The sequence below is a fragment of the Staurois parvus genome, unplaced genomic scaffold, assembly GCF_062004578.1.
Source record: "Staurois parvus isolate SC_StPar_1 unplaced genomic scaffold, SC_StPar_1.0 ptg000619l, whole genome shotgun sequence".
NCBI lineage: Eukaryota > Metazoa > Chordata > Amphibia > Anura > Ranidae > Staurois > Staurois parvus.
The window spans coordinates 1,981,122-2,916,341 of NW_028318415.1; the positions used below are offsets into that span (position 1 = coordinate 1,981,122).

Below are 935,220 nucleotides of genomic sequence, written 5' to 3' on the forward strand. Positions count from 1 at the left end.
CCCAGAAACTATATATGACATCATAACCTTTAATAATGTGCCTCACGACATTGCAAACAAACTTGCAACTTCAGTCACAGAAGCACCAGCTAAGCGGGCACCAACAATTTGCCCTCTTTGAACCTCAGTAAGCTCTGACATGACTCCGTATTACTAGCAGCACACGCAGTGAATGATTAAAAGTGAGGCTCGCACCTGATAGGAGTCTCATTACACAGCAGAAGCAACAGGTTACATCACTTCTGCAAAACATGTCATCACTTTCACACCTGCAAATCATGTAGTTTTTCCATGTTTTTGTCCAACCCCTGTTAAGTCAGAGTATGTGTCTCCTGCAATAAAATAAAATACAGTGGCTATATAAAAAAAAAAAAAAAAAAAAAAAAGGTCTACACAGCCCTGTTAAAAGGTCAGGTTTCTGTAATGTAAAAAAAAAATAAAAAACAAATAATTTCAGAACTTTTTCCACCTTTAATGTAACCTATAAACTGTACAACTCAGTTGAACAACAAATTGAAATCTTTTAGGTGGAGGGAAGTAAAAATAAAAAACGAAAATAATATGGTTGCATAAGTGTGCACACCCTTAAACTAATACTTTGTTGAAGCGCCTTTTGATTTACAGCTTTCAGTCTTTTTGGGTATGAGTCTATCAGCATGGCACATCTTGGCTTGGCAATATTTGCCCACTCTTCCTTGCAAAAAAAAAAAACATAAAATCTGTCAGATAGCAAGGGCATCTCCTGTGCACAGCCCTCTTCAGATTACCCCACAGCTTTTCGATCGGATTCAGGTCTGGGCCATTCCAAAACAATAATCTTCTTCTGGTGAAGCCATTCCTTTGTTGATTTGGATGTAGTCTTTGGGTTGTTGTCATGCTGAAAGGTGAAGTTCCTCTTCATGTTCAGCTTTCTAGCAGAAGCCTGAAGGTTTTGTGCCAATATTGACTGGTATTTGGAACTGTTCATAATTCGCAGTTCCAGTTGAAGAAAACAGTCCCAAAACATGATGCTGCCACCACCATGCTTCACTGTGGGTATGGTGTTCTTTTGGTGATGTGCAGTGTTGTTTTTGTGCCAAATGTATCTTTTGGAATTATGGCCAAAAAGTTCAAACTTGGTTTCATCAGACCATAACACATTGTCCCACATGCTTTTGGGAGACTTTAGATATGTTTTTGCAAAATTTAACAGGGCTTGGATGTTTTTCTTCGCAAGAAAAAGGCTTCCTTCTTGCCACTCTACCCCATAGCCCAGACATATGAAGAATACAGGAGATTGTTGTCACGTGTACCACACAGCCAGTACTTGCCAGATATTCCTGCAGCTCCTTTAATGTTACTGTAGGCCTTTTGGCAGCCTCCCAGACCAGTTTTCTTCTAGTCTTTTCATCAATTTTGGAGGGACGTCCAGTTCTTGGTAAATTCATTGTTGTGCCATATTTTCTCCACTCGATGAATGTCTTCACTGTGTTCTATGGTATATCTAATGCCTTGGAAATTCTTTTGTACCCTTCTCCTGACTGATACCTTTTAACATTGAGATCCCTTTGATGCTGTGGAAGCGCTCTGCGGACCATGGCTTTTGCTGAGGGATGCGACTAAGAAAATGTCAGGAAAGACCTACTAGAACAGCTGCACTTTATTTGGGTTACTCAGAGGCACTTTAAAATGATGGCAGGTGTGTACTGACTACTATTTAACATGGTTTTGAATGTGATTGGTTAAATCTGAACACAGCTACATCCCCAATTATAAGTTAACGTTTTGCTTTCAAAAAAGTCCCTGAACCCTTTCCAAAAAACACACCGAGTGAAAACGCGGAGATGTGAAGCTGTCCCATAGGAAATCATGTTTCCTATACTTTACCCTTTACTGTGTTTTTGCAAAATACGGCAGACAACGCTTAGGTGAAAAGTTGTTTTTCAATTGAGTTGTACAGTTTATAGGTCACATGAAAAGGTGGAAAAAGTTCTGAAATGATGTATCTTTGTCTTTTTTTTTACATCACAGAAACCTGAAATTTTAACAGGGGTGTGTTGGACTTGTTATATCCACTGTATACTGCTTCAAATTTGTTTGTAAACTACCACTTGAAAAATATAATACCTTTTTAATCTCAACAGGTTCTATGTTAACCGACAAAATTCTAGTCAATGGTAAATTATGCCAGAAAAAAATAAATTCTTAACTTTAACTCCACATACTTTAGAAAGGTTATACGTAATACAAGTCACAATACAGACTTTGGGGATTTGTATTTATTGAAAATTCACCAAATGCAATATTTACAATGCTCTGCTTGTCTTGTGTAACGACTTGTTAAATAAAAAGATAACATTAAAAACGTCAACAATAAAAACTTTTGTCTAGAAAATAAATCAGACTCAAAGTAAACTGTAATGTCGTTGTCCAATTTTCTTAATTTGTGCCATCCAGTCCTTATTTCACTCTTCAAATGAGATCAGCAACTGTTCAAAGAAAGAATAGAAAGTTACCATATAGCTATTCTACAAAGTCAGCAAAAAATTAGGATGCATCCAGTGCTAAACAGGTGATCAGTACAGCAATAATACCCAGGGCCAAGTAACTGGATATAGAATTACGGTAATAGGTTCTATTCTTTAACAGTAAATGTAAACTATATTACATAATATACTAGTGTTGCAGGAACATCTGTACAGTTATTAGTAAAACATACAGTTGTGCAGTTAATTTCAAGTTCTTCAAATAATATCCAGCCAAAACCTTTGCACCAGTTTTTACTTGTCCCACAAATTTAGAATGCTGTGCTGTAACTGCTTTTGGTGAATTCAAACCCAACGCAATGTAACAAAAACGGAAATTAAAGCACCACACCACTAAGATCTAGATACACCTTTACTGGAGCAAATTTGTATCTGGACCTCTTAACAGTGGTGTGCCAATTAAATTCAAATTTTTGTTACATTACACTACAAGCCAGCAATACCAATAAGATACCTTACAGGTCCAACACCTGAGATCAACAGCAACTGAATTTTTGCTGGTGGAAGAAAAACTCTAGACATCTCCAAGAAGTGGTCCAAGGTACTCCAAACGATGAGCGACAAGTCTATGGTTGAATTTTCAACCTCAAAAAATCTGCAAAGGTTTTACCCTAGGTTCACATCTGTGCGGGTGGTGCTGCTGCGGATCCGCATTAAAAATCTGTGTAGCCGCACCGCCCACACACAGAGAAATGCAGACGGGTGCTATTAATTCTAATGGCACGCCACCCACATTGGAAAACGCAACTGTACTGGGAACCGAGGTTCCCGTGCGGGCTTCGTTTTCCCAAAGAAGTGCAGGGACTTCTTCCCTGCGTGTCATGGGAGTTCATTCAAATGAATGGGCTCTCGTGCCCGTGCAAAATGCGGCCCGCACGGCCGCATATATGTGAACCGGGGGTAAAACAGTGGAGCTGTTATCAGGCAGAATGGAATTTCAACTGAAGGTTACCCAAGTATTCCACAAATATGAATACCCTAAGAACAAAGCAAGACCAGGATTTCTGTAATGCCCAAGGGGCTGTGGCCGGGCCAAAAGGAAGCACTACAAATTGAAGATATTGCTTACTCAGGGAAAAATCACAGAAAATCGACTAAAAAGGATAAATGGGGATATGCAAATAAGCATTGTTGATGTCCAGTGAAGCCAGACGTCCCCATGTTAAATGGCAATGACTGACGTGGCAGATCCCATGCAGAATTTTTAGATTCTCAAATACTTGAGGATCTTAAGGTCCAAGAAGAGAAGAAAGTCTCTGTTCAGTTTTAAGGCCGTGAACAAGTGTAAAAACTCAGTTCTTTCCCCCACCCGCATGGGTACAATGGAAAGGAAAGAAACTGACGAAGAGCCCAAACTTGCTTCGGGGAGAAAGGTCTGAATCAGGGATGGAGCAGAGACAAACCTTAGTTTGTAGTCTTGGGTGATGACAGACCCAAACCCAAAAGGCTGCGAAAACTGTCTCCTCCGATAAAGAAACTGCAAACAAATGCCACCATGGCCACTACACAGCTAGGAAGCTGATTGAATAATTTTGTACATGCAACTAAATATTCACAGTACATACAGTAGACAGGATACATCCAACACTTAGACACTAACAAATAAATGAAGATTGCTGGGAGCAGGAAGAATTATATGAGGGTATTCACAACTTTTCTTTTGCCAGCATCCAACCACCTGAAGGTACCTGCCTCTAACCCATCTCTCTCTGAATCTGCCTGTGTCCGGGGACAACACAAAATTTGGGTTTACCTTTCACTTTAAATAATACAACGGTAAAACAGGACAAATAAAGAAGATAAATCTCTTTAACGGGCGCAGACAGCAATAAAAACTGAGAAGTGTTCTAATCCTACACTATCCAAAACGAAAAAGTTTTGCCTTTAGTTATTCTTTAACCGTTTTCCCGCCGCCCTATAGTAGAGCTACTGCTACAGGGCTGCACAAAATCACATACATATATTATATATATATATATACACACACACATATATACATACATACACGTGATTAAAATGTGTAAATACAAGTCTCTTTTTTGCCAGCAAGGTCATGCTGCTGTGTATTTCTCCACACAGCAGAGAAATACAAAGCAGCATGTCTCCCTAATAAAACACACACAACACCTCATGTAAAACAGCACACTGTTAACCCTTTGATCGCCCCAGATGTTAACCGCTTCCTGCCCAGTGTCATTAGTACAGTGTCAGTGCTTTTTATTAGCACTGATCACTGTATTAGTGTCATTGGCAGTCAATTCCCACCCAGTGTCAGAATGCCCGCTATAAGTCACGGATTACTAGTATAAAAATAAATATTTCAACACACACACACACACACACACACACACACACACACACACACACACACACACACTTTGTAGAAATTTTTTGCAAAATTGTGGGGTTTTTTTTCTGTTTATAGCGCAAAAAATAAAATTGCACAGGTGATGAAATACCACCAAAAGAAAGTTCCATTTGTGGGAAAAAAAGGACATAAAATTTCATTTATGTACAGCATTGCATGACCACACAACTGTCAGTTAAAGTAACGCAGCGCTGTACTGCAAAAAATAGCTTGGTCAGGAAGGAGAGTAAATCCTCTGGAGGGCAAGTGGTTAAATCCCTCGACAACCACGAGGTTTTTCTTAATTGGACCTTGATAGACAAGCGGTTAAAGAGACAAAACAATGGGAAATGTGCATATATTGCAGACGTGTACTGCACTTTTTTTTAAATTGCCTTGAATGATAAGATGCTAAAATGATAGATTCTTTTCATGAGTCCCTCGGGCCACAGCAGTCAGTGGTGGGAGTGAGAGCTCTGATTCACAGTATATAGGAGTAATAGCAGTGAACTTTACTAGCCTTATGTAACAGCTCTTCAGACTCAATGTCTTCTGCAACATGTCTCAGGTCTTCAAACAAACCCATAGCATGTTCTTGGTCCCTCTCATCATTTCCTCTAGTATGTCTGCAGTCTCCGACAGTCCTCCAGCATTACAGATACCGAGCATTATGTTCAGCCTTTTAGCTATGTCAGGGGCTGCAGCGGAGGACCTCTATACCTTGTAAGTGAAGCATTTCCCTTAAAAAGTCCATCCTCAGCTGCAACAGACCTTTAATTCAACAGGCCTCCACAAGGTTTGGACAAATTAATGCAGAACACTGTTCAGCTAGTCTGATCTGGATAACACTTTGCCTTTTTAAAAACACAGCCTTTCACGAGCCTGATGAAGCAGTTGTTGCCTCTAGTACACGTTTCTTGCTTACTTTTACTTTACAAAGAAAAATCGATCATTATTCCAAATACCTGTCTAGTGGAAGCCAAGTTTTGGACTTCCAAACCAAATGCTAGTTCTGAGGCAAGTACATCACTCAGTGATGTGAGGTACATCACTACCCAGGAATTAGTATGCAACCTGTGAATAGGAAAATCGACAGCCCGGAGAATTACATAGGATGACAAGTTCCCTTTCAGAGGACAGGAAATGTGCTTCGATTGAATACAGAAAAGTCAAATACCTGCTCCCATTAGTTACCCTGTTCCTTTGATGTATCTAGCCTGGAGAATTATACACATTGGTGGACCGTAACACAGATGCATCTCTTTTAAAGCCATCGCATCTCAGATTTAGGCCCTGTTCACATCACTCCACTTCTGCCTTTGTGTATTTTTCCATGCGTATTGCTTATATTCTTTACTGCGTTTAGTGCATTTTACATGCATTTTAATACGCTCCCCGTAGACTTCAATGGGTTCGAAAACCAAAGTAAATGCACCTAACAGAGATGCTCTCAACCCATGGCCTGAATGCAGGAGTTTTGGTACATTTTCAAAGTGCACCACACCCACAAGATATAATACAAGTCTATGGCAAAGCGCAGCCCCCACAGGAAGGCCTTCAGGGGGCTCAGGACAGTAGGGGCTTGATTATATTTGCAGTTTAGGGGTTATAAATACCCCTTGTAATGATTATTTGTAGCTGAGCTGCAGGTATTTTTTTTAAACTATAAAAAGGGCAAATTTTTGGTTTTTAATCCCCTTCATGACAGGTGATACAAAAATCATACTGCTGCTTATAAAGATCTTAGTGACAACAGGCACAGGTAGGTTGCAGCAAGCTACCTGCCTATGACAAGGAACTCTGTCATGCATAATAATGTTACAGTCCCATCTGAAAATCTGCAGAAAACTGTTTTAAGCCTTCAAAAATTTTTTTCTTTAAAAAAAAAAAATAAATAAAAATAGAATAATTAATCTCCGATTCTGATGACATGATTTACCTCTATAAGTATAACATATCTTCTGTTATACTGAGAGCGGATTAGATATTTTGTTCCCTAACCATATAGCGCGTATTTATATTTACCAATGCATATAGATATTCAAGAATATATTTTTTTTTTAACTTTACATAACTAAAAATTGCACTCCACACTTTTTGATGTTTTTAATTAATCAAAACAATAAATCAGCCAACTAAGCAATTATGAAAATAGTTGCAGCCCTACTCCACTTTAGTGACCTCCTCCTCCATAGACTATAGCTGAGCAAATCTTTTTTGGTGGAACAACACTGTCAGGAACTTGGAACTGAGATATTTGGAACCCCTGAGCACCTGGCAACATTGTGAGAGAGCTGCACATCAGTGACCATTACATTCAGACACTGGTGATAAAAACTGAAGTACTTCCTATATGGGAGGAGTTATATTGGAGGCACTTCATGTCCTTTTGCCAGTGTGCAATCGCCTGTAGATATCGCATAACCCTATGAGTAAGGAACAATATGGCAGCTCTGTATCCCACGATATACGAATAAACATTTTTATTTTGCATAGGATTGTAAATATTTTAGTGGGCGTGATATGTATAGAGTGGCTGTTATTGCCCATTAACAATATAAAACCAACACAGAGATAGGTTATATACACTGCAAACACAGAAGCCAGCTTGCAAAAAATGCTTTTACAAACTCCAAGTGGGCTTTCATGTCTAGCCACTCTGCCATAAATCCCAGATCAGTGGAGGGCTGCAGTGATGGTTGTCCTTCTGGAACTTTGTCCCATCTCCACAAAGGATATCTGGAGCTCAGTCAGAGTGACCATTGGGTTTTTGGTCACCTCTCTTACCAAGGCCCTTCTCTACCAATTGCCCTTTGGCTGGGCGACCAGCTTTTGGAAGAGTCCTGTTGTGCCAAACTTCTTCTATTTAAAAACTATGGAGGCCACTATGCTCTTGGGAACCTTCAGTGCAGCAGACAATTTTTTGTAGCCTTCCCCAGATCTGTGCCTTGCCATTATCGTGTCTCTGAGCTCTGCAGGCAGTTCATTTGGCCTTGTGGCTTTTGCTCTGATACAGTATGCATTGTCAGCTGTAAGGCCATTTATAGCGAGAGGTGTGTGCTTTTTCAAATCATGTCCAATCAATTTTGTTTACCACAGGTGGACTCTAATCAAGGTGTAGAAACATCTCAGCAAGGATCAAGAGAACTGGGAGGCACCTAAACTAAATTTCAGGTGTTGTTGCAAAGAGTCTGAATACTTATGCCAAAGTAATATTTTAGTGTTTCTTTTCATAAATTTGCAATCATTTCTAAAATTCTGCCAATGGCTACTGCTTGCTGTCTCAGCCAATGAGGCAGAGATATGGAACAGCTGAGGCTGACATTCACATCGCTGGATCGCGATGGGGTCAGGTAAATGTGTTGAGAGGGCTGGGGGCACAGCTGCACACAGGTTTTTTACATTCATGCATAAGAACCTTCAGCCCTTACAACCACTTTAACTCCACTTGTTTAAATTGGCTCATTTGGCCATTGTTGTCCTGTGGGTCACAGGAGTCCATTTAGTTCTGCATCCCTGCGACCCAGATTGAAACCAACAGCGGGCTGTCGACTGACATCAGAGCTACTGCAGGCTTTGCAGGGATCCTGACAATGTTGGGATCTACCCAGATCCTTGACCAGCAGCTGGCTCAGACTCTCAGCGCACTGCTGAAAGCCAGAGCCAGCCGCTCCTGCTCCCTCTCCTACCCAGCACTCCTGTGAGCTCTGGAGGGACACAGTGCAGATCGGAGCATGACAGTCACTGCTCTGTGCTCAGAGTGGACTTGTGAACTGAGCGATCAGCAGTGTTTCAATGGTCAGTTCTCAGTGTAGAGCCAGCACGGGACAAGCTGCATCATCAGATCCATGCCACATCTACATAGGCGAGTATGAATATTTCTTTTTGAATCACACACTTCTTATTTAAGTCTGGGAACTGCTTCCATGAGCTTTGTGTACTTTACATCAATGATATATCAAATGCTAGCCAGTACCAAGTTACAGCAAAGCCTGGGCAGATAAAGTCTTCACAGCTGCCAAATTAAAGTAACACCATATGGCACAAAATGTGGTCATATAACAGCCAGCTATGCTCGTATAGGAAAACTTGAATTGAAGTAATGTTAGAGGCCTAAATATTAAGATAATGTATGTACATACCATTCATGGGCATTTCATCAATCTGAGTAGAGTAGTACTGTTCAATATCTCTCAAGATACGAATATCATCATTCTTTACAAAGTTAATGGCCACACCTTTTCTACCGTAACGTCCTGAACGACCAATCCTGTGTTAAAATATTTACAGAAGACAACCTGTTCAAACCATGTTGTCAGATCAAGTCAAATGATATGCAATTACACAAGAACCCACCTGTGGATATACAATTCTCTGTTATTGGGGAGGTCATAGTTAATTATCAAGGAAACCTGTGGCACATCCAGTCCTCTGGCCCACACGTCAGTGGAAATAAGAACTCGACTGAAAAACAAAAAAAAATATATAAGTCTTCCTAGGAGTACATTAGAGGCTATACATTCATGCTTTCTGCAGCTGGAGGTTCCACTAGTGGGAGAAAGAGGGTAGGCAGGCAAGTCTTTGCCAATACTGATAGGAAGCCATTGAAAATTAGGCTGGTCATATATTATACAATTTTCTTGTACAATGTTCCTTTAGATTTACCAAAACCATATATGAGGTCAAACCTAAAACACTTTCAATTTGTATGCAATCAGGCAGGCCTTTGCACTACATAGTTGAAGGTAAATCTAAAGAAAATAACTAAGGAAAACAAAAATTGTATAATGTATGGCTAGTTTTTCACTGCATGCTCACCTTAGCACCTGTGCTTTAGGTTGCCTCTCTTTGCCTTATATCATGCATTAACCACTTACCTACCGGGCACTTTCACCTCCTCCCTGCCCAGGCCAATTTTCAGCTTTCAGGGCTGTTGCACTTTGAATGACAATTGCGTGGTCATGCAACACTGTAACCATATGACATGTTTAAAAAATTTTTTTCACACAAATAGAGCTTTCTTTTGGTGGTATTTAATCAGCACTGGGGTTTTTATTATTTTCCCTATAAAACAAAAAAAATTAAAAAAAGCAAGAAATTAAAAAAAAAAAAGTTTTTTTTGGTTTTATTATAACATTTTGCAAAACAGGTAATTTCTCTCCTTCACTGATGTGCATTGGTGAGGCTGCACTGGCACGCATAGGCAGCACTGATAGGTGGCAATGATGGACACTGACGGGCAGCACTGCTGGACACTGATCATCAGTGCCCTGATGATCAGTGCAAATCTGCTCTGTGGCATTTGCCGGTTATCGGCAGTAGTGTGACAACATGAGGAAAGTGCAGCCGATAACCTGCAACAGTATTTACTTTGTGATCTGCTGTGTCATTGGACACAGCTGATCACGTGGTAAAAGGCTCCTGTGATTGGCCTTTTACCTAGTCATGTGATCAGCTATGTTTGTAGGACACAGTGATCACTGCCAGCACCGGGTGCGCACCGCTGGGGGCGCGTTCTGGGAGGACGTCCTCCAAGAACTGGACAACCGCGCAGTAGCCGTCTTTCGGCTATAGTATGGTTGTAAAGTGAATAAACCAGTCATGTGCTACTATAATGTTTTAACAGAGTGGAAATAAAGAGATGGAATTGATTCTGAACATATTGAGGGGATTTTGGTAAATCCTGCAATACAAACCTGGCACCCGATCTGAATTCTTTCATAATGGATTCTCGTTCTTTCTGTGGCATGTCACCATGCATTGAAGACACTGTAAAGTTGGCTTCTCTCATTTTCTCGGTCAACCAATCCACCTAAAATTACAAAGAGCATAAAGATAGTCAAAAGTCTACCATAAACCACCGCTTTTAACACCCTGTTGGCGGGGAAAAAAAAATAATTGTTAACCAAAAAGCTCCAGTAAAGAAAGGAAGGTTCTATGTACCTGCTATGGCCAATTCATAGGATCCTCACTCTGCTGCACCATAAAGCCATCTAAAATGACCTCTACATTTAAAAATCTCATACATGCCCTACTGTGCTCTGTGGTTCCCCCTGTTGGCCTCTACATCACTACTGTTCCCCATAGTGACATAACAGCGGGTGGAAGGAATCACACAGCACAGTAGAAGACACGGGCATCTAGCACTGCTAGAAGCATGAAGACATCTCGGGCTGCTTTGCAGTGCAGCAAAGAAATTTCCATAAACAGTTGCCAGACCAGGACATAAAAAACTATAACTTTACAGCTCTTTGGCTTGATTTTTTCAGTATCAGAGTCACTTTAGTGGTAGATACGTAAAAAAAAAAAATAAAAATAAAAAATACAATTCATTAAGGGAAGACAAAGTAATTTACATGGGCTTAGCTGTTCATTTATTATATTTGTTTATTTTGCAATGTGAAAACAACAAACATACAAACCTTTCTTTTTGTATTACAGAAGATCACAGCCTGTGTAATTGTCAGCGTATCATACAAATCGCACAAAGTGTCAAACTTCCATTCTTCTCTCTCAACAGCTACAAAGAATTGCTTAATCCCTTCCAATGTCAACTCATCACTGAAAAACAAATGATATAAAAATTTTAGGCTTGAATACTACCTAAAAGTGGTACTAAAGGCATTATCTGCATTAAAGTGGTGGAAAAGATAAAAATGGTTTACCTTAATGCATTCTCTGCATTAAGGTATAGCAAAAAACCTTTTTGTAGTGGCTTCTCCTGAGCCCCATCTCGATCCAGCACTGAGCACATCTGCAGCAGCTCTTCTCTCCTCTCCCTGCTCTCACAGGCTTGTCTGAGAGCTGCTGTCAGTCAAAGCCCGTGAGCAGAGAGCAGGGCTGAGCTGGGATGTGTGTCTGAAAGAAGGGGAGAATCAGGCCTGCTTGTGCAAAACCATTGTACAGAGCAAGTAAGTATATCACGTTTGTGATTTTAATTAGTGGTAAACCGAAAATTCAGGAGCATTTGGCCAAAAACTGAAACAGGTACGTTATTTGGTTTAACAGACTTCAATTGAGAGGCTTCAGAAAACACAGTGCGTTTTTTATGCATTTGACATGTTTTGCATTTTTAATCTGCCCAGCAACAAGTTGGCCAAGGGAAAAAAAAAAAAAATCAAAAACGTGCGTGCAAAAACGCAAAACGTACAGCAAAACAAACAAAACGCAAACTGCACTGGTGTGAACCAGGCCTGAAATACATTAAAAAAAAAAAATAATAATAATATACACTTGTTGCGTTTTTAACCTGTCCAGCAACAAGTTGTCAAAAAAAAAACAAAAAAAAAAACCTGCATTAAAACTACCTGCCTTGCGCCCGGAACTACATGTTCCGGGCATCGGACGATATGAATTGAACATCCCAGAGGTGACACGTTAAAAGCCTTCTATAAGGTATTAGCGTTACGGAAGAGGTCTGGTACTAGAATTATTTCTCTCCGGCGTGCATAGCTGTATGCAATATGTGGATCATAATCAACATTTTCATGTGTAGGCACCCGACGCATGCGTTTACACTCATGTGCATAAATGTGGTGTGGGCAAGGGTATTATATGCGTGGGTGTAGCCTTAATTTTTTACCATAATACACTGCTCAAAAAAATTAAAGGAACACTATCACATCAAATCTCAATGGGGAAAAATCTCATGCTGGATATCTATACGGATATGGACTGGGTAATGTGTTAGGAACCTAAGAATGCCCTATCGTTTGATAGAAATGAAAATGATCAACCTACAGAGGACTGAATTCAAAGACATCCCGAAAAATCAAAGTAAAAAAATTATGCAGCAGGCTAGCCCATTTTGCTGAAATTTCATTGCAGCAACTCAAAATGGTACTTGCATGCATGCTCCTAATGAGACAACAGATGGTATCCTGGGGTATTTCCTCTAAGATCTGGACCAGGGCATCACTGAGCTCCTGGACAGTCTGAGGTGCAACATGGTGGTGTTGGATGGACCGAAACATGATATCCCAAAGGTGTTCTATTGGATTTAGGTAAGGCGCTCGAGCATGTGGGCCATTCAATGGTATCAATTCCTTAATCCTCCAGGAACTGCCTGCATACTCTCGCCATATAAGGCCAGGCATTGTGCACCAGGAGGAACCCAGGACCCACTGCACCAGCGTAGGGTCTTAAAATGGGTCCAAGGATGTCATCCCGATACCTAATGGCAGTCAGGGTGCCATTCTAGCCTCTAGGAGGTCTGTGCATCCACCCATGGATATGCCTCCCCAAACCATCACTGACCCACCACCAAAACGGTCATGCTGAACGATGTTACAGGCAGCATAACGTTCTCCACGGCTTCTGCAGATCCTTTCACATCTGTCACATGTGCTCAAAGTGAACCTGCTCTCACCTGTGAAAAACACGGGGAGCCAGTGGAGGACCTGCCAATTCTGATGTTCAATGGCAAATGCCAATTAAGCTCTATGGTGCCAGGCAGTAAGCACAGAGCCCACTAGAGGACATTGGGCCCTCAGGCTACCCTCACAAAGTTGGTTTCTGATAGTTTGGTCAGAGACGGTCACACCAGTGGCCTGCTGGAGGTCATTTTGTAGGGCTCTGGCAGTGCTCATCCTGTTCCTCCTTGCACAAAGGAGCAGATACTAAATCCTGTTGATGGTTTAAGGACCATCTACAGCCCTGTCCAGCTTTCCTAGAGTAACTGCCTGTTTCCTAGAATCTCCTCCATGCTTTTGAGACTGTTGAGAGACACCGCAAACCTTCAGGCAAAGGCACGTATTGATGTGCCATCCTGGAGGAGTTGAACTGCCTGTGTAACCTCTGTAGGGTCCAGGTATTGCCTCATGCTACCAGTAGTGACACTGACCCTAGCCAAATGCACAACTAGTGAAAAACAGTCAGAAAAGATGAGTAGGGAAAAAAATGTCAGTGGCCTCCACCTATAAAACCATTCCTGTATTGGGGGTTGTTTCATTGCTGCCCATCTAGTGTTCCTGTTGTTAATTTCACTAACACCAAAGCAGCTGAAACTGATTAACAACCCCCTCTGCTATTTAACTGACCAGATCAATATCCCAGGAGTATAATTGACTTGATGCTACAATCTGATTAAAAAGTGTTCATTTAATTTTTTTGAGCAGTGCATCTATTACTGTATATATCTGATATCACACAATATTTGAGCAAGGGTTTATCAAGGGAAAATTTCGAGTTTTTAAATATAAAAGATGGTTACATTAAGTAAATATATCCAACAAGCCAAGCTTTAAAATTTTGCATGCCCGCACAACAATGATGAACTTTGACACTCTACTTTATCCATAGGCGACCATTTAAAAGCCTCTGCATGTCATCAATTAAGTGTTAACTGTGAACAAGGAACCTAGAATTATTGCTCTCACTTGTGTATAGTAGTGGTGCACGGAAATGAAAGATTCTGGTGCCGAAACTGATAGCGAAAATTCAGAATGCATGTGGCCGAAAACTGAACCGAAATGTCTGCGTATGTGGGGGTGGGGAGGCTCCATTTTTTTTTTTTTCTATTTCATGTATATTTTTATTACTATCACATAGGGGACCAATAGTCCCCAATGTGATAGCATATAAGTGACAGGCCATCTTTGTAGGGGGGGCAGTGTGTGCAAGGAGGGGGCAGGAGAGGAGCAGTGTATACAGTGAGGAAGAAGTGAATACAAAGAGGCTCCCTCACTGGCTGTCACAATATGTCACTGCCTGTTTTTAAATGTAATTACTGGCTTTTTTTTCCCTTCACTATAGTGAAGAGATAGAGCTGTCACTTTGTCGGGATCTAAAATAAAACTAAGGGGCAGGGTCACTGGGTGACCCACCACTTTGTTTCTTTTAGCCCTGGGGAAAGTGACCACTCAGTCTCTTAGCTATAGTGAACAAAAGCTAGCAGTTGCATTTAAAAACAAATGCCGGTTTTTAAATGTAACTACCGGCTTTCTTGTTTTCTTCACTAAAGCTCAGAGAATGAGCTATAGTTCCCGGGAGCTAAAGGAAACTAAGGGGCGGGGTCACTGGGTAATGTCACTGGATGACCCCGCCACTTTGTTTCTTTTAGCCGGCAATTGCATTTAAAAACAATGCTATTTTTAAAATGTAATTATCGGGGTTTTTTTCCCTTTACTAACGTTCAAAGAAGAAGCTGTAATTCTTGGAGGGCTAAAAGAAACAGGGGCGGGGTCACCCAGTGACATTATCCAGTGACCCCACCCCTTAGTTTCCTTTAGCTCTGAGGTAAATGACAGCTCATTCTCTGAGCCATAAGTGAAGGGGAGAAAAACCTGGTAATTACATTTAAAAACCAGCACTGACATATACGCAGCCAGTCACTGTATACAGGTGAAACTCGAAAAATTTGAATATCGTGCAAAAGTTCATTTATTTCAGTAATGCAACTTAAAAAGGTGAAAATAATATATGAGATAGACTCATTACATGCAAAGCAAGATAGTTCAAGCCGCGATTTGTCATAATTGTGTTGATTTCAGCTTACAGCTCATGAAAACCCCAGGAACATCCCAAGGAACAGGATGAGCACTGCCAGAGCCCTACAAAATGACCTCCAGCAGGCCACTGGTGTGAACATCTCTGACCAAACTATCAGAAACCAACTTTGTGAGGGTAGCCTGAGGGCCCAATGTCCTCTAGTGGGCCCTGTGCTGCCTGGCACCATAGAGCTTAATTGGCATTTGCCATTGAACATCAGAATTGGCAGGTCCGCCACTGGCTCCCCGTGTTTTTCACAGATGAGAGCAGGTTCACTTTGAGCATTGATTACTGAAATAAATGAACTTTTGCACGATATTCTAATTTTTCGAGTTTCACCTGTACACTGCTCCTCTCCTGCCATTCTCCGCTGCTCAGTCGCAGAATCGTTGCTGTTGTCGCTTTCAGTGTTCGATGACGAATTTCCCCACTAATCACTATCGCTCAATTCTGCAAGTGATTCTAATTGACTATCGCTGTTTTCTAGCTGGTCTAAAACCGCTTTTGACCTAAAAAGTGATGCTTATTGGATGCCATGGACGTTCTCAGGTTTCCAGGCAAAAAAACAGTAAAAGTGCAGCAGGGCACTAGGGAAAAAACTGAGGTGAAATGGTTTGATATAGTAATGTAATCTTAACAGATTACAATGCATTGTGTGTATGTCATGTTTTTACTTTTTTGAATCTCCCGCTGGTTCCACCACCTGCGTCGCGACACTCGCAGGGAAGGGAACCCAGAAGACGGATGCCGGCATCGGCCGGAGGACACAGCGGGAGGACCTTGGCGGACCGCAGGACAAGGTAAATTACACTACAGTATAATCCCAAGTGTGGCTCGGGGTTACCGCTTTTGGTACTAAAAATTAACCTTGAGCCACAATCGGGATTACCGCTAGAAAGGTAAGCAGCTTTCTTGAAACCCTTTTATAACTCCAGCTACAGACTGCCAATGTAAAATGAAAAAACAACAAAAAAAAAGGACCAAAAGATGTGCCTGTATAGCAAATAGTATTTACCGCTTCACCAGGATACGTATGGGATCAGTCATGAATTTATTGGTCATTTCCAAAATCTCATGTGGCAAAGTAGCACTGATCAGGACAACCTGGGTGGCAGGAGGCAGGTATCTATATACATCATAAATCTGTTCCTTGAACCCTGAAAGACAACCACATCTGAAGTTAATGAAGGGAAAAAAAGTCAAAGATCAAGGTTGAGGAAAAGCCAAGCGTTAGTGTTACAAAGAAAATTACAATCTGGCTTATGAAAAACAGGTTTTAAAAAATATTCACAGAGCAGTATGTAAAAGTTCCGTTTAGCCAAAAATGGCATGTAACAAATATAGGCTGCGCTTTTGTTTCAGTATGAAGCTTTGAAATAAAGTTTAGCAAACGTTCTCACAATGTAAAAAAAATGGGTAATGCCAAATATACACCCAGTTTTGTGTAGCTTAGTTACAAACAAAAACAATTTATATCAGTGTTTAGCATTGTATGACAAGACTGCCCCATGTTCTTACTCTTCTAAACTCCTCACCATATGCCACGGCATCATCAGTCCTATTTGCCTTTACTTTAGGCGTCATACACAATCTTGCAATTCATATAGAAAAGCCTTTCCCTTTTGTCTATAAAGCTTGCTCTTGGAGGCACCTATGCCTGCCTGCTCCCGAGCTGCCTCTGCGTGTCCAGAAGAAACAGAGCACAGCTCAGCCCTGTCCCCTTCTCAATGGCTGTGATTGAAAGCAGTGGGAGTGTCTCAGCCACTGAGGAGGGAGAGATCCGGGAAAGACACTGCTGTCGTGCACATCTCTGGATTGAGATCGAGCTCATGTACTTTTAGAGGGGCCAAAGGGGGGGAACTGCACACTGAAAGTGGTTTTTGCTTTTACTGCATAGAATGCATGAAGGGGGAAAAAAACAAAAAAACAAAAAAAAAAAAAAAAAAAAAACACACTTCAGCTTTTAGAACCACTTCAACTTCAAATCAGCAATATTAGAAACAACTTTGGTTTCTACATTAGCCTGCCAATTGGTAAGTCTCATTCTTTTAAGAAATAGTAATTACAAAAATGTAAATACTTAGGCACAAGGCTTACTTACCCAGACAACTTTAAAGATCATAGCAAACCATAGCCAATAACATGGTTTATAGTTACAAAAAAGATCCCTCAAGTTAGTTTCACAGAACTGTTAAAATCTATTCACGCTTAAAAAAGCTTACCTTTATTAAGCATCTCATCAGCTTCATCCAAAACTAGCATTTTAATGGCACGCGTTCTTAAACTTCTGCGGCGGATCATATCTGTGCATGGCAATAATGAACATTAATATTCTAGCTATATAAAAGACAGATGTTTTAGGTTTATCATAAAGCAAATCTATTTTATTATAATTCTTACCAAATACACGTCCAGGTGTTCCAGCAACAACATGCTGCCCATAATCCAGTTTTCGGATATCTTCACCAACATTGGTTCCTCCAATACAAGCGTGACACTGTACATTCATATAATCTCCCAAAGCAAGAAGTACCTGTAAAAAGCAACCAATTTAACAGCAATGCTAGAAACAAAAAGCACCATTGATGGTACATTAAAATCTACTGTGTAGAAAACTTTTTTTTTTGCTTTCAATAGTAAACACTCCTAGATCCTATGAGTCACTTCACCCTCAAAAACCCAGGATGCACTAACCATCCAGCTTTCTGGCCCTTTCCATTACTACTCGTTAATGAAACTACCAGGGTCAGCTTGCAACTAAAGTTTTAGTTGTGAAATGACACTAGGTGATCATCTAGTTGCAGCTGCTATTCAAAGCAAGAAAAACAAGATTCCCCACAGGTTCATTTTAAGCATTTTTTGTATGACAAATGAAATGCTGTTCCCTTACCTTCTGAATCTGCCCTGCCAATTCTCTGGTCGGTGCCAAGATTAAAGCCTGTGTTTCACGAACCTAGAAGAATAAAGTAAATATGTTAAGTTTTAAAATACATTTTTTTTGTTTGTTTTAAAGCAGAAATAAACCCATCAATTTAACACAGTTTAAAAAAAAAAAAAAGGTGCATTTCTGGCATGTCGGGAAGGTTAACTGTTGTGCTTGCATCCAAACTGCGAAACCATCCAATGCTTGATGTCATAGCCAACCACATGTGCAGCACCATGGCAGTTACAGATTAAACAGAGGCCGCCAAGATGGCAGCTTCCTTGGCTGAAAAGGATAAGAGGGATTAGTTCCAGTTCAACCTTTTCAAGCCTTTAGTACATTAACCAGAGTCTAAGGCACATGAGTACACTAACCTTCCTACTAATAGGGAGGTAAAAAGCATTTTTACCAGCTATGACAATGTAAAAAGTGAGCTGATTGTGTGCAATAGTGTCACAGTTGAACTATGTAAGGATTGGAAACGTAGAAAATATCACAAGGTTTCAGATGTGTAAAATTTCCTCCATAGAAAGTCAGGCCATTCATAGTGGAAGAAAATCACAGATTATTACACTGGCTAAAGCCTGGCTCCCCACCACCTTCATCAATGCACCACCCCTTGTGTGAAGTACCAGAGCAGTCTCAAACTTTCACTTTCGATCGCGTAGGTGGTCGAAGCAAAAGTGGTTAGCAGGTACCTGACAAAATCAGGTACCCACTCCTCAAAAGTGCCATTTATTTACCAGGAGAGGAGAAAGAGACCTTAAAGCAGAACTTCCCCTTTTTGGTGGAGCTCCACTTTAATGAGGTTTAAAAACACTCCTCTCAATACCATCTTCAGTCATATCAAGCACAATGTGTCCTGACACACCTAAAAGTTAAGCAGCCAATTGAATTCATGTTTAAGGGCCCATGGCATGCAGCCAGAGAGAGTCATTAACTGTCAAGAAGCAGTCAATGTGGACATTTTGCCTGGGATAACAATAGATAAGAATAATACAATACATAAAACCAAAAAGTTAGCAAGGTGGAACTACCTGAATGTCTAAACACTGAAGAACAGACACACAAAATGTTGCTGTTTTGCCTGTACCAGACTGTGACCTGAAAGACAAAATGCATACATTCAACCCAAAAGAAGCAAACATATAAGTAAATAAAACAATTATACAATATTCAATATTTAGAAATCAAAGAGCAAAACCACTATAGTGAAGAGCATAGAAATCAATCAGAGATCCAGGAGATAATTTGCAGAATGAGGGAGCTAGGGGCTGCCAGTATGAGACATTCAGTTTCCTTAATGGAACTAATGTCTTAACATGGGGATCATTTTTGACTGTTTATTGCCCTAAAAAAATGTTATACAAAATAGTGGTGCACTGAAATGAAATTCTGGTGCCGAAACCAAAATTTCAGGATGTACTTGGCCGAAAACAAACTGAAATGGACAGTTTTTGAAAATTAATATATTTTTCAAACGCATTTTTTGCGGGGGAAAAAAATATACTTTACGGATTAAAAAAACCCCCACAATATATACCTCAATTTTTTTGTAAAATATGAAAGAGGATGTTAGACCGAGTACATAGATACCCAACATGTCATGCTTTAAAATTGCGCACACTCGTAGAGTGGCACCAAACTACGGCACTTATAAATCTCCATGGGTGACCCTGTAAAATTTTCTACAGGTTAACACTTTAAAGTTACAGAGGAGGTGTAGTGCTAGAATTATCGCTCTTGCTCTAACATTCGCAGCATTACCTCATGTGTGGTTCGAACACCGTTTACATATGTGGGCATGGCCTACGTATGTGTTCACCACTACGCATGAGCACGAGGGCACTTTAAAAAAAAAAATTTTCATTTTTTTTAAATCACCTTTATTCCTACCACAAGGAATGCAAACATCCCTTGTGAAAGAAAGCATGACAGGTCCTCTTTATGGAGAGATATGGAGTCCATAAGACCCCACATCTCTCCTCTACAATGTAAATCATTAGATCAAAAAAAGCATTGATCTAGTACTTAAAAAAAAAAAATATTAATAATAATGGCCTTGTTTGCAAGGCACCGAAACCGGAAGGGATGTAATGACGGCTCTCTGGTCCTCCAAGGGCATAGAAATAAGTGGAGGCCATCTTTCCTTCACTGATCTGTTGGTTTTCTATTACTTTGCTACATCTACTTAAGTAAATTATTTGCCATATAGAAATATAATTTATACCAAAACAGTAACTGATCTGGTTAGTGATGTTGATTAAAAAAAAAAAAACAAAAAACACAATAAGTATATTAATTTAGTCTGTATGAAAGTTACAGCATCTACAAAACTATGGGATGTATTATCCTGAAAATTGATCAGTTCTGACATACTGATGGTCAAATGTCAGGACAGTACAAATTCCCCCTCACAGCACCACTCCGTGAGTCTGTACAGCCACAGGTAAGTTGCTGAGCCTGTATGGGCCACCTACAGTAAATCTACTGTCAGTTGGCCAGTGGTTAAGTAAACATTCCTATAAACATTGTTTCAGTGGTGTGCAATTTGTTTTACCCAACGCCCGGGACATGTAGTTTTTGTTAACGCTTAGCCCTGCTGTGGGCAAGCAGCAGGGATTGTCAGGTGGAAGCATTCGGGCGACTCCGCTGCTGCCCAATTGCTTCGTCGTAAGCTGAGAAAATGCCACCGGCCCCCTGACCTTCCCTCCACGCGCGCCGACCGACCACCCTCCCCCGTGCTATGCTGCTACCCAAAAATGGTACACAGTAGTCTGCATGGCCTTTGCATGGCCATGTTTGTATGCATCCCTGACAACGTCGGGGCATGCTCCTAAAGAGATGACGGATGGTGTCCTGGGGTATTTCCTCCCAGATATGGACCAGAGCATTACTGAGCTCCTTGACAGTCTGAGGTGCAACCCGGCGGCGTTGGATGGACCGAAACATGATATCCCAGAGGTGTTCCATTGGATTCAGGTCAGGCGAGAGTGGGGGCCATTCAATGGTATCAATTCCTTCATCCTCCATGAGATGCCTGCATACTCTCGCCACATGAGGTCAGGCACTGTCATGGACCAGGAGGAACCCAGGACCCACTGCACCAGCGTAGGGTCTGACAATGGGTCCAAGGATGTCAACCCAATACCTCATGGCAGTCAGGGTGCCATTGTCTAGCCTGTAGACATTTGTGCATGCCTCCATGGATATGCCTGTACAGACCATCACTGACCCACCACCAAAATGGTCATGCTGAACGATGTTTCAGGCAGCATAACGTTCTCCACAGCTTCTCCAGACCCTTTCTCGTCACATGCTCAGGATGAACCTGCTCACATCTGGGAAAAGTACAGGGCGCAAGTGGTGGACCCGCCAATTCTGGTGTTTAATGGTAAATGTCAATCGAGCTCTATGGTGCCGGGCAGTGAGCACAGGGCTCACTAGAGGATGTTGGGCCCTCAGGCCACCCTCATGAAGTCTGTTACTGATTGATCAGACACATGCACACCACTGGAATCTCCTCCATGCTCCTGAGACTGTGCTGGGAGACAAAGCAAACCTTCTGGCAATGGCACGTATTGATGTGCCATCCTGGAGGAGTTGGACTGCCTGTGCAACCTCTGTAGGGTCCAGGTATTGCCTCATGCTACCAGTAGTGACACTGACTCTAGCCAAATGCAAAACTAGTGCAAAACAGTCAGAAAAGATGAGTAGGGAAAAAAATGTCAGTGACCTCCACCTGTTAAACCATTCCGGTTTTGGGAGTCATCCCATTGTTGCCCATCTAGTGCACCTGTTAATTTAATTAACAACAAAGCAGCTAAAACTGGTTAACAACTCCCTCTGCTACTTATCTGGCCAGATCAATATCCCAGGAGTTTAACTGACTTGATGCTATACTCTGATTAACAACAAGCCTACAGGGCACTTATACCCCCTTCCTGTCCAGGCCAATTTCCAGCTTTCAGCGCTGTTGCACTTTGAATGACAATTGCGCGGTCATGCAACACTGTACCCATATGAAATTTTTATAATTTTTTTGTGAAAGATAGAGACTTATTTTGGTGGTATTTAATCACCTCTGGGTTTTTTATTTTTTATTAAACAAAAAAAACACTGAAAATTTTGAAAAAAAACCACGTTTTTTCTTAGTTTTTGTTACAAAATTTTGTAAATAAGTGATTTTCCTCCTTCACTGATGTGCGCTAATGAGGCTGCAGTGATGGGCACTGATAGGCTGCACTGATGAGGAGGCACTGGTAGGTGGCACTGATGGGCATTGACAGGCAGCACTGATACATGGCACTGATATGCGGCACTGACTGGCAGAACTGAAAGGCAGCTCAGATGGGCACTGATATGTAGCATTGATGTGCACTGGTAGGCACCGATATGTGGCATTGATGTGGCACTGATGGGCACCGGCACGTGGCACTGATGGATACTGACAGGTGGCACTGCTGGGGCTACACAGATCATCAGGGCACACTGATCATCAGTGCTCTGATGATCTGTGTAGATGTCCCCTCCACGGAAAGCTAATTATCGGCTCTCTTCTCCTCTCGAGCTGTCAGCGTAACAGCTCAAGGAGAGAAATGCAGATAACCGGCATTTCCCTGTTTACATGTGATCAGTTGTGATTGGACACAGCTGATCACATGACCGAGCCGACATCTTCGGCTCTTTCTGTGATCAGTGATCCGCTGTGTCCAAGGGACACAGCGCACCGCCAATCGCCACGCACTCCCTGAGCCGCGCATGCCCAGTGAGAATGGGAGGACGTCATGTGACGTCCTCCCAGAATGAGAGAACCACCTTGCGTCCGTCATATTACTATATGGTGGGCGGGAGGTGGTTAAATATTGTTCCATTTATTTTTTTCAGCAGTGTATTTATTTCTTAATTGGGACCCGATTTAGTCCCTGGACAAGATTTTTTTTGTTTTTTTGTTTTTTTTATTTCCACACCCTTTTCGAGAATAAATGAGGATAAATGGTCCAATATGGTGAATACTGATGACATTTTAGGCAAAAAAAAAAAATCACTCAAAGATAAAAGCATCACGCAACCCTAAACACATACCACAATACATACACTTCACTTGACCATGCAAAAGAAATAAAGTGTCACTCACTGTGCTATTACATCTCTTCCTTTGATAATCTGCTTTATTGCTCTTTGTTGGATAGCTGATGGTTTTTCAAACCCTGAAAGAAATTCATTCTTCAATGATTTTCCCATAATAAACATAGAAAAACAAGGTTTTAACATACTTCAGCAATTAGGAAATGTATTTAACATGTAAAGGATGACATTAGGCTGCTCAAATGGCCAGCGTCTATACATTTGTATCTATAATTTGTAATCCCTTCTTATGATTTATGCTAGATGCAAGACAGATATACCATCATCTATACCTCATATTTAAAATGAAGCGATTTTAAAAGTTAAAATGAAAACTACTGCAGTGCAAAGCGTGCAAAAGAATGCTTACCCTTGAAAAATTAACACAACACCAACTAGTTGAGGTACTAAATGACGCAGCAGTGTTTTCATAATAAACTATATGAAAAAGTTACATAGAAAACCTTTTTACTATGGGCTCTACGTTGATCTGAGCAGGTCAAAGATGATGTGAATATAAGAGAGAAAGTCATCAAGGAAGCCCTGGATAGCAGTAAAAACTGGCAGAGACTTTGGCTGGACTTGTAATTTAAAGAGATCCTAACAGCCTCACACCTGAAGGTCCATGCAAGAGAACATCCTTAACCACTTCAAGTCCAGACACTTTCACCCCCTTCCAGTCCAGGCCAATTTTCAGCTTTTAGCACCATCACAATTTGAGTGGCAATTACTCAGTCATGCAACAATGTACCCATATTACATTTTTATCCCTTTTTTTTTTTTTTTAGACAGAGGCTGCTTTCTTTTGGTGGTATTTGATTACCACTGGGTTTAGTTTTTGCTATATAAAAAATGAAGAAAAAAAAAAATCAGGAAAATTTTGAAAAACAAACTTTTTTTGCTTCGTTTTTGGTATAAAATTTTGCAAATACATAATTTTTCTTCATATAGGCCAAAATGTATTTTGCTACATTTTGGGGGTAAAAATAACCCACAACAGTTTATATTATTTAGTCAGTGAAAGCTATAGAGTTCACAAACTATGGGATATATATTTGAAAATTTATCAGTTGAGATTCTAAAATGCCAGACACTGGTATGGCATATGGCAGTGATCAGGACGCTGGTATGGTGATGATCAGGACGCTGGTATGGTGATGATCAGGACGCTGGTATGGTGATGATCAGGACGCTGGTATGGTGATGATCAGGACGCTGGTATGGCAATAGCCAGGGTGCTGGTACGGGGTACGGCAGTGATCAGGGCGCTGGTACGGGGTACGGCAGTGATCAGGGCGCTGGTACGGGGTACGGCAGTGATCAGGGCGCTGGTACGGGGTACGGCAGCGATCAGGGCGCTGGTACGGCAGCGATCAGGGCGCTGGTACGGCAGCGATCAGGGCGCTGGTACGGCAGCGATCAGGGCGCTGGTACGGCAGCGATCAGGGCGCTGGTACGGCAGCGATCAGGGCGCTGGTACGGGGTACGGCAGTGATCAGGGCGCTGGTATAATCTGTGGGGGTGTTTTGTGTGCGCTGGGACAGGTGACAGGGGCAGGAATCATTTATTATGGGGTAGTGATGAGGGACACATGGGGCACTGGGGTGGCTTGCACTTCAGTGTGTGAGTGTACAAGCAGCCCAACAAGCTGCTGTACACTCGCACACTGCAGGATTGCTTCTCTCTGCTCTCACACCGAGAACAGAGAGAAGCGATCTTTACTTTCAGTTTGTTTACTATGTGACTGCTGTGATTGGTCACAGCAGTCACATGGTAAAACATCAAGTGATCGCCTGGACACAGTGGATCACATTTTACCATGTGACCGCGTGACACACCAATTACCAGGCTCCGGGGTGTACGCTCTATCAGCCACGCACGAGCCATCGAAGCAGACTGACGTCCAGGAACATCAGCCCGCATCGGCGCTGCTTCCCGTCCTCAGTCTATGTAGAATGGGAAGAGGTTAAAGCGGTAGTAAACTATGGGGAAAAAAAAAAAAAAAAATTTTAAAGGGCATAATGTGCTAGTATGCATCGCACTCCCATGTCACTCCCGTGTATATGCACGGGAGCCACGATCGTGGCACAATGCTCTGAAGAAACCGCGTACTGCGCCAGTAATATAACCAGCCGCAGAAATAGTGAATATCTCCAACCTCAACATTGCACATTTAGGAGATATTCCTTGTACCTACAAGCAGGCTTTATTATACGTTTACCTGCAGGTACAAGTCACCAAGCGGTGTTTACTATCGCTTTAATTTTCACCTATCAGCCTATGTCTCCTACCTTTCCTACAATCCAGGCTTCATCAAGGTCCATAGCATTGCACCCTTCTGGGAGTGTCTGGAGCATGGGTCCCCCGCCACACACTGGGAAGGACAGAAGGTAAGACACACGAGTCGCAAAAGGGGACAATATATGGCTCCTCTATTACACAGAACGTCTGGCTTTTTTTGTATAGCTGTTTCAAATGTTTTAGTCCACAAAAATTCACACCCATTTGAAGAACCTTCAGTGCTTATGACCCATGATAACATTTCTCTGATCTGCTTTGAATTCTTCATCATGTATTACTACAAATGCTTACAGAAAAATACAAGTATGCCTTGCATACCAATAAAATTCTCTACCCTAGCCATCCATTTCCAGTGGCCAATTTTATATGGTTTGTATAACCAAAACTTTATTCTTAAGTTTTGAGTGGGAAAGGTTCAAACCTGTGTCCTACTAGGGAGATTGCACCTATTTGTCCTGTTGGCGATTACCATAAAAACAGAAAAGTATGGACAATTAAACCTTTTATAGTTGTCTGCAAAACAGGAATAGACGGATAATCTTGCCTTGGAGCCAGCTGTCTAAAGCTATCCATAGAAGTTAAAGTGGTATTAAACCCAAAAACAAAAAATGTAATAAACTACTTGTACAGCTCACTAATTCATAGATGTGGCGGCTGCATTTGTTTCTTTTTTCCCCTTTATTTTCACCTGGTGACCAAGCCATTACTGGTTTTCAACTTCCTTTATCAAAGCAAGCTGTCCAAAGTAGCAGTAAGGGATTGAGCCAAACCATTTAATCCTGAAAAACCTTTATCACAAAAAAAAAAAAAAACCGCCTGCAGTAACTGCTTATACCTTTATCACAAAAAAAAAACCTCCTGCAGTAACTGCTTATAAAGCGTTAGCTGGAGTTCAGCTTCAATTTGTTGGTGAAGTCCATCTAAATCTGCTGGTCTAACACTACCCTATCTCCAGTCTGACAATGCTACTGTTTAAGGCCCCTTTGACACAGGCATTCCATTTTTTTTCATCAGTTCAGTCATGTTTTTTCCAAGCAAAAACGGATCAGTTTTTTCGTCCGTTTAACGGACGTGTATTTTTTTTTTTTTTTTTTTAAACGGAAGAAAAATAGGGATTTCTTCCATTCAAAACAACGGATGTTAACAGATGTAAACAGATGATCACCCATTTACATCCGCTATTCCATAGAAATACATGGGCATCCGTTTTTCATCCGTAAACAGACAGATGAAAACCGGACATACGGAACACCAGAAAGAGCCCTAAAAGGTGTCTTTTCTAGGTCTTGTTCACTCGAGCCGTAGTAAAACGTAGGCCCATAGAGGGTCGTGTTTACCTGCATGGGGGATGTAAGGTGTTCGACGCATCCCCGTGCAAACATTTCCATTGATGTCAACTGAGATGCAGTGGTTACATTCTGACATCTGGGCAGGCGCATGGCCCAGAACACACTCTGGGCGTATTCAGGGCCCTGCACCCAAATAGACAACAGACTGGGAACAGCATCCGTACCCGTGCAGCAGCTGTGTCCCAACCAACATCAATAGGGATGCACTCAACATCTGTGCACCCCCGTGTGAGTAAACACATATGCTTTATACACCATGTGAACTATTTTATCCAGAATGCTAACACCCTAAGGGAATGTTTACATTAGCATTGCGGAGATGGTAAAACCACACTGATGAGCTGTGTTTTACCGCCACTCAACTGCCCCCCCACCTCCCTTTTAGCTGGAAGGGCAGCAGCTGATGGTGTGCAAATGCCATGGCTCCTTGCTTTGTGGCCACAATTCTAACCCATGCCACGTTTGGCAAACACTACTACCTGCCAAACGCAACTCATTCAAGTGAACGGGGCTGTACTGTAGCACAGAAATTAGGAGGTTAAAACTGGCAGTGAGGAGGCCTCCTTACTGCCCATAAAATGCTCTCTAAAAAGCAATCCAAACATGGAATGCTCTTCAGAAAGCAACACTAGTGTAAACTAGCCTTAAGATAGAAAGAGTGCAAAGCAGGCCATACATTATGCAATTTTCTTTCCTGCAACCACGGTTTGAACTTTGCAGGAAAGAAAATTGCTCGATTTTCCCTTCAACACATTTAGGGTTGATGGGGAATCCCTCCCACAAACTTTGGTATTCTGACAGCAGGAGGTTTCCCCAACCATCAGAATGCAGTGATCACTGCCAGCAGTTATAGCCGCCGACACTGAACGGAAAGACCCCGACAGGCTTGATAGATGGATTGACTGTGGTACAACCACCCTGCCCATACATGGATTGATATTTGGCCAGTCCCTGCTGAAGAAGTCAAATTTTGATCCATCTGTGGCCGGCTTTACTGGCAGGATCGCCAGATGAAATAAAGGGGGGGGGGGGGGGGGAATGCCTAAAAAATAAAACAAATGCAGCCACCGCATCCAAGGATTAGTATGTTACATTTTTGGGTTTAATCCCGCTGTAAGACTTCGCTCATTCAGCCCCATTCAGGAGCGGACTGACAACTCCTGGGGCCCCCGGGCAATAGGGGATCATGAGGCCCCTGTGTGCTTGCCCAAACTAAAAAAAAAGCCTAGGAAAGGTACCAGGGGCATCTCATGGGGCCCCCTACTGACCCCGGCCCTCGGGCAGTGCCCACATTTCTGAATGGTCAGTCCACCCCTGGCCCCATTCCGTGGATGTCAGAATACCCAAACAGTGCCTGCGTCTGATAAAGGCACTATTCCTCCAATGATTTTCTGCTGGGCACCTTGGACGTTTCTAGAGCTTGGGGGGGGGGGGGGGCTTGCAGGACCAACAAGGAACGAATCGGGCAAAATCCAATCCATGAGCGGCCCACCTACAAGGGGAAGTTTCCTCACTTTATAGTTTGCGCCTTCATAGCCAGCAGTGAGATCAGCCAATAGGGACTCAGCAATATACTGCAGGGGGTTTAACCCTTCCTAGCCTTCTGCAACACAGAACACGTGTTAGGGAACCATATACTCCGATCCACCAATAGCAGATGTGCCCGGCCAGGGACACGGAAAGCCGCCGGCCGGCTACTTATACGAGACCCCCCTCTCACCATAGGCATAGATGCCCCGCAGCAGGTCCTCCCGCAGCCCCATGGTATCGAACGTGGGAGTTACATCCACCTCCTCGCTGGTCTCAAACTCCACTTTAGTCATGTCTTCCTCCCTCATAATCCTCTTCCGGCTGGAGCCGCTAGTCACCCCGCCAGCTGTCACTGCGTTCGCCATTCTTCCTCACAGGCCCGATACCAGCAAAACCGAAACGTGCGGTAAACAGTCAGCCCTCCCCGGCCCCAATCCTTTACCCAGCAGCCACCACGTAGAGACGCAGGACATACACGTCACCGCGTCACGTACCCTCGCACCACGAAATAACGCGAGAACGGTTGAGGTCATTAGGCAGGCGCCTTTTTAGGTCAGTTTCCGGTTTCTGCTTTTCTTATGTCTGGAGGAACTGCGTAGTGTGGTTGGTTGAAACGTCACAAATCCATAAAGTGCCTTTTGAGTTGGGTAATAAGTGGTTAAGATATATAGCGGGGGTTCAGTGGGGGGTGTCTGCTCTCTTCCTGGTTTAACCACTTCCAGTCCGGACACTTTTACCCACTTCCTGACCAGGGCAATTTTCAGCTTTCAGCGCTATCACACTTTGAATGACAATTGCGCGGTCATGCAATACTGTACACATATGAATTTTTTACCATTTTTTTGAGACAGATAAAGCTTTATTTTGGTGGTATTTATTCACCGCTGGGATTTTTATTTTTTTTACTATGTAAATGAAAAAGTCTAAAAATTTTGAAAAAAAGTGTTTTTTTTAATAAAATTTTGCAAATAAATAATATTTCATCCTAAATCTTGGCCAAAATTATTCCGTTATTTTTTTAGTAAAAAAAAAAATCCAAATTAGTTTATAACCAAAAATTATAATTTTTAAACATTTTTATTTTATTTTTTATATTATTATTTTTTATTTTACATACTGTCACCCTAGCAGTACAGTATTACCATGGTGACACTGTACTACTTGTGGGGGGTGATGAAGATTTTTTTTTTTTTTTTTTACACTGATTGCTTTTACACCCATATAGGATGTAAAAGCAATAATTTCTCTTTCTCTCTGTCTGCATTCTTGCAGTCATTGAGAAATACTGAGTGAGCTGTGATTGGTCACAGCTTGTCACATGGTACAAGGCTGTTGTGAATAGCCTTGTACCATGTGACCTCTGTGATCATTCACAGATTTCACACGTAGTAAGCAATGATGTCACAAGTGACATCTTGCTTACTACTTTGCATGTGATCACTGATTGGTCAATCAGTGATCACATGATCGGGACCTCGTACAGAGGTCCCGTCCGACGATCGGTGTTTCACTGTGTCCGGAGGACACAGCGGGCACCGGATCACGGTGGTGTGCGCTCCCAGGGAGCACGCACAGCTAGAAAAGGCAGGTGCCGTTTAGGAACGGCAACCCACCCCTGGACTGCCACCGCCCTGCCATTTATAAACAGCAGGTGGACAGGAAGAGGTTATGGAAATCACTTGAGGGAACATGCATATTTGAATGTTTAACATGATAGGTGTTCCAATCAATTGATTTAGCATCGTGGCCCGTTATTAGATCCTGACAGGAAGTGATGGGAAATCTCCCTAATACCAACACAAGTAGCAATAGCGCCCACAGCAGGGTTTCAAACAGTTCCCACTGGATTTAGTGTCCTATTTGACCATTTGTGGACCCGCAGTGGTTCTAATAGAGTTATCAGGCACCTAAGCGGGCAGCCCTGGTGACTACCTCACGGATCAGCATTTCATGATAAATCGAAGTGCTGGTGTAGCGACAAGATCAGTCTCCCCATGTAGATGTATTCCCCTGATGCAACTGCGCATGTCACGGTATTAGGCATAAGAAGGCAATCGCCGATCACCATCTGTAGCACAGAGCTGCCACATTTACCCTCTTTTAGGCTGCCCCGCTGATGACACTTACATGCACCACTGAAGCTGATCCCGTGGATCAATAGCCGCCAACTCTCCCACATACTTCAACAAAGGTACATGGTCGGATGCAGTAGTTCTGTAATTGATTGATCGTGCCTGAAACCGTGACATGCGCAGTTGCTTCAAGGGGGACAGATCTTCATGGGAGACAGACCTTGCCGCTACACCGGCTTTGTGTAATATCTTCATTAAATCCTTACACTTGTAGCTTACATTTGTAAAGGTGGTGGAGTGGTGATCCACTATGGTATTATTTAACCACTTGCCCTCTAGAGTAGGGGTGGGCAACTGTGGCCCTCTAGCTGTTGAATTACACGTCCCATTATGCCTCTGCCTTTAGAAGTCAAGCTTGTAACTCAGTTTTGCAATGCCTCATGGGACTTGTAGTTCTACAACAGCTGGAGGGCCACAGTTGCCCACCCCTGCTCTAGAGGATCTACCCCCCTTAATGACCAGGCCTCTTTTTGCTACTTGGTGTTGCACTAATTCAACTGATAATTGCGCGGTCATGCAAATCTGTACCCAAACGGAATTTACGTCCTTTTTTTCACACAAATAGAGCTTTCTTTCGGTGGTATTTTATCACCTTTGTGCTTTTTATTATTCGCGTTAGAACAAAGAAAGATCAAAAGGTTTGAAGAAAAACGATTTTTTTTACTTTTAGCTATAAAAAATATATAGTAAACGCAAAGTTATAAATTTAGGCCAAAATGTATTCATGTTTTTGGTAAAAAAAAAATCCCAATAAGTGTATATTGATTGCTTTGTGTGAAAGTTATAGCATCTACAAACAATGGTATAGATACTGCAATTTACGCCATTTTTTGCTATACAGCGCTGCACTAGTTTAACGGACAATTGCGCAGTCATGCAATACAGTACATAAATTATTATTATTATTATACAGGATTTATATAGCGCCAACAGTTTGCTCAGCGCTTTACATTATGGTGGGAGGCAGTACACGAGACAGTACAGTAACAATACAATTCAGTTCAATACAAGAGGGGTTTGAGGGCCCTGCTCCTTGGAGCTTACAATCTAGGAGGGAGGGGATAGTGGTAAAAGAGGTTGTAACTGTGGGGGATGTAGTGGTTGGAAGAGTAGATGATTTTGGTATTAGCTGAGGGCTGTGTAGGCTTCCATGAAAAGATAGGTTTTCAGAGTGCGCCTGAAGGTGAGCAGAGTAGGCGATAGTCTGATGGGTTGGGGTAGGGCGTTCCAGAGGATGGGGGAAGTCCTCGAGCTGAGCATGGGAGGTGGAGACAAGGGAGCTAGAGAGTAGGAGGTCTTGTGAGGAGCGGAGATGAAATGCATCTTCTTTTTTTTCACACAAATAGAGCTTTCTTTTGGTGGTATTTGATTGCCTGTGCTTTTATTTTTGCCGCTTTAAACAATAAAAGTTGAGAATTTTTTTTTTTTTTTTTTTTTTAAAACGATATTTTCTAATTTCTGTGATAAAATATATATATATATATATATATATAAAAACAAACTAAAATTCTGTAATAAACTTAGGCCAAAATGTATTCTCCATGTTTTAGGTTAAAAAAATTCCAATAAGTGTATATTTATTGCTTTGTATGAAAAGTTATAGCATCTACAATCTATGGTATAGATAATGGAATTTACACAGTTTTTACTTTGACTGCTCATCACATTTCTTGAGGTGCTAAAATACCATGACAGTACAAACACCCCCAAATGACCCCTTTTCGGAAAGTAGACACCCTAAGCTATCTGCTGAGAGGCATATTGAGTCCATGGAAGATTTATTTTTTTCCACAAGTTTCTGGAAAATGACACTTTTTCTTTTTACACAGAATTGTCATTTAAATTATATATTTCTCGCACAAGCCATAGGTATGTGTGGAATTACACCCCAAAATACATTTTTCTACTAGTATGGGAATGCCACATGTGTGAGACTTTTTGGGAGCCTAGCAACATACAGGAGCCTGAAATCCAATGACCACTTTGAAAGCTTGAAGGTGTGTAACTTCCTCATTTCACTTTCTCACTACCTATCACAGTTTCAAAGGCCCTGAAATGCCAGGATAGCCCCAAACCCCCCCCCCCCAAATGACCACTTTTTTGGAAAGTAGACAGCCCAAGGAATTTTATAAGCATGGTGAATATTTTGTAGATCTCGTTTGTTGCCACAAGTTTTTGGAAAATGAAGAATGAAACATAAAAAAAGAAAAATGTTTTTGTTTTATTCTTCATTTTCCAAAGACTTGTGGCAACAAACATGATCTGCAAAATACTCACCATGCTTCTTATCAAATTCCTTGGGGTGTCTACTTTCCAAAAAGTGGTCATTTGGGGGGGTTAGGTGCTATCCTGGCATTTCAGGGCCTTCGAAACTGTGATAGGTAGTCAGGAAGTGTAAAGAGGAAATAAAGCCCTTTAAAAGCCTGAAGGTGCTTATTGGATTTTGGGGTCCTGTACTTGGTTAGACTACCAAAACGTCTCTCACATGTGGTACCCCCATACGCGGGAGCATTAGAAGTCTATGCCACACATCACTCACTCTTCAAACCACCTGAAGATCAAGCCTTTTCTGACACTTTTTGTTCCCATGAAAAAAAAGCAGTATTTTGTTGCTAGGAAATTAATTTAAACCCGAAACATATTTTTTTTTTAAAGCAAACACCCTAGTGAATAAAATGGTAGGTGCTGCAATTTCTTAAGTCACATGTACTCGTGCAGCGATTTTTCAAAAGCGATTTTTTTTTAAAAAAACGAATTTTTTACTTTTAATGCACAAAAACACAATATTGGCCAATTATTTGGTAAAATAGAAAAGATGATGGTATGCCAAGTAAATAGATACAAAACATGACATGCTTTAAAATTGCGCATGCCCTGTGCAATGGCGACAAACTGCTTAAGTTTTTAAGATCCCTAGGCAATGTTTTAAAAGCCTTTACAAGCTACCATTTTAAATTTACAGAGGAGGTCAAGTGTTAGAATTACTGCCCTTGATCTGAAGTTCAGGGCGATACCTCACATGCATGGTGTAACGGAACCGACCTGTTTTGGTCAGGACTAAGTGTCTGAAGATTATCTGCCCCTGTCCTAATTAATCATCTGGCACTGGGATGCGCGCATCTGAACAATTCACACTGACACACACACGTTCAGTTCTGTAAACCTTCTGCTTTATTGGAATGAGGAAGTGAGTTTATATATGCAAGATGATGCAAGGGTCATGTGAGCGCAGCATTAGCATTATTGAACTATGTTAGTCTTTGATTGGTCATATTCACACTAAAACAATCTTCCTTCAGAATATAGGCGTGATCTTCTTCTAGGTGTTGTCTGGAAGGAGGTATTGTCTTTGTTGTTAAGCTTTCACTCGATGGGAGGGGTTGCTGAGCAGCCATTTTTGAACAAGGATTTTGGCACGAAACATAGAAACTTATATTTCTAAATGCTTTGTATGTAAATGTATAAGTATAAAAATATGAAAAGTAGATATGTATAGAAAAAAAAAAAAAAATAGGCATTTTACTATATCCATCACAGACCCAGTCTGCTTTTGGGTACTTCCGTTAGAATACCGCTTCCCCATCCAAACACAACCACAGGCACCACAGCTGACTCTAGTCACATACTAAAAAACGGCAAAATATACATTTTTATTTTTAGCTTTAGATGCCTTTAGGTATTATACCTTTATTACACAGTCTGAAAATTGTGATTGCCCCAGGTATAACTCCGTTCTTTTTTCTAGGGTTATCAGATGTGGTGTTCTCCAAGAACAAGAAGGGACGTATGAAGCGGCCAATGAATGCTTCATGATCTGATCTCGCATTCACCGTCCAATCTTGAGTCAAGCCTATCCTGGCACCCCATTTTCCACCATAAGTGCTAGGCTTCGAGAAGAATGGAAAAACCTGACATTGAAGCAGCAAAATCCCTATTATGAGGAGGTGGAGCGACTTAAAAGGAAACACGCTGAAGAGTTTCCAAGTAAGTAGTCCAGACACAGTTCTTAGTCCTCGGTCCTAAGCCCCTTATTACATGATTCATATTCCAATGGATTAAAACAAGTTTTACTATTACTACAGAAAACTCCATTCATTTATCTGATGGATTGGTCCCTGCATGACATATTACATAGCCAAATGCTGAAATGGAATATGTCATCGTTATAATAGCATAGTGCAATGTTGACACTTTTGTACAATTATTTTTATGGTTCGCTATGCAATTTGTATATTTCCCTCTGTGATTAACAAATGCATCTTATAGCAAACCATTATCGGAAACACATTCCTTTTATAGCAGGACAGGATCTGTTCACCTGAGTGGTATTTATGGGTTCCAGGTGGGGAGATCTTCCCCCTTCACTGGCACAGCTGTAAGGCTATGTTTACACCTGTGGCTGGGGTCAGTCAAAACAAACAGCTGAGCCGCGTTTTTACTGCCCGCCCCAAGCTGCGCAGGCAGCGGCTGTACACATGCTGGTTGTGCAGGTTTTTAGAGGCTACAACAGGTGGTGGGGAATTAACAAAATGCCTCTTCTCCTCCTGTCAAATGTCATCAGAAAAGTGATCCACCGTGGATCGATCTTCAGAGGGTACAGCTCATGGGAGCTAGCCCTAACACTTGCTGAAAGCTTTTTACTTGAGCCTTTGGTGTCATCAAATAAGTCCTCTATATATATCTATTGAGAATTCACTGTTGGGATACGGACTTTAAGTGCTCTGTCCCTCTACATATATATGGAAAGGCTCTTCTGCTGGCGACACAAAAAGTTCAACTGAAAAGCACTCAAGTTTTACCAAGCTGAGAGGACCCAATGTGGAATCCAAACCTGCTTCATTCTACACAGAGCAGAAAAGAAAGGGTTTTCTAAGCATGTCTACTTTACAGCTATACTTGCCACATTTAAAATTGAACCATTTTAGTACCAATCTGCAAATTGCTTCCTACCTGTACGCTCCAATGTGCATTGTACATTAAACCCAGATCTATAAAAAATAATAATTGTGTGCCGCGCTCCACTGAATAGATTGTGTTTATAAAGTGCAATATGTGCTCAATAGATCCATATACTATATGATCCAAAAAAAAACACAAAATATATACGATGGAATAAACAAACATTATAAATATCAGCAATTGAATGTGATATATTTATACTTTATAAAATATATAGAAAAAAAATTTTAGAACTATAATCCAAAAAATGTCCAATAATTAACATAAAATCCAATACTGTGTCCATTCCGTGATAATATTCTGAAAAACTGGATATGATTTTCTTATGCGCTCACCTTAATTGTAGCCTAACTAAATTAGGCTAAAACAGCTTTTTGTCCTTAAGTGGACAGACGAGGTGTTTTCCAATGGTAGTTTTACTTCCAGGAATGAGGAGTTGCCAGTTGTAGTAATTAAATTTTCCCACCTGGGGTCTCTTAGGCTTGCTGATCCCTGTATTTGATCAGGATGGATGGATTTCTCCCTCTGTCTTCCAGGGGTTTTATACTTCCTTTCCCTCCACTCTTTAATTCTCCATATTAATGGTGCAATAAAAGAAAAAGAACATAGTGCCTTATCCTTTTTAACACTTTATTATTGCATCCAATGACATTCCACTCACATTTTAATTATAATAAAACCGCTTATAAAATGGATAGATCCCCTGTGTGTGCTCTGCACATTTCCAATACTCACCATTTACTCCTGAGCAAGCCTAAGAGAAGCCAGGTATAGTGTATTTTGTTCTGCCCACTGCTGGAGAAGATTGGGAGAAAAGCCTGCATGTCACACCAGAAGATTTCCTAAAATGTATATAAAAAAAATACCAACAGCTTTTGGGGAGCCAGGAGGGGAGGGGGTTACACCCGGGGGGGTGGGGGGAGGCCTGATGTTAGGCTTTAAGCCCCGTGCTGCATTTAAATTCTGCTGACGATAAAATAGTTGAATAGGTGCCCCATACATGTTACATACTGGGCATACAAACATATTTCTAATTAAATGGGGAGGATAATAAAAATTATATTCTCTTATTTTCTGTAGGACTGCTATTGTTTTTACGTCTAACTTGTCTCATTTGTTCTCTTGTAGATGGAGTACATTACATTTTGGAACCAGTCATGCCACCTTCCTGCAATACCATCGACCAGGAATGCAATTGACCTGCAATACCATCATGTTATCAAGACCTACAATATCCAACATGTACATCTTTTATGCTTACCTACTCTGTGCAATGATATCACACAGAGAAGTCCCTTTCCTCATCTTTAGCAGTCCCCATCGTGACAAGAGGTGTGCTAACCTCTACAATCAGGTACTCTTACTCAACAGATGCATATTACAAAAAGCTTTATTCAATACAATTATAATCAGAAGAAGACCATACTACTAAAATGACCATCACCACCAACCTCTAAAGCAGCCGGTCTCACTTCGCGAAACTGGTCAGACATGACCCTTCTACAATGTCCTGACTCTCTGTGGGACCTATACATTGGGAATAAGTTATATGGAGTAACATTTTATTCTATTATAATCACTTTCAGGCTACCTATGGCGACTTTCTCTTAGATATATAACGGTCTATACATACGGAGTTTCCTCATCCTAAAGCCCCCATCGGCTCACTGGTGTGCAAGGGAGGTTTAGTGGTGGCTGCCCTTAATATACCAGTATCAAGGTGGTGGCACTCATCAGTGTCTGGTTTATTCTGGTAGCCTATTTATCCATCCTCTAGACCACTGTGCCTAGTATTGTGTTTCAGGCACCACCCTCCTAAATCCTAAAACCTCCTATGCTCTATGGAGTGAAATATTAAGATTTACTGGAGTGCGAGGGATGTTCAGTATGGCTGTCTTTAATAGACATATTTAGCCATCCTCCTCTAGACCAATGTGCCAGATGTTGTGTTTCAGGCACAACCAGTTGGAGCTACAATATAAGGGGGAATCGGGGGAACCCATATCTGTTGGAAGAAGAGATAAATAGTCACTATGTCCTTCTGCCAGTTATAGCTCTTTATGCTAAATACCATCTTGTCAATTTATAGTTCTCTATGACTGGATGGTTGGAAGGTCCCAGAGTAAGGCAAACATTGTGGAAGGTTCACGCCAGACCGGTTTTACCAGATCAGACCAGCTGCATCATAGCTTGGTGATCTTAGTACATTGTTTCTGATTTTATTATAATTGCACTGAATAAAGCTTTTTGTAATATGCATCAGTTACCGTACTTTTCGCCATATAAGACGCACCTGCCCATAAGACGCACCTAGGTTTTAGAGGCAGAAAACAGGAAAAAAAAAATTCTGAACTAATGGACTGCAGACACAGTACAGGAGATGACCAGAGACTGCGGACAGCACAGGGATGACCAGAGACTGCGGACAGCACAGGGATGACCAGAGACTGCGGACAGTACAGATGACTGCTGACCTGTGGGGAGCGGGTACCTGAATTTGACAGGTACCCGATCTTACCTGTTCCTCGATCCAGCCGCACGCTGTCTTCCCGGCTTCTGTAATGGCGCTCGGCATGACAGCCGGGTGCCCAGTGCGCATGAGCGAGAAGCACTTGCGCCTTGTGATTGGTCCGGCGGCTTCTGGGATCTGTCATGTGTCCCAGGTACCGCCTTACCATTCACAAAGCGCACCGCTTCTCGCGCATGCGCACTGGGCACCCGGCTGTCATGCCCAGTGCCCACATTACAGAAGCCGGGAAGACAGCACGCCGCTGGATTGAGGAACAGGTAAGGTCCCGCTGCAGAGCTGAGCGGCCGGCCCGGTATTCTGACACGGCCGCGGTGGAAATACCGGACCGGCCGCTCCATATTCGCCTTATAAGACGCACTGACATTTCCCCCCCAGTTTTGGGGAAGAAAAAGTGCGTCTTATACGGCGAAAAATACGGTAAGTGGAGTACCAGGTTCAGTATGGCTGTCTTTAATAGACATATCTAGCCATCCTCCTCTAGACCACTGTGGCCGGTGTTTCGGCACAACCAGCTAAAGTTCAATGAGAACCATCTAGCAAGCATATATCGCCCCGCTCAAAGCTGGACAAGACATCTAGCAAGTTAGAAGCATCCAAAGTTGTACCAGAAACACATTTGGATTTTTACCTGTCCCTTCCAGGGACATGCTAAGGTGGTTAAGTCCAAACCAGGTTTTTAGCCTCTGTTTATCAAATAAATAATACTGTATGGGTCAATAACAGCATAAATGTTAAACTCACTGTTAAGGCCATTAAGGGGGAGGCAATTACCCGGAAACGTGTTAGATGTTTAACGGTGTTAACATATGGTCTGTGGCATTGCAGGTCGGTGACCAGACATGAACCTACTGGCAGTTTGGGTCTGTTTGCCCCATGCTGGCACTGTGTCCACTGGAAAAATTCGCATTTTGAAGAGCACAGTAGGGACTGGCCAGAAAGGGATTACTTTGACGTAGTTGGCCAGCTTAAACATATATTACAATATATGTGAACTAAAAATCCCCATTTTATTTATTACAATGTTTACTAGAAAGGATGTATAGCAGTGTGCAGAGGGTTCATTCAGAATTTTTTGTGTTAACATTGTTAAAAGGTATCAGTCATGAGAAGGCTACAAAAGAATTTCCAAGGCATTAGATATATCATGGAACACAGTGGAGACAGTCATCATCAAGTGACGTAAATATGGCGCAACAGACACATTACCAATAACTGGACGTCTCTCCATAATTGGTGAAAAGACAAGAAAACAGGTCTGGGAGGCTGCCAAGAGGCCTACAGCAACATTAAAGGAACTGCAGGAATATCTGGCAAGTACTGGCTGTGTGGTACATGTGACAACAATCTCCTGTATTCTTCATATGTCTGGGCTATGGGGTAGAGTGGCAAGACCGAAATCTTTTCTTATGAAGAAAAGCATCCAAGCCCTGCTAAATTTAGCAAAAAACACAAATGAAGTCTACCAAACGCATGTGAGAAATTTGTTATGGTCTGATGAAACCAAGGTTGAACTTTTTGGCTATAATGCCAAAAGATATGTTTGGAGCAAAAACAACACTGCACATCACCAAAAGAACACCATACCCACAGTGAAGCATGGTGGTGGCAGCATCATGCTTTGGGCTGTTTTTCTTCAACTGAAACTGGGGCCTTAGTCAAGGTAGAGGGAATTATGAACAGTTCCAAATACCAGTCAATTTTGGCACAAAACCTTCAGGCTTTTGCTAGAAAGCTGAACAGGAAAAGGAAATTAATCTTTCAGCATGACAATGACCAAAAGCCTACATCCAAATCAACAAAAGAATGGCTTCACCAGCAGAAGATGAAGGTTTTGGAATGGCCATGCCAGAGGCCAGATCTGAATCCAATCGAACATCAGTGGGTGATCTGAAGAGGGCTGTGCACAGGATATGCCCTCACAAAAAGGTGCTTCAACAAAGTATTAGTTTAAAGGGTGTGCACACTTATGCAACCATTTTTTAGTTTTTTCTACTTATCTGCACCTAAAAGATTTCAGTTTGTTCAACTGAGTTGTACAGTTTATAGGTTACATTAAAAAAAATGGAAAAGTTCTGAAAGGATTTATCTTTGTCTTTTTTTTTACATCATAAAAACCTGACATTTTAACAAGGATGTGTAGATTTTTTATATCCACTGTATATTATACAGTATTTATATAGCGCCAAAAAGGTTTGCTCAGCGCTGTACATTATAGTGGGGGACAGACCATGAGACAATACACGAGGGGTTCAAGGGCCCTGCTCTCTAGAAGCTATTGGGATTTTAATACAGGTATATCTTGCTTCTGGCACCTTTACACCTCTAAAGAGGTTTTATATGATTTACTATGGAATGTCTATAAATTGGCAGCACAATGACATTTACAACACGGGGATGTTCAATTTATAAGCGCCTAGGACATGTAGTTCCAGTCACTGAGCAGGTCATTTTTTTTTAAACCTTTAGCCCTGCTGAGGGCAAGCAGCAGGGCTCATCTGTCAGGTGGAAGCTTTCAGGTGGCTGCGCTGCCGTCCGATTGCTTCCACAGAGCCCACTATGGTGCCAGCCTCCATCCCCCTGCCCGCTATGTCTCCCAGGCTCTGCTTACCCATCTGCTGGGCCCGGGACCAGTTCACTGGGTGCCGGCGGATATAGGGGAAGAGAGTGGACACATCAGTTTCGCTCCCCTTCTTGTCTTGACCCAGAAGTGATGTGACATCACTTCCGGGTCCCTGTTGACAGATTTTCCATCCATCGAGGCAGAGAAAAAATGTAATGCAGTGCGATGTGAACTGCACTACATCCAGTGTAGTACAAGGGGACACTGTCAGGGTCTTTTAGACCCTGGATGTCTCAATAAAAAGAACCTGTTACCAGAAAATCATCACATAGGGGACTTTTGTCCCCTATGTGTTGAAAAACAAAAAAAAGTTAAGTAAAACATTTTTTGTATTTTTAAAACAATTAAAAAGTTACACCCAAGCACATAACCCCCCACCCAAAATATTTTTTTAGGCCCCCACATATGTACACAAGTACACGCTGGGGCACTTATGCATGAAAATGACAATTATGATACACGTTACACAGCATTCCAGAATTAGAGCAATAATTCTAGCACCAGATCTCCTTCATAACACTAAACTGATAGCCTAAAAGGAGCTTTAAGTGCGTCACTTATAGAAAATATAGGGTACTAAAGTTTGCTGCCATTTCACCAGCGCACGCAAATTTAAGGTTTGACATGTAGGATATCTATTTACTCGATGCACCCTAATCTTTTTATTTCACAAAAAAAAATTGGATTCATTGCCTTTTGTGCCCTAAAATTAACTTAAGTGTATTTGTGATAATATCTTGTGACATAAAAAATTGGAACTACCACTACTTTATTCTCTAGGGTCTCTGATTTCAGAAAATATATAATGTTTGGAGATTTTGTGTAATCTTAAGGCCTAAAATGATTTTTTTTTTTTTTTCAAACTTGTGCAAAAAACGCAAACACAGCTCTAGCAGTGAAAGGGATAAAGGATAAGCCCGACACTCTCTTTTCCTGATGAGCACCCAGTTGGTGCTCATTACACTGCAAGGTCTCTCTCCTCCCTGCTAGTCCCCAAGTGTGGTGCTGGAGACAGGTAGGGAGGGGAGGAGGAGATAAAAAGTGCAATGTTAAAAATATTAAAATGTTTAAGTCACCATAAAGCCCCTTTTGTTTTTAAAAGCCCCAGACATTCCTTAACCCCTTGCCCTCCTGAGGATTTACCCCCCTTCCTGACCAGGCCTCTTTTTGCTACTCGGCGCTGCACTATTTCAACTGATAATTGCGCGGTCATGCAATGCTGCACCCAAACAAAATTTATGTGAAAGAGTAGGGGCCTCAATCCCCTCATGTTTTGCATTGTATTGGTATTGTTTTGTCACATGTTCTGTCCGCCTTTGTAATGTACAGCACTGAGCGAACTATTGGCGCTTTATAAATACTGTATAATAATAATATAATAATGTCCTTTTTTCACACAAATAGAGCTTTCGGTGGTATTTGATCATCTGTGCGCTTTTTATTTTTCAAGCTATAAACAAAAAAAGACCGAAAAGTTTTAAGAAACTATTTTTTACTTTCAGCTATAAAAAATATATAGTAAACTCAAAGTTAGTTATAAATTTAGGCCAAAATGTATTCTGCTACATGTTTTTGGTAAAAAAAAAATCCCAATAAGTGTATATTGATTGCTTTGTGTGAAAGTTATAGCGTCTACAAACTATGGTATAGATACTGCAATTTACGCCATTTTGTTTGCTATACAGCACTGCGCTAGTTTAACAGGCAATTGCGCGATCATGCAATACGGTACATAAATGAGATTTATGTCCTTGTTTTCACACAAATAGAGCTTTCTTTTGGTGGTATTTGATCACCTGTGCACTTATTTTTGGCGCTATAAACAAAAAAATTTTTCAAGAAAAAAAACACAGTATTTTCTCATTTCGGTCATAAAAAATATCCAAAAAAACTAAAATTTTGTCATAAATTTAGCCCAAAATGTATTCTGCTAATGTTTTTGGTTAAAAAAAAAATCCCAGAAAGTATATATTTATTGCTTTGTGTGAAAGTTATAGCGTCTACAAACTATGGTATAGATAATGGAATTTACACAGCTTTTACTTTGACTGCTCATCACATTTCTTGAGGTGCTAAAATACCAGGATAGTACAAACACCCTCAAATAACCCCTTTTTGGAAAGTAGACACCCTAAGCTATCTGCTGAGAGGCATATTGAGTCCATGGAAGATTTATTTTTTTTCCACAAGTTTCTGGAAAATGACAAAAACATTTTTTTTCGTTTACACAAAGTTGTCATTTAAATGATTTATTTCTCGCACAAGCCATGGGTATATGTGGAAATATACCCCAACATAGATTCTGCTACTTCTACAGAGTATGGGGATACCACATGTGTGAGACTTTTTGGGAGCCTAGCCACATACAGGAGCCTGAAATTCAATGACCACTTTGAAAGCATGAAGGTGCGCAACTTCCTCATTTCACTTCCTCAATACCGATCACAGTTTCGATGGCCCTGACATGCCAGGATAGCACCAACCCCCCCCCCCCCAAATGACCCTTTTTTGGAAAGTAGACACCCCAAGGAATTTAAAAAAAAGAAGAGGCACGGTGAGCATTTTGCAGAAACATAAAAACAAAAAAAGAATAGAAAAAAGGTTTTTGGTTTTTTTTCTTCATTTTCCAAAAACTTGTGGCAACAAATGAGATCTGCAAAATACTTACCATGCTTCTCAAATTCCTTGGGGTGTCTACTTTCCAAAAAGTGGTTATTTGGGGGGGGGGGGGTTAGGTGCTATCCTGACATTTCAGGGCCTCCGAAACTGTGACAGGTAGTCTGGAAGTGTAATGAGGAAATAAAGCCCTTTAAAAGCCTGAAGGTGCTTATTGGATTTTGGGGTCCTGTACTTGGCTAGACTGCCAAAACATTTCTCACGTGTGGTACCCCCATACTCAGGAGAAGTAGCAGAATGTATTTTGAGGAGTAATTCCACATATACCCATGGCATGTGTGAGCAATAAATCATTTAAGTGACAATTTTGTGCAAAAAAAAAAAATTGTCATTTTCTAAAAACTTGTGGTAAAAAAAATAAAATTCTTATATTGATTCAACATGCCTCTCAGCAAATAGTTTGGGGTGTCTACGTTCCAAAAAGGGATAGTTTGGGGGGTGGGGGAGTTTTATGCCCAGTATTAGAAGTTTATGCCGCACATCACTCACTCTTCTAACCACCTGAAGATCAAGCCTTTTCTGACACTTTTTGTTCACATGAAAAAAATCAGTATTTTTTGCTAGGAAATTAATTTAAACCCCCAAACATTTTTTTTTTTTTTTTTTTAAAGAAGACACCCTAGTGAATAAAATGGTGGGTACTACAATTTTTTATGGCACATAGTACTTACGCAGCGATTTTTTAAAACAAATTAAAAAAAAAAAACACACACACTTTTTTTTACTTTTAATGCACAAAAACACAATATATTGGCCAATTATTTGGTAGGATATAAAAGATGATGGTAAGCCGAGTAAATAGATACCAAACATGACATGCTTTAAAACTGCGCATGCCCCATGCAATGGCGACAAACTGCGTACATTTTTAATATCCATAGGTAAGCCTTTAAAAGCTACCATTTTAGATTTACAGAGGAGGTCTAGTGTTAGAATTACTGCCCTTGATCTGAATTCACGGCGATACCTCACATGCATGGTGCAACCGCTGTTTACATATCGGCACAGGGTCAACGCTCGCACACACAGGTGTGCGCGCATGGGAGGGGCGAGTTTTTTTTTTTTTAAGTTATTTTGAATTTATTATTTTTACACTGTACTTTTTTTTTTTTTTGATCACTTTTAATGCTATCACAGGGAATGCAAATATCCCCTATAACTTCAATGGGCATTGTCATATATTCTTTTTTGAGAAATCTGGGGTCTATCAGACTCTGGATATCTCCTCTGTCCTTACATTATCTAATCAAACCAAAATCGGTGTGATCAGATGCTTTCCCAATTTACAAATGGCGCTGTTTATATCCTGCGAAACTGAAGTGATAAAATGCTCGTAGCTTCTGATTTCTTAGACTATAGAGATGATTGGCACCATTCTGGTCTCCAATCAGCTCCATGGTGGTCAGCTGGCAGAAAGGTCAGCTGGCAGAAACACCGCCTGCATTCTCAGGTTCCCCCGATGGCACGGGACTGCCCGAGAAGGCCGTGGAAGGCGGAGGGGGGCATCATCTTCTGCTGCTTGTAAAAGCAATCCTGCAGCCACTAGGATTGCTTCTACATGAAAGTTGATCGCTGGCTGAAAAAAACGATACCAGGATGATGCCTGTAGCTGTAGGCATCATCCTGGTATAACCAAAGTCCAGTGATGTACCAGTATGTCGCTGGTCCTTGTTGGGTATATATACACTATGTTCTTTTTTTTTTTTTGTATGCAGCCTGTGGACTGAATGAAAGGAGAGGGAATCTCTGCCAGAAAATGTGTGGTATGCCCACCATTAGAATATTCCTACCTGCATCCACCCACTTCTAATGGTGGGCACACATTAGGTCACACTTTAGACATTTGTACAATCTTGGAACTTGCACATGTGGCAAATAGTGGCATGCTTGAATAAAAATTGTCCACGTATAACTTGTACCTCATATGGAAAAAGGATGACACCAAGTCCCAAACTATCTTGTCACTGCTCCCCATGTAGTCTGGGCATCCGGGGGGCTCCACATGACTATCTTTTCCCTCGTAAATCCAAAACTTTTATGTATAGCCTGTTGTCCTCTCACAGGTCTTCTACATCTTGACCCCATATCTGGCACGCTTGCTGGGGAAAAATTGTTTGAATGCAAGGCGGCCAGAAAAATTAATGAGGGACTCAGCAACACAGATTTTTTGCTGGGGAGTATAACATCTGCAAATTTTTGGTTAAGGTGATTTGCGAGGGACTGAATTTTGTGGAGCCGGTCAAATTCAGGGTCACCCCGAGGATGACAGAGTGTATTGTCGTTGAAATGCATAAAACACATTATACTCTCATATCTATGCCTGGCCATGGCAGCAGAGAACACGGGCATATGATGAATCGGGTCTGCGGACCAATACAACCGCAATTCATTTCTTTTAGTAATGCCCATGTTGACGGTTAGCCCCAAAAGAAAAAGGTAAATTCGGAAACCGTAATGAGTTTCCATGCAACTCGTCTGGCAAGGTTTGAATTTGGGTTGGCGGCGATAAATTGTGCATATAAAATTGCTTTGATCCACAATCAATGCATACAGATATTCCGTGAAAAACAGCTCCAAAAATCAAGGGGAGTAGTTAAATTTGCTATTTCCACCTGAATTCCGGGTTGGGCAGTGAATGGGGAAAGTACGGGTGCTGCAGAATTTGTGGGCTGTCAATCGGGATTTGCAAGCACATCCGGAAGGATACCAGGAGCTCTACAGGCCTGTGTGCGAATTCTTGGTGGCTGAGGGACAATACTTGTGCTCGCCACTGCACCGGCTTATACTGGACTTATGGGACTCGCCACATCACCAAGTCATACTGCAGTGCTGGTATTATTATACAGGATTTATATGGCGCCAACAGTTTGCTCAGCGCTTTACAGTATAACAGGAGACAATGCAGCAACTACAGTTCAATACAAGAGGGTTAGGAGGGCCCTGATTCTGGGAGCTTACAATCTAAGAGATATCTGAAAGACCAGGATGTACTAGACAGCTGGTGCTCGCCAGTTCACCAAAAGGTAGAGCGGCACTAGTACTGGCACTCTGCTGCATACAAGAGTCATCAAAATTTACCGGCAAGTGCTAACAGAGATCAGGCCTGATTCTGCAAACACTGCAATTTTGTGAGCAATGTATCAAGTGACAGGGACCTACTGACACTGCACTTTCTGGGGGAGAAGGGGGGGGTAAGCGTAGGGGCTAAACGCAGGTGCTGGCAGGTGCCCGGGGCTGATCCCTCTAACGCTGCGTTTTTGGGGACGCTACATACTAATGTGAACGCTGGTATAGTGCTGATCAAAGATATTGATCCGTTCAGACACTATACTAGCAATGGAGGTTTATTGTGCATGAGCGTCTTCCTGGCAGTCAAGGGGTTAAATGTGATGACTTGTGTACTGAAAGGCAATCTGAAGCTACAGGGGTGTGTGTGTGTGTGTGTGTGTGTGTGTGTGTGTGTGTGTGTGTGTGTGTGTGTGTGTGTGTGTGTGTGTGTGTGTGTGTGTGTGTGTGTGTGTGTGTGTGTGTGTGTGTGTGTGTGTGTGTGTGTGTGTGTGTGTGTGTGTGTGTGTCCCTGTAGTAGTATTTTAGTATTTCTGCTATAGGGCGGTCAGGAAGCGGTTACAGAAGCGGTTTGCGTCACGTTCCTGCGTTACTTTAACTGACAAATGCGCGGTCATGCAACACTGCACCCAAATTAAATTTACTTTTTTTTCCCCCATGAATTGAGCTTTCTTTTGGTGGTATTTGATCGCCTGTGCGTTTATTTTTTGTGCTATGAAAAAAAAATATTTTGGACTTTTTGCTATACAACATGTCCAGTAAAAAAATTTAAAAATCAAATTTCATCATACATTTCGGCCAAAATGTATTCGGCAACATGTCTTTGCTAAAAAAAAAAAAAAATCCCAATACGTGTAAATTAATTGGTTTACGTTAAAGTTATAGCGTCTACAAATGGTGGGAAAGATACTGGGATTTTTTTTCTTTTATACTAATAATGGCGGCGATCAGGTGATACGTTCATTTGAAAAAGCCAAAACTTTTGCTCGCACACAGGAGTTTAAACATTCACCTTAGATTGGCATTCATACTTTCAGTCCTAAATATGGTTAATTCGGATGCCCACTGTGTTTTGAAGAAATGGCATGGAAAGCTATTGGTATTTTTTTCTTATTAGCAATCTTTCCTTATGTTTGCCAAATTATGCGATCTACATAAAGGAGTCTGCGCATACTCATACTAGACAAACTGTATGTGAGGAAAGAGAATTGATGAATAATTTAATCTGGAAACCTCTCCCCTTAATATTTGTGAATGAGTGTTTCCTATGTAGCATATAAGGCACAGTACAGAATATCTCTCCGTTGTAAGTCCCACAAATATCAAAAATATGCTCCTACTCATTTTTCCAGTCCTTTTCCTCCAGCATGTGTTTTTAATCAATTTATTTCTTGTATATTTATTTGCACAGTAATTCTCTCCCCTGCTGTAATAGGTGCTGGTATTTGGGGAGATTCCTCCGCCTTATTGTGCGGTTTTGCTGCTTGCTTTCAAAAAGCCACTGAACTTTTGCCAGCTCTTTGTTTTCACATTTTACACCAGTCCAGGACTTGGATGTAATTTTCCAGTTGGGCCCGATCTGTTTACCCACTACATTCTAAGCAATTCCTCACTCCAGTCCCTGACGATATGGAGCAATTTAAGAGCTACTACACAGTCATCCCAAGGCTATTTTAACAGGCCCTAGTACCTCCCTTCTTCAACCCCCATGAAGGGGCACGTCAACATAGGAGAGGTGCTTTTACTAAGCAGCTTACAACTTCAGTCCCCTCTTTGTACCAGCTGTTGGGACAACCTTGTAGTTTTCTTTGTTTGAAGTACTGCAGAGACCACCTCAGAGAATCCATTACTGCTTACATCTCTTTTTGCTGGCTACCCACCCAGCAAATATTGGTGTGACTTGACATTCCACTTGTTGGGTTTTGTTGGTAATATGATCTAATCAAGTACCTTTAACCACTTGACCTCCGGAAGACTTGCCCCAACCAGGCCATTTTTTGCTATGCTGTACCCAAACAAAATGTATATCTTTTCACACAAACAGAGCTTTCGTTTGGTGGTATTTAATCACCTCTGGGATTTTTATTTTTTATTATATAAAAGAAAAAAAGAATGACAAATTTTGAAAAAATATATATATATATTTTTACTTTCTGCTATAAAACATCTCATAAAAAAAAAAAAAAAAAAAAAAATCAAATCTCTCAAGAATATTTTGGCCAAAGTGTATTCTGCTACATGTCTGGTGAAAAATAAAATCCCAATAAGTGTATATTGATACGTTTGTGTGAATGTTTCAGCATCTACAAACTGGGATATATACTGGAATTTGTATTTATTTATACATACTAGTAATGGCGGAGATCAGCGACTTATAACAGGACTGCGACACTGTGGCAGTCAATCTGACACTGACTGATGCTGTGGGAAACTGACTGCCACCAACATCACCAATGCCATTATTACAGTGATCAGTGCTAATATGCACTGCCACTGTACTAATGACACTGGGCAGGAAGGGATTAACATCTACAGCAATCAAGGGGTTAAATATGTACCGAACATGTTTGTGTGTGTACTGTGTGCTGCTTTCACTGTGGATCTAGTGGTTTTCATTGCCCTGCTTAGCAGGGAATGAAAAATCAACTAGATCGCCTGTCACTGAACACAGCTCTGCGCTGTTTACACTGACAGAGCTGTGTTCAGGGGCGGACTGACCATTTGGAAACTCGGGCACTGCCCGGGGTCAGTAGGGGGCCCCATGAGATGCCCCTGGTACCTTTTTCATAGGCTTTTTTGAGTTTGGGCAAGGACACGGGCCCAATGATCCCCTATTGCCCGGGGGCCCCATCAGTTGTCAGTCTGCCCCTGGCTGTGTTCTGAGTCCAAGAACCGATCACTGGGTGATTGGCATGTGCTGTAATGTATCACAGCACAGCCAGGATTGGTGCACACACCCCCTACCAAGAAATGCACAATCACGTTTATATACAGCATTCTGCACAGAGCGGTTGCCCTGTAGCAGTAAAGCTACAATGTGCTGGTCTTAAACTGGTTAATGTAAATACATGTTTTTTTTTGTTTTGTTTTTTTAATCTGCACTATCCAGTACACTCAGTTTTCGGTTCCAAATTCACACATGTAAAATGTAACAATCCTTGTTAACAGCCCTGTCAATCCACAGTTTATCTTTACAACACTAGAAGCACATCAACACAAAAGTCCAAATATTTCAACAAACTGGATTTCTGTATAAAACACAACTTTAATTTCATTTTAGAACAAAGTTCAGTGTATCAATTTCAAGAAGCAAAACAAACGCAACAGGCTCTTCCACACTGTTCTATTCATATTCCAAACCCTTGAGACAATGCTACTATATATTTCACACATTAATGTAAACCATAAAGAAAATTATATCCTTCCAAAGGAAAAATAAAAAGGTAATTGTATTTAGTCATGATTTAAAGATAAAAGACATCTTAAAATGGGGTTCTGCACCTTGAAAAAAATGACTTATTTGATCTACAAAGGGCAACATCAGGATAAATGATAAAGATACCATAGCCTAAAGAAATCTGAGCCAACATAGCTCTAAGACCAGAACAAAACACCAAGGTCATGTGGGCCAAGTAATTTGTTTTTATGTTATGTATTTGTTTTTCATTGCATTGATCAGAAACAAAAGTACCATTTTCCTGTTTAGTCTTATAACTTTGAACAGAGAAAGTGTGCAACTTCATGGCCAACAGAACTCTCCACTAGAACAATTAAATAAGCTTCCACATGAATTCCTGGATGGCCTTTTAGGAATCAAATGCATAGAAAAAAAAATAACTTTTTACACTTTCATAATGCAAAAGTTGTTTCTATACCACTATGACCATCGGTTTATGAAAAGAAAAAAAAAAAAAAAAAAACACAATATTTTTTCCTTGTTACATAAGGGGAAAGGGACTATGTCCATCCTACATTCCTGAACCATGAATAAAAGGAGATTTAAACATAAAGGAAAGGGTGTAGACATTTTTTTTTAATTTCCCCAATTCTTGTATTGCCACCAGGAGGCACATTCTGCATTTCCCATCATCCCATATCTTCCAAGTAAGGGCAAATATTTATTTATCCTCCCTATGATGCAACACAACAAAGAAGCAGAATATCAAGTATGATTTCTAAAATTTTTTGAACCATTTATATATTTCAAAAATGGCAGAACAAATTCAATGAGGAAACAATATTACAGTCATGTTTTTGAAAAGTTATTTGGAAAAAATTCATTTAGCATAATTGTCAAAATACTTTGTAAATAAATCATGCATTTTTCAAGATGCTAGAAATAAACTAAGATATCATCTGACAAACTGCAACCGGCTAGACAGTTCACATGTGAGGAGAGCTACAGGACTGAACATATAAACAAAACAAGCCAGCTGCTTCACCATGTATTCATGTGCTTTTGTTCACTTTCATTTTCTGTGCCACCACAATGTGTTCTTTGGCACACTAAGTAAATGACTGCCACTTTGGCAAAGCAAATATCTTCTTTAGCCTTTTTTTTCCATAATGAATACACATTTACAAACAGTCACAGTTGGTGAATACCAAAGAAATATGGAAGTATTAAGTTATTAAAAAGACAGGCACAAAAAAACCAAACTGGAACGTGTACTCAAGGCACAGATCTTCCTACAGCCAGTATTCCTTTTGAGCTCATGAACACAGCATAAAATGAAGGTTGCCACTACCCCATCCAGTGAAGTCAGTGCTGATCTGGTAAGGACAATCTTTCAGCAGACTTGGATAACAGCGAGCCCCGTATAAGTAAAACCAAAGTATATAGGAAAACATCCTGTTAATACGCTATTTAAAAAAGAATTAGCGTTTTCACATCCCTATTAGGTTTCTACAGATTTAGTGCACACAGGTGAGCTTCATTTTTTAAAATTGTTTAGGTTCCAGTTTTTTTTTTTTAATGAAATCCCTCCAAAGGCTTCCAGGATCACATTTGCCATTTAGTAAGCTGGTTTGAAGACCCTTTGACAAGAAGAGTGTTGTCTTTCAAACTGTGGTGTCACCAAATTCTTTATTCCACCGAATGTATGATTCCAGGGTAGAAGAACTAACACTGCACTTTATTTTCTTTAATGAGGTCAGGAAGTCTGAATATTTTATATTACGCATCTGAAAGAAGAGGGAAAGAAAAAAAAAAAAACACACTGATTCCTTTTCACATTTATTTACAAGACAATCACTTGGGGACATATGTACAGTCAGTCTGTTTTCATTTGTGATTTAGGGAAATCCCAGAACTGGGAACAATCAGGGACCATACCCTTCCTGTGTCCCCATGCAAAAATATTTCAAAATAGGTATTCTGACTTGCCTATAAAATGCCTTAGAGTACAAGACACAAGACTAGTTATCATAGACCCTGGGTTATATGCTGCTACCTTCAGGAGATTGGAGTTTGCAACCCCTAGAGCATAACCAAATAATCTCACCCACTCCAAGCTACAGTTTTTTCTTTCAGCAAGCAATAAGGGCCCTTTCACACTGAGGAGTTTTTGAAGCATAAAAAAAAAAAAAAAAAAAAAAAAAAAAAAAAAAAAAAGAAGTGCAAGAAAAGCTCCCTATGCAGGTCTATGTAAGTTGTCACACTGGGGTGCTGCGCTTCTGCTGCGGTGTAAAAGATCCTGCTTGCAGCATTTTTGGAGCATGCTTGTTCAGCTAAGGAAAAAAAATTAATTTTGTGAATTTTACGTTTTTATTGTACCTATGTCAGATCACTAAATAAAAAATTAAAAAAACAAACACGCATTTCCCCATTGAAATAAATGGAAAAGGTCTCAAAAACGCAACCCAGATGCGTTTTTGGTGCAGTTTGTGAGTCACATGTCCTTTAAATAATGCAAGCACGGCAAAAAGCAGTAAAAATGCATATGCTTTTTTGCGGCGGATCAGTGTGAAAGTGTCCTAAGGGTTGATCAGGTAACAAAAAGGAAGTGACTTATGTCCTGTACTGTATTCCAAGAAAGGGAATTTCCTATCAGCTTAAATCGTGCAGTACAGGATAGCTATTCATAAACCATGGGATGTACCGAAGCAATAAAACTGAGGGATGGGGAACATAGCAACACAGATTGCCAACAGGTCCACAAACACACAACCATTTAAAGAACCTGAGCAAAATACTCAGATAACAACTTGAAGCACCCTGAGGTCAAAGCTCGCATTAGCTGAGATCTGAACATCCACCTTGTAGAACATGGAAAACAGGGGCAATTCTGATCATTGGAGGACAGGCAGACTCTTCTCCAGCACAACCAGAAATGGACCACACTATGATGGATGTGTTCTGTGCCTAGTGTGGTCAGTTTGGAATAGGAAAAGCAAGGGGACTGGCAGGATCATCAGGTATTTCACACAAAGGAAGCAATGCATAGAGAACAGGATAGTTTTTAAAATAAACAAGTAAAATGGTACAGCAGGCACTATCAGACTCCTCTGCCCTTACATTATCTAATCTCACCAACATCGGTGTGATCAGATGCTTTCTCTAGTTTTAAATTTTCTAAAAAATTAGAATGCATGAAGGTAAAAAACCTTCAGCCTTTACAACCACTTTAATTCAAGTTTTTAAAAAAGGCAGTGGGGAGACCAGGGCTGCAATATAAACCTGATAGATAGGCAAATGTGCCCACTATACAGAACTAGAAAAAAAAATAAAAATTTGGCCAACTTGTTCAACGGCAACACACTCACCTCACTGGCTGACATATTTTTCACTTGCTCTGGTTTCAGTTCTGTAACAGAATAAAAAAACAAAAAAATAAACACACATTTATCTACAGGTCATCACATTCCATACCCAAGAAACCATGTCTCTATAAAATGCACTACATGAAATAAAACCTATTAAAAAGTCAAATATAAAAATAAGTGCTCAGATTTTTTGTCATAGCAAATTTGAAAAGACATCACAACCATAATGAAGATACAAAGTACAATATACCATCAACATTTATTTATACATCAACTATTGTACAGTTTGTGTGAATTTGGTGCCAAGAGAAATCCTAAACATCTAACTCTTGTAACACCAACACCCCAAGCCCCCTAAGTGGGACTCATTCCCATCCCACACAATTTGATAACATTTGTACATCAACATTTCCAGAACATTCAATAACAATCTTACTTTAAATCTAAAAAGAAAAAAAAAAAAAAAAAAAAGAATTACAGCCAAAAACAAAGCTAATATGTACAATATCATGTTAACCTTGTAAAAGCCAAACTGCTTAGGTTCATACCTCTTATAGGTCCAAGTGCAGCATCTTTAGCCAGTGCAGTTATATCACTGCCAGAGTATCCTTCAGTCTGCCTAATAAAAAAAAAAAAAATGACACAATAAATTAAACATATACATACACACACACACACACACACACACACACACACACACACACACACACACACACACACACACACACACTTGCAAGAAAAAGTATGTGAACCCCTTGGGATTACGTGGAGTTTTGCATGAATTGGGCATAAAATGTCCTCTGAACGTCATCTAAGTCACAGCAATAGAAGAACACAGTCTGCTGAACATAATACTACACAAACGTTAGATGTTGCCATGGTTTAATTGCACATAACATGTAAACATTCACAGTGCAGGGAGGAAAAAGTATGTGAGGCCCCAGCTTAATGACTTCTCCCAGAGCTAATTGGAGCCAGGAGTGAGCCAACCTTGACTCCAATCAATGTGATGATATTGGATGTGTTGCTGACAGCTGTCCTGCCCTTAAAAAACACAAACCTGTTTTGGGTTTACTGGTTTCAAGAAGCACTGTCTGATGTGAACCATGCCTGGCAGAAAAGAGCTCTCAGAAGACCTATGATTAAGAATTGTTGACTTGCATGAAGCTGGAAAGGGTTACAAAAGTATCTTCAAAAGCCTTGATGTTCATGTGTCCACGGTAAGACAGACTGTCTACAAATGGAGAAAGTTTAGCACTGTTGCTACTCTCCCTAGGGGTGGTCGTCCTGTAAAAATTACTGCAAGAGCACAGCGCAGAATGCTGCATGAGGTAAAGAAGAATTCCAGAGTGTCAGCTAAAGACCTACAGAAATTTCTGGCGCATGCTAACATTTTTGTTGATACATCTACAATAAGGAAAACATTAAACAAGAATGGAGTACATGGGAGGACACCACGGAGGAAGCCATTGCTGTCCAAAAAGAATATTGCAGCACGGTTGAAGTTTGCAAAAGAGCACCTGGATGTTCCACAGCACTACTGGCAAAATATACTGTGGACAGATGAAACCAAGATTAAGTTGTTTGGGAAGAACACACAACACTATGTGTGGAGAAAAAAAGGCACAGCACACCAACATCAAAACCTCATCCCCACTGTAAAACATGGCGGAGGGAGCATCATGGTTTGGGGCTGCTTTGCTGCCTCAGGGCCTGGATGGATTGTTGTCATTGATGGGAAAATGAATGCCAGAGTTTATCATGACATTTTGCAGGAAAACGTACGACCATCTGTCCGCCAACTGAAGCTCCGCAGAGGATGGGTGATGCAACAGGACAATGACCCAAAGCATACAAGTATATCAACAAAACAATGGCTGCAACAGCACAGAATACGCCTTCTGGAGTGGCCCAGTCAGAGTCCTGACCTCAACCCAATTGAAATGCTGTGGCATGACCTTAAGAGAGCGATTCACACCACATATCCCAAGAATATTGCTACACTGAAACAGTTTTGTGAAGAGGAGTGGTCCAAAATGACTCCAGATTGTTGTGCAGGTCTGATCTGCAACTACAGGAAACGTTTGGTTGAGGTTATTGCTGCCAAAGGAAGGTCAACCAGTTATTAAGTTCAAAAGTTCACATACTTTTTCCTCCCTGCACTGTGAATGTTTACATGTTATGTGCAATTAAACCATGGCAACATCTAATGTTTGTGTAGTATTATGTTCAGCAGACTGTGTTCTTCTATTGTTGTGACTTAGATGACTTTCAGAGCACATTTTATGCCCAATTCATGCAAAACTCCACGTAATCCCAAGGGGTTCACATACTTTTTCTTGCAACTGTATGTGCATAGATAGATAATCTATAACATTTTTCCTTTCTGACTTTGCAATTTATTGAGTACATTGGCATTTAATCAAAACTCACTGCACCTACCTGGCCAGCTGAGTCAGTTCTTTTTGTGTCAGTGGGTTCCCTTGCTTGCTTAAAAGGTTTTTTAAAAGCAGAAGCCTTGTCTGTTTAGGAAAGAGATAGTTCAGACCATTTTAAAAGATTCATATTTTTGGCACAGACATGCCATACCAAATACAATGCATGTGTAATTTCTTCCTTTGAGCTTGTATACACAATATTTAAAATGGAGCTCTCTCTACACATTCCTATTGCATGTCAACTGCTCCTGGTACATACAAAATGTATTGACACAAGTGACTACTCCTCCTGATGAAGCAATAAAAGGATTTATCTTTTTTCACAATTATTGCCTGCACGTAAGTAACTGGCAGAATGGAATTTGCCTTTAAAAACAGAAAATGCTCTTTTTAAGAAAAACGAATGCTTCCTCCTGCCTGTCAGCCATCATGTACAGCTCAGGGAACAATGATGAGTCTGATCTGTGCCGCTGCAATGTGACTCCCATGTGCATGAGCGACATCACAGTAGCCTCAAGTAACCAAAGGCACGAAACCTGGAAAGAAGAACGGGCTAAAATGGAAGCACCTGGGGGACCCGCTGATCGATCACTGCACAACGCTGGAGGGCTCGTGTTGACATGCAAGTCTGTCATAATGTGCAAATATGCTGTGCATACTAGCACATTATGGCATAACCCACCTTGGGGGCCCCTACAAAAAAGAAGACATTAAAGCAGACTTTACTACTGCTTTAACACAACATTCTGTGCTTTAAAATAGGTTGTGGAGCTGGAAGCATTGCGATACAATGGTGCCGCTTTCAAAAGCATACATTGTATATTACTGTTCTCTATCATGTAGCAACTAAAAGTTTTACAAAACCTCTTCATATGTTCAGTTTGCCTTTATTAAAATCAGTATGGTTTTTGGAATGCCTAAAGAAGCCAAAATAAATTTCTGTGTAAGATGTTACACAATACAATTTCAAGTACAATGATAAAAGCCACACTTCTTGAATGGCCTTTGATACTGTTGAAATATGTTTATTATGCTTTTACTGTTATAAGCACTGTTTTTTCTTATTGCGGACAAAATTAAAAAAAAAAAAAAGAAAGAAATTACTGAATATATTACTGCCCAGCTGACATAATGGGAGGATATACAGTATCTCACAGGAGTGAGTACACCCCTCACATTTTTGTAAATATTTTATTCTATCTTTTCATGTGACAACACTGAAGAAATGACACTTTGCTACAATGTAAAATAGTGAGTGTACAGCTTGTATAACATGTAAATTTGCTGTCCCCTCAAAATAACTCAACACACAGCCATTACTGTCTAAACCACTGGCAACAAATGTGAGTACACCCCTAAGTGAATATGTCCAAATTGGGCCCAAAGTGTCAATATTTTGTGTGGCCACCATTATTTTCCAGCATTGCATTAACCCTCTTGGGCATGGAGTTCACCAGAGCTTCACAGGTTGCCATTGGAGTCCTCTTCCACTCCTCCATAATGACATCACGGAGCTGGTGGATGTTAGAGACCTTGCGCTCCTCCACCTTCCATTTGAGGATGCCCCACAGATGCTCAATAGGGTTTAGGTCTGGAGACACGCTTGGCCAATCCATCACCTTTACCCTCGGCTTCTTTAGCAAGGCAGTGGTCATCTTGGAGTTGTGTTTTAGGTCGTTATGTTGGAATACTGCCCTGCGGCCCAGTCTCCGAAGGGAGGGGATCATGCTCTGCTTCAGTATGTCACAGTACATGTTGGCATTCATGGTTCCCTCAATGAACTGTAGCTCCCCAGTGCCGGCAGCACTCATGCAGCCCAGACCATGACACTTCCACCACCATGCTTGACTGTAGGCAAGACACTTGTCTTTGTACTCAACTGGTTGCCGCCACACATGCTTGACACCATCTGAACCAAATACGTTTATCTTGGTGTCATCAGACCACAGGACATGGTTCTAGTAATCCATGTCCTTAGTCTGCTTGTCTTCAGCAAACTGTTTACGGGCTTTCTTGTGCATCATCTTTAGAAGAGGCTTCCTTCTGGGATGACAGCCATGCAGAGCAATTTGATGCAGTGTGTGGCATATGGTCTGAGCACTGACAGGCTGACCCCCAATCCCTTCAACCTCTGCAGCAATGCTGGCAGCACTCATACATCTATTTCCCAAAGACAACCTCTGGATAGGATGCTGAGCACGTGCACTCGACTTCTTTGGTCGACCATGGCGAGGCCTGTTCTGAGTGGAATCTGTTCTGTTAAACTGCAGTATGGTCTTGGCCACCGTGCTGCAGCTCCGTTTCAGGGTCTTGGCAATCTTCTTATAGCCTAGGCCATCTTTATGTAGAGCAACAATTCTTTTTTTCAGATCCTCAGAGAGCTCTTTGCCATGAGGTGCCATGTTGAACTTCCAGGGACCAGTATGAGAGAATGAGAGCAAGAACACCAAATTTAACACACTTGCTCTCCATTCACACCTGAGACCCTGTATCGCTAAGGAGCCACATGACACCGGGGAGGGAAAATGACTAATCGGGCCCAATGTGGACATTTTCACTTAGGGGTGTACTCACGTTTGTTGCCAGCGGTTTAGACATTAATGGCTGTGTGTTGAGTTATTTTGAGGGGACAGCAAATTTACACTGTTATACAGGCTGTACACTCAATACTTTACATTGTAGCAAAGTGTCATTTCTTCAGTGTTGTCACATGAAAAGATAGAATAAAATATTTACACAAATGTGAGGGGTGGACTCACTTCTGTGAGACACTATTTAAATTTTTACACAAAGAATCCTAGGTGTTAGGAGGGTGTAGGGTGCACTGAAGAGGTTTAACAGATATGTAGGTCTACCAGATAAGTGTGTAAATACATTCAGCCAATATACTTTTATACACTGGACTCACAGCCCATCAGTTACTTCCTAATCGTATGATGTCAACCTCTTCTTTTTAACACATTTAAAAAAAAAAAAAAAAAACACACACACTAAAAAACATACCTCTTCATTTGGCAATGAGACATAAACCCTTTTTGTGAATCGTCTGTGGAAAAAACAATTTAGCGTTAGGAAACGGAAGATAAGACAGCAGTACATTAGGGTGAGCTCTTTCATCTTTTGCAAACAACAGTCTTTCAGCAGACATGGTGTTTAAAACATCTTTATTGTTCATTCAAGGTAAGCCATTGGCCCATTAACTTGACCTCCGAAGATTTACCCACCTTCATGATCAGGCCATTTTTTGATATACGGCACTGCGTAACTTTAACTGACAATTGCGCGGTCATGCAACGCTGTACATAAATGAAATGTAATTTCCCCCCCCCCCCACAAATAGAGTTCTCTTTTGGTGGTAACTGACCACCTCTGGGGATTTCTTTTTTTTTTTTTGGCGCTATAAATGAAAAAACACCAACTTTTTTTTTTTTTTAAAAACAATATTTTTTACTTTGCTAGAAAACATATCCAATTATAAATAATAAAAAAAAAAAAATCAAATTTCTTCATACACTTAGGCCAAAATTAGATTAGCATGTAAAATGTAATACTTTATGTGGGAAAGTGACTTTCACTTTCTTCCAGTCCATAGGAAGAATGTAATTCCATCAAACACAGCAAGCATTTATCGAGGCAACCTACCGATAATCTATGAACCACATGTTCTTTTCTGTATTTATAATAGAAATAATGGTAATTGGGAAACTACCAAATATATGTATAAAACAACTTTGACAAATGTTTGGATTAGGTTTCCCTATATGGCCACATTAAAGTGTTTGTAGAACATACACATATCAGGTATATGAAATGTGTAACAATGTATTTGTTTGAAAAAGTATCATGTTCACTTTGCATTGTTTCCTTTGTGTGAAATCCCTGGTGATCCTCTGCTTTCCTATTTAAAACAGACCACGCCAGCCATGACAGAACATCCATCTCAGCATGGTCATTTTTCTGGCAGCACTAGGAAAATAGCCCTCCTGTCCTCCAATGATCAGACTTCTGCTGACACCACCCACCCTGCACAGCCAATCACTGGTAAGTGTACTACTGTTACTCCGCCCCCACCTCGGCAAGCCCGATATGCAGCTGAGGACAGGGAAGAAGGAAGGAGAAGAAGAAAAAAAAGAAATGAAAAAAACTATATTATTTTATTATATACACATTTTGCCACTGATTTCTATTTTACGCTGAATGGGTTGTTCCAACAGGTACGGGTTCACATATACTGTATGTTAAAGTAAAAAATGAAAATGTTCACTTGGTACCTGAGAACTGCTTCATCCAGCTCTTGAGGTCTATTAGTAGCCCCCATGACGAGGACTCGATCATCCCCTCCAGACTGTACCTAAATTAGGTTAACAAAAAGGGATACCAATGAAGAGCTGTATAATGATTTATCGAGGCAGCAGTAGCACCTACCGTGTTTCCCCGAAAATAAGACACTGTCCTATTTTTTTTTTGGCTAAAAAACAAAAAAAAACAAAAAACGCACTAGGTCTTATTGTCGGGGTAGGTCTTATTTTTGTAATGTACAGGTGTGTACAGGGGGTGCAGAGATGAGCTGCAGTTAGTTTTGGATGACGGTTGCTATAGAGGGCTGGTTAATGACAGTTGTGAGCTGCAGTCAGGTGTTGCAGAGGTGAATTGACAGGTGAGTTTCAGACAGGGTGCAGAGAGGAGTTGTGGACAGGGGATGTAGAGGTGAGTTGTGGCCAGGGGGTGCAGAGATGAGCTGTGGCTGGGAAGTGCAAAGGTGGGTTGCAACTCAGCTCACCTCTGCACCCCCCCAGCCGCAGTTCACCTATATACGCTGTCTTAAAGTCACCTGTCAATTTACCTCTGCAACACCTGACTGCAGCTCACCTCTGCACATCCCCCCTCCACTACCCTCATATGGTTAGCTATCTTTGCAAAACACAACCGTAAGCAGCCGGCCCTTCTTTGTAGTAGCTCCCGTTTCGGGTCCTATCTTCCCACACTGTGCACCAAGCACACTCATTCACTGCTCCGCCTCTTCCCCACTGGCCGGCGATCACCCCTGGGACATCGGCTTCCATGCATTAGGCTGCAGGACAAGATGCCCCGCACCTAAACACACTGCGCCCGCCGATATCTATTCCTTCCCTGTCCCACAGAGGCAGGGAGATTCTGTGGGAGCGGATGGTGCTGTCACTTACAAGAGGAACTGTCACTTATAAACACAGAAGTTCGGCTTCTGTGTTTGCAAGAGACAGTAGACATTTGTGTGCACAGGGCCAGTGCTGGAGGTGGCGGAACAGAATAAAAAAGCCCTGATCACAACTAGGTTTTATTTTTGGGGTAGGTCTTATACTTTAGTAATTCACAAAAATAGTACTAGGTCTTATTTTTGGGGTAGGTCTTATTTTTGGGGAAACAGGGTATAGGCTTAGATTTCTGTATGAGACTACTACATGTACTCTTTCTGTACGAGACTAATGGACATGTGAGCATCAGAAATGGAGCAAGGGAAAGTGTCTGGGTCTGATGAATCATGTTTTGTTTTACATCATGTGGATGGTCAGGTGCATGTGTTTTGCTTGCCTAAGAAAGAGATGGCACCAGAATGCAGAGCGGGAAGAAGGCAAGCCGGCAGAAACCGTGTGATGCTTTGGGCAGTGCTCCGCAGGGTAACCTTGGGTTCTACCATTCATGTGGATGTTACTTGACACGTATCACCTACCTAAACATAGTTGCTCACAAGTACACCCATTTGTGGAACAATATTCCCGGATGGTAGTGGCCTCTTTCAGCAACATAATGCGCTGTGCCACACTGCAAAAGTGGTTCAAGAATGGTTTGAGGAACACAAGTTTGAGGTGTTGACTTGGCCTCCAAATTCTCCAGATCTCAATCCAAATTGAGCATTTGTGGAATGTGCTGCAAAAAAGTGTGATCCATGGAGGCCACAACTTGTAACTTACAGGAAGTAAAAGATCTACTACTGAAAACTTGATGCCAGACACCACAGCAGTGGTCTAGTAGTGTCCATGCCTCGCACATTCAGGGCCGATTTGGTGGCAAAAGGGGGACCTATTCAATATTCGGTGGGTGGTCATAGGAGGTATGGCTGATCAGTGTATCTATGCATACTCACACATTATAGCAAGAGCTATTGACTTTCCCTGCACTATAGCTCTACTAGAACTTGTCCCAACAATTTAGAACATTAGCCTTCTTTAAGGAGAACAAATAGGCTTTGAAAAATACTAATTAATCCCATATTAATGGGGTATAAGGAAACACTTACTCCATCAAACTCAATCAAAAATTCTGTTTTCAATCGCCTGCTAGCATCATGTTCTCCTTCTCTTCTTTCACATAAAAGGCTATCAACCTCATCTGCACGGGGAAACAGGATTCAAGTAGTAGAATTATAACAGGATTTACTAGATGTTAAGTTTGAGTTTAAAAAAAACAAAAAAAAAAACCAAAAAAAAAACAAAACAAAAAAAGGAAAATCACTTTTGTAAACTGAAAGCACATCCTCCAGTACACTGTACCAAGACGAGGCCAAAGAAACAACTTTCAGTAAAGTTCCACCAGAGCCTATAAACATTCCCAGGAAATTATGCTCAGGTACCAATTGCCATAAAGTGAGGGAAGGGACATAACTTACACTAGCCACGCCCTGAAGGTTAGAGAATTTCAGGAAGTACTGGCATAATAGTAAGAGAAACATTACTGACAACTATACTATAAATTCCATAATTTTATCCTGATTTTTCTTATCAGTATATAACCAATACAATATAGAACTTGCTTTTGTACATCATATATTCCTGTAGTTTTTCCCACCACAGTGTTTATATTTTGGGGTACATTTCTGAGGGTTTGTAAATTTATATAATCAACAATGTCTGCTCATTAAAATTAGATCACTTTAGTGAGCCTTTTATGTAAACACAGCAGCATAGTAAAGCTAAAGCATGGTCCACATTTTACACTGTATACATATTTTTATTATTTATATTTTTAACATTTATTTAATATACTTTTTCCCCCCTTTTCTTTTTTTAGAAAGCAAATCCAGGTATGGATATTTTATACATAGTTACACTGTTCTGGCTTGGACCAATGGAACTATATATGCAGCATACCTAACTGATGCCCCTGAAAACTGGAAATCAGTGAAGCAGACACTACTCATTCCAGTGATCACCACTTCTTGGTCCTGTGCCAAGCATCTACCCTGCTGCATTGTAAACACAGGTGTCTGGCAGCTCAGCACCAGTGCCAATCAGAGAATGCTTTACATTTTCCGAATGAATGCAAAACATTCTATAATTGGACTATCAGGGGTAGGCAACCTGCGGCTCTCTAGCTGTTGTGGAACTACATTTCCCATGAGGCATTGCAAGAATTACAAAACTGACAGTTACAGCTATGACTTGCAGAAGCATGATGGAACTTGTAGTCCTGCGGCTCTCAGGTTGCCTACCCCTGGACTAGGTGGACGAGGAGGAGGAGGGGCAGGGAGGTGAAGTGACAATCTCCATCTTGCTCAACCACAAAATTCTTCCCTGCTGGATGACTAGAACTCAATGCAATGCAGCTTATTGGATCTGCATTCTTTTTCTTAAAAAAGTTTAAAAAAAATGCTTCTGTGAAAGCATCAGAAGCCCAGGAGCGGATAGTTTTAGATTCTAAACGCACTGTGGTTCCTGTGCTTACCCCCACTGGGACCCGGCAATACCCACTATTTTAAAATCGCCCTGGGACTAAAAGCGGTTATCTCAGTGCCTTTTAAAACAGTCAGGCAGACTCAAGAAGAAAAAAAAAAAAAAAAAAAAACACTAATAATGTTTCAATTAAAGTGCTCTACAAAATCAAGTGTTTTTTGGAAGAGTTTACGTCTAATTTAAAGCTTTACCATTCCGCTGGAATGTACATTTATTTTTTGTAGGTGCACATTCTGTATTTTTCGCAAATGTTGACTTTAAAGAGGTTTTTTGTAACTTATATTTATTAGGATGTCTGAAATACCTTTAGTGTATTACTAAGTTTTTCATATTTGACGCTTTTGGTTCAATAGTTTGATTACATATACTATGCAGCTGTGTAGCGTATCAGGGAATGTGGTCTGTCTCGCTAATAAATGAGATAAGAACAGCAGACACGAAAAAAAAAAAAATTAAAAAATTTATCAAATCAATAACAGATTTTTTTCTCTGAAAGAAAAATATGTGGGAAAGGAATAAATTATGTGTGTAAGCTGCAAAGAATACGTACACAAAGAGCCAACATTATTTACTTTAATTTGTGGCTTTGCTAAAAAAATTCCCTTTCTGGGGTGAAAACAGATGCTGAAATTATTAAAAAGCAGTTGATGCGAAATTGAAAATTGGAACTACTTACCAATAAAAATAATAGATGGCTGGAGTTCCCTTGCCACCGAAAAAAGTGCCCGCACTAATTTTTCCCCTTCTCCTACCTGGAAACAAAAAATATATATATTTATAAAAATACTACAGATAACAAGGCCAACTAGCTAGGCACTAATACAGTATTAATTTAAAGAAAAAACACACTAAAAAGCAGGTTGTATCCTTCGTTATCTATTTGACTCTGTGAAAAACAAAAATAAACAAGCAACTGCAATATTTACATGCATTTTTTTTTTGTTTAAGATGTACCAATTTTTTTAATCTGGATGTGTATTAATTGTAATTAAAAAAAAAAGTAGGTCATACAGGTTATCAATTTTTTTGTTTTATTACTACATGAATATTACACATACTACACACACTCCCAAGCAGGCATTCAAATACATAATGTATATAGTACAAAGTCTTAAGTCTTTCCTGGTGTTACATAGTTAGTCTGGCTGAAAAAAAAAAACCCCAAAAAAACAAAGTCCATCCAGTTCAAACAAACATATAACAAAAAAAAAAAAAGTTATAATCTTACACCCACAGTTGATCCAGTCTATCCCACATTTTCACAGCTCTCACTGTGAAGAAACCTTTCCGCGTTTGGCGATTAAATTTATTTTCCTCCAGAAGTAAAGAGTGTCCCCTTGTCCTCTGTGATGACCTCAGGGTGAAGATCTACACCAAGTTCACTATATGAACCACTGATGTATTTATACATGTTGATCATATCCCCCCTTAATCTTCTCAAGAGAGAATACATTCAGTTCCTCTAATCTTTGCTCATAGCTGACCACCTCCATACCTCTTATCAGTTTGGTTGCCCTTCTCTGCACTTTCTCCAGTTCCACAATGTTCTCTCTTTGTGAATTGGTGCCCAAAACCGAACTGCATATTTCAGATGAGGTTTTACTAATGATATCTCTCTCTCTGGAGTCTATACCTCTTAATACAAGAGAGGATTTTGCTTGCTTTAGAAACGGCAGCTTGGCATTACATGCCATTATTAAGCTTGTGATCTACCAGAACTCCCAGATCCTTCTCCACCATTGATTCCCCCAGTTGTACCCCCCTAGTATGTACGATGCATGCATATTCTTAGCCCCCAAGTGCATAACCTTACATTTATCAACATTAAACCTCATTTGCCACATACAGTGGGGCAAAAAGTATTTAGTCAGCCACCAATTGTGTACGTTCTCCCACTTAAAAAGATGAGAGAGGCCTGTAATTGGCATCATAGGTAGACCTCAACTATGAGAGACAAAATGAGAAAAAATATCCAGACAATCACATTGGCGGATTTGGAAAGAATTTATTTGCAAATTATGGTGGAAAATAAGTATTTGGTCAATATCAAAAGTTCATCTCAATACTTTCTATATATATTCTTTGTTGGCAATGACAGAGGTCAAACGTTTCCTGTAAGTCTTCACAAGGTTGGCACACACTGTTGCTAGTATGTTGGCCCATTCCTCCATGCAGATCTCCTCTAGATCAGTGATGTTTTGGGGCTGTTGCTGGGCAACACGGACTTTCAACTCCCTCCAAAGGTTTTCTATGGGGTTGAGATCTGGAGACTGGCTAGGCCACTCCAGGACCTTGAAATGCTTCTTACGAAGCCACTCCGTTGCCTTGGCGGTATGTTTGGGATCATTGTCATGTTGGAAGACCCAGCCACGTTTCATCTTCAATGCCCTTGCTGATGGAAGGAGGTTTGCACTCAAAATCTCACGATACATGGCCCCATTCATTCTGTCCTGTACATGGATCAGTTGTCCTGGTCCCTTTGCGTAGAAACAGCCCCAAAGCATGATGTTGCCACCCCCATGCTTCACAGCAGGTATGGTGTTCTTTGGATGCAACTCAGCATTCTCTCTCCTCCAAACACGACGAGTTGTGTTTCTACCAAACAATTCTATTTTGGTTTCATCTGACCATATGACATTCTTCCAATCCTCTTCTAAATCATCCAAATGCTCTCTAGCAAACTTTAGACGGTCCCGGACATGTACTGGCTTAAGCAGGAGGACACGTCTGGCGCTGCAGGATCTGAGTCCCTGGCGGCGTAGTGTGTTACTGATGGTAGCTTTTGTTACGTTGGTCCCAGCTCTCTGCAGGTCATTCAATAGGCCCCCCCCCCCATGTGCTCCTGGGATTTTTGCTCACCATTCTTGTGATCATTTTGACCCCACGGGGTGAGATCTTGCGTGGAGCCCCAGATCGAGGGAGAATATCAGTGGTCTTGTATGTCTTCCATTTTCTAATTATTGCTCCCACAGTTGATTTGTTCACACCAAGCTGCTTGCCTATTGCAGATTCAGTCTTCCCAGCCTGGTTCAGGTCTACAATTTTGTTTCTGGTGTCCTTCGACAGCTCTTTTGTCTTCACCATAGTGGAGTTTGGAGTGTGACTGTTTGAGGTTGTGGACAGGTGTCTTTTATACTGATAACAAGTTCAAACAGGTGCCATTGATACAGGTAATGAGTGCAGGACAGAGGAGCCTCTTAAAGAAGAAGGTACAGGTCTGTGAGAGCCAGAAATCTTGCTTGTTTGTAGGTGACCAAATACTTATTTTCCACCATAATTTGCAAATAAATTCTTTCCAAATCAGCCAATGTGATTGTCTGGATTTTTTTTCTCATTTTGTCTCTCATAGTTGAGGTCTACCTATGATGCCAATTACAGGCCTCTCATCTTTTTAAGTAGGAGAACTTGCACAATTGGTGGCTGACTAAATACTTTTTTTCCCCACTGTAGTTGCCCAATTAAACAGTGCATTGAGGTCGGCTTGTAAGTTGGAGACATCCTGTAAGGACGTTATTCCACTGCACAACTTGGTGTCATCTGCAAAGACTGAAATGGGATTTTTAATCCCAGACCCTATATCGTTTAGAAATATATTAAAAAGTAAGGGTCCCAACACTGAACCTTGGGGTACACCACTGACAACACTAAACCATTCAAAGTATGCATCATTAACCACTACTCTCTGAATATGATCTCTCAGCCAGTTTTCTATCCATTTACATGCGCATTTTTCCAAGGCTGTAGACTTTACCTTACACTTCAGCCGTGTGTGGGGAACTGTGTCAAATGCTTTTGCAAAATCCAAGTATACCACGTCCACCGCCACCCCTCTGCCCAAGGTTTTGCTCACCCCGTCATAACAAGAAATCAGATTTGTTTGACAACTTCTGTCTTTCATGAATCCATGCTGTCTGTTGCTTCAAATATTTTGATTCCACATAGAACTCATCTATATGGTCTTTTATTAAACTCTCCAGTATCTTCCCAACTATAGATGATAAACTAACAGGTCTATAATTACTTGGTAAAGATTTTTACCCCTTACGCCAATCCAGTGGTAAAATTAGAAATAATGGATTTGAAATGACAGAATAAAGGTGAATAAAGCATCTGGACCACAGGTCCTTAAAGAATTGAGCTCTGTCTAAATATTTATGGATCATATCAATTGTGAGCCAATGTGGATCATCTGGAGCTATGTCAATACCATGCCCATTATGGACAAGATGTAGAACTCTTGTTTACTATAACTAAGTGCTTTCTTTCCAATGTTGATATGTTACATTTTATGTATAGTTGGAGGCATTATTGTATGATATTGTGAGTCAGGGGGTGGAGTAATAGGGAAATTGCATATTACATATTTCCTTAATATTGTGGCTTACTAATATTTAAAGCGGAGTTCCAGTTGTACTGTGAAAAAATAAAATTCAGCAGCTACAAAAACTGTAGCTGTTGACTTTTAAAAAAACAGCCACTCACCTGTCCAATGATCCCGCGGAGTCCTCCCCGCAGCCCATTTCACCAGCCGTCTGGTGTTCCATGTGCTGGCATCTTCAATGTGGGCATGGCTGTGACAGCTTGATCTGTGCAAGGAGCTGAGTCTCCACCTCCTCATTAACACTGGGAGGCCTATAACAAATGCCAATGATTACCTTTGTAGTATGCACCCCATGTGCAGTTCCACCCATAATGATTCAGCCTCATCACACTCTCCATCAACTAGGTCCTCTTTCACACTCAGAGATCACTTCTGACAGAGACAGACACCACCACCTTTCCTATTTACCCTGTCTCTCCAAAAGAGAACATAGCCAGGAATATTACCGGCCCAGTCATGTGAAGAATGAAGTCAAGATTCAGCAATACCAATTAAGTCATAGTTCTGTTTATGCACCAAAGCTTCCAATTCACCCATTTTGCTTGGCAAATTTCTGGCATTGGTGAACAAACACTTTCATTCATTGACACCTTGTTCACACGTATTTTTCATATTTTTTATTTTCATACAAATGGTACTGATTCCACTGGTTGTTTGTAACATGGGAACCTTCTTATCTGCCATAGCCCTCCCCCCATTTCACCCACCAATAAGTACTGACCCCTGTCTGATATAACTACCCCGTTATAATCCAATTCTCCCTCCCCCCTCGGTCCTACTTTAACCACCTCCCGCCCACCATATAGTCCAATGACAGGCGCAAGGTGGTTCTCTCGTTCTGGGAGGACGTCATATGACGTCCTCCCATTCTCACCGCGCATGCGCGGCTCAGGGAGTGTGGCAATCGGCGGTGTGCTGTGTCCCTCGGACACAGCGGATCACCGATCTACGGAAAGAGCTGAAAGATGTCCGCTCGGTCATGTGATCAGCTGTGTCCAATCACAGCTGATCACATGTAAACAGGGAAATGCCGGTTATCGGCATTTCTCTCCTCATGAGCTGTCACACCGACAGCTCAAGAGGAGAGGAGAGGAGAGACGGTAATCGGCATTCCTCGGAGGGGACATGTACACTGATCATCAGGGCACTGATGATCAGTGTGCCCTGATGATCAGTGTGGCCCCAGAAGTGCCACCTATCACTGTCCATCAGTGCCAGCTGCCAGTACTGACCAGTGCCACGTGCCAGATCAATGCCACATATCAGTGCCTACCAGTGCACTTCAATGCCACATATCAGTGCCCATCTGAGCTGTCTTTCAATGTCACCCATCAGTGCCAATCAGTGCTGCATCAGTGCCACCTATCAGTGCCAGTCAGTGCCATATATCAGTGCTGCCTTTCAGTGCCCATCAGTGATGCCTGTCAATGCCCATCAGTGCCACCTACCAGTGCCTCATCAGTGCAGCCTATCAGTGCCCATCACTGCAGCCTCATTAGCGCACATCAGTGAAGGAAAAAAAAAAAATCACTTATTTACAAAATTTTACAACAAAAACGAAGAAAAAACATTTTTTTCCAAAATTTTCAGAGGTTTTTGGTTTAAGAAAAAATAAAAAACCCAGAGGTGATTAAATACCACCAAAATAAAGCTCTATCTGTCACAAAAAAAATGATAAAAATTTCATATGGGTACAGTGTTGCATGACCGTGCAATTGTCATTCAAAGTGTGACAGCGCTGAGAGCTGGAAATTGGCCTGGGCAGGAAGGGGGTATAAGTGCCCTGTAGGCAAGCGGTTAAATACTCCTCCAGCCTTCCCATAAACCTCTCCCCTAGCACAGCGGACCCCCTTCCATTTAGGTGCAAACCATCACTAGCATATAGGCTGCACCCCAATGAAAAGTCAGCCCAGTGCTCTAGAAACCCAAATCCTTCCCTCTTACACCAGGTCTTTAGCCATGCATTGAGTTCTCCAATCTCCGCCTGTCTTTCCTGAGTTGTGCATGGCACAGGTAATATTTCAGAGAATATCACCTTGGAGGTCCTTCCCTTCAACTTGCAGCCTAGTTGTTTAAAATTGATTCATAAGGAGCCTCCACCTTCCATGTATTCTGTCATTGGTTCCAACATGGACCAAGACAGTTGGGGTCATACCCAGCCCCTCCCAGTAATTTATCAACCCAGTCCACCACATACCGAACCCTTGCACCAGGGAGACAGCAAACCAGTCTGATTACAGAATCCCCTACTACCACCAGCTGTCTAGGCCTTCCTGCACTACCCTCACCACCCCTCCCAGATGTTAGGGATAGCAGTATCATCCAAGGCTGCCACCCCTGAGCTTGCTACCCCACATCTTCACCCAACTTGGCAAAATCTGTTAGGGTGCACAAACCCAGGGCTGGCCTTCCTTTTATGTGAGCCCCTACCACTCCCTCTCGTTACAGTAACCCATCTTCCTACCTGATAATCCTGATTAGCCCCTCCGCCCTCCACATCAATCTGATTAGCTATCAGCTCAGAGAGGAGACCTCTTTCAAGGTTGTTGGTTCTGCCCAGTGTTGCAACTTGCTCCTCCAGATCTTTAACGCGAGTTTCCAGAAGGGCAACCTGCTCATATCCATTCTGGAGCTGTTGCTCCATTGTTGCATACATGCGGCACACTGTGCACTGCACCAAACCTTCAACCCTGCTAGCACACATTATCCCAGATACAATATTAACAGAAAATATTAGTTGTGACTTACAGGTTAGTAGGCTCCTGCTATAATTTGTTTTCAATTCCAGTTTAACTCCACTTATCAAATTTCCACTTGGTCAAAAGGTCCATCAAGCAAAATACAGGCAAGCTCAGAGTGAGCTCTACAGCAAGTTATATAGTACCTGTATCACCTGTGAACAATTAACCCCTCCCCTTAATTAGCAGACTGAAGGAAGACAAGGAAAAAGGAAGAAAAAAAATGCTATTTAAAAAAAGTGACAGAAAAAGTGATTTACAATAGTGATCAGGGATTTTTTCTTTTTAACACTGAGATTGTGGTTGCAGTGATGATCATTGTAACTGCAATGTTTTTAACCATCATGAATGGGTTACATACTTTACAGATGTGATTATTGCATGCTGTGATTGGCCCACAGCCATCACATGTTACCAAGCGCTGTGATTGTGTATAACTATCACATGGTACATGGGTCAAACACTAATCAAGGCAATAAATGTACAGGTGAAAAAACGATGAAAATAAAAATCAGTCTTTTCCAAAAAAGAAAAAAAAAAAAAAAAAAAGCAATGTGTGCTCAAAAATAAAAAAAAAGTGCACAAGGGTGCAGGAAGTGTTTCCAATTTCCAAAGAGGGGACACCCACTGATCCAAGAGAGCTAACTCCAGAGAAAACGGATTTTTATTTTCACTTATATCTTCACCTCGTTTTGACCATGCGGTTTACCTGCAGTTCCCGCACCTGTGATTACGCTGTGGCTGAGATGTGTGGCGGGTGCATTTTCTTATGTTAACAATGCTCAATAACAAAAAGTAAAAAAAACACAGATACTTGCATATTTTGAAGTGAGACTTGCTGCACTTATATTAAAAAAAGTTGCATTTGATTCAGCGGCCACTGCTTTTGCCTGAAATAAAATAAAAAACCACATCAAGGTAATGTAAAGTTAATCAAGGAGAAAAACACAGTAGAAAGGATTTCTCACCAGCATAGTCTTTCCATTTCCAGGAGGGCCAAACAGCAATAACCCTCGAGCAGGAGCTCTGAGTCCAGTGAAAAGCTAGAAGCAAAATAGGACACAAACATTATTTAAAAATAAACTTTTACTTTTAACTAAACAATTGTTTATTACTGTTAGGTAATGTTTAACAGCGAAACCCATCTTTTCACAAGAACATAACCCCATATGGAAAAATGTAAGGTGTCCAATTTATATACATTTAATGGGGAATACATAGTATCTGTTGAATTAAAATGAGAACGTCCAATTTGATTGTACAGTGTATGGCCAACATAAGTTGGTTCCTGACCAGATCAAAGAAATACTGTAAGGTCACATTCTTTATTCATACACTTTAGGGTATAACGTGGCTAGTTTATAAATCCAATATAATTCCCTTTGGGGTATCAGCCTAGCCAAGGCATTCACTCTCAATGGACATTTGACTTGACTTGTTACGTTTTGCTTTGGCTGTCCTGTATAGTTGTCAATTGTTAGCATTGCACAGGTTGTTCTACATTATATGCTATATAAACCTGTTGGGTTGTGCAGAGATTGGACAACTGGAATGTATGGACTTTTGGAAGCTGGCCCCTGAAACTTCCCAATCAGAGTTCTTGCTAAGCTTTATTTGTACCATATAAACATGCATTTTCTTATTTTTTGCTGTGCTTAGACAAACTTGGTTTCACCCCGCCCCTGTGCATTCTTGCCCTATCAGAAACTGCTTGGGACATGGTCCAGCTATGCTGTGGTTGACAACTCTTAGCAGCAGGGTGGGACCAGAAGTGATGTCACTGTTGGAAACAGGAACCACACATGTCACATACAGCTGGTTTAGGGAAAGTAGCTAGTAGCAGCCATTATGTATAAGGAACATGTGCTGGAATAGAAAATTAGGAAAGAGGTGCTTGACAAAAAGGGGGTTCTTGCATCCCCAAAATTTTGGTTTTTCCTCCTCTCTATTTTCACCATGGTCTGACTCTGCTATCCTTTGTATAACTCTATTCTGTATACTGAACTCCCGAATATATTTCTGAACATCAGCTGCTATTTTTTTTTAAGTGTTGTGGATAGATAGATAGATAGATAGATAGATAGATAGATAGATTTTACACACACACATGCATTTTTGTTGGTGTGATTCAACAGTAGAGTCTATACCTATGCTGTATTATAATTAATAAGATATGACATACTTGGATACTTGTACCTATTGTATGTACAGTGCTCAGCATAAATAAGTACACCCCAACAGATCTGTTAGAAAACCTTTACGTTCCTTTCAGAATCAACATTTTCTATGGGACACTATACTGCAAAATACTCCCACAAATGCAGGCCAAATGAATACACCACAATGAAAGTCTTAGGAGCAAAGCTACATTTTAGACAACAAAATCCTAATGAAGAATTCAACTACAGGCGAGTCTAATTATTCATTACGCAGGTATTCAGCAGACCGTTGATTACAAAAAGGGTGTTACTTAAAAGAAAACCCCTTCCCATTTCATGCTGTCAGTAATGGCACCACATGGAAGAGAAATGTCACAAGGCCTGAGAAAGAAAATAACTTATTTACACAAGAAAGGTGAAGGCTACAATAAGATCAGTAAAGCTTTACTTGTCAGAATAATGTAGCAAAAGTGATACAAAAATTTAACAAAGATGGAACTGCAACCATCTCACAGAGACATCCAGGCTGTCCACAGAAGTTAACACCTCAACAGGAGTGTTTTCTGATAAGGGCTGAAGAAAATCGCCATGCAAGTTCACTGCAGTTAGCTAAAGAAGTAGAAAGCCAAACTGGGGTGGCTTATTCCCGTGACACAATACGGCGTAACACTGCAGAAGAATGGTATGCATGGGTGTCATCCACAAAGGAAGCCTTTCCTAAAGCCCATTCACAAAAAGCCCACCTAGAATTTGCTAGGGCCAAGCTGAAAAAGTAGACGACTACTGGGACTCAGTACTCTAGGGAGATGAGACCAAGATAAAGGTTTTTAGAACTGATGGGCTTAAAAAAAACAAAACAAAAAAAAAAAAAAAAAACTGTATGGCGTTGCAAAGGTGAGGAGTACAAAGAAAAATGCATGGTGCCTCCAGTGAAACATGGTGGCAGTGTCCTTCTGTGGGGCTGCATGAGTGCTGCAGGTGTCGGGGAGCTGCATTTCATTGATGGTATCATGAATTCACAGATGTACTGCTCTATATTGAAAGAGAAGAAGATGCTACATCACTCTGGGCCCTTGGTCGGCGTGCACTTTTCCAACATGACAATGATCCAAAACACATATCTAAGGCCACGGTTGCATTTCTGAAGAAGAATAGGGTGAAAGTATGTCTCCTGATGTGAACCCAAACACCTATGGGGAATTCTTAAGGGACAAGTTGAGCATCACTCTTCATCCAGCATCCATTCTCTAAAAGAGGTCATTCTTGAACAGAAAAAGATCGTTGTTGCACTATGTCGCCAACTTATTCATTCCATGCCTAGAAGACTTGGTGCTGTCCTTACAAAATCAATCATGGAGGTCATATAAAAAACTAAATGTAGTAGTTTTTGTTGTGGGGTGTATTCATTTTTGCATCAACTAACTAGATTAAAAAATATTCCGTTTTACTCAAAGTTATATTATTAAAAACTTACTTTCATGTAATGAGCTAAACAAATGTTCTATAAAACTCAGTTTTGTCAAAAATTTGGAAATTGTTCTGGTGTTCATTGAGAGATGTATTAAAACCTTACTTTTCTAAAGGGGTGTACTCATTTATGCTGAGCACTGTATATGCCTAATACAACTTCATTGCTAAAGCATTTTTGCTATGTGGTGTAAGATCTGGAGTAAAACTGTACAAATGGAATGGGTTCAAAAAGGAGGCTACTACCAGGCCCATGACTCATGAAAAAGGCAGATGGGCAAGTTACTCCCAGCCTAGAAAGCTCTAATCCTACACAGAAAAACTTTGTTTCTCCTGTGGAAAAAAACTTGAGTATCTGTGTCTAGCCCTGTGCACAGGTCAAACAATGAGTCGGTTCCAGCGATGATTCCTGAAAGTTCACAATCCACCAGAACTGCTGCAACATTGAACGGTGAAGGCAACTTTGACAGAAACCTGTGCCGACAGTTCCCTTGACAGAGGTTGTCCACGTATCCCACAATGAGGGTTCCATAAGACTACAGTAGGGATAAAGTAAAGCTAGCACTTTGAAAATGAAGAGGTTACTAAAGTTACAAAAATTCTTGTACGGCAGAATATTCTGAAGTAATGTAATGTGTTGTATTGCATTTCCTGATGAAAACTGTACTGAGTAAATCAAAAATTGTAGGATTTGGAATCGAACAAGAAATATTTTTGTGCTTTTCCTTTCAAATAATTTCGAACGAAAGCGGTGGACTAAATGATCAGATTATTGTACAATCGTTTCAAAAGTGGTATTTTTCATATGATTTTCTGATCATGTGTACTAGGCTTTAGGATAGTAGTTGCCTATATATAAAATTACCAAAGACAATAATATAATATCTGCCCAAAGGAAATAGCAATAAATGGAAAAAACAGTACTGTTGCTGTAATATAATAACTCCTCCCAATGGTTCAAGCTTAGTATATATCCTTAGAGAGTAAAGAACCTAACAGCTACAAGGCCTCTGTTTACGTGTGCTCCAGTGACAGCATGCCCCCAGGGCACCAATGTTCAGCCACAGCACATGTACATGTGAGCACTTCTCCGAAGAAAATTATATCAGGAGACAGGAAAAAAAAAATAATTAACAGGGAAAGCTCCGTGCTTACATGACTTGCAAATTACAAAGTATTAGCAAGCATAGGTTACCACAGACAAACTCAGTGCCCTTATAAATCTACAGCCCCTGGTAACTGGAGAAGCTAGGCATATTAGTGACATCAATGGAAAAAGTACAAATGCTGCAAGTTTCCTTAACCACTTGCCCTCCAAAGGATCTACCCCCCTTCCTGACCAGACCATTTTTTGCGTTACGGCACTGCGTTACTTTGTCGATTGTGACATAAATTTATGTCCTTTTTCCCGCCCCCCCACATATAGTGCTTTCTTCTGGTGGTATTTGATTGCCTGTGTGTTTTTTACTTTTTACGCTATAAATAAAAAAAGACCGACAATTTTGAGAAAAAACAAACAAACTATATTATTGACTTTTTGCTATTAAACATGTCCAGTAAAAAAAAAAAAAGTTAAAAATTAAATTTCATCATAAATTTATGGCAAAATGTATTTTGCCATCTGTCTTTGCTAGAAAAAAAATCCCAATACATGTAAATTAATTGGTTTACTTGAAAGTTGTAGTGTCTACAAAAGGCGGTATATATACTGGAATTTTTTTTTCCCACTAGTAATGGCGGCGATCAGCAACTTCTAGCGGGACTGCGGCAGGCATTCTGACACTGGGGGTGAATTGACTTGGTGTCACTGACATCAATACAGTGATCAGTGCTAATGAAAAAAAACGCTGACACTGTACTAATGGCACTGGGCAGGGAGGGGTTAACATCTGGGGTGATCAAAGGGTTAACTGTGTGCATTTCACTATGGGGCTGTGTCTGTACTTTCCACTCTAAGCACACTGCTTTGTATGGCTCTGCTATGCAGAGCCATACAAAGCAGTGTGCTGGAGCTGACAGGGCAGAGAACTGTGTTTACACACAATTCACTCCCCCCATTGGCATTACTCGGCGATCACCAGTGATTGACAGCTGAGGCAGCGAATGGCGACATGGGTACATGGGTGTGTGCCCCCTACCCAGAAATGCAAAATCATGTATATATACACACGCGTGATTTTGCACACCCCTGCCGCCCTGTAGCAGTATTTCTGCTATAGGGCGCCGCTAAAGCGGTTAAAAAAACCCCCAAAAAAAACTACACAGTATAGGAAAGAATACATTTACTTTTATACAGTGCCCTGCTAATGACAGTATATTTCGCAAATACTGCCTCAGTTTATTTACAGCCACTCTCCAGAGAAAAGGTCAGGTGAAAACTACCTCATCTGTGGACCGATTTATCCATAAGGAATCCTCAGACATACTGGCTTGAAGTATGAAGTAAATAGAGAAGCCCTGGTATGAACTGTAATACAAAAGCAGCAGTCGCAGCCAACTGCAGGCCTAACACAGAGGGAGCAACAGTATAAACTGGAAACCTGTGCTGCTTAGTTAAAGTATAACTAAAGGCAAAACTGAGTTTTTAGTTTTGGATAGAGTGGAGAGGGATTAGAACACTTGTCAATTTTTATAGTTATCGGTGCCCCTATTCAGGAGACTCAACCACTCGATTTGTCCCATTTACCATTACCATTGAAAGTGAAAGTAAAAGAAAACCCCATGTTTCGGGTTGTTCCCAGAAAAGTAATAGAGCGGGAAATCTTCCAGTGAAGACACTAGTTCCGGTGACCTGGGGGGTCCCCAAGGAATTCCTTTCATTTGCAGGGATTTACGCTCACTTCCTGTTTGGCTATAAAGACAGGGAGTGAAGGAAAATCTCTGCAATGGGACACAGATGGCAAACAAAAAAAAAAAAAAAAAAAAACAACACACAACTGACATTACTATATGCAAAATGAAAAAAAAAAGTTTTGCCTATAGTTCTACTTTAACTGGAGAGCTCGCCAGGGTTTCCCATATCTGACCTGAATTCACCGGTTGCTTTAGAGGAAAGTAGAAACTTCCAAAACTTCAGGGCTGTTGCAAAGAGAACAGCAGTATAAAACTGGGGAAAACTACACTCTGACTGTAGAAATATCCAGGATTTACAGTGGGGAAAATAGTGATTTGATCACCTGGCGATTTTGTAAGTGTGCCCACATGTATAGGCCCGTCTGAAGTTTGCCAATAAACATCTAAATGATTCAGAGAAAGATCGGGAGAAAGTGCTGTGCCCAGGTGAGACCAAATTGAGCTCTTTGGCATTAGCACAACTCACTGTGTTTGGAGGAAGAAAAACTATTACCCTAAGTACACCATCCATACAGTCAAACACAGAGGTGGAAACATTATGCTTTGGGGCTGTTTCTCTACTAAAAGGTACAGCCCAAACTTTGCCGCATTGATGGGCCAATGGACAGGGCCATGTATATTGTAAAATCTTGAAGGAGAACCTTCTTCCCTCCACCAGAACACTGAAGATGGGTCTTCCAGCATGACAATGACCCAAAACATACTGCCAAGGCAACAAATGAGTGGCTCAAAAAGAAGCACATTAAGGCAGGGCTCGACAAATTTGCTTTGAATCTAGGAGCCAGCTAGGGTTTGTTTTCAGTGACAGGGATGGCCAAATGGGGGGCCTCTAAGGATGTGCTAATATGAAGGGACTCTAATCTAATGTTGGGATGCTAATATAAAGGGACTCTGATCTAATAGGGGTCTTTAAGGGGGTGGGGGTGCTAATATAAAGGGACAATGATCTAATGGGGGGGTCTCTAAGGAGGGTGCTGATATAAGGTGACTCTGATATAATGGGAGGTGTCTAAGGGGGTGATGCTGATACAGGAGTCCTCTCACACAGTGTCCCCCCTCCTTATAAATTCCTCTCACGCAGCATGTCTTAGGTGCACATTATTGTGTTTTATTAAATTGGGACTAGTGTTTATTCACACAGGGCTTACAAGGGACAGCAATACGTAAAATAACTTGACGCTCACAGTTCTGTCAAAGAAGGAACCTAGGTAAAAAAAAAAAGAGAGAAAAAACTCACGGAACCAAAGTCTATGGGAAAGATCCTGTGCAGAAAAACTTCCAGTGGGGTGTACAGAAGGAAGCAGGACCAAAGGGCCAGTCTCACTTTAAAAGGAGTCCAGTAGGGACAGGATCCGTGCAGCATGTCCATAGCGGAGATCTGACAGGCATAGCAATCTGACCAGTAGAATCACACAGAACCGCTGTAGCTGTGTAAGTCAGTGTGCAATGAGCAGAGACAGGACCTGCCGAAATGCCACAAGGCTGCAACATCACCTGGGTGCCGGGATGCAATTTCTGGTCACTTTGGCGACCTGCTGCCCAGGATTTGTCGAGCCCTGCATTAAGGTCTTGGTGGTCACAAAACCTTAAGGATTTAGAGAAGATCTGTAAAGTGGACCAAAAGTCTTACCTCTGTGCTTGCCAACAAGGGTTTCTCCCACAAGTACTAAGTCATGTTATGCTGGAGGATCAAATACTTATTTTACTCACTGAACTGCAACTCAATTACATTTGTATCATGTTTTTTTTTCTGGATTTTGGTTGATATTCTGCCTCTATCATTTAAAATACACCTACAATAAAAATTATAGACCCTTCATTTCTTTGTAAGTGGGTAAAAACTGTACTGGGTACAAATCTGCAGGGGAATAATTATTTTCGCCACTGTAATTTATCTGGCATGAATCTTTCAGTAAACTGGAGATTTTTTTTTTCCTGAAAGATCTTTCTGCTATAAAAAAACAAACAGAAAAAAAACAGAGCACTCAAAAAAACACATCCACTCTCCTTAGGACACTAGCAAAACAAATATATAATTGTTGTGGATAGAGTTACTCTGTGCTGACCAACAGCATTTTTTTTTTGTTCTTCTCCTGTAGTCAGGCAGTACAACCACACAGAATAAGAATTCCTGTGTCCCTCAATGGATGATAAAGAAAAATCAGTGGTCCTTATGTGAACACTTGTTCTGGGTCAATGGCACAAAGTTACAAATGTATACAGTCACCATAACAAATAGTCCAAGAGCTGTCACTCAAGTGATACTTGATAGTATTCTCCTTCCTTTCCCCAGCAAATAATACACAAGGTTATGCAGGGAGGGGAGGAGAAACTGGGCTAACAGTAAATAAGAATATGATGAGCAAAGAGGGAAGGGGTATATTATAGAGAAATGAATTTCTGCAGAGGTCAAAAAGGAGAACTTCCTCTTCCGATCTCCTAGGTGGTCAGAGCGGAAGTGGGCACTTGTAAAAATCAGTTACCCGCTCCCCCCGTTCCCCAAAGATGTCAATCCCTAACGGGGAATGGGGATCAAGTCCTTAAAGAGGAACTTCCCCTTTTGGGTGACGCTCCGCTTAAGTAAGCACTGAAAGTGAAACTGCAAGGAAAAATTAATTTCACTGATTACTGTTACCAACAATATTTTTATAATCCTCAGGCCCACAGTACTTTGCTATTACACTGCAGGTACCTGTTCATCATATGACTTCTAGTGTTTGGCCAACAATGTTATTATGCACCAGCAGTGAAATGAATACATTAATGCTGTCGGCACCAGAGAGCTTTCCCATCTCATTGAGCTTACATAATAAATTGGCATGCTGGATGCTCTCTCAAATGCACATGCGTAGGCTTTTTGTGAAACGTTTTAACTGTGCCCATTTTAAAACCGCTCGTTCCCTACTCCTTGCTTTCCTTATCAGAACTGTATGTTGACTATGAAAGTCTCTGCCCACCGCCTGCAGAGGAAGGGGTATTATAGGAAGGTCTGTGGTCATGTGACAGCTAAAGTTTAAAAAAAAAAAAATTAAAATTTTTGAATTTTGATTTACTAGTAAATTCTGTTTCCTGGAGTACAGTATGGGACTCCGGTTTCTTAGCCTTATAACTGGGTTATACGCAGCCTAACATCAGGTGGTTGTACACTGTTCAAAATCTGCTGGGACATCCCCCATGTAATCCTTCTGACCTCCAGCAAGCCTCAGTTTTGTAGCAAGCAATAGCAAGGGCATAAGAACAAAAAGGACAAAAAGGTCCCGAGTCATCTACTGTACTCAAAGAAATGGATTTGAAAGCAGCAAAAATCAAATTAAAAGGAGTACAAACTGGAGTGCCCTTTTATTTCAGCCATGTAGGATTTCAAGAAAATGCATGCTTAAAGTTATAGCAGGTACACAAATACAACCAATGCAGAGATGTAGCATTCTTATTATAGAGCACATACTTCTGGGCGAATAGAAGGGAGTATCACCATTTCTTGCAATGCTTGTTTTGCTAAATCTTGTCCAGCTACGTCCGCAAACTTGACAGATGGGCCACTGCGGAAAAAAGAAAAAAGAAAAAAAATACACACAACACATACAAAAATGTTAGCAACGGCTTATTAAAAAAAAAAAAAAAAAACCCACACCACAGTCCAGACATATAAAGTATGCAAGGCAACACACATACCTGTCTACAATTTCATTCAAAATAAGATTTGCAAGGTTGCTATCTACGTTTTTTAAATTCTTCATATCTTTTTTCCTGAGTCCAGTAGTAGGTGTTGTTGGCTTATTTGGTCTAGTACTTTTTACTCCTGCACCCTTAAAAGAATTAAAGAAACCAAACCATACATTAAAGTAACGATTACAATAAATATGCGCACATACAGCAGGGAAAAAAAAAATGAAGTGCATATCAAAAGTGGAAAATGTAAGAGTTTACCCTGCTAGCTGTTTGAGAGCCTGGTCTATGTGAGGAGGAGGAACTGGAACTGTTGGGTATCCTAGGTGAATGGGAAACTACTGGAGATACAGCTTTGGATGTGGCTTTTGCACGTGGAAGAGAATTACTTGCAACGGAGACTGCATCTTTCTTTTTTGGAACTGCACCCCTTTCTAAAATGAGAAAATGTAAGCAACAATGTTAAATAGTGGTAATACACAATTGTACACAACAAAATACATCAAACTTGAAGCCCATGTTTTATATATCTCTGTGTATTTGTGGTTCTGTTCATTTTTGTATTATTCACATTTTTATGATCTACGCGTTTCATTATTCCTGTACAACTGAATATTTATTGCTTGCTGTAATGCTGACTTGAATGTTCAGCATTGCTGCATAGCTGATTACGCTCTATTAAAAAGGAGAAGCACAGTCAAAGCTCATTTGGTTGTACTTCTCCTGTGGAGCACGGGTATACAGTTCATTTTGTACTCCTGTGACCCATTTTCAGACATCGGACTTTAGCTGCCACGTCACTCAGCCGATCCATGCTGGCTAAAGATCCCGACTTTAAAGTCGGGATCCACCCAGATGTCTGGAGCGGTACCTTGTTCAGGCTCTCGGAGCCAGCTGCTCCCGCCCCCTCCACAGCCTCCAGATCTCTAGCAAGCACTGGAGAGGTGGGATCAGAGCAAAGAGCAGTGACAGTCACCAGCTCTCTGACAGAGCACTGAGAACTGAGTGATCAGCAGTTTCTGGTCACTCAGTTCTCAGTCTTAGAGCTGGCGGGGGACAGATACAACATCAGACTTCTGTATCCACCTAGTAAGTATGATTTCTGAAAAAAAACTTCTAACAATAGTACATTTTTAAATGCCTGCATTGCACAGTTTTTTGCCGTACAGACCTTTAACTGAAAACTTATTTTTGCCCAGATTACTTTAGCGCATTTATTTAAATTTAGTTGCTGCAGTCTAATTTAAAAACATATTTTGCTTAAAAAGAAGAAAAGTTTTCTTTTTCACAAAATCATACTTGCCTAGGTGGAGGCAGCATCAGTCTGATGTTGCATTTGTCCCCCCGCCGGCTCAAACACCGCTGAGCGCTCAGTGCTCCGTGTGCAGAAAGCTGGTGACAGTCAATTGCTGTCTGATCTGCACCCCCGTGTTGGGCTGTGGAGGGGACAGGAGCGGTTGGGTCAGGCCATCGGTGAAAAACGCTGAGAGGCTGAGCCAGGTGCTGGTCTAGACATCTGGGTGGTGAATCCTGACCTTAAAGTCAAGATCTTTACCCAGCCTGGGGCGACTGAGTGATGTCAGCTGACAGCTGAAAACATGTCACGGGAGTGAAGAACAAACTGCACTCCTGTGATCCACAGGAGAAGTACAGCCAAACGATCTTTGACTGTACTTTACCCCATTTTGCTTTTGTTTAAGTGAAACCTAAGGAAAACATTCACAATATCGAAGAAAAAAACTTTTCACGCATTCATTGGCATCTCTAACTGCTGGCAGCATTTATCAGACAATACTGGGAAATGTGAATTACTGTTTAATAGGAATTTCTAGGTGATATGTGCCTGTGCAATAACACAGAAATGTTCTCCATGCCATGGCTTAGCAAGACCCACATGTGAAAAGCCACCTACTTGTGAAATACAATGGTTCACCTAAAAATAAATAAAAATAGCAATTGGCCCAATTTGTATACGAATTACCTCATCATTAGCTACAATCAATGCTACAAGTAGTAAATGGCTGAACAGTGTTTCAAAAAGGAAGATGGAAAAGTAGAGAGATAGAAATCATAAATCAGATAAAGACTATTAGTTTAATATATGATTTAAAAAATAAAATGGCAGAATAAAACCATCTTTAGTGAAACAACAATTTCAGCGCAGAAATATACTAGCTATAAAATATATTTAGAAAAGTGATGGAATACAAATATATGTCTTATGCAAACAATGGTACTCTGCTTCAATAAGCTGTCTACCGTTACAGTTTCTCCCAACTGCAGCCTTTGCTTGCTTTTATAAGGCCCTTAAGGCATTACTCCAGCCACTGACACAAACAATGAGATATATTTCCTGTCACCGACACCAATATTGGGACACTTTTCCTTCCAGTGCCACCAACGATGAGGCATCATTCTTTCCACTGACAACAAAAATGGGGCATTATTCTCCATTGACACCATTTGTTTACTCCCACTGGGCACAGTCCGGCTCACTAAAGTCTGAAGAACAGTAAACTTTCTTTCTTTAGAAAGTTTGGAGACCCCTGCCCTAGGTGAATAGATGCCCAAAAGGAAACTTTGGGCAAAAAAACTGGCACAGAAAAGAAGAACAGCTAGTCTATATGTGAAGTGTGCGTCAAACAAAATTAAGTATAAACCATATAATTAAAACGTGCAAAGAAGATTAGGCACAGAATTTATGTAATTCACAACCCAAAAATAAAAATTATAACCTATTATACATAAATTGTGTAAAATAGTTCTCCAAAAAATGCCAAAACTCCAAAGAATAAAAAATTCCAGTAGAATGGTGCAATAATTTGAGTCAAAACTGAATGTGTTTTCCAGATTCATGTAGTAATCCAGTGTGAAACTTTGCCTCTGTATAGAAGCATGCTGTAATAAAGACTGATCACTGCTGCTCTCTCACCTTGTGCATGGTGACTGGTCTTGTCTCTACCCCCTCCAGTACCTTTCTGCAGGCAAGCTATAATGGCACCCCCCACACTTTGGTTGCAAACCCTGCCCCCCAAGCAACCCCTGCCTCACAGACATTGCCACCCAACCATCAGGAGACGTGATCTATAGATTTTGGGTTAGCTGGCTGCAGTCATCAAGGCAATCGCACGGAGGAGAGACAGATCGATCTGCTCCCACTCCTATACCTCCTGTGTCCATCCGCTAACAGTCCTATCACTGGAGTGCAGCCAGTGTTTGAATGAGAAAGGGGATGTGTGGGCGGGAAATTTGTAGTACAGCAGCTACATCATGGCTGCATGGTTTCTGCTGCTGCCTGAGCCTCCAGTTACCAGCCTAAGGTGAGCGAGCAGCAACTAAACTCTCCCCCCAACTTCTCTCCCCTATCTGTCTCCCTCCCCGTTTCTCTTCTTCCAGGAGCTTCACTAACTTGGCCAGTTGATTTCATGTACAATTAACACTTAGGGACAACTGAAGTACTATTGGGGGATGGCTGACAATGTGTTAGTTGGGCAACCTGAAGGGGTTATTCCTAAAAAGTTTGTGATGCTTCAGTTTTAAATGCTTCCTGCCCAGCCCCAGCATCCCTTTAGGGGCTGGTTCACATGTGCTTTGGTCTCTGATGGGCAATTTGCGTTCAGATCATTCTTCAGAGAGCAAGTGACAGGCAGCGAAGAGGTGCTTTATCACCTCCTCACCACCTGCTTTAACCCCTAGAACCCTAACACACCGTAACTGCATGCATTGCAAGCAGTTGTGGTGTGCTTGCAGAGCACCCCTATTCACTTGGCTAGGTTGCGTTCAGCAGGCACTGTGCCCACAGAAAGCAACAGAGGATATAATTTCTGCCACAGCCACGTGTTGCATGTGTACACCCCCAGCCCTGTGTTGCCAACTGTCTGTTTTTTTAAAAACTGTCTGTAAATTTTCAGGCACATTTCTCCTGTCCGTAAACCTGACATTCATATGGATGTTACTTAACATGTGCCACCTACCTAAACGTTGTTGCTGACCAAGTACACCGCTTCGTGCAATGGTCTGAGGAACACATTGACAAGCTCAAGGTGTTGACTTGGCCTCCAAATTCTCCAGATCTCAATCCATCAAGCCAGGGATTCCTGGCCATGTAAGTCAATGGGGCCAGTGACTTCAATGGTTATTAAAGACATTGTCAGTGCCTGTGGTGCAGAATCCTTAATCAGTGACATCACCGTCACCAGCCTTACTTACATGATTGGGAATCCCTGGGCATGGGGCCAGCGACTTCAGTGGTAGTTTCTCTTAACTACTGAAGTCACTGATGTCCTTAAGCAAAAAGGTGCAGGATCTCAGTGATGTCACTTACCATATATGGTCAATGACATCACCAGAAGACCCCCACCACCTTGTATACAACAGTTGTCACCAGCCAAACTTTCCATTCGACAGGTGACAAGCGAAGGAAAAAGGAATGTTTTTTTTTTTTTCTGTTGACAGGTCAATGGTTGCCAGGCTTGAATCTGCTGACTTGGATCTGCATCACTGCATGATGTGACTAACAATGAATTTATAACAAGCAACATTTTTTGGGAATTTTTAATTTTTTATTAAAGGGCTTGTCAAACATCTGGGTGTCTATTTCTAGGGTTACAACTTTTTTGTTAATGAGCAAGGGTACTATTGTATTGTGAAAAGGGGCTTCTGATACGATTCCAATAAACCCCCTGCTCTGCAGACCCCCACAACCACCAAGCCAGGGTTGCAAAGAGGCCCTTGTTCCCATCAACAAGGGGACAAGATACTTTGCTAGGGGGGGGTACCCCTGCCCCATGTTTACGGTGGCATGTGGCCTGGTATGAGGAGGGGAGGTTGTAACTTACGCTTGGGGACCTCAGGCCATTATTTTAAATTTTGGTTTTTGGCACTGGGTCCCCACCACGCTGTTTTTTTTTTTTCTTTTAAAGAGTGTTCGGCCTCTTTAGTTTACATTTGCCTGTCAGCCAGCAATCTCCAGCTAAAAGCTGAAGGATCACTGGTTGTTAGGATCACTGGTTGTTAGGATCCTGATCACCAGCTTCCTTGAGTTGGAACTTTCACATTTGTCAGTCGTAGGAATAGTGCTGATAAATGTTTCAACTTTTAATTCATACATTTGTTAAATAGTGAGCAGCTAGACCACAAGACAATTAATGAATATATAGATTTTTGTTTTTGAGTGCATTGACTTTAAAGTGGAAAATAAAATTAAGTTCTGTTAGATCACTACAGACTGGCCCCTTCTGCAGGTATAACAAACACATGAAAGTATACCTAAAGACAAAACCTGTTTTTACTTTTGGATAGAGTGGAGATGGATTAGAACACCTGTCAGTTTTTTTTCTTTGCTGCCTGTGTCCCCGCTAAGGAGATTCACCCTCTCAACTTGTCCTGTTTACCATCATTGAAAGGGAAAGTAAAGGAAAACCCCAAATTTTCAATTCCAGAAAAGTAACAGAGGGGAATCTTCTAATGGGGACACTAGTTCTGGTGACCTGGGGGCCCCCAAGGAATTCCCTTAAGCTATAGGGATTTCCTTTCAGTTCCTGTTTGGTAATGGGACAGGAAGTGAAGGGAAATCTCCGCAATGTGACACAGATGGTGAAAAGAAAAAAAAAAAAAATCTGACAGGGGTTATAACCCTTCCTTGCTCTACACAAAATGGAAGGAAAAAAAAAAAAAAATGCCTCTTCTGGTGCTCCTGAGGCCCAGTATAACCTGTTTGGATGTACAGACTGGATTTGTATTACAGCTTTCCATTTCCTCTTGGAGAAATTTACCGAAGTTACTGTAATTTTGATATTTGCACGAAACATTTGTAACGCTTCTAAAATGTTACACTAACAAAAATGTATTTGATAAAAATAAGCACTTATACTGCTTAAAAATTCGGTAATAAGCGGTCTCACCCTGCTCTGCACATGTTTAGTTGCTCTCTAATTTTCGGCACTGTGCCAAAAATGTAGCGGCCCATCTGCTGACAGCCTAAAGATTTACTACTGCTCAGCGGTTGTGGGATTCAGCAAAATGATAGCCTTCAGCAAGAAGAAACAGGAGCAGTTTTCAAGACATGTAGACATACTATATGCACATGTATTTTTGCTTGATCTCTCTTGTTCTTTTTCTCTCAAAAGAGAAAGATACATATACAGAATGTTACTAACCCCTTGTACAATGTTTTTGTTACTATTACGACTGATTTATTCTCATTTAATTTGCAAAACGTGCCCAACAGTGAATGTCCTACATAGCAGAAGATTACTTTCAGACTTTGCAACTCACCATTTGTATTCTATTATGTGAGACAGAACGTGTGTCTTCTCAAGCTCCCTACCCCCAGTCACTTCATTGTTGAGATCACAATTGGGAGAAGATAGCTGAGCGGAGAAGAGTGAAAAGCTTGTTCATGTGCTTGACCAGTGCCTCCCCATACAGGAACACAGAGAATGCAATGATTCGTGGGACTTGCAGTTTCCTATTAGCTCAGCAAACTACAGTCTCACATGATATTGCCAGAAGGAAGCAGGAAGAAAGCTTTGAATGCATTTTCTTACATAAACTAAGAATATGAGGGATACCAGAATACAGACGTAAGCAAATTTTACCAAAAAATGATTATGTGCATTAGGACTGTAAATATGTTAATCATGATATTTGAAGGAATTAAGATTTTTAGTGCTGAAGCTGAACTTACTACTTTAACATTTTACACTTTCTGACACTACCCATCGAATCAAATTGTGCTAGAGCAATTATGGATTGTGATAGGTAATCCATAATGTACAATTAATAGCCAAGCATACAATTATTCTAAGTGTAAGTAAATCCGAAACGTCTCCTACAAGAAGGTTTTCTTAAGTCACCACTTCTAGCAAAAGGAAAAAAAAGACACAGAGGCAATAGAGGGTTTATTACCCTATAGATGTAAAACAATTACTCTCAAATTTTTCACGAGTAGTGTTCGCAACTGATTCAGAAGGCTTATTTTGCAAAAAAGTTATTTTAACAAAGTGGATACAATCTTAAACAAAGGTCCAGAAGGTTATTGGGAAGCCATAAGCTTCTTAATGTTGGAGTAGGGATATTCAGAAGTAAACACACCAAATATAAATATCTGTATACACTCAAAAAACAAACAGGCTTACTTTCATGTCAAACTGTTGATTAAAGTCGACCTATGTCGATGTAGAAAAAAAAAAAAAACAAGCTATTGGATGTTCAAGATACCTTACAGATATTGGACAATCTTTTCCAGATCCTGTTATATGACCCTACATTCTAATGCCTAATGGGCAACTGCAGACCCTGCAGGCCACCCAACTGGTTTTAGCTGAATTATTTCCACTGGTCTTTAGGGTGGCCATTCCCGTTTTAGGAGAATGCTCAGATGAACAAGCCAAAAGAAACACAAGAAAGGTTACATTTTTGTCCACCTTTACATGCAGGTCAAGCTGTCCACCAAATGTGACAGTTACAGGGGCAGAGACAAACGGGTATAGTAATGGATTCTTAGAAAGGTGAATCTTTTTTTCATATGGTTTTAATATTTGCTCTTCAGTGAAAAAAATGATGCTGCAATAAATGCTTATGTGTTGCTTTTGTTAAATTCCACCTAAAATTCTACACTCTCCACAGTTTGGCAACACTGCAGTGATTTCATTGTAGAACAGAGAACATCATCAGTCTGTTGCAGGAAGTAGAAAGTCAACATATCTACTGGCAGGATCAACAGGTCATTGAAATATGTTCTAATAGGACTCAGAAAATCAAAAACAAAAAGTGATGTGTTAATGCTACTGACAGACTGCAGCATATGTGTCAGTGTCGCTTATGACAATAATACTACTTTAACGCTATATATGAAAATTAATACCATACTCAGATTTGGAAGTGGTTTCCTAAAAAATACAAGTGCAAGCAAAACAATACATCAGTGAAACTAAACCCACCTGGCTTCAGAAGTCCATTGCGTAAAGGCAGGTTAGTATGGTCATTACACACTTCCATTTGCTTGTTCTGACCTTGTATATCTGCTTGCAGCTTTGCTACGCAAACAGAGGAAATGGAGGAAATAAAATGAACAAAAATAAAATGATGGAAAAACAAACAAAAAAAAAAAAAGACAGACAATAAACTGCTACACAGATTTCACCTTGAGAACATGTTAGCTTAAAATGAAAAACTCCAGTTTTGTAAAAGAAAAAAAAAAATAATCTGAAAATTGCCACACAAGCTACCTTAATGTATTAAATATCCCTTTCTATAAACAATAATACTTAGTTTACGGATGGGAGAAACCGCAATTATCATGCATTTGCTCTTGCAAATATCTCACTGCTTTTCCCACAGGTCTACACAGGGTTTCAAGTCAAATTACAGCAGTTCCTGCAACTTCCATTAAGGTACAGTATGATCTATCAGCATGTTTAGGGAATTTAAAGGAGGAATCCAGGAGACACAATTAGAAAGGACAGTAGGAGGTCCAGCTCATTACTTAAACCCAAGAATGATCCTCCTACCTCTGGTGTGAGGATACCCAATATGTATTGCATAATAAGAGCTTACATATGTACATCCAGCCTAGTATGGTGTACGTATGTGCATGTTGGGAGCTTCTAAGGTTGCGAAACATGGATCAAATTTGGTCGGTTCAGCAGGGACCAGTTGAATTTCAAACCATGCATCTACCAATAGACTTGTGTACAACCACCCTGTCGGATTTTCCCCACTCGATCAATGCAGCAGGCTATAGCCTGCAATGCTGATCAGTGTATTCTGATGGCGAAAAGTCTCCCCGCTGTCAGAATACAAGAACTTAGTGGAAGGATTACCCCGTCGACCTCGAATGTGTGGAAGGGAGAAGGTCAGTTTTTCATTCAACCCTAGTTGTACGAAAAAAAAGGTGACTAAATGTATGGGCTTCCTTAAAGTGTTACTAACCCACAACAGTAAAATCAGTCTGTATATGCAGTAAAGCATGCTTGTTATACTCGCTGTGGAACCTAAGGGGTTAATCCTCTGCATGGTGTAAAAAGGATGTTTGATCCTGTCTTCTCTGATCCTCCCCTTCTACTGTCCCCAATCCATCTGCTAATAGAACAGAGTCTTTGGAGCAAGTCTGCACATGCTCAGTTAGGTGTGTATTGCTAGATTTTTTTTTTTCTTTGGGAGGGTGCATGTGATCGGCCCATAACCAATTAGTGCTGTTCAAAAAGAGGATCGGGGTCCTGCAGTCTCATAGGACAATCAGGGGAGAATGAAAGCTACAAGGTTTAACCAGTGCTCTGCTAGACACTGATAAAAGACACAAGACAGCTTCATACTACTGATGAGAAAAGGTATTTAGCAGTTTATATTTACTCAAATAATTAAATTTTCATATTCTGTGTACTGTGGGAGATCAGATATAGTGAATGCAGGGTCCTGGGTTTAGTGACACTTTAAGATGGCTCCACAGTAATGTGTGAAAACCCACTAATCCTCGTGTTACCCACATCTGCACTGGAATTCTGAAGTTTAAAACCAGGATGCATTTACAGTTGAGCACTTCCAAAATTCTGTATAGGGGAAAGCTGTGAACAATTTCACATATTGCCCACTGTTTTCCACCCTGCATCACCCTGACATTATCTACAGGTTCACAGCTTTACAGCTCCAGCATCTCTCAAAAAAAGACCACCACAGAAGTACAAGCAATTATGACATTATGCTTACTTAAAAGCCCAACTTTAGGTATTTTTTTTTTTTTTAAATTAGCACATTCATACATTTCATGAGAAAAAATCCAGAGTGCCGATTATGCCCATCCATCTCCATTTATATAAGTTGTACTATAGCTTCCATTAATGTAATGCAACCAGTGAATGGAGGTGGCAGACGATTCATACCCTCTCCCATCATCCTATGAATGGAGGAGGGGGTGGAAAGGGTGGGGCATAGCCAGCATTCTTGATGACTGCACATGACAGGTCCAGTGCACATACTAACTCCCCCAGAACAGGAAGATTAAGGCTGCTGTGGTATGGGGAGGCAGGGGACGACAGATTCCAACTAGGACAGCCAACATAAGGGACAATTCTCATTAAATGTATGTACAGTCCCTTGTGGTGTAGGGGAAAAAAAAAATACCTTAAAAACGTAGGCTAAAAAAAAAAAAAAAAAAAAAAAGAAGAAGGAGAAGAATGGCAAAAGCCCTTTTACGTGGGTCAAAGGTGCACTTATTTCTGCACACTTGTGACCCAAATTTAGCTGAAAGCTGGCTTTAGTCTGCTGTCAAGCTGATGTCACAGTGCCAGTCCAGGCTCTGCAGGGATCTGGACTTTAAAGTCTGATCTGGCCAGATACCTGAGCAGCAACTGGCTTGGCCTCTTCACGCACCACTGAGAGTCTGAGCTGGCTGTTCCCACCCCTGCACAGCACAGGGCTCCAGTGAGCACTGGAGGGGTACAGCAGAGAGCCGTTGACTGACCGCCACCACCCTCTGCGATCAGAGGTCTTTGATCATTCAGTTCTCAGTGTAGAGCTGCGTCCATATAGAGGAGTACATGTGCTTTTTTTTAAATTCTGCATTTCTCTTTAAAGGTGTACTTTTAAATTATATTTCCTGGAGCTTCCTTTTAGGGCTTATTGATAAATCCATACATTAAGCATATGAGCTTAGTAGGAAGACAATCTTAGCACGCATTACTAGTGTTTAAACAAACGCAACAGGAAAGTATAAGACACTAGAATCTGTAATAAGGTTACGAAACATCCTTGCAATGCATTTTGAGAGGTTTTTGCATTTTCAACTCAACAAAACTGGAGTTTCACGTTATAAAAACAGCAGTAAAACTATACTTTTCCTTTCCGGAGGTGGACAAGAATAGAAGTTTCTATTAATTCTATTTTTTATTTCTATATCAAAATGAAAATATGCAGATAAGGCAAACTGTAGATTTTGGCTGTCAAAAATAAAGCTGGCTATACACTAGTACATTTTCAAAATTAATGTTTGTGCAAATATTCATACGTAAATTCTGTACATTCAATGACAAATGTCAATTAAAAGTACTTGCTTTTAACATTCACAACTGACAGAAATTTGTTCAAGAACATTTTTCCATATTGTGCCTTAAAAATTTTCTTGTCACTGTGGTCAAAAACTAATATTGATTTCACCCCAGTAATGATTGGAAAGTGGAATGAACTTTTTTAAAATTAAAAACTTTGAACGAAATTCTACTAGAGTATAGCCAACTTTAGGGTTGACTTGACGTCCATTGATTCACATTACAACAGCAGATTTACTTGTGTTTCAACAAGAATCAGACAGACATGATAGTCAATGCAGAGACCATGTTTAAGTATTATGAAGGGCACAATACCATGTAATAAAGGGCAAATAGAGGCAAAAACAAATTATGTGTTTATTTTATGCCTGAGTGCACCAAGTAGCTTGTTCTAGTTTTTCCCAGAACTTACACAATGATGGACATTTTTTGGGGGAACTAGAAGGGGTCTTAAGACTATGTCTACTGAATGAGGACATGCAGTCATCACATATCTACCATCCCATCAAAGACTTCCAAATATCTGTTTTTTTATTTACAAACTAACCCACTGTAGAAGTCAATATTTCTCTAAATAGTAGGCAGACTGCCCTATGCCAAGTACTAACAGCATAAAGGGAAACCATACTTTATTTTAAGTGAGGTTTATCCTGTTATTTTATGAATTGTAAACATTTATAGATTAGCTATTGTAACTACTTCAGAAAGCCACATACATCCCTCATTCAGCCCCATGGAGTGATCAAAAGAAATTAATAGACTCCCACAGCATTGCATTTACACAGGCAAAGCACCTGCGGCTGTCCAAATAAGTCTACCTGACCTTGGCTTAGTGTCAAGAGATCCCTGAATTTTCCACTTCTTAATAAGTGATTGAACAGTACTGACTGGCATATTCACCCATTTGGGTGATTTCTGTTATGATTTAAAAAGAAGCCAAACAACTATGAGAATAAATTGGTTCATATGATCACTATCCTTAAAGTGGTTGCAAAGTCACATCTAATAAATCCTTTGAACCTATCTATTTTTGGTTCATGTTAAGTTCAGTGTGTGTGTGTTTTTTTTTTTTTTAAATGACATGTCTAAAGTACCTTTTTACACAGTACTGTTGTGCAATCACGAGGTCTCCCTCCCAATCTAAGCAAGTACCGTGGGAGGAGCTTAGATTCCCTTTAACAAAGAGGAGGGGAGGAACAGCTACAAGAGAATAGGAACTCAATGAAGGCAAGAGGGGTGGGGTGGGCAGGAGATCGGCTTCACACCACAGACTACAGAAATGACAGGGAGGAAGAAAGAGGGAGATGTAATCATGCTGAAGACACAGCAGGATGACAGAGGAACGTAAACCTATGACACTATCATGGATTTGCAGCTATGATTAGTGTGGTCAGTTTGCAGAGGGAAACACAAGAACAGGCAGGATCAACCAGGTATTGTACAACATGGAAAGAGACAAATTACACTGCAAAAGAACTATGCTATATAGTCAGGTCTATAAATATTGGGACATCGGCACAATTCTAACATTTTTGTGCTCTATACACCACCACAATGGATTTGAAATTAAACAAACAAGATGTGCTTTAACTGCAGACTGTCAGCTTTAATTTGAGGGTATTTGCATCCAAATCAGGTGAACGGTGTAGGAATTACAACAGTTTGCATATGTGCCTCCCACTTGTTAAGGGACCAAAAGTAATGGGACAATTGGCTTCTCAGCTGTTCCATGGCCAGGTGTGTGTTATTCCCTCATTATCCCAATTACAATGAGCAGATAAAAGGTCCAGAGTTCATTTCAAGTGTGCCATTTGCATTTGGAATCTGTTGCTGTCAACTCTCAAGATGAGATCCAAAGAGCTGTCACTATCAGTGAAGCAAGCCATCATTAGGCTGAAAAAACAAAACAACCCAATCAGAGAGATAGCAAAAACATTAGGCGTGGCCAAAACAACTGTTTGGAACATTCTTAAAAAGAAGGAACGCACCAGTGAGCTCAGCAACACCAAAAGACCCGGAAGACCACAGAAAACAACTGTGGTGGATGAACGAAGAATTCTATCCCTGGTGAAGAAAACACCCTTCACAATAGTTGGCCAGATCAAGAACACTCTCCAGGAGGTAGGTGTATGTGTGTCAAAGTCAACAATCAAGAGAAGACTTCACCAGAGTGAATACAGAGGGTTCACCACAAGATGTAAACCATTGGTGAGCCTCAAAAACAGGAAGGCCAGATTAGAGTTTGCCAAACGACATCTAAAAAAGCCTTCACAGTTCTGGAACAACATCCTATGGACAGATGAGACCAAGATCAACTTGTACCAGAGTGATGGGAAGAGAAGAGTATGGAGAAGAAAAGGAACTGCTCGTGATCCTAAGCATACCACCTCATCAGTGATGCATGGTGGTGGAAGTGTCATGGCGTGGGCATGTATGGCTGCCAATGGAACTGGTTCTCTTGTATTTATTGATGATGTGACTGCTGACAAAAGCAGCAGGATGAATTCTGAAGTGTTTCGGGCAATATCTGCTCATATTCAGCCAAATGCTTCAGAACTCATTGGACGCCGCTTCACAGTGCAGATGGACAATGACCCACAGCATACTGCAAAAGCAACCAAAGAGTTTTTTAAGGGAAAGAAGTGGAATGTTATGCAATGGCCAAGTCAATCACCTGACCTGAATCCGATTGAGCATGCATTTCACTTGCTGAAGACAAAACTGAAGGGGAAATGCCCCAAGAACAACAGGAACTGAAGACCGTTGCAGTAGAGGCCTGGCAGAGCATCACCAGGGATGAAACCCAGCGTCTGGTGATGTCTATGCGTTCCAGACTTCAGGCTGTAATTGACTGCAAAGGATTTGCAACCAAGTATTAAAAAGTGAAAGTTTGATTTATGATTATTATTCTGTCCCATTACTTTTGGTCCCTTAACAAGTGGGAGGCATGTATGCAAACTGTTGTAATCCCTACACCGTTCACCTGATTTGGATGTAAATACCCTCAAATTAAAGCTGACAGTCTGCAGTTAAAGCACATATTGTTCGTTTCATTTCAAATCCATTGTGGTGGTGTATAGAGCCAAAAATGTTAGAATTGTGCCGATGTCCCAATATTTATGGACCTGATTGTATATCATGCCTTAAAAAGGAACAGTAGCATTTTCTTTTTTTACAACCACTTTAAAATAATTTGTTTGGCACGATCAATCATATTTTCAACATCAAATGTCAAAATTTCACGATTTCTGCCAGGGTAACTTTTGAGCACAGCTGTGTTTGCAGATGCATCACTGTTCTTGACATAGGCCCACATATTTAAAAACACACAGTTCCAAAATAAGGACGTCTATTTGACACAGACAGGAGCCATACTTTGTGCCTCTTGCATCCATAACAGAATAACATGATAAAATTAGATTAAATAGATCTATAATACTCTCTGGCACAATGATCTCATGTGATCATCATATGTACATATGCAGCAATCGTTCTACACAGAAGAAAATTGCGCCAGCAAATGGGGTCAAAATGCAGTCTTGCCAATATTAAAATGGTTGTACAAACTCGAGGTTTTATACCTTCATGCATTCTATGCATGAAGGTAAAAAAACCTCTCTGCAGCATCTCCCCCAGCCACCCCAATACTTATGTAAAAGACCCCTCTCAATCCAGTGATGTACACTGGAGTCTTGGCTATCCCGAGACCCCCTCTCCTCATTGGCTAAGAGGACAGTGGGAGCCATTGGCTCCCGCTGCTGTCAATCACAGCCTATGAGAAGAAAGAGGGGCCGGGGCCGAGCTGCAGCTCCGTGTGTGAATGGACACATGGAGCATGGGCTGGGGAGTGCGCATGCTCAGGTGCCCCCATAGCTAGCCGCTTGCGGTGTGGGCACCCAACGGAAGGGAGGGGCCAGGAGCACCAGAGGGGGTACCTGAGCAGAGGAGGATCCTAGCTGCTCTGTGCAAAACCATTGCACACTGCAGGAAGTATAGACAGGATTATTTAAAAAAAAAAAAAGTAAGCTTTTAGATTCACTTTAAATTGGCATGGTCATAAAGTTACCGTGGTGTAAACATGAAAGTCCAGCAATCCTACCGAATGCAAGTTTTCTTTTAAATTGGTAAATTGATCAGTAATAAAGAAAACATCTAAAACAAAATAAATATTTTAAAAGTTCAGTCATACAATGCAAAAGATTCATCTCAGTTATTACTATTTTTGTACTACTAGATGTTAATGTGTGTTTACACTGGCATTTATCTACATGTATCTTTCACACTAATGGTCCAATTGGGTCCACCTGTCAGTTTTTCAGGCGGATCCGATCGGATCATCCATAGACTACTAAGGACCTTCAGGTGTCCGCTTCTGGCATCCAGTCCTGTACACCAAAAACAGACAGACTGGGATCTGTTCCGCATCCATCCGGCAGATCGGATGACAGTTGGGCGGAAACGGACAGGCAGTCCTCTTTCCATCTGACTGCCCCATAGGAAAAAGCAGGCTGTGTCTGTGTCCGCTATGTAGGAACGGAGCAGACACAGACCTGTCATACTCTTGCTCAGCGGGGATCAGCAGAGAGATGCCCTGCTGAGCAAACGTATCCATTCGCCGATCTGCCCAGTCTAAAAAGGGGCCTTTAAGCTATACTGCTGTACGATAACTGATACGCTACATAACATACTACCAAGCAATAACACATCACCTCACAGTATTGAATGCTCAACCACCGGCTCACAAGTTTCCTTTTCAGATGGCTCTCAGGAGCCTATTACAAGATGTTCAGAATTATCTATAGTATAACATCCTGTGCAAACAAAAAAAAAACAAAAAAAAACAAAAAAAAAACACCACACTCAAACAAAAATACAGCGTACATTAATGAAAGAAAAAAAAAGTGCATTTAAAATTTTTGTTGTATTAAAGTGGTTTTAAATCCTTACATATACCCGGTGCAGTGACAAGCCTAAGGTAATACACAGAAGTGAAGGAAATACTCCTACATGACACAAATAATGATGCAGCACAACTAAAACAGTGTCTCTTGATTAAATAAGCCCCATATGACAAAAAAAGTCCTTAAATATGTATGCCAACCACCAGCAAGATTTACATATCACAGTCTTCTTCAAAGGATCACCCACGTGTCACATGCATCACCCAATGAACCATATGCACACACCTCCTGGATTGGAATTTAATCAATAATCAAGGTCAAAACGCACTTTTGCCCCTCTAGGACGATACTCCAACTTGCTCCCACATACAAATTTAAGGACTTTTTTGGTTTCATCATTTGGGACTTGTTTACTTAAGAGAGCTTATAGTTGCACTGCATTATTATTTGTGTCATATCTTAGAGGGGTAGAGTGAAAACGCCTAACAGTGCTGGGCAGCAACTAAGAATTCACAGATTTGTGAGCATGATGATTTGCTTGTGTACATTAGGTTTCATATCACAGATAGTTTATGGTACTTTGCTTTAATAGGGACTGTGCCGATTGTCTTTTGCTTTCAAAATCCCCCTTTATAATTTGTACCCGTTTATCTGTAGCCCTGTCTTCTGCACACTCTCCCAAAACACACATTTTACACAGCATTTCTGAGCAGCAGAAAGCAGAGAGCAGGGATCTGATGTTACACACTGCAGTGATACAGCACAGAGCGGTGTGAAATCTGAAAGCTGACTGAAGGGAAGGGACACCTTCGCCATCAGACTCCTGGAGAATAACACAAAGCTGAGTCACCTGCCTTTTGCTGGGGGAAAGTTGGCTGTCTCCCGGGAGGCTGAGGTGTCAGCTTAGAGCAGGTCCACATATGTGAATTGGATGCATTTTTAACCACATAAAATTCACATAACACGTGAAATAACATTGGTTTCTATTGCACCTGTTATGCGGTACAATCAGAGTGCAGACTTGAAAAAGAGTCCCGTCAGTTTTCTGAGCAGTGCGGTCCAGCTCACGTGAAAATTCAGGCTCACTGATCTCTATAGGAATGCTTCTGAATCCCAGATGTCATCAGATGTGAACAGGATAAAATCCTGACCTGATCCTGATCTAAACCTGTCCCAAACCACTGAAGAACTACTTTGTCATTTAGCTGTGAAAACAAAGCTACAATTCCCACCGTACATGTGAGTTTTATCCGTGACTCATGTAGACAACAGAGAAAAACCTTAATTGATGCTTTGGATTCAGGCTAGTACACACTATATAGGGATGTGCTTTGTTCTCTTTTCAGGTCTGGAGGTTTACAACCAATTAAAAGCTTGCAAAGCACTATAAAACTGAGTGAATAGTGTGTGTATTGGACGGGCTACTGTAAACTATTGCCCCATATCCCAGGTTCATACAGAGGTGCGGTCCTTTTGTTACCGAGCTTAAGGAAGTAAACAATGGACTAAAACTGTGGTGACATCACCGCACTTGTATTCCACTGAGATTTAGGAATCCCTCTGCAGTGAAAAGATCTGTGAATCAATAGCATAATTGAACAGGCAGAGCAACAAACAGCTGTCCTAAATTAAAAAAAAACAAAAAAATAAAAACATGGTGCTCTAGGTAGAAGCACCCAGGATTCAGGTAAGTGGGTAGCAGTTTGAGTGTGGGGGAATGTTACCATGTTTCCTGTTGCCCCCTAAATAAGGGTGGAAACAGAAACATGATCTAAAAAATTGACTTTTCTTTTTTCAGCGTATCTAAAGTCAAAATTTTAAATCAATATTCAATTACACAAATTATTTCTAGCCTACTCCTATTATTCTGAACAATCTTGAAATTTGTAAACTTACTTTATGAAGATCATCATACATTTACTTCCTTGAATTCTGTGACACGTAATCACTATGCCCATGAGTGGGCACTGCTGTCTCTGAGGTGCTGAAAGAAGGAGTTTGAGGAGGCAAAGCCAGTACAGGAATCACTGATTGCAGGCAGCAAGGTATCATGGGGCAATTGAAAGTAAAGCGCAAAGAAGTTGCAAAGCATGCAGGGAATCTAGGAAGTTGTGGAAAGAGATGGCCTGCAGACAGGCAAGAACTCACAACATAAGAGATTTTTCAAATAAAGCTTATACTGGATTGTCAAAAATAACGATTGCTTGCATTATTACAGTTCTGTTGTTGTTTACGAAAGAGTATGTTGTGACCATAGACATCCTTTAAGAAGAGACTGCTGGACCTGGATACAGACCTCACCTAAGGAATGCCATACAATTAATTCAGTATATTACCTATAGTTTTCTGCACATTAATCTTCCACGCCATGTCTAGCACACCCCCACTTTTTCTATTTAGAAGTGTTTCAAAGTAATGTTTAGGGAGCTGTGAACTACAAAAGCATATGTATCTCTATCATCAGTTTGATGTAGATAGTATCTGTAATGAAAAGCCTGAAACTTTTAAAACAAGCAATTGTTTTGTAGATACAATCAAATGTTTCCATCTACTGTGCTTGAAATTACAAAAAGGTTTTGGGTGTTTTTTTTGCTTTTAAAATTAGTGATTTTAGATAGGGGAATTGGAAGCAAATATAAAGAGGCTAGCTGATTTTTATTTAAAATTATTTAAAGCAAAACTCCAAGCAAACTTTTTTTTTTTTTTTATTAAAAACTGATGTGTTAAAAAAAAAAAAAAAAAAAAAAAAAGTTAGCTCTCATGATGTGTATGCCACTGTAAGATTCACTGGAAGTTCTTTAATATTAAAATTCCTATTCATATTTTATAGCATACAGTGGATATAAAAAAGTCTACACACCCCTGTTAAAATGTCAGGTTTCTGTGATGTAAAACAATTAGACAAAGATAAATCATTTCAGAACTTTTAACTTTGCCAACCTATAACGTGACCGATAAACTGTACAACTCAATTGAAAAACAAACTGAAATCTTTTTTTTGGGGGGGGGGGGGTGTAAACATAGAAAACTAAAATATTGTGGTTGCATAAGTGTGCACACCCTCTTATAACTGGGGATGTAGATGTGTTTAGAATTAAGAAATCACATTCAAAAACAAGTTAAATAGGAGTCAGTACACACCTGCCATCATTCAAAGTGCCTCTGATTAACCACAAATAGAGTTCAGCTGTTCTTAGTAGGTCTTTCCTGACATTTTCTTAGTCGCATCCTACAGCAAGAGCCATGGTCCGCAGAGAGCTTCCAAAGCATCAGAGGAATCTCATTGTTAAAAGGCATCAGTCAGGAGAAGGGTATAAAAGAATTTCCAAGGCATAAGGTATACCATGGAACACAGTGAAGATAGTCATCATCAAGTGGAGAAAGTATGGTGTAACAGTGATATTATCAAGAACTGGACATCCCTCCAAAATTGATGAAAGAACAAGAAGAAAACTGGTGTGTAAGGCTGCCAAGAGGCCTACAGCAACATTAAAAGGAGCTGCAGGAATATCTGGCAAGTACTGGCTGTGTGGTACATGTGACAACAATCTCCCGTATTCTTCATATGTCTGGGCTATGGGGTAGAGTGGCAAGACGGAAGCCTTTTCTTACGAAGAAAAACATCCAAGCTTGACTAAATTTTGCAAAAACACATCTGAAGTCTTCCAAAAGCATGTGGTAAATTGTGTTATGATCTCATGAAACCAAAGTTGAACTTTTTGGCCATAAACTCCAAAAGATATGTTTGGTGCAAAAACAACACTGCACATCACAAACAAAAACACCATACCCACAGTGAAGCATGGTGGTGGCAGCATCATGCTTTGGAGCGGTTTTTCTTCAGCTGGAACTGGGGCCTTACTCAAGGAAGAGGGAATTATGAACAGTTCCAAATACCAGTCAATATTAGCACAAAACTTTCAGGCCTCTGCTAGAAAGCTAAACATGAAGGGGATCGTCATCTTTCAGCACGACAATAAAAGATCTAAAAATCGAATGGTAGGTGTATTGTAACACTAAGACAGGATAGCAACAAAAAATTTCTAAAGAAATGCATGTCTAAACAAATTATGCACTGATTTGCATGTTCATGAGGGAAGTATTTGATCCCCTTCACAAAACATGACTTAGTACTTGGTGACAAATCCCTTGTTGGCAATCACAGAGGTCAGAGGTTTCCTGTAGTTGGTTACCAGGTTTGCACACATCTCAGGAGGAATTTTGGCCCACGTGACTTGGCAGATCCTCTACAAGTCACTAAGGTTTGGTGGCTGACGTTTTCCAACTCGAACTTTCAGCTCCCTCCACAGATTTTCAATGCCCTGGCTTAGGGAAGAAGCTTCTCACCCAAGATTTGAAGGTACATTGCCTGTCCATCGTCCCTTTGATGCGGTGCAGTTGTCCTGTCCCCTTTGAAGAAAAACATCCCCAAAGCAGAATGTTTCCACCACCATGTTTGACAGTTGGGAGGGTGTTCTTGGGGTCATAGGCAGCATTCCTTCTCCTTCAAACATGGCAAGTTGAGTTGATGCCGAAGAGCTTGATTTTGGTCTCATCTAACCACAACACTTTCAACCAGTCCTCCTCTGCATCATTCAGATGTTCAGTAGAAAACTTCAGGCTGGCCTGGACATGTGCTTTCTTGAGCAGAGGGACCTTGCGGGCACTTCAGGATTTCAATCCTTGTCGGCGTAGTGTGTTACCAATTGTTTTCTTGGTGACTGTGGTCCCAGCTGCCTGGAGATCATTGACAAGATCCTCACATGTAGTTCTGGGATGATTCCTCACTGTTCTCATGATCATTGACACTCCACAAGGTGAGATCTTGCATGGTGCACCAGACCTAGGGAGACTGACAGTTGTTTTGTGTTTCTTCCATTTGCGAATGATTGCACCAACTGTTGTCACCTTCTCACCAAGCTGCTTGGCAATAGTTTGGTAGCCCAGTCCAGCCTTGTGTAGATCTGCAATCTTGTCCCTGACATCCTTGGACAGCTCTTTGCCATGGTGGAGAATTCGGAATCTGATTGTTTGATTGCTCCTGTGGATAGGTGTCTTTCATACAGGTAACAAAATGAGATTAACAGCACTCCCTTTAAGAGACTGCTTCTAATCTTACCTTGTTACCTGTATGAAAGACACCTGGAAGCCAGAAATCCTGCTGAAAGATCGAGGATCAAATACTTATTTCCCTCATGAACATGCAAATCAGTGCATAATTTGTTAGACATGCATTTCTTTTGAACTTTTTGTTGCTATTCTGTCTCCAAGTGTTACACCTACCATTCGATTTTTAGACTGATCATTGCTTTGTGAGTGGGCAAACATTCAGCAGGGGATCAAATACTTATTTCCATCAGTGTATCAGTGTGTGTGTGTGTGTGTATGTATGTGTGTGTGTATATGTATATATATATATATATATATATATATATATATATATATATATACACACACACACACACACACACACACACACACACATATATATACATACACACACACGATCATACACACACACACAGTTTATAAAGAGTCCATCCACCCCTAAAATATCAGGTTTCTGTGATGTAAAAAATAAAATGACAAAAGATAAATCATTTCAGAACATTTTCCACCTTTAAACTGTACAACAAACTGAAATAATTTAGGTGGAGGGAAGTAAAAAAAAACTAAAATAATAAAATTGTTTGGTATGAGTCTATCAATATGGCACATCTTGACGTGGCAATACTTGCCCACTCTTCCTTGCAAATCTGTCAGATTGCGAGGGCATATCCTGTGCACAGCCCTCTTCAGATCACCCCACAGATTTTCAATTGGATTTAGGTCTGGGCCATTCCAAAACTTTAATCTTCTTCTGGTGAAGCCATTCTTTTGTTGATTTGGATGTAGGCTTTGGGTTGTTGTCATGCTGAAAGGTGAAGTTCCTCTTCATGTTCAGCTTTCTAGCAGAAGCCTGAAGGTTTTGTGCCAATATTGACTGGTATTTGGAAAGGTTTATAATTCCCTCTACCTTGACTAAGGCCCCAGTTCCAGCTGAAGAAAAACAGCCCCAAAACATGATGCTGACACCACCATGCTTCACTGTGTGTATAGTGTTCTTTTGGTGATGTGCAGTGTTGTTTTTGCACCAAACATATCTTTTGGCATTATGGCCAAAAAGGTCAAACTTGGTTTCATCAGACCAGAACACATTTTCCCACATGCTTTTTGGAGACTTCAGATGTGTTTTTGCAAAATTTAGCTGGGCTTGGATGTTTTTCTTAAGTAAGAAAACGCTTCTGTTTTGCAATTCTACCCCATAGCCCAGACATATGAAGAATATGGGAGATTGTTGTCACATGTACCAAACAACCAGTACTTGCCAGATATGCCTGCTGCTTCTGTAATGATGCTGTAGGCCTCTTGGCAGCCTCTCAGACCAGTTTTCTTCTCGTCTTTTCATCAATTCTGGAGGGACGTCCAGTTCTTGGTAATGTCACTGTTGCGCCATATTTTCTTCACTTGATGACTGTCTTCACTGTGTTCCATGGTATATCTAATGCCTTGGAAGTTCTTTTGTACCCTTCTAATGACTGATACTTAACAATGAGATCCCTCTAATGCTTTGGAAGCGCTCTGCGGACCATGGCTTTTGCTGTAGGATGCGAGTAAGAAAGTGTCAGGAAAGACCTACTAGAACAGCTGAACTTTATTTGGGGTTAAATCAGAGGCACTTTAAAATGATGGCAGGTGTGTACTGACTCCTATTTAACATGATTTTGAATGTGAGTGCTTAATTCTGAACACCGCTACATTCCCAGTTACAGGAGGGTGTGCACACTTAGGGGGGAGTAAACAAACCAAAAAAAAAAAAAAAAAAAAAACACAATAATGTGGTTGCATAAAAGATTTCAGTTTGTTTTTCAATTGAGATGTACAGTTTACAGGTCACATTAAAAAGGTGGAAAAAGTTCTGAAATTATTTATCTGTCTCAATTTTTACATCACAGAAACCTGACATTTTAACAGGGGTGTGTAGACTTTTTTTATATATATATTTTTTTTATTTTCCCTTCAAATTAAGATTTGTGAAATGATCCTATTGCATGCTACTGAGGGCTCCTTTAGTGCTTTGGGCTTGCGTCAATTCTAAGATCATTCAGAATTCAATGACAGGTACATCTGACCTGCAGTTGACCTCCTGTCTGCTTCAAGCTAGTTCTCCAGTCCCAGAGAAGTGAACAAATGCCTATTGACATGGGCCCTAAAAGGAGCTTTTCACTTTAAACCAAAAATGTGAGCTCTTAATTCAGATACTTCTGTGGAGTAACTCACTCGCATCTCAAGCAACATAGACCAAAGCATTGATGTGCTTCACAAAACAAAGAAAAGGGAGTACTAGGCCCCATTCATACCTGAATGATTTGTAGCTCAAAAGAAATTAATTATATTCAATGGAGATGGGTCACCTGAAGCCAAACACCCGAAGCGCAAACAAGTACTGGTGCTTTTTTTGTTGCTCAAATCGGGAAGATTTGAACATTTTTAAATTCCATAGAAATGAAGGGAAACAAGTGTTTTTGGGGTATTTTTCTACTCAAATAAAAAGCTCGTAAAAATAATAAAATAATAATAAATGAATAAACAGAAATAAAAATCATAATTATGTAATAAACAGCCTAACCAAATAATAATAATGTAATAATTCCTCATATTATTATTGATTTTATTTTTGTTAGGGTTATTTCATTTATTTTTTTTTACTTAGAGGGTTAAGGTTAGAGGTTAATTATAATTTATTATTATATTTTATTCATTTATGATTTGATTATTTTTGTGTATTTACATTTATTATCACCCTAACAAAATAAATAAAAATGATAAGACAATATTAACCATTAACCCTAAACCCAACCCCTAACCTCAAATCTAACACCTTACCCTAACAAATAAATAAAAAAACTGATGGAAAGGCTTAAAAAAAAAAAAAAAAAATTCAAAATGCTTAAGAAACAATACATGAAAAACGTGTGAAACAGAGCAAAAAAAAAAAAAACATTTGCAAAAAATGCTCAAAGAGGCTACGCTTAAGCATGAATCCAGCCTAAGAGTGGGACTACTTACCACTACACAGAAGGCCCTAGATAATAGTGCACTTTAGGTTTAGAATGGAGGACTACCAGTCTTTACTTTTCACATTATAGAAACATCACAAAGCAGCTCCGAAAAATAAGATCTGATAAGCCAAATGTTTTAAAGGTGAAACTGGTTTTTAGACAAAACTATATTTTTTTCAGTGATCAAGAAAACACAGAGCATTAACACTAATTTTAAGGCTTCCAAGATAGATTCCTTGTGTGTGTTATTAGAATAAGCAAGGCATTTGTACAGTGCAAAAGTAGCAAACATCATGCACACTGTTCAGCAAATCCAGCCAGCCTGTCATTTTCTAAAATTTGATGTTAAAAAAAAAAAAAAACCCATAAAAAAGCATTTCTGATATTTGAGCTTTTGGAAGACCACAAAAGATTTGAAGTGAAAACAGCATTTTTCATCATAATACATTTAATACTAAACAGCACATTCTTTAAGGCATACTATAAAAGTAGAATCAACATGTCAGATTGGGGGATTGAAGGGAGGCAGGTTTATTAATCTGATCATCCTCTATATTTATAGTCCCATTCTAATCTAGTCACATTGATTGCTGTTTTTGAAAGCAAATTTCTTCCCATCATCCTATAGCTAAACCAGAGTAGGCAGCTAGAAAATTGCATGTCTACATATGAGCACAATGTTTCTTTTATTTTATACTGTACATTTATGCTCATGACTTCTCAGCATCCCCATATATTGCAGGGTTTTTTTTTTTTTTTATTATGTATGGTTTTATATTTATTTCAGGTACTTATATAGCGCCATCAATTTACGCAGCTTTTACATATATACTGTATTTTACATTCACATCAGTCCCTAACCCTCAAGGGGCATACAATCTAAGGTCCCTAACTCCCATTCATACATACACATACTAGGGCCAATTTAGACAGGATCCAATTAACCTACCAGCATGTCTTTGGAGTGTGGGAGGAAACCCACGCCGGCACAGGGTGCAAACTCCAGGCAGGTGGTGCCGTGGTTGGGAATGACCCTAGTACTGCCAGGCAGACGTGCTAACCATTTAGCCACTGTGATTTTAACTAAACATATCACTTATTGGTGAAATGCATGATCAAAACTCGTCAGCAGAAGAATGAGAATAAATTTAAATAACTAAAAATAGCAGGACAACACTTGTACAACAAAGTTAAGTAATCTAAATGCATAGACTCCCATTAGCTAAAGCTGGCCATAAATGGATTGAAAGTCAGCCAGTTCAGCAGGGACTGGCTGAATTTTGATCCACCTTCTGGCTACGGTGATTGAATCAACTGACTTCTGTTTAACCACCCTGTTCGAAAATTTCCACTTGATCAGTGCTACAGTCCCTACTGTCGGAATACAAAGACACAGAGGAGAGGATTCTTGCATCCACATTGCATGTGTGGATGGGGAAATTGAGTCAATTTTTCTCATTCAACCTGCTGAACGTAAAAATCTGACTCATTTATGGCCCCTTTGGGGAAAATGTAGTGAGCCAAAAAAAAAAAAAAATCAATGGAGATGCGTTCAGACTATTTTATATTAGTATTTGTAGCACTAGAAACAATAGGAAATTAAAAGATAAAACAAACATAAGACATGCCGATAGGTTAATTGGCTCCTGTCTAAACTGGCTGTAGTATTCTAAAATATGTATCTAAAGTAGTAACTACTTCTATCATTTCAAAGTAATGTCAGACATAACCTAACAAGGTAAAGGACAACAAAAAACAAACACACACACACACACACACACTTGGAGCTTTGAGTGGCCAGTCTTTCACAGCATGTATTGGTTGTCATTGCAATACATACGAAGAAGAGGAAATTAAGAAATTAATCATGGGCAAACACAAACACAGAACAGTTCTTACGATCTTTGAATAAAATGAAAACTTGACTGAAAGAAACTGAAGCCTGCCAGTCCTTTAATGAAAATGCTAGCTGCTTGACAGATCCTCTACCTTCAACCCTTTTTGAATCACTTAACTCAAACCGGTATTCAGACAAGGTGTTCCTACTTCAAACTTTATTTCCAATGATTAGCACTAGTCAGGCAACTATGATTTTCAAAATGGGGTCAGCAACGACAGCCAACATATTTCTCTCAGGAATGGTTTACTAGGGCATTTGTTGTCTAGTAAAAAGGACAGCTTAAATTTTCATACTAAAAAGTCACCTTGTCTTTAGAGACAGAAAAAAGGTAAAAAAAAAAAAAAAGTTTTGATTAGGGGTTCAGGAGTTTTCTTAAATTAAACAATTTATATAAGCAAAACAAACAAAATCTTACCCAATAACTGTAACCGATCCTTTGCCATTAGTAGATTTGTTGTCATTTTAGTTTGTAGACGTCGTGCTCTGTCATATTGTTCACCTGCATGCAGAAAACGAACATACATCAAACCATCAGGTTAATGAGCAATTAAAACAGGATTGGGTTCCCACCATGTAAAATAGAGCACTTCAATAATGTAAAATGCAGCGCTAAAATAATGATATAAAATTGTATAAATAAAAGTGACTGTTGATAAGGTCAAGCGCTAAATGGAGCGCTAAATAGTGATAATGATGTATTGTCAAGATTATGACAGATATAGTGACATATAAAACGTATAACATAAACGTGATAAGTCCAAATGAACAATAATGATAAAGCAAATAGTGTAATAATATTCCGGTGTCTTGGGATAAGGGTCGTCCTCACACGTAATGCATGGAAATAAGGTGCTCCTCCCTAACGTTTGACAACGTGCTTTCGCACGAAAACGCATCAGTAGGAGCCTGCCGCGCTGACGTCACTGACCGCCGAGGCCGCATGTTAGCTACCTCGGTTCTAGTACTATCCAGATGCTTTGGAAATTAATGCTTTGAGATACATTTACTGCTGTGCACTTTATACCTTGATTGATCAATGGCTCAATAAATATACTACACTATACCAGCAATTCTTGTTTGGTGGCTGAATTTTTGAGCCATTCAAGGTGGATACCTACCGTTCCTGACACTGTGGATACCTGGTGTAAGTAAAGCAAAAGGAGCAGTCCCTGTATGCTGTGAAGTTCCTAGCTGAGAGGTCTGGAGTTCTTTCTGGGTGCGTGGTGTACCAGTGGAGCCCCTCATCTCTACCAGTTCCTTGATGACTACCAGTGCCTTTCCGGATATTACATTACATGCGCATTAATATTGTGCGTCCGGTGAGTGCAGTAATACCTCATTTTCCTTACCACGGAAGTCACGAGCACCTTATTTCCATGCATTACGTGTGAGGACGACCCTTATCCCAAGACACCGGAATATTATTACACTCTTTTCTATATCATTATTGTTCATTGGACTGATCACGTTTATGTTATACGTTTATATGTCACTATATCCATCATAATTTTGATACACCATTGTCACTAATTAGCGCTTGACCGTATCACCAGTCACTTTTATTCATACGATTTTATATCATTATTTTAGCGCTGCATTTTACATTATTGACATTTTAAAGGACTTAAGGGTTTATCCCTATGCTAGCTGCTTAAATGACATGAAGCGCTCGCTTATCATAGTCATTATAAAATAGAGCACTTGAAAGACTTTATAACCAATCTATACCGTTAACAGCATTTTATATTCCGCCCACTTTTAACTTTACAATACTGCAGGAAGGTCTGAACTTCGTGGCACGATACGCATCTATTTGCTTGGGTGATTTTAATATAAAATTCGGCATAGTCATATGGACAGACTTACCCCTCAGAGTGGGAGTCTACTGCCATGCCCACTAGATTTGCCAGACAGAAAATACATTTTCTATGGTGGAAGCCTGGTGATATAAGTATCAAGATAATCTGTTGCTGTTTTTTTTTCCAGCCACATATAATTTCGTGTCTGAAATTGATTTGATTGTCAGTGCATCCTGACTGCCTAAAATCAAGGATATGGACTATCTGACGTGCATCTAACTAATGCTGCTCAGTTTGTGTGGATACGGAAGGAAAGGCCGTGTCACATCTGTCTGGAACATAGTTCAAAACAACAGCTTGAAACCTACCTGGAACACTTTATAAAAAGACTTCCTTTTATTACATCTATCATCTTGTGATTTTTTTTCATGGTGATTGAGGATACCCTTGCGTATGTCATATTAATTCAGAAAATATTTATCTCCCATTATACATTGCTCAAAAAAAATTAAAGGAACACTTTTTAATCAGCGTATAGCATCAAGTCAAACTCCTGGGATATTGATCTGCTCAGTTAAGTAGCAGAGGAGGTTGTTAATCAGTTTCAGTTGATTTGGTGTTATTAAAATCATCAACAGGTGCGCTAGATGGGCCACAATGAGATGAGCCCCAAAACAGGAATGGTTTTACAGGTGGAGGCCACTGCCATTTTTTTTCCTCATCTTTTGTGACTGTTTTTCACTAGTTTTGCATTTGGCTAGGGTCAGTGTCACTACCGGTAGCATGAGGCGATACCTGGACCCTACAGAGGTTGCACAGGCAGTCCAACTCCTCCAGGATGGCACATCAATACCTGCCACTACTTGAAGGTTTACAGTGACTCCCAGCACAGTCTCAAAAGCATGGAGTGTGACGGACGCAAGATCGCTGCCACCAATATGTGGCGATCCCACGATCACTGTCACCAATATGTGATGAACACGTCGTCAGGCCCCAGCCTTTCTCACCAAACTCATGACCGAAGGACTAGCCAATCTAAAACCGCAGTGTCACGTGTGTAACAATGCCACAGCCAGCTGCACCCTGCACAACGATTTTCCAGCGAATTGGACCACAATCTATGTACCGGCAGCCTGAGCGATTGTTACTGGGTTAGGTTAATTATGCAATTAACCCTTCACACTGCCACCACCTTTTTGTACAGAGAAAAAGGTAACTCGGCAATGTCAGCTATAACACTATAATGGTTGAGATAATAGTCTGTACACCACGGTCACCGCAGGCCGGTTATACAGAGGGTTAAACAAACACAGTAGCGCTCTTTTTAGAGGAAGGAATTAGTAAATTGCAATTAGGAGCTATAGAAACAGTTTAACACTTTCAGAAGGAAAGATTTATTGATTTATTACTAAAAGTTTAAAAAGGGTGCAATAAAAATATTTACAGAAAAAATATGTAACACATACACAGGCAGGGGGTGTCTCTGAAGTCAAGGACCAATACCCCCGTCTAGGGCAGGAAAGTCTGGGCGTAGACCTAAACTAGAGCCAAAATCTCTTATAGTTCATATTTTTGCTCATAACTTTTCATCTGAACAAGTGGCACTCCACCCGTGGGTAGATTATTATGCAGACACGTCTGAGCATTGACTAGATATGAAATTCTACACTGAATGGTTCACGAGATCTACTTTTCTGCTTTCCTATATATTCCAACCATGGAGAGTGACCTATCAAACTGTTCGCCTCCTCTTGGCCAATCTGACGATATGCCTGTTTTTTATGTAAGTCTCTCATATTCCAAGATATGAGACATAGGGAAAAAATGGATTTTTAAAAAGATTATCTGGTTCAATGTTTTTGAACTGCTGGGAAGGCTGCGTTATCTTTTTACGAGGTGTTAAATTGCACAGGTTCTTTGGACAGCAAGGCACTTCCTGGCTCCCTGCTGGGCTCCGGCCTGTGACACTTTTAACACACACAGGCCAAATGTCGCTGTGACTCTTAGAGAGGGAGGGAGAATTCTTAACAAAATGGAGGGTTGGAGCAAAATGGTTGAACCGCATCCATCTCTGTGTGTACGCTTGCTACATGGAGGAGATTCCAGGAGACAGGCAGTTACTCTAGGAGAGCTGGACAGGGATGTAGAAGGTCCCTAACCCATCAGCAGGACCAGTATCTGTTCCTTTATGCAAGGAAGAACAGGATGAGTACTGCCAGAGCCCTACAAAATGACCTTCAGGAGGCCACTGGTGTGAATGTCTCTGAGCAAACAATCAGAAACAGACTTCATAAGGGTGGCCTGAGGGCCAGACGTCCTCTAGTGGGCCCTGTACTCACTGCGTTTGCCATTGAACACCAGAATTTGCAGGTCTGCAACTGGCACCCTGTGCTTTTCACAGATGAGAGTAGGTTCACCCTACCCTGAGCACATGTGACAGATGTGAAAGGGTATGGAGATGCCGTGGAGAAAGTTATGCTGCCTGTAACATCATTCAGCATGACAGTTTTGATGGTGGGTCAGTGATGGTCTGGGGAAGCATATCCATGGAGAGACGCACAGACCTCTACAGGCTAGAAAATGGCAACCTGACTGCCATTAGGTATCGGGATGAAATCCTTGGACCCATTTTCAGACCCTACGCTGGTGCAGTGGATCCTGGGTTCTTCCTGGTGCATGACAATGCCTGGCCTCATGTGGAGAGAGGATGCAGGCAGTTCCTGGAGAATGAAGGAATTGATACCATTGAATGGCCCCGACAACAGGTTGCAGCTCAGACTGTCCAGGCGCTCAGTGATGCCCTGTTCCATATTTGGGATGAAATACCCCAGGACACCATCAGTCTCATTAGGAGCATACCCCGACATTGTCAGGCATGCATACAAGCACGTGGGGGCCATACAAACTACTGAGTACCATTTTGAGTTGCTGCACTAAAATTTCAGCAAAATGGACTAGCCTGCTGCATCATTGTTTCACTTTGATTTTTGGGGTGTCTTTAAATTCAGTCCTCTGTAGGTTGATAATTTTCATTTACATGAAACAATGGGGCATCCTTGTGTTCCTAACACATTACCCGATCCATATCAGTATAGATATCCAGCATGATATTTTCCCCATCGAGATCTGATGTGTTTTCAAAGTGTTCTTTTAATTTTTTGAGTAGTGTATTTGTTATGTGATCGTCTGATGGCACTTGAAAACTGGTTTGAGGCTGCATAGAATATGTCCTCCCATCTGGTTTGAGGCTGCATAGAATATGTCCTCCCCTCTTGATTGCTTTTCAATTGGCCTCCCCACAGCCTGGATAGATGTGATGGCCCCCCTTTGTGTGATTGTTCCTTGTCCACTCTTTGTTGTTAACCAATAGAAAACGTATATGTACAATATGTTATACAGAAATACGGAGGTCCTGAAGAAGCGTTTTCTGACCACGAAACATGTTGACTGTGTAACCTAAGACATTACTGTTTTGATTTATTACCAATAGGCCACTTTAAAATGACCAGTTTCTACTTTGCATTCATTTTTGGGTTGGTAACCTACTAGTAAGATAGATAGATATCCATCTCAAATCACTCCCACTGCTGGATGAATATTCAATTGTCACAGAAACTCATTTCTCCTGATTGGAGTCTTAATACATTTTTGCTATGCTTACTGCCCGACAAACCAACCATCCTGCAGGAATAGATAATTTTCATCCCAGATAACAAATATCTCTTAAGCACCTCTGATATTCTCAGTTTGCAAAACCTTTAAAACTCATGTAAAGCTAAACTTGATACCCCTATTAAAGCAGAAAAAAAAAAAAAAAAAAAAAAAAAAAAAAAACCGCTGGGGTGAGCACACCGCTTGATCGTGGGACAGGTGAGTAGCTGTTTATTAAAAGTCAACAGCTACAGTTTTTGCTGACTTAATTTTTACACAGGAGACTGGAGCTGCTCTAATGCAGGCCATAGATGAGATGAAAAATGACCGAAAATCGGCCAAAGAAAAAAAAAACCAAAAACGTTTTTTGTGATTTATGACCTTTTAGATTATCAGTCCTGTTGCAAGATAAATTGGCCAAATTTGTCATTCTGCCGATTTTCACGGCAATGATGGAAAAATTTGCAGATCTTTTTCCAATATTTAAAAATGCGGATGAGCAGTGACATGAAAGAAGAAGGAAAAGAAGAAAAGGAAAAAAATATAATAAAATGAGAAGAAATAGAATATGAAGAAGCAGAAAAAAAAAAAAAAGAAGAAGAATCAGTCCGATATTATATTTGACATTTAAAAGTATAGCAACATTGTATATTTGTATCCGAATAGAAACATCTGTATCCGAAATGGATACAAATAGAATATGCAGAAGAAGAAAAAGTTGCAACATTGTATCTATTTCTTCTTTTGCTTCGTATTCTATTTCTTCTTCATATTCTATTTCTGCTTCTTCTGCATATATTCTATATAATTGCCGGCTGTAGACGGGACGAAAATCAGCCGACCTTTTTTTTCACCAATAGTGGTAATGTCGGCTGATTGATCGATTTTTCGTTTTTCAAAAAAAAAAAAAAAAAACGCCGGTTTTCTCCCAGTCTATGGCCTGCATATCTTTATCAAGACGGTTCTCCTTGGAGGAAGGGAATAGGGCTAAATTTAAATTAGAGGAGATGGCAGCAGCTTTTATGGCTCACTCTTCGCAAGCCCATGCTACAGACTTAAAATTACAAGCAAGAATAGTACAACAGATGCATTTGGGGAGATTTAGTAAAACGGGAGCACTCAGAATCGGGTGCAGCTGTGCATGGTAGCCAATCAGCTTCTAACTTCAGCTTGCTCAATTAAGCTTTGACAATAAAACCTGGAAGCTAATTGGTTTCTATGCACAGCTGCACCAGATTTTGCACAGTCCAGTTTTAGTAACACCCCCCATTACGCCAAAACTACAAAAAAAAAAAAAAAAAAGGAAAAAAAAAAAAACTTGGTGACTGTTGTGTTAAACTATTAGCCTGCCTAGCACATTACAATTCAAACCACCCAAGGTCATATCTCACTGGCCTCTACAGATGGTCAGATTATTACTAACCCAAAAGTTTTTCACCTCCACATACACAACAGCCAAACTAGGGGCCTATATGCACCAAACTGATCTCCTCAAGCTCAGTCGCACAGGTTTAAATGCTAGATGCACCCCCAACATTAAAACAAAATTCAGGGGGCTCTCACCAAGTTTGCTAAAGCCAAGGCTCCTAGACCAGATATATTCCAAATTAATTTGATATAGAATTCCAGAACTGTCCGGTTCCCATTCTCCACATTTGTAACGCAGCCCTTGAATCTTCTATGCTGCCACCAACCCCCTTCCATGAGACAAGCGGCCATTATTCTGTTATCCACACCCTACGAGAAGTCTCTGCTATAATCCTGGTATCTAACTACAACAGGGAAATAGGCCTATGTGACTCCAGGAACAAAAAGGTGTTGTCACTTTACTTAAGTAGGTTAAATCACTGAGCTTATTCACCCCTGTCAAACGGGTTTCATTCCAGGGAAAGACATCACTTTTAGACACTAGGAAAAAGTTTTAGAACTTCAAAGCAACACAATTCTGTAGGTACAAGGGTACCTGAGTAGGGATGAGCTCAAGGTTTGCTCCCATCACAAGTTGAAGCCAAAAGTTCGTACGACCAAAAGGTTTGTACTAGTGCTCAAACATTTACCTAATCGTCAGGAGCTGAATGTCATAATAGTAGTTCTACTTCCAATATTGCACATCACCATTACAGCTGCCCACTGTGCCTTCCTACAGTATGGGTATAGTAGATGGGAGAGCTATAAGCAAAAAACTCCAACCAACCTACCTTAGAGCCATCTGTCAGAAACATGGCAATTATCAAGGCAGAATTAGACTGAATGGTGTAATGTTGCCAACAGGATGAAATCTGGTGTACCTAGGTCCACCTACTGCTTCATCCAATATCTGCTTGCCCTCCCACCATGGTGTCTGGATGCCAGTATACCCACACACCAGCCATACTGCTGTTCTTTCAGGGGGACCAGTGAGGCAGGGGACGACTCAGAGCGTGACCAAATGTGAGTAAGGGACGGATTCACTAGAGCCTCTGCATCCATGGGGATAGCGGATTCTTTTCTGGTAGAGAAAGAAACTTAAGGAACACCAAGAAGGTGATAATAGGAAAGGTCCAACAACTAGGATACGAACAAAAAAAAAAAAAAAAAAAAAAAAAAAGGAGAGAGAAATGACATGCAACCCCTCCATGTCCACTGTAACTGGAATCACATGGAAGCATATACTAGAAGGCCCGTGCAACTAGCACAACCACCTAAAAGCGAGGGAGGAAGGAGGAGAGGGAGGAGGGGAGGGAAGAGGAGGAAACTTCTGCCTTTAGAATCACTTACTTCCTTCTCCTGCCCAGGACTACTTGCCCCGTAAGGCGTTGCTCCTCACACATTCACAAGTTCTCAGACACTTACTGACATGTATGGATGGTGTACTGAGCTGTATGTGTGCTGCACTGAGTATACTGACAGGCCAACTAATCTGCTGACCAACTTCGTGATCATGAAAATAATGGGCAACTATTTTTACAGTCTATTATAATGGATTATGTTGATTAGTTGTCTCAGCCCTACAAACAGTTTCGCATATTTGTAAGGCTGCTATGTGGACTCCTGTTTACGTTTGACAAGTTTTACCACGTGGATGTTCAAGGCTCTGCTGATGTTGCCTTTTTTATTTGTGGCCTTGTTGGCAGTTTGTTTGCTGTGATGCCCACCTGTAAAATTTTTACATTACCTGTAAAATCTGTTTCTAGGAGTACAGTACCCTTCCCTCTACCCATTTTTATCCTTATAACTGAAGGATAATGGTCAGTACCATCTGAATATCAGAGCAACCAGTCTGCCCGGTCTCCACTGACTTTTGACATTAACAAGGCATTTTTCGTCCACACAACTGCAGCTCACTGGATATTTTCTCTTTTTCGGACCATTCTCTGTAAACCCTAGAGATGGTTGTGCGTGAAAATCCCACTAGACCAGCATTTTTTTTTAAACACGATGACCTGCCTGTCTGGCAAAAGCAACCATATCATGTTCAGTCACCCAAATCCCTGTTCTTCCCCATTCTGAGGCTCAACTTGAAATTCACAAAGTCAAATTCACCACGTCTAGATGCCTAAATCCATGGATTGGCTGATTAGCATTTTGTTACCAAGCAATTGAACAAGTGTACCTAATAAAGTGGCCAGTGTATAGTGTATATTGCATCTTCCAGTTCATACATGATAACATAACGAGATTCTTAAACCAAGCATTGATTAGAACATTTACACTGGTCTTATCTCTTTTATACAAATGCTTAAGAAATACCAAAACAAAAAAGTTCAGCATTTAAATATATACACAACATACAATTAATTACCTTGCCCTGTGACTGGTACTGCAATTCCCTTCTCCAACTCCTGAATTCCTTTCTTGTACCATTCCACAGCTTTATCCTTTTGATCTAAAAAAAAGAAAAAAAAATTATATATTAAAAATAAATATTATTATAATAATTGAAATGTATAGCATTAATGAACACACAGATTGACTCCTATTATTCATATTCCCAGGTACAGAATTGTTGCCTTTGTTTCCCCTTTTTTACGCTTCTTTCTCTTAACACACTTCATGTCCAGGGTGTTGCTCACTATCTATGCAGAAGCAGGGTGGTCACCTTTGGTTGTTGGCTCCTGGGATTGGCCTACAGAACACTTCACCCTTCCCTTATCTCCATAACAGACTGAACTGGGAGAGCTAAATCCTATTTGGGGATTTTAAGCAACGCAGGGAGGAGGTTACAAGCTTACTAGGTTTGTGGCAGAATTAACAGGGATTTTACACTCATCAAACAGACATAAAACATTCAATGGTATATTTATCTGAGCAAAAAGGAAGCAAAAACAGGAGTTCATTTTTAGGCGCATGTACACTGCAACTGTTATATATAACTAATGTATTCCTATGTGTCCATGTACACAGTCGTTTACGGGTAGTTGAGTTTACAGTAGTTTTTTTTAAATGCACCAAACTTGCGTTCAGGAGTAGATTTCATCAGCGTTTCAAATGCCAAATGCTTGTAAATGCAGCTAATGCTGTCCAGAGCCTTTTTTCATCATGAAAAATGCATGCAAAGCTTTTTTCTGGTACTCAAATGGACCTGGTACACCATACTTTGAGGTTTAGCATGAAAGAAAATATGTTAGACACTGCTGAAATAATTTCTGCACAGAAAAAGAAAAAGAAATACTGCTCTCTCTTTCAATATGTCAAATAATTATTTTACTGTTTTTCAGTGCATTCTGGGCATTTTGGAAGGTCTCCTGAGGATTATCTTTAAAAAACGCTTCTAAACGCAAACACTCAAATATGCATAAGTGAGGTATGCAAATGCAACTAAACAGATTTTTTTTTAACCTACGTTTTCCAGCAGTCAGTATCCATCATTCAGAAGTGTCCCGTGTACATGGAGCCTTAGAGTTTCCTTAACCCTTTGAGACAGAATTCCAAGCAAATATATAAAGGCACCCTTTGTATTCGTTTCCTAGAATCCCTAGCAAAGCAGCACTCACACTGGTTGAGGCAGAGCCAGCACTAAAAGCCAGTTTGGGTTCCACTGTAAACTTTTCATGCATGTGTTATATTCTTATGGAAATCCTTTTTTTTAGTAATAATCTATGAAAAAGCACAATGTCGAACAGGTAAATGTGTTTGCAGCTTGATACTGCACATCATTTCAGAAAGATACTTAGGCCCCATTCAAACCTGAGAGTTTTGTAGCGCAAAGCTCCAAAACACTCAGGGGGGAAAAAAAAAAAAAAAAATCAATATTACTCTATAGAGATGGTTCACATCTTCACTCCAAATTGCCTGAAGCAGAACGCCTGAAGCTCAAAAAAAAGTTTTGTAGCTCAAATTGGGCAGATCTGCACATTTTTTTTTTACGCATTTTTATTCCCATAGAAAATATAAACATGCAATTAGCACATTTTTTTTTTAGAGTTTTAATGCGCATTTTGTACGATTTTCTGCTCAAATGAAATAAATGTTGAAAAAACCTAACCTTTAAAAATTAAATTAATTTAACACCCGAACAATACAATAATTATAATAATAAAAATAAATTATTTTTATAACTTTTTTTAGGTTTTAGGGGGTTAAGGTTATGGGTTAATTATTATTATAAGTATTTACTTATGATTATTTTAATGTATTTGTGTATTTATTTTACATTTATTCATTTTTTAATATTATCACCCTAATAAAAAAAATAAATAAATAGAAAATAAATAAAATACTGTAAATAAATAAGAAATAAATAAAATACCCCAACCTAGCAACAAATGATGCAATAGATGATATTTTTCTCTATTGGCTAATAAAAAAAAACGCCAAACTTCAAAAACAGCTAAAAACGTTGTATGAAAACACGCAAAAATCTCAGTAATATCACAGCTAACAACGCTGAAAAACGCTATGCGCAGATGCAAATGGAGCCTCAGCAACAATAGTGTAGAGGTGTGATTGCAATGATTCCTACAACCTGCTGCTTTACAAAGTTGCATCACAAACCAGATGAAACTTGTTGAAACCTGAGGATATCCCCATCTAGAGTCCCCCATATGACGGATTACCACAGTCCAGGTGGTGCAGGATGTGGTAAATCCACCTTCCAACTGTCCACTCCTAGGATGTGAACAGCAGATAGCAAGAATAGTTTCTCTGCCCATGAGATGAACAGACTTACTTCCTTTAGGGTTGCCTGACTCCTGGTACCCCCCTGGTGATTGACGTAAGCCACAGCTGTGACATTGTCTGATTTCACCCTGGGCAGGTTCCCCTGCAGAAGGGAGATCCAGCGATGCTCTGAGCTCCAGGATGATAAAGAGAGCTGGGTATCCTCGAGTGACCATGCTCCCTGAACTGGGAGAAAGTGGAACACTCTTTCCCCAGCCTGAGAAGCTGACCCATTATCACCTTCCATTGGTGTGACAGAAATTACAAACTTTGTGATATCATAGCTTAGAACAGGGCTTAAAATTTCAAGTCCTTAGCTACTAGCCAGGCCTTAAGAGTTACTCGCCACCAGTTGCGCCACTCAACCCTTACCCTTCCCCACCCCTAAATTTGCCCTCATAAATTATTTCATGATATTACACTGTGAAATGTTTTATGCTGAATATTAACAATAACATATTTAAAAATATTAAAAAAGCAATGTAAAAACCACCTCCTCCATCCCATGTCTTTCTCCTTCTCAAGTCCCATCTCCCCATCCCATGTCTTTCTCTACCAGTCCCCCTGTACCATCAGAGTTCCCTTTTACCATCAGAGCCCCCCCCCCCCCCTTCTGTACCATCACAGTTCCCCTTCACCATCAAGTCAGGAGTGTTGGCAGATGACCTGTGAAGAGGGGGGTCAGAGCTGCTCTGTGCAAAACCACTGCACTGAGCAGGTAAGTAGAACATGTTTGTTATTTTCCAAACATAATAACTGAGCCTTTAGAATCACCTTAAGAGAGAACACAGATCATACTGTACACAGGGGTGTGAAAATTAAAAAAAGAAAAAAATAATAAGTTTTAACCAAAACTGTATTTAAAATCTGAGGTGCGTTTAGGAATGTCTGGGACTTTTAAAAATCAAAGGGGGCTCTATGGTGACTTAAAAGGTTGAATTTTTTTTTTAACATTGCACTGCATATCTCCTCCTTCCCTCCCTGCCTCTCTCCAGCACTGCACCCGGGGACTAACAGGGAGGGGAGAGACCTTGTAGTGTAATGAGCACCGATTGACTGTCAGGATAAGGGGAGTGTTGGGCTTACCCTTTATCACTTTTGCTGCCAGAGCCATTTTTCAACGTTTAAAATATAATTTTAGGCTTGATGATTACACAAAACCCCCAAACATTATCTATTTTCTGAAAGCAAAGACCCAAGAGAATAAAATATGGTAGTTCCAATTTTTTTTTTATGTCTCACAATATTACCGCAAAGGTCTAGGAAACGCAAAATTTCAGTAAAAATTACATTTAAATTAATTTCAGGGTGAAAAAAAAAAAAAAAAGGGAAGAGAAAAAAAAGGGAAGAGAAAAAAAAGGGAAGAAAGGAAGAAAAAAAAAAAAAAAAGGGAAGAAAGGAAGAAAAGGGAGGAAAAAGCAATAATTTACCCTATTTTTGGTAAAATATAAAAGGTTCCACCGAGTAAATAGATATGTAACATGTCAAACCTTAACTTTGTGTGTACTCATTAAATGGTGACAAACTTCAGTACCCTATATTTTAATAGGCGACCCTTTTAACCACTAGCCTACAGGGCACTTATACCCCCTTCCTGCCCAGGCAAATTTCCAGCTTTCAGCGCCGTTGCACTTTGAATGACAATTGCGCGGTCATGCAACACTGTTCCCATATGAAATTATTATCATTTTTTTGTGACAGATAGAGCTTTATTTTGGTGGTATTTAATCACCTCTGGGTTTTTTATTTTTTCTTAAACCAAAAACCACTGAAAATTTTGAAAAAAAAAAAAAAAAAAAGTTTCTTAGTTTTTGTTATAAAATTTTGTAAATAAGTGATTTTTCTCCTTCACTGATGTGCGCTAAAAAGGCTGCAGTGATGGGCACTGATGGGTGGCACTGATGGGCACTGAAAGGCAGCACTCATACATGGCACTGATAGGCGGCACGAATGGGTGACACTGAAAGGCAGCTCAGATGGGCACTGGCAGGTGGCATGGATGAGCACAGAGTTGGCACTGATGGACACTGACAGGTGGTGCTGCTGGGGCTACACAGATCATCAGTGCTCTGATGATCTGTTTAGATGTCCCCTCCGAGGAATGCCGATTACCGGCTGTCCTCCCCTCTCGAGCTGTCAGCGTGACAGCTAGTGAGGAGAGTAATGCCGATAACCGGCATTTCCCTGTTTACATGTGATCAGATGTGATTGGACACAGCTGATCACATGACCGAGCCGACATCTTCGGCTCTTTCCATAGATCGGTGATCCGCTGTGTCCGAGGGACACAGCGCACCGCCAATCGCTGCGCTGCACGCTCACGGAGCCGCGCATCCACGCTGAGAATGGGAGGACGTCATATGACGTCTTTCCATAACGAGAGAACCGCTCTGCGTCCCTCATATTACTATATGGCGGGCAAAGCCCCTTATAGGTCATCAGTATAGTGTTAAGGAAGAGCACTTAGGAGGTGCTAGAATTACTGCTCTCATTATGGCGTACGCAGCGATATGTAATGTGTATCACAATGAACATTTTCATATGACGCATAGGCACCCTGGCGCATGCTTTTACTTTTGTATGTGCGTACATGAGGGGGCCGCAATTTTTTTTTTGAGGGGATGTTATGTGCTTGGGTGCAACTGATTTTTTACGATGAAGAAAAAAAATGTTTTCTTAACTTTTTTTTCATCACATAGGAGACAAAAAGTCCTCTATGTGATGATTTTTTGGTAACAGGTTCTCTTTTAATGAGACATCCAGGGTCTAAAAGACGTATGTAATGCTTTGTACATCACACTGCATTACATTCTTTCCCCACCTCAATGGCTGGGAAATATGTGAACAGGGACCTGGAAGCGACGTCAAACGTCTCTTCTGGGTCAGGACAAGGAGAGTGAACATGTTCACTTTCCCCCTCCCCTCTAGCCACCGGCGCTCACTGAGCCAGTCCCAGGCCTGCAGATGGGCAAGCGGAGGACGGAAGACTTGGTGAGCGGAGGGAAGTTCATCCGTGGGGGGAGGGCGATACAAATCGCGTCGGGCAATACAAATTCAACATCCCTGTGTACAGGCAGATTTTTGTCCTTTTGTTGCAGCACACCAAAAAACCCCACTCCAGAGTATTCAGTAACTTGCAGCAAATAGCTTTTTTTTTTTTTTTTGGAAACTGCATAATAAAAAGGGAGATAATGCTATAGCTGTAAAATATTGAATTTCTATTACTAGAACAATGTTGACCAACTTGGCAAATATAGGGAGCCGTTAAAACAGCTGGTCTGTCTTCATAGACCACATAAATCTGCTTGACAGACCTTAGTTATCATCCACTAATCATTTGAATCAGCACAAACTTTATGCCTGGATGGTACTGATAAGCAAACAAGCTGAAAAGCAAATGGCCATCTGCAGGCCTACTCTGCAAAAAAAAAAAAAAAAAAAAAAAAAAAAAAAAAGACAGTTGTGTTTATGTGATATATACAGTATATATATATATATATATATATATATATATATATATATATATATATATATATATCTGTCAAACTACATACTGCAATGTCCACCTGTCTAATCAGCACAGTGTTAACATTTCCCAATTACGTTTTTGCATACTTTCAAGCACACAAAATAAGCCACATGAAGCATGTCAGGAGACCACTTCTTCCACCCCAAGAAGCTTCCCTACAAGTGGAAAAAGCATCCACTTATTTGTATAGGACATGACTACACATGTCAAACTCAAAGCCCTTGAAAGCACTTACCACTTTTCAATCATCTGTAGCATTGACACCAGCTGATTGTACCACTGTATGAAAGGGAGCAGTTTATACATTGCTTTATTTTATGAAGATAGTTACAAGTATACTAGAATTCTGCCCACTGAGGAAAAATGCCTAGGTACCCTGTCACCAGTTCTGACTTTTTACTTTACGTGCTTTATTTTAATAATGAAAAAAATACTACTTCATTGTGTTAATTTTTTAATGAGCTACTTTTTTTTTTCTCATTTGCAACCCCTGCAAAATTAAAGCAGTATGTAGCCACAAATAATGTAATACAGGCATACCTTAGTTTACAAATTTAATGCGTTCTCCGGGACGTTTCGTATTGCAAAAAATTTGTAAACCGAAACGCGGTTTCCCATAGGAATGCAATGAAAACCAATTAATCCGTTCTGGAGATCAGAAAAAAAGTTAGAAAAAAATATATATATCTTTTATCTGTTAAAAACTCTTTATAAAGTGCACTTTAAAGGCATAAATACTGTACAGGAACATGTTAAAAAAAAATTTCCAGAATGGCTCCAGACTCCAGCTTGCATGGGGCCAGTGTTTAAACCTTCCAGGCGCAATTCATCCTGAGGAAATTGGCTTCATATTGCAAAAAAAAAAAAAAAATTTGTAAATGCATTGAAAACCAATTAATCCGTTCTGAAGGTCTGAAAAAAGTCTTATCTGTTCAAAACTCTTTATAAAGTGCACTGTAAAAGGCACGGGGGTCGGCTCTATAAACCTCCCAGGCACAATGCATCCTGCGGAAACTTTCTTCGTATTGCGAAAAAAAATTTGTAAACCGAGGCATTATTTTCAAAGGATTTTCATTCGTAAATAACATGTTCTTTTTTAATAAACGCAAAGGTGCGGCCGCTCGGTGTCTAGGCCCAGACGCCGGGAGGCCGCACATTTGCGTTCTGCTGGCGTAAAGAGGTTAATCACCACTGGGGTTTTTATTTTTTGCTAAACAAAAAAAAAAACCCAACTCATCGACACCCGTCAAATGTTTTCTAAAGTGCAGTCTGAATGATGATCACTCTTCAGAAAGCGGTTTGCGGGGGGGGGTTACATTTTTCTCTTTTTGCTAGGCAGATTTAAAATGCAAAACACAGCAAAAAACGCAGTACATGCTTTTCTGCAGCATTTCCATTGAAGTCTATCGAACCAAAAACACAGCTTTTTGCATTCAAAAAAGTCCCTGACCCCTTTCCAAAAAATGCACCGGGTGAAAACACTGAGGTGTGAACTTGTCCCATAGGAAATCATGTTAATGGACTGTAGTGCATTTCTGCAACACGCTGCGGAAACCTCTTAGGTGTGAACCTAGGGATTTCCTATGGAACAGGTTCACATCTCTGCATTTTCAATGGTGCGTCTTTTGTTTTTGCACGAACATTGCATTTTTGGTTCTATAGACTTCAATGGAAATGCTGCAGAAAAGCATGTATTTCGCTTTTGATGCGCTTTGCGTTTACAATTTGCAGTTTAAAAAAAAAAGTGCATCTATTTATTTTTGTGGGAGCCTGTAAAGCATTGTGCCCACGATCAACACTCGCGGGTGCATTGTCAGGCACCTGCAGAGTGTCTGTGTAGCTGTCTGCCCGAACCTCTGATACGGGCAGGCAGTTACTGAATGGCAGGGAGATCATAGGAAGAAGAAAGAACTACCAGAGCTCTCATCATCCCTCGGCCTCAGAGATTCTGCTCTCTCCTGGCTCTCATCCTACCTGTCACAACGCTCTTTCAGCGTTACCTATAATGCCACCACCTCCCTCTCACTCCCCCTCTCTGTTGGGGTCCCCCAAGGCTCTGTCCTCGGGCCCCTTCTCTTCTCCATCTACACCTCCTCCCTTGGCCAACTCATACACTCTCACGGCTTCAACTACCACCTCTATGCCGACGACACACAAATCTATCTCTCAACCCCCCACCTCACCCCCTCGGTCTCCGCCCGAATCACACACCTGTTGAGCGACATATCAGACTGGATGTCGCTCCACTTCCTTAAACTGAACCTCTCCAAAACCGAGTTTCTTGTCTTCCCTCCAGCCCGGACACCACCCCCCATTGACTTCTCCATCATGTCCAACAACGCCACCATCAAACCCGCCCCGCAGGCCAGAGTACTTGGTGTCATTTTGGACTCCAACCTATCCTTCCAGCCCCAAGTCCACTCTTTAACAAACTCATGCAGACTCCACCTCCGCAACATCGCCAAAATCCGCACGTTCCTAACTCCAGAAACCACTAAACAGCTCATCCACTCCCTCATCATATCGCGACTCGACTACTGCAACTCCCTCCTCACTGGCCTGCCTCGCCGCTGGCTATCCCCGCTTCAGTCCATCCTGAATACGGCTGCCAGACTCATTCACCTTTCCAACCGCTCCGTTTCCGCCACCCCCCTCTGCCAATCCCTCCACTGGCTTCCGATTGCGCAACGGATCAAATTCAAAATCCTAACACTGACGTACAAAGCTGTCCACCATACTGCCCCGAACTACATCACTGACCTAATATCCAAGTACCGCCCAGCACGCACACTCCGCTCCTCACAAGACCTCCTTCTCTCTAGTTCCCTGGTCTCCTCCTCCCATGCCCGCCTCCAGGACTTCTCCAGGGTGTCACCCATCCTCTGGAACTCCCTGCCCCAACCCATCAGATTATCACCTACTCTCCTCTCCTTTAGGCGCACCCTGAAAACCCATCTCTTCAGGGAAGCCTACCCCGCCCCCTGCTAACTTGCCGACCTCCTCCACTCTTCCTACCACTCCATCCCCCACAGCTATCTCCTCCTGTGCCACCATCCCCTCCCTCCTAGATTGTAAGCTTGAAAGAGCAGGGCCCTCGATCCCCTCATGTTTTGCATTGTATTGGTATTGTTCTGTCACATGTTCTGTCCCCCTTTGTAATGTACAGCGCTGAGCGAACTATTGGCGCTTTATAAATACTGAATAATAATAATAATAATAATAATCAGCGAACTAAAAACTCCCAGCCACAATGGATGATGGTACTTATAGTTCTCTCATTCACAGAACGGCCTGCATACTCGCGCCACATTAGGCCGGGCATTGTCATGCACCAGGAGGAACCCAGGACCCACTGCACCAGCGTAGGGTCTGACAATAAGTCCAAGGATTTTATCCCGATACCTAATGGCAGTCAGGGTGCCATTGTCTAGCTTGTAGAGGTCTGTGCGTCCCTCCATGTATATGCCTCCCCAGACCATCACTGACCCACCATCAAAACTGTCATGCTGAAAGAGGTTACAGGCAGTGTATATATAAAACTTTTTGTTGGTGTATTTGTATCACAATACACAGGAAGTGTACCACACAGGTCCACGTGATGGTATTTAGGATTTAAAGGGAATACATCACTATTAAGGATTATTTATTTTTAGTTTGTATTTGTGTGCCCTATTTATAGCACTGGTTATGTGCAGTCTTTATAGGAGTCTATATGTATGCATTGGAAGATATCTTGAGTAGAATATATTGATCCTCACGAGCACAGCAGATTGATTATCACGATTTATATTTTATTGTTGCGCTGCATTTCTTGCTGGACATCTATTCAGGAGGTTTCATTGAGCTGAAGGTTTTCTATACACATATTGGTGTAACATGTTCACAAAGGTGAGCTTATCATTTAAAGTGGTATTTAACTCTTCTTTTAAACTTCAATCCACAGTTAAGATTATAAGAAGTCTTTTCTGTAAGTACTTTGGAAAGTTCCTAAATCTGCGCTTTTTAGTAGATATTGCCATTGGCTCATGCCAATAACATCAGTGGCGCATGTGCAGTACACTCTGCAATTACAGCACAGAGTGTGCCAGGATTGCAGAGTGCCGTACCACAATGGTGACTCTGGCGTGCATTTACGGGAGTGATATCATCGTGGCCAAGCTATTCAAACTCCCAGAGAACACAAACCTGGAAGGAAGACCGGGTGAAGATGAAAGTGTCGGTAGCAGTGCGAGTTAACAATTGGGCTGATTGTGCTATGCCTGACCTGGTGTACAGTCCAGTTGTTTACTTGGAAGCACTGTGTACACTTGGTCAGCCCAATTGCTCATTTGGAGGCCCTATGTAAACCTGGTCAGCCAAATTGTTGATTGGAAGCACCGTGTAAACCTGGTCAGGTATGGTATGGTCAGCCCTATTGTTAAGTTCATGCACAGTACAGGCATTGAACGGTGTTCAAGCATAGCGCAGTCAGCCCAACTGTCCAGCTGGAAGCCCTGCGTACAGGCATGGCACGGTCAGCCCTACTGTCCAGCTGGAAGCCCTGCGTACAGGCACGGCACGGTCAGCCCTACTGTCCAGCTGGAAGCCCTGCGTACAGGCACGGCACGGTCAGCCCTACTGTCCAGCTGGAAGCCCTGCGTACAGGCACGGCACGGTCAGCCCTACTGTCCAGCTGGAAGCCCTGCGTACAGGCACGGCGCGGTCAACCCTACTGTCCAGCTGGAAGCCCTGCGTACAGGCACGGCGCGGTCAACCCTACTGTCCAGCTGGAAGCCCTGCGTACAGGCACGGCACGGTCAGCCCTACTGTCCATTTGGAAGCCCTGCGTACAGGCACGGCACGGTCAGCCCTACTGTCCATTTGGAAGCCCTGCGTACAGGCACGGCACGGTCAGCCCTACTGTCCATTTGAAAGCCCTGCGTACAGGCACGGCACGGTCAGCCCTACTGTCCATTTGGAAGCCCTGCGTACAGGCACGGCACGGTCAGCCCTACTGTCCATTTGGAAGCCCTGCGTACAGGCACGGCACGGTCAGCCCTACTGTCCATTTGGAAGCCCTGCGTACAGGCACGGCACGGTCAGTCCAACTGTTCATTTGGAAGCCCTGAGTACAGGCACGGCACGGTCAGTCCAACTGTTCATTTGGAAGCCCTGCGTACAGGCACGGCACGGTCAGTCCAACTGTTCATTTGGAAACCCTGTGTAAACCTGATCAGGTATGGCACGGTCAGCCCTATTATTAATATGGAAGCATGGAAGCCCTCCGTACACCTGGTCAGGCATGACACGGTCAGCACAACTGTTCCTTTGGAAGCCCTCCGTACACCTGATCAGGCATGGCACGGTCAGCCCAACTGTTCCTTTGGAAGCCCTCCGTACACCTGGTCAGGCATGGCACGGTCAGCACAACTGTTCCTTTGGAAGCCCTCCGTACACCTGGTCAGGCATGGCACGGTCAGCCCTATTGTTCATTTGGAAGCCCTCCATAAACCTGGTCAGGCATGGCATGGTCAGCACAACTGTTCATTTGGAAGCCCTCCGTACACCTGGTCAGGCATGGCACGGTCAGCACAACTGTTCCTTTGGAAGCCCTCCGTACACCTGGTCAGGCATGGCACGGTCAGCCCTATTGTTCATTTGGAAGCCCTCCATAAACCTGGTCAGGCATGGCATGGTCAGCCCTATTGTTCATTTGGAAGCCCTGTGTACAGGCATGGAACGGTCAGCCTGATTGTCTATTTGGAAGCCCCATATACACCTTCCCAGATGCCTGTCATCAGACACACATGACGTCAGGCCCATCCATTGTCACTGTACTGTACACAGACATTGGACTACATACAGCAGCACATTGCCTACCTTTCTCCTGCTCATCGATGCGCAGCGCCATGGAGATGTAGTGGAAGGCCTGCTGGTGAAAGCCCCGCACCACCTCGGGCTCATTGCCCGGCCTGTCCTGAGCAGCGGCCGTCCTGACAGAGGGAGCGCCCTGCTCACTGAGGGCCGCGGCGTTCTTCTTGTCTGCCATAACCCTGCGGGAGAGCCGCTCGCAGCACCAGGCGAACAGCAAGCCGAGCTGGAAGGCGATGAAACGAAGTAGAGAGAAAGCGGCGAGCACGGGGTACGAGAACACGTACACGTTCCGCTTATGCAGCGACGTCTCCGAGCGAGCTGGGGGCTCGGGACCTGTATCTGCCGTTGGGGTCGCCGGCTTCTTCTTTTTCCCTTTTCCTCCCGGAGAATTCATTCACAGTGCCCACAGCCGCCTCCATAACACCGGGCACGGTGCCCGACTGCCCCGCCCACTGCACCTGACAGCGCTCAGGCCCCGCCTAGTCTGCCACAGCTTGACAGATACTCCCGCTAGCACCGCGAGACTTCCAGTGTTTTCACGTCACGTGGCTAGTCCTCTATTCAGGATTTACTCATGTGGACACGCCCTCTCACAATGTTACTGCTTCCAGGCTCCTACCAGGAGGCAGCGATGGTTGCAGCGATGAGCAGTCCTTCCTCCGCCCATTAAAGGAGAAGTACGGCCAGAACTCTTGGCTATAATTCTGCGGGTCACAGTAATGCACTTAGTTCTGCACTCCTGTGACCCTAATCAGCAATAATGGGTGATGTCACTGAGCCCGAGCAGGCTCTGGAGAGATCCCGACTTGGCCAGACTTCAAGTGGTTATACCGGGATGATGCCTGCAACTGCCTCAAAAGATGAAGAACTCTGGGAGTTATTTGGTCTTCTTTATAATAGCGCTGGACCAGATATGACGCCGTTAAGATGGATCCGATACCAGAAGTTAACATGGTGCGTTCCACGTCCCCAGAAATGACGTCACTAAGACGACGACGACACCGGAAGTTAACACGGTGCGTTCCACGTCCCCAGAAATTATGTCACTAAGATGGTGCCGACACCGGAAGTTAATGCAGTGCAATCCTTGTCCCCAGAAATGATGTCACTAAGACGACACCGGAAGTTAACGCGGTGCGTTCCACGTCCCCAGAAATGAGGTCACTAAGATGGTGCTGACACAGGAAGTTAACATGGTGCAATCCACGTCCCCAGAAATGACACTCGGAAATTAACACGGTGCGTTCCACATCCCCAGAAATGACGTCACTAAGATGGCGCCGACGCCAGAAGTTAACGCGGTGCATTCCATGTCCCCAGCAATGACATCATTAAGATGGCGCCGACACAGGAAGTTAATGCGGTGCGTTCCACGTCCCCAGGAATGACATCCGGAAGTTAACGTGGTGCGTTCCACATCCCCAGAAATGACATTACTAAGATGGCGCCGACACAGGATGTTAACGTGGTGTGTTCCACGTCCCCAGAAATGACATCACTAAGATGGTGCCCACATCAGAAGTTAACTCGGTGCGTTCCACGCCCCCAGAAATGACATCACTAAGACAGCGCCAACTTCGGATGTTAACATGGTCGGTGTATTCCACGTTCCCAGCAATGACTTCACTAAGATGGTGGAGATTCCCGGAGTGACATCGGAACATCATTCTTAATTGTGGACATACTATTTAACACTTTCACCCCCTTCCTGCCCAGACCAATTTTCAGCTTTCAGTGCTATCACACTTTGACAATTGCGCGGTCATGCAAAACTGTACCCATATGAATTTTTTTAGCATTTGTTTTGAGACAGATAAAGCTTTATTTTGGTGGTATTTATTCACCACTGGGATTTTTATTTTTTTTACCATATAAATGAAAAAGTCCAAAAATTTAGAAAAAAAGTTTTTCTTATAAAAGTTTGTAAATAAATAATCTTTCTTCATAAATCTTGGCCAAAATTTATTCGGTTATCTTTGTAGTAGAAAAAAAAAATTAGTTTATAACCAAAAATTATAATTTTTCAAAATTGTTTTTTACATTTTTATTTTTTTTATATTATTATGTATGGTTTTTTTTTTGGTTTTTTTTTAACATACTTTCACCCTAGCAGTACAGTGTCACCATAGTGACACTGTACTACTTGTGGGGGGTGATGAAGATTTTGTTTTTTACACTGATTGCTTTTATACTCATAAAGGCTGTAAAAGCAATCATTTCTCCTTCTCTCTGGCTGCATTCTTGCAGCCATTGAGAAATACTGTGAGAGCTGTGATTGGTCACAGCTTGTCACATGGTACTAGGCTGTTGTGAATAGCCTTGTACCATGTGGCCTCTGATCATTCATAGATTTCACTAGTAGTAAGCAATGATGTCAGGAAGTGACAGCTTAATTACTACTATTCATGTGATCAGGACCTCACACAGAGTTCCCGTACAGCGATCTGTGTTCTGCTGTGTCCTCCAGACACAGCAGGCACCGGATCGCGGTGCCGCTAGCTCCCAGGGAGCGCACAGGCAGGGAAGCGGGAGGATGTTTATAAATGGCCACCCACTCCTGCACTGCTCCCGTCCAGCTGTTTATGTACATGGGTCGGATGTGAAGTGGTTAAGTGAGGTTGTTACAATCTTTTGACTGTCCCTGATGATGAACGCTCACGCTAAACATCTGTAGAGAGGTTTTATTGATACGCCAGAGGTCCTGCCGCCACTCTCGCCTGAGACTGGCGGCTAAACATGTAAGTGATACCCTTTGGATGGATTTTTTAACCACTTGCCCTCCTGAGGATTTACCCCCTTTCTTGACCAAGCCATTTTTTGTGTTATGGCGCTGCGTTACTTTAGCAGACAATTGCACAGTCATGCAACGCTGCACCCAAATTAAATTTACGTCCTTTTTTTCCCACTAATTGAGCTTTCTTTCGGTGGTATTTGATCACCTGTGTGGTTTTTATTTTTTGCGCTATAAAAAAAAAGCAACAATTTTGAAAAAAAAAACATTTTTTATACTATATATATATATATATATATATATATATTAAAAAAAACGTAAATACCCGCAATTAAATAAAGGTGAATACTTAAGGAAACCTGTTATGATTTATTATTATTAATTTTTATTGTTTATTTTTTATGTCTTAATATTATGGTCATTATTGATAATTTATTTGGTGTATTTATTTTATTAACTAGAAAAGTTCCAATTTCTGGGGAAATTGTGTGAAGTGTTCTTGCCTCCACCAGTAGTCTACAACTCACACTCTAGCTTTTGTCACTCTGCTGCCTGCTCACACACCTGGGTTCCTATGGCAACTCACTCTACAGAAAGGGCAGAGGAGCGGTTAAAAACAAACTGCTCCAACTTGCTCACTTCACTGGCGGTTGCCATCTTCAAACAGTTGTAGTTTAAAAATTATAAATCCTACGCAGAAGAGATTTATATTGTGAGAATCACAAGACCCAGACCTACATTTTGATGCATAGTATGTCTCTGAAATATTACAAATGAAGGCACAATCGCAGTTTAGAAATTGCCCTTTAAATTTGAGGCGGCTAGAGTGGAGTTTCAATGAATGTCAAAGGGCGGCGTGAGTTGCAAACAAATGGTCATATTGTGAAAATTATCAGGACTATAGCTTAGCCGTGGACATTTTTAGTGGCAGCAGGAATAGCTGAACGTTTAGAAATAAGATTTGTGTAGGTGGGCTTGAAAATGAGGGAGTGATGGCAGTTTAGAAATCATGTCCTAATTTTTCAGCTCACACTCTAGCTTTTGTCAGCTCCCACTCTAGTTTTGAACATTCCGCCATTCATTCCTATGGGACCAATTTCACTGCAAAAACGCCGATATTTCCTGAACCATTCGGCGAAACGTTCCAAAAAGTAATAGCACACCAATCGGGAACAATCCACACGTTTCGGTATATTACTGTCTATGTAGTGTAAAAACTGTGGGAGGAGTTAGGGTGGTAAATTTGGCTATAATAATAAGAATATATATGTGAGATAACAGTAAGTGGTCTTGCCATGCAAGAACACTTAATTAAGTTTATTGATAGATTTGATTTAGTTTAATTGTTGCTATGCTAGGATTAATTATGAGGGAATATGTCACTAATCTGGTTATAAAGTTAAAAGTATCAGTGCAGAGAGCATTATAGATTTTACCCATTAGATGGCAGCAAGTAGTTTGATCGTTCAACCAATGATGTACCGAGCAACCTTTTATAAGACCGCTCGTTCTCACGTATGGCCACACCCTCAGAGGAAGTCAGAATGACAAAACGCGTCACGACGTGCCCATCCGTGATGTCGGCACGCTCACGGGACCATGTGGTGCAATCACATGACTGCTATTGCGGAAGTTCTATGTGGGGAAGCGTGTGGTGAGACTGTCACTCACCGCTGAAGCGGTTTTACAATGCCTAGAGTGTACATACAGTGAAGGAAATAAGTATTTGATCCCCCGCTGATTTTGAATGTTTGCCCACTCACAAAGAAATGATCAGTCTAAAAATCGAATGGTAGGTGTATTGTAACACTGAGAGACAGAATAGCAACAAAAAATTCAAAAGAAATGCATGTCTAACAAATTATGCATTGATTTGCATGTTCATGAGGGAAATAAGTATTTGATCCCCTATCATTCAGCAGGATTTCTGGCTATCAGGTTTCTTTCATACAGATAACAAGCTGAGATTAGAAGCAGTCTCTTAAAGGGAGCGCTGCTAATCTCATTTTGTTACCTGTACAAAAGACACCTGTCCACAGAGCAATCAAACAATCAGATTCCAAACTTTCCACCATGGCTAAGACCAAAGAGCTGTCCAAGGATGTCAGGGACAAAATTGTAGACCTACACAAGGCTGGACTGGGCTACCAAACTATCGCCAAGCAGCTTGGTGAGAAGGTGACAACAGTTGGTGCAATCATTTGCAAATGGAAGAAACACAAAACAACTGTCAGTCTCCCTAGGTCTGGTGCACCATGCAGGATCTCACCTCGTGGAGTGTCAATGATCATGAGAACAGTGAGGAATCATCCCAGAACTACACATGAGGATCTAGTCAATGATCACTAGGCAGCTGGGACCACAGTCACCAAGAAAACTATTGGTAACACACTACGCTGACAAGGATTGAAATCCTGCAGTGCCCGCAAGGTCCCTCTGCTTAAGAAAGCACATGTCCAGGCTCCTCTGACAATTGCCACTGAACATCTGAATGATGCAGAGGAGGACTGGTTGAAAGTGTTGTGGTCAGATGAGACCAAAATTGAGGTCTTTGGCATCAACTCAACTCTCTGTGTTTGGAGGAGGAGGAATGCTGCCTATGACCCCAAGAACACCATTCCAACTGTCAGACATGGTGGTGGAAACATTCTGCTTTGGGGTGTTTTTCTGCTCAGAGGACAGGACAACTGCAACACATCAAAGGGACGATGGACGGGGCAATGTACCGTCAAATCTTGGGTGAGAACCTTCTTCCCTCAGCCAGGGCATTGACAATGGGTCGTGGATGGGTGTTCAAGCATGACAATGAGCCAAAACACACGGCCAATGCAACAAAGGAGTGGTTTAGGAATCATCTGACCTCTGATTGCCAACAAGGGATTTGCCACTAAGTACTAATGCTGGCCATAGACAGGTTGAAAATTGGCTGATTTTTCAGCCGAAAAAAAAAAAATCGGCCGATTTTTGCACCGTTAGTGGGTTAATTGGTCGGCCGTTTTTTGGGGTTTTTGCACATTTTTTTATCAGGCATGTTGGAAAATTTGCGGCCGATTTTGACGATCGGCCGATTTTCCTGGCAATGATGGGTAAATCCGCCGATCGCTTTACCGATAAAAAAATCTGAACCGTGACCTGAAAGAAGAAGAATCAAAATAAGAATTCCAGTCCGCTATTATATTTTATATGAAAAAGTCTTGCGGTTGCAACAAATGTATTAATTTGTATCTGAATAAAAACATCTGTATCCAAAATGGATACAAATGGATACATTTGTTTCTACCGCCAGACTTTTCATATAAAATATAATAGTGGACTGGAATTCTTCTTCTTTTATTCTTCTTATGTATTGCTCCCCTGTGTGCTCCCTTCTCTGCAAGGAACAGAAGTAATTATGGGGTTAAATGCCGGCCATAGACAAGACGAAAATCTGCCGATTTTTTTTACCATTGGTGGTAACGTTGGCCGATCGAACGACTGATTTTTCGTTGTTTTTTTTAAAAACGGACGATTTTTGACCCGTCTATGGCCTGCAAAAGTCATGTTTTGTGAAGGGGATCAAATACTTATTTCCCTCATGAACATGCAAATCAGTGCATAATTTGTTAGACATGCATTTCTTTTGAATTTTTGTTGCTATTCTGTCTCTCAGTGTTACAATACACCTACCATTCGATTTTTAGACTGATCATTTCTTTGTGAGTGGGCAACCATTCAAAATCAGCAGCGGATCAAATACTTATTTCTTTCACTGTATATATTGTGCTTATTTTATATTTATCCAATGTGAGTGCAATTTTAGGGGGGCTTTCAATGTGTTTAAACGGAATCACACTATGTGGCTTTTTTCATGCTTTTATCCATATATGGAATTGGAATAATTGAGATTGATTATTGGTGGTGTGGAGTCAAGAAAGAGAATGATCAGCGTTTTTACCTGGTGGATGGTGATCTTGGTTTCTGATATTGAGGAGGAATATTCCACTGCCAGACCTTCAACATTACTCATCACTAAGGAGGATTATTTTTCACTGCTGGTTACTCACCGGTATATGGTGAGTGTTCATTTTGATGGGGTGTTAATCACTGCAGGATCACAAAGGTGGTGCATTGGACTGCTTAAAGGAAAATTACATGGATCAACTGAACTTGCTCACGTTTTACACTGTGGTGGAAGTCTTGTCTTTTCCTTTATCCTCCATCTAAATATTTGTTTATTCATGTGTTTAGTGATCATTAACTTATGGTTATCAGATTTTTGACATTTTGCTATTAAACATGTCCAGTAAAAAAAAAATTAAAAAATTAAATTTAGGCCAAACTGTATTTTGTGACATGTCTTTGCTAAACAAATCCCAATACGTGTAAATCAATTGGTTTACGTGAAAGTTATAGTGTTTAGAAATGGCAATATATATACTGGGATTTTTTTTTTATAGTAATGGCAGCGATCAGCAACTTATAGCAGGACTTTCTGACACTGGGGGGAACTGCCTTGGTATCACGGACATCCCCAGTGACACCAATACAGTGATCAGTGCTAATAAAAAGCATTGACACTGTAGTAATGGCACTGGGCAGGAAGGGGTTAACATCTGGGGCGATCAAAGGGTTAACTGTGTGCTTCACAGTATGCTGTGTGAGTGCTTTCCACTAAAAGCACACTGCTTTGTATGGCTCTGCTATGCAATCATCGGGTGCCGGCGAGTAATCACCGGCTGGGACCCGGTTATTGACAGCCAAGGTCGCGAATGGCGGCGCGGGTAGGGCATGCGCGCACCCTCTACCCGGAACTGGAAAATCATATATACGTGATTTTGCGCACCCGTGCCGTCCTGTAGCAGTATTTCTGCTATAGGGCAGCGCTGAGCCGGTTAAGGTGGAGGTTCAGCACAATTCAAGGCAACATATGTGGAAAATTTCTGAAGATGTGATACGGAAGAGAAGATTTTTCTTAAATATTTGAATATTTCAGGACTGTTTACATTCTTTTTCATTGATTATACACTTGTCACAGGTGTTGTTTATTATTTAATGTTTCTTATTTGTGGTTATTTTTAGCGCTGCAAATAATTGTACCTATGTATTTAAATATATCCATTTTATACTGTATATCCCAATAAATTGGCTGGCGGTTTGACCAGTTGGTTCTGATAAAATATTTGCTGTGAGTGCATATTCTTCTCTCTTCTACAATGAGAAGTGCTGATTTAGGGAGGCCATTCACTTTGAATGGGCTGGCAGTGTACCTTAAAGGATAAGTTCACTTTTAGGAATATGTTACATGTTCCACCTGATTCCCACTGCTGCAACTGTTGCTCGATTCCACTCCCTCACCCCCCCATGACAGCAGTATGGGGAAAAGTTCCCCGTACTAGCTGTTAGTTTTCTAAATCAGCGTGCTCCGCCCATGCTGCCGTATCACTCATTCACAGAGTTGAACAATGAACTACAAGTCCCGACATCCTTGGTGGACTTTTCCATTTTTTAGGTAAGTCTTCCACAATGTGGTAGTATGGTGCATACCAGCATATTATGACATAAGTCTGCAGGGGGGCTAGTTTTTTTTTTTTTTTAACATGGGTTACTACACTGAGAAACAGACATGACCTTTTTTTTTTTAAGCAGCACACAATAATGCATGGTGTTGTATTATCCTTTGCAGTTGCATTATGCTCTACTGTAATTCGCTGGGCTGTATTTTGCTTTGGGGTGTCACTAAAAACAATAAAATGCAGCATGTTTTTTGTGAGATGCCTTTGTGTGGAATGGATGCATTATCAACTACTGAGGGTTTATATAGCCAGTCTAAATCTAAACGAATGACACTGCACATTACGCCATGAGTCTACACATATTTTGGAAATCATGACTTGAGTCTGCACATCTGCTGTGGAGAAGGTCCAACTATCTTTGTTGGATGCTTTTTATTATACACTGCTCAAAATAATTAAAGGAACACTTTGAAAACACATCGGATCTCAAAGGGGAAAAATATCATGCTTTATATCTATACAGATATGGATCGGGTAATGTGTAAGGAATGTAAGGATGCCCCATCATTTGATGGAAAAGAAAATTATCAACCTACAAAGGACTGAATTTAAAGACACCCCGAAAATCAAAGTGAAAAAATGATGCAGCAGGCTAGTCCATTTTGCTGAAATTTCATTGCAGCAACTCAAAATGGTACTAAGTAGTTTGCATGGCCCCCACGTGCTTGTATGCATGTCTGACAATGTTGGGGCATTGTCCTAATGAGACAATGGATGGTGTCCTGGGGTATTTCCTCCCAGATCTGGACCAGGGCATCACTGAGCTCCTAAACAATCTGAGGTGCAACCTGGTGACGTCGGATGGAAAGAAACATGATATCCCAAAGGCGTTCTATTGGATTTAGGTCAGGCAAGCTTGGGGGCCATTCAATGGTATCAATTCCTTCATTCGTCAGTAACTGCACCAGGAGGAACCCAGGACCCACTGCACCAGCATAGGGTCTGACAATGGGTCCAAGGATTTAATCCCCATACCTAATGGCAGTAAGGGTGCCATTGTCTAGATTGTAGAGGTCTGTGCGTCCCTCCATGGATATGTCTCCCCAGACCATAACTGACCCACCACCAAAATGGTCATGCTGAACAATGTTACGGGTAGAATAACATTCTCCACGGCTTCTCCAGACCCTTTCACATGTGTCACATGTGCTCAGGGTGAACCTGCTCTCATCTGTGAAAAGCACAGTGCACCAGTGGCAGACCTGCCAATTCTGGTGTTTAGTGGCTAATGCCAATCGAGCTCTATGGTGCTGGGCCCACTAGAGGACGTCGGGCCCTCAGGTCACCCTCATGAAGTCTGTTTCTGATTGGCCTGCTGGAGGTAATTTTGTAGGGCTCTGGAAGTGCTCATCCTGTTCCTCCTTGCACAAAGGAGCAGATACGGGTCTTGCTGATGGGTTAAGAACCTTCTAAGGCCCTGCCCAGCTCTCCTAAAGTAGCTGCCTGTCTCCTGGAAACTCCTCCATGCTCTTGAGATATATTGATGTGCCATCCTGGATGATTTGGACTTCCTGTGCAACCTCTGTAGGGTCAAGGTATTGCCTCATGCTACAAGTAGTGACACAGACCCTAGCCAAATGCAATACTCATAAAAAAACTATCAGAAAAGATGAGTAGGGGAAAAAATGTCAGTGGCCTCCACCTATAAAACCATTCCTGTATTGGGGGTTGTTTCATTGCTGCCCATCTAGTGTTCCTGTTAATTTCATTAACACCAAAGCAGCTGAAACTGATTAACAACCCCCTCTGCTATTTAACTGACCAGATCAATATCCCAGGAGTATAATTGACTTGATGCTACACTCTGATTAAAAAGTGTTCATTTAATTTTTTTGAGCAGTGCATCTATTACTGTATATATCTGATATCACACAATATTTGAGCAAGGGTTTATCAAGGGAAAATTTCGAGTTTTTAAATATAAAAGATGGTTACATTAAGTAAATATATCCAACAAGCCAAGCTTTAAAATTTTGCATGCCCGCACAACAATGATGAACTTTGACACTCTACTTTATCCATAGGCAACCATTTAAAAGCCTCTGCATGTCATCAATTAAGTGTTCCCGATCACAAGGGAATTCCAGTCTGTGTTCAGCAGTGGCGAAGAGGGTGGCTCTGGGAGGGAGAGGACAGGGCAGAGACTGGTACCTTGGCATGAAGGATGTGACGGCTGGGGCAGCCAGGTCCTCCTCAACGCCAACTGAGTGGAGGGCTTGCATCTGCTGAGGTCAGGTGAATCAGCCCGGTGTACAGAGGCAGAAGTGGGAAACCTGCAGGAGGGGCAGCAGGGAGCTTGGATGTGCTTGTTGGGGAAGCCACTGTCTTGTGATAGCTGCCCCCCTGAAAATTGCCACCCCTGGCAAAGCCTTGTTTGCTTTTCGGTAAATACACTGCTGCACACAAACGCATGTACTGCATCTATAAACTAGTTGCAAACACAGACTAGATATTTTTGTAAATGCTACATTTAGGCATTATTGGTGTCTGTGATAGAAATTGTGCCCCATTGATGATGTCAGTTGGGGGAATTGTGCCCCATCATTAAAGTCAAAGGGGTAAATATTGCCTCATCATTAATGCCAAAACATTTACAAGCTAACAGGGGACAGACATGGTAGTCATAACAAGGAAAAAATTTAGAGTAGATGAGAAAGGCAAGGAAGCACACACTCAAAAGTATGATGCCCTGTGTGGAGGATGCTAGAGGATGGAGCTGGCTGCTTACAATGGGAGTTATTTGGCCAGGCTTTGGGAGTACCGCTGATGGTCTACAGATATGGCACCAGCACATTGTTTTTTAACCTACTGGGGCCCTCTGTCTGCATGGTCAGTTTTATTTCAAAAGTGACCATAGCCTTTAAATCTGTATTTACACACTACAGTCATGGCTAAAAATATTGGCACCCTGCATTTCTGTCAGATAATGCACCACTTCGTCCAGAAAATTGTTGTAATTACAAATGTTTAGACATTCTCATGTTTATTTCTTTTGTTTGTATTGGTATGACACAAAAAAGTGGAGAAACAAAAAGTCAAATCGGACACTTTCCATGCAAAACCCCAAAAATTGACTGGACAAAATTATTGGCACCTTCAGAAAATTGTAAGAAATAATTGCATTCCAAGTTTGTGATGCTCCTGTAATTTGTAATTAAACTCACCTGTATCAATTAACAGGCGCTGACAATAAAGAGATCATATCGACAGTTAAAATGATGAAAAATTGACCCAAACGTTCTGTTGTGTGTCTCTGTGTGCCACATGGAACAGCAATGAATTGTCTGAGGATTTGAGAACAAAAATTGTGGAGAAGCATGGACAATCTCAATCTCAAGGTTACAAGTTCATCTCCAGAGATCTTAATGTTCCTGTGTCCACTGTGCGCAACATTGTCAGGGATTTTAGAAGTTGAGGTGTGTCTTATTCTACATACACATGAGCATATTAAATTACTCTGTACGCTAGATCTATCTACTAGGAGCTGAAAGAAAAAGCATGCATAAAAAATGCTCATTTTTGGCACATAATTGCAAACATTTATGCATGTTTACAGGTGTTTGCGTTGGCGTAAACGGATTCTACTAGCCAGAGTATTCATTTATTCTAGTCACTGAAATTAATTTATGCACATTCACATGCATTAGTGCCTGTTTTTCTGCATAAATTGTGCGAACAAGCTCCTCTTTGAATTCATGTATGGAGCATATTTTTTATGCCCTAGAACATTGCTCTAAAGCAGGCCATACATGGGTCGAATTACGAACGATTTTTCAATCGAAAATCAAAAACATCGTTCGTTCTGTAATCCGATGGTGCCACCAATGATTTCGAAAATCTGTTGTTTTTCACAAATTTTCCAACATGCCCGATAAATGAAATGGGGAGGAACCACAAAAATCATCCAGTGCCAATGCCCCACTAACAGAGCAATAATCTGCTGATTATTCTTAGGTACGATTTTTGAACGAAAAATTGTTCGAAAATCGACCTATGTATGGCTGGCCTAAAGCAGTGGTCTCCAAACTTCAGCCTGAGGGCCAGATGCAGCCCTTTGCTTACTTTTATTTGGCCCTTGGGGCACTATTTTTCTCTACTGATAGCAACAATAGGGCATAATTACCACCCCCGACACCAATGACGGGGCAGAATAACTCCCAATGACGGGTCACAATTCCTCCCACTGACACCAAAGATGGGACATTGTTTATTCCACGTAAGTCATGACCTTTTCTACTCCCAATAGTCCGGCACTTCTTAAGCCTGAAGGACAGTGAACTGGCCCTTTGTTTAGAAAATTTGGAGACCCCTGCTCTAAAGTATGAATCTAAACTCCACAATGTGATTGGACACATTGGCTGAAAAAGAGCTATATTCAGAGGTGTAAAAAAAATGAGAAAAGGCTTTAAAATCGGCATTTTTTTTGTGCTAAGGCTCTGTATAGACCTATGCAATATATATATATTGTATCATTCAACTACAGCCATCTTGTCTACATCAATCACACCAACAATTTGTCAAAGTGACACCCACTAATTTTCTCAGCAACGACTTCAAATTTGCCTTGAAAGTGGTATAAGTCTGGTATTTTTAAAAGCATACACCCTTGGCATAAATGAACATCAAATTCCCCATTGTCAAATAGTTCAAAAGCTTTGTATGCTTTTGAACTGTTTGACAAGCAGTTAACAATATCCTGGATAAGAGAGTTTGCATATAAGGTGCAGTTTATTGGAATTACTAACAAAGATGAAATGAAAAGATGCACTCTTGTGCTTTATCTGAAATCTTTTCATTTGGAAAGTTAATTATGTTTCAGAGGGCCACTGGGGATGCCGAAATTCTCTGTAGTAGTTTGTGCTACATACAGTCAGCACCGTCCTGTTCATGGTGCTGCTCGAAAGAATTGCCGCTTGCACAGTGAACACAGGGTGTCGCTTACTACTTACAACATTCAGCAAACATCTGGTATGTTTTTCAATGGATACAAGATGTTCTCTGACTGGACAAGGCAGAGAGGAGGGGTGGATAACAACATTATCACCACCTCGTCTAATCAGAGAAATCCTTGTATTCATTGAAATAAATATGTTGGCTGAATGACGTTGAAAGCAATGTGACATCATTGCACAGGAATGATGCTTTCCTCTTTGGTTCCTTCTCCCCTTAAAGTGCTTCCCGTAGGAAGCCAGATTCTATGGAGGCACCCATGCATGAGCACTCCCGTTTGGTCCCGTGCCAAGAGGTGTGTGTCCGTTGACACACACAACGCCTGTAAGCCATGCCCCCACTCTCTCCTCACAGGAGTTTCACTAATGGCTGCAGACGCCTATGGCTCCACTGTCCTTAGTTTCTTCTGTGAGGAAAGTGATGCTGTAGCCCGGAGATAGCACTGGGGAGGTGACATGGAGCCAGATATGTGTTTAGGGACAAGGAGGGATAGGACAGATAATGGGGTGTTTTTTACCTTGATGGGGAGGTGACATGGAGCCAGATAAGTGTTTATGGACAAGGAGGGATAGGACAGACAATGGGGTGTTTTATACCTTGATGGGGAGGTGACATGGAGCCAGATAAGTGTTTATGGACAAGGAGGGATAGGACAGATAATGGGGTGTTTTTTACCTTGATGCACCTTGATGGGGAGGTGACATGGAGCCAGATAAGTGTTTATGGACAAGGAGGGATAGGACAGATAATGGGGTGTTTTTTACCTTGATGCACCTTGATGGGGAGGTGACATGGAGCCAGATAAGTGTTTATGGACAAGGAGGGATAGGACAGATAATGGGGTGTTTTATACCTTGATGGGGAGGTGACATGGAGCCAGATAAGTGTTTAGGGACAAGGAGGGATAGGACAGATAATGGGATGTTTTTTACCTTGATGCACCTTGATGGGGAGGTGACATGAAGCCAGATAAGTGTTTAGGGACAAGGAGGGATAGGACAGATAGTGGGGTGTTTTTTACCTTGATGCACCTTGAGGGGAGGTGACCTGGAGCCAGATAAGTGTTTAGGGACAAGGAGGGATAGGACAGATAATGGGGTGTTTTTTACCTTGATGCACCTTGATGGGGAGGTGACATGGAGCCAGATAAGTGTTTATGGACAAGGAGGGATAGGCCAGATAATGGGGTGTTTTTTACCTTGATGGGGAGGTGACATGGAGCCAGATAAGTGTTTATGGACAAGGAGGGATAGGACAGACAATGGGGTGTTTTATACCTTGATGGGGAGGTGACATGGAGCCAGATAAGTGTTTATGGACAAGGAGGGATAGGACAGATAATGGGGTGTTTTTTACCTTGATGCACCTTGATGGGGAGGTGACATGGAGCCAGATAAGTGTTTATGGACAAGGAGGGATAGGACAGATAATGGGGTGTTTTTTACCTTGATGGGGAGGTGACATGGAGCCAGATAAGTGTTTATGGACAAGGAGGGATAGGACAGATAATGGGGTGTTTTATACCTTGATGGGGAGGTGACATGGAGCCAGATAAGTGTTTAGGGACAAGGAGGGATAGGACAGATAATGGGGTGTTTTTTACCTTGATGCACCTTGATGGGGAGGTGACATGAAGCCAGATAAGTGTTTAGGGACAAGGAGGGATAGGACAGATAGTGGGGTGTTTTTTACCTTGATGCACCTTGAGGGGAGGTGACCTGGAGCCAGATAAGTGTTTAGGGACAAGGAGGGATAGGACAGATAGTGGGGTGTTTTTTACCTTGATGCACCTTGATGGGGAGGTGACATGGAGCCAGATAAGTGTTTAGGGACAAGGAGGGATAGGACAGATAGTGGGGTGTTTTTTTACCTTGATGCACAGAATGCATTAAAGTAAAAAATGTTTAAAAGAGAAGTGCGGCACATGGGAGAATCCCAACATTAGCCTGGACTGGCTCTGTAACGTCAGCCTCCTTTAAACTTTAGTACTACTTTTGAACTTTTGAAAGTGATTTTTATTAGGGGAGTTCAAGTCAAACCGGGCCTTTTGAGCTTATATAATAAAAGAACACATTTCAAGGAGTGGAAACTGCATTTATTTTTCAACATACAGTTGCAAGAAAAAGTATGTGAACCCCTTGGGATTACGTGAAGTTTTGCATGAATTGGGCATAAAATGTGCTCTGAACGTCATCTAAGTCACAACAATAGAAGAACACAGTCTGCTGAACATAATACTACACAAACATTAGATGTTGCCATGGTTTAATTGCACATAACATGTAAACATTCACAGTGCAGGGAGGAAAAAGTATGTGAGGCCCTAGCTTAATGACTTCTCCCAGAGCTAATTGGAGCCAGGAGTGAGCCAACCTTGACTCCAATCAGTGTGATGATATTGGATGTGTTGCTGACAGCTGTCCTGCCCATAAAAAACACACACCTGTTTTTGGTTTACTGGTTTCAAGAAGCACTGTCTGATGTGAACCATGCCTTGCAGAAAAGAGCTATCAGAAGACCTACGATCAAGAATTGTTGACTTGCATGAAGCTGGAAAGGGTTACAAAAGTATCTCCAAAAGCCTTGATGTTCATGTGTCCATGGTAAGACAGACTGTCTACAAATGGAGAAAGTTTAGCACTGTTGCTACTCTCCCTAGGCGTGGTCATCCTGTAAAAATGACTGCAAGAGCACAGCGCAGAATGCTGCATGAGGTAAAGAAGAATCCCAGAGTGTCAGCTAAAGACCTACGGAAATCTCTGGCACATGCTAACATTTTTGTTGACACATCTACAATAAGGAAAACATTAAACAAGAATGGAGTACATGGGAGGACACCACGGAGGAAGCCATTGCTGGCCAAAAAGAATATTGCAGCACGTTTGAAGTTTGCAAAAGGACACCTGGATGTTCCACAGCACTACTGGCAAAATATACTGTGGACAGATGAAACCAAGATTGAGTTGTTTGGGAAGAACACACAACACTATGTGTGGAGAAAAAAAGGCACACCACACCAACATCAAAACCTCATCCCCACTGTAAAACATGGCGGAGGGAGCTTCATGGTTTGGGGCTGCTTTGCTGCCTCTGGGCCTGGACGGATTGTTGTCATTGATGGGAAAATTAATTCCAGAATTTATCAAGACATTTTGCAGGAAAATGTACGACCATCTGTCCGCCATTTGAAGCTCCGCAGAGGATAGGTGATGCAACAGGACAATGACCCAAAGCATACAAGTAATTCAACAAAACAATGGCTGCAACAGCACAGAATACGCCTTCTGGAGTGGCCCAGTCAGAGTCCTGACCTCAACCCAATTGAAATGCTGTGGCATGACCTTAAGAGAGCGATTCACACCAGACATCCCAAGATTATTGCTACACTGAAACAGTTTTGTGAAGAGGAGTGGTCCAAAATTACTCCAGATCGTTGTGCAGGTCTGATCTGCAACTACAGGAAACGTTTGGTTGAGGTTATTGCTGCCAAAGGAGGGTCAACCAGTTATTAAGTCCAAAGGTTCACATACTTTTTCCTCCCTGCACTGTGAATGTTTACATGTTATGTGCAATTAAACCATGGCAACATCTAATGTTTGTGTAGTATTATGTTCAGCAGACTGTGTTCTTCTATTGTTGTGACTTAGATGACGTTCAGAGCACATTTTATGCCCAATTCATGCAAAACTCCACGTAATCCCAAGGGGTTCACATACTTTTTCTTGCAACTGTACTTCCCTGCTACATTTATACACTTATCCCAGCATTTAACTAGTGCCTGGAAAGCTTTGGTGTAGAAAGATTTGTCAGTATGCCTGAATCATCCTAGGACAGCCTGCTTCACCTCGTCATCATTGTGTTCACTGTTCTTACAGAAAGATTTGTATCTTGTGCAATTTCACAAAAGGTTATCCATCAATTATCCAGGATCAGGCGTTCCACTCATTGAAGGTTCAAAGGAATGACTGTTGTGGGCTGGGAACCACCACGGCGGGATCGTCACTGATGGATGTACAGCAATCTTTGAAATGTTTACACCATTCAAATGTCTTACTGTGGCTGTGCGTCTCATCACCGTACTGTGCCTGAAGTCTTCTGTAGAAATCTGCAGGTTTTACGCCTTCGTTCACAAGAAAATTCATCACCACACGCTGTTCCATGCACGTACTAACACTGTTGTCTGCCATCTTGATTAATGGTCTCTCGACTGGCCACCGACATGTGCGCCGCCTATCAGTAATAGCACAAACTTCTTGACACTTTCTACTGCGTGTAATACCGCCACGCTAGCATGCCTTTTTATACCTGTAAAATTAAAAGTCCCGATTTGACTTTAATGCCCCTCGCATTTCTTTCATAATTGATAAATGCCATCTACCGCTACGCTAGCATCCCTTTTTATACCTGTAAAATTAAAAGTCCCGATTTGACTTGAATGCCCCTCACATTTCTTTCATAATTGATAAATGCCAAGATTTTGAAATACCTTAACAGCCCGGTCACATCGATCCTGACTTTGAAATCCTGCAACTTCACTGTAAGTCGCATGATTTCAAAGTCAGAATGTCATTGCAATTTGAGGTGCAATTTTCAAGCAATTTTTCATGCGCTACTTTAGAAATTGGTGCAGTTGGAACCGCACCTATATGACCGCTGTAATTGCAGACAATAAGGTGCGACTTGGCATGCAATTTGCAAGTTGCATGGCATGCAAATTGCATGCCAAGTCGCTCCCAGTGCAACCGGGGTCTTAATGGGTCAGTTTCATAAATATGTCTTTGAATGGGTATTGTTATTTTGGATAAAAGGTGTAAAAAATGAAAAGGTTCACATGACTATTCAGTATATCTAATGCAGTTCAAAAACTTCCACTAGATGGCAACAAAGACTATCCACAGATAATCCATATTTTAGAACTACTGTACCTGTTCCAATCATTAAAGTGGAGTTCCACCTGAAAAAAAATAAATAAAAGTCAGCAGCTACAAAAACTGTAGCTGCTGACTTTTAAAATACAGCCACATACCTGTCCCTGGTTCAGCAGTGTCCTCACCACCGCTGGTTTCACCAGCCGTCTTCTCTCCCTGGTGCTGGCATCTTCAGTGTGGTCACCCGGCTGTGACAGTTTGTGGCTTCACAGCCGGGTGCCCACTGCACATTCACGAGAAGCGCTGCGCTTTGTGAATGAGCCCGTAGTCTTCTGGGACCTGTCACGTGTCCCAGAAGACTACGGGGAAGGAGGACAACATCCGCTTCCAATCGCTTAGGCGATCGCAGTGGGAGTGGGTACCTGTGATATTCGGGTACCTGCTCCCCAAAGGTGCCAATCTTTAATGGTGAGAGGGGGACAAAAGAAGTGCAAAGGAAAAACAGGAATCCAGATGGTATACAGCAGCCTTTCTCAACCAGGGTGCCTTGAGGTTTCTTCAGGGGTGTCTTGGCAAAATGTCCAAAAAGTGCCCCACACTTGTAAATAAGCCAGCGGGAGGAACACGCCTGCCTTTTAGTTACACAAAACCACAGGTTTTCATTGTGCACCATTAAAACCTTCTAGCCGCCGGCATCCTGACAACCAATGACATCATCAATTGATAAGGTGGATGTCAGCTGCCTGCACAGCATCCTAGTTTGACCCTCCCCCGCCCCTCTCCATCAGTGCTGGGGTCACATTGGCTCAGTGGTGGCGAAAAACTGAGAGAGAAGAGAAACATGGGAATACTAGTCAGTATCAAGGTGCAAAAGTGTATTTGCTTAGGAAGAATAAATCACCTCTAGTGTTGGGTGTCCTACATGTGTGGATGTTGCTGCGTTATATAAAACTATTAGAATAGTTTTTCATAAATTAGAATGGGGTGCCCTTTTTAACCCATTTACGCCAGCCGCACACAAATGTGCGGCCTCCCGGTGTCTGAGCCTAGACGCCGAGCGGCCACACATTTGCGTTCCTGTAAGAAAAAATATATGTACTGAGAGCGCGTGCCCTGCACGCTCCCAGCACACATGTCCGGTACTCACGGAAAGGTCCCAGTCTGCTCTTTTGATCGGGACCGTTCCCAATCACGTGACTGCCGTGACGACGCGTCACGGCAGTCACATGATCCTTAAACCACACCCCGCCTGCCACACCTCCCGGCTTCTGAAACTCTTAAAGGGCTGGGAGGCGCCGGCGGGAAGGGGTTAAAATTATGGACAGTCTTGAGACACCCCATTTTAGAATGGGGTGTCTCAAGACTGTCCATAATTTGAAGGGGTGCCGCGGGATTGTCCATCATTTTAAAGGCTGCCTTGACTCAGAAAAGGTTGAGAAAAACTGGTATACAGAATAATGCAGGCCATAGATGGGGAGAAAAACTGCAGATTTTTCTTTTAAAAAACGAAAAATTGGTTGTTCAAGTGGCCGACGTTACCATCAATGGTAAAAAAAATCGGCCGATTTTCTACCCCTCTAGAGCTGGCAAAAAGTGTCCCTGCAGAGAGCTCTGCTATTTCTTTGACAGTTCTCTGACAGTTCCTTGACATTTATAGAAGTTGCAACAATGTATCTATTTGTTATTTCAACCACTGTAAATGTCAAGGAACTGTCAGAGAACTGTCAGAAATAGCGGAGCTCTCTGCAGAGACACTTTATGCTGGACTGGAATTCTTCTTATTTTCATCCTACTTCTTCTTCTTCTTCTTCTTCTTCATCCTCATCCTCTTCTTCTTCTTCTTCTTCTTCTTCTTCATCCTCATCCTCTTCTTCTTCTTCTTCTTCATCCTCATCCTCTTCTTCTTCTTCTTCTTCTTCATCCTCATCCTCTTCTTCTTCTTCTTCTGCATCCTCATCCTATTCTTCTTCATCATCATCATCATCCTCATCCTCCTCTTCTTCTTCTTCTTCTTCTTCATCCTCATCCTCTTCTTCATCCTCATCCTCTTCTTCTTCATCATCATCATCCTCATCCTCTTCTTCATCCTCATCCTCTTCTTCTTCATCATCATCATCCTCATCCTCTTCTTCTTCATCCTCTTCTTCTTCCTCTTCTTCTTCTTTATCCTCTTCTTCATCGTCTTCCTCTTCTTCTTTTTCTTCTTTTTGTCTTCCTCTTGCAGGTCACTGCTCATGCGCAGATTTTTTATCGGTAAAAAATCGGCCGATTTGCCCACTAATTGCCGCGAAAATCGGCCGATCGGCAAAATCGGCCGATTTTTTTCCAACTTTACCGAAAAACAAAAACGGCCAAAATACCGAAAAACGGCCGACCAAATCGCCCACTAACGATCCGAAAATCGGCCAATTTTATTTTCGGCCGAAAAATCGGCCGATTTTCGACCCGTCTATGGCCTGCATTACTTTCAGCTTTTTCTAATCCGATGAAGCCTGACAGGTGGAGCTCAATTTGAGGAATACTGTATTATTATTTGTGCATCATTTGGGTAATCAGTGTTTTCTTTGGATGTATTGTAAGCTCAGTTAGTAATAACCTGCTGTAACACTTTGTACTTTTGTCTCAGAGGCGGCTCTTTAATTAGGAAAATTAGGTGGTTGCCTAAGGCCTCACTCACACAGGGGCCTCACGGCAGCCTAATTTGCCTAGTGCAGTGTTTCTCAGCCGGGGTTTCTAACTGCCAGTTGCAGGCAGCTGACAGGTAGATTGCATGGACACATGCGCTGGGAAGTAGATGGCATACTATTGGCTGTAGCGTGCTGTTCCCTACCGGACCCTCCTGTCCATCCCAGGTGCTTGTATGTGACATTATCCGGGATGGACAGGATAGGAGAGGGGCCAGCAGAGAACAGCACGCCACTGGAGGACTGTTGAAAGCCACCTCTTGAAGGCAGGTTGAAGAAGGAAAACAGTACAGTAGTGTGCCCAGCTGTGCCCCCAAAACTGTGCCCAACATTGTCCCATGTAATGTGCCCTGTCCCATGCAATGTGCCCTGTCCCATGTAATATGCCCTGTCCCATGCAATGTGCCCTGTCCCATGTAATATGCCCTGTCCCATGCAATGTGCCCTGTGCCATGTAATGTGCTCCATCCCGTGTAATGTGCTCTGTCCCGTGTAATGTGCCCTGTGCTCTGTCACATGCAATGTGCCCTGTGCTCCATCCCATGTAATGTGCTCAGTCCCATGAAATGTGCCCTGTGCTCCGTCCCATGTAATGTGCTCAGTCCCATGTAATGTGCCCTGTCCTCTGTCCCATGTAATGTGCCCTGTGCTCTGTCCCATGCAATGTGCCCTGTGCTCCATCCCATATAATGTGCTCAGTCCCATGCAATGTGCCCTGTGCTCCGTCCCATGTAATGTACTCAGTCCCATGTAATGTGCCCTGTCCTCTGTCCCATGTAATGTGCCCTGTGCTCCATCCCATGTAATGTGCTCAGTCCCATGAAATGTGCCCTGTGCTCCGTCCCATGTAATGTACTCAGTCCCATGTAATGTGCCCTGTCCTCTGTCCCATGTAATGTGCCCTGTGCTCCATCCCATGTAATGTGCTCAGTCCCATGCAATGTGCCCTGTGCTCCGTCCCATGTAATGTACTCAGTCCCATGTAATGTGCCCTGTCCTCTGTCCCATGTAATGTGCCCTGTGCTCCATCCCATGTAATGTGCTCAGTCCCATGCAATGTGCCCTGTGCTCCGTCCCATGTAATGTGCTCAGTCCCATGTAATGTGCCCTGTCCTCTGTCCCATGTAATATGCCCTGTGCTCTGTCCCATGTAATGTCCTCTGTCCCATGTAATGTGCCCTGTGCTCTGTCCCATGTAATGTGCTCTGTCTCATGCAATGTGCCCTGTGCTCCGTCCCATATAATGTGCCCTGTCTCATGTAATATGCCCTGTCCCATGCAATGTGCCCTGTGCCATGTAATGTGCTCCGTCCCATGTAATGTGCTCTGTCCCATGTAATGTGCCCTGTGCTCTGTCCCATGTAATGTGCCCTGTGCTCTGTCCCATGTAATGTGCCCTGTGCTCTGTCCCATGCAATGTGCTCAGTCCCATGAAATGTGCCCTGTGCTCCGTCCCATGTAATGTGCTCAGTCCCATGTAATGTGCCCTGTCCTCTGTCCCATGTAATGTGCCCTGTGCTCTGTCCCATGCAATGTGCCCTGTGCTCCATCCCATGTAATGTGCTCAGTCCCATGCAATGTGCCCTGTGCTCCGTCCCATGTAATGTGCTCAGTCCCATGTAATGTGCCCTGTTCTCTGTCCCATGTAATGTGCCCTGTGCTCCATCCCATGTAATGTGCTCAGTCCCATGCAATGTGCCCTGTGCTCCGTCCCATGTAATGTGCTCAGTCCCATGTAATGTGCCCTGTCCTCTGTCCCATGTAATATGCCCTGTGCTCTGTCCCATGTAATGTCCTCTGTCCCATGTAATGTGCCCTGTGCTCTGTCCCATGTAATGTGCTCTGTCTCATGCAATGTGCCCTGTGCTCTGTCCCATATAATGTGCCCTGTCTCATGTAATATGCCCTGTCCCATGCAATGTGCCCTGTCCCATGCAATGTGCCCTGTGCCATGTAATGTGCTCCGTCCCATGTAATGTGCTCTGTCCCATGTAATGTGCCCTGTGCTCTGTCCCATGTAATGTGCCCTGTGCTCTGTCCCATGTAATGTGCCCTGTGCTCCATCCCATGTAATGTGCCCTGTGCTCTGTCCCATGTAATGTGCCCTGTGCTCTGTCCCATGTAATGTGCCCTGTGCTCTGTCCCATGCAATGTGTCCTGTGCTCCATCCCATGTAATGTGCTCAGTCCCATGTAATGTGCCCTGTGCTCCGTTCCATGTAATGTGCTCAGTCCCATGTAATGTGCCCTGTCCTCTGTCCCATGTAATGTGCCCTGTGCTCTGTCCCATGTAATGTCCTCTGTCCCATGTAATGTGCCCTGTGCTCTGTCCCATGTAATGTGCTCTGCCTCATGCAATGTGCCCTGTGCTCCGTCCCATGTAATGTGCCCTGTCCCATGTAATGTACCCTGTGCTCCATCCCATGTAATGTGCTCTGTCCCATGCAATATGCCCTGTGCTCCGTCCCATGTAATAGGCTCTGTCCCATGCAATGTGCCCTGTGCTCCGTCCCAGTAATGTGCTCTGTCCCATGTAATGTGCTCTGTCCCATGTGATGCGTCCTGTCCCAAATAATGTGCTCTGTGCCTTGTCCCATGTAATGTGCCCTGCCCTGTGCTATGTCCCCTTTGCTGTGTCCCATGTAATGTGCTCTCTCCCATGTAATGTGCCCTGTGCTTTGTCCCATGTAATGTGCCCTGCCTCATGCTATCTGCCCTTTGCTGTGTCCCATGTAATTATTATTATTATTATTTAGGATTTATATAGCGCCAACAGTTTGCTCAGTTCTTTACAATATAACGGGAGACAATACAGCAACAATACAGTTCAATACAAGAAGGATAGGTGGGCCGTGCTCCTTGGAGCTTACAATCTAGGAGGGAGGGATGTAATGTGCTCTCTCCCATGTAATGTGCCCTGTGCTTTGTCCCATGTAATGTGCTCTGTCCCATGTAATGTGCCCTGTGCTCTGTCCCATGTAATGTGCTCTGTCCCATGTAATGTGCCCTGTGGTCTGTCCCATGCAATGTGCCCTGTCCCATGTAATGTGCGCTGTCCCATGTAGTGTACCCTGCCCCATGTACCCTGTCCCATGTAATGTACCTTGTGTTTTGTCCCATGTAATGTGCCCCGCCTCCATGTAATGTGCCCTGCTGCCACATAATGTGTCTTGTTCTCATGTAATGTGCCCTACCTCCATGTAATGTGCCTTGTTCTTGTGTAATGTGCCCTGTTCCCACATAATGTGCCCTGCCTCCATGTATTGTGCCCTGCTCCCACCTAATGTGCCCTGTTCTTACATAATGTGCCAGGGGTTCCTCAAAGGTGAAAAGGTTGAGAAACACTGGCCTAACTCAATACCCCAGTTTTGAGGGACAGGAGACCTTAACGCTTCTGTACTCAAGCAGCGATAAGTGCCCTGTCACACTCACCTCTTCTGGAGCTCCACCAGCCAGCCAATGAGGAGTGACGTTGCATCCACATTCGTTACCCCTCCCTTCCATGGGACAGTATTATCAGTGCTAAGGAGTGGCGCTCCACAGGACAGCATTATCAGTGCAGCAGATGAGAGGTTAGTGGAGTCACAACAGTGTGGTGGTTGGCATCTTGTGTCTCGGCCTGCGGTTGGTATGTACAGTATTAGCTCTGTCAGCCATGAGATGCTGCAAACCTATAACTGACTTTTTTCAGAGTCCATCCACCTCTCCAGCCCCCCCGGCCTAACACAGAGGAAAGAGTTACGGGTTACAGCCCACCTAAATTGTTAGTCCCACTCCTGAACTGCCAATAGTTACCTTACCGACCCCCCAGTTAATTTTTATTGCTTGCATTACTTTTCCCATTATTAGCGTGAGCGAGGCCTCATATCTAAGTTCTGCCTAAGGCCTCATAAACCCTAGAGCCGCCTCTGATCTGTCTAGCCAAAGTGCTTAGTAGCATCATTTTTCTGATTGTCATTCAAGAGAAATGCAGTGTGATTCCCTCCACCAGCTCGTTACACACATTATATTTTACCAACTTCAACCTGGAGGCTAGGAGGCAGGCCACAGCACATACTCCGCAAGGCCTCACACACAGTGGTTCCAGGCCAGGTTCCTAGGACTGGTTTGTTCCACAACAGGCCCTAAAAAAGGAACCCAAATACTTGGCAGGGTGCCCCATGTGTCCAACCACCATACTTATGGAACCTCCGTCACCAGTCATCACCGCTCCCTCTCCCGAATTGGCTTCTCCTCCTTCCTATTATTTTACAGTCTAAACCACCCAGAGGGTAACTTGAAGGTTTATACATTGTTCTCCAGTTCCTATCACTGAAGGAGCACTGTCTCTTCACAAAAATTAGACCAGAAATGTAATCAGACCTTTTTACTGAATAAAGATGCATGGACATATAGTCTTTGAGTTGTTTCCATAGCAACGTAACACAATGCAACATGTAGAGCAACTTGACATCATCCACTGTCCCCTTTTTAAAGTGCTGTGGCTGTGGTGCTCATATTTTTTGTTGTATTTGTTTTCCAATAATTTGATAAACTATATCAGGGTCCCGCATGTGGTCACCCTACTCTGGGTACAGCAACTACATCTCCTGGAGTTTGGTATCACTCCCGACTCCCACAAGACATGAGGCTCCACCTCCTCATGCATTTATCCCTTCTCAACAGGAAGTGACACATGCACACCATTAACCCCCGAGTCATCAAACATTAACCCTTTGGTAAAAAATACAATGAACATTTAGGTACCTACCTACAATAGTTTTAATATATAGATTTTGTGGCACATTAACCTCCGTAGCGGTATTCCCAAGTTTAGCTCGGGGTAGAGTTTCAGTACCAAAAGCGGTAACCCTGAGCTACACTCGGGCTTACCATGCGGCGCTGCATAGGGAGTCCCTGCAGCACTTACCTTGTCCTTCGCTCCCACGATGCGTCCCCTGCAGCGTCCCCGGCCATCTCCTCCGGCCAATGCCAGCATCCGGCTTCCGTGTTCTGGTCCCTGTGACGTCGGGACGTACGGGTGCCGGAACCGGCGGCAAATTTAAAATTTTTTTAAAAAATGTCATTTTTTAAAAAATTCATATTACATAGTAAAACATTGCTGTTTCAAAACATTTCACATACATTTTGTCCCAACTGCTGTGTCCTGTCCCCTGCCTGCATTTTGACTGTTCTTTCTGCCTGGAAACTGAGAAAAGTCCATGGCATCCAAAAAGCGTCCCTTTATGTCAAAAGCGGTTTTAGACCGGCTAGAGAACAGCAATAGTAAATCAGAACCACTTGCAGAATTGAGTGATAATGATTCGTGGGGAAATTTGTCATCAGACACTGAAAACGATTCTGCGACTTTGCTCAGTGATGTGCGAACATGGCGCTATATTTCAAATTTCAGTGTTTTTGGTTTGATTATATTATTGAATTAAATGTATTATTATTATATTATTATTTTTTATGAGTATTTATTAAATTATAATTTATGATTTTGTGTTTCAAGTTTTATCATACCCGGAATGTTTACTAGACTCTTGTTCGGACAGATTTCAGGGAGTTATTCCTAAATTACAGGCCTACAATAAAAAAAATACATATTTCCATGCAAAAAATGGTACCGCTTTCAGCACCAAAAATCTGAAATAATCATACCGCCAGGGAGGTTAAAGAGACTCTGTCTCTGTGCCCATACAGGGCTTAGTGATGGACTCTCTGATTTGGACATTTGCAATGAATATTACATCATAAAATTTATTTTTTTAATGCAAGTAGTGTAAGTGCTTTAACCGCTTGCCTGCTATCCTATAGCAGAAATACTGCTACAGGGTGGCATGGCTGTACAAAATCACGTGTGTGTGTATATATATATATATATATTTATATATATATATGTGTGTGTGATTTTGCATTTCCGGGTAAGGGGCGCACACCCTACCCTGCCGCCGATGGGGATGTCAGTGACAGTCAGTCCCCCCCCCCCAAGGTCAGAATGCCCGCCACAGTCCCACTACTAGTATAGATAATTTTCCAGTATATATACTGCCATTTGTAGAAGCTATAACTTTCACGTAAACCAAATAATTTACACGTATTGGGATTTTTTTTTTTTTTTAGCAAAGATATGTAGCAGAATACATTTTGGCCTAAATTTGTGACAAAATTAGATTTTTTTAAAAATTTTTACTAGACATGTTTAATAGCAAAAAGGCAACAATTTTTTTTTTGTTTAAAGCGCAAAAAAAATAAAAAACACAGAGGTGAACAAATACCACCTAAAGAAAGCTCCATTTATGGGAAAAAGGACATAAATTTCATTTGGGTGCAGTGTTGCATGACCGCGCAATTGTCAGTTAAAGTAACGTAGCGCCATATCGCAAAAAATGACCTGGTTAGGAAGGGGGGTAAATCCTCTGGAGGGCAAGTGGTTAATTTGACCTGGTATCATCCACTTTTAGTTCCTGCATAGCAGAGCTAAAGTGTGAGAGGGAAAAGTAGCACAAAAAAACAATGTGATTACAAGGTACATGCTGATAAGAGAAAGCAGATTGACAGAGGGACGAGATCATCATTGTGCTGCTTCTGCTTTCAATGTCCAGTCACAGGCTGAGTTGGGTCCAGGAAAGTCTGGGCTCATAAGAATTGATTTCAGTTATGCTGGACATCGGATTGAGGGTTTCTCTTGGCAGAAAAGAAGTACTGCTGAGGTTAGTTTAAAATCTGTAAGGGGATATTCATGTTTATCTTGTTTTTGAATGGAGCTATGCTTTAACCACTTGCCTACTGGGCACTTTTACCCCCTTCCTGCCCAGGCCAACTTTCAGCTTTCAGCGCTGTCGCACTTTGAATGACAAAACTGACAAAATTGAGCTCCTAGTATTCCCCCCAGCCCGTGGCCCCCCACCCCGACCTCTCCATCAAGATCAACAACACTATCATCAGTCCCACCCCTCATGCCAGGGTACTAGGTGTAATCCTAGACTCCAATCTGTCCTTTCAGCCCCAGGGCCAATCGCTGACAAACTCGTGTAGACTTCACCTCCGCAACATCTACAAGATACGACCGTTCCTAACCTCGGAAACCACCGAGCAACTCATTCAGTCCTTTATTATAGCACGCCTCAACTACTGTAACTCCCTCCTCGTTGGCCTACCTCATCACAGGCTATCCCCACTTCAGTTCATCATGAATGCTGCTGCCAGACTCATCCACCTTACTAACCGTTCTGTATCTGCCACCCCTCTCTGCCAATCCCTCCACTGGCTTACAATTGCCCAACGGATAAAATTCAAAACACTAACACTGACGTATAAAGCCATTCATAACACTGCCCCTAATTACATCACCGACCTTGTCTCTAAATACCACCCAAACCGTACTCTCCGCTCCTCGCAAGACCTCCTACTCTCTAGCTCCCTTCTCTCCTCCTCCCATGCTCGTCTCCAGGATTTCTCCAGGGCTTCTCCCATCCTCTAGAACTCCCTACCCCAATCTATCAGACTATTGCCTACTCTGCTCACTTTTAGGCACACTCTGAAAACCCATCTCTTCAGGGAAGCCTACCCCGCCCCCAGCTAATACTGGAATCCTCTACTCTTCCAACCACTCCATCCCCCACAGTTATTTACTACCTTTTATACCACTATCCCCTCCCTCCTAGATTGTAAGCTCTAAGGAGCAGGGCCCTCTAATCCCTCTTGTATTGAACTGTATTGTTACGGTACTGTCTCCCTCCATAATGTAAAGCGCTGAGCAAACTGTCAGCGCTATATAAGTCCTGTATAATAATAATAATTGCGCGGTCATGCAATACTGTACACATATTACATTTGTATCATTTTTTTCACACAAATAGAGCTTTCTTTGGTGATATTTATTCACCACTGGGTGTTTTATTCTTTGCTAAATAAGATTGGCAGCACTGCAGGGCACGGATTGGCAGCACTGCTGGGCACTGATTGTCATTACTGATGGACCCTGAGGGGTTTACTTACTAAAGCTGGCAAATGCAAAATCAGGCTCACTTTTGCTTAGAAACCAATCAGCTTCTAACCTCAGCTTGTTTAATTAAGCTTTGGCAATAAAACCTGGAAGCTGATTGGTTTCTTTGCAGAAATGAGCCTGATTTTCCACTCTTCAGCTTTAGTAAATAAACCCCTGATTGTCAGTACTGATGGACCCTGATTGGCATTAATTGGCAGCACTGATGGGCACTGTTGGGGCTGCACTGATAATCAGGTCAATGAAAATCAGTGCCCTGACTATCAGTGTAAATGTCTCCTTTAACATTTGCCGGTTATCGGCAGTACTTTCCTCATGCTGTAACAGCATGAGGAAAGTACTGCCGATGACCGCCAGTGTGTTTACATCATGATCAGCTGTAATTGGACACAGCTGATCATGTGGTAAAGGGCTGCTGTGATTGGCCCTTTACCGTGACAAGTGATCAGCTGTGTCCGAAGGACACAGCAATCACAGATGGGCCACAGCAGGCGCGCGGTTCTGGGAGGACATCATATGACACCCTCCCAGAACTGGATGACCACACTGTAGCTGTCATTCAGCTATTCCATGGTCAGTCATTAAACCCACACCCAACTCAACATACACTCAACCCACACACAGCCCACCTACACTCAAGTCAGTTTATTCAACTACACTTTTAAATAACAAACATAATATACTGTAGTTACCTGCTCTGTGCAATGGAATTGCCAAGCGCCTGGCTATAGCCAGCAGCACTGGTCATTGTATTCTACCAGCGGGTAAAGCTCCCCACTGGTCATTGTATTCTACCAGCGGGTAAAGCTCCCCACTGGCAGAATACAATAGCAAAGCGGGAGTGATTCCCACACTCGAATGTGTCGATGGGGGAGTCAGCTCTTTTTTTTTCGTTCGACCCACTGGTTGAATGTAAAAAAAAAATGAATCATGTATGACCAGCTTACAAGGCAATAAAGAACCCATTAACTGTAGTTTGCAATTCAATCATTTGTCACACTCGTAATCCCTTTCCTCTTGAACAGTTTCTTTCACTTGAAAAGCCCTTTGTCATTTGCAGTGACTGTGACACTGTCTCATAGCAACCTTTCTGAAGTTTCACAGGAGGGCGGTACTGCACAGGGTGTCAGGGAGAATTTAAAGAATTGCTGCTCACACACAGTTGATCCACCAGTGCTGTGAAAAGGGACAAGACCTCCTTGCTGATGGAAGCACAATAATCAAGGTGATTCTCCAACCTATTTTTTTAATCTTAAAAACATATTCTTGATGCATACTGTATATGCTGTATTTGATTACACAATTTTAAAAATGATGTTGAAAAATAGTTCTTTTTTATTTTAATATTTCATAAGCAACAAAAGGACCAGGTGAATTTAATCCAATGTGTGGGCTCCCCTACTTTACAGAAATGTTTCCATCGATCAGCGACTGCAGCCACTGATCACTGTATAGTCAGAATACAATGTTCAAATGGGGTGGATTCCTCTACTCACCTCATTTGTATAGATATAAGAATCTGTATTTTTTTTTCATTCAACCTTCTGGCCAGATTAAAAGAACTAACCATGTATGGCCAGCTTTAGGCTCATCATACACATTACAGTTTGACTGTACAATCTCTATACAAATCAACCTTGGATCTACCAAAACTATGTAATATAAGGACCTACCTAAGCTATCCAATCAGTTTGCATCCATTCAGGCAGGCCCTTGCATGACATGGTTGTTGGTAGATCTGAAGAAGATTATACAGTAAAGCAGGCCATAGTCGTGGGGACAATCGGATGTTTTTTTTTTAAAAGTCATAAATCGGTCATTCAGATGGCCAACGTTGCCACTAATTAATAAAAAAAGTGGGCGGGTTTTAGTCCCGTCTACGGCCGTCAATTAATATAATAGCGGTGTCCCTGCATAGAGACCCGCTATTATATTTGACAGAAGAAATAGATTATGCAGAAGAAGAAGAATAGTAACAACATTGTATCTATTTGTACTTGAATAGAAACATCTGTATCCAAAATGCATACAATGTTGCAACTTTTTTTCTTCTCCATCTTCTGCTGCAAAATCTATTTCATCTTCTCCTCTTTTCTTCTATTATTCTTCTTCATATTCTATTTCTTCTTCTCCTGTAAAATCTATTTCTTCTATTTCTTCTTTTTCTTCATAGTCAATTTATTGTCAAATTGGCCAGAAGAATGGCCGATTTGACCATAAATTACCGCGAAAATCGTCCGATCTAACAAATTGTCCCATGAAAATTAAGAAAAACTAACGGTACGAATATCGGCCAATTTTTTTATCGGCCGATAATTCGGCAAGAAAATCGGAAATCTATGGCTGCCTTAGTTTGTAGCTTTTGTTTCCTTCACACCCAGCTGAACAGAGCTGGGTGTGAAGGAAAGGTATGTACTGCTTAAGAGGGATGCATTAAAACAAATGTTGCTTTGCTGTCCATTGCAAAGCAGAGGTGTGCGTTAGGTTAATGCTAGGGTATATAAGAAGGTATATACTAGATTGTAAGCTCCAAGGAGCAGGACCCTCCTTTCCCTTTTGTATTGAACTGTATCGTTGCTGTATTGTCTCTCTTTATATTGTAAAGCGCTGAGCAAACTATATAAATCCTGTATAATAATATTAATAATATGCTCTTTTCTTTATTATGGGTAAAAATTACAAACTACAATTTATATGTTTCTTCTTTAGCCAGGTAAATATAAAAAAATAAATATTTTGTATTATTATATCCAACCAGAAGGTATAGTTCTAGTATCATGTACTAATATTTAGCTGTCTGTCTGTCAGTCAGCTTTTGTTAAAGAGCTCAGTACCCAACTGAAATCTACACACACAAGTGAAAAAGTAAAGATTTCTCTCTCGTTAATGTAGGCATATCCTGTAAGGCTAAGTCCACACTTATGCAAGTAGCGGTTGATGAGTCTTTCCGGTGCATTTTACGGAGCAGTTTGTGGTTTTCAAACACATTTTTGATACACTTTAATGCGTTTTTAATGTATTTTGTATGTGTTTTGCTTTTATTGTTGCTAGATGGAGCTGTCTGTTGTCAAGCAGGAAACTGACCAAAAATGCACCAAAAACGGATGTACGTGCTTTTTTGATGCATTTCCATTAATCACACTACTGCTGCCCTATAGCAGATATACTGCTGCAGGGCAGTAGGGGTGCACAAAATCACATATATATGTGATTTTGCATTTCTGGGTAGGGGGTGCGCACGGCCGCGGCAATTAATCACTAGGTCCTGGCCCGTGTTTGCCAAGCATCTCTGACAGGGGGGAGAACTGTTTGTAAACAAAACAGTATTCCTCCCTGTCAGTTCGTGCACATGGCTTTGCTCAAACACACAGCCCCTAGAAAAACAGCACACAGTTAACCCTTTGATCTCCCCACATGTTAACCCCTTCCTGCCCAGTGTTATTAGTACAGTGTCAGTGCTTTTTATTAGCACTGATCACTGTATTGGTGTCACTGGGGCTGTCAGTGACAGCAAGTCAGTTCCCCTAGTGTCAGAATGCCTGCCACAGTCCTGCAGTCCCGCTATAAGTCGCTGATCGCCACCATTGCTAGTAAAAATTTAAAAAAATCCCATTGTATATACTGCCATTTGTAAACACTATAACTTTCACGTAAACCAATTGATTTACACGTATTGGGATTTTTTTTAGCAAAGATGTAACAGAATACATTTTGGCCTAAATTTATGACAAAATTTGATTTTTTACATTTTTTTACTGGACATGTTTAATAGTAAAAAGTAAAAAATATTGTTTTTTTCTCAAAACTGTCATTCTTCTTTTGTTTATTGCGCAAAAAATTAAAACCGCACAGGCAATCAAATACCACCAAAAGAAAGCTCTATTTGTGGGAAAATAGAACGTAAATTTACTTTGGGTGCAGCATTGCAGTACCGCGCAATTATCAGTTAGAGTAACGCAGTGCTGTAACACAAAAAATGGCCTGGTCAGGAAGGGGGGTAAATTCTCAGGAAGGCAAGTAGTTAAACTCTATATGGAACCAAAAATGCAATCTGCTGCGGGCAAAAACGTCCCTGACCGTTTTCAAAAAACACACTGGTTGAAAACACACAAATGTGAACGTGACTCATAGGAATTCATGGTAAATGGACTGTAGTGTGTTTCTGCAAATCTGAAAACACAGTGCAAAACGCATAGGTGTGAACCTAGCCTAAGTGAAAAAATATAGTTGACTGGCTTGAATATTTATGTTTTCTGTTTAATTTTCCACTTCTCCTCAATAATCCTTTTTTATAGTCATTTGTGTTATGTTAACATCCAGGACATTTCATCTGTAACATGTCAGTCAAATTATATGTTTTCTACTGATGTTTATGTAAAAGGGTAGGTATGATCTGTATTGATTGTTTTACTTTTCTTTATTTTTTTATATGTGATAAAACAAAAAAAAACTGCCTGAATACCAAGGCATGTTTATAAATGTCCTTAGGTATTCAAAGAGGTTAAATAATATGATATTGTTTTTTTACAACCAGCAATCCTCTGTTATTTAAAAATGATCTGGGCAGGTATAGAACCACCCAATCACTTTTATAGTACTGAGCAGGTGCCTTCTCTCCCCTACTGGTGCTCCCCACCTCCACCCATCACGATGGTTCCCGAACTCTCCCATACCTCTGTAGTAAACTGCCTCAGGATGCCAAACAGGAGGAGATCGAGGAACTTTCCTTCCCCAACCTCTGAATGAATAAACCTGTGAGTGACAAGCATTTCATCACTTCCGGGTTTGAAGCTGTCATTCTCTGGCTACTGTAAGTGGGTAAGCAGCTAATTCAGCACAATCTTTGTTTGGTTAGCTGCAGGGGAGACATTAGGATAATGATGTTTCTTTGAGGACTTGTCAGCTGCCCATGCTAACACATAGGTGACTTGTTAGCCCCAGTGTGATAGCAATAAAGTTAAATTAAAAATGTAAACTATAATAAAATAACAAATTCAAACCATCCCTGTTGGCCCACTCAAACACTGTTAGCCCACTCAAACATGCAAATGGAAATGTATGCATAGGGCACGCATGTTTATGTAAACAGAGACTATACAACAAGTGAGGTATTGACGCAAATGTTACAGTGAGAGTATTCCTTTTTAAGGTCATAGTTCATGGTTAAAGGGTAATTCCACTTTTCTGGGGAAAAATAATATCACATATAAGAAAAAGGTAGAATATACAATTGCAACACATGCTATACTGTATTGTAATGTATTAAATATTGATATTGTTAATAAAATTATATTTCCTTTTCAATCTGCAGCGCTATCATTTTCTATAAAATTCCGTGCGATGTGACAATCTGAAGGCACTCTGTACACAATTGGTGTATGGAACACCCCCAGTCAGGGGCGGACAAGCCATTCGAGCACTAGGGCACTGCCCGAGGGCCCAGGGTGTCAGGGATCTCCTCGATCCCTGCCGCGATGGTCCCGGCGCAGGCGCACTGCTCCGCCCTGTACACGGGCATTAGGTCCGGGCCGGCCGCGGCGTTCGAGTTCACGCATGCGCAGTAGAAGCCGCGGCCGCCCGCTGGGTACCAATGGCAGCGCAGGGTGGGATATTTAAAGGTCCCTGAGCTGTCATTTCGTTGCCTTCTGGTCTTACCTGCTTCCTGTGATTCTGTACCTGTGCCTAGTAAGTTTATTGACCCGGATTGTTTCTTGACCTGCTGATTTCTCCTGCCCAGACCCTTGCTTGCCTGACCTCTCTCCCTGGATGCCCCTCATTAGATCTGACCTCCTGTTGCTGACCTGGCGTGTGACCCGACGATTCTCTGCCTGCTCCCTTGTACCCTACCGTCCTCTACGTTACCGACTCGGCCTGTCTGACTACGCACTTGCTCAGCCATCCATCCATCCATCCCATCGGGGTCACCCGACCTCCTCACATCTGGCTCTCCCTGGTTGGAGCCCCTGGCGAACACCCCTACCACTGACAGGTGTGCTCAGTAGAGGCGACCTGGTCTCAGGGTACTACAAGTCCATCCCCACCATCAGGGGCCCTGGTGAACAAGTACCCTGGGGCTTAGACTCCGCGCTCTGGGCACGCCTGACCAGTGGAGTGCTAGTGGTGCTGCTCGGCGGTCCCTCACAGTACCAGAAGGCCATGACTGAGCCTCGAGGAGGGCTCTCCCCGTTGGACGAGGTTTGCAGGCACCTGGCTACCCTGACGCAAGCAGTAAACACATTACAGGACAGATGTCTGCAGATCGAGAATCGGTTTCAGGCCTGCACCATATCTGTTCCTGTTTCACAGGCCCCGGCTCCTGCACCGCCGGTCGCAGCAGCCCACGAGCCGGCCCCTGGGCCTTCCACATCACTCCCTATGGCGGAACCCCGAGTACCCTTACCCGAGCGCTTCCACGGGGATCGCACACGCTTTCGGTCATTCCGTGACTCCTGTCTGCTCTATTTTGAACTGCAGCCACGGACCTTTCTGACAGAATCGGTGAAAGTGGGGTTTGTTGTCTCCCTGTTGCAGGGTGAACCCCAAGACTGGGCCCATCGACTAAGGGGAAACAATGATCCTCACCTGGTTACGGTCGACAGCTTCTTTAACGCTATGGCCATCTTATACGATGACCCACAACGGGCGGCCTCGGCCGAGGCCACATTATACGCACTCCGACAAGGTCGGCGGGCGGCTGAGGAATACGCCTCTGACTTTAGGCGCTGGATGGGTGACACTCGTTGGAACGAGTTCGCACTTTTGCACCAGTTCCGTATGGGCCTTTCTGAGGCTCTGAAAGACAAGCTCGCCCGGGTGGAGGTGCCCGAGACATTAGAGGACTTGATTGCACTCACCATTAAAATTGACCGTAGGCTACGGGAGCGCAGATTGGAGAGGTCTGGTCAGGGTCGCAGAAATACCTGGGGGTCATTCCAGGGATCCGGTCAACATACTAGGCCAAACATCCAGAACCTGCCGTCTGAAGATGCTCCCGAACCCATGCAGCTAGGCCTGGCACGGCCTAAACTATCGCCTGAGGAACGCCAGAGCAGACGCTCCCAGAATCTGTGTCTGTACTGCGGCGAAGCTGGTCACATGGTGCGTTCCTGCCCACAGAAACTGAGTAAGTTCACCTCATCCTCTTTATCTGTTGGCAATATGAATCCGTCCCAATACTTAGTTGTTCCCCTCTCCTTTCAGCTTTCAGAAAGGACCGTGGAGGTGACGGCCATAGTTGATTCAGGGGCATGCAGCTGTTTTGTGGATATCAATTTTGCTCACCAGCAGGGTACCCCCCTCCGCCCAAAGGAGAAGGGGTTTCACATCTTTTTGGCTGATGGTTCCCGGATAAAGTCAGGGGTGGTTAACCAGGAGACCCCTTCCATTGTGACTTCCATTGCCGGTCAGCACTGGGAACTCCTCCGCCTGGATGCTATTGCATCACCCCTTTTCCCAGTCATTCTGGGGCTCCCTTTGTTGCGGGCCCATAACCCCCAAATTGACTGGGAGACTGGGGTTGTCTCGTTCCCTTCCCCATACTGTCGGGAACTGTGTCGAACTTTGGGCCCGGAGGTTCCCCAGGTCCTCCTGTGCTCTGAAGGGGATGACAGTCTAAAACAAGTGATTCCTGCAGCCTATCATAAGTTTCTTGATGTGTTCAGTGAACGGGGAGCAGATGCTCTACCCCCCCACCGCCCATATGACTGTCCTATTGATCTGTTACCCGGTTCTGAAATTCCGTTCGGGCGAATTTTTCCCCTTTCTGAGCTAGAATTAGGGGCCCTGAAGGACTACATTGAGGACAGCCTCCGAAAGGGATTCATCCGTCCCTCCACTTCCCCAGCAGGTGCAGGGATCTTCTTTGTAGAAAAGAAGGACAAGACTTTGAGGCCATGTATTGACTATCGGGAGCTGAATAGGGTCACAATTAAAAATCGTTACCCATTACCACTGGTACCTGAATTATTCCAGAGCTTAAAAGCTGCAGTAGTATTTACCAAGCTGGACTTAAGGGGAGCCTACAATTTGGTTCGCATAAGGGAGGGGGATGAGTGGAAGACGGCCTTCCGCACCCGTTTCGGCCATTTCGAATACCTGGTCATGCCTTTCGGGTTGTGCAATGCGCCAGCCACCTTCCAGCACTTTGTAAACGACATCTTTAGGGACTTCCTGGACATCTTTGTCATCGCCTACTTAGACGACATTTTGATTTTCTCATCCTCCCTGGGGGAGCACAGGGTACATGTAACAAAGGTGTTGGGGCGGTTGCGGCAGCACAGGTTGTACGCTAAAGCAGAGAAATGCTGCTTTGAACAGGCTAGCGTTACATTTCTGGGTCTGATTATCTCCACCACGGGGGTCGCAATGGACCCTCAGAAGGTCTCTGCGATCCTAGATTGGCCTGAACCCACGGACAGGAAAAGCGTCCAACGTTTTATTGGGTTCGCAAACTTCTACCGGAAGTTCATCAAGAACTTCTCGGGTCTGGTCTCCCCCATCACTCAGTTAACCAAGCTTGGGACGCGATTCAGATGGACGCCAGAGGCACAGGAAGCTTTTGAAGCACTAAAAAAGTTATTTACCTCGGCACCCATTCTGGGTCATCCCGACGCCTCCCTGCCCTACATCTTAGAAGTAGATGCGTCAGAAAACGCGGTTGGCTCCATCCTTTCCCAGCGGAAGGGCGCCAAGGAATTACTTCACCCAGTAGCATTCTTCTCACGGAAACTTACCCCTGCGGAGAGGAACTACGACATTGGGGATCGCAAACTACTGGCTATCAAAACCGCATTAGAAGAATGGAGGTACCTGCTGGAAGGTGCCTCCCATCCCATCCTGATATTCACGGACCACAAGAACCTGGAATATCTGAGGACGGCCAAACGTCTGCGCCCACGACAAGCAAGATGGGCATTGTTTTTCTCGAGGTTCCAGTTCCACATCACATACAGGCCCGGCTCGAAAAACACGAAGCCTGACGCGTTGTCGCGCATGTACGAGGACACCAAGGAGATCCCAGTACCCGACACTATTCTTCCTGCAGGAAATTTCTTGGCCCTCCAGACGAACCTTCGCTCCGAGATCCTGAGAGCGTCCACAGCGATGTCTACCTCCGATGGGGCACCCCTCCAGAACAAGGAGGGACTCCTATGGAGGGAGGACCGGATTGTGGTGCCGGAGGATGCTCGAACCTTAGTCTTGGGACATTGCCATGACCACCCAATGGCAGGACATTTTGGGCCGGTCAAGACCCTGGAACTTCTCCGACGTTCCTTCTGGTGGCCGGACATGGCCAAGGATTGTAAGAATTACGTGGGCTCCTGTGCCATCTGCCAGCGGAACAAGCCTTCAAGAAATAAGGCGTGGGGCCTGCTACGTCCATTACCCATCCCTGAACGGCCCTGGCAGAAAATCTCTATGGACTTCTTAGTCGAGCTTCCACCTTCACTGGACCACACAGCAATTCTCGTGGTCGTGGACCGCTTATCCAAGATGGCCCATTTCATTCCTTTACGGAAGACTCCATCAGCAGCCGAGACGGCGCAAGTCTTTATTCGAGAGATCGTTAGACTGCATGGGGTTCCCGAAGACATCGTCTCGGACCGAGGGGTGCAGTTTACCTCGCGGTTTTGGAGGGCGTTGTGCAAAGCCCTGGATATCAAGCTGTCCCTTTCCTCGGCATTTCACCCTCAGACCAATGGTCAGACCGAAAGGACCAATCAGACCCTGGAGCAATACCTGCGATGCTACACATCATTCTCTCAGGACGACTGGGTGCCACTTCTCCTTTTGGTGGAATTTGCGTACAACAACGCTTGCCATTCAGCAACTGGGCAGTCCCCGTTCTTCTCCAACTATGGGTTTCATCCTGTCTTCCTCCCGGACTTAGTCCCGGAATGCCCGATTCCAGCGACACAGGATGCACTGACCTTCTTCACTTCCAACAATAAAAAACTACAGGAAGCCATCCGTCAAGCCCAAGAAGACTACAAGAGGGCTTTTAATAGGAAGCGAAGAGGGGACCTGGTGTTGCAGCCCGGAGAGAAGGTTTGGCTGGCTACGTCAAACTTGAAGATGCTCTGCCCGTCAAAGAAGTTGGGACCTAAATTTATAGGCCCTTTTTGTATCAAACGGATGGTCAATGAAGTGGCCTATGAACTTGTTCTCCCTGAGACACTCAAGATCCACCCTGTCTTCCACGTGTCCCTGTTGAAACCAGTAGTCCCTGATGCCTTCCCGGAATGGGAATCCAGGCCCTCGAAGGCCGTAACGGTTGAAGAGGAAGAAGAATTCGAGGTGGAGGCAATCCTGAAGTGCCGACGAAGGGGGGGCCAGACCCAATTTCTCATCAAGTGGAAGGGCTACGGCCCTGAGGACAATTCGTGGGAACCAGCCCATAATGTCCATGCACCTAGACTTGTCCGGAGGTTTCTTTGTGATCACCCGTGGTGGAGAGATCGGGTGGGCATCCGGAGGTTGCCCGTAGGGGGGGGGGCAATGTCAGGGATCTCCTCGATCCCTGCCGCGATGGTCCCGGCGCAGGCGCGCTGCTCCGCCCTGTACACGGGCACTAGGTCCGGGCCGGCCGCGGCGTTCGAGTTCGCGCATGCGCAGTAGAAGCCGCGGCCGCCCGCTGGGCACCAATGGCAGCGCAGGGCGGTATATTTAAAGGTCCCTGAGCTGTCATTTCGTTGCCTTCTGGTCTTACCTGCTTCCTGTGATTCTGTACCTGTGCCTAGTAAGTTTATTGACCCGGATTGTTTCTTGACCTGCTGATTTCTCCTGCCCAGACCCTTGCTTGCCTGACCTCTCTCCCTGGATGCCCCTCATTAGATCTGACCTCCTTTTGCTGACCTGGCGTGTGACCCAACGATTCTCTGCCTGCTCCCTTGTACCCTACCGTCCTCTACGTTACCGACTCGGCCTGTCTGACTACGCACTTGCTCAGCCATCCATCCATCCATCCCATCGGGGTCACCCGACCTCCTCACATCTGGCTCTCCCTGGTTGGAGCCCCTGGCGAACACCCCTACCACTGACAGGTGTGCTCAGTAGAGGCGACCTGGTCTCGGGGTACTACAAGTCCATCCCCACCATCAGGGGCCCTGGTGAACAAGTACCCTGGGGCTTAGACTCCGCGCTCTGGGCACGCCTGACCAGTGGAGTGCTAGTGGTGCCGCTCGGCGGTCCCTCACACAGGGTCAGTAGGGGGCCCCATGAGATGCCCCTGGTACCTTTCATTGGCTTTTTCATAGACTTTTTTGGGTATGGGCAAGGACACAGGGGCACCATGATCCCCTATTGCCCGGGGGCCCCATGAATAATTTCCTATTTGTATGATTGGCTCACTGATTTTCCCAGAAGTCTGCACTAATATAACAGTCAGATTTTAGGCATCCTCTGCAACAAACATTTTTGGTGAGATGCTCCTAAAGGGTTTATGTACAATGATCATCCAGATGGGATTGTTCTTTTTCTCAACAAAACTGGAGTCTATCTAAACTGATAATCTGTAAAGGCCTTTAAAGCATTGTCTATGGCCAATTTTAGGAACCGTAGTTTTTCATCATTTCACAAGCACACACAATTTTAAGACTTGACATGCTTGGAATCTATACTCCATGCAACTTCATCTTATATTTTACAAAAAAAACTGGAATTATATTTTGTTTCGTGTATACTGAAATTAATTTTGGTGAATTTTTTCCTGAAAACATGCATACAGTTGTACAAATGTCATGCATAGTAGTAAGTAGGGGTCTGCTTTAATATGTTTTGTTGTTTTGTTTTTTTTTAACCAGACTTACACTTGAATTCTATTTATAATTAATCACTTGAAGACCAGGCCTATTCTGACACTTCAATCCTACATATAAAATTGCTAGAAAATTACTTAGAACCCCCTAAACATTATATAGTTTTGTAAAGCAGAGACCCTAGAGAATAAAATGGTGAATGCTGCAATTATTATTGCACACGGTATTTGCACAGTGGTTTTTCAAATGCAATTTTGTTGGAAAAAAATAACCTTTGATGAATTTTAATGCACAAAAACACAATTAAATACCCACTTGTTTGGTATTGTATAAAAGATGATGTTATGCCAAGTAAATAGACACCAAATATGTCACACTTTAAAATTGTACACACCCCTGGAATGGCAACAAACTACGTAAATGATATTATATATAGATGATTCTTTAAAAGCCTTTGCAAGATACTACTTTAGATTTACACAGGAGGTCTGGTTCTTTTCTTTTTGACATGCGTTGCCCGTCCATGTGTTCCTTGCTGTAAAAGCCAGTTATAGACCAGGGCAGTGGCCGTTTTTTGTACTGGTGCTAGAATTATTGCTTTTGATCTGACTTCTTTTTTCTTTTTTTTTTTTACATTGTACCTTTTTTTTAATCACTTTTATTGTTATCATAAGGAATGTAAACATCCTTACGATAGCAATAGGCAGTGACATTCCTCTTTACTGAGATATCTGGGGTCTCCTCTGGGTCTCCTGATGTCTCCCCTGCCTTTAAAAGCTTACGATCATACCAAGATGATGATGCTTTTTACAAACCACTAATGCTTTGTTTACAGCCGGTAAAACCAGAAGTGACTAAATACTCCTCCTCCCACTGCTTGTAAAAGCAATCCAATGTCTATTTAGCCACTAGTATTGCTTTTAAAAGAAAGCAAAAAAGCAGCTGCTGGCATCATCCCGCTATAACCACTGAAAAGTCGGATGGCATACCAGTACGTCGCCTGGCGTTAAGTGGTTAAAGAGGAGTTCCACTCACTCTGTAAAATAATAAAAGTCAGCAACTACAAAAACTGTACCTGCTGACTTTTAAAAACAGCCACTCACCTGTCCCACGATCCTGCGTTGCCCCCGGCCCATTTCACCGGCCATCCTGTATTGTAGGCACCGGCACCTTCAGTGTGGGCACCCAGCTGTGACAGCTTGTGGCTTCACAGCCAGGTGCCCATTGCGCATGCGTGAGTAGTGCTACGTTTCCTGAATGGCCCCGTCCTCTTCTGGGACCTGTCACGTGTCCCACAAGACTTCGGGGAGGGAGGGTAGGAGAACTTCTGCTTCTGATTACCTAGGGGATCGCAGCAGAAGTAGGAGCGGGTACCTGTCATATTCGGGTACCCGCTCCCCAAAGTTGCCAATCCTTAATGGGGAGCGGGGGACCAATCTTTAAAGCGGAACTTCCCCTTTTGGGTGCAACTCCGCTTTAATGTAAAATAAATTGAAAAAGCAGACATTTAAGATTAGGAATGATGCCTGGAATTAAAAGTGTCAACTATATTTAATTTTTTGGTAGATGTTGCAGAATTAAACTACCTGACAACCTCTTATAAAGCTGGCTATACACTAGTAGAAGTTTGATAAAAAAAAATATATATATTTTTAGAATGTTTGTTCAATTTTATGATCATTAGTGGGGTAAAATTGAAGTTCGTTTATATCCACCATGATGAGAAGGAACAGGATAGAAAATGTTCCCAAATTAATGATTTTCTAACAGTGTATATGGTTTTTGTCCGGAAAATTACATTAATTCCAAAATCTAATACTAAAAAAATTTAATTCTGAAGTAGTTTAAAGTGACATTCATCCAGTCATCGAACATACAATGAATTTGAATATTTATACAAACATTTGTTCTAAAAATCTACTGGCCAGCTTAACTCTTGTGGACTATGTTGATGAGATATGTGTTTGTGTTCCTGGTCTGGGCCCATTATGAGGAGTTCTCATTCTTCCTGGTATTTAATTCTATAACGAGTGCATTGGGAAGCACCAGTAATAGTTTAGAGATGCTGGATATATGAGAAGCCAAAGGCTGGCACAGCCCACTGAGCTCAACTTGCAGCTATGATATTACTTTTGAGTGGACTGATCCTTTAATTCATTGTTTGCAAAGCTTTATCTTAAATGGGTCCCGGAAGAACACTTTCAGCATTTGTCACATGCTTGGGAAAGGTTCTCTACAAGCACCCAGCTTAAATTACCCATTCTAGTTTAACACCTTCCAGACCAGATAAAAGTTGAATGAAGAGTTCAAGCGGACTTTGGACCACTGAGCAACAGACCAGGTCTGTTTTTCTTTAGCCCAGGTAAGATGCTTCTGACGTTGTTTGTTGTTCAAGAGTGGCTTGACAAGAGGAATACGACATTTGAAGCCCATGTCCAAGATCCGTCTGTGTGTGGTGGCTCTTGATGCACTGACTCCAGCCTCAGTCCACTCCTTGTGAAAGTCCCCAACACTTTTGAATGGCCTTTTCCTGACAATCCTCTCCAGGCTGCAGTCATCTCTGCTGCTTGTGCACCTTTTTCTTCCACACTTTAACCTTCCACATAACTTTCTATTAATGTGCTTTGATACAACACTTTGGGAACATCCAACTTCTTTTGCAATTACCTTTTGAGTCTTTCCCTCCTTATGGAGGGCGTCAATGATGGTTTTCTGCACAACTGTCAGGTCAGCAGTTTTTCCCATGATTGTGATTCCTACTGAACCAGACTGAGAGACCATTTAAAGGCTCAGGAACCCTTTGCAGGTGTTATTGCTTAATTAGCTGATTAGAGTGGGACACTTTGAGCCTAGAATATTGCACCTTTTCACAATATTCTAATTTTCTGAAATTGTGGATTTGGGGTTTTCTTGAGCTGTAAGCCATAATCATCACAATTATGACAAATCACGGCTTGAACTATCTTGCTTTGCATGTAATGAGTCTATCTCATATATTAGATTCACCTTTTAAGTTGCATTAATGAAATAAATGAACTTTTGCACGATATTCAAATTTTTTGAGTTTTACCAGTGCAATGCTGCTCTGTCAAGCAATCACTTTTAAAGAACACATATTTGCAAGCTATTAACTTGCAAGTGAGCAGTTAGTGACATGGTACAGTTCAGTTAAATTTACAGACTTGACTGCATGAGCTCTAGAGCACATTCAAGGCCAGAGCCGGGACAAAGGGTGGGCAGGTGGGGAAGTTGCCCACGGCTCCAGATCACTGGCTAGTAACCACCAGGCTGCTCTGACAGCTCCTGCTGTCATACTGTGCTCCAATGTGCTCACTCTGCCCACAATGGAAAAAAAACACTATGCATTTGCAAATATCTTCTAGTTGCTAGAAAGCAATCCTTTGGCCATGCATGTGCAGTGCACACTCCAGCTGGAGCAAAGGGTCAAAATTGGCACAGGTTGGTACACCCCACTCTACAGCATGCATTAGGAATGGGGTAGGGGCGCAGTTCCTCATCCTTGGCCTGGGTGCTGAACCAGCCAGTCCCAGTACTGCTCAAGGCAATTTAAAAATGAACCCAAGGCAAACATCTAATACACAATTGAAATACATATAATGAAATTTTAACCTGCCAAATAGTTTGCATTTTTGTCTACTTAGTCTTTGAATATACACAGCCCCATCTCACATGGAAGATGACACCACTTCTTCTGTTTCACTTTAGGAATATAGTGGTGTCATTTCTTTACCACCAGCCTGATAATTGTCTAGTAAATGAGGAGCAGCAGACCAATAAGTCCATCCTTCTGCTCACTATGCTTTCTTCTCTGTTGTGACTGGTCAGCACATTTGCAATCTGCACATCTGACTGGCACCTAGTACTGACCCCCCTTCTCCCAGTTTGAGAGATACTGAACTCAAAGAAAATATGGCGGAAATGAAGTCAAATTTAGGTACTTAAATTACAGTAGTTTTTGCATTAAAGCTGAACCAAATCTGCTTCTGGACTTCTGCTGGAACCTGTGCTCTGTTTCTTTGGCCACTGAGTGCCTACTGATGACATAACTCCCAAACATGCATTCTGCATGCATTCATTCATACCCCACCAGAGAGTAAAGTCCAAAGGAATGATTGCAAGAACAGATCATCAATGTAGTGTGCTTCGAGAAAGGTGCAGCAATGTGAGGGAGGCAAAAACACAACACTAGAAATGGTGTCGCTCATGGACACTGTTATGATGAAGTGGAGAGCCAGAAGTGTGGCTCCCTGGTGCATATATCAGGATAGTTAAGCAGAGCTTGGAGTGCTTCTGAAGAAGTAAACTAAATAGTGTTAATATAAAGATTAACAATAAAAAAAGAGCTGTGCCTGGCATTGGGTTGTGAAGACTCCAGTGAGAACCCAGTGATGGACATCTTGAACAGCCCAAAAATTATCGCTGCCATTGCATTCAGCAGGTGGTACCAATTGCCAAACATAACCCAATAATCCACTTTGTAAAACTGCTTGATAGAATATTTCCTACCATTTTCTTTTCTTACTATGCTTATAGTGAAATGGGTAGAACGTATTACTTTTGTTAAATGTGTCGGTTTGTCTGTGCCCCCATTGGTGGTGGTGGTGATGGGGGGGGGGGGTATGGTAGTCCAGTCTGCAATACATCTGTGCATTGCAGGAAACAGTACTATACTGTAGGTCTTTTCTGAACTACATAAAGGTGCTAAAGCTGCTCATTTATGAATGCATATTTCATTAAAACAGTTTGATATCTAAAAACTTACAGCATATCTTGGTCATAAACATATTTATCCTAATTAAAAGGTATGCGCTAATAACAAACTTATACAAAGGTGTATATCATCATCCAAAAAAACATTTAGTGTTTTAAATAAATAATTATAGTGTCCAAACATAAATTAGTGTCCAAGTAGTAGGCCACGCCCACTTGTTATGGACGTTAGAGAGCCTTGCTGTTCTGTGCTGTATGGGAGAGATCCGCGGTGAGCGGTAATTGTATCTCACCTTTTTTTGCGATTGAAGCTGGTGTCTGTTGGACACCTTGTTTGTGAGTTTCCTTATACCTTTTTTATTAAAGAGATAAATGAAAAAAACGTATTGCACCATTATGTTCTCTTTTAGGCGCATTTAGCGTTTGAGTGTCAATTCATTTCAATGGCCAGAACAAATTATTAAAGCATTAGACACTTTGATAAGTGGCAGGCTTTTTTTTCTGCCAAAACACTGCTTCCAAGAGGAGCGTTTTTAAAAGTCCTGTGTGCATGAGGCCAAAGTCTTTTTGGGTCCATGCACACTAGGCTTAAAAAACACTTTTACAGTTTTGTGTTTTGCCTGTAGAAGCTCAATGTTGCTCTGCTATTCGGATTTTTCCAAGTTGAATAATTTTTAAAGTAAATTCCATACCCAGAATCTGCTTCTTGCTTTGAAATTGTACATGGCGGTTCTGCTTTACTGCTCTTATCAAAGTCTGAGTCACTCAATTCATTGTATTAACAGATGTTAAATAAGGAGGATGAGTGTAGCCGAGACAAAAAAACATAGCTACAGTATAGCTGATTATACACTAAAACTTATACAAATTTCAACAAGTATAAGGAACCATATAGCATATGGAAATATATTATAATGTTATATAAACAGTTATACTTTTAAATTCCCAAACCACACCAACAAGGTCTTTTATTCACATGTCTATGATTATTATTATACAGGATTTATGTATGCACAGCGCTTTACAATATAAAGGGAGACAATACAGCAATGATACAGTTCAATACAAGAGGGTTAGGAGGGCCCTGCTCCTTGGAGCTTACAATCTAAGAGGGAGGGGCTGGTGGTACAAAAGGTAATAACTGTGGGGGATGAATTGATAGGAGGAATAGAATATTCTGTTATTACCTGAAGGCAGGAAAGGCTTCCCTGAAGAGATAGGTTTTCAGAGATCACCTAAAAGTGGGCAGAGTAGGAGATAGCTGGATAGATTGGGGTAGCGAGTTCCAGGGGATGAGGGAAACTCTGGAGAAGTCCTGGAGACGAGCATGGGAGAAAGAGACAAGGGAGCTAGAGAGCAGCAGGTTGTGGGAGGAGTGGAGAGGATGGTTTGGGTGATATTTGGAGACAAGAGTGGTGATGTAATTTGGGGCAGAGTTAGAAATGGCTTTATATGTTATTGTTAATGTTTTGAATTTTATTCACTGGGCAATAGGAAGCCAGTGGAGGGATTGGCAGAGAGAGATGGCAGAGAGGGATGGTAGATATAGAACAGTTAGTAGATGCTGTTTCTGTGTCTCACAAGAAATGCACAGCCATGGCTTGAAACTCTGCTGGCTGGTCCATAAATCTTTTGCTTATGCATGGACAAATCCCCTTAATTTCCATAGAGAGACAGTATATGGTTTGGTCATAAGAATGAAAGGCATTTTTTCCACATGTGCAAAAGCCTTTGAGATTGGCAGAGAGAGTTTCCAGGGATCTGCCAGGTTAATGGACAGATGTGGACTTGGAAGGGGAGTCAATTAAATGTTAATTGAAAATAGGTACAGTTATCCTTAGCCCAATTCTAGGCCGGACTTTTCCTAGGGTATAAAATCAAAGCGGTCAATACATACCTTAGGTGCTCTTTCCGACAGCAGGGTATGCTCTTCTGACCAGGGGCGGACTGACAACTCATGGGGCCCCCGGGCAATAGGGATCATGGGGCCCCTGTGTCCTTGCCCACACTCAAAAAAGCCTATAAAAAAGGTACCAGGGGCATTTCATGGGGCCCCTTACTGACCCCGGGCCCTCAGGCAGTGCCCGAGTGCTCGAATGGTCAGTCTGCCCCTGCTTCTGACCCCCACTATGGTTATTTAGGGCTCCCTTATGCATTTATGCTTCTGAGAGATTCTTTAACCGGCTACCTTATGAACCTAGTGAATTAATCAACTGTCAGTATATACATTACTCCCTAATGCCTGGTACACATGATGAGTATATCGGACCAATGGTCATCCATTTTTTTTTTTGCAACCTGGTCTCATAGAAAAAATGAATAGGTTGCTTAAGTTAAGAAAATTTTAGTACGACAGAATATCACTTCGGAAGTGAGGTAATGTATTGTATTCTTTCGTTTCCAAGCATGCATGGTCCTGCTCTCTCGATTTAATCCCTCCCAAAGTGTTTTTTTTTCATGAAATATTCTCATTGTGTGTATGAGGCATTAGATTAATAGCACTGGGCTTGTGAAAAAAAATGTCTGGGCCCTTCATTCATTAAAAATACAGAATACTTTCTTTTTAAAACTTGATATACTGTATACCCCCCCCCCCCCCCCCCAAACCTTATCCACTCCTTTTCCTCCATGTAAAGAGGTTGGCATGATTTACCTTTTTGGTCTTTGTTGATCCTTCCATGTTGTTACCTTCCTAATTAGAACTTAATCAGATTATTCTACTTTTAGCCTCCTGCAGGTAGGTTGCTGTATCTTAACATACTTTCACTATGTACATGGATAACCTCTCTATGATATTGTAGGTTGCACCCTTCTTTTACAAATTCTTAATAGAGAAAGATTTCAATTAAAACTTGAAATAACTTTGTATATTTTGTATTGTGATCTATATTTTTTATTGAAAATGTTTCTTTAAAAAGCTATCTATTTTGAAATGTTATTTAGTGGAGTTATTATGTCTGATACTGTTTGCTTTCTCTGTTTGTAGCTTCACCTTGATAACCTGGGTTTTCAGGAATGCACTCACCTTTCCTGTTTAGGAAACAATGAAGATAACTGTACTCTGACGTAGTTTAGCATGACTAGGTAAGATGCTGCTTTTTAAATTACATTTATATGTTTATTTGCGACAGCAGCTGTCATGGTACTAGTATGTAGCAAAGAAAGTTTCTTACCAACATTTATAATTAGTCTTGTTCTTAGTGATAACTATTTACACAGCATAATTTATTTAGGAAAGTAAACATACAGCACTTATTGTAGAGAAATGCAATTCATTGCTAGGAGTATATTATTTGCTTATGGAAACTCAACAACAATAAAAAGCACAAAGTTCAATGGAACAAAGGACAGAACACTATGTATGCATGTAACCTATTTACTAAATAAATCTGTGTAAACATTTGTTTTCTAGACATACAGTACAATATTAAATTAGTTTATGCCCTCACTATTTGACTATTTCTGGATAGCTTTGTCAGTAAAAATCTTTATTGGGGTCATGCACAGAAAACAGGCCAAGCAGCACAGAATACATTGAGTAAACTTTGACAGGTAGTGCGGTAAAAACAGTCCACATATCCAGTACATTAGATATAATACTGTAGTATGAGTTGCATTTTTAATCATATTACATGTATCTCATTCAAGAGGGGTCGGGAGTAGGGGAAAGGGAAGGGAAAGAAGAGAAGGGGAGGGAGCTTGGAGGTAGCAGAAGAAAAGAGGGATGGGGGGAGAAAACAAAGCAGTAGCCAGTTATGCACACAAGTCAACATATGGAGACTTGCCCCATTTTGGACTGTGGCCCTAGAAACACTAAAAATATTCAGGTAAGTGATCTGGCATCAGACAGTAATTTCTTCAGCATCTATCCAATTAAACCAGATAACATAATAACGTATACTAGCTGCTAGTATACGTTAACTTATATATTGGGATAACTGCATTAATGGCCAACTTCCATTCTGCCACAATGGGTGGCTGACTTTCCATTTTACCAATGTCTGCTAGTATCAAATTCCAAATAGAATATAAACAGCTTAACATAGCGGGAGTGTGCCATATTATCAGTCATACCCAGTATGAAGATAAGAGGGTCTCTGGGAATCGATAGACCATTCATGGAGTTGACAGTGGATGCTACCTCGCTCCATCTCTGGATATCTTTAGGGGAATGCCTCCATATTAGTAAAGTACACTTATGCCCCACCTATGAGGCTTTAAATATTTTACATATTCTTAACAAAAAAATCTAGAGCTTCGAAACAAGCCATTACTGACCTCTCTAGCTGGATGTACTGTGAAGTAATTCATCATCAAAAATCAAAACAGAGACTGACTTAGGGTTTCAGTCAATTTCTAACTGTTTAGAAACACCTGGTATTTTTTTAACATTGGATCACTGGCAGCCTGCCAAGCCTATGATCTTTATAGAAAGTACAAGATTAAATTCTCTTCCTGTAGCAGCAGTAATTAATATGGGCTTGTATATGGCAGGAGCCAGTTCTTTTCTTCTGCCCGCCTCCCTGGGCTGTGCTGCCATGCAATGCGGAGCAAGACTTCTTCTCCATGCAGTTGCCCATGTTACAGAGTGATAGAATGGTCATGTGACTGTTCTGTACACTAGGGGACCCCTGCAGAGAACAGACCTGTCCCTCTGCACTGAGCTCCCAGCTACCATATTTTTAAAGGCTTATTAAAGACTGTCCACTGTCATTTTGGCCAGGCCAGCGTCTGTTATTGGCATTGAAATCCTGTGAAATTTGGGCAGCTATTTTGACATAGCCGTGATATCATGATCATCCTGCATTAAATCTAGAAATGGCAGCAGCTTGTGGATCATGTAGCTTTGAGTAGGTCCCATGTGGGCTCTCCTTTGGAATGTGGAGGGAATCAGTTACCTTATACAAAAGATGATGCCCTTTAAATGATCTCATTGGGGGGAACCATTAGGCCTACTAGAAAGCGAATGTGTCACTGCTTGCTATACAACACATGGACACCTAACTGATGGATAGTTATGTAAGTTTGTTTTCTACAATTTTAGAACTGAAACCAAATATTTGGATTTTTTTTATACCCCACTTTTACTAAAAATCCATATCTAATGTGTGGAATCGGTAGAGTAGGTGGACTTTTGGGCCTGCAAAGCTGTACGTGGACTCCAGGGCTGGAGAACTAGCTTACCAACTCTAGCCATCATGGGTCACTACTCAGTAACCTCTTCCAGGCTTGTGTGAAGATGCTTTTAATGCTTGTTCAGAATATGCTAATACTTGGGAACAGGTTCATTTTAAGCTCTCTATTGTCCAGCAAGCACCAACCTTTATACCCACAACCAAAGTTTTCTCTCCCTCCAGTGCAATATGGCACGAGCAATGCTTGGACACGGCAGGGTACAAAGGAAGGGGCTGTCACAGACAGGCTGTTGTTATGGTAGGTGTTGCCTATGACCTATGAGAGCAGTTATTCCCCAATCTTTTCTTGACATTTTCATATTTCCTTCACTTGTTTTGGCTCCTCTGTGTACTACTAACCTAGAAAGTGAGCTTACAAAATAAAAGTAAAAAAAAAAACCTTTGTATAAGGCCCATGGATTTAGGGCTTCACTACATGAAATTTAACTTGAATAAAATTGGCAATAGAGGGAGGTGTGGATTAGATATGGCAGCGTAAGGACGTACTTCTCTAGAGCTCCCGTCTCCCTCCAGCCCTACACCCACATTTTGCAGCTTTTCAGCCTCAATATAAGCTCCACAAAATGCAAAAAGACTAAGAATTCTTGTGGGACTTCGGCTCGGTCGGTCATTCAACATCTCTTCCTGGGAACTTCAACTGCCAGTCCCAGACCTACCATGGGGGACCCTCGTAGTGGCGTGGCCGAAAATGGCATCCCGCTGGAGTCGGCGATGTCCGCTGCTCCATCTGTTTACTCTTTCTCGGAGCTCCCTGAGGTCCTGGCCTTTCATCCTCCTGACCCCGCTCCCCCCTCAACAGAGCCCACTTACCTGCAAGAAGATGCGAATATTAAAGCACTCCTACGGGCCCTCCCTACCAGGGCCGATATCGAAGCCCTACTCCTCTGCATGACTGAAACACATAAACGAGATCTCCAGGTAATCCGCACTGATGTGCAGCAACTATTTGCTCATCTTTCCCAGGAGGAAGTCTCAAGGAGGGCTATGGAGTACGGAATCACTGCGGTGGAGCGGGAACAGGTCCACCAAGTGGACTATGCAGTGACCCTACAGCTGCGAATGAAGGACCTGGAGGACTGGAGCCGACATAATAACTTATGGCTCTGTGGCCTTCCTGAGGCCACTGGACTGGAGGATCTGCGAGATACAGTCATCACCATATTTCACCGAGTGCTTGATGCAGCCCCAACAGAACAGCTTGAGCTTGATAGGGTGCATAGAGCTCTGGGCACCAAGTCGGCGCACCCCAACAGACCACGGGACATCATTTGGCGCTTAAATCAGTTTGCACATAAAGAATCAATATTGCGGAAAGCTTGGATCATGGGGACAGTCGACTTTGATGGAGCAACCGTCCAGATATATCCAGACCTGTCTTAAAAACAACCCTGCAACGCAGAGCATTGCAACACCTGAATCATTCATACCGTTGGGGGTTCCCCTTCTCTCTGGCATTCAGGAAAGGTGATTCTTCTTTCATTTTACATTGACCAGCAGATTGTCTGGATCTGTTTGCTTTTTTGGAGATCCCTCCCATTTTGATACCAGACTGGCCATCCATTACCATCCTGCACCCAGAGAGCTGATCTTCCCACCACATCCCTGGGCCTACCTTCCCGACCGGCTAGGCCTAGACGGTGATCACAGCTCCAGCAACCTTATCCCACAAGCGAATCCTGATCTGCTCTTCCACACAGTGTAGTTGACCACAGGTATATCACTAACTGCAACTAATATGCAAAGAGTATGCTCCAGCTTGAGGGGTTGATGGCCCTATGAACCACCTTTTATATTTTTTTTTATTAGAGGACTAGAACCCTCAATTTTTCTGGTAGACTATACCCTGATCTCCAGAGCCTACTATTCACTGGATATAATTTCTTCCTCACACACCTTTGTAGTGAATATGTGGGTGGATCATCCTTCCTTGGATTCCACTCCAGACAAGGGCAATCTATATCATGGTAGACACCATCTACACCTTGAGACTCTGGTGAGTTTGGACCTCTCACCTCCTATGTTCCAGGAGACTATGCTACCTTACTGTGCCTACAGGAAGATTCTGAGCCTTAATTTTTCAGAGACCGTGCCTTTACGGTATTGCACTATGCATCAGTTTAATGATAACTCACATTTTCGGAGGTCTTATGGCCTCATTATTTTTCCTCAGGCTAAATGAGGTGTTGTAGTGAAATGTCAGTTGTACTGGTGATCTGGTCAGGTAAACCTAGAGGAGAGGCTGCCTCATGGGCTTTGCCTCGAGTGCTTTTCATATCAGTATGTTCTTTCACTTCATTTAGGATAACGTTATCTACTTTATTAGAGCACTGTATTATGGTTACTTAACTCTAGTGTCGAGGTTATGGAGGCATGTCTGATCGGGAGTGGTGGACTCTCCCAGGCTGTGGGCTGATGCCTTGTCACCTGGGGGGGGGGACACTTTTGTCTTCTGGCGAAGGCCCGGGGGATCCTGCCACCATCAGAGTTGAATGGCGGAAGCCCGGTTTACTGGGGGCCTGCGTTTAGTCTGATGGAGAAGGGTGGGAAACCCATATGGTTCTGGAAGTAGATGAATCTAGTACGTACTTATGGTTTACATTTTTGCATTTTTTTTTGTATTTTGGAGACTCCCTGCTAACCTATATCTGACTATGCCTGGTTATTTGGTAAACATTACTTATTCATAAACGGGCTCTGTCTGCACAAATCTTTCCATATTAGTGACTGTATGTATTGCTGGAGGGAGGGGTGCAATCCCTTGCTGACCCCACTGAGCCACTTCCCCACTTAGGCCTGCGCTCACTTAGGTGGTAAGTTGTATACCTGAGTTCCTTCTTGTACTACTTTTCTTTGTTTAGGCGGGGTAGTGGAGGTCCTCCAACTTCCCCAACCACTAACATCTGAGAGAGGTCTTTTCTTCTTTTTAATTTGCTCCTTCTTATTTCCTTTCATATTCTCTAAGTTTTTCATATTTTACCTTTACTTTCTTGACCTTTTCTTTTCTTACAACTACCTTACCCCCCTTTTTTTTGTCTCTTCCTCTTTTTTCCCCCAGATGGCGGGATGGATGTGGTCAGTATTACCACCCTGAACGCAAGAGGACTCAAAGTCCCTGAGAAGCATAGGATGCTGCTTCGAGATCTAAAATGCTCTCATACAGACATTGCATTTATTCAGGAAACCCATTTCAAGGAGAGGAAAGCCCGACTCTCAGAAAAAGATTTTATCCATCCGTTTATCATGCTTTCAATCAGATGTCTAAATCCAGGGGTGTCTCCATCTTTATCTCTAAAAGACTGCCTTGGTTACTTCTCGAGTCCAGAGCGGATGTGAAGGGCTGATCATTTTTTTCCTCAAAGGCACAACTGGCAGAATTTAGATGACTTTGGCCATGGTCTATGCTCCTAACAGCCGACAAGACCAGTTTCTCTGCACTACTATCGATGCGCTCATGACTTTCACTGAGAGCACTCTCCTCCTTGGAGGAGACTTTAACCTGCCCTTGGACCCAAAAGTGGAAACTTTGATGGGGGGCTCTTCTGTTGTCTCTAGCGGTCGCAAATGTGATTTGCAGACTCTTCATCAATTTCAGCTTACAGATGCTTGGCAGTTGTTTCATCCTGATGAAAGAGACTACACCTTTTATTTGTTTCCGCTTAAGGCGTATTCCCGTAATGATCTTTTTTTGGTTCCCCATCGTTTGCTGTCAGAGGTTGTAGCAATAGAAATCGGGCATATTATGTGGTCGGACCACATTGAGAAAATCTGTGGCAAAACACGCTCCCCCCCATATGGAGCATTGGAGACTCAATGAGGGTCTTCTTCAAGACAAATCAGTAGTGGAGGATATAACCAAAGAGATCCAATTCTATTTTCAAATGAATTCCACTTCGGAGAGTGACCCCGGAATAGTCTGGGAGGCTCATAAAATGGTGATTAGGGGGATTCTTATCAAGCATTGCTCGAGACTTAAACGCAATCACAAAGCTGAACTTTCTAGATTGCTTATGGATATACACTCGTTAGAGGTTCAACATAAACTACTACCTACTGCATCTGTGGAAAAGGATCTTCTAAGTCTACGCCGACAAATCACATCTCTTCTCCAATATAAGGCCAAAGCGGCGTTGCAATCCTACAGGAAATGCTATTACGAGTCAGGAGATAAATGCAGTCGCCTGTTAGCTAGGGCTCTACAGGACCAACGCGCTCAATCCTATATTCCACATCTTGTAGGCCGTGACGGTAGGAAAGTATACCTACCCCCTCGGATTGCAGCCCCTTTTTGTGAGTTTTACCACAACTTATATAATCTGTCCAATAAATCGGTCCCCCCGGGTACCAATGAGGAATATGTTTCCTCCTCAGGTCTCCCCAAATTATCCGCACAGATACCCTGGAAGAACTGCAAGTGGCTATTGTCACTATGAAATCAGGAAAAGCACAGGGCCCAGGTGGCTACACGCTCAGATACTACCAACTTTTCCTCCCCCTCTTAAGACCACACATGGTACAACTGTTCAATACCTTGGGGCATAAAGCAGCCTTTCCTACCGATTCGCTAAGAGTTCACATTTCTGTCATCCCCAAAGAAGGGAAAGACCCTTCATGCTGTGGTAGCTACCATCCCATTTCTCTATTAAATGTGGACCTGAAACCCTTCATGAAAATCTTGGCAACCCACATTCAATGACACTTGTCTGACCTGATTCATCTTGACCAAGTGGGCTTTATACCAACACGGGAAGCTCGCGACAATACCACTAAGGTCCTCAACTTGATACATGTGTCTAACCTCTTCCAGATGTGTAGACTGGTATAGACATATTGACATTAAAAAGTGTGGCCACAGATAGAACACTCTCAATGTAATATCCCCTTACGCCGGGAGGTACGGTGTTTTAGAGACCTCCCATTCACTCTCAAGAGGCATCTGACTCTGGGGCCTACATTAACTATTTGTGCTCAGTTGTGCCATGCCACCCCTCTATTGTCTGCTTACTATCCCCTCTTCCCAATTATAGGGAACCCATGCTTTTCTCCTGGATTGCCAGGGGGCTTGCTTTATACCCTATTGGGCTCCCAATGCTACCAAGCATCCCATTTTTTGAACTCCACACAGTGACCGTCAATTTCAATGCTTACCTCCGTGACGGGTTGCTATCGTCTGAACTTTTGGAGTGCCTTGCAGTTATGACATATTTTGATGGCACTCCCTCCTCCGGAAAGGTTTCAACGTCAGTTGACCCCCTTTAAACGCCTTTGTACGGGAGATGGCCCTCTGCCTCATTCCCTTTCTCAAATGTACGCTCAATTAATTACTCTACTAGAGGACTACTCTCCCCCCTTTATGTGGAAATGGGAACTGGAGTTAAATAGATCCTTCTCTTCAGCCAAACAATGACGGATTATCCGTTTTGCTATCAAATCATCCATCTGTACACAAATACAGGAAATGAACTTCAAAATCCTTACCAGATGGTCCCGTACACTGTCGATACTGTATAAATACTGCCCCACGCTCTCAAGCCAATGTTGGAGATGCCAAGATGGTGAGGGCTCTTTATTACACATTTTTTGGACGTGCCCAAAATTGGAACCATTCTGGAAAGAGGTACATCGTATCTCCCAGAAGTTCACTGATCATGTCCTCCCTGAGGACCCAGCCCTATTCCTCTTACATGTCTCGGATATACCTGAACAAAATGTATGGCAAATCGCATCTATGCCACTTGTTTAATTCTGCCAGATCTTGTATCGCCCTACGGAGGAGGAATACACGACCCCCTTCCATCTCACTCTGGCTATCGAGGGTAGAGGAGGTTAACAAGATGGAGGACCTAATACTAACAGCGTAAAACAGACGTGAAACCTACTCGAAAACCTGGCTTCTCTAGAATATCTTTACATTTTCAGAGGAGGGGGAAATCCTCTTTGTATCCACCTCCCATGATTGACTCACCTTACCTCCTTTTTGGATGGGACATCCCTCCCTCCTCTGGTCCCCCCCCCCCTCCTTTTTTTTTCTTCTCCTTTCTTTTCCAGCTTGCTCTATCTGCGTTCACCCTACTCTTCTCCCTCTCCCATATACGCTCTGTTAAAACGGACAAACCCGGGCACTCATCACTGCAGTCAGTTTAGACTCTGAGGTACACTCATTATACGACCTAAGGGCTAATGTAGAGTCTTTTGAAAGTTTTTCTTTGTAGTATCCTACTGTCTATGCTTCGGGCTGTATCTTTGCAAGATGACCTATGTGCATATGGGGTGTTACCCCTTTCTGTTTTGTATACTCTGGATATACTGTATATGATTATTAAAACTGCTTTGGACAAGCATTTCAGTGCGCTGATGACCCACATCTTATCTCCAATTTGATACCAACTGTGCTATCCATTGCAGTCATTCTATGCCCCTCTGCCTTTGGGATAAAGTTGATGTAAGGTGCGCACCTCTGAGTTTCATACCCAAGTTTCAATATGTAGACACAGTCTGACTGCAATGAGGCTTGTCTTTTGGCTAGCTGCCCAAAAAAAACAATACTCTGCGCTTTGGAATAGAGAGGAGTAAACAAGTAAATAACTACATAGGTAGTTACCTATGTAAGACACCAGTCCACCAAGTTCAACCAACATAAGGTAAAATAAATACATTGAAAACCTCCACATGCAGAAACCTATGCCCACAGTTGATCCACAGGAAGGCAAAAAAAACTTCTATAAAGCATGTTACTCTTTGCTCCAACAGGGAAGAACAACACCTTCCTGGACCACCTTACCTCAGGATAAAAAAATGGCTAGAGTGGCTGTCATCTCCCGTCTATGGGTATAGGTGCATAGTTAAGGGTGCAATAATCTGTGCAATTATGTAATAACCACTTGGGAGAGATCGGAGTTTTGGAAATTTTTGAACATCTGTGAAGGCAGCAGCAGGGTGCATCTCAGGGGCACTACACTGATTGCCAATGTAACGGTGACACTAAATTAACCATCAGTTAAACTGGAGGTACTACATTGAAAGGCAATATAAGGGACCGATCCAATTTTCACATTCTGATTTGCTTTTCTGATTGCCATTATTTGTTCAATTCAATTATTAATATAAAAAAAATAATATAGAGTAAAAGAAAGTAGTCTTTATTGTTTCCAAGACAGACCAGCACTAGGTGGAGACTCATTACTTGAGACTGCTGAATTTTAGGAGACATCTACTGGTGGACACTGAAACTGAAAACTCACACTCTGGGAAGCACAGTGCCACCAACAGGTGAACCAGGTCCTAACAATGCATCTCTTTGGACAACAAATTCTTTTGAAAAGTCTGGAGAAAACAGCAATATTGCCTTCAAATTGTCCCCCTTAAAGGCACCACAACCCAAATAGTGGGAAAATATACCTGCCAAAGAGGACCCAAACCTGGAGTCCTGTACAATATACAGTGGGGATCGAAAGTTTGGGCACCCCAGCTAAAAATTTGTATTAATGTGCATAAAGAAGCCAAGGAAAGATGGAAAAATCCCCAAAAGGCATCAAATTACAGATTAGACATTCTTATAATATGTCAACAAAAGTTAGATTTTATTTCCATCATTTACACTTTTAAAATAACAGAAAACAAAAAAATGGCGTCTGCAAAAGTTTGGGCACCCTGCAGAATTTATAGCATGCACTGCCCCCTTTGGCAAGTATCACAGCTTGTAAACGCTTTTTGTAGCCAGCCAAGAGTCTTTCAATTCTTGTTTGAGGTATCTTTGCCCATTCTTCCTTACAAAAGTCTTCCAGTTCCTTGAGATTTCTGGGCTGTCTGTCACGCACTGCTCTTTTAAGGTCTATCCATAGATTTTCAATGATGTTGAGGTCAGGAGATTGTGAAGGCCATGGCAAAACCTTCAGTTTACGCCTCTTGATGTAATCCCCCGTGGATTTCGAGGTGTGTTTAGGATCATTATCCATTTGTAGAAGCCATCCTCTCTTTAACGTCAGCTTTTTCACAGATGGCATCAAGTTACCATCCAAAATTTGCTGAAATTTTATTGAATCCATTTTTCCTTCTACTCGTGAGATGTTCCCTGTGCCACTGGCTGCAACACAACCCCAAAGCATGATTAATCCAACTCCATGCTTAACAGTTGGACAGAGGTTCTTTTCATTAAATTCTGTGCCCCTTCTTCTCCAAACGTACCTTTGCTCATTCGGGCCAAAAAGTTCAATTTTAACCTCATCGGTCCACAGAACTTGTTTCCAAAATGCATCAGGCTTGTCTATATGTTCATTTGCAAAGTTTAAACGATGATTTTTGTGGTGAGGACGTAGAAGAGGTTTTCTTCTGATGACTCTTCCATGAAGACCATATTTGTACAAGTATCTCTTTATAGTGGAATAGTGTACCACAACTCCAGTGTCTGCCAGATCTTTCTGGAGGGATTGTGCAGTCAAACGTGGGTTTTGAATTGTTTTTCTCACAATCCTGCGAGCTGTTCTGTCTGATATTTTTCTTGGTCTTCCAGATCTTGCTTTAACTTCCACTGTTCCTGATGACTGCCATTTCTTAATTACATTCCGAACAGAGAATATTGACATCTGAAAACGCTTTGCTATCTTCTTATAGCCTTCTCCAGCTTTGTGAGCGTCAACTATTTTCAGTTTCAGTTTTCTAGACAACTGCTTAGAAGAACCCATGGTGCTGATTGTTGGGGCAAGGTCAGATGAGTCTGGGCATTTAAAACCTTTGAGATTGACATCACCTGGTCTTCCCAGACGATGATTGAGAACAATCCATGACATTGGCAGGTCTCAGCTTGGCAAAGGGGGCAGTACAAGATATTAACTCTGCAGGGTGCCCAAACTTATGCAGACGCCATTTTTTTGTTTTCTGTTATTTTGAAAGTGTAAATGATGGAAATAAAATCTAACTTTTGTTGACATATTATAAGAATGTCTAATCTGTAATTTGATGCCTTTTGGAGATTTTTCCATCTTTCCTTGGCTTCTTTATGCACATTAATACAAATTTTTAGCTGGGGTGCCCAAACTTTCGATCCCCACTGTATATATATAGATGCTTAGTGGTAGTGAAAGCAGATATGAGTATTCATTATCTTTACCATTTCACTGCCTATAGCATCACAAAGACAAATTGGAGAGGCTATGAAACTTTTTTATACCTAATATTAATTGTCGATGATTTTTTTTAACTTGGTACTTGACATAATTTAAAATATGTCTGTATTCTTTTGCAGTTAACAAACGTTATGTAGGTTATGTATCCTTCTTCAGTACTATGGCAAGTGAAGATGATGATAGCAACATATCGGAAACTCTGATATTTCGTCTCCATGAGAGTACTCCCAAAGTTGTACGTGAAGTGTTGCTAGAACGTGGTTGGGATGAATTTGATGAAGAGCAGCAAGGTGAAGCAGAGTGGAACTTACACTGGAGAACCTCAGCATTCCGTACTTCTGATCATAACAACATAAAACCATGGCAACGGCTTAACCATCATCCAGGGACAGCACAAATGATAAAGAAGGATTGTTTGGCAAGACATTTAAAACGCATGAAAGGAATCTATGGGTCTTCCTATTATCAGTTCAGTCCTATGGCCTTTATTTTACCCAATGACTATACAAAGTTCTTAGCTGAATATTCAAAAGAAAGGCATAGTAAAAAGGCAAGCTATTGGATCTGCAAACCTACTGACATGTCTAGGGGGAGAGGGATATTTGTTTTTCAAGACATCAAGGACTTAGCATATGACTGTACTGTAATTGTACAGAAATATATCACAAACCCTCTGCTAATCTCTGGCTACAAATTCGACCTAAGGATTTATGTTTGTGTGACCTGTTTCTGTCCATTGACCATATATGTATACCAGGAAGGTTTGGTCAGATTTGCAACAGAAAAGTTCAGTCTCGGGTCACTTGATAACATATTTGCTCACCTAACAAACACAAGCATTAATAAGTACAGCACCTCCTACTTGTCAGATAAGGAAAGGGTAGGGACCGGTTGTAAATGGACACTTGGTCAGTTTAGGTCATATCTTCGTAGCATCGAAGTGGATGATGTATTACTTTGGCAAAGAATATATAATATTGTGACAATGACCCTGCTAGCCATTGCTCCATCTGTACCTCAGTACCCCAACTGCTTTGAACTTTTTGGATTTGATATCCTTATTGATGATACTCTAAAGCCATGGCTTTTAGAAGTAAACTACAGTCCTGCACTGTCTTTAGATTGCCCAAATGATATAAAAGTAAAGAAAAGACTGATTAATGATATTATTGATCTTCTCAACTACAAGTCATCTGACCTACAAAGATACAACAGCAAAAGGGTTAAAGCATCTCCTCCAGTTTTGCATTCTCCAAAACTACAAACATTGCATAAAAGTAATACAAGCTTACACAATTCTAAAGAGTTTAAAAAGTGCAACCCAATGAGAATTAGTCACTGTAAAGAAAACTGTGATCAGCCCACCAGCTCTTCATCTTGTAAATCTGTATTGGAGAGCAATGAAGAAACAAAAGCACTAACTAGGGACAACTTTGGGGATTCTTGCATCTGTAACTCAGAGGAAAAGTCTTCTACACAACCCAAGGATGATCCAGTGAACAAAGAAATGGTAACAGGTGGAAAAGCAAGTATATGTCCACGAAAAACCTTGACCTCAAGGTTACGAGAAAGAATGAATACCTCCCCAAGACAAGCAGTTTCAAAAGTCCCATCAGCACTCATCACTTTAAAGGCAAACTGTGAAACAAATCAAACACCAAGGACTGCACAATGGAAATCTGTGGAATATCCTCTATTTCCTTTATACTACATATCTGAACTAGATGAAATGCCTCCTGCCCATGTTGGTGGTTTCCTTCTTATTTTTCCCTTTAACAAAACATCTCTTCTTGCTTCAAAATCTGGAACCAATGTCAAGAGTATAATTCGGGAAATCAGTAAACTGACACAGAGGAATTTGACAGAGATAAAAGTTGCCTAACTTTGTTTTACACCGTGAAAATTGAAAGTGAATGCCTAAGCAAAATAAAACAAAATAGGTATTTAGTACTTCTCTGCAATACATGCACATTTACTGATGTTTTATGTCATTAAAAACACAGCAAGTACAGAAATCCATTGAACTTCAAATTTCCTTCAGTAAGCTGACAACAGTGCCTTTGAGGTGCTGAACTCCCAAGCAGTATTATCAGCCCAGACTCGGTTCTCTCCTGGTGGACTACAGAACACCTCCAACTTAAGCTTTGAAGATGAGGAGAGGAGATGGTGCTCTGTGGCCCCGAACAGGAAACCTAAGGTAGGGCTGAAATTATTTCTTAGGATTTTGGTGTAGCAGAGGCAGCGTTGTAAACGTATTATAAAAAGTTAGGAACTGACTGAATTTCTGTCATGATCAACAGGTATTATTCTGTACTTGCAGCTTTTTTTAGAGGCAGAACAGGTGGAAATGTGCATATATTGCAGAAATATTTCATATGTATTTTTTTTATTTTGCTCAGACATACACTTTACGTATCCCATTACCTGCAGATTGCTCATTCTGGTAAAAATCATCCCTGCAGTGTCTCCTCCGCAGCCACTGAATATTGCCCTGAGCAGCTGGCTTTCAACACTGAAGTGTAACAGCAGCCGCTGCTACTGAGAACAGTTGCACCATCCATCCAGCCTTCCTCTTCTGCCTTCCCTGCCATTCACATTCACATTACTACACTCCCACAGTGCATCACATTCCGTGAAGGGAGGGGTAGCAGTTGAATGACAGGAACTCTTCCTTGTGATCACAGAATGCTAAGCATTGTGGGCATGTAGTAATACAAGTCTTTTGAATGGCTCAGGGCAGTATCCAGCGGCTGTGAGGGACACATTTAAAGGATGACTTTTAGCAGAAGCAGCAATCTGCAGGTAATGCGATACACAACATTACACATAACTAATGTGTATTGTGTGCTCTGCTGCATCCCACCAAAATGACTAAACTTCAGCTTTAAATCAACCCATTTTTATTTTTCCACAAGCTTTCTTAATTGCGTTCAGTACCTGTAAAAATAAAACCTTGTTTATTTAATCAATGCCTCAGTCAGTTGAATTTGTAGCCTCATTGACTTTAGGAATGTTGCTGAGATAAATCCTTCAGTGAAAGAATGACTGGAGTGCACCCCCTGCACATACATGACGTCACAATCACTGAACTACATTTTTATTCTGTGTCAGTGATCAGAGAAAGTTCCACCATCACCATACTGTATGTGCAATGAAAAAGAAAATTAAATAGGTAACTTCACTTTCATGGGAAAAAAAATAGCAAAAAAAAGAAACAATCATTATAGCACATACAATTGCTACACAATCCATGTTGTAATTTATTGTTACTAAAAATTATCTTTCCTTTTCAATCTGCAGCCGCTGTAATCTTCTGAAAAAATCCAATGCAATCTGGCAACCTGGAGGCATTCTGTATACCATTGGTGTACAGTTCGCCCACAAAAATGTAATGTCCTGCTTGAGTGATTAGCTCACTGATTTCCCAGAAGTCTGCAGTAAGAAAAAAGTAAAATTCTATAAGTAAACAAAACTATAAAAGTCAAATGTTAGGCACCCCCTGCAATAGGAATTTCATTTTTTATATTATTTATTTGTACACCATACTACACAAAGTATGGACAAGTTTAGTATGTTATCAGGATCATACAGTATAACAACTGAATGTGTACATAGATCTGCAATACTATAATCAGAGACTGAGGTGTGCTCAGCCTTATATGGGCCAAATTTGTTATGTAGTATTACAGTGTACTTTAGCTACAGGTTAACCAGTTGCCCTCCAGTGGATTTAACCCCCTTCCTGACCAGGCCCTTTTTTGCGTTACGGCGCTGCATTATTTTAACTGACAATTGCACGGTCATGCAATGCTGCACCCAAATTAAATTTACGTTCTTTTTTTCCCACGAATTAAGCTTTCTTTTGGTGGTATTTGATTGCATGTGCATTTTTATTTTTTGCGCTATAAAAAAAAAGACCGACAATTTTGAGAAAAAAAAACAATATTTTTTACTTTTATGCTATTATGTCCAGTAAAAAAAGTTAAAAAATCACATTTCGGCATAAATTTAGGCCAAAATGTATTCTGCTACATGTCTTTGCTAAAAAAAAAATCCCAATACATGTAAATTAATTGGAAAATATATAGTGCTGGTCAAATGTGTTAAACATACAAGGTGCTTATCCCAAAATTGCAGAGCCATAAAAAACATACAGAGAAGAAAAAGGTACTTTTTAAGCACCAAAACTACAAAAAGAAAAAAAGATCTTCTATAAAAATATACAAATTTATTGAACATAGTACATCAAGGAAAAAATATAGACCCAAAACACAAAACATAATTTGGATGTGGATGGCGATGATTAGGCTATATATCACCAAAGAGAAAAACCCCAACGCGTTTCAATTCACTGAATTTATAATTTGAACCTTCTTCAGGGAGAAAGGTGAGATGCCATAAACAGTATTCTAGAAAATAATAAAGTAATTCAGTGAAGACAGAAAAAAAACCACACACACCATATGAAGAGTGATTCACATCGCCATTCATAAAAACAGAAATTCAAAGGATCCTTGCTGGTTAATTCTAGGCATCATTTATGCAAACAGACTCCTCAGTGGTCCAAATGAGTGAATGAATGCTAAACATGATCATAAAAACCATAGACTAGATATATTAAATCTATTGGCATTCTATATAATATATGTGAAAAAAGAGAAAAGGAACTCACATAAAATTGTCTAATGGAGGTCAATAGGGAATTGAAAATAGTAACACACCCCTCTATCAAGCACTTAGATCAACTCAGACATCTGAAACATAGGGAGATATCCATATGGGGAGAGGCAAAAATATAAAAAAACAGCCTTGTCCTAGATGAAATCTATAATCCACTTAAAGCGGAGTTCCACTCACGCTGTCAAAAAATAAATGTCAGCAGCTACAAAAACTGTAGCTACTGACTTTTAAAAAACACACACTCAACTGTCCCTCGGTCCTGCGGTGTTTCCCCCTACAGCCCCTTTTACTGGCCGTCTTCTCTCCCTGGGCGCCGGCATCTTCAGTGTGGGCACCCGGCTGTGATAGCTTGCGGCTTCACAGCTGGGTACCCACTGCGCATGCGGGAGTAGCACTGCGCTTCCTGAATAGTCCTGTAGTCTTCTGGGACCTGTCACGTGTCCCAAAAGACTACGGGGAGGGAGGAAGGGAGGACACCTTCCACTTCCGATCGGCTTGGCGCTATGAGAGGAAGTGGGAGTGGGTACCTGTCAAATTCGGGTACCTGTCCCCTCCTCCCCAAAGGTGCCAATCCTTATTGGGGAGCGTTGGACCAGTCTTTAAAGCGTAACTTCCCCTTTTTGGGTGGAGCTCCGCTTTAAAGTATACAGATAGATGAGTCAATAAAGGCAATAAATATACCTGGACTAGATCACTGATGATCTATAATTATGAGAGAAGATATAGATCAGGAAAGAGGACGTGGATGGGGAAATGGGTTGGAAGGAGGGTGGACGGGTGGGTGGGGTTAATATTTGGATAAATGGAAATATGTATATGTGCAATATTTTTTCAATTGCGTTGTTGTCCTTTTTGTATTGGAAAATCAAATAAAAGCTTAATAAAGGAGAAGGGAATTAACTGCTTTCCATCCACCCTAAAGCAGAAATATTGCTACTGAGTGGCACGGGTGCGCAAAATCAGGTATATATTTGTGTCTTTGCAGTTCCGGGTAGGGGGCGCATGTGAGCCGCGAGTGCACCCTGCCTGCGCTGCCTTTCGTGGCCTCGGCTGTCAATCACCAGGTCCTAGCCGGTGATTACTTGCCGGCACCCGGTGATTGTCGAGTAATATTCCATGAATGGAAGAATGTCATTCGAAAATTGTCTTTTGCTTTTAACATTTGACTTTAAAATGAATGTAATTCCTGAACAACAACCACATACACTAGTCGAAAATTCATTTGATCAAGAATAGTTTTCCTTCCTGCCCCTTTGAATTTTCCCATCACTGCTGTTGAAAATTAACATTGATTTAACAACCCGTCTAATTATTAGAAAATCAAACAAATATTCTGTAAGTGAAAATTCTCGAATGAAAATCTATACGTGTATCGCCAGCTTTACTTATTAAAGTGATTCTAAAGGTTTTTTTTTTAATAACATGTTATACGTACCTGCTCTGTGCAATGGTTTTGCATAGAGCAGCCCCAATCCTCTTCTTTTTGGGTCTTGGCTCTTCCCCCTTGCCGAGTGCTTGCCATTGGGGCACTCAAGTAGGCTTGACCTCACTCCCCTCATTATTGGCTCACTGGCTGTGATTGACAGCAGCAGGAGCCAATGACTCCTACTGCTGTTTGAGCCAATGAGTCTTGGCTCCTCCCCCTTGCCGAGTGCTTGCCATTGGGGCACTCAAGTAGGCTTGACCTCACACCCCGCTCCCTCTTTATTGGCTCACTGGCTGTGATTGACAGCAGCAGGAGCCAAGGACTCCCACTGCTGTTTGAGCCAATGAGGAGTGAGAGACCTGGGAGAGACCCAGCTCTCATGAACATGGCTGAATCAAAATGGGGCTCAGGTAAGTATAGGAGGGGCTGAGGGGGAAGCTGCACCCAGAAGGATTTTTTTTTTTACCTTATGCATAAAATGCATTAAGGTAAAAAACCTTTTGCCTTTAGAACCTTTAGAACCATTTCAAGAATTATTTCAAGCATTATTTTCATTCAGTTTCCTAAGAAGTTGGTAAAACCCTCTTTGTGACCTGGAGTCCGAGGACTTTGTAGAGACTTGAGAGTCTCCAATCTTTGGTCCAGGTTTTGCAAACAACCAGCAAACTAATTGGGTAGGTGTATGCAGGGCAATTAGAGATAAGACTAGGGCTCAATCCTGGCATACAGAGGGCGTCTCTACCCATGTGTTAGGAAGGCTCCAACTAGGGAACAGGTGGGATCAAATGCAGCAGGGAACTTCTAGGTGCACACATTGAGTATTTCTAAGAAGAGCATCCTTAAAGTGGTTGCATTCTCTGCAAGAAGATAAAAAACCTTGTGGGATCAGCCCCCTAAATGCTTACCTGAGCCCAAGAGAATCAGCACTGCTCTCTCTCTCCTCACTTGACACGGAGGCAGCAGCTGTCAATTAAATCCTGTGATAAGGGAGAGGGGGAGAAGCTGAGCCATGCTGTGTGTGTCAATGGACATACACATCCTGGCTTGCGATCAAGCCCGCACGAGTGCCTCCAGAGCAAGTGGCTTGCTATGAAGGCACTAGTCAAGAAAAAGGAGTAGCCAGGAGTGACCCCAGAAAAGGATATTTAGGGCTGCTCTGTGCAAAAGCACTGCACAGAGCAGTTAAGTATAACATGTTTGTTATTTAACTGCTTCATGCCCACTGTACGTTTATATACATCCTGGAATGGCAGTGGTGATATTGCGGTCATCGCTGTAGCAATGATCAAGATATATTTTAGAGCTGGTGATTCCCTAAAAAGTCCATCTCTGTGTGTACGCTTGCTACATTGGGATTCTAATTAATTTTGTAGAAAAAAAAATGCTGATTTTTACATGAAATTAATTTCAGAATTGGTCCAGACTGGTGGTGGTTAAAAAAAATTGAAGCTTTAGATTGACTTTAATGCTTTCCTGATTGAAGCTGATTCTTTACAGTGGAGAATATGCAAGACAGAAACTAGAAGTCCTTGAAGAGACAGTGCTCCATTTTTTTTTTAATGAACTGTGAAAAACTGTAGTCTGTACAGGGGCATGAGCACAAGGATGGGTTGTTCTGTTGATCACACTATAGATTTACATATGGCTTGCTCTGTAATCAGAGGAGCAGCGACCATTTGCGTTGGTCTGTTCATTGTTTCCCCCTGCCTCTGGGAGAAGCTTCCAGAGCTTAGGCATTAAATTCAAATAACTGGCTTTCATATTTACTATGCCCTTGCCAATGCCTGGGCAGGTGTGCCCAAAAGATGGTCTGGGAGGGGTTTAATAGACTGGAGCCCTCACTGCCTGTTTAAACTTTCACTAGTACCCTACAACTACGTGCATTGCGCATAGTTGCAGGAAGCCCCCGTTCAGTTGATTGGTCCACATTGGGCGGGCATTGCTTACTGTCAAACTCAACAGGGGGGACAATATCTTCTGTGCTGTGATGCAAACTACTTGTGCTGCAGCATGTGTACTCTGCTGCCTTTACAGCTTAAGTGGAACAGCTCGGTTTCAGTAAAAACACAGCTCAAATCTTGTATTTTTGCTGTGCCCCCCCCACAACCACAAGGTTTAAAGGGCTTCTTTTACATTTCTGTTGCGCTCTGATGAGTGATCCATGGTGGAATGCTTTTTGGAGGTGTTTCACAGGTGGTGAGGAAGCGTTATGTTGCCTTCTCATCATCTGTTTTAACCACTAAAACTCCACAGCACTGCGATGCAGTGGGGAGCTGAACTGTCCGCTGAACGTTAAAAGGAATATAGATTTTGCTGCATCAAACTGCAAAGCAGGACATAGGTACATCCCTGACCTCTGTCTTTGCAGCTTAAAGGGGAGCAGTTGGGGAGGGGGGCAAAGTGTGGCTCAACCAGAGAACCCTCTTCTGAATCTTCGAACACATGCTCTGATTCAGTTGCTGATTATCTCTCTCTTTCAATCCTGCTGAGTCTGTCTTTACCTTCCCTATAAGTGGTGGGAGTGCTTTCTAGTACAGTCTGATCTCCCAAGGCTTCCAAATCACACCCTTCCATGAAGAGTTCTCACATGATTATGCTCAGCTATAGCAGGGAACTATTCATCCAGCAACAGCTGCAATTCAGAAGTCTCTAACAGCAAGTCTCTGGTGGAGCCTTTGTACATAGGTCACTGTTCTCTACACAGTCAGTCCTGGTCCCCATTCCACAAACTCATTTCCTGGTGGTAGACAACTCACAGAGTCTCTATATTACAGCATGTGTACAAGCAGCTAGTGTCTCTGTCCCAGGGGCGGACTGACCATTTGGAAACTCGGGCACTGCCCGAGGGCCCGGGTTCAGTAGGGGGCCCCATGAGATGCCCCTGGTACCTTTTTCATAGGCTTTTTTGAGTTTGGGCAGGGACACAAGGGCCCCATGATCCCCTACTGCCCGGGAGCCCCATGAGTTGTCAGTCCGCCCCTGCTCTGTCCTTGCTTTCAGCAGCAGCCTGTCCCTCAGCTCAGTCCAGACAAGCAAAGGTAGACCCTGGGGCACAGGCTTCTGACACACAGCAACAAACAGGTGCAGAGGAGATCCCAGTACTCACTATAGGTTGGTGCAGCACAGGTCTCTGCATACTGCCACGCAGGTTCACTTCACATGTAGCATTGCACAGAGCATGATGGCAGCATTATTCCTTGATCAGCATTCTCTGGCAGAAAAGCATCAGATAGCTTCAGCAAAGTCTCTAGCCACACACCCCCTCTTCTCCCCTTCACTGCAACCTCGTGGTTCTCTCTTTCAGCAGCCCCCCCCCCCCCCCCCAAAATACACACACTTTGTTGCATCAGCCAACCATTACCCACCAGCCAGACCCAGCCAAAATGGCTAGCCCCTGCACTTCTGCATTAATGAATATTCAGTTTAACCCTGTACACAGAGCAGATGAATAATACAGCAGCAGCAAAGGAAGAAGTTCCACAGCAGTTATCACCTACATTTCACTGTGCTACACTCAGCTTTTTCACCCAGCAGCAAGCTACCAAATCAGAAAGAAGAAGAGAGAGAGGCATGAGCATCTGTCAACTCACATACATGAAGGCCCATACACAGCAGATTCTAAAAATAAGGACTAGCAAACAGGTAAGATGTGGATCTAGGATTGCACATTTATTACACTCAATGCTCAACAAAGCCTCCACGCTCCTGGATCCATAACAAGACTTGAGATTATGAGTTTGTTTTCTTAATATCCATTATCAACCCTGGAGCCCTTCACCATGTGCAGGTAGGTAACTTAAGTGACACATATGCAGTGTCCACAAACCTGCTAGCCAGTGCCTCGTTATATAAAATGTGTGTGTAAATTAAAAAATAAATATATATACACATACAATAAACACACAGCTTAATTTTTTCATGGGCAAGTCATACAGTCATACCAAAAGTTAATTAGACCTCATAGTTTAACAAAAGCCGAAGAGTGCAGGCTTCACTTCACTTGTGCCATTTACATTCTCCTTTTCATCTCTTTATATTTAGAGCCTCATTAATTATAGAAAGAGTGCACTACATAACAGAAATTAATTGTAATGAATAATTTATTTATGGGTTAACAGATATGGTATTACTAAGGATTACAGTTACTAACATTTCATGATATTATTGTAGTAAATGAGACACCAATTCATTGAGCTTGTACCTGTGTATCTATACAACTAGAGAATCACACAGAGGTGCAATACAGACAAGCGAGCCATGCTTCCCTTTTTCACATGATTCTAATTGTTTCCTGTTTCTGTTTAAGTACGAGTAGAGAAGCTACAATTACTGTTATTGTATCACTACAATGTTAGAGTGGACGGGGCCTCAGAGGTGTTTACCCTGGGTGAAAATTCTTAGGGGTGCAAAATAAGTAAAAATTTAGGGTGATAAGAGGCAAGGGATAAGTCTTTGTGTGCTCCCTCCTCTCTCTCTGTCACTCTTAGGCTGTGAGGGTGTATCCGGCTGGGCAGTTCTAGGTCAGGGTGGGCAGAGTTGAGGAGAGCGAGCTGCACACTCCCACTGAGTGTGTGGCAGTGCACTGTTTAGTGCAGTTGAGAATCACCCTGATCTCTATTCTCCTTCCTCTCCTCCCTCCTCCATAGGTCTACCGCAAGCCAACACGCCATGCACTGGAACTCCTCCAGCTACCAGTGAGCATAGGAGTGCACAATAATAATTGATAAAACCAAACTATTAACACTTCTATTTCTGAAAGCATTCTTAATTTACAGCATTTTTCACACCTGTTTAAAACTTTTGTACAGTAATATACTGTATATATTGTATATTCTGCAGGAAGGGACTATTGCTTTGTTCCATGCGCTGGCAACTCACACTCCACCACTATATCCCAGTTACAGTGAAACCTAAATGCTAACTATCTTTAAAGCTTTTCTAACTCAGTACAGTCATCAAAGGATGGTAAAATATATACAGGTGAAACTCGAAAAATTAGAATATCATGCAAAAGTTCATTTATTTCAGTAATGCAACTTAAAAGGTGAAACTAATATATGAGATAGACTCATTACATGCAAAGCAAGATAGTTCAAGCCGTGATTTGTCATAATTGTGATGATTATGGCTTACAGCTCATGAAAACCCCAAATCCACAATGTCAGAAAATTAGAATATTGTGAAAAGGTGCAATATTCTAGGCTCAAAGTGTCCCACTCTAATCAGATAATTAAGCCATAACACCTGCAAAGGGTTCCTGAGCCTTTAAATGGTCTCTCAGTCTGGTTCAGTAGGAATCACAATCATAGGAAAGACTGCTGACCTGTCAGTTGTGCAGAAAACCATCATTGACACCCTCCATAAGGAGGGAAAGCCTCAAAAGGTAATTGCAAAGAAGTTGGATGTTCCCAAAGTGCTGTATCAAAGCACATTAATAAAAAGTTATGTGGAAGGGAAAAGTGTGGAAGAAAAAGGTGCACAAGCAGCAGGGATGACCGCAGCCTGGAGAGGATTGTCAGGAAAAGGCCATTCAAAAGTGTTGGAGACTTTCACAAGGAGTGGACTGAGGCTGGAGTCAGTGCATCAAGAGCCACCACACACAGACAGATCCTGGACAACAAACAACGTCAGAAGCGTCTTACCTGGGCTAAAGAAAAACAGACCTGGTCTGTTGCTCAGTGGTCCAAAGTCCTCTTTTCTGATGAGAGCAACTTTTGCATCTCATTTGGAAACCAAGGACCCAGAGTATGGAGGAAGAATGGAGAGGCACAAACTGCAAGATGCTTGAAGTCCAGTGTGAAGCTTCCACACTCTGTGTTGATTTGGGGAGCCATGTCATCTGCTGGTGTTGGTCCACTGTGCTTCATTAAGTCCAGGGTCAATGCAGCCGTCTACCAGGAGATTTTGGAGCACTTCATGCTTCCTTCTGCAGACGAGCTTTATGGAGATGCTGACTTCATTTTCCAGCAGGACTTGGCACCTGCCCACACTGCCAAAGCACCAAAACCTGATTCAATGACCGTGGGATTACTGTGCTTGATTGGCCAGCAAACTCGCCTGACCTGAACCCCATAGAGAATCTATGGGGCATCGTCAAGAGAAAGATGAGAAGCATGAGACCGAACAATGCAGAAGAGCTGAAGGCCGCTATTGAAGCATCCTGGTCTTCCATAACACCTCAGCAATGCCACAGGCTGATAGCTTCCATGCCACACCGCATTGAGGCAGTAATTGCTGCAAAAGTGGCCCAAACCAAGTACTCAGTACATATGCATGCTTATACTTTTCAGAGGTCCGATATTGTTCTATGTATAATCCTTGTTTTATTGATTGCATGTAATATTCTAATTTTCTGAGATTGTGGATTTGGGGCTTTCATGAGCTGTAAGCCATAATCATCACACTTATGACAAATCACGGCTTGAACTATCTTGCTTTGCAAGTAATAAGTCTATCTCATATATTAGTTTCACCTTTTAAGTTGCATTACTGAAATAAATGAACTTTTGCACGATATTCTAATTTTTTGAGTTTCACCTGTATAATATAATACTATATTATGTAAATAAAGGAAGGGGTACCCCTATGTAATCTAGCTGCAGTTTACGTCCTGAACCATTGTGAAATAATATAGGAGGATAACCTAGGATGTAGAGCCACTCAGCAACCACTGTGTGTGTATAGCAAAACTTCATATGAAAAACTTTTGAACAAACTTTGGTGCAACCCAGTCCATTTAATTGTTTGAGTGTAGTCCATTTGTGTGTAATAAAAGTGTTGCATGATCTCAAAATACCAACAGTTTCTAGGATGCTCTTGGGTTTTAGAGAATATATCTAGACAAATATTATAATAAAGACCACAAAGGGTTCTAGAGGGGCAGCAATTACATTTAGGGTGTAAAAAGAGAATCTTGTAAACCACAACTCCTAGAGACTGGCTATTGACACTCAACTCATACTTATACAGAATACTACAGCATAAATCCATGTCTGATGCCTTTTTAAATATATTTTTTTCATGTCTACCCATTATCTTGTAAAATTTACTTTTAAAATAACAACAAAAATCAACAAAAAATGTATTTCTCAAAGGAACAACCAAAATGGAAAACTTGGCAGTAGCTGCAGAGATCCATGGGAGTAACCACATATGTAACAATTGTACCTCAGACACCCATGGCTTTATTGAAGACTGACAAACAGAAAGTCATTGCTGATAATCCATATCAAATTTAGTTCAGAGTTTGCCAAAAGGCATGTGAGAGACAAAGTGAGCATGTGGAAAAGGTTACTTGGTCTGAAGAAATCAAAACTAAACCTTTTAGGCCTTCTACAAAGTGGCAATAAGCTAATACTGGTGGTGGAGTTAGTGCTATGGAGACTATCATCACTGACATTGTCAGATTTCAGCATACCTCCCAACTGTTTGAGATGGAAACAAGGGACACTTAGTAGCAAAAGTATGTAGGCTTAGGGCACACCCCCCCATGCCCCTTAAAGGAAAATTATACAAAAAAAATTATTAGTTAAACCCACAAGTGTTTTTGTTTACTACTACTATTCCTTTATATTGGCTTTTGAAATTTACAAATGCAGCAACAGAAACAATTGAGTACTGACGTGATACTTTTTTTATTTGCACTAACATACAATTTTGAGGACTATTGTATGTTAGTACAAATAAAAAAAGTATCACGTCAGTACTCAATTGTTTCTGTCGCAAGTGCACTAATACGGCTACAATCACCTTAAGCAAATGCAGCAAGTAAGAATTTAGATGAAAGGTTTAGCACTGGGAACCACTTTTTGAAAAATAAATTGTGCATTTTATATACAACTATATAGATCAGAACAAAATAAGGAAACAAATGAGGAGGAAAGAGGGGTAGAGGACTTTGTTCCAAATCAGGGACAGTCCTTAAAATTCAGGGACAGTTGGGAGCTATGATTTCATCATTGCTGCTTATTTAAGTAAATAGAATACATGCACTATATTGCCAAAAGTATTGGGATGCCTGATTTACACACAAATTAACTTTATTGGCATCCCAGTCTTAGTCTGTAGGGTTTAATATTGAGTTGGCCCACCCTTTTCAACTGCATGTATAACAGCTTCAGCTCTCCTGGGAAGGCTGTCCACAAGGTTTAGGAGTGTGTCTATGGGAATGTTTGACCATTCTTCCAGAAGTGCATTTGTGAGGTCAGACACTGATGTCGGACCAGAAGGCCTGGCCACAGTCTCTGCTCTAATTCATCCGAAAGGTGTTCTATCGGGTTGAGGTGCAGACCAGTCAAATTGCTCTGCCCCAAACTCACTCATCTATGTCTTTATGGACCTTGCTTTGTGCACTGGTGCGCAGTCATGTTGGAACAGGGAGGGGCCATCCCCAAACTGTTCCCACAAAGTTGGGAGTATGAAATTGTCCAAAATGTCTTGGTATGCTGACACCTTAAGAGTTCCCTTCACTGGAACTAAGGGGCCAAGCCCAACACCTGTATAACAACCCCACACCATAACCCTTCCTCCACCAAACTATACAGCTGGCACAATGCAGTCAGTCAAGTACCGTTCTCCAGGCAACCGCCAAACCCAGACACGTCCATCAGATTTCCAGACAGAGAGCCGCGATTCGTCACTCCAGAGAACATGTATCCACTGCTCTACAGTCCAGTGGTGGAGTGCTTTACGCCACTGCATCTGATGCTTTGCATTGCACTATGTGATGTAAGGCTTGGATGCAGCTTCTCAGCCTTGGAAACCCATTCCATGAAGCTCTCTATGCTCTGTTGTAGTGCTACTCTGAAGGTCACATGTAGTTTGGAGGTCTTTAGCTATTGACTCTGCAGGAAAAGTAAAATGTTTGTAGAAGAAATCTGCATTCCTAGGTGCCTGATTTTTTACACCTGTGGCCATGGAGGTGATTGGAAGACTTAAATCTAATGATTTGGAGGGGTATTCCCATATTTTTGGCAATATATTGTATATCATATCAAGTAGCTTGTAGATCTACTATATTGATAGACGCTTTCCCATACACCTTTGGTCTCTAAACTGTGGACAGATGCAGTCCTTTAATCAGCCCTTGGGACAATATTCTGCCCACTAACACCAAGGATGGGGCATTGTTTCCTCCCTAAAGTCAAAAGGACATAAAACTGCCCTTTGTGTATAAAGATCGGAGAGCCCTGAATTATAAAATTGACCTTTTCTATGTAGAATATTTGTGGTATGGAAAAATGAGGCTCTACTCTGTTATATGACATCTAACCTTTTATTATACAACAAAACAATAAAACAATCTGAAGACAGATGTCAGCTGGTCATACTGGCCATGTGTTCAGATAAAGCTGTGACAATGACAGAACTGGACTGAAGAGGGTTTGTAGGATATAAAGTGGACCTGTCAGTAAATAAATCCCTGAAGTGTCACAATATACAGTAACGGGAACTTGACAGGGGGACTGACTAGAAGACTAGAAACATTTGGATTTCAGAAACAGTTTATAGTCCTATCACCCCCTCTAACCCCCCTGCCAGGTGTTTGCTGGTTCTGATTGGGTGAAGGAATTTCTTCTCACCTGAGTCCCCCAAACCCAGGTCCTTCACTGATGTGAGATAATATGAGACAGGGAATAGTGGCGTTCAGAGAGTCTGGCTTGTAGGGGAAATGATACTAAGGGGTCATAGACCCATGTGCCTCCTCATGGCTGTCAAATGCCTTTGAAGAGCAATCTGAATATGGATCATTTTCCAGAGGCGCAGCAGTCCTTGCATAAAAATACCCTTACTGCAGGAGGATAAAAATTGTAGTTGGGCCCTCTAGACATCCAACCTAAGTGGCTTTGTGGATGATCTGGCTCTGTTTTGCAGCAACTTCATGTAGCCGTTCTGTTTACTGCTGATCTACTGTACAAGAGCTCTACCTATATTTGCATGTGTTGGAAGCCACCCATGTGCAAGATGGCTGAAACTTTGATGTGATCATAGGCAAAAAAGGAAGCTATGCTCTCACGTTGCATGTAAGAAAATGCACTGGAACACAAGATACTTAAAGCATAACTAAAGGCAATTTTTCTCAAGGGATTAGAATGCTTGTCAGTTTTTATTGCTGTCGGTGCCCCCTTATGAAGATTTACTCTCTATTTGTCTTGTTTTCCATTATCAGTGAAAGTGAAAGTATAAGAAAATCCCAAATTTTTTGGTTGTCCCTAGAAGAGTAATAGAGGGGAAATCTTCCAATGGCGCACCTGGGGGTTCCCAAAAAATTCCCTTCATTTTTCTCTCATTTTCGGTTTGGCTATGGGACAGGAAGTGAAGGGAAATCTCCACAATGGGACACATATAGAAAGAAAAAAAATCCCACAGGGGTTATAATCCTCTCTTGCACTATCCAAAATGAAAACAAGTTTTGCCTATAGTTCTCTTTTAAAGCGGAACTTCACTGCATCTGAGCACCACAAAGCAAAAATGCTGTTTAATCATTTTTAATATTCATAGCACACTTCCTCATCCAGCCTTGTCTCCGTGCTTTATTTTGCTGGGAACTCACTTTGAAAAACACCCCCTAGCATTTCTGGCCATGGCAATCTTGAATAAGGGCAGATAATTCATGTAGCATTGACTTCCTGGGTCCATCTGCCCTCAGTTCAGGCATACAAGCAGGAGGAAGAAAGAGAGAGAGAGAGTGGTTTAGCTGAGAAAACCCCTCCCCTCTAGAAGACTGCTGGGATGTATGACATCATTTGCCTAGGCATGGAAACCAGGAAGTAACTTAAGAAATGTAAAACAAATAGTTTAAAACAAGTAAATATGATATAAATTCCTATTTACTAATGCTAATAGCATAAGGATTAAAAATAGTCAATGCTGATTGAAAGAGTAAAGTTCTGCTTTAAGTGACGTAAAGCCTCGGGCTTACTGACTTTGAGAGGCAGAAAGCAGCAGATTCTTTGACAGCCCCTAAATTGAGCTCAGGAAAAAGATCGGTTTCTCCTGAGGGGGGTGGTGCAGGGTACAATCAGTCATCTCTCTCCCTTGCAGTTCTGCTGCTTAAAGCGATTCTAAAGCTTAATTTTTTTTTTGTTTAATAACAACCATGTCTATACTTACCTTCTGTGTGATGTGGTTTTGCACAAAGCAGCCTGGATCCTCCTCTTCTCTGGTCCCCCGTAGGCTCCCCTGGCTCCTCCTGTCTGTCAGGTGCCCCCATAGCAGGCAGCTTGCTGTAGGGACACCTGCTGCTCTGTGTGTCCATTCACACATGGAACCGTGGCTTGGCCCAGCCCTCTCTCTCTTCTCATTGGCTGGCTGGCTGTGATTGACAGCAGTGGGAGCCAATGGCCAATAAGGAGGCACTGGCAGAGACCTGGGGCAGCCAAGGCTGTCATTCACATCACTGGATTGCAATGAGGCTCAGGTAAGTATTGAGGGGACTGGGGGAGAAGTTTTTTTTACCTTCATGCATAGAATGTATAAAGGTAAAAAACCATCAGCCTTCACAACCACTTTAAATGTTCTTAGTGGAAAGCACTGGCACATCTACCACCTATGCAGCCTCTGAAAGCTCAAAAGAGCCTAGGAGGTCCTGGAGCCAAATATATCTATGTACCAAGAGACACATTGGCCTCTACTTTTCAATGAAGAATTAGAAATGAACACATATTTTAAGGTTATATGTATTAAACATCAATGTATTAAATAAAAAAAGTAAAATTATTTGATATGCCTTATTTTAATAATTGTTTCACATGTATCACAATTTTGAAGGAACCTTATTATACAGGATGTGTGTGTTTGTGTTTACATTTTGTAAAGTACTGTATATACATTGTCCTTTAAATTTTTTACGTGTAGTATTATGATGGTTGTATATACTGTATGTAGGCATAAGACAATACCTAAATTATTATTTTATTACAGGATTTATATAGTGCCAACTATTTGCGCAGCGTTTTACAAAAAAAGGAGGGACAGTACAATTACAATACAGTTCAATAAGGAAGGAGTAGGAGGGCCCTGCTTATGCAGCTTACGATCTAAAAAAGGGAAGGTGATAGCTGCAGGGGATGATCTGGTGGAGGTTTTTCACTTTTCACTACTATATGTTTTTAGTATAAATTATATATTACCAACCTTTATGAGCATTTTGATTTGTCTTATTAGAAGTTTATGAATTTATTATTTATTCATTCATTTATGTAACAACTTGTTTTTTGTCTTTGTATCAAGCAACTTGTCTCTAAAAAACATATTTGTATGACTGCCATCTAGTGGTTTGTACATTGATTACATTTGAAAATCTTTTCAGGATTTGATGTGCCTAAAATGTACTATATGTATATACTGAATTTATATTATTTGTCTGTAGTCATATTTTGTATCATATACATTACATCTTAATCAGTATGGTGAATTTCTATTTTTATTAGTATTTTTTTTTAATAATCATATAAGTTATTTCTCTAGTTAATTGTGCATTTTAAATCTAAAAGCTGATTTTAATTTACTCCATTTTGACTTTGTTTATATCAGTTTGCATTATTTTGTTATTTTATGTTTCAACATCTCCACATTGTATCATTTGTTTTTGATATTAGTGTATGATTATATATATGCACAGAATGTAAGTACAAGTGTTGTGTGTGAGAAATATTGTATTACATTGACAACTTTGTGTAAAAAAAAAAAAAGTTTTAATTTTGTTTCTGCATTTTCCCAAAACCTGTGATCTTCAAAAGACTCACTATACAGGATTTATATTATCTAACAGTTTGCACAGCAGTTTACAAAGTGACAGTACAGTTACAATACAATTCAGTACAAGAGGAATCTGCTCGTTAGAGCTTATTATCTCCTAGATTGTAAGCTTGAAAGAGCAGGGCCCTCAATCCCCTCATGGTTTGCATTGTATTGGTATTGTTCTGTCACATGTTCTGTCCCCCTTTGTAATGTACAGCGCTGAGCGAACTATTGGCGCTTTATAAATACTGTATAATAATAATATAATAATAATTAACTAAATGTTAGTCCTCGGACTTTAGGGTCTCAGGAAATGTAATAGGAAGTCAGGAAAGCAGATACAAATTTTATGCCCCTTAAAAGCCGGCATGAGCTCCTTGGATTTTGGGCTCCTCTATGCATCTAGGCAGTGAAAAAGTCTCATGTGGTATCCCCAGTGGCATCACTAGGGGGGTGCAGGGGGTGCGGGCCACACCGGGTGACACCATCACAGAGGGTGACACCAAAATGAAAAGAAATGCTGTCAGTGGCTTTCATCCATCCGAGCGGAGTGTCCCCCATCCTCTCCCTGGAAACCAGGGCTCCTCAACCCTCCTACAGCCCTAGGAACAGCCATGCCATGCGGGGGGTGACATGTCGGGTCACAGCGGCTGCTGCAGGCCAATTCACACCCAGCCTGTCCCCCGTACACCGGAGCGGAGCCCACCCCCACCCTCTGATTGGACGGCTCCTACTCTACATGTCAGTCCATGAATGGTAATGACCCTGTCCAGAGCCCGCCCCTCGACATCACACATCACTGGCCAGTCCCTGCACATGAAAATCCTTCCGTCTCCCAACACAGAGCCCGGGACTGGGGTGACACCATGTGTTACTGCACCGGGTGACACCAAACATAGTGACACCTCTGGGTATCCCCATATTCAGGAGTAGTAGAAGAATGTGTTTTAGGGTATAATTGTAAGTATGCCTATGCTGTTAGGGAGAAATAACTTGTCAAAATGATAACTTTGTGAAATAAAAATCAAACTGTATTTACTTTCCTCATTATAAAAAAAAATTACAGCTTCAAAAAACTCACTGTTCTTCTTTCTAAATACCTTACAGTGTCTACTTTCCAAAAATTGGTACTTTGGGGGTGTCCTGGCATTTTAGGGCCTCAAGAACTGAGAGAGGCAGTCAGATTATCAAGATTAGTAAATTTCAAATATATATACCATAGTTTGTAGACTCTATAACTTTCATACAGACTAAGTAGTGTACTGTTTGGTTTTTTTTAATTGCAGAATACATTTTGGTCTAAATTTGAAGTTGTACTGTATGTATGCTAGAAATTATTGATTCTAATGTTAGCTTTCCTGGTATTTCATATGAAGTTGCTCCAATGAGTTTAATGACACGTACTGAAGCAGTTGGACTAAGACCCCATGCATACTGGGTTGTTAGCACCTATGCATGGAGCTCTGGTATTTAGCTGTGGACGGAGGGCATGGGTGTCCCATCCAGCCCTGCTGCTGGCACCCTGTCAAACACTGTCTGACAGCTGCTGCAGTTGGATGGCATCCTCAGCTGCATGAATGTTTAGGGCAATATGAGCCCAGGGAAGAATGCATGGAACATAAGAAGTATGCATTCTGAGCATTCATCCCTTGATGCATACTTCCTTAAACAATCATACAGTTAAGTGCGCTGCAGAAGCTGTCAGCCCTTCACAGAGTTTGACAAGGTGCTGACTGCGTAGCTGGACAGAACAACCATACCCTCCACCCACAGCTAAACACCAGAGCCCTATGCATAGGGGCTAAGCACCCAGTGTGCATGGGGCATAATAGAAGTTCATAGGGATAATTTCTTCAAATCAAAGTAATGCACACAAATTTGCAGTGTTTATGTAAACACGACCATTCTAACATCAATTTTGAGCTGTCACCTGAACAGGAAAAGAGAAGGAATTGTTAATAAATTAATCCCCATCACAGTGACAACTGTCTGAGCGCCAATTCACTCCATATACATTAGGCTGTGCTGGACAGCATTGCACAACACAGTCCCAACACATAGACAAGGTTATTTGCCATATGACCTATAGTTTCAATTCACACCAACCTGCTGCGCTGAACAGAAATGTGCTGCATTTTTAACCACTTGTCTACCAAAGTAGGTTGTTTATTATTATTATTATACAGAATTTATATAGCACCAACAGTTTGCTCAGCGCTGTACATTATAATGGGAGACAGTACATGAGACAGCACAGTAACAATACAATACGCGAGGGGTTCGAGGGCCCTGCTCCTTGGAGTTTACAATCCAGTTTATAAATGTCATGGTAGACAAGTGGTTAAATCATGCATACAACTGCTGCTTCAGCTGTGATCTTGACAGCAGCTTTAAGTGCCGACGAAGGGCTTTCTGATAAAAAGTGATCAGGCGGCTCTAGAGCCAACCGATCACTTTTACAGTGCACCTCCTCACCCCCCAGCAGCTCCATAGGTGTTTTCCGGGCTACTGGGCTGCCCAGAACAGTGGGAAACAGCTTGATCAGAGTAAGCAGGAGTACTTCATCCATCCTCTTTGCGACTAATGACCCCAAAAGCGACGTGTATCACGTCACTTCTGGGGTCACAGCTATCACTCCTTGATTAGTGTAGTTGAGGATGCAGCTATTCCAGCATAATCTGTGCTGGAATAGTTGCATAGAAGGGCAGAGGAGACATTGGGGATCTAATAGACATTTTGCAGAGCAGGTTAGGGACTGGCCATAGAGGGATTACTTTGATGCAGTTGGCCAACATGCATTGCAACATGTGTGAACCAAAAATCCCTGTTTATTCATTGCAATGTTTGCTAGCAAGGGTGTATAACAGTGTGCAAAGGTTTTATCCAGAATTTCTAGCATAAAGAGTACCTAACACCTGCCCTTACTATCACATAGCAGGCTTGTTAGTCCTCTTGTGATGACAATAAAGTAAAAAACAAAGAATAAATAAATAAAAATAATTAAAAAACCCCTGATATAAAAAGCACATTGTAGGGTAAGCACATGTATGTAAACATTAAAGCGGTTGTAAAGGCTCATCATTCTATGCATGAAGGTAAAAAAACCTTCTGTGTGCAGCAGTCCCCCCAGCCCCATCAATACTTACTGGGGCCCAATCGAGATCCAGTGATATGCATGACAGCCTTGGCTGTCCCGGGTCTCTGCCTCCTCATTGGCTAAGACACCAATCGGGAGCCATTAGCTCTTGCTGCTGTCAATCACAGCCAGTCAGCCAATGAGGAGAGAGAGGGGGTGGGGCCAAGCCACGGCTCCATGTGTTAATGGGCACATGGAGAAGCGGGTGCCCCCCTAGCAGGCTGCTTGCTATGGGGGCACCCGACAGAAAGGAGGAGCCAGGAGAGTCTGCGGGGGACCCTAGACGATGAGGATCCAGACTGCTCTGTGCAAAACCACTGCACACAGCAGATAAGTATAACATGTTTGTTATTTTACAAAGAAAAACAATGAACCTTTAGAAGCATTAATTTTTATAGCTCGTAGAGGTCAATTCCCTAAGAGATAAATACCGCATCAATTTTTGAGTTAAAATAACTTATGCGGTATTTATTTCAAAAGTAGTCAATTCACCAAAAAACATGCGTTATTTACCGAATGTGTTAAATATTTATGTTTTATGATATTTAGCACTTAAATGTTGTATTTTTTTCTTTTGTGTGTTTCACAATTTTGTTTTCCAGGCTAACATTGCACCAGAATGCACACAGCAGTACTATGAAACTATGAAAACATTGTAGTGTGCTTTCATTCACAAAATTATCTCCCTCTGATGAAATGTTACAACGTATTTTCATTCCTGAGTTCAGAGGAGAACATTTTTACACTGATACATTGTATGCTTTTTTACTTTCTGGCCAGTGCAGAGTTCCTCTAATTGTTATTTTGTACATTTCTAAAATAACGCCATCAAACACCTGGTGATAAATAACAAATGTGTGCATCCCAAGCAAACAAAGTAGGGGGAAGTCTAATATAGAGTGGACAAGGCACCAGGACAAAGACAGGCAATGTCATTAGTGTTATACATTAATGATCTTTACTTTATGGACAGACATAACCCATATTGTGGTGGGAGGAATAACAGGAAACATAGCTGACATGTACATACCATGAAGATGGAACAGACAGACAGGCACAGGGCCACTAGGAGGTGGAAAATAAAATATATGTGGAAAGATAAAAAGTCCTGTCCTCTGGACCGTAGCAACTAGTGGTTGAAGCACACCAAGGAATGTTTTCTAGATTTTGGAGGGGGAGGACAGACTCCCTAAGTGAAAAGAAAAAAAAAAGGGGCGGGGAAGAAGGGGAGCTTCAACAGAGGCGACAGTGTAAGAAGTCAACCTCTTCTAGAGGAATAATCTGGATTTAAGAGTAGGTCAAGTTCTCATCTGAGAAATAGAACATGTCCCAGTATCGCCAGCGCGTATTGTGTTCCTCTGTTTTGCCTCAGAGGGCAACAGTAAGTTGTTCCATGTGCTGGATATAGTTCACCCTGGCAAACCATTGAGTTAAAGTGGGTGGGGTTTGTTGTTTCCACATGCAGGGTATGCATGCCCTAGCTGCATTCAGGAGATGTTTCCACAGAGACTTACGGTATTTCTTACTGGACATAGGAGTCAAGTTAAGGAGCACTGCCGCTGGGTTGTCCATGAAGGAGATATCTGTAAATTTATGAACTATCTGCAGGACTTTTTGCTAAAAAGGGCTGAGCTTCTGACAATCCCAGAAGATATGAAGTAGAGTGGAGGAGAGAAAGGTGGAAGAAAGAAAGAGATTCACTTTGTGACCTATAATGTTAGAGGATTAAATAGCCCTGGGAAGGAATTTAGAATTCTCAAAGAAATCCAGCATAGACTCTCCTCTGTGTTTTTTTTGCAAGAGACACACCTAGTACAAGATACAAATGTGAACTTGCAGTCCAGATACTTTCCTAAATGGTTTTATGCAGATTCCCCAATTAAACGTGCAAAGGGTGTGGCAATAGGTTTTGCGAAAAATATAACGTTTAAGCTGGAAGAGAAATTGGTAGATCCGGAAGGGAGATTCCTGTTTTTGAAAGGGAAATTACAAGAAATAGAATGTACATTAGCAAATATCTGTTGCCCAAATAAGAAACCGGAGGTATTCCTAAAAAATATCTTGGAGAAATTAATGGATTTCAAAAAAGGAAATTTGATTGTGGCAGGAGACTTTAATTTCTGTATGGATCCACAGATGGATATGACCTCTCATGTGCAGAGAGATGGTAGTAGGTTTTTGAGATCTTTGAAAAAAATTATGCAGCAATGTCAACTTGTAGATATATGGAGAATTATGCATATGAAGGATAGAGATTATACGTTTTACTCTCATGCACACGAGATGTATTCACGATTGGATTACATATTGTTGGACCATCAACTTATTGAGTCATTGGTTAAAGTAAATATAGAAGTTATGTCGATCTCTGATCAAGCTCCTGTCACAATGCAACTATTATGGGAAAATGAGCTGAGAGGAGGGAAAACATGGAGGTTAAACAAGTCACTTCTTCAGGATCAAGAGACGGAGCAGAAAGTTAAGAAGGAAATAGACCAATTTTTTGTGGAAAATGATTCTGAGGAAGTGTCTGTGGCAACGATGTGGGAAGCTCATAAGGCATGCATCAGAGGAATACTAATAGCAATAGGCGCAAAGAAGAAGAGGGAAAGAAGAGAAAAAATAAATACACTTCTTAAAGAACTCAGTGACTTAGAACAGACACATAAAATGATAGGAGAGAGATATAGATGGGGAGATAGACCAGGAAAATATTTAATGAGGGCTCAGAGAAAAAAAAACCTATGAATTATATAGAGAAAATAAGAGATTGCAAATGAGAATTAGTGTATTCAACTAAGGATATAGCAAAAGTGTTTAAAGAATATTATAATAAACTATATAATGTTAACCCTAAGGGTATCATAGGGGAAAATGAAGTGGGAATAATAGAAAAAAGAAGGGAATATTTAAAAAAGGCACAGTCAGCATTAAAAAGTACCAAAGTAGGGAAAAGTCCATGACCCGATAGTTACACAGTGAGATACTATAAAAAATATAAAGAACTATTATTACCCAAATTGAGGACATATATGAATGCTTTAGGAGGAGAGATGGAAATGAGGAGGGAATCCCTACAAGCTCATGTGGTCCTCATACATAAGGAAGGTAAGGACGAAACTCATTGTTCAAGTTATAGACCGATCTCTTTATCAAAAACACAGACACTAAACTATATGCAAAAGTCCTAGCAAATAGGATGAAAGACTTAATGCAGGAATGGATACATATAGATCAGGTGGGGTTTGTCCCAGGGAGAGAAGGTAGAGACAACGGATTGAGATCTCTGTTTCTCATACAAAAAAGTAGGAAAGAGAAAACTCCTTCACTGGTACTCTCGATTGATGCTGAAAAGGCTTTTGACAGAGTGAAATGGGGATATATGCTGGACACTTTGGAAGTACTGGGGATGGGACCTAGGATGAGAGAATGGATGAGGAAATTATATAGTCAACCTTCAGCTGCAATCATGGTTAATGGGGAATTATCAGAGTATTTTGAGATGCAAAATTGTACAAGGCAAGGATGTCCTTTGTCTCCTTTGCTATATGTCCTATCTGTGGAATCGCTTTTGGCTACTATAAGGAATAATATAGTTATAAAGAGAATTTGGGTAGGAGAAACAGAGCATAAGGTGGCAGTTTATGCAGACGATATGTTATTTTTATGTGGGTCATCCAAGGACAACACTGCCAAATTTAATGAAAGCCTTCAAAGAATATGGTGAGATATCTAACTTAAAAAATAACTCTATTAAAACAGAGATCTTAAATATAAACCTTCCTAATAGAGAGAAAAAAAAGATACAGGAGGAATTTCCTTTTGTTTGGAGAGAAAGAGAATTATAATATCTAGGTATAAAGTTAACACCTTCTCCAAAGAATTTATATAGATCAAACTACATCCCACTATTAAACGAGATTAAGGACGAATTAAGGAAATTAGGATGGGGATCTCTGTCATGGACAGGATGGATAAACCTGAAAAAAATGGTAATTGTTCCAAAAATTTTATATAAATTTCAAATGATACATATTAAACTACCAGAAGCAAATTTTAGAATAATTAGAAAGTATCACAGGCAGGTGGATAAAGAAGAAAGATGTACAATCAAGAGATATAATGGCGGGAGAAGAAGTATGTTCTTATAGGGAAATGGAAAATAAGAGTGAAAGAGATTGGATGAGTGGCGTTATTTTCAATTAAAACACTTTTTGAGGAAGCTTCCAGGGTCATTGAGAACAAAGGAGAACTGGAACCCTTTTGAGCACTTGTTAGATACACGGGGAGGTGGGAAACACGGGGTTTATAAAGTATATAAAATTCTTATAGGATTAAACACGGTCACAAAGCCCCCATTTATAGAGAAATGGGAAAGGGATTTAGGAGTAATTGTAGATGAGGAAAAGCAAACGCAAACATATAGATTAATACACGGGAATGTAAATATGAGAGAGGTGGAAATGAATTATAAATGTATAACAAGATGGTATATTACACCGAGTGTAGCACATAGAATAAGGGGAGATAATTCACCTGTGTTGGTGTGGATGTGGAGGTAGAGGCACTGTGTTTCACATTTGGTGGGAGTGTGATAAAATACAAGAATATTAGGGGGGTATAGTCCGCTTAATTCAAGAAATAACGGAGGTTAATATCCCAAAGGACCCAGAGACTGTTGTCTTTTATGGTATTAAACTTTCAGTGAAAGAATATAAAAACTCAGGTTTAATGTATTATTTGAATGCAGCGAAGGGAATGATACCCAAGTTTTGGAAGGAACAAGAAGCACCAAAAATAAAGGATTGGGTAGGTAAGGTGGAACAGGTATATAGATTGGAGGAACTTTATCAAATGGACAAGGACAAGATGGAGGTGAAGGTGGAGGAAATGGGAAGAATTTTAAAAAATCAGATTTATATCTTGAATATAGCTAGAAGAGTTCAGAAATCATCAGTGAAAAAGGAAGCAGTAAGGTGGTAATACTCCCGGATTAGGATCTCTAGAACTAGAACGAGTAGAACATTGCAAAGTCTAGGCTGTCAGGGATGGGAGGGGAAGTATGTTGTACATTGGGAGGAGGGGGATAGGTGGGGGAATAGGATATTAAGATGAAAGTTAATATTTTTGATATTACGTTAGGTAAATTCAAATTTTATATCCTGACTGTCATATCAATGTTTGTATGTATAAATAGGTAATTTAAAAAAATGTATAATAAAATATTTAAATTAAAAAAAAAAAGTAGAGTGCCTTCCTGAGGACCGCATCGCCAGCATAACGGACTATGTCCAGGAAATATGGACACTAGTACTGTTGGAGTCTGATAACAATGCGTCAAGATTTTGTAGGTGTTTTGCTGGTATTTACTGCAGAGGGAGGACTTGTGAGCAAATAGAAGTATCCAGGACTTTTGGTCTTCCGAGAACGTGGTGTTAAGATCTCTCTGCCATTTGCATAAATAAGGAGGATCATGTTAAGATATAGTTGCAAGTAGAATACCATGGGATATGGAAAGAGCTTTTATCAAGGGTCCCTGTCCTAGACATAAGTCCTCAAAAGAAGAGGGTTTTCTGCTAAAACGGGCATGGTTTGGGAGATACCGCAGAAAGTGGGACAGTTGCAGGCTTTTCCATCTACCCAGGGCAGATGAGCAGAGGGTATTAAATATGACTGAAGAGTGAACCAATCCTGAAGAACCAAGAAAAGTGGAGGACCTGACCAGCCTTAGGTCCGGCTGTAGTTGGAAGGCCCTGCCAAAGAGACCTGGGACTAAATTTGGGTGGCCAATAATAGGTGTCAATGGAGATGGGAAACTGGATATCTCAGCCATCCTGTAATATCTCCAGAGTTCCAGTACAGTGGATTTGATTAATGGGTGTGAAGAAGAATATCTGCAGAAAGGGACTCCAACCCATGGAAGGTCAACATGTGAGAAAATACTGAATCCTGTTCAAGAGAAACCCAGTGCTTGTGAGAGGAGTGTCTACACCAGTCAATTACTCTAGCCATGTGGACTGCTGTACAGTACATGGCAGGATCGGGGAGGCCAACCCCTCCTCTGAGCTTTGGTCGTAAAAGGAGGGATCATTTCAGATGAGGTTTACCTTGCCAGACATAGAATGAATAGTGAACGAAGCTTACGAACGTATCACTGTGGAATCCTAATGGGCAATGCTTGCAAAAGATAAAGGAGACACGGCATGATGTTCATCTTAAGAACAATGTATCTTCCACACCAAGAAATGTCCAGAGCCCTCTACAAGTCCACAGAGAAAGCGCTCAACAATGGTTGAAAGTTGTATTGAAAGATCCGCTGAAGGTTGGAAGGGATGTTGGTATCCAATTATTGGATGTAACGGGGGACCCAACAGAAAGGGAAGTTGCTACTGAGATGTGCAAAGGAGCGAAGGGTGAGGGATACATTGAGGGCTTCCAATTTTTGTAAGTTAAAGCGGAGCTCCACCCAAAAGGGGAAGTTCCGCTTTAAGGACTGCTCTCTTGCTCCTCATTAAGGATTGACACCTTTGGGGGGCGGGTACCTGAATTTGACAGGTACCCGCTCCCACTTCCGTTCTGATCGCCTGGGCAATCGGAAGCGGAAGGTGTCCTCCCTCCTTCCCTGTAGTCTTTTGGGACACGTGACAAGTCCCAGAAGACTACAGGACCATTCATGAAGTGCAGCGCTACTCGCGCATGCGCAGTGGGTACTCGGCTGTGAACCCGCAAGCTATCACAGCCGGGTGCCCACAATGAAGATGTCGTAAATCTGGTATACAGGACAGCCAGTCCTGTATTCTCCTGGAATACAGGACGGCCAGTGAAACGGGCTGCGGGGGACACACCGTGGGACCGAGGGACAGGTAAGCGGCTGTTTCTTAAAAGTCAGCAGCTACAGTTTAACTCCGTGAGTGGAACTCTGCTTTAATCTTAAAAGCGGAGATATCACTATAGGCTTGTATTTCAGACATTATATTTGGTAAGGAAACCAATGGATTCGCTACATACAAAAGTAAGTCGTCCACATAAACAGGCTGACTGTAGTATTTTTTTTTAATTTTGATAAAGAGGAGGAAAGGCTTAAACCCCGTGCATGAATATATGTCACTGAGCCATACTTTTGGAACTACAGCATGCAACCATTTCCTACGCCGTAGGCCAACAACCACAATGCGCATGCTCTTTCTTTGCACGCTTCCGACCTGCCCAGGGCGACGGTCACATGACTTGCAGGACCGGAAGTAGCTTGACGTAGTCATTGTTTAATCCCAGTCATGTTACTATAACGGGAGGCTGACTGGAAGCCGGGGAGAGGATGTGGCTTTTTATTCATCTTCACAAGGCCTACCCTGATATTGTGACATAGACCCGTGTGAGCTCACTCTGTACACAGCCTGTCTCCTCAGCGCCCTGTCATGACCGGCCACCCAGTCTGCCGCCCTTTACTGACAAGAGCACAGCTGTGACCGGCAGGCACCACATCCCCGGGACGAGGCACAGAAGGACGTCCGCTTCAGGCGCTGAGCTGCCCTCGGTGTGGGGGACAGCGGGAGGGGAGCGCTCCGGAGGTTACATGAGGAGAGATGGCCAACCAGCCTGTCATTCTTAATGTATATGACATGGTGAGTGTATGGGAGTCGCATATCCCCCGCCCCGGCTCTGTGTGTACAGTGGGCTCATCGCATGGGGGGGGGCTGCTTTTGTTCTCTCCAGCTTCTTCCTGGGATCTCCTTATATGGGAATGTTTCCTCTGGGGACACCCACTTGTCTGGATGCTTTATACTTCATTCTGATTGTCATGCTTTCCCTTCTTGTGTGTTTTGGCAATGAGCCATGTGTTGTTGATGTTGACCTGTTGTCTGTCCAAGATGCTGTCAAGTCTCCCCTTTGTGGTTTGTTAAACTGATGCTAAAATCTTTTTTTTTAATATTTATTATATATATATTTTTGTATAAACAAACATGTCTATACTTACCTGTTTTGTGGTGGTTTTGCACAGAGCAGCCCGGATCCTCCTCTTTTCGGGTCCACCACGTGCGTTCATGGCCCCTTCCTCCTGTTGGGTGCCTTCATAGCAAGCAGCTTGCTATGGGGGCTCCCTGAGCCGCGGTTCTGCGTGTCCATTCACACACAAACAGCTGCGGCTCAGCCCCATCCTCTCCTGATTGGCTCAGTGGCTGTGATTGACAGCGGTGGGAGTCAATGGCTCCTGCTGCTGTTTCAGCCACTCAGGAGTGAGAGTCCCTGGAGAACCAAGGCTCTCATGGACATTGCTGGATCAGGATAGGGCTTAGGTAAGTGGGGGCTTCTACACAGGTTTTTTTTACCTTCATGCATATACTAAAGGATATGGGTTTTTTTTTTTGTTTAAAATAAAAAATATGTTAAAACAGAATTCCACCCAGAAGTGGAAGCTCCTCTTATCTGCCCCCCTCCGCTGCCACATTTGTCACATTTTGGGGGGAGAGGGGAGCAGGTACCTGGTTTTGACAGTTCGGCTCCACAAACCCCCCCCCCCCACACTGCCCTATGGGACATTTCACAGGTCCCAGAGGACTGTGGCCCACATGTGCAGTAGGAAACCAGCTGTAAGCCCCAAGGCATCTTAGTCAGGATGGCAGCCCTGTCACCCGATAGCCAATTGAAGAATCGTCTTGGGGTGAGGACACTGCTGGATCCTTGAGCAGGTATGTGCCCTAATATTCAAAGTCAGCAGCTAAAGTATTTGTATGCTGCTGATTTTAATTTTTGGGAGGGGGCTGGAACTCCTCTTTAAACAAACCTGCTTTATGCAGTGATATTGCACAGAGCGGTCTCCTGCCTGCTTGCTCTGGATACCCCCTTAGCAAGTCAGATGCTAAGGAGGCATCCTGAGGGCTTGCTCTCACACCGGGCTGTTCGCATCAATACACACACTATGCCAGAATGGAGAGATCTGGGGTTAATAAGACTCCACATTTCTCCTCTACAATGTAAAGCATTAGATCAAAAAAGCATTGATCTAGTGCTTTAAAAAAAAAAAGAAAAAAAGGCCATGTTTACAAGGTGCCGTAACTGGAAGATATGTCGCTCCGGTCCTCCAAGTGCATAGAGATGAGTGGAGGCCATCTTTCCTTCACTTATCTCTATGCCCAGGGATCGTTTGGCGGTTTCTCAGGTAGGGCTGAGAACCACCAATCGGCGAGGGGTGTGGTTATTTTCGGCACCTGTATCGGAGCTTATTTTCATATCTGTTGGCGCTATATAAGTCCTGTATAATAATAATATCCGCCAAATGCTGATAGGAGTGTTTTTCGGACTAATCCTTTTGGCCACCGATATTTCAGTGCATCCCTAGTTTTTATGGAAGTATCATGTGAACGAGGCCTTGGGCCTCTTTCACACCATATGTGCAGAAAAACTGAAAAAAAGTGCATGTTTCACTTGCAAAGACCTCATTTCATGCACATTTAATTACACCAGAAATGGCTATAGTGGGAGAACCCAGGATCTGAGACTCCTCCATAGGTGACCATAGTGGGACTGGGTGCTTTAAAACTTTCTTTAATCTTATGATTTTTTTATTTATTCTACACTTTTATTTTAATCACTTTTATTGTTATCACAAGGAAAGTAAACCTTGCTTGTGATAAAAAAATAAGCAGTGACAGGTACTCTTTACTGAGCCAGTGGGACAGTCCCTCTGAGAACCCCCCCCCCCCTCCTCCACCTGTTAAAGCAATCCAGTGGCAAATTAGCCACTAGAATGGCTTTTACAAAAAAGCTGATCACCTCCTGGAAAAAAAAACAATATCAGGATGATGACTGTAGCTGCAGGAATCAACCCTGGTATACCACTTGAAACTGCCGACGTACATTTACAGTGGTGAAAATAATTATTTGATCCCCTGCAGATTTTGTACGTTTGCCCATTTACAAACAAAGGGTCTAAAGTTTTATCACAGGTGTATTTTAAATGATAGAGACAGAAAATCAAAAATCCAGAAAAAACACGATACAAATGTTATAAATTGAGTTGCACTTCAGTGAGTAAAATAAGTATTTGTTTACCAACCAACAATAATTCTGGCTCCCACAGACTGGATATGTGCTCATGTGGTACACAGATTAGTCCTGTCAATTTAAGAAAGTGCTCTTAACAACTTATGTGTATAAAAGACACCTGTCCACAGAATCTTTCTTCTATTCAAACCTCACCACCATGGGCAAGACCAAAGAGCTGTGAAAGGACGTCAGGGACAAGACTGTAGACCTGCACAAGGCTGGAATGGGCTACAAGACCATCAGCAAGAAGCTTGGTGTAAAGGAGACAACTGTTGGAGCGATTATTCACAAATGGAAGAAATACAAAATAACCATCAGTCGCCCTCGGTCTGGAGCTCACGGGGTAAGGATGATCATGAAAAAAGTGAGAGATCAGCCCAGAACTACACGGGAGGAGCTTGTGAATGATCTCAAGACAGTAGTGACCACTGTCCCCATACAAACCACTGGTAACTTAATACGCCATCACGAATTGAAATCCTGGAGCGCTTACAAGGTCCCCTTCAAGAAGGCACATGTACAGGCCCGTCTGAAGTTTGCCAATGAACAGCTAAATGATTCAGAGAATGATTAGGAGAACGTGCTATAGTCAGATGAGACCAAAATTGACCTCTTTGACAATAACTCAACTCTGTGTTTGGAGGAAGAAAAATGCTAACTATGACCCTAAGAACACCATCCCTACAGTCAAGTACGGAGGGGGAAACATTATGCTTTGGAGCTGTTTCTCTGCTAAAGGTACAGGTCGAATTTGTCACATTGAGGGGCATTCCCTTAGCCAGAACACTGAAGATGGGTCTTTCAGCATAACAATGACCCAAAACATACTGCCAAGGATGTGGCTCAAAAAGCACATTAAAGCAGTAGTAAACAGCATTAAATAAAAAACCAAAAACATTCACTGCAAAGCAATGGCATACTAGCACATTATGTAAAACTAAGCCCTCCAGCGGTGTGCTGTCACTGCTGTAAAGACTTCCATCTCCACCCGGTCTTTCTTCCGGGTTCGTGAGCTCCGGCCACCTGACTGGCTGAGCCGCGGTGAGTCGGTCCTGCACGGGAGTCACGGGCAACGGCACAGTGCTCTGCAGGAATGGCACAGGTATAACGGTCCTTTAGAGCACGTGCCAGCTAAAAAAAACAAAAAAACAGTATTTCCTCAACAGTATTAATTTTTACCTTCAGGTAAGCTTATAATAAATCTTACCTATAGGTAAAAATTAACAAAGTAGGTTTATTACCACTTTAAGGTCAGGGAGTGGCTTAGCCAATCTCCAGACCTTAATTCTATAGAAAATTTATGGAGGGAGCTGAAACTTTGAGTTGCCAGGTGACAGCCTTAAGGATTTAGGCTAGGTTCACACCTAAGCGTTTTGCGATGCATTTTGCAGAAACACACTACAGTCCATTTAACATTATTTCCCATGGGACACGTTCACATCTCCACGTTTTTTCACCCAGTGCAATTTTTGGAATGCAAAACATTGCATTTTGGTTCAATAAACTTCAATGGAGAGGCTACAGAAATGCATGTATTATGTTTTTTTGATGCGTATTTAGTCTGCCGAGAAACAAGTTGGCCAAAAAACCCACCAGCAAAATGTGAAATGTGTCAAACGCATGTGCAAAAAGCGCTGCAGAAACGGATCAAACGCAAATTCCATAGGTGTGAATCTAGCCTTAGAGAAGATCTGTAAATAAGTGAGGACAAAAATCATTCTTGAGATCTGTGCAATCCTGATAACCAACTACAAGAAGCGTCGTACCTCTGTGCTTGCCAACAAGGGTTTCTCCACCGAGTACCAATTCAGGTTTTGCTTGGGGATCAAATACTTATTTTACTCACTGAACTGCAACTCCATTTACAACATTTGTATCAAGTTTTTTGTTTTTTTTTGGTTGATATTCTGTATCTTTTATTATACTTTTATGATAAATTATAGACCCTTCATTTCTTTGCAAGTGGGAAACCGTACAAAATCTGCAGGGGATCAAATAATTTCTCCACTGTGGGTTAGGCAACTTCAAGTAGATAAACAGCCATGATTTCTGCATTCTTTCTCTAATGTAAGTGCTACTGATCTCCTCCAGCCTCTCTTGACCTTGTCTGTCAATATGCATTTTCTTCAGCTGCATATCATTGATATGGACTGCCTTCCTAATGGTGACAATGGCAGGTAATGTGTGGGCAAAGCTGATTTTAGTCTCCCCCAGAGGTGCATGTGACTGGGTGGCAATGCAGGAATACAGTATTTTAATGAAGGCTGCATATTTAAAAAGGCAACTGTTGAAATTAAAGCTAACATGTTAATAATGCCTATATGATATGTTAGCGATTGAGTTTGTATACACTTTTAAGCTGAAATTTAATAAACCTATATTTTTCTTTCCCTGGTACATTGTTTTCCTCCTCATCCACATGCTAATAAAATGTTCTATTAAAGACTTTCCATTATTATTATTCTACAGGACTTATATAGCGCCAACAGTTTGCTCAGCGCTTTACAATATAACGGGAGACAATACAGCAACAATACAGTTCAATACAAGAGGGTTAGGAGGGCCCTGCTCCTTGGAGCTTACAATCTACATACTTTTATTTTAGACCTAGCGATGTCATCCCTGAGTGTTTGTACTTCTATAAGCAGATCATGGCTGATGAGAAGGTCTGGATGGGTACTATACATAGCTTCCTGAAAACATCACAGCACCCTGCCTCAGTGTGAGCAGTGGGCTGGCTCTTTTGGAGGTGTTGTGCAAATATGAAAATACCTTTAAATGTTACTAAACCCACAACAGTAAAACCAGTCAGTATATGCGCTAAAGCATGCTTGTTATACTTGGTGTGGAACCTAAGGGGTTAATCCTCTGCATTGTTTAAAAACAGTTTGATCCTGACTTCTCTGATCCTCCCCTTCTTCAGGTGTCCCCCTCTTATCTCCTGATAAGACATAATGTGTGGAGTCACTCTGCACATGCTCAGTTTGGTGTGCAGTTGTTAGAGATGTGTTGTTTTTGGTTTTTTTGTTTTTTTCCTTGGGAGAGTGCATGTGATCAGCACGGGGCCATTCAGCACTGTCCAGACAGTCATTCTTCTCCTAGAGCAGAATGAAAACTCCTCCTACAAGCTTTAACCAGTGCTCTGCTGGTGACTGATAGAAGTCACAAGACTGCTATATATTGCTGATGAAAAAAGGTATTTAGCAGTTTATATTTTACTAAAATAATTGCATTTCCATGTTCTGTGTACTGTGGGAAACCAGATATAGTGAATGCAGGGTCCTGGGTTTAGTAACACTTTATTGGATGGATGTTGGTCTTGAGGAATGGGCATTCCTAGGCAGGCTGCTTTTGCATGTCAGATGCCCAATATAACAACTACTATGAGCCTCTGACTGAAAGAACTAAAATCCAATGAATGAAAGGCTGTGCCAGGGATAGTCGGGCTGAGGTGGGGGGAGAGTTGAATCATGCTTGATGTCCTCAAGCCAGAAAATAAGGTGGATCTATTTGGCTTGCTGCGGCTGATAGCTCACAGTATGCAGTGAAATCGGAGTAAGCAACTTCAGTACATGTAAGGATCCTGTACATGCAATAGTAAAGGGAAGGCTGGAGTTCAGCTTTAATGCCTAGCCTGCCTTTGTTTTTGGTGAGTCGTGTGTTGATAATTTTGTATGTGTTTTCCAATAAAGTTGCTGTGTGTGTGTTTATGAGGTCAAGTAGCACTGCAGACTGGCTTCCTGCATGCCATTTATATTGCTTTGGGCTCAAAATGTTTGTATAATAGGAAATGTATTGTAAAATTACAAATGCATACTCACAAACCAAAAAGGTCATAAAAACAGAGACAAGGAGTCAAAGATGTCAATTGCTGCTAGCAGAGGTTGTCGGGTGAAAGTTCAAACGCGTTTCGGAAGTCGAACCCCCTTCCTCAGAGCACTAGATAGAATACAATGCATAATGATGGTTCTTATTTATGAGAGCCCAGCCACGCCCCCTCTATGCAAAAAGAAGGGGTGGAGTCCTGCAAGTGACGCCCAAAATGGAGATATCTTAAACGCAGATAAGCATATAATCATTTTAGCGACTGATATGGCAATCAAAAATGCTTACCGGATGGACTGATCTAGTCACCATGGATGTAATGCATTATAGTGTAAATGTACTCTGTGCATCTATAATGGACAAGGATGGGATTGATGTAATCCATGAACTTGCATAGTCCTCTTCTCGGGTCCTTTGCTGGCACTCCTGGCTCCTTCTTTCTGTTGGGTACCCCCATAGCAGGCAGCTTGCTATGTGGACACTCGAGCAGGTGTGTTCCTGAGCCGCTGCTCCATGTTTCCATTCACACACGGTGTTGTGGCTTGGCCTAGCCTCCTCTCTCTCCTCATTGGCTGACTGGATGTGATTGACAGGGGTGGACTGACCATTCGAGCACTCGGGCACTGCCTGAGGGCCCAGGGTCAGTAGGGGGCCCCATGAAATGCCCCTGGTACACTTTTTTTTTTTATAGGCTTTTTTGGGTGTGTTTTGAGTGTGGGCAAGGACACGGGCCCCATGATCCCCCATTGCCCGGGGGCCCCATGAGTTGTCAGTCCGCCCCTGGCAGTGGGAGCCAATGGCTCCTGCTTGCTGTCTCTGCCAATGAGGAGGCAGAGACGTGGGGCTCAGGGACGTATTAAGGGGCCCACCATGCACCAACTGGCCATGTGTAGAAGACCTGTGAACCTCTCTGAGCCCATGCATTACCCCCCAAATTGAAGGACAGTCCCCACCAAGAAGACACACTCTCTCTCCCTTTCTCCCCAGGAACCTAAAACCCCCTAATCCAAGGGATCTCCCCCTACCAAGATGATATGGTCCCAATTCACCCTACAGAATGCCACCTTAAATGGCAGGCAGATGCCCACTATAGCAACTCTGGGTCTTACACCGGTCCATGTGGCCTCAGCATAATTTTAGCTTCACCAGTCAGCATGCATTGAGTGTCTTTATTCATGGACTAAGTAGAATATATGGCCCCTTCATTCATCAATGAGACATTATACTCAGCACTCTATTTGCAGTCCTGTTGCCCACTAATATTGCTGCACACACCATCATAGAGCTTACTCTCAGTGCAGCTGATCCATCCATTCATGATCTCATTATGATCTCACATATTCTGGTCAACCATAGTGCTGCATGCAGGACTGAGAACATTTCATGTGGTATGCAGACCATCTGATTGCAATCTAGCTCTGGATTTATGACTCAGCTGTGGATTACACAAGTTGCTTGCAATTCAACTTCTTACTCTCACATACTGCAGCCACTTACCCCTCCAGCTTTCCATGCGTCTGGGGGTTTCCATTGACTGCTCCCTTAGGACTGTCATACAACATAGTCCTCATGTCAGACTCATTCCTGGGGTGTTGGGCTACGTTCACACTAGCCTTGTGTGCAGGCGGCAGAGAGGCGTTTGGGAAGCGTTTTTACCGCTTCCCAAATGCCTCTGCCAATTCTGCACATTACAGCACATGGTGCTGTTCTAACGGGAGCGTTTGCGTCGCGGCAAAACGGACGCCTCTGGATGAGTCAGGAGGCTTTGAAGCCTCCTATTCTCGTCTATGGTGCCGCTCCGCAAACGCCCGGCCGGCGTTTGCGGTGCGGTTGCGACGCGCTTGCGGGGCGTTTGCGGAGCGGTAACACCACTCAAACTGCATTATAGGCATTTGTGGGGCGTTATTAACGCTCGGCAAACGCCTAGCAACCGCCGCTAAACCGCGCATGCGGCGTTTGCGGAGCGTTTGCCGAGCGTTAAAAAACGCTCCGCAAACGCCGGACCAACGCTTGCCAAACGCTATAGGGGCGTTTGGCAAGCGTTGGCAAAACAGCCTAGTGTGAACGAGCCCTTAGACACGCACATAGAATTGTGTGTTGCATCATATGCTATCCACTTGTGTATGCATTTATGATCTAGTTCCATTCATAGTAGATTATATATTGTGTGAGGGTTGTCACTGCGGATGTGTAGATACCATGGCTTGGATGGTGCATGGCAGATTGGAGACACATGTAGGACCTCTACCTAGCAGATAGTCCAGGGTTCATAGTACCTAGTGGATACTAGGATTGGTCCTGGAGGTTTTCCTGCCCTTTAAGATGGCATTTTGTAGGGTGAATTGGGACCATACCATCTTGTCCCCACTGGTGGGGGGGGATCCCTTGGGTTAGGCGGTTTTAGGCTCCTGGGTAGAGGTGGAATTTGGGGAGATTTAGGGCTATGTAGAGAGGGTGGTGGGGGCGGGAGGAGTGTGTGTGTGTGTGTGTGTGTGTGTGTGTGTGTGTGTGTGTGTATGTGTGTGTGGGGGGGGGGGGGGAAGGGTCCCATCCTTCAATTTTTTTTTTGGGGGGGGGGGGGAGTGCATGAGCTCAGGAGGGGATGGTTGGGCTAGGGGAGGTTTACAGGTCATCTACGCAGGGCCCACATACCTGTGATGCATATTACTATACATTTTTTTAATCTACAATAAACATTTTTTTTAGAGGTAGCCACTTGATTGTCATTGCCATTTTCTTCTTTTTTGTGGTATAATATTTTGGTTACACCCTGCCTGTATTTTGTAGGATGACGCCTCTTGACATATTTGTATTGGTTGGAATGGCTCCCTAGACCATTTGTGCTCTTTTTTTCTAAAGTATAGAGGGGGCTGGTGGCACTGCTGCGCACACACAGGATTTTTGCCTTCATGAATATTGAACCTTTACAACCACTTTGTCATTGCTGTCATCTTAGAAGGTCCATAAGAACAAATTGATTCATATTACAAGGAGCTAGAGAGGTCAGTGATTGTATAAAAGCTATTTTTTCTCTTATTAGGCAGATGTAAGTAATGTCCATAGTCTGGGACTGGCTGCACGTTGAGGTCTGTCCTTGTTAATTTTACTGCATGAAAATGTATTTGAAACATAAATGTTATTCACTCCTGTGTGGCTAGTTCATATGTAGGCCCTGCAGATAAGTATACAGTAGATTTAAAAACTGGAAATATTGGGGTTGATTTACTAAAACTGGAGAGTACAAAATCTGGTGCCGCTCTGCATGGTAGCCAATCAGATACTAACTTGTTCAGTTAATCTTTGACAAAACAAAACTGGAAGCTGATTGGTTTCTATGTAGAGCTGCTCCAGATGTTGCACTCTCCAGTTTTAGTAAATCAACCCCATAGTATTGTGAATTACGCATGAGTCTTGTTTTTATGAACCCCATCACCACCTCATACTTTTGAGGACCCATTCACACTGGTACGTTAACACAACACTCCTAAAATTGTTTGTGTCACATTTTTTTAATGCTGCTCACAGATCATGCACGTCTGTACTCTACAATGCATTTGGTTTGAAGAGCATTGTGATTTATGAGTGCGTTGGGATGTAATAAAAAATGAATGGCCGCACTGAGGTACACGTATTGCTGTGCATTTACAGTAATGCATGCTTACGCTATGCGCTGGTATGAACATGATCTCAATCTGAGAGCATTGGCAGGAAAGGCAAATATCGTGCTCTCCAATCCTCATATTATACTCTGATAGGGCAAGTTGCAGGAGCTGGATCAATATATCTAATATGAGCACTTCTGGTAGTGTTGGCTTAGGCTGCCTTTTGCTCGTTCTTCTCGCTGCTATTTCATTTTCTCGGCTCCCAGCACAACCTCATATTTTTTTTATTTCAATTTGCTAGGATCGTAGGGTGCAAACATGAAGTACCAGCGGAGGGTCATTTGTGTAACTGTTCCATAGCTGCTGGGATCACTGGCCTCAGAACCATGATGGTGGCACCCAGCAGCAAACGGAGCACTTAAATGTGAATAATCCTGAAAAAGTTGGATTATGAGCAGATATTGTTTTAATTTCTGTTTACTGGCTTTAGCCTTGCAACCAGCGGTTTAATATCTCAGATTGAGTTCCTGTGTTTTTTGGTGGGTTTTTTTTGTTTTTTTTTTTAAGCAGGAAACCGTTTTGCAACAGTGTCTTTTATACCTTTAAGTAGAAAGCTGACAGTAAAAAGCATCAACTTCTGTCATTCATCCTGTGGACTGAATTAAAGAAATCTTAACTGATTCCTTAACCTCCCTGGCAGTATTCCCGAGTGTAGCTCGGGGTAAAGTTTCAGTACCACAAGCAGTAACCCCGAGCTACACTCGGGAATACTATGCGGTGCTGCTCCACGATCCTTCGATCACTTACCTTGTCCTGCACTCCCGCGATGTCCCTCCTGCAGTGTCCCCGGCAATGTAATCCGGCGGATGCTGGCATCTGTCTTCTGGGTTCCGTCCATCCTCTGTGAGCGTCGGGACGTACGGAATGGCGGGAAATTAAAAAATGACAAAAAGTGACATTCACTAAAATCACATAGTAAAACATTACTGTATCAAACCATTTCACATACATTTTGTCCCTAGTGCTTTGTCCTGTGCCCTGCCTACATTTTTACCATTCTTTCTGCCTGGAAGCTGAGAAACGTCCATGGCATCCAAAAAGCGTCCCTTTTAGGTCAAAAGCAGTTTTAGACCAGCTAGAGAACAGCGATTAGTAAAGCAGAACCACTTGCAGAATTGAGTGATAATGATTTGTGGGGAAATTCGTGATCGGACACTGAAACCGTTTTTGCGACTTTGCTCAGTGATGTGCGAACTGGCGCTATATTTCAAATTTCAGTGGTTTTGGTTTGATTATATTATTGAATTAAATTTTATTATAGTATTATTTTTTTATGATCATTTATTAAATTATAATTTATGATTTTTTTGTTTCAAATTTTATCATACCCGGGATGTTTACTAGACTCTTGTTCGGACAGATTTCAGTGAGTTATTCCTAAAAATTACAGGCCTACAATAAAAAAAAAATACATATTTCCATGCAAAAAAATGGTACCGCTTTCAGCACCAAAAATCTGAAATAATCATACCGCCAGGGAGGTTAACCCACGCTTAACAGCACACATGAATGAATCTCCTCTGCCGACTATTATGTTTTGGCAGCCAGCATCCACAGCTGTCAGAATACCCAAGCAGTGCTTGCATCTACTCAGTGGTGTACTCAACTTTTCTGTACACAACTTTCCACCTGGCTTCATTTTTCTTTGGATCACCTTTTTCTGTAGCTGTACTAGCTCTACACATATAGAGCAAGAAAGGTGCTGGCATCCTATTTGTATGTGTCTCTTAAAGTTTGAGAAGATGGCATGCTATGAATAACGTTTCTTTTCTGTTTCCACTTGCATTGAATTTTAATGTTACGTAAAGTGTGTTCATTACACTTAAATATAAAGGGTTTTTTTTATCAGGTGTCTGTTTTATATAATGCTATATGTGAAATCAGACTGTTTTTTTATGTTTGATAACACAGCTACTGATTTTATAACTTTTTTTTTTTTTTTTTTTTTTTTTTTCTTCTAGTACTGGATCAATGAGTACACATCATCCCTAGGAATTGGTGTCTTCCACTCTGGTATTCAGGTGTATGGTAGAGGTATGCTTTTTATCCCATGTTGCATTACCTTGGGCAAGGGGCAATAGATGAGCAGGATACAGTCTACCCTTCTTTGTATTGTTTGCAGATAAAGATTGGTTTGGGTTGCTTATAAGCTGCATACAGCACAGATATAGCCATCCCCAGAGAAGGTCAGATCTGACAGGAATAGTTGTTTGGCACAAGCCAGGAGCTGCCATTTAATACAGGGAAATAGATATGGCAGTCTACACACCCACATCTCTATGCAGCCCTTGCACAGCTGCATTTTTCAGCATTGCCTTGATTGGTTATCCACTGACCTTAATGAAGGAGGTCTGTGAATGATTATCTGCTTTTCTTGATAAATTGTCAGAGTGGGATAGTCGTGTGTTTGTTAAAATTTCAGATCATTGGTCTAAAAACATTTTTCCACAGACAGCAGCCCAGTATGGTCATTACAGAACTGTAGTAATGTGGGACACCCACTGTTTGGTTGCTTTGTTTTTACATAGATCCTCCTTTTTTTTTTTTTTCCATCATCAGAATTTGCGTATGGAGGTCACCCATATCCATTCTCCGGTGTCTTTGAAATCACTCCTGGGGATTCTACTGAACTGGGAGACACATTTAAATTCAAGTAAGTTGAATGTTTCATCTTTGGACAGTTCTTTTTAACATGATGTTTTTTATGAAGCAATCATGCATTACAGTAATACAATAAAAAATGTGATTGACTAATGTCCTGAAATTAGACTGAATGTCTGTGTTACTCTGCATTTACACTGCAAGTGTATAAACACAGCATAAAGTACAGGGAAGCAAGACAGAGCAAAGCTAAATGGCACATCTGAATAAGTATTCCCAACTGTTCTACCTACCCGTGCATGGTTTTCCTTATTCCTGATGTGTTGTATGGCTATGTTACATAAGCTTGGTGAAAATGCTTGCCACACCTCCTGTTTCATTTAACACTACTAGAGAAGATTATCATTCAGACCCCCCCCCCCCCCCCATTCTGTAAGCAAATAAGCAATTTTTTTTTTTTTTTTAAATCACTGAATGTTATCCACCATTGATTTTGTTAAATGTGGACAAAATTGTTGATATCCTTACAGCTCATTGGCAATTGTCTCATGTATACCTGCATGCCCATTTTTTATTTATTTCACAGAGCAAGGAAAATGTGAAGTTATTGCTTTCTGTACAAAGATATTCAGGGATTAGGCTGCACAGATTTTTTTTTTTTTTTTTTTTTTATAGCCCTAGTAAAGATCAAAATGGTTGTAAAGGCTAAAGTTTTTTTTTTACCTTCATGCATTCTATTCATGAAGATAAAAAACTTTCTGTGTGCTGCTCCCCTCCCACAGCCCCCTCTAATATTTATCTGTGTCCTTTCTCGATCCAGCGCTACAGCACTGTGCACTGGAGCCTCGGCTCTCCTGGGTTTCTCTCTCCTCATTCACAATGGCTTGCTCTGGAAGCACTCAGCAGGGAGATGGACTAGGAGAGCCAGCTAGGTACCTGAGAAGAGGAGGATCAGGGCTGCTGATGAAGGGGGTAAAACCTTCTGGAGCTCAAGTGGTTAAAGTGATTATAAACTTTGTTTTTTTTTAACAACAACAATGGTTTTGCACAGAACAGCCTTGATTCTCCTCTTCTGGGGTCCCCCACCAGCTCTTCTGGCTCCTCCTGCCTTCACAGTGCTCCTTTAGCAAGCCGCAAAGTTTATTATAGAGTGCCCCTATAGCAAGGTAAAAAAAAAAAACTATCTTTAGAATCACTCAATTCCTTCTCCTGCACAGGACTACATGTCCTATGAGGCATTGCTCCTCACACATTCATACACTTACTGATGTGTATGGATGTTGTACTGAGCTCTTTGTGCTGCACTGTATTTTCTGAAATGTAAACAAATAATGCATTTTGCATGCAGGCCAACTAATCGATTATATCGATTAGTTGTTTCAGCCCTAGTTGCAAGAAAATTTTAGGTTCTTTTTCATAGAAGGGTCTCAAAGTTTGTTCTTGTCTTTTATTTCTGCCCAGATTATATGTTTTCTCACAATAGAAGAGTTTATCAGGCTTTTAGGAAATATAGCAATGTGAATTAAAGACTGATGTAAGTTGTATATTTGCTTACATTGGTGTAAAGTATGTGTGTAAAACTGCAAAACTCAACAAGAGCTCAGATTGTCGATGCATTTGGTGATCTTAGTGGAAACGTAACATTTATAGTACATCTAGAAATTGACAGCGCTTAACTTCTGCCACATTTTGTTATGTTACAGCCTTATTCCAAAATGGATTGAATTCATTTTTTTTCCTCAACATTCTACAAACAATACCCCATTATGACAACGTGATAGAAGTTAGTTTTGAAATCTTTGCAATTGAAAAACCATATGTACATAAGTATTCACAACCTTTGTCATGACACTCAAAACTGAGCTCTGGTGCATCCTGTTCCCACTGATCATCCTTGGGATGTTTCCTCAACTTCATTGGAGTCCACCTGTGGCAAATTCAGTTGATTGGACATGATTAGGAAAGGGATAAACCGGTCTATATAAGGTCCCAAAGTAACAGTGCATGTCAGAGCACAAACCAAGCCATGAAGTCCAAGGAATTGTCCATAGACCTCCGAGACAGGATTGTATCAAGGCACAGATCTGGGGAAGGGTACATAAAAATTTCTGCAGCATTGAAGGTCCCAGTGAGCACCGTGGCCTCCATAATCCGTAAATGGAAGATGTTTGGAACCACCAGGAATCTTCCTTGAGCAGGCCGCCTGGCCAAAATGATTGAATGAGGGAGAAGGGCCTTAGCCAGGGAGGTAAGCAAGCACCCAATGGTCACTCTGAAAGCTCCAGTGTTTTTCTGTGGAGAGAGGAGAACCGTCCAGAAGAACAACCATCTCTGCAGCACTCCACCATTCAGGCTTGTATGGTAGAGTGCCCAGACAGAAGCCACTCCTCAGTAAAAGGCAAATGGCAGCCCGCCTGGAGTTTGCCAAAAGGCACCTGAGGGACTCTCAGACCATGAGAAATAAAACTCTCTGGTCTAATGAAACAAAGATTGAACTTGAATGCCAAGTGTCATGTCTGGAGGAAACCAGCCACCGCTCACCACCTGGCCAATACCATCTCTACAGTGAAGCATGGTGGTGGCTGCAGCATACTGTGGGAATGTTTCTCAGTGGCAGGAACTGGGAGACTAGTCAGGATCGAAGGAAAGATGAATGCAGCAATGTACAGAGACCTCCTTGATGAAAACCTGTTTGATCGCTCTGGACCTTAGACTGGGGCGACGGTTCATCTTTCAACAGGACAACGACCCTAAGCAGCCCACATAACAAAGGAGTAGCATGGGCTAACTCTGAATGTCATGGAGTGGCCCAGCCAGAGCCCAGACTTGAACCTAATTGAACATCTCTGGAGAGATCTGATAATGGCTGTGCACCGATACTCCCCATCCATCCTGATGGAGCTTGGAGGTACTGCAAAGAAGAATGGGAGAAATTGCCCAAAAATAGGTGTGCCAAGCTTGTAGCATCATACTCAAAACGACTTGAGGCTGTAATTGGCGCTAAAGATGCTTCAACAAAGTATTGAGCAAAGGCTGTGAATACTTATGTACATGTGGTTTTTTTTAGTTTTTTTAATAAATTGCAGAGATTTCAAAACTAACTTCTTTCACGTTGTCATTATGGGGTATTGTTTGTAGGATGTTGGGGAAAAAATGAATTCCATTTTCGAATAAGGCTGTAACATAAAATGTTGCAAAAGTTAAGCGCTGTGAATACCTTTTGGATGCACTGTAAATTGAAAAATATACAGAAGATACTGTGAGAGATTTGATTAGCCCTCACGTTTTGAAAAGCAAATGTCTTTGGAAAACATTGGATCAAGAAAACTGACAATCCCTTATGGCCCAATCCAACCAGTTGCTTCCTATACATTGGTTAAAAAGCCCATTTGATGTCTTGTGCTAGTCAAGATGGAATGAATACCCCATTCTCCTCCTCTTACTGTTCAAATAATTAGTTAACACTTAATGTTTATGGAATACTTTTAGTATTCTCTGACATAGTGTGACATTATGAAGGGGGAGATGTATTTCACCAAGGTTTCTGTTTTGTCTGAATGTAAATTGCATTGTGGGGGATTTGTCTTTTTATTAAGGACCTGCACATTGTGTGTGTGTGTGTGTGTGTGTTTTTTTTCTCCCAGTGTGGGGTTTCCCCATAACTACTTGCCTACCAGGGTTAATTTTTTTGCACATGTAAGATCTTGAATTTTTTACTTCCAGTAAATGGATATGAAATATGTCAAGCTTTAAAGTGTTACTAATCCTAGGACCCTGCATTCACTATATCTGGTCTCCCACAGTACACAGAAATGCTATTATTTTAGTAAATATAAACTGCTAAATACCTTTTCTCATCAGCAGTTAGAGCAGTCTTGTGACTTCAGCAGAGCACTGGTTAAAGCTTGTAGGAGTTTTCTTTTTAGGAGGATGTGAAACCCCCTGACCTCTATCTGGACAGTGCTGATTGGCCCTGTGCTGATCACATGCACTCTCCAAAGAAATAAAAATCCTCTCTAGCAATACACACCAAACTGAGTATGTGTATGTGACTACGGATTCAGTCTGTATCAGATGGTCATTTCAACAAGAGGAGGGGCAGAGATGAAAGGATCAAACATCCTTTTTACACAATGCAGAGGATTAACCCCTTAGGTTCCACAGTGAGTATAACAAGCATGCTTTACTGCATATACAGACTGATTTTACTGTTGTGGGTTTAGTAACCCTTTCGTTTTGCAAACCTATAAAATCACAAAAAACAATGGTACTCAAAATTCTCCATAGGTGATGCTTTAAAAGCCTTTTATATGTTATCATTTTAGAGTTAACCATATGTTATGGCTCTAGAATGATTGCTTTCACTCCACCATTCATAACGATACCTTACATGTGTTCCGTAATTGATGTTTACATACATGTGCTTGCCCTATGCTGCACGTGTGATATGGGGTGTGTACGGGGGTGCCGGGTGTTTTAAAAAATGTTTTTAATTTTTTTTATCCTTTTTTGTTTTCCTACTTAATGTTATAGCAATGGGCAGGTGATACATCCTCTTTATGGGGATACTGGGGATCTAGTAGACCCCCAGTGTCTCCCCTGCCTTTCAGTGCAGCTAATCATGCAAATTCTGCTTAAATAGCTACGTCCTCGGCTATTCGAGGAATGACAGCTGTTACCCTGGAAGTGACGTAATACATTGTTTCCAGGGTCATTAGTCACAGGAGATTTAGGAGATGGATGTTCCCCAAATGCCTCCTGGTTCTGCTTTTTCGTCGGGTCCTGGGTTCCCCAAAGAAATGGAAGAGCCTGGGAACTATTATGGGTGGCTGCTGGCAGGGGGTATGCACTCAATTAAAGTCCCATCAAAGTGAGAGCCACCCGGATCACTTTTATCTGAAAGTCCTTGGCTGGCTGTAAAACCTTGCTTCAACCTCTTGTCTATCATGCACTTTATAAACGTACCATGGTAGACAAGTTGTTAAAATCTATAGATTTTCTTTTTGGGGAGGGGGGTCTCATGCCATATTGTGGGTATATTTTTTTTTTTTTTTGTGGGGTCCCATTTGACCTAAAGGACCACTTAGGAATTATAAGGGGACCACAACCCCATGTGTTTTGTATGTGTGTTTTATATAATTCATGAATGGAGGTGGTAACTGGAGGTGGTGCTGGATGTAAAGGACTCAGTGGTGCCTGCACCTGTCGGCATCTCTAACCACTGGCAGCGGGAAGCAGGGATAGCCATAAAAATGCAGCTTTTATACTTGACGTTTCGCTCCTGCCAAATGGGCTAGTGTTAAAGCGCTGCGCAAACTGTTGGCGCTGTATAAATCCTGTATAATAATGTTCAAGCACTCTTCCAAACACCTGAACAGCCAAGGTGCAGTCTGAACTTTTGCCTTGATCCTTACTCTTCACCTGTCAGAGACCGCCATGTTTAGTTAGTACTTGCCTAGCAATGTTTGGTTTTGCTTTTTTTTGTTTTTGTGTTTTTTTCTGTTTTATGGTATTTGAGCAACCATAAGGCCTCAAAAAACTCCAGTAACTTTAGCTGTAGAATGCTGCATTTAAAATCACAAGTGTTTGTGTTTTTTTTGGGGGGGGGGTTTTAGCATTTTTTTTTTTTTGTATTAACGTTTTTGTGTGCTTTTCAGTGTTTGCGTTTTTAGCAAAACTATACTCCCACAAAAACGCTCATAAACACCCTAATAGCTGCAGTTTTCAGTGTCAGAGGGTTTTTACAGCTGTAAAACTCCTATTCAAGCGCAGTAGTTCTGGGGAGGGGGGGTTCCAGCCTGAAAACACCCCTGCCAAAAAACACTGATAAAACCTATTTGTGCATGGACACATAGGATAACATGCTGGGGAGTTTGCTGGCTATAGAAAAAAAAAACCGCTTGATGCCCACAACATCAGCTGTAAAAATGCCAAGTGTGCATGAGGCCTACAGCTGGCTGTGTGTTTAGTAAAACTACCTAGTATAGGCAATTTTTCATCGTCCTGAGACTTGAGTGTCCCTTTACCCAGGGACTGTTTCCAAACAGAGTACTCCCTACCAATATACTAAACGGTTTCCTCTGACATCTCTCTGCAATACATTCCCTGTAATAATGTTTATGCCTGTGTTGCTATGAAGATGTCACTTGCACTGTGTGGGGTATGAAGGATCTTCTTTTTTATGGTTTCCTTATTTGTGTTTTGCTTTTGTACTTTTTGCATCCTCTGTTTGGAATATGTTCTCCTGTTGATTGCACACCTGTATAACAATGTTCACAAACAATCCTTTTGTGTTGTATTGTCTTAGAATGTTTTATACATAATAAAAACAGAGAATCTGTTTTAAAAAGAAGTTATTGTGATCATATTGACCGACCAAGCCACATCCACAACATAATGGTCTCCTCTGTGGGTCTTTACAAAGTTCTTTCTCTAACTTTTTTTTTTTTTTTTCTTAAGGGAAGCAATAGCTTTGGGAAGCACAGATTTCACAGAAAATGACATTGAAAAAATAGTTGAAGAACTTGGGAAAGAATTCAAAGGAAATGCCTATCATCTTATGCACAAAAATTGCAACCATTTCTCTTCATCTCTGTCAGAGGTAAGTTACCCTGTTTATGTAGTAATGTTACATATCGGCCGTGGATAATTTAGCAGCCAAAAATAGGGTTATTGTGCAACAACGCTGCCTACCGACTTCAGTGAAAATTTGCTTCCCATTGACTTCAATGCAAAAACGCCCCCTAGTGACTTCAGTGCAAAATTTTGTCCAATTGACATCAATGAAAAAATGCCCCCTAGTGACTTCAGTGCAAAAACACCAGCCACATTACTTTAGATTAAAAAAAAAATGTTTGTTTCTGTTCTCGACCAAGTGCATCCTGAATTTTTATTTCGGTGCACCACTAGTATATCTATATCCCATTTATGTTTGATATTGTTGTATATTTTCTAGGGATTCAGTAGACTATCCTCGGTAGACATAATTTTTTAACATCAGGGTGGGCTGTGGTGGTGTTTGCTACGATACACTTTCATGTACATTGCTTCAAGGTATCCCATTCATTTCAATGGGCTGCCTAATGCCCTACAACTAGCTATACCATTCAAAATTAATGGCGCCGCAGAGCAACCAACACATGTAACATGCATTTACAACAGCATAGTTGTGTGAATGGTCCTTTAAAACTAGATACCGATGTTTTTTGTTTTAACTTTAACAAATAATTATTCCCCGCCTCGGATATTGGTTGTGGCAGATGTTCCTGGATAGTTATGGTTTTTAAGATGAGATTTTTTTTTTTTTCCCTGTAATTACCAAAAATATTAATGGTTTTAGAGACAGGCTGGGAAATTGGCTTTGAGCTTTGACACTTGTCAAACAAAACCATGACACAGGAAAGGTATTGGACAGGGGTTAGCAACCTCTTCCACATAAAGTGACATTTTTATAGGCACTAAACAACTGGAGTGTCAGTGAACAAAAGTATACCATAGTCATATAGTGGGTTTTCAATTGTTGCACTGGTAATGACAACTCATGAAAACTTAAACTCATTAGTTATTATTCTAACTTATGAACACACAAACATTGTTCATATTTAGACCCCAGCCCTCTTTCCTCCATCTTCACACTTCAGTCCCCATTCCTGCACCGGCACACCTCAGGTCAGTCCCCGATTCCTGCACCGGCACACCTCAGGTCAGTCCCCGATTCCTGCACCGGCACACCTCAGGTCAGTCCCCCGATTCCTGCTCCGGCACACCTCAGGTCAGTCCCCCGATTCCTGCTCCGGCACACCTCAGGTCAGTCCCCCGATTCCTGCTCCGGCACACCTCAGGTCAGTCCCCCGATTCCTGCTCCGGCACACCTCAGGTCAGTCCCCCGATTCCTGCTCCGGCACACCTCAGGTCAGTCCCCCGATTCCTGCTCCGGCACACCTCAGGTCAGTCCCCCGATTCCTGCTCCGGCACACCTCAGGTCAGTCCCCCGATTCCTGCTCCGGCACACCTCAGGTCAGTCCCCCGATTCCTGCTCCGGCACACCTCAGGTCAGTCCCCCGATTCCTGCTCCGGCACACCTCAGGTCAGTCCCCCGATTCCTGCTCCACTACAATCCCAAAACATCTGTAACCCTAATGCAGCTCCCTCAAACCTGTTTTTTGCTACTGCATCCCCTGCTTACCTCTTCTGCCACACTAACTCTCTGCACTGCAAAGCTGGTGTGTTGAGTTACCATTCAAAGTGAATGGTGCTGCAGAGCACCAACACACACAACATGCATTTACAACAGCACTGTGGAGTGAATGGTCCTTTAAAGTAATAACAATAAACATTGGTACCTAGCTTTAACCACCTCCCGTGCGGCCCATGTATATAAACGTCCGGACGGTGGCAGTGCAGGGTCGGGTGGCCGTTTCACTTCTGACATCATTGCTTACTACGTGTAAAATCTGTGAATGATCAGAGGTCACATGGTACAAGGCTATTCACAACAGCCTTGTATCATGTGACAAGCTGTGACCAATCACAGCTCACACAGTAGTTCTCAATGGCTGCCAGAATGCAGCCAGAGAGAAGGAGAAATGATTGCTTTTACAGCCTTTTATGGGTGTAAAAGCAATCAGTGTAAAAAAAAAAAAAGAAAATCAATCTTCACCCCCAAAAAGTAGTACAGTGTCACCATGGTGACACTGTACTGCTAGGGTGACAGTATGTAAAAAAAAAACCCATAAATATTAAAATAAAAATGTAAAAAAAAAAGTTTAAAAATTTTATAATTTTTGGTTATAAACTAATTTAATTTTTTTTTTTTTTTATTACTAAAAAGATAACAGAATACATTTTGGCCAAGATTTATGTTGAAATATTTATTTGCAAAATTTTATAAGAAACACTTTTTTTCAAAATTTTTGGACTTTTTCATTTACATAGCAAAAAAAAATAAAAATCCCAGTGGTGAATAAATACCACCTAAACAAATAAAGCTTTATCTGTCTAAAAAAAAAATGCTAAAAAATTCATATGGGTACAGGGTACAGTGTTGCATGACCACGCAATTGTCATTCAAAGTGTGATAGCACTGAAAGCTGAAAATTGGCCTGGACAGTAAGGAGCTAAGTGTCCGGACTTGAAGTGGTTAACAAATAATTCCCTGCCTTGGGTATCAGTTGTGGCAGGTGTTCATGGATAGTTATGGTTTTTAAGATGGGATTTTTTTTTTTATATGTAATTGCCAAAAATATTAATGCTCTTAAGAAAAGGCTGGGAAATCGGCTGTGTGTTTTGACACTTTTATTACTTATCAAACGTTCATGTCTGGAATCCCCGAGAATTAAAAAATAAATAACAGACGAATGGCAGTAGCCACATGCCACTGAAAATAGCATGGCGTGCTGGGGGTTGCTGACCCCTGTGTTGGAATGTATTGTAATGTAGCAACAACACTGGCTGCTAAACTGGTGATTTGAGACATATATGCTAGGCTTGAACATTGATTGCATTGGTGCCATCTGTGATCAGCATCATTGCCTCCTTTACAAAGAGGCCAACTGTCCTATGTGGTATGAGATGTCATGTGAAATCCTCCTCCATCAAGAGTGAGAATTTGTTTAGAACAGCATGGCTATGCCAGCGTGTAATCATGGTGGATGAAATTTAGGAAGCGCCTGGAGTGAGTAACAATCTGGTCCTGTTTTTTCTAGAACTGTACTAGAGGAATTCTGGTTGAGATTTGATTCCTAAAGATGGTATTTTACATTGCCTTATCTAAAGACTGTTGGTTTCATGAGTAGGGATGAGCAAAATCAATCCACTAAGTTCAAGGACAGAGCCAGACTAGGCAAGTATGCTAATGGGAGGGGAGTGTGGAACCTGGCCAATATTGTAGATTTCGTGAGCTGGTACCTGTATAGGAATGGAAGGCTTGCAGACATTTTCTGCACATGATTTTATTTTTTTGGGGTTGTATTTTTTTTTTGGGGGGGGGTTTGTGCACTTGCCATTATGCACCTCTCTTAAAATGCTATTGTCTTGAGTCTGGCTCTAATACTTACCCTTAGACTTGGAGAAAGTATGTTGCAAATTGAAGTTGACAAAGTCAGTGGTTTGTATATTTTGTGTCTTCATGTTTTCTCTTGCAAAAGTTGAGCATTATAAATCTAAAATAATTGCAAAGGAAACCGGTGTATAATTTAAAGAACAGGTCCACTTTCAGCACTTTATTCTTACTTGTTCGTGCAGCCTACTCAAATGAGGCTACCTGTTTTGCTATTAACCACACGCTTAAGACGCGGACAGATGCTCCAAACCAACACAAGAGGGAAGAGAGAAAACAAATATGGCTCCTGTATTCGTATGCATGAGCAATCTGTTACTTTTCTTCCCTTTTTTTAGCTTTTTCTAATGGTGTAATGGCAGCAGGGGACAGTTGCTGCAAATTAAACTGACTTTTGTAAGGCCCTGTGCTGAAGAATCCTGGTTATTAGTACCCATTGTGATTCATGTTTCTTATTTTGGGCAAGCCACAGGGAGAGGTAAGAATAAACAAAAAGTCCTGAAAGTACATTTGTCCTAATAATATTTCTAAATAATCAGACCAGAAGCTAGCAAATGCAAGAAATACTGGCAGTGCACATCCCACAATATAATTATTTTTTTTGCAAGTTTTGTCTCACCCATAGTTATAGACTCCAGTTCAACCTGTGTGGGTGTGCGTGTGTTCATGACAAAAGTCCTTTCTCATATTCCTGTATATTGTGCTTGCTAAGATGCCCATCTAAGAGGTTGTTTTGTTTTTTGTTTTTTTTATTTTTTGTTTGTTTTTTTTTTATACTTTAAATACTTCCCGCTAACACTACTGGTTGTGGAAGTGAGTTCCTTACTGCCCTGACCGTGAAAAAAACCCCTACGCAGTTAAAGGTTAAACCATTTTTCTTCCAATTTCATTGAGTGGCCGCACATCGTCTTATATTCTCTGAGACTGAATTCCTTAGAATCACTGTTGAGGTATTTTGTATTGCTGTATCATCTCCTCTCAAACGTCTTTTATATAGGGAGAATAAATTGTTTGCAGTCGTTCCCCGTAACTGAGGTCCTCCGGCCCCCTTATTAACCTTGTTGCCCTTCTCTGGACTCTCTCCAACACAAGCACATCTTTTCTGAGGACTGGTGACCAGAACTGGATAGCATACTCCAGATGTGGTCGAACCAGAGTCTTATAAAGTGGCAGGATTATAGTTTTAACTGGAGTAAATACACTTTTTTTTTTTTTTTTTTTTTCTTTAATGCATGCTAAAATTCTGCTAGTTTTGCTTGCTGCAGCTTGACACTGCATGCAATTGCTGAGCCTGTCCTCTACTAGGACCCCCAGATCCTTTTCCATCCTGGATTCCACCAGAGGCTTTCCCCCTAGTGAGTAACTTGCGTTCATAGTTCATATTTTTAGCACCCAAGTGCATCATGTTACATTTTCCAACATTAAACGTTATTTGCCATGTAGTTGCCGACCCCTTTATTTTATTAAGATCTTATTGTAAAGTTTCTACATCGTATTGTGAAGTTATTGTCCTGCTTAGTTTTGTTTCATCAGCAAACACTGAGATTGAGCTATTTATACCAACCTTTAAAGGTCCTATATGTACCCAGGGTACATTAAATTGAATCTTGGAACACCTCAAAGCCATAGTCCACTTTTTGTAGAAAAAAAAAACCTATGAATCCACTCCTATATTCATAAAATAAAAAGTGTGTATTTATTAAATGCCTTGCAGATGCAATTCACAGGTTAAGGGGCTGAAGCATGTAATCATTGGGCTTCAAGTGCCGTGATGCAAGATGGGACTTGTAGGCTTTACAGTCACAGATCCCTTTGAATGGATGACATGGCTGTGTAGGCAGAACCACGAAAAGCTGCACCAAGTTCAAAAGAAAACAAAATATATCAGGGAAAAAACACCCCACGATTCAGCTATGTTGGGTGAGGGAGGGCGATGTTCAGTAATGTGACCATGTTTCATGTTACCCCCTAAATATGAGTGTAACATGAAACATGGTCACAAAGGTGGACTAAGCCTTTAACCCTTTTGCTGCCAGGTCCATCCGGGCAGCATTAAACCCCACCACACCGATCCCACTACACCGATTCACTGTGGCTTCCCTGCAGCTGCTGGCTTTAGGGGCTGCAGGGGAGCCACAGGGGAATGATTGTAACAAATCCATCTCCCCTGCTGATCCCTGCTGTGTTAAGTCCCTTGCTCTTTCTCAAAAAAATGACATCGGTGTCTGTTTAGACCTCTGATATCTCACCAAAGCCTCCTTCTGTTTGTTAAAAATAAAACAAAAACACATAGGCCTCGTTCACACAGGGCATACTACAGCATACGCCCCTGCGAAGCTGTGTTTACCTGCATGGGGATGCACAGGTGTTCCATGCATTGCCACACAGGTGGTTCTATTGACATAAATTGGAATGTAGCAACTGCACAAACACAGCCGCTGCTCCCAATTTGACATCTGCGTGGATCTGGGTACATGTCCCTGAACTCACACTGTCTGCATTTCACATATTGAAGGCTGTAAGGGAAAAATAACCATACAATGGAAACATTGCAAAACTGTTCTGGCCACCTGAGTTTAAAAGTGAAGCACAGGGCCTGGAAGTGAAAGGGTTTTATCTGCAGTCAGCTATGTAATGCAGAAATCTAAAGGTGCCCACACATTGTCATTCCTTTTAGTATATGTGTCTAGCCCCACCCTTATTGGTCTATTCTTCTGATGGACAGCAAGGTCTTAGTGTGTGTGAAAAGGGGCAGGGCACAGTTTTTCAAGGGCTGCAGCCATATTCTCTTTCTAGTGGACATTTGGGGAGCTGTACATGGGTCAGTAAACAAGTTTGGAGACACTTGGGCAGGCACCTGCATTATATGGCTGCAGTTAAATACCAGCAAACCGAGGTTCTTCACACACCTGAAGATGTAGTTTTTTTTTCTATTAGAAAAATCTCTGTGTGCCTCTGTGAAATGTGTTCCACTTTACTAGGAGTCTGACTTCCTTGATTTCAGAACTAAACCCCTTCATTTATGATCCTTGTCCTCCCTGAACACAAGTGTGGTAGCTGGCGGTCTTACACACCGGTCACACAGATCTGACTTTGAAATCGTGTGGCTTCAAATTCGGATGACATTCCGACTTGAAGTGTGACTTGCAAGACACAGATGTCTATGCTTGTCGCACCCAAGGTAGTGCATGCACTACTTCAGAGATCAGAGCGGCTCCGACCAAGTCGGAATCGCACCGATATGATTGTTGTAATTGCGGACAATAGGGTGTGACTTGCCATGCGATTTGCAAGTCTCATGGCATGGCAAAGTTGCACCTGGCGTGTCCGGGGTCGTAGTCCTGAAGTCATAAAAGTCAAGTCCCGAAACAATGTGGAACTAGTTTTAGAGGCACACAGATGTTTTATGGCTAATAAATGCAATCCCAAACCAGCATGTAGTTTAGAAAATAAAAATCATGACAGTTTAAAATGTCTAAAAGTTGGTTTAAAAAATGGTTTAATGCTACTGCAAATTATAAAATCGAAATACTTGTGTGATTTGCCAGTTAGTTGATCGCAAGCAATGGCATTTTTTTTCCTTTGCAGTATTATTGGCCTGGTTTATCTACTTTTGTCGTCTTAATCAAATCATTTCCTTTTATCACCTAGATCCTCTGTGGCAAGGAGATACCCCGTTGGGTTAACCGATTGGCATACTTTAGTTCCTGTGTTCCTTTTCTACAAAGCTGTCTACCGAAGGAATGGTTGACTCCTGCTGCCCTCCAGTCTAGTGTCAGCCAGGAGCTGCAGGAAGAGCTGGAAGAAGCAGAGGATGCAGCTGCCTCGGCCTCTGCTTCTACAACTATAATGCCCCGACCTGGACGCCACACTAAGTTATAGGAAAACACTTACGGGAGAACTGCCATGAAATGCAATTGTTTTCAAAGTCAGTGATCCTATTGATCTCCAGCAACTGACACTCTTCTGTCAATCAGGGGGCAGGAAATCTACATTGGGGCACAGGAGCCTACTTTTTTTTGAAGTATTTCAGCTCAGGATATTTGTACTTGTGTAAAAGAACATAATGCAATGACGCTATTGTTTTTGTCCAACTATTCACCATCCTACCAAACTCTTTTTAAACATGTCTTGTGTACATTTCTACTTTTTTTTTTTTTTTTTTTTTTTTTGTAATTTTCCTCTCAGTATTTTTTTTTTTTTTTTTGGTCAACTTCTATAATCAACTAAAAAACAACAACTTTGGATTATTGCTTTTTTGACCCAAATGAAGAAAAAGTTCAGTTTTTTTAACTCAGCTGTGCAGTCCACTTGTTCCTGTATCCTCAGTGCTATTTTTGAGTATCCTGCCAACTTTCATAATAGTTGCAGCTGTTCTACTTTTTTTTTTTTTTTTTTTTTTTTATAGTGGATAAAAGTGATCACCTGTTGGTGAAGGTCATCAGTTGTGCTTTGATGGTTTACAGTGTTATTTTTCTGACCACTACTGTCTTGATGCTCTACAAGTTAATACTCTAAGACCTGTCACACTGACCTAAAAGCGAATTATATATTTAAACCAAATACACCTGGATGAAGTTGCTTGACAATCCTCTTAGCTTTATCCAGTGTCTGGACGTGTTTGTAGGGTAACCCTTAAGACTACTTTTTATTGCAGTTATGTTACATCTTCTGTTGGAGCAGATAAGACATTTCATGTTTTGTGGGATTGAGGGATCAGTCTTGATGGGTAAAAATGGGGTGCTGGGGTGTAAGTCATATTTTTTTTCTACTAGCAAATATTTGTATGTTTTATGTATGTTATTGCTACAACTACATCTGATAATAGTTGTCCAGTAACTCTTACCAACAAGTACTGTTCATTTTCTAATAGATCAGGGATTTTGCATGAATTTTTACAACTAGAGCTTGTTATATACATTTTTTTCTTTTTTTTTATAGATTTTTTTTTTTTGTTTGTTTTCTCTCTAATGATTTGTGTAGATTTTCAGCTCTGGTAAGGCAATCACGAAATACAAATGCAGTTTTCCTTCTGTTTAAAAAAAAAAAAAAAAAAATCCATGTTTTACAAGTAAATTAAGCACTACGTTGGCTGGATTGTATGCAAAATTCATTGTCGATTCTAACCACTATCTTGGCACTTTTGTTTCTTGAAGTATTTTTCAGTCAGATCTGTGCAGTACTGTAGGTTTGCAGGTCCAGTATCCCCAGTCCAGGAGCCAAAGATGGTTTTGAACCACACACACAATTACGCCTTATGATTACTGGGCTTGGTGTTGTATTGCTTACTAGAGTGCTTGGGTTCCTTTGGGCTGGACAAAGCCTGCAGCATTGGCTCACCAACTTCTGACCAGTCATTTGCAAGTTGTTTTGGTAATTTTAAAGCTAATTGAAGCATACATGGAAATGCCTTTCAAATTGCCACGGGTACAGCAGAAGGCTTATACTGTCTCCACCAGGAAGCATATGTTTGCTTTGTGTCTGGTGTTCTGTGTTTTTTTTTTTTTTTTTTTTTGTGGCAGTGTTCTGGTTGTCCCTTTCTGTTTTTAAGTCTTTTTTTTTTTTTTTTTTTCTGACATTATCCACTTTACCTGTACTCTTCTGTCCAGACTGCACAGGGATATATTTAATGCAGATTTGTTTTAATAATGAACATGGATTTTGTAACACGGTAAGCTGAGAAAAGCTTTCACTAACTTGTGGGTTTCGTATAAAGTGTTGTACCTCTAGGAACAACAATTTTATATACTTCCAACAATGCAGCTATATGTGTCAGCGAACCAGAAAGTGACGTGGCTAAATTGGAGGGGCCAGAGCTTACAGCAAACACTTTAGCACATGTATGCGCTATGTTTAGTAGTCTCTCTTCACTACCACAGCCAGGCACTGTTACACTGATAGGACACCTGATTGTGTGTGTCTATAGCTACTTTTGTGTAGTGAGTGCAGGTTAGAAGAATTGACCCTTTCATACATGAAATTGAGGGTGCTTTGTGTCCCAGAATTAAGTGTTTCATCTTTGTTACATATAGTGGAAATGGAACCACCTAATTAATACCATCTGATTGATGTGTTTTTCTTATGCACTTTTTTTTTTTTTGTTGTTTTTTTTTACCAGGGCAAGCTTGGAAATTACATGCTTGTCAACAAAAAAAACTGATCATAGCATTTAATCAGGGCTGGGTGATGGAAGCACATGTATGAAGGTAGACTTAAAGTGATATGACAGTTAAAAGGTTTTTACTGCTGTGTATACTGCTATTAGTAATTATACGCTGCTTTGAAAGGTTATAACGTTTTGCTTTCCTCCAATCTCAGATAGTCCCCTCAGCGCTATTTCTGTTTTCCAAAGTTAGGGTGGATCCTCTCCCTTGCTGCATCCTAAGGAGCCACCCTTGCATGTGTGCCTCTGGTGGAGACTACAGCCATATATACATTCTCTGTGCACTCACACACAGGCAGCCCTAAAACTGAACCTCATTAATGCAAGTCCCATCCCTTTCTCCTCCAATGTAATAGAATGACTGCAGCCAGGTCCAGGAGGATGGGACCTGTAGGCCCAAAGAGATTGATCATGTGACCTGCTTGGTATGCGCTTCCCAACCAAAAGTTCGGAAAGGCTCTGCTTAGTAATCCCAAGCTAGCTGTGGTGACCACATCTATTTGTATGTGTTTTCATGTATGATCAAAGAAAATGTTTCACAGAGGATTGATTTTTATTAATGGTTAAGCTATTAAAGCGAAAAAAACAGAAGCTTTTATACTACTTTAAAGCAGAGCTCTTATGTTAAAAACAGCCATGCAGTCATGAATAGCATTGCTGCCAATTTTGATCATTTTAAACAAATTAATTTGCTTTGTATACTGTGTTGTTGTTTTTTTTTTTTTTTTGTTTTTTTTCTGCACACCATCTTTGCTATTCCTTTTCATCCTCATACTAGTGGGGAAGGGAAGTCACATCACAAAAGGGAAGTTTTCAATGTGGGACTGGGAAGGGCTAAATTGATTTATACCCATATACTAGCTGTTTTGTCGAGAGCTGATTATCCTGGTTTACACACAGGAGTAACAGAAGAAATCCTTTGACCTCGGACCAAGGTAGCTGGACCAGATTAAAGGCAGATGTTAGAGTGTTTTCAGGGCTCTTCCAGGGCCTGCTGCTGCAGTTGCACACCAACTAGGACACACAAACACGCAGCCACTGGGAACACAGTTCTGCAAATATGAGTTATTGCAGTTTTGCAGTATAAAATGTGTAAAAAAACAAAACTGAGGCTTCCATTTCGGCTTCAAACTGCAATTAGGTGGCAGCTGGAAGATGCAACAAATAAAACATTTTTTTGAGTTGTTCAATAAACTTGCATGTTTGCCAATGACCAAGCATGCATGTTTTTATTTTGAACAGACACCCTTGGTATCAGAGGTACTTTGATAGACCAGTAACAATTAGCAGGAAAAATTACCACGGGCACAGGCAATCCATTCTTTTGCCGTGATGGATCAATCAAGGGGTGTTTTGGTTATCACAGTGCCCGTAGAAATACAGTATATTTTTAATCCGTTCATATTCTGCTGAATAGCACACCGATTGCCTCATGTTTCTTTCCATCTGCAAGGCTAATGTTACCCCTCCTTTGTTTTATTTTCTGTAATAAAAGATAAATGGCATACCTTGGTTAGGAGATAATGGAGCACACTTGAAATGATTGCAGCTGGTGTACTGATATCTTTTCCCAAAAAGTACAATATCAGCTTTGAGTGGATTGACCACTGAGCTGTAATCTACAGAAAGGTGCGGGCCAGCCAGGCACAGCATCCCTAAATATTCAAACCCTAACAAAACATTGTGAGCAGTCTTTATTGGCAGCAGATTGGAGATACAAGTGTAAAAATTTTCATTTTTAAATATCAATGTTTAAAACATATTGGACCAAATGGCCCTAAAAGAATCACAGATTGGTACATATTATTGAAATGTGTAATAATTTGGTGCCAAGTGGAAAGCCTAATTTCTTTCACAAACCACGCTTTCGTTACTATGTCACTTAATGGTGTAGTAAGTGATGGGACAGCTCTCCATAACTGCAATGGAAAGCCATCCCATCACTTTCTTCATCAATAAGTGACATATACTTTGGATGCTGCTTGTGTAGCTATAATCTGTAACATATGTGTAGTTTGTGAAAGATATGAGGCTTTCCACTTGAAACAAAATTGCTTACATGTATCAATAATATGTGTGAATCCTTTAGGGCCATCTGGTCCAACATTGATATTTAATAAAAATAATATTATTTTAAACTTGCATCTCCATTCTAGTACTGATGAATTCCACTCAAAAAGTTCTTTGTAGTGACCTCTTTTGAACTGGTCAGATGCCAGTCCCTGGTCATGTCCACACCGAATATACATAGCTATTTATAAAGGTCAGCGTTTGTACATGGATATTCTGTTGCTAGAATTTATAAAACTTAGTGAAGGAGCTAATATTTTAGTTTTTTTTTTTTTTTTGTTTTTGGGGAATTACGGGAAATCTTTTTTACTATGTAAATGTATGTTTGTACTTCGAGTATAATCTATTGGATATTTTTTGCAGCATAACAAATTTCCCAAAAATTGAGACGCTGATTTGGTTTTGACAGGTTTAAGGCTGTCTATATTATGTGGAGTATTCACAGATGAATTTGTACACAGTGAGAAAATCTATTAGGTCTACAGTACAGTCAAAAGAAAACAAATTGTTGCAAGTAGTTTGCAGGGTTTTTTTATTTATTTTGTTTCTGCCGTGTAAAGAAAGTAGGTAAGCTAGGATGATTCTATTTTTTGAGATGCAGTTGCATGCATTTGTTCTGGACAGATATGAATTGGCCTTTTAGATAAATGTATTGTTTGTATCTGATGTATCATTTGACCTGTATTGGGCAGCCCACGTGCATTCATCGGGTTGAACGAAAATAAATGGTCTGATTTATCTCCCATCCACACATTCGAAATTGATGGGGGAATCCTTCCTGCTGTGGTATTGTGTTCTGGTGGCAGGGGAGACTTCCCTGCTGTCAGAATACAATGATCAGTGCTGCCAGCTGTAGTCGTCAGCACTGATCAGTTAGGAAAAACCTGACAGGCTGGTTTTACAGAATTCAAACAGTAGCTCAACTTCAGTACAGCCAGGGTGCCCATACATGGATCAAAATTAAGCCAGTCCCTGCTGAATGAAAATTCACATAGCATAATATACCCAATTATGTGCAAGGAAAATGTAAAAAAACTTGATTTTCACTTGCACATTGTAGTCCACACAGCTTCAGCTTGTTCACTAAGCTTCATAAATGAGGTGAAGTTGTACTGACTTCAGTCATGTTGTTGAGTTTGTTTTCCTTCCATGTGATTTGCTACTCTTTGCAAGGGTAATTTTCAAGGACTTTGTTTTGGGGTGGATGAAACTTAATCTGGAATCAGGCCAGAAGTCTATATCCTATGTTTAAAACTGGTTCAGAATGAAAGGGCTCCCCAGGACCACCAAAAACTAGTTGAAGATCACCAAACATACAGCTAGAAACCACAAGGTGCCTGCTATGTGACGATGTGCTTAGTTTGAATACCATATGGACCTCTCATAAAAAGTGCAAAATATGAAAAACAATATTGATACTGATATTTATTATTATTATTCAGTCCCAGTAAGTGAGAATAAAGTGCACTTCGCACTTTATTCTCACTTACTGGGACTGAATAATACTATCAGTATCAATATTTTTCATATTTTGCACTTTTATTGTGTGGTCCATATCTTCACTTATGATGTTGTGTGTATTAGTTCACAATTAGGACTGTTGCAAATGGTTATTTGTTACTATTGATTATACCCATAAGCGCAGTAGTACCTTTTTCATTTCTCAAGCTGTGCTTAGTTTGATTACAGCCCCTTGGTGACAGACAGGCATTTTTTTCAGGACTGAGCAGTACTCGTGTATTTTACATCTGAGTGTTGTCAAGTCCTGAAGTACTGTGAGCCCAGCCTGCGAGGTAACATGCTCCCTAGAGGGTGTGTAAATGGCAGCTTGACAGGCTGGGCTCACAGGAAGTGGATAGAATCACATGACTGTAGTTCTTCCTGAAGAGGACTGCCGATGCTGGACTGAGGAGCAAACCAGGGACAGCACTGGAGCATGTAGAGGGTAATTTTTTTTTTTTTTTTGGGGGGGGGGGGTGGGAACAGGACCCATAAGAAAAATGTTTTAGGTTTTAGAGATCTAACTGTTAAAGATGCTTGATGAATGACTCACTCTATATCCTTGTAGCTCCTGCATACAGTTTAGAAGAAAGGTCTAAAAAAAAGATCTGAATGCCCACTGAGATTGAACACAGCAGCTATCAACCTTTTAATGAGTTTGTTACATAACTTCTCAAAGATTTGTAATTTTTACATGAAATATTCAGGAGAATCAAAAGGGAAGAATCGCCAGTTCATCTCATCCAATCACCCCATTTGTTTGTAGTTTGCAACACAGTAGTCAGGATGACTTGCTGAACTGTAAGATGGGCCCTTTTGATTTCCAGGAAACAAAGGGAGTATAATATAATGATCACGGTTCCCACTTTTCTATATCGTTCTATTCAGCTACTTGAAGTGTTCTGTGTTCAGCTAGCCTTGCACAAACAGTTTGGATCCAAGCAGGTTTAAAATAGAAGTGCACTTTTTAAAATGCCTTAGCTTGTTGAGTATAGATAAGTAAATCAAGCAAGTTGGCAGATTCAATCCTCACCTTTTCTATTGCATATAAAGGTATTATTGCTGCTTCAATTAAAGGTAGGGAGACATCCAGGTGAGAAGCGACGTAACATTTTATTTTTATCACAAAGGTGCAGTTATTCTATAAGGCAATTGGCCATAGTACAGTAGTCTAATGCTAAGATGATTTTCTTCAGCTTGTGGAATTACACATGCAACACTGTTTGTCCTGCAGCTTCATAAAGGTAATTGTTAAGATCTTTCCATTTGAATTTATCCACTTTTACAGTGTTCCATTCCATATGAGCTAGAAAAGGTCTAACCAGTAACGGTTCAGAATGGTCTTGATGTTGTGTTTTTTTTGTTTTTTTTTCATATCCATGAACTTGGCGGCTAATAAAAAATGACTGTTTCTGCCTAGGTCTTTATGCACCGTGGTAGTTCCTTGCTGCCTTCACTGACCATCTTACTTTTGTCACTTGAGCTAACCAAACCATGTGATTGATTTGTTATGGGCTCCTCGAGTGATGTTTTATTAGAGCTAGCGCATAAACTTGGAATACTCTCAAGAGGTTCTGAAAGCCTAGCATTGTGATCAGAGTCCTGGTCAAACATTTTTGGGAAATTCTTTCGGAAATACATACATACACCAAATGGAAGACAGAAGGGAAATGGTGGTTTCTGTTTATGGTGTGCTATTTGTGTTGTGTATTTCTCCATGCTTTCTTTTCACCTTTTAGTGGATCCTGTTCCCCATGCCAACTGAGCCCCTTGTTTGAAGCATAGCACTGGCACAGGGAACATGTATGTGTGAATAGAGAAAGGGCATCCCTTGCAATGCACAGCTTTTCTGTGGAACCCATGAGAGGTTTTTATGGCCCATTTTTTCACATATGCTCACATCTTTAATTGTCTATTCCATTATTTATTGGCAAATGGCTTACCTGGGAATCACACTAACTATATAAGAGTTCATAAAAAACTTGGTCTCCTTTACAAGATTATTTAAAATGTAGGTTTTTATACATGTATACTGGCTTTGTGACTGGTAATATTCTTATTTATTTTTGACAAGAAATATGTAGCATCTGTGTATGAGTGAAAATCTTTTCAAGCACAATCTCATGCACTATGTTTATTATAAAAAAAATATTTCAGCTTTAATTTTATGTATCCTTTAGTGTACTTGGTGGTTTAGTTTACTATAAAGTTCTGTGTTTTAGTATGCAAAATGTCAGTTTCTGGGAAAGGATGATCTCCACTTCTATCCTTCCTTCCTTCTTTTCTTTTTTTTTTTTTTTTTAAACCGATACTAATTATTCGAGCAGCGATTCACTGGCAATGGCAACCAATTCTTTGTAGCTATTTTATTTTAATGTATAATGTTAAACACCTGGAATAATCCAAATTGCCACGTTTCTTTTAAATTACCCTGTTGCTGACTATTCAAGTGGAAGTCCAACCTCCCCACACCTAACACTCATGATAACTAACCTGTGTAAGAAAGATGTATATATTTAACTGGTTCCCAGCTGGTCTGTTCATATGACCTGACTCCCCTGTGTCAGCCAGTGCAGCTGCAGGGGAGAGGCCGGAATGCCAACAATGGATGGACCATTGAAGTCTATGGGTGATGTCACCACTTCAGGCTAGCTGTTATCTGAGCGCTCTCCTCTCCCCTGCTGCTGCAACTGGCTGACCCAGGGAAGATCACATGACTGGCATGGAGAGCCTGAAAACGGGTAAGTAAATCATCTTTCCTAAAAAGGTTAGTGTTACATGTTTACATAGGTGTTAGGATAGGGGGGAGGACAGTTTTTTAGGACAGTTAGGTGTAAGCTGGAATTCCACTTCTGGTTACAGAAGAATTGTCACCCTGTAATAGAAGGGCGGGACACTTGCCTTTCTGGTGTTTGGAACCCTCCTATCCTTTACAGCCAAGGTGCCATCTTAGATCTTAGCCTTTGTTTGATCTGCAGTTGCTGTGGAGCTGCACTTGTGGTCAGTTATGACACTTGATAGCTTGACTGTTTGGTTGAGGGCACAAGCAAATGTGGCGGTTATCATTCACAGCATGCCTTGAATATAACTGTTTTGAGAAATTGTTAAATCGATGGGTTTAGTTCTGCTTTAAGAATTCCCCAAGAAGACTTCTTTGAATAGATGTGTTGCATTCTCCAAAGGTCTTTGTGATGCCAGTGCTACTGTATATTTGGGCTCTTGGCAAAGTACATTAAGAAGAGATTTGCTGTTTTATTTGTACATGTAATTGCCAGGCTAAATACCTTCGTTGATCAGGTTTAAGGATTGTTAAAGCCCAACTCCTGGAAATCAGAAAATTCTTTCTTGCAGTGTGGCTGCGACTACTGCAAGGGGTAAACTGCTCATTTAGAGCTACCAACGAGTAAAATTATTTAACTCTCCCAATCATCTGCTTGCTAGCAGTTGGCATTGTCTCATGCTTCGGTGGTGGACAGACTCTTGGTACCATTACATCCATTGCAGGGCTATGGAGCATGGCAGGGATCTGCTTGCTAGCAGTTGGCATTGCCTCATGCTTTGGTGGTGGACAGACTCTTGGTACCATTACATCCATTGCAGGGCTATGGAGCATGGCAGGGATCTGCTTGCTAGCAGTTGGCATTGCCTCATGCTTTGGTGGTGGACAGACTCTTGGTACCATTACATCCATTGCAGGGCTATTGAGCATGGCAGGGATCTGCTTGCTAGCAGTTGGCATTGCCTCATGCTTCGGTGGTGGACAGACTCTTGGTACCATTACATCCATTGCAGGGCTATGGAGCATGGCAGGGATCTGCTTGCTAGCAGTTGGCATTGTCTCATGCTTCGGTGGTGGACAGACTGTTGGTAACATTACATCCATTGCAGGGCTATGGAGCATGGCAGGAACCAGTCTAGCAGCACAAATGATCAGGTAAGTAAATCTTTTCCATGTCCAATAGACCTAAACAAGCAGTCAGCCCTTTCAGGGTAGGTGCAGCCCCTGCAAGGAGAATTTTCAGGTTTCCTGGAGTTGGGCTTTTAGAAGAAAGCACTTACAAGTATGCAAGTGGTTCCAATTACATCAAAGCTATTTAAACGTCTAATCCTGTTTTTCCTGTGTACTGCTGACATTGTCTACTTGGGTTCTCTGTGTAGTATGTGTGGTGCCAGCTGAGTGCTGTTTATTTCGGATGTTGAATAGAGCTCAGATCACATGTAGCATGGGTGCAGCTTGTACATGCCCTACTACTGCACATTCTGCAGCTCTGTGGTTGAGCTGCCATAAGTAAACGTTGAATGAATATGGGCTACTTTGAGGGCAATGAGGGGGTTTGTCATTTTTTCATCCAGCTTGTGTGTGCTTTTCTTTTATGTAAGGAAAACTTAACCAGTCTACATTATTTACTGGCTATCTTTTAAAGGAAAACTCCAGTTTTGTGCCTTTTAAAAATGTACTCTTTTAAATATGTAACACTTGGATACATAAACACATCTATAGGGTTTACCATGTCCAAACATGCTGTTTGTTTTCTGTAGCTTTTTTTTTTTTTTTTTTATCCAGTCAGATGGCAGTTTTGTAGTTGGGGAAAGATGCAGCTGTGATGTGATTGTGATTTTCCTTATGATTAACAGTACAAATGCTGTAAATCTTGGGGTAGCTCCCATGCTTATTCAGAAATGTGACTGATTTGTGCATTACAGGCCAAAGGGTAGTTCCGGTGATCGCGAATGTTTAACTTGATAGGTATATTAGGCACTCAGAGGGCTTCCTTATAAAAACTGACTCGCCAAAATGTCTGTTCATTAAGGGCTCTTTAACATGGACGTTCTGATTGGGTCTGCCTGTCCGTTTTTCATGCGGACCCGATCCGAACCTCCATTCAACTTTATGGAGCGGTGGGTATAAACGGACATGTATCCATTTATGCCCGCCAACATCCCATCTGATCCGCCAAAAAGGGATGGATGGGGATCCAATTCCCCTTCCGTCCATCGGATCGGGTCAGATGAAAACGGACAGGCAGTCAGTTTTCAGCTGATTGCCAACTGAGGAGAGTGAGCAGCTTTGTATCTGCTCTGCTGGAGCGGAACAGGTCCTCTTTGTGTGAAAGGACCCTAAAGCAGCCGTATTGTCCTCCTTGTTCTAGGGAAGCCTTTTGAGTGCCTTCTATAACTTTTGGTATTACCCCTTTGTGTGGTGCACAAATGTGAATTACGCACATGGGCAGGGAACTGAAGCACCAGCAATATCTGAAAGCAATCACCCCAAAGTACAGAACCCTTTTTAAAAGCAAAAACCTCTCTGCTATATGTCAATTACACACATTACAGTCGCAGGATATCGTTTAAGCTGGACTTGGTAGGAAAGTACTGTTCATTGTAACAAAATATAAACTAAGCTCATCTTTTGAGCTATTTACCTTTCTTTTTGTAGTTTTGACTGTATTTCTGTTCTTCTGAATTTGGCAAGCAAATGTAGACTTTTTTTTAATATATACTTTCCTTAATGTGAAATATATTTTTTTTTTTTCCTCCTCCTAATGGAACATTGCTTTTGTGGTTTCATGTTGTCTGATATCTGAGGACTGATTGGTGACTGACAATAATTTTCTTATTAAAATGGTGCAATATAAGTTGCGGTTTTATTTGCTGTACAGACAATCTTTTGTATCAGTTGTTCATCAACTTTTGCAGTATCTTTACACCCCTCCAAAATTAAAATTTGGTTGCAGTATTATTTTTATGTAAAAGGGATATTTACAGTGTAAACAGTCATTACATACATGGGTGGTATGAAGGTGATCATATTGATGCTGAAAATTATTCATTCTTCAATGGCATCTTATGTAGGTTTTTTGCAAGACATTGGGAACCTTGTAACCAGAAATGCACTGCCATTACTAGCATTTGATGTAGCTTTAGCTGCAGCAAGAGTGCTAAACTTTTACAGAAGTCTTTTTTTTTTTTTTCTTTTTTTTTATACTGTTGTAACTCATTTTCATGATCGTGGAATCTTCTTCTTTTTTTTTTTTTTTTTTCCAATTTATTTAACTACTGTTTTTCACTTGGCTTGAATACAATATATTGAGAGAGGCTTATAAATATTTTTGTGATTTATTCAAATTTTACAAAGAAACTGACTTGCTAGACTGCATGCACCTATACAGTTTGCGCCATCTTTTGTTTTAACCTGATGAATTGTTAGTTTGGCTGTAATTCTGCTTACAGCAATGTTTACAACAAATCCTTATTTTGTTATACATTAGATATGCTTTGCAAATATTTCACCTTACTGGTATGGTAATTAGACCTCCTCAAAGCTGCATAATTCACTATGTTTATGTTTAACTGACTCATGGTAAGTAAAGCATTTTTCTTCTTTGAAAAGCAGATCCCTACTCGCCTTTTCTTATGGTCCCTTCCACTTGCTCCAGGTTTTCTGAATGGATAGTTTAAGGCAGGCAATGCACAGGCTGAAAGTTCAATAAAACTTTGGCTGACCATCCAAATGTTCAGTTTACAGAATACAGCACAATTGAGATCCAAAATGTATCTGCCACTGTTCAAAGCATGAACAATCAAACCACAATCCAATCCCTTTAAAACATTAGGTGCATAAATTGGTTATAACTTTACAGATTGCTCGTGTATGATGTAAACCACAATTGGAAGTAGTCTGGATGTTGCCTTTGGCCATTGTTGTACAAAGCATATGGAGTAGCAGACTGCTTATTCAAAGAGGAAATTCCCTTACAGCCATAAGAAAACTGTTTTACAATGTTATTGCTGTATTACGGGGGTCTCCAAACTATGACCCTCCAGGTGTTGAAGAACTGCAAGCCCTATGAGGCCTTGCAAGACACTGACAGCCACAGGCAAGACTCCCAGAGGCATGATGGAACTTGTAGTACTTCAACAGCTGGAGGGCCATAGTTTGGAGACCCCTGCTGTATTATGTTGGATTTGTTTTGAGGTTTCTCTTGTTTTCCACAGTTAACCCGTTTTTTGTTATATTGAAAGAAAACAAATACCTTTTCTGATAATATGGTGCAGATACTGCCTTTACAGGCTCTTTTCCACCTGAAGAGAAAATAAAACTGTATTTTTTTAAATAAGAAACAGTGTCTTGGTTAAATAAAATTAATGAAACTCGCCAATGTTTTAGTGTGTTTTTGAGCTACTTTTATTTTTTCAAAAAAATAATTTTCTAAGGTTTTAGTGTCTAAGATGAAAAGCGATTTGTCTAGCATGTTGTTGGAAAATATTTTGTGTACATTAATCAGGAATAACATTAAAAATCACTTACAGGTTTGGATAACACTGATTATCTCGTTCCAATGGCATCTGAAAGGTAGTGCGATATTTAACGCACTGGCCTGGTCTGATGAATCATGTTTTATTTTACATCATGTGGATGGCAAGGTGTGTGTGTCAGTGTGTCAGTGTCATGAAGAAAAGAATGAAAAATCTCCTGCGCTCAAAGGACCAGATATGGCATATATGGAAAAATCTTCATAGACCTTTTTAGCTTTCTAACCAATATGGCAATACTGTGCAGCCCCCTGCGGTGAGGGCTGGGGTAGCCCAATATGGCACCAGAAAATAAGAAAAGGGGTGCACAAGCCTTGCGCATTACCTCAATAAAAACTTTAATCGTAAAAAATAGTAGATGTATACTCACAAACGACAAATGTAAACAGGCATATCATGACCAAGAGTGGTCCATGGTCTGAAAAGGTGCACGAGTTCCACGTTAGCCCATTAACCATCCATTGGATGTGCTGGAAACATAAATCTGATTCATGGAGGCCCCTCATCTCCACTTACAGGACCTTCTGCTGATAGCTTGATGCCAGATACCACAGAATAACTTCAGAGGTCTAGTGGTGTTCATGTCGAATCAGGTCAGAGCTGTTTTGGTAGCAAAAGGGGGAGCTCTTCAGTGTTAGGTAGGTCATCATAATGTTCTGGTTGATTGGTGTATATTGAATTAAACAGTTTGTGTGATACATACACCAGTGCTAGCCAGGATCATCACACTGCCACTTCCTGGTTTACCATCACTGGTTTCTGTGTCTGCTTACTGCTCATTATGCACCATTCACACCTTCTTAATGCATGCACTTTGGTTTGAAAAATTATGTATATTTTAGTTTTTCTGTGCAAATTCAGGAGCTGTAATGGCCAATAGAATAATGAAAATGAATGTGAACAAGCTACCACACACATTTAAAAATGCACTAAAAACAGACACATGTGAACTAGGCCTTAGACAGATGTGACTAGGCTGATTCACCTTTCTGCCTCCTGCCTTAACATGGGAAAGTTAAATTGAAAACCACAAAGCTGAATTACTGAACCAGGAAATAAAGCTGGTGATACACTTAGATTTTTTTTCCCAGCCAGTGAGCTGAATGTAAGAAATCTAACTGCTAAGTAGTGTGGATGAATCTCCCACTGAATATTGTGCTCTGACAGCTGTCCAAACAATACCTGCATCTAATTAAATGTTCATCTGACAATTTTCTACCCTGTCACAGTGCTGACGAATCAGAAGCCGGCTAGCCCGTGCTGTCATTCCTGCAAGGAGAGGAGAGAAAGCTGCAGTGATTTCACATCCCCAAACCTGTGAAGCGGCTTTCCCTCCTCTCCTTGGAGGCATGACCGTATGGGTTAGATGGCTTCTGATTTGTCAGCACTGTGATGAGAGAGCTGAAAAGATTTCAAATCCCCAGCTTTTCCTTCTGTGACATCATGGACTTGGTGTAGGGAGATTTCCCACACTGCTGCTTTGTGAACTCAGGCTTTGACAAGCCTGGGTTGCCTGGGAGCAGTGAGGAAACCGCATGTGATTTGGAAATGACTTGTATTCCTTTTTCCAATCACATGCTATTGTTTGTGGTGCAATTTGCATCCATACATTTTGTATTGATGCAAATCACACTGCAAAGTATCAGTGATTACTTGACCAAAAGTATCGGTGCTCGTATTTGCTGATCAAAAAAGGGTATTGGTGCATTCCTAGTTAAAACAGATTGTCATATGAAAATACATGATCTCAAACTTAAAGAAATGCCACATGAATGAAAACTGCAGCAGCAGATCATAAGTCAGCATATGTTATGTGAAAGAAGAGAATTGCTGGTTGTAAATAATTTCCAATGATGAGGTGAGTATAGGGTAAGAAACATATCCTAACACATTTCACAGAGAGCTTCTTCAGGTGGTCAGGTACAGATAACAAAAATGTACATGCATTATAGCATATAAAACCAAAATATCAAAAATTAATCAAGACTGAAATTATTGAACACTGTCAAAATATTTCACTGAACTCTGATCGAAAGAGTTTTATTGTCATTACCTTGTCATATAGATGGAGATGCAGGATGATGGTCATTTAATGTCTAATTTGTACAAAAAACTATTGACTGCCAATGCAAGTGCCCAATCCCAAGCTTCTCAATAATATTCTGTATGGACAGTATATAAGGCTAAAGAAAAATTTCTCAAGAGAATAGTCACGGGATTGTCTGTTGTTGAAAGGCCACAGTAAGAGGTGCCTCAAAAGGGCCTTTCAGAAGGCACAAAATCGAACCAGAGAGTCCTTGTATCTCAAATCTACATGCAGGTCCCCTACAACTAGAACACGTATATTCGCTTTTTGCCCTGCAAGTTTACAGTCGTGAACTAACTTGAGGGCTTCAACCTGAGCAGATTCAGGTACATGGAGATGATGTGCTTGAGGTCAAAAGCCATTCTTGTATTCAAGGTTAAAGTGATACTAAACCCAGGATCCTACATTCACTATATCCGGTCTCCACAGTACACGGCAATGCATTTATTTTAGTAAATATACACTACCTTTTCTCATCAGCAGTTACAGTAGTCTTGCGACATCAGCAGAGCACTGGTTAAAGCTTGTAGGAGGAGTTTTCTTTCTGCTCTAGGAGGATGTGAAACCCCCTGACCCTCTGTATGGACAGTGCTAATTGGAGAGTGCATGTGATCAGCAAAGGGCCAAAGAAAAAAAAAACCCCTCTCTAGCAATACACACCAAACTGAGCATGTGTATGTGACTGTGGATTCAGTCTGTATCAGGTGGTCATTTCAACAAGAGGAGGGGCAGAGAAGAAAGGATCAAACAGTCTCTTTATACAATGCAGAGGATTAACCCCTTAAGTTCCACAGTGAGTATAACAAGCATGCTTTACCGCATATATGACTGATATTACTGTTGTGGTTTTAGTAACACTTTAATGTCCTTAGGAGGATTATTGAGAAGTGGGTCATTCTCATACCCCTCTTTGAGAATACTCAAGAATGTCTTGGTACATGTGGCCCCTAGGAAGTTCTTTTGAGTTAAGATTGTAAATTCGGAGTCGCCTTCCTGGGGAGGCTCAGTCAACATCCTTGATAAGGTATTGGCCTTACCATTCCTCAAACCAGGTCGATACAAGATAAAAAAAAAAATTGAAATGGAAAAGAATACACACCAATGTGCTTGTCTAGAAGACAGTCTCTTGTTAGAGCGAATGAATTCCAAATTTTTATGATCAGTGAGAACAGTTACAGGATGGTTAGCCCCTTCCAGCAGATGCCTCCATTCAGAAAAAGCTTCCTTAATTGCCAGTAACTCTTTATTCCCAATGTCGCAATTCCTTTCGGCTGAAGACATCAAACGAGAGTAGTAAGCACAAGGATGAAGCTGTCTCACTACTTCACTGAGAGAGGATAGCTCCCACTGCTGAAGCATCCACTTCTACTATAAAAGGTAGTTCAGGATTGGAATGTACCAAGATTGATGCAGAAGTGAAGAGTTTTTAGCTTTCCAAAAGCAGCCTGTGCCTCGGGTCCATACAAAGGGTACTCCTTTCTTTGGTGTCCATTTATGAACCAGCGGTAAATGATCGCTGCTCAGTTCTCCTGTGAATGCCTTTTATGAAGCGGTGTAGATCAGTTCTTCAAACGAAGGGAGAACAATCTACAAATGCAGGAAAACGGCTGCTTTTACTATAATCTCACGAGATTACAGTAAAAGATCAGTATACTAAGCAGAGGTAAATTATTGCTGCTTAGTTTGTGGTCCCTCTGATTCTCCAGCTCTGGGCTGGAGAATCTGGAGGGAGAACACAGATCGCCAGTGAAGGGCTGAACATGTTCTCCGCTGATCTCCTGAGTGTCATAAACTGTGAATGACCAGAGAGTAGCTGCGATCCTCTGAATCGCAGCTGTTCTCTGTGTCATAAACGGACACCATAGTCAGCTGTGTAATTGGAGCTATCACCTTAGAGAAGTTTCTTATGAATTTTATGTAGAAGTTGGCAAACCAAACGAAACGTTGAATTTCCTTAACAATTTCAAGGGCTGGCCAATTTACCACTACTTTGATCTGCTCAGGATCCATTCTCACTCGTTCTGGAGAAATAATATATCCCAAGAACTAGATCTGGGTTTGTTCAAACTCTCATTTCTCCAATTTAATGTAAAATCTATTCTTCCCTAATCTTTTAAAGATGGTGCAAATGTGATTATTGGAATAGATGAGAATATCCAGATAAGTAATCACAAATTGATCCAACAGATCTCAAAAAACATAGTTGATGAAGTGTTGAAAAGTTGCAGGGGCATTGCAAAGTCCAAAAGGCATAACCAAGGACTCGGAATGCCCATACCTGGTTCTGAACGTGGTTTTCCATTCGTCTCCATGACCAATGTGGACAAGGTTATATGCCCCTCGTAAGTCAAGTTTTGTGAAGATTTTGGCAGATCTTTGACAAAGTTCCCTACAGTATTTCTTGCAATGGGAGGACATAAAATCTATAGTCTGTGCTCCTCAGCTGAAGGAGGGATTGGAGAACCAAGGAATGCCCAGGATGACACAAAATTTTGGTGATGTAATCAGCCAAAAGCTGATGGTCTCACAATGGTCATCCTCAACCCGGAGTACCAGAGGAACTGTTTTATGGGTAACAGGTCCTGAACATAAGGGTGAACCATCAACCGTTTATATATCAATGGAGGCAAATTTATTTATTGCTTGAATTTTATTGCTCTGGCAAATTCTATATCCATAAAGTTCCTTCCAGCCCGAGGGTCCAGCATTGCTGAGCAGAGGATATTATGGCCCTTGGAGATAAGTTTAATAGGGATGAGAAAATAAGAGAGTAGAGAATTTATTTTCTTCAGGAATCAATGGGGAGATGGACTGGCTAATGGAGTTTATTTATTCAGGCACAACAATCACATCAGTCATAGCAATTGTTCTTCTAACTTTGTTAGGACAATTAACTGCATAATGACCAGAGTCTCCACAATATAGACATAAGTTCTCTAAATGCTCTCTCTCTCACAAATGGACTAGTAGAGAGACGCATGCCACCATTCTTTCCAAACATTCCCAGCCTCTCCTTTCTGTAAGTCTGGTCAGTTCAGATACATAATTGGATAAAGGCCTTGAGATCATTAGGAGTCTCTACTTTGGCAAGCTCATCCTTTACCTGTTCAGAAAGCTCCTGGCGGAACTGGCTTTTTTGTGCTGTAGGGTTCCAAGTGGTATCTGTGATCCAACATCTGGCTTCAGCTGTGGACTCCGACAGAGCATTTATCCTGCTGCAGACAATGCAACTTTGCTTCGGCAGTAGCATAGCGGTAGGGATTATCAAAAACTTGATTAATTGCAGTAAAAAGGTCTCAAAACTATTCAGAGTGGCACTCTCTTGTTCTATTTAAGGGGAGGCACAAACTGGAGCTTCCCCAGTCAGAAGTTCAATAATAAACATTACCTTCTTTTTCTCTGAAGGAAATGCAGCAGGGTGCATTTAGAAATATAAACGACACTGATTAAGGAAACCCTTGCAATGGCGGCAGTCTCCAATAAACTTGGTTGAGGCTGAGGCATACGTGTGTTGTTATCATCTCGGTCCAGCAGTTGTCTCTGCAGATTATAAATCTCTCCGTGTTCCCTTTCCACTATACTTTCTAGTTTGGCAACCTTTTCCTGAGAGGTAACCCCGAAATCCAGCAGCTCAGCAATTTGCTGTCTAAGAAGAGCCACAATGTTTGCTATAGCGTCCTCAGTGTTTGGGCCAGATTATTCTGTCACGATCAGGGGTTAAGACTCCTGATGGTAGAGATGGATTTTGCTGCGTGTTTAACGCCAAGTCGTGGTCCTCGGGATCACCTCACCAGGAGGTGAGCAAGCGGAGGTCCAGTAGCGTATTAAGCAGGTAAGGATCAAACAGAAGTGTAGTTAGTAAACAAGCCAAAGGTCAGTAATAAGCAGTTGCAGGCTGGGATCAGGCAGAAGCGTAGTCATGGAACAAGTCAAAGGTCAATAACGAGTGGTAGCAAAGTGCACAATAATGTGGCAAACAGAAAGTGCAGAGACATGGCTTAAATCAGGAAGTTCATGGGAGGAGCAATGGGTTCAAGGTCTGAGACAAACAAGGTCATGGCAGGATCATTCAAATAATTGTCAAGGGAGCTGTCCAGCATTCCAGGTGGCTCAGCAAGAAGAAACATTGCCACGCACCGTAGACGTCCCAAGCTCTGACAGATATGCTGGTGTAGTATTCATGTATGTACTATATATAGGGGTTGAGTGGTGAGAGCTACATTTGGGGAACCTTCTTGTTGCATTTCTCTTTGAGAATATATATGGAATGTCAGTGAGCGCTATGGGTGTGTAGAAAGGTATAAGCTGCTGGCACTAAAGGACCGCCCTTGGTATCCTCACTAGTGAATGAAATCTAAAAGGTGCAGCACTAAAGTAATGAATGAATCAAATGAAATACTGTACTTCTAAAACAAGTGCATATACATAAATAATAAGGTGAATAGAAGCAGCAATAGAATGAATAGCAGCAAAATTGAAAAGCAGACACAATTAGGCGCTCTGATCAGCGCTATCAGTCTAAAGTGCGAGAGTTCATGAGTTATTAATATAGCAATAATTAATATACTGATAAGTGTGGTGATGGTATCCATGATACTGAGTGGTCAGCATTGGGTGATATAAAATGAATAGTGACTAATAGTGAACATCTATCAAATGACACAATTGCAATAAACAATAGTTATAAAAAAAGTCCAGAGCATAAATCCGTGAACAGGTGACATCCAGTGCTGGTGAATCTGTGAAAAGTATTCCTTTATATGCACTCACCAGAAGCACATATAAAATGTGCATGAACAACTGCTTTCTTCCCCAGGTACGTCAGGCAGTACACCCATAGGACCATGAAGGCCAGGATGATCTCAGATAGGGATGATGACAACAAACAGCATGCAAACCACGATGAGAAATCCTGAGGAGTTAGCTCACAAAAAAGCCAGAGAAAATAGGCTAATAGTGTAGTACTTTATTAAAGGTACAGAGTATCCACGTGGAGAGTACAAACAACAGTATAAAACAACTCACTAAGATGGCCGCCGGACCTTCTTGAGGCCCCGGTGGCATGACGTCAATGAGCAGGCTCCTTCTCTAACGCGTTTTGTGCGCACGCACGTTTTCAAAGGGATATGCTTGCCCTTCACAGAACCCAAGGAATGCAGGTGACAGGTTGTCTAAACAACCTTCTTCTTAAAGATTCTTTTCTTTTACAATTCTCAGCAAATGTCTAATATACATTTCAGCTGCTTCAAGCCTTTGGCTGGGTGATCAACTTAAAAATAAATCTGCTCAACAGATTGTCTATCCACGCTGTGTGCTATACCAGCCCTTCCTGTGCCTTGAAAGCTTAGAATTGATTCTGCATACATCCCAGGCAAAGGTCTTTCTTCCAGAAAATAAAATTCTCTCTCTACAAAGATATCCTCTAAGAAATCCTACAGTGAAGTTTGCCATGAGCCTTCTGGACCTAATAGTAGCTTCCTTCGATTTGTTCAACTCTTCCCTAAATATTCTATCACCGTGGAAAAAGCAGGCTTTCTCCTTGCATCTTCCCATGTACGTATTCTCCCAAACAGGGAGGCCATTGTCCTGGTGGATCACCAACAGTGGGAAAATCTTCAATCTGATTTGTTGAAAATGGGAGACTCCAGATGTGGACATCCTGGCCTCCACATACAGTAATAGCCAAAAATATTGACACCCCTGCATTTCTGTCAGATAATGCACCACTTCACCCAAAAAATTGTTACAATTGTTTAGGCATTCTCATGTTTATTCCTTTGGTTTGTATTGGTATGACACAAAAAAAAGTGGAGAAACAAAAAGCCAAATGTGACACATTCCACACAAAACCCCACAAATAGACTGAACAAATTAATGGCACCTTCTCAAAATTGTAAGCAATGATTGCATTCCAAGTTTGTGATGCTCCTGTAATTTGTAATTAAACTCACCTGTATCAACTAACAGGTGCTGACAATATAGAAATCACACCAGCAACCAGTTAAAATAGTGAAAAATTGACCATTTTCACTGGTTGTGTATTTCTGTGTGCCGCATGGAGAAGAGAAAGAGCAGCAAAGAATTGTCTGAGAATTTGAGAACAAACATTGTGAAAAAGCATGGGCAATCTCAAGGTTATCAGTCAATCTGCAGTTCCAGTGTCCACTGTGTGCAACATTGTCAAGAAGGTTACAGCCCATGGCACTGTAGCTAATTTTCCTGGACGTGGACAAAAGAAAAAAAATTGATAAAAGATTGCAACAAAGAATTGTTGGAATAGTGGATAAAGAACCTCAATCAACTTCCAGACAAATTCAAGCTGACCTTCAGACACAAGGTACAACACTAGACGTTGTCATCTGAATGAAAAGGGATGCTATGGTAGGAAACCCAGGAGGACCCCACTGCTGACACACATGTGCTGTGGACAGACAAAACAAAATACAGATTTTTGGTAAAGCCCGTCTGTGACGGTGCACAGTGTCAGACCCCAGCCCTTCTCACCAACTTGTGACCGAAGGACCAGCCGATCTCACACCGCGCTGTCACTTGCGTAACAATGCCACTCTCAGCTGCGCCCTGCACAAAGATTTTCCAGCTCGCGGGACCACAATCCATGTCCCAGTAGCCTGAGAGCGATTGTTACTGGGTCAGGTTAATTACGCAATTAACCCTTCACACTGCCACCACCACCTTTTTACAGAGAAGGAGGAAACTCACTTACCAGTAACACTATGATATTAATATAAGCGTTTGTAACACACTGTCACCACAGACAGATATATTCAGAGGATTATTACATACAGTAGAACTCTTCAGAGACAGGGATTCTTTAGTTTGCATTAAAAGCTTTAGAGACAGTTCAACACTTTTCAGAAAATAGGATTTATTACTAAAAAGGTCAAAATGGTGCAATTAAAATATTTACAGAAAAAGATGTAACAAATATATAAAAAGAGCAATAAAACAACAGAGAAATTAAAAAGAAGTTTCAGAAGGCAAAATACTTGCAAAAGTCCTTGGTTTGAGCAGAGTCCAATCGTCCGAACACAAGGTTGCCTTTGTTCTCAAGATGGTTCCTGATCGATGTTAAAAGGAGCGCTCTCTTTTCTCCAGGCTGTCTTTTCCTGTTATGTCAAAGTGGTGTCTCCTGAGAACAAATAGCCAATCACACCATTTGGGGATGGGTGTTAGGTGGTGGCCAAGGTTAGGACCAAATCCCTTCCAGGTTCATACTATGGTCAATAACCTTCAATAGCTACAAGTAGCATTCTAGCAACTAGCAGATTAATATTTAGAATTAGGTTCCGAACGCACAGATGCTAAACTTAGCATATCCTGCCACTCCGGATAAAATAAATTACTTTCTACCCTCTTGTAGGCGCTACATAGGGATGTAAGGTGTCATGTGACTCATATTAAAATGACCTATCCGAATATATACTTCATATCAATGTGCCTAGTTCCTGCTGAAGTTTATGAATTTGTATGAAAAAAGACTCATGTGGAATGTACATTTTATGGGACACTCTAGTTCTAATGCTTTACAGGTCATGACCGACTGAGTTATTGTTTTACGACTGGGCAGAGGAAAGTGGTTTTCAAGCAGACCTTCTGGAACCAGGCTAATTAGTGGTTTACAGCCATGGAGCTCACCCAGCTGTGCGATATGCACTGTTGAACTCAGTTCACTTACAGACTCACATTCCATTCAAAAGGGAAGAGGGAGAATCAGTAGAGACAAAATGGCTGAGACCTAACAAGATGGCTGTCAGTGTCTAGGTCTCTATGCGCACAATTGTCACACCGTCATTCTGCTGTTTTCAGAAAAAGCAATGAGGCCTTTAAAGAAAAGCATATAGTTCCTACAGTCAAACATGGTGGATGTTTACTGATGTTTTGGGGTAGCTTTGCTGCTTCAGGCACTGGATGTCTTGACCGTGTGCATGGCATTATGAAATCTGAAGACTACCAAAGAATTCTAGGTTGCAATATAGGGCCCAGTATCAGAAAGTCGGGTCTCCGTCAGAGGTTATGAGTCTTACAGCAGGACAATGACCCAAATCACACGTCAAAAAGCACCCAGAAATTGTTTAAGATAAAGCGCTGTAGAGTCCTGAACTGGCCAGCAATGAGTCCAGAACGCAATCCCATAGAGCATCTGTGGAGGGATCTCAAAACCGTAGTTGGGAAAAGGAAACCTTCCAATCTGAGAGACCTGGAGCAGTTGGTGAAAGAAGAGTGGTTCAAAATTCCAGTAGAGAGGTGTAAGAAACTCACTGATAGTTCCAGGAAGGGAATGATTTCAGTTATTTTTTCTAAGGGATGTGCTACCAAATATTAAATTGAGGGTGCCAAAAATTTTGTCCATTCCATTTTTGGCGTTTTGTGTGGAATGTGTCAGATTTGGCTTTTTGTTTCCTCACTTTTTTTCGTGTCGCACCATGATAATGCCTAAACAGTTGTAATTGCAGCAATTTTCTGGGTTGAAGTGGTGCATTATCTGACAGAAATGCAGGGGTGCCAATATTTTTGGCCATAACTGTACAACCACAATCCTCCTCTGTGTATCCAGAACTATGAATTCATGCTTAAAGCTCATGCTTTTGTACACCTCTTGTGTTACAGTGCCCCTATTCTGAATGAATGTGCACAGGGGGCACAGCAGACAGCGACATTGTTGGTCTGGGGGAGCAGTGTTAACCTCCTCGGCGGTATGATTCTTTCCGATTTTTTGTGCTGAAAGCGGTACCATTTTTTTGCATGGAAATATGTAGTTTTTTATTGTAGGCCTGTAATTTTTAGGAATAACTCACTGAAATCTATCCGAACAAGAGTCTAGTAAACATTCCGGATATGATAAAACTTGAAACGCGAAATCATAAATTATAATTTAATAAATAATCATAAAAAATAATAATATAATAATAAATTTAATTCAATAATATAATCAAACCAAAAATACTGAAATTTGAAATACAGAGGCAAATTCGCACATCGCTAAGCAAAGTTGCAAAATCGTTTTCAGTGTCTGATGACGAATTTCCCCACGAATCATTATCACTCAATTCTGCAAGTGGTTCTGATTTACTATCGCTGTTCTCTAGCTGGTCTAAAACCGATTTTGATCTAAAGGGACGCTTTTTGGACGCCATGGACTTTTCTAAGTTTCCAGGCAGAAAGAACAGTCAAAATGCAGGCAGGGCGCAGGACAAAGCACTCGGGACAAAATGTATGTGAAATGCATTGAAACAGCAATGACAGCAAAAATGACATTTTTTTTAAATTTCAAACTTCCCGCCGGTTCCGGCGCCTGTACGTCCCGACGTCACAGAGACCGGAACACAGAAGTCGGATGGCCGGGGACGCTGCAGGGGACACATCGCGGGAGCGAAGGACAAGGTAAGTGCTGCAGGGACCCCCTGAGCAACGCCGCATGGTAAGCCCGAGTGTAGCTCGGGGTTACTGCTCTTGGTACTCAAATTTTACCCCGAGCTACACTCGGGATTACCGCTAAGGAGGTTAAACTCCAGCTCACACTTTCTGGTGCTCTCAGTTGCATGTTCGCCTCCTCCACATACAATGCAGCTTTAAAAGCAGTGCATTGGATGTGATGACACCAAGGGACCGCCCACTGCTCCAGGAAGAAGAGGCCAGCACTGATACTAGCGAGAGAGCCTCTTTCCATACCTCTAGAAATATCAAGCATTTGAACCATGGCATGCAGTTTGTTTTGTTTTTTTCTTTTATAGCAATCCAGGTGTTCTGCTTTGGGCCTCATGCATACTGGATGTTTTTACTGTTGCTCTTAGGGGAGTCTGGCATTTTTTTCTGCATGTTTGCCTATGTGTCCATGTACACATAGGCATTTAGAGGCAGAATAAAAACCCGTGTGAATGAGTCCTAAGTGTAAATCCTTCTGACAATATAGATTTAATAAAGTATTGTACAACATTAAACAGTTGTAGCTGCCAGAATTCAATTCTGATTTCAGAAAATGTCATCTCTTTGGGCCGCCTATGCGGCTTCACTGCCCCACAGAGTGCTACCAGCACAGATACCAGGCTCTCACTAACTATCGGAAACTGGGACTCCTGGTTCCTGGTCACTGGCTTGCTGTGCATAGCACAGCAATACAAAGCAACATACTTACATAGGAAAACACACACACACAGCCCTGTTTTACATAGTAAAACAGCACACAGTTAACCCTATGATCGCCCCTCATGTTAACCCCTTCCTGCCCAGTGTCTCTAGTACAGTGTCAATGCTTTTTATTAGCACTGATCACTGTATTAGTGTCACTGGGGATGTCAGTGGCAGTTAGTTCCCCTCCAGTGTCATTATGCCCGCCACAGTCCTACTATAAGTCGCTGATAGCCGCCAATACTAGTATAGAAAAAAAATTCCAGTATATATACGTGATTTTGTATTTTTGGGTAGGGGGCACATGCGAGCCTTACCCGCACCGCCATTCGCAGCCGTGGCTGTCAATCATCGGGTCCTGGCTGGTGATTATCGAGCATTTCTGACGGGGAGGAGGACTGGTTTGTTTACTAACAGTCCTCCTCCCTGTCGGCTTGGGCACACTGCTCTGGATGGCTGTGCACAGCACAGCCATTCAGAGCAGTGTGATTACAGTGAACAGCACACACCCCGCCCCTTACTAAAACACTCCCTGCACACAGTTAACCCTTTGATTGCCCCTCATGTTAACCCCTTCCTGCCCAGTGCTTTTTTTTTTTTAGCTTTGATCACTGTATTGGTGTCACTGGGGATGTCAATGACACCAAGTCAGTTCCCTCTGTGTCAGAATGTCCGCCGCAGTCCCGCTATAAGTCGCTGATTGCCACCATTACTAGTAAAAGAAAAAAATTCCAGTATCTATACTGCCATTTGTAGACGCTATAACTTTCACGCAAACCAATTAATTTATTGAAATTATTCATGTATTGGGATTTTTTGTCTAAGCAAAGACATGTAGCAAAAAACATTTTGGCCTAAATTCATGATGAAATTTGATTTTTTAATTTTTTTTATTGCAAATGTTTTATAGTAAAAAGTAAAAAAATATATATAGATTCAAAATTGTTGGTCTTTTTTTGTTTATAGCGCAAAAAATAAAAGACACAGAGGCAGTCAAATACCACGGAAAGAAAGCTCTATTTGTGGGAAAAAAGGACGTAAATTTAATTTGGGTGCAGCGTTGCATGACCGCGCAATTGTCAGAGGTAAAGCAGCGCCGTAAAGCAAAAAATGGCCTGGTCAGGAAGGGGGGTAAATCCTCTGGAGGGCAAGTGGTTAACGATGTGAACAAAATCAATCTTTTCAGCAGTGAGGGCCGTACAGAGGTCTCCTTTTATAGAACATATTCCAAGCAGTGAAAGGATTACACGTTTATTATGGAATGAAGAACTCTTTGCTAGAAAGGTTACACATTACAGCCAGCGTCACATTGCCCGGAATGGGAGTCAGAGAACGGGGCGGAGCTCCAACCCGCCAGCCCTCCACAGCACTTCCCACAAAGCATTGCCTTCGGACGCTCCAGCCTTCTCCTGCTCTCTATGGTGTGTGGCGGGCGGACTGCGAGAAGATCGAATGAGTGTTGCCAACCAACATGGCGGACCAGGGAGGTCAAGCATCTACAGAGAAGGTAAGAGAAGTTTCCGGGACTGTTGCGCCTGTGGTTTCTTTCTAAGGGATCTGCATAGCAAAATCTCCGGGAATGTATTGTTATGTATGTATTGTCCTTCCCTAGGCAACACAGAAAATGGGCAACACCCCCCCTTCACCATTAAGAAAGCGAGAGAGGTTGCATGGTGACAGTAGGGTGTACTGGGTGTGGCAATGGAGAAGGGGTGTATGCAGTGTATTATGGGGTATGATGGGTGTATGCAGTGTATTATGGGGTATGATGGGTGTATGCAGTGTATTATGGGGTATGATGGGTGTATGCAGTGTATTATGGGAGTGACAGGGGTGTAAGCAGGAATAGTGATGGGTGGTGAGAGGTGCAGGAGGGTTGATGTGATTGGTGTATGCAGAGTATAGTAGGGTGAGATCTATGAGATGTGTTGGCAGGGTATGATGGGGAGTGTTGGGTGACGTCAGGTCTCTGCAGGGAGTGGATGGGTGTATGCAGGGTATGGTAGCAAGAAAATTCCCACCGACTCAGACTGAACCCCCCCAGAGTGATTTCCCCCCCCCCCCCAAGACTGCCCACATATACACTGATCTCCCCCCCAACAGACTGTTCCCGTATACACTGATTATCCCCCCCCCCCCCAGCCTTCATATACACTGATCCCCTCCAAACACAGACTGCTCCCATGTGCACTGATTCCTCCACATGCTGACCCATATGCAATGATTTCTTCCCCCAGAGGTGTCACTAGGGTTGGTGTCACCCGGTCCTGGGCTCTGTGTTGGGAGATGGAAGGATGTCCTGTGCAGGGACCGGCCAGTGATGTGTGATGCAGAGGGTGGGGTCATTACTATTCATGGACTGACAGGTAGAGTAGGAGCCATCCAATGATAGGGCAGGTGCGGGCTCTGCTCCTGTGGACAGGCTGGGTGTGAATTGGCCTGCAGCAGCCACTGTGTTCCCGGGGATCGGACACCCCCCACACGGCTGTACCTGAGGCTGCAGGAGGGATGAAGAGTCCTGGTACCTGGGTAGAGGACAGGGGACACTCTGTTCAGATGGATGACAGCCACTGACAGCTCTTTACATTTTGGTGTCGCCCCCTGTGATGGTGACACCTGGTGTGGCCCGCACCCCCCTAGTGACGCCATTGACCCCCCCTCTTCCCCCACAGACAGCCCCCATATCCACTGATTCCCCCCAAACACAGACTGCCCCCCCCCATATCCACCAATTTCCTCCACAGACTGACCCTATATACAATGATCCCACACACACACACTCCTCATATACATTGATTCTCCCAGACTGATCCCTATGGTTCCTGGTACCTCCACTCCCGGCTGAACACCAACAATACAGAGAATATTGACAGTGATCATCATACATTTTCGGCCTCGTCTCTGTGTTTAACTTCTTCCCATCCTCACCTCACCTGCCAACCTCTCACTGCTCCAGCAGCCGCGCCATGTCCGCAGGACTGTACCCCGGATGTGCTTCTTCCTCATCTTCTCCTCAGTGGTGGCCGGTACACTGAGAAGGTTCACCCCACTGACACACTGAGCCCAACATGTCCGCCTCGTTGCCCGAGTGGTGTTCATGCAATGCCCCACCGTGTCTCTTCTTCCAGGGGGCTGCTCCACCCTAGGCAAACACCTTGTTTGCCTCACAGTAAGTACGTCCCTGGCTGTGGGTGCAGAGATGTATGGAACAAGCAGCCAGGATTGGGCTCTCAGCCCCCTTCCCTTGGAGATAACCGGACCATCCAATGTTCCCTTGTCCTGGTGTCCGGTTTGTGTCTTTCACATGACTGGACTAATCATTCCCAAACAGCTGAACTTAAAAGGTTGTTTAACCCTTTCACGCCTAAGGGTAAACCAAATCTTGATGCCTAAGCACAATTTTGCAACTTTGACTTGTGTTGCAAAACCATAGCTATCATCACAACTGTAGTAAACAAAAACAAAACTTTTTTTTAAATTTAGTTGTATATTTCTTGCTACTACCATAGCCAATCACAAAAGAACAACCTAAAATAATTTCTCCTGCTCCTGACAATTGTAGCGATACCATGTGTGTGTATGTTAGTTAGTTTGTACCCGTAGTACAGCCCAGAAACGAAAGTGCGTGTGGTGCTTTTTTTTTTTCTTTTTTTTTTTTTTTTATCCTGCCACTAACTGACACTAATTTAAAGATAAAAAAAATACTGACCTTGACCCAGACACTAACCCTAGCACTGACCTAGATCAAACCTTGATCTAGGTATTTATATTTATTTTATTATTTTTATTTATTTCTTTACAAACACTTTTTTCCTCTCTGAAAGGACAGAGAGAGATACAATGTATCTCTCTCCTCCATATCTGTATCTCTCTCCTCCAAGGGGGGCGGGCTTCCCAGTGACTGATCACTGCGATATTCAGTCAGAGACTTTCACAGCGATCATGTGACCCAGAATCAGAAGTTCCAGGTCCATGTAAACTATTTACTGACAGCCTTGAAAGTTATCGGCTCTATTTCCTCACACAGACACAGCATGTGAGGAAAAGATTGCGGATAACCAGCAAGTCTGTTTACAAGTGATCAGCTGTGATTGGACACAGCTGATCACATGGTGAATGGCCGCTGTAATTAGCCCTTTCCCCTTGATCAACTGTGTCCAAAGGATACAGCAGTCACAGAACGCACCCGATGAGTATCCAAGGGTGTCCTCCCAGAACTGGATGACCTTGTTGTAGCCTCCCTTTGGCTATAGAGCAGGTGACAAATGGTTAATATTAGCTTAAAGTGACACTAAATTCTGGTTTAAAAACATCTGTTTGTGAATGTATTCCTCTCAGCCTCCTTAAAATTCCTTTAACCACTTGAAGAATGCAGTATGTATATTTAAGTTGTGGCTTTCGAGAGGACTGGAAGCAATAGAAGGTTATACATACTAATTAACCCCACCCCCCTCACTGTAAGGGTTAATTGCTTGTATGTCTAGTGGATATTTTTTTTAATTGGGTGCTTCTCCTGCTATAAGCAGAGAAGTGGCTAATCAAGCATGATATGTGCTTGATTAACTGCAGTGCAGGAGAGACATTCGGGGTCTTATAGACCCCAGATGTCTTCATAAAGAGGACCCATGAGCTGCCCATGCTATTTCTTTGGGGACTTGTTAACCTACCTTGTGAAAGCAATAAACTTAAATGAAAGAAAAATAAATATAATAAAAGCAGCCCCCCACATACACGCAAATGCATATGTCGGTCCAAAACATGTGAGAGACTGCTGCAAGTGTGGGTTTTTTTTTTCTCTTTTCCTTTTACTGACTGTCTCTCCACTGGGGAGGTTCAACCCTTTATTTTTCCTGTGACCATCATCCACCAGAAATAACACATGGGCAAATGCAAAATTGTACAGTTGTCATCACAAGAGGTTAGGGTAAGGCTTCCAAAGGGGACACCTGTTTGGTGACCACTTTAGTTAATCTTTGTCATGTAAGAAGTAATTAAATTATTATGTTTTATTTTCTATGTAGTCATTCAAATTATTGTGGATCCTTGATGTGAAAAAGACACCATGTGCACGCGATTCGTTATTGTATGGTTCAGTTGGATCGTTGGTGGTTGGAGTTGGAAATTTTCTTGCAACAAGTAAGTGACAGTATTTCCTTTTATGTGTTGTTTGCCTTATAATTTAAAGCCGGGGTGTCAAACTGGCGGCCCTCCAGCTGTTGCGAAACTGCAAGTCCCATCATGCCTCTACCTTTTGGGAGTCATGCTTGTAACTGTCAGTCTTACAATGCCTCATGGGACTTGTAGTTTGGCAACAGCTGGAGGGCTGCCAGTTTGACACCTGTGATTTACAGGGTCTGTCCATCCAGAAATTACATTTTAGTTATAGGTTAAGACTCTGGATTCTTGTGTGTCTTGAGGACTCTTAACAAGATCTCCCTGTCATAAATCACAGGTTTCCAATAGGGACACTTGATTTGGTGACAGCTAAGGGGATGTTTCCCTCACTTTTGAGATTTTTTTCTCATTTCCTGTTGTGTAGACAGGACAGAATGTGAAGGCAGATCCTCCTGGTACAGGTGGCAAAAAGTCTGTGGTCTCTAAATTATAATTCTACCAGGTTTCATCTTGGTATTTTTGACTTGGCCTCCAGTGTTGTACATTATTTGGTCAATGGAAGCCTCAGTGAATTCTAATATTTGCATCTATACTATAGTAATACTTGTTCCACATCTCTTTTGAGATCACAATTATTGGCATTGTCTCTTTAGTATACACATTGATTTGGCCACTTACAAGTGGGTAAGTATGAATGTAATATCAACTTGTGTGTTGAGTTGTCAACATTTTTCCACAGGTACCAGTCCTTTAGATTCTAAGTTCCGATGAGCATGGCTTTCCTAAGCAACTTGTCTTGAATTGTATTGTAACGATACTTGTTCCCTTTATTTTGTAAAGCACTGTACAAACTGCTATTAAATAAATCTTGTATAATAATTTAAAATGGAGTGTGAAAGTCTGAATTTGATTGCTGACTGTCAAGCAACACAGGGCTTCTATTTGACCACTGGAGGATACCAGGAAACATTTTGAAAGTTTGAAGACTGCCCTGTGATGCCTGCTTTTTCCAATGACACTACAAACCTTACCATCTTCTTCTTCTTTTTTTTTTTTATATAGGCAGAGTGAGGCGCTCCTGTGATATAGCTGTTGGAGGATTTATTCTTACCACTCTTGGTTCCTGGTAAGATTATTCCTTTAAATGTTTGAGAAACAGAAGAACTGATACTTATAGGGCATGATGTGCCGGTTTTTGAATCAATATACTACTGAACCATGAAAACATTGTATATGTAAAAGACCTCATATTAAAACCAATGATTGTGGCACAGTACTGATTTCAGTAAAGACAAATACGAGGGGTTTTTAAAGTTTCCCCACTTTTAAATCTATAATAAAAAAAAAAGTGCAAAAACTTTTTGAAGAACCCTTGTATAAATGGGCACAGGGTGGGATGGTGAATGTCACTTTAGATCAAATCTGATTACTGAGGGTTCTTGACTATATATAGATATAGATAGATAGATAGATAGATAGATAGATATCAGTGTTTGTGTGTTTCTTTATTTTTTTTTTTGTTTGTTTGTTTACAAACACATTCACCCCAAGCCTCTGATGGTCAATCATTGGAAGTCCTCTCAATTGGATCCCGTTTACCTAGTTTAACAATAAAACCAAGCAGATCTGAGACATCACTACTCTACCTTTGGTGTCAGATACAATGCTCTGCAATTATTTTTATCAGACAGGCATTACCAAGCCTTAGAAACCCACTGAAAGGTAATGGGTTTTTATGGCTGAACGTTCAGGAGCTAAAGAAAGTTCTGAATTAGGAGGAGGTAAACCTACACAAAGGAGTGGCTGTAGATGTAGTATACTTGGATTCTGCCAATGTGTTTGACACAGTTCCCCTCACGCAACTAATGTGTAAATGATAGTCTACAGGCTTAGAAAAATCCATTTGTAAACTGGCTAAAAGACCGTATTCAGAGAGTAGTGATTGATTCATACTCCGAATGGTCTAAGGGTATTAGTGGTGTACCCCAAAACTCAGTGTTGGGAAATTTTCTTTTTAACACATTTTAGAAATTATATAGAGTTTGGGAATAAAAGTACCAATTCAGTGTTTGCAGAAGACACCAAGCTGTGCATTGGAATTACGTCCTTACAGGATGTCTCCAACTTACAAGCCGACCTCAATGCACTGTTTAATTGGGAAACTAAGTGGCAGATGAGGTTTATTCAAATGTAAGTGCAGCACTAAAGCATAAGTGACTAATGCAATCATAAAGTGCTTATGTGAATAAAAGTGTTCATACAATATTCCAGTGAAATAAATCAAATAAACCTCTCAGATCATAGAATCATAAAAAAAACTCTAAAATTCTGAATATAAATAGTGGATAGTCCATGGCACTGCAGGTTACAGAAGTGCCAAGTGATATATATGTGCTCATTTAGCAATAATGGTGATTATACATAGTCTGTGGCACTACAGGTCACAGCAGTGCCCGGTGTTTGTGGAACTACAAGGTGCTGCAATACCGGCTGGGATGCTCAATAGTGCTCCTGATCCAACATAGGAATCCACCAACCTATATGGATGTGCACTCAACAGAACGCTACCTGTATAATAGCGTTAATGCTGATCCTTATGTGGGGGTCTCAGGAAGCCATAAATAGGGACCATGTTTCTAAACATCAAACCTCTTTGCAGTCCTGATAACCTCCACTAGTGTTTGGTAAGGATTTGCCAATTTCCAAGATGGCCGCTCCATCACTTCCGGTTCCGCCGTGTGCGTCTGACGTCACTTCCCTTGACACATTTTGTCCGGACTTAATCATAAGGGATCCATTATATAACTATATAACTTCATCTGAAAATTCTTGTCCAAAGTCATTCCATTTATTTTAAATTGATCAGTCCATAAATGTGTCAAACATTCAGTAAAACAGTTGCTCATAATAAAGTTGTTCTTTTCACAAAACACCAGCATGCTGGTACATAGATGAGTACACACCACTTTGAGACTAGAGAAGCTTGCAGTTGCTTGTGATGTTCAGGGGTTTTGTCGACCCACGTGCTTTGTCAATGCTGCTGTGTTGCCCTATCTGCATATGAGGAATTCCAGGTATAAATATTTTACACATACTTGCATTGGTCCAGCTTGGACAGTGGCAGGAATTCGTAATTTGCATTAAAAAGCTTTAGAAACAGTTCAACACTTTCAGAAAGTAAGGATTATTACTAAAAGGTCAAAAGGGTGCAATAAAAATATTTACAGGAAAAGATGTAGTGTGTGTGTGTGTGTGTGTGTGTGTGTGTGTGTATACACAGAGAGTAATAGCACAGCAAAGAGATAACAGAAGTTTAGGTAGATAAAGTACTTGCCAAAAAGTCTTGGGTTAAGCAGCTTCAAGTTTCAAGGGTGTCTCCCTGCAACAGAGAACCAATCACCTCATTTGGGGAGGGGGGTATGTAGGCAGGGACCTCAGGCTATGACCAAAACCTGCGCAAACTATATTATGGTTCATAACTTACCCTGGAGACAAACAACTCTCTATCCACGAGTAGATTAATACACAGCCGCATCTGTGGACCAGTTAGATATGAAACATCAGCCGTCCGAATATGTGCTCCATGTTTGAGTAATTACGTCCTATTTGAAGATTTCACTTATATGAAAAAGTGAGTTTTTAAAAGAAGTCTGTTTTTACGACCCCCCAGAATGTCCTTTGAACTCAGTGAAGGACTTGGTTTATGGCTTTACGAGCCTAGATTGCGAAGTTAACAGACAGGTAGGCCCCAATGGGATTTATAGCCAAAACGCCCTCCCATTGAGTGTGCTGCCTGTGATCTGCATCATCCAGACCACATGTCGCTCAACAGAGAGGGAGGGGAGATGAGGAAAGCTGATTTGTGAGTAGAAATGATATAAAATGGAAGATTCTTAACAAGATGGAAGACCGCGTCCATCTCGGCGTGCACGATTGCTACATCACCGAGGTCAGTTGCATCACTGACCATATATAAGGGTTTACAACCACTTTAAGCAAAAATCCATAAGTCTGTCAAGCTTGTTTTGCTGCAGGTCCTAAGAGTGGCTATACAATTCAGCTCCATTACTTCCAGTATTATTCTAAGGGCCTGAGTTGATGAAATTCGTTTAAAGACACTTTTGAGATCATTCAGAACTCATTGACAAGTGGGTTTTTAAACCCCCTAGAATTGTATTAGAATGCCAAACCTGTTTGATGCAAGCAAAAGCCTGTTGACATGGGACCTTAAAAATGTATTTTCAGTATTCATGCGATTGCACCTATTTTACTTAAACACGGTTTTCTCATTTTAGGGTGTACTGTAGATACAACCATGCAAAATTAAGGATACAGCAAAGAATGGTACAAGAAGGCATTAAAAATCAGGTCATGTTTGAAGGTAGCACTATGGATCCAAACCTCAGGAACAGACAAAGTGATTCCAACCAGTAATCGCAGCGGTGCACTTACAAGAAAAATGTAAACACGTAATAAGTACCATGCTGCCCTCAAGCAAGCTGTTATGGACTTACAAAAAAAAAAAAATTCTGTTACATTACAGGATTATTTGATGTGTTTATTGGATCTTGTGTTTGTAATATATATGTTCTTTTGAACGTTTCATAAGAAAAGCTGCTCTTTTTCTCCTTTTATTCTTCTACCAAACCAACCAGACATATGCAGATGTTTGCTTAAGCATGCTTTAAAGTATATTTTTATTTTAAAACTATTTACAGTTAAAGTTTATAGAATGTTAATTAACTAGCAAAATGTTGCTCTGATAGCTAAATGGCTTATAATATAGTTTCTTTTCTGCCTCCTTTCCCTGATGCACAGGCATAGTATAACATAGACAGTATTCCTCTCCTCTGTTTGATGTCCGATAGTAAATGTGGACTCCTGGAGTGATTAAAGCAACAACTGGATTGACAGCCTAATATGGTATGGGAACAAAATAGAGCAAGGGTGGGAGAGGCTAATACAGGAGTGCACATATGTAGAGAAACAAGATTGTGACATAGAAAAACAATTTGCAGCTCTTCCACCATACTAGAGCTGTATACAAATATTTAGAAGCATGGGACACACAACATGCAAGATCGTGTTTGTGATAAGGAGCTAATGATAGAATCTAAGGTAGGCCATGGGTGATTTGAGTCTCTTTTCCCCCATGGGAGAAAGAAAAGAAAATTGCTTGATTTCCCCCATCAACACAGTGTTGATGAGGGAATGCCTGCCGTTTGTGTTCTGTTGGCAGGGGGCTCATGGGGAACCTTCCCAGCCAGCAGAATACAATGATTACTGCTAGCAGCTATAACCATGGTCGACTAACATACAGTCAGCCTGCCCATATATGGATTGAAATGTGACTGGTCCCTGCTGAACTGGCCGAATTTCAATCTATGTATGGTTGGCTTTAGGGTCGTCCACCAAGAGAGGTTGCGAGGAGAAAACATGTGGTCACAAGAATTGACATTATTAGGAGAAAAATAAACTACAGGGTAAGGAGACTTCAGTAACAGAATGGTGAAGTGTGACATGAATGTTAAAAAAAAAAAAAGCCTGACAAGGCAGCACTATGGAAAAGAGGCTACAGCACAAGAGGAGAAGAATAATGGCATTTGTTGCTGCCACAGTGCCTGTAGACCAAGGGTGTCAAACTGGTGGCCCTCCAGCTGTTGCGAAACTACAAGTCCCATCATGCCTCTACCTTTGGGACTCATGCTTGTAACTTTCAATCTTGCAATGCCTCATGGGACTTGTAGTTTGGCAACAGCTGGAGGGCTGCCAGTTTGACACCCGTGCTCTAGACCTTCCAGCTTTTGATTATAGGTTACTCTACTAGTAAACCATTATTACTTTGTCATAGCTACCTGGTAGCCTATAAATGCATGGATTTAGGAAAAGGTTTACATATATTGTTCTGGTTCATGAAATGTTGGCCATCTGAAGAGGATGCGCCAATGAAGAGAGCAGCGATGTTTCCATATCTGCACCCTAAAATGCACTCTATATATATCTATATAGTTTTCCAGTGGAGGGAACTTTTCATTCCTGTTCTATGCATTAAATAACTATACAGTGCATTTGTGTTTTGGATGTGCTACACTTCATTCCCTTAGAAGATATTCTTTTTGGAAGCTGCCAATAAAAAGTTTGGAAAGCAGAATGTAAAGAAAAAATACAGGCACAAATGATCCAATGGACAGGTGCTTGGCACAGCTTAATGTGGGAGGCAGGGTCACATTCTCACTCATACTTGGAAGTAAAAACAATTCTGCAGATGATGGCATCAAACTGCTGCAGAGAAGCAAGTGAAAAGCAGGAATACTGCCAATACTTGCTCCAGCAAACCAAGCTAATTAACTTTTCAAAGTAAACTATATTGCCAAAAGTTTTGGGACACCCCTCAAAATCAGATTCTGGTGTTCCAATCACCTCCATGGCCACTTGTGTATAAAATCAAGCACCTAAGAATGCAGACTGCTCCTGCAAACATTTGTCAAAGAATGGGTTGCTCGCAGGAGCTCAGTGAATACAAGCGTGGTACCGTGATAGGTTGCCACCTGTGCAATAAGTCCATCCATGAAAATTCCTTGCTACTAAATATTCCATGGTCAACTGTTAGTGGTATTATAACAAAGTGGAAGCAACAGGCACTCAGCCACAAAGTGGTAGGCCACGTAAAATGACAGAGTGGGGTGAACACATGCTGAAGTGCACAGAAGTTGCCAACTGTCTGCAGAGTCAATAGCTAAAGACCTCCAAACTTCATGTGGCCTTCAGATTAGCACAACAACTTCAAGGAATGGTTTTCCATGGCCAAGCAGCTGCATCCAAGCCTTACATCACCCAGTGAACTGCAAAGCGTTGAATGCACTTGTGTAAAGCAGGCCACCACTGGACTCTTTGATGGACGTGTCTGCGTTTGGCAGTTGTCAGTAGAAGAGAACTTGCCTGACTGCATTGTGCCATGTGTAAAGGTTGGTGGAGGGGGGATTATGGTGTGGGGTTGTTTTTCAGGGGTTAGGCTTAGCCCCTTGGTTCCAGTGAAGGGAACTACAAGTCATTTTGGATAATTTAATGCTCCCAACTTTGTGGGAACAGTTGGGGGATGGCTGTGACGATCGCGGCATCAGACCCCAGCCCTTATCACCAAACTCGTGACCGAAGGACTAGCCAGTCTAAACCCGTGCTGTCACGTGCGTAACAATGCCACGCCCAGCTGCACCCTGCACAAAGATTTTCCAGCTAATGGACCACAATCTGTGTATCTGCAGCCTGAGAGCGATTGTTACTGGCTCAGGTTAATTACACAATTAACCCTTCACACTGCCACCACCTCCTTTTTGTACAGAGAAAGAGGAAACTCGGCAATATCAGCAATAACACTATGATGTTTGAATAATCATTTGTATACACAATATCACTGCAGACAGATGTATGCAGACGTTTAAAACACACAGTAGCGTTCTTCAGAGATGGGTGCTTTAGTTTGCATTAAAGAGCCATAGAAACAGTTCAACACTTTCAGAAAGTAAGATTTATTACTAAAAGGTCAAAAGGGTGCAATAAAAATATTTACAGAGAAAGATGTAGCCAATATATATATATATATATATATATATACAGAAAACAATAGCACAATAAAGAGATAACAGGAGTTTAGAGGGTTAAAGTACTTGCCAAATGTCCTGGTTTAAGCAGATCAGGTTTCATGAGCCAAAAGGATGCCTTATCTCTCAACCTTAGTTCTGATGTTAAAAAAGGGAGATTCTTCAACTTCTTACAACTCAGCTTAGCTTAGCCTTTTCTAGCAACTCCACAACTCCCTGGAGCAGTAAATCAATCGCCTCATTTGGGGAGGGAGTTGTAGGTGGAGACCCAAGCTATGACCAAAAACTGCACAAATTATATTATGGTTCATAACTTACCCTGGATACATACAACATCCTATCTCGAGTAGATTATTACGCAGAATCTTTGGCTGAATGGTTAGATATGAAATATCCGCTTGAATGGTTAAGGAGATGCAATTTTTGGCTCTCCTGTATATGCCAGCTAGGGAGTGTAATATGCCAGGAGAATGGTCTTAACTTGAGCCGTCCGAATATGGGCTCCATGTTTAGGTAATTATGTCCTATTTGAAGATATGAATTTATATAGAAAAGTGAGTTTTTAAATGTAAGTCTGTTTTTACGACCCCTTGGAATGTCTTTTGAACTCAGTGAAGGACTTTGTTTATGGCTTTACAGGCCCAGATTGTGGAAGTTAACAGACATCTAGGCCCCAGCTCAGTTGTGGGATTTATAGCCATGACGCCGTCCCATGGAGTTTGGTGCCTGTGATCTGCATCCAACAGACCACATGTCACTCAACAGAGAAGGAGGGGGAATGAGGAAAGCTGATTTGGGAGTAGAGATGATACAGCATGGAAGATTCTTAACAAGATGGATGACCGTGTCCATCTCTGTGTGCATGATTGCTACAATGGCCCCTCCCTGTTCCAACATGACTGCGCACCAGTGCACAAAGCAAGGTCCATAGAGACATGGATGAGCGAGTTTGGGATGGAGGAACTTGACTGGCCTGGGCAGAGTCCTGACCTCAACCCAATAGAACACCTTTGCGAATGAATTAGAGGAGAGATTTTGTTTGCAGGCTTAACAAGTTAACAATCATGCTCATGGAGGAGTCCTCCTTCAAGGACTAAGGCTCCATGTACACGAGCCTACCCTGACCACCGGCCGTGAAAAACCGCAAATCACAGTACCGCGGTTGCCGCGATTTGGGTTTTCCTGCGGTTGGCAGTCAAAATGTTCCTATCCTGAACGCGATTGTTCCGCGTTGAGAGGGATGTTTAACCTCACCTAAACGCGGCAGCTCCTAAAGCCTATTTGTACATGGATACATAGGCTTTTATGAAGTTGAGTTTAGGAGCTTTGGCAGAAAAATGCCAAAAGCTCCTAAACTCGAGTTTAGGAGCTGCTCATGTACATGAAGCCGAAGGATCCCTGGGTCAGAGCAGAGGATACACTAGTGTCTCCGTGAGATCAGAACTCTGATTTATGCTTTTCCTCTTATAAAGCTTCCACCTTGACTGCTCCACAATACAGTCACTCTGGTGTTGCTAGAATGGCCTTGTTGATCTTACTCCATGGAACCAATTTTGTCTGATCATAGACTCTTACCGTCTCAAGGACCCATCCCCAATCTTGCTTTGCAGTCACAGGCTTTAAGGACCCGAGTGTTTGAATGCCAAATCCTCAAAAATAGGGATCTGTCTCCTGCTGTCATCCCTTTGTTGACTCTCCCAGAGGGTCGCCTTTTTGTTGGCTCTTTGGCTTGGAGAGTTTGTAAGCTGGTGGCCTTGTCTTGCTAGCCTCTGCATCTGCTCTTTTTTGTTACCTAAACAAGGACATTGTCCTCTCATGTTTCTTGTAGGAGGTGGCTCTCTACTGCCAGTATGTGGTTTGGGCTTCTTGTGATTTTTTTTCCTTAAATGTTATGGCCTTCTTTTAGACTGATGCCCTCCTTCTGGTCACTGTTGGGTCACAGAAGGGCAGGGTGACCTCTGCAGCCAACATATCTTGATGGGTTCACCAGACTTTAGGCATGTACCATCTTTATCTGGATTCTCCATTTTCAGTTACAAGCCTTTGTACTATAGCACAAATGCTAAGTGGGCTTTCAACATCAGGTATTGATTTCACAGATCTGCAAGCAGATGTCTAAAAGGCCAGGATGTACTAGGCTGCTGGGTGCCTCTCAGATCACCAAAATGTAGTGCAGTGCTAGTACTGGCATCATGCTGCATGAGTGTTTCTATCACATCAGCAACCTGGGGTTGGGTATGCTTGATCCTTGCATGGACCTCTTCTCCATCATCTGAGCCAACTGTCAGCGTCCTGCTGCATTCTGCAAGTGCATATTTTGAGCTGGATTCTGACAGTGAGGCTTCCCCTTGGGAAAAAGAGCTCCTGGCTATCAGGGACCACTTGCACGCTAGAAATAAAATGTACCTGCTTCTGCTAGCAGAGTTCAGGCCCGGTTGAACACTGCGGTTTTGTGTATAATGTGTCAAAGGTGGCAGTGATTAGAAATTATACTGACACTGCACTTGTTGGGGGCTAAATGCAATTGTTATCAGAGAACGAGGCTGATCCGGCTAACATTGCATTTTATGGGGACACTAGTATAGTTCTGATCATAATCAAGATACTGATCCGTTCAGACATAACTAGTAATGATGGTTATAGTGCTGTAACTGTGATCGTGTTGCTGGCAATCAGGACTTAAATGTAGATGACGTTAGTGTGGTGGGCAATCTAAAGCTGGCTGTGAGGGACGCTGTCTCTTACCCTATATGAAGTTGTCTGTGACACTAATACATTATCAGTAAAAGTCGCACAGATGTCTGCCAAGTCGCAACTGAAATCACACTGACATGCAGCTTTGAAATTTTGTGACTTCAAGGTCAGACTCACTGTGAACCGAGAGTAAAGGGTTAGCTCACCTTTACCAAAAAAGCTCCCAATCTGATAGAACAGAGCCTTGAGGACAAGCTGGCCATGCTCAGTTTAGTGTGTATTGCTGGGTTTTTTTTTTCTTGGCAGAGTGCATGTGATCAGCACAGAGTCAAGCAGCACTGTCCAGACAGAAGGTCAGGGGTCCTGCAGCCTCATAGGACAATAAGGGGAGAATGAAAACTCCTCCTACAAGCTTTAACCAATGTTCTGCTGGACACTGAGCGAAGTCACTGCACTAACTGCTGATGAGATAAGGTATTTAGCAGTTTATATTTACTAAAATAATTGCATTTCCATGTGAATACAGGGTCCTGGGTTTAGTAACACTTTAAATTTTGGTCAAAGCTGCAGTTTGTTTTTATCCACAGGCACCCCTTACCTACATAGGCAGCTTTTTGGTAAAGGTGAGCTAACCCTTTAATACTGAAGTTAATGAACAAAGTGATGCACTCTCTTAACCTCCCTGGCGGTATGATTATTTCAGATTTTTGGTGCTGAAAGCGGTACCATTATTTTGCATGGAAATATGTAGTTTTTTTTTATTGTAGGCTGTAATTTTTAGGAATAACTCACTGAAATCTGTCCAAACAAGAGTCTAGTAAACATTCCGAATATGATAAAACTTGAAATCATAAATTATAATTTAATAAATGATCATAAAAAATAATAATATAATAATAAATTTAATTCAATAATATAATCAAACCAAAAACACTGAATTTTGAAATATAGCGCCAAGTTCGCACATCGCTGATCAGAATCGTTTTCAGTGTCTGATGACGAATTTCCCCACAAATCATCACTCAATTCTGCAAGTGGTTCTGATTTACTATCGCTGTTCTCTAGCTGGTCTAAAACCGATTTTGACCTAAGGGGATGCTTTTTGGACGCCAGGACGTTTCTCAGTTTCCAGGCAGAAAGAACACGTCAACATGCAGGCAGGGCACAGGACAAAGCAGTAGGGACAAAATGTATGTGAAATGCTTTGAAACAGCAATGTTTTGCTATGTAATAATCGTTTTTAAAAAAATGTCATTTTTTCAAGCTTTCAAATTTGCCGCCGATTCTGGCGCCTGTACGTCCCGACGTCACAGGGACCGGAACACGGAAGCCAGATGGAGATGGCCGGGGACACTGCAGGGGACACATCGCGGGAGCGAAGGACAAGGTAAGCGCTGCAGGGAATCCCTGAGCAACGCCGCATGGTAAGCCCGAGTGTAGCTCAAGGTTACCGCTTTTGGTACTGAAACTTTACCCCGAGCTACACTCGGGAATACCACCAGGGAGGTTAATTGAGCAGTAAGCATAAAGGCAACAGGTTGCAGAGTCTTACTCCCTCTTCACATGGCCACCGCCATTACAAATCAAACAGGAATAGGACATGGAATGCAAACCTCTTCTGTCCGTCCCCTTCCCTCCCATATAGTGTACATTAGGTGACTATGCCATGCACTTCCTAGTAACTATTAGCAATGTGTTTTGGGGACATTCCCCTTCAGCCTGATAACACAATGAACCCAACAGCATTTTAAACAACTTTCTACCATTCTTTCAGTTAGCAACAGTCCTGAACTTTTTTGTACTTCCCATAAAACCCCTTTCTCTGTTCATTGTAGGACACAGTTCAGTTCAATAAAGACTTTAGGGTCACAACACAACCTCCAGGAATAGGCACAAAATTAAAGCATTGCACAGAGAAAACCCAGGCCCTGTTGGTGGTTGCGTTAAGCCAGCCATAGACTAGTGATTTATTTTTCATTCAACCTGTACCAGGATCCCTTTGGGAACGTGCGTGCTCATGGGGTGCATCAGTGAGAAGCCTGCGTGCTGACGTCACGCTGCCGCGTCCACGTGATGGTCCGACGGCCGTCTTTGTAAGTGCTTTTTATCCATTGATGATTTTATGCTCCACATGGTTGCTATCTTTTTAATAAAAGATACTACACTATATGGGGCAGCACAGTGGCTAAATGGTTAGCACTTCCGCCTGGTAGCACTAGGGTCGTTGGTTTGAATCCCAACCAGGGCACCTCCACCTCCACGGCACTCCAATGACATGCTGGTAGGTGAATTGGATCCTGTCTAAATTGTCCTAGTATGTGTATGTATGAATGTAAGTTAGGGACCTTAGATTGTACACCCCTTGAGGGTTAGGGACTGATGTGAATGTATAATATATATGTAAAGCTCTGCGTAAATTGATGGCGCAATATAAGTACCTGAAATAAATAAATATGATACTGTCTCCGGGCTCAGTCTATTCCTCTAGGAGGAATCTTTATCCTTGGTTCACCGTGGGCTGGATATGAAGACTTGGCTACTCTACTTTTGATTTTTCATTTGGTGTATCACTGGATTCTGGAGATTCAACCTTCAACTGGGCCACCGGGAGGAGGAACAAGCAGAAACACCCCTTAGTTTCATTGCTTGCTACTTAATTCTGGTGAGTGCATTATGGTGGAGGTGCAGTGCGGGAGTCACAGAAGTCACTACATTTTGTTGATTTGATCACATCACTATTTTTGGAACTATTGATAGAGGACTTATATATTTTCATTTGTTATACCCTCCATTTTTTTTCTTCATTGGAGTATTCACTACTCCCTATTTCTTTTTTATGATGTTTCCTTTATTTTTTACAATCACACTGGTTAGCATTGATTATAACACACATTTTTATTAGTGCTGCACATTGCTATTATAGTACCAGAAGGTGCTGTGAATTTTGAACTTCAAGAAGTCATAGCTGGCTGACTGCACTCCTGCAAGAAAAACCCAGGAGGCTCAGAGCTGATGTCACACAGGTGAGCTTCTCTTCAGACTTGTATACAGGCTCTGGGACTCATGGTCTACCTTTTAAGCAGTTCTGTATGAGCAACACCACACTTGAATTCTGCAGGAAATTCTGACCAAACAGGAAAAGTCACTGCTGGCCCTGTTGGATAGATTCATGTGGGCTGTCTGAGTCTGGTTGATTCCTCCTTGTTGTGATAGCTGTGTTCTCCATTGCTGCTGACCTGAAAATCCATTCTGCCCCTCCATTAGGGACAATGTCACAACAGATACTGTTGACGTGGGGCCTGTTGTCATGCGATCGAATCTCAGTTACTATCAGTGTTCTGGAAACACTTGCTACAAGGATCTGTCTTTAACAATGGACCAACCTCCTTTGTGGTCATCTCATGAAGGTCCAGTCAGACATCACCAGCCAGAACAGAATCCTGAAGCAGCACTGATGTCTTCCAAAATTGAGATGTTTGTGTATTCGCCTTAAAATCCTTTTCTCCGCGATTACGGTTTTCCCATTTTGTTAGCGTTTGGGACACCAATATCGCAGCCAAGGCAGGTTGTGAGGCTGATCAAACAATGTTCCATCAAGGCAGATATGGGCCGATCCGTAACCCGAGCAAAGACCTATTTTATAAGGAAATGCTCAAGAGGGTAATAAAGCAAACATTTTTTAAGCAAAACAAAATGCTGTTTTGGATGTTGCAATTCTTCATAAATGAACTTGTCATAAAAGGGAGGAAACTGCTAAGAAGACAACTTAGCAGTGTGCTTGCTTATAGAAAAGGAAAGGAACAGCAGTTTCCAACAAGGTACCTGGAGATCATCAATAATGTTTTACACAGGTTTTTTCAGTGACTAATTTTGTTTAATTCAATTAGTTAAATTTGTTTAATTAGGTTTTGTTTGGAATTCATTTAGTTTATTTGAATTTTTAAACGGATTAAAAAATAATTCCAACAGATTCGAAAACAATTTTGCTGGATTTGAAAATAATTATAACGGATTCGATAATAATTCTAACCTTGCAATCCATGTGTTTTTGATCATATATGGGCTATATGAAGAGTAACCTGACCATATTGGAAATTTCTATTTCAGTAAAATTTTCACAGTGCCTTTGTTGATCGCTACTCACTTCACCATAGCACAGCTCACAATTTTTTTTAAAAGCATGTTATTTTTTTTTAATTTGTTGTATTCTTTTCTAATATTCTGGTTGAATTCAAATAAATTTTTTTCAAAATTCGAATTTCGGTAGGCAGTTCTATTGTTTTTCTATACTATTCTGTTCTTTGATTCTCTAATCTTTTCTATTCTATTCTTGGATTTTCTATTCTAATAGATTCTATTCCTTTATTTTATGTTCTATTTTGCTGTTTTAATTTCTATTCTATTCTTTCCTGTTCTTTGATTTTCTATTCTATTCCAATGGATTCAATTCTTTTCTATTCTATTTTGTTCTGTTTTACTAAATGTTTTTCTATTCTTTTCCCTTTTTTTTTTCTCTATTCTTTTATTTTCTATTCTATTATTTTGTTTCTTTACTTCCTGTTGTTTTTTACTATTCATTTTTAAATTCAAATCGTTTAAAATTTTGTTTTATTTCAGATTCCTTTAAATTTGTTACTATTGTAATTCAGAATTTGGATATATCCGAATCTCCAAATAATGGAAAATTTGTCCAAATTTTAATTCGGAACGAAACGAATTGCACAAGTCCACACAGGTGTAATTAAAGTAGATACAACACTTTGTCCTGAAAAAAGGTCAAGAAGGAAGCGCCTTTCTTACTACCAGAAGGAGCAGGATGTCTCCCCACATGCTACAGACCCTGTAGCAGACTCATCCTCTACATCAGAAACCTCCCATTAGTTTAACCTCTACAGCTCGTTTAATGTGTCTACTACACCAAAATCTGAAGAGGTTAAACCGAGCTCACCATTGTAGCTCAGCTATAAGCATTTCTGGGTTCAGAACTGAAAAGCAGGGTATACCATGGATAAACCAGTTTGTGCTTGATCAGCAAGGGCAGACATTATACACATGCTGTCTCTATAACAAAAACATGTTACCTGTCCACTGATATCACATACAGGGCTTGTAAAATTACTTGCAAAGCGTAAAAAAAAGTTCACAGAATGAAAATAAATAAAAGCACCCATTACCCTGTGCTCAAATCCACACATATGTAAATGAGTGTGCCACACATGCATCCTATTGCTCAATCTTACCTAATTTCCATAGGTCAACAACTTGCTTCCTACACACTTACTGTTCAAGTTCTTAAAAAGTGAGTGCACGTCTCCATAATGTCTCTGCACTGTTCTTCCCTTGTTTTCTCTAAAGAATGTTCCTCTCTGTGAATCTGCAAGGCTATAGCTGTTGTATGATGCTTAAATACATTTGTGTGACGAACCTCTGTTTTGGCCATTTTGTCCCCAACACTTAACCCCCCTGGTGGTATTCCCGAGTGCAGCTCAATGTTAACTTTCAGTACCAAAAGCGGTAACCCCAAGCTACACTCGGGATTACCCTGCAGCACTTACCTTGTCCTGCGATGTCCCCGGCCAATGCCGGCATCTGTCTTCCGGATTCCGTTCCCTGCGTCGGGACGTACGGGGGACGGAACCAGCAGGAAATTAAAAAATTTAAAAAGTGACATTCACTAAATACACTAAAATCTCATAGTATAACATTACTTTATCAAACCATTTCACATACATTTTGTCCCTAGTGCTTTGTCCTGTGCCCTGCCTGCATTTTTTACTGTTTTTTCTGCCTGGAAACTGAGAAACGTCCATGGCGTCCAAAAAGCGTCCCTTTAGGTCAAAAGCAGTTTTAGACCAGCTAGAGAACAGCGATAGTAAATTAGTACCACTTGAAGAATTGAGTGACGATTTGTGGGGAAAATCGTCATCAGACACTGAAAGAAAACGATGTGCAAACTGGGTGCTCTATATCAAATGTCAGTGTTTTTTGTTTGATTACATTGAATTAAATTTATTATTTTTTATGATTATTATATAATTTATGATTTCGTGTTTCAAATTTTATCATACCCGGGATGTTTACTAGACTCTTGTTCGGACAGATTTCAGTGAGTTATTCCTAAGAATTACAGGCCTACAATAAAAAAGAATATATTTCCATGCAAAAAAATGTACCGCTTTGAGCACAGAAATACTGACATAATCAGACCGCTAGGGAGGTTAAGCAAGATTGTAACTGTACAGTATATTGTACACTGGCACATTTCAGGTGCTTTTCCTAGACATTGTTACAACTGATTTTTACTTAGCAAGCATGTCAGGTCCACTTACCTTGTTTTCAGTTTTGAACATGTACTGTGATAAAAGTACATTGCTCAAAAAAAATGAAAGGAACACTTTGAAAACACATCAGATCTCAATGGGGAAAAAAATTATCATGCTAGATATTTATACTGATATGGACTGGGTAATGTGTTAGGAACGTAAGGATGCCCCAGCGTTTGATGGAAAGGAAAATTAACCTATAGAGGACTGAATTCAGTCACCCTGAAAAGCAAAGTGAAAAAATTATGCATCAGGTTTAGTCCATTTTGCTGAAATTTCATTGCAACTCAAAATGGTGCTTAGTAGTTTGTATGGCCCCCACGTGCTTGTATGTATAACTGACATCGGGGCATGCTCCTATTGAGACAATGAATGGTGTCCTGGGGAATTTCCTCCCAGATCTGGACCAGAGCATCACTGAGCTCCTGGACAGTCTGAGGTGCAACTTTGCAGCAGATGGACCAAAACATGATATCTCAGGTGTTCTATTGGATTTAAACCGGTAAGCATGGGGGCCATTCAATGGTATCAATTCCTTCATTCTTCAGGAACTGCCTGCATACTCTCACCACGATGCCAGCGTTGTCTTGCACCAGGAGGAACCCAGGACCCACTGCACCAGTGGCAGGGTCTGACAATGGGTCGAAGAATTTCATCCCAATATCTAATGGCAGTCAGGGTGCCTTTGTCTAGCCTGTAGAGGTCTGTGCATCCCTCCATGAATATGCCTCCCCAGACCATCACTGACCCACCAAAATAGTCATGTTGAACAATGTTACAGGCAGCATAACGTTCTCCATGAATTCTCCAGACCCTCTTGTCTTTCACATGTGCTCACCTGCTCTCATCTGTGAAAAGCACAGGGTACCAGTGGCAGACCTTCCAATTCTGGTATTTAATGGCAAGTGCCAATCAAACTCTATGGTGCCGAGCAGTGAGCACAGGACGTCAGGCCCTCAGGCCACCCTCATGAAGTCTGTTTCTGATTGTTTGGTCAGACATTCACACCAGTAGCCAGCTGGAGGTCATTTTGAAGGGCTCTAGCAATGGTAATCCTGTTCTTCCTTGCACAAAAGAGCAAACACTGGTCCTGCTGATGGGTTGACCTACAGCCCTGTCCACCTCTTCACCAGTAACTGCCTGTCTCCTGGAATCTCCTCCATGTTCTTGTGCTGGGAGACACAGCAAACCTTCTGGCAATGGTGCGTATTAATGTGCCATCCTGGAGGAGTTGGACTGCCTGTACAATCTCTGTAGGGTCCAGGTATCACCAGTAGTGACACTGACCCATGCCAAATGCAAAGCTAGTGAAAAAGTCAGCAAAGATGAGTAGGGGAAAAAATGTCAATGGCCTCCACCTATAAAACCATTCCTGTTTTAGGGGTCTTCTTATTGTTGTCCATCTGCTTTTAATTTAATTAACACCAAAGCAACTGAACCTGACTAAAAACCACATCTGCTATTTAACTGACCTGATCAATACCTCAGGAGTTTAATTGACTTGATGCTATACTCTGATGAAAAAGTGCTCCTTTAATTTTTTTTGAGAAGATTAAAGTGGAAATTTTGTTAAAATATAACCAAGGCTAAACCTACTCCCACCCCCATTGCAAACCTATTTTATCTAACCCTGTAAAGAAAAGATCTGTATACTTACCTAATCTGAAGCTGCTCCGGTCCCATGATCAGCTGTCAGCTTCAGTGTAAAGGAGGGGCAGCTGACAATGGCTGCCCCACAGTAAGGCTATAGGTGATGTCATCTACCAGGCATTTGCAGCCGGTCTCCTCTACACAGAAGCCACCCCTGGAGAGATGTGACCAGAATAGGGAAGTATAGAGATTTTTTTATTTCTTTAAAGGGTTAGCCTAGGCTTAGAATGAGGGTAAGAGTAGGTTTAGCCTTAGTTATATTCTGACTAAACTTCCACTTTAAGGCAATGCATCCTAACAGCAATAATAGTATGTACTAAAAGAAAATTCTCAGAATCACAACAGAAAGTAGGAATGGAGGCTGCCACCACTTTCACAGCTTGCTCCTCACTGCATGATACTGCATAAGTTTGAACCAAGTGCTTCTTTCAAAATCAGGCAATGAAAGTCGCCAAGTACTGTTTAGGTTGGAGCTTTAGCTATGATCAAACTAATTTCTTCAATTCAGAGGCACTTGAAGTTTTTTTTTAGTCACATTTTAATTATATCTACAATTCCTCCCACAACAGTTTTACTACCTGCTAATTTTTTCCGCTTCCTACAATGGGTCAGCTCATTAACAATACAGCTACAAGGGTTGGGACAAACTAAAACACTGCAGAAAAACAATTATTACCTTGCAAGGGCTCATTGAGATTTAGGTCCTTTTTCATAGGGCAGTTGACAGGCTGCCATGGGGTGACAAATCATCTCCTCTAAACCTTCAAAATGCCACTCTCTGTGCCTGCCATGTGCATCACAGCCCTTTAGGTGGGTTGTAAGGGCTGTAAACAAGACCTTTGAAATGGGAGGGGGGAAATTGGCAAAATCTTCTTGGGAAGGTTTTTTTTTTTTTTAAGTGAGATGCCCTCATGCTCGTAAGACTTCAGACAAGTCTTTATTTTCCTCACAGCTCTACTTAAGTGGGTGTGGTTTTTCCTCAACCCTTACCAGAAGACACTCCTGAAGGGAAATGTGTTCCTTGTTCCCATCCATGTTGTTTCTTGTATTCCATTTTGATTGTTTTATATTACAGCCAGAATGTTAATGAAAATATGCTGCGTCCGTTATGTGTTACAGAACTGTGCTCACACATTCTTTTGTTTTTTATCTTAGCTTAGCCTTGGTAGAGGCAGGGGAAGTATCCAGTTATTTCTTTGTATTAACAGCATTTGTTTCTACTATGATACAGGTAAAAGTTAACCACTTTTGCTCCATGGGAAAATCTAAATTGTTCACATACACAGCCTTGACATGTATCCAGTAAAATTTCATTCTGTGATACAATATAAAAGGGAGTATAATGAAATAAAGATTCAGATCGTTCTTTGGAAGCTGGTGTGCGTGGATTTCTTTCATCCAGAGAATGGTCTCTTAAGCTCAACGGGTCAAACCAAAACCTACCAGTGATCAATAGAAGCACAAATCCCTTTAAACTCTGGTCAAGGTGTTAACTCCTGTGGATGGCCCTGTGAGATGGTTGCAGTTCCATCTTTGTATCACTTTTACTACAGTAGACTTAACCCTTTCTTGTGTAAAGAACTTTTTTCCTTTCTTAGGCCTTGTGAAATTTCTCTTCCATGTGGCACCATTGCTGACAGCATAAAATGGACAGGGGCTTAGTTATGTAATGCCCTTTTATAATCAGCTGTCTGCTGGACACCTACTTAATTAAGACTCACCTGTAGTTGAATTCTTGTTAATTAGGATTTTGTTGTCTAAAATTTAGCTTTGGTCCTAAGACTTTCATTGGGGTGTATTCATTTTTGCAACATGGTCTTAAATTAATTTATTAGGATAAATACATTTTTGTGTGTGCAAATGAACAAATCCTGTTTGCAGTCAGTAGCCCGCATTTGTGGGAGTACTTTGTGGCATAGTGTCCCATAGAAAATATTGATTCTGAAAGGAAAAATAAAGGTTTTCCAACAAATGTGTTGGGGTGTACTCATTGATGGTGAGAACTGTATTCCTACTGAAGTGACTGGCCTCAGCTGATACACAGAGATGAAACAAATCCCCCTAACACAAGTTGTACCTGTTTATTTTCAGTTTTTCTCTACAGCTGTTCAAAGTGCAGGTAATAAAACTTTTCTGACCATTCAAGAAAAAGGGGAGAGTTGAAATTACTCAGCAGCACTCAGTGAGGAGAGTTCTAAGAACTGACTGGAGGGAAGAGACAGACCCTACTCCACATCGCTTTTAGGAACAGAGCTGAGGCTATCATGCTGTCATAGATCCCTCCTATCACCTTTTATTAATATCAGGAAAACTTGGCAGAGATAATGCATGCTGATAGAGTAATAAAGCAGCACACAGAAATGTATTTAAAATTTAGACAAGTTCATACTATAGAAAGATACTTTGTTCTTGTCTGAGGTTTACAATTCCTGCTTGTAGGGTTAAACTACATTTAAACACTTGAGATTATAATTCTGAAAATCGCATGACACAAGTAAAAGGAACTTCAAAGCAAGACAAACTTTTGTTGAAAATGTTTATTTTGATACACAGTAAGGTAAAAATAGTAACTGATTTATTAATGTAATGCAAGAATGGTTTCCAAGAGCACCCTCAAATATCTTCTGCCTTCAGTGAGAAAGATAAAATCAGCAAACATGACATAACTCTTATGCAGGCCACAGACAGGTCATTTAAACGGCCAAATTTTCATCTAAACAAAAAATTAGCCAATATTCACATGGTTAGTGGGACAATGCCAGAAACCATTTGTCACAGATCTTCTCATTTCTTTTTATGGGTCATGCTGGAAAATCCACAAAAACCAGCCATTTTTCAGCCAATAAACAGCCCATCTATGGCCAGCCTTACCTTTCCAGCTCTTCCTAAATAAGGCATTTTATTATGAGACATTATCACTATTTAGAGAGAAAATATAACCCATTTGCCTTTTTTGTACAAGTTACCCTTGCCTACTCTTTACTATAAATTAAAAAGGTACACCAGCAGCACACTGTATTAACTGATGAGGCATTTCTCTTACATGTCATGGACTAAGGTATTCTGTACAATGTATAATACAGTCTAGTGCATGCTTTGCAGTCAAATAGGATGAGTGTGTACCAGAAAGAAAAATAAATAGCATACCCCATAAGGAAAATTATATTTAAATCACACTTTAAATTTTTGCAGGTTGCAGAATTGCTTGTAGTCAGCATAGGACACTTGTTTCAGTTACATCTACCCTGAAAACCACTCCTGCATAAATACAGCCAGCTTGAAAGTAAGACTCCATAGACACTAGGTGTAGTAATAATGCTGGTAATATTAGCTGTACCTTAGAGTTTTCACAACTAAAACAACGCCTCTAGAAACACTAGTTAGGGGTTTTTTGTTTTGTGTTCTTTTCCAGCCAAAAAGCACTAATTACAGTCAATGTGGGCATGGACAGATACAGGCTAGCACGTTTATTGGCTATAGATCAAAAAGCCAAAACCTGCACTTGGTAAAAAAATAAGTCTAATGTTGGTTGAGAGAGAATTTTGTTTTAGTGCTCATGCACACTGAATTTTTTTAATAGTATAGGGATATGTTTAAACAATTTTATTTGCTTTCTAGTCTTACAGGTGGACATCTCAGGAGTCTTCACATGCAATTTTTTTTTTTCATCTGAAAGCACTCAGCTAAGTACACCCTCCTACCTACATACCCAAGCAGGGCAGATGGATTTTAAGAAGTAACGGCTACAGGCATCAACTTCCCTTACTCAAGATGGCCACAGCTAGAGATGCTGGGAGGGGTTTTTCCAAAATGTCTCAACAAAAAGTATGGTGACATGGATGGGAAAATGAGCCACAAATATTAAAAATTAAATTTGCATTTCCGTTTGTAGTGCTACAAAGGCAGCAGAAAGATTCAACTGCAGTGCCTGAGTGTCCAAAGGAACTGTGAACCAGATTACTGGTTACAGCACAATTTTAAAAAATAGTACTAATTTATTAGGGGTAAGAATTGCTAGAAGAAAAAAAAATTATATGGATCTTAGAATGTCAAATACTTAACTGGCACTAGTGTCATAATATAAAAAAAAAAAAGTGCAAGTAGAAAAAAAAACAAAAACGGATAAAAAGAAAAAAAAAGCACTAGTTGAGTGGTTACCTATTTTGAAGACTGAGTCATTGACAGACTATAAATACAAAAAGTCTTTATTTTCAGTTTGAGGACTGCAAAATATTCGAGAATTAATTAAAACCTCCACACTGCTCTTAGGACAGATTTTTCCCTTAATGTATAACTAAAAAGCAATCATCTTTGTGAGTAAAAGATATGGATAGCAGGGCAAGGTGATATAACCAGCTTGTATAACTTCAGAAAACATTAGGAGGGGCTGGGATTACAATACTTATTGCAGTGGTGCAAAAATGCAAAGAAATTGTTTTGAGAGCAATCTTCCTAGAGCTAGTTTCACAAAGACTTTTTTATGAGGATCCAGGAAGTATACAAGTAGGTGCTAAAAGTACCTTTAAAAAAAAACGACATGCAATACAGTCACATTAAGAAAAACAAAACTACACAGTTCAGGAGACCGCCCACCCTGTGCCCCCCTATTTGGTCAGTGAAATATGAAAAAATCTTAAAGTAATAAAAAATATTTTTCTCCATACTGTCAGTGGACCTGATCACCGCCATGCCAGTTATATGACGACAATATGTAAAAAAGTGAATTTACTCATTTTCCGAAAAATTGACAAAAAAAAAACAAAAACACAACACTTCAAAAAAACTCGGTGTGCCTCTTATGAAGTACGTCAGACTGTCTACTTTGCAAAAAGGGGTCATTTGGGGGATCTGTACTGTTGTAACATTCTTGGACCTCAAGAAATTAGATTGGCTGTCAGTACTTCAGGATTAAATCAATATTCAGATATATCCCATAGTTTGTGAACTCTATAACTTAGACACACACAGACACACACACTAATTTGGGTTATTTTCACCAAAGACATGTAGTAGAATACATCTTGGCCTAAATTTATGAAGAAAAATTTGAAAATTTTTATAAAACCAAAGTGTTTTCAAAATTTTTGGTCTTTGTTAATCTAGCAAAAAATAACCCCAGTGGCGATTAAATACCACCAAAAGAAAGCTCTAGTTGTATGAAGAAAATTATAAAATTTTAGTTTGGGTACAATGTATGACCGCACAAGTGTCAAAGTGTGAGCGCTGAAACCTGAAAAAAATGGCCTGTGCAGGAAGGGGGTAAAAGTGCCCGGTATTGAAGAGGTTAAGAAGACCTCATTATGGAAAGATATTTTCACTTATTACATTAGTGGGTCTACAGGGACAGACATGAAAGGCAGTCTCCTTGAGACAAAAATGACCAAAACCAACCGAGAGCAAATTTACATTACCCTTGGCTATTGATAATTTGGCAAGACAAGTAATATTTCAATTTCTATTCTTAGAAAAGTAGATGTCTTTATGTAACTAGGCATTGATCTAATCACATGCGTTTAACATCCAAATTGAAAAATAAAAAATTCAGCCTGCATGAAAATGTGCAAACCTGCTGAAAAATTCAGCAAACATTTCCATCAATCAGAAATGGTCTTTAATCACAGCAAACCTTGGGAACTGGGAAACTAAAAGCAAAATGGGTTTATGGCACAGTATCATTTCCCATTTAAAATACAGTTCATACAAACCTTTCAGCATCCACTGTATGGTTAACTTTGGATGTAGGGGGGAAAAAAAAAAAAAAAAAAAAAAAAAAAAAAAGCATCCCATAGTAAACCATAAACATAGTTTGCATATTGTTCCTTTAGAAATTTCTTCAAACTGACATTTTTGACAACGCAACAAGTCCCTTCCCACTATGCTTCTATTTGGCCAAATTACATATGAAATCCAAATTTGTAACAGGCTTGTTATGGGTCAAGGACACAAAATAGTACAGACTGAAAACCCAGGACAGTTGCAGCCTACAACAGAAGCCTCCATGTCTCAGTTCAGGTTTTTTTGGTGCACTAGAACAGCCAATGGAACTATAAAGTGCTGTACTTTTCCAGCTCCTCCTTTTCATAGAACTAGGTTTGCTACAAGTGCCTTTTCAGACATAATTCCTAGGCATAACCATAGTTTTGACCTGCTGGTAAAGCAACATTAGTCTAGATGGTAAAAAAGATAAAGTTAAGCAGCAAACCACTCATTTTCCCAAGTAACATTTCCATAGTGCAAAGTGCATACCCTCATTATCCACTTCCTCTTCTCCAAGACTACAGATGCACTTTATTTCCAAGAATGGGCAGGTTCTATACACATGCCTTGAGGGATTACAGATACAGTTTTATATAGAAACCTTGCAGACCAGGGCCCTATTATCAATCACTGCCCATTCCACTACAGTTTCCCTCGAAAGCAGAACTTTACTTTTAAGCAAAATATTAATGTAAAGAATCATAAATATTTTAATTAGAATCTTTACATAGTAAGAGGCAATTTTGATACACAATGCACCAACATGATGATATTCATACCCAAAAGATTCAGTTACGAAAGCAAAAATTTACTATAGCAAATGCCCCAAACATCATTAACCTTCACAATCTTTGAGATCTTGCTGGTACCTGTAAAAAAAACTTTGCATAGAGGTTTACAGAAACCAGTTTGTAAAAATGTTGAGTCTAGGAAGCAATTACAATTTATAAGTCCACAGACCTTTCAAGGAAGCAATTACAATTTATAAGACCAGACCTTTCATGAAAACACTGAGATATCTATATCCTTCCCATGCCCTGCACCCATTTAGAGTGATGTTACCTCTGGTTCACAATAATGCGTTTTTAGCAGAAACACTACAGTCCATTTAACATGATTTCCTATGGAACATGTTCACATCTATGCTTTTTTGAAAGGGTCTGGGGTTTTGCTTTTTTTTTTAATGCAAAGTGTTTTTGCTACAATAGAGATCAATGGAGAAGCTGCTAATACACATGTAGTGCATTTTTGCAGCATTTTGTATTTTTTCTGCCCAGCAACAAAAAAAATTTCCAAAGAAAAAAAAGCTGGAAACCCCCCCTGCAAAAGAGTCCTTGGAGTTTTCCAATATACAAACATCCTTTTGTTGTCCCCTTAGCACATCCCACGAGTGGTAAACAGCAGCCTTCTTTGAACTTCCAATCAGGCTGTGCCCAATATACATTGGCTAGGTACAGGGTCCAATTAGTGGGCATTATATTAGCCACAGTACAGAAAGGGGAGGGGGGAAAGATAAGGCCTGGTCACCCAGCTGGGGGCCTTTGTGATGGGACACACAACAGGCAGGATGACTAGATATGAAGTTGAGGTAAACCAACGTCATACTTGTATTGTACATTGTATTTTAAACAGTTTTGTGGGTAAGTTGTAAATCTCATAGAAGTCAAGACTTAAAAAGAAAAAAAAAAACCACACTGTACATGGTGTTGTAAATACTGCTTATCGTGTAATTTGTATATATTATGTACCCTTATCAATAAATATTGCAGATGGAACTACCTCCTGTGTAGGAACTCTCAGATCTAGCTGGATATATGTAAATACGCCTACAAGGATTGGGGTGTATTCACAAATACATGTAACCTAGTCACCATCTGCATCACTTTATATGTATAACCCTAAGTTACAAGGTGGCTTGCGTAGCAATTTTATATGCAATGCCTTTTTTGCACTAAAGTGGAGTTGGCCTTTAAAGGAGACATTGTGCTTCATTAGCTTGTTCCCTGGCCACATCAGCCAGGCCATGGCCTCTGAACCTAGAAGTGAACAGATGTTGCTTCCATGTTCCATCACTGGAAGGTGCGATCAGTAAACAGATGTGGGGGCAGTCAACAGGGTGCTAGAGCAGCTAGGCATTTATAAATGACTGCAGGTAATGGATTTTAAACAGTGCTGGCACACAAGTGGTTAAAGGCTCAATAGCATGGTTTGGGTGGTGGGAGTGTCAAGCTATAATTTCATGGACAAGGATAGTTTAACTTTGAAATTCATTCAGTAGATATAAAGATCTAGACAGTCAAAGCATTCTACCACACTAGATGAGGTCTTGCCATATTCCTGTAGCAAGAAACGGCATTCATTACTACCCGTGATGTCACCAAGCATGTAAAACTCCTGCTGGGAGCTCAATTCCTATTAATATAGGCACACCACCCAGAACATCTCTCAAGAGACATTTCCCCATACACACTGCGTGGGAAAAAAAAATAAAATTAATACAGCAGCAGAGGCTTTGTACTTGCTGTAAAATTCCTTCTCAGAAGCCATTGAGGGACCCAGCATAACAAATCTAAGGTTATACTGCCACCTACAAGAGAAGTGGACACAAGGCACAAGGAAAACTGAAGACCAGGGCTATAAACCCTCCCAGCGCCTACCTGCTCAGTTGTAGAAAGCAGTCCAACAGGAAAAGGAAAACAGCTTAACTGTCAAACTGTGCAACCTGACTGGATACAAATGGGGTTAGAACACCGGTCAGGTTTTTTTTATCCGTTAGGGAGATTCACACACACACACACACACTGCAGGACTCAGGTAAGGTAACAGGACACATTTTTAGGTTGCCACCAGAGCAATACTTTTAGAGGGGAATCTCCCAATGGGTACACTAGTCCTGGTGAGACTGGGATTCCAAGGGACAAGCAGGAATTTCCCTTACTTCCTGTTATGGGTCAGAAAGTGAATCTCCAATAAGACACCTGCAGTTAATATAGGGTGTTTATACAGAGGTGCTTTAAAATTTTTTTTATATACAGTACTTCGCCATTAAGGTACAAAACCCCTATGTAACAACATTTTGCAGGTGACAGGCCCTGCTGGATTGTGCTTGAATAGCAGCTATGTATTAAATCACTTCTGGAGTCGTCCAAGAAGGGATCAGTGAATGGCTGTTCCACGTTCCTCCTGCTCACTGTACAAGCAGCTTCCCGCAGCACACCCTGCTCTAGAACTACCAAGGTCACTTTTAAATCAGATAGCCCTGTGCTGCTGTTAAAGCTGGTATGAGGTTCATGGCTGCAGCAGCCATGGGTTTGATTTAACCACTTGTCTACCAAGGGATGTGCCAAGATTATGTCAAAGAAAAAAAAACCCAAACTGAAGGGTAGGCACACTGGCCCAAGGAAATTCTACAGTTGCTTGTAGAACCCTGCAACTGAAAGTGGCATCTGTAGAGGCAGACATTCTTGTAACATACATAGGCTTGGGGTGGGAAAAAAAACCCAAGAAAAGCTCACTCCACTAGGGCAGCGAGTATTTATCAGGAAAGGAATTCAGCTGATGGCGACTGTGCCTCCACTCAAAAGGAAGGGATTCAGTGTCAGGCAAGGAATCTTTTGGAGGATTCCCAACAGATGTTAAAATAATCTCTGGAGTAGCTGATTGTAATGTGTTGAATTTTAATTTTTTTTAAAATTGTAAAAAAAAAAAAAAAAATTATTGCTTTGTGCCCTAGAATTAAACGTGTGTATTTTATTTTTTTTGTCCCTAACAGAAATTGTGGTACTATCATGCAACAAAAAAATTGGACCTACCACTATTTTATTCTCTAGGGTGTCTGCTTTCAGAAAATATATATATGTTTGGGGGTTTTGTGTAATCTTCAGACCTAAAATGAATTTTTTTTTAAAATCGTGTGAAAAAAAAAAAAGGCTGACAGCAAAAAGGGATAAAAGGACAAGTCAGACACTCACCTTTCCTGACAAGCACCCAATTGGTGCTCATTACACTGCAAGGTCTCTCCCCTCCCTGCTAGTCCCTGGGTGCAGTGCTTGACAGGCAGGGAGGGGAGAAAAACAGTGTAATGTTAAAATTATGTTTAAGTCGCCATAAAGCCTTTGATTTTAAAAGCCCCAGACATTCCTTAAAGCAGGTTTAAATACCGTTTTGGTTCAAATTTATTTTTTTATCTGGACAAGTAGATCATGAGTGACAAGTAAATTGGGACATAAATTTAGTCCCTGGACAAAGTTTCAAAAGTTTCCACACCCTTGTACTCCATAAAATTCTTTCCTCAAATCTTCCCTCTGTGCTGGAGAAGCAACACTGTACCCTTCTACATACTCTGGGAATGCCTGGTCCTTAAGTCTTATTGGGCTAAAAACTCTCCCCCTCCATTAAAATTTAAATTATTCCCCCACCCAAAAAGCCACAAATACAGTTTAATAAAATAAAAATGCAAACACCCACCATTTTTTCTATGGGCATCTGAAATAGTGTTAGAAAAAAAAAATAAAAAATTATTGAACACTTGAAAAATCAGATCTCAAATGGGGAAAAAAATATGCTGGATATCTATACCAATATGTACTGGGTAATGTGTTAGAAACTGTCCAGATCAATATCCCAGGAGTTTAATGGAGTTGATGCTATACTAAGATTAAAAAAGGTGTTCCTTTATTTGCTAGAAAAAAAAACAAAAAAAAAACCCACCACACTTTTTTTGGGGGGTGGGGGTGGCTTTACAGTGCTTAAGTATTTTGAGTAGTTTGAATAGAAAAGTCATTTTAAAATGCAAAGCACGAGTGTCTCTTGATGCTGCGATTTGGAGGAGCAGATTTCAAAGTGTCAAACTTTGCTGGAGTATAGAGGATCCCATTTAAAAATGTGCCTTTTTTTAGACCTTGCATTTCATACAAGTCATGCATCTGTGGTGGGAGCACAACTGGCATTTGTGCAGCACAGGTCAATGAGTGAACGCAAGAGTTTATATGCATTTTGAATGATATACAGGGATATTTGGTAACACATTGAAAAAAGTTTAATGAACAAAAACAGATTTATGCATAGTGCTACAATTTGTATTTTTCTTAAGTTGTTACTGCCTAAAGTTCTGGCCTAAGTCAGCAAGGAATCCCCAGGTTACTGACATGACCTAAGCAGCTGATTTCTGCGCTTGCTTGGGTACAGACAAGAGTGTCACTGCAAACTGCAAGACTGTTGTAAAAGGAGCACCAGGAAAACCATGCTGGCTGACTGCAGAGACTTCCAGGATAGAATAAGGGCTCCAATTCACATATAGATGCAAAAGGTCTCCTTGACACCATGCAAAAAGTGTTGTGGGAGGAGTTATAGGCTCATGAGGGTTGGCCTTTACTTTTCTATGTTCCTAGTGTCCATTTCTCTTTTAGGCAGCAGTGTAACCCTAGGTTGTTACCAAAAAGGAAGCAGTGTCCTTCAATGTACACTAGATGGAGGGAAACCTAATAAGGGTTTACAATGCTAATCGGTACTGAAATCGTCAGCCCAAACAGGAAGTTATGAGCACACTGCATTCTGAGCAGATATTCTTTTGTAGTTTCACAGCTCCCTCAATGTTTATTTCCTTTAAAACAACCTCAAGGGAAAGGAAAAATATACTTGCAATAGGAATCCCACAGCAATCGTTATAATTTCTACCTAGGGTACCAGGAAAATCACTTACCTTATCCTGTGCCCCCCAAAAGGCACCTTTCATGCTTTTGGGCTCTGAAGCATCTTCTCTAAGGTGCTCTGGCCTGCAGCTCTAATGTCATCAAGAACAATGCTGGATCATCCTTTCTACATTGTAAGCGAAACTGCTGAAGGCATACCTACACTCAGTACCCCCGGAAAAACATGAGCAGTTACCTCTTAGGGCGTGGAAGCCCCATTACAAGGTTAGTTTTTTTTCAGATTTCTAAAGCTCAGCCTTAAAAAGATACATGTATTGCAAGGTGTTTTTTTTGGCCCTGACATACCCAATTGTTGCCTATGATCATTTTAAATAAGCAGGGCACACGTTCACGCTGTCAGATACTGTCACTCATTTTATTCCGTTATGGCTTCCAGGTCAATATATACACCTCATAAGTAAAGGAGACATCTCTTCTGAATGCCTTATGGTTTTTTTCACTCAACTACTGCCAGCAAAAGTTATATCTTGTGGCCACAAGGCAGGAAAGTCTTTATTCACACTATAGTAGCATAAATTGTGAACTACACACTCAGTGCACTGATAGTTACAGCTGGAAAAAACTGTACAGTCACTTATGAACATAAAAAATTCTAGCCCCAATGGGTTAGAGTATGCACCTGAAGGGGATGAATAGCAGTGCCCCTCTTCAACAGTGCAAAATGACTATGCTAAAAATCCCTGTGGACAGCTGCTACTTTCTACCATAACTGTACATCAGATTATAAAGATTGTTCTACTACCCACTGGATTCAGAAATGAGTGATAACAGTCAAGTGTTAACAAAGGCTTCAATATTGTGATCCACGGTGGTGGGACAGGCACATTGTTTACAGCAAGAAAAATTACAAATTGCTATGACATGGATTACACATTAAACCCCTCAAGCAATTGACATCATAGCTGGTTGTGTGCGCAGCACCACTGATCTAAACAGATGCAGCTGTCATTTTCTGTAAAGGATAGGAAGGGTTTAGGTCAGAAGAATGTTAAAGCTGAACTCCAAGCAAAATGGTAAAGCCTGCAAGCTAGGAGGGTACAGCTTTTAGATTACACTGGCATCACCTTTCTAAGGTGTAGCTGTAAAGTAATTAGTCCTACCTGCACTCTTTATGAGTACATGCAGCAGAGCCTGATGAGTGACCAGAATGCAAAAAGACAGGAGGCTAGAGCTCAGTCACGGACTTGTGTAGGTGCTTTAATGGAACACAACAGCTTTACATGGTGTTTATTTGCCTTCATTCCAGCTTAAATAAAAAGGTGTGTTATGAGCTCCATCAGAATGTTTAGTGCAACTATAAAAATTTCAAACCACCTCCTTATTTTCTAACGGAAACATACTTTGCTTCACAACTGAATGTGATTTGGACTGTACAGAAATAAAATATTTAACTTGCATGAAAAAGTGCGTTTTTTTAATGCAGTTTCCAACGTTTACTATGGTTGTTAAACCACACCTCACGTGTGTACCTATATACCTATGGAAAAAACTATGTCTAGAAGTGGTCCAATAAGTTGTGATAAAGGTAAAAACCTTCAGACTACCAGAGATTTTACAATGCATAGGCCTGGCATGTACACAAAGAACAGCATTTACCATCTTTGCAAGAAAATGAAATCTCTATCTAGTTTACTGGTATAACAGTTTAAATGTCTGGTCTTACCTCAGTGCACTAGAAGTGGTTTATGTTATAACATAACTTCGTATCTGAAAATTATGTACTCAGTTCGTTCTCTTTAGGAGAATACTTCCCTTACACACCAATCGCCACGCTACCACCCCCCCTTCACTTTCTCACAGCTTCTACATAGTTTTATAAACCGAGCAGGGGCCAGTCTTAAGAACATGTTACACACTGACTATGGGTGCAACATGTTATGAAAGATAAACGTATTCTTTAAGTCTAAAAGACTTAATCAGCTGCATCTCAGGGTCAACACCAAATAGGCATACTGGATATCGGCCTATGGGTTGGGACACCTGCCAAGGTTAGCTTCCAAAAACATACTTACTACATTACTACTTACCACTAAACTTGCCAGCAATTGAGTCAGCCAAGCTACTGGGAAAAAAACAAAACAGAAAAATGTTACACAAAAGCAAAATACAGCATTAAAAAAACCCCACACAAACCCTATACAAGATCTTAAAATGGTTAGTACATGTTTTTTTTTTTATTAAAAAAAAAAATAAATTAAAAAAGGACCAATGCATTCCAACTTGTGTAGAATACAAAAAGCAGTACTCAGGTTTGCTTCTATTGTCAAAATACACTCACAAGGTTGCCACAGAATGAACACTAAGACATAAATTCAAGATATGTACAAGCAAAGTTCCTTCCTTCGTTTGTTGTGGCAGTGCTCTACATTTAGTGGCAGGTTTAAAATCTCCCTCCTGCGCTGCTGGGGCTACTACTACAAAAAAAAAAAAAAAAAAACATCCACCCCACACACCACTGCAGCATGTATTCTAACTTCAATGCAGAATTGTGGAAATGAGCTTCATTGCTAGCATAGATTTTGAAAGTACAGGTTGTGAAAGCTCAAAGTGGAACTTTGTAAGAAATAAAAATGGACAAACCGCAGTATTTTTGATGCAGAGGAGACCAGCTGCATCTACGTTACCATTCCGTGCCATACAGCAAGATACACATGCACAGTTCACTGTAGAAGTTCAGCAATGCCAAAGCTGACTGAATTCCTGTACATGCATTGGAATGACAGCATATTGGTACACTTAGGTAAAGCTTCTGGCACCTGATACCTGGAGCCAGCCGCTCAAAGATCTGTGACTGGTAGGTTACTCCAGCTTGCTGCATTGCTGGACTGAAGGAGAGTATAGGTCTGCTTTAATGCAGAGCATTTCAATAAGCAGTATAAAAGTAGCTGGCCAATTAATATGAATGTCATCCTTTTCATCCAGGAAAACCCTTTCAAACTTGCTGGGCCAAGAAAAAAAAAAAAGTCTACAGGATGTGTGCTGGAGGGAGCAGTTATCCCCCCACCCACTCCAGACAGGTCTCAATGTTACAGCAAGGTGGTTACAGGCTCACAACACTGCATAACTAAGCATCTTCTTACCTACCATGTCACCCATCTAACTAGCATAGCTGCAACCAATTTTCAATTATATTTCTAAACAACTTGTACATTATCACCAAATATCTGTTCAAGATGATACATCCTAGTATGCAAGACCGGTATAGCAGCAAAATCTTAATGTGGTTATAAAAATGTACTCTGCTATGCAAAAATGGTATTGTAGCACTTAAGTTCTCTTCAGCATTGTATGATTTTGCAGAAGCCCTGTGCTAATGTGAAACACACATAAGGGTTCTCATGATTGGTACTGTTTACATGCAGTACAATTTATCCTTCTAGGAAATGCACTTGCAGGAAAGCTGCGTGTTTTTACTGAACACATTCATTTCTTCAAGAGCACATGGGTGAGCTACCCGATGCACAGGTTACAATTTAATCCTAAATTAAACTGGTACACAAAAACACAAATATTTCCCAGTATGACCATATCAGCACTAACAGAATTTACATTCTTTAAAGAGGTTCTACCACTGAGACACATGAAACTGCTTTATACAGAACAGCAATAGTTTCAGGTTTTGGACCATTTTTACATTTTCAGAGCTTTTAATAACAAAAATTAATAGTGCCATTCTAACATCACTTTACAGCAGCAAAAAAGGTCATCTAGTTTGACTAAAGTCTCAATGGCCTAAACGATTTAACATGTTTGGAAATGAACAGTGAGCTCAATTTTACTCACATTTTTAAGTGATATCATGCAAAAGGAAGTCTGAAAAACAAAGACAGACAATATTTACATATATACTTTAAATAAAAAAGGTAATTCCCATTCACAAACAAGAGGATTTGACACTCATCTGAATCTAATGTACAATGTGACACCAAGATATCCGATACTTGTACCACATTATCCAATAGAGAACAGATTCCAAACCGTGTTTGCGGAGTAAGCAGCCACAAGGAGTTTCTCATTTCGTTTCTACAAACTACTCTGCCACTAGCATCCATACATTAGGTTCAGGTTTGTCAAAAGCAGAACACTAAACTTTACAAAAAGGCACAATAGTGGCAATTGGACAATATTGCCAATTATGCAAGGAAAAGCTAGCCAATAGGCTTAAGAGGAAAAATTGAGGTTAATACCCTTGTGATTTAAAGAAATGAATGAAAGCCATTAACACCTGAGGCTGCTCAACCTGGAACATTTCTAAACTGATGACAACCATCTCCTTAACAGGACAACTACCATCAAACCCACACTACAATATTTCAGGAGTACCTTACTTAAGCTCATTCTGATGATGCTCATTGATGAATGTTATTGCCAACAGGGTTTTGTTTTTTTTACCTTCAATTACCTTTTAACTACATCTATCAAACCCTTTAATAGCACTGGCAGAACTAACCCCTCTTCACATGAACCATACATCCAAGGAACACTTGTTTAAATAAACCTGCAGTTGAATGCAATCAATTGTAGGGATTTTATCCAGTAACAGCCATTTTCCAGAGACGCTCACACAAAATTAAAGTAAGGCACCAGTGAAATTAAAGAGTACTTTATTTCAGACTAGATAAGGGGAGGGAAGATCCCTTCTTATAAAAAGGGATTCATGGAGATGTACAACTTACCAGAAACTTGTTAGTTAAATAGTGATCAAGCATGTACTTTTATTTAGAAAGTCAGTTCATAGGAGTTGCTCCCATCCACAGTTAAAAGACGGGAGACTGCTTGTCAAACTTTACCTTAAGGGCATTAAGCCACAGAACGTCAGGTGCTCCAAAGCATTTTGTACCATTCAGCTGAGATATAGGTGGCAATCCCTCCATGTAACGGGTTACTTTATACCATGCTTCTCATCGCAGGGTTGGGACACCGCTGAACTGCCTTGAACAAGTCTTGGGTAGCAAAATAAAGCAGCAGGTGTATATCTGAGGCGAGTGCCACGCCATGGCCTTTGAGATGTGCATACGGACCAAGGCCAGGCTGCTGTAAGTGGACGGGATCCCAATCCACTACTTTAGAGTGGAAAGAGTGTGGACATCAGCAAAATCCATTGATCTCTTTAACTGCAATCAAGTCTATGCATAAGTGAAGAATAACGTGGCAGTTGTATGGGGAAGGGATTATGTTTACGTTTTTGACAATCCCAAACACGACAGTGTAAATTCATTTTTGTTTATTGCAAATAAAATTCTATCGATGTATTCCAGCTCACCCTCTTTAGAGGTTAGCAGGCAAAATATAAAGAACTGACATTTTAAGAAAAATTCTAATAAATGTACTCACAATATAGTTAGTTTACAATGATGGTGCAACTACAAGCACACTATGCAAATAAAAAAAATTGCAAGGGATGGGTAAGTGGGAGATACAAACACAGCTAACTTCATACAGATCCCATCAGACAGCTAGATTTACAACAAGTTTAGTTTAATAAGAAACAGGCATATCAAGCCTATTCTTTGCAGAATTGAAGTGTTTAACAAAATGAAGAAAACAATATCAAACCTTCACAAGTTGAAGTCTCTGCGGTTTCCAGAGGTAAAACATTAAATATCTTTTAAACACACCAACCTCTCCTCAGTCATTTTAGTGCATTCCCCTCATTATGCTGGAAACAGCCTTCCAAGATCTAACAAGCCAGGATGTTTGCTCCCTAAACTAGCAAGATGGGAGGTTATAAATAAAAGACTGAATATCTGAGGACCACTACAAAATTCTGAGCCACAAACTTTTAAACAGCAAATCCCTGACTTCCTTTCCATGCACTGTTAATTAGGGGATTCAATTCCTAAAATAATGATACCAAGTACAAAGCGACCTTTACGTCAAAGAATTTAGAAGTTAAAAACAAAAAGCATTACAGAGGAAAAAAAAATAAAAGAGAACCCTGAAATACTGACATTCTTTTATCGTGCACAATGCTAAGGTTCTTATTACTTTTAAAACTGCAATAAAAATGTACAAAAATGCAACCCAAAAAAACGCAACTAAAAACAAATGTTTAACAAAACCAATAAAGAACCCGCAGGCACTTCCTCTTGTGGAATGTTTTTTTGTTTTGTTTTTAAAAGTTAACCTAAAGAAAACAGTCGACTTCTTGTGAAGGTTTTGAAGAGAAATATGTATCAGTTCATTTTTATTTGGGTATTCAATAATATCCTTGGTGGTACTGCTGGCTCCATGGCTTTTGACCCCAGTATTGCTGCAATTAGAAAAAGGGGTAAATATTAACATGTTAACAAGCTTGTAAGCTTAGACGCCAACAAGAATTGCTTAGGTCATGTGTAACATTTTAATAAAATGTCATCCCATTACTTTAAACTAGGAGCCCGATAAAGATTACATACCAAGACCTGAATATGCTACAATATGTGGATGACAGGAAACTAAAGTTTTATGTTGGATGCCTCACTGTTAGTTTCAGTAAACTGAAGACCATTCCTAATGAGTGATGCCTTCACCTAGACCATAGATTAGATACTTACGCCCTGTTGCTGCCACTGGTTGTACCCCTGAGAATGGTTTTTAAAACCACGGTTGCCTCCCCTTCCTCTAAAATTCTGTAGATTTGAGGAAAAAGTTATCAGTTACACTGCAATTAAAAAAAAAAAAAAAAAAAGAAGATTCTGGTTAAAGCGCCATATTTTTCAAAAAGTGTTACCTGGTTGTAGTTTCCACGGTTGGGCATTCCAGCACCACCTCCACCACCGCGACTAAAGTTTCCACGGTTACCATACCCTCCTCTTTGGTGATAGACTGGTGCACGAGGATATGGGTATCCAACTGCTCCTCCTCCACCACCTCCACCCCCACGCTGTGGCATGTTACCACCCCTCCTGTTGAATCCTCCACGGTTCATTGGGGCTACAAGTAGAGGGGAAGAGGAAAAAAAAAAAAAGTTACTAGCTTAAAAACAAATCAGGAGTATCAAAAAAAAAAAAGGGAATGTGTCTAGTATGAATGACAGAATGAAAACCATTTAGCAAATGCTAATGTATCACTACCCCCATAAAAGTTGCCCGAGTATTCCCAACTACAGGAAAGTGCAAACATTTTTTACTTGAGTCAAAGGCCAAGCCACACCAGCTCGGGGACAAGCACGCAGTGGTGCCCCCAGAGTGAGCTGCTTTCCCTGGAGACACTGCTTGAGGTGGGAGGAGCCAGGAATGTCAGCAGGAACCAGTTAAGAGGATTGGTGCTGCTCTGTGCAAAATCACTGCACAAAGCAGGCAAGCATAGACATGTTAAATTTTTTTTCTTCTTTTTTTTGTAAAACACACACCACACAAGACAGAAAAAAAACCAAAACAAAAAACAAAAAAACAAACAAAAAAACTTTAGTGTCACTTTTAACAGCACTAGGTTCCCGAGATCTCACGGGCTCTTGTAGAACCACCAACAGCCTCTCAGTAATACCAGACAGATCCTCAGTGGATTCACCCTCAGTCAGCTTTTAGGAGAACCAGAGACACTCATCAGTTCCAGCTTCAGGATCTAACATCACCCACCTGAGGCCTCCTGGCAGCAAGTGCCAGGGGAGGCAAGCCTGCCTTGACCCTGGCATGGTGCAGTTGACTGGAAAAGACAGTGAGCCCATGTGCTCCCAGAATATAAATACCAGCTCCCAGCATGCAATGGGCCATCCTTCCCCTGTAAATCGGCCAGAACGGTTTCTAAAACAGTAGAGGCTTTCAGAAGCCAGGAGGAGCTCAACTCAACAGCACCACAGCATCAGAAGTAGGCCTGACTAATGGATTGAAGCACTGTTAGGCAAAATTCCAAAAGATAAAAATTTACCTACTAGCTCCCGTTAGACTAGTGTAGTCTGCTCTTCTGCCCATGTGCATCCTAGCACCTATACTAGGAGGGTGCTACATTTAAATGCCTACACAAATTCTACGTACCTTTGGGAGTTAAGAGGCCGCCTATCAGTAATTTGCAATAAAAATTTAACACATTGCAAGTTTGCTTTTAATGCATCTGCTAAACAGATTCACAATGTTAAAATTAGCCTGTGCCCAGTTACCAGAAGTATAAAAAAAAACTCCACACAAAATTTTACGTTGTTACATACCTCCACCACGGAAGTTTCCACCGCGCATATTAAACCCTCCACCTCCACGACCTCTGTGCCCTCCATGTCCGTGCGGCATACCACCTCTGGATTTGTTATTTTTGTTCTTGTTTACTTTCTTAGATCCAACATTTTGCTTCTTTTCGGGAGGAAGAGCTTTCTTGCTTTCTTCTTTGTACTGCTCTACAAGTTTCTCAGCTTCTTCTTTTGGCAGTTCCGCATAACTTATATCATCAAAACACTCACTGGCTTCTGGCAGAGTAAAATTCCCTACAAAAAGAACAAAAGCTCAAAACTTGCAACACAAGATAAATCCTGAAGCTACTTAAACTTGGTTTAGAGTGGTTGTATGCCTCAGACATAAAATCTGAACAAAGCAAATCCTTCTATACTGTGTGTATCCAAAGAACCTAGTTCCTCTTATCTGCACGAGTCTTCTGTTCCTCCCCTTTAAGCAACCACCACTTAACTGCGCATGTGCATGCATACGGTTCAGTCTGGAGATAAATCGCGAGGTTTTTCTTCTTTTCTTTGGAGAATGCATGTGATCAGCACAGGGCCAGTCAGCACTGTCAAGACAGAGGTCAGGGAATTTCCATCCTCCTAGAGCAGAAATAAAACTCCTCCTACAAGCTTTAGCTAGTGCTGGGCTGAACACAGATAGAAGCCACAAGTCTGCTCTAACTGCTGATGACAAAGGTATTTAACAGTTTATATTTACTAAAATAATTGCACTTCCATGCTGTGTACTGTGGGAGACCAGAGACTAGTGGAAGCAGTCCTGGGTTTAGTAACGCTTTAAAGTAAAACCAAAGAAATGGGAGCTGCTGATCTTCCAAGAAACCAATTGTTTTTATGACCCTTTGGCAATACCACATTGTGTTCCTGATCCCAGAACATGCAGATAAAGAAAATCAAAGAACTGCTCAAAAGTAATCTGCTTACTTATTTAGCTTGCGTCTCAATATCCTGACACGAGGATGACCATGACAGCATTCGTTACATATGTACTTTGATCAGGGTCACAACCCCCATCAAACTAGGCAGGCAAACGCATGAAAACACATCTTGAATTAGTGTGGTGTAAGTTGGACTTGCCTTTCATTTTAAGTAGCGCATGCTCTGGAAGGTCTTTTCCCTCTGCTTCAGACTTTTTCTGTGTCCTTTCCTTGTACACCTCATCACTTGGGCACACTACAACAGCTTTACGTTGAAAGCCTGCAAACAGGCACATTTTCCTCCTCTGAGCAGCCACAGACACATTGGTCTATCAAGAAAGAAAAAAAACATTAAATGAACAAAGCAAAACATAGGCGTGTGCCTATTTGGTGAGGGAAGGGGACCTAGACATTTATCACATCAGATTAAGCCTGTGTAATATTCAGCTTTTCACATTTGCAAACCTAAAGCATTACAATGCAGGAAAAAAACCAAAACAAAAAACTGGACACTGTACTGAGGGCACTGGGCAGGAAGGGGTTAACATGAAAGGTGATCAAGGGGTTAACTATGTAGGGAGTGTTTTATTAGGGGAGGGTACTTCACTGTAAGCACACTGATCGGGATGGCTGTGCATAGCCATCCTGAGCAGTGTGCCCGAGTTAACAGGGAAGACTAAACAGTCTTCCTCCCCATCAGTGATTGTCGGTAATCACTTGGGTAATTACTGGCTGGGATTCGGTGACAGCCACGAATGGCGGCACAGGTAGAGCTCGTGCGCACCCCCTACCCGTAATTGCAAAAACACATGCCGCCCTGTAGCAGTGTTTGCTATAGGGCAGTTGGGAAGCGGTTAATGACCTCAACTGCTTTTCATTTAGCCTCCTTAGGAGAGATTTCTCAAAATTTAGCTTACAGTAATAGCCAATCCACTAATAAAAATATACCACTGACATGTTACAGTGGAAGTAAAGCATCAGCACTAAAAGTAGGGTGACACCCCTTAACCTGTTCCTGACCACGCTATAGCGGAAAGACAGCTACAGAGCGGTCAGCTAGTTCTGGGAGGGAGTCCATGGACGTCCTCTCAGAACAGAGTCCTCCTTAAGTACACACTGCGTGCGACTGCTGTGTCCTTCGGATGCAGCTGATCACATGGCTATGGAATGGGCCAATCACAGCCACTTTTACCATGCGACCAGCGATGTCCAATCACAGCTGATCGGGTAAATAGGAAATGTTGGTTATCGGCAGGTAAGCGGCATTTAGCAGGGGGATATCTACACTGAAAATCAGTGACCTGGTGATCAGTGTAGCCCAATCAGTGTGGCCAAAATCAGTGGAGAAAATTAGTTATTTAAAAGAAAAAAAAAACCCACACTTCAAAATTTGTTTTTTTTAGTTTAGAAAAACCCCAGGTGGTGATCAAATATCAAAAGAAAGCACTTTGTACCCAAACTAAAATTTATATTCTTTTACTGTGTTGCATGACTGCGCAATTGTCAAAGTAAGAGCGTCGAAAGCTAGTCTGGGCAGGAAGGGGGGTATAAGTGCCTGGTAGGCAAGTGGTTAAACAGCAGAGAAAAATACAAATGCAATTCAATAATTATAGCAAGACTTACTTGATCAAGAATGTAGTTTCTCTTCTTACGAGCTGCAATTTCAATGAACTTGCTAAGGCATTGTGGAGCCCTCTGAAGCAAAGCATTTAGCTTGGAAGGGTCAGTTGTCTTTTTATTACCAACCTAAACCAAGAGATTGCCATTGGGATTTCAGTTTTACTCAATATTTAAGAGCATGAAATTTAAATCTGTACAAACTGAAACACCTGAATGTTATAATCTGTTAAACTTGTTTCATGAATTTTACCTCTTTATGAAGTCACCACATATATTGCCAAGAATTCACAGAACTAAACCCACCTATAGAGCCAAGGAAGCTGCCATCTTAGCCTCTGATCTGCAGTTATGGTACTGCACTCATGGAATCAGCTATGACACCAGCCACTTGATAGCTTTACAGTTCAGCTGATAACCAATATAAGCACACTGGTAACTGAACATTCAATTAGTGGGTTTAGTTCAATCTTAAAGCAAAACACCATACTACTCCTATCCACATTTTAGGGATTCTACATTTGCATCCTTTTCCAGATGTTTCTCTCCAAGGGGCTGAGTTTTCAACTCCACGAATTGCCATCAGGGCATGACATCATACCATGCCCACAGGAGTAAGTCATTCCAGCACACCTTGAGTGCCAGGCATTGGCAGATCAGTGTTCATTAGAAGACAGAGCAGACTGGCACAAGTCTTATAGCATAAGATGTAGCGCGTCTCTTCTACAATAAAGAGCTACATGTTTTACAGCTTTAGTTCCACTGTAAGATCCTCCAAGTAGCTGAATTCATATGGCTACTTTAAGTCCTCCCCCCCACAATAAAACTATCAGCCAGTCTGTCTTCAAATACCCTGTCAACTTGTACAGTAGTGCCACAGCAAGTTGGCAATCAGCACAGAGGAAACTAAATGGGCAACATTCCAACAAAAGCTAGGAGAGAGCTTTAAATCCCTGCTCAAAAAGTTGACTCAACTCATTCTGTCAGTTTCTTACCATCATTTTTTCCATGATGTTATTTGTTCCAAGGACATTATACTTTCCAGGATTTTCTGCTGTATGCTTTGTTACCCATGATGTTTTTCCAGCTCCAGGCAAACCAATCATCATGATTACCTAAGAAAAAGACATAAGATAATTATGTAGCAAACCAATACAATGTGCCAAAACTGGTATTTAAAATTTGAACAAAGTAAAAATTCTCACTTCACAATCTTTTTTCTGTTCGGGTCCTAGAGGTCCTCTCACACGGTCTTCCAGTGCAACATTCTGAATAAATGTATATCCTTCAGGGACTGGGAAGAAAGGCTCAGCCTGCTGGCCAAAGTTGAATTCTACAGCACAGTTGTGACAAAGGACATGAGGGAAGAGATCCTTTTCGGCAAGAGCTTCTTTGTCTACTTTAAAAGCCACTCCAAGATCCTGACCATTTTTTGCATAAGACAGCTCCAACTCATCACCATCAAAATTCTGAAAAGATGGAAAAATGACCTATTACTAAGTGTATCCACACTATGCATGCTATCTGCAATTACTTCGAAATGTAATTCAGTATTGCATAGGTTGTCCTGGTATATAGGCAGTGCAGAGAAAAGTGTTATGTTCCAGTTCAGAAATCTCTATAGGAGTCTCAGGTGCACCTCTCAGGACCATTTGAAGCAACCACTTTTAGTGGATTTTTAAAAATTTTACATTATAGACAGCCAGGATTGTATTGCTAGAACAGGAAAAGCTAGAGCTGGGAACCATGATCTTGCCATAGAAAGCCTTGTACACAAGATTGAGTTCAACAGCTCCTCACAATTAAAATATATTGCCACAGGCAACCTGCTAGGTGTGCACCTGTGCCCAAACTATGGGCACCATACTAAATTTTCTTGCACTTTAAGTCCTTCGGACTATCTGCTTTTAAAACGTTTGTTCATTCCAAGATCTTCAAAGATCACAACAAAGACTAACAGGTTTTAGTTGGATTCAGTTTTTAGTTAGAACTTAGAAACTGCAGGTTGTTTCTAGTAGAAACAACTACTCTTCAAAAAGACTTCACAATTGAAATATGCCAATGCTACTGAAAACCCCCAACCTACTATCAAGAACTTACAGCCAAACAAGTGATCACATCATTCTCATCATACTTCTCGCCATAGTCTTCTGCTGCACCATTGGAATATTTGGATCCTTTCAAGGAATAACCATAAGAATGTTCCTCTTCACCTAGAAGTTAAACAAAGTTTGTTCATGTGTTTTAAAAAGGATGAAAAAAAAAAAAACCCCACACACCACAAAGTGAGATCTTGTATCACTGATGTCTGTATCGATATGCCTATAACATTGTATCCAAGTGGACAGAAATCTTAAAGTGATTATATAAAGATTAATTTTTTTTTTTGGAAAACCTTCTATACTTACCTGCAGTGTGCAGTGGTTTTGCACACAGCAGCCTGGATCCTCTTCTCAGGTCCCTCACAGGTTTTCCTGGCCCCGCACACCTGTTATGTGCCCCCACAGCAAGCAGCTTGCTATGGGGACCAACAACTGCTCCATGTGTCCATTCACACAGTGCCGCAGCTTGCCACCCCCTCTCATTGGCTGTGATTGACAGCAGCGGGAGCCAATGGCTCCTGCTTGCTGTCTCAGCCAAGATGCAAAGACCCGGGACAGCCGAGGCTGTTAACATCGCTGGATCGGGATGAGGCTCAGCTAAGTATTGAGGGAGCTGGGGGCAGCACTGCACACAGGGTTTAGTTTACCACTTTTTTTTTTTTTTTTAACACTCCCAGCGGCTGAACAGAGCTTTGGGGGATCATATGGAATGTGTAAGCATGTGAGCTTTAACTAAAATTAACCAGTTGCTTTGCTCTATATGAACAAAGCACACTTTAAACTGTAAGATCAGTTTTAAACAGTCAGCACTTTTTAACTTAATACATTAAAAAGGTTTCCCAGAAAAGTGTTTGTTAAATTTATAGCGGCACGCAGTTTTCCGATTTTGACAGGTACCCGCTTCCATCGCCAAGGCGATTGGAAGCAGAAGTTGTCCTCCCCCCTCCTGTAGTCTTCAAAGAAAAGCGACAGGTCCCAGAACACTGCGGAACCATTCACAAGGCACAACACTACTCACACATGCACAGTGGGCACCACGCTATGAAGCTGCAAACTGCCACGGTCAGGCACCCACACTCAGGATGCTGGTGGTGGGGAGCGACGGACAAAAAAAAGCTCTATCGAGTACACTGCTGGATCATGGGACAGGCAAGTAGCTGGTTTTTTTTTTTTTTTAGTCAGCAGCTACAGCTTTTGTAGCTGCTGACTTAATATTTTTTTTTTTAGCTTTGACTGGAGGGTCCACTTTAACATTGAGGGTTAATTTCACTTCATTAGAAGTGCTGGCTTTAACTTTAATATAAGCACTTAACATTTTATTGGTATATTTATCAGACCAAAAATTGTAGCAAATAAGTTCCTACTAAAGTCTATACACAATGAGAATAAAAATAGGAATGATAGTTTTTTTTTTAACAAGTCATTATCAAATTGAAAATTAAGGAGGTTGCTAAAGTTACAAAAATTCTCATAAAAGAGACAGAACACAACTTGTGATGTAATGTACATTCATTACTGAGCATTTGTTGTCCTGGTCATTCAATTTTTTTTAACAAATGCTGTACTGATTAAACAAAAAACATCCGTTCTGTACGAGTAAGAAAAACTCTGCTTGTCCCTTCAGATAATTTCACATGAACAAGATTGGCTCTCAAGAGCTGTGTACTAATGATTAGATTGTCAGGCGATCGCTTCAAAAGCGGTATTTTTCATCCAATTTTCTCATGGGTGTGTACTAGGCATTAGGGTGTGTGCACACTCTAATATTTACTTTCCAAAGAACATATAGGAAGAAACATTTGAAGGTACTTGTACTTAAAGATAAGTTAAGGAAGCCTTATCAAAATTCAGTTACAGCTCTAACCTACCCAATATAGAACTGCATGAACTTGGGGACCAACCAACACGCACTTCATGAACTTCAAGGTCTTTAGCATACAGATGCTTTACTGGAATCTTTTCTGTAACCTGTGGAATGCAGTAAAATATTACAGTCACCAGAGCCTTTAAGGAAGGCTTAAAATGCATTCTGAACATAGTCCCACTACTGACCTTCATTTCAAAGCATACTTTGCCCTTAGAGACACCATATGTAGCCCTGCCACCAGCCCACAAAAAAGCAAAACTCTCCATAGTGAGGGAAGAGGCACTTAAGCGATCCCGGGAAATTTTGAAATGTAGGTCACAGTTATCTATAGAAAAAATATGAACTTAGAAAACAAGTATGCAGGCAGTGGGTATATTTATCATTTACACTAAAAACACTTTATATGATATTCTTTAATGCGGGAACAGAATACCAAAAAAAAAAAAAGTTCTTACATGTGTCGAGAAGAACATTTGTGTCATCCACCTTTTCATCCTCCTCATCAACTGGTGGTTGGGGTGATTTGGATCTTGAAATAGAATATAAAATTAGAATCCAATCACCAGGACAGGAAACCGGTAGTAAAAACAACTATTGTACTAACCTGCTGTATTTGTTTTCTTCAATGTACTCAAAATAACCACGTCCATGATCTTCTCGTGGCCTTTTCACGCCTCTTTTCTTATCTTTCTCCTTGCCTTCTAAAGTATAAATAAAAATGTAGTATTTGTCAAAGATGATTGCCAGCGTTTGTGAATGCAACATTTAGCCATAACAGCATAACACAAGTTAGCTTAATGAAGCCAACAATTTTGCAGTTTGTAAACTTTGTTTATCACAATTGAGTATGGCAAGATTGCCATAGGCAATAACTTCACAAAACATGCACAGCAAAACATTGATAAGGATATTCATAGTGACAAAGTATCCACATTTCGGCCACTTTTCTCACAGCAGTAGCAAAGCACATCAGTATCTGCTTTCAACTATTATAGGCCTCAGAAAAAGGGGCTGTGTAGCAGTGGCACTAAATGTCAGAAACCCACTGCCTTCATATCAATATCCAGGATTATGCTGCAGTTGTAGCCTTTAAAAACAGAAAATGTTAGCTGAGAAACACATTACCGTGCAAAGCTAGAGAACATCAACTGATTGAAAATACTATAACTGATCCAAAAGGAGTGTATTTTACATTGAAAATACTTAAGAGCGGATATTTATATATAAAATTCCCCACCTTCTACACCTCCCCTCTACATGAATAGGGCCATTTTCTTCTCATTTACTTTATTTTTTAAACTGCAGGGCCCTGCCCCTCCATGCATGTCATTCGCCTGGGACAACAAAGTGCATAGCACTTCCTGAGTTTTGGGGAATATATACACATCACAAATCCCAGAAGGCTTTTATTCTGTCATCAAGGAAGGGGCAGGTCTAGCAGTGCATCATTGCGAGGCCCCACCAGCTGAACCAGGAAGGGGCAGCAAAACACTTGATGTGAGAAGATGGTGGCGCAGGTCTGAATGGTGTGTTAAAACAAGGATGTTCGCAGGACAAAGCTGGGTGAGTATCCAAACTGCAGACATTGCCTGCCAGCAAGGGGTAAAGAAAAGGGGAAAAAAAAAAAAAAAAAAGTGTAAAGGGGGTAAGCTGAAGGACCTCTAAAGCAGGGCTTAACAAAATTGCTTTGAATCTAGGAGCCAGCTAAAGTTAGGAGCCAGTTTTTTTTTTTTTTTTTTTTAACCACTTGCCTACTGGTTACTTTCACCATCTTCCTGCCCAGGCCAATTTTCAACTTTCAGTGCTGTAACACTTTAAGCCCTGGTTCACATCTGTGCAGTCGTGCGGGACACGATTTGAGAGGGCACGAGAGCCCATTCATTTAAATGGACTACCAGGCCCTGGGACAATCAGGGAAGAAGTCCCTGTACTGCTCTGAAAATCACAGCCTGCACGGTAACAGAGGTTCCCAGTATGGACAGCGTGCCAGTAGAATTAGGCGGGTCCTGCATTCTTCTGTGTGGGTGGCACGGCTACAGGTATTTGTGCAGGTCCCACAGCGGCACCACCCACACAGATGCGAACCAAGGGTAAAGGACAATTGCGTGGCCATGCAACACTGTACCTAAATTAAATTTCTTTTTTTGAGAGCTTTCTTTTAGTCGGATTTATTCACCACTGTTTTTTTTATTTGTTACTACATACACGGAGACTGAAGTGGTTTTTGTTTTTTTAATTTTCAAATAAGTAATTTTACTTCACTGATGTGCAGTGATGAGGCTTCACTGATGGGGCACTGATAAGTGGCCACACTGGCTGTCACACAGCCAGTTCCTGCTCCACGGTGAGGCTGAATGTCCCCCAGAGCAGCAGGTGTCATGGAGAGTTGCAGAGTTGCACAGGGGACATTTCCAGCAAGCTCCGCTCCTCCTCTGACCTGCCCCCCCCACTATTCTACAGCCCAACATCTCCCCTAACCCGTCCTTCACATTCCCACCGCTCCTCCCTACACCGCGGCCTCACACACCAGTGATATCTGCAGGCTGCCTGGCAATGTTGCGCATGGCTGCACTCCCCTATGCTTCACCACTGGGGCTGACAACAGCCACGGCGATCTGGTGCCTGGGATTTGTCGAGCCCTGCTCTATAGGGCTAAGAAAGCTGAATTCTAAATAAAATGAAAGTGAGGTGGGGTAAAAGGGACTAGAATGGTAGACTAGCATCTAGTGCAGCCATCTATATACCTACTATAGGCATATGGCAACAAAGCATGCAAAATTATGAATAAATCACATCCCAGGCTTTTATACAATGTTGAAGCACATTCTTGTTAGACACTGGAAGAAACAGCAAGTCCCAGTGATTTCACCAGGCAACTAGTTTCCAGGGTGGATAAAAATAATTGATTTAAAATCAATTTTCTTTTTTTTTTTATAAAAATCGGATTTTTAAATAAAATGCTTTGAGGAAAATATATTACCATCCAAAGGTTATTCCATCATGAAATAAAGATTAGTTTTTCAATTATGTAGAATAAGGCTGTATATGTTTAATTGTTTTGGTAAATAAATTCCATTAATCCATTCACAATGTCATGCTCTTCCAGAGGTTTTTGTAAGATTATTGGGCAGTTTCTCTGCCTACAAGATATTATCACAGATGCTTGGTTTACTTTTGCAGTTCTCAAAACTGAATTTGACTCAGCGGAGATCACATGCCTCTTCTTCACAGCAAAAATGTTATAACATGAACAGAGTTAAGAAAAAGACCTTAATCCTAACTTCTACAAACCTATGAATACAGAATCAACCCCTTCAGTGCTAAGTTTCAAGACGTTCAGTGAATAGAATCGAAACAATATTTTTCTGATTGTTTGGAGTGGAATAGATCTGCACAAGAAGACAGTGAAACTAAGTGTGAGGAGGAAGGGGCTGACAGTCTAAGTTTCTTAAAATATATATATATTTTGTTTAGCCAAATTGGTTAACAAACATGGATGTTTGTTTAAGCAAATAACATATGCTGTAATGTTATTGTTTCAGTTGAATAAATCTATTTAAATTGTTATTAAGGTAATGATTATTTTTCTCCTTCCTAAATACAACAGAAAAGTTGTCCAAATATGAATGATTAACCTATTATACTGGGGATAAAAAAAACTAATATGAAAAGTTGTTATTCTAAAAATCTTCATCTACTTGCATATTAAAGTTATACCAGCAAGAATTAGTCTTTATGTAGAAAACTAGGATTTAAATCAAGGTTTACCGACTAGTGATTTAAATCAAATCCACCCTGCTAGTTTCTCTTCTAATGTTAAGGGTTTTAGTTTTTCATTTTCAGGTTGGGGGAATAATGCCTAGATCTTGCATTTTCAAGCAAGGGCCACTCTAATGTGTTATGCCAAGCTGCTCATTCAATGTTAAAATCACTCAACTGTGTACTCCATTTAACTCTTAAAAGTATAACTACAGGTAATCCTGCCTCTTGGGTAGCGTAAGGAAGTGTTAAAGCCAGTTGCCATGTGTCCCATTGCAGAGATTCCACTTCACTTTCTGTACCATAGCCAAACAGAGCAAATCCCTGCAAACTAGGGAATTTTTGGTGACACCCAGGTCACCAGAACCAGTGTCTCCATTGAAATTAACCGTTACTTTCTGGGATTTTATTTTACTTTCACCCTAGATTCACATATATGCGGTGTGGTATATCACATGGGATTCACACAGGAACTGTACTCCTGTGTGGATCACATGCGATTTGAGAAATACATTTTGCATGGCTCTAATTGCACCAAAAAGGTGCAGGACCCTTTTTTGGGTACGCACTAGAATCGGATTGCATGGGTATTCACACCTATGATCCGATACTGCACATCGCACTGCGTTTTGTGGACTGCTTTCAGGGTGCTGTTAACATGCACAACCTTAGTGGTTTGCATGAACGAGGTGTGATTCTGAGGCGGAATTCGCACAGAAAACACAGCAAATTCCACACCGCATCAGTTTGAACCAGGGCTCAATGAAAATGGTAAACAGGGCAATAGTGAGGGTGAATCTCCGAGGGCAGACAGCAAAATAAACTGACAAGCATTCTAATCCCTCTGCACTTTTAACAAAACTAAGAAAAAAAACCTGTAAGGACAGATGAAACAAACATGCAAACACTAGACTACATTGACAAAGATCTAGATTCAGTGATTTTTAATATTTAGAAACTTGTTAGGCTCAGAATAAGATAAGGATTTTTCTAGTAACCACTTCCAGTCTGGACACTTTTACCCCCTTCCTATCCAGGCCAATTTTCAGCTTTCAACGCTGTCGCACTTTGAATGACAATTACGCGGTCATGCAACACTGTACCCATATGAATTTTTTTTAGAGACAGATAAAGCTTTATTTTGGTGGTATTTATTCACCACTGGGATTTTTATTTTTTTATGCTATATAAATGAAAGTCCAAAGATTTTGAAAGTGTTTTATAAAATTTTACAAAATTAGTTTATAAACAAAAATAAAAAATTTTTTTTTACTTTTTTATATTATGTTTTTTTCTATATACTGTCACCCTAGCAGTACAGTGTCACCATGGGGGGGTGATACATTTTTTTTTTCCCCCAACGGATTGCTTTTACACCCATAAAGGCTATAAAAGCAATAATTTCTCCTCTCTGGCTGCATTCTTGCAGCCATTGAGAACTACTGTGAGCTGTAATTGGTCAAAGCTTGTCACATGGTATAAGGCTGTTGTGAATAGCCTTGTACCATGTGACCTCTGATCAGTCACAGATGTCGCATGTAGTAAGCAAAGTCAGAAGTGACATCTTGCTTACTACCCTAGATTGTAAGCTCGAAAGAGCAGGGCCCTCGAACCCCTCGTGTAGTGTACTGTTACTGTCTTGTCTCATGTTATGTGCCCCCTGCTACTGTAAAGCGCTGAGCAAACCCTTTGGCGCTATATAAATACTGTATAATAATAATACTCTGCATGTGATCGCTGATTGGCCAATCAGTGATCACATGATCGGGACCTCGCACGGGACGTACGGATATCTGTTCTACTGTGCCCGGAGGACACAGCGGGCACCGAATCGCAGTGCTGTGCGCTCCCAGGGAGCACGCACAGTCCATAATGTCGGGTGCTGTTTATGAACGGCAACCCGCCCCCGGACTACCACCGTCTGGCCGTTTATATATAGCGGCTGGACAGCAAGTGGCTAACTAAGCCTATAGCCAAAATACATTGAGACCGATTCATATTCTACACTGCACGGTACTAAAAAGGTGGCCACACGTAGATTTCTGATCAATCTGGGTACAAGCGACCTCAATCAAGTGGTTCCCCATCAATTACAATACAGAAGAAATTATCGAGTACTGTCTGAGATACTTTTTTATTTGCACTAACAAAATTTTGAGGACAAGCTTTGGGGGAGTGTCCCCTTCTTCAAGGTCCAAGCAGTACTATACAAATCACAAATTTTAGCAGAATGTTAGAAGAGATGAAAAAACAAAAACAATCACCTCAAGCAATACAGAAGAAAATGTTACCAAGTGAAAATTTTTTTTAAATGCATTTCACATTGTTCGAAATTCAGATGTTTGTCGGATCTTAAAAGGGTAACAAAAAGAATCCTTCCGTTGTTGATCGACTCACTGGTACTGATCTGCTTGACTAGGAGGCGAACGGTTTGATTCTTATTAAAAGAATTTAAGCAGACATGCTGGTAGGTGACTTGGCTCCTGTCTAAATTGGCCCTAGTATGTATGAATGAGTTAGGGACCTTAGATTGTATGCCCCTTGAGGGTTAGGGACCGATGTGAATGTACAATATATATGTAGAGCGCTGTGTAAATTGACGGCGCTATATAAGTACCTGAAATAATTAGTCAACCCTGCAACTAAAATGATCACATCGATACACATTGCAGAAACTTGAGCAATTGTGAGGGGATTACCCCACAGATAGCATCCCAAAATGGAGCTGCTGCAGATCCCCGCCCTAAACTGCTAAACAATGAACAGCCAAAGACATAATGGCCTCCTCTGTCCCAAAGAAATGAAAGGGGTAGCAGGTGCGGAGCCTGCCACCCTGCTCATCACAGAAGCGGGCCGCCAAGAGGCTGCAGGCGCTTCCCCGGAAGTGACGTCACCAAATCCGTATCCCGCCGACACAATACTGCCTCGAGGTGTACGTGACCTGCGGCCCTCAGCGCGCTATACGGAAAGCGCCGGCCTCAGGAGCCGCTCTATGCACTGACCAAGTAGGAGGGCCGCTATTAGGCATTTCTGAAAACACAGTAAAGACAGCATTAGGCACCGCTATTCCTACAGGAGAGCAGCCCAGACTACCTCGGCACCGAATATACGGAAGATCCAAAGATGCCCCTCCACAGACTGTACGGAAAATATTCAGACTGTACGGAAGGCCATCCATAGGCTATAGCATGACTATAGCTATAGGCCAATAGCATGAAAATATTCATGGACCGTACGGAAGGCCATCCCCACAGACTGTACGGAAGGCCATCCATAAGCTATAGCATGACTATAGCTATAGGCCAATAGCATGAAAATATCCATGGACTGTACGGAAGGCCATCCATAGGCTATCCCCGCACAGACTGTACGGAAAGCCATCCATAGGCTATCCCCGCCCCGAAGATACCACTGCATCGTCCTAAGCCCTCACGAACACACCGCACACTTACCGCCACCTCTGCCTGCCGCTCCGGCCTCGTCAACCTTGATGGCCATGAGGGGTCGGGGCCCGCTGGGCACACTCTCGGCTTCCTGCTTGGCTTGATCTTTGGCGCGGCCGTTCTCGTTGGCGCTCTCTTCATCTTCCTCCTCCTCTTCCAAGCCCACAGGGATCCCCTCGTCCTCCTCTTCTTCCTCCTCGCCCTCCTGGAAGCCCTGATCGTCTCCATTCTCATCATCCAGGCCGGCGGCCTCCTCCTCCTCGTTGGCCTCCTCCTGCTCCGCATCGCCGCCATTCTCCCCGCCTACCTCCATCCCTTCCTCGTCCTCCTCTTCTTCCTCCTCCCCAGTGCCGGCCTCCATGTCCGCTCCTTCCGCGGCATCGGACCCTTCGTCTGCCACCGCGCTAACCACCCCTCCGCCGGCCTCCATTTCGTCGTCCAAAGCGGCCTGCAGCCTCTCCATCAAATCGGCCTTCAGCCCCTTATCGCTCAGCCGCCTCTTCTTCAGCTCCTCTTTCAGCTCCGACACCTTCAGCTTCTTCACGTTCACTGGAGAACTCATGTTGGCGGGATAGAGAAGTATTTATACGGGAAACGAGTGCGGCGACGTTGTCTGCGCTGCTCCTTCAAAATGGCGGAGCAAACAAGGACGGAGCGCGATGCCCTCTGGGGGAGGAAAGCAGAGAATGAGCTCTAGACTACCGAGATCTCCAAGGTTCTATCGACTCCGCCTTCTGCATAGGGAGGGGCTTAGAAGCCGTAGACTTTATAGGCCTCACCAATGTTCTAGCAACCCCGCCTCTTACATGGGGAAGAGCTTAGCAGCTTTAGGCCTTGCTAAGGTTCCAACCGCTCCGCCCCTAGACGGGGAGGAGTCTAGCATTAACTGCAGACCGTATAGCTCTACCAGCTCCGCCCCCTGCACGGAGAGGGACTTAGAATGAGCTGTACGCTATAGGGCTCCCTGAGATTCTACCTGCCCCGCCCTCTGCACAGGGAGGGGCTTGTCATCGCGTGCGCCCAAGAGAGACAGCGCAGCCCTCACACCCTAGTCAGCCCACGTTTCCCTTCCCTCAGACTTGTATATGAAAGGCGGACTCCCTCCCATAGAGCTGGTGTATACCTGCCCCATACATTCACTGTACGAAGGTCACAGCACCGGAGCTCGTCGTCTGTACCTTACAGAGCGTCAAAAAAATCGCCCCATAACCTCCATACGGACCGGCGCCGTTATGTGGGCGGGGCGACATTCAACCGTCACTTCAGCCGCTCCTAAAGCTACAGCGGGCTCTCCGCTGACCGCACTGCCCCGCTACCGTATTCACCTCAGCGTAGGGGCATTGGCCTCCATTCCAGTAACGTGACCGTAATTATCGTATGATAAGAGCACATTGTTCCATGTGGAGAGGACGGCGATGTTCTAATGCAGTGGGGGCCATTTGCGGCCCTTTGCCTCCTCTATCCGGCCCTTGGGCCATTATTCCCCCCACTGACTGTCAGCAACAGTGTGACATAGCTACTGCCACTGATAGCGAGGCATTAAATCCGTGTCCGTGCTGCGGAGCTACGCTTGGCTGAGACGTAGTACAGGCCGCACACAAGGAATCATGGGACCTGGAATCCCAAACACTTCCATCTCCGGCACTGTTCATTTCATTAACGGAAATATTTTCGCCATAGTTTTCATCAGCTGATTTTCAGTGACGAAATCCAAGCGAAAATCAATAGGAATTTTCAGCAATTGAGAAAAACTGAAAAAATTCCAATTTTTGTCAAGGAATGCAAATGTGAGGGAGGGACGTAGACCCACCTGAACTTCCACTTTGAACTGCTTTTACTGACACCAAGGATGGGGCAGTGTTCTTCCCTCTGATATCAATGATGGGGCACTATTCCTCCCACTGGCACCAAGGATGGGGCACTATTCCTCCCATTGACACCAAGAATGGGGCACTATTCCTCCCACTGACACCAAGGATGGGGCACTATTCCTCCCATTGACACCAAGGATGGGGCAGTATTCCTCCCACTGACACCAAGGATGGGGCACTATTCCTCCCACTGACACCAAGGATGGGGCACTATTCCTCCCACTGACACCAAGGATGGGGCACTATTCCTCCCACTGACACCAAGGATGGGGCAGTATTCCACTGACACCAAGGATGGGGCACTATTCCTCCCATTGACACCAAGGATGGGGCACTATTCCACTGACACCAAGGATCGGGCAGTATTCCTCCCACTGACACCAAGGATGGGGCACTATTCCTCCCACTGACACCAAGGATCGGGCAGTATTCCTCCCACTGATACCAAGGATCGGGCAGTATTCCACTGACACCAAGGATCGGGCAGTATTCCTCCCACTGACACCAATGATGGGGCACTATTTCTCCCACTGACACATAGGATGGGGCACTATTCCTCCCACTGACACCAAGGATGGGGCACTATTCCTCCCACTGACACCAAGAATCGGGCAGTATTCCTCCCACTGACACCAATGATGGGGCACCTTTCCTCCCACTGACACCAAGGATCAGGGCAGTATTCCTCCCACTGACACCAAGGATCGGGCAGTATTCCTCCCACTGACACCAAGGATCGGGCAGTATTCCACTGACACCAAGGATCGGGCAGTATTCCTCCCACTGACACCAAAGATGGGGCACTATTCCTCCCACTGACACCTAGGATGGGGCACTATTCCTCCCACTGACACCAAGGATGGGGCACTATTCCTCCCACTGACACCAAGGATGGGGCACTATTCCTCCCACTGACACCAAGGATCGGGCAGTATTCCTCCCACTGACACCAATGATGGGGCACCTTTCCTCCCACTGACACCAATGATGGGGCACCTTTCCTCCCAATGACACCAAGGATGGGGCAGTGTTACTCTCACTGACATCAATGATGGGGCACTATTCCTCCCACTGACACCAATGATCGGGCAGTATTCCTCCCACTGATACCAATGATGGGGCACTATTCCTCCCACTGACATCAAGGATGGGAAAGTAAAGTATTCCTCCCACTGACACCTAGGATGGGGAAGTATTCCTCCCACTGACACCTAGGATGGGGCACTATTCCTCACACTGACACCAATAATGGGGAACTTTTCCTTCCACTTACACCAAGGATGGGGCACTATTCTTCCCACAGACACCAATGATGGGGCACTATTCTTCCCACTGACACCAATGATGGGGCACTATTCTTCCCACTGACAACAATGATGGGGCACTATTCTTCTCACTGACACTAATGATGAGGCAGTATTCTTCCCACTGACACCAAGGATGAGGCAGTATTCTTCCCACTGACACCAAGGATGAGGCACTTCTTCCATTTACATCAAGGATGAGGCACTATTCCTCCCACTGACACCAAGCATGGGGCACTATTCCTCCCACTGACACCAGGGATGGGGCACTATTCCTCCCACTGACACCAAGGATAGTGCACTTTTCCTCCCACTGACACCAACGATGGGACATTGTTTGCTCCCACTGACATTAAGACATGTTCTACTCCCGATGGCCACAGTCTGGCCCTCCTAAAGTTTGAAGGACAGTAAACTGGCCCTTTGCTTAGAAAGTTTGGAGACCCCTGAACTAATGGAATGAATGTTGGTGTGGAAAGCAGTAAAATCTGGGACATTCTACTAGAGCTAGAGTAACATATATGATTATAGATTTAAAGTTTTATTAACCTCACTGGAAAACGCAATAAATGTGACTGCATGAGTATATCACCTTTGTTTCCTGTCCCTGGTATTTATTCAGTGTTTGCAGCTTCATGAGCTTCCGAAAGTTCCTTGTGGACTATTTCCACTAATGGGGTGGCACCTGTGGCTTGCAGGGTTTCCCTGGAGTCACCTTGATGCGTGTGCTACCGCCTAGGACTGAAAATACAGAGGCCCAGGACAGGCAGCGCTGTGTTCCTCCAATGCGTTTGCATTAAATCAGTAGCCGTACTGCGCTCTGGCTCTACGCTTGGCTGAAACGTGTAGTACAGGCCGCACACAAGGAATCATGGGACCTGTAATCCCGAAGACTTCCATCTCAGGCACTGTTCATTTCATCATTAGTGGACATATTTTGCCTTGCAGCTTCACAGCCAAATTCATACTTTGCATGCGCGAAGCACATTGCGCTTTGTGAATGGTCCTGCAGTCTTCTAGGAGTTTTGAAGTGTCCCAGAAGGCTGCGGGGGAAGGGGGAGGGGTGAACTTCCACCTCAGATCGCCGTGGCGTATCTGAACAGAAGTGGTAGAGGTTACCTGTCAAAACCAGATACCCGCACCCCGGAAAGAGTGCAAATGTGGCAGGGGAGGGGGGATGTAAACAAGCAGAATGTCCCCTTTTGGGTAAAGTTCTGCTTTAGTTCTATAAATAATAATATGTTATTAGATTTTTACTCCAGGAGCATATAATGAATTTGGAAACTCTAGAGAAATGCTAAAATGATGCATTACAATTTAACTAAACCCATTAGATTTTAGTCGACTAAAATGTAGGAAACTTTAGTCAACTAAAATGTAATGGAGATTTTAGTTGACTAAAATAATTCAGGTGATTAAAATACGACTAAAACTAAAATGGAGATGTAGCACCTTTTAGGTAGCTAGATTTATTGTTTTGTAGTTAGAGGCGGGAGTGAGGTAGTGAGTTCACCTATCACGTACCTGGTGATGGAGGCCAATGGAGAGAGGGCTTCCCTTGCGGCTAAGTTCCGCACTCCCCTGAGAGTGGGACAGCGGGAGTCAGGCCCAAAGTTGCACAGGTCGCCTGTAGGAGTGCTGGTTGGTGGTTCACCCAGAAGCTCAGCTGGTGCACGGAGATAGGTCTGCAGACAGGAAATGCCTGTGCGTGGTATGTAAGCCCTTCCAGGATTTGGATGTTTACTGGGTAGTCGGTTCAAGCCAAGTTCAGGTACCAGGTGGGAATCAGAGCGGTCGTAGTCAGATGGGATAGCCGAGGTCATCCACAGAGGAGCGAGAGAGAGTATCCGTAAGCCAAGCCGAGGTCAGATCAGGGGTAAATCAGAGTAGACAGGTCCAGGAGAAAGCCGAGTCGGTAACAGGAAATCACAAGTCAGAATCACAGGAACAGGGTACGGGGAGCTAGAGATCTTCCAGCAACTAGAGGAAGTGATGAGCCTCCTTATAAAGGCCGTCTGGCACCAGACTGTGGCTGATGTGTACTTTTGCGGCCATGTAGAGTACTGTCAGAAATGCCAGATCTTCCAGAACTCCTGCTGTGGACAGGACCCTGACTTCACCTTTGGACAGGCTGGGAGGCTCTACAGGTCAGGGCTTCTGGGGCCCTGCCACCCTTCTAGAAACTAGAGAAACTTTCTGGAAGAGGAGGGGAGGAGGCCAAGATCTGCATGTTTTAGGGATCTTGGCCAATCCCCAGGCAGGAGGCTGGGTATGGTGGCCCCTAAATGTGGAAGAGCCTAAGCAGCAGGGGAGTTGGGTGGAAGATGGATTGAGAGAGGGCTGGAGTGCAGAGCCAGGGAGGGGAGCCTACCTACAGGCAGGATACTGAAAAGGAGGACCTCCACCATGCCGAGTCACTTAGGGAGGACATCCTGTGCAGCACAGCAGGAGCCAACGTAGCAAAAGGCCTGAAAGCAGCTACCAACCCACCACATAGGACAGGACAGTGTGAGTACTCCTACACCCCCTGGGCCAAATATAGGGAAATGGTGGTCAGGTGCAAGACCCAGCTTGTTCTCATTCGGAACCACTTAGTTGGCAGTTCTTGGAATCCCTTGCCTGGGGATACGAAGTGCGTTGAGAAGAAGAATAATTCATCTGGGGTCTGAGGAGGTACACCAAGGGGACTTCAGTGCTCCTTAACAGAGACAGTTGCTATTTTTTATCCACATTTTTGTACAGTATTGTTGCTAAGACGTTTGTCTTCAAGTTTGCAGTTCTTTGGGTATCTCGTGTACCCCTAGACCACATCCAAGTTGTTAATCCCTTAATAAAAACAACAAAAAACCAGCTCAAGGACTGTTTACTTAATACAAGTGTGTAAGTGAGGAAAATGTGTGTTGGCTGACCTTGCAGAGCTTAGGGGGATCCAAAACAAATCCAGCGGTCCTTAAGAGGGTAGTGCTACAGCATTTTAGTCAAAAGACTACGACTAAAACTAAATTGAAATTTGACAAAAACTAACATTGATCTCAGGGGAGGTGCTGATCAGAAGGATACAGGAATGATACAGTGCCTTGAAAATGTATTCATACCCCTTGAAATTTTCCACATTTTGTCATATTACAAATAAAAAGGTAAATGTATTTTATTGGGATTTTATGTGATAGACCAACACAAAGTGGCACATAATTGTTAAGTTGAACGAAAAATGATAAATGTTTTTCAAAATTGTGTACAAATAAATATATGAAAAGTGTGGCGTGCTTTTGTATTCAGTCCCTTTTACACTGATACCCCTAACTAAAATTTAGTGGAACCAAATGCCTTCAGAAGTCACCTAATTAGTAAATAGAGTCCACCTGTGAGTAATTTAATCTCAGTATAAATACAGCTGTTCTGTGAAGCCTTCAAAGGTTTGTTAGAGAACATTAGTGAACAAACAGCATCATGAAGGCCAAAGAACACAACAGACAGGTCAGGGATAAAGTTGTGGAGAAGTTTAAAGCAGGGTTAGGTTATAAAAATATATATCAAGCTTTGAATATCTCACCGAGCACTGTTCAATCCATTATCCAAAAATGGAAAGAGTATGGCACAACTGCAAACCTACCAAGACATGGCCGTCCACCTAAAATGACAGGCCAGGCCAGGAGAGCATTAAGCCCTTCACATCGGCGCCTCTCGGCCCTTTAAGAGTTTCAGAAGCTGGGGCGGGGTTTAGGGATCATGTGACCGGCATGGCGCGTCGTTACATGACCGAAAAAAGTCCCGATCGAAAGAGGAGACCAGGACCTTCCTGTGAGTATCGAACATGTGTGCTGGGAGCGCACAGGGCGCATGCTCTCAGCACATATGTTTTTTCTTAATAGAACGCAAATGTGCGGCCACTCGGTGTCTAGGCCCAGATTTTTGTGCGCGGCCGGCATGAAGAGGTTAATCAGAGAAGCAGCCAAAAGGCCCATGGTAACTCTGGAGGAGCTGCAGAGATCCACAGCTCAGGTGGGAGAATCTGTCCACAGGACAACTATTAGGTGAGGTATTGCCACAAACGTCAGAGCAAGAGCAATAATTCTAGTACTAGACCTCCTCCGTAACTTTAAACTGAGAACCTGTAGAACTTTTTCACCCATGGAGATTTTTAAGTACCGTAGTTTGAACCTATTCCACGAGTGTACGCAATTTTAAAGCATGACATGTTGGGTATCTATTTACTCAGCGTAACATCATCTTTCATATTTTACAAAAAAATTGGGGTATATATTGTAGGTTTTTTAATTTTAATCATTAAAATATATTTCTTTCCCAAAAAATTGCGTTTGAAAGATATATTAATTTTTAGAAACTGTCCATTAAAGTTTCGGCCAAGTGCATCCTGAATTTTCGGTTTCAGTACTAGAATTTTCATTTCGGTGCACCGCTAATTAGAATATCCAGTCTACAGCTTTATTATACAGATTAGAAATGAAGATTAAAGCAGAGTTCCACCCAAACGTAGAAGCTCTGCTTATCTCCCTCCTTCCCCCGTCCACTGCTACATTTGGCACCTTTTGGGGTAGAATGGATAGCTGGTTTTGACAGGCACCTGTGCCCACTTCTGGCTCAGTTCAGAAGTTTGGGCCCCCCCACAGCCCTCTGGGACATTTCACAGGTCCCAGAGGACCACGGCCCATTCAAAAAGCACAGTGCACTTCATGCATGTACAGTAGGAAATTGGCTTTCAAGTCACAAGTCTGCACTGCCGGTTTTCTTTAGTCAAGATGGCAGTGTGATGGAGCGTGGCGTCAGACCCCAGCCCTTCTCACCAACTTGTGACCGAAGGATCAGCCGATCCCAGGCCGCGCTGTCACTTGCGTAACAATGCCACTCTCAGCTGCGCCCTGCACAAAGATTTTCCAGCTCGCTGGACCACAATCTATGTGCCAGCAGCCTGAGAGCGATTGTTACTGGGTCAGGTTAATTACACAATTAACCCTTCACACTGCCACCACCACTTTTTTACAGAGAAGGAGGAAACTCACAAATCTTAGCAGTAACACTATGATATTATAATAAGCGTCTGTATACACACTGTCAGCGCAAACAGATGTATTCAGTGGGTTATACATACAGTAGCACTCTCCAGAGACAGAGATTCTTTTAGTTTGCATTAAAAGCTTTAGAAACAGTTTCAACACTTTTCAGAAAATAGGATTTATTACTAAAAAGGTCAAAATGGTGCAATTAAAATATTTACAGAAAAAGGTGTAACAAATATGTATAGAGAGAGAGAGAGCAATAAAACAACAGAGAAATAAAAGAAAGAAGTTTCAAAAGGTAGGATACTTGCAAAAGTACTTGGTTTGAGCAGAGTCCAAGTGTCCGAACAAAAAAGGTTTCCTTTCTCCCGAAGATGTTCCTGATGTTAAAAGGGAGAGATCTCTTACCTCTCTCCAGGCATGTCAGCCTTTTTTCTATTATCCCAAGGGGGTGTCTCCTGAAAGCAAAGAGCCAATAACTTCATTTGGGGATGGGTGTTAGGCGGGGACCAAGGTTAGGACCAAATCCCTTACCAGTTCATACTATGGTCAATAACCTTCAATAGGTACAAGTAGCATCCTAGCAACTGGCAGATTAATGTGTAGAATTATATTCCGAACGTACAGATACTGGACAGTAGCATATCCTGCCATTCCGTATAAAAGATATTGTTTTCTACCCTCTTGTAGACGCTACATAGGGATGTAAGGTGTCATGTGACTCGTATAAAAATGACCTATCTGAATATATATTTTATATCAATGTGCCCTAGCTCCTGCTGAAGTTTATGAATTGTATGAAAAATGACTCATGTGGAATGTACCTTTTATGGCACCTTCTGCTGTCATGCTTCAGGTTATGACCGACTGAGTTATGGTTTTACGACCGGGCAGAGGAAACTGTTTGTCAGATACTCTGGAACCAAACTAATTAGGGATTACAACCATGAAGCTTATTCAGCTGTGCCGTATGCACTTGTGACCCCAGTTCATTTACAGACCACATTCCATTCAGCAGGGAAACGGATGTAAAAGGACGTACCTCCATTTACATCCTTTTCCATTTTTTGGACCTAAACATAATAGATTGAAGATAGGGGGACGTAAACAGATGCACATCCTTTTCTATCCGCCTGCTTACATGCCTAACATGGGTCCATAAGCCATGGCTTGTAGGCTGGAGGAAAAACCTGGATATGATATGGATGTCAGAAAAGTGACTTCTATTCTCTTCTGCCCTGATTCAATAGGGTATCTGTTCATGCATCCCCTGCTGTTCAAAAAGGATGCCGCTCATGTAAAAGGACCCTAAGTTCTCCTTCACATAGCCATTTAGCCGCATACACCAGATTCCAGCAGCAAGAATGAATGGATTCCTGCAGCCAGAATGACAGCTACATGCAAATAGAGGAGGCCACTCAGCCTGCATAAAGTATTGATAGGCTGGTAGCAGCCACCTCTGTTAGCATGTAACCACACTCCAAGCAGATACTGTTGCTACATGTGAACAGCGATGGCTAAAGGAGGCCTCAAAGTTTTAAAAACACACACCCCCACTGCATTCTTTTAAAAATAAAAGTAAAAAAATAAAGACTGGTTCTTTTACAAATAAAAAAAAAATGGCTTAACAGTGATATAATTATGGTTGTACAACCCTTTTCCTGTGATTATTTCTGCTTTCAAAAGTATATGCAAATATATTTCATCAGTACTTTTGACAGTTGCTTAGCAACCGAGCCTCGGATTTTCTGGCACAAAATATAATTGCACATTAACCTCAAAATAGAAAGATGTGATTTGAAAGCTACATTCCATATAAAAACCCTTGCTTCCTTTGTAAAATATTATTTTGAGATTAATCATCTAGCTTAATGGGATACCATCATCGAAAACGTATATAAAAGGAAAAAAAAAGGTATGTGTAAACCAAAATTTAAAAGTAAAAATAATGTCAAAACTAGATATCCACTCCCCAGAAAAAAAAACTCTCAGAGTGGGAGAGGTAAGGGAGAGGAAGAGATAAAGTGGAACTTCCTATTTCAGATGAAGTTCCACTTTAAAGAGTAGTCACTAGACCAGTCATTTCAGCAACAATTTTCCATAGGATTGCATGTACATTTAATTTATTTACAATTCTCCCGTAGGATTACATGCACATTTAACTACTTCCCATCCAGCCCATGTACATAAACAGCCGGACGGGAGCAGTGCAGGAGCGGGTGGCCGTTTATAAATGCCTCCGCATTCACTGCCTGTGTGCGCTCCCTGGGAGTACGTGGCACCGCGATCCGGTGCCCGCTTTGTCCCGAGGACACAGCGGAACACCGATCGCTGTACAGGACCCCTGTGTGAGGTCCCGATTCATGTGATCACTGATTGGCCGATCAGTGATCACATGAACAGTAGTAGACAAGATGTCACTTCCTGACATCACTGCTTACTACTTGTGAAATCTGTGAATGATCAGAGGTCACATGGTACAAGGCTATTCACAACAGCCTTGTACCATGTGACAAGCTGTGACCAATCACAGCTCTCACAGTATTTCTCAATGGCTGCAAGAATTCAGCCAGAGAGAAGGAGAAATTATTGCTTTTATAGCCTTTACGGGAGTAAAAGCAATCAGTGTAAAAAAAGAAAAAAAAATCTTTATCACCCCTCACAAGTAGTACAGTGTCACTATGGTTACACTGTACTGCTAGGGTAACAGTATGTTAAAAAACAAAACAAACAAATAATAATATTAAAAAATAAAATAAAAATGTAAAATAAAATTTAAAAAAATATGTTTTGGCCAAGATTTATGAAGAAAGATTATTTATTTGCAAAATTTTATAAGAAAAACACTTTTTTTTCAAAATGTTTGGACTTTTTATTTATATAGCAAAAAAATAAAAATCCCAGTGGTGAATAAATACCACCAAAATAAAGTTTTATCTGTCTTATAGCGAAGGGCTATATATGATTTGCGCAATAATCAGCCCATCACCATCAAACCAGCAAGTAAAGGGGGAGTAGTTTTTGTGATGGATACAAACAAATACATACAAGAAGGCCAGAGGCAGCTGGAAAATGCCATCTACTATAAAAAACTGGATTATGATCCGACCCAGGACTTTACAAAGCAATTAAAAGGTTTCATTAAAACACTTCCAGCCAACCTACATTCAGAACTTATAAATGCGATTCCGGATCATCCAGAAATCGGGGACTTCTACATGCTACCCAAAATCCAAAAGCCAGGAAATCCAGGCAGACCCATCATAACAGGTATGAATACACTCACCGAACAAATCTCAGGCTTTGTAGAAGAAATTTTAAAACCATTAGTAAAGAATACTGCTAGTTTCCTGCAAGACACAGCTGACTTTCTGAACAAGATCAACAACATCCAGCAATTACCATCTAATACACTTCTAGTGACTATGGATGTAGTATCCCTGTATAGTAATATCCCTCACAAGGATGGATTAGCTGCATGTCACAGATCCTTATCATCCTCACCAAACCACAAATACACTGCTGAGGATGTTACACAGCTCATTGAATTCATACTTACACACAACTACTTTGCCTTCAATAAAGACATCTATCTTCAATGTATGGGTACTGCAATGGGAAGTAAAATGGCACCCCAATATGCCAATTTATTTATGGCTGACCTGGAGGAAAAATTCCTGAACAGCATGGAACAAAAACCATACAGATTCTATCGCTATATTGATGATATTTTCATCATATGGACAGAAGGTGAAGAAAACCTAAAACAATTTTACTCATTGATCAACACTTTTCATCCATCAAACTAAAAATCGAATACTCAAACAAACGTCACCTTCCTAGACACCACAGTATATATCAGGGATGATACGCTTCACACTCAGGGGCGTATTTACCCCAAGGCAAACAAGGCATTTGCCTAGGGTGGCATTTTTTAGGGGGGCAGCACTGACCCCTGGAAGAAGGGACATATGCAGTATGGGGACCAGGTGGGATCTGAGAGAGGCTGCAGGCTGCTTGATGGTGTATGCAGAGCCCATCTGTCGTTCCTGGGCATGTCCAGAGCTGTAAATGTGACCCACCCGGGGGGTGGGTGTTAGGGAAAGGCTCTCTCAGGTGGGGGGGGATGATGGGGCAGGGGTATTGTTGGTCACTGTCAGGCTCTCCCCACGTGGGGGTCTGGTGTTGGTCGGTGTCAGGCTCTCTACGTCGGGTAGGAGGGGCGCCTAGGGCAGCACAAAACCTGAATACACCACTGTTCACACCTCAATATACAGGAAACCCACTGACAGATGCAACTACCTTCACAGTTCTAGCTTCCACCCCCAACACACAAAACATGCCATCATACAGAGTAAGGCCATTAGATACCACCGAATATGTTCTGACCCAAGAGAGAGAGATACATATCTCGGGACACTAGCAGACGCCTTCCATAAGAAAGGTTATAAGGACAAAACTATCAACACCAGCATAAACACAGCCTTGAGAACCCGAAGAGAAAATCTGCATCAGTACAAAGAGAAAAAAACAAACAACCGTGTACCTCTAGTAACCACATACGACTCAGCACTAGAAGGAATAAGAAAAATAATCAAAGATTTACAACCCATCATAACAGAGGATGGAACTCTGAAAGAAATATTCCAGCAACCCCCAATACTAGCTTTCAGACAACCCCCAACCTCAGAAATAAACTAATCAGTAGGAAACTTCCTTCTGATTATGAGGTCACAAATAATAGAAGCAAACCCTGCAATAAAAAAACGATGCAAACTGTGCAACCAAATCAATCCATCAAAAAGTGTCAGACACTCAAAAGGGATCTTCAATATCTCTGGTTCATACAGCTGCACCTCCAGTAATGTTGTGTACCTTATCCAGTGCAGAAAGTGTAGCAAAGGATCTTATGTTGGTGAAAGAGGACAGAAGTTGCAAACAATGATGAATCTGCACAGACATACTATCAAGGAACATAAAGAAGATAACTTTTGCACACCTGTGGGACACCATTTCGCACAACCGGACCACACTTTGGGAGACCTCAATGTTTTAGTTCTGAAAGGAAATTTCAAATCCATTCAGGAAAGAAAAACTTTTGAACTAAGAATGATAATTCTATTTGACACAAGAGATAAGGGTCTTAATTTGGACATGGGATTCCTCAATCATTATCCAACATATTTATTACTCTCTCTGTGATTGCTGTTCTCCCCCCCCCCCCCAGTCTTTGTTTTGCTGTATCTCATCTCTAGTTTAACCCTAGGCTTGTGTTTCTTTCTGCTTTTTTTTTTCTCTCATCTCCAACTTCGAACATTCTGCTAAAACATTGTAATAGTACTGCTCGGACCTTGAAGAAGGGGACATACCTCGAAAGCTTGTCCTCAAAATTGTATGTTAGTGCAAATAAAAAAAGTATCACGGACAGTACTCAATTGTATCTGTCTCAAAAAAATGCAAAAAAATTCATATGGGTACAGTGTTGCATGACCGCACAATTGTCATTCAAAGTGTGATAGCACTGAAAGCTGAAAATTGGTCTGGACCGGAAGGGGGTGAAAGCAGGGGCAGACTGACCATTTGGAAACTCGGGCACCCCATGAGATGCCCCTGGTACCTTTTTCATAGGGTTTTTTGAGTTTGAGTAAGGACACAGGGGCCCCATGATCCCCTATTGCCTGTAGGCCCCATGAGTTGTCAGTCCGCCCCTGGGTGAAAGTGTCCGGACTTGAAGGGTTAATTTATGCTGTACGTGTTAATTACCTGTAAACCCTTCCTTGTGTAGACATTCAAGTCCTGTAGCGAAATAAACAGACCACTAGGCGCTAAATCCCACAGAAAGGCATTGTGTGAGATAGGAGTAATGTGTAATAATAATAAAAACAAAAACAGAGCGCTCGTGGTGAAAGCCAGAGTGATGAAATTATGACATACCCAACCAACAGTTAATATGTCCGAATCCAAAAGTTTAATAGTTCAATAAAACCATAAATGATAATCCATATTCCAAGACATCCAGTGTAGTAATATGTCACAAAAAAACTGGCACATACTAGTAAGGAGTAATGAGAGCTGCTTACTGAGATGTCATTGCTGTGGAGCGTCTATATGGTAAACTCGATGGATGGAAAAATGGGAGAAGGGCAGCAGATGGTAAAATGTAAATCCACAAACAAAAGGCCCAATGTGGTACCTCCCAAAGGAACCAGGAAGACCTCCATGGTGTCACTGGAGATCATGCACCAGAAGTGGTGTCACGGCATCCCACGAGTGACCTCAGTGATGCGCAGGAGTGCCCATCATCACAAGGTAAGCCAATCAAACTACATAGGGGATAGAGCTGCACAGATACCTCATTGATCTATAGACTGCAGAAGGAATCTTACCATCTGCTGCCCTTCTCCCATTCTTCCATTCATCGAGCTTACCATCTAGACCAGTGGTCTTGCAGCCCGGGGTCCAGATGCGGCTCTTTGCTTTGCTGGTAAAAAAATATGCTTTTATGTATTTATTTATTTTTGTTAGAAGCCTGTAAAGCATTACTGATCAGCAGATCATAGTTGTAAAGCCACTGTCCTACAGACTGTCTGTGTAGCTGTCTACTTGTACCTCCGATATAGGCAGGCAGATACACAATGACAGGAAGCTCAATGAACTACCAAGAGAGCTCAACAGAGCCATGGTAGTTAATTGAGAACTACAACCCGACAGCCGCAAAGGCTGTTGGTAATTGTAGTTTTCATATTCACAGAACTTTGTGATTGACTGACGTGGCCGAGCAGATTGTGACAGCCAGCAGGGGGCAGAAGATTACCCCCGTAGCTGTCAAAATGGGGACTCAAGGGGAAACGGAGGCAGGTACATCTGTAACATGTTACATGTTACACCCTTAATATGAGTGTAACATATTGCACAAGGTGAACTTATCCTTTACTACTTGAAGACCAGGTCCTTTTCTGGCACTTTTTGTTGATGTAGCAATCAGTATTTATGCTAGGAGATTTCTTAGAACCCCCAAACATTATATTTTTTTTAAAGCAGAGGCCCTAGAGAATAAATTGGTGGGTGTTGCAATTATTTATGTCACCTGGTATTTGCACAGCAGATTTTCACATTGCTATTTTTTTTAAAATATCTTTTTATTAACTTTTTAACACATAGAGAACATATGCGCACGAACATAAAACACAAAACATTGGTTCACATGTGTCCTAGCCTCGAAGGGGTGGAGAAGGTCAATCATACATCCAAAGAAAATACAAGGCTGCATCGAAAGAAGCTCCAAGACACCCACATGGTCATCGCTACCAACTAAGAGATAAATGTGTAAATATTAAGTGTCCCATACTAGTGCACATTATAGCCAATACCATGTCCCACAGATCAGTAGAAAATACAGAGATAGCATGAAAATACACTATTACTCAGGTCATGGCATGTCAGAGGCAGTGGAGGGTTCTGCCAGTCATTTGGACCATACTGTATCATATTTTTTGGGGCATCCTCTGTGCATATAAGTATCCTTATAAAGTGGTAAATTAGCATTAATTATCTGCTTCCATGGCATAATAGATGGAGGAGCAGGTTTTTCCAGTTCAGAGCGATGGCCTTTCTGGTGTAGAACAATAACAGGCTAATCAGGGTACGTTCAGCTACAGTAGGCAGGAGATCACTAACCGGACCTAACAAACACACCGACATGGAAGGTTGTAGGGGGGCCAAGGTCAACTTATTGCACAAGGATATTACCTCTTTCCAGAAATCAGACAATGTAGCACAATGCCAAAACACATGGGCAAAATCTCCCGGTGAGCCCCCACAATGCCAACATTCAGGGGAATGTGTTGAACTCAATTTGTGAAGCCTATATGGGGGGTAATAGGCCCGATGTACTATCTTGAACTGGATCAAACGGTCCCGCAGAGAGACTAGAGAACGAAAAGGAAAATCCCAAATATCATCCCAGTCGTCATCATCCAATTTTCGGAACAGCCCGCAACCACCTCTCCCGCAGGCCGCCCAGAGCCGGTAGAGAAACTAGTAACAGGTGTGAGTACAGATGGGAAGTATGTGAGTACATATGGGAAGTACAAATTGCAATTTTAATGCATGAAAAACACAATACATAACCCGATTTTTTGGTAATATAATGTATAAAAGATGATGTTAGACCGAGTAAATAGATACATGTCACACTCTAAAATTGCACACGCCATGCAATGGCAACATACAACGTAAATTTTACTATCCGTAGGCGATGCTTTAAAAGCCTTTGCAGGTTAGCAATTTAGATTTACAGAGGAGGTCTGGTGCTAGAATTACTGCTTATGATCTGACTGATCTTCACAGTGATACCTCACATGTATGAAAAAATTGCCGCTTGCGTGCGTGCAGTATCGGCACGCATGTTTGCCTTTGCGTGGGAGAACATGGCCCTTTAAAGAAAAAAAATAATTATATATTATTATTTTTACACTGCTTAAATTTTTATTTTATTTTTTTCTGTCACAGGGAATGTAAACATCCCTTGTGACTTCAATAGGCACGTAACAGGTACTCTTTATGGAGAGATTTGGGGTCAACAAGACCACAAATCCCTCATCTGCCCTTAAAAATATTCAACTACGCCATGATCGATGACCTCCAGAAGATATTACCTCCTTCATGGCCAGGCCATTTTTTGCTATACTGCACTTCAACTTCAGTACTTTAACTGGTAATTGCACGGTCATGTAACACTACACAAATTACATTATATAATTTTTTTTACACAAGTAGAGCTTTCTTTTGGTGGCATTTGATCACCACTGGATTTTTTATTTTTTATTATATACATTTTAGAAAAACACGGTATATATACTGGAATTTTTTTTTTTGCTGTGGGCAATCTGACACTAACTGACGCTCGGTGGGAACTGACTGACTGCCACAGACATCACCAGTGACATTAATATAGTGATCAGTGATACTATACACTGTTACTGTACTAGTGACCCTTGCTAGGAAGGGATTAACATTTAGGGCAATCAAGGGGTTAACTATGTGCCTAACAATATTATGATTATTATTATTACAGGTGCTTTTATAGCGCCATCAATTTTATACAGTGCTTTATATATATATATATATATATATATATATATATATATATATATCCCGAGGACCCGGGATCCCTGACAATTCCCCTTTACAGTGCAAGGGGAACTCTGCAGACAACTGATATAAGCAGGAACTCAGATGTAAAGTGGAACGCTTTGGACTCTGATGTAAGGGGGAACTCTGGTGACCACAGACCACCTTATATCAGTGTTTCCCTTTGCAACCAAAGTCTGCTACATTACCTCCTTACATCATGATTTGCAGAACCCCCTTTATATCAGAGTTCCCCTTGCAGTATAAGGGGGAATCATGCAGACTCTGATGTAAGGGGGAACTCCATGCTGGGTTAGATTTTACCCACTTCATGACAAGGCCATTTTTTGCTATTCAGCACTGTGCTACTTTAATTGGTAATTGCGTGGTCATGCAACACTGTACGCAAATGAAATTTAAACATTTTTTTCTCGGAAATAGAGCTTTCTTTTAATAGTGAAAATAGTGAAGGTATAAGACCAACAAACTGCGCTAAATGTGTAAATAATTGATGCTTTATCCCTTCTATATCACATCTGTGTAAACATAAGAAAAAAAATACTTCAAATGTATTCCGGTGAAACATAAATCAATTTTCAGTGCAAAAAAAAACTATATAAATAATATTTTCCACATAAAAAATAATAATAGTATAACAATATTTAATAATTGATGTTCCAAACGGAAAGTCCAAACAAATCAGTCCACAAAACAATCACCTCGTGAAAAAAACACTGTGTTTTGCAGAGCAATACAAAGCAATGTGCAGGAGCTGACAGCGGAGAGATCTGTATTGTTTACATATAGGTCTCTCCCCCATTGGTGATACACGGCGATCACCGGGTGGCCGCGGGGAAGACTTGAGCTGAAATTTTTGTGGGAGGAGGGCAAGTGGCATTTTAGTCAGGGGAAAGGGTCCTGCCCGATTTTGGCCAGGAGATCGTGAGTAACCCTAGTCCCTGTCAGGGACTGTATCAGATCCATGGTTCTTTTTTTTCAGAGGAGGACCATTTGTACATCCTGTGCACTTTTTTATGTGCATCACTTTTTTTTTTTATACAACTGATGTCAGGTCTCGAGTGTGCACATTGCTCTGCGGAGCTGCAAAAAAAAAATTGCTATAAGTGAACAGGAGAGAGAGGTGAGAGTATAGGATACTCCAAAAACATCAAAACCGGTGCAGGAGGACAAGTCATCCAACAGCAGCCTTAAATATTGCTGGAGATAGAGGAGACAACCAGTCCATCCGAGACTCTGTAAAAGCAGCCACAGTCCTTGTAACTACCTTTGGTGTCCAACCCTCAAGGCATAGGCACACCTGAAGCTCTAGGCAGTGTTAAACTGTGACACTCCGTGAGACAAGGCTGACAGCTAGTTGGAGACAGCTCAAGGACAGCTGTCTCCAACTAGCTTCCCTGCAACACTCTTTGGTGAAAAGCAGTCCTTCTCCAGTCCAGCTTCCTAAGGTAGTGTCCCGCAGCAGCATTTCAATCCAAGTTCCGGCAGGTCCTGAGGCAAAGACATGCTGAGGCACAACAGCATAGCTCTTCAGTAACACAAGCTGCCTCCCAGGCCAGAGGCCCCAGGGAAAGAGAGATCTCTGATCAGCTCAACCCAACATTTATCTTCTCCCCAACCACCTTCTGGGGGCCCCCTCACAGAGATTGGCTGAACAAATTTTCATAACCCAGTGGGAGGAGGGCAAGTGGCATTTTAGTCAGGGGAAAGGGGCCTGCCCGATTTTGGCCAGGCAGATCATGAGTAACCCTATTACTCTATTTCTTGAAGCTTCTTCCAGAGGCAGACAGGAGCAATCAACCACCAGGCTTAAGGATAGACTGGAAACAATAAATCGCTGCTCAACTGGGTACATCAGAGCCAAAAACTAAAATTATCCAGTCTAAGGCAGGATGCTACATCCGCAAAGAAGCATATTAGTAGAGAGTCCATTTGGTACACAAATTTCACATATTATATTGTCCTCATAAAATGTCGATCTCTTTGAAACTATATTAGATATAAACAAATTTGTCAACAACATTACCATCAAGAAATATTATTTTGGCTCTGATGGTGATCATGTGGATGAAGGTTGTTCTGTCATTTCTCAATCAGAGAAGACTCTTACAACATCTTTTCGGGATCTTTGCACCATTGTAGATTTATAAGAACTAGCAGATAAGGGAGGTTTATCCCCAGTTTCAAAGAAAGATATATGTAATACCAATAAAATATAATCTATTCCGTTGGTTCTTGCCATGCTGAGATGGATAGATTTCAGAGATTAGTAGAGCGAGATCTAACCAATTTAACTTATAAAATGTCTCTCAATCCATATACTGCTTCTGACAATCTCACTTATGGGGAGAGGACAGCTTTACACGATCTAATGCATGATGCCGCCATTGTGATCTGCAACGCTGGTAAGGGTGGTATGGTGGTAGTAATAGATACAGATACCTACAGAGTCAAGGCTGTCAGACAGCTATTGGATAATAGAACATATCAAGTTCTAAACAGTGATCCAACAAAGGCTTAGGAGAAGATATTGACCAATCTAGTAGATAAGGGAGTGTATTCTGTGTATAAGGAAACACAGACTATTTTTCCAGAATATGCTATTTTACCAACTTTCTACCATCTTCCTAAGCCTCATAAGGGCTTAGATCCTTTATTAGGTCACCCAGTAGTCACCAGCAATGGATCTCTGAACAAGAGAATTGGCCAGTAGATAAAAGGGACAGCTACAGTTATTAATTAGTTATTAATTATCTGGCTATTTGAGAGATACCATTTATTACAAGTGATTATGTAATTTGGCTAACATGTGGCTAGTTTGTACTCCTCAATCCCACATGATTTGGCTTGTATTGCTGTTACTTATTACTTAAGGCACCATACGGATATGTCACCTACACACTGTGATTATATTGTAGAAGTATTGGATTATTTATTGAAACATATTTTTTTCTGACTGTGTGTCCTGTCTCCGGAAGTGTGCAGCTGTGAAGGGGGCCAGGTTTTCACCCTCACTCACCAACCTGTTCATGGGTTGGTGGGAGTGACTCTACATCTTCGGAGTTAAAAATCCATTTAGGGGCCAGATTAAAGCTTATTTTAGGTATATTGATGACCTGCTGTTGATTTGTAATGGTGACGGACTACACTTGGATTTGTTTCTTGAATATCTGAATACTAAAAATAAAGACAGGTCTGTTATGCTTAAGGGGGCTAGAAGGGTTCAGTTTGACAGTTACAATCCTTCTTCTTTCTTATTATAAATCCTCCTGCGCTTCTATGGAATCCCCTCCTACTTTAAAGCCGCTGACACTCAAACTGATACCTAAAACAGTGCTCAATTATAAATCATAAATTTAAATTAGTGTAGCGCTAAAAATACACAAACTATTGTAATCAAATATATTGACTTCGTGATAAATACTATAATCTTCTCAGTGTTCTTATATGCCACTTACTACATATATGTATAATCCAAATCCCCAAAATCAATACAAACTCCTATTGCATTAGTTAAGTACACATATAAATAATGTGATAGTGCCGCTTCAAAACTATATAAATCAATATCATGTGATGGTGCCACTTCAACTTAATTCAACGTCCGATGTTTAAATCCAAACGAATCTATTCCAAGTGATATTTAAATACATGCAATGTGTCTTTATATATCAAGTGCCACTCGTGAATAAACCACACTCTTTCCACTTCAGCTGCAATGCCCGCTCACCTACTTTCAGTGACCCCTAAGGGCCCACAAGCCTTTAGGATCACTTTGGATCCTCAAGAATCCTGGTTTGGTACCTCTCAGATATTCCTCCTATTTGGCCTCCTCCACACCTCCACTGCTGTGCCTCATAGGATCCTCACCAGCGATTCTCTGCAAACTCTCTCTCACAAATGGTGAGTCAAAAACAAAAATCCTCCATAGTGTAGTATTTCCAATAACCAGGGTTTAATTGAAGAAATAACAAAAGGTAACTCACATGTGTTTGTACAGCGATTCTTCTGTCCCTATATGGGCAAACTGCACACGTGTTTGAGCTTCCGGATAACCAGGAAAATGGCGTCCCGCACCGGAAGTGCGACACTTCGGATACCGGAAGTTACGTCTTAGCGTGCCTACGCGTTACGTCACGTGGTCTCGTGACTTCCTCGGGGATCCCGGATATAATGATAATATCTGTTCAGAAATATTGAGCAATGGTAATAATATTATTGCTAGAAAAGCATGTTCTTTAGGTAGGGTGTTGTCTCCTAGTTTCTTTAATTCTACTTCACCTCAATTTATCACTCCATTGTAAATGAAAATTTTAAATATAATGCATCTGACTTTGTGTCATGCTCCCATGTGCTGGCGGGTGACAATTTCTGCTTTTTTTTGCTCTTTTTTAATGGTAAAGTGTTCAAAACAAAGACTTTTTTTAAACCGTAACACTAAATATGTGATATATATAATCACATGCAGGTTATGCCATGTGCAATACGTGGGGCGCACCAGTAGAGAATTAAGATATAGATTTTGTAAGCATTTGAGTGATGTCAGAGATAATCATTCGACTAATGTTGCCAGACATTTTAATTCCATGCATGTGGGCTATTGTACAGTGATTGGTGTTCAGGTAATAGAAAAAGACCCCCATTCGGGTAGGTGATGTTTTCTGTCTCCTATGCAGACAAGAAGTTTTTTAGATTTTTCATTTGCAGACCCGCATCCTGCAAGAGTTTGAATGGGATGTCCCACATTTTTATGATTATTTTTTTTTGTCATCTCCTTGCCTCCTGATATGAGATGCTTTTCGTGTGGTTATGATTTTTCTTGTGTATGGACATACACATTTTGATTTATTTCTTTTATTTCAATTTATTTTGTTTACATTTTCTATATAGATGTTTTAACACCAATATTGATTTGAGTTTAGCTGTCATACATATGAATTTTAAGATCACCAATTGGAATCAGCTGGTTATCAACCATTTAAGCTGGTTGCCAACAGGTGAAAAATTAGTAATGGTTAAGCATTTTTGTGTGAAACTGTTCTGTGTCCATTCATGAGAACTGTGATTGCTGTTTTATTTATCTTTTGAAGATTCCAATAAATAACATTTTATTCACTACATCGTTGAAGTGCGACCAGCCTGCTTCCTAGTTTCTACAAGTGTCTACAATCACAGATCAGGCCCGAACCAATTGATGTTTGGGGGGGCTGAGTTCATTCACTCACCTGGAGCGGTCTCTTTTACATTGTTCACTTCACTGGCTTCTGTGATTAAATACCAGCAAAAGAAAGCTCTATTTGTATGAAAAAAACATGACTGCACAATTGTCATTCAAAGTGCGACAACGCTGACAGCTGAAAATTGTCCGGGACAGGAAGGGCGTGAAAGTGCCTGGTATTGAAGTAGTTAAAATACTAAAATGTGACTGACAAAAAAAAAAATACTCCAATGTGCATTGGATCTTTCCGCCAGAAACAGAAAAATAAAGCTTACAAAAATGTTAGTTTTGAGGCCTAACTATTCTCGCTTATGTGCGTTTACAGGCGTACAGCATTTTGAAGCATAATTCAGTAAAGTCATTCTGTTGACCAGAATATCCATTTATTTATGCATGTTTATGTAGATTTATGTGTAAAAAGTGCAAATGCATTTCTCTGGGAATGTGAGTTTGGGGTTTTTTTTACGCCTCTGTGCTCAGTACACAAATGCAGATTAAGGTGCTCGTTCACACCATGGTGCAGAGACATCAGTTTTTCTGCACGCGTTCTGCAAGAACACAACAAAATCAATTGTTCTCTATGTGCCCTGTTCGCACCACAACACTAGTATCGCGTGCAGGATTTTTCTGCGCAGGAATTTGCAACATGTATAAAACTCATTGAAACGTGCATGAAAACTGATGTAACCTGATGTCTCTGCAAGTGAAATCTGCGCGTCAGTTTTCATGCATATATGATGTGAATGAGTCTTTAAACTACTGCATGTGCACGGGTACATTAGCTAACATGCATCTGTGTTCAGAAGTGTAAAGAAAAAAGCCAGACGCCGCCTCTGAAAGTTGTGTTTTTCAAGTCTGTGTGCATAAGATGAAATCCACCCTTTAAAATTGCATCATTTGTTATGCATGCATTTCAGGCGGAGGTAGAGGAAGTATAGAATAAATCAGTTACGCATACACATATTCCATTGTATAATCATTTCCACAGAGACTGTATAACTAAAGTAGATGTGCTGAGAAACAAGGATCATCATTAGCACCATTACAGTATCTTAAAACAAAAGACATTTTATGATGGTTTATAGTAAAAATGAATATAAAAAAACTCTAAGCACATTTGTATTTTCCCTGTAAAAGAGTCTAGGGTAAGAAGGTCACTTTACAGTGACAGATGGAACGAAGCTAGGGAGGAGAAACAAGTGGTGGAGACAGATGGGCACATGGAGGGAGTGCATATCCTTTTACACACTATCCTTAGGACTTAATGGCAGCCAAAAAACAACTTGTACCATAAAGCACCCAGCAACATGTCACAGAACGCAAAACGTTTCAGATGCCAGTGGCTAACTAGCTTCATTATTAGACTTGGATTGCAATATGGTGCTAAATCTAAAATCAGAAACATGTACATTTGGTTTTATCTTTAAAAGCTGTACAGACCGAAAGGTTTTTAGAGTTGGATAAAAGTTAGTTGACCCAATTTACTAAGGGGCCCTTGTAGCATGCTGGCAAAGGACCGGCATTGTGGTATGTGTTTACACGCACTATAAAGTGTTAGATTTCATGTGCTAATGTGCATTACGTTAACCGCTTCTGCGCAGCCCTATAGCAGAAATACTGCTACAGGGCAGCAGGGTGCACAAAATCATGTATATATACAGTACGTGATTTTGTAGTTCTGGGTAGGGGGCGCAAGCGCGCTCTACCAGCACCGCCATTTGCGGCCTTGGCTATCAATCACCGGGTCCCGGCAATCTCTGAGGATTTCCGACGGGGGAGAGACCTGTATGCAAACAATACAGATCTCTCCCGTGTCAGCTCCTGCACACTGCTTTGCAGAGCCATACAAAGCAGTGTGCTTACAGTGAAACACACACACAGCCCACATTGTAAAACAGCACACAGTTAACCCTTTGATCGCCCCACATGTTAACCCCTTCCTGCCCAGTGCCATTAGTACAGCGTCAGTGCTTTTTATTAGAACTGATCACCATATTGGTGTCACTGGGGATGTCACTGACACCAAGTCAGTACCCCCCAGTGCCAGAACGCATGCTGCAGTCCCACTGTAAGTCGCTGATCACTGCCATTACTAGTAAAAAAAAAAAAAAATGAAAAATGTCAGTATATATGCCGCCATTTGTAAACGCTATAACTTTAAGCTCTATTTGGGGGGAGTAAAGGACGTAAATGTCATTTGGGTGCAGTGTTGCATGACCACGCAATTGTCAAAGTAACACAGCGCTGTATCGCAAAAAATGGCCTGGTCAGGAAGGGGGGGGGAGGTAAATCCTCTGGCTGGCAAGTGGTTAAGGTTGCCCATCCAATGAGACAAAGCTGGACCTGCACTTTTTTATTAACTGTGGGTCTGAGGGCACCTACAATACTGTGTCTTTAAATGCCATTTCTCTGTACAATATGACAATGCATTTTTCTTCATGTTACTGCAACGTGAAGAGGAGAATAGGCATACTTAAGGGGATACTGCACTGGGTACCGCCATTTGGAGGGCGCATTTGCCTACCAGCAAAAGCCACTTTGGGAATCGGCGGCTGGGACCCGGTGACTGACATGCCAAGGAGCCAATAGTGGCGCGGGTGGGGAGCATGTGCACATCCTACCAGGGGCGGACTGACAACTCATGGGGCCCCCGGGCAATAGGGGATCATGGGGCCCCTGTGTCCTTGCCCACACTCAAAGCACACCTAAAAAAGGTAACAGGGGCATTTCATGGGGCCCCCTACTGACCTCGGGCAGTGCCCGAGTGTTTGAATGGTCAGTCCGCCCCTGCCTCCTACCATGAAAAACAAAATCACGTATATATATATATATATATATACAATTTTGTGCATCCCTGCCGCCCTGTAGCAGTACTTCTGCTATAGGGCGGTCGGGAAGCAGTTAAATACAGTTAAAAAAAAAAAAGGTTAACAATCACCTGATACCAGGCGGATGCAATGCAGTCACAGCAGCCCACACATAACCAACAAAATGGCTAAGCCTCAGCACCAATGGTACAGCCATCTTGAAAAACAGCGTGATGTGACTGTCTAAATTGACCAGGAGGGACACACATCTGCTCAAAACATCTAACGCTACTGTCTCCAGACAATGCTGCTGTCCAAGGGTGTCTCCATTGCGTCTCCACCACCCAAAAATATACTACAAGGAAATATGTTACTAGTCAGATCACCAGGTGAAAATAAAGGAAAAAAGCCTAAAAACAGACACTAAAACAGCCAGCACAACTAAGGATTGGTAATCTACAATATATTACATTTCTGTTTTTGGATTTAGATACGTTTTCAAAGCACACATTGCATTTCATTTCCTGTGTGTTTAAGTTAGACAATATATATTCATTTTGATATTTAATAGGGTAACTTAGTGGAATTTTTCAAATGGATCCAGTTTTCTCATCCTACCTGTGGGTCAACAACTGGAATTTCATAGGATCCCCACCATTCCCTAGAAATCTTTGCTGAAGGATCGCAGTAACTGATGAAATTGGAGTTCCATCCAACTCCATACTCAGCACAATAGACATGGCACGCTGCATCATGAACAATACCCTGCACAGTGGCACAGCAGAAGACTTCAGCTAGTACAGGGGTCAGCACACGACAAATATATCCAAATACGGAAACCTTTAGCCCCCGTTCACATTAAAGCGTGTACTTCTGCAGCATTTTTTTGTTTGCATTTTTTTGAAGGAGAGCACACATTTTTTAAACATTTTCCATTTGTTTTAAAGCTTCCACCATTTTTGTCCCGGTCATTTGAAAGTAATATTATCGGAGACATGATATGTTGTCACCAGTCTTGTGTCTGCTTTCTCATTCCTCTGTGCAATGTCCTGTGCTATTGAAGCTTGTAAGCCATGTCTACCATGCCAAATTCTTCCCAGGCCTTCCGACATTTGCCACAGTAATGGGTATCCCTGGCTTGTAGAGGCTCTTGTAGGTCATCACCAGGCATGAAACTCTCTACATTCAGCATGAACACAGGCCTGAGGTTACTAGGAGGAGACCAGTTGATAGGTGCAAAAATGCATGAAAAAAAAAAAATATATATATATATATATATATATACATATTCCCAGATTGTAAGCTCCAAGGAGCAGGGCCCTCCTGTCCCTCTTGTATTAAACTGTATTGTTGCTGTATTGTCTCCCATTATATTGTAAAGCGCTGAGCAAACTGGTAGTGCTATATAAATCCTGTATAATATTAATAATAATATTTTCATATTGGATTGTAACAAGGGAACCCACTTAAAGTTTACTAAACCCACAACAGTAAAATCAGTTTATATATGCAGTAAAGCATGCTTGTTATACTCACTGTGGAACCTAAGGGGTTAATGCTCTGCATTGTGTAAAAAGGATATTTGATCCTGTCTTCTCTGATCCTTTCCTTCTTTTACTGTCCCCAATCCATCTGCTGATAGAACAGAGCCATGGGGTCAAGCTGCACATGCTCGGTTTGGTGCATATTGCTAGTTTTTTTTTTTTCTTGGTAGAGTGCATGTGATCAGTACAGGGTCAATCAGCACTATCCAGAGGGTCGGGGGTTATGCAGCCTCATAGGACAATCCGGGGAGAATGAAAACTCCTCCTTCAAGCATTAACCATCGCTCAGCAAGACACTGATAGAAGTCATAGAAATCACAAGACTGCTGTAACTGCCGATGAGAAAAGGTATTTAGCAGTTTATATTTACTAAAATACTTGCATTTCCATGTTGTGTGTACTGTGGGAGAGCAGATATAGTGAATGCAGGCTCATGGGTTTAGTAACACTTTAATCTGAAATTCTTTATCCACATAATTATTTTTCTTTTATTACTTATTACAGGGTTATATATATCAATAATTTGCGCAGCAGCAGCACTTTACATAGTAATAAAAGCTTAATAGACATAATTAGAATTTAAAATTAGTATAATGAACAAAAAAAAGGTCAGCACCAATGCCTACATTGCCTAACATGATTAGTGGAAATTTAATTACATTGCATTGTGGATCCTTAATTTATTATATAAACAGGAAAGGTTAGTATATTATATAAGCAGCTGGGTGTGTTAAAATGGAAAGTACCATACACACCCACGACAAACATCCGTTGGCATCCAAACTATACATGTGCAAATCCAGTGTTCCTGTACATAGTGCAAAATACATAATTTCCTAGTCGCACAAAACTAAAAACAGTTTGACACAATAAGTGTGGAAATGGCCAGAGTTATAACATGATCATCTCCCAATCTTGCTGATTTGTGAATGACCCTTCATGGTCAGCAGCAGACACCTTCTCCTGTAATCTGTAGAGATCAAAAAGAGCAAACGTAGTTATTAAAAAAGTATATCATTACCACTAGCGTTCATTTTCCTGTAGTGTTTCTAAAACTCAGCAAATGATTCTTTCACAAACAGGATTTACAATGCTGGAGGCTGTGTACACAATAATGTCTGCAGGCTTATTCAGTAAAACAAATAGAAATACGTAGGTACAGTCAGGTCCATAAATATTGGGACATCGACACAATTCTAATATTTTTGGCTCTATACACCACCACAATGGATTTGAAATGAAACGAACAAGATGTGCTTTAACTGCAGACTGTCAGCTTTAATATTAGGGTATTTACATCCAAATCAGGTGAACGGTGTAGGAATTACAACAGTTTGCATATGTGCCTCCCAGTTGTCAAGGGACCAAAAGTAATGGGACAATTGGCTTCTCAGCTGTTCCATGGCCAGGTGTGTGTTATTCCCTCATTATCCCAATTACAATGAGCAGATAAAAGGTCCAGAGTTCATTTCAAGTGTGCTATTTGCATTTGGAATCAGTTGCTGTCAACTCTCAAGATGAGATCCAAAGAGCTGTCACTATCAGTGAAGCAAGCCATCATTAGGCTGAAAAAACAAAACAAACCCATCAGAGAGATAGCAAAAACATTAGGCGTGGCCAAAACAACTGTTTGGAACATTCTTAAAAAGAAGGAACACACCGGTGAGCTCAGCAACACCAAAAGACCCGGAAGACCACGGAAAAGAACTGTGGTGGATGACCGAAGAATTCTTTCCCTGGTGAAGAAAACACCCTTCACAACAGTTGGCCAGATCAAGAACACTCTCCAGGAGGTAGGTGTATGTGTGTCAAAGTCAACAATCAAGAGAAGACTTCACCAGAGTGAATACAGAGGGTTCACCACAAGATGTAAACCATTGGTGAGCCTCAAAAACAGGAAGGCCAGATTAGAGTTTGCCAAACGACATCTAAAAAAGCCTTCACAGTTCTGGAACAACATCCTATGGACAGATGAGACCAAGATCAACTTGTACCAGAGTGATGGGAAGAGAAGAGTATGGAGAAGGAAAGGAACTGCTCATGATCCTAAGCATACCACCTCATCAGTGAAGCATGGTGGTGGTAGTGTCATGGCGTGGGCATGTATGGCTGCCAATGGAACTGGTTCTCTTGTATTTATTGATGATGTGACTGCTGACAAAAGCAGCAGGATGAATTCTGAAGTGTTTCGGAAATATTATCTGCTCATATTCAGCCAAATGCTTCAGAACTCATTGGACGCTTCACAGAGCAGATGGACAATGACCCAAAGCATACTGCAAAAGCAACCAAAGAGTTTAAGGGAAAGAAGTGGAATGTTATGCAATGGCCAAGTCAATCACCTGACCTGAATCCGATTGAGCATGCATTTCACTTGCTGAAGACAAAACTGAAGGGAAAATGTCCCAAGAACAAGCAGGAACTGAAGACAGTTGCAGCAGAGGCCTGGCAGAGCATCACCAGGGATGAAACCCAGCGTCTGGTGATGTCTATGCATTCCAGTCTTTAAGCTGTAATTGACTGCAAAGGATTTGCAACCAAGTATTAAAAATTGAAAGTTTGATTTATGATTATTATTCTGTCCCATTACTTTTGGTCCCTTAACAAGTGGGAGGCACATGTGCAAACTGTTGTAATTCCTACACCGTTCACCTGATTTGGATGTAAATACCCTCAAATTAAAGCTGACAGTCTGCAGCTAAAGCACATCTTGTTTGTTTCATTTCAAATCTATTGTGGTGGTGTATAGAGCCAAAAATGTTAGAAGTGTGTCGATGTCCCAATATTTATGGACCGTGCTCGCGTGTAGTGGTGACTGCATATGTAGGCCATGCCCACATATGTAAACCGTGTTCAAACCACACGTGAGGTATCTCCACGAATATCAGAGCAAGAGCAATAATTCTAGCACTAGACCTCCGCTGTAACTTTCCGGTAGTTCCAATTTTTAAATAGTCACCCATGGAGATTTTTTAAGTACCGTAGTTTGACGCCATTCCACGAGCGTGCACAATTTTAAAGCATGACATGTTTGGTATCTATTTACTCGGCCTAACATCATCTTTCATATTTTACAAAAAAAATTTGGTATATATTGTGTTTTTTTTAAATTATTAAAGTGTATTTTTTTCCAAAAAAAAGTTAGAAAAATATATTAATTTTTAAAAATGTCCATTTCAGTTTTCGGCCAAGTGTATCCTGAATTTTCAGTTTCGGCACCAGAATTTTCATTTCGGTGCACCACTACCATTCTGCATGCTGTACACGGCTTTGCACCCCTGTAATTGAGCAATAATGCCTTCATAGCATAAACCTGCAAGTATGCTAACCCCAAGCGGGCCCATCACACATTTTTAAAGTGGAGTCGTTTTATTTTGTGTTACAGCACCAAATAAAATAGTTACCTGTAATAAAGTGTATCCTTTGTCCTGCAGGCTGCTGCTTCATGCCAAGATCCTTCCTACATGCTGCTGAATACTGTCCACAATGGCAGGGCTGCAGATAAAAAATTTTTTCGGGGGGGGGGGGGGGGGGGTTCAGCTCTCAGTTGAGCTGCATTTTTACAGCTCCCCCACCAACTTCTCCCCCTTGAAGAAAGGAAGGGAGGGGTGGGTGGAAGGAATGGAGAAAGGGAAGGGAGGGGTGGAAGGAAGGAAGGTAGGGAGGGAAGGGTGAAAGGAAGGAAGGTAGGGAGGGAAGGGTGAAAGGAAGGAAGGTAGGGAGGGAAGGGTGAAAGGAAGGAAGGTAGGGAGGGAAGGGTGAAAGGAAGGAAGGTAGGGAGGGAAGGGTGAAAGGAAGGAAGGTAGGGAGGGAAGGGTGAAAGGAAGGAAGGGAGGGGTGGGTGGACAGAAAAAAAGGGAGGGAAGGAAGGGAGGGTTGGATGGAAGGAAGGAAGGGAGGGAAGGAAGGGAGGGAGGGAAGGAAGGGAGGGAGGGAAGGGAGGGAGGGAAGGGAGGGTTGGGTGGAAGGAGGGAGTGGAAGGAAGGAAGGGAGGGGTGGGTGGACGGAAGAAAGGGTGGACGGAAGAAAGGGAGGGTTGGGTGGAAGGAAGGAAGGAAGGGGGGGTTGGGTGGATGGAAGGGAGGGAGGGAGGAAGGAAGGGTTGGGTGGAAGGAAGGGAGGGAGGGACGGAAGGAGGGGAGGGACGGAAGGAGGGGAGGGGTGGGAGGGTGGAAGGAGGGGAGGGAGGGGAGGGGAAGGAAGGGAGGGAGGGGAGGGGAAGGAAGGGAGGGAGGGAGGGGAAGGAAGGGAGGGAGGGGAGGGGAAGGAAGGGAGGGAGGGGAGGGGAAGGAAGGAAGGGAGGGAGGGGAGGGGAAGGGAGGGAGGGAGGGAGGGGAGGGGAAGGAAGGGAGGAAGGGAGGGAGGAAGGAAGGGAGGGAGGGAGGAAGGGAGGGAGGGAGGGGAAGGGAGGGAGGGAGGGGAAGGGAGGGAGGGAGGGAGGGAGGGAGGGAGGGAGGGAAAGGAAGGGAGGGAAGGAAGGGAGGGAGGGAAGGAAGGGAGGGAGGGAGGGAAGGAAGGGAGGGAGGGAGGGAGGGGAGGGGAAGGAAGGGAGGGAAGGGAGGGAGGGAGGGAGGGAGGGAGGGAGGGGAGGGGAAGGAAGGGGGGGAGGGGAAGGAAGGGAGGGGGGGAGGGGAAGGAAGGGAGGGGGGGAGGGGAAGGAAGGGAGGGAGGGGAAGGGAGGGAGGGGAAGGAAGGGAGGGAAGGAAGGGAGGGAGGGAAGGGAGGGGAGGGAGGGAGGGAGGGAGGGGAAGGAGGGGAAGGAAGGGAGGGAGGGAGGGGAAGGAAGGAAGGGAGGGAGGGAGGGGAAGGAAGGGAGGGAGGGAGGGAGGGGAAGGAGGGGAAGGAAGGGAGGGAGGGAGGGGAAGGAAGGGAGGGAGGGAGGGGAAGGAAGGGAGGGAGGGAGGGAGGGAGGGGAAGGAAGGGAGGGAGGGAGGGAGGGGAAGGAAGGGAGGGAGGGAGGGAGGGGAAGGAAGGGGGGGAAGGAAGGGAGGGAGGGAGGGGAAGGAAGGGAGGGAGGGAGGGAGGGGAAGGAAGGGAGGGAGGGAGGGGAAGGAAGGGAGGGAGGGAGGGAGGGAGGGAGGGGAAGGAAGGGAGGGAGGGAGGGAGGGGAAGGAAGGGAGGGAGGGGAAGGAAGGGAGGGAGGGAGGGGAAGGAAGGGAGGGAGGGAGGGAGGGAGGGAAGGGAGGGAGGGAAGGAAGGGAAGGGAGGGAAGGGAAGGGAGGGAGGGAGGGAAGGAAGGAAGGGAGGGAGGGGAAGGAAGGAAGGAAGGAAGGAAGGGAGGGAAAGGGAGGGGAGGGAGGGGAAGGGAGGGAAGGGAGGGAAGGGAGGGAAGGGAGGGAGGGAGGGAGGGAGGGAGGGAGGGAGGGGGGGGGAAGGAAGGGGGGGGGGAAGGAAGGGGAAGGAAGGGGAAGGAAGGGGAAGGAAGGGGAAGGAAGGGGAAGGAAGGGAGGGAGGGAGGAAGGGAGGGAGGAAGGGAGGGAGGAAGGGAGGGAGGGAGGAAGGGAGGGAGGGAGGAAGGGAGGGAGGGAGGAAGGGAGGGAGGGAGGGAGGGGAGGGGAGGGGAGGGGAGGGGAGGGGAAGGGAGGGTGGAAGGAAAGCAGGGGTGGGTGGGTGGAAAATGCACAATTTTAAATTGCATCCAGTGTGAACCAAGCCTAAGCCCCCTGGTCACACTGCCACGATTTCAGGTGCGATTTGGGAATTGAAATCGTACCTGAAATTGGATCTAATGAATGTGAGTGTCTTAACATACGCGATTTGCTGCAGTGCGATTTCAAAAGTAGTTCTTGTATTACTTTTTCTGCAGTTTGTAGCAATTTCACATAAACTACAATATCACAACAATCGCACTGCAAAATGCAATGGTAACCGCAAGAAATCATTGGGAAATCTTCAGAAAACAGCAAACAAAACATGCGATTTGAAATTGCGTGTCTTGTTTGTGATTTCATCGCGTTTTCTGAAGATTTCCCACTGATTTCTTGCTTTTTCCAGTGCGATTTCTATTGTAGTCTATTTGTGAAATCGCAACAAACTGCAGAAAAAGTAATACAAGAACTACTTTTGAAATTGCGCTGGAAAACTCAAGAAATCAGTGGGAAATCTTCAGAAAATGCAGTGAAATTGCAAACAAGACACGCAATTTCAAGTCGCATGTTTTGTTTGCTGTTTTTTGAAGATTTCCTAATGATTTCTTGCGTTTTCCATTGCATTTTGCAGTGCGATTTTTTTTATTGTAGTTTATGTGAAATTGCTACAAACTGCAGAAAAAGTAATACAAGAACTACTTTTGAAATCGCACTGCAGCAAATCTCGTATGTTAAGACACTCACATGCATTAAATCTGATTTCAATTCCCAAATTGCACCTTAAATCGTGGCAGTGCGAACCAGGGCTTACACCCCGGTCACATCAAGCCCAATTTTAAAGTCGCACGATTTCAAAGTTGGGGGATGTGCTGATTTCAAGTGCGACTTGCAAGACATCTGACGCAGATGTCTATGCAACTCGCACGAAAAGTAGTGCATGTACTACTTTAGAATTCGAAGCAGCTCCGACCAAGTCGGAATCGAAGCGATTTGACCGCTGTAATGTGGACAATAGGGTGCGACTTGGTTTACAATTTGCAAGTCGCATGGCTTGCAAATCGCAGCCGATGTGACCAGGGGTTTACACAGATGTCTATGAAAATCGCACAAAAAGTAGTGCATGCACTTTAGAAATCATCACGGCTCCGACCAAGGCGAAACTGCATCGATATGAGCAGTGTAACTGTGGACAATAGGGTGCGACTTGCCATGCGAATTGCAAATCGCATGCCAAGTCGCACCCAGAGTGACCAGGGACTTGGACACTGAATGTAACTTTTAAATCGAGCTACTTCACTCGAAATAGTGCGATTTCAAAGTTGCAAATCACTGCAATTTATTCCTCTGATTTCACTGCGGCTTTTAACTTCATAAAACTTGTGCAAAAACAGAAAAAAAAAAGTCCCTGGTAGACAAGTGGTTAAACATGAAGAATAAACTGTCAGATCTACAAGTACTTATTACTAAACAAAGTCAACGCTGGTATAAAGCCTATGAAACCATAAGAAGGAACGTCCGGCATCGGCTACTCTGTCCACGTGCTCTTTGAGCGACTGTTCGGGGAAGGAGAAGAGCACAAAATGCAGCCAGAACCTCTTCTTGTAATGTTCTATGGCGGCTGCAAACCAGCATTTACCGCCACCCACTGGACGGAGATATGAATCATTTTCTCTCACCCCCTACCAAAGAGCTTAGGGCAGACTTCCCTAATTAAAGATGGCAGACGTGCGACCCGTCCCCTAGTGAACGGTAGCGTTCCCATGGTAACTGGAGACAACAGATATGGCTGAAGAGAGAGAGGCTGCTGGTGAGTGAAACTAGAATGTATAAAAGAAGAAGCTGGCAGATACACCTGAAAATCAGATTACAATGTAAAGTTATTGGACTGACATTGAAATGAACATTGAATGAAAATGAACATTTGTAAGTTCAGAGAGACGATAGCTGAGGGGCTTTTCCAATCTTTACTTTGCTGCTTGATTTAACCACTAGACGTCAGTTCTAAGTCTAGGTTCACACACAAGCGTTTTCCGCTGCGTTTTGCAGAAATAAACTACAGTCCATTTAACATGATTTCCTATGGGGCAGGTTCACATCTCCGTGTTTTCACCCAGTGCGTTTTTTGGAAAGGGTCAGGGACTTTTTTTAACGCAAAAAATTGTGTTTTTGGTTCTATAGACTTCAATGGAAACGCTGCAGAAATGCATGTAGTGCGTTTTTGATGCATATTGCGTTTTAACCACTTCAAGTCTGGATACTTTTACCCCCTTCCTGTCAAGGCCAATTTTCAGCTTTCAGTGCTATCACACTTTGACAATTGCGCGGTCATGCAACACTGTACCCATATGAATTTTTTAGCATTTTTTTTGAGACAGATAAAACTTTATTTTTGTGGTATTTATTCACCACTGGGATTTTTATTTTTTTGCTATATAAATGAAAAAGTCCAAAAATTTTGACAAAAAGTGTTGTTCTTATAGAATTTTGCAAATAAATGATCTTTCTGCATAAATCTTGGCCAAAATCTATTCGGTTATCTAGTAAAAAAAAATAAAAATAACCCAAATTAGTTTATAGCCAAAAATTATAATCTTTCAGATTTTTTTTACATTTTTATTTTTTGTTTATATTATTATTTGTTTTTTTTTTTTACATACTGTCACCCTAGCAGTACAGTGTCACCATAGTGACACTGTACTACTTGTGGGGGGTGATGATTTTTTTTTTTTTTACACTGATTGCTTTTACACCCGTAAAGGCTGTAAAAGCAATAATTTCTCCTCTCTGGCTGCATTTTTGCAGCCATTGAGAAATACTGTGTGAGCTGTGATTGGTCACAGCTTGTCACATGGTACAAGGCTGTTGTGAATAGCTTTGTACCATCTGACCTCTGTGATCATTCACAGATTTCACTTGTAGTAAGCAATGATGTCAGGAAGTGACATCTTGCCTACTACTATTCATGTGATCACCGATTGGCTAATCAGTGATAACATGATCGGGGCCTCACACAGAGGTCCCGTACAGTGATCGGTGTTCCGCTGTGTGCACCGGATCGCAGTGCAGTGCTCTCCCAGGGAGTCCGCACAGCCAGGAAAAGTGGGCGCCACTTATGAATGGCAACCCGCTCCTGCACTGCTCCCGTCCAGCCTACGTACATAAACGGCTGGAAGGGAGCGGCACCTGCTTTTTCTGGCTGTGTGCGCTCCCTGGGAGCACGCAGCACCTCGATCCGGTGCACAGAGCTGAACACTGAAGTGATTAAATCTGCCTAGCTACAAGAAAACTTAAAAAAAATTGAAAAAAAAATACACAAAACGCATCAAAAACGCAGGTGCAAGAACGCAAAACGCAATGCAGAAACAGCTAAAACGCGAAATGTTGCATATTTGGTTTTATAGACTTCAATGGAAACCCCATAGAAAATCATGTCGTGCGTTTTTGATGCGTTTTAATCTGCCTAGCAACAAGAAAAAGCGCAAAATGCATCAAAAGCACATGTGCAAAATGCAACACAAAACACACTGCAGAAATGGATCAAATGCAAAATGCATAAGTGTGAACCTAGCCTAAAACACAGGTTGGAGTTCTGTTTGTTATACAAAGTTGTTGTCATGTAGGCCCATCCACACAGATGTCATGAACTATACTGATCATCTACGGAAAAGGGTGCTGGGAAATGTTTGCAGAAACCCCCGTGTGAATTGGTCAGTATAGTGCATGCATTTTTATGCCATATTTGGCACCTTTTGGGGGGGGGGGGGAGTGGATACATGTTTTTGACAGGTATCAGCTCCCACCTCCAGCTCAGTTCGCCATAGAAGTTCGGCCTCCTCCTGCCTCCCACAATCTCCTGTGAACTTTCATAGGTCCCAGGAGACTGACGAACAAATTAGGAGGCGCAGCACAACTTGCGCATGTGCAGTGGGCACCAGACTGTGAAGCCGCAAGCTTTTACTTTTTGCTATAAAGCATCCAGTAAAAATTAATAAAAAACAAATTTCTTAATAAATTTAGGCCAAAATGTATTCTGCTACATGTCTGAGCTAAAAAATCCCAAAACATGTAAATTAATTGTGGACAGAGCTCTAATATTGGAAACAGGTGAATTGTGTTCTGGATTTTGTAAAGTTCACATACACTATACCAGGGGTCTCCAGGCTTTCCAAACAAAGGGCCAGTTTACTGTCCTTCAGACTTTACAAGGGCCAGACTGTGGCCAGTGGCAGTAGAAAAGGTCCTGACGTAATGCCTCATTGCTTGGTGTTAGTGGGAGGAATTGTGCCCCATCATTGATGTTATTGGACCCTATCAATTGTGTCACTGAAAGGAATTGTGCCCCATCGTTGGTGTCATTGGAAGGAGTACCCCCTTCATTGGTGTAAGTGGGGGGAATTATACACAATTGTTGGTATCAGTAGATGTTATAGTGCCCCAAGAGCCAGATAAAAGCAAGCAAAGGGCCGCAGTTTGGAGACCACTGCACTATACTATGGTAGGACCCATATGTAGAGTTCCCCTTTAAACTCTAACACTTCTAGCAGCCTGTGTTTGTTGAAGCAAGGTTTTTGGCTCATCTTCCCCCCTCCCTTATTTCCTGTGTATGGGTCTGCAGCAGGGGCGGACTGACCATTTGGAAACTTGGGCACTGCCCGAGGGCCCGGGGTCAGTAGGGGGCCCCATGAGATGCCCCTGGTACCTTTTTCATAGGCTTTTTTGAGTTTGGGCAAGGACACAGGGGCCCCATGATCCCCTATTGCCTGGGGGCCCATGATTTGTCAGTCTGCCCCTGGTCTGCAGCTGGTATTTCTTATCTCCTGCTGCTGGCCAAGGTTATTCTGCAGAGTTTTGGAAGCCCCCTGAGTGTATAGAAAGTAGGAAAGGAATGTATGCCTTGTGACGTAATCGTTGGTATATACAGTACGCTTGTAAGAAGTTTTCTATAACCCACTTAGCAGATGAGGGCACAAGCCGTCTGTTGAGTTAAAACAGCTCTGTTTTTAATAAATTAGTTGTTTCCTTCAGAAGTCTGAGTCCGGAGTTTTATCTGATTTTGCGGAAATTGCTACTACAATACAATCTGATTGTACAATCTCCTTTAGATCTGCCATCAACTATGTAGTGCAAGGGTCTGCCTGAATGGATACAGAGTGATTGGGTAGATAGGTGGTTCCTCTTATTTTATAGTTCTGGAATATCTAAAGGAAATTGCACAGAGATTGTACAATCAGATTGCATTGTGTATGGCCATCTTTATACAATACATAGGAGGGAGTGGATGGAGACACACAGCTGTCAAGCCCTGTTCACATCTGTGCATAATGGGAACTCACATTCCCACATGAGTTTTTCGATCCAGCTATGGCCATTCCCGCTCAACACAGTAGATCTTAGGGCTCATGCAGAGGGCGTTTTTGCAGCTACTTTTAGGGGTATCAGGCGTTTTTTTTTAACTGCTTCCAAACTCCCCTCCATATTATCCTATGTGTTCATGCACATATAGACTTTTAGAAGCTTTTAGTGGCAAGAAGCTTTTAGAAACTGTAAGAAAAAAATCATTGCCAGTGCATCCAGGAGCATCAACGTTTTGACAGAAAAAACGCTTGATGCATCTAAACTCGTCTAACGCATGTTAATGCTAGGTGCATTTAGCACTTTTTTTTACATTTCTTCAGTTACTTCCTGGTTTCTAGGCCTAGGGAAATGATGACTAACTTGGCTAACATCAGATGAATTCCAGGAAGTAAATGCTGCTTGAATCATCTGCCCTTACTCAAGATGGCCACAGTCAGAAATTCTAGGGGATGTTTTTTAAAGTGATTTCTCACCAAAAAAGCATTGAGACATGCCCTCACCATCCACTTTATTTGGTACACCTTGCTAGTGCCGGGTTGAAGCCCTTTTTGCCTTCAGAACTGTCGTAATTTTTCATGGCATAGATTCAACAAGGTGTTGGAAACATTCCTCAGAGATTTTGGTCTATATTGACATGAGTTATTGTTGCCTTTCTATCATCTCAAACCAGTCTGCCATTCTCCTCCGACCTCTGACATTAACAAGGCATTTTAATTTACGCAACTGCCACTCACTAGATATTTTCTCCTTTTTGGACCGTTCTCTGTAAACCCTAGAGATGGTTGTGCGTGAAAATCCCAGTAGATCAGCAGTGTTTTAAATACTCAGACCAGCCTGTCTGGCACCAACAACCATGCCACATTCAAAGTCACTTAAATCCCCTTTCTTCCCCATTCTGATATTCTGTTTGAACTTCAGCTAGTCGTCTTCACCACATCTAGATGCCTAAATGCATTGAGTTGCTGCCATGCGATTGGCTGATTAGCCATTTGTGTTACCAGGCAATTGAAGAGATGTACCTAATAAAGTGACCAGTGAGTGTAGATGGGTTTACTTTCAATATTAAAAATGAATGAAATCATGTTTTTGATTTGTAGTGCTCATATGCAGTGTAGTTCCACTTTTAGAAGCCCTGTACAGGAAGAAGGCTTCAGAAAAACCTCGTAATCCTATTTTGCCTTTTTTTCCATTCAATGCCTAATTTACAAATTAGACAAATATTTTAAGAAAGGTAACATTAGCAACAGTGTAACTGTTTATGGTTTGCCTTGACAACACTGAATGCAATTTGTCTTTTTATATGCATCAATTATTTTGTGTCCTTTCACATACTGGAACACCCATACATATAGTCTGGAAAAGTGTGTTCTGGTTTTAGGTAAATAAATGGAAAAAGGCCTGATGCTAAGTAACCACTGATGCTATAGTGCTTTGCTAATACATAACTTTAGCCTTACATGAGTAAAGCCCTTTGTTTTCAAGGCTAGTATCCTGATAAATGAATAAGCAATTTTGTGCAAAACTCAGGAAAAAAAGTGTTTTTATTTCTTTATAAACTAAATGTCTTGGTTACTTGCACATTTACATGACCAGAGACCATGAAACAGGAAAAATGCAGCTTTTCTAACAAATAACACTTATTATAGCTTTATAAATTGTGCCTGTTGCTAAGTGAATTTTCTGTTTTGGATGAAATGACAATTTAAATTGATCAACTTGTACTGTATAGAATTGTCAACTCGCTATGACTAACCAACATGGGAGAAAAATATATTTTAAATATATTTTAAAATATTTATATATATATATATATATATATATATATATATATACTGTATGTTGAAATGCGTTTTTTATATATTACAAAATATCTGAAAAATGTTTTTAAAAATATGTCTTTTAAATATAATCTTCAGTTTTTTTTTTTAACATGTAAAAAAGTAATTTTAACATATATTTTTACATATATTTGTAAATGCATTCCACAATGATTAAATGTATTTTTAAAGACATACCGTATAGTTGAAAATGTATTTTTAAAAATATTTTTCGTATATTTTGTAATATATAAAAAATGCATTTCAACATACAGTATATATATATATATATATATATATATAGAATACGGCCAAAATTGTAGTATTTCAAATATATGTCAATATATTTGGTAAGAATATTTTTAACATACATTTAATATATATTTTTCTTCCATGTGGGAATACTTACCTTTCTCCCCCTTCCAGCGATGTTCAGTCCTTGTAGTTCAGTGGCCTGTCTGCAAAGTACACCTGCATGCCGCTGCCCCGTTCATTCCAATGGTGAGCCGTATTCCAGCTCTGTGCTAGTCGTCCAAAACATTACTGCTCTTCCTTAGGAATGAATGGGGCAGTGGCATGAAGCACACTTTAACCACTTGCCTACCAGGCACTTTCTTCCCCTTCCTGCCCAGGCCAATTTTCAGTCCTGTCGAATGACAATTGTGCAATCATGCAACACTGTACCCAAACACAATTTTTATCTTTTTTTGAGACATATAGAGCTTTATTTTGGTGGTATTTAATCACCACTGGGGTTTTTTTTTTGCTAAACAAACTAAAAAAGACTGAACATTTGTAAAAAAAAATTCTTAGTTTCTATTATACAATTTTGTAAATAAGTAATTTTTCTCTTTCACTGATGTGCGTTAATGAAGCTGCAGTGATGGGCTCTGATAGGCTGCACTGATGGGCACTGCTAGGCGGTACTAATGAGGAGGCACTGATGGGCATTGAGAGGCATCACTGGTAGGCATTGACAGGCATCACTGATGGGCACTGAAAGGCAGCACATATATGGCACTGATAGGTGGCACTGATGGGCACTGATAGATGTCACTGACTGGCACTGATAGTTGGCATTGAAAAGCAGCTCTGATGGACACTGATATGTGGAATTGATGTGCACTGGTAGGCACTGATTTGTGGAATTGATGTGCACTGATGGGCACTGGTATGTGGCATTGGTGGGCACTAACAGGTGGAATTTAAGGGCACTGACAGGTGGCACTGATGGGGCTACACTGATCATTAGGGCACTGATCATCAGTGCCCTGATGATCAGTGTAGATGCCCCCTCTGAGGAATGTTGCTTACTGGCTCTCCTGTCCTGATGCGTTGTGAGCGTGAGGAGAGGACTGCCAATAACCGGCATATTCTGTTTACATGCGATCAGCTATGATTGGACACAGCTGATCACATGATAGAGCCTGTGCCATGGGCTCTTTACTGTGATAGGTGATCTGCTGTGTCCCAGCGTACCACTGATCGTCATATGATGTCCTTTCAGAACGAGAGAGCCGGTGCCCGCCCGTCAATTCCTTTTCTGCACGCGCTCTGCAAAGGCACAGTGAAATCAATTGTCCTCTTTCTGCTCTGTTCACACCACAGCACTAGTATCAAGTGTACATTTTTTTCTGAGCATAAATCTGCAACATGTATAAAACTAATTGAAGCATGCATGAAAACTGATGTAAACTGATGTCTCTGCAAGTGAAATCTGCATGTCAGTTTCCATCAGTCTTTCTGCATGTATAGTGTGAACGAGGCCTAAATAAAATAAACATGGCATGGGGATGCAATTGTACATGTGCACATTGATCACGTTTTCTGAATCTATCTACAGTAGCTGATTGTACACTGATATTCAATGTGTATGGGGCAGTCCTGGTTAGATGTGCACATAAGACTTCCAAATATTCCAAATAATGCTGTCTGTTCTAAAAAAAGTGCACATGTGGTATTTTATGTGAAAATGACCTGTATATTGTGCTATTGGTGCAAAAAGACAGTGCATGTACATGTATTTATCATTTGAATCTGCATTCCGAGCCCTAGCATATGCAATCTCATATGCCAGTTAGTGTGTGACTTCTGCACATACACACAAGGATGCACTTGTGTGCTGGAAATACTCCTCACCTGATTACAGTTCACTAAGGCTTTTTACAACCACTTGCCCTCCAGACGATTTTCCCCCCTTCCTGACCTGACTATTTTTGGCGCTGTGGCGCTGCGTTACTTTAGCTGACAATTGCACGGTCATGCAGCGCTGCACCCAAATGAAATTTCTGTCCCTTTTTCCCACAAATAGAGCTTTCTTTCGGTGGTATTTGATCGCTTGTGCGTTTTTTATTTTTTGCGCTAGAAACAAAAAAAGACATACAATTTTGAAAAAAAAAAATTTTACTTTTTGCTATAAAACATCCAGCAAAAAAATTAAAAAATTCTAATTTTATCATAAATTTAGGCCAAAATGTATTCTGCGACATGTCTTTGCGAAAAAAAAAAAAATCCCAATACGTGTAAATGAATTAGTTTATGTGAAAGTTATAGCATCTACAAATACCGGTATATATACTGGAATTTAAAAAAACATTTTTTATACATTAATGGTGGCGATCAGCGACTTATAGCGGGACTGCAGCAGGCATTCTGACACTTGGTGGGAACTGACTAACTGCCACTGACATTCCCAATGACACTAATACAGTGATAAGTGCTAATAAAAAGCACTGACACTGTACTAATGACACTGGGCAGGAAGGGGTTAAGGATTTCTTTTTGCAATCTCCTGTAAAGATTGCAGTGTAGATATTTAAAAAAGATTAAAAGTTTTTAATTTAGAAATGCCAAGTGTACACTTGGACAGTGATGCAACTGCTACATTCAAAATACACCTATTAGAAAATTCAGCAGATGGACGATGTAGTCTGTGCACACTACCACATGCACTTTGGGCAGATAGTAACTACCACGAGTATACAATTTGATTACATATGTTAAAATGTTATTTTTTGATTGAATAGGAAAGGGTGAAACTTTTATCAGGACAAATAGGGAGGGTGAAGCTCCACAGTGGGAACACAGCAAAAAAAAAAAGATTTGTAAAAAATAGCTTTTTATTAACAGATGAGACTTTGCATGTCTCTACTATTAAAAAAAAAAAAAACTTTCTTATCTCTCCTGGCAAGTTTTAAGTGACACAGTACAATGTACACCACAGCTCATTCCTGGCATCTATAAAAGCGTATGACCATTGAGAGTAGATGAGCAAATGTGGGCTCCAGAATAGGGTGAAAAAGATAGTGGCACTGGTGGATCGAGTGGCGAGATACAACATTGACTTAGCACCACTGGATGGTGGTGAGTACAGTTCTGCTTTAAGTTTATAAATTTTTCTATGCAGACTGAAGAGCTTGAGCTGTTGAGCTCTGTAAACAGTTGTTTTTAACCAAAACCTGTAAATAACTTTGTCTGCAAAAGATTTTGAGAATTATTGAGTAATATTTTTTCCCTAATTCCTGATCTTGGAGTCAGTAATGCTGCATTCCATACTAGCAAAAATTAAATTGAATGTGCTGCTAGAACAAATTATCCCATCTATGGTTATCCCTATTATTTCAATGCAAATAACACAAAAACTGGCAATCACAAAACTAAGCTATTGCTATGTTATTGTCAGGGATCCCCTCGATCCCCGCCGCGATGGTCTCGGCGCAGGCGCAGTGTGCCGCCCTGTGCAGGGACTCGAGCACTAGGTCCGGGCCGGCCGCGGCGTTCGAGTTCGCACATGCGCAGTAGAAGCCGCGGCCGCCCGCTGGGCACCAATGGCAGCGCAGGGCGGGATATTTAAACGACCCTGAGCTGTCATTCAGTGCCTTCTGGTCTTACCTGTATCCTGTATCTGCGAACCTGTGAATTGTAAGTTGCTGACCCGGATTGTGCCTTGACCTTGCTGTATTTCTCCTGCCCTGACTCTTGCTTTGCCTGACCTCTCTCCTGGATGCCCCCTATTGGATTTGACCTGCTGTTACTGACCTGGCGTGTGACCCGACCATTCTATGCCCGCTGCCTTGTACCTTGCCGTCCTCTCTGTTACCGACCCGGCCCGTCTGACCTTGCTCATCCATCCATCCCGTGCTGTGGGGTCTGCTGACCTCCTCATATCAGACTCTTCCCCGTGGGAGCCCTTGGCGCATACCACTACCACTGACGGATGCACCCAGTAGCCACGACCTGGTCTCAGGGGGCTCCAAGTCCATCCCCACCATCAGGGGCCCTGGTGAACAAGCACCCTGGGACTTAGACTCCGTGCGCTGGGGACGCCTATTCAGTGGAGAGCTAGTGGTACCGCCAGGCGGTCCCTTACAGTACCAGAAGGCCATGACTAAGTCTAGAGGAGGGCCCTCGCCGCTTGAGGATATCTGCAGGCACCTGTCTAACTTGACACAGGCCGTATCGGCCCTGCAGGACAGATGTCAGCAGATTGAGAATCACTTCCAGACCTGCACTATATCCGTTCCTGCCCCACAGACCGCGGTCCCCGCACCCCCGGCCGTAGCAGCTCCTGTGCCGGTTTCTGGGGCATCCGCCCCACTCCCGGCGGCCGAACCCCGAGTACCCTTACCGGAACGTTTTCACGGGGACCGCACACGCTTCAGGTCGTTCCGTGAGTCCTGTCTTCTCTATTTTGAGTTGCAACCATGAACCTTCGTGACTGAATCCGTGAAGGTGGGGTTTGTCATCTCCCTCCTGCAGGGGGAACCCCAAGACTGGGCCCACCGACTGCGGGGAAAAAATGACCCTCACCTTAGTTCGGTTGACAATTTTTTTGACGCAATGGCCATCCTATACGATGACCCACAGCGGGCAGCTTCTGCTGAAGCTACTTTGTACAGGGCTCCGGCAAGGCCGCCGAGCGGCGGAGGAGTACGCGTCTGAATTTAGGCGCTGGATGGGGGACACACGCTGGAACGAGTTTGCTCTCCTGCATCAGTTTCGTATAGGCCTATCAGAAGGCCTGAAAGATGAGCTCGCCCGGGTGGAGGTGCCTGAGACTTTAGAGGACTTAATTGCACTGACTATTAAGATTGATCGTAGACTGCGGGAACGCAGGTTTGAGAGGTCCGGCCAGGGTCATGGAAATCCCTGGGGGTCATTACAGGGTCCCAGTCAAGCACCTAGGCCAAACATCCAGAACCGGCCACCTGGAGATATCCCTGAACCTATGCAACTCGGCCTGGCACGGCCTAAACTATATCCAGAGGAACACCAGCGCAGACGATCCCAGAACCTGTGCCTCTACTGTGGTGAAGCTGGTCATATGGTACGATCCTGCCCGCAGAAACTGAGTAAGTGCACCTCTTCTTCCTTGTCCATTGGCAATGTTAGTCCATCCCAATACTTAGTGGTGCCCCTTTCCTTTCAGCTTCCGGAAAGGACCGTGGAAGTATCGGCCATAGTTGATTCGGGGGCATGCAGCTGCTTCTTGGACATTAATTTTTCTCACCAGCAGGGTATTCCTCTCCAATTGAAACAGAAGGGGTTCAATATTTATTTGGCCGACGGTTCCCGGATAAAATCAGGGGTAGTGAACCAGGAAACCCCCTCCATCGCCACTGTCATTGCCGGCCAGCACCAGGAACTGCTCCGCCTGGATGCTATAGCTTCACCCCTCTTCCCAGTCATTTTGGGGCTCCCATGGTTACGGGCCCATAACCCCCAAATTGACTGGGAGACCGGAGTAATCTCGTTCCCTTCCCCATACTGTCGGGTATGCTGCCGCACTTCGGGCCCGGGGGTCCCCCAAATCCTCCTGTGCTCTGAGGGGGAAGCCGAATTAAAACAGGTAATCCCTGCAGCCTACCATGAGTTTCTAGATGTGTTCAGCAAGCGGGGAGCCGATACTCTACCCCCCCACCGCCCTTATTACTGTCCCGTTGACCTGTTACCCGGTTCAGAAATTCCTTTTGGGCGAATCTTCCCCCTTTCAGAGCTCGAATTGGGGGCCCTGAAGGAATATATCGAGGACAGCCTCCAGAAGGGGTTCATCCGCCCCTCCATTTCACCGGCGGGGGCGGGAATTTTCTTTGTTGAAAAGAAGGACAAAACCTTAAGGCCATGTATCGATTACAGGGAGTTGAACAGGGTCACAATAAAGAACCGTTACCCACTGCCGTTAGTACCGGAGTTATTCCAAAGTTTAAAAACAGCAGTGGTTTTTACAAAGCTGGATTTGAGGGGAGCATACAACTTGGTTCGCATAAGGGAGGGGGACGAGTGGAAGACGGCCTTCCGCACCCGCTTCGGCCACTTTGAATATTTGGTCATGCCGTTCGGGTTGTGCAATGCTCCGGCCACTTTTCAACACTTTGTGAATGATATTTTTAGGAACTTCCTGGATGTCTTTGTTATCGTCTATTTAGACGACATTTTGATTTTCTCCCCTTCTTTGGGGGAACACAGAATACATGTAGCGAGGGTATTGGGGCGATTGCGGCAGCATGGGTTGTACGCCAAGGCAGAGAAATGTTGTTTCGAACAATCCAGCATTACTTTCTTGGGCCTGATTATCTCCACTGCGGGGGTCGCGATGGATCCCCAGAAAGTCGCTGCAGTACTGGACTGGCCTGAACCCACGGACAGGAAAGGCGTCCAACGATTTATTGGTTTTGCAAATTTTTACCGGAAGTTCATCAAGAACTTCTCGGGTCTGGTCTCCCCCATTACTCAGCTAACCAAGCTGGGAACCCGGTTCAGATGGACACCAGAGGCTCAGGAAGCTTTTGAAGCCTTGAAGAAGCTGTTCACCTCGGCACCCATTTTGGGTCACCCAGACGCCGCCCTGCCCTACATCCTGGAAGTGGATGCATCGGAGAATGCGGTAGGTTCCATCCTCTCCCAGCGGAAAGGCACCAAGGAATTGCTCCATCCTGTAGCATTCTTCTCACGGAAGCTTACCCCAGCGGAGAAGAATTATGATATCGGTGATCGAGAGCTACTGGCGATCAAAACGGCGTTAGAGGAATGGAGGTACCTGCTGGAAGGTGCTGTGCACCCCATCTTAATATTTACTGACCACAAAAACCTAGAATATCTGAGAACCGCCAAGCGTCTACGCCCGCGACAGGCAAGATGGGTACTATTCTTTTCTAGATTCAACTTCCACATTACGTACCGGCCTGGATCAAAGGACACTAAGCCAGATGCGTTATCACGTATGTACGAGGACGCCAAGGAGATCCCAGTACCCGACACCATCCTGTCCTCGGGTAACTTCTTGGCCCTTCAGTCGGACCTTCGTTCCAAGATAATGGAGGCATCCACAACCGTCTCTACCCCAGCCGGAGGGCTCCTCCAGAACAAGGGGGGACTCCTATGGAGGGAAGATCGGATTGTGGTGCCGGAGGAAGCCCGAACCCTGGTCTTGGGCCATTGCCATGACCACCCGATGGCGGGGCACTTTGGCCCAGAAAAGACCCTGGAACTTCTCCGACGCTCCTTCTGGTGGCCGGACATGGCTAAAGATTGTAAGGGCTATGTAAGGTCCTGTATCACCTGCCAAAAGAACAAGCCATCCAGAAACAAAGTTTGGGGTCTGCTGCGACCCTTACCGATTCCTGAACGGCCTTGGCAAAAGATCTCGTTAGACTTTATAGTCGAGCTTCCGCCATCACTAGACCACACGGCAATCCTGGTGGTCGTGGACCGCTTGTCCAAGATGGCCCACTTCATCCCGTTGAAGAAAACCCCCTCGGCAGCCGAGACTGCGCGAGTTTTCATTCGTGAGGTAGTAAGGCTGCATGGGGTCCCCGAAGACATTGTCTTGGACCGGGGGGTCCAGTTCACGTCAAGATTTTGGAGAGCACTGTGCAAAGCCCTGTACATCAAATTGTCCCTCTCCTCTGCATTCCACCCTCAAACTAACGGTCAAACCGAAAGGACCAATCAGACCCTGGAGCAATACTTGAGATGCTACATTTCGTTTACTCACGATGACTGGATGCCACTTCTCCCCCTAGCGGAATTCGCGTACAACAACGCCCGCCACTCAGCGACGGGACAGTCCCCGTTCTTTGCCAACTATGGTTTTCACCCCGTCTTCCTCCCGGATTTGGTCTCGGAATGCCCAGTACCAGCAACGCACGATGTAGTAATGTTTTTCTCCGCAAACAATAAGAAGCTTCACGAGGCCATCAGTCGGGCCCAGGAAGACTACAGGAAGGCATTCAACAGGAAACGGAGGGGAGATCTGGTGTTGAAGCCTGGGGAGAAGGTTTGGCTAGCGACGTCCAATTTAAAGATGCTTTGCCCGTCGAAGAAATTGGGACCAAAGTTTATAGGCCCCTTCTGCATTAAACGGATGGTCAACGAAGTGGCCTACGAACTTGTCCTTCCTGACACACTCAAAATCCACCCAGTCTTCCATGTGTCTCTGCTGAAGCCAGTGATCCCAGATGCCTTCCCTGACCGAGAATCGAGACCCCCGGAAGCCATAACGGTCGAGGGAGAAGAATTTGAGGTGGAATCAATCCTGAAGTGCCGAAGGAGGGGGGGCCAGACCCAATTCCTAATCAAATGGAAGGGCTATGGTCCTGAGGACAATTCTTGGGAACCAGCCCAGAATGTCCATGCACCTAGACTTGTCCGGAGGTTCTTTCGCGATCACCCGTGGTGGAGAGATCGAGTGGGCATCCGGAGGTTGCCCGTAGGGGGAGGGCAATGTCAGGGATCCCCTCGATCCCCGCCGCGATGGTCCCGGCGCAGGCGCAGTGTGCCGCCCTGTGCAGGGACTCGAGCACTAGGTCCGGGCCGGCCGCGGCGTTCGAGTTCACGCATGCGCAGTAGAAGCCGCGGCCGCCCGCTGGGCACCAATGGCAGCGCAGGGCGGGATATTTAAACGACCCTGAGCTGTCATTCAGTGCCTTCTGGTCTTACCTGTATCCTGTATCTGCGAACCTGTGAATTGTAAGTTGCTGACCCGGATTGTGCCTTGACCTTGCTGTATTTCTCCTGCCCTGACTCTTGCTTTGCCTGACCTCTCTGCTGGATGCCCCCTATTGGATTTGACCTGCTGTTACTGACCTGGCGTGTGACCCGACCATTCTATGCCCGCTGCCTTGTACCTTGCCGTCCTCTCTGTTACCGACCCGGCCCGTCTGACCTTGCTCATCCATCCATCCATCCCGTGCTGTGGGGTCTGCTGACCTCCTCATATCAGACTCTTCCCCGTGGGAGCCCTTGGCGCATACCACTACCACTGACGGACGCACCCAGTAGCCACGACCTGGTCTCAGGGGGCTCCAAGTCCATCCCCACCATCAGGGGCCCTGGTGAACAAGCACCCTGGGACTTAGACTCCGTGCGCTGGGGACGCCTATTCAGTGGAGAGCTAGTGGTACCGCCAGGCGGTCCCTTACAGTTATACAGCAGGGGTCCTCACACTACGGCCTGCGGGCCAGACACAGCCGCCAAAGCCATTTATCCTGCCCACTGGTCCAGCCAAAAAAGAATTGGAAAAAAAATGGCGCGGGTAGGCAATTAGCTAGGCTGCACGCTGGGTCCTCGGCCACGAGGACACAGCGAGCGACTGCCTGGAAGCCCTGTATTTCACCTGCTGCAGCCAGAGGAGCAACAGGAGTGGAGGAGAGCACACCAGGCACCTGGTACAGTGTATTGCGGTGTTCAGTGTACAGTGCATTGCGGTGTCCGGTGTATCAGAGTACAGTGCATTTTAGTGTACAGTGCATTGTGTTGTCCAGTGCATTACAGTGTGCAGTGCATTGCGGTTTCCAGTGCTTTACAGTGTACAGTGCATTGTGGTGTCCAGTGTATCAGAGTACAGTGTGTTTTAGTGTACAGTGCATTGCGGTGTCCAGTGCGTTACAGTGTAGAGTGCATTGCGGAGTCCAGTGTGCTACAGTGTACAGTGCATTGCGGTGTCCAGTGCGTTACAGTGTACAGTGCATTGCGGTGTCCAGTGCGTTATAGTGTACAGTGAATGGTGGTGTACAGTGTGTTAGTGTACAGTGCATTGCTGTGTCCAGTGTATCAGAGTACAGTGCATTTTAGTGTGCAGTGCATTGCAGTGTCCAGTGTATCAGAGTACAGTGCGTTACAGTGTACAGTGCATTGTGGTGTCCAGTGCGTTACAGTGTGCAGTGTATTGCGGTGTCCAGTGTATCAGAATACAGTGCGTTACAGTGTATAGTGAATGGTGGTGTACAGTGTGTTAGTGTACAGTGCATTGCGGTGTCCAGTGCGTTACAGTGTGCAGTGTATTGCGGTGTCCAGTGTATCAGAATACAGTGCATTACAGTGTACAGTGCATTGTGATGTCCAGTGCGTTACAGTTTATAGTGAATGGTGGTGTACAGTGTGTTAGTGTACAGTGCATTGCGGTGTCCAGTGTATCAGAGTACAGTGCGTTTTAGTGTACAGTGCATTGCGGTGTCCAGTGCGTTACAGTGTGCAGTGCATTTCGGTGTCCGGTGCGTTACAGTGTATAGTGAATGGTGGTGTACAGTGTGTTAGTGTACAGTGCATTGCGGTGTCCAGTGTATCAGAGTACAGTGCATTTTAGTGTGCAGTGCATTGCAGTGTCCAGTGCATTACAGTGTGCAGTGCATTGTGGTGTCCAGTGCGTTACAGTGTACAGTGCATTGCGGTGTCCAGTGTATCAGAGTACAGTGCATTTTAGTGTGCAGTACATTGCAGTGTCCAGTGCATTACAGTGTACAGTGCATTTTAAATATTGTATTGTTTTTTTCCTGTTTTTTTTTTGCACTACAAATAAGATAAGTGCAGTGTGCATAGGAATTTGTTCATATTTTTTTCAAACTATAGTCCGGCACCCAACAGTGTGAAGGTCCCTGAACTGGCCCCCTGTTTACAGTGTTTGAGGACCCCTGTTATACAGCATCTGCTCTATTTTTCTCTTGCAGAGGCACTTGTGTCAGATCTACAGAAAACGATCACTGAAGCATTTGAAGTGTTTGACCATGAAAACAACAAAACTGTAGATGTCCGGTAAGATGACTGAGCTTTTGGAATTACTATTGTATATGCACCAAATTAAAATAAAACACAATAATCACACTAGAATGTTTTCATACAGTAAAACGAAAATGAAAGTACAGTACGTTTATCACTTCTTCTAATGACGCGGATGCTATAATGTACAGTAATATATATATTTCTAATATCAAAGTGGAATTTTAGGCTAAGGAACTCAGCATCGCTGGAGTTGAGGTGAGTGTTGCTCTGCTTTAAAGTAATATTAAAGGCATTTTTTAAAAAAATAACGAACATGTTATACTTTTGCACAGAGCAGCCCTGATCCTCTCCTTCTCGGGTCCCCCTCTAGCACTCCTGGCTCCTTCTCCCTGATGATTTGCTATGGGGCACCCAAGCAGACTTGCTCCCGAGCCGCTGCTCTGTGTGTCCATTCACACACAGAGCCACGGCTCTGCCCCCCCCTTTCTCCTCATTGGAACATTGGCTGTGATTGACAGCAGCGGGAGCCAATTGTTCCTACTGCTTTCTTAGCCAACGAGGAGGGAGAGTCCCCAGGGAGCCTAGACTCCCGTGCATATCACTGGATCATGATGTGGTTCAGGTAAGTATTGGGGGTGGGGGGGTGCTGCTACACATAGAATGCATGAAGGTAAAAAACCTTCAGCCTTTACAACCTATTTAAATGATAAGTTCACCTTTGGGAACATGTTGCATGTTCCACCCTTTTTTAGAGGCAAATTTGTCTTTATTAGTTATGCAACAAGACATAAGAACAGTGGAGTACAGACATGAGAAATCAAAGCAATGTTGACAAACAATGAAACAATCAATAAAAGCAGTGACAGTCCGTACACCTCCATATTAGGACAAGAAAGATACCAAAATCCAACAGAATCCACCCGTTTTTAGGGTGGAACATGTAACATGTTCCCGATCCTGCAGCTGCCTCCAGATCCCCCCCTCCCTGTGACAGAAGTAGGGGGAGAAGTCCCCGTACTAGCTGCCAGTTTTCAAAAATAGCGCAGCCATGCGGGGCTCCGCCCACACCGCCTCTTCATTGATTCACAGTGTTCTGTGAATGAATGAACTACAAGCTACTACTACAGTTCTGTGAGCATAGTGGTAGTTCATTGAGTCTTCCTGTCAGCAAGTATCAGCTTTCCAGTATGGGATGTATGAGCAAGCAGATACACTGACAGTGTGCAGGAGTCTTGCATGGCATCAGCGATCTGCTGATCACTAATGCAATGCTTTCCAGGCTCCTAACACAAAAAATAACTGCACATTTTTTTACCTGCAAAAAAATGTGTATTTATTATTTTTTGTGGAAAGGTGAACTTATCATTTAAGTTACTCTAATTCTAGATATACACATTCTTACTCAATTTCAATCTCTTTAACCACTTCAAGACACTTTCACCACCTTCCTGTCCAGGCCAATTTTTAGCTTTCAGTGCTTTAACACTTTGAAGGACAATTGCGCGGTCATGCAACACTGTACCCATATGATTTTTTTTGCATTTTTTTGAGACAGATAAAACTTTATTTTGGTGGTATTTATTCACCACTGGGATTTTTATTTTTTTGCTATATAAATGAAAAAATCCAAATATTTTGAAAAAAAAGTGTTTTTCTTATAACATTTTGCAAATAAATAATCAAAATTAGTTTATAACCAAAAATTATATTTTTTAAAATAATTTTTTTACATTTTTATTTTTTTTATATATTTTTATTTATGGGTTTTTTTTTTAAACATACTGTCACCCTAGCAGTACAGTCCCACCATAGTGACACTGTACTACTTGTGGGGGGTGATGAAATTTTTTTATTACACTGGGAAATGCAGTGTAATGTAAGTGGCAGATTATACCGTGTGAATAGTGGCAGAGGATCCAGTGTAATAAGTAGAGACAATGAAATCACACACACAACCTATTTGCACAGATGACATTTTAGGCTGTTTAACTGTCATTTTTCCTTTTCTGGTATTTTGGGTGATTAAATAAATGGTTATTTAGGTGTCAGAACTATTTAGATTACGTTCACATCTGTGCGGGTGCAGGAATGCGTGTAAATCATCCACACCCCCACGCCTGCATGGCGCCACACACAAAACACGATGCTTTAAAGAAAACGCGTGGGGGGTGCTTTTAACGCTTAATGGCACCCCCATGAACTGAAAAACACAGTGTGGTTTCCCACAATCGAAAAAACATGGTGTAAAAGTATCATTCAGTTTCTGTGCAGCTGCGATTTTAAAAAGGTGCGGGGACCTTTTCCCTGCAGGAAACCCAGGCACAGCAGCCCATTCAAATGATTGAGCAGCTGTACCTGCACAATTGCAGCATGTAGAGCCGCTGAGATGTGAACTTAGCCTTACTCCGCCATCTTGAGGACTTGGAGAAATGCTGGTTTGTGCAGGATAGGGCCTTGTTGGAAAGATCAGGACATTCTTCACATGTAGTAGGGAGGAGAGGAGAGGGGAGGAGAGGAGAGAGGGAAGAGGGAGAGAGTCAGAGAGATAAGTGATACGTGGGACAAGGGGCAAGATATGACACTCCAATTTCTCTGGCTCTGCCTGCTCATGGATTGAAGAGTATTCCGCTGTATATTATAGAGCAGTCAGGTAGACTTGCTGCTGCTGCCAGCCCCCTATGTATTAAGGAGTGTAACAAGCTGTGTGCGATACAGTGGTGCCCTAACACTGCACTAACAGGAAAGACAAGAAGCTATCAGACCGTGACCCGTAGGTTGAGAACCCCCACTCTACACAACACCTCTGCTTGCTTTTCCAGTTTACTATCACCTTGTGACCATACTAAGAGGCATCATTTTACACTTTACCAAGAAAATCCTATTTCTGGGTTTTCTCAGAGTCAATTAACCACTTCAAGTCCGGACACTTTCACCCCCTTCCTGTCCAGGCCAATTTTCAGCTTTCAGTGCTATCACACTTTGAATGACAATTACGCGCTCATGCAACACTGTACCCATATGAATTTTTTAGCATTTTTTGAGATAGATAAAACTTTATTTTGGTGGTATTTATTCACCACTGGGATTTTTATTTTTTTGCTATATAAATGAAAAAATCCAAACATTTTGAAAAAGAAAGTGTTTTTCTTATAAAATTTTGCTAGTAAATAATCTTTCTTCATAAATCTTGGCCAAAATGTATTCATCTATCTTTTCAATAAAAAAAATAATCCAAATTAGTTTATAACCAAAAATTATAATTTTTCAAAAATCTTTTTTACATTTTTTTTATATTATTATTTAAGTTTTTTTTAACATACCGTCACCCTAGCAGTACAGTGTCACCATGGTGACACTATACTACTTGTGGGGGTTGATGAAGATTTTTTTTCTTTTTTTACACTGATTGCTTTTACACCCATAAAGGCTGTAAAAGTAATAATTTGCTTTCTTGCAGCCATTGAGAAATACTGAGAGCTGTGATTGGTCACAGCTTGTCACATGGTACATGGTCACATGTTGTGAATAGCTTTGTACCATGTGACCTCTGTGATCATTCACAGATTTCACACGTAGTAAGCAATGATGTCAAGAAGTGACATTTTGTTTACTACTGTTCCTGTGATCAGTGATTGGCCAATCAGTGATCACATGAATCGGGACCTCACACCGAGGTCCCTAACAGCAATCCACGGGCAGTGAATGCGGGGGCCGTTTATAAACAGACACCCGCTCCTGCACTGCTCCCGCCCGGCCGTTTATCTACATGGGCTGGACGGGAAGTGGTTAAGTATGATGTAATGACTTTTCTCCAGAAAGTGCTGTGTGGGTATAAAAACTACCATATATATAGTATAGCACGATTATATACGTGAAATGTATACAGTACATTTGTTGCAATGGTGCATTAAAAAGAAAAAAGCCAGAAAAAACTTATGACAATGAATAAACTGGACCATTAGTACATTCTAGAATGGTTAGTGGCATTTTCCAGACTGCAAATTAAAGTGGAGTTCCACCCATTTTTAAAAGTTGCTTTCATCTACATGCCTACCCTTGGTGTATTCCTAAATGGATAATAATATATTTTTCTTTTATGTCTGAATACCTTATTTTTATCTTTGTATGCGGCACTTCCAGTCCAACCGCCTAGGCCATGTTGTCATAAGGCGATTCCCTTGGACTCCTGCGATATTGGTGTCATCTATCCCAGGAGTCCAAGTGAATTGACTAATAAAGAAATCGCATGTTATTTGCCCTACCACATCTGAATTCTAGGTCTTCTGATTGACAGGTTGCCATAACAACAATGGTGGGAATTTCCATCAATGTCACCGTTGCTATGGCAACCTTCAATCAACAAACTGCACCGCAGGCGTGAGTTTGGGAGGTGCATGCTGGCTGGCCAGCTGCACTGAATCCCGGAAGTGAACAGGAGCGAGCTTCAGATGCCCACATCTACTGTGGTTCCTGCCTGCTGACAAGATTGTGTGATTGATTACAGATGTAAGAATAACAGGTATGAATACAGTTATAACAATAGCCAGTTATTGCAGTACAAGTAATAACAATCTTAGTGGTGCTTTAAAAAAAAATTGCTGTGGAGACTGGAGCTCCGATTTAAGGAGATGAATCAATGAATTCAATCAATGAATTGACTGCATACAGTAATATTTCCACCCAAAAACCAGCCTTCTTGATGCGGTTCACTACTCTTGGCTTGCTCACAAGGATAGAGAAAGACTTCAGAAGTGGTGAAATGTGTCAAAGAAGGTTCAGTTTTGGGTGGGGATGATACTGTATGTATTCAATTCATTTATTAAAAATAGAAATACTGCATGAGGATCTAAGTGGAGTGCGGCTGACATTCTTTCATATTCTTAATAGAGAATGGAGATAAACTACAATGGCCAACACCCAGGATGTCTAGGAATAAGAGGCCAGTCTTCAACGGAATGATGGATTTGTGTGCATTTTCTGTACAAATTAACCACTTCCTGTCCATCCCATGTATATAAACAGCCGTGGCGGGTGGTCGTTTATAAACGTCCTCCCCGCTTCCCTGCTTGTGCGTGCTTCCTGGGAGCACACGCACCGCGATCCAGACACAGCGGCCCACCGATCGCTGTACGGGACCTTTGTGTGAGGTCTCGATCATGTGATCACTGATTGGCCAATCAGTGATCACATGAAGAGTAGTAAGCAAGATGTCACTTCTGACATCATTGCTTACTATGTGTAAAATCTGTGAATGATCACAGAGATCACATGGTACAAGGCTATTCTCAACAATCTTGTACCATGTGACAAGCTGTGACCAATCATAGTATTTCTCAATGGCTGCAAGAATACAGCCAGAGAGAAGGAGTAATTATTGCTTTTACAGCCTTTATGGGTGTAAAAGCAATCAATGTAAAAGAAAAAAAAATCTTCATCACCCCCCACAAGTAGTACAGTGTCACCATGGTGCAATCAGGTTTATGGAGCACAAAACTAAAGTAACCCCTAAATGGAACCTGCACACACGACTACTGTGTAAGCGTCACCCTGCCTTACTTTACTAAAAACTTATTTTTGTGTCAATTGTCTTCCCATTGGGGAGATTTTGTGTCATTTCCTGTGCTGATAGGAAGCAAGGAGATATCTCCCTAATACTGGGGGCGAAGACTGCAATAAAACAAACAGAAGTTCTAACCCCTCCCTGATCTATCTACAGCAAAATAAAAAGTATGTCTAGGTTTGGGCTTGAACCTAACGTTGTGTCTGGTAAACATTATTCTATGAATGAATGGCTACATTCACCCATTACTGTTGTTTACAGAGAGATTGGAACAATCATAAGATCATTAGGATGTTGCCCAACAGAAGGAGAACTTCATGATATGCTTGCAGAGGTAAGAGGTTTTTGTTGGGAATGTTAAAATATTAGTTAGCTTTGGCAGCAAGAACCAGGCACCAGACATTTGTTGGCATAGAGGTTTAGTGCCAAAATCCAGCCTAAAAAACCTGGATTATGTTAAACCTTCATCTAACCCAAATTTAGCCTTCCTCTAATATTTAACCTCACCCTGGCCTTAAGGCTCCGTTCACACCTAACCACTGAAGTGCATTGCATGTAAGTATGCGCATCTTTGTTTGCACATTAACATGCACCTTATTGGGAGGACCATTCAAAATGGTATCCTTGCAAGGTTCATTGGGGTCCCATTGAGATTGAATAGCACTGCATCACACCAATGCAAGTAGTATGGGGTGCAAAACATTGCAGGAAACACCCGTTTTCACACAATGCAGAATCTTGAGCAGAACCTAAAACGTAACCTAAATTTAACTTCCAGCAAACACATAAATATACTGTTAAAAAACATATAAACTCACTATTTTACTTGCTAAAGGATTTTTTATTGTGTTTAGTCAGTGATGTAATATGCACACCCCTGCCACACTGCACAACCAGGAAGTCCATTCAGCCATTTCCTTGTTCAGCTTTAATGCTTCCTCGATCACCTGCCTGTTAATTGGACAGATGACATGTAGCTGATTTATGAGTTTTTACAAGAAAACTGGAGGCAGAAAGATGATATAGTGCAATGATCTCAAAACGGCAGCTTGCGGGACAGATAAGGCCCTTTGCTTGCCTTTATATGGCTTTTGTGGCACTATTCCTCTCATTGGTATAAAGCACAATTCATCCCATTGACACCAATGATGAGACACCATTCCTTCTACTGACACTAACAGTGGGCATAATTCCTCCCACTGATGTAAGAATAACAGGTATGAATACAGTTATAACAATAGCCAATTATTCCAGTACAAGTAATAACAATCTTAGTGGTGCTTTAAAAAAAAATTGCTGTGGAGACTGGAGCTCCGATTTAAGAGATGAAAGAATTTCCTTGCTCAACTTTACTGCTTCCTGGACCACCTGCCTGCTAATTGGACAGATGTCATGTAGCTGAATTATGAGTTTTTACAAGAAAGCTGGAGGCAGAAAGATGATAGAGTGCAATGGTCTCCAAACTGCGGCGTGCGGGACAGATGCAGCCCTTTGCTTGCCTTTATCTGGCCTTTGTGGCACTATTCCTCTCATTGGTATAAAGCACAATTCATTCCATTGACACCAATGATGAGGCACCATTCCTTCTACTGACACCAACAATGGGCATAATACCTCCAACTGACACCAACAATTGGGAAAGATTCCTTCCACTAATACCAATAATGGTCAGGAGAAGAAGGAAAAAGATACATAGAGAAGGAAAAAGAAGAGGAGATAAAACTCCTCACAAGGAAGAAATAATCTGATGGGATTATTTAAAGCTGCCATATAATGATAAAACAACGATGAAAGTTAAAATGTACAATATTTATTGCTTTATCAATATTAAAATATCATTTGAAAAAACAAAGATACATTTGGATGTTCCAACATTGTTAGGTATACATGTCCAAAGAAATGTTTCCGGTGTAATATTTCTCAACATGTTTCGCCTATTTCAGGCTTCTTCAGGAGATATTTATATATTAAAAACAACAACAGATTCACGTTGATTATAGAATATACCAACAGATTATATGTACTATATGCATGCAACAAAATAAAACAAATTTACATTGCTACAAATCATGTGTGACATGTCCCATACATATACATAAACCCATTGCAAAAATTGATGGCAACTTACCAAACAATTCATATGTAACTCATAAGTGACAAACAGTATGCAAAATGATAACGATTTAATTGTGGTACACTTTGGTTGGACAGTAAGATCTCAGAGTAGCCCAGACAAAATGGCACTTCACATGGCTATTGGAGGGACACATGAGCTGGGTAAAGCAATGAAATAACAAAATGCAAAGTTTCATCAGCATACACTGAAGTTCAACAAAAATCTATCAAAAGGCAAATAAAAAGTATTCTGAAAATTGAATGGGAGGAGATGTACCTTTAAGAGGTGAAGTAGGCACCAATACTAGTATAAGCAGCATACATGAATATTAACGTCACATTTGGTTTAATGGTAATACGCCAGAACAACCAAAAGACACGTCCCAGAATGGGTACTGTAATATAAGACAAAAATAAACTATTAAGAACCTTTGTTGCTGCAATTAACATGGTGCACAAAATATATGTATAGTTTCAAATAAAAGCTTACCTCTATCAAAATCATTTAATCACTAATGGGAAAGTGGCAACAACCGAATATTCATTTGAAAAGATACCAACCCTCAAAGGGAGAAACGCATGCTATTAAACAAAAGTAACACTAGATTAATATCTACTGGGAGACTACAATATGTAGAGTCTCACCACTGTTGCACCAGCACCGCAAACACCAAATTACTTAATACCAAAAATGGGGTACTATCCCTCCCATTGACACCAGTGATGGGGCATCATTTTTTCAACTGACACCCAAAGTGTTGCATAATTCCTCCCACTGACACCAACAGTGTGGCATAATTCCTCCCACTGACACCAAACATGGGGCAAGATTCCTCCCACTAATATAAAAATTTCCCTGCGTTTTTCCACTGCTAGACTAAATTAGTGTTTTGTCCCTGCAGGGGGGTCCACTCCAAAGTAGATTTTGTCTGATTCCTGGAGTTCTGCTTTACTTGGATAAAATATAGGGAAATGTGCATATATTGCAGAGATGTATTGCATCTTTTTATTTTTTGCATTGACATACACTCTTCAATGTACTGACCAGGGGCGGACTGACAACTCATGGGGCCCCTGGGCAATAGGGGATTATGGGGCCCTGTGTCCTTGCCCACACTCAAAAAAGCCTATGAAAAAGGTACCAGGGGCATCTCATGGGGCCCCCTACTGACCTCGGGCCCTCGGGCAGTGCCCGAGTTTCCAAATGGTCAGTCTGCCCCTGGTACTGATTCTATTGTTTAGTATTAGTGCAGTTATATATATATACATACATATTGTCATGTATCACCATCTACTGGTCAGAAGCTGTAATAACATTTAAAGATAAAATAAACTGGCACAGAAAAGTGCAGATGCGGACTAATAGGCACTCAAAGTTCAGCTGTCATTTTTACTCAGAAAGTGTTACATTCACACAGGCAGGCAGGGGAAGCCAATGGCGAGAATCAGTGGAGTTCTTCCAGCTGATCTAAATGCCGCTTATGTGCATTCAGCCTAAGGGCCTGTTCACACCATGCCCTCATCTGAATTGCACAGGAAGGCGCTATGTGCTCAAGTGCAGGGCAAAGCGCTCTACATTTGTGATCTGCGGCAGGTGTCAATAAAAAGTTGACGACACCTCAAACACAGGTCGCACACGCTTTGCCCACAACTACCCACACTGTCTCTTATGGTACTTTTCTACGATGCATTCCGGTTGAAGTGAATTTTAAAAAGTAATGCATGTATTACTTTTGGTGCGGTGTGGTGTGATGTCAGCCCATTCAAAATGAATGGGCTGATATTGCACCACACAAAACCGCTTGCGAATCGCACAGGAATGCACAGCACGTTAGGGCCTAAGGACCCATTTTTACCTATGAATTATGCATGATAAATCAAATGTAGAAGTGTGATTGAGTTCTAATAGTTTCCCACTAAAAAAAAAATTAAACTGCATAGCAAAGATTGGGATTTCACGTATGTGTTCAAAATAAGTTAAAAAATGTTGCTACACATTTTATTTAGCTAAAAGATGTTTAAATTCCACTTTGTGTTAGCATCAGGGGCGGACTGACCATTCGAGCACTCGGGGCACTGCCCGAGGGCCGGGGTCAGTAGGGGGCCCCAAGAAATGCCCCTGGTAACTTTTATAGGCTTTTTTAGGTGTGGTTTGAGTGTGAGCGAGGACACGGGCCCCATGATTCCCTATTTCACGGGGGCCCCATGAATTGTCAGTCCGCTCCTGGTTAGCATTCTAGATTTTTTAAGGCTTCGTTCACACTAGTGCAATTTCAGATGTAACTTGAATCGCACAGAATTGCATGACAATGGAAATTACATTGTTTTCAATGGTGCCTGTTCTCATCAATTCAACTCAGCATGATGTGATTTTGGAAAAGGTTCCTGTACTACACTGGTGTGATTCTAGCATGAGTTTGGCCCCCATAGAAAATGAAAACCACATTCAAGTAGCATCCAAATTGCAATACCTAATTACACTGAAAATCAAAATCAAGTTGTAGCAGTGTGAACCTAGCCAAATGCAGGCCATACATGGGTCAAATTCTGAATGTCCGGAAATCGAAACGTATATCGGTAGCTTTTCACAATTTTTCCAACATGCCTGATCACCGAAAAGGGGAGGAACCACAAAAATTAGCTGGTGCCATTGACCCACTAACAGAGCGGGGGACTGCAGAGAAGTTATTATACACTACATGCCCTCAAAACCACACCAGGGTACTATGTTATGGTGAGGCATATTGAGGTATTAGTCTTCAAGCAGACGTTTGAAATCCTCTATATGACAGTATTCAATCCAGTAGACCAGGTGGTCCTGAGTTTCACAGATATATTTTTAATGAACTAGTGAGCTTCTCCATTGTCCTGATATCCTCCACCCTTCCTATCCACTGCTGAATAGTGGGGTTGGACAGACACAGATTTCCACAGTGCAAGCTCGCGGGGCATTGACTGGTTGTCAAACTCACTTATTGAGTTTAATAGGGCTGTACTGCAATAGAGAGCCAAACACACACAGTTGCGGTACAGTCCCGCAATGTAAAATTGAATTTAGGGCCATTTAAATAAAAAAAACAAACAAAAAAACATTCATCGGGAGGTGGCAGTACTGCCTCCTGAATGCACGTCAGCCGCTGCTCCACTGCCTTCTGAAAACCGGGTGGTAAGAACTGCAGCATGTCTGAAAGAAACCTAAGAATTTGGCTCCAGGTACAAGCTGGCACCTGTTGGTAACTGCTTGCATGTCCTAGTTTACTGTTTAGCTTAACCACAAGTTAGCCTAAAATTACCGCTGAACAACTTTTATCAAAAAGACATCCTTTTCATAGATTTTGTTTTCTTATTATTAACTTTTGTTACTCTTTTGTCAACTAGGTAGAGGAAGAAGAGCCTACAGGGTTCATTCGCTTTGAGAAGTTCTTACCAATGATGACAAAAGTATTATTGGAGAGAAGGTATGGGATTTTTATACTATGTTTTATATTGGGTTATTTTCCTTTTTCCTTATAGGGGGCAGTAAACAGCAAGTCCTTCTACAAAACCAGTCATTTTGGAAGACATTTGTGTTAATTTCCAATGGATATTCGGGTGACTGTGTGGATGCATGTGTGACAGTGTTGGGGACATAACTATAGAGGGTGGAGGGGTTGTCATTGTGAAAGTTTGGGGGACTATATACTGATACTCTTATTTACTAGTACTAGCTTTGTACTAAACTCTACACAGATTAAATCTCCATATCTCTTTCTTATACTCCCTACTTTTACCCTGTTGTCTTACCTTCCAGTAGGCTTTTATATTATGTAGATATACCGTACGAAATTGGATAACAAATAGTTTCATATTTTCTCATGCAGATATTATATTTAAAGCCCCTGGGCCTTATGGGGTCCCAATTTAAACTAGCAATGTACATCTTGCTGGCGGCAAAACAGAAAATAGCAAGAGCCTGGAAACAGCAATGTGTTCATTTTATAGAGGTCTGCCGCTGCATGGACACCTTTTTACTTAATGAAAAACAATCTAGTATCCTCCTTTATACACACGAGAAATTGCTAAAGACTTGGACCTTGTGGATACAATATGCCCACCTCACTATGTCCACAAGAAGTTATACATCTTTATAAGCCTTGAGATCCTAGAGTTTGAGTCATGGTGTTCCTGACGTCCCTCTCTTCTTCTTTTCTTTTACCTCTTACTCCCCTGTCTTCTCTGACCCTCCTTCTACAGAGGTCTCTGGACATATTTTTCTGCTGCTCGGTATGGTGGACCTCTCATCTATTGATTTTAAGGGTGCTTCATGGCCCACAGCTAAAGCTTGGTCCATGCTTTTATGTACAATGCTCAATTTAATTGCCACTGCATTAATTAATGAAAAACTAATTAGTATCCTACTTTATACACATGAGAAATTGCTAAAGACTTGGACCTCGTGGATATAATATTCCCACCTCACTAAGTCCACAAGAAGTTATACATCTTTATAAGCGTTGAGGTCCTAGAGTTTGAGTCATGGTGTTCCTGAGGTCCCTCTCTTCTTCTTTTCTTTTACCTCTTACTCCCCTATCTTCTCTGACCCTCCTTCTACGGAGGTCTCTGAACATATTTTTCTGCTGCTTGGTATGGTGGACCTCTCATTTGTACTGATTCTAAGAGTGCTTCATGGCCCCTAGCTAAAGCTCGGTCCATGCTTTTATGTACAATGCTCAGTTTCATTGTAATACTTGTGTACAGTCCAGAATACTGTACTTATTGTGTTTCATTACAGTTATCCTCTTTTAGGGCTGGTTCACACCATTCCTGCATCTAAATCACACAGGAACGTGCTGTGTGTTCCTTTGCGATTCACATGCAGTTTTATGTGGTGCGATTTCAGCCCATTCATTTTGAATAGGCTGAAATCGCACAGCACCTCACCGCTCCACACTATTTTTTAAAACGCATTGTAACTGGATCACATAATACTGGGTTTGTGACCTGGGTTCGGGGTGTCGTTAACTTTTTATTGACACCGACTGCAGATCGCAAATGCAGTGCGTTTTGTATGCTGTTTGAATAGAACAGGAATGCACAGGGCATTCCTGTACAATTCAGATGCGGGCATGGTGTGAAGCGGCCCTTGCTACATTTCGTTGACCACAATTCTGGTACTCACTGATGCATTGATTTTGATCCTTTATTTGTATAGGAGACATCATGTATTCCGTTAGGATAAGTTCACCTTTTATAACATGCTACAGGTTACAGATTCACCGACCTCTGCTCCCCCCCCCCCCCTACCGATCCGCCGTTTTGATAGCTAGCGGGGGATGTTCTCCTCCTGCTAGCAGTCACGCACCCGGCGTGTGAATGGGAAAACTACAAGTTCTAACCGCCTTTGAGGCTGCCGGCTTTTAGTTCCCAGTGAACTACCAGAGCACCGTTGAGCTCTCTATGTAGTTCATTGAGCTTACTGTCATTGTGTAACTGCCTGTCCGTATTGGAGGTAGGGGCAGACAGCTACACAGACAGGTTGCAGGACTCTGGCATTACACCCATGATCGTGGGTGCAAAGCTTTACAGGTTCCTAACAGAAAAATATTAATATATTATAATAATATTATATTTGTAAAGGTGAACTTATCCTTTAAAACCTCAGTAATATTTATTTAAAGTGAACTCTAGGCAGATAATAATAGACCACAGTTTATTCCAGTTATGTATTCATGAACCTTGAACACCCCGAAATCTTCATCAAAGTGGCTTGGGCAGCAGTGACTTAGTGGCCAGCAGATCAAACCACTGAGCACAATGTAAGAACACTCCCGGAAGTGTCGGATTCTAAAGCAGCCCATAGATTACTTTTTTCTTTCCTGCACACATTCAGTATTGATGGGGGAATGCTTCCTACAATGCTATTATGTTATGCCAGCAGAGGGGGTGTGGGGTGTCTTCCCGACGCCTGGCGGACAAAACACAATGGTTACTGATGACCGCAATAGCCACTGGCAGAAACTGAATGTCAAAAAAATCTGACAGGCTGGTTGTACCCAAGTCAATAGATTTGGGTACAGTTAGCCTGCCCATACATGTTTCAAATCTTGGCTGGTCCATGCTGAACCAGACGAATTTCGATCCATGTATGGTATGATAGTTGAACAAAAATGAGCTGCCAGAAAGAAGCCTTTACTGCGCCAATGCCACAAAAAAGCCTTGTGAGGTGTGTCAAGGTATTGTCAGGGATATTGTAACCTGTGTTTTTTGTGGCATTGGTGCAGTAAAGGCTTTTTTATGGCAACTCAACCATGCAGGTAATTTTTGTTCAAGTATTGTGGTATTGTGCTTCTTAAAAACAACCACACCGTCTTTTTTCAGAGCAGCTTTTATTTCTCCTGAGGTTGCTTGTGGGTTTTTCTTTGTATCCCAAGCAATTCTTCTGGCAATTGTAGCTGCAATTTTTATTAGTCTACCTGAACTTGGTTGCTATCAAGAGATCCCTGAACTTTCCAGTTCTTAATAAGTGATTGAACAGTACTGACTGGCATATTCAAGACTTTAGATATCGTTTTATATCCTTTTCCATCTTTATAAATTTTCATTCGTTGTTGCGCAGGTCTTTTGACAGTTCTTTTCTGCTCCCCATGGCTCAATATCTAGCCTGTTTAGTGCATCCACGTGCATCCTCAGTGCATCCAAACTCACTATTTATACACAGACACTAATTGCAATTTAAAAAGTCACAGATGTCAGAAATTAACCTTCAATTGCCATTTTAGCATTTGTGTGTCGCCATGTGTGTCTGTACCAAGGCCAAACATTCCAGGATATGTAAACTTTTGATCGGGGTCATTTGGGTGATTTCTGTTATCATTATGATTTCAAAAGGAGTCAAACAACTATGTGATAATAAATGGCTTCATATGAACATCATCCTCAAATATAAGACAGTTTTTTTGGCATGATCAGTCATATTTTTAATATAAATGCTAACATTTCACGATTCAGCCAGGGTATACAAACTTTTGTGGACAGCTCTATATATATATATATATATATACAGTATATATATATGTATGCATGTATGTATTGGTGTGCTCAAAAATTTGCATATCCTGACTAAAAATTGTAAAATTTTGGCATATATATATATATATATATATATATATATATATATATCATATAGTTTTCAAGACTTCAGAACATATTAAGTGGAGATGTTTTGTTTGTCAGTACCATTTTTTTCACAGTATCTGGTTTTGCCCAGATTTGTGTATTTGAACTGTGGGAACTTCTCGGTGTATTAGTTTGTATACAGAATTTTGCATGGCAGACTGCATTGCCTCTGAACACTGGTATGGTACTGAGACAAAAACCTTCATCTTTAGTCTGTAATCATGTAAAACAATGTTTAGCAACCACTAATTTTGGATGATAGTTTCTCATTCTGAAGAAATATTTTCAATGTACAGTAGTATCTCTCTATCTTCTTCTGGTGTCATCCTCATAGGACCCCTATTGCCTCTTCTGTGTTCTTTAAGAATAGACATATTCTTTTTCATTGCAATCTTATAGTAATGCACAAGAAAGTGTTTTTTTTCACATACTTTAATTCATTTTTATTGGTACATTTTTATTACTCTTTATTGAATTTACTATAGATATCGCCCAATTGCAGAAGATGTCCTTCAACAAGCATTTGAGGTTTGCCATTGTTTTTGTCTTAGTCCTACTTTCCCAGTTAGTTGGCCATGAGCTGACTCACAAGACAATGCCATAACTATACATCTTCTTTTTTAGGTTTTAGATGAAAAGAAAAAAGGATTCATCACTAAAGAAGAGTTAATTAAATACATGACAGAAGAAGGTAATGTATGCGTCATGCCTATTGAAGTTGCACTCTTCATAATGTAAACAATTAAACAACATTGTCTGAACTGCAGGTGAACCATTTACACAAGAAGAGATGGAGGAAATGATCTCTGCTGCAGTTGACCCAGACAAGAATATTGTTCCTTACAAGGACTATGTTTCAATGATGGTAGTAGATTATTAATATCTACTACTTTTTGTTACATACAGTGAGAAACCGATGGTCATTTTTGGTAATATTTAAGGAGTATTGAAATTTCAAGGCAGCATTAAAGTTTGATATCATTTTATTTTAACCTGTTTGTTTCAGTTTCATTTATTCATAATTTTATTTACAAAGGTGCTGGTAAGGTTATAGCAGACCATTGAAATGTTGTAAGGACCAGCAAAACTTGTATTGGGAGAGAGAGAGAGGAAGAGAGAGGGGGAGAGAGATAAAGCAATAAAAGCATTATACACACACTGCCACTTTATTAGGTACACCTTGCTAGTACCAGGTTGGGCCCTTGGTTACCTTTAGAACTGCCTTAATTCTTTGTGGCATAGATTCAACAAGGTGTTGGAAACATTTCTCAGAGATTTTGGTCCATATTGACATGAGTTACTGTTGCCTTTCTATCACCTCGAACCAGTCTGCCCATTCTCCTTTGACCTCTGACATCAAAAAAGGCATTTTCGCCCACACAAGTGCCGCTCACTAGATATTTTCTCCTTTTCGGACCATTCTTTGTAAACTCTAGAGATGGTTGTGTGTGAAAATCCCATTAGATCAGCAATTTTTTAAATACTCAGACCAGCTCCTCAGGCACCAACAACCATTCCACATTCAAAGTCACTTAAATCCCCTTTCTCCCCCATTCTGATGCTTGGTTTGAACTTCAGCAAATCGTCTTCACCACATCTAGATGCCTAAATGCATTACGTTGCTGCCATGTGATTGGCTGGTTAGCAATTTGTGTTACCAAGCAATTGAACAGGTGTGCCTCATAAAGTGACCCATGAATGTATGTTAGAACTTTAGAGTGTACCTATGTAGAGGCCACACTTTTATAGCTTTGGATTCACTAGGGTATGATTAAACCCCGTCAGTCTACTTTTTACTTTCTGTATACCATTAGGGAAATTTCTCTTGACTTCTTGTCTCAGAGATAGTCCTTCAAAGTGAGAGGAATTCTCATCTTAAGAGAGTTTTTCCTGGAAGAGGTGTCCCCATAAAATAAATTCTGTTCCTCTTTTTCTGGGGAAAATGCTAAAATGTTGGATTGCCCCTTTCTTTCTGTGACAATGGTCAGTAAGACACATATAAGGCAGAATCTGATGGATACAGACACAGACAAAACTCTGACAAAGGGTCTAACCTTTCCCCACTTCAAAAAAAAGGTTTTGTTTTGAGATACAGTTTAAAGGCCAGAAAGCAATAATAATTTTGCAGAGAATTCTGTCATTTGTCTATATATTGTTATATTATTACTGCTATAAATGCAGCCTTACTACATACAAAATGCAATAAACCATGCATTGAAGTTTGTGTTTTTTCCCATAAATAATGCAAGGAAACAGTGCTTATAGCTATACTGTCTCCTTAAAGTGTATATAAACGCTAAATCTGTTTTTCAGGATGTTTGGCATTATGACTTACTGTAAAAAGACAAAATGGATAATAAAGAGATATATACAATTCTTACTCAATAATTCAGTGTATTGCCTTCCATTAGTTTGGTTGCTAGGTTACATTTAGCTCTTGGCTTCACTGTAATCAGAGGTGCAACAATTGATTGTTTTTGTCTTTTCAGGGTTACCTGAGCTAGGCGTTTGATTTCTCTCACCTGCTTGTGGAAGCTTTCAGAATACAAGTCAGGGAAAATCAAATCGCCAAAATGAATTTTTATCATGCTCCAGCCAATCCCTGGAAGAGAGCATCCGGAAGGTGGCTGAGGAGCTGATAAATGTTTTGAAGGCCTTTCCAGAGTGTATTTCTTCTCCCGGGGGGGTCCAGTTCTCCTGGGGCTGCTTTCCCTACGAGAGGGCTACTGAGATAAGAGATTGCAGTTGGGGCCTCTCCAGGAGCTGGGCTGCGGGCCTGTAGGAGATTGCTAATGGACTTTTGCTGGAGGGCACGGTCCTGAAGTCCTGGTTCTGAGAAGGATCTTTTATCCCCCTCACTGAGGATCTACCTGTGGTTGCTGTGTGGCAGACAGCTCCTATGATATTGTGAGTAAGACCTGATTGGGAACTGTAGTGTGTGCCTGCTCTTGAAATAATTTGTTTTCACTAAGACATTTTTTCCCATTGATTTATAGTTCTGTTTTGGAGTATCCTTTAGCCCCATTCCCTCACCTGTTAGACCTTGTTCACACCATACATGCAGAAAAACTGCTGGAAAAAACGCTCGGATTTCACTTGCAGAGACACGAGTTTGCATCAGTTTTCATGTCGAGATTTAGGCATGTTGCAGATTCCTGCGCAGAAAAAAAATGGTGATACTAGTGTTGTGGTGTGAACTGTGTCCTTGCAGAATGCGTGCAGAAAAACTCCCGTCTCTGCAAATGGTGTGAACGAGGCCTTACAGTTTTTAGCAATAAATGCTAGTCCCTAAGACTCAGCCTGAATTGTTGGTGTGCATTGTGGGAGACCTTTTGGAGAGGTATAAAAACCAGGGGTGCAGTTTGTATATAGAAACTCACCTACACTGTATAGTCATCATTCATCAGGCATCTTTTAGAAGAAATATAGTTCGAACACCTTATTGAGAACTACTGAGACGTATTGATTTGAAGCAACAAGGTGGTATAGTTGGTCGGCCATTTTTCGGGGTTTTGGCACATTTTTTTTATTGGTAAAGTTTGAAAATTCGCGGCCGATTTTCCCGGCAATGATGGGCAAATCGGCCGATCATTTTACCGATAAAAAATCTGCGCATGAGCCTTGACCTGCAAGAAGAAAAAGAAGAAGAAGAAAAAGAAGAAGAATTCCAGTCCGATATTATATTTTATATGAAAAGTCTTGTGGTTGCAACAATGTATCTATTTATATCTGAATAAAACCATCTGTATCCGAAATGGATACAAATGGATACATTGTTGCAACCACAAGACTTTTTCATGTAAAATTATAATATAATATAATCTCTGCAAGGGACAGAAGTAAAAATGCCGGCTTTAGATGGTAACGTCGGCCGATTGAACGACCGATTTGTCGTTTGTTTGTTTTTTAAATGGCCGATTTTCGACCTGTCTGTGGCCTGCATTAATCTCCTCTTCTCAAGAGAGCATAAATTCAGTTCCTCTAATCTTTCCTCATAGCTGAGCTCCTCCATGCCTCTTATCAGTTTGTTTGCCCTTCTCTGTACTTTCTCCAGTTCCCCAATGTTCTTTTTGTGAATTGGTGCCCAAAACTGAACTGCATATTCCAGATGAGGTCTTACTAATGATTTGTACAGGGGTAATATGATATCTCTCTCTCTGGAGTCTATACCTCGTTTAATACAAGGAAGGATTTTTCTCGCTTTAGAAACCGCAGCTTGGCATTGCATGCCATTATTAGGCTTGTGATCTACCAGAACTCCCAGATCCTTCTCCACCATTGATTCCCCCAGTTGTACGTCCCCTAGTATGTATGATGCATGCATATTCTTAGCCCCCAAGTGCATAATCCTCTGGAGGGCAAGTGGTTATAGTAAAAGACAGATGCATGATAGAATCTAAAACTAACTGTTCTGCTGTTGAAGTTCAGTGGCATGTTTGGTATTTAAATTTGTAACTTATACAACTGTTCAACAAAAGAACTATAGTTTTGTCTTAACGTCCAAAAACATTGTGAAGACACACATATGAAAGTAGTGATCTTTTTCTTTTTTCTGCTTTACTACAAATTAATAAAGGATGGCTGTGGTGCCATTCATCATGCACTAGGGGGTGCTGGGCTACCATGTTCACCATAAAGAAGGCCTATACTGTTAAGGAATGCAACCCGTTGCTGCTGGAAGGCCACATATGTTCGTTCCCTGGAGAGTGTGTCTGATGCTCAGAAAATTGTGTGTTTCCCTTCTTGCTGATGCTGAAAGGGGAATACTGAGTGTGTTGCTGCCATTTCACTCTCTGTGTAAAATGTATCCAACAAATAAATATATATTCAAAAGAAAATTCGCAGAACATTAGCTTGACACAGCAAAACATTGCTAATGGACAAAGGAGGTTTTTTTTTTTTTTTAATAATAATAATCTAAAAGAAAAGGAATATACAGTTTGTGAGAAACATTTTTTCTGTTCGTTCCAACAAACATTGCCGTTTACAGGAGCACTGGCAATAATACAATCAGTGGCTAAGTGGCTCGCACTTCTGCCTGGTAGTACTGGGGTCGACAGTTCAAATCCCAACCACGGCACCACCTGCCTGGAGTTTGCATGTTCTCCCTGTGCCTGTGTGGGTTTCCTCTGGGTACTCTGGTTTCCTCCCACACTCCAAAGACATGCTGGTAGGTGAATTGGATCCTGTCTAAATTGGCCCTAGTATATGTATGAATGAATGTAAGTTAGGGACCTTAGATTGTACACCCCTTGAGGGTTAGGGACCGATGTGAATGTACAACATATATGTAAAGTGCTGTGTAAATTGACAACACTATATAAGTACCTGAAATAAATAATTAAAAGACAATGAAGCCTAGAGTCAAAACTGATTCAAAGAAAGCAATCAGTCACTGGTTTGTCTATGAACTCCCCCAACCAAAGCTAACAGACTGGCAGATAATGAAATATTATACTATGACAAAAAGTAGTACTTCCTATGTAAAGCAGTTTGAAAAGACCACACAAGTGGGGGGGGGGGGGGGGGGATAGGCTGGAGGTCTGCCTGTAAAATGTGCTTCTGCTAAAATGAGACATCCTGGAACAGCACAGTGTTTATAGCTGGCTACAATGAGCTGGCTGTGTTTGCAATTCAGAAAAGGGTAAGGATTGAATCATTAATGTGATTTTGTAATATTACTATTTGTTGGAAAGGGCTGGAAATATTCTTGGGTATGTGCATTATGCATTGTTCTTCATTGCTTATATAATTGCAGCACAAAATGTTGACATCTGCGTAAATAAAAACACATTGCTAGTGCTATACAGTGATCCTTAGGTTTACCAATGTAGGTCTGGGTACCATAACATATTGCTAAGGGGCCCCAAACGGCATCCTGTACCTAGATTAGAAGATATGATCTTTGCCATAGGAAATTCTGTTGTAAACAACAATGAAAAATGTCAGTTGGAGCCCCAGAAAATAGCACAGAGACACTTGGGAGCCTGGAAGTCAGAAGGGTTGAACTTGATCTTAGCAATAATCAATAGCATCCACAACCAGTTTCCATGTCTGTACTTTAGAATCTTATGAAAATCAATTTTGGATTGATTGCTAAGAATGATCAAATACCATTGTGCAGTGTTGGGAGAAGATCATACAGGGTGAAGATCATACAGGGTGAAGATGCCAAACCACACAACCATCCTCTCTGGTATATTATGCATGAGTCAGTGACTTTTCAAGACAAGAAATTATTTAAAACATTTTAAAATAAAATAGGTTCAAATATGTCAAAACTAAATTAAAACGATTTTTGATCCGGAGTACCCCAGGAGCCCTGAATCACAAGAAGCTCTGATATACTGCACAAATACACCCTGAGAAAGAATAGTGAAGGGTTAAGCAGGCCATAATTATAATCAAATTCCGAATAATTTTTTGATCAAAAATCAAAAACGTTGTTCGTTCTGTAATCTGATGGTGTCACCAATGATTTAGAAAATCGGTCGTTTTTCACGAATTTTCCAACATGCCCGATAAATGAAATGGGGAGGAACCACAAAAATCGGCCGGTGCCATTGCTCCACTAACAGAGTGAAAATCGGTCGAATATTCTGAGGTCTGATTTTCTAACGAAAAATCGTTCGAAAATCGACCCATGTATACCCTGACTCTTCTGCATCTTAGTATTGGTCATTAAAAAAGTGTTATTTAAAGTGGGGAGGGATGGTTTCTGCTACAGGAGGACACAGCAACATAAGGGATACATCCCACTGAAGGTAAGTAATGTCCCTTTTGCCATTTTTTAAGTAACCCTAGGCTTTAAAGCTACATGCAGGTACTTGATGCCTGCTCTTTATTCAAGCAGCAACTTTACACGGTATGTGGGGTGGAAAGGGTTACTTTAAATACTGCAAATATTTGTACCTAAATTTGTTGATTTTAAAATCAATTCCGTTAATCATATTGCACAAGAAATTAAAGTAGAAGAGCCATTGTTAGACAATCAGGCTCCACTGCATTATGTAATGTTGTCACGTTTCAGGTACTGTACTGAGGGTCTAGGGAAGAGGTGTTTAATAGCTTGCCCGCCGCCCTATCACAGATGTACTGCTACAGGGCGGCACAGCTGCGCAAAATCATGTATATATATACGATATATATATAGAGTGACGTCATTATTTCACTTATATGTTTTATGAGCTGCACTCTCTATATGTGTTCATTTATTGAGATTTGTGTCAATATCTCTGGTGCTAGCTGCTCCCACTTGTATAGCACTTTCCATTTGCAATTTAAGACGTATATATACGTGATTTGCTTTTCCAGGTAGGAGGCACACGTCGCCTTACCCACTCCACTATTGGCTGCTGGGGATGTCAATCACCTAGTCCTGTCCAGCAATTCCTGGCCAGGACTTGGTGATTGTCGGCAACGCTGACAGGAGAGAGACCTGTGTGTAAACCACTCTCCTATCAGCGTGGACATGCTGCTTTGTATCTCTCAGATGCAGATTATAGCACAAAAAATAAAAAACGCAGAGGTGATCAAATACCACCGAAAGAAAGCTCTATTTGTGGGAAACAAATTGACATAAACTTCATTTATGTACAGCATTGCATGACCGCGCAATTGTTAGTTAAAGTACCGCAAAAAATGGCCTGGTTAGGAAGGGGGGTAAATCCTCTGGAGGGCAAGTGGTTAACCTCCCTAGCGGTATTCCCGAGTGTAACTCGGGGTAACATTTCAGTACCAAAAGCGGTAACCCTGAGCTACACTCGGGAATACCATGCGGCGCTGCTCCGGCATGTGTTCTTCACTTACCTTACCCTGCGCTCCCGCGATGTGTCCCCTGCAGCGTCCCCGGCCATCTCCTCCGGCCGATGCCGGCATCCGGCTTCTGTGTCCTGTCCCTGCGACGTCGGGACGTACGGGCGCCGCCGCCGCCGGCGGCGGGAAATTTAAAAATTTTAAAAAATGTCATTTTTTTTTTTTTTTCATTTTACACAGTAAAACATTGCTGTTTCAACCTATTTCACATACATATTGTCCCTAGTGCTTTGTCCTGTGCCCTGCCTGCATTTTGTTTGTTCTTTCTGCCTGGAAACTGAGAAATGTCCATGGCATCCAAAAAGTGTCCCTTTAGGTCAAAAGCGGTTTAGATCAGCTAGAGAACAGCGATAGTAAATCAGAACCACATACAGAATTGAGTGATAATGATTCGTGGGGAAATTCGTCATCAGAAACTGAAAACGATTTTGCGACTGAGCTCAGCAATGTGCGAACTTGGCGCTCTATTTCAAATTTCAGTGTTTTTGGTTTGATTATATTATTGAATTAAATATTTTATTATTTTTATATTATTTTTATGATTATTTATTAAATTATAATTTATGATTTTGTGTTTCAAATTTTATCATACCCGGGATGTTTACTAGACTCTTTTTCGGACAGATTTCAGTGAGTTTTTCCTAAAAATTACAGCCTACAATAAAAAAAATACATATTTCCATGCAAAAAAATGGTACCGCTTTCAGCACCAAAAATCTGAAATAATCATACCGCCAGGGAGGTTAAGCAAACATATGGGGAAGGGGAGTTTAGAGAGGACCTCACCAGAGGGGCGATGATCACACATAGATTAATGAACAGGCAGGACATTGGGATGTTACACACAAAGCTACAAGCTCTGTCTACTGGCATTACCTTCTGTCTATATGGTATGGCAGGAGTGTCTTAATCACAAAGGTTAGAAAACAGAGCTACACGGACTTTGGCAGGTAACTCATTTCCCATTTATGAATTTCAACTGTGTAATTAGTTGTTTGGCCGGAGATCCACTTCAACTTTCAAAATAGGATTCACATAAGCAGATAATATATCACTCAGTGCAGCAAGGGGGGGGCTGGTATCCCCCAGTTGTAAAGTAGGTTGCAGTTCAGTACCTAATTTAAAGCTAACCTGTTCGGAACCCGGGGCAATTTGAACTGAATATGTCATGGTAATATGTGTAAGTACACATCAGCAGTGGTGCACTTAGATTTTGTGCTGCCCTAGGCCCTACAAAAATTGTCTACCCCCACAGACACGACCAACACCCCCCCTCTTACCCCTCCTGCGGAGAGAGCCTGACATTTACCAACAACACCCCTGCCCCCCACCTGGGAGAACCTTCCACTACCTCCCCCCCCGGTGATAGAGAGTAAGACACCCATCTTCACAGCTCCGGACATCCCCGGGAACAAGAGTCAGGCTCTACATACACCACCAAGCAGCCTGTAGCCTCTCTCGGATCCCACCTGGTCCCCATGTTGCGCGTGTCCCTTCTTCCATCCCTTCTTCTGGGGGGAGGTGCTACCCCCATGAGAAATGCCGCCCTAGGCAAGTGCCTTGTTTGCCTTGTGGTAAATATGCCCCTGCGCATTAGTTTCAATGAAAACATCATGACAAAAGCTAACGGTATATGCAGATCTCAACTCGCTCTGTAAAAATGGAGCTTGGCCCTACTATTCCTGCACTCCTGGCCTCCCTCTTAATGGGTCGTCCTACTGACAGTGAAAGAGGGTTGGGGTCAATCGTGATATTTACAGGAAAAATCTACATTTTAATACAAATTAATTTGCATATATATGGAATCTTTGGATATTCTAATCATTTTGATAGGCAGATTTGTAATAAAGCTATACACTTTTATTTTTTATACAGTAGTAGATAACATAAAAACCATAGATCTCTTCAGTCCAACGTGTGTGTGTTTTTAGCACTTTCTTTTATGTGCTTATTTACTTATTTATCTTTTATGTGCTTATTTACTTATTCATCTTTTATGTGCTTATTTACTTATTCATCTTTTATGTGCTTATTTACTTATTTTGCCTACACGTGACAGCAGAGACCATGTTAGGGCTTCTTTCTGTCTGAGCAGTGGGTGGCCATTAGTTGGGCCCCTATGTTACCTGGGTGCCAAATTGAAACTAGGAGATGAGAAGGAGCTGTAAATCTTGTAAAGTAAGAGGCACTGTAGACACATACTTCCGGGTGACAACGATTTTTGGGTCATAGAAGAGCGGATGTGCTGATGTACCTGCTCCACTGAGGAGACGCAGAGCAGAAAGGCAGACAACACTGCTGAAAATTAACAGTATAGTAGGGTTGCCAGCCCGAGGAAAAAAAGGTCATCTTAGTAGCACTGGCAGGCTCAGCAGGTAAATACTTTGGAAGCAAAGATATTTTGAAAATTAGACAGTATTCCACTAACTTAGAAAGCTAATGACTGGTAATTTAAAAAGTGAAATGTTGACTTTTCCTGTAATTAGGGAGAGGCACAGTGGCTAAATGGTTAGCACTTCTGCCTGGCAGTACTAAGGTCGTTGGTTGGAATCCTAACCACGGCACTACCTGCCTGGAGTTTGCATGTTCTCCCTGTGCTTGCGTGGGTTTCCTCCAGGTACTTTGGTTTCCTCCCACACTCCAAAGACATGCTGGTAAGTTAATTGGATCCTGTCTAAATTGGCCCTAGTATGTGTATGTATGAATGCAAGTAAGGGACCTTAGATTGTACGTCCCTTGAGGGTTAGGGACTGATGTGAATGTACAATATATATGTAAAGCGCTGCGTAAATTGACAGAACTATATAAGTACCTGTAATAAATAAATAATTACACTTTAAAGCAACACTAAACAACATTCTTATCCTCCAAAAATAATCCATATACTTTCACTACTTAATGGCCCTGTAATCTATTTTATATTAAATCATTCCAAACCTCCCCTCTTCCCTTCAGTTCTGTTTGTTTATCATGAGCAGTGCATGTTAGTTGCAGTTAATTGGCACCACACTATGCCCACTACAAATCCCATAATCTATAGTCTCAGGAGTGAGAAAGAAAAGGTGGTTATATTCCTACATACAGTGGGATCAAGGAGAACGACTATAGCCATCTTCTAGTAGGAAGTCGGATCAGAGCAGCAAAAAAAAAAAAGGAATTTGGAGGAGGCTGCCAGCACTTTTTTGAGTTAAGAATACACACTTCAATAGAACTTATTTCACTTTGAAGTGGTTGTAAACCTCAGAAATGAAATGGACAAAGCATATCCCTCTATGGTGTGCATGTGTCTCTATCCAGGGCACTAAGTGTAATTTCTGCTGCCTAGTTCGTCTGCTATCAACATGAGTAACTTCTAACAAGTTTTCCTGACACCAAGAGAAGAATAGTGACAGGGAGGGAGCTCCAGCTCACAGCCTGTGATTGACAGCCTCAGCTCTGTCCCTCTGTGCTTTTTGAAGGGGGTGTGTTCCTTTCCTCCAATCAGCTTGCAGGTCCACTTGCTGAGCTCTACAGAGTATCATTTCAGTTCTCTGCCCCTTGTTTTCCAAAAGTTCAGACAAGCTGTATAAATTCTGCACTTTGAACAGATGTAGAAGAGAAAGTGCTACAGATAAACAGGTACAACTTATGATTTATTTCATCTCTGTGTAAGAGTTTACAACCAGTTTAAGACTTCATGTAGACTAGCAGCTCCTAAACTTGAGTTTAGGAACTTTCGGTGGTATTTTGCCAAAGCTCCTAAACTTAACTCCATAAACGCCTATGTGTCCATGTACAAACAGGCTTTTAGCAGCGTTTAGGAGTTTCCACGTTTAAGTGAGGTTAAACCTCCCTCTCCTGAACATGGATAACTCGAGTTCAGGATAGGAACATTTTGACCGCCGGCCATAGGAAAATGCAAAAATGCGTTTTTTGCTGCATTTTGCTGCGGTCACCATAGGCTAGTGTACATGAAGCCTAAGTATGGTTGTCTCCTCTGCCCTTATTACATTAATAGATGTGTTATTATGGGGCATTTAAGTGAAAGGACACTTCCAAACTAACAAGCTTATTATATTGTGTAAGCCATTTGTGGAGACATTGGGTGATAAAACAAGGACTGTCTGTAATGTTTTAAGTTATATTTTTTATGGAGGTTAAGAGAACCGGCTGTATATACTGAATGAGCATATATAAACATAAATAATCAAGAAAACAACAGTCAATTCACATGCAAGCTCAAATTTTCATGTTGAAGTGTGTCTTGTAGAATTAACCAAACAAACATTTACCAGCATTCTGGGTCTGTGAAAATCGCATTGGACTCTGGCACAGGGGCAGACTGACCATTTGGAAACTGCCTGAGGGCCCGGGGTCAGTAGGGGGCCCCATGAGATGCCTCTGTTACCTTTTTCATAGGCTTCTTTGAGTTGGGCAAGGACACAGGGGCCCCATGATCGCCTATTGCCCGGGGGCCCCATGAGTTGTCAGTCTGCCCCTGCTCTGAGATATGACTCAGTGGTGAAAATCATGTCCAGGCCTATTTAAAGTGATATTAAACCTTCATTTTTCTATTAAATGAATAAACATGTCTATACTTACCTGCTCTGTACAATGTTTTTCTTCTGGTGTCCCCCACCGGCACTCCAGGTCCTTACTCTGTGGCAGGTGCACCCATGGAAAGCCGCTTTCCATAGGGGCACCCAGGCGGGCTCCCTCCCGAGCTGCCCTGTCTGTGTCCATTGACACAGAGCAGGCGGCTCAGTCCCACCCCCCACTCCTGTGTCACATCATTGACTTAATAGCAGCATTTTGGAGACTATATATCTGTATTTTTTTTATAATGTCAGGGTCACTTTAACTTGTTTATAACATTTAAACTAATTTTGAAATGTAATGCTTAAAGGACAATTCACTTATTATATAACCCCCCCCATCCCCTCTTCCTAGCCCCTAAACTGCACTGCACTGAACAGTCTAACCCCCTGGGTGCTTACTTACCTGCTCTGATCACAATGGCCTCTTGGGTTGTTTCCATCCTGACCAGTAAAAATCTAGGGTCAGGCTATCTGCAATTTCAGGAAACATCACCGGTGTCCTTCAGCCTTCATCTGTGCGCTGTGGTCCCATTCATTGCTGTGGGGAGCTGTACACATGACAACCTCTAGCCATCCTCCAGAGTACAGCTCTTCCAATAGGAATGGAGCTGTGGCACATATGCACAGACTGCCAGATTGTACAGAACCCAACTGGACTGCACAGTGAGCTCTCATGCACACGGGATGTTTTGATAACGCTGGTATAAATGTGAGTTTTTCAGCTTTTTCTAGCATTTTTGCATTAGCGTTTAGCAATGTTTTCCCGCGTTTTTCTATGTTTGCGTATTTTAGCGTTTTTTTAATCCCCCCCCCCAATTTTGTTTCAAAAAACATCCAAAAATGCCGATTTGTGGCGTTTTACCAAGTTTTGCCACGTTTCAGCGTTAGAGCATTTCTACAGCTAAAAAACTCCTCTAGAAACCCACTAGTTTGGGGTTTTTTTCCAGCCAAAAAATGTCCCAGCCAAAAAACGTTGATTACAGTCTATGTATGCATGGACACATAGGATAACATGCCGGGGAATTTACTGACTGTAGAAAAAATGTCAAACGCCAAAAACAGCCGCTGTAAAAACGTCCAATGTGCATGAGGGCTGAAGATTGTTGGATTGAGGACAAAGGCAAGCATCAGATCAGGTGGACGGAACTAAGAGGGGGTGGCTACATTCATTACAGGACAGCATGTACCACAGAAACAGCTGACCTTTTAACTAACGCTAAAAAATTAACTTGTACCTCGTAACCATAAATTACACCTTTCACAATTAAAATTAAGTAATAAAATATGAAAACAGAGAAAAGCACACATTCTAAAAATCGGTATAACTGCAGAGATACAGGCAGCTAATTGTTAATGGGAATCTGAACTTTCTGCGTCAGGGTCAAGCTTGGTCCTTTTCCTACTTCCCAGACTTCCCTTCAGTCTGTGATTGGGTGTCTAGTCTCCTAAACACCCCCCCTCCCCAATCATAATGCAGTTCTACAGGGCATGCCCATGTGACAAAGGGGGCACTGCAGATAGGGCCAGGACAAGAGGTGGGAGGGAGGGGCAGCTGCCCTAGGCAGGGCTTAGTGCTGGAGGAGAAGAGCCAGATGTGGAGAGGAGGAGAGAACTGGGAGGAGGGGTGGATTGTGCTCTCTCCCCCCTCCAGCTCCTTCTTCTACTGCTGCAGCTCTCCTTGATCTGCTGGATTGACACTGTGCAGTGTTTATCTTCCCCCATCTCATTCCAACAAAGAACATGGTTATGGGTTGGGTAAGCAAACACCAGTGGCAAAATGACAGCCAGTGGCACGTCTAGTGCTGGGCCCCAGCGCTGTAATCCTATAGCCTCCCTTTGGTGCCGGATTTTTTTTTTTGGGGTGGGGGATTTTTGCTGACATATAATGCTCATACATTTTCTTTTCGAAGGGGCATCTTCACCCTGGCCTCTAGATAACTTTGTCCCGGCACTGCCTGTATTATTATTATTATTATTATTATACAGGATGTATATAGCGCCAACAGTTGGCTCAGCGCTTTACAATATAACGGGAGAAAAATACAGCAACAATACAGTTCAATACAAGAGGGATAGGAGGGCCCTGCTCCTTGGAGCTTACAATCTAAGAGCAGGCTTCTCTGCTCTGCACTGCTTTAAGATGAAGATCTTATAGCCAGGTCCTAGCATCACTCAGACTTCAAAGAAGGGTTTTTTTTTCGCTACTGGAGCCAATCCACCCTACACTGCAAGGGTTAAAATCTTCTTAAGTCTAGGGGTAGGTGAATAAGGTGTTAAGTCTAGGGGTAGAGAAATAAGGTGTTAAGTCTAGGGGTAGAGAAATAAGGTGTTAAGTCTAGGGGTAGGTGAAGAAGGTGTTAAGTCTAGTGGTAGGTGAATAAGGTGTTAAGTCTAGTGGTAGAGAAATAAGGTGTTAAGTCTAGGGGTAGAGAAATAAGGTGTTAAGTCTAGGGGTAGGTGAATAAGGTGTTAAGTCTAGGGGTAGGTGAATAAGGTGTTACGTCTAGGGGTAGGTGAATAAGGTGTTAAGTCTAGGGGTAGGTGAATAAGGTGTTAAGTCTAGGCTTAGGTGAATAAGGTGTTAAGTCTAGGCTTAGGTGAATAAGGTGTTAAGTCTAGGGGTAGGTGAATAAGGTGTTAAGTCTAGGGGTAGGTGAATAAGGTGTTAAGTCTAGGTTTAGGTGAATAAGGTGTTAAGTCTAGGGGTAGGTGAATAAGGTGTTACGTCTAGGGGTAGGTGAATAAGGTGTTAAGTCTAGGCTTAGGTGAATAAGGTGTTAAGTCTAGGCTTAGGTGAATAAGGTGTTAAGTCTAGGGGTAGGTGAATAAGGTGTTAAGTCTAGGGGTAGGTGAATAAGGTGTTAAGTCTAGGCTTAGGTGAATAAGGTGTTAAGTCTAGGCTTAGGTGAATAAGGTGTTAAGTCTAGGGGTAGGTGAATAAGGTGTTAAGTCTAGGGGTAGGTGAAGAAGGTGTTAAGTCTAGGGGTAGGTGAATAAGGTGTTAAGTCTAGGGGTAGGTGAAGAAGGTGTTAAGTCTAGGGGTAGGTGAATAAGGGGTTAAGTCTAGGGGTAGGTGAATAAGGTGTTAAGTCTAGGCTTAGGTGAATAAGGTGTTAAGTCTAGGGGTAGGTGAATAAGGTGTTAAGTCTAGGGGTAGGTGAATAAGGTGTTAAGTCTAGGCTTAGGTGAATAAGGTGTTAAGTCTAGGGGTAGGTGAATAAGGTGTTAAGTCTAGGGGTAGGTGAATAAGGTGTTAAGTCTAGGGGTAGGTGAATAAGGTGTTACGTCTAGGCTTAGGTGAATAAGGTGTTAAGTCTAGGGGTAGGTGAATAAGGTGTTAAGTCTAGGTTTAGGTGAATAAGGTGTTAAGTCTAGGTTTAGGTGAATAAGGTGTTAAGTCTAGGGATAGGTGAAGAAGGTGTTAAGTCTAGGGATAGGTGAAGAAGGTGTTAAGTCTAGGGATAGGTGAAGAAGGTGTTAAGTCTAGGGATAGGTGAAGAAGGTGTTAAGTCTAGGGGTAGGTGAAGAAGGTGTTAAGTCTAGGCTTAGGTGAATAAGGTGTTAAGTCTAGGGGTAGGTGAATAAGGTGTTATGTCTTTGGGTAGAGGAATAGGAGGAATTTACTTTACTCCTTGCCCCCCCCCCCCCCACTACTACTCTTCTCTTTTCTCTGAAGCACTGGGTTGTGGTTGGGCCCTTGCCTTCCCCACATATGGTGCAGAATTATTGGTCAGCATGTGACCACTGGCTAGAGCATCTTAAAGTGGAACTATGTGGCATCTAAGCGCAACAAATCAAAAATGCTATTTGATTAATTTTTCAAGTGTTAGTGAACCCACAACAGTAAAATCAGTCTTTATATGCAGTAAAGCATGCTTGTTATACTCACTGTGGAACCTAAGGGGTTAATCCTCTGCATTGTGTAAAAAATGCTGTTTGATACTGACTTCTCTGATCCTCCTCTTCTTCCAGTGTCCCCCGCTTAGCTCCTGATAAGACATATGTTGTGGAGACACTCTGCACATGCTCAGTTTGGTGTGTATTGCTAGAGAGTTTTTTTTTTTTCTTGGGAGAGTGCATGTGATCAGTAGGCAACCTGCGGCTCTCCAGCTGTTGCAGGACTACAAGTTCCATCATGCCTCTGCAAGTCATAGCTGTAACTGTCAGTTTTGTAATGTTGCAATGCATCATGGGAAATGTTGTTCCACAACAGCTAGAGAGCCGCAGGTTGCCTACCCCTGGTCTAGACAGAGGTCAGGGGTCCTGCATCCTTCTAGAGCAGAATGAAAACTCCTATCAGCTTTAAAAACACTGCAGCTTGTCTCATCAGAACACTAAGGCCTGTTCATGTTTATGTGATGCATTTTCAGTGCATTTATGTGTTTTAGGCACATTACCATTGAATTCTATATTTTATTTATTTATTTCAGGTACTTATATAGCACCGTCGGTTTTACGCAGCTCTTTACATATATATATATATATTGTACACATCAGTCCCTAACCCTCAAGGGGTGTACAATCTAAGGTCCCTAACTCACATTCATTCATACACATATTAGGGCCAGTTTAGACAGGATCCAATTAACCTACCAGTATGTCTTTGGAATGTGGGAGGAAACTAGAGTAAACCCACACAGGCACAGGGAAAACATGCAAACTCCAGGCAGTGTTTTCATAAAGCACATCAAAGATGCAGGTAGCAGTATTTTTTTTTTTAACGCACATGCATATAAAGCAAACAGTTGTGAACCAGGCATAGGAGTGCACCAGCTGATTATAATGAACCAGTCTCTCCCAGGGGCGGACTGATCATTCGAGCACTGCCTGAGGGCCCGGGGTCAGTAAGGGGCCCCATGAGATGCCCCTGGTACCTTTTTTATAGGCTTTTTTGAGTGTGGGCAAGGATACAGGGGCCCCATGATCCCCTATTGCCCGCGGGCCCCATGAGTTGTCAGTCCGCCCCTGGTCTCTCCCATTCACAATCACTCTGCAAAGGATATAATGAAACAAACAGCTTGTTCTCCAGAGCAGAAGCAGGTAGGGCTCTGCAACAATCTTTCTTAAAATCCTTACAATGTACTGTATATACGTAAATCACCAAAAAGGGATTTTTTTTTCAACAAAAGTGGACACACTTTAACAATAAAGACCCTCACCTTAAATGGGGATGATAATCTCATCTCAAGCCAGCTCCCCACATCATTCAAAATGAACACAGTTATCTCAGACTACTATATAAACAGAAAGAATATATGAATAGTCAACTTTGCATCCATGTCTCTGAATATCTCATGACCACCATATATAAACTGTTAGTAACAGATCACCTATCCCACCTGGTCATCTCTCGCCACCTTCAGCCTGTTTACAGTAGATTTTGCCAAGAGGGGGTTGACTTGTAGGGTTCCTCTTGTCGTGTTTTGTCAATTGTCATACAGTGGCTGAAGCATGATAAATTGCACAGGTGTGAATGGGGTGGGTCCATATATAGGTGTGTACACTCAACTGTTCAGTACAGTAGCTAAGTGGTTAGATCTTCCACCTGGTAGCACAGGGGCCTTCAATTCAAATTCCAACCATGGCACCACCTGCCTGGAGTCTGCATGTTCTCCCTGTGCCTGCGTGGGTTTCCTCTGGGTTTGCTCCCACACTCCAAAGACATGCTGGCAGGTTAATTGGATCCTGTCTAAATTGGCCCTAGTATGTGTATGTAAGTTAGGGACCTTACATTGTACGCCCCTTAAGGGCAGGGACTGATGTAAATGTACAATATACATGGAAAGTGCTGCATAAATTGTAGGCGCTATATATGTACTTATAATAATAACTGTTCCCAAAGTGCATGCTTATGGAAAGATCATTTAACTATGAATTGTACCTCAATTTCCGACTAGATATGTGCGCTTCTTTTCGTTTCAAATTGAAATTTAGACAACATTTTCCAAATTTCCGAATGACAATAGTAATGAATTTGAACGAATCTGATATAATGAGATGAAATTTCATCCAAAATTTGAATCGAATTTGAATCGATTTCAAAAATGAATTTTGAAAAGAATAAAACAGAAAAGAATAGTAAAGAATAGAATACATTTGGATAGAATAGAATGGAATGGAAGAGAATATAATAAAATAAATATAGCCATCTTCAAAAATTTTAATTTAAAAAAGAATAGAACAAAACAGAATAGACTAGAGTATAAGAGAATAGAATAGCAAATAAAGGAATAGAATAAAATAGAATAGAAAAAATTGAGAAGAGAATAAAATAGAAAGAACATACCTGTCTTCCAAAATTCTAATTTAAAAAACAATAGAATAAAACAGAACAGAATAGAACAGAAAAGAACAGAGTAAAACAGAATAGAAATGCAAAAAAATCAAATCAAATATAATAGAAAAAAAAGGAATAGAATAGAAATAATTAGAATAAAATAGAATAGAAATAAAGGAATAGAATAGAACAGAAAAGAATAGCATAGAAAAAATAGAATAAAATAAAAGAATATAAAAGAATAGAGTAAAACAGAACAAAACAGAATAGAAAATAAAATAATTTAATAAAATGGAATAGAAAATAAAGGAATAGAATAGAAAAGCATATAATAAAATAGAATAGAAAATAAAGGAATAGAATAGAAAATAAAAGAATAGAATGGAAAAAATAGCATGACATAGAAAGAATATAACTGTCTTACGAAATTTGAATTTCGAATAGAATAGAACCAGCTATTCTTCACAATGAAATTGGATCGATTTGATATTTTCAATTCAAATACTTTGAATCCATTGGAAAAGTTTGAATCTAGTCAATAATGAAAAAATGAATTTCGTTAAGATTGCAACAGAACAAAATGAGTAACTGAACGTATCAATCCGAAACTAAATGAAGATTTTCGTTCTGCACATTCTACTCCTGACCACAATGTCATCCCAATGAATAGATAGCTCATTGTATAGAACGTTTCTCGATCTTGATGTTGTTTGGGTTCCTCTGGGGTTCCGCAAGCATGCAACCTAGTTTGCCCTGGATCAATGTCATGAGTTGCCATGGTGTGGGCAGGCTGTCCACCAGTATCATAACAACCAATGACGCTCTAGGGTCAGGGTGCATGGCATCATTCGTTGCTATGGCATTGGCGGCCACCCTGCACCATGGCAATGTATGATGCTGATCCAGAGCAGCTAGCATGTAGGGCTGCCCCCAGCATCCAGGAGAGGATGGAAGTCCACCTCCTGCAGACTAGCTCCACCCCAGTATGGCTCTAAAGTGAAGAGGGACTATGTGATTGGGGGCCCGGTATTGGGGAACTGTGTGATTTGGGGGTCTGTGGTGGGGGGAGAGACTGTGCGATTTGGGGGTCTGTGATGGGGGGACAGACTGTGCGATTTGGGGGTCTGTGATGGGGGGACAGACTGTGTGATTTGGGGGTCTGTGATGGGGGGACAGACTGTGTGATTTGGGGGTCTGTGATGGGGGGACAGACTGTGTGATTTGGGGGTCTGTGATGGGGGGACAGACTGTGTGATTTGTGGGTCTGTGATGGGGGGACAGACTGTGTGATTTGGGGGTTTGTGATGGGGGGACAGACTGTGTGATTTGGGGGTCTGTGATGTGTGAACTATGTGACTTGGCAGTGCTCTGATGTGATGGAGGACCTCTGACATGGTGGGGGGGCCTCTGATGTGATGGGGTCTTCTTGCGTAAAGGTAAGCCTCTGATTTGAAGGGGGAATCTGACATGAAAGAGGGACTCTGATATGAATAGAGGTTCTGATGTGATGGGGGGCCCTCTAAATTGATGGGGAGACCTCTGATGTGATGGTTGGACCTTTAAAGTGAGGGGGGACTCTGATGTGATGGTGGGAATCTGATGTTAAGGGAACTTTGATGTGAAGTGGGACTGTGATGGTTGGACCCCTGATGTGAAGTGGACTTTGATGTGATGTGGGGGTTCTGAGGTGAGGGTTGGACCCCTGATGGTTGGAGCTCTAGTGTAAAGGGGGGCTCTAATTTGATGGGGACTATGATGTGAAGTGGGAGCTCTGAGGGTTGGAGCTTTGATGTGAGGGTTGGACCTCTGATGTGAAGTCGACTTTGATGTGAAGTGGGGGCTCTGATGTGTGGGTAGGACCTCTGCTGTGATTGCTGGAGCTCTGATGTGAAGGGGACCTCGATGTGAGGGTAGGACCTCTGATGTGAAGGTTGGACCTCTGATGTGAAGAGGACTCTGATGTGAAGCGGGGGCTCTGATGTGAGGGTAGGACCTCTGATGTGATGGTTGGAGCTCTGATGTGAAGAGGACCTTGATGTGAAGCGGGGGCTCTGATGGGATGGTTGGACCTCTGATGGGATGGGAGGACTCCGGTGTGATTATCGGGCCTCTAATGTAACGGTTGGACCTCTCATGTAAAGGAAACTCTGAAGTGATGATTGGACCTCTGATGTGAAGGGGGGATCTGACTTGAAGGGGACTTTGATGTGAAGTTGGAGCTCAGTTGTGATGGTTGGATCACTGATATAATGGTGTGACTCTGATGTAAAGGTGGGCTCGGATGTAAAGGGTGACTCTGATGTAAAGGGGGACTCTGACGTAAAGGGGGCTCTGATGTAAAGGGTGACTCTGTTGTAAAGGGGGACTCTGACGTAAAGGGGGCTCTGATGTAAAGGGGGACTCTGATGCAAACATAATTTGATGGAGCCATTTGTTTGTGTCTTCCAGGCTCACGAATGAGTAACATCTACATTTGAGCCGGGGTGTCCTGGGATTTTGCCTGTTCTGATGGGGTGCTGCGACTGCTAGAAGGCCGGGGCAGGCTCCTCCACCCTGAGCTCCTAGTAATGAACCTCCTGGCCTCCACTGGTGACTGAGGTGGAGGTGTCTTCCATCAAAGCCATGTTTAATATGGGAGTAAATGGCCTCCATGATCCCCTCTATTGCTGTGTGAGCATTACAAGCCGCAGTCCGGAGCGCCTGAGAGGCACCCAGCCTCCTATAAAACATTCATCAAACGGAGGGGATTCCAGCAGACATGAATATTTGTCGTTTATGAGCGGCTCCCTCAGATGTACGCCGTGCGAGGCGGGAAACAATCGGGGAACGAGCGTTCTGCAGACATGAGGAGCTGAGCGGAGGGGAGAGTCGGCCGCCAGTAAGTGTCAGTCAAGGTGTGCTGTACACCGCATGAGGGAGAAGGCACATCCCAGCCCAGACACTGGAGGAGGGGGAAGGAAATCTCCTCAGCAAGTCATTGCCGATACCACAGAGAGCGGCTCGGCTCTGCCGGCTCATCTAGGTGCCTGTATTGAGGGGACAGGCAGGCTCCTCCCTGACACCGAGCCCAGGGCAGGCTCCTCTCCAACTCCCCACACTCTGCCGCCTGTGAATGAAGGGAGTCATTGATGTGTACCCGCTGGACGTGTGCGCTGTGTACGGCCACATAGAGGAGCCCCAACAACCATCGGCGATCACTGGAGGGAGCCGACCTATAGTCCGTGCAGGCTGATCCTTACCTCCGGAGACACACAACACATCTGGATGTATCGGATCTCCTCTGATCACCATGAGCTCCGTGACTGGGAATAAAGACAGGAGCGCTGTCCCCTCCAGGAACAGAAAATACGGGGTAAGTCCTCATCAGAGCCGGGGGAGGGGGGCAGCAGGTAGGTACCCCACATCTGGAGCAACCTTCCTCCACCTCTTCACCCCACAGGAACCACTGGGATCAAAATCAGGGACCACTACAAAAAAAACAATTCATTGATGGCCAGTGGGAATATGCCCTTTATAAAGGAGATCGGTAGGAAGAATGTCATCCTCACCTAGGTGATCACTAATTACAATGCCCCCTTACATTGGTGCTCAGCCAGATGAATGTCCCCTTCACAGTCCTGGTCAATAGGAAGGCTATCATCCTCACATGGAAGAATGTCCCCCTTACATTTATGGCCAGTAGGAGGAATTGCCCCCTTACAGTGGTGATCAGTAGGTAGAATGCCCCCCCAACAGTGGTGATCATAAAGAAGAATGTCCCCCTTTCATTGGTGGTCAGTAGGAAGAATGTCCTCCTAGCATGGGTGAACAATAGAAAGAATGTCCTCCTTCCAGTTCTGGTGAGTAGGAATAATGTTCTCTTCACATGGGTGATCACTAAGAGGAATGTTCTCCTTACATTGATGGTTAGTAGGAGGAATGTTCTCCTTACATTGATGGTTAGTAGGAGGAATGTTCTCCTTACATTGATGGTTAGTAGGAAGAATGTTCTCCTTACATTGATGGTTAGTAGGAAGAATGTTCCCTTTACATTGATGGTTAGTAGGAGGAATGTTCTCCTTACATTGATGGTTAGTAGGAGGAATGTTCTCCTTACATTGATGGTTAGTAGGAGGAATGTTCTCCTTACATTGATGGTTAGTAGGAGGAATGTTCTCCTTACATTGATGGTTAGTAGGAAGACTGTTCCCCTTACATTGATGGTTAGTAGGGAGAATGTCCCCCTTCCAGTGTTGGTAGGTGGGAAGAATGTCCTCCTAGCATGGGTGATCACTAGGAAGAATGTCCTCCTTCCAGTGGTGGTCAGTAGGAAGAATGTCCTCCTAGCATGGGTGATCACTAGGAAGAATGTCCTCCTTCCAGTTGTGGTTAGTAGGAAGAATTTCCTCTTCACATGGGTAATCATTAGGAAGAATGTCCTCCTTCCAGTGGTGGTCAATAGGAAGAATGTCCTCCTAGCACGGGGGAACACTAGGAGAAATGTCCCCCTTCCAGTGGTGGTAGGTGGGAAGAATGTCCTCTTCACATAGGTGATCACTAGGAAGAATGTCCCCTTTCCATTGGTGGTTAGTGGGAAGAATGTCCTCTTCACATGGGTGATGACTAGGAAGAATGTCCCCTTTCCATTGGTGGTTAGTGGGAAGAATGTCCTCTTCACATGGGTGATGACTAGGAAGAATGTCCCCTTTCCATTGGTGGTTAGTGGGAAGAATGTCCTCTTCACATAGGTGATCACTAGGAAGAATGTCCCCCTTGCACTTGTGGTCAGTAGGAAGAATTCCCCACTTACAGTGGTGGTTAGTGAGAAGAATGTTCCCCCTAGAAAAGTCAGTGAGAAGAATGTTCCCAGTATAATGGTGGTCAGTGGGAATAATGTCCCCATGCAGTGGTGGCCAGTGGGAAGAATGACCCCCTTACAGTCAGGGTCATTAGGAAAAATGAGCCCCTTACAGTAATGGTCAGCAGGAAGAATGCTCCCCATAGAGTGGTGGTCAGTGGGAAGAATGACCCCCTTACATTTGTGGCAAGTAGAAAGAATGCCACCCTTATATTGGCAGCTATCTTGAAGAATGTCCCCCTAACACAAATGTCCTCCTTACAGTGGTGGTCAGAATACCACCCTTTGACACAATTAATAGATCATTGGGTTCATGCAGCCGGCTCTGCCAAGGGGTGTTGATCCCAGGACTACCCATGTACCATTACAAGGGAGGTCAACAGCTACAGCTCAAGTAACCCTTCTGTAATCCCTGGAGGAACCCTAGGCTTCCACAGAACCCTGGTTGAGAATGGCTGACCCTGACATCCTTTCAAGGTGAGCTGCCTGCATATATTGGCATTTTATAAGGTGATAGATATAGAAACTTTATGTCTGTAGGAGAATCTACACATTGTCCTTGACACCACTTTGCTATCCATGCTACCAACATGACTACAGATGGTTATAATGCTGAGTTTTATAGCTTTTGTGTGCGTGTGTGTGGAATAAGAAATGCCAGTGTGCTAGGCAGGGACTCACAGCCTAGGGTAACTCGTATGAATTTTTATGTGCATCGATTGTGTTTCTGTGTACTGTGCAGTATCCACGTCAAAACAAATCTGTAAGAGAAAACAGCTATGCATATGCACTGCAATTTATATCATGAGCTTTGTTCAAAATACATCCAAATATTTGTAAAGTCCCATATGTTCAGCAGAAAGTCCATACTATTCATCCTTTAGTGACACACACTTTGCTGGTCCATTGCTATTGTGATCTAAAGTATACATAAGCTGTCATGGCCAGACATCTGTGACATGTGATGTATAACGGGAGACATGCTTGTCCATAACCAGGATAAAAATGACTGGCTGTGTAGTGACAGTGTATGGAGCAGGCACTGGAGATAACTCTGTCTATACGGCACAGAGTAGGAGATATCACCACGTCAAGAGGAAATATGAATTATATATGGAGGTCATACTCAGCACACCACTGGATCATTTTTTTCATTCTCTCGTAATTTGAGTCATCCTAGATTTTGACATAGTGCAAGGTCACCTTCTTTGTTTTGGTCAAACTTTCCTGAATTCCGAACTAGGGTGATCAGTCCATGATTGATCCATGTCTTCTGATCTTGGGTGATCAGTCCATGATTGATCCATGTCTTCTGAACTTGGGTGATCAGTCCATGATTGATCCATGTCTTCTGAATTTGGGTGATTAGTCCATGATTGAATCATGTCTTCTGAACTTGGGTGATCAGTCCATGATTGATTTATGTCTTCTGAACTTGGGTGATCAGTCCATGATTGAGCTATGTCTTCTGAACTTGGGTGATCAGTCCACGATCGATCCTTGTCTTCCCCAGAGCCTCCTGGGCATGCTTCCATCTGATAACTATCTAGGAAAAATTAGGAAACACGCGTTTCCCATCTTGAGGAAAGACAAAGAGCTATTTATTATGCCTGAAGGTCTCTCCTCTGTAAGCAGCTGTTTACCTTACCTATTATTTATTTTGTACCCAAACAAAGACTGCATGAAGTAATAACTGCACCACCTGACAATTGGTCATTTGATTAGGGTGATAGCTTTCCAAAATTCCTATGTGGGGAATAGAAGATCAGCCGTGATGGACAGCCTGGATATCTCTGCTAACAGACTCCATCCTCTAACGTGACGAATCGAGTCAGCGAGATTCAGGAGAAAGCCAGCCGGGTACAGATTCCCCAGTGCCATCCTATCAAAGTAACACAGCAGAAGGCATGGTATAGCAGGCTGCTCTTCTGCTGTAGGGAATTCAGCTACAGTTCATGGAGCAACATTACCACAGTTTAATATCGGAGGAAAATGATCTGCATTGAGGAGGAGCTCTGTTTTTCCTGCAGGATCTCAGATCTAGATGAATTGGTACATGCACTGAAAGCTAAATGAGTTGGATTAGAAAGTCATTAGGCGAACATGTAATGTCTGATGTAGTTTGAACATGGGGTATGCACAAAACATAACACTTTTGCTTGGCCACAGAACAGGCTATAGATACCTTTTTAATGGTAGGATTTCTCCATGATCTCTACATACAAGCGACCGTAGATCTGGGACAGCGTAAGATTTATGTTTAGCTGTTCATGTCTGTAGAGGGCTGGGAATGATGCTGCTGTGTAGAGTATTGCTGGTATAGTCATTTGTAGACGTTAAAAAGCAAAATCCTAGTATAAAGGGGTGATAATCACATTCTTCAGTTTTATTCCACAAAATAATAATGAAATCAAGAATGTATTTAGGCTAGGTTCACACTGAAGCAGCACGAGTTCCTTCAGTTTTTAGGGAGCACCTCCTGTGCAATTCAGTTGCAGGTCAGGTTGAATAGCAGTGCATTTTTCTTGCGATTTTTAGGCTCCTTGTACACGGGACACTTCTGAACGATGGAAACTGACTGCTGGAAAACGTAGGTTAAAAAACGGCTGTTTAGCTGCGTTTGCATACCGCGTTATGCGCGTTTACGAGTGTTTGCGTTTAGAAGCGTTTTTTAAAGATAACCTCAGGAGACCTTCCAAAATGCCCAGGATGCACTGAAAAACAGTAAAAAAATTAACTATTTCAGACATTTTGAGAGAAATAGAGAGTGCAGAATCAGAGAGAGCAGTATGTGTTGAGATTAGCTGTCTTTTCTTTTTGTGGTGTTTGGATGTGTTCCAGCTCATTTCTATGCAGAAATTATTGCAGCAGTGTCTAACATATTTTCTTTCATGCAAAACCTCAAAGTATGGTGTACCAGGTCCATTTGAGTACTGGGAAAACACTTTGCATACATTTTTTATGATGAAAAAAGTCTCTGGACAACATCTGGAAATGGAAGAGTTAAAAAATGTTTCCAAACGCAAACGCGGTTAGCTGCGTTTACAAGCGTTTGGCATTTGAAACGCTGATAAAATCTACTCCTGAAAGTAAGTTTGGTGCATTCAAAATAGCTACTGTAAACTCAACTGCCTGTAAATGACTGTAAATGACATAGTGTACATGGACACATAGGAAAACATTAGGGAGAGTTCAGGGGCTGCTGAAAAAAGCACAGAAAAGCTCCTAAACGTGAGTTTATCAGCTGCAGTGTACATGGAGCCTTAGACAGGTGCGATTTTGGATCCCTCTCTTTCCCTCTGTCTCCAAACCATGGAGCCTTAGACAGGTGAGATTTTGGATCCCTCTCTTTCCCTCTGTCTCCAAACCATGGAGCCTTAGACAGGTGAGATTTTGGATCCCTCTCTTTCCCTCTGTCTCCAAACCAGCTCAGTAACACAAGGGACACTTGCCAAAAACACACTGGAATTGCACTGCATGTGAACAGATAAGCATTTCACATGCAGTTTACATTCAACGCCATGGAGCTAAAAATCGGATCGCACCAGTCCAAACACGCACACGACCCTTTTCCTAAACGCACTGCGTATGGACCGCATAGATGTAAACACCCACTATAGGAATTCATTTTATTTTCCATGTCATGCGAATCACTGCATTCTAAATCGCATCCAAAACCGCATCAGTGTGAACCAACTGTAATACATTGCAGTGTTTACAAGGTTTTGTATGTTAAATCTCATGCCAGGACACCGTTTTTGTTCCTTTTTTTTAAAAAAACCAATGAAAGCTCCAAGCTGATTTTGTACACTAAGCATATCCATAGATCCATACAAAACCTCATATAGTTTTAACTTTCTTTTATTATCAGCATTGCATGCAGACATATAACATGGAAATAGTAACAAGAAATAATGGCTATAAATAGGGAAATAAAGAAAAAAGCTAAAACTAACTTTTGTTTGCCATGGTAGCGGTTGCCAAGCAACATTCACATTCTTGGTCTGATGTCATTAGAACTACAGTATGTACCCCCTTGGATTGCATGTAGACCATCTGAATAATTATCAATACACTGATGCCCGATGATGATCACAGAAAGCTCAAGCACAGTATTACTGTGTATTGTTAAGCTCTGTTTGCTATAGACTTTTACAAATCCTAACAGATTATATACAATATATCTTTGACAGGTATGTTTATCAGCCAAGTCCTAATAAATTATATGTAATGTGATTTATTGGTGTAATAATAACAGAGGAATAGCTGTTTTTTTTGCTTTGCTCATGTGGATGACAGAGCGGATGTAGTGGTGTATGTGGCGTGTTCTCTATACTGTATGTTCTTTGTATAGACAGATATATAAACAGCCTAGCTGGCAGTGTTCTGCAAGACCAGAGCTTGAGCTAAGCAGGAGAGGCAAATGATTATTGGGTATTGGGAGCTTGGTGGCGTTTTTTTCTTTTTTCATTGGAGAGATAAGATGGATGTCAAATGATTTAGGAAAGAGGACTGTACCAAGTGCAAGAATAATGACAGCAACCTAGTAGTGATGAGTGTTTTATATATAGTAAATATACCTGTACATCTTATAAAGGCAAGAGATTAATGGTGTCCACAATTATTATTATTATACAGGATTGATATAGCGCCAACAGTTTGCGCAGCGCTTTACAAAATGAAGGTAGACATTACAGTTACAATACAATATGGTACAAGAGGAAACAGAGGGCCCTGCTCGTTAGAGCTTGCAATCTAGGAAAAATACAAGCAAGTGTTGCAGACTTGGTGGTAAAGCTGAACTTTGGGAAAACTGGGCTCCCCTGCACTGCAAGGGTTAACTCTTTTGCTGTCAGAGCTGTTTTTGAGCAATTTTTTCCACGTGTAAATGGCATATTTTAGGTTTGGAGACTAGTTAAATCCCCCAAAGTGTGCATTTTGATGGGGTGTTTTTGAGCACTGAATACCACATTGCTTATGAAGGAGGATCTCATTACTTCATTTACTGAGGATCATGTTTATATGGACTTTTCCTGAATGGACTATATTGGGATTTCCTATTTATTGATTTTTTGTTTGCCCTATTAATATGCACTTATTTGGTGGTGGTTATATTTAGTTGTGTGATGTAGTTTGCACTATTATTTGTGATTTGTATATTTTTCACATTTGTATTATTATTTTGAGTTTTTTAATAATAGCAGCATCCAGTGAGTTTATTTCCTCTCTTTATTACATTGGCGCAATGATTATGGTATAATAGAAGTGTTGTATTTATTGGAACATTTCTTTGGTAACTAACTTTTTAGTGATTGTTTAAATCCCCCAAATGTTTTCTGAAAGCAGAGACAGTGGAGAATAAAATGGCGGTAGTTGAAATTTTTTTTATCATACCATATTAGCTCAATGGTTTATCAAACCCATATTTTCAATAAAAAATACACTAAAGTTAAAGTAATACTAAAGGCTTTTTTTTTTAAATAACAACATCATACTTACCTGCTCCCTGCAGTGGTTTTGCAAAGGGCAGCTCTGATCCTCCTCTTCACGGGTCCCTCACTGGTGCTCCTGGTCCCTCCCTCATGTTGGGTGCCCCGACAGCAAGCAGCTTGCTATTGGGGCACCTGCTGCTCCGTGTGTCCATTCACACATGGATCCGTAGCTCGGCCCTGCCCCAGCTCTCTTCTCATTGGCTCACTGGCTGTGATTGAAAGCATTGGGAGCCAATGGCTCCCGCTGCTGTCTCAGCCAATGAGAAGAGGGAGCCCCGGGATAGCCGAGACTCCAGTGTACATCACTGGATCGAGAGGGGGCTTAGGTAAGTATTGGGGGGACTGGGGGCACTGCTGCACAGAGAAGGTTTTTTTACCTTCATACATAGAATGCTTGAAGGTAAAAACCATGAACCTTTACAACCACTTTCATTTTAGTACACACAAACACAATGGGGGAGATTTACAAAAATTGGAGCACTCAGAATCTGGTGCAGCTGTGCATGGTAGCCAATCAGCTTCTAACTTCAGCTTGTCCAATTAAGCTTTGACAATAAAACCTGGAAGCTGATTTGGTGAAGCAGAGCTGCACCAGATTTTGCATGCTCCAGTGTTAGTAAATAACCCCCAATATATTACGCAATTGTTTGGTAAAATATAAAAGATGAGGTTGCATCTAGTAAAGAGATACCAAACATACCCAAACATGTCAAGCCTTAAAGCAGAACTCCGATCAAAACTTTTTATTTTCCCATGCAGTGGGGCTGTCTTCGAACTGCATTAGTTAAGTGCTCGTTTTGTCCAGGGCCTCAGAAAAAAGCTGTACTTACCCATTCCTCTGATCCTCCGGAAAACTACGCTCCCCCACGTCCACTAGTGGATTGTTCCTGCTGTCCTCATGCCCAGAGCTGGTCTATGGGCATGATGACATCAGGAACAGCCCATTCACAAGACTGCTAGCGTGTGGGGGAACAAGAGCGGCAGGGACTGGTCTTGTGCTTGGAGGATCGGTGGATTAGCTAAGTATATCTTTGCTTTCTGAACCTTTAGACAAAAATGAGCATTTAACCCATGCAGTATCAGCACAGCCCCACTGCATGGGAAAGTAATAATTTTACCTGGAATTCTTCTTTAAAATTGGGCATGTCCATGAAATGGTGACAAACGTCTGTAACCAAAATTGTGCATAAATGACAATGTAAAAATCTTTACCAGTCATTGTTTTAAATATAACTGTGTATGATGACCTTGGTATTAATGTTTTTACTATGACCTGCGTGGGGATATGTGTAGTGCAATCATTGTCACATATAGGCACGCATTTATGTTCATATGTGCATGTATGTGTTGGCGGGAAAGGGGGGGCTTTAATATTTTTGGTGGGCTTTTGTTATGTGTTACTTTAACTTTTTAAACTTTTTTTTTCACTAAACTTTATTGCAATCACATGGCTGACAAGTACCCTATGTGACATATACAGGTTCTCTTTAACAAAACTTCAGGGGTCTATTAGACCCCTGAGGTCTCCTCTGCATTCCACTGCAGCTAATCTGGCACAGATTGGAAAATGACAGCTCTGAACCTGGAATTGACTAAATGGTTTTACCAGAAATCCAATCAGCAAACAGATTTTTACTGATCTCCCTCTGCTATACCAACTGACACTTGCCATGGCCATCCTGGGCCCACAGGCAGAGTCTGGGTTATATGGTGGAGGGGTGGCACGTTCTAGTGGTTGTGGAAACGCGTAATGCCGCCCAAACAGTCAGCTTGACAAGTGTCCACACTCCAGGCTGTTTGAGCTGTGGGTGGCCCTATCCTCACACCCATCAGCCTAGATCTGAAAATCTTAGGAGCCAGGTGGAAAATAGACAGTTGATCAGTGGCTGCATCCAATCAGATGACATTTTTTTAAAATTACATTTTTTTAAAATGTCAAATTTGCCGCCGGTTCCGGCGCCCGTACGTCCCGACGTCACAGGGACCGGAACACGGAAGCCGGATGCCGGCATCGGCCGGAGGAGATGGCCAGGGACGCTGCAGGGGACACATCGCGGGAGCGAAGGATAAGGTAAGTGCTGCAGGAACTTCCTATGCAACGCTGCATGGTAAGCCCGAGTGTAGCTCGGGGTTACCGTTTTTGGTATTGACATTTTACCCCGAGCTACACTCGGGAATACCGCTAAGGAGGTTACTATATACCACAGTGACAAAATACATCTTCCACCTATCAATGGCTTCAGCTTGATCTTCCACCTAAGAGGGGTGTTCTGTATGGAAGATCAAGCTGAAGCCATTGATGGGTAGAAGATCAAGCTGAAGCCATTTATGGGTGGAAGATCAAGCTGAAGCCATTGATGGGTGGAAGATCAAGCTGAAGCTATTGATGGGTGGGAGATTAAGCTGAAGCCATTGATGGGTGGAAGATCAAGCTGAAGCCATTGATGGGTGGAAGATCAAGCTGAAGCCATTGATGGGTGGAAGATCTAGCTGAAGCCATTGATGGGTGGAAGATCAAGCTGAAGCCATTAATGGGTGGAAGATCAAGCTGAAACCATTGATGGGTGGAAGATCAAGCTGAAGCCATTGATGGGTGGAAGATCTAGCTGAAGCCATTGATGGGTGGAAGATCAAGCTGAAGCCATTAATGGGTGGAAGATCAAGCTGAAACCATTGATGGGTGGAAGTCATTGATGAGTGGAAGATCAAGCTGAAGCCATTGATGGATTGAAGATAAAGCTGAATCTATTGATGGGTGGGAGATTAAGCTGAAGCCATTGATGGGTGGAAGATCAAGCTGAAGCCATTGATGGGTGGAAGATCAAGATGAAGCCATTGATGGGAGGAAGATCAAGCTGAAGCCATTGATGGGTGGAAGATCAAGATGAAGCCATTGATGGGTGGAAGATCAAGCTAAAGCCATTGATGGGTGGAAGATCAAGCTGAAGCCATTTGGTGGTAGTTTTTCACTATGGTGTACATCAACAGTGTGCGGACCAGCATCACTTACATAGGTTCAATGTTGAGTTGCTCTCTTGCAGATCAGCACCTGGCAGCAGTTAATTAAACCATCTGGAGAACCATTAATTGGGACATTTGAGGGGTACTTTCTTTCTCATGGGGTGTTCTATATTTAAGGGCTCCTTAGACAAACAGACCTTGCACTTTCATGCAAGGCTTGCGTTAATGGTTAGGTCTATTAGGTGGCAAACTGTGCCATGGCATATAATAGGTTGTCTAAAATTATTTTGCATTACAGCTTTGACTATTGCTTCCATGTCTGCAGTTGTAGACTTAACAGGACTGATATGCCATTATGGCTTCAGACACTACTGCTTTTCAGGCACTGTTTCATGATACACTCTTGTGTCAGAGCTCCAGAACTCAAGCTTTAATCATGCTCAGGTAATTTACTATTACTAGCTCACTTAAACTCTAGTGGTTTCCTCCGTGTATTCAGGTCTGTTTGCAAAGCTGATTTTATTTGTAAACCAGTAGAAGCCATTTGCTGCTGTTTGTAGCTTGGAGATCAAATGAAAGGACACAGCGCTCATTGCTGGCTGTTTGTTTGAAGATGAATGTTCTTACAGCCTGAGGTCACGGAAAGAGGCTTGGCAATGATGGCATAGTTTGTGGATTTTCCTTCGAAATTGCATTTTGCGCAAGAGTTTGCAAATCATAATCTTTACAAAACTAGCTGCCTTTCATGTCCTAACGCTATAATATCAATAAGCTGAGGAGGCTTCACAAGGCAGCTGACAATGTCTGCTCTGCAGAGTAGGTGCATCTTGTTTCCGCCACTAAAATCTCAATGGCCAACCGTTTCCCTGTCATACTGGTATCTGCGAGGATATCAATGTTACCAACATTAGGTCAGCACATGTCTCTCTACCTTAAAGCGGTATTAAACCCCAAACCAAAAATGTAATATACTGGAGCTTACCAATCATTAGATATGGTGGCTGTGTTCGTTTTCTTTTTTTTAGGCTTTTTTCCCTCTGTTTTCACCTGGTGATCTGGCCAGTCCCACATTCCTATGTCAGTCTGAGACACAACTGTGGATAAGCACAGGAGACACAGCAGACAGCAGCATTGTCAGGCTGGGGGAGTGTTAAATGTATTAGCAGGTTTGAATACAATAACAAATTGAAGCCAAACTTCAGCTCACACTTTATAATCAGTTACCACAACATTTTTTTCCTTTTGGGACAAAGGTTTTACATAAATAAATAAAAGCTGATCATTGTAAGCACCCCTGCCAGTGTTAAATGGATTGTCTCATCCTTGTAAATGGATACATTTTCCTTGAGAGGTTTATTGGCCAGATCATTAGATGAAAATAGAAGAAAGAAAGCCTAAAAATGGAAACTAATGCAGCCACCACATCTACACATCTACAGTACTCAGAGTGTCTCAGGGCCCATTCACACTAGCTTGTATGTTAAAATGGTCCATTTGGGTTGTTCTTTGAGGTTGGGGGGTTGACTTACGATTTTTTTTCCAAGGCAAGGCACTGTGTACCTTTTTGTTTCTTTTTTAAACTTTATTGAACCCTCAAAGTGACGTTTCACTCACTCCTAGTTGAGCTCCGGGTGCATTGCAGAAATATGCAGAATGTCTTACTTAAAGGCAGAATTGCAAGGTGAATAGGGCACATAGAAAACAATTGTTTTCTAATGTGGCCCTGTGATGAAAGGAACTGATCAAGTGCAGACTATGTACCTCATTAAATAAAGCAGTATTAAACACAAAAGCAAATATTTATTATATTGCAGCTTACCAAATAGATGGCCACCAGTGGTGGTTAGACGTCCGATTGCTGTAGCCCCTCTGACGCGTTTCGTGCTATGCACGTAGTCATAGGGTGCAGGGCATCCGGGGGGCTACAGAAATCGGACGTCTAACCACCGCTGGTGGCCATCTTGAATCTCAATACTATATGGTCAGTGTCCTTTGCCTTTTTTTTCTATTTTGTTATTGCACCTTTCTTTGACGGAATAAAAGTTCCCTACAGTATCACACTATGTGGTCTCCTTTATTGGTCCCTCTTCATGAGGGCCATCCACAGAGTCTGCTTTAAGGTGACCCTAGATGGTGATGCACATTAAGGACCCCTGAGTACCCCATGCAGATGTGGCCGGAAGGTGTATAGGATCCTGACCTGACCTGGGAAGCAGTTGACCTGAGCAATACCTGATGAGACAGGTTATATCTCAAAGGCGTGTTTTTACGCACTTCTGGTGAGTGCCCAATTTAGTTATTTCAGATTCATACCTGGCACCTTGGATCAGCCCTCCACGCATGATTATCGGGATCATACAGGATTCTTACGTGGGCAGTTTTATCTGGGACTTTTTATACACTAAGTTCACCAATTGGTGACATCACTATTTTCACGATATCTGTACAATTTTATGTTATTTATTTATTTAATAAGGTTTACTTGTAATACATGGTAAACATACGTCATTTATGATATTTTCTCTTATGCTCAGGGGCGGACTGACCATTTGGAAACTCGGGCACTGCCCGAGGGCCCGGGGTCAGTAGGGGGCCCCATGAGATGCCCCTGGTACCTTTTTCATAGGCTTTTTTAGTTTGGGCAAGGACACAGGGGCCCCATAATCCCCTATTGCCCGGGGGCCCCATAAGTTGTCAGTCCGCCCCTGCTTATGCTGCATATTCTGTTTTAGCACTGCACCTTCATATTAACATATTACATTTTTGGTTCCTTGTTGAATACTGCTTTAATCAGAAACAAGCATTCGCATTGGTGTATTTATCACAGAGCAAAATATTTCATTGGTTGAAGAAAAAATGTATCAAAACAGGAAAAGATGCAAAGTGGTCTCAGCTTCTTCCCTTTGTAATGACAGGAAAAGAATTACAGTTGTGTGTAGTTATTGGCAACAGAGTATGTGTAGTTATGTATTCCAAAAATAATGGAGATCTAGTACTACTGTATTAGTAATGTGGTGTTTGTTATGAATAACTACCATGATGGAGCTGTGACATCCTGAGATGTAAATATATGACAGCTATCATGAAAGTCAGAAATAGGCTCCGGGTAATTATGATGTGTAAGTATAATGCATAGAAAAAGCAGCTCTGATGAGATTGTGATGTAGAGCCTGGGTAGTTGTGTGTTCAACCATAAAGAAATTATGCATTTAATAATGGAAAATAATGGAAAATAAAAAGACCCTTTTTGGAATAGATTCATTAAAACCGGAACAGAGGAATAAGTGGAAATGGCAGTAGCAACCAGTCCGCTTTTACTTTTCATTCTGTGTAAATAATAAAAAATAATTCTGTCATTTTCTTACTTAGTTTTCTTCTATTTTAACCACTTTCACCCCCTTCCAGTTCAGACCAATTTTCAGCTTTCAGCGCTATCACAAATGACAATTGCGCGGTCATGCAACACTGTACCCATATGAATTTTTCAGCATTTTTTTGAGACAGATAAAACTTTATTTTGGTGGTATTTATTCACCACTGGGATTTTTATTTTTTTGCTATATAAATGAAAAAGTCCAAACATTTTGAAAAAAAAATAGTTTTTCTTATAAAATTTTGCAAATAAATCATCTTTCTTCATAAATCTTGGCCAAAATGTATTCATCTATCTTTTTAGTAAAAAAAAAAAAATAACTCAAATTAGTTTATAACCAAAAATTATAATTTTTCAAAACTTTTTTTTAACATTTTTATTTTATTTTTTTCAATTATTATTTATGTTTTTTTTTTTAACATACTGTCACCCTAGCAGTACAGTGTCACCATAGTGACACTGTACTACTTATGGGGGGTGATGAAGATTTTTTTTTTTTTTTTACACTGATTGCTTTTACACCCATAAAGGCTGCAAAAAAAAGCAATCATTTCTCCTTCTCTCTGGCTGCATTCTTGTGATAAATACTGTGAGAGCTGTGATTGGTTACAGCTTGTCACATGGTACAAGGCTGTTGTGAATAACCTTGTACCATGTGACCTCATTCACAGATTTCACTTGTAGTAAGCAATGATGTCAAGAAGTGACATCTTGCCTACTACTATTCATGATGTGATCACTGATTGGGCAATCAGTGATCACATGATCGGGACCTCACACAGAGGTCCCGTACAGTGATCCGGACACAGTGGGCACCGGATCGCGGTGCTGCACGCTCCAAGGGAGCATGCACAGGCAGGGAAGCGAGGAGGACGTTTATAAACGGCCACCCACTCCTGCAATTCTCCTGTCCGGCCGTTTATATACATGGGCTGGACAGGAAGTGGTTAATAAATAAGCTTGAGTGTGTTAGTACTTATTATTTTTCTGGGGTATTTCCCTAAGTGGTTGTAAACCTCAGACATGAAATATGAACAAAGCATATACCTCTATAGTGTGTACATGTTTCAATTAAGCACACTAGGTGTGATTCCTGTCTACTCTTTCGTTACTCTGCTATCGGAATGAATCTGGCAAAGTTTTCTGACACCAAGAAAAAAATGGTGAGAGGGGAGGGAGCTCTAGCAGATTGACAGCCTGAGCTCTGTTCATGTGTGCTGTGTGGAGGGGATGCATCTTTTTCTTCCAATCAGCTCCTAGAGCTCTCCTCACTGTGCTCTGCAGAGTGTGACTTCAGAGCTCCGCCCTCTTTTTTTGAACTCTCAGACAAGCTGTATAAATTCAGCACTTTGAATGGATGTAGAGAAGACTGCAGATAAACAGGTACAATTTATGAAGGAGGATTTGTTTCTCTGTGTATCACCTGAGGCCAGTCACTTCACTGGGTATATGGGAGGGTTTACAACCACTTTAAAGCAGATCTTCAAATACAAGGTATGTTTATCTGTAAGGTCTGCTTGTCCCCTGTATTCTGTGTGTGATTGGTGTAAAAACATGATATTAAAACATAAAAAAGTCATATTAGAAGAAAAGAGAAAAATATACTTACTTTGCACCTCAGCCCTCACCTGCAGCTCATGGGCAGAGGTGACAATATGGGCCTTCTAGCAGGACCCAGGGAAAACATGGGATCCTAAATCTTACACAGTTCTGGAGCCCCGCAATCAAAGACCTGGAATCCTCAAATTTCCCAGGATCTGGTTGGAAGGCTTGAGACATCACCCTCAGCTAGGTATTGCCAGTGGGTATGTAAGATAAACATGTTCTTCACTTATTTCCTAATGTCTGATTTTTTTATTTTTTAAATGTTTAAGTCAGTAGAGTGGCGATCTAAAGCAGTGGTCTCCAAAGTGTGGCCCGGGGGCCAGATGCAGCTCTTTCCTTGCCTTTATCAAGTCCTTTGGGCACTATTCCTCCCACTGACACCAACAATGAGGCACTACTCCTTCCAATGACATCAACCATGGGGCATTGTTATTCTTACTGACACAACCAAATGTGGCACTATTCCTCCCACTGACACCAACAGTGGGGCGCTAGTCCTGGCACTGACATCAATGATGGGACACTATTCCTCCCAGTTACATCAACAATGGGGCACTATTCCTGCCACTGACACCAACAGGGGGACGCTAGTCCTGCCACTGACATCAATGATGGGACACTATTCCTCCCAGTTACATCAACAATGGGGCACTATTCCTGCCACTGACACCAACAGTGTGACGCTAGTCCTGCCACTGACAACAATGATGGGACACTATTCCTCCCAGTTACATCAACAATGGGGCACTATTCCTCCCACTGACACCAACAGTGTGACGCTAGTCCTGCCACTGACAACAATGATGGGACACTATTCCTCCCAGTTACATCAACAATGGGGCACTATTCCTGTCACTGGCACCAACAGTAGGGCGCTAGTCCTGCCACTGACTCCAGTGATGGGACACTATTCCTCCCAGTTACATCAACAATGGGTTACTATTCCTGCCACTGTCACCAACAGTGGGGCGCTAGTCCTGCCACTGACACCAATGATGGGAGACTATTCCTCCCAGTTATACCAACAATGGGACACTATTCCTGCCACTGACACCAATGATGGGGGACAACTCCTCCGCCTAATACCAAAGATGGGGCAATGTTTAGGACATTTTCTACTTCCGCTGGCCACACTTTGGCCCCCAAAATCTGAGAGACAATAAACTTGGCCCTTTGTTTAAAAAGTCTAGAGACCCCTGATTCAGAGGAGTACCTTGTATTTTGGTGCAAGGTCTGCTCTAATAACTATAGCAAATCATACAGACCCAATGTTTCAGCATCTTGCCATATACTGTCTGTAATAAATTATGTACAGAAGAGAACATTCAATCTGCAAGCAAGCAGTCACATAAGGATGTTATGGAACTGTTCTAATGCACTTTCTTTTTTTTATTTCTAGGTCAATGAAGTATGCTCCCCCACAAAATCATCTGCACCCTTCTCTCCTGAAAGCTGGTATAGAAAAGCCTATGAGGAGTCTCGGGCTGGAAATAGGCCTGCTCCTGAAGGTGCAGGATCCATCCCGGGTTCATCTGGTACTCCTTCTCCTGGCTCTGGAACCTCCTCCCCTGGCTCCTTCTCAGGGTCACCTGGACCTGCATCTCCTGGAATTGGAAACAGCTCTCCAGGATCACTAGGTGGATCTCCTGGATTTGGCACAGGATCTCCTGGCTCTGGTAGTGGTGGAGGATCATCTCCCGGCTCTGACAGAGGTGTATGGTGTGAGAATTGCAATGCACGTTTAGTAGAGTTGAAGAGGCAGGCCCTTAAATTGCTGCTGCCCGGACCCCATTCCAGTAAGGTAAGAGTATGGATATAGGTGAAAACATTGACCTCTAATGCATTTACACTATTATGAATGAAAACATAGAAAAGAAAACAGAAATGAAGGGGTTACCCAAATAACCAGGTAGGTTTCATATGTTCCAGGAAAGTGAAAGAAGGTTTCTACAGGCAACAATTCCACTTTTGTTTCAGGTTTTTAAAACTGTGCCCCTTGCATCCTTTTAGGACAGTCATAAACAGGTGGGTCCCAGAAAAAGGGTAAAACTCAGGGAGCCACGTTAGAAACGGTATGGGTTTGAAGTCCTTAGTACATAGATGTTATGGTGGTGATCCTGGTTTGACACATTCAGCTGATGTTCTGCCATACAAAGCTTACAGCTAAGTAGAAGAATAGTGGAAATGAAGACAAACAAATGTACTTCTCAGATTTTGTTAGTCATGATGTATGATGAACAATTTAAATTAGACCTAGCTATCTCTTTCATATCAATCAGGTCCCAATCCTGGACCTACGGAGTAAGTGAATTCTCCTACTATGTAGGTCCAGGATTGGGACCTGACTGATATATGCACTTTAATCACTTTTTGTGACACATATGTTAGACCCTTGGAGGATCTATCGCATTTATACGTTTACTTGTATTTATTGAGTGTTTATTTATTAATTTATTTATGGATATTCACGTTATTTTTCCAATATTATATGTAGCACTACACCAGTCTCATTATATATTTTATTGTTGCACCTATGGGTATAGGATAGGGTGTCAGCTGCTTAGTATATATGTTTATAGGTTCCCTTTTAGCGCAGGGGGATTTTGTCGATATCGTTTTCATATCGATTGCATAAATATTGTGTAAGTGAAAAGCTAACAAATGTTTATTATTTCTCACAGATATCACAGTACTCCCCTGATAATGCCTTGATTTGCTTTACTTTCCAGAAACACCACACAATCTTTTTTTAGGCATTGTTCAGGGTCAAAAGCTACTTTGACTAAAGCTGGCCATAGATGGATCGAATCTCGACCGGTTCAGTCAAGATTCGATCCATTTCTGGGTAGGCTGGTTGTACTGAAGTTGATCAGTGGATCGGCTTTAGTACAACCAGCCTACTGGATTTTTTGCACGTGATTACTGCCGGCAGCTATAGCCACCAGCAGTAATATTTTGTTCTATTAGCAGGGAGGGCTCCCTGCCGGCAGAATACAATAGCGTTGCAGGAGGGATTCCCCCATCAGCGCAGTCAGAATCAAATAATTTGCAGGAAAGAAAATCTCATCATCTATGGCTTGCCTGAGTTGCTGGTTTACAGTTAACACAGTCATGTAAATCCTAGTGCCTGTGCAGTTCTTGGCTGTGTTCACAAACGCCTGATACAGATCTGCCCCTTGCTGCAGACTTACATCTTGTAACTTGTTACAATGTTGCAGTCAGGACACTGGTGGAAAAGAAACGGGCATGTGCACGCCAGCCGATCCATGTAGCAGCGGTGATGAATTTCACAACATACTGTTTATCTTTTGTTTTATTTTGATAGGAAGTGTGCAAAGTATACAATCCATTCAGCTCTGTGCACAGCAGCAGGTGCCCTGCAGTGCGGTGTGGTGCCATGCAATGCGCTGTGGAAAAATACAACCTGTCTGCATTTTTCTGGTCCACACATCACACCAACATTTTAATGTGAATGAGACACACAAAAAACAATTAGTGGTGACCTGCGTTGATCCAATGCGCTAAGCAACCCCTGCCAGCTATTGTATTCAGGTGAATGCTGCACCTTACAACTATAATGACTAGGGAAGCACAGAAATTCCCGTTGCCGAAATGTTTCGGCCGAAAACACCCGAAATGAAGAAAAAAAAAGTACCGATACAGGTGCCAAAAAACCCCGCCCCTCAAAGCCGCCCATCCACCGTCGCATGCCTGCCGTCGTCCGCCGCACGGTAGTTCAGTCTTACCTAAGAAACCATCGATCCCGGCGTTGGGCATAGAGATGAGAGAAGGAAAGATGGCCGCCACACATCTCTATGCCCTTGGAGGACCAGAGCGGTCACTTCCGGTTCCGGCCATTTTTTTTAAAAGCACTAGATCAATGCTTTTTTTGATCTAATGCTTCACATTGCAGAGGAGAGATGTGGGGTCTTATTGACCCCATATCTCTCCATAAAGAGGACCTGTCACTAATTATTTCTATCACAAGGGATGCATGCATTTCTTGTGATAAGAATAAAAGTGATTACAATTTTTTTAAAAGAAACAGTGCAAAAATAAAAATAAACATTAAATAATTTTTTTTGGAAAAGTTTAAAGTGCCCCCATCCCCCCGTGCTCGCACATAGTGGTGACCGCATATTTAGGCCATGCCCACATATGTAAATCGTGTTCAAACCACACACGTGAGGTATCGCCACAAAGGTCGGAGCAAGAGCAATAATTCTCGCATTAGACCTCCTCTGTAACTTTACACTGCTAACCTGTAGAAATTTTTAAAGCATCACCCATGGAGATTTTTAAGCACTGCATTTTCACGCCACTCAACGAGCACGCGCAATTTTAAAGCGTGACATGTTGGGTATCTATTTACTCGCCGTAACATCCTCTTACATATTTTACAAAACAATTGGGGTATATATTGTTTTTTTTAATCAAAGTGTATTTTTTTCCAAAAAATATAAATTCATTTTTAAAAACTGCACATTTCGGTTTCGTTTTTCCGCCAATTGCACTTTGAATTTTTGATTTCGGCACCCGAATTTTCATTTTGGTGCACCACTAATTATGACTGCTCAGTCGATTTTCTGATCAAAGTTTGTCAAGCCGGATGGTGCCATTCATGGCATCTCACTGAATTTTGTCCGATTCAGCAGTGTATAGCTGGCTTGCAGAAATACTTCCTCCTCTGTGCAGCAGATGGATGACATCATTTCAGCCTAGGCAAAATAATTTACCTGGGGCTTGAGGAATGCTTCTTCATAATAAAAGGTACAGATCTAAAAAATGATACTGCTGCTGTATATTGTGACATCGCAGGAATTTATTCATGCAGACCTGTAAGTTCCTGAAAGGTCCACTATAAGGGCTCATGTACACTGCAGTTGATAAACTCACGTTCAGGAGCTTTTCTGTGTTTTTTTCAGCAGCCCCTGAACGCAGAAAACTTGCGTTCAGGAGTAGATTTTATCAGCGTTGCCAACGCCAAACGCTGCCAACGCTAAATGCGTCTAATCGCGTTTATAAGCATTTGCTTTTGAAATTTTTTTATAACTCTTCCATTTCCAGATGCTGTCCAGAGCCTTTTTTCATCATCAGAAATGCATGCAAAGTGTTTTCCCGGTACTCAAATGGACCTGGTACACCATACTTTCAGGTTTTGCATGAAAGAAAATATGTTAGACACTGCTGCAATAATTTCTGCACAGAAATGAGCTGGAACACATCCAAACACCACAAAAAAAAAACAGCTAATCTCAACACATACTGCTCTCTCTGCTTCTGCTCTCTCTATTTCTCTCAAAATGTCTGAAATAGTTAGTTTTTTACTGTTTTTCAGTGCATTCTGGGCATTTGAGAAGGTCTCCTGAGGTTATCTTTAAAAAGCGCTTTTAAACGCAAACGCTCATAAACGCGGTATGCAAACGTGGCTAAACAGACATTTGTTAACCTACGTTTTCGAGCAGTTTCCACCGCTCAGAAGTGTCCCGTGTACATGGGGCCTTAAGATCAGAAGCCGATTTTACATAGATTGAAACATTAGTATTAACAAAGCAGCCAGAAGAGGTTTGGTGTTGGTATCATTTATGGGTGATTTATAGTAAAACAGGAAAAGACAGTATATTGAGCTATTGCGAGGTATATCCTGAAGAAATGGAATAGGTTACTGTTGTCTGGATCACAGTAATTGTGATATTTGTATTATGCTTCCACTATGACACCGGTGAGCTGACATTTCCATTGTCATTTGCTTGTGACCAAATAGTAAAAGCGACCTTTTTCATTAAACCAGGAATATGAAGTGGTATTGCTAAACGACTTGAACATTGGTTGTTACGGAAACCTTACCGTGGGCAGGTGGTGTGTTCAGATCATTTGGTGATTGCAATAATTGTGCAAAATGAAAAACCCAACCGCAGTCTTGATGTCTCCATGCATGAATTAAGGCTAACAGGTTTGATCTTTGATATCTCGCTGAAACCTAATTTACCATTCCTTGAAGTTTGTGTCACATGAAGCCAAGCTTTGATTATTTTAGATTGCTTAGAGGAAATGTAGTGTTTTTTTTGTTTGTTTTCTTTATAAAATTTAGAACTTAAAATATTTTTTCAGTCTTTGAAATATGAACTATTGTATTTGAGCATTATTGTGCTTATTATTACAGCCAGCAGGTGGCGCACTCAGGGCTATTCTGTAGCTCCGCCCCAAGCTGACTTACTGCTATGCCATGAATAGCCGATTTTATAAATAAACCGTAGTAGTAGATCAAATTATACACACACACAGCTCAATGACTTAGAGGAGGGTCATACCCCTCAGTTGAGTTAGAAGCAGCCTATAAATGAGTAGGCAGTGCTGAGCTTTCTCACTGGAAAGCCCAGCATGCTTCCCAAGCATCATTTAAGTACTCCCTTTTACATATTTATTTGCAAAATATAGATATTCTATAAGGCTAGGTTCACATATGTGCGGGTGGTGCAGATCTGCAGCTGCACCACCCACACAGAAGAATGAGAACCCGCGGGCAGGTGCCATTAATTCTAATTCGCACTGGAAATCGCAACCGTACTGGGAACTGAAGTTCCTGTGCGGGCTGCGGTTTCCAAAGAAGTGCAGGGACCTGCATTCAAATGAATGGGCTCTTGTGTGCAAAACATGGCCCACAGGAATGCACATATTTGAACCAGGGCTAAATAATGAAGAAATGAAAGGTTTATAAAATATGAGGTGATATACTTTTAGCATATTTATAAATATTAAAGTGTTACTAAACCCAGGACCCTACATTCATATCTGGTCTCCCACAGTAAACATAACATGGAAATGCAATTATTTTAGCAAACATAAACTGCTAATCACCTTTTCTCAGCAGGATTATATAGCAGTCTTGTGATTTCTATCAGAGTCTAGCTGAGCATTGGTTAAAACTTGTAGGAGGAGTTTTCATTTTCCTCTGACTGTCCTATGAGGCTGCATGACTCCCGACCCTTTGTCTGGACAGTGCTGATTGGCCCTGTGATGATCACATGCACCCTCCCAAAGAAAAAACAACTCTCTAGCAATACACACCAAACCGAGCATGTGCAGAGTGACTCCTGGAGTCAGCAGATGGATTGCGGGCAGTAGAAGAAGGGGAGGATCAGAGAAAACAGTATCAAACAGCCTTTTTACACAATGTGGAGGATTAACCCCTTAAGTTCCACAGTGTATAACAAGCATGCTTTACTGCATATACAGATTTTACTGTTGTGGGTTCAGTAACACTTTAACCAATGAGAAAAGGTAATCAGTGGGTCAGTGATCAGTTGAAGTCATACAACAGGTTAACTGTTCCTCCTGCATGATGTTATATACAGACTTTTTTATGTCTGATTGGAACATACTTTTAGATTGGCTTAGACATAAAACAAAGGCAGACAGTTTCATCTTCATCAGATAGCAAACTTGTGTCTATGGTAGCAGTACATACAGTAAATGGTGGCAAGATGAGAACATATGATAAGGCAGGTTAGAAAACTATGAGGTTGATTTACTAAAACCGGAGAGTGCAAAATCTGGTGTACCTCTGCATAGAAACCGATCAGCTTCCAGGTTTTATTGTCAACGCTTAATTGAACAAGTAGAACTTAGAGGCTGATTGGCTACTAAGCACAGCTGCACTAGACTTTGCACCCTCCAGTTTTAGTAAATCAACCCATATGCCTACTAAAGCTGAACATATGCGGCTGAAATTCCTGCTAAAATTCGAGCCACAGGTTTCTTTGCATGTGGCTTGACAAAAAAGTGACTGAGCCGGATGAAAAATAATCAGCTGAACAGTGATTGCGTCCTAAAAAATGCAGTCACTGTATGGGTATTCCTACAGTTATGGTCCCATGGTCACCTTAAAGTGGAGTTCCACTCACCCTGTCAAAAAATAAAAGTCAGGAGCTACAAAAACTTTTAGCTGCTGACTTAAAAAACAGCGACTTACCTGTCCCTCGGTCCCAAGGTGTGTCCCCCACAGCCCGTTTCACCAGCCGTCCTGTATTCCAGGAGGCCGGCATCTTCAGTGTGTGCTGATCACAGCCAGGTGCCCACACTGAAGATGCCGGCCTACCCACTGCGCATGTGTGAGTAGCGCTGCACTTCATGAATGGTCCTGTAGTCTTCTGGGACCTGTCACGTGTCCCCCCAGCCCCCCAAAGGTGCCAATCCTTAATGGGGAGTGGGGGAGCAGTCCTTAAAGCGGAATTTCCTCTTTTGGGTGGAGCTCCGCTTTAACCTCCCTGGAGGTATTCCCGAGTGTAGCTCGGGGTAAAGTTTCAGCATCACAAGCAATAACCCCAAGCTACACTTGGGAATACCCTGCAGCGTTGCTCCAGGATCTCTTCTGCACTTACCTTGTCCTGCGCTCCCGCGATGTTCCTCCTGCAGCGTCCCTGGCCATCTCCTCTGGCCGATGCCGGCATCTGTCTTTTGGGTTCTGTCCCCTGCGAGCGTTGGGACGTACGGGGGATGGAACAGGCAGGAAATTTAAAAATGTGAAAAAGTGACATTCACTAAAATCAATAAAATCACATAGTAAAACATTACTGTATCAACCCATTTCACATACATTTTGTCCCTAGTGCTTTGTCCTGTGCCCTGCCTACATTTTTACTGTTCTTTCTGCCTGGAAACTGAGAAACGTCCATGGCGTCCAAAAAGCATCCCTTTAGGTCAAAAGCGGTTTTAGACCAGCTAGAGAACAGCGATAGTAAATCAGAACTACTTGCAGAATTGAGTGATAATGATTCGTGGGGGAAATTCGTTATCAGACACTGAAAATGATTTTGCGACTTTGCTCAGCGATGTGCGAACTTGGCGCTATATTTCAAATTTCAGTGTTTTTGGTTTGATTACATTATTGAATTAAATTTATTATTATTATATTATTTTTTATGATTATTTATTAAATTATAATTTATGATTTTGTGTTTCAAATTGTATCCTACCCGGGAAGTTTACTAGACTCTTGTTCGTACAGATTTCAGTGAGTTATTCCTAAGAATTACAGGCCTACAATAGAAAAACAACATATTTCATGAAAAAAAATGTACCGCTTTGAGGACAGAAATACTGACATAATCAGACCGCTAGGGAGGCTACTGAAATAGCTGACAGTGGAGATTCCTCCCTCATTGTTGTATAGTGTGAAAGGAGGTACATGTGTACCACTGCACCGCTGTGTACCAGCTTCTGTTGAATGGTCTTGTTGGAAAACCAGCATTCAATCAGCGCTTGCTGTTAATGGCTGCAAGCGCTGATCAGTGTATTCTGGTGGGGGGAGTCCCTCTGTCAGAATACAATGGCATAGCAGGGGAGATCCCTGCATCACATATCATTGTGTTGAGGGGGTGATCTGCCTTTTTTTTTTTAACCCATTGGGGTAAATAAATAACTGAACATTTATACCCAGCTTTACTGAAACTGCTGGTGAAGAACAGAGATGTCAAATTCAAGTACCCGCCCCCCAAAGGTGCCAATCCTTAATTTCATTTGAAGGGACTCCTGTGCCCGTGACATGCAGGGAAGAAGCCCCTGCACTTCTTTGGAAAACGCAGCCCGCATGGGAACCTTGGTTCCCAGTATGGTTGTGTTTTCCAGTGTGGGCGGTGTGCCATTAGAACTAATGGCACCTGCCCGTGGGTCCGCATTTCTCTGTGCGGGTGGTGTGGCTGCACGGATTTTCCTGCAGATCTGCAGCAGCACCACTCGCTCAGATGTGAACCTAGGGTGAATGAAGACTGAACAAACATAAAACAACCGTACGATGACAGCTGCTGTCTGGGGAAAATGTGTGGTGATAGTTGAAATGAGTTTCCAACTTTCTGGCAAAGTATTCTGTGTCTGCCGTCATTTTCAGTAAAGGTTATCTATAGAAGTGACCAATTTGAGTGTTGGGCAACTGCAGTCCAAAAATATCTGCTATTGTTAGAGAACAATCAAGGACAACAACTGATCATCCTAAATCTATTGAGTTGTGTAAACAAATGTAGAATATAAAATAGTATCATTTGTTCGCACATAATCATTCTGATTCAAATTATATCAAATGTTAGGGAAAAGTCTAAAGCTGTATTATTTTTATTTATTTCAGGTACTTCTATAGCGCCATCAATTTACGCAGTACTTTATATATATATATATATTGTACATTCACATCAGTCCCTAACCCTCAAGGGGTGTACAATCTAAAGTCCCTAACTCACATTCATACATACATATACTAGGGCCAATTTAGACAGAAGCTAATTCACCTACCAGCATGTATTTGGATTGTGGGAGGAAACCCATCTAGGCACAGGGAGAACATGCAAACTCCACATAGGCAGTGCTGTGACTGGGATTCAAACCCTCAACCCTAATGTTGCCATATGGAAGAGCCAGCCACTTAGCCACTGTACTGCCCACAGTGTTATAAGATCCATGCTTGTAGAGGTTGAGCCAGCCACTGCTGCCCCCTCTACAGCTCAGCACTCCAGTGAGCGCTGGAGAGGCAGAGCAGAGAGCTGGTGACTGACACTCACCATTATCTAACTCACTAAGGACCGAGAACTGAGCGATCAGTGGTGTTTGATCGCTCACTTTTTGGTGTAGAGCTGGCGGGGGATAGGTACAGCTCAGATCCATGTTGCATCCACCTAGGTGAGTATGATTGTTATTTTATAAACCTACACTTCTCTTTTAAGTATATGCATATATATGTGAGTTTTTCGCATGTTAAGGCGTAAATTACTCTAAAAATCCCCTCTCTGAAAGCTTTTTTGGTGTGTTTTTTTTTTACTCCGCTGAACGTTGTTCTAAAATACACCTGCATATGCAGATAACATAACCTAGAGCTGCTTTCAGAGGCATAAAAATGCCAGACTTGTATAAAGTGATATTTTTAGTGAATGTAAATGCACATAGTAAATAAGATAATCCTTCTAATGTTTGGTCTATTAGCATGTAACACCACATAACCATTCCTAGCATACTTTCTGTGGCTGAATCTCCAGTTAGATGTGTCTCATTGAACATGATGCCTTTACTTATTAATAGTCTAAAAACAGAAAGGAACAGCTCAGCATGGGGAAAGTCCTTGCAGTTAATGGGTTAATCAGTGGTGTGTGTCGTTTCCATGGTGACAATCTTTATGCCAAAATCCATTTAAAGGGAAACTGCCAGGAAATACAATGTATGTGTAATGTGCTATGCTATAGTGCTGTCACATCATCTGATAGAACGGTAAATAAATACATTGTATTTATCTGCTTTAAATATAAGCTTCGTTTGATGACAGAGAACTTCAAACGATAATATAAATGACTAGTACCCTTTTTTCAAGACAAATTCTTGTTATTACTGAAAGCTTTTGAGATGCATAGATTCTGTCTTGATGTACGAAGACAATTTCAAATAAATATATTTTTTTAAAAAACAAATGTTGATTTGGATTTTTTTCGAAATCGGCATACGTGTCTATAAAGGAACAGAACCTTTCACTTAAGATGGGTATACACTGGCAGAATTTTGAGTGAAAATTTTCATAAGAAAATTTGTACAAAAAAAATCTCAGTACATTTCACAGCTTGACCAATGTTGTTTGAAAGTACGTCAAAATCTTGTTTGCTTTTAGCATTCAATGTTGGACTTTCTCAGATGAAAACCGCATACACTGTTAGAAATACAATTGAGAAGAATTTTCCATCCTGTCCCTTCGCATTCTCATGTCTCTGGCTCTCTGTCACTGTGGTTGAAGACCAACATTGGTTTGACCCCACTAACAATTAGAAAATTGAACAAACATTCTTAACTAATATTTTGAACAAAATTTTACTAGTGTATCTCCAGCTTTAGTTTTATGCCATTCTAGTTTTATTGCCTTATCTATGTGTTGGGCTGCACTTCACGGCACAACCTAATGCCTAGTAGTGTGAATGGGCCCTTTAACAGAACCTATTTTTAAAAATAACCACTGAACTTAGCAGCAGACAGATGCTTACACATACCTTTCTTTTTCTGTGTCCTGGGGACACTTGGTCCCTAAGTGCTCTATATACAAGTACACACTTTGAGGGATATAGTAGGAAGGGATGGAGAAACAAAGCTTTAACCTGGTAAATGCCCTGGATTTCAGGGCTCCTAGACTTCTCTAGAATAGGGGTTTCCAAACTGCATCCCACAGGTTGGATGTGGCGCTTTGCTTGCCTTTATTCGGCCCTTGGGGCACTGTTCCTTCCACTGATACAAGGTACTATTCCTTCCACTGACACCAAAGACAGGGTACTATTCCTCCCACTGACACCATCAATGGGGTACTATTCCTCCCACTGATACCAGAGACAGGGAACGGATTCTCCAACTGACACCAATTATGGGGCACTATTCCTACCACTGAAACCAATAATTTATTTTTTTTACTCCCACTGACCATCAAGCCTATGGCATTGTTTACTTTCACTGATGCCAGGGCATTTTCTACTCCCTCTGTCCACAGTGCGGCTCCCCTAATATTTGAAGGGCAGTAAACTAGCCCTTTGTTTCCAAAGTTTGGAGGCCCCTGCTCTAGAAGATACATATAGGCATGTGCAGGCATCTAGGCATGCTAGTTTTGGGTGGTGTTTTTTTTTTTTTTGTTAGATTCTAAGCATAGGTTTGCTGTAGCTATTTATGGTACATGTGCATTATACATTTTATTATTTTCCTCTTTTTTTCAAGGATCAATCAACAAGAACTGGCACTGGAGATCACTCGTAGAACTTAATTTAAGCTCAATCCCCATGCTTTTGAAAACCACCCTCCCTTTTTCATGTGCTTTCTGGAATGCCCGCTCTGTCTATAATAAACTCACCTCTGTCCATGACCTTTTTTCCTCCTACTCCCTTTACTCACTAGCAATTACAGAAACCTGGCTTCAAGCATCAGATTCTGCTTCTCCCACAGCACTTTCCTATGGAAGCCTTCTCTGGACCCACTCACCCAGACCCAGTCGTCGGAATGGAGGTGGAGTTGGTTTGCTTCTATCCCCACTGAGAACCTTTCAGGTCTTACCTAACCCTCCCTCTCTATCCTTCTCTTCTTTTGAGACTCACTGCATTTGGTTGTTTTCTCCCATTTCTCTGAGGATTGCAGTGATCTACCGGCCTCCTGGACCGGCGTCGCCCTTTCTTCATGACGTGTCTGCTTGGCTACCCTACTTTCTTTCCTCTGAACTACCCACTATAATTCTTGGAGATTTCAACGTCCCCATTAATGTGATCAACCCAGCTACATCCCAACTCTTCAACTTAACCTCATCTTTTGCCTTAACATAATGGATACAGTCCTCCACTCATTCTGATGGGAATACATTAGGCCTTTTTTTCTCCCTTCTTTGCACTCCCTACAACCTCACAAACACCCCCTTTCCTCTCTCTGATCACAATCTCATAACCTTTACAGTGTCTCGTCTTCAAACATCTATCGCTCCAAGCAGCAAACAATTACCCGCAGAAACCTTCACAATTTAAACCCTTCTCTTTTCCATTCTGCAACTGACCGCCTCTATGACAGAATCTCTCCCCTGTCTGGCCCTGACTTGGCCACTGCTGTCTACAACAGTTCGCTTTCATCCACACTAGACTCACTTGCTCCTCTAACTACATGAAGTATCATGCCCTGACCATTACAACCGTGGCAGACTGATAACACCAGAAATCTTAAGCGACATAGTAGTGCACTAGAGCGATTGTGGCATAAAACCAAATCTCAGCAAGCATTTACCCTATATATATCTGCTTTCTTAACATACAATTCCTCCCACCATGCTGCCAAACCAGCCTACTTTGTCACTCTTATTAATACCTTGTCATCCAGTCCTCATCGTCTCTTCTCTATTTTTAACTCTCTACTTTCTCCACCTCCACCCAGTAACTCACTCACTGCTTACGAGATTGCAAATCATTTAAAAAAACAAGATTGATGCCATTCGTAGGGGCATCTCCGCTACAGGGACACCTATCCCACTTAGCATACCTTATACTAAACCTCCCTCAGCACTATCCTCTTTTGACCTTGCTACTACTGAGGAGGTCACTAAATTTTTCTCAGAAGCCCGTCTCACTGAGTGCCCCCTCTAAAGCATGCACAGATCACTCCTATACTTAAAATGACCAATCTCCCTGCTCCTGTTTACCTCTAAACTCTTAGAATGCTTAGTCTACAATCGCCTGAGCCCCTACCTCACTGACAACAATCTTCTTGACCCTTTACAGTCTGGCTTTCGCTCACTCCACTCCACTGAAACTGCTCTGCTAAAAGTCACTAATGATTTACTAACTGCTAAAACCAATGGCCACTACTTCATACTCTTACTACTTGACCTCTCTGCGGCTGTTGATACTGTTGACCATCCCCTCCTCAAAAAAACTCTACTCTCTTGGCCTGCAAGACTCCTACCTATCGCAGCGCTCCCTCAGCGTTACCTACAACTCTGTCTCATCCTTTCTTCTTCCTCTTTCTGTAGGGGTCCCTCAAGGTTCTGTCCTTGGACCCCTTCTCTTCTCCATCTACACCTCCTCCCTTAGTCACTTGATAAACTCCCATGGCTTTAAGTACCATCTCTATGCTGATGACACACAAATCTGTCTTTCTACTCCTCACCTCACCCCTTCAGTCTCCTCTCGCCTTACTAACCTACTAAGTGACAAATCACAAATCAGCGTGGATGTCACTCCACTTCCTCAAACGAAATCTTTCCAAAACAGAGCTCATACTATTGCCTCCAGCCCATGCCCCCTCCCCTGACTGACTGACTTCTCCTTCAAGATCAATAATATAAGCATCAGTCCCTCCCCTCATACCAGGGTACTAGGTGTAATCCTGGACTCCTATCTGTCCTTTCAGCCCCAAATCCAATCACTGTCCAAATCTTGTAGACTTCACCTCCGCAACATCTCCAAGATACGCCCGTTCTTAACCTCTGAAACTACTAAGCAACTTATTCACTCCCTGGTTATTTCTCACCTTGACTATTGTAACTCCCTCCTCATTGGCCTACCTCATTGCAAGCTATCCCCTCTTCAGTCTATCATGAATGCTGCTGCCAGACTCATCCACCTTACTAACCATTCCATATCTGCCATCCCTCTCTGCCAATCCCTCCACTGGCTTCCCAATGCCCAATGAATAAAATTCAAAACATTAACAATAACATATAAAGTCATTTATAACTCTGCCCCAAATTACATCACCAATCTTGTCTCCAAATATCACCCAAACTGTCCTTTCCGCTCCTCCCACGACCTCCGGCTCGCTAGCTCCCTTGTCTCCTCCTCCCATGCCCGTCTCCAAGACTTCTCCAGAGCCTCCCCCATTCTCTGGAACTCTCTACCCCAATCTATCATACTATCGCCTACTCTGCCCACTTTTAGGCGATCTCTAAAATCCTATCTCTCCAGGGAAGCCTATTCTGCCTTCAGCTAATAACAGATTCTTCTATTCCTCCTGTCAGTTCATCCCCCACAGTTATTACCTTTTGTACCACCAGCCCCTTCCTCTTAGATTGTAAGCTCCAATGAGCAGGGCCCTCCTAAAAACCCTCTTGTATTTAACTGTATCGTTGCTGTATTGTCTCCCTTTATATTGTAAAGCGCTGAGCAAACTGTTGGCGCTATATAAATCCTGTATTATAATAATAATAACTTCTGCCTTGGTTACATGACCATCACATATCTTGTCTGGCTTTATTTTAAAGTCCATTAAACTCTGATTGTTTATTACTGTATTGCAGCCAAGCTACATATACGTACAGTTATAAATATGAGGCTCTTTCTCACACTGGTAGGTGCTGAAGCAAGGGTTATGATACCCGATGTTGACAGCACATAGGAGAGTCATATGACAGTTCTCACACAAACCTTTGGCCAGGCGATTCAATGATTAAACCCCCCCAAACACTGCTGCAATCAACAGCACTGCTTAGGGAGTAAGTCTTCAAATGAAGGTTTACTACAGTCAAAACCTTTTTGTTTATAGAACGGGGAAGTGTTAGATGTGTGGAAGGGGTTTTATGACAGTGTTCCCATTAAAGTATAACTAGGCAAAACATTTTTTTTATTTTGGATACAGTAAGGGAGTGTTATGACCCCTGTCAGTTTATTTTTTGCCATCTGTGTCATATTTGGGAGATTTACCTTGTCTTCCGGTACCATATTCCAAACAGGAAATGAGAAAATCTCTGTAAATTAAGGGAATTTCTTAGGGACCCCCAGGTCAGCAGAACTAGTGTCCCCATTGGAATATTTCCCATCTATTACTTTTCTGGGGACAACCCAATATTTGGGGGTTCTTTTACTTTCACTTTTGGTGGTAATGGTAAACAGGACAAATAGGGTGAATCTCCCTGACTGGGGCACAGACAGCAATAAAAACCTAACAGGTGTTCTAATCCCTCTCCACTCTGTCCAAAACTAGAAAATGAGTTTTGCTTTTAGTTATAGTTTCAGGAAATTGTCCATCACTTTCTGCTCCCCCCATCCCTGGGATAGGATTTTGGCCTAAATCTCTCCACCAAAGACACAGAAAGAAACAGCTACTGTATATAACACCTTTTAAGTAGTATGTGTACATCTTCTATGTATCCATTGGGCAGGTTTCTGTTTGTTTCATATGTGTCACCAGGACAAGAAATAAAAGGGACCCTCTCAGTGGAGACAAAGGCTTAAAGATCTTGAAAGCAGGACATACATTGATCATTTTCTTTTGTTCAACCAGGGGTTTGAACAAACAAAAAATTATCTTTAAATGTGTGGATGGGGGAATCCTTCCTGCTGTGGTATTGTGTTCTGACTGCGGGGAGCCTTCTCCATCCAGAATACAATGATCAGTATTGTTGGCTATAGCCAACTGTACTGGTCGCTCAGGAAAAACCCGACAGGCTGATTGTGTACAAGTTAACAGACTGACTTGTGTACAACCAGCCTGCCCGTATTTGAATCAAAATTTGTCAACTCCCTGTTGAACTGGGCACATTTTGATCCATGTATGGCCGTACTCTTTGTATGTCGCTCAAATCTACATTAACTTTTCTGGGGTAGAGTTCTGGTGCCAATAGACTTCAGTGGGATCTCCTGAAAAATGCACCACAAATTTTTTGTGTGTTTTCCTGACTTTTCTTCTGGTTATAGCAAGCTTTCCATTGGCTAAATGAAAAAGGCTTACGCATGAAGATGGTTGAAAAACGCATGTACAAACACAATAAAAAACGCTCTGAGCTGAAGCTCAAGTATGAACCAAGCCCTAATCTTTTTCTATCTAGTCCAAAAAAAAAAGATTGGCTTGAGCTGGGCTTTTATGTGCATTACGTAATAAATAGACACGTAAAGATTTTTTTCCTTTGTTCTTTTTTTACTGGAGCTGTTCCAGATTTTACCTCTTCTTTTCTTGATTTACAGCTGACAGGTCACTGCAGTCTAATAGAAAAAGTCAAGTTTTTTTTTTAAACTTGTCTGTGATTTGATGTAACAGTATGAACTTTTGTGAATCATTCTCTGGATGACTACATCTGAGGAATGCAACACATAAGTAATGAGAAGATACAACTATACCAGACTGTGTTTGCTGATTAGTATCATGTAATGTACTATACACTGTAAAATCATGCATGAGATGTCGCAGTTGACCACATATTTCAACAGTTTTAGACTCTGGACTTCCAACCTGCCCAGGTTTTATTATTTTATATTTGTTCTCTTATAGGAAAGTACAGCCCTGACCAAAAGTTTTGAGAATGACACAAATATTAATTTTCCCAAAGTCTGCTGCTTCAGTGTTTTTAGATCTTTTTGTCAGATATTACTATGGTATACTGAAGTATAATTACAAGCATTTCATAAGTGTCAAAGGCTTTTATTGACAATTACATTAAATTTATGCAAAGAGTCAAAAAACAAAGGGTCAACACTGCAAATATTAAGAGCTCTGCAATTCGCCCTGGCATGTTGTTAACCATCTTCTGGGCCACATCCTGACTGATGGCAGCCCATACTTGCATAATCAATACTTGGAGTTTGTCAGAATTTGGGGGGCGGTTTGTTCACCTGCCCCTTGAGGATTGGCCACATGTTCTCAATGGGATTAAGGTCTGGGGAATTTCCTGGCCATGGACCCAAATTTCAGTGTTTTGTTCCCCAAGCCACTTAGTTATCACTTTTTCCTTATGGCAAGGTGCTTCATCATGATGGAAAAGACACTGTTCATCACCAAACTGTTCTTGAATGGTTGGAAGTAGTTGCTCTTGGAGGATGTTTTTGTACCATTCATGGCAAAATTGTAAATGAGCCCACTCCCTTGGCTGAGAAGCAACCCCACACATGAATGATCTCAGGATGCTTTATTGTTGGCATGACACAGGACTGATGGTAGTGCTCACCTTTTCTTCTCCGGACAAGAGTTTTTTCTGAATGCTCCAAACAATTGGAAAGGGGATTCAACAGAGAAAATGACTTTTCCCCAGTCCTTGGCAGTTCAATTCCTGTACCTTTTGCAGAATATCAGTCTGTCCCTGATGTTTTTCATGGAGAGAAGTGGCTTCTTTGCTGCCCTTCTTGACACCAGGCCATCCTCCAAAAGTCTTCACCTCGCTGTACGTGCAGATGTACTCACACCTGCCTGCTGCCATTCCTGAGCAAGCTCTGCACTGGTGGCGCCCCAATCCTGCTGCTGAATCAACTTTAGGAGATGGTCCTGGCACTTACCGGACTTTGTTGGGCGCCCTGAAGCATTCTTCACAACAATGGAACCTCTTTCCTTGTAGTTTTTGATCCGATAAATGGTTGATTAAGGTTCAATCTTAGTAGCAGCAATATCCTTGCCTGTGAATCCCTTTATGTGCAAAGCAATGATGATTGCACGTTTCCTTGCAGGTAAATTAATATTTGTGTCATTCTGAAAACTTTTGGCCAGGGCTGTATGTTATAGGGCTTTCTACATCATTCCAATCAGATGTGTATCAGACACCCCTGGATTTCCCCAAACAAAGTTAACTGAATATATCCATGATAGATCAGACTTAAAAGAAAAATACATTGAGGTACCTTTACTTTTAAAAATAATCTGCAAGATATGAGGAAAAAGGATCAAACTACAAAGGTTTACATGTTGGTCACTAGGCTTCTATCAATGCAAAGGTTATTCAGCAGCTTATAAAGATAATCACATTGGTATTATTATCCAATAATGATACAGTGGTCTTTAAAAAGGGTGTCCAGAATCTGGGCTGGCAGCTTCTACACGTCAAAGGATTTCTGCTGTTTTCTTGGCTAGTAATGCTGCCAAATAAATCTGAGACTGAAGCGTCACACCTTGAGTTAATAGTCCAAATATAAATGTATTGTGTCTGTACTTATTGTATGGTAATATAAGATCAAGCAGTTGACTTTAAAATAAGGCTGTGCTTTGGGGGCCAGAAATTGCCCCCTTCATCAGGGTTTAACTAATTTAAATGAGATTGCACAGTGTTCATCAGCAGCTGGTTGGAGCAGAGTGTGCTATATTATTATTTAGATTGGTTAAACCCTGATGAAGGGGCAACTTCTGGCTCCCAAAACATGTTGCCTTGTTATAATATTCATCTACTTGATCCTACATTGGAAAAAAAATGATATCTGGACTATTAAATCATAGCATGGTGCTTCAGTCTCATATTTTTAGGTTTTTTTTAAATTTAGCAGCCTATGTCTGGAAGCTTTTCCGTAAGAACCTTTGACTGTCCATCTCTGCCTGAATGCCAGTTCCCAAGAGCTGATGCTAATGATTTTATTCCACAAAGTAATCTTATACCTAATACCTGCTATTGTATTAAATATTCTGTAAAAGCCTTAGGACCCTATCACACGGCAATCAGGTGTGCCTGTTTGTTTTTCAGGCGGACCTGAGTAGAAGGTCCATGCTTTCCAAAGGACAGGCAGCTGTAAACAGACTTGTGTCAGACACCCGCTTACCTCCAGGTCCGATCTGGTCTACTAAACAAATGGAAGGGGGTCTGTACTCTTCCATTTAGGCTGATCAGATCAAAGGGAATTTGGGTGCAAACGAACAGTGAAGTCCCTTTACTCCCGGACGCCCATAGAGCAGAGCGGCTCTGTGCATGTCTACTCTGCAGAAACTGAGCAGACATGGGTGTGCCGTCCACCCTCTCTACTCCGATCAGCAGGGGATCTGTGAACAGAATAAGGGGCCTTAAATGTAAAAGATAAATGTAAATGCCTTTCCTGTTGCCCACACTGCTTCAGTCTAGAGAATAAAAGGAGAAGTGTGGGAATACGAAAAACACAAACATCTACAGTATATTCATATCCCTGCTGCAGCATCGGTCTGATGCTGCAGCTGTTCCCCGCTGGCTCTAAGTCGGAGAACTGAGTGATCACATGACCGCTGATGCTCACAGCTGAGAGCAGCAGTCACCGGCTCTCTGTTCTGCACCTTTTGTGCTCACTGGAGCACTGGGCTGTGAAGCGGGCGGGAGCGGCTGGCTCAGGGTCTCAGCACAGTGCTAAGAGGCTGAGCCAGCTGCTGATCAGGCATCTGGGTGTATCTGTCATTATCCCTCCAGAGCCTGGAGTGACCCGATGACATCAGCTGGCAGCGACTTTTTTGCTTGTAGTCAGGCCGGTAAAAGATTGTGGTTATTTATAAGAGGATGTCTATAAGAAAAGGGTGCCATCTCGCCCTGACCTCTTTTAACACCTAAGCAGCGTGCATAGACAAGCTGCTGAAATTTTCTTTCTATAAAGCTGTGAATAAACATTGAGGCTTGTGCTAGCATTGTTTAAATTCCCTTAGCTGCTGTCAGAGGTCAAACAGTTTATTCAGCCATCATTTGGAGCTCCTTTTCCACCTTATGAGCCAGTTAACACCAGAATGCAGTGTGGGAAACGCGTTTTCCACACCACGTTTAAAACACACTGCAGTTGTGATCTGCAGCGGGTGTCAATGACACCCTAAACACAGTGAGTTTGCCTGCACTGTATCGTATGGTACAGAAGTACCATGTGATCCGGTTCCTGTACGTTTAAAGTGGTGCATGCACTACTTTTGATGCGTTTCGGCGCAATTTCAGCTTATGCAAATAAATGGGCTGAAATCGCACTGCACCTGATAAAAACGGACAGAAGGGGGTGCCTGAGTGTAAAGGGTTATTGATTTATTAATAACATAGGGTATTAAAACTACTCAGAAACATCATGAGTAAAGGAGCATGATAAGGGAAGCCGTAAGTCCACTAGCGGCAGGGGCGGACTGACAACTCATAGGGCCCCCAGGCAATAGGGGATCATGGGGCCCTGGTGTCCTTGCCCAAATTCAAAAAAGCCTATGAAAAAGGTACCAGGGGCATCTCATGGGGCCCCCTACTGACCCCAGGTAGTGCCCGAGTTTCCAAATGGTCAGTCCGCCTCTGACCAGCGGTGAGGGTCCTGGTCATTCAGGATGAACGAGGATGGAGCCGTCAGCTGTCAGCAGTGCAGAGAGTTTGAAAATGGCGCCGAAACCACCGTGGACTGCAAGGAAGACAGAGATTTGGCGGGCAACCAATGGCAGAGCAGGGAGATGTCAGGTGACGCGTTTCAAAGCAGTTGTTTCTTCTTCAGACCTCTGTGAAGGTGTTTCCTGTAATAAAGTCCTGTCATTTCTGCCCTCTTTCCTTGTGCAGGAGTTTGCTTGCACTGTATCGTATGGTACAGAAGTACCATGTGATCCGGTTCCTGTGTGTTTTATAAAGCGGTGCATGCACTGTATCGTATGGTACAGAAGTACCATGTGATCCGGTTCCTGTGCGTTTTATAAAGCGGTGCATGCACTGTATCGTATGGTACAGAAGTACCATGTGATCCGGTTCCTGTGCGTTTTATAAAGTGGTGCATGCACTGTATCCTATGGTACAGAAGTACCATGTGATCCGGCTCCTGTGCGTTGTATAAAGTGGTGCATACACTACGTTTGGTGTGTTTCTGCACAATTTCAGCGTATTCAAATGAATGGGCTGAAATCGCACTGCACCTGGATCACATGTGAGTTGCTATTCATGGTGTGAACCAGCCCTGTCTGAAACCTGTTTTTAGTTTCGGCGGATTATTCAGCTAGGGGGACCATTGCCTATAGTTTAGGTGAGTTTGGGGTTTGTGTTATTAGAGCCTGTTCTGATATCAGTTTAAGCTTTATAAGATTACCCTTCAACCCTCAGCAACCAATCAGAATCCATCTTTCACTGGTTTGACTTTAGTATAGTATATTCTAATGTGTTCCTGACCCTATGAATTAGCACCTAACGCATACCCCTCCTTCCTTAGAGATTCAGTCCCTCTAATTGTCCTGATCACCAATGTTGCCAGGAATGAAAGTGATGGGTAAACTGAAAAAATTTGAGTTGCCACCAGAATAGCAATGAAGCGGAAATCTTCGCTTGGGGACACTTGTTCCTGTGACAACTAAGAAACGATTTTCATTACCATGGAAAGATATCCTCTCTGGTCAGACTACAAGACAGGAAGTGAGGAAAAATTTCCCTACTGATGCACAGATGAAAACAAAAAACAACTGTAGGTTTAAATCGTTCCCTACTGTATCCAATAGAAAAAAAAGTTGACTTTAGATGTACTTTAAAAATAAGAACCCCCCTTTTTTTTAATACAATTGTGTGGGAAAGAAGAACATGGGGAAGGCAATGGCAATGAAAGGGTTAAGGATAGAACTATAAGCAGGGCATCCTTACTACCGAGAAGAGGATAACTATGGAAACTATGTTATGAATTGTGTAGGAATTTTTTTTTCCTGGGGGGGGATTTATGCACTGGCCTTTAATAACGCCTTCCTTATCTCTCCTTGTGTGCTGCACCACACATCACGTGGGTAATCCACAGTAATAATAAACTCCGCAATATCAGCCGTAGTGCTGTACAGTCGGAGCGTGGAGGGAGTGAAGTGACTGGCAATTATATTGCATCTCGCCGCCTGGGATTTACAACAGGCAATATCCTGAAAACCAGGATAAGACACCCACAGATCAACTGCCGCAGACTGCTGGATGAGAAGAGTGTGCAGCACGTCTGCGTGAATAAATAGCACAAGTTCAAGCTTTCCGTGTCTATTTTTATTTTTGTACTTCTACAAAGAAGCCTGTCTATGAAGAGACATGAAGAAAAAAAAATAACCAGCTGTGAAAGCTCTTCAGAAGTGTTTCTTACTGAAATCGTTTCATCATCTGTACTTGCAGAAGATTATTAAAACAAATTATGGAATTTTACAGCGTTACTCCACCTTTAAATAATTTGTATTTGCATATTTAATGACTCCAGCATTTTTTCTCAGTATAACTGTACTCTGTACTCTTTCTTCTCAAATTTTAAATTGGCAGATTGTGATAGTATTGTAATTTGCGTTGCGCTCACGCACACTTGACAGTTAATTAAGCAGTGCATCTTACCGAAGGTAACATTTCTTGTTGCCTATAGCAAGTATTGAGCTTCCATCTGTCATATTTATTGTCCACGTTTCTAACTATGTTAGGAAAACTGATTGGTTGTTATGGTAACGTGAAATGTTATCTTTAGCACGCTTAATATAAATCAGGCCCCTTATATATATATATATATATATATTGCCTTGAAAAAGTATTCAAACCCTTGAAATTTGAAATTTTCCACATTTTGTAAATGTAAATGTATTTTATTGGTTTTTATGTGACAGACCAACACAAAGTAGCACATAATTGTGAAATGGAAGGAAAATGATAAATGGTTTTCAAAATTTTTTACAAATAAATATCTCAAAAGTGTGCCGTGCATTTGTATTCAGCCCCCCTGGGAGTCAATACTTTGTAAAACCACCTTTACCTGCAATTCCAGCTGCAAGTCTCTTTGGGGATGTCTCTACCAGCTTTGCACATCTAGAGAGTGAAATTTTTGCCTATTCTTCTTTGCAAAATAGCTTAAGCTCTGTCAGACTGGATGGAGAGCGTCTGTGAACAGCAATTTTCAAGTCTTGCCACAGACTCTCAATTGAATTTAGGTCTGGACTTTGACTGGGCCATTCTAACACATGAATATGCTTTGATCTAAACTATTCCATTGTAGCTTTGGCTGTATGTTTAGGGTCGTTGTCCTGCTGGAAGGTAAACCTCCGCCTCAGTCTTGTCTTTTGCAGACTCACTAACAGGTTTTCTTCTAAGATTGCCCTGTATTTGGCTCCATCCATCTTCCCATGAACTCTGACCAGCTTCCCTGTACCTGCTGAAGAAAGTTTCCCCACAATATGATGCTGCCATCACCATGTTTCACGGTGAGGATGGTGTGTTCAGGGTGATGTGCAATTTTGCTCTCATCTGACCAGAACACCTTCTTCCACATTTGTGGTGTCCCCCACATGGCTTCTTGCAAACTGCAAACGGGACTTCTTATGGCTTTCTTTCAACAATGGCTTTCTTCTTGCCATACTTCCATAAAGGCCAGATTTGTGGAATGTACGACTAATAGTTCTTCCTCCTGAGCTGTGGATCTCTGCAGACTTAACATGGGCCTCTTGGCTGCTTCTCTGATTAATGCTCTCCTTGTCCGGCCTGTCAGTTTAGGTGAACGGCCATGTCTTGGTAGCTTGCAGTTGTGCCATACTCTTTCTATTTTCAGATGATGGATAGAACAGTGCTCTGTGAGATGTTCAAAGCTTGAGATATTTATTTAGAACCTAACCCCACTTTAAATTGCTCCACATGTTTCTCTCTGATCTGTCTGGTGTGTTCCTTGACCTTAATGATGCTGTTGTTCACTAATGTTCTATAACAAACCTCTGCAGGCTTCACAGAACAGTTGTGTTTATACTCAGAATAAATTACACACAGGTGGACTCTATTTACTAATTAGGTAAATTCTGAAGGCAATTGGTTCCACTAGATTTTAGTTAGGGGTATCAGAGTAAGGGGGGGGGGGCTCAATACAAATGCATGCCACACTTTTCAGATATGTATTTGCAAAAAAAATTAAAAACCAGTTATCATTTCCTCTTCACAGTTATGTGCCACTTTGTGTTGGTCTATCCCAGTGTTTCTCAACTCCAGTCCTCATGGACCCCCAACAGGTCATGTTTTCAGGATTTCCATTATTTTGCACAGGTGATTTGATCAGTTTCACTGCCTTAGTAATTACCACAGCTGTTTCATCTGAGGGAAATCCTGAAAACATGACCTGTTGGGGGTCCATGAGGACTGGAGTTGAGAAACACTGGTCTATCCCATAAAATCCCAATAAAATACATTTACGCATTTAGTTGTAACATGACAAAATGTTGAAAATTTCAAGGGGTATGAATACCTTTTCAAGGCATTGTGTATATATATATATTGGATTTAGGTCAGAGCACAGTGCAAATGTTTCTCTGTACAGACTCAAATGTTATCAAATGGTAATGTTTACAGTTCTACTTCTACTGTTTAGTGGTGTTCTTCTGCAGGTATGATGGTCAGGCTACGTTAACTGTTTACAGGCTGACTGTAAATATGGATAGGAGGAGCGAGGAACTGAAAACCCATGGTGCACGTTGTTAAGTTGGTCATACATGGATCAAATTTTGGCTGGTTTAGCAGGTTGTACAGACGTCAATCTGCCAATTGACTTCTGTACAACCACCCTGTTAGATTTTTGGCACTCAATCAGTGCTTCAGGCTATAGCCTGCAATAAGATTATATATATATATATATATATATATATAGGAATACTTTTGAATACCATTTGTCCAGTTGTTGAATGTACTGAGAATTTTTGTACGACTGTTCGTATGAATATTTGTGTGAACACTTATTCAGAATCTACTAAAGTATTCCCAGCCTTAGGAATGAACCATTAGTAGAGAGGCAGATGGTAAAGGAATAAAGCTAAGCTTGACTTCATTCTTGAAGCTTTTTATTGTTTATTAGAGGACCTTGTGCTTTTGTATGTGAACATATTTGTGGACATCATGAAGCTCTTGCACTCTATGTCAGGTTGCAGTTCAGCAGTTTTCCATTGAACACAGGTCCACTTGAAGCTCAAACATACACAGTTGCACCCTGTACTTTTCTGCATTGGACGTAAGAGTTAAAAAATCTTTAGATGATGAAAGACATTAAGACGGTCTGGTTTATTGCATCTAAGATCTACAAAGCATGTTTTTTTCCAATGAACCAGCTCAGTATACTCTTACATTCAATCTTGTTGGTAGAGGCACCTTATAGGTACATAGCAACTGTGTACGCATTGAGTGGTGAACTGTTGTCAGAGCACAGTGCAAATGTTTCTCTGTACAGACCCAAATGTTATCAAACGGTAATGTTTACAGTTCTACTTCAAAGGCTACCATTCATGTTTAGTGGTGTTCTTCTGCAGGTATGATGGTCAGGCTATGTTAACTGTTTACAGGCTGACTGTAAATATAGATAGGAGGTGTGAGGAACTGAGAACCCATGGTGCACATTGTTAAGCTGGCCATACATGGATCAAAATTTAGCTGGTTCAGTAGGTTGTGCAGAAGTCAATCTACCAATTGACTTCTGTACAACCACCCTGTTAGATTTTTGCCACTCAATCAGTGCTTCAGGCTATAGCCTGCAATAAGCTGATCAGTGAATTCTGATGGCAGGGAAGACTTCCTGCTGTCAGAATACAATAGCTTAGAGGGAGGATCCCCCCCATCAACCTCTAATGTGTGGATGGGGGAGATGGGTCATTTTGTTTTTTCATGCGACCCACTGGTTGACCAAAAAAACGTTGGGACTGCTTGTCTTTGGGAAACAGTAGGTTAACCTGACCTATTTGACTATTCCATAGAAAGCAGCATGGTGTTAGGGAGAACCTAAAGACGTGGCTGGAATGGGGAATAATCACCTCATGTGTATTGGTGCTTTAAGCTGCCCATAGACATTGAAGTACAGTTGGATGTGCAGTCACAATCTAAATGCCATCAGACATTATAGTGAACGCCATCAATAAGCGGTGTGGGAGGAGGTCAGCGTCTGTCAGTGCACAGGGTAATAAGAGCATGGAAAGTCTCTGTCAACACTGCTTATATCGAGCATGAAGAGTAACAATTGAGAAAGCCTTTTATAACCCGACTTATTGACGCCTCCCCAGTAGCTTTTGGCCAGCAATTGTATGTATGTATGAATCTTATATCAACATGTATCAGTATATTGGATGGTAATACAAATCCACTGATGTAAAGACACATGCAAATGGATCTCTGTTTTAGTTTCCAGATCTGCTTCTGGTTCTGCCTCTTGCTATATAAACCTTTTAAATGGGTTACATTATAATGGATATATAAAAATTAAAGGAAATTTACACTGGGCTTACCATTTTAGTTAGAGCTTTTTTTGTCCTATAAATTGAATGGATTGTTCAGGCAGGCTCTCTTACTATGTAGTTGATAACATTAAAGGAGATTATACAAATATACTGTTACCTATGTGATCAGCTTTAATAGGAACTTCAGTCAAAGCTCATAAATTAAAAAAAAGAATACCTGCAGCATGTTAAGAGATCATGCATTGTGTTTAGCTTCTTCATTTGTAAAAATGATGTGGTTTTTCATGTTAAAATGTTTATATTACAGTACTCACCCTATTTCTGACTTCAGCCATTATAACTATTGGCAGCTGAAGCCAGGGCCTGTCCTTTTCTGGGGAATACAGTCTCTTCAACCCCATGATGCGCTGCTAAATCACGTTCCTCCGTGCTAAGGACACAGCTTGTCTAGTCCTTTGTATACAAGCAGCCATAGCAATAGCAGTGGCAGTGAAAGTTCAGCTCACTCTTCCTTTTATGTAGACATGCCACCTCCACCCTCCCCTGCCCTCACAACAAAAGAAATCTCATGATAACAAAAAAAAAACAAGAAGGCCCAAGGACTCCTTGGATTTAGGACCCTGATATCCCAGGAGTCAATGGGAATTGAGCCCTATGTCATTTGTGAATGAAGGAAAAAGTAAACCAGGGCTGTGACAGGAGTCACTTTGGGTGGGGGGGCCCATGGAACCCAGTTCACTTTGGAGAGGTGAGGAGACCCCTGTCTCAGCTCCCCATATCCCTCTTATGTGTAAATCACCCTGTGCCTGTTAGGGGTACAGGGTGATCTGTCCTAATATTGTGTGGGCTTTGTCTCAGACTGTGTAGACATGTTTAGGAGATAGGTTGGGTGAGGGTTGTTGATTGTTTAATGTTATGTGGTTGCATCCCATTGTTCTATTCTCTGTCTGGCTTGGGAGCAAACTATTATGGGATGTGTTTATGTGTATTAGATTAGTGGGGGGTCTCCAGCAGCCCTCCCTCCCCTGATGGGACTGTCTGCTGGTGTGAAGTTTGAATACCTGTGTGTCTATTGTTACTAACTGTAGATTGTCCCGCCCTGTGTCATTATGCAGGGAGGGGGGACTGTCTCCTGAGTGTATATATCATGTATCTGTGTTCAAATAAAGTAGTCTACCTCCTGGTTTACCTCAAGACTGGTGTCGTCTAGTCTTGTTTGGTCAGGTGTGGTGTCTGTTGTCGGTGTTCGGACGGGGAAGCGGTAGTCTAACGGAAGTACTCAAGTGCAGTCTGGGTCGGTTCCATTACAAGGGCTATTTAAAACAAAAAAGCTATTTGGAGATCCCAAACATTTCATTTTTATATTCAAGTGTTTTATATGAGAGTGAGTAAATTCCAAAAAGAGGAACTTTAAAAAAGAAACTGAAGGTCCGCTTTAAAATGCACACAGACTTGTAAGATGTAAGGGAAACGTCTGGCCATGTTTCTACTCACATCGCAGGTATACATGAATAATGCCTATGCTATGTAATAACACTCAAATGTGCTCCATGGCGCTCAGGACATCCATGTTGGCTGTCAGGATGAAGTCAAAGATAGAAAAGAAAAATCTCTTTCTCAGTCAACCCTAGAAGCAATGACCTCAGAAGCTCCAGCTCTAAGTACCTCCGGGTGCAAAGCTGTGAGGTCCTGGCTAATATGGCAGGGAAAACAGCCAGTTGAGTACTGTCTGTACTCAGTCTGTTTGGGGGATTGCAGAGGAGACATTAGGGGTCCAAGAAACCTCCTGATTCCACTGTAAAGAGAGTCTTTCACTCCATATATGCTATCACAGAGGAGGCTTGTCAGCCCCCTTGTGATAGCAATAAAGTTGGGTGAAAAAAAGAAAATGAAAATATATTCAAATGAATGTAAAAAACCCAGAATTTAAAGCTCTCAGTCCCAACAGACGCAAATACGAACACAAATGCCCTCATATGGTGAACAGAGATACTTAAATACCATTTACACAGCTCATATCAGGTGTCGCTGCATATACTGGAGGAGTAATTCTAGGATTAATTCTAGGAACATCAATAATATTTATGTCCAAAATGATGAGCTTTAACCACTTCCCGGCCGGATCGTGGCAGTGCAGGGTCGGGTGGCCATTTATAAATGGCCTCCCCACACCATGCTTGTGCACGCTCCCTGGCAGCACGCAGCACCGTGATCCGGTGCCCGCTGTGTCCTCCGGACACAGTGGAACACTGATCGTTGGACGGGACCTCTATACGAGGTCCCGATCATATGATCACTGATTGGCCAATCAGTGTGACATCATTGCTTACTACATGTGAAATCTGTGAATGATCACAGAGGTCACATGGTACAAGGCTATTCACAACAGCCTTGTGCCATGTGACAAGCTGTGACCAATCACAGCTCACTCAGTAGTTCTCAATGGCTTCAAGAATGCAGCTAGAGAGAAGGAGAAATGATTGCTTTTACATCCTTTATGGGTGTAAAAGCAATCAGTGTAAAAAAATATATATATATTCATCACCCCCCACAAGTAGTACAGTGTCACCATGGTGACACTGTACTGCTAGGGTGACAGTATGTAAAAAGGAAAATAATAAATAAAAAATAGTATAAAAAAATAAAAAAATGTAAAAAAAAAATGTTTAAAAATTATAATTTTTGCTTATAAACTAATTTGGGTTTTTTTTTTTTTTTTTTACTAAAAATATAACGGAATAAATTTTGGCCAAGATTTATGATGAAATACTATTTATTTGCAAAATTTTGTAAGAAAAACACTTTTTTTTCAAAATGTTTGGACATTTTAATTTACATAGCAAAAAAAATAAAAATCCCAGTGGTGTATAAATACCACCAAAATAAAGCTTTATCTGTCTCAAAAATATGCTAAAAAATTCATATGGGTACAGTGTTGCATGACCGCGCAATTGTCATTCAAAGTGTGATAGCACTGAAAGCTGAAAATTGGCCTGGGCAGGAAGGGGGTAAAAGTGTCCGGACTGGAAGTGGTTAAAGGTTTTCAAAGCAACTATGAAAAAATGTGGGTATGTTGTCGTTTTGCTGCAAATATTTGGAATCTATTTACTGGACTCAGTTTTATCCTTATATTTTATAGGAAATTCAGAGATCTTATTGTGTTTGTGTGCACTAAAATTAAGGGGAGTTTATTTTTGACTGAAAATTTGGATTTAACCTCCCTAACGGTATTCCCGAGTGTAGCTCGGGGTAAAATGTCTATACCAAAAGCGGTAACCCCGAGCTACACTCGGGAATACCATGCAGCGCTGCATAGGGCGTCCCTGCAGCACTTACCTTGTCCTTCGCTCCCGCGATGTGTCCCCTGCAGCGTCCCCGGCCATCTCCTCCGCCTGATGCCGGCATCCGGCTCCTGTGTTCCGGTCCCTGTGACGTCGGGACGTATGGGCGGCGTGAAATTTGAAAATTTAAAAAAAATTTAATTTTTTTCAAAACGATTTTACATAGTAAAACATTGCTGTTTCAACCCATTTCACATACATTTTGTCCCTAGTGCTTTGTCCTGTCCCCTGTCTGCATTTTGACTGTTCTTTCTGCCTGGAAACTTAGAAAAGTCCATGGCGTCCAAAAAGTGTCCCTTTAGGTCAAAAGCGGTTTTAGATCAGCGATAGTAAATCAGAACTACTTGTAGAATTGAGTGATAATGATTCGTGGGGAAATTCATCATCAGACACTGAAAACGATTTTGCGACTTTGCTCAGTGATGTGTGAACTTGGCGCTATATTTCAAATTTCAGTGTTTTTGGTTTGATTATATTATTGAAATAAATGTATTATTATTATATTATTATTTTTTATGATTATTAAATTATAATTTATGATTTTGTGTTTCAAATTTTATCCTACCCGGGATGTTTAATAGACTCTTGTTCGGGCAGATTTCAGTGAGTTATTCCTAAAAATTACAGCCTACAATAAAAAAACTACATATTTCCATGCAAAATAATGGTACCGCTTTCAGCACCAAAAATCGGAAATAATCATACCTCCAGGGAGGTTAATAAACAGTTGCACTAAAACGGTGTTACATGAAAAAAAATGCAATTACCGTCATTTTATTCTATGGGTCCTCTGCTTTCAGAAAATATACAACTTTTTTTGTTTTTAAAGTGTATTTAATATGAATTATGTTTAATGCGCGTTTTAGCAATTCTGCAAGCTTGGCAGCAAAAGGATTAAAAGGTTCAGCCTGTAAATGCGTCCATATATGTTGGGGCATCAGTTGGGCAATATGAGACATAAGTAGTTGCAAATTGCAGTTCAAGTATACATATAGCTGAAACTAGAACCCCACGGGTCTCCAAGAAGAATCCTAACCATTCGAGGTACCCAAAGCATCCTCCAGGCAAAATGTACAGTATATAGTCACCAGGACCCGGCAAGATAAGAGCTTCTCCAGCCTCGGAAAAAATGTTTCTGCTATAAAGGATTAGTCATATATTACAACAAAATAACATTCTATATTCTTGCATTTTTCTTTTACGTTTTCTGTATTCCTCTATCAGCATGGGTGTATGTTTGAGTTATAAATATATAATCCTAATTTAAAATCAGATACATCATCATTATTGCAATGCACACCAAATATTTGATTCTGCTTCTTAAAATACAGAAAGCAAAATTTGCCCATTCCATGAACTGTGTTTTTTTTTCCCCGGTCCTCTATTTTTGGAGGATGGGAGGCCGATGGGAAAATGCACAATAAGGAAATTGAATTCCTTTTGTTACATTTTAATAACGATATGTTTTGCTTGACTGTGTTTGCCTAGATTAATTCTGTATAATTTCTCCCAACACCTGCAGGAGCTGATATTCTAGAATGGATGATCACATTATTGTTTTTCATTAGGCATTGTGGAATAACATAGCAGCGGCCAAGAGAGGGAGTCTGTAAGCTCCAGAATGGAAATAACAATGCCGCTGCATTTATTTCCACCCAGACTTTTGTGAATAACACCGGCCAGCAAGTGCTGAGCCTTGATACACTGTGCAAACATTTCCAGCGCCTGATCATTTCTCCCGGACTCATTGTAATACAGATAGGATTACTGTATTAGAAATGTGATTTTAAATGGCCTGGGGCAGTAATTTGTCAGCATTTGGGAGGATTAGCTGCCTCATAGAAACTGTTATAGCAGCATCACAGGTCAACATATCACATATTCTGCATAACTTACCTGCAAGCCTTAGCTGGGCAACAGATGGACATAATGAACAGCTACTGTTGCTGCACCCATAGTTATGGAATATATAATGCTCTGATATTGGTTGCTTTGGGGGCAAATGCTATGTCAGTAGGTAACAGAAATCAGCAGAAATCCCCAGCCGACTTCTTTTCGAGGGAACTGTTAGTTACATTTTTTTTTCAGGCAGTTACTTTTGTTTTCCCCCAACTGGAGCTAGGGTTCTTGGCTTGTCTCCCATTTCCCCCCTTTACGGACTTTTGCACATTTGGATTATCTGTTTGCGAATATTAAAGTGGTCATAAACCTCTGACATGAAATATGAACAAAGCATATCCCTCTTTACTGTGTACTTGTCTCAATCTAGAGAACTAAGAGTCATTTCCCTCCACTGCTCTGTACTTCTGCTGTAGGCATACGTCACTTTTGACAAGTCTTCCTGACACCAAGAGGCAAAAGGTGACAGAGCAGGGAGCTCCAGCACACAGTCTGTGATTGACAGCCTTAATCCTGTTTTTGTTTGCTGTGTAACCCTAGGTTCACACCCAAGCGTTTTCTGCAGCATTTTGCAGAAACGCAGTACATTCCTATGGGACATGTTCACACCTGTGCGGTTTCACCCGGTGCATTTTTGGAAAGGATCAGGGACTTTTTTGAACGCAAAAAGTAGCGTTTTTGGTTCTATAGACTTCAATGGAAACACTGCTGAAAAGCATGTATTGTGTTTTTGCTACGTTTTGCTTTTTGCATTTTAAATCTGCCTAGCAACAAGAAAAATTAAAAAATATAAAAAAAACCCAACGCATCAAAAACGCAGTAAAAACTGCAAGTGCAAAAACGCAATGCAAAATGCAATGCAGAAACGGCTCAAACACAACCTGCATAGATGTGAACCTAGCCTTAAGGGGGTGTGTCCCTTTCTTCCAGTCAGCTCTCAGAGCTCCCCTCACTGAGCTCTGCAGAGTGTAACTTCAGATCCCTGCCCCATGATTTCTGAAAGCTCAGACAAGCTATATCAATTCTGTACTTTGAAAGGCTGTGAAGAAAAGTATTTATGTAGGAAGAATTGCTTCATCACCGTGTATCACCTGAGACTAGTCACTGCACTAGGTACATGTGAAGGTTTAATGGAAAGTTCATTTAGAAATAACTGTTAGAGTAGCATGAACTGTAAACAATTACTTGCTGTCTAATGTCCATAGCTAGCATTAAGGAAGTTTCACCTGAATTGTAAAATACTTCCTGAATCCCCCAGGGAACATAGCCCTCGGTTCTGTTCAAATCTGCAGTGATTGTTGAGTTAGCATGGTTGACAGTGCCCCTCTCCTCCCTCCACTGGAAACGGATATTAAAGTAGTTCTTACTGACAGTGCGGGAGGAGAGGGGCCATGGCAGACACTGCACACCGGAAAGCCCGCACAATCCCTGTCCCTATCCTGAGAAGGATTTTGAATTTCTGGTGATACTTTTTAAAGAGGTAGTAAAGCCCAACAATAACTATTCTTAAAAGTGTTCCCTTCCCCCTTCCTCCTACCTATCCTGCATACCCTGTATAATAAAGATTTTTATGCTTACCGGTTTTAAAAAAAAAATCTCGCCAGGTCATGTGATCCTGCAGCTCCGGCTTCCAGGGAGTGCTTAACAAATTCCAAGAGCTGTGATGTCACCCATAGGCTCCCATGGCCAAGCCATTGTCAGTGCTCCCTCATCTCCCCTGCAGCAGCTCCTCACTGACATAAAGATCCGAAGCTGCTGGATCACATGACTGGGGTGGATTAAAAATAGGTAAGTGTACACACTTTTTTTTATATAAGGTATGCAGGATAGGTAGGAGGAGGGGGAAGGAAGTGTCTTTAAGAATCATTATGGTAAGGCTTTTCTTCCACTTTAAGCCCTCATGCACACTGTACGTTTTAATAACACTGCTAACATTAGCTGTGTAAAGTCACGTTAAAAACGTGAGTTTTTTGGCTTTTTTCAGCACTTTTGCATTGGCGTTTAGCGGCCTTTTCCCGTGTTTTTGTCTTTTTTTTAATATTAAAAAAAAAACCCATTTCAAAAAAGTCCAAAAACGCTGGTTTGCGGTGTTTTACCCCGTTTTGCCACGTTAGAGCGTTTTTACAGCTAAAAAACTCCTCTAGAAACCCACTAGTCCTGGGTTTTATTTTCCAGCCGATAGACATTGATTCCAGTCTATGTGTGTATGGACACATAGGATAACATGCTGGGGGGTTTACGAGCTGTAGAAAAAAATGTCAAAAGCCAAAAACAGCCGCTGTAAAAATGTCCAGTGTGCATGAGGACTTATGCAGGCTATAGACGGTTTGAAAATCGGCCGATTTTTAGTGGGTTAATTCGTCGGCCGGTTTTTGGGTTTTTTGCACTTTTGGATTATCGGTCATGTTGGAAAATTCGTGGAAAACGACCGATTTTTGCGGCAATGATGGCCAAATCGTATGATCATTTTTACGAAAAAAATATGACCTGAAAAATGACATCATTTCCTGTTATATGGCAGGATTTTTATGATTTGGTTGGCCGATTTTCATAATAATTGGTGGTTACGTCGGTTTAATGAACGACCGATGTTTCGTTTATTGGACGAACAAAATGCCCGTTTTTCGTGCCGTCTATGGCCTACATAAGGCTGGCCATACACTATACAATTTTCTTAAAAATTTCTGTCCAATTTTTGCCCAATTTCCTTTAACTTTACCTTCAACTATGTAGTGCAAGGGCCTGCTTAATTGGATAGAATTAAAAGTGTTGTTTAGGCTTGACCTCATATTATATGGTTTTTGGTAAATCTAAGGCAAAAATCTCAAGAAAATTGTATAATGTATGGCTACCCTAATGCTTACATCCAGGCAAGCAGTGCCACAGTTCCTCAACCTCTACAGCACCGCCAGCTTGGAGCACACCCCATATTTCAGGACAATAAAAGAGTGGCTTTACACTGCTGAGGTCATCCTCCTGCTCATTCCACCTGACATCTTGTTTAGCTGCAACACCTGAGCACTGCTGCAGATCCTGATGGTTGCTGGTGCTGGCGCTTCCTCTGTGCTGTGCAGACAATTACAGCAGGCTGATATCAGGACAAATTCAAGTGCTAGCTGTGTCCAAGTGACAGAACAGCATTAGGTAAAGCTTAGTAATTCAAGTGAAGCTTAAAAACAGTTGAAAGAAAGATACAGTATTTACCCATAAAATCTGCTCTCATTTTCCTTGCAGGTTAGAGAATAAAAAGAAACCTGTAATTACTTGGTCTGGCAATTCTAGTATCTTCAGAACAGATAAGTGTTGGCAATGCTCAGAGCACACAGTCCTCATGCACACTGGTCGTTTCTACAGCTGCTGTTTTTGACTTTTGACTTGTTATCCTATGAGTCCATGCACACATAGACTGTAATCATCGTTTTTTTGGCAGGGGCATTTTTTGGCTGGAAAAAAACCCCCAGAACTAGTGGGTTTCTAGAGGAGTTTTTTAGCTGTAAAAATGTAAAAAAATTTAAATGTAAAAATGTGGCAAAAAGTGGTAAATCGTGGCAAACCAGTGTTTTGGACTTTTTTTTGGGCAAAAAAAACTGCTAAAAAACGCAAACACGGCAAAACACTAATGCAAAAATGCTAAAAACCGCTGAAAATCTCACGTTTTTTACGTAACTTTACACAGCTAACGTTACCAGAGTTATCAAAACGCCCCGTGTGCATGGAGCCTTATGTTTTAAAGCCGAACTTCAGCCTTCCCATCAATCTTTCACAGCTGGACAGGCTACTCTCTTGTACAAAAATTGCTGACTTTGATTTCACTGCACACTGTGAGTTTATGAAAGCGTGCATCAGAAGCTGCAGTGAGTCTGATAGAGCCCCTTCATTTTTCAGCTGGAGGATGTCAGCATTGTTTGACCTTTCCTCTTTGACCTTACTGTCCCTGACTTTCCTGTTTGATTCACTGGATTTCAGTTCTTTCTTTCATGGAAGTTTAGTATGGACAATCATTATGCAATGCAGCCTGCTTAGAAGCGCCTGTTCCTTCAGACTATCACATGCCTGACAAAGGGGTCCTGCGCTGCGCCAAAATGCTGCACTTTCCTTTGTGATCTGATCTTTTTGGGATAAAAACCTTTTTTGGACCATATTGGAGATCCATAGTGTGCTGGTAATTATGTACGTTTTTTCCTCCAGACTGACATCCACCCAATAAAGCGGAATGAAACCCATTGATTAAAATGATTGTAAAGGCTTTTTTTTTTTTTTTTTTTTTTTTTTTAGAAAACATAACAAACATGTCTATACTTACCTGCTGTGTGCAGTGGTATTCCTCCTCTTCTCGGGACCCCCACTGGTGCTCCTGGCCCCTCCCTCCTGTCGGGTGCCCCCACAGCAACCAGCTTACTATGGGGGCACCTGATGCTCCGTGTGTCCATTCACATATGGAGCAGCGGCTTGGTCCCGCCCCTCTCTCTTTTCATTGGCTCACTGGCTATGATTGACAGCAGTGGGAGATAATGGCACCCACTTCTATCTCAGCCAATGAGGAGAGGGAGTCCCGGGCTAGCCAAGACTCCAGTGCACATCGCTGGATCGAGAGGGGGCTTAGGTGAGTATTAGGGGGTCTGGGGGGGATGCTGGACACAGAAGGTTTTTTTACCTTCATGTATACAATGCATGAAGGTAAAAGACCTTGAGCTTTTACAACCACTTTACCCGTTTCCCCAGGCATGCCACGAATGAAAACTGTCACAGTTGCTTGTGCTCTAAACTGAGCTTTTACAACCATTTTAACCATTTCCCAAGACATGCCACGAATGAAAACTGTCGCAGTTGCTTGTGCTCTAAACTGAGCTTTTACAACAACTTTAACCATTTCCCAAGACATGCCACGAATGAAAACTGTCACGGTTGCTTGTGTTTTAAACTGAACTGCGAAGCCATCAAATGATTGGTGTCATAGCTGATTGCATGTGTAGTAGCATGGCAACTGCAAACAGGCTAAGATGGCAGCTTCTTTGGCTGCAAAGGACAGGAGCTTTTAGTTCTGCGTTAAGCCATTCTAAGATCCAGCCCACAGCTTACATCAAGGCTGGATGCTCCTGAGTATTGAGCCAGGGTGCCGTAATGAGTTCAGGAAATTATGGTTCCTTTCATCAGCCGTGATCTGCCTGTATTGCATGGAGAAGCACAAATATGCAGTGATGCTAAAATGAGATATTTAGAGACAGTAGAAAGGTTTTATTTAAAAATGTTATTAGCGTGTTGGTTAGTCGGCAGAGAAGCAACCGCGGAAAACAAAATATGAGCAGATTAAACTTCAGTTTTAGGTTTGATTTTGTAATCTGCATTAAACAATGACCGCTGGGAGATGATCAGTTGCTGTGGGCAGCACAGGAATAGCTTTTTCAGCATTTATTTTGAAAAATTGATTTTGCAAACAAGTAGAAAATAGGACCATTTTTCTGAAAGAAAACTGTAGTATAAAGAATACCTTGTTTTACTGTAAAAAAGAAGAAAAGGGAAGTGGTGAAATAATCCCACCGCAAGTGTTGAAGAAATCCAAAGCCAGCAATTGTTGGTGTAGGTATTTAAGACGTGTTTGTATTTCTTGCTGTATATACCTTTGCTCCTGCTTTGGCTGGGTCATTGGTTGCTGTGACAATATCGGTGGTTCCTTTGTGTCTGATAACAATCTTTCTATACTTGGCAACTAGATGGTAAATGTATTCCTAAATATCTTCATTATTGACCAATGACTGCTTGAAATAGCATTAGGTGATTCATACTAAACCTATTTGCATAAACAGATATAGACTTGATTTATTGATCTTTCCGAACAGTATTCGTGTGATTTGTTCTTGAGGATATGTATTTATGCTTTATTAAATTGTTATTAATTTTCAAGATTGCTATTGATGTTTTCAAAGCTCAAGGTAAATTTCTACTGAATTCATAGAAATTCAGTGTAATGTTTTTCTACAAAGAATAGATAACAGTGCCATACACTTTTACACACACATATATGTATATATATATATACACACACACACACACATCCGATGTATTATTTTTGTTCAATGTATTTAACTGTGTATAGCTGCTTCAGATGATGATGACGGCTCTTTGCATACAGAGAGGTTTATGACCTCATAAACTCTAGTCACGCACCATGACCTCGCTCTAGGAATAGGCAGACATATATATCACCCAGGCTGGTGCTGTAATTGAAAATGCGCTTTTCATTTGGTCGGTAGCTAAAAGCAATAGTAAATCTTTGCAATGTGCATCTCAGTCCCTTAACATAGATATTAAAGGGATTACTTTATTCTTTATGAATTATTTCCATGCCTAGTTGAAATTATAATAATGTTTTACTTCAATTATTGTTAATATGTTTGTATTGTGTACATTTTTTTTCAGATTCCACAAAGCTGACTTTAGTAGTGTTGTGCAAATATACAAAAGCTTTGATACATTCTTTTTCTGTGTTATGCAATAACAATTAGAAACATAGTATAAGCCCCTAATATCCTGCTTGCTTCACCTTAGGTTTCCAGAAAAATACACCTTCCATAGGGATGGATAATAATGCATATACTGTACAGCATGTAAAACGTGCCTAAAACCAGGAAAACAAAGATGTGATTATAGTTCTATATAATATAAAGTAAAGCCAAGCCACAACATAAATCAGGTGTGGTAAAATAGAAGCAAATGTTTCATTCACGTTTTTAGTCGTGTAACAGTCCTGGGAGAAAGTCAGACTCTGGTAAACAGTTCTCAAAATAGCTTGTTAAAGTTTTAGTAAAATTGTAATCTACAATATTCTTATGTACCCTCTGCCTCCTGTATCCTACTGTTTATTAACTTGGATCCCTTCTCTGCCATTTCTTCATGCTCTATGTATGTAGACACATAACATGTTTAAAACACATCTCCAGACAAAGACTTGTTCCTTCTCATCCCTCTCTACAGCCCCCCATGTCTACCTACAACCTTCCTCTCATCCCCCCTGCTATCTCCATCTCATCCCTCCCTACATCCCCTTTCCATCTCTTTCTACAACCCCCCTCTCATCCCTTCCTACAGCCCCCCCTCTCATCTCTCCCTAAACCTCCCCCTCTCATCCCTCCCTAAAACCCCTCTTCCCTTCCTACAACCCCTCTCTCATCCCTCTCTACAACCCCTCTCTCATCCCTCCCTACAATCTCTCTCTCATCGCTGCCTACAACCCCCTGTCATCCCTCCGTACAACCAAACCTCTCATCCCTCCTCCTACAGCCAAGCTTCCCATTCCTCCCTACAACCTCCCTCCCATCCCTCCCTACACCCACCCCCCATCCCTCTCTACAACCTCCCTCTTCTCCCTCCCTAAACCCCCCCTCTCATCGCTCCCTACAGCTTCTTTCCATCTCTCTCTACAACCCTCATCCCTTCCTACAGCCCCCCTCTCATCTCTCCCTAAAAACCCTCTCTCATCCCTCCCTAAAACCTCCTCTTCCCTCCCTACAACCCCCCTTTCATCCCTCCCTACAAACTCCCTCTCATCTCTCCCTACAACCCCCTGTCATCCCTCCATACACCCACTCCCCTCATCCCTCTCTACAGCCCCCCCTCTTATCCCTCCCTACATCCCCCCCATCACTCCCTACAACCAAACCTCTCATCCCTCCCCCTACAGCCAAGCCTCCCATTCCTCCCTACAACCTCCCTCCAATCCCTCCCTACACTCATCCTCTCACCCCTCCCCCTACAGCCAAGCTTCTCATTCCTCCCTACAACCCCCCTCTCATCTCTCATCTCTTCCTACAACCTTCCTCTCACCTCTCCCTAGAACCCTCTTCTCATCCCTTCCTACAACCCCCATGCCTCACCCCTCCGTACAACCAAACCTCTCATCCCTTCTTACAATCCCCTCTCATCCCTCCCTGCAACCCCCTCTCATCTCTTCCTACAATCCCCCTCTCATCCCTTCCCCTACAACCAAACCCCTCATTCCTTCCCCTACAACCAAACCCCTCATCCCTTCCCCTACAACCAAACCTCTCATCCCTTCCCCTACAACCAAACCCCTCATCCCTTCCCCTACAACCAAACCCCTCATCCCTTCCCCTACAACCAAACCTCTCATCCCTCCCTGCAACCCCCTCTCATCTCTTCCTACAATCCCCCTCTCATCCCTTCCCCTACAACCAAACCTCTCATCCCTTCCCCTACAACCAAACCTCTCATCCCTTCCCCTACAACCAAACCCCTCATCCCTTCCCCTACAACCAAACCCCTCATCCCTTCCCCTACAACCAAACCTCTCATCCCTTCCCCTACAACCAAACCCCTCATCCCTTCCCCTACAACCAAACCCCTCATCCCTTCCCCTACAACCAAACCTCTCATCCCTTCTTACAATCCCCTCTCATCCCTCCCTGCAACCCCCTCTCATCTCTTCCTACAATCCCCCTCTCATCCCTTCCCCTACAACCAAACCTCTCATCCCTTCCCCTACAACCAAACCTCTCATCCCTTCTTACAATCCCCTCTCATCCCTCCCTGCAACCCCCTCTCATCTCTTCCTACAATCCCCCTCTCATCCCTTCCCCTACAACCAAACCTCTCATCCCTTCCCCTACAACCAAACCTCTCATCCCTTCCCCTACAACCAAACCCCTCATCCCTTCCCCTACAACCAAACCCCTCATCCCTTCCCCTACAACCAAACCTCTCATCCCTTCCCCTACAACCAAACCCCTCATCCCTTCCCCTACAACCAAACCCCTCATCCCTTCCCCTACAACCAAACCTCTCATCCCTTCCCCTACAACCAAACCCCTCATCCCTTCCCCTACAACCAAACCCCTCATCCCTTCCCCTACAACCAAACCCCTCATCCCTTCCCCTACAACCAAACCTCTCATCCCTTCCCTTACAACCAAACCTCACATCCCTCCCTACAACCCCCCTCTCATCTCTCCCTATAATCTTCTTCTCTTCCCCTCCTACAAGTACCCCCCAACATCTCCCCACAACCAAACCTCGAATCCCTCTCTATAGCCCCCCTCTCATCCATTCAGATGTTATGAAAACAATAGACAGCAAATAAGGCCTTTTCATAACCACTTAATGTGGAGCTCCACCCAAAAGGGGAAGTTTTGCTTTAAGACCTCCTCCACCACTCCTGATTGTGAAATAGAGCCTTTGGGGAGGAGGGGCCAGTGGGTAGGCAATATTGACAGGTACCCTCTCCCACTTCCGCTCCAACCGCCTAGGTGATCGGAAGTGGAAATTTTTCCCCCTTCTGGGACACGTTATAGGTCCCAGAAGCCTGAGGGACCATTCACAGTGGGCAGAGCCACTCACGCATGCACAGTTGGCACCCTGTCTGTGAAACCACAAGCTGTCATAGCCGGGTGCCCATAGTAAAGATGCCGGCATTGGAGAAGAGGACACAAAGAGAAAGTGGCTTGGCCAAGTACAGCGCTGGATCCTGGGACAGGTGAGTGACTGTTTACTAAAAGTCAGCAGCTACAGTTTTTGTAGCTGCTGACTTCTAATTTTTACACAGTAGACTGGAGCTCTGCTTTACCCCAGGTTCACACCTAAGCGTTTTCCGCAGCATTTTGCGTTTTGCAGAAACGCACTATAGTCCAATTAACATGATTTTCTATGGGACACGTTCACATCTCCGCTTTTTCCCCCCGGTGCATTTTTGGAAAAGGTCAGGGACTTTTTTAAACGCAAAAAGTTGTGTTTTTGGTTCTATAGCCTTCAATGCAAATGCTGCAGAAAAGCATGTAGTGTGTTTTTGATGCATTCATCTGCCTAGCAACAAGAACCCCCCCCCCCCCTGCAAAATGTGTCAAAAACGCATATGCAAAAACGCAAAATGGACCGCAAAAAGCACTGCAGAAATGGATCAAACACAAACTGCTTAGGTGTGAACCTTGCCTTAAGGAACAAGCTTTTTCTGGCACTTTTTGTTTCCATGTAACAATCAGGTTTTTTTTTGCTAGAAAATTATTTAGAAACCTCAAACATATATTTTTTAACACAGAGGCCCTAGAGAATAAATTGATGGGATTTGCAAATTATTTTCACATGGTCACATAGAATTTTAATGCAAAAAGACACAATAGATAACCCAATGTTTTTGTAAAATATAAAAGATGATGTTTTGCCGAGTAAATACATACCAAAAATTTAACACTTTAAAATTGCACACACCCATGAAACGCCGACAAGCAACGTAAATTTTAATATCTATAGGTGATGCTTTAAAAACCTTTACAGGTTTCGACTTTAGATTTACAGAGAAGGTCTGGTGCTAGGCCTACTGCTGACGATCTGATGTTCCCTCACATGTGTTGGACAATTGCTCTTTGGGACATTTAGGACTGATGCATGCGTTCGCCGTTGTGCGCAAAAACGGGATGGGGACGCTTTTTTTACACTGTCACATTAAAAAAAATTTAATGAAGATGAACAAAGCTGATCCAATCTTTGTTCGACTTCGTGACCAGCCGGTGGTAGTGCTGGCTGGACGTAATTGTGGACGGGAGATCCGGTTAAAGTGGCGGAAGGCAGCAGGAGGGGGGGGGGGGAAGTCCCCTCCCACTGCTTGTAATAGCAATCAAGCAGCTAGTTAGCCTCTCTGATTGCTATTACAAGAAAACCAACCATCAGCACAAAATAACCTGGGATGATGCCTGCAGCAAGTTGGCAAGTTGACATGAGGCTCTGAAACATCAATATTGTAACTATGATGTAATTGCTGAATAAAGCTTCAGATCCATTTTGGAGATCCTTGGTGTGCTGGTGACATACTTCTCAGTTTGAAGGCCTTTTGATATTTCGCCTGACTCCTTTATGTTTGTTCCTTGCTGCCATCACTTCTACAAGTGATGTCCAGTGGGGGTAGGGCTGCAGTGGATCACTCGCCTGTTTATAATGTCATCTTGCTGCTGCAGTCTACTGGATCCTGACTGGACTCCTCCACTTTGCAGTCAATAGGAAATGTCCACTGCAACCTGGCAGTGATGTGGACACCTAAAAGAAGGATCCTTCTGCTCTGCAAGGACAAAAATGGAAGACTTAGGACTAGGTTCATTACTTCACCAGTAAATTAGCTGAGTATTTGGGGTAGTTATCATTGGAATTTTTTTACAAACTTATCTATGCCTTGAGTTTAGCATTAGAATCCAGAAAGTAATAATTAATATGTCCATTCTACCTTAACCACTTCAAGTCTGAATATTTTCAGCCCCTTCTAGTCTAGGCCAATTTGCAACTTTCAGCGCTGTCACACTTTGAGTGGCAGTTACTCAGTCATGCAACACAAATTACTTAGTCCAGGGTGTCAAACTCCATTTCATTGCGGACCGTATCAGCATTATGGTTGCCCTCAAATGGCCAGTTGTATCTGTAAGACTAAATGTCCAGAGTACCTCATCCCCCATTACATCAGATGTCGAGACTCCCATAAACTCCCTAACATCACCGTGCAACCCCTTTGGGAGCAGAGCTGGAAAGCAGAAAGTGCAGGGTCTGGAGGAGGACCAGAGGAGGAGTGGAGTCAGTTACCAGAGTCTGCTGAATGCTGAGACCAGGGGAGGCAGAGATGAGGGGGTACTGCAGCTACACTGAGAGGTGCAGGATTTGGCAGAGGAGTTCTATTATCCTCTCTGCTACCGGCTGCTGAAACAAGGTTTGGGCTGAGACAAGGGGGTACCTGCAATTACCTGCAGGAGAGGTGCGATGGCCACAGGAAATGGTCTGGAGGGCCGGATTTGGCCCACGGGCCTTGTGTTTGACACCTGTGACTTAGTCATTTAATACTGTACCTATATGAAATTATCGTTTTTTGGAAACCGATAGAGCTTTCTTTTGGTGGTATTTGATCACTACTGGGTTTTTTACATTTTTTTTGCTATATAAATGAAAAAATACTACAAAGTTTGAAAAAAAACAATTTTTGCTTTTGTTATTATTATTATACAGTATTTATAAAGCGCCAATAGTTCGCTCAGCGCTGTACGTTACAAAGGGGGACAGAACATGTGACAGAACAATAACAATACAATGCAAAACATGAGGGGATCGAGGGCCCTGCTCTTTCGAGCTTACAGTCTAGGAATAAAACTTTGCAAATAATCTTTCTTCATAAATTTAGGCCAAAATGTATTCTGCTACACTATCGTGGTAAAAATAACCCAAAAAAGTGGATATTATGTAGTCTGTGTGAAAGGTATCGAGTCTACAAACTGTGGGATATATACAGTATTTGAAAATTGATCAGTTGAAACCCTAAAATGCCGGATGCTGGTATGACGTATGGCTATGATCAGGGTGCTTGTGTGGCATATGGCAATGATCAGGATGCTGATATGACGTGTGGCAGTGACCAGGGTGCTTGTGTAGCGTAGGCAGTGATCAGGGTGTTTGTGTGGCATATGGCAGTGATCAGGATGCTGGTATAACGTATGGCAGTGATCAGGACATTGGTATGGTGTATGGCAGTGATCAGGATGCTGATATGACATGTGGCAGTGACCAGGGTGCTTGTGTGGGGTATTGCAGTGATCAGGGTGCTTGTGTGGGGTATGGCAGTGATCAGGGTGCTTGTGTGGGGTATGGCAGTGATCAGGGTGCTTGTGTGGGGTATGGCAGTGATCAGGGCGCTTGTGTGGCATATTGCAGTGATCAGGGTGCTTGTGTGGCATATGGCAGTGATCAGGGTGCTGGTATGACATATGGCAGTGATCAGGATGCTGGCATGGTGTATGGCAGTGATCAGGATGCTGGTATGACATTTGGCAGCGATCAGAATGCTGGTATGACATATGGCAGTGATCAGGATGCTGGTATGGTGTATGGCAGTGATCAGGACATTGGTATGGTGTATGACAGTGATCAGGATGCTGGTTTGGTGTATGGCAGTGATCAGGACATTGGTATGGTGTATGGCAGTGATCAGGATGCTGGTTTGGTGTATGGCAGTGATCAGGACATTGGTATGGTGTATGGCAGTGATCAGGATGCTGGTATGACATATGGCAGTGACCATGGTGCTTGTATGGCATATGGTGGTAATCAGGATGCTGGTATGACATATAGCAGTGATCAGGATGCTGGTATGATATATGGCAGTGATCAGAACGCTGGTATGACATAGGCAGTGACCCCGGTGCTTGTATCTCATATGGCGGTAATCAGGATGCTGGTATGAATATGGCAGTGATCAGAATGCTGGTATCACATTTGGCAGTGATCAGGACATTGGTATGGTGTATGGCAGTTATCAGGACATTGGTATGGTGTATGGCGGTTATCAGGATGCTGGTATGACATTTGGCAGTGATCAGAATGCTGGTATCACATATGGCAGTGATCAGGATGCTGGTATGATGTATGGCAGTGATCAGGACATTGGTATGGTATATGGCGGTGTATTGTGAGTACTGGGACAGGTGACAGGGGCTGGCTGCATTATTTAATATTCTAACACTGGGGCAGTAATCAGGGGCACTGGGGCTGGCTTGTACTGCATTCTGTAAATGTACATGCAGCCTGGCAGACTGCTGTACACTCACCGGCTGCAGCAATCTTTCTCTCTGCTCTCACTCTGAGAACCAATCTTTACTTTCACTTTCATTGTTTACTATGTGATTGCTGTGATTGGACACAGCAGTCACATGGTAAAACATCACACTCAGACACAGCGGTAATGTAATCTGCTGTGTCCAGGCAACATTTGGATCTCTCGGTTGCATGCTCTGGGAGCCGAGCAGGAGCAGCAGATGCGGGCTGATTCACAGGTATGTTATCCCGCATTGGCACAGCTTCCAGTCTGCCATCTATATGCAATGGGCAGATGGGAAGTGGTTAAACAGTCTGCTAATAAGTCTGACCAGCAAAATCTAGAAATTATGTTTTGCTAGTTTATATAACAAAATATGTATATATATCTTCAGATACATATACTTTTTTTGAAGATATATATACATATTTTGTTATATAATATATGTTTCACACAGATTATGAGTATTGTGTAAAGTGTTGATGCACCATAATTTGATTTAATAGTTTGTTAAATAATTTATTGCACAAGGGGAGTATCACATTTTGGCTCACGAGTATTACCTATTTCATTTATGTTTTGCTAGTAATGGTAGTTAGTTTTCTTTTTCTTTTTAAACATTGCTTCTATTCAGATGAATTCTATTCACCTGAAATCCTTTCTGAGCTTGGTTATGGTATGGAGATTGAATGGTTCTGTGGCCAGAGGTGGCAAATTCTTAAAATATAATGGAACCAATGACGTTATAATATAATATAGTTTTCAGCATGGTGGTTAACTGTAACGGTAGGCCCAAATATTCAGGAGATGAGTACATTAAGTATATTGACATCACAGTCTTACATAATAGAGAATTTTGCGACGTTGGATTCAGCGTTCATTTAAGACCTTTTTTTTGCTGTGGTTTTTTATAGTAATTACTTCTTGAAACTATTGTAGGCAGTTCTTATTGAAAAATCTATAAGAAGTATATATTGAGTTGTGTCAAATAATAAAGGTGTTTGATGACTTCCTAAAGGCTTTTCTTTTTTGAATTTTTAGTTCTACAGACTAAGATTTTGGTATTTTTACAGTAATGATTGTGGAGATTATAAACTCGGTAACACATTATGGCCCATTCAGTTCTCTTAATTTTTTGCTTACCCAATTCTATATTTATATTTTTTCCTTAACATACATACCGGTAGTACATTTTAAAGTGTATGTCAAGCTAAAACGTTTTTGTTATTTTTGGATAGAGTGGGGAAGGGATAGAACCTTTTGTTAGATATTTACTGTTATTCAGGGCTCCATAAGGGCCTGTTCACATTAGCTGCAGGCTAAAATGGTGGGGGCTAGCATCCATTATGTGTGGGCAGTACAGGCACAGTTTACCTTTTTTCTTTTTTTCCGTTATTGAAATGTCAAAGTGACATTTCATTCAGTCCTATGCACTGCAGCAAAGTAAATGGTGACTGCAAATGTGCTCTGGTGCATTGCCGAAAAATGTAGCTCATCTTCACTTTTCCACAACGCACTGCAATCCACCTTAAGGTAGTGACAGAAAAACTCCTGCGCTGCCAATCCTAGAACCGAACCAAACTCTGGGTGGCTGCTAGCACCTATCTAACTGACCAAAATAGTGATACAAAAATGTATAGGAGGGGAATGGTGCTGCGCTACCCCAATAACAAATACGATAAATGAAATGAATAGAATGATAAAAATGCAGCAAGTAAACAAATAAATAAGTGGATCATGAATATACCTCAATCTCATGATATCTCAAGGTCATATAGCACTACCTCAAAATGTATGAAGTGAAAAAATGAAACCATCAGGGAAATGGCAACAAGTGAACAAAAAATTAATACATAAATGAGCTCAATGCATAACCTAATAAACAATAAAGGTACTAAATCATATAAAATCGCATGACATAAAACACCATGTGTCAAAAACAATGTAAAAAAACAATGTGACCAAAAAACAATCTTATTGTGCACAGTCCAAAATAACTCCGTGTTCATTCAATAGGTGACAACGTCTGGTGATCACTGCAACAAAAATATCTGCCACCAGCTAGTGTGCACACTCACCTCCATGCTGCGTCCCCCCAGGGGTCAACACACTTCAATGTAGCACTCAGGAGGGTGATCCTAACCACATCTGCACCCTTGGCTGTAATCCAGGAAATCCTCTTGGTGGAACCAAACACTCTCATACATGTACCAATAGTGGTGGTATCCCCTCACGGAGGTAATCAGCCAATCTCCCCATATAGAAGGTTAGAACAAAAAAGCCTCCCATAGTACAGTAGGCTTGAAACATTTATTGGAAAACCAGCCAAATGGCTGCTTACAGAAAAAACACAGGATTCACAGACCCACAAGCATAAAACTGCAGAGAACACACGTGGGTGTACTTGCATGGGTGTACCAAGATGGCGACTTTGGATGGAAGCGTGGCGACGTCATTTCCGGTGCGGTTCATACATTTTGTGGTAGTGCTATATTCACGAGATTGAGGTATATTAATGATCCACTTATTTATTTGTTTACTTGCTGCATTTTTACCATTCTATTCGTTTATCGTATATTTGTTATTGGGGTAGCGCAGCACCATTCCCCTATATACCTGAAGGTAGTGTTGCAGAAGGAACAGGGAACGTAGAAAACAGTTGTTGATCAATTGCAGAAAAAGACTAGTCACCACAAACAGGTTGATTTACTAAAACTGGAGAGTGCAAGATCTGGTGCAGATCTGCATAGAAACCAATCAGCTTCCAATCAGTTTTTTTTTTGGTCAAAACATAATTGAGCAAACTGAAGTTAGAAGCTGATTGGCTACCATGCATAGCTGCATTAGATTCTCAGTGCTCCAGTTTTATTAAAGTGTTACTAAACCCAGGACCCTGCATTCACTATATCTGGTCTCCCTCAGTACACAGAACATGGAAATGCAATTATTTTTGTAAATATAAACTGCTAAATACCTTTTCTTATCAACAGTTAGAGCAGTCTTGTGACTTCTATCAGTGTTCAGCAGAGCACTGGTTAAAGCTTATAGGAGTTTTTCTTTCTGCTCTAGGAGGATGCAGAACTCCTAACCTCTGTTTATACAGTGCTGATTGGCCCTGTGCAGATCACATGCACTCTCCCAAGAAAACAAACCCTCTAGCAATACACACCAAACTGATTGTCTCCACATGATATGTCTTATCAGGAGATAAGAGGGGATGCTGGAATAAGGAGAGGATCAGAGAAGTCAGGATCACATAGCATGTTTACACAATGCAGAGGATTAACCCCTTAGGTTCCACAGTGAGTATAACAAGCATGCTTTACTGCATATACAGACTGATTTTACTGTTGTGGGTTTATAAACACTTTAAATCTCCTCCATAGTGTTATCAGGCTCTTAGAGAGCTTATCTCTCATTTCCTGTCCTGCTGACATTTTACCAAACAGAAATCTCCAACAGCAAGGTGGACAGAATAACACAGGTAGTCTGCACAGGACCGCCCTGAATTTCTGACACGGTCAACAAATACCTGTCACTATTCTGACAGGTATTTTTTGCACTTACTACACAGATATAACAAAATAGTTAGCTCCAAGGAGCAGGGCCCTCCTATCCCTCTTGTATTGTTCTGTATTATCTCCCATTATATTGTAAAGTGCTGAGCAAACTGTTGGCGCTATATAAATCCTGTATAATAATATTAATAAATATTTAATGGTACCTGTATACATCTCAAAGTTTCATTTTAAATTTCAACTGGAAGTTCCTGATCTGTGACAATTTATTGTTTAAAAATAAAGGTTTCTTCCAAATTGTTAATCTCAATCCCGCTTTCATCTGTATATATAAATGTCATGTAGAACAGCATTGCATGGTAAACCTAAAAGCAGAATACCAAATGTGGCTTCTTTGGACTCCTACATCAAAAACTGCTAGACACAAGATAAGGTTTTGTTGTCACAGCTTTGATTGGAAGGTATGCTCTGCTACCTCTTGCCCACATGTACCGGACATAGAATTTACAATGCTTTACTGGCTACTGTAAACTAATGGGCTATCATCTATTGTTCTTTGTTATTTTCTTTTTTTTTTGCAGATAGTATCATGAAAGATGTTTGCACAGGAATTTTGTTTCTTTCTAGATAAGCAATTTATCATCCACATTTCAGCTGCCATTGGCATCGCATGCAGATGAGAGGGTACAAGTTGAAGATAATAAATCATATTTTTCCTGTCTTTAGTTTTGGGGACAAAACTGCAGACGTTTTGAAATCGATGTTTGCAGGGCATCTTAGTGTTTCAAAGAATCAAATTTCCCAGGAAAACATGACATTTTGGATACAACCTCTGTCTTTGTCAGATTTGACCTTCATCATCACTTCAGATGGGAAGGAAATGTATTAAGCCACTCTTAGTAATATAATATGACTTCTTCTGTTAAAGCAAGGGTCTCCAAAATTTTTAAACAAAGGGCCAGTTTACTGTCCTTAAGCCTTTAGAGGGGCTGCACTGTGACCATCAGGAGTAGAAAATGTCCCAGCATCAGTTGGAGTAAACAATGCCCCATCCTTGGTGTCATTGGGAAGAATTGTGCCCCATCATTGGTGTCATTGGGCCCCATTGTTGGTGTCACTGGTAGGAATAGTGCCTCATCATTGGCGTGATTGGGAGGAATAGTGCCCCATCACTGGCTTCATTGGAAGGAATTGTGCCCCATCATTGGTGTCATTGGGCCACATTGTTGCTGTCATTGGAAGGAACTGTGCCTCATCATTGGGAGGAATTGTGCCCCATCACTGGTGTCATTGGTAGGAATTGTGCCCCATCATTGGTAGGAATTGTGCCCCATCATTAGTGCCATTGGGCCCCATTGTTGGTGTCATTGGGAGGAACTGTGCCCCATCGTTGGTGTCATTGGGAGGAACTGTGCCCCATTGTTGGTGTCATTGGGAGGAACTCTGCCCCCTCGTTGGTGTCATGGGGAGGAACTGTTCCCTATTGTTGGTGTCATTGGGAAGAACTGTGCCCCATTATTGATGTTGGTGAATGAAATAGTGCCCCAAGGGCTGGATAAAAGCAAACAGAGGGCCGTATCCGGCCCCTGGGCCCCAGTTTGGAGACCACTGTCTTAAAGCATTAAGATGCCCTGATGGCTTTGTATGGATATTTGTGGCTGTGTTTTAATATACACATTCCACTCATGTGCTTCATCCTGACCTATTCAAGCTTAAAACCAACCAGTTGTGATATATTTCACACTAATGGGGTGCAAATGATTGAAAGACGCCGCACTCCTTAGCAGCTCACATACTGAAACAAGATCCTTCCAGGCCACACTATCTGACACGTTTCACCCCACTCTATGACTAAGCCCTGTGGACGGGACAAAACCTGTCAGGAAGCATGGCCTGGGAGGAGCCTAGACTGAGGTTGTTTTCTATTTTGTGTCAGTATATGGACTGTTAAGGACTGTGACGTCTTCCAACTACATTTGGTATATGAGGCTTGGATGGGCAGTATAGATGCCAGGACCCAAGTGAAGTGAGCCACCGAATGGATTGAATGGCGAAGATGATTGGTGCTAATTTTTGACACAAATCATTCTTTCGGACACATTCTTATAGGCTGGGTTCACACCTGGTGTCATTCATAATGCAGATCAACAACACATTTCAAGGGGACAGTTAAAATCAGTGGAAGTGCATGAAAGCACACATGATTCCATGTGTTAAAACGAGCATTGTAATGCAGTGAAGCAAATGTGAAAATGCACATGAGCATGTATGACCACCTATTGGAAAGCACATTAAAATACTGTAATGAGAATGCATTGGTATAAACCCAGAGGAAAATTGTATATCTAAAGCCAAAACTTTTTTTCTTTTTTAGTTTTGGATATAGTAAAATAAAAAATGTGTTAGAAAAAAGTGTCAGCGTTCCATTGGTGAGACCTCCATTTAATTTCTGCGCTTTAGATACAATAGGAAGTGAAAAAGAAACCTTCTCAAACTGTCGAAAATCCTCTCACAATCTTGGCAGGGTTTCTAATCTTTCCCTAATCTATTCAAAATTAAAATACAAAGTTTGGCTTTAGATACATTTCAATGCATTCTGTTGGTAAGCTTATCATGGTAATTTATGATTAGAGGAAACAGAGTTTACTAAATGGAGACAGTCAGGCATATTTGCATTCGGAGCATACCTCTAGTGCCTCATGTAACCCCCAGTGCATAACCACTGTAATGTTGGAGAAGTTCATTCAATGCTGTAGAGTGGGTCCATGACAGTCAGAAAATGCAGTTTTAGGGCCTAGTGTTCCATTTTTATTTAAAATGATAGAAAAAAGTTCAACAAAGCAGTTGTCCTTGTAGAGGGTTCCACCACTACTTGAAAATATAAATTAAAATGTCCATAAACATCCTGGCCTGCTTTTGCAGCGCCGCTGCTTAGGCCTCCGATATGTTCCCCTAGACCACCTCCCAGCAACCTGTTTTTCCAGGCAACCTCTGCATTTCCCACACGTCTCTCTCTGAACAATCAGCTTCTTGCTGACCTTGGCCTGGGCAGGGACCTCCTACACCCATTTCGGCTGTTGGCCAAAATGAAAAACAGCACTGATACAGGTGCCGAAAAAGCTGCTCGGTAGTTTTCAGCCTTACCTGAGAAACCATCGATCCCGGCGCTGGGCATAGATATGAGTGAAGGAAAGATGGCCACCACTCATCAATATGTCACTTCTCGTTCTGGCCTTTTTTTTTTAAAAGCACTAGATTTTTTTTGTTCTAATGCTTATTGACCCCATATCTCTCCATAAAGAGGACCTGTCACTAATTCTTTCTATCAGAAGGGATGCATGCATTTCTTATGATAAGAATAAAATTGATTAAATTTTGTTTAAAGGGACAGTGAAAAAACCCCCCAAAAAACCATTAAATACATTTTTTTAAAAAAGTTTTAAGTACCCCCGTGCTCGCATGTAGTGGTGAACGCATACATAGGCCATGCCCACATATGTAAACGGTGTTTAAACCACACACGTGAGGCATCTCCATGAACTTCAGAGCAAGAGCAATAATTCTCACACTAGACCTCCTCTGTAACTTTACACTACTAACCTGTAGACGTTTTTAAAGCATCACCCATGGAGATTTTTATGTTTCAGGCCATTCCACGAGCGTGCGCAATTTTAAAGCGTGACATGTTGGGTATCTATTTACTCGCCGTAACATCCTCTTTCATATTTTACAAAACAATTTAGGTATATATTGTTTTTGTTTTTTTTTTAATCAATGTATTTTTTTCCAAAAAATATATATTCATTTTTAAAAACTGCGCATTTCTGTTTTCGGCCAAGTGCATTTTGAATTTTAGTTTTCGGCACCAGAATTTTCATTTTGGTGCACCATAGTGTGCAGCCGTACACTTCTGGCTGCTCCCTTGCAGCCTCACGTTCAATAGATATACCTACTCAAACACCCTGCTGGTTAACGGTGAGACCCAGACACAGCATTAGAGGCTTCTTCCTCCCAAGACTTTTTAAAGCCTCCGAACTCTGGAATCCAAGCCTGCAATACCAGTGATGGACATCTAGCACAGTCACACCAGATCCATCTTCTATTTCATTCATGGGGTCTGTTTGTGGGCTCTGCATGCTGTATGGATGCGTTCATGAGGCCTTTGTCATTTACACTTGGGAAAGTCTCATATTAACCGTGTAAACAAAGAAATTGTTCAAGTAAGCATTTGTGGACAATGTCACAGGGGTAAAAAAGCATCCGGTGAAGAGTCTTGGCTTGTTGAGATATGTGCGAATTTAACCTTGCCCTCCTTTACCACCTAAAGTTAAATTAGGTCATAAGGGTGTAATAAAGCTCCCCAGGATGACATCTAGAACATCTTCTCTTCACACTTGCTGGAACGGTAGGCTCCCAGCCCCAGATGTTTAGCTCTTGCAGGTGTTACGCTTAGGAGAACTTGGTAGTGAAAGACGAGACTGAAATTGTTATTGTTTGGTGTGTGTCTTGGAATGAATGCCTTTGAACGGGCTAGGCAGTATTGCGAATGTTTACGATTCCTTTCTGGAAAATGTCCGTATAGACACCTGGCTGTGTAATGTTTATATCTCAGTTTATTGTCATGTTACTGCAAGAGGGGAAAGCTGGAGGCTTGTAAATGTTTCACTGATTTGCATTGTGTGTCTCTTGCACTTCACTTTGGATATTTTAGGCAATTGATGCTACAGTACAAAGTCAAAAACCCTAACAAAAGGTGTTGACAGGAACCTTAAGCCCTCCTGCATATGGGACGTTTTGATAACGCTGGTAACATTAGCTGGGTAAAGTCACGTTAAAAAATTTAGTTTTTCAGCTTGTTTTAGCGTTTTTGCATTAGCGTTTTCCCACGTTTTTCCGCGGTTGATTTTTTTAGTGTTTCTTTTGACCAAAAAAATAAACTCAGTGTGCAGTGAAATCAAAGTCAAGAGAGTAGCCTGTAGTACTGTACAGCTGTGGAAGATTGATGGGAAGGCTGAAGTTCGGCTTTAAAACATAAGGCTCCATGGTCACTGTGCGTTTTAATAACGCTGGTAACGTTAGCGGTGTAAAGTCAGGTTAAAAACTTGAGTTTTTCAGCGTTTTTAAGCACTTTTGCATTAGTGTTTAGTCATGCTTAGTTGTGTTTTGTTGCATTTGCGTTGTTTAGCTTTTTTTTGGTCAAAAAAAGTCCAAAAACTCTGGTTTGCAGCATTTTACTGCGTTTTGCTGCGTTTTTCAGCGTGAGACAATAAGGGAGTGAACGAGTTGTTTAGTAGTGTCTTGGGTTAGGAACGTACGTATTTTGGAGATGTTGCGGAGGTGGAGCCTGCATGAGTTTGCCAACGATTGGACATGGGGTTGGAAGGACAGGTTTGAGTCTAGAGTGACACCTAGGACTTTAGCTTGCGTGGTGGGACTGATGGTGGCGTTGTTGGTCGTGATGGAGAGAGGGGGGGGGGGGGCGCGGGCTGGGGGGAAAATCAGGAGCTTGGTTTTGGAAAGGTTCAATTTGAGGAAATGGAGCGACATCCAGTCTGATATGTCGTTCAGTAGGTGGGTGATACGGGCGGAGACTGAAGGGGTGAGGTGAGGGGTGGAGAGGTAAATTTGCGTGTCATCGGCATAGAGGTGATAGTTGAAGCCGTGGGAGTGTATTAGTTTGCCGAGGGAGGAGGTGTAGATGGAGAAGAGAAGGGGCCTGAGGACCGAGCCTTGGGGGACCCCAACAGAGAGGGGGAGAGAGGGGGAGGTGGTAGCGTTATAGGTAACGCTGAAGGAGCGTTGGGATAGATAGGAGGAGAGCCAGGAGAGAGCGGAGTCTCTGATGCCAAGGGAGTGTAGTTTATTAAGGAGAAGGGGGTGGTCAACTGTGTCGAAGGCCGCGGAAAGGTCGAGGAGTAGGAGGACTGAGTAGTGGCCATTAGCTTTGGCGGTTAGCAGGTCATTAGTGATTTTTAGTAATGGGGCGGTTTCGTTGGAGTGTAGGGGACGGAAGCCAGACTGTAGTGGATCGAGGAGGTTGTTGTCAGTGAGGTGGGCGCTTAGGCGATTATCGACTAAGCGCTCAAGGAGTTTGGAAGTAAATGGCAGCAGGGAGATGGGTCTAAGGTTGTTCAGGTCGGTGGGGTCCAGGAAGGGTTTTTTGAGTATGGGGGTGATGTGCACGTGCTTTAGGGGGGAGGGGAATGCGCCAGTAGAGAGGGAGAGATTGAAGATGTGGGTGAGGGAGCGTAGGATGGAAGAGGAGGGTGACCGGAGGAGTTGGGTGGGGACAGGGTCAAGGGGGCAAGTGGTGAGGCGGGCTTCTGAGAAGACCTTAGTGACCTCCTCAGTGGTAGCTTGGCTGAAGGAGCGGAGTGTTGGGGAGGTTATAGTGTTCTGGATGTTAGGTGTGGTGGGGCGTAGGGCGGTTGCGAGGTTGGAGGAGGGGAGAGTTGATGGGGTTATAGTGGGAGGGAGGCTAGGTGGGGAGGTAGGTTGAGCATTGGTGATGTCCTTACGGATTGCGTCTATCTTATTTTGGAAGTGATTGGCAATCTCGTGGGCAGTGAGTGAGGTACTGGGTGGGGGGGGGGAGAGAGTAGGGAGTTGAAAGTGGAGAAGAGCCGGCGAGGACAGGTGGAGAGGGTGTTGATGAGGGTTACGAAGTAGGCTTGTTTGGTGACGTGGAGGGAGGAGGAGTAGGTGAGGAGGGCGGATTTGTAGAGGGAGAACGCTCGAGGGGATTTGGTTTTGCGCCATAATCGTTCCAGCGTGTGACTGCGTCGTTTAAGATTTTTAGTTTCGTCATTCTGCCAGGATTGAAGCAGTCGGGGTCTAATGCTACGTGTGGTTAGGGGTGCTAAGGAGTCTAAGGCAGCTGATAGTGAGTCGTTATACGCAGTAGTGGCCAGGTCAGGGCATGACAGTGGAAGGATACTGCCGTACAGACGGTCAGCTGCAGAATGGAGAAGGGCCGGGTTCAGGTTGCAGAGGTTACGGCTGGTGATGGTTTGACGTTTGGGGGGGGGGGGAAGTGTTTGAGGACGGGAGATGGACAGCGTAATGAGGTTGAGGTCAGAGAGAGGGAAAGGGGTGTTTGTGAGGTTGTGGAGGGTGCAGAGATGGGAGAAAACAAGGTCCAGGGTGTTTCTGTCGGTGTGGGTGGAGGACTGTGTACACTGTGGGAGTGCAAAAGAAGTTTAAGTGGAGGTGTTGGGATGTAGCCAGGTTGTTGACATTGATAGGGATATTGAAGTCTCCAAGGATGATGGTGGGTAGCTCAGAGGAGAGGAAGAAGGGTAGCCAGGCGGAAATGTCGTCAAGGAAGCGGGATACGGGTCCAGGAGACAGATAGATTACTGCAATCCTCAGAGGGGTGGGGGAGAAGAGTCGGATGCAGTGGGCCTCGAAGGAGGAGAAGGATAGAGAGGGGGGGTTTGGGAGGACCTGGAAGGTGGTCAGCGGTGACAAGAGCATGCCGACCCCACCAACTCTACGAACGCTCGGTCTAGGTAAATGGGACCAGACGAGACCTCCATAGGAGAGTGTCGCAGGGGAGGTGGAGTCAGTGGCTTGGATCCAGGTTTCGGTGACCGCTAGGAGGTTGAGGGAGTGGGATATAAAGAGGTCATGGATGGCGGTGAGCTTGTTGCAAACCGATCGGGCGTTCAGGAGTGCAACCGAGAGTGGAGGGGTGGATGCAGGGAGGAGGGGGACAGGTATAAGGTTGAGGGGGTTGCGGCGGTTCGTGGGAGTAAGAGGGTGCCTAGTGGGTGAGTAAGGGGGTGAGGGACCAGGGTTTGGGGAGATATCCCCAGAGGTTAGGAGAAGAAGAAGGGTGAGGAAAGTAAGATGGGAGCGGGATTTACACGATCGCACATGCCTTCCAGTCCTGGTGTTTGGGTCAGCAGGAGAGTGAAGTATCAGCAAGAGGTGATAAGAGCAGTAGTAGGGAGATGGTAGCAGTGAGGGTGAGATGTACAAGTTTTGGGGTGGAGCAGAGGGGTAAAGAAATGAGATTTTGGCAACGCAAGAAAGTAATATGAAAAGGAGGAGTAGAGGGGACATATTAAAAAGGTACACCAAGTGGGACTCAGATTTGTAAGAGATGTTTCCAAGGGTGTTTATTTGCAGTCTGTCCAGCATGCAGTAGAGTTTCTTGCTGTTGTTGTATCTTCCTGCTGCTTGAGTTCTCCTGCTTTAGTTCAACTGCTGTGTTTAACTGCTTCTTCTTAGCACTCCATCAACGCAGCACTCACGCAAAAGCAGCACCCCCATCAGAAACTGTGCTCCCCCATCAGTGACCTCCCCCATAAGCTGGTTAAATTTATAGGGAGATGCTCAAATGAGCATTCAACTCCACCCCAATTAGAAGCTGATAAGGAGGTGAGAACTGGTCAACAGATACACAAATATAAATACACTATTTGTTCTGAATTTAACAGGAGTCAATGCGTTTTCCTAGTTAAGAGTGGAGATAGGAGATAGGTGCATTTACCCAGAGAAAAGCAGCAGGAGTCAATGCGTTTTCCTAGTTATTATGTGTGTGTACGAATATGTTTTAGGGACCTTAGACCAGGGCTTGAAAAAGCCGCTCTCCCGCTCACCAAATGCGAGGAGAAATTCCTCTGTGGCGAGCCGCAAGCGGCTGCGAGCAGTGAGCACAGATGAAGCTTGGAGCGACTGCACCTGCGCTCCAAGCCTAATTGTGAAGCCGGGTTTCGGTTTACAACTTCCGGTTTCCGGCTTCTACGGCACGGCCGCCGAGGGGACAAGTGCAGGAGAGGTCCGCTCTCCTCCGCTGAGAGGAGACACCCTCTCTACTGCCGCGGGGGACTCGGAGGGACTAGGAGTAAGTACTGTATACAACATGTCATATCACTATAATGGAATACAGGGGAGCTGGGATATACATTACTGTATACATGTCATATCACTATAATGGAGTACAGGGGAGCTGGGATATACATTACTGTATACATGTCATATCACTATAATGGAGTACAGGGGAGCTGGGATATACATTACTGTATACATGTCATATCACTATAATGGAGTACAGGGGAGCTGGGATATACATTACTGTATACATGTCATATCACTATAATGGGGTACAGGGGAGCTGGGATATACATTACTGTATACATGTCATATCACTATAATGGAGTACAGGGGAGCTGGGATATACATTACTGTATACATGTCATATCACTATAATGGGGTACAGGGGAGCTGGGATATACATTACTGTATACATGTCATATCACTATAATGGAGTACAGGGGAGGGGGATATACATTACTGTATACATGTCATATCACTATAATGGAGTACAGGGGAGGGGGATATACATTACTGTATACATGTCATATCACTATAATGGAGTACAGGGGATCTGGGATATACATTACTGTATACATGTCATATCACTATAATGGAGTACAGAGGAGCTGGGATATACATTACTGTATACATGTCATATCACTATAATGGAGTACAGGGGAGCTGGGATATACATTACTGTGTACAGTTTTATATTTCGGACTATTTATTCTAAAGAAAAATGTAATTTCATAAGCTTTAAGGGGGCGTGGTTGGGGCGGGCCGGTGGTGGGGTTGGGGGCGGACCTGGGCAAGGTTGGATGAGGCAACTGGTGCATTTTGTGACCAGCTAGTAGGTCTGGATTCGAAATTTTAACCCCTGCCTTAGACTGTATGCTCCTTGATGGCAGGGACAAAATAGCAAAGAGGAAAACATGATATCTGCTCAGGGTAGACTGGCACTGTCTGTCTGAGGTACAGGAAATCTCTGAGAAATCCAGGTATGACATTTTTTATGTATATACCATACCTGTGGGTCCCCTCTAGAAGCTGGAAATCACTGTAGCAGACACTGCTACTGCAGTGATCTCTACTAGCTTCTGGGTCCTTTGCCATGTGGATGACTTTTGTCTCTCATCATGCTCTCATCATACTCTCTACTTTTTCCAAACGGAGGATGCCTTGCATTCACTGAGAATATGCAAAGCATTCTCTGATTGGCACCCCTGCCCAATGGACAACCTCCTGTGTTCAGAATGCAGCAGGGCAGTTGCTTAGCTTAGGACCTGGCAGCTAGTGGAGATCACTGGAGTAGTGGTGCCTACTACATTGATTTCCAACTTCTTAGAGGGATCCCACATGTATGGAATATGCAAAGTTGCATTGTCTCATAATTACTCCTGGTCCAAGCTTGCCCAATGTAAATATGCAAAAACAGTGCCATACATAGAATTCTTCTTTAAAATACCTCTGTGCTTTAATAAATTAGAAAATACATGTTGAGCAAAACTCTTTTTTTTTAAGCTGAACGCCCATTAATCCAGTTTTTTTTTTCTTTCTCTGAGTCTCATTTCCTGACATTTTTATAAAAATCATCTTCAATAATTATGCCATAAACTCACTTGACTACATGGCGGCCTCATAAATGACTCAGTGGCATTCTCTTATTTAATGGCTCAATTCATTATTTGGGTGAAGATCAATTCTTCTTCTTTTCCTGTTGAAAAATCTCTATCAACTAAGAAGACTTGATAGAGAGTGCATCTTGTTGAGCAAGTTACCTGCCTCACATTGGAGCCTACCACATTTAGAGGACATAATTCTCAGGAAGAATCCAGTTCTAAACTTCTATGACAAGCCTTGTTTTTGTTAAATTAACTTAAAGGCCTTGTGCAGATAGGAACTGAATGCAGAACCTTATTCAGTGTTTGTATACAAATTCCAGGCGGCACAGTGGCTTAGTGGTTAGCACTTCTGCTTTGCAATAATTGTGTCATGGGTTCGATTTGCAACCATGGCACCACCTGCATGGAGTTTGCATGTTCTCCCTGTGTTCGCATGGGTTTCCTCTGTGTACTCTGGCTTCCTCCCACACTCCAAAGATATGCTGGTAGGTTAATTGGCTCCTGTTTAAATTTTCCTAGTTTCATCTCTGGCCATGCAGGATCTCCTGCATGGTAGGGGTTAGGGAAAGACTTGGCAACCTACCCTGTAAAAATAATTGCTAAGAGAATTCATGGAGGAAGTCACTTGCAAGTGACAGTCCATGCAATCGCCAAGGGTTGGATATGACTGAATGGATAGATACAAATTCCACCTAATTTTATATATAAAATGTGTACAATAGAGGCAGATGTCCACATTAATTTCATATTACCACAACCAGAAGCTCACACATTTTGAATGTCTCGCCATACATCTTGACTTATTGCAGGTAAGATGTTGAAAAATAGTCAGCATGAGCACCCTTTTTGACTCCAGTGGTCATAAGGGCTTAATGTGTGGATACAACAAGGCCGTCATCTTTACACTTTTGAAATTGGACATAAATGGCTCAAATTTGGGAACCACCCGGCTCTACAATTTGCACACCACCCAGCTCTACAATTTGCACACCACCCAGCTCTACAATTTGCACACCACCCAGCTCAACCAACATCAATTGAATAATTGAAGGAGCTGGGTGGAAAATTGTCAGCTGAACAATTACTGCATCTTATCAGATGTAGTCAGTGTTTGGATATTGGAGCAGGCACGGGTGCTGTGGCTGCTAGATTACAATTGCCATCAGCAAAGATTCCATCGTACACCCTGTTAGCATGAATGGAGAATATGATAGGTTTTTCTTGTTCAGCCCATGTGTACAGCTAGCTTCAGTGTATCACGGTTTTAGCACAATAGTCTGTATATCAGCCTGCTTATTCCTAGTTTGTATTTATTTTACCTGCAGACATTCATGACATTGTCTTTATGTTGGGGAAGAGTAGACTGATGGCTCAGACTTTCCACCCCTGTCAACAACCTTTTATCCCCAAGAGTGGTAATGAAAAAAACATCTGCTGCAGTTTAAGTGCCCCATAGACAGCGTGAGCCATGTACGTTCCTTTTGAAAGCACAGGTACTGAATAGTAAGCACGTGACTGTGTGTATTTGGTCCCAACATAACTGTGGTTGCAGCAAATTAATTAATTAAAAATAAATACATGTGGTATAATGCTATGCCTAACATTGTTCTTTATTGATGTATGTATTTATGTTATTTTAGCGCTTTAATAGCAAGAAAAAAATGTAATTGTCTCATAATTACTCCTGTCCTACATGCCAGAATTCCCGCTATCACCTGAACCTTAAGTCACCGCCAGACCGACAAAGGCTTAATTAAACATAAATATGCCTGTTTGTATTGTTCAGATTTATGGGCATGTATACTTGGTCTTTGCCTCGTTGTAGACAAAACCCCAAAGGAAAACATAAACAGCGGTTCAGCGCTGAACGTTGTTAGTCATTTTGTGTCTCCAGTTTCAGGCATTATGCTTTACTGTAGAAAGCTTTTATTGTAGGTCAAGGCAGCTCATAAAGAGGGACATGCAATTAAAAAGGCATTCGGCAATAAAAGGGACAGCTCGCTGTCTGGGCAAGCTGAAGGTAGCTGAATGCTTGTCAGCTGGGAAGCTATAATGGATGCCTTTATGGGCACTTTCTGCAGGAAGGGCAGTAAATGAACTAACATAACTACTTAGTTAATACGGGCCATATAAGTTCTTCCTGTGTGAGCTATGTTTCTCTGATTAAAAAAGGAGCCCTGGAGGGTTTGGGGGTTTCTCTGGCTTTAAATTTTATGTTTGCAGGCATGTTCCCATACCTGGTCTCTCAGAAAGGCCCATTCACACAACAGTATATATATTTATGTTGTGATTTGTATTCCAGGAGAAATTTGGCTTGGGGCAAAGATGGCAGCAGAGCGCAGCAGACAAGCAGGCTATTATATTCATTTACCTGAACCTCACACTTCTCATTATTTATACTGTAATAAAAATGATGTACTTAGTAAAACCTTTTTAAAGCTCATATAAGACAATAATGAGTTTAGAAAAACGATATAACCTGAAAGTAGCTTTTGTTGGTGAAAATATTGTGTACCTATTAGCTACATACTGTAGAACAGCTTTTCTCAACCTTTGTACCCAAAAGAAAACCCTTGAAGTAATTTTCTGGCCTCGGGGAAACATTGCAAAAAAACATTTATTGTTGGTCAGTGGGTAGAATGGCCCCCCTTAGGATAATGGTCAAAATGCCACCCTTGCAGACAGCTAAGCAGATTTTTGGGCTCATGCAGATGGCTCTGCCAAGTGTCATTGCTCCCAGACCTTAGCAAGCACCATCAAATGGGAGGTCAATCAGCTACAGTTCAAGGAACCCCAAGCAACCTTTGGAGGAACTCTAGGGTTCCACGGAGCCCTGGATTAGAATGACTACTTGAGAAGATGCTAGTTTGAAGGCTAGATCAATATTAGGCCTGTCATCCTTGTAATAGTTCACTACCACTAATAATAATAATCAGTTCCTAATCTGCTTATACACAAGTATTGAGTCCAAGAGAATTTACACTGTATTTTACTTTTTTTTTTAATCTTGTTTCTGTTTATGGGTTAATCCAGAAGTAGATTTGTGTCTGCTTAGCTTGTGAGCCTGTAAAGCTGGCCATACACTTAGGGCTGTTCAGGAATCACACATGAGCTTGCTGCGTGCCCACATCACTGCCTGCATGACATGGATACTTATTAGATGACCAGTGACAGGGTTCTCTCAAGAATCAGAAGAGGAGTGAAGTCATCACAAGGCTACAGTTCACGATGGATCATCTGCAGCACTGTGACTGGACCTGGACAGGAGACTTGGGTGAGTATATCTTGCTTCACCAGGACAACTAAAAGCTTTAAATAACTAAGGATTAATCAGTAGAGGGAGTTCTATAAATAATGATTCCATTTAGTATTCTTGTTAAACAGTGGTTGAGATAAGATATAAGCATACACCTATAGGCAGTGCACTGTTTTCAGTCATTTGGCCTAGTAACGGGAGGGGGGGGGGGGGGGGCTGTTTTATCAATGTTTTCCCCCAAGATTCACACTTTCTCAAATCAGATTCAACCAGAAAATGTCTTGGGTGAAAACACTGATAAACAGGCCCCCCAGACTTGAAAAGGAGCAGTAAAGCATAGCTGTTATGTAGTACTGCAAAGTAGGATGCAAAGCCTAAGTATATAATGAGAAAACATGTCTTTTATATATATATATATATATATATATATATATACACCGTATTTTTCGCTCCATAAGACGCACCTGACCATAAGACACACCTAGGTTTTAGAGGAGAAAAACAAGAAAAAAAATATTCTGAACCAATGGACTGCGGACACAGTACAGGAGATGACCAGAGACTGCGGACACAGTACAGGGAATGACCAGAGACTGCGGACACAGTACAGGGAATGACCAGAGACTGCGGACACAGTACAGGAGATGACCAGAGACTGCGGACACGGTACAAGAGATGACCAGAGACTGCGGACACGGTACAGGAGATGACCAGAGACTGCGGCCACGATACAGGGGATGACCAGAGACTGCGGACACGGTACAGGGGATGACCAGAGACTGCGGACACGGTACAGGGGATGACCAGAGACTGCGGACACGGTACAGGGGATGACCAGAGACTGCGGACACGGTACAGGAGATGACCAGAGACTGCGGACACGGTACAGGAGATGACCAGAGACTGCGGACACGGTACAGGAGATGACCAGAGACTGCGGACACGGTACAGGGGATGACCAGAGACTGCGGACACGGTACAAGGAATGAACAGAGACTGCGGACACGGTACAGGGGATGACCAGAGACTGCGGACACGGTACAGGGGATGACCAGAGACTGCGGACACGGTACAGGGGATGACCAGAGACTGCGGACACGGTACAGGGGATGACCAGAGACTGCGGACACGGTACAGGGGATGACCAGAGACTGCGGACACGGTACAAGGCATGACCAGAGACTGCGGACACGGTACAGGGCATGACCAGAGACTGCGGACAAGGTACAGGGGATGACCAGAGACTGCGGACAGAGTACAGGAAATGACCAGAGACTGCGGACACAGTACAGGAGATGACCAGAGACTGCGGACAGAGTACAGGGGATGACCAGATACTGCGGACAGAGTACAGGGGATCACCAGAAACTGCGGACATTAGTACAGGAGATGACCAGAGACTGCGGACACAGTACAGGGGATGACCAGAGACTGCGGACACAGTACAGGGGATGACCAGAGACTGCGGACACAGTACAGGGGATGACCAGAGACTGCGGACACAGTACAGGGAATGACCAGAGACTGCGGACACAGTACAGGGAATGACCAGAGACTGTGGACACAGTACAGGGAATGACCAGAGACTGCGGACACAGTACAGGGAATGACCAGAGACTGCGGACATAGTAAAGATGACCAGAGACTGCAGACAGTGCAGGGGATGACCAGAGACTGCAGACAGTAAAGGAGATTACCAGAGACTGTGGACCTTTGGGGAGGGAGGGGGAGCGGGTACCTGAATTTGACAGGTACCCGCTCCTACTTCCGCGGAGTTGTCCTTCCTTCCTTCTTCCCGCGGCGGCTTCTGTGACAGCCGGGTGTCCACTGCGCATGCGCGAGAAGCGCTACGCTTTGTGAATGGCCCGGCGCCTTCTGGGACCTGTCATGTGTCCAGAAGACACCAGACCATTCACAAAGCACAATGCTTCTAGCGCATGTGCAGTGGGCACCCGGCTGTCACAGAAGCCGCCGCGGGAAGACTGCAGTGAGGAACGGGTAAGGTCCTGCAGGAGAGAAGAGCTGAGCGGCCGGCCCGATATTCTGACATGGTGGCGGCAGAAATACCAGACCGGCTGCTTTATATTCGCTCCATAAGACGCACTGACATTTTCCCCCCAAAAAAGGGGGGAAAAAGTGCGTCTTATGGAGCGAAAAATACGGTACATATATACACACACACATATACAGTATCTCACAGAAGTGAGTCCACCCCTCACATTTTTGTAAATATTTTATTCTATCTTTTCATTTGACAACACTGAAGAAATGACACTTTGCTACAATGTAAAGTAGTGAGTGTAAAGCTTGTATAACAGTGTAAATTTGCTGTCCCCTCAAAATAACTCAACACACAGCCATTAAGGTCTAAACCGCTGGAAACAAAAGTGAGTACACCCCTCAGTGAAATTGTCCAAATTGGGCCCAATTAGCCATTTTCCCTCCCTGGTGTCATGTGACTCGCTAGTGTTACAAGGTCTCAGGTGTGAATGGGGAGCAGGTGTATTAAATTTGGTGTTATCGCTCTCACTTTGTCATACTGGTCACTGGAAGTTCAATATGGTACCTCATGGCAAAGAACTCTCTGAGGATCTAAAAAAAAAAATTGTTGCTCTACATAAAGATGGCCCAGGCTATAAGAAGATTGCCAAGACCTAGAAACTGAGCTGCAGCACGGTGGCAAAGACCATATAGCTGTTTAACAGGAAAGGTTCCACTCAGAACAGGCCTCGCCATGGTCGACCAAAGAAGTTGAGTGCACGTGCTCAACGTCATATTCAGAAGTTGTCTTTGGGAAATAGACATATAAGTGCTTCCAGTATTTCTGCAGAGGTTGAAGGGGTGGGGGGGGTCAGCTTGTCAGTGCTCAGACCATACGCCACACACTGCATCAAATTGGTCTGCATGGCTGTCGTCCCAGAAGGAAGCCTCTTCTAAAAATGATACACAAGAAAGCCCGCAAACAGTTTGCTGAAGACAAGCAGACTAAGGACATGGATTACTGGAACCATGCCCTGTGGTCTGATGAGACCAAGATAAACGTATTTGGTTCAGATGGTGTCAAGCATGTGTGGCGGCAACCAGGTGAGAAGTTCAAAGACAAGTGTGTCTTGCCTACAGTCAAGCATGGTGGTGGGAGTGTCATGGTCTGGGGCTGCAGGAGTACTATTAGTACTGGGGAGCTACAGTTCATTGGGGGAACCATGAATGCCAACATGTACTGTGACATACTGAAGCAGAGCATGATCCCCTCCCTTCGGAGACTGGGCCGCAGGGCAGTATTCCAACATGATAAAGACCCCAAACACACCTCCAAGATGACCACTGCCTTGCTAAAGAAGCTGAGGGTAAAGGTGATGGATTGGCCAAGCGTGTCTCCAGACCTAAACCCTATTGAGCATCTGTGGGCTATCCTCAAATGGAAGGTGGAGGAGCGCAAGGTCTCTAACATCCACCAGCTCTATGATGTCGTCATGGAGGAGTGGAAGAAGACTCCAGTGGAAATCTGTGAAGCTCTGGTGAACTCCATGCCCAACAGGGTTAAGGCAGTGCTGGAAAATATGGTGGCCACACAAAATATTGACACTTTGGGCCCAATTTGGACATTTTCACTTAGGGGTGTACTCACGTTTGTTGCCAGCGGTTTAGACATTAATGGCTGTGTGTTGAGTTATTTTGAGGGGACAGCAAATTTACATGTTATACAAGCTGTACACTCACTATTTTACATTGTAGCAAAGTGTCATTTCTTCAGTGTTGTCACATGAAAAGATAGAATAAAATATTTACAAAGATGTGAGGGGTGTTCGCACTTCTGTGAGATACTGTGTGTGTGTGTGTATATATATATATATATGTGTGTGTGTGTGTGTGTGTATATATATATATATGTGTGTGTGTGTGTGTGTTTTAAAACATTTACACACATTGACAGAATTATAATTTACATCATTTTATCTATAACATTGAAATTGGCTTGACTGATTGGCTTGCCGTTTTCAATTACGTGAGATCAGCGTTGGCAAAAGGAATGAATGGGCACAATTATTCACATGTGCTTAACCAAAACATCTCCAAGTATGGCCATTAGATGAACATTTAGAAGCATATTCATAAAGCAGTGAATGTCACATTTATCAAACATTCATTGCAGGTGAATCAATCACTATAATTTAAAACACATGCACCAGGAAGAAAAACTTGCACAAAATGTTTTGGCAGTTTCACATGCACTACTTTTTAAAAATGTACCTAGTTCCTTCTCTGCTAAATTCTAAACTAAACTAGCATGGAGACAGCAAGGGGCCACACAGTACCTACCTTTTCAGGAGGTTTCATCTGCTTCTACTTCTACCCTATCACCGACTTAAATAATTTTAGGTAAAAGACCAGAAAAATCAAGTGTTTTTCAATGCTTACGTGCTGTGTTTTCCTTACCATAAATTCATTTTTATTCACTTGCAATGTGCATTTGAACATGCTAAAAAGTTTGTCTACTCCAGGAAAGTCTGTTCCCTAGCACAGCCCCTCTCTCCTTGCATGTCATAGCCCTGTGTTTTTCTAGGAGTGTCTAATTACTCTCTGTGCTGGCCCAACTTCTCCATCTTTCCCTTCACTTCCCTACATAACATTTTAAAGTGGTAGTAAACTCTTTTTTTGTAGTTTTACCTACAGGTACACTTATAATAAAGCTTACCTATAGGTAAAATGAATATCTTCTAAATGTGCACCATTTAGGAGATTTTCGCTCTTTTTGAGAGCCAGCGCATGCACTCTGAATTAACGGCATACCCTTGCCGTTCCTTCAGAGCACTGTTTCGTGGCCTAGGACTCGCTCGCATGCGCGGGAGTGAAGCCATCCTGGCCCGGCCAGAGCTTGCAAACCTGGAAGGAAGACCGGGTGAAGATGGAAGCCTATGCAGCGGTGACAGCGCACCGCTGGAGGGCTTCATTTTAAGGTAGGTACTTCATAATGTGCTAGTATGTGATACATACTAGCACATTATGACATTACAAGCAAGGGATTTTTTTTTTTTTTTCAAACTGCGGTTTAATACTATTTTAAGTAGCTGCTGGGGAGGAACAAAGGGGAATACTGTGTAGAGTGTCACTTAAAGTCCAGGCAAATAAAAACATTATCCCTTGCAGAGGGGCTTTGTCTGCAATGCAAGGGTAATAGCTTGTTTTGTCTAGGTGAGAGGAGAAACAGTATTACTTACCTGATCCTCTACTCCCCAGCAGGAGGCGCTCTCCCACAATCTGGCAGTGGACTGTCCTTTGGCGTCATCACGTTCAGTGCAGGGCTATGGACCCTACTCTGGTCTTGATGATGTCAACACTCTAGACTGGTGGAGCGTGAAGGTGCAGATGATGAGGAGACTGGTCTAGCTGTGCGGAGGATTGGGTAAGTAAATCTATTATTTCCCCCTAGACAAGCCATTGAACCTTGCAATGCAGGCACAACACTACTGCAAGGAATATTTTTTTAATTTGCCTATAGTGGGATTTTAAGTGACAGCTCTGATTATTTTGGAGCTGCTGACATAACATCCAAGATGGTGGCACCCAGTAGCAGTGATTATGAATGTCTACACAAGGGAGGTTTTTACAAATAAATAACATGCATTAAATACAGTATATTGAATATACATACAGTCTTTTGGGAAGATTTTTGCTGAAATGAATGGTTTGGCAGCAAGGTCTATTTAATATTGGATTACTGCTTTTGGGTATAGGCCATGTCGTGGGGCAGAAACTGTGTTCAAACAGAACATTGGTTGGCATTTGAGACAGAAGCAGCCAGTCTGCCAGACATTGGTCACATCTTAGAGCTGGTAGTGATTCCCTAATAAATAAAATGGTAAGTGTTTGAGAAGCTTCCGGTGTTTTAATGCTACTTAAAGTGGTTGTAAAGGTAAGTATGTTTAATAACATGTTATACTAACCTGCTCTGTGCATTGGTTTTCCACAAGGCAGCCCCGATCCTCATCTTCTTGGGTCCCCCAATGGTGTTCCTGGCCTCTGTCGAGTGCCTCTGTAGTAAGCTGCTTGCTATAGGGGCACTTGTGCGTGCTCGCTTCCAAGCTGGCTCTGTGTGTTCACAAAACAGGCAGAGGGTGGCTCAGCCCTGACCCCTCTTCCTCCTCACTGGCTGTGATTGACAGCAGCAGGAGCCAATAGTGAGGAAGGGAGCCGGGAGAGCCTCTGCTCTCAGGCATAGCACTGAATCGAGATTAGGCTCAGTTATGTATTGGGGGTGGGGAGAGCTGCACACTGCAGCTCCCTGCCCTTAAGAAGCTTACAATCTAAAGGCATAGACATCTGTGCATGAAGTCACACCGATGTCTATGAAGTCACACCCAAAGTTGCACGGCCATCCGACTTTGAATTCGTGTGACTTCAAGTGAGGTTGTACAATATCAAAGTTGGATTCAGTGTGAACCAGGGCTTAGTGTCCCTATATCAGTAATTGACTATCAATTAAATATCCTAATTTAAATGTCTGAGGGCCTATTGGATCTTTGTCTATGAGTAGCGGTGCATTTTTTGTATCATAAGGCAGGTGTCATGCATCAGCATGTGTAGGGCATTTTTGAATTTAGACATTGGAGTGGATAAGGTTAACAGGCATTGACAATTTAAAAGAAAAGTGTGGCCTAAGCTTTTTTGGCCATACTTCTCTTGTGGGTCACAGGAGTGCACTTACTTTTGCACTCCTGTGACCCAGAGTCGGCTGACAGCAGGCTATAGCCCACTATCAGCTGACATGGCGGAGCTAAAAATATTGTCGGGATCCACCCAGCTGTCTGATTGACAGCTGGCTCCGCTTCTCAGAGCAACGCTAAGGTCCTGATCTAGCTGCTCCTGATCCCTTTCCAGCCTGGTGCTGCAGTGAGCGTTGGAGGAGCAGAGCAGAGAGCGGTTGCAGTCACTGACAGAAAACCAAGCAATCAGACAGAGAACCAAGCAATCAGACAGAGAACCAAGCAATCAGACAGAGAACCAAGCAATCAGACAGAGAACCAAGCAATCAGCAGTCATGTGTTTGCTAAGTTCTCTTGCTTAGAGCCAGCTGGAGACAGCTGCAGCATCACACCAACGCTGCAGCATAGAGATGACTGTGTGTTTGTTCTTTTACATTCCCCAAACTTCTCCATTATTACACGTTGCCAACACATTAAAATGTATGTTGTATGCGTTTTTGATGCGCTGCTATTGACTTCTGTGGGACTCCCAAAACGCACTGAATTGCAGCGCCAAGATGGGAACAGACGCTATGTTTATTACAGGAAGGTGGGCACATGCAATGCGTGAGTTAAAACACAATTGGGCCCTCAAGCATTTAAATAAGCTGATTTTATTAGTTCAATTAAGAAGGAAATGAAAATATATAGTAAGTGCAAACTAGAGATCGATCACAGCATATAATGTGGCAAAGCAAATCCAATGGGAAACTGTCGTAGACAAAGATTAACAGCACTAGGTGGGTACCTGAAGGGGCAACTAATGTTATATTAGCAATGCTAGAGATTTGGATGAGTAATACAAACATTGTTTAAATCAGCTATCAAATTCTAAACACAGTTTATGAAAATGTATTGACCTCTTTCTGCCCGTAAAAAGCTACACAATATTCCATTTGTTTGATGACAAGTGGTTAATAAAGCATGTTGCATACACATTCATTTATATTCATTTACACACGCAGGGTGTCGGAGTGCGCGTAGAAGTAGAAACAGTCAAATAAATCCCTTTCCAGCTCTGCAGTGGTCTGAAAGGGAGTTTATTATGAGGTTTAGCCGTAGAGGAGCTGGAAATGAGTGGCTTGTGCAGTCTTTTCAGGGTAGGACAATGATAAATGAGACTCCAGGAAAAGCATGTGCAGTATTTTACGGCATGTGAGATTGTTTCCCAGAATCCCCTGTTTATAACCGGCAAATTCACTATCATTGCCACCAGAGTTGATATCTGCCGATTTATACTGCGTGCGAGAGGCACTTCAGCAATCAATGTGTTGATAAGAAAATATGTATTAAAGGATGATCCCAGTGTACATTTTTCAGAAACATTTTCTTTTCTGAATTTTTCAGCTGAAACACAAATATGTCTGCTGTATAGAGCTGCCAATTTAGCAATTTGGAGCTTGGCATAGAGGAAATATGCAGTTTGGGGTGTATTATGTAGCTATTTAGCCACCAGCAGAATTTATATGAACAGTGTTTCACATTTGTCCTTGTTGGCATCCTATTTAAAAAAACATTCCACCTGGTCTCTGCTTCTCATTATTCTAGGTCTCACAGGAGAAATTTTAAATGGAAAATTGAAAACGTAGTTCGCTCTGTAATCCGATGGTGCCATCAATGATTTTGAAAATCAGCCGTACAAGTCATAAAGTTCACCCCATATATCAGGTGAAACTTCTGTTCCTTTCAGGTCACGGCTCACGTGCATATTCTTTTTGGAAAAACGATCGTACGATTTGACCATCATTGAGTCGAAAATCGGTCGTTTTTTCACGAATTTTCCAACATGCCTGATCACCGAAAAGGGGAGGAACCACAAAAATCAGCCGATGCCATTGACCCACTAACAGAGCGAAAATTGGCCGATTATTTTTACGTCCGATTTTCAGATGAAAAATCGGTCGAATTTCAACCCATGTATGGCCGTCATTAGTTCACATTTTCAGAAAAAAATGAAAAGGTGAACTAACACCGTATACCTTGCCCACCTCCCTGGTCCCTGCTGTACCTACCTTTGTGGGTAATGAGCTGTTGGTGCCCATGCAGCTGGTGCAGAGGTCTGCTGCACCAGCTGCATGGTGAAATCCCTGCTCTTCTCACTTACTGAAAACTGAGCATGTGCAGATTTGGCACTACCGTTGCAAAATCCCTAGCTGAATTGGGGACATGAACATAAGGTGGAGATAAGAACAGCAGGATTAACCAGGTTTTTTGCAGACTACCGATAACAATTCCCATAGTGACTGAGTATGAACAGCATGTAATAGAACACGTAGTGACAGTTTTTTATGATTTGGGTTTAGTGACACTTTAAGTGAAGGTCCACTTTAAGGCTGTAAGTATTGCTTAAAGTACAGCTAAAAGCCCTGTGCAGGTTCCACCACCCCCTTTGGTTATTGTAGCCATTAGTGATGAACACAGGCATGTTTGGATTTTAATCTGAACCAACCTCAGCCAGCCTGCCAGGAAGCTGTCACTGTGCCTTGCCAATCATAATCAGCCAAGCATTCCCTACCCGCAGCTGCAAGTATACAATGTCCCGGCTGCAGATGATTGGCTCACTTAGGTGGGTTTGGACTAGGATCTCAAAACGTCTGAGCTGATCCCTAGTACCTAATATCCCTCGGACCTCTGATTCAGTGTGGTCCTGTTGCATCATTGTGGAGGAAAACAGTTGCCATTTTATATAATACATATTTGACAGTATGTATAAAATATTTTTCTATGTGTCTACACAGTATGGGGGTAATTTACTGAAACTGGATCATTCAGAATTTGGTACAGCTGTGCATAATAACCAATCAACTTCTAACTTCAGCTTCTTCAATTAAAGCGATACTAACCCTTGGTTCACATCTGTGCAGGTGGTGCCGCTGCGGATCCGCACAAAAATCCATGCAGCCACACCACCTGCACAGACAAATGCGGACCCGCAGGCGGGTGCCATTAATTCCAATGGCACGCCGCCCGCACTGGAAAATGCAACCGTACTGGGAACCGAGGTTCTCGTGTGGGTTGTGTTTTCCAAAGTAGTGCAGGGACTCCTTCCTGCATGTCACGAGCACAGGAGTCCATTCACAGACAGCCGCATAGATGTGAACCGGGGGTAAGGGTTAATTTTTAATTTTTTTTGTAAAATAACAATGTAAAATGTTATACTTACCTGCTGTGCTTAGTGGTTTTGCGCAGAATGGTTTTGCCTGGATCCTCCTCTTCTTAGGCTCTCCTGGCTCCTCCTTTCTGTCAGGTGTCCCCATAGCAAAAAGCTTGCTATGGGGGTACCCGAGCGGGCGTGTTCCCAAGCCACTTCACTGTGTGTCCATTCAAACACTGAGCCCCTCTCACCTCATTGGCTGACTGCCTGTGATTGACAGCAGCAGGAGCCAATGGCTTCCACTTGCCGTCTCAGCCAATGAGGAGGCAGAGACCCGGGACAGCAGAAGCTGTCATGCACATTACTGGATCGTGAGGGGACACAAATACGTATGGAGGGGCCTGGGGGCACCGCTGCACACAGAAGGTTTTTTTACCTTCATGCAAAGAATACATGAAGGTAAAAAACCTTGAGCCTTTACAACCACTTTAAGCTTTGACAAGAAGGCCCCTTTCACATGGGCTGACTGATGGGACCATCCATTGCCCTCCATGTAGCAGCAGATGTAAATGGACATGTGTCCGTTTACACCCGCCTGCATCCGATCTGCTCTGCTACTCTAAAAACAGAAGAATGAGGGATCCGTTCCCTATCCATCTGGCACAGTGGTCTCCAAATTGCGGCTCGAGGGCTGGATGCGGCTCTTTGCTTGCCTTTATCCAGCCCTTGGGGCACTATTCCTCCCACTGACACCAACGATGGGGCACTATTCTTCACACTGACACCAACAATGGGGCACTATTCTTCACACTGACACCAATGATGGGGCACTATTCTTCACACTGACACCAATGATGGGGCACTATTCTTCACACTGACACCAACGATGGGACACTATTCCTCCCACTGACACCAACGATGGGGCACTATTCCTCCCACTGACACCAACGATGGGGCACTATTCCTCCCACTGACACCAACGATGGGGCACTATTCCTCCCACTGACACCAACGATGGGGCACTATTCTTCACACTGATACCAACAATGGGGCACTATTCCTCCCACTAACGCCAATTTTGGGACAGTATTCTTTCCTCTGACACATATAATGGGGTACTATTCCTCGTACTAAATCGTGGCCCACATTAACATATCTAAAAAAAAATCATTCGTCGGGCAATACGTAGTGTTGACGTCTTCCGTACACGTGGAAGTGATGTAGTGTGCGTGTGACCTTGTAGCCACGTCCTTCCGGCCAGAGCGAACGATATACACAACAATTACCAGCAATGAGTATAATATCGTTTATTACATATCTATATACATAAACTGTGATACATAAAATATAATATGCAGAATTCTGGTTTCATTATCTCATTAGGCCAATCTACTTTTAACATTTGGATTTTCCGTTCGTGTTTACGCAGATTCCTTGGACATAAACATCCAGGTCATCTTCTGTTTCCGCTCATGCGTGATAGCGCTTGATAGATTTTTTTCGTACGACCATCATACCACTGCATAGAAAATCGGTCATTCGTATGTGAAACGACAACATTTTTCACTGTTGTTCAACCAAATTTTTTCGTTCACAATATCGTTATCGGTTAAAACATCCTGCTCATGAACAAATTGAAAATCGTTCGATCAGTGGTTCCGCAAAATTTTTCGTACGATTTTCTTATCGTGTGTACAGGGCATAAGTTTCAAGTTTGTTATTGCTCACGCATACTTCTGGTCTTGGGAGATTGCGCACCTGAAAAGCCCATGTTCCTCTTTGAGATTAGAATCCATACGAAAAGACAAGCCATTCTCTGTATTGCGGCTTTATTGATTGCAGACACTATTTTTTTGGACTTCTATAATCTGATTTCTAGGAGAAATCTTGGAGGCACAAGCAATACCTTCCGGTCTCACCATAGCTCTGTGCTTTGTTAGAGAAGGAAATCATAAAGTGAAATAAATGGGTTGAATCCGAGCCAATAGATATAGGCTAAGTACTCAATTGGCTTTCTATTGGCAGCGCCTGTCACCGAGGTGAGCTCTCCGGGGGAGATTAACTCCAGAAGACTCGCAGCTAATCAGGGAAGCTGCATGACCCCCTCGATCTGGAGCACTGACAGAACAAATATGTTCTCAGAGGCAGCAGCACTATTAAGCCGCTGACATGTACAGACGTCCTGTAGTAGAGAACTAATGTGTGCATACATGATTTTGAGCAGACTGCGTGCACAGTACATGATACAGAACTGGCTTGATGTGTTTTATTTTTCTTTATCCACCCATGTGAATAGTTGTGTTGAAACAGGCCCAATGTAAATTGACTGACTGGGATAAGAAAAATTGACATTTGGGTAGAGTTAAGGTGTATGAAAACCCTAACAAAGGGCTGCTCTTATTTGTTCCCTTCTGGTCTGTTAAATGTACTATTAAAATTGTTTTGTTATATTTGATCAGAAAAAAAAGTGCTGATCCTGCCAAAAATCTTGTGTGCTGATAACTTCTTGTACTGTTGAACTACAGAACACCACCCATGTTTTGGGGGAGTTGTTCTGTAGTCCTAGCACATTTCCAACCCTAGGGCGACAATGTTGTTTCTATAAATATAGTACATTGAGTGAGCATTGTTATCTTAGGGCAGGAAACTTTGGTATCTGCAGGAAACCAGAATTATAAAGGGGAAAAAAAAGCCTGAGAAAAGAAAACTAATGCAACCACCATATGTGTTACTAAACCCAGGACCCTGCATTCACTATATCTGGTCTCCCACAGTACACAGAACATGGAAATGCAATTACTTTAGTAAATATAAACTTCTAAATACCTTTTCTCATCAGCAGTATGTAGCAGTCTTGTGACTTCTATCAGAGCATTGGTTAAAGCTTGTAGGAGGAGTTTTCATTCTTCCCTACTGGTAGCACAGTGGCTAAATGGGTAGCACTTCCACCTGGCAGTGCTAGGGTCATTGGTTTGTACCCCAACCATGGCACCACCTGCCTGGAGTCTGCATGTTCTCCCTGTGCCTGCATGGGTTTCCTCCAGGTAATCTGGTTTCCTCCCACACTCCAAAGACATGCTGGTAGGTGAATTGGCTGTCTAGATTGGCCTAGTATGTGTATGAATGTAAGTTAGGGACCTTAGATTGTACATCCCTTGAGGGTTAGGGACTGATGTGGATGTACAATATATATATATATGTATAAAGCACTGCATAAATTGACAGCGCTATATAAGTACCTGTAATAATAATGAGGCTGCAGGATCCCTGGTCCTCTGTCTGATCAGCCCTGTGCTGATGACATGCACCCTCCCAAGAAAAAAAAAAGGGTGTCAAACCAGCAACCCTCCAGCTGTTGCTAGACTACAAGTCCCATCCTGCCTCTTCCTTTGGTAGTCATGCTTGTAACTGTCAGCCTCGCAAAGCCTCATGGGACTTGTAGTTTCGCAACAGCTGGAGGGCCACCAGTTTGACACCCCTTCGCAGAACACACCAAACTCTGCATGTGCAGCTTGCCTCCATGCCTCTGTTCTATAAGGAGATATATTGGGGACAGTAGAAGAAGGGGAGGATCAGAGAAGTCAGGATCAAACATCCTTTTTACATAATGTGGAGGATTAACCCCTTAGGTTCCACAGTGAGTATAACAAGCATGCTTTACTGCATATACAGACTGATTTTACTGTTGTGGGTTTAGTAACACTTTAAGAATTACAACATATTACATATTTGGTCTGGGGGTTAGATATACTTATGGGCAGCACAGTGGCTAAATGGTTAGCACTGCCACCTGGCAGCACTAGGGTGATGGGTTCAAATCCCAACCATGGCACCACCTGCCTGGAGTTTGCATGTTCTCTCTGTGGGTGTACTCCAAAAGAAATTTTATGCAATTGTAAGCCAAATATTATTTTTAAATTTATAAAGGAGAATTATATTTTGATAACATTTCCAAGGATAGACAATCAGGCTGTATACAGTATAGTCATAGTCAACGATGTCACATTTACCACTTTAGGAATAATGTTCTTAGCAAACATACATGGACCTTATAACACTGTGGGCAGTACAGTGGCTAAGTGCTAGCTCTTCCATATGCAGGGGCGGACTGACCATTTGGAAACTCGGGCACTGCCCGAGGGCCCGGGGTCAGTAGGGGGCCCCATGAGATGCCCCGGTACCTTTTCCATAGCCTTTTTTGAGTTTGGGTAAGGACACAGGAGCCCCATGATCCCCTATTGCCTGGGGGCCCCATGAGTTGTCAGTCCGCCCCTGTTCATATGGCAGCGTTAGGGTTGAGGGTTTGAATCCCAACCACAGCATTGCCTATCTGGCATTGCATGTTCTCTCTGTGCCTAGATGGGTTTCCTCCCACAATCCAAATACATGCTGGTAGGATCCTGTCTAAATTGGCCCTAGTATGTGTATGTATGAATGTGAGTTAGGGACCTTAGATTGTACGCCCCTTGAGGGTTAGGGACTGATGTGAATGTACAATATATATATGCACAGCACTGCGTAAATTGATGGTACTATATAGGTACCTGTAATAAATAAATAAAAAATACTTTAAAGTACAATTTCAGACAAAACTTTATTAATAGTTTTGTGTACAATGGGGAAAGGATAGCTCATCTTTCAATTTTTATTGCTGTGTATGTCCATTCTAGGACAGTTTCTCCTTACGTCCTGTCTGAAATGTTATTCATTCATGAAAAATAGAGTGAATCAGGATAATGCTGCATTATGGCCACTATATATTCCCTACGACTGAGCCCTGTGGTGGGTGAAACATGTTAGGGCGGGGCTTCTGGCAGGAGTATCTTTGTGCCCTGTCAGAGGATTAAACATTCAGAGCAAGATGTCATTGGTGTGCCGCATCCTTCTGTTAATTTCATTGTGCAGTGGAGAGCAGGCAGATTGCTGAGCTCGAGCATCCAGCTGACACATACAGGATGGAGGAGGGCACAGACTGCTTGTGACATGGACTGGGATTCTAGTACAGAAAGTAAATACTACTACGGTCGTCAGCTCCATCTAGTGGCCATAGTGCAGTATGTTCCTGATTCACTCTTTATCAATAAATAACATCAGATTTGGAGAGACAATGGCTTAATAACATTCAGTTTTGCCCTTGTTCACACAGAATGAATGTACATGCAGTTTTTCTCTATTTTTATAAATAGGCCCCTAAGAAAATTTAAAACATTGTCAAAGCCTTGAATTTCTCAAATGCATTAGACTCTGCCAATGAAAATGTGGGGCAGTGTGGATGTTAGGATAAGAATGGATCATAAACAAAACACTTTGAGTTTTCCTATTTGTCTAAGCAGTTTCACGATCCTGGCAAGTAGTAGTTGTCAGCTTGGATAACCTTTACTGGCAAATACCTCTGTGATGTTAGAACAGCAAAATGCTGGCCTACTGCCAACACAGACCTGTTAATTAGAGTGATTTTAACACTTACTTTTGGCTGTCTACCGTGGTATGTGATGCCAAAATCAACTTCCAGAAGAAAGAGAGGGGAAACTGGGACAGAAAGTTTAGCAGTGAACATACATTGAGTTTTGATCATTTGCTGTGATGATCTGGGTAAAATCTAGATGATCAATTTTTGTATCAAAAATGCAGCAAAACAACTTTTATCCTACTATTTTCTCCTTGACTGCAGTGGAGGATGTTTATGGGACACATTCTGTGGTTTAGCTGATATACATGGGTCTAAAGTTAGCGCTCACAGTCAGATTTTGACTTGACAGATGACCAGAAGTTACGGACAGTTATGTCATATAAAACTCATAACCAGTTCAGCCATTCAGAGTACAGAGTACATGGTGGTTGGGAAATTTTGTGAATCTGATGGATAAGAATAAGAAGTGTGTTTACAGTGCATTGAAAAAGTATTCATACCCCTTTAAATTTTCCACATTTTGTCATGTTAAAACCAAAAATGTAAATGTATTATATTGGGATTTGATGTCATAGACCAACACACAGTGACACATAATTGTGAAGTGGAAGGATAATGATAAATGGTTTTCAACATTTTTTATAAATAAATATTTGAAAAGTGTGGTGTGCATTTGTATTCAGCTCCCCTGAGCCAATACTTTGTAGAACCAACTTTTGCTGCAATTACAGCTGCAAGTCTTTTTGGTTATGTCTCTACCAGCTTTGCACATCTAGAGGGAGAAATTTGTTTCCCATTCTTCTTTGCAAAACAGCTCAAGCTCTGTCAGACTGGATGGAGAGCATCTGTGAACAGCAATTTTCAAGTCTCACCACAGATTCTCAATTGGATTTAGGTCTGGACATTGACTGGGCCATTCTAACACATGAATATGCTTTGATCTAAACCATTCCATTGTAGCTCTGGCTGTATGTTTAGGGTCATTGTCCTGCTGGAATGTGAACCTCCACCTCAGTCTCGTCTTTTGTAGACTCTAACAGGTTTTCTTCTAAGATTGCCCTGTATATGGCTCCATCCATCTTCCCATCAACTCTGACCAGCTTCCCTGTCCCTGCTGAAGAAAAGCATCCCCTCAACATGATGCTGCCACCATAATGTTTCCCGGTGGAGATGCTGTGTTCAGGGTGATGTGCAGTGTTAGTTTTCTGATACACATAGCGTTTTGCTTTTAAAGTAAAATTTTGGTCTCATTTTGCAAAAAAGTAAAATTTTGGTCTCATCTGATCGGAGCACCTTCTTCCACATGTTTGCTGTGTCCTCCACATGGGTTCTCGCAAACTACAAGCGGGACTTCTTATGGTTTTCTTTCAACAATGGCTTTCTTCTTCCCACTCTTCCATAAAGGCCAGATTTGTGGAGTGCACGAATAATAGTTGTCCTGTGGACAGATTCTCCCACCTGAGGTGTGGATCCTCTAGAGTTAACATAGGCCTAATGGCTGCTTCCTTGATTAATGCTCTCCTTGCCCGGCCTGTCAGTTTAGGTGGACAGCCATGTCTTAATAGGTTTGCAGTTGTGCCATACGCTTTCTATTGTCAGATGATGGATTGAACAGTGCTCCGTGAGATGTTCAAAGCTTGGGACTTTTTTTTAACCTAGCCCTGCTTTAAACTTCTCCACAACTTTATCCCGGACCTGTCTGGTGTGTTCCTTGGCCTTCATGATGCTTTTTGTTCACTAATGTTCTCTAACAAACCTCTAAGTGCTTCACAGAACAGCTGTATTTATACTGAGATTAAATTACACACAAGTGGACTCTATTTGCTAATTAGATGCAATTGGTTCCACTAGATTTTAGTTAGGGGTATCAGAGTAAAGGGGGCTGAATACAAATGCACGCCACACTTTTCAAAATTTTGAAAACCATTTATCATTTTCCTTCCACTTCACAATTGTGTGCCACTTTATGTTGGTCTAACACATACATTCACAATAAAATACATTTACGTTTTTGGTTGTAACATGGCAAAATGTGGAAAATTTCAAGAGGTATGAATACTTTTTCAAGGCATTGTATGTATGGCCAGCCTAAAGGAAACGTTTCATCAGAGAAATATGAAGACTGCCCGTGAAAAGCTTTCCTTCTAAAAAAAATGCTAGTTGTCTGGCTATCATGCTGACCCTCTAGCATTATTATGCCAAGACACTGATCAGGTATACACATCGAGACCTGTCGCTTTCCTTGTCGGCATCTTTTTCTGCCACTAAAACAATTTACATTTATGACGAAGCTAGGCAATGGCAGCCTTGCATTTCTTTCATGACAGTTTTGCTTTAAAGAGCAATTCCAGGTATGGATATTTTATGCATAGTTACATTGCTCCACCTTGGACCAATGTAACTATGTGTATACGACACATAGCTGACGTTCCTGGAAACTGGATGTCACTGAAGTAGACACTGCTAATCCAGTGGTCAACACTTGCTTCTGTGTTCCAGGCCGAGCAGGACCTGGAGCATCGGAATAGCTGTGTCTACGTCAGTGACTTCCAGCTTCCAATGGCATCAGCCAGTTGTGGTATATATGTATATATATATATATATATATATATATATATATAGTTACAGTGATCAAAGCGGAACAATGTACAAATGTATAAAATATCCATACCTGTATTTTTTCTTTAAGAACACCCAAAGCTGTAGTGTGACATTGCATGTGACATTATTTGATAACAGGAGGCCAGTGCTCACCTTTAGTCTAGGTTCACACCTATGCGTGAATTTTGCAGAAACGCACAGCAGTTCATTTAACATGATTTTCTATGGGACAGGTTCACATCTCTGTGTTTTCACCCCGTACGTTTTTGGGAAAGGGTCAGGGACTATTTTAAACGAAAAAACGTTGCACTTTTGGTTCTATAGACTTCAATAGAAATTCTGCAGAAAAGCACGTAGTGCGTTTTTGATGCGTTTCAATCTGCCCCACAACAAGTTGGAAAAAAACCCACAAAATGCATCAAAAACACATAATAAATGTGCAAAAATGCACCGCAAAAAAGCACTGCAGAAACGGATCAAATGCAAACTGCATAGGTGTGAACCTAGCCTTAGTCTGGAGCTGTGTCTGTCCCACAGAACTTCATTTTACTACATGATATCCTTAGTCTTCTAGATCATTTAACTCAAAAGACTGAGGACATATTGTGAATGCAACTAAGAAATACAGCTGATTGAATAAAGAAGAAGCAGCAGCAGCACACCAGGGTAGTGAGGGATTAGGTAAATTAATCTGCTTTTAAAGTGGTTATGAAGTCCAAAACTTTTTTTTTTACTTAAAGCATTCCCTGCATTAGGGTAAAGATCCCATTATCCCATTGCTTTTTGTGCCCCCCATCCCTTCCCCAACACTTACCTGCCACCTCTCATGATCTAGTGTTGACCCCAGCTGCAGCACTGCTTCTCTGTCTTCCTGGTCTCTCAGGAGACACTGAGAGCAGTGGGAGCTTTTGGCTCATGCTGCTGTCAATCAAATAAAGCAAGGAGGGGGCGTGGCTGAGCTGTGCTGTGTGTGTCTGTGGGTGCAGGTAGCTCAGCAGCGCGAAGAACAGATGCCTCTATAGCACACAGTTTGCTGAGGGGGCACTCGCAGGAAGCAGGAGCAGACAGCGCTGGCAGGGGACTCCACAAGGTGAAATAAGGGATCGCTCTGTACACAGAGCAGGTAAGTATATTTACTTTTTTATTTTAAAGCAAAAAAAAAAATTGCCTTTAATATCACTTTATTGTTCCCCTGGACAAGCCTTTAATCCTTGTAGTGCAGGAGGTTAATTTTTTATTTTTTTTTTTTATTTTTTTTTTAATTTTAGCTTGAGTTAATAGATAACTGGAATAATTGGTGGGTAATGCATACCTGCCAGGTGCGGAGCTTTAACAATCACACAGAACAGGCTGTTTATAAGAGCGGATTCATTAGACACAGACAGTATTTCAGCATATTTAGAAAGCACCAGAAAAAATGCTGTTGTCAGCTGAACAGAATAGCATGACAGAATATTGCAGTAATGGCATTATTGTATTCGCTGTCTGTGGCAGGTTACAAACAAAAAAGCAGCGACCCCCGAAAGCAGTCAATTTTAATAGTCTACATAATATAACGTGAACCTTATAAATAATGGACTTTTTTTCTTGGTAACACAGAATTAAGTAGAAGTCTGGGCTTCGTCAGTCAACACATGAGTAGGTTGAAATTGAGCGCTGTCAGTCACCTGACCACATTAAAGTTGAAAGGGAAAAACACATGCCCAGGTAACAATGTTCAATAAGAGCAAAGCACTTTGAAGATAGGAAGTGTGGAAGTGGTTTTCTTTTCATGCCGAGTTCTTTAAAGCAGCTTGTTCCTGCAGGACCAGCAGTATATATGCCTCCACTGATAGAAAGATATCCTTTAATTTTGCTTCGGTCCAGGCTTTGATTAACTTTTTAAGTTGCAGCCAAAAAAGAATGTTTGCCCAAATAACTATTCCTTGAATTTCTTATATCTATTGTGGCAGATTACTAAGGGAACAATACATTCCTTAACAATAATTCTTGCTAGAGAGGCGCCTTTGTACATGGGTTTTGTTCCTGGTATTGGTGATATCAAGAGTAAGCTGATTTCAGCTTCTCCATGTTACTATAGATGTCAAAAGATGACAAGTTTTAAAACAAACAACAAATGCTGATAGGAAATCTTGACTTGTATTACACCTATCAAAAAGTGTGCTTGTTTGGACACGGCAAGCATTGGGTGGTGTAACAAATAGATCAAATATCATTTTAGAATACACGGAGAATTCATATCAACTTGTACACAGCACCATGTTCACCTTTAAAGCATATTGAGAACTGGAAAATAGAAATGATTGCAGTTTACTAATCCTTGGATGTGTTTAAATATTTACTTTAATGTCATAGCAAATGACAAGGAGGCATTCTTTGCATCTGGAGGTAAAGATGGGCAAAATAAATTTGCCTCCTTTTTTTCTTAATAAATCCATCCATCTGAGACCAAATGCTCATGTTGCCTCGTAGTAGGTGATCCTTTGGAAGTTTTTATGTTTTGTTCCAGAACTGGAACTTTAGATCATAAGCTGCATGATCAGGACCCTCCTATTCCTTCTGTATTGAACTGTATTGTAGCTGTACTGTCCCCCTTTATATTGTAAAGTGCTGAGCAAACTGTTGGCGCTATATAAATCCTGTATAATAATAATAATAGGGCCAGATTTCCAAGACGGGAACCTGTAGGCATGGAAACCTTTGGTGTCCAGCTCATCACCGTAGTGCCAAGATCATCTCTTTAACACACAACAATATATTGGTTTACTGGTTCTAACCTGGCCAACAAAATTATGAAAATATGCCAGTTTTCCTTTTGAAATGACTATTTTCATTAACAAAAAAAAAAAATACTGTGTACCAAGCCATCATATCCCTCAGGAAAAATGACTGGTAATCTGATGTTCTGCAAGATAGCCCTGCACGGAGCTACCGCTCCATTTGGACATTTACAAGAGGGGGATCTACTGGCAATTTCATATGCTGAATGACATAGGTAACAAACAGAAGAAAGTGTTTTAGCACCAGCTAACTTTGCTACTTTGAGAGTCATGGGACTGAATGCCAAGAGCAAATGTTGACTAAACTGTTTCCTTTAGGAATACCCACCTCTCACCATGTTCACCAGTCAATGAGACACCATGGCATACCTTACATGGTGCACTTCCTGTAGCTCAAAGACATATGTCCTCGTTCTGGGTAAGCAACCTCAGCACTTCAGCGGTGTTGAAACCACAAATCCCATCATGCCACTGGGAGTCATGTCTGTGGCTGTCAGGGTCTTGAAATGTCTCATGAGACATGTAGATCCAAAACAGCTGGATTGCCAGAGGTGCCCACCCCTGGGAATGTTGGTTGTATTTGCCCTCAAGGCATTCCCAGTTCCCCCTTTATATATTGTATTAGTAATCTGCAACTGCTGCTCTGTGTGATTTTTTTCTGTTAACGATTTTGAATGAATTCAGGACTAATCAGGTTGAGAATGTTAAACAATATCTCTGAGCAGGAATACTAATGGACAGAATGTCTATACCAGCACATGAGAAATCCATCTATGCAAAACATAATTGAATCTAAGCACATTACCAAAACAAAACCAGCTTCTAGACTTCTACCTACAAATGTTTCCCCTATATTTCATCCAAAGGCAAAGAAATTGGAATGGAAAATATATTTGAGTGTGTGTGTCCGCAAGACAGGCTTTCATGTTGTTACCAGGCGATAATATAGTGCATCTCAAGCATCTGATAGATAGGAAGTCAGTAATTATATGAATGGCTGTGAGGTGAGAGACTTGCTTACAAAGGAAGGCCTTTGGAGTGTGATAATGAGAGGGCTTTTGGGAGCACAGTAGCCTTGAATTCTTAAAAGGAAAAGATAAGAAGTGTCTGCCTGAAGCTCACACTCCAAAGGTTTTTTTAGGGTCTTTTCATGTCACTACAACTGTGAGATTGCCTATCATAACCTCTTCTGCAGCTCCAAGAGAAAACATCTAAAGCCTAGTACACACAGGCCGAATGTCTAGCGGCATCGGTCAGTTCAATAAAAAACGGCCAACGTTCGGCCTGTGTGAACAGCGGCCATTCCGACAGAAGCCAGTCGTTCGGCCGGCTTCTGTTGAAGGGGCATGACCAAAAAAGGTCTGCCGATCGGCTCCCAGTGGCTGAAAGCGCTGACGGACGTGTTCTGGTGGGGGGCTGCTCCCCTGAACACAATAGGTCAGCGGGGGGAGATTGCTATACTAACATTGGATTGTTAGTACTCTGGCTCCTCCTGAGCTCTGCAGTTTTTTTCACACTGCTAGTGTATACCAGACTTAAAGATGGCCATACATGGGTCAAAATTTGGCAGGGACCAGCCGAATTTTAATCCATGTATGGGCTAGGTCGGGTGTCTGCAACCCGCGGCTCCAGAGCCGCATGCGGCTCTTTTTCACCTTGGCTGCGGCTCCGGAGCACACTGCCCACCAGGTGACAGGCAATAGGGCAGCAATGGGCAAACTACGGCCCGGCGGACCTTTTAATCCGGCCCGCGGAGCTAGGCTCCTCTCACAGTCCGCCCTGAAGACCGGTGTAGCATGAAAATCTGTCTCCTATGAGGATCTGTCCCCCTCTACGTATCTGCGCATGTGCCGGAGATCGCCGATCGGCTGCTAATGCCTGAAACTGGCACATGCGCAGATACGTCGAGGGGGACAGATCCTCATAGGAGACAGATTTCCATGCTACACCGGAACGGCGCGGGAACGCGCGGAGCAAAGGTAAGTGAATTGACACAGGGGGGACTTGGGGACTTAATATGGGGGATGAATTAATATGGGGGATGAATTACTATATGGGGGATGAATTACTATATGGGGGATGAATTACTATATGGGGGATGTATTTTCAGTTTTAAAAATGTGGCTCTCAAAATAAATTTCAATCGTGGTTTTGGCGAGATTTGGCTCAGTTGAAAAAAAAGGTTGCCCGCCACTGACCTAAGGCTATGATTGTGATTATGACGATACACTGTGGCCCTGATTAACCCTTTGCTTACTGGGCCCTTAAACCCCCTTCATGACCAGAACGCTTTTTGCAATATATGCAGTGTCGGATTTGTTTTAAATGTTGCAATGGTTTTGCGGCTCCCAGTCTTTTTTTCCCTCTCGGAAACGGGTCCAAGTGGCTCTTTATGTCTTAAAGGTTGCAGACCCCTGGGCTAGGTGATTGTTCACAAGTCGATCTATCAATCAACTTTAATACAACCAGCCTGTCTTTTTGTTTGTTAACAATCAGTACCACCGGCTATAACCGGCAACACTGATCTTTGTATTCTGTCAGCGGGGAGGGCTGGGGGAATCAGCACATTTTTGCTAGTTGAATGAAAAAAATGTATAATGTATGTATTTATGTAAATGGACTCCCGTGCCCCATGACACGCAGGGAAGAAGTCCCTGCACTTCTTCTGAAAACGCAGCCCGCATGGGAACCTCGGTTCCCAGTACGGTTGTGTTTTCCAATGCGGGCGGCGTGCCATTAGAACTAATGGCACCTGTCCACAGGTCGTCCTCTGTGTGGGTGGTTTTGTGCGGATCCACAGTGGCACCACCCGCACATATATGAACCAAGCCTAACACCAGCAGCGCAGGCCATGTGTGATTAGTGGGTTTGGCCAACTATTTTCCACCTGACTCCTTCACTAATAAATGATTGAAGAAAATGACACTTGTCAAGCCAGGTGGTGCTGACAGTGCCAGCTTTTTTCGTTTTGCCAATTTATAGATTCAGGTTCAGGTCCCTGAATATTCTGTCTGCCTAGCGCATGTACCACCGTCAGCTGTCCCTGAAGAAATGTACAGTCTAATGTACTACTGCAATCAAAGTCAACAATCTAATGCAGGAACCTTATGTGACCTATGCCACCAGACTGGCCACTCATAAGAAGAAACACCGGACATTAAAATATTACTATGTTTTTTTTTGTTTTATTTTTTTGATGCAAGAATTCAGTTAACAAATAGCCACAACATTTGGCCAGTAGGACAATACAAAATTGAAAACATACAGTTTGTTATTATAGTATGAGAACCAGATATCAGTGCTAGGTCAAAGGATGGACATTAAGAAACATGAAAAAAAAAAGAAGATGGATGGCAGTTGGTCTAACAACTAGCAGATGATGGAATAAGGAGAAGCTTTAGCTGCTAAAGCATAAAATATATTTTAATTTTAATTGGAGGGTTTGTTATCAATTAGAAGGTAGTATATTGAAACATTCTACTATGGATTTTTGGGTATCTGTAGGCAAGGTTTGAATGAAAGATTCCCAGATATCAAAGAATTTTTGGACCCGTTATTCTTTATGCAAGGAGGCCTCCATCCATTCCATGCTAAATACATAAGGGAAAATATTACCATGTTTATTAGGATAAACAATGAAAATAGTGAAAAAGAGCAATACTAACAGAGGATAAACACACAATAGCCACCAAATACAACAGTAAAGAAAATGCAGTTTCAAATCAAACTATATACACATATGTAAAGGGCTAAACAAGGGTACTAGGCAATGGAAAGACTAGGACTGGGAAGGTCAGAATACAGGAGCATGTCAGAATGTGAGGCCAAAGGACTCATTCACATGGGGCATACTAAAGCATACGTCCTTGGAGGGCCATGTTTACCATGGGTTGCAGGAATGAAAATCGCTCATTTCCCCCACCAACACAGTGTTGACAGGGGAAATCCATCTCATTGAGTTATTATGTTCTCCTGGCAGGAGGGGGCAAGGCAGGTGGAGCCATCCCCGGTGGGAGAACACAGTGATTACTGCTAGCGGCTATAATAGTCGCTAGCAATAATCGCATGTAAAATCCTACAGGCTGGTTGTACCCAAGTTGATTGATCGTCAACTTGGTTATATTCAGCCTTCCCCTACGTGGTTTGAATCTCAGCTGGTTCTTGTTGAACCAGCTGAGATTCGAACCGCCTATGGCTGCCCTAACTGTGAGGCTCCATGCACACTGGGCGTTTTAATAGCGCTGGTAACTGTGTAAAGTCACATTAAAAACGTGAGTTATTCAGCGTTTTGTAGCCTTTTTGTGTTAGTTTACTAGAGCATATGCCCTTGGAGGGCCATGTTTACCACGGTTTGCAGGAAAGAAAATCGCTCATTTGCCCCACCAACACAATGTTGACAGAGGAAATTCCTCTCATTAAGTTATTGTGTTCTTGAGTTTTTCAGCATTTTTTTATTAGCGTTTTTTCGCGTTTCTGTTTTTTAGAGTTTTTTTTTACCAAAAAAGAAGATTTTTTTAGGCAAAAAAGTGTCCAGAAATGCTGGTTTGCTGCGATTTATTGTGTTTTCTGCATTTTACCGCGTTTTGCCATGTTTTTCAGCGTTAGAGCATTTTTACAGCTAAAAAACTCCTCTAGAAACTCACTAGTTCTGGGTTTTTCTTCCAGCCAAAAAATGCCCCTGCCAAAAAACGTTGGTTACAGTCTATGTATGCATGGACCCATAGGATAGGACATGCTGGGGAATTTACTGGCTGTGTAGAAAACGTCAAAAGCCAAAAACAGCAGCTGTAAAATGTCCAGTGTGCATGAGGACTTATCCCTGGTTCACATATGTGCGTTCCTGCGCTCCGCGTTTTGCGCGGACACGAGAGCCCATTCATTTGATTGGACTCCTGTGCCCCGGGACGCGCAGGGAAGAAGTCCCTGCACTTCTTCTGAAAACGCAGCCCACATGGGAACCTCGGTTCCCAGTACGGTTGTGATTTCCAGTGCGAGTGCCGTGCCATTAGAATTAATGACACCCGCCTGCGGGTCCGTATTCTTCTGTGCGGGTGGTGCAGCTGTGCGGATCCGCAGCAGCACCTCCTGCACATATGTGAACCAGGGATTAAACATTAGGTCCCACCAGGTCTGACTAGTGCACTGGGCCCGATTGCTCACAGCTTTCCATTGTGGCTGAGGGACTAATTACTGGACCAATGGGTTTCTGGAGAGAATCCTTATTGGATGATAGGTAAATATATGAGCATCCCAACGTGCTTTTACTTAACCATCACAGCGCAGCATAGCAGTGAAATGAGCAGCACAGTGGCTAAATGGTTAGCACTTCTGCCTGGCAGTACTAGGATTGTTCCCAACCATGGCACCACCTGCCTGGAGTTTGCATGTTCTCCCTGTGCCTGCGTGGGTTTCCTCTAGGTACTCTGGTTTCCTCTCACACTCCAAAGACATACTGGTAGGTTAATTGGCTCCTGTCTAAATTGATCCTAGTATGTGTATGTATGAATGTGAGTTAGGGACCTTAGACTGTACGCCCCTTGAGGGTTAGGGACTGATGGGAATGTACAATATATATGTAAAAGTGCTGCGTAAATTGACGGCGCTATATAAGTACCTGGAATAAATAAATGAATCTCCTAGATTGTAAGCTCGAAAGAGCAGGGCCCTCGAACCCCTCGTGTAGTGTATTGTTACTATCTCATGTTCTGTCCCCCTTGCTACTGTACAGCGCTGAGCATACCCTTTGGCGCTATATAAATACTGTATAATAATAATAATAATAATCTATAGTCAGACCAGGGGTGGACTGACCATTCGAGAACTCAGGCACTGCCCGGGGTCAGTAGGGGCCCCATGAAATACCCCTGGTACCTTTTATAGGCATTTTTTGAGTGTGGGCAAGGACACAGGGGCCCCATGATCCCCTATTGCCCGGGGCCCCATGAGTTGTCAGTCCGCCCCTGAGTCAGACCTTTCTGTAGGTACACTTTAAATTTTTACAATACAAAATTTCAGGCTCTTACTAATTAAAAAGCTTCCAAGTGTGTAACCACAATTTTGTTTTCCTAATGTGTATACCATATTGCTCGAGCTTTCACTGTAATGGTAAAGTACTTTGTTTTCTTGCCCAGAGCCAACATTGATATAAAATGGCTATAGGACTATTGTGAGTTTCTCGAAGCTGTCTAACAATTCCTCTGTGGTCATTTCATGGTTTTATTAGCTACGCTCAAGTTTCCTAAGTTACATTCACACCTCTAAAGAAAGCAATGCAAGCCACTTGCTGCTCTTCTGTATTACCATGGTGCCGCCCAGACTATGAATTCCAGAAATGGGTTTGGGAAGCTATTAAAAGTTACACAGATTACAGATGGAGAGATACTGGAAAATGATTGCATGCATGAGGCTATATATTTTTTTTCATATGTATCTCCAGTTAACCTTGTAAAAGAAATCTGTTAATTTTAAACATTGAGACGAGGGGGAGATTGACCTTCCATTTTAGTTCATTGAACACTGATTCTCAGCACATATCATTCTGTCTGAAGAAGGCTCACAAATTACTGTGTGCAGCTGATTGGATTAATTATGTGGGAAGCTGCAAAGCTTTTTTGTCTGCTAACACTGAATTGAAGCACGTGCGTGTGTGTTCATTTTTTCAGCTTAATTACCTTTTTTAAATTAGTATTAACTACAACATCTAGTCTCGTGATTTGTTTGGTTTGTAATTTTTAAATCTTGAATATCTCACTATGTGCTTTATATTAATATAATATATAGAAAAAAGATAATTTAGCTTTTATTCAGGATACGTGTTATTTTTTTATGTACATTACCTGTTGGTGCAGACTGTACTCAAATATGCAGCCTCTTGGTGGCTGGGCCTTGACGCAGAGAGGTCGCAAATTTATGTACCCAAAGGAAACACGTGTTGAGAGCATGCGCCCTGCACGCTCCCGGCACATTTAGCGGCGCTTCACGGAAAGGTTCCGATCGTTTCTTGCAATCGGGACCTTTACAATCATCTGACTCCTGTAACAGCCAATCGCGGTGGTCAGATGATCCTAAACCCCGCCTTCCAGCATCACAAACCCCTTAAAGGGCTGGGAGGCGCTGGTGCCAAGAGGTTAACAGAAAGTTTTATACTGCTTTAAAGTGTTCCTAAACCCAGGACCCTGCATTCACTGTATCTGGTCTCTTACAGTACACAGAACATGGAAATGCAATTATTTTAGTAAATATAAACTGCTAAATACCTTTTCTCATCAGCAGTTAGAGCAGTCTTGTGACTTCTATCAGTATCCAGATGAGCGCTGGTTAAAGCTTGTAGGAGGAGTTTTCTTTCTGCTCTAGGAAGATGCAGGAACCCTGACCCTCTGTCTGGACAGTGCTGATTTGCCCTCTGCTGATCACATGCACTCTCCTGAGAAAAAAAACAAAACCCTCTCTAGCAATACACACCAAACTGAGCATGTGCAGAGTGACTCCACACGATATACGTCTTATCAGGAGATAAGAGGGGGGCACTGGAAGAAAGGGAGGATCAGAGAAGTCAGGATCAAACAGCATTTTTACACAATGCAGAGCATTAATCCCTTAGGTTCCACAGTGTGCTTTACTGCATATACAGACTTATTTTACTGTTATGGGTCTAGTAACACTTTAAAGTAGATCTATAGGCAAAACATATATAGCATGTATAGCAGCCTTGTGACTTATATCATTGTCCAGCTGAACACTGGTTAATCAAGTAGGAGGAGTTTTTATTCTGCTCTGACTGTCCTATGAGGCTGCATAACCCCTGACCCTCTGTCTGGACAGTGCTGATTGGCCCTGTGCTAATCACATGCACCCTCCCAAAGAAAAAAAACCTCTAGCCATGCACACTAAATTGAGCATGTGCAGAGTGGCTCCTAGAGCTCTGTACTATCAGTAAATGGATTGGGACAGCAGAAGAAGGAGAGGATCAGAGAAGACAGGATCAAACAGCCTTTTTACACAGTGTGGAGGATTAATCCCTTAGAATCCACAGTGAGTATAACAAGCGTGCTTTACTGCATTTACAGACTGATTTTACTGTTGTGGGTTTAGTAACACTTTAAGGTATACAGGGTTGAGGTAGATCATTTATTTTACATGGACTTGAAGCACACTTTAATGGATAAAATCACTTTTGGGATCATGTTACACGTTCCACCCATTTTTAGTTGCCCGCTCCAATGCATCTAGTGACAGCTAGTGGGTGATCTTCTCCCCCTGCTAGCTGTCACTTTTTAAAAAGTGAATTAGAATTCTGTAAATGGAAAACTACAATAACGACAGCATATGCGGCTGTTGGCTTGTACTTCTCAATGAACTACCATGGCACTGTTGAGTACTGTGGTAGTTCATTGTCTCTTCCTGTCAGTGTGTACACAGATACACTGACAAGTCTGCAGGAGTCCTGAATGGCACTGTTGAGCACTGTGGTAGTTCATTGTCTCTTCCTGTCAGTGTGTATCTGCCTGTCTGTACAATCTACAAGCACACAGATACACTGACAAGTCTGCAGGAGTCCTGAATGGCACTGTTGAGCACTGTGGTAGTTCATTGTCTCTTCCTGTCAGTGTGTATCTGCCTGTCTGTACAATCTACAAGCACACAGATACACTGACAAGTCTGCAGGAGTCCTGAATGGCACTCGCAATCTGCTGATCGCGGGTGCAATGCTTTCTAGGCTCCAGGTAAAATTAAATAAATAAATGCACACTGACCTACAAAAAGATGTACATTTATTATTTTTTTTTTTAAAAGGTGAACTTATCCTTTAACCTCTTTATGACTTCCTAAGGCCGGTCATGGATGGATCGAATCCTGGCTGGTTCAGCAGGGACCAGACAAAATTCGATCCATCTATGGCCAGGCCAGTTGTACTGACATTGATCCATCATTTGACTTCCATACAACCAGCCTGTTGGATGTTTTACATGCAGTCACTGCCGGCGGCTGTACACACTAGCAGTAATCATTGTGTTCTGCCAGCAGAACACGAAAGTGCTGCGAACGGGATTCCTCCATCAACACTGATTGTATTGATAAGGGGAATCTAACAATTTTCTTTCCTTCCATCTGTGGAATTTGTATAATCTATGGTTTGCCTGATACATACGTTGTACAAATGATAGAGCTGTCCCCAGAACAAGAGGTTAGGGGAAATCTTCCATTAGTCTAGTTTCACACCTAAGCAGTTTTCAGAAACACACTACAGTCCATTTAACTTGATTTCCTATGGGACACGTTCACATCTCTGCGTTTTCACCCGGTGCTTTTTTTTGGAAAGGGTCAGGGGCTTTTTAAAAGGCAAAACGTTGCAGTTTGGTTCAATAGACTTCAATGGAGATGCTTCAGAAATGCATGTAGTGTGTTTTTTTTCTGTGTTTTTGATGTATTTTTGATGTGTTTTGCTCTTTAATCTGCCCCACAGCATGTTGGAAAAAAATGCAAAACATGTCAAAAACGCGTGTGCAAAAACCGCAAAACACACCGCAAAAAGCTCTACAGAAACAGATAAAATGCAAACTACATAGGTGTGAACTTAGCCTTAGGGCCATCTGATCCGAGGACAACTGACAACTATAGTATCTGCTCACTTTGGGAGATTTCCCTCCTGCTCTTCCTCTTTGCCAATCCCTCCACTGGCTTCCCATTGCCCAACGTATAAAATTCAAAACATTAACAATAAATACAAACACATAAAGTCATTTATAACTCTGCCCCAAATTACATCACCAATCTTGTCTCCAAATATCACCCAAACCGTATTCTCCGCTCCTCGCACGACCTTCTGCTCTCTAGCTCTCTTGTCTCCTCCTCCCATGCTTGTGTCCAGGACTTCTCCAGAGCCTCCCCATCCTCTGGAACTCTCTACCCCAATTTATCAGACTATCTACTACTCTGCTCACTTTTAGGCGATCTCTGAAAACCTATCTCTTCAGGGAAGCCTATCCTGCCCTCAGCTAATAATGGAATCTTCTATTCCTCCTACCAGTCCATCCCCCACAGTTATTACCTTTTGTACCACTAGCCCCTCCCTCTTAGATTGTAAGCTCCAAGGATCAGGGCCCTCCTTTCCCTCTTGTATTGAACTGTATTGTTGCTGTTTTGTCTCCCGTTATATTGTAAAGCGCTGAGCAAACTGTTGGCGCTATATAAATCCTGTATAATAATAATAATTTCTTCTAACCTTGCCTGGGATAGGATAGATTTACCCAAAGGTACAAGGACAGCAGAAAAATAAAATGGCAGAGGTTTCAACTTTTCTTCACTCTATCCAGAAAAAAAACCAAACAAAACGTTTGGGCTATACATGTACATACGCTTTATATGCAGTTATCCTTTAGTTTTTATTCATCAGGTGACACTTTCTGAAGTTCTGTTTTTGCAACTGACAGCAGAAGGTTTGGATTGTAACACTTTGCCTACAGGCCTGCAGCAATTTTTGACAAGTGGAACGTACGATGTGACACAGGTGTAATTACAGTTTTACTCTCTTCCCTCCTACTGACACTCCCACATCTCCTCCAGCTACTGCTGGCAATAAATACATATACTAATTGCTGAAACATTGGAAAGGAATTTCATTTATACACATATTAAAAAAATCTTCATTGGGTATACTTATAAAGTTCTCTTATTTTTATATTCCAGGTAAAAACTTGTTACATTTTTATAGGAAGACTTCTATTTCCAGTCTGAATAAGTATTATATATTTTTTTGTCCTCATCCTGTTTAAATTAAAGTATGTCTCTAGGTTCAGATTTAGATTCAGATGTTACCTAAGGATAATTCAATTTTTTTTCCCTAGTACTGGATTCCACAGTCAGATCCTTCATGGCCACTATTAGGACACTTGAAAGGAACATACCACACAAAACCTGAGATCTAGTCTTGAGATCCATGTAGGCCGTGCTGACTAGCTGCTAACATCATGGAGTTGTTTCTGTAGTGTACAAGCCCATTTGGCTATCTGGTGATTCTGGCACTCTCGGCATTTGATGGTGGAACACTTTCCTTGCCACTACTCATATACAGCGAACCCCATGTAAAGCAGAAATGCCAGTCCCAAGACGTTTCTTATAGTCAACAATCAAATGCAAACCTGTCTTGAAAGTTTTAACAAGATTGGCGATGAAAAAGCAGTCAGCTAAGTACTGCCTTCTTATTCACCCTGTTAGGTGGTCTGTGTGTGTTGAAGCTAGAAAAGGTTCAGGTTTAAAAAAAATGTACAGGGGAAAACAAATGGCCTTGCAGCTGCTTATACTTACCTATCATTTGCTCCATTAACATGAGAAGTGAAGTGAAATGACTGATACGTCTGGGTATGGGGGGGGGCATGTAATTTACTCCCTGTCACCCCTTATTACAGCATTGGTCCAGGTATGCATCAAGCACTGTCATATGCAGGAAGGGGCAGAGTCCTTATCTTCTGATGGGCTCTGAGGTTGGCATTTATGGAGCCCATCCCTCCTATGCTTTGTGGTAATGCACACAGTACCACGGCTTATCTTACACATTTTCAGTGGCGCACTAAGCCAACACACCTGCGTTTAAGTGCACTGCACAGTACAGTGATTTAACTCCACGCATGGGAATGTGCAACATTATGCATATTAACCACTTGCCCTCCAAAGGATTTACCCCCCCTTCCTGACCAGGCTATTTTTTGCGATACAGCTCTGCATTACTTTAACTGCAATTGCGCAGTCATGCAACGCTGCACCCAAATTAAATGTATATCCTTTTTCCCACACAAACCTTTTGGTGGTATTTAATTGCCTCTGTGTTTTTTATTTTTTGCGCTATAAACAGAAAAAACTATTTTGAAAAATATTTTTGACTTTGCTATTAAACAAGTCCAGTAAAAAAATTAAAAAAATCTAATTTCAGCCTAAATTTAGGACAAAATGTATTCTGCTACATGTCTTTGCTAAAAAAAATTTAAATTAATTGGTTATTTATTTATTTATATACTAGTAATGGCAGCGATCAGCGTCTTATAGCAGGACTGTGGCAGTCATTCTAACACTGGTGGGGAACTGACTAGCTGCCATTGACATTTCCAGTGACACTAATACAGTGATAAGTGCTAATAAAAATCCCAGACACAGTACTAATGGCACTGGGCAGGAAGGGGTTAATAATTGGGGTGACCAAAGGGTTAACTGTGTGCTGTGTGCGTTTTACTAAGGAGACATACTTCTACTAGGGAGACGCCTGTCTTTGCTGACAGGGGAGAGATCTGTGTAGTTTACACACAGACCTCTCCCCTTTCATTGTTCCTCGGTGATCGCTGGGTGCCATCTGGGAATCTCTGGCTGGGGCCTGGTGATCGACAGCTGTAGCCGCATGGCGGCGCAGGTAGGGTGGTGCACGTGTGCGCCCCCTACCTGGAATTGCAAAACCACATATATATATAAATATATATATACGTGATTTTGCACAGCCCTGCCACCCTGTGGCAGTAGTTCTACTACAGGGCATTCAGGAAGCGGTTAAAGTACATGTCTTAATACAGTGCACCAGAATAGAAAGGTGTGAAGGGGTCAAAGTTAACCTGTTGCTTTTCCCTGCATTGATAAAGCATCCATTCATGGTAAGATACAGTGAAGGAAATAAGTATTTGATCCCCCGCTGATTTTGAATGTTTGCCCACTCACAAAGAAATGATCAGTCTAAAAATCGAATGGTAGGTGTATTGTAACACTGAGAGACAGAATAGCAACAAAAAATTCAAAAGAAATGCATGTCTAACAAATTATGCACTGATTTGCATGTTCATGAGGGAAATAAGTATTTGATCCCATATCATTCAGCAGGATTTCTATAAAAATATATTTGTATAAAAGACACCTGTCCACAGGAGCAATCAAACAATCAGATTCCAAACTCTCCACCATGGCAGAGACCAAAGAGCTGTCCAAGGATATCAGGGACAAGATTGTAGACCTACACAGGGCTGGACTGGGCTACCAAACTATCGCCAAGCAGCTTGGTGAGAAGGTGACAACAGTTGGTACAATCATTCGCAAATGGAAGAAACACAAAACAACTGTCAGTCTCCCTAGGTCTGGTGCACCATGCAGGATCTCACCTCGTGGAGTGTCAATGATCATGAGAACTGTGAGGAATCATCCCAGAACTACATGTGAGGATCTTGTCAATGATCTCCAGGCAGCTGGGACCACAGTCACCAAGAAAACTATTGGTAACACACTACGCTGACAAGGATTGAAATCCTGCAGTGCCAAAGGTCTGAGTGAAAAACCTGAACCAATTCCCCCATCCACACATTCCAGGTGGATGCAGAAATCTTCTCTGCTGTATCATTGTATTCTGACAACGGAGGAGTCAACTGGACTCTTATGCTGTCAGCTGCAGCTGATTGAACTGAAGCTTTCTAGAAAGCCTGTTTTTGAGCTGTCAATCTGTAGATCGAACAGGACCGGCCGTAGAAGGATCAAAATGTGGCCGGTCCCTGCAGAACCAGCTGAATTTTGATCCATCTTTGATGCAGCTTTAGGCCTCATGCACAGTGGACATTTCTCTATCTCTCCTAGATGCCTTTCCTCCTGGCGGCGGCATATTGGCAGAAAAAAAATAAAATGTGTTAATGTGCTAGCCAGGTCAAGCGTTTGGATATTAATACATTTCATTGGCCAGAATAATAATTTATTTTGGCCATTGAAATGAATTAACACTCAGGTGCTAAAGGCTCCTAATGTTAACACGCATTTAAACACGCTTACACATGTTTTCATGCGTCAAGTGGTTTTTCTGCCAAAACGCCGCTGCTACTGGATGTGCTGGTAGTGTTTTTTTTTCTGCCTCTAAACACCTCCACCTCTAAACACTTCTAAAAGCTTATATGTGCATAGACACGTAGGCCACCATGCAGGGGAGTTTAGAGGCAGGCCTGGAGTTACTCTTTATTAAATGACAATTGAATTAGAATGTATATGTTTGTGAACCTAAGGGCTCATGTACACGGGGCGTTTGGAAAACTCTTCTGAACGATGGAAACTGCTGGAAAACATAGGTTAAAATACGGCTGTTTAGCTGCATTATGCGTTTGTGTGTTTGCGTTTAGAAGCGTTTTTAAAAGATAATCTCAGTAGACCTTCCCAAATGCCCAGAATGCTCTGGAAAATAGTAAAAAATTAACTTTTCAGACATTTTGAGAGAAATAGAGAGAGCAGAAGCAGAGAGAGCAGTATTTGTTGAGATTACATGTCTTTTCTGGTTGTATTCACTATGAATCCCATCATGAGCATTTTTTAGAGCACGTTCTACCATTTTTTTCCTTCATGCGAAACCTGGAACTGACTGCGTTGGTGTACTGGGTCCATTTGAATACATGGAAAACGCTTTGCATGCATTTCTGATGATGAAAAAAGGCTCTGGACAGCATCTGGATATGGAACAGTTAAAAAATGCTTCTAAATGCAAATGCTTATAAATGCGGTTAACTGCGTTTACAAGAGTTTACATGCATTTACAAGCGTTTGGAGTTTGAAACGCTGGCAAAATCTACGACTGAACGCAAGTTTGGTGCATTCAAAAAAATGACTGTAAACTCAACTGCCTGTAAATGACTGTAAATGACTATCTGTATATGGACACAGGAAAACATTACGGAGAGTTCAGGGGCTTCTGAAAAAAACGCAGAACAGCTCCTGAACGTCAGTTTAGCAGATACAGTGTACATGAGTCCTAAGTGAAAATAATGCAGGAGATTATTTTTTCACTTTTTCTTGTCCTCTGAGATGGTCATCTGAAAAGTACATGCCAATCTGTTTCTAAGGTTAACTATAAACCCTTTCACTTTGAACAATTTATTGCCTCTCCACGGTAGACCTCACCATACACACCAGATTTCTTTTAGATATAGATAAGTGAGTCCTTCTATTTATACTTGGCTGGTCATAGATAATGTGCTCATGTTATCACTTGGCTTGGTGCTGGCAGGATATTAAACTGATAAGAATAGATACGGCACTTGTACTGAAATGAATGAAGTGTCATATTTATGTCAGAATCGTATCAGAATATATTTCGTTTTGTGAAATCATGCCAGATCTGAAAGGCAATGCATGTGCAATATTCTCAACTTGCGCACAACAAATCTATGGACGTCAGTGTGATCACAGAAACTGCGTCAAACGTTCAGCTTTCTTCTATTTTGGCAACAGCCCAGAAATCAACTTCCATCAGGTTTACATTTCTGGAGCATTACAAAAAATAAATATTAGCAAACACTGTATTTTGAATATGATTTTAATGTGCAGGACCCCTTCATCAAGCATGTGATGACATGACGAAGGGGTCGTGCATGGCTCAGAAACGTTGCACCTTTCTTTTTTGTGACGTGATCAATAAAAATAGCCTTTCGGACGATACTGGTGATCTCTGGTGTGCTGGTAAATATGAACGTTGTGTTCTGACAGTGGACAAGTCAGCTGGACTTCTGATTGAAATAACAATTTCCAACATGTCCATTTGTGAGCAGTCTTTCAGTAAATTGACTGCTTTTGAACAGAACTGGCCATAGATGGATAGAAATTTGGCCAAAATTCAATCTATCTACCCATATGGAAGAAAAATATATTTGAAATTATACATATTCAATATATTTAAAATAAATAAATAAATAAATAAATATATATATATATATATATATATATATATATATATATATATATATATACACACTGCATATTGAAATACGTTTTTATTACAAAATATATGAAAACATATTTTTAAAAATACAATTCAAATATACTATATGTCTTTAGAAATACAAATCTACATTTTTGGAATGCATTTACAAATATATGTAAAAATATATGTTACAATGACTTTTTTATATGTTAAAAAAAATTAAATATATTCTTCAGATTTTTTGTATACATTTTCAATGTATATATTGAATTTGGCCAAAATTGTAACATTTCAAATATATGGCAATATATTTGGGAAGAATATTTTTAAAAAATTTTTAAAATATATTTTTCTTCCATGTGAGTATGGCCAATTTTGGACCTAATTTTCACTAAAGACTGATGCAGAAACTCAGTACTTCTTTTTGTTTTGTTTTGTTTTATGATGTTAGTAACATTTCCTGTCAATCTACCTTTGAAGATTGAGCTGGCAGTGTTGGTGTTTGCACAGTATGATCTGTCATTCATGGTATTATTATGTACAAATCTGGTTTTATGCCTCTGGTCTATTATAGTCTCATATACAAGATACATCTTTTGCTTGTATCAAAATCTAAAAAACGGATTTCTTGCAAATGCTTGTCATTGAATAATTTTCGGGTTGTTTTCTGTGATGAGATTGTAATGTGCATACCATTATGTTGGATATTTATTCGCATTTGTGCATGCTGTGAGGTTCAGCTATTAAAACGCAGATACAAATGTCACATTAAATGTCACATGTAGCCCAGCTGAGGTTTGCTGCTGCTCTTCCTATATATCTTTTGTGCAGCTATCAGAGTTGGTTCTTTTGCTTGAACATGGGTAGAATTAAGCAGTGGTTGTCCCATGTACATGTCCAGGCTGCACACGTTCCGGTTCATACACAAACACATGCGATCCCCTGCGTTCCCATGCATTGTGGTTTTGAGAGCTCATTCATTTGAATGAGCTGCAAAACGCACTTCAACATGAAAAAAGTAGCTCAAGTACTACTTTTTCAGAACTCACTGCACCAAACGTACTGCAGTACCATGCAATTTGGAGGCCACAAACCCACTGCAAGTCTGGGATGCATTTGGGTGCCATTAACAATTCATTGGCACCCTGTGGCGAGGAAAACATGCATGGAACACAGCTTTTCCTCACTGAGTTTTGGTGTGAACCAGAACGCCTGGATAAGTAAATATATTCTAAATACAAGAAATATGAGTATTCTTACTTAAATCCTTTACAGTTATTTAAATGTAAATGAAAGTTTTTGTGCTCAGAGTTCAGCTTTAAAATTAATTTCTTAAATTTAAATTTTTAAATTTTCTTAGTTATAAAAAGCCTATAATAAAGATTTCCTTTAAGTTTTAATATAGGAGCCTTCCTTTGTGAATATTTGATACAAACTATAGCCCTTGGGTCAGCATAGATGATCATCAAAGTTTGGCGGTTATTTCCTGAATATTAAAGGAATTGTGTCATGAAGAAACCATTGCGGTAGCCATTGCTGAAATCTCTTTGTGAAAAAAGCTAGTTGGCTGCTCTAAAGTTGACCTGACCCTTTTGCTACGATTCATTTATTGTATAACTCTGAACAAATATGGATTTAAAGAGAAATTAAACTCTGGATGCTATGTCCAATGGTAGGCAGGTGGAGAGCAAAAGACTGGTTAGCAATATATTCTGTGGTTGCCTGGAAGCTGATCTTTTCCCCATTACTGACTTACCCTGCTAAGGTTGGTTGAGGAGCATGGCTTTTGCTTAATCATACCAGGGCCTAAAGCAGGGACAGCAGTGATAAATGCAGTAGCGGTATCACCAAATCTCATTCCAAATTTCCAGAGATTTGCAGTCAGAGGCAACAGTGCCTGAGATCTCACACTGCAGATATGCCGCCAGGAAGCTATTGGTCCAGGATCCTCACATACCAGGAGGTGCTCTGCTATCAAGACAAAAGCTCAAGTTTTCAGGGTCTTGCTTGGGCACAATTACAAATTTTAGTTCCTTATAAAATAGCAAAACTTCACTTTTTGAGTTCAGTTCCATCCTAAAGTCAATTGAATAATAGGCTTTGGATATGAAATAATTTACCTATTTTTAAACCTGAAGTTTAATTTGTTCACATTTTGCCTTCCCTGATTCTTTCCTCCTACCTCATCAACATGCTACAACTTAAAAAAAAAACTCACAACAATGTCATCACGTCTGACTGAGAAAGTAATAAACCTACATGTTTCTCACAGATTTTCTTTAGAAAAGTACAGCAAAAGCTCTTTTTGCTTTACTTCTGTGGATCACAGGAGTTCTTTCTGCACTCCTGTGATGCATTTTCAGCTGACAGGGGACTGTAGTCCCCTGTCGGCTGACATTACTCAGCCAGTGCAGACTGGGGAAACATCCCGACATTAAAGTCGGGATCCATCACAGAGTCCGGAGCGGCACCTGGCTCAGCCTGTCAACGATCTGCTCCACAGCCCAGTGCTCCAGTGTGTACTGGAGAGGCTCAGCAGACAGTGGTGACTGACAGAGCGGATGTGAAATCAGTGATTAGCGGTCATGTGATCGCTGTGTTCTCACACTTAGCGCCAACAGGAGACAGATGCAGCATCGCACCAATTCTGCATCCACCTACGCAAGTAAGAGTTGTTTTACCTGCTGTCAATTTTGTCAATAAAAGGAGTAGTATGGCCAAAGCTCTTTTGGTTCTGCTTCTCCTGTGGGTCACAGAATTGCACTTAGTTCTGCACTCCTGTGAACCAGTCACTCAGTGACTAACATCACTCAGCTGCTCCAGGCTCTGGAGGGATTCTGACTTTAATGACGGGATCCACCCAGATGCCTGACTGGCAGCTGGCTCAGCCTCTCAGCTTACCGCAGAGCCAGCTACTTATGCCCCCTCCACAGCCTGGTGCTCCAGTGAGCTCTGGAGGGGCATAGCAGAGAGAGAGCCGGTGATTGACAATCACTGGCACACTGAAGACGGAGAACAGAGTGATCAAGGTGGTGGGGGACAGATGCAGCATTGGACCATTGCTGCATCCACTTAGGTGAGTATGTATACCAACTATTGGAAGGAGACCAGAGATTGGTTAACCAAAAAAGTACTCACCATGTCACTTACACACTACAATAAGTGTTGTCATTGTAACCAAAATAACACTGCAATAGTAAAAACTCCTCATGAGTGGAGAAAAAGTGCTTACTTTCAATGACTGTTATTGTGACTTGGTTACATGTAACTCAGGCACAAATCCTGTCGTTGAAAGTAACCACTTTTTCTCCACTCGGGGAGTTTTTTCTTTTTCTAGATGAGTATGTTTGTTTATTTTTGATATCCTGCACTTCTCTTTTAACTTTTGTCGAAAGGAACTTGGTGAAAATTGTTGGCTGAACAGTGACTGCATCCAATCAGATGCAGACTGTTCAGGTATTCTGACAGCTGCAGGTGCTGGCTGTCATAATACCATAGCCAGCAAGGAAGATTAATCCATACACACTGCTTAGCATGGATGGAGGAATCTAATTGATTTCTCACGTTCAGCCTGCAGATGAAACAGGAGAATTTTATACATGTATGGATACCTCTAGTGTCATGAGGATACAAAGTTTGTGTTTTCTTGGTTGAACTTGATGGACGTATCTCTTTTTTTTTCAGACTGACTCTGCAATATTTATCATTCTTGGGTTATTACTGGCTATTATTCACGTCTATTCACGATTATTCACTGTCGTACACATTCATGAATGGCAGCGAAGAGTTAAATCCCTGAAACCAGAACTAAGCCAATTTCCCTTATTTACAAAATTTCCGGAGAGGAGAGCTGTCATCTCTCTTCACAGCTCTGAGCCTTTCTATTGATCGTGTGATTGAAGTCAGCTTATGTTGTCTGATGGCACATTGCAAACCTTTTTCTTGTGATTGAGTACTCTCATTTCTTTTTTCACTTTTTCAAGTATTGATTGTGCAGCTATGGTTGAACACATCACGGTTTTCCTCTTCCTTGCTTCTCCTCTTAATGGGCCAAACCTAGTTTGGTAAGAGAGTGACAAGGCGTGCAGTGCCATATGACGAGGGAAGAAAAAACAAACGTGCTGTAATTATTCGCAGATGTTTCCATTGCCAAAGGGTCAAAACACTGGAATGTCTACCCCTGACAATAATTCAATCCTTTATTTATTTTTTGTATGATCTAATGCTTTGATATGTTGTTTTTATTCAAAGCATACATTTATTAATATAAATGTAATGGAAGTTTACAGCTGAGTTTGCAGTATTTACAAGGGAAGCAAAGTATTATAACAAAGCATATGTCCATGTTTAGCTGTCCCTCACCCCAGCTCTTTTATTGAGCATTTGGAACAAACTAGCATGCAGCTCATATGTCCATGTGTATGAGCAACTGATGTTGTTTATAGAGACTTTCAAAGAGAGTAAAAAAACCTGATTTTGAATCTGTAACGCTACCTTTTTGCACGAAACAATTTATTTTTTTGGAGCATATGTGCAACAATCTGACAGCATACATTATGCCTGTGTTATAAAAACAAAATAGGTACCCTTAAATTGTAGGTGTCAGGAGAGATTTTGTTCAAAAAGGCTGAATTTTTTTTGATTAGCTCTGTTCCATATTCATGTATTCAGCATCACAGTTCACCGTCTATGGAAGACTGATATGCAGGAATGGAGTGAAAGGTTTTTGTAGGGTCTGATTATTTCCCTGTTACTACTTTGAGGCTACTGGTGTAGGAAGGAGCCCAACTCAAGTCCCCTGCCATGTTTGCCCTATGCTGCTATCCCTTTACCTCTAGTATGCTTACCAGCTTGGTGATATGATTTTACCTCTTCCAGTGGGACTTTTACCATAGAGAACCTTGAAGCAGCTAATGTCTGATCGGCAAGTTTACTTACAGTAGATAAGCAGTAAATGAGTTTTAAAAAAGGTCATCACCAACCTCTGTGGCTTCAGTCACTGTGGGGTAATTAATCCTCAAAGTTTATGGCAGAAACACATTAATTGTAGTAACTTGGCTCAATGTGTTCTCTCCTTCCAAACCCGACTTGGCAGCCTGCCAGCCTTCTTATCTCTTATGTTAAAACTGAAGTATGGGGATATAAAAAAAACAGTTATACTCACCTAGGTGTATGTAGCATTGGTCCGATGATGCATCTGTCCCCCGCCGCCTCTAAGACTGAGCAATCAAAGACCGCTGATTGCTTAGTTCTCCATCTTCACTGAGCAAAGAGCCAATGTTTGTCAGTCACTGGCTCATTGCTTTGCCTCTCCAGCACCTACTGGAATGCCGTGGTGGTGGGCAAGAGCGGCTGGCTTAGGCTGTCAGGGACACACATTAAAGTCGGGATCTCTCCAGAACCTGGACCAGCTCAATGATGGCTAAAATCCACTATCGGCAGAAAATCGGTCACAGGCTTGCAGAGTGAAGTGCACTCCTGTGATCTATAGGAAAAGTAGGGCCAAAAAACTTTAACCTCTTCATGCCGGTGTTCAGTTTGTATTGCTAGAGAGGTTTTTTTTTTCTTGGGAGAGTGCATGTGATAATCACAGGGCCAATCAACACTGTCCAGAAAGAGGTCAGGAGTTCTGCATCCTCCTAGAGCAGAAAGAAAACTCCTCCTACAAGCTTTAACCAGTGCTTTGCTGGACACTGATAGAAGTCACAGGACTGCTCTAACTGCTGATGAGAAAAGGTATTTAGCAGTTTATATTTACTAAACTAATTGGATTTCCATGTAGTGTGTACTGTGGGAGACCAGATATAGTGAATACAGGGTCCTAGGTTTAGTAACACTTTAACCCAGAGTAAGTACAAAGAAAGAAGGGGGCAGCAGAGTGTTGAGACCAGACTTGACCAACTTTACTGCTTCTTTTGGGAATTTTGAGGATGAGTTGTTCCACAGTGCCTTCAGCTACAGATGTCAGAGTGAGGGCTTATTTAACATGTTATGGCATATGAACCTTTGGTTCATAATGTATGAGGAGGTTTACAAATATAGAATAGCAGAGTATGCTATAAAAATGTCAGCCACATATATTATGGGTTTGATTTAGTAAAACTGGAGAGTGCAAAATCTGGTGCAGCTGTGCATGGTAGCTGATCAGCTAGTAAATTTCAGCTTGTTTAATTAAGCGTTGAAAAAAACCTGGAAGCTGATTGGGTTCTTTGCAGAGCTGCACCACATTTTGTGCTCTCCAATTTTAATAAATCAACCTCTATGTGTACCAAAATTGTGGTATCCAAGGATAAAGCTTATGTCCCTTGGTCCTGGTGCACTTATTATTGCAACCCCCTCACCCCTTCCCCCAGACCACTTTCCCTATATAGGACACATTCTGAATTATACACATACCCTCGATACCCAGTTCAATGAGTTACATATAACAGACACTTGAAGAAATAGCTTCTCTGTGTTAATGGAAATCAGATTTATGGAAAAAACAGCAGCAATGTTTATCGGGTAAGTGCGTTCCTCTCTGCTTTATATCCAGATGATGTTGTAGCTGCTGGAGCCTATATCCCTGCATCACCCGTGACACCCCCCACAAGACATAACTTGGCCATAACTGGGAAAGTTGGACTGAAGGTGGACCTTTTCACAAAACAAATCTGATGTACACATTCCTTTATATAATTATTCACAAAAAAATTAACTTCTATCGTTAGAATTTCAAATTATTTGGTAATTTAATAGGATAAAATTCTGAGATGTATCATTCAACTCAGAGATGGCCATAGGGTAGCACGTCATAGAAATGTGGGTTGACACCAGTCCCACTATAAAAAACAAAACAAAAGAAAACAAAAAAACATTTAGTGCAGGTAAGCTAGATATTTTCAGTACTAGACTAGAACAAAAACTGAGTTTTAACAGTCTTGTCCAAGGATTTTCTCATGTTTCTATCCTATTTTAGCTTTAACCTCAGAATAGTAAATGGATGTCATATGCTGTCAAAGAAACAGAAAAGTCACTGCAGAAAAAAGACTAAGTGATCCATTGAGTCTGCCCTGCCATTTGTTTTTAATATTCATGTATTTGGTTTTTGTTTTGTATAGATTATATAGATCTGTCCCAAGCATATTTGAATCCACTTGCTGTTGAGTGACTCCCTACCTCTGCTGGAAGTCTATTCCAATCATCAACTACTCTTTTGGTAAAATAATACTTTCTAAGATTCCTTTTGAAGTTTCCACCTGCTAGTAGTCATGTCCCTGTGTCCTTGATCTTAGCTTCATATTGAAAATACTGCCCTCTTGAACCTTATTCAACCCCCTTGTGTATTTAAAGGGTTCAATCATGTCTCCCCTTTCCTCATATATCTAGTTACAGTTTGTGCTGTTTTGGTCTGCTGTAAATAGATACACTGCCCTATATGTGAATGTGTACCATGCATACTCGGTGTAATTTGCATTTCTTATTTTAGGTATAGCTAGGTCATTTGACAGCAAGTATTTGTTGGCTAATGAAATAACAAGAAAACGGGCAATGTAATTCTGTTTATTATTATTCATGTAATAATAATTAAATACAAATTTACATATGGGGTCAAAAACGTGCAATTTTGCTTCTGCACTACAAATCACAAAACACTCCAAAAAAGCCTCTACAAATCACCTGTCAACGTTCATGCTTGGTGTAAATGAAAACCTGAAATATTAATTACAAATCTGCTGGTACATCTGACAATGCTGCTATCCAAAGGTGTCTCTGTTGCTTCTTCATCCAGAGTGGGGGAACTCTAATATAGGAGGTGTGGTACTGGCCAGCTCACCAGGTGAAAATAGAGGGGAAAAGCCTAAAACAATAAAATAATTCAGCAACCACATCTAATGACTGGTAAGTTAAAACATATTTAATTTTTGGTTTTGGGTTTATTAGCACTTTAAACTCTAGACTTTTGATATGTTAGCGATAGCAAGTGGTTTGCAGTTGGGGAAGACGTGCCTAAATGATTAAAGCCCATCTCCAGGCAAACAAAAAGTTTTCCCATGCAGTGGGGCTGTACCCGCAATGCACTTGTTAACTGCTTTTTTGCCTAGGGGAGTGGGAAAATGAGAGATACTTACCTAATCCTCCGATCCTCCCAGCACAAGACCAGTCCGGCACCCCCGCGCCCTAGTGTTTTTGAGTTTTGGACTGTTCCTGATGTCATCAAGCATTGAGCATGCTCCACAGACCAGGAACACTCCACTGCTGGACTGTGAGGGAGTGACATTTTCTGGTGGAACAAAGGATCGGATGAGTATAAGTTTTCTCCTTACCCCTAGACAAAACAAGCAGTTGACCTTTTCAGTGCGGCACAGCCTGAGTGCATGGGAAACAACATTTTTGCCTGGAGTTGGGCTTTAACTGAAACCCTGTGCATATATGCTGCACTCCTTGTGTGAATCCAAAGCTTTAATTTTCAGTTTTGACAAGAGTTTGATTTTAAAGTGACTCTGAAAATGAGTTTGAAAGGTTCCCCTGCAAAGAGATATACTTACTAGTCCCGCTGCTTGCATCAGTGAACTTCACTCTCTTGAAAGTGCTCGGAGAATCCTCTTCATCGCACACATTTCAGGGTGTATCAGACAACAGGTTCCTCGTCAGGGGCTGTGCCGTCCCAACTACTGACTCTTATGTCACTACTCTTACCTGCAGTGATATCGGGGCTGGTGGAAGGATCTACATCACTTAGCCCTCATGCACACTAGACATTTTGATAACGCTGGTAACGTTAGCCCTGTAAAGTCATGTTAAAAACATGCGTTTTCAGCTTTTTTTAGCGTTTTTGCATTAGCGTTTGTTGGCGTTTTGCTGCGTTTGCGGTTGTTAGCATTTTTTAGTTTTTTTTAATCACAAAATTTTTTTTTGGGTAAAACAATGTCCAAAAATGCCGGTTTGCAGTGGTGTACCGCGTTTTGACGCTTTTTCAGCATTAGAGAGTTTTTACAGCTAAAAAACTCCTCTAGAAATCTTCTAGTTCTGGGTTTTTTTTCCAGCCAAAAAACGTCCCAGCCAAAATACATTGATTACAGTGTATGCATGGGTACATAGGATAACATGCTGGGGGGTTTACTGTCTGTAGAAGAAAACGTCAAAAGCCAAAAACAACAGCTTTAAAAACGTCCAGTGTGCATGAGGGCTTAGAGAGGGACCAGACATTTGGCACACCTGGAAGTGTCTGATGAAGACGATTCTCCAGGGACTTCATTTCTTGAAGCAAAGATCCATGGCATGGAAGCGATAAGTATGTCCTTTTCTACAAGGGAACTGTTTTACTCATTTTCAGTTTTGTTACAAGGTCAATTTAAGTAAAGTACAGTATGTTTATTGATAGAATTGTACATGTCTTGCAGTAAGGTTATAGATCATCCTTGTGAATTCAGTACAATGCAATCTCGGCGTGAGATTATTTTCAAGAACTGCTTAGAACTCATGTACACGGGACGTTTGGAAAATACCTCTAAACGATGGAAAACGTAGGTTAAAAAACATCTGTTTAGCCGTGTTTAGAAGCGTAAGCGTTTTTAAAAGATAACCTCAGGAGACCTTCCAAAATGCCCAGAATGCACTAAAAAACAGTAAAAATGAACAATTTCAGACATTTTGATAAATAGAGAGAACAGAAGCAGAGAGAGCAGTATGTGTTGAGATCACCTGTCTTTTCTGGTTGTATTCACTATGGATCCCATCCTGAGCATAATTCAGCACTTTCTACCATTTTTTCCTTCACGCAAAACCTAGAACTGCCTGAGCTGGTGTACTGGGTCCATTTGAATACATGGACAACGCTTTACATGCATTTCTGATGATGAAAAAAGGCTCTGGGCAGCATTTGGATATGGAACAGTTAAAAAACACTTCTAAACGCTTCTAAACACAAACGCTTCTAAACATGGTTAGCTGCGTTTACACGCATTTACAAGCGTTTACAAGCATTTGGCATTTGAAACTCTGATAAAATCTACTTCTGAACGCAAGTTTGTTGCATTCAAAAAAACGACTGTAAACTCAACTGCCTGTAAACTCAACTGCCTGTAAACAACTGTAAAGGACATAGTGTACATGGACACAGGAATACATTAGGGAGAGTTCAGGGGCTGCTGCAAAAAACTCAGAAAAGCTCCTGAATGTGAGTTTATCAGCTGCAGTGTACATGAGCCCTTAAATGTTACAAGTGAACCAATTAAAGCTGACGTTTAGTGAAATATTTTTTTCAATCAGCACCAGGGATAGTATTTACAGTTAATGAGAGGTTTCCCATGTGCTGATGGCTGCTATGTTCTTTGAAATCTTCCGTCCTCCTGAATAACCCCACAGCTGTGATCTGGACCCATCACAGGCACTTCTCAAAGTACCGACTATTATTATTACTATTATACAGTATTTATAAAGCGCCAGTAGTTTGCTCAGCGCTGTACATTACGACTATGCCCGCCCTGTCCGCCTCTCTCATAAAAACTGTAGTGCCACTTCCTGCAATGAAGAGGAGGTGGTGGACCTTTCATTCACCCATCTGTCCTCCATTCATAGAGCACTTGTCATTGTGGGCAGTGATAGTGCAGCTTTTATGAATGGAGCAGGGGCAGAAAGGGTGGTCATAGTCTACACTTTTGACAAGTGCTTATGACAGGTCCAGCCGCTCGTATTAACCCCCTCAGCACTGAAAGATCACAGCTGCAGGGGTGTCCCGTGGACAATGGATGGAAGATTTCAATGAACACAGCAGCCACCAGCACAAGAGACAATTCTCATTAATTGTAAGCAAAACAAAAATGTATTTAAATTTCACCCAAAACAAGAAGTTACAGTATGGAAAAGGCCTAATGCTTATGTTAGCAAGTTCCAAATTATTACTTATTTAATAATGAACGTTATTTAAAAAATGTTTTCCCTAATCTAACTGATAAAAATGGTGAACTGCATATAACCTCTGTGATTATTTGCCTTGGCCCAAGTGTAAGATATTTACTGCTCAAGGAACCCACTTGTTACATTGTGCCCTCAGCCACTGCTGCAGTAAATCATTCTGTTTACTGAAGGAGAATGCAGAGAATATAGAATTTTATCTGAGCATTTGAAACAAATTGACTGTGCTAAGAAGCAAGGCAGTTTGTTATTTAATCCTCTGCATGAAATCTTGTTAGCATTATTCCTTTTGACGTAAGCACTTGGCTGTTTTCGCTGATGCTGCATGATGTTTAGAAGATTTTAGCTGCATTGTAAAAAAAAAAAACATAATACAGACTTTGTTATGGAAGAGAAGTTTAAATTTAGCAGTTTCATTAAAAAAGCAGTTTAAGGGGAACAAATTAAAAGTCAATCATCAAGTTCTTTTCACTCTAGCAAATAGGTTTATTTTTTGTGTGAATGAAATCTTGATTTTTGTTACATTTTCTTAATAGAAAATGAATATTCAGGCAATTTGACCTTAAAGCGTATCTAAATTCCAAAACAAAACTTGATAGTACTTTTTTTTTATAAGTCCTTAGATGTGGTGGTGGCATAAGTTTTCTTATTTTCACACATTTTTTCCCTTTATTCTAACATCGTAATCCTTCTATTCACATATTTCCTGGTCTATGGTGACAACCATACTGAACAGCATTGTCAGTCTAGGAGCCCAGGAAAGGGAATGTGTTAGTGCTATATAACAGTTGGAGTTTTTTAGCCAGGATTCAGGAGTGCCACTGTTGGCCTAGAGGCATGCCTTTTAAACTAAGCACAATATTTCAAAGCAGCACATTGTCTTTTTTTAACACACTGCATTGTCTTTTTTTTAACACACTGGGGCCCTTTGACTAAATAGTGTATTTTAAAGGTGATCCTAAAGGCCCTTTTTTTCCTTTAAAATAATAAACACATCTTACTTACCTGCTCTGTGTAGTGGTTTTGCACAGAGCAGCCCCGATCCTCCTCTGGTCCCCCTCCAGTGCTTCTGGTTCTTCCCCCTTGCCAAGTGCCCCCAGAGCAAGCTGCTTACTCTAGGAGCACTACTGCATGCTCGCTCCCGAGACGCCACTATGTGTGTATGGGACACACAGAGCATGACTCAGCTCCGCACCCTGCTCCCTCCTTACAGGCTCTGATTGACAGCAACGGGAGCCAATGTTTCCCACTGTTGTGTCTCAACCAATGAGGAGAGAGAGAGAGCCGCTGTTCTTGTTCACATCCCTAGATGGAGATTGGCCTCAGGAAAGTATTAGGGGGCTGCACACTGAAGGTTTTTTACCTTCATGCATAGAATGCATGACGGTAAAAAATGTTCAGCCTTTAGAACCACTTTAAACTTTAGTGCTTTGAATTATGAAAGAAGAGATCTAGGTTGTAACAACAATATGTATGTAAAGAGAGTCAAGAGGGCATTTTATACTTTGCAGTTATTGGAAGAAAATTATTCCGTACAGAGAATATATTAGAAAGACAGAGGGCCAGATTCCGGACAGGATGGATATGGAGATCCTCAATCAGCTACTTCAGCTGTAACAATAGCTTTCAGAATCACTGTAGCTATTGAGTCTGTTGAAGTGGACATATACTGGAGAATGAACTGTGGTGGGGCTTCTATTTAGTGATAATTCTCAGTCACAATGGACAACGGCCTCTTAAAATGCAAGGATCTGAGCCAATAAGGTATGCAGAGATATGGAACAGCACTCTGAGGACCAGGATGTGATTGATTTAAGGCAGCTGTATGAATTATGGGTTGGTTGGATCTGGCTAACTAGTCCAATAAATCATTGAAAACCATTTATTACAGCCTGTGTGTAACATTACTCAGAGACAATTTGCCAGTCCAAAAAAGGAATCCACAGACAAAAGGATGGAGGCAAATACCGTTGCTAGCTCAGCCCACACTTTTATGAGGCATTCATTCTGGTCAAATGCGTAATTTAAGTTTATTGGTAATTTTGTGTCATGACTAGAGTTCTCTTTTACGTCAATTTATTAATACAGAGTTACAAATATTTTATAAATTGTTTCTCCAGGCAAAATTGAAACAAAAAGTGTACATAATGTTCCAATAAAATATGCACAATCCTAAAAGCTCGCTTTTTTGATCTTAAGTGGTTGCAAAGAAGAATAAAGTAGTATTATTACCATTGCCAGACTGATGACATTATTCAGCCATGATTGAAATAGCCAATCCCATTAGCGTTGTTGGCACCTGAAATCTGCACTGCTTCATAAGGTATTTATAAGGCCAGAGAATCCTGCTCTGTGCATGCGCCATAATTGTGTGTGGGCCGGCTGCTTGGAAGTGGGAGTAACATGTGATGCCATTATTCCCTGCAGTTATCCTAGAAACTGGTGTAACATGCCAAAAATGGCACTCCTGGCAGTGACGTAACAGAAGCTTCATTTCACACCCACCCATTGCACAGGTTTAGATAGTAGTAGGACCAAATACACACCTTACTTTACTATGGGGTCACATGACCACAGACTAAAATAAGGTGTGTATTTGATGACCTTTATTATTTGGACCAGGTTAACCTGCAAATCCAATGCTAGAAGTCAAATTGCCATGTTTATGGAGGTTAACCTATACAATGTCTTTGATTGCCTAGTGTTGTAACCCTTGTAATTTTAGCTCCCATAGGTTTTTAAATGGGACATATTAGATTTCCAGATTATAAACTTTTTTTTAGTATTTTTTTTCTAGTATTCAGGGTCTGTTTTTTATTAATTAAAATGCATGCCATATAAAATGAACATAAAATACAATTAGCATATATAAAGTAATGCTATCCTAATCTAGAGACTAAATCTTGCATTTTTGATCAATGAAAATATGTTATTATAATTGCACTACAGTGGTATCAATATTACAATCTTGATGCACAACAGTGATGGAGAGCTGGAATGTGTGATGATACAGATAGTAAAGATTTTAAGAAAATAATTAAAGAACAGGCAAAACAGCTCTTTAATGAACTTCCACTATCCAGGATAAAACATACACATAAGGCTCTAATGGAAGATGAGTTTACAATAGAAGAGATTAAGGTGGCCATAAAACACTGAAAAACATCAAAAGCTCCAGAACCCAATGGGTTTTTCAGGATATTATTATAAAAATACACACAGATCATAGCACCTTATCTTTCCTTTTTAATAGTATTAGAAATGGCCAGAACCTAACCTCACAAAAAACATGGTATTTCTCCACGTAATTCCAAAACTAGGGAAAGTCCACGGAGATTGTGAGAACTATCATCCCGTATCAATAAATCTAAAACTTTTGCTGGAAGTATTGGCTAACAGAATCAACTCTTACTGCAATATATCCACCATGACCAGATGGGATTTGTCCAAAACCACCAAGCTTCAGATCAGACAACTAAACCTTACTTCAGCAATACATTAAAATTGGGACAAAAGAGAGGTTAGATAGAGTGTCTGTTTTAATAAATGTTCAAAAGACCTCTCACTCCATTTTATATTACTTTTTTTATTACCTTTTTATGCCTCAGAGAAACTAGAATTTGGATCCAAATTTCTTATTATCTTAAAAACCGTATATTGAGCTCCCTCTGCGATTCTGTCACTTAAAGGTTACAAATAACAGATATTCAGTGTACACAGAGAAACACACCAAGGATACCACTTTCCCTGATTTTATTTATCTTAGCCATAGAACCCTTAGTAATCATGATTTGAGAGAACACAGATATCAGAGGCGTCACTTGCGATAGACAAGAAACATAAATGTGTGCTATTCATGGACAATATCCTTAGGTTAATATCACTGCCATTCCCAGCTTACACAAAATGCTACATCAATTCTCCACTCTCTCATGACTAAAAATAAACCATCTATAATCCTAGGCTCTCAATATATTTCTAGACAACCATACACTTCAAAATCTTAAAATTAACCTACATTTTAAATGGCAAAGCGACGCCCTGATATACTTGAGTATCAGCCTTACTCCTTATAGAAATGCAGTTAACCACCCCTATTTAGAAAACTCTCAGAAGATCTTGACAGGTGGACAGTTGTGTCCCTGTCCTGGTTTGGATGACTACATTCAGTTAAGATAATTACGCTCCCTAGGATTTTATACAACATATCTATTTAGGACACTTCTGATAGACATTAAAAAGTCTGATCTCTGAAAAAAAAAAGTTTAAATTTGAAAGGGGCAACAAAAGACCTTCCAAAAAAAAAGAAGGGTTAGGAATGCCCAATCCTATATACCCTACCTTTATTCAAAGACTCAATGCCAAACATTTTGCTTGGTGGACTAATAAAAGTTTCATATATACAGTATAACTGATGTGTAACGAACAGAGAATTCTGTCAATATTACAGACTAAATTCCAGATGCCCAATACAAAATTGTATCAATATAATGAAAGATCTCACTTACTCAAATCTCTTGGACACCAGGCAGATTTATTAGTAACATCCATAGGAGACCTGTGTAAAAATGCTGTAGAATTTCTGGACACATCTTGGAGATTTACGCTATACTTACTTTGACCTCTAAAAAAATTACCATACATTGACAAATGGGAACAGGATCTGGAAAATGAGGTGGACTTAAATGATTTCCACAAATTAGCTCTTTACACATCAAAATCATACATAACTAGTTCAATGACTGAATCTAATTGTTAAAATAATATTGAATTGGTACAGGGTTCCAATGCGATCAGCTTCCGCTGTTCCCGGAGCTTCCCGGAAGTGGTCTCTGTAGACAAGAAGGTACATGCCTAAAGGCAAAAAGATTTTAGATTAGAATATATAACTTATATCAACCTCAGGAAATCTCCATTAAACAAACTACTAATATAGCTATTGCAAGATCCTGGAAGTCCTCATCCATCCCATTTGATTTAGTCCATTATAAATTCTCCTGGCTAATGGTAAATTAAAAACAGACTGAACAATAAAATAAAGAACTTAAAGATGGGGACCCCTGGATATAATATATTTCAGATGAAGTGTGAGATGGGTGAGGGTTAGAACTCACCATAAACCCCCTTCCTGAATATAGTTCCCCTTCCCCCTCTTTTTTTCCTCTCCTCCGTCTTCTTCTCTCTTTTTTGTTGTTCAAGTTTTTTTTTTTTTTTAATATACCATTATCTATCTATCTATCTATCTATCTATCTATCTATCTATCTATCTATCTACTGTATCTACTGTATAGTTCTTTAAATAAATTCCACAGTGGACCTTATTGGTCTTCTTCATTGGGTAGAAACAATACAGTAAACAATGTGTTGTGATCTTTATCCTTCACAACTGAGGTACAGAATATCTTCATAACAGATTGCTTTAGTTATCATTCTAGAATAGGGGTTTCCAAACTTTCTAAGCAAAGGTCCAGTTTACTGCCCTTCAAACTTTAGGGGGGCCAATTTGGGGCCAGTGGGAGTAGAAGTTGCCCCGGCATCAGTAGGAGTAAACAATGCCATAGGCTTGGTGCTCAGTGGAAGTAAAAAAAAATTTGCATCAGTGGTCTCAGTGGAAGGAATAGTATCTCATCATTGGTTTCAGTTTGAGGAATAGTGCCCCATCATTGGTATCAGTAGGAAGAATAGTGCCCTATTATTGTTAACATTAGGAGGAATAGTACCCTATTATTGTTAACATTAGGAGGAATAGTGCCTCATATCAGTGAAAGGAATAGTGCTGTGAGGGCCGGACAAAGGCATGCAAAGGGCCACATCCGCCCCCCAGGGCCTCTGCTTGGAGACCCCTGCTCTAGAACATCTAAAAGATTTATCATAGGCACAGACAAGAAAGAAATGTTATCTGGAAATTATAATTATACCATGTTACTTACAAATAAAACAATAAAACATCAGAAAACATAATTTCTTTATACTTTAGAAAGTATTTTTCTGCTTGTATTTGTTATACAAATAAATTATTGAAAAAAAAAATAATTATAGATAAATTTAGCTTTTTAATCACTTGTGCTGTTACACTTTTGTAGATGCATCATTCTTCTACCGCAATCCATATGCTGTATACAGTATGTCTCTCATTTTTTTCCTGATACATTTATACACATTTATTAATAGCGCACTTTTCATGCCAGTAATAATGAATCTCATTTCTGATGATGGCAAGTACTGTATACTATGTTTGTTGTATCTGATTCTCTGACCACACACGATTCATGCAGACAATAATAAAGTCATTGCCTCCAACCACAAGTATTTTTAAATGATATTTGTCTTCATGCTAAAGTGCATTGTACATTACAATGTTAGTTAATTAAAGGGACTCCATTGTAATTTAGTGTCATCCTGTTTATGATTTAAGAGAGCCTCAAGCAGTATGTAGCTTTGTGTAAGTGGTAATATACAAAAGCTGGTAGAGTTTGTGTTTTGAACTTCATTTTATGTTTTTTTGTTTTCAGCTCACAGTTTCGGATTTATAGGATAAGAATAAAACTCCAGGCAGATTTAAAAACACCAATGTATTTATTAAAAGAATCATTAAATGTTACCTAAATGTGTCTTAAGAATGTGAAATCACGTTGATTCTGGCCTCCTGTAATCCTCTGTACAGCAGCATATAAATGATAGCCTTGGAGAGAGAGGACCTGCATTACTGAATCTTATAAATAATATATCCCCTTCTCTTTATTTCTTTTCTTTCTTCTTCTTTCCCATTATAGCATCACTACCCTCCCTTCCCACTCACTTTTATGATTTGTAAATCTGTCACTTTTTCTTTTTTAGCCCTAGTCACTGATGTTCATTTTCTTGGGTCATTCCAGGCACATCTATTCCCCCTTTTTTATTGCTTTTAAATTACAGTATATATAGCCCTTATTATTGTGTAGTATCATAGCTCAAAACCGTATTTGTTGGATAGATATTAAAAAAATTATGTTATCTGTATTACTGAGACAAAATATATAGGGGTTGATTTACTAAAATCTGGTGCTGCTGAGCATGGTAGCCAATCGGCTTCTAACTTAAAAAAAACTTGAATCTGATTGGTTTCTATGCAGAACTGCACCAGATTTAGCACTCTCCAGTTTCAGTAAATCAACCCCCTAGTCTGTATATTTGTTTTGAAAATGTATGACAATTACATTCCTGTATAGCATCATTCATTTCCAAGGGCCCATAAAGAGCAAAATATATAGTAAAAAATATAGCATAATTTTTAGAATGGCAATTTACAGTGATTTTGTACATATTTTCTTTATGTATTAAACTATTTTTAAAAATTGTTATTTATTCAGTTAAATATAAAATGTTGCTTACTAAGATTTGTTTATTCTGTTTTATTATAGTAGGTAAAGCTTTAGGCTCGTTTTCATGTTTTTTCGGGCCCTTACCTGCTAAAAAGCCTGTCGTTGATTCAGTTTAGTAGCCCAAATGAAGTTTACACCTTTTCCTTATCATTCTGCATAGCCTATGTTGCAGTGAAAGCCAAACAAAAACAAAAATGCCATATCATAGGGTATGATTACCCATTAAATTTCTCTGACTCGCCATAAATAGAGGTTTGGATTTTCTAAACCGAACACATAGCATACAAAAAAGAAGCAGTTGACAAGAGCAAACTGCAAAAAGATCAGTATCTAAAGCCAAAGCAGAGGGTTTACATCTATATGTTCCCTAGCCTTACACTGTTTGACAATTATTCAGCTAAGTGAATGCGCTGGACTTTTGTTTTTGTTTTTAATTACACTTTTTATTATCTGATTGACTGTGTGTCCACCACGTCTTAAGCCTATCCTTCAGAGGATCATTGTGATCGTAATAAAGTTATAGTTTTGCATCTAATTGGATGTATTCTTTACTCTGCTTTGGATTTAGATACCAATCTTTTTTCAGTTTGCTCTTGTCAACTGTTCCTTTTTTGTATGCATTGAAAGCCAGCCTGTCTGCAAAAGAGATGGTTACTGTGGTGCTGTATTTTTTTCAGCTTATCCAGTGTTAAAATGTAACAGTTTCTTGGTATGTGAGGGTGTCTAGGCACGCCAAAGTCTACAGTCTCAAAGCTGCATATTTGCAGTATGAGTTCTAGGACACCACTTGCTTCTAGGACACAATCTATTGGGAGATTGGAGTGAGGTTTAGTGATGTCACTTCTGTGCTGCTCAATGATCGGTTTTGCTGGAGGCTCTGACGCAAAGAAGAAAAACCTTGTCTCTTCCAAGATGGCTTCCTCCATTCAAAGACAGTGCAGAACATGGCATGGTAAGTCAGTAATGGGAAAGGATCAGCTGCAGGGAGCCAACAGGCACTACTAGAGACTGACTTTTGCTTTTTGTCTGCATATTTTGGACACAGCTTCCAGAGTTCAGTACCTCTTAAACACACTGCGCTGGAGAGCAGTGATGTAAATTACATTATATAGAATGGTATTGGGAATTGGGAATTGTTTGTGCAATGTATTTCCATACAAAGAAAAGGGCCATGTTGTACTGCTGAAAATGCAATACTAGCTAGGTCTTCTTGATTAACCTCTTTGTGCTGGCCGCAAGCAAATATGCGGCCTCCCAGCGTCTGGGCCTTGACGCCGAGCGGCCGCACATTTGTGTGCAATTAAGAAAAACATATGTGCTGAGAGAGTGCGCCCTGCGCGCTCCCAGCACACATGTCTGGTACTCATGGAAAGGTCCCAATCTCCTCTTTCGATCGGGACCTTTCCCGATCATGTCAAGGCTGTGAATCACGGCGGTCACATGACCTTAAAACCCCCGCCCGCCTCCCGGCTTCTGAAACCCTTAAAGGGCCGGGAGGTGTCGGCTCCAAGGGGTTAATCTACATGCTTTAAATGCTTTATTTAAAAATGAACAGTGCCTAAGACCCCTTCCACACGGGGCAGACTTTATCCTGATCAGGAGGGGATCCATTCACAGATCCCCTGCTGATCAGAGGAGAGCGGGCTGTCCGCTTACTTTCTGCAGAGTGTACACACGCAGAGCCTGCTCTGCTCTATGGGTGGCCAGGAGTAAACGGACATTCTGTTTGCACCTGACTATCCTCTGATCTGCCCTGTCTAAATGGAAAAGGATGGATCCCCTAGCACCTTTTTTTAACTGGATCAAACTCAGAGGTAGGTATGTGTAAAAAGACAAAAGTCAGTTTACCAAAGACACCTGGTATAGGCGCAAGGCTAATATCCTCATATAATGCACTGTCCTATAAAATAAATAATGGATCAGGAATAGTCCTGTATAACAATAGTAAAAATAATAAATATCTGGCTAAGTGAGTCAACAAAAAATTATGGCATACTGTTGATATTATGCCATTATGTGGTGGATTAGATAGTCTTAGTGTTAAAACAGTCCAAAGACACTGATGTCAGCCTCAGTGGTGAACTTGAAGCAGGTTCTGGAGTAAACAAGAGAAGAGAAGGAAATAGGCGCCTCTAGGTGTAGACGTTAGGGTGTAGATAAAAGAAGCACATCAACATCCATCCCAAGGAAGGTATCTACGGTGTATCGGCATTTGCTCCGTCAAGCCTCTGATAATTCGGGTAAAGGAGAGCAAGTGCCGATACACTCGCAGTTCACATGCGCAGGAAATGTGTCGCAGATCTGACAAAGTCATTACATCTCACATTGCACTCCAGGAGTGTTCTAGCCCTCAGTTCGGGATCCTCTCCATCTTTCAGCTGGCTTCCAGAGACCGCAACCAGAGGGAACAGCTCAGAGACTTGACGGAGCAAATTACGATGCACTATAGACTCCTTCCTTTGGATGGACATTGACATTGATGTGCTTCTTTTATCCGGCCCCTATGTGAGTTGCCAATTGTTTTTTAAAATAAATTTTACACTCCTAACGTCTACACTTACAGGTGCCTCTTTCCTTCTCTTCAAAAGTCAGTTTGCACCCACCTGTCCATAAGGGTGAGTGGACCATTTAGTCAGATCCACCTGAAAAACTGAAAAATGTGACCAATATCATCCAAACCATCCTCTCTTCTCCTCGCATGACCTCCTGCTCTCTAGCTCCCTTGTCTCCTCCTCCCATGCTTGTCTCCAGGACTTCTCCAGAGCCTCCTCCATCCTCTGGAACTCTCTACCCCAATCTATCAGACTATCGCCTACTCTGCCCACTTTTAGACGATCTCTGAAAACCTTTCTCTTCAGGTAAGCCTATCCTGCCTTCAGCTAATAACGGAATCTTCTATTCCTCCTACCAGTCCATCCCCCACAGTTATTACCTTTTGTACCACCAGCCCCTCCCTCTTAGATTGTAAGCTCCAAGGAGCAGGGCCCTCCTAACCCTCTTGTATTGAACTGTATTGTTGCTGTATTGTCTCCCTTTATATTCTAAAGCGCTGAGCAAACTGTTGGCGCTATATAAATCCTGTATAATAATAATAAAAAAATCAAAAACACATTTTATTGTCTTAACATGAAATATTTCATAATAATATTTTGGCTTTTTCTCTTGAGCCAGTAGGTGTAGCTTTAGGCTTTTAGTGTTTTCCAGGCTCTCTCTTCGCTTCTTTAATGTTAAACTTTACAGAAATCAAAAATTCCAGCTGAGTGTTTCACATACAAGTATAGGAATAGTCATAGCAGTGATTTGTATGAATATGCATGCTTGTACAGCAGTCACTGACAACACTTATAATTCAGAGGTTAGATCATGTATTAGAAGCCAGCCTCCATCGAGTGACACCTTTACACAAGCAGATTGTCCATATGCGCGGAATACATTTTCTCAGCATCTAGATGCATCTATTTATTTGGGAAAATTGAAAATAGAACTAATTATATCATTGTTTCATGTATGTACAAAAAAGTCAGTGATCGTCTTATCTGTGTGAGTTGGTTTATGTGTTGTTGTCAGCTACTGGTAAATATGCTGAGATTGTACAGAATGCATTCTACTGTTTGTGAAACTAATTAGGCTTCTGTGCCTGTGGTATTAATTAGGTGTTTTAGGACACCAGCACAGAGAAATGTATATTACTCTGCTGCTGCCACTCGGCTGCGAACGTGTCAATAAAAATCAAATTATTGCATCTGTTTATATTTTATTCATCTTCCTTCAGGGCTAGTAGGAAATCTCTGCAACTGTTGTTGCCCCGGGTAACAGAATCCTGCTGCTTCCTTGGCGGTTTTTGTAAGCCTTGTTGATTTATATCCTGCATTTTACAACTTTCATTAAAGAACAAGTATGTGAAATGCCTCCCCAGAGGTGTGACCTCTTGTACACAGATAAGGTCCCCTGAGTGCCTGAGATCTGGTGGCGTATAATGTAATAATTCCTGTAGCAGTATTGGAAAAGCGAGCTTACAGCAGTTATACTGATTACGTTGTAATTGTATCAAGAGTTACAGTATATGTATAGGAATGTAAGAGCGTGGCCAATGATGGTATAGCTTATTGTAACGTCTAGCTGCCTTGTGCAAGCTCTGCAGCCATTGCCTTTGTATTACCATTAGAAAGATGTGATTGGTATAAAGAATTTTCTTTTGGTTCATTTTCTTAGGACTTTGAATAATATTAATTCCTAGGGATGCACCAAAATTTCAGTGGTCGAAAGGTTTCGGCTGAAAACACCCCATTCGGGCGAAATGAAAAAAAAAAAGCATCGATACAGGTGCCGAAATAACCCCGCCCCTCGCCGCCGCCCGCCCATCATCGCCCCTCGCCTCCGCCCGCCCACCGCTGCTGCCACCGGCTGCCACTCGGTAGTTCTCAGCCTTACCTGAGAAACCAATCGATCCTGGCGCTGGGCATAGAGATGAGTGAAGGAAAGATGGCCGCCACTCATATCTATGCCCTTGGAGGATCGGTGTGATGTCACTTCCTGTTCCGGCCATTTATTTTTCTTAAAGCACCAGATCAATGCTTTTTTATAACCTAATGCTTTACATTGCAGAGGAGAGATGTGGGGTCTTATTGACCCCATATCTCTCCATAAAGAGGAACTTGTCACTAATTATTTCTATCACAAGGGATGCATGCATTTCTTGTGATAAGAATAAAAGTGATTACATTTTTTTTTTAAAGAGACAGTGCAAAAAAACCAATAACAAAAAAAATAACATTAAATAAATTGAAAAAAAAAAGTTTAACGTGCCCCCTTCCCCCCGTGCTCGCACGTAGTGGTGAACGCATACTTAGGCCATGCCCACATATGTAAACAGTGTTCAAACCACACACATGAGGTATCGCCATGAACATTGGAGCAAGAGCAATAATTCTCGCATTAGACCTCCTCTGTAACTTTACACTGCTAACCTGTAGAAATTTTGAAAGCATCACCCTTGGAGATTTTTAAGTACTGCAGTTTCACGCCATTCCACTAGCGTGCACAATTCTAAACCGTGACATGTTGGGTATCTATTTGCTCCCCGTAACATCCTCTTTCATATTTAAAAAAAAAATTGGGTTATATATTGTTTTTTGTTTTTTTTTTCTAATCAATGTATTTTTTTCCAAAAAATATATACCGTATTTTTTGCTCCATAAGATGCTCCTGACCATAAGACGCACCTAGATTTTAGAGGACGAAAACAGGAAAAAAAATTATGAACCAATGGACTGCAGACATAGTACAGGAGATGATCAGAGACTACAGACATAGTACAGGAGATGACCAGAGACTGCGAACATAGTATAGGGGATGACCAGAGACTGCGAACATAGTATAGGGGATGACCAGAGACTGCGGACATAGAACAGGAGATGACCAGAGACTGCGGACACAGTGCAGGAGATGACCAGAGACTGCGGACATAGTACAGGAGATGAGCAGAGACTGCGGACATAGTACAGGAGATGAGCAGAGACTGCGGACATAATACAGAAGACCAGAGACTGCGGACCTTTGGGGAGCGGAGGGGGAGGAGCAGGTACCCGAATTTGACAGGTACCCGCTCCCACTTTCGCAGAGTTGTCCTTCCCCCTCCCTCCCAGTAATCTTCTAGGACACATGACAGGTCCCAGAAGATTACAGGGCCATTCACAAAGCGTGGCGATTCTCACTCATGTGCAGTGGGCACCTGGCTGTGAAGCTGCATGCTGTCACAGCCGGGTACCCATGCTGGCGCCGGGTAGAGAAAACTGAGGACACCGCTGGACCGAGGAACAGGTAGGACCGCTGGAGGTCTGCAGAGAAGAGCCGTGCGGCCGGCCCAGTATTCTAACACGGGGGGAATATCGGGCCGGTGGCTCCATATTCCCTCCATAAGATGCACAGACATTTTCCCCCATTTTTTTTGGGGGGGGAAAGTGCTTCTTATGGAGCGAAAAATACGGTATTCATTTTTAAAAACTGCGCATTTTGGTTTCGGTTTTTGGCCAAGTGCATTTTTAATTTTTGGTTTCGGCACCAGAATTTTCATTTCGGTGCACCACTATATAATTCCTAATAAAAGCTTGGCTTGTGGGAATGAGTTCATTGCACTTTATTATATCTTTAATGAGCACTGTTGTGATTGGCTTTTGACATAGACTAAAGCTGGTCATATACTAAGAGATTTTTTTCATCTAGCCTGCAGGCTGACCAAGAACATTTTTTCTGATTCCTCCATCCACGCTAACAACACAGATGGACAAATCCTCCCTGCCCAGATATTTTATTCTGACAGCTGATACCAGTAGCTGGCAGAATACCTGAACAGTGGCGCATATGATTGAATGAAGCTGCTGTTTGACTGACAATATTCTGCCTGGGTCCTTTGATTTTTCAATGAACAATGTTGGGGGGGCAACAGAACCACCCAGGAAGTACATTGCAGTAAGTTCATCAGGAGATATATTTTGCAGTGCATTGCCAGCTATATTCTGTATATACAGTAGAAGAGATGTATAGCCTATAGTCTGTAGCTTACAAAATATAGCTGGCCCTCACATGTCTTAATAAATGCTAATAAATCATTAAAGTGGTTGTAAAGGCTCAAGGTTTTTTACCTTCATGCATTTTATGCATGTGTATAAAAATGCTTTTGTGTGCAGCAGCCCCCCCAATACTTACCTGAGCCCCATCACGATCCAGTGATGTGCATGAGAGCCTCGGCTCTCCGAGGGCTCTCACTTCTCATTGGCTGAGACAGCAGCGGGAACCAGTGGCTTGTGCTGTCAATCACAACCAGTTCTCCGATGGGGAGAGAGAGTGAACGGGGCCGAGCCACGGCTCTGTGCATGAATGGACACGCAGAGCAATGGCTCGGGAGCAAGTCTGCTTGGGTGCCCCTATAGCAAATTGCTTGTTCTGGGGGCACTCAGCAGGAGGGAGGGGCCAGGAGTGCCGCAGGGGGACCTGAGAAGAAGAAGATTGGGGCTGCTCTTTGTAAAACCACTGCACACAGCAAGTAAGTATAGCATGTTTTTTTTTAATTGCCATTAACATAACTTTAATTCACATTTTTATATTCATTGTATTCATTAGTAAGTGCAAGATGTTTTTATTGTAAAATGAAGAGTTTTATGTAGTCCTGAACGTAGTTCCAGTGTATACTCTAGTTGCTGTCATACTTCTAGCTCTAGCACACCATTCTTTACATTTGAAATGTCATCATAAGATGTATTACACCTGCATGGGATGTCACTTTTTGCAGGCAATAATGAGTGTAAGATGCATTCTGGGAAAGGTTACAAATACCAGGAAAATGTTACTTGTTACTAGATAGGTTACTTTGAACAATGGTTTTATTGCCCTAAATGATGGGAACATCTTGCTGAAGAGAAGTATATAAAAAGACACTAAGGCTAGGTTCACAATTTATGTGTTTCAGGAACGCTCACAAAATCACATGTTCGCACAAAAAAACTGCAAATCCTTTTTGCTGGTGTGCGGCAGTGCGCTTAATTCTTAATGGTTCCCCAACACCCCAAAATGCATAGTGACAAAGTATCGTGGCTGCCCTAAACGTGCCACACAAAATTGGCCACGAATGCGTGTGCACCGAATGGAGCCTAACACAATCATTGTAACCCGTGTAATTATAATGTCTGTTGATGTCATATGTGCAGATTTGTTTAATTGATAGGTGTGCTTATTATAAAATGATTCTGGTTTATCCTCTTGGCTACTGGAAAGGTGAATCATTTTGGGAAAAGTCAATATACAGGAGATTGTACAAGTTTTTTAGGATGCAGCAGTGTGGTTTTGGGGTTAACAAGAAAACGATGCTTTTAATCGCAATTTTATCTAATTAGACGTTTGCTGAGATACATTTGGTGTTATTATGTTGCCTAGGTTTGCATGCAAGTCCTAATTTTGCTGAGCTAGTAATTTCTCTGCAAGAATTTCCCACTGATGTATTCTTTGATCCCTAAAGCTTAAAAGCTTCAGTGCACAAGAAAGGGACAATGCATTCCCTTGTGCATGTTATGATTTGTCACAAGATGGAGCACAAGACACCTGCTTTGCTTCAGTATGCAAGAACTAAGCATCAAAAACACATTTCTCTTCTGTACGAGAATGTATGATGCCTTCAGATTAAGAAGTTTGATCAATACTGTATATATGAAATCTGATATTATTCCTCTCCAGTATAGTAGAATTATAACAAAGCTTCATCATAAATAAGATGCAAGTAAACTCTTTCCTAAAGACATGCAGGGGTCTGTTGATCGTTAAAAATTATTATTAGGGCCAAAGCTTTTTTTACGCCATATTTCTCATGTGGGTCACAGGAGTGCACTTGCTTTTACTCTCCTGTGACCCAGAATCCACCTATAGCAGACATCACAGAGCCACTCCAGGCTCTGGGAGGATCCCAACACTATTGTCGGGATCCACCCAGCTACCTTATTGACAGCTGGCTCCATCTCTCAGCACAAAACTTAATGCTGAAGCCAGCTGTGCCCACCCTCTCCCCAGGCCAGTGCTACAATGAGCGCTGGAGGGGCAGAATGGAGAGCAGTGACTGACAGTCACCACTCTCTGTTGCTTGAAGACCGAGAGCTGCGCAATCAACGGTCATGTGATCACTCAGTTCTTGGTCATAGAGCCAACATGCAACAGCTACAGCATTACACTGTTAAGGTGAGCATGTGTGTTTGTTTTTTATAGTATGCCCAAACTGCTCCTTTAATGTCTGAAAACTCTTCTAGAACAGGAAATAACTCAAGCTGTTCTGGGTTGTGATCTATGGTAAACAGAGTCTACTGTAACCATTTGTATACAGACTCCTTAGGATGTCATCACCATTGGTTACAATGGTACCTTTACAGCACCATTCATTTTGGTATATCATGTGAGGTACACCTGTGTTTTTAGTAGGGAAATTGGGAAAGAATCACCCCTGACTTGTATGTGCCTGTTTTCTGGTCTAGCCTTTAAGAACATTCAAAATTGTCAAGTAAATGTGCTGGCTATCAGGCTTAAAGTGCATTTGTGGCTAAACTATGAAAATTCATTTTTTTACATATTCTTAACAAGAACAACATGAGCTTTAAAGCAAGATCTCTCTGACCTCTATAGCTACAGGTGGAGCAATTCATCTTCAAATTTGACAGCAGAAGCACTTGGGTCCTTCAAGTTGTTCTCTCAGCAATTCAGCTCACCCTACTACACCTTCCAGCCTTTTAGGGCTTATTCACACCAGCGGACACGTTGAATGCATGGCTGCAGGTGTGTGTCATGAGAAACAGCGGTGATCACTGATTCTGGCGCAATGCACTGTTTACTTTTTTCGTTAGAGCTTTATTAAAATGTCACAAGTTATATTTAATTTAGTTTTATTACTGCAACATCACCCCAACACACTGCACTTTAACATTTGGCAAAGAAGAAAAGAAGAAGCACTGTCATGCTTGCAGGAAGAATACCTTGTCTTTGCATTGGCACTGTGCTGGGTAGCATGTAAATGGGACCTAAGGGCTCATGTACACCGCAGCTGATAAACTCATGTTTAGGAGCTGTTCAGCATTTTTTTCAGAAGCCCCTGAACTCCCCCTAATGTTTTCTTATGTGTCCATGTACACATCTTCGTTTACAGTTGTTTACAGTCTTTTTTTGAAAGCAGAAAGCTTGCGTTCAGCAATCGATTTTATTCAAACGCAAAACGCTTGTAAACGCGGCAAATCTCACTTATAAGCATTTGTGGTTGAAAATTTTTTTTAACTCTTCTAGTACCCGATGCTGTCCAGAGCCTTTTTTCATTATGAAAAATGCATGCAAAGCGTTTTCAAGGTACTCATATGGAAAAAACACTGAACACAGGATGTTCCTCCTAAGCTTGTTACACATTGTACTGACCAATTCACACCACAGATCTCTCCCACCCTTAGATACAAAAGATATGTTAATGGTATTAACACCTCAAATTCCTCATGAGTACCCCCTGCCAGGTGGCCTTAATGACTCACTCCACCAGACACCTTCCCCACCCTTGGAAACAAAAGAAATGTTAATAAGCAACTCACACCTAAGCTAATCTCAACACATACTGCTGTCTCTGCTTCTACTCTCTGTATTTCTCTGAAACAGTCTGAAATAGTTAATAATTTACCACTTTTCAGTGCATTCTGGGCTTTTGGGAGGTGCTCCTGTGCTTATCTTTAAAAAATGCTTCTAAACACAAACGCGCATAAACGCATTAAGCAAATGTGGCTAAACAGACGTTTTTTAACCCACGTTTTCCAGCAATCAGTTTCCATCGTTCAGAAGTGTCCTGTGTACATGGGGCCTAAATCTCAAATCTAAAAACAGAACAGGTGCTCTGGAAGGGGAAAGCAATTTGAACTTCTGTGCTTATGTGAATTTAGAGGAGGAATTGTTCCAAAGTGCCTACAGGTAAAGGGGTCAGGGAGAGCTTATTTTAAATCTCAGACTATATAAATACTTCAGTATTCATAGCCTGGTCACATCCTCACTTTAAGTCCAATTTGGCTTTGAGTAGTTCTTTTTTAGGTTTAAATATTATTATTAGTATTATTATCATTGTTATACCTGAACAGGTGAACGGCTTTCATTATTTCACTTTCATATGGGTGGACAACATTATTCATCTAACACTTTTCTATTTCTAGAAGTGTTAAAATTAAATCTGTGTGAGCTGCAACAGTTATGATTCTACTCCATTATAAAAGTGTGTAATTTCCTGCAACTTGACTCTGTGAGTCATTGCAATGAAGGCAAAGGTGAAAAGAGATTAAAATACTCACCTGTATTTCTCAAGTGTAATCATTTGTCTTGGGTTTAGTGAGGTTTGCAGACATCTGATGCTAATTTTGAAATCATCTTTATATATAAATTTTGCATAAGGGGGAAATTAGAATATGGGGCAAGCACAACACAAAACATTTTGTTGCAAAGGGACTGTAGGAGGGCATACAAGTAGTGAGCAAAGCCAACAAAAGAGAAAATATAACATTAAATGCCAAGTTTATTGTACAAAATTTTTAAAAAGGACATAGTAGAGACCATATCCATGTAATATACCCAGGTATAATTCACATCTGTACTACAGAGAACATTCCTGTTTTTACAAAGAAGATCCACATAAGAATCTTAACGCAAAATTGTTGGCATTCATATATATTGGTGGAATATGGGCATAATAACATGGTATATTCTTCCTTTATTTAATTAGGGTAAGCTCAAGTTTGCCCTACTCTTCCAAACATAAAAAATGCAGCAAATGCTGCTCCTAATTAGCAAAAGTGGTCCCTAAATTAGGGACTATCAGTTCGCAGTTCTGCCATGTCTGTAACAGGCAGCACAGAGAATATGAGAGCTGGATCTGCATGCTCTGATCTCTCTGCCTCTCCCTGCCTCCTTGCAGGCTCTCCTTGTGTAGTGTAATCACTGCATGAGCAGAGAGAGAGATGTGATTCGTTAAAGCTGAACTTCCCCTTTTGTATGGAGCTCCACTTTAATGTTGTGCACACCACTCCTGGGAGTTACAAACCAAATATTGAGAGAACATAAGAGCTTTATTTAATCATACAATGTCAGAACATGCCACGTTGTGGAGGTTCTAACGAGCCCCATTCAACAGGGTTAAAATTGCAGGTAAGACCTATATGGTATTAGAGCTCGAATAACTGCAAATGGCTGCTGCATCCTGCTCTTAACACTGGTATTTCATTATTTATCATTTTTAAACCATTCAAGCCAAAGCAGCACATTCTCACCTTTCCTTCGCCTCCCAAGACAGTATTCAATGTTCATCTTGTCACTGGGTCTGGTGTAAGAGGCAATAGGAGATAATTGGTACTGTAAATTTAGTCAGGATCTACCTAAAGAGTTCAAGAGTTAAAAAGGTTTGCTGTGTTTATGGAATGTTAACTGTGTCCCTACAAAATGTACCTTTTGCTTATGAGTGTGCTTAGGCCGTCATGAAACTACAACTTCATAACTGTATAGCAGCAGTGGGAGATCTAAGGCACTGCTGTCTGTGACTCGTAGTCTCACTAGACTTGTAATGGCATTTGATCATGTCTGTGCTGCTTGCTAGAGAGGAACCTGTACCTGGAGACCTGCACTGCACACATCTCCCTGCTTCTTTTTCATCCATTCATCTGGATGTTTACTTTCTGCTGCTTCTTGAATGTCCCAACACCAGCTGTCAGAGTACCAATCATCGTGGGTGGTGGTGGGGGGGGAGGGGGTCACTTCTAATACGAGGAAGTGACTTGTCTTGCCATGATGACCACCTTCACAAAGAGACACATTGGCATGGCAAATCAGTAATTTAGAAGGATCACCTATAGGGAGACCACAGGCAATACCAGAGACCCATTCTTTGCTATCTACCTGCCTTTTTGGGTACAGCTTCCAGAGCCCAGGTCCTCTAAGTAATCGAAGACTACTAATGTTGCCTATAGCCACTGTGTTACAATTTTTTTTACAATAGCAAAAATAATTTAAAAGACTGTTTTTTAAAAAAATTACATTAACATGTTAATGTAATTAAAAAAAAAAAAAATAATCCTTTTGAATTCTATTTGCTATTATTAATAATCTCTGGTGATTATGTCATGAAGGTAATTCCTGTGTCCTAGTTGTTTCCCCTGACTTGTCACCTGTTCATACTGTGATGACTACAAAACAGCAATGCTGATACTCAACGCACAGGCATGTTTTGTTATTGTTCCATACATTCCTATGAAAAGCCTTTTCACCAATTATATTTCTAATATTCCCTAGAAATATAAAAAGAAGGGCACTCTGTGCTTATGGTGACTGAGTAGCCCAACCTCGAGTTCACTCAGGCTGATCACCTACCTATATTTCCATACAGGAAAATATTAAAATCTGTGTATTTATAATAGTGCAATGCTAAGACGCATGGGGGTTGATTTACTAAAGGCAAATAGACTGTGTACTTTGCAAGTGCAGTTGCTCCAGAGGTTAGTAAATGAGGTTTAGATTCACTTTACAAAGAATAACCAATTGCATGCAAGGAAAAGAAAAAAAACCTGCATTTTTACTTGTACATGAATGGATTATAGAAGTCATCAGAACTTCACCTTATTTATTAAGATCTGGAACAACTGAACTTCCTATGTGCACAGTCTATTTGCCTTTAGTAAATCCACCCCATACGATGAATAAACTCTTATCAATATTATACAATAAAGTGCCAATTCTATGTGTAAATAAATAATGCATATACAGTGGATATAAAAAGTCTACACACCCCTGTTAAAATGTCATGTTTCTGTGGTGTAAAAAATGAGACAAAGATAAATAATTTCAGAACTTTTTCCACCTTTAATGTAACCTATAAACAGTACAACTCAGTTGAACAACAAACTGAAATATTTTAGTTGGAAGTAAAAATAAAAAACTAAATTAATATGGTTGCATAAGTGTGCACACCCTTAAACTAATAATTTGTTGAAGCACCTTTTGATTTTATTCCAGCACTCAGTCTTTTTGGGTATGAGTCTATCAGCATGACACATCTTCACTTGGCAATATTTGCCCACTCTTCCTTGCAAAGACACTCCAAATCTGTCAGATTGCGAGGGCATCTCCAGTGCACAGCCCTCTTCAGATCACCCCTCAGATTTTCAATCGGATTCAGGTCTGGGCTCTGGCTGGGCCATTCCAAAACTTTAATCTTCTTCTGGTGAAGCCATTCCTTTATTTATTTGGATGTATGCTTTGGGTCGTCGTCATGCTGAAAGATGTTCTAGCCTTCTAGCAGAAGGCTGAAGGTTTTGTGCCAATATTGACTGGTATTGGGAACTGTTCCTAATTCCCTCTACCTTGACTAAGGCCCCAGTTCCAGCTAAAGAAAAACAGCCCGAAATCAGGATGCTGCCACCACCATGCTTCACTGTGGGTATGGTGTTCTTTTGGTGATGTGCAGTGTTGTTTTTGCACCAAACATATCTTTTGGAATTATGACCAAAATGTTCAATCTTGGCTTCCTCAGACCATAACACATTTTCTCACATGCTTTTTGCAGACTTCAGATGTGTTTTTGCAAAATTTAGCCAGACTTGGATGTTTTTCTTCATAAGAAAAGGCTTCCGTCTTGCCACTCTACCCCATAGCCCAGACATATGAAGAATACGGGAGATTGTTGTCACGTGTACCACACAGCCAGTACTTGCCAGATATTCTTGCAACTCCTTTATTGTTGCTGTAGGCCTCTTGGCAGCCTCCCGGACCAGTTTCCTTCTCATCTTTTCATCAATTTTGGAGGGACATCCAGTTCTTGGTAAAGTCACTGTTGTGCCATATTTCCTCCACTTGATGATGACTGTCTTCACTGTGTTCCATGGTATATCTAATGCCTTGGAAATTCTTTTGTACTCTTCTCCTGACTGATACCTTTTAAGAATGAGATCCCTCTGATGCTTTGGAAGCTCTCTGCGGACCATGGATTTTGCTGTAGGATGCGACTAAGAAAATGTCAGGAAAGACCTCCTAGAACAGCTGAACCTTATTTGGGTTAATCAGAGGCACTTTAAATGACAGCAGGTGTGTACTGACTATTAATTAACATGATTTTGAATGTGATTGCTTCATTCTGAACACAGCTACATCCCCAGTTATAAGAGGGTGTGCACACTTATGCAACCACATTATTTTAGGTTTTTATGTTTACTTCCGACCCCCCACACAAAAGATTTCAGAAAAAGTTCTGAAATGATTTATCTTTGTCTCATTTTTTTACATCAGAGAAACCTAACATTTTAACAGGGGTGTGTAGACTTTTTATATCCACTGTATATATCACTAAAAATCACAACCCTTAAATTATTAATTTGATAAATAAAGTGCTGACAACTATGTCCAAATAATATTTGTGCCACAAAAACCAACATTCAAAACAGATCCTAAAGTGCTGCTAGTGCAATGTCCATTTCCTGTGTTATGGGCCATAAGTAAATCATACAAATCTTCCTGTACAAATTATGCAATAAAGTGCCACTTAAAAAGCACTTTACCACAAATGAAATCAGCGTCCATGTGTCCAGATGCCACTGTTCTCGCTGGATTTTATGTCACCTCTTATGTGATATAAAAGATCCCAAGTGCTTTATATTATACACTCTCGCTCCTCCAGGTTTCCTTCAAACACTGTTCCTTGTGGCAGTTTTCCCAAATCACTCAGCCACCAGCTCCAGAGAAAAAACCCAAAGAACCGCCAAGGATGAATGTAGTTGATTTTGATTTTTTGATTATGTTTGGAAGAGGTTGAGCACAACTGGGAATCTTTTTTGACCATTGGGCTGCACAGGTGCAGGGAAATTAAAGGATAACTTAACCTTTTGTAACATGTTACATGTTACACATACTCAGAGTGTAACATGTTATGAACGGACTGGCCCCCGCTCCCCATTGTGACAGTTACCGGGGGATTCCTCCCCCCGCTAGCTGCCCGACTACATCAATCATTCACAGTTTCCTGTGAATGAGAACACTACAAGTTCTGACAACCTTTACGGCTGTTGTCTTCCTGTCAGTAAGTATCTGTCTGCTTGATCTACTGATGGCTGGTGCAATACTTTAGAGGTTCAAGAAACAAAAATAATAAATGCACATTTTTTGTTAAAGGGTGAACTTTAACTAAAAATTGGGACGGGGGGTGCATTTAAGGAGTAACTGCCAATCATACAATTATCCATTAAAATATATCGAAATCCAAAACCTTTTTTTTTATTGTTTTAAGTGTAGGGAATGGTAAGAAAATCCATAAGTATTTTATCCCCACTGGAGATATTCAGCCTCTCAAAATTTTGAATTGTCACTGGAACAGGAATGGAAGGGAAATCTTGCAATTTGGACTCATGCTCAGTCTACAACTGTCTAAAAGGGAATTTCTTGCACTTTGGGTTTCCTTAATTTTCAAAATAAGTGATATACTGCGTATTTTCTTAATTTCAGAATATTTGAGATATTTGAGTATATCAGTAGTGATATCACTTATCTGCAGCTGTAGATAAAATGATCATTCCCCAGCAGATAAAAGGGCATGCTGTACATATATAAATGTACCTTCTGTATTATAAAGCTCACCACACACTTCTGTCTAAACCAGGGGTCTCCAGACTTTCTAAATAAAGGGTCAGTTTACTGTTCTTTAGACATTAGGGGGCCCAGTGAGAATAAATAATGCCCCATCTTTGGTATTGGGGAGGAAATAGTGCCCCATTTTTGGTGTCAGTGGAAAGAAAAGGTCCCTATTGTTGGTGTCAGTGGGAGGAATAGGGCCCCATAATTGGTGTCAGTGGTAGGAATTGTGCCCCATCATTGGTGTCAGTGATAGGAATAGTGCCCCATCATTGGTGTCAGTGGGAGGAATAAGGCCCCATCATTGGTGTCAGTGGGAGAAATAGTGCCCCATCATTGGTGTCAACGGGAGGAATAGTGCCCCATCATTGGTGTCAGTGGGAGGAATAGTGCCCCATCATTGAAGTCAGTGGGATGAATAGTGCCCCATCATTGGAGTCAGTGGGAGAAATAGTGCCCCATCATTGGAGTCAGTGGGAGGAATAGTGCCCCATCATTGGAGTCAGTGGGAGGAATAATGCCCAATCATTGGTGTCAGTGGGAGGAATAGTGCCCCATCATTGATGTCAGTGGGAGGAATAGTGCCCCATCATTGGTGTCAGTGGGAGGAATAATGCCCAATCATTGGTGTCAGTGGGAGGAATAGTGCCCCATCATTGGTGTCAGTGGGAGGAATAGTGCCCCATCATTGAAGTCAGTGGGCGGAATAGTGCCCAATCATAGGTGTCAGTGGGAGGAATAGTGCCCCATCATTGGTGTCAGTGGGAGGAATAGTGCCCCATCATTGGTGTCAGTGGGAGGAATAGTGCCGCATTGTTCATGTCAGTGGCAGGAATTATGCCTCAAGGACCGAACAAAGGCAAGCAAAGGACCGCATCCGGCCCCTAGGCCACAATTTGGAGACTACTGGTCTAAACTGATGATGAAGTTAAGGCAAAGCCTAGAGATATTCTGCAGATTTGCGTGGCCTTTATTTGATGTTATATAGGGGTAGATCACTACTGTATGTTCTGTTCCTGCTTTCATTTTCCTTAGCCAATTGCAATAGTAAATCTGTTCTATTGCCTTGATTATATTAATTTGTCTTTTCGTTTGGGGTTTTTGTTTTGATTTATTCGGTTAACATCTTGAAGATGAGGGGATAAAAGGCAACCAATCAAAGTGACTCCCTAACCTCAGCAAAACAATGAAGTAGCTGAGAGCTGCATAAAATTTGCGACAGTGACTGACATGTCATTGTTGGCTGAATGCTCTGTAAAGAAGGTGGGACATAATGAGCCTTTCTTTGAAGCTGGCAACAGAAAGCCAAGGTCAGACACATATTCTGAAGAACAGCTTCCTCTGTTTGGTTGTTTCTTATGAATTTAAGAGCGGCAACTCGTATGCCCAATGTTTTCCTTTGTTCCCTTCAAAGAAGGTGAGAAATAATAAGATATTGTAGTTGGCTGTCGATTCCAAGCCAAGGTCATGGGGACACTCCGGCCATAGTGGTTGCACTGTGTATCACTGTAATGTGTTAACCACTTCAGGGGCAGGGTGACCCACAATCAACTGAAAGTGAAAACCCAGACGGTTTTGTCCTACTGAAAGGGCCTTTGATTCTTTCTGCCAAAACCTCTCTCTAACAATGCAGCAACTCTTACACACAGATGCAAAAATCCATCTGTACAAGTCTTTCCCACCTCATAAACACTTAATTGAGGTACAAGCCCCGGTATGTATGGCAAGGGTTGTAATGGTTTATGTTTTGTGTTAATAAAATCAAATCTTGATTGCTGGTTCATGTTAGAAGGTCTGCAGTGTCCAAATGTCACATATCCTTTCTGCTGTATTCTAAGGCTCCATGTACACGGGACACTTCTGAACGAAGGAAAAGCTCCTGAATGTGAGTTTATCAGCTGCAGTGTACGTGAGCCTTAACAATCCAACAGGATACATATTGGATTGTTGCTTTGAAAGTTGAACACTAGGCAGCTGTAAACACCATTTAGTCCAAGCAAAAAACAAAAACAAAGCATATATATATATATATATATATATACACATACATACAGTATATATAATATTTCTATTTGAATGAAGGATATTAGAGCAATAAGGAGTGCTGCTCTCTTCTGTCTTTATATGTACACTGATCAGTCAACATTATGACCACTGCCACTATCAATGGCATCTGAATGTGGGTGGGATATATTAGGCAGCAAGTAAACATGTCTTCCCTGAAGTTGATGTGTTTGAAGCAGACAAAATGGGCAAGCTTAAAGTGTTACTGAACCCACAACAGTAAAATCAGTCTGTATATGTAAAGCATGCTTGTTGTACTCACTGTGGAACCTAAGGGGTTAATCCTCCGCATTGTGTTAAATGGATGTTTGATCATTTCTTCTCTAAACCTTCCCTCTTTTATTGCCTTCAATCCATCTACTAATAGAACAGAGCCTTGGGGGCAAGCTACACATGCTTAGGTTGGTGTGTATTGCTTGAGCGGTTTTTTTTTCTTGGGAGAGTGCATGTGATCAGTACAGGGCCAATCAGCGCTATCCAGACATGGTCAGCCTCATAGGAGAGAATGAAAACTCCTCCTGAAAGCTTTAACCAGTGCTCTGCTGGACACTGATATAAGTCATAAGACTGCTCTAACTGCTGATGAGAAAAGGTATTTAGCAGTTTATATTTCTGAAATAATTGCATTTCCATTTTCTGTGTACTGTGGGAGACCAGATATAGTGAGTGCAGGGTCCTGGGTTTAGGACTTGATCGACTTTGACAAGGACTAAATTGTAATGGCTAGACAAATGTTGATTCATGTCCACAATCAAAAGCGCCTACAGAGGGCACGTGAGTGTCAGAACTGGACCACAAAGCAATGTAAGAAGGTTGTCTGGTCTCATGAATCACATTTTCTTTGACATCATGTGTATGGCCTGGGGAAGAGATGGCACCAGGATGCAGTATGGGAAGAAGACAAGCTGGCAGAGGCAGTGTGATACTTTGGGCAATGTTCTTCTAGGAAATCTTGAGTCCTGCCATCCATGTGGATGTCACTTTGGCAAGTACCACCCGTCTAAACATTGCTGGTGATTAACCTCCCTAGCGGTATGATTATGTCCATATTTCTGTGCTGAAAGCGGTAAATTTTTTTGCATGGAAATATGTATTTTTTATTGTAGGCCTGTAATTTTTAGGAATAACTCGCTGCAATCTGTACGACATCCCGTAGTAAACATCCCGGTTATGATAAAACTTGAAACACAAAATCATAAATTATAATATAATAAAAAATCATAAAAAATAATAATATAATAATAAATTCAATAATGTAATCAAACCAAAAACACTGACATTTGAAATATAGCGCCAAGTTCGCACATCACTGAGCTCAGTCGCAGAATCGTTTTCAGTGTCTGATGACGAATTTCCCCACGAATCATTATCACTCAATTCTGCAAGTAGTTCTGATTTACTATCGCTGTTCTCTAGCTGGTCTAAAACAGCTTTTGACATAAAGGGATGCTTTTTGGACGTCATGGACTTTTCTAAGTTTCCAGGCAGAAAGAACAGTAAAAATGCAGGCAGGGCACAGGACAAAGCAGTAGGGACAAAATGTATGTGAAATGCTTTGAAACAGTAATGTTTTACTATGTGATTTTAGTGTATTAGTGATTGTCAGTTTTTAAAATTTTAAAATTTCCCGCCGGTTCTGTCCCCCGTACGTCCCGACGCTCGCAGGGACCGAAAGATGGATGCCAGCAATCGGCTGGAGGAGATGGCCGGGGATGCTGCAGGGGACACATCGCAGGAGGGCAAGACAAGGTAAGTGCTGCAGGGAATCCCTGAGCAACGCTGCATGCTAAGCCCGAGTGTAGTTCGGGGTTACAGCTTCTGGTACTGAAACTTTACCCCGAGCTACACTCGGGAATACCGCCAGGGAGGTTAAGTACACCCCTTCATGGAAATGGTATTCCCTGAAGGCAGTGACCTCTTTCAACAGGGTAATCTATTGGACTCAATTGGACAAATTAGACATGCCTTGATGGGTCAGGGCTGTTGTGGCAGGAAAAGGGGAACCTACTCAATATTAGGTGGGTTGTCATAATGGTATGGGTGATTGATACATACAGTATTGTTATTATTTTTATTATTATTATGCAGCATTTATATAGCGCCAACACGAATCTGTATATAGGAAATGCATTTATATATAAGTATCTAAGTATGTTTTCAGTTTTATCAAGTAATCCTTCGCAAAGTAAGATAACCTCATCAGTATATTTCTGCTTAATAAGTGTCCAATAAGCAGCCTGGACAGGGACACAGACCAGATTTTTTTGTTTAACTACAGCTTGAAATAGAAAGAACTTGTACTAGGCTGTGCTGTCTAGCTGGCAAGCTTGGATTACATTACTCGCTGAACAGAATTACCGATCCGTCTAGCAGGTAAAGCTGCTTAGTTTATATTTCTGCTTTTCACCCTGTCACTATTCGAGGAGCGACTGAAAAGTTCTCGGCCTACCCACGAAGCATTTGTCTTAGCCCAATTTTATTTTTGCTACTCATAGTACATATCTTTGCAAGGTTCCAGTTATTGAAGACTGAAGCGCAGAAGGTCATCATTGTCTGAAAGATGGAGAAAGCAAGCAAACATGCTGTTATCCAATACCTGCTGTCTGTCGCGTTTGTTTTCAACAGTCAATATTCTCAGGACCCACCAGCTTGACACCTTGCGAATGTCCAGTACTACTGGTAAAATGTGTCCAACACGTTCCTGGGATATGCCCACTTTCTCTGCGATGAAACGTTCTGTCACACGCCTGTCTGCCGTTACGAGATCCTGGATTGCTGTGATGTTTTCCTCTGTACAGGCAGTTGTTGGCCTTCCACTGTGAGGGGCATCTTGGACAGAGGGGTTCCCCCTCTAGAATTCCGCCACCCATTTTTTAACGGTGGAATAGGAAGGGGCATCCTCCCCTAATGTTTCCGTCATGTCCTTGTAAATGTCTTGACCACTCATTCCCTTTTTCAGCAGGTATTGGATAACAGCACGTTTGCTCACTTTCTCCAACTTTCAGACAATGATGAACTCCTGCGCTTCAGTCTTCAATAACTGAAACAAAAAAAAACTATTTGTGAGAAATTTGGCATAGAACCTTGCAAAGATATGTACTATGAGTAGCAAAAATAAAATTGGGCTAAGACAAATGCTTCATGGGTAGGCTGAGAACTTTTCAGTCGCCCCTCGTATAATTTAAATAAGAATTTGTGTGGACGTTTGTTTCCAGTTTTTTTAGAATACAGTGGTGCATCATTTGACAGTGTTATGTAGATGAAGAGAATATGAGAAGCCTCACAGCATTACAAAAATTTGAGCCACCCAGGTAAATTTAAATCAGATCCTAAAAAACACTATGATATAGTAACATTGATGGAAGGGCACGGAAAAAAATCAGGGGCTGTCAAATACCATTAATTGCTTTATTAATAACATTACAGGCCATGAAATCCAGGCTAACCGTGACAGAATGCCACCATTAATCATATACACTTTTTTTTTAAGTAGACAGAGGAACCTCTTTTTCTGTCTATCTATTCCCAAAACTTCTTTTTCGCTATTCTGGGTTCATTAGAGAGATTTCCCACCACTTTCTGTTCTCGGGACAACCGTTCACCAGGCAGAAGGTAAGGGAAATTCTTTAACAGGGAAACTGACAGCAATACAAAGCTGACAGAGGTTCTAGCATTCACTTATTTAAAGTGTATCTATACCCAAAACTTTTCTTTTTGTGTTTGCTGGACTGAGGAAGGTTTAAAACGTCTTACTACAGTTGGATTCTTCCTGTATGGCGAAAAGGTTGTCTCTAAGGGCTCGTTCACACTAGGCTGTTTTGCCAACGCTTGCCAAACGCCCCTATAGCGTTTGGCAAGCGTTGGTCCGGCGTTTGCAGAGCGTTATTAACGCTCGGCAAACGCTCTGCAAACGCCGCATGCGCGGTTTAGCGGCGGTTGCTATGCGTTTGCCGAGCGTTAATAACGCCCCACAAACGCCTATAATGCAGTTTGAGTGGTGTTACCGCTCCGCAAACGCCCCGCAACCGCGTCACAACCGCACCGCAAACGCCGGCCGGGCGTTTGCGGAGCGGCACCATAGACAAGAATAGGAGGCTTCAAAGCCTCCTGACTCGTCCAGAGGCGTCCGTTTTGCCGCGACGCAACGCGACGCGACGCAAACGCTCCCGTTAGAACAGCACCATGTGCTGTAATGTGCAGAATTGGCAGAGGCGTTTGGGAAGCGGTAAAAACGCTTTCCAAACGCCTCTCTGCCGCCTGCACACAAGGCTAGTGTGAACGTAGTCTTATACTGGAAGTTGGAGTAAATCTCTCTAACAGCGGCACAGACAAAAGTAAAGTGTTTTGTTACATAGTGGAATGTTAGAACTTCTGTCAACTTTTTATTGTTGTCTGTTTCCCTGTTACAGATTTCTCACTTTCTGTTCTGGGAACAACGTTTTACCAAACAGAAGGTAGTGGAAAACCTACAACAGGGAGAGCTGTACAATTATGATAGTCTGCAGGCAACAGTGAAGCATGGTGGAGGTTCCTTGCAGGTTGGAGATTTGGTCAGGATCAATGGTGTGCTCAATGCTGAAAGATACAGGCAGATACATATCCATCATGCCATACCATCAGGGAGGCATGTGATTGGCCCCAACTTTATTCTGCAGCAGGACAATGACCTCAAATATACAGCCGATGTCATTAAGAGCCATCTTCGGTGTAAAGAAGAACATGGAGAGCTGATTCCCACATGTGCGATGCGGATTGAAGTTCAGGTTTCAAAGCTAATTGACACAGTAGTTGTTCAGGTCAGGTTTACTTGAGGTTCAGTACAGGTTTAGATCAAGATTTTATCCTGTTCACACATGTGTGGTTTAGAAACAGTTCCCATAGAAATCAATAGCCTGTAATCTGCACCTGAACTGGACCGCACTGCTCAGAAACCGTACAGGACTCTTTCAATATGCACTGAATCTGCACTGAATCCACACTGCCAGTGCACCGGACATATGTGAACAGGCACCGTAGGAAGCAATGTTATTACACATGCCATGCAGATTGGATGCAGTTTGAACCCCCGCAGAGCCCTGATCTCAATATCACCAAGTCTGTCTGGGATGACATGAAGAGACAGAAGATTGAAGCAGCCTACATGCACAGAAGATCTGTGGTTAGTTCTCCAAAATGTATGAAACAACCTACCTGCCAAGTTCCTTTGAAAACTGTGCGCAAGAGTACCTAGAAGAATTGATGCTGTTTTGAAGGCAAAGGGTGGTCACACCAAATATTGATTTGATTTGGATTTCTCTTCTGTTCTTTTACTTTCCATTTTGTTAATTGATAAAAATAAACTATTAACACTTCTATTCCTAAAGCATAGCATATATATATATATATATATATATATATATATTTTTTTTTTAAACATCATTACATTACAGTTAGCAATACAGAGCACATAGTTTGAATGCCAATTCTTGCTCATTTCTGTAGAATTTCTCAGCAATTTCCTCTGCTGCAAACATGACTCTCAAATTATGTTTACAGAGGCTCAGCACAGTGGGTGATAATCTGGTGACATTTTCTCTCTTGGCCATTGCTGTCTGTTTGCTGTCTGCAGCAACATACGCTTGTCTAGTTTGTAGCTGTGTACATTTTTTGCTAGGATTTTCCTTATCTGCTGTCCTTTGATAGTTGTAGAGGCCAGGTTCAAGTAGCTAGTTGCAGTTTCCATGTATCTATGCAAGCCTGATATTTGTCAAATATTTTAACCTCCCTAGCGGTCTGATTATGTCTATATTTCTGTGCTCAAATCGGTACATTTTTTTGCATGGAAATATGTATTTTTTTTATTGTAGGCCTGTAATTTTTAGGAATAATTCACTGAAATCTGGCTGAACAAGAGTCTAGTAAACATCCCGGGTATGTTAAAATTTGAAAAACGAAATCATAAATTATAATATAATAATCATAAAAAATAATATAATAATAATAAATTTAATTCAATAATATAATCAAGCCAAAAACACTGAAATTTGAAATATAGCGCCAAGTTCGCACATCACTGACAAAGTCGCAGAATCGTTTTCAGTGTCTGATGACGAATTTCCCCACGAATCATTATCACTCAATTCTGCAAGTGGTTCTGATATATTATCGCTGTTCTCTAGCTGGTCTAAAACCGATTTTGACCTAAAGGGATGCTTTTTGGACGCCATGGACGTTTCTCAGTTTTCAGGCAGAAAGAACAGTAAAAATGCAGGCAGGGCACAGGACAAAGCACTAGGGACAGAATGTATGTGAAATGGTTTGATACAGTAATGTTAAACTATGTGATTTTAGTGAATTTAGTGAATGTCACTTTTGTCATTTTCAAATTTCCCGCCTTTTCCGTCCCCCGTACGTCCTGACGTCGCAGGGGACGGAACCCAGATGACAGATGCCGGCATCAGCTGGAGGACATTACAGGGGACACAGCAGGAGGGATATCGCGGGAGCGCAGGACAAGATAAGTGATCGAGGGATCCCGGAGCAGTGCCGCATGGTAAGCCCGAGTGTAGCTCGGGGTTACTGCTTGTGGTACTGAAACTTTACCCCGAGCCACACTCGGGAATACCGCCAGGGAGGCTACACAATACACATCATTAAGTAGCATATTGATCATTTTTGAATATTAGAAAGTTACATTAACAGAAGGTGAATTATCAGTTTTTAATTAGTTCAGCATTTTGGCTGTACATAGTACACCAAAAATGTGAACAGATTGAAATAAGCTCACAGTTGCAGTAGGCTAAGGGCTATTTTGTAAAAGTGATCGGCCACCACACCCCCACTCTGTGGTTCCTCCTTTGGACCACAATAGATGATGTCAGTATGGTGAGCTGGAGGAGGTTGGGGAACATCTGCGCAGTGTGGACCCAGAAACACTCAGCTCCGAGGGTTTCCCAGTCGCACAGCAGTCAGATATCCATCTAGAAAGTCAGGTACACAGCAGATCAAGTACAGTCTGTTCTTGATCAGCTGGGGTGAAGGACAGTGGAGACATTAGGGGACTAACAGGGAGGTTAGAAATATGTGTACTGAGCTCCCATGTCACAAAGAGTTGGGTACATCCTTGCCATCTAGGACCATATCTCTGCAGCCCAACACAGCAATGATAATCTGGCCTTTTAAAGTTTGCTTTATGATGTTTAGATGATGACCCCATATGTTATAAGGTACAGTCATCGCTTGACCATATTTCCCAGCCATATGTGGTCCTTGTCTGACCAACGTGAGTAACCAAAGTTACAATCCTGATAACATGTTGTTTATTACTCTATACACTATATATGTGAATTTAAAATGACCTGCAAGTACAATTACCAATTTAAACATGGCTAAAATAAATGGTTCTTTGTTTTTTAATGGCTTCTAACCAAAGGGTTCGGTTGTCTAATAGGTGGACGCCTGTGACATTTATGGCAGTTCATGCAGATCTGTTCTGGAATACAGTCATAATAAAATAATATGACACAACTATGTGTAGGTCCTTGTAAACTGCTGAATTTCTGGGTGGTTCAGTAGCTATTTACTGAAGGAAGTGTAGGCAAAACCCTTTTTTAATACCTCTTTGAACTTTTATATGCCTTTTTGTCTTTGAGCAAGTTTAAGAGTATTGCTCACATTGAAAAGCCAGTTTAGGTATTGCTCACCTGTTACAAACATGACATGATTCAAAAGCTTCTCCTGTATACCTGCAGACAAATGCCTAAAGACCAGCTGGGAAGGCACATGATATTTATTGAATTCTAGAGATACATTTCATGGTCCTATACCTGAATTGAAAACACTTCCCTTTATAATTAGCCATTCATTGTGACTTTTTCTGTCAGTTGTCAAGAAGATTAATTATGGGATTTAAGGAAATCAATCTGAAGTACTGGTTAGGCACCATCTCAGAGGTTAATTAAACTCAGCTTAAAGCAACCCTTTCTCTATACAAAATTTACTAAGCAGAGCCATACCTGTACTTGTACAAGAAAGGTGCCAATATTGACCACATACTGGTGTGGCTGTCGAATGCCACTTCGGACCTAAGAAATCTAATGCTGATGTCCATAGTGACTTCTGGGAGTATTAATCTCCTGGGTCCTTGATAGTAATCACTAAATACTCCTGTTGACCTCCACCCATTACAGGATATGCTAATGACCTGGAGGTCAGTAGGAGGAACCAGTAGGAACTGACCCAAACCAGTAACACTCCCACTGTTCTTTTATAGCTGAGACTTGACTGTTGTTATGGTCGTCTGAGCTTTAATGAGAACCTGAATTTTTGACCCTTATTTAAGCAAGCAATACATTTTTATTATATAGAAAAGCTGACATATATTTTAAGTCTGGATGACTTTAAACCAGTCCAGCCCATGTAGATAACATGTCACTATGGTGACACTGTACTGCTAGGGTGACAGTATGTTAAAAAAAAACCATAAATAATAATATAAAAAATGAAATAAAAATGTAAAATAATGTTTTGAAAAAGTATAATTTTTGGTTATAAACTGATTTGGGTTATTATTTTTTTTACTACATAGATAGATGAATACATGTTTGCCAAGATTTATGAAGAAAGATTATTTATTTTCAAAATTTTAAAAGAAAAACACTTAAAAAAAAAAAAAATTGCTCTTTTTTCACTTGTATAGCAAAAAAATAAAAACCCCAGTGGTGAATAAATACCACCAAAATAAGGTTTTATCTCTAAAAAAAATGCAAAAAATTTTGTATGGGTAGTGTTGCATGACCGCGCAATTGTCATTCAAAGTGGGATAGCACTGACAGCTGATAATTGGCCTGAACTGAATGGCAGTGAAAGTGTCCAGTCTTGAAGTGGTTAAAGTGTAATTTTTCTCGTCAAGCTTACTGTTGTAAGCTGAACAGCCAGGCCAGCTTGGGAGATCGTAATTTTAGCCATGTTACCTACCACACTAAAATAGCCAAGCAGCAGGAGAGAAATCTGCCAACAAGTGATTTCATGGGAAATGCCTGAGTTAAGAATGCTTCCTGATTGGAACTGCTAGAATTTCTAGAATGATTAAATATCCCACTAAACGCTCAGAAAGGAAGGTCAGGGATCTCAAACAGATGTCAATTTTGATTATTATTAGTATTAATTTTCCCTCTTAATTTTTCAGCACCTTAGGTAAACACCCCATGGTTTCTGCTTGCAGACTGAAATTCGCTTGGTCATTTTGTTTAATGTTGTACTTCTGGCAGATGTAAAATACACTATTTAATCCAGGTTTGTATTCTTTAGGAGCACATTTTAAATGTTCTCACATATAGATTTGTAATTCGTAGACCTATTTAGAGCTCTAGCCTTTGCAGGGAGAAGCCTTTCATCTGTATAACGCATGTGCAGTATCAGAATACTATGAGATCTTGTAGCCTAGGTATAGGATCTCCCTAAAGGCATGAGTAACATTGCCTTCCTAGGGGTCGCCTGTGCAAACGGGGCTAGGTTAGTAGTGCCTTCTGGGGAACTAGGAAGTGGATGCAAAAAAGACAAATATATAAAAAAAACTAGCTCAGAGCTGAGTGGTGGACTGGGACAAGTGGATGGGACATTTCACTGGTTGTTAGGACACTGGCCAGTGTCAGCTCCCTAACAACCAGGAGCCCAGGAGCAGGCAGCAGCCACATTTAGCAGTGGTAGCCATATTGCTGGTAAATGTTTGACTTTCCACTGTGGCTCGAGCTTTGCTTGCACAGTCATTGAAAACAGCCATTTGCTGAACCTCCTGAACAACAGGCAAATCTGCAGCTGTACCCTAGCACAGGAACCTCTATGCAAATTGTACACAGAGCAGGGGTTTCCCTCATATTTTTTTCCCTTTCTGATCAAATGTTCCCAGCTTAAGGTGTTAGGCAATTTCTCTGTTGGTCTAATGTTTAATTCTTCTGATGTTCTAAAGCACAGGTGTCAGACACAAGGCCCGCAGGCTGAATCCGGCCCTCCAGGCCATTTCATGTGGCCCTTGAACCTCTCCTGCAGGTACCCCCTTGTCTCCGCCTGCACCTTGTCTCAGCAGTCGGCAGCAGAGAGGAAGATAGAACTCTTCTGCCAAATTCTGCAGCTCTCAGTGCAGCTGCAGCACCCCCTCCTTATCTCTGCCTCCCCTGGTCTCAGCATTCAGCAGACTCCGGTAACTGACTCCACTCCTCCTCTGGTCCTCCTCCAGACCCTGTACTTTCTGCTTTCCAGATCTGCCCCCAAAGGGGGTGCACAGTGATGTTAGGGAGGTTGTGGAATTTTCTTGACATCTGATGTAAGGGTGGGGTGGGGTGCTCTGGACATCTAGTCTTACAGTTAAAACCAGCCCTTTGAGGGCAACCATAATGCTGATACAGCCCACGATGAATTGGAGTTTGACACACCTGTTCTAAAGGCTATGTTCTCTTGGAATCGAATGGTATGGAAGATTACATATGCCTGGCATAAGGCAAGAAATAGAAAATAGAAATATTACGGGTATTATATGAGACTTTTACGTGTATGCTGAGACATTTGTAAATCACTTTTTTTTATACATAGACCCCTTAGTGTCCTAATTGTAGTACTTAAATATTAATTTTCTTGTTTGTTGTTCCTGTCGAGAAATAAAAAGTGAGCAATAGAACATTTAAATAGAAAACTCTAAATAATGCTATGATGTCTGCTTTAATTTTAATATGCTTTTAGCATCATTAGTTCTCTGAGTCAGTGTGATATGATGAGGCAATTAAATATACAAAGTCTATGTTAAGCATATGAACATAGTGTCATGGTGAAGTTGAAGTTTGCTGTAGCGGCTGCATTTTTTTACTGCTGAGTTTCAGGGCTCGGGGAGATGGCTGTGACCTCTAAGCAGACTTCGCTGTCAAGAAGACAAATTTGCAGCCTGTGAACAAGTAATTTATCATCCATCACCAGTGCTTTCTGCTGGGAGTGTGAGCATCCCTAGCAATTATATACCAGCATAGCTCTGCATGCTGCTGGAATTCTGCACTGCTGCACACTGCACAACCCATTTAGAAATGTCTTTAGAGGTATCTAGCATTTCTCTAGTAGTATTATAATTTTTTCTTTCCTTAGCTATTTTATGTATTAATTCACCTTTACTTATCTCTAAAATATCCCTTAGATAGTATCCATGTACTTTTATGTTACCTTAAAAAAAAAACAAACATTCTGTATATTTATAAATGAATAACAGTGCGTACAACTATTTAAAAAAAATATATATATATTTTTTAGCACAGAAGTAAAAAAGCAATAAATATAATGATTAAATAATAAATATCTAATTATAATGTTATGGAAGAAAAAGTTAATAATATGATTAACTAATGAATATGTTCTCATCAAGTACTCTTGTAAGCACAATTAGCCTCAGTTCATCACCCACTTTGAATTAAAACTAAAACAAATGTGTTGTGATTTTTGTGGTCAGGTAATGTCATATTGCACATCAATTTCTTCTTCCTCCTCCTCCTCTTCTTCCTCCTCCTCCTCTTCTTCTTCTTCCTCCTCTTCTTCTTCTTCATCCTCCTTCTTCTTCTTCTTCCTCCTCCTCTTCTTCTTCCTCCTCTTCTTCTTCTTCTTCCTCCTCTTCTTCTTCTTCCTCTTCCTCCTCTTCTTCTTCTTCCTCTTCCTCCTCTTCTTCTCTTCCTTCTCTTTCTCTTCCTCTTCTTCCTCTTCCTCTACTTCCTCTTCTTCCTCTTCTTCTTTTTCCTCTTCCTCTTCTTCTTCTTCCTCTTCTTCCTCCTCTTCTTCTTCCCTGCATTCACTATATCTGGTCTCCCACAGTACACAGAACATGGAAATACAATTATTTTAGTAAATACAAACTGCTAAATACCTTTTCTCATCAGCACTTAGAGCAGTCTTGTGACTTCTATCAATGTTCAGCAGAGCACTGGTTAATCTTGTAGGAGGAGTTTTCATTCTCCCCTGTGAGGCTGCAGGACCCCTGACCCTCTGTCTGGACAGTGCGAATTGGCCCTGTATTGATCACATGCATTCTCCCAAGAAAAAAAAAACTCTCTAGCAATACACACCAAACTGAGCATGTGCAGAGTGGCTCCAAGCCTCTGCTCTATCAGGAGATATACTGGGAACATTAGAAGGGGAGGATCAGAGAAGACAGGATCAAACATCCTTTTTAGACAATGCGGAGGATTAACCCCTTAGGATTCACAGTGAGTATAACAAACATGATTTACTGCATATACAGACTGATTTACTGTTGTGGGTTTAGTAACACTTTAATTCTAGCAGCAAGTTAATCTCTTTTCTTTTTTATGTTTACCAACTAAACTTCCTTTGCTGAAAAAATTCTGGGGTTTACAGAGCCCAATAGCTGTAGCTCAGATAACACAGAGCAGTTACTCATTCAACCTCTCCATGCTCTATATGGCTCCATGCAGACTTTAAATTAGAGAAAGACCGTCTGAAAAGAAAAGTACTGCTGCTACTGTGCTCTATTTTTAAAAAGCGCATAATGTTTCGTGACAATGTTCAGCATCACAAGTGAGACCTGTATGAAGAATTCATTTGTAAAATAAAATTTTACACAAAGAGTAAAACATTAGGTCAAATTTATAAAAGCATACCAGAATACTCTGAGCACATAGATGACTGATTTCTGTGCCAAACTCTTTAGACTCAAAAACATGACACGTGCTGCATTTTCATTGCCATGTGTTGCTTTTTACTTTTTTTGAATCAATTCACTAAAGACGTTTCTGCAGTAATCAAAATTTTTTTTCAGCACACATTTTATATTTCCTTCATCTATATTATCCTTTAGGTATTTTATATGTAAACATTAAAATGGTTCTAAGCATTAAGGTTTTTTATCTTCATGTATTCTATGCATGAAGTTAGAAAACCTTCTGTGCTGCAGGATCCCCCCAGTCCCTTATTCTTTCCTGAGCCTGATCTGATCCAGCGATGTGCACATGAGCAGCGGCTCTCGCTGCTGTCTCCCTTCTCACTGGGCAGATTGATAGCAGCGGCAGTCATTGACTCCCACTGTTGTCAGTCAAATGCTGTGAGGAGGGAGCAGGGGGAAGGGGTGGTCAATAGACGCAGACAGAGCGTCTTTCCATGGGGGCACTCATCAAAGTGGAGTAACCTGGAGCATTGGCGGGGGACCCCAGAAGGGGAGAATTGGAGCTGCTCTCTGCAAAACCATGGTAAGTATACCATGTTTGTTATTTTAATAAAAAAAATAAAGTTTAATTTTACTTTAGTTCATAAGGATTAGCACATAATACAATAACGCACCTTAAAACGGATCTTCAGCCTGAATTATGTTGTCTTGCATCCACTCCTCCCCTCCGCTGCATAAATCAGGCTTTTTTCTCTTTTCCTTTACACTTTTTTTCAATTAAAGATCTGGCCCGCTCCCCCGTACATGTCATTCACCTAGGCCAGAGGTAGGCAACCTGAGAGCCGCAGGACTACAAGTTCCATCATGCCTCTGCAAGTCATAGCTGTAACTGTCAGTTTTGTAATCTTTGCAATGCCTCATGGGAAATGTAGTTCCACAACAGCTAGAGAGCCTCATGTTGCCTACCCCTGACCTAGGTGATTGACTTGCACTTTGCCCGCTCTGCCTTCTGGGATATGTACGTCACATATCCCTGCAAGCTTAGCTTTTCATTGAGAACAGAGGAGGGGCCAGGGCCTAGTAGCATGTCAGAGGAGAGCCACCAGCAGCTTCCTGATGACTGATGGTGCGGGACTGATCAGGACCAAAAGAGAAGCAGATCTCAGCAGGACAATGCTGGATCCGCTGGCAGGTGAGTACCTTAACTGTGCAGGACTGGCAACGGTAAGGTAAGTGGGGGGTGAAAACAAATTGGGGGAGGACAGAGTGAAGATCCACTTTAAAAGATTCTGTTTACTAAGGTTTTTTTTTAATTTGGGATTTTTAGATTGGTTTTGTATTTGCTGCCTGTGTCTCTCCACTGAGGATATTTACCCCCCCCCCCCCTCTATTTGTCCTGGTGACCTTCATCATCAAAATATAAAGTGATGGGAAATCCATAATTATTTCCAGAAAAAGAGCAAGGGTAAATCTTCCAATGGGGACACATGTTTTGCTGACAACTGACTAAGAGGTAACTTCGTTTCCATTCGGAGATATTTCTGGTTGTATTTATAGGACAAGAAGCAAAAGAAAAAAAAACAACTGGATAAAGGTAGCAAAAAATAAATGGATAGGGTTTTTTTTTACTATTTACTAATAAATCCAAAACCTGTAAAAAAAAATGGCTGTACAAACAATTTAAATTCAAAGAATATGGTTTCTACTCCTAAGCAATCTCCCTATGCATTGAAGATGACATAATTAATGAAATTAAAAATAATTCCTATATTTCAGTAAATAGATTTTATTAGGGAACCTTTGAAATACTTCAAGAGTAGCCCAAGTGCTCATGTTTACTTGAAAGGTATCAGGCATGGTCATTCTTATTCTTTTATGCTTGCCAAATCAAGAACTTGACCCGTTTGATTATTTAAATAGGTGACTAGGATTCAATTGTATACTCTTTTAAAAATTACAGTCTGAATGTTGTGTAAAAAAAAACCATTAAAAGTGTCTAGTTCTCCGTTAAAAAAAAGAGATGCTGATTTTCAATTAGAGTCCATATTGTTGGTAAGTGTTTCCTGATAGTCATCACATTGTCAACTGGCCAAGCATATGTTCAGTTTATTGCTCTGCTGAATTTTAAACACTCTTACCAGGTGTCATTGCTACTGAGGTCAGAAACGGCATGATCCTGCTAGAAAGATGCGTTTTGTCTCATGAGAAAAGGCAGCTATAAGTCAACGTTATGAAGGGATTTTGAGAAAAAGTAAAAAAAAAAAATAATAAAAAAAATCTATATATGGTATGTTGGATTTGACCTTAGGTGTCACCATGGTAGATGAATGCTGTATTAAAACAGTTGCCTGGGTTGCAAAAAAAAGAAAAAAGTTACCTAATACAAACCTACATCCTTGCAATTTTCAAAAAAATGTCATACATAAGGAAAAAACTCTAAAGCTTTCAATCGCAGGGATTTTGTTAAATCATTTTATAATAATCTCAATCAGTGAATACAGAAGCAGGCTTCTAAAGCAAGAACATACAGTAGAGAGTAGGGTGAAACAAATAATCGACATAATTGGTAATAAAACAGTTGTCAATCATTTTCATTATCCATTAGTTGGTCAGCCAATTAAATCTCGGCGTAGTCAGCAGGGATTGGCCAAGATTCGATCTACCTATGGGCTGGCTGATTATACCCAAGTCAATCCATTGATCAACTTGGCTACAGCCAGCATGGCAAATTTTTTAGCATGCGATTATTGCTAGCAGTAATCATTGTCTTCTCCTGGCAGGGACAGCTCTCAGTGCCTCCCCTGCCAGGAGAACACAATAGCTCCACGGGAGGGGGAATTCTTTCCTGCAACCTGAAAATTCTGCATTACACTTCCTAGGAGACAGCCCACTGCTTGCCTAATGGTTGAGGGATGTTGAGAGGGCTAATAAGACAGGGCAATGTGATGTTTTCTGGAAGCTATGTACAGCCCCCTGCTGGCCCCTCCCACCAGCCATCATCTGCCTGCATTACATAGAGTGGAACAGAGACCCAGTGATGACATCACTGGGTCTTAAAGGAGGCATGTAATGAAAATTGAAAGGTTTTAGTTAAAAATTATTAGTGTGTTGATAAGGGAGGAAAGGTGGCAAAATATTACCAGATGAAACTTCGTTAAATCTATATGTACTTGGCTAGAGCAAAATGTGCTCATTACAATGGTAGGCTTTACTGTCTGTTTTGTTATTTTCCACAGTAATATACTCTTTGTTAGTACAATTCTCTCTGACTGCTCAGGAAAATCCTCTTAGTCCTGGCATAATTCTGGTAACGTACACTTGTAATGTTGGAGTTAGGAATCAGCAAAACCTAGGGTGCTCTGGGTCCCCAATTTCCGAATTTCCCAGTGGAAGTCAGTTTGATCTTCCCCTCATTATTGCTCAGTTACAGGTGGCAGGCTTAGGGGACTCAGCACAGTATTTTGCACCACGTGCAGGCACCTGAAGGTAGCTAGAGTTAAACAACATGGCTTGAAACGCGTCACAGCTGGGTGGCATTGATGTGAGACATTCCTAACAAATAGATTTCACATTGATGGACATGTTGGTGATGGCTTGTTGTCTGGTTACATGCAGAGGTGCAAAATATCCTCTGGGCAATGTACCTGCACTGGATTTACACTGCACTAGTATTGTGATTCATACTGGTGTCTTAAATAAATAATATATATGGCCAATGTACCTGCTCTGGATTTACCCAACACTAGTACTGTGATTTATACTGGTGTTCTCTCTAAATAAATGATTTATATTAAAAAATATATATGTAAAATTATACTCTTGGAGCTTTATGTCAAGATTTGTTTGTACGTTGGTACATTTTAATTTGTAAGGTCTTTGGATAACTATCTGTGAAATAAAAAATAAATAAATAAATAAAATAGCAGACACTGTTTTGGAATGCTTACAAGTCCCTGAGCATCTGTAATTGTGTTCCACTAGAGCACACATTGCTTTTGATCTATACTAATTAAAGCCAGAGTTAACTGCTGGAGTTATTAAACTTTTAAAAAGTCTCATGGATAATAAGCCATTGAGCAAAGGAAAGCTAGATGCATTGGTTACTGCTGACTTGTGCTCATGCTTACAGGATAATAGCATATTGTACTGGTATTACTGTTGTATTATTGCTTTAATGATTGGTATATATGTATGCTTCAGGCACCTCATAAAAGCATTAATTAAGATAATATTACATTTTCTCAGAGAACAGCTCCCCTAAGAAGGCCACAATGCTGTCTGGATGGAAACATTTTATATATGTAACTGATTAAAAGAACTATGTCCAAAAGAGAGCTAAGACATACAGCAGTTCCCAAATAGTTTGCACTAATACAATGTAATACCAAATTCAGTGTGAATTAATCCATTTTGACTAATAACCTGCCCTGCTTGGAGGACATTTCAGACTCCTATCTTGTAAAAGGAATCTGTCAGGGCCGCCTACTGAGAACCACTTACTGACCAAATAGTTAAAGTGGGAGTAAACTCCCACTGGACACTTGTACCTACAGGTATGCTTATAATACAGCATACCTGTAGGTAGGAGGAATATCTCCTAAACATGCACCATTTAGGAGATATTCAGTGTCCCTGCAGCCCGTGACATTACCGGCACATGAGACTCCCGCGTGAAACCATCATGGATCGGCCAATCAGGTGGCCAGAGTTGCGAACACAAAAGGAAAACTGGGTGAAGATGGAAGCCTCTGCAGCGGTGACAGCACGCCGCTGGAGAGCTTTGTTCTAAAGACTTTCATAATGTGCTAATATGCGATGCATGCTAGCACATCGTGACCTTTCATGGAGAAGATTTTGTTTTTTTAAAGTCAAGTTTACTACCACTTTAAGGAAGGATAGCGCTGACATTTGTACCTTCAAAATTAAGACAGCCATTCCCATGTATCCTTTTGTCATAAAATATGTTATATGGGTTTTGTAATTACAGGCGTACCTCGGTTTAATGCGTTCTGTGGGACGTTTTGTATTGCGAAAAATTTGTAAACCGAAACATGGTTTCCCATAGGAATGGTCAGCAAAAAGTGAAAAAAAGTCTTATCTGTTCAAAACGCTTTATAAAGTGCACTTTAAAGGCATAAATACTGTATAGGGACATGATAAAAAAAACATTTGTAAATGCATTGAAAACCAATTATGGAGGTCAGAAAATCAGAAAAAAGTAACAAACAAGTCTTATCTGTTCAAAACTTTTTATAAAGTGCACTTTAAAGGCATGGGGCCGGCACTATAAATGCTTCGTATTGCGAAAAAAATTTGTAAACCGAGGCATTATTTTCAATGGATTTTCATTCTTAAACCGAAAATTACATTAACCGAGGCGTTCGTAAACCGAGGTACACCTGTAGTTAGTTGTAGCAAGTACCATAACTGCACTAAAGAGACACTCTCACCATGAGCATGTGGGGCAAAGAATTAGTGAGCTCCATTCACTAGAGCAGATCGCATGTGGTATTTAGGTTTCTGAACACATTTTCCCTAAATAGCTTGTAATTGTCAATTCACTATGTCGTTTTGCGTTAATTACCTCAAAACACTTGGTAAATACTGAGTAAAAAAAATTAAACTCAATTAACAAAAGAAAATAAATAAATGCATGCGGTAAATAAGTAGTGGTCCAGGCATGTGATGGTTAGGAAACGTGCATGATTTTAACAAGTTGTTAAGGAGCTGGCAGCTGTTGGCGTCCCTAACTACCAGTAACTGTCATGGTTGTTAAGGAGCGTGTGTCCGCCACTTCCCTAACAACCATGACTCATCTGCTATCAGCGGGGTTCCTGAGCGCCCCCTTCTCCTGAACCATACCAGGCCACATGCCCTCAACATGGGGAGTGGGAGTGCTTTGGGGCATAGGAAGTAGCTTTGAGGAAGTGCAGGTAAGGTGAGTATGTGTTGTTACAGTGGACACTTTCACATTATACAAAAAAGTGGCAACACCCCAGCCTATAACTAGCGTTTGCAGTAAGGTGCACATGCAAGGGCAATGAACGTCACAATTAAAAGATTTCCCAGCACACTTACCAACTAGCCTGCAAAACAACGCTTTCCCATTAGCCTATATGGGCTAATTTTCCTTTCCTGGATTTCCTTTAATTTTATAAATATTAAAAGACAAATATACCTTTAGTAAAGTTGTCCTTTAAAAGAGAAGTACTGTATGGCCAATGCTTTTTTGGCCATCTCTCGCTTGTTGGTCACAGGAGTGTACTTACTTGTGCACTCCTGTGACCCAGAAACAGCTGACTAAAGCCTTCTGTTGGCTGACATTACAGAGCCGCTCCATACTCTGAAGGTATCCCGACAATAATGTCAGGATCCACCAAGAAGCCTTACAGGCAGCTGGCTCAGCCTCTCAGTCCACCAGTGAGAGACTGAGCCAGCCGGTCCTGTCCCCTCCTTTTGAGCGCTAGAGGGTCAGGGCAGAGAGTGGTGACAGGCAGTCAACACTCTCTGTTCACAGTGGACCTGAGAACCGAGTGATCAGCAGTCACTCAATCACTCAGTTCTTGGGTTTAGAATCAGTGAGGGACAGCTGAAGCAACAGACTGATGCTGCAGCAGGTAGGCAAGTATGTATGTTTTTTTTTATTTACACCATTCCCACACATCTCCTTTAATTAAACCTCCCAGCCCCCTGAGTACAGCCTGCCTGATCAAATACTTACCTTCTTCCTCACTGAAGCGATTTCCACTGTTTGGCCCTGCCTATTGCTGCACAGTCTGTGCAAGGAACGTTTTCTGACCAAGTCCTGTTTCCTACTGTGATCCTATTTAGTCCTACGGATGAGTTGTATTCAAAATGACCTCCAGCTATCCAGTGGAGTACACCTGATACATAGCAATGAATGGTGCCACAGCATGCAAAGTAGGTAGTCTGGCTTATATTGGAAAGATACAGTACATTTTTAAGGTCTCCATCACAATCCAAATCATATTTACACCATTTTGAATGCAACTTACAGTTTGTGAATGTTCCTCATTTTAACTCATATGTTATAAGAATAAATACTTTTATAAAGGTGTAACAATTACAAAATAATATAGTTTATCACCCCTGCTTGTATCTTTATTGGTCTTTTGCTTTCTAACTATTGTACATTTATATACACTATATTTCCAAAAGTATTGGAACCTATTTACACGCACATGAACTTTAATGGCATCCCAGTCTTAGTCCGTAGGGTCCAATATTGAGTTGGCTCACCCTTTGCAACTATAACAGGAGTGTGTCTATGGGAATGTTTGATAATTTTTCCAGAAGTGCATTTCTAAGGTCAAGTACTGATGTCGAACGAGAAGGCCTGGCTCGCAGTCTGTGCTCTAATTCATACCTAAGGTCCTATCAGGTTGAGGTGCAGGCCAGTCAAGTTCCTCCACCCCAGACTTGCCCGTCTTTATGGACCTTGCTTTGTGCACTGGTGCTCAAGTCATTTTGGAACAGGAAGGGGCCATCCTCAAACTGTTCCCACAAAGATGGGAGCATTAAATTTTCCAAAATGTCTTGGTATGCTGACGCCTTGAGAGTTCCCTTAACTGGAACTAAGGGGCCAAGTCCAACCCCTGAAGAACAACCCCACTGTCAGGAATGGACTGGCCAGCTATGGTGGGACTCACCTGCCTTTTGATCTGCAGTACCAGGGCTGGCCAGCGGGTGTTCCCAGCAATCAGAGACTCAACTTTGCAGCCAGCTAACACCTGTAACTGATTATGCTGGGGTATTTAAGGGATGGCCAGACCCACAGACTCTGCCTTGGTGTGTGTTTGTCCTGGGCCCTGCATCCTGTTTCTGTCCTGCATCCTGTTTCTGAACCGCTGCTGACTTCTCCTGCTCTGATCCCGGCTCGCTCCTGACCATCCCTCTGTCTGACCCTCTGTACCACGCTGCTTGCTACCTGTTCTGATCCCTGGCTTGTGACCCTGACCAATCTCCGCTTGCTCCCCCTGTACCTACCTGCCCTATTGATATTGACCCGGCCTGCCTGACGATGCTTGCTTGTATGTACTGTTATCTGTGGGTGGTTTGGTTTGGTTTGTTTGCACTGTATTATGTTTTAGTATTGCACTGCGTTTATGTTTGTATTGTTAGTGTTAATAAATTATATTGTTTATAACATATCTGAGGTCTGCGTTTCCCTGCGTCAGTCACACATCTCTGGTCACACCTGGGAGCCCTGACATTACACCAAGGCCAATCCTGACCAGAAGTGGCTGCACAGGGAAGCCATCTTGGCTTGTTGATGGGAAGGATGGATCTGGATGAGGTTGAGTATTTATCTCTGCTAGTGCTTGATGACAGAGAGTATGCTTATCAGACTCTGAAGGAGTATCCCCGGGATGAACTGCTAGAATGTATACGGCTCGCTCATGTTCTAGTAGATCAGGGCACAGATTTCTCTATGGTGCAGCCATTGATTCAGGTTTGTGTTGAGTTGGTTTCATCTGGTTCCCCCGAATGCAGGGATGAATTTTTGCCACCATTTAGTGCAGACCAGGTTGAGTCCCTGGTGTGGTTATTAGAGGATGATGTGGGTTACTTTCTGGAGCGTTATTCCACATGTTCACCACAGACACTAAGAGATTGTATAAACGCAGTGCAGTCATTGACCAGACAGGCTTTGTGTAAGCTCAGCTTTGTTCAACCCCTACTGCAGACATGGACAGACTTGTTGCACCCAGCCTCAGTCAGCTTACAAAAACCCAGTCCTGCTTCTAACTCTACTCCTGTATTCCCACCAGCTCCTCCAGTTACAGCCCAGTATACTTGGCTATCTACCGCATGTCAGTACCCTGTTCCCACTCGCTGCACCTATCCTGCCTTTAACCCTGTAAAAAAGCCCTCTGTAGCAACTGCTCCCTCTCCTGTTCCATCCTCCAGTTTTTCTCTGTCTCCAGCTGCTCCATTCGTTTGCAGACCTGCGTTTACTTGCAGTGCTCCAGTAGTTAAAACCAGAAAAAAGCGAAAATTCTTTCCAACCAATACCATCCTGCCAGTATCCAAACCGGTGAACCTGCCTTCCGTGACTCAGCCTGAAGCCTCTACTCAGCCTGAAGCCTCTCTTCAGCCGGATGCCTCTCCTCAGCCGGATGCCTCTCCTCAGCCTGATGCCTCTCCTCAGCCTGATGCCTCTCCTCAGCCTGATGCCTCTCCTCAGCCTGATGCCTCTGCCTGGAGTCCAGCCCGATGTGCCTCTGCCCGGAGTCCAGCCCGATGTGCCTCTGCCCGGAGTCCAGCCCGATGTGCCTCTGCCCGGAGTCCAGCCCGATGTGCCTCTGCCCGGAGTCCAGCCCGATGTGCCTCTGCCCGGAGTCCAGCCCGATGTGCCTCTGCCCGGAGTCCAGCCCGATGTGCCTCTGCCCGGTGTACCGCTGCCCGGAGTCCTGCCCGGTGTGCCAGTCTTTGATATCCCGCCAGTTACCAGACCCGGGCGGTGGAACATTTTTCCCAGCTAGGACTGTTTGGAGCGTCCTGAGGCCGCTCCTTGAGGGGGGGGTACTGTCAGGAATGGACTGGCCAGCTATGGTGGGACTCACCTGCCTTTTGATCTGCAGTACCAGGGCTGGCCAGCGGGTGTTCCCAGCAATCAGAGACTCAACTTTGCAGCCAGCTAACACCTGTAACTGATTATGCTGGGGTATTTAAGGGATGGCCAGACCCACAGACTCTGCCTTGGTGTGTGTTTGTCCTGGGCCCTGTATCCTGTTTCTGTCCTGCATCCTGCTTCTGTCCTGCATCCTGTTTCTGAACCGCTGCTGACTTCTCCTGCTCTGATCCCGGCTCGCTCCTGACCATCCCTCTGTCTGACCCTCTGTACCACGCTGCTTGCTACCTGTTCTGATCCCTGGCTTGTGACCCTGACCAATCTCCGCTTGCTCCCCCTGTACCTACCTGCCCAATTGATATTGACCCGGCCTGCCTGACGACGCTTGCTTGTATGTACTGTTATCTGTGGGTGGTTTGGTTTGGTTTGTTTGCACTGTATTATGTTTTAGTATTGCACTGCGTTTATGTTTGTATTGTTAGTGTTAATAAATTATATTGTTTATAACATATCTGAGGTCTGCGTTTCCCTGCGTCAGTCACACATCTCTGGTCACACCTGGGAGCCCTGACACCCACACCATAATCCTCCCTCCACCAAACTTTACTTGGCACAATGTAGTCAGGCAAGTACCCTTCTCCTGGCAACTGCCAAACCCAGATACGTCCAGCAGATTGCCAGACAGAGAAGCGTGTTTCGTCACTCCAGAGAACATGTCTCCACTTCTCTAGAGTCCAGTGGTGGCGTGCTTTACACCACTGTATCCGCTTTGCATTGCACTTGGTGATGTAAGGCTTGGATGCAGCTGCTCGGCCACCAAAACCCATTCCATGAAGCTCTCTACGCACTGTTGTTACGCTAATCTGAATGCCACACAAAGTTTGGAGGTCTTTAGCTATTGACTCTGCAGACAGCTTGCGACTGGAAGGCATGCGCTGACTCCGCTCTGTCATTTTACGTGGCCTACCACTTCGTGGGCTGAGTTTCTGTTGTTCCCATTTGCTTCCACTTAGTTATATTTCCACTAACAGTTGACCGTGGAATATTTAGTAGCAAGGAAATTTCACAGATGGACTTATTGCACAGGTGGCAACCTATCATACCACGCTTGAATTCACTGAGCTCCTGAGAGTGATCCATTCTTTCACAAATGTTTGTAGAAGCAGTCTGCATGCCTAGGTGCTTGATTTTATACACCTGTGGCCATGGATGTGATTAGAACATCGGAATCCAATGATTTGGAGGGGTGTTCCAATACTTTTGGCAATATAGTGTATAATAAAAACATTAATTAAAATCAATAAAGTATGGCAAAAAAGAAGCTGTTAATATGATAAACCTAGGTTGAATTTTGTTGAGTGTTGCCTTATATATAATGATAAATGTCTGTATAAACAAAGCTCATAATAAAACGTCTGTCTTATTCTTCCAGTTACGGGTTTGTTGTTGTTTTACTGTTTTCAGTTTTATTTTGAAACTCTAAACAATATGCTGTGGCCACAGTTTACAGGTCATTTATTAAGAAAATAAGACCGTATCAACATTAAATTAAACATTTGTAAGCCCAAACACAATATTTAAGTCATAAGCAGGTATTGGTTTTCAGAATTACATTTTCTAATCCTATATCTCAGACTCCAGTAATGAAACCTCCTTACTCCATCCTCCTAACCAGCGGAGATAGGGTGGACCTGCAAACTCAAGTGCAGAGATTTTGCAGCCTTAGTTACCAGTTAGTAGAAGATAGTGGGTGGTCCAGTCTGCTGGCATAATCAGAATTGAAATTTCGTATCTGCATAGACTGCCCTACAATGATACCAGTACATGACAATTGAGTTTTAGATACAGGACCACAGAGCAGCAACAGCAAGCAGAGACTGTATGGGGTTGACTTATTTAAGAGACCTTTTTTCGATTAGTTCTGGGTTCAATGAAAAAAACAATTATGCGAAGGGAAATTAAAAAAACTACAAATGTCCCCTACATATCCCTAAACACAGGGTTCCTTTATCCATGTAAAAAAGTACTTCTTTGCATATATTATTCCTTTTATTTTATATTAAATGTAATAATTACATTATATGCCAAAGTATTACTTGGAAAGTTGAGTAGTCCAAAACCTGTATTGATATTGCAACATGTTGCTACTAGATATTTACTACTCAGCATTCTCTGGAAACTTGCCAGAAGCAGTGTGATGCCACTATCCCCTAGGTGCTGTAGGCCAAAGGTAACTATATGCAATAACTTTTTGCCTTATTTTGTTGCATCGTTTTGACATTATTATTATTATTATACAGGATTTATATGGCGCCAACAGTTTGCACAGCGCTTTACAATATAAAGGGGGACAGTACAATTAGAAAATAGTTCAATACAGAAGGAACAGGAGGGCCCTGCTCATGGAATATACAATCTAAAATTAGGGGGAGGTGGTACAAAAGATAATAACTGAAGGGGGGTGATCTGATGCAGGTGAGCCAAGTACGGTTTTTAGGTGGGGGTGGACTTCCCTGAATAAATGTGTTTTCATGGATCGCCTAAAGGCAGACAGGGTAGGCGCTAACCTGACATATTGGGGTAGGCTGTTCCAGAGGATGAGAGGGGTTCTGGGGAAGTCCTGAAGGGGAACTTGGGAGGTGATAACAATGGAGCTGGAGAGCAAGATGTCTTGGGAGGAGCAAGGTGGACAATTTGGCCATTATCTTGAGATGAGGTTGATGATGTAGCCGGGAGCAGTGCCGTGGATGGCTTTGTGGTTAGTATTTTGAATTTTATATGTTGGGCTAGTGGATGCCATTGAAGGGATTCGCAGAGAGGGGCAGCAGTCACAGACTGGTTAGTATTTATTTTTTAATCTTAAGGTATTCTATATTTTATATCTGCTGCCTGCGAAGAGTTGCAGGTAAAGAAAATGAATTGTTACTTTCCGAGCTGGAAGTGTTGTCCTGCAGAGCTGTTTATTTGTGTTTAGATAGTTTTGCTATTCACTCCCTTCCTCATCATTTAGATATCAGCTCCCAACACATTGTCAGATAATGCTCTTTCACAGTTTGCAGCAGCCAAAGTGTCTTGCCAGAGCTTTTCAGTGAATTCCATCTCCATATCTTCCGCATGACTCGTACAACAAGGCTTAGCTAATTCACAGTGTACAGTCTAATTCAAATCACTGCATTACGCTTTGTGTAGGGCGGTGGAGATTTTACAGAACTTAGAGGTAAATCCTTTTGGCTGATGCCCCAGTGTGTGAAATACACATTTACTTCACCTATTAAACACACAGATGACACAAAGGATTGCTTACCTTATCTTCATGCCAGAAAAGGCTTGTGCTGTTTGTTTACACTGCAATGTGCATGCTGGATCTTCATTCAGATTCATCAGGGCTGGCATCCTGAAATTCTGTGCAAGCAATATGTTATTTGTCAATGGCTCCCACCATTTTAAATTGATAGTATTTGCCTTGCTGTCTAAATACTTCATAAATATTTAGAGACATCAAGGAATTAGAATAGTCTTAGGCCTCTAAGAGCAGGGAAAACTTGTATAGCATTTTACAGCAAAACATAAAACATGCAAATTGCTATATTACAACATGTAGCCAAAAAATCCACACATTTTGGTAACGGAAAAGAAAAGTTAATGATATGCTTCATTACTTTTTATCAATTCTTGCTATATATTAAAGTGATACTAAAGCCAGGACCCTGCACTCACTATATCTGGTCTCCCACAGTACACACAATGTGGAAATCCAATTATTTTAGTAAATAAACTGCTACGTACCTTTTCTCATCAGCAGTTAGAGTAGTCTTGTGACTTCAGCCGACCACTGGTTAAAGGTTGTAGGAGGAGTTTTCTTTCTGCTCTAGGTGGGTGTGAAACCCCTGACCCTCTGTTTGGACAGTGCTGATTGGCCCTGTGCTGATCACATGCACTCTCCCAAAAACAACAAAAAAAACCTCTCTATCAATACACACCTAACTGAGTATGTGCATATGACTATGAATTCAGTCTGTATCAGGTGGTCATTTCAACAAGAGGAGGGGCAGAGAAGACAGGATCAAACAGCCTTTTTACACAATGCAGAGGATTAACCTCTTAGGTTCCACAGTGAGTATAACAAGCCTGCTTTACTGCATATACAGACTGATTTTACTGTTGTGGGTTTAGTAACACATTAAGAGAACCTATGGAGAATTGGTATTTGTACTAAATTCTTGCATATAATAGTGCAGCCTTATTTTAAAGCAGTTGTACGCAGCTTGATTTTAAATAAGTTCACCTATGATTAAAATAAATAATGAATGCACATTTTTTTGCAGGTAAAAAAATATGCAGTTACTATTTTTTGTTTTGGGAGCCTTGAAAGCATTGCACCAGTGATCAGCAGATGGTGCCATTCAGCGCACCTGCAGACCTGTCAGTGTATCTGTCTGCTCGTACCTCATACAGGCAAGCAGATACACACTGACAGAAAGACTCAATGAACTACCACAGTGCTCCACAGATTACTGTGAATGAGTGACTCAGCCAGGTGGGTGGAGCCCCACACAGTCACTTTTTTTTAAATTGTGACAACTAGGAGGGGGAGAAGATCCCCCACTAGCTGTAACAACAGGGGATTGGGGGCCAGTTCTTTCAGTACATGTTACATGTTACTTCCTGAATATTTTTGTAACGTTACAAAAGGTGAACTTATCCTTTAAGCCAATTCTGGCTGAAGCTGGGGAAAGGGAGAGAGTTGGGGTGCTTGTTGGTATGAAAAAAGTTGATTGTTCAGTCAATGTTTAACCACTTGCCTACCAGGCACTTATACCCCCTTCCTTACCAGGCCATTTTTCAGCTTTCAGCGCTGCCGCACTTTGATTGACAATTGCGTGGTCATGCAACATTGTACCCTTATGAAATTTTGATCATTTTGAGGCAGCACTGATGGGCACTGATAGGCGGCACTGATGGGCACTGATAGGCAGCACTAAAGGGCACTGATAGGCAGTACTAGTGAGGTGGCACGGATAGGCGGCACTGATAGACAGCACTAATTAGGGGTCACGGATAGGCGGCACTGATATGCAGCACTGATAGGCGGCACTGATAGGTGACACTGATTATGGGTACTGATAGACAGCACTGACTGGCGGCACTGACTGGCACAACCCTTGGGCACTGACTGGTGGCACTGACTGGCAGCACTGCTGGGCTGCACTGGTGGGTGGCACTGGTGGGCAGCACTGGTGGGTGGGCACAGGTGGGTGGCGCTGGTGGGCACAGGTGGGTGGCACTGGTGGGCACAGGTGGGTGGGCACAGGTGGGTGGCACTGCTGGGCACATGTAGGTGGCACTTCTGGGCACAGGTAGGTGGCACTGCAGAGTGGCACAGGTGGGTGCACTGCTGGGCACAGGTGGGGGCACTGCTGGGCACAGGTGGGTGCACTGCTGGGCACGGGTGGGCGGAGCTAGTGGGCGCACTGCTGGGCGGAATTTTGCGGGTGGCACTGCTGGGCACCGATCATCAGGGCACTGATCATCAGTGCCCTGATGATCGGTGCCGATCCCCGCTCTGACAACTGCCGGTTCTCGGCAGTACTTTCCTCACGATCTGACAGCGTGAGGAAAGTGCAGCCGAGAACCGGCACTTGCATTTCCCTGTGATCAGCGTGTCATTGGACACCGCTGATCACGTGGTAAAAGGCCGCTGTGATTGGCCTTTTACCACATCACGTGATCAGCTGTGTCCGTCGCACGCAAATTTGCGGCCTCTCGGCGTCTGGGCCTTGACGCTGAGTGGCCGCATATTTGCTTGCAATTAGAAATTACATATGTGCTGAGAGCGCGCGCCCTGTGCACTCCCAGTAGATGTCCGCGACTCCCGGAAAGGTCCTGATCTCTCTTTCGATCGGGAACTTTTCCGATCATGTGACCGCCCTGATGACGAATCATGGTGGTCACATGACCCTAAAACCCTGCCCTGCCTCCCTGCTTCTGAAACTCTTTAAGGGCCGGCACCAGGAGGTTAAACAAGTGCCCCATTGGAAGATTTTCAGTAATTTTCAGGTCCAGTGACAATGGTACCAGGACAACATGAACACAGAAAGCAATAAAAACCTCACAGCAGTTTCCAGCTTTTGCTACTTCACCCAAGACTATAAAAAAAAAGTTTTGGCTTTATGTACACTCCTTTAACATTGGAGATTTAGATTATTACAAAATAGGACTGGTTCTCTTTAGGTCTCATAGTGGAAAACATCTATCAGGCATGTGTGTTGATAAAACCTACAGGGATCCTGTTTGAAAGGTGTGACAAGAGCTGTGAGCACTGAAGAGCACCTTTCATTGACTAGTGCAGTGTGGGCGAGTGCAGGAGTGGACATCATTGTGCTGTCAGTAAGAGGTCTTTGAGCCCCCAAAAATGGGAAAGTGGTGAACCATGTGGTAAAACATCTGTCACCTTAGTGTGAATTGGCCCTAAAACTTTTCTTGTTTGAAATTTCATCCATTGATGGCCAGCTTTAGAGTTGTCTCCTTCCTTTCTCTATTTTGGTGGAATAACTGTGTCCAGTTCTGGAGACCTCACTTACAAAAAGATTTTGATAAGACAGAACGAGTGCAGAGATGGGTAATACATATGGTGAAAGGTCTGAGGGATAAAACATATCAAGAGCGACTTCAGGAACTTAATATGTACAGTCTGGAGGAAAGAAGGGAAGGGGAGACAGCCTTTAAATAAATCAAGGGGTGAATAGGGTTCAGGAGGGCAGTTTTTTCAATATAAAACAACATCAAGAACACGGGGACATGACCTGAAAGTTCAATACTAATCTTAGAAAGTATTATTTTATTGAAAGGGTAGTTGATGCTTGGAATAGATTTCCAGCAGAGGTAGTGAGTAAGTCAACAGGAAATGACTTTAACCTCTTCCTGCCCACCATATAAGGTAATGAGGGGAGGGTGGCGGTTCTCTTGTTCTGGGAGGATGTCATATGATGTCCTCCCACTCTAACTGCAGTGATCACCGGTCACTGTAAAGAGCCGATGACATTGGTTCTGTCATGTGATCAGCTGTGTCCAATCACAGCTGATCACATGTAAATAGGAAATGCCTGTTATCGGCAGTACTCTCCTCCCGCTGACAACTTGTGAGGATAGGAGAGCCAGTAATCGGCATTACTTAGAGCGGACATCTACACTGATCATCAGGGCACTGATGATCAGTGCCATGATGATCAGTGTAGTCCCATCAGTGTCACCTATCGGTGCCCATCAGTGCCACCTATAAGTGCCCATCAATGCCACACACCAGTGCACATCAATGCCGCATATCAGTGCCTACCAGTGCACATCAGTGCCCATCATAGCTGCCTTTCAGTGCTGCCTATCAATGCCAGTCAGTGTCAACTATCAGTGCTAGTCAGTGTAACCTATCGGTGCCGCCAATTGATGCCACCTATCAGTACCAGTCAGTGCCGCCTATCAGTGCCCGTCAGTGCTGCCTATCAGTGCCAGTCAGTGCCATCTAACAGTTCCAATCAGTGCTGCCTAACAGTTCCAATCAGTGCCACCTATTAGTGCCAATCAGTGCCATATATGAGTGCTGTCTTTCAGTGCCCAACAGTGATGCCTGTCAATTCCCACGTGATGCCTGTCCATGCCCATCAGTGCTGCCCATCAGTGCCGCTTATCAGTACCCATCCCTGCAGCCTCATTAGCGCACATCACTGAAGGAGAAAAATTACTTATTTACAAAATTTTATAACAGAAACTAAGAAAAAACTTTTTTTTTTTCAAAATTTTCAGTCTTTTTTAGTTTGTTTAGCTAAAAATAAAAAGCCCAGTGGTGATTAAATACCACCAAAAGAAAGCTCTATCTGTTTCAAAAAATTGTAAAAATTTTGTCTGGGTACAGTGTTGCATGACCACGCAATTGTCATTCAAACTGCGACAGTGCTGAAAGTTGGCCTGGGCAGGAAGGGGGTAAAAGTGTGGTTAACCACTTCCCGACCGGCCGTTGTATATAAACGGCCGGACGGTGGCACTGCAGGGTCGGGTGGCCGTCTATAAACGGCCTCCCCGCTCCCTGCTTGTGCGCGCTCCCTAGGAGCGCGCAGCACCGCGATCCGGTGCCCGCTGTGTCCTCCGGACACATTGAAACATCGATCGTCGGACGGGACCTCTGTACGAGGTCCCGATCATGTGATCACTGATTGGCCAATCAGTGATCACATGCAAAGTAGTAAGCAAGATGTCACTTCTGACATCATTGCTTACTATGTGTGAAATCTGTGAATGATCACAGAGGTCAAATGGTACAAGGCTATTCACAAAAGCCTTGTACCATGTGACAAGCTGTGACCAATCACAGCTCACTCAGTTCTTCTCAATGAGTGCAAGAATGCACACAGAGAGAAAGAGAAATGATTGCTTTTACATCCTATATGGGTGTAAAAGCAATCAGTGTAAAAAAAAAAAAAAAAATCTTCATCACCCCTCACAAGTAGTACAGTGTCACCATGGTGACACTGTACTGCTAGGGTGACAGTATGTAAAAAAAATAAAAAAAAATAAAAAATAATAATATAAAAAAATAAAATAAAAATGTAAAAAAAAATGTTTAAAAATTATAATTTTTGCTTATAAACTAATTTGGATTTTTTTTTTTACTAAAAAGATAACGGAATAAATTTTGGCTAAGATTTATGATGAAATATTATTTATTTGCAAAATTTTATAAAAAAAACACTTTTTTTTCAAAAGTTTTGGACATTTCATTTACATAGCAAAAAAAATACAAATCCCAGTGGTGAATAAATACCACCAAAATAAAGCTTTATCTATCTAAAAAAAATGGTAAAAAATTCATTTGGGTACAGTGTTGCATGACCGCGCAATTGTCATTCAAAGTGTGATAGCGCTAAAAGCTGAAAATTGCCCTGGACAGGAAGGGGGTAAAAGTGTCCGGTCTGGAAGTGGTTAAACATGCTTGGGACAGACAGAAATGTTTCTAACATGACTTTTTGGACCCATAACCAGGGGCGGACTGACCATTTGGAAACTTGGGCACTGCCTGAGGGCCCGGGGTCAGTAGGGGGCCCTATGAGATGCCCCTGGTACCTTTTTCATAGGCTTTTTGGAGTTTGGGCAAGGACACAGGGGCCCCATGATCCTCTTTCACCCGGGGGCCCCATGAGTTGTCAGTCCGCCCCTGGCCATAACTGATTGTTTTAGAGCTCTGACAGTGTTCTTGCATGTTAGAGAAAAATCTCGGTGGAATAAGTAACTTTTCAAGTTATTTTTGTTTTGCGTTTTATATTAGAACTTATGTATTTAATGTCCTTGAAAGCATGATGTGAACTCTTGTTCACATACGTCTTGTTTTTTCTCTGTAACTGCTGCGTAGGTGTTTTACATGTATTTAAGAATAAAAAGAAGTCAAACTGTAAAAAGTCGATGCCACAAAGTTCAGCTAATGGATGCATTGTATTATAATTTAATTCCAAATTTGGCTGAAACAGTCTCCCATGAAAACGTGAAGCTAAAAATAGAATGCGCGGGCCCCTTGCCAAAGCTAGTACACTGTTTATGAAATATATCTTTGATTTACAAGTGATGGATGGCTTTACAAGGGCATTCATTGAAAGTAATTGAGTGAACTTTAAACATTTATCATCTGGATAATTTATTTAACATTATTGTTTAGCCAAAATGTGGTCCGTGGGAGCATTAGCTAGTCTTTCAAATATACTGCATAAAAAGCTTGAGTAGTTGAGAAATATGACAGCCTGGAGAGATCACAAAGAAATACATCTCTCTGCAAAAAGTATTTCCATATATTAATATACATACTGTCAAAATTTAGTTCTCAACTGTTAATGATAATATTATACTAAGATATTAAAACAAGCTGACATTTGATTGCCATTTGGAAAGGACATAAAATGTAACAGCAGTAATGACTTCATGGGCAAAACTTTTTGTATAGACATAGGTGTTGATTTACTAAAGGAGTTTTAGGCTGGCCATAGCGGGCTCCAATGTTGGCTGTAGTTCAAGCCATGTATAGCCCTGCAAAATGTAGAACATGGCTGCAGGAATACAATTGAGATTTCCTCATCCACATGTTTAGAGAGGAAACAAGCCGTGTATGGCCAGCCTTAGCACAAGGAATGTTAGTAAATACAATGAACTTATGTTTACTGTAAAACCTTAGGCTGCATTCACACCCAAGTGTTGTGTTTTTTTTGTGCATTTTTTTGTGCGTTTGCATGCTCATTTTTGCACATTTTTCTACAGCGTTTTCAAAAAAATTTTAATAGCCAATAGAGAAAAATATAATCTGTTTCATCATTTGTTGCTAGGTGTTTTTTATTTATTTTTTTATTATTATCATAATTTTTTTATTATCACTATTATTATTATTTTTTGTTAGGGTAAGGGGTTAAAGTTAAGGTTAGGTATTAGGGTTTGGATTAGGGGTTTGGGTTAGACTTTAGAGTTACAGTTAGGGGTTGGGCAGCACAGTGGCTAAATGGTTAGCACTTCCGTCTGGCAGTACTAGAGTCGTTGGTTTGAATCCCAGCCACGGCACCACCTGCCTGGAGTTTGCATGTTCTCCCTGTGTCTGCGTGGGTTTCCTGCGGGTTCCCTGGTTTCCTCCCACACTCCAAAGACATGCTGGTAGGTTAATTGGATCCTGTCTAAATTGTCCCTAGTATGTGTATGTATGAATGTGAGTTAGGGACCTTATATTGTACACCCCTTGAGGGTTAGGGACTGATGTGAATGTACAATATATATGTAAAGCCCTGCATAAATTGATGGTGCTATATAAGTACCTGAAATAAATAAATTAGGGGTTAGAGTTAGCCTGGGTTCACATATATGCGGTGCAGTACATCGCATGTGATGCGCACAGGAACCGCACCGCATTCATGTGCAAATCACATGCGATTTGTGTACGGTGCGATTGGAGCGATACATTTTATATGGCTCTAATCGCACCACGCCAAAAACGTACAGGACCCTTTTTTTGGTCCGCACTAGAATCGGATTGCATGGGTATTCACACCTATGCGATCCAATTCTGTTTATCACACCGCATTTTGCAGACCACCTTCAGGGTGTTGTTAACTCAACATACACACCCACAGCGGTTTGCATGAACGGGGTACAATTCTGTTGCAGTGCAGAGTTTGCACAGAAAACGCTGCAAATTCTGCATCAGTGTGAACCAGGGCTCAGGGTTTGGTTTAGGGGTTAAGTGTTAGGGTCTGGGTTAATGTTAGGGGTTAAAGTATTGCCAAAATCAAACCTTTTTTTTAGTTTTGAAGTTTTGAGTGCAGAGGGATTAGAAAGCTTGTTAATTTTTATTGCTGTCTGTGCCCCAGTTAAGGATATTCACCCTCTCTATTTGTCCTATTTACCATTATCATTGAATGTGAAAGTAAAAGAAAATCCCAAATTTTGGGTTGTCCCCAGAAAAGTAATAGAGGGGAAATTGTCCAATAGGTACACTAGTTCTGGTGACCTGGGGGTCTCCAAGGAATTCTCTTAATTTGCAGGGGTTTCCTCTCACTCCCTGTTTGGCTATGGGACAGGAAGTGAAGGGGAATCTCCGCAATGGGACACAGATGGCGAAAAAAAAATCCGACTCCCCTTGCTGTATCAAAAATGTAAAAATGTTTTGCCTATAGAGCTACTTTAAAGTGTTAGACCCATAACAGTAAAATCAGTCTGTATATGCAGTAAAGCATGCTTGTTATAGTCACTGTGGAACCTAAGGGGTTAATCCTCTGCATTTTATAAAAAGGCTGTTTGATCCTGACTTCTCTGATCCTCCCCTTCTTCCAGTGTCCCCCTCTTATCTCTTGATAAGACATATCGTGTGGAGTCACTCTGCACATGCTCAGTCTGGTGTGTAATGCTAGAGAGGGCTTTTTCTTTCTTGGGAGGAGGGTGCATGTGATCAGCAAAGGGCAAATCAGCACTGTCCAGACAGAGGTCAGGGGTTTTGCATCTTCCTAAAGCAGAATGAAAACTCCTGCTACAAGCTTTAACCAGTACTGGGCTGGACACTGATAGAAGTCACAAGACTGCTCTAACTGCTGATGAGAAAAGGGATTTAGCAGTTTATATTTACTAAAATAATTGCACTTCCATGTTCTGTGTACTGTAAGAGACCAGATAGAGTAAATGCAGGGTCCTGGGTTTAGTAACACTTTAGGGTTAGGAGTTAGAGTTATGGGTTAGGTTCTGGGGTTAGGGGTTAATATTTTATTTATTGTCTTCTTATGTATGTTTTAGGAATGAATGAATTTATTTATGTTTGTTAGGGTGAGGGTGTTTATTTGTTTCTTCTTCTTATTATTAATATTATTATTAATATTAATAATAATAATAATAATAATAATAATAATTATTTATTTTTTCAGGGTTAGGGGGTTAATTTGTTATTATTATCATTATTTATTTATTTTTAGGATTGGGGGTTAGGGTTAATTATTATTTATTTATTATTGCATATTATTTATTTTATATATCTGTTATTTATAATTATTTTTATTTATTTGTGTATTTATTTTATTTCTTTAACATTTATTTATTATAAATTTTTTTAGATTTTTTCATTTGAGCAATAAATCGCTCAAAAACGTGCGAATTGCATGTTTCCATTCATTTCTATGCCCAAAAACGCACATCTGCCTGAACTGAGCAGCCAAAAAACTCCAGAGCTTGTTTGAGCATCAGGGGTTTGGTTTCAGGCAACTTGGAGTGGAGATGTAAACCATCTCTATTGATAATAATAAATGTTTTTCTCCTTAAACATTTTGGAGCTTCGAGCTACAAATCGCTCAGGTGTGAATAGAGCCTTACTTATATGCAGTGAAGTGACTGGCCTCAGGTGATACACAGAGGTAAAAATCCTAAATATGTGGTACCTGTTTATCTATAGCAGTTTGTCCTGTACAGCCTTGTAAATCTCAGATGAAAAGGATTTTTCAAAGACTCACAAAGCAGGGGGCGAGGAGCTACATTTACACACTGCACAAAAACTCTGAGAGCTGATTGAAGGGAAGGGACACAACCCCTATCACACAGCACACAGGAGCAGATCTGAGGCTGTCAATCACAAGCTGTGTGCTGGAACTCTCCCCAGTCACCTTTTGACCTCTTGGTGTCAGGGAAACTTGTCAGAAATGACCCATGCAGATAACAGAAGAACTAGTCAGCAGAGAGAAATGACACTTAGTGCTTTGGAGAGAGGCAAGTAAACACTATAGAATGTTGTGCTTTGCTCAGATTTCCTGTCTTTCATTTTAAATACACAATTTTGAAATTTGAAAAAGAGGATTTTTGCTATTAGACGATTGCTTGATTGAAATGAGCACATTTTCACTTTATTTACTAAGCTCACCGAACATTTAGGGCCAAGTCACCAGTGCGGTAAAACACCCGTCATTGCTAGGACACACAGGAAACAATTGTTTTCTGTGTGCCTTATGTACACTGCAATAGCTGCACTGCATTGATCCAGGATAGAATGCAGATATGCTGCATTTTATTGCAGTCACTGTACAGGATTGCATGTTACTGTACAGCAGCACATCGCACCATGCTGTACAGGGACATGAATAAAGTGTACCTTTTGTGCACTTCAAAAAAAGTTTGTTTAAAAAAAAAAAGGGAGCTGTCCGTTGTGCTGAATCACGCAGCACACCACCCTCTACCACCAGGTCACCGGAGCGGCAACGGAGCGCTACCCGCACACCAACCACTGCAGATTAGTGTGCGGGGCAGTGTGACCTGACCCATAGGCTGGCCATACATTAGTCGATTTTCTTTCACGCAATTCCCCATCTACACATTTAGTGTGGATCAGGAAATCCCTCCCGCTGTGCTATTGTATTCTGGCAGCAGGAGGTTTCCCTGCCCTCAGAATACAGTGATTACTGCTGCCAGCTGTCACACGAGATAAAACATTAGGCTGGTTGTGTTGAAGTCGATTGATGGATCGACTTCAGTATAACCAGCCTGCCCATAGATGGATTGAAATTTTCCCGGTTCAGCAGGAATTTTGATCCATCTATGGTCAGCTTTAGTCTCTGCTCCTGTAATAAATGAACCCCGTTGTTTCACACAGTTAGGTCACTCTTTAGAGCCTGGGTTTTCAAATGAATATTCTCAACCGAGTTAATGCTAACCTGGGCTATACCAAAAACCATTAAAAATCTGTTGGATGTGCAATGAGATACCGTTTTTTTCGCTCCATAAGACGCACCTGACCATAAGACTCACCTAGGTTTTAGAGGCTGAAAACAGGAAAAAAAATATTCTGAACTAACGGACTGCAGACATAGTACAGAAGATGACCAGAGACTGTGGACACAGTACAGGAGATGACCAGAGACTGCGGACACAGTACAGGAGATGACCAGAGACTGCAGACACAGTACAGGAGATGACCAGAGACTGCGGACCCAGTACAGGAGATGACCAGAGACTGCGGACACAGTACAGGAGATGACCAGAGTCTGCGGACACAGTACAGGAGATGACCAGAGACTGCGGACCCAGTACAGGAGATGACAAGAGACTGCGGACCCAGTACAGGAGATGACAAGAGACTGTGGACAGTACAGGAGATGACCAGAGACTGCGGACACAGTACAGGAGTACAGGAGATGACCAGAGACTACGGACACAGTACAGGAGATGACCAGAGACTGCGGACACAGTACAGGAGATGACCAGAGACTGCGGACACAGTACAGGAGATGACCAGAGACTGTGGACAGTACAGGAGATGACCAGAGACTGCGGACACAGTACAGGAGATGACCAGAGACTGTGGACAGTACAGGAGATGACCAGAGACTGCGGACACAGTACAGGAGATGACCAGAGACTGTGGACAGTACAGGAGATGACCAGAGATTGTGGACAGTACAGGAGATGACTGCTGACCTTTGGGGAGAAGGGGGAGCGGGTACCTGAATTTGACAGGTACCAGCTCTTACTTCTGCGGAGTTGTTCTTTGACCTTACCTGTTCCTCTATCCAGCCGCGCGCTGTCTTCCCGGCTTCTGTAATGTGGGCGCTCGGCTTGACAGACGGATGCCCAGTGCGCATGAGCGAGAAGCGCTGCACTTTGTGATTGGTCCGGCAACTTCTGGGACCTGTCATGTCTCCCAGGTGCCGCCTTACCATTCACAAAGAGCACCGCTTCTTGCGCATAAGCACTTGGCACCCGGCTGTCAAGCCCAGCGCCCACACTACAGAAGCCGGGAAGACAGCGCGCCGCTGGATAGAGGAACAGGTAAGGTCCTGCTGCAGAGCTGAGCAGCCGGCCCGGTATTCTGACACGGCAGCGGTGGAAATACCGGACCGGCCGCTCCATATTCGCTCCATAAGACGCACTGACATTTCCCCCCCTTTTTTTGGGGGAAAAAAGTGCGTCTTATGGAGCGCAAAAATACGGTAATTTGGTTATTCAATACCAAAACTGGTTTAACACTTTGTTATTCTTCATAATACTATTTATAATAATATTTAGTAGCTAGAGTTAAAAGAAGACAGAAGCCTGTCAAGTTTAACCCATTCTCATAGATTCTGAAACTGGTGATCCAGAAGAAGTTACAATAAATCTCCATCTTCCAGCTGTCTGTTAATCCTCACAGCAAAGAAAAATCCTTCCTGACCCCTCTCAATGAGCACCATATTAACTCACTGGGTAAATCAATCCATTAAAGCTGAACTCCAGGAAAACAGTTAAATACACAATTGAAGTTCAAAGTGTTTCATCTCGCAAACAATTAGTCACTTTGTCCAACAAGCCCAGAGATTTACACTGACAGACAGTACCGCCTGCTTGATGATCTCACTGTTCTCGCTGTGCAGCTTGGACACCTCCCTTTCCCCAGTGTGAGATTGACCAAAGAAGAAGCAGGGACCCACTGATAGGGTCATCTGCCTTCTCTGTTCTTTTGTTGGCATGTTTCTTGTCAGCACATGTGCATACAACACAGCCTGATTGGCTCACAGTACTGACCCTCCTCTCTTCCAATCCTATGGTACAGAGAATACAAGAGGCTGATATCAGTACACATTCAGGTCGTCACGATCATTGCATTTAAAATTTTGTTTATTTTTAACAAATCAATATCTGCGTTAAACTGCATTTTTATATCTGCCTGAAGTTTGGATTTAATTCTAATAGTTACAGATGAAAAAATAAGTTAAAGAAGAAGGACTTTCATATATTCCATAGTTTACTAATGTTAATGGCCATAGCCACTCCATTTGGCAGAGAATTTGTATGTTTGAACACTTTTAATGGGATTTCTAGGTTTATTTAAAGCAATACTAAAGGTTAGTTTTAAAAACAAACTTGTTATACTTACCTGCTCTATGCAGTGGTTTTGCACAGAGCAGCCCCAATCCTCCTCTTCTTGGGTCCCCCGCTGGTGCTTCTGGCCCCTCCCAACTGAGCAGTGCCCCCATAGCAAGCCGTTGCTATGGGGGCACTGGTGCGTGCTCGTCCCTGAGCAGCACTCTCTGCATCCATAAGGTACAACAGAGTGGGGTTCGGCCCTCTCCCTGCTCCCTCTTCACAGACTGTGACTGACAATGGCTTCTGCTGCTGTGTCTCAGCCAATGAGGAGGAGGAGACCTGGGCAAGCTGAGTCTCCTTTGCACAACGGAGATTGAGCTCAAGTGAGTATTTGGAGGGGCTGCTGCACACAGAAGGTCGTATACAATGCATGAAGGTAAAAAAAACCTTAAGTCTTTACAACCACTTTAATTCTTTTTCAGATTTTCTCCTAAAATGCAATCTGGTTCCAGTGTGGCACAAAAAAAGGTTCCTGCACTTGACCTTACTTTTGCTGATGAGAGTAACTATCAAACATGTACATCCCTCCTCCCTCCTAGATTGTAAGTTCGAAGGAGCAGGGCCCTCGAACCCCTTGTGTATCACATTGTATTGTTATTGTACTGTCACATGTTCTGTCCCCCTTTGTAATGTACAGCGCTGAGCGAACTGTTGGCGCTTTATAAATACTGTATAATAATAATAATAATGTTTGATAGTTACTCTTATCAGCAAAAGTAAGGTCAAGTGCAGGAACCTTTTTCATCAGCAAAAGTAAGGTCAAGTGCAGGAACCTTTTTCATCAGCAAAAGTAAGGTCAAGTGCAGGAACCTTTTTCATCAGCAAAAGTAAGGTTAAGTGCAGGAACCTTTTTTTGTGCCACACTGGAACCAGATCGCATGGTTGTTTTTTATCATGCTATCCATTTCATGCAAACACACTGCGTTTGTGACCTGCTTTTGGGGTGTCATTAACTTTGAATTGACACCCGCAGCAGATCTCATAACACACTGCGTTTGCAATGCAGTATGGGAAACGCACAGGGATCGCTACCTTTCCCATACTGGATCAATGTGAACCAGGGCTTAGAGTGTGTTTTAGACCCCGTTCACATCTAGCGACTGAGATCATGGGCAGAATCGCCACAATTCAGCCTGTGATTCCATGTTTCACTGTAATCCTGGCAAAATGCACCATGTGTGTTTATGTGCCATTCATTTCAATGCCACCTAAAACGCTGTGTGGTTTTCCCGTGATTGTCGCATGATTTATCGTGAAGAAATCACGGCAAACTAAGTGATTTGATCGCATAGACCATCCCTTCTCAGCTTTTCAGCATAAAGGAACCTTTGAAGTAACTCTCAGGTATTTGGGCTTGTATTTACTTTACCATCTGCAGTTCACAGTACATTAGTGTCAACAGTATACAGATACAAAAAAATATTTTACCAATTCGGCGATATGGTAAATATGCATCTATTAAAAATAAATAAATTAAACATGAGCAGCCACCACAATATTGCAGGCAACAATACATATACTAAATAACATAAGGACGCAGCGCTTCAAATATCAAAAGATGCAATGTAAATGAAAGTCCAATTTGCATGTGAACACAGAATAAATTCCTCATTGTTTACTATGGTGACATGCTGTTTTACTATTTTCATTGATGTACGTTTGATACTTTGTTTTAAGGCAATACATCTTTCATAAATTATTACACTATGAGGATTTTTCTGCTTTTTTTAATTTGGGACTATCCTCTATGAGAATAATCCACTTTCTGCAGGTCTACTCTCTGTAGCAATTAGTTCAGAGCCATTTTCATCATCTGAACCATGGTTTATTTTTGGGATCAATTCAGCAGATATTTATCCACTCATTACTGGGAGACAGCTTGATCCTTTTGGAGCTATTTAGCATCCAGGTCCACATTCTGATCTTTGGGATTTCTGTCACGTATTTTGACCCGTTCATAATTGGGGGTCTATATGGTCTGGTAAGAGGCTGGATTTCTTTGGGTGTTGGTGATGGTGAACTTTTCCCATCTTCTTGATTAAATTTGAAGCATCATGATAATATTGGTGTCCTAAGGAAGAGGAATTTATTCTTCACATGCGAATTGGACTTTTATTTACATTGCATCTTTTGATATTTGAAGCTCTGCATCCTTATGTTTTTTAGTATACAGATACAGTATAAGAATTCTTATACCAGAAAAAATAAAAGAATACGGAATGTGGCTTACATCCAGGGCTGCTCTATACAGCAATATTATAATAATAATGGCCTGAACAGAAATGCGGACAGTGACAATTGTAGTATTTCCTCCGGGTACTCTGATTTCCTCCCATGCTCCAAAGACAAGCTGGGAGGTTAATTGGCTCCTGTCTATATTGGCCCTAGAATGTGTATGTATGAATGTGAGTTAGGGACCTTAGCTTGTAAGCTCCTTGAGGGTTAGGGACTGATGTGAATGTTCAGTGTATGTAAAGCGCTGCATAAATTGAAAACACTATATAAGTACATGTAATAAATAAATAATGGGAAGAATGCCTCCCTACAGATAGCTAAAAGATCAATGGTATCAGTAGTTGGAGAGGTAGAAACTGCTCAACAAATCTTTAGCAACCTCTGGAGGCACCCTAGGAACCGAGATCAAATTAGAACTTCTGATTTATTAATTTAGCCAACATGGAGGGTTTAGCCACAGTCTGACAAGGCTGCTTACAAATGGGTGAATAGCTTAGCTCCTTGGATATTACATTTTTTTAAGTACTCACCCTAGATATTAATTGTCCATTTTTAAACTGGATACATTTTATGTCTGTCAGTCAAGGAGACATTGGTGATAAGTGTAAGCCAATGGTGACAAGGTGATATGTATGCAGCCATAATGTATGATGGAAAATTGCTGGTCAGTACAGACTCGTATCTAAAAAAGCAACAGAACTCTTGACTTACAGTATATACATTATAGGCAGCATGCACATATGTCATCCCAGCTGCTATGAGGCTTGTTAATTTATTCAATCATGATACTGTGAGTGTTAACAGTAAAGTAAATTGCCTCAAGGTATTGATCCTTGCTAAACATGATTCACCGGCTCTTGCAATAAATCCAAATAATGTTATCATGCACAACGAACCAACTTGGTTAAAGTTTCTTGTTGCATTTAAAATTGAAACTGAATTAGTTAAAAATATAATTAGGAAAAATATTCATAATTTTTTACAGCAGGTTTGTGTATCTGTGAACAATGATTACATTTGTGTGTGTGTGTGTGTGTGTGGGGGGATTACTCTGGTAGCTTATCTATATTGGTGAGTTTCATCCCACACTATTGAGAGATCAGAAGTAAACAGCAAAAGAAAAATATAGGGTCTGCTTTTATTTTTACCCATTTTTGCTGGCTGATTAGCTGTCATGTTGACCCACTGATTTCAGTATTTTTTAGTCGGTGCCCGGAATAACTATGCACTTCAGGAAAGTTGAAGAAAAGTTAGAAGTCCTTAGCCATTGCTGCACACTAAATGTATTACCTTAGTGCAGTGGTCTCCATACTGCAGCCTATGGCCAGGTGTGGTCTTCTGTTTCCCTTTCTCTGGCCTTTGGGACCCTATTACTTCTACAGATACAAGATACTAATCCTCTCTTTGACACAAAAAAGGGATTACAATTCCTCCCACTGATATCAATAATGGTGCAGTATTCCTCCCACTGATATCAATGATGGGACAGTATTCCTCCCACTGATACCAATGATGGGACAGTATTCCTCCCACTGATACCAATGATGGGACAGTATTCCTCCCACCGATACCAGTGATGGGGCCCTAATCCTTCCACTGATACTAATGATAGGGCAGTATTCCTCACACTGATACCAATGATTGGGAAATATTCGTCCTACTGATACCAATAATGGGGCAGTATTCCCCCTACTGATACCAATGATAGGACACTATTCTTCTCCTACTGACCACAGGCTCTATATAATTCTTTTACTTCCACTGCCCACCAAACCTGAGGCATTGTTTACTCCAGCTGATGCTTGGACATTATCTAGTCCCACTGGCCACAATCGAGACCCCCTAAAATCTGAAGTGCACAGTACCACAGCACACCAATGCACATAACATTTTCCATGGAAAATGTCCTGTGAAGTCCACTGGGAAACTGGTACCTTTGAGAGTGTCAAGCTCCTTGGTCCTCCATGACACTTATTGGTTCCTCCTTCCAATCTCCATGTCACTACTGTATCCTGTACCAAACAAGAAATCAACAACCCTGGAAAACAGAAAGCATTTTTTATAGAGTAGAGTAGGTAAATGTTGGAACCTAAGTCAGGTTTTATTACTGCCCATGTGATTACTGGAAAGTTTACATGTCTGGTGAAACCTTTCTCACCATTGTTGTAAGTAAGGGGGGATCTTCCAAATGGAATCTTGACAGGGGTTCTAAACCTTCCTTGCTCAAAAGAAGTTTTTTTTCTAGATATGCACTTTACAAAGGACTACATAGTAGACTGAGGACTGTGATTTGACAAGATAACTAAGATCGATGAATTTTGTAAGAACCTGGTCTTCAACTTTCTTAGGCATGCTATGTATCTTTGAGTTTGTCTGTTCACCATGGTAATCTCATAACAAACACTAGTATAGACACAGTCTATTGGAAACACATAGACAATTAACTGTTAAAGTTTGGATACATACATTTTAATCTGGTATGTCAATTAGAACACCTGGTACAAATTGTTTTTTAGTGACGCTGAGAACTTGTCTGTCTCTCAAGAATTCAAAGGTCAAACAACCATTATTTTGTGTCACTGACACAGAGCTGTCAATTTTACCACCATTCCTATACAAGTCATCTGTTTCTACAGGAAACAGTATGGCAGATGAGGCTGTAGCCTCAAAAACGCTCTCATTATCCTATTAACTGCCTTTCCACATTTACTTGCTGACACTCCCTTTGTAGTTGTGAGAAGAGCATATAAATGCAGTCTATTTGCACAGACTTTCTTAGCAGTTTACAGAGGGTTAATTTTGAAGTGTTTAGTGTTAACAGGTGGTCACATTTTTCTAGGTGCTATATTGATAAATGCTGTTTGGGGACTGCCTGACAGTTCTACTAGGACTGGGGAAAGCCTTGTCTGTCTCAGCTTGAACAGACAAGAAAGGCAGTTAAGCAGCCCATAGCTTATGCATTTTTTTTCCTTCCATCACGGGGAAGTAAAGAAAATTGCTTTACTTGTGTAAATGGGGGAAACTCTCCTGCAGCCTGCCCATAGATGGATTAGAATTCAGCAGGAACCAGACAAATTTTGAGTTGGCTATGGCCAGCTTCAGCCAGGAGGCTGGAAATCCTTCAGTGGCTTTGTGTTTTTGCTATATGTTTGTCGTATACAAGGAAACTTTATGTTAGTAAAAAGAATCATGAAGGCTGCTGATGCTTGCTTTTAAACAAGGAGGAGAGGTCCTATAATGCAGATAATGTCTTCTTGACTGTGATTTACTGGGTATAGCCAGCCCTGGATAGGAGAGACAACATTGGCCATCATTGATGGGGCACTGACAACCTTTTAAAGCCTAAATGCAGCCAAACTTAAAAAAAAGAAAGAAAAAAAAAGAAAAATCAGCACAAGGAGCAAAACTCATAGTCAGTTTGATGTCTCTTCTTTTAGTTTAACTTAGCCTCTGTCCATGCCCCCCTCCCACCCCTGGTGCCATAATCATCTGGTGCAGCAGAGGTTCATAGAACTAAGGGGCTGTCACAGTCCCTGATCAAGAAAGCTCAACTATGTCTGTCCTTTCCTCCAAGCTGCTCCAGAGGCCATACTACAGCTTCTATGAATAAAACCTGATCTATGAATGGAGGGGGCAGACCTTTCAATCATATTCCCCTTCTCCATTCACTGATCCTGTTTCATTCATAGAAGCTGTAGTATGGCTTTTGTGAACGGAGCATCTGGGCAGAAAGGGCAGACGTAATCTGGCTCTCTTGATGAGAGCCTATGGAAGCCCCTTAATTCTATTAACCCTCATCATACCAGAAGATTACAGTGGCGGGGAGAGGGACTTTGGATGGAGGAGGATTTCACCTACAATAAGAAGCATTAGTACAAGGGATACATCCTACTGACTGTAAATTATGTCCCTTGTGCTGATCTTTCAGTTGCTTTTTGTTATTCTGGCTTAGGCTTTAAACTAGCCACACACCAGGTAAACTTTTCTTTAGGGTTAAATGTTAAATTTGCAAATGCTACCAGTAAGCATGCAGTACAAGAGACTATCTTAAAGTATATCAAAACCCAAAACTTTTTTCTTATATATGATAGATTTGGTAAGGGTTAAAATCACTGTTGGTGTCTCATTACTGAGATTTCCCTTCACCTTTTGTTTTGAAGAAGAAAGTGAGAGGATATGTTTTCAAAAGAGCAGGGCCCTCGATGCCCTCATGTTTTGCATTGTATTGTTATTGTTCTGTCACATGTTCTGTCTCCCTTTGTAATGTACAGCGCTGAGCGAACTATCGGCGCTTTATAAATACTGTATAATAATAATAATAATGTGAAGAATTACCTATGTTTTATATTTGTTAGGGGCAACTATAATTTTTCAATTTGCCCTCACTTTCATTGCTGGTGACATTGTGTTCAAGATAATTGGAAAAAGCAAATCTCCCTAATGGGGGACACAGACAGCAATAAAAACCTGACAGTGGTTCTAACCCCTCACCACTACCCAAAAGTTAAAAGAAAAAAGTTTTGGCTTTAGTTATATTTCTAACAATCCATTCATTTATATCTAATAACATAGACCCACAAACTGCATAAATATTTTTACCTTTATCTAACAAATAAATATCTAATTAATGTGTGGCAGGTTTCAGGGTTAACTAAAATAATAGTAACTTTTTTTGTTTTTTATGTTTTTTTTTTTGTATATGTGCCGCATTATAGCCGCAGTGTATAAGAATTCATATTTGAATATATTCTATATATACGGTAAACATGATCTTAATAGGATAATTGACTAATTTCATGCTTTCCAAATTGAAAACTGTACAGGCAGAAACAAGTACTATATTTTTAAAGAGTTTTACTACTTCAATTTCAGTGGCTCATTTTGTGTTTTACTCATCCCTCTTGTAAGTTTTTTTTCATAATTTTATTTAACTTTGTACAATGCAAGCAGACAGATCATACTGATATATTGTGCCCATCGCTTATTATGTATCCAGCACTTGGCAACATAAACATTTCTTTGTCTACTATAACCCCCTTTTAATAACAAAGATTAACATGGAAAAGGAGATGTGGTTATCTTCCTCCAAAAAGCAGCATATGCGGTAACAAAAGACTTGTCAGAAACTTGTTACAGGCAGCTCCTCCTCAGTAGCCTGCTCCAGACAAAGATAAGGCAAGTGTAATGTGATGTCTCAACTCCTTCTTCCCCAAACACCACATGCTGATAAGCAGATGGGGGGCCTAAACTCCTTTAGCTTTTGCGGTGGGGGTCTGGCAGCTCTTATTAAGGATCATTTTGTCCTTTATGGCCAAAGTAATTCCTAAAGACTTTATTATTACAGTATCTATGTATTGGGAAACATATTTTATCCTTTAACAAGTGCCCCAGACATTGCCAGTCATGGATTTATTTTATTTGTGTGTTTGCATCCGCACAGATACATTTTTCTACAACCAGCTGATCTGCTCTTGTTGTTTTTAAGCCTTATTAATAAAGAAATTAGCAAATAAAAAACAAAAATTCCTTGCAGCATGCAATTCTCCATGATATTAAATGAATTTCTAGTTTTTTATTTGGATTCTAAAATTTTCTTGTAGTCCACCTCCTGGGAAGGCTACATCACCAGTTCTTCCAGGGAGATCCTATCTATAAAATGCAAGATCTTTAGTGGAAGGCGCTTTTTTTTCCCTCAGTTGACTGTTCCCGGTTAGCACTCTTAGTGTGCAGGCATGGGCTCTTCAAGCATGTCATCAGATGAAGGCAGTAATGAATTTCAGGAAGTAAAGGGAGAGAGAACCCCCTGAGCCGATTATACACACATAGTTTTTTTTTCATTCAGCCAGAGTGGATAAAGGAATCCTCCCTGCAGTGCTGTTATATTTTGACAGCAGGACTATCAACAATTTGACAGCTGTCAAAATACTCTGACCAGCAGGACTGTCAAATTTTGACAGCTGTCAGAAACCACTGATCAGCAGGACTTTCTGATTTTGATAGCTGTCAGAATACACAGATCAGCGGTTGGCTTCAGTGCAGATCGAATAAAGGTTTTCCAGCAGTCCTATTCAACATAAGTGAATCTACTGACCAACTTCTGTTGAACAGGAAGGGCCACACATAAACTCGTATTCAGCCAGTCCCTGCTGATCCAGCCAAAAGTTTGATCTGTGCGTACTCAGCTTTACTGCAAATTGGTTCCAGGGACAGAGCGGTGAAGAAACATTTGCAGAATTGCAGGTACTTAATTAATTTAAAAACCCCATTCTTTATTGCTGTCTTGTGTGTATGCTGGGAATATTTATCTTGACTTCCAAACCAGGTGTCATCAGAGTGCTTGGCTGTCTGAACCAGAAAGAGGCATTTAGCACCTGATGGTGACTTGGACTTGGGCATTGGTGCCAGAGAACAATCCTGTATCCACTAGGTAGGTGAGTGTCTGAATTTCGGACAATGCTGTATGCCAGTTAAGTTTGGGGGGATGGTAGTAGGGGGATGGATGTACCGAATGAACTCTATAACCACTTCTTGACTGCGCTATAGCCGATTGACGGCTAGAGCGGTTGTCCAATTCTGGGAGGCGTCATATGACGTCCTGCCAGCATGTATCCCCCCAGCGGCGTACACCTGGCGCTCTCTGTGATTGATGTGTCCTTTGGATACAGCTGATCACATGACACAGTAAAGGGCCAATCACAGCGGCCTTTTAGCACGTGACCAGCTGTATCCAACCACAGCTGATAACCATGTAAATATACTTGCTGGTTATCGGCAGTACTTTCCTCATACTGCCTCATCAGTGCTTCCACATCAATGCTCAGCAGTGCCACCTCATCAGTGCAGTCTGTCAGTGCCCATCAAAGCTGCCTATCAGTGCAGCCTCATCAACGCACATCAGTGAAGGAGAAAAATTACCCACTTGCAACACGTTAAAATAGAAACAATTTCGTTTATAGTGCAAAAAATCAAAAACCCAGGGGTGATTAACCACTTCCTGTCCAGCCGCTGTTTATAAATGGCAGGTCGGAGGCAGTGCAGGGGTGGGTTGCCGTTCATAAATGGCACCTGCATTTGCAAGCTGTGCGCTCTCCCTGGGAGCACGCAGCACCGCGATCCGGTGCCTGCTGTGTCCTCCGGACACAGTGGAACACCGATCGTCGTACGGGACCTCTGTGGGAGGTACTGATCATGTGATCACTGATTGGCCAATCAGTGATCACATGCAGAGTAGTAAGCAAGATGTCACTTATGACATCATTGCTTACTACGTGCGAAATCTGTGAATGATCACAGAGGTCACATGGTACAAGGCTATTCACAACAGCCTTGTACCATGTGACAAGCTGTGACCAATCACAGCTCACACAGTAGTTCTCAATGACTGCAAGAATGCAGCCAGAGAGAAGGAGAAATGATTGCTTTTACATCCTTTATGGGTGTAAAAGCAATCAGTGTAAAAAAAAAATCTTCATCACCCCCCACTAGTACAGTGTCACCATGATGACACTGTACTGCTAGGGAGACAGTATGTAAAAAAAAAAACTAAAAACATAAATAATAATAATATAAAAAAATAAAATAAAAATGTACAACATTTTTTTTTTTAAATTATAATTTTTGGTTATAAACTAATTTGGGTTATTTTTTTGTTACTAAAAAGATAACTGAATATATTTTGGCCAGGATTTATGATGAAATATTATTTATTTGCAAAATTTTATAAGAAAAACACTTTTTTTCAAAAGTTTTGGACTTCTTCATTTATATAGCAAAAAAAAAAAATCCCAGTGGTGAATATATAACACCAAAATAAAGCTTTATTTGTCTCAAAAAAATTCTAAAAATGTCATATGGGTACAGTGTTGCATGACCGCGCAATGGTCATTCAAAGTGTGATAGCGCTGAAAGCTGAAAATTGGCCTGGACAGGAAGGGGGTGAAAGTGTCCGGAGTTGAAGTGGTTAAATACCACCAAAAGTAAGCTCTATTTCTGTGAAAAAGTGATTAAAATCTCATGGGTACAGTGTTGCATAACCGCACAATTGTCATTCAAAGTGCGACAGCTCTGAAAGCTGAAAATTGGCCTGGGCAGGAAGGGGGTAAAAGTGCCCAGTAGGCAAGTGGTTAAACATGCTTGGGACAAACAGAAATTTAAAAAAGTTAACGAGAAAAAAAGTAAACAAAAAATGCTAAACGTATAAAAAGAACCCAAAAACAGGCAGACTCGATGGACAACTCTGTCTTTTTTTCTGCTGCCACTTTTCTATGTTTCTAACATGACTTTTTGGATCTATAACTGATTGTTTTAGAGCTCTGACAGTGTTCTTGCATGTTAGAGAAAAATCTTGGTGGAATAAATAACTTTAAAATATAACAGTTTTTGAGTTATTTTTGTTTTGCTTTTTATATTAGAACTTATATATTTAATGGCCTTGAAAGCATGATGTGAACTCAGATATATTTTGAGGTGTTGAGAAGTAAACCATTGTTGGGATGTGCTTAGTGCATAGGTTGCCTTTAATACAGCCCTGAGTATTTAACACCAATATAAATTAACAAAATTTCTAACCCCTTCCTATTCCGCAAAGGAAAATTAAAATTTTTGTGACAGAAGTTCCAATGTACAGCAGTTTAAATTGAAATAGAAATGGATTATTAATTTACAAACCATTCACTACCAAGTATTTTCTGTAAATAAAACCTTCATTTACTACATTTACAGACCCACAATGGTATAGCCTGACCTACAGTATGTATTGTACTTAGGAATGCACCCAAATTCAGGTTGCTGAAACGTTTCGGCTGAAAACAACCCTTTCAGCTGTCGGCCAAAATGAAAAAAAAAAGTACCGATACAGGTGCTGAAAAAACTCCTCCCCTCAAAGCCGCCGCCCGCCCCTCTAAGCCGCCGCCCGTCTGCCATCAACCGCTCACCGGCTACCGCACGGTAGTTCAGTCGTACCTAAGAAACCATTGATCCCGGCGTTGTGCATAGAGATGTGAGAAGGAAAGATGGCCACCACACATCTCTATGCCCTTGGAGGACCAGAGCGATGTCACTTCCGGTTCCTGCCATTTGGGTTTTTTGTTTTTTTTTTAAAGCACTAGATCCATGATTTTTTTGATCTAATGCTTTACATTGCAGAGGAGAGATGTGGGGTCTTATTGACCCTATATCTCTCCATAAAGAGGACCTGTCACTAATTATTTCTATCACAAAGGATGCATGCATTTCTTGTGATAAGAATAAAATTGATTACAATTTTTTTTAAAAGAAACATTGCAAAAAAAAAAAACATTAAATACAATTTTTTTAAAAAGTTTAAAGAGCCCCCGTCCCCCCGTGCTCGCACCTATTGGTGAACACATACGTAGGCCATGCCCACATATGTAAATGGTGTTCAAACCACACACGTGAGGTATCACAACGAACAGCAAGAGCAATAATTCTTGCACTAGACCTCCTCTGTAACTTTACACTGCTAACCTGTAGAACTTTTTAAAGCATCACCCATGGAGATTTTTAAGCACCGCAGTTTCACGCCATTCCACGATCATGTGCAATTTTAAAGTGCGACATGTTGAGTATCTATTTACTCGCCATAACATCCTCTTACATATTTTACAAAACAATTGGGGTATATATTGTTTTTTTTAATCAAAGTGTATTTTTTCCCTAAAGTATATATTCATTTTTAAAAACTGCGCATTTTGGTTTTGGTTTTCGGCCAAGCGCATTTTGAATTTTCGGTTTCGACACCCGGATTTTCATTTCGGTGCACCACTAATTGTGCTGCTTTCAAAACTCTAGCCACGTACCTGATCTTTACTGTAACCACTTGTCTTTTATTTATTTATTTTATTTATTTATGCAGAAGCCTTTTTTTGCTCACCTGTAATCGTAGCACCTTGTATTAGCAGTCTGAGAACATTGCTAGGGTTACCAACTACAGTGTAAACTATTATGCTCTTGGCTTTATTCCTCTTGTTGTTCTTGGTGTTGCTCGGGAAATATTTATAGAGGTATGTAATCTTAGACCTCTTCAGACCACACAAGTCAAGGGGCTGAGTGAAGCCTTCTCTTGCCTGTCAGCGTATATTAAACTGACATCCCGGTTGGAAACTTAAGTTAGCATAAGCTTGTTTATTAGTGTTAGTAGGCCACTTATAACCTGCTGTTTTGTATCCCATGAGCATCAGATGTTTGTCTTGTTCCCCACTGTAGAGATCTTACTAGATGCAAAAAAAAAGGGGGGGGGGGGGTATGGTGTTCTTTATCAGAGAATGCTTGTCCATTAACCCTTGACATAAAATGGACCGGGTTATTTTAACGGTATGTATTGCTAAAATCTTTTTTTTAGTTTTGGACAGAGTTGGGCAGGATTATTTGTTTTTTGTGTCCTGCGGGGGAGATTTTCCCTTATTTTCTGTCTTAGAAACACAGGAAATGACCTGAAATCTTAGATTGTAAGCTCCAAGGAGCAGGGCCCTCCTAACCCTCTTGTATTGAACTGTATTGTTGCTGTATTGTCTCCCGTTATATTGTAAAGCGCTGAGCAAACTGTTGGCGCTATATAAGTCCTGTATAATAATAATAAATCTCCCTATAGTGAGGGGAATTACCATCTAGGACAGTTGTCACCAGAAATGTGCCCCTAGTAGATGATTCACTCAAGCTTCTTTCTTCAATCACATTTCTAAAATTCTGCATTTCTTCTTTTCTGTTATGTGCCAGTGGCCACCTGGAAAAAAATAGATGGGTGAATCTCCCCAGTAGGGACACAAAGAGCAATACTATAATATAATATTTCTCTATTCTATCTGAATGTAAAAAAAAGTTTTTGTCTTTAAAAAACATTTGCCTTTTTTATATGCTGTAGGGGGCTTTGGTAGTGCTGGATGGATCATATCACTTTTGTGTTGAGGATATGTAAATATTACTTTATTACTTCTTTTGTGCTGTAATAGCATACATGATATCTTTATTGCCCTCTTGATAGTATGTACATATTTTTAGCCACACTAGAAACAGCGTTTTTAAATGCGTAAATAGAATGCATTCATGAATGGCTGGAGCCACAATGGAATTGCATATACAGTAGTTTCCAATTTGAAAATATTTGTGAGATGTTGATTCATGCATAGTAGATTGTTGGAGACCTAATAAAAATATCATTTTGTTTATCTGGAGTCAGAAAATAAACTGGTATAGGACTATAATGAGTTCAATTTAACACCTAGGAAATATGACATCCACGCTAATGGTGTCAATCTGTCTTGCTGGGATTAGCGGTGATTGACAAAACATGACTTGGTGACTTGTACTCACTTGACAAACTATGGCTACATTCATACAATAGACAATTCAACAGCCTTCTCCTACTTTTCCTCTTCCATGTTAGGTTCTCAATATCAGTTGATATCCTTTCCTGTCATAAGAGATAATGTATCTTCAATTAAATATGACCAGATTCTTGGCTGTCATTGGATTGAATTGCCCTCCATGGACATACTTTATTTGGCAAAAAAAATGTAAACTGAACATTTTCCAATTAAACTGTACAATATACCACAAAAATCTAGGAACTGTAATGGTAAATATGACATAAAGAGATATTAGACCCAAAAGCAAACATTTATTATTATTTATTTATTTCAGGTACTTATATAGTGCCGTCAATTTACGCAGTGCTTTACATATATGTATTGTACATTCACATCAGTCCCTAACCCTCAAGGGACGTACAATCTAAGGTCTCTAACTCACATTCATACATACACATACTAGGGACAATTTTGACAGGAACCAATTCACCTACCAGCATGTCTTTGGGGTGTGGGAGGAAACTGGAGTACCCGGAGGAAGCCCACGCAGGCAGAGGGAGAGATGCAAACTCCAGGCAGTTGGCACAGATTTGAACCAGCGACCCTAGTGCTGCCAGGCGGAAGTGCTAACCATTTAGCCACTGTGCTTCCCCATTATGCTGCAGCTTTCCAATTCTTAGATGTGGTGGCTGCATTCGTTTTTTCTTTAGTTTTTTTTCCTGCTAGTAAGTCTGTTGTTTTTCAGCAGAGCAAGCTTTCCTGCAGGTGCAGCAGTTAGAGGATTGAGACAAACCATTTACAGCTTAAAGGGGTCCTTACAATGGTCAGCTTTTATTAATTTATTTACAACGTTTATCTAAAATGGAGTAAAAACTGTTGCTGTAACTGCTTGAAACATGTTAGCTCAGCTTTAATTTGTTAGCGTATCTAAATCTGCTAGTGCATCTAAGGGCTTGTTCATGCTTGACTTCTTCCAAAATGCCCCTATAGCGTTAGACAGCCATTTAATGAGGTTTTACAAGCAATACAAACGCTCTCCAAATGCCCTGTGTGTGGTTTTGAGGCATTCTTTAGGCGATTTACAAGTATTAAAATGGCTGCATGTGCTGCCATGTGTATCATTTTCATAGGCGTTTGAGTACCATTAAAAACGCCCCTCAAATGCCTGCTTTCAACACTAGTGTGAACTGAGCCTAACACTACCCTCTCGCCAGATTAACAGTGCTGATTTCCAAAGGTGTCTCTGTTGCTGCTTCATCCAGAGTGTAGGCATCCTTATACAGAAGGTGTGTTACTGGCCAGATCAACAGGGAAAAAATATAAAAAAGAAAACTAAAGCAGCCACCATATCTAAGGATTAGTAGCTGCAATATATTATATTTTTGGTTTTGGGTTTAATACCACTTGAAGATTTGTGTATGTATTTAAATAATTATAACATTTAGAATGAAAGTAGATTTTTGTGTAATGTAATCATTTTTATCTAAATAAAAGTAAAAAAAAATGATTTGCTTTCCTTTACCTCAATGTTTCTTCAGCAAGCTTGTTTAAGATAACATGCTTCCTGTGCATTTGTTTTGCACGTCACAGAAACAAACGTGTGTTCCATTATAAATGTGCCTCAGGATTTTCAATAGAGAGTGATGAAATACATTGGCATAGCCACAGAAAAGTATTAAAGATATGTGGACAGTCCAGCGTGCTACAAGGAACACACTGCTTTAATATGGCACAGACTATTTCAGAAATGATGGCAATTTAATATTCTAGGGTTTTGTTATCAGCTCTACATTAGAATCCTAATAACCCTGGCATGCAATATACTGTAGCTTAAACCCTTTCACTCAGAAGGGAGCTAACATATTGAATATGTTCTCTGAAATGCCAATAAAATGTCATTTACTTTCCTAACATTAGACTGAATGGAGGTAGCTCAGGCGTAGAGGTGCATGTAAGATAATATTCATATAGGCAAGTCCTTTGATCAAGTAAAATGTAATATTTTCCTAATTAGAGCTGACCAAGTAACATTCCTTTTATCTCTGCATTTTATCAATGATATTTCATAGTTTTATTTCATGAGTTTATTTATATATCCCTTTATTACATTTTCAGGACCCATCGATCACTTCGGGCATACATGACAAGTTGCAAGTACCAAACACCATTCGAAAGTCCTGGAATGAGAGAGACAACCGATGTGATATATGTGCCACGCACCTAAATCAGCTGAAACAGGAAGCTATCCAGATGGTGACAACCCTCGAACAGTCCGCTAATGTTGAACAATATGATGCAGCTTCACCTGGATCTCCTTCAGGACATTCTAATATTCCAGCCCTTGTGGGCCCAAGACACATGGGGAGCCTTCAGCCAAGAGACTGGGTTTACATGCCAAACCCTTATACCACACCCAGTTACCCCGGATTTGTGGCTAGCAAACACAGCGGAAAACCTAATAGCCTTGGTCTTGCCAATGGCCAAGATAAAAAGAATGGGTCTCCTTCACATCAAGCCAAAGTCAGTCTTCAGATGGCCACAAGCCCAAACAATGGCAACATCTTAAATTCAGTAGCTATTCAAGCTCATCAGTATCTTGATGGTTCTTGGTCTTTGTCAAGAACCAATGGTGTGACCCTCTACCCTTACCAAGTAGGTATTCTTTTATGCTCTTATGTTACATTCTTTAAATTATTTTTTTCTTCTAGGACATATTTGCTATAAGGGTCTTTTTATTGGGGAAAAAAAGACCTTTAAACTTTCTTACCAAAAGCTGGCTGAAGTTGCCAATTAACAGAACATCATGCGTATGGCTGGCCATTCTGTCAGTACTTACATCAGAAAAATCATGGTACATGACAAATCATTTTACTCTTTTCACTACAAAAATGTCACTGTCCTTCAATGGTCTTTCAAAAAGTTTTATGACACATGGTACAATTGTCAAGGATGTTTAATGACAAGAGTTCTACAAGAATGTCTATCATGTTCTTATTTAGCACAGGGGATAGCGGCCAGGCATTTCTCTGTTTGTGTAATAGTTGATACATTACCTCCCATGTTCCTGATTCCTTCAGACATCAAAAGTTGCACAAAACACACATCATTAAATGTATAGAAAATAACAATTCAATGACCTATGCTTTTGTTTAAAGGCCCTTGGCTCCTGTTATGTCCTTGATACTTCTGCAATGAGATTTATCCAGTATATTTCCTCACCCCCCCGATGCACTGTCCATTATGTGAAATAAATAGAAAAAATCCAATAGGGAGAGTGAGAATTTATCAGAATGGCCACAACAAATGGCTACAATCAAGCACAGAAATTGCACCAATAGAGCCTTTGAAAAGGAAATTATCACTAGGTGTAAATCTCCAGCATCTGCTAAAAACTGAAACATTTACTTTGGGAGGACTGACCCTTTAATATCTGAACTGTAAATCATCAAGTTCTGGTAAAAGAAACCATTGGTCGCATTCTACATTTAATAATATTTATTTGATTTGAATGCTGTGGGTTGAATCAGTGGCAGGTATAGAATTGCTGCCTCTTTTTTTTTTCTTAATCACTGATGATGCTGGCTAGACTGAATGGCTCCTGGTGTGGGCATCCCCCAGTTCTCATATGTGTGTTCTCCAGTCAGCTCAGACCTGTCAGAAATGGTTGAATGCCCTGAAAGTTAACCCTTTCCATCTTCTAAATGGAGCATCATATCTTGTAGGATTTCTTTCCTGGCAGTGCCATGTGTCTAAATCCCTAAAATATATTTATTTTGATTTTTTTGGGGGGGTAAAGGCCAACCCCATGTCTCTTGTTCCATCAACCTAAAAAAAATTGCCAGAAATATAGCACAATGGATGAAGATCCAACCCATAGTTTTTATTTCTGTACCGCTGTTAATATTGAAAAACATTTTTTCATCCAAAAAACAAAACATAATATTAAAAATGGTATATTCAAAGGAAGTGAATAAAAGGAAAATCAATGATCACTTTGTATGTCTTCTAAAAATCAAGTCTCATTATGGATGGGAAATCTTTCAGCGCTTAGTAAAAAACAAAGGATCGGATGCTTCACAATAAATATCTGAATACAAGATATATTATAACTGGGAATTGGTATAGGTGCGCTTCCACCAATCTGTGACTATAACAACCGTAACCAAATGGTGTAACAAATCAATAAATAAATTAAACAGACTAAAAACCAAAGTCTGTTATATATTAAAAGAATAACATAAGTGCTTATACAATAAAGTGACCAAAAAAGATTTAAGTGAAAAAAATCTGTACAGTTCTTTCATAAATGTTACATAAAAAAGCCAGCAGGTGACCTCCTTCAGTGTCCCACACCCAAAGAATCTCAGCCTCTTTTGAAATATTCATGATCTATAAGATAAAAGAGACCAGTAGTACTTGTGTTGTAGGTCATTGGGAAGACAACAAACCTCAGCATGTATTGGTACCCCGATCTCACTCCTTTCAAATGAGATTCAGCCAGTAGGAACAAGAAGCTTACCTACACACCATGATCCAATTCATGTAATCCTCAAATATACCCTAGAAGAATAGAAGCATACCACATAGTGTAAACCACAACAGCTACATCTTTTATTGAATTGACAGGTACGTACACAAAAGGGAGAAAATTAGACATGTAATGCCTCGCTTGCCGCGATTGGAGGGTGTGATGATGTCACCAATTAGAACAAAATAGTTGTGTAACTGCCTGAATCTGTTTAAATATTAGCCTCCTGTAATCCCTTGCACAGGATCATTCAGACTAGGAGAGGTGGGGCCAGTACTTGGAGCCAATTAGGCTCTGCTGCAGTGCCCATGTGATGACAAAGAGCATGCTGACAGGTGAGTGGAGTAAGAAGAGGACCTTATCCACCTGGCAGTACTTGGGTCGTTGGTTGGAATCCCAGCCACGGCATAACCTGCCTGGAGTTTGCATGTTCTCACTGTGCCTGCGTGGGTTTTCTCCAGGTACTCCGGTTTCCTCCCACACCCCAAAGACATGCTGGTAGGTGAATTGAATCCTGTCTAAAGTGGCCCTAGTATGGATATGTATGAATGTGAGTTAGGAACCTTAGATTTTACGCCCCTTAGAGACTGATGTGAATATACAATATATATGTAAAGCGCTGCGTAAACTCACAGCACTATATAAGTACCTGACATAATAATAATAATGGTGTTGCTGCAGCTTCAGTGCGCTCAGACGGCTGAGGAGAAATAGACTACTGAAAGACCAAGAAGTGCTGCTGCTGCAGAGGAAGGAAAGGTTGCGGTTGTGTTTTCTTCCAGGGTTGCCTGAAAAAAACTATTAAACTGGCCATATACGGATCAAACTTTGGCTGGTTCAGTAGGGACCGAATTTCGATCAGTCTGTGGCCTCCCCTATACATTTGATCGATTTCTGTCAAAAGGACATGCCGAAAAAAACGTTTGTTGAGTTTAGATTTAAAACATCCCCCCAAACGCATTACAAAGTCAAATTAGATCCAGTGGCGTGTGGTCATGAACACATGGCATATGTCCTGTCAGTTAATCTCTTGTCAGTTATCCTCTTACATCTCAGAATCACAACATCCATCACTGTGGAAAGAAAACTATCCCACACTGCTCAAATTTGCACATAAACTTGGGCAACTCCAAATGTACTTTACTGATGTCACAGTTTCTTACTATACTGTTTGGCAAAGTAGTAAATCTCTGCCTGCTCCCTGATGGGGGTATTTTTTTTAAAGCTCCCCTTTTTGAGACTCTGTGATGACTGTCAACTGTTATTAACAGCCCAGGTCCCCACTGATATTTAGAGTGGTAATAGTGATCATGTGATCACCACGTCAGCTAAATAATAACATGCAGACTGGAGGTGTCTTAAAAAAAAAGCCTGTAGCTTGCAGATGAACACCTTCAGGCTGATGGTACATCTGCAATACCATCTGTTTAACATTGTCTGATATACAACTACAGCATTAGAAAAAATAGCAACAAATGAATTAAAAAATAAAAAGAGTAGGCCTTTTTTACATGTTCATGCAATCAGTTTATAATAAAAAAAAACAAACAGCTTGGATTTACTGTAACAATTTACTAAAGAAAAGTCTTTCATGCCCATAGAAATATAAAAATGATTTGGGCATGCAAGTTAGTCAGAGTATTTTTAAGTTAATGTACGTGACCTGGACATGTAGGCATAAGCAACCTCTCGTTTGAAAGGGTTAAAGAAAGAATTACAGGAAACATGAACTATCCATGTTTAAAAATAATGAGAGCGTTCTAAATAATTCCTTTTTGTCTCTGCTTGGGACATTGGCTACGGGAAATTGCTTATATGGTTTCTTCTAAGTCATAAGGCGTCAGCTGACCTCATCCTGAGCAAGAAATTGGTCAAGTTTTTGTTTCACAGTAAATTAGCTAATTACTTCTCACATGTGTGATCCCTGTTTTATCCAACTTCCAAAAGGGACCTAAAAGAGCAAATGGAGCTCATATGAAATGTAACACTTTTTTGTGATATTTTACTTTCTAATTACTTTAGTCTGATTTGATCCCTTGTGACATTTTTCTCATGCTTTATGAAAAAAAAAATAATTACCTTAATATTTTTCCCTTGGGACACAGTCTGGTTGGAATCAAGGTTTTAAGATTTGGTCTTGTACGGTTAAGGAAGCCTGGTTGTGTAAATGCCCAAATCACATGACTAAGTCCAGGGAAAGTTAATTATGGGGATTCTGAACCTCCTGGGTGTTGACAACATTCTATCATTCTATTTAGTGCCATGCTTTATTTAGGATGACTAAAGTAATTAATTTCCTCTGTATAGTTCTATTGAGTAAAATGTGTCAAAATTGATATAATACGTCGGGCCTAACAGCATGGAGCTTATACTTTGAACTTTTCTGTCACATGGATAAAAAAAAGGTATTTGTGTCTTTAGATGCAGAATTATAGTTTTGAAGAGCAAACTTGAGATCTTGAAGTTCTTGTTTATTAGGTAATATAATGTTAGAGTATCCAACAGCTACTGTCCTGCATTATATATATTATCTGCATGAAATTGGCATATTTGAATGTGATTGCTTGAGACCCTAGTTGTCTTCCCAAGGACCAGTTCTAGATCATCTGGATTCTGCCAAATTATTATTGTGATTATATGTGTATGACTGTGACTGATGGTATTTCCATGCAGGCAGCAAAGATGGATCATAACAGTCCAGTCATCTATTTACAGAGGCATATACTAGACAAATACTGAACCACCCATTAAATGAAATGTAAAAGTGATCGGGCGACTCTATAGCTGCCTGGATCACTTTTATGTGATAGCCCAGAGTGAAAATACTGAAATTAAATAGAATTTGGATAGAACAAGGAAGGATTAGATCTTTTATCATCCATGCACACTGGCTTAAAAAATTGCTGCTTCTTCAGAAGTTTTGTGTTTGGATGTAGAAACTGCTCAATATTATCCTATATGTCCATGCGCATTAGCATGTTTAGAGGCATTATTATTATTATTATATAGGAATTATATAGTGCCAACAGTTTACACAGCGCTTTACAACATAAGGGCAGATAGTACAATTACAATACAAATGAATACAGGAGGAATCTGAGGGCCCTGCTCGACAGAGCTTACAATCCAAGAGGGAGAGACATATATTAAGCCATTCTGTTTTGAGAGCAGTTTTCCGGCAGAAAAAAAACGCTAAATGCACCCAAATGCTAGTACAAAAAAAGAGAACTGCCATTTTTTAGGCCAGTGTGCAGAGACCCTTATTAAGTGTTTTTTTTCTGTGTGTCCCTGCTGGAAAAATGTGCATAAAGCCAGGTCCATAAAGACACAGTTAAATTAGTTTGTTGTAAAGAAACAAGTGTTCAGCACAGATCTCTGACCTCAACCACATTGAACCCTTTTTAATGAATTGCAACACTGAATGCAAGCTAGGTATTTTTGTCCAGCATCGGTACATGTCCTTACAAATGGTATTTTAGCTTTTTGGACAAGAGTTCACACAAATACAACAAAATCTCATGGAAAGCCTTCCCAGAAGACTGGAAACTGTTATAGCCACACAGGGTGCCAACCCCATATTATTGGGAATGATTTTGGAAAGGTATGTCCAACAAGTTCATATGGGTGTGATTTGGTGTCCACAAACTTTAGGCCATGTAATATCCTTTAGTATGCACTTGGATAACAGAATGCACAGCCAGTCTACTTGCTCTCATTAGCTAGTCATTACATACATACATCACTGCATTTTAGGGCTCGTTTACACCAGTCTTTAAATGCTAAAACAAGTGTGGGCTGGTGTATGTTATGCAGGGGCTTGCTTTGCGTTGTTACAGCATAAAGCAATGTTTTCTTTTTTCTAACTTTATTGAAATGACACAAAATAACTGTAAAATATGTGACAGTGTTATGCCCTGCCATGGTGTAAAATGAGTTTATTTCTCAGGATTCTCATCCAGGCAGGTTGAAGGGCTCCAGGAGGATGTTTGTGCCATTGAGATGAAAATGGTTTTTCGGTTTCCTTATTGGTTGGTAAAACCAAATGTGGAACCTGGAGCCTAGAGATTTTGGAGGGATGAAATCTCAGTTCTTGTGTCCTGGTTTTAGGGTCCACCAGCACACTAATCGGGCTGGTGTGTACTGGGATTTAAGGAGAATCATGACTATGGTCTTGGGCTCCACAGAAGAGGTATCTGCCAAGGAGTAAGGAGGGCTCCACCTAGGAGAAAGGTTGGAACCAGAGCAGAAAGGGGCTGCCAAGTGTATGGACCAAGCTTTTGTGAGAAGACAGTCTGTATTAAACATTCAAGGGCCAGAAGAGTAAGGCAGGCCATAGATTATGCAATTTTCTTTCCTGCAACCATGGGGCTGCAGGAAAGAAAATTGCTCAATTCCCCCATCAACATAGTTAGTGTTGATAGTGGAATCCATACAACAGAGCTATTGGGTCCCCCCGGGGGAAACACAGTAAATATTGCTTGCTGGCAATATTCACATGTAAAAATCTGACATGCTGGTTGTACCCAAGTCATACAACAATCAAATTGGGTACAGTCAGCCTGCCCATAGATGATTCAAATCTCAGCTGGTCCCTGCTGAACAGATATTCAAACCACCTATGGCCGACTTAAGGCCAGAGCCGCAATGATGTATGTATAGGCCAGGAGGCTGATGTAAACCTTTGTGAGGAAAACACATTAATTTTGTTTTTCTAAACTTTCTTTTAATAAAATTGGACAAGAACAGCCTTTAAAAAGAAAATAGAAGCAGGTGGCTGAGTCCTTAAAGCTCTACCAATCGAAGTGCAGTCTCACAGAAAGGATTTGGATATTGGGTCTTTGTGTCTGTACACTCCATGCAGAAATTATTTTCTCGACTAGTACTTGACTAGTACACTTTAGGATGGGCCTAATAAGTAAGTCTAAACACCAAAGTATGTTTCAATATGTTCCAGTGCCCTGACTGCATATAATAACAACATCCCAAAGCAGAAACAATGTATTGGTTAATGACATTGGGAATGCCCCACCCATTCAGACAAAGAATTCAGTTTAGGTAGAGGTATTTTACTTAGTGTACCAATCCCTACTTAATGCACTCTCTCCACTGTATACGTTCATTAAAAAAGATGATTGAGTTGTTTGGCATTCAGTAGTGCAATTAATAGTTTGAAAACTAGTATATTTAACTTATGGGATACAATATCTATTTTTAAATTAAACCCAGTCTAGAAGGCTATCCTGATCTATTCAAGACATCTGGCTGGGGATGGTGAATTGATGAAGTAATCTGCCATTTACGTTTTCCCATAAATAATGAATTATGGCTATGTTTATCTGTGAGCACAGCAGGGAGCTCAGTCATAAAACATGTTCCTTAAATATGACCACTAAAAAATTTGCTTTGAGAGCTCCCTGCCTGCCCCGACTTTACTTGTCTCTCCACATATCGTCTGAGCCGCTCAGGATGAATTAAACCTGACACTGCAGAAATTCATCCCGGCTGTACTGACAGAACAGTTACTGGCTGGGTGCTCTTCTGTTCTTCAAGAATTCATTTTTGTCAGTACTGATTGTGCTGCTTTGTGCTCAGCATAACTCTGTAGTGAAAACAATGCACATTTCAAGAACACTGTTGTCTCAAAGTTTTTATATTCATCAATACTCTAGCATGAATATATGTATTTATTATACCATGTGATAGCGAGTAGATAATCATCTTAGAACTCTATGCAATATTTATGAGATTTGTTTTTGTGATTAATAAGCTGCAGTTGTAACCCATAGCAACCACTCACTTAAGTATATACATATACTAAATTGCCACATGTATAGGGACAGGTGTTCTAATCACCTCCATGGCCACAGGTGTATAAAATCAAGCCGTTCTAACAAAGAATGGCATAAACATATACTCCTGCGCTGGAGGCGGACTCCACAGAGGTATGGGACCACAAGTGGGATGCCTGGAAACTGTAGGCTTTGCTGCCCTCAACGGACCAGGGGGATCCAGAGTACTGCATACAAAGAAACAAAGAGAGGGCACACGGGCCTAGTGCATTAACTTTTTAAAAGATAATTTATTAAATAAATAAGTGGTAATATACTCACAAAGGAACAAATGTCAAGGGCACATCGTATATAGTACAGCAAAGTCCAGTCACACTGGATGATATCCATAATGGGACTTCTAGTACTCCAAATGCTGACGCATTTCGAGGGCTTGCCTCTGCATCAGAGCCAATGATGAAGAGGCAAGGCCTCAGCCATTTGGAAGTCTAGAAGTCCCATTACGGATATCATCCAGTGTGACTGGACCTTGCTGACGGATGTTTCTGGGTTTGGCGGTTGCCAGGATAACGGTACTGCATTGTGCCAAGTGTAAAGTTTGGTGGAGGGGGGATTATGGTGTGGGGTTGTTTTCCAGGGGTTGGGCTTGGCCCCTTAGTTCCAGTGAAGGAAACTCTTAACGTTATCATACCAAGACATTTTGGACAATTTCATGATCCCAACTTTGTGGGAACAGTTTATGAATGGCTCCTTCCTGTTCCAACATGACTGCACATCAGTACACAAAGCAAGGTCCATAAAGACATGGGTGAGTGAGTTTGTGTTGGAGGAACTTGACTGGCCTACACAGAGTTCTGACCTCAACCTGATAGAACACCTTTGAGATGAATTAGAGCGGAGATGGCGAGCCAGATATAAATGCCAGACCTCACAAATGCGCTTCTGAAAGAATGGTCAAACATTCCCATAGACTCACTCCTATCTTGTGGACAGCCTTCCCAGAAGAGCTGAAGCTGTTATAGCTGCAAAGGGTGGGCCAACTCAATATTGAACCCTATGGACTAACACAAGGATGCCATGAAAGTTCATGTGCGTGTAAAAGCAGGCATCCCAATACTTTTGGAATTATAGTGTGTACACAGTATGTAGAAAACCTCTACCTTGTACTGATAACGTGTTTCTTCTTGATTCTGTTTTTTTTTTTTTATGACAAAAGCGGTACATTAAGTTCTGCTTGGGGGTTAAGGTGTTGGGGATGGTAAGAGGGGTGCCATGTTAAAGGCATACTTTAAGTATTGAGGGGAAGATAAGGGTTAAACGTGCTGCTTGTTCTCTTTCATCCAGATTTGAGCAACATGTATCTGTCCTTGGTGCATTTTGTTTGGTTTGCCATTGCTGTTGGTCAAAAAATATAAACTGCTATTTTTTACCTTAGAATTAGAATGCAATAGTAAAACATTTATTTAGTTTTTCAACCTTTCACAGAAAAAAAATTCAGCAGTTTTGAGGTCTAAAGTGATACTAAAGTCTTATTTTTTTTTTAAAAAATAACAAACGTCATATTTACCTGCTCTATGCAGTGGTTTTCCAAAAAAGAAAGCCGGATCCTCCTCTTCTCGGGTTCCCCGCCTGTGCTCCTTTCTCCTCCCTCCTGTCAGGTTCCCCCATAGCAAACAGTTTACAGCACTTGAGCAGGCGAGCTCCCTATCTCACTGCGTGTCCATTCACACACAGAGGCCTCTCCCTCTCCTGATTGGTTCACTGACTGTGATTGATAGCAGTGGGAGCCAATGGCTCCTGCTGCGGTCTCAGCCAATCAAGAGTGTGAGTCCCCAGAGAACCGAGGCTCTTGAGGACATCGCGGGATCAGGATGGGGTTCAGGTAAGTTTTAGGGGGGGATGCTACACACATTTTTTTTACCTTCATACATAGAATGAATGAAGGTAAAAAACCTGGAGCCTTTAGAACCACTTTAAAGCCTAAGTTTACTTAAAACAAAACAAGTGAGCTGTGTCCCTTTTGCTGCTGTGTTCTACTTTCGCAGAAATCTTCCTCCTCTGATGCCCCTCCAGCATCAACTGGTGGGCTATAACAGGCAGTCATCAAGGGTGCCCAACTATGCCCACTCTTTTTGCCCAGCTACTCCATTCATAGAAATCATACTACAGCTTCTTTGACTGAAGCATGATTTATGAATGGAAGATGGGCATATTATTGAAATACCTGCCTCCTCCATTCATAGATCGTATAGTAATAGTTTCTATGAATGGAGGAGCTGGGCGGAAAGGGTGGGTGTAGTTGAGCACCCTTGATGAGTGCCTGTCATAGCCCCTTCATTTTGTTTAACCCTGCCGCATCAGATTATGGTGGTGGTGGTTGTGGGGGTGGGAAGGCATTGGAGGAGGAAGATGCACACATCTCACTGAAAGTAAGTAAAGTCCCTTGTGCTGATTTTTTTTGTTTTGTTTTAGGTAAACTTACTCTTTAGGCTCCATGCATACTAGCATTTTTTTTAGCTCCTATAAGCTGTTATCAGCATTTTTTTCTCCTCCTAGAAGGTAAATATTATTATCCTATGTGTCCATGAACACTATTTTAGGCTAATAGCATTTTTAAATCTTCAGCTTTTAGAAGCAGGAAAAAAAGAGTTTTTGGGAGTGTTTTTCTGGCAAAAAAAATTGCTGAACGCTATTGAAATGCTCCTAACAGCTTTTTTCTAGCTTTTTTTTTCACCTACATGTACTGTAAAAACACTAATAAAATGCTAACGCTCCTAAATGCTACTACAACGCAGTTAAAAAACGCTATTACCAGCATTTTTTATCCAGCGTTTTTTAAGCTTAAAAGTGTGTGCATGGAGCCTAATCCCTTGTTTAACCTCCTACAAGGGTTACCTTTGTGTATTTGTATAAACAGTTAGTTTACCGCTTTTGTTGACTGATGGATAATGCTGACTTCTAGGATTTGGTTTCCTAAAGGCATATAGGCTGTTCATGTTGCAAGCAAATTTTCCCCAGAGCTTAGTAAATGAGGTGAAACCTTAAGCTGGCCATAGACTAGAAAAATTTCATTAGAAAATGTTTGTTTTAGGAGTGTTCATCGATTTTCTAATTGTTAGAGTGCGGTCAAATCAACATTTGTATTCAACCACAGTGACAAAAAAAATTCAGGCAGGATGGACATTTTTTCTCTATTGAATGAATTTTTGAAAGTGAATGTGGTTTTTGTTTGGGAATGTCCATCCCCTCCAAAAATCGAATGTTAAAGTGGTAGTAAACATGGAGCAGAAAAAAAAAAACCTTTCCCTGCAAGGTAAAGGCATAATGTGCTAGTATGGTGCAAGGTAAAGGCATAATGTGCTAGTATGGTGCAAGGTAAAGGCATAATGTGCTAGTAGGGTGCAAGGTAAAGACATAATGTGCTAGTATGGTGCAAGGTAAAGACATAATGTGCTAGTATGGTGCAAGGTAAAGGCATAATGTGCTAGTATGCATTGCATACTAGCACATTATGAAAGGCCGACCTTCAAACGAAACCCTCCAGCGGTGTGCTGAAACCGTTGCAGAGGTTTCCGTCTTCACCCGGATGATTTCCTACCGGTTCGCAGGCTGCAGCTGCTTGAATCACCAAGCCCCAATGACGGTACTCCCAAGCATGTGTGCGGGAGTCCCGGCTGCGGCACAGACCTCTGAAGGAATGGCATGTGTATGCGATTCCTCCAGAGCACTAGAACATAATATTACTATATATTATTATTGTGACGAACGCGGCATCAGACCCCAGCCCTTCTCACCAAACTCATGACCGAAGGACTAGCCAATCTAAAACTGCGATGTCACGTGCGTAACAATGCCACGCCCAGCTGCACCCTGCACAACGATTTTCCAGCTACGTGGACCACAATCTATGTACCGGCAGCCTGGGAGCGATTGTTACAGGGTCAGGTTAATTACGCAATTAACCCTTCACACTGCCACCACCTCCTTTTTGTATAGAGAAAGAGGAAACTCGGCGATATCAGCTATAACACTATAATGGTTGAGGTAATCGTCTGTATAACATGGTCACCGCAGTCCGGTTATACAGAGGGTTAAACAAACACAGTAGCACTCTTTTTAGAGGCAGGAATTCGTAAATTGCAATAAAGAGCTATAGAAACAACACTTTCAGAAGGAAAGATTTATTACTAAAAGGTCAAAGGGGTGCAATAAAAATATTTACAGAAAAAAGATGTAACCAACATATATATATATAAATATACAGAGAACAACATCACAGCAAAGAGATAACAGAGAGGAGTTAGAGGGTTAAATTACTTGCCAAAGTCCTGGGTTAGCAGATTAAGTTTCAGAGCGAAAGGGTACGGGTCTCCCCAGGTGGTTCTGATATTAAAAGGGAGAATTCTTCAGCTTAACTTTCTTAGGCCTGACAACCCATTTTGTAGTTCCCCAGCAGGGGGTGTCTCTGAAGTCAAGGACCAATACCCCATTAAGGGAGGGAAGGTCTGGGCGTAGGCCTAAACTAGAGCCAAAATCTCTTGTAGTTCATATTTTGGCTCATAACTTTCCATATGCACAAGTGACATTCCACCCGTGGGTAGATTATTATGCAGACACATCTGAGGAATGATTAGATATGAAATATGAAATTATACACTGAATGGTTCAAGAGATCTACTTTTCTGCTTTCCTATGTATTCCAGCCAAGGAGAGTGACCTATCAAACTGTTTGTCTCCTCGTGGCCAATCTGAAGATATGCCTGGTTTATATGTAAGTCTCTCATATTCCAAGATATGAGACATAGGGGAAAAATGGATTTTAAAAGTGTTATCTGGTTCGTGCTTCTCTGGAATGTCTTTGAACTTCTGGGAAGGCTTGCGTTATCTCTTACAATGTGCTAGATTGCACAGCTCTCTTAGACAACCAGGCACTTCGGGGCCCTCTGCTGTGCCCTGGCCTGTGACACTTTTTAACACACAGGCCATATGTCAATGTGTATGAACAGAGAGGGAGGGGGAGAATGAGGGGGAAATATGTTTGTCAGGATGGCTGACCCTTTGCCAAGATGGAGGTTGAAGCCAAAATGGTTGAACCACGTCCATCTCTGGGTGCATGCCTGCCACAATTATAAGTTTACCTGTAGGTAAAAATAAACAGAGATAATTTACTACCACTTTAAAAGCAAAATTTTTTAAGTACTTTCAAATGAAATTCAAGTCATTGACTGTACTGATAAGAATTTTCGTATGAACATTCATTTGAAAATCTACAAGTGTATAGTCAGCTTTAGATTAAGGAAGAATTAGACCTTCTGCTAAGTTTCTCTTACTGTCTGTGTCACCACTGGAAAGATACACCCTCGCCATTTAACCACTTGGTAACTGTGCTATAGCCGAATGACAGCTATCCAGTTCTGGGAGGGCGTCATATGACATCCTCCCACAACATCCCCCCAGAGGTGCGCACTCGGCGATCTCCGTGATTGCTGTGACCTGTGGTCACAGCTGATCACGTGATGAGGTAAAAGGCCAATCACAGCGGCCTTTTACCATGTGATCAGCTGTGTCCAATGACACAGCAGATCAAATTGTAAATACAGTTTCTGATTATCGGCAGCACTTTCCTCACGCTGTCACAGAGTGAGGAAAGTACTGCCGATAACCAGCAGCTGTCACAGAGCATATCGGCACTGATCAACAGGGCACTGATGATCAGTGCCCTGCAGTGCCGTCCAGCAGTGCCATCCACCAGTGCCTAGCAGTGCCTCCCACCAGTGCCCAGCAGTGCCACCCATCAGTGCTACCCAGCAGTTGCGCCCACCCAGCAGTGCCGCCAGTCAGGGCCATCAGTTAGTGCTGCCAGTCAGTGCTGTCACTCAGTGCCGTCAGTCAGCGCCGCCAGTCAGTGTCGCCCATCAGTGCTGCCTATCAGTTCTCATCATTGCTGCATATCAGTGCAGCATCATCAGTGCCTCTTCATCAATGCCCACCAGTGCCACCTCATCAGTGCAGCTTATCAGTGCCCATCAGTGCTGCCTATCCATGCCACCTCATCAGTGCCCATCAGTGTTGCCTATTAGTACAGACACATCAATGCACATCAGTGAAGGAGAAAAATTACCTGTTTGCAAAGTTTTATCAGAGAAACAAAGAAAACTTTGGGAATTTTTTTAAAATTTTTTGCTCTTTTTTTGTTTATAGTGCAAAAAATAAAGTTCTTTGTGTGTGAAAAAAATTATAAAAATTTCATATGGGTACAGTGTTGCATGACCGCGCAATTGTCATTCAAAGTGCGACAGCGCTGAAAGCTGAAAATTGGCCTGGACAGGAAGGGGTGAAAGTGCCCAGTAGGCAAGTGGTTAAAATAATCCCAAGGACCATTGTTACTGATACAGAAACTTAGGGGTGATCTACAATTTTAGAATTGTAACCAGAACCAGATATGAGGATAAATCATCCAATGGGAACACCTGTTCCAGAGACAGCTGCGTGAAGATTTCTTTTCACATCCTGTTCCATCATCAGGAAAGGAAGTGAAGCGAAAACGGCACACAGACAGCAAATAGAAAAAAAAATGACAGCTTTTTAAACCAATGGTAAGGATTAATGTACCGTACTTAAAATTTATTTTTTGTGATTTTGGGTTGCAGCCAGCTATTTAAAAAAATTGTTTCAATTTAGAAAGACCAGTTACAGAGGAAGTGACACTAAAAAACAATGTTCTGTAATACAAATTGTAGAGGCAGTGGAGAAAGAAGCGCGGGAAACATCAAGCATATTAGCAGCGACAGCAAAGTGCTGATTTTTCCAGATTTATAGCAGAGTAGCAGCAGGCCAACTCATCTCTGCGTAGTGCTTAACACTGTTAGCTGAGCATCTTATCATTTTTCACAGTGGATCTAAAATCTAATACTTTAACTTTGTGACGGGGTACCACTTAATCCTTCTATTCATCCCTCGAAAGTACTTCACATTCCAGTACAAACTTACCCAAAGGAAATGTTACGGTTGTATGAAAAATGGCCGTTGGTGGCCATGGGAACTTTGAGTTTGTACTCTAAGGTTTGACCTTGACAAATATAAAGGTATGTTATACACTGCATGAGTGTGGGATCATTTTTAACCTTCTACAGGATATATACTGGATTGAAATTGCTTCAAAGAACCCTGGTCTGGATATAATCAAATTGGATGAGAACCAAGTGCATGATACCCAGTGAAGTGACAAGTTTCAGATGAATCACAGAGATGAAACAAATCCCCCTACATACGTTGTACCTGTTTATCTGCAGCTATCTCTTCCCTACAGCCATTCAAAGTACAGAATTTATAACGCTTGTCTGATCTGAAAAGCAGTGGGTGGGGTGTTGAAAATATTCTCTGCAGGGGGGCGTGTCCAAGATGGCCCCGGGAGCAGACGCTTCTTTCTGAAGCTCTGGCACCCTAATCCTCCATCTGTTACCATCCGGGATACGGAGGCTACCCACGGCGGATCCCCGGCTGCCCAGACACCATCTGACATCTGAGGAGGGGTGTCGAGTCACTCTGCCCCTTCTCTGAGCATCTAGGGCGCGGGGCGGATTGAGGCCTACCGCGGCGTGTGAAGCCGCGGTGTTTCCTAGATCCGCAGCTTAAGCGGATCGCCGTCGCGGCCGGACTGCCACCCTATCGCCTTGCCCACCAGCCCCTGGAGTCCTCTGGAGTCAGGTCAGCTATTGGGGCAGGTTGGGTGGGCTCCTGGGGTCCTCCTGGTGGACTGTGCTGTGTCCCTGCAAGATTCCAGCAGGATACTGGAGGTCTGACCTGCTACAGGAATGGAGCTGGCTGGGAGAGGGCATTCTCCTGCATAATCCCTTTCTCCGGTGGATAAATCAGGGGTGTCTGGGATATTTTCTGGCAACCTCTACACAGTCTGCATACCTGGCCCATATATCGTAACCATCTATATTTCACTGACTGTAACATTATGTTGAACCTTCTGTGAATACCTCCCCGGTGGGGGACACGTACACGAACCAAGGGGGAAAATGTCAGAGTGACCTCCTTGGGCCGCGCCACCGTGACATTCTTCTCGGCCATTGGGCTTCTACACCCTAACATTACACTTCAATAGCCTGGGGGTGACTTGGAAATCTGTAGACCGCTTTCGGAAATGCACCGCACTCCCCGCACTAAACTTAAACACAGGGCCAAACAGCAATCCCCCTTACAAGGCCACATTGCCAAGTTGATACCTAGCCCGCCTGAGCCTGATAATAAAACCCAACTTTCAGGGGACCCTGAGTCTGATGGCGATAGTCAGCGGCAATTTCCGTCGGGGCTGGTTGATCCTCTTGAACATCATCCCGAAGCCTTACTACACAAATTCCGTGCTATAGTGCGAGAGGAGATTACTGTTGCTTCGCGTAAATTATCCTCTGATCTGGCGAGAGGCCTAAAAGAGCTGGTTCTACGCGCCCACCAATTGGAACAACGCATGGATCTGGCAACCACAGTCCTGGAGGGTCACGAACAAGAAGTGGAGGATCTACATGCTGAGCTGGATACTTTGGAAAATAAGCTGGAGGATGCTGAGAATAGAGCTCGCAGGGATAATCTCCGCATCCGTGGAGTCCCGGAGGCAATCACCGATTTGCAGGGCACTGCAACTGCCCTTTTCCAGGAACTGGCCCCTGAGATTCCTCTGGAGCGTCTGGAGTTTGATCGTATCCATAGAGCTCTAGCACCTAAGTCCACGGAGGGTCCTCCCAGAGACATTATTATTAAATTTCACTTCTATCGCACCAAGGAACGTCTACTGCAGGCAGCTCGGAATCGTTCGGCTTTGGAGTTTCAAGGTCATTCTGTCCATCTGTTTGCGGACCTGTCCCCAGTCACGATTGCCAAACGTCGCACCTTGAGACCTTATCTTCGGATTCTTCAGTCAGCTGACATCAAGTACAGATGGGGCTTCCCTTTCAAGCTTTCATTTTCCTTTCAAGGTCGTCAATTTCAAGCTTCTACGCCGGCGGATCTCCGGCGTCACTTTCGAGAGCTCAACTTGGAGTTGCCACAATCCCAGAGTGAGGAGACTTTACTACCTACGCGCCATCAAAATTCTCAGTCTCTGCGTAAATCTCCTCCTAGTCAAAGCGGTTCACAGGCTCTTTGATCCTTACAGGCCCAGCGCTTTCAGGAAATCTCTGCGACCTGATGTTTATGTAGCTTAGTCCCATGTGTTTTTTTTTTCTTTTTTTCTCACCGCCACTCTCTGGACTTGAATTTAGATTTGTTCAGGGATTCTATATTTCCGTGTGCCGTATCTCTTCCGATCAAGAGTGGATGTTACTTTTCTCTGCATTGATTGGTTGAGATCCTTATTGTCTTGCGAGTTTTGGATTGCCTATTCACAGGTGTATTAGCCTTAGTCGTTTATATAATGTTTATATATTCTATATCAATGCCGAGTTGTTCCGGTGGAGGGTCGTGTCCCCCTCCGAGCTGGCTAGCGGTCTGGTCTTCTGTCCCGCCCGCTACCTAGCCTTTATGTGGGTGTTTTGCCCACAGGTGATTACTATATTGTTTGAATCAATCTCTATGATTTACAGATATCTTGCTTGTATATTAGAGGTCTTCTTGTCCTCTCTTTTCTTCTTAGTTTCTTTCTCTTTGTCCTTTGTCATGTATGTCTTGTGTTTTTGCAACTTTTTGTTTCCAGGGCTCCCGGGGATCGTGGTGGATTTTATCTTTCTTCCTTTTAGATATCCATGGCGTTGAACTGGTTATCACTGAATGTCCAGGGGATGAACTCTCCACAGAAACGGGTAAAGATATTTAAGTTTCTTCGGGCTCGCAAAGTTGACATTGCTTGTTTGCAAGAAACCCACTTCTCCACTACTTCTGCCCCAAAATATTTTGATGCACGTTACCCTCAGATATTTCAAGCTAATGGTCCCACTAAACAGAGAGGTGTATTGGTTGCCTTCCATAGTAAAACTCCATTTGTCTGTGTGAAGCGTATTGCTGATCCCAATGGCAGATACCTTCTGCTCCAGGGCACGATCCATGGAATAGATGTTACCATAATGTCCTATTACGCTCCTAACGTCAACCCTGGACCTTTTCTGTCACATCTATGTTCTCTCCTGGCCACGCATCAAAGGGGTACGCTTCTGATGGCGGGGGATTCAAATTTAGTGTTAAACCCTACACTTGATAAATATCCAACAGAACGCTCTGACCCTTCCACTTCAGCGAAGTCCTTTGTACGGACGTTAACTACCTATGATCTGGTAGATTTATGGCGTGAATTTCATCCTCAGGGAAAAGACTACACTTATTATTCACACCCTCACCATTCTCATTCTAGAATTGACCATGCCTTTGTCTTACGTAAACATCTCCCTCTGGTTCGTTCTGTCTCTATCCTAACAGTCCCATGGTCGGACCATGAGCCTATTTTGGTAGTCTGTCAATCTCTCCTATGCAGGCCGACCTTCTCTTCATGGATAATGAATGATTCCTTGCTTTCACTGAAGGAGATTCAGACGGAGCTACATCGTAAGTCCCAGGAATATTTCCAATTAAACTCAGGTTCTGTCTCTTCTTCGGTAACATTGTGGGAAGCGTACAAGGCAGTTCTTAGGGGGCATATTATCCAGATAGCTTCAAGGCAAAAGAAGGAAAGACAGCTTAAGCAATCTCAGTTAGAATCGAAGTTAACTTCCACGTCAGCTCAGTTTAAACAGTCACCTTCCCCGTCAAATCGTAGAATGTTGGATCAGGCTCATTTAGAATTGGATCTGTGTTTAACAGATGAGGCTGAGCGCTCCTTGCGTTGGACTCGCCAGAAGTGGTATAGCAAAGCTAACAAACCAGACTCTATGTTGGCCCGTAGATTGCGTTCTTTTGCACAACACCCCAAACCGATATCTTTACGTACTCGTCACAATACCCTTACGAGCAACCCAGTAACGATTTACTGAGTTCCGGCACAGACTAGCTAAACTTTACTCTGATCCCACCCGGGCCGACCCTCAGTCTATTTCTGACTTCTTATCTAGTTTGTCGTTACCTACTTTAACGTCGGCCCATAGGGATCTGATGAATCGAAATATCCAAGTATCTGAGGTTTTGCAATGTATAGCGGAACTGAAAACAGGCAAACGCCCAGGTCCTGATGGATACACGGCACTATATTATAAGAAACTGGCTGATGTGCTCGCTCCCCACCTTGCCGCTATGTTTAATGCGGTGAAGGGAGGTTCAAATTTTTCCCCGGACTCTTTAACTGCTAATGTGGTTATGATCCCTAAACCAGATCGAGATCACTCTTCCTGGGCTAATTATAGCCCTATCTCTCTTATCAATATCGATATGAAGATTCTTACTAAGATTTTGGCTACTCGATTGAATTCCTTCCTTTCTCGTCTAATTAAAAAGGATCAGGTGGGATTTGTTCCCCATAGGAGATGCTATCAGACGTATTTTACAATTGCAACATTTGGCCCATACTCGTAAAATCGATATGATGCTCTTATCCTTAGACATCAACAAGGCTTTTGACACTTTATCCTGGCCGTATCTCCTGTCGGTCCTCCATCGTTTTGGTTTTGGCCCTTCCTTCTTACGATGGATCTCCTCGCTATATATATCCCCTCAAGCGAAGCTTAGATACTACGGATTTGAGTCTTCTACGTTCTCGGTTGCTAGAGGTACTAGACAGGGCTGCCCGCTTTCCCCTTTACTTTTTATCTTAGCCCTGGAACCGTTGGCTGCAGCAATCCGTATACATCCTGATATTAAGGGAATTGATGTGGCAGGCTCCCAACATAAATTATCGTTGTTTGCGGATGACATATTATTGTCAATCTCGAATCCGGGGGTTACTTTGCCTAATCTGCTAGCAGCTCTCGATTCCTTTGCCACCCTCTCAGGTTTACATGTCAACCCAGCTAAATCAAGAGCTATGTCAGTTACCCTCCCAGCACCACTTTTGACTACTTTGAAGCAAACGTTCCCCTTCCAATGGCTTTCGGCATTACCATATCTAGGAATTAAGCTTACCCCGACATATGATGGACTGTATCAGGCTAACTTTCCCACTGTTTTTCATGAGTTGACTGAGCTCTTGTCCTCTTGGTCTCATTTTCCGTTATCATGGTTCGGCAGAATTAATGCAATCCGTATGACCTATCTTCCTAAACTACTATACCTATTCCGTGTTCTGCCAGTTTCAGTACCTTCGCATATATTACGTATACATCAGTGAAAACTTTTGTCCTTTATTTGGGGATCCTCTCGACCTAGAATTAGTAAACATATTTTATTTGCGCGGCGGAATGCGGGCGGGTTATCTGTTCCAAATCTCCAGTCCTACTATTTGGCGGCTAACATTGCCCCTTTAGCTCACATTCATGCTTCTCACCATTTCCCCCTGTGGGCTGTAGTAGATATGATGGACTCTCACCCGATACCGCTCCCCTCCTTGCCCTGGCTCCCTAATTCTCAGCGTCCATCTAACCTTAGTCCAACGCTGACACTTTCGCTTCGTCTTTGGGGTTATCTTCAACTTCGTCACTTTATTCATACTCTAATACGTACGCATCCAGGACCATACCGTTTATCCCCTTTTGAAAGCCAGTGTAGACATAGACCTCATGCTCCAGGTCTGATCTCCCTGATTTATTCTTCCATTATGTCTTATAGAACCCCTCCGGTTCGCTCCTACCATCAGCGTTGGCAGTCGGAATTAGGGGGAACCCTGGATCAACAAGACTGGCAGCTCATGACCCAAGCATTATCTAAGTGTTCCAGGAATGTCATTATTCTTGAGAATGCCTATAAAATTCTATACCGATGGTACTATACGCCTGCCCGTCTAGCTAGTTTTATCCCTACCTATTCCCCGGTTTGTTTTCGAGGATGTCAACAATTGGGTACCATGGCACACATCTGGTGGACTTGCCCTAAGGTAAGCAGGTTGTGGATTAGGGTATATGCTCTCCTCCGCACTATTCTTCATACAGACATTAAGCGTAATCCATATGAAGCTCTTCTATTTAAACCGCTTGAGGGCCTTCTCCGCTCTGAACGGCAGCTGGCATCACATTTATTTATGGCAACTAAATTGACGATTGCGAGGGCTTGGAAGACTCCTGTCCTTAGCTTTGAGGCTGTCAAAAATCGGATGAACTTCATAATGGTCAATGAAAAACTGACGGCCATATTGTTGGATACCCATACAAAATTTCTGCAGATATGGCGTGGCGTCCTTGGCTGGATATAGCTCAGCCCTCGAGATTCGACCAGTCCCTTTTATCGATATGAGGATGAGTTCTGCTGTGATCCCCCCGGAGCCCTTCCCTCTCCCCCCCCTTTTTTTTTTTTTTTCTTTGTGTGTTCCTGTGTGTGTTGTCCATGTCTCTCTACTATTTGTCTTTTTCTACTCTTCTGTCTACTCTGTCCCTAAACATAATTTACGGATTGTACCTGCTGTTCTCTGCGCTGCATCCGTACGGCTATTTATGCAATCTAGACTTCTTTTTAAATTCTAGGTCATGAATATGTACTGTTTTTTTTTTTTTGATGCGGCCATTTCTCGGGCCTTTCCTGTTTATTATAATGTTGATGTAGCAATACTTCCCTTTGGAGTTTACATTATCATTGACCCACAAAGGTCTGTTACCCGTTCCCTCCCAATCTCCCTCCCCATCCCTTCCCTCAGGGCACCTATGTAAACTTTTCAGATTTTGCTTATCGATACATGCCTTGCACCAGCTTCCCTGCTTTTATTGTAATATGTAACTGTTGGTCATTGAATTTTTGCTAAGATTGTCTGTTCATCTTTGCTTATTATTCAATAAAGCTTTTTGTAAAAGAAAATATTCTCTGCAGAGCTTAGTGAGAAGAGCTCTGAGAGCCGATTGGATGGAAGGGACACTCACCCCTTCACACAGAAACAGAGCTGAGGCTCTCAATCACAAGTTGTGTACTGGAGTTCCCTTCCCTGTCACCTTTTTACTTCTTGGTGTCAGCAAATCTTGTCAGAAAAAACTCATGCAGATAGAGGGAGGAAGCAGCAGACAGAAATGATTGACACTATAGAGGGGTGTGTTTTGTTCATATTTCATGTCTGAGGTTTAAACCACTTTAGCTACGTTTGTCTTTTAAATCCAGTTTTACCTCCACTGTATGTTTTCACTGTGCAACTTTCTTTTTATTGTTTTATTTTTTTTTTGAAAGTGTATATAACTTTATTTTCATCAAAGGCTTTTCTTTTTGCTAGTTGAGGTCCTGTGTTGTAAGGTAAAACAGGACTGGTCATAAAAGCTTGCTCCCATATCCAAGCAAGTTAAAGATGAGGTGCAAACAAAGCTGTGTAAAAACTTAGTACAATGTTTAAAATGTGTGAATAAATGATACAGTATATATGAAGTGGGATGTGAGGAGAAGGTGGAAAGCACTAATGTCTAATTTAATTGGTATGGGCAAAGACTTCATAAAGCCACAGATGTTGCTTCTTCTGAGAAAGGACTATTAAAGTCCCTAACTCAGTGTCAGGTGATGATATTAATTGATTTATTTTAGGTACTTATATAGCGCTGTCAATTTATGCAGCGATCTATATATATATATTGTACATTCACATCAGTCCCTAACCCTCAAGGGGCGTACAATCTAAAGTCCCTAACTCACATTCATACATACTAGGGCCAATAGTGCCAGGATGGATTGGACTCAGGTACCATTGCACACTTACAGGTAGAAGATATCAGAAGAGGGCAGTAGTTACTTGACACCAAAGGGATGAAATTTCAGAGTTGTCAGCTCTGTCACCAGTTATAGATGATCAGTTTGTTAGGACTTGTTCTAGTTGTGGCAGCTTCGGGTGTGGCAGTATTTTTCTGTACAACACTTGATGACCTGTCCATTGTCCTGTGCAACATATGCAAGCAAAGGTTAAGCCACGACCATTCAAATACACATTTGGAACCTTCAGTTCTTTTATGTCTTCATACTTTCTTGTGGGAAAGGCACAATAATCAAATGCCTCCATACCATCTTCCACACTTTTACCTTTTATTTTATTTTTAAAAATTATTGTCAGGGCTCCAGGGTATGACCAGAGGTATGTGAACTGACGTAGGGAAACGCAGGCTTCAGATATATTATAAACAATATAATTTATTAATACTAACAATACATAAACGCAGTGCAATACTAAAACATAACACAGTGCAAACGAATCAAACCAAACCACCCACAGATAACAATACATACAATGCAAGCGTCATCAGGCAGGCCAGGTCAATAACAATCGGGCAGGTAGGAACAGGAGGAGCAGGCAGAGAGTAGTGAGGTCACGAGCCGGGTACAGCAACTAATGGGCAGGTAGGTACAGGGGGTCAGGCAGAGAATGGTCGGGGTCACAAGCCAGGGATCAAACAGGAGAAGTCAGCAGAGGTCCGGATCAGGCAGGGTCAGCAACGAATCAGTCAGACAGGAACAGGGATGCAGGTAACAAGATACAGGGGCCCATAGAAAAGCACACACCAAGGCAGAGACTGCAGGTCTGGCCATCCCTTAAATACACCTGCATAATCAGCTTCAGGTGTTTGGCTGACTACAGGGTTGAGTCTCTGATTGCTGAGAGCACCCGCTGGCCAGCCCTGGTACTGCAGCCCACAAGGCAGGTGAGTCCCACCATTACTGGCAAGTCCATTCCTGACAATTTTGTTGTTTTTTTCATATAAAATTAAAACATCATACTGCTTTTATGTGTAAGAAGAAGTAGTCAGTAAAGGGTTTACTGATTCACACGAGTCAGGTTTTTTTTCTAACAGTGTATTTTCCATATTTTTCTATATATATATCCTATAGAGTAATATAGAGGGGCCCTTGAAACGCACTGTGATGCTTGTCTACTGGGCAGTGTCAGGTGGTATGTTCTTCAGCTCAGTATTGCCTGTAGAGTGACAGCAATATTAGGAGGACTGAACATTTTTTGACAGCAATGTAAGAGGCATCCTACCCTCACTGATAACAATGGAATTGGCAGTCTTCCACCCATGGACCCATGTAAAGAATATGCATACTTTCTGCCACTGACCACTAATGTAAGTCTTTCACCTCCTGATCACTATTGCTGATGCCCTCTGCTTCCCACTGACCACCAAAGTGTACACTACACATGTCTGACTGCTGCACTCTGCGCTTTGCTGTGTGCTACTTGCCCCTGATCCCTGAACTCTATGGTCTGTGTTGGATACAGCGAGGAAATAGCTTACATAATTATATAAATTAAAGAATTTTAAAAATCCTACATCATTACTTACATGACTGGTTCTATTTAAAGGTTCAGCCAGCAGTGTTAGGCAGCCCATACCTTCATAATTTTTTTTTTTTGGGTTGCATTAAAAAAAAAGATTCACTGTGGATGCATGAATCCCCCCGCTGCGCTATTGTGTTCTGACAGCAGGGATCCTTCCCCACCATCGGGAAACAGTGATGAATGCTTCCAGCTTTGGCCGGTGCAAATGATCAATTGGGAAAAACCAACAGGCAGGTGTACAGAAGTTGATCGGTTTGGCTAGAGACAGAGAGCAATTTAGGTCACTGTGCTGCAGTGCTCTCTGTGCTCCCAATGAACTTAAGCTGAATGGGTTAGCACTACCTCACCACCAGAGGGAGCTGACAAGCAGAAGGAGCTCAAGAGACTTGATGGATGGCAGCATTGAATCACGGGAGATGAAGTTCGTAAAAAAAACTTTACTATGGCAGTTAATGGATGATTGGATTACAATTTCCAATGCGAGTTGTGTATAAAGAGAGATGTATTTTTCACAGGCTGAATATGCTCTGAGTAGACCGAAGTGTGCGCATCAACCTGCCACAAGCCTGTGGCAATGTGCTGAGGACCAGAGTCGGTTCAGGCAAATCCATAAGGGACCTGACATCTGAACAGTGAGATGCCAGTTGCTATATTGCTGGGACTGTGAGAGAACACAGGAACCATTAACCTGTTGCTGATATCAGAGACTAAGCACATAGGTGCTGGCCATCTAACTAGCAGTATTAATTTCCGCATGTAGACTTTACTGAGACAGTACTCATGTGCACCACCATAAAGACTGGGCCCCAACACTAGCTGGTGGAAGAAATAGTTCTAAAGACTACTCACTAAACAAGAACTTTACCTGTTGTTCATTGTAAGAGGTACTTCTTTGGGGAGTTTCAAATTTCATTGTTGCTATTCATATAGAGTGAACTCTAAAGTGGATATATTCTACTCTTTACAGAAGAGTTATCACAGTACAGATTATCATTACTGTTACTGTTTTCTAATGCCTTATTTATTGCTGATTTTGTGGATTACCAGGTTTACTCTAATTTAACTGCTTAAAACTCCATTCTGTGCTGCTATAGCCTAGTGAACATATCATCTAGTGAACTGTGATTGACCTAATTCTGTACTTACTCATTTACATGCATACTACTATTTACTGCAATGCTTGACAATATATTAGGTTCATTTACCATTATGTTTGCTTTTTGATACTGAATCTTGGTTTTGTGCAAGGTATCTACATTTTTGTTCCCAGTACAGAGAACCCAGTCTACTTAGCTGCTCCTGCAGGGGTAGCGCTAAACATGCATTTATTGATTACATTGATGAGTAAATTTTGTTTTTGTTTACATAGCACAGATTTTTATTTTGATGTGTATTGAAATTAATGTTTACTAGTATTACTATAGTGTTACCTAATGTTAATACTAATAATATATTATTACTAGTCAATGTTTTACTTTATTGCTTTACAGGAAATTTCTGTTCTAATGCTAGATAATCGTGAAATAAATAAAAGTAATTTACATTTTCTGGAGAAATTAAGGGATGTAGTTCACATAGGCTGTACATCATGGATTGAGGGCTGACTAAACCTGTATAAAAGGGTCAAGGGTTTCTGAAGCATGCAGACCTGTGGATTAGTGTGTAATATACTGTAGAATTATTCTTTTAGCAAAATGATCTAAGAAACATTTTCTTAACTTATAAAAAGCCACTCGTATCAAAGATAAAGATAGTCTACATCCATTTACAACAGATTAAGTGCCCGAAAACATGATTATAAATCTACCACTAACATTGTAAAGAAGCTTGCTTCACTCAAACCAAATGACCTCATTACCTGCTTATGAACAGATACTTTATGTGAAATCTGAGTTCAAGAAGATATAAAAAAATAGTTTATGCATTTAATTAATTGTAGTTTGTAAATACAACTGGTATACTTACCTGAATCATTCTTCATATTAGCTTCCAGGAATTCCATGTACAACATGACAGACTGGCATAGTGAAGCCAGCCATAGACAGATCGAAGTTTAGCTGGTTCTGCAGGAACCAAATGAATTTCAATCCATCTGTGGGCAGGCTAGTTGTACTGAAATCGATCCATCAATTGACTCCTGTACAATCAGCCTGTCTATGTTTTTTGGCCTAATCTTGGCTGGAGGCTATAGCTGCCAGCAGTGATCACTGTATTCTGTGGTGAAGAAGGCTCCCCGCTGGCAGAACACAATACTGCTGCGGAAGGGATTCCCCTATCAGCACTGACTGTGTTGATGTGGGAGCAATTTTCTTACCTTCAACCTGTGGTTGAAGGAAAGAAAACTGCATAATGGATAGCATTGTCAGCCAATTAGGGTTCTACTGCATTGTACAATTTAGTTATCTTAATACTGTAATATGCTTACAGAAAGGTAGAACAAAGGGAAGACCTTGCTGTTCCATGATTTTACAGTCAACATGAGGGACAAAGCTGCACTGTTAAATTGTACTACAGGTCAGGAAGCCCTGCTATGCTTATTGTCTGGCTGGGGTGCCTGGATTACAAAGCTGGCTAAACACAATTATAGATTCCCTTCCAAATCATTGGATTCAGATGTTCCAATCACCTCCATGGCCACAAGTGTATAAAATCAAGCACATAGGCATGCAAACTGCTTCTACAAACATTTGTGAAAGGATGGGTCGCTCTCAGGAGCTCATTGAATTCAAGCGTGGTACCGTGATGGGTTGCCACCTGTGCAATAAGTCCATCCGTGACATTTCCTTGCTACTAAATATTCCACAGTCAACTGTTAGTGGTATTATAACAAAGTAGAAGCAACTGGGAATAACAGGAATTCAGCCATGAAGTGGTAGGCCTCGTAAAATTACAGAGTGAGGTCAGCGCATTCTGAAGTGCACAGTGAGCAGAAGTCGCCAACTGTCCGCAGAATCAATAGCTAAAGACCTCAAAACTTCGTGTGGCCTTCAGAATAGCTCAGCAACAGTGTGTAGAGAGCTTCATGGAATGGGTTTCCATGGCTGAGCAGCTGCTACCAAGCCTTACATCACTAAGTGCAATGCAAAGCGTCGGATGCAGTGTTGTGTTGTGATGCAGAGACCTGTACTCTAGAGTGACGAATCACGCTTCTCTGTCTGGCAATCCGATGGATGTGTCTGGGTTTGGCAGTTGCCAGGAGAACAGTACTTGCCTGACTGCATTGTGCCAAGTGTAAAGTTTGGTGGAGGGGGGATTATGGTGTGGGGTTGTTTTTCAGGAGTCCAGTAAAGGGAACTCTTCAGGCGTCAGCAAACCTTTAGCTATTGACTCTGCAGACAGTTGATGACTTCTACGTAATGTTCGCTTCAGCATGCGCTGACCCTGCTCTGTCATTTCACGTGGCCTACCACTTGGTGGCTTAGTTTCTGTTGTTCCTGTTGTTCCCAGTTGCTTCCACTCTGTTATAATACCACTAACAACTGACCATGGAATATTTAGTAGCAAGCAAATTTCATGGATGGCCTTATTGCAGAGGTGGCAACCTATCACGGTATATATATATATATATATATATATAAAACATTTTTACACCTACATAACCCCCTATCAGAACTATGTTGGGTACCTATTCACTCTGTGCTTTGCCATGTACAGGTGATACAGAGAGGCTTGATCTGAAAGGAGCCTTTGTTCCGCCCACCTTTTAACACTAACATTTTGGATTTCAGTCAATTATCATAGAGAAACACATCTGCAGATATGGAAAGAATCAGTTGTAAAAAAAAACAAAAAAAGGGATTTGTGTCATAACTTTAATTAAAAGAAACACTTTTATCAAACTTTGTTTTCTGCTGGTTGTTTTGCTGCAATAATTTGAGGGTAGAAAAACCGGCAGAAACTTTCTATTGCTTCATTGCGCATGCGTATTGCCACTGTGCGCTTGGGTGATTATGCAACATGTATTCCCACTGGTGGGAATGGTGATAAGCTTGGGAAAACAAATAAGTGGGAAGTTCAGATACCTTTTATTTATTGTAATACATGCCTACATAAAGCATCAAACTGCTTCTGCCTTATTAGAAATTCAGTCAGCTTCCATATAACTTAAGAAGAAGACCTCCAGCTGAAAATAAAACAAAAAAAATGAATAGCCCATTAAAAGATAAAATAAAAAGAAGGCATTTGCTGCAATACTTACTTTCAGCTCTGTTCTGCAGTGGAGCGTAAGAGGGTGATTCCAAGTCAAATTCAGGTACTTACACTGCTTGGATAGAAAATACAATTAATGATGCATCAAATAGAGCTACATTAATGTGTGTCTTTTATATATGGCTAGAGTCCAACTTTAACATTAGATATATTATTCAGCAATCTATGTAGTTACAATTGCTGCAGTTTACTGAAGTAGTGTTATTTAAGAGCACATTTTTATTCAGGTTTAGCTAATGAATTGCAGGAAGCAGCTAGGAATGGGTAAATTGCCATCCCACATTCTTGCCGTCTGTTGGAAGTGAACTCCATGTTGCATGATTAATTCACATTTTGGAACAATGTTTTCCGAATAAATCACTTTGTTGTCTGCTGAATTCCTAATGTGATTGATTGACTGGGAGTTGTGAGAATCATAGTAGTCTCTAAAGCTTACAAGGTGAAGACTTTATTTGCAGAATTTCTGTTGCGGAATAAATGGTTTTCCAATATCTTAGAAAAGTTGGAAATGTGTCAGGGCCAAGTTATTTATCTGAACGATATCCTCGCAGCCATCAGGACAAAACATAGATAAGATACCTGAAAAGCTGAAAGTGTTCTCTGCATGGTTTGCTTTAATATATATAATCTCCTTGAATTGCTGCTATTTCTGTTGCCTGTAAGCTAACATTAGAATAATCCTATTTATTTAAAACAGTTCTGCGAGGTAGGGTGTCTTTTGTGCGTGTGTTATTTACATACAGTACATCATGGTCATAAAAAGTATGCTTTCTGTGTATTTACTACAATCAGGTCAGGAATAATATCATGAAATCATGCCATAGCCAAGATGGTGTTGTCTATACATCTTCGTCGGCATGTCAAGCCTTAACATGCGTTATCCTAGGTCAGGGGTCTCCAAACGTCCTAAAGAAAGGACCAGTTTACTGTCCATCAGACTTTAGGGGGCTGGACTGTGCCCAGTGGGAGTAAACAATGTCCAATCTTTGGTATTAAGGGGAGAAATACTTGTTGTCAGTGGGAGGAATAGTGCCCCATTGTTGGTGTCCATGGCAGGAACTGTGCCCCATTGTTCGTGTCAGTGTCAGAAATTATGTTCCATTGTTGGTGTCTGTGGCAGGAATTATGCCCCATTATTGGTGTATGTGGCAGGACTAATTCCTCAAGGGCCGGATAAAGGCAAGCAAAGGGCTGCATGCAGCCCCAGGGCCCTAGTTTGGAGACCATTGCCCTGGGTGAATGTCAGCAACCTATATTTGTTCTCCTGAAAGAGGGGGGGGGGGGATACAGTACAAGAGGTGCCAACATTCCTGGAAATATGGGAAAAAAGGGGGGAAGGTCCTCTACGTAGTGGGACTTTAGAGCAGTGTTTCTCAACCTTTTTGCAGTCAAGGCATCCTTTAAAATGATGGGCAGTCTTGAGGCACTCTTTAAAATGATGGACAGTCTTGACGCCCCCCATTCTAAAATGTGAAAAATGAATAGTTTTATATAACGCAGCAACATCCACACATGTAGGACTCCCAACATTAGAGGTGATTTATTCTTCCAAAGCAAATACACTTTTGCACACTGGTACTGACTAGTATACCATGTTTCTCTTCTCCCTCAGTTTTTTCTCCATCACTGAGCTAATGTAACCCCAGCACTGATGGAGAGGGTTGGGGGAGGGTCAAACTAGGATGCTGCGCAGGCAGCTGACATCCTCTTTATCAATTGATGATGTCATTGTTGTCAGGATGCCGGCGGCTAGAAGGTTGTAACGGTGCCAATGAAAACCTTTGGCTTTGTGTAACTAAAAGGCAGGCTTGTCCCACCCGTTGGCTTGTATACAAGTTTTGGCCAATTTTTAGATGTGTTGCCAATGCACCCCTGAAGAAACCCCTGGGCACCCCGGTTGAGAAAGGCTGCTTTAGAGGCACAAACTGTAATTTACAAACTGATTGATCAACCATTAAAACATAACACTCAGTTTTATTTGTACAATCTTAAAAAAGACATAACACATTGAGATACATGAATTATGGTGGTAATTGTCAACAAATGTATAACTTAATACTGAAAGGATCAGTCATTCAAGTGTTGCAGCTGGCGCGTTTCGAGACTAATCGTCGTCTCTTCCTCAGAGGTGCTCACAGAGGCATGATGTCTGTAAGAAGTATACATATATACGTCTTTATTTATACAAAGTTTTTTCAAAAAGATTGAAGTACAATAGGACACTTACATAGCCCCATATAGGGGCAGATGATGTCCACATGGACCGCCAAGAAGCTTAAAAAGTATTAAGTCACATAATGCAGCAGAGAATACTCATGAACCTCGAAACGCGTCAAAACAACACTTGCATGACTGATCCTTTCAGTATTAAGTTATACATCTGTTGACAATTACCACCATAATTCATATTTGTTCTACTGCCCATGCTCTACTACCCTGCTCTACTACCCATGCTCTACTCTCTGGACTATTCTGTTGCATTTGTTGCTGTTCCATATGTCCATTCTCATCCTGCTGCCTGCCTATTTCTATGTTCCCTGGCATGAACAGACTGTCCTTTCTATCTGTTAGGTGAGTTGTGCACATGCTTGTAGCTATGGGCTAGCCTCCTGATTGCTGTTTACTCCTTTAAAAGGACCCTACTATCCATAGTCTAGTGTCCTGTCAAAATGTGTAGCTTGCTCAAGCTCTTTTGTATCCTGTTCTTACCTCTCGCTCTTGATATCCTGTACTTGCGGTTTTCCTAGTTCCTCAGCTATTGCCAAGTTCCTGTACCTGTACCCTTAGCACTGACCCAGAAGAACCCTGCATGTGATGTCTCTGTAATGTAATGAATGTATATATACATGCCAAAAAATGAAATATAGCAGTTAATTGCCAATTTAAAGGTGAGGCACCTTGAACACAGTGACTTGGTTAAGTTTTTATCCAGGTTGGCCTGATGTAAATTCATAGTAGGTTAAATATAGACTCTTAGATCCATAAAATCAGGTTTATACTGCACCCCATTATAGGCTGGTGAATATTAGGTAGACATTACCTCATTAGCATTCTTACAAAAGAATTGTGCTGGACCAGAACATTTACCGTATTTTTCGCCGTATAAGACGCACTTTTTCTTCCCCAAAATTGGGGGGGAAATGTCTGTGCGTCTTATAAGGCGAATATGGAGCGGCCGGTATTTCCACCGCGGCCGTGTCAGAATACCGGGCCGGCCGCTCAGCTCTGCAGTGGGACCTTACCTGTTCCTCTATCCAGCGGCATGCTGTCTTTCCGGCTTCTGTAGTGTGGGCACTGGGCATGACAGCCGGGTGCCCAGTGCGCATGCGCGAGAAGCGGTGCACTTTGTGAATGGTAAGGCAGTACCTGGGACACATGACAGATCCCAGAAGCCGCCGGACCAATCACAAAGCGCAAGTGCTTCTCGCTCATGCGCACTGGGCACCCGGCTGTCATGCCGAGCGCCATTACAGAAGCCGGGAAGACAGCGCACGGCTGGATCGAGGAACAGGTAAGATCAAAGAACAACTCTGCGGAAGTAAGAGCGGGTACCTGTCAAATTCAGGTACCCGCTCCCCACTTCCCCAAAGGTCAGCAGTCATCTGTACTGTCCGCAGTCTCTGGTCATCCCTGTGCTGTCCGCAGTCTCTGGTCATCCCTGTGCTGTCCGCAGTCTCTGGTCATCTCCTGTACTGTCTGCAGTCTCTGGTCATCTCCTGTACTGTGTCCGCAGTCTCTGGTCATCCCTGTGCTGTCCACAGTCTCTGGTCATCTCCTGTACTGTCTGCAGTCTCTGGTCATCTCCTGTACTGTCTGCAGTCTCTGGTCATCCCTGTGCTGTCCGCAGTCTCTGGTCATCCCTGTGCTGCCCGCAGTCTCTGGTCATCCCTGTGCTGTCCGCAGTCTCTGGTCATCCCTGTGCTGTCCGCAGTCTCTGGTCATCTCCTGTACTGTCTGCAGTCTCTGGTCATCCCTGTGCTGTCCGCAGTCTCTGGTCATCCCTGTGCTGCCCGCAGTCTCTGGTCATCCCTGTGCTGTCCGCAGTCTCTGGTCATCCCTGTGCTGTCCGCAGTCTCTGGTCATCCCTGTGCTGTCCGCAGTCTCTGGTCATCCCTGTGCTGTCCGCAGTCTCTGGTCATCCCTGTGCTATCCGCAGTCTCTGGTCATCTCCTATACTGTGTCTGCAGTCCATTAGTTCACAATTTTTTTTTTCCTGTTTTCTGCCTCTAAAACCTAGGTGCGTCTTATGGTCAGGTGCGTCTTATACGGCGAAAAATACGGTATCTGTATGAGTAAATGGAAGTATTTGTGTGAAGTTAGAAGTGCTGAACTTTGACAGTTGATTTATTGATTTCAATTCAGTCTGGATAAATAATTGATTTGATGGCAGCATACAGAGCAGAGGAATAAGATCATTGAGTGCAGTGTAGCATTTAAAAAAAAAATACTCTCATGTTATGGAAAGGAGCACCACTAAGTCAGTAAAAATACAACAGAAAAAACGAATTGTGTAAAAATGTGCTCATTGTCTGATAAAAACCTATTAGTATATTATATACTGTAGATAATACAGCAGCAGCACAAGTACCATATAACTATTGGTGCTGTCAAACCTGAAGCAGTTTTTACTGATGGCAGGACCAGCATGAGGTATTAGTTGTAGGTGTTGTGTCTTCCATTTTTGTGATCAGCACAGTATAGAAATTCAGGTATACATAGATGGATTTTTTTTTTTAATAAAAGGCATTCAGGAGGCACTATGTATATATTCTTCTTAACAGAAACAACACACTGTCTTTTTTGGGAGTTCACTCAGCTCTAGGGCTGATCATATGCATAACATCTTTGTGGCAATTGTGAAATTTTTGCATCAGCTTTCAACACCAGCCCCCAACCTTGTGTTTCTTTATTTTCCTAACTTTTGAGGAACCATATATTTTAATCTTCTGTGGACTGTTCTATGCATTTTTTCAACTAAAGTTGAGAAGTCGAAAGTTATAACAAAATTGCAACAAGAATTCCAGAACTCAACATTCCCCTTTGACTCAATTTTCCTCTCTAGATCTCTTGGTTTTGAGTCTTGCCAATTTCGATAAAAAACTGCATCACTTGCCACCATTGGAAAGTAGTTGGGTGATGGTTACCCTTTTCAGCTCTAGATGGTGTTGTGGATACCCCAAGGTTTGGTGCTCCAATAAAGGAAGACTTTGCAACACCGAAGTTGGGGGCGCAGGAACCGTCTTCTTGCCCTTCCTTGGGAAAAGTTGTGGTTTCTGGTTTGTGCATATACAGGATTGGTGCATATACACGATTGGGCAGATCTCCACATTTACAAAATAATTTACAGCAAATATATTACATTTTTTACTTCATCTTGAGTTCTTTCTTTTAAAATAGTACTAGTATAACCATTTTTAAATGAACTGCATCGTGTTCTTTCTGGTTATATAACAATATCTTATACATTATATTAACATCTTTAATGTAAAGTCTTTTTCTTTCTTAATATATTGAGTCAAGTACAAATAAATGCAAATAAATTGTTGCGATTATATCTAAATTAATGGAATTCAGTTCATGTATCTAGGTGCTGATAATTGAACCTTTAATGTCCCACTTTGCTATATTTTCTGTAAAATTGAAGTTCCATAGATGAGTTAACAGGCAAAAGTTAAAATAATAGGAAATACAGAGGTAGAATTTTAATTAGACATGTAGTAAGGCAATTTTCTTTATTACATTCTCTTTTTTTATTATGAATATTTATGCTGCACTTGAAAACACCATTTATCTGGGAGCTCCTTCGGGGAAACCAGTGTATTGAATCTCAGATTTGATCCCTGCTGTGCTCAGCACAGTGCAGGTGGCTTTAAAATGAATATGACTTTAGCCCAAGAAAAAACGCAAATGTATCACTCGTTCGTCAGAGCATTAGCATTGACGAGCTTCTCTTAGCTGCTACTCCGTAAGATGTGATTGGCATGGGTAACACATAGCTCACCATTAGATTGTTCAGGAACCTGTAGGGAGGTGCACTGAAACTAATATGGATAAAAAATGGATCACATCAGTATTACTCTCCCAGAATAATCTAGACCAGGGAAAGGAGAAGGGGGGCACACTGAGTGATAAATGTGATCTGATAGGAATGTTATGTGTCGGTGCTGTAGGCTGTCTTCACATCTGTCTGGTGATGAGATGTTGTGTATAGACGGGGTTCTTATAACAAGGTGTTAGGAAATACATCTCTGTCTGAAGGTAAGGCAAACGGTAAACCTCTATACAATGTGATAAAATAATCTGAAGAAAACTTGTAAAACTTTTATGTTTAGAAATAAATCATTTTTTTCATACATGAGCCTCAATTTGTCTCATTAAAGCAGAACTCAAGCTAAAAATAACAAGATTAAAATGAAAAGCCCATCAAAAGATAGAATTACAAAAGCTAATTTTGCTGCAATATTCAGTGTCAATCCAATTTTACTCTGCAGTACATTTTCTGCCACTAGATGTCTTCAGTCTGAAGGCCAACATCATTCAACCTGCTTCTCCTGAGCCACCCCAGTTTGTGACTGGATAGTGAAAGGAGAAGCAGCACAGTGATGGGCTTATCTCTATTCATTCTGCTTTCTTCCTGATATCTTCCTGCCAGCATGCATCTTGTCAGCCTAGGGTTCAGTTACTTGGAATTTCCTTCCACTAAGTTAACCCATTGATGTCGATGTCACACAAATATGCGGCCTCACAGAACTGGCCTTTTTTCCATGGGGCTTCATATTTGCGTACCTGTCTTTGTGATGGGAGTGCGCTGCACAGCGCACTCCCAGCACAAAGACTGGGGTGTCACTGAGAGCCCTGGGTCCCATTCTAACAATTGGGACCTGAGACTCCCGATTCCGGGTTACATGATCGCTGTGATAGCCTCTGATTGGCTCTCACAGTGATCAGTCACTGTACAGCCAGGCCCCTTGTTTTTTTTTTCTCTCCATGAATGGAGGAGCGAGATACATTGTATCTCTTTAACTCCTGGCATAGAGGGGGGGAAATGTTTACAAAAAAAAAAGGAAAAGATAAATAAATATTAAAAAAATAAAATAGAAAATAATGAAAAGGTTACAAAGGGAGTTGGATGGAGGAACTTCCCTCATTGGGACATTGTATTTTGATAGTAGGACTCCCCACTGTTTTCCAGGTTTTCCAACATTCCTGTTCAACAGAAGTCTAAGGATCTAACAATCAACTTCTGTCACACAGGGACAACCACACATGGTGCGATATTCACCTGACCTCTGCTGAACCAGACAAATTTAGATCTGTCTATGGTCAGCTTTGCTGTTATTTATTTTGGCACCAAGGCAGTTTTATTTTGATTATGTGATTATGACTGTGTCTCTTGATCTTTGTGTCTCTGTGTCCTGATCTAGTGTGTGCTATTAATTATCTATAAGCAAAGTTCTTGGTTGTTGGTCCCAGTGTTTTATTAATTGCATTTCTGGCTGCCACCATGCCAGTATTCAGGTAAATGTATCGTTCACTCTTGCAGATAGTAATATAAACTGTTTCAGTCATTCTCACAGGTGTGATAAGATGTTGATATTATGGGTGGTTGCGTTTCTTCATGCCTAACCACATTGTGATTAGGAACCAGTTTAAACATGGGATTGAGAATGCAGTCATAAGCACATTCCATCCCTTACAGAGAGAAAATGCATTTTTGTTTTTTACTGCCATCCATGGCTGACTGATACTGTTTGAGGTGACTAAAGAAAGGAACCGGCAACATGGAGAACATCTACTCTTTACATATTTTAATATTGCTGGTGTATAGGTAGTTTGAAATAATATTTAGAATATCATCAGTGATGCCACCAGGAAATAAAGTTAAACTAAACACATCGATTTAATACAATCAAGGTTTGTCGTGAATGAAAATTTGCTTGTGTTCTCATTTGAACTGTCAAACCATCAAATGGCTGGTGTTATAACTGACCGCATGGATAGCACTGTGGACACGGCAGATCACACAAACACAAAGATGGCAGCTTCTTTAGCTGTAAAGGATAGGAGGGTTTAGTTCTTCTTTAAGACATGTATTTGTTTTCATTTGCAAGTTCAGGGTGGAAGGCAGAGTCTCAATGCCCCGGGCTCACAGTTGATATTACTGAGCATTATTTAACCTGAAAGAGGAGTGGTTGCATATCAATGGAACAGTGAATCTAAAAGGGACAGTGCTGCCGATCAGGTGAGTGTAACAACCAAGCTGCCTTTTTAATTTTAACCATTGTTGGTGAATCCTTTAGTTTTCATTGGCCCAAGCTGGAATTGGGCTTTAAGGGGCGGTTGGAAAAAAGAACTCTGGCAGGAATTGATCTTTTACAGGAAGGCTTCCATTGCTTCCATTTCTCCTGTTTTGTCTCAGATGGGACAATACTTCAGTTCTAGAAGTAGAACATCCTTTTCATATCAAATGACTTACATCGTCTTAAATTATGTTAAACAGCAAAGACCAAGTATAAATATCGGCAAATGGGATTGGTTGACTTCTACATGGGGAAACCTTATGTCTGTGAAATGATAATGCTAATCACATGGCTCCTATGCTGACATTCTAGCTTTGACCACTTGCCCTCCTGAGGATTTACCCCCCTTAATGATCAGTGCAAAAAAAAAAAACACTGACACTGTACTAATGGCACTGGGGAGGAAGGGGTTAACTTTTTTATTCACTGAAAGGGTTAACTGTGTGAGGGGAGTTTTTTACTAGGGGGCGGGGGGGTGTACTGCACGGGGACAAGCTGATCGGGAGAGATAAACTCTTCTCTCCGGATCAGCATGTCAGTAGCTGTCAGGGAACTGACAGAAAGCAGAGCTACTGCAGCCCTGCACTCTGTCAGTGATTGCCGCTAATCGGCGGGACACAGCCGGTAATGACCGACCGTGACCCGGCGACTGACACCCACGGCTGGTGCAGGTAGGGTGGCTGCGCGCCTCGTGTGCGCCCCCTACCTGTTTTGCAAAAGCGCGTTTTAAAACTTGATTTTTCCCAGCCGTGCCACCCTGCAGCTGTATTTCTACAGTGGCTGGGCGGCAAGTGGTTAATATTCGTTGAATCAATGGCTATGCACATGTTTGTATATCAGGAAAAGTCAGAAGTTTTTTGCACTTTGTTCTGCACTCCTGTGACCCTTATTCAGCTGGCAGCAGGCTAAAGCCCACTTCAGACTCTGGAGAGATCCCGACTTTAATGTCAGGATCCACCCCGCATCTGGCTCATCCTCTCAGTCAAATTACTTTTTTATATGTTAAAAAAATCTGAAGAATATATTTAAAAAATATATATTTTTTAAATATATTCTTCAGATTTTTTTTAAACATATTTATTTATTTTAGGTACTGTCAATTTACGCAGTGCTTTACATATATATTGTACATTCACTCCAGTCCCTAACCCTCAAGGGGCATACAATCTAAGGTATGAAAAAGTCATTTTAACATATTTTTAAAGACATACAGCATATTTGAAATGTATTTTTAAAAATATTTTTCATATATTTTGTAATAAAAACGCATTTCAACATACAGTATATATATATTTATTTATTTATTGAAATATATTTTGAAATATATTGAATATGGCCAAAATTGTACTATTTCAAATATATGTAAATATATTTGGGAAGAATATTTTTAAAATATATTTCAAATATATTTTTCTTCTATGTGGGTAGGTTTCTTGTCCCACTAGAAATCTGTTCTCTCTTTTAGTCTTGAATAACAATAGATATGAAGTACACCTTTCAGAATAGTTGGATGTTTACCTAGAAAGGTTGTTTGGATGAGAATATATCTATGAGGAAAAAAACTAGCATTTTTATTGGCAGAGGTAACTGCAGCAGTTAGCTGGCCTTGCAGCATAATTTTCCTATTTTATTTATAAACCTAACCTGGAGGAACAGAATATAGTGAATCTGGCTGTTGAGAAGAGTTGGACGGTAGTTCACACTGACATTACAGAAGGTATTGTAGGAAACCTTAACTGAAATGGACTGGATATTTTTGGTTAAATTAATTTTGTTGCACAGATTAATTAAGTCAACATTGCAAATCAAGATACATTTTTCAAAAACACATATGGTTTCAAGGATCTTGTTTCATGAATGCTAGATAACAATATAAAAGACATATAATAATGTATCAAAGATCAGTTAGATCACATTGACACATAATTTCCAAGTGAACATTTGGAAAGAATGCATATTTGTAAATCACACGCAAAGTAACCACGATCGAGTACTGTGATACAGCTATGCAAACTGTTCATAATTACATTTGCTGCTTTTTACATAATTAAAAAACACTTGTGTTACAACCTGGAAGAACAAAACACAGTAAAAATTATTTGTGTCAGAGATAGTGGGGGCAATTCACAAAGCAATATCTTACCGCATGAGTTATTTTATGAAGTCATGCGGTATTTTAGTAGTGAAAACATGCGGTAATGTCTTTAACAACTGACCCCCCCCCCCCTCCTCCTAAACCATACTAGGCCACAAGCCTTCAACATGGGGGGACTTTGGAACGGGGGCTCTCCCCCAAAGCACCTTGTCCCCATGTTGATGGGGACAGGGGCCTCTTTCCCAGAACCCTGGCCAGTGGTTGTGGGTGTCTGTGGGTGGGGGAATTTATCGGAATCTGGAAGTCCCCTTTAACAAGGGGGACCCCAGATCCCAGCCCCAGTAAACAAACACAGGAGGCAGTTTTTGTCAAGTCCTTTATTAAAAAAGCAAAAAAAAAAAAAAAAAGCCCATAGATGCATTGTCAATCATGATGCCTGCCACCACCACCAACCAGAGGGAATAAAAAAGAGGTTCCGCTCGTGCCGTCTGACAGGTCCCGCCGACAGTTCTTAAATAACTAAGGGGTGGGACCACTCAGTGACATCACCGGGTGACCCCACCCCCATGTGGCACGTAGTCAACCAGGCATGTCCCTGGCTGATGATGTCACAAGAGGCCAGGGTCACCTGGTAATGTCACCAAATGGCCCTGCCCCTTAGTTATTCAAGAACTGTCAGATGGCGGGAGCCTTCGTCGGGAGCAGAGCCTCTTTTTTTCTTTCAGGTTGGCAGTGGTGGCGGGCATCATAATTGACTGTGGATCTACCCCGGGGAACAATTTACTTTATTTTTGTTTGTTTTTTTTAATAAAGGACTTGTGAAGAACTGCCTCCTGTGTTTCCTGAGTTTTTTTACACTACACTTTTTTTTGTGGTGAATGAGTAGGGGTAACATGCACCCCATACCCATTCATATTGGGGGGCAGGATCTGGGGGCCCTCTTATAACAGGGGGCTTCCAGATTTCGATAAGATTCCAGCCCTCAAACCCCCCACAACCACCAGCCATGGTTGTGGGGAAGAGGCCCTTGTCCCCACCAACATAGGGACAAGGTGCTTTTGGGGAGGGCATGTAGCATGGTATAGTTCAGGAGGAGGGGGGGCTTGCTCATCCCCGTTTCTTAACAACCATGACAGTTACTGGTTGTTAAGGATGCCGGTGGCCACCTGCTTCTTCGCAGCCGTACACATTCCTTAAATACCTCATGCCTCGACCACTATTTAAATACTGCCTACATTTAATTATATATTTCTGTCTGTGATTTGACTTTAACTTCTTTTTATGCGGTATATACAAAGCATTTTTGCTATTTGCGATCAATACCACACACTATCAATAGTGACATTATATTTTCCATATGGCATGCGATATGTGGTCACGTGACCGACGTAACACATGCGATAACCTTTTGTGAATTGTCCCCTTTGTATATATGTCATTCTCTAAAAACATTTATTGAGAAGGAATATTTTAAAAGCCACAGGTGGCAGAGCTTGAATCAAGACTTGGTATGGGAGAGCTGTCAAACTAACAGGATTGGCCAGTTGTATTTATTTATTTTTTCAAGTACAGCTATAGTCAAAATTTATGTCTCTTATTTTCCTACAAATAAATGTGAAAACTGCACCTGCTAAACTTGTTTCTAAGGGCTCATTCACACTTGACTGTTTTTCCAACTCTTGCCAAACGCCTCTATAGCGTTTGACAAGCGTAGGTTTGGTGTTTGCGGAGCATTTTTAAAGCTCCGCAAATGCCACATGCGCGGTTTAGTGGCGGTTGCTAGGCGTTTGCCAAGCGTTAAAAACGCCCCACAAACGCCTATAATGAAGTTTGAATGGTGTTACTGCTCCGCAAACGCATCGCAACCGCACTGCAAACGCCGGCTGGGCATTTGTGGAGCGGCACCATAGACTTGAATAGGAGGCTTCAACTCCTCCTGACTCGACCAGAGGCGTCCGTTTTGCAACGACGCTAACGCTCCCGTTTGAACAGCACTATGTGCTGCAATGTGCAGAATTTTCCCAGTCATTTGGGAAACGGTAAAAATGCTTCCCAAACGCCTGTCTAACAAAGCTAACGTGAACATAGCCTTAGTTTCAAAAATACCTGGTAATTCTTCCTCCAATAACAATGCATGGCGTGATACGTGATTTTGCGTGCCGCCCTGTAGCAGTATATCTGCTATAGGGCGGTCGGTAAGTGGTTAAAGATCTTGGGGCACTTATGATGACATCTCAGGAGCAAAGGGGAGGAGTTTGTACCACCTAAGAAAAAGTTACGTTAAAAAAGGGTTTGCATTTATCATTTAAGGTTATCTATTGAATATTTTTTTTTTGTACATTAAAATAATCTGTATTTCACAAATAAATATTTAACACAGACTCACTCATGGCACAAAATTTACAGAGAATGATGGTTTCTCTAAAAATAGAGCTCAGCAGAAGCTGTTTGTCTTTAAGCTCTCTCTCTCAAATTAAACTTTATTAGACCTTGGTATGGAGCACGCTAAAAAGGCAGCCAGAAGTGGAAGGGGATAAGATGCCTCTCTGACTAATTCAGTTGTGTGTGTGAAATTAAGCTTGAGCTATTGTGCTCTACATGCTGGGTAGGTATGAAAGTACAAACTATTTAAATTCAATGGGGATGATGAAGTTTTAGTAAACCAACTCCAATATACCATATTTTCCAACTTAAAAAAAGAGACATTTTTTCTTACTTCGTGCAGCACCCTCATTGTTTCCTGGTGACATGTATATGCTACCCAATGTCTGTCAAAACTGTCAACCACAAGGGTCCTCACAGGGCTTTCACAGGTCCTGTAACCTGAAAGGCCTGGCATCATGATGCTGCAATGCAGGGAGTTGCAGCAAGAGCGGTCATCTGCACAAAGAGCAGCTAGTAATCAACACTCTCCACTGTGACATAATCCAGTGTGAAACATTGCCTCTGTGCATGATCTCTGTATCATAAAGACCAGTCACTGCTGCTTTCTCTTCTTGTGCAGGGTGACTAGTCTTGTCTCAGCCCCCTCCTGTAGTTTTCTGCAGTCAGCCTGTAGTGGGTGGAGCCTGCTGGGACCCTCCCACAGCTCTGCTTTCTGTATAGGCTATCTAAAGAACAATAATGGTATCACTACTACTTTTACAATGTAATAAGTGGGTTTGTAAAGGCATTTGGATGTTTAGGAGGTGGATTTGTGGCTAGTGAGGAAAACAATTCAAATGCAAATTGATGTGCCTGAAGTTCAGCTTTAAATAAAGATTTTACATAAGTGGCAAAAATATAAAATATAAGTTTATAAATTAAAAAGAAAAAATATGAATTAATCCAAAACCAATAGTTTTTCTTTAAAGTGTGTTTTTGCTGCCACGGCCTTTATATTTCATATTTGTGAAGAAATACTGCACATCTATGTAAAGAACATCTGGGAAGATACAGATATTCCTGGGCAGTAATGAAATATTATCTGGTTCAGGACATGTTTAGTGTGCTTCTTAGTTTCATCCTAGCTGAGCAGCAGTGCTCCAACAGGCATTACAGAATCCTGGCTGGCTCTGAAAGGTCACTTTCTGTGTGGTGTCATAGCGTTTTAATATAGGCGACTAATTTACATGATGTCATTGGCATTCCATGAACAGGGAAGTTCTACATCTTATACATCTCATGAAAGTTATCTGCAGCATTAATAATACCCTCCATCTCGGCTTTCACACAGCCTTCAATATTACTGGTAAATTTTGCCATTTGACAACTACATTTTACATTTATAATTTAGTGTGTTTAATATAAAATGGCATAAAAAATTGTTATGTGATTCTTTACATACTTACAGTATACTGTATGTAAACCCATTCACTAAAATATCATATACCATGTTACTGTAGTTTAAAAAATAATATTTATTATTTTTGAATGTTCTTTTATTAAATAATACTGTACCAGGAAATACTGTCATGGAGATCCTCATTCAGGTGCCTCCTGTTATAAGGTGACAACACTCCCTGTTTTCTAATTGTGCTTTTGCTGCATTGTCACCCTGTCACATGGGCTTCAAGTGAAAACTACGTGTGGCCATTTCAACACACATTACGCAGACATGGTCCGCCGTTGTCAACATCAGGAAACCAGGCTTAAGGAATACCATTCAGCTATTGCTAGAGCGCATATACAGTATATGTACAGGAAGTTACATAGTTAGTCCGATTTAAAAAAGACACACATCCATCTAGTTCAAACATTAAAAGGGGGGGGGGGATTATACAATCCTATATACACAGTTCTATACCCACAGTTGGTCCCAATAAAGCTTGATCCAATTTTCTCCAGCAGTGGAAAAAATTTATTCCTGATCCCCCAAGAGGCAATCGGATATTACCGCCCCAACTTTACCTATACATATTAGTATCCAGTTATAATGTGTACATTTACGAAAGAATCCAGGCCTTTTTTTTTTAAAACAGTCTACTGAGCTCTTGAGGGAGTCTATTCCACATTTTCACAGCTCTTACTGTGAAGAAGCCTTTCAGTATTTGGAGATTAAATCTGTTTTCCTCAAGACATAAAGAATGCCCCCTTGTCCTCTGTGACAACCTTAAAGTGAATACCTTGACACCAAGATTACTATATGGGCCACCTATGTATTTATACATGTTGACCATATCCCCCCTTAATCGCCTCTTCTCAAGAGAGAATAAATTCAGTTCCTCTAATATTTTCTCATAACTGACCTCTTCCGTATCTCTTATCAGTTTGGTTGCCCTTCTCTGCACTTTCCCCAGTTCCTCCGATATCCTTTTTGTGAAGTGGCTCCCAAAACTGAGCTGCATATTCCAGATGAGGTCTTACTAATGATTTGTACAGGGGTAAAATTATATCTCTCTCTCTGGAGTCTATACCTCTTTTAATACAAGAGAGGATTTTAGGGCTGAACATGCACAGGCTGAACATGTACTGAAAAGGGAGTGTCCGGTATGGACACTGCAGCCTCAGTGTTGCCCCTCCCAACCATGCTTTTTTGAACACCACCTGAGGTGGGTGCCTCAGTTGTCCTAATTGGTGGCATGGCCCTGTGGAATAATTTGTGCTGATTCTGGTGCATCATTGACATAAATTCACTTACATCTTTCCAGTAATATAGATCCGAACATGGATCAAACTTCTGAGGAAAGGTAAATTTAGATGCATGTGTAAGGGCCCTTTCACATAGGCGATCTGATCACATCCACCTGCCAGTTTTTCAGGCAGACCTGATCAGATTGTCTATGCATTTCTACGGACCAGTGGCTGTAGACTGACTTTTGTCTGTTTACACCTGCTTAGTTCTGGTTTCTTCAGGCCTGCTAAAGGATGGTATCCTCTTCCATTTGGGTGGACCGAATTGAAGGCATCCAGGTGTAAACAGACAGAGGAGTCCCTGTACACGTGATCGCCCATAGAGCAAAGCAGGGTCTGACCATGTCAGCTCTGCAGAAACTGAGTGGACACAGACTTGTCATCCACCCACTCTGCTACAATCAGCAGGGATCAGTGAACAGATCCCCTTCTGATCTGAATGGAAAGCACCCTTGTGAAAGGGTCCTAAATATACCCTAATAGTGTTTACTGTCATAATGAAGAGAGAAGAAAAAACTCCCCAAAGAGAGAACCAGTGAAAGGAGTAAAAGAAGAAGGGAAAGAAGTGATAGACCTAGACATGCACCATCACAAAAGTCATCTACCAATGAAGTAACAAGTGAGATCTTCATGTACTGGGCCCAGGGGTGTTAGATTTCTTCAGATTTCTTTACATTGTCATTTAAAATGCGAATGATCTTTTCCTGGGCCATGATCCAGGATAGTTTTAGTTTTGTTTGTACAAGAGACACAGATGGTTGTTTCCAAGCCTTTGCAATGGTCACCTGGGCCACCAATAACATAAAGATTATCAGTTTCTTCGTATTATGAGAGATGTTTAAATCTACTTTTTAGGTCAATTAGCTACAGCATGTTATAACATATGAGCTGCATGGATGTAATGTAAAATTGTATTATAATGTATTCAATCATTTGCCAATCCCTCCACTGGCTTCCAATTGCCCAACGGATACATTTGAAAACATTAACAATAACATATAAAGCCATTTATAACTCTGCCCCAAATTAAATCACCAATCTTGTCTCCAAATATCACCCAAACCGTCTTCTCCGCTCCTCGCATGACCTCCTGCTCTCTAGCTCCCTTGTTTCCTCCTCCCATGCTCGTCCCCAGGACTTCTCCAGAGCTTTCTCCATCTTCTGGAACTATCTACCCCAATTTATCAGACTATCTCCTACTCTGCTCACTTTTAGGCAATCTATGGAAATCTATCTCTTCAGGGAAGCCTATCCTGCCCTCAGCTAATAATGGGATCTTCTGTTCCTCCTTCCAGTCCATCCCCCACAGTTATTACCTCTTGTACCACTAGCCCCTCCCTCTTAGATTGTAAGCTCCAAGGAGCAGGGCCCTCCTAACTCTCTTGTATTGAACTGTATTGTTGCTGTCTCCCATTACATTGTAAAGTGCTGAGCAAACTGTTGGCTCTATATAAGCCCTGTATAATAATAATAATAATAATTTGCTTTTGAGTTGTAATTTTGGCCAGTGATATCATTTAGGATGAAGCAAACAAGGATCTGCTAGTGGTGGTGGTTTGTGTGTGTTTGTGTAATGCGGTGGCGTGCCTCTGTCAATATGCTCTGATAAGAGGGTAAAAGTCTGACACATTGTCGTGTGGGTATCAACTGAAGAGATTCATGTTTCACTGTGCCTCGAAGGCAGATTGTTTTCTGGATCATTAGTGCCCTTTACATGGCCCACATGCTGACACAGTCCAGTGGCTTCTCTTTCCACAACATGAGACAACGCTAGAAAAAGGTCAATGACCTGTAAGATCAATGCTGGTGATATTAGAGGAACCAAACTCTGACTTGTTCAGTCTCTTCTGCTGCCTCCCAGGAGGGAAGTGAGGAATGGAAAAACAGGGATAGCGGAGAGAACGGTGTAAAATGATGATAAAGAAAAAGAAATGAGAAGACGGGAATGAGAATTGTAAGACTTAGAATTAAAGAGATAAGAAAGTGTGCCAAAAATTGCTTTATTATTTGTCTGCTGCTAACTCCCGAGACCGCAATATTATTATTTTTTTTTTTTTTACAGAAGCACAGAAATATTAAAACTGGTCCATTGATGCCCGCTATTGGTTTCTTCCAAATTTTAAACACAAAAAGATTAGATAGCACATTGCAAAACAAAATTGCTCTTTGTTAAAGACAGCTTTCTCAAAGCAGAACTGCACTGCATCTGAGCACTAAAAACCAAAAATGCTTCATTTTTAATATTCAAAGCAACTTCCCCCATCCATCCCGCCATGCTTTATTTTGCTAAGAAATCACTTTGAAAAACATCCCCTAGCATTTCTGTCTGTGTCCATCTTAAAGTGATACGAAAGTCTTGTTTTTTTTTCTTAAAAATAACAAACGTCATACTTACCTGCTCTGTGTAGTGGTTTTGCACAGAGCAGCCTTGATCCTCCTCTTCTCGGGTCCCCCGCTGGCGCTCCTGTCCCCTCCCTCCTGTCAGGTGCTCCCATAGCAAACAGCTTGCTATGGGGGCGCCCGAGCAGGCACACTTCTGAGCGTCTATTCACACATAGTGCCGCGTCTCAGCCCCACCCCTCCCTCTGACAGCAGTGGGAGCCAATGGCTTTCTCTTTCTTTCTTTCTTTCTTTCTTTTTTCCTTTTTTCTTTCTTTCTTTCTCTCTCTCTCTCTGTCTCTCTCTTTCTTTCTTCTTATTTCTCCTACAAACAAATGTAAAAAAATAATAAAATATAGCATTGTAAAAAATTACATAAAAATAAAAACCTACTGACACTAGTGGTGGAACTACCAGGGTCGCAAAGGTCGCTCTTGCAACCAGGCCCTGGCGTTCCGCCACCAGACTCTGAGGAAAGAGTCCCCAGGCTTTGGGCTGCTCCATCCGAAATGCCCGGGTCTATTTTTTGTCTCAGTCTGGGCCTGGCTACATAGGTAATTGCAAGAGGCTGAGGTTCCGATACTTACGCTAGTCGCATTTAAAAAAAAAATCAAGAAGTAGTAATTATTACAGAGTTGCATCAAAATTGTGTCTCATAGCTACCTGGAGTTCGGCTTTATATTCTAACAAGGGCTATAATCCTTATCTATTTAATGCTAAACTAAAAACGTAACTCTTTTTATCAAGCTGAGTGTTAACTAATGTGTTGGATAAACTGTGCTAAAATAATAGCGGTATTTTTTACTGAACAAGTCCACACTGTTGAAGAATTCAAGTGTCGGGTGTATTATATTAGAACACTGCAATTTATAGCTGAGCACTTGTGACAGGTAAGCCTTGACATCCTACAGGAGGGAATGTGTGCTACACATCAGCTCTGTATTGAAATGCCAGCAGGATCAGGCAGCCGAGGTTATAATCTCAGGAGGAGAAGAGCAGGGCAATGACTCTAATAATGAAGTCATTATTGTTTCACGACTCATCTTCTTTCACACTGATGCATTTTACCTTCTCATCTAAAAAGGTTTAAAAGGTTTAGTCCCCAGCTGTATTACTATAGGAAAGGAACACATTGTACTGACTGCCAATAAAGCTGAAAGCAGATAATCATATTTTAACAAGGTAAGTCTTACTGTACACATAACCATACCAATCATTCCTGTAGATAATTACATTTTAATCACTAATGCTGCAACTGTCAATAGAAGTCATTTGATAGGGTGCATCTCTTAAAATTTATTAATCTCAGCATAGGATTTAGTGTTTGAAAGAAGCATTCTGGCCAGTGATTACACTTCATTGAATGACTTGATTGCACGCAAACTGACACAAAACAAATACATTTTTCCCTCAACAGACAAGCATGAGATTTCCACAAACATAATACTCCACATCAGGGTATCTGATCGGATATCTACTTTGAGGTTGCACATCCTGCTCATTCTATTATGACCTGAAAAATATTGATCTCTGCAGTTGGTCTTGTATGCTCCATCAAATGCATTGATATTTGTTGCTTCTGCTTCTGCTGACCTTACTAATAAATCTTTTTTTTTTTTTTTTTAAAAAGCTGCACAGTCACTAAGGCTGCATTCACACCTGCTCATTTTTTCGGGCGTTTTGTTGTTTGTTTGTATGTGCAGTTGTGGAAATTTATGTTCAACATTTTCCAAGTGTTTTCAAGCTATGACATTTTTGTATTAGCTATTAGAGAAAATGATCATTGGTTACATCAGGGCTTGACAAATCTCAGGCGCCAGGCTGTGTCCTGGCATTTGGGCTTTTGTCAGCCCATTCCTGTCGATGGCCACACTGTGTGCTTTCTCTGCCTTCTACCCTGCCAGGAGCCTTTGGCCGCCCCTCCCCATTCGGTCCTCAATAATCTCACTTGCACTTACTGTCATTGGTTGCTACGACCGCCGATGACCTAGCAACCAATGACACTTCAGCCACTGTTTGTGCACACATAGGACTCCTGTCAGCTGCGGCACAGCCATGCATTCTCATTGGGTCATCTGCGTTCCGCATTTAGATTGGTCACCCAGCCAACACTGCTTTGCTCTTTCATTGACTCTAGAAGCAGCAGGGGGTGGGCTGCGCATTGATTGGCTAGGGAACTAGTTTTGATTGGGTCGAGTAGTGGCGGCACGCTGCGTGTTTTATGGAAGATGTGGCTGCCTCTTTACAGCCGCCAACAGGATCTCTCTTACCGACAACCAAAGTAAGAGACATTGAGCATAACACCAACATCACCCCGGTGGAAATATATTTTGTATGTTACCGAATATCAAACATGCAGAGGCTGAAAGACAACCTGCCATATATATACAATTAGGTCCATATATATTTGGACACAGGCACAATTTTAGTTTTTTCAGGTATTTACCAAAACATATTCAAGCTATAGTTATATAATGGATATGGGCTGAAAGTGCACACTCTCGGGTTTAATTTGAGGGTATGTACATCCAAATTGGATTTAGGAGTTATAGCTCTTAAGAGTAACCATTCCCTCTTTTTCAAGGGATCAGAAGTAATTGGACAATTGAATCAAAAGCTGTTTCATAGCCATGTGTGAGCTACTCCTTCATTATTTCTTCATCAATTAAGCAGGTAAAAGTTCTTGAGTTGATTCTAAATGTGGTATTTGCATATGGAATCTATTGCTGTGAACCTACATCATGCGTTCAAAGGAACTGTCCATGCAAGTGAAACAGGCCATTGTAAGGCTTCAAAAACTAAACAAATCCATCAGAGAGATAGCAGCAACATTAGGAGTGGCCTAATAAACAGTTTGGTACATTCTGAGGAAAGAAGAACACAATGGTGAGCTCAGCAACATAAAAAGGCATGGATGTCCATGGAAGACAACAGTGGTGGATGATCAACATGATCCTCTCTATGGTAAAGAAAACCCCTTCACAACATCCAGACAAGTGAAGCACACTCTCCAGGAGGTGGGTGTATCATTGTCAAAGTCTACAATCAAGAGAAGACTTCACAAGAGCAAATACAGAGGGTTCTCCACAAGGTGCAAACCATTCATAAGCCTGAAAAATAGAAAAGCCAGACCAGTTCTGGAAAAGCATTCTTTGGATGGATGAAACTAAGATTAATCTGTACCAGAATGACGGGAAGAAAAAAGTGTGGAGAAGACTTGGAACAGCTCATGATCCAAAGCACACAGCATCATCTGTAAAACATGGTGGAGGCAGTGTGATGGCATGGGCATGCATGGCTTCCAGTGGCACTGGGTCATTGGTGGTTATTGATGATGTGACAGAAGACAGAAGCAGCCGGATGAATTCTGCAGTGTTTACAGATATACTGTCAGCCCAGATTCAGCCAAATGCAGCAAAGCTGATTGGACGGCGCTTCACAGTACAGATGGACAATGATCCAAAACACACTGCAAAAGTAACCCAGGAGCTTTTGAAGGAAAAGAAGTGGCCGAGTCATATTCTGCAATGGCCGAGTCAAGTCACCTGATCTCAGCCCAATTGAGCAAGCATTTCACTTGGTGAAGGCAGAACTAAAGGCAGAAAGACCCACAAACAAAGAACAACTGAAGACAGCTGCGGTTAGAGCCTGGCAAAGCAGCAGAAAGGAGGAAACCCAGTCTTTGGTCATGCCCATGGGTTCCAGACTTCAGGCAGTCATTGCCAGTAAAGGATTCTCAACAAAATATTACAAATTACATTTTAATAATGATTATATTCAATTGTTAAATTACTTTTGGTCCCTTGAAACAGGGGGGGGGGGGTGGCTACTCTTAAGAGCTGTAATTCCTAAACCCTTCCTCCAATTTGGATGTACATACCCTCAAATGAACCCTGAGAGTGTGCACTTTCAGCCCATATCCATTATATAACTATAGCTTGAATATGTTTTGGTAAATACCTGAAAAAAATTAAATTGTGCCTGTATATGTGTGTGTGTGTATATATATATATATATACAGTCATGGCCGAAATTGTTGGCACCCTTGATATTTTTCCTGAAAATCAAGTATTTCACACAAAAAAGGTATTGCATTAACACATGTTTTGCTATACACATGTTTATTCCCTTTGTATGTATTGGAACAAATATAAAACAGAGGCAGAAAAGCAAATATGACATAATGTCACACAAAACCCCAAAAATGGGCTGGACAAAAGTATTGGCACCCTTAACTTAATATTTGGTTGCACACCCTTTGGAAAACATAACTGAAATCAGTCGCTTCCTATAACCATCAATAAGCTTCTGACACCTCTCACCCGGAATTTTGGACCACTCTTCCTTTGCAAACAGCTCCAGGTCTCTCTTATTGGAAGGACACCTTTTCCCAACAGCAATTTTAAGATCTCTCCACAGGTGTTCAATGGGATTTAGATCTGGGCTCATTGCTGGCCACTTCAGAACTCTCCAGCGCTTCTTTGCCATCCATTTCTGAGTGCTTTTTGACGTATGTTTGGGGTCATTGTCCTGCTGGAAGACCCAGGATCTTGGACGCAAACCCAGCTTTCTGACACTGGGCCCTACAGTGCGACCCAAAATCCTTTGGTAATCCTCAGATTTCATGATGCCTTGCACACAGTCAAGGCACCCAGTGCCAGAGGCAGCAAAACAACCCCAAAACATCATTGAACCTCCACCATATTTTACCGTAGGTACTGTGTTTTGTTCTTTGTAGGCCTCATTCCGTTTTCGGTAAACAGTAGAATGATGTGCTTTACCGAAAAGCTCTATCTTGGTCTCATCTGTCCACAAGACGTTTTCCCAGAAGGCTTTTGGCTTACTCAAGTACATTTTGGCAAACTGTAGTCTTGCTTTTTTATGTCTCTGTGTCAGCAGTGGGGTCCTCCTGGGTCTCCTGCCATAGCGTTTCATTTCATTTAAATGTCGACGGATAGTTCGCGCTGACACTGATGCTCCCTGAGCCTGCAGGACAGCTTGAATGTCTTTGGAACATGTTTGGGGCTGCTTATCCACCATCCGGACTATTCTGCGTTGCAATCTTTCATCAATTTTCCTCATCCGTCCACGACCAGGGAGATTAGCTACAGTGCCATGGGTTGCAAACTTCTTGATAATGTTGCGCACTGTGGACAAAGGCAAATCTAGTTCTCTGGAGATGGACTTGTAACCTTGAGATTGTTGATATTTTGCCACAATTTTGGTTCTCAGGTCCTCAGACAGTTCTCGTCTCCTCTTTCTGTTGTCCATGCTTAGTGTGGCACAGACAGACACACAATGCAAAGGTTAAGTGAACGTCTCTCCTTTTTATCTGCTTTCAGGTGTGATTTCTATATTGCCCACACCTGTTACTTGCCCCAGGTGAGTTTACAGGAGCATCACATGCTTGTAACATTCTTATTTATCCGCAGTTGTGAAAGGGTGCCAATACTTTTGTCCAGCCCATTTTTGGAGGTTTGTGTGACATTATGTCGAATTTGCTTTCTTTCCTCCCTTTTTTTGTTTTGTCCCAATACACACAAAGGGAATAAACATGTGTATAGCAAAACATGTGTTAATGCAATACGTTTCGTGAGAAATACATGATTTCCTGGAGAAATATCAAGGGTGCCAACAATTTCGGCCATGACTGTATATATATATATATATATATATATATATATATATATATATATACATACATACAGAGAGAAAACTGGCTCCTAACATTTTTTAGCTGGCTCCTAGAATCAAAGAAAAGTTGTCAAGCCCTGGGTTTCATCTTTTGTTGCTATGTTTTCCTGCTTCCAGCTGCTTCAAAATTGTAGCAGTCTTCCTGAATCAAGCTACAAGAGTAGCTCCAGAACTTTTTTGAGCTTGAGGCATAAGGCAGCAGGTGTTTTGTAGTGGAAATGTGAACCATCGCTATAGAGAATAATTGATTTTTTTCTCCCTGAGCATTTTGGAGCTTTGAGCTACAAAAAAGTTTAGGTGTGAATGGGACTTTAATGGACACCAGCTTTGGATTGATAAACCGTCTTAATCAGAGTTGTTTGATGGTAGACATGCATCCTTAATTTCTGTTTTGAACTCACATTCTCAGGATTATGTTTAAAGCTCTGTATACCTAATGTATAAAAAATTAAGCTTTCATAATGAAATTAAATCCTCTTTGTGTCTCTGCCATTTCCACTTTGCTAGCTCTCAGTTACCATTCTCTCTGATCATGGTAATTTTGCCCTTTCTTGGGGGTAAATTTCTAAAGATGTGCACCCCGCTTTGGGCTCCTGTGACATCTATGTGACTGTCCTTTGTTCTTCACAACTTGCATGCAAACTACATTTCCCATGATGCAACCACAACTGCAGTGGAAATGAGGCAGAGAGGTGGGCAGGAGATGTGGGCGAGCTCAAAGATCAGGAGCTGTGACCGGGCTCAGGGTGTGACGATCCCACGATCGCTGTCACCAATATGTGACGAATGCAGCGTCAGACCCCTGACCTTCTCACCAAACTCGTGACCAAAGGACTGGCCAATCTAACACCGCGATGTCACGTGCATAACAATGCCACGCCCAGCTGCACCCTGCACAATGATTTTCCTGCTAATTGGACCACAATCTATGTACCGGCAGCCTGGGAGTGATTGTTACTGGGTCAGGTTAATTATGCAATTAACCCTTCACACTGCCACCACCTCCTTTTTGTACAGAGAAAGAGGAAACTCGGCGATATCAGCTATAACACTATAATGGTTGAGATAATCATCTGTATAACATGGTCACCACAGGCTGGTTATACAGAGGGTTAAACAAACACAGTAGCGCTCTTTTAGAGGCAAGAATTCGTAAATTGCAATAAAGAGCTATAGAAACAGTTCAACACTTTCAGAAGGAAAGATTTGTTACAAAAAAGTCAAACGGGTGCAATAAAAATATTTACAGAAAAAAGATGTAATCAATATATATAAATGTACAGAGAGCAACAGCACAGCAAAGAGACAACAGAGAGAAGTTAGAGGGTTAAAGTACTTACCAAAGTCCTGGGTTAGCAGATCAAGTTGCAGAGCAAAAGGCGATCTCCCAAGTTGGTTCTGATGTTAAACGGAAGAATTCTTCAACTTAACTCTCTTAGGCCTGACAGCCTATTTTGTAGTTCCCTAGCGGGGGGGGGTCTCTGAAGTCATGGACCAATGACCCGTTTAGGGAGGGATCGTCTGGGCATAGCCCTAAACTAGAGCCAAAAGCTCTTATTGTTCATATTTTGGATCATAACTTTCCCTGTGCACAAGTGACAGTCTGCCCGCGGGTAGATTATTATACAGACACATCTGAGGAATGATTAGATATGAAATTATACACTGGATGGTTCAAGAGATCTACTTTTCTGCTTTCCTATGTATTCCAGCCAAGGAGAGTGACCTATCAAACTGTTTGACTTCTCGTGGCCAATTTGAAGATATGCCTGGTTTTTATGTAGTCTCTCATATTCCAAGATATGAGACATAGGGGAAAAATGGATTATAAAAGTGTTATCTGGTTCTGTCACATACGCTGAGTTAGGTTTATTAGTGCAGATATGTGTGCTTCCTTGGAATGTCTTTGAACTCCTGGGAAGGCTCGAGTTATCTTTTACGAGGTGTTATATTGCACGGCTCTCTGACAACCAGGCACCTCGGGGCTCTCTGCTGGGCTCTGGCCTTCCTGCGACACTTCCAACACCCACACCAACCAGATGTCACTGTGGCTCTCAGGGAGTGGGAGAAATGAGGGACAACATGGAGATTTCTTAACAAAATGGAGGACTGCGTCAGTCTCTGGGTGTATGATTGCGACACAGGGTGCATTAGGAACAGAAGGAATTTTTTGGTTCAGGGAAATTAAAGTAGTTCTCAAGGCTGAAGGTTTTTTACCTTCATGCATTCTATGCATTAAGGCAAAAAACCTTGAGTGTGCAACTTCTCTCTCAGCCCCCCTAATACTTACCTGAGCCCAATCTTTATCCAGCTGTGTGTACGAGAGCAGCATTTCTCCTTGGTCTCTCCCCCCTCTTACACAACAGTGGGAGCCATTGGCTCTTGCTGCTGTCAATCACAGCCAGTCAGGAAGGAGCAAGGGGCAGGACTTATCAACACACAGAACAGGGCTTGGGAGCGAGCACACGCGAGTGCCCCCAGAGCAATTGGCTTGCTCTGGGGGCACTCAGCAGGGGGAGGGGCCAGGAGCGCCATCAGGGGCTGCTCTGTGCAAAACCATTGTCAACAGCAATGGCAAAAAAAAACCTATAAATTTTGCCTTTCATAACATCTGTATGCTGTGGAAATGGTAGTAAGACTACTCATTTTACCACGTTACTTCAATGCTTGGTAACACAAGAATGGCTGCACATTGCAATGCCAGTCATTTTGAATGGCACCCCAAAACTGGTGAGTTGCAGTACATGTCTGGTTTTAGGTGTGCTGTGGTTTGTTGACAGTCATTTCAGAACGAATAGGCTACCTTATCACAATGCACATTAATGTGCGAGCAACACAGGTGTAAGTGTGTACCAGAGGAGGGACCCAGCAGGCTTAGGGACTCCATTAGATGAAACTAAACAGTAGCATGGTCTGATATGCTGAGCCAGTTTTGCTGATGAGACGTACTACACAATGGGGGTGATTTACTAACGGCAAATAGACTGCGCATTTTGCAATGACGGTTGCACTCATTTCCCCCGGAGCTTAATGAATGTGGTGAAACTGCTGATTTCCATCATCCATTCATGTGGAAACAAAAATGCTGTTTTTTTCTATGTTCCCTGTACCTGATTAGGTATTCTTTCTAAAGTGAAACCTCACATTCGGCAAGCCCTAGAGAAAATTAATGCAGCTGCACTTCCAAAATACAAAGTCGATTTGCCTTTAGTGAGTTTTTGTGTCATTGAATATTGGCTGTGCAACGATCAACTTTATTTTGATAATGGAAGAAATATTTAGCAATTCTTATTAAAAACATTCTTCTCTAGCTACTTCAGGTTTGGTAAGAAGAGAAGTTTTCATAAAATTGAAGGACAAAATGTATTGCATTGTTTCCAATGGATTATCAAATTTTCAAAGTTGACACACTTGGTTCAAGCAAACCAAATGTTCTGCCTATTTTATTTCATTTTTATGTGGCAGCTACATCTGAATGTGACCAAATCTGATATTTGTTAGTTCTATGTTCCTTGTTACATTTTGATTGGTTTAGAACAAAATACATGCTAACTTTTGCATATAATCTCATACCCATTGAGCAAAGAAACTGAAGCAACATTAATATGCCTGTGTTTCTTCTCATAGATCTCTCAGCTGATGACTGAGTCTGCCCGCGAGGGACTAACAGAAGCAGCACTAAACCGCTACAACGCTGATAAACCTTCCATATACAGCTTCCCTGCATCAAATACAACATGTGTAGCAAGCGAATCATCCACAGGAACTTCAGTGGCTGCATCTTTCTTTGCCAGGTAACATTTATTATTAACATTGTTGTTATTTTTATTAAAACCATGTACCTTAAAAAAAGAAATAATATGTTGCAGATAACCCTACTCCACATTCATTCTACACATCTTCAGTTGGACCTTGGAGACATAAGGGGGATGTTTCTAAGGTGGAAGAAGTTGGACTTTTAGCCCTTAAACACAAATGATATTGTGATTTACCTTCAGGTGGCATTGGCAATGGAGTCCTGTGGTGGCATTGGCAGAGCAGAGTAGATTTATGAACACAGCCATCTTGCTGTGGTAAAACCAACTCAAATGTCTAGTGTGCCAAAGTGTGCCAAAACAATAGGATCTGTACTGGATACAGTTTTTATTGTATGCCATGGAGAGAAAAACACTGTTTCCAAGCCCTCTACTGGCTCCCTTTTCCCGGATGGCAGGTGCTCACAGCGAAAAGGTGTTGAGCTCCAAAGAAAAATCCACAAGTAAAAAAAGAATAAAAAATGCTGCACACAAGACTTTCCAGCATAGTAAAACTTTATTGTACCAGATATGTACAAAACTAAGCTCAGCCTGGAACCTCAGAGGTCCCAGGCAAGACTTCATTTTACACATGTCCGGTACAATAAAGTTTTACTATGCTGGAGATCTTGGTGTGCAGCCAGGCTTTTTTTGGCTTGTGGAGTTTTTATTGCATACTGGACAGTGAGAAGCTGTTGTATATGTGTCTTGTTTTGTAATCAAGACTTGTAAAAATCAGGTTAATCTTAATTATGCCTATTTCTCCTTTACTATGTTTGTGGTGGGATATTGTTTCTATATGATTTATTAATATGTGTGTTGGTACATACAGTATATGTATACAGTGTTTATACTTTATATATATATATATATATATATATATATATATAATCCTGTAGTTGCCATTGCACACAATTTTCTGAGAGAGAAATGGGCCTGGGTGCTCAGCAAAGTTAAAGATCAGTCTAATCCAAAAGATAAGGTGGCACTTATGAGACCTTAAAGATGAACATTCTTTTGCTATGTATGTCAACAAGCACAAGTGCGTTTTACTCAGGACTGTCTTGGAGAGAAGAGCTTGCACCTCACTGAAGCAATGCAATACATTTACCTTTCAGGCCCTGGGAGTGCTACCTTATCTTTTGGATTATATACAATATATGTATGTATATATATATATATATATATATATATATATATATATATATACTATATGATACATTCAGTGAATTCTCAGATCTTTGCTTTTGATGATCTTATTGTTTTCTGGACATAAGGCCAGTTACACCTGAATCGCACAAGCACATGGTCCTCATTCTTGTGCAACTTATTCATTTGAATGGGCTGAAATCACACTGGATTACAGAAAAAGTAGCACATGCACTACTTTTCAAAAACGCCTGTACCAAATCGCATGGTACTGTGGTACTATGGAATCCGGTGCAGGCAAACATACTGCATTTGCGACCTGCATTTGGTATTGTCCTTAGGAATATATTGACACCCGCAGCAGATTGCACACCCAGTGCATTTTGCAGGAAACACGTACAGGAACACGGGACTCCAGCACTGCGTTCTGCTGTAAGCAAGCCCTTATAGTGGAGAAACCTACTAATTATATTTAAAATCACCTTTTCTTATTATGTTCTTTTATATTTGAAGCTGCTGGTGCTGTTAATAATAACTCTCAGCTGGCATGTTGGTTACCATATTTTAACTATTATAATAAATACATGCCACACTGTTTTCCTCTGTCCTGGTGTGAACAACTAGTATTTAGACTGAATGTTAAAATTGCAGTAATCTTACCTAAGTTGTTGCCAAGGAAATGGACAATGATGAGCATGTTTAAGATGCAAAAATTGTTCTATCTGAAATGGAAGACCCCGGTGGGATTTAGCATAGTAACGCTTGCAGAGGCAAACAGAAATTGTATCCAAATCTTAAATGAAAATAATTATTTCAGTCAGGAGGGACAGGATCACTATATAACAACAGCGATTAGAGAAAGAAACTTTATGTTTAAAGGCAAGGCCATTACAAATCAGCAGTGTTTTTCCTAATTATAATTAAGAAAGATTTCAATTTATTGAGTCATTGTAGAGCAAGGTTATGCAAAGGAGACAAGGATCCAAAACAGAATACTGAAGTCATGGAAGGACAAAACACTTCTTCAATGCCTGCACTAACGCCAGTGAATTAAATAGCTCCAGATCCAGGATACTGTAATTCCTTGCTGACAACAGTGCAGCAGATCTGATACCCCAGGGAGCAGAGATTTGCAAGCTTGTAATTTTACCAAAAAACTCACTTATGCCTCATAGGGGAGCTTGTGGACCCTCATAGTTATACTTTGACCTTGAAATTCCAGATGTGATTAAGAACCCCAGCTGCTTTGAGTTAGAGAACCTGCGTGCAAAAATGTTGTAATCTTGGTTTAAACCATACACTCGGTCCCTTACAAAATGGGACATTCTATATTTAAATATCCTCCTGTCATAGACTATTCGCCTGAATATGCAGCTTTGTGTATTGTGGACAGAGATAAATTGCCAAGAGTTATGTAAAGTAAACCTGTCACAAGATACGGTAATTCAAACTGAGTATATGAGAATAAAAGTGCCTACAAATCAGTTACTTTCAGTAAGATCACATTTTCTCCTAGATTGTAAGCTCCAAGGAGCAGGGCCCTCCTATCCCTATTGTATTGAACTGTATTGTTGCTGTATTATCTCCCTTTATACTGTAAAGCGCTGAGCAAACTATTGGCGCTATATAAATCCTGTATAATAATAATGATTTTTAAACCAGTAGATCCAGATACACAGGTAGCCAAAACCATCCACAGATCTTGTCTGCTTTTGAGCCTCCCTGTTTGGCAGTGTTACCACCCACTGACATTAAAGGAGCAACAGGGAGGCTGAAAAGCCAGGAAAGGTTTGGGAAAGCTTGGCTTTTACTGGAAAAGTTGAGACTTGCATTTAAAGCAGAACTAAACCCATCGATTTAACAGTTTCAAGAAACAGACATTTCCGGCAAGCTGGCAATGCTAATTGTCATGTTTACAAACAATAAATATAAGTTGCGACTCACAGCCTATATCTCAGCTCTAAAGTGATGGTAACACATAAATTAAAATTATATATAGTACAACAAAGCAGCCGTTTTAAATAACTCATAAATCAATATACAGTGACTAGAAAGATTCACATAAACAGCGCCCTGTCATACTAGATTACACTAGGAGTCATAAATAAACCAATATCTAATCAAAAACAATTATAAAGGAAATAATATAGAAACTTCCACCAAAGTGAAAAAACTGTGAAAAGGTTCAGGTCATTTCAGTAATGTGATATCTGTTTAAAGTAGCTCAATTCCACCATCAATGTGAATCTGTTGTGATTATCACCCCTTTGAATTCTGAATTCAGAAGCTGGTGGAAAATCAGTAGAAAATCAACCTCCTTGATGCTGAATGGTTGTGAAAGCAACAATAGGATAATCAGCCAGAAGCCTAAAAACAACCTCCAATCAGTGAATTATTGATCACTCTTGCTCCAATCTCCTCAACATCCAGATTAAATTATATCAATTCCACTCCCGGCTGTAACTTTCCAGGCACCTTGGCTCCTTGACTTGTACCTAGTACAGAAAGTGTAGTTTCTGGGCCCTGCTCCTCAGCCTCGTTCTCACTGCCTAGTTCAGGCTTCCATGCACGCTGCTCCGTTTGCCTGTGGCGCCGCACCTGACAGCGGGGTGTGCGGAGAGGAGTGGTCCGGGGTGCCTCCTCCTGCAGTGGCCCTGTGTGGGGGGTCGGAGGTGGCCAGGGCTCCACTCAGTGGCACTTCCCGGGAAGATGTAACATGGTCCCCCGCACTTCAACACTTCTCCTCTGCTCAGCTCTGGGAGGACCTGACTCACCAGTCATGTGACCTTTATTCTGACAGCAGGAGAGGAGCACGTCGACATAGACTAAGCTCATCAGTGTTAGGTTTGCTTGTGCTCTCAACAAAACTGTCAAAGCATCAAATGGCTGGTGTCATAACTGATCACATGAGCAGCATCATGGCAACACAGTTCAAACAGATGCTAAGATGGCAGCTTGATTGGCTGAAAAGGAGAGGAGGGTTTAGTTCTGCTTTAATTCCAGCTGCTTGTACCTCTAAACCTACTAATTGTATTACTATTGTTTCAGAGGTGATAACCTCAGATTATGTTTATTTTTATTAGATGGTCATGTTAGATTGTACTTGTTTTTAGCAAAGTCAGTTGTCACTCATCATGCTATAAGCAGACAACATAAGTTAAAATGAATGGAACCCCAAAGCTGGCCATAGATGAGTATATTTTTTTGTTTAGCCAGCGTCTTTGATTGACTTCTACCAAACAAGGCCACACATTGTTTGAAATTCAGCAGGATCAGCAGTGCCAATTTTACAGTGAAATTTGCCGAAAGTGTTTTTTTTTAATAAGTTTACTTTTATATATTCAAAAAATACCCGTGTATCCTCCCAGATATCGCATGAGCTGATAACTCTTTTCTCTGTTTATATTACAGTCTTACCAATTAGCTTTTGCTTTTCCATTGATTTAGTGCAGTGAGTGACTGTTGTCAACCTAGGAAATGAAGTGTTATTGGCAGGATAACCAAGTGTAACTTCCCTTTAAATAAAAAGGGAAAAAGACTGAAAAAGAACTAGTGCTGCCAACACATTTAGGCTGATGTCAGATGGGTGACTCTGCCGCTAGCAATCCTGCTGCTGGCAATTTGATGAAACCACCAGCAACAGTATTGCTAAGAGACTGCCTGTTTGGCCCTATGGAATCACTCCCCTTGTAGCTGAGGCAACAATATGTTGTTCCCATCACTAGCGGTTGAGATTCAGTAGTATCTGACATCAGCCTTTAAAGTGGTTATAAAGACTTAAGGTTTTTACTTTCATGCATTCTATGCATGAAGATGAAAAACCTTCTGTGTGCAGTGCCCCCCCCCCCCCAATACTTACCTGAGCCCCATCTCAATCCAGAGATGTGTAGAAGAGTCTATGTTCTCCCGGGTCTTTCCCTCCTCATTGGCTAAGACAGCAGAGGGAACTACTGGCTCCTGCTACTGTCAGTCCCAGCCAGTGATCCAATAAGAAGAGAGCAGGGGCATGGCTGAGCTGCATCTGTGTGTGAATTCATTAAGCTGCTTGCTCTGAGGACACTTGGCAGGAGAGAGGGGCCAGGAGCACTGGCGGGGGATCTGAGAAGAGGAGGATCGTAGCTGCTCTGTGCAAAACCACTGCACAGAGCAGGTAAGTATGGACATGTTTGTTATTAGAATAAAAAAATCTGCCTATATAATCACTTTAAAAAGAGAGAAAGAGCTCCAAGACTGTGTCTGATGACTTCTAATAAATGGCCACTCACCTGTCCTATTATCCAGTGGTGTGTTCGCACCAGCCAGGTTCCCCGATCGTCCTCTCTCCCCGGCACCGGCATCTTAAAGCGGAGCTTCACCCAAAAGTGGAAGTTCCGCTTTAAGGACTGCTCCCCTGCTCCCCATTAATGATTGGCACCTTTAAGGGGCGGGGGGTACCCTAATTTGACAGGTACCCGCTCCCATTTCCGGTCCGATCGCCTAAGCGATTGGAAACGAAAGGTGTCCTCCCTCCCTCTCTTCCTGTTGTCTTTTGGGACACGTGGCAGGTCCCAGAAGACTACAGGACCATTCATGAAGCGCAGTGCTACTCATGCATGCGCAGTGGGTACCCGCCTGTGAAGCCGCAAGCTATCACAGCCGGGTGCCCACACTGAAGATGATGGCCTTCTGGAATACAGGACAGCCGGTGAAATGGGCTGCGGGGGGACACACCACGGGACCGAGGGACAGGTAAGTGGCTGTTTTTTAAAAGTCAGCAGCTACAGTTTTTGTAGCTGCTGACTTTTATTTTTTGACAGGTGAGTGGAACTCTGCTTTAAGTGTAGGCATCTGGCTTTGACAGCTTGCGGCTTAACAGCTGGGTGCCTACTGCGCATGCGTGGGTGGAGCTTCACATTGTGAATAGTCCCGTATCTGAACACGTGACAGGTCCCAGAAGACTGCGGGGGATGGGGGGAAGACAACTTCGGCTTCCGATCGCCTAGTCAGTCGGAGCAAAATGGGAGTGGTTACCTGTCAAAATCAGATAACTGCTCCCCAAAGGTGACAAATCTTAATGGGGAACGAGCCATTAAAGTGGATCGTCCCCTTTTGAGTGGAGCTCCACTTTAAGGACTGCTAAGCTGCTATATATTTTATTCTTGTTGTTCCTAGGTGCTGTCTAAGTCCAGCTGTGAGGTCGGAAAGGGCTCCCCTCCCCCCCACTGACTCCAACTACACAAGAGAGATGGCTGCGTGGACAGATGGCACTTTTCTTTGTCTCCAAGCACTTGCCCGAAACAAACTCCTCACTTGGAATGCATCAGGAGGAGGGAGTGGCTGATCAAATGTTTTAGGCAAGCGGGCAAGTTCTTGGGGATAGGGAAAGTGCTATTTGTCAAAGCGGCCATCTTCTAGCTAGCTGTGTGTTTGAACGACTGTTGGGGTGAAGCGCCATGTCCAACCTCACTGCTAGCCTTAGATAGCTCCTAGGAAGATAGGACAAAGCTCTACATGTATTTTGTCTCCTGGGGAGCAGAACACACTAATAAAAATTGAAGTGAAGCCTCTACTTTAAAGCAGAATTAAACCAACTGATTTCATGGTTTTCAAAAAAAAGCTTACATTAAAAATGTTCAGGAAATGTCAATAAATATTTAAACATACCAGTGTTGTTTTCTGCAATCGTTTCATTTACATTCTTCCTACTAGTGTATGAGCAGTATACTGTATTCTGCGTTCAAGGTGTGGATTTGAACAGAGATTACATTGGCATGGTCACCTAACCTCTAGTCTCTATAACCTCCAGGGGTTTAATTCCACTTTATACACAATATTTCTGTGTGCTTGTGTCTGCCGTGTCTGCGGTGCTCAAAAACGAACTCGGGCAGCTTTACCAAAATGTGCAACAGATTTATAATTATTCTTTCCTAAGAGGCGGTCAGAGGTTTTTTATTGGCACAGAGCTCTGTTGAGCAGCAGAGGGGGAAATTTATGAATTAAGCTGAGATTTTATAGTGACTCGATCTCATAAAATGTATCACTGCTTTGTGGCAAAGTTGATAAATCTGTCTTGCTGTGTTGTTAGAATGATCAACAATAAATGACCAAGTACAGCAGCAGTGCAACTCAGTAAATCAACCGATTACTTACAAATTTCCATCTACTGAGCATCTACTGAGGGAATAGTACCTTAGATTGTACACCCCTTGAGGGTTAGGGACTGATGTGGATGTAAAATATATATGTAAAGCGCTGCGTAAATTGATGGCGCTATATAAGTAACCGAAATAAATAAATAAAATAGTATAATCTTTTGCTACGGTACCTATGAATAGTGAGTAGTAAATAGCAGTGGCATTACTAGACACTGACACCCAGGGTGGATGTCTTGGGTCTCCTGCTGTGTAACTTTGGCAGACACAGCTTTAACTGCATATAAACCTCAAGGGAATTTCAGCAAGGTGTTAGGCTAGCACATAGGAGGCGTGACAATTTAATTCCTGGAATACTGGCAGCTTGGCACTATGGTGGTGAGTCACATAGCCATTTGCGCTTGTTCTGACATTTCCTAACTTTGCTGTGTTGGTGGAAAATGAGTAATAGGAATCTGGAGCAGCAGATTAACCTCCCTAGCGGTCTGATTATGTCCATATTTCTGTGCTCAAAGCGGTACTTTTTTTGCATGGAAATATGTATTTTTTTATTGTAGACCTGTCATTTTTAGGAATAACTCACTGAAATCTGTCCGAGCAAGAGTCTAGTAAACATCCCGGGTATGTTGAAATTTGAAACACGAAATCATAAATTATAATTTAATAAATAATCATAAAAAATAATAATATAATAATAAATTTAATTCAATAATATAATCAAACCAAAAACACTGAAATTTGAAATATAGTGCCAAGTTCACACATCACTGAGCAAAGTCGCAAAATCGTATTCAGTGTCTGATGACGAATTTCCCCACGAATCATTGTCACTCAATTCTGCAAGTGGTTCTGATTTACGATCGCTGTTCTCTAGCTGGTCTAAAACCGCTTTTGACCTAAAGGGACGCTTTTTGGATGCCATGGACGTTTTTCGGTTTACAGGCAGAAAGAATGGTAAAAATGCAGGCAGGGCACTGGACAAAGCACTAGCCTCCCATGGGTCTGATTATGTCCATATTTCTCTGCTCAAAGCGGTACGTTTTTTGCATGGAAATATGTATTTTTTTATTGTAGGCCTGTCATTTTTAGGAATAACTCACTGAAATCTGTCCGAGCAAGAGTCTAGTAAACATCCCGGGTATGTTGAAATTTGAAACATGAGACCATAAATTATAATTGAATAAATAATCATAAAAAATGCATAGGCGGTTTAAGGAGGGGCGGGAAGATGTCCATGACCATGCAAGAAGTGGGCAGCCAAAAATGCAAAAGATGGATGCAAATGTGAACAGAGTACGAACCCTTGTATGCTCAGATCAAAGACTGAGTGTGTGAATGATGGCAGAGGACTCGAACATGAACAGGGAAACAGTGCGGCAGATTCTAACGGAGGTTTTGGGAATGAGATAGATTTCCACAAAGATGGTGCCTTGAATTTTGACAGAAGATCAGAAAGAATGTTGTCTTTAAATTTCATCCAATCTTTTGAAGAATACAGAGGTGTTTGATATTTTCTTTACAGTCCATTCTGGGAATTAAATTCTCACACCTCGTAAACCTGCCCTTGGCTTCTGATTGGCCAATATTTCTGTCAGTCAAAACCGGTGGTTGGGATCCCAGTACACGGTGTGTTGTGTGGGCTTTCTCTGTCCCCTTTGTGTGCAGCAAGAAAGTGAACACATAAACTGGAGACTAAAGCAGTGTCAGGGATTTTTTGTAGATTATGCTAATTTGTATTACTGTGCGTTTTTGTATGATGAGCTGGATTGTATATTTGTGTGCATATGTGGTAGGCTGCATGACAGCATAACCCAGCGTAAATTTATTTTGTTACCTAAAAAGTATGCAGCAGTGCTCTGGGTTATTCTTGATCATAGTAGGTTCATTCCATCATCTCTCCTCTGTATCTGAAGAGAGTCCAACACCTATTAAATTGGAGTATTTAGTAGGTTTGCCTAGACTCCATATAATGCATGATTTAGTTGCCTAGACATATTGCTGATTTTGTTTTGTTTTTTGCAAGTGTTAAATACCAGAAGGGTTAGACTATAGAGTATCCATAGTGGAGAGACATGATGCAGCTGTTTCTGGGCCTGTGAGTTCAGGGGTCTTGATTCTGACTGTTCCTTCCCCTATCTATCTTCTGAGTGCTCATGCTACATCTGTGCAGAATAAAGCAGTATTTCTTCTTTCTCTGCGCCCATTTGTCTTCTTTTATCTATCCTTTTGGAGCATCTGGTAGGCTTATAAGTGTTTAGTGAAGTTATGATACTTTGGTGAAAGGAGGCCACTGGCATACATTTTTCCTGCAGATAGTTGGTTGTCAGTTTGCAGCAACCATAAGAACATTTGGGTTATCTTGGTCTTCTGTATAATGGTGATGTTGAGAGACAGAAATTAAAACTAAACTTATTCTGCAAATAGTTTGCTTATATAAAGCGTAACCTTAACTATTTCAAATTTACTGTACAATAAAAATGTAATCTTCATGTATGGTAGGGTCACCACCCTAGTTCTGCTGTCCATAAAGGCCATGTTAATCTTAAGGCTGGCTGGACAGAAGTACAAATTCTTTGGCAGGTAAAATAGACCCTATTTACAGCATACATTCAATTATTTGCCTGGAGTTCCTCTTTAAGGTCTGCTGGGCCAGGAGGACTAAAAGCTACTGCAGGTATCCACAGGTGCTGTATACTGTACCTGGCAGCAGCTCTTATCACTTTATCAGTAATATTTGTTTTTCTGTTGAATAAAGCCAAAGGAACTAAAGTTAGCAGGATACATAAATGAAAGAAGAACAGGAATGGAATTGGTACACACATCTTCAAGAGCACTATAAATAGTTTTCTGTGTGTAAAAAAATGCAGCCCACCCCATAAATAGCATTTAATGTGATTTCCGGACACCTGTGAACATGTTGCTTCTGTGCTGGCCTCTGGCCTCTGGCATAGAACAGTTTCTCTGCAGATGTAGTTGTAAAAACGAACAGCTTTTAAACATGCATGGGATTAATAATGGTAGACTTGTTATTAACTAAACATCATGTTACCAGAGTAAAGTGATTATGACAGAATGTCTGGAGGCATTCACTTCTCCCTATCATCCCACTTTGCTCATGCCACACCTCTCCATGAGGTGAGATCAGGATCTATGGTGTAGTATGGTGCATCTGGAACCTGATGTAGGATATGATCCAGGTTCATTGAGCTTTGATTCCTTAATTGCTGCTCCAGATGTAATATTACCAACGCTATAACTTCCTAACTTCCCCTGAAGCTGAAGCTGACATACCCCCCCCCCCCCAATACCTCCTGTACATAGAATGCTCAACCCTCTTGATGCTAAACCTCTGTTGCAAATTTCCCCAGTTTGTATAACCAACTCTCCAAGATCCTCCCCTCCAGGCAAAGTGATTTAGTAGTATACATGCTCAAAGTGGGGGCAATAGAGAACAAGTAAGAACAATGCACAGTATACACTGTATATACAATATATACTACTGTATATATACTCTGTGTGTGTATATATATATATATATATATGTATATACACATACAGCAAGTAAAAGGTAAAATAAGTATTGAACACGTTACCATTTTTCTCAGCAAATATGTTTCTAAAGGTGCTATTGACATGAAATCTTCACCACATGCCAATAACAACCCATGCAACCCACACATACAAGAAACTTGGAAACCAAAACAAATGAGTTCAGAAATTAAGTAATGTGTGCATGGAATGACACAGTATGTGTTATAAAATGGAATGACACAAGGAAAAAGTATTGAGCATGCTCACTGAAATTTATTTAATACTTCATACAAAATCCTTTGTTGGTAATGACAGCTTTAAGACTCCTCCTGTATGGAGAAAATAGTCACATGCATTGCTCAGGTGTAATTTTGGCCCATTCTTCCACACAAATCTTGAAGGCTCCGTGGGCCTCTTCTGTGAACTCTTTCTTTCCACAGATTTTCTACTGGATTCAAGTCAGGTGATTGGCTGGGCCATTCTAGCAGCTTTATTTTCTTTCTTTGAAACCAATTGAGAGTTTTCTTGGCTTGGAGTTTGGAATCATTGTCTTGCTGAAATGTCCACCCTTGTATCATCTTCATCATCCTGGTAGATGGCAACATATTTTTATCAAGAATGATATGAAGCTTGCCAGTACCATATGCTGGAAAACAGCCCCACACCATGATGTTCCCACCAAACCTCACTGTTGGTATGGTGTTTTTGGGGTGATGTGTAGTGCCATTTGACCTCCAAACATGGTGTGATTTATGGCATCCAAAGAGTTCAGTTTTGGTCTCATCTCACTAAGCTATATTCTTCCAGTACTTCACAGGCTTGTCTAAATGTTGTGCAGCAAACTTTAAACAAGCTTCAACATGCTTTTTCTTCAGCAATGGAGTCTTGCGTGGTGAGCATGCATACAGGCCATGGTGGTTGAGTGCATTACTTACTGTTTTCTTTAGTACAATTGTACCTGCTAATTCCAGGTCTTTCTTAAGCTCTCCACAAGTGGTCCTTGGCTCTTGGACAACTCTTCTGATGATTCTTTTCACTCTTCTGTCCGAAATCTTGCAAGGAGCATCTGGTCATGGTCGGTTTATGGTGAAATGATGTTCTTTCCACTTCTGGAGCATACCCCAACAGTGCTCACTGGAGCATTGTCTATGGGAGTGTTTGACCATTCTTCAAGAAGCGCATTTGTGAGGTCAGACACTGATGTCGGATTAGAAGGCCTGGCTCGCAGTCTTAGCTCTTATTCATCCTAAAAGTGTTCTATCGGGTTGAGGTCAGGCTAGTCAAGTTCCTGCACCCCAAACTTGCTCATCCATGTCTTTATGGACCTTGCTTTGTGCACTGGTGCGCAGTCATATTGGAACAGGAAGGGGCCATCCCCAAACCGTTCCCACAAAGTTGGGATTATGAAATTGTCCAAAATGTCTTGGTATGCTGACGTTAAGAGTTTCCTTCACTGGAACTAAGGGGCCAAGGAGCCCAATGGCGGCGTGTTTTACACCACTGTATCCAACGCTTTGCATTGCACTTGATAATGTAAGGTTTGGATGCAGCTGCTCTGCCATGGAAGCCATTCCATGAAGCTCTCTATGCACTGTTGTGCTAATCTAAAGGCCACACAAAGTTTGGAGATCTTTAGCTATTGACTCTGCAGACGGTGACTTCTGCACACTGTGCACTTAAAAATGCGCTGACCCTGCTCTGTCATTTTACATGGCTAGCATTTCGTGGCTGAGTTGCTGTTGTTCCCATTTGCTTCCACTTTGTTATAATATCACTAATAGTTTCCCGTGAAATATTTAGTAGCAAGGAAATTTCATGGATGGACTTATTTCACAGGTGGCAACCACACTTGAATTCACTGAGCTCCTGAGAGCGACCCATTCTTTCAATGTGTGTAGAAGTAGTCTGCATGCCTAGGTGCTTGATTTTATACACCTGCAGCCATGGAGGTGATTGGAACACCTGAATCCAATGATTTGGAGGGGTGTCCCAATACTTTTGGCAATAAAGTGTGTGTGTATATATATTATTATATTATACAGGATATATATATATATATATATATATATATATATATATATATAAATTATTTGTGAGTTCCAGGCTACATAAGACACCAAAATAGTTGTAGCCATGGCCTTTAGAGGGCATATAGGTACTGGCACCACATCAATAACTGTATAAAAACATAAGGTTTATTGTACAAATGGTAAAAACACATATAACATAATTTCCAATGCAGGGTTCACAAATCTTTTCCATCTAACAATCCACATATAGGCTCAACGAGTTTAGAATTATCAAACATCTTCTTCAGGAGAACATGTGAATGAAGTCTGGAAATATAACATACTGTATAATCATAGACACCATATATCATAATATACAATGTGTCACCATTACACCACCACCTCCAGTCTGAACTGTTGATACAAGACAGGATGGATCCATGCTTTCAAGCTGTTTACACCAAATTCTGACCCTACCATCTGAATGTCGCAGCAACCAGTCTGCCCATTCGCCTGTGACCTCTGACATCAACAAGGCATTTTCATCCACACAACTGCCGCTCACAGGATATTTTCTCTTTTTCATACCATTCACTGTAAACCCTAGAGATGGTTGTGCATGAAAATTCCAGTAGAGCAACAGTTTTTGAAATACTCAGACCAGCCGAACTGGCACCAACAACCATGCCATGTTCAAAGTCACTTAAATCCCCTTTCTTTTCCATTCTGATGCTCAGTTTGTACTTCAGGAAGTCGTCTTCACCATGTCTAGATGTCTAAATTAATTGAGTTGGTGTCAAGTGATTGGCTGATTCAGTTTGAACAGGTGTACCTAATAAAGTGGCCGGTGAGTTGTATATATACAAATATGGTCTGCTGGGACAAGATTAATGTGAATCATTTCCAGAAGGGGGCCACAGAAGAATGATAAGAGTTCAAAGCTACAGCAGCATCTGATGTGCTGAAATAGACCTGAATAGTGGGGAGATCAGTTCACACACATAGCTGAATCTGTCTTGAAGTAAAGAGACGACTCTCTTTCTTATCCCTTCATTCAGACAGACCTATCTGGCTTACCGGCTTTACCAGGTTATGTACATTAGTAAGAACAGTGTGATTTGCGAACTGAGTGTCTTTGATGTAGCCTGTATTTACTGTTTATTTATAAAATAAAATATTTTATATAATTTAAAAATAATAGAAAACAACACTAAGCAGTCAAAAAAAATGAACAAAAAAATACCTCCAAATCTTCAACAATCAATATACTTTCTCTTATGCCTATGCTAGGACTTCTTTTATGTGCTGTGACAGGAGACCTGACATTTAGCCATTCTCCCAATGATCAGAGAACACCGATGCTTTTCATGTCTCCCTTCTTCTTCTTTTTTTTTTTTTTTACTGCCGTTGTGGTTCTGTTCAGTAAACTGAGCTTAAAACATGTTGTTTCTGTGGCTTTGGGCTTTTGGAAAAGAAAGATACTTTGAACACAAGAAATCTGAAATGCAACAGATTTTCCTCATTTATATTTAGAATCCTCATTTTTTATTTTCACTGTACACTTAACATTTGTAGGAAAATATTCTCAAATCCTCATATCAGCTTTCCAAAGGAAATCTTGGAAACACATAGAAGATTATTTAATATTACAAAGTTGAATATGTCACACCCCATCTAAGCAGCGTTCTTGTAACTATGACAGCCTGCAGTACTGGCTGTATCTCTTCATAGACCATGGACCTGCAGATTGCTAAGAGAATAATAGGATTCCTTTCAGCTTCTGCTGACCTGTCTGCATTTGATTATTATTTTAATGATGTATTATTTAGGCAAACTGGTTTCTGCCTTCCCCTGGATCAACGGCAAGTTTAGCATGCCAAGGATGCACATTTTTGTAATTTTATTTCTTTATTTTTGTTTTTTAGTTGAACTTGATTGTCATGTCGTTTTTACCCTGACAAACTGTGTAATTATGTAGAATGTAGTACAAATTTTTCAATGGGGGGGGGTTACATTACATCCAGCAGCAAGCTGACACTTATTGATCATGTTACTATCAGAGTTACTTGGCTTATTTTTAGCACAACAGAGCTCATCCTGTAGAAAACCATAAAATGGAGACTGCAGATTCCTGGACCACCTCATATCTACTCTCCAGCAGCTAATGATTCTGTATCTACATTGCAACCTGGAGGGAACCCCATTGCTGGAAATAACAGCCCTAGTGAAGCAACTAAAGGAGAATACCTGACATGAAAATAGTGTAAATAATCATAGGTTTCAATACATTTTCTAGTATTTTCATTTTTAGCTAAATCTGCCCATTGTGCTTTAAAATACATTATATCTCTGTTAAGGTCACTGTGCAACGTACTGGTATATGCAATGATAAATTGACTGTGCAGTATATACTGTATAATAAAATATACTGTATATCTCTAAATGAACTGTGCAATATATAATGAAGTGATATGTCTCTAAATTCGCTGTGCAACATATATGCATAGGTAAAGTAACCCCAAAATCTTAAACACTTCAAGTCCAGACACTTTCACCTCCTTCCTGTCCAGGCCAATTTTCAGCTTTCAGCGCTATCACACTTTGAATGACAATTGTGCGGTCATGCAACACCGTACCCATATGAATTTTTTAGCATTTTTTTTGAGACAGATAAAACTTTATTTTGGTGGTATTTATTCACCACTGGGATTTTTATTTTTTTTTCTATATAAATGAAAAAGTCCAAACATTTTGAAAAAAAAGTGTTTTTCTTATAAATTTTTGCAAATAAATAATCTCTCTTCATAAATCTTGGCAAAATGTATTCATCTATCTTTTTAGTAAAAAAAAATATTCCAAATTAGTTTATAACCAAAAATTATAATTTTAAAAAAAAATTTGACATTTTTATTTTATTTTTTTATATTATTATTTATGGGTTTTTTTTTTAACTTACTGTCACCCTAGCAGTACAGTGTCACCATAGTGACACTGTACTAATGTGGGGGGTAATAAAGATTTTTTTTTTACAATGATTGCTTTCACACCCATAAAGGCTGTGAAAGCAATCATTTCTCCTTCTCTCTGGCTGCATTCTTGCAGCCATTGAGAAATACTGCGAGAGCTGTGATTGGTCACAGCTTGTCACATGGTACAAGGCTGTTGTGAATAGCCTTGAGCCATGTGACCTCTGTGATCATTCACAGATTTCACACGTAGTAAGCAATGATGTCAGATGTGACATCTTGCTTACTACTATTCATGTGATCACTGATTGGTCAATCAGTGATCACATGATCGGGACCTCACACAGTGGTCCCGTACAGTGATCCGTGTCCTTTATTAATACTATAATAATAGTAATAATAAAAACATAATTTTATATAGCGTCTTTAAAGGTAGCTTCTCAAAGCACTTTACAAAGACAAGAGAATCAAAAACACAAGAAATACACAGAAGCAAAACAAAAGAAAAAGGGACAATTGTGCGAAAGCTTGTCTGAAGAAAAATGTTTTTAGAATTGATTTGAATGAATTTAGAGATGATAATGTTCTTTGGAAGTGAATTCCATAGTTTTGGGGGCACAGCAGGAGAAGGGGGGGAGTAACTTGAGGAGTTGAGTTGGGAGTAAGGGTGCCAAGCTATGAGGAGCCTTATAGGTGAGCAAGAGGATCTTAACCTCTATGACAGGTAGCCAGTGCAAGGACCCCAGGATAGGGGTAGTATGATCACTTGTACCAGTCAGGATTCTGGCTGCAGAATTTTGTACATATTGTAGTCGATTAATGGTGGATTTAGGTACAGTAAAGCATTGCCATTGTCAAGTCCAGAGGTTTTTATTATTGTTCTTACCTGTTCTGTTGTATGCCAGTGTAACACAAGGCATGTTTGAACCTCAGCGTTTGCTTTTATGGTATATGGGCAAAAAAAGTAATTTCTAAGCCTCCATTTCTAGCTAACTACAAGAAACTGGTTTTACGATCCTATCTTTCTGGTACAGGGTCCTAAAAACGCTACATAAAATGTTCCCGCAGTGCTGACCCCTTTGCTGAAGATGTCAGCACCATGAGTGGACCATAATACACATGTTCTGGAGCTGTCTATCTTTACAGGGCTTTTGGGATACATAAATACTGTATATAAAAGAAAAAATCATATAAATGTATAACAGCCGGACTCAGAAACACAAAAAATATGTGTTAAAATTCATATGTACCAATACTGTTGCAGTGTGTCTTTCAATAACCATAAATATTAAAGTGATCTCTACTGCACAAAACCGTAATTAAAGGTTGCAGTCACCACATGCAACACATAAATCAATTCCCTATTAAATCTTATTAAATCCATCTGTGAGATATCTTGTTTGGAATGCCACCAATGAATCCCTTCACCATGTAACACACAGTCTCTTACAAGAATAAAAGACCTCAAATTATAAGTGGTAAATAAAAGCTCACAGGTGCATGGACCTTCCACCAATAATGGATCATCCACTGTAGGGAACCATGAGGCACTCCAGCAGGAGACTCAACTGTATATCTCTTTTGCTCCAATAATGACAGCCCAGCAAAAGAAACAGATGACAGCCTCCAATAGTGTAAAACTGTTTAGTTTATTTCTGAAAAAACTGTGTATCTACTTACCATATATCCAGTATAATGCACATATCACAGCATTGTATAGTGCCACTAGTACCGGCTCCCTTTGGAACACAGTTGGGGGAATTTCTTTTGTGTTAAAGTGTCACTAAACGCACAGCAGTAAAATCAGTCTGTATATGCAGTAAAGCATGCTTGTTATACTCACTGTGGAACCTAAGGGGTTAATCCTCTGCATTGTGTAAAAAGGCTGTTTGATCCTCTCTTCTCTGATCCTCCCTTCCCCTTCCAGTGGCTGCTAAATATCTCCTGATAGAACAGATGCTCTGGGGCAGGCTGCACATGCTTAGTTTGGTATGTATTGCTGGAGAGGTTTTTTTTTTTTCTTGGGAGAGTGCATGTGATCAGCACAGGGCAAATAATCACTCTCCAAACAGAGGTCAAGGGTCCTGCATCCTCCTACAGAAGAATGAAAACTCATCCTACAAGATGTAACCAGTGCTTTGCTGGACACTGATAGAAGTCACAAGACTTTTCTAACTGCTGATGAGAAAAGGTATTTAGCAGTTTATATTTACTAAAATACGGTATTTTTCGCTCCATAAGACGCACCTGACCATAAGACGCACCTAGGTTTTAGAGGAGAAAAAGAAGAAAAAAAATATTCTGAACCAATGGACTGCAGACATAGTACAAGAGATGACCAGAGACTGTGGACACAAGACAGGGAATGACCAGAGACTGCGGACACAGTACAGGGGATGACCAGAGACTGCGGACACAGCACAGGAGATGACCAGAGACTGCGGACATAGTACAGGAGATGACCAGAGACTGCAGACGTAGTACAGGAGATGACCAGAGACTGCGGACATAGTACAGGAGATGACCAGAGACTGCAGACATAGTAGAGTAGATGACCAGAGACTGCGGAAATAGTACAGGAGATGACCAGAGACTGCGGACATAGTACAGGGAATGACCAGAGACTGCGGACATAGTACAGGAGATGACCAGAGACTGCAGATATAGTACAGGAGATGACCAGAGACTGCGGACACAGTACAGGGAATGACCAGAGACTGCAGACATAGTACAGGAGATGACCAGAGACTGCGGACACAGTACCGGAGATGACCAGAGACTGCGGACATAGTACAGGGAATGACCAGAGACTGTGGACATAGTACAGATGGCCAGAGACTGCAGACTGTGCAGAGGATGACCAGAGACTGCAGACAGTACAGGAGATGACCAGAGACTGCGGACCTTTGGGGAGGGAGAGCGGGTACCTGAACTTGACAGGTACCCGCTCCCACTTCCGCAGAGTTGTCCTTCCTTCTCCCCACGCTGGCTTCTGTGACAGCCGGGTGCCCACTGCTCATGCGCGAGAAGCGCTGCGCTTTGTGAATGGCCCGGAGCCTTCTGTCGTGTCCCAGAAGATGCTGGACCATTCACAAAGTGCAGCGCTTCTCGCGCATGCGCAGTGGGCACCCGGCTGTCACGGAAGCCGCCGCTGGAAGACTGTACAGCGCTGGAGCGAGGAACAGGTAAGGTCCTGCAGGAGAGAAGAGCTGAGCGGCCAGCCCAATATTCTGACATGGTGGCGGCAGAAATACTGGACCGGCCGCTTTATATTCGCTCCATAAGACGCACTAACATTTTCCTCCCTTTTTTGGGGGGAAAAAGTGCGTCTTATGGAGCGAAAAATACGGTAATTGCATTTCCATGTTCCGTGTACTGTCGTAGACTAGATATAGTGAATGCAGTTTTCTGGGTTTAGAAACAGTTTAACCAACATTCAACTAAGGAACAACCCAGTTGCCTTCCTACTTTACCTTACACCACTGCCACTAAAATGCAATTTAAAAAAACCTACTAAATGCAGCAAAACCATGCATTCCACTCTACTGGAAATTGACAAATCATTTACCAATTAGTCTCTGGTTAAATAAAATAAATGAAAAAAAGAGGATCTAATGGTGGCATATAATCAAGCAGATGAACAATTTTGTAAAACTTGGTTTTTCATTAACATCCAAATTTCGCTCTTTACCAGAGAACTGGTATACATCTTCATCCAAGCATGCTGTGCCTCACCTATCTGTGCTTTTCCTCCCTCGTTCCTTTCCCACCCACCCCACTTGTTTTTCCCTACCTTTACCTCTCCACTCTTCTTTTAATCTTACCTTTTCTTACTTTTCTTATTCCTATTTCAACCTCCTGACCACCCTTACTCTCACCTCGTTTACCAGCCTGGTAATTAGGTCCCAATGTCCCATTCATCATTACACCTCCAGATAACCTGCTTAAATGAGAAGACAATACCAGGCAGACTCTCTGATGTAAACCCCTGACCTAGCTTCTTTGGGGATATAGCAGCCTGGTTTATTCCTGGGATGTTAGTTGCTTTTAAGAAAAGTTGTTTGTTTTGCATCACAAAAGGACTTTAATACTTGAAATGTCTGCATTGGACACTTGACTCTTGTGTACAACACTTTCACATATGTATAGCTTGATAAATGTCCCAAGAATGTTCTAGTTCTCTGTACTCCTCTATACTTTGTACATTTACTTGAAAATAAAAAAGCAAAGAATTAAAAAGAAAATTTTGTGCAAATCAATATTCCTATTAGGCAACATAAGGGGATGTATAGCTGGGCATATGCACAAAGCCATATATTCCACATGCCAAAACAGAATCTTCGAGGAGTTGTGAGCTGGCCTAGTGATGGGGTGTGTTTCCACTTAAGATGTTCTCCATGGCAGCTTATTTGTATGTAATGTGATTGATGTCACTTTCCCATTTACCCATTAACCTCTTTCCCTAACAGGGTGGATTTTAGTATATTACATATGATGAAAGACTGGAGAAAACGTCATAAAGTTTATATCAGTATGGCTTTCTAGTATAACACGCACACATATGTGAGTTACTCTATGTAAAATTCCTAACACACAGTCATTCTTTGTTTAAAAGATTTAGCAAATTTGCTTTTGCTTCCTTTTAAGATTGTGTTTTGCAGATGTCAATGTCTCTTAAACCTCTGGTATGGCATATCTGCTAAAAATATGACTGTTGCTATTTTTAAATTTGCCTAAATCCAAAACCAAAAATGTCAAATATAGTGGCTTATCAATCATTAGATGTGGTGGCTTTTTAGGCTTTTTCCCCTCTGTTTTCACCCGATGATCTTACCAGTAACACAGTAGAGTGCCTCTACTCTGGATGAAGGAGCACAGTGGGCACCTTTGGACAGCCGCACTGTCAGTCTGGGGTGTGGGGGAGTGTTGGGTGCACTAGCAGATTGAGATACACTAATAAATTGAAGCTGAACTCCAGATAATACTTTATATGCAGTTACAGCAACATTTTTTCCTTTTGGGATAAAGGTTTTGTATAAATAAATAAATAAAAGCTGATCATTTTAAGCATCCCTGCCAGTGTTAAATGGTCTGTTTCATCCCTATAACTGCAAGAGAGCTTTTCTCTTGAAAAATAACACACTTACTGGCTAGATGACCAGATGAAAATAAAAGAAAGAACGCCTAAAAAGAAATCTAATGCAGCCAACACATCTAAAGACTTAGGAAGCTGCAATGTAATATATCCTTGCTTTTGAGTTTATTAATGCCATAAAATACTTTTAAATTCTTCTTATTAATGCAAAGTACTATTATGGCCATTCATAAAACTATACATGAAACAGATGTGCAAAGCAAATCAAAGGACATAGATCACAACCATGTTTGTGTGTGTATATATATATATATATATATATATATATATATATATATATCTGACCATAAATCACCAGCGCCAAAAAATATAAAAATACATAGAATTATAAAAACAAAATAAAAATACTGCTGCACATAAATGTAACTTACACCAAAAATTATAACATCACAAACAGCGCAAAATAATTTGTTCAAGTGCTAAATTAATATGTAAAAAATATTAAATTCAATATAAAATATAGTCCCACTCCAACATATGTGAAGAAAAATATGACAAGTGAAAAAATAAAAAATGAAAAAAATCCTTAACTATTCAGAAAGTCCTTATTCCAAAGTGTGCTTCCACCAGAAATTAGTGCTCAAACCAATATATACCGCACTCACCAGATTCTGGTGAAATAAACGCCTAGACCCTTATGATATGCCTCCAGAACTCCACTCCACCACAAGAAAGCTTTCCTCCAATTTCCAAAACCACCAGGTTCCCACTTTCCAGAGAAACTCAAAGTAATGTAGGAGAGATAAAATAACATAGCGTAATACTGCAACACCCGGCTATATCAGACATCTAAACACCAGGCCACTCACATTATATAAGATATAAACCAGCATATTTATTGAATCCACAAATGTCATAAACTTCAGGGTGGTTTTTAGAAATCCCACAATCAGTAGCAGATGACAATGTGAATGTTCTCCCATACACAAGATGGCCACCTGGAACGCAATGCACCGGCATGCGTTCCACTCACTGGAAGTGACGTAGGATGGAGGAACCGGAAGTGCGTCAACGCGTTTCGCCCCTCCCACAGGGCGTTTTGGAGTGGGACTATATTTTATATTGAATTTAATATTTTTTACATATTGATTTAGCACTTTAACAAATTATTTTGCGCTGTTTGTGATGTTATAATATATATATATATATATATATATATATATATACACCATCACATGTAAAGGTATCCCAAAGAAAAAAGGTGATACTAAATAAAACAAAATGCCAACAAACAAAACAACAGCACGCTTTTATCTCCAGGTCTCTCTTCACACTTTTCAGAATATCCTTGTGTGGCACATTAGCAGAACAGAAATGAAATGGGAGTGTAAATAGTATACCCCATAGGCAGGACCTCACTGCTCTAATTTATTTCCTTGCAATAAAACTCTCCTATAAAAATACTGCCCTGCCCACAAATTTTGTCTTACTGCTTCATCTGGAGATACAGAGTTGATGGCCTAGAACCCATTAATAACAATCCTGTCAATTGCATGATCGGTCTTTATTAATAGCTAACACATCGGTGGACAAATATAAGACAAAATAAATACTATCATTTAACAGTATAAAAATTAAGTTGTGCATATAAAAACAAAATATAGCAATTTAGATGCATAAGGAATAAAATACATGCATTCATCCCACTGGGGTTAGATCAGATTAGTTACCACATTTAATCTCTTTAGCTACAAGCAACTTGTCGGTGTCTCTTTGTAGGCCTGGAATTGCTGATTGACGGTTCTGGATGTAAAGCAGCAGAAAACAAATGAACAGATGCTGCAGGAGGTCTCCACTTGGCTAAATTAACCTGGAAATGCTCAATCTTGAGCACATTTGGGTACAGAGATCTCATAATAGACAAGGTAGCATCTGGGTAAGCAGTAGATTTGGAACTTTGTCTCCCCAGTATGCATAATTTGGAGCATGGGTCATCATGGGTTTAATAGACCCCAAATGTCCCTAGAGAAACTGCTACTGCCTCTGTTCTATCACATAGGGAGCTTATCAGCTCCCTTGTGTTAATAATTAAATTAATTTAAAAAAAATGAAAAGGTCCCTCCCCCTGGACATACACACAGACACACTGTTAGGACTAGAGGTTAAAGAAGAATCTTAGAGCTACCACTTAGGTTTAGCTGTAGAGTGGTGACCAGTAATCTTTTTAATGCATTCTCTACTAAAATGTAAAATATTAGGGGGCAATCTCTAATTTTTACAGGTAATAACAGCATCTATAATATATATATTATAGATGCTCTCTCTCTCTCTCTCTATCTATCTACATATATATATATATATATATATATATATATATATATATATATATATATAATATAATATAATAAGGATTCAGTTCCTAAAATAAAGTCTTCTATCCTTTCATCTCTTTTGTCAACCACATTGCATCCCCTGTAATTAAGCTTTCATTGTCAGAGTCATTACCGGGCTTGTACCTGGAACAAGTGTATTTCTTAGATATGGCTTGTAAAATCTACAGTCAAGGTTCAGTTGCTTTATAGATTGTTATATTGTCATGGATCATATATTATGGCATGCTACTGGCTGCAGGTGCCCAGCAGCAGAAACAAATATTGGACATTAAAGTATAATAACCAATGTGCATCTTATCGTCCAATTTCCTTATTAAATGTTGATGCCAAATCTTCACCAAGATACTAGCAATGTGTCTCTCTAAGGTGATTGAGGATTTGATTGATGTGGGCCAAACTGGGTTCATGCAGGGCAAGGCACTGATATTAATATCAGACGCTTGTTCCTATTCTATCTATATCCCTTGATAATGTGGGCACCAGGGTCACCGTCTTGTTGGACGCCAAATAGGTGTTTGACTCAGTTGAATGGATATACTTTTGGGAGGTTCTCTGCTGCTTTGGGTTGGGACCAAAATTTTTACATTGGCTCCAAATGCTGTACTGTGCCCTTAGAGCGTGGGTCGGCACCAATGACTATCTCTCCGCTTCTTTTCCTCTGTATTGTGGCAGGAGTCAAGGCTGTCCACTCTCTTCTTGTCCGTTTGCTCTAGCCTTGGAGTCCCTGGCTATTTTAGTTCGGGGTTTCCTGAGATGATGCCTTATTGTATCTCAGTGATGCAGGTCCGTCCCTATTGGCTGCCCTGTGTATTTTTGACACCTTCGGAGGTGGATTTTGAAGATGAAGAGGCACAGTTTTCATTATTTATGAAGAATAATGCACACTTTGAGACACTAACTATACGGACTTGATCATTATATATTCAGGTTGTGCACACTGTTCATTGTGCTACCGGTTTGAGAATTTGTTTTCTGGTTATTTTTTTGTTAATTTGATTATAAGGAATTTTTGGTTAATTTGATTATAAGGTAAAGGTGGCAGCAGGTAAAAAAAACACTATTTTGAGACACACCTAAATGTTTCCTGAGTGTAGAGTATTGTTTTTATGTTATTAAAGTAAAATATTTCCAAAGTTAGTCACATTGCAAAATATACAAATACTTGCTTATTTCCAGCACATCTGAAATATTAAACACACAATACAGTTTAAATTTATTACATTTTCTAATGGCATTATTCTCTATGACATGACAGTTTTGAAGACTAAAACTATGGCAAAAATGACCTATGACTACAGACATCTAGATTGAAATTGCTTTTATAATGACCAGTAGGTAAGCCCCAGCAATCTGTAATTAACTACTTACAGTGGCAGCATTATACAGTCTTGCCTGATAAGGGAACATTGTGGTTGCCCCTGATAATCTAGAAATTGCCATTGAAGGGAGATGGTACAATTAGTTTCTACATTTACAGTCAATCTTGAGGAATTTTATTCACATGGCTCACCTGACCAAATATTGACTGCATAATTTAGGTCTTAGTACATATGTTTGCATCATATCCACCTTGAGGAGGTGACAATGGAGTAATTTCGACCAGCTGTAAAAAGAAAATAACTTACGGCAAGGAATGCTGACTACCTGCTGCATTGTGCAGGATAGTAGTATCTAATAGCTGGTGTCACAATGTGCCAACTTTTGAAGACCTGATCAATCAACATTACAAATGAACATAAACTGACTTATTGTTTATGATCAAGCAACACTTGCTGTGTCAGTTATGATGACATCAGTCTACTGCTCATTGTAACTATCATCCATTTTGCATGCTAAAAGTCATGTAAGACAAGGGAACTATATTGCAAAATTCCTTAGAGGTTTTGTTGTCTGGTACACTGACAGGTCTTGTCCTTTTTGGTTCATTATCTACAGCTCCTCTCTGCCTTTACATTCTTACAATTCTCTATTCAGTGAAAGCAGGAACCCCTAAGGGGCTGACAGTGCTGCTTCCACTAATGATGTTCATGCATTGTGCTTCTTTCCACCCTGAGCTTGTACAGTTATTAGTCACCTCCAGCGGAGTCTGCTCAGGTGAATTATTTAATCTGGGTTCCTTGAGTTTATTTCCCAAGAACATTACATTCCAGTTAATATTTTCAAAATACTGACAGGGGAATTTGAATGATCTTCTACAATTAAGGCAAATATTGTTGCTTAGGAAACTGACTATGTAGATTTCTGTAAGACATCGTATTCAACTTGCCTTTTTAAATTTACCTATTTGGAAAAGTAGCTTTCGTTTGGCATATTTTGGACTGAAAAATATTGTGTAGCCAGAGAAGAGATAAAAAGTGCACTGCAAAAGTGTTGAGTATATTTAAAGTGTATCTAAAGCAAAAACTTTTGTTTTAGTTTTGGTTAGAGCAGGTTTGAAACCCCTGTCAGTTTTTTTTGCTGGTTCTGTGCCACTGGGAAGATTTCCTTTCACTAACTGCTTCATAGCCAAATAAGGAAGTCAGATGAAATCTACCCAAAGTGTGGGAAATCCTCCCCAAGACCCTGTTCACACTTGGATGATTTGAAGCATGTTTTCCAAAGCGCTCAACATCAAAATTCCTATTATCTACGTTCCTGCAGATGGCTGGTCAGTACTGATGGGTGCTTCAGTGACTACAGGCTGGGAACCAAAGACACTCAATGCGAAGGAATGTCACCAGCACACCAAAAATTCCTCAAAACTGGTCCAAAGCATTATTTCGTGGTCACATGATACACCAAAAGGCAATGTTTCGGTGTGCTGGTGACATTCCTTTGCATTGGGTGTCATTGGTTCCCAGCCTGTTGTCACTGCAGATTTGAGGAAACCTTGGTGTACTGGTGACATTCATTTGCATAAGCAAGCACAGAGGGTGTATCTCCTTAGCTCAGGACTCAGAAGTAATACAAATCTGGCAAAGGTTTTAACTCTTCCTTTTTCTATCCAAAATGAACAATAGCCTTTGGCTTTGGATATACTTTAGTAATGATAAAGATATGTTGTAAGGAATGTAACCACCAGAATTTTTTGTAGGGGTTGGATTCTTAGCTGCCGATAGCATGAGGTTTGTTTTTTCTTTTTTCAAATACATAGGGGCTTTTAAAACTTCAAGGCCTTTAACCAGTCTCTAATTTTAACATGACAAGTACTTATATTACTAAGCTGTGGATGTTGAAAGCATTCCAGCTTTCCGTTATAGGAGAATCAAGTCTCAGCCACTTGTGGTTGTACATATGTGTATGTGTCCAATTTAACATTTGTGGCAAAATAGGCTACACATCTTTTCAAATGATATCTAAACATGTCAATAAATGTATAGGTCATAATTCTGGCAATTTCAAGCTCTGCAGATAACGTTAAAAATAGGCTATATCTCACCTAAATCTTTTGTATTAAAGTAGAAGTCCAGTTGAATCTTAAATAAACCTAAACCTGCTCCCACCCCCATTCTAATCCTATTCTAACTACCCTGTAGAGGGAGGATGTGACTGGAGTCACTTTGGGTGGGGGGCCCATGGAACCCAGCTCACTTTGGAGAGGTGGGGAGACCCCTGTCTCAGCTCCCCATATCCCTCTTATGTGTAAATCACCCTGTGCTTGTTAGGGGAACAAGGTGATCTGTCCTAATATTGTGTGGGCTTTGTCTCAGACTGTTTAGGAGATAGGTGGGGGTTGTTGATTGTTTAATGTCATGTGGCAGCATCCCATTGATCTATTGTCTGTCTGGCTTGGGAGAAAAGTATTATGGGATGTATGCGTTTATGTGTATTAGCTTAGTGAGGGGGTGTCTCCAGCAGCTCTCCCTCCTGATGGGACTGTCTGCTGGTGTGAAGTTTGAATACCTGTGTGTCTCTTGTTACTAAATGTAGATTGCCCCGCCCTGTGTCATTATGCAGGGAGGGGGGATTGTCACCTGAGTGTATATATCTTGTATCTGTGTTCAAATAAAGTAGTCTACCTCCTGGTTTACTTCAAGACTGGTGTCGTCTAGTCTTGTATGGTCGGCTGTGGTGTCTGTTGTCGGTGTTCGGACGGTGAAGCAGTATTCTAATGGAAGTACTCAAGCACAGTCTGGATCAGTTCCGTTACAAAGGATGTCTATACTTACCTACGCTGAGGGCGATCCAGTCTGGTCATATGCTTTGTTCCCAGTGCTGGCTTCAGTGTAGAGGAGTGACAGCCAACAAGGGATGTCCCATAGCAAGCCTATGGATGCCGTTGTCGACAATCTCTCCTCTTCACTGAAGCCAGATGCTAAAGAGATCAGGTGTCTGGACTGGAACGCCCTCAGAATAGGTAAGTATAGACATGTATCCTTTATAGGATAGTTAAAATAGGCTTAGATCGGGGAAGCACTTTTAAGTATAGTTAGGATTTGACTGGACTTCTGCTAAGCTAGATAAACTATGGCCAGTTTTTAGCCTTATCTGCAGAGCTGCATACTGCCAGAATAATGAACTGTACATTTATTTATATGTTTAGATATCATTTGAGCAGATGCATTCACATGAATCTACCTCTAGTGATGAGTGACTAGGGGAAATGACTGTCACGTTATAGGAATGGAATGTTTGCTCAATAACTACTTTTTAGTGGCAGGAGGGGTAATTTGCAATCAAGCTGCAATCTTATAGAAAATGGGTCCCATCAAAGTGTTATTAAACACATTAAGATTACATTCACATGACTGTAAAAAGGTTTACTTATCATTTAGGGAAGGCTTTTCTGGAACAAATACTCCTGTGTAAATGATCAGAGAAATGCTTTCTTTTAGATATGTTTTTTAAATACGTAAACTTGTATTTCTATACCCACTGTTTTTTTCAATATGCATGCATTTTATGTTTTTGGTATATATGTATACATGCATGTGTTTACATTTGTAAGCATGTAAAAACACATGTCCTCAGATTCAAAATGTTTTATTTTTTGGTTATAGATATGGCTGCAAAATATGCTTTCAAATGCATTTTTTGCAGCCATGTGATTGTATAACACTCTCCTATATTTTTAAAATATAAAGTGTTCATCTTTTCAGAAAAAAATGAAAAGGTGAACTTCCACGTAACAACCTCCCCACCTCCCGGACCTCAATGAACTTGCCTCCGTGCGTGATTAGCTGTCAATGCCCAAGCAGCCAGGGTAGGGGTCTGTGGATTTAATATTCTCTTTCTTCTCCCTCTTCACTCTGCAGGACTAACTGGAATGGCCCAGAGCACTTCTGATTGATCAGCACCAGCACAGGCTGGATCTGTCAGAAGCACTCCGATCCATCCCTGAAGCCCTACAGAATGAAAAAGGAGAAGAGCAAGGATGTTAAATCTCTGGACAACTAAACCTGCTGCGCGGCCACTGACAATGCATCACCTGCAGGAGGTAAGTATTACCAGAGACCAGGGTGGTTGGGAACAGGGTGTAGGGTGGTAGTTTACCTGTTAATTTTTTCTGAACAATGTGAGATAACACTTTAAATATGACAATAAAATCAATCCAGGGTAGATCACATGGAAATGATTTGTATAAGTACCTCTTTTCTCTCTAATGCCGCTGTCACGTGACGCTGTATTGAGGTCATGTGGTATTTAAAAAAAAACAAGCACATTCCAGTTGTATATAAAGCCACCCAATAAACAATATTAAACACATTATTATCTATAAGAACTCTTCAGATGCAATTACATTTTTATTTATGATTCTATGATAGTTGGAGGCTTACAGATTGTTAGCCCCTTCTGAGACTGAACTGGCAGCAAGGTTCCTTGTAGGAGCTGCTGCCAATTATAATCTGGGAGCCTCTTAGTGTAGAGACAGGTTCCTTTCCTTCAATCATCTACCCAGCTCCACCCTGCAATCAGCGTCAGATTATTATGTTGGCGGTTAGCTAAAGGCAATTGGTGGAGCATTTGAGCTGTGCACTGCGAGTGGCAATGCAGCAAACAGAGGATGAGCTCCTATTGCATTGGCACTGAAGAGGGGGCTCCATTGTAATAGCAGGATCAACCATTTATTAATAACAAATGAAAATAGGCATCCATGAAAACTTCAGCAGAGAGATAAAGGACATCATTTGTTATTATAAAGCACAAAAAGAGCTTGTGGATTTAACATCACTTTAAATGTGTCACTACCTTTTGTTTGCTCTGCCTTGCTGTGCCGCAAAGTTGACAAATGATCCTCAGTGTTATCGGCCTGTTTACACTCTGCACCTTGAATTTGCAACATGGAGCCCTACATTTCCATCAAAAACTGAAGCAGAGAAGCCATTAATGCTGATACAGATCAGAGTTGTTGTGGAGCACTTTTCAGAAATGAAATATCCTTGAAATGTGAATGGATGAAACCGTACTGAAAGCACTAAATCATTTTACCACTTGGCTGCAGAGGCTGCTTGAGTTTACGCCCAATTCATTGTACAGTAGCCAGAAAGTGTAGGTCAAAATATTTTATGGTGTTTGAGCGTAATTTGCTGCAGACTTATCTGTACAGTAATAACTAATAGTTTGGCAAAGGCTTCTGCTAGGATACTAATGGATTATTGTTAACAATGTCCTTCTGAGGTGTTAAAAGATAATTGTCTATAGATAAATACTTGTGTTTTAAACCCTTCTAAGTATATAAACATATTGTATAAAGTGGTTGTCACTTGTTTTTCATAAATTTTACTGAAGCTACAAAAAATGGTTTAAAAAATGAGTGCATAAATTTCTACATGTGAAAAGTAAAGGAATACTGCTGCGCTTATGAATATAAAAAACTTAATGTGAAATACCCGTGCAATGCAGCAGTCCTAATTGTGAACTTATCAACACAAAATTAATAATAAATACCATGTGGACCACGCATAAATTGTGTAAGCAATAAAAAATAGATGACACTCAAAAATAATCAATAATGATAAGTAATAAACAATAAACATCAAACTAAACTGGTTGTATTAGGTATGCAGTCCCATATGTGAAAATAGAGTGCAAGCGTGCTAAGTTCTTGATTGTGAACTCCGTATTAAAGTGACAAGTGCTCCACTGTGCTCAGACCGGTGCCCCACATGGATTTGCACTCACCGTCATCCCATGACCACCTATCTCTAGGATGGTCACTAGCGCTTTTATTGGGACTATCCCAATGTACAACTTGATGTTGGTGACCGATGTTCTTCCACAGCATTGCTAATAGTAACCAATATATCTTCCCATGGATTAAATAGCGTGGATGGTAACCAGTAATCCTTCTCAGATGCTAAATTAATCCCTGAAATCCCTCTCTATTTGCTGTAACAAATCACGATCTTCTTCCTATGTAGTAAGTCTAGACAAAGCAGTATCTTCCTCAAACATTATCTGCAGATTTCTCCTGTTCCACCAAAAAATGGAAAGTTAGAAAATAGTGTTTCAGGGAAAAAATGTTTTTTAACTCAGTTTAACTCCTAACAGAGGAGTTAAACTGGGTAAACTGGGGGGGGGGGGTTAGATGCACTAGCAGATTTGGATACACTAAATAAAATGAAGCCAAACTCCAGCTAACACTTTATAAGCAGTTATAGCAACAGTTTTGCTGCTTTTGGGATCAGGTTTTGCAAAAATAATAAAAGCTGACCATTGTAAGCATCCCTGTCAGTGTTAAATGGTTTGTATCAACCGTCTAACTGCCACTTTTGCAGGACAACTTGTTCTGTAGAAAAGAAGATATCTTCTCTGAAGCAAACACCCTTGCAGATCGCAACTGAAACTTGCCCACTTGCCTTTAGTAAATCAACTCCATTGCATCTATCTATATGAATCCACCATTTGATAGTATTAAGAAAGAGGAGATACATTTATTTTTACAAAAATTCAGTATTTTGTAACATTATATCTTCAGTTGATTGTTTTTACTGAAGAAGATACATAGCTGAAGCTGATTTAGTAAAAAAGGATTTATTTTCCAACATCTCTACCTTCTGAGATAAAACTTCAATAAACTAAAACTTAAGTCCTCAAAAAAACAATGCTGGCGGGTAGGCTTTTGTGGAAGAAGAGACTATTCGCCTGATTTACCAAAGGAGCTGAGAATCTTCACTCAAACAGTTATTATTATTAAAGGATTTATATAGCGCCAACAGTTTGCGCAGCGCTTTACAAAATAAAGGGAGACAATACAGCAACAATACAGTTCAATACAAGAGGGTTAGGAGGGCCCTGCTCCTTGGAGCTTGCAATCTAAGAGGAAGGGGCTTTTGGCACAAAAGGTAATAACTGTGGGGGATGGACTGGTAGAAGGAATAGAAGATTCCATTATTAGCTGAAGGCAGGATAGGCTTCCCTGAAGAGATAGGTTTTCAGAGATTGCCTAAAAGTGGGCAGAGTAAGCGATAGTCTGATAGAGGTAGAGAGTTCCAGAGGATGGAGGAGGCTCTGGAGAAGTCATGGAGACGAGCATGGGAGGAGAAAAGGGAGCTAGAGAGCAGGAGGTTGTACGAGGTGTGGAGAGTACGGTTTGGGTGATATTTGGAGACAAGATTGGTGATGTAATTTGGGGCAGAGTTATAAATGGTTTTATATGTTATTGTTAATATTTTGAATGTTATTCGTTGGGCAATGGGAAGCCAGTGGAGGGATTGGCAGAGAGGGATGGCAGATATGGAACGGTTAGTAAGATGGATGAGTCTGGCAGCAGCATTCATGATAGACTGAAGAGGGGATAGCCTGCGATGAGGTAGACCAATGAGGAGGGAGTTACAATAGTCAAGGCGAGATATAACAAGGGAGTGAATAAGTTGCTTAGTGGTTAAGAACGGGCGTATCTTGGAGATGTTGCGGAGGTGAAGTCTACAAGATTTGGACGGTTGTGCGAATATTAATTTCATTTACCCAGTCCTGTGACTTTTACTTTAATGAAGTTTTATCTCTGATGGTACAGATGTCAGAAAATATATCCTTTTGACAATTTTGTCATAAGCCAAGAGCAGGGACCGGCTGAGATTCGAACCGTCTATGGGCAGACTGATTCTTCCCAGTTTTATTGTTGTACAACCTGTGTACAACCAACATGTTGCATTTTTCATGCAATTATTGTCATGTTATGTTTTAGTTATGTTTGCTATAGCCACTAGCAATAATCACTGTGTTCTCCTGGCAAGGATGGCTCCATCCTCCCGGCCGGAGCAACATGGTAGCTCTGCAGGAGGGTTTCCCCTATCAGCACTGACTGTGTTGATGAGGAAATCGAGCGATTTTCTTTCTTGCAACCCATGGTTGCAGGAAAGATAATCGCATCATCTATGGCCTGCCTTGGTTTTTGAGGCAAAGAAGCCTGCTAATTTACAAATTAGATTTTTTTTTATAACATTATTGCTAGTCAGTGGAAGTCAGGCTATGTCAATCCGCCCCTAAAGATGGCAATTATGACATGCTTGGATCAAAAGAACAGAAACAGCTCCAATTGTAGATTAGTTTGGTTACCTTATTTATTTATTTACAGTGTTTATACAGCGCCAACAATTTATGCAGCACTTTACATACTTATATTGTACATTCACATCAGTCCCTAGCCTCAAGGAGCGTACAATCCAAGGTCTCTAACTCACATTCATACATACATATACTAGGGCCAATTTAGACAGGAGCCAATTAACCTACCAGCATGACTTTGGAATGTGTGAAGTAACTGGAGCACCTGGAGGAAACCCACGTAGGCACAGAAAGAACATGCAAACTCCAGGCAGGCAGTGTTGTGGTTGGGATTTGAACTGATGAGTCCTACTGTTGCTAGATGGAAGTGCTAATTGCTTAGCCTTTGTTTTTTGTTCTTTTAAAACTGAAGTTCTTTTTTTTAAAATCCAGTATTGAACAGTAATGAAAAAAGAAACGGCCACAGTATTATGTATATATTAGTTTTTTGTTATTGTAATTATCCTTCACATAACTGCTGTGTAATAAAATGTGATTACATTCTTCCCAGTTACTACCCATTCTGGCATAGATTCCTCTGGCTCGTTCAATATATGAAGTCATATGTAGTTAGCTGCCGGATTTACACTTAATCAGCACTTAAAGAAATCAGACGCCATGCCTGTCTGCTTTCGTGTCCTTGTGCATTATCATCTCTGTGACACTCTTTATCAGTTTTGCCCTTATCTCTCAATCCTTCTTCACATACAAATGTGGATTAGAACATTGTGTAGACTTGCTGACTGGGAAGTTTTAAGTTCCATGTTGCTTCCATAAATGGCTTACGAAAACAAATTAGATGTATGTACAACATGTTCATGAACAAGGTTTGCTAAGCCGTGGTGTGCCTCTGTCTGCTCCTACTTCATTGTGTGATCATCTCTGACCAATGGGATGGCTATTGCTTCTCAAAACACACTATTGATGGCAAAGCTATGCTCACAGAATAACCATAATATTGCTCCTATTGCCTGCAATATGCTAGTTCAGCACGTGTTTACAATTCATTTAGTGTTGCAAATGAGCAAGAGATGAGAGCTATAAAAAGACTACATATTTGTTGGCGGAATAAACCACTCAAGTTTTGGGTGGATGTTTCTTATCTAAGTCACCCTTTGCCTTCCTTTATTCCTGTTGAAGGACAAGCTTTTTCTTGCTAGAGTAGTACCCCAGGCCTCAGCCTTGGCAAAACTAAGGAAAATACTTGGTTTTCTGTTGTGTAAAATATATGCATAGAATCTTGTGGTGAGTTTCAGACTGTAGATGCAGTATATAGAAATGAACATTTCTTTGTAAAAAAAAAAATAGATTTGTACAAACACTTTTGAGTACATTCTATAAAACTGTTCATAGATTTTGTTATCATGTCTATAATATGTAGTCACCTAATACAAGCATATAAAAAGTCATATATATGAGCATATAATTTCTGTAAATGTTCATTAAAAGATTTTCAGAAGTCTTTACAAATTGGTTTCTTTATTCTCTAAAATCTCATCATACTTTATACAGCTGTTGATCTGTAATAGTTTAGGACAGGGGTCTCCAAACTTTCTAAACAAAGGGCCAGCTTACTGTCCTTCAAATTGTAGGTGGGCCGGACTGTGACCAGTGGGAGAAGAAAATGCCCTAGTGTTAGTGGAAGTAAACAATGCCCCATCATTGGTATTAGGGGCAGTAATAGTGTCCCATCATTGGTATCACTGAGAGGAATACTGCCCCATTATTGGCATCAATGGGAGGAATAGTTCCTCATCATTGGTATAAATGGGAGGAATCCTGCCCCATCATTGGTATCAATGGGAGGAATACTGCCCCATTGTTATCAATGGGAGGAATAGTGACCCATTATTGGTTTCAGTAGGAGGAATAATGCCCTATCATTGGTGTCAGTGGGAAGAATAGTGCCCCAAAGTTGGTGTCAGTGGGAGGAATAGTGCCCCATCATTGGTGTCAGTGGGAGGAATAGTGCCACATTGTTCATGTCAGTGGCAGGAATTATGCCTCAAGGACCGAACAAAAGCAAGCAAAGGGCCGCATCTGGCCCCTGGGCCACAGTTTGGAGACTACTGGTGTAAACTGATGATGAAGTTAAGGCAAAGCCTAGAGAAATTCTGAAGATTTGCGTGGCCTCGAGGGCCGTATAAAAGCAAGCAAAGGGCTAGAGTTTGGAGACTACTGTTTTAGGTCAATATACAGACTGAATTCAAGCTTTATTATTCTCCCTAATGCGTTGTCTGACATGCTTTCTAATAAAAGCCGGTGGGTGGAGCTGGAAACGTGAAAGCAAGAAATTTAAATAGAAGTAAAAAGTTCATGGGATATATGCTGTAGCTCTCTAAGTTATTAGTTCATAGATAACTGTATGGATTTCAAAGAACTGAGAGTGGCCTTCAGCTCTATAAAACTCCCTTTTATGACTTTATCACAAGCCAGTTAAGTTAAAGAGATAATAGTGTTTTTTCATTTTTGCTCAGTGAGTTTGCTCACAATTTAGAATTCCAAATATTACTGCTTTTACATAAAAAACGTGCATAGCATTTTAAAATATAGAACAGTTCAGCAAAGTTTTCATAAACGTTTTTGCATTCTGTACTTTTCTTTTAGATATGCTCCTGCCTTGTTTTTTTTGGTGACTATTTACCTCTGCACTTGTAGTAAATCATCAGGTTTTGCCTCCTCTAAAACTTGAAATGTATTTAGCTTTATATTGATATTTTGTGTAAAATAAACAATAATCATCAACGGTTCAGTGAAAACACAAAAGTGCTAAATAAGGTGTGGTGAGAAGAAAATGTACAATTTTTATAGTCACAAGTCATTGCCATTAATTGATCTGTAAAACACTCATGGCGTCTTAGTACTATAATTTAGACTTAAAGCAGTATTAAGCCCAAAAACAAATAATTATTAAATAACAGCTTACCAATTATTAGATTTGATGGCTGCATTAATTTTCTTTTTTTGTTCCTTTATTTTCACCTGGTGATCTGGCCAGTAAGGTTGGCCATAGATGGATAATTGTTTTCGATCAGCCAGCAGGTTGATTGGAAAAAATAAAATGGGTTTCCCCTTTCCACGCCAGCAAGGTGGTTGGAGGAATCCTCCCTGTTTACTTCTTCATCAAGAATGCAGATACCCTAAGACAGGAAATGTGTTACTGGCTGACTCACCGGGTGAAATACAGGAAAAAAAAAATGCAGCGTCCACAGTTAAGGATTGCTGATCTGCACTATATTACATTTTTCTTTTTGGGTTTAATGCTGCTTTAATTCCCTGCAAAGGCCTGAACAGGAAAATGAATGATAGCAAACATACCATTTTTCTGTGTACTTTTGTGAGTTGCCGTTGCCCAACATTTTCCTAGAATTTTCACTTAGTAAAAATCTTCTCCGTAGCTTTAACTCTTAAGCCTATGTACAACAATACACAAGGGTTGGATGCCAAACACCAGATCTACACGTTCTATTATTTATATCGAGCAGGAAACCACAAACTGGCAGTGTAATGGTTTCCAAAATCAATGGCAAGTCTTCGTGACTTATAGTATAGCACTCTTCTAAGAAAAAATCCAATACTTCAAATTGTTGGATGTAATATAAACATCGCCTCTGAGTGTTCAGCACTAGTGAACAACATCATATCCATCTGTTGCTGTGTTTAGAAAGCCTCATTGAAAATCACTGACCTGGATGTGAGATGAAGAGACAAGAATAAAAATGACTTTTATCACCTTGCTCAGCATGTGCTTTGTGTTTAAAAGACAATTTGCCCACTGGGGGTATTGCTGAAACATCTGGCAAACAACTTTGAGGCTCATTTTTAATTCTACTTAGAATATTTAGATTTGCAGAATATCAGTTGCTAGGTTCAAAGGTACAAAGCAACTGGGAAGAGGCATGCTATAAGAATGTGTACTAAGGAAAAGTTAACTCTCAGTGATGGCAGACGAAAAGATGGGACAGATAAAAGACATCAATGGTGCACTATTGCTAGGAAAAAGGTCATTAAAAGACCATAAAGTGTAAAGTCTATACTTTGGGTTCCCCATGCCTGTGTAAGTACTGACTGAACACATTGAATTAATGGAAGGTGGACAAAGAGTTGTAAGGAATAGAAAAGTAAGAATACAATTAAAATTAACAGTATATGTAAATATCTTTTGCGCTTATATGGAAGCCCTAAATAAAGCTGCTTTCACCCAACCTGACCCAATAGGCATGAAAACATCAACAAATATATAAAATGGTGAAGCGCTCTATAATAAACTACATAACACACACACTATAAAATAATAAATATGATCCACACACAGTGCTCAGATACAATCTGTATCCAATCGTGACCAACCGTGTACAATAGTGAAAAACAGGAGGTCCTGTTATATAAAGTAACATGTAACTTCTAAATAAATATAAACTATAAATGATAAAAAATATAAAAAAACAAATCACTTCCGGTGGGAGAGGAAGGAGCAGGAATCTTTTTTTGTTTCACTATTATGATCCTGAGTGGGGGTGAGCTATATTGCGGTACCTGTGCCAGGAGGGAGCTGGTACATAAAGGAGCTTGTGTGGCGTTCATGTTCTGTGACCAGTTTACATCCAGTAGGATCGGGAGGTGATCCTGAAAAGCGTGCTGGCCCTTAGTGGTCACGGTTTGGAGGTGAGGGGCCATTTCGGCCATTTCTGAGGAGTTTGTACACCAGAGTGAAGATCACTGATTTTTCACGGCATCACTTGCATGAATTATATGAAGATCACAATTATAATTATATGTTGTTTGGACATTATATATATTATATATATTTTTTTATATATTTTTTTGTTCATGTTGATAAGGATTTATACACGTCTAAGGGGGTTTATTTGTGTCACTTAACACTGTATTATTTGTCTCCATAAAGGGATTCACTTGACACACTATTTGTGTAGTCCCACGATTGGGACAGGAGGGGGATTTTTTTATAATTTATAGTTTATATTTATTTAGAAGTCACATGTTACTTTATATAACAGGACCTCCTGTTTTTCACTATTGTACACGGTTTGTCACGATTGGATACAGATTGTATCTGAGCACTGTGTGTGGATCATATTTATTATTTTATAGTGTGTGTGTTATGTAGTTTATTATAGAGCGCTTCACCATTTTATATATTTTTTGATGAATACAATTAAAGTATATTTCTACTGTTTGTGTCACATTATAAAACACCCCCCCAACCCAAAAAACACACGCACACACACACTTATGTTTGTTATTTGTTCCCATTTACGCAGTATATCTTAAATTTTTTTTTCTTGATGTCATACCTTTTTTTAACTATTTGCTTTGAGTAGTATTATACATATTACACTAGAGGCAACTTCTGTTTGCTTTAAATAGATGGCCCCAAAACCATAAAAAAAGGTAACTATCAAGGTCTCCACACCTCCATAGTTCACATGAATTTATATAAACATTATAACCAACTTCCGATGCAGAGTACTGTGAAAAAGTTTTAAGCAGGTGTGAAAAAATGCTGTAAATGAAGGATGCGTTCAGAAATAGAAATGTTAATAGATCATTTACTTTCCTTTTAGTTAATTGATAAAAATAAACATAACAGAAATCCAAATCATATTAATATTTGGTGTGACCACCCTTTGGCTTCTAGGTACCCATAGTTCTTGTGCACACAGTTTTTGAAGGAACTCAGCAGGTAGGTTGTTTCAAACATCTTGGAGAACTAGCCACAGCTCTTGTGTTGATGTAAGCTGCCTCAAATCTTTCATTCTCTTCATGTAATCCCAGAAAGACTCAATGAATTTGAGATCAGGGCTCTGTGGGGGCCAAACCACCAATTCCTGGATTCCTTGTTCTTCTTTTTTTATGACATTTAAGAAAAGGAATACAACACAAACCCTCAGCAGAAAAACATTGCACAGATCAAATTACTCAGGAAGAACAGAGCTTCAGGCCCGTTAGGTGTGCATGTTAGAAGGCATCTGTTGGCTTATACATTCTTTGTTCTTCCTTATGATGATGATAGTTCTTAATGACATTGGCTGTATGCTTGGGATGATTGTCCTGCTGCAGAATAAATTTGGGGCCAATCAAACGTGATGGTATGGCATGATGGATAAGTATCTGCCTGTATATCTCAGCATCGAAGACACCATTGATCCTGACCAAATTTCCAACTTAATTTGCAGAAATGCAGCCCCAAACTTGCAAGGAACCTCCACCATGCTTCACTGTGCCTGCAGACACTTATTATTGTACCGCTCTACAGCTCTTCGGCAAACAAACTGCCTCCTGCAACAGACTCATCAGTCCAGAGCACCTGCTACCATTTTTCTGCACCCCAGTTCCTAAATTTTCATGCATAATTGAGTTGTTTAGCCTTGTTTCCACATTGGAGGTATGGCTTTTTGGCCACAATTCTTCCATGAAGACGGCTTCTGGTCAGATCTTTATGGATAGTAGATGGGTGTACCTGGGTCCTACTGGTTTCTGCCAGTTCTTGCTAATGGCCCTGCTAGACATCTTTCGATGCCAAAGGGAAGTAAACATGATGTGTCTTTCATCTGCTGCATTAAATTTCCTTGGCCAACCACTACGTGATCTATGGTTCTCTACATTGCCCATTCAATGGTATCCTCAATGCTGAAAAATACAGGCAGATACTTATCCATCATGCCATACCATCAGGGAGGCATGTGATTGGCTCCAAATTTATTCTGCAGCAGAACAACAACCCCAAACATATAGCCAATGGCATTAAGCACTATCTTCAGGGTAAAGAAGAACAAGGAGTCCTGGAAGTGATGGTTTGGCCTCCACAGAACCCTGAACTCAACATCATCGAGACTGTCTGGGATTACAGCGAAAGAAGGATTTGAGGCAGCCTACATCCACAGATCTGTGGTAAGTTCTCCAAGATGATTGGAACAACCTACCTGCCGAGTTACTTCAAAAACTGTGTGCACAATCACTGTGTTTACCTAGAAGAATTGATGCTGGTTTGAAGCCAAAGGGTAGCCACACCAAATATTGATTTTATTTAGATTTTTCTTCTGTTCGCTCACTTTGCATTTTGTAATTGATTAAAAAAAAAAAATAAAATATATATTTTTGAAAGCATTTTTACTTTACAGTATTTGTTCATACCTGCCTAAAACTTTTGCCCTATACTGTATACATAAAACAAACCATTCGTTTCTAGAAATTGTACATTAATTGTACATTTAAATTGAACATTTAAAAGTGCATGAATGGCAGTTTAGGTATGTATCGTAGTAGCGCAGATGGACCTCGACTTTGTTTCAGACCCACAGCACCATTTATATACAAAAGTACTTAGGACTCCTAAGTGGTGCATGGGGCATAGCCCTTACTCGCTGTAGGTAGTGTCCCAAAATGCATGTGTGTAAGGTAGGCAAGTCTGAAATCCCACCGCACATCAATTACCGTGTTGAGGACAATCGGGTCATCAGAATTTGCTGTAGTATATGTACTGCTGCTAGATTCCACAAACAAAAGCATTCTGTACCATTTCTTTCACAGAACCACACAAAGTTTGAATGACAGATCAAATCCTTGAAGGTGTTATCATGTGACATTAAATGATCCATTTTCTTAGCCTGCTTAATGAGCTTTACACCTCCCACTGACATTTTGAGGGTTATGAACCTTTCGTACATTAGTAAAAATCCCTGTGCATGACAGCTTATTTTTTTTGGGCTATATTTTTACATCATAGTCTACGCTTTACTAAATCGCATTACTAAATCACTACTTGAGGGTTCACAAGTGCTGGGTGCAAAAACATCTACAAGCTCATGTGAACCCATAGGAGAAGTGTGCCAATTATCTTCATAGCAATTTCTCCCTGCTTGTATGCTTTTTCTTTTTCGTAAATCAGTTCTTAGAAGCTACAGACAACCAAGATGAATCTTTCTCAGACTGATAAATTGCCTGCACTGCAATGTCTATTATTAATAAGCATGAAATGGAAAAGTATAAGTTTTCTACTGTTCTCAGTGCCATTCCCAGAAGATTGCAGATTTGCTTGTTTGTTCTGTGTTGGGTGAATTATGTAATAATAAATAACTTTCTTGGCAAAAGTGTACTAATAAGTTTACTGCATGATTGGGTGCAATAGATAAGAAAAACAAGAGAGCGTATTACACTACTTTGTCTTTTCTCCAAATGTCTTGGTTTCCATACCAGTAATTTAGATGTATTTGCTTTTCTGAGACATTTTAATTTAAAGTGTAAAAATAAAAAAATACCAAATATTATAGAGTCTGTCAATATAATTAACACAGTTTTTGCTTGAGTACCCCCGTAACATAATTATATTACCTGTTGGTCCTGATAGTTGATCCATTATTTTCCTACTTTCTGTAATAGAGTGACAGCACTGTTTTTCTGCAGCAAAATTTTTCAGCCATGTTTTCACCCTGTAGACAGGGTAGTGTTTGACAGACATGTAGTTTTAAATGGAGTTTAAGTAAATGTCCCAAAAAACAAATTAAAATTCAACTTCACCACACTTAATACAAAGGATTTTATATCTTACATTTGATGGGATTTTTTGGGATTCACCACACTTGGGGTAGTTACAGCAATAGGGACCTTATGCACCGCTCTAATGTGAAAATAATAGTTGATTCCTGTGTACAGCTGCTGAAATCAATTAATGTCTATGGACATTTGTATGCAGCACTAGGGGCTTCTGGGCACCAAAATACACCAGTATGTTTAAGTCGTAGGGAGGAATGCACCCGTGTTCACAAACCCTTTTTGCCACTTTTGCTGGGCAACTTGTTGCCTGTTACGCAAAAAGCATCCACTGGACAGATTGCTAATTGATAAATTTGTGTTATGGGGGGTTCAGAAAAACAAAAATTGCTGTGTAGTGCTTTTAACAGTCCTTTTATTTTGCATATAGAAGTGCCGGCTCATGTATCAGATACGCGATCCAGCGCAGAGTGGCTGCCTTGCAGCAGTATATCTGCGTGGGGCAGTCTCCAACTGGTTAAAGGATATCCAAACCCAAAAACAAAAAATGTAATATTCACTGAGACCCAAACAAACACAGAGACCGCTCCAAGCTCCACTGGAATTAATCCAGTGAATTATTCCCCATTGTCTAAAAAATTAAAACTAAAGTAGCCAACCTATCTAAGGGTTGGTAAGTTGCAATATATTACATTTTTTAACCGTTAAAGAAGAAGGATGGAAGCACACACCGATTAGCTTCCCAGTTTCAAATGTAACTGAAAGGCTTTAGCTTTGCCTCCTCCAAAACCATGCCCCTCCAATGTGTCCCACCTTCTGATTTGGTTTGTGGGCAGGTGAAGTTTAGAGGGATATGGGTTGGGAGGAGGCAAAGCTGAAGGATGTGGCTTGGGAGAAGCTGAAGCCTTTCCGTCACATTTGAAAACTGGGCGGCTGTTCGGTGTGCACTTCCATCCTTCCTCTTTAACGGTTAGAAAATTATTACAGTTATAGAAAAAGTTATTATATTGCAACTTACCAGTCCTTAGATGGGTTGGCTGCCTTCGTTTTAATTTTTTAAGCTAAAAACTTTTCAGCAATTGCAGAAAATGTCCGTTGATCTTGCCAGAAATACAGATAAACTGAAAGCACAAACAATGTTCAAATATTTAGGAGGCTAGTATCACAACATGCCCCTAAATAGAACCATTATAATTTGAACAAATTCTCAAAGTATAGACTATATTCCCATAATCTGTACAGAAAACATATAAACCAATAATAAATAAATAAAAGTCCACAAGTGTAATTGTACTTAAATAAAGGTGACAGTCCTTTCAACTTCTTTATACTGTGACCCAAACCAAAAAAAGTGACTTAAATCTTCACCACGTGCAGGCAGGAGAAAGTAAAGATTGCTCACTCACCAGACCTTTTAACTCCAATTAAGGTGGTCAGATGCACTTTTTGGTCATATAGGAGACCATCCTCTCAGGAAATATCTCCCCTCCAGCAGCTCTCCATTTATGGCCATAAACTATGGAATAGGGACTCCCAACATGCCTCCAATACTTGTATGGTGTTCGATATGGACTAATCCTTACACAGATATAGTACCGGACCACTCAGATAAACCAGACAATTAAATATCCTTCTAAGTGCAGTATTTATTAAATGAGCATAAAAATGTAAAAACAAACAATCTTGCACTCACATGGAATGGTGCCTGTAAATCGGCAGCAGTATCTGCAGCCTGGGTAAATCAAAGATGGCCGACAAGCACTCCACGCCTCATTCTTACTAAGCCTGGACATTCCCGGACCCGGAAGTGACATATTGACGCTTCGACATACGTGTCGCCCAATGGCGTCTTCAGGAACTTACTTATATTACACCTTTACACTAACGTGGGCATCCACTAAATTAGGGGCAGCTTCATATTTTATATGTATATATATTTTTTTAAAACCAATAGACAAACATAAGATGCAGCGCTGAGAGATATCACATAAATTATTGTTAAGGTCTAGCTTAAAAAAAATATATATGTCCTTAGTAAATCCCATCAGGTGCAACGTGACAATGGTGATGAATGCAATATGAAGATAGTGACTTCCGTGGCTATCGTGGCTTATGGAGAATGAATGTACATTGCACTAACCAGATAGCACAAATGATTGTGCGTTGGAGTAAATAAGACCTACTCCACGGTGCTCAGGGTTTGGGAACTCTGTATAGGGATGAAGTCGTCAGGCAGGGATTAGCCACCAGGTGTCATCCATCCAGGACAGGTTACCACTCTCCAATATCACCACATCAAGCAGACCAGGTATAGCAGTATCCCCAAAGGCTGAGCAGTGAAGCGGCGAAGGGAGCAGAGGCTCATGTTTTGGCATCTTTAAGCCCCCTTCCCCTAAGGTGCTTTGTTGCATTGGATCCGTGATTTAATGTGGGATCCCCCTGGTGGCCAAGACCGATACTGCTGGATACTGCTATACCTGGTCTGCTTGATGTGGTGATATTGGAGAGTGGTAACCTGTCCTGGATGGATGACACCTGGTGGCTAATCCCTGCCTGATGACTTCATCCCTATACAGAGTTCCCAAATCCCGAGCACCGTGGAGTAGGTCTTATTTACTCCAACGCACAATCATTTGTGCTATCTGGTTAGTGCAATGTAAATTCATTCTATATAAGCCACGATAGCCACGGAAGTCACTATCTTCATATTGCATTCATCACCATTGTGGGAGAACGTGCACACTCTGTGCAGGTCATGTTGTGGTTGAAATTAGAACGATGATGACGAATGATCTTAGTGGCAGAAGTGATAACTACTAAACCATTGTGCTTACCCTTATTCGATTCTGTTGTATTTTGGGGTTTAAACACACAGCATATGTGTATTTGAAATGGCTTTTCTGGTTAATTTAATTTTCCTGCTCTCCAATTTCCATATAAAGCACCCCTTGTCTTTTAATACAGAACCTCTATTATAAGCGATACAGGCACTGTTTGGATTCAGCAAGTATCTGTACATCCAGCAGCACAGACAAACCCTGCCTTTCCAGACACTGTCATTCTCACTGCAGACAGAAGTGTCTAAACACCTTTTATGTGTAGCAAAATTACCATTCCCCTATGCCTCATGTACAGATTTATAGGCTTCTGGTTAACGAGTCATGTGATGCCACCAAATATGTTATTTCTTACCCCACAGACACTAAAAGATAAACAGATGTAGGATGAAATCCATAAATGTAGTTTATGGACAAATTAGTAATACTTGCACAATGGGAAATGTTGAAATTCCAAAGGAAGTAAAATGTAAACAGCACTGAATGTGACCCATGGACCACAAAACAAAAAGGTCTGATTTGACTTTGGTAAAAATAAAACAAAGAAAAATAGATCTGTTTTCAAACATTCAGATTATTTTTTTATGTGGATGGAAACAAGGAAAGTAAGAGTTGATTAGTTGCTTTGAGCAATATCACATTTTCTTGGTCAACCTTTTTTTTCTTAAAAGGAATGTATAACAAATACCAGATTAACATTTAGAAATGATCAATGCTATTGATAGTGTTAACTGCATACCTGAATTTGATTTGCCAAACTGGAATGTCCCTGAGCAGGTAGTAGTCCAACTGAAAGCTGCATCTCTGACAGCGCATAGCTGTCACTTTGGGTTTTCAAACCTCCCAACTGTTCTCCTCAAATTGGCCAGGGAGGAGACCCAGCATCCTTATGCCCTCTTAACATATTAATTTTTGGACACGGAGACCAGGATCTTTCCAGAATCCTTCCAAAAACACCATGTCAACCCTTTCTGTTCAGGCCTCTTACAATTACTCATGAGGACTTGCTCGGCCTGGCCAATAATATAGAGAGAACCTTTATAGTAACTGAAGGCTGAGGTGACTGCATCACTCTGCCCACCTAAAAGCCTCGTCTCTGACAGCTCATAGCTGTCACATTTGGTTTTCAAACCTCTCCTGGAATTGGCTGGTGAGGAGGCCCTGCATCTACCTGCTCAGTCTTAACAGGTAATAGTCCTTGGACATGGAGACCAGGATCTTTCAAACACTTTCTGTTCTGACCTCTTACAATACGGCTGAGGACTTGCTGGTCTCGGCCAATATTAGGATGCACGCTTGCTTGGATTGTTCCATATAGAGAACCTTTATCTACAGTAACTCAAGGCCCATTGATGTTTACTGGTCTTACTAAAACTGATGACTCTGTCGATGGATTATCGATCCTTTATGGTACTCTAGGAATGTGTAGCCATGCAGGTACAGTGGGGATCGAAAGTTTGGGCACCCCAGCTAAAAATTTGTATTAATGTGCATAAAGAAGCCAAGGAAAGATGGAAAAACCTCCAAAAGGCATCAAATTACAGATTAGACATTCTTATAATATGTCAACAAAAGTTAGATTTTATTTCCATCATTTACACTTTCAAAATAACAGAAAACAAAAAAATGGCGTCTGCAAAAGTTTGGGCACCCTGCAGAGTTAATATCTTGTACTGCCCCCTTTGGCAAGTATCACAGCTTGTAAACGCTTTTTGTAGCCAGCCAAGAGTCTTTCAATTCTTGTTTGAGGTATCTTTGCCCATTCTTCCTTACAAAAGTCTTCCAGTTCTTTGAGATTTCTGGGCTGTCTGTCACGCACTGCTCTTTTAAGGTCTATCCATAGATTTTCAATTATGTTGAGGTCAGGAGAGGCCATGGCAAAACCTTCAGTTTACGCCTCTTGATGTAATCCCCCCCGGATTTCGAGGTGTGTTTAGGATCATTATCCATTTGTAGAAGCCATCCTCTCTTTAACTTCAGCTTTTTCACAGATGGCATCAAGTTACCATCCAAAATTTGCTGAAATTTTATTGAATCCATTTTTCCTTCTACTCGTGAGATGTTCCCTGTGCTACTGGCTGCAACACAACCCCAAAGCATGATTGATCCAACCCCATGCTTAACAGTTGGACAGAGGTTCTTTTCATTCAATTCTGTGCCCCTTCTTCTCCAAACGTACCTTTGCTCATTCCGGCGAAAAAGTTCAATTTTAACCTCATCGGTCCACAGAACTTGTTTCCAAAATGCATCAGGCTTGTCTATATGTTCATTTGCAAAGTTCAAACGATGATTTTTGTGGTGAGGACGTAGAAGAGGTTTTCTTCTGATGACTCTTCCATGAAGACCATATTTGTACAAGTACAGTCAGGTCCATAAATATTGGGACATCGACACAATTCTAACATTTTTGGCTCTATACACCACCACAATGGATTTGAAATAAAACGATTAAGATGTGCTTTAACTGCAGACTGTCAGCTTTAATTTGAGGGTATTTACATCCAAACCAGGTGAACGGTGTAGGAATTACAGCAGTTTGCATATGTGCCTCCCACTTGTTAAGGGACCAAAAGTAATGGGACAGAATAATAATCATAAATCAAACTTCCACTTTTTTAATACTTGGTTGCAAATCCTTTGCAGTCAATTACAGCCTGAAGTCTGGAACGCATGGACATCACCAGACGCTGGGTTTCATCCCTGGTGATGCTGTGCCAGGCCTCTACTGCAACTGTCTTCAGTTCCTGCTTGTTCTTGGGGCATTTTCCCTTCAGTTTTGTCTTCAGCAAGTGAAATGCATGCTCATTCGGATTCAGGTCAGGTGATTGACTTGGCCATTGCATAACATTCCACTTCTTTCCCTTAAAAAACTCTTTGGTTGCTTTTGTTGTCTGCTTTGGGTCATTGTCCATCTGCACTGTGAAGCGGCGTCCAATGAGTTCTGAAGCATTTGGCTGAATATGAGCAGATAATATTGCCCAAAACACTTCAGAATTCATCCTGCTGCTTTTGTCAGCAGTCACATCATCAATAAATACAAGAGAACTAGTTCTATTGGCAGCCATACATGCCCACGCCATGACACTACCACCACCATGCTTCACTGATGAGGTGGTATGCTTAGGATCATGAGCAGTTCCTTTCCTTCTCCATACTCTTCTCTTCCCATCACTCTGCTACAAGTTGATCTCGGTCTCATCTGTCCATGGGATGTTGTTCCAGAACTGTGAAGGCTTTTTTAGATGTTGTTTGACAAACTCTAATCTGGCCTTCCATTTTTTGAGGCTCACCAATGGTTTCCATCTTGTGGTGAACCCTCTGTATTCACTCTGGTGAAGTCTTCTCTTGATTGTTGACTTTGACACACATACACCTACCTCCTGGACAGTGTTCTTGATCTGGCCAACTGTTGTGAAGGGTGTTTTCTTCACCAGGGAAAGAATTTTTCGGTCATCCACTACAGTTGTTTTCCGTGGTCTTCCGGGTCTTTTGGTGTTGCTGAGCTCACCGGTGCGTTCCTTCTTTTTAAGAATGTTCCAAACAGTTGTTTTGGCCACGCCTAATGTTTTTGCTATCTCTCTGATGGGTTTGTTTTGTTTTTTCAGCCTAATGATGGCTTGCTTCACTGATAGTGCCAGCTATTTGGATCTCATCTTGAGAGTTGACAGCAACAGATTCCAAATGCAAATAGCACACTTGAAATGAACTCTGGACCTTTTATCTGCTCATTGTAATTAGGATAATGAGGGAATAACACACATCTGGCCATGGAACAGCTGAGAAGCCAATTGTCCCATTACTTTTGGTCCCTTAACAAGTGGGAGGCACATATGCAAACTGTTGTAATTCCTACACCGTTCACCTGATTTGGATGTAAATACCCTCACATTAAAGCTGACAGTCTGCAGTTAAAGCACATCTTGTTCGTTTAATTTCAAATCCATTGTGGTGGTGTATAGAGCCAAAAATGTTAGAATTGTGTCAATGTCCCAATATTTATGGACCTGACTGTATCTCTTTATAGTGGAATAGTGTACCACAACTCCAGTGTCTGCCAGATCTTTCTGGAGGGATCGTGCAGTCAAACGTGGGTTTTGAATTGTTTTTCTCACAATCCTGCAAGCTGTTCTGTCTGATATTTTTCTTGGTCTTCCGGATCTTACTTTAACTTCCACTGTTCCTGATGACTGCCATTTCTTAATTACATTCCGAACAGAGGATATTGACATCTGAAAACGCTTTGCTATCTTCTTATAGCCTTCTCCAGCTTTGTGAGCGGCAAATATTTTCAGTTTCAGTTTTCTAGACAACTGCTTAGAAGAACCCATGGTGCTGATTGTTGGGGCAAGGTCAGATGAGTCTGGGCATTTAAAACCTTTGAGATTGACATCACCTGGTCTTCCCAGACGATGATTGAGAACAATCCATGACATTGGCAGGTCTCAGCTTTGCAAAGGGGGCAGTACAAGATATTAACTCTGCAGGGTGCCCAAACTTTTGCAGACGCCATTTTTTTGTTTTCTGTTATTTTGAAAGTGTAAATGATGGAAATAAAATCTAACTTTTGTTGACATATTATAAGAATGTCTAATCTGTAATTTGATGCCTTTTGGAGATTTTTCCATCTTTCCTTGGCTTCTTTATGCACATTAATACAAATTTTTAGCTGGGGTGCCCAAACTTTCGATCCCCACTGTACACTTGTATGTTCAGTGCTATGCATTCAAGAAATAAAACATAGTTTCAGTTAATCAGTGGCAAAGAATAATGGCTTTGTACATATGTATTGTTTCTTTCTGGGGCTAAAACTAACAAATTCAATTAAAAATGTTTTCTTTTCTTGTAAGGTAAAAGAATGAAATGTTGTATATCAATATAGTATGTTCTCCTTTTAAGGCTCCATGCACACCAGCTTAAAAAACTCTGCTCCTTAAGGAATTTAGTGTATTGCTGTAGAATTAACTAATGTTATCCTATGTGTCCATGCACATTAGGTAGTCTAGAGGTAGTTTAAGCTCAGCATTTAAAAGCAGAAAAAGAACCCTTCTGTTTTACATTTTTGAGAGTGTTTTTCTGGCTAAACACTCCTAAACGCTAGTACAAAAATGCTCATAATTAGCGTTTTTTTTTCTGCCAAGAGTTGGTGTGTGGTGGTGGTCTAGTCTCCCTTTTACATAGCTATTTCAGCTTTCAGAGAAAAAAACCTGTTATTTACAGAACTCAATAGCTTAAGCCTCAGGGTGAATTGCTTCTGCTGTACTCTCTCTCTAACAAATCCATTAATGCATTGGGAATCCTGTGTCATTTATTAAATGTTTATTGGTAAATCAAATATAATAGTTGCTCATAGAATGGGAAAACAATTGCTAGCTTGTATCCAGAGTTATAGGAAGGTACTAAGAAAAGTTGGGCTGCGAAAATAATAAGAGGGAAATTGGGGAACCCTTAGAACTTTCAGCCTGGGGAGCAAACATAGACAGTTGGCGCTTGCATGGTAGGGAGAATTTCATGTGGGCTAAAGTGCACCACACAAAGTGGGTCATAGTACTGCAATGATTGGTGCAAATGGCAAAAGAATGGTGTTTTTTGTGACACACTGTTTTAAATATGCATACAAAAATAAAGGGATTGTAAATGATGATTTGTAAATGGAGTACAGAACAAGATGACGGAGGTTTTGGAAAAATAACCTGGGCACACCTAAATTAAATACAAAATAAAGTATATCATCATAACAAGCAGTCTTTCCTTATCGTTCATTAGGGGGCACAAGGTTACGTTTGATACAAGAGGGTTACATGGCTGCCTAGTGGATATTGGACACTAGAACAACAAGGATGGTAATTAGTCAGATAGTTAGCCATGCTCCAGCTTTTATGCTAGTGTTTTAGGAGAATGGAATGTCTTGTTTCTTTGAGAGAAGCAAAACCCTTTCTAGAAGAAAACCTCTGCTTCTTTCAGTATCCTTATGTTCTGCATTCAAGATCCTACATTTACTGCAGAGCCAGAGAGCACATTTATGTCGTTTTTCAGATAGGCTGATGTTCGGCTTAGCCTTGGAATGCCTATTCAAGCTGTGACAGCCGTATGTGTAAGACTACAACGCACCTCCATTTTTTTTATTGTTTGGAGATCATGTCTTCTGTCAGAGTCAAGATAGCTGTGGCTTTTTTGTTCCAGCTCATACATGTAATATGTATTTAAATTGTAATCACCTTGAGTCTTACAGTGATCATCTTTTTTCCACATTCTTAAAGCCATAATAATTTGTCTGCAGAATTGCAATTACAAATGTGCATATCATTACAGAACACAGTATAATGTATAAAGCTGCAGGCTAGGCAAGTGAAGATTCAGTATGAACTGAATCAAATTGGTCCTTTTGACACTATGCAAAAGGTTGTATTTTTAAAAAGAAGCAATAAAGTGAAAGTTGACAAATTATTGAAATCTATAAATGTGGGTAAAGTATTGTGGAGCATGGGAGATGTACAATAAATTGTGGCCAGATTTGCCAGCTTAGATGATCCTTAGATTCTGTATGAACTGAATCAAATTGGTCCTTTTGACACTATGCAAAAGGTTGTATTTTTAAAAAGAAGCAATAAAGTGAAAGTTGACAAATTTTCGAAATCTATAAATGTGGGTAAAGTATTGTGGAGCATGGGGGATGTACAATAAATTGTGGCCAGATTTGCCAGCTTAGATGATCCCTTTTTAAAGTTCACCATTGGAACATGTTATGTGTTCCAGCCGTATTTAGGGTGAAACATTTAACATGTTCCAACTCCTGTCTCTTCTCCCCCCCACTGATCCCCCTTCCCTGTGACGACTGGCGGGGGATCCACTCCCGGCAGCTGCTGTCACAATTTAAAAAAACTCTCCGCCCACACGGTCATGTCATTCATTCAGTTTCCTGTAAGTTAATGCTTACAAGTACCTTGTAGTTCTCAATGAACTCTCTCGCTCTAGTAGTTCATCAATTCTTCCTGCCATTCAGTAATTGCCTGCCTGTACGAGGTATGGGCAGACAGCTTACTGAGTGTCTGCAGGATCAAGGCATTGCAACCTGAGATCTGCTGTTCGCGGGTGCAATACCTTACAGACTGCATTGTAAAAATGAATACAATTTTAATATAATTATTTTTTTACCTGCAAAAAGATGTTCATTTATTATATTGTTGTAAATGGTCAAATTATCCTTTAAATTATGTTAAATCTTCTCCCTATCTGCAGTTCTCTGATATATTACCAAGAGTATAAACTGGAGGTAAGGATCCAACAGAATTTAAAAAAGGCCTGGATTCTTTCTTAGATACACAGAATATAACTGGATACTAACATTTGTAGGTGAAGTTGATCCAAGGAATATCCGATTGCCTCTCGGGGAGCAAATTGGATCATGCTTTGCTGGGTTTTTTGCCTTCCTCTAGACCAACTGTGGGTGTAGGATTATAACTTTTTTTTTTGTAATGGTTGAACTGGATGGACTTTTGTCTTTTTTCAGCCAGACTAACTATGTAACTATATTAGAAATCCACGTAGTGCACAGTGACATATATTAGCTTTTACTTTCTAACCACTGCTAAAATAAACAATTTTGATTTGACTAGCTAACATAGCACCTTTTTCATTTACTTCATTATACCAACACATATATATACTCCAAAGACATGCTGGTAGGTTAATTGGATCCTGTCTAAATTTGCCCTAATATATGTATGTATGAATGTGAGTTAGGGACCTTAGATTGTACACCCTTGAGGGTTAGGGACTGATGTGAATGTTCAATATATATATGTGTGTGTAAAGCGCTGCGTAAATTGACAGCGCTATGTATAAGTACCTGAAATAAATATAACCACAACAAGGTATTATTATACTGAAATGAATAATGATCACATTACCTAGTAAATGTCCCTGTGCCCTTTTGTGAATGAACGCGGAAATGAGAAACAACTGGCAAACATGAGTCCTGCTGTTACTGTCTGACCTGCATTTTAATGTTCAGCAACAATTATACTAGCTTTTCCCTTTATAAACAAGATTTTATTTGCCGTCATGATATTCCCAGTAGATGCCATTGGCAGAAATTATTAAAGTAATAACTACAAGGATAATTAAGGAGTGATAAACAATACACATAATTTATTGATATGTGAGAAGCTTTCCTTGAAAGGTGATTAATTTTTACGGGAGAATATACCCTTGAAATCTAGTTAAACCTTGTACATTCATGAAAAGGTGCAGCATGTGAACCTTGAATGACTAATGCCTTACATTAATGTGAGGGGGTTTGCAGGGTTTTCAGTTCATAGACCATAATATTCAATCCATTCTAAAGATTGCCAGTACTAGCTTACTGAATGCAGAGCTTGGCATACGTATTTTACACCTCCTTAGCTGACTTGCTGTTTATTTTAAATGTATTCATATAAACTGCCAACAGGTTAGAGCAGGCCATATCTTCATCGCTGGATAATAATAGAAGTGAGTCAGCTCATTTGATGTCTTAAAAGGTTCCTGGTTATACAGAGGAGCAGCATGCCCATGACATATCAATTAAAATCCCTCCAAGTATATAAAACAATGTTTATATAATATTTACTTTTTGAAGACGTGAAACATTTTTGTTCAGTGACATCACAATTTAAAGACTTTACTGTATATAAAAAGTAGTGGCTCAGAAGTGCCATATGTGTACCTTATGACTTTGCATTATACATCTCTTGTTTATAACAGTGATGCTTAGCAATTGCGTTTGGTGCTGTATAAATATACAGCTGGAACATACACTATATTGCCAAAAGTATTGAGACGCCTGCCTTTACATGCACATGAACTTTAATGGTATCTCATCTCAGTCTTAGTCTGTATAGTTCAATATGGATTTGGCGCACCCTTTGCAACTATAACAGCTTCAACTCTTCTGGGAAGGCTGTCCACAAGGTTTAGTAATGTGTCTATGGGAATGTTTGACCATTCTTCCAGAAGCACATTTGTGAGGTCATGCACTGATGTCGGACGAGAAGGTCTGGCTCGCAATCTCCCCTCTAATTCATCCCAAAGGTATTCTACTGGGTTGAGGCCATGACTCTGTGCAGGCCAGTCAAGTTCCTCCACCCCAAACTTGGTCATCCATTTCTTTATGGACCTTGCTTTGTGCACTGGTGCGCAGTCATGTTGGAACAGGAAGGGGCCATCCCCAGACTGTTTTCACAAAGTTGGGATCATGAAATTGTCCAAAATGTCTTGGTATGCTGACACCTTAAGATTTACCTTCACTGGAACTTAGGGGCCAAGCCCAGCCCCTGAAAACCAACCCCACAGCATAATCCCCCCTCCACCAAACTTTACACTTGGCACAATGCATTGAGGTAAGTACCGTTCTGCTGGCAGCAGCCAAGCCCAGACACATCCATCGGATTACCAGACAGAGAAGCAAGATTCGTCACTCCAGAGAACATGTCACCCCTGCTCTAGACTCCAGTGGCAGCGTACTTTACACCACTGCATCCAACGCTTCGTATTGCACTTGGTGATGTAAGGCTTGGATGCAGCTGCTTAGCAATTTAAACCCATTCCATGAAGCTCTCTATGCACTATTGTGCTAATCTGAAGGCCACATGAAGTTTGGAGGTCTTTAGCTAATGACTCTGCAGACAGTTGGCGACACTGTGAGCTTCAGCATGCACTGACCCCACCCTGTCATTTTACGTGGCTTACCACTTCATGGCTGAGTTGCTGTTGTTCCCAATTGCTTCTACTTTGTTATAACAGCACTAACAGTTGACCATGGAATATTTAGTAGCAAGGAAATTTCACGGATGGACTTGTTGCACAGGTGGCAACCTGTCATGGAAGTCATTGAGCTCCTGAGAGTGACCCATTCTTTCACAAATGTTTGTAGAATCAGTCTGCATGCCTAGGTGCTTGATTTTATACACCTGTGGCCATGGAGGTGTTTGGAACACCTGAATCCAATGATTTGGAGGGATATCCCAATACTTGTGGTAATATAGTGTATATTATTATAGTCAAATGGAGATACAGGGAACAATGTGTTCTACTCCTTGAGTTTTATTTAATTAACTCACAACTATAGGCACCTGTAGTTTTGATTTTGAGCGTTTTTCAGCTCAAAGCTCAACGCTCAGAAACGTTCAACAAGTAACATCCAATTATTTCCAATGGCCCCTATTCACACTTGAGCATTTTGTCACCTGTAGCAAAACACTTGTCACTCAATAAAGTACTTGTGCTACCTTTTAAGCAGATCTGAGCCTTTTTTGTCCCCATAAACTTGAATAGAAAACGCCTGAACAGGGGAATGAGCGTTTTCATCTCAAACAGCAGTTATTTCTATTTCTATTGGCCACAGCAAAAACGCCAAAATGAAAAATGCCTATAATATTTACAAACCTGTTAAAAAAAATTCTCAAAAACCTCTGAAAAAAAATGCTTAAAAAAAAACACCCAAAAAACGCTCAGTGCAGTGTGAATGGAGCCTCAAGTGTGAACAGGCGCCATTAGAAAAAATGGGATTTTACTTGTTAAGCGTTTCTGAGCATTGAGCTTCAAGCTGAAAAACGCTCAAGTGTGAATGGGGTCTAATTACTGAAAAATAGTTAAAAAAATGTTTTGAAAGATTTTAGAATTTAGATGATAATGATGTAATATTCACAAACAAATGTTGCTTAATGATTGAAGGCACCAGTAGAATGTTCACAACAATATTAATTACATATAATATTTCCAACAAATTATGTGTTTAAATATGTATATTCACGTTTGAGAGAGGATGAGAGAGGAGACTGCAGAGTTAAAGTGATATTAAAGGCATTTTTTTTAAAATAACAAACATGTCATACTTACCTGCTCTGTTTAATGGTTTTGCACAGAAGAGCCCTGATCCTTCTCTTCTCGGGGTTCCTCCGCTAGCTTCTGGCCCCTCCCTCCTGCCTAGTGCCCCCAGAGCAAGCATTTTGCCACGGGAACACCCAAGCAGGCTTGCTCCTGAGCCGCTGCTCTGCGTGTCCATTCACACACAGAGACGTGGCTTGGCCCCGCCCTATCTCTCTCCTCATTGGCTCACTGGCTGTGATTGACAATGGCTCCCACTACTGTCTCAGCCAATGAAGAAGAAAAGTCCCCGGAGTGCCAAGGCTCTCTTGCACATTGCTAGATCGTGATGGGGCTCAGGTAAGTATTAGGTGGGGCTAAGGGGGACGCTGCACACAGAAGGTTTTTTACCTTCATGCATAGAATGCATAAACCTTGAGCATTTACATCCACTTTATTAGCTACATTAGTTCCCAGGGGGAAGGAGAATTTTGTTATCAACACAAATGTTAATAAAAACCATCTGGGTTTCACTGTGGTCATTATGATAATATCACACTGGTTTGATCTCACCTACTGAATCATGCTGACTTTAGATAAGTTGTACTGTATGGCTAGTTGGCTAATACAGTCAGGTCCATAAATATTGGGACATGGACACAATTCTAACATTTTTGGCTCTATACACCACCACAATGGATTTGAAATGAAACGAACAAGATGTGCTTTAACTGTAGACTGTCAGCCTTAATTTGAGGGTATTTACATCCAAATCAGGTGAACGGTGTAGGAATTACAACAGTTTGCATATGTGCCTCCCACTTGTTAAGGGACCAAAAGTAATGGGACAATTGGCTTCTCAGCTGTTCCATGGCCAGGTGTGTGTTATTCCCTCATTATCCCAATTACAATGAGCAGATAAAAGGTCCAGAGTTCATTTCAAGTGTGCTATTTGCATTTTGAATCTGTTGCTGTCAACTCTCAAGATGAGATCCAAAGAGCTGTCACTATCAGTGAAGCAAGCCATCATTAGGCTGAAAAAACAAAACAAACCCATCAGAGAGATAGCAAAAACATTAGGCGTGGCCAAAACAACTGTTTGGAACATTCTTAAAAAGAAGGAACGCACCGGTGAGCTCAGCAACACCAAAAGACCCGGAAGACCACGGAAAACAACTGTGGTGGATGACCGAAGAATTCTTTCCCTGGTGAAGAAAATACCCTTCACAACAATTGGCCAGATCAAGAACACTCTCCAGGAGGTAGGTGTATGTGTGTCAAAGTCAGCAATCAAGAGAAAACTTCACCAGAGTGAATACAGAGGGTTCACCACAAGATGTAAATCATTGGTGAGCCTCAAAAACAGGAAGGCCAGATTGGAGTTTGCCAAATGACATCTAAAAAAGCCTTCTCAGTTCTGGAACAACATCCTATGGACAGATGAGACCAAGATCAACTTGTACCAGAGTGATGGGAAGAGAAGAGTATGGAGAAGGAAAGGAACTGCTCATGATCCTAAGCATACCACCTCATCAGTGAAGCATGGTGGTGGTAGTGTCATGGCGTGGGCATGTATGGCTGCCAATGGAACTGGTTCTCTTGTAGTTATTGATGATGTGACTGCTGACAAAAGCAGCAGGATGAAGTCTGAAGTGTTTCGGGCAATATTATCTGCTCATATTCAGCCAAATGCTTCACAACTCATTGGACGCCGCTTCACAGGGCAGATAGACAGTGACACAAAGCATACTGCAAAAGCAACCAAAGAGTTTTTTAAGGGAAAGAAGTGGAATGTTATGCAATGGCCAAGTCAATCACCTGACCTGAATCCGATTGAGCATGCATTTCACTTGCTGAAGACAAAACTGAAGGGAAAATGCCCCAAGAAAAGCAGGAACTGAAGACAGTTGCAGTAGAGGCCTGGCAGAGCATCACCAGGGATGAAACCCAGCGTCTGGTGATGTCTATGCGATCCACACTTCAGGCTGTAATTGACTGCAAAGGATTTGCAACCAAGTATTAAAAAGTGAAAGTTTGATTTATGATTATTATTCTGTCCCATTACTTTTGGTCCCTTAACAAGTGGGAGGCACATATGCAAACTGTTGTAATTCCTACACCGTTCACCTGATTTGTATGTAAATACCCTCAAATTAAAGCTGACAGTCTGCAGTTAAAGCACATCTTGTTCATTTCATTTCAAATCCATTGTGGTGGTGTATAGAGCCAAAAATGTTAGAATTGTGTTGATGTCCCAATATTTATGGACCTGACTGTAGACAGTGGCTGTTCTGTGCCAGCTTTCCTACTGTATGTGTGGATGTGCAGGCACAGGCCTACCGACCTAGGGATCTTGGCTGTGGATCTTCTGCTTAAAGCAGGCCATACATGGGTTGAATTCCAAAAACATTGTTCGTTCTGTAATCCGATGGTGCCACCAATGATTTTGAAATTTGGTAGTTCACAAATTTTCCAGCATGCCCAATAAACGAAATGGGGAGGAACCACAAAAATCGTCTGGTGCCATTGCCCCACTAACGGAGCGAAAATCGTCCGATTATTCTTAGGCCCAATTTTCCAACGAAAAATCATTTGAAAATCAACCCATGTATAGCCGGCCTTAGTTATTGGGTGCCTCCGGCATCAATTCATGTTTAAAGCTATGAGGAGATAGTGGAAACACACTGCAAACACTATTGGTTCCAACTTATTAGGTAGAAAATAGAGATCAGGAATGGTTTTCCAATTACTATTTGCCCCTGATGAGGCCGAACTGCTCTTTCTTCCCTCTTAAGGCCAATGAAAGGCACAGTTTTAATTCTTTGATTTAGGTGCTAGAGGATCTTTTTTGGCATTGCTAATGGTATCAGTTATATCAGTCACAAAGCTTCAAGTAGAATTTTATATTCTGCTTCCAGGATTAAGATACTGAGTCATGCCATTGCCATTATAAAGGAACTTTTGGTTATGACCTCAAAGTAACCCATTTGGCTTCCTAAAAAAATCTGCAGCAGAAGACTTTTTCACTCTCTTTTTATGTCGTATGATGAGTGACATTTATATGTTTGTTCTTGATACAAACAGAAGCTGCAGAAATGTTTCAATACAATCTGCTTGGCCTCACATGGAAATGATTTATTACCTCCGTAGATACAGATGCATCATTTTCACTCAGGTTCATGTCAACAACAAACACTTTGAAATGACTTTCTGCTGTGGGTCTTCCATTTATTAGAGCAGCATTTTCCATTTGTGATTTGAAAATGGTGTTAATTTGAAAATGCAAGTGTTAGCAACAACAATAGTAATCTAATGCACTCAGCTTTTTTGAAAACTGCTGTGATAAATATGCAAATGGCCATGTAGCTAAGATCAACATGATATAAATCAAGGTGTGTGAATATGAAATATGCAAGATCTAAATGAGCTCCACGTCAGACATCAAATACATCCTCCCTCATAGTTGCGATACTGGCACTTAAAGTGCTTCTAAAGTCTAACAGTTTTTTACCTTAATGCATATTCCCTGCATTAAGATAAAAAAAACTCTCCATTAATTGTTCCCCCCACTCACCCCAAAAACACTTACCTGAGGCCTGTCAGCTATCCATCGCTGCCCTGTATGCTGGTCTTCTCCCTTCACTTTCTGGTCGCACAAGAGCCACAGGCTCTTGCTGCTGTCAGTCAAATCCTGTGAGGAGAGAGAAGGGGGCCAAGGCCGAGCCTCGCTCTGTGTATTGTGTGTCTATGGATACACACAGCCCAGCTCGGGAGTATGCCCACACAGATGCCTTCATAGCATAAGAGGAGTTAAGGGAACGCTCAGTGCAAAACCATTGCACAGAGCAGGTAAGTATAACCTGTTTTTTATTTTAATAAAAAATAGTGTTTAACCATTAGCCGCCCGGCCAATGGCCGTTTGGCGGCTTCAAATGTGTCTCTGCACTCCGGGTGCACGCCATTTGGCGTGCTCCCGCACATGCGCAGTTTGCGCTAATGCAGAGCGGCGCAGCAGTGCGATCTGTCACCGGCCGTGCACCTCGGACACGGCCGATGACAGATCCGAGTACCGGCTCCCGTTGCTGGTACCATGTGACCTGCTGTGACCAATCACAGTAGGTCACATGACAGTTGTATACAATGGATGGCTTCATTCATGATGCCATCCATTGTATACTAGTGCCTAGCTGTGAATGGTCACAGCTAATCACATGCACATGTCATGTGATTAGCTGTGACCAAATCACAGCTAAGCACAAAAAAAAAAAAAAAAAAGAAAAAAAAAGCTGAATGAATCGATTTCATTCAGGTAAATGCTTGCTTATAGCAAAGTAATTCTTTGCTATAAGCAAATTGTGTAAAAAAAAAAAAAATACTGATCACTTCCCCAAAGTAGTACAATGTTACTATGGTAACATTGTACTACTTTGGCTATAGTAAAATATGAAAAAAAAATCTTAAAAAAAATTAAAAAAAATGTAATAAAAAATTAAATATAATAAAAAAATAATAAAAAAAAATATATATATATATATATATATTTTTTTTTCATACTGTCACCAGTCAGTGTCCCTGTTCACCGCCATGCCAGTTATATGATGATGCTGTACTGCACTGGTGAGAGTATGTAAAAAAAAAAATAGTGAAAATAATTTTTTTAATTTTTTAATTTTCCGAAAAATTATGACAAAAAAAATACAACTTCAAAAAACTCGCCATGCCTCTTATGAAGTACGGACTGTCTACTCTGCAAAAAGGGGTCATTTGGGGGATATCTGTACTGTTCTGACATTCTTAGACCTCAAGAAATTAGATTGGCTGTCAGTACTTCAGGATTGATCAATATTCAGATCTATACCATAGTTTGTGAACTCTATAACTTTCCTACAAACTAAAAAATACATCCTAATTTGGGTTATTTTTACCAAAGACATGTAGCAGAATACATCTCGGCCTAAATTTATGAAGAACAATTATTTATTTGTAAACTTTTATAACAGAAACAAAGAAAAATGTGTTTTTTTTTCAAAATTTTTGGTCTTTTTTTGTTAATTTAGCAAAAAATAAAAACCCCAGCGGTGATTAAATACCACCAAAAGAAAGCTCTAGTTGTGTGAAGAAAATGATAAAATTTTAGTTTGGGTACAGTGTTGTACAGTGTTGTATGACCGCGCAATTGTCATTCAAAGTGTGAGAGCGCTGAAACCTGAAAAATGGCCTGGGCAGGAAGGTGTAAAATTGCACGGTATTGAAACGGTTAATATCACTTTACGTAACCTGTAGACAAGTGTCTGTTTTGTGTTGAGAGATTGGGGGTGTGTCTGAACTTCGAATTGGTTACAATAAATGAATGCAACAACTGCACACCTACAGTATGCTGTTTATAAGAGTAATATAAGAAACATGAAAATTGAATTATGTGCTGAATATCCAATAGAGGAGTTCTGCTTATTAATCCAAGATACAGATAAATGGAATGCAATGAACTAGCACACCATCAATACATAGATTTTTTTTAATGTTAACAAAAAGTGTATATATATATATATATACAGCGAAGTGGCCACATAACCAGTATTATCCCATATAACAGCACATGGTGGGGGAAATAATAGGAATGTTTTAGGGTGCAGAACCCCTTCTTCCAGAGGTCTGTGCTAAAGATTGTGTCTTGCACCCAAAAACTTCCCTATTTTTGAGACTTTACCTTTTCACTGTCTCTGTGCTGTTATCTGGGGTAATACTGCTTAACACTTTTCTATATGTCCCTTTGCGATATGCTACATCTGATGTGTATACTTATTTCATATACAGTATGTACAGTATTCTTTGCTATATATACACACCGCCTTGTCATTTTACTATATTATCATTAAAAATTGAATGTGCTGATAGTGTGCTAGTCCTTTGCTTTCCATAAGTCAAAATTTACATGTGGAAGACCTAGTGCACAAACAAGAGTAATAGGGGAATAGTAGTGGTATCTACTTTGTGGTGTCTTTTATTAAACAGTTATTCCCATTGTTTTTGGGATAGGTTCTCTTTAACAATACAGAACAATCAAATACAATGCAATAAAGGAATGACCTCCATGCTCATCCTTTCCAAAATGTGCTTGTTCATGAAAAGGTTCATAGTTGTGGGACTCTCACCAATATGCATTACTACCCAAATAAATAATTCCTAACTGAACACATATTATTTGGTCAAGTGCTCCATCTCATTAAACTGATTATGAAAGAAGACAGATTGTGAACTGGTTGGGGAGCAGGCAGGTGTAAAAGCCAATTTATTAGCCGATCACGAAACATGGGGAAGAAAGAAGACTCAGACTGGTGGCTTAACATGGACAGCAGAAAGGCAGATTGAGGAGGCAGGACACTAACAAGCTGTAGAACAGAGGGAAATAGAGGAGGGAGAATGGAAGCTGGTTATGGCACAGAGTGGAGGGGAGGGAGATTTGGCAGCTAATCTTTAAATATATGTCAAATTCTATATATATCAGCCTTCTTTTAGCTGGAAGATGCATTTAGCTTGAACAAGCTAAGTATCAAATCAGATCCAGTTTTGCATAAGAGATGAGTTCTTATTGTACTCTAGAGTGAAAACCACAGAAAAGGCTCACCAGAGGGCTGTATTTGTATAAATAAATATTTCAGCATTGTGCACTACTGAACTATGGCCACAGACATGCAGGTCTGACCAAGTATAGTGAGCTATTTGCCTGTTACCCGCTTTACAGTATCTTACCATTTTACCAACAAGATAAAGTTGTGAATTTATAATGAAATACTTCCCTTCTAATGCAGAAGGAAGTAAAATTGAGACCCATCAGATCAAGTCATATACCATCCATGAGAGGTCACTAGTCCTTCTGCAGGTTGGAAGTGCTTGTTATCACCTCTAGGGTAGCCCTGCATGGCTCAGTCTTCAAAACACAGTATTAGTTCATTATATGTTTTTGGTTCCAGGCAATTGGTGGCCATTCTAGAGTTATGGGTAGCCAGTCAAGATAGGCAAACTTGGTGGTACATGTCCTGGCAACATATGACTAGCACTTATCTAAACACAATATTTATACTGCCGTTGGCAAGGTGCTGTGCAAACCTGTTAGAATTTTTATGGTTAGTACCAATAGAAAAATAAACCTAGCAAATTAGATAGACTATAGGGAGAATATGGGATGTATTAATTGCTTCAGCCTGTACTTTCCACTTAGACTATTTCATTTTCATGTTCTCAGTCTGCTGAAGAGATGTGAAAGCTTGATGCTTTCTGCTCTATCACCACCCAAACTGCTCACAGGCTTATAGCTCAGTTTTCCAACCATCCCTTATTGGGAATTAATAGCTTTCGGAGCTTATGTGATGTGGAAACTGCATCATGGTACAGATGTGGAATCCTAAAAAAGACAATGTTCCCGAATTACCCTGGAAATTTGCAATGCTATGTGGATTGTTCTGTTTTTACCTCTTGACAAAAACATACCAGAGTGTTCATTTTAAAGAGGTTGAAAAACATCTTGTGAAATATGAAGGACAGAACTAACCTCACATTTGGCAAAGATGGATTAGTCATCATGTAAGTACATTCTTTATAAGTCTGGGAGAAAATGTTTCTTTAGAGTTTAGAATTTAACACATAAAATATGATCTTGACTATTATGTTATGTCAATTTTAGAGGCATGTTTAAGAAAGCTTAAAGTGTACAGTATGTATTTTTATTAGAAATTTTACAATAATCTCAAATATTCTCATATATTCTCATTTCTGGGAGAATTAATGTTATCTTGGTACCAGAATGGAATGGCTATCCTTGACAAAAATGGCAATTTGTAGTTTTGGATTTGATTTGTTTCTATTAGAAGATGATTCCTATTTAGGCTGATCAGTTTTCATAGACTAAATGTTGTTTTTTCATGTATTTTGGATTTTATGGGTGTGGCTTCTTAATGATCCTTTGCTCAGTAAGAAGTAAAAATTATAATAATCCCAATAATAAATACATATGTTTAATACATATTATACAGAGTAAACCAAGGTTTCTCCACCAGAGTTCCCACCAAGGTCCCTCCAGAGGTTGCTAGGGGTTCCTTGAGCAATGAGCAATTTCTGCCTCTCAGATAAGTTTCCACTGACACCATTGATCTTTTTAGTTATCAGAGAGGTGGTACTTCCAATGACCACAAGTGTAAGGAGCATTCTCCCCACTGACCATCACACTAATATATCATGAGTTGTAGATATAGTCATTTTTATCAGAGGTTCACTGAGATCAAAAAGTTATTTGAAGAGTTCCTCTGTGTTGAAAAGGTTGGAAAAGGCTTCAGTAAACAGTAGACTTCATGTATACTTAATAAACCTATTAAAATAGTTTTATGTCTTGAAGTATTTAGATTGCTAAATAATCAATAACATCTTAAATGTTTAAATAGCTAACCATGGTACAATGGTGAGAGGTCATGGGGGCTATACCTAAGCAGGCTCTTCCCACATGGAAGAAAAATATATTTTAAATATATTTTAAATATATTCTTCCCAAATAAATTGCCATATATCTGAAATGCTGCAATTTTGGCCATATTCAATATATTTATATATATATATATACTGCATGTTATATGCTCCCCCCACAGGATGTGCTGAGTCTGATGGCCAGCATCATATAACCTACTTCCTTTGAACCCAAACTGTACTGGACAGTGAAAGCAAAAGCAGCAAAGTGATAAGCTCATTTATCTGTTACTTTGCCCTCTGCTCCTATCTGCACGCTCCTGGTTAGCACATGATCTGGTTCCTTGTGCTGCCCCTTGCTCTCGCACTGCTGAGTAAGGTCTTCAAATGGCTGATACCAGGTTAAATTCAGGTACTTAAACTGCTTGTACAAAAAAATAAAAATACATTCAGTGATGTATAATTATTGCAGAGCTGTATACAAATGTTCCTATTATATCTGCCTAGAGTTCAGGTTTAACCGATATGATGGGGCAGCACAGTGGCCAAATGGTTGGCACTTCCACCTGGCAGTAGTAGGGTCATTGGTTTGAATCCCAACCATGGCACCACCTGCCTGGAGTTTGCATGTTCTCCCTGTGCTTGCATGGGTTTGCACTGGGCATGTATGAATATGAGTTAGGGATCTTAGATTGTTCACACCTTGAGGGCTATGGACTAGAGTGAATATACAATGTATATGTAAATCGCTGCATTAATTGAGAGCACTATATAACTTCCTGTAATAAATAAATACATCGCTATATTGAATATAAGGCACACCCTTCTGTAATGGCATTTAATTGTCGGTGTCAATTTATTTTTCATATTTCTGAAAACAAGATAGCTTGTTCTAGTATCATCTTTCTGAGAGGAATACTTAATGAAGCTGAATTTATATATATGATGTAACGGCTGTTTTTTATTTCTCTCAGTTCACAGTTTTGCAGGTAAAAAAATGCATTTCCAATGCATTGCATTGCACCAGCGATTAGCAGATTGCTGGTGTCGTACAGGGCTCCTGCAGACTGTCAATGTAAGCTGTCTGCTTGTACGTCGTACGGGCAGGCAGTTTCAGACTGACAGGAAGAATCAATGAACTACCAGAGCACTCAACAACACTGTCGTAGTTAATTGGGAACTAAAAGCCGACAGGAGGTCGGTCCTTGCGATTTTCACATTAACAGAACTCTGTGAATGAATGACGCAGCCATGTGGGCAGAGCCCCGCACAGCCGCGCTGTTTACAAAAAGTGACAGCTGGTACAGGTTATTTCTCCCCGTACTGCTGTCACAGGGAGAGAGGGGATCGGCACGCAGCTGCAGGAGTGGGAACATGTTACATGTTACACCCTAAAAACAGGTGAAACATGTAACATGTTCCCGAAGGTAAACTTACCGTTTAAGTATTTGCCAAATATAAAGAAGATATAATGACAATATATGATTATACTTATGCTTTTGTTTCTAAAAACAGCACAATTTTTCTTTTACAATCGATTTTATTATAGACAACATAACAACAAAGAAACAGTCAAAAGCAAGATCACTGACACAAAAGAATAAAGTATACAATTCTTCTGATGAAGGACATGACAAATGCACTGAAGTATTGACAAAGAGAGAAACTGAGTACATAAACACAATAAATAAAAGGGTGGAAAGAAACCTGATAAATTGTGTTAATAGCAAACAAGTAATGACCAATGGGCTAGTAGGCGAAGGCCAAAGATAATCACAAAAATCGCATACAGAGGGTAGGAAAAGCTGGGCATGGAGCCGCACTGGACTCACATCGGTACTCCACACCAAGGACTCTCAAGAAAGTCTGACAGGTATATAAACATTGCAGGTACAATTCTCTAGAAGTAATACAATCAGCACAAATAACATGAAGACTAACAAAAATAAAGGAGAGAAAGATAAAGAAGAGAGAAAAAAAAAGAAAAGAAGGGAGAAACAAGGATAGTTAAGACAAAGAAAGTGCTCCAGGGGATCGCGCCAGGAGAGTCTTATATCGACAGAAGGGTCTGGTCAAATCTAGATGGTTGGGCCACATCAATCCAAGGGCGCCAGATCTGGAAAAACTTTGGGTGGGTGTCTAACAGCATGGCCGTTAGCTTCTCATTAACCATTATAAAATTCATCCAGTTCTTAACGGCCTCAAAGCTAAGAAGAGGAGTCTTCCAAGCACTCGCGATCGTCTATTTGGTAGACATAAATAGATGTGATGCCAACTGCCGCTCAGGACGAAGTAGGCCTACTAATGGTTTAAATAATAGCGCCTCGTTTAAGTTGCACTTAATACCTGTGTGTAACATAGTGCAGAGAAGGGCATAGACCCTAATCCATAATCTGCACACCTTGGGGCAAGTCCACCAAATGTGAACCATGGTGCCTATTTGTTGACAACCCCGAAAGCAAGTCGGAGAATATGAGGGGATAAAACGAGCCAGCCAGGCAGGCGTATAATACCATCTGTAAAGGACCTTATAGACATTTTCTAAAATAAGACCATTCCTCGAACATATAGACACTGCTTGAGTCATGATCCGCCAGGAAAGAGCACAATTTTTCAAGTGACAAGAAACACTGAAACAAAAGCAAAACCCAGTTAATTAATATAAGGGTGTTGTTTACTGGAGGAGGAACCTTTTGCTCGTTAAAGCATAGTGTAATGGAACCGACCCAGTCTGCGCTTGGGTACTTCTTTTATAATACCGCTTCCTGGTCTGAACACCGACCACAGACACCACAGCTGACCAAACAAGACTAGACGACATCAGTCTGTCTGAACATGGAACTCTTTATTTGAAACTTGAACTGGCATTTTATACACTCAGGGGAAAATCCCCCCTCACTGCATAATAACACAAGGCGGGGCAATCTACACTTAGCAACAAGAGACACACAGGTATTCAAACTTCACACCAACAGACAGTCCCATCAGGAGAGAGGGCTGCTGGACACCCCCCCCCCTCCACTAAGCTAATACACATAAACACATACATCCCATAATAGTTGCTCCCAAGAAAGACACATAATAGAACAATGGGAAGCAGCCACATGGCATTAAACAATCAACAACCCCCCACCCCAATATTAGGACAGATCACCCTGTACCTCTAACAGGCACTGGGTGACTTACACATAAGAGGGATATGGGGAGCTAAGACAGGGGTCTCCCCACTTCTCCAAAGTAATCTGTGTTTCATAGGCCCCCCACCCAAAGTGACTCCCGTCACACATATGTAAATCCAGTCAGTAAAGTTTCATTATTAAGTTTAACATGTTGATGTATTTTTAAAAGTATCGTTCAACATTTCATTTAAAGTGGTTGAAAAACTAGGAACAAAGCATATCCCTCTATAGTGTGTGTTTGTCTCAATCCAGAGCACTAAGTGTCATTTCTGTATGCTGCCTCATTCCTCTGCTATCAGCACGAATCACTTCTGACAAGTTTTCCTGAAACCAAGAGATAAAAAAGTGACGGGAGGGATCTCCAGCACACAGCTTGTGATTGACAGCCTCAGCTGTTCCTGTGAAGGGGGTGAGTCCCTTCCCTCCAGTCAGCTTGTCTCACTGAACTCTGCAGAGTGTAACTTCAGCTCCCCGCCCCCTATTTTCTGGAAGCTCAGACAAGCTGTATAAATCTTGGAGTTTGAATAGCTGTAGAGAATACTGTAGATAGACAAGTACAACTTATGTAAGAGAATGTTTCATCTCTGTGTATCACCTGAAGTTAGTCACTTGACCGGATATATGTAAGGGTTTACAACCACTGTAATTAAAATAACATCTGGCTATCCTGCCATAAGGCAACTTGTTGAGGCACTTCCTGTTCTTGTGCCAACATTCTGTTAAGGAACATTTTCTGAAAACTGTGGGCCAGTGTGCAAGATCATAATTTAGGCCTCACTGCACAAAAAAAAAGAAAGTGTGCAATGCGGCATGGAAAAAGGTGGGTTTGCATTGCGCTGTAAGTGTATCCAATGGGTACAGTGGCTAGGGTGGCAAGTGGGCAAAAATGACAACCCTAAAATTTACTTTGAAAACTTAACAGAACGGGGAGGGTTGTTGCTATATTATATATAAAGTGCAATTTAGCCATAATCACTGTAAAACAGAGCCATGATTTTACTATTAAAAAGTCATTCTAGATACCTAAGATAAACACAAGTTACTGTGGTCGGCCAGGCTCCATTTCTCCTCCACTTTGACCCTTCGGGAGTTGTGTGCCCCACTAGAGTTTGGCGGATATTGGTTTGGCCTTCATGTTTACGCTTGACTACATATCGCTAGGTCATGCCATGGGGGTTCCCTGGTGGTGTGCCACTGCGATCCTGCCCCGAGTCTTCCCCGTCTCCTGACCCCTCTCTTTTCATTCTCTTTCCACCCCTGGTACTAACTTCTCATTTCTCTTCTTTCTTTCTACACTCCACTATTTTTCCTCTTAGTCCAGTTTTGGTACATTGAATTGTATGGAGGTGCCTTTTGATATTCTACGTATCTCACCCAGGGGTACCTCCTGGGGAAATGTGTTCCTGGCATCTCCATATCAGCTGATGTTGATCCTTTATTTTACTCATTGATTACAGCTCCCCACAATTGTTTTCTGGATCGTTTTTATACTCTGAATTTCTGTTTCACTACTTGCACATGTTATTCATGTCTCTTTCGTTTTGTTCTGTAAAAATTGCTGCAAAAAAAACGTAATAAAGACAAATTTGCCTTTAAAAAAGCATTGTATAATTGGATGCGATGTTACACCTCTCCTGTCCACCTCATCCAATCAGAGAATGCTTTTCTTTCATTCTTTTTAAGAGTTAACCATACCCTGACCTTAACCCTTAAATATTAAGAGCAGCACAGTGGCTAAATGGTTAGCCTGGCAGTACTAGGGTCATTGGTTTGAATCTCAACCACGGCACCACCTGCCTGGAGTTTGTATGTTCTCCCTGTGCCTGCATGGGTTTCCTTCAGGTACTCTGGTTTCCTCCCACACTCCAAAGACACACTGGTAGGTTAATTGGATCCTGTCTAAATTGTCCCTAGTATGTGTATATATGAGTGTAAGTTAGGGACTTTAGTATTTTTTTTAAATATATTCTTCAGATTTTTTTAACATATAAAAAAGTAATTTTAACATATATTTCTACATATATTTGTAAATGCATTCCAAAAATGTAGATTTGTATTTTTAAAGACATACAGTATATTTAAAATATATTTTTTAAAAATATTTTTCTTATAATTTGTACTTAAAATGCATTTCAACATACAGTGTATATATATATATATTTTTTTATATATTTGGGAAGAGTATTTTAAAAATATATTTCAAATATATTTTTCTTTCATGCTGGTAGGTTAATCCTGTCCAAATTGGCCCTATTATGTGTATGTATGAATGTGAGTTAGGGCTCGTTCACACTTGACTGTTTTACCAACTCTTGCCAAACGCCCCTGTAGCGTTTGGCAAGCGTTGGTCTGGCGTTTGCGGAGTGGTTTTTAACGCTCGGCAAACACTCCGCAAACGCCGCATGCGCGGTTCAGCGGCGGTTGCTAGGCATTTGCCGAGCGTTAAAAACGCCCCACAAACGCCTACAATGAAGTTTGAATGGTGCTACCGCTCCACAAACGCCCTGCAACCGCGTCGCAACCGCACTGCAAACTCCAGCCGGGCGTTTAAGGAGCGGCACCATAGACTTGAATAGGAGGCTTCAACGCCTCCTGACTGGACCAGAGGCGTCCGTTTTGCCGCGCCGTGATGCTAACGCTCCTGTTAGAACAGCACCATGTGCTGCAATGTGCAGAATTGTCCTAGGTGTTTGGGAAGCGGGAAAAACGCTTCCCAAATGCCTTTTTGCCGCCTGCACACAACGCTAGTGTGAACGTAGCCTTAGGGACCTTAGATTGTACACCCCTTGAGGGTTAGGGACTGATGTGAATGTACAATATATGTATGTAAAGCACTTCATAAATTGACAGCACTATATAAGTACCTGTAATAAATAAATAAAATAAATTAACACTTTAAGTTAATCTATGACAAGTAACCTTGAGCACAAAACAAAACATACATTTAACCCCCTAAAGCACAGGTCTCAAACTGGCGGCCCTCCACCTGTTGCCAAACTACAAGTCCCATGAGGCACTTCAAGATTGACAGTTACAAGCATGACTCCCAATGGTAGAGGCATGATGGGACTTGTAGTTTTGCAACAGCTGGAGGGCCGCCAGTTTGACACCCGTGCCCTAAAGTCTGACTCTGTTCCAGTCTGCCAAAACCACCCAGGCTGTGCCCAAAGCACTGTACCGAAAATCCCGGAATTGAGGCTAGATTGCTTTGTATGAATGCATTTGGCTGGGCAAGAAAGAAAGCCTTGTAAAAAATTGCATGTGTGAATTATTGCATTCTCAAGAGCTGAGTTATGCTTACATGTCCGTACTGAAATATTGCCACTGCATGCTGTAAATTAGCATCTTGGATAAAGACCACAATGATCTGTTATACAACTGTGCTTTATCGCATTGGGCTTTATGCATATGTAATTATTTGGTCCCATTGGTGCCGAAGTGAAAATTAAATTTCATAACTTTATAAAATATGCATAACAGCATTTTAGAGTCTGGCTTTTCATGCAAGTGGCAATGTTGTCTCCAGGAAGACATTTTTCAGCGTGTCAAAAGTTTTTAAGAGACTGTCTCCTGGGAATTCACAGCGCTGCATAACAATATTTTAAATCCAAGTACATGTTACTTTCTTTGTCTCTTGACAGTCAGTTTTGGCTTTTATAAACAATACAAAGCTGTGTGCTTACTGTTGCTGAGTTTGTAGCTAGGCAACCTGGGATGTAATTGGCAAATGCTTGACTCAGATTTGATTAAACTTATTTAGAAACATATGTGGCTGCCTTTGTCCTATATTATCCTAATGGTCAATATTCGTTTTACTTAAGCATTTTAAGTTAATTTGATCAGTCATTTTTTGTATGACGTACTGCATACTTTGTTCAACTTTAGATACCCATATGGAAGAAAAATGTATTTGAAATATATTTAAAAAATATTCTTCACAAATATATTTTCATATATTTGAAATGCTACAATTTTGGCCATATTCAATATATTTCAAAATATATTTCAATAAATATATATATATATACTGCATGTTGAAATGCATTTTATTACAAAATATATGAAAAATATTTTTAACAATACATTTCAAATATACTGTATGTCTTTAAAAATACAAATATACATTTTTGGAATGCATTTACAGATATATGTAAAAATATATGTTAAAATGACTTTTTTATGTGTTAAAAAAAATCTGAAGAATATATTTAAAATAAATAGATTTTTAAAAATAGATTTTTTTCAAATTTATTCTTCAGATTTTTTTTAACATATAAAAAGTCATTTTAACATATCCAAAAATGTAGATTTGTATTTTTAAAGACATAGAATATATTTGAAATGTATTTTTAAAAAATTTTCATATATTTTGTAATAAAAACGGGTTTCAACATGCAGTATATATATCCATTTGTTGAAATATATATTGAGAGCAAGGGGCAGCACAAGGAACCAGATCATGTGCTGACCAGGAGCGTGCAGATAGGAGGAGAGGGCAAAGTAACAGATAAATGAGCTTATCACTTTGCTGCTTTTGCTTTCATTGTCCAGTACAGTTTGGGTTCAAAGGAAGTAGGTTATATGATGCTGGCCATCAGACTCAGCACATCCTGTGGGGGGAGCATATAACATGCAATATATATATATTTATAGAAATATATTTGAAATATATTGAATATGGCCAAAATTGTAGCATTTCAAATATATGGCAATATATTTGGGAAGAATATTTTTAAAATATATTTCAAATATATTTTTCTTCCATATGGGTATCATTAAAATCCTGTAAGAATATTGCAATTTGTTGTTTGTATGCTTCTGTAACAGTTTACTTTGACAGTTGGCAGTGATTTGGTCTAATGCAGGGGTAGGCAACCTTACAGAGGTGGTGATCTACCCAAACAACACGGGATAAGTCAAAGATCACCGGGCACAGTGTCGACACCTGATTTAAACCTCTTATTGCTGTAATACTGTGTCACAATCGTATGCATTACATGGCAATCATGGGTTCAACCGCTTCCTGTCCATCCTATTGCAGAAGTACTGCTACAGGGCGGCACGGGTGCGCAAAATCATGTATATATACATGATTTTTCAGTTTCGGGTACAGGGCAGGCTCGTGCACCCTACCCGCGCCGCCATTCATGGCCTCTGCTGTCAATCGCCGGCGCCCAGTGATTGCCGAGCATCTCCTACGGGAGGAGAACTGTTTGTAAACAATATAGTTCTCTCCCCTGTCAGCTCCTGCACACTGCTTTGCATGGCGTGCATAGCACAGACATACAAAATAGTGTGCTTACAGTGAAGCACACACACACCACACTATGTAAAACGGCACACAGCACACAGTTAACCCTTTGATTGCCCCACATGTTAACCCCTTCCTTCCCAGTGCCATTAGTTCAGTGTCAGTGCTTTTTATTAGCACTGATCACTGTATTAAAAAACTAAAAAAATCCTCCTGCGCTGATATGGAAATAAACCCTACTTCATAGCGGCCAACACCCTATAGTGATAACCAATCAACCAAATAAAAAGTAATATAGTAAATGGTGCAGCGCTAACTAATACAATAACTAAACATAAAATATATAATATAATATAGTGCTATAAATGTGATAACACAAATAAAAGTGAACAACACTGGTGTAAGGGTCACCTTGATGACCTTAAATGGTGATAAACACACAAAATATCCAACAAATAAACTTGTGTTAAGTGTCCTTATTCGTACTCAAAAAAACGAATAAACCAAACACTTATAAGTCCATAAATCACAAAAATTAAGTGTTCTCAAAACCATGCAATATGTGATAAGTGATAGCTTCGTGCAAGTGCCAGCACACTTTAAATCCACTCCAACTGCAGTGCCTCCTCACCTCCTATACTTGACCCCAAAGGGCCAAACAAGCATTCAGGATCACTCTGGATCCTTTACATCACCGGCTGGTCACTCTCCAGAAAGCTAAGGATTATCAACGATCTCCTGTTCCTCCTCCAATACTTCCTCCTCTGCCCTTAGTCAGGTGCTCTGTGGGGTGTATTACTCACAATACCTGTCCCTGCACCGCTCCCTCCCGCAGACCGGCGATGTCTCATGATACACCCGGCAATCCGCAATATTGCATGGTTTTGAGAACACTTAATATTTGTGATTTATGGACCTATAAGTGTTTGGTTTATTAGTTTTTTTGAGTATGAATAAGGACACTTAATACAAGTTTATTTATTGGATATTTTGTGCGTTTATCACCATTTTAGGTCATCAAGGTGACCCTTACACCAGTGTTGTTCACGTTTATTTGTGTTATCACATTTATAGCACTTTATTATATTTTATTATATATTTTATGTTTAGTTATTTGTATTAGTTAGCGCTGCACCATTTACTATATTACTGATCACTGTATTGGTGTGACTGGGGATGTCAGGAACTCCAGTGTCAGAATGCCCGCCGCAGCCCCGCTATAAGACGCTGATCGCCGCCATTACTAGTAAAAAGAAAAGAAAAAATCCCAGTATATATACTGCCATTTGTAAACGCTATAACCTTCATGTAAACCAATTATTTTATACGTATTGGGATTTTTTTTAGCAAAGACATGTTGCAGAATACATTTTGGTCTAAATTTTTGCCGAAATTTGATTTTTAAAAATTTTTTACTGGACATGTTTTACAGCAAAAAGTCAGAAATATAGTTTTTTTCTCAAAATTGTTGGTCTTTATTTTTATAGCGCAAAAAATAAAAACTGCACATGCGATTAAATACCACCAAAGGAAAGCTCAATTTGTGGGAAAAAAGGACGTAAATTTCATTTTGGTGCAGCGTTGCTTGACCGCGCAATTGTCAGTTAAAGTAATGCAGCGCCTTAGCACAAAAAATGGCCTGGTCAGGAAAGGGGTAAATCCTCAGGAGGGCAAGTGGTTAAATCAGATGGTGAGGTGGCAACATATCGTCTTCACTATCTGTCACACACACTTGGATCAGTTTGCAGAGGAGCAGCAGTGTTTGCTGTACTTGTGAATGAGCCCTTAGTTGCATCTGGCAGCGACACTCCTAGGGCTCGTTCACATGTAAAATTGGTGGTGGACAACCGGGGGATGGGGGGAAACAATGGCAAAAGAGAGAATCTACTATGTCCTAAAGGGTGATATATATATATATATATACCGTATTTTTCGCTCCATAAGACACACCTGACCATAAGACGCACCTAGGTTTTAGAGGAGAAAAACAAGAAAAAATAAACTGAACCAATGGACTGCAGGCATAGTACAGGGGATGACCAGAGACTGCGGACACAGTACAGGAGATGACCAGAGACTGTGGACACAGTACAGGGGATGACCAGAGACTGCGGACAATACAGGAGATGACCAGAGACTGCGGACACAGTACAGGAGATGACCAGAGACTGCGGACATAGTACAGATGACCAGAGACTGCGGACAATACAGGGGATGACCAGAGACTGCAGACACAGTACAGGAGATGACCAGAGACTGTGGACATAGTACAGATGACCAGAGAATGCAAACAGCGCAGGGGATAACCAGAGACTGCAGACAGTAAAGGAGATTACCAGAGACTACGTATCTTTGGGGAGGGAGGGGGAACGGGTACCTGAATTTGACAGGTACCCGCTTCCACTTCCACAGAGTTCTCCTTCCTTCTTCTTCCCGCGGCGGCTTCTGTGACAGCCGGGTGCCCACTGCACATGCGAGAGAAGCACTGCGCTTTGTGAATGGCCTGGAGCCTTCTGGGACCTGTCATGTGTCCCAGAAGACAGTGGACCATTCACAAAGCGCGGAGCTTCTCACGCATGCGCAATGGGCACCCGGCTGTCACAGAAGCCGCCGCGGGAAGACTGCAGCGCTGAAGCGAGGAATAGGTAAGGTCGTGCAGGAGAGAAGAGCTGAGCGGCCAGCCCGATATCCTGACATGGTGGCGACAGAAATACCGGACCGGCCGCTTTACATTCGCGCCATATGACGCACTGACATTTCCCCCCTTTTTTTATATATGGACCAGCTGCAGAAGTGAGAAAGAAAAGAAAAAATACTCTGAAAGCACTCGAAGAAGCAAATAGTCCAAGAAGCCATGACAAGTTTACTGCATAACTGGGGCTCAACAATTATCCGAGTCATTATAGGCCTGCCAATAAAGTTTTATTATTTAATAGCTCCAAGATATATCTCAGCCCCAGAAGAGCTTGCAGTCATGTTTAGGAAGCCAGTGTTGCAAGGTTACAGTTGTAATCATTAAGCCCCTTGGGTATAATAGTAACCTTATTTTTTTCTGAAGCATTTTGATTATCCAACCTGACACCGCCCCCAAAGAAACCTACTAATATGGTTTAAGACCAAATGCACTGCAGAATGGCATCTGAGCAAAAGCATAGATCAGTAGTTTCTGCCACCTACAGTCATGGCCGAAATTGTTGGCACCCTTGATATTTTTCCTGAAAATCAAGTATTTCACACAAAAAAGGTATTGCATTAACACATGTTTTGCTATACACATGTTTATTCCCTTTGTATGTATTGGAACAAATATAAAACAGAGGCAGAAAAGCAAATATGACATAATGTCACACAAAACCCCAAAAATGGGCTGGACAAAAGTATTGGCACCCTTAACTTAATATTTGGTTGCACACCCTTTGGAAAACATAACTGAAATCAGTCGCTTCCTATAACCATCAATAAGCTTCTGACACCTCTCACCCGGAATTTTGGACCACTCTTCCTTTGCAAACAGCTCCAGGTCTCTCTTATTGGAAGGACACCTTTTCCCAACAGCAATTTTAAGATCTCTCCACAGGTGTTCAATGGGATTTAGATCTGGGCTCATTGCTGGCCACTTCAGAACTCTCCAGCGCTTCTTTGCCATCCATTTCTGAGTGCTTTTTGACGTATGTTTGGGGTCATTGTCCTGCTGGAAGACCCAGGATCTTGGACGCAAACCCAGCTTTCTGACACTGGGCCCTACAGTGTGACCCAAAATCCTTTGGTAATCCTCAGATTTCATGATGCCTTGCACACAGTCAAGGCACCCAGTGCCAGAGGCAGCAAAACAACCCCAAAACATCATTGAACCTCCACCATATTTTACCGTAGGTACTGTGTTTTGTTCTTTGTAGGCCTCATTCCGTTTTCGGTAAACAGTAGAATGATGTGCTTTACCGAAAAGCTCTATCTTGGTCTCATCTGTCCACAAGACGTTTTCCCAGAAGGCTTTTGGCTTACTCAAGTACATTTTGGCAAACTGTAGTCTTGCTTTTTTATGTCTCTGTGTCAGCAGTGGGGTCCTCCTGGGTCTCCTGCCATAGCGTTTCATTTCATTTAAATGTCGACGGATAGTTCGCGCTGACACTGATGCTCCCTGAGCCTGCAGGACAGCTTGAATGTCTTTGGAACATGTTTGGGGCTGCTTATCCACCATCCGGACTATTCTGCGTTGCAATCTTTCATCAATTTTCCTCATCCGTCCACGACCAGGGAGATTAGCTACAGTGCCATGGGTTGCAAACTTCTTGATAATGTTGCGCACTGTGGACAAAGGCAAATCTAGTTCTCTGGAGATGGACTTGTAACCTTGAGATTGTTGATATTTTGCCACAATTTTGGTTCTCAGGTCCTCAGACAGTTCTCGTCTCCTCTTTCTGTTGTCCATGCTTAGTGTGGCACAGACAGACACACAATGCAAAGGTTAAGTGAACGTCTCTCCTTTTTATCTGCTTTCAGGTGTGATTTCTATATTGCCCACACCTGTTACTTGCCCCAGGTGAGTTTACAGGAGCATCACATGCTTGTAACATTCTTATTTATCCGCAGTTGTGAAAGGGTGCCAATACTTTTGTCCAGCCCATTTTTGGAGGTTTGTGTGACATTATGTCGAATTTGCTTTCTTTCCTCCCTTTTTTTGTTTTGTCCCAATACACACAAAGGGAATAAACATGTGTATAGCAAAACATGTGTTAATGCAATACGTTTCGTGAGAAATACATGATTTCCTGGAGAAATATCAAGGGTGCCAACAATTTCGGCCATGACTGTATTACTCCATCTCAGTATCTGTTAGCATAGACCTCCTTGCCCAGACTAGATACAAGTACAGAACAAGAGCTTACTTCATTGACCATGTAGGTTTTCATTTATCCAGGTTTCAAGATGACTAGTAGTTAGTCACATTTAATTGAACTTGTTCTTTAAATTTTGAAAACACTTTTCCGACGTTTCCTCAGTTCAAATGAGCACCAGGAGCAATAACAGCATGGCTACATGGATATATCCGTGTCAAAAACTTTCATGCTCCCTCCTCCATGTTTTTGGACAATCAACATCTATCTTGACACATTTCATGATGCTGTGGCGATTAGATTAGGGTGATTGAGTTACCTGTGTATCTATAAATGTTGGCGTATGTTCCTGACATCAGTTTCAGCAGAGCAAGCCATTGAATGAATGGCACTTTCATTGTTACAGAAAACGTCCTATTGGCTTAGTTCACTGTTAAGAGATATGTTATGAGTTTAGCCAATTTAACTGATTTGTGAGTTTATTGGCTCAACAGTACTTGCTCAAAATTATTGTTTTAATTTGCTTCTGCATACATGGAAGTACTGTTTTATTGAGCAGTAAAATAGTGAGATTCAGTAGATCAGGTAAGTCTCTATACATAAAATCATGGTGATCGTTTGAGGATCATTTATAATGTGATTTAAAAGCTGATAGAAAATCCTCACTACTAATCTCTTTAATAAATATGGAAACTATAAGCAGTGCTGGGATAAGGTCATCTAGTGCCCAAGGCAAAGATGCCAAACTACGCACCCCCCACACATTCATGATGTGCACACTTAGGGGATCCTACACCCAACAGTCACTTGCTTGTCAAAATCACTGTGCAGCTCCTGATCTGTCAGTCAGGTTTTGAATTGACCTGGGCACTTGCTTAAATTTTCAACAATTTGTGAGGGTATATTAAAAGCAGGTGCGGTAGGACTGCATTGGGCGGCTATTTTTATGCAGTCCCACCACAAGACATGGTAAAATGCCTTGTCTCCTATTTGGCTGGTTCACATCACCATGTTCTGGTGGTGTATGCTGAGAAAGTACTGCATGCACTACTTTTCACAGTGCTTTGTGTGGCAGTCTACTGCCTCGCATTGTGCTGCGGCCAATAAAACTCTGAAATGAGTACAGTGATGAATCACCATTGTCCTCACCTCAGCTTTCTACATTCATATGAATTGCTCTGCTTACCTTCAAACATCCATACATAATCAATGGGTGTGAAGGTATTCAAAGCCATTCATACCCTCAGAGGCTGCTGTCAGATTTGGACAGCAGTGGGGACAGTGCTGCTGGTTTCTATATATGGTTGCACTGACAGATCAGGATTTTCAGAGTTTGCTTATCAACCCCCCAACTGCAATTTCTGCTGCTAGTGTGGGGAGGAGTTGGCCAGGGACTCCAAGATAACAAAAGAAACAGCGGCAAGCCAGCAGCTGTGTTTACAGGCTACAGGAGCACTGCACTGACAGGAAGGATGAGCTGGAGGGAGAGAGAGCACAGCCCCACCTCCTCCCTGCTTTCTCCTCCACTCCTGGATCTCTCCTAGGCACTTCTGGATTTGGCTATGGGCTGTGCTCCCTCTTCCCCTCCTCCCTTCTGCCAGTGCAGTGCTCCTGTGTGTCTGTGTACACCGCTTCTGGCTTCTGAATACAGGATCGCCGCACTGGAAGGAGGAGAGGGAGAAAGAACACAGCCCGTGCTCTCTCCTCCTCTCCTCACCGCTCCCATCTCTGAGCTGACAGTAGTAGTGATGCCGCTGTCACTACTAATGTCAGCCTGGTAACAGGAGGGTGATTAGCTTGCAGGAAAATATCTTCTCTGAAAAAGAAAATGTATAGATACTGTCACTTTGTAACTCTGGTCTGTTTGTTAGACCTTTGATTGGTCTGTTGTAAATCCTTTGTTCATGTTGCATCTACAAAATCAATAACAATTCACCTGTTAAAAAGATATTTCTAATTGGTTCTATAGGTTGCTACATTATCCTGGCGCTTGTACTGCTTTATTAAATAAGTATGAATACTATGCCTCTATTGTTTTTAAGCTGAACAGCAGGCTTCAATGTGCAAAGGTTAAATGGGTGATATTTCTTTCACAGGATCTTTAAATGGATGAAACAGGTAGCTGGCATGCATACAATGGTGAAATACTTGCTATGAGCTGCACAGGTTGATTTGTAGATATATTTTATATGCTGTAACAAAGGTTAATCCTGTCAAGAAATCACAAAATGCTTATGCGTTCTGCATTAAAATATCCAGCTTATTTATTTTCTTTGCTTTTATATGGAGTTGAATTGAAATAACATCGCAGTGTAGCACATTATTGTCTGAGCATAGGATAATCAACTACAATGTATCGAAAAGCTCTTTAGTAGAAAAAAATTTTGTTGGGATGTATGTTTTTTATATTGAAGTACCTTGCTTTTATAATGGAAAGTATTTATGTAACATGTTGTACTATTTTTATTTAATTTATGGCACTTTAGTTTAGTATGCATTGCATAAAAGTGCATGAATTGATCAACATTCCCCAGTGTACAGTGCAGAATTATATTTAATTATCCATCATTTAAATCAATATAAAATATGTGAAAATGACTGGGATACTGGAATACCACTCCAAATGACTTGTAAAGTTGACAGGAGAATAATAAATGCTTTATAGCAGTTCACTTTTGATCATTAAATTGTGCTGTATGTAATGAAAACTGCATAATACGTATAATAATATATACATAATAATACATAATGTAAAATAATACGTAATAAAACATATTATGTATAATGTATATGTATAATGAAAATGATATCTTTAAATTGTAAGGTAAAGGTGTACTGTTACTGTATCTAATATGGAATACCACTGTAACTAAAATATCCAGGGTTAACATACGGAGGTTAAATGCTGCATCAGTGTGGTAAAGTTAATTTAGTACAGCCCAAAAGAAAAAGAAATCACTGTTATTTTTTCCACATTTTTTTTTTAGATTAACCTATTTATTTAATATACCGTATTTTCCGGCATATAAGGCGACTGGGTGTATAAGATGACACCCTAATTTTCTAGTTAAAACATAGGTTTGGGCTATACTTGCCGTATAAGACTACCCCCCTTCCGAGGCAACACCATTTAAAAACATCAGATTGTTTAATTGAAATGGTTATGACTTACCGGTACTTAAAATCCTTCAAAATCCTCATGTTCATCCTCTGACATCATAAGTTCGTGAATGAAATCTTGTGATACATTTGTAAGACAGTCATCATATGGATCAAATTCCAAATCAGATGTTACTGCTGGATGTGCGGTAATACGGTAGCTTCGGCTACATACAGTATACAGTATATATATAGCCCGCTGGATTTGCGGTAACACGGTAGCTTCGGCTACATACAGTATACATACAGCTCGCTGGATGTGCAGTAATGTACATACAGTATACCGCGCTGAGCCAAGCTGGCTCAAAACAAATGTCCCTTTGACAGATTAATCTGTCAGCCCGCTGGATGTACGGTATATACAGTATACTGAGCCAAGCGGTTTCAAAATGTACCGGTACGTCCCTACAGTAATCAGAGCGCTGGATGTGTGTATGTACAGTAGCTGAGCTACATACAGTATACGCTGGGCCAATCACGGCGAGCGATGGATTCTACTAATGAATACAAAGCCTGCTCGGATTGGCTGAGGTTGTGACATCATCAGCCCACCTCTCTGACTCAGCCAATCCGAACAGGCTTTGTATTCATTAGTAGAATACATCACTCGCCGTGATTGGCCCAGTGTATACTGTATGTGGCCGCAGCTACCATACATACATGCATTCAGCGGTCTGATTACTGTAGGGACGTACCGGTACGTTTTGAAACCGCTTGGCTCAGCGCAGTATACTGTATATACCGCACATCCAGCGGGCTGACAGATTAATCTGTCATAGGGACATTTGTTTTGAGCCAGCTTGGCTCAGCACGGTATACTGTATGTACAGTATTACCGCACATCCAGCCAGCTTGACCCAAACAAACTCAAGGTTCACATTTTATACCCCGCGTATAAGACGACCCCCAATTTTTGGGGTATATTTTTAAGTATAAAAAGTAGTCTTATATGCCAGAAAATACTGTATGTGTAATTTAGGTGAGGTGACGTTAACAGCTAAACAAACTGCTAGCTTCTCAGCTGAAATGTGTGTGTGTGAACTGTGTAACTTACCATACAATTTTGAATTCAGCCAGACTTGTGAGTCAGACACCCTGTCACACTGCATAGACAGGTCCCTGAGCTCACTTTTCTTTATTGTAGTTAGACAGTACAATACAAATGGTCAAGGGGCTATTCAAGCCTGTGATTGGACAATTAAGGAAAAGCAAGACACTACTAAGCTTATCCTTCAAGCATGCTTCCAGTGTTAGATTATAAAAACTGCGAATTGCAGCATAACCTGACTGGCTCAACAGATTTAGCTACTAAAATGCCTTTCCATTAAAATTCCATTTAATGTCTTCTCTTACTAGTTGAAAAGTTTGAATTATTACATCCTTCTTAACCAAAAGATATGTGACTACAGTTTCTTGCTGTACAAAACTTGCATTTTGTACTTGGACCAGGGGTGTCAAACTTGCAGCCCTCCAGCTGTTGCGAAACTGCATGTCCCATCATGCCTCTGACTTTGGGAGCCATGCTTGTAACTGTCAATCTTGCAGTTCCTCATGGGACTTGTAGTTTGGCAACAGCTGGAGGGCCACCAGTTTGACACCTGTGACTTAGAGGGAAGTAAATAACATAACCAATGACATTACACATTGAGAAGATAATGGGTCGGTTTGCTAAATGGTATTTCAGATAAAAGCCTTATTATCAAGCATGTGTTTGTCAACCACATGACTCCAAATTTGCAGTTCATGTTGGTACTTTGGCTACAAATATAAATATTTTAAGGGTTGCTGTTCACGTTTCATTTGTAACTTCTAATATGGAATCTTACAGGGCGGCTCAGAAATTAAATCTGTCCTCCAAAAAGAAGAAGCAGAGGACAACTCCTTCATTAGTGTCTGAACCTCCACTTTTTTCAACCAACTTCTGTGGCATTCTACAGACTTGTCCTCCACCTGCACCGCCATGTCTGTTAAGGGCAGTCAACAAAGTAAAAGACACTCCTGGATTAGGGAAGGTAAGAAGAAACCGACTTTTACATTTTTAAGTTGTAGTTTAAATTGTGAAATTGGAAAATACTGTGTTCAGGTACATTATAATACTACATTGCACCCCATGTAGTTACTTACCATTTCATTTGAAGTTCTAACTTCTTTTATTGCTTTATAAAGGTAGAAGAATGCATTATGAAAATGGGAAATAGGAGGGTGTTAAGAAATACTGAAAAAACCATATGTTATAAAATGAATAGAGTTATATTGAGTTTTCTGTTACTGGAAAAGTTGGGTAGAATTAAGAACAATGCAGTATAAGAATAGAATCTCTGCCTATGGGCTGTTTTTAAAAAGTGGGTCAAATGTTGGAAAGTTATTTGTACAAGTAGGTATTGCGTTATAAGTTTAGGATGTATTTTTAATGTATGGATGATTTAAGGAGACATATTTCTATCCTGACTTTTTGGTATTAAATCCAAAAAAGCAAACTGAGCAGCTAGAAAGGAAGATGTAGTTGAACAATGACAACATTTCTGTGAGTATTCAGTTGCTGAGGTTGATTTACTAAAGGAATTGAAAGTCCTACTAGTGAACCTGTGTTCATTTTGAACACCCAGTCATGTACAGAGGGAGTTTCAGCTTCTCTTCCTTCCTTAATCAGCTCCATTGTGCTATCACTTCTGTTGTCACCCAGGGGTTGATCTACTAAAACTGGAGAGTGCAAAATCTGGATGGTAGCCAATTAGTTTCTAAGTTCAGCTTGTTCAATTAAGCTTTGACAATAAAACCTGGAATCTGATTGGTTTCTTTGCAGAGCTGCAGCAGATTTTGCACTCTCCAGATTTAGTAAATCAACCCCCAGTGTGTACAAGTGTTTGGTTTGGAGGTTGACATGTTGCCATGTTGGGTGTTTTAAATTTGATCATATGCTTCTATTGAAAAATCTGACAAACTGTCCATCTATGTGATTCAGAAAATAAGAAAGGCTGTTGATATGTTGAAAGTTTAAAATGTTTGTTACCATGATCACCAGGAGAGAAAGTAATGGGTAACCAAAATGATATTAAGCCTACTACACATGATCAGAAAATCATGTGAAAAATACAGCTTTTTGAAGTGATGATACAATAATCTGATCTCTAGTAAACAGCTTTTGTCTGAAATTATTTGAAGGGGCAAGCACGAAAAGTTTTCTCGTCCGATATCAGATTGTGCAATTTTCGTTTAATCATCAAAGTTTTCATACAAAATTACAATACAAATAAATTACATTGCATCGAATTTTTATTGTGTCGTACATGAATTTTCATAACTTTAGTAACCTCTTCACTTTCGATATGAAACTAGCATGCAAAAAAAACAAATGATGATCATTCGTCCGATATTCTCATCATGTGTACTGGACTTAAGTTGTACAGTACAGGACACAGGACCTACATGCAGGCTACCTTCAGGTGATTGAACACCCATTGGATGCCCATTCCCTAAGACCCCAATTTTTGTCCTTAGGTGACGGACCTCTTCCCCTCTGAAGAAACTGCAGTGCTTAGCACACAATTGGATGTTTAGATAAAGGGGAGTTAAACCGGCCATGGATGGATTGATTTCATTCCTGCAACCTCAGTGTTGGCAGGGGAATCCCTCCCATGGAGCCATTGTGGTGGGGGGAGCCGTCGCCGCTGGAAGAACACAGTGATTACTCAGTACACAGTGATTACTCAGAACACAGTGATTACTGCTAGCGGCTATAATACTCAGACTCCTGGTGAACGAGCCATGCCATCCTTCAAACAGACCAGATTCATTGGCACAAGGCCCCCTATTCCACCTTGCATCTTAGTTATATAGTTATTTAGTTGGTAAGGTTGAATAAAGACACCAGTCCATCCTGTTCAACGTGTGTGCGTGTGTGCTTATGTCACTACCATTTTAGAGAACACATCTAAAAAAAATGTGAATTTATCTAAACTCCCAGTTGACATGACCAACTGTGGAAGGTAGTTCTACATCCTTAGCCCTCTAACAGTAAAGAAACCCTTGTGCAGTTTAGGATTTAACAGCTTTTCGGCCAACTTCATTGTGTGACCACATGCCTTCTTTAGGGACATTAGGTTAAATATTTTACTCCCAGTGCTAAAGTCACCATTCAAAGATTTGTATATTGCGATCACATCACCTCTTTTCTTCAGGGAGAGTGAGTTTAACCCCTTCACGCCAGCGCCTCCCGGCCCTTTAAGAGTTTCAGAAACTGGGAGGTGGGGCGAGGTTCAGTGTCATGTGACCGCCGTGAAGCGTCGTCATGGCGGTCACATGATCGGGAAAGGTCCCGATCGAAAGAGGAGATCGGGACCTTTCCATGAGTACCGGACATGTGTGCTGGGAGTGCGCAGGGCGCGCGCTCTGGCACATATGTCCTTTTTTAATAGAACGCAAATGTGCCGCCGCTCGGTGTCTAGGCCCAGACGCCAGGAGGCCGCACATTTGCATTCGGCCGGCGTGAAGAGGTTAATGTAAGTAGTCGTTCCTCATAGCTAGGGTCCTCCAGCCCCCTTATGAGCCTTGTTGCATCCTTCCTGAAGATTGGAGACCAAAACGGCATACTCAAGATGTGGCCAATGCAGAGTTTTGCTTCTCAATCACTGGCTTTAATAGCATGGCTGTGTGAAAACCAGGTCTTGAAGGATAGGGTTTATCTGATTCAGTAATACCGACCTTGCTCAGAGCAACAAAATCTACCTTTCACAAGATCTACCATTGAACATGGAAGACCTTCTTCACCTAGTTCGAGGAAAAATGTCTGAGTCCCAGAGAATACTCTGTAACTTGTAACCTGGTCTTTCTTCAATCTAATGTTCACCAGAGCCTAGCCTTGAGCATCTTTAAAGGACAGGTCTCTGCCTAATCCATCCTCTTCCAAAAATCCCTTGTTTTACAGTCCCTAATGAGTAAATTTTTGCTGTCTGCAGTTGTTCACAGGTATTCGCAAAAAGAGCAATGACATGTTTCTAGAGACAGATGAGCAACTCTGTGTGTAGACTGTTTGCATCCAGGGTCACTCATCTGTCCTCAACCAAAGGTAATCACTCTATATGTGATTACATGAGGATAGCTGAAGAACCTGTCTGCTTGGCATTAATTTGTACAGGCTGAGAGAGTGCAGCTGAATGTAAACACTTGGCCATGCCCGCCACAGAAATATACTGGCCTGGGCAGTGTAGAATCATAAATGGTTGTGTGAATGAGCCCAAAGACACAAGCTGTGTAATTATCAGTGCAATCAAGCTAGCGATTTTTAGTAAGAAACACTGCTGATCAAGAGCCAGAAAACACTGTCATTTGGGTTTTTATGTTCCATTTCTATTGTTTGCACTTTGAATTTTTCTCAATCACAATAAGATTGATTTTTTTTCACATTTTTGGTATTTATCCACATTACAAAGCAGTGGTGGGTTAACACTGCTTGTGATTTTTTTTTCCATTTTAGGATTGTTAGAAAGACGGATTTCTCAATTTAAGGTTTTAACAGACAAGCTTAATGCATCACCATAAAAAATATTCTCATAGTGACTAATGGCCCACTGCACAATATTGATTAAACTACACAGCTATATTCTTTCACTCTCCTTTTTGTTTTATTGCCATATCCTTTGTATTCTTATTTCATTCTTTTTTATGGCTTCAGATCATCAAGATTTTGAAAATGGTTTTCCATGCCGCACTCAATTGATTTCTAGGGAACCTGACAGAGGCACAGGCTCAGGTGCAGCTGATTCCCACTAGGGGATTCTAGCCAATTATCTCAAACCTTAATTCAGCCAGTATTGCCCTGCCATGCATAACATTTGCTAGAGGATGCCGCCACACTAGCTGAGTGATGGAATGAAACCACTGTAAGGGGCTAAATTACAGGGCACTGTTATTAGTCTTTTTCAGGGCAGAGAGGTTAGGAGAGAAGTAGCATACCTGCCATCATTTTAAATGAGTAAGGAGGGGACATGTACAAATGAACCGAGACATACATATACAAGGGTTATAGATTACCACTGCAAACTAAATATACTAAACAGTTTTTGTTGGATGTACACATTATCTTGTTGCTTTTATGATGAGCACTGGGAACCTGGCACCACCAGCCTTCAGCCCTGAAAAACACATTTGAATTATCACAACAAGCATCCCAGATACCATGCTTATCATCATCATCATCATCATCATCATCATCATCATCATCATAACACTTAACCTCTCCCCACAAACCTTAACACTCAACATACCCCTGATATTACCCCTAACAACAAACCTAACACTTAAAGCTAACTTAACACAAAGTCCTCATGCACACTGGATATTTTTACAGCTGCTGTTTTGGGCTTTTGACTTTTTTTTTCTACAGCCAGTAAACTCCCCAGCATGTTATCCTATGTGTCCATGCATACATAGACTAATCAATTTTTTGGCTGGAAAAAAAACCAGCACTGGTGGGTTTCTAGAGGAGTTTTTTAGCTGTAAAAATGCTCTAACACTGAAAAAATGTGGCACAGCGTGGTAAAACGCAGCAAACCAGCGTTTTGGACTTTTTCGACCAAAAAACAACACGAAAAACGTGGAAAAACCCTGCTAAATGTGGCAAAACTCCACTAAACGCTAATGCAAAAGTTCTAAAGAAAAAAAGCTGAAAAACTCACGTTTGTAACGTGATTTTACACAGCTAACGTTACCAGCGTTATCAAAACGCCCAGCGTGCATGGAACCAGAATATTAACCCCTAAAACATAACCTGATCATAACACAACCTAATGGTTACCATTAACCTCAATTCTTACTGTAACCATTTATTTTAACTTCATATTCTCTGACTTAAGCTTACCGTTCCTTAAGTTATTTAACCTCAAAACTGGAGTGAGCAACACACTTGCTTTCTAATCGACTGATATGTCATAACTTTGCATACACATAGGAAGGGAAAATGTCATTGCTGAAAAAATATGGCGTTAATAAAACCCGATTCTGAAATTGGAGCAGACATTACTAAAACCAACGAAGAGCTTATCATTTTTAAACAAAGGCTCCAGAGATGCAGTTGGCCTAGATTTTATTTGCAGAATTGAGCAGAATGGTGATATTCAGGAGACTCTGGATGTCATGGGATGCTTGGTGCCAGCTGATTTCTGTGAATAGATTATAAATTTAGATTGGGTTTCAATAAATCCCACCTAGGAGTAAAAAATGAAGGAACTCAGTACTTATTGTGTAGTTTAAAAGGTAAGGGTCACCCACTGACTTATAGTGTATCCATTCAACATACTCTGATGCCTTAATTCTGACTTGTGGCTATAGCAGCAGGAGGAGCTGGGAACCCCAGAAATAGGTCTCACCTTGGCAATCAGTGAATGATATAAGAATTTTTTTTTTTGGGGGGTGACTTATTTAAAATATTAGTCACAAATGGTCATATGCAACGAATTGAAGTACTTATGTTACCAGTGTTAACTGTTTTTCATAGTCTAACGACTCAATAATTACAATTCATTATGGTATATATGAAAATGCCTAATTGCATCTAATGATAGGGTAACTGATTACATATTTAAAAGGTAATTCTTCTAAGTGGCTTTGGTGAGAGCATGTTGCATGCAACCATTGCTAGTCCTTATGCCCTTGTTCTGCATGTTTAAACTTCAGCATTGTCATTTTCTGAATTAAAGTGGTAGTAAAGTCAAAATATGAAAAACCACTGACAGGCAGACCCTAGAGGTCTCTTCTGTCATAAATGTCTCCTTTCCCAGTAAGAGATAATTTGTTCCGAGCATGCGAAGCTCAGACCACAATTACGACCCCCCCATGTGTGCAGCAGTTTGTCTCCCATGCATATGCGCAGGAGTGATGTCACTGCAGCCGTGCCATTCAAGCGGCTGAAGATACAAAACCCAAAAGGAAGACCAGGCAAGGGTGAAAGTGCTAGGGATCAAGGGGAGCTGTGACAGTGCAGAGATGGAGGGCTCCAACTCATGGGGCCCCCGGGCAATAGGGGATCATGGGGCCCCTATGTCCTTGCCCAAACTCAAAAAAGCCTATGAAAAAGGTACCAAGGGCATCTCATGGGGCCCCCCACTGACCCTGGGCCCTCGGGCAGTGCCTGAGTTTCCAAATGGTCAGTCCGCCCCTGGTCATAATGTACTAGTATGCAGTGCATGCTAATATATTATGACATAATCCTGCAGGGGGGCACTTTTTAAAAATTTTTTCCAAGAGATTTTTCAATAAGGCAACATTAAACAATGTCTTACCATACTATGTTATACTTTTGACCATATTTGATGTCCAGTACTATGTAGTACATGTCTATGTACCGTGAACACCTTAACAATATATTTTATTGTGATTTTAGAAAATTCTAATAAACGTGTATTTTTACTTTTCAGAAAATTGATTTGTAGTTTCTGTTTACCTTCAAAATCTCATTGGAGGATATCTTTTGTTCACTTCCATTTGTTTGAAACTAATAGTGCATGTCATGTGTACTGCTCTATACACACAAGATGTCCCATAGGCCCTAGTCCATTTTGGGAAAGAGAGGGTGGCTACATTCTTACATACAGTGGGAACATGGAGAACAAACTTAGTCACCCTCTATCATGAGATCAGATCACAGCAGCAAAAAAAAGTAGTTTGAAGGAGGCTGAAGACAATAGAAGTTACATTTTTGTGTTATGAATGCATACCTGAATAGATTTTTTTTTGCTTTTAAACCAGACTTTAGTGTCACTTTAAGTTGTTTTTCCATTCCTGCTGATTATGAATCTGACATTTCCAACAGAGATTTCTGTAGAGATGACACAGGTAAAAGGAAATGAAAGATGGTAGGTCCCAGACACTAGACCTTACAACAGCAAATTACCATTTCATGCTCACCTTACTACTATACACTGAATGCCACATGTGTGAATTTCCCAGACAAAATGTCAGATTACATGACTCTTGTGTTCATTTTATTCTAGATATCCAAGAATAGTGGAAATTAGATACCAGATTCAGTTTTTTTTTCTCATTTAAAAATTGCATTACCCCACATCAGCCAATCAGGTTAAAAACTGCAGTAGTTACATTGGCTGAATGTGTGCTGGCTGCAATGCGTGTTGATAGGGCTCACCAAATGGAGTTTTCATTATAAAGCGCAACTACAGGCAAACAGCTAACACAGATGAAATACATGTAAGTGAGCTGTTTCATGCGCCAAAAGATTTGTTTTCCTATCCACCCAGTCTTGAGGATTACACAGCTTTGCTATGCAGCACAGACCTACCCGGTAGACCAAAAGACCTGAATTTTTATTACTGCAGTTAAGTAACACATTCAGGGTGTGTCCCTCCTCCAGTCTTTGACTGGACAGTGAAAGGAGAAGCATAAAACTAATGAGTTTATCTCTCTGTCACTCTGCTCTCTCCTGCTATCCATTGCTAGCACATTGGCACTGCAGCACAACTGACTGGCTCCTTGTGCTGCTTTTCTCGCTTTCAATTGAGCTCTACTTTACAGGGACAGAAAGAAGCTGATACACAGCCAATTTCAGATATTCCATAATGAACTATGATTTATTCTTGCATTAAGAATCATATACAGTATATTTTAGATTGACATTTCCATTCCTGCTTAAAGAAGCAGATTACATTTCTGCAAAACGTGTAAAGTTGCCAGCTACCCTGTGTTGTTACAGTAAAAAATGTATTTATAAACAAGATCAGCATTTGAATATGCACATAGAGCAAAAACCAATGTTGGTGGGTAGAAGCATATGGAAATGCACTAGTCTTTGAAAAAGAGAGGATACACCTTTCTTAAGAAATGCGGGGTTTTAATGTGTTATTGTTTCTAAAAAAAAAAAAGATTAATGCATTTTAGACAAAAATTTTAATGTCGATCTCTGTAAATTAATTTATCTGTTGAGATACCATATATATATATATATATATATATATATATATATACACCTCAAAAATCCTCGTCTCTTCATTTTTTTTCTTTTGTTTATTTAATAATGTATTAATGAGGACAGAGCTGCATTCATTTGTGTCTCTTATATCTGCTTGGAATTCAGCTTCAAAGAAATTTGTAGTCTGCTTAGGTAAGCTCTTGCTATTGCTACATGTATTGTTCTGAGAATTTTTGAGCATGCTTTTATATACATAAATATGCAATGTAGGAAATGTGTAACCTTCTGCTTTAAAAGATACAATTACACAGCTGTTTTTGGTCCTTGACTAGTCAATCGCCAGTTAATATCAGTCTCCTTTCAGTATGTCACAAGGTGGCCCTTCACTGATAACATCCAGAGCCAATCACATCTCATTAATAATGAATCCACGTTTAAATTAGGAACTTGGCTGGCTGCTTTGTTCTCAGGGGACAGTATAACATTTATTGTCAGATGTCATTTTTGATGTCCATACATAGCAGTGGAATTAAATGATCAGTTGGTCTTACCTTTTTTGCCAGATTGAATCCGCAGTTTCTCGAATGCCAAATGGATAAATGGAGAGATAAATTCAACAATTGATTAGCACAAAAGTAGTGGCAGGTGACCCATAAATATAAACATCACATCCCAAAACATAGAGCAAAGAACATAGAAGTACCAGTAAATAGTACAGGACTTTAAGGGAGTAATCCTCTCAAATAGAAGTTCACAAAAATCAAGGTTTATATAAAATTACAGAATTCTATTAGTGTACATCACCAACTAATAAAATCATCTAATTGGCATTCATATAAAAACTTCTTAAGGCCCATCCACAACAACCATGTCTGACGTTCACGGCCTGTGAGGAAGTCAATGTGACGAAACGCGTCATGAGGAAGTGACGCAAACTGGAAGTATCGTGGCGGCCATTTTAGAGAAGGCATTTCATTATCGGAATTCATGTAATCATATACTCTTTAATAAAGTAGCACTTTTAATGTACTACTGCACTATGGATATTTGTTTTTAATATACATTTTGGGAGCACAAAAGCCAGAGGCACTGAAATTGCCTCTGAAAGTCAGAGGCTCTGAAATTGATAAGAAGGTGCATATTGAATGTATAGAGGGTAAGGTGCATGGCCGGAAGGGGAATGGTGGAGCACTAGTGGTGGTGTGATATCAAGGTTTGATAGTCACTGACATGTGGGATCAGTGGAGAAGACACTTATATTGATGTTATGTATGAAATTTGTAGAAGAGGGTAAAAGTATATATTATTAATGGTGATTGGTAAAGAGCACAATATTCAGAGTAAACAATATTTTGAGAGACTGAGCACATTTCATGCGTTGAGGACATACTACTCTATATTTATTTTCTTTATTTGGGAGCACAAGCGGAAGAGTAGACAGAAGAAGAGTGGAGGAGAGGAGGATTTATTTATATACAATGCTTGATTATAAGAGGAATCTGGTGAGAGCATAAGAACATTGAATGACTTATATGGATTTTGAGGATTCACATTGCGCTGATTTGATAGGAACCATGTGTTAACATCAGCACTTAAATGTTGGTCCAAGACCTAACAATCTGATTGTGAACTATACAGAATCGTTGTGTTAAATCAATCCGTTGTGATTAGAGCCTCTCTCAACATGTTTTGCGTAGAGCTTCTTCAGGATAAGGGTGCTACAAAAATCACATATCATAACAGTAGAAATATTGCAATAGTAATATAAATATAAATTAAAGAAAACATGCATTTGTTCTCTCAGACAGAACAGCACATAATAATGGAAATCATTCACAAAAGGAACCATTTGGTTATTCATAAATAAATGCCAGGTGTTCAAGTGCTGGCACTGGGCTCTGAGACCAGACTCTTGCCTAAGAAATCACTGGTGGAATAGACATGAACGGCAACCATAAACCCACACTAGATATCTAAAATAAAGATCGTAAATAATACAAGTAAGGGCACAATATGCAAAACCCTCAAAAAGTGCTAATAAAGATATCCTATACCTTCAACTGGCGGTGTATCAAACATAGATGATAGGAAGCCCATACATATAAGCCCATATATAAATATATATATATATATATATATATATTCATTTTGTAAAGTGATGCGCAAACTGTAGGTGCTATATAAATCCTTTATAGTAATAATAATATAGTTTGATACCTTTCAGGTGCTAATAAGCACTGCAGATATGTTGAACTAAACAGTGATCACCAAACTGGGACCTAGGAATCGGATGCAGCCCTTTGTCTGCATATATACCCGGCCTTTGGGGTGCTATTCCTCCCACTGGCACCAACAATGGGGCACATTCCTTCCATTATACCAATGATGGGGCATTATTCCTTATCCTGATACAGCGATGGAGCACAATTACTACCACTAATACCAATGATGGGGCATTGTTTGCTTCCATTGACACCAGGGCATTTTCTGCTAACACTGACCGACTGCCCCCCCAAAGTCTGAAGAACAGAAAACTAGCCCTTTATTTAGAAAGTTTGGCGACCCCTGATCTAAAACAAAAATAGTAAATAGATACACATCACCATCATAATAGTTTGGCATATCAACAAAATCAATAGGTAAATGGATGTGAATATCAGCCCAAGATACTACAAATATGATAATAGGGATTATATTTATTTATTTATTCGCACCAACAAAACCAATAGGCAAATCGATATGAATATCAGCCCAAGACACCACAAATATTACAATAACAATTTATTATATTTATTTATGTATTTATTTTTACAAATAAAAAAAGCAACATTCAAGAAATGTTAACATCATAAAGGAAATAAAGATAAGGCGAATGCCTTATCTTTATAATGCTGCCAACATGTGATCAGTCCAGCAAGCCAATAAATGCAAAATTACTCTAGGCTAATGAGGGCAGGCTGGAGAATTACAGACTGCTGACTGGATACCACAAGCAACAGCACCATTTCCCTTTCCTTTAGTAGTTATTTATGTCTATGGCTCATTTTATCAGTGTATCACCTGCTGTAGTATGTTAGCTTTTGTCTTTGAAAGGTTCATGCAGTATCTTTATCCATATCCGATATGCCATGCTTTAAATTGAATTACATAGAGTTATTGTCTGAAATATTTAAATCTAAGATGTAAAATGTCAGCTCAGAAAGCTTTTAAATGTGTTGTAAATCAATTACATTTACCACGGCTTTGGTTGCTAAGCTATGACAAAATGTTGACTGCAGTATCCCCTGTCCATGCACTATAATACAATCCGTCATTCTATGGCGAAGCCTTCTCATATTCATTTTCTTATTACTTTTATGCCAAACGCTGCACTCATTCAGTCGTAGCTTTCAAATTAGGCGTGCTGCTTACAGCTTCCCGCTTCATGATCATTATTCTCTGATCCATGAACAAGCTAATTTACACTAATAATGTAATCACCTTCTAAGGAAGGACTGTGCTACCACAGTAAATGAGATCAACTGCTAGGTACGTGCTTTTTTTTTTATTATTAAGTCTGAAATTAGTTGTATTTTTGCTATTCATATGATTATTAAGATAACAAGAGGTGTAAGCAGATTTTAAATTACAAGAACCCAGCAATATACAGTATAAGCAATCCTTTAATGTTTTGTATCCTTTTCCGAATAACTTCTAAATTTGTCTGTAAAAGAACAAGACAATCTACAAATTTATGTAATATTTCCAGACTCCCTTGCATATGCAGAGGTTCCTCAATAGGCAGCAGTTCACATCTATGCAGTGTGTTTTTGGTGTATTTCTTTTAGACGTGTTTTACATGCATGTTAGGTACCCTGCCATTACACTGTATAGAATGTGCAGTTTTATGAAAGCACATCAGAGATGCAGCTTGCAGGATGTTAACACACCACATCTAAAACACACAGGTGTGAGAGGGGCTTTAATCACAATACTGGATAGACAGAATTTCAAATTGTTTAGATTGTAAATTTTGTTAAGAAAAGTACAGTTCCCTCTGTTTGATCTACAGTATATACAGTACAGTGGAAAGATTTTAGCAAACTTTGTTGCACATGTAGAGCCCTCTAGTTAGATATGATTTTTATGGTTAGTAGCAGACTTCTTAAAAGCCTGGGATGAATCAGCCTGGGAGGCAGTGAGGTTACCTCAGGGCTAGCTGGGAGGCTCTACAGGTCATGGCTTCCAGAGCCTTCCCACCCTTCTAGAAACTGCTGGAACTTTCTAGAGTGGGGGCAGAGGAGGGGGGATGCCTGAATATGCATGTTTGAGGGAACCTGGCCAATCCCCAGGCAGGAGGCCTGGCATGGTGGTTAGGACAACCCTTAAATGTGGGAGAACCTGATCAGCAGAATAGTTGTTAGAGTTGGGTGGAAGATGGAGTGAAGGAAGGTGCTGGTGTGGAGTCTGGGAGGGGGCCCCAGCGAAGGAGAGCCTGCCTACAGGCTGAAGTTGTACGGAAGAATCTCCACTGTCCTACAGTCTACTAGGAAAGACAGCCTGTCAGCAGGGAAGAAGCCAGTCCAGCATAAGGTCTGAAAGCAGCTACAGGAAAAGGACAGTGTGAGTAGTTCTACAGGTGCAATACCAAACTAGTTCTCATTTGATACTACTTCACTATAGGTCTTGGAATTCCTTGCCCAGGCATTCCATATATCCCTAGACCCCTTCCAAGTTGTTAATCCCTAATAAAAACAACAAAATCAAGCTCAAGGACTGCTTTACTGACTCTGGGAGAAAGTGTGGAAAGTGCATGTTGCCTGGCTGTGCAGAGCTTAGACCCAGCAAAATCCAGCGGCCCTCAAGGGGGTAGCGCTACATACATTTTGTATTAATTGTTTCAACTAGGAAGGCTTCAAAGTTTGCATCCCTGTAGGCTAGGTTCACAATTATATGGGTGGTTGCCGCTGTGGGAAATTGAATAATGCAAAAGCAACTTATCTCCCTGCAACAAGAGTTGAAATTGAAGTGCCACACCGCTGCTAAGACGTCCAAATGCAATTTTATTCAAAGCGGTACATTTTTTTGCATGGAAATATGTTGTTTTTTTTATTGTAGGCCTGTAATTTTTAGGAATAACTCACTGAAATCTGTCCGAACAAGAGTCTATACATCCCAGGTATGATAAAATTTGAAACACAAAATCATAAATTATAATATAATAAATAATCAAAAAATAATAATAATACATTTAATTGAATAATGTAATCAAACCAAAAACACTGAAATTTGAAATAGAGCGCTAAGTTCGCACATCACTGAGCTTAATCGCAAAATCGTTTTCAGTGTCTGATGACGAATTTACCTACAAATCATTATCACTCAATTCTGCAAGTGGTTCTGATTTACTATCGCTGTTCCCTAGCTAGTCTAAAACCGCTTTTGACATAAAGGGACGCTTTTTGGACGTCATGGACGTTTCTCAGTTTCAAGGCAGAAAGAACGGTAAAAATTTAGGCAGGGCACAGGACAAAGCACTAGGGACAAAATGTATGTGAAATGGTTTGATACAGCAATGTTTTACTATGTGATTTTAGCGTATTTCGTGAATGTCACTTTTTAAAATGTTTACATTTCCTGCCGGTTCCGGCCCCCGTACATCCCGACGGAACCCGGGAGACGGATGCCGGCATCGGCCGGAGGAGATGGCCGGGGACGCTGCAGGGGGGACATCGCGAGAGCACAGGACAAGGTAACCAAAACGGTTATCACAGAGCAACGCTGCAGGGTAATCCTGAGTGTAGCTTGGGGTTACCGCTTTTGGCACTGATAATTAACCCCGAGCTACACTCAGGAATACCGCCAGGGAGGTTAAAGGTCAGGGGTACAAAAAAAGAAAAGTAGCCAACACGATTCCCTGTGGCTGCAGTTTTAAAAAAGTGGCCTAGTATGGGATCTGTGGAGTGTGGTGCTTTATTGTTTTGTTTTGTATGTTTTTAAAGATGTTTTTTCATTAAAGAAGTTGCTCATTTAATAACCTTTTTACCATCAGCCTGTGCATATATTTATTTCAGGTACTTATATAGTGCCGTCAATTTACGCAGTGCTTTAATTATATATTTTACATTCACATCAGTCCCTAACCCTCAAGGACCGTACAATCTAAGGTCCCTAACTCACATTCATATACAAGGGCCAATTTAGACAGGATCCAATTAACCTACCAGTATGTCTTTGGAGTATGGGAGGAAACCAGAGTACCCGGAGGAAACCCATGCAGGCACAGGGAGAACATGCAAACTCCAGGCAGGTGGTGCCATGGCTGGGATTCGAACTAACGACCCTAGTACTGCCAGGGGAAGTGCTAACCATTTAGCCACTGTGCTGCCCAGTATCTATGTAAATACACTATGAACAAGCATTTACATATATATAAATAACCCATGACTCCTGGTTGAATCCATAACCAATTTCTTCAGTTTGGTATGCACATAGGTGTTTGATTGGGGATTCCCGGACTACCGCTTTTGAGACCTTGAGGCCCTTTTTTTCTGGGAGATTTTGCTGTTTAAAAAGGTGCAGGTTCTCACAAGTACAGCAGCCCATTAATTTGAGCACACTTACACGATGACATTAGTGCAGGTTGACCAATAGGATTCATCATTGCATTGATGCGAGGAAAAAAAGGGGAATGTGGTCCTTAGAAGGGGGATCAGAAGATTTTCAGTTATGCACACTGCCTAATCAGAAATTTGGGGAAAGAGCAGAGAATGCCAGAAGCTGTTTCTAAAATCCTGTTTAAAATGTGTTTCTTGACTGATTTTTGGAAGTAATTAAAGTGACACCCTGATTGAAAAAAAATCTATTTAAGTATGTATTCCTAGTTCAGAACAGTCCCTTCTATTGTTCTCAGCCTCCTCCAAATCTCCTAATCCTTTTTTTTTTTTTTGCTGCTGTGATCCAACTTCCTATTAGAGGGTGGCTACATTCATTCTCAATGGTCCTACTGTATGTCTGAACATAGCCATCCTCCATTCTTGCTCCTGAGATGGATCAGGGAGTATGTACCGTGAACTATGGGATTTGTAGTGTGCATAGAGAGGTGCACATGACTGTAACTAATGTGCGCGTCTTGTTCCAAACAACAGGTGGTGAGGGGGGAAAGGATAAGTTCTGGAGCTCACTTGGGACATCACAAAGAGGCTGAAAAACACAGTAAAATGCAGTTTTATGAAATATATATCACAGGCAAATTAAGTAGTAAATATGTATGGATTATTTTTGGAGAATAAAGAAATACTTAATGTCACTTTAAAATTTTAGCCTAGTGCTAAATTTCTTAAGTGCAATATATTGCTGATTAAAACGTTGATGCTATGGTTCTACTTATTAAGCAATTGCCATGGATATTCTCTGCATGTATTCAGTATTATCAATTTCCTGCAACCAGTAGTCTCTCTATAGGGTCAAGCAATAATGACACCTGCTGGTCAGCCTAAAGTTTACATGTGACAACAGGAGTATACTGTTTATCTAGTGGTATTTACACGTATGTCATTGAACTTATAAATCTTTTGGTATGATTTCAAGATTACAGATGATTTCATACTGTATATTGTACTAGAACGCCAAACTAAATACAGATTAAATATGTGCTTCAATGCAGCATCATGCACGCGTTATCCAGATACTGTATTGTGCAAATGATAATGTAAATAATATATAGATAAAAATTACACCACATAAATTTGCACTATTAAGAAGAAAACAAAGTTTTTTTTTATTCAAAGTTGAAAATGAATTATTGAGATATATACATGCAGCACGGTCTGTCTGCTTCCGTTTTTCATCCAAGAATAGCCATAATGCACCTGTCAACCTTGCTTCCTTTTGTTGTTCATCTGGTTATCTCAGAAATACTGCTTGTGATGCAGAAGTGATTTTACCATAACATCAATTTTAGGCATCAGAAATCCTGATGTAAATACTGTTGAATGGTTAGAGACGCCTGGCTTTTTTTTTCTGCTTCTAAATGCCCCTGCATGTTAGTCTATGTGTCCATGCATACATAGGTGTTTAGAGGAGTTTAGAGACAGAGGCGTTTAGAGGAAGAAAAACACTCTACTGCCAGCACGTCCAGGAAAAGCAGCATTTTGATAGAAGAAAAGCTTGATGCTCCTTAACCTCCCTGGTGGTATTCCCGAGTGTAGCTCGGGGTAAAGTTTCAGTAACAAAAGCGGTAACCCCGAGCTACACTTGGGAATACCATGCAGCATTGCTCAGGGATTCCCTGCAACACTTACCTTGTCCTGCGCTCCCACGATGTGTCCCCTGCAGCGCCCCCGGCCATCTTCTCCAGCCGATGCCGGCATCCGTCTTCCGAGTACCGGTCCCTGCGAGTGTCGGGACGTACGGGGGCCGGAACCGGCGGGAGATTTGAAAATTTTAAAAAGTGACATTCACAAAATACACTAAAATCACATAGTAAAACATTACTGTATCAAACCATTTCACATACATTCTGTCCCTACTGCTTTGTCCTGCGCCCTGCCTGCATTTATACTGTTCTTTCTGCCTGGAAACTGAGAAACGTCCACGGCGTCCAAAAAGCATCCCTTTAGGTCAAAAGCGGTTTTGGACCAGCTAGAAAACAGCGATAGTAAATTAGAACTACTTGCAGAATTGAGTGATAATGATTTGTGGGGAAATTCATCATCAGACACTGAAAACGATTTTGTGACTTTGCTCAGTGATGTGCGAACTTGGCGCTATATTTCAAATTTCAGTGTTTTTGGTTTGATTATATTATTTAATAAAATGTATTATTATTATTTTTTATGATTATTTATTATATTATAATTTATGATTTCGTGTTTCAAGTTTTATTATACATGGGATGTTTACTAGACTCTTGTTCGGACAGATTTCAGTGAGTTATTCCTAAAAATTACAGGCCTACAATAAAAAAAACAACATATTTATATGCAAAAAAAGTACTGCTTGCAGCACAGACGTATGGACAAAATCAGACCGCTAGGGAGGTTAACACATGTAAATGCACGTTAATGTGAATTTACCTCTTGAGCGTTATTTTATTTCAGTGGCCAGAATAAATGATTATTCTGGCCAATAAAATTAATGCCCAGTCGCTTAACGCGCCAAGCGTTTAAAAGCGTCAATCTTTTTTCTGCCAAAATGCTGCTGCTAGGAGGAAAGTCGTATAAGAGAGATGGCCAAAGGTTAAGTGTGCATGAGTCTTAAGAATTCAGGTCCTTCCTTTCAGCAGAGATTGTATGTCAGTATTTAAGCCTTGATAAATGTGCACATCACCAAAGACAGCATCTCATCCAAAGACATAAGTATTTCAGCCTTTCTGTTATTCTTTATCAATATAAATAAAGATTGCTAACATGACTTTAAATCAAACCTATTGAGAAATAAATATGTATACTGTAATCTCAGTTTTGACTTCACTGTCTGCATGCTTTTTCTGGGTCAGTGGCTTAAGAATACTAAAATCAGAGAGTAGGCATGACAGATATGCAACTAAGACTAGCCATCGATATTAGCCCACATGCACACTGGACGTTTTGATAATGCTGGTAACGTTAGCTGTGTAAAGTCACGTTAGAAACGCGAGTTTTTCAGCTTTTTTTAGCGGTTTTGCATTAGCGTTTAGCGGAGTTTTCCTGGATTTTTCCACATTTGTGTTTTTACAGCTAAAAAACTCTAGAAACCCACTAGTTCTGGGGTTTTTTTTACAGCCAAAAAACATTGATTACAATCTATGTGTGCATGGACACATAGGATAACATGCTGGGGAGTTTACAAGCTGTAGAAAAAAATGTCAAAAGCCAAAAACAGCAGCTGTAAAAACGTCAAGTGTGCATGAGGGATTACGATTTCTCTTGTTCAGACCCATGGCTAAAACAAGAGTAATCATTCGATTCTGCTGTGCATGCTAATGGATGGGTGAATCTTCCATGCCAGATATCGAGGTTGGTTTACTAATGGAAAATGGACTGTGCACTTTGCAAGCACAGTTGCATTCATTTTCTCCAGAGCTTGGTAAATGTAATGAAGCTTCACTTTATAAAGAATACCCCATCAGGTGCAAAGAAAATGAAAAAACAGCTTTTTGCTTGCACATGATTGGATGATGGAAATTAGCAGAGCTTTACCACATTTACTAAGCTCTGGGGAAAGTGAGTACAACTGCAAAGTGCACCGTCTATTTGCCTTAAGTAAATCAACCCCATTGCATTCTGACAGGTGCAGCACCCGTTGCTATCAGGGTACCTGAAGGCTGCATTCACACCTGAGCAGAGGGATTTCAGGTGTTTTTTATTTGAGCATTTATGCTTGCATTGATTTGTGCTTTAGAAGGGCGTTTCATCTGTTTTACATGTGTATTCAAGCTTGAAGCTTTTTGTTACAGACTCAAAAATGCCTGAAATACACCAGTAACCTCTTCAATGGGAACACCCAAATGTTTTCAGGTAGTCCCATTGAAGTTTAGGTAGCCAAAAACACACAAATCTGCCTCAAAATGTATCTTTTGGAGCTTCATAGATCTAGCTACAGGCCTCTGAGTGCTCATATGTGAACTGTCATATGTGAAATACTGAGGATTTTAGATGTTGAGCATTTTGGAGCTTCAAGCTACAAAAAGCTTAGGCGTGAATGGGGCCAAACGGTTGTCTGCACCTGATTGGACTGTTTGGCCAAAAACTCTGCACCTAGCTGCTTTGATATCAGAGTAAAGTTTGTTGGTGTTAACAACCTACAGTTCAAATTTTGTCTGACTCAACAGGAATTGGCCAAAATTCAAGCCGTGTATTGCCAACATAGGTGTGATGTTGCCATCCTCTGTATTTCCCTGACAGATTTTGTTTTTGAAATTGAGCATAGGTTGACTTTAAATGAAAGTGCTGGCTTTTTACTGCATATGTTGAAACAGTTATCATCTGTAGTGGCTTAAAAAAGGAATATCTTCATACCTTATCTCCAGACTGCAGATATGACACTAGAAAAGTTGACATTTCATTTAATTATAGTACTAGCACTGAAAAAATGCATGAGCAAATTGTTACTTGTTCTTCAGATTGGAGTGGTTTCAGAGTGTGCCGTAATGATTTGCTTCCACATAGAAAAGGTGTGAATCAGTCCGCACAATAAGAGAACACAAGTTAATTATGCTGCTTATGTCAACCTACTAGTATGAGATGATACAACACACAATTTATGGCTGGCTTCATCCAGCTGCCAGGAATATGAATCATTTCTCCAGACCTTTAAATATCAGGCTGTCTTTTCATTAAGTTACCTATGTATGCATTAACTTTATGATTCCAGTTTGAATCCACTTACAGCTGAACTCCTGGAAAACAGCTAAATAGACAGTTTTAATACCATTTGTTTGTGCATTTTCTTACCGGAAATATATTGCCAGGTCAGTGACATCACTTTTCTCCACTGCAGATGAACTCCAGCTAAATACAGAGTTGGAATACATATATACCTGCCTTACCTGACAAAGGATTTGTAGTATTTTTAATGTGGTCTTTTGATTCTAGCATCTCTACCACACTGCACAGTCAGTCCTTTAACTCCTGGGACTGCTGTTCAGACCATACTACTAATTTGCAAAGAACTGTCTAGTCTTCTACCTTACTTGGCCTACGATTGAAATGGCACAGCAGAACACTGATGAGTTTGTCACTCTGCTCTTCCACTTCTTGTCAGGAAGATTTTGGAGTCACATTTGGCCTAAATTTATGAAGAAAGATTATTTATTTGCAAAATTTTACTTTATTAAAATTACCTTTATTTATTTATTTAGCAAAAATTTGAAAAAAGTAGTGGTGATTAAACATCACCAAATGTAAGCTCCATTTGTTTAAAAAAATGATAACAATTTTAGTGTTGTATAACTGAGCAATTGTCATTGCACTTAAAGGTGAAAGTGTCCAGTATTGAAGTGGCTAAAGAGGGGAGGTTGTTACTGAGAGAGATCCAAGCACTTATTCCAACTGTATTTAAAGATATGCTTAGAGCCCTTTCACATTTACGCATTGAGGTAATGTGCGATGCATTGTGGTGACATACATTGTGAATGGCACATTAATACACTAATACAGCAATGGGCAACACATTTCACTGCAGTGCAGCACAACGCATATATGATACATTGTGCTGTGTTAAAAATGGTTCATGTGCGTGTTTACGTAGTAAAACTTGGCCACCAGCTCACCCTATTCTGTTTATTGGTAAATGAATGCATAGCAGCACTGATGGTTGATATACTAAAACTGGGGAGTGCAAAGTCTGGTGCAGCTCTGCGTAGAAACCAATCAGCTTCTAGGTTGCCAAAGCTAAATTGAACAAGTTAGAAGCTGATTGGCTACCATGCACAGCTGCACTAGATTTTGCAGTCTCCAGTTTTAGTAAATCAACCTCATTGTGACTGGCAACACACTGAAAAGCAATAGGGGCCTGAATGTCGGTAAGATGACCTTCCTCTTCTTAGTCTGCTGTCCAGGGGATTTCATAAGGGCAGATTTAGGTTCTAGGTACTGGCAACATATATGGATATGTTAACTAGACATCTGTTTACTTTACTTTTATACTTACTTTACATCTGCCCAGAGTTTAGCTTTAATGTGGCTCTACTTAAAATAGAAAAACACTATTTACATATACATTACCTCTGAGTATAAAAAATGATCCATGATTGGAGGAAAAGCAGATGATTGAATGGTGTGCCCCATCCATTCATAGATCACTTTTCATTTATAGAGACTGTAGAACAGGTGGGCAGATTCCAGAACTCTTGATGAGTGCCCGTGACAGCAGCCACAATTCTATTAACCCCAGCTCCACTGGAAGATGATGGGAATGAGGAATCAATGGAGGAGCATTTCAGCAGAAGTTGCACTTTGCAAAGTAATTTTCCCCAATGTGAATGTGGTGAAATTTAACCTAATTGCAGTTTTGCTTGCACATTATTGGATGATTGAAGTCAGCAGAGCTTCACTTCATTCATTAAGCAGGAGTAATTGTGGTTTCAAAATGGTTGTTGTCCCATATTTTGAAATTATTGGCTAGTTTGAAAACGATCTGAAATCTAGAAGCTGGGGCCAAAAAATGGTGGGCAGAGGACCAGGACACCAATATTGTGAGTGGTCTCCCTGTAGCTGATATTTTCCCATAACTGATTTACCATGCCTTGTTATGCCCTGTGTCTCTGTTTGGGCAAGGTTTTGCTTTCTCATGTCAGAGACTCCAGCAAGGAGAACAGTGGACAGCACAAACACAATCTCCTGAGTCTCCTGAGACTAGAATCCCTTAGAACTCACAGTGCTGATATACAACTATGAGGCTTTAGGCACAGGAGGGGCTTCACAAACCATTAAGTGCACTGATAAAACTGTTTTCACTGTACTATTTAGATAGAATTAATATTTTTAGATGTTCCCTATAATACCTAGCAAATCTTCCCTTTTTGAGTTCAAGTCCAGTTTAAATTAAGGATTTAGGTTAATGTTTAACTGTTTGGAGAAATTCTGAACATAAACAGCATAATAAAAAGCCTTATACATTAAAGGTTATATATCCAAGTAAATGTGTGAGGGTGTAGGTTACAATTTTGTGGGGTGTGTCCCCCAAAATCTAAAGGATTTAACATTTTTCAAAGTTTGGCTTTGGTCCTAATAATCTTGTAGAAAAGTACAAGCTGAAAATGATTGAAATCTCAATTTAAATTGAGGGGGTGTTAAATACATATTCGGATTATCACCCCACACTGGTGTTACTTCAACCTGTCTGGGCATTGCTTCTGTTAGACACATAGCTATTTTTCCTTAAGAACTATGAATTGTCTTTGGCTTTTGGACAGCTGTCTTTAAAAAGAGTTGGTGACCTTAATACTACAAGATTAACCTAGTGGTACAATTGGTAGATAGTAAAATTTTTGTAAAATAAGGTGGGGGGAGTGGCCAGTTTAATGCGGTAGTAAACCCCAAAAAACCCCAAAAACCCTACAATATAATGTCACAATTTGCTAGTATGCATCACATACTATGACAAACTTACCTTAGAGCGAAGCCATCCAGCGGGGCGCTGTCATTGGTGACCAGGTTCCCATCTTTACCCGGTCTTCCTTTGGGCGTTCGCGGGCCCTGGCTGCTTGATTGGATGAGGCACGATGACATCACTCCCGCACATGCGCATGGGAGTCTCGGCCGTGGCACAGAGCTCTGAAGGAATGGCACGGGTATTCCGTTGCTTCAGAGCACATGCGCCGGTGACGTTATCGGCTGCAGGGACACTGAATATCTCCTAAACGGTGCATGTTTAGGAGATATTCTTTGTACCTACAGGTAAGCTTTATTATAAGCTAACCTATAGGTACAAGTATCCAATGGGCGTTTACTTCCACTTTAATGAAAAATTATTTAATGCAATACCCTTTTCTTGTTTTTGTTTACCATGAATGTTATAATCATAATATGCAATACTTGTAGCATATTTATTATCATATATGACACATTTGTGTACTATAGCCAGGAGTTTAAGTTAACAATTTAGTTAATACCTTAAACTCTTGTTTTAGAGCAAGAGACACTAATGTTCGTTGGTATAAAGGGGATGGAACATCACATGTTCATATGGTCCAAAAGATGGATGTGGCTGCCCTTGTCCAATGCCTAGGGTAATAACCACGAACCAATGATTAATCGAATGTCCTTTTCCTGAAGGCACAGTCAGCAACTATTGTCTCCCAGGGACAAGCCGAGAAGATTTGTTCAGAAATACAAGCAGAAGCCTTCACAGCACTGAGATAGGCAGACTATTAATATTGCTTCACAGCCGTATCAGAGATAGCATTTAAGATTATTGGGACAATAGACTGAGCAAGTGGCCTGTTAACCATGATCATTTTTCTTCGTAAGTTGCTCTACGATAATAAAACATCACAGCTCTTTCTTTCTTTGTTAAGGAAAAAAACTCACAAGTAAACCATTTTCACTTTTCATTGACAGTGATATTAGTTCAATCCATCACCTTTGTACTAAGTGCCACAATGTGTTATTTAGACCAAATGTGGCACATCCTGCAGGGTTGAATTAAAGTGGCAGCCTGTACAAGACAAGGTTATTAAGGAATACAGCAGAAAAGTACAAAATCCTAGAGGCTATATTGGCAGGTTTGCTGTAGAATACACCTAAATTGTAAACTAACTGAAACTCGGAGCTAGATATCAACCATGTGTTAGTATGTGAAAAATTATAAAATAGCACTAAGGGAGCCACACTCAAAAATATCTGAATACAAGATACCAAGCATAAACTAAAAATAATTATGTTGCAAGCTTTATTTCCACCGATATCCCCTCTCCTCCCACTGGGTTGTTTTCTGTGCCCCCCCAAGTGGTGAATCCCTGTCTTCCTTCAGGGCATAGGCAATTGATGGGACACAAGTTGCCTCAAATTCCTGAGATAGCAAACTACACCCAATGGAGGAATTCAGGGTAGTGTGTGGTATATTCCCTCTGGATGTTTGGAGATATCAGAATTACAACACTATATCACCACTCACCTGAAGGGAATCAGGGAATGCAGTCTCCCTTACAGGGTTCGAGTCCCTATAGTTTAAGCTGTCCACTAATAAGGGCCTGCTATCCACCTCATACAAACTATTAAATCACTGTGGAATGATCACACCTCTTAGGTTTCTTAGTGAGTGGGAGACTGAGTTGAAGTGCTCATTCTCTGATTTCCAGAAATGATCCATGCTGAGCCTGATGCATACCTGCTCTATTTTCTCTAAAATACAAGACACTAATTACAAACGCTTAATGAGGTGGCATAGGATCCCAGGGCTGTTAGCATTACCCTACCCCTCAGTCTTGGATGGGTGTTGGAGGGGTTGTGGACAGCTAGGATCACATTCATTTATAGCGGGAGTGCCCCAAGATTAGACTGTTCTGGACTGAAATCAGGAAACTGAAATCAGATATCACTGCAGTCCAAATCTGCAGTGTCTTCGCCATGTTTCACCCATCTCTGTTGGGGTGTATAAGAAAACTATCATCCCCCACCCATTTAACGCCACCAAAGGTTTAGTCCCAGTATTCTGGAAAAAGGCACTAATACCCTCAATTGAACATTGGGTCAAATGAATCAATGACATTATGGAAGAAGATGAATGTGTACACACCTGTCAGGACAGATTGACAAGTTTTATGACAAATAGCCAACTTGGTTACACTATCAATGGTTACACTATCTACTCTCTAAAGAGAGCCCTCCACAAGAGAATGTTTGGTACTGGTACGTGTAGGAACCCCTTTTAGTAGTTGTACTCTACTGCCGCAGCTGAATTCTGATTGTATGCCTTGTTCAGTTATGGATCGTGCAGCTCTTTTTATGCTACCATTTTGGTATCCCATCTGTCATGTCCTCATCCTTGTTTTTATTTTGTGCTTCTTGAGTTACGTCTGTTTCTGTGGGGGAGACAGGAGATACTACCTTTATCTGTACGGGCAGAGTAATCCCAACTCTTGCTCTCTTCTGTCAAAATGTCTCTGAAAGTCTGTAATGGTCATATTACTGTGCACCAACTGACTAATATTATATTTGGTTCCTTGTAATTTTGTTTACAGTGGAGTTGGTCTCTGAATCTTTTCTTGTGAAAGTCCCTCATAGATTTGCTTATGTGTTTGTAGGTTTGTACTCCTGAAAGATACAAAATAAAAGATTACATTCAAAAAATATATTGTGCTATGAAAAGAAGTGAAAAGTGACATCCTTGAACAGTATTTTGAATATCACAATACAACAAAAAATGGGCCATCTCCATTAAGTGTTCTGTGTAAGCAGTATTCACACATGCACCATCTTCAGTGATCCACCACCATTGCAAATCCAAGCCTCTTACCAGAAGAACAGGACCTCCATATATAATGATAATTATATAATAATCCAGTATATAAATATATGAATTATTAGTAAATACTGATGGGTACTTACAAATGAAGAAATATAAACAGCATAGAAAAAAACAGCAGGCAGATGTGGTCAGCCTTCTAAGCTCTGCCCGAGGTGTTTCGTCACAAGGGGATGTCGTCGGTGCTGGGTTTTTTTCCATGTTGTTGATATTTCTTCATTTTTAAGTACGCATTGGTTTTTATTAAGAATCATATAGGGGAAGGGAAGTGAGAGAAAATCTCCCCGAAATAAGGGGAATTACAATCTTAGACATTTGTCGTTAGAACATTGGTCCCCATTGGAACATGTCTCCTCATCTATTGATCTCATTACAATTGTAAAAGGTAATATTTCCCCTCAATTTTGGTCTTAGTAACAATGGCCACCAGGACTAAAAGAGAGATAGATCTCCCAATGAGAACACAGACCGCAAAAAAACTTAGCAGGGTGTATAATTGTTGACTACACAATCTGAAACTTTTTGCTTTTAGACATACTTCAATAATACATTCCAAAAGACTGACTGTATAAAGTGCAGTATCGTAAAGCAAATAATCAGATATTAGTTTGCTGTAAACAGATAATTATTTGAACGGGTAGCTGGAGATTACTTACATAATCTAGCACTATGATTCTCAACATTTGCCCTTTATAGGTCCCTGACAGCTGCACAGAAAACCCCTTGTAAATAAATAGTAGATTCTATGCCATATTGACAACTAAAGCCAGCATCTGCGTTGAGAAAAGGCTAATCGCCCAACAGAAAGACATGCATGGCTTGTCTTTCCTCTTTATGCCTCCTTGATTGAGACAAGATGAGCTTGCTGGCCTGGACAGCAGCTAATTTTGCTAGAACAATTTCCTCAGGGAATGGCTTTTATCCACAAAGGATGACAAGTGTGGCAAATTGCTTACAAAGCCACAGACCTAAAGGCCTCTTTGAGAGCTCTCAGCTTTTTCCGATCCTTGCAGTGGAACAGTGTTCTAGTTAAATCTGTGAACAATAGTTCTTCTTGTTCGTTAGCCATTAAACACATACTTCATCATTAAGGTAGTGGGAAAAGGTTAACTGGATGCTATTAACTTCACAATCTTTTGCACTGTGTATAGTTTATATAATATAACATCTCTATTCAGCTCTGCCTACGCAGTGCCAGTTTTTCCACCTCTGCTTTTCCAAGTTTTCAACTTTTTACCCCTGAATGTTTTCTTTGAAGTTGGACTTGATGGACATGTAACACTGAGATATTGTCATCTATTTGAAACTGTGCAGGAATGGAATGAATCAAAAGTGCACACTATAGTTATGGAGGAGCAAACTGAGCTTGATTTCTAATGAAAAGTCTTGGTGAATACATTTATAAAAAATATAGTAGCAGCTTCTGAAAATTCTAGTTGCCCAGCTGTCATACTTGACCCTCTTTTTTTCAGCAGTTTGAGTTGGGAACCAAATACAAGCACGTAGCAGGTATGGATTACATGCAAGGGCCCAGCAAGCGTATAGGCACCCAGCTTATACCCAGTAGATCCAAAGTTGCAGTATTTCCTGTTCTGATGAATGATGTTGTCAGCACCACCTTCAGACTACAGAATCAGGATCAGGAATAGCAGATGAGGAGCGTGCCTTCTAAATGGCAAGTTATTTACATCTGTCCCTACACTTACATTTAAAAACTGTCTGGCAGATAGGAGAGAGCTGTTGAGGGAGTTAGCTGGGAGGAAATTCTTTTGTACCCTTCTCCTGACTGATACCTTTTAACAATGAGATTCCTCTGATGCTTTGGAAGCTCTCTGCGGACCATGGCTTTTGCTGTGGGATGCGACTAAGAAAATGTCAGGAAAGACCTACTAGAACAGCTGAACTTTATTTGGGGTTAATAAGAGGCACTTTAAAAGATGGCAGGTGCATACTGACTCCTATTTAACATGATTTTGAATGTGATTGCTTAATTCTGAACACAGCTACATCCCCAGTTATAAGAGGGTGTCTCACTTATGCAACCGCATTATTCGTTTTTTATGTTTATTTCCCCCCTAAAAGATTTCAGTTTGTTTTTCAATTGAGTTGTACAGTTTATAGGTCACATTAAAGGTGGAAATATTTCTGAAATGATTTATCTTTGTCTAATTTGTTTACATCACAGAAACCTGACATTTTAACAGGGGTGTGTAGACTTTTTATATCCACTGTATCAACTGGCTTACGCAACCTAAAGTGTTACTAAAGGTAGAATTTGTTTTTTAGTTAAAATACCAAACATGTTATACTCACCAAATCTGTGCACTAGTATTGCATGGAGCGGCCCCAATCCTCCTATTCTCAGATCCCCCGCTGGCGATCCTGGCTCCTCCTGTTCTTTGTGTGTCCCCAAAGCTAGCCCTTTCCTATGGGGACACATGCTGCGTGCTCGCTCCTGACTTGTGTGCCTACGGAGCTGAGCTCCATAGACACCCACAGCGTCCCGCCCCCCTGCCTCCCTCTTCCTCTTCACCGCATTTGCTTGACAGCAAGAGCCAGTGGCCCCTGCTGCTGTTCAAGTCCCTATGTGAAGAGGAAGCGAGGGGAGAAGAGATGTAGCCGTGCACAGCACTGATCTCTTCTCCCCTCTCTTCCCCTTCACAGGAAAGGGGGAGCACAGGGAAACTAAAAACATTTTTTACCTTAATGCAAGCAATGCGTTAAGGTAAAAACATTTTTAGTTTTAGTATCACTTTAAGAGATCAGAATATTTTATTGTGTAAGGGAGAATACAGAAGGTTGAAAAGCTCACAGTCTGTTTGGATATAAGGTGGGATACAGAAGGCAGAAGAGCCTAGAGTCTGGTAGGATAAGAGGGAGGCTATAGAAGGTGGAAGAACTTACAACCTATTAGGGTATAAGGAAGAATACAGGAGGTGGAAGAGCTTACATTCTATTAGGGTACAAGAGAGGCTATAGAGGCTCTTTAGCAGATGGGGAACATTTTCATGTGTGCCAAACTGCATGGTGCCACAGCACCATGTGGTTGGGTGCACTGCGATTTTAAAAGTGGATCAGTGGACTTCTTTAACCATTTTTCTGTGGGTAGGGCTGCCCTACACACATAACGCAGATTCACAGGTGTGAACCAAGACTTAAGCCCACCATACATGGTTTAAAATATGGCCATTTCAGCAGGCATCGGCTGAATTTCAGTCCATGTATGGGCAGGCTGCTTGTACAGAAATCGATGTCTACTGTTGGATTTTCTCCACTCAATCAGCACCGCAGGCTATAGCCGGCAGCGCTGATCAGTTTATTCTGATGATGAAGTCTCCCCGCTGTCAGAATGCAAATAACTCAAAGGGGAGGATTCCCCCATCCACATCTATTGTGTGGATCGGGGAATCGAGTAATTTTCTTTCGTTCAACCCTGAAACATGACTCATATATGGGCTGATTTAGAGTATAAGAGATACACATGTTGGATTTGCTTACAATATATCAGAAAATGAGAGCAAATGCAGAAGGTGGTAGAACTTGCAGTTTGTTAGGGTATAAGGGAGGCTACAGAAGGTGGAACAGCTGTCAGTCTATTGGGTTATAAGGGAGAATATAGACAGTGGAAGAGCATTAGGTTATAAGGAACAATACTGAAAACAGAAGAGCTGACTGTTTATGTAGTTATAAAAGAGGACACATGGGGTTAAAGATCTTACAGTTTGCTGCCAATTTGGAGCTTTTCATCATCTTTCAAACACAGCAATCTGTCAGCCATAGTTATATTTGTTTCCCAGTTTTAAGCAACTAATTTATTGAGTGAATTTTTTTTCTCATTTTGCTTCTACTATAATAATCCATCAATCCACTTCAAATAATTTCACAGAAAATATTGCACATGAAAAAGATTCACAATTAATAATAAAATAATAAAGTAAATAAACCAAGTGTGATCAATCAATAATTATGAGAATAAATCAGTCTCTAAAAGTCTATTTTCTTCTGTGACATGACCTCTTATTCATCCAACTTGAGTTGATCAATGTTCTATAAGATTAATATGCAGTGACTCCCGCCACCTTTCCACTTATGCGTTCACCTCAAATTGTGGACTTGGTTGTATCGAGGTCACAATCATGCTTTCCCCTCCTCGGGGCTAATCTCAGAATCCACTCCTGTAAAGTACATTACTATTCATGTGTGCCAAGAAAAATTGTTGTATTTAATTATTGGTTGTATTCATTTCTCTGATATGTGGACAAATCAAATTGACCCTCATTTGTGCTACTTATCTCTAAGCAATTGCCCAACACCTCTAAACTATTATCTCTATCTATATAGCCTTACACTAGACATTAGTGCTAAAGTGTGTAAATTAAAAATAGTTGATTTTTTTAAATGGTAATATGTCATTGCATTTCCGTATAACTCTGTATAAAAAAATGTGGGTTTTAGAATTATTTTCAGAATTTTGTAAAACCCAAAGAAGTCCCAAAATCCTGCATCTTTATTAACATTGGTTAGCCGCTAATGGCAATTAAACTTCCAACCTTCTGAATGATGCTGTCTATAGAAAGGTAGATGCCCCCCAAAGGACAGCCTTTGGAGAGATATCTTCCTGCCCAAGCATGACTTGCATAAGCATTGGGAGCTGCTTTGTGTCTCTTCTGATACAGATGGGGGCACAGGGTTTCTTCTGTCTTCCTACACTTCACCCCTTAAAATCGTATGTTCTTAGATGCAGATTTTTGGATTCTGTTTTACCGACCTGAAAGCAGCTCCTGTTTATGCACCTGTGTGAATGGCTTATTTGAAAACAATGCAGCTGTGTTCAGATCTGTAATTAAAAGACATTTGGATCTGATTTTATTGCGGCCATGTGATTGAAGGCTTAATGCTTGCAGAGTTTTCAAATAAGTTGGAAAGCTCCCTACAGTACATAGGAAGAAGCATCTTGGGCAGTCAAAGAAGCTTGTTATCGCCCTCTTGCAATACTCAAAAGTGATGCTCATTATTAGGAACATTTGGGTTGATTCACTAAAACTGGAGAGTTCAGAATCTGGTGCAGCTGTGTATGGTAGCCAGTCCGGGTTTAACTTCAGTTTGTTCAATTAAAGTGTTACTAAACCCACAACTGTAAAATCAGTCTGTATATGCAGTGAAGGGAGCGGCCAGAAGCGCTGGTGAGGGATCCGAGAAGAGGAGTTTCAGGGCTGGTCTGTACAAAACCACTGCACAGAGCAGGTAGGTATGACATGTTTGTTATTTTTTTAAAACAAAAAGCTTGCCTTTAATATCACTTTAAAAATTCTTTACCTGGTAATTATATGTTTCAGTGAACATTAGACAATACTTGATGGGAAATATGCCTTCAAATCTGAATGCATTATGGCTTGTTGTCTTTATCAACCAGTCACAGGCTAAGCCAATTAGTTGCCTGGGGATGGTTTGAACTATTTTATATACACTGTTGAACACTAAAGTGTGTCATAAGATTTGATACATCTTTGGGGTGTTTTGTTCATCTAGCATCCTACACAGGCTTTGTTTTACTTTCTGCTTAGGCTTGATTAACACAGCTGTAAATTGTTACTGATGTTATTACACATTTTATTCTAGGAGAAGAGTTCCTATGTAATGACCAGTAAAATACTTGCGTAAAGATACGTTTAAATGCATAAAGATGCGCATGCATGTGTAACTTGTTTTTATACACTTTCTTTTTTTTCTTTTGTTTAGAATTAATTTACAAACGTATAAATGCGTATGGTTGCATTTATATGCATAAACGCTTAAATCGCATGTTCTTAGATGCAGATTTTTGGATTCTGTTTTACGGACCTGAAAGTAGCTCATGTTTATGCACCTGTGTGAATGGCTTATTTGAAAACAATGCAGCTGTGTTCAGATCTGTAATTAAAAGACATTTGGATTTGATTTTATTGGGGCCATGTGATTGAAGCCTTAATGTCACAGTAACCTAATGCTTAAGGGTATCAACCTAAAAAAAATATTATTTTACATATTGCAGCTTACCAGTCCAGACCATGGTGGCTGTATTCATTTCCTTGTACTTGACAGCTGTGGATGGCTGGCAGAATCATTTTGCGCTTATTGAACAGTTGTGACAAACAGATAGCAAAAGGGAACAAATAAGAGCGGATTTCATTGTTTGGGCTTACATATAGTTTAATAATAGTCTGTATCAATTCTAAATGTATTATGAAAACAGGTGACATAAGGTGCCATTATTGGAAGCATTGGGACATCAGTGTCCATAATTTCATTGTGCAGCCATCTAAGTCCTCATGCACACTGGAAGTTTTTACAGCTGCGGTTTTTGGCTTTTGACATTTTTTTCTACAGCTAGTAAACTCCCCAGCATGTTATCCTATGTGTCCATGCACACATAGACTGTAATCAACATTTTTGTGGCTGGGAAAAAAAATCCAGGACTAGTGGGTTTCTTGAGGAGTTTTTTTTAGCTGTAAAAATGCTCTAATGCTGAAGCACGTAGCAAAACGCAGTAAAATGCCGTAAACTGGCGTTTTTGGTCTTTTTTTTGAGGCAGAAGGGGTGTCATGCTGGGGCACTGTGTCTGGTGCTGCATTTGTGGCAGAGCAGGAGGGACTCGCCATATCAGCGGCTGTGGAGGGGGGGGAGGAGGGAGATGCAGAGGGGGAAGGAGATGGCTGCTGTCCCTCTATCTGCTGTTGGGAGCGGAAAAGCTCCTTAATATGTCTCCCCTGCGTGCTATAACTCCGGGGGGAGCAAGAACGGGCACCGGATGATGTCCGGTCCGTCTTCCCCATCATGAGGCAGTTCAGGCTCACCCAGTTCCTCTGCAAAGCGACGTAGAGGGATCCGGCCTGCGGGAGCTCTCAGACTAAGCGGCCATCTTCCTCGTGCGGCAGACCACGCCCCCTTTGGTCTTTTTTTAACTAAAAAAAATGCTACAAACCACAAATGCAGAAAAACACGGGAAAACGCAGCTAAACGTGGCAAAATGCTAATGCAAAAACGCTTATAAAAAGCTGAAAAACTCATATTTTTAATGTGACTTTACACAGCTAACGTTACTAGCGTTATCAAAATGTCCAGTGTGCTTGAGGACTATGTTGAGACATCTCAGCCAGAACAGCCCACCATCCAACTTTCAAGGCAGGTTGAATGATAATGGATATCATTCAGCTCTCAAGACTGAGAACATCTAAAGCTGAAAAATTAGTACTGTGGGCAGCAGCTTTGGACTTAATGTGAGCATTGCAGCAAAAACACTTTTATTATTTTGTCTTTTAATGGACGATTCTTGGTTTTTATTGTGTCCCCTAGCAATGTAGGGTTTGTGGATGGAACCACAGGACATGATGGGTGCTAGGACAAAGTCCTTTCATTTTCAAGATGCCTTTCTTTTTAATAATTATTTCAGTGACAACGTCCCTATAAGATGTACTATTTTATCACTGGCTCACACAGCTCCATTTCTTGCATTCCTCAATAGTCACCTCAATTAAACTCCTTATCACCAGCCTGAAGCTTTTATGTTCAATACCTCATAGTCAGTGCCTCAAAAATCAATAAACAAATGCATGAGTGGTAAATTGATTTGTGCGGTGATGCCTTTCGTGAATTGCAAAATCAATTTTTGAATATAAAAAAAAAAAAAGGAAATAATGAGCATCAATGAAAATAGCGCAAACATTACACTTTTGTGAAGTGAACCTTTGCTTTATTTATTAAAACTGCTTAAAATATTATTTTCAGTGTAGAAGATAATTAAAATTAAGTTGAAATAGCAACAAACAGTATTTCATGCTTATAGCTGATTTCCATTCAGTAATGAAAACAAAACCACTAACTGTCAGTTAGTTGCTCCCTTTTGACCTTGTTCACATTAGAACATTTCGGGTATGTTACAGATGCAATGTGTGAACATAGTATGATAGGTAATGGAGATGGAGCAGCTATATGGACACACTCACACATCTGAGTTTGACAACAAAAAGTATTTCAAATACGCAGCTAATTTCTGTTCAGTAATATCAAAATAAATTTGCTGTCAGTTGGTTGCCCCCTTTTGGCCCTGTTCACATATGCACGTTTTGGGTACAGTATGTTAGAGATGCAGCGTGTGAACAAAGTATGTCAGTTAATAGAGATGCAGCATCAGTATGGATGCACCCATTCATCTGAGTTTGACAGGTACGCAGCAACAGGTGCACGAACCCGCATGCGCAAAAATTCCTGCATGCCTGTCAAACTTGGTTGTGTGGGTGAATCCATACAGCCACTGGTTTTCTATTCACTAACATATGCTGCTTACATGCAGCTCCAGATGCATAAACAAACACCTCATTCACACTGTTTGGGACTCCTTGTGAATGAGGCCTGAAACATGCAGATGTGAATGGGGCTTTGTTCTGTATTACCAGATAGAATCAATTCCAACCCCCATCCCATGGTACTTGCACTTACTTCTAGGGTTGCCAAGCTGCCAGCTTCCCCACAGCCACTCCAGTGGTCCAGAGATTTGCAAATCCCTGCTCTTTTCCATTAGCGCTTCCAGGATGGACCAAATGAATTCTGACTGATTAACAAACTCATTGACTATTTATACACTGACTCTAATTGCAATTTAAAAAGCCACAGATGTGGGACATTAACCTCTAATTGTCATTTTAACCCATGTGCCACCTTGTGTGTCTGTACCAAGGCCAAATATTTCAGGGTATGTAAACTTTTGATCACGGTCATTTGGGTGATTTCTGTTATCATTATGATTTAAAAAGGAGCCAAACAACTATTTAATAATAAATGGCTTCATATGATCATCATCCTTCAATAAAAGAGCATTTTTTGTACACTGCTCAAAAAATTAAAGGACCACTTTTTAATCAGAGTATAGCATCAAGTCAATTAAACTCCTGGGATATTGATCTGGTCAGTTAAGTAGCAGAAGGGGTTGTTAATCAGTTTCAGCTGCTTTGGTGTTAATGAAATTAACAACAGGAGCACTAGATGGGCAACAATAAGACGACTTCCAACACCATTCCTGGTTTTACAGATGGAGGCCACTCACATTTTTTTCTCTACTCATCTTTTCTGTTTTGCACTAGTTTTGCATTTGGGTAGGGTCAGTGTCACTAATGGTAGCATGAGGCGATACCTGGACCCTACAGAGGTTGCACAGGCAATCCAGCTCCTCCAGGATGGCACATCAATACGTGCCATTGCCAGAAGGTTTGCTGTGTCTCCTAGCACAGTCTCAAGAGCATGGAGGAGATTCAGGAGATAGGCAGTTACTCTAGGAGAGCTGGGCAGGGCCGTAGAAGGTCCTTAACCCATCAGCAGGACCGGTATCTGCTCCTTTGGGCATGGAGGAACAAGATGAGAACTGCCAGAGCCTTACAAAATGACCTCCAGCAGGCCACTGGTGTGAATGCCTCTGACCAAATAATCAGACACAGACTTCATGAGCATGGCCTGACGTCCTCTAGTGGGCCCTGCGCTCACTGCCCGGCACCATAGAGCTTGACTGGCATTTTCCATTGAACACCAGAATTGGCAGGTCCGCCACTGGCTCCCTGTGTTTTTCATAGATGAGAGCAGGTTAACCCTGAGCACATGTGACAGATGTGAATGGGTCTGGAGAAGCTGTGGAGAAAGTTATGCTGCCTATAACATTGTTCAGCATGGCCATTTTGGTGGTGGGTCAGTGATGGTCTGGGGAGACATATCCATGGAAGGATGCACAGACCTCTACAGGCTAGACATTGGCACCCTGACTGCCATTAGGTATCGGGATGAAATCCTTGGACCCTTTGTTAGACCCTACGCTGGTGCAGTGGGTCCTGGGTTCCTCCTGGTGCAGGACAATGCCCGGCCTCGTGGTGAGATTATGCACGCAGTTCCTGGAGGATGAAGGAATTGATACCATTGAATGGCTCCCACACTTGCCTGACCTAAACCCAAAAGAGCACCTCCGGGATATCATGTTTCGGTCTATCTGACGCCGCCAGGTTGTACCTCAAACTGTCCAGGAGCTCAGTGATTCCCTGGTCTGGGATTAAATACCCCAGGACACCATCCATTGTCTGGCATGCATAGAAACGTTGTCAGGCATGTATAGAAGCATGTGGGGGCCATACAAACTACTGAGTGCCATTTTGAGTTGCTGCAATGAGATTTCAGCAAAATCTAGCCTCCTGCATCATTTATTTACTTTGATTTTTGAGGTGTCTTTGAATTCAGTCCTCTGTAGGCTGATAATTTTCATTTCCATCAGACAATGTGGCATCCTTACTTTTCTAACACATTACCTTGTCCATATCAGTATAGATATCCAGCATGATATTTTTCCCCATTCATCTGATGTGCTTTCAAGGTGTTCCTTTATTGTTTTGAGCAGTATATATATATATATATATATATATATATATATATGTATGTACTCCAGCAATAGCTGCATAGCTTTTCTCAGGGCAGGTTTGACAGTGGCCTACTTAATGTGTACTACAATAACCACTTTTCATCACCATTGTAAGTCCTTGTGACAGGGTGACCTTGCAGGAGCAGAGTTGGGAGACAGAGACAGCGCATTGTCAGCCTATAACAGGAAGTTCCTGAGTGGGGATGAACAATATAAGATTTTAGTGATTGGGCTTACGTATACTTTACTAGCACACAAGCTATTGTGGGAATGGTGTCCTTTCCCCACCTGTATCGTTTGATGGGGAAATGTAGCTATATACAAAGAACTTGAACTGTCAGAGGAACGATCACTAGTACTTTCACGGCCTATAAATATATTGTATTTTGGACTTGAATGTCATACTGTTTTTATGTCAGAATGTAATATCTTTTCCTGGAACCCTTGAAATTTTGCTACAGATTGTTCAGATTGAGAGTTTTAATACACCAAATACCACACAGCATGTTCGTATGGCATCGGTGAATACTCCTATTATAACTGAACTCTTCTGTATGACTATGAATAAAAACACGCAGTTTAGAGTCAGAACTTATTGTACTAGAGTTGATACCACTGATTAGGAGCACAATGTTACCATTAATACATTTTATAGAAGGTATTTGTCAGAGTTTCTAGAGTCTGTATTGTGCTGTACATGACAGATTTTAATGATCTATGTCAAATGTACAAAGCATACACTGTATCAACTTTTCTGCAGGTGATACTTATTTTTAAAATTTATGAACAAATACCGTGCACATTTTAAAAGTGAGACTGCATCTGCTAGAATTCATTAAACTGAGTGTCTGCCTAAAGCTTTACTTTTTCCTGTCATTTTTACTGATGTCTGGGGTCTGCTATTGCGATTTCCCTTTGCTTCCTGTTCTGGTGAAAATGTTCTAGGCCCCTTTCACATGGGGCAGATCCACTTTGTTGAGAAGGGGATCTGTCCGCTGATCCCTTGCTGAGCAGAGAAGAGTGGGCAGATGACTGGTTCGGGTCTGCTCAGTTTATGCAGAGCAGACATGGACACAGCCCGTTCTGCTCTGTGAGCTGTTGGGTGTAAACACACTGGCTGGCCGTTTACACTGCCCTACGATCTGATCCACCTAGAAGAAGGGGAACAGATCTTTTGTTTATTTTTTAGCGGACAAGATCAGATTGGAGGTAGGTGGATGTACTGCCTACTCCCTCCAATCTAATCCACCAAGATAGAGGGGAAGGATCCCCTTTTGATTTTATTTTAGAGGACCAGATTGGTTTGGAGGTAGGAGGGTGTACTGCCTACTCCCTCCGATCTGATCCACCTAGATGTAGGGGTACGGTTCCCCTTCTGTTTATTCTTTAGCAGGCTGAATCAGATTAGAGGTAGATGGATGTAAACGGACACTGGTCCAGCCCTCGAAATGTCCACTCGCCAGCTCGCATTGGGTGAGTGGAAATAAGGTGGGAGCGAGCAGCGCCGGGACTAGGGGTGTGTGGGAGGGGTGGCGGTGGGGGCAGTGACAAGCAACGATCTCCTGTTTGGCTTTCAATGAAGCAACTGAGGGAGAGGAGGAGAATTGGCTTCAAGCTGCTTCATTGAAAGCCATACAAGAGATCGCTGCTTGTCACAGCTGCACAGTTCATAACTCATTGTTCCATTTTTTTTCCTGGCCCCTTCCCCTATCCACCGCACCAAAAGAAGATTGGGCACTGAGGAGCACACAGCTAGGGAACAATTAGGTATGATCTGTGCAGCGGTGAAAAGCAGCGATCTTGTGTATGGCTTTCAATGAAGCAGAAGGAAGTCACATCTTCTCCACTCCCCCCCGCGGCTTTCAGCTTCTTCATTGAAGAAGCAGGGAGAAGAAGGAGAGAGAGGCTGGATCTGCTCTGCCTTCCTCTGTGCATGCCCACACTCCAGTCCAGTCCAGTGCAGCTTCAGAGGATGTGTGGGTGGGAAATTGAACACAGCAGCCTTCAGCTCTGATTCTTCTGAATGAGAGTATGTGAGTCTGACCTACCTTCCTTCCTTCCACCCATCCACCCTTTCCTTCTGTCCATCCCTTTCTTTCTTCCACCCACCCCTTCCTTCCTTCCACCTACCCTCCCTTTCACCCACCCTTTCTTCCTTCAACCCACCCCACCCTGCCTTCCTTCCTTCCTTCTTTCCACCAACCCCTTCCTTCCTTCCACCCCTCCCTTCCTTCCACCCATTCCTTCCACCCTCCCTTCCTTTCTTCCATTAGGGGCGGGCAGGTTAGGAGCTGGGTGGGGCAACTGGTGGCGAGTAACTCTTAAGTCCTGGCTAGTAGATCAGGACTTGAAAGTTTGAGTCCTGCTGGTCCGTTTATAGCTGCCAGTCTATAGGGATACGTGGACCATCCAGTCAGGTCAGCCTGAAAAACTGACAGACGGACCTGATCGGATCACCAATGTGAAAGGGGCCTAACCCAACAGGAACCAATGAGGAACTATGCAAACTGGGCCATTTCAGGGTAGGTTTCTGAGGTAGGGGGACACTGCTGACAAGAGTGACTGTGTAGATCTAAACCCAGTAATGTGTATACCCATGATATTGAGGTTTTTTAGCATGGTTTTATTGACTGTGGATAGTTTTATAGAATTTGTTGGGGGACCACATTGTTTGCCCCCACACAGACCTCAGATGCAGCATTGACTTGCTCCACACTATTGTTTTTCTAATGCCTTATGTTATGATGAACTGTCTTTCCCAAGTCATGGTTGTGCCTTATTTTTTTTCAAATACATGTTGTTTCATGGGTGTTCAAATTTGGGATAATTTTATATCTGTGGTTGGTGCTTCTCTAGAACTTTACCCAGGGCTTTTTCTTATAGTTGCCTGGTCTTCATGATGCTTTTGTTTTGGGGCATTTTAGAAACAGGTGTAATAATTATGAGGTTGTATGTCACTTTAAAGCAGAATTACCATGCTTCTGAGCATCATAAACCAAAAACGCTATTTAATTCATTTTTCATATTCAAAGCAAACTCACCAATCCATCCATGCCTCCACGCTTTATTTTGCTGAAAAATCACTTTGAAAAACATCCCCCTAGCATTTCTGTCTGTGGACATCTTGAGTAAGGTCAGATCATTCCTGTAGCATTTATTTCCTGGAATCCATCTGTCCTTAGCTCAGGCCAGGAAGGTGTGCCTAGCTGAGAAAACCCCTCCTTCCCTCCTGAAGACTCCTGGGATGTATGATATCATTTGCCAAGGCCTAGAAACCGGGAAGCAACTGAAGAAATGTAAAAACAAAGTTTAAAACATGTAAATATGGATATACATTCCTATCTATTTACTAATGCTAGCAGCATAATTATTAAAAATAGTCAATACTGAATGAGAGAGGGAAGTTCTACTCTAATGTTCACATAAGTACAGTTCATTCAGCTAATTTGTGACCTCTAAGGACAATGGTCTATTGGAAAAGGGTTCCTTATTGTTCCTGGTGGTCTTGTGGGGACATCACTTACCTATCCTGCGCAATCCTCACTTCACATACACTCTAAAAAATAACTCAAGCGACCTGTTACCACCACTTAATTAAATGTGTATTTCCAAGATAAAAATCCTAATTTATTGGTTTAAATAAACTTTCTCATTTAAAAACCTACTTTCATGAGTTGTGTTGAAATGATAATGTTGGAAATTACATCAACTTAATATTGTGTGTCATGTACAGTTACATTTCTGCATTCATTGTTGTACAATGAAATTTAAGTTAAGGTACCTTAATAAATTTGACTTGGTAACTTAATTTTGCTCTACATTGAGAGCTGCATTGCAAGTCTCCACCCCCATTCACTTAACACAAATCAAGTCTCAGTTATTTCAAAAACTGTTCCTTGAACTTGATGGACTGAAAGCCAGTGCTAAAGTAATGGGTCTCAAGTACAGTATTCTCTGAAGAACGTATGAGTTCCATAGCACAGTCATACTCAGATGACATTTTTCACTTTTATTTCAGTTCACAAAATGGTTGTCGCAGGGTAATGCGGAAAGAATATAGCAAATTGTAAGAAAGCTCACAAAATATCAACTTTCAATATCCTCCAATAGCTTCACTATATTGCCACAATTTGTTGCACAATATAGCAAAGGTCTTGTAGAGAAACAGTTTCTGCACCAGTCAGACAGTATTTAAAAAATCTTAATGCAAAGTGCTTACTCATTCATCAGTACAACTTTAAGGATTTGATTTTGGTGTGAAAAAAATGAGTTTGAGTAATTTCACAAATTTCGGCACACACCTAATTAAATCATATAACAGCTTTATAGAATGTTTGGTTATATACTTCTAAGGCTTCATAGATTCCTTGAAGGTCTCTCTGGTGTTTTTTTTTTTGTTCTTTTTTATGTAATGTCGCAACTGTGAGGTTGGTGGATAACAGAGTGGCTCCAAGATGTTAACACTTTTCTATGTTTCTTGGGGTTTTGTTTACATTTGTTCATTTTGTCCTTTTGCTTCTTGGACCCCATTTGGGGCAAAAAGAATTTCTAACAACATAGTTATGTGAACTGCTTCTGTTGGATTACTTACTAGTAATATTTCCATTATTTTCTTTTAAGGATAAGATTGTCCTTTGTGTTTCTTTCTGGCAATTGCCCATTCAGATATGCACATTATAGGTTTGTTACTGACGCTTGCCAATATATACTCAGGATAATGTTTTGGTATATAAAAATCTTTGTTCTTACTGAGTCCAATCTTATACAATATACAATCTGTCTAAATTGACATCACACATAGGTATATATTTTTATTTGTAAGAGTCGGTATGTAATTTTGTATTTATGGTTGATGGATGCATGTATACATACTATGCCATCTGTTGTTATTTACTTTTCTGTAAACATAATAAAAACATTGAAACATAAAGTGCTAGTTCATTTATATTTGTTTAATACTTTTGTTGGAATACACAACTATTGTGTGCAAAAAATGTCAATTGTTTAACAATTGGATTTTTGGGCCTTGGTTCACACAATGAAGTGCATGTGAATCACAAAGGAACTGCAACACATTCCTGTGCAATTCACATGTGGTTCAGTGTAATGCAATTTGAGCCCATTCATTTTGAATGAGCTCAAATCACACCACATCGCACCAAAGACATGCATGCACCAATTTTTGAACCACAGTGCAACCAGATTGCATGTTTTGTTTTGTACCATGCAATCTGGTGCCGGCAAATGCACTGTGTTTGCAACACTGACATCCACTGCAGACTGCAAGGGTAGTGCGATTTGAATGCGGTGCGCGAAATGCACACAGATTGCGGGGTTTCTGCAACACATTCTAGTGTAAGCCTAAACTGATTAATTCATTTTTGAAAGCTAGTATAAAAAAAAAGCTAAAAACTAATACAGAAAATCAATTTGGATCAACTTGATTTTTAACTGCTTTTTAACTTTAAAAAACGTGCTCATAATTGTAGCAATTAAGTACACGTGACTTGAAGGTTTCTTATAAAAACTGGAAAAACTATTTGAATTAACTTAATATGTTTAAGTACTCAACTTAAAAACGTAAAAACGTGTTTATAATGCCAGTAATTAAGTTGGCGGTAAATAAAAATGCATTCATTTCTATCAGAAAAGCTAATTACCTCAATGCAATGTAGTTTGTTGCTTCAACTTAATTTTACCAGACATTGTCATAACTTAAAAAGCTTGATGCAAACTGTTGCGTTAATTTTTTTTGTTGAGCCAAAACATTATTTTTTAGAGTGTAGTGACAGTGCATATCAGAACATTCCGTCACTATGGTGTCAGTACCGGCTCCATACAGTGAACATAGCACTTTGTAGAGCAAGCACAACTCTCCCTCTGAGGCCCAAAAGCCTCTTCTGGGTATTAAAGGGAGGCTGCAATAGCTGTGATTTTTGAGTTGTGGGTTGTCCAGTGGGATGCCTCACAGCACAGATCTTTCTGTGACCACCTCCCTCTGCCAGTGTATGATTATAGGCTGTACAGAGGTGACGGGTGCCGCAGTGCACAGAGTGATCCAATACCCAGCACATTGCCGCCAACCTGTGTATTGCCAGTGGCACCCTCCAAGTGGAGGTACTCAGGCATGCCATAGGTCCACCGCTGTAGTACAGGACTAGTGCTACCAAGTGCCACTCAGAACCAGTCTATTGTAGCACCAAAAATGTCTGCTTTTAACACTGCCTCAAACGCAAGGCTTTAAGGTAACTGGGAACCAGAGAAAACCAGCATATGACAAGAAAGCATTTGAAAGGTTTTCCTTTAAAGACATTGGAGCTGACAAATGTTCTTAAAGTGCTACTATACCCAGGACCCTGCATTCACTATATCTGGTCTCTCACAGTACACAGAACATGGAAATGCAATTATTTTAAATGTAAATATAAAGTGCTAAATACCTTGTCTCATCAGCAGTTGTAGCAGTCTTGTGACTTTATCAGTGTCCAACAAGGCACTGGTTAAAGCTTGTAGGAGGAGTTTTCATTCTCCCTTGACTGTCCTATGAGGCTGCATAACCGATGACCTCTCTGTCTGGACTGTGCTGATTGGCTCTGTACTGATCACCTGCACTCTCCCAAGAAAAAAACTCTAGCAATACACACCAAACTGAGCATGTGCAGCTTGCCCCCAAGGCTATCTTCTATCAGCAGATGGATTGGGAACAGTAGAAGAGGGGAAGGTTTAGAGAAGTCAGGATCAAATCTCCTTGTTACACAATGCGGATGATTAACCCTTTAGGTTCCACATTGAGTATAACAAACACATTGAGTATAACAAACATACTGACTGATTTTACTGTTGTGGGTTTAGTAGCACTTTAAGTTCCCACTTATTGGTTCATTGAGGTCTCATATTAACATGTACAGGCAGCATGCCAATGTTCTGACTGTTCACTGCATGCTAATGTTTATGCTTTCTGCAGTACCTATATAGAATGTACCTTGCAAAGTATTGAAATATTTGAAAATGTTAGGTTATTACATAGTTTGAGGCAACAAAATGCTATAGTAGGCTTTTTTATTTTTTTACAAAGTTTTGTGAAATAATAAACAAAACTTTGTGAAAAAAAAAAAAGCTCAATATAGTATTTTCCCTAAGCTTCCATAAGGGCAAGCTCTGCTGACTTCCATCATCTAATCATGTGCAAGCAAAAATACTTTTTTTTCCTCGTATGTGATCGGGTATTCTTTGCAAAATGAATTTTCTCCACATTCACTAAGCTCTGTTCCCATCATTGCAGGCTGTTTTCTGCATGTCGGGCAGGCTATTCATTTCAGTGGGTTGCCTACCCAGACCCTTTCTGGAAATTGCACTGCACAAAATCGCCTGATGCTGTGGCACCATCACATATCACAGCTGAAAGTGCGGGCATTTTGCTGATGCGTGGGGGTGCAATTAAGAATTAGTGGCAACCCTGTATGTTTTCTAAACTGCAGCACATTTCCTTCATGTGTCGGGAACACATGTGATTGTGGGCATGTTCTTGAGACGCGATAGTGTGAACCTAGCCTAAAGGAAAATTCCCTTACAAAGTGAAAATACTCTTGCAAAGCGAGCAACCTTTTTTTCCTTTCGTAAATCAAGCCTAGTAAGTCAGAGACCCCCATTAGCTGATGAACAAAATACCAAAAAGTTTGCTGTATAATACTTAGCCTTGTAATCCCTTTGACAGTAACCAATGGTGGCGAACCAATGCCTCAAAACACATGATTTCAGTAACCGTGGAACAAATATTTTTTATGACCGAAAACTGAGCAAAGGCAAAGAAATGGTTAGTAAAGTAATAGGCATTTATTGGATGGCATTACTTACTCGAAGATTGTGTAACTTGGTGCTGGAGGGTAAATGAACAATGATGGGAGATTTTCTCAGTTGGAGTTGTCCGATCCCTGGGCAGGACAGAATGAAGTTTTATATTTTCAGCAAAAGATAGCTGCAGGATATCCATCTAGGCTCTTGATAAATGGTTTTGACATTTTCCCCAGACATAACATGTAAGACAGGCCTTTTTATTCTCCAGTGGTGAAGTCTGCATTATTGATCAAGCGCTGTTTGTTAAAGGTTGCTGGAAAAATCATGTTTGCCTGTGTAAAACAAGAAAATATATAATTTTTTTTTCTCCGTAATTTTTTTAGCACCCATTTTTGCAGGGGGGATGGGGATATTTTAGATGTTTACTGTTTTTAAATTAAGGTGTACTATTTAATTTATTTATCATTAGCATAATCTCAAATATTAGCATGAGAGATGATCATCAAATTAGTGAACAACCTTCAGCACTCACACAGAAGATGGAAATAATAATTATATAATATAGAATAAATTATATCAGAATGTAAACAAAAATAAATAAAATAAAAGGAGTAAAAGAATTAAAAGGAATAAAGGAATAAGACCAGTCCACGGATGGATGGATGGGGGGCAGAATAGCTGTGTTCATAATGCAGCAATCAGCATGTCCGTCCGATGAATGTGCAGGTAAAAGGACCATATAGGCTGTGGAATACACAAGCGGAATGGCAGCTTCTCGTCAAGGACAGGGGGATCCCACAGAGGTATGCAAAAGAACGACAAGCAGGGCGCCAGGTCAGTGTAGATAAGAGCAATAGTACTTTATTATAAAGAAAACTTACATCTTAAAATCCCTCAGCAAGTGTGGCAGATGAAAGACAGCAGAGCCAGGGAAATCAAAGGAGCAGATCCGATGAAATATGCATGGCCCGGTAGGAGACCTGCAGCGATGGATGAACGGCGTCTCTGAATACCTTCCGGTATTGCCGGTAGTAGGGAGAATTGACAGCTTCTGTGAATGGAACAGAGGGCGGGCTGCAACGCGTTTCAGAAGCTCCGCCTCCTTTGTCAGGCTTGACTTCTCCCTACTACCGGCAGGAAGGTAGTCAGAGACGCCATTCATCCATCGCTGCAAGTCTCCTACTGGGCCATGCATGTTTCATCGGATCTGCTCCTTTAATGTCCCTGGCTCCGGTGTCTTTCATCTGCCACACTCGTTGATTGATTTTAAAATGTAAGTTTTCTTTATAATAAAGTACTGTTGCTCTTATCTACACTGACCTGGGGCCCTGCTTGTCGTTCTTTTGCATAATCTCAAATATGAATGCAATTAAATGTGGCAATGAGGGTGATCTAATGCTTGTAAATTTTGGCATAATGCTCCTTTTTTAATGCAATTTGCACTGAGGAACTGGGGAAAATCAGAGCTGTAACACCGATATCAGCAAATGCTGCATTTAGCAAGTTTTTTTGGGACGTCACAACTCACAGCAAAGCAAATGAGTAGGCAAATGGTTTGTTTGAGTGTGTATTTAGCCATTCCATTCATTAGAGTGAATTCACACAGTGGGGTTGATTTACTAAAGGCAAATAGACTGTTCGCTTTGCAAAGGGCAGTTGCACTCCATAAGAGCAGTTGCTCCAGAGGTTAGTGAATGAGTAGAAGCTCTGCTAACTTCATTCATCCAATAATGTGCAAGCAATAATGCTTTTTTTTTAATTTTCCTTGCATGTGATTGGGTATTCTTTGCAAAGTGAAGCTTTACCTCATTTACCAAGCTCCGGAGCAACTACACTTGCAGAGTGCAACTGTGCTTTGCACAGTGCACAATTTATTTGCCTTTAGTAAATCAACTCCAAAGTGCGGTGACAGGTGTTTTACTGCATTGTAAAATGCCTGCTACTGCAAGTACAAACAGAAAACAATTGTTTTCTAAGTGTCCCATTCACACTGCAACACAGCCTGGAGCTTTTAGGGACTTGAATGCATTTATGGGTTCTGTCTTTTATTTTAGTTTTTTAGTTTTTCATTTTGAGGGGTTGCATCATAATGAACATTAGATTGTCCTTGTTATTAACCCCAATTGTTAAATAATATCCATCTGTGGTTCACATTCAATACGATCCCTTCAATCTTAAGTGCAGGACTGTTATGCTTTTTCTGGTCTACAGCAAAATGGCTCCTGTCCGACCATATGTCTTCTAGAAAATGGCGTTGGTTTGGTCACATGTCCTCAGGCCTATATAAGGCATACACTGTTATGGCGTCTGCACTAGGTGGATCTCTTTGAGAACGTGCACGAAATGCGTCAGAAGGAGCCTACATGCTGACATCACGCTGCCACATCCACATGATGGTCCGGTGGCCATCTTTGTAAGTGCTCTTTATCCATTGATGATTTTATGCTCCATGTGGTTGCTATCTTTTAATATAACATACCACACTATATGATACTGTCTCCAGGCTCGGTCTATGAGCTTGCCCCCTAGGAGGAATCCCTTTCCTTGGAAGCGCAGTGCTTCTCACGCATGCACAGTGGGCACCCGGCTGTGAAGCCACAAGCTGTCAAAGTCAGCAGCTACAGTTTTTGTAGCTGCTGATTTTTATTTTCTTTTTTTTTCAGATGCAACTCCTCTTTAACGTCCCTCTAAACCCCATAGTTCTTTTTCTCAAAAATTGATAAATAGGTATTTTTAATCATATTGTCATGTTAAATGTGTTAAAAAATGTAATTTACCTTTTTTTTAAATGGTGCATACAGCTGGAAGCTGGATTTCTCCTGCACCCTATTGCACAGTCCTGGAGGATGAGGGAAGGACTTAGCATGTAATTTCCATTATTTCACTAAACTTGTGCAGATCAGTGTGCTGTTAACATCTAAGCAGCTTCAGCAGCAGCAAGGGTGACAGTGCTGCAGAGATTTTACTGTAAATGGAAGAGCATTGTCATCTATCAAAGGAAGTGCCTATTCAATTTCTACTGGCAGGTCAACAGGTATTTAGATAGTTCTTATAAAAACCGAGAGCACATTATTACTTGGCTGGGTAGCTTACATCATGCATGTGATGTTATAGCTTTACCATGGTTCTGTGTTAAGTTCTTTCAGCGGCAAGAATTAGAGAGTCCTTAACTAGAGGAAATTATAGTTAAAAACCCTTATTTATATGGGAGGTGGACCTTAAAACCCAATCCCCCCCCCCCCGCAATGGTTCGCAGCTATTCACTCAACCCAAACTTCTACCCTCTGTGGAACCAGAGGGAGTGAGCTTATAAACTCCTCAGTAGACGGTATTATACCCCATATAGAGAAGCTAAGTTCTCCACTGACATCTCTCCGTATGTTGGCGAGATTGTGGACCTGCTACATGTAGTGTGGTCATGCCCCAACCTCACAAGTTTTTGTTGAAACATTTTTTGTGTCTTGGCTGAAGTGGCAGGAATTATAGTTGCCCCTAATCCGTCCCTAGCAATTCTGAATTTAGGAATAGACAAATTTCCCACTCTATAGCGGATAGTAGTCTAACATATTTTCATTGCAGCATGGGCCGTTATCACTAGACACTGGAAAGCCAATATGGCCCCTAACCTATCTGAGGTTCTAGCACTTGTACAACAGAATTATGTACTTGAACAACTACTTTCAATACGCCTCAATAGATATGTCAGATTCACCGCATCGTGGCAGATATGGTTGGATTGGTATGGATCACAAACTAAGACAGGTATAAGCTTGTAAGTTTGCACTATACTCATAATAAATAATGGCTTCTGGACTCTCAGTGTATGTATGTTATGTATAGAATACTGGAAGAGGTTCTCCTTTCATGTTTATCCTTGTTATTTTGTATCTAGCCATTCATTGGCTTAGTTTTTCTTTGCTTGTAATGAAAATCTTTCAATAAAAAGTTATATTTAAAAACAAAAAAAAAGCTCTTATTTAACAGCATATACTGTATATGGAGTCTTGGCTTAAGGGTCCATGCACCCTGTACCTAAAAAGATGAGAGTTACCTTGGCAGAAAAAAAACACTCATAGAGTGTTTTTGCACACGCATTTAGGAGTGTTTCGCTTTTTTTCTGGCAGAAAACACCTCTCAGAAAACCAAACCAGACGGGTTTTTATTCCTGCCTATAAACACTTATTTTAAAAAATGCCTCTAAACCAGGGCTCGACAATTCCCAGGTTCCAGACCCCACAGCGACTAGAAATTGCGTCCTGGCGCCTGGGTTCACACACTGCCACCCACTGACTTTAAAGCAAAAACGCCTCCTGTTGACCTCAATGCAAAAACGCCTCCCACTGACTTCAATGCAAAAACGCCTTCTTTTGACTTCAGTGCAAGAAAGCCTCCCGTTGACTTCAATGCAAAAATGCCTCCCATTGGCTTCAGTGCTAAAACTCCTGTCAATAGCAATCTTATGTGAAAACTTATCTTCACATGCCACTCTACTCTATCACTCGCGAGTCTGGAATGCGCTTCTACAAATTCGCACAGGACCCTTTAATGGCACTCAAAACACAAAGCGTGTGGATCACATCTGTGTGAACCACCTCAATAGGACCACATAATATCTAGCCTGTCATGCGAATCTGTGAGCTTGAAAACTCATCCTGAATCACATATGTGGGCACCAGGGTGGCTTCATTCACATTTTCCATTCTCCATTTTGAGATCACAGCAAAATCGCTACGATAGCAAAACACAGGTTGAGGTGCCATTATTTTCAAATATGGTTGGTTTTGCTGTGATTGTCGCACGGCAAATCGCATCGCTTGCCCCGGATGCTGACAACCCATACTACGCAAAAAAAATATGGCTCCTAATTTTTTTAATTGGCTCCTAGATTCAAAGCAAATTTGTCAAGTTCTGCTCTAAATGTCCTAATGTGCATGGACACCTGTGATAACACTGAGCTGCTTCTACAGGCAAAACTCCTGTAGAAGCAGCATTTTTTATGCTTAGTGTGCATGGACCCTTAAGGATTATTTTTATTATTATACAGTATTTATATAGTGCCAACAGTTTGCTCAGCGCTTTACATTACAATGGGAGACAATACATGAGACAGTACAATAACAATACAGTGCAATACACGAGGGGTTCGAGGGCCCTGCTCCTTGGAGCTTACAATCTAGGAGGGAGGGGATAGTGGTATGGGAGGAAAAGCTGTGGGGGATGGAGTGGTAGGAAGAGTGGAGGAGATCGGCAGTTAGCAGAGGGTGGGGTAGGCTTCCCTGAAGAGGTGGGTTTTTAGGGTGCGCCTAAAGGAGAGGAGAGTAGGTGATAGTCTGATGGATTGGGGTAGGGAGTTCCAGAGGATGGGCGATGCCCTGGAGAAGTCCTAGAGGTGGGCATGGGAGGAGGAGATCAGGGAACTAGAGAGAAGGAGGTCTTGTGAAGAGCAGAGAGTGCGTTTTGGGTGGTATTTGGATATTAGGTCGGTGATGTAGTTTGGGGCAGAATTATGGACAGCTTTGTATGTCAGTGTTAGCAGTTTTAATTTGATCCGTTGGGCAATCAGAAGCCAGTGGAGGGATTGGCAGAGGGGGGTGGTGGAAACGGAGCAATTGGTAAGGTGGATGAGTCTGGCTGCCATATTCAGGATCGACTGAAGTGGGGATAGCCTGTGGTGAGGCAGGCCAGTGAGGAGGGAGTTGCAGTAATCGAGTCGTGATATGATGAGGGAGTGGATGAGCTGCTTAGTAGTTTCTGGGGTTAGGAATGGGCGTATTTTGGTGATGTTGCGGAGGTGGAGTCTGCATGAGTTTGTTAGCGATTGGACTTGGGGCTGGAAGGATAGATTGGAGTCTAGTATGACATCAAGTACTCTGGCTTGCGGGGTGGGCTTGATGGTGGCATGGATGGACGTGATGGAGAAGTCAGTGGGGGGGGGGGGGTGCGGGCTGGGGGGAAGACTAGGAGCTCGGTTTTGGAGAGGTTCAGTTTAAGGAAGTGGAGCGACATCCAATCTGATATGTTGTTAAGTAGGCTGGTGATTCGGGCAGAGACTGAAGGGGTGAGGCGAGCGCTTGAGAGATAGATTTGCGTGTCGTCGGCATAGAGGTGGTAGTTGAAGCCGTGAGAGTGTATGAGTTGGCCAAGGGAGGAGGTGTAGATGGAGAAGAGAAGGGGCCCAAGGACAGAGCCTTGAGGGACCCCAACAGAGAGGGGGAGTGAGGGGGAGGTGGTAGTGTTATAGGTAGCGCTGAAGGAGCGTTGTGATAGGTAGGATGAGAGCCAGGAGAGAGTGGAGTCTCTGAGGCCAAGGGAGTATAGTTTCTTGAGGAGGAGGGGGTGGTCGACTGTGTCGAACGCCTCGGAGAGGTCGAGGAGTAGGAGCACTGAATAGTGGCCATAAGCTTTGGCGGTTAGCAGGTCGTTTGTGAGTTTGAGTAAAGTGGTTTCGGTGGAGTGTAGGGGACGGAAGCCGGACTGTAGGGGGTCGAGGAGGTTGTTGTCGTTGAGGTGGGAGCTTAGGCGAGTATAGACTAAGCGCTAAAGTAGTTTGGATGTAAATGGCAGCAGGGAGATGGGTCTAAGGTTGTTCGGGTCGGTGGGGTCCAGGGAGGGCTTTTTAAGTATGGGAGTGATGTGTGCGTGCTTCAGAGGGGAGGGGAATGTGCCAGAAGAGAGGGAGAGATTAAAGATGTGGGTGAGGGACCGTAGGATGGAGGAGGAGGGAGATTGTAGGAGTTGTGAGGGGACAGGGTCAAGGGGGCAGGTGGTGAGGCGGGCTTCAGAGAAGACCTTAGTGACCTCCTCAGTGGTGGTGAGGTCGAAGGAGTGGAGTGTTGAGGGGGCTACTCTGTGAGGGATGTTCAATGGGGTTAGATGGATGTTAGATGTTGGAGGTCTGAACAGTGGTGAGGCCAAGGGGGAGGGGTGTTGAGGGGGTTGCTGTGTGAGAGGAGGTAGGTGGGGTGGAGGTCTGAGCAGCAGCAATGTCCCTGTGAATAGTGTCAATCTTGTTTTTTGAAGTGATTGGCAATCTCGAGGGCAGTGAGTGAGGTACTAGGTGGAGGTGGGGGCGGAGAGAGTAGAGAGTTGAAAGTGGAGAAGAGGCGGCGAGGATTGGAAGAGAGGGTATTGATGAGGGTCAGAAAGTAGGCTTGTTTGGCAGCGTGGAGGGAGGAGGTGTAGGTGTGGAAGGCAGATTTATAGCGGGTGAACGCTAGTTGGGAATCTGGTTTTGCGACATAGTCGCTCCAGCGCACGACTGCATCGTTTGTTAGTTTTGATATGATCAGTCTGCCAGGGCTGGAGCGGGCAGGGTCTGATACTTTGTGTGGTTAAAGGCACTAGCGAGTCTAGAGCTGATGACAGCGAGTTTTTATAGGCAGTCGTGGCCAGGTCGGGGCAGGACAGGGGAAGGATGCTGTCATAAAGTTGATCAGCTGCGGAGTGGAAGGGGGCAGGGTTTAGGTTGCAGAGGTTCCGTAATAGTTTGACATTTGGGGAAGTAGGCGTTTGAGGAGGAGGAGACAGAGGTGATAAGGTTTTGGTCAGAGAGAGGGAAGGGGGTGTTAGTGAGGATTATTTAATATTCCTTGTACTGGAGGCTAATGTCCAAAAAAACTGTTTCTGACCTCCATCCTGATCTCCTAGATTTAACCAAACCGTAAGGCTGCAGTCACAGTGTGCCAGGTGTTGGTGATTTGTTTTTTTGTAACAGCTATAACATAGCATATATAACATATAAGAAGTCAGCTAAGCTTAATATAAGATACACAAAAGGAAAAATCGATTGAAAATCTGTCATTTGTAAAGTTTGCTCATTTTTGTCCAGTTAATGGGCACAAATCAAAAATCGGTAGTGACATTTTTGAGCCAAAAAGTCAAAGGAAAAGTTTGAAAAACTTCTGCCAACAGATGATAAATTGAAAGGTCAATGTGTTTCTTGCCCATTAAAAATTGAACTGTTGATACTGCACCTGTGTGTCCCAGAAGCAAAAAAGGGCCGAAAAATTGATTCATTTATGTCCACTGAACCATATATCGTTCAAAATTTGGTGATTACATGATGGCAATATCGTTTGTTCTTGCGACCCTGTGTTAGTTTTTCAAAAACCCGCTCAAATTATTTCTTGACTAATGTATGGCTAGCATAAATCTCAGATATAAGGCATATTACTGCTCTGATCAACTTACATGGAAAAAATTTCAGCTGTGGTAGAGGTAGATCTTGGTCATGTTTTTGAATGATCCAAAGCAGGTATGAAAATTTCTAGTTATGCAATGTTTTATCAGCACAGTGAGCGTATGTTTTCAGGACTTGGGAGTGCTTCTACTTTTCTCCACCACTAGGAGGGAGGGCAGGAGAAAAGCAAATAAAGAACAGGTATGGCCTGAACCGTGCTTGCCATGTTCTGGTCATCTTCATGTAAAAGACTGTTAATTAGATTAGTATACTCTTTTTGCAGTTGGCATTTGGGGGCATCCCATAAATCTTGAATATTTACTCAATAGACACTTTATTTATTTATATATATATATATATATATATATATATATATATATTAGTAGAAACATGAATAAAAATTTTGCAACAATGCACTTAAAATAGTGTAGATTGTGGTACTTCTTTATTTTGTGTCTACTGATAATTTGCATGCTTTACTCAGTTTTAATTCATGGTTTCCTATTCCCATTTAAGAAAGACAATATATCATCACAGTAATGATATAGGCTGTCAATCATTGTTATTATGGGATGTAAATAATTATATTTCACAAGCTGAACCTTGCAGCCCTAAACTTAGGAACAAAGCTTTTTATAGCCCATTAAATTTGCATGTTGCTTGGCATTTAGCTTCTTCATTTTCCCTTGTGCATAAAGCATAAATAATTGTAAATACAAATTTATTAGGTGCCTTTGTTTAGAACAATGAAACATATTTCCTGCAAGAAATCTGGTTTCACTTATCTATAGCAGCACCTTTAATAAGCTTTTCTAATATCCCACTATGCAAATTTGTTACATAATTATTGTAAATTAATGAGATTTGGAAACAAATGTCTACTGTATATATCTTATGTAGATAATAATTATAAAATGCAAATCATTGAATTTATCAGATTAGCAAATATACTGTATCTACAGTTTAGCAATATATATATGGAGCAGCGTCATCTAACTGCATAATTGAATAAAGCAACATTTACACCACAGGCTCAATTCACAAAGCATTGCCACAAGGATAAAGATCTTTATTTTAACAATGCGACTGTCATTTTCAAATCTTATTGGCTGAAAATAACTATTGATTTTTGAAAATAGGGATACTTATTCTAGTCTTAATTTGTGAATGGAGCCTGATGTGTGTTAAAGTGGAAAAGGGATAACCCTAACCACTCTTCAAAACTTTCCCTTTCCCCCACCTAACATATATGCTTACTAACCTGTGTAAGAAAGATCTGTATACTTACCTTTTTTCAGACCACACCAGTTTGGGCAGGTGATCTCCCCTGTGTGAGCCAGCGCTGGTTGCAGGGGAGAGTAGAGAGAGCTTTGACAATGGCTGGAAATGTCAGGCTTCGATGGCACATCTGTTATCGGTGCTCCTTTTTCTCCCCTACAGCTCGCTCTCTGATACTGGGGAGCAAGATCATGTGACTGATCCATAGTGGACTGAAAATAGGTAAGTATATAAATTTTTATCCACAGGTTAGTAAGCATAGGTGTTAGGAAGGGGGTGGAAACAGTTTTAAGAGTAATTTGGGTTATCCCGTAATTCCATTTTACAGCTGCACATCTTCTTTTATTGTTCTCCTTTCACAGTCGTGCCTGGATGTAGCAATATCAACCAGGCCTTGTCACCCAATAGTAGACTCAGGGTTTATACATGCTGCAAAGGCCATTTTTAAGCCCACCTGGTAACATTTCTTTTAAAAGATGATTGGGTTTATTTAAATTTCCCTCCAGTTTTGGTTTGTTAAGGTGGGTGGGGGACAGGTCTGGAAGTTTGGGAATTCGGATCCTTTTCTTTACAGGTTTACTTTGGATATCAAAGATTTTTCAGAGAGTATATTCTATTTAAATAGTTACTGTTACTGGAGCGAAGTTGACAAACTGCTTTGTTTGAGAAATGCAGGCACCTAGAGTCCTCCCAAGCCTTCCAGTTATTGCCAGATGCCTGGCTGTTCTGACAAGAAAAACCCCAACTTTTCTCATTGAATAAATTATATAAATTAGCAAACATTGCTTGATTAGTGCTTATGAAGGGTTTATAAAGTAAAGGATATTTACTAGACAGTACCAGCTTGCAAGATGTTGTGAAACTCATAATTGTTATGAATTTGTCACTAGCAAACTATCATGGGAGAGTAACTCTTGCACCTCCTACCCAACACAGCTGCAGGTGGAGACAGAGAGTGTGAGGGCATGGAGTGGCACAAGTGCTGGGGAAGCTGGCTGGTGATGTCCACTCCTTAGGTGGATAGAGCTGGAAGTTGCTGTCCTCAGGTTCAGATGCTGAAGCAGCTTGGCACCAGAGCAGGAGATGGTAGCAGGGGCCTGGAAGCAGACGGCAGTCAGCGAACGTCAGGCAGCAAGGGGCTGAATCGGCAGGCAGAACCATTCCAGTAAGCAGGCCAAGGTCAGTAATAGCTGGGTAATGCAGTACAGAATCAGCAGGCAGACACAAGATCAGTAAACAGTCTGAGGTCAGAGTAACATGATGAGCAAAGTTGAGGCTAAGAGCAGAGGTGAAGTCCAGGAAGAAGCTGGATCATACACAGGTATGGCAGATACAAGGATAAGGTCTCAGGACACAAGCTGAAGACCATTCAGCAACTTCTTCCAGTGACACATCCATTGTCTGGTATTGTCCATATGCCCAGGAGTATGAGCAGCAGTGCAATGTGCACAAGCATGAGTGTACACTAAGTCAGTACTGGTTTTCTGCTCCTGAGAATCTCCAGTTAACTTGCACAAACACTTTTACAGAGATAGATGACACTGTTCTTTAACCCCCGCTCCTCCTTTAGTATAGATAAAAAGAGTTACAGTTCTACTCTTTACTGCACCTGGAGCCCTATGCAACTTCACCATTGTTTAGGAATAATGTTGATATGCAGCTTACAACTTTTTTTGAAAAAACGTTTGTTGTGACTCATATTGACATGCTTCTTTTATGGATATCATCAGTGTAATTCCACTGTTTAAATATTTAGGACCCGTTTTTAGATTTATTTACATTTATTTTTATTTTTCATTTACTCTCTGATAAGTAAATGTGTATTCATCAAGGCATACAAATCTTTTACACTTTGGGTGAAGAAAGTGGATGGCAGCATACCTAACTTACGAGTGTATGAAGAACTGATTTTTCTTTCTAAACATGGTAGAGTACATACCAACTGTATATTAGAACTCAAAAATTGACTGCACAAATATCCTGTATATCTTAAGATTACAAAAGGAATTTTAAAAATGTTTTTGAATCCTTCAGAGTTTTAATTGCAATAAATGCAGTGGTATTTCACATAGCATTGACCTGTCTAGAACAGGGCCTCTGAAGGAAAGCAGAAAGGTTTTCCTAACTTGAACCCCTGCTCTGTAACCAGAAGAGAACTGCTCACTCCAGTCATTATTTATGTCAAATGAAATGGTCACAGTAACATAACTGCCTCTTTCATAAGAATGTTGGCTCAAAGTGAAAGGTTGTTTGTATGAACTTTACTTATTAGATAGACAGACAGTCTAGGAAAGTGATATCCCTCTCTCTGTGGTCTATATAGGCTTAAGTTTTATCAACTAGGGTTTGTAAAAATGAAGGTTTATGGGGCATATACTTTGCAAGTGTCTGGCAGTATTGATTGAAGGTTGTTGATTGGTAAGGGATATGTATATGGAAGGCTTTTAAACAGAATCCCAGAGTTACATATGCTTGAATGAGATCTTTGTCCATGCAGTTTGGCTTCAGTCTTATGTCTTGGATACTACTCGTTTCCCAACTAAAGAAAAACAACGATAAAATATAATTTTCCTATGTCATTTTTCTTCCATTTCTGTTTTACTGCAGTTCTACATGCTTTTAATTAGGAGACTTGAGAGTTACAGTTGTAGAGCTGTACTTGTGCTTTATGCACATTTAACAATATGAAAATTTGTTCTACAGTATGATTAAAAGCTGAAGTGCAAGCATAGTGTATGATAATTATCAGCAGGACCCCGCTGCTTGCAGTTACTAGGTTTAGAAGGTCTTAAACTTGTAGTTAAAGTTACAGTGTTAAAAGACGGGTGATGGTGTGGCATTCTATATGGCAGGACAGTGAAACTAGGACATAAGTAAAACATAGGATAGACCAGGCACAGAAAAAGGGAATGCCAAACAAGATGCTGGAACTATGGGCAACACCAGGAAAAAAGTGACAACTAAGATCGAGCAGGACACACAAGCAAGAAGCAGGAACAGCACTTACATATAGCTTAGACATGACATAGTAGCCATGCTAAAAAAAGAGAGAAGTGATGGCAAACAAAGAGAGAAGTGATGGAAGACATTAAAGAATATTAACCATACAGGACATGAAGCAGGATAGGAGGCAAGGAGAAAGCTGCAATCCACGAAGACCGAAATGCAAAAGACACAGCAAATGATGGAAATGTAAATAACTGCAGATGGAAAACTGATGTCACTACTGTCCTAACAATGACACACTCAGTGAAGATTATCTAAAAGCCTGATGAGCAAATAGCAGAGGTATAAATACTCAGCAGGCCACTTGGAGATCAAAAATGGAATGCAAGGGGCAGGGCAGGGCAGACAGCATAGTAAGGGTGGCCAGTGATGATACAGAGGCTTACCAAGGACAAATCCAACTGCTATGGAAATAATGTATAGGTAGGTGTTACAGGATCTAGGTACTGTAGGTGTTACAGGGTAAGAGATTTGACCTTTCTTTCCTACAGTAGGATATTAACAGAGATTATGTTCTCTGATTGGGGGAAACAGTCCTCCAATCAACTAAGGGGTGCCTATGGTGTAAAGGTCACTGTGCAGCAGTGGTTATAGAAGAAACACTTTTCTAGTGAAGTTAAAAAATAACTGAGGTTCACCATTTGAAAACTGAGTTCCCCTGCTCTGCAGGAACATGGGCATGTACCATGTTCCCACAGGGACAACAGACAGTGGAAGCATATGAGTGTCCCTGCTAAGCAGAGCAGAGCTATTAGGCAGCAAGCAGTGCATCAACCAGCTACAATGTTATTATTATCATAAAATGCCACCAACTCAAGTCCAAGTTCTAAATACTTGCTGAAAAAAAAGCTCGAAAAAGAAGTTGGTTTTGTGCTAGTCTGGCAAGATCCTCCAGTGTCATCCCCACAGCTGCAGTCAATGTGTCTAATAACTTAGTACTCAGTCTCCCTTTTTGCCTGGTTCCTTCGATCTTCCCAAACATTATTTCCATCTTCAGTGATCTCTCTCTTCTGACAGTGTGGCTAAAATATGACAGTTGCAGCTTCATCATTTCATTCATATCATCCGATACAGGGAAAATCCACCTGCTCCTTCTACACTTTTCATTCCATCAGGTGCTTAGCCATAGAGTCACTCAACAACTAAGCTTCTGCAGTAGTGTAACACGTTAGAGGAGCAAGTAGATTTTCCATGTTTTGGATAATATGAATAAATGTATTCTGGACTTTTGGAAACAGAACAGCTCCCTTGTTTTTTGTGCTACTATTGTTATCAGAGCACCGACCTCTTTCGAGCCTGCACCCTGCAGTAGGTGGAGTGTTGGTGAGACCCTTGTAGCGAAGTGGCTGAGATGATTTGCAAACCAGAAGAGGGTAAGATGTCTAACTGGTTCTAGGTACCTGGAGAGAATTAGAGAGTAATGGGCACCTAGAGGAGGATGATTGAGCTGTGAGACCCACAGATGAAACCTGTTTATATATACCCAGGGTGGGGCTGAATTTCAGATGCGCCTCCCAGAGAACCTAGTGAGTACTGTAGCTTGAGTACACTGGCTGAGTTTATGGTTCTTGAAGCTCCTGGTGATAAGAAAGTGGTCTACGCTCTGAAAAAGTGTGTGTGATATTTCCTCCTCAACTTCACATGTCTGCCAAATAACGTTTGCACAAAAACAAACTGACCCTGGCTTTGTACACAACTATATTCTCACATTTGACATTGACTAAAAATGTTCTCCATCACCTTTTTTTTATAGTTTTACTTAAATTTACCTTGTCCACGCAGGGGCACTTGTATACCTTTCAAGCATCCATTTTTTTTAAATGCTATTGCGTGTATTCCACACTTTGAAATGTATGGAATACATGCACCCCTGCTACACGCAGTGGTTTCTTCCACTGACTAGGTAGCAAAGTAGTGTTTCAAAATATGGGCTGCAGGAAAGGAAAGTTTATTCCCTCTTCCTTTACAGGTATGCTTTTGGATATTAGTGAGCCTGTGATGACATCATAGGCAAGTTACAAACTATCAAGAAGCGTCAAAGCCTGTTTCCTACCTCTTGTGTGGGGATGGGGCTTAGTGGCAACTGGGCATTGTTGGAGCTCAGAACATCTTGGCAATTATCTATGAGAGCAGCGTTTTGGAGGCTGCTACATCTGGAGGTGCCTGCACTTCATACCTGTAGCAGTTTACTCCCCTTCCTACCAATGACAGAGTCTCTTGAAATTATACACCAGCAAATGGAAAATTAAAGTGACTTTGTCATTACTGCCATTGCTGGCCCTCTGTGTAAAATGCTAGTTGCTTCACTTCTCTGGCTTCAAAGACCTGGAACAAACATGCCATTTGGCTGGCTTCTGTCAAAAGGGCATGGCCCAAAAAAGGTAAAAGGTCTGGTCTGCCGCCATCTCCCAATCATCATTCTCAGCCAATGGCTGAGAGCGCTGACCGGAGTGTTATGGCAGGGGGGCATCCCCCTTGTCAGAACACAATTGTACGGAAGGGGAGATCGCTGCACTAACAGAAGATAGTTTGTACAGCAGCTCCTCCTGAGCTATAATGTTTGTTTTTTTTTTTCGTTAAGCTCGTTGGGTTAATCGAAAAAAAATAAAAACCAGTACTGGGTACTAGGCTTAAGAAAAGTGTCAGAATTCCTTATCTCTGTTTCTGCTTTACAGACTCAGGAAGCAATGAAGCCAAATCATCAGCTATTGAACTGCTATTCAGAAAGGAGAGGGAAGCAGTTACAGCCCCAGTACTATTTTTTTTTTCATGGCAGAATTGCTAAAAATCAAACTTTGCCTAATTAAAGCTACTGTATATACAACCAAGTTAAATACAAATGAGAAATGTTTCCACTGCCAAAGTGTTTTCAGCTTTCAGTAGCTCTTGTGATTCACATACCCCTTCCATGTTCCATCACCAGTGTTTGCTGTTGCAGATTTTCAACCTCATTTGCCATGCCTGTACATTTGACAATGTAAGAGCTGAGGTTCTCCCTGTGCGCTCTTCCTCCTATAAACACTTCCCCCTTACAGCTGCTAGTGCCAGAAAACATGTGTAGCACCCTCGGATGTTCATAGTTGGTCAGAGTAGTTAGAGGCTTGCTAGAAGCCTGGGTTTAGTAAGAGGATTGCTTCAGGGCAGGCTGGAAGGCTCTACAGGTCAGTCCTCTGGTACCTCCCCCTGCTCTAGAAACTTGGGGCTGATCTGCATATTTATGGAAGGCTGACCAATCCCATGCAAAGGGGCCTGGCAGTGTGGCAGACCAGCCCATAAATGTGACAGAGCATGGCCAGCAGGGGAGTGCTAAGAGGTGCTGCTGTGTAGCCTGGGAGGGGGCCCAGGGAAAAGGGTGTTCTGCCTCCAGGGTGGAGGCTGGAAGCTGAAGGAGGAATTTTGAAGGAGGAGTTCCACTGCCCTGCAGTCCACCAGGGAAGGACAGTCTGCATAGCTTGAAGAGGAACCAACCCAGCTAGAAGGCTGGTTCTGTCCACATCTGCAGGACAAGGACATTGTGAATACCTCTACACCTCTAGGGCTTATAAGGGAGAAGTCTGCTGGATACGTTCTTGGCAAGTCATCAGGGGACAGTTCATAGCTTACCCTATCCCTTGTCCTGGCATCAGATACCATAACCAGGTGGGTTAGTATTTTGTTCACTTAGCGTACTTACAGGTCCCACAGCCTGGGACTTACCACTTTGCTAAAGACTGTCATGATTCTGGCTGGCATTCATCTGATATTTTTGTAGTATTTTTTAGGAGGAAATTGTTCTCAACTTGTTATTCTGCAATCAAATTGGGCATCCCATAACCCCTTTACCCTATCCAAGTTAAACTCCCTAATAAAACTAAAAAACCAAGCCCACAGAGTGTTTCCTGTTTCTGGATGCAAGTGGAAAATGCGTGTTGCCTGGCTGTGCAGAAAGTAAAGGGGGGACTTAAAGCCAGTAGCTCTCGAGGGTAGTGCTACACATGTTAGGTTGGCAGCATTGTTCAGTGCAATGGAGCCAGATTGGAACAGAAGTTTGTAAAACATAAAGTTCCAGACTTTAGATGGTCTATAGATAGTGAATTCAGAATCATGATATAGCTCTGAAAACTGCACTTTTATAAACAAGCCAGCTAATTTCAGCTCCATGTTTCTATCCTAATTGGTTTCCTTTTGCATGCAGAAGTCTGTTTAGCACTGCATTGGTTATGAATTAAATTAACTTTTAAATGTTAAAATTGCAAATCAGGATCAATAGTAATTACAACTTAAGAGCTTTTAAAGTCTATATAGATCTTTAAATAATATCCCAACATTTTGAATGATATTATATTGTATTATTTAGCTATTTACTGGCAAAGGTTTGTGTCTCAATAGGCCATGCTATCATTTTCCTTTACGTCTATTGAGCTTAAAAAAACTTTGATGTATTATCGTAGCCTGGAAATATGTCATTATTTTATGTGTTTGGGTTATATGTTTTTCTTTTTGACAAATGCTTTTCTGAGGACATGACTTCAACTTGTCTACTTTTCTCCTCCCTGTTTTTCCCTTTATATTTTTGCTTATGCATTGAAAAGCTTTCTTGAGTCTGCAGCTGGAGCTATTTTTACATTAGTCATTGTAACATATCAGCTGTAGCTTTCAGGCTTCACTGATAGTGATAACGTTTCACATGCTGTGCTCTGAACATAGAATCTGTTCAGCAGGGTTGAGTGGAAACCAATGCAGTTTGCAAATGTAAATTCAGTAGCGCAGACTCTTGATAATACTGTATCTCAAGAGGATAAAAAATAAGATGTTATAATTTAATCCATATTGACCTAAAGTTTGACAATCAATACTTTCCACCAATTTATACTGGATTTCCACTTTCCTTGCCACTGCCACTGAGCTCTGCCTCTGCTCATACTCGTTAGATTTTCATAGGTGTTAGGTGCGACAGAGTGTCTGCTTGCCATTCATAGGGAAGTGTTCCCATAGTTGCCAAAATAGTTTTTCTGGCTGGGGTGCCCACTAGGGAGAGCAAAATAATGCAGAGGTGGCCATGGCTGGATTTTTTCACAAAATCTGCCTGAGCCGGTCAACAATTTTCTTGACCATAGATGAGTTAGCTATTCGTCTTAGTTTACTGCTTTATCCTTTTTGTTTAGCAAGCGTCAGAACCCATAAGCCTGGTGACTTCAACATTTGGCGTGTGTGTACGGCAGCCCTTCCAACAGAAGCTGGCCGAACAGCTGGCTTCTGTCGAAGGGACATGGCCAAAAGAGGTCTGCCAATCGGCTCCTGATCAGCGCTCTCAGCAAATGGCTGAGACTGGACTGTTCTGGCGGGGGGCGCATCATTCCTGTCAGAACACAAAAGCACAGCAGGGGAGATTGCTGTACTAACATTGAATGGTTAGTATAAAAGCTCCTCCTGAGCTTTCAGGGTTTTTTTTTCATTCAGCCTGCTGTGTTGAACAAAAAAAAAAACTAGTGTGTACCAGGCTTTAGTGTGAGGATTGCATTTTCTGCATGGTTTTCCGATAGTATTATGTAGAACCCATCATCTACTCCTTGTAACCCAATCATTTTGTTATTCAAACTTCCCAACATTTAAAAATTTACTAAAGTTCCAGGTTTCCTTCTGAACAACACATGCGCAAGCTATTGGCAATTTGCAAGCATCAATTTGTGGAATTGAGCAGGTCTTTTCTCTAAAAGTCCTCTTTGCTAAACGTGGCACTTTAATCAGAAAATTAAGTCCTGCTAGATCACTTCATGCTTGCCTCTTTTGCAGGTATAGCTATGTAAAACATTAAAAATAAGTACCTATACTTTCTAAAACCTAGTAATACACTGTCTCACCCTGCTCTGCACATTCTTAGTTGCTCTCTATTTTTTGGCACTTTGCCGAAAATGTACCAGCCAATTTGCTGACAGCCTATTTAGTGCTGCTCGGGGGCTAGGGGCTTCAGCAAAATGGCATTCTCCGGCAAGAAGAAACAGGGGCACTGCTAGAAGCAATTTACAGCACACACTTAATTTTGGTAGTATAATGTGGAATGTATGTTGCTTGCTAAAGGTCGTTGTTTTTTCATAAAGTTGTTATGGGTAAAGTTCTGCTTTAAAGTGCAACTTAAGTCAGAAAATTAAGTTCTGTTAGGTCACTTCAGGCTGGCCTCTTTTGCAGGTATAGCTATGTAAAACATTAAAAATAAGTGCCAATACTGTTTAAAATCCAGTGATACGCCGTCTCACCCTGCTCTGCACATGCTCAGTTGCTCTCTGTTTTTCGGCACTGTGCCTAAGCTGCAGAGGCTGATCTGCTGACAGCCTAAAGATATACTACTTTTCAGGGGCTCTGGGCTTCAGCAAAATGGCAGCCTCCGGTAAGAAAAAATGCTGGAGGCAGTTTACAGGACACACTAATTTTGGTAGCATAATTATTGATGTGGAATGTATGGGGCATCTGTTGTCGACTGTCCCTCCTGTACACTGACCCAGTGCTGGGAGCCGATTATGTGACAGGAATGGAGCTTCCTAAGCATAGATAAGTATAAACATCTTTCCTTTACAGGGTTGTTAGAATAGACTTAGAATGGGGGTGGAAGCAGGTTTGTTAGAATTTGACTGGACTTCCACTTTAAGATGCAAGTGTCCACATATTTCTTGATTCCAAGGAAAATAGTATCATCTTATACCATCTTGAGATATGAAGCACTCAAACATTATTGACAGCAGGTGATCAGAAACCTTGAGGAAGATCATCAGGCCTGTCTATTTGTACTGTCATCAGTAAATCACTTATCTCAAGAAAATTTCGATTACTTCTATCATGAGAGAGCTTATTTAGTCTTCACAGTAGGTTTCCACATTTTTTCGGTTTGGAAATATGACTTACTGGAGCATTCCAATAATTCCCTTCAGAATTGAAAATGTAACCTGAAGTGAGCTATCTACCGAAACTATTATTGTATTTCACAAGACAATCATTCATTTGTCATCCTTTACTGTATTTTTTTTTTGGAGGAGGAAAGGCAAGAATTAACAGTAACTCTTAGTAGGAACGTATCGTGAGCTCTAAACACCAAACAGGACTCTGCAGAATAGACTGGGTAAAAACTGAGGCTCTGCATAATAGACTTGCAATCAAACATTTTTTGATCTGTGTGAAACTTGTAGCATGGTAAACAATAACTATTTAAACAAGCATAATACTGTATAGTGACTATATCAAAATAGCTGCTCCAGAAAGTACTGCCAGGGGAGGACTGGAAACCTTTGGCCTGGAGGGCAGAGACAACCAACTAGTCCTTTCACCATAGATTTCTGTGGGCTTAAGAAAGTGAACTGCGGTGCAGCTATTTTTGGGCATAGTGAAAGGTCTGAACAGAAAGCAGGTAGCAAAATAATGCCCAGCATGTGTCCTTCTCACTGTCATCCTGTGCTGCAGTCAATTATTTTTATCAATGTTCATTAATAGCCGTCATTATTACTTTTTAGTTACGATCAGCTATGTGGCTTAATGGTCAGCACTCCTACCACTTTGAATTCCAAAGTCGGCACTAACTGCATGAAGTTTGTATGTTCTCCCTGTGTTGGAATTGTTTTTCTGAATTTTTTTCCCAGACTCAAAAAATTTGCTTATAGTTTAATTGGCTGCTGCTCTAGTATGTATGTATGTGAGATAGGGACCTTAGATTGTGGTCTCTTTGAGGGCAGGGCCCAACATGAAAATCCAGTAGCTAAAGTGCTGTGCTGTATAAATTGTTGAGACTAAATAAATTATTGTAATAAATAAAAATAATAAAATACTGTATAGGGTTGTTGTTCTAGACCAACCTTTTTCAACCAGGGTGCCCAGACACCCTGGGGTGCCTTGAAGTTTCTTCAGGGGTGCCTTAGCAAAATGTCTAAAAATTGGCCAAAACTTGTATACAAGCCAATGGGTGGAACAAGCCTACCTTTTAGTTACACAAAGCTACAGTGTGCACCATTACAACCTTTTAGCCACCTACATCCTGACAACCAATGACATCACCAGTTGATAAGGAGGATGACGGTTGCCTGCGCAGCATCCTTGTTTGACAGTCCCCTGCCCCTCTCTGTCAGTACTGGGGTCACATTAGCTCAGTGATGGAGAAAAACTGAGGGAGAAGAGAAACACTGTAATACTAGTCGGTACCAGTGTGCAAAAGTATATTTGTTTGGAAAAATAAATCACCTCTAACGCAGGGTATATCACGTGTATGGATGCTGTTGCATTATATAAAACTTTTCAAATAGTTTTTTACATTTTAGAATGGGGTGCCTCAAGACTTCCATAATTTTAAAGGGTACCCTGGGACTGTCCATAATTTTAGCCGCACCTTGACATTGTCCATATTTTTAAAGGGTGCCTTGTCTGAAAGGTTTAAACACTGTTCTAGACATTAAGATACATACAATTAGGCAGATTCCAGTTAGCAACACTAAGGGTTATAGGGACATAGCTAGTAAATACTTCTGGCCATTTACAAAATAAACAGCCACAGTTTTTATTTTGTGTTTGGCCAGGAGAAGAAGAGGGACAGAGACAAGATCTGCAGCACTTACATCTGAGTGGCCCAGAAATACAGCAGTAGTTGTACTAATCATGACATCTAAACAAACCAATTTTAACAAACTAAAGAGAGCCTACATGATGGGGGGTTGTAGTTAATGCCAAGGCATGTTTACTGCTCTTAATCTGGTAAGGCACTCATGCTGAGAGTTAGCCATTTAATAAATTATATTGTTTATATCCACAGCACTCACATTTTCAGTAGTAACTTATGTCCTGCACATTCAAGAAGTGAAATGCAGGGAGAGAGTCTGCATTCACAGAAAGTGATCTTAAATCTCCAGATGTATATCTATAGCTTTTTTTGTCTTCAGAAGTCTTTTTTTGTCCAACTGCTTTCACTGGTAGCCCTGGCTTTTTCACAAAACAATATGAAGCAGGCTGTGTTACTTTCCAAAATATACAAAATTATAAGTAGCATCTTTGTAGTTGCAAGGTGAACAATGAATTTAACTCCCATATCACTAGTGGGCAGGGGCGGACTGACCATTTGGAAACTCGGGCACTGCCCGAGGGCCTGGGGTCAGTAGGGGGCCCCATGAGATGCCCTGGTACCTTTTTCATAGGCTTTTTTGAGTTTGGGCAAGGACACAGGGGCCCCATGATCCCTTATTGCCCGGGGGCCCCATGAGTTGTCAGTCTGCCCCTGCTAGTGGGTAGAGGCATGCCTATGTTTGTGGGGAGAAACTGGATGAACATCTTTTTAAAGTAATTAACAACATGCAGGAAAGATATGCACATGGATCTACACTGTTGGCACATTTCTTGGGGGTTTGGGGCCATTTGATGTACCCAATACAAAGTAAAATGTGTGGATTTGTTATTGTTATTCCTGTCTGTTAGTTTTTGTGATTATGGAAACTGGACCCAGAAACACGATTTATTTTCTTTTCTTAGACTGATTACTGTTAAAGCTCTAACTGAGGCTGGAGTGGTCTTGCAAATCTGCGAGTGGTATCAACCTAAAGCTCATTAATTACAAAGGATTAGACAAATATGTAGCCTTGGAGTCAAAGAATAATGACACACAGGAGGCCATGCATAAAAGGCCAATTTTATGTGGCTAAGCAGACAATTGATACATAAATCTGTGTGTATGGTTTAATTAAAGTGAAGACAAAATGATAGAGTTTCATGTAGTAGAATCTCTCTGGCCTCTTTCAGGAGTTACAGTACATGATGCATTAAAGCTTGTCTGTATGAGTTGCAGCTCTTCAAAGTACCACAGTTCTCAGCAGAACAAAATTATGTTTTGTTTTTTCTTTTGCTGCATCTTAGTTAACACATATATGGTCCCGTAAGAGTAATATCATTTGGTGAAAGTAAATAGAAGGATTCTAGCAATTGTAATGTATCCCACAATTTATATAAGCCCATCCTATGAACCTGCTATTCATTGGAGGGGGAGCAAAGTTCTTGAGAGCCATGCCTGTAAACAGACTTTGTGCAGTGGTAGCTTGAAGCACATCTGTCATAAAATGTTACTTCCCTAATGGACAGTAGCACCTAATATTAGGGTTTATGTATTGGGTAGACTCTCTAAGAATCTAAGAATTTGCTTTTGTTAAGCCTAGAAGTTTCTGGAAAGGCCTTATTTGGCAGACTCTGATCTCAGAGCTTGGCACACTTGGCTGTTGAGAGACTCCATTGAATAGTGGAATGGTGGGGGATGCCCAGGCTTCAGAAAAGCATCCCAGTCTGGGGTTAGGTGGTGCTGTCAGGTGATGCATCCCAAACTGACGTTAGTTGGTGCTTTAATTTTATGCCAAATTCAATTTAATTATGGTCTTCAGGAAAATGGTAGCTTGCTTTTAGAGAATATGTTAAGGAATGAATAGTCCACAGTGAGGGACACAGGGCTATCGTTTGTAGTATTTGGGCATGCTGGCTCTATGTAAGGAGGAGGGAGTAGTCCCTGGAAGTTAAACAGGCAGGTTGTATTTGGGTACCCCAAAGGGAACAGCCATGTATATAAACACCATTCACCAGTGAGTCCTGGTATGGCCTTCCAAGACAACACGTACAAGGAATTGGAGGGAATGACAGGTCTTGGCAATGGGCAAGTTAGGTTAGCTGTCCCATTGAAGGCTGAGCAAGAGACACACTCCATGGAGTTACAAACAAAAGGTTTGTGACAGGAATATTGTGCTATGGTCCCACATAAAGTCATAATCATAAGACACATCTGAGCCATTGTAACATGAGATTTTTGAAATTACTTTCATATACTGTATACAATGAATTATAGTTATTATAATGTTTACAATTTTGAAATATGTATTTGCCATTCCACATTATTTAAGGTGGCCATAGATGGATTGAATATGGACTTTAAAAAAATATATACTCAGCTAGGTAAATGCAGCATCGATCCAATGCTTCATCTGTCCACCGCCAGCTCTGCAGTGAGAACTAAATGATCAAACACCGCTGATTACTCAGTTCTTCCCCTCCGCTCTGAGCAGAGAGGTGACTGTCAGTTTCCAGCTCTTTGCTCTGCCCCTTCAGTGCTCATTGGAGTGGTGGGCTGAGAGGGAGGCAGGAGGGGCTTTCTCAGACATTTTGGAGGATCGCTGAGAGGCTGAGCCAAGTGCTGCTTCAGGCTTCTGGCTGGATCCCGACCATATGGTCGGGATCTCTTCAGAGCCTTCACCGATTCTGTGATGTCAGCAGGCTTTAGCCCAGTGTTGGCTGAAAATGGGTTCATTGGAGAAGTATAGCCATAAAAGCTTTGGCTACACTTCAAATTTAATAAAAACAAATACGTTTTAGAAGGATCACTTTCCCCCATCGCTTAATGAATGAGATGAAGCACTGCTGACCATCATCCAATCATGTGTAACCAAAAATGCTGTTTATTTTCCTTGTACATGATTGGGTATTCTTTGCAAAGTGAAATGTCACCACATTCACTAGGCTCTGGGAAAAATTGCAACTACACTTGTAGCACACAAAGTAAACAGTAAATTTGCCCTAGTAAAACAACCTCACTGACTATCAAGACAGATGGAACTGACTGTATTGATGTGGATGTCATTTTTGCCAGTATCATCCAGCTTCTGTTCATCCTGCAGGATGCTTGTGGAGTGATTATTCATATGCACAACGTTTATGTCAAGGGTTTAAGTGAGATTTGTGAATGAACCTATGCCTTTAAGGTAGAATGAAATATTCTTGACATGACTAATTAGAACATTGTTGAGTTGCTGCTGTCATGTTTCATAAAGCAATGTAACTATGTTAAACCCGTAAATTGTGTTTGATCTTTATAATGTTCTCTTTAAAAACCATTTGAAGCGGATGCTCTGGGGCTGTAAATTCCTGGCATTGGTTAAGTCACGCATGAATGGATATGTGCTGCAAAACCAGATATTAAAATGTGCAACTATACAGTCATTTCCAAGCAGCAAACAGCTGGTTTAATATATGCCATCTAAATGTTTTGTCACAGGCGTGTCACAAAGGAGTGAAACATTCTAGAAAAATACTTGGAAGTAACCAGTTAATACATTCTTACAAGACCAATATGAATCATACATTGAGTGATACCTTGATTCACAGAGCTTAAGTATGTTCGGTGTTTATGACAGCACAGTCTTTCATGGATTTAATCTATGAAAGATTTATTCACATAATAATAGTTTATATAGTGCATCCTGAATCTTTCAGTACGATTCTGTTCATGAATGTCAACTACTCTTCTCTTATTAACTGTTTCTTGTTTTCTTACTTGACTTATTTTGAGTTTGGCAAGTGCAGCCTTTTCACAAATGGTCACTGCCTTTCTGTCTGAAACTCTGCCACGTTGTATACATCCCATTAGCCTAACAGCAGTCAGAAGTTAAAATCTCATAAATAAGTTAGCCCTAAATCACCAAATTACAAAAGTAGGTGAAACATATTCAGCCACAAAAATCCATAAAAAATAAGAGTCCAATCCTAAGTGAAAAAAAAAGCAGATGAGATCATTTGATTCAGTGTACTGACATAAAACACCACATTCTCCATGTGTGAATCCACCGTGCCCTAAGGAAGAACTCTTACAGGAAATCCATGACCCCTGGCTACAGAGTGGTCATGGAAAGCAAGTACATACAGTATCTCACAGAAGTGAGTATACCCCTCACATTTCTGTAAATATTTTATTATATCTTTTCATGTGACAACACTGAAGAAATTACCCTTTGCTACAATATAAAGTTGTACTTCTGACTGCTAAATAATTGTTTTATTAAGACACCAAAAATGTTCCTAATCATCTGAAGCATCTTAATGTCATTTTTATAAAAATCAGGTAACTTCTGGTTGCTAAATAATTGTTTTAATAAGACACCAAATTCAAAGAAAGGTTTAAAGCAGCTAACCATATATCCTGGTAAATACACATAAGCATAAAATAAGGTAGCGCTAGTTACCTTAGTGAAACAAATTCATGAAATAATCATAGATACATGTAAAAATGTACACATCAACAATTAATTAGTGAAATAAAGACTGTGAAAATGGATGTGCTCATCCAAAGTAAAAAGTCCAAATGAAATCCATAACAAATAAAAGCGGCCAATCTCACACCAACTGGAGAAGCAGGGTGACAATGGATCCTTGATGGGATATACAGTATCTCACAGAAGTGAGTACACCCCTCACATGTTTGTAAATATTTTATTCTATCTTTTCATGTGACAACACTGAAGAAATGACACTTTGCTACAATGTAAAATAGTGAGTGTACAGCTTGTATAACAGTGTAAATTTGCTGTCCCCTCAAAATAACTCAACACACAGCCATTAATGCCTAAACCGCTGGCAACAAAAGTGAGTACACCCCTTAGTGAAAATGTCCAAATTGGGCCCAAAGTGTCAATATTTTGTGTGGCCACCATTATTTTCCAGCACTGCCTTAACCCTATTGGGTATGAAGTTCACCAGAGCTTCACAGGTTGCCACTGGAGTCCTCTTCCACTCCTCCATGATGATATCACAGAGCTGGTGGATGTTAGAGACCTTGTGCTCTTCCACCTTCCATTTGAGGATGCCCCATAGATGCTCAATAGGGTTTAGTTCTGGAGACATGCATGGCCAGTCCATCACCTTTACCCTCTTGGAGTGTGTTTGTGGTAGTTATCATATTAGAATACTGCCCTGCGACCCAGTCTCCGAAGGGAGGGGATCATGCTCTGCTTCAGTATGTCACAGTACATGTTGGCATTCATGGTTCCCTCAATGAACTGTAGCTCCCCAGTGCCGGTACCACTCATACAGCCCCAGACCATGACACTCCCACCACCATGCTTGACTGTAGGCAAGGCACACTTGTCTTTGTACTCTTCACCTGGTTGCCACCACACATGCTTAACACCATCTGAACCAAATAAGTTTATCTTGGTCTCATCAGACCACAGGACATGGTTCCAGTAATCCATGTCCTTAGTCGACTTGTCTTCAGCAAACTTTTTGTGGGCTTTCTTCTGCTTCATCTTTAGCAGAGGCTTCCTTCTGCGATGACAGCCATGCAGACCAATTTGATGCAGTGTGCGGCGTATGGTCTGAGCACTGACAGGCTGACCCCCCCACCCCTTCAACCTCTGCAGCAATGCTGGCAGCACTCATATATCTATTTCCCAAAGACAACCTCTGGATATGACGCTGAGCACGTGCACTCAACTTCTTTGGTCGACCATGGTGAGGCCTGTTCTGAGTGGAACCTGTCCTGTTAAATCATCTTGCCAATCTTCTTATAGCCTAGGCCATTTTTATGTAGAGCAACAATTCTTTTTTCAGATCCTCAGGGAGTTCTTTGCCATGAAGTGCTATGTTGAACTTCCAGTGACCAGTATGAGAGAGTGAGAGAGATAACACCAAATGTAACACACCTGCTTCCCATTCACACCTGAGACCTTGTAACAATAACGAGTCACATGACAACGGGGAGGGAAAATGGCTAACTGGGCCCAATTTGGACATTTTCACTTAGGGGTGTACTCCCTTTTGTTGGCAGCGGTTTAGATATTAATGGCTGTGTGTTGAGTTATTTTGAGGGGACAGCAAATTTACACTGTTATACAAGCTATGCTCTCACTACTTTACATTGTAGCAAAGTGTCATTTCTTTGGTGTTGTCACATGAAAAGATAGAATAAAATATTAACAAACATGTGAGGGGTGTACTCACTTCTGTGAGATACTGTATATCCCATCAAGGACCCATTGTCACCCTGCTTCTCCAGTTGGTGTGAGATTGGGCTCTTTTATTTGTTACGGATTTCATTTGGACTTTTTACTTTGGATGAGCACATCCATTTTCACAGTCTTTATTTTACTAATTAATTGTTGATGTGTACATTTTTACATGTATCTATGATTATTTCATGAATTTGTTTCACTAAGGTAACTAGCGCTACCTTATTTTATGTTTATGTGTATTTACCAGGATATATGGTTAGCTGCTTTAAACCTTCCTTTGAATTTGGTGTCTTATTAAAACAATTATTTAGCAACCAGAAGTTACCTGATTTTTATAAAAATTACATTAAGATGCTTCAGATGATTAGAAACATTTTTTTACTCCCAGGGACTGCAAGACACTTTTATTTTATGTGCTCGTAGTGAATTACATTTGACATGTGCATGTTTTTGATAGTTATAAATCAATAAACTGCTTGCCTTTTTTGTGTCGAATCTTTTTATTTATTTCAAGTGCAAAAATTGGAACCTACAGTAAGGCACATTATTAGGCATCTAGAAAAAATACCTTGATGTGTTACAACAGTGATTGGAGTGCACATGGTTCAAGCATACAAATGCAGGGGAGGCTCATCAGCCTTATAAGAGAAATAACATAGAAATTGTTATTGGATGTGTTCCTTATTTCAGAAATGGTAACATAAAAATGAAAAAATGTAATAAGCTGTAAGCTGAAAAGAAGAAAAGCAAAATAGATTTTGAAATAGCCAAAATATGGTAAGGAGTGGAGAATAAAAGAGGAGGAGAGGGGAAGGAAGAAAAGGTGGCCAGGGGAGTTCACAGTCCACTATTACTTTAATTTGATTTTTATTGGCCCAGAGGCATCAGATGAGTTCTTTAAAGCTAAACCCCAGGCAAATAGCTAAATACATGGGTGAAATACATAGATAAGAGCTGTTTTACATGCCAAATGGTTTGTATTCCTGTCCGCCTGGCCTTGCAGAGGAGGACAACTGATTTTTCTCTGTTGCAGTTAAAGTGGAACTTCACTCTCAGTCAACATTGACTGTTTGTAATCCTTAGGCTGCTATCATTAGTACATGGATAGGAAAGTATATCACATTTATTTGTTTTAAACTTTTTTTTACATTTCTTCATTTGCTTCCTGGTTTCCATGCCTAGGCAAATGATATCATGCATCCCAAGAGTCTTCAGGAGGGGAGGGAGGGTTCTCAGCTCAGCAAATGTCTGAGCTAAGGGCAGATGGATTCCAGGACGTAAATACTACAGGAATCATCGGCCCTTGCTCAAGATGGCCACTTCCAGGAATGCCAGGGGGTGTTTTTCAAAATGATTTCTCAGCAAAATAAAGCATGGAGACATGGAAACTTTTTGGGATTGTTAACCTTCATTCTGTCTTCAGAGCAACACTAATCCTTTTGTTGGACTTTTCTAATTAAAGAAAGGTCAAGTTTAATTTTTCTTGCCACAAATGGGGGGTTACTAAAACTCCTGATACTTTTCACAGTCAGAAGTCTCTCAGACAGAAACTTTTCAATCTATTTTAACTATTTTAATAACTTGGGAAAAACTAATCTAAATAGCATAATTCAACTTCATACTCTTTATTGGTAAAAAAATATTTAAAAACAACTTTGAAACAGCTTGAAGGAAATTTTGCTGGAAAAGAATCAGACTTCATTCAGATGGGCATGCAGGTCACATTTGTTTATTATGCCTGCATGCACCCCAACTACTCACGGGTAGCCTCTAAAGGGGGATGCAGATGCAGTGGCTGCACAGACACAGCAACATGTCAAAATTTGACATGCATTCAGGAGTGGGTGAAAGATCCAAATACAAACCTTTTTTTTTTTTAACAAATAGTCCACTAAATTTCCTGATGCCTAAAAAAGTGACACTTTTAGTGAACCTGTAATAGAAAAGTTGAGTGGGGTAGTTTGATCAATTGTATAAAACTTTTATAGAGCATTTCTACATTAAGATCTCAATGTTTATTCACATAGACTAAAAAAATAAAAGATCAGTTTTTTAAAAATGGGATTTAGTCAGAATAATATGGAATTCAAAGGCAGAGATTTAAGTATGTATTTCTACCCATCTTTTTTATTTAAACCGCTTGAAGTTTACCTACAATGTGGATTTATTGCAAGCACTGAACCATGGCAGATGTCCAGATCACTGCACATGTAATGCTGGGATTTTGAGTGGTGTCATCTATGCAATTCCTAATACAAATAAGAGATTGTATCTTATTGGTTTCAGGGAATGTTCTTGACTTTCTCCATTCTACAATCCTGTTTCTTTCCACTGCTTCCTGATAATGACTTAGTCTCTGCAAACCAATTTATTTGTTTTCATCGTGCTCTCACTGAATGATTACTCTATGATAAATTCATTTAGCTGCTTCCAAGAATATATCATCACTGGGAGCAATTTATTATCTCTTGCACGCCTCTGGACTTGCTAGTCAGCACTTGTATAATCTACAAAGCTTGTTCAGCAGTGGTGTTCAGGTCTGGAAGCCCGTATAGTTGTCTACTGGAATACCTGGCCATGCAGCTTCCTCAAGTCAAAATGTATTAAGACATCATCTTCTGTAGTTATATACTGCCCATGCCTTGTGTATTTGTTTGTAACCTAGAGAAGCTAAGAGAGCTATACAGCTTTACATTTTCACCATACATCATCATTTATATGTGGGATTTTGAAAATGTGGTATTAGAAACTTGTTCAAACTTTAGTGTGCTTGTATAATTTGACCCCCCACGTTTACCACCATCACCATGTTTTGCATCTATACCAGCTTCCGCTATGCTAACAAGGCTGTCCACAGGATTTTGGAGTGTGTTTTTTGGGGCCTCTGTGCAGATCACTTGCGCTCCTACATACCAAACATATCAAGCCATGTATTTACCTGTCTTTCTGCACAGGGGCTCACTCACACTAGAACAGAAAAGGGTCTTTTTAATGTTGCTATATGGTGGTCAACACAGTTGTCTTAGCATATTTAAGCATTAACAGTATCTTTCACTAAAAAAAAAACTGAACTGAATAATTTGGAGAGGGGTCTTCATACTTTTTGCCATATATTAGGTGTGATGGTCAGGTACCCTCAGTTTTTTGGCCATATAGTGTATCTGCCTCACGTGCTACCTCCGTCTAAGTTCCTGGTGCTCAGTTTTCAGTTGGGGCCCAATTGTAGACTATGTGGGGTTTATTTACTAAAGCTGGAGAGTCCAAAATCAGACTCCCTTCTGCATAGAAACCAATCAGCTTCCAGGTTTCATTGCCAAAGCTTCATTGAACAAGCTGAGGTTAGAAGCTGATTGGTTTCTATGCAGAAGGGAGTCTGATTTTGGACTTTCCAGCTTTAGTAAATAAACCCCTGTGTGTCATCTCTATAAGTTGCCATTGTATCCCAAGAGAAAAATAGCCATAAGGACTTATGACCATAAGAGTTAAAGATCATTCATCAGGGAAACCTCAGCATTGTGTATAGTCTATGGAGATAACTGTAAGAATGGCCGAACAAATAGGTGTTCAGCTGAGTAAGCCTGCAGCAGCAGTGTGAAGTGAAACATTTAACAGCCATATTGCTACCTCTATTGCTATCATTCTAACAACCAATGATTCATCCCAGCCAGGCACATTCAGCTGTCAACCAGGGATTTTTCTTGACAGCTGAATGTAAACAATGGATGATGTAAAAAAAAGGGAAAAACTCATGCCCCCCCCCAAAAAAAATATATATATAGCAGGCCTTTCAGGTGTGGTGTAAAATTTAAGGGGGACCTCTCAAAAAACAAGAAACAAAAAGTGTGGTGTCCTCTCTAAACCCATATCAGACCCTTATCTGAGCATGCAGCTTGTCCTGTCAGGAAAGGGGGATAAGCATGCACCTTGCCAGAAAGGACTCTTCTGGCAAAGCACCCCACAAGGGCCTCCCCACAGCCCTGGCTGGGTGATTGTGGGGGGCTGTGGGTGAGGGAATTATTGGAATCTGAAAGCCCCCTTTAACAATAAGGGGTCCCCCATATACTGCCCTCCCCCCATGTACATATTTAGTCAGAGACGTCATCTGGGACACCCCACCTCTTAGTTTACTCCGGGAAGCCAGAGATGTCAAGAGATGGGTTTGTTTTAATCTTTCAGCAGGTCAGCGAGTGTTGGTCTATGTGATTCATGTGGATCTTCCAGATTCTGATGTGCCCCCATCTGCAGAACGCCAAAACAACCACCAGGCTAGGGTTGTGGGGAAGAGGCCCTTATCCTCATCAACATGGGGACAAGATGTCTGCTAGAGGGGTATCCACCATGTTGAGGGCATGTGCCCTGGTATAGTTTAGGAAGGGGAGTAAATGCTTGCCTTTTCCTGGCCAGCCAGACTGAAGTGCTCAGATTTGTGATAGGTTTGCTATAATAAGGCAGGGCAAAAACACTGAAGATCAGCAAAGTATGCAGCCTATCAAATTTTAGCTTTCTTTGTTTTAGACCTGTTAAATATATAATAATGAAAACTGTTTCATAACTAACTGCTAAAGTTACATTTCTTAGACAACTTCCATATTCCTTATTAGATAAGAAAAATAGAATTGTTTTCATTAGTTTAATTATTATTAGATGTGGACAATTAAGAAAATACAGTATGAAACAACTATAATGTATTATACCTCCTTGTTTCATTTTTCTTTTTAAGTTTGACCTATTGTAGCTTCAAGTATTTGTGTATTTGCTATTGACACTTTTCAGCAGTTATAATTTTTTCCCTAAAAGGGGAAGTTCCGCTTTAATGCTTCGTCGCCCGCTCCCCATTAAGTATTTGGGGAACGGGTGAGTGGGAGCAGGTACCCGAATTTGACAGGTACCCGCTTCCACATCCGGTGCGATTGCCTAGGCTATTGGAAGCATCAGTTATCCCGCCCCCCCCTCCCTCCTCGTAGTCTTCTGGGACATGCGACAGGTCCCAGAACACTATGGGTCCATTCACAAAGCGCAGCACTTCTCGCGCATGCGCAGTGGGAACCCGGCTGTGAAGCTTGCAGCCAGGGAGATGAAGACAGCCAGTGAAACCAGCGGTGGTGAGGACACCTCTGGACCAAGGGACAGGTAAGTGGCTGTATTTTAAAAGTCAGTAGATACAGTTTTTGTAGCTTCTGATATATTTTTTTTTTCAACTGGAACTCCGCTTTAAGTAGGTTAAAATTTTCAATACTTGCCTGAAGCTTCTATATCATAATAATGCACCAGCAGAATTTGGGAAAAGTCACAGTACTGGAATGTTAGTTTGTTTCATCCAGAATCACAGCTGAAAGGGTTGAGCACGGGCTTGGTAACCACTGCTTAACATCATCATGGGAGATGTTCATCAAGGGTTGATAATGTTGTTATAGCACAAAGACTGCTAATTCAAAACAGCAGGAGATTGAATATAGCAATGTAGGAACCAATGTGCTTTGTCTTCTACTTCTCTCTCCTGCTGGGAGCTACAGGCTGCGTCATATCTCATCAAGGAGTGTGTAGAGGTTCATATTTTCAGAACTATTGTGTAGAATATCAAATTGGGAAGCAGAACCCAAGTGTGTAATAACCAATATGGCTGTCTCCAAGTGTTTATACATAGAAATAAGGGTGTACATTGATGAGATTATATACATTTCATTTAAAAAAACAACAGTGAGAGTGGGGTCCCCTCATAGCTTTAGATTTAGGTGTGCGAACGTGGGAAATCAAAAACAAAGAAGTATTAGGTGATTTTAAAACTGACTATATATTTTAATAACTTAAAGTGATTGTAATCCTTTACAAATACCCAGTGAAGCGACTGACCTCAGGTGATATACAGAGATGAATCAAATCCTCCTACATAAGTTGTGCCTGTTTATCTACAGTCTTCTGTTTTCTACAGCCATTCAACGTGCTGCATTTATAAAGCTTGTCTGAGAGCTCAGAAAAAAGGGGTTGGAGAGCTGAAATGACACACTGCAGAGCTCAGTGAGAAGAGCTCTGAAAGCTGATTAGAGGGAAGTACACAGGAACAGAGCTGAAGCTTTCAATCTGCTGGAGATCCCTCCTCTGTCACCTTTTTTTCTCCTATGTCAGGAAAACCTGCCAGACGTGATTCATGCTGATAGCAGAGGAACAAAGCAGGAGACAGAAATGACACTTAGTGCTCTGGATTGAGACAAGTACACACTTTGGAGGGATATGCTTTATTCATAGATCATGTCTGAGGTTTACATCCACTTTAATCCAAATAGGCCCTCCTTGCCATGCTAAGTATATCCCTTGTACCTACCTGAGATCAGCTGACAGGCTGGTCAAGTTGCTGAGCCCCCTGCTAGGCTGAACAGATGCTTCAGTCCTCTTCCTAGCCGCTAGGGCAGCACAGTACTGTACCCCCTATTGGTCCTGAATTACAGCAATCTCACTGTAGATCATGAGATACAAGGCACATCCTGGATGCTCTTTACCTTGCCTGTATATGTCAATTATCAACAATAAAGAGTATTGAAAATGCATCTATTTGCTAGAGTTTTACATCTTTTACACATAAAAACAGGCTCATGTCTTATATTTTGCCAACTATGTATTGTGTCCCTAAAGTCTGGACATATAGGAAATATCACTAACTAACTTTTCTCAATATGTATTTTGCCTCTGTGTCCAGACTTTAGGGACACCTTGTAGGTTTTTAGATAAACGTTGACATAAGCATAGTATTTATAGAATGTTCTGCATTTGTAAATGATTGTCAATTTTTTTAAAGGTAATCATTTTTGTTGTTTAATTTTTTACGCATATAGTGTGAAGACATCAAAATCAACTTTTATTATTTAAAATTATTGCTACCAAAAAAGGTAATTGTTTTTATCTTTACACAGGTAAAGGTCATGGTGCGTATTTGCTCCACTCTTGTGGGAGAGTCAACAGAGTCCAGTTCTTTCCTAAAAGCTGACCCAAGGAAGAAACAGATTACGTTGTATGACCCATTGTCCTGTGGAGGGCAGAATTCATTCCAAAAGCGAGGATCTCAGATACCACCTAAAATGTTCGCTTTTGATGCTGTATTCCCTCAAGATGCTTCACAGGTAGGTAAAATGTATATTAGTCTTTGGATCTCAATATACAGTAAAATGTCTGTTGTCAATATTGATTGTGAAGGCATCTTTCACATACATGGGCAGTGGATATAGTGAATTGTAATGGTTTGTCAAACTCAGAGGTCTCCAAACTGCAGCCCTTTTCTTGCTTTTATCTAACCCTTGGGGCAATATTTCATTCACTGACACCAGCAATGAGGCATAATTCCTTCTAATGACACTGACGATGGGGCACAGTTCCTCCTAATGACACCAGCAATGGGGCCCAATAACACCAAAGATGGGGAACAATTGCTCCCAATGACATCAATAATGGAGCACGATTCCTTCTACTGACACCAAAGATAGAAATTGTTTACTGTCACTGATGCCAGAACATTTTCTACGCCTACGTCACAGGCAAGACCCCTAAAGTCTGAAGGACAGTAAACTGACCCTTTCTTTTGAAAGTTTGGAGACCCCTGGTCTGACTTCTGGTTGGCATACTCTATGACATGTGCACTGTAGTGTGGTTATAATGCTATTGCGACCATATAGGAACCTTTTATGAATTCACTTTGCAAAGATTCCCGTGTCCTAGTTCACATTGTTGCATTTGTACCTCCTTAATAGAAATTTCACCTTGCTGTAAATTTAATCGAGTCCATCAAAAGTAGTAAAAATACGAACATACTTAATCCCTGGAAGAGATAAGTATAGTGCATATTTTAGTGTGTTAGTTTGAACAAAATCCTTTGGAAAATGTTTAGCTTTTGCATTGATGTAACTGATGTTTTATTTCATATGTTCAGCATATTATATTACCCTTTTATGTTTAATAAACAGAGCTGAGCAAATTGAGCTGTTTCAAGGTTTGTGGCAAAAAACCTCTATCCTGCTGTACCTTGCTTGTACCTGTGCCTTGTTCTTAAAGAAAGGTGTAGCCCTACTTCCTAGAGGATATAAGCCTGGAACGCCAGGCACATGGGCAGTGTACCCATAGCAAGAGGGTTGTTTGTCGTGTTAATATCTTACCACATGCCTTTCATATTCAAGGGGTTGCTTCCAGGATGAATATCACAAAATATTGTCTTTCCTATCAAAATTCAGGCCAGCTAGTTAAGGGACTTCAGAGTTGCCCAAATTTCTCCAAAAATGGAGGCCTGGTTATCTGCAGCTTATTTTCTAGTATGTTATCACCTGCCCAATAAAACAGGATCTAAAGGAGTCCCATTTTTTTCAAAAGACATGAACACTGGCTTAAAAAAAATAGATTGGAAAAATAAAACTCAATCCTACCCTATCAACCACTCTTTTCTTTATTGCCTTTGTCATGTCAGGTCTTCCCTTCACTTAAACCCCACCAACGTAAAACAAAGTGCTTGGGGGATGCAGATTCAGTCAGAGTTCATTTTTTGGACTTCTTTGAAGTGGCTGCCTAATTCTAAAGGGGATACAAGTTGTCCTTTTAGGTTGGATGGGACCTGTACATTCATAGTCCTTTTGCTATAAGGATACCAGCCTTGGTTATTGGCTCACTTTAAAGGAAACCTGTAATGGAGTAAGTAAGCAGGCTTCCATTGGTGACTCTTACTGAAAATGCAAGTTCCCTGGCTTTCGTGAAAATCCTTTAATTTCAGCACTTTGAGCCATTAACTGGAATGAATATACTGAGAATTAATTTTTACTTTACTCTGAACTTCATTTAGCATATGCTTGTTTCAAGTCAATGACCCATAAGTACTAAAGCAAGACCTAACCTGGTCATTAGCATTTTTGGAAGTGGGACCGAAATGGCTTTTCTCAATTGTGACAGTTGCTTTGTAGGGTCCATTTATACCTATGCATTACATAAGATGTAATGTTAAATAACATGTTTAATTAACCACAGAAATACTGCTACAGGGCAGCATGGGTGTGCAAAATCACATATATACTTGATTTTGCATTTCCAGGTAGGGGATGCAATCGCGCCCTACCCGTGCCACCATTCACCGAGTCCCAGCTTGTGATTGCCGAGCATCTCCGACGGGGGGGGGAGAACTGTTTGTAAAACAATTATGTCCCCTGTCTGCTCCTGCACACTGCTTTGCGTGGCTGTGCATAGCACAGCCATGCAAAGGAGTGTTCTTACAGTGAAGCACAAACACAGCCCAGTATGTAAAACAGCACACAGTTAACCATTTCATCGCACCACATGGTAACCCCTTCTTGCCCAGTGCCATTAGTACAGTGTCAGTGCTTTTTATTAGCACTGATCAATGTATTGGTGTCACTGGAGATGTCAGTGACACCAAGTCAGTCCCCCCCAGTGTCAGAATGACTGCTGCAGTCCCGCTATAAGTCGCTGATCGCCACCATTACTGGTAAAAAATTTTTTTTTAAAATCCCAGTATATATACCGCCATTTGTATACGCTATAACTTTCACCTAAACCAATTCATTTACACATATTGGGATTTTTTTTTTAGCAAAGACGTATCAGAATACATTTTGGCCTAAATTTATGAAAATATTTGATTTTTTTAATTTTTATACTGGACATGTTTAATAGCAAAAGTAAAAAATGTTGTTTTCTCAAAATTGTCGTTTTTTTTTTTATAGCGCAAAAAATAAAAACGCACAGGCAATAAATACCACCAAAAGAAACCTCTATTTGTGGTAAAAAAAAAGGACGTAAATTTAATTTGGGTGCAGCGTTGCATGACCGCGCAATTGTCAGTTAAAGTAATCGCAAAAAATGGCCTGGTCAGGAAGGGGGGTAAATCCTCTGGCGGGCAAGTGGTTAACAAGCATATGATAAAGCACATTTGTAAGGATTTACATATTTATGATAGAATGTTTTATGTCTACCTACTGTTGAATCACTACCTCTTTAGTGCTTGTTGGCCACTTCATATACTAGACTTTTCTTTGTGTGGAATACCTGCTCCTTCAATGTATATCATTACAGGATGTACTGGCTAGCGGAAGGAACCATTGCATGTTGTGGGGGAAACAGAAATACAACTCTTTCAATCAGTCTAATACCTCCAGTGGCTAGAAAGCAATGAAGAGGCTTTGTTTCAGCAAATGGGCTGCCAGAAAGTCAGTTATAAAATCCTTTTTATTACAGGTATCTAAATCTGGACCCTGTCCTGCCAGGTTTATATGGACTGTTCGTACAAAATTGGTACTGTGGTTACCTCTATTTTCTGCAAAGCTGATACTAATTCAAAGCTGCTGTTTCCTTCCTTTAAAATGAAACCTGGGCTGGTTGGCTGCACTTTAAATTACAGCTCATTTATTTGCAATTTAAATTCATACCTTTAAACACAAGAAAAGTCCATACATTTTATACAACCTATAAATATGAGCTTATAGTATGCATTGCCATACCAGTGCTAGATGGAATTTGCTGCCACCAATGCTGTCTAGTAATAGAGCTGATTATCTCTGGGCAGAAATTCATGAATTGTAATGGAGCAGCCTCAGCATTCCATGGGCAGAAAGTGTCATTGATGTGCCTCTGTGTTGATTGTATCGTGAATGCAAGTCTGGGGGGAAAAGGCAGACGCTGCAGATTCTTCCTTTCACCTCAATAAACATGTGTGAAGAGGAGCTTTGAACCAAAATCTCCCTCTGCTGGTTGCTCTTCTCTTCTTGCTTAGGTGGTGCTTTTCTATTCAGAATTTCCTTTTAAGGGCACGGAACACACTCAGTTCCACTTGGACGGGTGGGCAGCATGTGTTTGTATCCCACCATAATACAGGCTTATGTGAGGTATGAAATGTACTATACATTAGTGCAAAAAAGTGAAACACTCAAACACAAGTATATAAATAAAAGACAGACGCTAAAAATGCTCGAAACTGTACCAGGTGATTTTGTTTCTCATTACATGCTAATACTGTTTTAAAAAGACTACTGAGTTTATTTTCTGTTGTCTTAAATCGCATCAGGGAAATTTTGATTTGTAGAAAAGAAACAGAAGATATCCCTGCAAATCTTGAAGAGTAAAAATGTAAACATTCTCTAATATGATCAGACCCCCAATAATTTCACTATGGGGTTGATTTACTAAAACTTGAGAGTTTAAAATCTGGTGCAGCTGTGCATGGTAGCCAATCAGCTTCTAACTTCAGCTTGTTCAGTAAGGCCCCTTTCACACGGGCGTTCCTTATGTTCGTTTTTCATCTGTCTGTTTACAGATGAAAAACGGACCCCTATGTATTTCTATGGACTTGCGGATGTAAACAGATGAACATCTTTTTACATCCGTTAATGTCCGCATCCGTTAACATCTGTTTTTTTAACGGAAGAAAACCCTATTTTTCTTCTGCAAAAAAAAAATGGAGTGGACGAAAAAACAGATGTCAATGGATGTAAACGCACCAAAAACAGATGTAAACAGATGAAAAACAGATCTAGATAGATTTAAACAGCTGAAATACATGTAAACTGATGAAAAACTGATGTAAACTGATGAAAATGGATGTCAACAGATGAAAAACGGATCTAAACAGATCTAAACTGATGAAAAACAGATGTAAACCAATGTAACAGATGAAAAACAGATGTAAACGGATGAAAAAACGGATGTAAACTCATCTGTTTTTTCTTTTAAAAAATGTGACTGAAGAAAAAAAATCGGAACGCCCGTGTGAAAGGTTTAACAAAATAACATGGAAGCTAATTGGTTTCTATGCACAGCTTCACCAGATTTTGCACTCTCCAGTTTTAGTAAGTCAACCCCTGTGTATTTTTTTGACCATGTATAATGACTGTAATGCCCATAGGTGGAAGTCCACAAGTGTGCAGATCCTTATAATGTTATTACCTACCCATATGTATTTCAATACAAGATTGTACTTCCGTAATGAGGACCTGACCTAAAAAGGTGGGACCAGCCTATCAAAACTGCAGCAAGTGCTGATGTGCATCAAGCTGCTTTGCACCACGACTGATGCTAATAGTAAATCTGTAGCAGTAACCAGACAGGTGTCTCCCATGATCAGTTCCAATACCTTTCTAACCACAAAGGTATTTTTGGTGTACCAACTGAATGATAGCACTTGAACTGTACCATCATGAACCCACTATACCTGAATCATTGGAGCAAATTGCAGCTATTTTTTTATTATTAGCTTGTTATTTGTCACTCATTGCAATTCCTGATCTTTAGATTATCACATGAACAACGACCAAACGTCCATATGTAGCCCTACAAAACTGGAAGTTCCATATAGCAGCCAAGTTTTGTTAGATACAGTAATTACATGGCAAACAAATGCCATTAAGGAGACATATATTCCAAACATTTTTTCTAACAAAATAGAGGAAAAACTAGAAGGAAAGAAAATAACTAGTGGATTAAATATTGTGGAATATCAGGTAATATCTGTGAATCTTTGCTCAGACACGACAAACTCAAGATTGTAGTAACTACAGGGTTGATTTACTAAAACAGGAGAGTGCAAAATCTGGTGCAGCTATGCATGGTAGCCAATCAGCTTGGTCAATTAAGCTTTAACAAAAAAAAAATGGAAGCTGATTGGTTTTTATGCAGAGCTGCACCGTTTGCTCTCTCTAGTTTTAGTAAATCAACCCCTAAAAGTAACAGTGCTCCCAAAATTATAAGAAGTAAATAGGTGAGATGCTGCTGGCTTTTTCATTATTACTTCTTGCTAGATAATGATTTACTATCTTCAGATTTTCACACAGTCTATTACCAATTCACAGCTGATGTCCTACAAAGCTATAAGGCTCCATGCAGACGGGGCATTTTGATAACGCTGGTAATGTTAGCTGTGTAAAGTCACATTAAAAATGGGAGTTTTTCAGCTTTTTTTTAGCATTTTTGCATTAGCGTTTAGCGGCGTTTTGCTGTTTTCCCGTGTTTGCGGATTTTAGCGTTTTGTTTTACCAAAAAAGTCCAAAAGCGTTTACTGCGTTTTACCATGTTTTCTGCGTTTTCCAGCGTTTTTCAGTACTAGTGTGTTTTTACAGCTAAAAAACTCCTCTAGAAACCCACTAGTCCTGGGTTTTTTTTCCAGCCAAAAAACGTCACAGCCAAAAAATGTTGATTAAAGTCTGTGTGTGCATGGACACATAGGATAACATGCTGGGGGGTTTATTGGCTGTAGAAAAAAACATAAAAAGCCAAAAACAGCAGCTGTAAAAACATCCAGTGTGCATGAAGGCTTAGAGCGTTTTTACAGCTAAAAAACTCCTCTAGAAACCTACTAGTTCTGGGGGGTTTTTCCAGCCAAAAAACTTCCCTTTCCAAAAAAACGTTGATTACAGTCTGTGTGCATGGACACATAGGATAACATGCTGGGGGTTTACTGGCTGTAGAAAAAAATGTCAAAAGCCAAAAACAGCCGCTGTAAAAAACGTCCAGTGTGCATGAGGACTAATGAAGTAGTTGTGTTCCTTTGATGAAGCAGCTCTGTGACGATCCTTGTGTTACTCTGTGTAGTACAACATAGCACAATTGCAATTTCAAACTTCTTTGATTGATGACATATTATACATATCATATTTCACTTTACTATATTCAAATCCCTAAAACTAAAGACTGACTAGTTGCTGGGTTCACTGTAGTTTTCATATGATTTGTGTACCACCTTTCAAATAGAGGTGAACTTTGTCCCAGCAAGTATTAGTGTGCTTTGATGGCACAGTAGTTGCAAGACAAGAGAGATTGCACAGGTATATTTTATTGTGCAAACCTTTATTTAACCCCTTCACGCCGGATCGTCCCGGCGTGAAGAGGAGTTCCTGCGCCGGGAGGTGGGTGGTACGGGGCGTGACTTAGTGTCATGTGGCCGCCGTGACGTTACGGCTGGTCACATGATCGGGAAAGGTCCTGATTGAAAGAGCGGACCGTGACCTTTCTCATACCTCATACCTCACATGCGTGCTGGGAGCGCGCAGGGCGCGCGCTCTCAGCACATATGTTTTTTGTTACATGAATGCAAATGTGCGGCCGTTCGGGGTCTAGGCCCAGACGCCGGGAGGCCACACATTTGCATGCGGCCAGCGTGAAGGGGTTAAATATTAATTCTTGGAAATAAAATACATGGAATGCTTTGTCATATTGTATGGGTTTAATGTGTAAATGAAGGTCTCCTAATATCAGGGTGCAAACTACTTCCATTTGATGAACGCCATATACGTTCCTTCTGCCAACCTCGCACACTAGAGAACTCTCAGCACACACTGGTGCCAGCTGTAAGTGAATTTTATTAAAGCCCAAAGTCTAATCCACACAAGCACAAAGTACAGGGAAGTTTTGCCTTCAGTGTTAACAAGAATTAACATTTCAGTCCCTTTTCATTGTTCATCTTCCTCTGGCAATAGTATCCTCCCATGGCACCAGAGATTGCAACTTATCAACAGCCCTTGGTAAAATAGATTCCAGCTCCCATATGAGCATAGACTTTGGATGTATTGATATTTTGTGCAGGCAGAACAAAGCAAATCTTCCATTATACAATCACTGCATCTTTTTTGTTATGGTGACCTTGTGGGAAAAAATAAAAACATTTATGACTTTCTCGCTTAGCTTACTGATAAACTATAACTACATTTTTACATGCCAAATATATGTCTTTTGTTAGCTTGGAACTAGGAATCCCTAGGAGTAAAATTAAAATCTTTGGTTTACATTCTTCTTTATTGATGTATTTTCTGTTCCAAGGCAAATCATCAGTAATTTAATTTAACATGTACTCACTGTGCTATTACATACTTCTTTCTCAGAGTTATGAATTCATTGATTCTTCTAGCAAGGCATGACTCTTTCAAAATTTGAAATTGATCATTTTGTTATCCCAAGTTAAAATGTTTATAGAGCACTGAGAAATTGGAAAACACATTTTATTATGTGCAGGTTACTTTACCAAAAAACCAGTGAACCCAGCAATAGCAAACTTCAGTTTTGCAGAACATACAGTTGTAATACACATTTTCCAGTAATTTAAGATTAATTATTTTAAGGGATAAGTTCACCTTTTGTATTTCAATGGTTTTTATTAATTTTAAACAGTATAAAACACAGGCAACAAAACACGCCCACGCAGGGGCTATCAATTGCACCAATAAAGTAAGTTCACCTTTTAACCAAAAATAATAAATGCACAATGGAATCTGGGGGAAAGAAAAGTGTATGTTTTGCCCCCACAGTTTTTTCTTCAGTTTGGACCCGAATTTTGAAAAGGGGAGGTGACTCTCATTAAATTAGAATTAAAGTCTGAAGTTTTTCTTTTTCACTTTGGATAGAGTTAGTGAGGGTGTACCTCATCAGTTTTTTTTCTGCAAAATGTCCAATTGGAGATTTCCCTTCACTTTCTGTCCCATAGCCAAAACAGGAAGTGAAAGCAAATCATGTTTGTCACCAGAACTAGTATCCCCCTTGGATGCTTTTCTCCTCTATTACTGTTCTGGGGACAACCCAAAATGTGGGATTTTCTTTTGCTTTCATTTTCAGTGAGAACAGTGAATAGCACAAATAGGGTGAATTTTCCCAAAGGGCACAGATAGCAATAAAGCCTGACAGGTGTTCTAATCCACTTTATCCAAAACAAAAAAACTTGCTTGGATTATGAGGTCCACTTTAAAGGGGAAGTTAACTTAATTAAGTTCATTTGATTAAAAAAATTTTAATTAAATATATATTTGTTTTAGGAGCCTGGGAACCATTGCAGCTGTGATCAGCATATCGCAGGTACAATGCAGGACTCCTACAGAATGTCAGTGTAAGCCATGGATGTCAAACTAGCGGCCCTCCAGCTGTTGCCAAACTACGAGTCCCATGAGGCATTGCAAAATTGACAGTTACAATCATGACTCCCAAAGGCAAAGGCATGATGGGACTTGTAGTTTCGCAACAGCTGGAGGGACGCCAGTTTGACACCCCTGGTGTAAGCTGTCTGCCCATACATGTAGGCAGTTTCAGAAAGACAGGAAGAATCAGTGAAGTATCTGGAGCACTCAACAGCGTCCTGGTAGTTCATTGAGCACGACAAGCTGACAGCCACAAAGTATATTGGTACTTGTAGTTTATTCGTTCACAGAACTCTGTGAATGAATGCTGGGGCCATATGGGTGGCGCCCCGCACGGCTGCGCTGTTTTCAAAGAGTGACAGCTGGTACAGGTAGAAAATTCCCCACCAGCTATCACAGAGAGTGCGGACAGTGGGGAGTGGCTGCAGGAGTGGGACTATGTTACATGTTCCATCCCAAAAACAGGTGGAACATGTAACATGTTCCCAAAGGTGAACTTATCCTTTAAAGCATAACTCAAGTGTTTCTGAACACTACAAACTGTAAACACGTACAAATTTGTTTTTATTATTAAATGCAAACTCATCCATCCATCCATGTCTTCATATTTTATTTTGTTGAGAAATCACTTTGAAAAACATTCCCCTAGCATTTCTAGCTGTAGCCATCTCGAGTAAGGGCAGATGATTCATGTAGCATTTTCTTGCAGGAATCCATCTGCCCTTAGCACAAGCGTGCAGACAGGTGAGTGTGCTTAGCTGAGAATTGTTTTGTTTAATTTGCAGATGACTATTTTCATGTACAATGTATTTCATTTTTGGAATGACATACTTTTGTCATGACAAGGAGTGTTTTTTTTGTTAAGACTGTTTACGTTATTGAAACTTTGTGTATGTTATATACTGTATGTAGGAAGCAATCACATGTTAATAAAATAAAGTAGATAAATTCATTGCGTGCAAAGTTTTGTTTATGTGAAAATTTCTGGGGAGGTGCTCCATAGCTTTCTTCAGGTTCTTAAAGGGGTATGTGACTTACAAAATGTTAAGAACCACTGACCAATTTGTGTTCAGTAAATCAACTCCAGAATCTTCCATTCCTTTATTAAAAGACATACTCCCACAGGCATGAAACACAACAGGGTAGATTTGCTAAAACTGGTGCTTTTCGAATTTGGTGTAGCTGTGAATGGTAGCCAATCAGCATCTACTGTCAGCTTGTTTAATTAAGCTTTGACAATAAAACCTGGAAACTGATTGGTTTCTGTGCAGAGCTGCACCAGATTTTGCACTCACCAGTTTTTGCAAATAAACCCCAGTATGTTTTCCCAACCTTTTTTAAAATAGATATACAGTATGCGTTGGTGGGAGCAGTCTAATGATTTATAGACTTAAATTGGTGAACACCTTTCATCCCTTCTCATGTAACCAAATAGTAAGTAGAATGGATACATTGATGTCCATAGAAAGAACTGCACATTCTATACAGGATCCAATTCCATAACAAAGGGAACCATTTGCTCTGTTTTAGAAACTAAATTCATTCTCAATAACCTCTCCAAAGCCTTGACCGCCAAGTTTCATTAGCACCAGTGTTTACTACTTTCCCCCCAAATCTTAACCACTTCCCGTTCCGGCCCATGCACATAAATGGCCGGACAGGAGCAGTGCAGGAGTGGGTGACCGTTTATAAACAGCCTCCGCTTCCCTGGTAGCGTGCGGCACCGATCACTGTATGGGACCTCTATCTGAGGTCCCAATCGTGATCACTGATTGGCCAATCAGTGATCACATGAATAGTAGTAAGCAAGATGTCACTTCCTGACATCATTGCTTACTACTTGTGAAATCTATGAATGATCACAGAGGTCACATGGTACAAGGCTACAACCTTGTACCATGTGACAAGCTGTGACCAATCACAGCTCTCACAGTATTTCTCAATGGCTGCAAGAATGCAGCCAGAGAGAAGGAGAACTTATTGCTTTTACAGCCTTTATGGGTGTAAAAGCAATCAGTGTAAAAAAAAAAAATCTTCATCACTCACCACAAGTAGTATAGTGTCACTATGGTGATACTGTACTGCTAGACTGACAGCATGTTAAAAAACCCCCCCATAAATAGTCATATAAAAAAATAAAATAAAAATGTAAACTTTTTTTGAAAAATTATAATTTTTGGTTATAAATTAATTTGTTTTTTTTTTATATATAAAAAGATAGCTGAATACATTTTGCCAAGAATTATTAAGAAAGATTATTTATTTGCAAAATTTTATAAGAAAAACACTTTTTTTTTCAAAATGTTTGGACTTTTTCATTTATATAGCAAAAAAAAAATAAAAATCCCAGTGGTGAATAAATATCACCAAAAGAAAGTTTTATCTGTCTCAAAAAAATGCTAAAACATTCATATGGATACAGTGTTGCATGACCGCACAATTGTCATTCAAAGTGTGATAGCACTGAAAGCTGAAAAATGGCCTGGACTGGAAGGGGGTGAAAGTGTCCGGACTTGAAGTGGTTAAACAACCCCATAAAAAAAAAACCATCATGACATTGGTGATTACTGTCTGATGCCTTATGTGTTGAATCCTCCTCTTATATCAGTCAACCCATAGAAAATGTTTGTTCCACCATACCTCTTATTGATGCCCTGTAGGAAACATGTTATTGTCTATAAACTATAGTATTCATACTACAAAAATGAATGAGTAATAAAGCTTTTACTATTTAAGCTTACACAACAAATAAAAATATAGCAAACTAAACACAGGGGGTTGTTTACTAAAAATGCATGGTGAAAAATCTGGTGCAGCTCTGTATAGACCACCAATCAGCTTCCAGGTTTTATTGACAAAGCTTAATTGAACAAGGTGAAGTTAGAAGCTGATTGGCTACCATACACAGCTGCACCAGATTCTGAGTGCCCCAGTTTTAGTAAATCTCCCCACAGTGTATTTTAGACAGATAAAGTGGAAGTCCAGTCATAGTTTTGTCATTGAAGGAGTAGAACCTCTATCAAGTTCCTGTTGCAAAGTAAAATTCTCTCATTCTGGGATACAGATATCATTAAAACCCTGACAATGGTTCTATACCTTCCCCATCCTATCCAAATGAGAAAAAATATTTATCTCCATATTAACTTAGTACATTTTGGTAGTTGGAACAATGGGCTCAGTTAGACGGCGAAGTATACAGAGATTGCTCTGCTATCATAGCTATCAATTCTGATCAATCTGTACGCAGTTTTGAACGTTTTAGCTCATGAGAATTTGAAGTTACATAAATAATAGTGTAATCTTGTTACACAAAATAAGAGAAGCGCTTAGCAAAGGATCTTTACAATGCCAAATATTATACTTACTCGTTGTCTACTCATGGTGTATGCTAGTGCCTGCCATTACCTAACAATAGTATTTATAGAGAGTGAACCTTTATTGAGGTTATCTATGAAATTTCAGGGGGAAAACTACTGTTCACCTAGTAATAATGTGTATGAATAGAACTTAATGTATCCACAACTAATGAAGTCAGGGGTCAGCTTGCTTTACATCCTATAACCGGATGCATACTGTGCTCTTATTAAAAAATGGCCAAGAAAAGACTTTCTGTGTCAAGATAAAGGAAGCACTTGCAAATTGGTCCGAAAGCTAGACAGCATTAAAGTTAAATAATGAGCCACAATGTCAGCACTCCAGAATTTGTGTGGTTGAAGAATAGGGCATTTTAATTCTAACTGCTGTGGGAATATATAATGACACATGTAAAGTAAATTGAACATTTTGAATACTCGTGAAGAAGTACAAGATATAAATGAGAAGTTCTGACATTTTTAGAGGAATATGCAATTCTTCTGCTTACATGTCTTTATTAAACTTGTCTTTATGCAGGCTGAGGTGTGCGCTGGAACAGTGGCTGAAGTCATCCAGTCTGTAGTGAATGGAGCTGATGGATGTGTATTCTGTTTTGGTCATTCAAAGCTTGGTTAGTGTTGATGAAATTTTATCTTAAGAGCATAATTTAAATGTGTTCCTTTACGGATGCGCATTAATCAATAACATCCTTTGACAAATGTCTAATCCTTTGAAATAATATCATAAATGGGCAGGATTCAACTGCTTCAAGATGTACAGTCTTAGACATGCCTATCTAAAAGACGCATTCACTGTCTGCATTTATTTCCATCAATGGAAATAGTTCAATTATATAAACATTATTGCTTTAAAGAAAACAGACTAAAACATTTGAATGCACTGGAAATCTGTATTAATGTACTTGTAGTGGACTTGAACAAAAAGGAAGATTTCCTGTTTTTTAGGAAATATCTAGTAATGTAATTGTGCCTTAGCAGTACCCTAAAAATGTACCTTTTGTCTTGAATTCCTTCTGAAAAATATCAGTGCACTTTATGTGGCATGAGCTTCATAACTGTATTTCTTCTCTGTCTCCGACTGCCAGTCTCACGAGTTTCAGGTTTAGATTTGATGATCTGGTGATGTCATTACTGTGCTGCTTACTGTTAAAGTTTAACACTGTAATAAAATAAAGTACATCTCGGTATACAGTAGAAGAAGAATACAAAAAATTAAAACAACGTTGCATAGGGAATGCATAATCCGTATAAGAACACTACTCAGCAGTCACTTTTACAAATCAAACTCAAGCAAGCAAGTAATAAGCAAAATACCCTCCAGTTGCCCTAACCATTAAAAATATAAAAGAAGGAAAGAAGGGAAGAAAGAAAAAAGAGAGGTGGGGGGAGGGAGGGAAGGGGAAAGGACTTGCATGCAACCCTGGTGGGGGGGAGTAGGTGAGGACATCTAGACGGCACAGCAATAATCAGGTTAATGATTGGGCCAAGCAAAGCATGGGGACAATATAAACAAAGGGAGACAAGTCGTACTGTTAGAACTTGGGCATCAATCCACTTGCTCCAAATCTTATCAAACTTACAGGGACAGTTTCTGCTGACATAAGTTACAGTGAGGAACAGAAGTATTTGAACGCCCTGCAATTTTGCAAGTTCTCCCACTTAGAAATCATGGAGGGGTCTGAAATTCACATTGTATGTGCATTTCCACTCTGAGAGACAAAATTTTTTAAAAAAATTCAGGAAATCACATTGTATGATTTTTAAAGATTTTTTTTGTCTTGCACTGCTGAACATAAGTATTAGAACACCTAAGAAACAGCAAGAATTCTGGCTCTCAAAGACCTGTTACTGTGCCTTTAAAAAGTCCACCTCTACTCCACTCATTAATCTAACTTAGTAGCACCTGTCTGAGCTTGTTAAAGACACCTGTCCACCCCACAGTCAGTCAGACGCCAACTACTACCATGGGCAAGACCAAAGAGCTGTCAAAAGACACCAGAGACAAAATTGTGGACCTCCACAAGGCTGGAAAGGGCCAGGTCAGGTATGGAGGAAAAATGTGGAAGGGTCAGGTTTCCCCACAACAGAATATAGAGCAAGTAGACCTCATAGATGTGATATCTATGAGATAGCCCCTAGCCTGTGCCCATAACTGAAGCATCGTTTTCATTGGTAGCATAATAGCAGGGTTAGAAGAGGGTCCCCGGAAGGCTAGATTACTAAACTCGGTATAGGAGCCCAGCAAGGCTGCCTAAAAAATAGCAGCAGCGTTGTCCCTGGGCTGAGAGAACCACCACCTGGCAGTGACCAGAACCACAGCCCAGTAATAACCAGAGAAAATTTGGGAGCTCTAGCCCTCCACGATTAATAGAAAGATAGAGGGTAGAGTGGTAAATCCGAGTTTCTAGCTTTCTAAAAACGGACTTAGGGATGGGAATTGGAGTTTGTTTTAAAAAAAAACAAAAAACATTTAGGTAAATATATCATTTTAAGAAAGGTCACGCATTCAATAAGGCTAAGAGGGAGGGATGACCACAGCTGGCAGCGGCTCTGGAAGGAACTCGGGAAGGGAGTCAAGTTATCGGTCAGATAGAATGTTAGGTCACTGTTTTCTTTATTGGTGAAAAAGTGGTACACGAGTGTCTGCAGTACAAGGATCCCCCTGTTTCTTCTTGACTCTATATTTGGATTTGTGCTTTATTAGGCTGTCCTGCTTCTTCTTAAGTGTTTCCCCACCAGTCATCAGATCACCAACTATCAGGTTTGGTCAATAGTAGGGAAGAGATTAGCTGCAGGCAACCTATAGGCAATACTAGTGACTAGTCCCTTGCCCTCTTCTTGACATTTTGGGGCACAGCTTGCTCATTTCTGTCCCTCTTTAAATATGAAAAAAAACATAGATCGATAAAATGCTTTGATTATACTAAGTGACCCATAACCATTCACAAAGTGAAGAGGATCCTCCCATTACTTTGCAACAAACTCATTGACACTACGTTTTCTACATGCGAGATAAATTAATCAGTATAATAAATATGTACATGGGGTATAATGTACTAATGTACCACACCCTAGATTTTCATCAATAAGAGAACAGGAAGGTAGTAGAAGGGGCGAAGAGAAAGAAAACTTGCATTAGCAGACTTTTCAGGTACCCATGAATCACAGATCCATTGATCTAAAAATATAAGAATTTTTATTCTTCTACAAATATACTTTTAAAAGACGTGTCTCAAACATATGGTGGTTGCAACTTTATGCAACTTTAGGAGAATATACAGTTGAAACTTTAAAACTTTTTTACCTTCCCCCTTCTCCGTTTTGCTTTTTACATGACATGTATTTTCAAATATAAATGCTGCATGAAGAAACATCTTGGGGGGGAAAACATTAAATAATTGTTACTCATTAAGTATTAAATAGTGTTTGTTAGTTATAAAGATTAGTGCTTGCTACTGCTAAGTTACCCTACTGCAACAGTTCATTTATGTTTACTTAATTTGAAAAACCTGAATCCAAAGTGCACCATCTTTTTAAGGGTTCATGTGTTCAAAGATCTCTTATAATAACACATAAAACTATAATTGATTAAAAAGTCAAAGGAATACTTAGATGTTGTGCCATTGTGATGTGAATACATTCTGGCTGTGTTGTATGACCAATATCCTGTTTAAATATTGCTTTTTATTTGGTATATAATGTGTATTTATGTATATTCTTTTGAAGTTTGTTTCAACCAGCAAAATTTGGTCACATAAACAAAATGTTGATCACATGCAAGCACAAAGATAAATTCATAGTATTAAAGTGGTTGCAAACCCTTACAGTATATCCAACGAAATGACTAGCCTCAGATGATACACAGAGATTAATCAAATCTTCCTACATAATTTGTACCTGTTTATCTCCTGTTTTCTCTTCTCTTCATCTGTTCAAAGTCCAGAATTTATAAAGCTTGCCTGAGCTTTTAGAAAACCAGGGGCGGGTGCTGAAGTTACACACTACAGAGCTCAGTGAGAAGTGCTCTGAGAGCTTATTGGGGGGGGGGAGGGACACACCCCTTCACACAGTAACAGAGCTGAGACTGTTAATCACAGGCTGCGTGCTGGAGGTATCCACCCCCCCCCATTTTTCCTCGTCACTTTTTTCTCTTGGTGTCAGGAAAACTTGTTAGAAGTGATTCATGCTGATAGCAGAGGAATGAAGCAGCAGACAGAAATGACACTTAGTGCTCCTAACTAAGACAAGTACACACTATAGAGGGATATGATTTATTCATATTTCATGTCTGAGGTTTACAACCACTTTAATGAAAAAGGGCCAGAGAAGCAAACTGAGTAAAATTACTTGTAATTTCCTTTACATTATTCTCGAACACTAGATCGAATGTGGGTTTAAGCTAACCTTTGACTTTTGTATTAATTCTTTATATTTGCTTTATCCCTGGCTGACATGCTTATTCCATGACTTAGCTGAATCCCCTGAATAGATGCAGTCAGTGAAGTCGAAAGTCTCAAACTGCATACGTGTTCTGTGTCAATGGTTCCCTAAGTTGTAAAGCCATAGGATAAGCATGATAGCTTTACATGAAACCCTGCATTCTTTGGGCAATTTTTGATTTTTAAAAATGGTTTTCATTTTCAATAATAAGGTAAGCTGTGTAAACTGATGCCCTCATATTCATATTGTTTTCTGTGTGTATCTGGTTCTTTGAAGGGAAGTCATATACTATGATTGGCAAAGATGATTCCATGCAGAATCTTGGCATCATCCCTTGCGCTATTTCCTGGCTGTTTAAGCTGATTAATGAACGGAAAGAAAAGACTGGAGCTCGGTTCTCAGTCAGAGTATCAGCTGTGGAAGTGTGGGGGAAGGAAGAGAACCTGAGAGACCTGCTGTCAGAAGTGGCTACAGGAAGTCTGCAAGATGGCCAGTCACCAGGGGTCTATCTGTGTGAGGACCCAATATGTGGAATGCAGGTAAGTAATAACAAAGTATACCTACCAGATTTCCAAGCTCTACACATCATACGTCACCACCATCACTGAAGGATGACCATGTATGTCTTTCTAGATAAAGTGTTTGTAAAAGAAAGGGGTTTCTTTGATGGATAAGAAATCTCATCTACAGAAATGTTATGGAAACAGGGAGTCAAAAAGTTATGCCTTTTCCAGCTGCAGCCTCTCCACATACTCTCAGGGTACATGCACAACTGGGTTAAAAAATGCCAGTGCTTTTGGCAGAAAGAAAACACTCATATAGAGCAGTTTTGTACAGGCGTTTAGCCATTCTCTCTGCTAGAAAACTCCTCTGACAGATGCAGACTAGAAGAGTTTTCTGCCTCAACACTGAGCTGAACTCTTTGGTGCCGGCGGTATGTTAATATGTGGCCTCTCGGCAGCTGGGCCTTGACACTAAGAGGCTGCATATTAGCATACCCAATGTAAATAAAAACATGTGCTGAGAGTGCACCCTGTAGGCTCCCGACACAGTTACCGATGCCTCACAGAGAGCTATCAGATCATGTGACCATTGTGACAGCCAATGATGGCGCTCACATGACCCTAAACCCCGCCCCACTTCCTGGCATCAGAAACCCTTAAAGGGAGGCATCGGCACCAAGAAGTTAAAATATGCCTCTAAACATCCTAATGTGCATGGACACATAGGAAAACAATGAGCTGCATCCACAGGCATTTATTAAGCCCAGTGTGCATGGACCCTCATAGTAGTAGTAGAGTCTTGTGCCGTGTATGCCACTGAAGAAAGTTTGGAGTTTACATGACAACCTTTATTAGCTAACTTAATGTAGAAAAAAAGGCGACAGAAAAAAACAACTTTTAAATGTTACCTCCCCACTTCCCTGCATACATTTTCTAATAAGTCACAATGGCGGCCCTCTTCTTATACTTTGTGGAAGGGAAGCTTTTGGTCGTCTCTAATTTAATTCTTGAATTTGAAGATCATACATGCAAACAGATAAATACGAAACAGACAGAGCAATAAATCAACGTGTTCTTTGAAATTCTGTATGCCACAGAAAGAACAGGACCTGCTTTATGTTGCTGCATTATGCACTCTGATAATAATGCTGTTGTCTTCAAGTATGAAATTAGAACTGTAAAAGTAATCTGTCACAATATCAATTTTTAAAAGAGAATTGCCTAATGCAGCAATTTTAAAATATAGCACAGTTCATTTTGTTTTGGGTTTTCATGCTACATTATCAATTACCTGGGGTTTCATATCTATTGATAGATCACCTGTCATGGAAATTAATTATATATTTTTTAATATGTTGAAATGTAATTGTGTCAAATAATTTATAACTAGTAAGCAATGAAGAGAGTTAGGAATGTGCACAACATCCTACAGAGACATGTGGGCAAAACACCCTTGTTTGAAATTGTAAAGATGTTGTAGAAAAAATGCTAATGGAATTAAAAAACAGACCTAATGCTAGCTATTAGAAATCATTACGATGGTTGGGAGCCCCCGTGCCCTGCTGTCCCCATCCCCCCGCCCTTCCTTTGCCTCTCTCTCCTTCCTGTCTCACTCTTCTGGTTCACTTTGGCCCCCTTGGTCGTCATATCTCCTTTTCTTCTTGCTCACTTTCTTCTCCTTTTCTCTGATACTTATTACCAGCTGACTTTCAGCCGCCACCGTCTGCTTAAAGTGTTACTAAACCCAGGACCCTGCATTCACAATATCTGGTCTCCCACAGCACACAGAACATGGAAATGCATTTATTTTAGTAAATATAAACTAATAAATACCTTTTTCATCAGCAGTATATAGCAGTCTTGTGACTTCTATCAGTGTCCGGCTGAGCACTGGTTAAAGCTTGTAGTTTTCATTCTTCTCTGACTGCCCTATGAGGCTGCATGACCCTTGACCCTCTGTCTGGACAGTGCTGATTACCCTGTGCTGATCACATGCACCCTCCCAAAAAAAGAAAAGAAAAAACTCTCTAGCAATACACACCAAACTGAGTATGTGCAGAGTGTGGCCTAGGACTCTGTACTATCAGCAGATGGATTGGGGACAGTAGAAGAAGGGGAGGATTAGAGAAGACAGGATCAAACAGCCGTTTTACAGTGCGGAGGATTAACCCCTTAGGTTACACAGTTAGTATAACAAGCATGCTTTACTGCATATACTGACTGATTTTACTGTTGTTGGTTTAGTAACACTTTAAGGACAATAAGCCTTACAGTTTAATCTGTTATGATGACTGTTTTTGTATCATTTTTCTTCATAACAAGTTATGTCGGGGTCTTTGTATCATTTTGTTATATTTTAATATTTAGGGCTGCAACCCTGTTTTTTTCTACTGCAGTATGTCCTTTTTGTCATTTTGACGATTTTAAAATGAATAAAACACATTGAAATGAAAAAATAAAAACAGGAGAAGCCATTGTGTAAAAGCTTCACTTAGAATGCAACAGCCTTTTTATTGTAACCAAGGTCAAGAGGGTGAAGTTTTGTGAACTGTAGCCAAGCTAGCCTCTATGCATGGCATTTTGGTACAGCATTATTATGGTAAAGGAGGGTCGGGTTTAGGTGTCTGTGATCACTGAATGCTAAAGGCTCATTACTGTATAAAGTCAAGGAAGAAAAAATAAAGGTCATAGCAGTGTAGATTTCAATAACAAAGTCTATATATGTTAAGTAAAAGCATGATAGATGCTACTGGAATTATCCCATGACTGAGTATCCAGCCCCTATACTTAAAGTGTACCTAAACCTAAAAACCAAAATGTAATATCATGCACCTTTCCAGACCTTGGATGTGATGCATTAATTTTTTTGTCAGACTTGTTCACCTGGTAATTCAGCAAATGCCACCATTCCTTTCTCTGGGTAGCCATACTCACTCACTCCACTGTATGTATGGATTGCTCCATGGGTATCACCTAGTCTGGACTCTAAACATGCCTGCCTTTGTTCCACTCCATTAGGTTGGGGACAGGGAGATTATTAGTTTACATTAGAAGGATAACATTCAGTTCAGCTCACAATAAAGCCTAGTGCTGTACACATAATCAGAAAATCTTACGAAAACTATTGCTTTCGAAGCGATTGTACAATAATCTGTTCGTCAGTACACAGCTTATGTCCGAAGTTATTTGAAGGGACAAGCACGAAAAGTTTTCTCGTACGATATCAGATCGTATGATTTTCGTTTAATCAGTACAGTTTTCAAAAACACAATACAAATACAATACATCACTTCCAAATTTTCTGTCGTACAAGAATGTTCGTGACTTTAGTAACCTCTTCACTTTAGATATGAGACTAGCATCTAGCATGCAAAAAAAACAGACGATCATTCGTCCAATATTCTCATTGTGTGTACGAGGCTTAAGTCACAAGGACATTGGATTTTTGTCAAAATCAACATGTATTTTTAGCTGAAAATGTTCTTAGACTTAAAAATACAAACAAATACAGCCACCACATCTAAGTACTAGTAAGCTGCACTTTAGAACAATGTTTGCTCTTGGATTTAGTGATCCTTTAATAAAAAATTATTGGTTAATTAGAATAATGATCTGGTAATAGCGTTATGTAGTACCATTTCCTTTCCCAAGGAAGGTTCTGGATGTAAATAGGTAGGAAAGATTTTATAAAGAAAAATAAATAATTGAGAAGAAGGGTAGAATTGAGAAAAGAAAAATGGAAAGAAAATATGAAAATAAAATGTGCCTTAAAGAGGTAAAAAACTATGAAAATGGTCCAATGTAAGATGAATATGCAATCCTTTTAGCTAACAGAGATGCTTAACCACTCTAGAGGAGAAAATCATATGTGAGATATTAACTAATAGATCTCTGATGTCTGTGCTGGTGCATGTAAAGGAACTGATACCTCTACCTTCTACTTTAATATAATTGTAATTGTAATTTTTACATTTTCAGCTGCAGAACCAGAGCGAGTTGAGGGCCCCCACGGCTGAGAAAGCTGCCTTTTTCCTGGACGCAGCCATTGCCTCACGCAAAAGCAGCCAGAGGGACTGTGATGAAGATGACCACAGAAATTCTCATATGCTATTTACTTTGCACATTTATCAGTATCGGATGGAAAAGAGTGGAAAAGGAGGCAGTAAGTAGAAGTCTGTCTCATTAGTATTTTCTAAGAATATATTTTTGTCTAATCTCTGATAATATATTTGGCCATGTTATCATAACCCTGTGTATCTACAGTTTTATATTATTCATGAAAATGATGCATATATACAGTATCTAAATCTACACCTTTGCTAAATGGCAGCTGTGAAAATCCAGTGGAAAATAAGCCAAAGGTGTAGTAGATTGCTGTTTATTCCAGACTTTATATAAAGTACCTGTGGTCTGAGCAGGGTTCTGAACGTGGTCATTGACACTGTTACTGCTTTCAATTCAGGGTCTATTGTATGTGGTCAGAGTCATCCATACAGCTTGTTTTGAATCAAGAGTGGGCAAGCACAATAGTAAACAGAAACATATACATAGAGACATAGAAGAGAGACTACAGAAAAAGACCAGTGGTCCATCAAGTCTGCCCCTTTTTAAAATTTTTTCTGTCTTATTTTGTTTTAGAGTCTTTAATAATTTTGTCTGAGATTCAACTAATTATAAGTAGTTTAAATTGCTTTTGCTTAAACCTCCCAGTATTTGGTTGTCGCTTCTAATCTAGTTCCATTCTTAACCCCTTCCTGCTTAAGGGTAAAACAAATGTTAATGCCTAAGCACAATTTTACAACTTTGACATGTGTTAGGGAAACTGTACACATTGTAACTACTATTTTGTGTGTCCAGCTGGATTATACCTTGATTTTTTTTCAGGACAAATTGAGATTTCTTTTGGTGGTAAATGGTAACAGATATCTCCTGATTTTTTTTTTATCAAAGGAAAATTGCCTGAAATAGCACAAAACCTATTTTTTTTAAATGTAGCTGTATTTTTCTTGCTAATACCATAATTTACTACCAAAGAACAACCCAAAATAAATTCTCCTGCTTCTGACGATCGCAGCGATACCACCAATGTGTATGTTAGTTGTTGTATGTACCCGTAGTGGGGCCCAGAAACAATGGTGCGCGTTTTGCATTTTTTTCAATCCTACCTAACACTAATTGACACTGATACTAATTTAATGACCAGAAGGGTAGTTTATTGAAATCAAAGGCATGGTACATGTACAGCATATGACAGGGTGGTACACATATTCACAAGAACCTCAGAGATCCTACTGTTGATGCGTATGCTAGCACAGGGCGCACGGTAAAGCATGCCCAACCACCTAAGGAATTGAGCCCCAAATCCAAATCTGCGCATCAACTCCCAAGGTATCCCCATTCAACTGAGCACTGATGATAATTTTTTTTTGTAAATTCTGCCCAACATTTCCTGGCCATGACTTTTGACCTGACCTTGATCTTTGACCCCAACCTTTACCCTAACACTAACCCTGGCAAACCTCGATCTTGTTATTTTTTTCTTTATTTTTTCTTTGTAATTTTTTATTTAATTTTTACACACTTGTGTTTGTGTATCTTCCACTCCTACAAGAAGAGAAAGATACAATGTATCTTTCCCTTCATTCAGAAGAGGAAGTAAAGACAGGGGCGGGCTCACAGTGACTGATCACCGTGATAGCCAATCTGCTGCTATTACAGTGATCAGGTGACCTGGAACTGGGAGTCCCGGGTCCTGATTATTAGTACGAGACCCGGGTCTCTCAGTGAGAGTCTCGGTGCTGAGAGCTCGCTGTGAAACACACTTTCAGCACAAAGAGAGATACGCATATGTAGGGTCTCAAGGAAGAAGACCCACTTCCGTGAGGCCATATATATGCGTACATTTGGTGGGACGGGGTTTATATTTACTTATGTTATATCTTGTTGATTTGGTTCAGTCCATAGCCATGGGGTAGTTCTGTACATAGTTATGTATGATAAGTAATCATATAACCATAAGTTATGACTTTTATTTTTTACTTGCTTGATTCTATATACTAATAAACCTTTAGCATTCAGTGATCACGGGGACTTAAGCCTCATCATCCTTTACCATAATTATGCTAAAATATTTACTGTCCATTGCATTTTTTCTGTAATATCCTTTTTAATATATTGTTGTTTTCATAACAATTTTATTGCATATTTAATTATTTATTTGATTACTAATATAACCCATAACTGTGTCGAGATAGTCAGGTCCATAAATATTGGGACATCGACACAATTCTAACATTTTTGGCTCTATACACCACCACAATGGATTTGAAATGAAACGAACAAGATGTGCTTTAACTGCAGACTGTCAGCTTTAATTTGAGGGTATTTACATCCAAATCAGGTAAACGGTGTAGGAATTACAACAGTTTGCATATGTGCCTCCCACTTGTTAAGGGACCAAAAGTAATGGGACAATTGGCTTCTCAGCTGTTCCATGGCCAGGTGTGTGTTATTCCCTCATTATCCCAATTACAATGAGCAGATAAAAGGTCCAGAGTTCATTTCAAGTGTGCTATTTGCACTTGGAATCTGTTGCTGTCAACTCTCAATATGAGATCCAAAGAGCTGTCACTATCAGTGAAGCAAGCCATCATTAGGCTGAAAAAACAAAACAAACCTATGAGAGAGATAGCAAAAACATTAGGCGTGGCCAGAACAACTGTTTGGAACATTCTTAAAAAGAAGGAACGCACCGATGAGCTCAGCAACATCAAAAGACCCGGAAGACCACGGAAAACAACTTTCCCTGGTGAAGAAAACACAATTAACAACAGTTGGCCAGATCAAGTACACTCTCCAGGAGGTAGGTGTATGTGTGTCAAAGTCAACAATCAAGAGAAGACTTTACCAGAGTGAATACAGAGGGTTCACCACAAGATGTAAACCATTGGTGAGCCTCAAAAACAGGAAGGCTAGATTAGAGTTTGCCAAACGACATCTAAAAAAGCCTTCACAGTTCTGGAACAACATCCTATGGACAGATGGCTGCCAATGGAACTGGTTCTCTTGTATTTATTGATGATGTGACTGCTGACAAAAGCAGCAGGATGAATTCTGAAGTGTTTCGGGCAATATTATCTGCTCATATTCAGCCAAATGCTTCAGAACTCATTGGACGCCGCTTCACAGCACAGATGGACAATGACCCAAAGCATACTGCAAAAGCAACCAAAGAGCTTTTTAAGGGAAAGAACTGGAATGTTATGCAATGGCCAAGTCAATCACCTGACCTGAATCCGATTGAGCATGCATTTCACTTGCTGAAGACAAAACTGAAGGCAAAATGCCCCAAGAATAAGCAGGAACTGAAGACAGTTGCAGTAGAGGCCTGGCAGAGCATCACCAGGGATGAAACCCAGTGTCTGGTGATGTCTATGCGTTCCAGACTTCAGGCTGTAATTGACTGCAAAGGATTTGCAACCAAGTATTAAAAAGTGAAAGTTTGATTTATGATTATTATTCTGTCCCATTACTTTTGGTCCCTTAACAAGTGGGAGTCACATATGCAAACTGTTGTAATTCCTACACCGTTCACCTGATGTGGATGTAAATAAATCAAATTAAAGCTGACAGTCTGCAGTTAAAGCACATCTTGTTCGTTTCATTTCAAATCCATTGTGGTGGCGTATAGAGCCAAAAATGTTAGAATTGTGTCGATGTCCCAATATTTATAGACCTGACTGTATACGCTACATATATGACTTGAACTTAATCAACAGGATAAATATTAAAAAAAAAATTGGAGCTAGGTGAAAAGTGACAAGTGTTAACCATAGACTTGGAGGTTTAAGCAAAGGCAATTTCAACCACAAGTTTGGATACAGTATAGTTTGATGTTGTAGAGATTCATTTTCCACTTGATTGACAAGGGTGCATAACAAGAAAGCTAAGAAATGGGTCATTCCAGGACAGGAAATCAGAGTCTTTTTTAGGTGACATAAGTCAAACATTGGCAAAATTAATGTGGCTTGCTGAAAGTAACAAGAATAAAGTTGCTGAAAAAATATAGGATTATCTGTCCTTAGCAATAAGAATAAATCTCTATTTCATTTTTTTGTTACATAGATTGTTTTGTTTATTTGCCTTTGCATTGTTAAGAATCAACTGAAAGTTCAACAACAGCATAAGTGGATTTAGTTGATTTTGGACAATTAAACTACCAAAGTTTCTTGTGGTATACCGAAGGCAAGGCATGTTAATAATGCGAAGCTTATTTAATAGCATAGTCCTAAGAGTAATTATATGGAGTGCTAAGTGTAATGATGTGTTGTGACTCATTATAGCCAATCAGATATCTCATTGAGAAGTATTAGGAACCTAGTGTAATGTAAAAGTCATTCCATCTTTTTGTACCATGTAATTAAATAACACTCTATTATTAGTCAAGGTAGACATTATACCTTCTAATTGTTTTCAAATTTTAAAAACTAATGAGACTGCAGTAAGCCATAGAAACATTTTAACCCACAGTGCAAACTACTTATGTAAGAAATAAAGCTGATGATAATTTGTGTATGGATAGATAGATTGTAATATTTATTTTCTCATACTGGACGTATGGTGAAAATTGTGCATTTTATTCTGTGGCAATTCCTATATTACATTTGATCAGTAACTAGTCAACTAGTAACTAGTATTCTCTACATATGTTATGCTATCTTTATCCCTAAAGCGGAGTTTCACCCTCCCCCCAATATTTTTTTTTTTTTGTTAAGCTGCTGCTTACCAGGTGATGAGATCAGCACATTTTACATGCTCACCCACCCAGTGGATACAGCATTGTCCAGTTGAGATCCTCTTCTCTTCTGGCAACCGCCATGTTTTCCTGTGACTTCATCAATATGCCGCTGTCTGTTCCGGGTCCTGCCAGCGCATCTAGTGATGACGTGATTATAGGCCTGCCCCCTCCTCTTTTCCTCAATGAAAGGCTATGCCTGGGATATGTAACATGCATTTCCTAGGAGGCAAAGGGAGCACAGTGCACATCATTCACCTAGGCAAATGATGACATGTGAGGGGGCAGGGCCAAACATTTTCTAAAAAAAAAAAAATAAAGATTCAAAAAAGGTTGCTAATCATGTAGAGGGCTAGAGGAGGGGTTGACCATATGGTTAGTGTTTTTGAGGCTGAAGATCCACTTTGTTACATTGTATTTAAACCCGATCCCTAAAATATTATTATTACTACGAGTTTATATAGCGCCAAAGGGTTTGCTCAGCGCTGTACAATAGGGGGGACAATACATGGCACAGTACAACAACAACAAACAGCGTACGAGGTATAAATGTTATGTTTAGGTCATTAAAATCATACCTGGTAATACTTCCATGAAGGCATTTCCTGATATCGGGTGGCAACACTATATCAAAACCTTTCTCTTGGGTTGTCACCCGGGCTTTCGATGGAGACTACAAGCAGTTATTTCAACACATCATGGTCCACTTTGGCTACCATCAGAAATATCACCATGAGAAATACTATGCAGATATTGCTGGAGTACATGCACATACACTGCAAGAGTCTGCAAAGAGACTGTAATAAATACAAATTTAGATGCAATAAATAAAAGATAAAGTAGGAAACAACTATATTATATTTAAAAATTGCAATTGTTTATTATATATAGAGATTTAGTAAACTAAATATCATCCATCCCTAAATATTTATCCATACCTGGCAGCCTAAGCTAGTAACTTGATGTAATTTTAAGTTTATTAAACTGCTAAGATAACTTTTTAGACAGTTTTAGTTATTGAATCTACCCTTTATGCTTATGAATCAATAGTGAGGCATGGGAGGAAACAAATTTGATCTGAGAAATTGAAGTTAAGATTAACACAATAGGCTTTGGCCCCAGACAGGGAATGTTATTTAGACTTGCAATAAGGCCTTTGATTCCCTGTCTTAGCCCTTTCTGTTCCACATACTGCTGAAATGGAATTTTGGACTTCAATCCCTTACCCTTCTAAGTGTCCTATATTTCAACCCCTCAGCTCATATAATGGCCTATGGACAAAGGTCAGACCTATTGCAGATTAGATCAGGAACCAGACAGGGTTGTCCCTTCTCATTTCTCCTTTTTGTAATAGCCATTAAAATGTTATCCATCGCTATCAGGTCCAACCCCGACATCCATGGGGTCTCTAACGGAGGGAAAGTTCATAAATGGTCTTTATTCTCAGATCTTTTATTATTTATCACGGACCACATCACAACCCTACCTAATCTATTCTCCCTTATGTCAAATTTTGGTACTCAGGCCTGAAGGTAAATCAGTCTAAATCAGAAGCACTGAACATAAATCTTCTGACATCTACTCTAGCTACAGTACAAGCTTCCTTCCCTTTTAATTGGTGTACACAAGCGCATCGTTATCTTGGAGTAAAGCTTAACTCTTATATCTCCACCCTATTTCAAGCAAACTACACCCCCCTTTATTCTTCTACGATGAAGGACTTCAGATCTGACAAAACCACACTCTTTCCTAAATAGGCAGAATAGCGGTGGTAAAAATGACAACATTCCCCAAAATCTGTAATATTTTTTTCGGTACTTACCAATTCCAGTACCACTAGCTTTTATGAAAAAATTACAGTCTTTAATTTTCAAATTCATTTGGAGTTCTGGCGGTTGTAGGGTAGCTCGCTCTACACTGTATGCATCCAAATGGCGGGGGGGTTCCCCATTTCCTCCGTTATTTAAGAGCCACTCGGTCCAACTTTATCAAATTTTTTCTACGACCTATAAGCCTGGCTGGGCACAGCTGGAGGCACAAGCTAGCTCTATGCTCCCTGTAGACCTTTTACTATGGTTATCCCCGAAGGAGCATAAGGGCATTCTTAACCCCTCCCTCTCACATGCCCTGCTGCTCTGGGACACAGTGTGCAAAATATAGCCTTTGAAGTCACCACATACTCAAGCAGTCCCCTCTTTGTGAACCCACCCTTTCTCCATAGACAAAACCCACAATATTTTGCTTGGTGGATTATTAAGGGCCTTTATAGAATATTCCACTGTGTAGGCCACAAGGGAATTAGACAATCCTCGTACTTGCAGGAGAGCCTACAAATGTCCCCTTGAGAGGATTTCCATCTTTGTCAGACTTAGGGCCGAGATCAGGTAGGTATCTCTACAACAGCCCTTTATGAGAACAGATGTCTGCATAGTTCAGGTACATGTGGAGAGTCTCAGAGATATACTCTCTGTTTGTAAATCAAGGCCCTAAAACTTCTTACCAGTTGGCTTGGGAGTTGAACCTAGGGGAATCTGTAGAGGAGGACATGTGGTCCCAATGGTCAACTATGGTGTACAGGCACTTCCCTGGTGGAGGTGAACTACAAAGCGTTGTCCTGTTGGTACCTCGTTCCAACAAGGTTGGCTAAGATCTATCCTGATGCCTCACCACTGTGCTTTAGGGGGTGAGGGCATGAGGTGGACCTGCCCAAAGGTCTAATGGTTTTGGACCAGAATATTAAATTTGCTTTATTCAGTGACAGGGCTGAATGTCCCCAAAAATGCTAAGACAGCATTATTTTCTGACCTCAGAATCCTTGCCTTCTATATCCTTTTGGCTGCCATGATTACTGTAGCATGAGCGTGGAAAACTCCTGTGATTAACCTTGTGCTAGTCAAACAAAATTTCATGGATTATAATCAATGAGAAATTGGTTAGCATTCTCCAGGACAAACAGCCTCGCTTTGAAAAAAATATGGAACCTGTGGATTAGATATCTCCAATCTTCCTAGTGGACAAGGAGGCCTGGGGGCCGGTAGAAGGGAACATGGTAATTGGTCTCATTTTCTACTTTTTTCTTTCCTTTATTCCACTTTCCTTTCATTTCTATTACTTGATTTTCATACAAATCTTTTATTATTTTATTGGTACAAACCCGAAGAGTCCCGCAGTTTGATGCAGGTGCAGTTGGGCATTGGAGACCTCACACCTATGCTAACTGTTCATTTCACTCAAAAGTCTTTTATAATTAGATTGCATCTTATGTGAAAACGTTGGATACCCTGTGATATTAGGACCCCCAACTCACTCACATATGTATAGATGGGCTCTTTCTGTATCATGAGTGTGCAATACCCCGCTTCCTATGGTGCAAAGGTCTATGGCCTACAACCTCTGGGGTGCTTGGCTGTAGAATGATAAGGAAGAAGAAGGGGGAGAGTCATTTCTTGTCGTCTTGATGATCTGATACTATTATTTGGCACTTGTCTAATTGTACTTGTACCATACTGTTTTGAAAAAATTTTCAATAAGAATTATTGGAAAAAAGATTTGCGCAATAGGGTAAGTTGCCTGCTAAGTCTAAGTTTAATATACTTGAAATCATGTTAGCTGTATTTGCAATTCTGAAATTATTTGAAACGTAAATGACATCTAAATGCATATTTGTCAAATAGTCAGGAGAGTAAATACTTTGAAGAAATACAATTATCAAACACAGCAACACAAATGGTAAATCTACAGTTGTTGAAACAACTAATTTTCCATTCTCTTGGCAGTGTCAGGAGGCCGGAGTCGATTGCATCTTATTGATTTGGGAAGCTGCGTGAAGGTGCAGAGCAAGAATAGAGATGGAAACACAAGCTTGTGTCTCTCACTGTCCGCCCTGGGCAATGTCATTCTAGCACTGGTGAATGGCAGCAAACACATACCTTACAAGTAAGCAACTTATTCAGCCTTTCTCTATATGTATATATCAGAAATGTTGTTTGACCCTAATCATATGTGAAATTTTAAAAATATATCTTTAGGAAACCATTGTTACTTTTTTTATATATAGAAAAAGATGCCATGTTTTATAAAAAGATCCAAAATTATCCTGACCTAGATTAGCACGTGGTTTTGTAAATGTCTAGCAATTACCAATTTAAAAACTTCAGTTTTGAGTTTTTTTACATTAAAAATAAGGAAATGCATCTAAGCAATATGCACACATACAGTCAGGTCCATAAATATTGGGACATCGACACAATTCTAACATTTTTGGCTCTATACACCACCACAATAGATTTGAAATGAAATGAACAAGATGTGCTTTAACTGCAGACTGTCAGCTTTAATTTGAGGGTATTTACATCCAAATCGGGTGAACAGTGTAGGAATTAAAACAGTTTGCATATGTGCCTCCCACTTGTTAAGGGACCAAAAGTAATGGGACAATTGGCTTCTCAGCTGTTCCATGGCCAGGTGTGTGTTATTCCCTCATTATCCCAATTACAATGAGCAGATAAAAGGTCCAGAGTTCATTTCAAGTGTGCTATTTGCATTTGGAATCTGTTGCTGTCAACTCTCAAGATGAGATCCAAAGAGCTGTCACTATCAGTGAAGCAAGCCATCATTAGGCTGAAAAAACAAAACAAACCCATGAGAGAGATAGCAAAAACATTAGGCGTGGCCAAAACAACTGTTTGGAACATTCTTAAAAAGAAGGAACGCACCGTTGAGCTCAGCAACACCAAAAGACCCGGAAGACCATGGAAAACAACTGTGGTGGATGACCGAAGAATTCTTTCCCTGGTGAAGAAAACACAATTAACAACAGTTGGCCAGATCAAGAACACTCTCCAGGAGGTAGGTGTATGTGTGTCAAAGTCAACAATCAAGAGAAGACTTTACCAGAGTGAATACAGAGGGTTCACCACAAGATGTAAACCATTGGTGAGCCTCAAAAACAGGAAGGCCAGATTAGAGTTTGCCAAACGACATCTAAAAAAGCCTTCACAGTTCTGGAACAACATCCTATGGACAGATGAGACCAAGATCAACTTGTACCAGAGTGATGGGAAGAGAAGAGTATGGAGAAGGAAAGGAACTGCTCATGATCCTAAGCATACCACCTCATCAGTGAAGCATGATGGTGGTAGTGTCATGGCGTGGGCATGTATGGCTGCCAGTGGAACTGGTTCTCTTGTATTTATTGATGATGTGACTGCTGACAAAAGCAGCAGGATGAATTCTGAAGTGTTTCGGGCAATATTATCTGCTCATATTCAGCCAAATGCTTCACAACTCATTGGACGCCGCTTCACAGTGCAGATGGACAATGACCCAAAGCATACTGCAAAAGCAATCAAAGAGTTTTTTAAGGGAAAGAAGTGGAATGTTATGCAATGGCCAAGTCAATCACCTGACCTGAATCCGATTGAGCATGCATTTCACTTGCTGAAGACAAAACTGAAGGGAAAATGCCCCAAGAACAAGCAGGAACTGAAGACAGTTGCAGTAGAGGCCTGGCAGAGCATCACCAGGGATGAAACCCAGCGTCTGGTGATGCCTATGCGTTGCAGACTTCAGGCTGTAATTGACTGCAAACGATTTGTAACCAAGTATTAAAAGTGAAAGTTTGATTTATGATTATTATTCTGTCCCATTACTTTTGGTCCCTTAACAAGTGGGAGGCACATATGCAAACTGTTGTAATTCCTACACCGTTCACCTAATTGTGATGTAGATACCCTCAAATTAAAGCTGACAGTCTGCAGTTAAAGCACATCTTGTGTGTTTCATTTCAAATCCATTGTGGTGGTGTATAGAGCCAAAAATGTTAGAATTGTGTTGATGTCCCAATATTTATGGACCTGACTGTATATCATTCTTTCATTGGACAAGGTGGAGAGGAGGAGTGGATGGCATCATCCAGAACGAGAACACCTGTCATTCGTTAAAAAAAAAATATAAGGGGTTCTATTTACATAGTTGTTGATGAGCAAGTGATCCCCTGTTTTCAATGTGCAGAGGGGAAGCAGATTGAATAGGACCTGGAAGATCGCATCTATCACTCTATGTAGCGCAGGCTTCTACAGTGGTTTGCAGCATCCCTAACGGCCCTCCAGATATAAGATATGAATAATTACATGCCAGGCTGGAGAATAAAGTTGGAACCTGGAGTTCAGCTTTAATCTGCCAGTCACTTTACAGTTTGTTTAAAGAATGTTCTTCAGATTTACCAGAACTGTGTTTTAAAAATGCACTATTAAACATTAGCAAAATAAATAAATAGTCTACTTCTACTTAATGGAAACCCTGAAAGAAATATGGAGATTGCTTTTACTGTTTCTATTCTGCATTTACTAGTTACCAGTTTGCCATGCTGACCCTCTTGGTTCAAGTATCCAGAAAAATGTGATGATAAAGTGCCCTAATGCAACTTAAAATATATGCAATAAATGAATAAAAAATCAATGAACAATTCTTATTAGATTAAAAAAGTCCATAATCTGTATTCAGAATCAAAGTGCTTAGTGCCAGATGTCCATATCCAGGGTCCCCTGATGACGTCAGATGTTACTGATGAAACACGTTGGGCGGGTTTTCCGCGGTATGTCACTTCTGGTCGGTAAAGAGCAAATCAGCAGTTTTGGTTTCCATTTCAAAGATACTACATGCTTGACTAGTTTTTATTTATGTAAGTGCAATTTTAAGCACTTCCTTCTACGAGGGAGATTTATACAGAGTCTCTTAAAGGTACAGGAACATCACCTATATACGACGAGATCCAATTGTCCAATTGGGGGATTATAGGATGACCAAGAAACCATTTAAGATATTACAAGTGCACTTGACCTTAGTTGAGAAGAGAGGTCATGTATTTCTGGCGTGTGCAGTGTGTTTTCTTTTGGGAAAAGAGGGAGAGCACGTCTTTCCTGGGTGTATTTTTTCTGCACAGTCTGGATTTGGCCATTTGGCACTGAGCACTTTGAACCTGTATACAGATTTTGTCTAATAAGGATTGTTCATTGAATTTGGATTAATTAATTGCACATAGTTTATGTTGCATTAGGGCACTTTATTTATCATCACATATTTTTTGCTGGTTTAGAGGTGTGTGGTTTATATGTTATGTTTTTCATTTATTGACTTTGAGTTGATTTATTGCATCACACTATTCCTTTGCACAGAGTGAGCTCCATATGGTATACTTTCTACTCTGGCTTAATATAAGCTTGGAGACATGCTGTTCTTTGATGGTATACGATTAGCTATAGTTGTACACAAGGGACACATGTTTCTATAATTGATCAAGAGTGCTTTCTACTTTAAATTTGAAATAATAGAGACCCTCAAGTTCAGCTCCTGGTGCTTGTAAAGGGCCACACCATAGCAGCATGTTTGCGTGTGTTGAGATGCATTGCATCAGGTTAGGCAGCCAATTCAAAATAAAAGCTGTAATGCACCTCAATGCCCAAATATTTTGGTTGTGCTGCATTTTTTTTACAGTGCCCTACAATGCACAATTAATAGAAAGTTGGGGTACAATAAGGCCATCATTGGTGTCAGTGGCCACTATCATATCAACACCCCCAGCATTGTCAATGGACACAGTAATAACATTCAACATTGGTGTCAGTGGCTGCAATATTAACAACAGTATTGGTGCCACCAGTTGCAGTAATAATTCTCAGCATTGTTTTCAGTGGCCACAATATTAATCCACAGCACTGGTGTCAGTGGCTTTAATAAAAGCCAGTAGCATAGGTGTCAGTGGGTAATAATAATAATAAAATGCAGCATTGATGTAATTGCCTCAATTACCTCCCCACCTTCATTGGTGGTCAGTCACAGTACTATTAACCCCCCCCCCCCCACACACACACACACACACACATTTTGGCAATGTTGCTAATCCCCTCTCTTGCACTGGTGCTCAGTTGTATTGCTGTTTAATCCCCCCACCCCAATTGGTGGCCAGTGCTGGTAACCCAGCCTCCAAGTTGCAGTGATATTTAACACCCCACATTGCTGTTCATTGGAAGTGCTCCACATACACACCCTCTATTGCTTTCCAGTGCCAGTGTTGTTTGCCAACAACCGCCTGCTTTCACTGGCAGTGAAATGTAAGCTCCCAGCATTGGGGATTGCTCATCTAATCACACTCTCTCACACCATTCTCTCTCCCCAGTGAGACTGGGACTTTACAATTACGAGAAAAAAGGAACAAGCAACAGCATGGCTTCTTGACCTCAGGATTTTACTTGTACTGTAGGGAGGAGGTCACTTTACCTAACAGTACAGTGTATTTCAGTGTCAGGTGCTGGAATGCATCCCACTGCTGCTCTGTTCCCCTCTGGTGCTCACCACGTGGCAGAACCAGCTCCAAACATGGCTGGCCCCACACAAAGAGTTGGTGGGCCTTGTGTTGGGCACCATTGCTATATACTGTACTTTCTAGCATGACTTGCATATTATGTCTGTTCTGCAAAAAAGAGCCTGCTCGCTCACAATTTTTTTACTTTTCCACTTTAGTTCAATTCTACCAATAAAATAAAGATGTTTATTTTCAGCCCTGTAGCTCTGATTTTAAAATCTATTGGCACTTAGCTAACATATATATATATATTATAAAATAAATATTATTATTAAAGGATCCTTTTGCTGGTGCGTTAGCTTTGTGAAATGAGCCTTGTGTAATTTTTAAAAGGTGGAATTAAGCAGTTGATATATATATGTATATATATATATATATATATATATATATATATTATCATTAACCACATGCCGCCCAGCCACTGTAGAAATACGGCGGCAGGGCGGCACGGCTGGGCAAAAGCATGTTTTAAAACGTGTGTTTTGAAAACAGGTAGGGGGTGCGCGCGAGGCGTGCCGCCGCCCTACCTGTCCCACCGATCACAGCGGCGGATGTCAGTCGCCGGGTCACAGCCGGTCATTACCAGCTATGTCCCGGCGATCGGCGGCAATCGCTGACAGAGAGCACAGCTGCTGTAGCTGTGCTTTCTGTCAGTTCCCTGACAGCTCCAGGACACGCTGATCAGGACAGAAGAGTTTTTCTCTCCCGATCAGCGGTGTTCCCTGCAGTACACACCCCCGCCCCCTAGTAAAACACTCCCCTCACACAGTTAACCCTTTCCCTGAATAATAAACTTAACCCCTTCCTCCCCAGTGCCATTAGTACAGTGTCAGTGTTTTTTTTTTTGCACTGCTCACTGTAGTGGCGTCACTGGGGATGTCAGTGACCCCAAGTCAGTACCCCCCCAATGTCAGAATCTCCGCCGCAGTCCTGCCATAAGTCGCTGATCTCCGCCATAAGTCACTGATCGCCGCCATTATTAGTATAAAAAAAAATAAAAATCCCAGTATCTTTCCCGCCATTTGTAAACGCTATAACTTTCACGTAAAAAAATAATTTACATGTATTGGTTTTTTTTTAGCAAAGACATGTTACAGAATGCATTTTGGCAGAAATTTATGACTAAATTTGATTTTTAAATTTTTTTTTACTGGACATGTTTTATAGCCAAAAGTCCAAAATATTGTTTTTTTTTCCTCAAAATTGTCAGACTTTTTTTTGTATAGCGCAAAAAATAAAAACCGCACAGGCGATCAAATACCACCGAAAGAAAGCTCAATTTGTGGGAAAAAAAAGGATGTAAATTTCATTTATGTACCGTTTTGCATGACTGTGCAATTGTCCATTAAACTAGCGCAGCGCTGTATAGCAAAAAAATGGCGTAAATTGCAGTATCTATACCATAGTTTGTAGACGCTATAACTTTCACACAAGGCAATCAATATACACTTATTGGGATTTTTTTTACCAAAAACATGTAGCAAAATACATTTTGGTCTAAATTTATAACCAACTTTGAGGTTACTATATATTTTGTATAGCTGAAAGTAAAAAATATTGTTTTTCTTCACAATTTTTGGCCTTTTTTTGTTTATAGCGTGAAAAATAAAAAGCGCACAAGTGATCAAATACCACCGAAAGAAATCTCTATTTGTGTGAAAAAAAGGACGTAAATTTCGTTTGGGTGCAGCAATGCATGACCGCACAATTATCAATTGAATTAGTGCAGCACCGAGTAGCAAAACGAGGCCTGGTCATTAAGGGGGGTAAATCCTCTGGAGGTCAAGTGGTTAATGTGTTTTACAACAAAAATATATTAGATTTCATTAGGCTCAGTTTACAAAGCTAATGCACCTGTATGGGGATCTTTGTTTTTAAAAAAGTGACAATTATTTTTCAGCTGAGCCCAGTGATATTTAACAAATCACTCACATGGCTAAAATAGAGATCCTTATCCTTGTGTTAAAGATTTGTAATTTGAGCATTTTGTCTCTTTATATTCATTTATATACTTTCCTTTATAATTGATAGTAGTTTTCCTAAGGCACTCATTAAACAATAAAGAAATCTCCAATGTTGTTGTACCAGGCCATCAAATTAAGCAGTTCCAGCATCACAATGCAGGAACCTCTGGCCCATCCCTAGCAGAAAGACCACCATACAGTGGTAATTATGTTTTTTAAAAAATCAACAGTTATAAATGAAAAACTCTGCATCGAGTTTACTGCATCCTTATTTAACAACATACTGTAAATACAAACCATGAAAGCCTAGTCAGTACAGGAAATTCAGCTAAAGGCTTGCTTTCCATCTTCTATTTAACTGATTTGGTTAACATGTTATACATACAATAGTAAAATATTACAGCCTTACTGCCACCATTAATGGCAGATCCTTTATCTTTTTTTTTTTTTTAAGTGAAATCTATTTGTTTCCATGGTATTATTCTGGGTTTTGTTTCTTACTGTATACTATCAGGGTGAAAGTAAAAAGCTTTTTACCTGTTTTATCCACCACATTTCCTGGAGGTCTTGAGCAGATGCAATCCATTATTTTTAAAATGTATATTTTAGGTGACTTTGCACTACTTTTTAATGTAGGAGCAGTGTCTTTTTTATCATTATTAATTTTACTCAAAATGTATGTATACCCAAAATCAAAACTGCAGCTTACCAGTCCTTAAATGTGGTGGCTGCATTACCTTTATTTCTTCAAGCTTTTTTTTTTAACTTTATTTTCACCGGGTGATCCTAACAGTAACATACTTCCTACGACAACACTCACTCATTGTACTGTATCTATGAAGGAGCAGTTTTGTTATCCTAGGCTGCTTGCTTCTGATGTTGACTGCAGAATATGACTAACTTGTATCATCTCTGTTACATATGTTCTGTAGTCCACAGAAGTGAACTGGGCAATAATGCTTCTTCTTGGAATTTCAGTGCAGCAGAATCAGAGAGCGCAGGAATCAGTTCTTTGGATTTCTGCCAGCATCAACAGTTATGTTTTTTTCCTCCTTTAAAGCAGATGTTTTCACAGTATATTTAACAGACCAAAAGGAAGGACATAACAAACCTTAAAGTGGAACTGCACGGCATCTGAGCACCACAAACCAAAAACATTATTTAATTCATTTTAATATTTAAAGCAAACTCACCCATTCATCCATGTCTCCATGCTTTTTTTTGCTGAGAAATCATTTCGAAACACACCCCCAGGCATTTCTAGCAGTGGCCATCTTGAGCAAGGGCAGATGATTCATGTATTATTAACTTCCTGGCATTCATCTGCCCTTAGCTCAGGTATAGGCTGAGCTGAAAACCCTCCCCTCTCGAAGACTCCTGAGATGTATGACATCAATTGTCTAGAAATGGAAACCAAGAAGCAACTAAAGAAATTTTAAAAAAAAGTTTAAAATATGTGAATATAATATACTTTACTATCTATTTTCTAATGCTTGCAGCATAAGGATTAAAAATAGTCAGTGTTGATTGAGAAAGTGAAGTTCCACTTTAAAGTGTATCTAAACCCGTAAACAAAAATGTAAAACATTACAGCTTACCATTTCTTAGATGGCTACATTTATTTTCTTTTTTCAGGCTTTTCGGGCTTTATTTTCACTTGGTTATTCTCACAGTAACACACTCCTGTCCCATAATAAAATACTTTTATCGTACCGTCTATCTACACAGCGTTTTACATATATATTATATACAGTCAGGTCCATAAATATTGGGACATCGACACAATTCTAACATTTGTGGCTCTATACACCACCACAATGAATTTGAAATGAAACGAACAAGATGTGCTTTAACTGCAGACTGTCAGCTTTAATTTGAGGGTATTTACATCCAAATCAGGTGAACGGTGTAGAAATTACAACAGTTTGAATATGTGCCTCCCACTTGTTAAGGGACCAAAAGTAATGGGACAATTGGCTTCTCAGCCGTTCCATGGCCAGGTGTGTTTTATTCCCTCATTATCCCAATTACAATGAGCAGATAAAAGGTCCAGAGTTCATTTCAAGTGTGCTATTTGCATTTGGAATCTGTTGCTGTCAACTCTCAAGATGAGATCCAAAGAGCTGTCACTATCAGTGAAGCAAGCCATCATTAGTCTGAAAAAACAAAACAAACCCATCAGAGAGATAGCAAAAACATTAGACGTGGCCAAAACAACTGTTTGGAACATTCTTAAAAAGAAGGAACGCACCGGTGAGCTCAGCAACACCAAAAGACCCGGAAGACCACGGAAAACAACTGTGGTGGATGACCGAAGAATTCTTTCCCTGGTGAAGAAAACACCCTTCACAACAGTTGGCCAGATCAAGTACACTCTCCAGGAGGTAGGTGTATGTGTGTCAAAGTCAACAATCAAGAGAAGACTTCACCAGAGTGAATACAGAGGGTTCACCACAAGATGTAAACCATTGGTGAGCCTCAAAAACAGGAAGGCCAGATTAGAGTTTGCCAAACGACATCTAAAAAAGCCTTCACAGTTCTGGAACAACATCCTATGGACAGATGAGACCAAGATCAACTTGTACCAGAGTGATGAGAAGAGAAGAGTATGGAGAAGGAAAGGAACTGCTCATGATCCTAAGCATACCACCTCATCAGTGAAGCATGATGGTGGTAGTGTCATGGCGTGGGCATGTATGGCTGCCAATGGAACTGGTTCTCTTGTATTTATTGATGATGTGACTGCTGACAAAAGCAGCAGGATGAATTCTGAAGTGTTTCGGGCAATATTATCTGCTCATACTCAGCCAAATGCTTCACAACTCATTGGACGCCGCTTCACAGTGCAGATGGACAATGACCCAAAGCATACTGCAAAAGCAACCAAAGAGTTTTTTAAGGGAAAGAAGTGGAATGTTATGCAATGGCCAAGTCAATCACCTGACCTGAATCCGATTGAGCATGCATTTCACTTGCTGAAGACAAAACTGAAGGGAAAATGCCCCAAGAACAAGCAGGAACTGAAGACAGTTGCAGTAGAGGCCTGGCAGAGCATCACCAGGGATGAAACCCAGCGTCTGGTGATGTCTATGCGTTCCACACTTCAGGCTGTAATTGACTGCAAAGGATTTGCAACCAAGTATTAAAAAGGGAAAGTTTGATTATGATTATTATTCTGTCCCATTACTTTTGGTCCCTTAACAAGTGGGAGGCACATATGCAAACTGTTGTAATTCCTACACCGTTCACCTGATGTGGATGTAAATAAATCAAATTAAAGCTGACAGTCTGGGTTTGTTTTGTTTTTTCAGCCTAATGATGGCTTGCTTCACTGATAGTGACAGCTCTTTGGATCTCATCTTGAGAGTTGACAGCAACAGATTCCAAATGCAAATAGCACACTTGAAATGAACTCTGGACCTTTTATCTGCTCATTGTAATTGGGATAATGAGGGAATAACACACACCTGGCCATGGAACAGCTGAGAAGCCAATTGTCCCATTACTTTTGGTCCCTTAACAAGTGGGAGGCACATATGCAAACTGTTGTAATTCCTACACCATTCACCTGATTTGGATGTAAATACCGTCAAATTAAAGCTGACCGTCTGCAGTTAAAGCACATCTTGTTCATTTCATTTCAAATCCATTGTGGTGGTGTATAGAGACAAAAATGTTAGAATTGTGTCAATGTCCCAATATTTATGGACCTGACCGTATACAGTAGTTCCTGCCATAAAGGAGCTGAAGAAGAGGGGTGACATAAGCAGGGGGCAATTATGTTCAAAGTTGCCAGAGTTGGAATATTTAAAACAAAATCTTTTTGATCCCTTTTTCCCTTCAGTACATGCAATTTCTGCACTTTATTATTTGTGACAAATTAGTGGTTCTAGTTTACTTTTTAAGTAACTCTATTTCAGCTTAATCTAATCCCTTAAAAGGGGTTCACCTTATCTTGACAGTTCCATTATTAATATCTCATCAATCTAAATATATGTAAAACATCTAACAATACAGTAAACTGTATTTTATATAGTAGACATCCTTTTATTGTCTTTCATTGTATTCCCAAGATCTGTTTTACATAAATTAATTCATAACATATACATGTATTGAATGAATTTATATTGCATGAGCTAATATCATAAATCCAATTGTGTTTTGAAGTTGTTTTTTTTTTTTTACTATACGTAGTATTTTATCTTGTTAAGGAAGAAATAAAAACAAACAGCTTCATTTGTCGCCTGTGACAGCTCTGTGAATGTAGCCTGAGCAGCTTCTGAAAAATTAGAAAAAATACTCACAGGGAGAATATGAAAAGTCTTCATTTTTCTTCATCAGTGTCATGCTGTGAGAGGCTGCAGGAGAGGCTGAATTCATTAGTATGCGCTCACAGCTTTCTGATTAAAGTCAGTTCAACACAACCTAAATGTGTGTATTTAATTCTTTTAGCAAAGAATCTTCTAGTTTTTAAATGCTCAAGGGTCCATTTGGATGGTGTGTTGGAAAAATAAAAACCCATAAAAGTTACAAATACTCAGTCAAGCCAACCGCACAGGACAGGCGTATTAGTTCTAACTAATCTGATTTCAGGTTACTGTATTTTAACAGTGATTGCCAAAGATGCACAGGATTGTTGCATTTTATATTTCCCTTTTTTTATTATGCTTTTTTGTTATTTCAAGAAACTCTCAGTTACAGAGCCATACAGTTTGAACAAAAGTCCAGCAAATGAACAGCAAAAGTACAGTGCATAAAGTAATACAATCATGAGACAATATAATTCATTTATTCAATAGTGAATGCCGAATATTGCACATGGGATATAGCCTGTGAGAGAGGAAAGGTGTCAGGAGGAAGAAGACTGTTTCCACACTGCCATAGAATATTTACATAAGCCTCCAGGTCAGAACTGAGATAGTTCCAGGAACCAAGAGCCTTTATGTTACAAAGATTTTACAATAGGAATGAGGGGTGGTGGATTGTGATGGGGGAAGACGGGGAGAAGGAGAAATGGGGTCCACCATAGCTTGCAGCAAATGGAAAATAGGGTACATTTTCCTGTTAAATAATTCAGTTAATATACATCAATAACATTACATAATTTACACATACACTAGAATACTATGAAAATGACCTGTGTATGCAGGGACAGATTTCATATAAACAGAATAGGCTTGTGCCTATAGGTGCCACTCTGGGAAAGGATGCTTAGAATCACCAGGAGCAGCTGTCATTTTAAAAGCTGGCTCCAAGTCTGTGTTGATTAACTAATTGCCGACCGCAGATAGCCGAAGGACGGCTGCACTGCGGCCGGCCAGTTCTGGGTGGATGTCATATGACATCCTCCCAGAACGCACTCTCCTGCGCGCCCCCGAGGGCGCACACCCGGTGATCTCCGTGATCGCTGTGTCCTACGGACACAGCTGATCACGTGACTTGGTCAAAGGCCAATCACAGCGGCCTTTTACCACGTGATCAGCTGTGTCCAATGACACGCTGATCACCGGGAAATGCAAATGCCTGGTCTCGGCTGCACTTTCCTCACGCTGTCAGATTGTGAGGAAAGTACTGCCGAAAACCGGCAGTTGTCAGAGCGGGGATCAGCACCGATCATCAGGGTCACTGATCATCAGTGCCCTGATGATCGGTGCCCAGCAGTGCTGCACACAAGTTCCGCCCACCTGTGCCCAGCAGTGCGCCCACCTGTGCCCAGCAGTACGCCCACCTGTGCCCAGCAATGCACCCACCTGTGCCCAGCAGTGTGCCCACCTGTGCCACCCAGCAGTGTCACCACCTGTGCCCAGAAGTGCCACCTACCTGTGCCCAGTAGTGCCACCCACCTGTGCCCACCAGTGCCACCCACCAGTGCCGATCAGTGCAGCCCAGCAGTGCTGCCAGTCAGTGCCACCAGTCAGTGCCCAGGGGTTGTGCCAGTCGGTGCCCAGCAGTGCCGCCAGTCAGTGCCCAGCAGTGATGTCAGTCAGTGCCACCTATCAGTGCTGTCTATCAGTACCCATTATCAGTGTCGCCTATCAGTGCCACCAATCAGTGCCGCATATCAGTGCCACCTATCCGTGACACCTCATTAGTGCTGCATATCAGTGCCGCCTATCCGTGCCACCTCATTAGTGCTGCCTATCAGTGCCGCCTATCAGTGCCCTTCAGTGCTGCCTCATCAACGCACATCAGTGAAGGAGAAAAATTACCTGTTTGAAAAATTTTATAATAGAAACAAAGAAACTTTTTTTTTTTTCACATTTTTTGCACTTTTTTTGCTTATAGCACAAAAAGTAAAGTGCCCAGCAGCGATTAAATACCACCAAAAGAAAGCTCTATTTGTGAGAAAAAAATGATAAAAATTTCATATGGGTACAATCTTGCATGACCGTGCAATTGTCAATCAAAATGCGACAGCACTGAAAGCTGAAAATTGGCCTGGTAAATAAGGGGGTATAAGTGCCCGGTAGGCAAGTGGTTAAGCTCTGAGAGTACTCCTGCATAAATAATCCAGCTTTCATTATTTATCCTACTATAGGAGCAATGGCAGCTTCTTCTATGTAAAAGAAGCCTGTATTGCTTCATCGTATATACAAGATCCACTGTCTGCCCTCCTACATAAGTATAACTAAAGCCACAGGCGTGTTTATGCATGAACCATTCTCACTGCTCATGTAAAATGTATTGTTGTTGCAACAGAAAAAAATAATACAAGTACTAATACAAGATTCTTTACTATTGGTATTATACCCCTCACTTTACATTCTTTTAATCCCTGTACCCCAGCCAATTGCTGGAGATGCAGGCAACACCCAGGAACTCTTGTTCATATATATTGGACCTGCTCAGGGATATGTCTATTTTGATTAGACGTTAATGCCCTTTCACAAGGTCTTGCAGATACACATTGAGCTTGACCCGGCTCAGTACTTCTACCACTGACCTTTCATATGTTAAAAGCTGTGAGATGTCTGATTGCTTCTCGTTGCGACAAGTACATCTACACTTGAACTCTATTCTCAGATTCAAGAGATCAAACTCATAGAAGTTCTGACAGACCCACTCAACAATACACTCTCTACCTCCATATAAGTTTAGGATCCATGGACTTGCTTCTTAGCCCCCCTATCAAATGTCTTTCCAGCCATCATCCCATTCCTCCCCACATCCCTCTACAGCTCACTGCTAACCTCCTCTTGTATACCTTACTTACATTTTCTTCTCCTTTTCTTTCTTTATTTTCTGTTCTTAAATTCATCTTAATGTTGGTTTCTATAACAAGAGTACAGCTTTTGGATGTGTTATCAGGATGGAATCATAAGCTACTGCTTTGTGTGTTGTTGCTTAAACACCACCTGTTATTCATAAAAGCAAACTGGCAGGTTCAACATGGTTTTTGTATTCACATAGTAACCAGGTACAGTATTTCCACTGGGTTTGTTATAATTTTATCTATCTTTCTCCAAGGATTGCTAAATATTTGACTTTGCTTGCCCATTTTTTGGTGATGATTGTAACACAGGTATCTTACTGTACTATTGTTTGGAAAAGAATTTTCAAATTTTTTCATAAATTAAAAACGTCAAAATTAGACACAAGGCAGCTTGCATTTCTAGGAGGTTAGAAAATTCTACATCTAGAATAACAACAAGGGAGCATGAGGCCATATATATTTATCACTATCGCTGGACGTATTTTATCTGACAAGTAACCAAAAACAGACAGCACAAAAGGGGGAAGTGAAAAGGAATTCACAAGAAAAAGCGGTTACATTATGGACAAAAAGCGATACCCAAAAATGTATCAAAAAATTATGCTTTAAGAATTCTACATCCCTTTTTCTTTCAGAACAGGTTTTCTTTAGCATAAAAAATAGTGCAACGCTGAGGGTAGTAATCATAAAACAGATATGAGTCCACTGCAAGTCCAGTTTATGAAAACGTGTCAAGTGACAAGTGGGAATTCAATGTTGGTGATCCGTGAGGAAGTGGCTGAAAAACGCACTCACCAGAAAGAAGACATATAAACGCAGTATATATCCAAAGCTCATGGATCCTCAATCCAGAAGAAAATAAAGCTGGTCCGGTCACAGAAAAGTGGGTTCCTCTTTATGGATGCAGCAACAGATCCTCCTCCTCCCAGTTAGGTGTAGGATTCCAAAGTCAGGGTTCTGCAAGCAAAGTGCTCCTCAAGGGAGTTTAGGGAAGGACATCCATAGTGTAGTAGGTTATGTAAAAGCAGCTTTATTAAAGGAAACAAAAGCATCCAATTCAAAGTAGGCAGGTATCATAAAGATGTGTCAGCAAGACAAACTAACCCTGACACTATGAATGATGGCCGCCGTGCCTCCACGTGGCTCCGGCGGCGTAGCGTCTCGACGTCCAGACTCCTCCTTACGCGTTACGTGCGCACGCACATCTTCAGAGGTATGGAACCAGACTGGAACCTATGGAACCTCTCAAGACCTATGAGTTCCACTCTCTCTTTTGGACTATACATTTATTAAAATAGTATATACCAGTATATGATATCATTTGTACATATACTAGAGCAAATAAATTAATTTTACTATAATATGTTGAAATAAAATGTTGTTTTTGCTTATCTAGTGTAACATTTTTTAAAATAATAAGAAGCAAATCTTTTATCAATTTTTTCAATTGAACTACATTATGAGAATATAGGACTGTGTGTCTAGAATCCCTGAGGATTATATTCTCATTGATCTGATACATTGCAAATCTAGAATCCATCTGTTTTTTCTTGGCTTATAATTTAGAATGATGGTTTAAACGTCTTCTGTGACCTCTAGCAAACACCATTTTTACTGAAAATAAATTTGTGGTCCACTGGACAGGGTTTTTTTTTATTTGAAATGTTTAACTGCGAACACAACATACTTTGTGTATTTTGTATGATGTTATTATTGTTAACAATGGGTGGCTTGCAATGCCCTATTCTTATGTACATGTGTTGTATATATGGTATTCTTGCTTCTTTGTTGTAATGGACAGTAAGAATAAGCAGAGCTCCTGTAATGTAGTATAGTATGACTTTATGTATTACGATGTACTGAGTAAATGACTTTATCTCTTTGGTCTTCTAACAGTATACTGTTTGTTCTCTTTGATCTTATTTGCAAACCCTATCAATATACTATTGCATTGATGCTGACGTTTAGCCAAAAAAACTCTTCTTTATAGCTTTAGTGAATTAAACTGTAATGAAGTATGTCCCATGTTTTGCAGGCAGCTGGGTCAGATATCTTCGGGGGGGTACGTGGGTATTTCTGCTTATTCCTCTATCCCTATACTACATGAGCATTCATCCATTGCAATTTAGGAGCAATAATTCGAAAAAAAAAATCTCTATAGCTTTAGTGACCTAGCTTACCTTCAATTAAAGTTTTGGAGTGGAGATTGGTTACAACACCTGTCAGTTTTTATTGCTCTCTGTGCCCCCAATGCACCCTCTCCATTTGTCCCGTTTACCATTTTCCCTGAAAGTGAAAGTAAAATACAATCCCAAATTTAGGGCTGTCCCCAAAAAAGCAATAGGGCAGGATATCTTCCAATGTTGACTGGTGACCTGTAGGGGAGGGGCCCAACGGATTCCCTTAATTTGCAAGAATTTCGTCTTACTTCCTGTTTTGGCGTTGGGACAGGAAGTGAAGGTAAATCTCCCCAATTGGACACAGATGGCAGGAAAGAACTGACATGGGTTATAACCCTCCCTTACTCTATCCAAAATAAAAAAAAAATGCCTATAGTTCTACTTTTGGTATGTCCCATGGCAACTCAATCCTGTGGAAGCCTACAGGATGATGGGTCATCTTCCTGCTACTGAATTTCTGGCACTGAGGAAGTTAATAGTACTAAGTCTTCTTTGAAGCTGCAGTGGACAAGCTCTTGACGGGGACGCTCCTACTCCTCCTCCCCAAGCGCCAGCCGCTGTCATTGGCCGGGTGGGGATGACATCAGTCCCGCGCATGTGCAGGAGTTCAATCAGATTCGGCATTGCCAAATTTGTACAGTGAGCTGTGCGTGTGCGGCCCACTGCACATGGGTGGACAGGTAAGTAAGTCGTTTTAATGAGAAGAGTCAAAGCATGTCTCTTCGAAATTAAAAATCCTGCCTGTCTGCCCATTTTTGTTATATAGCCTAAAGTTCCACCTTAGGGAGTGTTTTGGAAGGGTGAAGTTATACTTGCAATTTCACCCATCCAAGATTGAGCTCTGGCTACTTTTACATGCTAAATCTTATTTCTTCCTGCTAAACAGTGACTGTTTTGCATTAGGTCACTGTAAACGTGTAAGGTGGTATCTCATTGATGTTTTTAAATGCCAAAATGACAGTTACAACAAAGTCTTTCATGGGCCACCTTTCATGCACTGACTGCTGCTATTACGGTCATCTCTCAGAGTATTTCTGTTATGTTCGCCCATAACAGAATTCACAAGTTACTTAGCAGCATTTTTCATTGTCCTGGACCAAGAGTAGGAAACACAAGATACAGTAATTTTACCAATGCCAGAACTATAGGTGTTACTGGAAATGCACCCTTGTTGGTGGCATCATTACTGTGCTGTACATAGCCTTTTATAGATTAGATTCCACCTCTACAGGCTGCATGCAGAAAACTATAGGGATACAAGCCCAGTCCTCTTGCACAAGGAAAGAAGGAGCAGAAGTGAATGGCCTTTATTACAGGACATGTCTACACAGAGGAACAGAGGTGTCATTATTCTTTCTTGATTTCTTTGTATACAGGTTAAAATGTATTTAAAGCCAAAACATTTTAATTGGCTTGGATAGAGTAGAAAAGGGTTAAAACTTCTGTAAATTTCTTTCCTTTACTCTTTGTCTACTTTTCCAATGGGAAAAAAGAGAAGATTTCACCAGACTGAGTAAAATCCCCTCTTAGTTGCCACCACAACAAGCATCTCAGCTGGAAGCTTATTATTCTATTCCTGTGCTGATGGCAACTTTTAGACTTTCCATCAGTTTCAGTCCCAGGAACAAGGGTCACCAGGACAAAGAGAGAGGGTGACTCTCCCCAGCAGTGACACAGACAGCAGTGAAAACCTAAAACATGACCAGGTTGCCAACACTCCCATCCACAATCTAAAAACAGAGGTTTTGACTTTAGATACACTTTATTACCTGCCCATTGTGTAGAAGTATTGCTAAGAAAGTTCTCGGTAAAAATTAGTTTAGTGTTTTCATGGAAATTATGAACATTCTAAATTAGTGTTGTATTGTACTAATTGGTTACAGGCTGATTTTACCCTTTAGTCAAAGCAGCACAAGATTGATAAGCAATAGCAATACTATCTGGCAGGACTGAAAGTTTAAATATTAAAGAAATTACAGCAATACATTAAGTAACATCAGAAGACCTAACTTGTTTTTCATTTTAGATTAAAAAAAGAATGTCTGGAGGTTGCTTTATACCTTTCCATTGTAGCTTTGGCTATGTGTTTCATGATATTGTCCTGCTGGGAGAAAAACTTCTGCCCAAGTTTAGATAAATCACTAAATACTTGTGTAGGCCTTTTTAAAGATGTAGTCAAAAACTAGAAGTTAGTTATATAGGTTCAAAAAAGACATATGCTCTTTAAGTTACAAGAATATCATATTAACATCTTTAGAATCATCGATAGTCTAAAGCAGTGGTCTCCAAACTGTGACCCGGGGGCCAGATGTGGCCCTTTGCTTGCCTTTATCTGGCCCTTGAGGAATTTTTTTTGCCACTGCCACCAACTATGGGACACTGCTCCTTCCACTGACAACAACAATGGGGTACTATTCCTGCCATTGAATCCAACAAGGGGGCACTATTCCTGCCATTGAATTCAACTATTTCTCCCCCTAATGCTAAAGATGGGGCATTGTTTACTTCCACTGGCACAGTCCGGCCCCCCTAAAGTCTGAAGAACAGTAAACTGGCCCTTTGTTTAGAAACTTTGGAGACCCCTGGTCTAAAATGAAGAAAATAAAATATTAAACCCACCAATTGCTTCATATCAGATACATATCTAGATCAACAGGTCTCTTACAGTCCTTTGTATTTTGTTCTTTTAGGGAAGCATCCATTCATATTTTGAAATAGTCTATAATAGCTAATAAAACCAGTTTTTATTATCAAAATTCTGGACTTTGTCCACATTGAAATGTATTTGTTTTGCAGATGCCAAATCATGTAGTGTGTCTAGGTCAGTGCTTCTTATTCTTTGTAATCCATTAAGAGTTATGACTCCGGTTGCTGGGCATTTTAACATTGCAATCAATTCAAAATGCTGCCAATGCACCCTAATGCGCTATGCAATGCACTGTTGTGTTTTGTGGTACACTACAGCATTGGTGTTTTGACAACAAATATATTATATATGTACTTTATTGTATGAGTATGAACTTCTTTCACCTGCCTAATGCCTGCCATGTTTGTCTGTTGATCTAGTTTAGTCATGTATTCATTATATGACTGCAAGGTAGATCAGTAGACATACAGTACATAGCAGGCACTAGGCAGAGGAAACATCTGTCCAGCTCATGCAGTGCTAGGTGCGTCATTCATTGCCATTCATTATAGATCTTCACTCTTCATTGCTGGTCTGTGTGCTGCTCCTGGATTGTATGTGATAGCTCTGGGCATGTGACCATCAAAGGGGTCTCTGTGGGGAGAAGGGATACTGCTACCTCCCAACAGTATGTCACTAAGGTCTGATCCCCTGAGCGTGCACCCCTAACCTTGGGATCACAGAAGGTTAGAGGAGGGAGGGGTTTAGGTTCAGGAACTACTTGTGCTGGACTGCTGCTTGCATGCTATGTGATATTTGGGGCTATCCCAGCTGTAGATAGGCCAAATGTCCCACATGTGGGAGCAAACAGAAGGATGCAGCCCGGTAGGAGGACCCAGCTGTTTAAAAACATTGGTCTAGGTTACTATAGGGTCAGTTACCTAAGACAAAATGGTGTTTTTATTATTGTGCTAACTGGATCCTGCAATAAAGTTACTTTTAAGCACATCCTGGTATAGGATGGCAACACTTAGTCCTTGACCCCTACTTATTCTCCTATATTCACAAATTGCAACGGAATGTGTGGGTTTCCTCTGGGTACTCCAGTTTTCTTCCACATTCCAAAGACATGCTGGTAGGTTAATTGGCTCCTGTCTAAATTGGCCTTAGTATATGTCTGAATGTGAGTTAGGGACCTTAGATTGTACGCTCCTTGAGGGTTAGGGACTAACGTGGTACTGTACAACGTACTGTATGTAAAGCATCACAAAAAATTATGGTGCTATATGTGCCTATATTGCCTGTAAATAAATAATGGTTCACTGTCACCATCAGGACTTGCTTTAAATAAAATTCCTGCTTCACTAGGGTTGTCACTCTTTAAGATAGCACTAGTTTTTGGCTGGAATTATTTGTTAGTTGTTATGAGGTATTTATTGAGGGGAGCTGAAAAAGGAGCCATTTTTGTTGGGTATAAAAGAATGATTTATGAAAAAAATGCTGATTCATGTGTATGGATTGAACATTTTGATAAGAAAATGATTGTGAAATAAAATAACAAACATAGTTGACTTGACTTGTATGTCTTGGTGAAATGTCCCTTAGCTATATTAGGGAATGCTTAGCTACAGTGTACACAGTATGAATGTTATGCCGCTGTAGTATAGCTGTGACATTTATTGCAATGTTTGTATGTCATGTAAGTCATGTTTCTTTTAACACAGAACTAAGGAAGACATTTGATAATATTCCCTCCTCCGTGTCCCCTATGTCCAACACTCTTCTGTCATTTTTAGGGGCCTACATGCTCAGATCTCGCTATCCACTGCTTATATGCGAGTTGTGCTGTGCTTTATGAATGGTTCTTCAGCTTCCAGGGACCTGTGCCATATCCCAGGAGGTTGTGAAGGGGCACGGGGGTCAGCAAGGCTGAACTTCCGCTCGGTTCTCCTAGGTGAGCCAAGCATTAGTGTGAGCGAGTAATTGTCAAAATTAGGTACCTGCTCCCAGAAAAAAAAAATGTCTACAATAGGGGGCGTCTAGGAGAATAGGCAGAATTACCTATTCAGGTGAAGTTCTGCTTTAGCATATTTAAGGAATGTTTGGTCTTGATTGGTATTGGAAAGTATTTTCCAGCCTTCTGAACTCTTCGGAACCTATTTCCCTGACATAATTAAATAAGATAATGAGATTAAAGGAAATGGTAGCAATACATATTTTTCTTTGCTAGCCCTGTACAGGGGTAGTAGTGCTTTCAGATTTTTGCTTTCGTAGTTTATTGTGATGATGCAGGGCTCTAACAGATTACATATACAGTGTATATATATATATATATATATATATATATACATGGTTGTAACTGTTTCCCTGTTTCATCGTCACTAGAACTTTGATGGAAAAAATCACATATTTTCTGTTGTCACTGGAATACAGACAGAAGGGAAATCTTCAAATGAAGAAATCTGTACCAGTGGCAGGTGTCTAAGAGAGAATCACCTTTCCAAAGGGGAGATCTCAGGCAATTACCTCAGGCCTCCTCAGCCTACTTCCTATTGTGTCTTGTGATAATAAATAAAAGGTCATTTTCCCAATGGGACAAAGACAGCAAAAACATCCAGATAGAGTTTTGACCATCCTATACCCTATCCATACTAAAAAAAAAAAAGTTTTGGCTTTAGATACTAACTCCTTTCGTTTCACCCCCTGGCCTCTTTTTTTATTGTCCTACGGTTTGTTGGCTTTCCCGTCGCCTCATACACATAGTTGATGGAAAAATATCTTTTGATCCAGACGGATATCTAGTTACTTTATTAATTCTTGTGCCCTGAACTGAAATCTGAGAAAGTGCCTTCATAGTTCTCTTCTTTGACCTACAGAAGACCTGCTCCCTATGTTATGGAGATAAGAAGAGGAGGAGGTATTCGGTAGTCATATCCTAGAGTGACAATGCTACTCCTCTATAAATGCAGTAAAGTTAGTGAGCATTATTCACCTAGGGAAGGAAGTATGGTCTTGCTGCAATATATTATGTTTTCGTTTGGGGATTCAGATACACTTTAACACAGCTCATCCTCTTCTCTTCAGGTTCAAACTATAGCTAGATGTTGGTTTATGAAATTAGGCCTGATGATTCTTATCTGACTCATGACGGCACCATATATACAACACAAGTAACAATGTGAAAACTCTTGCCAGATATGAGCTATTATATTACCAGCACTGAGAGCAGACATTCTTGTGCGAAAGGTATACATAATTCTTACTGTAGAGTTGATGTGCAAGTGCCCATTTCCGAAGCCATCTAATTAACAATGCCATGTGATAATGAATTTTGAGATTCTTCATTGTGAGGAACGAAGCAAGAGATAACATGGAAGCAGTACAAGCTGCATTTAGAGCCTAAATAGCTACAGAGATGCTGATAAATGTAATTAATGGTTGCTTAATAAAACTTCCCTAGTGGATTTAATAGAAAATGTATATTCATTATAAACCAGCTTTTATCAACAGAACAGGGTATAAATGTAGTATAAATTCTCTTGTGATAAAAGAGGCAAGTATTGTTCAGGGCTAGTATTATGGTTAAATGCTTGTGTATGTTTTATAGTATATAGGAAAGTATAAGTTCTAAAGTAATGAATGCATTGAAAACATAATCCATGTTTATTCACATCAATTTCCATTAACAAGTAAATTGTGCTTGTCATAGTTTACAATGTGCATAGAATGAAAATTCTAAAGAGCGGAGAATGTGAATTTGATGAATAGATTTAATTTAAAATAGGAAATTGTAGTATTATGTTTTAGAGATGTACATGTCAAAGAGATCGGCCTAATAATGTTATCTGTATGTATTTATACATTTATACCTAAATTAACCTTGTTTATACAGTATGTATAACGTGGATTTATACATTTAAAGTATATAAGGAAGTCCATATTTCATTATTACACATGCAAGATCTGCTTCCTGGTTTTGTCCTAAATATTCCCTTTTCACTTCTTGACAGCGCCTGTCTTGTTCAAAGCAAAGAAAATCTTTCTGAAGTATGTGATCTTAAATAGGATATACACGGACTGGAAATCTGCCAGTTCCACTTTTGGTCTGTGTGTACTGCTGACTGTTCAACATAAGCTGGTCCAGTGACCTGCTTCTGTTGAATGGTTATGCTGGAAAACTAGCATTTGATCAGCGTTTTCGGTCAATGGCTGCAGTGCTGATCAGTGTATTCTGGTGGGAAGGGGGGCGCCCCTGCCAAAATATAATAGTTGTGCGGGAGAGCTCCCTGCATCTCATTGGATTTGTTGATGTGGGGATCTGTAGGGTTTTTTTTGTTCAACTTGCTGGTTGAACATAAAAAATGAATGTGTACACCCTGATTTAGACATTAGGTGACATGAGCCAGCCGGAGAGCAGTTCAGTTCTTTCATGGTCGCAAGTATTTTTGCACTCAATTTACTAAAACTGGAGAGTGTAAAATCTGGTGAAACCAATCAGCTTCCAAGTTTTATTGCCAAAACTTAATTGACCAAGCTGAAATTAGAAGCTAGAGTGCACCAGTTTTGGGAAATCTCCCCTCATGTTTACTTTTGATTTGTATGTAATATAAATGTTATTGATAGGTCCACTTTCGAGTTTTAGACTGATCATTGCTTTGTGAGTGGGCAAACATTCAAAATCAGCAGGGGATCAAATACTTATTTCCTTCACTGTACATACACTATATTGCCAAAAGTATTGGGACGCTTGCCTTTATACGCACATGAAATTTAATGGCATCCCAGTCTTAGTCCGTAGGGTTCAATGTTGTGTTGGCCTACCCTTTGCAGCTATAACAGCTTCAACTCTTCTGGGAAGGCTGTCCACAAGGTTTAGGAGAGTGTTTATGGGGATGTTTGACCATTCTTCCTGAAGCGCGTTTGTGAGGTGATGTTGGACAAGAAGGTCTGGCTCGCAGGCTCTGCTCTAATTCATCCCAAAGGTGTTATATCGGGTTGAGGTCAGGCCAGTCAAGTTCCTCCACCCCAAACTCGCTCATTCATGCCTTTATGGACAGTGCTTTGTGCACTGGTGCACAGTCATGTTGGAACAGGAAGGGGCCATCTCCAAACTGTTCCCACAAAGTTCAGAGCATGAAATTGGTCAAAATGTCTTGGTATAATGATGTCTTAAGAGTTCCCTTCATGGGAACTAAGGGGCTAAGCCCAACCCCTGAAAAGAAACCCCACACCATAAACCCCCTCCACCAAACTTTAAACTTGACTCAATGCAGTCAGGCAAGTACATTCTCCTGGCAACCGCCAAACCCAGACTGATCCATCAGATTGCCAGACAGAGAAGTGTGATTTGTCGCTCCAGAGAATACGTCTACACTGCTCTAGAGTCCAGTGGCGGCATGCTTTACACCACTGCATTGCACTTGGCGATAAAAGTGCTTAGATGCAGCTGCTCAGCTATGGAAACCCATTCCATGAAGGTCTCTATGCACTGTTGTTGTGCTAATTTGAAGGCCACATAAAGTTTGGAGGTCTTTAGCTATTGACTCTGCAGACAGTTGGCAACTTCTGCACAGTGTGCGTTTCAGCATGCGTTTCAGCATGCGCTGACCCCGCTCTGTCATTTTAGGTGGCTTATTACTTCATGGCTGAGTTGCTGTTGTTCCCAGTTGCTTCCACTTTGTTTTAATACCACTAACAGTTGACCATGGAATATTTAGTAGCAAGGAAATTTCACAGATGGACTTACTGCACAGGTGGCAACCTATCACGGTACCACGCTTGAATTCACTGAGCTCCTGAGAGTGACCCATTCTTTCACAAATGTTTGTAGAAGCAGTCTGCATGCCTATGTGCTTGATTGATACCTGTGGCCATGGAGGTGATTGGAACACCTGAATACGGTGATTTCAAGGGGTGTCCCAATACTTTTAGCAATATAAGGTATATATATATTTCTTTTTTGTAGACACCATGCAGGTACATTTTGGAATCCAAATAAACATGCTGCACTCTTGGTTTAAAAATATCCTTTATTTCATCCAAAATATCCTTTATTTCATGGTGTGGCTAAGCAGCTCCTTTTGCCTTGATGAACTGTATTGCTGCCCATGTGAAACAGCAGTAGGTTGGGTTGCCAGTACAGTTTAATAATACACTTTGCACCTGAGTACAGTAGAATCCAGCCAAGAATGTTCTGTTGCAGCATCTTCATTTCGTGTATGAACAAATTATAATAAACTGCTGTCCCAGGTTTCCTTTTTCAGGGTTGCTCCTTTCTCTTCCAGCACCCTATGGAGTCACCCTTGCATGCAGGTATTAGAGTTTTTTCTCTCTGCACTGTGTGCATCAATTGAAACACACAGCCCTTGCTCCTCCTTTCCCCCTTTCCCACTCCCTTCTCCAAGCCAACAAATTGGATGGAGACTACACTTTGTACTGTTAACTCTTTCCTGTGAAGACTAGAAATTCAGAGAAGCAGTACTCAGATCACGGGAGCCAGCAGCGTAGAAAGTTGTAAACTGGAAGGGGGTAAGAATTTTAACAAAGAGTATATTGGGGAATTTTTATTTTACTGTGCTTAATGTGTTAAGCTAAAATGCTGAGGGTTTAATAAGTGTGAATGAGCCCTAAATATTTTGGCCAAACTGTTCACTATGCATTTCAGTGAAATATATAGACAGACTTTGATCTGAGGCCCCAAATGAGCTAATGCACTACTTTATGTTGCCATGTAATTGGGTTTTAAATAATCATAGCACATAAATTGAATTCCTTAAACACATCTTACTTAAATGAATCATTTATTTTTGTTATTTTACTCATTCCTTTGCTGTGTACAGTATTTAAAGTGGTTCTAAAGCCTAAACATGTTTTACTTTAATGCATTCCCTGCATTATGGTAAAAAACTTTCCAGTACCTGTATCACATACTCCCCCCCGTTATACTTACCTGAGCCCTCATTCGATCCAGTGCTGTGCCCATCTGTAGTGACTCTCCCCACTCTCACAGGCTTTGCAGAGGCAGCAGGATCTATTGGCTCCCACTGCTGTCAGTCACATTCTGTAACAAGGGAATGGGGGAGGCGGGGCCGAGCTGCACTCTCTGTCTATGGAAGCAATCAAGCTCCCAGGTGTGCCACAATAGGAAATGGCTTCCTATGGTGGCGTGGCACACGAGGAAGAGGAGGCGCACCGGTGGTGGTGGGGAGGGGGGTGGTGACAGAAGGGGAGGATTGGTGACACATTTATTTACAATTGCTTTAACAAAAAAGAGTGATCTATAAAAAAAAGAAATTAGGCGTATATGTTGCCTATGGCACACAGTAAGTCTCCAGCTGTTACTTTTGTATGCAAGGTGAAAAATTTAAAATAAAAATGACTTAATTAATTGACATTGGCAGGACATAAAGGTATCAGTAATGTAAACAATAAAATTAAGAAAGAAAAAAACTGCGTGTCAAAACATAAAATATTGGCTAAGTAACCTACTTTATAAAACAAAGCTACCAGCAATAAATTACACTAAGAGTTGAGTTTCCATTAGTTTTTTTTTCCAGAGGTAAGATACAGTATCAAGTCATATGGTCAAGAATTGATTCAATGTTATAAAAAAAAAAAAAAAAAAAACCTTAACTGACCTGTCCCTTATATTTCCCATCGCTTAGATGGGATGCCATGTGACTCTGCAGCATGAGACTAATTAGCATGCCATTAAGAAAAGGGAAAAAAACTTCAGGGCTCTGAAGTCATATCATGACAGTACAAATGAAACATGTTTCACTAATGCAGCCTTAATTCATTTTGTTTCTGTAGAGAGAGCAAGCTCACAATGCTTCTTCGGGAGTCCCTGGGGAACATGAACTGCCGCACAACAATGATAGCTCACATTTCAGCTGCTGCAGGAAACTACGCTGAGACGCTGTCCACTATCCAGATTGCTTCCCGAGTGCTAAGGATGAAGAAAAAGAAAACCAAGGTAAGGACTTGTGGGATAGATCAGTGGCCACTATTAAGATAAATATGTGGGAGGAAGTGTTCATTAATGTAACAGACTGGAGACGGTCAAGGTTTTGGTTTGTATGAGATTTGTGAGATTGGCGTCATTTGTTATCATGTGTAAGGTCTTCTGAAAGATTTTAGACCTAGAATTTGTCTGGGATATATTCTTTCTGTTCACAATAGAATGTAAAATATTTGTCAAAAGTAATGTTGCAGATATTGCACAGCTAACTTAGATTCCTCAGCCCCGTGACTCTATGATCTAGGACACATTTGCATTACCTTTTGCTAGAAGCACTAAAGGCATGTTTAAGTGACCCAAAATTATGACATTGATGATACATTTCTATGTGAAAATAATTTATTTTAGAACAGATATTTCTCAAGTGTATATGAATGTATAGATCATTTTTTACAGCTCTTAATGAGTGTAATATGAATAGATTACTTTAAAGATAACTTTTCAAAGGTCTGGTTTTATCAACTTATGAGCTAATAAAAGCAGTTAAAATACCTGTTTACCAATGTAGCAATAAGAGTGCTTTATAAATATGAAGATCAGTATGTTTTCTAGTAATATCTTTCTCATGTATGTGGTATCCCTATTTTACAGTATACTTCAAGTTCATCTGGAGGAGAGAGTTCCTGTGAAGAAGGTCGAATGCGTAGGCCAACTCAATTGAGACCATTCCATTCAAGAAATGTAGTTGATCCCGATTTCCCTCTGCTTAGTTTATCCAGTGACCCAGATTACTCTTCAAGCAGTGAACAGTCATGTGATACAGTTATTTATGTTGGCCCCAATGGAACAGCTTTATCTGACAAAGAGCTCACAGATAATGAGGGACCACCAGACTTTGTTCCAATAGTTCCAGTTTTGCAGAAGACAAAGAATGAGGCAAAGGTAGAGGAAGTGCATGAAGTAGCTCCTAGCAAGCCTGAAAGGGATTGTTTGAAGTGCAATACTTTTGCAGAACTGCAGGAAAGATTGGATTGTATTGATGGTAGTGAGGAAATAAATCGCTTCCCTTTTGAAGAGGTTCCTGCACAGTTTAGTGGAGAGCAAACAACCAAAGGTTTGTGTCCAGTGGCTCAACCAAAAAACCTAATAGATTCAAGTAAAGAAGAAAGCATTTGTGAAAGTATACAGTCTGACAAGGAGATGAGAGAAAATAATACTGCAACAGCATTCAAAATGCAAAGAAACCACTCACCTATTCCCTCTGGGCATGTCACTGACACTTCTACACCATTATCACCTAGGAGTGTTACGGGTAGTTGTGCATTGCACACTGGGTCATCCCAGACAATCCAGAATTCCAGTTTGCAAGGAAGCAGAGAAAGCCTCAACAGTTGTGGATTTGTAGAAGGAAAACCAAGATCAATGGGGTCACCAAGACTAGGAGTAGCCAGTTTAGCTAAGACTTCAGAATACAAACCGCCCAACTCTCCTTCCCAAAGGTGTAAAGTTTATACACAGAAAGGTGTCTTGCCAACTTCAGCACCCCCTCTAAATAAAGATGCAGGATCAATTTTAGAATCTCTCCCACAACCAGAAATTCGAACTCCTCCTGTAGGAATGAGTCCACAAATCATGAAGCGATCTCTCTCTAATTCAAGTAGTTTTTCTGCAGAATGTGTACTTGAAGAGCAACAGGCATCTGGTTCTGAAGAGTCCAAAAAGGATGTCATCAGTACAACCATGGTTACCGTACAACAGCCCCTGGAGCTGAATGGAGAGGACGAGTTGGTTTTCACATTAGTTGAAGAGTTAACAATTAGTGGAGTCCTGGACAATGGCCGCCCTACAAGTATAATTAGCTTTAACAGTGACTGTTCAGTGCAGGCTTTAGCTTCTGGTTCAAGACCTGTGAGTATTATTAGTAGCATAAGTGAGGACCTGGAATGCTATTCTAATTCTGCACCAGTTTCTGAAGTCAATATCACACAGTTCTTACCTCTTCCTAAGCCCGGAACAGATGAGAAATGTCAGGAAGGGAGTAGCAGACGGTCTTCCATTAGTTCCTGGTTGAGTGAAATGAGCACAGGTAGTGATGGGGAACAGTCATGCCACAGTTTTATTGCTCAAGCATGTTATGGTCATGGAGAAGCAATGGCTGACCCTCCTATTTCAGAATTTACAAGTGCTTTGCAGAATATCAGTGTGATGTGTACAAACAACCGGCAGAAGCCAGCAGCGGACAAAGTGCTCATTCAGTCTGAAATGGCAGAAACGGTACAGAATAATGTATCCCCTATAAAGAGCTGCAAAATTTCTGCAGTAGGGAAAACCACAGTTACTATATCAAACACCTCAACTCTTGGTAGCTGTGAAAACTATGTGCCAATGAAAACAAACATCACCGTATTCCCCTGCATTGCGGTGAGTCCCTTTAAAACTCAAGAGACTAATGAATCCCTGCAAGGATTAAATCTGCCTGACAAGTCTGCATACTCTGTAGAAAACAATGATGTTGATTGTAAAGTGGAAGCTGTATTTGATGATCCATGGCTAAAACGTGTAGATGGTATCAAGGGGGAAAACATTAATTCAACAGATGGACAAATGCCTGAAGCTGCTAATTGTGTAACTGACCATGATGCGCAAAGAAAACAAAATACCCAAGACAGATTAAGCAGCAGTAGTGGAGAAGCAATTCTTTCACCAATCTCTGAGAACCTTAGGAGAATCGTAGATGGATGTGAAATGACATTTACCACACAAAGTCTCACCCGTATGACTGACTATTCATTGACAGGCAGCCTCCCTAGAGGTTTAGAAAGATCATATAGGCTGGAGGAACAAGATATTATGAGTAATGATGCTGAGATAAATTCTGTCCATTCACTACAAACATCCAGATCTACTTTAGAAAGAAGAGTTGCATCTCCCAAACATTGTGTTCTCACTCGTCCCAAAGGAACTCCACCCCTGCCTCCAGTGAGGAAGTCAAGCCTAGATCACCGGAATAGAGCAAGTCCTCAGCACGCTGCCAGCAGCCCGTCAAAACATTCTCTCTCTTCCCTTCCTAGTCTTCCAGATGAACTTAGTGGAAAATTGTCAGGATTTAGCATGGACACCAGAAGCAACAGTAGCAGCAAGTTATTTAGTGCCAAACTTGAGCAGTTGGCTAGTAGAGCAAACTCATTAGGGACATCCAGCGGAAGTCATTATGAATGTCTATCTTTAGAAAGAGCTGGAAGCCTTTCATCAGTCAGTTCCAGGATGGTCTTTAGCAAAGACAGCACATTGCCAAGATCTGGGAGAAGTTTAAATAGAAATGTAATGTCATCTCCAACTAACACTCCACAGTCTGCTGGTACTTCACCTAAATGTAGCCCTTCAAAAATATCAGCAGTAAGCAAACTACTACTTGCTAGTCCTAAAGCTCGTAGCCTTTCAGCATCTGCAACCAAAACACTCAGCTTCTCTACCAAGTCACTCCCTCAATCTGTCGGAAGAAGTTCAAGCCTACCTCCAAATGGTAAAAATATGTCCTGGTCTACACAATCTCTTAGCAGAAACAGAGGCTCTGGACTTGCTTCCAAGCTACCTCTAAGAGCTGTTAATGGCAGGATCTCAGAGCTACTCCAGGGAAGCACAGGTGGTCGAAGTGTGCATTCACGTGGAAATTCAGACTCAGATGAACGTGTAACTCACCATGCAGAGAAGCCCACTGTACACACACTACCTTCCCCGTACAGCAAAATCACTCCTCCACGAAAGCCCCACCGCTGCAGCAGTGGTCATGGTAGTGATAACAGCAGTGTGCTTAGTGGTGAGTTGCCACCTGCAATGGGCAAAACAGCCCTGTTTTACCACAGTGGAGGCAGCAGTGGTTATGAAAGCATGATGAGGGACAGTGAAGCCACAGGAAGTGGTTCCTCTGCACAAGACTCTATGAGTGAAAACAGTAGTTCTGTCAGTGGAAGGTGCCGGAGTCTTAAGTCCTCAAAAAAACGGTCTAATACAGGTATGTTATTAATTTGCTATTTTAAAAAAAGTAACTAATTTAAAACTTCTATTTCATGTTTTTTTTCTGGCAGATGCTGGTATGTTGCTTCAGTTGCTTTTTCACTTGATTTTCAAATCTCACATTAAAGTGGTTCTAAAGACTTTACCTTAATTCATTCCCAGTATTATGGTAAAAAAACTCCCTCAGCCCTCCCCCATCCATAAACACTTACCTGAGCTGATCAGCAATCCAGCTCTGTCCCTGGCTGTAGATCTTCTCTCTTCACTTTCTGGTCCCACAGGAAAGTCAGACAGCAGAGCACCTGCTGCTGTTAGTCATATCATGTGACGAAGTGGGGGGGCGTGGTTGAGCCACACCAAGTGTGTCTATGAGCCTGGAGGTACATGCAGCAATTAAAACCAGACCAAGGTTCTAGCCTTTCTCTACTGTACTAAAGAATATGTTTTCTTGTCACTTCTGTCCCCATTGGTGGGACATCCCATCACTTCCTGTCTCTCTTTATGTTGAAAAGCCTGTGAGAGGTTCTAACTCTTCCCCAAACAGAAAAAAATGCCTGGAGTTGGTCTTTAATGGAATTTTTTAAATAAAAGTATAGGTTTTATCAACACTTTGCAAGCATAGTGGGCTGTACAAAATCATGAATACACAATTTAATTCTATAACTAGACTATTTTCAGAAAATACATGATTTGGTCTGGCAGTGAGAGGGTTGGAAATTGACAACTAATGATCAATTGATGCATGCTGTACAAATGATGCCTTAGTTTCAAAACACTTTGATAATAATTAGGCAGCATATAATTAGGCAGTACAGCTATCTGGGGACACCAGATGGAAACTTTCATTTGATCCTTACTGTACTTTATTGCCAATGTAGAGATAAGTATAGCAAAATGGCACACAACCTATGCTAAGCTTGTAGGATGTTAGTGGTAATTAGGCTTTTTCAAAGCAGCATGGGGAACAGAGTGCAAAGTATTGTACCTGTAGCAGTCAGTGAGAATCGTACACTGATGTAGCTTCAATAAAGTTCATGTAGGTTACCGTTCTCATTGAAGAAGCTGGTATGTTTGTTTCCTTGGCAATAGAAAATGTTGGCTGTCTAAAAAATGGCTATGGTCATTTAAAATGTATAGGGGTTGGTTTACTAAAAGCAAGTGCAAGTGCAGTTGCTCCAGAGCTTAGAAAATGAGGTTTAGCTTCACTTTTATAAATAATACCCAATTACATGTAGGGAAAATAAAAAACAGCATTTTTGCCTGCACATGATTAGATGATGGAAATCAACAGAGCCTCCCCCCATTTACTAAGCTCTGGAGCAACTGTACTTGCAAAGTGCATAGTCTATCTGCCTTTAGTAAATCGTCCCCATAATATAATTAAAATGCAGACATATATATGTTTCTCTGGTGTGTTTTGGATTGCTTATAAGTGTTTGTTTTAGTACCATTACCACATGCATTAGATATCTGCTATGAGCACAATACTACAGTGTAAGAACATGACAGTCTGCGCATAGAGGTTTCATTATATATCTGCTTAGTTTATTATTAGGTGCCAGAGGACAGACATGGCACTGTATCACACCCATGAGCACTGTAATCTTTGCACTAATCTGTAACCTGTTAAGTGCAAAGTTGCTGTTTCTGACATCACCAGTAGAGGAATTGATTAGAACAACAGATGGCAACCATAAAATTGGAGCTGTATGCTATATTAAGAATCAATATCGTACAAGAAAAAGGGGGTATGAGAAAGTAGCCTTGGAAATAATTAGGCAATAAAATTGATTAGGCTGGCTATAGGATACTGTACTCTGCACACATTATGATTTAGTAATGTGTAATTTGTAGATAGGTCATTTTTCATTTAAAATATGAAAGACCATAGCACAGAAGGACTTTCCTTCCATGGAAATCAGTATAGCTCAGAGCCATTACCTTTCTGGGGATTGCAACAAAGCAACGCTATAGTAGATTCACTGTCTACAAAAGGTTTTCTGATTATAGTCTGCCTTAGAGGGGCTTAACCCATGGACAGGAGCTCAAAACATGAATTACTACTTTAGATTGTATATCATTAATATTGAGCTTATTTCAGTATTTGACCAAAGCATGCTGTCTGCATGATTTTGTATAATTTTCATATTCTTGTATGGAGATGTCATTTTGAGTATTACAGAGCCAGATATTAATTTACTTCCCTTATTATTAATTCATGATTTGCTAAAGAGCAGGCACTACAATTTTTTTTTTACTATTTAGCAAGTCCTTTGCTGTATGTCTTGGAGCCTCTCCTTCTCTGGGGCATGCTTTAAACTGTTCTTGACAGTTGCCATATGTGTGAGATAGACACTGGTCTGTAAAAGTGGTAATCTATGTGTCAGAGAGAGAGAATGTTCTCTGAAAAATCCTTATGAATCAGAGACTGTAATTTAAGAGTGGCATGTTTAGGGGTTAGACAAAATATGGAAACACTACATGATTTGCAGGTGTGACAGTGACAACATGCTTTGCATTGAAAGCGGAAGTGATGTAACATTCTTCTGTGACACCTAGATTACAGGTGGGAAGCCTCACTTTCGTCATTTACTGTACTGTGTGCACTGCTAGTAAAATGGAGTCATGTCAGAGCTTACTGAGCTTTAAAGAGTACAAATTGTTGGTGCCTCTGTGACTGAAGTTGCCAATTTATTTGCCATTTTGTTGCGAGGTAACTGCTGTGAAAGTGCAGAGTTCAAGTTTAGTCCTGTGAAGACTGAGATTGAGCTCTACAGTCACTTTTTTAGAAGTTTTCTTATTCCGGGGCACAATTCTGCACAAAGTCCTTTTGTCTCTTTCAGTTATTTGACCATGTCAACCGCGCTTATGCTTATCCAAAGAAGGTTTTCCAGAAACTGTATATGCCATCATAACCCTTGATACTGTACCTCGTGAAACGGCAAATAAATTGGCAACTTCAGTTATGGAGGCACCAGCTACGCAGACATCAACAATTTGCCCTCTTTGAAGCCCAGTAAGCTCGGACACGACTCCGTATCACTAGCAGCACGCACAGTGAATGATGAAAGTGAGGCTTCCAACCTGCTAGCTAGGTGTCTCATCACACAGCAGAAGCAAAAGAGTGTTATATACTGTAACTTCCACTTTCATCGCAAAACATGTCATGACTTTCACACCTGCAAATCATGTAGTATTTTCATATTATTTCTCCAACTCCTGCATGTGTGTGAAAGTTTATAAGAGACTGTCCTGTGTGTGGGAGAGACTTTACAGTAAGAGTGGCCCAGTGCGTGATAGAAAGAGAGAGACAGAAACTGAGTGAGTGTCCTGCATTTCACCCATCAAGCTAAGCTGCATAGGAAATTTCCTGTTGTTTTATTCTGACCCTTCGAGGAGTCTTGTAGCCCCATAGGTGACACCACAAATGACATGATAAGGATAATGGACTCCTGATTGACATGCAGAAAAGTATAGGAACTTCCCTCCTCTAAATGGCAGATGAGACATGTAATAAACAAAAATGTCCTTGGTCAAGCCTCAAGCAGATAATCGTCACTTTGTCCAGAAAATGTTTCTGGGATAATATATTCTAAAAGCCTACTGAAAAATGTAAAGTGCCAGACATAGGTAGTCTTATGTAGCCCAACTATGGCATGTAGTGGCCCATTATTATTGTGTAAATATGAGCACTGACAGACACATTTTGAGACAACTTTTTTCAGAATCATAAGTCATGCTTGACTTTTCAGCATCACTTTAACCTCTTGGGTGAAGGACCCTTTGGTTTGGTGGTGTATGCTCATGTATCAGCTCTTCATCTAGTTCAGGGGCATCCAAACTGTGGCCCTCCAAGTGTTGAGGAACTGCAAGTCCCATGAAGCCTTGCAAGACTCTGACAGCAGCAGGCCAGACTCCCAGAGGCATGATGGGACTTGTAGTACTTCAACAGCTGGAGCGCCATAGTTTATAGACCCCTGATCTAGTGGTTTGTGAGCCACGTGTGGGGCTTAGCTACAGTGGCTGATGCAACAGTTTCACAGCAAGGAAACATTAAATATATGTACACCTGCTTTTCTTCATCTAGCAAATATTGCGTAGGCTGTATGTCAAACCTAAACTTTTTTCATTGTTTTTGGTTAGTGTATAAAAGGTTTAAACCCCTTCAGTTTTTTACAACTATCCAGGGCTCAGTTAAACAGGTTTACCTGCATTTCCTGCCCTGCTGACCATAATATACTGCACCAGAGACAGGAAACACAGGTAACAGCTATGCAAGCAGAAATCAAAATTCTTTTTTTTAATAGAGCAGTGGGAGGCTATAATCCCTTCCAGATTTTTATTTCTGTGTCCTTGTCTAGTAAGAAATCAGCAGGATAAGAAAATGAGGGTTAATATCTCTAACTGAGGCACAGATGGACTATTAAAACTGACAGTTCTAATTTTTCCCCACTGTAAAACGTGAAAATATTTTTTTGGCATGACATATATTTTAAGTTAATTAATTCCATAAAATTGTTTTAAATTAGTTTAGCACCGCTATTATTGTGATATTTTATACAATATAAAAAGTACAGCTCTACTTGATGTTCAGTGATACAATCATGGAGCAGTTCCAGGACCATTTGACCTCATGATTTCCATACAGATGCACCTTCACCTAGCAGATAGTGGAAATCAAAACAGCTCACTGAAGTCACTAGGGTTGATTTATTAAAGGAAAATAATCTGTTTATTTTGCAAGGGAATTTTCAGTTTTCAGAGGTTTTTTTCCTTAGCTTTGTGAGAGTATTGAAAATTCACTGTGCATAGAATACTCAATTAAATGCTAGGGAAAAAAACTGCATTTTTGCTTGCACCTGATTGGATGATGGAAGTCAGCAGAGCCTCCCCTTAATCATTGAGCCAAAGGGAATTCCCGTGCAATGTGACAAATTCCTTGCAAAGTGAACAAGATATTTACCTATAATAAATCGACCCCCAAAATTGGTAGGGAGGTTTGGGGACATCAAGTTAAATCTAGTTTCAGAGAGCATTCCTATCCCTCTGTTGGCTTCCTAGGCTGGTTTGGAGTTGCCCCTCAAAGCGGAGGTCTACCCAAAAGGGGAAGTTCCACTTTAAAGACTGGTCCCCTGCTCCCCATTAAGGATTGGCACCTTTGGGGGGCAGGGGGAGCATGTACCCGAATTTGACAGGTACCCGCTCCCACTTCCGCTCCGATCGCCTAGGCAATCGGAAGTGGAAGGTGTCCTCCCTTTCTCCCTCCCCGTAGTCTTTTGGGACACATGACAGGTCCCAGAAGACTACAGGACCATTCAGGAAGTGCTGCGCTACTCACGCATGCGCTCTAGATATCCGGCTGTGAAGCCGCAAGCTGTCACAGCCGGATGCCCACACTGAAGATGCCGGCGCCCAGAGAGAGAAGACGGCTGGTAAAACGGGCTGCAGGGGACACACCGCAGGACCGAGGGACAGGTGAGTGTGTGTTTTTTAAAAGTCAGCAGCTACAGTTTTTTTAGCTGCTGACTTTTATTTTTTGATAGCGTGAGTGGAACTCCGCTTTAAATAGCTTGCGGTATTGTAGCCTTTATGTTTGCTTTTAATTACTATGATAGGAAATAAATCAGTCAGTTGCAGCTAGCAGAAACAATTATAGTGCTTTCTGTTTTTCTGTAGCATGTATTCTATATTAGCAGCCACAGGAGGCCAGTTATATCATATGAAGCACTCTTATCTTACCTTTTATTTCAAAGTAATTTAGTTCCCATATCAGGTGATCTCAGAGACTGAGGATAGTTCAGTTATGAGAATGATGCCCATGGCAGCATGACGATCAGGGGTTAAAGGAGACAACTCCCATAACCCATCCTTTTAAAAATTGGATTTCTTTCATTACAGCTAAACGTGAAAAAGGGCAAGCTGTATGAAAGGATCGCATCATTGTTATTGATGTTCAGCACCCCAGAGTCTTGTATCCTAAGACCCACAATTCATAGGGCTCCAAAGAATATGTCAGTAAAGATATGCTCATTTCAGGTCATGCAACCTTGTCCAGTTTATTTATAGGTATTGTGTCCAGAAACAGCTTCTGTCAGATGTGATAAGCATAGTTCAGCAGAGTTCCCAGCTTGGAGGCAGTAGAGAAATTCATACTGAAATTCAAGGATTCTAATAAGGTTTTAAAATGAACTTGCAACTACTAACAGAAATTTAAACTGTCACACTCACCCGCACACCAGTTTTTGTTTTCCTGGGTCACTCTGTAATGGAAGGGCCACGACTAACTATAGAACTTGGGATTTCTATTACAGAATGGACCAGGTTCACAGGGTTCCAGGGCATTCTGCAGGACAACATAACTGGCAAACAGGAACCTGGAAGTTAATGCTGCTTATTGTAAATGCCAGGAAATATGTTTAATATATTGCTAACTAAATAAAATACTACAATCCCTTACTTCCTTAAATCTAAAGGTGCCTTGAAGATTAATATGGATAACATTAATATACTGTAGATTCCTATTATTATACTAACCATACACAGAAACACGTAACATGCCAAAAGTAAAACTCTTATCAATGCAAAATCTTTTAATGTCTCCTGCCGACTTGATCACCTGCATAGTTCTCCTTGATCTGATGTAGTTATTTGTATATCAGTCTCAGGAAGATTATCGCTTCTTTCAGGACACAACAACCATTTTTTTTTCTAACAAAAGTTGTTGAGTTCAAAATAATTGTGTATTATTTTGGAATCTTCAAAACAACTTTGGTACTTTTCTTCTTTTGCACAGTATATGGTTCCAGTTCATCAGAAAGAGATATTGGTCTCAGGAAGATTATCGCTTCTTACAGGACACAACAACCATTTTTTTTTCTAACAAAAGTTGTTGAGTTCAAAATAATTGTGTATTATTTTGGAATCTTCAAAACAACTTTGGTACTTTTCTTCTTTTGCACAGTATATGGTTCCAGTTCATCAGAAAGAGATATTGGTCTCAGGAAGATTATCGCTTCTTACAGGACACAACAACCATTTTTTTTTTCAAACAAAAGTTGTTGAGTTCTAAATAATTGTTTATTATTTTGGATTCTTCAAACAACTTTGGTACCTTTCTTCTTTTGCACAGTATATGGTTCCAGTTCATCAGAAAGATATAATTAGACAGAATGGTCCCTTTGAAACAGTACTTTATCTCCTTGTTGGAGGACACTAGGCTTACAGTAGTGTTTTTCATCTGCAGATTGCTGGCATTATTATTATTATACAGGATTTATATAGCGGCAAATGTTTATGCATCGCTTTACAATATAAAGGGGGGCAGTACTATTACAATACAGTTCAATACAGAAGGAATAGGAGGACCCTGCTCATGGAGCTTATAATCTAGAGGGTGGTATACAGTGCCCGGCAATTTGATCCTAAACTTGTGGACTTGTGGCCTACTGGGGCTTGAATCGTTGTCTAACACAAAAAAATAAAATACTCTCTATCCTTTTTTGTTTTGCTTTTTTAAGGCTTTCAGCAAAGTCCTTTTCCTGCCTTCCACCTCTCTTTTAGCTTGTGGCTAACTTGGGGGGGATTTAAAACTGGTGCACTCAGAATCTGGTTTAGTTGTGCACGGTAGCCAAATTAGATTCTAGCTTCAACTTGTTCAGTTACGCTCTGACAATAAACCTGGAAGCTGATTGGTTTCTATGCAGAGCTACACCAGATTTTGCATGCTCCAGCTTTAGTAAATAACCTTGGTGTAGTACGATTCTGCAAAATAGTGTTTGGTGCCAATTAACCCTGACATGTTTTTGAAGTAAACTGTAATCCATTATCGTTTACTGTAATTTTTGGAGCTCTGAGAAGTGGTAATGCACTCCAAAGCACCAACCCTAGTTAATGCAGGTACTCTTGTAAAACTCACTATCTCCCGACACAATGAAAAGTAATCCACAACCACTGACATTTGTTGCCCAGGTGGTATGTGGGACTGATACTCCCATGGACACCTTTGATGTGATTTGGAATGTTGGACAGAATGAAACACAGATGCTTCCATGGGCACTTTTGATGTGATTTGATGACATTTGCTGCCTGGATGGTATGTTGGAAACATTTCTTCACAGATGCTCCCATGGCTGCTTTTGATGTAATTTGGGACATAATGATAATTTTGAAAATGTAACTTGTTTGCCCAGGTTGGTATTTTATAAAAAGTAATAGGAGGAGGAGCTCACCTCTCAATTCTGGCAGGTTTAGAATAAGGAGAGTATATCACCTCTTCCTCTTGGATTGTGTCTGTCTACATTGTACGCTCGACTCCATAAAGATATGCGTAACTTTGTGTGCTAAGGCTTCTTTTTCACTTTGATACTTATCTTTCTGCATCAGTAAGTGCCCTGCTTGCATATTAAATAAATCTGTAATAATCCGCAGCATATTGTTTCTGGACTAAGATACCATCTAAACCCACTAGGATTACATGGACAATAATTTGGGCTAGTGCAGCTGGATCACAATAAGTCTTAGCACTGTTAAGTCAACTCTTTAGTTCATTACATTCATTTTGTTTCATGACCCCATGGAACTGTCTTGTGAGTTTATTTTATACAGGCTCACTCACACTCATGCCTGGAATAAATTTAGCCCCAATAATTAATTAACCCAAGAAAATTACACTCTATAGGGCTTTCTGGGTTTCTAGCATTTGAAATAGCTTTGATTTTTTAAATCATCTTTAAATGACAGGACATGACCCATGCAAACCATTTAGTTGTTTTTGAATTTTCACTTTTTCTCATTGAGTGTCAAGTTTTTCTCTTTTAAATGCTTCCGTTTTGGACATGATTTCCCAGCTTGCTCATGTTTGATTTTGCCCACACAGTATTTTTGTCTAAAGTGAATCTCATGTTGCTAAACCTCAGGGGGAGGTGATATGCCAAAGAGTAGAGCAGGTTCACTTTGCAAAGCAAGGGCTCATGTACACTGCAGCTGCTAAACTGATGGTCAGGAGCTGTTCAGCGTTTTTTTCAGCAGCCTCTGAACTCTCCTTATGTTTTCCTATGTGTCCATGTACACTATGTCGTTTACAGTCGTTTACAGGCAGTTCAGTTTACAGTCTTTTTTTGAACGCACCAAACCTGCGTTCAGGAGTAGATTTTATCAGTGTTTCAACACCAAACGCTTGTTAATGCGTGTAAATGCTTGTAAATGCTATTAACCGTATTTATAAGCGTTTGCGGTTAGAAGCATTTTTTAACTGTTCCATATCTAGATGCTGTCCAGAGCCTTTTTTCATCATCAGAAATGCATGCAAAGCATTTTCCATGTATTCAAATGGACCCAGAACATCAGCGCAGTCAGTTCCAGGTTTCACGTGAAGGAAAAAATGGTAGAACGTGCTGCATTATCCTCATGATGGAATCCATAGTGAAGACAACTAGAAAAAGACATGTAATCTCAACACATACTGCTCTCTCTGCTTCTGCTCTCTCTATTTCTCTCATAACATCTGAAATAGTTAATTATTTACTTTTTTAGTGCATTGTGGGTATTTGGGAAGGTCTCCTGAGGTTATCTTTTAAAAACGCTTCTGAACACAAACACGCATAAACACAGTATGCAAACGCGGCTAAACTGATGTTTTTTAACGTACGTTTTCAAGCAGTCAGTTTCCATCATTCAGAAGAGTTTTCCAAGCGCCCTGTGTACATGAGCCCTAAATCTTCACTTCACAAGGTGAATTTTCACATAGATAAGTCAACGAGTTAAAATGAAGTGAAAATTCACTTTGCAAAGAACACCCAACCTTGTGCAAGTAACATTTTAAAAAATACATTTTTGATCACATGATTAGATGATGGATGTCAAGCACCATATTCACTACGCTAAGTGAAAATTCACTTTATGATCAAGAGAATTTTTCTTGTCTTAATGAATGAGGTAAAATTGTGCTGACTTCAATCATTCAATCCTGTATAAGCACAAACCACTGGTAATAGTGGTTCGTAAGTGTTCAGAGGACAACAGCTGAAAATGACTCCTTTTACACAACATACATAACAAGATTCATTCAGTGCCAGAGTGCAACTAAGTCTCCAGAGTCTCCAGTCAAGTTCCAGAGTTATGATTTTGTCATATCAATAAAAATCAAGCTGACAAGATGTATGAAGAGTAGGCACCCAAAGGTGCCTAGACAGCTTTAAGTGCAAGTGGTCTGTTCAAAACCCAGGCAAACATGCCTAATAAACCAGCACTATGATGGGCACCTCCTTAACATTATTAGAGCTTTGCAAGCGTGGAAACAATGGGGCAGATATATGAAATCTAGTATACAGGACATGATCTGGAACTGTTGTCCTTGTCTCCATGCATCTACTCCACTATGAATTGATCCTAAATGTTTCTCAGTGGTGGGGTGATCTTTGTTAGTTTAATTTTGTTACTTAAAAATCATGAGATTGATTTTTTTTGTTTGTACCACATTACATTTAATATTAGCTTTTACATTAATTTCAGTAGCACGATCCTGTTATTAATCTCCCACTGTTACACAATGCTTCAATTTATTTGCATAGCAGAAACTTTTAATGATTAATCTTATCCTACTCCTCCACAGAGTGGAATGGGAGCGGGAGATTAATCGCTGAATGATCGTTCATTTAGGAGATTCTTGGGCGATTGTTTTTCCTATTCAGCTATACCTTATATTAATCTCATGAGAATATCCTAGCAATGGCTCAACAGTCTTCTGCAGTAGCACAAAAAATTGATTTCTGCACTAGACTTTTTTAGTCGTCAAGATTAAAAACCACTCGTGGAGCCCTAGCCAGATTGACTCTATGGGGTACAAAATGCTAATAATGTTCTTGAAATTGTCTATGCTTTCTGATACATCTCAACTGACATATAAAGGACCACTGTTATGAAAAATATTACTGTATTTGATTAGTTCAAATAATCATACTCATTATACTCTTCCTGCCATGTGCTGTGGTTCTTTCCACCACGTCCTATGTAATTAGTAAACCACAGCACATGGTGGGGGAGCAGGTATTCAACACACACAGGAGTGCCAATACCCTCAGCGGTTGGAAATTTTCAACACGGCAGACTTTTAAGTAATAGACTAACCAGAAAAGTAAGTATTTATCATTTAAGTCCACAGGTTGGCCTAACTTTACTTTGGACCCCAGAGTTACCTTAAAATATTACCTTGGCAGTATATGAAAGTTCTGCCTCTGTGAACCTCAAACTGTGATAGAACACCTTCATTAACCTAAAGTGGTTGTAAAGATACAAGGTGTTTTACCTTAATTATCTACATTAGCTTAAAAAACCTTCTGTATGCACCCCTCCAGCCCCCCCCCCCCCAAATACTTACATGAGCCCGATCTCAGTCCAGCAACATGTAGGAGAACAGCGGCACTTTCAGCTCTCTCTCCTCTCATTGGACAGAGAGACAGCAGCGGGAACCATTGGCTCCTGCTGCTGTCATTCACAGCCAGTAAAGAAAGGAGGTGGGGCTGATCCGCACTCTATGTGTCAATGGACACACAGAGCTGGCTCGGGAGTGAACATGCACGAGTGCCCTTAGAGCAAGTGGCTTCCTATGGGGCCAGTTGGGGGGTGGGAGGAGCCAGAAGTGCTGGTGGGGGACCCTAGAAGAGGAGGATCTGGGCTGCTCTGTGCAAAACCATTGCACAGAGCAGGTAAGTATAACATGTTTGTTATTAAAAAAAATAATAATTTGCCTTTAGAATTGCTTTAAGTAGCATCTTCAGTAACTGCTACATGAATACTAGAGGCAACCTATACAAATTATTTTACTTGGTCCAAATCTAGATTGTTTATGTCATTCCACTTTTATAATGAAATATAAACCCCAGCCATATACGTATCCCATGCTCTCATTTTTCTGTAACTGTCATGGAAAGTAAAGGAGCCCAGTGACATCACTGTAGAATATATTAGTCTGATAAAAATCTGACTGACGCATGTCTAGGTTCTGGATATAAGGTCATACTGTAAGTGCGTCTGTTGTATGAATGCTTATATCTGTCATTAACAGCTTCCGTAATTGAATTGGTGAAATAAATGAAATGCTGATGCTCTACAGTTATTGATAGAGCTATTCCAATAAAACGGGCGAGGTCAGCCCGAGTGCAGACGTGTAGAATGTGCATGCTTGACCTACCACAACAACATCCGCAGGGGATTTTATTTTATTGCAGATGATGATCATCAATCTTTGGTTTGGAAAAGATCATCCAATCAATTTAAGGGAAGGAACAGGACATTTTCATTATCCATAAGATCATTCTTGTCTCCCCATGAGCTGTCTCCTTTATCCCACATAAGTTGACAGTGTGCTAGCGGCAGGATGACACTGCTATTGAAAGATCTAATTGTTTCTTTATGTTTGAGCCTGTGCTTGGAATGCTCTCACATTTCCTGCACTCTTCTGTTCATTTACGTTTTGCATAGCAGTGTTAACGGTCTACATGGGGCTGATGGATGTGATGACAGCTTATCCTGTGCAAGCTTTACTGAGCTGATGCACATAATGAAAGATTATGGACTTTTTGGAGTCAGTGTCCCATCCAGGCTTAACCTTCTGTAAAGTTGTCTATATACTTGCAGGCTTTCAAGAATCAATAAGAATGTGCCGTGTGCACTAACCAATAGACACCAGTCTGATGTCAGTATACTCCTGTCAGATGCGCACATCTGGGTGCCATTATTCTTTAAAAGAGAAGTATGGGGTCTCATTTTTTTTTTACATTATACTTACCTAGGTGGATGCAGCATTGGTCCGATGCTGCATCTGTCCCGTCGACACTAGGGGTGAGCACTCAGCGATCACATGACCGTCGATCCCTGAGTTCTCACCACCGCTCTGAGCAGAGAATGGTAACTATCTGCTTCCCCCCCTGCGCTCACTGGAGCACAGGGCTGTGGAAGGAGAGGGAGAAGGATGAACTGGCTGAGTAATGTAGCCAACAGCGTGTTTCAGCAGACCAAACTGCACTCCTGTGATCCACTGAAGTACAGCTTTGGTTGTACTTCTCCTTTAATAGCACCCCAAACACGATGTGATTCTGCTGCAATTGTTGAATCACATAAAAACCGCATGTTAAGAACACGTAGCAGGAACGCTCATTTCTGCTACACGATAACGGGGCTATCAATGACTATCAGTAAAGTAACAACTTCTGGATATACTATAAAATTCATCCCACATGATAAAATGGGATTCATTCACTAAAGCAATAGAGATGGTTAAAGTCATTCTAAAGGCCGAAGGTTTTTCTTACCTTCATGCATTCTATTCATGAAGGTAGAAAAAACCTTCTGTGTGTATCAGCCCCCCTAACACTTACAGTACCTGATCCCCATTCCGATCCTGCGATGTCCACGAGAGCCTCGGTTCTCCGGTAGCTCTCACTCCTGATTGGCAGCACTTTACAATATGCACTTTGCAATATACAGCATTTACTTGATACAACCAACTCTAGCATATGTGTAGACAGATGCACAGTTTATGACACCGGATATTGCCAATCCTGACCAAAGGAAAATGGAAATAATCCTTTCACTGTGCACTTGCTGAATCTTAACATTGCACACAGCAGAAATGACTGTCAGGGTGCCCAGTAGTAGCCAGCTCTCTACCTGAAGTAGCAGATCTTGTAGTAAAGATATATTCATCTGTGATTGGTTAAAATTTAGTTTGTTAATTATCCCCCTTACATACATTCATTACATATCACACGTACACAAATATCTCTTGATGGGATTTAAATAACATTAACTGTGATCACACCTCTAAAGTGATAACATACCTGAGAGAAAGATCATTTCTGTCATGTGCCTTATTCTAAATGTGTTTTAAGATACAATTAATTTCTTTCTCATCCATTGAGGGATGCAGGAATTCAGAAACAGTCAGATTTACTACCATCTAAAGGAAGATTAGACCATGGAAAACAGAAAAATTCAAAAAAGTCAAACTCCTCTATCCAGCGTGCTTCCATTTTTTGCTGGTGTCCTAGGAAGTTGGCTGCCTTTTATTCAGAATTTGTTTATTGTTAGTTTTTTTTGCTTTGTGTCAGTTTTCATCTTGACTTAAAATAAGAGTCTTTTCTGACATCACTGTTTGAATTGGTCACTACATAGCAGCTATCCTGATCAGCGTTTCCTCAGCCTAGATTTGGAGGCAATACCTAGACCCTGCTGGTCTGGACATGTGGAGCCAGCCTGGAACATGACCACTGGGCAATGAGCTGTGCATTGGGATGCTTTTCAGGGCATACAGTGTTGGTAAATACCTGAGACCTTACCTCAGATTGGGTCTAGTTGCACTACTGTTGCTGAACATGTCTTTTGTAAGACACACAGATGACAGTCCCACTGCCATGGGTGATTTCAGTCCATATTCGCCTAGGGGTTCTTTTGGCGCTTACATGTATCACCAGAGATAACTAGCTCCTGTAATAAGTCTGCACCCCTAATGTCATCATCTGAGTCTTCCTTAGCTCCTTTCAGTGAGTCCTCCCCATGTCCACTCGAGATTTCTTAATTGTTTGTGCTCTGTTATTTCTGCCCACAGAAGCTCTACACACACTATGATGCAATCCCCTAGAGAGTCTTGCACTGACCCTTACACGCCCTTAAAATGTTACAAAACCCATGACCCTGCATTCACTATATCTGGTCTCCCACAGTACACAGAACATGGCAATACAATTATTTTAGTAAATATGAATTGCTGAATACCTTTTCTCATCAGCAATATATAACAGTCTTCTGACTTCTATCAATGTCCAGCCGAGCACTGGTTAAAGCTTGTAGGAGGAGTTTTCTTTCTGCTCTAGGAGGACGCAGAACTCTTGACCTTTGTCTGAACAGTGCTGATTGGCCCTGTGCTGATCACATGCACTCTCCCAAGAAAAAAAACCTCTCTAGCAATACACACTAAACTGAGCATGTGCAGAGTGTCTCAACAGGACATAAGGACATGTCTTATCAGGACATAAGAGGGGGACACTGGAAGAAGGGGAGGATCAGAGAAGAAAACTGTTGTGGGTTTAGTAACACTTTAAATCAAACTGGGCCTGTGAAATTCTGATTCAGAGTCCCAGCAGTCTGTAAAGGGACTGTTTTTTAAACACTGCAGTCTCTTGCACTTGACCCATATTTACAGGGGATTGTTTAAAACCTTATTGATGCACTGCATATTACCCCACATCTGGAGGATCAATATGTGTTTCCAGGCCTTGGACTTTGTAGAGTTCCTTCAGGCACAAAGACTTTTCCACTACAATCGCTATTTGAGTCTATCCTCTATGTAGATTGCAAACATCATCAAGGGTCCTGGGCTCCACCTGGGAGTGTGTCAGAGCATTTCTGTTTTGAATAGAAATTTGTAAATTGATGGGATGTTCCCACTGTGGTTACACCTGTTATCCACCTTAATGGGGAAATCTGGAAATTGTTTAAAGGTATACCTACCTTTCAGGATTCCAGTGACAGGCAGCCAGAGTCCCTCCTTTAAGTCCCATTTTGAATTGAATTGTCTGGCCCTCCATTCCATGTTGGCGATAATTTTAATCTGTCAGATCATATCAGGATGAGTAGATTACCCAAAGGGGGATTCCTCTACCGCCGAAATATGTCCCTGTTTCATAGAGAGGATGGAGCAAATTGTGCTTCAGTTGTGATGGCTTGCTACAAGCATCTAAGCTTATGTTTCACATGGGACTAATGTGAATACAAATGGCCAGTACTGTAGCTGGAGGTTGGGATGCTGGTACTGTATCCAGGAAGTATCCAACTTGATTATCCTTTAAGGGATGTCATCTGCTTTTCACACTATGACTAGTAACTTCCCAGGTGTTCCTGGGTTCCACACACCCTGAACTCCTTATTCATATCCATGTGGAGATTTGGTTTCTGGAGTTGCACCCCATCTAGATTTCCACTCCCTCCTTCAGAAGACACCTATATCCTTGAGTATTGTTGAATCCCCCATGGTACCTGATATCCCTCAGCATCCCTCCTCTCCAGAGGGAATTCCTAACCTACGAGGTCATGGGGACCAGTTCTTGCTGTTCCCTTTCCTAACAAGAACCTGACTCCTCAGCGTCTTTCAGAGGTATCTACTGCTTTTTACTTTCTGTCTTCCCCAATGCCCTTTTCCTGGTATTATGGGACACTCAGATGACCCTCTGTGGGAAGAGTTAGCTTTGGACCCTTGCAGTCACAATCCTTTCATAGGGTGTAACACATGCAAGCTTTAACTGGATAGGGTCTCACAGGTATCTTTCACTGATAGCTATCATTCATCAGCGGGAGAGGCTGTTCTGCTAAAGCCCTCTCTAAAAAAAAGTCTGCACCTATGTAGACCCTGCATCCCTTCTTCCCTATCAGGGGTCTATAGAATGTTGAGGGAACACCATCCTAACATTACTTCCTCTTCTTTCATTGGCTCTCAGCCCTTTTCAGCCTCACCTTTTATTGCTGCAGGCCTGGGCTCAGGGCAAGACATCCAGATGGTTTCTATGAACCAGGAAGTCTCTGGCATAGCGCATCATTCTCTTCAGATGTGTGGGGTGGTCTTTTTTTACCTCACCCTTGAGGGACCCCACTTGTGGTATTCCTGTACCCAGGGCCTCAGTCTGGTACCCAAGAAGAGATGGTCCCCTCTTCACCAAGGGACCTCATTGTGAGTCAGGTTCGAGTTACTTTCAATTCCACTGCCCTCCCTAAAGAAAATGCATTGGCATCTTGATCTCGTCAGTTAGGTGGCCTCACCACCAAAGGAGAGGTTTTCACATTTGGGTGCTTTTTGTCTTCTCCATGGCAGGCAGAAATCATATTCTATAGGGTTCTTTGTCCCTCTAGGTTGTCAGCAGCCTGAACACCCTTAGTTCTTGCTGAAGGTACCTCCTGGTAGGGATAAACCACATCACATTCAGCTGCTTCATGTCTATTTAGCTGTATACTTGAAGTTTGGCTTTAAAGGTGTAATATAAGGGATAATGCACCCTGTGTTATACAGTAGAAATAAAAAATGCTAAGTTTTCCTGTGGTTGTGAAATATCCTTGTAGCCTGTAATATTGTCAGGAACTCAGGTCTGTAGTTATATTATTCTAGCAATCTGATGTTCAAGATTTCATGACTGTAAAACCATTGCGAGCCTTGCATTGTCCAGTTTAATCTGTTGAGGTAAACATTTCCTCACTGTCTCATGTGACAGCTAATTTTATTGTTGCCATCATATTTTATGGCTCTGCATGTGTTCAGTTGGCATTGCATCAGTTTGAATAATATCACTTTTCAAGCACTTTAAAACCCAGCCAGTAATTTATATTGGCCCCCCACGTGTAACAGTCAGTGGTGGCTCATGTTTCTTCTCTGTGAGGAGACAAGTTCTGTCTTGTTATGTGGCATTGTACCAAACACTGTTTCATTGTAACCTGTGTCTCTCTAGCTAAGCTTATCAATTGTTTGTCATGTAAACCACAAACATCGGGGAGTGATGAGAGGAATCCAAAAGGAATTCACAAATAGGGAACTGATTCAATCTTTCAGCTAAGTAATGCTGATCATGTCAGTCACGGTGTCATAAAAATATACTTTAAGCATCTTCCTACTTAGTAAAACCACAAGAAGAGGGGAGCTCTGGTTTCCTTGCGCTTTGTCTTGTCACTTCTTGCTTTGTTGAGTTCTCAGAAATGTGGTTAGCATTTTCTATACAGTTTATTTAACGCCTAATCAGTGCTTTAAAGAAAAAAAAAAGAATAGAATAAAGTATAGTTTTTAAATATAAGTCAATATCTAAAATAGGATATTCTGTTCCAAAAGTTTAGTAAGTACAGCGTTCAAACTCTGACATAAGTAAAGTTACAAAGGCAACAAAGTAAACTAATAATACAAGTTTAATTGGTTCATTACCATTGATTGATCCAATTTAAAATGCAATGAATGAAATAGTTGTTCATTTGTAAACAAATGAGGGTAATATTGATTGTACTATAGCCTGCAGATTGCAATGTTCCTGCAGAAGTGAAAGAAAAGCATTTTGACTATAATAAGTAAAAATGTAAATTTAATGTAATGAGCATTAAATGAATGGAAGCTATTTGCATTGATATGAGATCTGTGATCTGCATTTACATTGTGTTGGGGGGTGGGTGGTGGGGTTTAAGAAGCTATAAAAAAATCATTTAATAGTACTCAATCCACGTGTAAACAAATATTTCTGAAATAACATCGTATAAATATACAGTTGTGTTCAAAATAATAGCAGTGTGTTGAAAAAAGTGAATAAAGCTCAAAATCCTTCTAATAGCTTTTATTTCCATACACACAAATGCATTGGGAACACTACACATTCTATTCCAAATCAAAACATGGAAAAAAAATATATCAAATTTGTGTTGTTCCTCTAAAAAAAATTGACAAAAGTGAATATTAGACTGTTCAAAAAAATAGCAGTGTTTGTATTCTTCTTTACAAACTCAAACATTCACTATATAAACTGAAAAATGTTTGAAGATTTTGCTTTCCTTTGAATCACTTAATGAATATTTAGTTGTATAAGCACTGTTTCTGAGAACTGCTGTACATCTGTGTTGCATGGAGTCAACCAACTTCTGGCACCTGTGAACAGGTATTCCAGCCCAGGATGATTGGACTACATTCCACAGTTCTTCTCTAATTCTTGGTTTTGCCTCAGAAACTGCATTTTTGATGTCACCCCACAAGTTTTCTATTGGATTAAGATCCGGGGATTGGGCTGGCCACGCCATAACGTCAATCTTGTTGGTCTGGAACCAAGATGTTGCACGTTTACTGGTGTGTTTGGGGTCGTTGTCTTGTTGGAACACCCATTTCAAGGGCATTTCCTCTTCAGCATAAGGCAGCATGACCTCTTCAAGTATTCTGATGTATTCAAACTGATCCATGATCCCTGGTATGCGATAAATAGGCCCAACACCATAGTATGAGAAATATCCCCATATCATGATGCTTGCGCAACCATGCTTCACTGTCTTCACAGTGTACTGTGGCTTGAATTCAGTGTTTGGGGGTTGTCTGACAAACTGTCTCCGGCCACTAGACCCAAAAAGAACAATCTTACTTTCATCAGTCCACAAAATGTTGCACCATTTCTCTTTAGGCCAGTCAATGTGCTCTTTGGCAAATTGTAACCTCTTCAGCACATCTTTTTTTCAACAGTGGGTCTTTGCGGGGGCTTCTTGCAGATAGCTTGGCTTCACATAGGCGTCTTCTAATTGTAACAGTACTCACAGGTAACTTTAGACCTTCTTTCATCTTCCTGGAGCTGATTGTTGGCTGAGTCCTTGCCAGTTTGGCTATTCTTCTATCTATTCGAATGGTAGTTTTTCCTTTCTTCCACATCTTTCAGGTTTTGGTTGCCATTTTAAAGCATTTGCGATCATTTTAGCTGAGCAGCCTATCATTTTCAGTACTTCCTTATATGTTTTCCCCTATCCAATCCACTTTTTAATCAAGGTACGCTGTTCTTCTGAACAATGTCTGGCACAACCCATTTTCCTCAGAATTTCAGAGAGAAATGCACTGTAACCAGCATGTACAACATTTGCTGCCTTCCTTCCTTAAATAAGGGCAATAATTGCCACCTGTTTTTCAAAGAATGAATGACCTCACTAATAGAACTCCACACTGCTATTATTTTGAACATGCCCCTTTCAATTAGTGATTCAATTACACAGAATCAGCAGCATGCATGTCATGACTGTTGGGTCTGTTGGATTTCTATTACTCTACTACACTTGCTAGTAAATTATTTTCCATGTAGAAATATAATTTCTACCAAAAACAGTGATTGATCAGGTTAGTGATGTCTGACTGCTATTATTTTGAACACAACTGTACATGTAGCTTGAGCATGCAGTGGGCTTGGTTCACTCAAGGCTTTTTTACACCAGCCCGTATGCCACACTTGAGTACTTTGTATAGGGGCAGTGAGAGGCAGCGCAATGTGTATACCTGACACTTCATCTAACTCTATGACATGCGGTGAAATGTAGCGCATTGTATGAAACTGCAGCATTGTGTAAAAACACACTGCAACCCACCTCAGCACAGTTATGAGATTGTTCACCTAACAAAATGAATGTTCACTAAACTTTGTAAATAAAGTGAAGCTGAAAGTTCACTTTTTACTTGGACCCAGAAGAAGAGGTAGACCCCTGAAAGCTTGTCATAAAAAAATGTACTGTTAGTGGGATGGGCAAATTATTAGTTCACAGAAAGAAAATAACACATAGGAAGTGACAAGAATCCTGCATTTCTAGCAAGACCAATGGGTATTTCCTGTACTTGCTGAAAATATTCTTAGCCTCAAAAAGAAAATAAATGCAGCCACCACATCTAAGGAATGGTAGACTGCAATATATTCAATGATTGATCTCGGATTTAGTTATCCTTTAACTACTCTGTTGCCAGTGCTATCCATTTTGCTGTTATGCTTCCAATTTAAATATTAAACGTTTTACTAAGTTATTCAATAGATTAAAATTTCTGCAGATGGTAAAAACATTCAGCTGAAAAAATAGTAATTTATTTTTTTCCTCTGTAATAGGATCTCAGAGGCGTCGACTTATTCCAGCATTATCGCTTGATGCCACCTCTCCGGTTAGAAAGCCGGCCAACAGCCCTGGAGTGCGCTGGGTAGATGGTCCTCTATGTAATGGTCAGCGAGGCCTGGGAGAACCATTTGAAATAAAGGTGTATGAAATAGATGACGTAGAGAGGCTCCAGCGGCGACGTGGTGAAGACTGCAAGGTAAACTGTTTTATGAATTACAGGGGAAACCTGGGGAAATTCAGTGGAGGGGGATAAGTAAAAATCAGGTTTATGCTCCCAGTCTTTATAGTCCAATAATCTGTTTGAAATGTCCTTTGGTAAAATTCCCTACCTTTCAAATCTACAACATCCTCTCTGTCAGAATGCAGGGGGAATGTTACTAAATACCAATAATGGTTCCAGGCTGGAACTACTGTAACACTTTTTGCTGGCTTATAGCTAAAAAGAGTGGGAAGTTTGAGTAGAGAGTGAAAAACAGTTTTACTTTTGACTGCTGGTGATTGCTGGTGCTTGTAGTTGTTCTTTTTTCTTCTAAGGGTCCTGCTAAAATGTTTTACCTTTTTTAAATCACTTTTTCTGTCACTTTTTAAATAGCATTTTTTTTCTTCCTTTCCTTGCCTTCCTTCAGGCTGCTAATTAAGGGAAGGGGTTAATTGTTCACAGGTGCTCCAGGTACTTTATAACTTGCTGTAGAGCTCACTCTGAGCTTGCTTATCCATGAGATTGCCTGTATTTTGCTTGCTGGACCTTTGACTAAGTGGACATTTGATAAGTGGAGTTAAAAAACCGAAGTGGAAAACAGGAGATTATAACAGGAGTTTACTAACCTGTAAGTGACAACTGATATTTCCTATTAGAAATATTAGTATTGTAACTGGGATAATGTGTGCTAGCATGGTTGAAGGTTTGGTGCAGTGCACAGTGTGCGGCATGTATGCAACAATGGAGCAACAGCTCCAGGATGGATACCGCTGCGACGGATGTGAGCAGGTTGCCCTTCTGGAAGCTCGCGTTCCAGATCTGGAGGAGCAAGTTGCAAGACTGAGCAGAACTGACAACCTTGAAAGGGGTCTTCTGCTCCCTGAGCAGGTAGCTAATGGGATTGATGTGGAGAGTGGGCTCATAGAAAAGGAAGGCCAGCCCCGAGTTTGCGCACCCAAACAGATTTGCCAAGTTGGGTTAGGATGTGGTGGCAAGCTCAGGGGTGACAGCCCTGGAGGTCACTCCTGTCCCTAACAGAGCAGACCATCTTGGAGGGGTGGTGAGGGTAGTGCAGGAATGCCTAGACAGTTGGAGGTAGTAGGGGATTCTATAATCACAAGGACTTGCTGTCGAATGGTTTGCTGTCTCCCTGGTTCCAGGGGCTGGGCATGACCCAGCTGTCTTGGTCCATGTTGGAACCAATGACAGAATACATAGAAGGTGGAGGCTCCTTAAAAATCAATTTAAAGAACTAGGCTGCAAGTTGAAGGGAAGGACCTCTAAGGTGATTTTCTCTGAAATATTACCTGTGCCATACGCAACTCAGGAAAGACAGGGGAAGATTAGAAAACTAAATGCATGGCTAAAGACCTGGTGTAAGAGGGAAAGATTTGGTTTTCTAGAGCACTGGGCTGACTTTTCATTGGGGTGCAACCTATATGCTAGAGATGGTTTGCACCTAAATGGAAGGGGGTCTGCTGTGCTGGGGGAGAGGTTTATGGGGAGGCTGGAGGAGTATTTAAACTAGGATCAAGGGGGAGGGAAAATTAGACTATAATGGGGTAGACAGATCATACAGGTGTCAGTTCTTAGTTGTGTGTGGAACGGGGAAAGATGGGGGGCTATGGCAGATGATAAGAAGGTTCCGATGTTACAAACAACCATTGAAATTGGTACCATTTGTATGAAAATAAAAAATATGCAAAATACATGTGCACAAGGTGTCAATGAATTAAAGTGTTTGTTCACCAATGCCAGAAGTCTGCCAAGCAAAATAGGTGCGTTGGAAGCTTTGGTGCATGAACAGAACTATGATTTAACTGGTATTGCTGAATCTTGGCTTCATTCTTCACATGACTGGGCCATCAATATTCCTGGCTATGCTCTTTCCGAGAGACAGGGTAAAAAGGAAAGGTGGTGGTGTCTGTCTCTATGTGAGAAGGGATCTCAGAGTGAGTGTGAAAGAGGACCTAGTTGATGGAGAGTGTGATGAGGCTAAAACATTACGGGTGGAACTGCACATGGGGGTGCGTACTACAGAGGTAATCATTGGAGTTTGTTATAGGCCTCCCAGTGTTAATGAGGAGGTAGAGACTCAGCTCCTTGCACTGATCACAAGGACTGGGACAGTGATAATAATGGGGGATTTTAACTACCCGGAAATTGACTGGAGTAATGGTACTGCAGGAACAGTTAAAGGGCAAAAATGTATAAACTTACTACAGGACAATTTTATGGTACAGTTCATAGAGGCCCCAACTAGGAATGATGCTCTTCTGGATCTGGTAATCTCAAACCATGCAGAGCTCATTACGAATGTCCATATAAAAGAACATCTGGGTAGCAGTGACCATAACATGATTTCATTTATTGTTAGCTGTAAACAACAAGCACATATGGGAAAAATAAAAAAGCTAAATTTTAAGAACTAATTTTCCAAGGCTGAGAGCTGCTCTCCAAGACGTAGACTGGGAGGGAATATTGGCATTAATGAACACAACACAGAAATGGGAGTTCTTCAAAAAGGCTGTATGTGAACACACTGCAAAATATATTCCCATGGGCAACAAGTTTAAAAGGCTAAAACTCAAACCTATGTGGCTTATGGCCAAAGTTAAAAAAGCGATAGATAATAAGAAAAGAGCTTTTATTAAATATAAAAATGAAGGAACACTATCATAGTTAAACATTACAAAGAAGATAACAGAATATGCAAAAAGGAAATAAAGGCTGCAAAAATTGAAAACGAACGACAGATTGCAAAAGATAGCAGGATAAACCCCCAAAAATTCTTCAAATATATTAATAGTAAAAAGGTCCGGTCCCAGCATGTAGGCCCTTTACAAAATAATCTAGAGTGGGTGACTGGGGACAAAGAGAAGGCAAATGTATTAAATACCTTCTTCAGCTCTGTGTATACAAAGGAGCATGGGGGAGCTCTTGTTCATAATGGGCATGGTATTGACACAGCTCCAGATGATCCACATTGGCTCACAATTGATATGATCCAGAAATATTTAGACAGAATAAAGCACCTGGACCGGATGGCATACACACACGGGTCCTTAAAGAATTGAACTCTGTCATTTCAAAGCCATTGTTTCTAATTTTTAGGGACCCTACAATGACTGGCACAGTACCACTGGATTGGTGTAAGGCCAATGTGGTGCCTATATTTAAAAAGGGGTCAAAATCTTTACCAAGTAATTGTAGACCTGTTAGTTTAACTTCTATAATTGGGAAGATACTGGAGAGTTTAATAAAAGACCGCATAGATGAGTTCTTACTTGGAAAAAATATTTTAAGCAACAGACAGCATGGATTAGTGAAAGCAGAAGTTGTCAAACAAATCTGATTTCTTTTTATGAGGAGGTGAGCAAAACCTTTGACAGAGAGGTGGCGGTGGACGTGGAATACTTGGATTTTGCAAAAGCGTATGACACAGTTCCCCACACACAGCTAATGTGTAAGGTAAAGTCTACGGGCTTGGAAAAATCAGTATGTAAATGGATAGAAAACTGGCTAAAAGATCGTATTCAAAAAGTAGTGGTTAATGATTCATACTCTGAATGGTCTAGGTGTCAGGAATAGATTCAGCACTGGTGGTGGGACTCTCCTGCCGTGTGGGCTGCAGTACCAGAGCTGACCAGCGGGTGCTCTCAGCACTGGTGGTGGGACTCTCCTGCCGTGTGGGCTGCAGTACCAGAGCTGACCAGCGGGTGCTCTCAGCACTGGTGGTGGGACTCTCCTGCCGTGTGGGCTGCAGTACCAGAGCTGACCAGCGGGTGCTCTTAGCAGCCAGAAGCTCACAATCAGCCAAACCTGGGGCTGATTACAGAAAGGTGTATATAAGGCATGACCAGGCCTGTGCTCTGTGCCTTGGTGTATGTCTCCCCATGAGCCCCTGTATCCTGTTCCTAGTTCCTGTGAGAAGATACCTTGTTGCCGACCCTGCCTGATTCTGATTCCTGTTGACCGTCTCCTGTTCTGACTACTGGCTCATCCCTGACCATCCTTCTGCCTGATCCTCTGTACTGCGCTGTCCGTGAGTTACTGAACCCGGCTTGTGACCTTGACCATTCTCTGCCTGCTCCTTTGATACCTTGCTGCCCGCACGTTGCTGACTTGGCCCGTCTGACCACGCTCACTACTCTGCCATCCATCCATCCTGCACGGATCCAGCTGTACCTGCACATACTTCTGGCGGATCCCTCTATCACTAGCAGGTGTACTCAGGGGCCGCGACCTGGTTCCTGTCTGCTCCAAGTCCATCCCCACCATCAGGGGCCCTGGTGAATAGCAGACTGGGACTTAGACTCCGCGCCCTGGGGAATCCTGTCCTGAGGACCGCTAGAGGTACCACCAGGCAGTCATTACAGAACCCTACGGCCGGCCTGACCATTCCACCTCTCCAGCCCTGACTACGCCTGTGTTCCTGCACCTCCTAAGATTAGTGGAAGGTTGGTTTGCGCACTGTGCGTTTATATTTATATATATATCTGGGTGGCTAATAATAACCTGTATTATACTATACCTGAAACCTGTGTTTCCCTGTGTCAGTCCACACCTTTCTGGTCATTCCTTGATTCCTGACATCACACCAAGGCCTTTCCTGACCAGAAGTGGCTGCACAGGGAAGCCATCTTGACTTGTCGTGAAGGATGCATCCTGATGAGGTTGTATATTTGTCTATGCTAGTCTTTGATGACAGGGAATATGCCTATAAGACTCTGCGGGAGTATACCCGGGATCAGCTGCTAGAGTGCATACGGGTCGCTCATTCCCTAGTAGGTCAGGACCTAGAGCTCTCTGAGGTGCAGCCATTGATTCAGGCTTGTATTGAGTTGGCTTCATCTAGTACCCCTGAAAGCAGGGATGAATTTCTTCCTCCATTCAGGGCGAGTCAAATAATATCACTGGTATGGTTGTTGGAGGATGATCCGGATTGCTTCTTGGAGCATTATTCAGCATATTCACCACAGGTGCTAAAGAAGTGTATAAACGCAGTGCAAACTTTGATCAGACAGGCCTTGTGTAAGCTGAGCGTTGTCCAACCCTTACTGCAGACATGGACAGACTTGTTACACCCAGCCTCAGTCAGCTTGCAACGAACCAGTCCTGTTTCTCATCATTCCTCTGCTCAAAGCTCTTTTCCTGCATTCCCGACAGCACCCCCAGTGACAGCCTCCCCAGTGACAGCCCAGTATACCCAGCAATCTGCCACATGTCGGTACCCTGCTCCCACTCACTGTACCATCCTGCCAGTTGACTCTGTGCCAGTTGACTCGGTGCCCGCTGTCGTACCAGTTGACTTGGTGCCCGCTGTCGAGCCAGATGACTTGATGCCTGATGATTCGGTGCCAGTTGACTTGGTGCCCGCTGTCGTACCAGTTGACTCGGTGCCAGTTGACTCAGTGCCCGCTGTTGAGCCAGATGACTTGATGCCTGATGACTCGGTGCCCGTTGTCGTACCAGTTGACTTGGTGCCAGTTGACTCGGTACCCGCTGTCGAGCCAGTTGACTTGGTGCCTGATGATTCGGTGCCAGTTGACTTGGTGCCTGCTGTCGTACAGGTTGACTTGGTGCCAGTTGACTCAGTGCCCGCTGTTGAGCTGGATGACTTGATGCCGGTTGACTCGGTGCCTGCTGTCGTGCCAGTTGACTCTGTGCCAGTTGACTCGGTGCCCGCTGTCGTACCAGTTGACTCGGTGCCCGCTGTCGAGCCAGATGACTTGATGCCTGATGATTCGGTGCCAGTTGACTTGGTGCCCGCTGTCGTACCAGTTGACTCGGTGCCAGTTGACTCAGTGCCCGCTGTTGAGCCGGATGACTTGATGCTTGATGACTCAGTGCCCGCTGTTGAGCCGGATGACTTGATGCTTGATGACTCGGTGCCCGCTGTCATACCAGTTGACTCGGTGCCAGTTGACTCGGTGCCCGCTGTCATACCAGTTGACTCGGTGCCAGTTGACTCGGTGCCCGCTGTCGTACCAGTTGACTCGGTGCCAGTTGACTCGGTGCCCGCTGTCGTGCCAATTGACTCAATGCCCGCTGTCGTACCAGTTGACTCGGTGCCAGTTGACTCGGTGCCCGCTGTCGAGCCAGATGACTTGATGCCTGATGATTCCGTGCCAGTTGACTTGATGCCCGCTGTCGTACCAGTTGACTCGGTGCCAGTTGACGCAGTGCCCGCTGTTGAGCCGGATGACTTGATGCTTGATGACTCGGTGCCCGCTGTCGAGCCAGATGACTCGATGCCAGTTGACTCAGTGCCCGCTGTCGTGCCAGTTAATTTGGTGCCTGCTGTCGAGCTTGGTGACCCGGTACCCGCGGTTCTGCTAGAAGGCTTGGTGCCCGCTGACGTGCCCGGTGACTCTGTGCCCGCTGTCGTGCCAGATGACTCGGTGCCCGCTGACGTGCCTCTGCCCGCTACACAGCCCGACATGCCAGCCCCTGACGTCCAGTTAAACTGGCCGATAACTGATACCCAGCCTGCTCCTGGAAATCCTGTGCCCAGTGATCTGCCTTCCTTGATTCTCCTACACAAAGAGAAGTCTACCAGCAGGAAACCAAGCCAGCCGGTTTACTCCGGCAGTAGGATATTCAGCCAGTTACCGGACCCGGGCGGTGGAACATTTCGCCCACTAAGGACTGTTTGGAGCGTCCTGAGGCCGCTCCTTGAGGGGGGGGTTCTGTCAGGAATGGATTCAGCACTGGTGGTGGGACTCTCCTGCCGTGTGGGCTGCAGTACCAGAGCTGACCAGCGGGTGCTCTCAGCACTGGTGGTGGGACTCTCCTGCCGTGTGGGCTGCAGTACCAGAGCTGACCAGCGGGTGCTCTCAGCACTGGTGGTGGGACTCTCCTGCCGTGTGGGCTGCAGTACCAGAGCTGACCAGCGGGTGCTCTTAGCAGCCAGAAGCTCACAATCAGCCAAACCTGGGGCTGATTACAGAAAGGTGTATATAAGGCATGACCAGGCCTGTGCTCTGTGCCTTGGTGTATGTCTCCCCATGAGCCCCTGTATCCTGTTCCTAGTTCCTGTGAGAAGATACCTTGTTGCCGACCCTGCCTGATTCTGATTCCTGTTGACCGTCTCCTGTTCTGACTACTGGCTCATCCCTGACCATCCTTCTGCCTGATCCTCTGTACTGCGCTGTCCGTGAGTTACTGAACCCGGCTTGTGACCTTGACCATTCTCTGCCTGCTCCTTTGATACCTTGCTGCCCGCACGTTGCTGACTTGGCCCGTCTGACCACGCTCACTACTCTGCCATCCATCCATCCTGCACGGATCCAGCTGTACCTGCACATACTTCTGGCGGATCCCTCTATCACTAGCAGGTGTACTCAGGGGCCGCGACCTGGTTCCTGTCTGCTCCAAGTCCATCCCCACCATCAGGGGCCCTGGTGAATAGCAGACTGGGACTTAGACTCCGCGCCCTGGGGAATCCTGTCCTGAGGACCGCTAGAGGTACCACCAGGCAGTCATTACAGAACCCTACGGCCGGCCTGACCATTCCACCTCTCCAGCCCTGACTACGCCTGTGTTCCTGCACCTCCTAAGATTAGTGGAAGGTTGGTTTGCGCACTGTGCGTTTATATTTATATATATATCTGGGTGGCTAATAATAACCTGTATTATACTATACCTGAAACCTGTGTTTCCCTGTGTCAGTCCACACCTTTCTGGTCATTCCTTGATTCCTGACACTAGGGTTGTCAGCGGTGTACCCCAAGGTTCAGTGTTGGGACCCTTACTTTTTAATATACTTATAAACGATATCGGGTCTGGGATTAAAAATACCATTTCAGTCTTTGCAGATGACACCAAGCTGTGCAGTAGAATAACGTCCTTACAGGATGTCTCCAACGTACAAGCCGACCTCAATGCACTGTTAATTGGGCAACAAGGTGTCAAATTAGGTTTAATGTTGATAAATGTAAGGTTATGCACTTGGGGGCTAAGAATATGCATGCATCATACATACTAGGGGGGGTACAACTGGGGGAATCCGTGATGGAGAAGGATCTGAGAGTTCCTGTAGATCACAAGTTAATAATGGCATGCAATGCCAAGCTGCAATTTGTAAAGCAAGCAAAATCCTTTCTTGTATTAAAAGAGGTATAGACTCCAGAGAGAGAGATATTATTTTACCCCTGTACAAATCATTAGTAATACCTCATCTGGAAAATACAGTTCAATTTTGGGCACCAATTCACAAAAAGAACATTGGGGAACTGAAGAAAATACAGAGAAGGGCAACCAAACTGATACGAGGCATGGAGGAGATCAGCTATGATGAAAGATTAGAGGAACTGAATTTATTCTCTCTTGAGAAGAGGAGATTAAGGGGGGATATGATCAACATGTATAAATACATCAGTGGTTCATATAGTGAACTCGGTGTAGAGCTATTCACCCTGAGGTCATTACAGAGGACAAGGGGGCACACTTTACGTCTGGAGGAAAAGAAATGTAATCTCCAAACATGGAAAGGTTTCTTCACAGTAAGAGCTGTGAAAACGTGAACTAGACTCCCTCAAGAGTTGGTTCTGGCCAGCTCAGTGGATTGTGTTAAAAAATACCCGGATTCTTTCTTGGGTGCACAGAATATAACTGGTTACTAACATTTATACGTAAAGTTGATCCAGGGAATATCCAATTGCCTCTCGGGGGATCAGGAAAGAATTTTTTCCCCTGTAGGAGCAAATTGGATCATGCTTTGCTGGGGTTTTTCTGCCTTCCTCTGGATCAACTGTGCGTATAGGATTATAACTTTTTTTTTTTTTAATATGGTTAAACTGGATGGACTTTTGTCTTTTTTCAGCAAGACTAACTATGTACCTTTAGGGCTTTCAGAATGGCATATTGCAGGGCCAAGAACATAGAGATACAGGATGTTAGATGAACACTTCCATCCATACACAGTTCCTGAATACATTTTAGAAGATAAGTTTCAGAATGCTAAAAAATGTGAAGCCTCTAGGGCAGTTTCTCAACCAAGGTTCCATGGAACTCTGGAGTTCCTCCAGAGGTTGCTTGGGGTTCCTTGAGTGCTGAGTAATTTCTGCTTCTCAGATAAGTTCCAGCTGACTGATCCATTTAGCTCTCTATAAGGGGGTAATTCTTCCTGAGTGTAAGGAGCATTCTTCCCACTGACTATCATACTAATGTATGACTAGTTGTTGATATAGTAATTTTTAGCAGGTGTTACCTGAGACTGGAAAGTTATTTGGTTCCTCTGTGATGAAAATATTGAAAAAGGCTGCTCTAGGGAGATTACAATGGATTGCATTTTAAATTGGATCAACTGTGTGTGTTAGTATCTTGACTGCTTCTGCCTACCACCTTGATGCCACGCCACTGCCTGTTTTAAAATATTTGTGATTCTCAAAGTGGGTGAACACATGGCATTCACCCTGGCCTCCCACAATGTAATGAGATGTCATGTGGGGCCGGGTATTTGTACCAACAATAATGGGATTTTTCCAGCAATATTTTATGCTTCTACACTGTAGTTAACTGTTTTAGTCACACAAGTCATTGTGAGTTGCAGTGAAAGATTAACAGTGACTAAAGAACAAAATCAATTTCAACACCGTCTGCTTGTAGTTTGACATTAGGTTACAAGTGCTTTCTTTTCAGCAGTGCATTGGTATGTGTAAAGATACAGCATTTGTTCTAAAAGCAAATCATTTTTGTTGGTGCTGTTCTGTGTCTGAACTTTGTAGATAATTTAATATAGCCATGTCCAAGATGAGTACAGTCTTCCAATGTACCAATAATGAGCATACTAACAAATATAGTAGAAACATGTTACTTTATGTTATTAGTGAAATTCTGTTGATTCAAGCTCCCTTTACTTGAGCACAGATTCCTTTTAAAGCATAGCTAAACACAAACAAAAATGTAATATACACTGCTCAGAAAAATTAAAGGTACACTTTGAAAACACATCAGATCTCAATGGGGAAAAATATCATGCTGGATATCTATACTGATATGGACTGGGTAATGTGTTAGGAACTTAAGGATGCCCCATCATTTGATGGAAATGAAAATTATCAACCTATAGAGAACTGAATTCAAAGACATCCCGAAAATCAAAGTGAAAAAATGATGCAGCAGGCTAGTCTATTTTTCTGAAATTTCACTGCAGCAACTCAAAGTGGTACTCAGTAGTTTGTATGGCCCCCACATGCTTGTATGCATGCCTGACAATGTCTTGGCATGCTCCAAATGAGGCAACGGCTGGTGTCCTGGGGTATTTCCTCCCAGATCTGGACCAGGGCATCACTGAGCTCCTGGACAGTCTGAGGTGCAACCTGGTGGCATCGGATGGACCAAAACATGATATATCAGAGGTGTTCTATTGAATTTAGGTCAGGCGAGCAGGGAGGCCATTCAGTGATATCAATTCCTTCATCCTCCAGGAACTGCCTGCATACTCTTGTCACATGAGACCGGGCATTGTCATGCACCAGGAGGAACCCAGGACCCATTGCAGCAGTTTAGGGTCTGACAATAGGTCCAAGGATTTCATCCCGATACCTAATGGCAGTCAGGGTGCCAGTGTCTAGCCTGTAGACGTCTGTGTGTCCCTCCATGTATATGCCTCTCCAGACCATCACTGACCCACCCCCAAAACGGTTATGCTGAATGATGTTACAGGCACCATAGCATTCTCCACGGCTTCTCCAGACCTTTTCACATCTGTCACATGTGCTTAGGGTGAACCTGCTTTCATCTGGCAGATCTGCCAACTCTGGTGTTCAGTGGCAAATGCCAATCGAGCTCTATGGTGCCGGGCAGTGAGAACAGGGTCCACTAGAGGATGTCGGGCCCTCAGGCCACCCTCATGAAGTCTGTTTCTGATTGTTTGGTTAGAGACATTCACCAGTGGCCTGCTGGAAGTCATTTTGTAGGGCTCTGGCAGTGTTCATCTGGTTCCTCCTTGCACAAAGGAGCAGATACCAGTCCTGCTGATTGGTTAAGGACCTTCTACGGCAGCTCTCTTAGAGTAACTGCCTGTCTCCTGGAATCTCCTCCATGATCTTGAGACTGTCCTGGGACAACACGTATTGATGTGCCATCGTGAAAAAGTTGGACTGTCTGTGCAACCTCTGTAGGGTCCAGGTATCGCCTCATGCTACCAGTAGTGACATTGACCCTAGCCAAATGCAAAACTAGTGAAAAACAGTCAGAAAAGATGTGTAGGGAAAAAAATGTTAGTGGCCTTCACCTGTAAAACCATTCCCGTTTTGGGGGTCATCCTATTACTGCCCATCTAGCTCACCTGTTGTTGATTTCATTAACACCAAAGCAGCTGAAACTGCTTAACAACTCCCTCTGATACTTAACTGACCAGATCGATATCCCAGGAGTTTAATTGACTTGATGCTATACTCTGATTAAAAAATGTTCCTTTTATTTTTTTGAGCAGTGTATATTGCAGTCCTGGGATGGTGGTGGCTGTATTGCAAATCTTTTTTTTTCACCTTTAAGGGCTGAGCTGTTAGCCTGAATTCACACAGTGTAAGTATTTAAAATTTTTTGTGCATTTTAAGACTGAAGCATTCTAGCAAATAGAAAGCGGCTTACTAGTTAGGCACAAAACTGCGTGAAATATGTGTGTTACTCAAGATTTTCAGGTGAAGTATATTGGGACCAAAAATGTGTGATCATTCTCCAAAGAAGCTCCTCTACCTTTTCTGAACATTAAGCAACAGCACATCGCCCAGATGTGATCCTGCACAATATACTGTAGTAACATGGAAATATGGTGTTAAGCATTAACACGCTTCTGGAAAAGTGGTTCAAATCGCTCCGATGTGAATGAGGGCTGAATTGTGTTTTACTCAATTATTGTTCCACTTTCAATAATGTTGACATTTTGCAAATAAGATATTTGCCAACAGGTGATGAGTCTCTTGCTATCAAATGATAGAAAATTTAATGTATATTTGTGTGCTAAGGCTAAGGTAAATGTAGGATTTTCAAATGCTTAGTAGCATTAGGTTACCTTTTTATTTGCAAAATTGCTCAGGTAATTATCAGCAAAAGGTTAATTTTATACTAGATACTGTAACTATTTGTATCCTATGTACCTTAGGCAGGAAATAGGTTGTTGCAGCCATACATTAGAATGCTCTTCGATTGTAATTGACAGATGATACTTCTTTCTGTATATATCTTCTATCTTCCTCTCTAACCTAAGGGTTTGAATATGATAATGTTGGGTACCTTGTTAAAGTGTCTTCTTTATGGAAATAAGGGTAGGTCTTATTGGAAGAGATTTACTAAAACTGGTGCACTCAAAATGTGGTGCAGCTGTGCAAGGTAGCCAATCAGGTTCAATTAAGCTTTGACAATAAAACTTGAAAGCTGATTAGTTTCTTTCCAGAGCTGCACCAGATTTTGCACCATGAAGTTTTAGTAAATAATCCCTATTGCATACCTGTATATTTTCCATAATATACTTTCTTTCTCATTCATTTAGGGACTCTGGATTCAGACAGTTGAATTATACTTTGGTCAATAGGAGAATGTGGACAATGGCAAACAAAAAACAATGACCAACCTTGTATAACCACGCCCAGTCATGCATTTCTTTGCTAGTGTCTTAGGAGAATTAATGATTTTTTTTTATACTGAAATTGTGTTGTATCAGTTGCATGCTTTACAGGCTTGCCCACAGGTTACACAGGATGCTGTAGTGAATTGGTTAATGGCATCATCATACTCTGTGCTCTTTTCCTGCCATTCAGCATTAGTTATCATCTTCCTACCGCTGTGCCTTCTTGTAAGAGACATGCGCTTTCACCTCGTTTAGTCCTTGCTGCCACAAACAGTAACCTGGTCACTTCTGACCATTTGAGCTTCTTCTGCTTCCAGAAGTGAGTTCATGAGTGCTTAAGGTTTTACCTTGTTATAGAGCTAACCTGTCCAAGCTTGAGGTGCAACATCTCATATCCTAAACACTAGGGGAGCAGTGCTGTTGTGTCGAGTCCAGCAAACGATCTGTTAATAGCTCCTCAACAACCAGCAGTAATCTCTCTCCAAATCCTGACACAAAGCCTTGAACATTGTTTCATGTTTGGGTCCTTACAGTCCACCTTAGCTCCAGCAAGTGTGGCTCCGCACTGGAGAATTTTACCAATGCATAATTTGTTTAGGCCAAAAGGCAACTTTTATACTGACTCTGACCACAGAGGTCATAAGCAAACTTTACTCAAAAAGTCAACTCTTATTGATGCAGTGTATACCAGCGTAACATGGTATGCACCAATTTTCTGTAGTGATGCTACCAGTCTAGAAACCCTCAGGCTACTAAAACCTTTCCCATGCACATGCTATTCCCAGGTGACTGGGAAACTCCTTAAAAACTTCTTACACCAACCAAACATTTGCAGACCAATACCCATTTGAGCAGACAGTTTTTAAGAAGTGGGTTGTTCCTGCAATTGATCCAGAATTATCCCATCTTAATAAAGCATTGAAGGTTACTTTAGAGAATGTGCCAGTATATACAGATTTCATAGAAACAGTCTCCAAATTTTTGAAAGAGCAAAAGATCCGCTCCAGGTGAGTGCCGAATCTGCATAACCCCTCCACAGACACACAGGTGCAATGGAAAAACAGAATGGTTGGCACAAACAGCAATGTGGTGGATGAAATCCTTTATTGGAATCCTTTACATGCAAAATGATAAGAACATGACAGCTCCAAGACAGGACAGAGGAGCAGTAGACGCGTTTCACATGAACACATGTTTAGTCATTACGATGATGATTAATGACTAAGCACGTGTTCGTGTGAAATGTGTCTACTGCTCCTCTGTCCTGTCTTGGAGTTGTCATGTTCTTATCATATTGCATGTAAAGGATTGCAATAAAGGATTTCATCCACCACATTGCTGTTTGTGCCAACCATTCTGTTTTTCCATTGCACCTGCGTGTCTGTGGAGGGGTTGTGCGGCCAACCATTCTGTTTCTCCATTACTCTCCATACTCTTGTTGTCTTTGTCAGGTCCTGCATTGTAATCTACCATACCAATGATACTATTCTATCATGTATTAGGAGAATGGATTAAACTCATTAGGAGGGATCCAGCTTTCTTCCACACTGATAGTCTATTTGTGGAGTACTTAGAGTTCAAATAAACAGCCTTGTAATATTGTGTAAATGGGTTAGTGGATGTCTCCCTTTTTGTTTGCCATATGAGTCTCCTGTCAGTTAAAATGTGGAAAACGCCTTGATTAAAATATTGCAGAACACTCCCATCCAACCCCTAAGGCCAAGTTGTTTTGGCCTATAAGGCTAATCCCATGCCCAGAGCCCAGTTTCAGCCCAAGCCCTGGACCCCTAAATCCCCCAAACCCACAAACAAGACCTCTTTGGCATGACGGAATACCACCACTTTCCAAAGTGGGGGGATGTCTGTTACCCTTTGTGTTGTGCACACCTGGACAGACAGAATCTCAGATGCCTGGGAGGTGGTTTCAGTGGGCTAAAAAGTAGAGGTTTGCTACTAACCCACTCTGCTTTTCATATCTTCGAATATTCCTGTGCCATTGCTCAGATAAACAGACGTCCATGTGATCCTTGAGGGTCTTCTATAGAAAGGGATTAGCGCTGCAGTTTCTGTTCAGAAAGGTTTCATGGGTTTAATCCAACCTATTCATAGTTCCAAAACCAGAAAGGGCAACTGTCCCATCTTATGTCTCAAGGTCTTGAATGTCTTCTTTGGATCCTAAAAATTCTGATTGCAATCCACAAGGTCTGTCATAGCCTTCCTTCATCAGGGAGACTTCCTGGCCATTTAAGAATGCAAACTTGCATGCCCCTTATTTCAGCATATCAGTGACCTACCATTCAGTCTGTTTTAGCCCCTGTGCTTGGGGTTCGTGGTAGCCTCTTTTGATGCATTCCCATCTGCCCTGTTTCACTACAGGCCCAAACGACATCTTGTGATTGTATAGCATGTGCATGGGAAATTGGTTCAGCCTCTGGACAAACTGTTTCATCTGACACCAAGGACCAGTTGTCTATAGCCTGGTGGCTCAGTAAGCCAGCTGTTGAGTTGGAAAATTCTTTCTTCTGATCTCTTGGAAGATCATCACAATGGACACCAGCTTGAAAGGCTGGGGATAAGTCATAGACATCTTGTCAGTGCCGAAGACTTGGACCCTCAAGGAAGCGAGTTTGGTTGTCTCTACTATGCAGAATATCTCAAAAGGAGGGTCTTCTTAACAGAATCCAGTTGGACAATGCCACAGCAGTGGTGTATATAAGCCATCAGGGAGGAACAAGGAGTCTTGTTGCAGCAGGAAAAGTAGAAAGGTTTCTGTCTTGGGCAGAACTTCACATTCTAGCCTTGTCCTTCTTTTTCACTTCAGGTATTGAAAAATTGACAGGCAGACTACCTCAGCCAACAGCTTTTGAACCTGTGTCAGAGGTTGGGGATGCCAAATGTGGACCTCCTGGCCACCAGATTCAGCATCAAACTAGACAAGTTTGTCTCCAGGTGCAGAGGTCCTCTGGTGGAAGCAGTGGATGCTCTGGTGGTTTCATGGGATCAGTACAATCTGATCTATGCCTTTCCCCCTGTGAAACTCTTTCCTTGTCTGTTCCATAAGATCAAGATGGAGGGCATTCCAGTGAATCTAATATCTTCACAATGGCCCAGGTGAAAGTGGTAATTGCACCTGCATTATGGTCGCTTATTGCAATGGCTGTTAAAGTCAAGGTCCTAAGGGACAGGGGCCTTCCTGACTTGGTGATCCCCACAATATTATAGAAGTTACACCAGGCTGGTCATTTTTTGGTTTGCCAGTGTCCAAATCCTCCTGTAGTTGGCAGTAAAACTGAGTTGTTTCTGAATCCTGTTTCCCTAATGAACTTTTAAGAAAAGGATTTTTCGTTGAGTACAAAAGTTAAATTTTTAAGAAGAATGTTTGTTTTTTCCTGTTAGACGGTTGCAAGATTTAGTTCAAAACTCAAGATCTTAGAACACCGCCAACAGAGAATCGCAGAGGTCAAGGCCAAATATGAGTGGCTTATGAAGGAATTGGAGACCACAAAACAATACCTGATGCTGGATCCAAATAAGTGGCTCAGTGAATGTAAGAACACTGTATTTTTATACAATTGTTTCTTTAGTTTCATTAATGATGACTCTAGCGGTATAGATAGATATGTATAGAGATCGTGAAAACAACATGATTGGCATTAGGAGCTCAAATAGTGCCTCCAGCTGAAGGAATTAAGAACAAAAAAAAAGGTAAAGCTTCCAGATTCCCAGGGAACTGCCAAGTACTTAATCCCACTCATTTATAACTATAGGCTGTATTTCTCATAATTCAACACAGAAACCTAATTTTACATGTACATTTTGTATGATATTTTGCTGTGGCACAAGTGGTAAAGTCTAGGTAATAAATATTAACCTTGCATTAGCCCAAACTATTTTTTTGTTTTGAATAGAGTCAGGAAAGAAAAAAAAACCCTGTAATTTTTTTTTGCTGTCTGTGTCCTGTTGAAGATATTTTTCTTCACTTTCTGTCCCAAAGATGCAACAGAAAGTAAGAGGAAATCTGTAAAGGTGAGATAAATTCCCCTCTTAGACAGTTGTCACCAGAACCAGTAGGAAGCTTTTACCTCACTTATTCTCTAGCCAGCAATCGTCACCAGACCACAAATAGAGAGTGTGAATCCCCCAAGTGGTGATACAGATCGTAAATTAAAACAGGGATTCTAATCCTTTTATTTTTCATATAAAACGTAAAAAAGTTTTGCCTATAGATACACTTTAAAATGATGCATTACATCTTTAGGTCACTCTGGTGATAAAATAAATACATATCTTTTTAGCCTTAAAGGAGAAGTATAGCTAAAGCTTTTAGTTTGTTCTGCACGCCTGTTACCCGTTTTCAGCCAACAGTGGGATAAAGCCCGCTGTCAGCTGATGTCACAGACCCAGTCCAGGCTGGGGAAAGATCTACCCAGAAATGTGGACTAGAACCTGGATCAGTCTACCGGTGATCCGCTGAGAGCCTAAGCCAGCCCCTCCTGCCGTCTCCACAGCCCAGCACTCCAGTGAGCACTGGGGTGGAGAGAGGGCAGAGCAGAGAGCCGTGACTGTCAATCACAGCTCTCTGTTCAGAACAGAGTGGGAGAACTGAGTGATTAGCATTGTTTGATCACTCAGTTCTCACTGCAGAGCTGGTGGAGCACAAATGCAGCATCGGTTCAATGCTGCATCCACCTAGGTGAGTGTAATTTTTTTTTTTTTGTTACAAGTTCACACTTCTCTTTTAATCATTCAAACTGGCATATACTGTAATAATGTGGAGGACTAAAAATGTATTCTTAAATGTAGATACCTTCATGTGGGTACATCAGCACTGTACAATTCTGAGTAAGTATTCTCAGACTGCTGATCACTCTGGACTTAGCCATTCTAGTATGAAACTTGTGTTTTTGTTTTTTGTTTCAAAAATTGACTAATAATAAGTGTCCTCTATTAAATATCCTTTTAGAACTAAACAAATCAAAACACATTTGTTGTTTTTTAACACATACTTTTTTTTTGTTCAGTTGATTTGGAACAGACCTATGAAGTGGATTCCATAGAATATTTAGAGGCACTGGAATGTGTGACAGAACGTTTGGAAAACAGAGTCAACTTCTGCAAGGCTCATCTCATGATGATCACCTGTTTTGATATTACTTCAAGACGCCGGTAAAACTGGATAGTAGAACTGAAGATAAAAAATAAATGCAATTAAAAAACTTGTCCCATAAATATTTTCACCCTTCCAAAATGCCCAAAGACTTTGGAATACAAGACTTCAGGTGGACAATGTCATGTTGAAATTTGACGGAGAATGTGTAAAGAGGGGTCAAAAGAGTTTTTGGTGAAACTGAGCACATTCGCAAATGTTTTTTAAATAAAAATGTTAAGGACAAGTAGAACATTGAAGAGAGCACTTTGAGAAACTTTAAAGGTTAATTTTGTATATAAGGACTGGTAGAAGAACTGAACTTTTCCTCTGAGCAGTGGAGTATGAAGAAAGAGGAACCGTCAGAAGTACTGTACAAAGGAGAAGAATCCAGTGAGACTAAGTGCCTTTTAAATCTTTAATATCCAAACATTTATGTTCATATTTTCTTGTGTACAGATGGTGCTAGTCACAGAAAAGAAAAAAAAATCTGAAAAACACATTTTTTAGGTGTATTTGCAGCTTGTCCCCCCCCATTGTGTATTATCTTAACTCTGACTTGCTGTTTTAAGTACTTGTGTTTGTTGCAATGTTTTCTGATCAGTATAGCTTATGACTATGCGTGAACTGTCTGTTAAACATGTGGACTCTCAATGCAAAGGATTCACATGGTCAATACCTGGTAAAGATTTGTGTCACAGTTACGGATGATATACAGCTTGTATATGCATGTTTAGGTATACAGTATTAAATGTATGATGGGCACAGCTCTATACAGTATTAAAGAAAAGAAAAGTTTGTCAGGCTTGTTTTTCTTTATTCATTTATTATTAACTGTATCTAATTGCAGAATTTAAATCTTATAGAATTCAGAGGCACGATAATAATGATTACAGCCTAATTTAATTAAACAGGATACATATGCATAGTTAGATTTTGAATTAAAAGAATATATCATTAAAGTACCTCAGTTACAAAAAAATAAAAGCTTTCTTTGATTTTGAGAACAGGGCCTTACCTTAGCCCTTGCTGTATTTCCTAGAAAGCTTCATCATTAGCTGGTATGTAGATTTAGGACAGAGAAGCCAGTAAGACATAGAAAGGAGATTACCAGCTGACCTCATTAGCACACACATCCTACACTGACCTCTTTTTCTTGGCTACTCCCACATTCCCTCAGATGGTTTCAGGCCACATGCTAAACTCCCTGGGGCCCACGAGACACTCCTGATGTAGTGCAAGGGCCTGCTTGATTGGATACAGAGCGATTGTATAGATGGTGTGTTCTCCTATTATATAGTTTTGGTAATCTAAAAGAGATCATACAGCAATTGTACAATCAGATGGTATAGTGTATGGCCACCTTTATACACCGAAAATTACCTAATTGCACTTTCCGTAACATTAATTGTTAACAGCACACCAAACACAGAAGCAAGCACACATTTTGGCACATGAAAAAATGAGTGACAAATGCAGCAAAACACACAGTAAAAAATGTGCAACTCGCACCACACCAAAATGTCCCATGAGCTACTTTGCAACGTGTAGGGCAGCCCATTGAAATCAACGAGCTGCCTTATGCGCTTCACTGGAAAAACGAGCCAAAAAAACTACTACTCTAGGTGTGAATGGAGCCTGAAAGTGAAATTGGTTTGTTTACACAAGAACAATGAGGCTCCGTTCACATCTGTGTGTTTCCAAACGCATAGAAAACTGCACAGAAAATGCATGCTTTGCCATGCGTTTCAGAAACACGCTGCAAATGTACATTGTGTTTGTGTTGTCATTACATGTTATAGGCACCCCAAGTGTGGCAAATGCACCAAAAACTGCAGTAATGCGCCATGCTCCACTGCAAAAAGTTCTGAACTTCCCTGGGGTGATTGTTGTGCATAGGGCAGCACATTCAGGTGAATAGGCTGTTCTATGCATGACGAGTGAAAATGCTCCAAAACACCCAAAACAAACACATGTGGAAATGAGAGTTTTCGCTATGTGGAGAGGTGAAAGGCACCTGACAACTGAGTGTCTCCATTCACTCCCTTCTATGTACTTGTATAAAAATGGAAATACACTATGCAATCTGATTGTACAGCTTCCTTTAGATTTACCATAACTGTGGATTAGGAGGACACACCTGAACAATATATTCAATTTGTATCAAATTAAGACAGGCCCTTGTACTACATAGCTGATGGGAGCTCAGAAGGAGATTGTACAATTAGACTGTAAAAGAAAGTGGGTGGAAGATAGTATTGTAATGAGGGAGGTGTGGTCCAGAGTAGGGAACACACTCTAGCACATCCTCTTCTGTGATGCAACAAGGAAGTTAAGGCTTCTGGGGCCTACAGGAAGTGGATGCTGAGAGATTATCTCTCCACTCCTCCCATGACATCCTGCTCTCTAGCTCCCTTGTCTCCTCCTCCCATGCTCATCTCCGGGACTTCTCCAGAGCCTCCCCCATCCTCTGGAACTCTCCATCCCAATCTATCTATCGCCTACTCTGCCCCTGTTAGGCGATCTCTGAAAACCTCTTTCTTCAGGGAAGCCTATTGTACCTTCAGCTGATAACCGAATTTTCTATTTCTCCTATCAGTTCATCCCCAAAGTTATTACCTTTTGTTCCACCAGCCCCTTCCTCTTAGATTGTAATCTCCAAGGAGCAGGGCCCTCATAATCCTTTTGTATTCAACTGTATTGTTGCTGAATTGTCTGAATTGTCTCCCTTTATATTGTAAAGCACTGAGCAAACTGTTGGCGCTATATAAATCCTGTATAATAATAATAATCTCCAGGAAGCAATGGAATCTGAAAATCAGTTCAAAAATTCAAATAAACTGACCAGATTTCAAACCTCCTGTGGATAGGGTAAGTGAGAGAAAAGCATATTGAAATGGCTGGGCTAGAAATGGCATTG

General features: G+C 41.3%; 8 protein-coding genes and 1 long non-coding RNA gene across 16 annotated transcripts; 6 read left to right on the plus strand and 3 right to left on the minus strand.

Annotated features, from left to right (window-relative positions):
• Nucleotides 1-2,243: 2,243 nt before the first annotated feature.
• Nucleotides 2,244-29,060, minus strand: EIF4A3 (eukaryotic translation initiation factor 4A3). The gene is made up of 12 exons (XM_089693272.1): nucleotides 28,781-29,060; nucleotides 23,421-23,493; nucleotides 19,321-19,387; nucleotides 18,251-18,313; nucleotides 17,761-17,893; nucleotides 17,583-17,663; nucleotides 16,376-16,517; nucleotides 11,295-11,433; nucleotides 10,569-10,684; nucleotides 9,229-9,336; nucleotides 9,015-9,142; nucleotides 2,244-2,468 (listed from the first exon to the last, which is right to left on the minus strand). Exons 1-12 carry the CDS (start codon nucleotides 28,953-28,955, stop codon nucleotides 2,452-2,454), a joined length of 1,242 nt encoding a protein of 413 aa, XP_089549398.1. The 5' UTR covers nucleotides 28,956-29,060; the 3' UTR covers nucleotides 2,244-2,451.
• A 20,758-nt stretch (nucleotides 29,061-49,818) lies between these two features.
• On the minus strand, nucleotides 49,819-128,199 carry LOC149449422 (spastin-like). 2 transcript variants are annotated; one of them, XM_089693273.1, is made up of 17 exons: nucleotides 127,671-128,199; nucleotides 115,926-116,009; nucleotides 107,110-107,193; nucleotides 88,690-88,785; nucleotides 81,008-81,180; nucleotides 80,753-80,886; nucleotides 80,526-80,619; nucleotides 71,570-71,644; nucleotides 71,420-71,491; nucleotides 64,159-64,234; nucleotides 62,051-62,142; nucleotides 60,048-60,127; nucleotides 58,780-58,822; nucleotides 55,781-55,860; nucleotides 53,887-53,957; nucleotides 53,339-53,379; nucleotides 49,819-51,757 (listed from the first exon to the last, which is right to left on the minus strand). In XM_089693273.1, the coding sequence occupies exons 1-17, from the start codon at nucleotides 128,056-128,058 to the stop codon at nucleotides 51,635-51,637; spliced, it is 1,806 nt and encodes a 601-aa protein (XP_089549399.1). In that variant the 5' UTR covers nucleotides 128,059-128,199; the 3' UTR covers nucleotides 49,819-51,634. The 2 variants fall into 2 exon arrangements, with proteins under 2 accessions (XP_089549399.1, XP_089549400.1); XM_089693274.1 differs by lacking the exon at nucleotides 88,690-88,785.
• Nucleotides 87,259-108,964, plus strand: LOC149449423 (uncharacterized). Its single transcript, XR_016315404.1, has 3 exons — nucleotides 87,259-87,330; nucleotides 89,090-89,142; nucleotides 108,681-108,964. It is a non-coding gene; the product is annotated as an uncharacterized LOC149449423 (long non-coding RNA).
• A 59,185-nt stretch (nucleotides 128,200-187,384) lies between the features above and the next one.
• LOC149449424 (putative tubulin polyglutamylase TTLL2) lies at nucleotides 187,385-190,204 on the plus strand. Its single transcript, XM_089693249.1, has one exon. The coding sequence runs from the start codon at nucleotides 187,400-187,402 to the stop codon at nucleotides 189,119-189,121; it is 1,722 nt and encodes a 573-aa protein (XP_089549375.1). The 5' UTR covers nucleotides 187,385-187,399; the 3' UTR covers nucleotides 189,122-190,204.
• A 26,294-nt stretch (nucleotides 190,205-216,498) lies between these two features.
• On the plus strand, nucleotides 216,499-244,537 carry DESI2 (desumoylating isopeptidase 2). The gene is made up of 5 exons (XM_089693252.1): nucleotides 216,499-216,844; nucleotides 228,715-228,787; nucleotides 229,313-229,406; nucleotides 235,814-235,955; nucleotides 243,063-244,537. Exons 1-5 carry the CDS (start codon nucleotides 216,806-216,808, stop codon nucleotides 243,291-243,293), a joined length of 579 nt encoding a protein of 192 aa, XP_089549378.1. The 5' UTR covers nucleotides 216,499-216,805; the 3' UTR covers nucleotides 243,294-244,537.
• Nucleotides 244,538-270,059: 25,522 nt separating this feature from the next.
• On the plus strand, nucleotides 270,060-278,418 carry COX20 (cytochrome c oxidase assembly factor COX20). 2 transcript variants are annotated; one of them, XM_089693275.1, is made up of 4 exons: nucleotides 270,060-270,197; nucleotides 273,712-273,826; nucleotides 274,868-274,931; nucleotides 278,101-278,418. In XM_089693275.1, the coding sequence occupies exons 1-4, from the start codon at nucleotides 270,162-270,164 to the stop codon at nucleotides 278,237-278,239; spliced, it is 354 nt and encodes a 117-aa protein (XP_089549401.1). In that variant the 5' UTR covers nucleotides 270,060-270,161; the 3' UTR covers nucleotides 278,240-278,418. The 2 variants fall into 2 exon arrangements, with proteins under 2 accessions (XP_089549401.1, XP_089549402.1); XM_089693276.1 differs by lacking the exon at nucleotides 270,060-270,197 and adding an exon at nucleotides 270,246-270,281.
• Nucleotides 278,419-294,592: 16,174 nt separating this feature from the next.
• On the minus strand, nucleotides 294,593-326,117 carry HNRNPU (heterogeneous nuclear ribonucleoprotein U). 6 transcript variants are annotated; one of them, XM_089693280.1, is made up of 16 exons: nucleotides 325,399-326,117; nucleotides 318,792-318,888; nucleotides 318,643-318,716; nucleotides 318,373-318,512; nucleotides 318,189-318,288; nucleotides 316,319-316,431; nucleotides 315,424-315,687; nucleotides 315,214-315,333; nucleotides 314,225-314,347; nucleotides 312,762-312,930; nucleotides 311,664-311,933; nucleotides 310,251-310,453; nucleotides 310,075-310,149; nucleotides 307,322-307,351; nucleotides 305,566-305,597; nucleotides 294,593-298,696 (listed from the first exon to the last, which is right to left on the minus strand). In XM_089693280.1, the coding sequence occupies exons 1-15, from the start codon at nucleotides 325,949-325,951 to the stop codon at nucleotides 305,589-305,591; spliced, it is 2,340 nt and encodes a 779-aa protein (XP_089549406.1). In that variant the 5' UTR covers nucleotides 325,952-326,117; the 3' UTR covers nucleotides 294,593-298,696; nucleotides 305,566-305,588. The 6 variants fall into 6 exon arrangements, with proteins under 6 accessions (XP_089549406.1, XP_089549407.1, XP_089549408.1 ...); XM_089693281.1 differs by having other exon boundaries at nucleotides 294,593-304,490; XM_089693282.1 differs by having other exon boundaries at nucleotides 305,566-305,600.
• Nucleotides 326,118-359,586: 33,469 nt separating this feature from the next.
• On the plus strand, nucleotides 359,587-393,274 carry DRC8 (dynein regulatory complex subunit 8). Its single transcript, XM_089693253.1, has 7 exons — nucleotides 359,587-359,696; nucleotides 376,005-376,089; nucleotides 381,878-381,950; nucleotides 387,110-387,189; nucleotides 391,372-391,414; nucleotides 391,511-391,577; nucleotides 391,654-393,274. Exons 1-7 carry the CDS (start codon nucleotides 359,672-359,674, stop codon nucleotides 391,764-391,766), a joined length of 486 nt encoding a protein of 161 aa, XP_089549379.1. The 5' UTR covers nucleotides 359,587-359,671; the 3' UTR covers nucleotides 391,767-393,274.
• An 18,901-nt stretch (nucleotides 393,275-412,175) lies between these two features.
• Nucleotides 412,176-933,098, plus strand: KIF26B (kinesin family member 26B). Its single transcript, XM_089693284.1, has 15 exons — nucleotides 412,176-412,907; nucleotides 429,223-429,624; nucleotides 618,246-618,782; nucleotides 674,176-674,342; nucleotides 755,978-756,161; nucleotides 833,348-833,554; nucleotides 846,206-846,299; nucleotides 850,405-850,667; nucleotides 854,610-854,793; nucleotides 863,202-863,361; nucleotides 889,583-889,745; nucleotides 890,382-893,742; nucleotides 914,372-914,574; nucleotides 930,551-930,701; nucleotides 932,176-933,098. Exons 1-15 carry the CDS (start codon nucleotides 412,845-412,847, stop codon nucleotides 932,322-932,324), a joined length of 6,288 nt encoding a protein of 2,095 aa, XP_089549410.1. The 5' UTR covers nucleotides 412,176-412,844; the 3' UTR covers nucleotides 932,325-933,098.
• The last annotated feature ends 2,122 nt before the right edge of the window (nucleotides 933,099-935,220 follow it).

What these genes read in the sequence shown, in the direction of transcription:
- DESI2 (XM_089693252.1), top strand. Translation starts at nt 216,806, where the DNA reads ATGGCCAACCAGCCTGTCATTCTTAATGTATATGACATG. An exon ending in TATTCAGGTGTATGGTAGAG is followed by an intron (nt 228,788 to 229,312) that starts GTATGCTTTTTA and finishes TTCCATCATCAG; the next exon opens with AATTTGCGTATGGAGGTCAC. An exon ending in TCTCTTCATCTCTGTCAGAG is followed by an intron (nt 235,956 to 243,062) that starts GTAAGTTACCCT and finishes TTTATCACCTAG; the next exon opens with ATCCTCTGTGGCAAGGAGAT.
- LOC149449422 (XM_089693273.1), bottom strand. Translation starts at nt 128,058, where the DNA reads ATGAATTCTCCGGGAGGAAAAGGGAAAAAGAAGAAGCCGGCGACCCCA. An exon ending in TTTTGATTGAGTTTGATGGA is followed by an intron (nt 60,128 to 62,050) that starts GTAAGTGTTTCC and finishes AACCTAATTTAG; the next exon opens with GTACAGTCTGGAGGGGATGA. An exon ending in AAAATATGTCAGCCAGTGAG is followed by an intron (nt 51,758 to 53,338) that starts GTGAGTGTGTTG and finishes CTCTTCTTTCAG; the next exon opens with ATGCGTAATATAAAATATTC.
- EIF4A3 (XM_089693272.1), bottom strand. Translation starts at nt 28,955, where the DNA reads ATGGCGAACGCAGTGACAGCTGGCGGGGTGACTAGCGGCTCCAGCCGG. An exon ending in TGATGAGATGCTTAATAAAG is followed by an intron (nt 16,518 to 17,582) that starts GTAAGCTTTTTT and finishes GTTGTCTTTCAG; the next exon opens with GGTTCAAGGAACAGATTTAT. An exon ending in TCTGTAATACAAAAAGAAAG is followed by an intron (nt 10,685 to 11,294) that starts GTTTGTATGTTT and finishes TTGTAATTTTAG; the next exon opens with GTGGATTGGTTGACCGAGAA.
- KIF26B (XM_089693284.1), top strand. Translation starts at nt 412,845, where the DNA reads ATGAGCTCCGTGACTGGGAATAAAGACAGGAGCGCTGTCCCCTCCAGG. An exon ending in GCTGCATCTTTCTTTGCCAG is followed by an intron (nt 674,343 to 755,977) that starts GTAACATTTATT and finishes GGAATCTTACAG; the next exon opens with GGCGGCTCAGAAATTAAATC. An exon ending in TCCCTCAAGATGCTTCACAG is followed by an intron (nt 833,555 to 846,205) that starts GTAGGTAAAATG and finishes GTCTTTATGCAG; the next exon opens with GCTGAGGTGTGCGCTGGAAC.
- LOC149449424 (XM_089693249.1), top strand. Translation starts at nt 187,400, where the DNA reads ATGGCAAGTGAAGATGATGATAGCAACATATCGGAAACTCTGATATTT.
- HNRNPU (XM_089693278.1), bottom strand. Translation starts at nt 325,951, where the DNA reads ATGAGTTCTCCAGTGAACGTGAAGAAGCTGAAGGTGTCGGAGCTGAAA. An exon ending in GAAGAAAACAAATACAGCAG is followed by an intron (nt 318,717 to 318,791) that starts GTTAGTACAATA and finishes TTCTATTTCAAG; the next exon opens with ATCCAAATCACCCCAACCAC. An exon ending in AAGTATGCTTTGAAATGAAG is followed by an intron (nt 318,289 to 318,372) that starts GTCAGTAGTGGG and finishes TGCATTCCACAG; the next exon opens with GTTACAGAAAAGATTCCAGT.
- COX20 (XM_089693275.1), top strand. Translation starts at nt 270,162, where the DNA reads ATGGCGGACCAGGGAGGTCAAGCATCTACAGAGAAG. An exon ending in GTCAAGCATCTACAGAGAAG is followed by an intron (nt 270,198 to 273,711) that starts GTAAGAGAAGTT and finishes TTTTCTATGTAG; the next exon opens with TCATTCAAATTATTGTGGAT. An exon ending in TGGAAATTTTCTTGCAACAA is followed by an intron (nt 273,827 to 274,867) that starts GTAAGTGACAGT and finishes TTTTTTATATAG; the next exon opens with GCAGAGTGAGGCGCTCCTGT.
- DRC8 (XM_089693253.1), top strand. Translation starts at nt 359,672, where the DNA reads ATGGCTGAAGAGAGAGAGGCTGCTG. An exon ending in AACAAAACTGTAGATGTCCG is followed by an intron (nt 376,090 to 381,877) that starts GTAAGATGACTG and finishes TGTTGTTTACAG; the next exon opens with AGAGATTGGAACAATCATAA. An exon ending in AAAGTATTATTGGAGAGAAG is followed by an intron (nt 387,190 to 391,371) that starts GTATGGGATTTT and finishes AATTTACTATAG; the next exon opens with ATATCGCCCAATTGCAGAAG.